At 46.2% G+C, this 939,363-nt stretch overlaps 1 protein-coding gene across 5 annotated transcripts; it reads right to left on the bottom strand.

Annotated features, from left to right (window-relative positions):
• Positions 1-376,487: 376,487 nt before the first annotated feature.
• On the bottom strand, positions 376,488-877,617 carry INPP5K (inositol polyphosphate-5-phosphatase K). Of its 5 annotated transcripts, XM_085649053.1 has the most exons (15): positions 791,957-792,069; positions 777,247-777,334; positions 740,702-740,777; positions 665,401-665,511; positions 618,369-618,477; positions 606,518-606,634; positions 576,523-576,695; positions 507,915-508,026; positions 484,137-484,246; positions 483,104-483,130; positions 474,695-474,869; positions 474,462-474,599; positions 460,975-461,058; positions 423,761-423,865; positions 376,488-390,323 (listed from the first exon to the last, which is right to left on the bottom strand). In XM_085649053.1, the coding sequence occupies exons 3-15, from the start codon at positions 740,767-740,769 to the stop codon at positions 390,225-390,227; spliced, it is 1,428 nt and encodes a 475-aa protein (XP_085505179.1). In that variant the 5' UTR covers positions 740,770-740,777; positions 777,247-777,334; positions 791,957-792,069; the 3' UTR covers positions 376,488-390,224. The 5 variants fall into 5 exon arrangements, with proteins under 5 accessions (XP_085505179.1, XP_085505180.1, XP_085505178.1 ...); XM_085649054.1 differs by lacking the exons at positions 777,247-777,334; positions 791,957-792,069 and adding an exon at positions 877,483-877,617; XM_085649052.1 differs by lacking the exon at positions 777,247-777,334 and having other exon boundaries at positions 791,957-792,079.
• Between the last annotated feature and the right edge of the window lie 61,746 nt (positions 877,618-939,363).

Raw genomic sequence — 939,363 nt, forward strand, 5'->3', positions numbered from 1 at the left:
TGCCAGCCACAGACACGAGTCTGCCCTCCTGCTGCTGAACAAAACTCCGGCAGGGGAGGTCTGGACAATAGGTTTCCTGTCACAGGGAGGTGTAACCACCTCCCAGACAGGCTTTAGTGTATTGGGCTGGGTGGGTGCACTCCAAGAGTGCTTTGATGTCTGCACTGGGGGCACATTTGGTGTCTCTGTGCATAGTCCAGCTCAAACCGGTTGCAGGGGCTACCAGCCCCTGCTCTGGTGCGAAACTGGACATAGGAAATGGGTGTAGCCACCCCTCTTTCCTGACCCTCCCATAGGTGGGTCCCTAGAGTTTGTCCCACCCCTTCCTTGGGTTTTAGATAGGAACCTCTGGCTACAGAACTTTAGATTTACCTGGACGAAACTCTGATACATAATCCTGGAACTTCGACGATCTACAAGGCGCTAGGTGACTGAAGAATCTCCCTTGGAGTAAAGGAGTTACTCCACTTAAAGGCAGGCACCTAAGAGGCATCTGACCGGTTTGCATCTCCGAAGCTCCTGCTGGACTCCGAAGAATTTGCAACACAGAAGGTGGGTTCCCAGACTTCGCAGAGGCCGACCCGAGCTCGCAGAAAAGCTGAGACCCTTAGCCCTCGTGGGGACCGTGGACCAGGAACCCCTGGACTCCGTGTACATTTGCAATTGCATATGCTTCTTGTCCATCCTTGAGGCTGTGCTTTGGGCTACTTGTAGTCCACACCCCAAGCAGTGTTTCCACCGAAGATTACTGGCCTACACTCACCGAGTGTCCAGTGGGCTGGTATTGTGTGATTCCTCTCGAGGTCCCTTCGCGATCCCTGGTCCGTCAACTGGTGGGTCCCTGTGAAGGCAACACTAACTTTAATTGGGCTTACCTGGTTTCTCCAGATGTGCCCTGACTCCCCATCGCTTAGGGAGTCCCCAGGACCTTGTTGGTCCCCACCGGAGCATCTTTTCTCTTCCTGCGTGGGCTGATGTTGCTAAGGTTTGTTGGGTTCAATCCGACGACCGACACCGCAGCACTCGACATCCTTCATGGGACAGCTCGGATTCAGCTCCTGGTCATCATCGACGCCTCCTGGTCCTCGTGGCTGCAGAGTCAAGCATTACCTCTTCACCTCTTTGCACCTGAAACACCCGACATCTATGGGCATTCGTCTATCGTGCCCCTGGTAACTGGCAAGTGACCCAGACTCTATCCCCTCTGCTTTCAGGTTCTTCTGATCTTCGATCCAGGCTTGGATCACACCGGACACTTTTCTTCTTCCCAGCAGCAGCACTTTGCAGCAGATCGCCATTGAAATCAACGACAATTCCCGACACCATTTGACACCTATGCACCCAGCTTCCCTGGGTAAGGTAACTCGAGTACTCAGGTGCTTCCGTGGGTGTTGGCCCTAGAACCCCGTAAGTCTAAAGGGGTTTGCTCAAAGTCCTCTCCTAAGTGTCCTTAACTTCTAAAATTCCAACCGCGACTTTCCCATAGAATAGTACGGGGCTCGCGACTGTGTTCTCACACTGCACGCGTCCCCCGTGGGTCTCCTGTGTCACTACCTTGGGTGGTTCCTTGGGGTTCCAGCGATTCTATGTGCTCTAGGCACTGTTTTCTAGTGAAGTCGTGGTTCTTATACCACTTTCTTAATATATGGTTTGATCCCCCCCTGGGGCCCATTGTATATTGTGCTAATTTATTCTATTTTAGAACTGTATTATTGTGTATCTTGGACACTAATCTCATAAAGAGATTAGTAGTGAGTGTTTAAAAATAAATCCATTTATTTTATCTATACCTTATGTGGTTCTCCCTTCATTTAATGATTCAAGAGATTATAATCTGGTAAAGCAAGCTGCTCCTTCAAGACTTAGCCTGAAGGCTGCTCTCCATAGCTACCACTAGGATAGCTTTCAATAAAGGTTGTATTTAAACCTATTCATCAATAAGGGTTGTTTGGACTGGTACAGAGTGCCCACTATAACTAGTAGACAGTATATACCAGGCCAACTTCTCACAATCGTCACCATAGGAGGTGAGACTCCACCCCAGCATCGCCCACATGAGGCGAAAGAACTGTGCCCAGGTGAGAGGAGCCGAGAGTGGCCCTGTATCGACCCCCACGCAGGCGAGAGCTAGGAATCTGGGGGACGTGTCGTAGCTAGCTCCGCTCTCGAGGCGCTCCCCAACTGCCGACCCACCTCCACATGGCAGGATGAAGACTGCGCTAACATTGAGGCAGACAGAGCACTTATAGTGCACCCCCGTACCCACCAGAAGCTCTGCCAGCTGTCAAATGCCGGCCAGTATGGAGGAGTTCATACTAGCCACGGCGGTCCAAGAGGTATGACCTCCCCGTAATGGAGGAGTGAATCTGTGCCCGGGTCTGCAGACCCGGCAGAAGCAGACAAGCCGTTCCGGCTGGAGAGGGTTGCGGTAGCGCGCTGGAGCGTTGCCCGCCCCACCGCTCCAAGGCCAAGAAGACATGCAGAGCGAATGGCGGAACCTTGCACCCCATGTGCGCGTGCCCAAGTGCTCCCACAGCCTCCCAGCACGACCCGACCGGCAGCGCTCCCGCAGGCCGCCCCGCATGCTGTCATCCTCCCTGTGGTAGGGCGCACTCGACCTGGAGCTGAAAAGACGACCGCCAGGGTATGCGGATGTCCTACATCAACCCCGAGACTGCAGAGGCCCGTGGCGCACTCAAGGAGAAGGCTGCCGAAGCCTGTGTTGGAAGGAAACTCAGCGCTACTGCACCTTAGCAGCGGCAACCCCTGCCCCTCCAGCAAGCAAACCGCTCTGCCACACCAGCGCGCCCACTCTGCTAAATGGGCTAAAGCATTTGTGACAGCAGTGCCCGGTGAGTAGCTCCGGGTGACTGAATAGCTGCCCTCAAACCTACCTGGAAATTGTCAAAAGTCCAGCGTGAAGTAGGCAGTGCGAGCACATACCCCTGCAACAGCCCACTGCAGCAACAATGACCTCCAACTCTGCCTGCGCAAGCTGTGACCTGTAGTTGCACGAAGCTGGGAATGGTAGCTGCAGCGCCACCAGGTGGTGTCTCGCCGGCATCGCTTCTTGAGTGGAATAACCAGCTGTCGACTAAAGCAAAGTCCCCGTGCCACAGTGAAGGCACACAAGGCACCACAGAGACTACCCAGGAGAAGGACCACAAGCTTCCTCCATGCAAAAGGGTAGGCTGTAAGTGAAGGAAGGAGAGGTTACCCCATGAGAGACACTTCTGGAAGCCTGTATGGCAACACGTGGAAAGGCAGCATTGCCAAAAGGACCGCTGATTTGCCTGAGGATGAAGATGTCAGCCACACGTGCTCTACACTGGGCATGAAAGAGAATGAGCAATGCCCCAACACATAGCCACAAACACTTAAGCACAGACTAGGAAAGTGGAGCACACCAATCACATTACCAGCGCAAAGAAAACTGTATATATGCTGAGCTTTACAGCTATTCTGTCACACATAACCTGGAGTGTACCCACCTCCCAGCGGAACCCTGTTGTGACTGCAGGACTGACAGATCACATGCATCCGGACACACTGGCTGTACTATGTCGCGGAGGAGTCAAGAGAGGAACTCAGCAAAAGTTCCATTCACGCTCAAGTGAGTTACCTATCCGTTGCAGGTCAAGAGACTGTAACTCCGTGCACAAGGGGAAGATCAAAGAAGAAACGGAGCAGCATAGCCCATAGTGACAGCAAAGTTGCCCGGCCCCCAGAGGACGTAATAGTGATTTACCAGAGACTATAAATGCCCGCTAATTCTGCTGCTGACAGCCAGAGATCTGCTTTCCCTGTGAAGACGCACAACGTGCCGGCCAGAGAGAAGAGGCCACACAACAAGGAAGAACCACACCTGAGGAGAGAAGTGAGCAATACGCAATCCCAGTGGCTGTCTGCCGCTACTGCCAGCGAGGAAACAGCACCACTCACCCCTAATGGTGAACAGCCACCACCGCAAGAAAGGGAGAGTCAGAGAAAAGCAACGTTGAAGACCGCAGGGAGATCCTCTACATCTCCACCAAGCCAGCGAAGCTTCGCAGTGGGCCAAACACAGCAGAGTGTCCTCCCTCACACTGCCTCAAGACGGAGTCGCCAGAGATCCACAACAGGCAAGAGGAGAGTCGCACACCCCATGTGGCAAGTCGCCACCACGATGTATGTTCTGACATCAGGCGACACATGCCCGGACGCCACAGTCGCACTGCCAGCATGGAGCACGTCACTCGAAGTGAACAACTCCACCAAGCATGCCAGAAGGGAGGCAGGATCAAGTGCCACGATGGCGCATTCTTGAGGCGCAAGCACTTCGCTCTTGAGTGAAGAGAAGAGGAGCAGCGCGAAATCCCTGAGGAGGGGATTGTGCCCGTGAAAGGTCCCCAAGAGGAAGAAGCAAGTCCTACTGACCGGACAGACCGGCGACAGGTCCGCAGAAGAGTGAAGACCGTCCAAGAACTTGACGCGACCAGCGAGATGTCCTTGTGGTGCAAACATGAGACATGTGGCAGGATGCCACATCTAAGTGAGGACCTGGTCAGAAGGAGGAGAAGAGAGTGGCACAACGCCACAGGGCAGACAACCACCACAGGCGCGCAGGAGAAAAAGGAGCAGAGCGACAGGACAGAGGACTCGTACCACCACAAGATGAGCACACCCAGAGACACGAGACAGCCATCAAGCCGGACCAACGTCCCTGGAGATTGTTCAATGGGAGAACCAAATGTAAGCCGCAGCCACGAGAACCCCGACTCTCTCCAATGCTTCCCAGTGCGACCGTCCAGTCCCGAAGCCAGACCGACGTCCCTGGAGACAGTCCAATGGGAGAATCAAATGTAAGCCACAGCCAGCGCGAACCGCGTCTCTCTCAACACTTCCCAGCACGACCGTCCAGTCACAAGCATCGGCAGTCCAAGTCGGTCGGTAACCCTGTTCCTTACTGCAGATGCTATGGGTGAAGAACAGCCTCAGCAAGACGAAGACATGGGTTGCGAAGTCGCTCTAGTCCTCCTCAGTCCGCAAGGTCATCCAAGACCATAGATTGCCGCCTGTTTGCCCAACTGAAGGAAAATTGCTGTTTTGTCATCGTCATCCAGGTACATCATCACCCAGGAGCATCGCACCACCAGAGTGGATCTCCACACTCCAGACAACCAGAGTTCAACTAGGCGAGCCACCCAGGAACCTTCTGTGTGCCCCCGTCAACCTGAAGCCTGCCGAAGTAGAGCATACCTGACCATTGGAATATCCACCCTTGGGGTTACACAAGACTTGGCCGTGGCCCTGTTGGGAGTTCTGCAGCGACCTCTCAGCGTGGCCTATGAAAAGGCCCGCACAGCCCACGTGGTCACGTGGCAATTCAGGGGCAAGGGCCTCGACGGAGTTCCTGTGAGAGGGGAATCTGAATAGGAGAGATGCGTCGGCAGCAGCTCCACGACGGGCACAGGAAGCATGGAGGTCACAGTTGAAGACTGGTCAACCAAAGACCACCGGAGGAAGGCACAGAACCTGAGTCCTGACGGCAAGAACGTCCAGACCGAGACACCACTCTCTGCGGCTAAATGAGCGACTTGGCTGTGAGTCCTGTTGGCAGTTCCTCAGCGATGCCTTTGCGCGGCTTACACGAAGCCCGCACAGTCCACATGGTTCCATGGCAGCCCGGCAGGAAGGCCATCCAGGAGGCTCCAGTGAGAGAGGAGTCCAGTAAAGAGAGGCAAGCATGAAGTTGCTTGGCTGTCAGGAGCTAGAAGGACCATCAACACGTCACCTCCAAGGGAAGGCCTCATACACAGAGATCATCCCAAACAGCTGTAAGTTTGTCGTCCACCGGAACCTCAGCGCTGGCGAGATCTCCAGAGTGGACTCCACCACCACTCCAGATGCACCGATACTTTAACTTTGTAAATAGACTCCAACACCGCAAGACCAGGCCGGTCTGAAGTACATCACCAAGGCGGACCAAAGCATCCTGACCATGTGGTTCGAAGCTCAAGCGCTGCCTGGCTGACGGCCTGAAGAGACTCATTTGGTGCTATGTGTTGTTTATTTGTTTTCTTCCAGGTTGGACTTTTGTTTGTTTCTTTTCATTAAAGTTTGGGAGGAATGTAGTGTCCGGCTGGACACGTTCTAGTGTTTCACCCTGTCAAACACACACTAACACCCACCCATCACAGGCGTCACCAGTCAGGTGACCCTGTTAATAAAAGGGGCCGGGCGCACGTGCCCTGGGCCAGTTCTAGTACCCTACTACAGTGTCTGTGCACCCTAGGGCCCAAGACTTCACAGAAGAGAGGTCCGGCCCTTTCCTGCTTTTGGCCGTCACACCACCATTGCCGGGAGTGCCGCACTGAGCTGAACATAATTGAGGTGAGTTGGCCGCATGCCCCCCCCCCCCCATAGCTATGAATTGCCAGACGCCGCTGACCACACTGCCAAGCGTTCTGTCCCATAACATGTGAAACATACCCTAGTGGTCCCCGTGTATGACATGAAATCTCTTCTCACATAGGATGTAAAACAAAGACAACATCCTTCCAACCACATACCCTGCTTGGTGTAGCTTACTTCCGATGTAAGCAAGTGCTGCATGCATGTGCTTTATAAGTGCTGTAATAGAATACAATACAGTAAAGAAGCGATCGCAAGAGTCAATATCCAGGCACGGAAAAAAACACGTTCCTCTTGGGTTCATAGACACTAATGCAAGGCCTTTGTTAAGTCATGGTCCATGCCTACAAAAAAGCCAGTGTTCTCACCGGTAGACCGTCCACGCACGCAGAAAATTAGGACTTTTGTGGGGTCACGCTTCACGCATGCACTAAGGGATGGTGCACTAAAGTTCACGGTTCTAGCATGTAGTAAGGCAGAGCTTTTGTAGGATTACTATGCAAGCATGCACAAAGTCAGGGTCTTTGTAAGGTCATAGTGAATACTTACCCAAATGTGGGATCACAGGGGCTGCATGCACCCAGGCAAAGCTCACAGTGTTTATGATTCATGCAGTGGAAAAAGCAAGGTAATCCTAGGTTCACAGTCCATGCATGCTTTAAGGCAGAGACTTTGGTCAGGGTGCACATATGGAGGCCTACGTCAGGTCACATTCCACATGTGCACAATGGGAGACCTCACCAGTGTTATACTGCATGAAGGAAAAAAAGACAAGGTCATCAGGGATACAGGGTCAAAACATGCACTAAGTATGGGTGTTTGTGGTGTCATAGTTCACACTACACTAAAAAAGGGCTCATAGGAGTCATGGTTCATACATGCAATTAGTGTCATCAGTGTTCACGGTTCGTTCATGCAGTAAGACAGCCCATTCGATGTGTCAAGGACTACGTATTTAGCAAGGCAGGGTCTTTGTAGAGTTACAGTACACATTTAGTAAAGCATGGTCTTTTTAGGGTCACACTGCATGCTTATGTAAAAGAAGGGTATATGTTGGTTCATGCAACAGGGCTAATAGTAGTAGATCATACATACAGAAAGCAGGATCTGAGTAGGTTCATGGTTCATGCATTCAGCGAAGCAGTCCTGCGATGGGTCATGGTCCATGTTGGCCCAAACGCAAAGCTTTTGCGGGAACACAATCCACACATGCACTAAAGTTTGTGTTGGGACGTTAAAGTCCCTCACATAGTGACAGATGTGCACCCCTGTCCTGAGTGCCCCAGCTGCAACAATATCCGGAGTCCTAGGACTGGTTTTTGGTCAGGCACACATGGATCATGTGTGTGCGCCATGCGACTGCGGTCTTGCTTACAACGGTGGTGGAAGGGCACCCGAAGTTATACCCTCATAAGTGGGAGAACACTACTGTCATAACCAAACATTTAAGTAGCACAAGCACAGTGGGGGCAGGATACATTGTTTTAGTAATGATCAGTAGTGCGAACAGGCCTTTTTATCTGTGTCACTGGAGACAGGTCAACCAGCCTACTCATGTAAAGTTCCACCGCTACATGCTTAACTTACCCTTGACCTACGTGGTGTTAGTATGTAGCACTGTTCAGCGTGCATGTGTGTATGTGTCTCTGAATGCTACAATACATGGAAGTCTGTTGGTTCCATATTGGAAGCTCACGGTCTTAGGAAAGGCATTTTTTTTTGTTGCATATTTATATAGCGCGAACTCGACCCGAAGGTATTGGAGCGCATTACATGAGCACCGTATTTACATTACACATTCAGGCACGGGGGGATTAAGTGATTTGTCCAGAATCACAGGATGTGGACGCGACCTCAAGGCTCGATCTCTGGTTTCCAGCACCAAAGTCGGCAGCGTAGCCGACGGACCACATCCTCTCCCCTGTAGGGGTGGAGCCCCCACAGACAGATTTGTGAAGTGCTACATTCCTCGGATCTGGGTGCGACACTCACTGGAGAAAGGGAGAGCGAGGCTCTCGTGTGCACTTAAAAAGGGCTCTTTGATTCTGAAACAGTCACTGGTCACAGGGCCTGGACACATTTCAGGAAGGAAATGGGGTTGATAAGGGAATCATAAAGAGCACGTCTGGGGGGCTTTGTAACCTTCTGTTAGGCATGTATCAGTGAGGATGACATTTAGGTGATGCACAAGGAACACGTATGGCCTGTGTTTTGGGGCTATCTGAACTGGAGTCACTCCTGCTGTGAATGTCTGCTTCTGTGATGTAACAAAGGCACCTCCAGGCCCACAGTGTGGGGGCCCGAGCTCTATGGGGTCCCCTCAGCACAGTACCCTGGCCTAAGAGTTGCTGAGTGAGTCTGGAGAGGGACCCCTCCATGGACCTTGCAGGGGGCCCCCTCATGTTTCATTACGCCACTGGTCTGCTTGGTGGGCCAAGAATAGGACAGAGGAGAGGGCACTTCAAAGAAGGCATCTCTTCACCCCAGCAACACGAACTTCACAGCACAAGACACTAAATTACACCTGTGGCTGCAAATGGATTATAAAACGGGGGGTTTGAAGCTCTCAAATCATTAATCATCAAGCAGCCAGCCTGGGCTGTACTTCGATGTGTAGAAGCTCACCAAGAGTTCTGCCTTGTGTAACCAGCACCATGGGATTAAGGTTTGCCAGTCTCCATTCTGGATGAGGGAACATCACCCGGGGAAATCAAGACCTCCTGCCCTTGAGCCGGGAGCACACCGCGCCTGCCTGCTGAGGCCAGGTAACCCAGTGAGGAGGAAAGAGCCTAATGGAAGCAGGGTCCAGTGGGAGTTCCAGGTGACTGGATCCCCATAGGGAGGAATGAAATACTTGCTGTTGCCCTGATTGGGCTGCTGCAGACTAAAGTCGGTGACCCCGTACGCTAGAGGTGGTAGCCATGAAGAAAGCTGCTTATTCACAGATGCCTGTGGGCGGACTAAAGTTGGTGACCCCATATGCTAGAGGGGACCGCTGTGAAGGAAACTCCTGCTGCAGCGATCGAACCGCTGACTATGTGCAGACTTAAGTCAGCGACCCTCTATGCCAGAGGGGGCCATCATGAAGAGCAAGGGCTGTTCACCTGGTACAACAAATGCCAAGAATGAGGGCCATCACCAGGTGCTCTGTGTGGCTATGAGGAAGTAGCTGGTTCTGACCCATGCACCCGCAGTCCCAACTTATGCATCAGAAGCCAAATGACTGCACCTGACCTGCCAGCAGGATCAGATAACTTACAGCATCATCCAAAGGAGAGCTGCAGATGACCAGCTGCCTGATCTGCAGTGTTGAGACTAGCACTCATTGCCGGCATCTGCTTCAGTCCACCACAGTGCTAGAGTGCTGAACGGTCTCATGGTCTTCCATATCACAACTCCAGTAAGAGTGGATAAGACTGATTGCTGCGCTGGATGGCCCAATGGGAACTTGCACTGCCTCATAGTGCTGGAACTCTTTGACTTATGAGAAGCCCTAGTGAGACTTCTAAGACTAAAACTCGTTCAGGAGCAGAAGCAGGGGGACTTCAGCCCAAGAGGAGGGCTCTAGATAACTGAAGCACTCAAAGCGTGCTGTATTCCCCACGGATGCGTGATATGCCTAAGCATGAGCTCCGGCGAAGATCGGCCCTTTCTTCACCAGCCCATTGCCCAGAGGAGGCGAGGCTGGGCCATCCCCCTTTCGTCTAACATAAGGTACTGTTGACATTTTTTTTATTTTTATTTTTTTTAAAGAAGAAACCTTTATTACACATTAAAAAGATACAAACAAGGGCCTACAACCACAAGGGCCGGCCGCTAGAAAGCTCGGGAGCAAGCAAGGCAACTCCACACATTCAAATGAGCCAGAAGCAAAAGCTCCCTAAAGTTCGAAAGCACATATAACAGGCCGCGGCCATAGTCCAAGGGCGTTCAAAAAGGACGGTTTCATATTTTCTAAAAAAAAATTTAAAAAAAGGAAAAAAAAACCCAACAATAACACACAAACAAGGCAATGAGAGTCCGAAATAGCAGCGTGCGCTCCCCAGGACGGGGGAAGATCCACATTATCTGGAATAACTCTTGACAGGAGGTGGTAGTGGGGGGCGGCGGAGAAGAGGACAAAGCATGCACAATTACGTAGAATGTGCGGCTAGGGGGACAAAGCGACGTCGACCTCTCGCGGCAGAGGCGGAGCGCAGATATTCCCTGTAGGAACCTGGGGTCACCAGGCCCTATAGGCGGTAGCGTGGCGCGAGCCGGTCGGGCAACCAGAGGGCTATGTGTTAAGCAACCATACACCACACGCTTCTCATGGACTAGAGTCGCACACAATAAGGGACGCCACACCGTTTAAATTATGCAAATACTTCAAGTTTATCCAAGTATAGCTGGTCAGATGCAGTTCAGGAAATAACAAGGTAATACATGAATCATAATACCATTGTGACATTACATTCGACACTCTGGGTGATATCTATGCAGTGCCTAACCTTGTTCTAGCGCCGTGCGCGCTTACGTAAAGTCTTTCCCTGAACCGGCCGTCTAACTAAGCGTAATACCTGAAAGGGGACACATTGGGTTCACTTAACATGGCGCCTGTAGAACTGAGCGCTCCTCGTGATCAAGGGCCCCTAGTACTGTGAAGCAAGGCATATAAACATAGCGCTACGCGCACTCAGTTGCATGTGGATACGTTTGCGTAGAACATTTAATACATCGCGTGACTCGTAATCAGTCGCATGTCATTACCTTTGAGCAGAGCATATAACACAGTGCGCTACTCGCATTCCTGGGCATGTGACTACGTTCGAGCAGAGCATATAACACAATGCGCTACTCGCATTCCTTGGCATGTAATTACTTTCGAGCAGAGCATATAACACGATGCGCTACTCGCATTCCTTGGCATACAGTTACTTTCGAGCAGAACATGTAACACAGTGCGCTACTCGCATTCCTTGGCATGTAATTACTTTCGAGCAGAGCATATAACACAATGCGCTACTCGCATTCCTTGGCATGTAATTACTTTCGAGCAGAGCATATAACACAATGCGCTACTCGCATTCCTTGGCATATAATTACTTTCGAGCAGAGCATATAACACAATGCGCTACTTGCATTCCTTGGCATATAGTTACTTTCGAGCAGAGCATATTACACATGGGGTTACTCGCCGTCCCGGTCTCTCCGGCTGAGGAAGCAGAGTCGGTGGCGTGAAGCGCCACACGAGAGTAATGTTAGTCAGTACTTTGAACGGCTTCCAGCGGGGAAGATTACCGGACTTGAGGAGCGAGTCCCTATGCTCCGGTGCAGTTCACAGAGCACCGCGCTCAGTAACACAGGAGGGGGGACACGGACAGGATACCTCGGCGGGGTCTCTCCGTCGCGCAGGCAGGGGAGGGGATTCCCACGGAGGGGACAACCCGGGCCAAGTGCGGTGTGGTTTCCAGACCAGCAGGGGGCGCACCAAGGGGGATCTCGGCCTCCGGGCTTACCTCCGTCTCGGCGTCAGCAGGCGTCCGTCCTCACGACGTTGGGGGAACTCGGCCCCGACCTTGCGCTTCTCCTCACACGGCTGCGACGGGGCCCCGGACTTCACCCGGGCCTCGCGACACAGCAGAGCACTCTCCCAGGCCTCCAGGCCGCGGCGGTGAGCGCGCTGGCTTCGTCGTCGCAGGGGGGGGGGCTCAAATTAAGGATGGGGATCAGTGCTCAGCGGAGCACGCTGCCGGGGGTCCCAGACCAGGGCAGGGAGCGCGGGGGTCACAGCGCTAGTACCTGGTCGATCCCCGGTGACTTGGCAATCGGCTTAGTATTTTGTTCACTAGGGTAGCTTGGACACGCAGTCTCAGCTCTGGCATTCAAGGCTTACAGCTCGCTCTTGTCATGCAGTCTCAGTTCTTAAAGTTAGGTTTCAGTTCTCAGTTCACAGATGAAGTCTTTTGGCGCAGATGTATCTGGCGCCCTTAAGGGGTTCTGTTACAGGGGTAGGGATGGAGAGGGCGACTAGGTCCTTCCTAGTCAGGCTGGCAGAGAGTCTCTGGGTCCTCCTACTACTGGGCAAGATCAGTGGGATTCACAGGGCACCTCACTCACTTAAGAGGCAGTACCTAAATCCTGTCACTCTCAGAGGCATAAGTCCCTGGCTAGGCCCTACCGCCTACACTCCTGGTGGATTCTTCCAGCTCTGCTTCACCCCAATGGCCAACTCACCACAAAAGCTTCCCTCCCACTCTTAAGTAGCCCTAGGTCAGGTGACCTCTAGCCAAGGCGGCAAAAGTAAAACCCCACCTCCCTTCTAGAAGGTTCCAGCTTCTTCCAGGAGCTTCCCCACTCTAACTATGGGACAAAAAGGCGGGCTGGTATCGCAACATTGTTGTGGGTCCCAGCCAGCTCCTGGCAGCTAGGGTGCTACTATGAAAAACGACCACCCTGCAGTAGCAGGGGTCTGTGGCAGCCATCTTGGGAGAAGGGAGCACCTGCACCTTAACACTGCCTGGCAATGAAAAGGCGCCCGGAGACCTAGTCCAACATAAAAATGAGGGTGGAAAAAATGAGGCACGATACAAAAATAGAAGGGGAGACCACCCTAGGGCTGACAGGTCCAACATGCGTCCCCCCCAGCCGAAAGAGGGGAGAGCTACCCAACCTCTAGGGAGTTCTCTTCACTAAGGCGGAAAAACCTGGAGAGACCGTCAGCATTGGCGTGGTCAACTCCGGGCCGATGTTCCACCCGAAAGTCCATCCCCTGTAGGGAAATGGACCACCTCAACAACTTGGGGTTTTCGCCTCTCATCTGCATGAGCCAGCGAAGGGGGCGGTGGTCGGTCTGGATAAGGAAGTGAGTGCCAAAGAGGTATGGCCTCAACTTCTTCAGAGCCCATACCACCGCGAAGGCTTCTCTCTCAATGGTGCTCCATCGCCGTTCCCGAGGGAGGAGTCTTCGAGATATGAAGGCCACAGGTTGGTCTAGGCCCTCGGTGTTGAGTTGCGAGAGCACCGCACCTATGCCGTGCTCTGAGGCGTCGGTCTGTACAATAAATTCCTTGCTGAAATCGGGTGTTGCTAGTACTGGAGCTGTACACATCGCATTTTTCAGCGTATCAAAGGCTTCTTGGCATGCAGGTGTCCATATGACCTTGCGAGTTTGTTTCTTTGAGGTCAACTCCGTCAAGGGGGTCACGATGGTACCATATCCCTTGACGAACCGGCGGTAATACCCAGTGAGGCCGAGGAAAGCTCGGACCTCTGTTTGGGTCTTGGGGGGCTCCCAAGCCAAGATGGTTTCAATTTTGGCCTGGAGGGGTTGCACCTTACCTCCGCCCACCAGGTGTCCCAGGTACACGACAGATCCCTGTCCAATCTGGCACTTGCTGGCTTTAATAGTTAAGCCAGCGCGTTGCAGCGCCTGCAATACCTCCTGGAGGTGTCGCAGATGGTCCTCCCAGATGCTACTGAAGACAGCTATGTCATCCAAGTAGGCTGCTGAGAAGGACTCCAGGCCAGATAGTACCTGATTCACTAACCGCTGGAATGTGGCCGGAGCATTTTTGAGCCCAAAGGGCATCACTCGAAATTGGTAGTGGCCCTCTGGGGTGGAGAACGCTGTCTTCTCCCGTGCTCCGTCGGCCATGGCAATCTGCCAATATCCGGATGTCAGGTCAATGATGCTGAGGTACCGGGCTGCTCCCAGCCGGTCCACCAGCTCATCTGCACGTGGGATGGGGTGAGCATCTGTCTTTGTGACAGAGTTCAACCCCCGGTAGTCCACACAGAACCGAAGTTCTGGCGTCGTACCCGGTGGGGCCGCTTTCGGCACCAACACCACTGGACTAGCCCACGGGCTGCTGGAAGGTTCTATCACCCCCAGCTCCAGCATCTTTGCCACCTCACGCTGGATGCTATCCTTCACTCGGTCAGAGAGCCGGTAAGACTTGTTCTTCACCGGGGGGCTATCCCCTGTGTCCACATCATGGGTACACCAATGAGTGATTCCAGGCGTGAGGGAGAACAACGAGGCGAACTGTCCCAGGACATGGCGACAGTCCCTCTGCTGCTCTGGGGTCAAGGATGGGGAGAGGACTACACCTTCCACCGAACCATCCTTCTCTTGTGCCGCAAGAAGGTCAGGAAGAGCTTCACTCTCTTCCTCTTCGCTCCCATCCGTCACCATAAGGAGAGCAAGCTCCGATCGCTCATGGTGCGGCTTCAGGCGGTTGACGTGGAGCACCCTGAGGGGCTGACGGGGGGTTTTTACATCCACAACGTATGTGGTCGGGCCTCGCCGCTCCACAATGTCGAACGGGCCAGTCCACCGGTCCTGGAGGGCACACAGCTTCCCAGGTTCCATAACCCACACCTTCTGTCCAACGTCCAACTCGACCGTCCGAGCGTTGCGGTCATACCACTCCTTCATCACGGTCTGGCTAGCCTCCAGGTTCTCTGTGGCTACCTTCCACAGCTTGGCCATCTGGCTGCGGAACGCCAGCATGTAGCTGACAATGTCACGGGGAAGCTTCTGTGAAGTCTTCTCCCACCCCTCTTTCACTAAACTGAGGGGACCCCTAACGGGATGGCCATAGAGCAATTCAAACGGGCTGAACCCGACTCCCTTCTGCGGTACCTCCCGATAGGAGAATAACAAGCAGGGGAGGAGGACGTCCCATTTACGCCTCAAGCCTTCGGGAAGGCTTCGGATCATCCCCTTCAATGTCTTATTGAAGCGCTCTACAAGTCCGTTAGTCTGGGGGTGGTAAGGGGTGGAGAACCGGTAGGTCACTCCACACTCCTTCCACATGGCCTGCATGTAGGCCGACATGAAATTGGTGCCCCTGTCCGACACCACGACCTTCGGGAATCCCACTCGGGTAAAAATTCCCAACAGTGCCCGCGCCACCACCGGTGCAGTGATGGTCCTCAGAGGAATAGCCTCTGGGTACCTTGTGGCGTGGTCCACCAAAACCAAGATGAACCGGTGTCCCGCTGCGGTCGGAGGGTCCAATGGCCCAACAATATCGATACCGACCCTCTCAAAAGGGGTCCCGACCACGGGGAGCGGTTCCAACGGGACTTTCAACTTTGTCCCAGTCTTGCCACTCGCCTGACAAGACTTGCAGGTCTTACAAAAGGCGTCTGAGGCAATCCTCATCCTGGGCCAATAAAAATGGGGGACTAACCGTGCAAAGGTTTTGTCCTGGCCCAGGTGTCCAGCTAAGGGGATCTCGTGCGCTAACTCCAGCAGGAAGGCCCGGTAACACTGGGGGACCACTATGGCCCTCGAAGATCCATGTACCGGCACCCTGGGCTCACTGTATAGGAGACCATCCTCCCAATACACATGATAACCTCCCAGTTCCTGACTAGCCACTTGAGCTTCGGCCTGCCGCCGCATACCCTCAAGAGTGGGGCACGTCCTTTGTGCTTGACAAAATTCCTCCCGGGTAGGCCCTCCTTCCACTTGCCAGTCAGCAAGGGTCAGCAAGTCCTCCACAGGAACGACATCTACCTCCGCGGACTCCGGGGGCACCTCTGCGGCCTCCCCATCCGACTCACGGGGCATGTCCTCTACCACCTTCTTCTTCCCACGTTTGGGTGTGGGTTGGGCCATGATTCCAGGCTCCAACTCCGGGTGAGTTCCATGCCGGGCAGCCATGGACCGCGTGTTCACGCAAGTCCACCCTGGTAATCCCAGCATCTCAGTGTGAGCGTGAAACTCGACGTCCTTCCATTTGGTGTGCTCCAGGTCGTTCCCTAGCAAACACCCCACAGGCAAGGCAGGGCTCACAGCAACAAGCAGTAGGCCTTTGACTCCTCCCCACTCAAATGGAACACGAGCCACTGGATAGTGACTCAAACTGCCGTCAGCCAATACGGCCGGATGGAACTCCTCGGGGACTACTTGGTCTGGGGACACCAGCCGCCGCACGACAGTGGTCATGCTGGCCCCTGTGTCCCTCAGAGCTTCCACCTCCTCCCCATTAATTCTCACCCTCTGCTGATATTTAGCAGTGTTCGGGGGCAGGGACACTACGGGGACCACCTCTCTATCCCCGAGTGAAACCAGTGTCAGGCCTGTCCACTTACCTTCCCTATCTAAGGGCAGCTCCACCCCAAGCGCTATACTACTCACCCCGGGACTCTTCACGCCCGATGGGGCTGGTGGTCGCTTGCGACACTTGGGATCTCCTCTGTAGTGTCCAATCTCCCCACACTCGTAGCACCGCACAATCCTTGGCTGCTGACTCCTGTCAGGGTAAGTGGGTCTTGTGGAATTGGACGGGGGTGGGGTTCCTACTCCCTTCCCAAACTTATTTTGGGGACCTTTCGAGAACTCCACCTTTTTATCTCTCCCCTCTTTCTTCTGGGGGAAACCCTGTCCGCCTTTCGAGCCATCTCCCCCGGGGCCCTTGTGAGACACCCGGGTGCTCACCCAAATATCTGCCTCCTCCGCAAGCTCTCGAGGATCCTTCAGCTTGCGGTCCACCAGATGTTGGCGCAGCTCCGGAAAGCTCTTATCCAAGAGGTGCTCCCTTAAAAAAAGATCGTACAACCCTTGGTAGTCCTGTACCTCGCTGCCATGCACCCAACCATCTAGTGCCTTCCTCGCATAATCAAAAAAATCTACCCATGTCTGGGTGGACAGCTTATGGCTGCCACGAAACGTCTGCCTATACTTCTCGGGGTTCAGGCCAAACTTCTTTAACAAGGCCTCTTTCATGGGGGCGTACTTAACCTGATCCGCCTTGGCCAAATATAACAGGGTGTCCCTAACAGTGGGAGGTATATACCGGTAGAGACCACCTCCCCAGTTACTCTCGGGTACCCCATGGGCCGTTAAGGCTACCTCGTATGCCTCCAACCACTTCATGATGACATCCCCTAATGTATAATTGGCTATGACTTCTTTGGGTAGGTAGAATTTTGGTTCTTGAGGTTCCCTGGGTATGCTGCCACCATTGTCTTTGTTAGACGCGTTCAATTGGAGGGCGCGTAACTCCAGCTCTTTTAACTGAAGCTCGTGCGCCAGCTTCTTCTCCTCCATTGCCCATTTCTTATTCTCTCTTTCTTGTTCCAATCTGGCCAGCTCCCATTTTAATTGCCTCTCTTCCCTCCTGTCCTCGTACTCTTGTGGAGACGCGCTCCTCCTGGACCCTGTCCTACTACTGGCCCCAGAACGTCTTCCTGGGGGCACATTCTCAGACATGTCTACATTCAAGATGTCTAGGACTTCCTGGGCGCTCTCCCCCTGAGGTGCCTCTGGCGCTTCCTGTCCCTCATCTCCTCTCCCGTCCGGGTGGGCTTCTACCCATGCCCTAATGGCGGTACGGAGTTCCGGCCCTTTGGCCCTCCGCATCCCAGGCACCCCCAACTCTTGCGCGAACTCCCTTAGTTGCTTCGCTGTGTACCCCTCGAGGTCAGCTAACCGGGATTCCATTCCGGCAGATGGGGACCTAGACACTAAGGAGAAAATTCCTATGGTGTAGGCAACAGTCAATAGCTAACCAGGCTTCTTGCACTCTCTACCTGGACAGTGGAACTAATGATCCAGCAACAATGGTTTCTGAGCTGTGGAACAAAAAAAAATGTAGGATAGGCGTTTAATTGTGGCGCCCTTCGCCTCACGGAAGGGTGCTGTATGGTCACAAGTCCCAAGGATCCCACCGCTGGCCAACAATGTAGGAACCTGGGGTCACCAGGCCCTATAGGCGGTAGCGTGGCGCGAGCCGGTCGGGCAACCAGAGGGCTATGTGTTAAGCAACCATACACCACACGCTTCTCATGGACTAGAGTCGCACACAATAAGGGACGCCACACCGTTTAAATTATGCAAATACTTCAAGTTTATCCAAGTATAGCTGGTCAGATGCAGTTCAGGAAATAACAAGGTAATACATGAATCATAATACCATTGTGACATTACATTCGACACTCTGGGTGATATCTATGCAGTGCCTAACCTTGTTCTAGCGCCGTGCGCGCTTACGTAAAGTCTTTCCCTGAACCGGCCGTCTAACTAAGCGTAATACCTGAAAGGGGACACATTGGGTTCACTTAACATGGCGCCTGTAGAACTGAGCGCTCCTCGTGATCAAGGGCCCCTAGTACTGTGAAGCAAGGCATATAAACATAGCGCTACGCGCACTCAGTTGCATGTGGATACGTTTGCGTAGAACATTTAATACATCGCGTGACTCGTAATCAGTCGCATGTCATTACCTTTGAGCAGAGCATATAACACAGTGCGCTACTCGCATTCCTGGGCATGTGACTACGTTCGAGCAGAGCATATAACACAATGCGCTACTCGCATTCCTTGGCATGTAATTACTTTCGAGCAGAGCATATAACACGATGCGCTACTCGCATTCCTTGGCATACAGTTACTTTCGAGCAGAACATGTAACACAGTGCGCTACTCGCATTCCTTGGCATGTAATTACTTTCGAGCAGAGCATATAACACAATGCGCTACTCGCATTCCTTGGCATGTAATTACTTTCGAGCAGAGCATATAACACAATGCGCTACTCGCATTCCTTGGCATATAATTACTTTCGAGCAGAGCATATAACACAATGCGCTACTCGCATTCCTTGGCATATAGTTACTTTCGAGCAGAGCATATTACACATGGGGTTACTCGCCGTCCCGGTCTCTCCGGCTGAGGAAGCAGAGTCGGTGGCGTGAAGCGCCACACGAGAGTAATGTTAGTCAGTACTTTGAACGGCTTCCAGCGGGGAAGATTACTAGACTTGAGGAGCGAGTCCCTATGCTCCGGTGCAGTTCACAGAGCACCGCGCTCAGTAACACAGGAGGGGGGACACGGACAGGATCCCTCGGCGGGGTCTCTCCGTCGCGCAGGCAGGGGAGGGGATTCCCACGGAGGGGACAACCCGGGCCAAGTGCGGTGTGGTTTCCAGACCAGCAGGGGGCGCACCAGGGGGGATCTCGGCCTCCGGGCTTACCTCCGTCTCGGCGTCAGCAGGCGTCCGTCCTCACGACGTTGGGGGAACTCGGCCCCGACCTTGCGCTTCTCCTCACACGGCTGCGACGGCAGCGACGGGGCCCCGGACTTCACCCGGGCCTCGCGACACAGCAGAGCACTCTCCCAGGCCTCCAGGCCGCGGCGGTGAGCGCGCTGGCTTCGTCGTCGCAGGGGGGGGGGCTCAAATTAAGGATGGGGATCAGTGCTCAGCGGAGCACGCTGCCGGGGGTCCCAGACCAGGGCAGGGAGCGCGGGGGTCACAGCGCTAGTACCTGGTCGATCCCCGGTGACTTGGCAATCGGTTAGTATTTTGTTCACTAGGGTAGCTTGGACACGCAGTCTCAGCTCTGGCATTCAAGGCTTACAGCTCGCTCTTGTCATGCAGTCTCAGTTCTTAAAGTTAGGTTTCAGTTCTCAGTTCACAGATGAAGTCTTTTGGCGCAGATGTATCTGGCGCCCTTAAGGGGTTCTGTTACAGGGGTAGGGATGGAGAGGGCGACTAGGTCCTTCCTAGTCAGGCTGGCAGAGAGTCTCTGGGTCCTCCTACTACTGGGCAAGATCAGTGGGATTCACAGGGCACCTCACTCACTTAAGAGGCAGTACCTAAATCCTGTCACTCTCAGAGGCATAAGTCCCTGGCTAGGCCCTACCGCCTACACTCCTGGTGGATTCTTCCAGCTCTGCTTCACCCCAATGGCCAACTCACCACAAAAGCTTCCCTCCCACTCTTAAGTAGCCCTAGGTCAGGTGACCTCTAGCCAAGGCGGCAAAAGTAAAACCCCACCTCCCTTCTAGAAGGTTCCAGCTTCTTCCAGGAGCTTCCCCACTCTAACTATGGGACAAAAAGGCGGGCTGGTATCGCAACATTGTTGTGGGTCCCAGCCAGCTCCTGGCAGCTAGGGTGCTACTATGAAAAACGACCACCCTGCAGTAGCAGGGGTCTGTGGCAGCCATCTTGGGAGAAGGGAGCACCTGCACCTTAACACTGCCTGGCAATGAAAAGCCGCCCGGAGACCTAGTCCAACATAAAAATGAGGGTGGAAAAAATGAGGCACGATACAAAAATAGAAGGGGAGACCACCCTAGGGCTGACAGGTCCAACATTCCCACGATAGGAATTCCATGGACCCCACACCTTAGTCCACCTCCCAGGCTTGCCTCTCGCCACATACACCGTCTTCTCCCTGAACATACACCAATCCATATTCTCCTTCCATACCGAAATCGTAGGTGGCCTCGGGGAACCCCACAACTGTGCGATATTGCGCTTAGCCACCATGTACCTCAAAGTCTACTGTTGACATTTTATTCAAAACTTTTAAGGGTTATTTTTTCAATTTTCTAAAACGGGGAAGCGTAAAGCGTCCTCTGAAATGTTTGTCAAGCACTTGCTTGGATGGTTTTCTGCAGTGGGCAGTGGGAGTGATTAGTAAGGAGAGTGAGTTGGCAAAACAACATCTATCTCTCTCCTCGCCTGCAGAATTTACGACGCAATTATTGTTGATGTAGTAGTAGTAGTAGATATTTATTGAGCGCATATTTCACCCTTAGGTCTCATAGCGCTTTGCCAACACAGGAAATTAGAGGAGAAAGACAGAGATTAAAATAACCATGTTTTAAGATCTTTCTGAAATTTTTTATGGTTTGTTTCCTGGCGAAGTCGTAGCGGCAGTGAGTTCCATAGTTCCGGTGCAGTTTTAGACAAGGACCTGTCCCCATTTTTTACAGTCCGGACCTTGGGGATCCTCAACAAGTATTTGTTTGAGGAGCAGAGGGAGCACCCTGACTGATATTTAACCAATTTCTTGGCTAGATAGATCGGACTCTGGCTTGTCATGGTTTTGTGAGTCAGGCAGCATATTTTAAAGGAGACCCTACTCCTTATTGGTAACCAATGGAGGGTCTTAAGGCTCGGGCTGATGGGGATCGGGAAGTCAAATTCAAGACCAATCTAGCCGCCGTGTTTTGCAGCACTTGTAGTTTCGACAGGAGTCTTTCATTTATGGATGCAAACAGCGCATTGCCATAATCCAGTCGGTTTACGATTAGGCCCTGTACAAGGGGCAACCTAGAGCAAAGGGCAATCCATTTAAAGATTTTCTTTAAGGAGCGCATTATTCCGTAACTGGTATGGACCAAGGAGTTTACATGGTCTGTCATGGAGAATATATTGCCCATGATAACTCCCAGATTACGAACTGTTATTTTCGGCAGAGGGCATGGTCCCAGTGAAGTGGGCCACCAGGCCGTGGTCCATGCGTGTTGTGCGTCTCCAAAAAGCACAATTTCTGTTTTGCTCGCGTTTAGAAGCAGATGATTAGCTGACATCCATTCATTTATTGATGACATGCACTGTTTAAATCTGTGTTGTGTGTCGGTGGGATCTGGGTCGAGAGTGAACAACAACTGCATGTCGTCGGCATAGGAGACTGTATCAAAACCATAGTCTCTAATAATTTTGGCCAAGGGCAACACGTAAAGGTTGAAGAGTGTAGGACTTAAAATAGATCCCTGGGGGGCGCCTTTATCAATAAGTTGACTTTTGGAACAGAAACCCCCTATTTGTACTTTTGTAGACCGTTCCGACAAGTAGCGCTCAAGCCATTTCAGGGCCGGGCCCTCGACACCAAGCTCCCATAGACGTGCCAGAAGGATGTCATGCGAGATGGTTTCGAAGGCCGCCAACACGTCTAGCAAGATAAGAATAGCCGACTGTCTGGCATCCAGGGAAAGCCTGATGTTATCAATGATCTCCACCAAAGCTGTCTCAGTACTATGATAGGAACGGAAGCCTGATTGGGATGGATCCAATAAATTGATTTTTCCCAGAAAGGTTGATAATTGCTGGTTTACTGCTGCTTCCATTACCTTACCAAACAGCAGTAGGAGAGAGATGGGTCTATAGTTGGCGTGTTGTTTGGGGTCAGCTATTGTTTTTTTTAAAAATAGGTCTGACAATAGCTTTCTTCCAATGTGCAGGCATAATGGATTCTGAGAGTGAGAGATTTAAGATACGTGTTAGGTTGGGAATGAGTGCTGGACCAATTTTGGATAGGATCTGTGAGGACACAGGGTCATTCGGTGAACCAGATTTCATCCTACTGAGTAGAGCGGAAGTGTCCTATTCTGTAAGTTTCTTAAATTCTTTTAGAGAATAAGTGTTACGAAGTTTTGTTTTGTTCTGACTATACAGTGTGCTGGTGATCTGTGGAAAACCTTTGTGGATATCGTTTATTTTATTTACGAAGAAATTTGAGAGTGAGTCCACCCTCTCCTGTTAGGTGGTATGTGTCGATGTATCTGAGGGAGGGTGTGTGAATTCCTTCACGATTTTATAAAGTTCCTTGTGGGAATTGGAGGCTTGATTGATACGTACTCCAAGATAGAATGTTTTGGCAGTGGCTATGATATCCATATATTTTTGGTGTAATGTTTTGCATTGGTGCCTATCTGGTACACTTTTTGTGCGTCTCCATTTGCTTTCTGCCTTCTTGACGGCTATTTTTATGCTTTTTAAGTCAGGAGTGAACCAAGGGGATAGTTTTTTTGGACAGTTTGTTTCTTTCTTTGGGGCAATAAAGTCTAAGGACTTAACAATGGTCACATCAAATTTTTTCGCAACCTCATTTACATTTGTCGTTTCAGAAGGGAGGATGGGAACAAAGGTTGTCAAAAATGTTTCCAAGTTAATCTTATTCCTTGGTCGACTAAGCTTCTGCTCTTTCTTAGGGACAGGTTGAGACAACATATGGCCCAGTTGAAAGCTTATGAGGTGATGGTCTGACCATAGAATAGGGAGGGTTTGATTGATCTTTATGTGGACTCTGAAAACCGAATACATCAGCGGTAAGGCCAGGCATGTCCGATTTTTCAATTAGTGCTTTTAGTGCCCCAGTTGGGTAGCCTGCCGGGGACTCTGAGGGGGCACAATCCCAATCTCGAATTTACTCTGATAGTGCTAAAACTACGGCACACGTTGGAAAAGGAAGAGAGCAGATGGAGGGGCTAAATCAAAGAGATAGTGCCCTAGTCCATCAACTCAATTGCACTGTAGTGACCCTATCACCACAGGAAGGATGGGGATGAAGTTACTGAGGCTATGGAGGACTTTTGCAATCGAGTCTTGGTATCTTTGATGGGCAAATCAAATCCGATTATGGAGTATATAGAGAAAATAGACAAAGTAGTGTCCAAACTGAAGTTCACCCTTGCTGCGCAACTGTAGGAAAGTAGGATCTGCTTTTATGGTTACCCTCACTTTTAGCCTGGTGCCTTACTTTTTCTGACTAGTCTGACTGGGATTCTGCTAACCAGGACCCCAGTCTCTGTGCTTTCTCCCCAAAATTGGTATAGTAAGTACTTAGGTACATCCCAGATTGGACAATGGTGTGCCCATATAAGATTGGGCACTGGTGTACCCTTAAAAGTCCCCAGTATATGGTATTGGGGTACCCAGGGTATAGGTACACTAGGGGTACCCCATGGGCTGAAGCATGTATTATGCCTCCCATGAGAGACCACTCAAACTATAACTACAGGCCTGCCATTGCAGCCTGTTTAAGCAGGTGCTAGCACCACTTACAAAAGATATAGGTACCCCTATATCTAAGGTCACTGCACTTAAAACCTATGTCACCCCTAAAGCAGGCCTTTCAATCCTGAAGGCAGGGTGCTCGGTTCTAAGTGTGAGGACACCCCTACAGCATTCGGAGTCCATTCTCCAGGGCTGTAAGTGCATCAGCCATTAGGATACATAGAGTAGCCATGTGTCAATACGCAATGTCTGTCTGTCATGTTTGGTATCAAACATGTTGGAATCATACCCTCACACTGTAAACGGTGTGGCAGGTATGATTCCATGCACTGTAAAGCTGCTCCGGGAGGCCCTCCGTGCTCCCGGTGTCAATCTTCTAGATCTGGACAGCACAACATGGCTGCTTCTGACCAGAGACACGATTCTGCCCCGCTGCTGCTGAGCTAAGCTCAAGCAGGAAAAGGCAGAATAATAGGTATCCTACCACAGGGAAGTGTGACCACCTCCCAGACAGGGTTTAGTGTATTGGGGCCGGTCGGGAGCGCTTGCCAGCGCCACTCAGTCTGCTTGAAAGGCACATTTGGTGCCCTCTTTGCATAGTCCAGTTCAAACCAACTCAGTGAGCCGTTGGCTGCCGCTCTGGCATGAAACTGGACAAAGGACATGGGACTCTGAATCGGACCAATCCTTTCTTTAGGGTACTTAAGGGCTTACCTGAGGGTGGGTCCCTAGATTCATCGTGGGACAAGATTAATTTCAAGACACCACTTCTTCTTCGACCGCCTGGGCACTCTGGACTTCGTGGTCTCCTCTGGGCATCAAGGTTGCAACTGGGAAGACTCCTTCTGCTCCTGATCTCGTTGCCCTGCTTGTCTGCTGCAACGTCCGTGCCTATGCTCCATACAGGAACCTTCCAAGGCCTGTGGGCATCCAAGACACCTGAAGGAATCTCCCTTGAAGTCACTTCCCTACATCTGCAGGCCCTGCAACTAAGCTGACTGGTCTGCTGATCCTGGACTCCCTTGGACGCCAAAAGGTTCGGCAACACAGGTGGTGGTTCTTCACATCCCTCAAGGCCTGCCCTGTCCTCTCACCAAGTTTGAGTCCAGTATCCCTCGTTGAAGCCCCAGGAACTGAACCCCTGTGCACCACATCGACTTGCTGTTGCAAAGGCGTGTTAGCTTTCTTCCACTAAGATCTTTGGGTTCCAAGTAGCCCAAACCTCAAGCATCTGCTGTGACCAAGATCTTTGTCCTCACCACATCACCAGTACCGTAGGCTTGCATCTTTGGTGAGCTGCTCGAGGTCCTCTTGTGACTTCAGTGTCTCCAGCCTGTGGGTACTCCTGAGGGGTCTCCTTTGATTTCTGTGGGCTCCCCTGATTGCTCAGGGCCTGCCTTGACTTCCCTGCTTCTGGTGAGTCACCTGGACCTTGCTGGTCCCGACACTGTAACTTCTTCGCTTATCATGTTGATTGCAGTTGCAAAGGCTTGTTGGTGCTTCCGACAGACACCGACCCCTCAACTCTTGACAACTGATGTGGGGCAGCTCGTACACAGCTCTTAGTCTTCCACAGCATCACATGGTCCGCGCAGCTACAGTATCAAGGTCACCGTCAACTCTCCTGCAACACTCGACTCTGGTGGGCATTCATCTTCCAGGCCTCTTGGTCACTTCCAAGTGGCATAAACTCTGTCCCCTCCGTTTGCAGGTACTTCTCATCCTGAATCCACCTTTGGGTTCCACCGGACACGTTCATCTTCTCCAGCAGCGGCATCTTCCTGAAGTCCCCCATTTAGTTCAACTGTGGTTTCCGATGCCACTTCACACCCATGCACGCGCCTTCCCTGGTATAGGTATCCTGGTTCATAGGGTATCCACGGGTGAGGTGGCTCTCCAATCTTCTGTCTTCCATTGGGTTTCTCAGGGGCCACTGGGAAGGGTCCTTCTTCTTTAAAATTGTAACTGCAACGTACCCATTGACTTGTATTGGTTACTTACCTTGGGTGGCTCCTTTGGTCCCTAACACTTCTTCGTCTTCTGGGTATAGTCTTGACGTGGTTCGCAAACCACTGTTTTAGTATATGGTGTGGTCTCCCCCTGGTGACCACTGTGTATTTTGTGCTACTTACCTGTTTCTATTGAAAAGTATCTGAATGTGTTAGTGAGTGTCTTATAATAAATACATATTTTTATAAATACACTGTCTGGTCTATACCTATAAGATTATGTTCTGGTCAAATAAGCTGCTTTAAACTCTTCTGGACTAAGCCTGAAGGCTGCTCACCACAGCTACCACTTAGAGAGCTTTCTAAGGTTGTCTAAGACAACTACAATCACCACAAGAGTCGTCTGGATTAGTGCAGGGTGCTACACTTACATAAGTGTGCACCATATACTAAGCCAGCTTCTCACAGCAACTACGTGTTGTGGCGCCTTCTGTTTATCCCTAAGTGCCCCCCTCATCACCTATCCCACTACCAGCTCCAGTAGAGCCTACCACTTTGTCTAATGTCTCATCAAACCAAGTAAGGGGGCAGGAGTGAGTTTGTTGATAAGGAAATCAGATCCCAAGGAAGGCCAGAGGGGAGAGAAAAAGTTCTGGAGTCAGCTAAGGGGACTTCTGAATCTCTTGGTTATAACCCAGGTCATTCTTTCCCTCAGCTTCCACCTGAGTGTATGCCATTTGTCCTAGTGCTGAGAGATGATCCTGTTGTAGCACCCCACTTGTGTGAGGATTATTGTGCTCTGTAAAATAAAGTAGTACATTGAAAAATATAGGTGGCCCATTGACTTTTCAAAGGAGATCACACTGATCAGAACTCCCTAGATTGGGCCCCTTAAAAAGGAAGTTTCTGGGGATTGTGCCATCATCAACTTTAAGTCACTGAATTTGGTCAAGTCATTAATAAAGCATTTTTACACCCAGTGTTGAAGTTCCGGTCCATTTCAGGTATTACCACTGGGTTATTTTTTAGGCCAGAGGTGCTCCCATCCAGATTTGTGCGATCTGGATGGGGTAGCCCAATTTTCAACTTTGAAGTACGAAATCCTTCTGAAGTACTCGCCTCTCTGGAGGACCTGGACTGACTTTACCCCACTTTGGAGTTGGCCACTCAGCCCAGATCTCAACCTAATATAAGTGATTTATGGTCTATGAGCCCTTAGGGCAAGTGGGGCCTTCGAAGAATGGCCCCTCTATGGTTTCAGAGGACTCCATGTCTAACCCTGGCAGTACTGGGATAATGGTTGAGAATTAAGCTTTCTGTCATGGAACATTGCTGGACTTCACAATAAGTTAATACAACCCCGATTGACTTCCCATAATTGACAATGCAGATACTGTCGTATTGCAAGAAGGCTCTTAAATGATTTTAATGAACATGGTTATTATTCCTTTTGTAGTGCATCCATTCCATCCAGATCAGGACTGGCCATGTGGTGTTTAGCTATCTTGTTTTCTGTTAAAATAACATGACTCTCTCCTAGAAGAATCAGTTTCACGCCCCACTTTCAGATGATGCTAATGCAGATTCCAAATGTATATAATGTTTTTCATTAACCTGTATAATAACATATTCGATTAATGAGTGACGACTGTAACTGAGGTTGTGGAAAATGACCTAGCAACCTTTATAGATTATTATAACAGGGAGACACTAATCCTTTGGACAGGGGATTTTAACATAAGATTGTGTGTGGAAATAGTGAATCACCGCCCTGTGGAGCTAAGGCTAAGGAAGAAGGGGATTCCTTGTAACTCCAACATACACCATTCGGGGAGATGCTGAAGGGGATTATGGTCTCCAGGCAATTGGATTTTGCCAAAGAATACAGGTCGAATGGGACTACCCTCGTTTCTAGTTATAATGGGGCCACTAATGGAAGCAAGATTTACTTTTTATTCAATCCCAGGATTTAGCAGAAATAATATTGGAGTATGAGGTTAGTGCTTCTTGTATTAGCGATCATAATCCCCTTGTCTTGGTCCTTCGTTTGCACCTGTCGGATACCATAGAGAGATTGATGAATGTATCATTAACTAATTTACACATAAGGGCATCAGAATAAAATGGGCGAAATTTAATAAGGGGTCCTTCATGCATAATTTTGTTAAGGAGAATTTTCAATCTATTTTAACATTGACATCGGCGGAGAAACCCTCGATATCTTTCATAGATGCTTTTAGTGCCCTTTGTGCCACAATGGATGAAGGTCTGAGGCTAAATAGAACTTCGAAATCAATCCCTCCAACAGGTTGGTTCAATCATGCATGCACATTTGTCCACAAGAAGCTGAAATTGGCACTTTCTAGTGCCCTGAGCTCCAAGGAAGAAATCCACAGTGCAAGGATTCAGCACTATAATCATGTTAATTAAGGTGTTTGGCTTGTCTTTTATCAAAATGTTTGACCAAGGACTGTTGGAAAGCTTTCTTTGCTTTTATTTGTAATTTTCTTCCCCGGTGCTTTATAGAAAGTTCCCTACTTTATACCTGTGTCCTACAGTTTGGAAAACCTGTGCCGTATGGCCCTCGAGTCTTTAGCAAAAAACATACCTGTAGACCGATGTCTAAGATCATTTAAGAAACCTGATGAGAGTTCCTTGCGTTATTGAATTCTCCAAAGTGGATTGCATCCGCCACGATACGTTGTACCCTTTATAGTGCCCTGATGAAGGTTGCAGCATCCATCATTCTGGGTTTAAACGAAATGCGCGTCGACTGTGATTAGGTTACACCATGCTTGAGCATTAATGTTTTTAGGTCGAGCCTAGCGCAGCGCGCATGCACTACCCTAGGAATTGACCTTTTGGAATCGGTCTGCACTTTCCTAACACTCGTTCTTGTGTCGGCAACCACCTTGCGGGAGCCAGCAACGGCACGCAGGGGCCATCTGTTTCTGATTAGCGTGGACGTGCTTGTTTACATTTCCCCGTCTCACGGTTGCTTTCACTTCCGTGCCGTGCTTGTTCTTTCTGCCCTCTCCAGTTCACTTAATCTCCCGATGCCTTCACACCCCACAACACCTCCAACCCTTCGCATCTTGTTTGGTTAATGTCACACACACAAAAGGTTGCCTCTTCGAACTTGGTATTTTCAGGGATCAAACGCGCCTATTTATAGACTTGTTTCATGCTTGTAACTGACGGTGCCACCTGTGATCTTTTGTTCCGTCTTTTAGACTTCATTAGTTTTCCCTTAAATTAGCTACAGGCAGTTTTTTTAACTTAGTTTAAAAAATGCCTGTTTTCTGTTGAATCATTTAATTAAAATTCACTGTTTTATAGCCATTTCAACACGGACAGTTAATGGAGACTTACTCACATGGCTTTCGGTGTGTTTTTATTTTTTCCTTTTCGTTTAGATAGATGTGCCCCTTTAACTTCTCACGTAGGGAGAGTTTGTTTATTTACTTGCAATACCTTTTCTATTTTCATGGTATGTGATCATGCTGGCCACGTTTACAAGAAATATGTGATTTGGCATTCAAACCTTTACTTTCCTAAAACGAGGTGCAAGTTTACACGCCATTGCGGACATGGTTAGTGGTTTTGGGCTAAATATATCTTTGTCATGCACCAATTACATGGTGTGATCTCATAGCTTAAGAGTTTGACATGATTGTTCATTCACACTCGAAGCGTGTTAGGCTGTGACATTTTAAATTCATACAGGGAATCGTGTTAGGAATCTCTGTGTTTTCGCTGTTTTTCCATTAAGTGTAGGACACACTGACACCTTATAATGACACTTCCTGTATTTCTTGAGTTTTATTTTTCCATTCTCCTTTGGCTATATATATATATATATATATATATATGTATATATTTTTTTTAATAATCAATAATAAGCACAGTCCTCAAGGGACGGTGCTACATCATTTTCTTTGTTTACATCATATGCTCAATTATCTCAATCTAACCATGTTTCATGTTCAGGTCACTATTATATTTAGAATGAGTGCACATTGAGGAAGCAAGAAAGCAACTTCTCTTTTCAGAACATAATGTTTTTCTGTGCCCCACCACCCCTCCTTGAAAAATTACAAAAGTCCCTTGCTCACAGAGCGCATCCACATATATTGAAATTCTGCAATATTTGCAATGGTAAATGGTTAATGTGCTGCATGGCAAAACACTTATAAGGTCCCAAAGGCGAGACCTATTGGCTATCCCAATGCTTGTTTAATATTTGGAATGTAAGGTTCTTCTTTTAGTTTGAATGGGTATGAATGATCTGATTTGTGAGGATGTGGATGTGCTCAGTTGGTTTATTGTTCAAGCTTGCAGGGTGCTCTTGATACACATAAAATATTTTTGTTAATAGGTAATAAATGTAATATTTTGATACTATTTATATTTTGATAAAAAACTGACATAATTGGTCTGACTTATGAGTCTTTATAGTCTGTGATTTGTTTAGTTCTTTAAATAATTAGGAGAAGTTGCTGTGTGTTACTTCTAAGGCTTTTCAGAAAAGGCAGGGCAGACTCCATCAGGCAGACTTTGACAAACCGTGTGCCAGCGCTAATTACAACGTAATCAAATTGTTGTATGGGAGTGAGTCTTATCTCTCCTGGTTTTCTAACATGAACTCTAGGTTTTACCCAGCAAGATTTCGATTGAACCTGCTGAACTGCTTAGTTGTGTTTCCCAGGAAAGCAGCTTGGGGTTCACTGTTGCTGAGATGTCCCTATGACAATGTTTCCCAACAAAGCACAATGCACTTTATTCTATTTTGTCACTTATATTCCTATGCTTGGAGGCACTTCCTGTTCCCAATTCTATGCTCTTCTAATTAGTTCTGAATAAAGAGGCTTATGTGTTCCTGCAAAAGTTGGATAACATGTAACTCTGTGATGCTGTGGTAAATTTTGTTGATCTTGCCCGAGGATTAGAAATAGATATGGGTCAGTGCAATGAACCATGAGCATGGCTTCGCGGATATTTAACACACAGAGTTCCTGAAGAATTAATACCTTTATCTCACTATCTCCCAAGGTTCTTCTGACCTGTTATCTTATGATTTTTAATGTATTTTGGACTGCACTTCCGGGATGTTTTAGATACCTTTCACATTGCTACTGTATTTATAAGATGTGTTGCTTGTTTTTATAACGATTGTGTGATGGTATTTTCTTATGAATTGTTTTTATTTTGCTTTTATGGCTTAATGAAGGCAGACTAAAGTTTGACTGACTCAGACTCGTAGTTGGGCCTAACCTGAATGTTGCCTACTGCAAATGGGGAATAACCACTACCAGTAGACAGGGAAGCATGACCGAGGGCCCTGGCCAATGTTAGACTGCCGGCATTTAGTGGGCTGTGTATATTGTTTGTGCATGTCGAATTTCACTTTGTGTTCATATGAAAATAGTACTTTTTTCATCAAAGCAATTATCTGTCTCAACATTCATTTATTGGGGTTGTTGGATGTATTTTGAGTCTTGACTCTGTGTTCACTTTACAAAAACCTTTCCCCCCCCACAAATCTTCAGCTGCCCGACATTTGCTACCACTGAGAGTCAAGTGCTGAAAGGGTACTGGCCCAGTTGCTCTGGAATGATAGCAGGCCAGGCACCGGGATATCAAGAGTAACCCACCATGTCTGGCCAACAGCTCCTGCTTGCCCCATGGCCCTCTGAATGGGGCTCTGACAGTAAGGTTCATAATGGCCATAGTCCATGCATGCACAAATGCAAAGCCATGGTGAGTCTATTGCCCATGTATGCAGTAAGGCAGGACTCACAAGGCTCACGATCCGAGCAGGCACTGTGACAGGGTTCTCAAGTCTCACAGCATATACACATGCTTTAAGTCATAACCTTCAAAAGCCATGATCCACATAAAAACTAAGGAACTTCCGGGGCTCACACTTCATGCATTCAGTATGGCAAGTCCTTCAAGCGAATACATGCATGCACTATGGCAGAACTGTTAGGGGTCATGGTTCGCCCATAAATTTAAGACCTTCAGGCAGGCCTGGCTCCAGGAATTTTTATCTGGGTGGGCCAAGGGTGCATTTGGGTGGGCCACTACGGGCCTAATTTGTCGCTTCTTGTGGTAGCCTACAAGCCCTAGATTACATCAGATCTACTTGCAAATAGTCACCATGATACAACGGAACAATTCTGTTTGTATACAGAGAATGTGGAGAGTTATTTGAATGTAAGAGCAATGTCTGTACCTAAGTGCAAACCCTCAAATTCCAACAGGCCAAGCCCGATTATCCACTTTTCTGCCACCTCTCTCCTGTGCACCTTATCTCACAGCGGACCTTGGGCTCCAGCCCCATATCAGCTACCATCCAGCTCCACTTTCATTATTCCCGTAAAAACCATTAGTAAAATCACCTTCAAACCTAAAACTTTGAATATAGCAGTAATTATAATTAGCATGCACTTTAAAATATGTTCCACAGTTGCCCTAATGACCTGACTGCTAATTAAATAAAACCTTAAGGCCATGACAGGGCCGGCTTTAGCGCCAGTGTAAAAGTCTTTTTTGTCGCCTCCCCAATTACCTCTTTCTCCGCAGATACCATTACTACCACCCTCCAACAGTGCCCTTCATCTCTCTATAGCCCTTCTCTCGTGTGCATTTCATTTGTTGTATAGCGCTACTCATATCAGTGTAGGGTGTAACAATACTTTACACCACGCACACATTGTACAGAGTATGTAAATCAGTCTACAGGGAATGTCACATAAGCCAATGAGGATTACAAGGTGTAGGATTCACATGTCATCCATACTGGTGGGCAGTATATTTTTTTTTAAAAGGTCTTACTATACCATTCATTTTTCTGTGTAGCTCTTTGATGACAGTTCATAGGTCAATGTCCTATGTTAGGATTGTAAATTCTGAACTGCAACTAACACAAAAATCTCTGTGACAAAGGCAGTAACCCACTGAGCTTTCCACATAAAATACAGTTTATCTGCATTTCAAAACAGCATTTCAAAACTACCAACAGGCAAAGGATTGCTCTCCAGCAGGATCATTAATCACCAGTTATCTGGACATTTTTATTGTTGTCTTGCATCCCTGGCCATGATAATGAAAAAAACAATTTAAATGAAGCATACACTAAGTATATGCCTTGCTGGACCTGTGCAGATTTTAAAAATAAAAGCAAATAGTAACACATTATCTTACCTACTCTGTTAGTCAAACTTTGTCTCACAGCCTGATCTTATAAGCAGCTGGAGGGGGTCAGGAAAGGTGAATCAGAATAAACACATTTATTTTCTTACAGGCTGAAATAATCCAGGCAGCAGGGTGTTAGGCAAAAGTTACTCAGTGCCAAATAAAGAATGTGTCCCCTCCTCCATGCCCTATTGTACTTGCACCACAACCCACCTGTCTAAAAGGAGATGGGTGATTGGGGATGACTGTGAGAAAGAGCCAAAGCCCAATCACACAACTCTCAGAATAGGAAGAAAAACAGCGTTCAGAGGAACGTTTTAAAGGATTCTGCCCATTTTCTACTGGCCTTCAAGTCCTCACTGCGAGGGCCAAGGCTCATGTTTGGGTGGGCCAGGCTCCTGTTTGGGTGGGCCAGGCTCCTGTTTGGGTGGGCCTGGCCCACCCGGCCCCCCTGCTAGAACCGGGCCTGCCTTCGGGGCTCACAATTCAACAATGCGTGCTGTCAAGCCCTGGAGGAGATCATGTCCTGCATGCAACAAGGCAGGGCAATCAGGAGTTATGGATCCATCACACATGCTCAAAGGACCATCGGGCCAATCTTCGTAGATGCGGTAGGCAGAGCCATCAAGGGTCACAGTTCACGCATGCACTAAGTGCGTGCAGGGAGTCACAATGTATGCATGCTATGCAGCAGTCTCTTCGAGAGGTCATAGTCCACGTATGCACAAAGGCACAGTTAACAGGGATCTCAGACCATGCCTGCATTTAGGCAGGACTCGTAAGGGTCAACATCACACATGCACTAAAGGCCTGATTACAGTGGGTCGGCTAATTCTGACGCATGCATAAACTCGTTTTTACACGAGGGTTGGAATTACGAGTGTGGCTGTATTGAACGCATCCAAAAATTAATAATAATTTCCCTATAATCCTGGAAGTGCACTCAATTAAAAAGATGGTGCAATAGCAAGAGGAGGAGTAGAAGTACGGAAGGGGCTTAGGTCTGGTTATTAGAGGAGACAGTGAGAAGGAGGAGGGTATTAAAAAACGGACACAACATCTTTGGTAGCAGCAGTGTGGAGAGACTTAAGCCATTATCGTAGTAAACACAGCACTTTGTTAAATGATAGCACTACTGGTTGCAGATCTAGCCAATGCCACTAGTTAACAGCTCTCACTGACTGTGGGCATGTGCACATGGGGGGATAAGGGACAACAAGTAACATGATTGACTGGCTCCAAGGCAAGTAGAGCTGTAAGGACCTGGAGTTGCCAGTTCGGTCGCTATCTCCATTCTCTTCCCCCTCTCGGTCTTCGTTTTAATTGGAATAGGATGGTCAGTGCAGTGCCCAGCATTACAGATCCCACAGGTATGTGTGATTCTTAGATGCAGGGATACAATGTGTTCCGAACTATCACCGCGCATTTACTGTGAGAATTGGAGTTACCGCATCAGATTCTCACGATTGTCACCCAGTTTTCAGCTGCTTCCCTCAAAGGAAGGTCATCAGCCTTCAGCTGCAGAAATGCCGAGTGGGTGGAGGACCAAGAGAGTTGTGCTGCTGCTTAACGTGAAACTCCTGTTTGAGCCGGAAACTCAATTCTTGCCCAAACTCGGATTTACAGTTCATTGAAAATGAAGGACTGAGTAACCAGTGGTGTCCTGTGAAAAGTTGCAGATGGTGGAATGTCCTGATACCTACAGACTTAATTCTGGGCAACCTGATTGGCTGCCCTTTTGTAAACACTTAAAGATTCTGATAACATCTGATATGCATTTCTGAAGTGGAGCATAACCAGCACGAACCGTCTTTTTAGGCGTGGGTTTTAAGAGTGCAGCTGCCAGACAGACCGACTGCTAACAATAGAGATAGAGTGCGGTTTGGGTCTGCCCATTTCAACATTTCCTTTCTTCGATCATCCTCTTTTATCCACAGGCCTGAGACTGTGGGGCCTATTAATAAAGGCATATTTATACAGGAATACATCTATATGTGTAAATGTACTCTTATACTTTGGAGTAAATGTAATACTTTTGACTACTCACCATTTCCAATTGTACATTGACGTCAGAGTGTAGACTTGCATGGCTCACCCCCTGAAACCAGGGGGTGGAACCAAATATACAAGTGTGACGTTACTACCTGGTTACTTGGTTACTGTGGTGGAGATTAGAACTGTAAAATATACGTGTGTGTGTGTGTGTGTGAATGTATGATTTAAAAGTTTAAATGATTTAATTAGTGCAATCCTCCATTAATTTCTATGGGACTTTGTTGCAGTAGCTGTGAGTGGCCTTGTATCGTACTAGACTTACTTCAAGGCTGTGCTGGAGTGCATTTACTGCTTTTTTGTCACCTTTATGTCAGTGGTAACTGTAGAAGTGTAGTTTGTGAATAGCAATGGCCTTACTATTTTGTGGGTGGCTGTTGGTATTAATATGCCCCTCCCCAGACTCTTACTTGCCCCTCCTAAACCACTCCTTATCCCTTTTTAAGCCTCTCCCAGTTGGTAGTAAATATTCTTAATTTCCCCACCTATTCCAATAGTACCTACCACACATACCTCTAAGTAGTAACATGTGCAGAGATCTCCCCTTCAAAAATATAGCAGCTGTGGAGATTTCCATCCATGGGTTTGTGAGCTGCATTCTGTAGTATGTTAAGCAGTACTACAGTAGTAAAGTGGCACTACTCTACGTACTACAAAATGCAGTTTGTGAATCGCAATGTAATTTGACATAGTTGGACCTCACATACAGTTATCATTTTGCAACTTTAATCCATAACATCGATTTGTTATGCTGCTCTATTTTGTTTTGCATCAATTCTTAATTTCCCATGAAGACATTTGCAGGGTTCTCATAATACACGTCATTTCTGCCGCGCGTGGAGCACGGCTGTCTCACTATAGCTTCGTCCACTGACATCTCGGTTCAGAGACATTCAAAGGCCTCTCATGATTCACCTGAGACTCACCTGCACCAGGAGCCGACACTCCAGAACTGGCTCATTTACAGGGCCGTCATGGTGCACCCCCACTGCCTGACACCAGGCATCACCACCCCACTACTGAGGTATCTCCATAGGCCTCACTGTGCTCCTCTCTCCTGATTTGCAGAATGCACCAGGAGCCCAGTCCTGAACAGATCCACAGGCATTCTCAAAGCAGCTCAGCCCTGGCCTCGAGCAATCTTAAAATTCATTTAGCTGAAAAAGTGGTCTATTTAACCTGCCGGTACTCAATTAGAAACCCCAGCTCCGTACTTCATCCTTTCAAGGTCGATAAAAATAGCACCCTTTATCTTAGTAATAAACTTTGTTACCCTGTCTCAAACTAATCTTCCTATGAGAAGCGGTTTAAAAAAAACCTATGTATAGACCGTAGCTAAATAATCCCTGTTAACCTGAGGTCTACACATATTGGTATTGGTATTGGTATTGGTATTGGTAGGGGTTTTTTATAGAGCGCACAACTCACCCTGGGGCATCTAGGCGCTTAACTGGGAGAATGCGGGAGAAAAAGTAACCACAATGACCGGGAACCGATTAGAACAGGAAGGTTTTTAATTTCTTCCTGAAAGCAGTCAGTGACTGAGTATTGCGGACTGCTAACGGAAGTTTGTTCCAATAGTTAGGGGCTAAGAATGAGAAGGATCTGCCTCCCGTCCGCGTGAGGCGGATTCTGGGAACTTGAAGGAGGTCCAGAGAATTGGATCTAAGATTTCTCTGAGAGGAATATTTGACCACTTTCTTTCGAAGATAGTGAGGCCCACTTCCCTTTAGAGCCTTGTAAGTCAGACTGCAGATCTTAAAGATAGATCGATTTCTAACATTCAGCCAATGCAGTTCTTTCAGCAAAGGTATAGAGACTGAGCCTGGAGGGCGATTCAGGACAAGCCGTGCTGCCGTATTTTGGATAACCTGAAGTTTAGCCAGGTGGATTTGGCTCACTTCAGCCAGCATCGCATTTCCATAATCTAAGCGACTGATAACCATTGCCTGAACTAAGGTTCTGCGCTGAGAAATGGGGAGAAATGGGAAGATTTTCCTAAGCAACCTTAGCCCATAATAGCAAGAGCTGGTTGTTGCCGCTACCTGATCTTTCATAGATAGGGTCTGGTCCAAATAGATCCCAAGGGTCTTGACCAACTTCTGGGGAGTGGGGGGGGGACCAAGTTGATTGGGCCACCACTCATCCGACCAGCTGTTATTCGCTTTACCTAAAAGCATAACCTCCGTTTTACCGGGGTTAAGCTGGAGGCAGTTTCTCGACATCCAGTCAAAGATGGCCAGCATACCGGCGGCGAAGCGGGATTTGTCGAGTTCTGGGTCCGCACCAATTGTGAACATTAGCTGGGTGTCATCAGCATATGACACAATTTCGAAACCCAGATGCTCGACTACCTTCGCCAGAGGAGCCATATATAAATTGAAGAGAGTAGGGCTCAAGCAGGAGCCCTGAGGGACTCCCCCGTCCAGCAGCATTTTTTTAGAGACAAACGGTCCCAGCATAACAGTTTGCGTGCGACCCAATAGGTACTGTTCTAGCCATTTCCAGGCTTGACCTTTAATGCCACAATCCTGGAGTCTCTCCAACAGCTTCGAATGGGAGATCGTATCGAAGGCTGCGGAGAGATCAAGGAGAATCAGAATAACTGATCCTCCTTTATCAACAGTTAGCCTCAGAGAGTCGGTAACAGCCAGCACAGCCGTCTCTGTACTGAATCCGGGACGAAAACCGGACTGGGATGGATCTAAAAGATGGTTTTCCTCTAAGTACAGGCTTAGTTGGCTGTTAATGTGACTTTCCAAGATTTTCCCTAGGAGAGGTAGAAGGGAAATGGGGCGATAGTTAGCCAAGATCAAGGGGTCAGCCGATGATTTCTTCAGTATGGGACAGACGACCGCCTCTTTCCAAGCAGTCGGAATTGTGGCCGAAGTGATGGAATTATTAAATAAATCTCGGATGGCGGGGGCACAGCTTAAGGCCAGATCTGCCATGATTTTGGGAGGACAGGTATCCCATGGTGACCCCGATTTCGCTCTCAAGAGAGCTTTAATCACCTGTTCAGCTGTAACCAACGAAAAGCAGTTGAGGGAACATGCGTTTGTGTTATTTTGTTTCCGGGGCGATTGAAAGGAAGCCATCTGAGAGTTAGTAGTGGTGGGGAAATTGGCATAGATGTTCAAAATTTTTTCCTGAAAGAAGGAGGCCAGGGAGTCACATAGCTCTTGTGTTTCTGGGGGCCGCTGTCTACAGGCTTTTGGCGAGACAAAGTCCCGTACAATCTTAAATAGGGTTTTCTGGGAGTTGCTCGCATTATCAATTTGATCAATAATATAGTGCTGTCTGGCAGCCTTTAAGTTCAGGTGGTATTTGGACAAAGCCCTTTTGTATAGTATTCTATTTTCCTCTGATTTGTCCAAGCGCCATCTCCTTTCCAGGTGCCGGCAGCTAGACCTTTCTAGCTTCAATGTACCTGAGAACCAGGGAGTAGAATCTCTCTGGGGCCTAGATTTCACTAACTTCTTTGGGACAGTTTTGTCCAAAGCTTCTTCCAGTGCAGTATTGAAGCTTTCCAATTGTTCACTAATATCTCTAGTGTTATCTGATTTATACATGGAAAAGGTCTCATTAAATGCCGCCGGGGAAAGATTATCCCATCTTCTACGAAGCCTTAGGGATTGTTTAGTGGGCTGTAGTGGACTTAGTTCTACCAGGCAAGTTATGTGGACCGTAATCATATAATGATCGGTCCATGGAAGGGGATAGGGAGGGTCACAATGGATCCGATCCGAGTTGGAGAAGAGTAGATCTAGTAGATGCCCAGCATTGTGGGTAGGACCCTCTATTCGTTGAGTAAGATCTAAGAGTTTAAGAGAAGCCAGTAATTTGATGACTTCAGGGTCCTCTACTTTCTCTCCATAAAAATTGAAATCCCCCAGCAAAAGGAAGATGTTTACTGCAAGTATATGAAGTGCAAGATATTCCACTAGCACATCAGCGAAACTTCCTTTGGGACCTGGTGGGCGATATACTAAAGCTCCATGCCAGGTGTCAGTAGGAGAGACAATAATATTGTATATAAATATCTTGAGAAAAAGCTGTCAATCGATCAGGTAGTTGAGTAAGTGCCAGGGAAATGGGCTACAATTCCAACAACATAGTACAGGAGGTTGAGCCCCTGCTGCAGAGAACTGCAGGCCACATGTTGTCAATGGCAGTAAATTAGCTTGGTGGGTTCATACACCTGCTGCACATATATCCTCGAGAGTAGACCTGGGTGTGAAGGGGCATGAAAATATATGTATATGTGTGTTTGGATGTATGCATTACTTCTCGGTTATTTTTCATTTAATGTTAGGTTTGCAAACATGTGAACAAAAGAGATGGAACAGGTGAGCCCTTTGGAGAAACTACTTTTAAGTCAGTAGCAGCATCTCATTCATATCGTGTTGCATATAGAACAATTTTATGTGTGTGGTGTCCCTCTGAAACCAGATTATACAAACTAAAACGTAAGACGGTGTGACCAAATGTAATTGGGGCAGTAACAGAAAGTAAGGGAACAGTTAGCTTTAGATTACACAGATGTTTTCTTTTACGTATATGAGAGAGACATTGTGACGTGCACACAGTCACAACATTTTTTACCAAAATCAGGTTTAGAACCAAGATATGAGCATATTTGCTAGTCATGAATTTTTAAAAATCAAATTTAGAGTAGGAAGCTGAAGCATGTTAATAATCTAGTGGCAGGGATTCCCCCGCTCCACACTCTCGTACGTGTGCTAACAAAAGCAATAAAAATGCTTGCTGCAGTGTAAAACAGTTAAAACAAACATTGCCAAAGCCAATCGAAGAAATTCGTTGGACTTCCGGTGGAAGACAGGTCTAAATGTTTGGGGCAGCGCCTGAGAAGGCTCTGTGGCTCGTTCTCACTTTGTGAAAGATCTTTGGTTTTAAAGCCATGAACTTGCACTTCTTGACTGTCTGCAACCTCCGGATAGATCTAGTTTTGGAGTCAGATACATGGGAGTCTTGAGATGTAGGGCTTTGTGAGTCATGCAGGATATCTTTAGCTGTATTGTGGCCTCATATGGCAGCCAGTTTAGGGATTTCAAGGCTGGGCAGATGTGCTTGTTTCTTTTTGAACTAGTAATCAATCTAGCTGCAGCTTTAATGGACACTTTTAGTGGGGCCAAGTTATATTTGGGAAGCCCACAGAGCGTGGAGCTACCATAGTCAAGCCTAGGCAGTATCAGAGCTTGCACCGCCATCTTGAAGTTCTCTTGTGGAAGGAAAGATTTTAGGTTCCTTAATGTGCTCATCTGGTGTTTAGCTCCCTTGCCTAAATTACTAATATGATTCTGCATGTTCAAGTGCTTATCAAGTGTGATTCCAAGGGATTTTGCAGAGTCGATAATGCGGGGAGTGCAGTTGAAGGCCGTAAGATATTTCAGCCAGTGGTCGATCTGGGGGGTGTGATTAGGCAGAGAGATGAGAAGGAATTCCGTTTTGGAGGTGTTGAGCATGAGGTGGTTGTTAGCCAGTTTTGAGTATCCAAAAGGGTAGAGTTGAGTGAGATGAAGTCTTCAGGGGAGGTGGTTTTCAGATAAAGTTGAGCGTCATCCGCATATCTATGAAAGTTCGATTTGACAATCTCCACCAGCTCTGTTAAAAGTATAGAAAATAGTTTTCTAAACTTTAAAGACAGCCACCGTTTTGGAGGAGTAAGGGAAAGTGAGCATGCGAAGACAAGATGCACTCTTGTATGGAATGGTAAACAAGTAATCAATTTTATAGAAGCATTGGCAAAGCCAACATCTCTTGTCCATAAGAGAGCAGTTGGCTTTGCCAGTGTCTTTTAGCCATGTTGTAGAACAGTGTGGCTGCTGTTAAGCATGGTTAAAAGTTAGTGGCATGGCATAGAGCAGAGTGGCAAAGAGGAGAGTGGCATGAGGTAGAGGGGTGTAGAGTACGCTGGCATGGAGTGGCGTACTGTAGAGTGGCGTGGAATTATGTGCAATGGAGTGGCATAGAAATAGAGTGGAGTTTTATAGAGTGGAGTGGTTTAGAGTGGGGTGGATTGGAGTGGTGTAGAGTGGGGTGACAAAGAGAATAACGTGTTGTTGATAGCAGATTTTAGTCTCAATATAAATCATTTGGTGGTGGTACCACATTAAGCTTAGGAATTGTGGTGTGTTCTAAGGTGATTTTACTTTGTGAAGAATGCTGACTGTCTGCTGGGATTTGATGAACCATGCTTAAAAGCAAACTGTTTTCTGTCATGATTTTCTCATAGAGGATATAATATGTGCTCCAGAAGCTAAAATGAGAGCACATTTTCTATACCTTCACACTATCTCACTCAGCCATGTGAGAACAAAGCTTGATATTCTGAGTACAACATGCTACAGCACCATGCCATTTAATTACCCACAGTTCTACTGAAGCTTCCTACAGTGTTCTAATAAACAACTAAAGCGCTAACCTTCTGTATGCATGACAAAACTGTGGCACACTTGAAGCTATCTTGATTGAATCAAAGCTGTTAACCCCTTCAGTGCCCATGACGAGCTGGACTCGTCATGGGCCGCGGTGGCGCTGTGCCCATGACGAGTCCAGCTCGTCATAGACCCCGCCCGCTAATGCAACGGCCGGCACTGGGCGGGGAAAGGGGCGGGCACTGAAGGGGTTAAATGTAAAGAAATTCCTTTAGAAATTAACAAGAAGAGGTGATTCTTCTTGTCTTGGAGTTACAGTCAATACTCTACAAAGCTAAAATTAGGACACATTTTCTATATATTTTCAAATATCTTCCTCATCTATTTAAGTAAAATATACTGATGTGCAGAGTGAAACATATACTCCCAGCACCAACAGTAGTTTGCCACTTAATCCCAAATAATCAATAAACTGTTTTCTAGCTTACATGACTAGAATGACCAATTCTAACAAGGACTCGGAGGCAAGAATTATACTTCTCGTTTATTGCTGTTTATTACTATGTATTTCACAGCACCTAATCACAATAAACATCTTTAAACAAAATTTACATTTCCCATGACCCTGTCTGACGCAATGGTCTCAGCACCAATCAGCATGCCTTTAACACCATAAAAGCCCTCAACACCATTTTAGTGATGGTTTCTTTGCAACGGCAACAAACATCAAATCCAATATCATGAGAACAGAACCAGGAAAACAGTCCTCCAAGAGGGATAAGTGATTTTGCCACGTCTTCGTCCCGCGTGAATCAACTGTGAATGAACAGATCAATGATCGGCCATCCAGGAACCCTAAAGGGACGTAGACATCTCCATTCTATCCAACAAAGCTTCTCCTATTCTTGCTTCTGATCAGACCCTGAAAGAAAACAGAGAGCACGTAAAATCCAACTTAATATAGCATGTATGCATCAAGCAATAAACATTACTGCAGATAAGTTATGAGTATAGGAAGAAAAAGACTGTTAAATCAAACAATTAGTATATCACGGTTTTCTCTCAGAGTGGGATAATACTCACCTCAGAGTCCTTAATAGAACTGAATATTCTAGCCGTGTAAACTAGACTTTTTGTTATTCTATGTCAGGACTGAATGCTTTGGATTGTGCTTGTTTAAAGCCTCCCCATCACTATTAAGGCCACATTCATTATCTGTTTATAACTGAAAGATTTAAAGGTTGAATCTGAAAACCAATCTAGTCCAAGCAGTAGTGTTCACTGAACTATGAGCCAAGCCTTCGGATGCCAATTCCACTAGAAAATTAATTATGAGTGGAATTGGAGCCTCAACCCGCACCAACCCATCTATTTGCGCCAGGCTGATACGTATTTTTTAAAGGTTGCTCCCAGACTAGGATTGCATGGTGTAGAATTCAGATTGTACCAAAAGGTCTGGCAAGATCCAGCAGTTCCTGAAATTCACCAGGCCATGAGATGTAATTGCCCCTGAAGTATCAAGGGATGTTGACATCCAAGTGGATCCAATGGAAGGTCTGGGAATCGGACAGTTCCACTGGAGAGTCACAAGGCATTTCCAGAAGTACAGGGAACCATGGTTGAGCTTTCCAAAGAGGGGTCACCAAGATCAATTCCGCTCGTTAGTTGTGGGCTAGGGCCGGTACTCTGGGAATCATAGCAAATGGAGTGACGCATGATGTAGAGGACCATGCCAGTCTTGGAGAAAGGCATCCGTGGCGATGACCCTCAGATACAGTCTCCAAGAAAAAAATCTATTCAATTTCAATTGTGTCTGTTCCGGTGAAAGGTGAAGAGGTCCATATTGCATAGGCCCCATTGGTCCTAAAGGCATTGGAAAATCGTTGGATTCAGCCCCCAATCTCTGGGGTTCTGATGAATTCCAGTGAGCTACCATGTTGCTGCAGCTCAGGAGATACACCGCTGTTGCGAAAATATTGTGTTGGATGCAATTCAGTCAGGCATTAGAGTTATGGGGCTGGCCTCTGATCAGACCCTGAAAGAAAATGGAGAGTATGCCACGTAATATCCAACTAAATATAGCATGTATACATCAAGCAATAAATGTTACTGCAGATAAGTTATGAGTAAAGGTAGAAAAAGACGGTTAAGTCAAACAATTAGTCAAAAACTGTTTTCTCTCTGGGTGGGATAATCCTCGCTTCTGAGTCCTAATAGAACTGAATATTCTAGCTGCGTAAACTAAACATTTTGTTATTCTATGTCAGGACCGAAGGCTTTGGTATGCTGTGTACCAGTTAAGGGGTAGGGGACCCCAACAGAGAGCAGGCTGCTGATCAGGAGGAACAATACACAGCTCCTCCAGCATTTCACGATTTCGTGATTCGCAAAATAATCGCGAAATAAGCTAAGGAGTGCAATGACCGCGATATTTTAGTTTTTGGCTGCAAAAAAAGTCTTGAAAGACAAACAAAATGGTGGCATCTGATTGGCTGAACGCGCACACGTCACCACTTGGTGCCGTACAGACGTACTTGCTAATTTAGAGGTGGTGAGTAATTGAACAAACCTTAGCCTTATGGATTAGAGGGGTCAGAACAGCTAATGGCTCTGGCGAGACTTTCACCTGTGAGTGGGGGCATTGATCCAGGGGGGCTCCTGACACCGAGCCTGAAAGGCATCATCTAGCTCAAACAAAAAGCATTTTAATATATCTGTCACATCCTGAAGCTTTTGTTGTCCGACCCTGAGTTGCACACTCCGAGAATCTTTTTTCAACTGCTCCAGTAATTCTCTCACATTGGCCGGATTACCATTCATCACGAAGAGAGACTTGCTTCCTACCCCAGAAATTAAAGAAACAACAGAAGTCAAAGGTCATGTGTTTTTTGTCGCATTAAGTAAACAGGCTACTGGATGTGGGCAGTTTCTACTGATAAATGCCCAATCGAAGAGCATACTGTAGATGAGGGATTATCTTTCTCTGCAAGATTACCGAGGCTTTAACTCTTAAATTGTATCATAGATGAGGAATTTTGAATTAACTCCACAGATAGAATTTATACTTCTTTTTTTTTGGAGTCTGTGATGTTTTCAAATCAAAGTCTTCAGTCAAGGTTTTAGGCACTGTATGGGGGGGATGTTTGGAAGACATTCTGTTCCAGCCTTGGCCTCTCCTTAGTTGGAGAATTTTGTGGCTTTATTGTACTCCACTTTTCAAATTTTTAATTTACTCGTTTTCCCTCTAGCAGCTGTAAGCTGCGGCTGTTCTGGGCCTGACGTTCTTTTTTGTTTCGTTTTTAGGTCTCGCCTGAGCCAGCGCATGCGCTGCTCTGGCGAGACATTTAGTGAGTGGGTTTTCAAAAGTGCGACCGGGTGGCATAGAGCGTGCGATTACGCGCACAATGACGAGTGGAGGCGCCATCTGGCTTTCCTCTCTCATCATGGTGCGCGCACACCACTCGCCACAGTTGCTTTCACTTTTCCCGGCACGTGTGGTGCAGTTCGGGTCACTAAATCTTCCCCTGCTTCCACGGACGGAATGATTTCTCTGTCACACGCACATACACACATCACACGCTGGTGGGGCCCATAACACCAACATTCATTCTCTAAAACTATCCGCGCCTACAGAGGGATATCCAATCCCGAACTACAGTTGTTCACTTGGATAGAGGAAACCCCTTCTACTGAAATACCCCAACAGTTCCTCCATCCGGAGGTCAATTAGATCATTTAGTTGTTATAGAATTTGATGACGCTTTTAACTTTGAATTAATCAATAACATTTCAAAGAAATAATCACCCGACACAATTCTTCAAATAATGATTTTCTTTATCTAATTAAAATGCAGGTTAAATCCTAACAATGCCATATTATCTTTTGTCATATTTACCTATTCTGCCTAATTGTCATTTTCTAAGTCAGAACTGGTCCTCAGAAAGTTCATCAGGGTTCTAAAGTCTCCGACCTCTTCCGTCAGCATAAGGATCTCTAGCGAAGAGCAGCAGCATAGAGTGTAGCATGGGAGAGTCTCGCTAATTCCCTTTTTAGACTACTAATATTTATACTAAAATTTACATATATCCGTAACATTTTCTCAATTCCCAGGCAAGGGATTGGCTGGATTCAAATACATCTCAATACATTAGGACACTTTTTCTAATTTTCACATGTGGAAGAAGTATACTTCAGGCGTATGGGAAAAACTGTTCCCAGGTACAATTTGCATCTTTTCATTGGTAACCGGTAGAGTTTTCGGCAGTTCATTTGCATTTTGCAACATTAAGTTCAGGTTCAGGGACATTGGCACCTCGCCCAGGGTAGTCTTCATGGGCATGGTCTGACAGGTCACACAAGGGTCACGAACGAAGTCAGTGCAGGCGCCTTTCTCCATTGTTCAAATGATGAAGTCATGTACTTTAGTTAGGTTTCAGTCGGCGGCCATCTTTTGGTAGGCCAGAATAGTCAACTTTAAGCACAGAAACACAAAATCGTAATTAACCCCTTCGACGCGCATGACGGAACAGTTCCGTCATGCACGTCGGTTGCGCTGTGCGCATGACGGAACCGTTCCGTCATGGCCCCGCCCGCGCACGGAACCTTCAGCGTGGCGCGGAAATCCGCGCTGAAGGGGTTAATACATAGAAATGAATAAAACAGTGTTATTCCCTTGCTAATACCCTTATGTGTATGTATTTATCTAGCCATATGCAACATTCAAAGCCGTTAATGCTGGTTTATTTAAGCGCAAATCACATTAACACTGCTCAAGCAACACCTATCGTTTTAATATGCATACCACTTAGTTCACTTATTAATTTTAGCAATGCAAATGCATTCCCACGTGTATTTTCTTTGTTAATAAGGTTGGTTTAGTACCATCACATCAATCAATTAATTATTAGAATTAATTATTAATCATTTTAATATAAACTTATATTAATGGATTGGGTATATAAAAAGATAACGTTTTACCCGCTCCATCACGTGCGCGCACCACTCGCATCCTCTTTTCTTTTAGCGCGCACGTACGCGCACAAAACTCGCGGGCTTGTTTAAATAATTTGTTGCGACTCAGCTGCACTTTACCGGCATCTTCTTCAACAAATAAAACTAACAAAAACTAAATTAATAGGCGTAGTTGCAGCACCTCAAGCAGAGCGTGGAGGGGGAGGTAGCATCTCCAGGGCTTTGCTACAAGATTGAGGTGCAGGGCAGGAGGACAAGTTGGGTTTCTGTTTCTTCACTGCCTGAGTGGATTTCGGTGTAAAAACAGAGCGATAGCCCCGTCCGACGTGCAGTGATTACCTACTTCAGTGGGCACAGACATGGAGCAGATTAGCCTCTCGGCTTCTGTTCACAGACACCGAGGGGCTTATTTTACGGAAGGGAAAGCTTTTTAGTTAACTACAACAGTAAGTGCCTCGCTGGCGCGCAGCTCTTCAAAGCCTTTTCATCTGGTTTTATTATGTACATCTGGCTCGCACGGACTGAGGTAAACATTCAGCTGAGTTGTGTGTGTCCTGCAGCTAAACTTCCCCCCGGCGCTGCTCTCTGGGACTGGGGTTTGTGTGTACAATATATGATTATGTCATCTATTAGAATGCACTTCGCTTGAGGTTAACAGGGGAAGTTGACGTTCATGTTGTGGGTTCGCATGGACGGGTTTGCAAGGATCACATTACTCTAAAACACTTTCTGCTTTTGCTTTTGGACACTCCCTCTGCCCCTCGTTAGTCCATTTTCAGCCTCTATCACCCCGCACGCCAGGTACCATCTACGTAGTAAATCAAATAGACCTGGAGCCGGCAGTTACTTTTTCCTGTGAGCCATACTAATAAAGGTAAACACGGGTGTGGCAGTTGGATTCACGGGCATTTTAGTGGTTAGTCATGGCTTTTTTTAACCTCGTATACTGGACGTATGTTCAGAGATCTATATTCTCATGGCTGTTAACTTCTTATCCTAGTTCGCTTATGAAGCGGTCGCCTGATCAGTGGTTCAGGTATTCACTATCACATGCTTGACCCGGAGGGCACTCATATTTTCATTTTCAATGGCACATTATTTTCTGTTGCAGCTTTCAAGTACTATTGCTTGTTTGAGTTATCTCATCTGAATTTACCGAGTCTAGTCAGTATATTTTAGAAGGTTGGCAGGCCTCTGTCAATAAGTCTCACTGTTATACTGGGCATGGTTTCATTCATATCCGTTGGCTATTGTTTGTGATGTTTCCACAAGGACTGAACCAGATTCTTAGCAGTGTCGCCATTGCATGCTGGGTGTTGTAGTTCTTGGGAGTCTCTTTTGAGAACTCTATTGCTAGATAAGTTGTTTGTAATTTGTACATCTGACGTAATTCAAGGTTTCATTTACCTTCTTGTAGCATGTTTTAAAATATATTTGGCATGTATTTTCCTCTCAAGCGCCTTTTGTCACCCGTGACATTACTTATCTTTGATTGGTGGGTCATTCAACTACAGCCTCAGGTGCACACTGATTCTATATAAATTACCTTGTGCATATTAATGCTACAGCATAATATTGGTGTTATCTAGGACTGGTGCTATGAAATGGATCGTCTTACTTCACGAAGTTCACCAGTGGCCTCCCAAAATAACAGCCAGTGCTTAATTTGAGCCGGGGCTTTCCGGTGCTAAGCACCGGCACTTAATTGGTTTCTGGTGCTCGGCACCGGCACCTAATTGTCAACAACCATACCTAGAACAGTCTACCACATGGTGGCACTGTTCATCTAATGTAGAGATGAGCAGTAAAACCGTTGTTTAGGAAAACAATATACATTAAAATTGCAAATCCCTGCCTCCCCAGCTATTCCTTTAGCTATGGGGACCTGGAATAACCTGAACTGTCGTATTTAAATGCGAGAGAGATGGTTAGTGTTGGACCCGGCCCTTCTGGCAGGTTCACCCCGAAACTTTTTGCTTTTCATTGATGACTTGGTTTAGTGATTTTTGGGTTTCTGCGCACTTTACCGCTGTGTCCCAGGGTAAAGTGCGTGCGTGTTGTGAGGTTGGCCTGCCCTCCCATAGGAATGCATGGGGGAATGTATGTGTCCTGGTAGTTCCTGATGCGTGGGGTGTGCAGGCCCGTGTTTGGTATGTGCGGACTCGTGGGAGTGAATGCTGCGCGTTGATGTGTGCGGCGTGCATGTACCTGGTGTGGAAGTGCCACTTCTAGAAGTGGGCACTTCAGTGTGCAGTCTGAAATGTGTGGCTTGTCTGGCGATTGGCTGGTGAGGTCAGGTGACGGACTAGGGAATTCCCCAGAGTCAGGAGGAGTCACCCAGTGGTGAATGGGGAGTTAGCATGTTGATGGCTGGGGAGGAGTGTACCTGGGTCCTGAATAGGACAGGGATTCCCCCACACAATGCTGGCGCCGGCCCCTGTGGTGCGTCTAATGACCCTAGCCCTGCCAGTGAATAGGGAGAGGGGCTGAGCAAAACAAAGTGCTCAGGAACCTGTTGGAACTGGTTCGCCCCTTCCCTGCACCTTAGACAAAGCCTTGTACTGTATAAAAAGGGGCTGTGGCCCCTTACATGGTGTTCTCTTGCAGGATCATCTGAGGGGGGGGCCTGCTGCTGCTGGGCGCCAGGAGAGACCGCCACTGGGGACTGCCTCCCTGCTGGAGGGCCCTGTGTGCTGGCTCTGGGCCCAGCCTTTGCCCCTCTGCCCTGGAAGAACTTTATTTTCTGGACTTGCTATTTCTAAGCGCCTGGGAGCGCTTTTATGGGCTTCATAGCGCTGTGAGCGCTGTCTGATTTTATAGCGCTGTGTGCGCTTGGATTTCGATAGCGGGTGCCCACCCCGCGATTCCGCTGGTACCTGCCAGGTCGGCGGGTGCCCACCCCGCCGTTGTGTTCGTTGCGAGGGAGCCTACCCCTCATTGCCGCTGTAAAGGGGAATCACCGCTGCAGCCCGGTTCGTAACCGGAAGTCAGGCAGGCCTGGGGGCGTGCCGCGGGACGGAAGCCTCGTTTTGGAATCAGGAAGCGGACGGGAGCCTACCCCGCGCTCCTGTGCAGCGAAGATCCAGGCGGGAGCCTACCCCGCGCTGGACCCGAGAGAGGAGTGCGGCAGGACCTGGTACGGAGGGGGCGCGAGGCACATTGTCGGTGCCTGCCCCTCCGCGTTGAAGAGAAGCCTTGGAGTCCTTCACGCCCCCCCCTCCCGAGAATGGAGAGAGGGAAGACGACGCGGGAGTCCCCGAGCAGCCCGGTGAGTGTTTAGAAGGGCTGGGGGGACTCCGCGCATGTGCTGGGGGTGCGGGGGCAGCGTCCACGAGCCCCGTGAGGCTCCACCAGTGGGGGCATCTCTGTCGTGCCTGCGCAAGGCACCCGGGCAGTGCTTACGAGCCCCGAGGGGGACTCCAGCGAAGAGGGCGATCCTTGTCTCTTTGAGCCCGTGAGGCTCCCAACGTTTGGGGGCATGCTTCGGTGAGAGCGCGAGGCGCTCCAACGTGAACACAGCTGGGTGTTCAGAGCGCTCGGAGCGCTCCAACGTGTGGGGCATTGTTGTTTCTCGAGCCCAGTGAGGCTCCAACGTTGTGCAGAGCCACGAGGGCTCTAGGGGGCACATCTTGAATGAACAGAGCCCAGAGAGGGCTCCAGAGGCACGCAGAGTGCCTGAAGTTCGCTTTCCAGCTGCCCAGCACTTAGTGGGCAGCTGCCACGTTTAGGTGGGAGACCATTCTTGTTCTAGTCTGCGCAGCTGGCGCAGCTTAACTTTGTTGAACACAGGGCGTCCTAGCCCCTTCCAGGCCAGTTGGCCCAGGGACTGCCACAGGTGGTGGCATAGGAGTTTTGCGCAATTGTGTTCCTACCTGCACCTCTGAATGTGTGTTGATGCATCATGTGCCATTGCTTTTACACCTCTGAATGTTTTATGCATCATGTGTGTTCCTTCCTTGCACCTCTGAATGTGTTTTGATGCGTCATGTGCCATTGCTTTTACACCTCTGAATGTTTTTAGGCATCATGTGTTTTTCCTTCCATACACCTCTGAATGTGATGCATCATGTGTAACGATCTATTACCCCTACAGGTATTGTGATACGTAGGTGGTTGTTGCTTTCTCCTAGTACAGGTGGTGCTAGTGAGGTTCTAGTTCCCTGCGTGACAGTCTCCTAAAGTAGTTAGGGTTACGCAGGTGGTACTTCCCCGATACCAGTAAGTACTGGTTGAGTGATATACAGATTATTTTTGTGCTACAGTGATTTTATATATTTTGTGTGCTAAATATCTAAAAAGTGCTAATTCCTGACAGTGGTCCAGGTGGCCCTGTCTTGTACATAATCCCTTGTAAATTCTGCCCGTGCCTGTTGGCACATTGTAAAGTGTGTGTTTTTATCTAATGTGTTTTATTATAATACAAAGGTTATTTTTATAGAATACCTTGTGTGGAGTTTACTTTGTGGTGGGCCTTGGGTGTTGTTGCTGGGTGCGCGCGCAAACGCTTTACACATCGCCTCAGAGATAAGCCTGACTGCTCGTGCCAAGCTACCAAGGGGGTGAGCAGGGGTTATCTTTGGCGTGTAACTTCCTTGCCCTGACTAGAGGGGTGGTTTCTGCCTGACTTTGGCGCAAGCCTTAGCCAACCGGAAATCGCCAGGTCTAACATTGGTGATCAGCGGTGGGATTTGGACTTGCGTTTGCGCTGTACCGCAGCAGCGACTGGCTACACCACAAAACTCTGCATTAGATAAATCACATTTTAGGGATTATTGTTTTTGAGTTCCATTATTTCCTCTCCTAAAGGTGTCCTTTTTGAATCATGTACTCCTGTGTTAGCTCAGACACTCAGGTTCCTTGTGTTAAACTCTTCTCAGGAACGTCCGCCAAAATGGAGCCAGCTTTTAGTTTCTGTAGTCTGTTTAGGTACAGTAGGTTGGAGCTGGTAAGGTTCTGTGAGGAGAGGGGCATAGAGGTGGGTGAGTTAGATACCCAGTCCAAACTGAGGGACAACCTGATCACTTGGCAAAAGGTTGAGTGGGAGCGAGAGCGCAGCGAGGAAGATAGGGCCCGGGCCGCACGCCGAGAGGGTGGTGGGTCTGTGGGGAACCCTGAAGATTCAGAAGAGGAGGAAGGTTACCTGACAGGGACGCCAGTAGAAAGTGAAGACCCCATAGATAGGGAGTCCCTTGCTGGGTCCAGTGTCAGGAGCAGCACCCCATCCCTTTACCTGTCCCCAGAGGAGTGGATAGATAGGAGGGAAGAGAGGGAGCATCAGCTGGCCATGGAGAAGCTCAGGTTAGAGCATGCCAAGGAGATGGCGCAGCTGGGTGTGGAGGAGAGGATGGCGGAGGCTGAGAGGGCCTTCGCCAGGGAGAGATTAGCTCTGGAGGGTAAGTTGTCCCCAGAGCGCAGTGGTAGTTTTCTGGATTCACCAGTGAGGGTAGAGTCCAGTGGTGGCAGCGACAGAGAGCCCAGTGCAGAGAGTCCCAGTTCACCCAGTCTGGTACCTGTTTCCCAAGAGGAGGAGTATAGGTTGAAGTTCAGGGGCAGTAAGAAGCTGTCTCACCAGGATTGGGGGAATTTTGTGGATGACTGTTATGATGCACTGTGCGATTGGGTGACGGTTAACGCGGTAGAAGATTTGGATGAAATGTTCAATCTGATTATCAAAGAGCAAGTGCTCAGTGGTTGTTGTCCCGAGTTGCACCAACACCTGTTGGGGTGTGGGTTTGCTAGTCCATGGGACCTGGCCAAGGAAGCAGAGCGCTGGGAAAGTGCCCCAGGTTCTGAGGAGGTATGGGAGAGTACTTCCAACAGTAGTGGCTCAGGTATCTTCCCATCCTGGATGGGGATAGAGGTTCAGAGTAGCCCAGCTAGGTCCCAGAGTAGTGAGAGGGGTGTAGGGGCTCACGGCCTATCTCAGAGGAGTAGGAGTGAGCAGGTGACTTTGAGTCCCCAGAGGCCCGAAACCCAGTCTCAGAACCTGGATGGTTTCTTCAGGGAACACCAGGTAGGGGGCCTAGGCTGCCCTGTTAGGCCACTTGAGGAGGATCGCCCAGAGTATGGAGAACCTGGAGTCTCTGTAAATAGAGCTCCAGTGGTTCTGGTGTCAGGCAGTACCGCTCCAGTAGGGAGGGTGCGGAAGTCCAGCGAGAGGAGTGGCATGGGGCTGTGTTCCCCGGTGGAGGAGCCAGTGGGTCAGGGACCAGCCGGTAGGGCTGAGTCTCCTAGAGGTGACCATGGCGACTACACGTCTGTCCTGGGGGATCTTCGCGCACTGTCAGGTGGACAGGGGGCGGGAGATCTGCGCCAGGCAGACTGTCATGCAACATATGAGGCATATGTTACTCTTGGGGGGATACTGTGTGAGTCCCCAGAAGTCCTGGAGTGCCAGGCAAGTATGCAGCCGAAGGTTCTAGACCAGAGGTTGGGAGGCCAGGTTCAGGGTCAGCCTGACCTGAAGGGCAGGACGACTGTAACCAGTGTCCTGACCAGTGCTTCTTCCAGAGGTACCGCCCCAGTTGGTAGGGAGCAGGACTCTGGAAGGGGGTGCAGAGGGTGGGAGAGCCCATCTCTGACCCCGGTGCAACCTGAGGGGTTAAACCCTAGGTTGGTAGACCAGTTCTCAGGGAGAGGTCCTGAGCTGGGGGGAAAGTTGATTTCTGAGGGTGCCTCTCAGAGGAGAAGAGGACGGAACCCTAGAAGAAGAGGTAGGGGGAGGAGAGCCTCGCCCGTGACTTGTGGTCAGCTTGAGGGTACAGACCCTGGGCTGGAAGATAAGTGGATGTTTAGAACAGCCCTGATGAGGGGAAGAGTGGAAAATGGTCACTACGTGCCAGGGGTTACTACCCCCCACTCTGTGGTTAGGCAAGGACCAGTGGCGCCTAGATGGCCTAGGGCCTGGTCGCGGACAGCTGAGGAGTGCCAGTGGGGTAGCCCAGCTGGTCCGCCGAGTTCCTTTAGAAGGAACTCCAGGGGTTTGGAGTGGCGTAAAACCGGAGAGTGTCCCTGCCGTTGCGGGCCTGTGTCCGTGTTTTGTCGCCCAAAGCAGGGAAGACCTTCACGGTGGTGATTGGTCTACCCTGCGTTTTGGCTGGAAGGGGGTTGTGTTGGACCCGGCCCTTCTGGCAGGTTCACCCCGAAACTTTTTGCTTTTCATTGATGACTTGGTTTAGTGATTTTTGGGTTTCTGCGCACTTTACCGCTGTGTCCCAGGGTAAAGTGCGTGCGTGTTGTGAGGTTGGCCTGCCCTCCCATAGGAATGCATGGGGGAATGTATGTGTCCTGGTAGTTCCTGATGCGTGGGGTGTGCAGGCCCGTGTTTGGTATGTGCGGACTCGTGGGAGTGAATGCTGCGCGTTGATGTGTGCGGCGTGCATGTACCTGGTGTGGAAGTGCCACTTCTAGAAGTGGGCACTTCAGTGTGCAGTCTGAAATGTGTGGCTTGTCTGGCGATTGGCTGGTGAGGTCAGGTGACGGACTAGGGAATTCCCCAGAGTCAGGAGGAGTCACCCAGTGGTGAATGGGGAGTTAGCATGTTGATGGCTGGGGAGGAGTGTACCTGGGTCCTGAATAGGACAGGGATTCCCCCACACAATGCTGGCGCCGGCCCCTGTGGTGCGTCTAATGACCCTAGCCCTGCCAGTGAATAGGGAGAGGGGCTGAGCAAAACAAAGTGCTCAGGAACCTGTTGGAACTGGTTCGCCCCTTCCCTGCACCTTAGACAAAGCCTTGTACTGTATAAAAAGGGGCTGTGGCCCCTTACATGGTGTTCTCTTGCAGGATCATCTGAGGGGGGGGCCTGCTGCTGCTGGGCGCCAGGAGAGACCGCCACTGGGGACTGCCTCCCTGCTGGAGGGCCCTGTGTGCTGGCTCTGGGCCCAGCCTTTGCCCCTCTGCCCTGGAAGAACTTTATTTTCTGGACTTGCTATTTCTAAGCGCCTGGGAGCGCTTTTATGGGCTTCATAGCGCTGTGAGCGCTGTCTGATTTTATAGCGCTGTGTGCGCTTGGATTTCGATAGCGGGTGCCCACCCCGCGATTCCGCTGGTACCTGCCAGGTCGGCGGGTGCCCACCCCGCCGTTGTGTTCGTTGCAAGGGAGCCTACCCCTCATTGCCGCTGTAAAGGGGAATCACCGCTGCAGCCCGGTTCGTAACCGGAAGTCAGGCAGGCCTGGGGGCGTGCCGCGGGACGGAAGCCTCGTTTTGGAATCAGGAAGCGGACGGGAGCCTACCCCGCGCTCCTGTGCAGCGAAGATCCAGGCGGGAGCCTACCCCGCGCTGGACCCGAGAGAGGAGTGCGGCAGGACCTGGTACGGAGGGGGCGCGAGGCACATTGTCGGTGCCTGCCCCTCCGCGTTGAAGAGAAGCCTTGGAGTCCTTCACGCCCCCCCCTCCCGAGAACGGAGAGAGGGAAGACGACGCGGGAGTCCCCGAGCAGCCCGGTGAGTGTTTAGAAGGGCTGGGGGGACTCCGCGCATGTGCTGGGGGTGCGGGGGCAGCGTCCACGAGCCCCGTGAGGCTCCACCAGTGGGGGCATCTCTGTCGTGCCTGCGCAAGGCACCCGGGCAGTGCTTACGAGCCCCGAGGGGGACTCCAGCGAAGAGGGCGATCCTTGTCTCTTTGAGCCCGTGAGGCTCCCAACGTTTGGGGGCATGCTTCGGTGAGAGCGCGAGGCGCTCCAACGTGAACACAGCTGGGTGTTCAGAGCGCTCGGAGCGCTCCAACGTGTGGGGCATTGTTGTTTCTCGAGCCCAGTGAGGCTCCAACGTTGTGCAGAGCCACGAGGGCTCTAGGGGGCACATCTTGAATGAACAGAGCCCAGAGAGGGCTCCAGAGGCACGCAGAGTGCCTGAAGTTCGCTTTCCAGCTGCCCAGCACTTAGTGGGCAGCTGCCACGTTTAGGTGGGAGACCATTCTTGTTCTAGTCTGCGCAGCTGGCGCAGCTTAACTTTGTTGAACACAGGGCGTCCTAGCCCCTTCCAGGCCAGTTGGCCCAGGGACTGCCACAGGTGGTGGCATAGGAGTTTTGCGCAATTGTGTTCCTACCTGCACCTCTGAATGTGTGTTGATGCATCATGTGCCATTGCTTTTACACCTCTGAATGTTTTATGCATCATGTGTGTTCCTTCCTTGCACCTCTGAATGTGTTTTGATGCGTCATGTGCCATTGCTTTTACACCTCTGAATGTTTTTAGGCATCATGTGTTTTTCCTTCCATACACCTCTGAATGTGATGCATCATGTGTAACGATCTATTACCCCTACAGGTATTGTGATACGTAGGTGGTTGTTGCTTTCTCCTAGTACAGGTGGTGCTAGTGAGGTTCTAGTTCCCTGCGTGACAGTCTCCTAAAGTAGTTAGGGTTACGCAGGTGGTACTTCCCCGATACCAGTAAGTACTGGTTGAGTGATATACAGATTATTTTTGTGCTACAGTGATTTTATATATTTTGTGTGCTAAATATCTAAAAAGTGCTAATTCCTGACAGTGGTCCAGGTGGCCCTGTCTTGTACATAATCCCTTGTAAATTCTGCCCGTGCCTGTTGGCACATTGTAAAGTGTGTGTTTTTATCTAATGTGTTTTATTATAATACAAAGGTTATTTTTATAGAATACCTTGTGTGGAGTTTACTTTGTGGTGGGCCTTGGGTGTTGTTGCTGGGTGTGCGCGCAAACGCTTTACACATCGCCTCAGAGATAAGCCTGACTGCTCGTGCCAAGCTACCAAGGGGGTGAGCAGGGGTTATCTTTGGCGTGTAACTTCCTTGCCCTGACTAGAGGGGTGGTTTCTGCCTGACTTTGGCGCAAGCCTTAGCCAACCAGAAATCCCAGTTCTAACAGTTAGTAGTTGTTTTGGCAGCTGTGACAGGAGCGATGGGTGGTGCAAGCTGCAGTGGCCTCCTGGTCAGAGCCCTGGCACTTAATATTTTACAAATTAAGCACTGATAACAGCGCACAGGCCCAGAAGGCCGCAGAAAGGTTGCATCTTCACCCTGGGCCTCCTTTTGTTGTTCTTCTCTTTTCCATAAATGTAAGTGTTTAAATTTACCCCAGTAATGCTTAAGTGTCCCAGAATGGGCACAGGCGTTTTTTTAGCTGTTGTAGCCGGATGTCACAATATCGACCCCCTTAAATAGTGCTATATTTCGTGAACATAATATTAACTTGTGTCAAACGTAAGTGTAGATTGATTATTAACTCCGTCTTGACAATGTTTCGGCAGTCTGTATAATAGTCTTGATGTAGGTATGTAGGTTGGTATTTAGAACTCATTGTGGGACAACACCAGGCAGCCCCAGCCCGATTGAGCGAGAGGCTCTTTACGGACATTAATGGTATTAGTGGTAACTAAAACAGGAAGCTGTAAAGATCGCCCTTTCTTCGGCCTTGGAAGCTGGGTGTCTCTGGGAATGGTTAAGCTCATTCTGGCTTTAAAAGTTTGGCTGGACTGTGCCCAGGGCCCAACTTGGTGGTGATGTGATTATCACGCCGGATGTCGAATGCCTTTTGTTTATAGCCTCCCCCCTCCACTCCCCAGGGTGTGAGCTTCCCAGCGTGTGGTGTCTTTGCACTGGCATGTGAAGTTGCCTCCCTCTGAAGAGTGCCTCCCGAGGGAGGGTACAGTGGAGACTCCAAAGGGCACCTTCGCTTATGGTGCTGGTATGGCATTTTCTAATATTTAACCACATGTGAGGGCGGGTCCAGCTGTCTTTGTTTAATTGAACACCCAATGTAAATATTACCTTGGACTTACGGTCCCGAGAAGAACTAGCACACGCTAATATTGGTGTTATCTAGGACTGGTGCTATGAAATGGATCGTCTTACTCCACGAAGTTCACCAGTCCATGTCTACCTCTCTCTACCGCTCTCTCTCTACCCCTCTCTCTCTACCCCTCTCTCTCTACCCCTCTCTCTACACACCTCTCTCTCTCTGTCTACACCTCTCTCTCTCCCTCTCTCCCTCTAAGTGGCAGCCGGAGCCTGATAGCTCTGCTTGTCCTTTAAAAAAAAAAGGATTGGCTAATAGGTCTCGCCTTTGGGGCTTTATAAGTGTTTAGCCATGCAACAGTTAATGTTGTTGCACCAAGGATATTGTGCTGCATAACTAAATACTTATAAGGTCCCAAAAGCGAGACCTATTGGCAATGCCAATGCTTGTTTCAAACGTTACTTGTTCTTTTTAGACATTTTAACTGGTTCTAATTCAGGGTCTGGCTCACATATTACTTTTTGGGCTCCATTGATAGGCCACCAGGCTGGTGATATATTGCCATCCATTCTTTTAGTTGTCATGTAAGCATTTTGTTTGTTATTTTAATCAGATTAATCGCATCTTTATTTGTATTGGTTGGTTGCAGACGTATCTGTGGTAATTACTGGTGTTATGGCAAAGTCTTTGATTTTGCTTATGTTTGTGTCTAAATTTATGACCTTATTTATAAGTGCATCACACCAATAATTGGCTGTAATTGATTTTTTATTCTGCTCCACGTCTACATCTTAATTCATAGATGGAAATTTGTGATGCATGTTGGGCACACCACAAACATTGTAGTGAGTGAGCTCCTTGCAGAATGGCAATATGTAACTGTCCTCCATTCTTTGGGATTCCTCGACATTGGTCATAGATCTAGAGTAGTAAACTGAACATTCAATTTTTCTTGAGGTGAACTATAGGCCTTTTCGCTGGCGCATGTTTTCATGATATGATTGTTGAATGTTCAATGTTGGTAATGGGCCCTTTTATGTTTATAGTGACCAGGGTTAAAGGCAGGGCTCACATTGGTTTCAGATAGCACGGAAGCGTCTTTTCTTTATTCAGTACATCTCTTGACTTAGCTTTGAACTTGGTTAGTTCAAGACTTGGAGTAAGTGTTGTTGACATAGATTTTCCACGTATTGCATAGTCTGCAATCCCAATTTTCTGGTGCTGTGGTCATCTGAAAAGCCAGGTCTTGAGGTCCTTCCTGAATTGGCGCAGTGTAGGGCTTTGCCGGAGATGAAGGGGGAGGTAATTCCAGGTTTTAGCTGCGAGGTAGGAGGACGACTTTCCACTCGTTCTGGTCTTGTAGGTGCGTGGCATGGTAGCCAGAGAGAGGTCGGCTGAACGGAGGTTTCTCTTGGGTGCAGGGAAGGAGAGGCTGTTGTTTAGGGATGCTGGTCCAATGTTGTGGAGGGCCTTGTATGCGAGCGTGAGGAGTTGAAGGTTATTCTTCTTTAGATGGGGAGCCAGTGGAGGTGGTGGAGGTGTTGGGTGATGTGGTTGTGGCAGGGGGATGTCTAGGATCAGTCTGGCTGTGGCATTCTGGATAGTCTGGAGCTTGCAAAGGAATGTTTTGTTTATTTCTGGGATAGAGGGCGATGCCGTAGTCCAATCTACTAGTGATGAGGGCGTGTGTGACCGTTTGTCTGGATTCGATAGGGAGCCATCTGAACGTTTTCCAGAGAATGCAGGGGGTGCTGAAGCAGGCTGAGGATACGTCGTTGATCTGGCGGTAATATGCCGAGGTTTCGTGCGTGGTCTGTCGGGGAAGGGGGATTGCCGAGGGTGGGGGGCCACCAGGTGTCATCCCATGCTGAGTGGTTGGAGCCAAGTATGAGGACTTATGTTATCTCAGTGTTGAGTTTCAGGTAGCTGTCCTTCATCCAGGTGGCGACGGCTTTCATCCCTTCTTGGAAGTTGTGCCTGGTGATGTTGGGTTTTTGGTGAGGGAGAGGATGAGCTGGGTGTCGGCATAGGAGACGATGTTGAACCCGTGGTTTCTGATGATGGTCGCGAGGGGGGCCATGTAGATGTTGAAGAGGGTGGTGAGAGATCAGCATTTTATCTAGTGGCAGTTTTGACTCGTCATTAAGTTGCGCTGAAAGGTAGTGTGCCTGCTGCAAAGATCTTGTACCATGCAGATCATAGAACTGAGTGGGAGTGGACTATGAGTAGCGCTATAAACAAACTAAGATGTATGTCAGTGAGAGGCTATGGAGAGATGAGGTGCACTGTTGGAGACTGGCAGTCAGACCCTCCGGCGTTTTGCGATTCGTGAAATAATCACAAAATCAGCAGATAAGTGCAATGACAGCGATATTTATGTTTTTGGGGAAAAAAGGGCTCGACAGACAGCAAAAAAAATTGTGATATCTGATTGGCTGTACGCGGGCACGTCACTACATGGTGCCGGACAGTCGTACTAGCTAATTTAGAGGTGGTGAGTAATTGAACAAGCCTTATGGATTAGAGGGGTCAGGACAGCTCATGGCTCTGGCGAGACTTTCACCTGTGAGTGAGGCATTGATAAAGGGGGGCTCCTGACACTGAACCTGAGAGAGCAAACTCGTTCAGCCGTTGCGACTATACACCAACCTAGTGAGTAGAGCCCCTGGGCTCACAGCACACCCTTTTGTATCACTGCATTACAGCGATCACAACCAACAAAGTGCTTTCAGTATAGCAATCACGTCAGTCTTGCAGCTTCGTGGCGCTGTATTTAACAACTGAAAAGATGAAAAGGGGAGTCAGACCCAAAGATCGTCTGCAGCAGCCCGCACACATCTCTGTGGCAGGCGGCGGCTCTCCCTTCTGTGCAAAGTGGGGCTCGCTTCTAACTCTACTGTGTTCGCACCTGCACTTCCTGATTAATTGCTCTGATTACTGACAATTTGATCTCAGGGTTCCTGCCTCACTTTCACAGTTTTTGAAAATGCCTTTTTTTATTCCGAATAAAACTATTTGCCCATGCATGTTGACTAGAGATGAAGCTGTGGGACTGAAGGATGGATGGATACACATTTAGGAGGGAGATTTGGGGGCGGAAGAGGGAGAATTGTGTTCCATGATTTTAGAAAGGAGCAAGCAAGGCTGTAGTCAAAATATCAACTTTTCCGGTACAAACTGTTTAGCTCTTTCCTGTATAGGACTTAGCGTTGTGGAAATCCAACTTTCTATTTTGGAATTTTAGGAGTTTTCTCAGCCGAGTCGCTATTGCGCTTTCCAAGGCAGTATTTGCATTTCAATTTTGCGCAAGTGCATGGCCTCTTGAATTGTGTAGAGACAAGCACAGTAGTTGTAATTCCTCCACAATTCAAGGCTGACTAGGGTGGTTCCATTCTTTTGCTTGCCATTGTTCTATTTAATCTGTTGGTGTGTTGGTTTGTATGCAATACATTAGCACTTTGTAAGTCGTTGTTGGAAGGGAAACATTTGCTCAAATGGTCATTTTAATCCTGTTCAATACGGTTATTAGACTTTTTCCAAAGGTGGCTGCCAATCTTTTTGCACGTTCTATTGTATTTGTTTATGGGCTTCCCTGCTTTAAATGTGAAAACTGTGAATCATACACATCCTTAAAGAATGCCATGTAATATTTTGGGGCATGACTTTTATTTGCTGAGAATTTGCCCTTGTTGCAGGAGTTTGGAGATGCAGCACATGATCAGTTAAGGATGACACATTTGCAAGATGAGTTACACGGGCATAAGATGTTAGGAGCTTGCCCGTGTTTCATCAAAATAAAACTCATGTTTTTGAAGCTCTCCAGGTACTGTGTCGTGATGAGATTATATTTCAAGTATTGCTATACGTGTATTAATACCATAAAAACAAGCCTTTCTAAACCCTCCCCCATGTAACCCTCCTAGATTCATCCGATACCTCAACTTTCTCCCTAATCCACTTCTAGAGACTCTCCCCCTTCTATCTCTCATTTACTCATCCCAAACCTCCTCCTACTGCTATGATCTCTAAATAAACACTTTTTATACCCTTCCGTCTTCTATCCCTCCACTATGCTTTTCAATCCAACTAACAGACTCAACATGTCCACAGCTCAAATTAATTATTTCTCTATACTAATTCACCACCAATTCTTTTTGGGTTCTGAAATAAGGTGTGCATCTCACCGAAAAGCGCTATGATGCCTTGTCAGGGGTAGTAGGCACTACATGAATGCAATTACAATTACAAGTCAAGGGTCCCTTCTCTTCCTGTGACAGTTCCACCTAGCCCCCACTGCCACCATCAACAGCACATTCCCAATGCCAGGCTCCCCTCCAATGAGTCTATAGACGTGCTCTGCATGCACCAGGCATTGATAGGCCCTTCATTCCCAAGTCAAGAGTCCCTTCCATCTGCCCCAAGTCAGCACAGTTCCACAGAAAACAGGATGACTAGCACCCCTGTGCTACTGTGCTTAGCTTAACCTATGATCCAGAATGTTACCACAAATTAGTGGAAAGCAAACACACTCTCCCAGAAACTTTTAAGGTGCCTATTTCTAAGTTGAATACTTTGCTAAAAATGTTTCCATGACTTAAGGCTGAAAATGAATAATTACAAGTAAAATAAAGTGCTGAAATAATGCCACAAAATTTAAATTTTTGTGCCACAAAATTTACAACTCTATGCCGCAATATCCTGGGGGTCTGCATAAATGAACCTCTCAGGGGGAACCTGTAGTAATACTTTACTTAGAATCCTGGGCATGGAAACATGCAATGCCTCAGCTGGAGTTAGAACTGCACTAATTTTACCGCTAAGCAGTGAGGTGGCTTTTGAAAAACTTGCCGAGAGCTTCCAGCGTGGTCTCAGCCTGTTATAATTGGGCTATTCCCCCTCCCCGCCCAGGCGCCCTATGTGCTCCTGATGACAAGACAGAAAGAGGACTAGTGCTCGGCTAGGATTGCTGTGCTAGACCTGCTTCCCTCCTCCCGAGCACCCCCTTTGGTTGTGTGCTAATGTTGGTGTTATCAGAGCGGCCTGATATTGATTTCAAAGCAGTCGAATAAAAACACAAAGAAAGTAGTATTGTTAGACAAAATGTGAAAGTACTTATCTGGCACTAACATGATGTTGAGAATTTTTATGGTGCCGAGGCCATGCAGATTGGTGCTGAGTTCATGACATCATATAAGGTGATGGGAAATATAGTTTTTGTTTAAAGATGTTTATTGTGATTGGCTGCTGTGAAATACATAGTAATAAACAGCGAAGAAAGAGAAGTATAATCCAAAGCCTTCGTTCCTGACATAGAACAGCAGTTTCCCAGGATGATCTAATAGACAACAAGGGCGAGAAAGCAAAAGACACACAATTGATGGACGGAATGCAGAACAAATCAAAACATTCACCCCCAGTTAAGAGATCTGGGTTAAATCCATCATTCTTTTGCTCACCATGCCACCCCAGTTTAGACCTGGCCATATGCAATTCAGTCTTGACCCTATGCCTCATGGGAACAGTCCAGTCTGAACTGCCAAGCAAGGTCCTCCCTGGACTGGAAACAAGCATCCTAGGACCGGTTTTGGGGTTTCACCCCTCATCAGCCAGGATAGCTTGATTCCAGAGGCATAGTGAGCCCAGGACCCACGTCTGGGCATACCTGGCGCACTTAGGGCGAAAAAACAAAAGACACACAATTGATGGACGGAATGCAGAACAAATCAAAACATTCACCCCCAGTCAAGAGATCTGGGTTAAATCCATCATTCTTTTGTTCACCACACCACCCCTAGCAAAAGACACACAATCGACGGACGGAAAAATACGATGGATTTAGGCCCAGATCACTATACTGGTGTGAATGTATGACATTGTTCTGCATTCTGTCCATCAATTGTTATTTTTGCATTTGTCACCCCGAGTGGGACGGGTATGCCCAGACGTGGGTCCCGTGCTCTCCATGCCACTGGAGTCAAGCTATCCTGGCTGATGAGGGCTGAAAGCCCAAAACCGGTCCTAGGATGCTTGTTTCCAGTCCAGGGAGGACCTGGCCTGGCAGTTCGGGCTAGACTGTTCCCATTGGGCACAGGTTCAAGACTGATATGCATATGGCTGGATCCAAACTGGAATGGCATGATGAGCAAAAAAACGATGGATTTAGACCCAGATCACTGTACTGGGGTAAATGTATGACCTTGTTCTGCATTCTGTCCATCAATTTTTTTTTTTGCATTTGTCACCCCGAGTGGGACGGGTATGCCCAGACGTGGGTCCCGTGCTCTCCATGCTACTGGAGTCAAGCTATCCTGGCTGATGAGGGTTGAAAGCCCGAAACCGGTCCTAGAATGCTTGCTTCCAGTCCAGGGAGGACCTGGCCTGGCAGTTCGGGCTGGACTGTTCCCATTGGGCGCAGGTTCAAGACTGATTTGCATATGGCTGGATCCAAACTGAAATGGCATGGTGAGCAAAAAAACGATGGATTTAGGCCCAGATCACTGTACTGGGGTGAATGTATGACCTTGTTCTGCATTCTGTCCATCAATTGTTCTTTTTGCTAAAGACAACAAGAGCACTAACATTATATATTTATGACAAAAGTATGTCACACCTGAAGCCATCTGAATTTAATCAAAAGTGTAAAACATAATGCCTTTCTCTTAGAAATGAGCAATATGAGTGCGTTCTTTTTGACAATATATAAATATATATATATATATATATATATTATTTTTGAGTTTGTGAGTGGTGATGCCTATTCACATATAAATACCAATAAAGAGCTATATTAAGAAACAATAAGTCATTACAGTGCTAACTTCTCTGGAACTATGCACCACTCATATATACTATGCAGTACCAACCTCCCTTCTATCTTTTCTTAATTACCTTTGGCTGGCTTTTAGGTAAATCTTACATTTTTGTTTTTACAACATTGCTAAATTACGCTCCATTATTGTAGATTTTTTCATAATTACAAACTATATATTTATAAGATATATGTTATGTGTGTGTATACACACACACATAACATATATCTTATAAGTATATAGTTAAATATATAGTTTGTAATTATGAAAAAATCTACAATAATGGAGCGTAATTTAGCAATGTTGTAAAAACAAAAATGTAAGATTTACCTAAAAGCCAGCCAAAGGTAATTAAGAAAAGATAGAAGGGAGGTTGGTACTGCATAGTATATATGAGTGGTGCATAGTTCCAGAGAAGTTAGCACTGTAATGACTTATTGTTTCTTAATATAGCTCTTTATTGGTATTTATATGTGAATAGGCATCACCACTCACAAACTCAAAAACAATCAGTTACATTAGGGAGACAACAGCAATAATACATGCCTTTCCCTCACCCACCACGGTCGCCTGTGTGTACCCTGTGTCATTCCGAATTGGTGTGTCCTGGTGCATCACCCACAGAGGTTAAAACAGGTGAAGGTATGCCCAGGGGAGATTGAAGCTAAAAAAAAACAATGATTAACGTAACCATTGAAATTCCCACCCCTGTGTCCTCCCACAATGATTGAAGGCGTGACATTGAAGGACCATTTCTAGCCACAGGCCATCGCCTCGCCCCATTGTGCCCCAATGCATGCTTCCCACCTGGTCCCTGTGTATGTACTCCGAATGCCACCTCCATCTCTGCCCTGTCCTTGTGTGAGACTGGGAAGGGCACGTCCGGCGTCCCCTGACCACCCATCTGCCCTGTCCTGTGAAAGCCTCAAACGCATGTTGTGACATCATGCCCTGTGTAGGACCCATTTATAATGCACCCAGGACCGTCTGTTGTCTGACTTTACCTCTAGTTTGATGACATGGGCATCTCTAATTGTTATACTCAGCACCTGCCCCACCTCTCTACATGCAGAATGTAAGGTAGTCTGTTTGACCAATGCCCATTTTCACAGGTCGGGTAAGCCAAGTCACCACCGGTGGGGGTTCAGAGACCTTTCAGGCCATTGCGATGTGGTGTTTGTACAGTATCAGCCCCAGGTCTATCAGGCAGCATTCTAACTTGTTGTCTTTAGTCCTGGACATCCACCCGAAGAGGCAGAAACCTGGATGAAGAAACACAGGGGCATATAAGCACTAGGACTTAACGCTGCCGTAGCATATATTTTTTGACGTTACGGTGGCTTTTTTTTATCGCCGAATTTAAAAGTTGCCGCTAACTGCAGTTAGCGGCACTTTTCCGGCGTAAACGTGAATTTTTAAGATCGCCAATTCTGTTAGCAGGAGTTAACGATGCAAGGTGGGCGTTCCCATGCAAAAACTGCCGCTAACCCCACTTTATGATATTTACAAGGAATTCCTTGTATGGTGCAAAACCTAACAAACTGCCTCTAACTCCAGTTAGAGGCAGTTTTTTAAGACCAGAAAATAGCTGGTATTAAAATTGGTACAAACACTTGGGGCCTCATTTCAGAAGGTTTTGGCGCTGGACTCTGCTGCAAGGAATGTTGCTGCGCTGCCCGACTACAAAACAAAAGGGCTGGAATGCACACTATCAATACGGTAGGGCGCATTCCTGGGCCTCATCCACGAAAAGTGTTGCAGCGCTGTGACAAAACAGCATTGCAACACTTTTCACTGCGCTCTTCTTGCGACACCATGGATGCGCTGTATTCACTGTACGGTGCTCCATGTCTCAATCAATGACAGATTCGTCTGGAATCCTGACTTATCTGTCAGGTCTAAAGTCACGCATTGCTGCAGTTGTGTCACAAGCATGACGCAACTCCAGCAATGCATGGGGCCAGTTTATTTTGGGGCACTGTCACCCTTACGCCTGCCGTGAGGCCTGCGTAAGGGTCTGAAGCAGTTGCGTCCTAGAATTGTTGCAGTGATATCTGATGGATTACACTGCACCACTCCTATAAGGCTTGGTTGCATGGGAACACCCACCCTGCATACATCTTGCATGATGCAGGTATAATGTGGCACAGGGCTTCACAAGGTCACGCATATGCCTAGATACGTCACTATGTAAATACAGCGCAATGTGGTGCAAAATGAATGCTGCAAGTACGTCAAGAAAATGACGCACGAGCGGCTTAAAACTGTCGGAAGCGGCTCATGAGTGAGCCCTCTTGTATTTTTCCCCTACATTGGCGCACAATGGCAGCCATGCGCCAACGCAGGCACCCTTGCGCCATGGTGTTGTGGAGTTGAATAATGTTGTGCAGGAAGGGACACCTACCTGCACAAAACCTATCAATCATGGGTTTTCCTCTTCTTCTGTGTGGTGTGCATTGATGGTGAATTTGAAGGTTGGGTGAGTTTCAGGGGTATTGTTGTGGCTCCATCTCATCTCGAGATGTCTGCAGGTGCATCTGGACTTGTGGAGGGCAGGAGCTAACCAGTTGGTATTCTTGGACTGTTGTTTGCCTGAGGGGTGTCAGCGCAGTTGGAGATCCATCGGTGGATGTTGCACGCTGCTGTGTTGTCATCTGTAAGCATTGGCTGAGTGGTGGTGCTGAGGAGTTGACGAGAAGTTTTTCAGTGGCCTTTATCCAGCTGCTATGGGTGGGGGGGAAATGATGGTGGTGGTGTACGGTCGGCATGGCGAAGGCGTGATGCATACAATGATGGTCGGCCCAGGAGAGTTCGGTGGTGTGGCTGTAGTTCAAGTTCCCGCAGGAAGATGGGCTCGAGCATGTGTCCGGCTATGTGGGTTGTTGCAGTGACTAGCTGCTTGAGTCTGATGTTGGTGAGGTTCCCCAGGAGGGGTCTGGTGCTCTGGTCACTGGGGTTGTCCAGGTGGAACTTGAGGTCTCTGAGTAGGATGTAGTCGGTGGATGGGAGAGCCTGGTGTGCAATGAGGTCTACAATGGAATCGTTGAATGTGGGTTCATGGCCCGGGGTGCCTGTAGACGAGGGTCGTGTTGGGGTTGATCCGGATCTGGAAGTGGAGATGTTCCATGGTCAACATTGGGTCATTAGAGTGCATGGTCAGTTGGAGTGAGCATTTGTAGACGATGGCAATGCCTCCTCCTGGACGGTCGATGTGGTCCTTACGGATGATTTTGTAGCCGTCAGAGATGGCGATGGCGATGGCGATGTCCTGTCCGGAGCAGAGGCTGACACACCAGTGGTACACCCACTGCACATGGCCGCACAGTGGCCACCATTAAGTAGTGCTGTGGGGGGGACTAGACAGCTGGGATGCCGGAAACATGGGAAAGGACACTGGAGGGTGTGGGGACATGAAGGGAGCAGGGGTTGTAAATATAATTTTTTTAAAATCTTACCTCGAGGCGGGGTCCCGCGTCTTCTGTGCTCCTATTGTCATGAGTCTGCTTCCAGGAACAAGAAGCAGGCAGCCTGGCTCCCTCCCCTAAGCCAATCACAACACTGCAACGCAGCGTTGTGATTGTTCTTGAGCACGGTGACAAGGCGTTCAGCCAGGGGCTGGAGGGGTGGGCATGTTCTCCATGCAGGCTGTAATGCAGCCAGCATTGCGAACATGGAAGTGCGCATGACTGCTTTGGGCTTAACGAGAGGAGTCAGCCCTAACACGCCGTCAGGGGAACGGCCACACTGGAATAATACAACCTGGAGCAGAGAAGCTCCTAAAACTGATTGCTGGCCACTTCTACATTTCCGTGAGGGAAACGGCATAAGGGGAAGCAAAACTACACTTCCCAGCAAGCTTTGACCCAGGCGCCTGCCGCTTTCGTCATCAGGCAGCGCCTGGGTCCTTCATCTTCACTGTCGGAGCACCGCAGCGCGGGACGCGCTTAACGAGAGGAGTCAGCCCTAACACGCCGTGAGGGGAACGGCCACACTGGAATAATACAACCTGGAGCAGAGAAGCTCCTAAAACTGATTGCTGGCCACTTCTACATTTCCGTGAGGGAAACGGCATAAGGGGAAGCAAAACTACACTTCCCAGCAAGCTTTGACCCAGGCGCCTGCCGCTTTCGTCATCAGGCAGCGCCTGGGTCCTTCATCTTCACCGTCGGAGCCCCGCAGCGCGGGACGCGCGCGGGCGGTGCCCGGGCAAAGCCCGGGCCAAGGGCGGGCCCGTCCTTGCCCGTCAAGGACCGTTCGAGGCCGGGCTGGGCATACCCTCTGATATCTGCTACGCATCTACAGATCTGTAAGTGTTCCAGCGCTTGCCTGTCCTGTCATTCATCTGTGTATTGCCCTCCTATTTTGTGATATCGGACCTATCTAGATTGGCCATACTATTAGTATTTGACTGTTAGGATATACTCTGCCATTCCCTGTGGATTGCCACGGGCTGGAGAAAGACCTGTTGTGGGCCAGTGACTCTGTTTGGGACCTATTTGGACTATTATAGTTGTGTTATTTTAAGCCTGGGGTCACTTCTTTTCTTCTCTTCCATAGCGAAGTCTAAGTGATTGTTTGTTTATCTATTACACCATGGCTGAGAGTCAAGAGTATCTGTCTTCCATAAAGCCTGGTGGCTTGGCTAAGGGCACTTTGGACCGTTACTTTAGTAAGGCTACCACGGACCTAGAGAGGGAGGATACATTAGCTGAGCGCCGCCAGTCAATTGAGTGTCTGAAGAAAAGGCCTCTCATTGATCCATCACAACAAGTTACCCCGTCGGTTGTAAACCCCTCTAGTGATGATTTGATTTCTTTAGATGGTGTCCCTGCACTTTTTCAGGAGTTATCCCCTTTACCTTCCCCATTCAATTCCTCGGATTCTACACATCTAAAAACTATTTCCTGCCCGTATGACTCTTCACCGGGAACAGAAGTGTCATCAATTCCTTCCTTGTTAAATAAAGAGTCAACTAAAAGGAAGACTAGAAATCCATTGCTGTATAAGGTTCCCGGCCCACCACTTAAAAAAAGGAGAAAGAAGGGTGGAGATGCATGTAGACCTAGGATTAGTCACACCGACTTTGGGAAAGGTGACAAGATTATTAAACCAGTCGTTTCTATCCCCAAAGTCCCCACGTTGCTTGTACAAACCCCAAAGGTTGTATCTAACATCGTACCAAACCTGGTGGAAGTAGGCACCCCCCAATCTAGTCCTCCTAAGAAAATACATTCAAATGACCCTTTGGAAAGTATTGAACACCTTATAAGGTCTTTCATTTTACCAATTATTGAGAGGCTAAAGAGGGTCGAGGAAAGGCTGGGGAACATAGAACTGGCCATTAGTAACAAAGTGGGGCAGATTAGAGATAGTGTTGTTGGACCGTTCTCCCGCTGTAACCAAACCACCTTTATGTTTTGTCGTGGGAGATGGTCCAGCTAGAGCTAGTAAGATGATTACTGGCCCTAAAGAAACGGCTACTGGCCCTAAAGAGCTGATCCAAATAACCCCCAAACCTGCAAGACACTTGGCTTTGCAAATTCCAAATGAAACCCAGTGGGTTGGGGACAAACGAGATGTAAGAAATATGGGTATTGATGAGTGTATGAGTTCCAGCATTGCCAGGGGCACAAATTGTAGGGAACCCCAGGTTGAACTACCACCTGAAGCAGTTCCCTATGTGTTAGTCCTGGCGAGAGTTCCTAAATTGGCAGATGGTAAGAGGGAGGGGTTCTTCCAGCTGAAAAATAAGACTGTACATTGGCTGAGCCAAAATCGCCCACTCCCCAATAACGTCAATGGTGAAATCCTTCACGTTCGCCGACTAGACTGGCTGGGAAGTAGGACGAAGGACACTAATGGAGATTTAATTGTCGTTAATTTTAGGGACCCCACGGCCGTAAGGCATATTCTTAATTGGCCTGCAGGGACTCTTGGTACTTCTATTATTCCCTTGGAGCTAACTTTCTTTTACCCCAGAAACCAAGTGAGTAGAGCCAGATACCCTGGGGTCCCTCCCTTGTCTCTGATTAACTCTCGTGCATTTCGTAAAAACGAGCACAAAATGTTTGAAACGAATCCCCTATCAATGACCCTCGATAGCATCACAAGGTGGGACACTGTACTGCCATGGAGCTATGGGAATCGCATTGGGAGGTTGGACCATTTGGTCCCATTTCTGCCATTGGATGTTTCAAACCGATACGAGGCCCTCTCGAACCTTGATGGTTGCGACTGACAGATGAAGCAAATGACCAAATTACCCCCTGTCGCAATCCAGTCTGACCCATTAATAAATCTCGGGCTATTGCAAAATGGTAAACTTGATCTAACGGAACGACAAAGTCCGTTGAAGGGGATTTTGATTCCAGAACCAATTGTCCCTCCCTTTACTCCACCCCCCTCCTTAAATTGTGTATCTAACCAGGGGGCGGATGCTGGGTTTTCCATATTGAGTAATTCCGCTGGCCTATCGGATTTTCAAACAACTAAGCAATCCCCTAACGCTGAAGGTGTTAAAATCATCTCATGGAATGTGGCAGGCCTTAAAAATAAACTCCCCAATCCTGAGTGGGGTACATTTATCACTTCCTTTGACATCTGCATGCTGCAAGAAACCTGGATGCTTAAAGAGAGTGTGGCTCCGGGCTTTGCAACATTTGATATTTTAGCATGTAAGAGTAGTAGGGGAAGGCCCTCAGGGGGGCTGTCCTTATGGGTTGGCTCCCACCTGGGAGTTAAGGCAAAGGACATCCCAACTGATTCTCGGGATGTACAATTTGTATTATTGGACATAGTGAATGGCCCGAGTATTGCTCTGATAAATGTGTACTCAAGACCTATTAAGAGGGGCCTTGAATCAAAGGCCATTACTGTATTGTCCAAACTCTTACAGTCACTTGACTCCTCTACTGTGCTAATCCTGGGCGCGGATTTTAACTGTCACTTCGAGCCTCTTCTGGATCTAAATACGGGAGATCGCGATGAAGTGGATTCATTATGGAATATTCCTGACCCACTGACCCCTTTGGTTAAGGTATGGACTCCCCTTTTCTTGTAATTGCAGTCACTCTCTTTAGCTGCATCATTGCGAGCATGTAATGGAAGGGTGATGCCAGATAGACCTGGGAAAGCAACGTCCAATAGAGCAAACTACACCTCAATAATCGACTACATTTTTATCGAAGCTAGACATTGGGACAGGCTTTATGAATTTGTGGTCATTGAGAGGCTAGATAGTGATCACAACGCTCTAGCTCTGACCCTTAAACCAGGGAGCTTTGGACTCAAAAATCCTGCCCCGGGTGAAAATTTTGTGACTGATCCTTTGACAATCACAAATTGTAGAAGGAGAGTAAAGTGGCCAGAACTCCAAATGTCCAATAGTAAGCTGGCAGAACTGTATGGAATAATAATACCATTTATTGAAGAGATGGGGAAAGTTGGGCCTCTGGGTAGCCCCACTGATATTCATGGCAAACTGGTTATTGCATTAAAAGATATTTTGTACCCAGTAAAAAGGGTCACACAGTCTCGGGCTGTAACAGCTCGGTGGTTTAACAAAACCTGCCGTACAGCCAAAAAGGCCCTGCTGATGGTAATAAAAACTAAGGACAGAGAAGCAATTAGGGCAAACCGTTCCTTGTACAAAAAAGCAATTAGTGATGCTAAGAAGGAAGGGGAGGCTGAACTGTGGGAGCAGTTGGGCCATGCGCTCAGCTGTAAGGACGTTAAATTATTTTGGACTATTGTCGCAACTGGAGTCAGTGGGCATTCTCCTCCTCCTGCTCCTAATATCGCCGCCTCAATTTGGGAAAATCACTTTTGTGACCTTTATGGCACACGTGATCTTGATAGTCTGTCTGTTGACATCCCAGACTTTCCACCAGCCCCAGTATGCCATGTCCCATCTGAACTCCTTACTTTGGCCGAGGTGGAAACAGCAATTGAAAAAATGCTCCCGAACAAGGCTCCTGGCTTGGATAAATTGCCTGGGGACTTATTTAGGGCTCAACCAAAGATTTGGGCACCCTACTTGGTTGTCTTATTTAACCGTATTTTACAGGGGGGTGAAGTACCCTACACTAGGCTCGGGGCTGAAATAGTACCCGTTTTTAAAAAGGGCTGTCCATTAACTCCCTCCAATTATAGGCCTATTAGTCTTCTGGATACCTCACAAAAATTAATGGGGAGGGTTCTTCTGGACAGGGTCGTGGGATGGATCGAGGAGAACGGGATTTTGTCCACATTTCAGGGAGGCTTTAGGGCTGGTACTTCCACTCAAGATCAGATCTTTCGCCTGCAGGTCTTGTATTGGAAAACAGCCTTGGTTGAGGGTGGCAGCCTCTACCTGGTGTTTGTGGACCTGCGGGCAGCCTTCGATCTAGTTCCACGAACTAAATTGTGGCAAGTACTGGCAGATCTGGGTCTTCCACCTTACTTATTGGCCGTTCTATCTAGGCTTCACGATAACAATTTCGCACAAGTAAGGTGCGGTAAACATGGTGAGCTTACTGACCGTTTTCCCGTTCAAAAAGGCGTTCGCCAAGGGTGTGTCCTGGCCCCCACACTGTTCAGCCTTTATATTAATGGTCTTATTGACCATCTGAATTGTGTGGTAAATAATGATGCCCCTAAATTGGTATCAGGACGTGTGCCCGCACTGATGTTTGCAGACGATACCTTGTTACTGTCTAGAACATCATCGGGCATACAAAATACACTGAATGGTTTCGCGAAGTTTTGTGAGCTAAGAGGACTTGAAATAAATTTGGGGAAAACTAAATATATGATTTTTAACCCCCCTAAGCGGGTGCGACCAATCCCAGTCTTATTTGGTATTCCCCTTGAGCGAGTTAAAACTTTTGTTTATTTGGGTGTCACCTTAACGGAGAATTTTAGCTGGAACTCCCAGATTGCCAAGTTAACGCTCAAGCTTGTCCAATTGGCAGGGGGCTTGAATAAAGTTTTTAAAAAATCGACTTTTAATCCAGTGTCTCCTGCCCTTGAAATTTATTGCCGACAAGCAAGAGTGGCTGCAATTTATGGGGCTGAACTCTGGGGACATAAGCAGACAGTGTCTCTCTCAAAGGCTGAGCAATCTTTTTTAAGATCTCTTTTAGGGCTTCCTTCCAGCACACCGTTGATCCCCCTTAGGTTTGATCTTGGGCTAGTCCCAATAGAGGAGATCATCAGTGCAAGACCAATTTTGTACTGGAAGAGGCTGTGGTCAGTGCCTGAACTGACCTCGTATAGATCAGAATTTGCAGAGATCTGGCCTGCTCTTAAATATGAAAAGATCCCTTGGCTTCTGCATATTAATGCAGTTTGTATCCAACTAGGACTCCCGGAATTGTGGGCAAACCCGGAAGCAAGTTGTTCCGGGATACCAAGGAAAGAACTTCTTTCTCTGATATCCACGGAAAACTTTTCTTCTCTATCGAGCTCTTCAGCTATGGGTAGGTTGACCTTAGAATTCCTCATGGTTAAGCAAGATCCCAAACTAGAGGAATTCATGGATCAAATAGAACCCTCACTTGCTCGTAAACTGTATATTCAGTTAAGATATGGTACCCTACCGGTTAGGTCCTTTTCATCCAAGTGGCAGACACAAAACCAGGAAAGTTATCCTGCATGTAATCATAAAACAGAGTCTGTTGCACATGTGCTGCTTTTTTGTCCTGCTTACCATCCGATTAGGAAATGTTGGCTGATTCCCATTTGTAGGAACCTGGGATTTCGTCATTTTAAGCAGGCTTGTAGGTCGCTAATCTATGATACTCATCCAAATATTGTCTTTGCTGTATCCCGCTATCTACACAGCATGTGGCGCAGGAGACAAACTTTTTTAACCTAATTACTCTCACATTGATAACCTGAAGTTTAATCTTTTTTAAAAAAAATGTTAACTTTATATGCTTATTTATTGTCTTATTGTCTTATTGTAACTGTTGATGTACGTATGTGCACTTTTATGGTCTTACGACCGAAATAAAGTTATCACTGACTGGCTTTGGGCGGGCTGAGAGGGCCAACCAAACAGCCATTGCGCACTTGAGTGGGCATACCACTCCACCCCTCCTCCGTGAGTAGAGCAGCCCCACACTCCCGCCCGCAACGGAAACAGAGTTTGAGAATATCAGAAAGTTATCATCATGTTAAGTTTCCTCTTCTTGCGCTGCTTGAAAGCAGTAGGGCGACGCTCTCCCGCCATAGCAGAGGAGCCGCCACTTGGGGTGCATCACTCACAGCCGCTAGGCCTGGGCCCTACTCGACCCCAGGGTCTCCTCCTCTACGCGCCCCATATTCTCCCCACTTGGATTTCACAAGCCTGGGTACAACAGTCGCCACCAAATCTGCTGGGGAACCTCCCGATGCAGGTGATGCAACAAGGCCCCCTTATGCATGAAATTGCAGCGCTCCCGCCCACACAAGTTCGGCGCAGCTCAGGCGCTTCACCCTTCGCAGCGTCCGGCCAGCACAACATCCTCCAGCGTGTGATGCAGAGGGGCACATCCCACCATTGGTAAATCTCCTCTGTGCACCCCGGTGTAGTGGTGGCACGTGGTATGTGTTGCAGACCTCCCTTGGTTAGTGTGCAGAAGTGCCTCTACCGTTCACAGCTCCAAGTGGCATCAGGTGGTCTTCTCACACAAGTCAGCAACGTGTCTCCATTTGACCTGGCAGACTTCACCACTAGGTAAGGGCACTCTCCGACGCCTCAATGTCTACCGCCATGGCCCAGCAACTTCACAGTACCTCCGCATCCCACTCCGGGTCCCAGACGTAGGCACAGCGAGGCCTCTGGGCTCCAGGGACTGTCCGCGCTTTCAAGGTTTTGGCTACCATGGTGTTGCAAGGAGGGCGCTATGAAAAGTGATGCATCACAGGTTATCCCCATCGATGCGCCACTTTACACATATGTAGCCCTGATTTTCAATTTCCTCTTCCCCTGGGAGTCTGGCTGGTCGTCCTGCCAGTTGGGAGGTTTAGGGAGGTTGTAGATCTGTGCTGCACTTGTCCCTGGCTGCTCCATTCTGCATTCCATTGTTTTTCTTTTCTTTTTTTCGTTGGGGGTGGATTTATTGGCTATTTTAAAGAGGTGAAGTTCTGCTGACTAATGTGAGTTTTTTGCCTTCAAATTGGCCTTACGTCACTTTTTCACCCGCTAACTTCAGAATTTGTATCACCTTCACGCTGGTCGTGGCGGCAGTTTTCGCCACGCTACCTAAAACCATCGCCATGTAACAGGGCGATACTTTTTGGTGATAGGCCGCGTTAAGAAAACTGCAGCTAACTAATGCTAACGCTAGTTAGCGGCAGTTCTTGTACATATACCCCACACTTCCCAGCCCACCAGGTCCAATACTGTGTTCGCCATTACATCTGTACAGGAGCGTGCGATACCCGGGCAATCCCACACCATGTGGTAGAAACTGGCTGCAAGTGCCCCACCTCTGGGACAGGCTGCAGATGAGCCCAGGAATATTTGAGATGTGCAGCTTGGAGACAGGTACATTTGATGTAAATAACTGAACTGCAGTAACTTAAATATGGCGTTGCGGGAGACCTGCTTGTTATATCTGTTTACCGGAACCCATTTAGCGCTAATGTCATCACACAACCTCACCGGTTGATCCTGCAATGCAGTGTACAATACTGTAATGGCTTTACGCCCGCATCGGTTCGTCAGTAGGCACTGTAGTACACCAGCAACTCTGCCTGCCCTAAACCCACGTCATGGTGATCATATGTACCAATGCTATCAATTGCCCCTGTGTAAGCCAGCGTTTTGACCAGTTGCTAAAATGTGCTTAGCTTTCCCTGCTCATATATATCTCCCATGTGAGTAATGCAGCTTCTGCCCAAGGGCGAATTTCGGATGTCGTAGCGATCTCTTTAAATCCAGGTGCAGTCCAGAGTGGTAGCGATGCCGCATAAGAATGTGGGGCACCTTTTGTCTGCGAGTATCGATCACAAAAGGTCTCCCCAACCTTGTAGATTCTTGGCGGACCTTCCCCTGAGCATCCATCAGTCATTCCTGAATGCTTTTGTGCCCTAAGGCAGGTGCAAGTGTCTTGAACCTCTGGACCTCCAAGGGCCTATAACCACTTCATGGGCCACTATAGTTGTGCGGCCGCGTAGTACCATTCGAAATTAGGGCCCCCAGGCTACCACACTAAAGTGGAGTCTGTAGCTCGGAGAGCACCATTCTCTTGTGCTCACCACCCTATATGAGGTCAGACAACAGATTATTCAAAGAATAGAGCACAGCTACGAAACTGGCAGTGCCAAAAACTGACAGAGCAAGTGCAGCACGATAAACATGCCACCTGTCCCCATGGGTGATACCCCAAATCTGTGCCACGTGAATAATTAAATATCCCAAAGGTTCCATTGCCAGGGCAAACATGATGGGAGAGTGGGGGCATCCACCCCTGCCTTGTCCTGTGTGCTATTACGAATTCCTCAAAGACGTTCTGCCTGATATGCACTCTGGCCAATGGTTTTGTGTACAACAAAGTGACTCACTGTCGAACTCCTGCTCAAGGCCCAGTCCTAGTACCGAGTAAATGTACGGCCACCCAAGCATGTCAAATGCTTTTTCGATGTCTAATGAGTCAGCTACTTCGTCCCGGCCCTTAGAGCTCAGTGTGTCTATTAGTATGAACATTCTACGCAAGTTCAGAAAGGTGTTACGTGTGGAGACAAAACCGCTTTGATCTAAGTGTATCAAAGTTAGTAGCAATGGCAACAGCCTGTTGGCCAAAACTACGACTTAGGATTTTATAGTCTTGGTTCAGCAGAGACAGGGGCGATAGGAGAGTACATCCAGTGGGACCCATCTGGTTTCAGCAGTATTACAATGAGGGCATCCCTCATAGTTCGCAGGAGTTCCCTCTTTTTCCAAGTTGCCAGAGAGCAATTTACATGCATGGGGTGTCTAATATGTGACCTAAAATTCCACTGGGAGTACATCCAGTCCAGGTGTTTTATTACACTCCATTTGTGAGATTGCAGCCCGCACCTCATCTATTTGGAATGGCTCATCAGGATCCTGCAGCTGATTTTGAGGGTACAATAGTAATCCGTAAAGGTCTTAAAATTGGCTTTCTGCGAATATACAAGCACCAAATCCCGATCACGGATTGCACCGATCTGTGGCCTGGCGACCTATGACCTGAAAAGCCATGCAAGTGTCTTGCAAGCCCTGCCCCTTCCGCATGTTGTGTTGCTACAGAGCATTTATTAGATAGACAGCTGGCTCTACAACACGTCAGAATGTTGCCTTCACCGTTCTGTTAAAGTGCTCCTGGAGTCTGGGGAGGTAGTCACCGTCCCCCTCTAAGTCTAGTATCTCTTCACGCAGTGCACTCTGCATGCCCCAGGCAGTCTTGGTAAAATGCCCCTGAATGACCACCTTAAAGGCATCCCACTTAATTGTACCATCCAAAGCCATCCCTTAATTGTCTCCAAAGTATTGGGCTATGTGCAAGCCGATGTGTTTGTGGTAACGGTCCTCCACCAGTGCCTCAGCCCGAAGTCTCCATGACTAGGGTGGGTACCCTAGTTCTGTATTCTGCCCAGAACAATACCAATTTCAGTGGGTTATGGGCAGGATACTGAACTAGGGTTCCCACCCTAGTCATGGAGACTTCGGGCTGAAGCACTGGTGGAGAACGGTTACCACAAACACATAGGCTTGCATGTAGCATGCACATAGCCCAATACTCAGCGGGTTATGGGCAGAGAATATGCACCCTAGGTATTCTGTATCTAGCATCCATGGGCAGAGAACTCAGGGGCAGAGCCAGTAGTCCAGTCGGGAGTGCAGATGGTCGACCGGAGAGTAGAAGAAGTATTCTTTTATTTTGAGATGCATGTGTCTCCACACGTCCGTCAAGCAGCTATTCATCAACCACTCGTCAAAGTGGCGTGCTACTCTAGGGCAGCGGTATCGGGGAGAGGGGAGATCGAACGGTCCAAGTCAAGGTCTTGTGCAGAGTTGAAACACCACCCACACAGAGGCTGGGGAGGTCTTCGGATTGAGGGAGCATTAGTGTCAGGGCATCCTCTATCTGTTGCATATTCAGGCTGTAAATATCAACTATGGCGAGGGACTTGCCATCTAGCATACCTTTGATCATCACATATCTACCATCAGGGTCTATCAGCATGTGCTGTGTAGTGAATGGGACCCTTGGGCCAACCCACACCAGCACACCGCACACACATTTGCTAAATACGTGGTTCCATATATCTGCCCTCTCCATCTTTTGCCCGCCTTCTGCAGTCTGACCCCTGTGAGGTGTGTTTCTTTTAGACAGGCTGTGTGAATGTGGCGCCTTTTTAGAAAGGCGTAGACCCAGTAACTCTTCTGGTAAGTTGCTAGACCCTGGACATTCCAAGTTCAGAAGTTATAATGTGTAGTCATTGTTCAGTCAGTGCCTCGGGTAGGTCTATCCTTAGATATAGGTCCTGTTTGCTTCACACCTCCTGTCCATGTCCCAAATGGGGACCAACTTACCCAGTGCAGTGATATCCCCCAGGGTGCGCACAGGGTAAACCAATTTTCAAACATCAACCCAACTCCATCCCCCAGGTGGAGGCCCACAACTGGCCCCCTCCAAGCAATTGGGTACTTAACATGTAGGCCAACCAATGTGTCTCTTTGGGTCCCATCACTAAGATGAAGTGGGTGTGCATAACAGCTTTTGAGACAGTCTTTGGAGGAACAGTGTGCCAGGCACCTTATCAGAGTAAAGTGTGCCATCTCCGACCAGTCTCTAGCGCCACTGGGCATGTTATTTGCTGCTCTTGGAGTCAGCGCCAGTCCGAGGGGGCTAAGTTTGGCATATCAGTTGATGCATTTCATCATTCCCAATAGCAGCTTACCATACTGGCCAATGGGCCACAATTAACTTTTGGAATCCAGCATGGCCGCTATTCCTTTCAGGGCTGCCAGGGACGCCATCAGTATTTATACTCTGTCCCCAAAAACTCCCTCTGTTGTGTTTCTTGCTAGTACTCACATGTACAACATGCCTTACTATGGGGGCAGCTCCTGATGGTCTCCCCGCCATGGCTGCCACGCAGGCCGCACTCCTACTCTAGGTCTGCTCTCTTGCGAAGGCCTTCATGCACACACAAATAGGCCAGACTTCGCAATGTAGATCAAGGCAGCTCCCAGTCTCACTGCAACTGTATGGGCCAGGCACGATGGTGATCTTGCGATCTTGGGTCAGTTGTGTCAGTTAGGGCTGCCAGGGAGTTCCCACCAGGATTTCTATTCTGTCTCTACCACCCCTGTTCAGTAGTATTGGCCTCAAATGCAAGCTGACGCAGCACACAAGCCCCAAGGGCCAGGCTTCGACCTGGTAGCTCCTCATTGGTTTTTCTAACCTTCCACCAGTGCCATTCTTCATCCAGAGACCCGCTTCTTCTCCCAGCTGTTAGAGTTCGATGTTCTGGCCAAACTTTACAGTGCCACTCTGAGCATTCTGGGGTGCCAACACAAAATCCTGGTGCAACCATTGTAGTCAAGCTCATTTCCTGGAGAGTAGATTGGGGAGATGGGTAGAATTAGGCAGGTACATAACTGGGGCATGGTAGGATGCGCAGGAGCTCAGCGCTAAGTCAGGTGACAAGTTGACTCCTTTTGGGGGATGTGTGAATGCTGCTGCACAGGTGTGGTCATTTCTCATAAGCAGGACAAAGTCAGCGACCCTCGTATGCCAGAGAACGGCCACTGTGAATTGAGCTGTAAGCATCGCTGTGCCACTCGGACCAGAGCCGGTATATAGTGGGGAGCTGTGACTCTGTATACCAGAAGGGGCTGCTGCAAGAAGATTGCTATGCTGTGAGGGCCGTAGCCCTTGTGCAGTAGTGAGCTGTGATCCTGAATGCCAGTGGGGGCTGCCGCTGAGGACTTCGCTGTGCCGAAGGATAGGGTGACCCGGTATGTCAGAGGGGGTCACCAAGCGCAACAAGACATGCAACCTGATTGACACAGCTGACAACCCCCCTAATACTGTGCCGGGGAAATGAGGCCGCCATGGGTGCACCTGTGCCCTATCATTAAGGCGATGAACTTGCTTCAGGATCATCGTATCACCTCTCCCCCCAAGGCTGGGGGATGGATCAGACACTTCCTCTGCAAGGAGGAGCTGCAAAGAACCTCCAGTCGCATTGGAGATATGACCATGTGTGAGGAACTCAGCTTCTACTGAGTGAAGCCTGCCTGTGCCACCAGCGGCAACCTCACCTGATTCAGCTGCTGCCACTCCAAGCATCTATGGATGGGGCACTCCTTGGAACGCCAGATGCTCTAAGCCTGCAAGTGTAGGTAAGGCCTATTTCTGGCCAGCAGCCCCTGGGGAACGTGCCTGATAGTTAGCGTTGCAGCGCTGGAACACTGTTGACTTTAAAATAGAGTCAGAGTGGACTCTTGAGACTTGGACTAATAGTGGGGCTTGCCCTGGATGTTGCCTATGGTGAATGTGGAATAACCACTATTGCTAGGAGCATACATGCCAAGCCTCCTGATTCAGGCAGGAGACTACCGATTTCAAAGCTAGTCTCCTGCCTTCCGATTCCTGCATGCAGATGCCCGATTCCTCGGCAGGCTTCAGGCACAGGAACTGGTTTTGTGTGACTGCCAGTAACCTGCTCCTTCAGGCCAAAGCACATGTTTGTCAAGCTCTCTCTGCCTGCTAACGTGTTTTCTCCGTTCTCTTGACAGGTAAGGAAAAAACATATTTTTAATTTTTTTTATATCTGATCCTGCAGCTGCACACGTGCAAGACCTATACATGCCAATAGAGCGATTCAGGCCTCACTAGAAATTAATGGAAGAAATACATTCTCCCGAATATGTTTTTAAAATCTCCCTCTTTCATCTTCAAAAATGTTGGCATGTATGTAGGAGTGAGGAGGGAGTGAGACTCGGGGGCCGCCTAAAGAAACACTAGAGCCCTAACCTCAGGGGGAGTATGTAGCTCTTTGTTAAGGTTGTATTTTCCTTTTGTGTTGTTAGTGGTAGAGATGAAATACTTCTGTTTTTCCATAAAAGCGATTATTTGGCTGGACAATGATTTATTGCTGCTGCTGTGTGCATTTTAAGTTGTGAGCCTGTGTTCACTCCCCTGAATCCACCTCTCCCCCAGAGGAGCCTTAGACTGCTCAGACCTTGCTGTACTTGATATTCAAGTGCTGAAGGGGTACTTGGCCCAGATCCTCTGGATCCATAGGAGGTCGGGCCCTGGGACTTCAGGAGTAGAAGGCTTCAAACCTCATGAGTCCAGGAGCCCCTCCTTGCCCCATGGCCCTCTGAAAGGGGTTTTGACACACATGGATGGAAAATTGTCTCCTTGCGTCTTCATGCACATCTACCTTGTGCTAGTACCTCTGGTGCAATTTACTTTTTCCTTTGCACCAACTCATCCTTGAGCAGCGAAAGGAGTGTAAAAGCTGCCATCACCTTTCGCAAGGGTCTGATAACCTGGCTGTTCCTAAATTAGTTTTCTTCATAAACTCTTTTTACTGGCCTACCCTGCCTGGTGCTGGGAAACCCTTCGGGGTAGCTGCGTGCCCTAGAAATTTTAAATAAATAAATAACTTGGAGTGGTGTGCACGGGCGCATGCAGTAGCATCCTATCCCGATGACCATAGTGGGGGGAAAACATAGGATCGGAGCAGTAAACCGATGTCACTGTACACCGCAGAAAATTACACTGGAATAGTTACAAAATTTGGCAGATAAATTAAGCGAAATGCTGTTTCGCTGTTAAGATACGCCAACTGTGTTGAGGGCGATTTCCCGTGAAAATTGTAAATTTGGGTAACAAGTGCAAATAAGTCAACTCGGTTGAACAATACTAAAGTGGTGTAGCGCTAAGTAACGTAAACATATAACGTTATTATGGGGTGCTGTTGATGTTTGTGTCGCACAGAATATGAGGGTAGATGAGCGCAAGAGACTCAACGTTGGTGTCCTTTCTCTCCAGGTTTGCTGTGTATCTGTGGTGTGTGCCTCCATATGGGAGAGGCACGAAAGAGGACTAGGAAGATTTTTATAAAAGGATGTTTTGTCATTTTGTCGAAAAGAACCCCCGCTCCGCCGCTGCTGTAAGTGGAGTGGGGTCTATGTAGAAACAGGACACGCTATGTTCGAAGCCCTCTTGGTGTGGGGATGCCCCCGGGGTCTAGGTGTCAGAGATGGCTGTTAAGTGGAGAGGAAGAGACTGGAGTTTTGTTGAAAGTAGACTAGGTTTTCTATAACAAACTGATTCATAGAATGCAAGTGAATGGAGTTTTTCTGCGGGTGTGTAGCCATCAGAAAGCGTTCCTTTTCAGAAGCTCACATTAGCATCTTCAGGGCACGTCAGCATAGGTTTGACAGCTGCAAGCCTACTTACAATACTTTCTGTTTGAGACATGGGGCCGAGTGGCCAAGCAGCAAGGGAAGAAAATGCCTTTTGCGTTTTTAAGGACCCGAATACCGAATGAACCCTCATCCGGGCACATCCTCCAATCACCCAATCACCTTCTGTTTGTGTGTCCTAAAACCGGGGAGCCTACAAGTACCACAGAGGAAGAGTGATTTACTCATTGTGAGCAGCGCTTTAGAAGGTCTTGGCTTTAAGGAAGCAGAGTTCACCCTTCACGGTCCATTTAGTTTCTCTCTGGTGTTTCTGGAATTACTGTGGTCATCCACTCCAACTGCTGGAACATAGCAAATCTTTATGCACAAGAGAATCTAGCCAGTGAGAGTTCTGTTCTGGACCTCCATGCCCCCCCTTTTCCCCATGTAACCTACAAACAGCTGCTCTGATCTGTTTTGTGCAGTTGGCATGGAAGCTGACTGCGTGTCTTGGATTTCCTCTCCGCTTCCTTTGTTGGATGTGGTGGGGGATAAAAGGTGAGTACAGTAAATGACAGGTTGAGCTAAAATGGAGATGCCACCTTGGTTAGGAAACCCGCCTTTGTTCGGAGTACTAACCTGTCCAGGAAGAAACATAGAAAAGGCACAAGGCCTGCTGCTCGCTAACACGACCGGCCGAGGTAACAGCAACAAAAAATAGAGTTTTGAAGGTTAAGAACCACTGAGGCTGAAACAGAGCCCACCACAAAACAAAGTCAGAACCAAGTTCTAATCCCATTTAGAACAATAAACGTTGATGGTGGAAATAAATGAGTAAGTCAATTCAAAAAGCAAACCACTATCGTTGACTTGAATATGGACAGGTGATCTGGCAGCAGAGAAAAAGGATAATGAAGTTGCTATGTATCCTTTTACTGTGCCAAAAGCATACCATTGTTGGGCTAAAGACAATGCAAACTGTAGGATATTGGCTAACCTTATTTTCAGATGATCAATTTTGTCATTGGAACACCAGGAATAAAATTGGTGTCATCTGCCAGAAAAGACACCTTTAGTTGATAAGTTCATAAAATAACATTGACCACTTATGTTGGAAGACAAAAGACAATCAGACGGCTCCGCTCAATGTCCATGCATGAAGGTGGAGAGTCTGGGGTGTAGAATCTACCCTCCAGATTGGGTGAGGAGATTCACTTGAAACTGAAGCCAAAATGGAGCACACTAAAAGAGAGGGGTAGAAGATCTGTACAGCACACCCTTCACGGCCAATCTTCGGCAATGAAAATGGCTTGGGCCTGATCATGACATAATGTCCTTAGAATCCAAGGAATCACGGGTATGGGAGGAAACATCGAGCAGTGGGTGTCCTCGTAAGTAGCCAAATGTTCCACCTGAGGGATGCTCCACAGGGCAAAGTTTCCCTGAATGACCGAGTGGGGCGCCACTTGTGATACGAAAGATGCCATCAGCTGAAGTCATTGTCTCTTATTTTGAGGAAGCTAGCTAGATGATTAGCAGCAATCCACATCCCTTGTTGGTCTGCCCACGACTAGAGTCTTATGTAGTATATGACACCAAATGTACCCAGGGCATGTAAATTAGAGTGTTCATCCAGGGCTGCAGCACTGATTGCACCACCCTGCGTGTGACAAAGTACAAAATGGTTCCACGCCTGCCACTGCAGTATGGAAGGGCAGATTTAAACTGCTAGTTTGACTTTGTCATTTAACCAATGGCAAAGCCCCTACTTCCCCAAACAATATATAAATGCCTCCCCTAATGAAAGCCTACCAAGCCGCAAGGCAAGGAGCTGTATATTATTAAGTGGGACATGAACTTTTATATGACCTAACAGTAAAACTTCTAAATTGTTGTTTTACAGTGGAAAAACGAGTAGCCTCATTGGCTAGTACAGAGTTAGAAGCTCACATCTCAGCTCCGTTAACTTCTGAATAGGACTACTAAATTGGGTACTTCAAGGTATCGAATTAATCGTGGCAATAAACCTGATGCCCAAGTTTACGGAAAACCACATTCTATAAAGTTGCCACTCTTTTGCCCAGTTTATTTATTTGCCATTCACAAATGTTGGCCACCATATAGCCTTCTGCCCTCTTTGGGAGTCGTGTGACTGACTCTCAGGCTCAGGCTAAATATATGCCTGCCACAGAGTGAGAGGTTATTTTTTTTATTTTTTATTTTATTTTATTTTTCAGAGTTTTATATAGCGCGAATTTGACTCGAATCGGGTATCAGAGCGCTTTACATAGCACCAGTTGCATTACATTAGGACACATTAATTATTACTTTATTTATTTATTTATTTATTTATTTTGTTAGGATTAAGTGATTTGCCCAGAATCACAGGATGTTCAGCGTCATTGCTGAGACTCGAACCCAGTTCCCCAGATTCGAGGTCGACCGCCCTAGCAGTTAGGCCAACTACTCTCCCAAGGAGAGGAGGTTATCTCCCCAATTCAGTAAACCACACAGGCAAGCTTCAAAGGAGAAGCCAACTTTGGTGGGCAAATGGCGGTCATGTTCAGAGAAGGGCTGCACCTTTATTCAGGCAGACGGGCTGGTGGCAGGAACAGAGAGGAAAAACCAGTTGCCAAACCGTTTTTTCTGTAGGTGTGTAGCTCATAGGAAGCCATACCTCCAGGATGGGCTACAAAGGAAGGGTTCAGACATCTCGAAAGTGGGCAGAATAGTAGATCCTGGGATTACTAAATGCCACACATAGCCGGAAGTCGTTACAGGGCGGGAGGGATCCTGGTAGCCCATTGGCAGTGTCCACATCATCCCGCTAGGGCACTGTCTGGCTTAAGTATGGTACCCATGGCACCCTGAACATCAAATCACATCTGGACTGGAGAAAGGATTGAAGAAGTACTGCCCTGCTGACATCTGGACCTGGCAAGAGAGGCTTCACCAACCACTGGACTGTACCTGCTGCTCCTAGGGCTAATGAAGAGAGCGTCGTGCCTGTAGTGCCTGGCTCTTAGAAAAATCAACCCAGGCAGAAAGGTTGAACTTCAAGGGTCAGTCGACTGACTTCCACTTCCAGCACCAGGGCCATAGAAGCTGGAGTAGCCTTTTCTGGCTAGTCAGTGGCCACTCACAAAGGAACGCTGCTGACCGTCGACGTGTGGCCAAGAAGATCGCCCAATCGACACTTAAAAGTTGTACCCATGTCTGGCAGACTCTGTAGAGTCATCAGAGTGTGGATTGGTCACCAAAGATGCACATTACCCCTCACCAAAGGAAACTGTTGGACCTCTTGTGACCGGAGATCAATAGTCCAGCTGCTGCTGAACTTCCACTGGCTCAAAGTGGACTTCGAGGGATCTCGACTCCTGCGACCAAAGTCGTCCCACCTTAAATGTGGACCGAAAAATAACGGGAAGAAAACCCCCATTGACTGCACAGCACCCAGAGCATCTTTCAGCATCTCAGCATCCTGCATCCCCAGAATCAGGGCCACTCCATTAAAGTCTATAGAGGTCCCTGCTTAAAGTGTAGAACTGGACTCAAGACTTCAGTGGTGAGCAGGTAATTGCCCAAAACCTACTTTTTGGCCACCCTGACCATCTCCCTGCTGCAATTGGTCATCCAAACATAAATATATCTTTATTGAATCATGTTGAAGTCGTTGCCCAAACTGAGTCGGAGTAATCAAACACAACTCTTTTAAACGTTTAAAATGTTGCCAAACATTACAGTTACCAATGCCTGTTTGCGCTTTGGACTAAAAAGCTGAGATGTATGTTTTGCTTAAAAATCTATATCTCCATAACCCTCCAGTGGATTTTGCTACTCTTGGTGTCTAAAAATTAATAAATATATAATCTATTTTTATAAACTTGTCGTATATCTTTCCTGCTGTGTGGTTTTCTTTTCCTATTATTTGGTGTGTCTAAATGCTTTACACTAGTTCCTTTGTTTAAGCTTTGCTGCTCAAAGCTACAGCTACTTAGGGTTGAGCTAGAGATTTTACAAATGAGCCTGACTAGACCCAATACAGTTTTGTGAGTGTATTGCATGGTGATGTGTCCCAACCACACTATATAATACACCACAATTCTCACACCCATAGTTCTAGCAGGTTGATTTGTAAACTCTGCTCCTCCGGGGAGCAGAGGCCTCTGTTTACAGAACCCCCAGATGCGTGCCTCACCCGAACGTGGAGGCGTCCATCACAATCATGCCCATTGCCAGCTGTGGACAAAATGATCTCCGTTACAAGAGGTTCTCTTCTGTTTCCTATTAGGCTTAATCCACAGCAGTGTCCTTGGGGATCACAATGGAATCTGTTAGATCTCCTTGGTGTTAGAACCACTGTTTTTGGAGGCACCACTGGGGAGCCCTCTTGTCAGTGTACATGAGTGACCAAGAGAATGCAGCAACCAACAGACCGAGTGGGCATATATAGAACTCTCAGCACTGGAATACGAGCACCTGGTTGAACATTGGAATCATGTTCTGAATGTCCTGAATCTTCTGTGGAGAAAGGAATGCTTAGAATACGGTGGTATACAATACTGCCCCATGAACAAAAGGTGCTGAGCAGGCTCCAGGTGAGACTTGGGTACATTGATTGAAAGTCAAACAACAGAGATGCTGTTTTTTGCAAGTGATGCAACACCATCTGCTTTGAACAGACTTTCAGCAGCCAGCCATTCCAGTAACGAAACACAGCAACTCCTGACCCCCTAAGATGAGCTGCTACTACCGTCATCTTGATAAAGCCTTCCGGAGCCGATGTGAGGTTAAACAGAAGGACTTTAAACTAGTAGTGAGTAGACCCCACCATGAATCGCAGATACATCTTGTGCGAATGTAGAAATGGGATGTGAAAGTAGGCATCCTGCAAGTTGAGAGATACCTATCCAGTGCCAGAAGGGCCTGAGCTAGAGATAACATCTTGAATTTCTCCTGGTGTAAGAAGAAATTTCAAGAGACTGCGGTCTGGGATTGGGCAAAGGCCACCATCCTTTTGTGGAGCTCAGGAAGTACCAAGATTAGAAACCCTGTCCGTTTTTTAGGGCCGAGCCTGCGATAGCATGTGCTAGCGCAAGCAAGACGCTATTGTTAACAAAAAGGGCTTGGAGCTCACCTGTTCCTTGCAATTTCTTGGCTTTTGTGGTACATTTATTTACAGCTCCGTAACTGGTCACTGCAGGCCTAGAATTATTTCCGTTCCTTTGTGTAGAGCAGGGACCAGGCACTGATTGATTCAACTTAATCAGTGCTCAAATGCTGCTCCAGATGTTATTGAGGTACTATTTTGTTCTTTTTAACTTCTTGTGCCCAGCAAACAGAAGGCGTGTAAGTGGCAAAAACATGCTCAGCCGGGCAAACAAATTTGCAAAGTTTTATTTTCTATAGTAGATCTCCTAGAAGCTCGAACACTTCTTTGCTACAACCACAGAAATTCTGTAAAAAGAAATCTGACAATCAAGGATTCTCAGGTATTGCCCTGAAAATCTGGAACTCCCTGCCTCCAGAAATCAGACTGAACCCCTCAACTGTATCATTTAAAAAGGAAGTCAAAGTGCTACTAATGAACAAGTTCTTGCTCTAAAGTTCTTGCACCTTAGTAGCCTTACACATTGGCCTACATTTGCTATACACATTTATAGCTCTGGACTCCTATTATCTTGGACATTCTGGGGCGACTTGGTCCTGCTGGTGGCCTCCTGACTCTTTTTAGGACACACCACATCTTGTTTAGCTTGTGAATTTGTAGTTTGTTTTACTGTTTCTTCCTTCCTGTCATCTTGTAAAGTGCTCTGATACCTTCTTGGGTCATGTTCGCACTATATAAAACTTTATAAATAAATGAATATAGTTAACTTTCTTTTATTTTGCCAGTTCTTCTTTTCTCACTTTGCACTCATGCTTTGTTTTGTTTTTGCTTGTGGGTGCTGTTCTCAAAAGATGACGATTATCTTGTTCTATATATTGGATAGCAACATTGTTTCTTTCTTATGTGTGATTTTCAAAACTATGCAGTGCAGTACACGCCAATCTGCCCCATTCTAATCCATGCCAATTCACCCCACCTCACCCAACACCGAACCACTCACGCCAATCCACCATAGACCAATCCAGTCCACCCTCCTCACCCCAATCCACTCCAATCCTCCATACCCAATCCTCCCAACCCACCCCTCTCCAATCTGCCCCACTTCAGTCCAAAACAATCAGCTCCACTCCAGGCCCAAAAAATCAGCCCGACTCCAGTCCAAAATTATCTGCCCCACTCTAATCCAGCAATCCAAAACAATATGCTCCAACCCAATCCAAAACAATGTGCCTGACTCTAATCCCCCAAAAATCTGCCCCACTCCAATCCAAAACAGTGTGCCCCATTCCAATCCAAAACAATGTGCCCCACTCCAATCATCCCCATTCCAATCCATAGCAATCTGCTCCACTCCAATCCCAAAAAATCTGCCCTACTCCAATCCATATGAATCTGCCCCACTCAGCTACCCCAACAGACTACGCCCCCGGAAGGCCACCTGGTTCACCACCGACCTTCAAGAAGCCAGACACCACTGCAGAAGCCTCGAAAACGATGGAGAAACAGCAAGACCACCAAAGACCAGACCGCCTACAAGAACGCCACAACAGAATACCACCAACTCATAAGATCCACCAAGAGGACCTTCATCCGAAACAAAATCCTCACCAACTCCAGCAATTTGAAGGAACTTTTCAACATCAGTCAGCAACTCACCAAACCCCCTAGTGAAGCCACGGACGTCACACCCTCCCAGGACCTTTGCAACAAGCTCAGCTCCTACTTCCACCTTAAAATCAAGACCCTTTACGACAACTTCAGCGAACAGGTTCCAGAAACCACCATCCCCTCTTACGAGGACAGCCAGCCCACCATCACCACCTGGACCACAGTCACCACAGAAGATACCACCACGACCATGAAGAGCACCCACTCAGGAGCCCCCATGAGACTCCTGGCCGCCACACATTTTCCACAGAGGTGCCGCTGCCATAGCGCCCGATCATATGCCACATCATCAGCACCACCTTCTGATCCAGCATTTTCACTGATGACTGGAAACATGCAGAGGTCAAGCCCCTCCTCAAGATAACCACTGCTGACCCTACGGACTTGAAGAACCACTGTCCCATCTCCCTCCTACCCTTCGCAGGCAAGGTCACTGAGAAAATGGTCAACGGCCAGCTAACCACCGTCATCGAAGAGAACGCTATCCTCGACTCCTCCCTGTCTGGAATCTGCAGCAACCCCAGCACCGAGAGCGCCCTTCTTGCTGCCACCGACGACATCCACACGCTCCTCGACTCATCCTGCTAGACCTCTCCACAGCCAGGCTCCACGACGCCGGCGTACGGGGACCCACACTCAACTGGATCTGCTGCTTTTTCGCCGGCTGAACCCAGAGGATCAGACTCCCACCCTTCCTCTCCGAACCTACAGAAATCAACTGCGGAGTACCCCAAGGATCATCACCTTCAAGTGGATCCCACCCAAAGCCAGAAAGACCGTCACCCACACACTCAGACTGGACTACGGAAGCACCTTCTATGCTGGAATCAACAAATCCCTGCTACACAAACTCCAGACCATCCAGAACAGCGTGGCTAAACTCATCCTCGGCACCCCACGACATGAGCACATGACCCAAAACCTGCGAGACCTCCACTGGTTCCTCGTCAAGAAGAGAGTAACCTTCAAGCTACTCACCCATGCCTACAAATCACTCCACAACATCGGACCCAAATACCTCAATGAAAGAGTCTCTTTCCTCGTAACCAAATGAAACCTCCGCTCAGCACACCTCGCCCTGGTATAAACCCCATGCATCCGCAGAACCTGAGCAGGTGGAAGAGCCTTCTCCTACATCGCTGCCAAGGCCTGGAACAAGCTCCCAGTCAACATTAGACGCTCCCCTACTCTGCACACCTTCAGGAAGAGCTTCAAGACCCGGATTTTCGGATAACCCGGAGCTGCACCTCCACCCCAACCCCAGTGCCTTGAGACCCTCAAGACTGAATAGAGTGCTTTAAAATGCCCTGATTGATTGATTGATTGACTCCAATCTGCCCCACTCAGTCCAAAACAATCTGCCCCACTCCATTCCAAAACAATCTGCCCCACTCCAATCCAAAACAATCTGCCCCACTCCAATCCAAAGCAATCTGCTCTAATCCAAAACAATCTTCCCCACTCCAATCCAAACAATCTGCCCCACTCCAATCGAATCCACCTCACTCCATCCCAATTCACCCCACTCAAATCCAGTTCACCCCACACCAATCTAATCCAGCACAATCCAATCTAACCCACTGCAATCCAGTCCACCTCACCCACTCCAATCTGCCCCAATACAATCCAAAACACAATGCACCACTCAAATCCAAAACAATATGTCCCACTCCAATCTGCCCGACTCCAATCCAAAGCAATCTGCCCCACTCCAATCTAAAACAATCTGCCCTTCTGCCCACTCCAATCTAAAACAAGCTGCCCGCTCCAATTCAGAATAATATGCTGCACTTCAATCCAAAACAATCTGCCCAACTCCAGTCCAAAACATTCTGCCCCTCTCCAGACAAAAACAATCTGTCCCACTCCAGTCCAAAACAATCTGCCCCACTCCAATCCAGAACAATCTGTCCTGCTCTAATCCAAAACAATCTGCTCCACTTTAATATAAAACAATCTGGCTCACTCCAATCCAAAACAATCTGCCCACTCCAATACAAAACAATCTGACCTTCTCCAATCAAAAACAATTTACCCCACTTCACTCCAATCCAATGTGCCCCACTCCAATCCAATCGTCCCACTCCACTCCAATCCACCTCACCCCAATCCACCCCATTTTACTCCAATCCACCGCACTCCATCCCAATCCACCCAACTCTATCCCACTCCAACCCACCACAATCTGCCGCACTCCAATTGAATTTTCCCCACACCAATCCAATCCAATATACCCCACTGCAATCCACCTAACCCAAATCCAATCCTCCACGATCCCATCCAATCTACCACAATCCACCCCACTCCAATCCAACCCACCCCACTTCAATCCATCCCACCCCACTCCAGTCCAACCCTCCCCACCCCACTTCACTCCAATCCACCCCATTCCAATCCAACCCAACCCATCCCAGTTCAATTCAATCCAACCCACCCCACTCCAATTCAATACAAACCAATCCACCCACTCAAATCCATTCCACCCTATTCTAATACACCCCACTCCACTCACATCCAATCCACCGTAACCCAATCCACCCACCCCACTCCAATCCATCCCACTCCATTCTAATCCATCTTAATCCTTCCCAGTCTAATCCAGTCCAGTCCACCTTAATCCACCCCACTCCAAACCACTGTAATCCACCCCACCCCACTCCAATCCACACCAGCCCAATCCACCCCACTCCAATCTAATCGCCCCACTCCACTCTAATCCACCTCACCCCAATCCACTCCATTTTACTCCAATCCACCCACTCCATCCCATTTCAACCCACTCCAATCCACCACAGTCTGTCCCACACTAATCCAATATTCCACACACCAATCTAGTCCAATCCAATCTACCCCACTCCAATCCACCTCACCCAAATCCAATCTACCCATTTCCCAATCCACCACAATCCAATCCAGTCCACCCCACTCCAATCCAATCCAATCCAACCCATTCCAGTCCAACCCAACCCACTCCAGTCCAATCTCACACACTCCAGTCCAATCCATCCCATTTCAGTCCAGTTCACTAACATCCAGTCGACTCCACTTCAGCCTACACCACATCATTCCAGTCCACTCTACTCCAGTCCAATCCACTACAGCTCAATCCACCCCAATCCAATCCAATCCACCCCACCCACCCCACTTTAATCATATCCACCCTAATCCATTCCATACCAATCTACCCCACCCCAGTCCAATCCACCGCACTCAATACAATCTACCCCACTAAATTCAATCAACCTACCTCCACTCCAGTTCACCTCACTCCAGTCCACCCAAATCCACCCAACTCAATCCAATTCACCTCCACCCAATCCAATTCACCCCACTCCAATCCACCCCACTCCACCCCATTTCACCCTACTCCAATCCAATCCACCCACTCTAGTCCACCCCATTTAAATCCACCCTACTCCACATCAGTCCATATCATCCCATCCTTCCCACTCCAATCTACCCCACGCCAATCAAAAACAATCTGCCCCACTCCAGTCCAAAACAATCTGTCCCACTCCAATTCAAAACAATCGACCCCACTCCAATTCAAAACAATCCGTCCACTCCAATCCAAAACAATCTGCCCCAATCCAATTTAAAACAATCTGCCCCACTCCATTCCAATCACCTTACTCCACTCCAGTCCACCCCATTCCAATCCAATCCAACCCATTCCAGTCCAACCTAAACCACTCCAGTCCAATCTAACACAATCCAGTCCAATCCACCCCATTTCAGTCCAGTCCACTAACATCCAGTTGACTCCACTTCAGTCTACACCACATCATTCCAGTCCACTCTAGTCCAGTCCAATCCACTCCAGCTCAATCCAATCCACCTCACATCACACCAATACACCCCACTTTAATCAAACCCACCCAATTCCAATCCATACAAATCTAACCCACCCCAGTCCAAACCACCGCACTCAATACAATCTACCCCACTCAATCCAATCAACCTAACTCTACTCCAGTTCATCTCACTCCAGTCCACCCCAATTCAATCCACCCCATCTAATCCACCCCACTCAATCCAATTCAGTCCACCCAATCCAATTCACCCCACCCCACTCCAATCCAACCAACCCCACTTCAGTAGAATCCACCCCACTCCAATCCACCCCATCCCATTTCACCCCACTCCAATCCAATCTACCCACTCTAGTCCACCCCATTTCAATCCACCCCACTCCACTCCACTCCAGTACATCCCATCCTCCCCACTCCAACCTACCACACGCCAATCCAAAACAATCATCCCCACTCCAATCCAGAACAATCTGCCCTGCTCCAATCCAAAACAATCTTCCCCACTCCAGTCCAAAACAATCTGCCCCACTCCAATTCAAAACAATCCGCCCCACTCCAATCCAAAACAATCCGCCCCACTCCAATTCAAAACAATCCGCCCCACTCCAATCCAAAACAATCTGCCCCAATCCAACCCAAAACAATCGGCCCCACTCCATTCCAATCACCCCACTCCACTCAATCCACCTCACCCAAATCTACCCATTTTACTCCAATCCACCTTACTCTATCCCAATTCACCCACGTTGTCCCAATTCACCCCACTCAAATGCACCACAGTCTGCCCCACTCAAATCCAATATTCCCCACACCAATCAAACCAGCCCAATCCAATCTACCCCACTCCAATCCACCTCATGCAAATTCTATCCACCCCACCCCACCACAATCCCATCCAATCCACCACACCCCAATCCAACCCACCCCACCTCAGTCCAACCCACCCCACTCCAGTCCAACCCACCTTATCCCACTCCACTCCAGTCCACCACACTCCACGCCAATCCACCCCACCCCACCCCATTCCAATCCAAACCACCCCACTCCTATCCAACCCAACCCACCCCACTCCAATACAAACCAATTCACCCACTCAAGTCCACTCCACTCCACCCCATTCCAATCAACCCCACCCCACTATACTCCAATCCACCGCAACCCAGTCCATCCACCCCACTCCAATTAATCCTACTCCAATCTAATCCATTTTAATCGTCTCCAGTCCAGTACACTTTAATCCACCCCACTCCAATCCAACCCACACCACTTCACACCAGTTCAATGCAGCCCACTCAATCCACCCCACTTCAAATCAATCTGCCCCACTGCAATCCAGTCCACCCCACTCCAATCCAATCCAACACACTCCACTCCAGTCCCACCCAACCCAATCCAGTACAATCTAACCCACTCCAGTCCAATCCACCCCATTTCAGTCCAATCCACTAAAATCCAGTCCACTCCACTTCAGTCTACTCCACTCCAGTCCAATCCACTCCGATTCAAGTCACCCCTATTCAATCCAATCCACCCCACCCCACTCCAATCCAACCCACTTTAATCCAATCCACCGTAATATAATCCACACCAATCTACCCCACCCCAGTCCAATCCACCATAGGTAATCCAATCTATGCCACTCAATCCAATCAACCTCACCTCACTCCAGTCCACCTCATCTAATCCACCCCACAATTCATCCAACACTCAACCCCACCTCATTCCAGTCCATCCCCATCCAATCCAATCCACCCCACTTAATCCAATCCATCGCAATCAATCCAATCAACTGCACCTCACCCCACCCCACTCCAATCAAATTCACCCCACCTCAATGCATTCCAACCACTCCAATCCAAATCCACCCAACCCCATTTCATCACACCACACCCCAACCCAATCCACCCCACTCTAATCCAATCCAATGCACTCTACTCTATTCCACCCCACCCCACTCGAGTCCAAACCACACCACTCTACTCCAATCTATCCCACTCTTCTCCAATCCATCACACTCTATTCCAATCCACCCCACCCCATTCCACTCCAATCTACCCACACTCTACTCTAACCCACTCCACTTTACCCCAATCCATCCAACCTCAGTTCCGTCCACCCCACTCTACCAATCCAATCCATCCAGCCCACCGACTGGCCCCCACTCCAATCAAACCTACTCCAATCCAGTTCACCTTAATCTGCCCTCCTCAAGTCCATTCCAGTCTACCTTAATCCACCCCACTCCAATACAACCCACCCACTCTACACCATCTTTACCCACCAAACCCTAATGAAATTCACCCACTCCACACCAATCCAGTTCACCCCACTCCACTCCTCTCCACTGCAATCCAACCCACTCCAGTCCAATCCACCACAATCCACTGTACTCAAATCCAGTCCACTTAATCCAGTCCAGCCCACTCCAATTCAATCCACCTCACTGCAACCCACTCCAGAAAATGCACCAGACTCCAATCCACTACATTCCATCCCCACCTGAATCCAATCTTCTTAATTCTAATCCTCCTCAATCCAAACCACCCCAATCCAGTCCAGTCCACCCCACTCCATTACACCCCAATCCAGTCCAGACCACTCTAGTCCAGTTCACCCCACCTAATCCACCCCACCTCAATGCAATCCGCCTGAATCCACTCCACCTCACCCGAATCCAGGCCACCCCACCCCAATTCAACCTACCCCATACCAAATTCATCCCACTCCAATGCAGTCAACTCAACTCCAATCCACCCCACTCAATCCACCCACTCAAATCCACCCCACTCTACTCCAGTCCACCCCACTCTACCCAATCCAATTCACCCCACTCAACTCCAACCAATCCCACTCCAATCCACCTCACTCCAGTTTAATCCACCCCACTCTACCCCAATCCAATCCACTCCACACCATTTCAATCAATCCCACTTCAATCCAATTCACCTCACTCCAGTTCAATGCACCCCATTCCAGTCCACCCCACCCCGCTCCAATGCAATCTACTCCACCCTCATCCTATCACTTCAGTTTAATACACCCACCTCGGTCCAGTCTAATACACTCCATTCCAATCAACCTAACCCAATTTTAATCTACCCACCCCACCTCACTCCAATTTGACCCACTCCACTCAATCAACCCAGCTCTACCGCAGTCCAATCCATCCCACTCTACTTTATTCCAACCCACCCCACTACCTCAATCCACTCCACCCTATTCCACCCCACGTCACTCCACGCCACTGCAATCTATGACACTCTCTGCCACTGGCCATTAAACTCTACTCCTCTCTACTCAATCAAGACACTCTACCTTCCGTACTCCACTCTACAACACTGTACTCCAACGAATCCCCTCTACAACACTCTACTCACCCACTCCAGATCATGTATGGGTGAGACCTATTGGCTTTGCCAATGCTTGTCCTGCTATAGCACTGACTCCACTGCTTCCTTCTCCAGCAGGGCTGACACGTCCTGCTGCAGGATGCTCAGATGTTCCTCTGATTAAATGGACTGTCGGCGGTATTCTGGGTGGTTGCTGTTTGAAGAGTAGGAGATACCACCTTTTTCTACTATTCGTAACACCCATTAGTCTGAGCTAATGACCTCCCAGGCTTGAGAAAAGAGGTTACCCGTACTCATACTTACCATGCTTGTTCCTTCATGGGCACACTGCTGTGGCTTCCTTGGTGGTGCTGAGGAGTAGGAAGAGGAGTAGAGGGGCTTAATTAGTTTTGCAAAGCCATTTACCCTGCCCTTGAACTGGTGCATGAGGAGATTGGACTGTTGTTGCTGGGTAGCTGATGAACATTTACAGTATTTGTAGGGATAGGCCCTAGAAAAAGGTCTTGGTTTTCGAAAAAAGACCTAGCTGTAGCTCAACCCTCCTTTAACCTTTCTGAAGCAGCACCTTTTTGGCAAAGAAAAACCTCTAGCCATCCAAATGAAAGTCCACTAAAGTATTTTGGACATCCCCAGAGAAGAATGGAGCGTCTCCTTGGGGAGGTTGAAGAGTTCATAGATCAAACACTTGGATCACAGGTGTCTAATCCAAATGATATCATGTGATGAACTGCATCCTATGAATCACAAACTACCTCAGCAAAGTGTGATCTCAGGTGATCTGGAAGGCTGTGTACCACCACAGCCTCCATTTCCCATAGGAAATGCGAGCAGTGGCCAAGAAGGCAGGATGCTTTTAAGGATCTTAGCCTTAGCTACCCTGAGGAAATTATCTCTTTTGTCTACAGTTTCAATTTTTGGGTATTCTCTATCCAGGACAGGACTCTGTTCACTGCTGGAGTAGTGGTAGGGTGTGACCAGGGGTCCCTTACTGCCTCTATCCATGCTCCAGTAAAGGGAAGCAGGGGTTCATTAGATGGAGATGTTTGCACAGCATTTGTTAAAATGTTGGGTTGGTGTTCTACTGAGGGAAGGGAAGTACTAATGTTTCTGCTGCACTTTCTCAAAAGTAAAGGAAAGGAGGAGCTGGAACTGGGGCTGGAACTATGCCTACTTCAAGAGAACTGTGAATTCCACGAGCTCATTGATGAGCTGCGTCTAGGAAACCAGAAGTAGGAAAGGCATTAAAGGATTTTCAGCCAATGTTCGGGCCTGAACTTGATCCAAATCTGACCCAAATAGGAGTCTTTGCATCTCTCCTCTCGAACTTACTTTTTAGACACAGGGTAGAGGTGGCTCAAGAGATGGTAATATCACTTGTGGCATCAACAGCTCTAGTGCCAAGGTTGAACCTGAAGTTAGTCCTGGCATCAGTGATGGTGCTGGAATAGTAACCATTAGGGAAGTAGTGCCAATATGACAACTTCTGGAGGACATGGCGCCAATCGATTTCCAGCTGGATTGCTCCTAGTGGAGCAGGGTCAAGACTGATTCGCATATGGCTGAATCAAAACTTAGGTGGCATGGTGTGCGAACAAATTATGGACTGGAGTGAGACCGGAGCAATAGTCTGTTGCTGAGATGAAAGCATTCCATTCATCACTCTGTTGTTGTTACTGTTGCCGAACTAAATGTGACGGGTATGCCCAGACATGGGTCCCATGCTCACTGTGCCACTGGAACCAAGCTGCACCCGACTGATGAGCTCCATTCAGGATGAAACTGTTCTTGGGCTGCTTGCGCTCCGGTTAAGGGAGGACCTGGCCTGGCAGTTCGGGCTGAACTGGTCCGACTGGAGAAGGGTTAAGACTGATTTGCATATGGATGGTCCCAAACTGAGGTGGCATGGTGGGTGAAAAATGGTGGACTGGAGTGGGGCCAGAGCAATGCCAGTGGCTGAGATTAATTCAGTCATTCCATCCATCACCTAGTTGTTCTTGTGGTAGTATCACTTGAGGCATCAACAGCTCTGGTGCAAAGGTCGAACTCAGCATTAGTCCTAGCATCGGGGAAGGTGCTGGAATAGTAGCCAATAGGGGATGTTGTGCCGAAATGACAACTGCTGGAGGAACAATTGGCATCGGAAAGAAGTCAAATGGAGCAACATATGAACACGTAGGGCCAGTGTCATCCCAGAGGTGACTGCTGCCTTTAGAAATATTGTGAACATTGTTTGGAGGAACGATGATGAATCCACTCCTGCAGCCGGAATCTCAGGGTAAACTGTGTAGTTACTGAGAAAGATAGAGGCAATGGGGTTATCAACTCTGATGGAGACTGGGGGTGTGGGGAAACCATAGGAGTCATAACTTTGAATTTGCCTCTCCTAGGACCAGTGCTGCTGCTGCTTCTTTTTGTGGCGAAGCCTTTTTTCTCTCAAAGATTTTGATGAGGGAGAGGAGAAGCTTTGATCTTGGTCTGGCCCTAGAACAAGATCTAGTGCGGCGATGACTTCTACTTCTATTATTGTCTTTCACCCTAGCCATCAAAAGATTTTGCTTCTCATTCTTTTATTGTCTTCGTATTCAACTTCAGGCAAAGATCACACCTTGATGAGCAGCGTCTCGAGCCGAGACACCATAAACTATCAAGGAGTGTTTCTGTAAAAGACATTTGCCCATCACATTTTCAACAGAGATTGAACCCTTAAATTTCCCCTTTGGGCCTCATAAAGAGGGGGCAGCTGGAATCTAATGGCACAGGGAGCACAGAACCCACGTCTGGACATAAGCATCATGCTAAGGGTGCCTCACTTAGAAATACAAAGAAAAGAAAAAGTGATGCTTGGAATGCTTTAATTAATCTTAGCAACTGGTAATTGTGCAAGTTGCATTACAGTACTGTAGATAGAGCCCTGCCATGTACAAATCAAACTTGGTCCTGCTCGAATAGGAACAGTCCAGCCCGAACTGCCAGACCAGATCGCCTCTAGAATGGCCAGGAGCAACCCGACACCATTTACTTTTTCAACATGGAAATTCTGCCTCTGGTTTATTAATAATTTATGAATAATTCAAACAGGTTTAAAATATTTTGGAATTCATTTCCTCTTGTGTTTCCTGTTTTAAATGTATGTTTTAGAGAGGACAGAATATGGGCTTTTGCTGATTTTCTCTATATACCACTGCTCCTATGCTATGCAGATTTGTCGAGTGCACTGTCACCCGGGAGGATATCCTCTAGCCAAACCTAGGGCCTAGTGGACCTACTGAAAAAGACAGGTTGTCAACTTATTATGAACTTCAAGAAGTGAGGAGGAGGCTCTAATGTGTACAGGCAGGCCAGTCCATGCTTTAAAAGTGATACAGCAGAAGGCTCAACTGCTGGATCTGGTTTTCCCTATGCATGTGATGTGTGTAAGTAGGAGTTCGGATGAGCGGAGGTATCTGTTAGGTTTGTGATTGCTGATGCAATTGTTGAGGTATGCTGGACCAGAGTTATGTAATGCCTTGAAAGTGTGGTTGAGGAGTTTGAATTGTGCTCTTTTGTGTATGGGAAGCTAGTGGGGCTCCTTCAGGTGTGGTGTGATGCAGGAGGTTTCGAGTAATTCTGGGTGTCTAGTTCTGAATGGTCTGCCGCGTTCTGGTGAGTTTTCTTTTTGCCACGGCATAGAGCGTGTCCCTGTTGTCCAGCTTACTGTGACGAGGGCATGCGTGACGGCTTTCTTAGTGCTGATTGGGAGCCATTTGGAAATCTTCCTCTGCAGTTCAGTGTACGGAAGCATGAGACAGTAACGGAATTGACTTGGGCGGCCATGTTGACTTTGCTGTCGATGACGATCCTGACATTTTTAGCATGGGTGGGTGTCAGTCCTTGCTCTTTTGGCCTTTAGGTGGAGTTCCACTTTAAAGTGCTCTTCCTGAAAATCACGATTTAAGTCTTATTAGTGTTCAGCAGTGGGCAGTTGGGGGATGATTAAGTGGGCGATTTCAGTCATGCAGGCGCTGGACTTTATCTGGGTACTGGGCATCTTGGCCCTGAGGTAGAGAATGTGTTGTGTGTTGTCTGCGTAGGATAGGACATTGACGTCATGAGAGTGGGTGATGCTGGATAGAGGGATCATGTATGGGTTGAATTGAGTTGGGCTCAGGGATCATTCTTGTGTAACTCCGCAGATGAGGTAGCGGTGTCCGAGGTGTACGGTGCCAGGCTGACTGACTGCAGTGCTGGATCCCGATCACCCCCTAACTGCCAAAAGTACAACTCCACATGACCAGTCACCCCAGAACTTAGGTGTACCTTCCTCACCCAGCACATGCCATTTTGTTAGTCCATTCCCACCAGTTGTTTGGTTCCGAAGCGCAGTCACCCCCCTGCCTCACTTATACCAGTCTCTCATAGAACAGTTACCACCACTCTCCCTCAGCGCGGCCTGGTCCTACATGCATCAGCCTTGGGACTACAGTGCACTACCAGATGCCATCTCTAGCAGCCTTTTCATGATGGTCATGCTGTGTCCTGGTCTGGCCTTTAGCCTGAGTGAGCTTGGCTCACACCCAGGGTGCCAATCTCTAGGGGGGAGGGGGGGGGGGGGGCTGGAGTACCCTGCAGAAATCTCCCTACAACTTAGGCCCAAAGAAAAGTGTGTTTTTCTCAGAAAGCGGTTGACGATCTTATCTGCTTTTGTTTTGTGTTTTTGTTTCATGGTGGTCTTTAATCTTGGCCTCCTCGACTTACTCGTGCTTCTCCCGAATTTTCAATACATAGACAATTAAAGAGGATGAGTGGGAGGGGGACCAAATTTGGTTTTGCCCATGGACCTCCCTGAGCAAAGGCCAGCTCTAGCTGCATCAGGTGCTCCATTCTCTTCCAAAGTCACATGTGAACCCCCAAACCCCGTCCGCACAGCCGTGCATCCCAATGGCCCGCTTGCTTTAGAATTGCCATTAAGGTCCTCTACTCCCCCAATCAGGGCATGGACAGCCCTATCAGGCAGGTCCTGGGTAGCTATCCTACTCAGCACAGTCACCACAGGCCCCACCAGCTGCTGTGCACCCCCAGGATCCCCAGAAGGCACTGTGAGGAGCTGGAAAGGTGCGTGGGGCGGACAGGAGGCGCGCAATCGCTTTGCATTCCTGCTTTTGACTCTTGCTGAATATCTCTCCTCGAGGAAAACATAACTCAAGCCTCGCTGAGGCGGCCTGTCCACAGCAGCTGATTAATTAAGGCATGTTTTTATCCCAAAGTCTCTACTGAGGAAGTGGCTAAGGAATGGACAATAGCTCTTATCAAGGAGTATTTATAGCATCTTTCTAAACACGCAAGGCATCGTGGAAATATTTCCTGTTTGTGGGATATCTCCCCGTAGTAGGCGGGTCACCTCCAGCTGGGCGTCTGCGTGTTGACTAAATGCTTCCAGAAACTTCCTTCCTGTTCCGCTCTAGAGAGCCGTCCTCTGGTGACCATAGGCGGGTAAGGGGAGGGGCATCGTCTAACGAAGGCAAAGGGTGTGGGTAAGAGGCAGCGAAGGCCCGAACTGTTCATCAGCACAGAGGCCTCTGCTTCCCTGCAGTGAGCGAGCCCGTAAGGTCCCCCATGGTGGGCAGCAGTCACCACACTCGTGCAAGAGGCAGCACAAAAGATCAACAGTCATATAGACACATTTCACGCTCCACTTCCAAGTCACCTTCACCCTCACAGAGCGTAGCTCCGTCCAGCCGCCTGATCCCTTTAGAAATGAATCAACACGTCACTTGCGCTTTAAGAAAAACTGATTTGAGTGTTGCAAAAAAGTCTCTTACAAAAACAGCAGGCAGAGCCCCAACCTATGCAAACATAAACAGCCTCATGACCTATGTGACCACCAAAACTACATTCATGTCCTCTGGTTTTACAGGGCACAACAGAATCTATCAAAACGTCTTCTGTAGCCCAACAGGCCAGAGTCAAGCCCTTCAATGTAGCCCCTCAATCCAGACTAGAGGCCAAAATCAAGGCCCTTAATTATGAAGGGCTTGCGCCTCTGTTGCATAATTTTTTGTGACACTGCAGCGACGCAATTAATGCGCCACACTGTGCCCTTTACAAAGTAATGCATCTAGGCAGATGCGTCACTTTGTAAAGGCCTGCGCTACATTATACCTGTATCAGGTGTAATGCATGCAGGGTGGGCATTCCCCCGTAAAAAAGCCTCGTAGAAATGGCGCAGTGAAATTTATGAGATTTTACTAAGCCACTTCTACTACTTGACTGCATCAAAATCCTTACGCCTACTTCAAGCAGGCATAAGGATTGATGCAGGTCATTTCACACAGAACTCGCCCATGGGTTATGATTAGGGCTCCCGGTTTTTTGGTATTTATTTTTTTGCCATTTCCGTCTGTATTTATCCATATTTATTTTCTGATATTTTTATCTGTATTTATCCATATTTATTTTGGGTTTTGTTGAAAAATTAAGCTGAAATTAGTATATTTCCAAATGTATTTAACCAATAAATATGCACTCATGCTTGAATGTCTCCCAGGTTTCAATGCTGTGAACATCCGCAGAAGATAAATCAGTGCACTTATTTGAAAATATGCACATTTCAGTATCAACCTTGTGCATATCTACTGCTGTTAAAGTCTCTTTACTAAAATTCCTTTCTTTTTTAACCCCCTTATCTATCAATCCACACGTCTAGTGGCCTGGCAGTCATTACAGAAAGTATGTAGAATTACTCTAAAAGCAACCCAATTTTTATTTTTATCCACATTTAAAAATAAACACAGACAAGAAAATGAATATTTTCTGTCTGTATTTATCTGTAAAAAATCAGTAAAACACGGAAAACAGGGAGCCTTAGTTATGATACATTGCTGGAGTTGCGCCAGTTTTCCAACACACTCCCGCAATGTGTAACTTTTGCACCACCAGATACATCGGAATTCCTGACGTGTCTGTAAACCCTTCCACCATAGAGTGCCGTATTTATCCATGGATTCGTAAGGATGTTGCTATGAAAAGTGACGCATCACTGGGCAAAAACAGTGATGCGTCACTTTTCATAAATGAGGCCCTCAATATGCAACATTTCGCCATCCCTACTAGCTTTTGAAAGCAGAGCCTAGAGTATAATTTACTCTACAGCAGACACATTTCAGAGGCACCAACCATAGTGAATCTCTCCATGCACATGCAAAATGTCAGCCATCATGTTTGTAGTTCATGCACAACTGGATTTACATGAGGCCCACGCCAGTCATAAACTACAAAAAGCTTTACTGAGAGTGAGATACTTGGGCCATTGAGACTTGAGGACAGCGAGGTTGATCTGCAGCCTCTGTGTCACTGATCACTACAGCCAGGAACCAGTTAGCACATTAACCAGAGGCCCCACTGACCGCAAACTTACAGATGCTGTACTGAAGTAACACATCTTACTGTCTCCGATGACTGTGTCACCCAGAAGAGCGAGCAGCATCTGAGAACATATTTTACTGGCATCTCAGACCACCTTGCGGTGATCATATTAAAGGGAAGGCAGCTCTGCTGGCTTGAGGATAGAAGGGATCTGGTGCAACTCATTTCCAACAAGGGTTTTCAAAGTGTGCCTGGTGGAGCTCTCTCTTAACTAGAGATCATTAGAGCCGCTAATGGGAGTCACTATCTCTTCCAAGATATTGACCCGGTGTATCAGAGGATGCAGTCCCTATCACCTGAGATGCACAAGGTGTACCAGATGTGGAATTATTTGGCCATCTTAAACCCACAGGGTGTGTCCAGTGTGAAACCCCACAGGGCATCAGAGCCTCCAAGCATGAGATCACTGCGGTGGAACTCCCAACTAATAAGATATTCCTAAACAGAGCTCGACAGAAAGTCCTACTGAGCAGAACTTCACCAAATTCAGGATGATGCTATGATATGAGCAAAACACCCTCCTAATCTGAAAAGACATGACATGAATGGAACTCCCTCAAACCAGAGAGGCAGGGGGTGGGGAGGTGCATCCTAAACTGAGATTTATATTAAGCCTAGCACTGAGGGCACAGTTGTGTTTCTATTTAATATATATAAAAATGTGGACTGCAGCGTGCTTATTTGGGCAGCAAATTGCGGATTAAACAGCCTGCCTTTGAACTGAGGCGACTTTGGTGAAATGGACACTGGCAGGCAAATTATATCTGGCATGCACAAGTATGGCAAACTACAAGGGTGTGATGGAACTACCGATCCCATGATGCATTGCACTTGCCTCTACTCACCTAAGGACAATGATGTCTTTATAAAAAGGGAATGCATTGGTAGCTAACGTTTTGCCATTTTGAATGCGTGCTGTCCATGAAGAAAGATATTGTAACATTCTCTTCTAGTCTTTCTTCTCTCTCCTTTACCTATTCTTTCTCTCTGTATTTTAGAATGTCTTCGCTCTTTGTTTTCTACCTGTCTTCATATCGAGCAACAGCCGCTCTCCTGCGGGTCCGCTTTTAAGGATTTAAAATAAAGAAGAGTACAAGAAACGAGAGTCGGAAGCTGATTTATTGCTCGCTACATAATTTGGTACCAGGAGTGGGCTGGGGAAACTTCTCGCCTTCGCATCTTCTTCACTCGGCGATTTTGTTTGTGGACAGTGAACTTTTTCGTGAGCAAATGCGACTAATGATTCCTCGTTTCAACTACGGACCCGCCCTCGCAGGTCGGATTGTTGAAATTTCATTACCGCGCTGGCTTTTGTTAATGCTCTAAATGAAACTGTTGCGCGAGGCATAACGGAAACTGTAGCACGAGACAAGTTAAGAAACGCGAGCTAATCTTCACGCGCTATGTTTTAAACGCGCTTCTTAGCAAACAACGCGAGCTCAACCACGTTCTGTTACGTACTTTGTATGCGCGCCTCCTAGCAACAAGCTGTTTCCTGCATTCCGGCCAGGGACAGCGTTAATTGGTCCACTCGCCCTGGAATTTCTAGTTATTGTGCGCGCTGACTGCCAAAAACGTTATAAAAATCTGCATACTCTGACAAACAAAGGTTACTTAGCAACAGAAGTGTTCCACGAGTTGCCTCTTTTTTCGGAATTTTAATTGAAGAACATTCTTTTAAGTGTTTGTTTCCAGCATTCTAACCTTCCAAAGCAATCTGAAAGGATTTAATACGAAGGCTGATTGTTCTACATTGTCAAATTCAAGAAAGATTTAAAAAAAAAAAAAAACATTCTATGTCAATCTTCTATTACAAATAAAAGGATTTAATACAAGGCAGTAGAATAATAAAATAAGAGACAATATTTCATAACTTAATATTTTATTATTCTATAAATACCACTTTACAGCCTCACTTTTACTGGAATTAGCTTTTATACCAATACTTCATCTGATCCATGTCTGCTTCGGATTGTGCATTACATCCTTCACCATTCCTACAAAGACCTGGCAAACCGGAAGTTGAATGGAAACAATGGATCCATATTTTTGAAAATGATCTGGTTGCCATTGACGGAAAAGAATTTTCTCCAGAAAGGAAACACGCCCTTCTTTATAATCATTTGGGTGTTGCTGCACAAAAGGTTTTTGACAACTTACCTCCTTTTCCTAGGCCCTCCGGTGATGGCACCTGGAACATGTACATTGAAGCAATAGGCAAACTTAAGAAACAATTTTCAGATGAACCAAATGTTCACTTGGAGAGACACAGTTTCTTTAAAAGGAATCAAGCCAGTGATGAATCACTCGAAGAATATGTAGCTTCTCTTCGGGTTCTTGCCTCTACTTGTGAATTCGACAATTATACCGACATCTCCATTAGAGATCAATTTGTTTTTAACTGTTTTAAAAAAAAAATGCAAGAACGCCTCTTAACTTGTCGTAATCCTTCCTTATCGGAAGTCATTGATATAGGGAAAAGTATTGAGCGTTCTATTGTCTCTTCACAAGCATTGTCAGGCCAAGAGGGTCAATCTGCTCTTGGATAGGGACCAGTTTGGTTTTCGGCCAGGGCATGGGACGGAAACCGCATTGACAACCGTCTTGGACAAACTTCGTATGCGAGCCGACAGTGGCAGCTCCTCAGTGCTGGTGCTGTTGGACATGTCGGCCGCTTTCGACACGCTTAGTCACACGGTCTTGCTGGCAAGATTGGAAGGTTTGGGGGTGACGGGCCGTGCCTTGGAATGGTTACAGTCTTATTTGACTGACCGTCAACAGGCAGTGACCCTGACGCCATTTGTCTCCCCTTGGTCCTCGGTATGCCATGGAGTGCCTCAGGGATCAGCAATCAGCCCGATCCTCTTTAATGTCTATTTAGGGCCCATGATCCCCTTAATAAAATCTCATGGGATTGAAGTGGTTAACTACGCGGACGACATTCAGCTGATGTTTTCCACGGATGGAGAGCACGCAGTCTCTCTGAGCTCCTTTCAGGCATGTATGAGGAAGGTTTCTGACTGGCTGAAGGCCAATTCTTTGCAGCTGAATGCTGGGAAAACGGAGCTATTGCATTGCTGCGCAGCTAAAATGTCTAAACATCTTCTGGGCGAGTTCCGGCTTACGCCGGAGGACGCCCCTATAGCTGCAGCTAAAACAGTTCGTAACCTGGGGGTTATGATGGACGAAGATCTTCAGCTGCAATCTCAGGCTAACAAAACAATCGGTACTTGTATCGCCCTGATGAGAGCTCTTCGCCAAATTCTCCCACTGCTCCCTAATGAGGCCAGGTCTCTGGGGGTCCAGAGTGTGATCCTGAGCAGACTGGACTACTGTAATTCCCTGTACTTGGGTGCTCCCCAATATATTGTACAGGGATTACAAAGAATACAGTCTATGTCAGCCAAACTGGCCCTCAGGAGACAGCGTGATTCATCTGTAACATTGGCACTGAGGGACCTCCACTGGTTGCCTGTTAGAGATAGAATCAGTTTTAAGTCGCTGGTCATGGTCTACAAGGCCCTACACTATATAGGCCCGTTACCATTACGCGAAAGTTTTTCCTGGTATGAACCAAAAAGACTTCTCCGGTCCACTAGCCAAAGCCTGGCATCTGTTGCCAGAGTAAAACTTGCGAGGATGGGAGGCAGGGCTTTTAGTACGGCAGCAGCCCGCCTCTGGAACAAGATTCCTCAAGATCTGCGCCAGGCTAAAATGCTTCTGGGCTTCAGGAAAGATCTTAAGACCTGGCTTTTTCGCCAGGAATAGGTAGCATCGATTCTGACTACTGGCTGCTCTGCTCTGCTTGCTTCATGCTATTACGGTCTCTAAGCACCAGGATACGCGTAGGGTGGCAGACGCGCTATACAAAAATTTATACAATACAATTCTTCTATTTCCTATGTTTCTGACAAATCATAATTTTCTACTGTCTCTGCCATCAAAATTAACAAAGAATTTAAAAGGACCTTTTGCTTTCGCTGTGGTAACAAAAATCATATTGCAAACTTTCCCTCTTGTCCTGCCTTGGGTAGAAAATGTGGTAAATGCAAGAAAACTGGTCACTTCCGAAGGGTTTTGTAAATCTCGCCGTTTATTCCCAGTTGTTAAAATCCAAAATGTTGAATTACAAAATACTTCTCCCTCATCCTCTGTATCTTCTGTCTCTGACTGTACCAATACTTTTTCTAATCTTCTTTTATCCATTGATGAACCTCTTGATTCCATAGATTTTGAACGTCCCCTTTGCCAAGCTTTCATTAATGACAAACCCTTACAAGTTATGGCTGATTCCGGAACCCCTATCACTGTGTTAGCTGACACCACTTTCTTTAATACCTAGGGTTATTCCATCACACTTAAAGCTCCTGACATTTCTCCAAAGGCTTTTGGTGAAAAGGATATTGATTTGCTTGGCTTCTTTATTGGTTCCTTACAAATTCTTGGGAGATCTACTGACACTAAAGTATATGTTGCAGTCAGAGGCAGAAATCTAGTAGGTTGGAAGGATTTAGCCAAATTAGGCATAATTCTTAAACCTGGTCATAAAAACCTTATCGTTTTAGGAGACCTTCCAATACTGGCCATCGACGGTTGTGTTGAAAGTTTTTGTTCCATTGATACTCTTAAAAAAGAATTTCCTTCTATTTTTAGTGATAAAATTGGTAACATCAAAGGATTTGAGCATGTCATTAGACTTAAAAAAAATGCTACACCTGTTACCCACAAAGTCAGACCTGTTGCTATCAGTGTCAGAAATGATCTTAAAAAACAATTGGAGAAACTTTCTGCAGAGGGTATTATTTCTACAACTGATTCCTCTGAGTGGGTTTCTCCCATTGTTCTCGCAAAAAAAAAATGGGGATCTTCGTCTTTGCGTGGACCTCAGGTCCTTAAACCGCAACATTATAGTTGACTGCCATCCTCTTCCTCACATTCAACAAATGCTTTCAAACATTGGTCACGCAAAGTACTTCTCAACAATTGATTTACATTCAGCATATCACCAAATACCATTACATGCTGATTCTCAAGAACTTACCACCTTTGTCACTCCTTTCGGTGCAAATAAATACTTGAGACTACCTTTCGGCCTAGCTTCAGCTGCCTCAGTATTCCAAAAAGTTATGGATGTTCTATTTAAAGATGTTAAAAATGTGCAGGCTTTTCAGGATGATATCCTTGTTTTCACTGAGAGCAGAGAATCACACTTAGATACTTTACATAAAGTATTTTCCATATTTTCTGCAAGAGGTAATACTGCTCAACCTGATAAATGCAAAATTTTAGCTGAGCAAATTGACTATTTAGGTCACACCATCACACCCGAAGGCATCAAACTTAAATTTTGCAACGTAGAAGCCATCATTAAGGCCCCGCCTCCACCCGACAAAGATGTGCTGAGATCTTTCCTAGGTCTCTGCGAATACTACGCTCGCTTTGTACCAGTCTATTCCTACTCTGTTCAACCATTGAGATCTCTTCTCAAAAAAGGTACTGCCTTTGTCTGGTCCGATGATGTTAATACAGCCTTTCTCAACATCAAAAAATTGTTTGTTAATGCCCCAACTCTTAGTCCTTTTGTTCATGGTCTTCATTGTACTGTCACTGTTGATGCAAGTCTTAATGGTCTTGGTGCTGTTTTTGGTCAACAAGGTTCTGGTAAAGATCATACAGTTGCCTTTGCATCTAGATCCTTGTCTACTGCTGAATCGAAATACAGTACAATAGAGAGGGAGGCGTTAGCCTGTGTTTGGGCTGTTTCCAAATTTAAAACCTATCTCTGGGGCTGTCCATTTACTATTTTTACCGACCACAAACCCCTAGTCTAACTTTTACAAGGAGATGGACTTGGCAAAGCCTCTGCTCGTCTTGTACGTATTCTTTCTAAGTTACAAGAGTATAACTTCACCATTAAATACATACAAGGCGGGAAAAACTTCAGAGCTGATTGCCTCTCTCGTCTTCCTTTACCATTAGTTGATGATCCTATTGATGAATTTGACTGCGTAGTAGCATCCATTGATGCTTCTTCTATCTCTAGTGGTACTATTTCAGAAAAAGATTGGATTGAAGCCTCTTCCACCGATCAAACCCTCAAAAAATTGCTAATTTCATCATTAAAGGTTGGCCTCCCATTCGTAATATTTCCCATGATTTAAAATCTTATGCTCAGGTTGCTTCAGAATTGTCTTCTCTTAGGAATAGGATCATTTCTATTGCACATGCACATGCAGGTCACCTTGGAGTTACTGCCGCTTGTAAAAAACTCAGAGAAAATTATTGGTGGCCTTCATTGAATGCTCAAGTATCCTCTTTTGTAGATGCTTGTCCTCAATGTGTAATCTCGGATAAACATTGGAAGACTACTCAGACAGTCCCTGGTCGAATATTGCTTTAGATTTCGCTGGTCCCTTCAACCTTTTACCAAGTTCTTCAAAATTTTTGTTGGTATTAATTGATTATTTTTCAAAATGGATCTATTTTTCTTTTGTGGAGTCAGCATCAACTCACTTTGTATTGCAATTTCTCAAGTCTGTCTTTTCACTTGAAGGTCCTCCCAAAGAGTTAATCACAGATAATGGGAACCACTTTGTATCAAATGCCATGAGAGATTTTTTTTAAATCTATGGATGTCAAACATATTCAAGTAGCTTTATATAGTCCTGCAGCAAATGGTCTTGTTGAAAGAGCTAATCGCTTTCTTAAAGAAGGAATTCAAAATGCCCTTTCTTCTGGTTTAGATGTTAACCTGTTTCTTAAAGAAAAGGTAATTCGTACCACATTTCATCTCACTCGACAACTGGTTTCACTCCCTTTGAATTACTGAGGGGCAGAAAATGTCGTACTTTACTCTTGCCTTCCTGGTTGGAGAGATTTTTTAAAACTTGTTTTTATTGGCATTTGTTAGTACAGTTGTTACATATCAGTATTGGAGCGTGGCGTCATTAAGTACATTGTTCCAGTCAGGTGATATCCATCTTGACATGTAGAAATAACTTTACTGCAATTATATGCAATGTAACAGGTATTTGCCATATGAATAAACAAACCAGGGAGGGGGGGAGTAAACTAGGGGCAGTCATGGACTATCAAGGATAGGGCAGCCGGACCATCTCACATGTGGTCCGTTAGGTAACTGGTGAGACAACGCAGTGGGAACCCCTGGTCGGGGTACGACTATGCAGGCGGACATACGGCATAGGTGCAGGCCCAGGAGTAGCGGGGATAGGAACGTGGTCACTCTAGGGTGGGCATGGGGCATTAGGGGGAGCATTATCCGAGTGGGGTTGTGTCGCGTAAGGCTGCGTGGCAGTAGGGATGGTCGCTTCCTGGTTGGAGAGATATTCATCCTTTTCTGACAGTCTCAATGATTCAAAGAAAAATGAACTAATACGTCAAACTGTTACTTTGGCACAATGCAAGCAAAAATCTCATTTTGACGTTCGCAAACATTCTCAAACTAAAGATTTTATCCCGGATGCATGGGTCTTAATTAGAAAACCTTTTGGTGTTAAAAAAGGAGAATCTTCCTTTACTTCTCCTTACAAAATTCTAAAAGTTGGTCTTAGTTCTTGTCTTCTTCAGGATGGGAGATGGTGGAACAAGAGCAGACTTATTCCCATTTCAGAGGAACAAGCCATGATTCATGTTAAAACTGCAGTTACTTCTGATTCTGATGATTACATTTTGTTTGAAACTCCTGTGTTTCCTTCTAACACATCCACTTCTCTTTCTCAGGATGATACTGGTAACACGTCCACTTCTCTTTCTCAGGATGGTACCGGCAACCTCTATTCTTCAACTAGTTCTCCTTGTTGTATTTCCACCTTAGCTTCTAGGAGAATTTGTAGGTTACCTGCTCATTTTAAGGATTTTGTTATGTCATGATTTAAAAAAAATATATATTATGATACTATGTTTCACATGTTTAGTCTGTGTATGCTATAGAAATAATCTTATTTTGCTTGAATTGTCAATTGTATCTTTAGGTTTAGTTTGGAATTCCTGCAAATTTGTTTCTCAAATGAGGGGGAGACGTGTAACATTCTCTTGTAGTCTTTCTTCTCTCTCCTTTACCTATTCTTTCTCTCTGTATTCTAGAATGTGTTCGCTCTTTGTTTTCTATCTGTCTTCATATCGAGCAACAGCCGCTCTCCTGCGGGTCCGCTCTTTAAGGATTTAAAATAAAGAAGAGTACAAGAAACGAGAGTCGTAAGCTGATTTATTGCTCGCTACAGATATGTAATCCGAAATGTACTGCTGTTTGTGTGCTACTTACCGGAGCAGCTCTGTGCCAATAAATCCTGTTTTATAAGTGCACTTCTCCTGGGGGCAACTCTTTGTTCTTTGATGATTATGGACGGCCCGGCCGTGAAGTTCACCACTGCGAGATTGAAGCGGACCGCAGCGTGCTTATTTGGGCAGCAAATTGCGGATTAAACAGGCTGCCTTTGAACTGAGGCGACTTTAGTGAAATGGACACTGGCAGGCAAAATTATATTAGGCACGCACAAGTATGGCATCCCACATGGGTGTGATGGAACTACCGATCCCATGATGCGTTGCACTTGCCTCTACTCACCTGAGGACAATGATGTCTTTATAAAAGGGAATGCTTTGGTAGCTAACATTTTGCCATTTTGAATTGCTGCTGCCCATGAAGATGGATATGTAATCCGAAATGCATCGGCAATGTACTGCTGTTTGTGTGCTACTTACCGGAGCAGCTCTATGCCAATAAATCCAAAACGCGTCGGCAATGTACTGCTGTTTGTGTGCTACTTACCGGAGCAGCTTGTGCCAATAAATCCTGTTTTACGAATACACTTCTCCGGGGGGTACCTCTTTGTTCTTTGATTACAGCCGTGAGGTCCACCGCTGCGAGATTGAAGCGGACCGCAGCGTGCTTATTTGGGCAGCAAATTGCAGATTAAACAGGCTTCCTTTGAACCAGTAACGTCTGGGAACCCCCTTGAAGATAGATACGACTGGGATTTTTGTCAGACCAAGCAGGATGTGTATAATTATACTGCACTAAGTTATTGAATTCTTAAGCAAATGGAAGCTGAATTTTAAGAGCTCACATTTCGTATATATATAACTCTAGAATTCAACCGATACACTAGCACGGATGTAAACTGTACGCTAGATTGTATCAAGGATTTAATTATTTGGTGAGATGCTCAGCTATCTAATTGTCCTGATGATGACCATGTACTTTTGACAAAGGTCGAAACGCCGTCGACGCATTTGTGGCCACAATTCATAGAGGACACATTGTTCTGTGTGTTGAAGTTCCAGTGTTGTTTTGGAACTCCGACTTTTATGTAAATCTCTGTTTGTGTACGCCATTTTTGTCTGGTTTTATATGTTTATTGAATTGATTATTTGTACCAGCTTGTATGTCTGAGCATTATATTTTATTTAAGAATATTTTATGCTGATGATTAAAGTTGTTTTTTTGTATAAGGGCCTTATTTTCCATTTTTCTATCCATTTTTTTATAATTTGTTTGGTTTTTCATTATTTTTAGGAACACGGTATAATTTGTATGGTTATGTGTTGATCATATATATTTTTTATATGTTGATTATTTTGTAAACACTGTGAACCATTGTTAGGATACATTATCCTTTGAACTGAGGGCGACTTTGGTGAAATGGACATATATATATATATATGTCCGTGTGTGTGTACCTATTGCCTACTGGCAGTCACCAGTAGGTAGTTATAGTTAGGACCATGTTTCCATAGAAAAAGCATTTTTTGACTTGCCTATATCTTTGGTGCCATTTGATGAATCTTCACAAAATGTTCCCACAAAAGTGCCCTCCTCTGTCTAGTTGTTCATGGTAACTTTTGGGGTGCTCCATCAAGTGGCGGCCACGAAAAAGAGGCTGGTTAAAAAGAGTGTGTTTCCCATGTGCATTGCCCTATGGATTTTGAACACGACTTCAGCCCAAAACTGCTGGACGAAATTACACCAAGTTCGGCAGAAAGGTAGCTCTTGGTCCAGAAAGAGTGCTTTTTGTTATTTGGTGTAAATCCGTTCTGTAGTTTTTCAGATATTAACTGTAATCCAAATTTGTATATCTAGGAACGCAAATCCTCTGGGATTCCAACAGTCTCCGTGCTGATATCTGACTGGCTGCCATCACTTCAACCAGGAAGTGGGACTTAACTTCAGCCTAATCCCCCAAAACAAAGAGAAAAAAAAAGAAAAGGGGCAAGGTAGGAATACCTTGATCCCCTAGCCCTGGGGTCCCCTGGGTCCCTACCTTGCCAAAAATATAGGGGCATATCATCAACGAGGTGATAAAAAATTATCGCCGCTTTTGCGTCAGTTTTGTGTGAAAATCTTTTTATTTAAGAAGAAAAACTAAGTTATTAGCATTGAATTATAAAATAAATAAAATGCAAGGGTTCTGAGCATTCCCTTCGTGTTCACCAAACAAAAACGTCCGCGACATCCAGCTTTTACATGTATATTTATGACCACCCATTGTGAAGTTAATCATCACTCTAGTGTGGAGGTAGATGGTTCCAGTGGTGCACACAGCATCCCTCTGTATTTGTTCCAGGCTCCCCAGATCTTTGTCCATTTTTGCGGGCACCCTCTTGCCTCATAAATTACCCTCTCCATCTGCATGCACCAGTCCATATCAGTCATCCATTCTCGGAATTTGGGCACCACCTTTCCTCTCCAAGTTTTCGCTATATTTTGTTTAGCAACCACATTTCCCAGGACGACCCAATTTCTTTCTTTCGCCGTCAAGTCAGTGGCATCCCATACATTTAAGAGGCATAACCGGGGAGTGACCTCCATTGATTTCCTGTAAATCTCCCACATTTTAGCTGCCACCTTCTCCCAATATGAGTGTACTATCGGGCAGTCCCACCACTGGTGCAGATACGTCCCCTCATGACCACAGCCTCTCAGGCACAGAGGGGAGCTCAGTATCCCCATTTTTACCAACTTCACATTGGTATAGTACACTTGATGCAAAACTTTAAGCTAAATCAATTTAAACTTAGATCGGACAGCCACTTCTCGGGGGGATGCCAATGCCTCCTGCCATTCCTCATCGTCTAAGTCACCCACATCCTCCACCCAACTGGCTCGGGTTTTCTCCAGTGTATATGGGGTGTTGTTTAATATCTTCTTGTAAGTCAAGGAGATTGCTTTATCTTTGAGATAATGGTCAAGGAATCTATCCTCCAATGGCGAGGCGGCTGGTAGGTCTGTATCCTTGGGAAAAGCCCTGTACAACGCATTTCTGATCTGTAAGTATCTAAAGATTTCCGTCTCATGCAGCTCATAATCTGTCTGTAGGGTATTAAAGGGGATAACCTTATGCCCCGCCCAGACATCTCCAACCTTAGAAAGCCCTATCAGGTCCCATTTATCAAATCCAGCCCATTTTGCCAGAGTGTGCTAGTTGTACTGCCTCAAGAAGGGGTGTAGCCTGCATGATCTTACTTTTCAATCCCAATGCGGAAGTGACCATCTGCCAGAGCGTGACAGTAGTTGCCGTTAGAGTATACCTTGGGCGATGTTTCTTTCCTCCGTATAATGCCCTTTGCTACAACCCTGGCGTCATATTATATCTATCCGTTCTACACGCTGGATCAGTCCCCGGCCAGTGTACCGATCGATTCGTGACTACCAGTTGAGAAGCCCAATAATAACTTTTAATTGCCGGGAGTTCAATTCCACCATTGAACCAGCTCTTCGTAAATTTTGGCAACGAGATGCGGGGAGGACCGTTATTCTACAGCAAGGACCGGACCTCTGAGTCCACCGCCTGGAAGTATTGGTCTGAAACAGGGTATGGTGTATTTTGCAATGAATAAACAAATCTGGGCAGGGCCATAATTTAATAAAGTGCCGCCCTTCCCCGCAACGTCAATGGCAAGGTTTTCCAATGCTTTACGTCCTCCTGTAAGCGATGGAGCAGAGGGGCCAGGTTATGGTCATAAAACGCTACTGGGCCCGGCATGACAAAAACCCCAAGTATCGGAAGCCATCAGTTACCACTCTGGCATCATAATTGGGGGGAGGAACGAACCCTTTACCCACGAGTATGTATATGAGTGATTTATCCCAATGTATAGAATATCCAGAATATTTCCGGAAGAGGGCAAATATATGTAGAATCCTATGAATAGACCTTCGGGGTTTGGCCAAATAAAGTAAAATATTGTCTGCGTGTAGGGAAATACTATCCTCCCAATCCGGCCTCCAATTCAATCCCGATATAAGGGGGTCGGCCCTGATCCAAATTGCCAAGGGTTCCAGGACCAAAGCAAATATCAACGGGGAAAGCGGGCAGCCCTGTCACGTTCCTTTACGTAGTGTGAAAATAGCCGACCGGGCCCCATTAACCATGACCCTTGCCAGGGGCTCCGCATAAAGGAGGCGTACCCATGCCAAGAACCGCGGTCCAAATCCGTACCTTTCGAGCGTCGCAAACAGATTTGCCCCTTCAATCATGTCAAAAGCCATTTTGGCGTTGAGGGACATGATGACTGCTTCCTCCTTGATTGTCCCAGCCCTACCCAGCACCCCATTGAGGTGCCTCAGATTCAGTGCTGTGTTCCTGCCACGCATGAAGCAGGACTGGTCTGGGTGAATCAATTTGTGGAGCAACGGTAACAGCCTTGAGGCCAAGAGTTTTGCCAATATTTTCACCTCCAGATTAAGCAATGATATTGGTCAATAAGAACCACATTGTCAGCAGGTTTCCCCTGTTTCTGTATCACTACCACGTTAGCCAGTCTCTGCGTCTCTGGGAGAATCCCTTTGGTTACTCACTCCTCATACATGCCTATCAAGTGGGGGGCAATAGAAGATGCATTCACCTTGAATAGTTCCACTGGAAGACCACTCGGACCCATTGCTTTACCCGACTGCAACGCCCCAATTGCCTTTACCACCTCCTCCCTAATAATATCTAGCTCTAATTCTTCTCTGTCAGGGTCATCTAACACTGGGAGCTTAAGGGTAGCTAACAACTCCTTCGCTTCTTCACATGTAGACATACCCGCCGACTCATATATCAATTGTAAATGCTTAGCAAAGGCCTCCGCTATGCTAGACCTATCCTTGAGTCGAACCCCTTTATCAGTCGCTATTTCAAACATCCATCTGGAGGCCTGCTCCCTTTTATCCAACCACGCCAACAACTTGCTAGCCATGTCTCCAATCTCATAAACCCTGAACTGCGATGCTCGGAAATGGGTCTTAGCAGCCTCTTCTGCAATATCTTTATGGTCTTTTTGCTTTAGGAGCAGTCTATGGTTTATGTCCGGGGTTGAACAACTTTCCAACTCCCATTCCAATTGGGAGAGCTCTTTCTCAATCTCTTGTATCTGCTTAAGTTTTTCTTTCTTGTATCCAGCAATCGCAGATACACCCTGCCCTCTAATCACTGTTTTGTACGCCTCCCAAAGAGTGGAGGGCGAATCTACAGACCCCTCATCTTCAGTAAAATAAAGCTCAGTGGCCTCGATAAGCCCCTCCCGTATGTCAGGCAGCCGTAAATACCAAGGGTCCAGATTCATCTCGTGTCTCTTAAGCGAGGGGAGCCCCCATATGTAGCCTTGCCATTGTTGCTCCCTGAGCTCACGCCGCTCCTGACGATCAAAGCTTTTTTTAGGTCCGAGACGTCGCCAGCCGTCCAGCCAGTCTTGGGCCTCCTCCGGAGTGACAAAAAAACAGTTTCCCCCTCCGCCTCCACACGCAATTTCGCTGGGAAGAGCATGGCATACTTGACCCCTTGTGACCAAAGCAATTTTTTAACTTCCAAGAAGGAGTGTCTCTGCTTCTGCACTTTCGCCGTAAAGTCGGGGAAAAAAGATACAGTGCTATTCTCGTATGTAAGAGTGGGTGCATTTTGAGCTGTTTGAAGTATAACGTCTCGGTCGTGAAAGTTAAACACCCTTGCAAGAATGGGCTAGGGTGGAGCCCCTGGCTTAGGCCTCCCGCCCGGCACACGGTGGGCACGTTCTATAGCAAAATATTTGGAGAGGTGCTTGGGTTTTAGATGGTTCAATATTAATTTTTCCACAAACAGGTCTGTTGCAGGGCCTTCCGTACACTCAGGCACTCCTGAAATAAGAACATTATTGAATCGGGAGCGCCCTTCATAATTGTCTAGCTGCAGTGAAAGTGACTAAGTGCGGCTCTGTATGTCCGAGACCTGTTTCTCTAGCTCAGACGTGTCAATTATGAGGCCTTTAGTGCAGTCTTCAACCTACTGCACTCTAGAGCCCATTTTGCGAAGATCTGCTCTGAGTAGCGAAATATCTATGGCGACCAAGTCTATTCGCCCTTCTAGCCAAGTACGTACACCATTAATCGCCGCCATAATGTCTTGCAACGTGAGATAGTCCTAGCCTGTAGGACTCCCTTGATTATCATGAGCCGTATTTACCCCCCCTCTTGCGACTTGCTGCAGATGTACTTATCAATCTTCGGTTGTTGAGAGCCTCTGCTTCCTTTATTGGTTGCCATTGTCAGGGGGGGGCCCACTACTTTAACTTGAACGGGCGTTCTTCACTTTCAACCAGCTGCAAGGCACCAGGATTGTCGGCGCTCCCCCCTCACACGAGCAGTAGGCAGATGGTACTGTACCTGCTTCAGTGGCACTGGCTCAGAGATGTCCGTCCACCACTTGGCTGCTGAACAGCGCCTCAATTACATAGAGATATGGGATTACACCGAGGTGACCCTACCTCCGAATTAACTGGTCTCCCTCCAGTCTTTCTGTCCAATGTGGTGCTCTTAACCCCAACAGGCTCAGAAATCGGCCAGTGCCCCATAACATATCACTTTGGGAACCCCAGTGCAGAGTCAGATGAGCGGCAAGGAGGGCGCCACCCAGCGTGGCCCAGCAGATCTTCAGTGCCGGCCGCGGAGCTCGGGGTTAGCGAGACGAAGAACCCCAAGGCTAATTAATGTCTCAATCAACGTGGCCCCTGCTGCATGAACTATTACAGAGCTTCGCCCAACAATAACACTGCCTTCTGGGGCGCCGTTTCTGCTTCCCTCGCTGTGGTATTTATCTTAGGTTGGCCTGGGGCCCCGGTACCTCCGCCTCTGTGTCGTCGCCTAAGAATCATGTTAGAAGGCCTCCTGATCCCGGCACGCCATGTGTCCCCCGCTGCCACCACCTCACCTCGTATCGCCAATGTTTCGTTTTTTGGAGGGGGCACATGTGGTCCCCCTCCTTGAGGGTAGTTTAACTCCAAGGAGCACCACCTCCATGGGGTTTATTTTTGATAGAAGGGGTTGCGCGCCCCCCTCCTAAGGACTTTAGAGGCAACAGGCAGAGGGCAGCAGATAGACAGGCAGCAGAGGGTAGCTGGACAGGAGAACTGTTGCAGGGAGAGCTGCCACGAGGACACGTTTTTGTTCCCGTGCACCCCGGCCATGTAGGGAATCCTAGCAAACCCAGACATTTCTGAAAAAAAGACCCCAGGGAAGTCCAGGGACTTTCTTGTATCTCCCGATGTTTTCTTACCCAAAATCCCTGACAACCTCAAATTTAGCTTAATAAATCAAATTTTTCTCACATTTCTGTGTGGGAAAGTGGCGGGATCACTGGGCCAACACAAATATCCTACCACCCAGTGTTTCCCCCCGGTCTACCGATAAAAATGCTACCTCACTTGTGTGGGTGGGCCAAGTGCCCAAGCAAAAGGGAAGGGCCCAAGGACCAAAACTGATTGTGGAGGCATCATAAATAATCGATCACAAAATGACACATTGCAAAACAAGGGTCAGTTTTCTGTGGAAAAATGTGATGTGTACATGTTGTGTTTTGGGCTGTTTCCAATCACAGGCACTAGGCCTTCTCACACAAGTGAAGTACCGTTTTTATCAAGCTACTTGGGGGAATGCTGGGTGGAAGTTTGTGGCACCCCACAGATTCCAGAACTTTCCATCAGAGAAATGTGAGGAAAATGTGTTTTCTTCTTTTTTTTTTTTTACAAATTCTGAGGTTTGCAAGGGATTCAGGGTAACAGAACTGGGTAAGGCCCACACAAGTCACACCATACTGGATTCCCCTGGGTGTCTAGTTCAAACAAATGTACAGATGAGCTAGGTTTCCCTTGGTGCCACCTATGCTAGGGCCCAAAATTCGCAGCTAGGCCCTTTGCAAAAAAAGGGTCAGTTTTCTTTGGAAAAATGTGATGTATCCACGTTGTGTTTTGGGCCATTTTCTGTCACCGGCACTAGGCCTACCCACACAAGTGAGGTATCATTTTCATCAGGAGAATTGGGGGAAGACTGGGTGGGTGGAAGTTTGTGGCTCCCCACAGATTCCAGAACTTTCAATCACAGAAATGTGAGGAAATGTGTTTTTTACAAGGTTTGAGGTTTGCAAGGGATTCTGGATAATAGAACCTGGTGAAAGCCACACAAGTCACCTCATCCTAGATTCCCCTGGGTGTCTAGTTTTCTAAATGGTACAGGTTTGCTAGGCACATTGCAAAAAAGGGGCAGTTGTCTGTGGAAAAATGTGATGTGTCCACGTTGCGTTTTGGGCCGCTTTCTGTCGCAGGCACTAGGCCTACCCACACAAGCGAGGTACCAATCTTATCGGGAGACTTAGGGAAACACAGAATAGTAGAACAAGTGTTATTACCAGTTGTCTTTCTATGCATGTCTGCCTTCCAAATGCAAGACCGTAAAAAAGAAGACATTTTGAAAAATGCCCTCTAATTCACATGCTAGTATGGGTACTCACAAATTCAGAGATATGCAAATATCTACTGCTTCTAAACTCCATTTCTTGCTCCCATTTCAGAAATATATAGATTTCCTTGATACCTATTTTTCACTCTTTATATTTTACCAAATGAACTGCTGTATACCCGGTACACAATGAAAAACCATTGTAAGGTGCAACTCCGTCATTGGCTCTGGGTACCCGGGTTCGTGGTGAACCTACAAGCCCCATATATCCCTGCAACCAGAATGGTCATGCAGACGTAACAGTAAATTGCTTTTAAAAATCTACCATAGTTAGTAGAGGTTACAGGTGAGAATGTAGGCATGAATGGCTGTTTTTTTCAAGTCAATTTCATTTTTTTTATCTCAACTGTTACTTTCTATACGAAAACCTTGAAGGCTTTTCACAAATGACCCCATGCTGATCTCAGAATTTTGTGTACTTTTTAGAAATGTTTAGCTTTCCGGGGTCGATTATTGGTCTCATACCCATTTCTGCCACTAACTGGAAGAAGGTTGAAAACACAAAAAATAGTAAAAATAGGTTATGTCCCAATAACATTCCAAACCTTTGTCAAAAATGTTGGTTTTCTGACAAAAGTCTGCCTGTTCCAGAAAGCTGGGAAGATGGTGATTTTAGCACCACAGCCCATTTGTTGATACAATTTACAGGGAAAAAAGCAGATGATTTCTTCTGCAGCACTTTTTTCCAATTTTTTCCCCAAAAACCAATATTTTGCTGTATTTTGCCTAATTTCTCAGTCCACTCCAGGGGAATCCACAAACCCTGGGTATCTTTAGAATCCTCAGGATGTTGGAAGAACGCACATTTGGCATGGATACCTTATGTGGACAAAATGTTATGGGGGGCTACCCAAAATAGCCAAAGAGGGGCGTGGCACGGGGTGTGAGGGAAGGCCTGGTAGCAAAAAGGTTAATTTTTGCAGAAATTAAACCTCAACATGAAACACTTACATATTTAAACATAGCAGGTGCCTCAATTTAAGTTCCACTTCTGTAAAGAACAAATGACCCTGACCTACTGGGCTTGACAAAGGTAAAGCAAGCATGCTTTCTCAGGAATTCCACATTGAAAGATGACCTCAAATGTTTTGTGGAGGTAAATGCATTGTTGATCTATTGGAGCGCAATCTATAGTGACTGTGAAGGGTGTGTTCTTTCTTGTCCTTACCTGGTTAGAGCAGAGTACATGGTTCTCCTTTCAAATAAAGAAGAGTATACAAATGTGCAAAATCACCTGAAACTCCACCCATTAGCCCTGCCTCCACCTTAGTAGTATGCAATGGTCTTCCGGCCTTTTGCCAGGATGATGACATCTTACCAAACATAAAGACACACGAGGAACAATCACATTGCGAAAACGCACTCAAGATCACTGTTGACATTTCCTTGTGTTCCATACGCAGCTGTAGAGTAGAATACATACTGGATATTTACCCAAGGAGGCAGCACTTAGTATTTAACCAGTTGAAAGTACTCCACTTGGGTAGATATTTTATGCAAAACTGTGAACTCTTTATGAATTAAGGGGTAGGGGTGGTTTTGTTGTGGCCCAGTCACTGACACAGCTACTGACATGCCCACAAAGACACTTAGACACACACTCAGGATCTCACACACCCACTGACAGACCAACTCAGACACTGATACACCCACTCACACTCACATGCCCACTCACAGACCTACTCAGACACTCTCACACACACTCATAGACATGCTTGGACACTCATGCACCCACTCACAGATGTACTCAGACACTCTCACACCCACTTACAAACCTACTCGGGCACAAATGCACCCACTCACAGAACCACTCAGACACTCTGACAGCCACTCATACACTCACTCACACACTCATTCTCAAAGGTCACAGTTAGGAAATAAAATTTAAAAAACCTTAGAAATTCACTGAAAAAAACAAAGGTTACAGGGACGTTATAGTTAGAATCAGATTTCACTCATACAAAACCAAGGAAATTCAGCAGTTATAGTTACCTGAGCTAATTATAACTTACACCCCGCAATGAACTGATTATGAACTCACATATTACATCACTCATGACATGGTCAGTGACATCACTGATGACATCTCAAATGACATCACTGATGACATCATCCACATACCCACTCACACCCCTACTCACACAGCCACTCACATACCCATTCACACATCCATACAAGTACTCACACAATCACTCACTCATCCATAGAGCCAATCACACACTCCCTCACTCATACAGCTACTCACACAATCACTCACCCATGCAGCTACTCACATACCTACTTATTTACCTATACTGCAACTCACACACCCTCTCACTCACCCATACAGCCTCTCAACATGGTCACTCACTCACCCATACAAACACTCACACACTCACTCACACACCCATACAACCACTTACATACCCATGCACACATCCATACAAGCACTCCCACATTCACTCACACTCCAATACAGCCACTCACACATCAACTCACTTAACCAAACACCCACTCAAACTGCCACTTGCTCTCCCATACAGCCACTTACACACCAAGTCACTCACTCATACAGCCATTTAGACACCCACTCACCATATAGTTACTCACACACCCACTCACCCACCAATACAGTCACTCACTCACCGATACAGCCACTGACACACCCACTCACACATCAATACAGCAATTCCCGGGGAGGAGCCTAGCGCGCAACCAAGATGGCCGCATAGGCTTGAGGCTCTCGAGGGCCTCCGCAACCTCCCACGCCTATCCTGACTAAATCCTGGTAAATTTGACGGGCTTTTGCTGATGCATTCGCGCTGAGGTGCCACCCGTTTTCCGAATTCTGATCGGACGCCGGGAACCCGAATGGTTGCCCTCCGAAGTTTGCGGTCTGCTGGTGCCTAGGTCCCGGTCTCGAGTTGGTGAGGTGCCCGGGTACGAAGTGAACAACAGCGGCATGCAGGGCTTGACCTGCCCCGTACCCCGCACTTTCACTTTCGTTTTCAAGTCTGCTGTTTGAGATCGGCTGAGGGACCATGGTGTTTCAGAGGAGCGCGGACAACGGAGTGTCTGGCCCGATCTTCGGACTATCCACGGACGTCCTGCCTGCGATCGCAGTGTCGGCTTAACTTAGCCGACGGGTCCCTGTCCCTGGCGGGTGCCAACCTTGGTGGCCTCCGGACGATGGCGGCGAGACTCGAAGGGGACAAGTCGAAATCTAAGTCAACCCGGAGGGGATCCTATGCTCAGGCCAACAACATGGACCGTTACGCGCAGCTAAAGGGATCCCCCGCTGGCCTGCATAAATCGCCTGAGCGGTCTAAAGAGCTGGCGGGCCCAGCGTCGGAGTTTACCCTGCAGGACGTTATGGGCGCCATTGAGGAGATGAAGGCTGCTGTGGGTCAGCGATTCGATACCCTGGCACATAAGTTGGACGCGGTACTGATCGATGTGAATTTGGTCAGGGCAGATCTGTCCAAAACCAATGAGCGGGTCGACTCCTTGTCACAAGCGGCGTCGAGCCTAACTGTGGACGTGGCCGCCCTGCAGACGGAGGTCTGTCGGTTGCGGCTTGCCAGTGACCAGACTGATCGTCGACTTGAGGATTCGGAAAGCAGGGCTAGACGGAACAATGTCCGTATCATCGGAGTGCCGGAAAGATCGGAGGAATCTGCTGCTGATCTTTTTGTGGAGGATCTGGTGACCAACCGTCTTGCGCCCAAGGGATTGAGCAAGTTCTTTGCGGTGGAGCGGGCCCACAGGATTCCGGGTGGTGCGCCCAAGGTGGGTGCTCCCCCGCGGCCTATAATCGCTCGACTTTTTAACTTTCGGGATAGAGATGCTATCCTTCAGGCGTCGCGGGTGGCTGGGCCGCTGAAGTTTGAGAACTCCAATGTCAGCTTTTATCCGGACTTCACGCAAGCGGTCCAGAAACAACGGCTGGGATTTTTGGGTGTCAAGCGGCGCCTGAGGGACATGGAGCTGAAATACGCGATGTTATTCCCGGCGCGGTTGCGGGTTGAGTTCCAGGGCCGTTCCCACTTTTTTGACCGACCGGAGGCGGTTGGTGACTGGCTGGATGCCCTACCGCGGGGACAGGATCGAGACGATCGGGCGGAGGAGAGCGGACGGGATGTGGTGGAGCAGGACTAGAACTTGGTTCCTGGCGATGGACTAGATTGACTGTTCATTGCACCTTGGCTCAGTTACACTCTAATCCGGCACATCATGCCCTTCAAATGTCTGGGGGTTGCGGGGAGCTTTTTGGGGTCCTTTCCTCCTTCTGGGGTTCTTTTGTGGTAAATGTTAGGGCGACAGGCACACTGCAAGTTGGGGGGGCTGTTCGGGCTCAAGCAGGGGTGCAGGGAGGGGGGAGTTGTGGTTTTGGGTCTGTGGGGGAGGGGGGTTGTTGGGGATGGTTGTTGTTTTTTCATTTCGCAGGGCAATGTGAAGTTGTTTGCTGATTTCTCCGGGTTGTGCTCTCCGGGATGTGGGTTTCCTGTGCGGGAGTGGGATGGGGGATAGGGGATTGCGAATCCTTTCGTGGAATGTGGGGGACAGGATCAAGCGCGGGGTGGTGTTACAGTTCTTGAAGCGGCTCTCGCCCGACGTCGTTTTCCTGCAGGAGACACATTTGGTTGGGAACTCCTTCCAGGCCCTAAATAGGAGGGGCTATCGCCTTGCCGCTCACTCTGGCTTCACTTCTGGCTCTAGGGGAGTGGGCATCTTAGTTAGGACCTCCCTCACACTGGCAGTGGACGAGGTGCTTCAGGATGATAGGGGGCGATATGTGGCACTGGTGGGGAGATGGGAGGGTAGAACCATCTCACTGGTGGCTGTGTATGTGCCCCCTGGGTTGCAGACGACTACATTTGCTGACTTGGGGCGTTTGGTTCTGGGGCTTCCTGGGAGGGTTTTGGTGTTGGGTGGAGACTTTAATGCCGTTGTTTCTGGATTGGAGGACCGTCACCCCCCCAGGGATCTCCCTAGGGCTCAGGCCTGGTTGGGGAGTTTTTTGGACACTTTGGGACTGGTAGATTGCTGGAGAATGATGCACCGGGACAAGCGCAGTATACTTTTCACTCGGGGGCCCATGGGAGTCTCTCGAGACTCGACTATATGCTCATGCCGGCGACCCAAGCGGGGATGATTGGGGAGGTGCGTCACGTAGCCAGAGGTATTTCTGACCATTCCCCTATATGGTTGCAACTGAGGGTTGACCCTGGCACAGAGGGAAGAGTGGCACCTATTGGCCCCTGGTATCTTCGTAACCCTAAGATCCGCGCGGAGTTGGTCAAGTCCACTGATCACTACTTCACTGATAATGTGGGGTCGGTGTCGTCGGCCGTCTCCCTATGGGAGGCTTATAAGGTGGTGGTCAGGGGGCAGGCCTTGTCTCTTATCTCCCATACTAAGAGGTGCGAGAGAGCTGAAGTGGTTCGCCTGGAGACTGAAATAGCTGAAATGGAGGAGGACTTGGAGCGTGGAGTTACTGATGAGAAATTGCATGTTCTCAGCCTCAAACAGTCAGATTATAGAGCGCTAGTCACGGAAGCTGCTAAAGGGATGTATAGAGAACAGCAAGGGCGTCTGTATGATGTGGGGGATAAGGCCGGGAAGTTGATTGCTTGGTTGGATAAGAAGGAGAGAGCGAGCAGGGTGGTGCCCGTTGTGGAGAGAATGGATGGAGTTCGTGTGACTGACCCTGTTGAGATTGTTGACTGCTTCGCGGATCACTTCCGCGGGGTATACTCTCCGGTTTCCGTGCGTTCGGAGGAGGATTCTCATCTGTTGCTTCAAGACATCGCACTGCCAACCTTATCGGAGGCGGATGCAACATTGATGGAGGCGAAGTTGTCGTCAGATGAGATTGCTTTGGCCATTCGCTCGATCGCGTCTGGTAAGGCGGGTGGTCCTAATGGTCTTCCCATTGAACTATATAAGTTACGTCCTGATAAGATAGCGCCGTATCTTCGTGACATGTTTTCGTCGGCACGTGCGGCGGGCTTCCTTCCCCCTGACCAACGCCTCGCCACCATAGTGGTGATACACAAAGATGGGAAGCCGCGAGACCGCTGCGCCTCCTATAGGCCCATTTCGCTGTTGAACGCAGAACCCAAAATTCTGGCTAAGGTGTTGGCTAACCGATTGGTTCGGGTCGCGGGCGACTTGATTCATCAGGATCAGTCCGGTTTTATACCCCATCGGAATACCGCCCTAAATTTGAGGCGGTTGCACGGTGTGCTGGCTAGAGCCGAGTTTATACGGGAGCCGGCCATCTTGGCATCTTTAGATGCTACTATGGCGTTCGACACTTTGGAGTGGCCATATATTTGGGCCGTTTTGGCGAAATTTGGATTCGGCCCTGAGTTTATTGGTTGGGTAAAATTGTTATACGCTGACCCACTAGCTCAGGTGGTGGTGAATGGTAGGGTGTCGGCTCCCTTCGCACTGGGGAGGGGTACGCGACAGGGATGTCCGCTATCACCCCTTCTCTTTGCGCTTTCTTTGGAGCCTCTCGCCGCCTGGTTGCGTTGGGAGCCGTCGTTGCGAGGCATTAGATGGACGCCGGAGTTCGAAGACAGTGTCTCCCTTTACGCGGACGACATCCTTCTATACCTCACTTCCCCCCGACAGTCACTAATGGTATTGGTGGACGTGTTGACTTCCTTTGGCCGCAACTCTGGCCTGGTTATCAACTGGGCCAAATCGTGCGTCTACGTCCTCTCCGGGGAAGCCCCCCTCCTGCCGCAAGACTGCCCTGTTCAGGTTGCTACCCTGGGGTTCAAATATTTGGGAATCTTTATCTCACTGGATCCCGCGGTCCGCTATGAGCGAAACCTTCTCCCTCCCCTCCAGCGGCTGAAGGCCGACGTCGCAAGATGGCGACGACTTCCGCTTTCACCGCTTGGACGGGCGGCATTGTTCAAAATGATGTCGCTGCCTCGCTTTTTGTACGCCTTGCAAAATACTCTGGATGTCGTACCGGCCCGCTATTTCCGGGAGGTTGAGGGTCTTCAGCGTCAACTGTTTTGGGACGGGCGGCCGCGGATTGCTCTCGCCAAGTTAATGCTTCCTTGGTACGATGGGGGGGTTGCACTCCCTGATATCAAACGATACTATTGGGCGTCTCAGTTGGCGGCTGTGAATCACGGGATATATGGTCCTGCCTTAAACCCGGCGTTCGAGATGGATAAATTCCTGCCTCCAGGTGGGGATTATAATAGGGCGCTGTACTCGGTGACCCCGGACACGCGGCTGACGGGACCCACGCGGGTGGCGGTGCGTGTGTGGCACGCGGCGAATGCTGCGATGGGGTGGAGGGATCGCTTGACTCGGGCAACGCCGCTGTATGCCTCTGGGCGGTTGGGCTGTTTGTGGAGATCAAAAGGCTTTGAGAAATGGGACATGATTGGTATATGTAAGGTGGGTGATCTTTGGGTGAAGGGAGCTTTCAAAACGTTTGAAATGCTTAAAAAGGAATATAAATTGAACGATAGAGAGTATTTCCGATATGCTCAAGTCCACCATGCGCTGTGTTCGGTTTTTCCGGACGCTGCTGCCATCCCCGAGTATTCCCCACTGGAGGATAGAGTGTTGGATGGCTATGTGCCCGACAGCACTATTTCTCTGATTTACAAGAAACTCATCAACGATCGCGCGGACTTGCTGCTCCGTCTGAGGGAGGCATGGACAGGCGATGGCTTAGAGCTGGAAGATGAGGACTGGGTGTCGGCGGTGGCCTCCCCGAAGGAGGTGGCGATCCCGGCCCGCCTCCGGTTTGTACAGCTGAAGATCCTTCATAGAGTGTATGTCACAGGGCCCGGTTTGCTGCGTATGGGTTATTCGATGGATGGATTGTGTAAGCGTGGATGTGGCCTGCCGGGCACGTTCCTTCATATATTGTGGGAATGTCCGGAGATTGTGCGATTCTGGAACGGTCTCCATACTGTACTGGAGGGGGTCACGCACGTGGCCCTGTTGCCAGAGGCTAGGAGGTGTTTGTTGAATGTCTGGGAACCGAATGATTGCAATGCGGCACAGACGCAGTGGGTGACCTTGGGGTATATGGTGGCTAAGCGTAACATTGCACAGCTATGGGGCTCCCCGAGGCCACCCATGGTTGATGTATGGAAGGAGAATATGGACTGGTGTATGTTTAGGGAAAAGACGGTGTATGTGGCGAGAGGTAAGCCAGGGAAATGGAGTAGGGTATGGGGTCCGTGGAATTTATATCGAGGCCGTATCTGCGCCCCGCCTTTGCCATTAGAGGTCGATATTGCTTTGACCCCCTAGCTGCGCATTCTGCGGGAGTGTGTGATGTGTGTTCCATGTGTGTTCCATGCTTTGTTTTCCCATTGCCCCCCTTCACCGCTTCTGGACCAGAATCGTTTTGGACACTGTATGTTGTTCCCCGTCCTGGGAAAAGCACGCTGCTATCTCGGACTCTCATTGCCTTGAGTGTGTTTTATGTTTAATAAAAAATGAAACCGTTGTCTTAAACCGCTCCTGGCCTATGGCCATGGTCTGTTATAGGTGCTTACGGACTGCCGGGTACTTTGCCGCTGGTTCATTTGAATGTATGGCGTTACACTGTGGGCCCTCGGGCTCTATAGCGGCCGGCCCTGGTGGTTGTAGGCCCTTGTATGTCTTTTATTGTGTGCTAACGGTTTCTAATAAAATTAAAAAAAAATAAAAAAAATACAGCAATTCCCTCACCCAGTGAAATTCAGCAGTTATAGTTACCTGAGCTAATTATAACTTACACCCCGCAATGAACTGATTATGAACTCACATATTACATCACTCATGACATGGTCAGTGACATCACTGATGACATCTCAAATGACATCACTGATGACATCATCCACATACCCACTCACACCCCATCTCACACAGCCACTCACATACCCATTCACACATCCATACAAGTACTCACACAATCACTCACTCATCCATAGAGCCAATCACACACTCCCTCACTCATACAGCTACTCACACAATCACTCACCCATGCAGCTACTCACATACCTACTTATTTACCTATACTGCAACTCACACACCCTCTCACTCACCCATACAGCCTCTCAACATGGCCACTCACTCACCCATACAAACACTCACACACTCACTCACACACCCATGCAACCACTTACATACCCATGCACACATCCATACAAGCACTCCCACATCCACTCACACTCCAATACAGCCACTCACACATCAACTCACTTAACCAAACACCCACTCAAACTGCCACTTGCTCTCCCATACAGCCACTTACACACCAAGTCACTCACTCATACAGCCATTTAGACACCCACTCACCCATATAGTTACTCACACACCCACTCACCCACCAATACAGTCACTCACTCACCGATACAGCCACTGACACACCCACTCACACATCAATACAGCAATTCCCTCACCCACACAGCTACTCTCACACTCACTTATACACCCATACAGATGCTCACACACCCACTCACACACAAATACAGCCATTCAGACAACCACTCACACACAATATTCACAGTCACACAGCTACTCATATAGTATATGTCAGAAGAAGAAATACTCATTAGTAGTACACCGAGTATACTAATTTAACTTTGTAGAAGCTTAGTATATATGTTTCACAATCATAAACTCTTAGAAAATACTCACACTCACTGAATATGTCATCAGTGATGTCATTTGAGATGTTATCAGTTACGTCGCTGACCATGTCATGAGTGATATGTGAGATCAAAAGCAGTGCATTGCAGGAACTTAAGTTATAGTTAGCTAAGGTAACTATAACTGGTGAATTTAACTGGTAGTGCACGAGTGAAATCTGAGCCTAATTATAACATCCCTGTAACCTTTGGGTTTTTTCAGTGGAAAAATACATAAATAAATTCATTCTCATTCATTCATTCATTCATTCTCTCTCTCTCTCTCATTGTTTCAACGATCCATCTCACTCAAACATATATACCTTTCCCTAAAATGTCTCACATTCGTTTTCATCTGGTGATCTTGGTGGAGCAGTTAAAGCAAAATTTTGTATACCTTCTCTATTTGCATGACAAAATATTAATTATGTTACTATTCTAACTGTTGACCTTTATTAACTCTTTGGACTGTTAATACTAACCAACCTTTACACCTTAATAAACACGAATTACACGTGGGACTAAATTGCTAATTATATGGCTAATAATTCTAATGATTAACTGTGGTACGCATATTAACCGTAGGACGTGTTTTGATAGAAATTGCATGATTTATGTTGCTTTTGTAATGCGTTCCTCGTATTGCAGATTGGTGAGTATCATTGCTTTAAATGTTGCTATAAGCTAGGAAACTACTAATAAATATTGGGATTAGTGTGGGTTTAAACATTAGAATCTTCATTTCCGTATATTAATTACTTTTTATGTTTGTTTTGCTTAAGTTGGCATTCGGGCCTACTAGGCCGCGATATTCAAAATGGAGTTCGGAAGTGGCCACCGTCGTGTGAGCGCGATGTCTACTGCGCAGCCTCGGATGGCTCTGAAGATCTCCAGGCGTGTTCCTCGTCAAGGATAGGAACGCGGAGGATTGCCAGAACTCAGCTAGTGTGAAGGACAGCGAAGACAATAAGTGACCTGTACTGAGAGGTCTACATGTTGTTACTTCAGGGCTTTTCGCATGAGAACTGTACAAACTAAAGGATGACATATTCGATTCCCTGGGAACCAAGAGAACCAGGGAACTGTGTTCAATATTTCAATTTTTAGGAGTTTAGCCAATCAGAATGCTTCGATTCTTAGAAAATGTTGCAGGTTATCCTAGAATATACTATAAAAGGAGAATTTAGAAGAAGGTATAGACTAGTGCGTTCCAGAAGTGCATTCCAAACTTTCCGTTGGTGACTGCTGATCGATTTGCTTGCACGATTGCTTGGTCCTTTGGATACCTTTGGGACTGTGTTGTGCCGAGCAAAAGAAGTTTCCCGGACTTACTTGGGTTTTAGCCTGCATTTGATTGGAGGATTTCACCAGAAAGAATTTATTTATGCAGGGCTGACAGGTTTCGGGAAATGGTCACCGATATCGAAATTTAGGTAAATATAATTGTATGTAAAGTTGTGCCAAATATTCATAGAAAATATGCAGATTTGACTAAATGCTGACTATGCCAACGAAAGTGAACTAATTAGATAAACTAAACATTGATTAACAGCAATTGAGTTTGTGATTCTTTTAATAAAGTATTGATTAAAGGTTCCGAAGCTTTAAATGTGTTTTAGCTGGTTCTAAATCACCATCAACCAGTCCAACTAATTGGTCCGTCGACCAAGTGGTGGAGTGCCTTGATGTTAAAGTTAGGATTCTGTAGGCACTGATGTATATAACATATATAAGTAAAGATTTTTTCTCCTATAGGTAATAAGGTACCCCCACATGTCCAGCGCTTCTTTCCTCTTGTGTGCAGATTCGGAGTGAGACGTATGAGTGTTGGTGTTATGGGCCCCACCAATGAATGCGTGTTTGAATGAATAAGCGTGATGACGGGTCTGTGACGCAGGGTGGATATGTAAATTTGCCCTTTCCGCTGGAGCAGTATTCTGGTAGTAGATTGATGGTTTTATTGCATTGGTTTGGGGATTATTGATTATTGATTTAAGTATTGATTATTGATGATTCATTATTGGTTTATGTACTAACATTCTATGTGGAGTCGCGTCGCATTTTATGTTGTTTTTGAAGACTTCCGGGATGTAGGAAGTTGGATGCCCTGTAGGTACATGGGGAAAACGTGTGGCAAGTGAAGTCGCACGGTGTATTGTCTGGTTGCCCTGTAGGTACACGGGGAAATGTGTGACGAGTGAAGTCGCACAACGCATTGTCTGGTTTCGAGCTGGAAACATCGTCGTGTGTTATCGTTAGGGACATTTTCTGTGTGAATGTGCGTGAGTGCAATAGCAACAGGTTCTCTCGTGAAACTCTGGCCTTAATTCTCAGGAGCAGTGTAGTCTCCACATGTGTTTTATCCCCAGAGAAACGGTTAGCCTTTTTACTTGCTAGAAGGGTAAGGTAGAGGGAAGTGCTACTTTATCAGCGAAACTGAATAATTCTGTGGTAAGGTAGAGGTAAGCGCTTCCTTCGGGAAATACAGAATTCTTGTGTAAATGGACAAAACTATCTCTTTGGTTTAGCGAAACAGGCAATGGTGGTGTTTTTATGTCCTTACTAACAGATTTTGATTGAAGAATACGTAAGAAAATGTTGCCGATAAATTTTGTAAAGGAGGGGTCAGCAGAAGCAGGAGTAGCGAGACAAGCTGACGTCAGAGAAACCGCACTGGGATTGGCCAGCCTTAGAGAGACGAAGCTTTCATGAATTAGTGCGCTGGTGTAAGCTGCGCTAGGATTGGAGAATTACCAGTGTGACGTAGACGCTCAGGATTGGTGCGTTAGTGTGAGTCGCGCTGGGAGTGGAGAATTACAGAGTGACGCAGATGCTCCGGATTGGTGCGTTAGTGTGAGTCGCGCTGGGATTGGACAGCAAACAGAATAATCGTGGAGAAGTGATTCAAGAAATCTAGCGATACAGGATAAGAAAACGATGTATTACAATCCACCAGAGAAAGAGAAAAAGTCATGGTTTGGAAAAATCAAGAACTTATTTAAAAAGGATAAGCCAATTGTGACTAGGGAAGGACAGCTACTTCCTCCACCGAAATCACCCGCATCTTTTATGGTAGCAAAATATGGGTACCATACATGTATTTGGCTAGATAATTGGGCAAAGTATACCAAAGAAGATGGGGTTCTAGCATTTCCAGAAAGTGGTTTGTTCAGTTTAGCTGTATTACGGAACTTAAGAGAAAGGATGACGAGGTTAGAACCAAGACCTAGACCTAATCAATTTGAAGCTTTAACGGAATGGGAAGACGAAATGTATGAAAGAGAACGGCAGCGGAGTGGCGGAAGGTATAATTACATGTTTGGTAGACCATGTGGACAGGAAAGTCATTATGACAGAATGAGGAGATGGCGGAGTGCAAACATGACTGATGGGATGTTTCCATTAAGAAACGCTGAAGAGACTAGAGGTAGGAAGTGTACAGAGAAGAGAAACAATACAGGGGTAGAAGGTTACAAGTATGGTGTGAATGAGTCAGAGGATGATGTGCTAGAAGACATGTTTTTATAAAAATCCTCCCCCGTATCAACCAAACTCCATGTTGCTGACGCCGAGTGCGCCAGTAAAAGACACACAGAGAAATAAAACCTTTGAGCAAACGCCACCCGATTTAGGGAAAAGTAATCCATTTAGAGACTCTGAAACAGCACAACCTGTCAGGATGATAAATGAAAATTCAGCTGATCTGGCTAGAACTACCCTGGAATTAACTGAGAAGATTAGGGAATTAACCAAAAATATGGAAGCCGTAACTGTACATGTAACTATAGGACCAGTGATGCCTGTCTTTGATAAACAGAAGGATAGTGGGCATTGTTTAACAGTTCCTTACAATAGTAATACACAATTCAAGACAGAAAAAAGAGATTCAGGAGAAAATCCATGGGGAAAATTAGTAGGAACCTCAGGGTTAAGTACTCCTAAAAATTTGACAATGAATCAAAGTCCAGCAAGTAAGACGCTGATGACAACGGAATCGGCACCAGAGACCCCTGAAAGAATTATAGAGCGGATAAGAAATGAAACGATTCCTGTAGGTCCCACTTCTGATGAATTAAGCGATTGGTTAAAAAGTTTACAGCGAAAAGATACAGAACCTCAACCTTTAGATGTAGCAAAATTAAAAATAACTTGGAGGAATTAATAGTAGGAACTATTCCAAATGAATAATTAAAAGCATATCAGGATGAAGAGCTAATGTTTCTTTGTAAAAGTATAACTTCGAGAGCGAGGAGTTTGCATGAGAAACTGGAAGAAGTGGCGAGTGAAATGGGCATTGATTTTGAGAAAATAAAGTCATTACAGAAGCCATATAGAGTAGATTTCTCTGAGAAGGATATCGAAAATTTGAATACTGCAGGAAGGTTTACTCAAATTAAAGAACTAATTGCATGGCTAAGGAAATGGGGTGATGTGAATAGATGGAAAAGTAGGTGGTTTCGAAAGAGGGATGATGCAACAGATAAGACCTTTTCGGCATTCCCAGTAAGAGAAAAAGAGACGGTGGTAACAGAATGTCCCATGAGAGAGATCCCAGGAGGGGGTTACGTGCATGTTCCCTGGACTAGACAGGATATTTTGTCATTTAAAAATGACTACCCCAGGCTCCGGGAGAAGCCTGTGGAATGGTATCGACAAGTGGAAAGGTTTGTTAAATTATCAAAAGTGCTGTGGATAGATTTGAATGGTCAGTTCGATATAATTGTACCTGCAGATCTATGGGCGGAATGTAAAATTACAGTAGGTTGGCCCACTCAAGAGTATACTAGGGATCCTAAAACAGGTGCCCCTGATCCAGAAGTAATGAGAATATATGAACAGGTAATTACCTTTTTGAAAAATAAAGTGCCTCCTAAAGAAACTGATTGAGTAAAAAATTGATAGAACTCACCAGGAAGTTAAAGAATCTGTCCATGCCTATTATGAAAGATTGCTGTTAGCCTTTAAACAATACAGTGGTGATGAGAAATTGAGTGAAAAGGATTTAAGTCATTTTGTATATCGATTTTTATATGGGTGGAGACCTGAAGTAAGTGAAATGATTAAACAGCATACGGTAGATTGGCAAAATAAAAAGATAAATGAAGTACTGAGACATGCAAAATATTTTAGTGACGAAATTGAAGCAAAACAACGCAAGCTGAAAGAGAAGGCCATGTGGGCACAGGTTAAGGTAGCGGAAAGGCAAGAAGCTCAGCTGATTGAACAAGCAAATGGCATGGGCCAAGTGAGATCAAAACCTAACATTGGAAAAGGAAAGGGACAAATTAGTTTAGACGAAGCCAAAAAGAAGTGGCCATGTCATAATTGCGGAAAATTAGGGCATTGGAAATCCGAGAGTAAATTGCCCCCGAGTGCTAATGGCGATAATGCATCATTGAATCCACAGGTGCAGAAAGAGGTGAGTTGTCAACTGCTGTGGCAGCAGCAGGTTGTTGCCCAACAGTGTCAGGTGCCAAAGCCACCTTTTCCACAGAGCGTAAACCCTCAGATACAGTAATGAGACAGGATTCTACACCGAGGAACAGGTAACAAAGCTACAGCGCGCTAGTGCTGTTTCGCAGTATTGGCTGCAGCGCGATGAGAGTGAGTCAGAAGAGAATTATTGACGGTGCCGAGGAGAGGAAGAAGAGTGCGTTCTTGACGCAACTCTAGAGGTAGACCAGACAGGCCCTTTTGTGGCTGGAAAAGTAAATGATGAAAATATTACTTTCCTAGTAGATACTGGTGCTACTCGTTCAACTGTTAGATCAGCCGACATCAAAAATCTTCTTCTCTCGGATGACACAATCCAAGTAGTTGGAGTTTCAAACAGACAGATTAAAACGTATCTTACTGAGCCTGTTAAAGTTAAAATAGGGAAATTCACCGATATGCATCGCTTTGTTGTTTGCGATACCAGCCCTGTACATTTATTAGGGAGGGATTTGTTGTGTAAGAAGAACTACACGATTTTCTGTACTCCTGATGGCATTGCTTTGAAACTCCTGATGTGCGCCAGTAAAAGACACACCGAGAAATAAAACCTTTGAGCAAACACCACCTGATTTAGGGAAAAGTAATCCATTTAGAGACTCTGAAACAGCACAACCTGTCAGGATGATAAATGAAAATTCAGCTGATCTGGCTAGAACTACCCTGGAATTAACTGAGAAGAGTAGGGAATTAACCAAAAATATGGAAGCCGTAACTGTACATGTAACTATAGGACCAGTGATGCCTGTCTTTGATAAACAGAAGGATAGTGAGCATTGTTTAACAGTTCCTTACAATAGTAATAAACAATTCAAGACAGAAAAAAGAGATTCAGGAGAAAATCCATGGGGAAAATTAGTAGGAACCTCAGGGTTAAGTACTCCTAAAAATTTGACAATGAATCAAAGTCCAGCAAGTAAGACGCTGATGACAACGGAATCGGCACCAGAGACCCCAGAAAGAAGTATAGAGTGGATAAGAAATGAAACAATTCCGGTAGGTCCCACTTCTGATGAATTAAGCGATTGGCTAAAAAGTTTACAGCGAAAAGATACAGAACCTCAACCTTTAGATGTAGCAAAATTAAAAATAACGTTGGAGGAATTAATAGTAGGAACTATTCCAAATGAATAATTAAAAGCATATCAGGATGAAGAGCTAATGTTTCTTTGTAAAAGTATAACTTCGAGAGCGAGGAGTTTGCATGAGAAACTGGAAGAAGTGGCGAGTGAAATGAGCATTGATTTTGAGAAAATAAAGTCATTACAGAAGCCATATAGAGTAGATTTCTCTGAGAAGGATGTCGAAAATTTGAATACTGCAGGAAGGTTTACTCAAATTAAAGAACTAATTGCATGGCTAAGGAAATGGGGTGATGTGAATAGATGGAAAAGTAGGTGGTTTCGAAAGAGGGATGATGCAACAGATAAGACCTTTTCGGCATTCCCAGTAAGAGAAAAAGAGACGGTGGTAACAGAATGTCCCATGAGAGAGATCCCAGGAGGGGGTTACGTGCATGTTCCCTGGACTAGACAGGATATTTTGTCATTTAAAAATGACTTCCCCAGGCTCCGGGAGAAGCCTGTGGAATGGTATCGACAAGTGGAAAGGTTTGTTAAATTATCAAAAGTGCTGTGGATAGATTTGAATGGTCTGTTCGATATAATTGTACCGGCAGATCTATGGGCGGAATGTAAAATTACAGTAGGTTGGCCCACTCAAGAGTATCCTAGGGATCCTAAAACAGGTGCCCCTGATCCAGAAGTAATGAGAAAATATGAACAGGTAATTACCTTTTTGAAAAATAAAGTGCCTCCTACAGAAACTGATTGAGTAAAAAAATTGATAGAACTCACCAGGAAGTTAAAGAATCTGTCCATGCCTATTATGAAAGTTTGCTGTTAGCCTTTAAACAATACAGTGGTGATGAGAAATTGAGTGAAAAGGATTTAAGTCATTTTGTATATCGATTTTTATATGGGTTGAGACCTGAAGTAAGTGAAATGATTAAACAGCATACGGTAGATTGGCAAAATAAAAAGATAAATGAAGTACTGAGACATGCAAAATATTTTAGTGACGAAATTGAAGCAAAACAACACAAGCTGAAAGAGAAGGCCATGTGGGCACAGGTTAAGGTAGCGGAAAGGCAAGAAGCTCAGCTGATTGAACAAGCAAATGGCATGGGCCAAGTGAGATCAAAACCTAACATTGAAAAAGGAAAGGGACAAATTAGTTTAGACGAAGCCAAAAAGAAGTGGCCATGTCATAATTGCGGAAAATTAGGGCATTGGAAATCCGAGAGTAAATTGCCCCCGAGTGCTAATGGCGCTAATGCATCATTGAATCCACAGGTGCAGAAAGAGGTAAGTTGTCAACTGCTGTGACAGCAGCAGGTTGTTGCCCAACAGTGTCAGGTGCCAAAGCCACCTTTTCCACAGAGCGTAAACCCTCAGAGATACAGTAATGAGACAGGATTCTACACCGAGGAACAGGTAACAAAGCTACCGCGCGCTAGTGCTGTTTCGCAGTATTGGCTGCGCCGCGATGAGAGTGAGTCAGAAGAGAATTATTGACGTGTCGAGGAGAGGAAGAAGAGTGTGTTCTTGGCGCATCTCTAGAGGTAGACCAGATAGACCCTTTTGTGGCTGGAAAGGTAAATGATGAAAATATTACTTTCCTAGTAGATACTGGTGCTACTCGTTCAACTGTTAGATCAGCCGACATCAAAAATCTTCTTCTCTCGGATGACACAATCCAAGTAGTTGGAGTTTCAAACAGACAGATTAAAACGTATCTTACTGAGCCTGTTAAAGTTAAAATAGGGAAATTCACCGATATGCATCGCTTTGTTGTTTGCGATACCAGCCCTGTACATTTATTAGGGAGGGATTTGTTGTGTAAGATGAACTACACGATTTTCTGTACTCCTGATGGCATAGCTTTGAAACTCCTGATGAGGATGTACTGTAAGAATGACCATGGCCAATATGGAACCCGAAGTTACTGAGGCATTTGTTGTATTTGACCCAGAGGAATTGCCTCAGGAATTGAAGAAAACCGTGAAACCCGAGGTATGGGATTTCACGGGAGAAGACATGGGATTGATGAAAAGAGTAGACCCTGTGAAGATAACTGTAAAAGAAGGAATAAATTACCCGAATATTCCCCAATATAAATTGACACCAGAAATAATTGCAGGAGTAACTCCTGTAATAGACAAAATGATTGAACAGGGAATTTTGAGAGAGATAATGAGTAGTCCATGTAATTCACCAATCATGGGTTTGAAAAAGCCGGAACTTTCAGGATAGTGCAAGACTTGAGAAAAGTGAATAAAATTGTTGTACCTTGTTGTCCCATTGTGCCAAACCCTTCAGTGATTCTATATCAGATTCCCCATGATGCAGAATAGTACACGGTCATTGACCCGTGCACCCTGACAGCCAACAGATGTTTGCGTTCCGGTTCGGCCAATGTACCTTGGCATGGTGCCAAATCCCACAGGGGTATACAGAAAGTCCATCGATATTTAATCAGATTATAAAGAAATCCCTGGAAGATTTAAAAATGCCCGAAAGTTCAGTACTAGTGCAATACGTTGATGACCTACTAGTGGCATCGAGAACACGAGAAGCCTGTGTGGTAGATATAGTTGCATTACTGAATCATTTGGCAGATGGAGGACTTAAAGTATCCCCATCGAAATTACAATTTTGAAAAAAAGAAGTACAATATTTAGGTCAGAAAATTGAGAAAGGTCTGAGAAAAGTGACTGCAGACAGGATCAGAATAATAAAAGGAATGAGAACACCAATGACTCAAAGAGAAGTGAGAATGTTTCTTGGAATGGTTGGATACTGTCGTCAGTGGATCAGCAACTTTTCATTGATTGCAAAACCTTTGGTACGCTTGACGAACAGTGATGTGAAAGACCCCCTTGAATTGAACAAAGAGGAATTGAAGGCTTTTAAACAATTGAGAGACAGCTTGTGTGAAGCACCGGCTCTTGGAATGCCTGACTATGAGAAAGAGTTTGAGCTCTATTGCAGTGAGAGAGATGGGTGTGCACTTTCTGTGTTAGTACAGAAACATGGAAAATTGAGACAACCAATTGCATATTTTTCAGCTGTACTAGATCCCGTAGCTGTAGTGTTGCCTGGTTGTTTGAAAGCAGTGGCTGCTACCTGTAAGAGTTTGGAACAGAGTGAAGGAATTGTGATGGGATACCCTGTGAGAGTGTTTGTACCCCATGATGTCGCGATCCTTTTAACAAGGAGCCGCACTCAGTTTATGATGCATAGTCGTCTGACTAAGTATGAAAAGGTCATTTTGGGTGCTACGAATGTGAGTCTTGTGAGGTGTCTCAATGTGAACCCCTCAACATTGCTGCCTGATGCTGTAAATGTGGAAGTGACGGATGACGTGGATCATGATTGTCTGGAAGTGCTTGACTTTTGCACCAAACTGCGTCCGGACATAAAAGATGTACCACTGAAAGAAAGTGACTATGTGATGTTTGTGGATGGGTCATGTCTGAGAACTGAAGAAGGGATTTTGAGTGCATCGTACACAGTATGCACTGTAGCGGCTGTATTAGAAGCGTCTTGTCTGAAAGGAGTGAGATCAGCTCAAGTTGCTGAACTGTTTGCATTGACACGAGTATGTAAATTGGGAAAGAATCTGAGAGTCACTGTGATTACTGACAGTCAGTATGGATTTGGAGTTGTGCATGATTTTGGGCAGATTTGGTCTCAAAGAGGGTTCTTGACATCGAGTGGAACTCATATAAGGAATGCTGAAGTGGTTGGCAAGTTGCTTGAGGCAATACAGCTGCCTAAGCAATTGGCGGTAGTAGAATGCGCCCCCATTCAAATATGTATCGGCGGAAAATGAATTCGCAAATGACATAGCGCAATATTGTGCGCGCAACCAGAATTCAGTTAATTGGAACAGGGAAAAGGAACTGAGCTCATGTCCCTTACTTTTTACTAACACTGTGGGTACTTGGGAGGAGGTGAGGCAGTTACAGGAAAGGCAGGAGAAGAAGAAAAGAAACAGTGGATAAAATCAGGATGTGCACCACGAGAGGCAGACAGAGTTTGGGTTTATTGGGATGGAAGACCAGTAATGCCTGATAGCATGATCTCTACCATGGCACGGATGTACCATGGACAGGCACATGTGGGCAGAGACGCTATGATTAGACTTTTCAAACAGACATGGTATAACGACAAGTTCCGGCTTGTAGCTGAGAGCCTTTGTCAAAGATGTCTAATATGTCAGCAATACAATCCAGGAAGGAAAACAGTGGTGAGCTTGGGAACAATAGGACGGGAAGGAGGTCCTTTCACTAGAATGCAGATTGATTTCATTGAAATGCCCCCATGTAATATGCTAAGGTATGTTCTAGTGGTTGTTTGTCTGTTTTCATGCTGGGTGGAAGCGTACCCAACCAGAAGGAGTGATGGGGTTACAGTACCGAAACTCCTATTGAGAGAGTTCATTTCTAGGTTTGGTTTCCCAGTGACGATTGAATCAGATAGAGGAAAGCATTTTGAGAATGAAATCATAAAATTGATTTGTGAAGCATTGAATGTACAACAGAAACTACACTGTGCCTATCGTCCAGAGGCTTCTGGAGTAGTGGAACAGATGAATGGTACCATTAAGAACAGATTGGGAAAAATGTGTTTGGCCACAGGTTTAAAATGGCCTGATGTCTTGCCTCTAGTGCTCATGACTATTAGATCAATTCCTGATAGGAATACTGGATTGAGTCCCCATGAAATTGTTATGGCTAGAGCGATGAGACATGTTTTCATTCCCGTCAACAAACTACTGCCTATATCTGATGACTTTGTGTTGGATTATTGCAAGGGGTTGGCTGATTCCATCCATTCTGTGTTTCATCAGGTTGGATCAGATGATCATGATTTGAGTCCACGAGACTGGGTGAGGATCAAAGTGCATAGAAGGAGAAATTGTCTGGTTCCACGTTGGGGAAAACCACGTCAAGTGATTTTGACCACGACGACGGCTGTGAAATGTGCCAGAGTAAAGAATTGGATTCATGCGAGTCATACTCTCCGAATCCCTTGTCCTGTAAATAGACCTGAAGAAGAATATTTGGGAGAGTCGTATACCAGTTCTGAGTCAGAATCAAAATAAATCAGAACAAGACCAAGTACGAGATGGGGAGAATTGGAACCAAGCCAAGTTGTGGAACCAGAGAATTTGCCATTAAGGAGACGACTGGAAATTTCTGATACTAGCTCCGAATCAGATATTGAACAGGTGAGAGTACAGGAGAAGGTAAAAGAAAATATTGAGGAAACTGACAAAGAGTTCCTTGATAAAGAGGCCCCACATGCAAGTACGAGAGAGATTCCACCGGAAGTCATAGAATTAAAAGGTGAGGAATTAGATACAGAAAGTGAGGGTAAGATTGTTGCGGAAGACCCCCGAGGAGGCACACATTCAGGTAGAAAAAGGGACAGTAAGTCAGCAGGAAGATTGCGTGGAAGAAACACGAGGAGGGACAATTCTAGACAGAGAACAGGAGGTTGTGGAAGAAAAATCCAAAGAAGGTAAAGGTCAAATTGAGACCGAATCTGAAGAAAGTGAAGGAGAAGCACAAGTCTTGAGGAAGAGAGCTTGGAAAACTGAGCGAGGTGAGAAGGGAACTAGGTTGAAAAGGCCAGCAAAAGAGGAAATTTGGCCAAATAAAATAAAAAGACTGAGGTATCGATTGACTAGAGTGAAATCATCCAAAGCAGGACAAGTGAATGAAGTGTCTAGGCAAGAGAAATCGGAAGACACTGATCAGACACACTTGAAGAAAGAGAAGCGAATTAAGAAACCCAACCAGAAGTATAAGTCACCGGAATGGACGTATGTGGCACTTCCTGAAGTACAAGAGGAAGCAGACAGCCAATAGAGTCTAGGTGTGACTGTACCAGAAGTGGCTGAGGACAAAGAGAAATTCGGAAATCCTGAGAGTTATCTTGTCTGATATCGGAGAAGAAACGGATGTTCAGGAAATTCTGAATCAAGATTGTGAAAACAAGGACAAAGAAGATCAAATGCCAGACTGAAGTGACAAAAGAAGATGCAGAGAGATTGAATTACCGAATAAGACACATAACCGAAAAGAGCCAAGTAGGCGCTTAGAGTCTTGGGTTTAGACAAAGTTCGTTGTGAATAAAAGAGGCTAAGTCAAAAGACACTGATCATTTCCGAAATGGCAAACACAGAAGGTAGAAAATCTACATGTGCGTTCCTTCGAAGATGGTGCAAAGTGTGTTGTTGTTGTACAGGATTACTAATGCTTCTGTGGAGTATATCAGCTATAATAATTTAGTTTAAAGTATCCTTTGAGAAACTAGAGAATCACACGGAAAATAAAACTAATATAGAAAAGGTTTATGGTACTCATGCAACTAGATTGATAGATAGAACCGACTTACATAAGGATAGGTCCATAACTGATTTTTCTAATAACGTTTTTTCAAAGTTATTGTATGAATATGTGAAAACTATGGATGTTAGAGATTGTTATGTTTGCATGCAGTTACCTGCATCAGTGTCAGTGGGTGTTACCTATCACCATCTTCCTGTGACATACAGGATAACATGTAGTGTATTAGCAAGTTTGTTTTATAAAACAGGGAAATTAGCGTACTATTATTCTGATGTAGATAATGTTTTCTCACAAGTACCTGTAGTTCCTGAACTAAATAAGATAAAACCTGGTAAAACTTTAGGTGAAAATTTCTTAGAAACTAGAGAATTAACTTTAGAAGAAGTGTTTAAGAATAATCTTACTTGTAGTCTGAGGAAGGAAGAAAAGACCTTCTTGGACATGGTGGAAGAGAGGAGAATTAAGATGCAAAGAAAGGTACCTGAGGATAAGAGAGAGACAACAGTTTGGGACGTAGAAAGAGAAAACCTTTTAAAGGGAGAAATGAGTCCAGTAATGGCTTTGGATTGGCCTCACAGAGGGAAATTGTGTATCAGAAGAAATGAAACTGTTTATGATAATTATTTTATAGGTGCGAGTGAATGCCATGATACATATAGAATCATGGGAGGATGGGGATTTAAAGGAGGAAACGATCCGGTATTCCCGGGATTATATTTCATCTGCGGGAACAAAGCGTATTATCGGTTGCCGGACCATTGGTATGGCACATGTTACCTAGGCCTGGTATTCCCGAAAATATTTCATGTGGGAAGGGGAAAAGATGGTGTGCACGAGATAGGTAGACAACTAACACGTAGAAGGAGGGAAAGTTGGTCAGAAATTGTAGGGGATATTTTTGGAGCACTGATACCAGCCGTTGGAATATCTCGGAATGCACATAAAATTCGAAAATTGTCTACAGTAGTGGATCGCTTATCGACAAGCACTGCTGGAGGGTTCTTACTGGTAAATACCGAAATGGTTGCCATGAGGGCCATGGTGATGCAAAATCGAATTTCCCTTGATATTATTTTGACAAAAGAGGAAGGTGTCTGCGGAATGCCCAAGGGGAAACATTGTTGTACTTACATTCCTGACGAAAGTCAAAATTTAAAGAAATATATTAAGAATATAACAGATTTGCATGAGGAAATTATTCCATTGGAGGTTGAAAGTGTTTGGGAAAGGATTGGTAAAGGGTTCTCTGCTATAAAAAGCTTCTTTATCAAAATAGGTAGTTCATTTGTAGGTAAGATTCTAATACCGGTAACTTGTGTGGTAATACTAATATTGATTTTGAGATTAGGATGTGTGTGTGAAAAAAGAAGAAAGTTGCAAAATAAAAAAAAAAGCGAAGTTGCATAGAAAAAAGAGAAAGAAACAAGGGAAAGATAAATGGGAGATATAGAGCTAGAGGAGTGGAAAGAAAATATGTATAAGAAAACAAGAGAGGATGCGATGGGGGAAACTATGATGTGACGTAACCAAAAGTAAGAGAACTGAGGAATTATTTCCATAAAACATAAATTTTAACGGAAATTTAGTGGGATTTGTGGTGATATTAAAAATCACCAAAGAGGGGATTGGTGGAGCAGGTAAAGCAACATTTTGTATACCTTCTCTATTTGCATGACAAAATATTAATTACGTAACTATTCTAAATATTAACCTTTATTAACTGTTTGGAGTGTTAATACTAACCAACCTTTACACCTTAATAAACACGAATTACACGTGCGACTAAATTGCTAATTGCATGGCTAATAATTCTAATGATTAACTGTGGTACGCATATTAACCGTAGGACGTGTTTTGATAGAAATTGCATGATTTATGTTGCTTTTGTAATGGTTTGCGTTCCTGGTATTGCGGAATGGTGATTATTATTGCTTTAAATGTTGCTATAAACTAGGAAACTACTAATAAATATTGGGATTAGTGTGGGTTTAAACATTAGAATCTTCATTTCCGTATATTAATTACTTTTTATGTTTGTTTTGCTTAAGTTGGCGTTCGGGCCTACTAGGCCGCAATATTCAAAATGGAGTTCGGAAGTGGCCACCGTCGTGTGAGCGCGATGTCTACTGCGCAGACTCGGATGGCTCTGAAGATCTCCAGGCGTGTTCCTCGTCAAGGATAGGAACGTGGAGGATTGCCAGAACTCAGCTAGTGTGAAGGACAGAGAAGACAATAAGTGACCTGTACTCAGAGGTCTACATGTTGTTACTTCAGGACTTTTCGCATGAGAACTGTACAAACTAAAGGATGACATATTCGATTCCCTGGAAACCAAGAGAACCTGGGAACTGCATTCAATATTTCAAATTTTAGGAGTTTAGCCAATCCGAATGCTTTGATTCTTAGAAAATGTTGCAGGTTATCCTAGAATATACTATAAAAGGGGAATTTAGAAGAGGGTATAGACTAGTGCGTTCCAGAAGTGCGTTTCAAACTTTCCGTTGGTGACTGCTGATCGATTTGCTTGCATGATTGCTTGGTCCTTTGGATACCTTTGGGACTGTGTTGTGCCGAGCGAAAGAACTTTCCCGGACTTACTTGGGTTTTAGCCTGCATTTGATTGGAGGATTTCACCAGAGAGAATTGATTTATGCAGGGCTGACAGGTTTCGGGAAATGGTCACCGATATCAAAATTTTGGTAAATATAATTGTATGTAAAGTTGTGCCAAATATTCATGGAAAATATGCACATTTGATTAAATGCTGACTATGCCAACGAAAGTGAATTAATTAGATAAACTAAACATTGATTAACAGCAAATGAGTTTGTGATTCTTTTAATAAGGTATTGATTAAAGGTTCCGAAGCTTTAAATGTGTTTTAGCTGGTTCTAAATCCCCATCAACCAGTCCAACTAATTGGTCCGTCGACCAAGTGGTGGAGTGCCTTGATGTTAAAGTTAGGATTCTGTAGGTACTGATGTATATAATATATATAATGTAAAGATTTTTTCTCCTATAGGTAATAAGGTACCCCACATGTCCAGCGCTTCTTTCCTCCTGTGTGCAGATTCGGAGTGAGACGTATGAGTGTTGGTGTGATGGGCCCCACCAATGAATGCGTGTATGAATGAATAAGCGTGATAACGGGTCTGTGACGCAGGGAGGATATATAAATGTGCCCTTTCCGCTGGAGCAATCTCTAGTCCCAGATGTTACTATAGTGCCAGCTTTAGGTGCTTCTCTGCCAGGTTGTACGCTGTGGCTTACCTTGACGGCACCCAGATAACCCCTTTGTGTACTCTCTAGAAACAAAGCCTTTCACTTGTCTTTGGGGGAAATGGGCTTGATTGATGGCAGTCTTTAAGTATTTTGACTACAGGCCTTTCACTGTCTGCCTAGGGATGATGTCTCCCATCACCACATGTGTGAAATTCAAACAGTATCCCATGGATCTGCGTCTGCACCTGCCTATGTGTAATATGAATAACATAGGCCTAATCAGTTCTCTGTGGACGAATGGCTGCAATACTCTGTTACCACTTTGGAGGGTCCCCCTTTGCGCTTCAGCACACCGCGTGTCCCCGAGCTGTTGCCAGCAATCGCATCCTTCTAAAAGGAACTGTTCTTCAGATGTCTAGATTGAGCCCAGAACTTAAATCCTTAAGAACCCAAACAAGTCTGTGCCATTTCTTCAAGCCAGAGATCTTGTGATGAAACTCTTCGATCTGAGTGGATGACTGCCGAACATTTGAATGGAGCACATGAGCTGTTTGGAGCTTTACCTTGTCCAGATGCTCTTGGAGGGAATGAGTACTGCGCCCCCCAGGCTATTACTTAGTGTCATACTGATGACCTGTGTGGCGCAGATCAGTCTCTGTACCATGACATGGTATATGTTATAAGTAGTGCCTAGCTGAAGACCAGAGAGTGGCCAAAGTAATAGACTGCGATGTTATGGTATAGAGGCACCCAAGTGGTGCAGGATGACTTGGACGACAAGTGCACGCGAGCAGCCACATTAGTGACCCTCCCTGGAAGATATTGTGATGTGTACCTACAACACAGCTTTCTTTAATCCGACCCCACCGGGCACCTGTGCACAACTCTCAACTCAATCTAATTTGAAGTGTGTCACTCTCCTTGGACACTTCTTCAGCCTCTAAACAAGTAACATACCCCACATAAGCTCCAATGAGACAACCCCACCCCCTCAAAAATCTTTCTCCCCCTCAAAAATGTTTTGCCTCTATTCATTTCAATGCCTGCTCACTCCAAAACTATGAGAACTAATTCCCCTTAAAGACTCAAAAGGTTGAGAGGTTTACCTCTGGTGGAAAACCCATCTCCACCGAGTGAGGGATGGCCGTGGATGTGGGAACGCATGCTGTGCTGCACGACCATCAGGAGACAAAGGGGGCTTTGCCTGATCTCCGCCCAGCGTTTGTTGAGGACCAACATATATTAGCCCGTGCACCGTCTGGCGACCAGAATGTGTCTGACCATCTTGAGAATTAGGATCACCTTCGTCACCTGGAAACACCAAATCCAATCAAAAGGAGCCACGGTGCAGTGGAGACCTAAAACAAAAGAAACAAAACGCTATTGTGACCACCAGAAGGCACAGTACTGGCCTCTAAAAGTATGCGCTCTGCCCCTAAACCTGACCTCAAGATGCCAGACATGCATTGCCCCTCAAAGATTAGAAACACAAAAATAAAATCAGTGAATTCATGATACAAGCTCGTCAACTTGGCAAGTGCCACAGAACATGGACCACCAAGTCCCAGTATGCCCATGCACACCTCAGAGTATTAAAAACAATCCAGCACAGCCAGAAGGTACCATCGCTTTCGTCGCCCCAGTGGCCTAATCGCAATGAAGGTCAACGGTGTCTCTGGGACACCTACATGCATGTAAAAATATGGTCTGAAAATCATTCAAATTGTACTAAAAAACTGACAACACTTGATCTTAACAGGACCTGTTCGAGACTCTTCAGCGCCTCCAGACACTTCAGATTCCATTGTAGAACAAATGTCCCGCTGACCGACAGGGTGTCTGTGCAGCGAAGCTGTGAATTTGGCCAAAGACCTGAAGCTAGAGGAGCTTGCCTGAGTTTGTAAGCCTAGTGCTTCTGAGGGCTTGTGACACCCGCCCATCAACGGCATAGCTCTATAGCTAGAAGGTGAGAATGGAGGCCCACAACCGAAAAAAGGATGGGGAAGAATATACATCCTCCCAGATCAACGTAGACACAAAATGTGACGGTATTCCGTATCATTGGGTCAAATGCACCTTTCCTTATCGGTTTTTAATCAAAACTTCTTTCTTTTCAGGATAGACACACCCTCTAAGTTGTGAAGGGAGGCAGCCTGCCTCCCCATCATCAATGGACCAGGACATTTCCAGGTCTGGATGTGTAAAATGCACGCACAATTCTGCAATCCGGATACACACATGGACGTGTCAATGAGTGTGCTGCTTGTTGCTGATGCAGATTACGGTTTTTATCACCATCAACGAATGGGCAGCCGGCAACTGTTTTTTGCTGCCTGCTGTAGAGAAATCGTTAAACGTTTTGATCACTGCAACCGGTCGAATGCTCTTAGAAATGCACAATTTCCTTGTTAAATGTTCCTAAGGGAGAACCTGTAACCCCCATGTTAAGCAGTCTTGTGTTATTGGCCTCAGCTGTGATATAGTCACAGGCACTTCTTGCTCCCATCTCCGCCCGCGGGGTGCGCAGCCTAACTTCGCCCTGAAGAGCATGATACGTTTACATGGTATGCCAGCCACTGCCGGGTACAGCTGTGCTGCCCATAGACAAACAGTTCACTCGAATAAAACAATGTAGTTACCATCTCTGTTATGTTTTACTGTTCTACGTTAATACTATGGGGTCTATTATAATGTTGGGCGATCCGCCCGACATTATACACCACCCGCCACCCATTTCCCCCCCGCCATATGACTATGGCGGGGGGGATCCCGGCAGACAGAAAGACCATCCGGGGCTGAATATGGTGGCAGTGTCTGGAAGACACCGCCATCCATATTAGCATACAGGCAGATTAGTGTCTTTCTATGGCGGCGTTTCCACCATGGAAAGGCATGCGGTGCATGACTGTGGGGGCCCGTTGCGGGCCCCAAGGGTGATTGGGTGGGGGGTGCACAGGGGGAGTACCCCCTGCATTTGCATGCTCAACGTTGTGCAGGCAAATGCACGAGGTGCATCCACAGCATTGTGGTGGGCGGTGCGGTGTGCACCGCCCGCCACAATGATGTGGATGGGGGATGCCACCACCATTGTGGCATCCTAATTGCCGGTGAGGGACCGCCGCACCACTGGCGGCCGGTCCCAGCACCGCTATGGTGCATCCGCCCGCCATCCTAATAGGCCCCTATGTGAGGGTCATACCTTGGAAAGGGTAAAAGCTAATGATTGTGTTTTGCAACAATGTTACTGACTGCAGCTGTTATCTGCATCTAATTGTACATTAAACAGGTACCCCTTGAAGTAAATGCCCTTTACTGTACACTGATCTATCTTCAGTCAAATAACCTATATTTTATACTTTATATTAATTCAACCCTCTCCCTATCGAGTAAGCCTTTACTACTCGGCCACAGCTACCAATGGAAAGTCATGGAAACCCACGCACTCTTGGCTACCCTTTACTGCAGTGGTATCTGGCATCATGACCAGTAAAGAGAACATGCCCTTTCGCTTTTGATCTCCATTGCTGTACACTGCAAGACCCCACTCGGCTCTGTCCCAGCTTCCATTGTGTATTTTTAAACCCTCCTTCGCTAGCCTCATTACTTCTCTATAGCCGCGCTCATCCCTTGAGCACCCTGTTTCCAGCCCTGCCCTCTTGGTGCAGTGATCCACATAGGTGGAGAATGGGAAAGAACAAGAACATAAGCGTAGGTGTAAACTCTGCCCAGCTTTCAACCTCCAACGTAGGTGTAAACTCAAAGCTGAGTGGAATAGGCTGGGTGTTCGGACTTGTAGGCAAGCCATCATCGTGACCCTGAATCCCGAAAATACAGCTTTAAACCTGGGTCTAATAAATGTTATTCAGCGAGCTTACCGTACTCTAAGCAAAAAGGGTCTAGCTAACAAAAATTTTAGGGATGATGTATAGGAATGATTATTATGCTCTGCACTTGGATATGCCAATACACTAAACTTTATTTTTTAGGATACTGCTTTGTTTTTAATACGTATGCTGTATTTTTATAATTAGTGCGTCAAAAATGTCTGAATAGTTTTTTAAACGCTTGTTATTAAGTCTTGAATCATTGATCAAAGATGAGGAAAACTTCTACTTCAAATATGGTTATTGAGCTCCTGCTCGTCTTCTCTTCTTCTTTCTGCATTTTAAAATAGTTGTTTTCTTTTTTCTTTTAATATCGATTTTGTAATCTCTTTTAAAGATATCTGTGTTATATCTAAATAAAGATTATTATTATTATTATTATAAGCGTATTGTGTCTGAGAGAGTTACTCTGCACCACAAAGCGGCAACTAGTTCTTCCCGGTGTTTATTCTACAGCACCCCTTCCACAACAGTATTGGTGATAAAGTACACAAGGCCAACACATATATGTCCAACATACAAGCCATACCATAAAGAAATAAAGTGAAATTACTTAAAGAGACAGACATCTGATTAGTATTCCTGCAATGAGGGCTCAGTAAGGAAGCCTGAGTAGCTACTGGCGGGAGAACCATAAGACCGTTCAAAGTACTACAATACAGCTTGACAGAGAAATACAAAGAATACACCAAAACAATAAAATGAAAGAAACATAACCAGGCAAGAAGAACTCAAAGTGACATTAAACGGGGAAGCTAATTACTAAAAGGAGGCAAAGCTATAAACTGTTTTATAATTTGGACAGTGAAACAAAGCAGTGAGATTCAAGGTAATCACAGGAAAAGCAAAATACTCACAAGACCCAGCTACATTTTATCTGTAAACAAGCAGTAGTCAGAAAAAAGGTCTGCAGCAGGGGTCGGTATTGGTTAAGCAAGGCATGATCACATCAAAAGGAGGAAATCAGACAAATGTGTTGCTGTATGGGGAACTGAGAGTCCAGTGGCTGCCCTCACACCACCATAGAAAGGCCAAAGCCAGCAAACACAGGGCGAAGACATGAACATTGCAACTATGTAGTTTGAACATGGTCAGAAAGAAAACCTTCTCTTTTGAAAGGCATCATGAAGCATTCACACACATGTCACAAGCAGAGGGTACACAGTAAAGCTAGAACAGAGGCAAGCATGCACCATCACATATTCCTGTAGTGGATCAGCAATAGTGTTCAATCAAGGGGCCCATTATGTTATGGTTAAATCGATGAGTAATACAGAAATGTATTTCAAGTCAAGTCAAAGAAAGCTTTATTTCGGCCGTATGGCCATAAAAGCACATACAATAATACAAATACATTTTATACGATAATAAATTAATAAATAAATTAAGAGATGTTAGAGTAAAATGTCATCATAGAACATAAAGCGTGGGTCCAGATTGTGCGAGGCTTTCTGGCTCAACATTCGCTGCACTTCATCTTGGCAGTTCTCAGTGCCAAAATTGTGCGGGCAATATTCAACAGCGGAAGTGTATTCTACATCACAACAAGAAGGGTTGCAGTATCCAGTGTTATTAGTAATTGCCATTGCATTAATATATATTAAACTCAAATCAGTTAATACATGATAGAGTTGCTAACTTTGACTGGTAGCCCCTGGGCACATATTAAAAAACACATTAAAAGCATAAAAGAAGAAAAAGGACAACCCAAGAAAAAAAGAGTTTGCGGAACAATGTTCAAGCTATAGAAATATGTAGGCATAACATGTATTTGACTTTATTTATTTATTTTATTTTATTTATGGGTTTGTAACGCGCCGGCATCACACCCGAAGGTGTATCTCCGCGCGGTGCTGTGAAGGAACAGTCAGGGCAGAGCTCCAACTAGAACAGAGTGGTTTTAAGGAGTTTCCTAAAGGCCAGGTGGCTAGAGCAATCTCTGAGAGAAAGAGGAAGACTGTTCCACAGACGAGGGCCCCTGGTGGAAAGGGAGCGACCCCCCTGTCTGGTCTTGTTGTGTCTAGGAACCTGAAGTAACAGCTGATTGCTGGACCTAAGAATGCGGGAAGGGCGGTGGTATACAAATTTCTCCGCAAGGTGAGGTGGACCGAGGTTGTGAAGACCCTTGTGCACCACACAGCAAATCTTGAATTCCACCCTTTTCCGGATGGGGAGCCAATGGAGGGCCTTGAGGAGGGGCAAGGATGGGGTTCTAGGGGGGGCACTGGTTACCAGGCGGGCCGCAGTGTTTTGAACCACCTGAAGTCTGTTAAGCACTCCTTCGTTGGCTGCTAAGAATAGGCCATTGCAATAGTCCAGGCGGCTCAAAACGAGGGCCTGGACCAAGGTCTTTCTAGTGTGGTCTGGTAGAAGGGGGAACACCTTCCGAAGGAGGCTAATAATGTGAAAGCAGGAACCTGCCGTGGTGCTGGCATGATGAGCAAAGGTGAGATCATGATCAAGACGGACCCCCAGGTTTTTCACCACCTGTTTAGGGAGTGGGGCCTGACCCAGACTGGAGGGCCACCAGTCAGGGGTCCACAGGATTTTAGCCCCTCCGAATAGCATGACCTCAGACTTTCCCACATTACACTGGAGAAAGTTCCGGGCCATCCAGCTGGCGATCGCAGTCATGCCGTTGGAGAAAGCTAGTCTTATCTCCGGGGTAAAGCTTTTAAAAGTAAACAGCAGCTGCGTATCGTCAGCGTAGGAGATGGGCATGAACCCGAAAGACCTCACAATGTTAGCCAAAGAGGAGACATATACGTTAAACAACGTAGGGCTAAGACAGGAGCCCTGTGGGACTCCTCTGGTGATACTGGCCGAGGGGGAACTGAAGGAACCCATATTCACCTTCTGGGTGCGTTCAGAGAGAAAGCTGGTGAACCACGCCAAGGCGGCTTTCTCAATGCCGATCTCCTTTAATCTGGTCAGGAGAATTGCGTGGGATATGGTGTCGAAAGCTGCGGACAAGTCCAGCAGCACCAACACCACTGACATCCCTCTGTCCAAGGACAGGCGTATAGCATCCGTGATGGAAAGGAGCGCCGTCTCGGTGCTGTACCTGGGCCTGAAACCCGACTGAGAGTGGTCCAGACAGCCGGCCTGCTCAATAAAGCTGGAAAGATGGTGATTAACATGCTTCTCCGTCAGTTTGCTGATGAACGGCAAGAGGGAGATAGGCCTCAGATTAGTCATGTCAGACCAAGGGATGGAGGTGTTTTTCCTAATAGGCTTGACCATGGCCTCCTTCCACTCCCGGGGGACCAGTCCCTCAGAGAGGGAGCAATTGATCACCGTCTGAATGGAAGGGCTGAGGACACTCCCAATGTGGTGCATGATACGGGCAGGAACAGGGTCCACTGGGCTGCCTGACTTAATTGTCCCGATCAGGGAGTTGACTTGGTCCAAGCTGATCTCGGGAATAGAAGACAGCGCAGCGGAGACAGCACCGATTGTGCCGGGCTGGGGGCTGAAAGAGGGGACCGTCTCCTCAATTGGTGGACTAATTTGGGAGATGTTATGGTAGATGGAATCGATTTTATTTGCAAAAAACTCAGCGGTATCCTCACACAGTTTTTGGGTCAGCATTTCAGGACTGTCACAGGCGACGGGCTTGGTAAATGTGCAAAGAACCTGGTAAAGTAGTTTAGGGTCATTGCCAGCCTCAGACAGTTGGGAGACAATGTAGGATTTACGGGCAGCTCTGATGTTTTTGTGGTAAAGTCTCATCGCTGAGCTATAGCGTTCTTTATCGGTCATACTGCGTGAGGTTCTCCAGGCTTTCTCCAACTTCCTGCAGGCCTTTTTCTCCTCACGCAGTAGGTCCGAGTACCATGGTTCCTGCCTGCGGTCAGAGCGCCGATTACAGCGCCTTAAAGGAGCAATTAGATTGACAGCCGTGATCAAGGCCTCGTTGTATTTGGACAAAGCCGAACTGGTGGAGTCAGAAGGGAGAAAATCGGGAGGTACAAAAGTAGCTCTAAAAGTGTCAGCAGACATTTTATACCACTGCCTGCGCCATAACGGAAGAGGAGCAAGTAGGGGGCGTTCTGTAAAGAGAGCGGGGAGGGAAAAATTAATTACAAAGTGATCAGTCCATTCCACCTGCGTAGGAGGATAACACGACAGGAGGTGCGAATTGGACATGATTAGGTCGAGGGTATGACCGGCCCGATGAGTCGGACCTTGGTTGCACTGTTTAAGACCAAGGGTAGATAGATCAGCCAGCAAGTTGCGTGCATCTGCATTATCAGCCACTTCGCTGTGGACATTGAAGTCTCCAAGGAGTACAAAATTAGTTCCTATAGTGATATAAGGAGCCAATGTCTCCAGAAGGAGAGTCGAAGCCTCCCCACAAGGGCCAGGGGGACGGTACACCAGTGCTCCCTTCCAGCAAGTTTGTGACAAGGAACCTATTCTGAAAACAAGGACTTCAATGTCCTTAGTACAGCATTGGTCGAGAAAGGTAACAGTAAGAGTGTCCTTATAGATTACTGCAACCCCGCCGCCAGTTTTGACAGGGCGGTCAAGCCTAAGAATCTTGTACCCCATGGGGATCCCCAGGGTAATGGCAGGGACCAGATGGGGTTTGAGCCAGGTCTCTGTGCAAAAGCAGAAATCAGGGCGGGCCGAGTGAATTAAGTCCCAAACCTCCGAGTGATGCTTCGGGAGGGATCTTATATTACATAATATGCTATTGCCCTTAGGAGACCAGGAACACAAGTCATCAGGGGTCAATGTGCCTGAAAGGGGGGGGCATGTGTATGACTGATAGTGGCAGTGCCTACATGAGAAAGGGCCCTCTGGACGAAAATCAGGGTTCTGAGCGCAACCTTTCAGCGGAGGATCCCACAATTTACGAAGGTCATTGGAAGAGTACCTAAGTCTGTTGGAACCGCCAGCGTAAAGAGCCTCGATAACAGGGGTCATGGCCCCTGGCCCCGTGCGGTCCCGGACGGGCACAGACGGGCTCCTCTCTGGCTCGTCTCAGGCGCGACTAAGGCGCCCCCTGCGCGCAATCGCTGCGCGCTTGGGCGACGAGAGGGCTTAAATGCCCTGCCTGATGCAGACCGCTAGAGCGCTAACAGCGCGAAAATGTGGGTGGGGTCACTGGCTCTTCCTGTCCCGCCCTCCGCTCAATCGGCACTGGTTGCCGTGTCGGACCGGGGCGGGGCAGGGGAAGAATCGAGCACAAGCCCTCAAGGAGTCAGAACGCAGTAAGTATGGCCAAAGAGTTTTAAATACATATGACAATTTTGCACAGACGTTTGTTATCTTATTTTTGCCTGAATATGTCCCCTCAACTGTTAGTAGGTTGGCTTAGATCATCACATCACAACTGGCAATTTGCTCAAGTGATACGGTGCAATTGATACCTTACTTGTAGTTTTTGTCATAAATATGCACCCCTACGATACAAGTATATTCGCCCCCTTTTTAGGTCTCGCCTGAGACAGCGCTTTAGCGCTGCTCTCGCGAGAGCTTTTGTAAAAGGGGGATCTGGAAGTGCAAACTAGTGCTTTTCAGGCCTCCAAATACAGTGCATGTGCGCCAGGCGCGCGCACCATTTGGCAGCCTGAAAGCACTAGTTTGCACTTTGAAATCCCTTGTTTACAAAAGCTCATTTCGCTGCCGCTTTGATGAGAACATCAAAGCGGCCGGAAAGTGCTCACCATTTGCCACCCCCTCCCTTATCCCACTTCCCTCACAATGGCGACAGCTTGTTAGAGTTTCGTTCCTATTTAAACCTGCAGACTACTAAAAGAAAATAATTCCTTTTTTTACTGTTGGATGAAGCCAGATTTACAAGAGCGATAGTTCATTGCTGTTTAACCAGGTAAGGAAAATTTTCGGTGAATGTACTTTATATGGCATTTGTATTATTATAAAAAATCCCACTTTGCATCACTATTTTCATATGTACTATCTCTCGTGATACTGCATAAACACGCAGCAATGATATGTACAAACTTTGCTTTTTCAATGCCTCTGCCTAACTTTCCTTATTGCTAGGACTTTCTAACTGATTTATTTGTGGCCGCAAGGTGTTTGCCGTTCCTACCTTCACAATTTTCAAACTAACAAACGCAATAAAGCTGTTAAAAATGTTACACTGTGGGATTTTTAAAAATTAAATGCTAGTAAGCACTGTTTAAAACTTGTTGGTGTAACCCACTGCTCCCCCGCTCAGACACTTTGCTGCAGCGGCTCCCGCTTACTATGCTAATTGTTCTATGGAGCCTGTACTTGTCCCTGCCACTCGCCTGTATGTTATCCTTCTCCCTCACTGCCTCATAATTGTTGCTCCATACAAACACGTTTCTTGGCGGCCGCAACGTGTCTGCGTCCTCCCTGAGCACCTTACAAACACTTACCTGCAGTGGCTCATGCTTACTACAGTTATTGTCTGCTGAAGCCTCTATTCGTCCATGACGCTTGCCAGCATTTTATTATCCTCCTTAACCGTCTCACCACTGAGACCGCAGCGCTACATTCTAAGATATCACAACTAATGTGCAAGAACTAACACAGCAAGGCTTTCACTCGTGCTATCTTATATAAATGTACTGCTTAAATGGACAAAGTTTGTTATGCTGTCTTAGTCACAGCTTATACCTTTATTTTAGCCCGTTTTTAAAATTATATTTTATTGTGCTGTTGTTTTAAAGGCAATCGCGTTATATCAATAAATTATGTTAATATACTGCCATATGTTTTAGCCTTAATATACACACAGTGCTCTGCAAAGACACAGATAGCAGCGCTATCCCTCCAAATACCACAACTAATGTACAAAAACTGAGACAGCAGCGCTATCTCTCAAACGTTACAGCCCCTGTTAATAGTATGCCTTCCAGACAGAAACACACTGTACCTCCTACTCACACATACACATAGTTGTAATCAACAGTACAATTTATTTTTGGCCATAGCTGGTGCCAGCATTTTATCCTTCTTCTTAACCGTCTCACCACTAAGACAGCAGCGCGATGTTTTCAGATACCACAACTAATGTGCAAAGACTAACACAGCAGAGCTATCACTCCTGATACTACAAAATACACATAAAATACTTTACAAGTATAAAGACAGCAGCACTATCCCTAAAAATAAAACACCTGATGTGCGATAACTAAAACAGCAGCGCTATCACTCGTGCTATTTTATATATACGTAGTGCTTACATGAATAATGTTTGTTTTTTTGTCGTAGCCACAGCTTGGACTTTCTTTTTGGCTGTTTTTACAATTGTATTTAATTGTGCTGTGTTGTTTTAAGCCAATCACGTTATATTAATAAGTACTTACACAGCGCGGCGCGCACCACGCATTGTACATAAAATAAGATCTCTTATTTATAACACACACGTTTAATCTGCAGGCGCAGGGCTGCTATGCCCCCTCACCCTTAAGGTCAGGTTTACATCGCCACAATTTAAGATCTAATTTTAAAATCACGAGTGCCAGCTACTGCAAAGCACCTATGGGCCTCTCATTTCCCTAGGTATGCTGCTGCAGTCTACCACAAGCGCTGTGTAAAGGATTAATATAGCAGTGCTATCACTCAAAATACCATGCTATTCTCACACGCATAGTAATGTATAACTAAGCACAAAGATAGCAGCACTATCTTTTTAAATGACAAGTAATGTACATGGACTGAAACAGCAGCGCTATTCATCCAAAGTTACAGCCCATGCTAATAGTACTCCTTCTTGGGAAAAACACACAGTGCCATAGTACTGTTTAGTAAACGTTATCTTAACACACGGGTCAGTGCGTCACTGTTTTACCAGGAAGGGCGCAGCTCGCTCTAAGACACAGCTCTCTCTCTGCTGTCAGCACTCTGGCCCTGCGCGAAGAAGGGGGGTAGCGTTATTGCTTAAAACCCCCTTGTCTGTTCTCACAATTATGGTAACTTACTTTACACAGCGCGCAGCACACCACGCATTGCAAATAAAATACCATCTCTTATACTTTATAACACAAGCACATTTAATCTACAGGCACAAGTTTGCTCTGTCTCGTCATTCTTAAGGTCAGGTTTACATCTGCACCATCTACTGCACAATCCACTGAGAGAGCAGCAGATGTTTTCAGATAACACAACTAATATGCAAGGATTAACACAGTAGGGCTAACACTCGTGCTACCTCAAAATACACATAAAGTACTTTAAAAGTATAAAGACAGCAGCAGTATCCCTCAAAGTAACACAACTAATGTGCGAAGCCTGAGAAAGCAGCGCTATCACTCGTGCTATCTTATATATACGTAGTACTCAAATAAACAATGTTTTGTTGTCTTAGCCACAGCTTGTACTTTCCTTTGGGCTGTTATTAAAATGGAACATTTTCCTACTGTGTTGTTTTTAAGACAATCCATTATATTAATAATTAATTGTAAGATACTGCAAAATGTTTGAGCCTCAATACACGCACAGTGCTCTCCAAAGACACACACAGCAGTGGTATCCTTACAAATACCAAATTTGATATACGAGCACTGAGACAGCGAATATCTCTCCAAGGTTACAGCCCGTGCTAATAGTATGCTTCCTAAGAACAAGCATTTGCAATGCAATAGGTCTCGCAGTTACACGAGTTAAAGCTATTGGCATTGTAAATGACAATGCCAATAGGCATTGTTATTTGCAATGTCAATAGCTCAAACTCGCGTAAATGCGAGACCTAATGCATTGCAAATGCTTGTTGTAAATAAGGCTTTAAACAAGTCCGGCCAGCACTGCTCTATTTGCAGTTTTTATCTAATGTTGGAGTCTGTTTTTATGTATCATATTTTTTAGCTGGGGTTTTTTCACTCTGGAAGATGATATCTGAATTTACATTTTTGTGCGTGTTTTTATCAATGAATTTCATGTTTGCACTTTTATGATTTACTGTGCCTAAATTGAATAAAGAATGTTGTTTCAATAGTGTTCATTCAATGATGCCACTATGAAATCCAGAGGATAAACTTTGAACAAAACTTTTCAACACTAACGTCACACAGGTTTAACGAGCCAGTGGAAAGCACATTTCCTCAGCCCCTTGACATAGCTCTTATTCATGGAAATTAAAAAACGATCTGAAAACTTCCCCCATGCAAGCTTTAATCCCATAAGATTTTGTTGAATTAGCTACACTTTTGTGCATCCTATGGAGCAGCGTGTGCTTCTTGAGGCTTACCATGATTGAGCCGCTCATTGTGTTCATGTACAGAGCACCACATTCGAGATTTACAATATCCCCACCGCGAATGGGATATTTTATTTGCTTTCGCGAGCATTAGGTCAGACCTCCCATCGAATGTGGTGGAAGTAATGTTACACAGCGTTTGAATTTATGGCTAAGAAAACAAGCAGCTTTCTTGTCTCCACTTTTAATTCACAGTAGCTCTTGGGTCAAACCGTTAGTGGGCTACAACATAGCACTGTAAATGTACATTCTGTGGAATGGGCCTTGTGGAATAGGGCAAACAACCGCAACAGGCTGTCAAAGTGGCAGTAGACCAAAGGATTCTGTAGGTAAAGCTATCTATCCCACTTCTGATCCACAGTAATAACCGCTGCCACCAGACAGGCTGTACACAACTTCACCTCGACGATTGGCTAGCCAAGGGAAGAAACAGAGGGAACGACACTGTCGAAAGAACAAGTTACCTTCTTATGTACATCTCATGACACAAACATTGCCCCATTGACCAGTCTTCTACGCGGCCCATGTATTTTGCTCTGAGACAAATGAAGGTAGCTGTAGGCTGGTTTTTTAGGCATCAAGAGAACTAGATTAGTGATTGGGGTGAGGTGGCGTGTCTCTACCCGCCTGCTATGGAAGGAGTAACTTCTGTGACGTAGAGGAGTAGGTGAACGCAATGTCAGCTCAGAAGGCCAGAGTTCGCCACTTAGTACAGGGGTCAGAAACCATTTCTGTAATAAGAGCTGCTCATGTTCAATGAAAATGATCTGCTCTATTAATATTACTCCTCTTGTAATATTGAGCACATCAGGCAGGGTTACATTAGTGGCCGCCATAAGCAAGATTACCAGCAGTGATCAATTCGGTGCATCAGGCAGGGTTACATTAGTGGCCGCCATATGCAAGATTACCAGCAGTGATCAATTCGGTGCATCAGGCAGGGTTACATTAGTGGCCGCCATATGCAAGATTACCAGCAGTGATCACCTCGGCGCATCAGGCAGGGTTACATTAGTGGCCGCCATATGCAAGATTACCAGCAGTGATCACCTCGGTGCATCAGGCAGGGTTACATTAGTGGCCGCCATATGCAACATTACCAGCAGTGATCACCTTGGTGCATCAGGCAGGGTTACATTAGTGGCCGCCATATGCAAGATTACCAGCAGTGATCCCTGCGTCGCATCAGGCAGGGTTACATTAGTGGCCGCCATATGCAAGATTACCAGCAGTGATCACCTCGGTGCATCAGGCAGGGTTACATTAGTGGCCGCCATATGCAAGATTACCAGCAGTGATCACCTCGGTGCATCAGGCAGGGTTACATTAGTGGCCGCCATATGCAAGATTACCAGCAGTGATCACCTCGGTGCATCAGGCAGGGTTACATTAGTGGCCACCATATGCAAGATTACCAGCAGTGATCCCTGCGGCGCATCAGGCAGGGTTACATTAGTGGCCGCCATGTGCAAGATCACCAGCAGCGATCACTGCGGTGCATCAGGCAGGGTTACATTAGTGGCCGCCATATGCAAGATTACCAGCAGTGATCCCTGCGGTGCATCAGGCACGGTTACATTAGTGGCCGCCATATGCAAGATTACCAGCAGTGATCCCTGCGGTGCATCAGGCAGGGTTACATTAGTGGCCGCCATATGCAAGATTACCAGCAGAGATCACTGCGGTGCATCAGGCAGGGTTACATTAGTGGCCGCCATATGCAAGATTACCAGCAGTGATCACCTCGGTGCATCAGGCAGGGTTACATTAGTGGCCGCCATATGCAAGATTACCAGCAGTGATCACCTCGGTGCATCAGGCAGGGTTACATTAGTGGCCGCCATATGCAAGATTACCAGCAGTGATCCCTGCGGTGCATCAGGCACGGTTACATTAGTGGCCGCCATATGCAAGATTACCAGCAGTGATCCCTGCGGTGCATCAGGCAGGGTTACATTAGTGGCCACCATATGCAAGATTACCAGCAGAGATCACTGCGGTGCATCAGGCAGGGTTACATTAGTGGCCACCATATGCAAGATTACCAGCAGTGATCCCTGCGGTGCATCAGGCAGGGTTACATTAGTGGCCGCCATATGCAAGATTACCAGCAGAGATCACTGCGGTGCATCAGGCAGGGTTACATTAGTGGCCGCCATATGCAAGATTACCAGCAGTGATCACCTCGGTGCATCAGGCAGGGTTACATTAGTGGCCACCATATGCAAGATTACCAGCAGTGATCCCTGCGGCGCATCAGGCAGGGTTACATTAGTGGCCGCCATGTGCAAGATCACCAGCAGCGATCACTGCGGTGCATCAGGCAGGGTTACATTAGTGGCCGCCATATGCAAGATTACCAGCAGTGATCCCTGCGGTGCATCAGGCACGGTTACATTAGTGGCCGCCATATGCAGGATTACCAGCAGTGATCCCTGCGGTGCATCAGGCAGGGTTACATTAGTGGCCGCCATATGCAAGATTACCAGCAGAGATCACTGCGGTGCATCAGGCAGGGTTACATTAGTGGCCGCCATATGCAAGATTACCAGCAGTGATCACCTCGGTGCATCAGGCAGGGTTACATTAGTGGCCACCATATGCAAGATTACCAGCAGTGATCACTGCGGCGCATCAGGCAGGGTTACATTAGTGGCCGCCATGTGCAAGATCACCAGCAGCGATCACTGCGGTGCATCAGGCAGGGTTACATTAGTGGCCGCCATATGCAAGATTACCAGCAGTGATCCCTGCGGTGCATCAGGCAGGGTTACATTAGTGGCCGCCATATGCAAGATTACCAGCAGTGATCCCTGCGGTGCATCAGGCAGGGTTACATTAGTGGCCGCCATATGCAAGATTACCAGCAGTGATCACCTCGGTGCATCAGGCAGGGTTACATTAGTGGCCGCCATATGCAAGATTACCAGCAGTGATCCCTGCGGTGCATCAGGCACGGTTACATTAGTGGCCGCCATATGCAAGATTACCAGCAGTGATCCCTGCGGTGCATCAGGCAGGGTTACATTAGTGGCCGCCATATGCAAGATTACCAGCAGTGATCCCTGCGGTGCATCAGGCAGGGTTACATTAGTGGCCGCCATATGCAAGATTACCAGCAGTGATCCCTGCGGTGCATCAGGCAGGGTTACATTAGTGGCCGCCATATGCAAGATTACCAGCAGTGATCCCTGCGGTGCATCAGGCAGGGTTACATTAGTGGCCGCCATATGCAGGATTACCAGCAGTGATCCCTGCGGTGCATCAGGCAGGGTTACATTAGTGGCCGCCATATGCAAGATTACCAGCAGAGATCCCTGCGGTGCATCAGGCAGGGTTACATTAGTGGCCGCCATATGCAAGATTACCAGCAGTGATCACCTCGGTGCGTCAGGCAGGGCTGCCAGCAGTAATGTAAAAAGGCTTTTCCAGTTTCCAATGGCCACACATGGGTAATGCATAACCGCCAAAGCTGCAATGCCCCTGGCGCCAAGGCAATACTATGGGTTACACTTCTCCCCAGTGCTACACGATTTCTCACTGAAATATCAAATGTGTTTTAAGAATTCAACAATTTTACTCCCAACATCAGGATATGAGTTCTGAAAATACACAGATTTTTATCTTGAATATACACTTTTCAAATTTGGTATACTTATATACAATCAAGAAGCAAACACCTTTTATTTAGTGGGCTGGGCGGAAGGGAAGCTCGGGACATGTAACAAACGATCAGACGACAGGACTGAAGAGCTCCGCGTATGGACTCACGTATGGAGTAGCCAATGGATCACGGGGGTAAAATGAACAACAGTGCTGACATGCATAATAGTGTGGACAGTGTTCATGTAAACCCTGCAACGTTACTGATATGTTAACCTGTACAGTGTGAAAATGAGTGTGTGTATGTACGGACGATACAAGTGAAAGGCGGAAGTTGTTTTTTAGTTTCTGTTTGTATTAATGGCACAAAGACTTATTGCTTATGCGCATGTAAAATCACTTTCAACAACTACATTATTGAATAACATAACTGTGCAGATTTGTAATATTTGATGACATGCAAAAATCTCAATAAATAAAAATTTACAAAAATTAAAACAAATTTAGTAGGCTGGGCTGTACACAACCGGACCTACTTACGGGTATGTGAAGAGCTAACAGTACCTCATGAGCTACTCGTTGTAGAAGCCTGCACTAACTAGTATCATGTTGTATGCTTTGCTTCTCAGTATCTAGTGAACCATCCTGGAAAGAAAGAGCAGAAGGTCAGAGGCAAAAAGGACCTGTGATAGCACCCGATGACAACAATCTACCCCCATGGACAGGAAGCCAATGCTCATGCAAGACGCGAACAGCAGGCACTTCAGGGTCTTGGACCAAGCAAATAGATCCACAGCAATGATGCCTCCTCTCTGGAAGAAAGGGCAGATGGGCTCCTCATTCTGTTGACTTTGCCTCACCAGATGGATGGAACCAAAGTTGATGTCCCCTGAAGGAAGGCTAGGTCCACCAACTGTTTACGTAAATGAGAGTTTCCCTCCTTGCTCGTTCACGTAAAATATGATAGCAGTCCTGCTGGTTTACATCAGCTCCCTTTCCACATTCAAAGACAAAAGAAAGGCCTCCAGCACCAGAGACATTCCCTATGGTTCCAGAATGTAGACATCAAGCACCAGATGCTGTAGGAACCACACAGACTACAGCAGCCCCTTACCCTTGCTGTACGGAATCAAACTAGACGTGATACAAAGAGATGGCTCTGGGATCTGGAAGGGAGCGGTGACCAGGATGAAATGAAGCACTTTTATGCGATCTATAATGAAGAACAGCTCAGACCGAGCATCCAACTTCTATTTCCAAAGAAAGCCCAGATAAAGTTTGATGGCCCTCATGCATAACATCCTGCGAGGTCACCTGAACACCAGAGACCTTGAGCCTCAGCAACTTCTGTAACCAGTGTGTGGAGGCTTGCAGGCAGGACTGAAGGTGAAGAGCAGTCTCTGGATAATGCACCATGCTGCTGATAGGCCTCAGTAGAGTGGCAACAGCCCCAGGCAGAACTGCTATTACAGGAATAGGTATAAGAAGCAAAGAAATAGATTTCTTCCTCATCGAATAAAGAAAAGGCACTCATCACTCTTTCATTGATACACGAATTGCATGAATCGGGTAATAAAACCCTAATAAATCATACGTTTGTCTGCCAACATAAATAGTCACCTTAATAGCATGCCTTCTGCACACAATGACAAAGGCCCAGATTTACTAGAGGGATGTGCTTGTGTTCACTTGCAAAAGCTAGTCTGCACCAAAAGTAGACCCTCTTGCAGACGTTTGCAGTGGGACAGCACAAACACTGTAGGTTTTGATGCAAAGCCAAATCTGCTAAAGTGGCGTGATACCAGTTTGCACAAAATCCAACATCAACTGAACCCATGTGAAAGAAAGGGGCTAAACAGTATATTGCCTGGGATACCTACGTTTAACGTCTACTCTACTTTAAAGCACACAACTTACACGTCTGACCACTGTGCTTTTATCTACATGTAGGAATTTGTACTGAAGGGTGTGCCCCAAGCACAAATGTTCATTCTAGACACTGCAGACTCCCCTTTGCGCCATAGAGCAGGAATACGCATCACATAGATGAACCAATTTTAGAGCGAGCCCCACGGATGATGTCACCATTGGTCAATTTGTGCTAAATGTGGCACTGCTCAATATTTTGCCCTTTGCGGGACGCAGTGCTCCACCACATGAAGGATAGTAAATGTGGGTCTTTTTTACCCTAAAGTGTTTCTTCATTGTACAGCTAGGAGAGGCAAGGGTGACTTTGCTTGTTTCTATTTGGAGGGCATGATGCTATGCAGGTAACTCTTCTCCACAACTTTCTTACATTCTCTCTACATACTGAGATTTTTTTAAGTCCGGTTTCGCCTCTTTGCGTGTGTCATGTACTGCCCGAAGTGGCATGGGCAAGCCCAGTCCCATACTCACTGGAACCACGCTATACCTGGCTGACGAGCCCATAGCTAGGCAGAAACCGGTCCTGGGTTGCTTGTGTTCCAGTTCAGGGAGGACCTGGCCTGGAAGACTGGGCTTCACTGTTCCCATGAGGAGCAGGGTCAAGACTGATTTGCGTATGGCTGGGTCCAAACTGAGGTGGCATGGTGAGCAAAAGAACGATGGGTTGGGATGATACCCCGAGCGATTGCTAGTGGTTAGACAAATTGCAAGCTATCCTCCCATCACCTTCTGTGTGTGTCATGAGTTAATTAAATGTCATCTTGTTTTCAAGCAAGCGTGTTGCAACGACATCAGTTTGTCCTTTAAGTAAAAATTATTGTTTAGCACGTTTAAATATTTTTTTTGAGATTTTATTTTGATTAATAGAGAACTTTAGTGTACTTGTTTTAAAATGCAGCGATTTCACCGATTTTTAATGCTCGCTTATAAAATAATTGTTTTCGATCACTGCATTCCTTTTTCCATGTACTAATTATACACGGAGCAGAGAACAAATGGCTGCAGCTTTTTGATTTCCAGAGAACATTTGACTGCTCATTCAGGTTCATACGTAATTTGAGTATTAATTCTAATTCAGTATCTAGATGTATTGGGCGCAAAGCAGAGTGGCTTAATTGGGCACCAGACTGTTAACAATACCAAAGGAAAGGAACATTGGGCTTTTAAGAAGCAGCACTTTTCCCCCTTTATCACCAAAACAAGTTTTGGCTTCCAAACAATCCACAAAGGTTAAATAATTGTTACGGGGGAAGAAACACACGGGAGTATGGAGTTTCAGTGAACAAACAAGCATTAGAACTCACTGTCGACAGGAAGAAGTTGCCAGCTGTCCAAAGAAAAGAAAACTAGACTCATTTTTTTGGTGTTAATTCTTATTTTAATAGTGTTCAGTTGTACATATAATAATACTGTTGTATATAAGGTTAAAAAAAAATCTAATAGCACTTTTGTATTATAACTTTTTATGATGCTACACAGCAGCCACGCTGCTCTACAACATGGCTGAAAGACATTGGCAAAGTCAATAGCTCTTGTATAGGCGAGACCTATTGGCTTTGCCAATGCTTCTTTTCATTGATATTGCAGCAAATATTACCTGCAGCAAATACAAATGCATGAAGTCTCCCAATCTTTGCTAAGCACCCATGCAGGGTGTCTTTACAAGTTAAAAACTGACATAATTGCCAAAAGTAGGCCACTTTTTAGCTATCTGGCTCGCTAACCATGGCCACTTTGATTTTGGTGCACGGTCCTATTGTTTGTCCCAGTCCGACCGACCGTGGCCACAAAAGGAAATTGGACCCAGCACTGAGCTTCGCACCCACCTCCATAGAAGAAATAATTGCGAGCACCTTCCAGCCAAAAGCTGTCACAGGAGTGCCTCAACTGATACTTCGGTCCCTCTATATCCAACACCTAGTAAGTCATTTCACGATAAAAAATATAGGTATTGCTGCACTGCATTCCTGATTACATAATTGGCTTAATTGGTGTGGGTGACTTATTAAAACATAGATTGGGATCAGTTTATGAGCACCCCTTAGTTTGACCCTACACAGCTCTCAATCCATCATATTTCTAACACTGGGCGTAGTTCGCGAAGTAGCACTATGCGAAGATACGCAAAGTGCACTTCGCACTACGCGAGCTACGCGTAGCACTTCGCGAACTGCGTAGTACCCTGTTCGCACTGTGCAAGATGTCGTTTTCAATGATTGCACAGTGCGGACAAGCAACCGGCACTGTGCAATCATTGAAAACGGCATCTTGCACAGTGCGAGCTGTAGTTTTCTGCCGCTCGAGTAGATTTTTACTCGAGCCGCAGCTTTCTCAACGCGGACTGGTAGTTTCTCATCGCGAGCGGTCGCGAGCATACGCGACCACTCGCAATGAGAAACCTGACCTCCTCACGTTGAGAATCTCGCCGGGAGGTTTATTTTCCACGCTCGCGATCGCCAACTTGATGTTGCTGATCACGAACGAGGAAAAAGTCTCGCCGGGATGTCATTTTGCTTGCTCGCGGTCGCCAACTTGATATTGAGGACCGCGAGCAAGCAAAAAATGACCACTGCACTACGCAACACTACGCTACGCGTGTTCGCACTGTGCTACGTGCAAATTGCGTAGTGCGAAGTAGCACAAACTTCGCAAACTACGCGTAGGCTTACATATTTCATTCACTATATAATTGATACAGATTAAAGGAGAACCATGGTACTGGTCCATGTAAGTATAACACACGAAACACAGGGGGTCTAACAGCCAAATTTGAGAGGCTACACTATAGATACTGAGTCAACAAGATCTCAAAATATCTTTATCGCACACCCATAACGTATTAATAAAGATAAAGAAGGAAAAAAGGCTAACACTACATGCATAGAGGAGACCGGTACATCATCGATTATTCGTAAAATGGCTGATTAATCCACAACAGATTGTAAAGGGTTTCCATCAAATTAGACTCAATGATCAGTCCTATCATTTGGCCAAACCCATGTGCAAGTGAGGCTGGTCCCCTGATCAGTGGGACACTCAGCTCCGCACCTTATTGTTGTATCAGGATTTGGTCCACCAAATACACAAACTGTCCATGATGACTGATCTTTTGATGGTAAAGTAAGAAGAAATAGTGCAACGAACAAGAAAGTGATTTAAAATAGGATGGAATGTCCTCCTTCTAAATACTTTATTCTACGGACTGGACACGCCTCCTAATTAAAAAATAGAACAGTGCAAAAGAAGACAGTAACAATTATCTGTCTACATAAGGGCCAACATGTTTCTGCCTAACGGGTATTCAATCCCTTGGCATTCGTCAGGGCCTCTGCTCGTATAATAGTTGCACTCCTAATAGTTAAATATAGAATTCACCACCATCACCAAAAACAAATTATAGTAAAACTGGTTAGAAACGGTACAACCTGTAACAACCATGGACATTAACCCTCCGATTCACAATGGTTACTGTGAATTCTGTGAAGGAAAACGTTATATCATTAGTACTGTATTCGATGCATCAGTCTCATGTGCATAGTGTGTCACCAAACCAACCAATAATGTGTGTCAGAAAATTAATTTTTATGCTTACCCTTTGTGGTAGGGCAATAGACCTCACCTCACCTGGACACTGCTCAGGTACTAACAGGCCCCGCACTACAAAGATATTGGGAAAACAAGAGAATGTGGCAAAGTACCGTAAACATTTTTTTTTTCCGCTTTATACCCTGCCTATGATCATTCCTATAACCAAATGCCCTGTATCTAGAGGCAAAACATGTGAGGTAGATAAACACCCCAAACTCAGTGTACTAAGCCTCAAAATGACCCGGAAACTCGATTAAGACACCAAACTTTAAGGAAGATTAAAACTCCTTTGTATGCTTATTCAGGAATTTTACAACATACTGGTCTTCAAAACCTGTGATTTGCTAAAGTTTACAACATAGTATAGCTAAAAATATTCTAAAAATATTCTGTGGTAGCTGCTCACCTTTCCGTCAGTACCTCAAGCTCCCATCTGAGACTTGGGGGAGGCACCGATCTGTAGGAGATGCTAGTATAAGTAGTCTAGTGAGGGTTTGTTAGTGATGTATCCCTCCACCTTTAAGATGTATACTAGATAGTGGCGATCTTACCATGTGTCCCTTCAATTGGTATATATTAGTGGTAAGGACACTATTATCAGACATTTATTGTGAAGTAAGCCTTATTGGTCTTTATTTTCATAAGAAAACTAAGGACACTACTTTACGCTCGAAATCTCGCGAGATCTTGCGAGAGAAGTGCTCAGAACCACCATATGATGGCATATCGGCCATCTTTGTAGTTCCTAACACTATGATCTGGTAATCATTAAACCGTGATTATTCCTCACGTGCATATGATGTTAGAATGCCCCCAGTGTTGTGAGTCACTGCCTATTTTTCTCCAAAATAAGCCTACTTGAGCTTGTTTTCTTAGGAACAAGAGCGCACTACTTAGCGCTCGAAATCACGTGGGAAGATGCGCTCAGAACTAACCGATGACAACATCTTTGTAGTTCTGAAGGCTCCAACCTGTATATCATAGAATCACGATTGGCCATGTGTTGTTTTTGAAAAAAGTACCAGTCATTGGGCAATGACAGCTGCCCAATGATGTCAGTTCAGACATCTTTGTGGTGCAATGACTTGAACCTATTGGTCCGTGATATTCCAATGTTGTTTTTGGGGACACAAATGCTCTAAGTAGTATGCCATGAGTGGCCTCAGAGTGTATTCAATGGGCATAACTATGCAGATGCTCCAAAATCTTAAAATGTGGGAACCATCCTAATGGTTATGCATAGCTATATGTCACCCTCCAGTGTATGTCAGAAAACTCCCATAATCAAACCTATTTGTGATATTATGAAAAGAGTGTGAGCAAAGTAATTCAGGCATGAATCAATATGTACAACATGTTTATATAGACACACCCTATTACAGTCAGTATATCCCAGTTATTACTCACTAGTGCCAAGGCTACAGGGAAGTCCAAGGAATATCATCATTTAATCCTCCTGTATCTGTCCGAAGTTTATAAATCCATTTTTGCTCTTTTCTAAAAAGGTAACCCGACACATCACTTATGTGACTGGGTATATATGGCTTCTCCAGGACAGTCCATTGGAAGTCCGTTTCTAGATGTGCACGCTCCAGGAAATGCCTCGTAAGTTTAGTGTTGTTTTTCTTACAACGAAAAGAACTCTTGTGTTCCAACATCCTGGTGCGGACTTTGCGGGTCGTCATACCCACATATCGTGTGGAGCAAGGACATGTCAGCATATAAATCAGATTGGTACTATTGCAATTACTATATTTACTCTGCAACCAAGGTCTCGTGGTGCCTATATCTATCTCCTTCGTATGTTTGGTCTGAGGGCAGACTGAGCAAATGCCGCAAGGGTGATGCCCGACAGCTGGTGGAAGGTTCCACAGTGTTCCACCAAGTTTCCTAGGGAGCTCTTTTGGGCGTGTGTGAACAAGTCGATCCCGAATGCTGCTTGCCCTTTTAAACGCAAACAAGGGTTGCGCGATTTTCTCTCTCCCATGGTTCAGAAGGCGCCAGTGTCTTTTGACAATCTTCTGGATGGCATTGCTTCTAGTATTGAAGGTGCTCACGAAAGTGAGTCTAGTCAGAGGTGGTCCATGTAAGCCATGTTGTTTTATTTAAATATCCAACACAATGTATTATGGGAAGTGTAGTTCATTTGCCAAATGCCCTATTACAATAGCAGCTATAATCTAATGGCATTCGCACCTGAGTAAAGCAAGTGGGTGGGCATGTGTGTATCAATCAATCAATCAATTGCATTTATAAAGCGCGCTACTCACCCGTACGGGTCTCAAGGCGCTGGGGGGGGGTTCAGTGCTCGAAGAGCCAGGTCTTGAGCTGCCTTCTGAAGGGGAGGTGGTCTTGTATGGCGCGAAGGTAGCTGGGAAGAGAGTTCCAGGTCTTCGCTGCTAGGTAAGAGAAAGACCTGCCTCCGGCGGTGGCTTTGCGAATGCGAGGTACGGCTGCCAGGGCTTGTCCGCTCGAGCATAGGGTGCGAGGAGGAGTGTAGAAGGAGACGCGGTGGTTGATGAGTTTTGGTCCGAGGTTGTGCAGGGCTTTGTGTGCGTGGGTGAGGAGTCTGAAGGTGATCCTCTTGTTGACTGGGAGCCAGTGGAGTTTCTTCAGGTGTCCGGAGATGTGGTGGTGGCGGGGTATGTTCAGGATGAGTCGTGCGGCCGCGTTCTGGATTCGTTGAAGTTTCCTCTGCAGCTTGGTGGTGATGCCGGCGTACAGAGTGTTCCCAAAGTCCAAGCGACTGGTGACGAGGGCGTGGGTGACGGTCTTCCTGGTATCGGTGGGGATCCAGCGGAAGATCTTGAGGAGCATGCGGAGAGTGTTGAAGCATGCCGAGGTCACCGCGTTGACCTGTCTGGTCATGGAGAGGGATGAGTCCAGGATGAAGCCGAGGTTGCGTGCGTGGTCGGTGGGTTGGGGAGTGCTGCCTAGGGCGGGGGGCCACCAGGAGTCATCCCAGGCGGTGGGTGTAGGGCCGAGGATGAGGACCTCCATCTTCTCTGTGTTCAGTTTAAGCCGGCTGTCTGTCATCCAGTTCGCTACTTCCTTCATGCCTTCGTGTAGTCTGGTTCTTGCTGAGATGGGGTTGTTGGTGAGGGATAGGATGAGCTGGGTGTCGTCTACGTAGGATATGAGGTTGAGTCCATGTTTACGTGCGATGTTCGCCAGGGGGGTCATGTAGATGTTGAAGAGGGTGGGGCTGAGGGAGGATCCTTGGGGGACGCCGCAGATGATCTCCGTAGCTGTGGATCTGAAGGGGGGGAGGCGGACTCTCTGAGTTCTTCCGGAGAGGAAGGAGATGATCCATTCCAGGGCCTTGCCTCTGATGCCGGCGTTGTTGAGGCGACGTATCAAGGTACGGTGGCAGACCGTGTCGAATGCTGCAGAGAGGTCCAGGAGTATGAGGGCCACGGTTTCTCCTTTGTCGGTCAGGGATCTGATGTCGTCCGTGGCTGCGATGAGGGCGGTCTCGGTGCTGTGGTTAGCTCTGAAGCCGAACTGTGAGGGGTCGAGTGAGTCGTTGGTTTCCAGGGCAGTGGTGAGTTGAGCGTTGACGATTTTCTCAATCACTTTGGCGGGGAACGGTAGGAGCGAGATGGGCCGGAAGTTTTTGAGTTCGGTGGGGTCTGCTGTTGGTTTCTTTAGGAGGGCGTTCAGTTCGGCGTGTTTCCAGTTCTCCGGGAAGGTGGCGGTGGTAAAAGATGTGTTGATGACATCTCGGAGGTGGGGTGCGATGATGTTGTCAGCTTTGTTGAAGATGTGGTGCGGGCAGGGGTCGGATGGTGATCCTGAGTGGATGGAGTTCATGACGCGGGTGGTTTCCTCGGTGGTGGTTGGGTTCCAGGTGTGGATGGTGGTGTTGTCGGTGGCGGGTTCCGGTGGAGGGCTCGTGTTGGTTGTGGTGAAGCTGTTGTAGATGTCGGTGATCTTGTGGTGGAAGAAGGCTGCGAGGGAGTCGCAGAGGTCCTGTGAGGGAGGGATGGAGTTGTTTTCAGCGTCGGGGTTGGAGAGCTCTTTGACAATGCCAAATAGTTCCTTGCTGTTGTGGGCGTTGTTGTCTAGTCTGTTCTGGAAGTCTGATTTTCGTGCGGCGCGGAGGAGTTGGTGGTGTTTGCGGGTGGCGTTCTTGAGGGCAGACATGTTCTCGTCGGTTTGGTTTAGTTTGGTGTATGAACTAGCATAATGATATACTATTACTGAGTCTAACATGAGTAACCATGTTATAAATGGGAAGTTATGGAATTCCCAAAAACCTAACATGAAGCATGATGGTCACCTTCAGAGACCCAACAACTCACAGAACTCTTCATACAGACACCGAGGGATACTAGTCCGTTCATGGAGAAAGTGTGACAGCACTGATAGTGAGGTAGCTTAGCATTAGAATTTTGCAAAATGTGATACAAACATGAACATTTGCACAGGTCTTAATAATAAGGTAAAAAATGAGTGAGGATATCAACCCAAAAAATTGATTGGATACTTTGCCCGTATAACGTCAATAAAGAAAATGTCCGCCACTGTTATTTAGATAGCGATTATGAATCTAATGTTAGGAATCCATTCCATCATTTCACACGTTTTTCTGGTCGGGAATGCCAAAAGTGATACAAATTCTGCATTTTAGTTGACCCCTGACAAAGTATGAGAATTTTTATTCAATCCAGTAAGTAAATATCTTATGATGTAAATAAAAAAGTATGTTGCACTGTCCTAGTAGACTAACAAATTATTTGTTGTTGCAGGTTTCTGATATTGTGAAAAGATTATCCGCTGTCAATGAGTAAAAACGCCTACTAAAAGAAGATGTACATTTGTAAATATTAATTAAGTTTTTATCTAGTACACAAAATGTTGGCACTGAGATTGATTGGGATCTGTGTGTATTGTGTCACAAAATGTACGTTTTAGTATGTCCAGCTAATAGTAAACGTTGTGATAAAGGAATTGGGTACAAAAGTTTGCTTGACAGTCCCCTCATTGTGATACTGAAATAAAACTACTTCCATCAATCATCAAGACAAAATTGTTAAAAAATAATGATGTATTTGAACAACTGTTAAATGAAAACTGTGGAAAATTGTGTAGAAACAAATTTGACAAACCCAAACTTACAAGGTTATCAAAAAAAAACTAAACTAGTTAAAGACAGTTTTCCAGTGGGTACTTCAAGGTGTACGTGTGCTTCGTTTATAGTTGGTGAATTGAAAAATACGTGTTTCTTCTGTGACGAAGAGTCAGTGACAGAGCTTATAAATGTGCGGACACTTGAATTGAGAAATTGAGTTTGAGGAGCAAGATGGTGTCAGTGTGAATCTACGCTGCTCAGCCGCGCACAACGCCCATCGGCTATGCGGACTGACCAGTGATGCCGAACCTGGGAGGGAGCAGGACGCAAGTGACCAGTCTCCATTTTCAACTTGGTGGGATTGTTCCGGACGCCAACAACTTTCACGCGGTGTTTGCTCTCACAAGAGCGTTCCGTACATTTTTTCAATGCTGGCTGCTCTGCTACTTTGTTGCCTCCGTGCTTGCTTCAACTACCTTCAAGCTTGTGCTACGGCCGGCGGGAAGACGGCAGCGGAGCTCGATTATGTTGACCAGGGGCGCCAAAAGCAGCAAAGGCAACAAGATGAAAGCTAACCAAGCACTCAAGCCAGCGCTGTTCTCGGGGACGCTGTGGCGACGAACAATCTATCCAGAGGTAAACGAGAGGCCAACAGTCTTAAAAGGACTAGGGGGAGACTCGGGGTGGAGGAGCTATAAAAGAAGGTGCAGGCTCTCAACCATCTATTGTTAAAATGTTTTCTGGAGTTCAGGCACCACCCCTCACACTAGATATTACATTAGACTCTACTCTCCCCCTGAGAGTGACCCTGATAGCTCATTACTTGAAATGCAAAGGAGCCTGAACCCTAATCAACTGTCTACTACCTTAAAGGAAAACTGTGCCTCCGAACAACCTGAGGTAATTGCACCCCCAAGGGAGCAGCGGGAAGGCACAAATGGCACAGAATGATTGCCAGACCCTAGTAATTTATTTTCCAATCCAGCCACCATGGAAGACGCCACCGGAACCATAGCAGATTTAGGAACAGCGGCACCATCAGCTTCTGCTACCCCAGTCTTGGGCTCTGCTCCGATAAACTGCGTAGCAGAGACAGGGCCAAAAATTGTAGCAGCCGGCACTATTAACAACATCCTCGGTCTAGAAGCTAATCCTGGCCTCCAAGCTCCTTGGACTCCGGAGCTCAGTGGCGAAAATATTTACTCCATATCGGGTGGCTCTTTGACGACTACAGACGAAGGCGGAACTAGATCAAGCAAAGATAACAGCATCGATCCCTACAAAGAAACAGGAACTGTGCAGCGCCAGAAAAAAACAAGAAACAAGACAAAAAGACGCAGCCAGCTGAAATGGGATTACTCAGACTCTCAGATGACTTATCCCCTCGGCGAGGAAGCAGACCAGACTGGGAAAACTTGAAAGCTACACCAGAATCCATGGCAGAACCCTCTCTAGCTTCTATCCTAGCTTCAATCAAGGAATTCCAAGAAGAGGTTCGCTCCGACAATCGCTCAGCCAAAGGGGCCGCCAAAAAACTTCAAGGTGGCCTGAGAAAGCTAAACAAAATATGCAGCGATATCAGCGATCGTGTCAACATGGTGGAAGGCCGCACAGAGAGTCTAGAAACAGAAGTAACTACTCTAAAAGACCAAGGCTCTGCTCACGATGCATGCCTGACAGACTTAAGGATGAAGATGGAAGAGCAGGAGAACTGACAACGTAGAAACAATGCCCGCCTGCTTGGCATTCCGGAAGGAGTTGAGGGAGACGACCCAAGACGATATATCGTGAAACTCCTACGAGAGGCTTTCCCGGATCAATTGAACTGGAACTGGGACCATGAAGTTCAGCAAGCGCATCGCTTCCCCGTTAACCTAAAACAATGGCGAAATGGCAGCAGTTTACCCGGAGAGAAACCCAGGGCATTCCTGGTGTTCTTCGGGAACTTTCTTCTTAGGCAGCTAGTCTACGACCAAGCCCGAACGAATTCACGGAAAGGGGCGAATGGGGTAATATTTTTTGCCAAACCTGATTTTTGCCACTCAACAGTAGAGCGGAGATGGCGATTGTGCCAACAAATTACCCCCTTCCAGCAGCTGGGAGCCCAAGTGTTTTTAATGAACCCTGCCGGATTGAAAGTCATTTTGAGTGGGGGGCCTCACGGATTTTTTTGTCTGAGATCAAGGCGGGCAAATATCTGGAGGAAGTTAAGGCAAAAAAGGGGCTGGGTTAAAGGTCAGATGAAACTTATTTGGATGAGAGAAACCCACTAAATTTAGTAATCTAGTACTAGTCCATTTTAATGCATCTTCCTCAACTTTTCTGACTCTCTCTGCTACTATCTGACCTGCTAGGCACATATGCAGGGGGCCTTTGGCAGATTAGTTCCTGGATGGGAGAGCCATCTTTTTTTGTTTTTTGGTGTTTTATTTTACTTTTTTTCTTTATTGGCTCTGTTCCCTCTCTCTCTCTCGTGTTTCTTCACGTCTTTTATGTATTGATTAACGCCAAACTTTTCTGGCTGTTCTACAAGGCGTGGCCTTGCAGCGCGAATCATTATTGACAACCATCACTCTGGGTTCTCCTGATAGCTCTAATTCTGGGGCGGGTGGGATCGGGAGGGACGGGAGGATAACTGCACTGTGGAGGAGGGACCAATGACACTTGCAACTACTGTATTGGTTAGAGTTAGTGTTGAACTATTTTGGAAGTTAAGAGATTCAAAAACGCAAAAAAGAAAGAAAAAGGAAAAGAAAAAAGAGAAAGAAAAATGTGCAAATTGAGCAAACATGTGGCATTGGCAGAGAAGAAACTCTTGGGGCATCATTGCATGCAGGATAAACTTGTCTGTATAATCAATAATGCGGGGTACATAATTTTTATGTTGGTTAAATCTGATCATTTGAAGAAAAAAAAACATTTTGTATGAATAAGCAAAACACCCTTAGAATTGTATCAGTAAATATTTGCGTCCTGAACGATGCCCTGAAAAGACAGAAGGTGGCACAGGGCTTGCGCTCACTGGGGGCCGATATAGTAATCCTCCAGGAAACACATTTAGAGAGATCACAGAAACATCTACTGAACTAATTAGGGTACAGGGTCGTAGGAGGGACTACACAGGGTGTAAAGATAAGAGGGGTAGGGGTCTTGGTACAAAATAGACACCTGCTGAAATCAACCTGGATGAAATCTGACCCTCTCGCTAGATGGGTTTTAGCGGAATGTCACCTACCTCCCAACTTTATTTTTACTGTATGCTCCATCTATGGGAGTAACACTGACGACCCTTGTGTTATTAGCTGGATCACAGGAGAACTCGCTCACTGGCCACTTCCAATTATTATCTGTTGGGACCTCAACATCAATTTACCTAGTAACTGGAAAACAAATGATCAATAGCCCTATGTAGGTAGAAAGCCCAAAGTATATCAAGCCATATTAAATCTAATACAAACTCATGGGCTTAGCGATGTGTGGGCCAGTTTAAAATCTACCCAACCGGGATATACTTACTTTTCAGCCCCGCACCACTCCCTAGCAAGGCTAGATTACTTTCTGGTTTCATCTTCTCTAGTTCGAGACTGCTCTATAGATATTGCCCCACGATTTATGTCAGACCATAACCCACTCATCTTAAACATCGGGGGGGTTGGGTACCAGCGGGGAGACCCCGAACTGGAGCTTTGGAAAAGCTTTTCTCTTTGATGATGGATATTGAATGCACATTTAGGGGTGTATCCAAGAGTTTCTCGAGCTAAATATAGGGTCCGCCACAGTTATGATGGTATGGGATGCACTGAAGGCGGGCATCCGAGGGGAGACCTTACAGTTCTCTATAAGGAAAAACAAGAAAGAAAAGGAACAGATCTCGAAATTGCAAGATAAGATGAAAAAGGCAGAGGAGAAATTAACACTGGCAGTTCAAACGGGCGCTCAAATTGAAGCTGCTCAACTTGAAGTAACAGTCAGCAAGGCCGAAATTGGGTCAATATTTGCAGAGAAGGTGGCCGCTAAATGGGCTTCTGCACAAGAGAAAATCTATGAATGCAGCGACTGCATTGGCCATCAACTGGCTCTCAGAACCAGACAGCAGGTGTCTGCTAGTGAAATACTCTTGATTCAACTTAATACAGGCGAGACTACGAATGACCCAATTAAGATCCAAAGGGCATTCTATCAGAATCTCTACTCTGAGGAGAATATTGGGCCATCAAATCTGAGAGAGGACGAGATTACTTAATATCTAGACAAAATCACCTTATCCAAACTCAGTGCAGAAGATTATGACCAATTAGAGGATACTCCAACCTGGGACGAAATAGCTAAAGCCTTAGCAAGTTTACCTGATGGGAAAGCGGCTGGCGCCGACTGTATCCCGGTTGAGTTTTATAAAGTCTTTGCCCCCCAATTAAATGCTCTTCTCACCTTACTAGTAGTTTCTATTTTCAATGGGGCTTCTCCACCTGCTTCCTGGTCCAGTGCTAAGATTGTAATATTTCCGAAGAAGGATAAGTCACCACTTGAAATGTGGTCTTACAGGCCAATTACTCTAATTAACTGCGACTCAAAGACATATGCTAAGATTTTTGCGACTAGACTATCCCTAAGAATAGAACCCCTAGTGTTGAATTGGCAACACGGGTTCATCCCCAAGAAAGGTACTACTGAACATATCCGACGGACCATCACACTACTTGACGCAGCTCAGATTTCAGTAGATCCGATGTCATTAATTTTACTTGACGCTGAAAAAGCGTTTGATCGGGTCTCCTGGCAATTTCTGTGGGGCTTCATGAGAAGGATGTGTTTCGGGCCCAAGGCAATCCAAGCCATACAAGCTCTTTATCTTAATCCCACAGCTAATATCTTAATTAATGGGAAACTGACAGAGCAGGTTAAAATCTCACAGGGTACTCGCCAAGGCTGTCCGTGCTCTACTCTGCTCCTCGCACTATATATGGACCCTCTCATCAAAGCAATAGAAAACAACCAAGCCATTCGTGCGGTGAGCAGATTCGGATTGGACACTAATATCATGGCCTATGCCGACGACCTGGCTGTAGTGACCCCCGATCCTGAGAATGCAGTTATGGCAATGGAACAAGAGGCACCAGAGTTTGGGAACATTATGGGGTATGCTCTTAATAAAGGTAAAACTCAGATCATCTTAAACAATGAAATCAATCGGGTGAACAGTCGGGTTGTTCAGGAAGCTAAATATCTGGGGTCACCATTGTCGCAAACACCGATCTGATTGTAGAAGAAAATCTGATCCCGTTGGCGGTAGAAACTAAAAGAGCGCTTAACCGGATAAATAATTTTACACTTCACTATCGTGGGGCGGTGTAATGTCATCAAGATGACCCACTTCCCTAAATTACTATATTTCTTCAGGGCTATCCCTCTAGAGATCAGTAAAACAATGTTTCAGACATTTGAACAGCTCTTCTCGCAATTTATCTGGGCATACTCTCAACCGAGGTGGGCTTTTAAGCTGCGTTCCCTCCCCAGGGAAAGAGGTGGTTGGGTGCTTCCTAACCTAAGACTTTATTATTGGGCTTCTGTTTTACAGTATAGCTTGGAACTGCTCCAAGAACATTCTTACACTCCAACCGTAGGTCTCCCATCTCCCTTTCAACTATTACTTGGGGAAGAGGCCTGGGGATGTCTATGGTGGCAATTGACACTTGGATACTGCAAACTGGTCAGATTTAAGACCTTGATGAGTACATACATAGTTTTTTCTAACATCCGCAGAATTTCTGGGCTTGGCAGACTGAACTACTATTACCCCATTAACAATAACATCAATTTACCAGCAATTTTCGGGAAATCCTATCTCCAAGAATGGTATAGAAAGGGAATCCTAAAATTGGGAGATCTGATTACTACTGAAGGCATTAAGACATTCATTGATCTTAAAACTCAATATAATTTGAGGGAATATGAGGCCTTTAAGTATACCGCCATAAGATTTTTTGTCCCGAAAGGCCGGTGGGCCTGCTGGGTTCTCAAAGGTGGACCTTATTGACAAATTTAAAAAAAACGTTCTACCCCGTATTGGATACATTTATACCACATTAAATAGCATAATGCCCGATGATATGTTCAATATGGCAAATAAATGGCAGTCGAAGTTGAATATTCCCTATAATACCTTCAATCGGGCTGTGCAATCTGCCCAGAGTGATTTGTTGTCGGCCAAACTGCAGGCACCTAGCAGAGTCGCTAAATGGGGAACAGGAAAAGGGACGCTCTGCCCTAGATGCTCAGAGTTTAGCACAGATTCAGTACATATGTTCGCAACCTGCCCGAAACCTGCACCTTTTCTTGGTAAAATACAAGATTTTTTAATGAAAGTCCTCTTTCAAGACATCCAGTTAACTCCCACGATTATCCTGCTAGGGACTCAAGACAAGGTCAACAGAAAGAGCAGAAGAGCACTTATTTTTGTAGCTATAACAATTCTATGTATGTGTATAGCTTCGTCTTGAATAGATCCAAACCCTTCACTGTTTTCCCAATGGTTGGCCCTACTAATTACGACTTGCCATCTCGAGAAGGCTATCTTTGCTAAGAAGGGTACCCGGGAAAAAAGAAGGGTCTAGTTATCTGGGAAACTTTAACTGCTTGGCTCAGTCAGACACAATCTTAGGGTCCCTGAAAAGCAAGTTCTTATTCTTTAAATGTTATCTATCTGGAATGTATGTGATGTATGACGATAGGAAAGCTCTGCCCTATCTTATTTTTTCAAGATCTATGATAGGGGCATCACTCTGCGCATGCTGATTATGCTATTCACTGTTTATAGCTCAATACTGTTGCTAAAAGTCGTCAGCTTTTCTCATGTGACTATGTTTTAAATCATATACTCTGTGGATCAAGAAAGGACACAAATAGAATGTATGTAATAGGCTCTTTTTTACCTTGAGCCAACTTTGCTGTGGGGTGGGGGTGTGGGGGGTGGGTTGGGGTGGTTATCCAATATTTTTTTCTACCTCTGTATTCACTTTTGTATTATCATAATTAAAAATAAATAAATAAATAAACACACAGTAAAAAAAAAAAAGAGAAATCGATTTTGAGATGCTGGAGTTGCATTAAGTGACTCAGAACTATTCACCAAGTTAAGTGGTGGTGATATGGTTGCGATTAAAGCAAAGTACCACAAAAAGTGTTTAGTTAGTTTTTATAACTGGCTTCAGCAAATACAAAATAAAAGAAAAAAGCCAAGTCAACAAATTGACATTAATCTATGGCATGGTATTAGGTGAAATTGTAAACTATATCGAAGATACACTTCAAAATTCTGAAGAATCACCAGTATTTACTTTATCTAACGTCAAATCACTCGTAGTTCTCGTATGACAGAATTAGGTGTAGTAAATGCAAACAAATTTGTACACAGCATACAATTAAAATAAAGTATTCTTGCTTTCATACCAGAATTTACAGCTAAACCAAAAGGTGGATATATTTTTCTAATACGAAAAAATTATATAGGAGAAAATATATTCCGTATCGGTAAACAAAATGCTCTTCAGGATGGTGTCTGTGTGGCCAATGCAGCTGCTATTATTTGAAAAAAATGTTTTCAGCTTGAAGTTGATGGATTTATTAGACAGTTTGTGCAAAATTACCAAGAAAAGTCAGTAGGGACTGCTATGCTAAATCTAATACGAATGAGTATGGAAGGTTGTAACATTTCAAATGACAGCACAGTAAATGATAAGAGGAGTGCAGCTTTGTCAGTCTCATAGCTTGTTCAGTATCATACCAGTAAGTGTAATCCATCTTAAAACAGTGACTTCTCACTTTTACTAGACTGTATATTGCCAAGATACAGAAGGAGATTTAAAGGAATTTTTTGCCCATGAGAATCTTGATCATCCCCCATCAATTTATGACGGAGGATTGCTAAGAACAGGGACAAAGTCTGACATCATCTCTTGTTTGGAAAAGTTTAATGGTGCTGTAGATAACATGAATAACATTCCAGACACTGCAAGTTGCGTTATTATGGATGGATTGGCAATAATCCATTTCCTAATACCCGACAACGTACGCAATTTTCAAGACCACTGCACCTACATATTCCAGCCTTATGTAATGAACATACTTAACAAATGAAAACGAGTAGACCTATTACATAGATGGGTTTCTGAAAAAGGAAGAAAGAAATAGGCGAAGTTTAGTCCACACTATTGTGTAAAAGGTTCAGCAAATATACCAAAAAACTGGATGACTTTTCTACAAACTAAAGAGAACAAAAATGGTTTCTTCCAATTCTTGGCTCCTAACGTTTTGAGTCTTGACATACCCGAGGGTAACATTGTACTACTGACAAAGGATGATAACGTGGTGAATATTCCCAGAAATCTGAATGTATCTGAACTCAGACCATGTGATCTAGAAGAAGCTGATACCAGAATACTATCACATGCAAATTTGGGGCGGCTGGCAAGATGGCGGCTGTGTGAGTGCTGCAGGACACCGCACGTCTGAAACGCTCCTGATGGCTTGAAACCTCCTTTCACTAACCTCCCCGATGGTCTTATGGATTACGCGAGCTGGGCGCTTGTAGCGATAACGCGGGGACGCGATTTGTTTTACAAAAGAACTAAACACGGTCTTACCCGGTTTTTCGGCAATTCGCTGTGGGCGGTTCCAAAGGTGCTTGTAGCGGCGGTAGTGCGGAGGACGCTGAGCGGTTTCAACATGCCGCACAAGCAGACTCGGCGGGACCGCGGAGACAAGCCAGGAGATAAGCCGGGTGCTGAAAACGCAGCGGGACGATTTGCTCTACGGAAGACTGTCAGCGGAAACAAAATTGGAGACACTGCCACAGTTACTGCATCTTTAAATCAGGGGGAAATGATGAAGTCTAAAGCACAAGATCAATCCCATAATGAAGTGACGGAGGTGGCCAAGCAAAGAGTGATCCCTGGAATCTTTTCAGGTCTGGGCAAACACTCCACTAAATCGAAAAATATAGAGAAGGAGATGCCAATAGCTTAGCTTCTTCTGAAAAGCAATTAGAAAATGGTGGAGCCAAGGAAATAAATGAAAATACTGAAATAACTGAGGAGGACATGGCCAGAGATATTGTGAGTACTACAGCTGATATTATTAATAAATCGGTAATTGTGAATATGATCGGCTCCGGCTCTCTACTGGCAGACCCTGCGAGTCCGGGAGGCCCTGAGAGTATGGACAATGATGGGGCGGCAACTGCAATAAATAATGATAATGATAGCAACATGCACAGCGATAAAGACATGGGCCAAATTGAGATTTTAACTGTTTCTGCAAAAAAATGGCCTAATTCTACACTAGAGGAGTGTACACGTGCAGCTGAACACGGGGAAAAATTATTTTCTCTGAATGAAGCTTCGGAGGAGTCTAACATTAGCGACATTTCGGAGTGTTCTGAGACTGACTCCGATAGCTCTTTCTCCAATCCAAGCACACAAAAAAATCCCCTCTCTACTTAAGCAAAGAAGGAAAGCTAAGGACAATGGCACTGCCCATGAATCAGGGCGTTCAGGTTCGGATCAGGGCCAGCTTAGATGGGATTACTCAACTACTCAGCTATTGGGGATAAAGATGACATTGGTATTGAGGCTGCTAGAATAGCTGACAACTCAGTCTATGATCCACCTCCGTCCATGACGCTGATTTATGACACCTTGAAGCAAATGCAAGGGGAGGCAAGAATGGAACATAAACGAGCTTATCTTGCAACAAAGAAACTTCAGGGCGCAATACGCAAAGTAAATAAATCTTGTACTGAGATAGCAGAGAGGACAACTGTGTTGGAAGAACGAGTGGTAACGTTAGAAACAAGTGCGGAGATAACCGCTAAGCAAAACTCTACAAATGAGGCACGCATGAATGACGTTATGTGGAAGCTTGAAGATTTTGAAAATCGTCAGCGTCGTAATAATTTAAGATTACTAGGCATCCCTGAATACGCTGAGGGGGACGATATCAGAAGCTTTGTGTTGCGTTTGATGAAAGGAGGCTTTCCCGACCTTGGGCAGTGGGATTGGGAGAAGGAAATCCAACGAGTACATCGTTTCCCCCTCACGCTTAAGAAAAAGAAACATGACTCTAATGATAAGCCTAGAGCCGTATTAATTTTTTTTGGCAATTTTTTATTACGCCAAGCGGTGTTTGACAAAGCTAGGCCTGAATCTCGACGATCGGCAGAGGGTCTCTCTTTTTTCGTAAGACCAGACTTCTGTCATCTTACGGTAGAGAGAAGATGGAGGCTATGTCAACTGATCTCTCCTTTCCAAAAAATTGGAGCAGAGGCCTTCCTACTCAGCCCCGCAAGACTTAAGACTATTTATAAGGGCTCTGTCAAAATATTTAATTCGGAAATTCAAGCCCAAGAATATTTGAAAGACATCAAGGGGGGCGGAGAGGGATATTGAGGGTTCCATTAAGGAAGACCATTAGATATTTTTGATAGTCAGACCACGGGAGGGGGAGGAAGGTGGGAAGGTTCGAACAAGTCTTTTAATTTCTTTTTTCTTTGGTTTCGGGGGAGCGACAGATGGGCGGTGGGGGCAGCAATTCTACACAGGAGGCATCACGAGGGTCTCGAGACCTTTTTTGCCAGGGGTTGGGGGTGGGAGGGGGGACGGTGTAGCTATGGTATTGGTCTTATTGAAAAGGTCAGAAGTTGCAATTTTTAGGGAATGGATGTTAAATAGGGAGAAAGCAGAAAGCAGAATGGTCACGATGATACATTTTATATGGCATTGAAAAAATTAAGGATAGCTTCTATTAACATTTGTGGCTTGAATAATCCTCGGAAAAAACGTAGGATTGATATCGAAGTACAATATTTGAAGGCAGATATCATCTGTCTTCAAGAGACTCATATTGAAGCTAGTCGGATTAAAATTAATGAATTAACGGGTTATAATTTAGTTTCAGCTACTACGCAGGGGACCCGCACTAGGGGAGTAGCCATTATGGGGAAAAAAAAAATCAGGTTTAAGGTTTGCCCGCTCTAAGTCAGACTCATATGGTAGATGGGTTATTACTCAATGCTTTACTGAGGGCCACACTTTTACTTTATGCTCTTTGTATGGCTCGATTTTAGATGATCCGACTTTACTTAATTGGCTGAATATTGAACTGGTGGGCTGGCCTCTCCCTATCATTGTCTGCGGGGATGTTAATATTAATTTGAGCAACGAAACTGGAATAATTGGTGGAAGATTTTATTCAGGACGTAAACCTAAGGTTTTCAAAGCTCTATCTAATCTATGCCATAGTCATGGCCTTTTTGATGCGTGGCCTAAGCTTAAACCTCATGATATGGGTTATATGTTTTTTTCTGCCCCGCATCAGACTCACGCTAGGCTTGGTTATTTTTTTGTAACCCATGCAATATTAGCTAAATCTAATATACAGAAATACCCACGGGTGATGTCAGATCATAACCCACTAGTTTTAGAAATTCCGTTACAAACTAGAGAATCTCCAATCTCTCGCTGGACGTTCAATAGAGCCTTATTATACAAGGATGAATATATACAATACATAAGAGAGTGGATTCCTCGTTTTATAGAAGAGAATAAAGGAAGTGCATCTATGGAGATAATTTGGGATACACTAAAAGCTGAGATTAGAGGGGAGACGACTGGGTATGGGTGGGCTGCACAATCAAAAGAGAAGAGGTTTTTATGTGAACAATATCAGAAATTGACTACAGCTGAAACACAATTGATTCAAGCCACTATTAGCAAACAAGGAATAGATCAGGCTTTGAATGTAGTTGCCACTATTAAATCTAAGATTGTGGAAATATCAACAATCAAAGCAGCAGAAAAATACACCGCTTGGCGTTCAAGCTTATATGAATGTGGGGAAAAGGTAGGCCATGTTTTGGCGATGCGGGCAAGACAGCGAACAACCCATGGAAATATACTATTAATAAAAGATCCGCGGAGAGGGCCAGTCACTGAACCTAGTGAAATTCGGGCTGCCTTTCATGGCTTTTATCAGAAACTTTATTGTGATGATAGCAACAATGACGAAGAGGCAATGTTAGAATTTCTACATGAAATAGCAACAGAAAATTTAAGTCTAGAAGATCGAATAATTTTAGAATCTCCAATTACAATTGAAGAAATTCAGAATGCTATTAGCTCGCTCGCTAGTGGTAAAGCTGCTGGACCAAACGCAATTCCTGGGGAGTTTTATAAAAAAAATTCTTCATCACTACTAGAAATAATGCAATATGTATTTTTAAACACCCAGAATGGTTTGGCGGTCCCTAATTCTTGGGAGAATGCCAATATTGTGGTGTTCCCCAAAAAAGGAAAACTACCCAGTGAAATGGCTTCATATCGACCGATTACTTTAATAAATAGTGATAACAAAATATATGCTAAAATATTGGCTAGTCGCTTGGTAACTCTAATTAAGGGACTAGTTTCGCCAGCACAGCATGGGTTTGTGCCTGAACGTAGCACAATTGACCACATCCAACGGGTCATTACCCTTTTTGATGTTGCCGGCATTACAGGAGACCCTATCAGACTCATCCTTCTTGACGCAGAGAAGGCGTTCAATAGGGTCTCCTGGCCCTTTTTATGGGCAACCCTAAGGGATAGAGGACTGGGGGATAAATATATTACAGCTTTAAAGTCTATGTATCGTAATCCGACGGCCCGCATTTCTATCATGGGAGAAATGTCGGACCCAGTTTTAACTAGCAGAGGGACTCGGCAGGGGTGCCCCTGTTCACCACTATTATTTGCGCTCTACATAGACCCTCTAGTCAGGAAAATAGAAGCCAACAATTCGATCGTTGGAGTACAGAATGTCGGGGGAAATACAAAAATATTGGCGTATGATGATGACCTTGCTATTATCACTTCTGACCCATTGATTGCCCTAGGGGAAATTGAGAAAGAAGCGGATCTATTTGGGAAATATTCAGGTTATCGATTAAACCAGACTAAATCTCAAATATTGACTAGTAGTAGTTTACAAATTAATGATATTCGGGTGGTTCAAAAAGCGGTTTATCTGGGTATAGAAATCACAGCTGATGTGTCTAAAATTATGGAGAATAATTTAAATCCTTTGAATGCCAAATTTAAGATTGAATTTCGATGCTTAGAGAATTTAAAACTTACGCTGGTAGGGAGATGTAACATTATTAAAATTATCTTTTTCCCCGAAGATTTTATATTTCTTAAGAGCCATACCCTTGCTTCTTAATAAAACATGGTCAGCATCGATGAACCAACTTTTTTCAAAATTTATTTGGGCAAACTGCCGACCGCGCCGAGCCTTTAGACTATTAACTTTGTCTAGAGAGAGAGGAGGGTGGGCGGTACCCAATCTTCAATTATATTACTGGGCTGCGATGCTACAGAATATGAAACTATTGCTTACTGAGAAAAATGATGTACTGAGGTATGACTCCCCCATCCCTATTTTTGAATTAATCTTGGGAATTGAAGCTAAGGGCTGTCTCTTACGGCATGTCGATTTCAATTACTATAAACAAGTCAAATTTAAAACTGTCATAAGTGCATTTAAGGTGTGGTCTACGGTTCGTAAAAAACTTGGGCTTGGGCGCTTTAATGTGTATACCCCTGTATATAAAAACAATCTTTTTCCTCATATTTTTAATGATGGATATATGAGGCAATGGTACGACAAAGGAATACGAACTATTGGAGATCTTACAACTGGACCTGATATGTTACCATTTGACATTTTAAGAGATAAATTCGGGCTAGATAATCGTCAATTCTTTAAATATCTCCAATTAAGAGATTTTTTGAGTAAAAAAACAGGTGGGTTCTCTGGCTTCTCCAAGATGGAATTAATGGAAGAATTATTTAAAAAATCAAGTACTCTGGGTGGATTGTACGGAATTCTCATTGATTTAATTCCGGATGATCTTAGTAAACATATAGATCGACGGCAAAATTGGCTGGCGGCTGAAGCTGGGGTTATTGAGGATTCATTATACATGGCACAGACATCTTTTATGGCAACTAATTTGCAGATCCAATGTTTTAAAACTTGGTTCAATTTATACATAACACCAGCTAAGATTGCCAAATGGGGGAGAGAGATAGGTTCTACTTGCCCTCGCTGTCAGCATCCAGCTGCAGACATCATTCATATGTTTGCGACATGTCCTATGCTTGAAACTCTGAAGGGTAGTGTGAAGGGTTTTTTAGCAAGTATACTTGGATATGAAATTGAACTTAGTCCTCAGATGATTGTTCTAGGGATAGGGGATCCTCTCTCTTTAAACTCAAGTCGTACTTTTGTATTCATTGCCTCTACAGTATTTAGGCTATGTGAAGCCACCTACTGGCTTGACTCTACTCCTCCGTCTGGCCTTTACTGGCTAGAGAGACTACTGGCAATTTATAAGTTTGAAAAAGCTGTTTATGCTAGCAAAGGCAGTAAAATTAAAGCTAAAGGTCTAGCAATATGGGCCCCTCTACACTATTGGATAACTTTGAATGAATAATAATGATCTTATGAACTAGCAGATGGTATACTGCTCTGCTTTACTCCCTTTTCTTTCCTTTTTTCCTTTTCTTGTTTGTTCTGTCCTAAGTTTTTTTTTTTTTGTATAAAACAATGACAGTTTCTGACATTTGGAATATATGTAGCTAGCCGTGGGAGGGGTGGGGGGCAGGTGGGGAGGTTGAGGGGGGATGAAATTTGGTTTCTTTTTTTCTAGTGTTATCTTGATTTGGATATAATTGTGAAATATCAATAAAGAATTAAAATTAAAATAAAAAGCATGCTAGTGAAAGTGGCCAGAAGACTATAACTATACGTACTGTTGATTCCGAATTCACAGTTATTGCTCTTTATGCATTTAGCAGCTTAAATCTTTTAAATTTGTGGATTGATTTGGGTATTGGGAAACATCAAGGGCGGTTGTCTATCCATGAGTATGCTAATAAACTTGGCAGAAGTATTTGTGATGGTATTTTATTTTTCAATGCATTTACGGGTTGCGACACTGTATCTGCATTTGCATGTCATGGCAAGAAAACAGTTTGGGAAACGTGGCACAGGCTATCACAGAAACATTTATTGAGCTCTCTCATTGTGCACCAAATATTTCAAACAACAGTTTCAGTCAGCTTCAGCGATTTGTAATTAGATTATACAATAAGAACATTAAAACAGATTCTGTTAACGGGTGTCGAAGAATGATGACGACCAAACTTAATCACACTCTAGAAAATATGCCACCAAGTGAGGCTGCTCTTTTACAGCACCGCAAGAGAGCTATTTTCCAAGCGGGTTATGTGTGGTCTCAGTGGTGGAATGTGTATCCTGATATACCTGATCCAGCTCTGTGGGGATGGCAGAAGGAAGATTCTGGATATGAACCTATTTGGTCACTTTTGCATGATGCTTCAAAATACTGAAAGGAACTTGTTAAGTGTGGATGTAAAACACTGTGTACCCATGCTTGTAAATGTAAACAATTGGACTAGTCTTTGAGTTTGCAATGGACAGTGCAATCAGGAGGGCATGTTTTAGATGACTAACCTTTAAAAAACAGTTGACTAAAATAACAATAAACATTGATTACAATATCTTCCGTATCTTCGTCTTCTTCAATAGAAAAAGTTTTAATGTTTAAATGTTACAAAATCAGTTTTTATATTATAACAAAAAATATAGCAAAAATATGCAGGGTGTCATTTAAAATGTTGTAATAGACTTTTGGTTCACCCTCTATATGGGGCCCAAGCGCCCCCAAAATAGTTGCAACATAAACTATACATTTTTTGACGAACCATGATTATTGTTTGACATTTCTATCTTTAGCCATTCAAAGGTTAAGGGGGGGTGAACAAGTTATGTGGAACACCCTGTATATCTACGATATATCTACATACTTATCATAGTGTATGAGTCAATTAAATTGCAAAATGTTTTAAATACTTAGCTAAAATAAATTACAATTATGTGCAGGAAGACTAATATTACGTTTATGATCATTTACTGGCCCTAGCGGCAGCCATTTTGTATTATGACATCACATGCCTAAAATAGGGGGGGGGCAGATTTTTGGGGTCTATATAAAAAATAAATGTTCATATGACTACCTAACACTGTGCCAAGTGCCTTATAAGATTCACATTTTGCATGATTCGGGTGATTTTTGACTCTAAGCTACCTCACTAAGAGGAATGTAACTGTAGCAACACTAACAAACACAGCCACAACACATATTAGAAAGCCAGTACTGCACCCCACCAGCCAAAGCGTTCTCCTTGTTGAAACACTCTCTTCTATTCCTCACAATGCAGCACTCACAAGCTCTTTCTTCTAGAGCAACGCACCCCCTGGTTCCTACTTAAAGAAAGTACCCAAAGCCAATCATAAGCTCAAGACTAACTGAAGCAGGGTTAAGAACACCAAATGGTTGCACAATTCCATGCAGTGAAACAATCCCTTCAGAAGATACAGCGATGAGTGTGCTGCTTCTGCCTTCGTTCTGACCATGTCATCCTTGCTGTGGGCGCAGTGTAACAGATTCTATGGCAGGACCGGAGGCTTCAGATTAAGCTGTATCTTTCTTCCATTTATTACAATTCATTAGCTCCAGCAGCTTTTCAAAGAAACACAATCCACATGAAAAAACAACATTTCCCATGAACACAGGGAAAATGGAAATAAAGAAAGTCCAACGGAGATAGCCAATCCAGCGCGAGGATCTCTCATAACTTCCCCCGCGGACGCTCGGTCTCCCTCTTTCTTCGCTGCTCCAGCAGCATTAAGATGAGTGCTTCTATTTTTCTTTGAAATTCTGATTGCTTTGGGTTCTTGTGCGATTTTAGCCTATGCGGGTTGCGTGCCATTAAGGGTATTACCTTCGGTTTGACTTCAGTTAACACTGTTTTTCTTTCAGATCGGCCACGGGAGCGTAGAACACTCCTATGCGGCTGCGACGTTTACCTCAGGCTCTTGGCGCGGTGTGGCCTCTCCCCGCTAGGGAACCACACGCCCTCGCGCTCTGTGCACTACTAGTGCGTTTACCCCCGCGGCAGCGAGTCGTCTAGTTCCGCCTTGTAATCACTTAGCGCAGTGCAGACGGACTCACTGTGCCGCGGGGGAAGATCCCTTATTAGCGTTTGGGCAAGTTTTAATATTTGTGAGTCCCTGCCTGGAGCCTGAACACCCGCATCGCGGGTAAGACCACGGTTGCTGTTAAGAGAAGGGGCCGGCCCAGGCAGTGTCAGTACCCTCAGAATAGAGAGGGCGTTTATGGTCCCAAGCCTTTTGTGTGGCCATTGAGTTGCACGTTCTGTCCTATTAACTAGGGATTGTCCCTATAGTAATTCCCCTTTGTTGGCTGCTGTTGCGCTTTTGAGTTACTTCCTCATGGAGTATGAGGATTATTACGAGGAAGAGGAGGAGGAGGTCATGTACCTGCCCGTAGACGATCACTTTTGTCGGGTCATGGATTCCTCCATCCTCAAGGCGGTGTCCCAGGTGGTTGAGTCTCTGGAGAAGAAAATTGAAAGGTTACAGGTGCAATGCCAGTTACCCCTCGACCAGAGGGAAGATCCGTCGGGGTCTAAGACTCCCCTACCTCCGGGCCAACCATCCCCTAGTACAACGGGTCCCAAACGCAAGCGTTCTGAGGACGTAGGAGTAGACACTGACGCATTTGTGCGCCTTAAGATGGCATTTATGGAAGCCAGGGCCTCCACACCACCCACCAAACAGGAGGAGACTCTGGCGGGACCCTCTGGTGTTCCAGATGATGTGGCTACCTTGGACCCAGACGAGTTCCCCCAGATCTCGGACGGGGATGGGGAATCAGAGCAACCATGGTGCCTATCTAAGCCTGCCCCATCAGCGTCTCCGGATCCAAACGCAGATATGCTTAATCCGGATGTTTTATTGCATCCGCGTTCATCACAGTGGACCCCTGCTCCGAAGGTGGCAGCCTACATGGCGGCCAGACTGCGCAAGCCCCTAGACCAGGAGATAAGGAGTTGCGTCCGCGTGGAGTGCCCGCGCCCTACCCTAGAGGGTAAAGTCGCAGTGACCCCCGAAGTGGATCCTAAGATGATCACCTTTTTGGCAAAATTCATCCGCGATCCTAAGAAGGGTATTGACCGCTCGTGGAGAGCGTGTCAGGATAAGCTTTTGGACACAGCTGGTCCCTTACCAAAAATTCTAGATATGGCTGAAGATGCCAAGGCTTCGGGTACCCTGATATCCCCGGACACCCTTTCCAGTTGGGCGCAGAGGGCGATCATCTTCTTGGGGAACGCCAATGTGGTGATTTCAACTGAGCGGCGCAGGTCCCTCCTTATAAAAATAGATCCTAAACTTGGGGACTTGGCCACCACAGAGGCGGGTCCCGTTGTGGAGGGAAATCTCTTCGGAGATCCCTTCGTAAAAGAATTAGGCAAGTTTGTGAACACGTTTAATTCTCTGGACAAGGCCCAAATGTCAATTAAGCGGATCTTCACCCTGCGTGTTTTTGGCGCAGCCGGTCGTGGCAGGGGGCGCTCGGACGGCCGACCTTACAACAGAGCCTCCTTCAAGCAAGGCGAGTCCCACAGAGGGCAGTATCAGGACCCGGAAAAATTCGGGAATTTCTACCCGACCAGGAATTTCCCTCGTCGCAGGGGAGGCAGAGGACGTGGAGATGGTTCCTATAACAACCAACGAGGTAAGACTCCAGAGTTTGGGAGAGGTGAAGTTGGGAGTCAGACTACAGTTTTTTCTTCACAATTGGTTCTTACTCACTTCTAACGCTTGGGTTTTGCAAACCGTCAGAGGGTTTCAAATAGAATATTTCGAACTACCGACTCAACCCCTTCACCCCAGACCGCTCACTTTCACACGGGAGTAGAGGGAGCTTATTGACAGGGAGATTTCAGAGTTAGTGCGCAAAGGGGCAGTTACACCCTCCACTCTTCACCCCCGGGGGGTTCTCAGCAACATCTTCTTGGTGGAGAAACAGGACGGAGGCTATCGCCCCGTAATAAATCTACGAGAATTCAATGGGTGGCTCATTTACCGCCATTTCAAAATGGAGGGCATTCACCTCCTGAGGGATCTGTTACAGGTACAAGACTGGATAGTCCGTCTGGACCTCAAAGACGCTTACCTTCCGATCCCGGTTTTTCCACCTCACAGACGTTTTCTGCAGTTTCAGTGGGACTCTCAGATTTTCAAGTTCGCCTCCCTCCCTTTCGGGCTGTCTTCCGCTCCTTGGTGATTCACCAAGGTGATGAAGCCTGTGGTGGAGTGTCTCAGATCAGAGGGCATCCGGTTGATAATTTATCTGGACGACATCCTCATCATGAGTCAATGTCCCCAACGTCTAGTGGTTCAACTGCAGCACTCAGTGTCTCTCCTGGAATCGCTGGGTTTTGTCATCAACGAGACCAAGTTGAACTTGACCACTTCCCAGAAGATGCAGTTTCTGGGCTTCATGGTCGACTCGGTAGCGGCGACCTTGTCCCTGCCCTCTCGGAAGTTATCCATGATCAGACACGAACTGAAGCGTACGCTGGCATGGCCCACGATTTCCCTGCGTCAATTAGCCAGGGTGGTAGACCTTCTATCGTCGTCGATTCAGGCCATATTTCCGGGACCCCTGACCTACAGGGCCCTCCAGCCCCTCAAAGAATGTCACTTGCGCAAAGGCCTCTCCTACTCTCAGGTCATGCCCCTCACGGAGGAGGCAAAGACGGAACTGAAATGGTGGATCGACCATATGGAGGCTTGGAACGGCCGTGCGATTTTTGGCTCACAACCAGATCTGGTGATAGAGTCAGATGCCAGCGGTTCCAGTTGGGGTGCCCGCTGCGGAGAAGTGTCTACCGGAGGAAGATGGTCCTCTTCCGAACAGACTCTTCACATCAATTGCCTGGAGTTGATGGCGAGCTCGTTCGCAGTAAAGTGTTGGACAAATGACAGTATCCAAAGTTGTGTTCTGCTCAAGATGGACAATGTGGCAGCGGTGCGCTACATCAACCGTCTCGGATGGACTCGGTCCAAGGCCTTGTCGAATCTGGCCCGCGACCTTTGGGTATATTGCCTAACCAACCAGATATCCCTGTCGGCGGAACATCTGCCGGGCTCGTCCAACCAAGTGGCAGACTGGTGCTCTCGTCACTGGAAGGACACCAGCTTGTGGCAACGACACCCCAGTGTTTTCAGGGAAATCCAGACTCTATGGGGTCCCTTCTCGGTGGACCTTTTTGCCTCCCGTCTGGATGCCCAGCTGAAACGGTACTACAGCTGGCGACCGGATCCGGAGGCGTTGGCAGTGGATGCTTTCCTTCAAGATTGGAGCAAGGAACAGGGTTATGCGTTTCCCCCCTTCGCAATGATCATGAGGTTATCAACCCAGGTGAGGAGACAAAAGGCGGACCTAGTGGTGATCACTCCAATATGGAGGTCGCAAGCCTGGTTTCCGGTTCTGATGGAACTTTCCAGGGATTTTCCAAACCCTCTACCCCTCGGTCACGATCTCCTCAAGGATCATCAGGGGAATCCCCACCATCTTCTAGTCACGGGCAGTCTGCGTTTGATGGCCTGGCGGGTTACAGGCAACGCTGGAAAGTCCCAGGCCTTTCGGAGGAAGCTGCCGTATTGCTACCTAAGTCCTGGGCCGAGACCACCAATAAGAGATACCGGTCCGCATGGTCACGGTGGGGAAGATGGTGTCTGCGACAACAGGTGGATCCAATGGGGGCGGACATTGTCTACGTCCTTAACTTCATAGCCTCGCTAGCAAAGGAGGGACTGGCCTATAGGTCAATCAACACCTGTCGTTCAGCGATTTTAGCGGGTCATGTGCCATTGGATAATCGCCCGGTGGGCGAACATCCCTTAGTTTGCAAATTATTGAGAGGTATCAGGTTATCTGTTCCTCCAGAGCCTCGGTACTCTGTGTTATGAGATGTGAACAAGGTTCTAAACCTGTTTCGATCCTGGCCATCTAACAAGTATTTGTCACGAAAGCAAATGTCTGCCAAGCTCGCAATGTTGCTGTGTTTGAATTCATGTCGCCGAGTGGCAGTTGTGAGGGCCCTCGATCTCACGGGCCGGGTTTTTACTCCGGAAGGAGTTACGTTTCATATTTCTAGACGAACTAAGTGTGAGTTATTATCTGTGTCTTATCCTGCTTTCCCGGACATCCCAAAATTGTGTGTGGTTAGAGCGCTGAAGGCCTACGAGGTGTCAACAGTAGATATACGTCCACAGGGCGTGAAACAATTGTTTATTGCTCTTACTAAACCACACAAGGCGGTTTCGTCCCCCACGACTGCGAGATGGGTCCGCTGGGTGATGCAGGAAGCAGGAATAGATACTTCCCACTTTGGGGCTCATTTGGTGAGGGGTGTAATGGCACCCAAAGCTTTTTCCTTGGGAGCGTGGCTAGAGGATATTTTGAATGCCGCAGACTGGTCTTCGGATTCCACCTTCAAAAGATTTTACTTTAAGCCAGTAGTATCACTGGGATCTTTGGTGGTGGACAAGCTTTAAACTAGCCTAATCTGAAGCCTCCGGTCCTGCCATAGAATGCAAAATTTCCTAGCTAACGTGCAGGAAAGTTTCAATTCTATTAAGGACGTGGAGGCGAGGATGAGCCCATCCGTTTTTTCTTCTGAACCCGCCCAGAACATCTGCGTACGTATGGTGAGTAACTGTTTACGGTAATGTTTCGAGCAAAGTAATGTTGATCATGCCTTTTGTTCATGTTCTACTCATGTAATGTTGGACAGGATGGTGGCATAGAGTCCTAGTCCCTTGAAGTTACCTAGATTGTCTTCTTATCTTAGGATCGGATATTTGCAAGCAAGAATTACCAGAGACTACCTTGATGGGGTCGCACGAAGAAAGAGGGAGACAGAGCGTCCGCGGGGGAAGTTATGAGAGATCCTCACGCTGGATTGGCTATCTCCGTTGGACTTTCTTTATTTCCATTTTCCCTGTGTTCATGGGAAATGTTGTTTTTTCATGTAGATTGTGTTTCTTTGAAAAGCTGCTGGAGCTAATGAATTGTAATAAATGTATTTATTTCGAATTTATAATGCGCATGGCTGCCTCAGCGACGAGGCGTCCCAGCGCAAACCAAGGTCCAATAAACAAGAGCCACGGAGAGAGACAGAGTGATTAGACAGTAGAAATAGGAAAAAGCCATGTCTTCAAGGCCTTGCGAAATGCCAAATGATTCGGAATAGTTCTGATAGGGGTCGGGAGCAAGTTCCAGAGTTTCGCCGCCATACAGTGAAAGGAACGTCCCCCGGCCCTCACTCTCCAGACTCGGGGAATACAAACCTGGGCAAGGTCAGCGGATCGCAGCGAGCGCTTGGGCACATAGGACTCTATCAGATGGAATAGCCCCGGTGGAGCCTGTTGTGACAAGATCTTATGTGAAATACACAGCGCCTTGAATTGAATACGCTTGTCAACCGGCAGCCAATGGAGTTTGGGGAGGGCATGCGCCACTGAGCAATATCTGGGCAATGCAACCAGAATCCGTGCTGCCGCATTCTGAACCCTCTGCAGGCGCTTAATACTAGCCTTGTTAGCTCCCAAATAGAGGGAATTTCCGTAGTCCAATATTGACAAGACCGATGCCTGGACAATGGTCTGGCACACCTTGGGAGGGAAGAACCCGAGCAAAGGTTTTAGGCCACGCAGAAGCCCGAAACAGACCCCCGTAACGGCTTTCGTTTGTTTCTCGAAAGTCAAGCCATTATCAAACCACACACCCAGATTTTTTACAGTCTCCTTAGGGAGTGGGGCGGGTTTGAGGCGGTCCGGCCAACATTGCTCGGACCATAGCTCCCGGTCCTTCCCAAACAGCAGAATCTCCGATTTACTGGCATTTAGCTGTAAACAGTTTGCTGCCATCCAATCGGAGATAGCCAGAAGATCTCTAAACTTGTCCAAATTGGTGTTGCATTTCTTCGAGAAAGCTATCATCAATTGGGTGTCGTCAGCATATGACACCAAAGACAACCCCCTACCCTTAGCCACCTCCGCCAGGGGGCTGACATACAGATTGAACAGAAGTGGGCTTAGTATGGAGCCCTGTGGCACCCCCTGATGCAACGCAAAATCCTGAGAGGAGAAAGGAGGTACTAAGACCTGAAAATATTTCTCCTCTAGAAAAGACCGAATCCAAGCCAGAGCCGAATCCCTGATCCCAATATCCTGTAGGCGCTTGAGCAGTATCTTATGGGACACAGTGTCAAATGTGGCACTTAGGTCCAAAAGGACCAAAGTCGCAGAGTCCCCTGCGTCCAAACTGCCCCTAATGGCTTCCGACACGACCAATAGCGCTGACTCGGTGCTGTGCCTAGGCCGGAAGCCATGTTGTGATGGATCAAGGATGGCAAACTGCTCGATGAATTTAGACAGAGTGGAGTTCACATGTGCTTCCACCACCTTAGCCAAGAAAGGCAGCTGGGAAATGGGCCAATAATTACTAGGATCGGCCGGGTCCAAGGAGGGCTTTTTTAACAAAGGGAAGAAAGATACAGCATAATCCTCGCCTCCGCGTCCTTAATAGAATTTAAACTTTCCTGCACGTTAGCTAGGAAATTTTGTATTACCCTTGAAGGACAAAGTTATGATTTTTGTTGCATGTCTGGTTTTAACCCTGTTTGTCTTGCTTGTGACCTCTACATGGACAACAAACACAATGGCAGTTCTATGACAAGCAAAGTCTGCCCCGTCTGCTGAGGCACTTGTAAGCAGGAAGGAGACAAGCATTCCTTCATTACCTCATGAAATGCTATCTTTAGTTTTTTGGGGGACAAGCTTGTAGAGAAAGTTTGTCCTGCTCTTCTCCCAATGGTCTTGCTCAGTTATGTGAATGGGCAGGCACTGAGGACCTGCACTACTTTTAATATGAAAGATACTTTAATATGAAAGAGAGGGTATCGGCACTTCGTGGTGGCAAACACATACTGGACAGCACTTCTGTATTACCGTTTCAAGCACCGGCCTTGGTCATCACACACCTGAGGTACTGTTGACTTGGAAAGCTTAGTTGTCTGCTGATTTTCCATGCCAATGAGTCAATTGCGTGTCCCTCCTTGTCCGGAAGCACTACTGGTGTAAAGGATGGACACAGCATTTCACCGCAAATACTACCACAGAGTCAGAAGTGAGTTGGGACTTAAGCATGATTGCTCTGGTGGTCTGTTTATTTGAATGTGACCACAGTGTTGCAGCTTTTGTTGCAAAATTTTCTTGCCTTGTGGTGCATTTTCTGGAAGATGATTGATCATTTGTGCAGTGATTGAATTAATGTGGTGTCATAAGTTGATGCTGACACTAGCCTCTCTGTCACTATGCTCAGTCATAGAATAATTGTCACATGGGTGTTCTGTTGCCATGATGAACCTAAGACTCAGCGACGTTAAAGACCAGAACTGAGTGGGGGTGTTTAAATGCCCGGGGGGGGGAGGGGGGCCACCTGGGTAATGCAAGTTATTACACTGGCAAAAGCCAGTCAACATTCAAGGATCCCTTGCATTCATTACAGTCCTTTTTTTGTTCCCACGTGAAATGAAGGTTGCCCAGAAAACCCTTCACTGTAGTTCTTTGTTACTTTTTATGTAATAGAAATGAAAGAAGCATTATAATTAGGCTATCTGTTTTTAGGTTTAAACCTATATTAACTGATAAAACCCCACAGAAAGGAAAATAGCCATCACCAGTGTAAACATATAAACACTGAAAAAACACCTTCACAACCACAAACTAAGTGACATTCAAAGAAAGGAAAATATGAGTGAAAGAGTAATTTTTATTTCTTCCTTAAGGGGCTAATACAATGTAACTTTGCTATATAAGGCAGCAGCAAGAAATACTGGGCTAACAATAGTCTGCTTGAGTTTTGTTGTTTTTCAAGTTTTCAGTGTAATTGGTATAGATGTGAAACATCTCCTTGAAAGTAGGATGGGCGACACCTTTAGTCACTTTGGCACTGCAACGTGCTCCATGTTAGAATTCTTGCCACTTGGTAAGCAAGGAAATATTGAGGAACAATTCAGGAAATTTAATTTTACAGTCTGTGGGAAATGGCTTGCAATGATGAATAGAAATGTCCCTTCACCAACCATGGAATTTGAAGTTAATGAAGCCTCACTGGGGTACTTTTCAGAAGTTCTAGATCCCTTCTGAATTTTCTCCAGACTTTGAAAAGTACTGATTCATTTTTGACCGCTTCAATAACTGAGGGCATATGCGCCTAATTCAATGCATATGTTGGAGAACATGTCCTAGAGAATCACAATCTTCAGGTGCTCCACATTGGCATGGAAAGCTATGTTATTGGGCAGAGTTAGTAAATTGTGTACTGGCTATTTTAGTGTTGCCCGTCTTAAGTGCCAATTTTGAGAGGGCCTTTTTACTGATAAACGTTTACATAGGAAGGAGAGAGCTAGCACACATGATCAAAGACTCACTAAAGAAGTATTGTATGGTGTACTAATATAAGTTTGATCTGTAAAAATGTTTTTGGACCTCATATACCCTGTACACATGCTGTTTATACACATGCACTATCAGTGTTGAAAGCAAGCATTAATTAAAAGGAAAACATTCCATAAACACCGGAAAAACACTGTTTCTGTTGTTTTTAATGTCGCGAAAATGTGTAACCACTGATAACCACTGTTTTTTTAAGGTATTGAAAACACTGGAAAAAACCCCACCAGAATTTACCAAGAATAGAAACTGAAAACAAGAAAGCCTAATTATAATGAAGGCTCCCTTGCCATCCTACCTTCATTTCAGAAATATTAAAAATGTAAAGAGGACTGTAATGAAGGTCATGAGGTCTTCATAACAGACCGACTTTCATTTCAAGGAAAAACGAATATGGGATGTTAAGAGAACCTTAATTATATTGCTTCATTTCTTTCAACAACATAGAAAGAGACATTTCTACTGACAAAAATACCTGGCACCAGCGGCACTGATGAGAAGCCTCTGGGAGATTCAATGAGCACAGGAGGATTAGTGGGAGGGAACAACAAGAGGACGGGGAGGTGGGAGAAACCAAGAGCAAAACACGTGGGGGGGAGAAGGGGGTTGGAAGAGGACACACAATGGGTAATATGCTGGGTGCTAGGGGGGAAGGGCGGAATCAACAGGAAGCCAACACACAGGTGGAACAGAGAAGGATGGGAGAAAGCAACCATGAGTGGACATGATGTGAAACCACAGCACACTCTGTGATCAATAGAACAATGGCTACTTCAGATCCCGAAGACAAAGCTTTCATTTGGTGGCCTGGCCTCTTCTGCAGCTACAGGAAAAGCATGGAATAATATCTCCCCCGGAACCCCACAAGCCCTCCCCACCCCCCCCCCCCATAGCTCCTGTCAATTTTATCCATTCACTCTTTTTCACAGACAACTGAAGGCTCAGCTTTTTGAGTATTAACTCGTTTCTAGGAACCCGTCGGTTTATTTTTTATTCTTTCTCTGTTCTGTGGTTATGTTTGTTTCAGCTTCGGTCTATTTAGTGCTTTATAGGATTTAAATAACACAATAACAGCTTGATCAATAAAGACCAACCGAACCAGAAGCCCAGGGGTAACACAGGCAGGGGTTGGTATTTTGTGCAACTATCTTATTCTGGGCTTGAGCAGAGTTTATGTTATACGGTGTGACCTGTTGTCCTGAGAAATGAAGGGATTTTCAAATATGCTAGAACATTCTACCACTTTTTCTTCCCATTCCCGAGTGGAGTGCCCACTGCCTACCCCCAAAAGAGCGGTGTCTGACGTCATCAGGTGTGGCCACTGCTGAGGGAAGAAGAGGTGAGGACTATTTGAATGGTTCATTTATAAAGAAAAGGAACAGTAGGCAAGCAGTGTTTAGTGAGCGTTTCATGTCTTTCTCTGATGTCCAGTCGAACATGGCCAGAGGACTTAAAGGCCTTCGATTCCAATTTCTCCTACTCTCCAGCAAGTGACATTAAAGAAGAAAAGAGACTGTGGACACGGGGTTTCTGGAGTGTTTTGTGTCGGTTGCCTCTGTCACGGAGGTACTGTTTGCATGAGTGCTATCTTATGCATTATCGATCAGGCAAGTCTGACGTTCACCAAGGCCATTTGATTTTATTAAAACCAATATATATATATAATATACTTATAAAGGCTTTCTCACTGGCCCTTAGTCCATTGATCTGTTGTTGTGCCATTCACATTTTCTTCCGCACACTACATCATTGGGTAGTAGACCAGGCCATCCCACTTCTGCCATTGGCTCACTTCATTTTGGGTGATAGCGTTCTGCTCTTTCACGAGGAAAACATTGACACACAAAGTAGTTCCCTTCAGTGCCGAGAACTACTATGACAATGTGTGCTCTGGAGATCCAAAAATATTTCTACCAATATTTTCTTTTAGATTGACAAGGCCCGGTAGCCTCCCCAACAAAATAAAGAATTGACACAGCAAAAAGGCTCGCAGCCAACGCCAGACCTATTGGCTTTGCCACTGCTTGTTTTCTGGTGTGTTTCTATCCACTCTTTTTTAAAAATCCACGCAAGGTGAAATAAGGGAGCTTAATTTTGAAGTCCAATATAAATCCCCATTTCTTTCCAGTATAAAATTGTAGCATAATAATTCCCTCATAAACTTGAAAATTGATGGTTATACGCTCCGCTCTCTCTTTTTTGTCTCTACCTTGGCATTGTGGCAGCACAGTGGAAAGTGAATACAAGGACTGAATACCTAAAAAAAAAAGATTGTAACAATTATCTTTTGGTCACCGACTTTGCGACCCCATTTTGGCTCAGACTAACACAGAATTTGGTATGTAGTGACACATTTTCTCTTCTAATAGACTTTGAGAAAATGACTTGCACTTTTAAATTTTAACTATTTTACTAAGTAGATTCACGTTTGTTTAATTTAGGAAAGCTGTGATGTCCTACTTGAATAAATGAATATCGCCCTGATGAATACCTTCATTCAAACCTAACTATGGTCCACTGCTGAAGGTTGAAACGCGTCGGCTATTATATTTCTGGAAGCCAAGAGTACATACACATGTGAACGACTGCACAGATCAGTGCTAAATCTGGACTTGGGTGAACAAGTCTAGTTTCTGAGGTTTCGATTAGTACTCTGTCTTCCTTTAAGACCTGAAAAACTTTACTGCAGGCGAGGAAAAAGTCAGATTTGGTTCCCACTGTTATATAATTGTCTTGTAGGACAAACATTTTTTGTTTTCTTTCTTCTTGTATATTATCACTTGGTTAATTGTATGTATGGTGGAAAGATACAAATTTAAGAGTTTGATTTATGTCATCCACCAAGGTCTTTTTAATAAGAAGATTTGTCATGTTTGCATTTTGTTAATAATGTCTCATATGTGTTTTATATGTTTTTGAAGATGTTAATTAGGAGCATGTATATAAAAAAGTAACAAGGAGAATAATTCGTTGAATAGAAAAAATAGAAATCTTCAAAAAAATTAATTCAAGCCCAGAGTTAATAAATATAACTTCTGAAGGCATATAAAAAAGTGTTGGTTAATCTATGGTGGGAGAGGTATTTTTTGTTTGATTTATTTTGTACGTGATTCCAGCCTCTCGCCCCCCTATTCAGAATCACTCCCCCATTTTTGCTTTCCATGCAGTCAGTGGAACAGTCAGAGGATTTCCCTGAAGCAACAGTATCTTGTTGCGGCTTACTGCTACCTTTGTCTCTCGTTTTGCATATTGTTAATTTGGATTATGCTACCATGTTAGAGATACACTTTAGGAAAAATATTTAGATAACAGATGTGGTGTTTGCATGTTGTAAAGAGGCCTTTTGATATTCTGCTAGTTCTGCAGTCACGTGAGAAGTGTTTATTGTCATTAACTGGACACTAAGGCTATTGTGTCTGTCAGTTTTTATAGCAATTAAAGCATAAGTCACGTTGAATTGTACCAAATTCGAGGGGGGGTGTTCACTGGGCATCAGTACTTGGTCTGTCTGTCTTGTGCAGGCGTCGATGGAGGATTTCATTTGGGTGTGAGGGTCTTCTGTCTCGTGCATGTATGAAGGGTGTAAGGACCTTTACTGAGTGGAAGTGCCCATGTTGTTGGTTAGTGTACTGTGAGACATGCAGGGCCTCATTTACTATATTTTGTTGCAGGGCAGCGCAGCGCAGCAAGCCTTCCTGCTGTACTGCCGCGTGTCAAAATAAAAGGGCAGGAATGAGCCGCATCTACAAGATACGGCGCGTTACTGTCCTTCTCCCCTGCGCCGGCGCACAAACAGCAGCCGTGCACCAACGCAGTCACCCTTGCGCCATGGTGCAAACGTAGAAAGTCATTGTTTGGGTGCTATGAGAGTAGTTGCCGAGACCGACCCTTCACCGAAAAGTGTGCCAGCTGCTAAGAGTGCACGCTTAGGGGAGGATATGAACTGGATGGAACTATTTCAGGAAACATACCGTTTTTCGGCATTGTGTATAAGCATCAAAACGATTCTTGTGTGTGGGGAGGGGGAGTGTGGTGACCCAGACAGGCCACGTGTATGGGGGACAGGAACGCCGCAAACACAGAGACGGTGAGTCGGTGTGCTGGTTAAACCGGAAAGACCCCGAGCGGTCTTCCGGTACTTTTATTTATACCCTCGAGGCGAGCCCGCCTCGAGGGGTGGAGGATGCGTGTATGTGTGTCTACATTGTATGGTAGAGGCCGAGTGGCACTCTACATCCCTCCAACATTTTAGATAGTGTCCTTCATTTCGAAAGTCTCTCTCAAGGCGAGGGGCAAACATAGTCTCGGAGTCTTTGACTTGGAGCTGGGTTATTGCGCAGCCTGGAGCCTATTCCCCTGTGGGACACACCGCTCTCACCCTGGCCCCGGGGGTCATGCTCTTCCGCTCGGGTTTGACTCTCCTGACGGTCAGTCGGGGTCCGACCGGAGGCTCCTGGCGGAGTGCACCCCCATTGCCTCGGGGACGCCCTCTCCGGGGTGTCGGCTCGCTCCGGGAAGTCAAACGGCTCCTCACTCGCGTCTTCACGCGATGGCTCTCCCGCCAGTTCCTCTCCGACTCTCTTGAAGTACGATGCGTTCCTGGTCACCCTCACATCGCCTCTTCCGGCTGTTATCATCGTTCCTTTTGCCGATAGCACCGTCCACACCTCTGGTTCAAAAGGCGTCCTGAACTTCCATCCCGGATGTCGGTCTTTCACTATGACCCTGTCTCCAACCACAATGCGGTGTTCACGGGCTCTCCGGTGTTCACTGGCTTTGTTGTTAGCTCTCTCTCTCCTCTCCTGTACTGCAACATCATCCCGTGCCGGTGGGCTCCAGGATGGATCCGTCGGTATTCCATCTCGTGGTGCCTCTTTAAACAGGAGATGTGCTGGGGCACACTTCGTAGTACAGTGCGGTGTATGCCGATACGCATCAAGGAACTTAGTTAGGGCTGCTTCCGCATCCTGCCCCTGCTCGACGGCAATGCGAAGGGCTCTGTTCAGTGTACGCATCAGTCTCTCAACATCGCCGTTCGCTTGAGGCCACAGAGGAGTGATTCGCCTGTGCCGGATCGCACGTTGTGCCATGTAGTCCCTGAACTCCTGGCCCTGGAAGGGTGGGCCGTTGTCCGACCGGATCATCTCTGGGTTCCCCAGCATGGCGAAGGTCCTCTCCAGAGCCATCCGGATGTGTGGGAACGACGTGGACTCCACCACCTCCACCACTGGGAATTTCGTATACGCGTCCACCATCACCAGCATCTGCCTCCCGTCTGGGAAGCTGCCGAAGTCCACACTCACATGGCACCATGGGCGAGGACACGGTTCCTCCGTGATTACCGGCGTTGCTGGTGAGTCCGCTCCTGTGATCGTACATGCTCTGCATCTTCTTACCAGCTCCTCGACCTTCACGTCCATGGCTGGGAACCAGACCTTGTGTCTCAGGCGGGCCTTGGTCTTCGCCATCCCCTGATGGCCCTCATGCGCCAAGCGCAGACACCTCTCCTGAAGTGCGCAGGGAACAACCAGCAGGTGGCCTCGTAGCACTGTGCCGCATTCTCCCACACTCAGCTCGTGGCGGACTTGCCACATCCGCTGCTGGGCATGTTTCTCCTCCTCCGTGAGCACCTGGTTGCCTTCTAGAAACCTTTTCCAGTTGTGGGACGCTAGGGCTTCCTTGACTTTAGTCAGGGTTCCATCCTGTTCAGTCACCCGGCCAACTTCCTCCAGGGTCATCGCGTCCGGGCAGGCATCTCTGCCGATCATCTTCACGTAGGCGTCGGAGTACCCGACGTCCGCGGGGACACACTCAAGGGGAAGGTCTTCAGGGTGCCGGGACAGGTAGTCAGCCGGATTGTGCGCCCCGGGACGGAAGACCACTGTGAATCGGTATTGCTGCAGTTGTACCGCCCAGCGTTCAATCCGTGGCGGGGCTAACCGTGTGGTGCCTCCAAACAGTGGGACCAGCGGTTTGTGATCCGTGACTACTGTAAAGTCCTGTCCGAACAGATACAAGTGGAAATGCTGGCAGGCCCACTTGATCGCGAGGGCCTCTCTTTCAATCTGGGCGTACCGCGTCTCGGTGTCAGACAGTGCCCGACTGGCATATGCGACCGGCTTCCATGTGCCCTTGTCGTGTTCCTGGAGCAACACCGCTCCGAGGCCCACCGGACTGGCATCCACGACAAGCTCCGTCGGCTTCCCCGGGCGGAAGTACGCCATGACCGTTTTGTCCTGTAGGGCCGCCTTGATCTTCGCAAACGCCGTATTGGCCTCCACGGTCCACCGCCAGGGCTGGTCACTTCTCGTGAGGGCACGGAGGGGTTCTGACAATGCCGCCAGGTTCGGGATGAATCTCCCGCAATAAGTTGCCATGCCAAGAAAACTCCTCACTTCTGTTGGTGATTTGGGTATGCTGGCTGACCTCAGGGCGATCGCTTTCTTGGGGTCTACTTTTAGGCCGTCTCGTGTGAAGGTGTAACCAAAGAAATCGATGGATTCCTGATAAAACACACACTTCTCTTTATGTAGAGTGAGGCCATGATCCCTGAGCCGCTGGAGTGTGGCTCTTAATTGTGCGTGGTGATCCTCAAGGGTGCAGGAGAACACGAGGATGTCGTCACTCAGGTTGATCACCCCGGTTAGACCAGACAGGGTTTCCTTGATGGCATTCTGGAATACCTCTGCGGCCGACGATACCCCGAAGCTGAGGCGCTTGTACCTTCTCAGGCCCACATGCGTCGCAAACGTCGTGATGTATCTGCTGCTCGGTTCCAGCTCCAACTGGTGGTAACCCGCGTTGAGGTCTAGTTTGGAAAACCACCTGGCCCCATTAAGATCAGCAACGACATCATCCATGGTCGGCGTGACATGGCGCTCCCTCTTGACTGCTGCGTTGGGCAGCCGCATGTCGACGCACAGCCTGATTGCCCCGGGCTGCTTCGGTTTGGGGGCGACCACCAACGGGGACACCCAGGGCGTGGGGCCTGAAACCTTCTCGATGACTCCCAGCGCTTCAAGTTTTGCCAGTTCAGCTTCTACTTGTGGCCTCAGGTTGTAGGGTACTCGTCGGTGTCTCAGTGCTACCGGCCTGACCGTGGGGTCTATGTGAAGCTTGAATTGCTTTCCTTTCAGCTTCCCCAGACCTGTGAACAGCTCAGGAAACTCACTTAGAATGTCCTCCGCGTGTGCTTCGTGCACTTCGTTCGTGAAGAACACGAGGCCCAAGTCTTCGGCCGTGTGGCAGCTTAAAAGGGTGCCCCTTTTCCCTTCTGTCACATGAAACCGGGCCATGGTGGTGAGTGACCCACTCGTGACTGGCGCTTCAAACGTGCCCCTCAGGGGAAGGGGGTCGACTCCTCCATATGCGTAGATTCTCGCTCTGGTCGGGAGTAGCGGAGGTCGGTGTTCCAGGGCCTCGAATTGTTGGGAGTCCATGACATTCACTGTCGCTCCGGTGTCTATGAGCGCCTGAAGGGTAGTGTCCATTATTCTGACCGAGCACATGGGAGGCGGCCTCCGCCGGCTCCCGGACTGGCCTACAAACGATACGTAGTAGATCTCGTCGTCATCTTCTTCCAAGTCGAGGTTGGTCTGGTGCGGCGCCTCCTTTTCTGCCTCCTCGGACCCCGCGATCGACAGTTGGCGGACCCTTTGCGTGAAACCTCGCGGCTTCCTTGGGGTAGGCCGTGGCTGGCTACTGCGGCAGACTTTTGCGTAGTGGTTCAATCTCCCACAGCGGGAGCACTCGCGCCCTTTCGCTCCACACGCGGCTGTGGGGAGGTGGTCCTCCCCGCAATTCCCGCAGGGCCCGCCGGGTGGCGGTCGTGTTCTCCCAGGCGCAGGTGTCGGCCTCCTCCGAATAGCATCCACGCGCTCTTCCTTGATCTGGGGGGTTCTGGTGGCGGTCTGCACCGGGGCAGGCTTGTGTAGGGCCGCAGCCATCTCTTCCGCCCTGACGTCTGAAAGTTCGTGCGAGCGGGCGAGCACCAGGATCTGATCGAGCGTGATCCCCGGCTGGCGCAGTATCAGTTTCCGGAGCAGCTTCGACTTGCATCCAAGAATGATTTGGCTCCGTATCTCTTCCCGGTGGTCGGCAAACCCACAGGTGGCTGCCCGTTTCCGCAGGCGTGCGTGGTACATGTCGATGGACTCATCTTCCAATTGTAGTGTCCGTCGAAATTTGAATTTTTCGAAGTCCAGGTTTAGCTGTGGATCGAAATAACCGTTGAGGGCCGCCACCGCGCCGTCGTAGTCATCCGCATTGCCCGTGTTCGGCAGGGTCTCGAAGAGATCATAGATTTCGGACCCCCCATAGAAAATCAACAGGGAGCGCTTAACAGTTCCATCCGTCTCACGGGTCCCCGTGAAGTAGTTGTTCAGTTGACCGACCCATGCCCTCCAACGGGGTGCAGCAGTGGCCGGATCCACCATCTCGCTGAATGGCGGGAGCGGGTTGGTCGTCGCATTGTGACGGGGTGGGTCAACTGCTTGGCGTCCCCCTCCAGCAGGTGCAGCTGCCTGGCCCGGCGCGGCGCCCCTTCCGGCCCCCGGTTGATCGCCCATCGCGAGATGCAGGTACACAGCTTCAGGCCTCCCACGCACGAGCCGGCTGGCGGGTGGGCGAGCGGCAGGGGGCGCTTGGGGCAGGCGTACTCACTCCGACCTCGCAGATGTCAGCTGCGTCCCCCTGCGTCTCTTGAAGGGAGCCAGCGGCACGCCGCGTCCGCAGGGATCACCAGGGCCAGAAATAGGAGTTGCAGCTGCCAAGGCTTGATGAGGGACCGTGGAGAACCCTCTTGCAGCAGCCAATGCTTGTTGCTGGCGGGACGTGTCAGTCCTGGTAATTTATTGCATATTCCAGTGTGGAATTGCCTTCCTCCTCCACCGTTCCCCTTGCACTCGCCAGTGCTTGTTGGGGAGGGAACACCCACCACGCGGCCAGGCCTCAGCCAGTCAGGAGCCCGGGGCGTCACAGCAGGCAGCAGGAGCTCCACGAAGTTCAGCGGGCGGGGCACTTCCCAGGCCTCGCTGATGAAGGCAGAGCCGAGGGAGGTGGGGGAGGGTGATGCGCATTCAGCGCGTCTGTGCAGCGCTTCACCGGCCGGCAGCTCGGGGTTCCTTCGGCCACCACGCTTGCTTCGCGGAGGGCCGGAACAGGCCGGGACAGCAGGCGGCACTCCGGTCCGGAGCGCGACAGGCGGGGAAGCGCCGATGATGAAGGAGCGACGCTTGTGGGCTCCGATGACGCCGCGGGCAGCAGGACGAGTAGGCAGCACGCAGCGGGACCTCCGGCCTCGTCGCCAATGTGGTGACCCAGACAGGCCACGTGTATGGGGGACAGGAACGCCGCAAACACAGAGACGGTGAGTCGGTGTGCTGGTTAAACCGGAAAGACCCCGAGCGGTCTTCCGGTACTTTTATTTATACCCTCGAGGCGAGCCCGCCTCGAGGGGTGGAGGATGCGTGTATGTGTGTCTACATTGTATGGTAGAGGCCGAGTGGCACTCTACAGGGAGGTCACCCAGGGGGAATCCTGAAATGTTGGGCGCAAACCTACATGCTATAGCAACATATTGGACTTCACCTCGCCGGTGTTCTTTTTCCTTGAGGCCAAGTGGAAACTCAGGGGCTTAGACATCAAATATGCCATGCTCTTCCCCGCAGGTTATAACTGCCCAAAGAAATGTGTTCTTTTTGGACTCTAACGAGATGAGAGACTGGCCCGACCTGAGCCTATAGGTGAGGGGAAGAGCTCGGAGACCCCGGGCCCGCTGTTAATTGGGGCGTTGGCAGAGGAGCACCCCGACAGCTGCCCAGGCACAGTTGGCACGGCAGAGTGCGGTGCAATCAGCAGCCAAACTCACAGCTTCAGACTCATAGCAACGTACATTACCTGTGGTGGGTGGAGTGGATGGCTCGGACTCGGGCCGCCGCAGACTATACACTTGACTCTACCCAGAGTGGGACTCTGCCTCAGGTCACCCCACAGACGGCTTATAGCATTCTTTGACGGGGACTGGTTGTGACGATGCGCTTGCTGTGGGGGGCATATGTAGCTGTGTGTTACCCCTTCATGCAGCGATAGCTGCACCTGCTGTTTCTCCAAGGGGACTCCTGGAGGGCAGGCCTGCCTTCCTCTTTTGATTTACTGGCTGGATGTGGGCCCACCCCCTGGGACTACCCCTCTTTTCCTTTTTTTCTGTTTCCTCTTCCTATCACCCCAAATACCACAGTGTAGGCGACTTTTTGTCCTACCGGTTTGTTCAATTGAATGTGTTTGTTTGGACGGGGGATGTTACCTTACTGTTCTGGGGCAGGTGAGTTGGTTTTTCTTCTAGTGTTTCTTTTCTTGTTGTTGGTTATGTTGGGTGTCTCTCCTCTCCCAGTTTGCGATCGGCACTGGAGACGGTGCTGCTGCGCACCCTGGCGTGGCAGGGTGAGCTACTGCTGGGACCTCTTGTTGCGATGGGGGATAACTTTAATATGTACAAGCTCCTCACTTGAAATGTGCAGGGATTTGATAGTAGAATTAAGCAATATAAGGTGCAGGCCTACCTTCGGCGAAGAGAGGTTCATATAGCGCTACTACACGAGACACCTAAATGCTAAGTAGGAGGGGCACGGTGTAGATGCTGGAGCGGTCATGGAGTTTACACAACATTTTAGGCCTTTGCTAAGGGGGCCTTACTTTGGGTGCGACCTGGAGTCCCCTTCCAGGTGACCAGTGAGAAGGTAGAGCCAGATGGTTCCTATTCCATTCTTACGGGCCACCTGGATGACCCTGATATATCCTTGGTTAATGTTTATGCACCAAATGTTGACCAGCCCCTATTCTTCAACGCCTTATCCTGCACCCTGGCTCCCGTACGGGTCATCACTGAAGACAACTTTAACTGTGTTGCAAATGTGGACCTTGATCGTGCCCACCCTTCGCTGAGGGACTCCCCACTGCCTGCGTAGTTGGATGCTTATCTGCCTGGCAGTAACACTGGGGTATGACTGATGGATGGTGCCATCTCCAACCCCAGGATCGGTATTACTCGTTTCACTGAGCCATACATGCCCTGTACGTCTGCCTTGATATATTATTATGCTCCCCTGATATTCCAGCAGCCATCTCTGGCATGGAATATTTGGCAAGAACAATTTTAGATCATAACACCTTACTGCTGACCCTATGTTAGTGGAGGGACCGGCGTCCATGCGAACCAAGCTGATTTCTGGAGACTACTAGCCTGGAAGACCCTGTGCTCCGTGATACTATCTGTGAAGATATCCAGCCCTTCTTTGCTGAGAATGAGGGTACTTCCTCCTCAATCCTCACTTAATGGGAGGCTTTCAAGGTCGTACTCCAGGGTAGGTGCATGGACGAATCAGCGGGAATACTGCATACCCTCCTGAGGGACGTTGCCCGTGATGAACAAACTCTTAGGTAACTGGAGCGTGAGCGGCCCGAGAGGCCGGACCCCCAGCAGTCTGTACTGGAAGCCAAAGAACAAGTGTTTGAGCATATAGAGAGCCTCTGTTAATGCAACATGAATAAGATAAAACGGTTCCCCCTACTGCCATGATTCTGGGGATAAAAGACTCTAAGGTGTCCAGACTCCATACACAGGTAGCAATTAATGGAGCCTTTGTTGGCTACTATGCCAGCCTATATGCAAGGGGGGTATGTCACGGGACCGCAACATTCACGATTGACTCACTGACCTTCTCTGGCGACTATTGCCGGAGCTGAAGGAAGCACTGGGAGGGGGGATATCTCAGAGGACATTATTCAGGCCGAGGTGCGCCTTATGGCCCATGGTAAAGTCCCAGGGACTGATGGGATCCTGGTGACATTGAATGCCACTTACATCGATCTGTTGGCTGCCCACCTGGCTGCTTTGTATCAAGAGGCGATGGCAGTGCATTCTCTGCTCCCCCACGCCGCCTGAGGCCCTTATCTTGTCCTTGCCCAAGCCCAGGAGACCACTTACTGACGTGACAGCTTACCCAACATTGTTGATGTTAAACGTCGATTATAAGATTCTCAGTGGGATACTGGTGCAGCGCCTGCTGCCCCACGTGCGGGACTTGATCCAAACAGATCAATCAGGGTTTATCCCTGGCCGCAGCATGTCAATCAATATCTGGCGCTTCTTGGGGGTTCTGGGCCAGGCTCATGTTTGTTGACAGAGAATGCCTTTGTTAGCCTGGATTGGGACTTTCTCCATGCTGTCATGCTCTGAATGGGGGGTAGGGTGCCAATTTTTGGGTTGGATCTCCCTGTTATATACACACCTGGAGGCTCAGATAAAAACTGGCTGAGTGATATCCAAACAATGCGCAGTGGAACGGGGCACCCTGTCTTCCCTGCTTTTTGCGATGGCAGTGGAGCCCCTGGTGTGTAGGGCTTGGAGCGGACACCCATATTTAAGCATTACCTCTCGTGGCCTACCGTACCATATCTCTCTCTATGGCAACGATATGGTGCTGTATCTGGGTGACCTGCGTACTGAACCTAGTAGGGCGGCGCAGCTTCTTGCATCCTTTGAGGGGGTCTCTGGTGAACAGGCATAAGACCAGCCTGTTACTGGCTTGCGGGGGCAGGGTTGCACCGCCAACATTGTGCGGCATGAGATGGAGCCCACCGCAGTGAAGTATCTAGGCGTCCGGATCTATCATACAATCGTGGACTTGTTGGAGGGCAATTTCCCGGGCAAGCACAGGCTTCTGGAAAACGCTCTGGCCATCGCTGGCAGGCAGAATAGCTGTTGCCAAGATGATAGTCAAACCAGGGATGGTGGCATGGAGTACGTTTCAAGACCTAGACTCAAATCTGATTGACTTACTCTGGAACAAAGTCAGCATTGCGTTGCATTTGCCAAGTTGCAACGGACCTCCATGGACAGTGGAATGAATGCCCAGGACTTTGAGGCATACTATCTGGCAGCACAGAGCCAGTAATGCATTGGTTGTCTGCCTGGGTGGGGAGCCCTAGGGTAGCTGAAGCTGCCGAACCCCCTGACAATCCCCGACTGTGGCCCCTTTTTCTCATCCCCAAGAGGGCCTCCGCAATAGTTCAGCACAACCTATGAGTCCTGCGGACCTGCTGGCTAAGTGAGCATGGACTCAATCTACGTATTCTCCAAACATTCCGCTTCAGGCCCTTCTTACATGGGTGGATGGGTTGAGGGTCGCCACCTGCTGAATGGGCTGGAGCAAGAGTGGAGACGGTGGGGCCACTCTATACGGAGGGCATGTTGAACCTTTTGCAGATCTGTGCAAGGAGTTTGACCTACCTGCGGGGCAGTTATTACAGGTAAATATCGTTTACAACGATATTTTTACAACGCGGACTTTGACCCCGCACACATTTTCTCCGCAAGTTTACTTACCCCGCATACCATCACTCCGCATTTTTTTACTCCGCATGTGCATTTAAAACGCATGCCTTTACAACGCAAATCGTTGTAAAGGTATGTATGGTAAATGCACAGACGGAGTAAAAAAAAAAAAAGATTTTGGGCGGTGATCCACGTCGTTGTGAGGAAACAGGCTTTTCCGTTTCCTCACATCGACGTGCACCGCCCCTCACAGAAAGACGACGTGATGCAGTAAGCAGAAGGCGAGAAAAACAATGAGGAAAGAGAGGTAAGGGGGAATGGGAATGGGGTGGGCGTTAAGTTTTTTTAGGGGTTAGGTAATGTATGTGTAGTGTAGGGTTGTGTTTGTGTAGTGTAGGGTAGTGTTTTAGGGTTTAGGGTAGTGTTAGTGTAGTGTAGGGTAGTGTTTGTGTAGTGTAGGGTAGTGTTTTAGGGTTTAGGGTAGTGTTAGTGTAGTGTAGGGTAGTGTAGTGTTTTAGGGTTTAGGGTAGTGTTAGTGGAGTGTAGGGTAGTGTTTGTGTAGTGTAGGTTAGTGTAGTCTCACTTACCTGTAAAACTTTTACTAGGAATATACCTTTACCACGCATGCCTTTGGGTTGTAATGGCATGCGTGGTAAAAGTATAGTCGTGGTAAAAGTTTGAGTTATTATAAAATGCGGTGTGATAGAATTTGCGTTATAAAAATGTTGTGATGACGGTATGCGGAGTGATGGTTAGCGGAGTAACGTGATATATTCGTTATTACATGGTACTTTGACAGCAGCAGTGCATGGGCTGTGTAGGCGACAGGAATGGAACCGCAGCTGAATCATAGTTGGCAGTTGTTTTGTGATACCACTAAAACCCAGAGACTGGTCTCAGGCTTGTATTGGGCGATACGGGCGAATGTGCTCTTGCTCCCTCACATTTATTTATTTATTAATGCATTTTTAAATAGCACGAACTTTACCCAAAGGTGTCAGAACGAATTACAATAGAACTAGTTACATTACATATGGACTTCAGAGTACATGAATTACATAAAAGATACAAACAGATAAACTCAAAATTCACATAAGAATCATAGCAGGCACATAAGTCTACAACAAATACTAGTAGTTAGAGTTGCATATATACAAGTTGCAAATTCACTCAAGGAAAAGATACAAACAGATAAACTCTAAATTACATAACAATGGTAGTAAGTACATGTCTACTACAGATACTAGCAGTTAGAGTTACATAGATACAAGTTGCACATTCACTCAAGGTTACAATTTAAGAGAAGTTGAAGCTATTTGGGCTGGACAAATATATATTACATATTTACGCAGCATGATCTTCTCGCCATTGGTGGGGTTCTTGCGGTGCTCGTTCAGCCAGGCCTTTAGGGTGCAGTCACGGGCGGAGATTTTGGGCCTGGACGGATCCCGAGCTGGTGATGTCCAGATGTCCTCCAGGCTTGATGGGATGGTGGCTTACCAGTTGGGCTCTAGCACAATGAAGTGGCCCATTGTTGTGCAAGCGCTGGGAGATAGACATTGGTTCCCCTGTGACTGACGGGCACAGGGCTAAAGTGTGGGAGGTAGTGCTTAGAATGTCACATAATGCCTGGTTCAAACTGCTCCATTATTACACATTACAACAAAGCCCCCGAACCTTAGCATATATTTCCCACCGACTATCCCCGCGTGCCCACGCTGTCACTCACACACTGGAGATCTCATTCACATACCTTGGAAGTGTCCTCATTTATCCCCCTACTGGACAGAAGTGCGTTTCCTGGCTGAAGTTAGGGAATGCCCCATAACCTCTACATCTCGATTCTGCCTCCTAGGTCTCTACCCCTGACTCACAAAACACAAAATCACTACTAGGTCCATAGATTTGATCCTGGTGTTGGCTAAACGTGGTATCACAATGCAGTGGAAGAAACCTGCAGGACCTAGCTAGTGTCGAAAACTAGAAGGCAGACCTCCAGCCGTGGGCGAAATGGAAGGGGGGGGGGGTGCTCATGCGGGAAGCGCGCCAAGAGAGGAGGGCCATGGAATCCCTGTAAACCTGGAACCCCTCCTGTTCGACCTATAAGGGGACGTGGCTGGCAGTCGTGGCTCCCTGCCTGATTGGTGGTGAGGGCTGCTGGGTGCCGGGCGGACAGGAATCCGACCACCCCATGATTGTGGACATGCCACAATAGTGCGGGTCTGGCCTGTGCCTCTGCTGTCCCGTCAGGGCAATCCAGCACTGATAACCCTCGGGCGCATGTGAGGAGGGGTGGCACTGGTCTCAATTCCATCTGGACCATCCGGCTGACTTCACGTTTAGGAGAATGGGGAGACCACGGGTAAGGGGGGATGTATGTTGCGAGTTATGGCTGAAGACACCAGTGCATGAAGACCTGGGTTTGGTCCCCCTTAAAGGCACAACGGGATTTGCGTAACTTAATTTGCATCCCTACGGAGAATTGTTTGCCCCTTGATACAAGTGCACTGGTATGGGTCGAGTGGGTGACTCCGGATTATTTGATGGATGGGGGGGTCGGGGAGGTTCACCCACTCAGATGCCATTTCTGGTGCCAATCTTATTTGTTTACATTGCACTCATTGCCTGATGCCACTCATGTTATGGAATAACAATTAAGTTTGTTTAAACAAACAACAACATTTCATGTGTTTGCGGACGGGTGGCCACTTTCCACCTGGCTGTGTTAAAACCAAAAACGAGCTTAAAAAACATTGTGCAACTATGAATTAACAATTTATCATCTAAGATGCGTTTATAAAAGCAAGAGAATTGCACCCAGGGAAGTCCCATTGGGACGAAATGTGTTAGCTAGGCTGAATGGATTTTCATCCTGTGATTCTTTGGAAAAATCAATTAAAGAATAATACCATGAAATAAGAATATTGTCTGGAAAATCAGGGGAGGCGTAGGGAGGAGCAACGAGGAGAAATGTATTTATTTCTCCTCGTTCTCTTTTCCTCTTTCTATGCGTGCTGCATTCTGCAGCACACATAGAAAATCACCTCTAATGATTCCCTTCCTGCACAGAAACAATCATTGAAACAATTACATTTTTCAACTTCTATGTGTGCTAATGCAGCACACATAGAAGTTGAAAAACAGCATTTCAGATTGTTTTTGTTCAGGAAGGGTTCCCTTCCTACACAAAAACAATCTCCCCACGAAGCAGGCATCCTTGCACTATGGTGCAAGGGTGCCTGTGCCGACGCATGGCAGCAGTTTGTGCACCAGCGCAGGAGGAAGCACAGAGATGTGACATATTGTTGTAAATATGTTGCATCCCTGTGCTTTGAAAGTGACTCAGTGCGGCGCAGCCAAATGGCTTGCGTTCCGCACTGAGTCACTTCCTTGTAAATCTGCCCCTATGTTTCTTGTAAATAAACTGTTATATACTACAACCTAATTAACATACCTGTAAAAGCTCTTTGCTGTTTTCTCCATTTTATTTCTATGTCTGGTAACACCTGTTTGCATTCCAAATCTCCAGTCAGAACTCATGCAAACCAACTCCTCTCTCAGTAGAAAAGCAGCTAAAATGGCTACCCCCACCATGTGTTCTTACTTATGCTGCTCTACTTAACAAATCACAGGCTTCCTTTCATCTTTCTTTTTTGTTATACCACTTCTAAATGGTCAGTTTTTCGGTAACCATTTCCAATTTTCCTGGAAATGAGCCCAATTTGGTTGTTGTTTTCCTCACAAACCAGTGAATCCTCTGTGATGCTCAGCACAGCCCGCTGTGTAACCGCAAGGGTGTGTGAGTGTCTGTTTGGGGCTGTGAGTGGGTGTGAGAGTGTCTGAGTGGATCTATCAGTGGGTGTTAAGTGTCTGTGTGGGTCTGTGAGTGGGTGTGTGAGAGTCTCTGTACATCTGTGAGTGGGTGTATGAGTGGCTGTGTGGGTGTGTGACTAGGTCTGTGGGTCTGTGAGTGGGTGTGTGAGTGTCTCTCTGGGCTTATGAGTGGGTGTGAGAGTATATGTGTGGGTCTGTGAATGGATGTAGGAGTGTATATATATATATATGTTTTCAATTCAGGGCGAGATACACGGATCCTTAGTGGAGTTACACGGGTATCGCGCTGTGCACCGCGCAGGCTTTGTGGATCTCGCATGTGGGAAAAAATACTTTTTTAGGCAACTTCGTACTCAACATTACTTTTGCTACCTCGGTTACAGAAATATGGGGTCAGGGAACCTCCACCCTGACTCCTTCATATGCTTTACACATTACATTTCAGCTCCAGGGACAGTTTCCCAACACACAAAATGGCGGCTGCTACTTTTCTCTCAGATTGCAGCCAGCCAATCAGGGCCTTGCTGTAGTATGTGGAGTCGCGGATTCACCACGGGTGGATCCACTGAGAATCCGAGTCCCTATATATCTATATTTATTTACTCCAAATCACAAGAAGGTTGCTTTCTAAACCAAGACCTACCTTTCCGCCAAACTTGGTGTAATTCCATCCAGTGGTTCGGGCTGTAGTTGTGTTCAAAGTCCCTATGGGAAATTGCATGGAGAAAAAGTGTTTTGGGACCCCCCCTTTTCCTCAGCCCCCCCTTGACGAACACAGCAGCTGAACCGACTGTCATACTAATTTTGGAAATTTCGTGAATGTTTGTCAAACAGCACCAAAGTTCTTGGCAAAACAAAAATGCTTTTCCTATGGAAACTAGGTCCTAACTATATCTACCTACTGGTGACTGCCAGGGCCGTAGCAGGCACCGGGCGTTTTCCTGGTGGGCCGCCAGGGTGGGGGCTGGTCTTGGGTCCCTGGGGGCCGATTTTGTTACCGGGGGTCGGAAAAATCGGCTCCCTGTAACAAAATCGGCCGAAACCGGCCATAGCAAACCGTTCGGCTGCGCCCCCCTCCCCCCAGGGGGGCTCAGCCCAGCATTTTGCCAGGGCCGGTTTCGGTTCCCAGTCCGGCCCTGGTGACTGCCCCGAAAAGCAGGTTATAATGTTACCAACAATTAACCGCATCTCAAAGCACGAGTTGCACTTGAGGTGCAAGTGAGAGGTTAACATGGAGGATTGTTTAAATTATTTAAAAAATGAAATGAATGTCACTGTTTGAAGTATTGGAGTATTTAATGATTATTTCTTTGGTTCCAACCAGTGTTACTTGTAAAATTGTTTCCTTGTGATTTGCAATATTGTTTTTTAAATTGTAAATGGTATATAGTGTGATTACTTTATAGGATCTGTCTTTCAACATTGAGAGCTAGAGTTGGTCCATGAAAGTATGTTTTCTATGACAGTTTATATGTTTCTCTAGAGGTGGTGGGGCTTGTACACTTTGGGAAAGGCTTACAGAAGCCGAAACGTGTCAGTGTTTGGAATCTGCTGCAAAGAAATGGAAATCTGATAAAGATACGCTGTCTGAAGTGCCCGCTTTCTTCAGTGTGCCGAAGGTGAGAAGAAATATTTATATATATAGTATATACATGATGCTTCGTAAATTTAAGCTTGATAAATACCTATATACATTAAAGTGGTACATCTTTTATGGTTTCAAATAAGTATAATTAACATATATATATACATATATGTATACATGTCACTTATTGTAGTTATTAGATGCAGGCATAACCCTGTATATATGTACCTGTATCTTTAGAAGCAGTAATTTTGACATGGTCTGATATACACTTGTATCTTGGCGTGCAACATATAGTTTTTCCCTTTCTCATGGACTAAAACCTTTCAACACAAGCACTTTATAGCACCATAGCACTTTGTTTTTAGCACTTTGCACTGTAAGGGCACACTGCAATACGAAAAGCACTAGCACTTTTAAAGCAACATATATGGTTCTAATATCAACTCATCAGACTGGCCTGTGAATTTTTAATATGCTACCTTCATTAATATATGTGTAAGAATTTATAGATATTGGTTGTCATATCTGAATGGTTAAAGTTTCAATGTCCATTGTTTGAATGCACATAAAAAAGAGCAGGCTTGCAAATAATTGACAGGAAGGATGTCGACACATAATTGCATTGCAGGGAGCCTATGGATGAGTTGAATCTGGTATCTGAATATGTGCGTGAAACAACTTCATATTACAACTCAATGATAATTCGATATTATTTGCACATTAAGCAACAATAGATATTTTAAACCGAAAGTAATGTTTTAGTAATTACAATGGCTTCGTAATCCATTAATTGATAGCATGTAATGGATAGTCTGTTGTTTATTACAGTGACCGTTGCACTGCCCAATCATCCACTGGTGGTTTGTATTCACTATATAATAAGAACAAGTGAGGCAGCATGTCATGTGATCAAGACCGTGCTGGAGCGGTCAAAACGCTTCATGCTAGGCACTGGCCTGAAGTAGACTATGTGCGATTCTTTGTTCTGAAATAAAGCACTGTTATAAATTGACGACAACGCCTTGTGGCCCGTACCTGTGTGGCCTCAACAAGAATATGTGGTGAGCCAGGATCGTGCTTGTTCATATAAACATATATGTATACATGCCACTTATTGTAGTTATTAGTTGCAGGCATAACCCTATATATATGCACCTATACATATAGAAGCAGTAATTTTGACATGGTCTGATATACACTTGTATCTTGGCGTGCAAGATATAGTTTTTCCCTCATATAAATATCTCTACTTAATATAGGAGGCATAGTTCAAAGTACAATGACTGTACTTGTATGACGACAACTCTTCATTTACTGTGAGAAGTATATTTTGTCATGTCTGAGTATACTGTTGTAGTATATTCTTGAATTGTCAGCCAGCTCTTGACTAATCTTCTGAAGTGGAGATGGATGTCTGTGGATCTTATCTTTGTGGGGAGGAAATTTCATAGTTTGGCTGCTTTAACAGAGAAAGATGTTCCACCCAAGCTCTTTTTCTAGTATACTGGAATTATGAGGGAGGGAGCCATTAGGGAGTGTAGGTTCCTTTGTTGTATGTATTTGTTGATTGTTTTCCTGATGAAGAGTGATCCTTTGCCATGTATTGCTTTGGGTGTGATTCACAATAGCTTGAAGGAGGATCCAAGGGACGTTTTCTTTTGTTATGCTGAGATGTCTTCAGAGGTCAAAAGCTCTCTGGAGCCTTCTATAGAGCGTTTGTACAGAATTGATGGTGATGTGTTGGAGGTAAGCAGATTTTCTAGATCCTCCAAATTCAGCTTGTCCATGGTCTGTAAATGGTTGGGGGTTGGAAGGTTTTAGCTGTGGTGGGTTTGGTGTCTTGTGTTGGATGGCAATGAGGAAATGGTCTGACCACGTAACAGGAGTAATTCTTAGGAGTATTACTAGGTTTGGGTTGGCAAAAAGTATATCAAATGTATGACCAGTGATGTGTGTGGGGTTAGGAACATGCTGCTGTAGGTTGTGTGTTTCTGGGCCAATGATGATGGTTCTGGGGTGTGACATATTAGGTTTGTCAAACCATATGTTGAGGTCAGCGAGGATGCATAGGTTTGAGCATACTGCAAAATGGATAGAGATTGTGTAGAGTAATGTGTCTGGTAATGTAGCATTGCTAGGTAGTGGTCTGTATAGAAAGAGAAAGTAACATAAAAATGTTGGTGTAGGGATGCATTTGATAAGGAGGGTTCCACAACCTTGTAAAGAAACATCCTCAGCTTTGATGACATTTGATGGTTGTGTGGGTGTATGGTGTTTATTGTGTTAGCATATAATAGTGTGAATGTTGCTGTATTATGGTTGTTACAAGTGTGTACTATTGTGTATTTGGCTGTACAAAGGTAGGTGCGTTGGTGGAGAATAGTGTATGCATGGTTGTGCATTGATTGATGACTGTGTGCATATTAACGTGGCTGTGTGATGGAGCGTGTTTTCACATACTGGCATTTATGTGATAAATAACGCTGCTTCGTCTGAAATTCATCATATTGGATTAATGGCTGTTTGACTATGGGCGTAGTGTCATAGGACGTCTGGTGGATGCAGACATGGTTGATTGAGGAAAATATGATGGTTGTTTTTCTTTTGCTTATGATGAATTTAATGATTTTTATATTGCATAGGGTGTTAGATTTCTGTTTGAACAGGAGTGAGATGTACTAAATAATGTATGCTGGGGTGAGAATTAAGGTTGACTTAGCACAGTGGGGTTAGGACACAAGATGAAGGTAGCACCCTGTGCCCAAAATAAAATTGTGCAGCTATTTATAAATACTTGTTAATTTTATCTCCCTCTCAGCTTCAGCTTTTTTTTACTGATTTGTTTTTAAAACAAAGCCTTGTAAAGAAAATAAGTTCACAACATGTTGTAACCCAGTAAACCTTTTTTCTCACTATGTTTATTAAATATTTTAGTGAATATAACATACAGCAGTTCACTTTCTATTTATCAAGTAAATACATTACATATGTTTCACATTTAGAGTTAAGAGATATGCATTCCATGTATTTTGTTATATATGGCTAAGCATGTTATTTTGTTTTTACTTCTTTTACCGAGAACAAGGAGTAGTAGTTAAGCATGACATTGTTGCGTGAATTAATCATTATACATTCTCCCAGACAAATAGTAACGTTTTTCCCCCAATAAACGTTATTAGGTTTTTAATATAAGAAAGTACACTTATCAGATCACACCTGCATAGTCATCATTCATATGAGCTGTATCTGAGGGCCAAGCAAGAGGTGCTCAGGGTAGCAAGCAATATGGAGCAGGTAGCAAGAAAGATGATAAACTTAATACAATTTGATAAACACTTAACAAGACAATTGAGAATAAACCACACCACCTTCTAATGAATAGATACACTGACCTAAAATAAGACTCAGTCAGCTGTGTTTTTTTTAATGATTTCTGCTTCATTTATTTTTATTACATACTTTTTCGTTTTATTTCATGTGATAAATAATTCCCTAGTATTTGGCGGAGGCTCACATGACTCTCTTTGCATTGAGCACCTCACGTGGATTAGCAATACTCAACATGGCATGTTTTATCAGGCGGAAACAAACCGCTGCCTGTGTGTTGGCAGTGGAGAAGATGTGGGTGAGCAGATCCTTGTAGACAGGCAGTCAGTATGAGGACAGCGGTAGCTTTGAATTTGTCCGTGTGTGGTCACATTGCATTAGTTCTGTGTAGCTGGTCTCCACAAACAGGTTTTACTATTATACAAGGCCTACGTTAGTTTGTTATCGTTATTAAAGTAAAATGCAGTTAACTCTAATATTTCATCCCGTTCGTTACATATCGGGAATTTCTACGGCCCTTGATTTCCTTGCTATACAGTAGTAATACGTTTGCCTCCACCTATGTAATAATTTCTCTTTGCCATTCACTCAATCGAGGGGCAGTATTTGCTTTCCACGTGCTGGTGATCATACTTTTTGTCAGATTCAAGAAACCAGATACTATCCTACCCGCAGCAGGGCATGGAAACATCCCCAGTGGGCAACTATCGTCAATCAACACGTTTTGACCATTCGCAATTTACGTCAAAAAGGTTGTGACCTAGGACCAGTATTTGGTGATGTCTGGATACTGTGAAACGTACAAGAACCCAGCTAGCCTGGGACACATCTAGGGCAGTTAAGTGGTGAATTTATGTAAATGTAATTCATTACCCTGGGAAGTAGATATGCTCTATGCAGGATATTACACCAGATATATTTGCATCTAGAATGTCTAGAGAATGATCAAGGCTAGACTATGATTTTCTACCATTCCTTGTCAATGAAGGTCGTACTCGGGTATTCTTCCAATGATTCTCATAGTTGCACTAGGGAGTCACCCCGTAGCCTCAAGTATTATTGTATATATCCACTTAAACAGGTGCCTGCCCTTTCCCATGATGTGCATGGTTTGCATAAAATCTAGTGTCATTGGTTCCGATTCTCGTGTTTTCTAACACAATTTGATGGCTTCATGAGAGACCTGTATATCAAAAATTGCCACTTACGAATACCATAATCCTCACCATGTACACAACTACCTCTGCCCTGAAGGAGCGAAGGGGGGTAACACCAGGAATGGAATTCACCGTTAAGGTCTAGAAGGCAGTCCTGGGATACACCAAGTGAGTGAGCAGGAACCCCGATTCCAATACACGCAATTCAACTATTTGTCTCCTAGCAGGATAATTAGGGTTTCCGGCATTCAGTTAAAACAGATAAAATAACACTGAAGGGAATGTTTGCTTTGCAGTAGAAACTAGAATACATCAGATTTTGCTGGCTGCCCTTTTAATGCTTTGGTGCCCTCTATTATCTGTCCATCAATTGTTGTTTATGCATTTGTCACCCCGAGTGGGACGGGTATGCCCAGACGTGGGTCCCATTCTCCCTATGCCACTGGAGTCAAGCTATCCTTGCTGATAAGGGGTGAAACCCCGAAACCGGTCCCAGGATGCTTGTTTCCAGTCCAAGGAGGACCTGGCCTGGCAGTTCGGGCTGGACTGTTCCCATTGGGCAGAGGGTCAAGAATGATTTGCATGTGGTTGAGTTCAAACTGGAATGGCATGGGAAGCAAAAAAACGATGGTTTTAGGCCCAGATCTCCATACTGGGGTGAATGTTTGACATTGTTCTGCATTCTGTCCATCAATTGTTTTTGCATTTGTCACCCCGAGTGGGACGGGTATGTCCAGACGTGGGTCCCGTGCTCTCCATGCCACTGGAGTCAAGCTATCCTGGCTGATGAGGGGTGGAACCCCGAAACCGGTCCTAGGATGATTGCTTCCAGTCCAGGGAGGACCTGGCCTGGAAGTTTAGGCTGGACTGTTCCCATTGAGTGCAGGGTCAAGACTGATTTGCATATGGCTGGGTTCAAACTTGAATGGCATGGAGAACAAAAAAACTATGGATTTAGGCTTAGATCTCTGCACTGGGGTGAATGTATGACATTGTTCTGAATTCTGTCCATCAATTGTTGTTTTTGCCTCTATTATCAAAGCAGCAGAAGTGCAGGCTGCACCTCTAAGCAGTTTTCTACAATAGATGGTACTGCTATGACCCTCTTGGACCATGGTGAATTACTTAATATTCTCTTTTGCCCATGTGCAAGGACCCTGGACCTGTTTCCACGCCAACCTTGAGAGCTTGGCTCACCTCTCATGGACAGATCACAGTTCACTGCACATTGCTTCGTAGTGGCCAGAAGGTTCACAGCAGAACAGTGAGCAGGATTTCAGTCCAGGGCAAAAGGCACCATCATGATGACATCCTAATTCACTGAGAGGGGTCCACAACTTTGTTTTCTGAAAGTTCCAATATCAAGATTGTGTCAACAACGATTAGCTGTAGAATTAATATCCTCCCATAAAGTACTGTCCCTCACACTCCTGTTCTTAGAATTACATGGTGATGATCTGAAAAGAATACTTCTAGAAGCTGCATCCCCTCGTATAGGAGGACAAGCGCCATTTCATGAACATCTTCAGCTACCAGGAACAGGCCCACAAGTGATCCATGCACCTGTTTTGCTGAAACTGAGCTGCTTACACTGCGTGTATAAACTAAAGAAAATCGACCAGTTAGTGTATAAGCTGCAGACATCGCACTTTAGAAACAGGAAGACAGCCACTGCTCTGTGTTTTCAAGTCCATGCTGCAGACAGCACAATTTGAGCAAACATAGGTGCATGGGCACATTATGAGCCTACAAACTGATATTGACCCAGGATCACCAAGTTCAATTTTCATTCCTATTGCCATTGTGTCAAAATGAAGATTGGAAATCTAAAGAAGACCTAACGCATGACAAAATCTCCTGCACAAGCCATGGTGCCATATATATGGCAGAAAATGCACTAGAACAGTGAATACTGCATAGAGCACAAATATATAGTGCCTTAAGCAACTCACACAGGACTGGAAGGAGAACATCCCTGCCCGGCTTTCAGATAAACAATGACTTATATGCCAGGTAAAAATCAATTCTTGGTGGTCCTTGTGCAGTTCCACAGAAATGGTCAACAATGTAAAATGAATGTCATTCGTGTTGTGAATTACAGAGGTAAACAACTCATGGCATCCTGAAGGTCTTGAAGTTTTGTTACTACCTCTGCTGCACAGCAGCAGTTTGCTGTCACCAAAAACTGTACAGCTAGCAGTCCGCACAGTAAATTCTTAACAGACATTTCCCCTATCGTGTAGAGCAGAAATACACCCAGATCAGACGGCACTACCACATTCGTTAGAAAAGTCCTTTCTTCTTATTTCAAGACAAACAATAGGGTAGTGTGACCCTGGTTAGCAGTTAGTGGAGCACCAAGCAGCCAACAATATATATATGTAATGTCTCAAGTAGGAAATCTTCATTCAGTTGATCTTTGTTATTTGCCTTGAGAGCAGAACAACAGGGAGGAGGAATGTTAAGTGCTCACAATTAACATTTTTATCTGCTTCAATCAAATCTTAATGGGGTGCAAACATATCTCCATCCATGTGCATCCTGGACATAATGTGGGACTGGACTGCTGGAAAGAGGATTTTGAGTGCTTGAAAATGAGACAATCAGAGAAGTGAGGGAAATAATGAAAAATTACTTGGATGAGGAACTTCAAGGAAACTGTACAGAGAAGTGAATTAGGAACAGAAAAGAAGGAAGGAAGAATTAACAATAGGAATGAATGAGGGAAGAAAGGAAAGAATAGCCTAGTTCTTTATTAGCACAGGAAAACACCACCTCCACGAATTTTTACAGAGCAAAAAAGAATAATCCCTGATAAGCATCGATTTTTCCAATTTTTGGAAACATTGGAAAACACTGGAAAAAACCACCCGAATTTACAACTAATAGAAACTGAAAACAGTAAAGCCCAAGAATAATGCATATGTACCAGGGTCCATTAGATTCCTGACTGAGTTATTGGAGGAGACCAGCCGATTTTTACCATATGGTGTGGCAATACCAGATAATGCGATAGGTCTGTTCATTGATAGGAGATTTGATTGAGGAGGTGGCAAGCAAACGGATAGAGCTCTGCTCCCTGGCTTGCCTTTTATGTAGCATTCCCAGATCCCAAAATACTGAACAACTTTGAAGATTTATAGCCCTGTGCCTGGTGCTTGTGAAACGCCCCATTGCAATGCAATGAAAGGAGAATAAAGCACCTAAAATCACCATAAATCAAATACAGAAATGGACTAGGGTGGAACTGATGGTTCTACAGAAACGGTGCTGACAGGGGTCTGGTTTCACAGCCTCGGACTATTTGGACACAATCTTAAGTGTATTAAAGATCTAATCAGATGAATGTCCACAGTGATTATTATGATGTTTACATTACATTATGATCTGGTATTGGGTCAATGATTACTATGATGATATATGTGCTTATTTCCTGATAGCCCAACCGCTGGACGTATCCTAGAAATGTATGAGGGAGGAGGAGATGGGTGATGGCAGAGAGGGGAAGTTATACTCAGTAAATTGGTTAAAGTTCAATTCTTTTTCTTTTTAATAAGCTCAATAGACTATGCACACCAAATAAGGTTTACGTTTTGATGACAATTGACTAATTGCTAATATATGCTATGTTCAGTAATTTGTTAATCACACAGCCATGGCTGAAAAGCATGAATATATAAACTTACACTATTGTACGCATTTTTTTCGTAAAGGTGTCAATAAAGAGTTATTTAACAAAGAAATTGCACATTATTAAATATTTCTCCCAAAGTACATATCCCAGCATCATCCGAATATTGATAATTCTTAAGCTGTGTAGTATCCTTGATTTATGGAAAGTCTCTCGAGTGGAATTGCGGGTGTGTTGGGTGAGCTGTCAGGTTTTATAGAAGCGCCTTCACCAAACCTGCATAGTTACTCTGGGTAGCATGGGCACTGCAAGAACTGGTCTATTGGGCTGAATCATCATGTTGACGAGCTTATATTGTTAAGTACCAGTGACTGTAAAAGCAGTTTCATGGCTTCCATGCCCACCAATCCATTTAGTTAGCCATTGTAGCTGCACTGCTAGGTAATAAAGCTACAAATATATGCTATTGCCCTTTTCCCCTCTCTCAGGAATACACCCTCTCACGAACCCCTCCCTCCCCTACTCCCCCTTCAGAAAAACCGAACTCGCCATCAGAACCCACCCTCCGCTCCGGTACTCCCTAGCAACCACACATGCACATCACTACGCGGCATCCCCCCACCACTCCCAGGGGGAAAATGTCCCCCCCACTGCCCCAGTCTGGCTCTCACCCACACCCGACACCCACCGGTCCGGTACTCCCTAGCAACTGCACATACCCTCCTCCACGTGACACCCCCCTCACCTCACACAGGGAGAACAGGACCCCTCCATTTCCCCCTGGCAGCTCTCACTGCCACCTGCCACGCATCGCTCCGACACTCCCTAACAACATCACTCCCCCCGCCACATGACATCCCCCTCACCACCCCAGAGAAGACAGGACCCCCCTTCTTCCCTCCTTAGGCTCCCACTCTCATCCGCCACCTACCGGCTCTTGCGGCGCCCCAGCAGCCTCAGCGCACTCATTCCTCCACCACCCATACACAACAAAGACCGTCCATAGTCCCCCCATGGAGATGGGTAGCTAACCCCATCCCCTCTCTGGCACAGAGACCCAAAAGAACTAGAGACACCACGTCTGAGAGTGATGCGGCGGACCTCGCCTCCTCGTATGACAATCCTTTAGCTGTCACCCTCCAATCCAAAATCCAGGTGATCACCGGACTGGGAAGAGTCCAAGCCCCTCCGAACTCATCCAGACCGCTGACCACCTGCACTAGCATCCCCACAGCCCCCCTCACGAAGAAACCCAAAGCAGAGACGACCCTCACTAACTGTATGCTCATAAACTACAGATCAGCCATCAAACACGCCACTGAATTAGCAGAATCCATCCTCACCCACGACATAGACATAGCATTCATCACCGAAACCTGGCTCAACGACACCTCCACACCACTCCTGGACACTCTCATTCCCCCCAGGCTTTATAATCACCAACAAAGACAGAAAAGACCAAAGAGGAGGAGGCATAGCAATCATCCACAGAGACAATATTTCTGTGTCGGAAACTGACTCCTTCAACTACAACACCTTTGAGTGCCTAACAGTCAACATCAACACGAGCAATAACAATACACTAACCTGCCACCTTATCTACCACCCCCCAGGCAACTCCACCACTTTCACTGAACACCTGTCTGACCTGATTGCCCATTGCTCACTACGAGATGCGAATAACCTAATTCTGGGAGACCTCAACCTACACTGGAATGAAGATAAAAACCCGCTAATCCAAAACCTGAGCGAGTTGCTACATAACAACAACCTTACGCAACACTGCACAGAAGAAACACACAACAAAGGAGCAATCCTAGATGCCATTATCGCCAATCGTGACACAGTGAAGATAAAGCACACCCTGCCCGTAGACTGGTCTGACCACCACTTAATACTCTTCCACCTCACTCAGCCAGCCACTCTACATCCCCCCACCCAAGAAGACCCCAATTGGACCAGAAACCTCACCCAGATCAACATGACTGACCTGGAAGAAAAAGTCAAATTCCTCCTCACCACTTCCAAGGTGTACCTATCCACAACAGAACTCACCGACCATTACAACACATTCCTGACATCCATTCTAGACCCAATAGCTCCTCTGAAACTAAAAAAAGCCAGGAACATCCCATCCAGATCCTGGTTCAATACAGACATCAACAACGAAAGGAGACAACTCAGAGCCACAGAAAGACTTTGGAGAAACAACCCCTCCACAAGCCTACTCGAACAACTCAAAGCAGCTCGAAGAAATTACAAAAAGCACATTTGTAATGAAAAATCGAACTTTTTCTGCTCCGCCCTGGACAATGAAAAAACAGGCCCAATGAACTGTTCAAAATCATCAAGCAACAAACAACCAAGCCCCCCGAACCCTCTACCCAGGCCTCCAAGGAACTGTGCAAAAACTTTGCCATCTTCTTCGAAGAAAAAATCTCCAAGATTGAGCTCTCACTAGACATCGCCACCAACCCTGCCTGCGAAAGCCTGCCCCCAGTCCCAACTGAAAGCACATGCCTGCACCACACAAATACTTGGAAGTCCTTCAATCCCATGCCGGAAGCCGAGATTATCAAGCTAATCTCCACCTCCAAACCCGCTTCTCACGTCCTTGACCCCATACCCACCCAACTGACCTAAAAACTCAAACTCACCATAGCCCCGTTCTGGTGCAGAATCATCAACAGCTCCCTGAGAACCGGCATCATACCGGAATGCCTTAAACATGGACAACATCAACCTTCTTGATCCCACCAATCGGGTTTCAGAAAAGGCTACAGCACTGAGACGGCGATCCTCAACATCACAGATGATATTCGTAAGTCACTCGATAACGATCACTGCTGCCTACTCATTCTCCTTGACCTATCGGCAGCCTTTGACAGGGTAGATCACCATCTTCTCATCAAGGCTCTACAAAGAAAGGGTAGGTGCCGATGAGATGGTCCTCTGCTGGTTCACCTCCTTCCTCCATAACCGGTCACAAAAGATAAAAATCAAAAACTTTACCTCCAACCTTCACCCCGTCCGCAGGGGTGTGCCCCAAGGTTCAATGCTCTCACCACAACTGTTATACATGGAACCCCTCACCTTCATACTTAAAAATGCTAATATCCCCTTCCACCTATATGCCGATGACACCCAGATCTATCTGGAAACTTCCTCCCCAGATGACATCCTCAGACTAAACAACACCCTAAAAGAAATTCAACACTGGCTGTCCCTAAATCACCTTAAACTTAACCAGGACATAACGGAGATCCTCCTCATCTCCAACAAAGAAGAGAACCCACAAATTGCAGAATGGCTTAAAGCTATGGATGCTCTAAACGGAAATCTCACCTTGGCTAACTCCGTAAAATCACTAGGAATCACCCTGGACCCCAAACTGGACATGACCAAACACATCAAAAACTCTGCAAAGACCGACTTCCTCAACCTGAAGCTTTTCTACAAAATTAAACCATTCATCCCTACCAAAGACCTCAAACAAGCCACCCAAGCACTGGTGCTATCTAGACTCGACTATGGTAACGCAACCTTAACCGGCACCGCAAAAACCCACCTAGCTCTCCTCAAAATAACCCTGAACGCAGCAGCCAGAATGGTCACCGGAATCAAGAAATACGACCACATTTCTCCTGCACTAAGAGAACTAAAATGGCTCCCAGTTGATCAGCCGGCATACTTCAGAACAGCTTGCCTCACGCAAAAAGCCCTACACACAGGGAAACCAACTATCTGGCCACCAAGCTCAAGGACAGGTCAGACTAGGAACCTCAGGAGCTCCAACTCCCTCCTTCTCATCCCCATGAAAGCACGCAAACATGAAACTGCTGCCAGGTCATTCGCGGGAAACGCACCCAAAATCTGGAACTCCATCCCAGCAGACATCAGAACTATCCCGTCATTCAAAAATTCAAAATGCACCTAAAAGCCCTCCTCCTCAACCGCTCCAACCCGAATGGATAACCGCCGCCCTCACGCCAAACCCTATCTCCGTTGCTCTTTGACTCTGCACCAACTGATCCACCTCAGCCATAATCGAGGTTTCCTCAGGACTCTTGAACTACCTCAATAAAGCATTCAACAAGACTACCTCAGGACTCTACTACTACCTCACGAATCCTCAGCACCCTTGGACTTCCGAACTTTATGTTTAATACTGCTCTACTAAGTAACTCTTATGAAACACTGTTGTAAAGCGCTCAGATACCCCCGGGTCAGGTCAGCGCTATATAAAACTCCTAAATAAATACAAATCGGGAGCGTTCAAGTCCACTCTTCTTTATCAGTGCCTTAAATTCATTTACTGCCACTCTTCTCCAACACACATCAATTCTCCTAGCAACTTGTCCAATTCCACAAGCGTGGTCCTTGGCACAGTTTTCAGTAGATTGGAAAGTGATAAAGCAATCTTGGCAGCATCACATCTTAGCCATGTTATCCATCCGACTTCAGCTAGTGAGAGCTTTTTGGGTCACAGCCTATCAGACAGTGTAGCTGTCTGGTTTGCTAACATCAGTTTACGGACATTCGGAAAGCTTCCCTGGGAATGCATTCTGCCCATTGCTTACCATTGGCTTTGTGGTTTATAACTTACATTTGCTTGCTTTCTATTTTCTGGCTTTTTTCGTTTTAGGCTGTCCAGCTTGAGTTTGTTCGTCCCTTCCCTTGCTCAAACCCTATTTACTGAATTCTTCCACCAGTACTGAATATCTGTAACCGGGCCTTTAAATCCTGTTCTTATCTTGTCACATTTGCTGTGCATTCAAAGACAGAGGTCAAATGTCAGGCTCCGTCTTCCAGGATGCTTGGTATTTACTTTTCTTTCTCTGACTTCAAAGTGAGAGGATTTATGTGACAATTATGCTGGCTACTCGGGTGTGCAGTATGATGCTATTTTTTTTCTAACACAAAACAAAATGTAAATTTCTGTATTTGAACTGAGCAGATATTTCAGAATATGTAAAGCTCAATGTGAGAAGTTGGTTTGATATATGCTGTCCACTAGTTATAGTGGGCACCCTGTATCAGTCCAAACAACCCCTTATGGTGATAGGTTAAAGACAATCTTTATTAAAAGCTATCCTAGTGGTAGCTATGGAGAGCAGCCTTCAGGCTAAGTCTTGAAGGAATGTAAAGCAGCTTGTTTTACCAGTCTATAATCTCTTGAATAATCAAATGAGAGGACAACCACACCAGGTATATATTTAAAATATATGTATTTAAGATAAAACACACCCTTCTAGTCTCTTTATGAGACTGGAGTTCAAAGTACTTAAGTTACAAGTCAGCAATCAACAGTAATAGCACAAATACACGTTTGGGCCCTAGGGGCGTACCAAACCATATACCAATAAAGTGGTATAAGAACCACGACTGAACTAGACACAAGGCCTAGAGCCTGTGGAATCGCTGGGACCCCAAGGAAACACCCAAGGTGGTGACACAGGGGACCCACGGGGGCTGTGTGCAGTGTGTGAACACAGCCGCGGGTTCCCGTTAGCTTCTATGGGTAATGTCGCAGTTGAAAATTTAAAGATTAGGGACACTTAGAAATGAGTCAGGACCAAACCCTTTTGGACTTAGGAAGTTCTAGGGCTAGCACCCACGGGAGCACCGGAGTACTCGTGTTACCTCACCCAGGGAAGCCGCGTGCATAGGTGTCTTTTGGTGTCGGGTCGCGTCGTCGGTTTTCATGGGAGCTGGCGAAGAAGTGCTGCTGCTCTGAAGAGGAGAAGTGTCCGAAGCGATCCAAGCCTGGATCTAGGATCGAAGAAACCTCAAAGCAGAGGGGACAGAGTCTGGGTCACTTACCAGTGACCAAGGGCACGATAGACCAATGCCCACAAATGTTGGGTGCTTCAGGTGAGTTGACGGGTGTCTTGACTCTTCAGCCACGAGGTCCAGGAGGCGCCGATGACAACCAGGAGCTGGATTCGAGCTGTCCCACGAAGTCTGTCGAGTGCTGCGGTGTTGGCGACCAGATTGGACCCAATAAACCTTGGCAACGGCAAGTCACTTGGAATCAGAGAAAGGACGTCGGTGCAGACCAGCAAGGTCTTGGGGACTCACCCAGCAAGGGTAAGTCGAGGCACGTCTGGAGCAACCAGGAAAGCCCAATCAGAAGAGGAGTTGCCTTTGTGGGGACCTACTAGCCAACGGGGTAGCAATCGCGAAAGGAGCCTTGAGCGGTCGCACTGGAAACTGGCCCACAGTTCACTCATGAAGTGGAGGCCAGAAATCTTCGGTGCAGGAGGTGCTCAAGGCTGGGGCTACTCGGAGCCCAAAGCACAACTTCGAGGAAGACCAGGAAGATGATGGATCAGCAAAAGTTCACGGTGTCCAGGGGTCACGGTTCCACGTCACCCGCGAGAGCCATGGGCCTCAGCTGTGCTGTGGACTCAGGGTAGCCTCGGGGAAGTCTGGAAATCCACCTCTGGTAATGTAAAGACTTTGGCGTCCGGCAGGAGCTTCAGCGATGCAGACTGGTCAGTTGCTTCTGTGGTGCCTGCTAAGCAGGGGAGTCACTCGTTGACCATAAGGGAGATTTCTTCAGTCTTCTAGGCAAAGTAGAACGTCGAAGGTCCAGGATATATGTTGCAGAGTTTCGTCCAGGGTAATCTAAAGTCGCAAGGACTCGGTTCCCATACTTATACAAAGTTTGGGGGTTGGACATACTCTAGGGACCCACCTATGGGAGGGTTTGGAAAGAGGAGTGGTTACACCCATTTCCTTTGTCAAGTTTCGTGCCAGAGCAGGGGCAGGTAGCCCCTGCAACCGGTTTGAACTGGACTATGCACAGGGACACCAAGTGTGCCCCCAGTGCAGGACTTCAAAGAACCAGAGAGTGCTCCCGCCCAGCCCCAATACACATCTGCCTGTCTGGGGAGATGGTTACACCTCCCTGGGACAGGAAACCTATTGTCCAAGCCTCCCCTGCCAGAGTTTCGGTCAGCAGCAGGAGGCCAGACCCGTGTCTGTGGCAGTGGCATCCATTTTGTGATGCCAGGGCTGTAGAAAGTCTTTACCGGGTTAGACCAGTGTGAACATGTCTCTCCCTCTAGAAGGGTGGAATGCTACCCCCGCCACCAGAACTGGCGGGGGGGTAGTATTCAAAAGCGTTTGACACCAAACACAACATGTTTCCGTGGAGCCAGTCCAAAGTTAGCATTTACCGCGAGGTTATAATGCACTTAAGAGTATATGGTCAGGCTGCACCACAAACAGCATCAGAGGAGGTACTCTGAATGCTGCAGAGGGGCTCTGCTCATGCAGGGGCACCCTCTCACATAAAAACCAAGCACTCTGCCTTCAGGATTGTTAAGGCCTGCCATGGGAGTGACATATAGCACCACCTTACCCAGGCTGCAGTAGCAGACCTGTGGTGTCATTTTGGAGTGCTTCCCAGGAGTGGCATAATACATTGTTCAGTCCCTGGTAGGCCTCTGAGGTAACTATGCCCTAGGTACATAGTATACCATATACTAGGGGCTTATAAGGCACTTCAGAATCCAATTAGAAATGTACCTAATGTACATGGAAACCACTTTAGAGAGGAAGCAGCCAGGCTGTGGTCCTGATTAGCAGGGCCACAGCCAGACGAAGGTCAAAAAACAGTGAAACACCAGCAAAAAGTGGGGGTACCCATGTGAAGCAGATTCTACTCTCCTCCACTCAAATGAAGCAAATATTTGGGTGATTTTGAAGTGTGGTGAAAACAAATATTTTAATACGATCAAAACCAATACATCAGGGGATGACATTTTCACACATGATTGTTTGTGCACTGTATACGTTTATCAGTAAAACTGTATGTCTGTGCAAATGTAATGGTCATTTCGATTGAAGATGTGTTGTCTACAATGGAAGTGAGCTACCACACCATGCATATGCCACTTTACCCCACTCTACTTTGCACCACTGCACGCCACTGCACTGTACTCTGCACCTCTCCACACTGCGTCACTGCACTCTACCTTGCACGACTCCACTCTACGCCACTTGGCTTAACGCCTCTCTACTCTACACCACTCTACTCTATGCCAATGCACTAGACTACTCTACTATGCACCACTACACTCTTTGCCAATCCGCTCTGATCTACCCTGCACCACTGCACTCTACAACACTCTATGCCACTCAACTACTTGAAACAATCTACTTTATGCCATTTCACTCTACGCCACTGCAATCTCCCCTGTACCACTCTATTCTACATTGCTGCACTCTACACCACTGCACTGTACGTCACTTTACTCAAAAACAATACACTCTCCGCCACTGCACTCTGCGCCAATTTACTCTGCACTGCTGTACTGTATATCACTATACTTTACTCTGCAACGCTCGACGCTATGCCACTGCACTCGATGCCACTCTATTGTATGTCACTATACTCTACACCACTCTGAACCACTGCACTCAACACTAATGCACCCTACACCCCTTTACTCTGCAACACTGCACTCTGTGTCACTCTACTCCGCGCCAGTACACTCTATGCCACTGCACTCTACTCTGCACCACGCTACTCTACTGCACTCTACACCAATCCACTCTATGCCACTCTAATCTACTGTTCACCACTGCACTCTGACAATGCAATCTACGCCACTCCACTTCACCACTCTACTCTATGCCAGTGCACTCTACCCCACATTACTATGCACCTCTGCACTACTGTACTCTGCACTACTCTACTCCAATACACTCTATGCCACTGCATTCTACTCTGCACCACTCAACTTTATGCCACTCTACTACAGTGCACTCTACACCACTACATCCTACTCCACTCTATTCTGCACCACTCCACTTTACACCACTCTAATCTATTTTGCACCACTGCACTCAATGTCATTCTATTACACACCTCTGCACTCTACTCTGCACCACTCCACTCTGTCATTCTACACCTCTGAACTCTACCCTGCACCACTCCACTCTACAACATTCCACGCTGAAGCTCTTCTCCATTAAACTCAACTCCACTCTATTCCACTCCACTGTAAAACACTCTATTCCACTCAATGCATCTCTACAACACTACTCCATTCTGCAGTGCTCTACTCAACTCCCTGTACACCACTCTCTGCCACTTTAATTCACTCTATTCTATGACACAGTGCTCCACTCTATGCCACTCCACTCTATAACACTCTATGCCTTTTCACTCTGCTACACTACTCCACTCTATGACAATCTACTCCGCTCTATGTCATTCTACTCTACAACACTCTACTCCACTCTGCTCTACTCCACTCCACAACACTATATGCCACTCCACTCTGACACACTACTACCTTTTACTCTGACACTCTACTCCCTCCACCACACTACACAAATTCTACACCACTCCATTCCACGCCATGATAGTCCACGCCACTTAATTCTACACAACTGTACACCACTCCATAACACTCCACTCTACTCCACTTTATGACACTTAATGACACTTCATTCCACTCTCCCTTACCCACCTACCTTTTAGCCATGGTGAACAGCAGCCATGTTGATCATCAACGTGGAGTGTGGTGCATAGGTGAGACCTATTGGCTTTGCCAATGCTTGTTTCCAGAATGACATCTGTGAGCGCAACAAATTGATTGTGGTATCCAGACTCCCTTAAACATACCTTTGTACCTGTGATAGATATTGACAGCCACATAATTAAAGGTATTGGGCTGCCAGTCAAACAATGATATGTTTTGGCAAGGTGTACAGGGGTGGTTGGGTGTAAGGGCGAGGGAGGGAGGAATCCCCTTGTTCCGGAACAAAAGAGAATTAGGATCAATTGACTTTTAACCTTGCCAGTCAGCTTGTAAGACAGGGTCCCTTTTACATGGCTATCCCCCCACCACCACTTTTTGCCTGGTATCTGGTGCAATTATGATTGAAAGTGTGCTGGGTTGCTGCCAACCATGTCCCTAGCACTAGTGTTCTTTCCTTAAACTGTATGATTATTCCACAATTGGCAATCTTTTTGGGATCTCTTATAAGTCCCTAGTAAATGGTACCTAGGGCAACGGACCTAAAGAGGGTCCCTAAGTGCTGCAGCACAAATTGTGCCATCCTGAGGGACCCTCACCAAGTTCAAGCAAACTGCCATTGCAGCCTGCATGTCTTGGTGCAGAGAAAACCAAAGAGTTGACATGCCACACATTCCATGCCTGCCAGCATTACATGTGGTACAGGTAAGCCACCCCTACGGCAGGCCTTACAGCCCTAAGGCAGGGTGCACTATACCCATGTGAGCACATATCCTTGGGGAGAGGAGTTGGCCTAACGGCTAGGGCTATCGATCTTAAATCTGGGGAACCGGGTTTGAGTCACGGCAAGGACGAGCAACATCCTGTGATTCTGGGCAAATCACTTAATCTCCCCGTGCCTAACAAAACAAAAAAAAAATTATGTGTCCTCATGTAACACAACTGGTGCTCGTGTAAAGCGATCTGATAACCGATACCTTCGCACAATATAAACCTCCCCCCCCCCCCCCCCAAAAAAATTTGCGCTAGTGGATATGCTCCGGTGATATCCAAGTTCAACCTTGGATATCACCAGTGCACAGGGAAGCCATAACAAGTACACGGGCTGAACACTTGTCATTACATTGCATTAACATTTTTATAAAGCGCGCAATTGAAGAGGCATCTTAGCGCGGAGTGTTACTGCTGGAGAGGACTAAAATAAATCTATTGCTAATATACAGAGAAAAGTCCAGTCTTTAACAATTTTCTGAAAGAAGATATGCAGGATTGCGATCTCAAAACAATAGGTAAGGAATTCCACAACCTGCAAGCCAAAAAAAGAAAAACCTGTCCTCCCCATTTTGATCTCTTTATTTTGGGGACAACTACTAATTTATCAGTGCTAGATCTTAAATTGCAATTCTGCACATGCCAAGAGAAGGACTGCTGAAAATATGCAGGACATCTAGTGTACAAGGCCTTGAGAACAATACAGAGGGCTTTAAATATAACTCTCTCAGTCACTGGTAACCAATGGAGGTCACGAATGCCCTGGAGATCGAGCTGAACTTGGGGATTTTAAGAATCAAGCGAGCAGCCACATTCTGAAGTGACTGAAGTTTAAAGTGGTACTTTTTTGTATGCCTGGATAAAGGGTGTTGCAATAGTCTATTCTAGATAGAACTAATGCAACAATAATCATCTTGTGCAAGTCTACTGGAATGAAAGGAAGCACCTTCCTAAGGATCCTAAGGAGATGGAAGCAGGAAGATGTGATCTTATTTATATGATCTGAAAAGCAAATCTGTATCTCAAACCACACTCCAAGAGTTGTTGCTTTCTGGAATTGGCAAGGGAAATTGCCAAGTGATGAAAGACACCAAGAGTTGTTCCAGAAGGAAAGATCAGAACAAAAAAGAATAAACTCCATCTTTTTGTAATTCAATTTGAGATAGTTGTCTTGCATCCAGGTAACTATAGTAAACATATATTCTTTGAATTTGGTAGCTACCACATTGACATCTGATGATATAGACACTACAATTTGAGTGTCATCTGCGTATGACTCAACAAAAAAGCTGAAAAATCTAATAAGTTCAGCCAGAGGTGCAACATAAACATTAAAAAAGAGTGGGTGGGGGGCACTAGAGGGCGCCAGGCAAGATGGCCGTACCTTAGTGCTGCTCTGCCTGGCTGATCTACTATCTGCCCAATATCGGCTGTAAATCGTGACATCCAAGCAGTCCCAGTGACTGCCCTGCATGGTGTTACACCCCCTCTGCTGGTGGGGGTCACAAGAGCTGTTGGACCCCCTACGCTGCAAGGAAATTAGTGAGAAAAGCCCTGACCGTCACGCCATTGAGATGAGCTGAGACAGAGTGCCAGCCGGTGCTCCGCAGGAAGAGAGCGAGCAGTGCCCACGGAATTGTGCCCTGTGTTTGTACTACCGGCGCTGACTGTCCCGGCCTCCCTACACTGCTGCCTGTAGGGGCTCAAGTTTGGCTGGCGGCTCCTGGACGACTTTGCGCCCTAATACGGCTGCTGGTTGCCTGCGGTACCTGAACACCATGCCGAGCTTAGAAGAACCTGCAGAGCCCACCTGTGGTCCTTGATTGCCGCCACGAGAGATCGTCTGCGTCCGCTGCGGTAGGTGGGGCGCGGCTCTCGCCTAGGCCTGCTGCTGCAGAGGTGGGTGTGGGCTTGGGCTGCGGGTCGCAGCCTGCTGTGCATGGCATGTGGCGTGCGCGGGCCTACCTGCCTTGGCTCATCCATGACTCAGGTCGGGCGGGGTGGAGAGGCCCCTTCATGATTGCTGTGAGTTCCTCTGGCCCTGAGACCTAGCTGCTGCCCGGGGGCTTATTAACTGGTCATCTTGCACCTGCATATTCGATACCAGCTGTTACTCTGCACTCTAGGCCTGTGTCTAGGGCAGGGTTCCCCGTGCAAACTGGCATTGCAGAGCGGGGATGCGTGGAGCTCGCATTGCCACGGTCATCTACCCTGCGGTAGAGGGCTTTGGATTGCTGTGGTCGGAACGTTACCACAGTGCCCCTGGATTATAGGGCTTTATTGATGAATATGAACATTGGTGGTCTGTTGGGAGGGATGGCTCCACTGTACACCTGCACTATCTGCTTCGCACAGACGCCTCTCCCATGCTTTTCTGGAGTGACTTGGCTCTTATTGCTGGGGTGCATGGAAGGCATATAACTTGCGGCGTGCGGCAGGGAGAGTCTACTGCTGCTGGCTTATTGCACCGCTAGAACCCTACTCATTGTCCATTGCTTGGAAAGTGTGTCCCTAGTGCCTTTGAGTGTGTTGCCCTATTGTTGGGTCTGCTGTCTCATACCCGTATTCCCCACCATCCACTATGGGGAAGCCGGATAAGTTCCAACCTCGCCTCACATTTGAGACACGGAAATCTGGTAGGACCCATCAAAAAGCAGCTTCGGACTCTAAGGCTGAGGCTGAGGTACAGGGGGAGGGCCCGACCACTCTAGAAACCACGTTGCTGGCAATGCAAAAAAGCCTCCAGTCCATAGAGGGTAGCATGTCAACCATCAATCACAGACTGGACCATATGTCTGCACAGTTGGAAAAGCAGAACGCACGAATGGAGGAGGTGGAACAGAGGGTCTCCACCACGGAGGATGGTCTCAGTGAGGTTGCCAGCAAGATGCTTACTATGGAAAAGGGATTGGCGCTCATACAGAACGAAGATTTGGAGGCCCGGTCCCGAAGAAATAACATCCGGAATACGGGCCTTCCCTAATTCATGAATACTGGTAGGATGGAGTCCTTTGTCGAAACTCTGATCAAGGAAGTATTTGGCCCTGAGAACTTGTCCTCCATGTTTATGCCTATCGTTCTTTGGCAGCGCGACCAATTCCGGGCGCTCCACCTCGCCCTATAATTGCTCGGCTATTGAACTACCAGGACCGTGATGTCATTTTGAGACTGGCCAGAGATACCATCTGTCATCAGGGGAATACACTGTCCTTTTTCCCAGACTTCACTATTGCAGTCAAATCTGCGCTTCGGGAATTTGGTGCCGTTAAAAAAATTCCTTCAGTCCGAAAGCATCCCATACGCAATTTTTTATCCTGCGCATCTGCGTGTGGGGCCAGAGGGGTACTTACACATTTTCACAACCCCTAAGGAGGAGATGGAGCACGCCAAGCAGTTGAAGCGGCGTCGGCGCGAGTCCATGACTGGCCATAATGAGGAGGAACAATGATGTTAATTGTGGACTGTTAATAAGTCTTCTTTATTGGCCATCCTGCTGGTGGGACTCCCCCTTTATTTCATGTCTCTAAGTTCACTGCTCTCGCACATGTATGGCCAGGGGGGGGGATATCTCCTTACATATTTGTTGGATTGGATGCCTTAATATTATGTATTCGCTCTTTGATCCTAGCACAGGTACTAGACCCGATCAGCCACCACCTACACTGTAGGAGGACAGTAGCACTCTGACACCCCTGTATGGGAGATCCCCACACTATGCACTCTCTTTGTTGTTCCTGTTGGGGTTTGTTTAGCCAAGATTGGGATGGCTTTGGCAAGTTGGGCATGCCAAAGTGGGCAGGGGGTCAGAGGGGGAGGTGGGTTGGGTACAGTTGGCACTTTTTTATTGTACTATATATGTACCCTGGCGACATGCTCTAAAAGTTAGCTCTCAAACCGGTATGCTTCTGATGTTTCATATGGCACATGGGTAGTAATTTCAGATTCCTCACTTGGGATGAACGCGATCTTAACAGTACCAAGAAAATTCGCACTGTGATAGCGTGCCTGGATAGGTTGAATGTCCAGGTGGCCTTTTTGCAGGAGACTCACCTCACTCAGCTATCTGAGAAAAATGTGAGTGCACGGTGGGTGGGGGTGAAAGTAGCCTCCTCTTATTCCTCCTTTTCCCGGGGGGTGATGATACTCGTCAAGAAGGGCATACTATTCAGGGTCCACAGCACAGAGATAGACGAGCAGGGCCGGCTAGCTATTGTGCATAGTACGATTGGTGGCACAAGTGTTCTTTTGGTTAACGTTTATGGTCCTTCTTTGCGGATGTGTGGTGCCATATTTCGGCATTCCCCACTGCTGAAATCATTTGGGAGGGAACTTTAATACTTGTCCGGACATGAATGCAGATAGAGAGGGGAGCGGGGCTCCGCGACACAGGCAGTCCACTGATGCACTTCTGGGGTCCATAGACGCTGGGAATTTGCATGATGTCTGGCGCATGAGGCACCCAGGTGCCAGGGAAAGTGCTTTTATCTCTACTGTCCATGGTACGTGGTCCCGGTTGGACTATTGGCTTTTTTTCTGAGGCTGTATGCACCTGGGTGGTGGATGTTCAACATTTGGACAAAACTCTGTCTGATCACTCCCCTGTACTCCTTGAACTGAGGGTTCCTGATTGCGAGAGACCCCCGATCTCATAGCGATTGCAACCGTCATCTTTGACAGATCCAGTTTTTAAGCATACAGTTGGCAAAGCAATTCATAATTACTTCAAAGAAAATGAGGGCACTGTGGAAAGTGCGGGGGTTCTTTGGATAGCGTTTAAGGTTACAGTTATGGGGGTATGTATTGGGGCACAGGCTGGGGTCCTTAAAGATCTGCACCGCAGAATTATTAAGCTCGCTGCGGAAATAGCTGCTGTGGAGCGTGACTATGCTCGGAATCCTGTCCTCGAAACACTGTCTGTGATTCGTGATCGCGTATCAGAACACAATGAGACAGTGGATCTAGAATTGATGTATAGATCTCGTTGGAGCACTGCTCGCTATTACGGGGAGGGGGGTCGGCCTAGCCGCTCGTTGGTGCAGAAGCTGGCGGCTCCTCGTAGCCAGGCTTACATTACCGAACTGCTTGACAGTGAGGGGGTGGCCCATTTTGGCACTTCAGAAATTAGCGGGGTGGTGCTGGATTTTTACTCTGATCTGTATGGGTAATGTGATCAGCCATCTGTAGCTGAAATCAACGCCTATTTGGATGATGTGGCGCTTGGTTGGCTGTCAATTGACCATCGAGAGTGCCCCACGCAGCCGTTTGATGTCGAGGATGTTAAATTGGCTATTATGTCGCTTCCTACTTGCAAAGCGGCAGGTCTGGATGGCCTTCCCAGCGAGTTTTATAAGGCCTATGCCGACGACCTGGCGTTGCGGCTGCTGGAGCTATTTGCTGAGGCGTACGATTCGGGAACCTTTACCTCCCTCCCTTAAGGAGCCCCTACTTATAATGCTTTTGAAGCATGACAAGGCGGCAAATGTTTGTGACTCCTACCGACCTCTATCTATAATTAATAGTGATGCCAAAATGTTGGCTAAAATGATTGCCACCAGACTTCAGCCATTAGTTCCTAACTTGGTCCTTCCGGACCAGTCAGGATTCGTGCCCTCCAGATCCACAACGCACAACCTTCGCACTCTTTTTGCTACATTACACTACTTTGAGCGGGATTTTCAGGCAGTGGCCGTGCTGCTCGACGCGGCCAAGGCATTTGACTCTCTTCATTGGGAGTATATGTTTACCGTCTTGCTGCGGATGGACCTGCCTCCGTTCTTCTTAAAGTGGTTCCATCTCCTGTACACCGCACCAGTGGCACGGATCCGTGTGAATGGCTGGGTCTCTGACGCTTTCGCTATCAAACGCCGCACGCGCAGGGTTGCTCCCTGTCGCTGATGCTTTTTGCACTCCCATGGAGCCCTTAGCTTGGAATCTGCGTCAGCGGCATGCACAGGCGGCGTTGCGTTTTGACAGCGACCTTTAGTGGTGTCGCTGTATGCAGATGATATGCTGCTCTACATACGTGAGCCCGCCATATACTTATCGGAACTACTGCGAGAATATGTCAAATTTGAACGGTGCTCGGGCCTAGGCATCAACTGGGCTAAATCCACTGTGTTTCCACTAACGGCTGGCACCAAGGAGATCGAACTACACTTTCCCCTGAAGTGGTCGTTCGACCTGGTGAAGTACTAGGGTATATGGCTCCACAGAGATCCTGAGGTGGTGATCACCGCTAATTATGGCTGTGTTGTCAACACGATTACCGATCAAGGTGCACGCTGGGCTAAGTTGCCTCTTTCCCTTGCGGATCGCATTGCGGTAATAAAAATGACATTTTTACCCAAACTTCTTTATTTGTTTGTTAACATACCTAGCCGTTTGAATATCGCAATATGCTGCAGTCGACCCTGCTAACGTTTGTCTGGGGGGGGTAGGATGTCCCGCTGTAGCTGGAGTGTGCTGGCACAGCTGTTTGAGCACAGTGGTTTTGAGGCCCCTGACATGCACTTGTATTACTTATGTGCACAGGCGCAGTTTGCGCATTTCTGGTATTATCCACAACGGTTTCAGCCACATACGGCAATCGAGGCAGACTCTGTGCTCCCAATACCGCTGGTTGCAGCTGCCCTAATGGGTGGTGGGGGGGACCGTGAGCTGAAATTAGTCCTGTTCACAGCACGGCCGGGGCAGGAAAACCCTTTCTAAAAGAGCGCATTTGGATTACCTCTATGCCCCAAAGCTACTGGGCAGGGTACAGAAGCTTAAACCCTGTAATAGGTGGCTGGTGGTCATTTCCTCTTTGTTTGCCAAGAGGGCTGTGGCGCAATGTTGGGGTGCTAAAACTGTCCCAACAGTTAAGAAGTGGATCCGTGATTTGCTTTGCTGTAGGGAACAATTGGGAATTTATGCGGAGGAACTGCCTGAGGCCTCGCGCCCTAAGGACTTCTGGGCTCCCCTTACGGGGTACCTTCTTGGGAATCCAGACTTGAGATGACTTCTTGGAATATAGAGCTATTTGTATGTGTGGGGAGAGATGGGACTGTTATTGAGTAATGTCATGTGTCACAACGTATTTTACCCAGGTATATTAGATTTATGTTCACAGTGCCAGGATTGGGGGGTGAGGGTGGCGGGCTTGTTTAATGTGGGTTCTTTCTTTGAAATGAAAAATGGCTTGTACTGCTACATTGTACAAAAGTGCTTTGTTGAGCCCCATCTTTGAGGCGCTGTATGTTTTACGTTTACAAGCTGTTCAATAAAGATACTTTAAAAAAAAAAAGAGTGGGTGATAGTGAGGAACCCTGAGGTACCCCACAAGGGAATGTGAACGAACCACAGATAAAGTCTGCAAGAGCCACACTGTGGTCCCTACCTGAAAGAAAATAACTCAGAATGGGGAGGGCTGCACCTTTTACCGCGATCCTCTCAAGTCGAGTGATTAACACAGAATGATTCACCGTATCAAATGTGGTAGAAAGGTCCGGGAGAATGAGTTCAGCCCATCCGCCTGAGTTCACCGGTCTACAAATCTCCTCGCTAGCAACCAGTAACGCTGGTTCAGTGCTGGGAGACAGCCTAAACACATGTTGAGAAAGATCCAAGATGTTCGGAGTATCAATGAAGCCCATTAATTCTGAATTGAGTGCCTTTTCCAGGATTTTAGCAGACAAAGGTAGCCTGGTCATATGTCGATAACTTTTAGTTTCTTTAGGGTCCCAAGTAGGTTTTTTCAGCAGTGGGCAAATTGATGCCTGCTTCCACTTAGTTGAAAAAATACCTGATATTAGCACTCGATGAAGTAAAATGGTAAGCTGCCACCATTCCTGATAACAATTGCGAAACCGAGGGAGGGCAAGGATCAAACCGAAACCCTGACTTAACGGTTCCAAGAAGACCCAGGGTCCTTTCCTCAGAAAAAAGGAGTAAGAGAAGGGGAAAAGGACCCAACTGCCATATCTAAACATGCCCTTGTAGAAATGATAGAGAATTCATCATATACCCCTGACACCTTGGATTGGAAATATTCCACCACAGAACTCTTGCAAGGGAACAATAGGTTGAGAATTATTGTGGTTGGAAAGGAGAGTGATGGTCTTAAACAGTTCTTCTGTAGAATCCTTGGCCAGGCATATTTTCTCCGTGAAATACTTGGATTTCTCCACTATAATCAACTTTTTATACTCAGCTAACCCTGCTTTATATTGCACTTTTTTCTCCTCTTCGAGCCCTATGTTTTAGTTTAAGTTTTTTCAGCTCCAGCGAGTACCATGGACTAGTAGGAGTTTTCCATTTAAAGGTTTTTGGTGGTGGAATCTTAATGGCTGCTGAATCTAGCCAAAAACTGAAATTCTCAGTAGCAACCTCAATATTACCATTAAGGTCAAGTTTTTGTTGATTCAGTACCCGATCAAAGAATATGACATCCATTTTCCACCAAAGGCGTTTATTAATAATTTTCAGGGAATCAGAAGTGCCAGTATCTTTGTTAGGGATTTTCAAGTTAAAACAGACCGCATAGTGGTCCATCCAGACCAGGGGAATTACTTTATCAAAATACAGGGTTATTGGTAAAAATGCCACCCATTGTGTGATTGGCTGCATGTGTAGGGTAGTTCACTAATTGACCCAAATCAAAGCTCTTTAAACAAGTTTAAACAACATCATCTGAGCTGTGTTTGGGCACTCAAACATTTATAAATGAGTTCATCAGCTTCATGATGGCTTCACTGTACCCCTAAGTGTTTGATACCAAACAGCTCATCTTAATAAACCCACACTGATGCCAGTGTCAGATCTATTAATAAATCCACACTGAGGGCACCTTAGAGGTGCCCCCGGAAAACCTACTGACTACTAGAGTGTTGATTGACTAGTCTTGACCAGCCCGCCGCTATAGGCAGGTTTCTGGCCAACTGAGGTGAAAGCCTTCACTCTCTGAGGACAGGAACAACGCCTGCCTCCAAGCAGGATGAACACTCTAGAGCGGAAAGCTTCAATGGCCCTGCCGCCTTTGATATGCAACCCCGGGCTTCTCCAGATAGTGGAGGCACCCACCACTCTGTCCTGACCCCACTTTTTGGCGGTAAAACAGGCAGGACAATTAGTTCGATTAGGAGGTGTGCCCACATTCAGCTAGCATCACCCCTAGGGTGGGCCAGCTGAAGTGGACCACACTTTTCAGAATCTTCACTCTTGTGTTGGAGAGAATTAGCCTATTAGGGTCAGGGTTATGCCCACTTCCCACAGGAAGTGGTCATATAGATGGTGTAGTCACCCTACAGGTAGGCTGCCCATTGGCTACTACCCAGTACTCCCCTTAACGCCCCTAAATTGAGTATTTAGGTAGCACCCCTCAACCCTGAACTTCAGATTCAATGGACCTAAAAATGAAGAGGACAAAGAAGAGCTGCTGAACCTGAGAACTGAGTGCCTGCTGGGCGAGTTTTGGTGCGAACCCTTGCCTGTTTCTTCAACACTCTACAATCAAGGTGAACTGTCTCGTCCTGCTGATGTGTGGCCTCTAAGAACCCTAAAGGACTACCAGCCTTCACAAACTGCCCAAAGACTGCTTTGGAGTAGAGAAGCTACTCCCCTGCAGACCACAGCCTCCGAAACTACAGAGTCCAGTGTACCAAATTGAATCTCCCAGCCCGACAAGTGCAGCAACCGACCAGGAAGTGGTGCTCATGCTCTGGAAGGTCAGGTCTGTCGCATCACAGAATGTGGAGACACCAGGACTGATTGGACCCATGCAGTACCAATCTCCGGGGCACCAGACGCCCTGCAAGCAAGACCAAGATGGAAGAGTCCAGTCAGGACTCCAACTGTACCAGAGCCCAGCGGCCGCTGAGGGACATCAAGCAGTCCTGAATTCGCCGCTGCCAGCTGTTGGCCTCTGACCGCAAGGAGCACCTTTATGCACCAAGGCCGGCCAACCTACCTGCTCCGCACCCAGCCTGCCCGGCCTATGTAACAATGAACCAGCTGTGCTCCCTCATTCCGAAGGCAGTTGCAACCCTAGCCCCTGTTTGGGAGCACTCTGACTTGCCTGCCAGTCCCCTTGTGCAGCCTGTCTTTAGAGGGCCCCCCTTCTCTGTAGTTCGCCAGCAACCGACTCCACCAACTCCTAGTGGAATTCGGGACACACATGATGAACTGTTGGTAGAACATTGGACCTTGGCTACCTGCTACTTTGAATCCAGTAGATGAACCCCTACAGCTGTCTGTGCTGTGTGCTTTACCTACTATCAGGAAACAATCTGGGAAGATAAACATTGAAACACGTTCTTCTCTCTTCTGGACACGCAAAGGCAGCTGGACCCAACAATCCTCAGAAACCATCCGACAAACACTGAACCAGAGACACAAGTGCTCATCCGATAATCTCAAGGGAAGGGGATTTGGGAACAATCAATGAACTGAAATAAACAGTTAAAATAAAAAGCTAAAATAAGGAAAGAATCAACTGGTGCGCATTTGTGCCGGTGGAGAAGCAAACTCTGGGTCACAGAACAATCTGGGTCATCTGTTCTAAAGCTAGGAATGAGTATGGAGACCAGCTCCTGCAGCAGTAGTAAAAGACATCAAAAAGAACACAAATGATCAATGACATAAATCATGCATAAACCTTTGCATTGGGTCACGATAAAATAGGTGTTTTAGAATGATTAAAATGAATCAGAACTTCACTCACACCATATGGCGCCAAAAATAAATTGCACACTCACACAATATTGCGCCAAAGATAAATTTACACTCACACAATATTGTGCCAACGAAGATTACTCATAAGCACACCATACATTCTTATTTCAATGAGACAAGACAATCTGTATCCTTCAGCTGAAATGTGTCCAAGGCTTGAGAGTGTTACCAAGACCTTCTTTCAGCGAGAAAAAACAGAGACGTGACAGGGTAACTATAAACACTGCAATAACAATATGCACTTCTATCAGCAAGAACTATGAATGAATGAAAAAAGTATTTGATAAAGCGCACTGTGGCCAAGCGGCTTCCTGGCGCTGAGAGCTAAGACCGACAGTCACAAAGGGCAGCCCGAGGAATTTAGCAAGAATACGCCTGAGAGAACAGAAAAGTTTTCAGCGCTTTGCGAAAATGAGAGTAGATAGGAATGGATCGCATAGAAAGGGGAAGGCTGTTCCAGAAACGGGGGGCCAGAACAGAAAAACGTGTGCCTCCCGTTCTGGATTTACGGAAACAAGGGACATTAAGAAGGGCCAAAGTAGAAGAGCGAAGAGTGCGAGCAGGAGTGTGAGAGGAAATAAGAGAGCAGATGAAAGCCGGAGCAGAACAGGCAAGAGCCAAAAAAACAAGACAACCCATTTTGAAAAGAGACCGCTGAAAAACAGGAAGCCAATGAAGAGACTTGAGCACAGGGGTAATGTGATGAGTTTTAGAGAGGTGGAAAATGAGACGGGCGGCCTGGTTCTGAATAGCTTGCAAACGACGTGTTTCATAAGCTGGAATGCCCACGTACAAGCTGTTCCCGTAGTCGAGACGAGAGGTGATCAAGGCCATGATAATGATTTTAAGTGCGTCTGAAGAAAAGAAACGGGAAATCTTTCGGATAAGCCGAAGAGATAAAAAACAAGAAGAAACAACAGAGCCGATTTGAGCGTGCATGGAAAGATCATGACTGACCTGGATACCCAGAGTTCTGACTGAGGAAACAGGAGTGGGAGAGGAACCAAAGGTGGGGGGCCAAAAGGCAGAAGACCAAGAACTGGGTGAGCCGCCCGTCAAGACCAACTCGGTCTTGTCCGGGTTGAGTTTAAGATGGTTAGAGCTCATCCATTCAGAAATAAAGACCAGAGTAGAGTGAAATTTTGAAAGAGACAAAGATGAAGAAGAAAGGTCAAAGACAAGCTGGAGGTCATCTGCGTAATTATACACGGAGACCCCCAGGTCGAGAAGAGCAGTAATAAGGGGGTAGATGTAAAGGTTAAAGAGCAGAGGGGAAAGAGAGGAACCTTGGGGGACCCCACAAGAGACCAAACGGGTGGGGGCAGAAAAGCCGGACAAATGAACTGCCTGAGAACGTCCTGAAAGAAAGGAGGCAAGCCAAGAAAGGGCAGGACCCCGAATGCCCGCTGCGTTGACACGGTCGAGAAGGATGAAATGATCAACCGTGTCAAACGCAGCGGACAGATCAAGGAGGACCAAGGCTTGAGGGAGAGAGTAATCAGCCTTTGATTTCAACTCATCTAGGACCGCAAGGACCACTGACTCTGTAGAGTGGCCTCGGCGGAAACCTGCTTGATGGGAGGCCAGGAGATGGTTCTCCTCAATATAAGTAGATAGGCAAGAAGTGACATAACTTTCTAAAATCTTGCCGAGATAGGGAAGAAGGGAAATGGGCCTAAAGTTAGAGGGGGGTGAAGGATCTAGACCAGGCTTATTAAGAATAGGCAGAACAATAGCAGATTTAAAAGATGAAGGGACTGAGCCCAGGGCAAGAGAAGCATTAAGGAAGGAAAGAGGGGGAGAAGGACAGTTAGTAAATAATGCTCTCAAAATACGGGCAGGGGCACAGTCGGAAGGAGAGCCAGACTTAATCTTAATAAGCAAGGTGAGAAATGAGTCTAAAGGAATAGGGGGAAAAGAATCGTAAAAAAAAGAGGGTACCGACAGAGAAGGAATAGAAGAAAGAAGGGGAAGCGAGGGAAGATTGGATTTGATCTTGGCGATCTTCTCAATGAAAAAATCATTGAGGGAAGAGCAGAAGTCCTGAGAGGGGATGAGACTGGAATTGGTACGGTCCGAGAACGCCAGATCATTAACCAGAGAGAAGATCTCCTTGGATTTGTTAGCAGAAAGGGCCACTTTCTCAGAAAAATACTTGGTTTTGGCCAGGAGGACGGCTCGCTTATATTCATGTAGGAGACGTTTATATTGAGCCCGAAGAGCGGGGCAATAATTACGTCTCCAATGACGCTCAGAACGTCTCAGATCTAGTTTCAGAACTTTGAGATCAGTATTAAACCATTTGTGAGCGTCATAGGGACGAACGGCCTTAGTTTTCCTGAGCGGAGCAACCTGGTCGCAAGAGGAAGACAACCAGGTGCTGAGCGCTTCGGCTTGAGAATCCAGGGAGAGCTCAGAGAGATCAGGGGTAGAAGAAGCAAGTGAGGAAGAAAGGGAATTTAAGTCAACCCGATTCCAATTGTGTGCGACAAGATTTTTGGGTAGAGAGGGTCTGTCAGGAACACCAAGGGTGATAGAAAAAGAAATAAGGGAGTGATCAGACCATGTGCAGGGAGAGATGCTGGGAGGGAAAAGCGTGCAACTTAGTGACCAGATTTGGTCAAGTATATGACCCTGGACATGAGTAGGAACAGTGACATGAGCATGAAAGTTGAGACACTGAAGAGTAGCCGAGAAATCTTTGGAGGACAAATCTTCCTTAGGGTCACCCGGCCAAAAATTGAAGTCACCCAGCAGGAGAACCGAGGAGTTATTAACTACAAGTGTGGCAAGAAGTTCCTGTAGGGTGGCTACGAACAGGGGCATATGTTGAGGGGGGCGATACATAAGGACAACCGTGAGGGGAACTGGGAGGTTGAGTGAACGGGCTACCAAAAAATCCACATTAGATATAGGAGAATGGGGAAGAAGCTGAAACTGTAAGCTGGAGCGAACAATCATGGCCACACCCCCACCCATCTTGCCGTCAGGGCGATCCGACCGAAGGGCATAGTAGGAAGTGGGGAGGATGGCCAGGACATCAGGGAGTGAGTCAGATGAAAACCAAGTTTCGGTGAGAAACAAAAAGTCAGGGGACTCAGTGTGCAAAAGGTTAAATAGTTCCAATTGATGTTTAACAGCCGAACGGGTGTTAACAAGACAAGCAGAAGCGATATTAGAAGAGGGGGAAGAATGAGTAGTAGGAGGGCACCCCAGCAGAGAAGAAGGGGCCGTAAACAGAGCAGGGAAATCAGACGACAGAGAGGAATCAGAAACAGAAATGCCAAGCATGTCAAGATGTTGCTGTAATGAGGGTGTAAGTGGTAGAGCAGCTTTGTGGGAGTGCAGTTGAGCAGAGGTGTAGACCTGCAGGGAAGCAGAGTCTATGGCCCCTGGCCCCGGCCCGTCGCGGACGGGCGCAGACGGGCTTAACTTCGGCGCAACTTCGTCGCGCCCGCTGCGCTCGACCGCTGCGCTGCCGAGGAAATAGTGACATGATATAGACTGCGCTAGCAACAAATTTTGGGCGTGGCAGGGGGTGGAGGGACCAAGAGACTGCACCGCCAACCCCAGAGCGTCCAAGATGGCGACCTCGCCCGTCCCCGCTCCAGTGACCAGCCGGCAATGGAGGAGAGCGATGAGCGGAAGGCGCTCGGGAGCGCGTGCAGGTAATGAAGCTAAAAACCTAGAAATGCGCAGAATCCAGAGCGCAGACACAGGAACTCACAGGGTTCCAATTAAAAATGCAGCAGGCAGGTAAACGTTGCTCCCGGTAGTTGCGTCGGGAGTTCTGTGACGTCAGTCAAAGCTGGCCATAGGAGTAGCCATGCGCCGGATATACTTGCCAGGGGGGGAGGGACCAAGAGACTGCACCGCCAACCCCAGAGCGTCCAAGATGGCGACCTCGCCCGTCCCCGCTCCAGTGACCAGCCGGCAATGGAGGAGAGCGATGAGCGGAAGGCGCTCGGGAGCGCGTGCAGGTAATGAAGCTAAAAACCTAGAAATGCGCAGAGTCCAGAGCGCAGACACAGGAACTCACAGGGTTCCAATTAAAAATGCAGCAGGCAGGTAAACGTTGCTCCCGGTAGTCGCGTCGGGAGTTCTGTGACGTCAGTCAAAGCTGGCCATAGGAGTAGCCATGCGCCGGATATACTTGCCAGGGGGGGAGGGACCAAGAGACTGCACCGCCAACCCCAGAGCGTCCAAGATGGTGACCTCGCCCGTCCCCGCTCCAGTGACCAGCCGGCAATGGAGGAGAGCGATGAGCGGAAGGCGCTCGGGAGCGCGTGCAGGTAATGAAGCTAAAAACCTAGAAATGCGCAGAGTCCAGAGCGCAGACACAGGAACTCACAGGGTTCCAATTAAAAATGCAGCAGGCAGGTAAACGTTGCTCCCGGTAGTCGCGTCGGGAGTTCTGTGACGTCAGTCAAAGCTGGCCATAGGAGTAGCTATGCGCTGGATATACTTGCCAGGGGGGGAGGGACCAAGAGACTGCACCGCCAACCCCAGAGCGTCCAAGATGGCGACCTCGCCCGTCCCCGCTCCAGTGACCAGCCGGCAATGGAGGAGAGCGATGAGCGGAAGGCGCTCGGGAGCGCGTGCAGGTAATGAAGCTAAAAACCTAGAAATGCGCAGAGTCCAGAGCGCAGACACAGGAACTCACAGGGTTCCAATTAAAAATGCAGCAGGCGGGTAAACGTTGCTCCCGGTAGTCGCGTCGGGAGTTCTGTGACGTCAGTCATAAATGATATAAGGAGGAAATGACCAAAATCAAGGCAAAGTAGCATAAAGTAAGCCGAGCGGGAACAAGAGGGAACTGTGATATAGGAAACAAAGTCAGGAAGTCTCTGACTGCGAAGAGTTTCATGCGCAGTCACCCACGATCTCCCCGATAACCAGAAATGAGCCGGGAGTCAAAACAATGGAATTTCACTGAGCACAAGAGTGAAATGTAGCACAAAAAGGATTTAGACTTATCTGCGAGTAGCAGCAACAAGGACGGAACAGGACTCGTCTGACCAGCACCTGCAGAGAAGAGCCGTCATGCCGCAGGATCCTCAACAGGAAACTCAATGTGAAGCACTGAAGACGAGCCTGGGTGAGGGTCAAACACCTTTCGCCAGGCCGATGAGTCATGCAGGCTGCTGAGTCATGGAGGCCGCCGAGTCATGGAGACTCGCCAAGTCACGGAGGCCGCCGAGCCATGGAGGCTGCCGATCCATGTAGGCCTGCCGAGCCACGGAAGCTGCCGAGCTATGGAGGCCGCTGAGCCACGGAGGCTGGCGAGTCACAGAGGCTTGGTCAAGTCACGGAGACTGCTGAGTCATGGAGGTTGCTGAGTCGAGCTCTGGCGTGGTCTGGGAAACAAAGATGAGGAAAACACCACCACATACCGGAGCAGAAAATTAAAGAAATATAAGTTAGCTTTTCTACCTCAAGGAACACAGGGAGTGAAAGAGGGGATAAGCCGAGGGCGAGAGGCATGTGTTGAGAACCTGCTAGGAGCCCCCACCCGACAGGCAGTTTTCCTAGGTAGGGTGTAAGTGAGTTAAATGCACCTAGCGCCCTTGGGTTCACCCTGATTAGTTCCCCCACTACTGCTGGAGTGAGGAAGGCGGTGGGCAGTCCGATGGATCCGGACACCTAGCTGCTTTTTCCTCCCATAGGATTGCATTGTGTGTAATTGTACACGATTTTGTACTATTTGATTATCTTTGAAAATTCATAAGAAATACAGTACCTTTGAACGTAGTTCTTAGTTAAAAAATATATATAAAAAGCCTTGCTATTAGAGTGTGTGTCTCATTTATTGCCTCTGTGAGTACAAGAAATGCTTAGCACTACCCTCTGATAAGCCTAACACTCTCACCCTCACTCCCACAAAAGAGAGCGTTAGTATTATCTACTTTAGCCTCTGTAAACAAATTGGAGACTCACTGGAATCTCTGCACAGTGTACTTTGTTTTAGTACACTATATAGAGAGCCAGCTCCTAAACAGCTATGCTTTATTCCATACCGCTGGACCGCATCATAATAGCAATGGGTACTATGGTTACAGCAAAGAGTAACCCTGTCTGAGTCCCCTTTTGACAGTCTATCAGCCTGGGATTGTCTCCCTAGTTCTGACTCGAGATGTGGGTTTAACAGAGGAAATGTTATCAATTTTAACACGGTTCTCCTAATACTTTATTGATGTAATTCTTGAATTAGTACTTCAAGCTTAAAGAGGCAAATAGTTTTGTACTGCAAAGGTTCCAGAACAGTGATGACCCTGATTATTTCTTTGTGAACTTCGAGCTGGTTGCCTCCACCGCTGCCTGGCCACAAGAAAGATGGGGACAGTACAGAGCCCCCTTACTGTCGGGAGAGTTACACGCCGCTTACCAAGCCGCTAACCCGGTAGGAACAACCATCTACAGGGACATAAAAAAGGTGATCCTGTAATGACTAGGTTGTGACCAAGAGTATTACCGTAGTCGCTTCCGAAAGGAGAAATGGGTAGCAGGGGATAACCCTTGTGCTTTGTACTACCGGATAAGGGATTTGGAGGAACCGATGGTTACAACCCTCCCCGTCTTCAACAGATGACCTCACAGAAAAGATCTATCTGAAACAATACCTAGAAACCCTTCCTTTGAAAACCAGAACATGGATCAAGCAATATCCCAATCTTTCAGTCACTATGGCTGTTGACTTAGCCTATGCCTAACACCGATCCCCAGAGTTCAAAGCCCCTTCCCACCATCTCCCTGAAGGTCCACCCAGACCGCCGAACAGGATACCAGCGACTCCAGCAGAAAGCAAGGGTCCCCCTTTTCTGAAGTACAATCCCAGGACAACCCCTGCTACTAGTCCGATACCAGGCCTGCAGGGATTCAACTGCTCTGAGTGGGGACACATAGCCCGACACTGTCCTGCACGCAACCCTCCACCAGAGCCCACGGAAGTAGGGTATAACCGGCGGAGGGTGTTGTTCATGGGGAAGCCCCGGAGTGGTATAAAAAATATATGTTAATGGAAAACCTGTTATAATACTACTAGACACCGGATGCCACCATACGGTCATCAGTAGAGAACTCATACCAGGTTCCCAGATCTTAGAAGGAGAATACATACAAGTCACGTGTGCATGGGGAAAGGAAAACATATCTGCTCGCAGAGGTGTTGATCGATATCGATGGAGAGCCCCAATTGAGAAAGGTCGGGTAGTACCCTCTCTCCCCGAACCGTTCTGTTAGGAACAGATCTTCCCAGATTCCACCATGAGTACTTGCCATCCCTCAGTTCCCCTTCCCCTTTGGTGGTCTGGTTAGAAAATGCTCCGTTCTTCAGGGAGGAAGTAGGTGAGCCCTCCAGCAAAAGAATGAAAACCCGTATGGAAAAAAGAGAAGAGCGAGCGCTGTATAACAGGGTCTGTTGTACCATACCCACTCATGTCCTTGCTTCCTCAGATGTGCCGCAGACACCAGGCTAGAGCGTTCGAACAGCACAAAGGGACGATGCTACGCTGCAGCATGCCTGGGAACAAGCACAAGAAGACCACCCAGAGAAGGTAGGCCCTTATTTCTGTCTAAGAAAACGACTCTTGTATAGAATAACACGAGAAACCAATCACACTAAAGAACAATTGTTGGTCCGCAAAGCCTTCCGGGAACAAGTCCTGTGCTTGGCCCATAGTCAAACTGGGTGCGGACATTATGGGAAAGAGCATACGCGACAAATTATACTGGCCGGGCGTGTATTAAGAAGTGGCCAGATATTGTGCCTCTTGCACCAGGTGCAATTGGTTAATACACCTGTACTTCCACATGCTCCACTGCATCCCCTACCAATTATAGACGTTCCCTTTCAGAGGGTAGGAATGGACCTAGTAGGCCCTCTGGTTCCCTCTGCCCGTGGGCATCAATACATTCTCGTGTTGGTGGACTACGCCACCCGGTATCCGGAGTCGATCCCCTTGAGCAGCACAACCACCAGAGCGGTCGCACAGGCCATGATCTCTTTTTCTCCCGTGTGGGTTTTCCCCACGAAATATTGACAGACCAATGCACTCCGTTTATGTCCCGGTTGATGAAACAAGTATGCGAGCTCTTAGGGATTAAGCAAATACGCACAGCGGTGTATCATCCCCAGACAGATGGTTTAGTCGAAAGATACAATAAAACAATCAAAACAATGCTAAGAAAGGGTATAGACAAGGTTGAAGGAACTGGGACCGCCAACCACCTCTCTTGTGGTTCGCCATCAGGACACACAAACAAAAATCCACCAGGTTTTCCCCATTTGAACTACTCTTTGGAAGAAAACCCCGTACTCTCCTCGATATGGCAGCGGAACAGTGGACCGAGGAGAAGGACGAGAGCAAGCCCTTGTTGCAATATAGCGCATCCCTAAAGGACACATCAGCTACTCTATGGGGAGAGTTCCACTCAAATATCGAAAAAACTCAGGCCCAACAAAACGACTGTATGATCGAAACACCAAACTGAGGGAGTTCTCGGTGGGAGACCAGGTACTGATACGCCTACCCACTACTGTCAAAAAGCTCTTAGCCACCTGACAGGGACCCTATCAAGTATTGGACAAAGTAACTCCAGTTACCTATAGAATTGCTGTTCCCCATAAAACCCAGACAGGTCAAATCTACCACATTAACCTTCTCAAAGCCTGGGATGGTCCTGTACCCGTCTCTCTGTGTGAGGTTGCCCAAGTACACCACATTGCAGTAGACAAACCCCTGGAGATATCCTGGGCCCCCCAAATCCCTATGGAGGTAGTGCCCATCCGTTTAAGAGAACAGTTAACGGGGGAACAGAAACAACAAGTTCAAACCCTGTGCAATACCTATTCCTCTGTTTTATCTGGGGTTCCAGGGCAAAAGACCCTAGTCGAACACGACATCATCACAGAAACCACGAGACAGATTAAGTTAAAACCTCATCTTATCCCAGCTGCAAGGAGACAGGCAGTCGATCAAGAGATAAAGGCATACTGGCGGCAGACATCATTGAACGCTCCCATAGTGCCTGGTCCTCCACAGTTGTCCTTGTCCCCAAGCCTGATGGAAGCATAAGATTTTGCATTGACTTCCGCCAACTGAATGCCAACTCGAAATTCAATGCTTATCCCATGCCCGAGTTGATGAACTTATAGAACGCCACCATAGACCTAACAAAGGGATATTGGCAAATCCCTCTATCTCTTGAGGCCCGAGAGAAGACTGCCTTTTCCACACCTTCGGGCCTGTTTCACTACAAAGTCCTCCCCTTCGGTCTCCACGGCTCCCTGCCACTTTCCAAAGGTTGATGGACGTTCTTTTGTCTGCCCATCAGACGTATGCCGTCGCTTACCTGGACGACATAGTCATCCACAGTCCAAACTGGGAAACACATCTTATTCATCTCGAGGAGGTCTTACACATCCTACAGCAGGCAGGCCTCACTACTAATCCCGTGTTCACAAATAATAATGAGCTGTCAGTGGGAATACCCACCCCCCTGCTTTGGTCGGATCACTCACTGATCCCCATTTTCTTGAAATCTCCGACTGCCAACAGGCTGCGCCAAACACGACCCACGGACAGTTCTCCTGCCTCTGCTGCCGCCAAACCTTCACCATCACCCGACCTCCAACACTGCAGAAATCAACACCAGCGACACCCTAAGATGCATCCTCATCAATGTGCGCTCCGTGCACAAACACGCCGTAGAGATCTGGAACCTGCTCGACTCTCTCTCACCTGACATCGCCTTCCTTACGGAGACCTGGACCAATGCCTCATCCGCCCCCGACATCAACACCCACATCCCAGACGGATGCAAGAAGCAGAGGAAGGACCGCCCCAACCAACAGGGAGGGGGCCTCGCCATCACTCACAAGGACACCCTCCAGCTCACCACCTACAGTGAAACCTTCCCCTCCACCGAAAAACTGCACTTCCAGATCCAGATCAGCCCCAACTCCACGCTCCGGGAAACCCTCGTCTATAGACCCCCCGGACCCCAGGCTCACTTCGCCTCTGCCATCACAGACCTCATCGCACCCCACGCCATCGTCACAATGAACTACATACTCATCGGAGACCTGAACTGCCACCTCGACAACGCCAGGGACCCCACCTCCACTACTCTTTGTGACAACCTCGCCAACATCGGACTCAAACAACTCATCTCCACACCGACCCACAAAGCAGGATGAACTCTCGACCCCATCTTCGCAGCAGGGAACAGCGTTCACTTCAGCCACACAACGCAACCCCCATGGACCGACCACTACTGCGTACACTTCACCGTCGACAAACCCAGGGTACCTAAACAAGTCCCATGCCCACCATGAAGGAACTGGAGCAAAGTCACCGATGACCAACTCAACTCCGCCCTCACCCGACACAGCCATATCTTGGCATCCGATGCCAACATCGCAGCCAAAGAACTCCACACCTGGATCTCCAAATGCGCGGATGAGCTCGCCCCACTACGCTAACCCGCCAAACAGCACCGCAGGAAAGCCGCCTGGTTCACTACTGATCTCCAAGAAGCCAGACGCACCTGCAGACGCCTGGAGAAAAACTGGAGAAATACCAAGACAGCCAAAAACCACACCACCTACAAGGATGCCATGACGGACTACCACAAACAAATCAGAACCACCAAGAGGACTTCCACCCACATCAAAATCCTCGCCAACTCCAAGGAACTCTTCACTGTCATCCTGGAATTCACAAACCCCTGCAGCGAAGCCACAGACATCACCCCGTCCCAAGACCTCTGCGACAAGCTTGGAGCCTACTTCTACCTCAAGATCAAAAACCTCTAAGACAACTTCGTCGACTTTCCACCGGAAACCACAGCCTGCCCGCCCCCCAAACGCACCAGCCAGGCCACCGTCTCCACCTGGACACCGATCACAGCTGAAGACACTACCTCAACCATGAAAGGCATCCACTCAGGGGCCCAACCGACCCCTGCCCCCCACATCTACCACAGAGCCACCACCACCATTGCACCCGAATTACAGCGCACCATCAACACCACCCTCGAAACAGGCACCTTCCCAGATGACTGGAAACACGCTGAAGTCAACAGGGAACTGACACGATTCATCGAAAACAATGCCATCCTAGACCCATCCCAATCCGGATTCCGAAGCAACCACAGCACAGAGACCGCCCTAATCACAGCCACTGATGACATCCTCACCCTCCTGGACCAAGGACACACCGCAGCTCTTGTCCTATTCAACCTATCAGCAGCCTTCGACACTGCCTCACACCGCACACTAATCGCCAGACTACACCACGCCGGCATACAAGGAACAGCCCAAGACTGTATCCGATCATTCCTCACCGGGAGAAGCCAAAGAATCAGACTGCCGCCATTCCTCTCCAATCCCACTGAAATCACCTGTGGAGTCCCACAGGGATCATCACTGAGCCCGACCCTCTTCAACATCTACATGGCCCCCCTAGGCGCCATCATCCGACAACACGGCTTCAACATCGTCTCCTACGCCAACGACACCCAGCTCATCCTCTCCCTCACCAAAGACCCCGCCACCACCAGACTTAACTTCCAGAAAAGAATGCAGGATGTCGCAGTCTGGATGACCAACAGCTGCCTTAAGCTCAACGCCGATAACACAGAAGTCCTTGTCCTCGGAACCACCCCTTCAGCATGGGACAACACCTGGCAGCTGACCGCCCTCGGAAGCCCACCGACTCGCTCGGACCACGCCAGAAACCTTGGCATCGTACTCGACTCATCCCTCACCATGAACCGACTGATCAACGCTGTCACCTCCAGCTGCTTCAACACCCTCCGCATCCTCCGGAGTCAAGGAAAGCAGTCACGCATGTACTCATCACTAGCAGACTGGACTATGAAAACGCTCTCTACGTGGGCATAAACAAGTCCCTACTCCGAAAACTCCAGACAAAACAGAACACCGCCGCCAGACTCATCCTCAGCATCCCCCGGCACGAACACATCCGCCAACACCAACGAAGACTCCACTGGCTCCCTGTGGAGAAAAGGGTCACCTTCAAAATCCTCACCCACGCCTACAAATACCTACACAACACCGGACCCAAATACCTCAACGACAGAATCAACTTCCACTTACCCAAAAAAAACTTCTGATCCTCCAACCTCACACTGGCCGAAACCCCATGCATCCGCAGAGCCAGAGTTGGAGGAAGATCCTTCTCTCACACTGTGGCCAAAACTTGGAACGAGCTCCGGTAGACATCAGACTCGCACCCTCCCTGAACACCTTCAGGAAGGCCCTCAAGACATGGCTCATCAGCTAACGGACCTTCAACACTGCCCCCCCCTCAGCGCCTTGAGACCCTCACGGGTGAGTAGCGCGCTGTAGGAGAGTAGGATCTGCTTCTTATAGTAACCCCCACTTTTTGCTGATGTTTCACTGTTTTTGATTTAGATTGACTGGGATCCTGCTATCCAGGACCCCAGTCTAGCTGCTTTCTCCTCTAAATTGATTGCATGTACTTTAGGTACACTCCAGATTGGATTCTGGGGTACCCTTATAAATCCCTAATACATGGTATACTATGTACCTAGGGCATAGGTACCCCAGAGGCCTCCCAGGGGCCGCAGCATGTATTGTGCCACCCCTGAGAGACCATTCAAAATGACACCACAGGTCTGCTACAGCAGCCTGTGTAAGGGGGTGCATGCATCCCTTACTTAGATATAGGTTCACTAAATCTATTCTATATCACTGCACATATAAACCTATCAGTCACCCCTATGGCAGGCCTTATCAATCCCGAAGGCAGGGTGCTGGGTTTTAAGTGAGAAGGTGCACCTGCATGAGCAGAGCCCCTCTGTAGCCTTTGGAACCTATTTTCCAGGGTTGTTCGTGATGCAGCCAACCATGTATACTTAAGTGCATTATAACCTCGCAGTAAATGCTAACTTTAAAACGGCTGCATAGAAACATGTCGTGTTTGGTGTCAAACACCTTGGAATCATACTGGCGGGGGAGGTATGATTCCAAGGTTTGGGAGCATTGGAGTGTCAGGGGGAGCAATTTCTTGGATCTAATCACACCTCAATGGTAGAACATTCCAAGTCTTTACTGGAGAATCCACCTCTAAGTGTTTATCCCTCAGTTATGGTGTACCTCAGGGATCCTCCCTGAGTCCTACTTTATTCAACGTGTATATGAGCCCGCAGGCTGATATCGTCCTGCCATATGGGATTCAAATTGTTACCTATGCGGATGATACTCAGCTGGTGGTATCACTAAATCACCCGCATAATGCTGCTTCCGACCTGGAATCCTGCCTGGAGAAGGTGGCAACCTGGATGCAATACTCCTGTCTCAAGCTTAATGGAGACAAATCTGAAATAATGTATCTAGGTAATTTGCCCAATGCGGACCTCAAACTGCAATGGCCTTTTTGTCTGGGACACTCACCCAACCCTAAAGCCAAGATTAAAAGCCTGGGAGTGTGGCTAGACAATTCAGTAAAATGTGTCCAACAAGCAGTGGAAGTGGCAGGCATTTGATATGGTATCCTCAGAATGCTCAGGAAAGTTCTCCCTCTCCTCCCCATGGGGGTTAGGAGAACTATGGTCCAGGCCCTGGTCCTCTCGTGCCTGGACTATGGTAATTCTTTGTACTTGGGCGTGCTCAAATCTACCACAAGGAAACTTTAAATTGTTCAGAATTGTGCCGTTAGGCTGCTGCTTGGGGCACACAGAACTCAATCTGCCAAGCTGTGCTTGAAGACCCTGCATTGGCTAACCATTCTGGAGAAGATTACATTCAAATCCCTCTGCATAGCCCATAAGATTCTAATGGGCAAAGGCCCTTCTATTTACAAGTCCCTTATAACCTTATATCACTCCTCTGCTCTGCAAGCCTGAGCTTGGCCGTCATCCCTAAAATCCAAGGGATGCGAAGTGGGGGTAGCGCCTTTTCATACAGCATACCCTTCTCCTGCATCTGCGTTCAGAGACCCACCACCTCACCTTCCGAAAGCAGCTCAAAACATGGTTGTTCCAGAACACCAACCTGTAAGCTTCCTTCCCTCTTCTGCTCCGCCGCTAGCGCTGGGATGCCTTAGGGTAGCTATGCGCTTAAGAAGTGCTAATTAATAATAATAATAATAATTAACCCAAAGAAAACAACTTTTGGTACTGACCACATTGAGTATCTTGGATATGAAATCCAGGCAGTGAGGTTCCGTGACAATTGGAACGACATTTTTGATATGTTCGAATATGGACGAGTTTGGTATCTATGAACCGCAAATGACTAGTTTAGTGGGTGTACGCGTTTTCGCTACGCTACCATGTATGGTTCGTCTTATTTGTGGGTATGCCCATCTGAACCCTCGGGTTCCATTTTAGATACGGCGTCCATTTTGTCTCTTGCCCTCAAGTAGCCAGCGAACGGACACTGTCCGCTTCGTGACCCTGGGATTCCCAAACCTTCGTGGAGGACACGTATTCCTTTGAAGGTGTCTTTATGATGAGGGGGATGACACGGCAAGGGCAGATGGCCCCGCTCGAGGCTCATCTTCTTGCGCTAGTTTATTGTTTCAGTCGTGCATACATTAGGCACGAGGTCTTTGATCCTGCAATCAAGTTTCCGATATTGCCCTCTACACTGTTATGCATCCTTGTCTTTTCCTTTGCATCTGTTTCTGTCCCTTCCTCTAATTCGTTACGGTCAGAATGAAATGTGCTTAATGTGCTTTTACAGTTGGGAACCGGCAATGCTGCTGTAATTATGTTTCGGGTTTCTGAAAACATGAATGCGGCCTTTTTGAAGTTTACTGTGGGAACTGAATTGTAACCTTTTGTTCGCCATGTTGTGCAATGACCAAAATGTGTATAAAAGGAGCGATCCACTTGTGCAATTTGAAGCAGTCTCTCAGAACCTACACGCTGTGTACTTCTTGCGATTTCTGTATCCCTGCAGTAAATAAATGCTGATCTTTGACGCCGCAGGAAGTGTCCCGTGTCTCTGTGTTTTGTACGCCGGAACAGGTAACCCACGAAGGTTTCAGGTGTTGTCCCCTGGCACCGCTGGGCCTTAGAATAGCCCAGTCCTTCAGTTGGCGCCCAACGTGGGGCGACATCAGCGGTACCGGTCCAAAGCCCGACGATCGTGAGGAACTTCGTGTGAAATCTCCGAGGGAAGGTGCACCCCGCTTCATCGATCCAGTTGTCGAAATAAGTGGCCCGAAGACTTTTCCCGCGAAGATTCCCGCCTCCTGACGGCTGCAACGGACTGATGCCCTGACTGTCGACCTGTTTTGGCGCCTGTCGTAGTCCTTTGTACGGCGAGACGATAGACAGGCCTTCCTGGTGACGCCATTGCTTTTTCAGTTAAGTATTTGTGGGTCACTCCCAGAGTGGATTTGGTTGTTTGCATGGTTCCATTGCATTTGTGGTTCTTAGTCGTTGGTTCTTAGTTGTTGGGTTTTTATTTGACAATTGCAATTGCCAAAAACCGAGGGTCTTGCGTTTTTGCGAGGACATCGTAATTCGATAGCCCTTGAAGTTTGTAAACTCGGTTAGTGTGCACGATGCCTGGCCGTAGTACTTTGTTTGGTTTCTTCAAATGTTGCAGCACGGATTCCCGACTGGAGGATTCATGTCCGATACCTCCCGTTGGAACTCCAATTTATGAACTCTATAGTCGCCATGGAGTAGGTCCTATCGTATATAATGAATGTTGGATTCGATATACTAAAAAAGATGGTGTTCTTAGTTGGCCATCTCATGGTAGTTTCGAAACTGCAATATTAGATAATCTTGAAGCTAAATTGTTTAAAAAGAAGGCTAGGCCGGCCATGTTTGATTCCTTTCGGTTATGGCGTAAAGAGGCCAGGCAGAAAGAAATTAAACAGTCTAAGAAAAATAAGAGAGAAGGTGTTATTGCGGTAATGTGAAACGCTGAACAGTATCAGCGAGACAAGGATGAGAAGGAGCAGGAAGTTTCGGCTAGATTACATCATATGGCGGTGGATAAGTGTTATCCGGTTCTACCGTCTAGTCCTGATAAGATGGGAGAAGAAACGGTCGAGGATCCCTTATTGTCTTATCTATTGAAATCACCACCTCCCTATGCACCAGATACTGTGGGTCCTGTGATTCCTCCTGCTCCCCAACCTGCTGTCTTGGCGGCTGCTGGACAGCCTGTTGTTCCTCCTGTTCTTCCGAATCCCCTTGTACCGCAAATCGTTCATCCTCCGCTACCCGCTGTTTTCCCTATTGCTCCTTTGCCTGTACCTGTTCAGCCTATTGTTGCTACTACTCCCGCTATTTCGACTACTTCTACTATTCCTACGGTTACCCCTAATGTAGTTACTCCTGCACTTCCTTCTTCTTCCCTGTCCGTCCGTAGTCGCATATTTAATGCTGTCGCTAATCTCTATTCTCCGCTTTTTGGGCCGATACTTGGGCCCGATCTTTCCGATGTCTCTCAGAGGCGTAGTCAAATTCCTGATGGTAGAGAACGTGAGTCGTTAGTGAAACTGGCGCGTAAATGGATTAGTTATCCTGCAAAGTACAATTCGGGTATAGTTTTCGAGACGTTTTCTCAGTTTAATGAGCCCACACAGAGATTTGTATACGAGGAAATGTGTAAATTTTTGAGAGAAGTGTTGGATACTGATGCGGTAGACGATGTACCGCCCGAGATTACTGAACTTCAGAATCAATTTTCGAGTGGTATGATTGTGGGTGCTAAAGTTCGACATGCTTTAGAGCGTCTGTTATCTTTCCGATCTACGGTATCACCTCGAGCATTGTTTAGGGATGAAACTGAGGAGTGGCTGGCACAACCTGGTCAGTACCCTATGCGGGAAGTTCCCCCAGTGTGGATGCCAGGTGATCCTGCTGCTGTCCCTGCTGTCCCACCACACTTTCAGAGAGTTTGGATACACCTCCCATGGAAGCGATCAGAAGTTTTGCAGGTGAAGCAAACTTTGCCTGACCCCCGCAAAAATCCGGCAGGTTATTATAAGGAGTTATCCCAATTAGTGGATGCTACTATTATGAACCTTGCCGACATCGACATGTTGTTCGGTAACGTAGTACCTCAACCGATTTGGGCGAAAATCCGCCAAGAGAATCACGTAGCCGAGTTAGGCGGTGATTGGGCTGCTCTTGCTGCGGCTGACGCACGACAAGTTGGTGGGGCTAAACCTGAACAGCTCATTGAGAATCTGCCCCAGAGGATAATTACACTTATGAAGACGCTTATGCCAGCAATGAGAGTTAACTGGGACAAATTGTTCGCGTGCAAACAAAAGAAGGACGAGAGTGTCTCTGATTTCTTTACGAGATTTGAGGAGGCATTCATCGATCACAGTGGTCAGGATATGAGCACTGAGGGAGGTCAGCGACTGTTTGTTGATAAATTTGTATCGAATCTGCTGCCTGAGCTAAGCAACAAATTGAAGAACTCTGAAAGTTCGTGGGCTGTTTCTACCACTGCTCAAATATTAGCTACGGCCCAATACTACGAAAATAGAGAGAAAGAGGAAAGCGAACGTGCAGATAAGAAAACGAAAGACCTTAAAACTAAGGTCTTATTGCAGCAAGCGTATCCCCCACGCTCGAATCAAAATGACTCGCAACAGCAAAATCGATTACAGCCACAGTTTACTAGGTCGCAGCCGCGTCTTGCCTCCTCTACGCCACGAACTATGTTGGGGTATAATCAATGTGCATATTGTAGGGGTGAGGGCCATTTGAAGTTTAATTGTCCAGTCTTGCGTGACCGAAACAATGGCGTTTCGGCTCGGGGAGGTCGTAGTGGTCCTCAACAAGCATCACGTGGTAGAGGTCGTGGTGTTACTCAGAATCAGGATGAGCATTTTGCCGCTTCAGCAGACTCGCAAAATTGTTTTGATCGCCGCGATTTATCGGCTGGTAGATCTACACAGTATCATGTGGAGGACTATTATGTCGAGCATGATGTTGCTGCTGACGGTAATTATTAGGACAGCCATAGACAAAGAAAGGGAGTGGTATCAGTTCCGGTTGATCAGAGAGGGCCTTACGTCGCAGTTGCCACAATGGGCGTAGTTGAACCTTTTCTGCTAGATACTGGTGCAGCGAAAAGCTCCATCATGCATTCGAAACTCTCTGGCGCGCCTTTGTCTGGCTTAACGAATGTTTCCGTTGGATTCTCTGGCGCCCCTGTTAGCAATCCAGTTTCTTGTCCGTTGCCCCTTACGATTGGGCCCCGTACGTTAGAAGCTCCTTTGCTTTTGACTACTGGTTGTGGTGAGAATCTTTTGGGCCTGGATTTGTTGAAGCGGTTACACGCGACTTTGTACTGTTCTCCTGCGGGAGTGGAACTTACGTTGGGTCAGAAAGTGATCTCGCCTATGTATTTGTCGACTGATAAGCTCCCACCGGAATTGAGTTCTCTTCCTAAATCTCTGTGGGCGACGGGTCCCAACGACGTGGGCCTGTTGGAGATACCGCCTTATGTTGTTCAATTGAAATCAAATGTGCGACTACCGCGCATTCCTCAGTATCGTATCTCTCTTGATGGAGAGCGAGCACTATTAGCGATCATTTACGATTTGATCGATAAGGATGTCATCGAAGAAACTCGGGGTAACGTGTGTAATAGTCCTGTGTTACCTATTCTGAAACAAACTGATCCCTCCAAGCCTCCTGTGTATCGTTTTGTTATTGATTTGAGGGAGGTAAATAAAATTGAGATTCCGCAGTTTCCCGTGGTGCCTGACATTACGGCTTTGCTGACTCTGATTCCAGCTTCTGCATCTTGGTTCTCGGTGATTGATCTGAAGAATGCCTTCTTTAGCATTCCGATTGCTGAGGAAAGCAGAGATTTATTTGGTTTCTCATTAGGTGGTCGCAGTTTCAGGTTTAAACGCGCCCCTCAGGGCTACTGTGAGAGTCCATCGATCTATAGCCAAGCTCTTAAGAGTCAACTTGATGCGTTTGTGTTACCGGCTGGTGCGGCCTTGATTCAGTACGTTGATGATCTGTTGGTAGCTGCTGACACTGAACAGATTTGCAAAACTGCTACAGTATCACTGTTACAGCATCTATTTGATTTACATCACAAGGTGTCACCTTCTAAATTGCAATATTGTTGTCAAGAAGTAACCTATCTAGGTCACTTATTGTCAAAGGATGGGAGAAGGTTGACCCCAGAGAGAACTGCAGCGATCGCTCGAATGACTGTGCCAACAACTCAGAGAGATGTGCGTGCCTTTCTAGGTATCACGTCATACTGCAGACAGTGGATCCCAAACTTTTCACTGTTAGCAAAGCCATTGATAGCTCTTACGTGCAAAGATGTTTCGACTCCTTTGCCATGGACGGAAGAATGTCAGAAAAGTTTTTCTGAACTGCGTGATGCGTTGTGTTCGGCTCCTGTGTTAGGTACTCCTGATTACAGTAAGCCATTTACACTATACGTTCACGAGAGAGAAGATTGTGCGTTGAGTGTTTTGACGCAACAATTTGGTGGTAAGCAGCGTCCATGTGCATATTTTTCCTCGACCTTAGACCCGGTAGCTAGAGCATTGCCGAGTTGCTTGAGAGCGACAGCGGCAGCTGCGGTGTCTATTCGACAATCCGCAGGTCTGGTTATGGATAATATGCTCACAGTGATGGTTCCGCATGCAGTTGACACTCTCCTGAATCGTACAAAAACTCAACATCTGACGAGTGCAAGGTTGTCCGGTTACGAGTTAACACTTTTGGCAAGTCATATACAGATCAAACGTTGTAATGTGCTGAATCCGGCGACATTGTTGCCGACTAATATGGAATCAAATGATGTACCACCACATGATTGTTATTTGCGAACCGAAGAAGAAACGAAGGGTCGTGTGGACCTGAAAAACACTCCATTGACAGACCCCGATGGCACTTTGTATGTTGATGGTTCATGTTTTAAGTTGCCGAATGGTGATGTGACGACTGCGTATGCTGTAGTGACGTTGAGTACGGTTGTGGAAACTGCGAGATTGAGTCAGAATTCAGCGCAAGCGGCAGAGTTGATTGCGTTGACAAGAGCGTGTGTTCTGTCTAAAGGAAAGCGAGTGAATGTATTTACTGACAGTCAGTATGCGTTTGGTGTTGCACATAGCTTTGGACGATTGTGGAAAGAGAGAGGATTTATGACATCGCATGGTACGAAGATCCAACACGGACAGCTTGTGAATGATCTTTTGGATGCACTTACATTGCCTAAACAGGTGGCAATCATTAAATGTAGTGCGCATCGGAAGGTTACGGATGATGTTGGTCGTGGTAATGCATTTGCGGATGAGATTGCTAAGGAAACGGCTAAGAATCTTGCGTCCCGAATGTATGTTACGAGTTCAGTGAGATGGCCGACGGAGACTGGTATATGGGAAGACACTGTTGAGAGCGTGAAAGCAATTCAGAATGAGGCCACTAAAACTGAAAAGACCAAGTGGAAAGAAAGTACGGGAAAGTTAGACACCCATGGATGTTGGGTTGACTTGTCGGAATGTCAGAGATGGATGTTACCAGATGCATATGTGCTAGCCGTCGTGACTATGGCTCATGGTTTGTCACATATTAGCGCGAAAGGTATATGTAAGTTATTATCTCCTGTATGGAAGAATGATGGTATCGCTAAATGTGCTGAGAGGGTGGTTAAGAATTGTATGGTGTGTTTGATGTATAATCCTGGCAAAGGCACTCCCACTCCACCTGGCCATTTTGCCCCTCCTACATGTCCCTTTGAGGTTATCCAGCTGGACTTCATCCATATGGAGAGATGCAATAACCTGAAATACGTTTTAGTTGTGGTTTGTGCGTTCTCCAGATGGATAGAGGCCTATCCCCTTAAGGATAATACTGCCCTGTCCACAGCGAAAGTCCTACTGAAGGAATACTTTCCTCGGTATGGAATGCCACGGATTGTGTGGTCAGATAACGGAAGCGAGTTTGTGGGAAGTGTGATGCAGAGTGTGTGTAAGGGCCTTGGAATTCGGCAGAAATTCCATAGCGCCAATCATCCTCAAGCAGCGGGTTTGGTTGAGGGGTACAATGGTACTCTGAAGCTGAAACTTGCAAAGATACAAGCTACGACTGGTTTGTCGTGGCCTGATGCTTTGCCTCTGGCTCTCTTGTCGACCAGGGCGACTGTGCACTCTCGAGTAGGGCTTAGCCCATATGAGATTGTGTTCGGCCGCCCTGCGAACATTTGGGGAGTCCCGAGGCCTAAGGCCTTTGATAGCCTTGAGTATCCAATGTTGATTGATTATCTTTATGATCTGACTGCTAAACTGAGGTTAATTCATCAACAGGTCTTTGAAGCTTTACCGGCACAGACAGAGGGTCCTGGACATCGGCTCCAACCGGGTGACTGGGTTGTTACCCGCAATTTTGGCAGAAAATGCAATCTGGAGCCAAGATTTGTGGGCCCCTTTCAGGTGTTGTTAGCTACGAGGACTGCAGTTCGGTTGGAAGGCAGAAAGAACTGGGTGCATGCCACCCATACCAAAAAGGTTTCGATCCCCTCACCAGCAGATAATTGGGTGAGAACTGGTATTGCGACAGCAGAAACCGAGACTCCTCTACGTTACGTGCCGTTTAGCGATGCTCAACCTGTGGTAGACAATTCATTGCAGCCGGACACATCTGTTGAATCGTCAGTTTTGGAGAACTCAAGGTCTGAATTGTCATCTGATCAATTGAACACTGCTTCACCAGCTGAACAATTATTTGAAGATCAGACTCGACCTGGAAGAAGCCGATATTTTCTTCGTTCATACGACAAAGACTAATAAAATTTTTCTGTATGTTCCTTTACTGTTGCCACGAATATTAAGCCCGATTACATCCTTTGCTGATTGTTGCATTTCTTTTTATGTGCACTTTTTACAGCTGAGAGATTTTTATTAAGTTGAATGTTTGTTTAAGAAAACCTATCATCCGGGTTAACCGTAGGGCCGTGCGGGTACTTCCTTCTGTTTAGCAGGTTCCGGACACTAGGTCAGTTACCCTTTGTCGATTCCTGGGAACTCCTGGGAGTTGATAATCGCTACTCAGAACGAAGTGCGTCAAGAATGTACGGACGGTTTTTAGAGGATGGCATTCTCTAAGCTGTTGGAAGTAGAAGGGATGTCGGCGCAAAGATCAAAATTGCAGAAGATTGTGCGAACGAAATGTTTTTTGTTTCACGTATTTCTATTATTTCTGACTGTTTCTATGCCATTGGCGGGAGGAGTGTATTTTGGGATACAGTTGTTATTGCCTTCCATTTCGCCTACTTTTCCTCCTAAACCGAGTTATATTACTACTGTTTCCCCACATTCCTTTCATCCTCTGCCCCAACATGAACAGGTTAGACGTGCGGAGTTCATGAATAACTCCTTTGTTCAACTCCTACATCAGCATCAGTTGGTGATGAATACTACCAACTGTTGGGTGTGTGGGTTAATGCCACATACCATGGATAGGGGCATTCCGTATTTGGTCCTTCCTTATAGCTCCCAAGGGTCAGCGCGAGCATTCCAAACTATGTTCCGTAGTGCACTAGATTCCTACCCCAGTCGAGAGCCACGTTCTGCAAACTTTGGTCCTGGTCCGTACCACAAGCCTTTGGCAATAGCGATTGCTGATTTAGATAGAGATATTATCGATGCATCGCTTATTCCAGATGAAGAGGTACGAGCATACAAAGATCTGAGTGAGACTGAGTATAGTATGTCAGTGGGTGATAGACAGCTCAAGAGCTCGTCTCCAATATGGATCGTACCCCACCTCGGTAATTTCTGCTTGAAAGGTCTTGGTCGAAATCCGAGAGCCCAGCTTGGGGAGAGTGCTTGTACCGACACGTACGTTCTACCGATGCTCTCTTCCCCTGTTTTCCTGACTGCCAAGGGTACCTATTTCGTATGTTATGAGCGTGCATATACATGGTTGCCCCGTGACTTCTCGGGAACCTGTTATATTGCGAATCTTTTGCCACCGACTTTTACTGTTGCCTCAGACTATCACAAGACTAGAGTTGTGAGAGGCATTATTAGCGAAGAGGACACTGCGGGTCAAGAAGCAGGAGACTTCTTTAAGGGTTTCTTGCCGTTTTGGGGACCTATGGTTAATAGTAGGAACCTGAGACAGTTGACCCGTGTGGTAGAATTGACTGCTAACATAACTGCGAGTGCTCTTGGTAATTTGACAGCGGAACTTCAGGCGGATAGACTTATGATGTTGCAGAACCGTATGGTTCTAGATGTTGTTCTTGCAGATAGAGGTGGTGTGTGCAAAGTGATTCATTCGAGCTGTTGCATTTTCATTCCTGACAACGCTCCAACTGTTTACCAAGCCATCTCGAAGTTGCATAAAATTTCCGAGTCCATACACGTGGACGAGGGTAATTGGACGCTTCTAGGATGGTTTTGGGGCTTGATATCAACTTGGGGTTGGAAGATTCTGATGATCGTAGGGGTTGTTGTAAAGTTTCTGTTCACGTGTTGTCTTTGCTACAGTGTGGTCCAGCCTTATGTGGCCTCTGTGCTACAACGTGTATAAGACGGCCAGCAGTTACCAAAGAGACGTTGATGGATAGAATAATGTTCCAGCAACAACTGAACGATTTGATGAATATCGAAATCGATTCTGATCTCGACTAGTGCTTGCCTACATGAGGGCAAAAGGAGCGTCTGAGGTTCCGTGACAATTGGAACGACATTTTTGATATGTTCGAATATGGACGAGTTTGGTATCTATGAACCGCAAATGACGAGTTTAGTGGGTGTACGCGTTTTCGCTACGCTACCATGTATGGTTCGTCTTATTTGTGGGTATGCCCATCTGAACCCTCGGGTTCCATTTTAGATACGGCGTCCATTTTGTCTCTTGCCCTCAAGTAGCCAGCGAACGGACACTGTCCGCTTCATGACCCTGGGATTCCCAAACCTTCGTGGAGGACACGTGTTCCTTTGAAGGTGTCTTTATGATGAGGGGGATGACACGGCAAGGGCAGATGGCCCCGCTCAAGGCTCATCTTCTTGCGCTAGTTTATTGTTTCAGTCGTGCATACATTAGGCACGAGGTCTTTGATCCTGCAATCAAGTTTCCGATATTGCCCTCTAGACTGTTATGCATCCTTGTCTTTTCCTTTGCATCTGTTTCTGTCCCTTCCTCTAATTCGTTACGGTCATAATGAAATGTGCTTAATGTGCTTTTACAGTTGGGAACCGGCAATGCTGCTGTAATTATGTTTCGGGTTTCTGAAAACATGAATGCGGCCTTTTTGAAGTTTACTGTGGGAACTGAGTTGTAACCTTTTGTTCGCCATGTTGTGCAATGACCAAAATGTGTATAAAAGGAGCGATCCACTTGTGCAATTTGAAGCAGTCTCTCAGAACCTACACGCTGTGTACTTCTTGCGATTTCTGTATCCCTGCAGTAAATAAATGCTGATCTTTGACGCCGCAGGAAGTGTCCCGTGTCTCTGTGTTTTGTACGCCGGAACAGGTAACCCACGAAGGTTTCAGGTGTTGTCCCCTGGCACCGCTGGGCCTTAGAATAGCCCAGTCCTTCAGCAGGGATCATCAGACTACAACTGAACTAGATAGAGGCCATCTCCAACATCCCTCGTCTCGTCACCCAAAAGGATGTTGGATCTTTTCTAGGCATAGTGGGATATTACAGATGGTTTATCCCCCACTTCTCCACCATGGCTAGTCCCCTCACAGACCTCCTCACTAAAACTATGTCGGAAAAACACATCTATTGGTCAACTCTTCAAGAACAGAGCTTTCGCCAACTGAAAGAATCCTTCTGCACCGCCCCTGTCCTTACCTGTCCCAACTTTTTAAAAAAACATTAATTCTCCAAACTGACGCCTCTTGGAGGGACCTCGGTGCCGTACTGTCCTGACGACACAGGGGCTCTACATCCCCCTTCTCTTCCTTAGTAGGAAGCTCTTCCCTAGAGAAACACGGTATGCCACGATTGAGAAGGCATACCTGCTCATTAAGTGGGCTATAGAAGCCCTTCAATGTTATCTCTTGGGCCGATGTTTCCTTTTGCTTACTGATCATGTTCCTCTTACCTGGCTTTCCCTACATAAGGACTCTAATCCTAAAGTTATTAGCTGGTTCCTTGCAGCATTTTTTCTTCAACACCCTACATGTTCAGGGGAAACTCCAGACTTCCTCAGGGGAGTACCAGAGGCCCCTGCAGCCCCCACGTTGTGGGGGGCCCCTGCACCTTAGAGCTCAGAGGGGGCCCCCTAAAGATCCAGCTGACTAGAAAAAAAAGCTACAGATGCCGGCCAGGGGCCTATCATTAATGGCAGACAGGGGCGTAACGGTGGCCCCCCGCAGCCCACGCCGTGCGGGGGGGAGGCTGTACCTTAGAGGTCAGAGGGGATCCCCTAAAGATCCAGCTGACGAGAAAAAAAAAGCTACAGAGGCCAGCCAGGGGCCTATCATTAGTGGCAGAGGTGAATGGAAAAAAAATAATTCACTGAAGAGCGCCTTTCATTCGAAAGTGAGGGGCTCTTGGAGGGTTAAAATATGTTCACTCTTTTCCTGCTGCACTTCCAGTTTGCACATACAGGGCCTCTGCATCTTTAAGACAGGTTCAGAGGACAGGGGAGACAAAGCAGCCTGCGAAGATCTTTGTGTGCCCCACATTTTTCAAGGCACAATAATAACAGAAAGCTAACTCTAGTGAATAATGTACTTGCTGGATAGAGCTGTTTTTTTTGTCTAGTCGTGGTTTTGGCTTATTAAGTAGCAGAGAAAGGTTAATCAGCCTGCTGCAAGTGTGTAACAAGCAGATCACAGATTAGAATTTTATAGTGATAGTTCAGTAGGCTACTGCTTTTCTCAAAGAGAATGTTTTGGTACTTGCAGTTCGTAAGCTACATCTTTGACGCCATTCTTTCCAACGAAGATCTTGGCTCCATGACCAATATCGTCCCCGTTGACTGGTCTGACTATCACCTTATACTGTTCACCATTGCTGCAAATCTCCCCAACTCCAAAATTAACAGACCTAAGAAATTTACCAGAAATCTAAAACGTATCCCCCCGGTTGTTCTTGAGTCTAAACTCCAAGCTCAACTTCTTCTCATTCCCTCCTCACAAAATGCTAATGAGCTCACTGAACACTTTAACAATAGTGTCACCGGTATTCTTGACCAATTGGCCCCGCCTAAATTCAAAAACCAAAGAAACACCCCCTCAAACTCTTGGTTTAATACCGAGCTTACTAAAGATAGACGGTCACTCAGACTGTCGAAAAGAACCTGGAGACACCATCCCTCTCCCTCCCATCTTGCACTCCTCAGACGTGCTAGATCCACGTACAAAAAGCACATCTTCAAGGAAAAGGCATCCTTCTTCCGCACTCAACTTGATCGTGCTAAAAACAGACCTCGGGAACTCTTGAAAATCATTTGAAACCAAACTTCCCCCGCACCTCCAAATCTGTTCGCCTCCTCAGCCAGATGTGAAGAAATTTCCCACTTCTTCTCGGAAAAAATAGCCCAAATTGATCAATCCTTCCTTCCCACACAGCTCCCCTCCAACTCCCAATGCAAACCCGTCCTCACCTCTAATGCCTACTCCACATCCCCTCGACCAGTTGACCCCTTCTCTCTTCCACCCACTATCCCACCGCTCCCCAGCGACTCTCCTCACCCACCTACTTCCTTACCCCCCACAACCACTCCCCACACCTATCCCCTACCACATCTCCGCAAACCAACTCCCCTAACTCACAATTAAAGAACAATGCCTCCTTGCTCAACTTCCTCCCCGTGACTGAGCTAGAAGTCCTTAAAATAATTGGTAATCTTAAACCGTCCTCCCACACAAAAGACCCCTTACCCTCTAACCTTGTCCCTGCCCCTAAGCACATCATCACCCCATACTGGACCACAATTATCAACACCTCTCTCTTCACTGGCTGTGTCCCCACCTCTCTTCAACTTGGACAAATCTCTCCCATAATCAAAAAACCCAATGCTGACCCCAATGACCTAAACAATCTCCGCCACATCACTAACCTCCCCCTTCTCTCAGAGGTCCTTGAAAAATGTGTCCTATTACAACTAGACAAACACATCGAAAACTTCAACCTACTTGACCCCTTTCAATCAGTCTTCAGGAAAGGCTACAGCACCGAAACAGCAATGCTTAATGTCGTCGATGACATCCACCCATCACTTGATAATGGCGAGACCTGCCTTCTTATCCTCCTTGATCTCTCCGCAGCGTTCAATACAGTCAACCATTCAGCCCTACTTAATGTGCTTAGGACCCGTTTCGGCCTTAATGGTACTGCCTACAAATGGTTCCTCTCCTACCTACAACACCACAATCGGCAAATCAAAATTCAAAACTGTCTCTCTAACCCCACTCCTGTCTCCCTTGGAGTCCCCCAAGGATCTATTCTCTCTCCCTCCCTCTTTAACCTCTTTATGGAACCCCTCACCCTCATTCTTAAACAAGCAGGCATCAACTACCACCTCTATGCCGATGACACCCAATCTATTACAAGATTAAAACTCATGCTGACATCTTACACCTGAACAAAACCCTCACCAAGATCCAAACCTGGTTCCATTCCAATCATCTCAAACTTAACCCTAATAAAACCAAAATCATTCTCTTCTCCCCTAAAAATAACCCTCTCCCCGTTCAATCCTGGATCTCTGACCTTAACGCACTCAACTTCTCACTCACCCTGTCCAACTCCGTCAAATCTCTTGGTATTTCAATCGACAACACCCTAACCCTTAACGTCCACATCAAAAACTCTGCTAAAAGAGCTCTATTCACTCTCTGTCACCTCAAGAAAATCAAACCCTTTATACCCACCGATGACTTTAAACTTGTAGTTCACTCACTTGTTCTTTCACGTATTGATTATGGTAACACCATCCTCAACGGAATCCCCAAGGTCCACCTTGCTCCAATCAAAGCTGTGCTCAACCTTGCAGCCAGGCTCATCACAGACTGCAAACGCTTCGATCATATATCCCCGGCTCTCAAATCTCTCAAATGGCTCCCTATTGAAGGCAGATCTGCCTACAAAACTGCCTACAATACTCTAAGTCCTCCACCAAAACACTCCGCAGTACCTCTCCAAGAAACTCCTCATTGTCGGCACCACACGACCTCTGAGAAGCACCAACACCCTCCTCCTGATCCCACCACTGCATAAAAAGAAAGCCACACAATCACGCTCTTTCTCTGGCAATGCCCCTATTATCTGGAATGTCATCCCAAAAAACCTGCGCTGTAACCCCTCCTATTTCAGCTTCAAAAAGACCACAAAATCCACCTCCTCAATTATTATTGGGGGGCCTAAACTGTGACCTGCACTTGATCTCCAATTCACCATGTTATATTAGTCCAGTAATATTTATCCATTTCCCGAACATCATCTACCTAATTACTTGATATGTATAGCTCTTGCCCCTGTTTATCTATTTGATTTGTATATTTTGCGTGTTGTTTTCATTATCTTTTATCTACTTGTATGCCATGTTTGGCCCAATTATTATTGGGGGTCCTAACCTGTGACCTGCACCTGATCTCCAATCACCATGTTATATTTTGTCCAGTAATTTTTGTCCATTTCCCGAACATCATCTACCTAATTACTTGAAGTGTATAGCTCTTGCACCTGTATATCTATTTTGATTTGTATATTTTACATGATGTTTCCTTATCTTTTTATCTACTTTATCTACTCTGATACCTCTGGGTCTAGCCAGCGCTATATAAAACTTTTAAAATAAAAATAAATAAATAAAAATAAATAAATAAATAAAGCTACAATCCTCATAATATAGCACAGTGAGCTATGTACCATTATCAAAGAGCTGCATGCAAACTGCAAGACGTAAGCTTAGAACCTTATTTTTTTACTCAAACCTTTGTTATTGTAAGGTTGCTAAAAAGGATTCCTTTCAGTAGTAAAAAACTTCTCATTGATATATAAAACCCCAACCACTGTTACATTTTGAATTCTGAGTTTGTGTTTCTCCAGAGAAATCACTCTTAACATATAGGGCCACATGTAGCATAATTTCAACCAGCAATTACCTAATTGCGATTCTCTGCGAATCGCAATTAGGCATTCGCTATTTGAATGAGTGAAACTCCATGAGTTTCATTTAGTGATTCCTAAAGGGTCGCAAATCGACCTACCTCATTGATATTAATGAGGCAGGTCGCAATGTGCAACCCATTAGGAATCTCAAAAATCACAGAGATGGTGGCCTGCTGGGGTCAGTAGACAACCATGTCTGTGATTGCTTTTAAATAAAGCAATCATTTTTTTTAAATGCAGCTTGTCTTCCGTAAAGGAAAACTGGTTGGGTTGAAAATAGAAAAATGAAAAGTTTTCTTTACATTTTTTTAAGAACAGGCATTGGTCCGTGGGACCACTGCCTGCTCTTAAAAACATTTGTTCACAAAGAAGAAGGCCATTTTCAAATGGGTTACCATCTACTTGAAGTAGATGGTAAAATGCGAATGTTTTGCAACTGCATTTCAGTCTCAAAACATTCATACATACAACTGCGATTTAATATTAGGAAGGGACGCCCTGAACACGCCCCTTACTAAAACCGAATCGATATGTATTTGCAATTCCAAATTGTGATTCAGTAATATGTTACTAAAGCGCAAATTACAATTCATAGATCCCGAAAGGCATTTTCCTGGTCTCAAACAGCCCAATTCTGTGGATCGGGCCATTTGCATGATACATGTGGCCTATAATGCCTATCAGTAAGGATGACATGATTCTTACATCTTGCTGCTCACATTGTCTTTTGTAACATTTCCTAACATTGATTTATACATTTGTATGATTTATTGTCTCTGTGCACTATGTGTGTGTGACATAAAGCGCGCTCTGACACGATACATTGGGGTTATGAGGTAGTGAGGGAATGAGGGAATCCATGGAGAATCCATGGAGAAGCAGATCATGGGCAGCGGAGTGCCAACAAAGATTGTCATACTGGGTGCCTCTAATGCGAAACCCAGTCCTGGGAGTTTGTGTGATCTGCCCTGGATTCAGAAAGTGAGACACAGTGCCAATCACCCATCCATATTTCATTTTCCATGGTGCAGAATCCCCTGAATTACCTCTTTACTTAGATCATTATGAACTCTCGAAACTACGTTTTTTCATGTTCATTTAAATGGCCTGACGGACGAAAATAATATACAGATAGCAAAAAACACATAGTGAAATGGAACCCAGGCAGGCCCCATAAGGTGAATTGGAAACATTGGTAAAAGAAAAAGAAATTATCTTTAAAAAGCATATTTGATCCTGCAGGTATCTCTAAAACCTACATATTATAACTCTGAAAGCTACAAAATAAAAAAAAAATGCTTCTTAAATGCATAACCCAAATGCACCTGATAGCACACTGAGGTTGTATATATGATCACATTTTACTATTCCTGCCTGGCAAATTTGACATAGTGGTGTGTATGTATTCACTTACACCCACACTTTCCAGCCATCATATGAGAAACCTCAGCTGGTTCTAGCTTTTTATCCAAGATCACTGTGCATTCTGGAACTTGTAGTTTTGTGTTTAGCTTGGGATCAGAAATCCTTGTTTGCACTGTGCTTTTGGAACAAATGCCAGAAATGACTGCCGGTGTCACATGTGACATGTTGGCACCTGTGCACACCTATCCCTTCATACTTCATCACATGTTTTGTCACATAGCCTTGCTCTGCTGCTGTGGTGTTTTACCTGTTTGGGTGAGAGATGCTTGCACAGCTGCTGCCACTACAGTACCACTCTAATGAAGGTGGCTGTAATTTGCTTCGAGTTTCCTATAGTGTATCACTTTTGTAAGGGATGTTTGCAGTACTCATGTTTCCTGTGCTGTATCTGTTTCTTGAGGGAGACCTCTACAGCTGATGCTCATATTGTTCATGTTTAGTGTGAGAGAAGCTTTCACATCTGCTGTCCATTCTGGACCTGTTTTTCTAGAGAGGCTTGCACTAATGCTCACAGTAACGCACTGATGTGATAGCGATTTGAATGCTGATGTCCATGGTGTACCTTTTCTGTGCGAGGAAAGTTTGCAGTGTTGTTGCTCGTGGCACGCCTGTTCTTTGTGTGAAGGAAGCCTGCACAGAGGTTGCCTCTGCTATGCCTATTTTGCATCAGCAAAGCTTGTAGTACATTGCTGTGCTATTTCTGTTTTGTGTGAAGAAAACTTACAACGGTGCTGCTTGTGCATAACCTGATGAGGACATTTTCCTCTCCTTTGCAATGCTGCTACCTGCATAGTACCTGCTGTGGGTGTGTGAATGAAGGTTGCACAACTGCTACCTATGGACAGCGTTTTGTGTGTGTATGTTTGAGAAACTTGAACTGCTCCTGTTGATGCTGTACCTGTTGTTTGAGTAAGAATTTTGCTCTATTGCAGCTTTGGCTGTTGCATTCTATTCCAAGTTTTGAAAATAAACCTATACACTTAGGCTCATAAATAACCCAGTGTGGAGAAGTAGGTGCCAAAATTGAGGGTGTAGGAGTTAGGAGTGAAGCATGGTGACATAGAAATGCTAAGACAATAAGAGTTAAAAGAAAGAAAAGAGAAGAAAAGGAATAGTGAAGGAAAAGGAACGATCAAGTGGAGGCAAAGGGAGAGACAACGAATGGGGAAATGAAAAGTGAGGGGTTGAAAAAAGAAAAAGAATGAAAAACACCTCTATGGAAGAGAATGAAAGGAATGGGGATAACACATGAGAAAGAAATCATGTGATAAAGGAAAAGCAAAAGAGATATAAGAAAGAGGGTAATAACTAAGAAATACAAGATGAATAAAGAAATCGGAAAGAAAAATGAAGGGGACAAAAATACACATAAAGAAATGAACTGACTGGAAAAGAAAAAGGGAGTTCAAAACAAAGAAAGTAAGGGCAGAAAAATAGAAAGAGTAAGACCAAAAGCTGAACAATGGCAAAGGGCATGGGCAGGAGCCTGAGCCCATGAGGGAAAGACTGTACAAGAGTGGGTGGTAAACACGAAAGGGAGAGAGATATACATAGCAAAGAGGTAAGGAGCTTAGACTGGATATGCATGGATGTTACAGGATGAGTGAAGTTATGGAATGCGAAAGAGAGATGAAACAAGTGTAAAATATAGAATTAAAAAGGGTAAGGAGTAAGGGAAGCTGAAGTTGAAGTTGAGTGAGCTGAAAGGAAAACTGAGTAATAAACTTAAGACAGAAACAAGAAGTAAGTAGGTGCATAGAAATGAAAGTGGTATCTGTGAAGGAAACAAGTGTGATAGGAGTTTGGAAATAAGTGAAAGGGGTAACGAAGAAGATAGTTTGGAAACTGGGGATGCAGAAGAACGAAAATCAGAGACAGTTCTGAGAGTAGCATTGAGAGGTGATAGTGAGAGAATGAGAAGAATACAGTGGAAAATAAGAGATGAACTGAAGAGAGATATTTAGTGGTCAAAGGAAAAAATAAATGTGAGAGGGCGGGGTAGTATAGATATTACACAATGTGGTGTGTGCAAGTTGAAGGTAAATATCAGGAGGGAGAGAAGGATGAGCATAGGGTGGCAGTAAAACCGGGAGAGATAGAGGTGAGTGCGAAAAGTTAGAGGTATAGTTTAGAGAATGAAAGAATCAGAGTTGAAGGTAAGCAGCAAATTGGAAGAGATAGAGTGAACTAATGAGAGACTGAGGTGCAAAGAAACCCAGGAGGAATAGAGCAGAGTGACAAATTGTCAGAACAAAATGTAAATGTAAATGTCAAGGTACTTATAGAGCGCACTGTCACCAGACGGACACCTTGCGGTGTCGCCTTTGTGGTTTCCTGGCGCTGATACTCATACCGCTGTGGAACCCCTCCTGGCTTTCCCTGTGAAGTGTCCACTCCTGGGCACCCCAGGGTGAAGCCAGGCATCCTTAGCGCTGTTGGGGCCGGTGTGGAGGCTAAGCAAGCTATTGCCCAGAGTTGCAGCGTGGGGCCCGTGATTAGAATAGGCACCGAGGCGAGAATAGACAGGTCCGAGGAAATTGAGCCCGAGCCCCGCCGAGGCGGGAATCGAACCCTGGTCCCTGGCCAGTACTCTGCTTCAGGGTCTGCCGCTCTAACCATTGAGCCACACTCCTCCACGAGAGTAGGTAGGGGTAGTGTGAGGGATCATGACAGCAGCATGAGAATGAGGGACATAATCTTGTGTTGGAAGAGGAAACTCAAATAAATTGATGAGCCGGGAAGAGAGAAGTGGAATTAAGAGGACTGGACGAGAGAAACGAACAGGAAGGGGGAGAGGGGAAACTGGGAATGATAGAAATAAGAATGACAAAGGTAAATGACATCAGTGCTAGTGGGAGGGAGGCCTAATTATCCAGGAGATGGGTAGCAGTGCTTGAAGAATAAGAGATCAGGTGAACTGTTCAAAGCAGAAAAGGTGATGAAAGAATAAGGGCTAAAGATGAGAGACTGACTGGGAAATATTGAGCGAGAAATGTGGGAGATTTAAATGACCGGTAACATGGTCCATTGGTGCAATGCACATGGAATTCTCAGTAGCACAAAAGCATCACTTTTGCTCACTACTAACTTTGAAATGCTCATAGCCCTTTGGCTGTGCCCTGGGATCCCTTCAAGTCACCAAGCATTTCCCCTTTTCCCCCTATAGGTCCATTTTGTAAATCAATAACACCAAACAATGCATACATCCTAGAACACCTTCTCTCCATTTTCCTAAATGTTCATAGAAAAGCTGGACACTCTTTTCATATCCTGTCCTGTAAATCGGTATTTAGCATTCCTTAATCAAGAGTTGTCTTTGTGCTTCCTTAAAATATTTTTCCTTACTTTGAAGAACAACATTTCCTCCCATATCTGAGGGTTTAATTACCAAAGTCTCGTCATTCCTGAGGTCCATAATTCCTTTCCACTGGCTTTGGGAAACATTACCTTCCTAAGGGAAGATAATGATGTAATGATAAGTTATTGGACCCTCAGATTGTAGTTTTTTTTAGTTCTCCAGCCACAATTTCCTGAAACTTATCTATCGCATCATGGGGTGTGTGTGGAATTAATCTTTATTTTATTTTCAGATGACTAGTGTCATTTTTTTGGGTAATTCCTGGAATCTCCAAGCGTTGTGCTACATCTATTTGACTTTTCTCCCAGTCAGGATTTGTCAAATCTCCCAAATCTTGTACAGTCAATAATGTTTCTAGATCCTTCCCTGTGAGGAAATCCGTCCCACCTTTTTCCAATTTGGACTGGATCTTTTCTTTTTTGGGATGTAGAAGATGCATTTTCATTAATTTAAATGTTCTTATATAGTTGTACAAATCAATTCTGATTTGGGCATAATCAAATTGTGCAGTGAGGCAAAAGGTCGAGCCTAATCGTAGCACTATGATCTCATCAGGTGTAAGTGTTCTATTGGATAAATTCACCACTGTCTGTTCTGTCTGTTCTATTTCCATTTCCCCCCTAGTTTGCTCCGTGTTATCCGCTGGGTTGGGAAATCACCCCCTTCCTTTTGTCCCCCTTCTTGTTTTCCTTCTCTTTTGTCTGGGGGTGAGTGTGTTGAGATGGTCATTGTCGGGTCTCTCTGATTAATTGATATTCCTGAAAATAAGTCGGCGCATTGGAGAGATCTTCTCTCTCTGTGTGTGTCGATGGCTCCCCTTCCGACAATTGGACTTCTGACTATGACGTTTCCCTTGATGGTATTTAAGCGCGATTTGCTCCAAGATTTAATTGTTAAGCGTGTGTGTTATAGTGGTTTGTGCAAAACTGACGTCTGCACTAAAACCCATTTCCAGGTAGACGAATGGCATTGTTGTGGCTTGCGACAGACTAGCCTGTACAATTAGACGCCTTACTTTGGTCATTAGTGTTTAGAGTACTGGTTTACAAGAAACAGGACTATCCGCTGGAACTCTATCCTGGGTGATAAGTGAGTGTAGTAGTTGAGAATGTTACAGTGAGCTCTCTGTTGTACATTTCTCAACTACCTTCATTTCTTATTTAAAAAAGGAAAAGGTATTTTATAATGAATTTTAAAGTTAACTTTGCTGGATGATGTCATCAGTGATGTAATTTGTGATGTTCTCAGGAGGTCATCAGTGATGTCATTGTCCATGTCATGAGTGATGTAATATGTGAAGTCATAACCAGTGCATTGCGGGGCGTAAGTTATAGTTAGCTCAGGTAAGTATGACTGCTGAATTTCTATGGTATTATGTGTGTAAAATCTGAGGCTAACTATAACGTCCCTGGAACCTTTGTTTTTTTTCCAGTGCATTTCTACGTATTTTTAAATTCTATTTCCTAACTATGATGTCCCTGTAACATTTGGGTTTTTTTCAGTGAATTTGATTGTTTCTGTAACTTTTGGTTTTGTGTGAGTGGGTGGGTGGGTAAGTGGCTATTTGGGTGTGTGAGTGGGTGTGTGAGTGGGTGTGTGAGTGGCTGTATGGGTCTGTCAGTGGATGTGGGGGTGGTTTTGTGGGTCTGTGAAAGGGCATGTTAGTGGCTGTATGGATGTGTGAGTGGTTGTGTGAGGGGCTGTGTTGGTCTGAATGGATGTGTGAGTGGTTTTGTGGGTCTGTGAGTGGGTGTGAGTGACTGTGGGTGTGTGAGTGGGTATCTGAGTGACTGTGTGGGTGTGTCAGTAGCTTTTGGAGTGACTGTATGGGTGTGTTATTGGGGATGTTAATGTCTGTGTGGGTGTGTGAGAGGCTGCATGGGTGTTTGAGTGGGAGTGTCAGTGGTTTTCTTGTACAGGTGTGTGAGTGGGTATGTAAGTGGCAGTGTGGGTCTGTGAGTGGGTGTGTAAGTGGCTGCATGGGTGAGTGTATGGATGTGTGAGTAGGTGTGCGAGTGGTTGTGTAGGGGTCAGAGAGTGTGTGAGTGGGTCTGTAAATCAGTGTTTTTAAAAAATTGTGCACTGATCCATTGTGGATTGACATTAGGACCGCGCTGAGCACCACAGTGGATCTGTGGATCATCGCAAATGCAAAAAAACAATTTTTCCACATTTTCTTGTCCAAGAGAAGTCCTTCACAGACCCCTCGATCAGTCCAATGGTACCTGTTTCCTGACCCCTTAAATCCTATTTTTGCTTTCTCCCCCACACCCACCCCTGGGACCCGTGTCCTGATTCACAAAATAGCACCTGCACATTTCCTCTGAGGTTGCCGCCAACCAATCGTGGTATTATTGGTGGCACTTGGATCCACCAAGGGAGATCTGCATCTTTAGATATACATAAATCTGTTTTCTTTAATAACTCCAAAACTACTGAATGGATTTACATCAAATTACACAAAGCACACTTTCTGGACCAAGATCTAGCTTTCTTCCAAATTAGGTGCAAATCCGTTCAGCGGTTCAGGCTGTAGTCATGTCTAGAAAATCTCTATAGGAAATTGCATGGGGAAAATGCGTTTTGGGATCCCCTTTTCTTCTCAGCCCCCACTTGACAGGCCGCCCTGAAACCTTCCAGACAGCAGCTGAAGTGAGTGGCAAACTAATTTAGAAAATGTTGTGATGGAGGTGAGGAAACTCAGTGCCATCGCCATGGGATCCATGATCCCTGGCGGTTGTGGTGGTCCTGTGGCAGTCCCACCTTGAAATACAGCAGTCAGAACGCCAGTGCGGCGGTGCTGGGAACACCAGAACGGCTAGGGCGGTCCTATGGACCGCTGTAGTCGTAATCAGCCGCTTAGTGTTTGTTCTTGCTTGGCAGGAGCTTTAAAATTGGTGCTGCCAAGCGAGAGATAATACGCTATGTCCTGGGGGTGGTCACCCAGGACATATCAGAAGCCAGGCCCTGGGTGATGGAATCTCCAGCTGAGGGTCATTAATGGCTCCGGGAGGGGGGCTGGGCAGCCCCCTCTCTTTCCTATCAATGGCCGGGGCCCAGGATATGGGGCCCCCAGAGCCTAGCTTTGCCCCCACTTCCTGATTTTATTTAAGAGCAGGCCCCAGGATATTGGGTCCTTAGGGTCAAAATCGGCCCTGGAGCATCGGTGCGTAGACCCCTCCCTTTTTATAAAATCACCTGGGCCCCAGGGGATCGGGTGCCGGGGTAAAAATCAGCCAGGGAGGAGGGACGGTTGGCCTTCCCCCCATATTCATAATTGGCCTGGGAGATGGGGTCACGGGGTCAAAATCAGCCCAGGAGGGGGACCACAATCCACCCCTTAATATGAAACGTATTTATCCCTGAGACCTGGCCCTCCCGGAGGGCAAAGGAAAGAAAACGCAGGCAACCGTGCGTGCTTTTTTTTCAGTTTTGCCACGGATCCTCTGCAAATTTGCAGCAATATTGGAAAAAAAACAATTTTGGCCCCCGGCAGGGTTTCTGTCGCCTATGGGTCAAGGGACTCCTACCCTGCCCCTTCTTTTTTTCCTGCCTGTTTTTCTTGGGACTCGGACGAGGCCGAGTCCCAAGATGACTGCCAACACGTCTTGGTTGAAGTGTTGGCTGCCAACCAGAACTCAGCATGAGATCTGTCAGATCCGCAGAGGATTCTGGTCCCTAGATATACAAATTTATTTTCTAATTACTCCAAAACTACTGAACAGATTTATACCAAATCACAAGAAGGGCTCTTTCTGGACCAAGAGCTAGTTAGCTTTCTGCCCAATTTGGTGTAATTACATTTAACGGTTCCGACTGTAGTTGTGTTTAAAATTCCTATGGGAATTTGAATGGGGAAAGCACGTTTTCGGCACCCCCACCCTTTTTTTGGTCCCAAAACTTTCAAAACAGCAGCTGAAGTGAGTGGCAAACTAGTGTTGAAGATTTAGTGGAGATTCATCACACTTAGAGGCCCATTAGTATAGCAGGCGGATCGCCGCCGCCCATATGGCGGTGGCGATCCGCCCGCTAAAAACCTTCGCCCACTGTCAATTTCCCCCACCACATTACCATGGTGGGGGGGACCCCGGCGGACGGGAGGACCGTCTGCCGGTTTTCCGCCGGTAGGTAATCCACCCAATTGCCTACCAGGCGGAAAAGCAGTTTATATGGTGGCGGTGTCTGGTAGACACCGCCATCCATATTACTATGCAGGCGGGGACCTGCCATTGGGGGCCCGTAGTGGACCCCCAGGGAATCTGGGGGGTGGGGGCTGCACATGGGGGGTACCTATGGTACCCCCCTGCATTTCAATGTACAACGTGGCAGGCACCGCGCGGTGCCTGTCACGTTGTGCATTGAAAGGCACAGGCTGCCTTTGTGGCATTGCGGCGGGCCGTGCTCTCTCCACCACCCGCCGCAATGTTGCAGATGCGCCATGTGCCCGCCTGTGTGGCGGGCGTATGCTAATCGGGAGTGCAGGATCGCCGCACCCTCAGCGGGCGGTCCCATTTCCCGAGGGTATGGTGGGCGGACAAAGTCCGCCCGCCATACTAATGGAGCCCTTAGTCTGTATTGTGGGTTTTACAGTGAAATATAGAGTACTACAGTTTAATAAATGCATAAGAAGGCTTGAGGCACTTTAGATAAGTGTATAAAGGTAGGTAAAACGAGTTGTGTTACATTATATATTTTATAAAACATTTATGAAGTACCACCTAGAAAGTAGTGGTACTGAAAAATTTAAATAAATAAATAAATACATTTGTCAAATAATTAAAAATACACTTAACTACACTCTAGTTTATAAATATGGTGTACTACAGTGTATTTAATATTTTTTACATATATAATTTGTTTTTAAAGAAGGTCACGCAGTACTTGGGTACTACCTAAAAAGTACAGGGGGACTGGCAAAAATTAAACAAATTTAAATTTATAAAACAAATAAAAATACACTGTACTACACTATATTTCAAAAATATAGTGTGCTACAGTGTATTATTAATGTATACATATTTAATTTTTTGTGATAACTGTGGTACCACCTAGAAAGTACAGCAGCAATTAAAAAATAACTGTACAAAATGAAAAATAAACTGTACTACACTATATTTCACAAATAAAGTGTACTCCGGTTTATGTTTTACATATTTAATTTTTTTATTCTTTCTGTAACTACTGCTGTACTTTCTAGGAATTAGTGTGGTTCTCCATACATTCAAAAAACATATATAAAGTAATAAAACTAGTTTACCCCTACCTTTACAGACTTACCTAAAATGCTTTATTCCATCCTATGCACTTTTAGTAGTACACTTTAGTAGTACACTTTATTTCGATTTAATAGCCAAAATGCAGATTAAGTGTGGTTTAAACAATATGACTACCTTTTACTTTTGTAAATCAGTGTTTAGTGAACTATATACAGCTTTTTCATTGGCATGTACCGTGGTATATCGCAAAATTATTGTGGTATACCGTAGAATAATATCTCTAACATTTTGTGCATTATAACTGTAACACTACTGAACCAATTTAGATCTATTACCAAAAAAGAACATTCCCACCCCATAAGCTATATTCGTGCAAAATGTAATCTACATCTGTTTTATGCTATGTCTATTTAAACTACACACAATGACACTCCACTCCACTGTATGACAGTCCAGTCCACTTTATGACCCTCCCCACCACTCCACTCTACGACACGCTACTCTATGCTATTCTATGCCACTCAACTCTAGGGTATTCCACTGTACGCCACCCAACTCTATGCCACTCCACTCAACACTGTTCCACTCTACGCCACTCCACGCTTTTCTACTCTATGCCACTCTCCTCTACGCCACTCCACTCTATGCCACTCCACTCTATGCTACTCCACTCTTCGCCACCCCGCTCAATGTCACTAAACTCTATTCCACTCCACTCCACTCTACGTCATTAGATTGCGTGCCACTCGACTCTACGTTATTCCACGGTACGCCACTCCACTCTACAGTACTCTATTGTATGTCGCACCTTTCCACGCCACTATACGCCATTCCACTGTACACCACTCCACTCTACTCTCCTGTATGTGTCTCCTCCACTGTACTCTGACACTCCACTCAACAACACTCCAGTGTATGATTTTAAACACTTTTTTGTTGAAAAATAAAAAACATTGAAATTCAATGAAAAGAAACAAAGGTTAAAGCTAAGTTATAGTTAGGTAAACATTTTTTTAAGTCAAGTCAAACTAATCAAACATTTGATATTCTAGAGCTATCGTTATACACCTTCAATTTATAATTTACGCATCACCTTCAACTATAACTTGAACACCTCCTTACAGTATTGTGAACTCACTAGCCACACTATATTAAATATAGCTCGCCTTTATGATGCACTGCTTTTACCCTTTCATATTACATCACTTACACCATGTGAAATTATAGCATTCATAACAATACTTTTGACATCACAAATGACATAATTTGTGAGAACACTGTTCAGGGTAGAGTGACAAGTTATAGTTAAAATACTGTGGCTAGCAAGTTGACAGCACAGCAATTTGAAGGTGGTGCATAAAGAACAAGTTACTTACCTTCAGTAAATCCTTTTCTGGTAGAGACTATATCTAGGCGCAGATTCCATACCTATGAATTTCCCAGGTGCCAGACTGGATCCAGAAGATTTTTCGTGAGCTGTACCCCTGCTCGCCAGTGGGTGGTGTCGTTTGGCTCCACGTGCGTCGCTGTCTGCAGTGAAAGTGTCGTCCGTGACACCTATAAATCCTCCACGTAGGCGAGCTGAAGTCAGTTTCTTTTCACGACTTTCCACGCCAGAAGTGCAGAGCCATGAAGAACAATGACCACTAGGTGGAAAACTAGGGCCCTGAAAGGGATTAGCCATGTTCTTAGAAATCCATTGACAGAGAGGGGAGGATGGCTGGGTCAGTAAGGATTCTGCGGCTAGATCTACTCTCTACCAGATAAGGCGTTAACGAAGTTAAGTGACTTATTCATCTGATAGAGGCTTGTAGCTGCAAATTCATTACCTTTGAATAGATACCCAAGCAATACCTCCTCTGAGGTGGGGCTGTGGACCAATTTGACACAAGGAAGTCCTGCAGGACCGAACAGGTGAAGTGCCCATCTCTATGGACCTGACTGTCCAGAGAGTAATGTTTGGTGAACGTGTGCAGGGAAGCCCAAGTTGCTGTCTGGCAGATGTCCAGGACCGGAACGCTGTGTGCTAATGCAGTGGTCGCAGCTTGGCTCTGGTGGAATGAGCTCGCAAACCTTCAGGACGCTTGCTTTTTAGCCAGTGTGTAGCCGATTTTTGATGCAGAGTACGACCCATCCAGAGATGGTCCACTTCTGCATGGCCCAACACTTCTTCGTAACAATGGGCCATATGTAGGTAGAACGTGTTTTGCGATTCTCTAATTGCAATTTTTAGGGAATCGCAATTAGAGAATTGCAAAACGGAATGTAGGTAGGATTAGCAAATCATTTTGCGAATCCTACATATTCCTTAATTGCGAATTGCAAATTGCAATTCGCAATTAAGGGATACCTCCCCATTCATTCCTATGGGCCTAGAGGCCCATAGGAATGAATGGGAAGACATTCTCAATTTGCGATTCTCAATTAGAGAATCGCAAATTGAGAATGCAATTTCAAGTGTGCCAGGGTGTCAAAAGGACACCCTGTTGCACCCCTGAAATGAGCATGGGTGCACATGTGGCACACATACATGCCCTAAGGACATGTGTGTGCACCACATGCCACTTTGAAAAATGCAAAAATATGCATTTGTGAAAGAAATCGCAAATTACCACCAACCTGTAGTTGGTGGTAATTTGCGATTCCTTAAGGCCAAATTGCACTTTTTTGGTGCTTCTTACATTGCAGTTAAGGAATCGCAAAATTTGCGATTCCTTAAATGCAATAGCAAACTAAGGAATCGCAAATTTAGCGATTCCTTATTTTGCACGCAGATTTGCCTTCCTACATATCACTTAGCAAAATTGCGATCGCAAACGCCGAAATTCGGTGAATTTCGGCGTTTGCGATCGCAATTTTGCTTTCTACATATGGCCCAATATACCCCAAGAAGAGTTGGTCATCTGCCCAGAACTGTTATTTGTGGTAAAGGCATAACAACAACAATCTTTTTGGGTCCAGAAGGTGGAGTCGCTTCTCTTCTTTAGGGGGGTGTTGAGGTGCGTAAAAGATAGGCAGGGTGATTGATTGGCCTACATGAAATGGGGTGACGACTTTGGGTAAAAAAGAGGCCCTCATGCAAAGCATCAGTTTGTCAGGGTAGAGTGAGGGGTGAGGTGGCTTGGATGACAAGGCCTGCAGCTCACTCACTCTATGGGCAAATGTAATCACCACAAGAAAGGCTGTTTTGATTCACAGAAGCCTGAGGTAACAATTATGGAGAGGTTCGAAAGCAACACTCTTTAAAAAAGTCAAAACCAGATTAAGGTCCCACTGAGGCATATTAAATGGTGAAGGAGGGAAGAGATGGACAAGACCTTTTAAGATCCTATGTACATTCATGGACTTAAATGAGGGTTGGTCAGGCAGCTGCAAAAAAGCAAAAAGAGCAGATAGATAGACCTTAAGAGTGCCTAGAGCAGAGCCCTGATGGGCAAGGGAAAGAATGAAGAGTAAGACTTCAGCAAGAGGGGCAAAAAGGGGATCAACATTCTTTGCTGCACATCATTCCACAAATTATTTCCAACGACAGGCGCATACCATCTTGTTGGAGGGATGCCTAGCAGCCAAGATGACATTACAGACTCCGGGAGGAAGGTCGAAGGCTGTCAACTGGCACTGCTGAATCTATACACAAGAAGGCGGAGAGTGGACAGGTTCGGGAGGAGAACCCTCCCTTGCTGCTGCGACAGAAGATCCTCCTGAAGGCACAACCTGATCGGAGGATCGATGGCCATGCTCAGTAGCTTGGGATACCAGTCTCTCTGTGCCCAGTCTGGAGCAACAAGGATGACTTGGACTCGGTTGTTCCTTACTTTCTTGAGAACTCTGGGCAGGAGTGGTGTGGGTGAAAAGGCATACAGGAGCTCCACTCAAGACGAAAAGTGTCTCCGAGCGAGAGTCACCTTGGAAAATTCCAGTGTGAAAAATGGCCAACATTGTGCGTCCTCGGCAGAGGCGAACAGATCTAACCAAAGCTCTCCCCACTGTTGCAAGAGACCTTGCGCCACCTTCGAATGGAGACGCTATTCAAGATCCACTAGGCATCGACAGCTGAGTTTTTCTGCTGACTTCCAGGAAGCCTGACAGGTGTTGAACCACCAGGGATATATGCCCTGCTGTTCCAGACATGTGCAGGGTCTCTTGGCAAAGGGTCCATGACCCCACCCTGCCCTATTTATTGCAGTACCACATGGCGGTGGTGTTGTCCATGAACACTTGTACCAGCCTTCCATTGATGAAGGTAGAAAGGCTTTCAATGCCAGTGGGATCATCTAGGGAATGTAGATGTATAATATTGAGTTTTTTTATTGAGGGGGTTGAAAACACTACTCAAGCAACAACCACAGTCTTTGTCAGTGTGAACCACAACAGTCACTAAATTAACCTGTGCTTAACCCTCTGTTAACATGGTCCAAAAGCGAACAGGCTTAACTTCGAGTCACTGTGTTAAATATTTATGCAACACACAAACTGTAATTAAGTGAAAACAAAAGAAAATTCCACACCAATTTAAAAAATAAAATAAATTGTAATAAATAAAATGAGACCATAATGAAATCAGTAGAGCAGGGGATGAACAAGTTGCTTACCTTCAGTAACGCCTTATCGGGTAGAGACTCTATCTAGCCGCTGATTCCTTACCTTAGCATTAACCCCAGGCGTCAGACTGGATCCAAGCTTTTTCGTGAGCCGTACCGCTACTCATCAGTAGGTGGTTTCGTTCGGCTCTGCGTGGCATCGTCTGTGCCGGAAGTGACATGCGGGGTGCTCCAAAGTGCTGACGTACGTTTTTTTCTCCATTTCCACAGCAGGAGCACAGAGCTACAAAGAACACTGACCACTGATGTGGAAAACTAGAGTCCTGAAAGGAGAACAGCCTTGACCCAAGAAATCTGTTCGCAGAGCAGGAAGGATGGGTGGATCGGTAAGGAATCTGTGGCCAGATAGAGTATTTACCAGATAAGGCGTTACCAAAGGTAACTTGTTCATCTTCTAGCAGCAGATTCTTTACCCTGAAATAGATACCCAGGCAATATCTTCCAGGGGGTGGGTCTCTGAACATGATATAAACCAGAAAGTCCTGCAGGACCAAATGGCAAAATGTCCACCCCGATGGACCTGACTGTCCAGACAGTAGTGTTTAGTAAACATGTGCAGAGAGGCCCATGTTGCTGCCTGGCAGATGTCGAGCACCGGAACTCCGGGTACAAACGTAGTGTGGTGAGGCCCTCTTTGGTCCACTTTGGTTCTCCTTTTAGTTTGACATTTATACACATTTTAGCAGACTTAAGCATTTTAGCAGAATTTGTTTTAGCCCCGTTACCTTTTACATATTTTATTTTCACTATCTGATTTTAGGTAACGCTGCACATGCTGCTTGTTTTTAGAAAACCTTTCCTGCTACATAATCTGAACTCTTCATTCCAGGCTAGGCACATAGAACGAGAAATCCAAGTACATGTGTTGTCCGCTAGTAGACAGCTTCTAACATTTAGACACATCATTGCAGCAGAGCTGGATCACTAACACAGTGGTTTTGTTATATAGACACTGTACTGTCCATTTGTGGGTCAGAGGGGGCACTCCAGCCACAACGGTCCTGGAACGACTGTTTTGTTCAACACGCAGCTCTACTAAGGCGGATCCTGCAGAAAGGGATTGCCAATCGAACTCCAACTCCAGACCAATCATCCAGGTATGGGGTCTCAGGCTATCCGAAGAGATCGGGCAAAGGGTACACACACCATGCTCAGTATAGGTGTAGCATTAGGTAGTAACATAGATATAAAGAAACTACTGCCATGGTGGGACTGTTAATTCTTTTCATCCTTGTTCACAATGCTGGTAACTTTGCTTTGTCTTATCAGTCTAACAATCGCAGCACATTCTTTCTATGTGAGATTACGATTATTTCAATAAATGCATTGAAAACTCTATTTGTATCTTTCCTGTAGTTTACCATGGGCATGCATGAGTAAGCAACGACAGGGGTAAGGTCTGTTTCAATGATTCCCTTGAGGATCAGAGTGTCATGTTTGAGGTTGCCAACATCACCTACCACCCCAGAAGGGTTAGGGTTTCAGGTAAGGCACTGTGACCTAGATAGGAATTGGGCCAACAGTTTCTGATGGTGTAGATGGACTCAGTTCCTGCATTCCGAAGTTCTGTTGTCCTAATACGCTCTTCTACATTTTCTAGTGGTAAGCGTATAACAGCAGTGGTCGCAGCCTCTGCTCTGGTAGAATGAGCACGCAAACCCTTTGGGGGTTGCTTTTTGGGCAATGCGTGTTGGAGATTTAATGCACAGCACGATCCATCGTGAGATGGTCCATTTCTGCACTTCCTTGCTTTTCTTGGCCTCGACATATTCTATGAAGAGTTAACCTTGGTTTTGGGTGGTCAAGTTAAAACAACAATGCTCTTTTTGGGTTGACCCGGTGGAGTCTCTCCTCTTCCTTAGAGGGATGAGGCGGAGCATACAAGGTAGGCAATGTGAGGGACTGGCCTATGTGGAACGGGGTGACTACCTTTGGCAACAAGGATGCTCGAGTCCGAAGGACCAGTTTGTCGGCTAAAAAGTAGATGTAGGAAGGACAGACTATCCTGGACAAATGTAATTGCCACCAGAAAAGCCTTCTTGATGCTGAAGACCCTAAGAGGACAAGAATGAAGTGGCTGAAAGGGAGTGCACATTAAGAAAGTAAGATCCAAATTAAGATCGCATTGAGGTATAACAAAGGGACCTGGGTGAAACGTGTTTTAGACCATTAAGGAACCTATTTACAATGGGGAATTTGAACAAAGAGAGTTGATCTGGCAGCTGCATAAAGGCAGAAATGGCGGCTAGATAAATCTTCAAGGTGCCCAATGCAAAGCCCTGCTGGTAAACAAAAAATCTGGTAAAAGGGAGCAGATAAGGGCTCAATCTGCTTCTCAACACACTCTGCCACAAATCTATTCCAATGACCTGCATATACCGTCTTAGTAGAGGGACGCTGGACTGGCAAGATAACATTGAAGAATTTGGGCTGAAGGTCAAAAGCTGTCAACTGTTGCCGCTTAATCACCATTCATGAAGGTGGAGCATTGCCAAGTTTGGGTGGAGAACTCTCTCCTGCTGTGACAGAAGATCTTCCTGAAGGGCCAGCCTGATCGGAGGACTGATTGCCAATCTAAACAGCTCAGAATATCAAACTCTTCAAGCCCAATCCAGAGCCACAAGGATGAATTGAGCCCGGTCAGTCCTGATCTTCTTCGGAACTATGGGCAGGGATAGTATGGGCTGAAAGGTATACAGGAGACCTGAGCCCCACTCAAGACGAAAAGCATCTCAGAGCAAGAGCTGCCTTGGAAACGTGAGCGTACAAAACTGCTGATACTGCACGTTCTCTGATGTGGCTCTCCCCACTGCTGAAAAAGACCTTGCACCACCTCCAGATGGAGACACCATTTGTGATCCGCTAGGCATCTACAATTGAGTTTGTCTGCCCTGCGTTCAGAGAGCCCGCCAGATGTTGAACCACCAGGGATATGCCCTGCTGTTCCAGCTATGTCTAGATGCACAGGACGTTTTGACAAAGGGTCCATGACCCCACTACGCCCTGTTTGTTGCAGTACTACATGGTGGTGGTGTTGTCCATGAACACCTGCACTAGTCTTCTCTTGATGGTGGATATAAAGACTTTCAATGCCAGCCAGATCGCTCGAAGCTCCAATAGGTTGATGTGGATTCCGTCATAGACCAGTGGCCTCTGATCTCCACCTCTCCCAGATGGCCGCCCCAGGAGTGAAGCATCTGTCACTACTGTGAGATCAGGTTGGGGAAAGGATAGGGGTCTGCCACTGACCCAATCACCGTTCTTTAACCACCAATGCAGATAATTGTGCTTTACGCTCTAAGGTCTGGACCATGTCAGAGAGATTTCTCTGATGCTGTGCCCACTGAACTTCAAGTCCCACTGCAGAGCCCCATATGCCAACGACCATGCGTTACAAGCAGGATGCAGGAGGCCATGAGGCCCAGGGGCCTCAAAGTCAGTCTCACCGAAGCCCAGGATAGAAACATTGGTATCATAGCTTGAAAATCCTGGTTTCGCAGTTCGGGAGGATAAGCCCGAAACTGTACTGTGTCCAGAACAACTCTGATGAAAGGGAGCATCTGAGAAGGGGTCAGGTGGGACTTTGGCATGTTGATAGTGAGGTGGGAGATGACAGCCTGGGATGATCCCGCCTTCAGCAGCCAGTCATCGAGATTGTGGAAGACTGGCACTCCTGATATTTGCAGTTGGGCTGCAACCACTGCAATCACCGTGGTGAACACCCGAGAGGCGCTGGTAAGGCCAAAGGGTAGCACTGCAAATTGAAAGTGCTCGTGGCATACCATGAACCCAGGTAACATCTGTGGGCAGGCAGGATAGGGATGTGGAATTAAGCGTCCTGCAAATCAAATGCTATCATCTAGTTTCCCAGGTCCAGGGTAGACAAGACCTGTGCGAGCGTAAGCATTTTGAAATTCTCCTTTTTCAGGAAGAATTGAGAGGGTGCAACTCAAGGATAAGACGAAGGCCTCCGTCCTTTTTGGGCACCAGAAAATTGCGGGAATAGCAACCATGACCTACTTCTAATGCTGGCACCCTCTCTATGGCTCCCTTGGCCAAGAGAGGTGCTACTTCCTGGCGGAGCAAAGATAGATAGTCCTCAGTCAGCCTTTCGTAAGTGGGTGGTATGGGTAGAGGGGTAGCCACGATGGAGGGGGGGGTGTGGAGAACCCATGGGTCGGATGTATTTGTTCTCCAGTGGTGCAGGTGATGGTGTATACTGTCACCCACTGGTTGCCCATAATGGTCGGATAGTAAACTTGAGGTTAGGAGGCTGCAGCTGCTGGGTGGGGGGAGGGGTGGGGCACTGGGCCGACCTCTGGCTGCCTGACCCACGGGGGGTCTGTGGATGCTGCATCATCGGCCACGTAGGGGCTGGGAAGATTGCAGGCCATGGTGGCTGGGCTGGTAGAGACGTGACTGGAAGCCCATTCTATGGCCACGAAAGGAACAAAAGGTAGACTGGAGTTGGTGGGGCCATGAAAGGCCCACAGACCAGGTCATAGGTCTGCTGTCTTTGTAGTGCTCCAGCACTGAGTCGGCTTTGTCTCTGAAGAGATGGAAGCCATCAAAGGGCATGTCCATTGTTGCAGGGATTCTGCTTATGCACAGAACTATGCACAGGAAACCAGGACTTCAGTGAATTGTGGTGTACCAAAAACTCACCTCAGAACCCAGAACCCCTTATCCGACCAGCATCAGTGTCCCATTCGTTATCCGAGTTTTATCTTGGCGGTCCCAATGTATAGACAACCCAGAACAAGCAACTTAGTGTATTCTCAGGAATGGTGGGAATCAGAAATACCTGTTCGTAATTATTCTCATATCAGTCCACAACAAGAGTAAACAGAGACACGGTAAAGTTTAAAGAGTTTATTTTATAAACCTCGTGTCCTAAGATGCAGTACTTTGGCTAACATAAGCAGACAAATGATTAAGATCAAAACCATCAGCATAGTTACAATACCATAGAAAATGAAAGGAGAAATCATAATAAAATGACAGTGGATGACAGCCACCTTCCTTTCGCTAGTAAACTAATATTATTATTATTATACTAATAGAGGGTCTCTAGGCGTAACTGGGGAACCCCATACCGTAAAGATCAGCTTAGTGGAATCACATCACAGGATCAGGTAGACTCTGCTCCTGGGAAAGCTCTTCTTCCGAATGTGTCTAAAGCATGCAGCCTGCAATATTAAAAGCACTCGACTTTCAGGTATTTGCAGCTGCGTGCGTGTTATGGCTAAATAGTGGGCCGATCAACCTGAACCCAACAACATGCACCGTCTAGCGACCCATACTTTTTCTTTACACAATGTTCAGACCAAGGTCGCAGCTCACTGTTAGGGATGTGAACAACAGACAGTTCTCATGTGAAGCAGAGGCGAGCAAGCATTTCTTAATTAATAACATGTAACTACAGTGTTGTGTGCAAAAGCAGCAAAAGTGGCAAGATGGCTTTCTAACATCTAACGCGGTTGTGCTAACTTAGCATTGTACGTATATAAATAGCAGTCTTCACTACACCCCACCTTGATTGGACCACTAACCAGTAGGGGCGCAATTTCAAGAACGCAGAGTTCAAGTTCCATGGAAGGTAAGTGAAAAGTTCGAAGAAAAAAAGAGAGAGAAAAAAACCATTTAAAGGGGAAAAAAATATCATCGATGGAGTGTCAACGAGAAGGGGAGAAAAAAAAAACACAAAAAGGCATCCCACAGGAATTTCGGATGACTTCCAAGTTAATCCATCAAGGTATAAGCACAATAAGTTGCAACGGCTTCCAAGAGGAAATCATTGGAACGTTCTGCAAAATTATCTGCCATCCAATTCAGCAAGGGGATTGAACACACATGTTCCTCGACAACCGGAGCCTCTAGTACCATCAGAGGACAACTGGCGTGTTCTTCAAGATAAATTCTTGACAAGAATTCAGCTGCAGCCGTTCCGATGTCCCAATTCCCTAGGACTCCATGTGCTGCTCCACAGGCCATAATCCTGACACCAGAACAGTCAAACTCATGAGCCACTAAGGGGCTCATTAGCCGATCATAATCCGGGGCGGAAGACACCGAGTTCGACAAGCACAAATCCAGAGCCAATTGGAACGGACACTCTAGGCCAGTGTTTCCCAAACTGGGGTCCGAGGACCCCCAGGGGTCCGTGGCACATTCCCAGGGGGTCCGCAGGCAGCAGTTTTAAAAGCACTGCAAAGTTCATTGTAAAATTTGCAGTTTTCCAGCAACTATAAAAGTGTCAAGAAAATGCCAGTGATTTATGTACCTGCTGGAGAGAGATGAGAGTTTTTTCCAGTGGAAGCTTTGACTTATCTAATGTGACACAGAGGGTTACTATACCTACTGCAAAGAACATGTACAATGCATTTTAAAAAACAGTATTTTATGTGCATACGTCAGTGGGTTACTGATTTTGTCACAGAGATTATTTTGTCACTGTGCAATTCATAAGGGACAATCGTAATCTAGCACAGTGACCTATAAACTGTCATCCAAGAGCTGCTTGTAAACTGCATGGTAAAAGTTAGTAACATATGTTTATTCCCAGTCTATCATTATCCTGATGCTGCTAAAAAGGTTTAATAGGGTGGAAATACATTTCTCTTGTTAAAGTCAATGCTAACCACTGTGTTATGTTCTGAATCCTGAGTTTGTGCTTCACCAGACCAAGCACTCTCTAAAAATGCCTACCAGTATGAATGACATGTGAATCCTACACCTTGTAGTCCCCTTTGCCTTATGTAACATTTTCTATGGACTGATTTACACGTATGATTCATTATCTCTATATGTGTGTGATGTAAAGTGCTCTGACATCCTACAATGGTATGAGAGATGCTAAAAAAATGAAATACATGTGACAGCGGGGCTATGGAGAGATGAGAGGCACTGTTGGAGGGTGATAATAAGAGAATCATTGAAGAACCCCAACAAAGATTGTCGTATCCTGATGCATAGTAAGGTCTTTATTTACTATTCTTTAAAAGCTAATACAATTCATTATATAATGATAAATGTGTTGTACACAGCACCATTGTTTCCTAAATTGTTTTGGGGGGAGAGCCTCCCAAAGCCCCCTTTGTCGTGGTCAGGCTTATTCACTGCACTTTAAGTGCACCGTATAGGGACTGGTCTGAAAACATGGCTGCTTTAGGTTTCCAGTCAGGCCCTGGCAGGAGCAGGAGCCTCGTACTGCGAAATAAAACCAACCATTCAAAAGTTAGTCACGGAGATGCAGCACCAACCGTTCCATTGAAAGTTTCAGTTTCTTTGCAAATTCTTTCAATCTAAAATACGAAGGGGTATATTTACAACAGAATTGGCGGACAGTGTCATTAGTCTCCTTGGCTTAACAATACACTCCGCCACTTCAGAAATGCTGGGCTGCACCATATTTACAAGAATATGGTGCAGCCTTGCGTTTCCCCCTGCGCTGGCACTACACTTAGCAGTGTAGAGCCAATGCAGGCACCCTTGCACCATAGTGCAAGGGTGTCTGCATGCAGGGGAAGATTGTTTATGTGCAGGAAGTTCCCACTTCCTGCACATAAACAATTTTGAAATGCCGTTTTGTCACTTCTATGTGTGCTGCCTAATGCAGCACACATGGAATTTACAAAACGTCATTTGTATTAAAGATTGTTTATGTGCAGGAAGGGTCACCTTCCTGAACATAAACAATCCAAGGTGTTTTACTTTTTCCGTGGGAAAAAGCAAAAACGAGGAGAAATAAGGCATTTCTCCTCGTTTCGCCAAGTTAAGACCAGGTTTTTCATGGTCTTAACGAAGGTGCTGTCTCCTATTTAAGCTGCCCTTGTAAATAGAGGGCAGAGTCAAAATCAATGGGTGTTGGGGTGGAACGCCCACTGCAACTCCCACTGCCCACCTCTTTCACGCTAAGCATTGCGTGAAAGGGGGCCTTATATACAAGGTAGCGTTAAGCCACAATAAGTGGCTTAACGCTGCCTTGTAAATAAGGCAAAGCCCCTATCGCCACAGGAACATCGCAAAAAGTGACATTCCCATGGCGATAGGGACTTGTAAATATGCCCCTAAAATCCTTAGTAATTCGAGTATTTGTTTTGTGTGCACACATGTTTATTTTTTTCGAATTACTGTTTCAATGTTTGAAATTTAAATCCGACAAATTGCTTTGGGGTCCCCGGCTTCCAGTGGTGACTCAATGGGGGTCCTCAGGAGTGAAAAGTTTGGGAACCACTGCTCTAGGCAATGAAAGACAGGCTGTACGCAAGTAAAATAGGGAAACCGGAAGGACAACCCATAGGCTATGCTCAAGGTTGCCAGTGGTAACGTTCCATAGTATTCAAGCATCCGGTTATGAAGATGGAGCAGCCGGGACATGCTGTCATGTGACGCAAGTTGTGCATCCATAGCGTAGTACGCAGATCAACAAAAGTACCCCAGCTACGAGGGCGAGAATCAAAGGAAGACCTCCGAAGACGCTGGAAAAAATAGAATGAAAAAATGCCGGGATCACACTAAAAATAGTTTGAAAGGAGGTCACTAAGCCGGAGCCCACAATTTTGAAAAAATGTGCCAGGCCACTTGTTGACGAGGCGTTAAAGATAGTCAGAATTAGGGCCCCAAAATGTAGTGGGAGATCAGTATTCAAAAGCGCTTGCACCTCTGTGCGCGTGTTTGCTACGTGAAGGACAAATGTTTCCCGGGATGAAGTCAACGCGACTTCTTTTTGAGACAATAGAGCCCTTATTCTGCTCATCTTGTTGAACTCTGCTTTCAAGGTTGGAATGGAAGGCCAGATGGATACATCGAGCCGTCCATGCGGGGGTGGGAAAAGGACGTTATTACAGCAGACTACTCTCTGTGATACAGTCACTATGTAGGGAATTCCCACTAACATCCCACAGCAAGCTTCATTATTTAATAGCAAATAACTACCGTTAGCAAGCAGCGTAAAAGACGGTGTTATAACTGGCACCGGGATCCCTTTGAGGACGCAAGCTAAATTAGGAGCGTGCACATTACATGCACCATGCAATTAAATGTGCCGACACACCACAGAGTGATCTGGAGTGGAAGTGCACTCTTCACCTTTTAAGTAAACCTCTTTTCCGTCCCTCACGCATCTGTACGTGAATGGGAGTGACCAAACGTCGTGCAGGAAGGCAGCACCCAGTTTTTCATATCTGCCAAGGGCATAATGTTTCATGCACAAACTGAACTTAAACAGGGGGAACGGTAATGTGATCAAACCGTGGATAAGCCACACAGAGGAGTTTAATTCGGCAACAGAGAGAGGTAAAGGTTCTAACTTTTCAATGTGCAGCAATGAGTATGTTGCATCTTTCATGGACATGAACTGTTGTTTCGCAGTTAAATTAAAAGGAAGGAACAAAGATTAAGTATTCATGTAATCCCAAGGGACTTTCCCAGCCTTTAACGTTTGCAATGTCCATGCAAACTGCATGATAGAACGCAATTGATTTTGGCCATGATACAAAACAGACAAATCATTCTGCACAATGTCAACCACAGATGAAACAATATTATCTAACGTATAAATTCTGGAAGACAGGGTGTTAATGCTATTATCTATAACAGCCAATACTTTCTCCATATTGGCTTGATCAATAGCTCTTAATCGGGATGCAGCTTCAATCTGTGATAGCTTCCAAACTTCGTTGTAAACTGCATATACCCATCTTTTGGACCTGCCAACCACAGGACCTTTAACAAAATCATTCAAATCTATTTTGTCGTACAATTGTGATAAATGAAGTTTAACAGATGCTAAGGTGGAATGTTGGAGCCAAGATTGGCATAACTTCCCTACTGAGTAGGTAGTTACAGTGTGAGAGGATTCAAAACGAGGGTCTACATGAACTTGTGTATACCCTGGAGCCAAATCCAGAAACCGATGTTGACAGGAATCTGAGCTCGTTTGCCATATTAACCACTCTTCCGGATTTAATTTGGAAATATTGAAGGATGTGTTGGAAATGTATGACTGCAACGTAGGAAGGGACAGATCTGTATGATTATCCCAATTAGGATAAGCACCCAGACCCTGAGTGGAGGGAGAAGTTAATTTTTTAGAAGTAGCCAATCCAAAACAGGTGGTCTGAAAAATTGACGAATTCAAAAATAACATGTGGTTCAGGATGAGGCAGGCACGATGCAAAGCTTCTGTTCCCTGTACCTGCCACGGTTTAGAACCCCAAACCGATTTTATATCGATAGTAGCTTTCCACAGATCATAACCTCCGATTGCCAACTCGTCCATAAAGGACTTGGAATACAACAATTTAGTGTGTGTCAGTCTAACTTTAGAAGCAGACTCAGCCGCAACCTTAAAATAAAAGGAGGCTGGATTCGACACATTGAAGTCAGAAAAATATGTGAATTTGTCCACTAACGTGGAGGAGCTGCCCAGCCTAGGGGCCGGACAGTGTTCCCACTGCGTATAATTTACAAAATTTCTAAACGTATTTGCTTTGTGTAGGAAATGCGTGCCATAATGTTGATAGCAGAATTGCTCATCATAATTAGCAGTGTCTAAATACAAATCCTCAGCATCAAATGCAGCATAATATTTCAAATCAGAAAACAGTGCTTCTATGGCTTGAACATCCCAATCATCCGAGCGGATGTTTTGCTTAACTACATCACCCATAGAAACACGAAATACATTTGGCACATTGATTACTTCAGTGGGACCATGAATTTGAAATTTAACAGCATCCCACGCGATCCCATCCAGTACAGGCCAGGCTGTAATGTTCACAAAAGTCTGGTCCCTTTTCATGATATGTGATGAGGAGTGGGGGGCCAAAGTTCCATCAATTAGTCTAATTGCAGATCTTTCTTTCAGGTAGTGTCCATTTATAAGTCTAAAAAACACTACCACAAAGCCAATGGACATAAACAGAAAAATACATATTAGCACCAGCCAAATGTAAGTCCAAGGGGGAATTAAAAAATGTCTTTTAAACCAGACAGCAAAAATTGAAACTTTTGATGGGGCAATGGAAGTCATTGAATTAGTGTCAAAGGAGTAGCGCGACTGGTTAACTGTGGATTGTAAAACAGGCAACGGGACATCCGCAGGATAAGCATACTCAATATCTTCAGGTAGACCACCAGCTGTCGGTGGCAATAAAGGACCAGTAACTGTATGCATCTCGACGGCAACATCAGGCAAGGTGGTAGAAGCTGGGGCCACAACAGAATTTCTCAGCATTGCAGGGCAAGAAACCACTGGAGTCATCCTAAGAAGAATCGGCCACTCGCTGTAGCTTGACATTGTCAATAGAGATGTACCTGTTATCCTTGCGACCAGGAAGTGGAGGTAAAATGACTGTACGTGGACCCTGTACTCCAAGCACCGGAACTGGTGCACGATAAGAGGGGCCAAACTCCTTCTTGTTCTCCACCTTCTCACGGACTAGATCACCAACTCGAGGTAGCCAGCCGACTACCGGAATCTGAAGCGCAGCATCAGATGTGGAGGGCACGTGTTCCTTCGCTAGACTGTCTCTGGCTTCTTGTAGATTCTGCAATACAGCACAGTGATCATCTAGGTCAAAGGGTGCGGCCGACGCCGCCATGTCTAGACCATCAAGGTCCGGGACAAACATTCGTATGCCAAAGAGCATCATGTATGGGGTCCGCCCACCCAGAGACCTTCTAGGGAGATTATTAAGTGCACGTTGTACGTCATACAAGTGGGCTAGCCAGTTCCGGCCAGTACCTAAAACCCTAGCTGTCAAAGATTGCTTTAAGTCACGGTTCATCCGCTCCACCACACTATTACCCTCAGGTCGGTAGGGAGACGAAAATTTGACTTGGACCCCCAAATTTCTCATGGCTTCTTTGTACGCCTTAGAGGAGAACGCAGGGCCCTGATCAGAATGAAAGGTACCACATGCAAAACTTCCAACAAAGACACGCAAATCCCTGATGACAGTACGGGCATCAGCACTCCTTTGTGGCCATACCCACAGAAAACGTGTGCACGAATCCACTGCAACCAAGATGTACTTGTACGCAGTATCAGAGGTGAATGGACCGCAATGATCTAAATAAACACACCCCAGTGGTTTATTAGATATGTACAACTGAGTCTGTGGTGGGCGCGCCGCAGTTGAAGGTTTTATCTGCTGGCAAATGTCACAATTAAGGACATAAGCGAGAGCTTGTTTATATAAACCGCACCACCAGTAACGTTGTTGTAACAGAGATACAGTAGCTGCAACGCCGGCATGGGTTGACGCCATGCCCTCGTGAGCCGCCAATATCAAAGATGGTCTGCAGTCCGCGTTGGGAAGCAATCTGTCACCAATGTCGTTAATCCTCACTAACGGGACGTTATCAGGACTTAAGCGATAATGGTAACGAGAAGGGAAACCTCTCGGGTAATTTGTTCCCTTCTCTGTAGCAGCAATAGCTGCCAAGATGTCATCAGCGATCTTACTTTGTGATCTTGTAACTGCTGCTACTAAGTATGTCGCCACTGCTGTTTTTTCTGCCTCGTCAGCTAGGCTGTTGCCAACAGCATGGACACCAACTCTCGAGCGAGCGCAAAGACAGAGGAGCTGGATGAACGAATTCATACAGTAAGAACTCCTGAGTCTGTAGAGCCGCGTCAAAGATATATGTGACGTCGGGCGATGTCAAGGAAGTGGCCCATTGTATCCACCGTGGATGCAAAGCTTTAGAATTTGGTACACTTGCTTTCGTCACCGCATCAAGGGCAGGATATGGTGTGACCACCAACATGCGTTTTCCTTGCGATAGCGCTCGTTCTTTCAGAATCACCATCTGCACTGCCGTCAAAACTTTCTCGACAGCGGAAAATCGCAGTTCAGCCGAAGTGTACAGGTGCGATTTGTAGGCAATGGGGACGGTGTCGCCCTCATTGAACGTTAAGTACGTGAAACCCACTGCGCCCGGCACAATTCTTATGACCAGGTTATTGTGGTTATCACGCGTCAGTAAGTATTTTGAAGCAAGAAGGTCAGCTTGCAAAGATTGCAATATAGCTGAATGCTCCGGCAGCCAGCCTGATTTGGAAAAAGTAGGTTGTACCAAGGCATAAAGCGGCTTGATACGCTGGGCATTATCAGGAATGTACGTGCGACCGAAATTCAGAAAGCCCAGCAAAGATTGTAATTTCGGAGGAGGAGCTTAGCGCGCATCCGAGATGGTCGCGCGAGCACAGGGCTCCCCGGACCCTCGCCACTCTTCGCAATTTATCCTGATGATATCCTGATTTCTTGGACAGACTTTCGAAGGTGAACCTCGACTGAGTCCATAACTCTTTCCAGAATTCAAATCGGACCTGGGCGACCAGAATTACAGCATTTTAAACTTTTCAGGCCCACCTGGAGGCCATGCCGGGGACTTGGTGATTTGTGGAGCCGGGACGTAGTTGAACAACAACTGCCGTGGGACCTCATCGGTGGCCGTACCCCCACTTTCGGTTTCGTTTCCGGATCCTGGCATGGTCTGATTGGGAGACTGTTTCGCTCGGCCGGGGACCGATCCAGCCTCCATTTAGTGTCATTGCTGCCTCCTCACTACAGCCTACTGGGTCAGGTCGTGACTTTTTCCGAACTGTACGAGCCAGCTTCTTGGCCTGTTGGTGCCCGACCTGCCGGCGGCCATTTTCACCAGGTCTAGCGGGCCCCTCCGGGGTGCATCTTCCGACATGACGGGCAGGGGTGAACCCGAGAAGCGGAAGACCAAGACGTCTCTTCGTGGGGGACCGTTCCAGACAAATGTTATGGACCGTTACACTCAAGCCAAAGGATCCCCCGGGCTCTCCAGCAGTACCCCAGAGGACGCCAGAGAGGACCCTTCTGCCCCTGTTGACTTGTCCCTGCAGGACATTATGGGCGCCATCACCGGCATGAAGAAGACCATCGGCCAGCAGTATGAGGCTCTGGCTCGTAAAATTGACACGGTCGCTATTACTGTCACTCTAATTAGGGCCGATCTGTCTAAGACTAACGAGAAGGTGAAGTCATTGGATTTGAAGACTTCCAGCCTCACGGCCGACGTGTCGGCACTTCGGACGGACCTTGGCGCTCTGAAATCAGCCAACGACCTGATGTCCCATCGGCTGGAGGATTTTGAGAACAGGGCAAGACGCAACAACATTCGCGTCATAGGTGTTCCAGAGAATCCTGAGACCCGTTCGGTTGACCTCCTGGTCGAAGATCTAATCCTCACCCATCTTGCCCCTTCTGGACTGAGCAAGTTTTTCGCTGTGGAGCGTGCACATCGTGTCCCGGGCGGTAAGCCCAAGCCTGGCGCTCCTCCAGGCCTATCATTGCAAAACTTTTTCATTTCAGGGACCGTGATGCGATTTTGCAGGCTTCGAGAGTGCACGGCCCGGTGGAATTTGAAAACTCCTCTGTCAATTTTTTCCCGGACTTCACTCAACTTGTTCAGAGACAGAGGATGGGCTTTCAGGGGGTTAAGTGACGTCTCCGGGACCTGGGATTGAAGTATGCTATGCTTTTCCCTACCAGGCTTCGAGTGGAATACGAGGAACGGACCTTCTTTTTCGAGCGACCGGACAATGTGAGTGACTGGTTGGATTCCCTGCCTGGTCGGGGCGATCGAGCGGGGCACCCTGGAGGTACCGAGGGTGGTAAGCCTACACAGGAGTGACCTTTCGGTCCCTAACCTTGACAATCGGACATTGCTCAGTTGGGTTCTACTTCTTTTGTATATTTTGCCTTATAGTAGTTCGCGTCCGGGTGGCGACGGGCCTCTCTCCTCCTCCGGGGTCTTTTTGTAGAATGGGATTGTTAGGGCGACAGGCACACTGCATTTTGGGGTGGCTTTCTAGTCTGCAGGGGTGCAGGGAGGGGGGAGTTGTAACGGGTTTTGGTTGGGGGGTGGGAGGGGGTGTTTGTGTTAGTGTTTTCTTTTCTCAAGGCGGCATATTGGTTCTTTCTCTGCTTCAGGTGTCCTGCTCTCGGTGGGGGGACTCATGCAACTTTTGTGGGGATGGGGGGTAGTGGGTTGAGGTTGATATCTTGGAACGTCAATGGATTGGGGGATCGTATCAAACGGGGTGTTGTACTGCAATATTTGCGTCGTTTGACTCCTGATGTGGTACTCCTGCAGGAGACGCATTTGGTCGGCAATGTGTGTCATGCTATGAATAGGTGGGGATACCGATTGGTTGCACACTCCGGGTTCACCACTGGTTCCAGAGGGGTTGGTATTCTGGTCCGGTCTTCCCTCCCACTAGAGATTGATAATGTCATCCTTGACGACAGAGGGCGTTATGCCGCCCTAACCGGTAGGTGGGAGGGTAAGACTCTTTCTTTAGTCACAATATATGTTCCCCCAGGCCTCCAGACTTCCACTTTCTCTGATGTTGGTCGGATGTTGCTGGAACTCCCCGACAGTCTTCTCCTCTTGGGTGGGGACTTCAACTCCGTGCTATCCGGCGCTCTGGATCGCCACCCCCCCAGGGCCCTTCCCGTTTCCCAATCATGGCTTGGTGGGTTTTTGGACACCTTTGGTCTGGTGGATTGCTGGAGGCTAATGCATCCGACGCAATGTCAATACACCTTCCACTCCGGGGCTCATGGGAGTTTCTCCAGGCTTGAATACTTCCTCATGCCCGCGGCCCAGTCCTCCCACGTTGGGGAGGTTAGACACTTGGCCCGGGGCATCTCAGATCACTCCCCTGTGTGGCTTCTTTTCGACACGGGGACGCAAGCCGCGGGGCGGATTGCCCCTATTAACCCTTGGCATCTGCGCAACCTCAAGACTCGCAACAGTCTCATTAAGTCGCTCGACCACTACTTCCTGGAGAACGAGGGGTCTGTTTTGTCCTCAGTGTCCCTGTGGGAAGCTTTCAAAACTGTTATTCGTGGACATGCCCTATCTTTAATAGTCGAGACCAAGAAAGCTAGGAATGGGGAGGTCGTAAGGCTGGAGGCCGAAATACTGGAGTTGGAGGCTGATCTAGACTTAGGTGTCACCCAGGATAGGCTCCACGCCCTTAACTTGAAGCAGTTTGAATATAAATCCCTTGTTACGGATGCCGCCAAGACAATGTACAGGGAACAGCAAGGTAGACTGTATGATGTTGGGGATAAGGCGGGTAAATTGATTGCATGGCTTGATAAGAAGGAGAGAGCGAACCGTGTGGTCCCTGTGCTTCAGAATTCTGACGGTGTGCATGTGACTGACCCTGGCGAGATTGTGGAGTGCTTTGCTGACTATTTTCGTGTGGTCTACTCCCCGGTGTCCGATAGAGATGAGGATGACTCTCGTTTCTTGTTGAGGGACATTGCGCTGCCCTGCCTGTCTGAAGAGGATCGAGAGTGCATGGATGCATCGTTGTCGGCCGATGAGATTGCTACCGCGATTCGTTCCCTTCGTTCTGGCAAGGCTATGGGCCCCAATGGATTGCCTGTTGAATTGTACAAATTGCGCCCGGATAAAGTCGCACCGTTTCTCCGTGATATGTTTCTGGAGTCACGTGAGCTCGGTTCCCTCCATTGTGACCAGCGTCTGGCCACTATAGTTGTGATTCCTAAGGAGGGCAAGCCTCGTGATCGTTGTGCCTCGTACAGGCCTATATCCCTATTGAATGCTGAACCGAAGATTCTTGCCAAGGTCCTTGCTAATCGCTTACTCGCTGTAATCTGTGACCTGATTCATCCGGATCAATCTGGTTTCATTCCGCACCGGAACACTGCTCTCAACTTGCGGCGCTTACATGGCATTCTCGCCAGGGCGGAGTTTCTTTCCGAGCCGGCCATCTTGGCCTCCTTGGATGCCACGATGGCCTTTGATACGATAGAATGGCCATAACTTTGGACCACTCTGGCGAAGTTCGGTTTCGGTGCGGGATTTATTAGTTGGGTGAGACTTTTATATACGGATCCGCTAGCCCAGGTTGTTGTCAACGGGAGGGTGTCCCAGCCCTTCGCTCTCAGGAGGGGTACTAGGCAGGGGTGTCCGCTGTCCCCCCTGCTCTTTGCTCTTGCTCTAGAACCGCTCGCAGCCTGGCTCCGATGGGAACCATCGATAAAGGGCATTCAGTGGGCCCCTGGCTTTGAGGACCGGGTTTCGTTGTACGCCGACGATATTCTTTTATACCTCACCTCCCCGCGTGAATCCCTTAACGTCCTCTTTGACGTCCTCACTTCTTTCGGTAAAAACTCCGGTTTGATCATTAATTGGTCTAAATCGTGTGTGTATATTATTTCCGGTGGCCTTCCCCCCTTGCCGAATAGGTTTCCCATTCAAATTTCGCAATCCGGTTTCAAGTACTTGGGGGTCTACGTATCGTTGGACCCGGCGGTCCGCCACGAGCATAATCTCCTTCCTCCTCTCCGGCGATTGAAGTTGGACGTGGCTCGGTGGCGTAGACTGCCGTTGTCGCCACTCGGTCGAGCGGCACTTTTTAAAATGATGTCCCTGCCCCGATTTCTCTACGCACTCCAGAACTCCTTTGATATTATTCCGGCGGCCTACTTCCGGGAGGTGGAGGGTTTACAGAGGAGACTTGTTTGGGACGGTCGTGCACGCATCGCTCTTGCAAAACTGACTCTCCCCTGGTATGACGGGGGCATTGCGCTCCCGGATATCAGGAGGTATTATTGGGCCTCCCAGTTGTCCGCTATCAACCATGCTACGTATGCACCCGGTCCAAATCCGGCTTTCGAGATGGATAAATATCAGTTGCCTGGTGGCAACTTCAACAGAGCGCTCTACTCTCGGATGGTGGGGAGGAACCTAACGGGACCCACTAAGATTGCAGTACGTGTGTGGAAGGATGCCAATGTGGCCATGGGATGGAATGATCGCCTGACACGAGCAACCCCCTTGTTTGCATCGGACAGATTGGGATGCCTCTGGACAACGAAAGGTTTTGAGAACTGGGATATGATTGGCATTAGCAGAGTGGGTGACCTCTGGGTGAAAGGTGCGGTCAAATCCTTTGCGGTGCTTTAGAGTGAGTATGAGTTGAGTGAGAGGGAGTTCTTCAGATATGCACAGGTTCGCCACGCTTTGCTGTCGGTCTTCGGGGCCGGTACTACAGTCCCTGCATCTTCACCACTCGAGGACCGCATACTTGATGGTCATCTGCCCGATAGTACGATTTCCTTGATATATAAGAAATTAATCAACAATCGGGCGGACCTCCTTGTGCGTCTTCGGGAGGCCTGGACCGGAGACGGGTTGGAGTTGGATGACGAAGACTGGCAGTCCGCACTGTCCTCCCCGAAAGAGGTCGCCATTCCTGCCCGCCTCCGTCTCGTCCAGCTCAAAATTCTTCACCGTGTTTATGTGACGGGTCCTCGTTTGGTTGTGATGGGTTTTTCTTCGGATGGGTTGTGTAAGCGCGGCTGTGGAATGAGCGCCACCTTCCTTCATATCCTTTGGGAGTGCCGCGAGGTCGCTGCATATTGGCACCGTGTGCATGCCGTAATGGAGTGTGTCACTGGGGTCGCTCTGTTGCCTGAGGCTCGTCGATGTTTGTTGAATGTATGGGAGCCGAATGACTACAACGTCGCCCAGGCCCGGTGGGCGGCACTTGGGAACATGATTGCAAAGAGGGATATTGCGCAGCTTTGGGGTTCCCAACGGCCTCCCACCGTGTCAGTGTGGAAGGAGAACATGGACTGGTGCATGTTTAGAGAGAAGACGGTTTATCTGGTTCGGGGCAAGCCCGGGGCGTGGGGTAGAATTTGGGGTCAGTGGAACACCTACCGAGGTAACATCTGTACGCCCCCTTTTGAAGACACTCCGGATATTTCTCTGTCCCCCTGATACCGAGGTTCCTGGAATACTGTACCCTTTTTGCTGATTGTTCTGACTTCCCCGCTGCCTCCCCCCCCCCTGGGCATTTCTATTGTCCTTCTGATTCTCTACCTGGTATGGTGGGATCCCCCCATCGGTGCTCGACGCCGTTTAGACTGCTTCTCGCCTTGAGTTTTGTTTCATGGTTTCTTTGTTTGTTCTTTTCTTTTAAAATTTAAAATATTTGTATACTGCCTAACTTCTGAGTTGCCGAGAATATCTCCTGTAACCCTGCTGGCCTCTGGGGATCGGTCGCTGCTTCGTGACGTCTAGCAATTGACATGCATATACTAGCGGCCGGCCCTGGTGGTTGTAGGCCCATATTTGTGCTGCTGTTTTTTGCACAATAAAGTTTCTCAAAAAAAAAAAAAAAAAAAGATTGTAATTTCTTCAGTGTCGTAGGAGCACGTAGGCATGCGCATTTCTCTAGGAAGTGCGGAGCCAATCCTTGACCTTCATTGTTGAGTTCGTATCCCAAAAACAACACTGTTTATTCCGCAATGTGAGACTTCGCAAAGTTGAATTTGTAAACCGAAGTCTGCAAACAAAACAATAATGCGATCAACGCGACACAGATGCGGCCATAACTCGTCATCTGTGAGATAAATATCATCTACATACGAGTACGCATCAGGGTCAATGCTCTCTAACAGAGAGACCACACAAGCGGCAAAGACACCAGGGCTGTTTTTATAGCCCATCGGTAATCTTTTGAAATGTTTTTATTTGCCGCCCGAGGTGAATGCTGTCCATTCACTACTAAGAGAGGACAGGTTATGGCTGTAAAAGCCGTTGGAAATGTCAAGTGTGGTTTTAAACCGTTTTCACGAGACTATCGACGCATGTACTGCGCATGTCCGGCAATGAGAGTTTAAATGCCGGTAATCCAAAACCAGGCGGTACGACCCATCAGGCTTCGTCACAGTGAATAAAGGATTATTCATTGGTGACACACATGTTTCAATTACACCTTGATATTCCAATTGTTCAAGGATAGCCGCGACGTGAGGTCTTGCTTCGCGACGCATGGGATATTGGGGTTGTGGCTGGGGCGTGGACCGCAACGGAATCTCATGGCTGGGGGACAATTTATCCCAGCCTACCTGATTACGATACAAAGCCGGTGCTAGCACCAGAGCCATCTCCTCGGCGAACTTCTTAGCTTGGTCCTTTGGCACTGTGTGCGCAAAGGATGGGAGGATCATCTCCTCCCCTCTAGGAGCATCTAAAATGAAAGCCGGGGCCAGTCTGCCTCTGCCAATAGAATATCATACGAAGAGGTCAGATTATCCCAAAAAATCCCTTGAATCGTGCGTTGTATGTCACCTTCAATTAAAAGGACTATATTATATAGTCTGTCAGGGGGAGCCACTCTAGTGTCAGCAGTTTCTACAGTTATGAACGTATCAGTTGCTGTCGCCACCAGATATAGACGCAGTGCTTGTCGCACTACTGTAACTTCTGCCGCGCTGTTGAGCAGCGTTAGTGCCCATGTCAGGTTCTGAAGCTGCGTCCGCACTATCTGTGACATACCTCGCTGTTAGCGCAGCAACTTTCTTCTTCTGAAACGGGGGTCGTTGACATGCAGACTCGTCCTGCTTGCCTTTGCCGTCAGTCTGACGGGGTTGCTCACGACCCACGGTCTCCTCCACCGGATTGTGAAGCCGATGTTTCCTGTGAAGAACGGGGAGAACGTTGTTCAGAAACCTGAAACCTATCAGGTGACTTAATACTAGATCGATCGCGCAGATCATATGTGCGTTCACTAGACAACTGTACGAGTGAGGCAGGACGAGACCCCTGTTTCTGTTGCTGCTTCCCCTGTTTCTTTGCCCGCCAATTTTGTATAGGAAAATTTGGCTGTTCGTCTTTACTAGACGAGCTCACCTTAGATTGCTGTACTATATCAGGAATTATCACAGTTGGTTTAACACCTAAGGCACTGCAGCCTATGGTCCTATAGGCTTCCGCAATTATTTTAGCGAACTCCCTAGGCCTGTCGAGTTCGTCCACGACGTCCAGCTTATTAGCCACTTGGAACTGCACGGCATTGCCTTTGAGGTTGCCCATTACCATGGAAGCAACCACATCGAACACCCAGACAAGCCTCATTCCCAATTCAACAGCAGCCTCCGCTCCGTGATTCTCTTGAACACGTTTAATGACGGAGGGCAGTACAGACATAGACGGAGTGCCGAAGCACTTCGAGTAGGTCGCGGCAAAGACCTTGCCCTAGTTTGCACAATCGGCCATATCTGGAACCAAGTCTTTCGGCAAACTAATGGTGAGAATCCTGTGTTTCACCACAGGAGTGGTATGCGGAAAAACCGCCTCCAGTTGGTCAAATTTCTCAGCAAGCCAATAAGGTAAATCATCCTGATTTTGGGGGCGCTTGCCCATCACCGAATTAACCATAACAGGACTAATAACCACCGCGTGGTGGTCCGTTGGTTGTCCCGCAACAGCAGGTGCCCCCACCTGCACGTTGCGTGACACGTACTGCACTTAAGCCCTATGCACTGTAATCAGGGCTGTGTGTAGTACCCGCAACTCAGCCACCGCCACCGTGAGATAGCGGGGATGAGGCGTAAAGCCGGCCAGCACCGGCCATGTGGCCCCTGCAATCAACAACGGGCCCATTCTAGCCGGTGCAACCGCATGGGGAAGGGCGCCATTAAACCAAATGGTATGCTGCCAGGCAGAAATAGGAATTTCTTGTGTCCTATACGGCGTATAGACTGCAGGTAGCTGCGTGGGAGTAAAGGAATGAAATGTATCATTGTCTGCATCCACCGCCGGAAAAGTCACCCAAGAGTAAAACAACTCATACGGGTAAGACGCATCAGCGCTCACCACAAAAATAACAGCCATCCCATCATCCGGCACCCCATACGTCGTCAAATGACGGCGCAGAGGTGCACACCTATGTGCGGCAATGTCATCCGCCATAAGGACACACCAAAGAGTATCAACGATATCAACAGTAGCACTGGGGTTCAGAAAAAAACCTTTTTAATGATCAAGCTTGAAAGAACCTATTAGTTGAGACACAGGTAGGTTAAACCCGTCACTCCCGTTATCCGGAAACAAGAGTGAGGGTGTTGTGGACTAATATAAGCACTACTAAGGCGTTTCAAATCAATCGACCAAACGTTAGGTGCGCCATGTTGCAGGGATTCTGCTTATGCACAGAACTATGCACAGGAAACCAGGACCTCAGTGAATTGTGGTGTACCAAAAACTCACCTCAGAACCCAGAACCCCTTATCCGACCAGCATCACTGTCCCATTCGTTATCCGAGTTTTATCTTGGCGGTCCCAATGTATAGACAACCCAGAACAAGCGACTTAGTGTATTCTCAGGAATGGTGGGAATCAGAAATACCTGTTCGTAATTATTCTCATATCAGTCCACAACAAGAGTAAACAGAGACACAGTAAAGTTTAAAGAGTTTATTTTATAAACCTCGTGTCCTAAGATGCAGTACTTTGGCTAACATAAGCAGACAAATGATTAAGATCAAAACCATCAGCATAGTTACAATACCATAGAAAATGAAAGGAGAAATCATAATAAAATGACAGTGGATGACAGCCACCTTCCTTTCGCTAGTAAACTAATATTATTATTATTATACTAATAGAGGATCTCTAGGCTTAACTGGGGAACCCCATACCGTAAAGATCAGCTTAGTGGAATCAAATCACAGGATCAGGTAGACTCTGCTCCTGGAAAAGCTCTTCTTACGAATGTGTCTAAAGCATGCAGCCTGCAATATTAAAAGCACTCGACTTTCAGGTATTTGCAGCTGCGTACGTGTTATGGCTAAATAGTGGGCCGATCAACCTGAACCCAACAACATGCACCGTCTAGCGACCCAGACTGTTTCTTTACACATTGTTCAGACCAAGGTCGCAGCTCACTGTTAGGGATGTGAACAACAGACAGTTCTCATGTGAAGCAGAGGCGAGCAAGCATTTCTTAATTAATAACATGTAACCACAGTGTCGTGTGCAAAAGCTGCAAAAGTGGCAAGATGGCTTTCTAACATCTAACGCGGTTGTGCTAACTTCGCATTGTACGTATATAAATAGCAGTCTTCACTACACCATAAGTGAAGCTTGGACATCCTCTGAAGAGGCAGTTGCCCTCACGCAGGTGCTGTAAGGTCACCAACGAAGAAAACGATCTACCCAGCGCAGCTGTGTCGCTCCTATCAGCTAAAGCTTGGGCTAGAGTGGTCCGGGCTTCTTCCAGGACCATAGGCAGCACCATTGCAACTGAATACCAAAGGGAATGGGAGTAATGGCTCAAAAGGCATGTAGTGTTAACAGACTGCAATGCCAGGCTGACAGAAGAAAACATTTCTTTCCCAAGGTGTTCAGCGATATGGATTCCCTATCCAGTGTGGTGGTAGGGAATGTGCCAGGATTTACTCAGGAGGTGAAGGCTTGGACCACCAAGCTCTCGAGGGTAGGGGGATGCTAGAGGAAAAAGGGGTCCCCTGAGTCATGGTGATGGCAGGGGGCAATTATCTTGTCAACAGGAGCCCCTGTGCAGGGCTTGGACCAGGCCCCAGGCAGGACATTCATAAAGCCTTCATTTAATGGGAGAAGTGGTTCTGAAGGGGTGACTCCCGGCTGAAGCACCTCCGGCAAGACGTTAGTCTTGACAGCCACAGAGGGCAACTGGAGGTCGAGGACCTCAGTCGTCCTCCCCACCATCATAGGAAATGTGGCACCCTCCTCCATAACCACGATAGGAGACGAGATCAAGCAGTGTCTGGAAATGTGTCCAGTTCACTGGCATCCGCCAATGCCTCACACCATCCCGTAATGGGGTAAATGGGCTGGTATTCTTCAGGGTCCAGTGGCCCCTCCTAATCTTTTCCAAGTCCTAGCCCATAAGAATCTGGCTCTAGCCTGGAGGGAATGGCTGCAGTAGGCGCCGGAGTTGGCGCTGGACAACACCCCTCTGTGTCGGAGTGGAAGATGAGAATGAGGATGACAGCGCTGGAGGACGCCGGCGGTGCAGGGAGCATTCGTAGTGGGATCAACGTTGGGGAAGGTGGAGATGGTACGACCGGCGCCAGTCCTGATCCATCTGTGCATAAAAGGGGCCCAACTGGCGCCAAGGGCAGACCCACCAGCGGAAAACCAGTAGTCGCCCCTCCCAAACCCACGGGGCCCAAAGGTGCTCCAGCAGGGACAGGCCATCCAAATATGAGTTGGGTGGGGGTCGCTCCGGCTCTGGGAAACTCAGGGAGGTGTGAAGACGGCCCAGGTGCAGGCTCAAACGTGGAGCCAGGTCTAGAAGGACTACGCTCTCTCATCTTGTCGGATGAGTTTGATGAACCTCTCTGATTTCTTGCTCGTTTTATTTTTGGGGGACTTACTGGAGTAGGACGACTGCGACTTAGATCTGTGGCTCTGCAACTGATCCCAGGATCTTCCTCTCAACAGGAATTGTGACTGTCCGGGCGTCGCACGTCGAGTGGCAAGCAGCATGAGGGATCTCTCCCTCATGGTCTTGGGGTGCAACGCACGACAATCGGTGCAAGTCTTGCCATTGTGGTCGTGCTCATTGCACCAGAGACTGACCAGATGAGGTGTGGGTAAGTAACCAACATTTACCGGTAAAAAGCGTCGCAGGGCTTGAATCTAGCCTTCCTCGTGGACATCCCTGCCACACCAGGCGGTGTCTACAAAAAAAACAAAAAAACAATAGAAGTAGAAAAAAAGGTCAGTTAAAAAGTCAGTGGGAGTAGCTCTCTCTGGATCTGCTTTGACTGCTGCGTAAGGAAAACAACTGACGTCAGCACGCTGGGGTGGCGCCTTTATAGGCTACGCGCATGTCACTTCCATCACGGACAATGCTGACGACGCTATGCTGAGCCGAATGAAGCCACCTACTGGTGTGCAAGGGTACTGCTTAAGGAACATTTCTAGATCTACTCTGGCATCTGGGGATGATTCTAAGGTAATGAATCTGCAGATAGAAGTCTCTATCAGACATTCAATTTTACTGGTTTAAGAAGAAATAGCACCAAGAAGCAAAAAGATCTAACTGTGGGTTTCTGGTTCAGCAAGACCAGGACAAAGTCACAAGTTTAGGCTGACCACGATGGAGTGCCGGCTGGATACTGGTGACAGGCTAGTTCAGCTGAAAAAGTTACCTTCTTATTGTCCTGAGCAGAGAGTTCAAAACTTCAGCATTTCACAGAAGGAGCTAAACTGATGCCAGCCTAGGGTCCAGCCCCTCTGGAGGTACCTGTGGTGGATCAGGAACTCACTCCAGCAGAGGCCAGCAGAGCTCAGGCAGGCCTAGGCAGGTTCCGTTGTAGCAAGTCAGCTGGGCAGCAAGGCCTCTGAAAAATGTTGTCTCCCTGTAGCTCCGAACAGGAGGTCAGCCAACTGCACCTTGGAATCACTCTGGTAGTCCTGGGTTCAAGGAGATGGTCCTCTCTCCTTCAAGCAGCAAGGCAGGCCTCAAGCAGCAAGGCAGGCCTCAAGCAGCAGGGAAGTCCTCTGATGAACAAAGCAGCCTCAGGCAACAGAGCTGTCCTCCAAAGAACAAGGCAGGTCGCAAGCAGCAGGGCAGTCTCGTGGAGTACAGTTTACCCCCCACAGTTGTTTTGGGAATTTCCTGCCACCCTACCCAGGCCGCAAGAGGTCTGTGGTGACAACAGACTGATGTCACATTATTTGTGAGTGTGCTGGAGGCAGCTTTGGAAATTAAGTGCCGTAGGTAACAGCTCTACCCCTCCCATTCTGGCAGGATGGCCCTCTCCCAGCTACACCCAGGTCCCATTGTGCACTGGACAGGCCCAATACGGATTTCTGATGGGGAAGTAATTAACAACACCCAAGCAGCGGGAAACTCCAAGAAGGCCTTAGAAGATTTAGGGCAAGAAAATGCCAACTTTCTATAATTGGCATTTTCAAACTTGTTATCTAAAATAGAACTTTATCATTAGGGATATATATATTTTTTTTAATAAAATATTTTTTATTTTATTCTTAGCACAGCAACTTAACAGAAAAACATACAAAAATCATCTGAGATATATACATACTTCGCAATACAGAAAAAACAGTAAAGAGAGACAAAATTCTAAAGAACAAAAAGAAGAAACAAAAACAACAACAATAAACTCAGATAGCATTTACAGCACAAAACATTGGTATTGCATAATTTATCCTCCTTATTCAAATACCTCTTCGGAAAGAACACATAAAGAAAGGCAACGGAGAACTGGCCCAGGTGGCCCACTAAGACAATCATTGCTGCTGAATTTCCTTCCATCTATAGATGGGTCCCCAAATACGTTTACCAAGCAGCCTCCCCCTTTTCCCCTTTCTTTCATAAATCCCCTTCTCAAGGTCATAGGTAGATAGCAACCTGGCAAGCCATTGTTGGAATGTTGGAGCTGCTTTATCCAACCAAGCTGTGGCAATACGGATGTGCAGTACAGACATAGCCATAAAGATAAAGCATTGCGGTGGATTTTGCCTGTCCTCACTATTTATCCCCAACAAAATTATAGAAGGAGTAAGACAGACTTTAATTTCTATTGTTCTATCCAAAAACAATTCAATTGCTTTCTTCAGAGCTTGCAGTTGGGGGCCTGATGCAAACATATGTATTATATCTGCGTCCACACTGTCGCACCGAGGGCATCTAGTTCCCGTCTGCCCCCCATTGCGCAATCCCTGCAGGAGTATTATACAAGGAAAAGATTGTTTTATACTGTTGAGCTTGAAGCCCTGCAGAACATAAAACGGTTTGGCCTAATTCTAATGAGGCTCTGAAACTAACATGATCTATGCCAAGTTTATCTACCCATTTCTTCTCATGATTTTCAAGATCATCGTTTTTAAGTACAGAGAGATCTGCATATATCCTCCGATTAGTGCAGTCTTCCCCTCCTCTGATAACATCCATGATTTTATTTTTGCCAAATCCACAAGGCCCCCCTTTTTTCCACCTAGAAAACTACGAATTTGAAGATACTTAAAAAATGTATTTTATTAATACCATAACTATTCTGTATGTCTATAAACTACCGAATTCCATGTGGCCCCATTAGATCACCCAGTCTCCTGATCCCATACCTTTCCCATTCTGCCATTGTAGAGTCTGAGAAAATTTTCCCAGGAAAAGTGGGGTTCCTGAATAGCTGAGTATAGCCATTTAGTCTGCCAAGACCAGTTTTTTTACGAAATGCTGTCCAGATCTTATATGCAGTCATCAGGGTTTTAAACCTATTTCTTTTAAAGTAACTATGCTCAGTAAACTTCAAAAGGCAGTTCTCCGCATCTTCTCCGACCAAGATTGAATACATGTCAATTGATCCAGTCTTAACCCGCGGATCAGACGCGTCTCCCCCAATTAGCCCACTCATATACTGAAAGGGTGCCGCTCAGTAATACATTCTGAAATCGGGAACAGCCCATCCTCCCCTTGCCCTTGGCAAAGACATAAAACGTAGTGCCCTCCTAGTTTTCCCATGTGAACAAATAAACCTATTGACTAAGTGCTCCAATGCTAAAAACCATTTTTTCTCAAATTCAAGTGGAATAGCCCTAAAAAGATACCAAATTTTTGGTAGAAAAAACATTTTTACCACATTGCACCGTCCAGCTAGCGAAAGATGTAGATTGTGCATTCTATCAAAGTCCTTTTTAGCTTTAGACATTATTGGCTCAATGTTTCTATCTACAGTCTTTCCCAGATCTACAGATATATTAATCCCTAGATAGACAGTTGAGTCAGTAACACGTATATCACACACAGCCCCCGCATTCTTAACTATCTGAGTCTTAGACCTATTTAGGGCATACCCTGATACAAGGCCGAAGGTTTGAGCTTCCAGCTCGATTGCAGCTAGGGCTTTTTCCGGGGATGGAGTTATCAGTGCGAGGTCGTCTGCATATGCCAAGGTTTTATATTCTAGGCCATGAGATCTTATAGGAACAATGCAACCATTTGCCTCCAGCTTCCGAATTAAGGGATCAATATATATTGCAAAAAGATATGGCGAGCATGGGCATCCCTGGCGTGTACCACGCTTGATTGTTAAAGGTGCCGTATATCCTCCATTTACTTTAAGTCGGGCTGTAGGATCTTTATACAACACCTGAATTGCTTTTACATAGCCCCCCCAATGCCAAAGCACTTCATAGCTGCCCAGAGATAGTCAAGGAGACCCAGTCAAATGCTTTTTCAGCATCCATTAGCATGACCGCCATAGGTTCTCCTGAGACTTCAGCCTCAACAAAAAGAGTTACAACCCTGCAGACATGCTGCGCTGTTCCTCTCCCTGGGATGAAGCAGTGCTGGCTGGAAATAACCATCTTACCTATGATTTTGCTGAGCCTAGTTGCCATAGTTTTAGAAACAATTTTGGCGTCACAATTCATTAAAGTTATTGGCCTATATGACCCTGGTTCTCTAGGTGGTTTCCCTTTTTTCAGGAAGATTACTATATCTGCCCCTGCCCATGAACCTGGAACGGAGCTACCCGACTGGGCCTGATGTATTATTTCGACTAGGTCAAGTCCGATTACTTCCAAGAAAACTGATCTGATCAGGTCCAGCCGCCTTGCCCGATGGAAGACTGCCCAAGGCGGCATAAATCTCTTCAACAGTCAGTGGGGTTTCCAGTGCCTCCCTATCTTCATCAGTAATTGACTGTATTAGAGTCTCATTAAGATACCTTTGGATTTCCAGAGGATCTTTCGCCTGTTTCCAGTGCCTCCCTATCTTCATCAGTAATTGACTGTATTAGAGTCTCATTAAGATACCTTTGGATTTCCAGAGGATCTTTCGCCTGTTCTTCATTATATAATTTGCTGTAAAATTGTCTAAATATCTCTCAGATCCCTTCTGGTTCGTCAACTATATTCTCATTTCCATCTCCTTAATCTCCCCGATTGCTGTTTTATGTCTCAGGCGCCCCGCTAATGTGTGCCCGACCCGTTCACTAAGGTCATAACATTGACATAAAGTCGCAGCTGCCTTGGTGGCTATAGCCTCCTGAGCTTCGAATTTAACCAAGGCCAGTTTAAGCAAAATTTCATCCAACGATACGCCCAACGTAATTGCAGCATTCAGCTCCTCCTCTGTATCAATTATTACCTGACATAGCTTTTTCTTTACCAGTGCCACTTGTTTCTGTCTATGCAGACTATAGCTCAGCTTCTCCCCTCGTATCCCAGCTTTAAATGCATCCCAAACTACCCCTGAACTGGTGCTTCCTCTATTAATCTCCCAGAAACCCACCATCCATGCCTTCATATGTTGTACATATTCCGGATCTTTCAGTAGCCCTCTTTCAAAAGTCCATACCCGCACAGGTCTTACCCTTCTTGCAATAGCAACTGTTAACACTATAGGATTGTGGTCAGAGATGATACGGGGAAGCTTCTCAATCCGACACCTAGATACTAATGAATTAGATACAAAAAAATAGTCAAGTCTAACAACCACCCGAAAAATATGTGCTGCTTGGATCATCGGGCTTCAATCGTGCCCACACATCCACCAACGAGTTATTCCGGACTAAGTTAGAGATTGCTCGAAAAGTCCTTTTCTTCCGACCCACATACCGTTCCCCAGTCTCCGTCCAGAGTCCCCCCATACCATTTATATTAAAATCTCCACACATGATAACTGGTGTAGGCCAAGAGGCTAATTCCAAATCTAAAAATTAAAAAATATCAGGGTCGTCTCGGTCGAGCCATAAACTGAACATATTGTAAACGTCTCACCCCTTATCGTGCACTCGACCAAAACCCATCTACCCCACTAATCTTCCAGCTTCCTTTTGGCTGTTATATCACCCCGTCAGGAAAGTATGGCGACCCCTCTAGTTTTAGTCCCCTGTTTAGTATTCGCAATCAGATGGAAACCTAGCTGTTCCATTAAACTACCTCTTGTACCCTCTATATGTGTCTCTTGCAGATATAAAAGATCCAAGCGCATTGTTCTCAAGATTGCTGCAACCCGTTGTCTTTTAACCTGATCATTCAATCCACAAACATTGACTGAGGCAATTTGTAAACTCATTGATGAACATCAAGCATCTGTCCATCCAAATTATCCTTTGAATTTATTTTCAGCTTTTTTAACTTTATTCTTAAGCTTTCACTTTCTTTATTTTCTGTTGCTTCGTTACACCTTGTGTGTCTCCCCATGTGTGTCAGATGTCGTGCTGTGCTGTACCCTACTCCTTCCCTCCTTAAACTCCCACCATCCCCCCTGCCCTCAAACCCCCCTCCCGAACCTCCCTCCTCCCCCTCTCAGGCAAATAGGTCAGAAATGATCTATGAGAGGTAGCTGAAGCCCACAGCTGAGTCGCACCCCCCTGCTCCCCTTGCTCCCCCTGAAAACATCCCTTACAAGCTATTCATCCTGCGTCAATCAGTTATATAATCATTTTAAATCACCAATGCATATATGAATGGAAGAGCATACTAAAGCAGTAATTGCCTTGCATGAATCAAATCACACCCAGCGTACACAGCATCAAAAACTCTCATACCCCTCCACCTTTCCCCTTCTTCTCTTGCAGTTCAGTCATATATGCTTGTGGCTTAATTTCTGAAAAGAACATGCAGACTTGGCCCTTGGAGATTATTTTGAGCCGGGTAGGGTACAGTAGATAGGCCTCACATCCCAACCCCTGAAAAGGAGTTGTCAGCTGTCTAAGCCGCCACATCCTTTCGAGAGTGGCATGACAGAAATCTGGACGGGCGAAGAACGTAATGCCCTCAAATGTTCGCCTAGCATCTGTTTTGCTTTGTCAATAATTGCCTGCCTGAGAAGAAAACTGCCAATATACACTAAAATAGCCTTGGGCCTGTCACCTTGACCCGCAGCATTCCCTCTTTTTTGAGCCGGGGGAACCGATGTGCCCTCTGTACCTCAGTCTCCCAGTTCCATGAGGCCAAGTCAGGGAATGCCCCCTTCAACAGGGTTACTACAAATGCCCTTAAGTCTCCTCCCTCAATATTTTCTGCCAATCCCAAGAGTCTGATGTTGTTCCTTCTCTGCTGATTCTCGAAATCTTCAAGCTTCCATTTACGCCCTCCGTCAGCTTCTCCTGTGTCTCCTTGAAGGCCTGCCAATTATTGACCTCATCCTCGAGTCTGCCAGTTCTCTCCTCTACGTGGGTAACCCTGTCTGCCATGTCTTCATATAATTTATTTACCTTCCTTAGTGAGCCCTGAAGTTTCTTGGTTGCTTGTTTCGCCCTTCGGCTCTCCAGCCTGGCCTCCCCCTGCATCTGTTTTTGCGTGGTGTATACTAAATCCATTGAGGGAGTCTGAGCTGTGCTGGTCGGTCTGGTGTGCCCACCATGTTCAGGTATTGCACCATCATCCTGATAAAGCTGAGTGGTAGCTGAGTAATCCCACGTAAGCTTTCGAGCCGTAGCTGTGTCTGTTCTGGAAGGGCTCACTGTAGAGTTAGATTTTGACCTACTTTTATGAAAGGCAGCCCTTGGAACAGCTGGTGCTCTTTGCACTGAAGAGGTCTCTACTGTGTCCGAACCATAAGAAAAATTACCTTCACTAGAAAGTGACAAGTCCGAGTCATCGTTGAGAGGAAAAAAGTAGTCCCCTTCTGGCGAGCCAGCTATTGTTTTAGTGTGGCTAGGTACCTGTCTTAGCTCCACTATTTTTCCTGAGGATGGTTTTCCTAAGAGGGGCTCTGTAAGGGGGATCGACACCTGATCAGCGCGTTTATCTTTACTTCCCCCAATCACTTCCATATTGAGGCACACATCGCTTACAGTCAGCTCGCAGTACAGTGTAGTACCTGTTCCCCCAGCAGATTCTGCTCACTCAGCCCATCCATGCTCTCCTTGTTCGGCTCCACTTGTCTGTCAGCCGGCCCGGCGTGAGACGGGAACAATGTATCCTCATGGGGGATAGTTTCACCGATCTCCATCTGTTCCTCTAATCCGGCTCATGCCGAGTCCGCCGGTGGCACTGCCGAAAAAGATTCCATCAGGGTAGGCTGCCGGAGGTAGCTTTCCCGAGCCTTGCTGGCCCCTTCATTACCAGCCTTCTGACTCACAACATTGCCGCAATTGCCGGCATTACCGCCAGTGCCACCGCTTTCTCCCATTTACTTCAATAGCACTCGACGGGGCTGCGCTGGGCCTCTAGCAGCCGCGACCAAAGCTGCTGGGGCGGCTGGGTCCTTCTGCACATCCTTCGCATCTTTCTGGTGTTTGTTGACTCTTTGTGCCATCCTGCTACCGGTAGTCACACTGCGATAGAGGAGGTGAACTGCACGGCTAATTTCCAGAGTCGCTGAGCTCACAGATGCTGTCAGATCCCGGCTCCGGCACCGCCGTGAATTGCGGTCAATCACCCAGCTGATCAACCGATCCAGGAGGTAAGGGTAATGTAGCATTTCATCTCCCCATTTCAATCCTTTTCTGCATCGGGGGGTGGTGGGGAGAGGATTTTGCTGTGTCTACTCGCTACGGCCGGTCAGTGGCCATCTTGCCCAAGGATAATTTTAAATTAAAATGACAATTAATTTGATTCCAAATATTATATTTCTAACTCCTCTCAATCAGAAGTTAGCACTTATTAAATATAATAAGGTAATCCAATGTTATCCTATGAAAGATGTAGGCCTTACAGTAGTGAAAAACTAATTTAGAAGCTTTTCAGTACCAAAACCATGCCCAACATTTTAAATACAATGCACCCTGGCCAATGGACTGCTTTGGGCCTACTTTAGGAGTGGCTTATATGTATTAAAAAGGAATGCTTAGGCCTGGCAAAATGTTGATTTTGCCAGGTCAAATTGGCAGATTAAAACTGCATTACAGGCTACACTGGCAGGCCTGATATATATTTTTTTTTAAAGTTACCTTTACTTGGTGGCACAATGAGCGCTGATGCCCACTAGTAGCATTTAAAGGTGCTACCTTGTACGTGGAACTTACAAGTAAATTAAATGTACTAATCAGGTGTAAGCCAATTGTGTCATGCTTTAGGAGGAGAGCACAAGCACTTTAGCGCTGGTTAGCAGTGGTAAAGTGCATACACTAAAAAGCTAACAAAAACTGGCGGCAGAGAGGGCCAAGTGCAACAGTAGTCCTCTCTCTGCCACTGAGTCCGGGTTTGGGAAGAACACCAGAAGCACTTCATTCTGGTTGAGCTGTGCCCGCTCCAGCTGTACGCGTGGAGCCAGCTGGGGCCACATGGGCCTTGGGGATCCCACCATGGCCCCCAAGACTACGGTGGGTGCCCTTGGTGGGCACCAGGGCACCCAGGTTTTAGTTTTAAGCCCCCAGGGAATGGCCCCCCCAGAGCCAAAATCAGCCCTGTAGGGGGGCGGATTTCCTGCCCTCTAAAAAATGTCACCGGACCCTAAAGATGGGTTCTCTGGGGCCAAATTCGGCCCAGGGAGGGGGGCCACATCCCCCCTCCTAAAATGTACGCCGGGCCCTGGGGGATGGGGTCCACGGGCTAAAATCAGCCTGGAGAGGGGGGCCATGAGCCACCGTCCCCATGAAAATTACACTGGGCTCTGAGGGATTAGGTCCCACAGCCAAAACTGACCCGGGAAGGGGGCTGCATGCCACCTCATCCCTAAAAAATGCAGCTGGGCCCTCGGGGATACGGCCACCAGGGCTGAAATCAGCCCAGGAAGTGGGAGGCCACGTGCCTCCCTCAATAGAACGCTGGAGGTTGGGGTCCCCAGGCCGGAAATCGGCCCGGGCTGGGGGCTACGCATGCCCCCTCCCCTTTATTTAAAGGAATGGACCTGGGGATGGGGTCTCCAGGGCCTAACAAGACTCGGGAGGCCAGCCACATGGTGCTCCTCTCCTTTATTTAAATAAGTGACCCTGGGAGATGGAGTCCCCGGGGCTGATAATCGCTAGGGAAGGGGGGGGCAGAGTGGCCCACCTCCCCTCAATAAAAGACATGGCCCTGGGGGATGGAGTCCCCAGGGCCTAAAGAGGTTCAGGAAGGGGGGCCGCACGGAACCCTTCCCTTTATTTTTAGAAATGGCCCTGGGGGATGGGGTCCCTAGGGCTTTAGAAGGCTAGGGAGGGCCCTCCCTCCCCTTTAATAAAAAACAATGGGGGAAAGATTCTCCAGGACCAGGCCCTATGGTCAACCCCCCTCTTAGCATGGACAAAGGTTGTGCACAGCATGGTGTTGACTTTATGGAGGGTGGGTTGACTGCAGACCCTGCAGCCAACTCCTGCTGTGCACGGCCAAAGAAAGTGCGTGGCAGGGGTCTGAATTTACATATGGTAATTAACTATTATATCTGCTTTAAAAAAAAAAATGAATTTCACTGAAAAAACACAAAGGTTAAAGTAACGTTATAGTGAATTTGTCAATGACAACATTAAAGTTTGAACTAAAAAAACACTGAGAAATTTGCCAGTTAGCAGTACTAACTATAACTTGCGCTCCCACCATGCACTGCTTATGACCTTACATATGACATCAATCATGACCTGTTCTATGACATTTATGACATCACTAATGACATCTCAAATTACATAATTGATGACATCATCTAATGAGTGTGTTAGTTTGTTTTATAGTTTATGTAGTGGCTGGTAAGTACCATATTACCTAATTTTGTGCAGCCTGAGTCCAGCTAATGGGTGTAAGTGTTTACAAAACACATGTGCTCCTAATGCACCATAGGCGTGTAGAGGTATTGAACACATTATGAATCTTTGTATTCAAGAGTAACTCTGCAGGTGACAGTTGACTTGTGCTCATTATGTTTCACGTACGTTTTTGGTTCTGCAGAAAGTTTTCGACAAGAGTAGATTCTGTGTATTAGATACTGATTTTTGTAAGCAGCCTTGAGTTATTAGACAGAATTGTATCAGCATAACAATTTCTACATAACGTAGAAGACTGTGTGTACCAGGTACTAAACTATGTACATGTGCTTGTTTTGCTTGAGAAGATGGGCTATCTGTAAAGTTTTCATCACAGTATGAAGGGTGAAGTTAATATGTTTAGCACCTTCCGATCTTGGCTATTTTGAGCAAATAGTGCCTTTTTTGACAACTGTTGCACAGAGTGTACACTGTTCTTAGTAAATACTTTTTAGTGCTCTGTGTTGTATTTTTCATGAATGTTTCACTGTTTGCAAACAGTGTAGTATAGAGTAAACTTTCTCCATAGAGTAAGCACTGTTCACAGTACTAAGTTTTCTACTGATTTCAACTTCATTTCTTAATGCAGGTTCAGTGAGTTTCAGGGGTTTGATACAGATAAAGCTGTCCTTAGTTGGTCATTTGTTTTGTAACTGACATTCACTATTTTTAGGAACTTGGCTTTTTGTGAACAGTTCTATTCAGATTGAACACTGTACTCAAAGAGGGTTTCCTATCTATCTGTGCTTGATTGTTAATGTGAACTACAGTAGCTGTATGTTTGAGTCAATGTTGCAAATAATGCATGCTTTCTACACCTAAGGGAGTAATATATGTGTGATGGCATGAATGATTGCTGATATTCTCCTGAGTTATTTTGTACTTACTGTCAGGCATTGAATGCCATAGTAATCTATAGAGCAATATGTGGGAAAACGAAGCTTGAATGATGTCATTAGTGATGTCATAAATGATGTCATATGCGAGGTTACAAGCAGTGCATGGCAGGGCACGAGTTACAGTTAGTGATGACAACTATAACTGGTGAATTTCTGTGTTTGTCATTGACAAATTCACCTAACGTTACTTTAACCTTTATGTGTGTATATATTTATACATATATATATATTCCACCAAATGGTTCGCTGATTTCCCTGCCGTTTTCACGGTGGCGGGCTCGAGCGAGGTAGCGATCCTCCTTCAATTTGCACAAATCAAGCTTTTCCGTGGTCAAAAAAGCAATCTCGAGCCCAGCTCCATATGCGTGAGTTTTATTTACAAAATGACAAACAAACGCCCGACGCGTTTCGGTGCAGCCGCACCTTGGTCACGGGTAATCAGTAGTTTGTAGACAGTGAAACATATAGTGAGTAAACAAAACATGAAAGTAGGACTACCTGTCCCAACTCAGTCTCGAAAACGTTTTACTTTGGCATCCATCTTAGAATGGTCAAAATACGTAAATGTTCTTGTATCATTATTCAATGGCCATTATTGTTCAATTTCTTGACAAAATGTATCGTAACATTGATTGATATGTGCATGACTTAGATTTTACAAGTTACAGATATTGTTCAATTCTGCCCAAGTGGGCATTGATCCTTCATAATTCTTATAAACAACATTATTTTATCTAGAGTACTCAATTTGTCATCACAAAATGCATATTACTTTCTTGAATCAAGCCCCTGTGGGCCGTTTCTGTTACATACAATTCAACAACAATGCTGAAATTACTCATCAAATATGCACTGAGAGACACAGAGAGACTGGAAAAGGAAATTGATCAAATTACTTCTCAACTGAAGAGTCAGAATACCGAAAATGACTTTGAAATTGAAATGAAGAAACTAACTTTAAGGTTGGTGAAAGCTGAGGAAGAAATAAAAATGAAAAAACAAAGTAAATTTTACCGCGACCAATTAGATTATGAAAGAGGCCAAATTTTTACGTTTGGCAGAAAATTCGATTACCTATGAGAACTAAATCAGAAAATATTGGGAAGTCCGGAGAAAAATCAATCTGGCCAAACCATGGAGGTACCGGAAACAAGTAGACCTAGTATGCTGCAGGATACAAGCATTGTACCAGTAAGGTTGGAAGAATCCATGGCTAAGCCTACGAGTAATGAGGGAGTAAAATCCAATATTTTAAAGGAGTTCTCGTTGATGGCTCAAGGTCGACAGGGGCTAGGAAGCCCAGGCCCACAAGAATCGCCAAATCGAGGTCGAGGTCGAGGCGCCAGAGGAGGAAACAGAAGAGGCGCAAAGAAACAGGGAATTCTGGATGCTTACGTGGGAATGACAACAAGAGGCAAGATGGACAAAAAATGAAGGACAACAACACTGTGGTAAATTTATCTAACATTCAGTTAACATTTAACCAGATTGAAGTTTTATCATTAGGTTTAACGTTTTGTCCAACTAGTAATTTCAACTATACAGAGGGTAGAATAGATCTTTTTCATTTCACATTTTCATTTCACAAGAAAATTAAAACTGCGAAAATGGTTCCAGAATAGAAAAACGAGTATTACAACGAATTTGGTGGAAACTACCAATTTAACTATTGCTGATGTAGATCTATTGCAAACGATGAAAGGGTTGGAAAAAGATACTGATACTACTATGGATGTTGAAACATGTCTAATAGAGGAGAATGTTACGTTTGACTGTAGCAGTGGCAGTAACTTTAAATCAAAATCTAGATTCTTGCCCCAAATCCACAATGAGAACATTGAAGTGTTCAAAAAAGGTGTAACTAAGGAATTAAAAAAATTAGACAAATCTAGTAAACCAAAATATACTAATTTGACTAAAAAACAAAGAATGGCAGTTGAAGAACTACAAAACAATAAAGAAGTGGTCATAAAAAAGTCCGACAAGGGCGGAAATGTTGTAGTATGGCCAACCAAGATGTATTTAAATGAAGGTAGACGACAACTGGAAGATGCCCAAAGTTACACAATTAGCAATAGAATTTGCCATGAAAAAAGTAACAATGAATATAAGTTGCAACTAGCCGTATGGAAACAAGAAAAATTGATCTCAGATGATGAGTATACATTTCTAAAGTGTGACCATCCCAAATTGCCAGCCTTGTATCTGCTGCCTAAACTGCACAAAAATAGTGTTAATCCTCCTGGACGACCTATCGTGTCCTCTATAGGGAGCACTTATGAGAACACCTCCAAGTACATTGACCATTTCTTACGCCCTTATGTCCAGAAACTCCCATCCTATTTACAAAACACTCGAGATTTCTTAAGAGTAATTGACAAAGTACAGTGGGAAGAAGACATGTGGCTGATGATACTTGATGTCAATAGCCTGTATACATGTATACCCCACCAGCTGGGAGTCAAAGCTAACCACCATTTTTTGAAACAGCGCGACATCAAATATCTTTCGCATACTGAAATGCTATTATGCATGATGCAAAGATGTCTCTCGAACAATTACTTTCTGTTCAATCACGTCATCTATTGCCAGGCCCAGGGTACAGCAATGGGGACCTGCTTCGCCCCCAGCTACGCGGGTCTTTACCTGGGCTGGTGGGAGGAGCAGGTAGCGGTTAACATCTCGGCCTTTACCCATAATGTAAGTATCTGGGCCAGGTATATAGATGACGTTTTTTGCATCTGGAAAGGTGATAAAGATGATGCTTTAAAATTTGTTGCCAGTTTAAATGCTAATGACTGCAATTTGACCTTCACATGCACAATAGAAAAAAAGACAATTGAATTTCTAGATGTGGTGGTAAGTGTTAATAATGGCAAGTTAGAAAGCAGGCTGTTCCGAAAGCCAACAGCAGGAAACAGCCTTTTACATGCCGAAAGCTGCCATCCAAAAAATCTGATCCGTAGTATACCATATGGAGAATTGTTAAGGGCAAAGAGGAATTGTAGTACACAATCAGATTTTGAATTGGAGAAGGCAAATATGAAAGCAAGATTTCTAGAAAGAGGGTACCCTAATAAGATAATAAAACAAGCATGCACTAAGGTTAAAACTGTTCAGAGAAGAAATTGATGAACCAATTAGGTTCATCACTGCATATTCTAACCAATCATGGCAAGTTAGAAATTGCTTGAAAAAATACTGGCATGTTTTGAACATAGATCCAGTTCTGAAAAAAGCAGTGGGAAGCCAACCAAAGATCACGTTTAGGAAATGTCTAGCTTTGAAAGATCTTCTTTGCAGTAGCACTGTGAGAGAGGAAAGCAAGAACCAGAGAGAAATAAAGGGATTTTACACTTGCAATTCATGCAAAGCATGTAAGAATAGTGTGAATCGGAAAGAAATCCCTTTATCCAAAAATCATAAACCTTACGTGATTCAAAAGCACTGGTCATGTAAATCTGATTATTGCGTATATGCTCTGTGCTGTCCCTGCCCACTTGTTTACATCGGAAGTACCATTCATCAGGTAAAAAAACGAGTTCTTGAACACACCAGGGCAATCATCAATGAGGACAAACAATACCCTATCGCAAGGCATTTTAAAGAATTACATGAAAAAATGTCAATGTCCTACAATTTTGTGCCCTAGACAGAATTCTTAAATCGGAAAGGGGTGGAGACAGAGTAAGAGAATTGCGACAACTGGAGTCGAGATTGATTATTAAGTATGATACCGTCCAACCACTGGGTTTGAATAAAGATGAAGAAATGTCGGTTCATTTAGGTTAATTTAATCATGTAATAGTGCTGCATTTTTGAGAACTCATATTGTATTATATTGATGAGAAGCCATTAGTTTGTTTTTATCTTTGCACATACACCTTAGTGATTGCACAATTTTGTATTTTTGTAGGAGACCAGACTATCAGCATACTATTTAAGAAGATGGATTTACAGATGCACAATGATTTAGTTGGATTTAAATTATGTATTTTGGAAACACTGCCATTTGATAACCTTGAGCCCACTGGGGCTGAATTGTATGTAACAGAAACGGCCCACAGGGGCTTGATTCAAGAAAGTAATGTGCATTTTGTGATAACAAATTGAGTACTCTAGATAAAATAATGTTGTTTATAAGAATTATGAAGGATCAATGCCCACTTGGGCAGAATTGAACAATATCTGTAACTTGAAAAATCTAAGTCATGCACATATCAATCAATGTTACGATACATTTTGTCAAGAAATTGAACAATAATGGCCATTGAATAATGATACAAGAACATTTACGTATTTTGCCCATTCTAAGATGGATGCCAAAGTAAAACGTTTTCGAGACTGAGTTGGGACAGGTAGTCCTACTTTCATGTTTTGTTTACTCACTATATGTTTCACTGTCTACAAACTACTGATTACCCGTGACCAAGGTGCGGCTGCACCGAAACGCGTCGGGCGTTTGTTTGTCATTTTGTAAATAAAACTCACGCATATGGAGCTGGGCTCGAGATTGCTTTTTTGACCACGGAAAAGCTTGATTTGTGCATATATATATATATATATATATATATATATATATTCAAAACCAAACTCCTGGAACTCTTTACCCCCCCCCAACATAAGATCCACGGATAACCACCTTATCTTCAGAAAACTACTCATGAATTGGCTCTTCGCCACATAACCACCATACGCAAACAGATAGAAATATACAGCATATCTCTCTGTATAAAAGCATGTATTTGTACTATAGATATTTACCTATATATGTATATTGCTTTGTATAAACATGTAGAATAATTATGTTTATTTTTTTATTATATATATTCATTAGTTCTGCTTAACAAATGTACATATCACTCATAGTTACATTACTCTATGTTTCTAACATGTATATAAGTGACTGTATAAATAAGTAAATCTTTTTATCATAACTATCTATCTACAATTGCTTCACTAATGATCTACATATATATATATATATTCACTTAAAAAACCATAGGTTTCACACATGTTATAGTTAGCTGGACATTTCCCTCGTAAAAAACCAATGAAATTCCCCCGTTATAGTTAGTGCAGGCAACTATAACTCACGCGACCGCAATCCTCTGCTGATGACATCAGATATTACATCACTGATTACATATGTGTCTTTCTGAAAAATAAATATTTGTAATATATGTATAGCTAAAGATTAATGGAAGAAGACATGGGTAAATAGGTGTCTAAATACAGTGATGTAATATCTGACGTCATCAGCAGAGGATTGCGGTCGCGTGAGTTATAGTTGCCTGCACTAACTATAACGGGGGAATTTCATTGTTTTTTTACGAGGGAAATGTCCAGCTAACTATAACATGTGTGAAACCTATGGTTTTTTAAGTGAATTTGCAAGGTTTTTTAAATGCTAATTCCTAACTATAACGTGTGTGAAACCTATGGTTTTTTAAGTGAATTTGTACGGTTTTTTAAATGCTAAGTTATGTATTTATTAATATTTTTTTTTTCAGGATTTTCACCGTGCGCGCACTGTGCACGGTGCGCGCTTATAGATATATATGTACTTTTAACTGAAATTTTCTCAGGAACTACTGAACAGATTGACTCCAGATATTCAAAAGGCACATCCCTGACCTGAGGACTACCTCTCTGCCAAATTTCAAGTAATTCTGTTCAGCCGTTCGGGCTGTACCTTGGACTAAAGGTCCCTATGGAAAAATGCATGGGGAAAACGCGTTTTGGGACCCCCCTTTTTTCTCGGCCCCCGCTTGACTAATCACCCCCAGACTTTCAGGGTAGGAGCGGAGCGGAGCGCCCCACCTATTTTGAAAAATTCGCGAGGATTCGTCAACCGGCGCCAAAGTTATTCAAAATAGAATTTTCAGATTTCCTATGGAAACACGGTCCTAACTATAACTATCTACTGGCGACCGCCAGTAGATAATATATATATATATATATATATATATATATATATATATATATATATATACACATATATATATATATATATATATCCAAACAACAAGGTTACCCTCCATAGGAGACACCCTCCAGGAAAGTAAACCTCTGACAGAGAGGGCTGCAGACACAGTAAGGTTCTCACTCCAACCACTGTCCGTTCTTGTTCACAAGCCAGTAGGAGAGAAACAGCAACTTCGCCAGTGGATTGTCCACTATTTAAATAAATGAAGTCCCGCCCCAGTGGGCGTATGCTTAAAGGCATTCTGGTCTCTGTAGTTCCCTCTGGTCAATACTCCCACAGTGGGTGTTGCCGTGTATCTCACCATAAAAGTTTAATAAATCCAAATCCAAATCTCTGTAGTTCCCTCTGGTTAGTGGCCGTGCCCAGGTCGCGGGGACGATCCACCGCCTCACAGCGGATCTGCAGCGCCTCCACGGGGTGGCACTGAACGGAGCAGAAAGCTCAAAGAGAGGGACATTGTACAGCAGCGCATTCAGTGTTCTTATTTTGGACCTGCCAAAATTGGATTTATGAAACTTTTATGGTGAGATACACGGCAACACCCACTGTGGGAATATTGACCAGAGGGAACTACAGAGACCAGAATGCCTTTAAGCATACACCCACTGGGGCGGTACTACTTGCCCACTGGGGCGGAACTTCATTTATTTAAATAGTAGACGATCCACTGGTAAAGTTGCTGTTTCTCTCCTACTGGCTTGTGAACAAGAACGGACAGTTTGAAACATGTTAAGCCTCATTAAAGTGGTTGGAGTGAGAACCTTACTGTGTCTGCAGCCATCTCTGTCAGAGGTTTACTTTCCGGGAGGGCGCCCCCTATGGAGGGTAACCTTGTTGTTTGGGGAGATGTATATCTATATATATATATATATATATATATATATATATGCCCAACTCCTTCTGGATTACAGAGAGTGGTGCGCATGCCGGCGGAGCAAATCGGCTATACAATCCTTTTGTCACTTTCACTCGTAGCGCGCCCTCAGTAAGGAAGACACTGTGCAAATCAAAGTACTGCTGTTTAATCACTGATCAGTGATTAAAGAGCAGTACTTTGATTTGCACAGCGTCTTCCTTACTGAGAGCACGCTACGAGTGAAAGTGACGAAAGGTTATATATATATATGTATGTATATATATATAAACGAATCCGCAGCTTGCTCGCCTTTGTCAGCTACATACGGACACGGACCACAAACTTGGTGCCAATTATATCATCTTTATTTCTTGGATGCCGCCATAACGCGTTTCAACTCCTTCGAGTCTTGATCACATGGTAAAGTTTTTTTGCTTAGCATTCGTTTTTTAAAGTGACAAGGTGCTAGGTGATAGGTTAGTGAGTTGCACGTGATAATAGACATAGAGGAAGAAAACCCCCCGTAAAATATTACTTGCATATTTGTAAACATTTCATGGCTGTAAAAATAACATTTGTGATATGCATAAATGCAGATTACGTATACCATTGCACTTAAAATTACTTGCTTGCAGTTCAGTCTATAAAAATAATATATATATATGCCCAACTCCTTCTGGATTACAGAGAGTGGTGCGCACGCCGGCGGAGCAAATCGGCTATACAATCCTTTTGTCACTTTCACTCGTAGCGCGCCCTCAGTAAGGAAGACACTGTGCAAATCAAAGTACTGCTGTTTAATCACTGATCAGTGATTAAAGAGCAGTACTTTGATTTGCACAGCGTCTTCCTTACTGAGAGCACGCTACGAGTGAAAGTGACGAAAGGATATATATATATATGTATGTATATATATATATATACATAGTAATACATAAATAAAACTAATTTAAAAAGTACAGCACATGAAAGACAGGGTTTATTTAATGCACCCTTAATCTACAAATACTACCTTCCTTTATGCATCTATATACCTTCCATGTACTTATGGATCTATATCTTTATTACTTTTGGACATATATAGATTTATTCCTTCTACTTATTTATTACTTTTCTTCTAATTCAGCATATCCAATGCACTACCCTATTTTTCACCCTATACCGCTCTCAATATATCCTCTATTTCAAATCATCTCAAACCTCCTTCTACTACTCTTTCCAATGCACTCCCCTATTTCTCACCCTATTCCTCTATCAATATATCCATTACCTCCACTCTCCCATTCATTCCAAACCCCATATCACTACTAAGATCCCCAAACTAACCCTTTCGAGACTCTTCCCTACTCCATCCCTCCTTGCATCATTTTATACCTCTTTTTACTATTCGGATCCCCCAAAACCAGCCTTTCGAAACCCTCCCTCTGACTCTTCCGCCTCCACTTCCCTTTTACTCATCCCCCCTCCACCTCCCTTTTACTCATCCCAAGCCTTATCTTACTGCTATGAGCTCCAAAACAAACAAAAAAAACTGTTTTAAATCCTTCGCTTCTATCCCTTCACTATCCTTTTCAATCCAAATAACAGACTAACATGTCCACTACTCAAATTAATTTCTTATTTCACTATACTGATTCGTCACTAATCCTTTTTGGGTTCCGGAGTAGCGTGCTACTCGCCAAAAAAGCAATTCAACACCTCATCAGGGGTGGCAAGCGCTATAATAAATGCAAACCTTCTTACCTCTTCTACCCCTTCGCTATCCTTCTCAATCCAAATAACTAACATATCCACCACTCAAATTACTTTCAGATTTCACTATACTAATTCACCACTAACACTGTATGGGTTCCAGAGTAGTGTGCTACTCGCCGAAAAAGCACTTCAACACCCAATCAGGGGTAGAAAGCGCTATATAAATGCAAACCTTTTTCCCTTCTCTATCCTACCACTATCCTTCCCAATCCAAATAGCTGACTAACATATCCACTACTCAATTACTTTCATATTTTCACTATACTACTTCACCACTAATCCTTTATGGGTTCCGGAGTAGCGTGCTATTTGCCGAAAAAGCGCTTCGACACCTCGTCAGGGGTAGTAAGCGCTATATAAATGTAATGACAATACAATACAATACTGAATGATACTTTTTCTAACATATGTGACCTGAGTGTTTGTGTGACTATCCGTATCCGTGAGTGAGTGGCTGTGTGAATGGCTGTATGAGTGAGTGAGTGGATGTGGGAGTGCTTGTATGGATGTGTGATTGGGTATGTAAGTGTTTGTGTGAGTGCTTGTATGGGTGAGTGAGTGGGTGTGTTGAGAGGTTGTATGGGTGAATGAGTGGGTGTGTGAGTGTCTACACAGGTGAATAAGTGTGTGTGAGTAGCTGTATTGTGAGTGTGTGGCTTCGTGAGGGGATGTATGGGTGAATGACTGCTTGTAAGAGTATCTGTATGAGTGGTTGTGTGAGTGGCTGTGTGAGTGAGTGACTATGTGAGTGGCTGTATGGATGAGTGAGTGGTTGAGTGAGTACTTGTATGGGTCTGTGAATGGGTATGTGAGTGGTTGTGTGCATGTGTGAGTGGGTGTATGAGAGGTTGTATAAGGGTGTGAGTGGGTGTAAAATTGGTTCTGTGGATGATGACATCAGTGATGTCATTTGAAGATAGATGATTGATGAACACTTCATCCTAGGACATTTTTAATGGATTTTTTTAAACAAGAATAATAGGCCTCAACTGCTAATATGAAGGCGAAATGCCAAGGAAATTCCACCATCCTGGATTAATTTCAGCGAAGTCATCAGTGATGTCACTGACCATGTCACAAGTGATGTAATATGTGGGGTCATAGGCAGTGCATTGCTGGGGCGTAAGTTATAGTTAGCTCAGGTAACTGTAACTGCTGAATTTCAATGGTTTTGTATGAGTGAAATCTGAGCCTAACTATATCGTCCCTGCAACCTTTGTTTTTGTTCAGTGAATTTCTATGGTTTTTGTAATACCATTTCCTAACTATAACATCCCTGTAACCTTTGTTTTTTTCTGTGAATTTCTAATGTTTTGTTAATGTTATTTGCTAATTATAACATCCCTGTAACCTTTGGGTTGTAAGTACATTTCTAAGTTTTTTAAAATTTCCTTTCCTTTCTGTAACCTGTAACATTTGAGAGTGAGTGCATGAGTCTCAGTGGGTGTGTGTGTGTGTCTCAATGGGTCTATGAGTAGGTGCATGAGTTTCTGAGTGGGTCTGTGAGTGAGTGTCTGAGTGGGTCTGTGAGTAGGTGCGTGAGTGTCTGGGTCTGTGAGTGGGTGCATGAGTCTCTGAGTGGGTCTGTGAATGAGTGTATGAGTGTCTCTGTGGATGTGTGAGTCTCTGAGTGGGTGTGTGTGTCTGAGTGGATCTGTTAGTGGATATGTAAGTGTCCAAGTGGGTCTGTGAGTACATGAGTCTTTGAGTGGGTCTATGAGTGAGTACATGAATTCTGAGTGTCTGTGAGAGAGTACATGGATGTCTGAGTGGGTTTGAGAGTGAGTGCTTGAGTCTCTGAGTGGGTCTGTGAGTGGGTGCTTGAGTGTCTGGGTTGGTCTGTGAGTGGGTACATGAGTCACTGAGAGTCTGCGATTGCGTGAATGAGTGTCTCGGTGGGTGTGTGAGTGTCTGAGTGCCCTCTTTTGCCTTTTCTGCTTGTTCTTCTGCCCACTGTTTTTCCTTTCCGGATCGTTTTTATGCCCCGTTTTGCCTTCTTTAGGGTGGGTATGAGTTTTTGGGTGGCAAGGGTAATTTTAGAGTGGGTTTGGGTTTTTGGACGGCAATGGTTAACTTATAGGGTGGGAATGGGTTTTAGGGTGGCAAGGGAATTTTTAGGGTTTTCGGTGGGTATGGGTTATTTGGTTGGCAGGAGTAATTTTAGGGTGGGTATTGGTTTCTGGGTGGCAAGGGAATTTTTAGGTTTACGGGTGGGTTTGTGGATGCCAAGGGTAATTTTAGTATTTAGGGCGGGTATGGGTGTTTGGGTGGCGTAATTTTAGGGTAATATGCCCAGTGCAATGCATGGTCGGGGTGGCAGGTTGGACACAGGGCCTGGTCTGGCATTGTGCTGCCTCCACCCAAGCTTGCCGCTCCTGCACCCTCTCGTCTTTGCAATCCATTGTCCAAGTCCATGCTCCAGCTCCCTCATTACAGCCCTGTGTAGCCATTGTTCTGTCACTGCCCTCCTGCCTTCCCTGAAAAGTTAGCGTGCTGCCCCATAAACCTCCTCCCTACCCTCTGTTGTCTGAGTCCATGTAACAGCCCCCTCTCTCCTGCCCTGCATGGTCCGATGTGCTGCCACTGCCCTCAATTTAGCTTGATATCCCTGTTTACTCTTCCTGTCCTCCGTTGCCCAATTCTATGCCCCATCATTGCCCTCTTGCTTAGCTTGCTGCCCCTACCCTCCTTCCCCCGCTCTCCGATGTGGGTGTGCCTGCCCCCTCCTTTTTGCCCACCATGTTCCATCGACCTGCCACTGCCCCACCTATCTACTCTGTGCGTTCTGTTGAGCTGCCATTGCAACTCCCACCTGCCTAGAATGGTCAGATGGTTGCCATCTGCCCCTGCCCCCTTCATCTTGCCCGTCCGAGTTCCATGTCCCTATCCCCTCCCTCCTGTCCTCCATGGATCATTTTACTGCCACTTCCTTCTGCCCTTCATGCTCTGTTGTGCTGCAACTGATCCTCCTGCTTGCCTGGCGTGATCTGTTGTGAAGCTCCTTACCCTGCCCTCTCTTGTCTGTGTCCAACCTCTACCCCGCCCTTCTGTCCTCCATGGTCCTTTGTTCATGCTGCTGCCCCATCCCTCTTGCCCACCATGCCTGTTGTGCTACTAACCCTCCTGCTTGCCATGCATGGTCTTCTGTGCTACCACAGCCCATCCCACCTGCCCTTTGTGGTCAGTTTGCTGCCCCTAATCCGCTCCCACCTTCCCTCCATTGTCTGCGTGTATGCCATTAGTCTCACTTTTGCCCTCCATGGTGTTGTGCTTCCAGTGCCAATCCCGTGTGCCCTCCATGGTCAGCGTGCTACTCTTGCCCTGTCCCGCACCCTCTGTCTTCAATGTGCAGGCCCTATCGACTCCCTCCTCCCTAGTCAGGTCTGATGTCATGCCCCTGCCTCCTCACTCCTGCCCTTCATGGTCCGTTATGCTGCAACTGTCCCTCCTATTGATCCAGTATGGTCAGCTTGCTGCCCTTGTCTTTTTCCCCTCTGCTTTCTGTTGCCCATCTGCATGGCACTGTCCCTTCCCTATTGCTTTCCAGTGTCTGTTGTGCTGCACTATAGTCCCGCTAGCCCTGTGTGGTGTATTGTGCTGCTGCAACCCCAGACGCCTGTCCTGTAAGGTCAGTTTGGTGCCCCTGCCTATCTCCCTCCAGTCCTCTGTTATCTGTGTCAATGGTCCTACCAAATTTCTCCTGCTCTCTATGATTCAATGTACCATACCTGCCAACATTTTGAACTTGGTAAGAGGGAAATTTTGAAAACAACCTGGAGAATTTATTTTCCCCATTGACTTACAATGAAAAAAAGGAGGTTTTAGGCAAGACACAGATAAAACAAAGCCCTTTTGGGCTTAAAAACACCTGAAGTCTCCTGCCTGAATCGAGTTTGTTGCGATGTATGGTTGTACTGCCAATGCCTCTTCCTTCTGCCCTCAATGGTCGGTTATATTGCCACAGCCTATCTTGCATGGTTGGTTTGTTGCCTGTTGGACCCGGCCTCGTGGCGTGGTCCCGAACCCTCCTACCAGACTAAACGGGGGCTACCGAACCCTTCGGGGTCCCCCTGGATTGTACCCCGCTACCCTCCAGCCGTCGCGACGCGACCCGCCCCCGGCCTCGGTCCCCGCGAAGCCCTGACCTCAAGTCGCCAAGACCTGACCGGAGGGGGGTCGAGTGGCCACTCCACAGATTCCGGAGGAGGAGAGTTTCGATGGGGCCTCCAGCCGTCCCCCGGCGCCTGGTTGCGATCGCCCTTCGGCCTCCCTGGGCGCTGGCTCCACCCCCTGCTGGGTGTCTGGACGCTCTTCTCCCGGCCCCTCCGACCTCCCCAGGCGCGAGGGTCCGGACATCAAAGGGCTCCCGACCTATATCTGGGGCAGCCCAAAACCAGGACGGCAGTTGTATCCTGGAGTCGAGAGCCCTGCTGGTCGGATCGCGGCTGACCCTAAGGAGATAGACTCATTGCCTGGAACTGGGAACTCGAGCCCTGCTGACTGGTTCGCGGCTCCCCCTTGCTGAGAAGAAGACCCTCACGGAACCATCGGAGCCCTGCTGACCTCGTCGCGGCTCGACCTCGAAGAAGTAACCATCAGAGCCCTGCTGACCTCGTCGCGGCTCGACCTCGAAGAAGTAACCATCAGAGCCCTGCTGACCTCGTCGAGGCTCGACCTCGCAGAAGTAACCATCGGAGCCTTGCTGACCTCGTCGCGGCTCGACCTCATCGAGGCAACCCTCCGAGCCCTGCGGACGACGTCTCGGCTCCCGGAACCCCCCCAGCTCGAGGATTGAGAGCTGAGCGCAGGGTGTTCCCGTACCAGGCTGGTACTGAGACTGTCCCGCTACTCCGTCCCTGAACGACCCCGAGACTCTTTGGGATCCCTCGATCCGCCTGTAAATATTGCCACAGAAACCTGCCTTTTACTACCGATAAAGACTTGTGAGAATTGATACCCTTGTTGTGTCCCTTTGTGGTGGTGGGGGTGCTTGGCTGGTACGATCATAGGGGAAGGACCTCGCCCAGGAGGCTTCTCAGCGGCGCTCGGCTACTTTCCTACGGAACGGTGGCTCTCGGGGTGGTCAGTCCGACACCCTCTGACTCCCCGGAGAGCGCCCTTCTAACATTGGTGGCCAGCGGTGCGATCCGAGTCGACGCAAATCGTACAGCGAGTAACTCACCCACTACCTACGCAGACACAGAGTGACCATGAGCAACCAAGAGACCACCCCAACCGCGGAGTTCCAACAAGAACGGTTGGAGGAATATACTCATAAAGAGCTAAAACAGTTTTGTAAAGACAAAGGCATCGCGACCACCGGATTAAACACAAAAGAGGACCTGCAAAAAGCCCTAAAGACCTGGGTAGAGTCCGAAGCGGCCTCCCCCCAAACCGAAGAAAACCCGGTGCCAAACACGCACCAGCAACCAACCGCAGCACTGGCAGATGGGAGGAGAACCAGCATGGAGACCGGCCTCTCCCCGGAAGAGTTACGAGAACGGGAAAGGGTCAGGACCCACGAGTTGGAGCTCGCCCGACTCCGCCTGGACGGCGAACTCCTTCTAGCCGAAAAGAAATTGGCCCTAGAACAACCACGGCTACAAGAAGAAATAGAGGAGAAAAAGCGGCACCGAGAACTGGAAGAGAGGAGGCTAACCCTCGAGCATGAGCGGGGCCTTAAAGAACTTGAAATTAAATCCAAGAATGGGGAGTCCGGCACCCCCGGAAACAGGGACACTCACCCGCCGGCCGAGGCGAAAGTGCATATCCCCAAGGATGTCGTCAAAGAGTACTACAAGAACGACGACATCCAACAATGGTTCAAGGCCTACGAGGTCGCCATGACCGCCCATCGGGTACCCCGAAAAGATTGGGGTGCCGGACTATGGGGACGGTTCCTCAGCGAAGGCCGAGACATCCTGCTACAGCTCCCAGACGCAGTGATGACATCTTATGACCATATGAAGGAGGCCCTGCTCACCCGCTATGGTCTCACCTCAGAGATGTACCGCCAGCGCTTCCGGGACTGCAAGAAGCTCCCCGGTACCACCTGGGTGGAATACGTAGACTTTTTCAGCAGAGCCCTGGAAGGCTGGATCAAGGGCAGCAAGGTCACCTCCTACGAACAGCTGTTCGACCTCATTGTATGGGAACACCTCTCCAACAACTGCTTCATCGAGCTGAGACAGCACCTCCTCGACAGCAAGCTGACCGAGCCGCGGAAGCTCGCCGCCGAGGCCGATCGATGGGTGAACACCCGGGTCCCTCGGAACTCGATGGGGGAGTACCAACGGAACACCACGGGACCCCCCCGCCAGCGTGGCAGAGGAGGGGGATCGAACAGGAACAGAGACTGCCCAGCAGGGCCGCCCCGGAGTCCTCCCCGGGGACCGCCCCCGAACCGCACGTCCCCGACCCTCGCCCGAAGAGGGGCCCCCCTAGCCCGACCAGGACCTCGACCGACGGTAACGTGCTACAACTGCCAACAGCCAGGGCACTATGCCAGTGACCCAACCTGCCCCGTGAACCGACGAGCTGGGACCACCGGGCCACCCCCCCGCCAGTTGGCGGCCGCCGCCCTGGGGGAAGGGGGAGAAGAGGAAGAGAACTACGACGCCGGGCCAACCGAGTGGGAACCCACCGCCATGACCTTGGTATGCCTGGGCAGCCGGGACATGGTGCCCCGGGCTCCCATCCCGAGCAACACCAAGAAGTACCAACAGTGGGTCACCATTAATGGACGCCGGGCCGAAGCCCTCCGCGACAGCGGAGCCAGCGTGACAGCCGTCCGCTGCCACTTGGTGACCCCCGAACAGATCATGCCTAATGTACTGTGCCCCGTCCGGTCGGCAGACAACACCGAGAGCTTGTGCCAGATGGCCCGGATCCCCTTCGAGTGGGGGGGAGTTTCGGGTATGCTGAAGGTGACCGTCCGCGACGACGCCCCCGTAGACTGCCTCCTTGGCAACGACCTGGAGAGTTCCCCCTGGCCCACGTCGAGCGCCGCGAGCATCTGGGGATGCTGGGACTGCCCGAGTAGGCCTGCGCAACCACCCGGTCCACGACCGCCCGGGCCATCCAACCGAGCGTAGCTGCTCCCCCCGAAGAGCCAGAGTGGCCCGAGCCACCACCTCCCTCCGTCGAAGAAGAAGCCAACGCCGAGTCCGGGCCGCCAGAACTCGCCCCGAACTTGCCCAATGGCGCCAAGAAGGTGGCCCCACAAGGGAGCAGTTCCGCCAAGAACAGAAGACCTGCCCCTCCCTCGAAGGGACCCGACAGCAAGCAGCCGCCCAGGCCGCCGGAGATCAGACGGGGACCCACTGGGTCTATTGGGACAATGACCTCCTCTACAGCGAGCAGAAGACCGCAGAATTGGGGGCCAGCCGAGTGCTGGTGGTCCCCCTCCGATTCCGGGACTTCCTCCTTAATCTGGCGCATGATGTGCCCCTCGCCCGGCACCTGGGACAAGACAAAACATACAGCCGCCTGGTGACTCACTTCTACTGGCCCCGAATGCGGAAGGACGTGGACAATCATTGCCGAACCTGCCCGACCTGCCAAGCCAGCGGGAAGAGTGGGGGAAGAGTCAAAGCCCCTCTCCAGCCCTTTCCAATAGTAAACACCCCGTTCGAGCGAGTAGGGATCGACATCGTGGGGCCCCTGGACCCCCGAACCTCCCAAGGACATCGCTTCATCCTCGTCCTGGTCGATCATGCCACCCGATACCCCGAGGCCATCCCTCTCCGAACAGTGACGGCCCCGGTGGTGGGCCGGGCCTTGATGGGAATCTTCTCCAGAGTAGGTTTCCCCCGGGAGATTGTGAGCGACCGGGGCACAAACTTTATCTCCAAGTATATGAGGTCCCTGTGGCAACAATGCGGGGTCACCTACAAGTTCACCACCCCGTACCACCCCCAGGGGAACGGACTAGTCGAACGATTTAATCGGACATTGAAGGGAATGATCAAAGGCCTGGAGGAGCCCCTGAGACGCAAATGGGACGTCCTGCTGCCCTGCCTCCTGTTTGCCTATCGGGAGGTCCCGCAAAAGTCTCTGGGGTCCAGCCCCTTCGAACTCTTGTACGGACACCCTGTCCGAGGCCCCCTCAGCCTGGTCAAAGAAGGCTGGGAGACCACCGTCCAAGATGCTCCCCCCGACGTCTACCGGTACCTCCTGACCCTGCGAAACCAAACCCGGAAATTCAGGGAACTGGCCGAAGCCAACCTCGAGGCCAGCCAGGAGGAAATGAAACGCTGGTATGACCAGAACGCCTCCTCCATCGAGTTCGAGCCAGGACAGCAGGTCTGGGTCATGTCGCCCGTCGACCCCTGTGCCCTCCAAGACAAGTGGACCGGGCCCTTCAAGGTGGTCGAGAAGAAGAGCCCCGTCACCTACCTGGTCGACCTGGAGTCCCCCAGGAACCCCCTCCGGGTCCTCCACGCCAACAGGCTCAAACCCCACTTTGCCCGAACGGAACTTAGCCTGCTGATGGCTACAGACGATGGGGCCGAAGACGACTCCGAGCCCCTGCCTGACCTCCTGAAAACCTCAGAAAAGGACGGCTCCATAGAGGGAGTCCTCCTCTCCGCCACCCTGACTCCAGAGCAGCGCCAAGATTGTCAAGGACTGCTGCATCCCTTCGCTGCTCTCTTCTCCCTCACTCCCGGAGTCACCCGATGGTGCGTCCACGACGTCGACACCGGGGACAGCCCCCCCGTGCGACACCGAGCCTACTGGGTCCCCGAACGGGTACAGGCCTGCATCCAAGCCGAGGTCGCCAAGATGTTGGCCCTGGGGGTCATCGAACACTCCGACAGTCCCTGGGCCAGCCCTGTGGTCCTGGTACCGAAAGCTGCCGCCCCCGGCACCACCCCGGAGCTCCGGTTTTGCGTGGACTATCGGGGATTGAATGCCGTCACCAAAACCGATGCCCATCCCATTCCTCGGGCAGAGGAACTGATCGACCGCCTAGGAGCAGCCCGCTACCTTAGCACCTTTGACCTCACCGCCGGATACTGGCAGATCGGGCTCACCCCAGGCACCCAAGAGCGTTCCGCTTTCTCCACCCCCGATGGCCATTACCACTTCCAAGTGATGCCCTTCGGCATGAAAAATGCCCCGGCGACCTTCCAAAGACTTGTGAATAAGGTACTGGCCGGCCTAGAAGCGTTCAGCACCGCCTACCTGGACGATATTGCGGTGTTCAGCAGCCACTGGGCCGAGCACCTAAGGCACCTCGGGGAGGTCCTGACCGCCCTCCAAAGGGCCGGACTCACCATAAAAGCCAGCAAGTGTCAGATAGGCCAAGGATCCGTAACCTATCTGGGACATCAAGTGGGGAGCGGCCATGTGGCTCCCCTCCAGCCAAAGATCGACGCCATTGTGGCCTGGGAGCCCCCAACTACCCAAACCGCTGTGAGAGCCTTCCTGGGACTCACGGGCTATTACAGGCGGTTCATTCAGAACTATTGAAGCATTGTGGGCCCCCTCACGGAGCTCACATCAAAGAAGCAACCAAAGAAGGTGCACTGGACGTCCCTCTGTCAGGCGGCCTTCGAGACCCTCAAGACAGCGATGTGTACCGCCCCCGTGCTACAAGCCCCCGACTACAGCAAAGAGTTCGTGGTACAGACGGATGCCTCGGAGTACGGAGTCGGGGCTGTCTTGTCCCAAGTGAACTCTGAGGGGATTGACCAGCCAGTGGCCTTCATCAGCCGGCGCCTGCTGCCCCGGGAGCAGAGATGGAGCACCATCGAACGGGAGGCCTTTGCCGTGGTGTGGGCCCTCAAGAAACTCCGGCCCTACCTCTTCGGCACCCACTTTCGGGTCCAAACCGACCACCGACCCTTGCGGTGGTTAATACAGATGAGAGGCGAGAACCCGAAGTTGTTGCGATGGTCCATCTCTCTGCAGGGGATGGACTTCACTGTAGACCACCGGCCCGGCAACGACCACGCCAATGGCCTGTCCCGCTTCTTCCGCCTCGGCGAAGAGAACACCCAAGACGATGGGTGACTCTCCCTGCCTTCAGCTGGGGGGGACGCCTGTTGGACCCGGCCTCGTGGCGTGGTCCCGAACCCTCCTACCAGACTAAACGGGGGCTACCCGAACCCTTCGGGGTCCCCCTGGATTGTAGAGAGGCAACTACCTCGAAACACGTGTCCAGGGATGGCTAACGCTATTCACACTTGCACTCACGACACGAGCATAGGTGTATCCGCCGACGCTGACTACAGGGACCACAGTTCTTTGGGGTAACACGCAGGTAGGTCAGCAGTGTGCGACCATTTGGATGTAATTATTTAGTGGCTCTCTGAGCCGGGGAGTCGACGGACTCAGGTTACGCACCTGCGTTGCTACGAGAGGTACTTTACCTGATAATGATTTTAGCAGCTTACATTGCAACCCTACACTCTTTCCTACTCCCTGCTGACGAGAGGCAACTACCTCGAAACACGTGTCCAGGGATGGCTAACGCTATTCACACTTGCACTCACGACACGAGCATAGGTGTATCCGCCGACGCTGACTACAGGGACCACAGTTCTTTGGGGTAACACGCAGGTAGGTCAGCAGTGTGCGACCATTTGGATGTAATTATTTAGTGGCTCTCTGAGCCGGGGAGTCGACGGACTCAGGTTACGCACCTGCGTTGCTACGAGAGGTACTTTACCTGATAATGATTTTAGCAGCTTACATTGCAACCCTACACTCTTTCCTACTCCCTGCTGACGAGAGGCAACTACCTCGAAACACGTGTCCAGGGATGGCTAACGCTATTCACACTTGCACTCACGACACGAGCATAGGTGTATCCGCCGACGCTGACTACAGGGACCACAGTTCTTTGGGGTAACACGCAGGTAGGTCAGCAGTGTGCGACCATTTGGATGTAATTATTTAGTGGCTCTCTGAGCCGGGGAGTCGACGGACTCAGGTTACGCACCTGCGTTGCTACGAGAGGTACTTTACCTGATAATGATTTTAGCAGCTTACATTGCAACCCTACACTCTTTCCTACTCCCTGCTGACGAGAGGCAACTACCTCAAAACACGTGTCCAGGGATGGCTAACGCTATTCACACTTGCAGTCACGACACGAGCATAGGTGTATCCGCCGACGCTGACTACAGGGACCACAGTTCTTTGGGGTAACACGCAGGTAGGTCAGCAGTGTGCGACCATTTGGATGTAATTATTTAGTGGCTCTCTGAGCCGGGGAGTCGACGGACTCAGGTTACGCACCTGCGTTGCTACGAGAGGTACTTTACCTGATAATGATTTTAGCAGCTTACATTGCAACCCTACACTCTTTCCTACTCCCTGCTGACGAGAGGCAACTACCTCGAAACACGTGTCCAGGGATGGCTAACGCTATTCACACTTGCACTCACGACACAAGCATAGGTGTATCCGCCGACGCTGACTACAGGGACCACAGTTCTTTGGGGTAACACGCAGGTAGGTCAGCAGTGTGCGACCATTTGGATGTAATTATTTAGTGGCTCTCTGAGCCGGGGAGTCGACAGACTCAGGTTACTCACCTGCGTTGCTACGAGAGGTACTTTACCTGATAATGATTTTAGCAGCTTACATTGCAACCCTACACTCTTTCCTACTCCCTGCTGACGAGAGGCAACTACCTCGAAACACGTGTCCAGGGATGGCTAACGCTATTCACACTTGCACTCACGACACGAGCATAGGTGTATCCGCCGACGCTGACTACAGGGACCACAGTTCTTTGGGGTAACACGCAGGTAGGTCAGCAGTGTGCGACCATTTGGATGCAATTATTTAGTGGCTCTCTGAGCCGGGGAGTCGACGGACTCAGGTTACGCACCTGCGTTGCTACGAGAGGTACTTTACCTGATAATGATTTTAGCAGCTTACATTGCAACCCTACACTCTTTCCTACTCCCTGCTGACGAGAGGCAACTATCTCGAAACACGTGTCCAGGGATGGCTAACGCTATTCACACTTGCACTCACGACACGAGCATAGGTGTATCCGCCGACGCTGACTACAGGGACCACAGTTCTTTGGGGTAACACGCAGGTAGGTCAGCAGTGTGCGACCATTTGGATGTAATTATTTAGTGGCTCTCTGAGCCAGGGAGTCGACGGACTCAGGTTACGCACCTGCGTTGCTACGAGAGGTACTTTACCTGATAATGATTTTAGCAGCTTACATTGCAACCCTACACTCTTTCCTACTCCCTGCTGACGAGAGGCAACTACCTCGAAACACGTGTCCAGGGATGGCTAACGCTATTCACACTTGCACTCACGACGCGAGCATAGGTGTATCCGCCGACACTGACTACAGGGACCACAGTTCTTTGGGGTAACACGCAGGTAGGTCAGCAGTGTGCGACCATTTGGATGTAATTATTTAGTGGCTCTCTGAGCCGGGGAGTCGACGGACTCAGGTTACGCACCTGCATTGCTACGAGAGGTACTTTACCTGATAATGATTTTAGCAGCTTACATTGCAACCCTACACTCTTTCTTACTCCCTGCTGACGAGAGGCAACTACCTCGAAACACGTGTCCAGGGATGGCTAACGCTATTCACACTTGCACTCAAGACACGAGCATAGGTGTATCCGCCGACGCTGACTACAGGGACCACAGTTCTTTGGGGTAACACGCAGGTAGGTCAGCAGTGTGCGACCATTTGGATGTAATTATTTAGTGGCTCTCTGAGCCGGGGAGTCGACGGACTCAGGTTACGCACCTGCGTTGCTACGAGAGGTACTTTACCTGATAATGATTTTAGCAGCTTACATTGCAACCCTACACTCTTTCCTACTCCCTGCTGACGAGAGGCAACTATCTCGAAACACGTGTCCAGGGATGGCTAACGCTATTCACACTTGCACTCACGACACGAGCATAGGTGTATCCGCCGACGCTGACTACAGGGACCACAGTTCTTTGGGGTAACACGCAGGTAGGTCAGCAGTGTGCGACCATTTGGATGTAATTATTTAGTGGCTCTCTGAGCCAGGGAGTCGACGGACTCAGGTTACGCACCTGCGTTGCTACGAGAGGTACTTTACCTGATAATGATTTTAGCAGCTTACATTGCAACCCTACACTCTTTCCTACTCCCTGCTGACGAGAGGCAACTACCTCGAAACACGTGTCCAGGGATGGCTAACGCTATTCACACTTGCACTCACGACGCGAGCATAGGTGTATCCGCCGACACTGACTACAGGGACCACAGTTCTTTGGGGTAACACGCAGGTAGGTCAGCAGTGTGCGACCATTTGGATGTAATTATTTAGTGGCTCTCTGAGCCGGGGAGTCGACGGACTCAGGTTACGCACCTGCATTGCTACGAGAGGTACTTTACCTGATAATGATTTTAGCAGCTTACATTGCAACCCTACACTCTTTCTTACTCCCTGCTGACGAGAGGCAACTACCTCGAAACACGTGTCCAGGGATGGCTAACGCTATTCACACTTGCACTCAAGACACGAGCATAGGTGTATCCGCCGACGCTGACTACAGGGACCACAGTTCTTTGGGGTAACACGCAGGTAGGTCAGCAGTGTGCGACCATTTGGATGTAATTATTTAGTGGCTCTCTGAGCCGGGGAGTCGACGGACTCAGGTTACGCACCTGCGTTGCTACGAGAGGTACTTTACCTGATAATGATTTTAGCAGCTTACATTGCAACCCTACACTCTTTCCTACTCCCTGCTGACGAGAGGCAACTACCTCGAAACACGTGTCCAGGGATGGCTAACGCTATTCACACTTGCACTCACGACACGAGCATAGGTGTATCCGCCGACGCTGACTACAGGGACCACAGTTCTTTGGGGTAACACGCAGGTAGGTCAGCAGTGTGCGACCATTTGGATGTAATTATTTAGTGGCTCTCTGAGCCGGGGTGTCGACGGACTCAGGTTACGCACCTGCGTTGCTACGAGAGGTACTTTACCTGATAATGATTTTAGCAGCTTACATTGCAACCCTACACTCTTTCCTACTCCCTGCTGACGAGAGGCAACTACCTCAAAACACGTGTCCAGGGATGGCTAACGCTATTCACACTTGCACTCACGACACGAGCATAGGTGTATCCGCCGACGCTGACTACAGGGACCACAGTTCTTTGGGGTAACACGCAGGTAGGTCAGCAGTGTGCGACCATTTGGATGTAATTATTTAGTGGCTCTCTGAGCCGGGGAGTCGACGGACTCAGGTTACGCACCTGCGTTGCTACGAGAGGTACTTTACCTGATAATGATTTTAGCAGCTTACATTGCAACCCTACACTCTTTCCTACTCCCTGCTGACGAGAGGCAACTATCTCGAAACACGTGTCCAGGGATGGCTAACGCTATTCACACTTGCACTCACGACACGAGCATAGGTGTATCCGCCGACGCTGACTACAGGGACCACAGTTCTTTGGGGTAACACGCAGGTAGGTCAGCAGTGTGCGACCATTTGGATGTAATTATTTAGTGGCTCTCTGAGCCAGGGAGTCGACGGACTCAGGTTACGCACCTGCGTTGCTACGAGAGGTACTTTACCTGATAATGATTTTAGCAGCTTACATTGCAACCCTACACTCTTTCCTACTCCCTGCTGACGAGAGGCAACTACCTCGAAACACGTGTCCAGGGATGGCTAACGCTATTCACACTTGCACTCACGACGCGAGCATAGGTGTATCCGCCGACACTGACTACAGGGACCACAGTTCTTTGGGGTAACACGCAGGTAGGTCAGCAGTGTGCGACCATTTGGATGTAATTATTTAGTGGCTCTCTGAGCCGGGGTGTCGACGGACTCAGGTTACGCACCTGCGTTGCTACGAGAGGTACTTTACCTGATAATGATTTTAGCAGCTTACATTGCAACCCTGCACTCTTTCCTACTCCCTGCTGACGAGAGGCAACTACCTCAAAACACGTGTCCAGGGATGGCTAACGCTATTCACACTTGCACTCACGACACGAGCATAGGTGTATCCGCCGACGCTGACTACAGGGACCACAGTTCTTTGGGGTAACACGCAGGTAGGTCAGCAGTGTGCGACCATTTGGATGTAATTATTTAGTGGCTCTCTGAGCCGGGGAGTCGACGGACTCAGGTTACTCACCTGCGTTGCTACGAGAGGTACTTTACCTGATAATGATTTTAGCAGCTTACATTGCAACCCTACACTCTTTCCTACTCCCTGCTGACGAGAGGCAACTACCTCGAAACACGTGTCCAGGGATGGCTAACGCTATTCACACTTGCACTCACGACACGAGCATAGGTGTATCCGCCGACGCTGACTACAGGGACCACAGTTCTTTGGGGTAACACGCAGGTAGGTCAGCAGTGTGCGACCATTTGGATGCAATTATTTAGTGGCTCTCTGAGCCGGGGAGTCGACGGACTCAGGTTACGCACCTGCGTTGCTACGAGAGGTACTTTACCTGATAATGATTTTAGCAGCTTACATTGCAACCCTACACTCTTTCCTACTCCCTGCTGACGAGAGGCAACTATCTCGAAACACGTGTCCAGGGATGGCTAACGCTATTCACACTTGCACTCACGACACGAGCATAGGTGTATCCGCCGACGCTGACTACAGGGACCACAGTTCTTTGGGGTAACACGCAGGTAGGTCAGCAGTGTGCGACCATTTGGATGTAATTATTTAGTGGCTCTCTGAGCCAGGGAGTCGACGGACTCAGGTTACGCACCTGCGTTGCTACGAGAGGTACTTTACCTGATAATGATTTTAGCAGCTTACATTGCAACCCTACACTCTTTCCTACTCCCTGCTGACGAGAGGCAACTACCTCGAAACACGTGTCCAGGGATGGCTAACGCTATTCACACTTGCACTCACGACGCGAGCATAGGTGTATCCGCCGACACTGACCACAGGGACCACAGTTCTTTGGGGTAACACGCAGGTAGGTCAGCAGTGTGCGACCATTTGGATGTAATTATTTAGTGGCTCTCTGAGCCGGGGCGTCGACGGACTCAGGTTACGCACCTGCATTGCTACGAGAGGTACTTTACCTGATAATGATTTTAGCAGCTTACATTGCAACCCTACACTCTTTCTTACTCCCTGCTGACGAGAGGCAACTACCTCGAAACACGTGTCCAGGGATGGCTAACGCTATTCACACTTGCACTCACGACACGAGCATAGGTGTATCCGCCGACGCTGACTACAGGGACCACAGTTCTTTGGGGTAACACGCAGGTAGGTCAGCAGTGTGCGACCATTTGGATGTAATTATTTAGTGGCTCTCTGAGCCGGGGAGTCGACGGACTCAGGTTACGCACCTGCGTTGCTACGAGAGGTACTTTACCTGATAATGATTTTAGCAGCTTACATTGCAACCCTACACTCTTTCCTACTCCCTGCTGACGAGAGGCAACTACCTCGAAACACGTGTCCAGGGATGGCTAACGCTATTCACACTTGCACTCACGACACGAGCATAGGTGTATCCGCCGACGCTGACTACAGGGACCACAGTTCTTTGGGGTAACACGCAGGTAGGTCAGCAGTGTGCGACCATTTGGATGTAATTATTTAGTGGCTCTCTGAGCCGGGGAGTCGACGGACTCAGGTTACGCACCTGCATTGCTACGAGAGGTACTTTACCTGATAATGATTTTAGCAGCTTACATTGCAACCCTACACTCTTTCTTACTCCCTGCTGACGAGAGGCAACTACCTCGAAACACGTGTCCAGGGATGGCTAACGCTATTCACACTTGCACTCACGACACGAGCATAGGTGTATCCGCCGACGCTGACTACAGGGACCACAGTTCTTTGGGGTAACACGCAGGTAGGTCAGCAGTGTGCGACCATTTGGATGTAATTATTTAGTGGCTCTCTGAGCCGGGGAGTCGACGGACTCAGGTTACGCACCTGCGTTGCTACGAGAGGTACTTTACCTGATAATGATTTTAGCAGCTTACATTGCAACCCTACACTCTTTCCTACTCCCTGCTGACGAGAGGCAACTACCTCGAAACACGTGTCCAGGGATGGCTAACGCTATTCACACTTGCACTCACAACACGAGCATAGGTGTTTCCGCCGACGCTGACTACAGGGACCACAGTTCTTTGGGGTAACACGCAGGTAGGTCAGCAGTGTGCGACCATTTGGATGTAATCCCCCTGGATTGTACCCCGCTACCCTCCAGCCGTCGCGACCCGCCCCCGGCCTCGGTCCCCGCGAAGCCCTGACCTCAAGGTGCCAAGACCTGACCGGAGGGGGGTCGAGTGGCCACTCCACAGATTCCGGAGGAGGAGAGTTTCGATGGGGCCTCCAGCCGTCCCCCGGCGCCTGGTTGCGATCGCCCTCCGGCCTACCTGGGCGCTGGCTCCACCCCCTGCTGGGTGTCTGGACGCTCTTCTCCCGGCCCCTCCGACCTCCCCAGGCGCGAGGGTCCGGACATCAAAGGGCTCCCGACCTATATCTGGGGCAGCCCAAAACCAGGACGGCAGTTGTATCCTGGAGTCGAGAGCCCTGCTGATCGGATCGCGGCTGACCCTAAGGAGAGAGACTCATTGCCTGGAACTGGGAACTCGAGCCCTGCTGACTGCGTCGCGGCTCCCCCTTGCTGAGAAGAAGACCCTCACGGAACCATCAGAGCCCTGCTGACCTCGTCGCGGCTCGACCTCGAAGAAGTAACCATCGGAGCCCTGCTGACCTCGTCGCGGCTCGACCTCGAAGAAGTAACCATCAGAACCCTGCTGACCTCGTCGCGGCTCGACCTCGCAGAAGTAACCATCGGAGCCCTGCTGACCTCGTCGCGGCTCGACCTCATCGAGGCAACCCTCCGAGCCCTGCGGACGACGTCTTGGCTCCCGGACCCCCCCAGCTCGAGGATTGAGAGCTGAGCGCAGGGTGTTCCCGTACCAGGCTGGTACTGAGACTGTCCCGCTACCCCGTCCCTGAGCGACCCCGAGACTCTTTGGGATCCCTCGATCCGCCTGTAAATATTGCCACAGAAACCTGCCTTTTACTACCGATAAAGACTTGTGAGAATTGATACCCTTGTTGTGTCCCTTTGTGGTGGTGGGGGTGCTTGGCTGGTACGATCACAGGGGAAGGACCTCGCCCAGGAGGCTTCTCAGCGGCGCTCGGCTACTTTCCTACGAAACGGTGGCTCTCGGGGTGGTCAGTCCGACACCCTCTGACTCCCCGGAGAGCGCCCTTCTAACATTGCCCCTGCACCCTTTTCCTCTGGCCTCCATGGCCCGTTGTGCTGCCACAGTCCCTCCCGCCTGCCCAGCGTTGTCATCTTGTTGCCTCGGCACCCTACTCCCTGCCCTGAATTATCCAAGTCTGTGCCCCTGAGCTCTGCCTTCCCACAGTATTCTAACGAACAACTAGGTTGCTAACATTCTATATTTATTACAAAAGTGTGGCTCGCCTGACATCATCTTGATGCAATCAAAACTATAATACCTAAAGCATTTCCTTTAGAAATTATAAAAATGAGAGGGTCTTATTCCCATAGAAATTATGGTTAGTGCTCTAAAAAACTAAAATGAGGACATTTTCTGAGTTCTCAAATAGCGACAAAGCACTTGTCTTATTTGCTATCTTTATGTTTTTTTATCCAGTTGATCACTTGCTTATATTTTACATAGAGGATGTAGCATTATGGGCAGAGCTGCAGACTATGCAACTAGGGAAGCAGGCTCAGATTTCGGCGTTAGCACGACATCCTGTGATTCTGGGCAAATCATTTAATCTCCCCATGCCTAAAACCAAAATGAATGTGTCCATGTGTAATGCAACTGATGCTCATGTAAAGCACTCCAGTACCTTCGGGTCAAGACTGCACTATATAAAACCGGTAAAAACAAAATAATTAAGGGCCTTATTACAATAGCGGTCGGACCGCCATCAACAGGCTGTCGGTGGCAATCTGACTGCCGCATTTTAATGCTGGTGGTTGGACCACAGCAGTCGGAGTCCAGACTGCTGCCTCCGCCAGGACCTCAGATCCCATCAGGTTGGAAGTCGGAGTTGCAGCCCAGAATGGCGGCGGTGCTGAGCCAGGCACAGCTGTCTGGATTTGGATATACCTCTCTGACAGCCTGTTTATAGCGGGAACCCCGCCATGTACAGGCTGTCGGAAAGGGATATTGGGGGCCCCAAATAGGGCCCCCGTCTGTCGTGGGCCACTGAAAGGTGGCTCTGGGGGCACTATGCGAATGACACCCAGATCATTGTTTCCAGTTCTGATGACTGGGAAGAGGTAGTGGGCAGGTTTAAGGCAAGAGACTAGCAGATGGATGAAGGACATCTGGCTAAAACTGAGTCAGGAAAAAAACGAGATTGTGGTGTTTGGAGCGGACAGTTCCATCTGGAATGATCGCAGGTGGGCAGATTCCTGCAGTGCCCAACTTATCCCAGTGGCTGCGGCCAAAAACCTGGGTGTGCTGTGCTGTGTGATAATACCTTGACCATGGACTCCCAGGTCAATAGAACGGTGAGATCATTATTTAAGATTCTGCCTTTGCTTCCGTAGGAGCTCAGGACATCAGTGGTCATTGTAATTATCATCTTACGCGTAGACTACTTAATGCCCTGTATTTAAACATTAACCAACTTCGTTAAACAAGCTCCAAGTCATCCAGAATGCGGCCGCACGCTTGGTCTCGGGAGTACCCAAACATGCCTTAATCAGGGAAGGCTTGAAATCTCTTCTTTGGCTGCCAATAAAGAAAAGGGTGTCTTTTAAAGCATTATGTGCACAAAGCGCTTTATTCTAGGGGTTTGCGCTATCTTAGGACAACCTTAAAGTGGTATGTTCCCAGGAGATCTTTACGATCTGTGGGACGCCATAGGGTAGCGGTTCCACGATGCAAGAAAGTCAGGTAGGGAGAACGCGTCTTTACAGTGGCAACTGCTAGGCTGTGGAACTCACTTCCTGAAATCATCAGGAGCCAGAGTTCGCTTTTGATATTCCACACGCAAATCAAAACCTGGCTGTTTGCGGACTAAGTTAGTTGGGGACTCTTTTGAAGCTGTCTTTTTGTTTTTTGAGGGCCCACAGTACAGTCTGTCTTTCCTCTTGTTTAGCGCTTTGATGCCTTTTGGTTTCATGCTCTTTAGAAATACCACAAGTAAATATATATATTGACCGAAATGAGATACTTAAAGAGATTGAAAAGATAAATCAAGAATTAGAACAACATGAACTCAAGGACTTTATTAAGAAAAGCAGGGAAGAAATTGATGGTGGTTTGCTTAAACATGAGGAAACAATAAAGTCATGCAAAATATTCAAGTTTGCACGGGACAAACGTGATTATGAGACGGGCAGAATATTCACGCTTGCACGCAAACTTGATACAGTTAAAAGACAGGTATTAATGTCCAAGAATCCCAAAAATTCTGAAATTCCAGTACCAGGTACAGCGAATGTTGTGGTGTCAGACGTGGATATGAGTTCAGCTGCGAGCAGTACCTACTCAGATGATAGTGAGTCCAATAGTAAGCTAACTCAAACTCTCAAAAAGTATACACCATCTGAAGAATTAGGCTTTTTAATAGAAGACCGTCATCAAACTTTACGGCCACGACCACAACCCCTGAAGAAAAACGCAGAAGAAACAACAGGCGCAGGCAACAAAGGAGAAAATGCCGGCGCGTGAGGTTATACCAAGGGGGGGCAGAGGGAAAAAATTGTAAATACATCTCCACAACCTACGGCTCCTGACAACACAGTGGTAAACTTATCAGAAACAGTCCTCATAAAAGCAGAATCTCAGTTGTTATCTTTGGGATTATCTTTTTGTCCACGTAATTCTTTCAACTATGTCCAATCTCGCATTGATGTTTTCAAGTTTATTCGGAAGCTCAAATTGAAAAAATATTTCAAGTTGAACAAATCACAAGAACAGGCTACCATTATTACCAGCACTAATCGGCCCAATAGTAATCTTCAAGTCTCTGATACTAACTTATTACGAACAGTGCACGCGCTGAATAATGATGATGATAATTCTGTAGGATCTACTCAAGATGACTTACTGGAAATGGGCATCACAAGCAATCTTCCCTGTAACAGCCCTTTTCGGCCACCCTCAACATTTAGACCGTTGATGCCGAAAGATGCAATAGATGCTTTTAATGATGTTGTGATCGAAGATCTTAAAGCGTTAAACTTTAACACGCTATGCAAACGCAAGACATATAGATACATGGAAATACAGTATTCAAAACTCATGCGGAAACTCATGAATAATTACAAATTGGTCATCAACAAAGCGGATAAAGGCGGAAACATTGTAATCTGGCCACGAATGTTATACATGGAGGAAGCAGACCGACATTTGAGTGACAATACCTGTTATAGGAGAGGCACATTTAATGATATCAGATGTATAAAGGAGACAGTGATTAAAGAATTGGGACAGTGGAAAAGGGATGGTTTGTTAAGCAAACATGAATATAATTTTTTAAAGAATGATTTTCCAGTTACTCCAACTTTATATTTCATCCCAAAAATACATAAAAAAGTAATACCAATACCAGGTCGCCCAATAATCTCAGCTCAGCGAAGTCTCCTTGAACCTCTATCTAAGTATGTGGACCACTTTCTCCATGAATTCGTGGAAGACCTTCCATCTTTTATTAAAGACACAGATCACTTCTTATCTAAATTGAATACCATCAAATGGGAAGATGATTATGTACTCATTGTAATGGATATTTGTACCCTTTACACCAGCATTCATGATGTGGACGGACTTAGAGCAGTAAAATACTTTTTAGACAAATGCAATATCAAGTACCGCCAACACAATGAAATGATTTTGAAAATGATAGAATTGTGTTTAAAGAACAACTATTTTATGTTCAACAGGAAAGTCTTAAAGCATCTTTGTGGTGTTGCGATGGGGGCATGTTTCTCCCCCAGCTACGCATGCTTGCATGTGGGTTGGTGGGAGGAACATATCCTCAGGGGCACCCATGGAGAACTGTTTGACTCCCATGTGATGGAATTCTGGCGTTTCATTGATGACGTATGCATGATTTGAAAAGGGTCTCTGGAATCTGCCAATGAATTTGTGAGAGTCAACGATCTGAATTTACAATTCAGTGCAGATATCAGCAAACAAAGTGTCCAATTTCTTGATGTAGAAATCTATATAGACAATAATACAGTACAAACCAAACTACACAGAAAAACAACCGCAGGCAATGCGGTATTGCATGCGAGCAGTTCTCAACCAGGCCATCTGATTAAAAGTATTCTTTATGGTGAATTTTTAAGAATGCGGAGAATTTGCAGCTCCGCTAAAGATCTTGTTGAATGCCAAACTGAAGCACAAAATAGATTTATTGCCCGAGGATATTGTCCAAAAATGTTAGAATTGGCAAAAACAAGGGCCAATAGCCATACTAGAGAGCAACATTTGGATACTACCTCTAAGGTGAGAAAAAAAGATATTGGTGGAGGGGTATCTATAACAAGCATTGGCCCATACTCAAAACTGACATAACTTTATCTCCGATCTTACCAGACCACCCTCTTATCACCTTCAGACTGGCACCCTCGATGAGGGATGCCCTGGTTAAATCGAGTCCAGAGGTGGTTACCTCTACTAATTGGCTATCTAAGAAAACAGGCTTTCATAAATGCATTTCATGCCGGGCTTGCAAATTTGGCATTAACACAACAGAATATAGGAGCGCATTTGACCTTGATCCCATCAAAATTAAAGGGCTGTTCACTTGTCGCACGGAGTTTGCGGTATACGTACTTGAATGCGCTTGTAAATTAAAGTATATTGGTAGCACCAAGTTACAGGTATTCAACCGCATCCTGCAACACTTACAGGCGATAGTGAATTCAGACCAGGGTTATCCAGTAGCTCGTCATTTCAAACTAGTACATGAGAATAAGTTGAATGATTTGAGCTATTTTGTTATTGACTCAGTGCCCAAGAATTTGAGAGGAGGAAACAGGGAGAAACAACTGAGACAATTGGAATCAAAATATATTGTACTTCTCGACACCAGGATCCCCAATGGTTTAAATACGGGAGAGGATCTCCATAATTTCCTTTAAATAGGTAGGGACCTAATTCCATTTGTCTATTATGTGTAAAATTCATACTCTGCATTCTTATAGTTATGACGGGTTTGTTTGTAAACAGTTTTTTAAGACGATTCTTGAGGACTGGTTTGGGTCTCGTTTTTACCTTGATTTTAAAACTTTGGTTTTTAGTCGAGGTGACTGCGAGTACTCCTGCTGGTTTTAGGGACTTGTTTTTTAAGACTGTTTTTAACATTTCAACAAGGTAATCTTTTAATATGAACAGTGCCATATTATTGAGTGAACTATTACTAAACTTGTTAAATATCATTAATGTGTATGACCCGGATGAATCATGGAGGTCAACTTAATTGTTTTATTGTTTGTTATTTATTAGGTTCTCTTTAAAGGATTTATCCATTTATTGAGTATTGAAACTGAAATGAAATTTAAGAATTTACTGCACTTGCACTTTAAATAATTCTTGGAAATTCTATCAGCATCGGCCATATGCCTTTCAGATTTTTAAAAGTATTTATCCAGTATTAGATATGATTTTAATATCTGTTACGCATGGATAATTTTGCACTGTTTCACCTATTCAAAAATTGTTTTTTAATGCACTTGCACTTTCTCTAGGCATTTTTGGTCTCTTTTACAAGGGCATATTAGAATTGAGCTTTGGTTCTCTCATGACACAGGAGCAGAGTTGTAACCATTTGGTTTTATATTAGCCAACACATGTTGCACTATAATCAACTTTTATATTTGCTAATTTGTTCATGTTTGTCATATTGTTGTATTTAAACTATTTATATTATTTATTGCAAACATTGGTGGGGAACCTTGTTTTACCACACAACGTTGTAGTATGTTGTCTAGCCCTGGTTTCATTAAGATCTCCTTTTCAGATATGTAGAAATTTGGTTATTAGCCTTTGTCATCCTACCACCAAGATCTGTTTTCTCTATACATGAAGGTCTGTAGGTAGGAGCCCGTTTTGTCTATATAAACATGCATGGTTGTATAAGGTTCAGTTTTCTATACGCAAAGGTCTGGACGACACAGCCCCTGTCGTTCTGTACAAAGAGGCTTGGCTCAATCAGCGTTAGTGTTCTCTATACACACATATCTAGATTCAACAGCCCATTCTCTTATATAAAGAGGCATTGCTGAATCAGCTCTAGTTTTCTTTACACATAAAGGTCTGCAGCTAACAGCTGCAGTACCCTCTATTCAAGGAGGCTTGGCTCAGTCAGCTCCAATATTCTCAATAAAAGCAGGCATAGTTGCACCAGTATCTATGTTCTCAATACGCAAAGGTTTGGTTATATTTATGCACACAGGTTTCATTGCACTACACTTTCTCTCCTCTTTATGTAAAACAGCCCCTTTCAACTGTAACATAGCACTTTTCCATTGTAACATCTCAGGAAGAGTTTCCTTTCGAGGAGCAGACGAGGCACTGAGTATCAGGGTTGTCCATCAGTGTTGGTATCAGTCCACATTATTTTGCAGTTGTGAACATCCTAAAAAAATAGTAGTTAACACACATAGGCATTAATTCCATTGTAGTTTTTAGGTCGAGCCAGGCGGCAGCGCGCATGCGCTGCTTGCTCTGTGAGACTGCTGTAGTAGAGTATTCGAGAGAAGCCGCGCCCACTCTCCCCCCATATTTTTCATTGGCTTGTGTCACTGTCTTTCATAAATGCTGCCTACGGATTCGTTAATAGGCTTGTTAGACCCTCCTTAGTACGGCCTTGTCTTCATTTGTACCCTCCCATGGCGACTGGCTCTTTTACTTCGGTTGTTACACGGGTCCTGTTATTTAGTCTGTAAGCACTATTTACTTTATTGAGTTTCTCTTACGGCAGGCCGGACATGCGCTGCTTCAGCTGAAACTGCTTGTGTTTTCTTAAGCAGCACGGCCGCACCGGTAACACAGGCGCCTGCTTTCAATCACTTTAACCTGGCATTATTGTCGTGGTTTTCGTGATCTTCTCCTCGGGATGGCACTGATGCTAGGTATGGGTCCCCCTCCCATCCGTCCCCAGCCCGGAGAATGCGAAATACCCTCGGACTAGGGAGACGGGTGAGCGAGGGAAAACGGGATAGGAACAGCTGAGAGAGGGAGACCTGGAAGAAAGAAGCAGAGGGTGAGAAGAGGAGCGAGGACCCCTGCACTCCTCCCAAGCACCCCCTTGGAGTGTTAAGGCCCTAGTACCTGGCTCTCCTGTCTCTCCGAGACCGAGGGTCGTTGAGCTGACCAGGGAGGCTTCGTGGTTCACCACGACGAGTCTTAACCAAGGTTTTGGGGTGGCGCTACCACTTCAGCGCTCGGAACTCCGTGAGCGGAGGAGCGCCAATCAGGGTATGGTCTCTTCCCTCCCTTCACGAAGCGTGGGCCTGGCGGATTCCGCTCGTGTCCTTCCCGTCTGGGGACACGACCAGACACCAGTGGAGAGAGAACGGGAGATCCCGTCGGAGATGTCCACGCTTCCACTCTATGCTCCCTGATCCACCGGGAGCAGAGGAGCGCACTCCGCGGGACGAAAATGCCCGGAACTCCGAGGGCTGACTTAGAGAGTCGTTCGCCTGGGAGTCCGAGGGTGGAGCTGGGTTTGAGGTGTGCCCGGAAATCCGTGGGCCGTGACGGGGTGAAGTATGCCCGGAAATCCGTGGGCCGAGGGGGAACTCCGGGGTTCCGACGAGGGGATGGCAGCGAGGGTTCTGGCGAGCCGGGGGACTGGTCTGTTGGCGTTGGCTAGGTCCCCGGTGAGAACGGAGATACTCACCGAGCGTTGGGGGCTTCGGCAACGTCACTGGCACCAGATGGAGGAAGCTTCGAGGGCCGCTGGAAGGTCCGACGATCCGCAGATGCTGGCGGGCTGGAAACCGCGAAGCTGTCGCTCTGGGGGCCGTTGCAATGATTATGGGAATCATAGGCAACGCCCCCGTGGTGGCTGTGGGCTTTTATGCGCGGAGAGGAGGTGACGTGATCGCGCGGACGCCGCGCCTCTGGGGCTTGTAGTCCTTCGCGCTGACGCCGGCGATCACGGATCATGACAGCACACCCCCCTTTACTCCGCCTCCGCCGCTTCCTGCGCCCCCGGGCTTGGCAGGACAGCGACGGTGAAAGTCTGCTACGAGACGTTTGGCGTGCACGGCAGATGCGGGTTCCCAAGAGTCTTCCTCAGGGCCGTACCCCTTCCAAGCCAGAAGGTACCACAACTTCCTTCCCACCAGTTTGGAATCAAGCACTCGGCGAACCACATATTCCTGATCTTGGTTGATCCACACCGGGGCAGGAGCCCGCCGTACTGGACAATTCGAGGGTTTGAGGAGAGAGACGTGAAACACAGGGTGAATGCGCATGTGTGGCGGAAGGCGCAACTGTACTGCCACGGGGTTTATGTGTTTGATGACAGGGTAGGGCCCTATGTATTTGGGGTTGAAAACGCTGGGTTTCCGAAAATGGAGGTTCCGTGTAGACAGCCAGACCTTATCTCCCTTGTGGTACACCAGAGGGGGTCTGCGATGCCTGTCCGCCTGGGCTTTGTATCTGGCCTTGGCTAGCCGAAGGTGTTTACGGGCTCGTCTCAGGGCCGTGTGAATGGTTTGAAGTCGGCTCTTGAGATCGGGAAGGCTGATGTTTTCCCTAGGGAGGAGGAAGGGAACGAAGCGTGGGTGGAACCCTGCGGCGAGAAAGAACGGAGACTGCATTGTGGAGGAGTGTTGGGAGTTGTTGTACGCCACCTCCGCCACCCATAGCAAGTCCACCCAAGTGTCCGCAGCTTGGTCTGCGTAGCAGCGCAGGTACTGTTTGAGTGTCTGGTTTAGTCTCTCCGTTTGCCCGTCTGTCTGAGGGTGGAAGCTCGTGGAGAGGGAGGAGCGAATACCCAGTGCTTCACACCACACCTTCCAAAACCGTGCTGTGAACTGGGACCCCCTGTCGGATACAATCCCCATCGGTAGTCCGTGAAGCCTCACCACGTGTTGCAAGAGGAGTTTTGCCAACGTGCCCGCTGTGGGCACCTGTTTGCAGGCAATAAAGTGGCCCATCTTGGTGAGATAGTCGACGACCACTACTATTGCTGTGCAACCTTGATCTTTCGGTAACCCTACCACAAAGTCGATTGAAATGCGTTCCCAGGGGTTCATAGGCGTGGGTAGAGGCATTAGAAGGCCTTGGGTCTTTTGATGGTCGCTTTTCATTTGAGCGCAGATGGCGCATTCCTTCACCCACTGTAATATGTCTGGTCGAACGGAGGGCCACCAGAATTGTCGCAACACCTTCTCCAGGGTCTTGGTACCTCCTGTATGTCCCGCACAGGGTAGGTCATGACACCATGAGAAAACGAGTTTTCGGAGTCGGAGAGTAGGGACCAGCAGCCGGGATCCGTTTAACGGGAGTCCCTGTTGTATACGCCATTCTCTGTGTCTTTTTAACCACGAGGACCAGGCAAAGGTTCGTATTCCTCGCTTCACCCCTTGCAGGAATGGTTCGGTGTGCATGCTACCGATGATTTGCTCCGGCGATAGGATGGGCTGGTCAGGTGTCTCCAATGGGAGGTTCGGGAGGGTCTGTCTCGATAGGGCATCGGCTTTTTTGTTTTGCGTTCCTGGCCGGTAGGTGACAAAGAAGTGATACTCCGCAAAAAAGAGCACCCATCGCTTCTGCCGGGGAGAGAGATGTCGCGCTGACCGCAGGAACTGGAGGTTGCGGTGGTCCGTGAACACTGTCACCTGATGTTGGGCCCCCATTAACCAGTGACGCCATTCCAGAAACGCGTCTTTGATGGCGAGCAGCTCTTTCTCGGAGACAGTATAGTTACGCTCCGCTGGATTCAACTTCCTGGACATAAAGGCCACCGGGTGGAGTTGACCTGTATCCGGGTGGCGTTGGGAAAGAATAGCTCCTACTGCTTCGTCTGATGCGTCGGCTTCCACTATAAACGGAAGATCGGGTTGGGCATGACGCAAGATGGGCGCGGTGGTGAAGGCTTTTTTGAGCAGCTCGAACGCTGTTTGGGCCTCAGGCGACCAGAGGAAGGGTATTCCTTTCCGTGTCAGTTTGGTGAGTGGTGTCACCATCTGGGAGAAGTGGTGTATGAATCTCCGATAAAAACTGGAGAAGCCCAAAAAGCTTTGGACTTCCTTCACGGTTTTCGGCTGGGGCCATCGCGTCACAGCCTGGACTTTGCGGTCTGTCATGACTTGTCCCTCTGGGGTTAGCAGGACACCAAGGAACTCCACAGTGGTGACGTGGAATTCGCATTTCGTGAGCTTGCAAAACAGTTGGTGACTTTCTAAGGCCTGCAACACCGATGTTACATGGCCCACATGTTCTTCTTCCGAGGACGAGTATATTAAGATGTCATCTATGTACACCACTACATAGATGTCCAGAAAGTCCCTCAATACCTCGTTTAAAAAGAATTGAAAGGCGGCCGGGGCGTTGCAGAGCCCGAAGGGCATCACCAAATATTCGAACAGGCCGAATCTGGTCTTGAACGCCGTCTTCCACTCATCCCCCCTCGCATCCGCACCAGGTGGTACGCCCCCCGGAGGTCCAATTTGGTGTATAACCGTGCTCCTCGCACCTGTTCCAACAACACGGGGATGAGCGGCAGTGGGTATTGGTTTTTGATAGTCATGGCGTTGAGGGCACGATAGTCTATGCAGCAGCGTAGCTCCCCGTTGGCCTTCGGTATGAAGAAGAGGGGAGACGCCGCTGGAGATCTGGAGGGGCGAATGAACCCTAATCGTAGGTAGGTATCTAGGTATTCACGGAGGTGACTGGTTTCCGGACCGGTGAGGGCGTACACCTTGCTACACGGGACAGTGGCTCCCGGTATTAGGTCGATCCGACAGTCGTAGTCGCGATGCGGAGGGAGAACCTCAGCCTTCTGTTGATCGAACACTCCCTTGTAGTAGGTGTAACAGTCCGGGAGCGTCACGTCCTTCTCCGCGGCGGTGGCTACGTGGTGTGCGGTTGGTTCCTCTGGGTCCGTAGCGATCTCCCGCCGCAGGCAGTGGGTGCGACAATATGAGGAGCAGAAGGCTACCGAGGCGGAAGCCCAGTGTATCCGAGGCTCGTGGATCCGCAACCATGGTAATCCCAGGATAAGATGACATCGGGGTGCTTGGATGATGTTGAATGCGAGCCCCTCGCTATGTTCCTCTCCTATGGATACCTTTAGGGTTGGTGTGATGTACCGTATGGGCCCGGATTCCAGCTCTTTGCCGTCCACGGCATAAACAAGTTCAGGGGTGCCTTTGGACAGTAGCGGAATCCCCAACCGGTGGGCTTCTCTGGTGTCCATGAAGCAGCCCGTAGCTCCCGAGTCGATCATGGCCCTTACATGGTGGAGTTTGGGGCCTACCGCAAGCTGCACCGTTAGAAAGAAGTGGTCGGGTTCGTTAGAGATATCTGCTTCTAGGGAAGGGATGTAATGACAGCTTGAAGGCGTCCCTTCTGGCTCCTTCAAGCGTTCGGGTTTCCCACCGGTTCTTCGCGGGCAACGATGGCTGCTTGCCCCATCCTTGGGCGGCTGTTCTTTGGGCGGACTGGGCATTCCCGCAGGAAATGGCCTTTCTTGCCACAATATAAACAGAGGCCCTGTTTATGCCGGTGGTCTCTTTCGCTGAGGGTGAGAGAAGCTCCACCGTTCCGATTTCCATGGCCTCTACTCTGGGAGATGCTGGTTCCTGTGGGCGAGGGGTATCGTAGGACAGAGGTGTCTTGTCTCTGCGCTTGTGTTCCCCCTTTCTTTCTCTGAGCCTATATTCCAATCGGGAGGCCAGCTCTATCATGGCCGAGCAGGTGTTGGGTTGAGGGTCAATCTGCGCTATCACGTCCTTCAACTCCTCGGTAAGCCCTCGGTAGAAGATAGCGGTTTGCTTCGTCTCGGGCCAGTCCGTTTCTGCCACTAGTCGCCGGAAGCTATTGAGGTATCCTATGAAGTCCGCGCTATTTTGGCGCAGGTTAAGGAGGTCTCGATCCGCAGAAAAGGTATCCGCCCGACGATCGAAGGTCTTCTCGAATTCTTGTCGGAAGGTGTCCCAGTCATACAGGAGGGCGTCGTCTCTGCGAACGATGGGGACCGCCCATTGCGCCGCTTCTCCCGTCAAATAGGAAATTAGAAACGCCACCCTGGCTTGATTTGTGAGGAAAAGCTTCGGTTTGCATTGGAAATGCAAAAGTATCTGGGTCATGAAGATTTGTACCTTCTGGATGTCTCCATGAAATCTCTCTGGGGGGGCCAACGGAACATGAGAAGGCATTTCCACCACTACTTGTGAGGTCTGAGACGGGAGCACGGGCCCTGCATCGAACGGGTTGCGTTGGATGCGGTCCAGGCGTGTATGTAGAGCTGCTGTTTCCGCTCTTGATGTTGCCAACTCCCGTTGGACTTGGGCCAGAGCCTCTAAAATGTTGTCTAGCGTGGCCATGGTATGTTGTCAGTGCGATCAAGAGGAGAGAATTTTCGTGGGCCTATGATTCTGTCGTGGTTTTCGTGATCTTCTCCTCGGGATGGCACTGATGCTAGGTATGGGTCCCCCTCCCATCCGTCCCCAGCCCGGAGAATGCGAAATACCCTCGGACTAGGGAGACGGGTGAGCGAGGGAAAACGGGATAGGAACAGCTGAGAGAGGGAGACCTGGAAGAAAGAAGCAGAGGGTGAGAAGAGGAGCGAGGACCCCTGCACCCCTACCAAGCACCCCCTTGGAGTGTTAAGGCCCTAGTACCTGGCTCTCCTGTCTCTCCGAGACCGAGGGTCGTTGAGCTGACCAGGGAGGCTTCGTGGGTCACCACGACGAGTCTTAACCAAGGTTTTGGGGTGGCGCTACCACTTCAACGCTCGGAACTCCGTGAGCGGAGGAGCGCCAATCAGGGTATGGTCTCTTCCCTCCCTTCACGAAGCGTGGGCCTGGCGGATTTCGCTCGTGTCCTTCCCGACAGTTTGGGGGGACACGACCAGACACCAGTGGAGAGAGAACGGGAGATCCCGTCGGAGATGTCCGCGCTTCCACTCTATGCTCCCTGATCCACCGGGAGCAGAGGAGCGCACTCCGCGGGACGAAAACGCCTGGAACTCCGAGGGCTGACTTGGAGAGTCGTTCGCCTGGGAGTCCGAGGGTGGAGCTGGGTTTGAGGTGTGCCCGGAAATCCGTGGGCCGTGACGGGGTGAAGTATGCCCGGAAATCCGTGGGCCGAGGGGGAACTCCGGGGTTCCGACGAGGGGATGGCAGCGAGGGTTCTGGCGAGCCGGGGGACTGGTCTGTTGGCGTTGGCTAGGTCCCCTGTGAGAACGGAGATACTCACCGAGCGTTGCGGGCTTCGGCAACGTCACTGGCACCAGATGGAGGAAGCTTCGAGGGCCGCTGGAAGGTCCGACGATCCGCAGATGCTGGCGGGCTGGAAACCGCAAAGCTGTCGCTCTGGGGGCCGTTGCAATGATTATGGGAATCATAGGCAACGCCCCCGTGGTGGCTGTGGGCTTTTATGCGCGGAGAGGAGGTGACGTGATCGCGCGGCCGCCGCGCCTCTGGGGCTTGTAGTCCTTCGCGCTGACGCCGGCGATCACGGATCATGACAATTATCTTGTGTCTGTTTCAAACTCCCCTCTCCATCCCACCCCCCGCCTCCACCCCCCAAGTAAAATGGATTTAGAAATGATTAGCGAATTAAGTCATGTTTATTCCAGGTAGCACATAGTTCTGTGCTAATGGGCTGAAGCTGATAACAGCATATCTTTGTTGCATGTCATCTGTACTAAAGCCACCTGACGTGTTGTTTTCAAAAGCCTGTTTTATTAACAACACCACTACCAAGACCAACCACCAATACTGCTAATACCACCACCACCACCATCACCACCACCACCACCACCAATACCAATACCACCACCATCAATACCATTACCACCACCACCACCATCATTACCACCAATTCCAATACCACCACCACCAATACCACCACTACCACCAACAATACCACCACCACCACCAATACCACCACTACCAACACCACCACCAATGCCACCACCACCACCAATACCACCACCACCAATACCATTGCAATGCCAAAACCACCACCAATACCACCACCCCCACCAATGCCACCACCACCAATACCACAACCACCACCAATACCCCTACCACAACCACCACCACCAATACCACTAGCACCACCAATACCACCATCAATACCACCACCACCAATACCAATACCAATACCACCACCATCAATCCCAACACATCCACCACCACTACAAACACCACCATCAATACCACCACCACTACCAATATCAACACCACCATGACCAATACCACCAAAACACCACTAATGCCACCACCACCGATATCACCACCGCGACCACCAATACCACTACCACAACCAATACCACCACCAATAACACCAGCAGCACCAATACCACCACCAATCCAATACCACCACCACCACCAATACCAATATCACCACTAATACCACCACCACCAATACCACCACCATTACCACCACCACCAATACCACCACCAATACCAATACCACCACCAGTACCAATACCACCACCACCAATACCAATACCACCACCTCCACCAATACCAATACCACCACCTCCACCAATACCAAAACCACCACCTCCACCAATACCACCACCTCCTCCAATACCACCACCACCAATACCACCAATACCATACCACCACCCCAATACCATACCACCACCCCAATACCACCACCGCAATACCAATACCACCACCCCAATACCAATACCACCACCTCAGCGCCTCTCGCTCACTTGTAATAGCAGGGGAACTGTACAAGGCCGGAGCAGCAGCCGCGATCATCCCTCCCTTCCTCCCTTCCTGCCATAAAGCACAGCCCGCCCTGCACTAGGAGGTGAATCCAGGCCCCTACTACAGCTGGAGTTTTTTTTATTAGGCCAAAGATAGCAATGACATTACACAATGTCACACTGCACACTCAAATCATGGAGAGGGCAGGAAATAGCTCCCCCCCCTCCCGCTCTTTCTCCTGAGCTGCGACAGTGTAATCATAGAGCGAAAGGTGTTGGAGCGCTTTGTTAGTATTTATAGCTCGGATAAATGTATCTCTCACTTCACACTTTGTGTCTGTGTAATTTATAACACTTACACATCTTCTTCACTGCACTATTTATCACTACTTTGAAGACGTCGCAGCCAGGTCTCTTCCTCTGATATTTACAATCTAACAAGCGGTCAAGAAGGCCCTTTATTGCAATGCAATAGGTCTCGCATTTGCAAGAGTTTAAGCTATTAGTATTGTAAATGACAATGCCTTTTATTTGTTTTAAAATCCGAAACATAAATAAAAGGCTTTGTCATTTACAATGCCAATAGCTCAAACTTGCGTGAATGCGAGACCTATTGCATTGCAAATGCTTGTTATTTTTATCCTGAGAGACCCTGCAGCATACACTATGTGCTCATACCCCTTGCTACTCCCCGCTTGCCTTGGGCTCCCCCCCCCACATCTCCGTTGCACTCCCCGTTTCACTTTGCTTTTTCAGAGGGCACGTTAGCAGGTGCTACAGAGAGACTAACTTTTCTTTTTTGCAGTCCTGTGCTTTTTTTATTTTACCGTTTTGATGTGGCACTCGCCCATATTGGAATGCTCAAAATAGCCACTTGTATATTGTAAAAACATGCACCCATTTCATCAGTCATGTTGAAACAGTAACATAAAAAAAATATATATTCTTAGCATCCCAAGATGGCTGTCGTGTGCAAGCAGGTGTTGTGGCGCACTGGCGGATATTTTGGCCGTTTTAACCTTTTTGACAGGATTGTAAAATAAAAATGAAATGTGTGAGAGTGCAAAAAGCATCATAGTAGCACTTTGCAGCAGTCAGGCACTCCAAAAAAGTTAAAATAAGATTACATAAAATAAAAATCATTAATAAAGAAAATATGCCTGCAATCTTCTGATAAAAGGCGAGACTTACTGGCTTTGAAAATGCTTGTTTAAAGAGGTGTCTACATTTTCCGATGTTTTACTAATGTTTCTGGCCCGAAGTGTAATTTGCTACTATGTTTCCAAATCATTATTGGGAAAGACCCCTTCACAACTCCTATCAATCAAACAACATTTGTAGAGCGCACTACATACCCGTGAGGGTCTCAAGGCGCTGGGGGGGGGCCGCTACTGATCGAACAACCAGGTCTTGAGTAGCCTCCTGAAGGTCAGCAGGTCTTGGGTCTGTCGTAGGTTCAGTGGGAGGTTGTTCCAGGTCTTGGCGGCGAGGTGGGAGAAGGACCTCCCGCCGGTGGTTGTACTTCGGATGCGCGGGACGGTGGCGAGTGTGAGGTCTGCGGAGCGGAGCTGGTGGTTAGGGGTGTAGAAGGAAAGTCGTTTGTTGGGGTAGGCTGGGCTGGTCTTGTGGAGTGCCTTGTGTGCGTGGGTGAGGAGCTTGAAGGTGATCCTCTTGTTGACGGGCAGCCAGTGCAGGTTTCTCAGGTGGGGGGTGTTGTGGCCGTGGCGTGGTACGTGAAGGATCAGTCGTGCCGAGGCGTTTTGGATGCGTTGCAGTCGTTTAATGAGCTTGGTCGGGGCTCCCGCGTAGAGGACATTTCCGTAGTAGAGTCTGCTGCTGACGAGGGCGTGGGTGACTGTTCTTCTTGTATCTGTCGGGATCCACCTGTAGATCTTGCGGAGCATGCGGAGGGTGTTGAAGCATGAGGAGGAGATGGCGTTGACTTGCTTGGTCATGGAGAGCGTTGAGTCGAGGATGATTCCCAGGTTGCGTGCGTGGTCGGTGGGTGTCGGGGCTGTCCCCAGTGCCGTCGGCCACCAGGAGCCGTCCCAGGCCGAAGGGTTATAAGGGCTGAAGGGCTATAAAAGAAGTTAACTCCTTCCAGGAGTTTGAAAACATTACTAGCCCAGGACACTTCTATTAATATCGCTCACATATCCACCTCAAACATTTAATGCCAAATTATTTGATTGGAGATTGTGGTGGTTTCCCCTCCTCCCCGGAACATCTCGACCACCCCAACATGGCAGACAATGAGGTCCAGACAGGAAGCGGGATAGGTGGTCCAGACGGCCAAACCGGAAACTCTATGCCAGCAGCAGCAGACCCTGGGGGCGGGGCCGGAAGGCCATCTTTAAAATGGAGACAGGAACCAAGGAGAAGGCAGTGCGAGGAAAGACCAAGGACGTGGACCAGGAAGACGGCGAGAGCAATCCCTGTATTCAGTTTGGCGAGACAGTGGAGACGTCACCACACAGGAACGCGACCCGACGTGAGGAGGAAGACAGTGAAGTTGTCCGCTCCAGGAGCAACGCCCTCGATTCCGGTACTCCTACAAGGGAAACGGAGGCAGTGACTCCCCTCCCCGCGACCCAGGAAGGCCATGGGTTCAGGCAAGTTCTGGTGTCGGTTTTAATTTGGGGTTGGTGGGTGGGAATATGGGTACCGCACTGTGAAGCACCTTAACCCTACCCACACTTAGGCACCTTACGGATAGGAATGGGTGAAGGTAGCACTCTTCCCTTATGTGCACAGCTAGGAGGGAGGCCTGACTTTTTTGTTTTTGTTTTTCCTTTCCAAGACGGCTAGAACCAGAAGCAGCCCAACAAGGACCGACATAGGATCCCGCCTGCCCACGTGACTTTTGTTTAAGTATACCTCCAAGCCCCGACCTCCCCTGGAACAATATAAAAGAGACACCCAGTGAGTACTGGGTTGGAACTGAGTCAAGGACTAACTAAATAAAAGTACCCCGTTACCCTCATACCTGAAGGTAGTCCCGTGAGTTATTGGAGTGGGAGGGATGAGCTCCTGGCGTGGTCTACTGCTAACAGAGATCTACTATCACTAAAACACAGGATTCTTTTTTTGGGAGGGAGAGGTTGGGCAGGGGCCAATGGCCTACGTGGTCCTCGGTCAAACACTAAAGTGTGCTTATTGGTGCGAAAGAAAACGTTTGTGCATATGGTTTGTATACCGTAGATCAATTTACCGGTTTCGAATAGCTACAAGTGTGTTTACATCAGCCACTCCCTTTGCTCCATACGTAAAGGTTCAATTGCATTAGGTCCTTCTTCCTTCTACGAGTAATTGGTTGCAGCTTCTCTTTTCGCTATACATTACAGAAGTTTCGCTGTGTAAGATGCTCTATTCTTTATACACAAAATTTGGTTAAATTAGATGCCGTTTTTCTTTACACTTAGGTTTGGTGGTGTTAGTCATTTTCAGGTCGAGACTACCACACAATGAAAAGGTTGCAAACAGGGCCGGACTGACCACAGCGGATGTTTCCCCGGTGGGCCGCCAGAGTGGGGGCCGGTTTTGGGACCCTGGGGGGCCGTTTTTGTTACCGGTGGCCAGCAATATCGCCCCCCTGTAACAAAATTGGCCAAAACCGGCACTAAATAAAAGCTTGGCCGCAGCTGCCAGGGCCGGTTTCGCTTCCCAGTCTGGCCCTGGTTGCAAAAGAGCAACTGTGGGCTTACAGAGGCTTAGAGCCTGAACATTGCTTACCATTGTTTGGGCTTACTGTCATTCTACTTTCCTCGGCCATCTACTGTTTGCTCCTTGCCTGGAATATACCCTCTTTACTATCCTCTTGACCGACTAACTTCTGTCCTTTCACTGTTTTGTTTTGGGGAACTATTTTTTTACTCTTTGGATTGTTTTCAAGCTCGCTCCCTCTTGTGTTTCATCCTGCACCCAACTATAGCCATCCCTGTGTTCTGTTGTCTCCCTTGCATGCTTCCCCCTGCCTGTGTTGCTCTCTCCATTGTACCCCACTAACTCTCCCCTGCTTTTCCACCAACCCTCCCCCTTCACCCGCTCCTCTGCGTTCCCCTCACCTCCACCATTCTTATTTTTAAATACATTTTTTAAATATATTTTAATTTGGAGGGTCAGGCAGCAAATTGCTGCCAGCACTAGCAATTTCTTTTATAAACTGATCTAAGTGGCACACTCCATCTTCTAGCAGTAAATTTTTAAAAAAAAGGGGCCTACCTCATTCTGTAGCACATGTATGCATAATGAAGCGCTGTTAGAAAGGCATGAATGCCAACAGCAGTTGCTTTATAGCACTTTTTAGGATCCACCTTGAGACAGCATGTGCAAGCGCATGCATCTCACATGCGAGATGCTATTGTTTACAAAAAAGGCTTGAAGCCCGTCCGTTGCTTACCATTTGTTGGCTCCAGCGTCCCACTTCTTTGCAGCCTCCTTAAATGGCCAAGCATCACTTCGGACACTTTCTGTGCAGCAGGGACCGAGCACAGATTGATTCAAGTTAATCAGTGGCTGTTCACTGCTCCCGTCATAATGGAGTACTATATCACCCCCCGCCCACGCTCCCTGCCTGATGCTCTCTCCATAGCACTTTTTTTTATTGTTGCTTGTCCTGTCCCCCAATCACCCTCCTCCCGCTACTGCTTGCTCGCACCTGCACCCCCATGGCTGATTGCCCGTCCCTCTCTCACCATCCTGTGGTGTTGCTTGCTCTCTCCTCGCTTTTTTCATTTGTTTCACCAGCTGCACTACAATAGTGTCCCTTTAACCTGTTGGAATCTCTGATACTACAATTTAGCCAGGGGCATCTGTGGCCCTCTACTTTGCTCGCGCTGTGATTGAGGATTGTTTTCATTTGTTTAGCTCCCTGCATTGCAATAGTGCTGCTTTTCCCGGTAGACATCGTCAATATTATATTTTAGCCACAGGCATTTAGCAGTCATGCAGTGATCAGTATTGCAGGTTAAAGCCATATGTATTTAGGAAGGGGGGTCGTTATTTCATTGGCTGTTTAACTGGATAGATAACTTTAGTTCCTCAAGACAGTGAGAGAGAAAATGCAAAAATAATCAATTGCCTCTTTCTTGAGGCACTTCATTCTCCCAGCACCCCCAATATGGAATGCCTGTCAGCTCTGCTGATAAATAAATGCATCCATTTGCATAGATTTTACATTAACACAAACATTTGTTTGTCATCGGATATGTATAAAAACCCAAGCATTTGCAATGTAATAGGTCTCGCTTTTACACGAGTTTGAGCTTTTGACAATGCAAATAACAATGCCTTTTATTTTTGTTGACATTTTTGAAACATGAATAAAAGGCATTGTCATTTACAATGCCAATAGCTTAAACTCGCGGAAATGCAAGACCTATTGCATTGTAAATGCTTGTTGCTGATTAGTGTGGCTATTTTTACGTAAGTGCGAAAGTGGGTTTCTAATCTCCCATCTAGCACAGAAATCTGCTTATCCCATTAATCTGCCCCCCTGTCTGCACATCTAACTGCTGATGCTTTCTTCTTTCGTTTTCTGCTGACACGAATTTCGGCAGAGGTGGGCTTAGGCCAGCACCTCATATTAATAACTGCGTCATGTAGATATATTTGTGACATTTTTGCTTTACTGCCGTGTTACATACCTTCGGTGTGGTCTATATGTCTAAGGGAATCATCTTTCTTGTTTTCCTCGTCAATAATGGCCGGAAATAACGAAATATTAAGGATTTTGGTTGGGTTATTATACGATTGAATCGGCTAGTGGAATCTAGGTTTTATTCCCAAAACCAGGCGATGAGCAACTTGACCTGGGATGGTCTTGTACCATTTTCCAAATTTCTTTTGGCAGAAGACTGGAGGTAAAATCATACCCCCTACTCCACGTGAGAAAAATCTGCAAGAAACCTGGGAACGGTACAAAGGTGCCCATGCTAAGTAAAGGCGGCAGTCGCTCGCTTTTACTTACCAGGAGGGAAACAGGAAAATATGGTGAAAGATTGCTGCGAGGCCAATCAGCAACGAGAAACAAATTGCGCCCGGGCATTGTAACGTATTTGGCTGTACAACGGCCAGGAAAAAATGCTTGGCTGCTGAGAGCACGTCAGCCGCCCTTTGTGCGCCTTTCCCACCCACATCAGACGACAGGAAGAAAACAATGTACCTTCCGCTCATGCATTGGTAAATAACGCAACAAAAAAACACCGGCTTTCACAAATTCGCGTTGATGCGATCGCTGACAGAAAAACATTGCTTTCGTACGCACGGACACGAAGCAACTATGAATCTTTCATGCAAAATGAATATTTAAGCAGGGACCAGCAGTCGAGTGGAATCTGAAATGAAGAAAAAGACGTATCACAGGCAGGGCGGCCCTCGACTGTCGCGAATCTAAGTCCTGTTGGTTCAAGGCGCGCGCTCTGCCAAAGCCCCTGATTAGGCTCGGACAGGCGGGAGGAAAGCCTTTCAACAGCTCAAAACAGCCGCCATGTCAGACCCCCGCTGATCTCGCCTCCTGTCATTGCGAAACAAGTTTTCATGCTCGCTTTTTAAAAAGAGATAAATTGAATGGCTATCTAAGCAGCTAATTAACATTGAGGGTCTTGAAACGGACTATGCAAACATTGTGAAAATAATTCTTTTACATGATACTTTCAAAGGCAAAACATAAGACAATCGCACACAAGATGAAACAAAAATAGATGGCTTACAAACTCTGTTAAAACAAGTGCGGTCCGGGATCTCTTGTCTTTATGGGGCCATGTGTTTCTAAAACATGGCCCCATAAATATAAGAAAATGCTTTGCGACAGACGCAAAGCAGGCCACCGAGTTCAGCTCGGAGGCCAAAGGGCGGCCACCAAAAACCCTAATTTCCAATGGCAGGCCACCGTTTACCATAAACGGTGACGTCAGCCAATGGAAATAAGGGGCGGGGCTTAAAGCCCTCTTTTAAGGTACTCATCAACAATAAATCTCGCCGAGGGAGCTAGGCATGTGCGCAGCAACGCTAGGCGAGACCTAAAAACTAGTTTACATAATAATTCAAAAGGCTCGTGGTACACAGTCTCACCGACTAACCTGGGCATGGCACATGCAGTTTTGTTTGAGAGGTGATCAGACCTTTAGACAAATCACATATATATTGTCCATTTCTTTTTTTTAGAACACAGGCAATTTGTTTCTGACAAACATGCCCAGACAATTTTGTGTTTATCATCGCTGCTTGCCTGTACCCTCACCACCCTCCCCCGTCCTTGCTTGCCCACCCTGTCACGCCCCCAAAAAAACGCTATGATGACTTGGCTCTAGTAGACAACATCTCCTGTTAATTTGCCCCCATTAATTAACCTTTTAACAACGTTGATACGTAGATCAGAAATATCTGCACAATTTTTTTTTTTGACAATCATGTTTAGGCTACTATCAAATAAGTTCCAGTGCCCAAAGTAGCAGAACACAAATTGCGAGTGACCTTTGGACTCTCTCTTCATAGGCAAGCTGGGGCTTCTCTCTCAGCAGTAAAACAACATTCTTCATGTGTAAATGTTTGTTTCAGAAGCAGAAACAAGCATTGGCAGAGCTAATAAATCTCGCCCATGCGAGAGCTATTAGCGTCAGTGTCTTTTAGCCATGTTGTACAGCAGCGAGGCTCTATGAAGTTAAAAAAAAACCTTTATGTCATTTTATAGCACTGCTGTACAAAATGGCTAAAAGACATTGACAAAGCCAATAGCACTTGCATATGTGAGACTTATTGGCTTTGCCTATGCTTGTCACTTTTTGCCAATACTAAACAGCACCAGTCAAAACCATTGCTTTTGACCAATGCTGTTTAGCATTGCCAAAATCACTAAGAAAGCCAGTAGGTTCCCAAGGCAATACCTACTGGTTTTGCTAATGTTTGTTTTCTCTATACACAGAGATTTGGTTTTGCCAGGTGCTCTGCTCACTGTACAAACGAACTAAGTTGCATTTTTTCATCTGTTTACCATATTTATATAAAAATGTATCACCCGGAGAAATTAAGTGAGTTGCATAGAATCACAGAATGTTGTGTGGCGCCGCCGAGACTCGAAGTGTGATCTCGAGCTCTCAAGACAGCAGCTCTGCCCGCTGCACCACATCCTCCCCACTCCTGTGTTATCTGTCAGGGAGCTTTCCCTGCTCCCTTCTTCTCGACGATGATGGATGAAAACAGCTCTTTAATTACATCGGGGAAAACCGATGCATTACCATTGCTTGTTTTCAGCGGCACCTCTGTTGTCTACTTTTTTCTATAGACAAAGAGTTGGATACATTTAAGCTTCTGTCAAACATAAAGATTAGGATGATTTAGCTGTTCCCTCCAAATGTACAGTTTTAATTGAAGAAATCTTTGTTTCCTTCATACATACTGTGCATTGTTCACAAGGCCCTCTATGGTGCCAGACCTGCCTACTTCAGCAAATTCATTAGAAGGCACGTCTCACAACGCAATCTTAGGTCGTCGACTGCTTCTCTGCTGGTCATCCCTAGGGTGAAGACTGTACAATGGAGTGGCAGAAGCTTTTTTCATCTGGCCTCTAAACTCTGGAACTCTCTGCCTTTTACATTGAGAAGCCAAACTAACAGACAGAAAAGTGCTAAAAACATGGCTGTTTGCACCCAAGTCTTAATCTTTGCTTGCTCCCTCTGCTCAAGTTTTATGACAGCCCTAGCGCTAAGACGGCTCGGCATACATGCGCTTTATAAAACCTTCATTTCATTTCATTTTCATTATATATAGGTTTACCTCCATCAGCCTCATGGTTCTTTAAATACACAATTTTGTCTAGGTAAGCCCATCTTTTCTCTGTAGGTTTGATGTCATCATGCCTGCTTTCATCTAGAAAAACAGTTTTTCTCTAGACACAAGTTTAGTTTTATGAATCTCTATTTGATCTATTAAATCAGGACAAGTTTGATTGTATTAGCTGCCCCTTCTCTGTTCCCCATGGATTGTATGCTAGAACAACCATGTCTGCTTTTACAAATAACAGAAACAACAATAGCCTATACACATTTTTCTAAATGCAGTTTAATACGTCATCCAAAATACATCAATGTTTGCAGAAAACGTGATCAATTAAGACTTTCGGTATGAATTTTGCCCATCTCATGATGTGGCCCATTGACTTTAGAGCGCAATGTAAACATTAAGGCCACGGTACAGTGCTTCACCTTCAAAGGTCTATGCTTCATACTGAAGAACTCTCTTTATTGAAATGTTCTCTGGATAACAGCAGTATCCTGGGAATGGCATCTCCAGCTGTACACGAAACGTTCATACTGTGCGTATAGTAGTCATGTGTGGACGATAACGTGTTCAAGGCCTCTCCTAGGGCTATTTTATCCCGTCATTCGCCTTCAAGAGGGCACGGCAGCAGTCACTGTCCTTTGGAACATGCACTTTAAGGCTGCAACATGTGTCAGCTATATCTATACAGTTTATTTCTATATCTATAGATAAAAAGTAGGATAATAGTGCAGATACTGCTACAAATAATACATCTATGTTACACATATCCATAAAGTCAGTTCAGCAAAAACTATTTTAAAATACAAAATGTAAAACAAAAATTAATATATCACTTAATTTGAGGGAATCTTACACCATAAATAATCAATATTTTTTACAACAGAAATCTTAAGGCAAGACATTATATTCAAACAAAAGCTGTGCTGCGTGTGATGTGAAAGAGTAGAGTGGTTCACCTACTTGTCCTACCCACAAGGACACACTGTGTGCTGTTGAAGAATTACACATTGGTATCAAACACAAACTGTGCTGCCTAAAGTGTATACATGGGCGTGAGAGTCATCGGCTAGCAGGGATACAGAATGGGCTACTTTATGGGTAAACACACTCTTCCCTGTACCCTTAGTGAGTGCTGTCTCAGTGGAATGTACATACTGGTTTTCACCACAATGGCTTGACCTCAGGGATACACAATGGCTTCTCTTCCCACTGTCATACAGGGTGTATGTTATTTTAGAGGAATACATATATTACTTTCTCTCAGCCACAGTGTGTCTGGCTTAAGGGGTATATCCCAGCCGCCCAAAATCAAGCAACCCTACGTGTTGCCTTAAGAGAGCGCATTAGCTCACCACAACATTGTGTGTGAGGAGACATAGTGAATCAAGGGAACAAGCTGGCACCTCTACCTCGAGTTTTATATGGAAAGCTTCAGGAAACACACTGCTCTTACTCATACAGTGAGGGTGGTCATAGGGGTACAAATTGCCTCCCCTGGCTCGCTCCCATTGTGTGTAGTACCTCACTTGTACATAATGGACACTCACGCCGATTCACATGAAAGAGAATGATTCATGATGAACATGGAATGTTGTTTTATGTGTAATCCTAGTTCTCCTCCAGGGGAATCTCCTCTGAAATCATAAGCACTGAATAGTGCCTCCCACATGTTGGGATCTGGGACCACTTTTTCCAAAGTGACATTTTCTGTGGTATCTTCACTTTACTTCAGATCGGGCAGGAAGTTCATGTGTCACAAAATTATAATTTAGCAGCCCAAAGAACAGGCTATATTGCTAATTCCATGAATCTACTTGAAGATGGAAGAAAATACATAAAAAGGTCACTAAATGAAAGAAAAGTGACATTTTAAAACATCCTTCACAAAGCCTTTTTGGCTTCTTGAAAAGGGAATGATAGAGGACAATGTGGATTTATAAGCTGAGGCAATGTAAGAAAGACAACACAACACAAAACCTTAGGTTGCAGTTGCCTCATTTTTTTTTGACGCAGGAATGTATACACCAAACTTCATCATACATTGGGAAGGAGGGAGGGTTGCTTATGATTTCAATGGATATTCCCCTGAAGGAGAAATAGGATTACAGGTAAGAAGCCATTCCTTCTCCTTCAGGTGATCTCCATTGACAATCCTAAGCACTGAATAGAATAGTTAGCTCATCCCCCTAAACCACATGGGAAGAGATAAATGGTGTTAAAAAACCTAAGCAAATAGATTTCTCAAAAAGGCTTGGCCTCCTAGGGCATCTTCTCTGGAGTCCGAATCAAGAAAATAGTGTCTTCTAAAAGTGTAAAAAAGATCTTCAAGTTGCTGCTTCGCAGATCTTGGGAGATTGGAATATTTCTTAAAAATGCAGCAGTGGTTTTACTTCTGATTGAATGAGCTTTTGACTTTCTGGCTAAAGGTCTGTTAACTTTCTAGTAGGACAGGAGTGCGCAAGAGACTATCCTCTAAAATAAGGATTTGTTGGATGTGTAATAGACCATAGTTCACAAAGAAATGTTTAAGTGGCCCCTTTGTTGTCTAGATATACAGGTCTGATTGAATTAGCCCTGCTGTTTTCTGCATACACAGCGCTATTGAGTGAGCTAATCTTTTTTCTATAAACAAAAAGGTGAATGCATTTAAGCCTCTATCATACATAAAGATTAGTATGCATTAGCTGTTCTCTCCAAATGTACAGGTTTAATGGAAGAATTGTTGTAAACCATAGTTCACAAACAATTGTTTGGACTTGCTCAAGCCCTTAGTTTTGACCAGATGAAACTTTAAACACTCTTCTCACATCAAGAGTGTGGCAGGACCTCTCTACTGTAAAATAGAGATTCTGAAAAATGTAGGTACAGCAATCACTTGATTGACAAGAATGTCTGACACCACTTTAAAGAGGAACTTGGGATGAGTTTTTATCACTACGCTATTACTGTGAAAAACTGCAAGGTCTGTGAGAACAAAGAGACTAAATCTCACTAACCCTGCATGCAGAGATTACAGAGACTAGGACAAAAGCTTTCCGTGTTATGTGTTCTATAGAAAATGTATATATAGGCTCAAAAGGAGGTCCCAAGAGATTTCCAATGACAGTCAACTCCGTAGGAGGTAAAGGTCAATGGATGGGAACATAAACTTCCTTAATGCGTTCAATAAAAACATTAACTACAGGATTAAAAAAAAGGACATTTGTGAAGGACGTTTTCTGCAGTCTGTGATAGCTTCAAGGTGGGCTTTACTAGAGAAAAACTGCAGCTTTGCTTTGGCCAAATGAAGAGGATATGGAAGCACCACCTCTTCTTGGCAGGTGATAGGATCAAATCTGCCCTGAGCACAAAAGATGGAGAATCTATTCCATTTAAAGGCAATAGATGCCCTTGTAGGTGGTCTTTTGGCTTCTGTCAACACGTCCATGCACTCCTGAGGGAGAATTAAATGGCCATATTGTAGGAGTTCAGGAGCCAAGCATCCAAGTTCAAGGATTGATGGTTGAGGTGCAGTATCTGGTCTATGAACTTGTATATAAGATTGAGTCTGCACGGTTGTCTCCTGTGAGTCTGTTCTGAAAGGTGGAGAAGATCTGTGAACTACCATTGGCATGACCACTCTGGAAAATAAATCTGCCTGACCAGTTGCTCCCTGGGGCATTGTCAATGTGCCTGGTTGGTAAAACCTCATGGCGAAGTCTCTGCATATCTTGTTTTCTCTGTTTTGAGAGAACACCATTGGCAAAAGATATCTTGCAAAACGGTGTTGTCTAATACCCATTCATGGTTCTCTTGAATGATTCTGCTGAGCTTCCGCTTCCACATTCAGGACGCCTGACAGGTGGACAGCTATAATCCTGGGATTCCTGGACATTCGTCATTTTCAGATTGTATGAGCTTCCAGGAACTGCATCTCCTCCCTCCCTGCTTGTTCAGATAATGAATGGTCGTTATATTGTCTTTTTGGACAAGGGGGAAGTTTGTCTTGAAGGACATTAGTAAAGCGCCCAGAGCTTGATGTACCTCTCTCAACTCTAGGAGGTTGATGTGGTGTGTCTGTTCCTTCGGAGACCATAAGCCTTGAATCTAAAGGTGACTCATGTGAGCACCCCAACCTGATAGGGAGGCATCCATTACTATTTTCTGCATTGGGATTTCTTGTGAAAACTAATTTCTTGTAACAGATTCTCTGGAAGACACCACCAGCTTAGTGATTGCTCTACAAACATTGTTAGGATCAGTATGTCATCCTATTTTCCTGAAAGCAGGTTCCAATGATCATCCAAATATTGTTGCAGAGGTCTCATGTTCATGCGTACATTTGGTACCAGGAAGATGCACAATGCCATTGATCCTAGGAGAGACAATATTTGCCCCGCTGTTGGATGAAGTCATCTTTTGAAGGATAGATAAATGTCTCTATTCTGAAGGAAAGATTTGTGTTTACCGTATCCAAAACTGCTTCCAGATAATGAAGGGGTTGTACTGGGATGGAAATTCATTTTTTTGATTTATATGCAGTTTCCATCAGTTGAGGTTGATGACAGCTATCTGTTAATGTTGGCATGCTTGCTGATACACTGAAGCTTTGATTAGCCAAATGGCTAGATAGAGTAGATGAATACCTTCAGCCTCCTGAGATGTGCTGCCATGCATTTTGAAAAGTTCTTGGGTACAGATTTGCAACCAAAAGGAAAGACTTTGTATTGGTAATGGCCGATTCGCACTAGAAACTTCAGGAATTTGCAATGTTTTTTGGCTATTGGTATGTGGAAATAGGCATCTTGAAGATCTATAGAGCATAACAAATTTCTATGATGGCAGAGGGGGTACATCTAATGCAATGCTGACCTATTGAACTTTTCTTTGCAAATCCACTTGCTTGCTTTTTTCATATCTAGAATGGGTTGGAACTCATTCTTTGGTCCTTTCTTCTTCATGCGAAAGTAATGGGAATAAAATCCCATTCTTCTCTGAGCAAGTGGGACCTTTTCCGCAGCATGTTTTTGCAAGAGGATAAAAACGTCTTGCTGAAGTTGCTCCTGATGAAAAAGGGATGACTTCTTTGGTAGAATGCTGGTGGAGAATACTTGAATATAAGACAATATCGCTTTTTGCACAGTATTCAGAACCCATTTTTCGTTGGTTATGGTTTTCCACTCTTCAAGCTAAGATGTAATGCTTCCCCCACCAGAAGGGGTAACGAAAGAGGGGGGAAATGGGAAATCATTGTTTGACGCCGGTGGCCGGTTTAATGGCTGAGGCAGACTGGCCACAATGGCTTGGGGTGTGTTACCTTAGGGATACAAACTGGCTTCTCTTCTCATGGTCACTGGTGTATGCTGCCTCCCTGCCCACCGAAATCACTGTGCACTACATCAGAGGAACAAATGAGCTTCACTAGGGCACAGTGATGTGGTGTATGTTTTTAAAGATTTACATACACCTCTAAAACACTTCCCCTCTGCCACCGTGTGTCTGGCCTAAGGAGTGTGTTATGCCTCAGGTTTAAGTCCTGTGAGTCCGAGACAAGAGGAAAAATTTAAAGCCAAACCATGAATGTATCCATGGGTTACAAGAAGGATATATCTGCTGCAGCACTGAAGACTTGTTAGGAAACCATCATTCCTTCATTTATGACCTCTTTGAAGTCTTCATGTCTGTCCTTTGGCAGGTCGTAGAACTATTGTTGTGAGTCCCAGAGCAACCTGTCGTACTTCTCTAGGAGTAAAGAAGGTCTCGCTGTTTTCATAGTGGTGGTGATTGATGTGCCACATACTTTCCTTCTTACTGAATCCAGTATTTTCTGCTCACCAAGTCAAGAGAAACAGTAGAGGTTGGAGTCGTGGCATGAAGCTTGAAAGCGCAGCTGAGGCTATCACTGAGTCAGGTGCAGGATACGATAAGAGGAACAAAGGTCCTGGTTAGGTGGTCTGTATTTCTTCTGGAGACGAGAAGGAGCCACCTTGACAGAAGTCGGAGTCAAGAAAAGATCCTTGGTCAGTTCAATGAGGTCTGGGATCAGACGAAGTAATGGTCTTGAGATGGACACTTGGCGCAGTGTCTCAAAAATTCCAGATGTTGAGGCTGTAGTTGACGGAAGAGGGATATTCAGCTTATTGGCATCTCTTACAAGGACCTCTTGGATAGTACTGTTGTCATCCACAGGAGATATCCTTGCTGGAGGAAAGTCTGCTAGAGTAAGTGAGTAATGTCCAGTGGATGGGGTCGTGTGAAAGGTCCTAAATCAGGATTTGCCATCCCGTTTATGTCTTAATCAAGACCATTTGGGAAAAATGGAATGGTATTGGGGACGGTGATACCTTGACTTTGACCTAGACCTACGGAGAGGTTAGGGATGTTGGAAATTAGACCTGGAAACTCTTGGTGGAGGTGTCACTGAGGCAGGTGCTTGCAGAGGCATGGCTAGAGGAATTTCTGCAGGAATTACCACCAAAGGTGGAGGGGGATGAGGAGACTATGCAGGTGGCTCAGGAGGTGCAGGTGGAGTTGCAATTAGTGAAGAATGAAAATCCGGGGTGATCACTGGACAAGTCAGTCCGGAAGTTGAGTAAGCCCTAAAGTACTCAGAGTCTGATTGGAAGGGAAGCCTGCACACTTTCATCGTCAAAAGCCACACTGTAGTCTTCATTGCCGCAGTGGAAGAGAGTCTCGACATTAATAGTCTCCTTCACTTCGATGTCGACCTAGCCCTCAACGGTGAGCAAGTGGGCGCTGTACCGCTTCGCGATGTCAATGCCTTTGACATCGAACTGGGATGCTGTTACTCACTGTGCCTTCTCTTTTTGAATCTCACCCTGCGGGAGTCCTCAAAGGGTGAGATAGGGGCACTGGTAGAGGGAGAAGCCCCTGGTCACCCCTCAAAAGTCTCTCTAGCCAGTCAGTGATTCTCATCTTTTTTGCCTTTATATGTGACCTAGTAGGAAAATATTCTCATACTCTCTCAGGCTGCACCTGGAGAGGGAGCTGCAGTGACAACACCTTCTGGGGTAATTAGATGCTGGCAAACAAAGGCTACAGATCTGGTGAGGGCCTGCTTTGGCCATTTTTCTGCCCCAATCTGCCCAGGCTAAAGGTATTAGTCTACCCCATCTAGACATTTGCTTAATCAAAGCTTCAATGTATCAAATAGAGATGGCATATTGTGACAGAAAGAAAAATATTTCCAGTCAGGAAATTACAGACAAATACTCTCCCCTAAAGGACATTAAGTGAGCCACTTTTAAAAATGCTCTGAAGTGATTTTAAGAGGGAACAAAAGCTTTAAAAAGGCCGAGCTCAGTGATCCAAGATCCTGTCACAAGAAAATGGAAATAAGAACTGACAACAACAGGAAATAATGGGACACTGGCAGTCGGGGTACCCTTAAAGGCGTAGTGTCCTACTGTCTCTTTTTTACATTGCTGCAGTGTATTAAGTCACATTGCCTCATCTTTCCCGGTCATTAATTTAATTTTAAAACAAAAAGGCTTTGTGAATAATGTTTTAAAATATAACTTTTATTTTATTTTGTAACCTTTTGAAGGTTTAATGTATTTTCCTCCATCTTTTAAAGCAAATTATGTAAATTAATAGTATTGGCAATATAGATTGTTTTTCAACTGCTAAATTTTAATTTTTTTTATCATATGAACTTCCTGACCCTTCCAAAGTAAGACGAAGATACTACACCAAATGTGACTTTGGAAAAAGTGCTCTGGGATCCCTGCATGTGGTTCGAAATATTTGGTGTTTATGATTATGAATGGAGATACACAGAAGGAGGAGTTAGCTTGTGAGATGGTACAGGGCTCTTATTGTAGCTTCAATTCTAACTAAACATGATTAGTGGGATGGGACAGCATCAAGATGTTTCTGTGTAGACGGTTTAATAACAAAACATAGCCGAAACTTACTTACTTTGTTGTAATTTGTAGCAGCAAAAATATTTTTTTAATGTTTACTAAAAGAACGATAATCACTATAATATGAATAAAAATAATCGTTATTTAGGGAACAACTGGTGAGTGAAAAAATGCAACAAACTGTGGGGTTAATGCAACAAATGAAAACACTAGTCATAAATAAATGTAAAAGATAAAAACAGAAGTGGTTATACTTAATGGAGATTTGCAGGATAAATTCATTCAATTCAGTATCATTTAGTATCAGGTTAGGATACCAAATGGCTATAGGATGAGTTAAATGTCACTGACAATTGTTTCAGCTCATGCAGGAAGGTCTTACCCAGGATATTAGGCAAACCATTTTACTTGTCTTTTAAAATGAGTTCATTAAAGATGTTCTATCTTTCAAAGCCAACACCCAATAGGTTCAAGAGAAAAAAGTAAATATAAAATATTTTCTGTTTCTTTCTTTGTAAACTAGGATTGCATATGCCACAGCAGTCGGCCAGCACTGAAGTATTTGACTCATGTTACTAATACTTAACCCTGTTCAGTTCAAATGGATTATAAGCACACAAGTAGACCAAAGATGGCCTCCCTTTTGTGTTGAGAGTTCTCATTGTATAACAATTGTTGCCTTTGGGGAAGATGTGCTAATAGAAGGTCTATCACTATAGATCCTATTCAGACTACAGAAAGGATTCACAATTTACTATGCATGTCACAGGAGTTCGTAAGTCACAGAAGACCATATCTTTAAAAGCCCCCTTGAGGCAAACATTAATTAGCCTCCTTATGAGACTTTATGGATGACTCATGTTGAATCACTCTAAATGCACGCTAATGTGTCATCCACCATGTGAAGACAGTCCATACAATTATCACCATTTCTACCCTTGCTTAGGCAGAGTAATGCCATGTATGGATAGAGACAAGAAACACAGCAATGGTTTTTCCATGCGTATATGAGGGACTGCATAGATTGTGTTTTGGTGTTCTATTTATTTCATAGATATAGACTTTCCCTTTCAAAATGCTTGGTATAGATGTGATCAGCCTGTCTCAGGGCTGACTCTGTATGCCTTCAAGTGGACCCTGGCTCATCTGAAGCAGCCAGCATGTTAGTTTATGCACTCATCAGGGTTGGACACAGTAACCGCTACTTTTTATTACAATAACAATGAGTGTCATCTCTACAGGGCACACAAACTGATAAGCTGATATAAAGAACACAATTAAGGCTTGATCAGATCATCTGAATCTTCAGCCTTTTGTAAAACTAAGGTAAGAAATTATCTGGGCTGCAAACAAAGAAGGAGACTGTTGCATAGCAAAAGGAACAATAGCAAAAATGAGTACTCTATTTTTCACCGTTTACAGGACAAGGTAGGAAACAGCAGTTTACATTGTCTGGCTGAAGCAAGGCAATTTGCAAAAGACCACACAATGCGCTTTCTATCAGGAATTGAGTTTAACAAATAAATGACAAGGTGGACTATTCAGAATACTTTAAATTGCACTCCACTGGATACTGACAGACAACATAGGGAAAAGAGTGTCGATGTTTTAGGCCCCACAAAAAAGTGACACACCCAATCATTCTGAAAAACCTGTAGCAGACTCAAGATATTTAGGAATTCTCAGATAGAGCATCCTTCTATTTTTAAGGCAGGAAGGACCCAGTGATGTTGGCGATAGTCAAAGTCCACTTAGTAAGGAACAGATGAATCTTGTGCGAAACATTCATGTGACAGTGTCGAGAGAGAGAGAGAGAAGTTCTTCACCTGTGAGCTGAGCCAGTGGCCCAGGACTGATTTACAAAGTTTTATTTTAATCTCTCTTTACTGAGGACATGTAAAAGCATATGTCTGGCAGTCAAAAGGTGAGGCCCTCAAAGACTGGCACTGCTACACACAGTCATAATGTAGTTAGTCAGTGTTGAGCTTCAGTCTGCTGCTACTTATTCAGTCCTGACTCCCCCACAATACATTTTTGGAACTTATGAGCCACACACTCTAAATTCTCCCAAAAGTTCAAGGGAATCTAGATATCACCTGCATGCACGTAAATGAAAAACAACCGGGCCGTGAAGGGCTTAGCCCGAAGCTTGCCACACACAGTGGAGAGGCTGCAGGACACCTTGAATGATAAACGGTCAAAGGTAAAGGGTTAGATACAAATAGTCATGAGGATTAGCAAGAAATAAAACCTGCCTGAGACAAAGCCTGCAACACCTCCTGGAGGTGACCTACCAACTTGTCATCATCTACTTGGTCAAAAACTACAAATAGGTCCAGAAGTTAGGGATGTAAAAGTCACACTTGGGTGCTAACCACAGATCATCATAGCAATTACAAATACAGATTCTGAGCCTCACTGCGTAAAAATACTGCCTATAATTCATCCAAACAAGGGAGGCTTTCATAAAATCATGAAACTGCATTAAAATCATAATAGTGCAAACCGCAGATGTGTGAAGAAAAACCGAACAAAGCGTTTCGGCAGGTTTCTTCAACAACGGAGTAACAATAACTTCATTCAAAGTCAATGGGGCAGTAACTGTTGCCAGTGAGCAATTTAAAAAAACGGAGCACAGGTATTGGGTCACTTGCCGGCACACAACCTTCAGAAACCTGACAAATCAGGATAAACAAGCAAGCAAGCAAAATCTTAAATAGCAAATAAGATTATGGATGGTAAATGCAAATTGACGCAAGTGGAAGAACCTGTATTCAACATGATTTGTTACAGGAATTTGAACACTTGTTCTTCAAAGATGTCTGAATTTGTTTGATAAGGTCTGGTGATGAACCGAGGTTTGAGGGGAAGGCAAGTGAGCTAGAAAAGAGTTGAAAAATGAAAAGATCCATTTCTGAAGATCAAAATCGATCACTCTTGCTCAGAATAAAACAAGTGTCTTGCTAGGTGGAACGTTTATCTGTGAGATCAGAATTGAACTATGTTGTAAGCACCACTAGCATTCAACTGCTAAGGCAGCTTTTTTGGGCCATAATATTACAGATTAACCAAGAAGAGCGTTATCCATGGAGAGGGCCGACTTTATACTTTAAAGGAGACACGATGTAAGTGTGCCATAAGTGCTAATAATAATAGCAATTTCACCCAAAAATACCGAAATGGCCTTTTCGGTGTCCGGAGGAAGATCTTTTGAGTTCTAAAAAACAGACAAAACAATTGTTGACAACATTTAATCTGACCTATATGCTTTTAACCATATATTTGGTGCCTTATGGGGCACAAAAGTAAGACTGTCTCTTAAACCACTACTAAACCATCTATCTGGAAACTGCTACGACTGTTCATTCCATAACATGTATTCATCACTTTTTTCTCTTGTTGCATTGATCACTGCACTTTTTTACATACCACCGATACCACTATATGTGAACTGATTACACTTATTTGTAGGCATTTGGACGGTTTCTGCTGCGACACACTATGATCAGATTTCCTGTCCATCCCATATTGTGTGCATAAACGTATTTTATGCTTAAGAGGTATTAGATTTCCTGTTTCACAGTGAACCCTCTACTTAGAAACATCCGCATTTGGTGACCTCTGATCCCCTGTTCTTGTCTACAACCAGTGCAAATGAAGTGGTCTTGAACTAATGCACTACATAATAATTGATTTGAGAACAAATTTGTGTTACACAATCTACCCATGTTTTCGAGCCTAGAGGCCCTTCTGTCCTGTTCTGTCAGCGGGCAAACATTGTGCATGCTTTCTCTTGCATACAAATTGACTTATTTGGCCTCAGACACATGGGCCCACAGAAGATATATTCCTTAACGAGGGCTGAAATGAGGACAAACGCCCAGAAATGTGTATGGGGAATTGTTTCTGTGATGTCAAGAGAACATAAAGTTAGTTAAGTGTCATTGCACTTAGGTGGATGTTTATGCATTATTAAATGAGCACCTGTTACATTTACACATTCAAAAAGGGTTTTGTGTGAGCATAATCTGTAATTCATAAAACAATTGCAGAACTACTCCAAGGAAACTGCAACTGTTAGAGCTTCCATACAGGCATCTATCTACATGACTACATGTATGACTTTTCACACAAATAATTTCAAAAACGAGCCTATAGCTTTTGTGCCCCATTGGCTTCACTATATGGAAATACACTGGGCACCCTGCCTCAGGTGAAATACCGCCCTGGGTCTGGCCTGTCTTCAGATTAACCCTGGGCGTAGTTCGCGAAGTAGCACTACGCGAAGCTACGCAAAGTGCACTGCGCACTACGCGAGCTACGCGTAGCACTTCGCGAACTGTTCGCACTGTGCAAGATGTCGTTTTCAATGATTGCACAGTGCGGACAAGCAACCGGCACTGTGCAATCATTGAAAACGGCATCTTTCACAGTGCGAGCTGTAGTTTTCTGCTGCTCGAGTAGATTTTTACTCGAGCGGCAGCTTTCTCAACGCAGACTGGTAGTTTCTCATCGCGAGCGGTCACGAGCATACGCGACCACTCGCAATGAGAAACCTGACCTCCTCGCATTGAGAATCTCGTCGGGAGGTTTATTTTCCATGCTCGCGATCGCCAACTTGATGTTGCTTATCGCGAACGAGGAAAAAGTCTCGCCGGGATGTCATTTTGCTTGCTCGCGGTCGCCAACTTGACGTTGAGGACCGCGAGCAAGCAAAAAATGACTGCTGCACTACGCAACACTACGCTACGCGTCTTTGCACTGTGCTACGTGCAATTTACGTAGTGCGAAGTAGCGCGAACTTCGCGAGCGTAGCGCTTTACCCAGGCTTACTTCAGATGGTCACTTCAGAGGCACACTACCTCCTGTAGTGCCTTTGTTGCCACAGCAGCCTATTCTGGTACTCCAGCCTTTCAGACAATATTACAGTTTCTGGGCTGGTTTTCAATCTTGTAGAGCATACAGCTTCATACGTAACTTCATACGTAACTAATATCCACACAAGCAAAACAAGGCAGTGATTGTCAGTGGGGGTCTGAGAGACGTTTTGAGAGCAAGTACCCCATCTGATGCTCTGTAGTTGTAATGCCCTCTAACCTCTGCGGATCAGGCAGGGCCCTCCGCGTCTCAGGGAAGAAGTGTCACAAGGGCGCCGATTCAGCATAAACTACTTGTGCTGTAAGACAGTGACCCACAGCACCTTCAGAGCATTTCCAATTAAAGAGGGGGGGGACAGGGACTGAGCTTAGAGCATTTAGTCTTACTCAATTAGACATTCTCCAACTGAATTGAGTCCTAAAGTGTGCAGGGCAATAATGCCCAAAGCCAAACACCCTTATCCGGGTTAGGGGAAGAGCGGCTTGGTTGTATTACACATTCCTATGAAGAATTAAGTTCTATGGTATGCAAAGCTTTTTCTGGGAGAGTTATGGGGATAGTCCATCCCATATTGTGTGCATAAACGTATTTTATGCTTAAGAGGTATTAGGACAACCCGTGCCCTATAGAGTGTATAACTCACCTCTGCGCCTAAGGAGGTAAATGGTGGGAATAGGGCCCAGGCGAAAGAGGCCAGCCCTATGCCCTAGAGTATGCACAAATCTCCTTTGAGCTGAAGAAAAGAGAAAAGCCTAGGCCTCCGTTGTGCATAAACCTTCTCTAGCCTGAAGATAAACAAAAGAAAAGCCCTTGCACAGTGGTGTGCATAAACGTCCTCTGAGCTTGAGAGAAGAGAACAGCCCTCGGTGGGCAGAGAACTGCTCTGAACTGGAGAAGTAAATAGACAGTGTATTCTCTCTGAGCCTGAGGGAGAGGAGGGTGAGGATAGGTCCTACAGTCTCGCATGCTCAGACCTCCCGTAGGCATCTTGCACTGGCTGGTACACTTCTCATTCAATGCAAGCTTCTCCTAAGCAAAGAGCCCTGCCAGGAATAAGACCTTTACCTGCACAAAGCACCTGCCTACGTACAGAGGACTGTCTGCATACAGAGTGCGTCTAGCACAAAAGACCTACCAGTCCTTTGTACTAACACCCTTTTTCCTTAAAATGGAAATATATATACAACCAGCAAATTAACAAGAGAAAAGTCAGTTCAACAAACTGAAGTCTACTGTAGGTCCCCATTATATCTTTAAATCTCTTCTGGCGACTCAGGACTCGAGGTGTGATCCTTTCCAGTGACATCATTCTGTGTACATTCCTTTCCCACTAGCGACTGGCCAGCTCGGATCTGGAGGAAAGCAAAGAGAGGTTCAATATTTCTGGAAAGTATCAAAGTGCACAGCCAGGGGGGTACATCACAGATCCAGGCAAGAGCAATGCTAAGCACAGAAAGTACTCTGTAGATCTAGGAAGGAAGGCTGCCTAGCCAACCCACAACTAGGATATCCCCAAGGCTAAGGGCACACACGATTTTTCAGTAGTCACAGTACAGGAAGTAAAAACTTGGATACTTGTTCTCACATCTTTTTAGCAAGGGAACACTCCCTACATGCATTGTACAAAGCTACACATCAGGCTTCCCCTTTCAGTTACTGCATTGACCTATTCATTTAGGGATTATTCCCCTTGCTGAATGACTAGTTAAGTGTACACAAACTCATAAAAATTTCATAATTTCATGTGTTAAAGTCCAACTGCAAATTAAACAAACACTATTAACAGTTCTAGTACACTGAATAAAGGTGGAAATATGTAATAATTCAGACAAAAACTCCTTTGACATATATTGTGAGATCCAAAGGGACAAGGAGCCGAAAAATATAATGCGCCGCTATGGCCTTACACAGTCAAACACTGCAACAAATATAAAGATGCTCTGTAGTTACATGTCCACAGCATGTCGGCAGTGTGCACTGGCACGCTTTGGTCAGAGGAAACAGTACCAGTTGCGGCTCCTCCGCTATGGCGGAGCAGCGTCGCCCCACTGCTTTTAAGCAGTGCCAAGTAGATACATAAAATGATAATACCTTAGAGTTATTATAATTTTATGCTTTGTGTGCTGCAGCTTTGCGGCGGGCGGGGCTGCTCTGCTCTCGGAGAAGGGGAGGAGTGGTTTGCCCATTTCTAATTGCGCAATGACTGTTTGGTCGGCCCTCTCGGTCTGCCCAAACTAGTCATGGGCACATGCCCCGTTCTCCATGCAGGCTGCATACAGCCTGCGTGGAGAACATGCCCACCAACCCCGGCCCCTGTCAGAGCGCCGTGTGACAGCGCTCAGACGAATCACAACCCTGCATTGCAGCACTGTGATTGGCTTAGGGGAGGGAGCCTGCATGCCTGTTTCCTGTTCCTGGATGCGAAGACAGGAGAACAGGATCAGAGACGCGGGACCCAGTCTCAAGGTAAGTAAATTTGTTTTATGGCAACCCCCCACACCCAGCTCCTCACCCGCGAGCCATGATGGCCGCCACTGCACAATACACAATACAAGAAAATAAAAACAATGTAATATGCACCAAAATCACAATCTATTAGTGTTTAGCTTGCTTGTAGTGCACTCCAGCTGTGTTAATGCAGGCCGACTGCAGGCTCCCATCAGGCTTTGCGAACTTCAGTGCCTAGAGCATCTGGATATTGCAGCAATACTTCAATATGTGTGTCTTCTAGTGGTGAAAAGGAGCCCTGAAAGAATGGAGCTTTTGGGATGCCATCAAGCAGAGGCTGGGGACGCCATGTTTCTGAGCTCACAGTGGAAGTGTGGCTTATCAGACCTGCGTTTGGTACAACTATTAGGAAAACAGGGGAAGGCAAAGAGTGCTGCACATCAATGGAGGTGAGATGTATGTGCATGAACAAATCGTTACTGACCTAGAAATCCTAGTTCTTCTGGAAGGTGAACTTGCATTATGCTCGTATGCACTGAACTGTCCGATCCACAAGTCGGATCCTACAGCACTTTTCAAAAACGAAATATAATATAATTTTGAAAATGCTATTTTGTAAATAAACAATATACGTTTGGCAGCCTATAAAAGGATATTTTGCCAGATTTCACCTATTGAGTTTAGAAAGAAGCCAATCCAAAAAGCAGAGAAAGATCACTAAATTCAACAAAGTGACAAGAAAGCTCTTTCACAAACCATTTTTAAAGAGTAATAAGAAATAAGTACAATGTGGCCTAATAGGCTGGAAAACTGACATTGCTCTTTTATGGAATAGCATATCAGTAGTGTTCAGCCATGCCCTATCAGTCACAGTTAAGTCAGTTTTCTTTTTACGAAGATCAAGGAGTTAAGGAAACTGCCCGCTCGGCAGGGCACTGCTTGAATGGAATTTTTTCAGACCATCCTAACCTTCTATGGCACACAACTGTACCACTTATTTGGTCAAATCACAGAGCAGTGCTGTTTAAAATCTACCTACCTCTTAAAAGGTCCACAGGGTCGTCTAGGAAAGCTTTTAGCTTCCGGCCATGGCATAAAATTAGGAAAGACGAACTTAGTAAGACACTAATAGGCTTGCAAAACTTCACCCCGGTAAACTATCACTCCTGGATGTACCATGCGGGACAACAATTAGCCCCCCCAAACACAAGGTACCCAACTAGGCGCTCTCAGCCTTGGTTTAATAAATCCCTAAAAGAGCAAAAACAGACATGTAGAAAACTAGAAAGGAAATGGAGACTAACCAACAATGATCAAACAAAATCAGAACATGAACGGGCTATGCAAATTTATAAACAGCTCATTCTTAAAGCCAAATCGGACTTCATCAAAGAAAATATTGACGCATCTAATGGTTGTCCAAAAAAATTGTTTGCTACGGTAAAAAAACTCTCCAAGCTCCCTGAAATTCAAAGCCAGGGAAATAACCAGCAATTTTCGAATAGGTTAGCAAACGCCTTTCAACTTAAAGTCAACCAAGTCTTTGACAGCTATACCCCCTCCCCCCCCCCAAGTCAAATCACCTGCACTCATAGATAAGAATTCTAGTGCAAACACATCCTACCAAAATAACATAGCCAGTCCTCCCACCACCATTCTATCTATTTTTTCACCAATTACCCTTGATCGCACTATTGAACTGATCTCTCTAGTAAAATCAGGATCCTCTTTTGATACCTGTCCCCCAAAAATTGTGCATCTAGTCCCAGAAACCGTGGGACCTGTCCTTTGGCCCATCTTTAACACCATGATCTCCTCAGGAGCCTTCCCTGCTGAATGGAAAAAAGCATCTATATTGCCTCTCCTGAAAAAGCCAAATTTGGACCCAGATGATCCTTCCTACTACAGACCGATCTCCAGGATACCGTTCCCAGCTAAAATCACAGAAAAATATCTAAATGAGGAATTGTCTGCCTTCCTCGTGGAAGGCGATATCCTAGATCACTCACAATTTGGCTTCCGGGCCCACCACAGTACGGAATTGGCCCTAATCACAGCCACGGAGGAACTTAGGCTAACCCTCAAAAAGGTGGAAGTGCTGCCCTGATACTTTTAGACCTGTCAGCAGCATTTGACACTGTCAATCATGACGTGCTGGTCGATCGTCTTGCCTCACTGTGAATAAGGGACAAAGCACTCCTACTACTCAAATCTTTCCTGTCAAACAGGACACAGTCCGTAGCACTTGACCCGTTTATTTCCCCAGACTTTACACTGCCCTGTGGAGTGCCTCATGGCTTGTCGTTGAGCCCAACCCTTTCAATTTTTACGTCACCCCATTGGCCAAATTGATAAAAATGTTTGAATTTACTCTGGTGTCATATGCAGACGACGCGCAAATCATAGTGTCTATTAATAGTTTGTCCGTAGACACTTCGTCTCAGTATAAAAACTATAAATCATATTGGGAATTGGATGCAGACAAATTGTCTCAAACTCAACACCTCAAAAACAGAGGTCATGCTTTTTGGCAATACACCTATTGTCTGGTCAGATAGCTGGTGGCCAAGTCATATGGCCCCTCCCCCTGTATCAGCTGATAGGGTCAAGAACTTGGGAGTTCTGTTTGATGCCAAGCTCTCCTTTGAGCCCCAGATTAACCATACAACAGCAACCTGCTTTTTCATCCTCAAAATTGTGCGGAAGATACTACCGCTCAGGAAAACAGTGGTCACAGCCTTGATTGGTTCCAGACTGGACTATTGCAACGCCCGTCTGACCAGTGCAAGCAAACGTAGTCCACAAAAATTGCAGACTACCCAAAATGCTGCAGCTAAAGTTCTGCTTGGGCTCTCTCGTTTTGCCTCAGCGTCCAAGGCTCTCGCAGAACTACACTGGCTGGCTATCGGCAAGCACATCCAGTTTAAGGCCTTGTGCATCACATTCAAGGCAATACACGGCAAAGGACCACAACAACTATCACAACTCCTTAAACCCTACATCCCAGGCAGATTACTGAAATCTGCTAATAGTGGCAATCCCGCCAACCCCAAGATCTTAAAAGCAAAATGGGGAGGCAAAAGCTTCTCCTATACCACCACTAAAATCTGGAACTCCTTGCCCACCTCCCTGAAAAACTAACACAACCTGCTACAGTTTAGGAAGCACTTAAAAACCTGGCTTTACCAGTAACATTACTCTGGGAATAACTACCTTCTAGTGTTTTTAGCACCTAGATACCTCCGAGTTATGTCGCACTTTAGAAATTCTTCATTTCATTTCATTTCATTTCAAGGAGCTTGGTAGACTGAGGGTAATTCATTTGCTATTTCTCCACTGAGGAGGGCGGGTTACTTATGACTATAATAAAAATGCTACAGGAAGAGAACTAGGTTTACAGGTAAGAAATGATCTATTCTCCTCCACGGAATCTTCATTTATAGTAAAAAGCACTGAACAGAGTGCAAGCCCATCCCTAGAAGGGATGTAGAAAAGAAAAAAGAAAAAAAAAGTACTATACCGCCCAAAACGTTTTCGCAGAGAGGCCGGGCCCGCCTAGGCATCTGCTCTGGAATCTACATGCAGGCAGTAATCACTTCACTCGTAAATTATGTGCGCCCTCTAGGTAGTTGCTTAACATATATCAGCAATGGATATATTACTTAGTAAGGTCACAGCAGCAGCTTCACCACTTGTTGAATGGGCTCTGGGCCGACAGACAAAGATTTGTTAGCATTGTGCTAAAAGTGCAAAATACGGGATACATTCAATCTAGAAAATGATTGTTTTGAAGTGGCTAATCATACACATGGGGGCCATAATTAACAAACAGATGGCTAGACTATATAGTGTTTTTGGTTTTATCGAAGTAGAACATTAAGACCCATTTAACGTCCAGAGCCCTCTCTACTGGAAAGCAACCGTTCTGCCAGAAGTTTGGAAGAGAAATTGTTTGACTGACATGAAATTCTGAAAAGACTTTAGAGTGGAAACTTGGATCATCACAACTTTATCTCTGTGGAAAACCATATGCAGTTCTTTTACTTCACAGAGCCAAATTCCACTAACGTTAAGGCCTCACGTGATGGCTACTAGAAAGGCCCGTCATCCAATAGATATGTTGCAAAGTAGTCTTATTGGCAGAATGACACGGGGGACATAGTCATTTAGAAAGGACTGTCTTAAGATCCTAAGGAGGAGCAAACCTCTTGATGAGGGGGAACCCTTTTACAATCACTTTAAGGAGTCTTCTGCAACTGGGATTTTGAAAAAAGTGGTTTGTAAAGGATAACTTCAACAAGCAGTAATGACTGATATTTGTGCCTTAACTGAAGAGAACTGCAGCTCCAATTTAGCCAAATGTAGAAGATGTGACAGGACTGCTTCTTCTTGACACCTAGTATTTCTGGATAGACCAGATGCAGAACTTCTTCCAGTTGAAAGAGTAAGATGTCCCTTCAAAAATATTTATGCAAGCATGAGGAAGATATAGTAAGAGCTCAAGGCCATAGCTGCCAAATTCAGCGATGCAATATTGGGATGCAGGATCTGGGGCCTGAACTTAAATAGATCAGTTCGGCATGACAGCATCCTGTGTGGATTTTCTGATAGATGAAGTAGATTAGTGAACCACCAGTGACATGGCTACTCTGTAGCAATGAGGATGATCCTCACTATGTCTCCATTTAGTTTGAATAAGATAGGTGGAACCAGTAGGATTGGAGAGGAAATGCATACTTATCAAAAGTGCCTGGCCAGATATACTTGGATTCGTAACTTGGCCATTTCTTATTTTTTGTCTTTGCAAATAGATCTATTTATTGAAAACTCTATTCATGAAAGATATTGTGCAGCACTGTGCCATTTGAAACGCATTCATGATTCTCTTCAATTGCCCTGGAGGGGCACAATAGTTTAGGACAAGAACTCCTAATAAAATGGAACACTTTTCAGGAGATTATTTAGTCAATGCCACATAGGAGGACACATGAGCAGTGAGAATCAGTTTTTCTCCCAACTCCCTGAGAGCTGACATCACTGCAATGGTTTAATCTGTAGCCAGGTATTCTGTACCATAAATGTGCAGGATGCCACAGAACCAATCCAATCCAATCCCAGCATTTGTAAAGCGCACTACTCACCCGGTAGGGTCTCAAGGCGCTGGGGGGAGGGGTCCGCTACTGCTCGAATAGCCAGGTCTTGAGTTGCTTCCTGAAGGAGAGATGGTCCTGGGTCAGCCGAAGGCGGATGGGGAGGGAGTTCCATGTCTTGGCCGCCAGGTAGGAGAAGGATCTTCCTCCGGCGGTGGCTCTGCGAATGCGTGGTACGGCTGCGAGGGCGAGGCTGGTCGATCGTAGCTGGCGGGTGGGCGTGTAGAAAGTCAGGCGGTTGTTGAGGTACTTGGGGCCCAGGTCGTGGAGAGCCTTGTGTGCGTGGGTGAGGAGTCTGAACGTGATCCTCTTGCTGACGGGGAGCCAGTGCAGGTCTCTCAGGTGGCCGGAGATGTGGTTGTGTCGGGGGATGTCCAGGACGAGTCGTGCAGAGGCGTTCTGTATGCGCTGGAGTCGTTTCTGTAGTTTGGCTGTGGTTCCGGCGTAGAGGGTGTTTCCGTAGTCCAGTCGGCTGGTGACGAGTGCCTGGGTGACTGTCTTCCTGGTTTCGGTGGGGATCCATCGGAAGATCTTACGGAGCATGCGCAGGGTGTTGAAGCACGATGATGAGACGGCGTTGACTTGTCGGGTCATCGAAAGGGAGGAGTCCAGGATGAAGCCCAGGTTGCGTGCGTGGTCCTTTGGCTTGGGAGTGGTGCCCAGGGCAGGGGGGCACCAGGAGTCGTCCCAGGCGGAGGGGGCTGATCCCAGGATGAGGACTTCCGTCTTGTCTGAGTTCAGTTTCAGGCGGCTGTTCTGAACCCATCAATGATCACATTTGAAGGGCCGTCTGATGTGTTATCTTTTGAAGTCATCAGATGATTCATCTTTAGAAGTTTAATTTCTCACACTTCACACAAATAAAACGCAGTCTCTACTCTGAAGGATATACTCTTGTCTATTGCGTGTTTAGAATCGCTTTAAGGTGATGATGCACTGGACTGACAATAGTAGAATTGGAGTGATTTATTCTGGGTTACAAGCCTTGAAGAACAGAGACTGTTGTTGAAGTGATGCTGTGCCTTTTGAGAAGTGGATGATTTATCAGCTTATTGATCAAGCAGGGGTAAATGAAAATCTTCATCTTTCTGAGATGCTCAGCTACTACTGCTATGCACCTTGAAAGTTTTCTTCAAGCTGACTTAAGACCCAAAAGGAGGACTCTTTATTGGTAGTGCTCATTGCCTACCAGAAATCCCAGAAATGTGTTTTGTTTCTGTATGATGGTGATATGAAAGCAAGCATTCGGGACTTCTAGTGCACAAATCTATTCTCCCTGGTGAGTACATCTGGTGAAGTGCCAACATGCAAAACTTCTCTTTCTTTGCATATTTGCTTGCTGATCTTAAGTTGAGAATGGGTACATAATCTTGCTTTGATCCCCTCTTTCAAACCAAAAAGTAACAGGAGTAAAATTCCCTTTCCTTTTTGAGGAACCAATTCAACACCCTTTTTGATCAGAAGAGACTTGACCACCAGCTGGAGTAATTCTCAAGGGTATGGAGATGTTTTCTTTGGCTGAATGACTGGAGAAGATTAACAAAACCTCAGTTAATGACCATTTTACACAATAATCAGCACTCATCTGAATTTTCTCATTTTCTACCATTGTTCCAAGGGATTGATGATGTTTTCCTCAGCAGAGTGGCGAATGGATGAGGGGGAAGTAGGAAGTTACAGCTTGGAGGATTTTCCTGCACCAGCTGTTTGATGGCTGCCTCTCCCTTTTAAAGGCTTACAATGCTGTTAGGAGTTCTGAAGTTATGATATTGCTGGTACTGTTTCTGCAATTGAGGGGCTTGAACCCTTTGTTGCAGGTAACCACATTCAAAGAGTCTGAAATGGTGTTACCAGCACTGTTCCTTCGTATCAAGAGCTACTGCTTTCAGTGTCTCAGTATAGTCTTCATGCGCTACATCATGTCGGTCATATGGGCCCAAAAAAGAGTGGTCCCAGAGAAAGCTGTGATAAAGCTCTTTTGTTGAGCCTCTGGTTTCAAACCACTAAGGCAGAGCAAGGTCAGCCCATGAAAGTACCCATGAGCATCAGATGCTGCCCAAGCAAAAGCGGAGATTGGGATGATGGAAACAGGTTCGATGACTTAAGAGAACAAATGACAAAAGTCTATACCATAGAGAAGGAGTAGGCGGGTTTCACCATCTCTACCATCCAGTCCCCTGTAGTGCAGGACAAGGACATCCAAATTTTAGGGCACTCTCCAGGAAAAAGTTGACTGCATTTCTTCATTGTATCTGCACAACTTAGAGGAGTCAAACAGGGCGTGGGAAACATTACGCAAGGGCCAAAAAGTCCCTGAATAAAGCCCTGTGATGTAGAAATACACAGGATAGGGCTGAAGATGTTTACTTGGATATAGAAAGTGAGGTAACTATCATAATCTAGTGGTTCTTAACCTGTGGTTCGTGAACCCTAGGCGTACAGTACTTGAAACCAAACAGGGGGGGCTGTGACTGCTTGTAATAATGAATATTATTAGCAGATTAATAAAGCAGATATAGATAAAAATCCACATTGAAAATGAATTTTAAAATGCTTAGTAAACGTGAAAGAATATTAAATGGAAAGCTAAAAAGTTAAGTTGTCATATTTATCTTGTTTCGTGGGAGCAGCACAAGTACAGCACAGGGACTCTATAATGGACAATTGATTTCTCAATTGAAGCAGCACTGGAATGTGCTGACAAAAAGGGAGCATGCTTTAGGAGCAAAAAAGACTATTATATGCTAGCTTATCACTTTGTCTTTAAGACAAAGTTACATTTTGAAAAGCTCCAACCTTCCCAATGGAATTTCAATTTTCTCATTTTTTTAGTGCGTTAAATGAAATATTTCATAATTTGCCTATTTGTTTCATGTATACTTTTTCTTTTTTTTTTGTTTGGTGGTTCAAATTGTAGAAATTGCTTAAAACGGGGTCCCCGGCATCCAGTAATAATTGATTAAAGGTTCACAGACATCAAAAGATTAAGCACCGCTGTCATAATCAATAGAACACCTTCTTCTGTGTTTTTAGACTTCTGAATGATCGGGCTAATCTTCAATAAGGAATCCTGATCTTGTTCCATTTTTACCTGTGATGTGACCAATCCGACTACAGGGCCTGTTTGAGCCATGACACACCCTTATCTAGGCACGTCTGGCCCGGACCCAATCAGTGTGTATTATAACAGAAAATGTGCTATTTTCAGCACAGGCGTAAATCCACATCTGCAGTGGGAAGGAAGGCCGTCTGCTTCAAGCCCCGGTCTGTCTTTCACTGCAAGTGATGGATCCAGATAGTCTTTTCTTTAAACTCAAGATCTATTTATTGAGTTTTCAAAAACATTACAATATGAGCACAAATTAAAAAACAATCTTCAAAAGGTATTTGAATAGTGGTAACAATACATGCAGGACGATATACAGGTGTTACTGGGAGGAGCTTAAGGTTTGCTTATTTGCTCCCAGTAAACAACCTCGGTGAGCCTAAGCGGAGGTAAGTGTACTTTGGTCTTTTGATGATGTGTGCCTGTTTGAAGGGTGAGACTAATGAACTACCAAATGTAGGGAGGGAGAAAAGGGGAACAGGGGAAATCAGGGGCCTCCAGTCAGTCTATTATAGCAGTGGGGATGTACAGAGGGGGGGGGGCACGCTGCTTGCAGTGTAGGGGTGCACTATGAGACCTCTAAGGGAGAAGGGGGAGGGCTTTTCCTTATCCCAATGTATCAAACAGGTGAAGAATGCACTGTCTGGAAAGTTGGAAACACGAATATTCAAAGCGGGACATGCTTCCAATAAGAGGTGTCCAGAGGCGCAGGAACCTCTTATTTGTGAAGGACAGTATGTGTGTCATCTTCTCAATAACAATGGTGTGACCCAAAGGAGACCTCCAGGCGCGAGATATAACCTGTTTTGCTGCACCTCTGGCATGGCGTATCAGATACCAGTCTGCATGGATCATTGGAGCCATGGATGTGGGGGAGATGCCCAGGATGAGTACATGATAGTCAGTAGGTATGGGGGAACCTAGTGTGCCCATGATATGACTCAGGATCTCCTTCCAAAACAAATGCAGGGAGGGGCATGCCCGCCAGGGCTCCACATTGCCATCATGCAGCAGAGGCAGAAGGGACCATGGTACGGAGACAGGGTGGGGTATAGTGCCACTGAAGCATGACCTTGTAGGCTGCCTATTGCTGGGAAATGCTTCTATGCTTTTGTGGAATCTTTCGCCACAGCAGTTCCCATTGTTTCTGGGTAATTGTCTGGAGTCCATTTCCATTGATAGGGATGGCGGGGAAGGAGGTGTGATTGTTTAGGACATAATATGTCTCCGACACCAGATCACAAGTGCCTTTAACCCCTTCCATGCTGCGCAGATTCCGCCGCTGTGCTGACGGAATCTTGCGCGGGCGTGGTCATGACGGAACGGTTCCGTCATGAGCACAGCTCAACCGTGGCTCATGACGGAACCGTTCCGTCATGAGCACCGAAGGGGTTAAAGCTGCTGACAATTTGCTCAAAAGAGTAAGGAGTGGGTAGCAGCTTCATTGTTGGGGGTTGGAGGGCCCAGTGCTGTAGCTGAAAATATTGATGGCTGGCAGATTCGGGAGGTGGAACTCCTTCCTACACTGATCAAAGGGCTTAATTGTCTTTGCCCTGGAAGAGGTCCTGCGGGAGTCTCCACTCACGCTTAACCCAGTCCACGAAGGATTCCCGGGAAAGGGTAGGAGAGAAGTTGGGGTTCCGTGCAATTGGAAAGTTGGGGGACAGGAATGAAGTCAGTCCCCTTCTAATTATCCCATAGCTCCAGTACTGTGTGTCAGAGTAGCAATGTAGGCACTGAGAGGGCGGGACTGCTTAGGAAGCCAAGTGAGGTTCCAGAGCGACCGGCAAGCCACTGCTCTGTCTATGCGTACCCAGTGCTGTTCACTGTCCCGTACCACCTACTCAAAATGTAGCATAAAGGGGCAGCCCAGTAATACTCCTGGAGGTTGGGACAGGCAAGCTCTCCCCAATTTCCTGGGAGCATAAGAAGCACAGCAGAGATACAGGGGTGCTTCCCTTTCCATATGAAGATACAATATCGCCGAGTACAAAGGCAGGGTAGATGTAACATCTTCAGGCTAGGTACAGAATTGAAATCCTTTACAGCACTGGAACAACAGGACAGGTATGTTGTGAACACAGTGGCAAGGCCTGTTGTGACCTCTTCTATTTTTTTATTATTCAATCCTATGCCCGAGGATGCTCTCGCCTCAGTGTGCCAGTGACCCCAAATGATCTGCACCTGCGTGAACCCTGTGTCTCCACCTTTGCTGATCCCGCGTGCCAGAGTCTCTCAGAGTGCTTCTGCCTCGGGTGTTCGTATGATCCGTATCTCAGCATGTGTGCGCCTCTACTCAGTGTGACAGTGTCTGGTGTGTCGGCTAGTCTGCCAGACCCAAAGCTTCAGTGTGCCTGGGACTCAGTGTGCCTGCGTGTGTGATCACGTGCTTCGGTGCACCTGTGTGCCTCTATGTATTAGTGTGTCTGTCTCACGGAGTGCGTGTGTTTCTCAGCATGTGCATGCATGTGTGCCCGTTTGTAGTGCGGTTTCTATGTTTGTCTGTATGCGGTGGTCAACAGGGGGTAAAAGACATTGCCATTTACAACGCCATTACTTGATTAATGCTTCACGAAGGGAAAAAAAAACCAATAACATTTTCAATGCCAATAGCTCAAAACAATGTCATTGCGAGACCTATTGCATTGTAAATGCTTGTTCTCTTTTGAAATGTATCCCGTTTAACTTTAAGGAAAACGGGCTGCATTAAAAAAAAAAAAACTGTTTTATTTAAAAGCAGTCCCAGACATGCTCGTCTGCTGAGCCCAGCAGGCCACCATACTTTGGAGGGCCTGCCATTCCCAATGGGGTCACAAATTGCGAGTGACTCATTAATGTTCATGAGCCTCGCATTTTGTGACCCTGTTGGGAATCGCAATCAGTGTCTCGGACACTGTAGTACAATTTGTGACTCGCAATCGAGAGCAAATTGCGAGTCGCAATTTACACTGGTCGTACATCTGGCCCTTAGCTAGTTATTGTACATGGTTGGTTAATGACCACGGATGGCTGGTCTACGTTCATGATGTCACTCCTTTGCTATCAGAGGCCGGCCTGGCGAGGCACAGATGAGGTGACTACCGAGGGGCCTTCAAGCTCTTCTTTGAAATGAAGCACAAAGTCTTCCTTTCTGGGTTCTCCTAAAGTTTTCAGCCAGTACATTGAATCTCTCGAATTAACTGTCTTAAGCCAAGGCCCGGGGAAAAAAAGGGACTTAAGCTAGAGAGAATACCCAGACTCTGGCTTATCAGGATGAAGGCCTGTTGGCAGTCAATGCAAGCACACAGTGAGCCAGCCACCGCGAGCCAGCAGCCCTGATCAAACAGAACCAAAGGAGTGCTGTGCATATCAAAGCACTGCAGCCAAGGAATGGCTGTTAACAAGCTATGAAGGATGCAATAAGCAGGGCTCCACAATCCATACTGCAAGTTTAAAAGCAGGGGGCGGCTGATCGATCAAAGATTGTACAGGCAAGAATATTGCATTGGGTGTCTACCAGGAGGTCCGCTTCCTGTCAACGTCAGGCAGGGTTTCATTACAGGCGTTCCATGCTGAATTATATTTAAATATGAAAATGACTCATCCGGATCTAGCCACAAGGTGGCAGGCGACCCAAGCAAGTTAACCAATTAGATGCTACATTCTGCAGAAATAGAAGGCCCGCACATTTTTATTTCAACTGGTAAACTGACAACACCCTGCAGTCGACTGCTGAGAAGCGGTCTTGGCCCCAGAGCGTTAGAACGCTTTACAAGGGGACCAGAAATGTTGCATCTTTTTTTAGGCACAGGGAGTTAAGTAATAAACAAATTCCCAGGGACGTATCCAGTGCTGGAATTGCATACATGTCAATACGTCATGATAGGAAAGTGAGAGGTTTTGGGAAAAAAACAGGGAAATATATTTTTCCCGTTGACTTCTATTGAAGTAGCGGCAATTTCGGGCGGGAGATAACAAAAGTAAAGCAATTTTTGGCTTTAAAAAATAGGAGTCTGCCACCTGAATTGGGTCTGTGGGCATTTATGGAATTGGAAAGAATTTAGTCCGGGAGCCCATAAATTTGAAATTGGGGGCCACGGTGTGGTAGTGAAAAGGGGGAGGAATTAGGAGAGGAGTAGCTTGAAAAGCAGAGTCTGACCGTCAGCGTATACATTTATTTAAAAAAAAAATCTGCTTCAAAGAAATTGTCAGCAAGGACACACGTCACAGTACATCTGTTGTAGCTTCCTTAAATGGCCACAAAGAGGCTACATTTAATAATATCTTACAGGGTTAAGACACCTGCGGCAGAGCTCTCCGTGTGCCCATCAATTGTAAGGAGATTCTAATAGCGGTAAAATAATTCTAGAGGTTTACCACTTCTGGGAGAGTTCTGTGTTTTGTCCAGTCATAGTTAAGAAACAAAGTAGAAAATATAGGATTAATGTACCTGCTGCAGAGTACATCGTGTGACATGCAGGTCACAGATTGGTATTTTATGTAGATAGGTAAGTAGGTAAGTGATTTTGACACAGACTATTTTGTTACTTCAACTTCTGTTGTTATTCTAAGATTGCAAGAAGGGTTTGTTTGGGAAGTAATAAAGTCTTGTTAGTAGCAACAATCACTGCGTTACGTGTTATGTCATGACTTTGTTTCTTCCAACCATTCACTCTTAACATATAATGTCCACAAGTAAAGATGATATATGATTTTTACCCCTTATAACCCTCATTATCTAATGTAATATTTGCAATACATTGATTTACGCACTTGTATGACTTATTGAGCCTCAGTGTAAATGTCATGTCAAGGTACTTATAGAGCGCACTGTCACCAGACGGCCACCTTGCGGTGTCGCCTTTGCGGTTTCCTGGCGCTGATACTCATACCGCTGTGGAACCCCTCCTGGCTTTCCCTGTGAAGTGTCCACTCCTGGGCACCCCCAGGGTGAAGCCAGGCATCCTTAGCGCTGTTGGGGCCGGTGTGGAGGCTAAGCAAGCTATTGCCCAGAGTTGCAGCGTGGGGCCCGTGATTAGAATAGGCACCGAGGCGAGAATAGACAGGTCCGAGGAAATTGAGCCCGAGCCCTGCCGAGGCGGGAATCGAACCCTGGTCCCTGGCCAGAACTCTGCTTCAGGGTCTGCCGCTCTAACCATTGAGCCACACTCCTCCACAGTGTCTGTTCTAACACACCCTGACACCCTAGAGTGGGATGAGTAGCACTGTATTAGAATTAAATACAAATTAGTAAGTGTGATTTAAATCCTTGTGTAATTATTAATACACACAGATAAATCTTGCATTCTTACATCTGCCTTGAAGTATTAGTTTCTGCAGAGGACTTTTGATGTGATAAGTTCTGTGCCTTTGTTTCCTTCCATTGCATTAGCATCTACGTAACAGGCACCATATGGCTCCTAGCAGAGATATTACTTGAACAAAAGAAGGGCTGGTGGCCCTTTACATCAAGCCTTTGTTTTGGGCCCAGCTGCAAGACAAAACAAACATTGGCATAGCCAATAGGTCTCGCCTTTGGGACCCTATAAGTGTTTAGCTATGCGACAGTTGATGTTCCACCAAGGATATTGTGCTGCATAATTAAATACTTATAAGGTCCCAAAGGCGAGACCTATTGGCTATGCCAATGCTTGTTTTACGTATAATGTATGTATGCATGTGTGTATGTACGAATGTGTGTGCGTGTATGTATGTGTGTATGAAAGTATCTATGTATGAATGAATGTATGTATGTATGAATACATGTACGTGATGGGATTTGTGCAGCAGAAACATAACTGGCGAGAGACAGCGCCGAACAAGCCAAGGATATCAATGTTTAGATATTTAAAAGTCTTGTTTGATGTTTTACATTATTTTCTGTCATTTCAGTCAGATGGAAAGGGAATACTCGACCCCCCTCACCCACTCCCCCATTACTGCCCCACGGTGATAGGGTTTCGGTCGTACAGATCAGAACAGCTGTTTTGGTAAAGTTAAAAATATGAAATGCAGATGGCGAGGGCGAAAGAGAAAATGTAAACAATGATTTAAAATCCGAAATTAAAAGGGGTTAGATAGTTGTGTGAGTCGGGTTAAGCCTGGTTAGATGCGGATGATCGTCAAGTACAGGAACATAAAAAAGATCAAATAGTTTAAAAATGACACCAAATTACAGAATATAACCTGATTAGGGTCGCGGTAGGTTATACATCGAGCATCACACAGTGCGTCAAAGCGGAGCTGGGAAGTGCGCCCCAATGCTCCAGACACAAGAAAGTTTTTGAATCTCAGATACACAGTGGGGCATGTAATGTTTGCAGGCAGGGTAGCGGTGCAGTCTACCCGCACCTTAGACGTACGCTCCGGCGCATGACGCCCTGCGCTCGTATAAAATAAAGAGGCATGGTCCGAAGTAGTTAGTTGGGACCACGCTACCAAACCAATAACCAGCGTAGCGTGGTTATTTCATGGGCTGCATCGCGCATGTGATTTCCGCACAGTGGCCCCATTACACTGGCGACGATGGCGGTGACTAGCTCACATCACTTTCATATTCTGCTCCGGCGATCCTGTGACGCAAGGGACACGTGGTGAGGCCCTGCAGCCTCTTGCACAGTCAGTCTGTTTGCCCCACGTGGGGCCCTGCAGCTTCATGAAGAACCCACCTGCATCCACCAGGAGTGACCATACAACCCAGATCTGAGCCAGTCCTTGAGCCCGGGATCAGCCCTCAGTGCCCCTGGTGGACGGCGACGTCTGGGAAGGGCAGAACTGCCTCGGAACACCGTGCCACAACCTAACTGCTTCACAGCTCACCTCGACCAGGCGGCTGCCACTTCAGTCAGGTAGGAAGTCAGCGCACGTGCTCTGAATGGGGTCGATCACAGCCATCAAGCCCTTCGTCGTGGATGGTGCCCCCTCCTCCCTCGCCCCTAAATGGAGGGACTGGACCGACTGTCTCCAAATTTATTTTGAAGGGGCAGGAATAGCCCGCGACAGGCGCAGAGCGCTGCTCCTCCACCTACGGGGCAAAGACATACATCGCATCTACAAAACACTGGTGGAGGTCACCCCCAAGACGTATGCGACACTGTTCAACGCTCTGAATGCACACTTCGAACCCATGGCGAACAGACTACGAAAGGTTTATCTTTCGTCAGGCCAAACAGGAAGCGGAGGAGTCGTTGGATACTTTCCACGGGCGGTTAAAGAGCTGGCCAGCACGTGCGGCTTCCAGGATGAACAAGAGGTAATCCGGGACCAGGTAATATAAGGCTGCTACTCCTCAAAGCTCAGAGAAAACATCCTCCAGGAATCCAGTAAATCCTTGGCTGATATCCTCACCATGGGGCGATCTGAAGAACTAGCTAAAGCCAGAGCTTCTCACATGGAGGCCGCCCTCCACCGTCCCATCAAGTCGGAGCAGGTGAACGTCGTAAAGGCCACACCACGCCAACACCCGGGCAAGCATCCGAAAGACAAGAAGAGAGAATGCGGTTATTGCGGAGGCACGCCCCACCGCATGCAAGCCTGCCCGGCAAGAGGAAAGAAATGCTCGGCCTGCGGCAGGATGAACCATTTTGTGACTGTGTGCAGGTCGTCGAGGCCCCAAAGAGAGGCGGCGCAGACCATCGAAGAACCGCAAAACAGCAAAGACATGGATGACGACACAGGCGACTACCCCGTCCATTACATACTCGCAGTGAGCCAACCGCTGCGGAAATGACGCAGGCTCCCAAAGTGCCGGATCCAAATTCACCACCAAGATGTGCGGGCTACCATCGATACTGGAGCCTCGTTCAAACTGATGGCCTCCAACTCATTGCGCGAAGCCAAAATATGTGTATTCGCCTACGGACAGAAGATGACCATCCCACTACAGCGATGTTTCAAAACAGACATCCAGCACCAAGGTCTGAGGGTCCCAAACACGGTGTACGTAAGGAAGTGGAATGCGAGGCTAATCTCCTATGCTCTCGCTGTCCAAGAAGAAGAACTAACGGTCATCATGGAGGAGTTCGAGGACATCTTCAAAGGAATCGGGTGCCTCAAAGGGAAAGAAGTCTCACTCCACATCGACCAGTCTGTTCAACCGGTGGCACTGAGACCCAGACGTATAGCATTGCACCTACGGCTGAAGGTCGAAGATGAACTGGAAGCGCTGGAACGACAGGGATCATAGAAAAGGTCAGCGGACCCACCCCATGGGTGTCCCTGATCGTAGTGGCGGGGAAACCAAAACAGCCCGGACAGGTTTGCATCTGTGTCGACATGCGCCTACCGAACGTAGCTATAAAAAGGGAACGTCACATCACTCTCACCATCGATGACATCCTGGGGGAGCTGAACAGCGCGGTGTGGTTTTCGAAGATGGACCTGCGCTCTGGATATCACCAACTACCCCTCCATCCGGATTCCCGATACATCACTACATTTTCGACACATCTAGGCCTCAGACGGTACAAGCGTCTAAACTTCGGAATCTCAAGTGCCGCGGAGGTGTTTCAAAACACCATTCGGGAAGTCCTGAGCGGTCTCCCCGGAGACTTGAACGTGAGTGACGACCTGCTGGTATATGCCACGTCCCTGGATGAGCACCATAGAAGGCTCCACAGCGTCCTTCAACGGATCCGAGAATCTGGCCTCACTTTGCATAAAGAAAAATGTCAGTTCTTGAAGAAGAAAATCAGCTTCTTTGGCCACATTCTCGGACAAAGGAGTGCCCCAGACCCCGACAAGGTGCGAGATATTCAGTAAGCCCCGGCACCCTCCAACATCTCGGAAGTACAAAGCCTCCTAGGGATGGTAAACTTCTGTGGACATTTCATCCCCGATTTGACCAACCGCACAAAACACCTCGGGGAGCTGACAAAGTTTGCCGCTACGTGGCAGTGGGGCCCCGACCAAGAACAAGCCTTCAAGGACACATAAGCTGCACTCTCGGCAGTCACGACGCTGTCGTATTTTGACCCGACCTACCAACATTGCAGTTGACGCCAGCCCCTGCGGGCTAGGAGTGGTGCTCACGCAACAGCAGCGTAATGAAGACTGGGCTCCAATTGCCTACGCAAGCCGCTCCTTGACGGAAACAGCACAGTGATACTCTCAAATTGAGAGAGAGGCGATCGCCATCCACTGGGCCTGTCGGCATTTCCACATTTACCCATTCACCGTTACCACCGACCACAAGCCTCTTTCAAGGATCAGCATCAAAGCCCCCCCCCGAGGATAGACAAATGGATTCTCCAGCTGCAAGGATACGACTACCAAGTCGATTACAAACGTGGTTCGTCCAACCAAGCAGACTATCTCTCGTGGCATCCGAGGGCTGCGACCAAAGCAGAGGAAAAATATGCCGAGGACACTGAAGAATATGTCGTGGTCATAGCAGAACGGTCTGACCACTTCCGATCAGCCTCGAAGCGATAGTGGATGCCACCCACCAAGACGAGTTCTGCAACTAGCCATCACCGCAGTCCGAACAAACGACTGGCATCCGGTCCAATCCACAATGGCTCGGCGAACGCCACAAGCCAAGACCACGCTGGAGTCGATCATGAGAATCAAAGAAGAACTCTCTATCGACAGCAGGGGCTGCCTGCTAAGAGGTCCGCGGCTAGTGATCCCTTTGAGCCTTGCCCAACAGGCAGCGGTTCTCGCACATCGAGGGCACCAAGGCGTGGTGAAGACAAAGGGAAGACTAAGAGCAAAGGTGTGGTTCCCCGAGATGGACTTGATGGTAGAACAGACAGTCAGAACATGCCAATGGTGTCAGGTGTCAGGCCAACCTGATAGGCCTCACCCAGGGACCGTGGGAGTGCATCAGCATTGACTTTGGGCATCTACCAGACGGGCGCTATGCCCTTGTGGTCATAGACGATTACACGAAATATCCCGAAATAGAAATTGTCGGAGGCCAAACAGCAACGGAGGTGATCACCAAGGTGGAGAAAATCATTACTACATACATACAGGATCTTTGAGGTGGTGAAAACTGACAATGGCCTGCCCTTTCAGGGACAAGAGTTCACCGACTATCTCAAATCGTGGGGCATACACCATCGGAAGGTGACACTGTGCTGACCCAAGAGAACGGGGAAGTAGAGCGGTTCATGCGCACCCTGAACAAGGTCATTGGCATTGCGCATGCGGAAGAAGCACCCCTGAAAAGAGCCATCTACAGCTTCCTGAGGGAGGCAGGGTAAAACCCCATCTCACCACAGAAAGGGCACCAGGGCCCGCGAGTATGGGTCGAGTGGTGCGAGACACTATTCCTCATCACCCGGACTGAACCCCTTCCTCAATCTAGCCAAACGGACTAACACCAACACCAACTAAAAATCCAGTGACAACCGGAGAGCAAGAGAATCGAACATCCGTGAAAGGGACCAGGTCTACGTCAAGGACAGACATCCGGGGAGCAAGTTCCGCCTCCCGTTTGAGCAGCGTCCATGGACAGTAACCAGTCGGACAGGCACTATGGTGACAGCCCGAAGAGGGATGGAGGAACTCACACGGAATATATCATTCTTCAAGAAGGTCTACACCGGGACTCCTGACATTCCTATCGGAGGGAGCATGAAGGTTGGCCCAAGTCAGAGTATGGCGGGAGAAGATGATGCCACTCAGACGAAAAACCCCGTAGATAATTCAGCTGTGACTGACAGAGGACCACCATCACCGCATGGAGCTGCTGAAGAAAGTCTGTCCAGCTCCCCACTGAGATCCCCTGCTTTTGCAGCGTCACAGAAAGTGGCCCGTCCACCTCATCATCCTGGGGATAGCGCTCCAGATATGGTTTGTGGAGCAATCCGGCTCCCTCCTCCCGTCTAGCGGGATTCCTGGTTTGAAAACCTCAGGACCCACGGTGGACGGAGACCTGTTCCGGTGCTGGTGAGCTGGGAGTGGACGCCATAGTCAGAACTGGTAACAGAGTGACTGTTAATGTTGTGTTTCTGTTTTCATTAAAGGTTAGAAGGAATGTAATGTTTGCAGGCGGGGTAGCGGTGCAGTCTACCCACGCCTTAGACGTTCGCTCCGGTGCTGGCACATGACGCCATGCGCCCCTATAAAATAAAGAGGCGTGGCCCGAAGTAGTTAGTCGGGACCACGCTACCAAACCAATAACCAGCGTAGCGTGGTTTATTTCATGGGCCGCATCGCGCACGCGATTCCCACATAGCGGCCCCATTACAGGGCGGACTTGGGGGGCGGCCTCTTGTTTCCGGGGCCTTTATATGTCGAGGCTCAATTCTTCCATGCTGCCAAACCTAGCCTTTAGGCTCTCAGATCCCAACGCTATCCCACCTAGACCTGTGTACCCCTGGGCCTCTAACGCTGGTGGTCTAACGAGGCTCGATAATTCAACACGCCATGCCGGGGCTTAGTGTGGCAGGCAGCACAGCGAGCGAGGTGCCAGCTCGGTCTCGAGACGATACAGGGAAAAGAGAGAGAAAGAAGAGCAGAGAAGAGAGAAGGAGGAGAAGAGAGAGACAGAAGGGAGAGTGGAGAGAAGGAAGAAGGGGAGAAGAGAGAAGAGAGAAGGGAGAGAAGGAAGAGAGAGAGAAGGGAGAGTGGAGAGAAGGAAGAAGGGGGAAAAGCGAGAAGGGAGAGAAGAGAGAGAAGGCTAGAGAAGAGAGAACAAAGAGAAGAGGAGAGAGAAGGAAGAGAAGAGAGAAGGAAGAGAAGAGACAAGGTACAGAGAACCTGGAGAACTAAAGATCTATGTACGGCAAAGTGCCTTCTGGAACTTGTAGTCTCGCTTTTCTCCTTTGAGTCCTGGGCAACAAGTCCCAGCATACAGAGTGATGGTAGTTATAAGCCCCAGCATGCAATGTGCTGGTAGCTAAAGGTGCGACATATGGCACGTGGTCACATATCACCCCTGACACCTGCGGCCTCTGTACCAGCCAATGGGAGGAGAAGGGGAGGAGTCCGGTCTGCGGCAAATCTGCCCTACACTGCGCAGTGCATTACTTAACGATAAGGGGTGCAACAGTAACATGTTTTATATAGTGTCTGTTATGTAAAACTGTGTCTTTCCTGCGCTGCAAAGAAAGGGTGTGACAAACTCTAAACCCGAGGATGCTTAAGCCGAGACAACAGGCATGTTAAAGCCGCAACAAAGCTGGTAAGGAGCGGGGCACAGTACCGCAAAGTCTGCTCTAGTGCCTAGACACGAGTTAGCCCTCGAGACCTGGCGCGCCTAGGTACAGCTCTGCGTTAGACATGGCATCCGCTGCCAGGTGCCCCCTCCCCCCACTAGTCTCGCAGGACTCCCTGGTCACTCAAAACAGAAATAAAAGTGACATTGACCAATATACAGCTAAACGGTTGCCCCCAAGCCTTACTGCTTTTTAAACAGGATAACCAGCGCGACCAGCGCTGACCGCCATCTGTTTCCAATTAGATAATTGGAAACAGATGGCGCTGCTGCTCGCTCCTGAGCACCCTAGGTCAGGGCACAGAGAAGTCGGGACATGCACCCGCCTTGGACCAATTGTGTACTGTCTTTCTTAGAAAGACGCACCCAAAGGCCTATTGCGGGTGATAAAAAAATAAACACACGCACGAGCATGGGTTCAGGGTTTAAAAGCCCTTACTAAATGCCTCACAGAGCAGCGCAGTCGCGCTGGCTTAGGCGAGACGAAAAACATGGCCTACTTGCTGGAAGCAGGCTGCTGCTCCGAAAGGAATGCAGACAACATGTGGGAGCTGCTGAATTATGTCCCCGTGCCAGAAAATGACACCAGGCAAAATTCAGCATGTTTTCCTGGTTGGCCAGATCCCAGATCCGACCCGGAAATAGCTTCTGGAGCCATGATCTTGCAGGAGTCCCCTACCTTCCAGCACTGTGTGTATCCAATCAATGAGATTAGCCGCAGGTGATTTCCAGTCAGATCACTGCAATGTTCCATTTTCTCTTCCATAGGATACGATCAAAAACTACAAACTGTCCTCACCTTCGTATTCGTAATGGCAATTAACGTCCTGCACCTTGGAAGATCAAGCCAGCCCCAAGTGACCCACTCCTGAATGACTGTAATCAGTCTAGGCTGGACAATAGGGACTAACTTCTATGATTCTACTCTCTTTGGCACTAATACTCAGTGCAGGTCGGATAAACAGTGGTGCATAAACTGCATAGAAATAATCTCAACTGAAAGCTATAACAAAAGGAAACTGCTGTAGGGAAGATATATCATAAGTAATCCAATATCACTCTATTTTCACTAATCACATCATACTGAAATGGACAGGAAGAACATGACTGACGTGATCTGACATTGTTAGTCTTTACATTGGAGGTAGGCCTGCCACCTTGCCCAAAAAAAAAAAAGGCTATTCTGTTCATGTTTTAAGATTCAGCAAATGTCTGGAGATAATTTTGAAGTACAATATGTACATTAAGTTGTAGGTATTCCTTTTAAAATGGCTTTTCTCTCTTTGTTTACTTTAATTATCAGGGGTCATTAGGGCAGCAGTAGAACACATTTTAGAGTGTTTTCTTCTAATATATACTGTTTAAAGTAAATATTAGCCCCTCAGCCAGGGGTGCCTCCTGGTGGCCCGCCGCACTAGGAAACCCTCCGCTCCCACGTACTATGCACTGAATTGCTATTTTGCCATTTGATGAGCTTTATCTAGTATTACAAATATATGAGAGGCTGCATATGTTCTACTAAAGGGAAGCTCATTAACATAATCCAGGTTTGCAATAGGTTACAGATGGGCAGCATAACAATATGCAAAATGAATTCAAAATATGACCACTGTCCATATCCCTGACGTACAGGAAGCTGATCAATAACATGCGAGACCCTTTAACCATACTGAGAGAGAAGTGGGCTGGGGACGGTGTAGAACTAGATGATGAGGGGTGGCAGGCAGGGGTCTCATCCCCTAAAACGGTTGCAATATCAGCAAGGCTCCGCCTAGTGCAACTCAAAATATTGCACAGAATATATCTAACAGGGCCGCAATTGGTGCACATGGGGAGGCAAACTGATGGGTCCTGCAGACGGGGATGCACTCAGCCAGGTATCTTCATACACATCATATGGCATTGTGGGGTAATTCAGGAGTACTGGCAGAAGATACACTCGATTATTGGTGAGGTCCTGGGGGTCGAACTCCGGCCGGAGGCTCCTAGGTGTCTCCTTAATATCTGGGAACCCACAGACCTCAACGCCTACGCCATACAATGGGTCACGCTAGCTTGCATGATCGCTAAAAGAAATATTGCACAGCACTGGGGGGCCCCGCAAGCACCCAAAATTGCGGAATGGAAAAAGGACCTTGATTGGTGCATGCAAAGGGAAAAATCGGTCTATATTGCGAGGGGTTGCCCACGGAAGTGGTCTAAGATTTGGTCCCCTTGGAATTTGTACAGAGGTGAAATATGTGCCCCCCCAGATTGCACGATTTAGATGCCTCCCCTTCCCTGTAACTCCAACGGCAAAAGTATATTGTCTATGTATGAAACCTTGTGTTTGCCATTGCCTATATTGTGACACTGTGAAGCTATGCCTTGTTGTCGATGTCTTTATAATAAAAAGAGTTATAAAAAAAAAAATATGACCACTGCACTTAAGGGAAACAATGTCAGGATGCCAAATTTAATGAGAGACAGCACATGTTTCTAAATCTGCTTTAGAGTATATGATGAACAAAACGCTACGCAACCCTGAGGTAATTCAGTTTTCCGATCCCGTTCGTATTTAGCCACCATTTTGTGTTCCGCTGCCATTTTGTGTTGCCCTCACTCAAGCAGCACGGCGAACGAGGTGTTGTTTTTTCCTCTTCCTACTGCAAAGTGTCAAATAACCTCCTGCCTCTGTTTAAAGCTGGTGTCAGGGTCTGGCCGACTCCACTAATCCTCGTCTGGTTTGACTGATCCCTGTTTCGACTATCTGTTGGTTCGCACCATTCTTTCCTGACTTTATCTTATCCTCTGGCCTTCGCTATTCTTTACTGTTATTCTCTCATTTCACAACTGTCCTCCGGGGCATACAAATGTGTCCTGCCACCTGCAAGTCGAATTATAAACACTACCACTGATTAACTTGTGGGGAAGGGTGACAAACACAGTTGGAAGAGAGGCTTATTTGAGTTACTTAATATCTTGTTTTCACATTCTTCTCATTGGTTAACCCTGTATGCATTGGGAGTGTTCTTTGTGAATATGTGTGTTATAAAAGATTGTGCGCCACGAAGTAAAGTGGTAGTCTCCTAAGAACATACCGAGTGTACTTCTGGGACAACTGTACTTAGCTGCAGCTAATAAACCAAACCTTCTACGCCTAACAGAGTGTCCCGTGTCTCTGTTCGACAAAGCAGGTGAACTCAGGAGATTAAGGCGTACCCTGCGCCGCCAGGCCCATAAGGTCTCGGTTCTTTAACCCTCCCTTCAGCGAACATAGCAGTGGAGTTGGGAAAAATAAACTTAACTGAAAAAAACTTAAGGCTAGGACATACACTGCCAGATTCATTGGGATCTCCGTGTAGATAGCAAACAAGTGCAACAGCTTCCTTATTTGGAGAGTACCTCTTAGGCACTGATAGCAAGATCCTGAGCAGAAAATTATCGCACATGCAGAGTCTCGACTGTGTTTTCCCAGTAACAGGCCTAGATAAGATCAGCAACAGATGAAATTGATTAAACCAAAATCTAGCAAGGAGAAATCGATGAGGACCATTCAATACATCAAGCAAATAGGGCTTGATAACCGGCTCTATTAGCATTTGCGCCTGTCCTCGCACCTAGGGCTTCTCAAGTGCTACACCCCCTTCTCAAGGCTTTTCTCTATGATAAAAAGTTCTTCCGTGTCCAAGGAATATTTGCCTTCTGAATATTTTGTGGACAATCAAACAGAGCTGTTCTTCCTAGCTCAACAAAGGTATCTGTATGTATGCTAGCCATTTAATTGACCTCCACCAATGAAGCTGCATACAATCCATAGGTATCTCCCTTTTATGATTCTCAGGTCTCACCCAAATGGTAAGCCACCTAATCAAGGGACGCAGTGCAATAGGGTCTGACAATTAAGGCAGCCCCAGCTCCTCTTGAACCATAAATGCGTGAGTAGAAGCTGGAACTGTTAAAAGACATCTACAGAATCTATTCTCCTGCATCTGGAGCTCCTTTGAGTCTATATAACCCCTTTCATTACTGCCATATGTGGCTACCAAGACCGATTTAGCGAGATACATCTTAATTGATGCGTCAAGTGGCTTACTAACCAATTCTGGAGAAAAAGGAAAAGACAGGGATAATCTTTTAGATTTTTTTTGACCGGCCTTGGAGGGTCAGTCATCAATAACTACGCCCAGGTATGTGTAGGTCTGGACCCTGGACAATTTATGGCCCTGAACATGAATAGATCTACACCTGATCCCCTTAGGGCCCAATGCCATCACTTGAGATTTACCATAGTGGGTTGATAGGTCAAGACTGTTCTTATACATAATAAAACCATCAAGCAATGTCTAAAGGCTCAGGGCTGTTCTCGCCAGCAAGACGGTGTTGTCCGCATATAGAAAATCGGGGATCTGATGACTACCCACTCGTGGATAGTCCGCCTCCTAATTTAACAACCTGGCCCCCAAGTCATTCACATACAAGGTAAACAAAAATGGTGCCAATATGCATCCACGTCTCACCCCACGCTTTTAAAGAAAGGGACTAGTACAGGACTCATCCAAGTTATACCAAATGACTGTGGTCATATCCCTGTGCAGCTCACTAAGAAAATAGACAATCTCTATATCCATTCCCACATCCAGCAAAATGGGCCACAGATTGGATCTGTCCACTCAAAAGATCAGGACAGGTCCATGAATGCAATAAACAGTGACCTGGTTCTCACCACGGTATACTTGTTGATTAACAAGAAAAGATTGAAGCATTGATCACATGTGTCAAGGCCTGGGCGAAACCCAAACTGTACGTCTAAAAGAATGGAACCGTTCACTGCCCAGGACAAAGCCCTCTCCAAAATAAACCTGTCCATCATCTTAACTATCGAGTCTATCAGAGAGATGGGCCTGTACCAACTCGGTAGATCTCTTGTGCCCTTTTTATATACAGGCATGATAATGGACTGAGACGACTAATCTGGAAGACGTGTACCTACTACCAGGTTAAACAGACGGGTTAAGAACGGGGCCCAAAGTTCAGGTGACACCTTGAATAGATCGTCAGGAATCCCATCGTGACCAGGGTCCTTATGACCTGCCATATGTCCTATGGCAAAATGAACCTCATCTATATTGAATGTTAAGTTGCATTGGTGGATAGTTAGCAAAGAGAACTCATGGTGGACATCACTGATAAAGGAATTATAAGAGCCCTCCAAATGCTCAATCCATTCCTCCAGTAGAATGTGTGATGAAATTGTGTGGGCTTCTTTATCATTAAATAAAGGGTGATTAACAACCTCACAAAATTTGCTACTATCTGCCCTGAGTGAAGCTTCAATGAGATCATCCCAGGCTTCCTCTTTAAGCGCTCTCTTCCTCGTATTTAGCGCCTTCTTGTAAGCAATAAGTCTGCTAGCTATTAAATAATGATCTTTGGGCAGGACTTTAAGAGCAGCCATTAGTATTATGTGGGCTTTTGAGCAGTCTTTATTAAACCAACGTGAATTACTGGTTGCTGCCAATTTAGGGGGAAGTGATAACTTAGATTTAACTTCATTCCCAATCTCTAAATATGCATTCAGGAAAGCAGGAACACATGAATCCTCAAGACATAATGAAATTCTCCTAGTTTAATCCAATTAGGCATTTCAAAAAGTCCTCAGAGACAATTTTCGACCACCTTAATCTTCTACCCTGATAAGTCACTACACCATCCGCATGAAGAAACCTGCCCTGTACAGGGCCCATACATGCAGGTCAGTGATGCTTAAAAAAATACAAAAATATAATAATGATCACCAAAGCCAGAAACACTTATACAACAAGCATTTGCAATGCAATAGGTCTCGCATTTGCAAGAGTTTGAGCTATTGGCATTGTAAATGACAATGCCTTTTATTTATGTGTTTTGAAAACCTGCAAGCGGTGCGTACACACGCACTTTGTACTTGTAGTCCTTGCTTCCGAGAAGCAAAGCTGGCAGTAAAAGGGGTGCAGATACTGCCAGCCTTGCTTCTCGTAAGCAATGACTATAAGTACAAAGTGCATGTTTACGCACAGCTTGCACGTTTTCAAAACACATAAATAAAAGGCATTGTCATTTACAATGCCAATACCTCAAACTCTCGCAAATGCAAGACCTATTGCATTACAAATGCTTGTTGAGCTCTGAGACGGAGGTGGCAGGAGCCATAGGAAGGCAGGGACCATGACGCCAGGCCGTGCATTTCAGAAGCAGGAGGGCAGTGAAGGCAGCTGCAGCGAAAACAGACCAAGTCTTTGAATGCACAGCATATGTGGCAAGATAAGACCAAAACTTTAAAGAAAGAAATAGCGCTCATTAGCTATCATTGACAACACATGTAACAGGGGCAGTCCTGGAAAATGGGCAGGTCTTTTAAAGCCCACATCCTGAATACAGCATGTCTTGCAGAGATATCGCAAGCGCTACCTAGGCGAGACCTACAAAAATGGTCTAGAAAATTACACAAAGAAACAGAGACAAAAATATAATCTATTGTGGAGAGTAAATCTCGTGAAATAAAAGTGAGAGCAAAGCTACCATCTACCCTTTGAAATATTTTGGTCATGACACTCAAAATTACATTCTGTGAAGATATTGTTTAAAAAAGCACCTGCATGACTATGTTCCATGTGGTAAGAGACTTTGTTATACACTTCATTGCATTAGGTCACCGGTACTCATAGTACGGCCCGCGGGCCGCCAGCGGCACGGCAAGCCTTTCTTGGCAGCCCGCGGACCTTGCAGACATCGTACCTGTTTTTTGTTGTTGTTTTTTTTAAAGAGTGTCAGCAAACACCACTGGTTGCAGCAGCGCAGAGCTATGGGGGCCGGGCGATTCTTTTAAAGACCATTCACTTGTTAATGAGGCTTTGTTGTATTTCACCTCTTCTTAGCGCCCCTGCATCTCCCCTCTGATTGAGTGGAGATGCAGGGGTGCTGAGAAGAGGTGAAATACAGCAAAGCCTCATTAACAAGTGAATGGTCTTTTAATGACCTGTGAAGTACTCGGGTGCGGATGTGTGTGTGCCCGGGAGGTAGTCTCAGCCCGGGGTGACACACGCGGGGTGAGGTGACAGAGGGTGACGAGGACAGCAGGGTGTTAGAGCAGCGGGTGAGGTGACGGAGGACAGCAAGGAGTGAGAGCAGCGGGTGAGGTGACAGAGGAAGACAGAGGGAGAGAGATGGAGGGAGGAGGACAGAGAGAGAGGGGGACAGAGAGAGAGAGGGGGACACAGAGAGGGAGGGAGACAGAGGGAGGAAGACAGAGAGGGAGGGAGACAGAGAGGGGGGGACAGAGGGAGGGAGACAGAGAGAGGGAGACAGAGAGAGGGAGACAGAGGGGGATGGACAGAACGAGACTGACAGAGGGAGGGAGACAGACAGAGGGAGACAGAGTGAGGATGGCGACAGACAGAGGGAGGGAGACAGATAGAGGGAGACAGAGGGAGACAAGCAGAGTGAGTGAGACAGAGAGAGAGAGGGAGAGAGAGAGTGATAGAGAGAGAGAGGGAGGGAGGGATAGAGAGATGGAGGGATAGAGAGAGGGAGGGATAGAGAGAGGGAGGGATAGAGAGAGGGAGGAGGGTGACAGACAGAGGGAGACAGACAGACAGGGAGAGAGAGGGAGAGAGAGACAGAGATGGAGAGAGACAGAGAGAGGGAGACAGACAGAGGGAGGGAGACAGACAGACAGAGGGAGGAGGGTGACAGACAGATAGAGGGAGGGAGACAGAGGGAGAGAGACAGAGAGAGAGGAAGGAAGACAAGCAGAGTGAGTGAGACAGATGGAGACAGAGGGAGACAGAGAGAGGGAGGGAGAGAGGAGGGAGAGAGGGGGGAGAGAGTGAGGGAGAGGGTGACAGAGAGAGGAAGGGAGATGGCGAGAGAGAGGGAGGGAGAGATAGAGAGGAGGGAGAGATAGAGAGAGGGAGGGAGACAGAGCGAGATAGAGAGAGATTGATAAATAGAGAGAGAGATGTGTGTATGCCAGGTCTGGTGGCTCAGTGGACGAAGGCTGCAGGGGCCTGTGTTCAACCTCATGGTCAAAGTTTTTTTTTTCCCCTCTAGCCCCGCCCCCCTCCCCCACTGCCCTCACCCCCACCGGTGCGGCCCTCGGCCATAAACCACACTGTAAATTTGGCCCCCGACAGAAAGTTTGTGAGTACCCATGCATTAGGTAAAGGAATGTGTACAGGGGCTGTTGTTAAAATCTCTTCTTTTTTCTCCACTTTTACATTACAAATATCAATTGTCAACGTTTGTTCCCTAAGAATGGAAAGTGTGTTACAGAAGGTGGGACCAGTGGTTGCATTATAAACGTTTAACAAAAAACAAACTACCAACCACGGGGGAGGTAAAGAGAATTGCTTGCAGATCAGTAGAACTTGTTGCCAAGCTTTTGATGCTACAATTTAACGAAAAGGAAACCAAGATTAGCAAACCTTCTTTTGGGTGTCCCCTTGTTGAAGGCATGGCAGAATTAAAATATGATTTATAGCCTTCCAAAAATAGGAACCGTCTACATTCCACGCCTCCTGTAGGCATTCTATAACAAATCATCTAGAAAAGTCAACCAATCTGGATAATTTCTATTATTATTGATGCCAGCCACATTTCAAGATGCTAAACTGAGGGGACTAACAATAGTGCCCCCACTGACTGTATGACTTTCCGGGATGTCATTATAGCTACATAGATCATTTTCTGCTGTGGTGATATCTACACCACTCAGTGTGTCCCTCCCAACGGCCAGCTGCTCTGCATCCCTAGTAACGGGCACCTCAGTACATATCCCCCCTGCTGATAATCGGCACATACTGGCAGCAAACACTGTCCCCATGATTTAGGCAGTCACCAGGAATATCGGGCAACATTAAGGGGGCATGTGTCCTCTAGGCCAAAATTAACTTTGGCAGTCGGCACCCAAGGGGGGAGGGGGAGGCCTTTTGGGGTTTGGGGTTGTTAAAAGTTGCAAAAGCGCTGGACAGGTGGAATGTTGATGCCACACCAGCTCGTAATGTGAATTTTGAAAGTGAGTTGCAGCACAATAAACAGATTTGAACACAAAATGAACTTTGGTCTGTAGAGACCCTTGTCTACTGTTTGATTTGACACCCAGCTGGCCCCAATCCCAGTTCTTTCCTTGACAAACTGCCTCCTATAATCGGAACTACGCGGCCAGTGAGTCTGCCCCCAGTGCGTCATATTTTTTAAAGGTAGGTATAAAAAAGTCTCTAGCCTTAGGTAGCCTCATAACCCAGTTGTACGTACTTTTAGTACAATCACTGGCCCACAATTTAGTTTGGATTGCCAACGAGCAATAAAAATATCCAAGAGGGAAATCTTGGATTTTAGAGGTACAGTTAAGCTGCCTGTAAAGGTTCAAGACCATTCTGACAGCTCTAGAACAGTCAAAATTAGTGACTACACAATCCCCGTGAAAGGATTTGGGAGCTGGCCCAACCCAATCAACCCTCCTAGCCATAATAAGCTCACTGGCCAGGGTTCGCCCTTCGTCACCCAGTTGAGAAATCCAGTAGCTAACCTTACTTCTTAGACTGGGATAGTGTTCTCTGAACCCTTGTTTCAAAACGGGGACCCCAGTGAGTACCACAACATAAGGGGCCCAGGCAGGAGGAAGATTAAGGATGGCTCGAGTGGTGCAAAACCATCTTTACTACTCGCAACACCTGCTCCCCCTGAGATAGCGCATATACTGAATTACACCTAGCGCCTCCCAGAGGATCCGCTGGCTTTGGCTGCCCTGAAACACCAGGCCGCACAGGCTGGTTCAGCAAATTCTCCTGAGAATGAGATATAACTGAGCTGGAAATTGGCAAAAAAAGGGTTCCATCATTGGATAAAGTGGATAAAGCTGGTGGTCTCTGTACAGGTTCCCTAGGTGTCATAGTCTTCTGCTCTGTCTGCCCCATGCCACCAAATACATGGCTCGCAGAACTAGGAATCGACATGTTGGTTTTACAAAACAAAATTAGGTTATTTAAACTTTCTTCAATAGATGACAATTTCCCTAGACATTTGCCAACTGCAGCTGCTATCATTAACTGAACCTTTGGGACAAAGTCATCAAATTTAACATTATCAGTATAATCTTTAGACACCTTATGTCCATTATTCTTCATGTTTGAGGAAAGAGCTATTCGCCCCTTGGCTTTGGACCCTGACTGCGCGAGGACTGCATCTCACTTTTTGCTTTTTTTGCGTTTGAATGCTGGGGGGGCCATAATTAACCAGAGAGTTCCTGATAGCGATCTTAGATTCTGGTCAGTGAACATCTACAATAGCAGTTCCTTCAGTGGGCCCATCTAACTGTATCTCGCCACTCTTCCCTGTAGCAGTGTTCCTCGTGGGATCAGGACAAGACGAGAAGACAAATTCAAGCTCCACAGGAGCTGGACGAATACTTAACTTCTCCTCTACTGTATACTTTTTTTTATTAATTGCCCCCACTGCTGTTGTTAGATATGAGAGAACTGAAGATGTAGAGAAGATATTAGAGAAAATATCCTTTGGGGCAGTACCAGGCTGTGAGACTCCTGGATCCGCTGAGGAGTTTTTGCGCTCGCTCATTCCAGTACAGCGGGAAAATATTAAAACTCAAATGAATAGGTGGTGGCCGTAGTCGGGTGATAACGCGCGAAGCGGAGACCAGCCAGCGCCCTAAGCGCAAATGTCTGCGGACATCTTCTCCTTCTGCTGCGGGCTGACAGAGTCTGTTGGGATGTGTGGTCCCTCTGCAGGGAAAAACACAGATGAGCAGAGTGTCCCCTAAGGAATCAATTATTTGCCTGTTATGAAGAACACAAGATGAGTGGCCCACCCCAACCTCTTCCAAGCAGCAAGCAGAGTTCCCATAGCAGGTACCAATATTATTGTTAAATTATACGGTATGTCTCAAATATACCTTCTGGCCATGCAGATGTCAGGGGGGGTGGCCCAGCCTAGCCCTCTACGGGCAATGATGGGCACAACACGGGCCTGCCCTTGGCCCAGGCTTGGTCCATGCGCTGCCCGCACCCTAGGAGATGGTGAAGCGCCTATATAGCGTGGGAGAGCGGGAAATGCAGCTGACATCATATCCTCCTCCTGGGCACAGGGTTGTGGGACTAGTCTCTGTCCGGCAGCAATAAAAACCAGCAGTGATCAAAACAGCCATCGCTGCAGTAGATTGTGAGGCGCTATATAGCACGGCGGTGCAGGAAATGCAGCTGGCAGTCCCTCCTCCTCTGAGACTGAGATTCCCTCCAGCAGTGACAAAGATAAGCAATGATCAAAACATAGCCTGATGGTTAACATGCCTGTGATTGATCATTAGGAATAAATGACGACAGCATGTAGATTCTGATGAATAATTGCCTTGTATTAATAAAAGCAAAGCAATATTTTTTAATGCGTTCGTAAGCTTGAATGAGCATCTCTCGGTTTAATTGAATCTATTAATATTATTGATCTTATGAAGAGATAAGTATAACAGCAAAACATGTTGTCATGTTCCCATTTTTAAAGCAATAATTATTGGAATTCGAATAAAGAGAAATTTTATAAGCAAAATAAAAATTATAGACTTGGAGTCACTCTTTACAAAAAAACAGACATGATACCTGGCGCTGGTTTAGTCAAAGATTGTCTTTGTATTTATCTACCTTTATGTCGTTCCTCTTGATTCACACATATTAAAACACATTTAATAGGTACCTCTGCTGAGGAACAGCAGCTCTAAGGCAAGAGGATTCCTACAGCCAACATTATCTAATGATATTACATTATGGCAGACCAATACTCCCAAAATATTTGCATGGACGCAAGTACACCCCCAGTGTAGGATGATGGTGAGCACCCTATTTGTTTCTAACACCCACAGTGTCACAGATAACACAGACTTCACTGGTGTGCACCCTATTAGCATTAATTATTTACCTGGAAAGGCTCACTGATGCCAGTCAGGCTCTGCATGTTGTGGCAAAAGTAACACAGTAGAAATTCTCCTCCCTCGAGTGGGAGCTCATCTGCGCTGATATAAACCTGCATGGTAAGAAAAAGAAAGTCACATTAGAACCAATGAGAGGAAAGCACCAGGTAATTTTAGGGCAACATGCTCACACCAAACAGGACATTTTTATACTGCCAGCTAAAGGTTTAACAAGCAATCTCCAAAAGAGCACATTCGCCTGCCATTATCCTGAAGGCACTCCTCTCCTCAGCACACTTCCTTAAGGAGAGCACTTGAATAGGTTTTCTCTATAGACACACAAACCCCTGAATGCAGTCACACAAATCCCTTTAGGATACATGCCATGAGGATTCATACATGCAGCCTCTAGACACAACAATACTATTGTGTGCTCTCGGTGCAAGGGTCCCAGAGAAAACACATATCGACTGATAGGATGGTATCAGATTAGTATCAAGGTCACAGTCAGAGGCCTAAGAACAGCCTATTATTATAAAATCCTTCCCACAAGTCCATAGAGTTTCCCTGTTCTGGTTTTAGCATTTTCTTATAGATTTTACTGCCGCCTCTCTGGTATACCCTGCGATGATCCGATGTCTCCCTTCTCCACAGGTCAGCGCTCAGAGACAAAAAAACTGGTTTGAGCACTTTGGGAAAACGGGATCTGAATAAATAAATACAAATAATGACTGTGCCCAGAGGTTTTCCTCATATGCATGAAATGACCAGTCACTCGGCAGGTTCACAGGACCTCAAGAAGTCAGGGACTGAAACAGAGTATCCAGAGTTGTAGATTGACTCTTGACTCAGTTGCAGCTCTCGCAATGCTCCAGATCCCACGTCGTTCTTTTAATCATCTAAAAGCACAATCTGAACATAGGTCTGGATATGTCAAGGAGCTGGAGAGTGGGCCATGCAACAGAAGGGGCTGGGTGAATAAGGTTACAGTAATTTCTACAGTGAGTAACCAGTGCTAATTCTCGAGTTCGTAAGAGACTGAAATCCTACACAAGAAGCCTCAAAAGCGCGGTTCACAGGGAGGAAGGTGGATGAATGACGTCCTGAGTACATGTAATCCATTATTGTGCTGAGAATGGTTTAGACATCAGGGAAAAATGCAAATGCTAGAAATCTTTGAAGGCAAAACAGCAAGACAAAAAAGAAAGGCAGAATGGAGAAAGACAGTTTGAAAATTGTATTGCATCTCACGTACAAAAACCTACCAACAGGCTGCAAAGTCCTACGATCCACATGCCCTAAACCGATGACAATAAGATCCTGGTAGATCTTACCTCATTACAAATGCATTTATTGAATCACATAATGTGTGTTTCATTGGGAAAATGGAAATGTGAACACATGGCACTTGAAAGCACTCAGTTTCGTTAGAATGTTATGTGATTTGTAAAGCGCACTATCACCCCCAAGGGTATCCTGGTGATGAGCAGATGTGTCTGCCTAGCCCGGCCTAAGGTAGGTCAATATATTGAAAAGTTAGGTTTTCTGCTTCTTGCCGAATTCAAAAAGGGAGGACAAGTTGTGAAGTAGGAGATTGTTCCAAGCTTCGGGGAAATGTAAGAGAACACCCATCCTCCTGATCTGGTTCTGGATATGTGTGGGATGCGTGTGAGTAGGAGTCTTGCAGAGCAGAGGTGTCTGGGTGGTTAGTGAAAGGAGATGCAACCGTTCAGGTAGGAGGGACCCGAGTTGAGTAGTGCCTTGAATGTGTGTGTGTGAGGAGTTGTAATGGAGCACGTTTGTATATTGGGAGACAGTGTAGTTCCTTGAAGTGTGGTTTGATGTGGGTTCTGTGTGGGAGGTTGAGGATGAGTCTGGCTGCAGAGTTCTGGTTGGTATGTAGTCTTCTAGTGATTTGCTTGGTGATACCGGTGTCAAGGATGTTTCCAGAGTACAACTTGCTGGTTACTAAGGCATGTGTGACAGTTTTTCTAGTGTTTCTTGGTAGCCATTTGAAGATCTTCAGGGTGTGGAAGCAGGATGTAGTGATGGCATTGACTTGTGTGGTCATGTCCGGGTTGCGGTTGATTATTCTGAGATTCCAGGCGTGGGTTTTGGGTGTGAGTGTGGGTCCGAGTTCCGCCAGCCACCAGGTGTTGTCCCATGGTGAAGTGTTCTTGCCGAAGATCACTACTTCTGTCTTGGTGATCCAGCTGTTGAGGTTTTTGATGGCTTTCAGCAAGTCACTGGTGTGCTCAGAGAGGGCAGAAGCCCACTCCCTTTTCTGAGGTGCTTCCACAGCTGCAGTGTGTGGTTCCCGTAATGGTAGGTCTGTGATGACGTGGGAGGGGTATGCTGAAACTGACAAGGGTGTGGTCTGCCCTGGTAATTAGTTGCTGGCTTGTTGACTGAGATGTTGCTGATTGAGGAGAAAATCGGGCCAACAGGTGTTGTCATGGGTGGGTGGGTTCTCCAACATGCTGGATGAGGCCAAGGCTTCTTAGGTTTTCTAGAAGGGCTGAGAGTTTAGGTCGGTGCGGTCTTCTAGGTGAACGTTCAGGTCATCGAGAAGGATGAAGGTGCTGGTGTTGATAGAGGGTGTGACAATGTCACTGGCAAAATTGGTGTGGGTGTCCTAGTGGCAATATACGAGGGTTTTGACCAAGGAGAAGCTGGCTGTGATGCACATCTTGAACATGAGGTGGTCCATGTAGCTGATGGGGGTGTCCATGTAGGTACTGTCACTGATAGTGCCTTTAAATATGATGGTGATTCCACCTTTGGGCTCATGATGAAGCTCTTGCCTAATGATCCTGTAGCTGGCAGGGATGGCTACAGCGATGTCTGGTGCCTAGCTTGGGTTTCCATGAGAAAGAGCATGTCCAGAGCATAGTCATGCAGTAGGTCCCATATCTATGTGGCATGTTTGGTGAGCGAGCGGGTGTTGAATGCGTCTATTTTCATATCCGGTAATTTCCAAAACATATTTAAAGCTGATAGTTGACCTATGGCTATTAAGTATTACCCATGTAGATGCATTCTAAATTGACAACTGTTTACATTACTACTGCAGCGCTGCTCTGAGGTAGTCATTGTTGGTAATCTTGAATAGGGTGGCCACCAATATAATCTTGACTGATGAGGTCATTATTATAACATTAATAATATTAGTAGCTTGCAATGATTTTCATTGACAGACAAAATATACTAATAATAACATTTCCCAGAAATATGAACCCTATGATGCATTCAGGAGAAAACATAGCATGGCTGTGGTATAGAGATGGCACACATCATGATACTGCCATGTTCTGAAAATGCAGACAGTCTACAACTGGGACTGAAGTCTAAAGAAAGATTTGTATGATAGTCAATTTTCCCAAAAAACATTTGATTCCCTGATCTTAAAATTACTTAGCAAGAAATCCTCCTAATGTAGTCTAATCCTGGACTCCTGTTTAGACTAAGACAGACTGAATCCTACGAAGAAAGGATAGATTCAAGTCTGGTTCCAGATAGTCAAAACACTGGTGAAAGGTTAACGATAGATGAGTCTCTCACCAAGCTCAATAATCTCTCAGAAAATGTGGCAATAGGTGACAAACCCACACCACCCACTCCCTCAAAGTCCCTTTGTATCCCTACTTCCCTCCTGTCCCATCCCGGTCCATACCTCTACCGTTCGCTTTCCTAACATGACATCGACAATCTATCGTGAACATATCAATGTCCTTAGTTTGGACAATAATGAGCATTCTTGTGGTTTAACCATGATGTTCATTGCCCCTTTTACTATCTATCTATCTATCTATCTATCTATCTATCTATCTATCTATCTATCTATCTATCTATCTATCTATCTATCTATCTATCTATCTATCTATCTATCTATCTATCTATCTATCTATCTATCTATCTCATCCAGAATTTCCCTGCTTCCTTTTTTAAAATAATTTATGCAACACTCTAGTCCTGAAAGGGTAAAGTCTTGATTTATACTGGGGGCTTCCTTGTGTCTCGACAAAGCTATACTTGCACTTATACTATGAGTCAGGGTTTCCTTTTATTCATTGCAGGTTGGTTTGGGTGGTATTTTACCAATTCAACGTTTTAATACTGTGCCTGGAGTGGTAAAAGGATTTTGTCATTTTTTAGCTCAGCGTGGATGGCGTTTACTAATCCTAGGCTAGAAGAATTTTTTGAAAAAATAGCAAAAAGCTATGTCACTCTCTAGCTCGGCATGGACGACAGTGTGTTAATCCTCTGCTTAAAAAATTCTGCTAGAGAAACAGACATTTGAAGGGAGTAGACTCAGAGTACTGGTGGTGTTATAGGGAGGGTGCTTCATTTAAAAGAGCTCCTAAACATTCTTACATCTTACACATGGCGGCCGCCACTGTGTAGGTATACGCGAGTCAGAAGTTTGACAGGAAGAACATTTTTTGTTCTGCTAATAACTTTGGTGTCGTTTGACAAATCTTCAAGCCATTTTCCAAACAAAAAGTTTATCCATATCCCCTACTTCCTGGAAAGATTTGGGGTGAGCCATCAAGTGGGTGTGAGTAAAAGGGGAGGTCCAGAACACATTTGCGCCCATATATTTTCCATAGGAAAAAATTAGGCAATGATACAGGAAAAATAGAATTACACACAATTTTGCAGAAAGCTAGATCTTTACTCAAAAAGCTGAATTTTATATGATTTAGTGTATTTCTGTTTTAGAGAAATTAAGGTTAAAATGTAAAGATAACTGTAAATGCTGGAGTCCCGTGGAGAAAAAAAAATCAAAACGCGCATTCTGAATGTTTGGGACTCCTGTGGGACCCAACAATCTGATTGACAGCCACGACAAGAAGAAAAAGGTTGCTGCCGCCAAAACAGGACTCGCCATACCCTGACCACCTAGCTCTGGTTAATGGGGAAGGAGGGTCGAGGGGGGTATTCCGGCCAACACTACCCTGCTACCCGCCTCACTGCGCCAGACCAACTGCTCTCGCTGGGGGTTGGCAACAAACGTAGTGTAAAGAGATATTACTTATTAATTTACGTTAAAAAACATGGAAATTCACTGAAAAAATTAAAGGATAAAGTGGAGTTATACAAGATGGCGATAGAATCTCAATTTACGTTAAAAAAAACCTTAGAAATTCTGTTTAAAATCCATCAAATAAGCTAACTTAGCCAGTTATATGTAGCTGACATCAATATAACTTGCACCTCAGTAATGTACTGCTTAGGACCTCACATATTCGGCCCACTCTAGTCGAAATTCTCAATCTCTCCTGTATTACGGCTAAGGTCCCCAGTCTTGGTAGCATGCAATAGTTACTGCATTGCAAAAAAACATAAAAACACGATCCCATCAAATTGGAGAACTATCCTTCTTCCAGTCTGGACTATGTTGCTAGAAAAATATATTAACTGTCCTTTTTCCCCAATAGCTGGAGTCCCATCATCTTCTCCATTCTTTCCAGTATGGTTTTCCACATTTACATAGGAGAGAATCAGCTCTACTGGGTTAGCAGAAGAGCTTCGACAAACTTTAGATGAAGGCCCTCTGCTACGCTCCTCTTATTAGCTCTCACTGCTGCGTTTGACACTGTGTATCATAAGGTTCTTCTCAGTAGGCTGAGAGACTGTGGAATAAGTAATTAGGCTTTGCATTGGCTTACTTCTTTTCTAGGAGATCGCCCTTTTCGAGAGGTTTCTAATTTTTTTCATTGTTCAAACATCATCTAGCTTTGTAGTCCCGCAGGGCTCCTCTTAAGCCTGAAACTCTTTATCATATATGTCCACCTGTTGGAGAACACTGTGGAAGTAGTAAGCCTCTCATTCATTTCTTATGCATATGACACTTAACGCATCTGGTCATTAACAGCCCACTTAAAAAATGAGCCTTCTCAATCCAAGAACTGTTTGTCAGCAGTTACTGAAAGTAAAAGCTGTAGATATTTAAAACTCAATAGAAGCAAAACAGGGGATTTGGTTGTAGAGTACTAGCCCAACATTTGGAGCCCTCAATGATTGCCAGAAACTCTGGGGGACATTCCCTCTCCTAAACCAGCAGTGAAAGATCTTAGTATCTGGTTAGTCAGTCACCTAACCTTTGAACATCAAATTAAAATGGTCACTGCCTCCGGTTTTGGATTTCTCAGATGCCTAAGAAAAATCCTTTGGACTTTCTGGACCTCTGTCCGGTGATAGGTCCACCGTGGCTCCGAGGTGTTGGCTAACACATTTCATCAATCATTTTTTTTCTTCTAATGACCTACACAATATTTTGTGGTCAAATGGTGAAGAGGTTCATTGATTGCCCCAATAATAGCTGATGATCATACTTAATTGTATGTAACATATGAATGAAACTGTTGATATATTTTATGTAAGTCCTTTTACAAACTCTGATTTAATAAACTGTTATAAATGTGGTCTGACAGATTTTTTCAGAAGGCTTTTGGTATAAATCAATGCAATTGATAATGATGATCATGCTGAAGAACTAGCTTCAAGAGCACCTTTCAAGAGCACCATGAGAGAATGCAATTATCCAGGTTGCAGACGGTATCCTATAAATCACTGATAATGATGAGCCATGTTTCTTGTTGCTGCTACAACTCCAGTGCTTTTGATGCTGTCAAACACAAGGTATGATAATCAACCTTTGCGTGAAACTAATGGTAATACTAATCGGGATACAAGACACTGCTAACCGTATAACATGATCTAATTATACTTTAGAGAGAATTTGGTTACAGGCATGGCAACACCAAGAGAGAGTAACAGGAAAACTGAAATAATGGAGAGGAGAAAAAAGAACGATTAAAAGAAGGGAAGGCATTTAAGGCCTTCCTAAAATTCAGGTGAGAAGGGACAGACTTCAGACTGATCGGAAGCACAATCCATAACTGAGGGCCATGTACAAACAGTGCTCAACCATCTATTCTGGATTTCCCGAATTCAGACATCAAGAAGAGCATTCACTGTCTGAACTGTCTTGACGTGGACACACTTTGTAGTATTGTAAACTGTCAATCCAGATGTGAGGGGAGACATTTCAAGACCTTGAACAACTTTATGCATAAAGCAAAAGGTCTGCAACAAAATTCTCTGCTTTACAGGGAGCAAGTGCAGACTGACACAGGCATTGGTAATATCATTCCTTTTTTTTAAAAAACTCATGAGCTACCCTTACTGAAAAATGTTAAACGTACTGAAGCTGATGGAGGGCTGTATCATGAACACCTCAGCAGAGAATGCTTCAGTAATCTAATATTGATGAAACACAAGATGCTATCACTTCCCCAGGAAGGTAAGATGGAAAAGGAGAACCTTCTTCAAAACTTTCAATTTATAGAAACAACAGAACACTAATGATTTTATATGAGATGACACAGAAAGCAGAGAATCAAAGAGAACTTAAAGGAATTTCATAAAGTTGGCAGGTAATGATGCAAACTGTAAGGGCATAAAGAGTTTGTCAATCTTTCTGCATTTTTGCCCACCACCAGCAATTCTAGTCCATTAGCATTTAGCTTTAAAAATTCTGGGACATGGAGGCATGTACTGTGTAGAGATCTCCACATTGCCTAGGTACATATGGAATGGATGTGAGAGAATGTTCTGGGAAGAAGAGTTAGAACAGAGCCATTGATGTGGAAGAAGCTGCTCTCTTCTAACTCTTCTATGACATAGGCAATGTGGAGATCTCTACACATCTCCCTTTTACACAATACAACAAACATAAGTAAAAACTATATAGTAATAAACTAAAGAAAGATCAAAAGAACTAATAAAATATTAAAATATACGAAATGCATTGGGTGGACATCTAAGGTTGTTATGAAAATTTATTTTCACCTGATTAGAAATGAACGATGAATATGATTTTCAATATGAACTGACAAAGTTTTGAAATTCATTTGGAGTTAAAAAATTTTGAATAATAAAAGAAAACTGATGAAGAAACCAGCGAGTTTCATCGTATATTAAGTGCGCCCTTGTTAGTGAGAAGATGTTCTTTCTTACAACATTTTTGCATTGATAAAGACACGCCGGGACTTCGTGTTTCACAAGGTGCGCCGAAACTATATTGTTAAACCATCCACATACCTTAGAGTGCACGGGGATCACACAGTTATAATTTTTCATTTTTCAGTCCGCCTTATCCCTGATTGCACCAAATTGAAACAATGCAGTTAGACGACATAGCTCAACTTACCACCAATAAAGCGGAGACTCTTGGCTTTTCGCCTGAAGCAGCCTTAGAAATTTATGATCTGATTCAGGAGACCAGACGTTTCACTCCACAAAAAACTACTACAACACAGTTACTTCGACAATTTGAATACTTGAGCAAAAAAGAGATTAATCAAAGGATGCATGCCACCACGTTAATCCATTATCACAAAAACAAGAGAATACCTAGGGGCCTTAGGATAGCCCTGAAACCAATGCTTTGCAAAAACAGCAAGAAATTCATTGAAAGATGGTATCAGATTTTAAATAAATGTTCACTTGATTTAATTTTGTTGATTGTGGAAGAACTATCGAAAGCGTTAATCGAACTAGAAGAAGAAATCAAAACTCTACAAACAGAAATTAACAAAATCCCAGACTTAACCAAAACTTTGGAAGAAATCAACTTGAAATTGGACAAATATGCCAAAGAAGTGAATGAAAGAAAAATCCGAAAGTATCGAAGAGATACATTAGACTATAAACTTGAAGAAGTTTATTCTTGGGCAGAAGTATACAATCAAAGGAAATGGCAACCAAAAGAACAAACACAAAAGACAACAACATCCTCATCTCAAGAAAGCGTAGTATCTGACTCGGAGATTTCAGCATCAAGAGGCCCAATTAACAAATCTACCACGTCTTCAAGAAAACCGTCCACAAGCACCATCACCCAACAATCATCTTTTTTAGACATCAGTCCTGCCGCAAACTCTCCACCAACAGTGGAAGAGTCACACGAAGGGGCAAAAGAAACAGATCAAAATATCGCGGTAAGGACCAGGAGCCAGATGTCGAAAACAACCTCGTAGTAAACATCTCCTCAAAAACTTTAACTAAAGCTGAAATCAAACTGTTAAATAAAGGCATTACATTTGTTCCCACTTATCGCTCTAACTTAGCAGAAACTGAAATCGCTTTGTTAAAATTTTTCAAGTCTCTAAAATTAAAATTCTTTTTCAAAGATTCACAATCACCTAAACTCAATGAGACTTGGGATAAAGATTTCAAACCAAAAAGTACCTTTTGTGCGCCATTTACTCACAAAACGATTGAAGCCTTTGAACGATCAGTATTAGCAGATATTCAAGACATCAAGTTCACTAAACCTAAAAAGATGAATCTATCCTCCAAAGAATGGAACACTCTCAAAAATCTAAGTTCACAAAAACAACTTACTTTCCAAAAAGCCGATTAAGGCAGTGCCCTTTTTGTTATGGACACAGAATTTTACATTAAGAGTGTTAATCAACATGTTATGAATCAAGACATTTATCTTCCTTTAGAATCTGATCCTACATCTGAATATCAACAAATCCTTGACAAAATTATAATACACGCTTTTGAAATGAATTGGATTTGCGAAAAAACAAAAGAATTTTTTGTGACTAAGTTTCCCAGAAGGCAACAATTGTACATGCTGCCTAAAATACACAAGGACATGGCTTGTCCACCATTTAGACCCATTGTATCTGCTTGTGGGTCGATTTCAGAACCCATTGGAAAATTTGTAGATAAGTTTCTTCAACCCATTGTACAAAAAAGTGTCACTTATATCAAAGACACCACGGCATTTTTGAATCGGTTGAAATCAACTGTACTTGATGAAAATGTGACATATTTTTTGTGTACTATCGATGTCATCGGGTTGTACACTTCTACACTTCAATACCTCATAATGAAGGCTTGGAAGCCTTGGAGTGGAGCTTACTAAAGAGTGACTTAGAGGATTCTCAAAAATTGTTAATTTTGGAACTGATGCAGTTTGCACTATACTGCAGCTATTTTGAATGGCAAGGGAATTTTTATAATCAAGCCAGTGGTACATCCATGGGATTCGGGGGGGCTCCCTCGTACGCTAACATCTACATGAGTAAATTTGAGACAGATCATATACTTGAGAATTCTGGTTGGAAAGAAGGCATTGTAATATACAAGAGGTATATTGACATATTTGTGATTTGGAAGGGATCTCGTACACAACTTGAAAATAACATCACCAATTTGAATATGCATAATGATCGGATTAAATTCACTCATTGTATTGAAGAAAAATCTATCGCATTTTTGGATGTCATTGTGAAACTTGATCAAAATCAAATCTTCACCCAACTTCATATTAAAAAAACGGACAAAAACTCTAGTCTACTATTCCAAAGTTTTCATCCAGAATCACTGAAGAAACATCTACCTACCTCCCAGTTCATAAGAATGAAACGTATTGTATCTAATCAAGAAGATTTAAAAACCACCCTTGAGAAACAAACAATGAAATACAGAATGAGAGGTTACCCTGAAAGTGTTTTACTAACATCCCTTGACAAAATATCGTTGCAATCAAGAGATGACCTTCTTCAACAACGCATCACCAATTCTAAAGAAACGAAGAAAACAGTATGTGTATTAAAATACTCCACTGAGTCACAAAAAATACAGAAAGCCATCACCAAACACTGGAGAATCATACAAATGGAACCAGATCTAAATAATCTATATGATGATAAAATCACTTTTGCCTTTCAACGCTCTAAAAATCTCAAAGAACTGTTGAATGTTCCTAAGAAATCTACACAAAATTGGCGTGGCATGCTTCAATGCCAAAACTGTATTCATTGTGGCAATGTCATTATTGGAAAAGAATTCACCCACCCCACTAAGGGTTACCCCATAGCCCTCAATCACACAAGCACTTGCGATACAGTGAATTGCGTCTACGCCATTAAATGCCCATGTGGCAAAGTATACGTTGGACAAACTGAGCGTAAAGTGAAAGTTCGTATTACTGAACATAAGAGCAATATCAGGATGAAGAATTTAAAATCATCTGTAGCAAATCATTGGACAGAAGCGGGTCACCAAATATCACAACTACGCTTCACTATACTTGAAACGATTCCACAACGCCGCGACATGGATCCCACTAAACAAAGACTACGAGCTGAATATTTTTGGATTAAGAAATTGAACTGTTCCCATCCTTTTGGGATTAACGATCGTATTGAATATATGTGTTTTTTATAATTTGAATTTTCATTATTCAGCATTGGTAATAGGCACCCTTTGGTCCTTACATCATGTTTCTACTGACATGGATCTGTTAACTCTGTTTGATACGTATTATTGAATTTTTTCAATTTTTTCTTTTTCGTATGTTTAACTTTATTGCTCACTTTTCGCATACACACTTTTCGTGTAAGCACAGAATTCCCAGTTCATTTGTTACCTTATGTGCGTGTAACTATTGGTTCACTCATAGCTTTTCATTTTCATTGGTTCATTTGGGAGCCAATGACAGCTTTATATTTTGTGCGCGTAACCATTGGTTTATTCACAGCCTCCTATTCTCATTGGTTCACTTGGGAGCCAATGACAGCGTAACTCTTATCCTTGCACCATGTGATATAAATAGTCCTATCCTGCATGATTTAACTAGCCACTTATCTCGGCATGAACGCTACACGCCGAGTGCGTAATTCCAACAGCCGCAGAGACCTTTTGTGTCCCGAGTAAGTTTATTTAGTGATCGTTTCTAGTGTTTTAGATTTTGTTTCTTTGCCCTACACCTTGTTAGTCATAATCTCGCTGAGCATAGTTGTCACCACCATTTTCGCTGATGTTTCCTTACCAGATGAAGGTTGTTGCACTACCAATGTCGCCTGTTTTTTTGCTTTCATTTAAAAAAAATTTTTTTAGCCACTAGGCATTCTTTATTATATTTTTAAGCGGTTAGACCTTAAGAGTTAACGATCATGTGTAATGTAATCTAATTTGTGGTTATATGCATTTAAAATTCATGATTAATTCACATGTATTAGACTGTATGCTTGAGTGAAGCTAATGGTCCTGTCTCATTTACTTTTAGACCCCTGAAGAAGGGTCAGACCTTTATTTGACCCGAAATGCATTGGGTGGACATCTAAGGTTGTTATGAAAATTTATTTTCACCTGATTGGAAATGAACGATGAATATGATTTTCAATATGAACTGACAAAGTTTTGAAATTCATTTGGAGTTAAAAATTTTTGAATAATAAAAGAAAACTGATGAAGACACCAGCAAGTTTCATCGTATATTAAGTGCGCCCTTGTTAGTGAGAAGATGTTCTTTCTTACAACATTTTTGCATTGATAAAGACACGCCGGGACTTCGTGTTTCACAAGGTGCGCCAAAACTATATTGTTAAACCATCCACATAACTTAGAGTGCACGGGGATCACACAGTTATAATTAGAAGATATGTCATCAGATATATCCGTATACAAATTTTGTTCCCCCAATTAACCCAGTGACTAGGTTTTCTAATGGGCTATAAGTTGTTAATAAGCAACTAAAAAGTTGCCAATTCCTCCACAAATTCTCCACAGGTTTTTGTCTCCGTTTCTCATCTCCTAAATCGCTCTCAAACATATCCACTGCAGCAACTGGGTAAGATCGTTGTCATCAATACATCAAAGACTAAATTAATGTATACAAGCATCTCTTCTTAGTGCATCCTCATTAAGGAACAGCTCTCCCATCTAGCAATGACAGTGGTTCGCCTGACTACCTCCTACAAAGGCAACATCTGCAACCCAGAACATCCCTTATAAGTAATAAGTTTCAATATTCAAACACTATGGACAAGGAGGATAAAGGCTAAAGGAGTTTAGAAATCTGTACCTATGAGGGAAAAACAGAACAAAGTGTAGTGAAATAGTTAGACAGCTCTATTTTAATGCCATCTAAGTTTTTGTGTAGGAATGACAGATCCAATCAAGTGCAGAACACATTTGCGAAGCACATAGTTTTCTATACTGGAGAACCCCAAACCACCGTCAATTGGACATTTATACTGAATGATCTTAGACACCCATAGGGTTTAGTTACGGAAGACGTATGCAGTCAATGTACATTTCACATTTAATTTTGTAGCTTTAGCGAATCTGAGGAGTACATTTTAAGCCATGTAGAGAAATTGTGGATGCTCGTAATCCTTTACAGCCAAGAGATTTTAAGATTACCTCATCTATATAGACCTTTTGCATGGTGTCTAAAAGCAATTGAATGTTGCAATCATACATATCATTAATTTTACTGAAAATGTTTATTACTGGAAAGGTTTATCCCTAAATAGAAATATTTCATAAGGCCTAAGGTCAAGCTCAGGCCTTTAATTAAGAGCAAGTTCTCACAACTATTTGGTGGCTCAAAGACTCCCAAACTGATCACTCAGTGTCGTTTTATTTTTAAGCTTGAGATTTCTGTAAAGCTATGCAGTTCTTCCAAAGTAACTATACGCAAACAATCAGGTTCAGTCAAGAAGCAGAGCACATTACCTGTAAACAATGCCAACTTGTGCATCCCTCGCTTTGTTTGGACTCCTACTATGTTGGGGTTACTATGTCTGTTTTTAATTAATGTTGTGAGGGCAAACAGGAGGAAAGACAATGGTCACCTCTGCCTCAGACCCCTGAATAAGAGAACTGGTGGCAAAAACACGTCATTCACCTTGTTTTTGGCTGAGGGAGACACAAAGCCTGCCAATATATATGTTGTTCTGTTTAGGCTGAAACCTAATTTTAAGCCTGGCTTCTCAGGACAGCTGTCACCAAACCTTATGTCATCTATAGAAAAAAAGCTTTAGGAAGCAAAACTGAGAGAAGGGCTTTGGTCCTAGCCAAATGTTGATTAGCTTGAGTTAAGCATTTGATTGAGGCGATTTAGGCTTCTACTGAAAACGGGGCTTGCAACACACTTTTTGCCTTGTGGAAAAGTTATGGTCAATACTGTAGATCTGAGTTGGTTATGGTGAAAAAGATTATAGGCTCCATCTGTTTATGATGTAAGATTACAACAAAGGTATTACACAGTGTTAACGCTTCAGACAGTCATTTTGCTATATGATATCTCACAGAACACCATAGTTGTCTAGAGGTTGGTGTTGATTACTCCTTCTGATAGAACCGGAGGATAGAACTGCCCATTGAGAATCCTTGTTAGACTCTCTTAGTAGGGGCTGTACAGGGTTTTGCTAACTGTAACTGTGTACATATTTCTAATTTTATGACTGTTTGCCTGATAATTGCCTTTTGGAAAAGCAAGCTTATGCTCATTACGGTAGGCCATCAAGGATTAGGGTGTAAGTGTTATAATACTGTGTTAAAGCCTGTACACAGGTGTTGTATTCTTACATATCTTGTTACTATGCTTCTTGTTTTTCCTCTTACATTCCAGTTCTATTTAGAATATACTTCTAGAATCTCGGATTGCACTGGGGCCAGTTGTACTGGGCTTCCCTGAGCATCTGAAGGTTCCTGTTGCTGTGCTGCATTTACTTATAATAAATATCCTTAAATAAAATGGATTTCAATTTCTTTCATTGGCGACGAGCGGAGGAACACTCTTCTCACCTCTTAAAGACAGCAGCACAGAAGATCAGTGTTCCAGAACCCATTTTCAAAGGATTTATGGATTTATCAAGAAAGGAGAAATTTAAGAAAATATAAGGACGCTCTTATGAAGGAAGAAGAAGCCTTGAAGTCTAACAGTGATAATTGCTTCGCTCTTCACATAAGGAACAACAAAAGGAAAAAGAGGAAATACTACAGGAGCTCATTCACGAAAAAAAAGGATGTTTTAATGAGGTCCGCTTATTTTTGACAACCACATTCTTCAACGAGGAACCAGTAGAAACTATTTTCAGTGCTACAAAGAAAAACAAATAAAGGAGGAAAAATTTCGACTTTCAACACATCTCCGGTTCGTCAACTACCTGCGGGATTTGTATGCATCAACGACGCTGCCTGCATCTTTTGAAATTACTCCATGGTGTTCGCGAGCTGAATTGGACCGAAGACCCGTCATTGTACTTCAGAATGTTCCTCGTCAGCCCTTCCGAGCATCATACGAACGCATTGCATCTTGAGAGCCGAAAGTGTCTCTGGGAACGTGCGTACATGACGCAAACGACGTGGCGGACATTTTCTTGTTGTGGATTAGTAACCACACGATCGGTAGAAAGAATTCACACGCAGCGTTCAAGAAGTAAGAACATTTCTTGTTCCCTTGGCTACAATGGTATTTGATAGTAGCTGTCACCATTAAAGGTCAGTACACTTAAGAATCTGCAGGAATACACATTGGGCAAGAGAGACTCACAATTTAAATTTATAATATGTGGAGGCAGATTCAACAAAAGTTTGAAATGTACTTTCATTAACTGATAAATTCTAAATATTTAATTAAGAGGCTTCACTGGATTTATGATTGTGGGGTAGTTTCTCCTACTTGTAGCTTCAAATGTATTCAATTTACCTACCAGACGAAAAACATCAGCAGGGTTTAAAAAAAAAAAATAATAATTGACAAAGTGTATTTTAGAAGAGGTTAAAGTATCTCTAACTTAAAAATATGCAATTCAAACCGCCAGCAAAGTTTTTACAAACTAAAGGTGAACCACCACTTCCATGGGCTAGGTGGAAGGACGAATTAATTAATTACATGAAAGCGATTGATGGTGAAAGAATGGGAGCGGAAAGAAAAAAAAGCATTTTGTTACACTGTTTAGGTTCAGAGGGACAAATGGTGTTTAGAGCATTACCGCAAATAAGTATTACGCAAAATGGAGAACCAACTAATGTATACAATGAAGCATTACTTAGGATAGAAAAAAGATTTACACCAAGAAGTAATATAGCCTTGAATAGGTTCAAATTTTATACTAGGATACAAGAAGAAGGAGAGTAATTTGATGACTTTTTAACAGGCTTGCGCACTTTAAGCCTACATTGTAACTTTGGTAACATCACAGATGAAATGATACGAGACCAAATTATAGTTCATGTAAGATGTAAGGAAACACAAAAACAACTATGGGTGATGGGTTATCCAAAATTATTAGAAGCCATTTCCACAGCAAAAGCGTGTGAGCAGACGGAAAAGTGGATGCATGTAGTATAGGATAATGGTAACAAATCGGATAAACAGGAAGAAATTGCTGTCGTCAAACACCAAGCTGAGCTTAAAAATGAAACTCAAAATTTGAATTCTACGTCAGTTCAAAATGCTAGTTTTAATACCCCTAAAAGGTTTGTTAGAATGGGAAAAAACGGACTGTGCTACAGGTGTGGGAACAGAAATCATATAGCTTCATTTGCTGAATGTCCAGCCATGAAAAGAGAATGTAAGAACTGTGGAAGAATTGGACATTTTGCAAACGTGTAGGGATCAGAGAAAATATACTACTCAATATCGCTCCAGAATTTCATGTACTTCTCAAGGACCTACACAGAAACTAAATGATACTGTAAATGGTGATGTATCACAAACTTCAGGTTTTGTTGAGTCTCTCCTGGATAACGTTGCTACAATTAAGGATGATGAGGCTTTGTCAATTAAAAAAACACCCATGTGTGTGGTTCAGATATGTAATGTGAATTTAGATCTTATGGCAGACTCTGGATCACCCTGGACAATAATATCTAAACAATATTTTGAAGAAAAACTTAGCAGGGTTTTTGACCTGAATAAGATTTATTCACCTGATATAAATCCTGTAAGTTATGATGGTTCACGCATTGACTTGATGGGTTATTTCAAAACATCAATCCTGTTCAAGACCAGAAAGGCAGAGATACACCTGTATATTTCGGTTAAAGGTATAAATGTCTTAGGTTGGAGGGATCAATGCAAGCTTGAAATTATGCTGAATCCAAGACTTAAAGAACCCGTGGTGTTGGATGAATCACTTAATAATATGTACATCTCATTTACAGGGTCAGATGATATGGAAAACTTCATTAAGGATTTTTATAAGGAAGTTTTTACAGATTCTTTAGGGAAATTTAAGGACTATTCTCATCAAATTAAACTAAAAAGTAATTCTACACCTGTTAGGCAGAGGATTACACCGGTACCGTTAAATGTAAGAGATGAGTTAAAAGAGATGTTAAAAGAGCTAGCATCTGAGGGCATTATTGAACCTATCAATTCTTCTGAATGGGTTTCACCCATTGTTTTAGTCCGCAAACCGGATAAAAAATTAAGATTATGTGTGGATTTGAGAGCATTGAATTCTGAAATTGTTGTGGATTGTCACCCATTACCAAATATAAACGAGGTTGTGTCACTATTGGAAGGTGCAAAGGTGTTTTCCACTTTTGACTTGAGGTCAGCATATCATCAAGTTCCTCTAACAGATAATTCTAAAATGTTGACGGCTCTCATTACTCCACAGGGTTTATATCAGTTTAACCGAATGCCCTTTGGTTTGGCTCTGCGGCATCGGTGATTCAGAGGATAATGTTTAATATTTTCAAAGATATTGATGACTTCGTAAAATGCTTTCAAGATGACATTTTGATATTTTCTTTAAATGATGAAGAACATTTCAAACATCTGTCATTAGTGTGTGATAGATTAAAAAAGAGTGGCTTGACGCTTAAGGCTCACAAATGTAAAATGTTTAAAAAGTCGGTAGAATATTTGGGCCATACTCTAACTGGGGATGGAGTGATTCCCAAAAAATCCAATGTTGATGGAATTTTAAATGCTCCTTACCCAAAGACCAAGGAACAGTTACTATCTTTTGCAGGAATGTGCGAGTATTATTCTAAATTTGTGCAAAATTTTGCAAGTAAAATGGAGCCCTTGAGGAGGTTGTTGAGAAGAAAAAATGTGTTTGAATGGTCAGAAAAACAGGAACATGCTTGCAATATTATTAAGCAGGATATTTTAAATGCTCCGATATTAAGACCTTTTTGCATGAACAAACATTGTATTATCACTGTTGATGCAAGCTTGTATGGAATTGGTGGTGTATTCTCACAAAAGTGTGGAAATGAAGAATGGAATGTATACTTTGCTTCTAGAACCCTAAATGAGACTGAAAGGCGTTACGCCGTTATAGAAAAAGAATTACTCGCATGTGTATGGGCAATTGAACATTTTAGAAATTATATTTGGGGTGCAAATTTTACATTGAGAATAGACCACAAACCCTTGATTAACATACTTTCCCCAGGTGGAGGCTGGAACTCCACAGCTAGAATTGCTAGGTTGACATCCAGGTTGCAAGAATATTGTTTTAAGTCTGAGTTTGTCCCAGGAAAAAAAAATGTTACAGCAGACTTTTTTTCACGTCATCCTTGTCATTCAGATTCAGACGTAAAAGATGATGAATTAGAAATAATTACTACTATTCAGGATGTTGTAGTAGGTGAGTTTTCAGACATATCTGAGGAGTCATGGAAATCTGGTGAAGAGAATGATTCTCTATGGAAGTTAATGAAGGAATATATTCTGGAAGGCTGGCTTAGAAGGAAGGATATTAGCGAAGAACATGTTCCCATGTTTAATGTTGCAGATCAATTGGAGTTAGAGGGTGATTTTGTATATAAAAATGGAAAGTGTGTTCCACCTTTTGGAGTGCGTGAGATGATTCTTACATTAGCCCATAAGTCACATCTGCTATGAAACGATTAATAAGATCTTGTTTTTGGTGGCCAGGAATGGACCGCATGGCAGATCGTTTTGTTAGGGAGTGTGATGTTTGCATTTCTAATGAAAAAAGGTTTAAAGTAAATGTTCCTCCTCTTAAAAGTACTGAATGGCCGGAGGAACCCTGGAAGAAATTGGCCTTTGATATATCTGGTCCTTTCCTTAATCTTCAATTAGATTCACGTTATGCGTTAGTTCTAATAGGTTACCACTCAAAATGACCAGAGGTCAAATTTGTTCCGATGGCTACCACTAATAGAGTTGTTGAATTCTTTAAAGAGATCTTTGCAAGAGAAGCTTGTCCATCAATCATTGTCACTGATAATGGGGTTCAATTGACTTCAAAAGATATGGAACAGTATCTTAAATGTCACAATATCAAACATGTCACTACATCATTGTATGCACCACACGAAAATGGTCTGGTTGAACGCTTCAACCGGGTACTAAAAAATTACATATCTGATATTCTTAAGCAGACACATGATTGGAAAAATGCTTTAAAGGAAAGATTGTGGATGTATAGAATCACTCCTCATTCTGTTTCTGAAGTCAGCCCATTTCGTCTGTTGAAGGGAAGAGAGCCTGTTTCTCATATTTGTCCTTGGTGGCTCAAGGAGAAGTGTGGTAATAATATCAGGAATGATTGCAACATTATGGATACTAGCATTATTGTTAAAGAAAACCAAAAAAAATATAGAGAATGGTATGACAGTAAATGGAATACAAAGGAGCATAATTTTAGAGTAGGTGAATTTGTGAGAATTAAAAAACCTGGTTTCTTAAGGAAGTGTTCGAACAAGTTTTCTAAGCCCATTAAGATCACCAAAGTTTTTAGGAATTCGCTTATAACTCAGGATGGTAAGATTTGGAATGTCAGACGTGTTTCTAAGTGTCCTCTGAATACTAGGTCCATCCATAATCCCAGTCAGGTAAATTACAATTACTCACCTTCAAATTTACCTGCTCCCACCAGGTCTCAGGAGTTACCTCACACTGCTGCTGATACCACAACGTTACACAATGATTCTGTTGCTCTGAGAGTTAAAGACTCTTCTCGACCAAGGTCTTTACCCACAAAATTGTTAGGTTATGTTAGATAGTTTGTTTCTTTATGCTTTTGTTAAACATTACTTGCTTATTTATCTTTTCATTTTTTTGTTTATTTTTAAATAAGGGAGGTATGTTGTATTCTTACATATCTTGTTACTATGCTTCTTGTTTTTGCTCTTACATTCCAGTTCTATTTAGAATGTACTTCTAGAATCTCGGATTGCACTGGGGCCAGTTGTACTGGGCTTCCCTGAGCATCTGAAGGTTCCTGTTGCTGTGCTGCATTTACTTATAATAAATATCCTTAAATATATTGGATTTCAATTTCTTTCAACAGGTTATTTTGTTACATGGGATCGCACAGGTTATTTTGTTACATGGGATCTCAGAAATTGCTCTAATAGACACGGGCTTTGCTGTTGGTCACACCACTCTAACCCTGGAGGTCGATGAGTTTCACTTTGATATGCCTTGTTAATCCCTCCAAGGAGTGGCTGGATATTGTTTTGCTAAAATCAATTTTTCCATATTGCAATTTTATAACTATGCCTAACGTGTGCTTTGTGGCAAGTGGAACTGAATTGGGGGAGGATGATTAAGTGCAAAATGTTTTCAAAATGTCTTAAGCACAGCTATTGGCATTACCAGCTATTGCTAATAAGAAGGCTGTAGGCGTGATAGCTTCATTGGCACAGGTCATGTCAGGTGCTATAGGTTCGATCAGTTTATTGTGAAAACTTACAAACAAAGGCTGTAGACCTGACTTACTTGTTGTGAAAAGCCTGTGTTAAAGCCAACAGCCTTTGAGGGCGAGTTGTTAATACACTGAGTTAGAGACCAAAGGCAGGTACTTTGTTACATGGCTTACCACAGTAGGCAACGTATTTGGTGTTGGTTACCCCTCTAACGAACCCTGGGGCCAAAAAAGTGATAATCCTTGATGTGCCCTCTTAGGAAGGTTTACATATAATTTCACCAACTGTAACAAGATACATAATATATATATATACACATGTGTGCATATTTATAATTTTATGACTGTATGCCTGATGGGTGTATTGTGGGAATGTTTATGCTCAATGTAGCTGGCCTGAGTTTTCTATGGTGTAAAGCCCATTTCAAAGAGTTTAGGCCTGATCGGTTTATTGGGAAAGGTTTTGTCAAATGCTACAGGTCTGCTCTGTTTTTTTACGAACTGTTACAAGAAAGGTCTTAGATCTAAACTCTTCACCATTGGAAGCACAGTTAACGTCAATAGGCCTTTAGGGTTGGAATGTTATTGCACTGTGTTAAAGCCTGTACACAGGTACTGTGTTACATAGAATCTCACAGATTGTCCTAGTAGTGAAGGGTTTTGTTTCTGATCACCCCCTTTGACATACCATGTGGGTAGAAGATTTTCTGCATTCTGATAGGTGGGACTGCCAAGTATAGCTGTCTGACAATCTCTTAAAAACAAATTCCAATCAGACATAGGACCTAGGGACCGGCATAATTATGTCATTGGTCTGCTAGAGTGTCATTCACTTTCTGCTCCTGACAATAAACAACATGGGACAATGGGTCAGTCCGCTTCAGCCATTGTACCCATCGCCTTATGAGCAACAGCATTTGCCTGATCATGCACATCCTTCTGAAAATAGTTGCCCATTTAGTTTTTCCTTTTAATTCTTTTATAGGCCCCTTTCATTTCTTTTTTTCCTACGTTTTATTATTTGTTTAGAGCAACCTGCAATGGCACCACTCGTTTAATCTGCAGGGCATTGCATCCAGTGCAGCCACTGCTTCTAAAAAGAGCAGACAATTTGGAAAGGCACTGTGCATAATGAAAAGCACATAAATTACCAGTATATCAATTCGATGACTGTACCGGGTTCCCCAAACATTGAGAAAAGGTGCCCATGATATAATAAAACCCTAATTGTGGTGTTCCTTAAAATGGACGAGGGCTGTATTGTGTGAGTGGGAGGACGTTGTTGTTCTTTTAACTGATCTTGCGAATGTTTGTTGAGTTTGTGTGTGTGTGTGTGTTTTATGGGAATGCGTAAGTGCATGAACGCCAGAATGAGTCAATTGGGGACTTCATGGAAACATGAGTGCAGAGACGAGTGACATAAGGGATTTATAATGACTGATTGAGTGTATAAACTCACCAGTGATTGAAGAGGCTCTTTTATTTATAAGCCAGATCTATAAGCATTGCCAACGCTTGTTGCAATAATTTTAGTTAGATAGTGCTAATCTTTCAGTGTCAACCAAGAAGGGTGATTTGTTTGTTTTCGGTTTCAACTATTGCAATCAAATCTATGGCTAAACATGTATTGTCACAAATATGTCTGTTTATTATGGAGCCTAAATGGTACACAAAAATAAGAGAAGGCTAAATATTGTGCAAACAGGTCACCAAGATTGCTGTGGCTTTACTAATTTGACATAATTGTTCAACAATGCCAACCAAATTACAAGCCATGTGTTCCTTGTCTGCTTTCAATAGTAGAGAGTTTGTATAATTCATAACAGATTTACAGACTGAAAATATAGATAAGAAGTATTTACAGATTTTTGAGGACTAAATAACAATTTCTTGAAAAGCCTAACACAATGACACAGATAATGCATTAAGTCCAAGAACCTCATTTTGTGATAGATTCTTAATTCCTGTTCTATTTTTATCAGTAGTTCGCTTTCTAAATTTTGTGATTGCTAGGGAGGAAGAGGAGTAATTGTGAAATGCTTTTATAATGTCTGAAGTGTAGCTATAGGCATTCCCAGGTATTGTCAGTCTGTGACACTCTTAATATGGTTTCTTGGTTTCATTTTTCTAAGCAGGAATCTGATTGGATTTGGACTTTTTGCCTTTTTCATAACACTTTTGGATAGTGATAAACATCTTTCTGGAAGCATCTCTAATTAGTTCAAGTTTGTCCCAACCCTTTCTCATTTATCTACGGAATTTTAACAACCAATTTAATTTATGTTGTGTTTCAACATGTGCAAGTTGGGACTTGAGATCAGATTTGGCATGTCTACTAAAGCTGGCCCTTTGTGCAAATAGGTCACCACACAACTGCCTTGGCAACATCACAGGCTGAATCCCAAGAAACCTCCCCATTATCAGTTTCATTAAAATAATACTCAAGAGACTTCAATGTGGGGGCAAGACTTGAAGAACCAAGATGGTGGATGCTCTATCGTTGAGCTCCGCGAGATGATTGAAACATCCTGCATGATCCTGCAATACGAAGCCACATCATGGCTAAATATCTCCTCAAGAGTGCACATCACAGAGGGAGTCTGACCCTAGGAAGAGTGACAAAGACCATCGCAGATTTAATCACACTGAGTCGGTTGCAAACGGCACAGATTACCATTTTCCAGGGACACGGCAACAATGTGGCTGGCTGAAGAGGCACAGCCTTCCTGTCTGGAGCACTCTGAGGTGGAGAGAGGCTGTGGAGGACTGACTGATTGCATCTGTTGCCGGGGTTGCTCTGAGTGTCGGCTTGAGGGTGAGTACTCAGGGAGGTGCCCGCATGTGCAGCACAGCCTGCTTCCCCGGGTCTGTGGGTCTGGCCAGAGGCAACTGTGGCTCCTCATTCAGGCTACTATTTTACTGGAGAGGGAGAAGCATCTGGTTTGCTCCCAGTCCTCACAAAGTGCATTCAAGGGAGCCACACATTGACGGATTTTGACTGGCCTGCCTTCTGTGGTGGTGTTTGAGTGAGCCAGTCGCATGCTACCTAGCTCCCTGAGAGGGACAACAATATAGAGCGTGGCAAAGCTCAGACTGGCATAATAATTAGCAGGAGAGACTCCTTCACTGTCTTCTTCACTACAGTGCCTCCCCTTGAGGTAGATGAGTTTTATCTGGGTGCTGCCTCTTCCTCTGTGAGGGCTGCATAATAAACCTTGCTGCAACGTGAGACAAACAACTGGAATAGGGCTCGCTAGCTGACTTCCTCATGAACTCCACAGGGGTGTATTGTGGAAGGGTTGGGAAGACGGGTTGTGTCGCCTCAGCAATGCTAGCAGACTCCGAGGGCTGGGGGACCTGGGGTCACAAACTCTCAACTGTACTGGAGTCCAGACTGTGTTGTGTTCTGCCCCCACCTGTGGACCACACTAGGGGCTTATCTCAGTGAGACATTTGTGTTTAAAACAGCCATGGTCCACAACAAGCTCTTCCAGCCCCTCGGACATGGCCTCTTGGATACATTTGCTAATATGAGCTCATCTGAGCCTCGAACTTGAGCAGTGAGGCAGGGAAGGGGAGAAGGCTACAACAGCAGGAGGGGGATCCAAAACTCCACAAGCCACTGAAATCATCGTGCAAGCCATTCAATCCTGTAAAGAATCGCTGAAAACAACGATTGGTGAGGAATGACGTTTCCCTGCTCCACCAAGACTTAAGATAAGAAGTAGAACAAATCCCAGCAACCAAGTCCAGGCTGATTGAAGTGGAGGACTCCCTCAAAGAAATGCATGAAAGAATTGGCACAGCTGGCACAACCCAACAGCAGCTCCAATACTGCACCTTATAATTTCCCACGTATTTGCCATCTTACATCTAGACTGCACATATAAGCAGGGGGGTTTGCTATAATTTACAGAAACTCTCTAACCTTAAACACACTCTCGCTACAAGATACACCATCAATTAAACTCTTGAAACCTGAAATCAAACTTGAAAAGAAACTGCTTCTGTACTATCCACCTGGTAACAACGCAGTCTTCCTAGAGCAACTTATGTAAACAAACACAATCAATACCACCTCACTCTCTAACACAATATTATTGGAAGATTTCAACTTGCACTGGAACAAGCACAAAGACCCCACAGTGGCTGTACTCTGTAACCTGCTCTGGGACCTCAACATGATTCAAGCATGCAATGGTCCAACACACAAGAAAGGTGCCACAATTGACATCATCACTAAACCAGGATCCGCATCACCCAAACAGACTGGTCAGACCACCATCAAATTATTTTCCAAATATCCACCCTAGAAACTAAAAAGAATCAAGGGTCAAACGAGAAGGGAAAAAAACGTGTGTAAGGGATTACAGCTGCGTAAACAGAACAGAACTGGAGGGTCTATGCTAAACCTTCCTGGCACCTTGGACGGACCAAACATTGGTTCAAGAATTGAGGTACCTCTACAACAGGAGTTTAGCTGACATAGTTCAGAAGGCTGCTCTGATATGTCTAAAAAGGCAAAAGAAAAAACTTGCAGTACAGTGGATCAACCAAAATCTAAAAAATGAAACAAGACAACTAAGACCTATGGAACAACTTTGGAGGAAGGACCCAAATATTAACCACCTTGAACAATTGACTAGCACAGAATCTCATACAAAAAGGCTATCTTGAATACCAAAACATCAGTGATCAGATCTCAACTAGACAGAGTGAAGAACAGGCCCAGAGAACTCTTTGACCTAATAAAACAACAATCAGCAAAAGTTGCAGAACCCATAATTGCAAAAAGCTTGACAGAAACCTATAACGCCTTCTCCACTTTCTTTAAAGATAACATCTTAACCATTAGCAACTCTATTCCCAGACAAGCTCGCATCCAACCTAGGGATTCCATCAATCCTGCTCTCACAGCACTCAGCAAGAATACTGACCAATTGTCTCGAATCTGTAGTAAGCGAACCGACAAAAGGAACCATCGTCTGGCGCAACGCCAAAGCAGCGCAGTCAGGTGAAGCGGGAGTGTACACGAACTATACGGACCTGAAATGTCCAGGGCTAAGGGGCTTAGATGGTCGCAGCAAACGAAACTCAATAAATTTACATTGCCAAAGCCGACTGACCCTGACCACAATGCTATATCCAAAATGGCGGCTGGAACAGAACGTGCAGAGCCAGACCCAGCGCTGAAAGATATACTGGAGGCCATCTCGGGGGTACACGCCTCCTTAGAGAAAAGAATGGACACTATCGCAACCGAATTTGCCCTTCTATGAGGGGGCGTGATGAATATGGGGGAGAAGGTCAAACAGATGGAAATGGTCACTGCGGATCTCGTGGACAACACCAGCCAGATGCAAAAAGACATCAGAGACTTGCAGACGTTTCGTAAACTAGCGGAAGAAAAGCTGGATGACTACGAAGGCTGCACTCGAAGGAATAATATACGAATAGTCGGGCTTCTGGAAAGAGCAGAAGGTCTGGCGGCCGACCTTTTTGTAGAAGAACTGATACTCAAACATCTCCAACCCAAAGGGCTTTCACAGTTCTTTGTTGTCAAGAGGGCCCATAGAGTACTGGGAGGCATACCAAAGCCGGGGGCGCCTCTTTGTCCAATGTGGGCCAGAATTTTGAACTTTAGGGGTCGAGATAGCATGCTACATACGGCCCGAGTGCCCCTGTCCCTCAAATATGAAAACAGCGAGAACTCCTCCTTTCCGGACTTTATGCTCACCATTCAAAGACAGCACAAGACCTTTCTGAATGTTAAAAAACGGCTCAGGGATAAAGGACTCAAATAAGCAATGCTGTTTCCTGCAAGGCTTCTTGTTGCTGCGGATGGCAGAGCCTGGTTCTTCGACAGTCCAGAGGCGGCTGCCGACTGGCTGGAGGGCTGGAGACCGGCGGAACTGCACAACGCTGGCAGAGGCTGATATTGAACCGTACGATCTTAACGCTGCAAGAGATGCTGCCTTGCCACTGACAGCGCAACCACGGCGGTAAAGTGCTGGATCGAACTCACACAGCCTTGCTGGAAAGACCTGGACAATGAAAGCCAAACAGGCGTTGGGAGCTAAGTTTCATATTAATCATTAGACTATATTGGTCGTCCCAGGGTTGCTTTATGTAAAATGTTGGTTGGAATCTGTCGATTGGGGTGGAAACAAGGGTTCTCCCCCTCCCCCATTACATTCTACTTTTAGTATACAGTTTAAGGGCGACAGGCACTCTGCATAGTTGAATCATGGGCAGTTCAAAGCACGGAGTGCAGGGGAGCAGGGTGGGGGTTGTTGGGATGGGATTGTATTGTTTTTTAGTTTGTTAGCAAGTGCGACACTGATTGTGACATATGTCGAGAGGGGACTTGACACACATGACAAAGTCACCAGATATGCACTGGGATAAAAGCTTTAAATTGTTATCTTGGAATGTTAACAGGTTGGGAGACAAACTGAAGCATAGTATCGTATTGCAGTATATTAAGAGACAGTCTCCTGACGTCGTGTTACTCCAGGAAAAGCGCCTCATAGGTAACACATGTAAGGCTCTGAACAGATGGGGCTACCGACTAAATATCCACTCGGGCTATAGCACCGGTTCCAGGGGGGTGGGCATTATGACCAAAAAATCCTTCCCAATGTCAATCGATCACACCTGGACAGATGTAATGGGCAGATACGCAGTATTATCGGGTCAATGGGAAAGTATGCCACTAACAATTGTGTATGTCCCTCCGGGATTGCAGGGGCGGCTGTTTAAAGACCTGGGCAACCTGTTATTATCCTTCCCCGAGGGCAGATTAGTGGTGGGCGGGGATTTCAACTATGTGGTATCAGGGACCCTGGACCGGTGCCCTGCTCGTACTATTGGCTAAACACAAAGGTGGCTCCCAGACTTCACAGATGCGATGGGACTGGCTGATGCATGGCGTACATATCACCCTGACAGTCTCCAATAAACCTTTCACTCAGGTGCCCAAAACAGTTTATCCCGTATTGACTACCTTCTCACCCCAGCGGCTCAGGTTAGCTACATTCACGAAATCAAACACTTGGTCCGAAGCATATCAGTCCATTCGGCGCTGTGGGCTCAGGTAGTTCTGCGCGAGAGTAAAGTGGGTAGAGTAGCACATCAGACAGCCATCTCTTTTCAAGAAACAGACTCTGTAGACCTACTCGCCGACATAGTGCTCCCAACCCTAGAGACCGAAGATAGAGAACTGCTTGAGAGTGCCCTCACTAACGATGAAGTGGCCTAGGCCATACGAGGCTTTCAATCGGGGAAAGCCTTGGGCCCTGACGGGCTGCCGATCTAACTCTACAAACTAAAACATGATAAAATCGCTCCCCACCTTCGGGGCATGTTTGAAGAAAGTCAGGAAATAGACAGGCTCCCGCTGGACCAAAGAGTAGCCATATTGGTCGCCATCCATAAATCAGGTGAACCTAGGGATAAGTGTTCCTCGTATAGGCCAATCTCGCTGCTAAACGCTGAACCCAAAGTTTTGGCCAAGTTACTAGTGGGACGCTTGGTGAAAGTGTTTGACAAACTGGTACACCCAGATCAATCTGGCTTCATGCCCAACAGGAACACAGCACTTAATCTGCAGCGACTACATGGAGTACTGGGGTGACAAGAGTCTATAAGGGAGGATGCAGTAGTGGTGTCCTTGAATGCCACGATGGCCTTCGATACCATTGAATGGCCATACCTCTTTGCAGTATTAATAAAATGGGATTTGGGCCTCACTTCATTCAGTAGATACATCTCCTCTATACAGAACCCCTGGCGCAAGTGGTGGTAAACAACAAAAAATCAGCAGTCTTTGCATTGAAACGTGGGACAAGACAGGGCTGCTCACTGTCCCCACTACTCTTCGCCTTGTCCTTGGAACCGCTTGCAGCCTAGATATGCAGGGACCCAGTCATCCGTGGTCTGAAATGGACAGAGGGTTTGGAGGACCGTATCTCTTTATACGCTGATCACATTCTGTTATATCCGGCGTCCCTCAAAGCATCAATCAATAGGGTTCTCAACATATTCACATCATTTGGTAGATATTCCGGATATTCCATAAACTGAGGTAAATCTGTATTATATGTACTTTGTGGACAGTCTCCATCCCTGCCCAGAGGTTGCACCATACAGGAGGCAAAAGATGGAGTTAGGTACCTGGGGATCTACATCACAGCGGATCCCTGTGCTAAGTTCGAGCAAAAATCTACTCTCCCCATTACAGAGACTTAAACGCAATGTCGCGAACTGGAAGGCGCTCCCTCTGTCCCTGTTGGGCAGAGCGGCGTTATTCAAAATAATGTCCCTGCCGCGCTTCCTCTATGCCCTCCAAAACTATCCAAATCCAGTCCCTGCAAAATACTTTCAGGAAGTGGAAAGTGTACAGCGGGAGTTGCTTTGGGAGGGACGTCCCCACATAGCCTTTTCAAAGCTGGTGAGGGGTTGGTATGATGGAGCCATTGGGCTTCCTGATATTAAAAAACTACAATTGGGTGACTCATCTGGCAGCCATCAATCATTGAACGTACCGTCACAGGGAGGATCCAGGCTATAGAATGGATAAATGGCTATTGCCCGGTGGCAATTATAACATGGCCCTGTACTCCAAACCTAACATGTTTTCCCTGATCAGACCAACTAGACACTTAGTACACGTGTGGCATGCCGCCGCTAGAAGCATGGGCTGAGGTTCGAAGCCAACGCAGGGAACTCCCCTGTGGGACACCGATCAATTGGGTACGCAGAGGAAAACAAAGGGATTCGACCGGTGGGACATGATAGGAATATCCAAACTAGGCAATCTATAGAAAGGGGGTGGAGTCGTCCCATTTGCTACTCTCCAACAGGAGTATGAAATGGCTGACTCGGAACGCTACAGATACACGCAGGTGAGACATGTACTGCTATCACAAATACTGAAGGGTGAGTCCCTCCCAGAGGCTTCTCCTCTGGAAGACAGACTCCTCGACGGATACATGCAAACAAAAGCAGTATCACTAACGTATAAAAAAAAATTCAATAACGCCCAGACCCCCTTGAAACACTTCAACGGCACTGGGAAAGAGATGTCTCAGACCTAGACGAAGAAGTGTAGGAGACGATGCGGGCATGAGAGTACGTTCATACATATACTATGGGACTGTGTACATATTCGAAAATATTGGTCAGACATTCACCAATGTTTCAGGGAAGTTTTTGGAATAAGTATAGACATAAATGCTAAGAGGAGTCTATTAAACGTCTGGGAACACACGGATCTGCATGGCAAAGATAAGTTGTGGGTGATGCTGGGGTGAAGCGAAACAAAACGTGACCAAGTTATGGGGCGTCAGTGTGACTCCCACAGTAGCAGACTGGAAGATAAACATGGACTGGTGTATGATGCAAGAAAAAACTGTTTATATCGCGAGAGGCTGCCCCAAAAAATGGATACAGGTATGGGGCAAATGGAATGAATACCGGGGTAATATCTGTAACCCACACGACGTCCCCTCTTCGTCAGTGCCAAACACACCCTGAGAAATGTAATGTATATGAAGATTGGAATGAAATGCTGTCCTCTGTAATCGATATGTGTCACACAGAATAATTATAGTACTTAATGTCAACAGTAAATGTCGCATTTAAGTTGTTAATAAAAATATTTATTAAAGAAAAGAATACTGACCAACACACCCCAACTGTCCCAAGAAAAATAGATCTCTGTCTGAGGGGGAAATCCAGAATCCAGAATCCCATTCCCTCCCACCTCACTGAAAGGGAGCCACCAATCGGTCACTCATTTATGGACAAATATTGTAAATGCATCTCTCCAACAAGGATCATTCCCTGAATGCCTGAAGATGGGACAAGTATCTCCCTTACCCAAAAAAACGGGCAAGGACCAGAAAGACAAACAATTTCCGACCAGTAGTTTCCAGGCTAAATTGATAGAAAATGCACCCATGATTAGCTAGGCAAACACATCAAGAGTGTTGACCTATTAGGCAAACACAAATCTGGTTTCAGGCCTGGACAATACAGAGGTCGCCATTCTACACATCCCAGATGATATACAAACATCATTAGACCAGAACTAATCCTGTCTCATAACACTTCTAGATTTATCAGCGGTCTTCAACTCGATCAGCCACGAACGCCTCTGAGAAACTCTTGAACTCAGAATGGGACTATCAGGAGCTGTCCTTAACTGGTTGACCTTCTTCTTGCAGAATCAACAACAGAGTGAAAATAGGCACCACCCTATCGAATGTAGCAGACATTGACAGGGGCGTTCAACCAAGTTGTACAATTTCACCAACGCTCTTCAATCTATACATGGAACCACTCACTGATATCCTTATACAATCAAAAATCTCTTACCGCATGTATGGTGATGACACTAAGCTCTACATCAAACTCTCCTCTCAAGAGGATTTTTGGAGACCGGATGACACCCTGAGGAAAACACAGGACTGGCTGGCACACAACCATTTAAAACTAATCCACTGAAAACCGAATTCATTATATTCGCCCCAAGCCCTGCTTCACAACCTTACTTTCCTAACATCAAATCACTAAACTGCACCCCAACCATCTGCGACTCCGTAAAATCAATTGCTATCACACTAGACTCAAATCTAAACATGCAAGCTCCTACACAAGCTGCAACTCAAAGCGCTAACCTACATCTGCACCTTCTACGAAAACTAGAACCCTTGATACCGATAGGAGACTTCAAAACAGTAGTGCAATCTCTATTGCTCTCAAGACGACTATGGGAATACCACACTCATAGGTCTATCAAAAGCCTATCTATGATCGAACCCGTAATATACTACAAAGCTGCACACTTGATTCTTGTGAACAAATGTGTTTACTGCCCTTAATTACGATGTTAGACCTGGCCTTTTTGCAGCTTTATACCCAAACCTTTTGCCTCCTATTTTTCTGACACTGCTGGACTCTAGGCACTTTACAACTGCTTATCAGTGCTAAATGGCATATGATTGGCATATCTGATTTACTGGTAAGTCACTAGTAAAGTGCATTGAGTGTGCCAGGGCATGTAAATCAAATACTAGTGAGCTTGCAGCATTGGTTTTTCCACCCATATGCATAGCCCTGTAAATGTGTCTCAGACCTGCATCTGCAGTGTCCGCGCACCCACTTTCAAACTGCCATGTCAACCTGGCAAGTGCACCCACTTGCCAGGCCCAAACCGTCCCTTTTCTTACATGGTAGGCTCAATGTACACCACGGACAGGGTGAGGTATGTGAACGATAGGGCACGTACTGGTGTGTGTTACATGTCCTGATAGAGAAATACTGTGTCTTTCAGTTTTCACTATTAAAAGGCTATCTGTCCCATAGGTTAACATGAGAGCTGCCTTGTACCATCTTACAAGAGTAACTGTCCATTAGGCCAAGATAGGGAAATCGAGTTTAGGTTTTCTGAGCCCAGAATTTAATAACACACCTTTTAATGAAGGTGGTTTTTAAATTGTGTGTTTGAAAATGCCTCTTTTAGATAGTGGGCATTTTCTTGCTTTACCATTCTGTGCGCCTCTGTCTGTTTGTTTATTCAACGTCTGGTTTTGGAGTGACAGCAGCTGTGCAATTACAATTTGTATTGCACTTCTCAGCTGGGTTAATATTAGCCCCCTGTGAGGATTAGGTCAACAGTACCTTTAAAGACACTAGTTATGGCATCTTCGGGGCTCCGCAAGTATGTCCCAGCTTGCTGCAGCATGGGATGCTCTCTGCTTGTGCTTGCTCTGCCACCGAGGGCTGAGCAAGCACAAGCAGAGAACAAGCACAAGCAGAGAAGAGCCCCGAAGATGCCATAACGAGTGTCTTTAAAGGTACTGTTGACCTAATCCTCACAGCGGGCCAATATTAACCCAGCTGAGAAGTGCAATACAAATTGTAATTGCACAGATATACTCTCTCTGGTCCTGAAGAAAGCCCCCTAGATCTGGCTGGGCAAACAGGGCTGAAACATGTCGACCGTATAAATGGACATTTTCAGCATGTCAGACATAGTAATACGGTCTAAAAGCACACGCTCACCATTTTAATTTCTTTAAACTCCCACCCACCAATAAATATTTTCACTCAAGTGAGGATGTTTGAAGAATCTCACCTTACCACAATCATTTTTTTAAAACTTTTTTGTCTCTGGACACTACTGCGAATACCAGTGGTTAACCTCCGCATGGAGGTCAGCATACCCAACAAACGCTATGACTATGCTGTCACGCTACGTATAGGCGTAGAACCAAGATATACTGCCCCTTTCCATTTCCAGTTACGTGCATGTATGTGGATTTTTAAGAAGGAACCACTAACTAACATACCCTGGTAGAGTGGTTACAAGTGATCCATGCCACAATTTGACCAGCCACACAATGGCACATGATATAACAATGGCACTTGTGCCATCAAAATAAATGTTTCACGATCAGGGCCGGCTGGCATGGCTGGTGGGGTGTATCACGGGGGTGTGTAGCGGGGGGTTGCGAGGGGTGCCGTGTGGGGGGTGTCGTGAGCGGGGTTAGAAAGAAAAAAAAAGAAAACTTACCTCGGGGACAGGACACAGGTTTTCAGTGCTCCTGCCCTCCTGAGTCTGCTTCCAGGAACAGGAAGCAGGCAGCCAGGCTCCCTCCCTTGAGCCAATCACAACGCTACACTGCAGCGTTGTGACTGCTCTGAGCGCCGTGACATGGTACTCAGCCAGGGGTCGTAGGGGTGGACATGTTCTGCATGCAGCCTGCATGGAGAACAGGGAACTACGCATGACTGCTTTGGTCGGCCCGGCAGGGACGACTAAACAGTCATTGCGCACTGGAATGGGCAAACCCTTCCGCCCCTGATCTGGTCGGAGAGCAGAGCAGCCCCGCCCAGCTGCCCACCGCAAAGTAAACATAATATGATAATAACTAAAAGTTATCATATTATGTTTCCTCTTCTCGCACTGCTTGAAAGCAGTGGGGCGACACTCCTCTGCCATAGCAGAGGAGCTGCCACTGTTCACGACCTGAAACAAAATGTTCTTTTTACAGACTGGCCCAAAAGTGGTAAGTATTTTGCTGCCAGGGATTTCATGTTTTTAAAATTGTTCTAATGAAAGTTGATTATTCAATTTTGTAGATGGCATCTGCAAGTGTGCAATCACAGGCTGGTCTTCATTATTAGTTTGAGCCATACTTAAGGTTTCTTGCCCGCCCTATTTATATCTGCGTTCTGTGAGGTCAGCATATTAGCAGGTGTCTTTGGTGCTTTTGTCTTTATTGACAACATAAATGGAACTGTAAAATTCAGGTGTAAAGCCAGCTGATGTGAGGGGTGGCTTTAATGTCAGAAAAATTCAGAGTAGGAGAAAGTGGCTTAGCTCAGCTCCATCGAAACCACCAATCAGGGAAGTAGATTGTATATCAAAAGAAAGGTGGGTTGCATTTATAATGTAGCTAGAGGTGAGAACTTTACTTCTTAGCTCGATTGATAAAGACGAAAGTGGTTGTTCATGATATACATTGAGAAAATTGTGTCATAGTGAAGATGAACAAGGCCACTAGCAACAGCTAATTTAACTGGGATCTGAACTGTGGGTGCAAGCATAGACTAGGGCTACTCACGGGGCTCCAGACTCAGGATATACCAGATGGATTGCACCAAGACAGCCACTTTGCACACAGCTGTATCAAGCAGCCTAGCTTCTTTATCCAGCTCCCAGGTTTTGTCATGCTGGTCTTGCTCATCAGGGTGCTGATTCGGAGCAGAGTTGACATAGATCTCAAGGCAGCTTCACTAATTACAGATTCTCAAGGTGAGGGGTCTCCTCCTCTGAAACTAAAATGGCTCCCAATATCTTGTAGCTCCTTCGCGTTAGAGCTGCACTGTTGGCCTGGTTCAGATTTTGCTTTCGGACACAGTGGAAGAGTATTACTTCTAAAAGGCTGCGGATTCCCCACCAATATAAGTTCAGCTCATCTTTTCTGGGGCTGTCCAGTCACAATACTTTACAGAATGGATCCCTAGGTATGCACACCTCAAGTTTAACCTACAGATGGTGGAAAGAAGCCCTGTTGGGAACACAGTGCTTAATGAGTGTGCATGCGTCTTGATGCCCCCACTGAGAACCTTTCTTTATGAAGCAGATTAAAGGCATTCAGAAGTCTCTTCATCCCACGGGCACAATACATTAGATTAATTTCAGGTTAAAAAGGCCACTGATCAAGCTCCACTGCTGCAGAATACAGATATTTCAGCCCTCTATTGTGAGGAATCTCTTTTTTAAACCTGAAACTCACTTGCAGACAAAAGACTCACTTGCTGCTCTAGCAGCTAAATCTCACTCAGAGATCCCAGCCCCTTTTGTGGTCAAGATCTTCAGTTTTTCCTTATCCACAGACACTGCCCGACCCTTATATGAGTGCAATAATTACACTCTTTTTGTAAAAAATCCTCCTTAGATAAGATACAACTTTGCATAGCAACTTCCGTCCAACTGCAGGATTGTCCTGGATGACCAAAAGCTGGGAAAATGTGTGTTTACTTGGCTCATTTAGAGAGAGACAGCCTCCAAGACTCTCACCAGTCATGCCTTTGCCCAAGACATGGAACCCAGACAGCCCTGGTGGAGGTCTGGAATATGCTATTTGAACTGCGTTATGTAAGATTGATTAGTGGGTTTTAACACCATCAACCATTCGCTTCCTTCGGAGTGCCTTTCTATGGTGTTGTGGGTCTTTGATTTTACACTAAGCTAGTTTGCCTCCATCTTTGAGGGCCATACCATATGCATCAAGCTTATTACTTCTTCCGCTTTACCACAATCCATGCTCTCTCAGGTGATATTTAACATTTATCTTAGACCGTTGCTCCTGTTCATTCTGAAGAACGTCTTATGCTGATTAAATCTTAAGGAGTCAGATCAACCTAACTCCTTTAGAAAGTTAAATTCAAGGAGCGAAAAAGCCTCAAATTCAATGAAGGGGAAAACAGAAGTAATGCTTCTTCGCTCCAAGCACCTTTGTTCATTCTATACTTGCAGTCATTACCAGTTATCTTACTAGGAGTCTTAACTGATTACTCTGATACAGTAGGGAATTTGGGAATCTTCAGGAACGTTGACATGACTTTAGCTCCTCAAACTGACTAAGTGATCAATAACTGCTAGTTCAACCTTCACCCATTTCTTAGAGTTCTCCACTTTCTTCCAATCGGCATACATCCTTTGGTGTTTGGGCCCTAAATAAATCCCAACTTGATTATAAGAATGCCCTATTTAGGGAACTCTGAGCACCACTTTAAAACACTGTAATGCTTTCAAAATGCCACAGTTCAGTTTGTCTTTAGTTTGCACAAAGAGGACAGTGTCTTTCATCCAAGGAGTTGTCCTACCAGCTGATACTAAGCGCAAGACTGCACTTCAAAATTCCGATTCTGACTTGTGTTCATAAATGCTTGCATACTGTGCCTGTCTACTTGATTCACAAGATCACCTGGAACTGCCTCAGATGACCACTCATCACCAGTGACCGATCATAGCTGACCATTCCTGTAACTACTTGTAGCTTCCGAAGGGATTGACAATTTTCAGTGTTGGAGACTTAACTCCGGAACCGTCTCCCACTTGAGTTGTGGAAACTTCAATCTTTAATGGTGTTTATGAAAAAGAGAAAAGTTGGCTTCCAGCTCACAAGCCAGGCTCTCGCTTTATCACACACTAACTTACTGTTTTCCTAGTGTCATAAGTGACACCTATCAAAGCTGTTATTTATGTAGGAGCTTGAGTAAACACCAACCTAAGAAAGTTCCACCACATCTCTCCTGTTTTGAAAGAACAGCACTGGGTTCTCCCTGCCACAAATCACTTCAAGACATCTTGAGTGATCTATAACAAACACCACCTGAAGGTTGTTTGAGCTGATGGATCATTAGGGATTATTCCTTTCTGCTACACTCCGAGAAAGTGGAGGTATGCTAGATAGGATAATACTTCACAAGGATTGGCTGCAGCAGAATGGAGGTATAGTAAAACACAATAAAAGGCTCCTAGGTTCAACCATACAGCTGTAATTCTGGCTTGCACTGCCTGTAGCTTGGGCCACCACACTCATTTCTGGGTTGTCTGCATTTCATGACACAACTTCCTTCAGCTCTGCAGACAAACTCCCTGCAGACATGTTCCTGATGTGTTTTCTGCCAACCTTGTTCCCTTAAACTATGTTATTAGCTGACCAACCTGCTGCAGATATTTTGTTCACCTGGGGTTGGTTTCTTAGCCCAAGACTGTGAATCTACAAGGAGTTTCATCACTACATCTACAATCTATTATCTAGTCTGTAGTGTCAATGAATATTAAATAGTAATTAATCACAAGCGGCAAGGAATAATTCAGAGTACAGTTGTAACGCAGGAAAAATCCTTACATAACGAAAAGGGGGTTGGGAAAACTGCACTTGGGGTGGTAGATCAAGAGGAGACGTTGTTAACTTTTCCTTCAACCTTAACTTGCCAACCTATCATACCTTGCAGGATCACAACTGCACATGCCTTCTTCCTGTGGACTTCAGCTAGTATGGAATTCCTTTATGCAGTTTGTATCTTTATATTTTAACTTCTGCCCCTCAGATGTGTCACAGTCCATTCTTATCGTTTAAGCTCCTACCACATACAACACTATGTTGTACTGACTCATCAGTCCTGCACAATACGGATATTCAGTCAGACATCACTAAAAAGAATGATTTTATACTGACCTGATTGACTTCTTCACTGAATGAAATTTCATCATCTTTGACCCAGGCGTACGTCACGTAGTCATTTGTATGTCTGAAGCCAACCTATAGACAAAAATTCTGAAACTTAGAACTTAAAGTCAGGTTGAGAAGCAGCAACAGCTTATCTACCAAAGGCAGGGCATGGTGAAATGCAAGGCATAACCTGAGATATGGGACACTGTAGAGCGCAGGTCTAAAATGTAAAAGGGAACATGGTGACGACCACGGGATTAACATGTCAGGAAAGGGTAGAGCATGACATAGATGCTGGGCATATTAAGTCAGTGCAAGAAATGTGGCGGTTCAAGCAAAGTGACATTTTCCACCCTCCCCAACCTCCAACCCCCTCCAACTGTGAGGCCAGTTGTCCCCACACTGTGTGGATATCCGATTCATGCTGTATTTTTCACATTTTCCAGACTTGCCATGATATTTCCCCTAGTGAATGCAACAATCTACAAGTCAATTAAAGGTTCTTGATGTCTTCTATGACGGCCCCCGGCAGAGCAGCAGGCTAATCAGGCAGGTCTGGGAACCCAAATGTGCCGTAACCGGTATTTGAGGGTTGCTACTGCTTTCACAAACAAGGCAACAGGAAGGCTTCTAGTTGGTTGCAGCAGTTTCAAAGTCCAGGGCCATGAGCACATTTTACCTGTTCGCGTTGAGATGTAATACAAAGTTCCCACCCCTCCACCTGTAAAATTCATCTATTCTCTTTCTATAACTGGGGCTAAGGCACCTCATATGCAGGTTGCTACACAACTGTTACATGGCTGGAATAACGGGTTAATTGATTCCTATGGTGAACACAGTGAATGTTGCACAAAAGGCTTTTTCTCCCGCTGTTTATCTTTGTTCATTGTATGAACAAGACAATCCACATGCTGCTCCTTGTACATGTCTGGGAGGGCAGGAGAATATACATCCATTACCGGCAGGGTCAAAACATCTGCTCAGCAACATTACATGAGTTCACCTCCTCTCTGTGTTGTGCTGGGCATTACTCAGCAACGAGTACCAAGTTGTCCTCGCCCTGGAATCCACAAAGTAACTATTTTGTAACTGTCCTCTTGCTTGTCCTGCAACATCTTGTGGCTGGTTGAGAGTTTAAAATGCAAAGATAGTTTCGACTTAGTGGCCCTTTGTAATAATAAATTGTTTCCTTTGAACTGCCCTGGTGATCCTGTTAATCAGGCATCAAGACCTCCAGTGGAATCCAGGCCATTGGCACATGGATCAAACTCTCTAAATTGTGCATGGTCCCACATTCCTTTTGAATTGGTGAATTTGAGCTATCACAAGGAATTTGAATATTTGAGGCAGAATCTCAAAAACCTGTCCTCAAACTCATTTCTAGTGAGCTGTCTCTCCCTGCCTTGCGATTAGGGCAGCTGATAAACTGGGGAAAAAGATGGGGCTACCAGGGAAGACTTGATACATTGTAGTATTCGGTCTGGTACATTTAACCCCTTTAAAACCTGGAAATACTGCCATAATAAAACAGTCTATACAAATCATATTTTTTTTAACTTAGTTTTAAAATAAAACCATAAAAAAACAGTTCAATGTTACATCAATGCATAAATATAATGTAAACCAACAAGTCTTTTTTTATAACAGCACCGTTTACAAATCACACCATGTAAAAACAAGTGCATTCATCAGGGAGCATTTGTAGGTATAACAAAGCAGGACTAACCTAAGTAAAATGTAATCCTTTGAGAAGAAGTAATGTAAAAACCTTATGTAGTTGCTTACAAAACACATGGTGTCCTGTTGAGAGATTGAATCACAACTACACGGTCCGATGGTCTTAACCTGGGACCAACCTCTAGGAACTGGTAATAAAGAATTAAGATAATTTAGCCTAAAACTTGTTAATAAAAAAAACAATGGTTAGCATTATTATTAACTGTAAGGTAGGGTTCAATAAAAGGAGATTATGTCAGTAGCGCATAGGATCGCAATGAATGCCTCTGAAGGTGTCAGGATTCTTTCTGATCAAAAAGATGGGACAGGAAACTTCTTGTAGTCCAGCTCACATCAGATAAGTAATGCGCTCCGGATGAAAGAAGAACTTCGGGTGACTTAGTGCTGTAAGACTAGAATTTAAAAAATGCAACCATGCTATACTAGTTACCCTCTCCAAACTAATACAATCTCTCAATATCACTCGATTAAGCTCAGTTTCCTTCTTAACCCAAACTAAAACGCACCTTAAAATTTAGTCCTGGCCTAGTTCCTCAAGGAGTATATAGGAAGGCATTCTCTGGTGTAAGGATAACAGTTATTTCATAAATTGGTTTTCAACAGTTTGTATGTTAGTGGAGTCTGAGTAACCCCATATATCACTACAATACGAAACAGTTAAAACACATTAGCTAGATAGATCTTTAATAAGACTTGTATGGCTTATTATCAAATTTAGCACTGAAATCAGAGACAAAGGCAACAACCCTACCCTGCAGATCTTTCTTCGAGGTGACAGGGACCAAGAGTTGCCACGACTGAAACAACACACCGAAATAACTAAGTGAGCCAAGCATGCTAATATGACACCCTTGTACTTTAGACAATTTAGTTTAAGAGGATATGGCGTTACTACCATGAAGTGTGATTTAGCAAAGTTGGTAATCAAGTCCGATGAATTCATAAAAGTTACAAAGGAATCAAGTAATTGATGCAACAAAAAGCGGTTCTGGTCTGAAGTACCTCACCGTCTGCGTAGAATATTACTGAGATGGGTGGGAAGCCAACATGAGTCATGTCCTTTCTCTCTTCTGTCAATACCTCACTGAAGCAGACATGTTCCTATGGATGTCTCTTAGGAAGTATACAATGTCAGGGATTACCTTTAGTGAGAACATGATGTTCCAAAATGTGTCTGTATTAACCCTATCGAAGGTGGATGTGAGGTCCATACAGGCAATGTGCATTAACTCCTGATTGCCCACGGTGTATTTAGGGATTGGTCAAGCGGGCTTAAACCTGTTCTGAAATCGTTTCAAATATATGAGACTATGGTTTTCTTCCACCTACTGAGACAACCGGTTCAAGACCCCCTGACCAAGCACTTTGACGACTGTGGCAATAAGCAAGATAGGCCAGTAACAACTTGGATGGTTCTTATCCCTTTTTTTAAATACCCGGATGAGTGTGGAAATGGACCTATATTTCAGTATACTAACACTACTAGCTGCATTTAAGACCTGGGTCAGAAGTAGGGCCCAGATATGAATATCAGATTTATACATATCTGAAGGGCCAGCGGCCTTATTTTCTGATATGGCCAGTATTTCATCGCTGACTTCCTGCCCATTGCAAACCAAATTACAGACTTCTAAGGGTAAATATGTGTCAGTATTCAAGTGGATGGTATCAGCAGGGCTTTAAACCCCCTCAAAATGTTTCATCCAGATGTCCTCTGAAATAGAGAGAGACAGCGAGGAATCCTTTGCCTGGACAAAGATGGGATGAATACAATTCTCCCAAAACAAGGCGCAACGAGTACAAGAAATTGTTTGAAGAAGTTGAACCTAAGCTTCCTCTTTCAGGAGGTGTTTTCATTCTTTAACCACTTCTTTATATTGTGAATGGCACTTAGGCACATCTGTTATATCTTTTTTGATGCCTTCAATAATCCAGATGGGTCCTAAAGGAGTGCCGGTTAAACCATCAACAACTTGGTATAGAATTTAAAGCACCTTGGAAAGTTAATTCCACTTTTATCTTTTCACAAATCTATCTAAAGGATGATAATATTTCACCTGCCTCTAAATTCATATTCACACAAACCTCAAAATTACAACTGCATCCTGAAAATAGCTTAATATAGTATCACTTTACTCTTCCTCAATCTATGTCCTTTATTCAATATTTTTACACCCTTACCAGGTAGTTGCATGGTACTCTTAGAACTGTTACCCCAATCCATGGAAAGTCTGGTTGGACTGTGGTCACTGAACCCCTTCTATACAAACTTGGAGCCTTTAATCTGAAGGGCAAAGGTACCGGGCACAAAAATAAAATCAATAATAGAGGTACACCCTCTCCCAGTGAAGGTTGGTCTAGCCAAGTGGTCAGAGTAAACATCTCTTTCCTTCATTGTAAAAATAAGGTTGAAATTGTGTAGCATCATATTTAGCATTTTCCTTTTCTGTGTATGTTTGAGATGTATATCATTAAGTACATGACTAGATAGAAGACGTTTAAACCTTTGACAACTTTCTGCACAGCAGTGAATGATGACATTTCCCAGAAAGACTAGAGAAATAAATAACTGGTGATCTTCACTGGAGCACTCAAACAATGCACACCTAAAGTGCATATGCTCAGGGTATATTTTGAGAGGAATTAGTTATAAAAAATGAAGAATTGTCAACCTCCTTTTATAAGAAGTATAACAGCACCAGAACCAGATTATGCAATCCAGTGGGAATTCTTGACATTTGGCATTTTATGGAAAATTTACACCAATGTGATAAAACCACTTTGGCTCTACCAAAAGAAGATGGAGTGGCCGAGCAATATTTTGTTCTAAATCCATACAGAATTGTTTTTTTAGAGACCTACCAGGGTTTCTGTAAACAAATAATCCTGGAATAATTAATAAAATCCAATTTAAGTGGGTAATTTACTTTAAATCCAGGCCTGCAATGTTCCAAATCAAAAACCCCAAAGAGCAAGAATTCAATAATGGCATAGTAATATAATTTTGTACATCAGTTAGGCAATCTATGGTTCTCTCAGGGGAAGTGTGACTCAGTCAATCAACATGCTCAAGGGTACTTAAGGCATCTAGGGCCTCATGTAGGTAGCCCAATACCGGTCGGTAACGGCCGATTTTCGGTAAATATACCGTTACCGACCGGTATTTAGGCTTTTGATATGTAGGGGGATCATTTCTGTATTCGGTAATTTACCGAATCGGTAAAATTACCGAATCGGTAATTTTACCGATTCGGTAAATACCGAACACAGAAATGAGATGTAGGGGGAGTGTGTGGTGGGTGTGGGGATTCGTTATTTACCACCAACTGAAAGTTGGTGGTAAATGACGAATGTCTCAGTTAAGGCATCATTTGGCCCTTAGATGTGTGCAATGTGGCAGACACACATGCCCTCAGGGCATGTATGTGTGCCACATGTGCACACATGCAGGAATCAGGGGTGCAACAGGGTGTCAATGTGACACTCTGCCACCCTTGATTGAGCTCCCCCCATTACCGAATCGGTATTTACCGATTCGTTAATGGTAACTGGCTTCCCATTGATTCCTATGGGCCTCCTGGCCCATAGGAATCAATGAGATACAGGTTACCATTACCGAATCGGTAAATACTGATTCTAAAATATCGACACTTACCGAATCAGTATTTTTTTACCTACATTACATTTACCGATTCATAAATACCGAATCGGTAAAATTCGGTATTTAAGAATCGGTAAATGTAATTTACCTGCATATGGCCCTTAATGTATTAGAAAGTTGCATGGTAAAATTATCACGAGAAACTACCCCGATGAAAACTGGGAGGGCAGGCGCTTGGGACAACCTGGGTCAGGGGAGGTTTATAGAAGAATCCCAGAGAGCGGGTCTGAATTACTAAAGAAAGATGTTCAATACAGGAGAACTGTGATAACATCTTGCCCAGTTGACAAAACTCAAAATGATGTGGGGCCCGATTCACAGAACTAACTTAAGACAAAATCCTAAACTTACCACCATTTTGGTATTCACAGAAGGCACTTACTCATTTTGGTATTCACAGAAGGCACTTACTCATTTCGGTATTCACAGAAGTTAGGAGTCCTAACTTTAGGACTCCTAAATGCCTTCTGTGAATACCGATAGTCTTAAACTTAGGATTTTTCTCAGTTTAGTAGTAGTATAGTTAGGACTCCTAACTTTAGGACTCCTAAATGCCTTCTGTGAATACCGAAAGTCTTAAAATAAGGATTTTTCTCAATTTAGTAGTAGTAAAGTTAGGACTCCTAAGTTTAGGACTCCTAAATGCCTTCTGTGAATACCGAAAGCCTTAAAATTAGGATTTTTCTCAGTTTAGTAGTAGTATAGTTAGGACTCCTAAGTTTAGGACTCCTAAACTGAGAAAAATCCTAATTTTAAGACTTTCGGTATTCACAGAAGGCATTTAGGAGTCCTAAACTTAGGACTCCTAACTTCTGTGAATACCGAAATGAGTAAGTGTCTTCTGTGAATACCAAAATGAGTAAGTACCTTCTGTGAATACGAAAATGGTAGTAAGTTTAGGATTTTGTCTTAAGTTAGTTCTATGAATCGGGCCCATAGTCTCTTTCTAAAGACTTTGGGTCTGACCCAAACCACCCAATGCGTCTAGTCATGTAAATGTGATGGAAAAGGAAGCAACCAGCCCCAGTATGTGTATTGATCCAATGAACTACGTTCTAATGACCTCTCTTATAAAAGAGAGATATTAACTGAGATAGCAACACATGGAGTGAAATCTGGGGGAACATTTATCATCATGGGGAATCAGGATTTGAGATGAATGAGTTAGATTTTCCCACCTCTAACCCTCCCCTTCTCACTAGAAGGTGGTATGTAGGTAGGAGTAGGTTGATTATTGAGGTAACAGGGACAGGACTTGGAGCTACATACGCATTGAATGTGAGAGAAATACCTATTTATGTGCTGGCCCAGGACACTGGGAATGTTTCTAATACGAAACTCTGTCTGAGAAGAGGCGGGACATGTAACCAAAGGGCAACCTTCTTTCAACATCATATACCTATTTATTTCAGATTTCTATTTTTCACATTTCTAAAGCACACAGCTACTCCAAGGAGTGTTCCGGCACTAAGAGAGCTAATAACCTGGTGCAACCCAGAAAGATCCCGAATCCCTACTCAGTACGCTATCTCGAACAGCCAGGCTTTGAGAAGCCTACGAAACTGAGATTAATTGTGGATGTTACGAAGCTGCAGGAGGAGATGCTTCCAGGCCTGGGCTGCCAGGAAAGAGAAGGAGGAACCCCCTCTTCCACTTAATTTTTGGAATGAATAACTGCCCTGCATCCACAGAACGAAGGGTCCTAGAAGGACAGTAGTGTTTGAGTCTGTTTGAAAGATACCTGGGGCCAGAGCCATAAAAGGTCTGTGCGCCAGAACCAAAGTTTTGAAAAGAATTCTGTCTTTAATCGGCAGCCAGGGAAATTCATTTAGATTAGTAGAGATCAAACTGTGATGAGGGAACCTAAGTAGTAGCTGAGCTGCTGCATTCTGAACCACATAAAGCCTCCCGATCAGAAGATCAGGAAGGACGAGATAAAAAACATTGGCATAGTGGAGAAGTGGTGTAATCAAAGGATGAATGACTGTTTTACATGATTGAAGAGGCAACAAGAACAGAAATTCACAGATTGTGGACATACAAAATTTGAGTTAATTCTTTTAGTCAGATCAGTCAACACTTTTTCAATTGCCATTAACTGCTTGTTACAATCTTCAGAGGAAGCGTTTACCAAAGTTTCCAATTAATTGTAAAATTGGATAAAAAGTGATTCAATCAGTTCATTAACCGAACTGTTTGGCCCTTAATGCTTCCCGCACCTACCCTCCCCGTCAGACCATGTAATCGAGTCCCAGAAGCTTTACATGTTAAATCATACCTTGTTAGGACTCATCAAGACAGCGCATGTGTTGTCTCTACGAGACATTTTGTACTTTATTAGTGGGCTTGGAGCCCATCCATTACTTACCATTGGTTTGCTTCACCCTCACTCATTTCCTAGCTATTTATTGGTCAGAAGCACCAGGCTTCCCTCCTTTGCCGTGTGTGTTTGTCGCTTGCCTGAAGCACACACACAATTCCTTGTGCCCCTCCACTGCTTTTTGATTTAGACGCTTCTTTTTCTTTCTGATTGAGCACTCTATCAGACTGCGTCTTGTTCAGCTGGCTCTGTCATGCTGTGTACTTCTCCCCACTCAGTGCCCCTCCCTCTCGCTTCCGTCCCTCTTCAGTATAGCTTGCTACCACCAGCTCTCCCTCTTTTGAGATCCTGTTGTTACTTTACCCCACCCACTCACTTCCACTTCCTCATTTGGGTGCTGCCCATCCACACTCTTCCTCTTTCCGTTGTAGCCTGCATCCATTCTTTTGTCGTTGCCAGTTGCAGCTCTTACAACCAAGTGGTAGGTACTCGCCATATATGATAGACCCTTCAAAAGTGATTATTTAATTTAAATAAAGAAAAGCTCACCTAACCTGCATTCATACTTATTTTTAAATTATACATTCAACTGTACGTAGGAAGCATAGATATTGAGCAGGAGAGTTCAGCTCAAAGTCCAACAGAGTACTTTACAGAAACCTTGATTACTGCACAAAGGGATGTCATTATAATGCAATACAGGTGCAATATGGCAGCACTTTGCCTGATTTAAAACTACATTCCATGCGTATGGGGTTCATTGATGAATAACATAAGGGTGGTTAAGCAGCTTAATGCACATGCCCTCCTGTTCTCCACCTCCATCCACCCTCTTGTTCTCCACCTGATTGCCAAAGCCAATAGCTCGCCAATTAGCCAAAATCTCACCCATAGGCGAGACCTATTGGCTTTGCCAATACTGGTTTCCTTATAGAGCTGGCGATTATGTGAGACATCAACATTAGCCTGGTGGGCATCTGCTGTTACAGATACAGATATGTACATGTAAGACCTATTCTTTTCATGAGATACAGCATTGACAGGCTGTTGAGTCTCTGATTTCAAACATTCTACTACTTTCTGGAGAAAGCCCTGACAACTCTCCCCACTACACCTGGAAAGTAAAGTGTGCAGAGAGGGAGAAAGTGAGAGAATAACTTGGTTTTCCAGTTGGAATGTAGCAGTACTTGAGACCCTGGTATACTGGAGGTAAACCTACCATAGATGCTGCCCAGTCCACTCGCTGGCCCAGATCTCGGAAAAAGGCTTTACCCTCATTCCTCTGGTAAGGAGTTTATATTTAAAGTTTACAAGGCTATCAAGCACCTTATTGCTGATCGTGCCCTCAGAAGCTGACTATAATACATGGGATTCTGTAATCCTTGTATAAATGCCAGCCTCTAATATATCATTGACTTGTGACTCACCCAGTCACCAGTTATAAAGAAAGGACGTCAGAACTCGACTATTATAAGTTATTACAGTGGAGTTCTGGCGTCACAATGCTGCTGTCAGAGTTAGCAGCCAGGGTGAAAGGCAGGTTAGGTCACGGAGCATAGCTGATAAGCTATTAAAAGCAATAAAAGCTGAACGCTGCTTTTCTTTCTTCTGCTCTATTTTTCTACTTTACAATGACAAGCAGAGAGAATATGTTTGCTATTTATGCCTCCCATAGAAAGCCTCCATCAGATTCTGAAAGTCATGACTCCTTACTATGACATCACTACAGTTGATAAAAAAAACTGGTTATCAACTGTGTGATGTCATTAAGGCCTTCTAGGTTAGACTGACAGCCCCCCCCCCCTCCCCTGAGCTGTCAGCGCAGCTCTGCTTATCTGGTTTGACAGAAAGCACAGCTGCAGGAGGGGGAAGGTAGTGGGTTTTGGTTAAGGATAGCAGGTAAGATATTTATATTTCTCTGTTGCGTCAGGGAGGAGAGGGCCTGTTATGCATAGCTCTTGCATTATCCTCAGCTCCTGCACAGTAGTTGAAGGCAGGGAAAGATAATTTGTGGGGCTATACATTACATACAATTATAGATTGTTAAAAAGTGAATTACAGGGATGTTTTTTACCTCAGGTTTCTGAGTGATATCATAGACAGCTCAGCTTCGCGCTAGTCTATTTGACGTCACTCAGTAAAAAACATCCCCATATCTCACAGTCACCCGTCTTTAATTTTATATATTTTTTGCACTCCTTAGATAGTTAGAGAAAAGCTAAAATCTGTCTGAATGCTTCTACACATGTCGAGCTACTGGAGCTCTTATTTTTTTTTTTAAACCGACTCATATTGAACTGTTTCTAATACCTGTTTGCAACAAATGTCGGCCAGGTTTTTGATGAATTTAATTCTGCACTAGAGGTTTTTTTTTATTCTTCACCTTTGCAAACATACTCGCACTTTCATATGAAAGTTCTATGCACCAAGGTTTTAAGTGGTTAAAGGGAAAAGTGATGGTGTGACCATACATTATATGGGATAAAGTACCCGCTGGCGTACATAAGGATATTGCAAGTCACCTTGGAGTTCCATAACCTTAGGAACTCCTCGGCGACTTGCAATATCCTTATAATGTACGTAAAGGGGGGGTGGGGTAAGATTACTTTATCTCATATCCATCACCTCTCGGGAGCAGAGGAGATGCTTTCCTGCCAAGACCATTACACCCGATGGAATGTTTACCCTACATGTAGAACAATGGAAGCAACCTGCTGACAAAGCAATGATCCTATTGTAGTAGTTTTAATAATAAGCTTAACAATAGCAATGTCAAAATTAAACAAAAACTTGAACCGAAACCTTGTGTTGGACTACAAGAGGGTGGCAAACAAATCTTAAACTGTAGGCGAACATGCTATGAAAAGAAGACAGTACCACGTCAAGACAGAGGCCCCAAAAATAATGCAGGGGATGGGAACTGATGCAATGCCAATGAGAGAAAGAGCAATCCTTAAAACCACCATAAGGAAAGGAGGATGAGAAGTATACCCAGAGAAAGGAATTAAATACAAATCCTTTAATTGGCGTACAAAAAAGGGAACGTGGTAGAGAGAGAGAAACAAAGATGAAGGGTGAGAAAAGGGGAGGACTAGCAAACGTTCAGAAATATAGAGAGAGTAGTGGGACCATGGGTGCAGGAACAATTTTCAAAGCGGGGGTGCTGCCATCAAGTTTACATCATTGAAGTCAAGAGGGATTGTGGAACATTATGGTGACATGGGAACAAGTATAGCAAATGATCCTGGTCAATTCAGCAGAAGAGTGGTAAGGGTGTGGTCTGAATTTTGGAGCACGTCACAAAATTATTACTAAAGCATGGTGTGAGAGAGCACTGTCATTTATAGACAGCACATTTTCCATTGAAATTGCCACAAATCACTCTGATATGCAATTTTACTGATAAAACTGTATAACGCACAAACGCCAATCTGTGACAATCAAGTTTCAACAAAAATTATCACTTGGACATCACTATGTAAAGTTGCTTTGACCCGACTAAAATCTTTGTTTGCATCATACTTCAGAATTACAAACAAATGTGATTAGTTTTTTATCCATATATCTTTCGACAGTATATATACATAGGATTTCACCTACCCACTTCAATGACATACATTATGTTGCATAATTTACATGACAATCCTCTAACTTTGCAGTTCGAAAAAGAAAAGTAAACATCAGTCCTAAAGTTAGAAAGGATAAGCAGTAATTTGTCAGACATAGCATGACATTTGAACTCTGTCTCTGAACACACAGCAAATGTGACAAAATAAAAACAACTTTAAAAGGCCTTTGTATTGCTTATTCGCCTTTTGAACCCAGCATGATATTTTAGGGGTGCTGCAGCAGTTTCCGCACCCGTTCCAACCCTTCTACCTAAACAAATCTTTCCCTGCTCCCCATTCCCTCATGCTACCAGTCCTCCTACCTACCTCTTCTCTAGCAAACCTTTTCATGTGGCGTGCCGGTTTTTCTGGCTGTCTGTGGGCCTGTTTATTGTCTGCTGGGCCATTTACTACTATTTATTTCCCTGATATTAGACAAATATTGCCTGTAGTAAGCTCAAATCCATACAGTTTTCTATACCTGGAAAAACACTTACACAGGTGCCTTTACAAGTTCAAAATGGGGCCAATTTTCGTACATGGCCCACATTTTTAGCTGTGTAATTCAAGAATGAGGGACACTTTTATTTTCGGGCCCAGACCTATTTTTAATTCGGACTCTATAATCGTGCCCTAGAGAGTACAGCTTTAAAACTAAAACCTACACACTCTCTGGCACCAGACACCCCACTTCCCAGCTCTCTCCTGCTGTAAGTCACTTGCTGGTTTGCTGCTTCTGCAGGTGAGCCACTGTATTTTTGCGACAGGCACCTTGCGTTGTCGCAAAAACACTGCAAGGTTTGCTTTCTGAGCCACAATATTTGTATTTTTTGAGGCAGCAAAATTCGGCAGAGCAGACAGTGATGACATGACTGGGAAGGTCTGTTTGAGATTTTAAGGTTCATTTTCTGGTCATTAAACAAAGGAGGTTATTTCCACAGTAATGGGTCATATGTCAATCACCAGTAGTTTTAATACACCTTAAAGTGACAAGAGGGCATAAAAATGGCAGACAAATGGGCAGGAAATTACATATGACAGAACATATGTAACTATAACATATTATTTTGCTTAGAAGCTGTCCTCGTCATTTTTTCCGACTTTCTCTCTAACATGCTCTTAGCTGAGAATCTGTCCACTAGGAAACTAGACAAAAGAAAATATTGCCTGGAGGTTGAAGCAGCGGTGTACTCGGTCTTTGTTGTCAACACCAATACATGTTCCTGAATTGGCTCATTGGATGATAAAGACTTTGAACTCAGAGAAATCTTAAATTGAACATGAGCTGTTGAAATTGGAGCAGCACGAATTAATAAAGACCAGCTGTATTGATTGTATGGCTGTCAAAAGCACTGAACTAAAAGCTTCAACCACTTGGGAATGACATGCCTCGACTTGGCATGGTGACTTTTACTTAAAGTAGGCTCAGTTTCAGTTTTTTTCTCAGGAGGACCATCCCACTATGCCAATCTGCCATATTTGAGAGCGACAAGATTCACTTTATCCCAGCAGACATGCCATGGGCAGGCCACAGAACTGCAGTAGAGTGTCTGATGACTGCCAATCGCTTACGAGTTTCCTCCTTGTCCTCTATTGTCATCCGGGCTTCAGGCTGGAACTTCAAGCGAGTCTCACACTCAGACACAGCTCATGAACTAATACAGATGTTGCGCAGGTATTTGTATGTGTCCATGACTGACATCTTAAATTAGAAGACTCAGTAGTACTTAAAAGAGGTTTCTTTCATGCGCTGAACACTGCTGATCATCTGAAAGTAAACAGGTTAATACTGATATACAGTCTACTCGCTTGTACCATTGACAACCATCTTGCACCCAGAGGATGGAACTATTTAAATAGCGATGTCCAATGTCTGAATGTCGGGAGCAAGAAAAATAAGTGCTGTTGATTTGGAGACAAATTTAAAATGTTGAGATGTCAGTACGAATAATCAGTACGAATTCTGTGATTGTAAACGCCCCAAGACGATGCTGTTATGGAATGCCTTTGTCAACATTCACTGTTTTTCTCCATGATAAAACTAATATTTTAACCACAAGATGACAGGTGAATACAAAATGTTAGAATGTATAAAATATACATGTGGCACAATAATAGCTATAAATATAAAACATACAGATCCGCATTTAAAACAAGCAAATATCACCTTGTACAGTCCAATCCAGTCCCATGTGCTGCTTGGGAATTCTGGTGTCAGGGAGTAGCTGATCAAGGCATCTGAATCTGCATTCCACTCACCCTCTGGTCTCAGATTTACTAACGGTGTAGACATGAGTGGCCTCAACTACAAAATACAAGAAAAATGGAGCCACTGAGAGAACTGCATCTGTTTGCAGCACACCATGAATGTGTAACAGCTTCCTAGGGCAGAATGTGTACCTGCAACGTGAAGGTCCCAGTCACTGGTTTGTGGTCACTGACTCCATAGCTCATGTGGCTGGTGTAATTCTCCAAAATCACAGTGAGCATCTGCTCTGAAGCATCCTCTTCAGGCATCGGACACTTCAGTTTCCAAAGAATCCGATCCGTCCAGGCTGGCTTTCGTTTCTTACCACTGTAAGAATGAAAGTGGAGAAGCTAGAAGCTTAAATCCAAATTTTACATCATCACATGCTTAAGGAGTTATTTTGGAAGGGCATGAAAAAGCACAAACCCCATCAGCGTCACACAGCTCTTCCAAATTTAACCTTAAAGTGGGCTTTATGTGACCAAGCAATTGTCCCTTATTCCATCCTGTACATCTGTCCAGGCGTTCAATTGAGGAAAAGCTGCATCGAGGATAGGGTGTATGCCCATGAATCCCCATGACCTGGGAGCTGAGGACTCCCGGCAACACAAGCAGCAGAAAAGAGCCACTCTGCAGATAAAGTAGGAGCAGCACCTCAGCCCCCAAGGATGGTCATAAAATGATAAGGAGCTATTACTAAAGATCAGGACATGTGGTTACCAGGACAGCTGATCACTAAGAAGTCTACAAGGTGAGAGCCTTTCTGTGGGCAAACATCCATTCCCTTATAGGATCAGCCCCAACGACTTCATATATCTCCTGCACCACACCTACACACCCCAACCCTCTAATGGGAAAGTTTGTGTGTCCAGAAAAAGTCTCTTACCATCATAAGCAGTTTAGCAAACAATGAACTAAATACTACAGGTTAGTTAGGAAAAAGTCAGCTTGCAGACATTTAATACTAAATCAGCCGTAAACCATTAGAGATGACTAACAGGAATAATGTAGCGCATACCACAAGGAGCGCAAGCAATGTCTCATCTGGTACTGAACTAGACATCACACACAAACTAGGTATTCCTCAACAGGCTCACCTGTATCTGTCCCTTGCACACTCAGGCTCAACTATTCATATGGTGCAGAATAATGCCTTAACACCTAACCATGCCTATTGAACAACTTACTTATTATTGGTAACGCATTATCTGGTAGAGAAAGGACCTAGCCACAGATTCCTTACTTTAGATTCTTCCCCAGGCGCGATACTGGATACGTTATTTTTTTCCGATAGCACGCCTACAAGTTGGTAAAGGGAGTCCATATACCTCCCACGCCAAATTCAGTTTCTTTCGTGACTATTTTCTGCACTCAAAAAGTGAAGCCACATAAAGAAACTGCCCATTGAAACAGTGTGCTAAAATAAAAGACACCCTTGTGTCTGATAATCACAGATTTCTTTTTATTAAGATTTAAATGCCACAATGAACTGTGTGAGACCAAATAAGACTAAGTTCGCAGAGCGGGAGGATGGGCTGGTTATTAAGGAATTTGCGGCTAGATCCTTTCTCTACCAGATAATGTGTTACTGAAAGTATGTAACTTGTTCATCCAATAGAGACACCCAGCCGCAGATTCCTTAATTTAGAATCAAATACCAAAGTCATAACATCCCAGGTGGAGGGTCTGCGAACTGACACCATTAAAAGTCTCTTACTAGAACAAAACTGGGATAGACCAAGAGAAAAAAAGAGACATTCATAGTATAGTATGCAAACAATAACATACTCTACCACATAAATTCCCATGGAAGGAACCCCAGGTAAGTAAAGTTATAAGACATTAAAACCTTGGGAATAAAATATCCATATTAGTATGACAAATGTCTGTCAGACGTCAACCAACAACAGCAATATAAAACTATCTGCACCCTTAATGGGATCCAACCCCATGCATTCTCACCCCCCACAATAACTGTGGACAGGAGCACAGTAACACAATTCATAAAAAAACTAAGGCATGGGGAGAACATTAACCATGACAATAGGACAATTTTGCCAAAATACCCTACAAATACAAACACATTTGGTCTTATATCCAGGCCCGAACCGCGTGTTCAAAACCTGTGGAACACAGAGCAGTAGGCCATGCCATTGAACAATACCTCTATGCAGTATAAAGTCCCGCCCTAGCCAGAACTGTCCTGATAAAAACACAGGGAAAAGTCCATCTCCTGTGGAGAAACCATAACAAATACACTATGAAAAAAGAAGTTGAAAACAGCAATAGCAAGTATTCGTATAGAAGCAGTCTTTCCTTATGAAAAAGAACTAGAGATGATACAAATACCTCTAGGATATCCCTAATATATGTACTGACATAGGAGTAAAATAAATAAACGCCTATGTGTAAACAAAAGAAAATTCATATATATAGATATAAAAATAAAGCCTATGAAAAGGTACACCTCTAGAGGGACATGCCCATCAAAAAAAAAGAAAATCTTTAGTAATAATTCTAAGCTTTATAACAACTACAAATGAATAAAGAATATTAATAGAATAGAATTGACAACAAGACTACGTCTCCTCAGAGACCTATAATAGCATGACCTAATCCCAGAAAAACCAAACAATCAGGCTCAAGGAACATGTACACACCGACATGTCCACACAAAGGGGTAGAAGAGCCAATCAAACAGCAATGGTTATAAGACAGAACCTGAAGAATGTACCTTCAGGCTCCCAAGATGATAAGCACTTGATTAACAATGTTCTGAATTCAGCAAAAGTAAAAAACTGTTTCTATCAATTATAAGTAACAACATCTACCGCCTAAATGTAAGGCAAGTGCCAGAGGAAAAGCAGAAGCCACATAAACCAAGAATGTACCAGCTACCTTCTGTGAAAATACCAGAAGGTATCTAGAGCATCAATGGCACATCGGTCTATTGGCAAGTGCTCATAAATGAAGCATAAGTTCACACAAATACCATATAAAAGTATAAGAGAAACTTCATCATATTAACCAAGACTAATAAGAGGATGACTGAAATTTAACACTCATCTAAAAAGGTACAAAATACACAATGAGACTCCCATGGAGGTACAAATATCAAAAGAACCTACTAAAGGGTACCAACTTCACAAATGTATGATGTTGTAGGTCAGCGAAATACCCTAACGCAGAGGGTAGAACTCTGCACACTCAAATGAGAGTCTAATAGTACGCAAGCTGAGCAATCCCAGCTCAGGACATACATATTTAGAAATGCTCACCACACCATACAAAAAATACTCCACATAGAGTATAGTACATACCATGAAGGTATCAACTCTAGAGCTTGAGGTCTTCTTCACACTAAAGCAAACCACAAGATCAGTATATCAGGTTTCTATCAAACAAACACAAATGAACAGCTGAAAAACTGTCAAGGGCAGAGCTGAAGGAGAAAGTCACGACTTCTGCACCAAGCAGTAAATAATTATCAAGATAGCCAATTATGGTGGAATATATTTTTAAGAATGTATCTTCACTGAATAGAATTCTGCAGCCCATAATTTTTCTATAATCCTAAATTACCAGAACCAAGGGCATGAAAAAAACATGTGAAGAACCAATAGGTTGTCTAAACAACTATAAACCTCTGCATTAAGCAGAAACACCACACAGGTGGTCATCAGACAAAATACATATTGCAACTACGTCATGTATGAACACTTCTTTCCACCAGACAAAATACATACTGTAACTAAGTCATGTATAAACACTCCTTTCTACACAAGTCAACAAGAAAAAATCCACCAGACCATTCAAAGACCTGACTAGGTGGCTTTGTCACACCGACCAGCTCTGAATCGCCGTAAAGCTGAATCAGCATGTTCACCAAATAAATGTGCATAATGAAATGGCATATCTTTCAGGCTATCCTGTACAGTCTCTGAAAACCCCAACTGACGCAGCTATGCATGTCAGCGCAGCGCACAGAATTAGTGGTGTCCATACCACATTTTATGGTTAATTTCGCTGCTTCCTGGCCATCTTGTACCACCTATAGAAGTTCCTGGGTTCCTCTGAAAGAGAATGCAGCCAATGCACCACAGAGTCCCATAGAGCATGAGAACATGTGCCCAAAATACTTGTGAATTTAACGACCTCAATGAAAAGCTAACGGAAGAGAATATATTCCTCCCACAATGCTCTAATCATCTGGACTCCTTATTTTGTGGAACGAAGGGACGGACACTAATGTCCAGCGAACTCATAGCAGCCTGTCCCACCAGTCCTTTTGTGGTGGGATGTCACACAAGACAAACTGAGTCCTTAGGGGTGGGAAGAAGTATATAGGCTATAGCCTGATCAACTGGAACTCCCGATACTGGTGTCTCGCCCCAGCTCATAACACAGGTCATGTAGAAACTCATCATAAGGGAGTAAAGGCTCCATCCATGTCTCCACTGACATAATGAAACTTGAGGGGGCCCCCTTGCAAGGTACGTGGAGGGGCCAATGAGGAACTCTCCAGCAAGAGTACTGGGCCCCTTGGAGTTTCCCTCCCCCCGGCACTCAGGGGGGCTGCGGGGGACTGTTTTACACCACTGCTCCTCTCACCTTGGTAAAGAACATCCACCAGAGGGTTTGTGGACAATTCCACAGAGGGAGGCTCGCAACCTAAAACTACAGCTCTCCTCCTCAATACCACCGCGTAAGAGGAACTCACTTCCATTGCAATACCAGGTGGAGAAAATAAATCTGAAACTGGAGAGGACTCAAGTCCACTGGCCTCACCCAGCTAAACCAGCCAATTTTCCTCCAAAGGAGGCTGGGCAGCATCGTCCAAAGGGTTTTGACACCCTTTATGCTCCCCGTCACCTGCAAAACTATGCATTCCCATAAGACAAGCAGAAACAGGTTGCATAAGGACATATGGAAAGCTGCTTAAAACAAACGGCTCCATCGGCGGCACATCCGACATCGTCTGGCATCGTATCGGTGTCAGAAAGAGTAATAGGTTCGGTGTCGATTGGTGCCGCTGACGTCATTGCTGCCCCGACCCCAACGCTGAAGGTATGAACCCTGAAGGGCTGTGCACCGGCGCCGCCTCAAATCCGATCACGGATTCAGAGGGTCCAACTGTCACCAAGGGCAAACCCGTCGGTGAGGATGCAGTAAGGCCACCTCTCCCCTCCTTGGTACTTGAGGTACACCTGAGGAGAGTTTAAAGACTTCATGGAGGGAAATATAATATTCTCACATTTGGGCTGGTCTCCCCCCAACGGGCTCGAGGATATTAAGGATGCAGGGGATGGAGACAGGGTCCGAAACTAACTTACGTTGCAACCATTGGTGCTTCTGAGTCTTCTTGGACGTCAACGGAGATGACCCCTCACCCGAATGGCTCCTCGACCGGTCTCTGGACCTAATCGAAGACTGGCAATGATGTGGTGCCTCAGACAGTCATGCCACCAGAAGTTTCATACGGCGCTCTCTTAAAGCCTTTGACCGAAGACGCCAACAGAAACCACACTCCTCGGAGTCATAGTGTTCTCCAATGCACCACAAACAGATGGTTTGAGAATCTGTGATCAACATCAGTCTGTTTAAACCCCGTAGGCATTACAAAAACCACACTCAACAAAATATTGAAGTGGGTCAAAAAACGGCCCCCTAACTGCCCCTGATCTGCATTGCAAGCGAGGAAAAGAAGAAACTGATGTTGGTGCGTCGGCTAGGGAGTTATATGGCCTCCGTCGACGTCACATCCGGGTGGACAACGTTGACACGCAGTCACGCGGATGTGCAATGGGGGAAAAAATCCGGATTCAGTCTCACGCCTGGAGCCGATTCTTAAGTATGGAATTTGCGGCTACATGTCTCTATCAGATTAGGCTCACAAACCCGCCCCATGCACACCAAGATGTGTACATCTGTTTCATGAAGTCATATTCTCATGTATTCATTCCGTTTGTGATAAGTCTCCAACATCCACCTCTGCACAATAAGACCCCCCCGGCCAATAATCACCACATGCACATGACAGTCTGCACATCTGCATCATGCTTGTTATGGCTTGAACACTAAGATCCGCACAGACTACAGCCGACCAGCTATTAATGTAGAGTAATGCTCACAACTTCATTCCATGCACACCACAGTTCCAACATCTAACCTATACACATTATAGTTCACAAATTCATTCCACGCACACCAAGATAAGCAGGTCTGTCCCATGCAGACACACACGATGCCGCATCAATCCTCTGCACACTTAATTTCAACATCTCTTCATTAAAAATAGGGCCGCACATCTGCCCAATATACATAAAGGCCCAAAGATCGATTTCAAGCAACATGAGACCTCTACCTCAATATCATGCACAATGTAAACCAATCACATGCTCCCTGAGGCCCAACACCCTCGTCATGCAAAGTAAAGCCACAATCCTTACCAAACTCAAAGTCTCTCACAAACACCACAGGCATAGTACAATGTGAACATTTATCCCTTGTGTATTAAAGTATTCCATAGCTGCCCCAGTCACACAAATCCATGCCATTAACCTCGACATCTATTTAATGCATTCTAAAGGCCCCACTAATGTCTTGCTCACACTGATTCTGTACTCAATAGAGCACTGCACTCCTTGTGCTGCCCATCACTCTCCATGAGTTGAAAAGCAGGAAGTCCCTATGTCGTAATGAGTGAAAGATAATATACCTCTATCTAAACCAAAGAGTTAGGCCCATATCCGGAGTATCCGTCAGAGCAGGGAGGCCGATATCCAACAAACAGACCTCAAATCTGGTGTCTTTACCCATACACATACGAGTAAGGATCTTTTAAATCAACGAACGAGGCAAAGATTACAAATACCTACGTTAATGGTCCTGTTACAATATAGATTCTCTCATATAAAGAAATCTATATTAATAATACATTCCACCTTATATAATACGGTGGCTTTAACGGATACAAGAAAAGGATCCATACATCTATAGAGGCTCCCCTAGTGAGGCACTATCAGTGGCGGGACATATTTCTACCTCCACAAGATTATGTAATTGATTAGACATAATCCATCGCAATACCCAGATTGAAAGTTTTATTGTCCTGAAGAAGGTGAAAACATTGAACAAACACCGAAACGCTGCGTCGACTTTTAATGTTTTTAAGATTTTCGATTTTTAATGTTTTTAGGCTTCCGATATGTTCAGATTGTAACCTATATTGGGAGGAGGATTACTATTGATTTATGATTAAATATCCTTTTTGGAATAAAATTGTTTCTTGAATATACTCATGATCTAATCAAACGAGTTTCTTTGTGCAAACATATGCTGTACTGTGTTACTGTGATTAGCAGGTTTTTTATAAAGTTTTATAAAGTTTTTCTTTGATAGAGGCACACAGTGGTTGATGAACACCGTTAGATCTTTTAGCATCTAACTCTTTGGTTTAGATAGAGGTATATTCTCTTTTACTCATTACGACATAGGGACTGCCTGCTTTTCAACTCATTAATATACCTCGTCCCTAATAAATATATAGGGTTACCTCCCGTTCTTGTTTAACATCACTCTCCATGTACATTCGATGCTCATGACATCTCTCATATGGTCCTTGATACTGAACACACACGATTCAGAACCTCAAAGAGAAGTTCAGAACCAGTCACATTCGCAGATAAGCGAATACTACCTTGTCCACCACCCCCAATTACTCACTATCAGATATTTGTATGTTGTTCTGCACAAAACAAAAAAACTCTACCCTGTCCTATACACTGTCTGACACATGCAGTAGACTTAGCCACAATAGAAAACAATTAATTATTCTGAGCACTAGTGAAGAGGAAGTCTGAAACAAATGACCAGATCAATAGCCTCCTCAGCTCAAGGTGTGCTACAAGCTGACAGTCACTGATAAGCTGCACCGTCTCTGCTCTCTGTCAATCAAAAAACTGGAACCATATTTGGAAATCAAGAGTGAATTCAATGAGATGTTTCACGCCACGTAAGTACTAAATGAAAAAGCGGAGGACGATGTTGTTGATGCACAATTTCTCACTAGTAGAAACGGAATGTGTTCCAAAATCTACTCGGAAGAATTGAATCTTTTAATGCGCAGCATTAACGTTGCAAAACCGATGTTCTCTGTTTATATGATGTGCGCAAAGACAGACAATGTTAAGCCATGGGGTATTAAAAAAGGGATATACCATACTTACTGGGAGAGTAGAACGATTGCTGTACTATTACATCATAAAGACCATCTCTTAGTTATTGTACCACACTGTGCCAAAGTAGCAAAACACAAAGGCCTGCACCTAGTACCCTGGGGCCTTTCGCAAGCCTCAGAAAAGGAGAAAAACTACAGTTTTAGATTATAGAGATTATCCAACCACCCCAGTGTCTCAGCAGAGCAGAGGACGCTGCAGCTTTAGCTCTCATCATTTGCCAGGAAGTGATGAGGAACAGATACTACAGGCATAGGTGAGAATCATGTCATCAATTAGCATCTCTTGGATTCACATCTGATCATAGGTCATTACAGTTCTTACTTAAAGCCAAACAGAGCCTTCTTTCCTCTGCAAATAAAGAAAAAGGTTAATACATCTCTGGTAGCAAGTCCTCAGATTCACATAGCCAACAAGAGGTGACTTGGTTACCCCAGCACAGAGGAATGCTGCCCACCACCCAACTAACTGTGAGGCTTCCAGCACAAAAGGGGTGTTAACTGTGCACCTCCTAGTCCATGTTTACCTGTCACTGGAGACACAGCATCAAATCACCCAGTGTCATGTTCATCACTCTAGCAAAACACCAATCCTGCTCATTCCATCACAGATCCACCCAACTTAAGAGGCATGTGGCCCTCACACCCCGCCGGTGCTCCTCTGATCAATTCAGTGCTCCACAATTGACATAGAAACTGGAATCATTTTTTGAAGTTTAAAGTAGGGGTTACCACCTTATTTTAAAATATGCTTAGGACCACGTGACACTATTTTCCAATTTCAAGCTCTAGCTTTGTTATTTAGAGTCACTCCCCAAGTCTGTAGCTTTCCTGCCTGGCTTTGCTTGTTTCACTAGAGTCACACACTTGAATCTCTAGATTTCTACCTAGTCGCATACCTTCAGTCCATGCCTTCCTTCACTAATTTGAGATGTTGCGTCTCTTGCTTTCTTACTCTGTGTTATGCTCCCAGTATGTGCCTTCCTTACAGAGGCCATGCCACAGGCTGTACCTTCTTTCATTCAGTGTCCAAAAAACACGTGTCATCACACCATTGGTCATAACATGAACTGGCCTGGCATCCTCAGTCACTGGTATTGTCATTTGATGTCACATTCTCTGACTGTAGCATTGCTCCTTGATGCCAGACCCTAACTATGAAGTTCCCTTACCTGCTCTCACACCATCATGCTCTTCCCGAACTTAGTGTTACACAGCTTCCTTAAATATTGGCACATTAGTTTATGTGGCTTCCTTATGTTCTGTTGCACCTAATTATGTAGCTTCCTTACCTACTGTCACATTTACATCTTTTGCTTCCTTACCTTGTGTCACACCTCAGTCTGTAGATTCCTTACCTGGTGTCATACACGTCTGAGTTCAGGTCGAACTTGTAGGTGGGTTTGAACTGTAGTGGGCCCTCCAAGAAACCCCGGAGAAGCCCTTCACTCTTCTTGGCTATATTTAACTGGAAAAAAAAGGTATGGTGACACGACATAGAGAGGATCGTTTTTTTGTATTTGTTTACATGTTGAGCAACACAGAGGAATAAATGGACCATTTGAAAGAATATTGAGGGCACAGAGGAAGGAGCCATGCTACCGTTTCCCCCATACGCATAGAACAATGTCTAATCATGATAAAAGGATCATCCCGTGGCCAGCACCATCCATCAATTTCTTACACAGACCCTGCAAAGTTGAAAACCTCATTTTGGCTTCCTGTTTATGGTAATCCTCATTCAACAAATATTTTCTTTATCGAGTTTTGTAAAGCACGAACTTGACACGAGAGTATCAGAGCGCTTTACAGACGTAGCGCAAACAACAAGTACATGAGGGGCATATGGAATACATAAAAGAAATACAAAATACGTAGATACGTAGTGACAGTAGCTAAATGAGGAACAATGTAAACTGTAGGATATGTGAACGATATAGGTAGTTGTGGTAGCACAGCAGCACTTTTATGAGGTGCATGAAGAAATAAAGTACAAAGGACAATATATAAAAGAGGAATACAATAGGCAGAAGGATATGTGTACAATTTAGATCGGAGGTACATTTGGTAGTGCATTTCAGGCCGGGGGTGGGGGGGGCGTGGAGGTGGTCGGGGGGGGGGGTGGAGGTGGTCGGTGGGGGTGGAAGCACAGTTTCTTCCCGAAGTAGAAGTGTTCAGGCTCATGAGGGGGGTGGGGGTGTGAGGGAGGAGAGACGAGCACAGTAGTTGTTCAGGGGGGAGGGATTAGGCATTTGTTGGGAAAAAGTAGTTTAGGAATGAATGAGTGTCACATAAATCCTGAGGTAGTGAATTCCAGATTCTCGAGGCATTCCCATGGAAGGAGCAGGTGCCTGCTTTTTCTTTCTTAAATTTGTGCAGAGTCCGGAGTAGAGTATTAGAGCTTCGAAGAGGTCTGTTTTGGCTGGCTTCTTATAGTTTGTTAGTGAGGTAGATTGGTTTTTCAATATAGAGGGCTTTGTGGGTTATGCAAGCAGTTTTGAATATACATCTTGCTTTGATGGTTAGCCAGTTGAGTCTCTTGAGTGTGCAAGTGATGTGATCGGAGCGACTCTTCCCAGAAAGTAGCCTGGCCACTGAATTGAGTGTAGCTTTCATAGGGATTAGTTGTGATTTCTGGGAGCCGGTGATCGGCTTGGAGAAGACTAAGGACTGCAACACGGTCTTTAGGTTTTCAGGGGGGTTTGGGGGGTGAAAGGTTAGATTTTTTTTAAGGCTCTTCAACGAGTCGAAGGCAGTTTTAGCAGAGGCATTATTATGCTCTTTCATGTTGTGTGACAGCGTTGGACATGGACAGTTTACAGTTTAATACAGTGAGGTTGTCCAGCAAGATACTTTTCTTTTGGATGGATGAAGAGGAGTTCAGTTTTGTTGGGGTTGAGCTTAATGTGGTTACTGGTCAAGCAAGCTTGTACTATATAGAGAGGACTGTTTAAGTGCTGGGTGTAATTGGCTAACAACCTATCTATGTAGAGTTGGGTGTCATCTGCATAAAGATGGTAGGCAGCTTTGGCTTGTTTCAGGAGCATTGTAAGGGGTTCCGTATAGAGGTTAAATAAGGCAGGAGATATGATAGATCCTTGGGGAACTCCTTGTGAGACTGGCAATGCTGTTGTGGTGTTATTGTCTTGTTTAATTAGCTGAGTGCGTTGGTTCAGTAAAGAAGCAAGCCACTGAAGGACTGTGCCATTGATGCCTGTACATTGTAAGAGGGTATGTAGGAAAATATCATGGTTGACAGTATGAAAGGCCGCCGAGAGGTCTAAGAGGACTATGAGGCAGGCCTGGCCATCATCTATAGATCTGTAAAGGTCGCTGGGGATGTTCCACATTGCAGTCTCTGTACTGCAGCCTTTCCTATCCCAAATTGGAAGATGTCATGAAGGTTTGTATTTTTCAATGCTGTTGTTAAGTTGTGCAAGCACACATTTTTCAATAGTTTTCTTGAGGAGAGGAAGGTTGTATACAGGTCTGTAGTTGTTAAGGTCAGCTCCAGGCTTTTTGATGAGAGGGGTGACTTGGCCGAGTTGGAGGGAGGCTGGCATGGAGCCACTGGATAAGGAGTTTATTATTTTAATCCATGCAGGAGAGATGATGTGCTTGAGATTTTTGACAAGTGTGAAGAGAAGGGTTTCGGAGAGGCGGGATGTTGGCTTCGTGCAAGCAAATATTGTGAAGATTTCTTCTTCATGGATAATGTCAAATTCCATCCAGTCAGCCTCGCTTATTTGGTTACAAGTGAATGTGGGAGGGCTGTCCGTAGACGCCCTGAATGTGGGAAGAAATCAGCAGTTGTTGGTGTGCCACTGGATGAGCTCTCTGTGTTAGAGGTACAAGGTGGGGAGGAGGACGGGTCTAGTGAGAGATAGTTGTTAGTTATTTTGTCAGAGAAGAATGCAGCAAACTCTTCACAATGCTTTGTAAAGCCAGGGATTGGGTGAGGTGAGAAGGAGGAGTTTTGCTGTTTGATGATGTTGAAAAGGTCTCTAGGTTTGTGCCTGGAGTCGTCAAGTTGGGCTCCAAAGAAGGATTTTTCTCTGAAAATTATTTTTTAGCATTTAAGGCGTTCGCTCAGAGAAGCGAGCGGTTGATTATCGAGGGTTGTTGTCTTCAGGTTGTCTCAGCCTACGTTGTCACCTCTCTTTGTTAAGGTCTTTGTGAAACCATGATGTGGTAGGGAAATGTCATGATTTTTTGAGCTTCCAAAGGGTGATTGTGTCAAAGAGTTCTGCCATTTTTGTGTTGTAGTGGGAGGTGAGATCATCAGTGGGTGAGGTCTGGTGGAGGTGGAATTTGGGAACTCAAACTTCAAATTCTGCCTGGGGTATATAGCATGTGTTACCCACTCAGTGCGAGGGATGGATGGTTTGGAAGTAGACCTTAGGTTGGTTAGCGTTAAGACTGAAAAGAATTAGGTGGTGGTCAGACCAGTCAGAGGGTAGGATGGAGTGGAGGAAGATGGTGTTATGTTTAGAAATGATAGCGTTGAGTGTAGAGCCTTTGATGTGAGTTTGCTTGGTGCAGTGTTGAGTGTGGTCATTTGCTTCTAGCAAGGTGGAAAGGGCTTGCACTATTGGGTCTACGAGATTATTCAGGTGCAGGTTTAACGTCTGTGCTGTCCTTTAAAGAGTTTTGTGTTATTAGGTTTGATAGGTCTTCAGAAAACTAGGCATTCTGACCTGATGGGTGATAGATGACATACAATTTGATGGGGTTGGGCATTTGGAAGAGTGATGGACTCCTAAATATTTCAATGTGGGGTATTTTGTTGTGTGAAGGGGTTAGGGAAAGATTGCTTTTGCGGTCGCAACAAATGATGGAGAACCCCGCTGAGGTGAGGAGGTTGATATAAGAAGATAAGTGGTTGTTCAGCCAAGTTTCAGTTAAAAAGCAGATGTCGATTTTGTGTCGTAAGTGTGTTTCAGCTCTATTCGTAGCATGCTTAACTGCTGACTGACAGTTTAAAAGCATGCAGCATGGCGAAGGTACGGATCTTGGACCAGACCGACTGGGTTGGATGTAGGTTAGTTGGGTAGGCAGCCTGAGTGGGTGATTGGTGGCCCGGGTCCAATGGTAGTGAGGGTCGTTTGGAGCATTATCATATGTGCTGTCCAGCATTTCAGCTTTTCGCTGCAGCATTTCAGTCATGGTGTGTCTCTGTTTGAGGAGATGATGAGTGTCGGTGCTCGTTTGCATTTGATAGAGAAACGGGGGTCTGAGTTCATGTTTAAAGATCGATTGGTGTTCCCCATAGGTGTGTGAGGAGGTGTTGGGTTGATGCAAATCTTTACTCCCTTACATAGTGAAGATATATCATCTAGTATAGGGTTGATTTTGAGTTTTAGGCGTGCTATTATAGGGAGCAGTTGAGAGGCGGTTAAGTCTGTGTTTGGGAGTGGATGGGGTTCGTCAACGGCTAGAGTGAAGACTAGGGTAAGGTCCAGCCTGCTGAGGTTGGGGGACTGACCAGTTCTGGTATGGTAAGATAAACAGACTGGTCAGGGGAAGAGGACCGTGAAAGGGGGCAAGTAATTCTTGAGGTGGAACTGAAGCTTCAGGGCATTTAGGGATGGAGCGGTTGAAGGGGGCTGTTAGAGGAGACAGTGCGTGGGGTATTGGAAGTGGAAGGTTCAAATGGGAGAGGGAGGTGTGTGGGTGAGTACACTGGAGGAAGGGAGGAGAATGGTGCTGGGAGCGGATGGCATGCAGGCATGGAGATTAGGGAAGTGGCGGTCAAAATGGATAAGTTCTGTTCAGAGGCTTGCATTAGGATGTTCCCACTTCTGTAAATGGTTTTAGACAGTACTCCGCTAAAGTTCTGGGATGGTAATATAATGAGTTTGGCTCCATAAGGGATGTTGGTTGTATTAGTTACGCAAAGGTGCTGTAGGAAGATTTCTCTTCATTTGGTGGGTCTCTTGGAGTTGAAGATGAAGTCTGTTTTTAGGCCACCATATGTTGGACTGTAGAATCAGTTATTAGTATCTGTGGATGTTCTTTGAGGACTCTGTGTTTGCAGTTTTTTGCAGCATGTTTAGAAAGGTTTTGCAGAAAGTTTATGTGTGTATTTTAGCCGTATCTTTCCATGACGGTCTTGCAGACTGGCATGGTGTGGGGTGGGAAGTGGGAGAGGGGGCTCGTCGTGGGTGAGAGCACAACAAATGAATAGCTGCCGCAGCAGACTACGAGTATCACCAGTCCAGTGAGACCCTGGGTGCAGCAGCAGGCGAAGAGCACAATGGACTGTTTTACAGCTGTACATAGTAATCGAGAGGCATTCCTACAGGATGGAAAATGAGATCAGGACTAGCTATGGGGTTCAGATAGTAACCTCCTGAACAAGATATAATGACGGAGATGTGATCTCCAGAACTAGATACAATACTCAAAGGATAGTTTTGCTGATAGACAATCTGGATCACGGTGAAGCACTCAGAGGTGAGCATAGTGGCCAATAGGCTATTGCTAGATCTTGGAACAGTGCTCTAGGTGTTCATTTAAAATCTTGGCAATCCACACAGTGAGAGCCACTAGGGGGTTCCAAGATGTCTGCTCCAGATTAAGTGAAGCAGCTGGCAGGAGTGAAGTTGGTGTGAAGGTGCACAATCCTTCAAAAGTTTCATCGCCCTTACTGGAGGGGGGAGGCTCCAGGGTGGCTGTTTGTTTCTGGTTACATAGTGTGTGGTCCTTCCATAGTTTCAGTGACCTCCCTCAACAGTCTCAGAGCCCATCCTGGGGAGGGGAGACTCTAAAATGACTGATTCTTGAAACGTGGGCTTACAGTGTAGCGTGTGGCGGTTGGGGGGATGCGTTTTTACCCTGGGGAATTACATTAGGGGACTGAAGTTCTACAGGGACCAGCCGTGGGAGAAATAAAACAGGCGATCCTGCTCTCCTAATTGTAGTGTGCCCAGGCAGTATTTTGCAAGATGGAAGTAAGCCTGGGTGTCCATTCAAAGATGTCTGACGCCACTCAGCACTGTGAATCTTTCTTTATTGATTAGGAGGCTGGAATAATTCTCCGGTAATGGGTAACCCGGCTTGAGGGCCCCCCCCCCCCCAGAGTCGAGGGATTAATGATGGTGCCCATGCGCAGGGGTGTCCCCGGCTGACCCCTAGAGTCATCCAAAAAGAAAAGGGGGTTAGAAGAAACAGTATCCTCACTCAGCCTCACTGACAGCAGTTTCAGGTCTGACATGTGGCCGTAGCTGCCGACGATCCCTAGTCTTGAACGTCAGCAGCTGCCAGGAACGAGGTTGAGGTAGGGTTGTGAGACAGCGGATCAGCTTCAGCCAGAGCACAGTTAAAGGATCACACTTACCGCAGTTATCTGGCCTCACTGTGGGACGCTGGCCCTTCCTGAGGCAGTCCTATGGTGAGCACCAGGCGAGGGCAGTGGAGTGGGTTCATGTGCAAGTTTCACTCTGTCTAGCCATTGACAGCCCGAGTCATCTAGTGAGAGCTCCGGCCGCATCCTAGAACTAGCTGGCGGTGTACGCCAACCATCCACAAGTTAGCATTTGGGGAGGGGAACTCCTATCCTCACCGACAGCTGGTAGTATGGCTGCTACCTCATTCCCTGCGAGACGACATCGGATTTTGGGCGGGTCACGGGGGGAGTAGTGCTAGGCACCAGTGATTTGCATCAGTCCCTCTTGGTGGTGGGTTGTTAGGTAGTAGATATCAGGCAAGCCCCTTCTGCAGCTTGAAAGTTACCAGGACTGGGGTCGAATGACAGAACTTTGGACCTCCACGCCAGGGTCTGCAAATATGGCAGACTCTCATCTTCACCTCCAAGCAGTGCCGGACCTCTGATAGGCAACGAGTGCGGTGAGAAGCACCGGAGACTGCAGCCACCCCACCTGGCTGTCAGGGGCAGGGACGGACCCACCGACCCGATAGCAGTTCAGAAGCTGTCTCAGGTGCTCAGGCATCCACCACAGCTGGGTCGCAATCAGGATAGGGAACCAAGACAGGAGCGGAGGTCCCAGGGTCATCCCAATCTTTTCACAACAGGTCAACTGGTACTCCAGACAGCAGGGCAATCACAGGAGTGTCTGAAGATACGCCAAGGCTTCAGACGGCAGGCTAAATCAGGGATATACACGTGAAAGTGATCCCAAGCCTGGGAGCCATTTAGAGGCTCAACCCCATTCTATTTTGCCATTTCCCTTGATTTAGTGTGAAATACACACACACAAATTGTAGCTGGTAGGTAAAAGTTTGTTCCTACAGAAAATGCTCCATATATCAGTTAGTGCCAGATGTTAGGCTACAACTGTTCACATTGGAATCATAAACCCCTCTGATTAGTAAACATTCTACAAGAAATGGATTGAAACTCCACTGAGGTTCCTAAAGCACAGATGACCATGGATACCATACACCTCCCTGTCAACAAACAGGAAAACAAACAAAAAACAGGCTACAGGGAAACAAATGCCTCAAGGAGGGCAAAAAATAACAATCGGAAAAAAGAAAGGCAATAGACAAAGGGAAACATGCAACAATGAACAGTGTTATTATTTGCACATCAGAAAGTATTCAGCATACCTGGAAGAAAATGCAAAGGAGATTTTAAAAACCATAAATCATATCTTTTGAACTTTTTTGATATTGGAAATCGACTCCATTTCCAAATCCGACTGTCTTCCAACTTTACAGCCCCATTGAGCAACAATCAACACAATCCCTCATTTTCCTTTCAATTTGCAAATCAACAACTGGCCACCAATAGTCACATCTCAATGGTTCATTGGGCTTACAAATCCTTTGAGGACCTTCATGTGCCAATTTAATGTGATTGGAGGTACAATTCTAGGACCTTGAAATAAAAAATATCTTGTACATTCCTGACTCTCTTGAAAGCTTTTATCTGTTCGACATTTCCTTTCACCCTCCAACTATTACCAATCAAATCTCAAACTTCAGTAATCTTTCATCCTTATCCAACTTCTCTAGCCACCTCTCATCTGTAATACAACTGTTGGACTTGGCCCTTTTTGGCAGGTTCACCCCTGAACTTTTTGCCTTGAGCTCTGACATAGTGGTAGTGATTTTAGGTCTCTGGGTACTTTAGCACTGTGGCCCAGTGTAAAGTGCTTGCGCGCTCTGAGTGCGTGTGGTGATATTGGCCTGCCCTCCCATAGGAATTCATGGGGGATATGTGTGTCCATGGTAATTCCTGGTCGAGTTAAGTATGTGCGGACTCGTGAGAATAAATGCTACACAATGGTGTGTGCAGATTTATGGTGACTGGTGGAGAAGTGCCACTTTTAGAAGTTGGCATTTCTGTGTGCTTTGTGTCTGCCTGCCTGATGTGGAGTGCATGTCTGGCTTGTGATTGACAGGAGCTGAGAGGGCTGGGGAATTCCAGGAGCCAGGGTGAGTCTGCCCAGTGGTGAATAGAGAGATCTGCATGCAGATGGGAGGGAGGAGTTGCACCTGGGACCTGAATAGGGCTGTGCCTTCCCTCCACAATGCTGGCTCCGCCCCCTGTGGGGCATCTGAGCCCCTTTTTGAGATGGCCAGGGGAATGTGAGGTAAATAGGGCGCCAGGCCCTAATGTGAGCAATGCCTCTACTATGGTCTTTTTAGGAGACTATGTGCTAATGTGATTATGTGGTGCTAGGAAATGTAATGTATGTACTATGTTTTATGCACCCTGTGTTATACCTCTAAATGTGGTTTTTATGATTATGAGGTTGTTTTGCATAATATGGTTTATGCTAGTGAGATTATGTTCCACTGTGTGATTTATGACCCTAATGTGAGTTATGCGTAGGAAGTTAGGGTCTAATGCGTTTAGACTTATGAGAGAATTGCATAATGTGTTTATGCTGGTGAGGTTGGCGCAGAATGTATTTGCGCCTAATGTGATACTGTGCATAATGTGGTTTATGTTACAGGCTGATGCTGAGTACAGTGGTTACCAGTAGTTACTGGTTGTGTTCTATGTTTATGATAAGTTCTACATTTACTAAGTTTACTTTGTGATGGTTCTGACAGTGGTCCAGTTGGCCCTGTAAATAATCCCTTGAAAATATAATCTAGTGCCAGGTGGCACCATGAATATTATGTTATTAATATTCTAATGTGTTATGAGAATACAAAGGCTACTTTTGATATAACCTTGTGTGGAGTTCCTTTTGTGGTGTGCCTGGGATGTTGTTGCTGTGTGCGTGCGCAAATGCTTTACACATGGCCTGACTGCTCGTGCCAAGCTACCAAGGGGGTGAGCAGGGGTTATCTTTGGCGTGTAACTCCCTTGCCCTCACTAGAGTGGTGGTCTCTGCCTGGCTTTGGCGCAAGCCTTAGCCAACCAGAGATCCCATTTCTAACAACAACCTTCAGTAATAGAACACACTTTGGCAGTGTCATCCGACCGTCATTTGTCTGCAACTTCCTTCTCCTTTTCTCTCCCGGATCAGTCTAGATAAGCAATTTGCTGATTTGCTCATTGCACCAGGAGTGTACTTGACAGTGAATTGGTAGTCCTGTAGTGCCACAATCCATTTATAAATTGTAGGAAAAAAAGGCATCTAATAATTTGTCCTTCAATACTTCTTACAGTGGTGTCTGATTAGAGAACACTTTGAATAAAGATTAAAATTTCCCGCCTTCCCGAAAAACAGCTAAAGACTCTTTCTTGATCATGGAGTAATTATTCACTGCACAACTCAATGCTTTGGAGGCAAATGCAATTTTATACTCATTACTTTCCTTTTTCTGTTATATAACAGCACCTAGTCCCTCTTCACTGGCGTCTATGATTAAGCAACCTGATACACTTGATTTAAAATTCTGTAATTTGGAGGCATTCTATAACCAATTCTTTAAATGAAAGAACTCAAATTCACATTTTCGGTAAGTTGAAATTGCACCCTCATTATCATCAATTGTCGCATGGCAGTAGCTTTGCTAGCAAAATTTGGAACATTGAGCAAATAGTACTTGTCACACACAATAAGGTCAGAACTTCTTCCTTTTTAGTGGGCCTTGGCAAATCATCCATGGTTCTCACCAAATACTTTTTTGCTTTAACACCCTCATGTAATATATCATGGGCCAAATAAATTATGTCCGACTTGATGAACCTACAATTACTCATCTTAAGGATTAATCCATTCACATCTAGTATTTTCAATGCATTTTTGACTCAGTCAAGGTGTTGTTCAAAACTATAGTCAAACACTAAGGGGCCGATTCCTATGCAGTTAGGAAGGCCTCCTAACGGCAATCGGATCGGGGACGTGTCTTTCCGACCAGATTGGAAAGGTTTCTGACCGACCAAGCATGATGCGAGTTAGGCGTTAGGAATATCCCAATCTGAATCAAAGGCATTCGGAATGACCGAGCCGTACAGAGCAGACTGGTACGTCTCTACAGGCCGCATTTCCGAACGATCGATCACGATGCTGGATTCGGACAGCCTTTCTGAATCGTGCCGTCCGTCTTGAATCTGCAATGGGAGTCTGACTTTGGGGCTCATTGCTGGCCCCCCTGTACCCAGAGCCTTCCCAATCGGGCCTGTCGGGATACCCAGGGGTGTCCCCTTACCAACTATGCACAGTGTGGCAGGCACCAGGGGGTGCCCGCCACAGGTTGCCAATTTTCCTCAGCCACCTCTTTTTTCAATGGGAGCCTATGCATTAGGTGTAGTAGGAGTCCGACCGAATCGCATCTGGATGCATCGTAATCGGTCGGTCGGACTTTCCCGATCCGAGTCAGTCAGAAACCATTCCCAAACCGATTCGGTCAGAATGATTTCCAAACCGCATCGGAATCGGACCTTAAGAAGTTGTCTTGGAAAAAGTGCACTATGCCCATACCATCAAGTAAGTTGGAGATAATTCTCTGAAACATGGATGCTATAGAGCATACACAAAAAGACATACAGTTAAACCTATAAACTTTGAAAGGTCTAATGAAAGATATTAAGTAATTAGATTCTTCACACAAAATATTTGTAGGTGAGGGGAAGTGTTGTGAAATATTTCATACCACCAAGTTAACTAACCATCTTTGTGATGTTAGGTAAAGGATACTTGTCTTGTGTAATCCTTTTATTCAATTCTCTCAGGTGGATAGAAAGCCTGAAGTCCCAATTGCCATTGTGTGCCACTACTACAGAGGCCACCCACTGAGTGAATTCTACCGGTAAAATGTTTTCCTTCCTACACAGTCTATCGATTTCTGGTTTTACATCATCTTTGGTCCTTAAGAGAATATTTTTCACCTTCGTCGATATTGGTATTGTATCTTTCTCCAATTTAACACGATGTGCATGTCCTTTAAGGCAACCTATCTTTTCTGAGAACACCCTGAGAAACTCCCTTATAAATTCCTTTTCCAAATTATTGATGCAATTAACTTGTACTTGAGGTGAGGCATTCGGGTTAAGATGTATTCCCAACTTCTGGTGCCGTCATCTTAGAACAGTATCTCTTAACACAGGAACGTATACTTTGCCTTCTGTTTTATTTCCATAAATTCAATGAGGATGTCAAACTAAAGCTTTAATTCAAAGGTTTTACTCCCCATAGCTGTAAGTCTTTACATCTGGCTATTTCAATTTTACCACCTCCTAAAACTGTCACAGTATATATGTGCATGCCAATGGATACATATTTATGAATATACACATCGTATTTCTGTAGTGCGAACCTAGACAAAAGGCAGCAGATCACTGTACATAATCAGAGACAAGTATAAAGTCAAAGACATTGAGGAGAACTAGCTAGGTTAATGCGCTGTGAAGTAGTGTTTTTAAAAGAGTAAATCTTCCATTGAATTGGAGCAGTGTTGGACATGGATGGTGTTCCAGGTCCTAGATTCATACATGGAAAAAGCCTGCTGTCTTATTTTTTCCACTTCTTACTCTGCAGTCTAATGGTGTCCATGTTGTGGGTGTACGGAGATGGTGAGCTTGTTTACAAGACACGCCAGGCTGTCTGTCGAGATAGCTTTGTAAATGATGCAGCTGGTTTGGAAGATGGTGCAGACCAGCAAAGGGAGCCTATTGAGTTCTTGCAGGATGGGGGTGATGTGATCATATTTCTTCAGGTCCTGAATGAGATATGCAGCAGCATGTAGGATGCCCCTATGGGGTGCCAGTATTAAGTTTGGGAGCACATGAAGTAGGGCATTACCACCATCAACATGCAAGAGAATGAGTGCTGGAAAAGTAGTTCTGAAGTTACTTTCTGGAAGAAATGGTTTAGCTTTCTATAGCAAATACAAGGAGATGATGGACGGAGTGCTGAAACTTTTCAGACACTCACCCCCAGTCACAGATCTGGGTTAAATCCATCATCATTCTTTAGCTCACTTCGCCACCTCACTTCAGACCCGGCTATATGCAAATCAGTCTTGAGCCTGTGCCTCATGGGAACAGTCCAGCCCGAACTGCCAAGCCAGGTCTTCCCTGAACCGGAAACAAACATCCTGGGACCGGTTTCGGGGTAACACCCCTCATCAGCCAGGCTAGCATCAATGCAGTGGCAATTTGGGCTGGACTGTTACCATGATGCACAGGGTCAAGACTGATTTGCATATAGTTGGGTCTGAACTGGGGTGGCAAAGTGAGCTAAAGAACGATGATGGATTCAACCCAGATCTGTGACTGGGGGTGAGTGTGTTAAAAGATTCGGCACTCTGTCCATCATCTCCTTGTGCTTTCCTTGGCTTTCTTTAGGCCATCTTTGTTTTTTGGCAATCTGTTCCTTGATTTTGAGATTTCTATCTGGGGTGAATAGAAGTGACTTGACGGACAAGTTACTTCGGTAACGCCGTATCTGGTAGAGAAATGATCTAGCCTTTGAACGTTCAGGCATCATCAGGCTGGATCTGGGAGATTTTTCATAGCAGTACCCCTGCGCGCCGGTAGGTGGCATCGGTCACGCTGTCAGTACTTTTCACGACTTTCAAGGCCAGAAGTGCAAAGCCATGAAGTAACTGACCGTGGTGTGTAAAAAAAACTAACAGCTAGGGCCCTGAGGAGAAAAGACCTGACACTAAAACCAATACCAATACCACAATGCCGGGAGGATGGGTGGGTCGGTAAGGAATCTACCGCTAGATCATGTCTCTACCAGATAAGGCGTTAAGGGAGGTAAGTAACTTGTCCATCTGATAGAAACATCTAGCCTCAGATTCCTTACCTTTTAACAGATACCCAAGCAATACCATCCCGCGAGGTAGAACGATAACGCTCTTTTTGGGTCTAGACGATGGAGACGTTCCTCTTCCTTGAAACGTGCAGGAGTGCATAGAAAGTGGTTAGAGTAACCGGCTGCCCCATGTGAAACGGTGTTACCACCTTAGGCAGAAAAGATCCCATTGCACACTTTGTCCGAAAAGATCATCAAGTAAGGAGGCAGTGAAGACAGTGCCTGTAGTTCACTTACCCTTCTGGCAGAGGTTATTGCCACCAAAAAAGCTGTTTTGATGGTAAGCAACCGCAGAGGGCAGTTGTGTAGCAGCTCAAACGGTGTACGCATCAGAAAGGTGAGAACCCAATTAAGGTCCCATTGCGGCATAATAAAAGGTGAAGGAGGAAACAAATGGGTTAACCCATTCACAAATCTCTGCACCAGAGGTGATTTGAAAAGAGAAGGCTGATCAGGCACTCGAAGAAAAGTGGAAAGGGTCGAAAGATAGCCCTTCAGTGTGTCCAGAGCAGAGCCCTGCTAGGCAGAGGAAAGTATAAAAAGGACTTCAGATAAAGGAGCAGACAGGGGGTCAATAGACCGATCTGTACAAAATTTACAAACTTTGTTCCATCGGCAGAATAACCTGACAGACTTCGGGAGGGTGGACGAAAGCTGCCAACTGTCACCGCTCAATCTCCATGCAAGGAGGCGGAGAGTGGACAGGCTTGGGTGGAGAACCCTACCCTGCTGATGCGACAGAAGTTCCTCCTGAAGGGGAAACCTGAACGTTAATGTCTAGAAGCTTGGGACACCAAACTCACGTGCCCAGTCCAGAGCCACAAGAATGACTTGTGACTGGTCGCTTCTGATCTTCTTCAGCACTCCAGGCATGAGTAGTATGGGTGGAAAGGCATTTAGGAGGCATAAGCTCCACTCGCGGAGAAAAGCGTAGCCGAGCAAGAGCCGTCTTGGAAACTCCAACGCGCAAAACTGCTGACATTGCCCGTTCTCTTCGGATGCGAACAGATCTAACTAAGGCTCTCCCCACCTCTGAAATAGACCTTGTGCCACCTCTGGATGGAGACGCCATTTGTGATCCGCGAGGCACCTTCAGCTGAGCCTGTCCGCCCTGGAACCAGAGAACCAGCCAGGTGTTGAACCACCTGGAAAATGCCTGTTGTTCCAGCCAAGTCCAGAGATGCAGGGCCTCTTGACAAAGAGTCCATGACCCCACCCCACCCTGTTTTTTGCAGTACCACATGGCGGAAGTGTTGTCCATGAACACCTGTAAGAGCCTTCCCTTTATTGAAGGCAAAAAGGGTTTCAGTGCTAGCCGGATCGCCCGAAGCTCCAACAGATTGATATGGATCTTGGCTTCCACCTGAGTCCAGAGTCCTTTGATCTCCACCTTTCTCAGATGGCCACCCATACCCCAGAAGAGACACATCCATCACTACTGTGAGATCTGGGTGGGGAAGGTAGAGGGGTCTGCCCTTGAACCAATCGCGGTCTGTTAGACACCACTGCAGGTCTCTCGCAGAGCCCTCTGAAATCTGAACCAGTCCGGTAAGATTTCCTCAAAGCTGTGGCCATTGGAACTTCAGGTCCCACTGCAGAGCCCGCATGTGCCACCGTGCATGGGTCACTAGGAGGATGAAGGAGGCCATGAGGCCCAACAGCCTCATAGTCATTCTCACCGAAATCCAGGATAGAGGCTGAAACATTGGTATCATAACCTAAATATCCTGGACTCGCCGTTCGGGAGAATAGGCTCAAACTGCACCATGTCCAGAACTGCTCTGATGAAAGGGAGCGTCTGAGAGGGTCAGGTGTGACTTCGGCAAGTTGATAGTGAACCCCAGCGAATGCAGGAGGTTGGACGTAGTCTGGAGGTGGGAGACAACTGTTTTGGGCGAGCCAGCCTTCAACAACCAGTCATCGAGATAGAGGAAGACTGGAACCCTTGATCTCAGCAGATGGCCAGCGACCACCGCCATTACCATTGTGAACACACAAGGAGCACTGGTGAGACCGAAGGGGAGCACTGCAAATTGAAAGTGCTCGTGGCCCACCGTAAACCCCAGGTGGCAACGATGGGCAGGCAGGAGGGGGATATAAAAATAGGCGTCTCTCCTGGGTCCAAGGCAAACAGAACCTGAGCTAGGGTGAGCATCTTGAACTTCTCATTTTTGTGGAAGTAGTTGAAGGCTCTGAGATCTAGGATTGGACGAAGGCGTTCGTCATTCTTTGGGACCAGAAAGTAGCGGGAATAACAACCATAGCCCACTTCTGGCCTGGGAACCCTCTCTATAGCTCCCTTGGCCAAGAAAGTCTTGACTTGCTCGCTTAGTAGAGCAAGGTGATCCTCCGTCAGCCGACCGTATACTTGAGACATGGATGGAGGGGTAGTTTTGAAGGGAGTAACCCATTCGGACTATTTGCAATACCTACCTGTCTGACGTGATATCCTGCCAGTGGTGGAGATGAACAAGTTACTTACCTTCGGTAACGATGTATCTGTAACATTAGTTAGTTAGATTCTTCACCTTAGAATATCCCCAGGCGTCAGGCAGGATCCGGAAAGATTTTTCGTCAGCAATAGTCCTTGCGCGTCGCTAGGCGTCGTCTGCGGCTCCGTGTCTGTCGTCGGCGTTGTGCACCGGAATGACGTCGGAGTACTTAGACGCCGCCCTCGCGCGCTGACATCAGTTCTTGTACATAGCTTTCCGCGCCAGGAACGCAGAGCCATGCAAGAGACCGACACTGGTGCCAAAAAATCTAGGGCCCTAGAAAGGCTAGCCTTAACCCTAGATGTCGGTTCGCAGAACGGAGAGGATGGGTGGGTCGGTGAGGAATCTAACTAACTAATGTTTCTTACAGATACATCGTTACCGAAGGTAAGTAACTTGTTCATCTGAAAGAAACACGTTAGTTAGATTCCTCACCTTAGAATAGATACCCCAGCAATACCAACCCCGGTGGTGGGTCTGCGAACCAAGATCACACCAGAAAGTCCTGGAGAACAGAACGGCCAAAGAAGCCATCTCTCCGGACTTGGCTGTCCAGGAAATAATGCTTGGCAAACGTGTGCAGCGAGGCCCACGTTGCTGCCTGACAGATGTCCTGCAAAGAGACTCCCCGCCCCAGGACAGCGCCCGCTTTGGGTCCAGACGGTGGAGGAGGCGGAAAGAAGGTGGGCAAGGTGACAGATTGCCCGATGTGAAAGGGAGTTACCACTTTTGGAAGAAAGGAAGGACGAGTTCGGAGGACAACCTTGTCCGGATGAACAGAAAGAAAAGGAGGCTTAGACGATAATGCCTGGAGCTCACTCACCCGTCTAGCCGAGGTGATAGCTACCAGGAAAGCAGTCTTAAGAGTCAGAAGACGAATGGGACAATTGTGAAGAGGCTCAAAGGGAGTGCACATCAGAAAGGTCAAGACTAAATTCAAATCCCACTGAGGCATTACGAAGGGGACAGGAGGAAACATGTGAGTAATGCCCTTAAGGAAACGAGAAATAACAGGGGATTTGAAAAGAGAAGGCTGATCAGGAAGCCGTAAGAAAGTCGAAATAGCTGATAGATAACCTTTCAAGGTGCCCAGAGCAGAGCCCTGCTGGGCTAGAGAGAGAAGAAAGAGGAGAACCTCAGAGAGAGGGGCGGAAAGGGGATCCACAGCCTTTGCTGTGCACCATGCCACAAATTTGTTCCACCTGCAGGCGTATACCGTTTTAGTGGAGGGATGCCTGGCTGCCAGAATAACTTCACAGACTTCAGGAGGCAAGCCAAATGGCATCAACTGTCGCCGCTCAATCTCCACGCATGGAGGTGGAGACTGGACAGGCTCGGGTGGAGAACCGTCCCCTGCTGCTGCGACAGAAGGTCCTCCCGAAGAGGCAGTCGTGTCGGAGGATCGATTGACATACTGAGTAGCTCGGGATACCAGTACCTTCGTGCCCAATCCGGAGACACTAAGATGACTTGGGCCCGGTCGCGCCTGATCTTCTTCAGCAATCTGGGCAGAAGTGGTATAGGCGGAAAGGCGTACAACAGACCGCAACTCCACTCGTGACGAAAGGCGTCCCCGAGCGAGTGCCGCCTTGGAAACTCCAACGCGCAGAACTGCGGACATTGCACGTTCTCTTCGGTGGCAAATAGATCTAACCAAGGCTCTCCCCACTGCCGAAAGAGGCCTTGCACCATGTCCGAGTTTAGACGCCATTCGTGATCCATCATGCCCCGGTGGCTGAGTTCGGCTGCTCTGGCGTTCAGAGACCCCGCCAGATGTTGAACCACCAGGGTGATGCCCTGGTGTTCCAGCCATGTCCAGAGGCGCAGAGCCTCCTGACAAAGGGTCCACGACCCCAACCCGCCCTGTTTGCTGCAATACCACATGGCGGTGGTGTTGTCCGTGAACACCTGCACCACACTTCCCCGGACAACGGGAAGGAATGCCTTCAGTGCAAGTCGGATCGCTCTCAGCTCCAAAAGGTTGATATGGAGCCGAGTCTCCGCCGGAGACCAGAGTCCTCTGATCTCCGCCTCCCCCATGTGGCCCCCCCATCCCAGGAGGTACGCATCCGTCACTACTACGTGCTCCGGTTGGGGTAGGGAGAGGGATCTGCCGCTGACCCAATCGCGGTTTGTGAGCCACCACTGCAACTGCTTCGCAGTGCCCTTCGAGATCAAGACATGGTTGGACAGATTGCCACGATGCTGGGCCCACTGAAATTTCAGGTCCCACTGCAGAGCCCGCATTCGCCACCTGGCGTAATGCACCAACAGGATGCAGGAGGCCATCAGCCCCAGAAGCCGCAGCACCAACCTGACCGAAACCCAGGATAGAGGCCAAAAGATGGGAATCAGAGCCTGAATATCCCGGACCCGCTTCTCCGGAGGATAGGCCCGGAACTGCGCCGAATCTAGAACCGCTCCGATGAAGAGGAGCTTCTGGGAGGGTCTCAGGTGTGACTTCGGCACATTGATGGAGAATCCCAGCAAATGCAGGAGGTCGGCCGCAGTCTGGAAGTGGGAGACGACTGCCTGGGGCGAGCCCGCCTTCAACAGCCAGTCGTCGAGATAGGGGAAGACTGGAACCCCTGATCTGCGCAGATGAGCTGCGACCACCGCAATCACTTTCGTGAACACCCAAGGGGCACTGGTGAGGCCGAAGGGGAGCACGGTGAATTGAAAATGCTCCTGGCCCACCGTGAACCGCAGGTAACGCCGGTGGGCCGGCAGGACGGGGATGTAAAAATAAGCGTCCTGCAAGTCCAACGCTACCATCCAGTCTCCTGGGTCTAGGTGAGCATCTTGAACCGCTCCTTCAGGAGGAAGGCGTTGATGCTCCTGAGGTCCAAGATAGGGAGTAGGCCCCCTTTGCCCTTCTTGGGAACCAGAAAGTAGTGGGAATAGCAACCACAACCTACTTCTGAACCAGGAACGCGCTCGATGGCCTCTTTGGCCAAGAGGGCCGTAACTTCCTCCCAGAGAAGATTCAAGTGATACCCCGACATGCGGTGGTACTGTGGTGGCATGGCTGGAGGGGTCGTCTCGAAGCAGAGGGAGTAGCCCCTTCGGACGATTTGCAGCACCCACCTGTCCGACGTGATGGAACGCCAGTGGAGCAGGTGATGGCGAACTCTGCCGCCCACTGGCGTAGAATGGGCCTGAAAGCTCGGACTAGGAGGGCTTTGAGGCGGATGCTGCCGGGGTGGATGTGGACTGACCGGCACGTTGTCCTCCAGTACCGCCTCGGCGGAATCCACGTCCGCGACCGCGTGCAGGTTTGTTCTGTGGCTGGTGGCTAGGCGGACGTGAGGAGGCACCCCTTCCTTGGCCACGAAAGGCGGAAGTTTGCGGCCGCGGGCCGAGAGACCCAAGGACTTGGCCGTAGCCCGGGAGTCCTTGAAACGAGCCAGCGCACTATCCGCCTTCTCGCCAAATAGGCGAGTGCCATCAAAGGACATATCCATGAGGGTACTCTGGACATCCCCTGAGAAAGACGTGGACCGTAGCCAGGCGTGGCGACGAAGCGCCACCATGGTTGAAATTGCCCGCCCCAGCGAGTCCGTGGTGTCTAGTCCACACCGTATGGCATACCACGCTGCATCTCGCCCATCAGCAAGCGCCTGGGTGAGCTGTGACCGGGCCTCCTCCGGACACAGGGGCAGCACGTCCTCCACCGCATCCCACAGAAAGTGGGAATAACGGTCCAAGAGGCAAGCGGTATTCAAGGACCGCAGACCCAAACTCAGGGAAGAGAACAGCTTCTTTCCGAACTGTTCCAGCCTCTTGGATTCCCGATCCGGAGGAGCGGACGGGAATGAGGATTGGGAAGTCGAGGCCTGGATAACCAGGCTCTCGGGAGTGGGGTGTTGGGACAGAAAACTGGGGTCGCCCGGATCAGGGCGGTGGCGCCGGGCCACGTTCCGATCCACAGGAGGTACTGTGGAGGGCTTGGACCAGGTGCCCTGCAGAACGTCTACGAGTGCCTCATTGAACTGCAGCAGAGGCTCTGTGGAGCTTGCTGACGGTTGAAGCACTTCTGTGAGGACGTTAGTCCTCACGGCCACAGCAGGCAACTCCAGCCCAAGGGCATCGGCTGCCTTGCGCAGCACCACTGAAAAAGCTGCACCTTTCTCCGAGGCCACAGTCTGAGGAGAGATGAAACCAGCGTCCGGGGAGGTATCAAGACCACTGACATCCCCCAGTTCGTCTGCCCAGTCCTGTGAAAGGTCGGCCTGTCTGGCCATAGGGTCCTCAGACCCCTCCCAGTCGGCCCCATCATCCGATTCCTGATAAACAGGAGGAATAACCGGAGCCAGGCGGTAGATGAATTGCTCATGCTGCGGCATCGGGACCGAAGTCGTCGACGGGGCCGGAGACGCCGGCTCGCGAGGTCGCCCAGTCGAGCCCTCGGGGCCCGAAGGCGCGCCGGTAGGCGTCGACGGAGGAGCCAGGCCCCTCATGGTCAAGAGGAAGGTGCTGATCTCCGCCGGAGTCGCGTCAGTCCCAGGGACCGGCGGGTATGGAGACGGACGCGGCTCCTGCGGTGCCACGGGTGTGGGACCACCCTGACCCTCGACCGAGTCGCGCGACTGGCGAGGGGAGTCCGAAGAGCGGTGTCGCCTCTTGGACTTCTTCGAGCGCTTCGACTTACCCGAAGACTTCGAGCCCGACAAGCGATGATGGTGACTGCGGCTCCGAGTCGACAGAAGACCAAAAAGAGTCAAAAAAGTTTAGTCAAAAAGTGACTAAGGGGTAAGCTCTTCCCGGATCGGCGCTGCCTGGCGCGGAAAAAAGAAGAACTGACGTCCGCGCGCGAGGGCGGCGTCTAAGTACTCCGACGACGTCATTCCGGCGCACGACGCAGACGACAGACGCGGAGCCGCTGACGACGCCTAGCGACGCGCAAGGGGTATTGCTGACGAAAAATCTTTCCGGATCCAGCCTGACGCCTGGGGATATTCTAAGGTGAGAAATCTAACTAACGTGTTTCTTTCAGATGATGGCGTACTCTGCCACCAACTGGCTGTAGATGATCCTGGAGGATCAAACTAGGAAGGTTTTGTGGTGGAGGAGGGGGTTTTGGCTTGGCTCGACCTCTGGCCTCTCGACCCACAGGGCAGACTCTGGGGGGCTATGTCCATGGCCCCCCAGAGTCTGCTGAGCTTGCAGGCCCTATGGCTGGAAAAGGGTTGGCGCAGTTGATAACCCCTTCTGTAGCCACGAAAGGAGCGAAAAGTTGATGCCGTACGGGAGACTGGGGTGAGGCCCAAGCACTTGGCCGTGGCCCGTGAGTACTTGAAGCGCTCAAAGGTGTCATCTGCCTTGTCTCCGAAGAGACGGGAGCAATCGAAAGGCATGTCCATGAGTTTAGCTTGGACATCCCTCGAGAAGCCAGACGTTCTCAGCCAGGTTTGGCGATGGACGGCCACCGTTGTGGCAATCGCTCTGCCCAGCGAGTCTGTAGTGTCCAAGCCCCAGCTGATGCCGAATTTTTCTGTGTCTCTCCCGTCAGAAATAGCTTGAAAGAGTAGAGCTCAGTCCTCCTTCGAGACCCTGGGCAGCACTTGCGCAACCGTGGCCCATATTGAATGGGAATAACGGCCCCAAAATCATACGATGTTCACCGACCACAATGCAAGACTGGTGGAAGAAAACATTCTCCAGTCTCTTGGATTCCCTGTCTGGAACTGCGGAAGGGTACGTGCCACGGGAAGTGGAAGCTTGGACCACCAAGCTTTGTGGGGTGGGGTGGATGGGGAGGAAAAGTGGGTCGCCCAGTGTAGGGCAATGGCGGCGGGCAATAGTCCTATTCATAGGACCAGGCACCCAGGAGGACACCCGTCAATGCATTGTTAAAAGGCCGCAAGGGTTCTGAGCTGGAGACGCAGCCTTATGCACCACCATGGCAAATGATGCCCCCTCCTTCGTAGCCAGGGTAGGTGGAGAGAGCATGTCAGAGTCTGGAGAGGTGCCCAAACCACTGGCATCACCCAATTCCTCATACCAGTCCATCTCTTGTGACTGATGGATTTCTAAGGGATCCTGCTCCCCCTCCAATCCTCTTCATTCATCCCCAACCCTTCAGAAAAGGGCAGGTTAAATGACATGGCGCCGTACAGCTTGGGTCCTGGAGTCTAGGGATGCCCGACAGGCTTTGTGTCGTGGGGTATGAGGACTTGGGAGGTGCCGCCGGTGGGCACCGGTGACCTTGGAGCTGGACGTGGTGCTGGGGAAGATCACTGTGGATATGCAACCAGTCGGAGGCCGTGGCGCCAGGGCCTGAGATTCAGGCGCGGAACCCGCGGGGACTCCTTGATTACCTTAGCCTGCTTGGCCCGAAGATGCGCTGGCAGGGTCAGGCCGCTCAAATCAAATACGGCACACATGGCGTCGTAATACTCTTTGAGCTGGGCGGGGGCGCTCCTGGACCCAGAAAGGGAGGGAAACACGGAGCCGACGCAGGCACCCGCTCCGCGCAGTAGGGCCTCGAACGCCGAGGGTCCTCCGCCATGTCATGAGATGGGCGGGATGTAGTCAAAGCACGCTTTGACTACTTGTGCTTTTTGTGGTGCCTCTTACCTGACTTTGATGATTTCGATGAAGAGGAGTTCGAGACCGACAAGGCGACCTCGCGGTGCCAGACACTGGGCTACAAGCAGCTTTGGGGACCGCTACCTCAAAGCTTTCGGCGCCAAGGCCCGGCAATCGCTACAACCAAAGAAGCTGGAAGCGAAGCTCTGGATCTACACGAAAAGAAAGGAACTGCAGCTCCCTGCCATCATTCTGAGGTGGCAAGAGGCATTGCAAAGTCTGACGGATCCAGTTGGGTGCTTGGAATTAATCTAGGGAGGTGGAATCTGCGGTTAGAAATATCCATCAGAAACATCCTGTCTCAAGCACAAGCTTCAGAAACACAATTAGTCAGTGAGTGAGTCTGCACAACACAGAAGACTCCCTTCAGGTTGCCTTCATATTTCATGGTCATAACCTCCTTGTGCTCTATTCAGGCGTCCTTGCCCAAAACGTTTACCGGTCTGGTGGGCTGGGGGACAATACAACTGCGTTCGAATTGCCTTCTACGCTGAAGTAATCTCCCTCAATTTGTACTGACACCCATCTTCCCACCCCCCTTTTTGTGTACTTTTGCAGCCTACCAACTAAAGGTACCTGACCAAGGCTGCCTGAGCACAGCAGACAAACCATCTTGATCAGTTTGGACAAGAATTATCTTTACCTACTTGGCAGAAAAGCACAGGAAAAAAGATTAAAAAGTAGGAAGATAAATTTCCTTCTGAGTAAAGGATGGGTTTTGAATTTTGAAATAAAACTTGTACATCGGAGTCTGAGAACCTGCTCAGAGAGGATGTATACTAAGCACATTAAACATAACGCTAGTAAACACAATGTCATGTGACAGTTTTGTAAAGCACAGCATTCATCAATACTCCTAACAAGAGAAGGCACTAAACATTCTCATGGCCATAGTAAGTTGATACAAAAACTGCTGATCTTATGTATGGAGACAACAAACACTTAGCAAAAGGCTGCAGACCATTCAGAACTTGGCAGCCAGAATCACTCTCAACCACCCACGCTGCACTCACATCAGACTACACCAGAAGGAGCCACTGGCAACCCACTAACAAACTGGCGCAATTCAAACTCCTTAACCACACTTTTTCAAAGCACTACATTACACTGGCCCAGCATACCTCAACAATTGCATCTGCTTTTACAAACCTTTCAGACACCTCTGCTCTTCCGGACTTCTACTTGAACACATTTCATGCATATGGAAAACCAGAACAGGCAGTAGTGTCTTCTCCTACATCACTCCTAAAGCGTAAAACGACCTCCAGCTACATATAAGAGCCTCCTTCTCACTTCTTAAATTCAGCAAGAAGTTTAAGAATTGCCTTTCAAGCAGTCCCACTTGACCCTAGGTGTGGCTAGACTCACACCTGCTCAGTACCAGGATAGCCTCCCAAGTGATAGTGTGCTCTACAAATGTGCATGATATAACATACCATAGCATAGCATAATATAGCGTAACATAGCACAACATTTCTAGGCTCCTCCCTTAGATGTATTCTGTTAACAAATTATATGCATTGTAAACAAGACCATACCTTCTGCCAGTTCCCAAATATCTGTTCCATAACATATTTTTATTGTCCCCTGGATTGATTGTACTCAAGAAGCAACACACCCTCACATATCTCCAGACCAGAGAAAGGTTTTCGGCATAGACACTTAAAATCTCTCTGTTCACAAATTAGCTCTGAATGTAAATCTTTTCTAAAGAGACCTGTTCTCTCACACTATGAAATCAGGCCTTTCGGTTTAAAGCCTCTAGATGTCACTACAGTGCCATGTTTGCAATATAACAAGCTCTTCACTCTCCTGCATTCAGCACGGGCAGAATAGATTCAATAAGAAAGTGGGGTTGTCATACCTGATCTTTGTCCCACAGCAAGCTGTACCTATCACTGGTAATGGCTTCACGGACAAAGTGCATCCCAAAATCTGCAATACGGAAATTCAGATCTCCGAACCAGAAAACAAGTCTATTTTAGAAATGAGAAAAATGAAATTCAGTGAGGTTTACCAGCAACAACTGAGTGTCTTTGTTTATGCATGTTCATTGAGATTACAACAATGTATCACTTAAATCATAATAGCGTATCAGTTACACAGAGATATGATGAGAAGAGTAATCTGTCTACAAATAAGTACGTACAAGCACAAAAATCAGCCATCCATTTACAGAGATAGTAACTATTCACATGACCCAGAGATCAGATATCTACATATCGAAATAGACAACCCATCCATGCACAGAGCAAGCCATCTGAAAACAAGCAGGCACTGGTCACCCACATGCAGATAATGATCAGGCTTTTCACATGTAAACGGGGACCAGGCATCAGCATACAGGGATTAGCCATACGAGTGAGGGGGGGAGAGAGAGAGAGAGAGAGAGAGAGAGAGAGAGAGAGAAAGAGAGAGAGATAGAGAAAGAGAGAGAGATAAAGAGAGAAAGAGAGATAAAGAGAGAAAGAGAGAGAAAGAGAGAAAGAGAGAGAAAGAGAGAGAGAGAGAGAGAGAAAGAGAAGACATTCAAAAACCGAGAATAGCCATTCACATGACGATATAAACAACCTACGTTTGCACTATGTCTGGGCGATGAACTCCGCTCCGCTCGTAGAGTTTGCGGAGATTTCCACACTCCGCGTTACACGGAGCTTGCGGAGCAGAGTTTTTTCCCTCACTCGCATTCGTCAACGTCAAGTTGGCGAGCAAGGAAAATCTACCTCCTGGCGAGATTTTTCCTCGTTCACGATCGTTAACATCAAGTTGGTGTACGCAAGCTTAGAAAATCAACCTCCCGGTGAGATTTATGAACATGGGCAGTCAGATTTCTCATTGTGAGTGGTTGCGTATGCTCGCGACCGCTCGCATTGAGAAACTGTCCGTTCGCTTTGAGAAAGCTGCCGCTCGACTAAAAATCTACTCGAGCGGCAGAAAAGAAGCAGCGCCCGCTTGCGCTGGGGATGGTGCCGTTCGCGACGATTGCATAGTGCAGACAAGCAGCTGGTACTGAAAATCACAGCGAATAGCATTTATCCAACACACTCTGCCGCTTGCTGAGCTCCGCATACCGTGACAGAGTTTTCTTTGCTCTTCGTGGAGTTCCGCGTAGTAGAACTCCGCCCAGGCTTAGTTTGCACAGCAAATCTTCCAATCCATATAAGGATGGGCTGGTTATACCTTTTCGGAAGATACCTCATTTTGATCCCGAAGCTATGGCTAACTTCCGTTCAATCAATAACCAGCGTATATTAACCAAGGAAATTGACAAGACGTTAGCTGGCCTAAAACAGGATTTTCTCAAATGCTATTTTTGGCTCTACCCTTTACAGTTTGTATTTAGAACTCAGCATGGGACTGAAAGAACACTCTAGGTTTATGGGAGGATGTTCTGAAGTTTATTAATGATGGGCAAGCAGCAGTTATGAAGCTGGATTTCTCAACCGTTTTTAAAACTATGGACCATGTAATTAAGCCTGGGCAAAGCACTACGCTACGCTCGCGTAGTTTGCGCTACTTCGCACTACGCGAACTGCATGTAGCACTGGGCGAACACGCGTAGCGTAGTGTTGCATAGTGCTGCGGTCATTTTTTGCATGCTCGCGGTCCTCAACGTCAAGTTGGCGACCGCGAGCAAGCAAAATGAGATCCCGGCGAGACTTTTTCCTTGTTCGCGATCAGCAACTTCAAGTTGGCGATCGCGAGCATGAAAATAAACCTCCCGGCGAGATTCCCAACGCGAGGAGGTCAGGTTTCTCATTGTGAGAGGTCGCGTATGCTCGCGACCGCTCGCGATGAGAAACTACCAGTTCGCGTTGAGAAAGCTGCCGCTCGAGTAAAAATCTACTCGAGCAGCAGAAAACTACAGCTCGCACTGTGCAAGATGCCATTTTCAATGATTGCACAGTGCCGGTTGCTTGTCCGCACTGTGCAATCATTGAAAACGACATCTGGCACAGTGCGAACAAGGTACTACGCAGTTCGCGAAGTGCTACGCGTAGCTCGCGTAGTGCGAACTTCACTTTGAGTAGCTTCGCGAAGTGCTACTTCGCGAACTACGCCCAGGGTTACATGTAATACCACTGAATAGGTTCTCCACACTGTTAAATGACTGCAAATGGCTAAAAACTGGTTTAATTATTTTCAGGTGGGAAAACATTTGCCATTCAGTCAATAATACTTTATGTGACAATTCAAAACCACATAAAGTCAACAGCCATTAAAACGAAGTATGTTAAAAAAGTAAAAATATATAAATACAGATACAGTCCATCCATCAAAATATAATATCACAATACAATCATTAAAACTGTTAAAGTAGTAGCTCACTAAATAAAAAGCCCATAGTCCTTAAATAGCTTTTTACTAAGTCTAAGGTCACACAAAAATAATTTTGCAACCCCAAACCAGAGCAATGGGGACGGGAGCAATTGTAAATACAGCAAAGCAGGTTTCATTTGTGCAAATTCATTGCTTCTTAACAAGAGAATCATAAATCTACGTATTAGTGTACGATAAAAATTACAAAAGTATATAAATTGCATAGTATCTTGTTCAGAACAATTGTCACAGGGACACGGCTTCAAATCTCCCAGCTTTGAAACCCTTTCAGAACGGCTAAAAAACAATGTATTATAATAAGCCTGAAACTTGTCAATTGAAAACAATGATGTGCATTATTTACAATTGTCAAGTATGGTTCTCCCTGAAAGCAACTTGTCAATAAAATGTAATGTTTCACAGTTGGCATTAAGTAGTGCCTTCTCCTCTCTTTCACACAGTCACCTAGATAGAAACATATTTTGTAGACCCAGCAATTCCCTGAAACAATTGAAATGAGGTCCCTTTCTGTCTGAGCGGTCAAACATCACCTCTTAGGTGCCATACGATTCTCCCCTCTCATCCATGCTATTTAACATCTATTTGGCTATTCTTTTTCCCATCGTTTTGGGAAAAAGCAATACAGATGACACTCCTACACATACCTCAAGATCTGCACCTTTACATGCCTGTCTTCATTCCATTAAGCCCTTGATTACTGGGGTGTCTGAACACCCTGTGTCAGATACTTTTAGCACTGAATGCTTATACGGACCTAATGCAAAGTTTGTAGGTGCACTTTCTCTAAGAGATATCTATCCATATATATCTATATCTATCTATCTATATATATCTACTTCTTGTTTTACAGTGCTGACCTCCATTGGACTGAGTGTATTCATGCTTTTGCCTCTGTGTACAGCGCTGTGAAAACCACAAGGGTCATGCTCGCGCTTTATAAAACTTTTCAAATAAATAAATATATAATGTTACTTACCCAGTAGACATCTGTTCGTGGCATGTAGTGCTGAAGATTTACATGCTGTGCATACTTCCACCATCTAGTGTTGGGCCCGGATGTGTGCAAGTTGTTTTTCTTAAAGAGATATTTCGAATCACGAGTGTGAATGAGTCCTCCTCCTGCTAGTAATGCGCATGGGCATCAACTCCATTGTTAGACTGTTTTGTGCCGTAAGGCTGGTGAGGATGGAGTGATTGGTGAAGCTATGCATGATGTATGTCCATGCGAAAGAGGAAAGCATAGAAAGATTACTGCAACAGCCACAGGTGTCCAGTGAGGAGGGTGGGAGCATGTGAATCTATAGTACTACATGCCATGAACAGATGTCTACTGGGTAAGTAACATTTTCCGTTCAAGGCATTTGGGGCTGTGAATACATATGCTGTACATAGACTGTAAAGCAGTCCTGGCTAAAGCGGTGGCTAACCTGTGGGTGTTGCAGTAGAAAAAGTCAAAAAGTGTACGGAATACTGCTTGGCCAACATTGGATTGTTGTCAAGCTAACACATCCACACAGTAGTGATTTGTGAAGGTGTGCAGTGTGGCCCAGTAGCTGCATTGCATATTTCAGCTATTGGAATGCTCCCTAGGATGGTCATAGAAGGACCTTTTTTCGAGAGTAGCGTGAACCTTTGAAGGGACTGTTAAGGTTCTATTTGTTTTAGCTTAGCAGGTTTGGATACATTTGACTATCCACTTGGCAATAACGGATTTGGAAATGGCCTTTCATTTGTGAGGTTTTGCTAAAGCAACAAATAGTTGCTGACTCTTTCTTAAAGCTTTTGTTCTATCTATATAATACATGTGAGATTGTTTGACATCTAGTGTGTGAAGAGCCCTTTCTGCCACTGTCTATGTTTGAGGGAAAAACATGGGTAGTTCTATTGATTGGTTGAGGTGGAAACCACCTTAGGAAGAAATGCTTGGTTTGTGCGGAAGACAACATTGTCTCTATGCACCTGAAAGAAGGGTTCTTCTAAGGTTAATGCCTGAATTTCACTAACATGTCATAAGGAAGTAATAGCAACTAGAAAAGCTAGTTTCCATGAAAGGAACTGGAGTGGACATGAGTGGAGAGGCTCAAAAAGGGAACCAATAAGCCTACTGAGAACGATATTGACGTTCCATGACGGTGCTGGATGGGTTCCAGAAGAGATTACCCTTTTGAGGCCTTCTAAAAGGCTTTAATAACTAGAATTTCAAAAAGAGATACAAGTTTTCTATTTTGTAGGTAAGCGGCCACAGAGGCAAGTTGACGCCTGATAGAAGAAAATGGCAGTCCACAATTTTGAAAATCTAGCAGGCAGCAGACAATGTCCTGTACCGCCGGTGTGAGCGGGTCAATTTGTTTCGAGTGACAATAGTGGACAAAACGTTTCCATTTAGAAAAATAGCATGCATGTGTAGTGGGTCCACGTGCTTCTTTGAAAATGGCTGTGAATTCGGGTGGTAGACTTCTGGAACCAGACGCAAGGTTGAGTGACTTAGGGTATGGGTGGAGTGTTTCTTTATAGTTCTGCATGAGAAGTTCTGGCCTGCTTGGAAGTTACTCGCGAGGAACCACCGATAGATCCACAGGTGTTGTGAACCAAGGCTGGTGGGTACAAGTGGGTGCTACCAGAATGAGGGTGAGGAATGTTAGCCCTAGACTAGGAACCAGAAGGAAAAGCATAGGCAAATATCCCTGACCAGTTTATCTATAGTGCAATGATTTTGGACTGCGGGTGTTGGTTACTGGATGGGAAGATTGAGCATTATATGTTTCCTGCGGTTGCAAATAGGTCTATTTGGGAAAAGCCCCACCTCTGGAAATATTGGTGGAGGACTTGCGGGTGTATTTCCCACTCATGGACTTGTTGCCAGGTCGGCAAAGTCGTTGTCCGTTTACAAGACTTTTTCTGCTAGCAGGTGTATTTTGTGACAGAGAGCCCATCTCCAAATTTGTTGGGTGAGCTGAGAGAGTTGTGGATTCTGAGTTTCCCCTTGTTTCTGTGGGTAAAACATGGCTGTGGTGCTGGCCGTGTGAACAAGGACAACTTTTCCCAATAGGTGGAGGAGAAACACGTTCAACACTAGCTGAATTTATAGGAATCTTGAGTGACTGAATTGAAGGCCCTGGTGTTTGGGTTTCCAGTGGCCTTGGTTGGTCAAAGTTTGCAAATGTGCCCCCCATCTGATGAGGGAAGCGTCTATTGTGATGGTCTCCTGAGGAACTGGGTTGAGAAAAGGCCGCCGCTGCAACAAGTTTTTGTTCTTCCGCCACAGTATCGAGTGGCAAGCTTTCGGGCTGACCAATACTTGATCTTCCCAATGACTCCCTGCTGGAAAACACTGTTGTGCCAGACATTCCTGCAACGGACGCATGTTTAGTTGTGCATGAAGCACTACTGCAATGCAGGAGGCTCATACCTAGAAGGCATGTGATTGTTCTGGCTGTAATTTGGCAGTTTTGGTTGAAATTGAAGCAGGAGTGTCTGAAAAGACTTTTTTCTTGATGCATTGGGATAAGCCAACCCTTTTTCTGAGTTCAGAATTGCTTCTATGTATGGCTGAATTTGTTGTGGTTGGAGATGGGACTTTGAGATATTGATTGTGAATCCCATTTTGCGAAGAAGATATAAAGCGACTTGAGTGTGTTTGCTGCATGACTGGCAGATAGAACTCTTTATGAGCCAGTTGTCCAGATAAGGGAAAACATAAATGGTCTGGCTTCATAGGTGAGCAGCTACTACAGCAAGGCACTTTGTGAACACTCAGGGAGCTGTAGTGACTCCGAAGAGGGGTACTTTGAACTGATAGTGTTTGCCACTGACCTAAAACCTGAAGTAAAAAAATGCGCTGGGTGTATAGGTATGTGAAAGTACGCATCTTTCAGGTCAAGTGTGGTCCTAAAGTCACCCTGCTGTAAAAGAGGTAAGACATCTTGGAGGGTGACCATATGGAAATATTCTGAGCGAATGTATTTGTTTAGAGGCCTTAGGTCGAGAATGGGCCTGGAAGAGCCATCTTTTTTAGTATTAGAAAACACAGGGAGTACAGACCTAATCTCTGTTGTTGAGGTGGTATTACTTTGATGGCGCCTTTGAGAAGGAGTGACTGTACCTCTTCTATGAGCAGTTGTATGTGGTCCGTTCAGAGTCTGTGTTTGCTACGTGGTATTGTAGGAGATGTGGTAGTTAATTCCAGGCAATAACCTTTTTGTATAAAGTCCAGCACCCACTGGTCGGAAGTAACATCCGCCAAATAGGTTGAAACTGTTTCAAGTGGCCCGGACAGTTGTTTTTTTGTTAGGGCGGCATGAGTGGTAAGAAAGGGTTTGGTGAATGTGGTAAGGGCAGCTTTTGTGGAGGAACCTTTACCTCTACCTCTTGAAATATTTCCCCTGTAAGAGCCTCTGGAATAACCTCTACCTCAGGATGCCTGGTTTTGCGGGCGATTGTATGTTGTGGAGGTTTCAGATGAAGCCTGTTTGGAGTCTCCAAGGAAGGCCGTGAAGCGAAAGGACCCGTCAAAAGTGGATGGTTGTAGTGCGCCCAACGCCTTTGCGGTCTCAGTGTCTTTTTTTCATTTTCTACAACAGTTGATCTACCTGACGCCTAAAAAGGTGTTCTGCATCAAATGGGAGAGCTAATAAGTTCTTCTGAACCTCAGGCTGGTAGCTTTAGGTGGTTGAGCAATGACCTTTCCCATCTGGGGATGAATTGCCAAATGTCTTTGATGTGCATCGATGTCTTGGAGCTGATACTAGGTGGCTCGACTGTTTTGGCGCCTACTGTTGTGACAGCTGTCTTTGGTGCTAAAGGCTTCGGGCTGATAGTGGTTTCGGTGCTGATATATGTTTCGGCCATTACAGTAAATGGGTTAACTCTGTGTCCCTCAGAACCTGGGTATAAGTAAGTCTACAATGTCTTTTGTTGGGTTGTCCAATAGCTTAGTATAAATAGCGATGCTATTCAAAATCAGTGAATGTTTGGCGTAACTATATTTGAACAATTACTTTGCAAAACAGAAATGTAAGTCAAAAACACACCACAAAAAGACATACTCTGCTTCATGCGAACATATTTCATTTATATGTGTCCTATAATGTATGGCTGCTACATAAGTGAATCACAGGACAAACAACAAAGATAATTATAGTAAATAGAGCAAATAATGTGATATATGGTGTAACAATATTCTGTACAAATTTACAAACAAACATGAAATTCAATAAAACACAGATAACAAATGTAAACAGAAATCCGTCCTATCTAAGCGTATGGAGTTCCACAAACACTCTTCTTAGACATTAGTATCAACTATGGATGAAGTAACACAGGACATGAACTTTATTAAGAGTCAACGTTTCGACCCCAGGTGTGTATTAATAAGTAGGTATCATGTTGGGTCTTCTTCAGGACAGTTCTAAGCCATGTAGACAGCGAAATAGATTATGTGAGGCATTCCTCCTTGCCTGGATGGAGCCACCATAAGTCAAATCGAAATTGCCAACCAAAGTGATCCTTGATCCAAAGTCAAAATAACAATTTTTTCTTAAAAGTTCCTTGTCCTTCCCTCGAGTTAAAATCTAACTTTAATTTCAGAGTCGAAAAGCTTATTGATTTCTTAACGGGCAAAAGGTCAATCAATTCCAAATTACATCCTCTGTGTAATCCTGATGTCATGTAGCAATGAATGCCTACCATGGCCAAAAGGCAGTGGTGGCCCTCTGCAGTGTTTTTGATATCCTCTGGACTTTGCTCGGGCTTCTGAGGGGGCCTGCTTGGTGTTGCAGCTGTATTGAGGAGGGGGTTGTGTACTGGCAACCTTTCGTGCAGCTGGTAAGTCCTCGAATTCCAATTTGCAGCTGTTGCTGTGAGAACACCTATTCATCGGCTGTAGACACCCCGGCATGGTATTCCGGACAGTCTCCATGCCAAAGACGTCAACTTGAACTTCACCGCCTATCTGGGACATATCCAAATATTGGGCCCGACGGCCAGCAGGTGTCACAATCGAGCTTGTTGTGCTTGGGCGAAAGACAAAGATTACAGACCAGATGAATGTCGGTCCGTAGGTATCTGGAATACCATTGAGGATGAGATCTTAAAGGGGGTTCGCTCCATCACCATCGCAACATTGCATGGAAGGAATGAAAGACCCGAGAAACAAAGGCCCTGAAGGGTGAGGGCCAGGTGCAGTGAGACCAATCCACAAACCCCCCAATGGAGATGGAATCTTCGACTGGATATGGAATGAAGAGAGATACATGTTCAAATAACAATACATACAGTGGGAACCAAAAAGATTACCGGCAAACTGGAGCATAGAAAACCATGTCTGAATCCAACAGGGGAAAGAAAATAATCTAACAATGAAGTCGATGCCTATGTGAATTACCAGCAAGAGGAGGATGCACCCAGCCTCATGACTCGAAAGGCCTCTTCGAAGAAAAACAAGCTGCACACATCCAGACCAAACACTAGATGGTGGAAGTATGCACAGCATGCGTATATACAGCCATACATCCCAAACAGAGATATATATATATAAATATATATACACACACACAATGAAGTTATACATATCATAATGGCTATAGGGTACACCTCTTTGTGATGTAAATATACCTCAGTGGGGCAAATCAAGCATAGACCAGTTAGATGCATAAAATGTATCAACAAAGAAACAGTAAAAAGAATGAAGTCACAAACCCATTAACTTACCGAGGCTTTTCCCTGACCCCAGAGTGCAGAGCATTTTTATTCATGTGTAGAGCAGTGTGTGCTTAAGCCTTCATAACTATTTTCCACATAAGTTATCAAGACCAAATATGTGTCCTTTTTCCCACTTGTTGAGAATCCTAAAGGTGTCCAGAGTTTGTGGATTTCCATGGAGGAAACCAAGAAGATAGCCCAAATGTAGCAATTTTTTTAAAATAAGGAATCTGGTGGTGTGAAAAATATCATTTTTTTTCCTAAAAATGGCAGCAACAACATTTTTGTTGGTGCTAAGATTTCCCTCTTTCGAGAACAGGCAGAGTTGTCCCAAAATATTTTTACCACCACAGTTGTATTTTTCTATGTGGTAGCAATTTCCCATATTTCTTGTAGTTTCTGCCTACTTGCAATTGTGGTGGAAATCCAATATGTGACGTCATCGCCAGTGGATTGCGGTCGCGCGAGTTATAGTTAGCTGAACTAACTATAACGGGGGAATTTCAATGGTTTTGTACGAGTGAAATGTCCAGCTAACTATAACATGTGTGAAACCTATGGTTTTTTCAGTGAATTTGCAAGGTTTTTTAAATGCTAATTCCTAACTATAACGTGTGTGAAACCTATGGTTTTTTCAGTGAATTTGCAAGGTTTTTTAAATGCTAATTCCTAACTATAACGTGTGTGAAACCTATGGTTTTTTTTGTGAATATATATATATATATATATATTATCTACTGGCGGTCGCCAGTAGATAGTTATAGTTAGGACCGTGTTTCCATAGGAAATCTCAAAATTCTATTTTGAATAATTTTGGCGCCGGTTGACGAATCCTCGCGAAATTTTCAAAACTAATGGGGCGCTCCGTTCAGCTCCTACCCTGAAAGTCTCGGGGTGATTCGTCAAGCGGGGGCTGAGAAAAAAGGGGTGTCCCAAAACGCGTTTTCCCCATGCATTTTTCCATAGGACCTTTAGACGCAGCTACAGCCCGAACGGCTGAACAGAATTACTTGAAATTTGGCAGAGAGGTAGCCATAAGGTCAAGGAAGTGCCTTTTGCAGGTCTGGTGTAAATCTGTTCAGTATTTCCTGAGAAAATAGCATTTAAAAGCATATCAATATCTATACGCGCGCAGGGTGCGCGCACCGTGCGAGCACCCTAATGTGCGCGAGCGTAATTCTGATTGGTGGTTACATGTTAGTCAACGTTCGAATCGGTCGAAATCAGGAAGTGTCAGACGCCATTTTGTTTGTTTTCAGTGCGAGAGTGAAAAAGGAAGGTGACGAACGTGAAAAGGGGGCAGGGTAGAGAGTTCCTGACCCCCTAGCCTTTGTCAGGGGGTCCCTGAAGGACCCCGAAGGCAGAAAGGTTTTTTTTTTGGGTTTTTTAAATCGCGGGGTTGCGCGCACCGTGCGCGCACGGTGAAAAACCCCCCAAAAAATATATATTTTTAATACGTAGTTTATTGTAAAATAAATATATAAAAAAATAATAATACATAAATATATTAGCATTTAAAAAAACGTACAAATTCACTGAAAAAACCATAGGTTTCACTCACGTTATAGTTAGGAATTAGCATTTAAAAAACCTTGCAAATTCACTTAAAAAACCATAGGTTTCACACATGTTATAGTTGGGTGGATATTTCACTCGTAAAAAACCAATGAAATTCCCCCGTTATAGTTAGTTCAGATAACTATAACTCGCGCGACCGCCACTCTATCACAAGGATGATGTCATCAGTGATGTCATGAGTGATGCCACTGACCATGTCATGAGTGATGTAATATGTGATGTCATGAGCAGTGGATTGCGGGCGCGCGAGTTATAGTTATCTGAACTAACTATAACGGGGGAATTTCATTGGTTTTTTACGAGTGAAATATCCACCTAACTATAACATGTGTGAAACCTATGGTTTTTTAAGTGAATATATATATATATATATATATATGTATATATACATACTGTTGCACAGCCAAAATGCGTCCGCTGTCCAGAGTGGCATGTTTTAAATAAATCGACTTTCTCTGTCCTAGAGTGCAGTTTCTTTCTTTAGTATGGAAGGATTTTGTGGCGCATATATGTGTGTGTGTGTGTGTGTGTACGTATGAATATATATATATATATATATATATATATATACACTGAAAAAAACAATGGTTACAGGGACGTTATAGTTAGGAAATGGAATAAAACAAATCTTACAATTTCAAGAAATTCAGCCGTTATAGTTAGTGAGCTAACTATAACTTGCGGCCCCGCAATGCACTCTTTATGAGCTCATATATTACATCGGCCTAAAGTGCGGGTGCCCTAGTCCCAACCCAATGCTACACAAACAAATGATGGAGGGAATGCTGAATAAATCATACATTCACCACCAGTCAAGAGATCTGAGTTAAATCCATTGTTTTTTTGCTCACTACGCTCCATTGTTCTTTTGCTCACTACGCCACCCCAGTTTGGATCCAGCCATATGCAAATCAGTCTTGACCCTGTTCCTCATGGGAACAGTCCAGCCTGAACTGCCAAGACAGGTCCTCCCTGGACTGAAAACAAGCATCCTGGGACCAGTTTCAGGGTATTACCTCTCATTAGCCAGGATAGCTTGAATACAGTGGCACAGTGAGCTAGGGACCCACGTCTAGGCATACCCATCCCACTTAGGGTGAAAAGTGCTACGAAACAAATGATGGACGGAATGCTGAATAAATAATACATTCACCCCCAGTCAAGAGATCTGGGTTAAGTCCCAACCCAGGGCACCCACTGCAAATTTTTGGGGACAGCGGGGGAGCCTCAAGGCCCCTGTGATCTTGCCGGCTCCCTGTCTCCTGCGGGAGCCAGCACTGTTTTGGGATCCAGGGAGCTGATGACATGTGTCAGTTTCCCTGCTCCCTTCACAGTGGGCAGGGAAACAGATATGCTCTGCTTTCAGCAAGCGAAAGCATTTTCTGCTCTCACTTGTTGAAAACAGAGTAGTTGTTTGCTATGGCTTGGCAGAAGCAATTGCTATGGGTACCCCGTGGCATTGCTGGAGCCGGCCCTCAGGGGTGGCGGTCCCAAGGGCCATCTGGGGCTCCACGAGGGGCCACACAGTCCCCTTCTTTGAAAAGTAAGCCCCGGGGAGGTGGTGGTCCCCTGGGGGCCGCTATGGATCTCCTTAATGATTATATATGGGCCCTGGGGAGGTGGCGGTCCCCCTGGCTCTGGGGTGCCGAGCGCCTCTCCCTCGTATTTTCATTATTCACTGCCCCGGGGAGGTGGCAGTCCCCGGGCTTTGCATACGTCTAGGAGGGGGCCTCATGAGCCTCCCTTCTTCATTCCCCTGGGATTTGGCCTACCCGGGGGCTTTTAAAACAATCATTGGCATAGCAAACAGGTCTCGCCTTTGGGACCTTATAAGTGTTTAGCCATGCAACAGTTGATGTTGTTGCACCAAGGATATTGTGCTGGATAACTAAACACTTATAAGGTCCCAAAGACGAGACCTATTGGCTATGCCAATGCTTGTTCTGGAGGTTGTTCTTCTCACAAACAATGCTTAAGCGGTCTAGTAAACGAGTCCTACAACAGTGCAATAGGTCTTAGTTCTGGGTAGACCACTAGGTGTTGAGCACCCATAACACTCCAGGCTAAAAGACGAGGGGATCACTGAAAACAACATTCTTTCTAGTACGAACAGGCAGCAGTTACACTGGAACAACAGCGAGAACCCGCATAAACCTGGTTGCTGTGCATTTGTACTTTACATCAAATGTTTGCCGTCGTATTTTGCAATGTTTAATTGATTTGTATGATGACTGGCTGAATCTTCCAAATTACTGTACCCCCAATTAAGTGCCGATAGTAGCCGTCGCAATGTTACACGAGACACTACATACTACCTGGTCCAATACAAATGAAACAAATTCAAAGTAAGAAAGTTTTAGATTTTCACATTCCTTGTATAGTCCTAAACTTCTCTAAAGCAGTTTTTTAAACAGCACTATTGGGCACACAGACAATTTTACACCATTGTCTCTCTCCAACGTTCAGCTCCATATTCGCTCGCCATTCACAAGCGAGAGGAAGGTTTTACAGCAGACTAAGCACACTGGCTTACAGATGGCTGCAATTATTAACCAGAAGAGAATTCCGCACACTTTCATTAATCTGCCTCACACGTTCCCGCTACATTCAACAGTGACTTACCAGTTACAAACGTCCTTTCAGATGGCCTACCCAGGGGGCAGCAGGTGAGGAGGCTTGAAAAGTGAGGAGGAGCGCAAGGGAGCGAGCTGTCAGGAGCAAATTTACAAGCCATCTGGAAGACGAGTCAACCTATTCACGTGCCAACTGTGTCAGTTTTAATCGGTTAACTAGAGGCTGATGAGGATTCCGGCTAAGCAACTTATATGTCTAGATTGCTAGCAGTTTGTGAAATGGCCGCGCTTCAAACAAATAGAAATGCAAATGCAAGGAGGTTTAATATGAACCAGATCTCACATTAATACAAACTTTCACAGCACGTCCGAGGACAAGGGAAGCCATCGCCTCTTCCTGACAGGAGACTGCTTTGGAGGTCAGAAAAAACAAACAGAAGAAACCGCTGCCGCCGCCCGGAGCAGCTGTTTTGAAGCACACTTGTGCTTGCGTCTGTACTGTCCTGGGAGCGCGCATGAGAGAGAGAGGGGGGAGCAGGAGGTGAGCACGGGAGTGGTGCGCACACAGTCTGCTCTTTTTGGAAGCACATACTCGTGCTTGTGGCGCACCCCTGCGCGCTCCCGCAAGGTAGATGCCACCACAAGCACGAGTATGTGCTTCGAAAAAGAGCAGAACAACAGCTAAAGGTCCTCCTACGCTGAGTAGGCGAGACCTAAAAAAGGACCGCCTGTGCCAGGGCACAAAACAGAGCCCAATAGAAATCCGTTTCGAGTCCTCCTTTAAAAAAACTGCCGGTGCTCAGCCCCGGCCCACTTAAAGCCCTGGGTGTAACTATTTTTTTTGGGTGGGGGAGGAGGTGTGGGGAGATTAGTGATGGGCAGAGTGCTTCTTATGTAGCTCTAGACACCAAGCCCCGCCCCCTCCAAGGTCCTCTCCCCTCCTCACATGATGAACCTTTTTATACTTTCTCAGGTCTGCATAGGGAATGAAATAGTTCCTTCATCACAGAATTTAGTTTCAACACAATGGAATTCAAATAAAACGTGTTGCACAACTGCCCGCAGTACTTGTGATAACGTGTGCTCATTTAAGTCCGTGAGAAATGTTAAAATGCCACAACTGATCTTTATCCACAGTGTATTTCTCTCCGATTATGTGCTCGTTTTGGCAGGTTGCATCACATTACTGCCACTAGGGGCAGTTGTCACAGGAAGAATGAGAGAAGCGGCATCGCCACATCATTCCGCAACAGCAGTCTAACTGAATTTTAAAAAGTATAGGAACTGTGATGCTGTGGGCAGTGGAGGCGGTGTGAGTGAGCGTGGGGGCGGGGTCAAAGATGTGGCTAAAAAAACAAACTGTTCTGTAACTTTTTTTGGTCTTTCACATTCTACAACATATAAAATAACGTGCAGCTTAAATGAAAAAATAAATGCAAGTTAAGTTAATCAGTGGGAAATGCACTATTGGTCATTATGAAATCTCAATTAGTTAATGCAGTGTGCGTCTGTGTGTGTCTGTCTGTCTGTCGTGTCTGTCTGTCTATTTCCAGAGTCCCAACAGACTAGAAACCTGGTTAGTGCAGTGGAGAATAGTGACATGTTTAGTTCTACAAGGTCCCAGTCTGTGACAGAAAGTACTGTGAATATGTAAGTCATTACACACAGTATAAGATAGGCTGCTACAAAATGCGCAGAAAAGTTTTAGATAAAAAAAAGTGCTTCTAAAATATAGGTTTATTAATATCCAGACAGTTTGTAGTGCCATTTTTTTTTTACAATTGTCTTTCGAAAGCACACACTGGTAACTGCCTTGCAATACCACCCAAAAAGACTAAATCGATGTCATCAGGAAGCTTTGTGTGATCAATTAAAGCCTAAACTGGCTTCCAAGCACCTTTTACATTTCCAATTCACATGTTGCCTACATTTACATTTCTTTCAGGCAAGCAGGCTCCCTGGTAGGAAGGCTTGTTTAGCTGTCTGCCCCTTCCTCGATTTCACAGCACAGGAGACTCTCTGCTGCTTACACTTTTGCTGAAGCATTTTCACCCGCGGAATTAATTGCAATGGGACGGTTGTCTTTCTACAAAAAGTATGGAAACTGTTTAACTTAAGTAACAAGCATTTACAATGCAACGGTCTCGGCATTGTTAAAGTTAGAGCTATTGGCATTGCTCATGACATTTTTGTTTATGTGCACTAACCTGCTGAACTGTTTTACAAATTATCACCAACTTGACATGAGAAGGGGAGCAAATCAGCATTTGGGGTTCGGGCACATGTATCAGTATGCTGTTCGGAGACCACAATATAAGCTGTTTTAAGACAAACAATAGTGTGGCAGGTAATGCTGCCGGCGGTTTGTTCTAGCCAAGTCCTAAAGAACGCGGAAATATTACCTCTACATCGTTATCTACTAATATTAACGAATTAATATTAAAGATTATATTAAATCGGCGTAATGCTTCTAAAGGATCCATACACAGGCAACAGACATTAACTTGTTCACATATTGCATACATGAGTAACAAAATAGAGAATTCACTTTTACCTCTAAAGGTGCGCGTCATCATGTTCCCTGCCATCAGTTGTTACAATGCAATGGTCTCGGCAATATTATAGGTAGAGCTATTGGTATTGCTTATTATTTTTTTATTATTTTTGTATCCCTAAATAAATGGCATTGTCATTTCTATTGGCATTAGCTTTTTTTTGCATATGTGATACCTATTGCATTAGCAGAGAGAGAGTGAGGTAGTGAGATAGAGAGAGAGAGTGAGGTATTGAAATAGAGAGTGAGGTAGTGAGAGAGAGTGAGGTAGATAGAGAGTGAGGTAGATAGAGAGTGAGGTAGTGAGATAGAGAGTGAGGTAGATAGAGAGTGAGGTAGTGAGATAGAGAGAGTGAGGTAGTGAAAGAGTGAGGTAGTGAGGGAGAGGGATGTTGTGAGGTAGTGATATATAAGCATAGAGTGATGTTGTGATGTAGTGAGATAGAGAGAGAGGTAGTGAAAGAGAGAGTGAAAGTGAGTTAGTGAGATAGAAAGAGTGAGGTAGTGAGATAGAGAGTGATTGAGGTGGTGAGTGAGAGAGAGTGAAGTTGTGTGGTTGTGAGCTAGAGAGTGGGAGCAGTGCTTCTTTCTAGTGGCAGGGGTGTCCCTAGAGCGGGGCATTTATCTAAAATCTGTGTCTGTAGAGGGGGAGTACTTACAATTACACCCCGATGTGCTTACAAATCCGGGGGTGGGGCGTCCCCAAAAGGCCTTCCTGAAGTTATTCCAACATCACTGCCATGATGGACACTCAGGTGCAGTCAAGCACTGACGTCAGAGCTGGTTTCACGTGGAATCAAACACTGCGCTTGAACGAGGGTGAGGCACAGAGGTCACCTTTTTGTGCAGTTTGACCAGGCGTCCCGGATTTGCCGGGACAGTGCCGGGTTTTCACCAGCTGCCCCGGCAGATTTCGGGAAATGTAGGCAATGTTCCGGTTTTTTAGACAGGTTCGATTCAAAACGGTGGCAGGTGCCTTTTTATGTTTTTCAAAGCAGCGATATGCAAGCAGCTGTTAGAAGAAAGCGGTTTAATTAGCAGGCATGATACTGGCTTTAAAAATTGTATTTTAATGATGTTCTTATTGCCTCATCTGTAATTCTATGCTGAAGAGCGGTGTTATTCTGCAAGCCCAGTTAAAGTAAACTTGTAGTCCTTCTTCTGTTTTAGTGAAATGTCCCGGTTCTTGGCTTGAAAGTTCTGGTCACCCTACTTTTGGGGTACACCAGAAGCGTCTCGTGCCAGAGCCCAGAGGAATGACACGTCTTGAATACCCAGTCTACAGCGGGCCTCGAGCTCCTTGCTGCTTAGTCAGGCCTGCAGTCGGCGTTCACACAGCTTCAGGGAGCCGGACTTTTAATCACTAGCTCCATATGCAAAGTTTGAGGGAGACTTCGCACGCTTTGGTGAACAGGAACCCTTTCATCCGGATTGTTTCCAGCGTATTTGCCTTTTTGTGGTTAGTGGTACATAGGATACAACGGAAGCAATAAAGCTGTATAGAAACGACACGGTCTGGCTCCACGTTTGCCTCTGTGTGTCTCCTCGCGCAGCGCCTTGACTCTCTTCGGAGCCTTTACTGCGCTACAAACATCCGCAAAATAATATGGGAGGTCTTGAAAGTTACCAACCAACACAGGCCCGAGGGTGATACACACATGCCTTATTAATACTGCCCCCTTCGCCTGACCTACGTAATATCCCGCCCACTCGAAAAACATGAAAGAGAAGCGAGGGAACATTTCGCCTGCAGGCACAGCTGCCACAGAAAGCACCTTGTTGTGTCTTATACAACACCCACGTCACTCGGAGACGGGGGTCACTTGATTTGCAACCACGAGGGGCGGGGGCAGTTACGCGACCGCCCTGGAGATAGCGTTTAACGTCAGTAGAGTCGACTATAAATATAAGAGCACACATTGTCGCCGCCCAGAGGCCGAGCGCCGGGATTACGCAGGCACATTCAAGCCCTCTGTGTCACATGAATTGTTTGTTGTCGCACCAAGGAGCCATGACGAGGAGAGACTGCAAGGACACACGTCTGTCGGGTTCACAGAGTACTCCCAGGAAATGAAGCGCCCGCGGACATTTACAGTAAAGAGAATTAATTGTTAGAAGCGAGTCTAAAACCCTGTCAGTGCCTTGAAAGACGGCTACTGTCCTGGGCGAGCAGCCAGGCCCCGCCCTTCACTGGTTCCTCAGGCGATGCAGAGCCGATGCGACACACGCAAGCTGCACGAAAACATTCACAAGATTACAAACTGTGCTGAATTTTAAATCAGTGTCACAAGAGGTCTACTTTTTCATATACCCTGTGTCCTTTCACGGTAATTATTTTTCATTAGCTTTAGCTATTTTACAGACCGAACTATAACAAGCATTAACAAACACACCACTGCCTAAGCACACCACTGCCTTTCTCCGAGGCGAAGCAGAAATGCCTCGGAGAAAGGCAGTGGCGGTTGTGGATTCGGGGGCGTGTTTTTCTTTTCTCTCCTCTTGCCATTGGCTGAAGGAGAAAATGAGAAATGTAGCAAAAAACACGCCCCCGAATCCGAAAAGGACGGGGCCTGTTCGGAGAGACAAAGCCTCTTCTCCAATGGCTGGCCAGCATTTAAGAGGCCAGCCAATGGAGAAGAGGAGAGAAGAGGGGCGGGTTTCAGCACCTCTTCTCCAAAACATTAAATCTCCGGACTTCCGGTTCTGCCTAAAAAGGTATGGTCGCATCATGCCCCTTAGATCCCGCCCACTTCGAACACTGTTCAGCAAGTACTTCTGGATGAAAAGCAATGCAGCCATTACTGCATGTCATTCCACAGACCACGTTGGTGTCATTCTTTTTCTCAAAGTTCCTTGTACCATGAAGCCAGTTGTCACTGGTGATAGTAAAGCAAGCTCACTTTTACAAGGACGGTCCAATATGGCATACAATCAATGTGTGAGCACCAAATAAAAGATACATTTATAATTTTGTGCACAAGAGGCAACTACAATCCTTTCACAGTGGCTCAGAAACGGTATGGCAGGAATGTTTTCGAACATTTAGAAAAATCATGTTAAGAGTCCAACTTCGAACTAGGACACAATACGTGAGCAGTAGAAATATTTTTTTTTAACTTATTCTGAAACACGGTAAAGAAGAAATGCTCCAGATGTGGGACAAGCGCAAGAATAGGGGGGGAAGCCACTGAATAAGAAGAAGGAAAGTAAAACAGACAAAAGCTAGCCAATAATGAGGAAAGGGCTGACACAAAGCCCACTCTATGAATCATTGTAATGTAGACAAGAGGCCTTCGACAACAGACAGCTAAAAGCCTTCTGTAAACGCGACTTAAACACGGGTTTAGAGAAGGTAGGGAATCCAAGTGGTGGATTAGTCCAAGAGGTAGTCTGAAGAGATGCGTTTCTAAATCCTTCCGGAATACAAGGAGACTTGGGTTTAGTCTGAAATAGTCCAGGCTAGAGTTCCACAATCTTGGAACTAGGCAGGATAATGTCTGTTCGGAGGTTTTGAAGTAACAGAAAAATGTTTGGGGGTGAATTCGTGGTTAGAAGCGGTAGGCAGGGTTACGGTCAGTGGCAGCTCCTGCGCTAAGGCGAGGCACGTCGCCCCACTGCTTCTCAGCAGTGAAGTAAAGGAAACATAAAATCATAATAACTCGCATTATCATTTTATGGTTCTTTCTGCTGCAGCTTTGCGTTTGGGGCGGGCTGCTCCGACAATAGAGGAGCAGGGGAGGAGTGGTTTGCCCACTCCAAAGTGCCCTCACGCCGGCCAAACATTCATGCACACTTCACATCTTCTCCATGCAGTCTGCATTACAGCCTGCGTGGAGAGCATGTCCAGGCCTCCCAGTGGACGTTGAGAAGACTTGAACTTGGTGACTCTGAAAGGTCTCATTTTGGTATTGCAGATGTGGGGGCATTGCTTGGACGGGTCGTTGGCAGAGGTCCAGGCTGCCGAGTGCGGTTTGCAATATTACTGGAGAGTTTTTTTACTTTTATTGAAGAGTAGAAAATCTACATAAATATTAAATAACACAAGCACAAGTAAATACACATACACGATTAGATACTGTGCCAATATACTCACATGCATCGAAAGAGCAGGAAAGAGGAAAACCAAATTGGTTTTAAAAATCCCTATAAAACTTTATAAACAGGGTAGGGAACAGTAGTTGTGACTCCCACACAAACAGTGACCAGACCATATTACCTTGTCAGTCACTGGGCATAAAAGTTTTCTCCACACTTGTTGAGACTTTTTCAATTGGCCTCATCATTTATGTTTGTTACAGTTGCATAATCAACTCAATTTCTGCCACCCTAGCAGCAACAGTGACCCCAATACTAGACAATTAGTGTTTGTAACACACTTCTACCAAAGAACACGCAAGGTCCCCGCCAAAGACAGACCACAAGTCAGAGCTAGCATAGCCGCAATAAATTCCAATCTTGAAAAGATAAAACACCAGAATTCTTCCAGCACAGGTTACTGCTACATCACCTGTGCTTAGGAATGGATTCATGTTTGGGAGTGGACACACATCTCAAAATGCATTCAAACACGTATTCAACCTCTCTGCAGTATTATATCGGTATACAAAATAATACGGGATACTCATTAGAATAGCACTTGCTGGAAGTTTACGAATGATCTTAGTTATGCTACACCAATCTTTTTTCCAGATAGCAGTCCACCGGGATCAGTAGTCCATTTAATTCGAATTTCTTCATGCACACCAAATAAAGTGTCATAAGCATGTGTGATGTGTCCCTTACTGAAGAACTGCCTGAATGCCATTCTATATGTCGCCAATGCAGGCAAAGACCTAATATTCATTAAAGGGCTGCACAGCTGATTGTGCTTAAAAAAGTGATCTTGAAAAGTGAGCTCACCTCCCTCTAATAGCAGAAAGAAGTGAGCCAAGCACCTGCACCGCTTTCCTAGTACAGCTTATCTTGAATTGAGTGGTTGCAGATCTACGAACCTCCAGGAATGCTGGGTTTATCAAGGAGAAATCACGGTTCCCAAACAGATCGCAGATTTCATATCCATACATCATGTTCCCCTAATAAATGCAGGCTATGGAGCTGATTAACCTTTAGAGCCATGGATCTTTAAATAGGGAGTGTCCCACACAGGCAGAACACCTTAGTCATCTCTCACAAATTAACATTGTTAAATTGAGTTGTGATGATTTTTTGGGGATCACCAGATGCTGGAAGAATTTTGAGGTTGCTGCAAGATAGTCATTTTCGACATCGTCCAATCTCCAACTGGCACAGAGATTTTGTCATGCAACTATTTGTGACTTTGTAGCCAGGATAATTCAATATCATTGGCAAAATCCAGAGTTAGTGTTGGGCCCAGGAGCGTTTAATTTGTTAAAAGAATTATTTTTAAGCAGCCAGCACTCACCACTACCATTGGTGCAGGCCTACTATGCCCATCCCTCCAATGCCCCTTTACTGACCCCAGCAGCTGTAAACTTCCGTTGATCACTTGATGATCTCTGCTGTTCACTACACCCCCTCCTGCACTTATTGATTTCAAGTATTCATATTTTCAATTCTAGTGCTGTTTACTCAGTCATTCCCTGTTCCATTTCTTTTTATCACTGTTCACACTTCCTTCCTGGTTCACTTCGTTTCTCCTTCTATGTGTACCTCCTTTCCTTCCATGATGTGTCATAATTTTTCTTCAATCCTCCAATTTTTAAATTTTTATTTCACCCACTCTTCTCTCACTAATTTCTACCTCTGCCCTTTCCCTTCAACCATGCTTTGTTTCTCTGCCCTTTTCCTTGCCATTCTTCTACAATCTAGCTTGTTGTCCTTAATCTCACTTCCATTCTTCTTTTACATACATTCCTTCATTTTTAGCCCGTGATCCCCTTTCCCTTCCCTTCCTCCCACCTTCTGTGTACACCTTCCGTTACTTACGTTCTCACTGGCGATCAAATTTCCATAAGAGGAGGGCAGCATGCGCAGGCAAGAAAAGCTCAGTCATCGACTGCCATCGCAAGAGTCCCGCTGTTCCCGGGAGGAAAACAGCAAAGAGGCCAACAATACCAACTCAGACAGCACTGCAGGACCCAACTAGGGCTGAGGAGGCCTAAGCTCTGCCATTGTACCACTTGCAGAGCAGCAGCAGACGAAGCGGGTGGGTGGCAGCATGGCCTGGGTTCCGATCTATGGCAGTGGGCACCAGGCAGGCACTTGTGCTGGGCTGCAGGCAATGGGTCCTGGGCAAACCATCACTTCCATCCTAGACTACTGAGGTCGCTCCTTTGCCAGATCCATGTCCTTGCTCCAGGCCCAACACCAGGGATACCATCAAGGTCACTCTGGTGAAGAGTGGCCTCTTCTGAGTCCATCTGCCTTTAGCTGCATAGTTGGTGGTTACTTTGAGAACTGTAGAGGATATGCTGCCTCCAAGAACTGTGCACAACATCGGCATAGACAGACCAAGGACTGCGATCAAGGAGCGGGTGCTCTCTGGGCTTGCCTTCTGGACTGGCCATCTTAAACACCCAGAGGGAGTGGCCACAGACCGGGCAAGTGAGTGCACTCACATCCCTCCTTATTCCAGCAGGCACCTGGCACCTGCAATGCTAGTCGCTGATTCTGGAAGACAAAAACATGTAACACATGCACCACAAAGCAGGATGTGCCATCCATGCCTGGTCTTTGGTGATGGCAGGTGGAACAGGATGCGGCCATTTCAGATAACAATATGGACTGTGTCCAGGGGGGGGGGCGGGCAGAGAGAATCACTGGGCCCTTAAACAAGTGTTGGTGGAACCCATCGGCCAAAATTAAGCCCTGGGGCCTGGAATCTCAGAGCTATCCTACATGCCCTTAACTGGAGAGACTTGCCCGTGGATAGTCAGAGCACTCAGCACATTTCCAGGCTATCATATGCTGTCTGAAGATAAAGAGTGAAAATTGGAGAAGGGAAGTCTTGTTTTGCCAACTGACAGGCAGGTGGCAAAAGTAGTGCCTAATTTGTGTCCATGTTTTCCGGTGAGGGGTACGAGCACTAATTTTTAGCGGCTGGGATTTACTTTTAACCATTAGACTTTGACCCCTTGAGAAATAGAGTAAGGCCGAAAATGAAGAAAGGAGGAGAAAGATACAATAACAGTAGGAAAAATAGAAAGCAGGGATGTAATGTAACCTGCAACTATGAGAAAGACAGGACCTGTATGGTGGTGGAAGAAAGAGGACTAAGATGGAAGTTCGCTATTAAGGGCAATAACAATTGTTCACTGGACAACGTTTTGTCCTCTCCGTCGCCATGTAAATTGATCACCAGACTTTATTCCCGTATGCAGGCGGAGGCCCCTGGGGCGGACCTGCACGTTCGTACTAAATGGGACAATGAGCTACCTGACCCCATAACGGATGAGGTGTGGACGTACTGTTGCGCCCAGATGACTGAGCTCTCCCCTAACTATAAACTCAGTCTAATACACTTTAAATTCTTACACCGCTATTATAGAACGCCGCTTAGTCTATACAAAATGGGAGTACGTGACAGTGACAGTTGTTGGCGGTGCGGGGCGGATGCCGCATCGTTTTTGCATATGGCTTGAGCGTGTCCTGCATTAGGCGCATATTGGACCCGTATTTTTGACTCTATTAACCAAATCCTAGACCTGAGGGTGGTTCCTTCACCTCTGGTGGGACTACTGGGCTACGTCAAGACCACGCATATTAAAAAACGCAAGTTGCATGCGTTACTTCTGCTATTTGCTAGACGTCAGTTAGCAATCGTCTGGGGGAAAAGACGGATGCCCTCACTCAAAGATTGGATCCGGGAGGTAATATATGGCCAAACGCAGCTGGGAACATACTGGGACCTCACGCCACCAACCTCCAGGCCCAGGGAGATATGGGTGCCCTTTATTGATTGGGTTAGGGCACATGTTGCTGACTCTATTGATGCTGGTGCAGCTGGCGTCGCGGAGGCGCCTATTTAAACCCTAGGACGAACTGACTGTAGTAGGTTTATGGGGGGGTCATGGGACGTTCATATAAGATGTAAGAAAATGATAAGTGTGTGCGGGAATGCATTGCTCGTAGAGGTTACAATTTATCTGTTTGTCAATAGTGTCGCACCTGACGGAAGATATTTACGAATTGGCGGATATTGTTGAAGGTTATAATGTCACTGCTGCCCTCACGCTATACAAAGTCGATTTAATTGTGTATATCCAATGTTACCGATATGGATCAGAATGGTCACATGTAACCAAGCTGTATTGTTTTTTTTTTTTCCCCCTGTTTTGTATTGTATTGTATCTGGTTTCTTTTTGGAAAACAATAAATAAATATTTTTTTTTTAAAAAGGGCAATAACAATTGTTAAAGCCCCTCCTTCAAATTTATAGCACGTGCCTCATGACCACGAACAGGGATTTTAACAACCGGCCAAGTCAGAAGTTCTATAATGTTATTTCAATAGTCCACCCACTCAGAGTAGAATTTTCTAAAATAAATATGGAGAAACACCAAGCAAAGCATTGGAATGTTAGAGCAGAAGGCCTGCACCAGCCCTTGCTGGCCCTGAGCCTCGTCATGGTCTTCAATGGAGCTCTCAACATTCCAGTGTTCTTTCTACATGTTGTTAGTGACTGAGCAGGATTGGAAGGAGTCTCAGAAATCTCCTTATCTGTCAAAACGACGTATGTAGAGATTTAGGTATAGGTATAGGTATTATATATATATATATATATATATATATATATATATATATATATATATATATATATATATATATATATATATATATATATATATATATATATATATATATATATATATATATATATATATATATATATATATATATATATATATATATATATATATATATATATATATATATATATTAACACCCTGATCGTCTTTCCACAAACAGGCACCAACACCGTGAAGAATTATGGCACAGACGGCGATTTATTTCAAATTCAGGTCAGACGCGTTTCGGCGGTGAAACCGCCTTGCTCACTGCATGAAATGTTCTGTCAGTGTCAACCAAACAAATACCTCCACCATTTACCTGTGGTTGCCAAGACAACCAGTACATGTCATAGACATAGAAGTTTTTACACCGTGACTTTGCAAAATACAATTGTGCGTGAATATATGAAATAACATACATTGGTAATATAAACAGTATATATTCGCATCTGTAGGCAAATTTATTTGCTTAAATAAAGATCGAGTTCAAAAGTCACTCAAAATGGAAAAACATAAAAGTGATTAGGAGTGCCGCTCAATTAGCAGCGGAACAGCCCGTCTCAGTGTGTCCCGTGTAATGTGTTCTAAACCAATGTGGCGCTAATGGCATACAGAGGAGGGAATATGACATATGAATATCATATAGCCATAAGGGCGAATTTAAACGGCCTGCTTAGTCTACGTTAGTATATGCAGTATCAAAATACGAGACCACAAATACATCGTAATGCAAAGTAAAGCAAGTGGAGACTACCACTAACAGAAATTCCTTACATCCATATGGAGGGAACAGAGTAGATGACAAGTGCCACTACTTGTAAGAGATTAAAGGAAAAAGGGGGGGGTGGTTTAAATATCACCGCTAAGGGATTATTCCGCCCAAGTGGGCAAAAGGATACATATGATTTATAATGGCAGGCCAGAAAAGGAATTGAATTACCTATTACCCTCCTACTATACCTGAACAGAAAATATATATACACAGGGATAGAGGCACATATAAAATGGGGTGATATATACAGGTAAATGTGAATTGTCTTAAAAATTTGAAATGATATTTAAGGTTTAGAGCAGTCATGCTCCGAGAAAAGGGTTCAAACGAAGAGGCCAATCTTCTCAAATAACGACTCAGAGATGGACATTAAGCGCTTCATCGGCATTCATCCCATGTGGGATTTTGGAATTGAGGAGAATGATATATTTTGATTCCAATCTCCTCAATGCCAATTGCCTGTTACCTCCCCTAGGATTTTTAGGGACACTATCAATCACAAAATAGGAGAGGTCCTGGGTCTTGCCACCGTGGCACAGATTGATATGGCGTGCCACTGGGTATGATTGGTCATCATTCGCAATTGCTCTCAGGTGTTGCAAAATGCGAACGTGGACTTGGTGGATCGTACTGCCAACATACAGTTTTGGGCATGTGCATTGAAGCACGTACACGGCAAAGTCCGTTTTGCAGTTGAAACTGCCACGGATAGCGTATGGTGAATGTCTGAAAGGCATTATAACAGACTTGGTGTTATTGCCGTGTTTGCAGGCTTTGCATCTACTACACCTAACAAAGCCTCTAGGTGATTGTAGCCAAGTTTGACTTTTCGCTACAGAAGGTGCGTTGCGTACCAATTCCTGTCGCATAGATTTAGCTCTTCTGTAACTGATGGCCGGGGTTTTGGGGCATTTAGGTCCCAAAACCGGATCACTACGGACTATCTGCCAGTGTTTGTGTAGGATTTTTCTCAGTGTAGTATGGTATGCATTAAATCCTGTGATCAATCTCGGGATGGTTCTCAAAAAGGGAGGAACAGGGGCTGTTTATGACAGGTCCAGCATACATAGCCCGGATACAAATGAATAAATAAGAAAGTATGCTGTTCCTAGAGAGAGCTATTGGTGAATACAGAGATGTATGTGTCCCCGAGGTCATGAGGAGAGTCCTCCTTTAGGAAAAAGACCCTCACACACCCGGCAGACTAGCTGTCATATGTCGTCAGCATGTGGCCCAGATGTTAAGTGTCATCATCGGGTCTGCTCCGAATCGGGGCGGCGCTGCAATCCCCGATCGGCGACCCCAGTGGCGCCTTTTAGTGGAGATCTTTATTCCATAGTTGCCGGTGGGTGAATGCAGGTGAGGGCCTTCAAGTGAGGAAGTGTGTGGTGGAGGGAGTGTATTAAAAATAAGTAGTGGGGAACCTAAATAATGTTTATTAAATGACGGGGGTCCCACTCTTATTTTAAAAACAATAGAGTGCGTAATATTACAGTTAGATTGACTGTATTACGCTGTGGTCATAAATGGTCAACATGTTTCTTGCTTAAGTAAAGTAACCGCAATTCTTCAGGACCAGGTGATTCACACACTTATTGGTTGTGGTAGTGGCTACTGTGGCACTTACCACACATACAGCACCCTAATAAGTGGTGACTAGTGCAGGTGAAGTACAATGCCTGAAAGAGAAAAGTACAGGGACACAAACATACAAGTAAAATAACAATCGCAATGTGACAAACATTGTAGATCTTATCTCTTAACAACTACGATCATCAGTTGTCATGCAATTTCACTAATGCCTAGTGTACAGTTATAAGGTGGTACTAGGTGTGAACACCCTTAAGAAGTGGACTAAAACAAGAGTACTAAATGATGACCAATTCCCACTGTGAATGGTGCCATGGCAGAAATTTTAGAACGCCCGATGCGGGGGGTATACATTGGCATCAGGGCAGAGATATCAGTTAATTTGGTTCAACCACTCACCCTTAACTGCAGGGCTACGAGATCCAACGAGGGATGCCTGCCTCTTTTCTTGCACTCTGTTCTTGTTTCTTAAACAGGAGATCTTCCCGTGTCTTTGACTCACTTCTGTTTCTGGCTTTCTCTAGGGTTTGTGTTTTGTACCCTCTGCTCTGTAGTCTACTAAACAATTCGTTAGTAGATTTCGTAAGACCTTCTGTTGTACTGCAGTTACGTCTCATCCTGAGACATTCTGCATAAGGAATGCCCTCCTTAACGCTGTTATGATGGAAACTATTTGCGTGAAGGATGGCATTCCCTGCGGTGTCTTTCCTATATGTTCTAGTCTGTAGACAATTGTTCTCAATGTATACTTCAATGTCAAGAAATTGGATGCAGGTTTTACTGGTGTGGCTAGTGAATGATAAATTCAGACTGTTGTTGTTCAATTCGTTGGCAAAGATTTTTGCACTTTCCTCAGTTCCCTGCCACAGTATGAATATATCATCGATGTAACGTACATAGATGTTCACATTTTCAGTCATGACAGTTTTATGTCCCTTCATGAGTACTTGCTCCTCCCACCAGCCCATATGCAAATTAGCATAGCTGGGGGCGAAGCAAGTACCCATGGCTGTGCCCTGTAGTTGTTTATAAAACAGTTTATCAAAAATAAACACATTATTGTCCAGGCACCATTCTGCCATACAGAGTAACATAAGGGAATGTTCTTGCATGTGTGTTGGTCTTGTGTTGAGATAATGCTTCAAGGCATTGAGGCCATCCTTATGTCTGATGCTCGTATATAACGAGTTGACGTCAAGGGTCATCAAAACATAGTCCTCCTTCCAGTTTACATCGAATATCTTGCTTAGGAAATCACCAGTGTCTTTAATATGGGATGGTAATTCACAGACCAGAGGTTGTAAAAAGAAGTCGATAAAGCGAGAAGTGTTTTCAAATAGGCTCCCAATAGCTGCAATGATTGGTCTGCCAGGTGGATTGATTGCGTTTTTATGGATCTTGGGAATTAGATATAGTTGTGGTGTTACTGGGTAGTCTATTTTCAGATAGTCAAATTCCGATTTGGTGATCAAATTCACACTCTTCCATTCGTATAAGGTTTTGTGATATTTTTCCTTAATACCTACTATAACCGTCGGCGCTATCCTACAATAACAATCCTTGTCATTAAGCTGTTTCATTGCCTCCAGGTTATAGTCCTCTAGGGGCCACAAGACGACATTACCCCCTTTGTCTGACCATCTGACTACTATATCTTGATGTTCCTTGATTTTACTCATAACTTTGTTGTAGTTCGTTCTGTTAGTATTGTTTGTCTTGGCAAATTCTTTATCACTTTTAAGTGCCAATGTCTTAAGATCTTTTATCACGTTCTCCGCAAAAATGTCCAAACCATCCTTGGGCATCATAGGTGTAAATACGGATTTGGGTTTGAAAGGTGTGGGGATGGGGTTACGTATTTCTTGAAGGGCAATGATCATATCTGTATCTGTTGTTTCATGATTTTCTTGTTGCATAAGTAGAAGATCCCTTAACAGAGTTTCGTCCGTTATTGATTCTTGCGTGTGAGTTACATCGAAGACCATTTGTTGTGAGTCTTTGTTGCTGCTATTCATAAAATATTTTTGCAGTTTTAGTTTTCTCACAAACTAAAAAAGGTCTATCCGTGTTTGTGAATAGTCAAAATTGGATTTTTCGCAGTATGATAAACCAAGTGCAAGAGTTTTTTGTTCAGTTTCGTTGAGATCCATCGTTGTTAGATTTATAACTGTGTTTTCACTGTCTCTGCTTGCAGGATAATTATCTTTGTTCATTATCTGCGCTTGTTTCTTCTGTATTGTTGTTTGTTTTGTTTCTGTTGTGTTTGTGTGCCGCTTGCCCCAGCGCCTGTTTTTTCTCTTTCTACTCTTTGTTGTTCCTGAGATGTTTCTTTTTGTATGTCCTGGCGTGTGGGCCGCGGGCGCAGGCTTGTCAGTCTTTCTATACGTAAAAAACCCACTTCTTGGATTACTGTCGGTGGTTTGCGTCTTGAAGCCATGTCACTCAGTTGTTCCGTTTCTGACTCCACTTCAGAGCTCAATTCAGACACACTCGGGTCTGTGTGTTGGTGTAATGCTTCGGCAGTATTAGATAATTGTTGTCTTCGTATGTTTTCAAATTTCTTTGAGAAGGTGTACACTCTACCTTGCATATAATCATTCCTGTCTCTTTGGAATTTTATTGCCTTTCTTTCTTTAATCTAATCTTCGTGTTTTGTAAGTCTGGTGTTCATTTCCCCCAATTTCTTTTTGATTTCTTCCTGATTTTCACAATTCTCAAGTTCTTTTAACAATGCCTCGATCTTAACCAACATTACTTTGCGATCGCTCTCAGCATATTTAATTAAGATTTGAAGCATTCTCCGAGAGGACTCAGCACTGTTGTCAGCCCAATCCTTTAGCATTTCGGGGTCAGGGTTTTCATATGTTGGTGCTACCAGAATCCGGAGCCCTCTAGGGATTCTTCCCACATCCATATATCTCTGTAGGGACTTACATTCCCACCATTTGGCTATCTCATTTTTGCGGAGTTTCTCCAACTCATTGAGTCTTTTCGCAATGTTATTTATTTCCACTGGTTCAGTTCCTTTGTACGCAGACCGCGCTTGTTCCATGCCGTCATCCTTATCATTGAAAATATCCACTGCTGCCTCCTCTCGCGCTTTCACCCATTCCTCGGCCATTATTTGAAATATACAATTACCCTCTGTGCCACTCACTGCCCGTTACTTAGCTATACGGGACTACCTCTCCCAGCATGCACCGCTACGATATCACTCAGCACACCGAAAACTACCGCTTAGAGGAGCTTACCCGATAGAGCGAATGCCCTCCGGCTCCCACATCCATCAGTCACTCTCCACCTCGACGGCGTCTCGGGTGCGTTTCGTTCGTGAAATTGATCGTGTGCTTCTCGCTGCTGGGGGGCGCTGAGGATTCTTCCGCAAGGAACTGTGACAATAGGGTCCGTAACCTCAGTGCTCCAGATCGAGGAGGGTTGGTGTCCAGGTCCCGGCGAACCTCTTCAATATATTAACACCCTGATCGTCTTTCCACAAACAGGCACCAACACCGTGAAGAATTATGGCACAGACGGCGATTTATTTCAAATTCAGGTCAGATATATATATATATATATATATATATATATATATATATATATATATATATATATCTCCGAGGAGGGTGTGTAGCTGGGTAAACAAACAAACAACACCGCTTGTTCCCATCTCTTAAACATAGAGCAAAAACCAAGTAGCTGTTAAAGGACTTGTAGGTGAGTGCATTAGAACACAAATCGCAGAAGAGGCTATACTGTACACTGATTAAATCCCAGGGGTAGGGAGCATGTCAAAACCACAGAGCTTTTCACGTACCTCATTAACTATGCAAACAGTGCCTTCCTTTAGGCTTTATTATCTGAAGCCAGCGTTCTTTGGACGAGGCTTTAAAAACAGTCAAACGCAGCACAGATAAGTGCTATGTAGCGTAAAGCAAAATCTGGCGTGACTTCGAGGCGCGCGACACACACCGGGAAACAGATAACGGAACACAGTAACACGGGGAGGTGCGCGTTCCTGAACTGAAGCACTCAAAGTGCTTTCTACAGCTCAGAGGAACTGAGAATATATTAAACAAGTTTAACGATAAAATACATTACTCTGAGATTAACAATGCATGAATAATTCAATCTATGCAACATAACCACAGACTAAGGTTCTTTAAACTTCATGCAAACAGTAAGGTATTAAGAAAGCATCTTGACACTGCTTTGATCCGGAAGCAAGACTCCTCCTACGGCAATACATTGTATAACGTGCAGATCCTGTTGTGAGGGTGCCCTGAGCCGGCCTTTGCTCCAATAGCGTCCTGGCGCCCTAGCTAGTGCCGGTGAATAGAATGAAGCAGCGGTCGCTTTTCGAAGGTAGTTCCGTGGCTCATTACTACACCATGGCAGCGACTTGCCTCTGAACACATCTCCGCACCTCCCCACCCATCGGAATCCCCAACAACTTAGCTTTCTTGGACTGGTTTCTAGATGTTTGCTGGGGATGGGGTGCTGATGTGTGGCAGCAGGGGGTGAGGGATAGATGGGAGGCCATGGTATGGGGGGCTGATTTTCCTAAATCAGTCTAAAGCACTGAAGGTCCACACATCTTTCCTGTGGAAAGGTAAAAGATGGTCTGGGTGTCATCAGCATAAGAGAACAGGCACAACCCTGCTTCCTCTGCTATCGTTGCCAAAGGTTTAATGTACAGATTAAATAAAAGAGGACTCAAAATAGAGCCCTGGGGTACCCCATAGGAAGAGGGGTAGATTTTAAAAGTGGCTCTGGATGAAAAAACTTGAAATGTCCGCTTGGCAAGAAAAGATGAGAGCCAACCAAGTGCTGAGCCAATAATGCCAAAGGATTGCAAATATTTTAATAACAAGGTGTGGGACACCGTATCAAATGCAGCACTCAAATCGAGCAATATAAGAGCTATGGTGTCCCCAGCGTCCAGTCGCTGTCGTAGCACCTCTGATACTCCAAGCAGAGTTGTCTCAGTAGAATAACCTGACCTGAAACCGGACTGAGAGGGGTGTAGAAGGCTAGTTGATTCCACAAAACGAGTGAGTTGCTGATTAATGTGTTTTTCCAAAATTTTGGAGCAGGTGGGAAGCAAGGGAATAGGCCTAAATTTAGACAACTGAGAAGGATGCGCATTGGCCTTTTTCAAGAGAGGAGGAACCATCGCATGCTTTCAGTCTGAGGGGACAACGGCTTCTCGAATAGAGGCATTCAGCAGCTGCATAATTAACATCAAGGAAGATGAGTCCAGCTGCTGCAGCACAGATGCAGGGATAAGATCACAAGGAGAGCCAGATTTAACACTATTTAAGATCTTTTTAAAAGAATTCAAATCAAACAGTGTCCAGGTTTCAAGTCTAATGGAGTTCTTTTCCCTGTGGTCAGACTCAATCATGGGAGGTGACATACCAGATGCCGCTGTCTGACTAGTTTGTAATGCAGAGTATATTTGTTCTACTTTATCCACAAAATAAATGGCGAGGTTGTCGCACTGTTGTTCATTTAAAATAGGTGGCATTGACTGTGTGTCAGAGCCAGCAAGTTTTTTCACCATGCTAAACAGAGTACGCGAACAATTCTGGGCATTGGAGATGGTGGAAGATACATATTCCTTTCTAGCTAGTTTACAAAGGGCTTGATACTGTTTTAAGGCTAGCTTATAGTTGGATTTAGAGTCTTGTGAGTAATTCCTCCTCCAGCTCCTTTCCAGAGTTTTACATTTGTTTTTTTCAATTTTTAATTGCTCTGTAAACCAAGGAGCAGGGGGACAGTGGTTATATTTCTTTTTCGTAGTTAATGGAAGACAACATTCAACTGTATCCGAAATCCATTCATATATCATACTCGATGAATTAGTTGATATATGCTCAATAATAGGGGAGTTATCAATAAGAGTCCTATTAAAGAATTCAAGGTCCAATTTGCTCCAGTTCCGAGATCTTTGAGGAAGTAGCGATTGCAGTCAGTGAAAATGTACACTGAAATTTAGTTGTAAAATGATCAGACCAACATAAAGGGAGAGCAGGCTCACAGTGAAGACAAGTTAAATTGGAAAAACTAGGATCCAACAAATGCCCAGCCACATGAGTGGGGCCGCTAGTACAGAGTAAAAGATTTAGAGCTGCAAAATCCGCAATCAGTGTACTAGTAATCGTACAGTTCGATTTTTCAAAATGTAAGTTAAAATCACCCAATATGGTGAAATTCAACGCTTTGAGGAGATGTGGCGCAACTAACTCTGGCAGTAAAGAAGACCAGGAGCTAGAAGGTCCAGGGGGGCGATAAACAAGAATACCTGAAAAAGTAGTTTGCGGTCTCAGTGTATTTTAAATAAAGCTGATTCAGAGTTTAAAATAGATAGGTCTTCCAGTTTACATTGATATGACTTATCATAAATTATAGCAATTCCTCCACCTTTTCCGCTGACCCTGTCCCTTCTGGCTATGGCATAATTAGATGGTAAAGCCAAGGCAACATCAGGACCTGAAATGGCATGTAACCAAGTTTCAGTAAGAAAGATAGCATCAGGAAGTTCACTATTTAAGAGATCAAATATATCCATCTTATGTTTGGGCAGGGAACGACAATTAACGTTCCAAAATGTAAAGGCTTTACTAACAACATTCTTACCTGACAACAAAACAGTCTTTCTTAAAGGAGGTGGGGGGGGGGGGGTGGCTAGTCAAAGTTTCATAGCTCTTATCTTTAGGGGGGGCCGCACAAAACGAGTAATTGCAACAAGGGCAGCAAAAAGCATCGTTAAAACAGAGTTAATATACAACTCGGATCTCTGCATGGGCGATATTTCAATAACTGTTCAGGTGAATACCTCATTAATGCAGCCAAATTGGGAGATAATTGGCCAGGGTTCGTGGCCCCTGGTCCCGGAAGAGCACGGACGGGCGGCGCCGGCGCGTCCGCATACTGCTCATTTAAATAGAGAATGAGACAGTGCGGCGTGCAAAAACTAGTGCGCTGACCAGGGAAAGCGCGTGGCACCATGAAAATGGTTGCCAACACTTCGTGGTTGAAGTGTTGACAGCCAATCAAATTTTAGTAGGATTCAGGAGTCCACTGCAACGACTCGCGTCCCTATCTATACTTGTTAAAGATAGATATCTCAAAAACTCCTGAACAGATTTACACCAAATCACAAAAAGCACGCTTTCTGGACAAACATCTAGCTTTCTACCAAGTTTGGTATAATTCTGTTCAGCAGTTTGGGCTGTGGTGTTCAAAAAATGAAAAATCCCCATAGACTTAACATGGCAAAAACGCGTTCTGGGACCCCCTTTTTTCTCGGACCCCGCTTGACGGATCACCTTAAAACTTTCAACACAGCAGCTGAACCAAAAAGGGGAAGTTTTGGGAAATGTACGTGGAGATTCATCAAGCATCACTAAAGTTATTGGCAAAGCAAAAAACACTTTTCTTATAGAAACTTTGGTCCTAACTAGAACTACATACTGGCAACCGCCAGTAGATAATATGTAATATATATATAACTATAACTTGCGCTCCTGCCAGGTACTGCTTATGACCTCACGTATTACATCACTCATGACAAATTCTATGACATCACTGATGACATCTCAAATGACATAATTGATGACATCCCTGATGACATCATCTAACAAGTGTTAATTTGTTTTAAAGTTTACATAATGGTGGGTAACTACCGTATTACTTTTCTACCTAATTTTCTACTGCCTGTGTCCAGCTAATGGGTGCAAGTGTTTATAAAACGCATGTGCCTTAAATGCATCATACGTGTGTAGAGGTATTGAACAAGTTATAAATCTTTGTACTGTAGAGTAACTCTGTGTGACGATGACAGTTTAAGACTTATGTCCAGTATGTCCCACACAAGCTTTTTGATTGTTGTAAGGAAACAGGCTTTTTGCAGGTTTACCCCCCACTTTTTAACCTCCATTCTGAATACTACGTACTGGCGTAATAGCTCTGAAATGCCCTGAGCCCTGCCTAACAGGACTCAGTGCATGTTCTCTGACCCTTAAATTGGTGCATGGTTAATTGGCTTGTCCCCAGTTGGCATAGCCTAACTTACTTGTAAGTCCCTAGTATATGGTACCAGGGTTACCAAGGGCCTGTACGTTAGAGTGTCCCCCAGGGACTGCAGCACTTGTTGTGCTACCCTGAGTGGGGCAAGGTAAAACATGGTTTAGTCGGCCACTGCAGCTTTTAACTCCTAACTCGACTTTGACATTTAAAGTAATGGTAAAGCCCAAACCTTGTGGCAATAAAGATACCGGAAAGTCCAACTTCAATATTGTGGTCTTTATTGAAGGTTGTTATATCCACAAGTATTGTAGATAAAGAGCCCAAGAGCAACCACCAAAATCAACCGTCTTGCTGCCAGCTTCACATCCAACGCTCGCACAACACTCTAGAACTTCACTCTGTCATCCCCAACGTCACACACACATACCAACTAGACCACACATCTTCCCCTTCACAAACAACCAACAAATAAACAGACAAAACAAAAGAAAAGCACATGTCACACACACACATACCAACTACACCACACACATCTTCCTCATAACAAACAACCAACACAAATACAACAACAGACAACCACAACAATTAATCCAAAAACTTCCCAGGTAATCTCCTAACACGAGAACTCGCCCTGGGTTCAACCACCAAATTACACACATTGGAAATACTCTTGGATCCACTCATTCCTTTACAAATTGAACCCTCCCTATCCACCTCCATACAGCGTTTGTCCATTTTTCCAATACGAGACACGTTCCACCACTGTCCATTAGCAATCTGTACAGAATTTCCACATACTCTTTTTACTTGCACAGGTTCTCTAAATTTGGACAGGCCTTTTCTTAATAGAAGAGGATCTTTGACCCCCAATCACCAATCTGCACCTCCACATCATTTTCAAGCTTACTCTTATTCTCCAACTCATTCACTTTAATCCTACTGGCCTCCTCACTTGCTACTTTTGCTTCACCTGACAACACTTTTACATCCAACTCCTTGTTGATAACACTCGAAATCCAATCCGGACATAAACAAGAGCTGACACACCTTCCCCTCATAAGCTCAAAAGGCACCTTACCCGTAACCGAGTGTGGACTAGTGCGATAAGCCCAAATAGTGTCCCTGATGGCATCAGCACAATCCACTTCAGACCTAAGTGCCCTCTGCACACATTCCACCAAAACCTTGTTAAATCTTTCAACGTTGCCATTAAACTGAGGACAGTACAACGGTGTGCGAACATGTTTAATCCCATTTTTCGAGAACATCATCTTGCATGGATGTTGATGTGAATTGCACCTCATTGTTTGATAAAAACCTGGCATTCCCTCCCTGTAGAACACCTCCTTGAAAAAATTGACAACGCTAGAAGTGTTGGGTTCAGCCACACCTTTGACCTCAACCCATCTGGATAAGTGATCAATTAAAACAATGAAATATCACATATGAACTGGTAGAACATGAAAAGGCCCCAGAAAATCAACACAAACTTTCTTCCAAACCTTATCTGGACTTATAACAACCCTAGTTACAGGAACTGAGGTTACCAAATGCTTATCACTGACACAGCAATGAGCACAATCCTTAACCACCTCATCAATCTCTCTATCCATGGATGGCCACCAATAGCTTGCTCTAATACGTCTATTGGTGGCTGTCATACCCAAATGACCAGCATGAGCGGTTTCAATAATTCTTATTTTTTTAACTCCCTGGAGGAATCAATTTTTCTCCTCTGACCAAAACACCACACTCAATGGATATTTCATCCGCCACTTTTCAGTAAGGTTGTAAAAGAGATTTCAACATCTTCTCTCTTGGCCACCCTTTCAACACATAGTTAATGACATCCACAAGATCCATATCTTTATTAACAGCATCATATCATTCCTGCACACTACTGCACACCACACAATCTTCAATCAATGCTATTATACACTCTTCCATGTCTATTTCATTAGAATCTTCCTGGTCCACCATCGGTAGTCTTGACAAACAATGAGCTTTACAATTTTTGCCTCCAGGAATATACACCACAATGAAGTTGAACTCAAGCAATTTGACAGATAGTCTTGAAAGTCTAGTAGTAGATTTCTTAACGTTGTGTCCATTGAGAATGTCCACCAAAGGTCGATGATCCGTTGTAAACAAAATGATCCTCCCCACAAATATGGTTTGAACTTCTCAACTCTCCATGTGCAGGCCAACATTTCCTTTTCAATTACCGAGTATCTGGTTTCTACCTCAGATTGCCTTCTTGATGCAAAACCTATAGTAGACTCTTTAGCCCCATCACACTGTGAAAGTACAGCTCCAATTCCATATGCACTTGCATCCACAGTGACAACTGTTTTACGTCCAGCTACATAAGGTTGAAGCGCTGGTGCAGAGATCATTCATTCTTTGATCACATCAAAATTCTTTTTACAAACTGTTGACTAAGTGAAATCTGTGTTCTTTTTTAACAAATGTCTGAAACATTCACTTAGATCCTCTTATTCCTGTGCTAATCCATTGTGCTTTGCACGCGTGGGTTCGAATCCCATCCCCGTCACCAATGTGGCAATAAAGATACCGGAAAGTCCAACTTCAATATTGTGGTCTTTATTGGAGGTTGTTACATCCACAAGTATGGTAGATAAAGAGCCCAAGAGCCAGTCACCAAAATAAACCACCTTGCCTGCCAGATCCACATCGAACACTCACACTACACTCTGGAACTTCACTCGGTCATCCCCAGCGTCTCACACAAACGTACACCAACTACCCTTCTTAATGTATGTAAATCAACCCTAAGGCAGGCCTAGCGACCCTAAGGCAGGGTGCTTTATGTGAAAAAGCGTAACCGGTTCTTTTACATGTTCCAGCAGTAAAAACCCTAAATTGTTGTTTTTGCTGTGGAAAGGCTAGTAACCTCATCGCTAAGTACACAGTTACAGGCTGGCACCCCGGCCCTGCTAACTACTGAATGTGACTACTAAGTATGGTATTGTTTGCTATCAAAAGAATCTGTGAAGTAAATTCTGTGCAATGTTTAAGTCAAATTTATTGTCACTGGTGGGCAAAGTGCAACTTCAGATTTGCCACTTTAGTTGCTCAAGGTTTCCAGTGCCAGTTTACTGATGTACCCAGGGCTTGTCCTGCAGACAGCTTTCTGCCCACCTGAAGAGATGTGCTAACGACTCCCTGGAAAGATAACAATAGAGGCTTGCCACCAGAGATGTTACCTCCCCCATGCAGGAAGCCACACAGGTGTTAGCCCAAAAGGGTAGCTTCAAAGGAGAAGCCGACTTTGAAGGGGAAATGGGTAACACTTTGGAGAGTGGCACTCGATTATTTAGATAGACAGACTGGCACTGGGGACAGGAGAGGAGAAGCCAGATGTCAAACCTTTTTTTCCTGGGGTGTGTGGTCCCTTGGTAACCACACTTTTGCGGGTGGGCTAGGGAGCTCTGAGATTTGATAGATGGGTCTTGTCATATTGGAAGTGGGCAGAATAGTGCATACTGGGATAGCCTGATGCCACCCATCCCAGGAAGCGGTCATCAGAAGGGAGGAAACCTAGTAGCCCATTGGCTACCAAACACATCCTACCCTGAGGGCATTTGTGAAGATAAATAGGGCACCCCTAGCACCCAGATCTCAGAATTTGACCAACATGGAAGACGAACAGAAGAAGGACTGCCCTGCTGCACCGAGGGATCAGCAAAGAGAGGCTGCACCGATGAGGACTTTACCTGCTGCACCTGGTGAGTAGCAAATAGAGGAGCTTTGCCTACCATGTCCTGCTCAAGGAGAAGCTGTCTCCAGAGCCCAGTCAAGCCAAGAGAACTCTAAGAGTCAAGTGATTGGCTTCCTGTTCGCAGCACACGGATAGAACAGTTGAAGGAGCCTGCTGGAGAAAGTCTGTAGCCCAAAGTCTTCAAGTCCCTACCACAGAAAGCCGTGAAGCACCGAGGACCAAAACCCGAACCACACAGTTGCACCCGAGTCCCACTGAGCTCAGGGGTCCTGTCAGAGAGATGCTGGGATCCTCAAAAGGGAAGTTATCAACACACGAAGGATTGGCCCATGACCGACACAACCAGCAACTGGTAGACCAGAGGTGACTGAACTTCGGCCAGACCGGAGAGGACTTTGTGGGATGTTGACCCTGAAACCAGGACACCCTCACCATCTACGTGGACTGAAGAATCCTTACTGGAAAATCCCCATCGACTACATTGCATTCACAGCATCCGTAGAACATCTTCAGCATCCTTCATCCTTTGCATCAGGACCACTTCACTGGATTCCATTGCAACACGGGTTAAGTGCCTGAAACTGTTAAAGGGCTGCTTCTCCTGTGAAGCTAACTGTTTTTGAGGACCTTGCTGGTCCTCCTGACTAGCTCCTAGCCAGAGTTGGTCACCCCAAGTACTTCTAACTGACCCGTTTGATACTTATTTAAGTTTTCTTTGAAAACATTTCTAAGTGCCCAGTTTGTTGACTTTGCCAAGGCTTGTAAGCGGTTGAGTTAAATTGCTTTGATTGATTATTGCTTTTAAAAATTGGTGTTGAAATTGTTTCTTAAATTATTTTGCTGTTGTACAAATGCTTAACACTTGTTCCTCTGTGTAAGCCTTGCTGCTCAGTGTCATGGTTACCCAGAGTTGAGCTAAGGGTTTTTTCAGAAGAAACCTACTAGACCTACAAGGGTTGGCAAGTGTATTACACGGTGAGGTCGCACAACCACGCCATATAATACGCCCCATTTCCTCACAGTCCTGCAGAAAAAGTTTCCAACAGGGCAAAGAGTCTACATAGTAGATACTAAATATTATAAGCAGCCTTGAGTTAGTAGATAAGATTCATCTCAGCATGACAATTACTACTTAACATACTAACCTATGTACATGTGCTTGTTTTGCGTCAATCTTTCACCACAGTATGAAGGCTGCAGGCAGTATGATCTTTAGCACCTTCAGACCTTGCATATTTTAAGTGAATATGTCATTTTCACATGTGCTGCATAGTCTTTAGTAGATATTCTTGACTACTCTATGGAGTATTTGTCATGAGACTTTCCCTTTCTACAAACAGTGAGGTATCGTGTTAACTCTTTTGATAGAGAAAACACTGTTTACAGCACCCACTTTTCTGCTCATATCAACTTCATTTCTCAATGTAGGTTCGGTTACTGTGAGGGGTTTGATACAGATAAAGGCTGTTAATTTTGGAACAGACATTGAGTATCTTGAGGAACTTGGCTTTCTCTAAACAGCTGCATGAATATTGAACACCATGCGAAACAAGAGTTTCCCATATATCTGTGGTTGATTGTTAATGTGAACTAGGATACCTCTGTAGTTTATGGTATAGGGTCAATGCTACGTTAGCTGTGAAAGCCCTGGAGGCCCATTGTTAGCCATGCGCTAGGCATATTGGTAGCCATGTGCTATACACAAACTGCAGAATAGAATAGAATATTATTCTGAGCTATTTTGTACTTGCTTTCAGGTCTCTAATGCCATATTAGTTTATAGAGTAATGTGCACAAAAGAAGCTTGTATGATGTTATTAGTGATGTTATCGATGATGTCATTTGAGATGTCATTAGTGAGGTAATAAAAGATGTTGTAGTGATGCAGTACGTGAGGTCATAAGCAGTGCATGGTGAGGGTGCAAGTTATAGTTAGCTCTGCTATACCTGGTGAATTTCTGTGTTTTGTTTTAGTCAAAAATGGGAATGTTAACACTGACATATTCAGCTAACTATAACGTCACTTTAACCTTTGCTTTTTTCAGTGAATTTCTAGGGTTTTAAAAAAAACAAAAACAGATAATTTTATTACACCCAACTATAATATTACTTTAACATTTGGTTTTGTCAAGAGCATACTCTACACTACATCTGGGTCCCTCCAATGGAGTATAGGGGGACAGCTTATTCTACCCTACCCCTTATATTATTATTTTTGTAAAGTTCAAGACAGGGGACTAATTCCCCGAGACCTGTAATGGCTGCCAGCAACATTTTTCTCATGTTGCTGGCAGCCAATCAGAGAGCTCGCTCCCATGTGATTCTGACTCTTGTCGGAGCGAGATGGCCCAAGGGAAAAAAACTCCCTGGGCCAATCAGAATGCTCTTTTTTTTTTTTTTAAACGCCACTCCTGCAAGTCTCTCGCGTACCTCTCGCAGACCAAACAATCCAGATATACAAATATTTTTGTACCTTCTTTTCTCTAAAAGTACTGAATAGATTTACACCAAATCACAAGAGGCACATCCTGTAGACCAAGATTTAGCTTCCTGCTAAATTTGGTCTAATTCAATTTAGCAGTTTTTGCGGTAGCGCTTCTTTTAGATATCTAAGGAAAATGCATGGGGATTTTGCGTTTTGGGGCCCCAGTTTTTTCTTGCTTGATGGATCACTACAAAACTTTCCATGCACAAATTAGTCAAAAGATAGCGCCTATCTGGAGGTTTCGTAGAGATTTGCCAAATGGCACCAAAGTTATTAGCAAAACAAAAAACGCATTTCCTATGGAAAAGCTGATCTAACTAGAACTACTAAGAGACGACCACCACAGGGCGTAAAAATAAGTATATATATATATATATATATATATATATATATATATATATATATATATATATACATTTTGAAATACAATGACAGGGGTGGTGCTTCGCTACCCCATGTCCGTCACCATCGCTGTCAATAGCAGGGGGTCACAAATTGTAACCTGCCTAATAAATATTAATTCGGAAGGTCATTTGGCAAACCCATGAGACTCAGTTTTATGAACCGACCTATTAGATATAGGCTGGATTACAAAATTAGAGGCAGAACGCAAAAAGTCAGGTTGCAAATTGCGACCAAGGTTTGTGACCAGTCTCGTAGAACATCTGGCCCAAGGTCCTTTAGCTGCTTTAAGAAGGGGGAGTAAGTTGTTTGCCTCCTCATCATTGTCCTTGTCATGGGAGACATAGTGTATGTCTAGGAAAACAAATCCAAAAAGGGCTTCCAGCCTCTGATAATACTGGGGCAGTGGAAGAGGGAATAAGGCTCAATTGTTATTGGCTGCACCTTGGTGATTTCAACGTGCAACACAGACCTGGCACGAGCCGATATCAGTTCAAGGTTGGAGGCTGGTGTCTGGGCTGGGGCTAGCATGGGCACTAGTGGAGCCTGGGTGGATCCTGGGACTGGAGTGGATCTTTGGACCAGCACTGGCAAGGGGCCAGTATTGGGTCCTACCAGGACAGTGGGTGCCTGGGAAGAACTTGCAGGCAGAAGTGTAGTTGGAGGCCCCTGCAACTCCAAGGCCTCTAAGTAAACTCTGCAGTGTGGTTGATGATGGTCCAGGGAACTCTAGACAGACCAGAGTCAAGTGAAGTGTGGGCTCAGAGCCTGGTGACGGTAGAGGTGATGGTCTCTTGGAGTGCTGATAGTGTGACTTTCAGCCTGACTTTGAGGTGACGGATCTGCAGTTGAAATATCTATCAGAAAGGTATAATAGAGTAACAAGTTCACACAACCTTTAAAACGCAACAGGGCCACAGAACTGAATCTTCAGGGAAACATGTTATGGAAGTGAAGCTGACCCACCAAATTATCCACCTGGTTTCAGAGTTCAGACAAAGGTATGGACCGATGTCCAAGCTGCCGCCTTACAGATGTCAGGACTGGGGACATTCCTTATCAGAGTTGCAGTAGTGTTTTTTTCCCTAATGGACTGAAATAAAGGTTACCAGGTAAGGATCTTATAATTTTTGCATCACAGGCACAACGGAAGAAACTATCCACCTGGTTGTGCTCTGGTTTAAAGGACCACAATTAAGAGTGGCTTAATCTTCCAGAATTCTTCAGGCTTGTCCAAATAATTCTGTAATGCCCCCTTTTTTTCTTTAATATTGAGAGTGTTTCTCCACCAGGAATGTTAAATGTGGGAAAAATAGGCAAAGAAACAGTCTGAATTATATGGAAATTGGAAACAAGGTTTGGAAGAAACATAGGAAGAGTCCTTACTGACACTTTATTGCAATGAAAAACTGTGTACAGTTCTTCAATACAAAGAGAGTGAATCTCACTCACCCTTTCTGCAGAAGTAACTGCCACAAAAACACCACTTTACACAAAAAGTGCTGTAACCCAGTCTTGCTCATTAGCTAAAAAGGAGAACCCATCCACTTGCAGAGAACTACATTTCCATGGAGAAGGAGGCCTTGTAACGGGAGGGAACATTTTCTTAAGACCGTCAATAAATCCTTAATCAATGGAATAGTGAAACAAGCATTTGCAATGTAATAGGTCTCGCATTACTGATAGTTTGAGGTATTGGTGTTGCAAGTAATAATGCAACGCCGGTAGCTCATACTTTCAGTAATGCGAGACCTAGTGCTTTGCAAATGATTGCATAGTGAGCCAGGAACCAGCACTGCATGTCTAGGTGCAGTACTGCAAGCTGTTCCTAGAGGTCCTTAGTGAGCAAGGCACCAGCACTACTTGTCTAGGTGCAGCACCACAAGCTGCTCCTAGAGGTCCCTAGTGAGCATCATAAACTTTGAAGATATGCTAAATCCAACCTACCCATAATGCATTGCATGCAAGACGGTCCCACAAGTACATTCAAATACCTATGTCCATATATACAATTATTAGTAGCTTTGAATTGTGACAAAAGAATTATATTAATTCTGGATTAGGTTAGGTTGTACTCTATGTGGTGCTGATGAAGGGTCATTTATAGATGGTCTAATATAAATGTGATATGTGGTAGGTGCAGTACCGCAAGCTGCTCCTAGAGGTCACTAGTGAGCAAGGCACCAGCACTGCCATTACCGCAAGCCGCTCCTAGAGGTCCCTAGTAAGCAAGGCACCAGCACTGCCAGTACGGCAAGCCGCTCCTACAGGTTCCTAGTGAGCATCATAAACTTTTGGTCACATATGGTACTCCCATAATGCATGGCAAGCAAGACAGAACCACGAGTACATTCAAATAGCTATGTCCAATCAATCAATCATGAAATTTATATCGCGCACTACTCACCCGGAAGGGTCTCAAGGCGCTTGGGGGAGGGGGGCTGCTACTGCTCGAACAGACAGGTCTTGAGCTGTCTCCTGAAGGCGAGGTGGTCCTGGGTCAGTCGCAGGTGGACGGGCAGGGAGTTCCATGTCTTAGCCGCCAGGTAGGAGAAGGATCTTCCCCCGGCGGTGGTCCTCTGGATGCGGGGGACGACGGCGAGGGCGAGGTTCGCGGATCGTAGCTGGTGGGTGGGCGTGTAGAAGGTCAGTCGGTCGTTGAGGTATCTTGGGCCCAGGTCGTGGAGGGATTTGTGTGCGTGGGTGAGGAGTCTGAACGTGATCCTCTTGTTGACAGGGAGCCAGTGCAGGTCTCTTAGGTGGCTCGAGATGTGGCTGCGTCGGGGGACGTCCAGGATGAGTCGGGCGGAGGCGTTCTGGATACGTTGAAGTCTTTTCTGAAGCTTGGCTGTTGTACCGGCGTAGAGGGTGTTTCCGTAGTCAAGTCTGCTGGTGACGAGGGCCTGGGTGACCGTCTTCCTGGTCTCGGTCGGGATCCATCGGAAGATCTTGCGGAGCATGCGAAGGTTGTGGAAGCAAGCTGAGGAGACGGCGTTGACTTGTCTGGTCATCGATAGGGAGGAGTCCAGGATGACGCCCAAGTTGCGTGCGTGGTCCGTTGGTTTGGGTGCGGTGCCTAGTGCCGGGGGCCACCAGGAGTCGTCCCATGCGGAGGGCGACGGTCCCAGGATGAGGACTTCTGTCTTGTCCGTGTTCAACTTCAGGCGGCTGATGTTCATCCATTCGGCGACGTCTTTCATCCCTTCGTGTAGGCTGGCTTTGGCGGTGTCGGGGTCTCTGGTGAGGGAGAGGATCAGCTGGGTGTCATCGGCGTAGGAAATGATGTTGAGGTTGTGTTGGCGTGCGATGGCAGCGAGGGGTTTCATGTAGATGTTGAATAGAGTGGAGCTGAGCGATGATCCTTGCGGGACGCCGCAGATGACTTCGGTGGCCTCAGAGCGGAACGGAGGGAGGCGTACTCTCTGTGTTCTGCCGGAGAGGTAGGAGATGATCCATTCCAGGGCCTTCCCTTGGATGCCTGTGTTGTTGAGGCGTTGGACTAGGGTGCGGTGGCAGACAGTGTCAAATGCTGCGGAGAGGTCTAGGAGGATGAGTGCCGCTGTTTCGCCGTTGTCGAGCAGGGCTCGGATGTCGTCGGTGGCTGCGATGAGGGCGGTCTCGGTGCTGTGGTTGGCTCTGAATCTGGACTGCGAAGGGTCGAGGGATCCGTTCGTCTCGAGGAAGGCGGCCAGTTGCTTGTTGACGATCTTCTCGATGACCTTGGCAGGGAAGGGAAGGAGCGAGATGGGGCGGAAGTTCTTGAGGTCTGTCGGCGCAGCTGTAGATTTCTTCAGTAGTGCGCTGAGCTCGGCGTGCTTCCAGCTCTCCGGGAAGGTGGCTGTGTCGAAGGAGGTGTTGATGATGTCTCGGAGGTGGGGTGCGATGGTAGAGGCGGCCTTGTTGAAGACATGGTGGGGGCACGGGTCGAGTGGATGGTGTTCATCATGCGTGTCGTGTCTTCGGGGGTCACCTCGGTCCATGTCTGGAGAGTGGCGGCGGGGTGTGTAGGTTCGACCGATGGGTGCGGGGGTGGAACGCCGAAGCTGTTGTGGATGTCGGCGATCTTGCGGTGGAAGTACGAGGCGAGGGAGTCGCAGAGGTCCTGCGTGGGAGTGATGTCGTTGTAGCCGGTGCTGGGGTTGGAGAACTCCTTGACGATGTTGAAGAGCTCCTTGCTGTCATGGGTGTTCTTGTCCAGTCGTTCCTTCAGGGATTTCTTCTTGGTGGTGCGGATGAGCTGGTGGTGTTTGCGGGTGGCGAGTTTGAGGGCAGTCATGTTGTCGGCGGTCTTGTCGAGGAGCCAGGCCTTCTCGAGGGTGCGGCAGGCCTTCTTGGAGTCCTTGAGTTCGTCGGTGAACCAGGGGGCCTTCTTGCTTCTGGGTCTGGTGAGTGGGTTCTTCATTGGGGCGAGGTCGTCGGCACAGGAGGTCAGCCACTGCGTGAGGTTGAGGGCAGCTGTGTTAGGGTCCGTTGTCCTGACTGGTGGGTTCTGGCTGAGGGAGGTGGTGAGCTGGTCGACGGTGATCTTGCTCCAGTTTCTGTGGGGAACCTGCTTCGGGTGGTGGTGGATCGTGTTCTTTTTGAAGCTGAAGTGGACGCAGCTGTGGTCAGTCCAGTGAAGTCCGGTGGAGTGGCTGAAGGTGACGTGCTTGCTGGATGTGAAGAGGGGGTCGAGCGTGTGGCCGGCGTAGTGGGTGGGGGTGTTGACCAGTTGCTGGAGTCCGAGGTTGGCGAGGTTGTCCAGCAATTAATAGCTTTGAAATGTGACAAAACTATTATATTATTTCCGGATTAGGTTGTACTCTATGTGGAGCTGATGAAGGGAAATGTATAGAAGGTCTAATACAAATGTGAGATGTGTAGATGCATTACCGCAAGCTGCGCCTAGATGTCCCTACTAAGTAAGACAAACTTTGAAGATATGGTAAATCCACCCTACCCATAATGATAGTACCACAGTACATTCACCATATACAGTTAGTAGCTTTGAAATGTGACAAAAGAATTATTATATTAATTTCGGATTAAGCTGTACTCTAGGTGGAGCTGAAGACGGGAAATTTAAAGAAGGTCTAATATGTGTAGGTGCATTACCGCAAGCTGCGCCTAGAGGTCCCCAGTGAGCATCAAACTTTTGGTCACATATGCTACTCCCCAAATGCATTGCATGCAGGACCCAGAGGACCAAAGACGAGAGCCACGTCGGCTTTCTGATGGCACAATTCTTCATGTTGCCAACATGGAGGCGCCTCGGAAGGGCAGAGTGGTTGAGCGCCGTCCCGTACAACTTGGAGACCCCGTGGTTCTACAAGGAAGTGGAGAAGTTCGTGAAGGAGTTCGGGCTGGAGGCTGCCGCCCCTGCCACATGGACCCCGAAGCTTGTCAAACGCCAGATACGAACAAAGGACATCAGTGAGCCGATCGGCACACTCCCCTCTGCCACAGCGGACCACTTGTGGGGAAACGTCACATCCAAGAGCCTGACCAACCAGCACAAAGACATCGCCTGGATGGCCATCTAAGGAGGACTTCCCGTGAGTGCCTTCATGCACACAAAAGAACTCAACTCCAGCCCAAGAGGGTGCATTGTGGACGAGAGGACATACCATCTCTTCTGGGAGTGCGCGTACTCACAGGACCTGCTGTAGGCCCAAGGCATAGAGCTTAGGGCCTGGATACCTACGCCCTGCATCACCGCAGACTCTGATGTATGGTTTGCTCCCAGGGACACATGCACTGAGCGACCTCCAGAACTGCTGGAGGCTCCTGTGCTGTTTTAAAGATGTACTTCTGTTTTCCAGAAACAGCCTGGTAGTAGGGAAGAAGGAGACATCGACCCTGGCGTGTTATAAGATGATCTACAGCCTCCTGCGCGACTACACAGCACTGGCCGGATCAGATGAAGACGACGACTGAGGACCCAAAGGGGACCCCTTGTAACTTTGCACGGGCGTGTCCCTGGAGGGGCCACTAACCTGTTGTGTCCTTTTTTCTTTGACCCAGGAACCGGTTTGCGACAGGGGACAGGAGAAGGCAGTTGAAGACAGGTGGAGTAAATGTAGTTATTTACTGTATGTATTTGACAAACGTGACCTTTTTCCTTCACAGGTAAAAAGGTCAATGAGATAGCTTGCGCACTTGTTGCCCAGTTTGTTACCAACGACTGACGAATAAATAGGGTATTGTGGAAGGTGACGATTGATATATCTGAACCAGAAACGGCGCCCGACAAGGAAAAGAAAAAACACAAGTACATTCAAAAAGCTATTTCCATATAAACACAAATAATAGCTTTGAAATGTGACAAAAGAATTCTTATATTAATTCCGGATTACGTTGTACTCTATAGGAAGCTGATGAAGGGACTTTTATTAAGTTGTACTCTACGTGGAGCAGAAGAAGGGAAATTTATAGAAGGTCTAATATAAATGTGAGATGTGTAGGTGCAGTACCGCAAGCTGTGCTTAGATGTCCCTAGTGAGCATCATAAACTTTGAGGATATGGTAAATCCACCCTACCCATAATGCATTGCATGGAAGACAGTACCACAGTACATCAATATATACAATTAGTAGCTTTGAAATGTGACAAAAGAATTATTATATTCATTCCGGATTAGGTTGTACTCTATGTGGAGCTGATGAAGGGAAATTTATAGAAAGTCTAATATAAATGTGAGATGTGCTAGCGAGTAAAGTAATCACTGCTAATCTTGTTTAGGACCAAGTGACTGGCCTGTCTGAAGGCCTTTAAGAAAATAGTGCCTTGAGGTTGAAATTGAAATCTAGGGCGAAACAACACATGTAATAGCAGAGGTCCTCACTCATGGGATGTTACAAAAAGAGACAGGGAGTTAGTAAGGAGGGACTACAAAGCCTAATAACCAGTGAAAAGCCACCATTTACAAATGAAAAGGACATGAGCCAATTAAAAAGATGGGAAGTAGGCAGAGCTTTATTCACATATCCTGAATACAGCATGCCTCGAAGAGATAGCGCAAGCGCTGCCTAGGCGAGACCTAAGAAAGATGCCAGAGGAGGACCCTTACAATAAGCAGTATTTGCAGCAAAATATACTCTAACAGAAGAAAACTGTAAACCAGACTTTGCTGGATAAAAGAAGATAAGGTAATATAGTTTCTTCCTGAAATGTTCTCTGGTCTGCTTTCATAGTAAATGTCTGTTGATACACCATATGCAAAACCTTCTCCCCCCCTTTCAATACATAGGACGACCTTACAGAAGTGTGTTTCTCTTCCCTCAGATTGGTCATGCCATCATCAGGCAAATTCAAGTATCCATACTTTAGGACTTAAGGAACCAGGCAGTCAACTTGAGAGATGGTAGGTTGGGATAAAAGAATCTGACAGACATCTTGGAAAGCAGATGTTACCTCAATGGAAGTCTTTTGTATAGTAGAATGGACATCCACAGAAGGACCGGGTACCACCAATGGCCAGACCAGCCCAGAACAATAAGTATCATCTTTACTAAGTCTGAACTTGTGGATCCCTCTGGTAAGAAGAGGGATTGGAGAACAAGTGTAGAGAAATCTTCTCAACCAACTTATTGGAAGTGCAATCCACAAGGAACAATATTCTGGAAGCCTTGAGGAGTAAACAGAACATGTTGTGTTTTCTTCTGTAGCGAACAAGTCTATTTCTGGATGCCACCAACAATAACAGATGTTTGCAAACACTTCGTCGTTTAGAACCCCCTCATGTTATTCTATCAAATGACAACTTTGTCTGCTTTGTATTTTGCAATCCTGGAAGATGCACTGCTGTCAGTCAAATTCCTCCTAGGAAACGTCCAGTGCCAAATCTTTGGAGCTGCACAGCACTCTGGACACTCCATTGCTTGTTTAGAAAGTACATAGTTGACATATTGTCCATCTGAAGCAGAAGAAAGCACAGCTTGAACACCTGGCATTCAGCTGTAAAACTAGCTTGAAAAGTAGATCTGCTGTCAACTTTAAGTCTTAAAGGTGTTTGGGACAAGAAGAGGCTTTGATTACCCAGTCGCCCAAGTATAAGGATAAATACACTTTTCATGAGGAGGGGCACTGTTAATAAAGCCATGGCTTTTGAAAAAAGCTCAGGAAGCGGACTTCAGACCAAAAGTAAGAACTTTGTATTAATAGTGGCTTTTGCCAACCTTGAATCTTAGAAACATTCTGTGACTTGTGCAAAGGGGTACATGAAATAAGCATCCTGTATCCAGAGCGAACATCAAATCACCTTGCCGAATGTTGAAGAAACATCTGAAGCAAAGCAAGCATACTGAATTTTTCTATCTTTAATCTTTTGTTTGCTTTTTTCAAATCCAAAACAGGATTATAATCTTGTTTGGAACTTCCCTTCTTCATAAGGAAATAATGTGAATCAACTCCTTTGTTATAGTGATGTTCCTTTTCCAACCCCGCAGACTTCAAGATCTCAATCTCTGATTTCATTTTCTGGATATCCTCATCAGATCTAAGAAGAGAAGACCCATTACATCGTAAATTCATCATCTTTTGCTGAGCTTGTGGGATCAAAGATGTCAATCTGAGCCAAGAAGAATGTTGCATACAGATTCTATTACAAACATCCACAGGTCTATAGTATCCTCTGCGACACCAATGAGGTGGTCAGGGGTTAACATCCTACTACTGTGAAATCTTCCCTATTTTTTGTTTTTGGAAGATATTCTATGAAACAGCTCATTGAATTCAAATGAGAATAGTTCTAGCAGTTCAATAACACTCAAGAACTGCTTTAACAATGCTTCTACAAGTCTGCAAATCGTCCTCTCATACACACTCGTCCTTCTGCTCTCCTCCTCAGCAGCAATGGTCCCAGACTGGATCCCCGTGAAGGTTTTGAAGAACAATATAGAAGGATGGAGTACATTTCTGGCTCCTCTTTTTGCCTATTGCTATAAAACTAGCCATATTCCAAGTTCTTGGTTAGGAAGCATTGTGGTCCCTCTTTTTTAAAAAGGCTCCCGCCACTCTCCAAGTAACTATCGTCAAATTGCCCTCCTAGACGCTACAGAGAAGATCTTTACGGCCAGCGTCTTAGACCATCTAAATGACTGGGCCACGTCCAAGAGAGCAGTCCCTATGGTCCAAGCAGGTTTCCATCAAAAACATTCAGTGACTGATAATTTAGCAATTTTGCAAACTGTAATCAATAAATATGTAACCAGAGGATGGGGAGAGGATGTAGCCAAACGGCTAGGAGGGTCGACCTCAAATCTGGGGAGCAGGGTTCGAGTCTCTGCAACGACGCTCAACATCCTGTGATTCTGTGCAAATCACGTAATCTCCCTGTGCCTAACAAAAACGAATGTGTCCTCATGTAACGCAACTGGTGCTCATGTAAAGGGCTCTGAAACCCGATTTCCGGTCAAGTTTGCGCTATATAAAACATTGAGACAAAAAAAAAAAAAAACAGTGATTCTCAGGTAGCTTATAGTCTATTTGTCAACTTCTCTACAAGCCTTGATAAGGTAGATAGGCCCTCCCTGTGGAGAAAATGAGTGAAAATGGGAGTCCTGGCAAACTTGAGGAGGGCTAATAGTAGCCTTCCACAGATCAACATGGTGCAGAGTCCAGATGGGAGGGGATAAAGGACTTACAAAGGAGATTCCCACTCTGAATGGTCTTAAGCAGGGATGCCTCCTTGCTCCCTTTTTGTTCTCATTGTTCCTTAGTGACTTACCCAATTGCTTTCTTGAGGTAAACAATTTCCCACCACAAATAGCAACTCAAAAAATAAATTTATTAATGTACGCTGACGACGTGGTCATCTTTGCCCTCACTCCAATCGGTCTTGAGCGCAACATGGAAGCTCTTTTTAATTATTCAGAAACCAACGTTTTAAAAGTAAACATCTCAAAAATGAAACTTTTACAGTTTAGGGGTAGGAGAAATGCCAGATCCTTCGTGTGGAGGTTTGGAGGAAACCAAGTTGAGGTAGTATCAACATACACCTACCTGGGGGGAGTATTTTCTCAGTCACTTGGAACTGCTCTTCACTTCCAACATATTGAATTAAAAACTGTAGCTCACCTTAGTGCAATAAAAAGATTCTATCTATCTTCGGGGAGGCTAAACTTTTCAGCCCTCCTTGAAATCTATCGAACTAAGATTACTCCATTTTAATTTATGCGTTAGCACTTATTCCTATAAAAGGGTGGGGTATTCTAATTCTCAAAGAAGGGGAACTACTGCGTAAGATCACTTCCACAGGACAAGCTATACCTGTACAAGTATTACGATTAGAAATAGTTAGTGCATACACAAGAGCCTTGGCAAACCTTATCAGATGGGCCTATAATCAGCTTCACGCACCAGAAGGCTCATTGAGAGCGCTTTTTAGTCAAGAAAACTTTAAGGCTCGTTCTGGGAAAAATACTTTTAAAGAAAACTTAGAGACTGCTCTGGAGTCTTTTCAATGCTCTATTAAACTCCTACAGTCTTGGTCAACGGTACTTTTGAAGTTGTTCCTGAAAAATTCTACCCCAAGACTAGGCATTGAATCTGATAAAGCCCATTGCTTACAGTTATACCATAATAAACCGTATATAGCCAGTATAGAATATAAAGTGAGTCCAAAATACTTAAGATTTATATTAGAACATAAAGTTAGGCATTGCATTTTGATGCTGCGATTAAGGTCTGTCCCATTAAAAGTCTTAACCAAAGGGACGGCACACTAAATAAATCAGGCTCTTTTGATCTGTGTAGAGGAGGTGCTCTAGATATAGTACATGTACTATACGTTTGCTTAAACAAACTCCTGGTTGAAGCTCGTAGCCGGTTTATATAAATCCTATATGTATTAAATACAATATTTTTAGAACTAGTGATTTGATAGAGCTAATAAGAGTCCCACCAGAGCAATTTGTATGTTAAAATGTTTAAAACCTTTTTACCATTGTTTTAAAAATGTCTAATCTATGAATAATCCTATTATCTGTATATACTACAATTTTATATTGTGGATCTCTTATGAGGTCTAAATCAATAAAAATTAAAAAAATTAAAAAAATGCTCTCCTCCTTGGATGGATTTAGAGAAGGCAAGGCAGCTGAAATAAATGTATTTTTGCCACTGCAACCACTGAAGAATCAGCTGGTACTAACACTTTTAGAAACATAGGATCAGAACTGTGTGACATTCACTGATAGAACAGAAAAATCATTTGTGAAAGTATCCATCTATGGTTCCAAGAGAACAGGGACCGATGGAACAATGGGATGAGTCTGTGTGTTTTGTCTAAAAGGTCTCAAAGAGAAAATGATGGATATGGTCAACTTAGTGGCCTGCAGAATAAATATCTTTGCAACTATGTTTAAGGCTCATGGAATGCGACACGGTCAGGATTCTTGATGGTATAAAATCCGAAGTAGCAGACGACAATTCACACAAACAAGAGAAAGAGGAAGATATAGACTATAAATTGAAAGGGATTACATGAATTGTCTTCTCCTTGGACTGAGATGCTCAGAACAACACAAACCATGTTATCTGAGTTGAGACACATGCTAAGGCATCCCTGCATCTGATGGTGACCTTTGCTTGGAACCTTCATGCTGTTCCTCACTATGCCTAATATTCTCTTGGCAAGGCAGAAAAACAGGTCCTGGAATCTCTGTAGAAGGCTGCCAAGGTAGGTGGACTCTGTAGAAGAATTGTCGCTGCAGGAGGAAGAGACTGATCGGACTCATCCTCATCTTCTGATGAGACCGCGACAACCACATCTGCTGGTTCAGTCAGTGAAGGAGGCGGTGCAACAATCCTTTTCCAGATCTTCTGAATGGACAGCAACAGAGTTCTCACAACCAAAGGAAAGATTCAGAGATGGAGAGCCCGCTGAAATCCATATCCCTCAACCACAGATACCTTTGAACCTCGTAAAGTCCACCTGTGCTAATGGCTCAATGTCAGCCTTCTGCTCCTCGCCATCAAGTGCTTTGACGTTGACCAAGATCAGGAGTGCCAGTGACAACGAGCTGCTGCCCACTTATGTACACAAGTGGCAGAAGCATACTCTTGGTAAAAAGAGAGGGTAGACTGGGGCCTTTTCCCCTCGAAGCAGAAGTGGACACAGCAGCTGCACTATGTGCATGACTTCCCATTTCATGAATCAAATCCTTCCCTGTTTCTCAGCCTCAAGACATTTTTGACAAAAGTCCACAGTCCCTGATGAAGTGAGAGTCAGGACGACAAGCCGCACAAACAATTTGGTTGTCATTTCTCAATATCTTCCCACCACAGGCTGGTCATTTATAAACGAAAGAGCTAGCAAAGTGGTTAAAAAGAACAGGGCAGTGAAACCTCCAAGAAAGAATAGGGAACATGTTTTCTTTTTCTCAGCAGAGAGTTAAGGTGGAGGTTATGCCCATTGGTGTCGAATAAAGGCCAAAAAATTGCTTTAGGCAAAAGCAGGTTTGTATTTAGAATCTTTTCACAGAGCATGGAAAAACTGCCTGACTGACACCCTGCTGAGCATGACGTGATATAGCTGTCTTCCAGGGTTGAATTTTTACTATATGGATACTGTCTTAAACTGGGGCACCAATTCCTGATTTTATTTTATGTAGATTACACTATTTTAAGTAGTGTTCTGCTTTAATATTTTAATTAATTTGAAAAAAGAGTAAATGTTGTTATTTCAGCATTTTTCCTTTTATTTTTTCTTATTAATTTGTTTTGGTAATGCGCACATGTAAGCATGGTTCGTAAGCCTTTTATGGCTATCAGAGGAAATTTTATGGTGGAGAACTCTTATTTATTAACATTCTCATTTAAATGATGCGATACTGTGGTATTGATGATAAAATAGCATTACAAACTCTAGGTGCACATCCAGAAAATATCTGGTTCAGAGTATATTTTTTATTTAACAATTACTATTTTATTCCAACAAGAGAGGTCGAGCTGTGAAGATGCTGGCTTTTCCCTGTGATCGTCAAATTTATTGTTAGGTTTTGCAAGAGATCGAAGTGTAAGAGTTTGGAAAGCAAGCAGGAAAGTCTGTATATTGGCCTATCTTTACTGGGAAGCTAGAATAGGGATTGAAGTACCAGGCTAATATGCTCAAAGCAATCCCTGAGACCAAACGAACTGCAGCATTTAAGGAAGCTTCAAGTAGGCCAGATGGATTTTGTAAATGGCAATAAAGATAGCATCGCTGTAACTGAGTCTGGATAGAACCAGCTAATGTCACTTTTTTGAGATCATGTTAAAGCAGAAAAAATGTAATTCCCTAAATCAATCAAAGCTTATGGTTGGCACTAGTTGACACAGCATTATTGTGTTTCTGGAGACTGAGAAGAGTGTTTAAAATGTATCCCAATGATTTCACTGTGTCAATAATTGATAGAGTGCAACCTAGAATATTAGCAAAATCTAAGCAGTTGAGGACATAGGACTGGATGGATTAAGATGAAATGACGAAAAGTTCCATTTTGTTAGCACTGAGTTTAAGGAAATTGCTAGGCATCTATGCTTCAATCATATCGAGGGCAGAAGATACCAGAGAAGCATCTTCGGATGAAAAGCCCCTCAGGTAAAGCTGAGTGTCTTCCCATTCATGGTGATATGAGATCTCAGATTGTCTGATAAGTTATCCCACTGGTTAAAGGTAAATATTGAAAAGTGCTGAGGAGTAGGAGCCAGTTAGCAGCTGAGATGGCTGCTCCGTGAGTGAGATCCGTGGAACGCGGTGTCCGTTAACCTCGTAATCTTTGGCAAGGGACCTCAGTGACCAGCATACCTACCTCGATACCCCAGATACTCTTTGACTCAGGGGACCCTGTATTATCTTTTGAGCAACTTTAGTGGAGCTACATTACAGTATGAAGGCAAGGACATAGAGAGACACCTAGAGAGAGACAGCTCTGTGTGCAATAACTGACTGTTTGCTGCTACCACTTGAATATCAGAGATGGCGAATTGCAGGACCATGGAGCACGCAACACAGTTGTTAATGTACTGTGGGGCAGTGATTTTGGAGAAATGGCTCAGACACAGTGAACGAATACCCTCCAGGGACCAAGACTCCTGTTGTCTCGATGCGAATTACTTCCCCAAGGTGCAAACTCATTCTCTGTTATGTTTCTAGACTGGTGGTGTATCATGCTCACAACTAGTTTTTCTGAAGCACATACTGGTTGTAAACCTACCCCTAAATTAGTAACAACTAAGGTGTACAAAACAGCTCCAGACACCAATCTGAAATAAACTTCCGACATTGGAAGTACACTTAGCAAACGGTATACAAAGTTGACTAATCTACAGTCGAAAATGAAAACTGGTTGAACAGGCATCTCTCCATTCCAGTCCCAGTTGGATTCGACAAGACAATATTGGAAGACATGAAACAACAGTACAACATGCTCCCTTACCTGGGGCCAAGACATAGAATCTCTCATACTGAAAATAATTAATTTAGAAGATTTTTATTTAGAAGGGTTATCATGCATATTAATGGGATTGAATCTGCAGAAAAGGAGAACATAATTACTTTCTTGACAGAGTTCATACCACACATCCTTGAGTTACAATTTAAAGAACATTTAGAATTTCAAAGAGCTCATCATATCAGGACTAGGTAAGTAAATTCAGCTGGCAAATTGTTACGTGCCTCTTTCGATATCAGCATGCATAACTTATCCTTCAAGTGGCCAAAACAAGGAATAGTTAAATGTTGTTTGAGGACAACCCCATCTACTTTTCTGCTAATGGATATTAGTATAAAACAAAGAAAGGTCTTTGTACGTGAAGGGATATTAAATGTGACTTTTTTTGTATATTCTTTTTATTACACAGTTGTGACAGTACAGTGCGATGGATTGTGCGGCCACACAACTGTCGGATATAACAGTAGTACAGCAGTGACTGATTGCAGCTTACAGATTGAGCACATTTTCTTACAACATTAACTAGATTCGAGATCAATTCCCACTCTAGCCCTTCGCAGATCCTGTGTTGGGGAAACACATAAATCCCCTCTTGATACATTTCATTTAGCCCATTTTTGATCCAATTTCTCAGGGCAACCCCTGTGTTTAAATACATCTTTCTCCACATTCATCGCACTGTCCAAATTGTTTATCCATCTCCGATATGTGGGCAAATCTCCGGTCCCCCATATCTGAGCAATATTTGTCTTAGCAAGGGTGAATCCCAGTGAGACTTACGTATGTTCAGTCTGGGTTAGGTCGGTGGCCTCCCATATATTTAGGAGGCAGAGTCGTGAGGACTTGGTGATGTCCTTCCCGCCCACCTCTTTAAGTGTGGAGACAATTCTCTCCCAGTATGGGTGGATGCTTGGACAATCCCAGAGCGTGTGGAAAATGTGCCTTCTTCGGCACACCTTCTAAGGCACCCAGGATCAGGTCTTCGCCCCATTTTAACCAGTGTGTGTGCAGAGAGATATGTTCTATGTAGGATTTTTAACTGGATTAATCATAGTCTCATTGGAATAGCGACTTCTTAGGGGGAAGAAAGTGCCTACTGCCAGTCGTCCTCCTCCAGATATCCAATATCTGTTTCCCACAGCTGCCGGAGACGTATTAACGGGTCCAGCTTATTATTTATTAGTTTACGGTAGGTAAGTGATATTGCTTTACGTGACATGGCTTCCGTTAGTAGTCTATCCTCCAGTGGGGATGCTTTGGGCAGAGTTTCACCGCTCGTTACAGCGGAAGTTATAGTGTGGCGTATTTGTAAATAGCAGAACATCTCCGACCCAGCCAGTTGATATTCTGCTTGTAGGTCTCTAAATGGAACTATCTTGTTTCGCTTCCAGAGGTCAACAACTGAAGAGATGCCAATTACGTCCCATTTGTCGAAACTCGGGCATTTACTCAGCGTGCCGAGTTGCTCGGTCTTCCAGACCAGGATGGTGTAAGGAGGGTTTTATTTTATACAACACTTTCTTTTGGCGGGCTGCCCGTCGTGATGCTGCAGAAGAGGGGGAGTCCGGTTTGCTCCTTCTTGGCGACTCCCGACTGAGAGAATGGGGTAGTGGTTTTCACCGCCGTAAACTCGGTGGATTTTTCAGCTCTCGTGGTGGATTCGGAGCGGTTGGTACAGGAAGCCCACGTGGGACGGCACAGGAAGAAAAGAAAACAAGAAACCAAGGATTAGGACAATCGCCCTGTATTGCTGACAACAGGGGCCGGGAGTGAAGGAAACCGAGTGCTCAAGTGCTTTTAGCGCTCCAATAAGTGAAAGCGGGTTTTAGTGCTTAGTGAGGGGATGGAGTTTGTCGGATCGTGCGTTACGTATCAACACTGGTTCGGTACGGGTGCTCAGAGCGTAGGCGGTGTCCTTCTTCCCACCCAGCCCGCTACCCTTCCCCGTACCTGTTCAAGCCACGCTCCTCCCGTGGGAACGTGGCGGGGCGGCTCGAGGAGTCGTTGGCCTCCTGGCTTGTTGGGGTCTTCTCCACTCATCTCCTCTTTTAGTTCATCGCTCTCTCCACTCCTGCTTCTTCTTACGCCTCCACTCCAACTCTCCTTCCGCCTCCAGGGATACGCCGTCCGTCTTCTTCCGGGAGTCCGCTGTCTTTGTAACACCCACCACCGTGACGTCAGCAGGGGGCGGGGTCTCGTCGTGCTGAAAGGCTGAATTAAAGGAACCTCGTTCCGACTCTTGTGTCCAGTCTTGTGACTGATATGGGTACCACTCCTCCGTTGTGTAGGGTACCGCTGGCCGCTGTAGGGGAAGAGAAGGTGGCGCAAGATCGCCTCGTGAACATGGTTTCCATGGACTCGTGTCTGCCTCGTCGGCGTTCTCTGCCCCGTCACAAATGGTCAGTGTTCTTTTTTTATGTCACCCCAGTGTTTTTGTAGCTTGGTGCCAAATTGCAACTGTTTGGGCCGTGGGACCTGTAAGACGTTGGCGTCTGAGGTTAGAGTAAAGTGCTCTCCGATAACCACCCGGGCTCATTGTCCATTTGTCCGTTCAATACGCTGGTTCAGACAGTGAGACGTAAACCCATTGATTAATAACTGCGAGCTGGGAGGCCCAATAATATTATTTGAGGTCGGGCAATGCGATTCCTCCATCGTACCACCCTCTTGTCAGTTTATGGGTCGCGATACGTGGGTTTTTCCCGTCCTATAAAAGAGTCCTTACCTCGCTTTCTATGCTGGTGAAGTAAATATCTGGGACTTTGTAGGGGGTGTTCTGCAACACATACAAAAATCGGAGCAACAACAACAACATTTTAAACAGTGCTGCCCTGCCCAGGAGAGTCAGGGGTAGGGACCGCCAGTGGAGCACATCTTTATGGAGTCTAGTCAATGGGGCCTTAAGATTGATTTCATAGAATTGAGTGGGTTGCGGGATTATATATATACCTAGGTATCGAAATCCCTGTTTCAACCGTAACGTTTATATCTTTGGGCATCCGTGGCAGGGGACCCTGAAGCATATATAGTACAGATTGTGTCCAATTAACAGTATACCCTGAGTATGTGCTAAAAATTGTGAAAATATGAACGATCCTGTGAATCAAGGTTGATGGAGCCGCGACATATAGTAAGACATCGTCGGCATAGAGGGAGATTCTGTCTTCATGGTTTCAGTCCATTTCAGCCCCCTGATCATGGGGTCAACCCTGACACAAGTCGCTAATGGTTCCAATATCAGGGCAAACATGAGGGGCTACAGGGGGCAGCCCTGTCTAGTTCCCTGCTCTAATCGATATTGCCGGGATTTGTGTTTAAGTTTGACCTTTTGAATATAGTAAATATGCTTCATTATGATGGATGTAACAACAATGGAGTACACATATCCAGATCTATTGAAAAATGTCTTGAAATATTTAGAAGAATCGACGATGGATACTTCTGCGGTACCACAGAAAACCACTACCAGGCCATGGCCCCTTGAGATGCCGCGTGAGATATGCGTCACAGAAGGCCTTGACTAAGTCAGCCCAAAGGCATTCAGACAGAGATAGGCTCTGCTATTTAGTATAATATTAACCATAGGCAAAGGGATAAGTCAAGTTCCCCTCTGAAGGCAAATAAGACTGATCGAGATAAGTGATTCATAAAATGTTGAAAAGGACAGCCCCCTTAGATTTAGGCTATCTTTATATAGTTCTTTCTTAAATGTTTCTGCTGATACAGATTTTCTTGACTTATTTTGTCATGAATGAGGAGCTCTGCCAGGGTGGTCGCAGTCTACTTAGGAAAGTTTAAATTTTCAATCCTACCAATGCTGTGTTAGACAAACTGGATTGCTATTGCCCGTCCTTATTTTACATACATTGGTTGTCATCATACGTCACACAAACATACATACATATTTAATATCATATAGCCTGTTACAAAACATTTTTTTTGGAGGAAAATAGTTGGTCATTTGATATAATAAGGGCTAGCTAGTCTGCTTGGCCTGTAAACTATTCGAGCCCTGAGTATACCCATTTCCTCCGTGCTCGAGGTTGGGACTACATCCGAGGGGGCCCAGGGCACACTGTCCAATTCTGCACAATACGTCCATGATATATTCTGGGGTGGGGCCCTAGCACAACACGGCGCAGGAGAAAGCCTCATATTCTACTGTTTAGGATTTCACGTGCCTGAGTGCCTAACAAAAAAAGACCATCATCTGATCCTAGCATCCTTCTTTCTATTTCTGCTTTCCACACCATCCCTTTTTTGCCCTCAACCAGATTAACATATACAGTTCACAAACCAACTTTTAATGGAAAGGGATAGTATATTTGTATTACATTGTGATCTGAAGACCGATGTACCTTCACAGCCACATCCATCTATACAGTCAAATCTTAAAAGGACTCTGTCCATTGTATGGTGGAATGTTAATAGATTATCCCATTATATAATGTGGGAAAAGGAGTTACAATACCTCTCACTAAAAGGGTAGATGTGGCTCTTATACAGGAAACACATGTTTTAAAAACAGAATTCCTGAAATTGAGACATGCCTAGATCAGTTCAGTTACTTGTAGCAGGAGAGTACTAAATGCATATGGTGCCTACCCTGACTCATGCAGCTGCTTAAAGACATGGCCAGACATGTTATTAATTAATAAGAACCTACCACAAATGATACTCAAGACAGACAGATGATGAGGGCCGCTCTGGGTAGGGAAGCGTTTGAAGGAATTTGGGAAACTGAAGTGTTTTGGACAGTGGGACACTATCGGATCTCTAAGCTCATAGAGAAAGGCACAGTGATCCCCTTGAATTCCTTACAGAGGGAATATCACCTACATAATACCAATATTTTAAAAACCTGCAACTTCAGCATACCTGGCAGGTGGAAAACATTGCAACAGAAGACCTCCCAGATTACGCGCCATTGGGAGGGAGGCTCCTACAAGTTGAGATAGCAGGGAAAGTGGTCTCATGGACGTATAAAACTATTCTTAATAACGTCCTAGACACCTTACCGAGACAGAGGGCAACATGGGAGGGAGTGGTGGGGGAACAAGACAACATAGACTGGGTGGCAGCCCTGATGCACCCAAGGGAGGCTGCAATCAAGTCCCACCTAGGACTTATTCAGTTTAAGGACCTGCACAGCTCCACAGGATATATTATGATAGGACCCATTTACATAGATTTGGTAGGGCAGAGGCTCCCAACAGTCTGAGATGTCGGGATGACAATATGCACACATTGTAGTCTTGCCCTTTGATATGCTTATACTGGAATACCACAGTGCAGGAACTTAATAAGATACTTGGCGAGTGCCTGCAGATGGACCTTAAGTTCCTCCTGTTGGGGATACCCATGGAGATAGACGTGTCCGAAGCCAAACTCCTTTTTAGCAATTTGGGTCTCGTAGTGGTGAAGCGAGATGTGCACAAATACTGGGGTGCCCCTGAGTCACCCACTCTTAGAGGATGGAGAAATTGGGTGGACCTCTATATGATAGCAGAAAAAGTCACCTTTAAGGCAAGAGGATGTATGAAAACGTTTTATAAGATATGGGGTCCCTGGCTCAAACACTATGATATAGTTACGGGAGATTATGGTAATGGGCCTACCTCTGTATGATATACCTGAAGTGGATTGTTAAAAAAGGTAAAGTGTGCAACTCACTGTGGTTAGAGCGTGGCAGATATGCCAACACTGTACTGTATTATTGTAACTCAGTACAATTGTACAATGAATCCCACGTAGCACTATTCATGGATGTGATGTTCTGCATCATGTATTGTTACGCAGAAAACTATAATAAAAATTGTTTTTTTAAAAACTCTGTCTGCTGATCATCCTTCAGCAGTATTCTGTAGATATCAGCAATCATATCCTGCATAGAAGTCAACAACTGCGTTGGCACCTGCCCCATACCTTCAAAAAAATGTGCATTACTTCCTCCTTTTACCTCTTGCCTATCGTAACTATATTGTTCTGCTAGCTCCTTATCATCATCATCATCATCCATGTACTGAATATTCAGCTTCACTGAAGATTTCCTCTATCTGATCCAGATCTGGTTCAGTATCCGTTGTAATGGTACTGGGGCCACCATCAAACCCTTTAATGTGGGTTATTCTGTTCTATGTGACTCTTCATGAACCCTGCCCCATCAATCCTCTAGTTGACATGGGCATCAGCATTATCTGCTTCCTTTTCGCAGAGAGAAACTCAGTCGTCAAAGACAATTCCCTTGTCAACAAGAAATTCTTTGTTGACATTTTTCACCCTCTGGCAGGAGTTTCCGCACTGACAACAAATCCCCCGCCAAAAAGTTAATTGACAGTGACTGCTCCTGTGCCTTCTGTGCCAACAGCCTTATTTTAGATGCTGACGGCTCAAACCACTGCAACCTTGCTCGTTTCTCTCTTATCAAGCGTAATTCCTGCATCGACGACTTATCTCCTTTCCTCTTCATAGTCGACTACCTCTGCCCCAAGTTTGCAGTTACCTTAGGCTTCTTAGATGGAAACTCATCCTTTGCCTCATCTTTTTCTCTTTATTTGTGCTTCTTTTGCACGTCCTGCCTCTTGTGTTCCTTCACACTAGGGTGGCAACATAAGCTGTCTGTCTTTTAGAAGCAAAACCAGAGGGTCCTTTCTCCATTCCTTTAGTTTCTAACTACTTCTCCATAATAGCCAGCCCCAAGCGCATTTCCCTATCCTTCAGGGTCTTGGCTGAAAATGTTTGGCAATTGGCAAATCTTACATTCTGCTGGCCTGTGATCAGGATGTAAACCATTAAGGCACTTCTTTTGTGAATCTTCCACATAAATCTTCTTTTTGCCACAGGCCTTTTAAGCTTTAAAAAAAGACTTCTTTGTGGTAGCCTCTGTCTCAGGCATGATACGATCACATTTGTTTTCACTCTCCCAATAGTAAAGTCTAAAACATATGTCTAAAGGGTTCCTCACATTGAGCGTGCAGAAGAAAATCTGACAGTTGGAGGTTTGAGCCAGGGGATTAGCTTGGTGAGGTGGTTTCTGATTGAATGAGGTCTGGGACATATAATGATGTAGATAGGTGAGAAAAGGTAACATTGTTTTTAATCGATGTTAATGTGTTTATGTATATTAATTTGTGTATATGACCGCGGTTTGTAAAATTACCTGGGGTGTTCCATCTGGCGACGGGGAATAATTCAAGCATGTGAATCTATGAAAGATCCAGTGCTGGAGAATAGGATTTCTCTTCATGATGCGAGGAAAAATTGGGCTTGATAATGACTTTATCACTAAAGTTTGTTGGCCCTTAACTTCCCTGACTGCAGACGTCAACTGTGATGAATTCCTTCTCAGGACAATTACTACTAAACGAGGCACCCAGTAGGAATGCCAGTTATTGCAGTTACTGTTCCTCTTTGCCCTGGAACCCTTATGGGCTTTCATTTGCTCCGGCGTTCTATTGAGACGATTCATTTGCTGCTTAATCGAGAATCCAACACAGGTCTCGGACTAAATTGAACCTGGCATTTTTGCTAATTAAGAGCTGATTTCTAAGCTCAAGTATTTTAAGCCCCTGATGAAATTCACCTGGTTTCCTAAGGCCAGAATAGTAAGTGGACCGATTTCAACCTCCAGATGCCCCATTAATTGTGGGATCCAAATACCTACATTCGAGGTAACGTCTCACTACAAAAACAGGCTGTTATTGGTGCTCAGTCCAGATGAAGACCTGCGGTACTTGCGGGGTGATATTTTTGAATTCAACACATAAAGGGTTGAAACATCAACGATAACAATTGGTGATCCCCTATCCTGTCAAGATAATCTAATTTCCAAATTAAGAAGGACAATTACCTAGGCAGTTATATGTATTCTTGGGACACCCCACTGATTTATTGGTGTAAGTTTCGTATCATTGTATGTCTATTCTCATTCTTTGTTCATGTTTGTATTTTTCATCATCGTATCATTTTATAACAGTCCTGTGTGTTTTTGTGATATGTCATTATTTTTTGCATCACTTCATGATATATGATTGACAATATATCTTACATGTTAAGGCTCTTTTTGGTGTTGTACTTAAGTTCTTCTATTCATTTGTTCTCATTGGGGTGCACATTCATTTACCACTCTATGAGAAATATTTGCTATTAATTACAAATTTTGGTTTGAAGAATACTTATATTAATTAAGGTTTTGTAGAAGAAATACACTCCCCCACAGAACAAATTGTTGTTGCATACCACTAGATTTCCCAGGTTCTAAAGGACACTGGGTTACCCCATTACTCTTAATGGCCTGGAGCCCTTATCAGCAGCAATGTGCCAATCACTAGCAGTGAAAGGAGTGGACACCGAAGTGGGGCAAATTAAGGAATTTTTATAGGCTGATAACACTTTACTTACTTTAGTTGACCCACTTACATTCTTGCCAGCAGTAAAGTCTTTTATTGAGGTTTTCTCCAGCTATAACATTAACTGGAGCAAATGTGAGCCCCTCCTGAAGACAAGCTCTACAACTACAGCCTGTCTTTATGGCTTGAACATGGGAAGGGTGCCAGAGGGCTCCAATATTTGGGTGTTTGTATTAATAGAGGTCTTTTAAGAATGGTGACGAAAATTTGAACCCATTAATAGCTAAAACTAAATTAGACTATGTCAAATTGGCAAATCTTAAATTAACACTCTAGGGTAAAGAAAATGACAGTCACCCCTAGATTCAATTACAACTTTGGTATGCTGCCAATCCATATACTCAGAGATTGCAACAGCTGACACAGAAATAAGAGCATATGTGTCGAGTGGCCATGAACCCAGAATGAAAGTGGCAAAGGTTTATGCGCATGCAACAGCGGGTGGCCTTAGGCTACTGCATATGGCCTCCTACTGCTTAGCATTCCGTTTATCACAACTAGCATACTTTCTTCCCAATATGAAACCACTCCTTTGTGTGTGGACCTAGAAAGCAAACTCCCTTCATATCCCACCTCAATGCTTCCGATACACACCCCTGATTTAGATCCATACAGCATGCATAATCCTATACTAATAGCTATGTTTTTAGCACGGGAGTAGTGTCATTAACTGTTACGGTCACCTCTACACAAGAAGTCTCCACTATGCCATGATACTGGCATTCAGACAAAGAGATATTGAAATGGTCAAAATGAACAGCAAGGGATTACAATATCTTGAGTTAGTCCTTGAAGACATGCCTCTGGCCTTCCACGAGTTACAAAGGGACTAAGGTCTGACACACAGTGACTCCTAGACATTAGCAAATTATGCACTGTATTTGGAATAGATCGGGGACATCCCATTCACTAGACTTCACAAGACAATCGCCCATTCTATTTAAGGAATTGTGGTTTAAATTGTGGGTTGTTATCTAGGCTTTATGAGGTGCCTATCACCAATATGTATGTAATACCTAGTCAAAATGCATCTAGGCAGTACTGGCAGTACTTATTACATATAGAATGTACCCCAGAGAATTTGTGTACCTTGTTACCGGAGCATAAAATGGAATCTACATTGAAATTCCTTAACTTTATTTACTTAATGATTGGTATTGGGCCCCTACCAAAATTGAAGAGTGCTGGGCAGTCTGATCACGGTAAGTGCTGGAATTGTGAGTCTGGTGCATGTAACATACTCCATATGTCCTATGGGGCTGAACTGCACTATCAGATTATTGGAGGGCACTGTGGACTTATCAGAAGTGTGGCAAGTGACTGTCTAGATCTCCACAACTGCCTCTGTTGCAATGTATCAGATCTGAAATGTGTAGCTATGCATAAGCACAGACGGACTGCAGCATCACTAGCCGCAACTGTTGTGCATTCTGAGGCGCTGGTAGATGAATACAGTATCTATAGGTAGGAAATGGCTACTCAAGATTCAAAGAATTGTATCCCGAGAAAAAGATGCATATAAAATGAATGACGAATTGGAGACTTTTGACCTTGTCCAGTATATGCCCTGACTACAGCTACTGCTTTCTAGTGTACCATTTGCTTGCCTTTATGTATGCTGTGTAATCTGTAGATATTGAAGCTGACCACTGAAAAACAATTCCAGGTTCTTGAAGGGCTATGGATTGCCATCAGATTAAAAGCACAGGGAAGACTGATGATTATGGATAGATGAGAGCCTGCAAACCCGGAGGAGCTCAACGTACGTATACCTTATCGATTTTGTTACTCCTTTCATGATCCACTTCCCTGTTATCTCTCTGGCCCTTATCTTCGTTTTGCTGTTACTCCTCCTGTCCTTTCTTGTGCTCCTAATTTAAGTATGATGTTTGAAAATGTATTAATGGGTGGATGATTTACCTGTTATATATATCAATAACTTGATTATTATAACCTTTGGGGCATCACTTGCATTCAATCAAATTTGGCAACCCTATCATGCTTTTAATATATTCCCTATTGTGTTTTTTGTTTTCCAATCAATAAAGAACGATTACAAAATAATAAAAGTGCCACAGCTACGACTGGTTTCTTTGGGGCTCCTTAGAGCAAGCAAGCCAGCCTGGAGAATTAGTTTTATAAACTCTGGTCACTTGGAAATTATTTGCTAAGAATGGTTTGAACTATGTAAGCACCTTATCTTCAAAACTCATACATTTAGGGTAGGATGAAGATACTGTGATTAACAGTGAAGAAGGCTGCAGAAATGTCCTATACAATGACAAACAGGAGTCACCTTTCATAAGCATATGGAGTACCATACTGCTAATTTCTAAGAGGGCAGTTTTGGTATTATACCCATTTCTGAACCAAGGTTCAAAGGCTTTGAGGGGCCTGTTATCTTTTACAATTCGCCTCAATTGGATATTCACACAAGTATCCAGTACTTTGGCATAAAGGGTAAAACACCAACTGGCAAAAATTGTTAAGATCTTCTGGGACAGCAGATGGCTTTCTAAAGAAGGAGTGTAACTTGGCACACTTTCAAACAGTCCCAAAAAACTCCTTGAGATTGTGAGAGATTAATCAAATTCACACAGAAATGTAGAAGAATGAACTCAAACCTTTGGTTAGGTTGAATGGCATATTGGATCAGATACAGAACTAGGAGGCCTGGGTTTCACAGTAATGCAACAGAGTTCAGTTCGAGATATGTCCTTTAAACAAGATCAACTATTCAAAGATTTTCTGAAAATTCTAGGAGGTGAGAAGTCGACGGAGGGACTTTTTTAACAGTTTGACCTTGGTATCAAAGAATCGACTAAATTCTGTGCATATCTTTCAGGTTTAGCAACAGTGACAGATTTGGCAGAACACTTTAAGAAGATGTTTGGCTGATTAAATTTGAGATTTGAGGGATGAGGATTTTGCTTGGAAATTATGTTTTTTGTATGTGCTTGCATCTGTGTGCTTTATATATGTTATGTGGATATGTTCCAAATGAGAGTCAAGGTGGATTCAGGCAGTCGAAGTAGTTTTGTTCATTTTGCTCCTTGGTGTATCAAGTGGAATCCTTCTTACTTTTAATACTTTATTTCCTTAGTAGAATAGTTTTGTTGACAATTTCAGACAGAACATAAGTGAATACTTTGTAAGCATCATTCGCATTTGGATTCTCATTAAACAAGGGTGGGTGTGATGTAAATTTGGAGGCAAGGTCTCGAGTCAAGCCAGTCTGAAAAAATCTGTTAATCAACGAGGATGAAATACTTTTTCGACATGATTAGATTAAGATAGTAATATTTATCTGTTTACAGCAGTAACCAGCCATTTACATACAGGTAAGGAGAGTAGCCATTCACATGCAGACAGGGAAAGCCATCAACACAAAGACCATGAGACAAGCTGATAAAGGGTACACAAGAAGCATATTCCGTAATGTAGTCACTGTGTACAGAGAAACCAGCAAGTTATGCATATTCTGGTAATTCAGATACTATGCATGCAAGCAGAAGCATATGTACAAAACTCTGGTAAAGTCAGCAACAATGTGGGGTACAATAGATATGGATTACCAAGGAAGTAGTCCTTGTGTATAGTGTGGTAAGGCATGTGTTGAGCACAAGGACAGCAGACGACATACTATGATTATGCAAACGTTTCACTATCAGAACATTCTAACCATACTGGGGCAGCACACAAAAAATACAAAGCATGCAGTCCTTGTACATTCTACAGCACAGCATACACAGGAAGCAGCATCTCTACAATATATGCTAATACTGAAGAGATGGGACGCAGCTTAGTATATGCTATACATGCTATCATAAAATATATATTGAACACATGTTGCAACCACTCGGGAAATGCAAATATTGTGTACACAAAAAATAACAATCTTCACAAAGTGAGTAGTGCACTTACCTAATACACAGGAGCTGCACTTGAACATACTAAGCACAATCCACGTTGGATGCAGATAATGCACTTAAGAAGAAATTCTTGAATGAACTCTGTTAATGTAGGTATTGTGTACACAACAAGCAACACCTGTGCGTATACCAGCACTGCTTATTCTGAAGGTAAACATTTAATTGACTAACACACAAAAAGCCCTTTGTCACTGACTCACTCATGGTCCAGGATGGTTGGCACATTATCTTCAAACTGCTGTTCATCCAGAATCCGTTCAAAGTCATCCAGGCGCTGACTGGAGTTCTCCATGTGGGCAGGCAGGTGGCAATTCATGAAACACACCATGTGTCCATAGATGCACATACGGATGGTGACTCCACCTTTGTTACCCTGATGTAATGAAATTAATAATACATAAAAAGTGCTATTCAAATTTTTAATCATATGATGACAACTACACATTGTTTATAACTTGCTTAATTTGATGGGGGACAAAGTACTCTGGTTTGGTTGACAACATGGGATGTGAGAATGCAGAGAGTAGACATCGGTAAAGACTATAATACTCACACCCCAGATCATGAACAACATGTGATAAACTGCACACAAAGGAATTGGAAACCTTTGTAGTATACCACTGTACATTTAATGGTATATGTATGTGGGGATTTGCTGGGGACTACGTGAAAGGGAAATGTAAGGACACTGACCAAGTTCACAATAGTTGTATTAGTGCAGGGCAATGACAGAGGACCAGCATGTGAAACTTTGGGAAAAAACAGTCCACAAAGGTCAGCTAGGCATGGTCCCACACAACACTGTCATTGCCTGTATAGTGTTTGGATCTTTTCTTTTTTAAGTAAACTGACACAAAACTTAATAAAACTATTTTTTCTAAACTTGCTCTTTGGAGCTCCCTCTATAGCTGAACCTACAATAGGATCCCATGGAGAAGGCATCTGGAGGACTCCCACTGCCTTTGCCCATGTCCTTTAGGTTGTTCTTTTCCAGCATCTCGTCAACCTGCAGTCTGAAGGGGTGCTCCCCATCGAAGGACAGGATGAGGAGATGCTGTTGTACCTCTGGCTTGAAACCAGAGACATGCAGCCAGGCATTACGTCGAATCAGGACACTAGAGTGAATGTCCTGCGCAGCTGTGTCCAGAGCACAGCGGATGGTGATGTCCGATGTGGGCTACCCTTCTGAGACCAGCTTGTGTCCCCGCTTTCTGTACTCATCTGGGAGATGCTGGAGGAGGTCTTCCATCTCATCCCAGTGAGTACAATCATAGCATGAGAGCAGATCAATTGAGTTGGCAATTTTCCAGTTGTTTGCCAATTGGGCAGTGATGCATTTGCCTGCTGTATCAATTTTCATACTCTTTATCCAGCAGAGGGGCATCACCGGTGGCCTGTGCATTAGCATGTTTTCACACCATAGGTACCACCAGGGAGTCTGGTGATAGTTGGCCTCTGAATGTATAGTACGTCAGAGGGTATTTTTTTAATCAAACCTGGGGGTTACTGTTCTAGTTTTGCAGGGTCTTCAAAGGTATCAGGTGCTGTTCTTAACATGCCTTTAAGCAGCAGGAGATACTGCAGTGACCTTTGGGTAGAGGAGAGTTTTTCCAGTAGGAAGACCTCATCCTCTTGATCTTTGTGCCGCTCAACTTTGTGAAAGGCTGCAGCTCTATTTATATATAACCTTGTGGTACGAGGCGGTATTGTCAGGGGTCAATTGCTTTGCAGGGTAGAGGTCTAAGTCTGTGTCTGCGGGTGGGTCAATGGTGCAATTGTTCCTTGTCCCCGGGACAAAGGGTGTCTCATATGGATCAAGGGGATGCACTGGGCTCCCACCCCTATAAGAGGACCATCGGGATCCTTCTGGTGAGTGTGACTGAGGAATCAATCAGGAAAAGGTGGGGAGGTGGAGGAGAAGTAGGAGGACGAGGAGGAGGACATGGAGTAGGAGTTAGCAGAGGACGAGGAGGAGGAGGTTTAGGGTTCAGAGGTGGTGCAGGGCTAGTGCTCCTGTCCCGATGTTTCCAGAACTTCGGTGGAGCAGGGGGTTCCTGTGCAAGGTCATCCTCAAAGCTGAGTTTCAGTTTGCGAGGGGGAAAGTTGTTCTTTTGGGGAGGGCCTCATAATGATTTTTCCCTGTCTGAGGGTGTATGCGAGGCACCGCTGCTTGGTGTCGAGTTCGTCCTGGAGCCAAAGCAGGCTAGATTGATTCTGGTCCTCTGACCACACCGACAAAGGGGATTTGGGCGCCAAATATTTGATGCTGATGCAGACTTCTGGATGTAGTGCATTGAGTGGCTCTTTGGAGCCGAAGGAGTCTTGGGAGGCAAAGCATGATTTGTTGATGGCTTTGAAAGCACTAACGGTGCCAAGGGCCAGGGCTGGAGCGGCTGTTTTGACCCGGTGGATGGCTCTTGAGGATTTCGTTCGTGACGACCTTGGCCTTATGGCAGTGACGGACCAGAATTCTGGGTGCCGACTTTGGGGCTCAATGCCCAACCCTCTCGAGAGCAGTGCTGGGTTTATCAATGTGCAGGTGGAGGGGGTTAGGGTTGGTACTCTCAGGCATCTTTTTCGGCTGAGCAACTGGCAGTTCCTCCACCTCAGAGTCTGAGGTTCTGGACTGAAGCAGAGGGCCTGTTGGCTAAAGGTCTCCAGCTGTGCCTCCTCCTTGATCTCCTGGTTGCCCAAAGATATTGAGGGTGGTTCGTCTTCCTGACGGTGCATCGAGCTAGGCACTGATCGCAATGGTAGGATCGTCTTTTTGGATGTCAAGGCAAGGCAGGCGGCAAAGAATACCTCGTCATACTCTGGAGAGAAACACAAGGAACTCGGATGGCAAAGTCAAGTGATGAGGAGAAGCTGCAGAGGACTGATTCAAAACGGATTGGGGTGAAACAACCAGGAGGTACTGGTGCTGAAGATCAAAGGGCGTTGACTCAGAGCTCGGTTGATGGATGTCCAAACCAGATGCCAAAAAGAAACAATCTAACAATGGAGCCGATGTCCATGCGAATTACCAGCAATAGGTGGAGTCACCATACCGCGTGACACAAAGATTTCTTTGAAGAAAAATAAGCTGCAAACATCTGAGCCCAGCTCTAGATGGGAGGGGCATGCAAAATATGCATATCTACAGCTACATATGCCAGGAACTATGATTATTTTTTAACTAAAGTTGAGTGCGGGGAGGGCCAGGACTCACAAGAGGCGAAGACTTGAGTGAATCATGATGCCCCTCCCCTCCAATACCAATGACCTGCATATATGGCCAATGGGATATCTTCGACTATATTACTTTAACAAATGTATTTAACCAAACCCAGGAAGCAATGGGTTAATATTGTGCCGCATGTTAAAATCACACTCAAGAGATATTGTAACTACCAGGAAAGTTTTTTCCAGAGCAGTACAAATGTCACATTCCATAATTGTACCACAGTACATTGAACATGACATGAAAAACACTGTTTCCTACATTATGATGCGCTTAGATCTTTTCCCATACCTTTTTTTCTTCCATGTTTAAGTCAGTTGTTGAAAAATTGATTACTCCTAGTCCCCCCCTTTGCATTCCTCTCTCATTCCACCACTTTTAGGTCTTCTTTGCCTCTTCTGATTAGAGATGAGGAAACCCAACAAAGAGGTTCTTTATAAGGCAAACATTGTTGGCTCCTTGACCCACCACGGGGTAGGATGGTCACCTAAGCAACTAATTTTTGTGCAGAACTGAAATATCCAACCAAAACAAATTAATAAATATATAAAGAAACCTCAGTACTGAACACCTCCAGACACTTCAAGAGAGGGTTGAGGATGCAGAGGGTCACACACCGAGAAACATATAACAGGCATCCCAAAGGGTGCAGAAGGAGCTTCGATGGAAGCGCTCTTGTCTACCTTGATCAAAACCTGGATCCCATCAGAAGGTGGCATGGGTAGAAGAGCGGAAAGTCCTGAGGCGTTCCAGGGAATATGCCCAGGGGGTTGGGAGCGAAAGCCCTTGATTTCCCCATCCTAGACACAACAGAATAAGATCACGTCAAGCTTTTGGGGGGAGGACGTGCTACCCCGGAAGCAAGAATGAAGACATAAAGGTGAGGGAGGTGAGGGCCTTAAAAGACCAATCATAGAGGGAGAAATCTGAAACCACTGATACTGATGTTGCACCCTAGAGTAGGCTCTCGACCTGCTAAACTCTGATACATTCCAGCCTTATTCCATGCAGGCAGAAACTATCTGCAATTGATCTGGGTCTGCCCCGTGGGATACTGGGAAGAAGGGGTTTTCAAATTGTTGTAGGAACTGTAACAAGCCCACTACATGTCCTTTCGTGTTCATGGGAGTTAATGGGTGACAGATGCTTTGTGAGTCAAAGTATAGGGAGAGTGAAATGGGGGCGGGGGGGGGGGGCAAGCATTTTATCATATGTTTTGTTCTCCAGAGTTACACTAGAGACACCACTGTACTGAACATCCAATAGACTTGACCAGCAATAGGTGAAGTATGACAAGCTTTCACTCAACAGATTTTGGAGGGGGGTGGAAGACTTGAAAGGGTAGAAAGGTGGCAGGACTCTTTGCCTCCTTGCCCCTTTCTTTTTTCTACTGAGTAATGGAAATCGCAACTCACATGCCATCCTAGGGCATTTAAATCAAACAGAAGTACATTGAAAAAAGGAGAGCAAGGGCAAGTGGGTTCGACACCCAAACACTAGAGATTGATTTCTTGGAACATGATTAGCTTAAATAGCAAGATTAAGCAAGGATAGTGATGCAATATGTACCAGATGGCCTCTTCCTTCTTTGTGAGACATAGCCAATGTGTGGTGCCTGGTTTTATGAACATTGACTCACACACATGATCCTTCAAAGCAGTAACTTAATACCATTTCACTCCATAGGAGGTTGTTATTCATGTAGAAGTCCTACCAATTTTTGGGTCATGGACTTGCACAAATTGATACACTACGTATGTACTCTTCATTGATGAGTTACACAATTAGGCATCCAGGGCACAGCAAAAGTTAGCTGGATGGGATTCCTAGTGGCAAAAAATTATCTTGCCTGGAAGTAGACAAGTACAGATCCCCTACCATGACAGACTGGCTCCTGGATATGAACCGCTGCACCATCGCAAAAGAGATGGTATATATGGTGAGGGAATGGCCCACTAAACAAATCCCGATTTGGAACCCTTGGAAACAGTACCACACTTGGCCCAATGCAACACCCTCCACTCCTGATCCCTTGGTTTTTACACATTTGTAGAGATGACATGTCCTTTATAATCACTTCCTGACATCTACTGAGGCAGGTTCGAGGGGCTGAGACGGTGACAAGGGCAGACCTGCCGGAAGTAGCTCAACTGGAGGCCCCTGTAGATACTCCAGGCCTAAAGGCACACCAGAGGGAACTGGAAGAGTGACAAAAATGAGAAAAATACACAGTATGGCCTTTTTGAAGGCCTCAATCTGCTGAAACCCCATGGTCCAGGGATGTCTGTTTCGCAACAGGACCAGTTGAGGAATCAGTTCAGCAACCAGGAAATAGCAGTGAAATCAGTGGGCACCATGAAGCACTCCCGACTTCTCTTTGGAGAAGCAGGGGCACATCTCGGGTGGGTTGTAAAACAGAGTGGACCCGCACGGTGCCACCTAGAGGCACATGGGAGCATTGTCATGAAACTTTTAGTATCCAGACTGATGCTTGCGTAATATTAGAAAGTTGAGTAGTCGACGGGTATCGATGAGACTGGAGCAGAGCGACACAGGAAAGAGGGACGTATAAAGATGACCATGCAAAAGAAGTACAAAGGAATGGTAACTGCAACAGATAGAGGAATTCAGGGAGAAGGGTGGGCACATGTGAATCTATAGCACTACATGCTACAAACATATGCTTGTAGGGTAAGTAACATTTTCCATTTGAGGCATGTGTGGCTGTAGAAATGCATGCTGTGCATTGACTGTAAAGCAGTCATCCCCTAAGCAATGGCTAGCATGTGGATTGTGCAGAAGGCTGAAAGAGGGTACGTAGTACAGCTTGACCAAAATCTGCTTGTTGGTGGGCTAATATTATTATTAATAATGATTATCAAATTAATTATTATTAGTATTAATATTAATACAATAGGTTATTTTTTCTAACCGAAACCTGGATATCTGAGAGTTCTACACCTGATGTAGCTCTGGCCACCCCTGCTGGTTACTCTGTATTACACCTTGGCAGAGTGGGGGAAAAAAGGAGGCAGTATCACTATTTTTCACAGTCTCAAAGTTGCGCCTCTTTTGATACAAAGGAGCTTATAGGGGCTGAGTCTACGGGCTTTTTCATCAAACTGTTAGTTGGCGCATTGATTTATCACCCCTTGGGCATGCAGGACGAGTTCCATTCGAAGTATATGCTGAAATTCTCGAGTTTAACAGTTCTTTGAGACTTAAATATGCATGTGGATGCATCTTCAGACCAGAATGGCCAACTTCTTTTGGAGCGGATGTCATCTTGGGATATGTCGCTGTTTGTGACTCAGTCTACTCACATCATGGGATACACAGCCTACTCACATTGCGTGTCACACCGAGACACTATCTTTTCTAATACCCAAGTCTTGGAACTCAATATCAGTCTCCTGACTTGGTCGGATTCATTTTCAGTGGTTACTGGATCTTGACCCGCGTGGATGTGGGGTTCGCACCTCCCCACCTTTTCGTAGTTGGGTCACTGTCTCCTCCACGGAGTTTAGTCTTGCCTTGAGCAAACACTCTCCGTCCATGAGGTCAACAATGGATTGGTAGATTCCTGTATTACACAGGCGACCAGTCACTTCGCACCAATTAAACATAGAGAGGCTCCTTAGTTCAGCGAGGAGCTAAAAATGCTTTGCAAGCATTGCAAGAAATTAGAAAGAGATGGGAGGTGTCGCTATCTTTCTAATGATGAAGCGCTTTATAAGAAGGCGTTGAAAACCTACCATCGCACAGCCAAGAAGGCTCAGTTTGATTTTTTTACAGATCAGATAAATATGTCTCAAAACAAGTCCAGAGAAATATTGAAGATTATTAAAAAGTTTCACGCATCCAGAAGGTTTGCTTTGGATTTTATAACTTATCTTAAGCTATGTACACAGTTGTCTGACTTTTTTGACACAGAGATTCAAACCACTGTGGATGCTCTACATCTCACGGACACTGCCTCGTCAAGGCTTAGTGATCCTATGACACCGCAGGCTGAATTAATGCTCCCATGTGGCCAAGTGCTACAAGAATTTTCTCTGGTCTCACTTGAAAAGTCCTCTCAGGCCTTAAGCGCTTGCAAATCAGGGTCTCCAGATGGCCCTTTTCCTCCACACATTTTTGCTGCCAATTGTATGGCCATCAACTTGCTTCTAAATAAGCTTTTAAACCATGTCTATGTGTCTGGCCACAGTGCCCAGGATTTGGAAGCAGGCTAAGCTAATTCCTTTGTTAAAGAAGGTAAGACCAATCTTGCCAATTTTTGCCCCATCTCTTTGTTGCTATCTTATACCAAGAGCTTGGAAATATTGATGAATGCACTTCTTTATCCTACTCAATCAGGCTTCCGCCCTGGCTTTAGTATGGAGATCACACTGTTAGAAGACTTTGACATAACAAAGATACCTGTAGATCAGAGGAAGCAGGTAGCACTGATTCTCCTTGATCTACTTTTGACACAGTCTCCCATTCGATACTTCTGCAGCACCTAGAGCGAAAGAGGCCATAGGTGTCTGCGGTTCTGCCTTGGCCTGGCTCCGATCCTTTTTGACAGGTAGGTCTCAGTCAGTCTGGATGGCCCCATGTGCCTACTCTAGACAACTGTGTTATGGGGTCCTCCAGGGGTCTGCACTTAGCCCCACATTGTTTAATGTGTATATGACCCCCTTGGCTACTCTGATAGAACCTTTTGGAGTACAGACTATATCTTTTGCAGACAATACGCAGTTGTTCCTTACTCTTGATAAAAATTCACCCAATGCACTGCATAACTTTCAGGCCTGTCTGACGCCTGTATTTCAGTGGATGCGCAATAGCGGCCTCCAATGTTATACCAATAAGACAAAGATTCTGCTCTTTGGAGTCCCCCTGCCTAGCTGGGACAATGACCATTGGCCTAAAGACAGTCCCCCGCCTGCCCCCTCTGCTACGGTAGCACACAATCTTGGGATAAAGTTTGATACCATGGCTTCCTTTGTCCCTCATGTTGCCCCTGCTTTGGCCTGCTAAAAATAATGTTAAAGTTTCTCATCCTCCTCCCACAACAGAAAATGGTGATCTAGGCCTTGATTACATCAAGGCTGGACTATGCCAACTCTCTGTACTGGGGCCTACCTGTCTACCTGCTGAAGAGATTACAGCTCGTGCAAAATGCTACTGCTAGGCTTTTATTACACCTTCCACAGAAAGCCCACATTCAACCAGGTCTAAAGTAACTCCACTGGTTAATTATAAAAGAATGCGTGAGGTGCAAATGTCTGGTCCTGGCACACAGAGCTTTTTCTGACAAAGGCCCTTAGTGTCTATATAGTAGATTTACACATTACCAACCAGCACCGCCTCTTCGATCATCTATTGCCGTGCTGGTTACAATTCCACACCTCAGACGAAAAAAGTAGGCCGGAAGCTCTTTTTCTCATCTGGCCACCAGTGAGTGGAATGCCCTTCCAGTTCTGCTCTGCGTTTCTAGAGACATTATGACATGACATTTATGAGACTTCTTAAGACCTGACTCTTTGGCTCCGATTTCTAGTCTCATTGTTTACAGAGAATCAGACTTGCTATATAGCGCCGAGACACTCTCTGAGTAGCTAACGCGTTCTTCATATTTCTAAATAATAATAATAATAATACTACGTCTAAACAGTAGCGCTAGTGAAAGTGTGTGGTGTAAACCAAGTAGCTGCTTTACAAATGTCTGCTACTGGGATGTTTCCAAGAAAGGACATAGAGCCCTCTTTCTTTCTGGTGGAATGGGCCATAGGAGGAACAGGCAAAACTCTTTTAGCTTTTGCTTACCAGCTTTGGATGCACTAAACTACCCATCTGGCTATGCCTGATTTTGAGAAGGCCTTTCCCCTTATGTGGTTCAGAAAAGGCAAAAAACAGCTGCTAGGGTTTTTTAAATGGCTTTGTTTTGTCTATATAGTACATTAAGGCTTTTTTGAAGCCTAAGGTATGAAGAGCCCTTTCTACAACTAAGTCAGGTGGTGGAAAGAACCTGGACGTTATATATACTGGTTAAGGTAGAAAGGATCAACAACCTTAGGAAGAAATTTAGGGTTGGTAGTAGGACCGTCCTATCTCTATGAACCTGAAAGAAAGGTTCTTCCACGGTTAACACCTGGAGCTCACTAACATGCCTTGGTGATGGGATAGCGACTAGGAAAGCTACTTTCCAAGAAATAAATTCTAAGGGACATGACTGGAGGGGCTTGAACTAGGGACCCATAAGTCTGGTGAAAACAACATTAAGATTCCACACAGGGGCTAGAGGCACCCGGGGAGGAATTACTTTCCTTACCATAACACCTTTAATGACTGGAATCCAGAAGAGTGACACATGTTACCTATTTAGGAGACATGCAGGCTAGGCCACAAGTTTGGAGGTGCAGTAGGTAATAAACAATGTACTAAACAATGACTGCCAGGGGGTCAATGTGGTTTGAGAGGCAGTAACAGACAAACCTTTTCCGTATGGCAGCATAGCAGGCAAGAGTAGTTGGCTTGCGTGCTTTCTTAAGAATGTTCATTCTGGAGATAGATTGAGATAACCACATTTTCAGACTTCAGGAGCCACCTGGTTTGTCCATGGTTCGGCGTGAGGAGGTTCGGACTGTTGGGGACCCTCTTGTACTGAACAACCAAATGTTCAAGGAGTGTGGTGAACCAGGATTGTCAGGCCCATGTGGGAGCCACTGGCAGGAGGGTGAGGGCAGTCTTTTGTAGCTTCCAAACCACAAATGGAATGAGGGGAGGCAACTATCCCTGACCAGTTAATCAGTAGTGCATTGCCCATGGACTGTGGATGTGGAAATCTTGGGGCAAAGTTTTGGCATCTTGCATTTTCTGCTGTGGTGAAGAAATCCAGGTCCGGAAACTCCCATCGCTGGACGTAGTGAAAAAGGAGTGCCGGATGGAATTCCCACTAGTTGTCTGCTGAGAAAGTCAGCAAAGTTGTTGTCCACTCCAGGAAGGTATTAACCAATAAGTGGATCCTGTGGTGGAGAGCCCAGCACCAGATGGACTGAGCAATCAGAGAAAGATGAGGGTAGCGAGTGCCCACTGCTTCTGAATTAAATACATGGCTATCATGTTGTCTGTTCGTATGAGGACTACCTTGCCCAGTGAAGGCCTTGAGAGCTAAATGGACAGCTAGCAGCTCCAGATAGTTGATGTGGAGCTCCCTGTGGAAGAGACCCAACTGGTCCTGGACAGTCTGGTTTTGTAAGCGACCCCCCACCACCAAGAGATGCGTCAGTTGTAACAGTGAATTGCGCAACTGGGTCGAGAAATGGGCACACCTGAAACAAGTTGTTGGTTTTTCCCCACAGTGCGGCGACTGATCAACACTATATCCTCCCAATCAACCTCCTTTTGAGACATCTGATGCGATAAGCATCCCTACAGCGGGTGCATGTGCAATCTTGAGTGTGGTACAATGGCAATGCAGGAGGCCATCATGCCTAGGATGGGCATGACTGTCCATACTGTAACCTATTGATTTGGCTTAAAAAGAGGCAGCAACGATTGGAAGGACTGGACTCTTGCCGGACTGGGATAGGCTTTGCCGACCACAGCATTCAGGATGACTCCCAGGTAGGATTGAATTTGAAGGGGCTGGAGATGGGACTTTATAGCGTTGTTGGTAAAGCCCAGTTTGTGCAGGAGGTCTACTGTGGCTTGGGTGTGTGCACAGCACAACTGTTGTGCCCTTTATCAGCCAATCGTCCAGGTAGGGGAATGCCTGGATTCGCTGTCTTCGCAGGTGTGCGGCTACTACTGCAAGGCATTCGGTAAAAACTTGGGCTGCAGTGGTGACCTCGCAGGGCAGAACTTTGAACTGGTAATGCTGACCACTTACTGTGAACCTCAGGTAGCAAAAATGCGCCGGATGAATCAGGATGTGGAAGTCTGCTTCTTTGAGGTCGAGTGCAGCCATGAAGTTACATTGTTGTAGCAGAGATATGAAAACCTGAAGAGGGACCATGTGGAAGTGTTCTGACAGGATGTATTCATTGAGGGGTCTGAGTTCCAGAATCGGCCTGAGGGACCTGTCCTTCTTGGGAATGAGGAAGTAGAAGGAAAACGCCCTTAAGCCCTGTAGGTGCTGTGGCACACGCTCTACAGCCCCCTTGAAGGAGTGCTTGGACCTCTTCCCAAAGCAAACACTGGTGTTCTGGGGAGAGGACATGTCTGTGGGTTGTTATGTTGGGTGGTGTGGAGGTAAGCTCTAGGCAGGAAGCGTGTTGGATGATGTTTAACACCCACCGGTTTGAGGTAAGATGTGTCAAGCAGGGAAAAACATCTGAAGTCGTCCCCCAACAGATGCCATGTGATTGGGGTGGAAGGAGGAGCAAACCATTATTTGGCTGGGGCAGCTCCCTTGGGGGAGCCAGCTTTGCACTATTTGGCACTATTTCCATGATAGGCACCCTTGAAGTAGACCGTTGTGGAAGTTGGTTGGGCAGGCTGGCTGTAAAAGAATGTGGAGGCTTCGGGGGATGTGGTCTTGGAGCCTCTGCAATATGGAGAGCAGCAAAAAGACCCCCGTGGGGAAGGCGTCTGGAAGGCATCCATGGCTTTTGCCATTTTCATGTTGTTTTTGATTTTCTCCAGCATCTCATCAACCTGAAGCCCAAATAGAAGTTCCCCACAGAAAGGCAGTTTGAGGAGATACTGTTGAACATCTAGCTTGAAGCCGGAGACATGGAAAGGGGCATGCCTGTGGAGCAGGACACTAGATTTAATCCCACGAGCAGCGGTGTCAGCAGCTTCTGGGGCACACCTGGTGGTTGTGCTGGAAATCAGTTTGCCTTCTCTGACCAACTTCGGAAGGTGTTGGAAGAGATCCTCCATATTGTCCCAGTGGGCCCGGGCATATCTAGAGAGCAAAACAATTGAATTGGCGATGCATCAATGGTTGGAAGACTGTGCTGTGACTCGTTCACAAGCAGCAACTATTCTTTTACTCTCTTTGTCCAGTGGAGGAGCATCGCCCATGCGCTTAGCATTTGCCTGTATGAAACACCAGGGAATCTGGTGAGAGTTGGCCCCTAACATATATGGGGTTTGAGGGGAAGGCTTTGTACTTTTTGTCAACCCATGAGTTAATAACCCAGACTTCGACCGACTCCTTGAAGATATCAGGAGTGGGCTTGGGCATCCTGTTCAGCATGGTAGATACTGCATAGAATGATGAGCGGAAGAAAGAGTCTCAAAGAGTCAATCCTCCTCAAGGGGTTCTTTATGCAACTGCACGTTGTGGTAAGCAGCAGCCCTACCTAGAACCTCATGGTAAGAAGGTGTGTCATCTGGCAGGGAAGGTTGGCAGGATAGAGGTCATCATCAGTATCCACAGACGGATCTACATCATATTTCAAGGATCTCCCAGTTAGGGTACAATGTAAGTGTCCACCCCCCCATGTCAGAATGGGGTGATCCCCATGGAGTGAAATATAGTGGGTCAGGCGAAGAAGGAGGTGGGGAAGGTTATGGTGGAGAATCTGGGTGGAGTGCAAAAGGGTGGAGGTTGTATGACAGAACCACGCATGCCGTCACTACACGTCCTTAACAACGCATATACCTTTACAATGCATGCCTTTACCTTGCTATATTTTACCACGCATATCCCTTTACCATGCATGCATGTTGAAGGCTGTATCTGACCTGTTTAGGGGTAAATGACAATTTTATTTTTGGTGGTGGTTAAACTGCTCCTGCAGCTTCTGGAGGACTGGTTCGACTGGTATGGGGGCTGTTCTTCTGGTATGCACCAAATGTTTCGTTGCCAGCACCAACTGTGCTTTGAAGAGGATGGTTTCGGGTCCGATGGTCAGGCTGGCACGGAGCCGGAAGCTGGCAGTGCTGAGGATATGAGTTTTAGAATTTTCTCCTGTGCCGAGCCGAAGCCGGCTGTGGTGTCCAAATTTGATGGTCGGTGCCAACCATAGCCTGAAGGCAGTGGCGGACCAGAAGGTTGCTTCTGTGAGTCCATAGCAACTAAATGTTCCTTGTGGGATAGAAGCAAAAAGAACAGAAGATGGAAGGAATGATAAACAATGCTAATTTTCACCACCAGTCACAGATCTGGGTTTAATCCATCGTTTTTTGCCTTACCACGCCCCCCCCCAGTATAGACCCAGCCATATCAAAATGCGTCTTGGCCCTGCTCCACATGAAAACAGTCCAGTCCTCTATAGACCAGAAACAAGTATCCCGGGACCGGTTTCATATTTAGGCCCAGATCTCTGTACTGGGGGTGAATGTTTGACATTGTTCAGCATTCTGTCCATCAATTGTTCTTTTTGCATTCGTCACCGCAAGTGAGACGGGTATGCCGAGACGTGGGTCCCAATCTTGTCATACCACTGAAGTCAAGCTAGCCTGGCTGATGAGGGGGATACCCCGAAACCGGTCCCAGGATGCTGGTTTCCGGTCCAGGGAGGACCTGGTATGGCAGTTCGGGCTGGACTATTCCCATGGGTGAGCCGGGTCAAGAATAATTTGCATATGGCTGGGTCCAAACTGGAATGGCATGATGAGCAAAAAAAGGATGGATTTAGGCCAAGATGTCTGTAATGGGGGTGAATGTTTGACATTGTTCAGCATTCCGTCCATCAATTGTTCTTTTTGCCCTTGTGGGATAGAAGCTCAGAGCAGTGTTGAGGGGGAGGGGGTGCTGTATTCATGACGCGTTGAGCTGTGGGAGGTCTTCGATCTCCAAGTTGGAGAAGGAACTCTCTTTGGGCAAAAAAGCCTCCTGATCAATGGCGGAAGGCTCAGGACGATGTTCTCCCTCGAGGTGCTGGCTGCTGAAGAGGTCTAGAGTATCTTACCTCCACAACATCTCGAGTCGACGGGCCCGGCGCTCTCCAAGGGTCTTCTTCGACCAAAAGGACCGCGACACATCGCAACAAGACCCATCGTGCTTGAATGAGGCAGAGATTACAAAACTGTGGCGATAGGCCTAGGGGGACTTTGCATGACACTGAGTGTAGCATTGAAAGGGCTCCGTTCCATCACAGGCAAAGCATGGTGAGAGGGGACGAGTGGAAGAAAAGAGAGGCCCCAACGAACATACTTTCCTGTCAGTCAAGCGCAGGCTACATGACTCAAACCTTAAATTCTCACTACTGTTCCCAGCCCGCCGCTGGATCAAAGAAAATGGGCAATTGCATTTCTTCACTGACCCTAAAGAGGGCAAGGAGTGAGTAGAGCACCACAATGGTGCTGGTCCCTCTTCGTAACAGACACTACCTACAATCACACAGCCGTCTGAGGAAGGCCGGCGTAGACGCAGGGAGCCATGGGTGTGGAAAGCCTCGCAACCGCCCCATTCTCCGGGCCTGGAGCAGCTAATACAGGAGAGGAGGAGTACACTGCAGGCGGCTTCATTCTGTGACCCTGTTCTTCCATTCTATGCAAAAGAAGATAACAATAAATCCACCAGCGATGAGGGCTCTGCGTCATCTGTCCTACTCCATCGGGGCTTCAGCACACCCCCCATTGTAACTACAAACCACGGATGATATCCTTTAACTGTCTTCATGCCTGCAACTCACACACAAAGCTCACATATTGGGCTCTCTCATTCCTCCTAACCATGTACTGTGCCCTTCACAGGATCTATAGGACTGACTTACTAGTGGTGGGAGCTGCAACCGAGACACACCACACTTCCCCATATACTCTGAGACTTACGCCTACATTCTACCATGTGAGAACCCACACAACTTGTGGCAAGTGAGCAGACTGATAGCTCTGCCTAGAATGCAGACGCCTATGCAGCCCGCTGTCTTGGCAAGAGCGGACTGCCCTCGCAGACCCCCACTTTAGTACAGCCAGATATGGGAACTCATAGAGCTGTCATACATCAGGGATCGATGCACCCACATATCGCACATCATGTTGACTACCCCCACATCAGGTGTCACAAGCTGGCACACGAAGTTCAAGGGTTTGGGCAGGATGCCGTTGCATCTTCGCTCCCTATGATATTTTATGATTTCTGTCATTGTAATTTGTTTGATTAAAGTTATAGTCTGCCCCTGTCTGAAAACCCCACCCTGCACACATCCTCCACAACTACAATGTCTACCGGCACTAACGTCTTAACATGGAATTTCCGAAGAATGCACACTCCTTCCTGAAGGTATGTAATTTACTCATACATGCGTCGCACAAACACACAATTAGCGTTTTTTCACTCCCATCTCACACAAGAGGAAGCTCTACATCTGCAGAAGATGTGTAGGGGTCAAGTATATTCCACCAGTTACTCTACTAATGCTCGAGGAGTCTAGGTGTGGATTCACGCTGGAGTTCTGTTTACACTGTGGCAACCATGACGGCTGCTCTGTGTTTTTTGAGGGCCAATTACATGGCAGCCAGCTGTTTGGTGCTGTCAACATGCCGAACTCTGAACAGGTGGTATTTTTGCTAAGGGTGTCTGGGGTTCTTTCGCGCTGGAGCAGTCTCCCATGGGTGATAGGTGGTGACTTTAATATTGTACTCAATGTGGACCTGGACAGGTCCTTCCCGCCCCTCTGCCACCAAGTGGCCACCTCTAACGCTCCGGCACTGGCAAACTGGCCACAACAATGGCAACTGACTGATATTTGGTGCAGATACAACAGACACGTGAGCGTATACTTGTGTTACTCCCATGCTCATGATCTGCACACACAAATAGACTGGCTCGTCAGCATGACAGATGGAATACCTCTCATCCCACATACCGACTACTTGGGTAGGACACACTCGGATCACAAACCACAGCACTAGTGTTTATGCTGGAACCATGGCCCTTCTCCCATTCCCACATGGCGCCGTCAGGCAACCATACTAGAGGACTCACCATTCAGAGCTTCCCTTGTTTGCTGCCTATCTGAATATTTTGATCTAAACACGGATACCAAGTCCTCCCGCCTAATTTAGTGGGACGCCTTTATGGTGGCAGTTAGGGGACACGGCAAAGACGCACTCCGACTCTGATAAGGCAGGAGAGTACTCATCTGGCTGATAGATCAGTTAGCACCCACGTTACTTTATACTCTTTATACGTTCAGGGACTGATACACACATACTTGCAGAGGGCAATACAAGAAGTTCACATGTTACTACACCTCCCAATACAACTCGACCACTGTTGCCACACTAGTAGACATCAAATCTTTCCTGGCCCCCCTAATCCTCCTCTGTGCACCACCAGATCAGTAAGAGGAACTCAATAGGGATATTACATTACCTGAGGTTCAGGAAGCTATCCATGCCCTGCCATGACAGGACCCCTGGCTACCGCAGGAATTCTACAACGCATACAGTACCCAACTGGCCCCTAGATTAAAGACACTCTATGATGAGGCTCTGGCCAATACTTACCTCCCGCCCATGCCATGTGAGGCCCTCCTCATATCGTTGCCTAAGCCAGGCAGAGATCTGGAGGAGCTGTCCTTTTACAGCCCGCGGGCACTTTATCTGAATATTTTGATCTAAACATGGATACCAAATCCTCCCGCCAAATTTAGTGGGACGCCTTTATGGTGGCAGTTAGGGGGCACTGCAAAGACGCACTCAGATTCTGATAAGGCAGGAGCGTTACTCATCTGGCTGATAGATCAGTTAGCACCCACATTACTTAATACTCTTTATACGTTCAGGGACTGATACACACATACTTGCAGAGGGCAATACAAGAAGTTCACACGTTACTACACCTCCCAATACAACTTGACGACTGTTGCCACACTAGTAGACATCAAATCTTTCCTGGCCCCCGTAATCCTCCTCTGTGCACCACCAGATCAGTAAGAGGAACTCAATAGGGATATTACACTACCTGAGATTCAGGAAGCAATCCATGCCCTGCCATGACAGGACCCCTGGCTACTGCAGGAATTTACAACGCATACAGTACACAACTTGCCCCTAGATTAAAGACACTCTATGATGAGGCTCTGGCCAATACTCACCTCCCGCCCATGCCATGTGAGGCCCTCCTCATATCGTTGCCTAAGCCAGGCAGAGATCCGGAGGAGCTGTCCTTTTACAGCCCGCGGGCACTACGTAACACAGATTACAAAATACTAGCAAAAATACTGGCTGATAGACTGGCTCCTCTGTTCCCACAGCTGTAACACCCTGACCAAAAGTGTTTGTGTCGGCCAAGAACACTTCTCCAAATCTCCGCCGGTTGTTCAATATTCTTATTCATGCCCCAGCCGCATACCCACATTCAGGTTGCCTGGTACTTGACCTAGAAAAGACCTTTGATTCCCAGAAATGGAATTACCTATTCAAAAAGCTCCTTTGCTATGGCTTGGACACACGTTTTGCCCGATTGGTCGAGCTGTTATATACCAGCCCAACAGCCAGGGTCCAGACTGGACAATTAATATTTGACCCAATATCTCTCCACAGTGTCACTCGGCAGGGTTGCCCATTGTCCTCACTGCTTTTCTTACTAGCTATAGAATCCCTGGGCCCACATCCTTAGAAGACAAGGCCAGCAGTGGGGGATACCCCTGAGCAATCAACAACGCTCTGTCACTGTATGCAGAAGACATCCTCCTATATCTCAGGGACCTTTAGGATGTGCCACACATTATAGCGCATATGTTGGACAAGTTTGCGGTGATCTCTGGCTTTAGGGTCAATTGAACCAAATCATCCCTCTCCGTTTGTGGCCATAACACCAGATCCTGCCCTTTAAATCAACAGAATTTCCCTACCATGGCAAACTGCTACGTTCCGCTACATGGGCATCGGCATATATAACACCCTTGTCGACTGCATGGACAGTAATCTGGTCCAAGCAGTAACATTTATATGAGAGCAGATGGCATTTTAGAGGACCATATAGCTTTCAGTAACTGGCTGTGCAGCCCTTACCAAAATGGTTGTCTTACAGAGACTCCTGTACTACTTCGCCAACCTGCCCCTATATATGGCCAAACAGTTTTTGCAGTCCCTTAAACAACTAACCAGAGATTTTATTTGGCATGCTCTACGCAACAGTGTGGCCCTTACTAAACTCAAGCTTTCCCCAGATCAGGGTGTCCTAGGCGTGCCAAACTTTAAACACTTCTACAAGGTCTCTCAGCTGCAATGGGTGGCCAGATGGAGGACACTGAGACAACCTCTCCCCCATGGGATTTACCCTGTATATTGAACTTGTTCCACCCACCCTCTTAGGTTCCTAAACCCCAATCCCTCATGTTACCTGTGGCTTGTCGCTGCTTTTAGAGGAGCCGTTTCCTCACCAGATCAGTAACAGCTTTAGCCATACTGCTTCATGGCTTGCCGCAGGAACTGGGTCACTGACATGAACTGGGAATACACCATGTCCTGGGCTAATTGCTGCGGAGTGAAAGGCCTGATCCTCATCGTATCGAGGATAACCCAAATAGATGGAAGTCCTGAGAGGGAAGAATCAGGTGGGATTTAGGCTTGTTTTTGGTGAAACCCAAGAATGCTAATGTTTTCCCACTGGATAGTCAGCCATTGTCAAGGTGCAGTTTTTGAGATACTGGCTGGGGCCGCTACCCTCAAAATTCCACCTTCCCTTCTGGCTATGAGATTGCTTCTCTGACATCTGCTACCAATGGGGGGTTGCGAATGAAGACTTGCTCCGTCTTGTCTGCACCTGCGAAGCAGTACAGGGCAAAAGGATATAGGTGCCATAAACCCCCTTTCATCAAAGAGGCATACGGTTGCGAAGGCAGACGGTGCCGGCCTGCTTTGATTCGGGAGACCCTCAGTTGAACTTTTGCCTTGTCAAATTTCTGCTGAAGGTGAAAAAAAAAAGATGCCCCACAGTGCGTCCACCAAACCTACAGCGTAAGCAGGGACTTAAACAAGTACTGAACAACACTCTTCAGGTGAGTGGCTCGGGCCAGCAATCAGCTAACAATGAGCAGTGGTCAGTGGCGATCAAAAAGGGAACGCTCCTTGGGGCACCGCACTATGCATGGGGGATCCCAAGAGGCTCGCACAAGTTGGCACGCCGTGCTGTCTCCCTGGGACAATCTACCTTTTCTCTTCCATCGCACCCATTGCACATGCACTTTATCAAGGACACATCACCCTCTCAAAATCCTGAACCAGTTATGACCACCGCTGGCCGCTTCTGGGGGCATAGACTGACCAGCGGGCCCATACAAGTAATCTAAGCAGTCCAACTGTTCCAACCACCTCCTACAGAACATTCTTTTACAATGAAATCCAATGCGACCACCTCTTTGGTATTCAACCTAAATTCTCATGTGAAGGACTTCTCAATTGAGCCTAATCCGTTATGGAAACTAATGGTATCTTGTGTTCTAACATTGTTATCTTATTGTAATGGTCAATGCTAGTGCCCCTGTGGACACAGTTTTTTTTTTTTTAAATTTTTAAAAAACCTTTATTCAGCATGATTACACATTACACAGCCCCATGCCTACAACCATCAAGTGGCCGGCGGCCTGGTACGAGGATGGAGTTTAGAGTTGAACACAGCTGCCTGCCTACAACCCTCTAGGGGCCGGCTGCGGCATATGAGACAATGATAATAGGATGCAAACTCGAAAAAACAGGTCATATTTATTGTGGAAGACTGCACAGTCAGTAATCGTTTCATAGCAGCATATCTCGGGCATGTAAAGACGACTGTCAGTACTGTGTAATGTTACTCCCTCCCTCCCCTTCCAGCACACAGCGCAACATAGCAGTACCATGAGATATATCCATGCCGGAAAAACAAGAGAGTTAGAGGGGGACTAAAGTCTTGTTGCGTGGTGACATCCCAATAATTCCCGCCTCCTCAGTTGGGGTGCAGCCTCAGAGTGAACTGCATGAAAACCTAATGTGGATGGGGTGGAAAGAGTGAGTTATATCTGAGGGTGTGACAACAGATACGTTTGAAGGGGACCCCAAATGTCAATTGGCCGGGATGCGGAAGGGAGGAGTTCTGCGTATAGAAGCACATTGTCCTGACAATGAACCATGTCTTTGATCCAATCCTTAAATTTGGGAGCTCTACCCCTCCCCCATCTACAGGCTACGAGTCTCTTAGCCATGAGAAGGGCGATAGTGACAAATCTACGGTTCGGTTTCTTAATAGTTTTGGTGTAGCCCAATAGTGCCTGCGTCGGAGAGGGTGCAAGAGGGACGTCAATCATTTCGGAAATTCCGGAATACACATGTTGCCAGTAAGTGGCTAATTCCTGGCATCCCCATGCCGTATGAAGGAAGTCTGCCGCGGGAGCATGGCAGCGCCAGCAGAGATCTTCCTCTCTGAGACCCACCCTGTGCATGTGCGCAGGAGTACAATACAGCCGATGTAGGAATTTATAGTGAATCACCCTAAACCTACTGCTGGAGGAGATTTGTTCGGTTTGCAAGCAACAATAGCTCCAGAGCTCGTCATCTATGGGCTGACCCAATTCCTCCTCCCATTTGGCCCGTGCTCTACAAGGCAGGGAATCTGGTGAAGTGCGTAATGAGTGGTATAAGGTGGAGACCGCGTGTGAAGGAGTGACAGCCTTGAGTAGTTGATGGAGGGGCTCTAAAATAGGTGGTTCACTAGGGAAGTCCCCCGTCAGTGCTCGGATACCACTACGAAGCCTGATGTAAAGGAATGTGTCCATGGAGGTTGGGGCAGTGTCATTGAATAAATGTGTCAGGGAGCGGAAGAGGCCATCATGATAGAGATCCCCCCATGTGTTGATATGGAATTTGGCCATAAAGTTTTTAAACAATTGTTCTTGTAAGAGGGGCAGTTGGGGGTGATATGCCAGGGGAAGCAATGGAGAATAGAGCAGTGTCGTGTCGGTGAGTTTCGCTATGTATCGCCACGCTAGAATGGAGCTGGAGATAGTGGTGCGGTATGCCGATCGTGTCTCTGGCGCACTAAATATCGCCCCTGTCAAAGGGATAGGATCCGCCAGCCAATGTTCCACAGCTGTCTGTGGTAAGAAGGGAGTGGGGTGGATCCAGTGGTGAATGAAGTGGGCTTGTGCGCTGTAATAGTACAGCTCAAAGTTCGGCAGGTCCAACCCCCCTGCACGAAAGGACGAGTCAATGTCTCCCAACTGAGACGCGGCCTCTTTCCTCCCCAGACCAGTCGAATAAGCTCAGAGCGCAGGAGTTGAAAAAAGGACCGGCCAGGGTAGTAGGGGATATTTAGGAAGAGGTAGAGGAGCTTAGGAAGGACCACCATCTTGATGAGGGAGGCTCGGCCTGCGAGGGAGAGAGGCAGCGTGATCCACCTGGCCACGCAGGTCTGAATGTGATCAAAGGTGCGACCATAGTTCAGCCGCATCAATTCCTCCCGGTCACGAGAGAGAAGTATGCCTAGGTATCTGACTTCATCCTCCTCCCAGCGTAAGGGGTATTCCAGCTGGAACGGCCGAGCAGCCGCGGTAAGCGGAAAGACAGTGGACTTGCCCCAGTTAATATGAACCCCAGAAAAGCCCGCGAAGCGAATAAACTCCCGAAGGATGGGATGGAGGTTAGTGGCGGGATCCCGGATTTATAGTGTGATGTCATCCGCATATAAGGAGATTAGCACCTCTCTCTGGAGACAACGCAACGCCTTGTCTCGGTGATTTTGTCGGAGCCGGGCAGCCAGCGGTTCCATCGCTACCGCAATCAATAACGGGGATAGGGGGCACCCCTGACGGGTGCCCCGCGAGATCGCGAAAGCCTCCGATATCCGCCCATTTATCCCCACCCTAGCAATCGGCCGGTCATACAGGATATCGATCCAGCGTGTGAAACCCAATGGGAATCCCATATTGCGCAGTATACAGTGCAGATAGTCCCATTTCAGGGAGTCAAAGGCCTTGGTGGCGTCCAAGAAGACCGCCACCAATGGCAAGTCAGGGTCTACATTGTGCATAATGGAGAAAAGCGTCCGAAGATTATTGGAAGTGGCTCTGCCAGGAACGAACCCAGCCTGATCCGACAGCACCAGACCGCCCAGTAACAGCTGTAAACGGTTGGCTAGAACCTTGGCCAGAATTTTTGCGTCGCAGTTAATTAAAGAAAGAGGGCGGTAAGAATCGCAAGAATGAGGCGGTTTACCCGGTTTTAGTAGGGAAGCAATCAGCGCTTCCTGCATTGATGGGGGGAGCGCACCAGACTCATGTGCCTCCAGAAAAACTTCCCGGAGCACCGGAGCTAGGATATCTATATAGGCCTTGTAGAAATCCATGGGCAACCCGTCTAGACCGGGGGCCTTTCCAGGTGCCATCTGATTGATTGCATCTCTGATCTCGTCCAGGCCTATGGGTTCCGCCAAGAACTCACGCTGACGATCCGAGAGCCAACCCAGGGTGAGCTCTCTCAGGTAGTCGTCCATGTCCAGCGTGCCAACTCTGGTGGAAGAGTAAAGTGTAGAATAGTGTGTAGTGAAAGCCGCCAAGAGCGACTGTGTGTCGCGTATGGGAACCTCCTCTTCCCCTTGAAGTTCTAACACAAAATTGGAGCCACGTATCGGCCGCAACACGCTCGCAAGGGATCTACCGGGACGTTCACCCTCCCCGTATGCCCGAGCCCTGAAGTATTTGCCCCTGAAGCGGACCTCTCTGTCAGCAGTGGAAGTGTATTCTGACATCGCCGTCCGGTACTGCGCTTGCGCATCCGTGTTGACGGCAAAGTCTGGACTAGTTTCCAGGGTATGTAGCGTGGATTCTAAATTATGTAGTGTGGCGCGTAGGGTCTTTAACACCCCGGAACTCTTAGAGATGCAGACTCCCCGAATCGTGACCTTCAGTGCTTCCCAGAGGGTTGCCACGTGGTCTACCGATCCCTTGTTACGGGAAAGAAAGTCTTCTAGTTCTTGACATAGCTCGGATCGGAACAGTTCATCGAGTAAGATATTGGGCTGAAGTCGCCATGTCGGGGATCTACCCATTATGTCTGGTAGGCGGAACTTGGCGAGCACTGGAGAATGGTCAGAGAATGTGCGGCCTATGTTTTGTACAGTAACCAGGGAGGGGGCCAGTGCCCTATTTACCATGATGTAATCTAGTCTGGCCCATGTGGCATAAGCATTATTCCAGTGCGTGCCCTCCATGGAGGTCGGGTGTAAGTGGCACCAGGTATCCACGACATCTTGAGTGTCGCATATGTCCCTCAGGTATTTGTGTGTGTTATCATAGTGGCAAGCAGAGGGGTTGGATCTATCCATGGCAGGGTCTAAAACAGCGTTGAAGTCACCCCCCCAGATGAGGTGCGTGGAGCCTACCTCACAGATCTTGTTCCAGAGAGCAATGAAGCTGCGTGGGTCATCGGAATTAGGACCGTAAGAGCAGGCCAGGGTAATAGTCTCGATGCCTATCCTGCCCCACGTTATACAATATCGGCCCTCTGTGTCCTTGGCTGTACCCAGGGGAACATAAGGAACCCCGCGTTTTAAGAGAATAGCAGTGCCTCTTGCATAGGATGAGTATGATGCAAAGATCGAGTGCGCAGCCCACCTAGCAGCAAAGGATCCCCTACGGAGAGGGTCCATATGTGTCTCCTGTAGGAAGACCACCTGAACATGCAGTCTATCCAAAGCACCCAAGATTTTCCGCCTCTCCCTCGGGTCTCCCAATCCCCTGACATTCCAAGAAATAGCGGTGAGCAGTCCCCCCCCATCCGGTTCAGTGTGTGTGGCGTGCGTTAGGTCCGTGGACACGGGAACTCCAGGTCACTAAATCCACCCGGTGGCTGACCCAGACATACAGCCAGATAGTAAGGGCGGCATACTGTGCTATGTCAACAAATATGCGTGTAATGCTCATGCCGAAAAAAAGCAACAAACTTGTAACAAACCCCTGAGAACCCACCCACCCTCCCACTCCGACATCCCAATCATGCCGGGCATCTTCCCCACCCCTCACAAACCTACAATGTTTTGTCATTTACTCATTGGGGAACACCCAAGTGGGGGACACCAGGGGTCCAGACCAGCCATCCCACTCCCCCGATATCGCACCCGCTATCCCCTGGAGCCTAGACCCAGTGGAGAAACACGGGAGGGGGAGGTTGGTGCCAGGGCGCAATCAAGTTAAAAGATCGTCAAGGAACCATCAAAAAAAATAAGGGAGGGCAAGGACTGATAGGTGGTAGCTCCACCATAGCGGCGAGCGCACAGAGTCACATGTGGAGCAGCAATTTAACTTCACAGAAAAACAGGCAGAGGCAAAACAAGTATACATCGAAAGAGTAACATAAGCGGAGCTTAACGGCAGCTGGAGATCCCCATTCAGTCAAGGGCAGAAGTGGGTGATCGGGATCTCGCACTCCCCGAAGGGGAGTGAGCCAGTTCAGTAGATCGTTTGTGGTCTTTCAGAAAAAGTTCAACTTGGGCAGGATCCTGAAATATGTGGGGCTTGCCATGATGGACAACCCGTAGCCGGGCCGGGTATAACATGGAGTATTGAATGCCATGTTGATGTAGTCGTTTCTTAACCTGTCCAAATTTGCAACGTGCATCTTGTACAGATCAGATTGTGTAAAGTCTGGAAACAAGGAGAGCGTGGTATTTTCGAAGAGGACTGGTTGTTTTTCTCTGGCGAGTCGCAGAAGGGTGTCCCGATCCCTGTAATTCAAAAAACGGATGACTATAGGTCTTGGGGGCGCTCCGGGCACGGGGCGAGGGCCCAAAGTGCGGTGAGCCCGTTCCACCACCAGCTGGGGAGAGAAGGCGTCCGCGCCAAAAAGGTCGGAGAGAAGCTTCTCGATGAAAAGTTCCATCTTGCCCACGGAGGTAGTCTCTGCTAGACCAATAAGGTGTACATTGTTTCGGCGCGATCTCGCCTCTAAATCCTCATTTTTGTCAGCGATCACCTTCAGCAATCGCTCCATCTGCGATACCTTGGACGTGGTGACCGTTGCGCCATCTTCCAACCCAGAGACCCGCTGTTCCGCCTCCTTAAACCGCTCCTCGTGCTGGTCCAGTCTATGCACCACTGAGTCCAGGCGGCGCGACATACCATCGATTTTGGCGTCAATGGAGGTGAGGCTGGTCTGCATGTTCAGGAGGAGCGCTTTCCAATCCACCTCTTCTGTGCCGCCTCCCGCAGAATCATCGTCTCCCGGCGGAAGGGCATGGGATTTTTTTGGTTGGAGCCTCGAATGGAAGCCGGGATTGTTTGGCATGTTTGGCATCTGTCTTCCCCATGTTGTCGGTCGCCCCCCCGGCCTCGGAGCCCGATCCCCAACACGGAGCAGCCCCACCAATATAGTTAGGGCCTGGACGTGTATGGCAGGGAGAGAGCCGGGCTGCACCCCGGTCACCACCGACAGCGACCTGCCTGCGAAGCTTGCGAAGCTGGTAAGTCGGAGGGCCCACAGATATCCACCATGCGTCGGAAGCAGTAGTTCTTGCCAGGAGGATGGCCACGAGCCCAGGGGGTAGTTTCAATCAGGCGCCTCCTGCGCTGATAGTATCGCACTGATAGTATCGCGGAGAGCCAGGACAGGTAGCGGAGTCCTCGTTTCTAGCCCTGTGGTGGGGGGGGCGTCAACAGCAGAGATAACGCACCCACCGCCGCACCCAGGGCCGTCCGGAGCTAGATGGGGCACTCCTCGCCAGCCCCGCAAGGCATGCTCCGGCCCACGACGGCAGTCCCGCAGCTCCGCGTCCCCCTCCGAGCCCCAGCTCACCCTCGTCTTACCGGTGTGTCTGGAGGTCAGCGATGGGCAGGGGGAAGCCACCGCAGGAGCGTCCGGCGCCGGTATCCGCTCTCAGCCTCGGCTGCGCTCTGCGGCCTAGCGCACCCGTCAGATCCCCGCCGCAGCGTGTGCGCGGCAGCCGGCCCACTCGCATCAGCCGAGCAGTCACAGTGGCCGCGGGGGATGTCGGCGGTCTTTGCTGGCGAACCACCGGACAGAACGCTCTCTAAGTCGGCGGGACTGGTCTGCGTCCACTGCCCATCGAATAGGGCTGGTCAAAGTCGTGTCCCTCAGACGTAGGATGGGCTAATGGAGATTCAAAGAGCCTGGCGGGCGAGAGCCTCACGGATGTGCGGCCATGTTGGTCTGGCGCCCTCTAGCGCCCCCCCGTGGACACAGTTTGAAAGGCAGGGCCGCACAAGACAAAATAAGTGAGGCCGGCTGCACTTTCTTTTAAATTCCACTCACAGACACACCTGCACAGCGAAACACCGGTGCGTCCATTACTTTGCACAGTGAAATTGTAATGCATCCACTGTTTGGAGTTTTTTTTTATTCGAAGAGTTTTTCAGATTATAATTTGGTAGCTCATGTATGTGACATATTATCTAAGCCCACGTATTTATGGAGACCAATGGTATTTTGTGTTTTAAAAATGTTCTTTTATTGCAATGGTTTTAAGTAAGTACGCAAATAATAAAAATCTTAAATCTTAAGGTCGTCCACAACTGATTGCGCAAAAACCGCCATCAGCAGCCAGTCATCGAGGTACGAGAATACAGCAACTCTTGACTTCTGAAGATGAGCAGCAACCACCGCCATCAGCAAGGGGTGATGGTAAGACCATAGCGGAGCCTGGAAAACTGAAAATGCATCTGGCCCATCCAGAACTGCAGGGAACACCTGTGGGACTGCAGGACAGGTATCCGAAAATACATGTTCTACAAGTTAAAGGACACTATCCGCTTACCCGGGTCCAGAGCAGATAGATCTGAGCCAATGTGAGGATTCTGAATCTGTCCTTCCGTAGGAAGGCGTTGAGGGGAGAGAGGTCCAAGATAGGCCTGAGACTCGCATCCTTTTTCAGGATGAGCAAATAGTGAGAGTAACAACCCTTACCTTTCTCAAAGTCTCTCTCTACAGTACTCTGAAGAGCAAGCGGTGTACCTCCTGTAGCAGGATTGACAGACACTCTTCTGAAACCCATTTTGTTGTGGGAGGAATATTAGGCTGGAAGGAAAAAGAATGAAGGACATAATCATTTTGAATAATTTGCAAGACACATCTGTTGGATCTGATGGTTCACCAACCAGAAAGGAAGTGACAGATCCTGCTGCACACTGGATGGGCATGTGCCACTGAGGGCACACTAAAGCAGTTTGTTGAGCATGGCAGTGGGGGAAGAGGAGTTGGGAGACTGGTGCCCATGCTGGCAACCACACTGTATGCCGGATCCATGGTTTCAGCTCCAAAAGGACTTGGCTGTCTGATCTGATGCATCACTGGTTTGGGAAGATGTCTCTGTCTATACACAAGAAATCTCAAGTAGCCCCTAAATGTCAAACTGGTGCAGGAATCTTTGGCAGAGGCTAACAACTCCAAAGAACAAGCTGTAGCTCTATTGTCTTTAAAGCATTTGAGTGGAGTCTGTTTTCTAACCAAAGAGATGGGCCCAATTAAAGGGCATGCCCATCAGTGAAGCCTGCACATTGTCAGACAAACCAGTGAACCTCATCGAGGCATGATGCTGAAGGACCACAATGGTATCAACAACCCTACCAGGGCAAACTGTGGTACCCACACCTGCGCAGATAACATATTTTGCAGAGTCTTGCACATTGTTGTGTTGTATGAGCCAAAAAGGCCTTACGATCTTCTAGGACTGCCTACAAGAATTCACTGGCTATGTCCCATAGGGCAAGGGTATATCAGCATAGTATATACATTGCGTTTACAGACTGCAATGTCACACTGACTGAAGAAAAGATAGGTTTGCTAAAGGCATCAATCCTTTTAGATTCTCTATCCTGATGAGTGATGGGAATTAGGATTCCCGTTACTGATTGAGGCCTGAACAAAAAAGGCTCTCTTGAGTAGGGTGCTTGGTGAGAAAATCTGGGTCACTAGACGCTGGTTTATGACGTCTGTCCAGCTGTCTGTAGGCAGGACGGCTAGAACATGGTTTCAACCAACTAGCCATCAGAGTATTAGTGAGGGCATAAATAACGGAAAGTAAAGGCTCAGAAGTTTCTCGCCCGGGCTGCAGTTTATGTCAAAACATTTGCTTTAATCTCAACAGAGAGCAGTGGAAACTCTAGCACCTTAGCTGTCCACGAACCACCACAGCAAATGAGGCACTCTCCTCTGTTGGTGTCCCAAGTGGTGAGTCAAACTCTGGCTGAGACAAGGTGCCAAGTCCACTGGCATTTTGTAAATGAAGTTATACAGTGCATTCAGCGTAATAAGAGAGAGTAAGTCATCCCCCTCACCATCATCATCATCAACATCAACATCTTGGGGTAGCCCCTACTCTGACACAGGATCAGAGTCAGAGAAAAAATAATGGAGCCTCTGCTAATAGCTGCAACACAGTGGAGGCCCAGGGTTACAATTAGGAAGCATGCTCATCAACTGCACTTTTGTAGTTTCATAGCGCAATATCTTTGAGTTTAGGGTTCTGTCATGGGCATCAGCACTGAGTCATCCTCCGGCGTTGACACCGGCGTCGGGTATTGCCATGGATTGTGAGGCTGGCAGGAAAGTTAGTATAGGCCAGGCAATGGGGACCAAGGTAATAGACGTCGTTGGAGGTGGGACCTGCTGACAGTAAGTTGACTTGAGGCCCTAGCGAATTTGTGAGGTCTGAAGGCACACCAGAGGGACCCGGAAGGACACTGAATATTCAGAATATGGCTGCTTTGAAGGTCTCAATCTAGTTCTGGGTTGAAGATGGCATGAGGAACTCGAGGCACACCAGGATCGGGTAAGGAATCAGCTTAGTAACCACCGACTTCAATGGAATGTTACTATCATTCGAGTCGGGACTTGGAAGATGGGGTTGATTACTGCTTCACTTTTTTATGCTTGCATTTGGACTTGGATTTACAAGAGGACCCTGAGAGAGAAGTGTAATGGTTGAGGGTACAGCCCCAGGTCTGAGACCATAGCTAGGCCTTTGGGGAGCAGGACCTACGTAAAGGTCACAACTCCTTCTTATGTTCAGCAACATATAGCTTTGCCTACAGATCTGAAATCACCTTCGGATGCATGAGGGCGCACTTGTCACACAACTTAGGCCCTCCTAGTAACCCAGGAAAAGCTAAATTAGTGCAAGATTTTATAATTAATTTTGTACCACCTGATTATAAGGGAATTTCCGTATCTCCAAGTGCATGAGGAAAATACTTATGGTATCTTAATATGCCACATTCCATCACCAAAATCACTCCTTTCTATGTTCTAAAGGGTCACAATAGTTATTTTGAGCTTATTCCAGTATGTATGAAGCTTGAGGAAGATGCGATCAAGAATAATTTAGGGATAGTACAAGAGAAGAGTAAATTGCGGTACGATAAGAAACAATGTGTGAATGAGTTAGATGTAAATGTAATGGATGTAGTTAGGGTCATGTTACCTGATCGCATGAGGATTAAAAGTGGGGTCAGATTCATTGACCAGAGAGTGTTGTTGATGCTTTAAACTCTGATGTCAAACTGGACCCCAACAAGCGGTGGAATAAGGGCCATGCAGTATGCTACAATAACAAGGGTAAAGAGGATACTGTGGTATGTCATAAAAACAAAGACAAGAACAGTAGAGCATAAGAGCAAGGAACCTGAGTTCCAAAAGGCACTTCCGCATAACCTGTATGTACACCAGGCACATAAGGAGACACTCTTTTGGAGGTCGCAATAGGTGTGATTTGAACGTAGCGCAGGAGACCCTCTATATAGTTTGTTCTATCTGTGTGCTGTCCTAAATGGAGTAGGTGTGTTGTGTCTAGTTCTGTCTCCTGGATCTGGTCTTGTGGGGCTCTCTCATGCTATGTTTTATCACATGGTACGTTTGCGGCAGAATGTGAAGCTGTTACATGTGCGGGGCGAGAGTTAGGTGGATGTTGGCAGCAGGTCGAAAGTGAGATGAGCAGCAGGCTTTGTCGGTGTCCTGTTGGACCAGAATAAAGAATCTTGACAGTTCATCAGTCTCCCTGAATCTTCTCACGGCTTGACCTCCAACAAGGACTCAGCTCAGAGCGCATTAAGTGGCATGTATTCCGGGAGCTCAGATGTTCAAAAAGAAATTGGACTTACCCAGTATCCATAAATGCCAGTGCGGGTGTAGTTGGTGTGAATATCCTGAATGAAGGGAATGTGCTGGTGCTTCACAAAGATCAGTAGAAGAAGGCCTTGAAGACGGAGGGAGGCAATCTGAAAGAAAGCACAAGGGGTGAAACAGTAAGTATATAAGGTCAAAGCGGGTTCTGTGCACTAAAAAGACAGCGGCTACAGCATGCTTTGTACGCATAAATGGCATTGACTTGAATGAGGTCAGTAGATATAGAAAATAGATGTCAAAGAGAGAACTGTGCAAATGAAGAAGAAATAGCGGAACAAGCTCTCTGAAGAAGAGAGACCGCCTTCATACAGAGAGAAAAGAGAGGACAGAGTAAGCTCCGTACTTTCCAAAGTGATAGGCCAGAGAGAGCTTCGTACACAAAGAAATCAGAATGAACTCTGTACATAAAGGGAAGGGGCCAGAACAGGTTCTTTAATATCATACGGGAATGTTTGTTCATGCTGGGAAGCCAAAAGCAAGCTCTTTACATTCTGAAGATGGGCTGTAGCAAGATCTGTACCCGCAGAGCAGAAATGTTGAAGCAATTTAGAGAAAGGCAAAGATGCTAACACGGCACAATAATGGCAGGGAGGACAGACAGACAACTCCATGCAGCAATTGATGGAAATCAAGGAGGTATATACAAAGGAGAGAAGCTGAAGCGAGTACTGTACCTATTGAGATGAGAGACCAGGGGAAACATGGTACATACAAAGGCAACAGCAAGCTCCAAAAGAGACCAGAAACCAGGTATAGTGCTATGATAGTGACAGACGCGGAATCTCCCTACACAATTATAAACAAGGAAGTATGGAAAAATAAATTTGTTGAAAGCTAAGGTGAGGAATTAGAAGCCCCTGATATCAAACTTAAAAGCTTTGTGGGCAAACTATAGATATAGTTGGTTTGATGAAGTTGTTCTTCACGTTTATGAACAGGGAAGGTTAATGCAAACTTTATGTGTCAGAATAGGGACCATTAGTGTTAGACACATGAATGAATCAGGGCGAGTTTGGTACGGTTGAAGATCCAAACAGTCCAGAACTGGTGTTATTATTATTCAGAAGAATGAAAAGGTTAGGCAGGAGATGTTAAACGGATGCCACTGATTTTCAGGCAAAACTGGGTAATTACAGGGATTTCGATACCGGATTGTGTTAAAGAGACATATTGTACAAGGTATACATAAAGTGAGAAAATACCTACAATCATCAAGGATGAAGTTGCCACAGAAAAAAAAAAATTACGAAGGGCCGCATAATAGAACCTGGACAATCCTCAGACTCAGTAGCTCCGTGTGTAGTGGCATGATGTGCCAATGGAAAGTTGGGGTTATGTGTTGACCTGAGTTGAGGCTGTGTACTAACAAGAAAATATCTTTGTAGATCAATTTAAATTACCATGGATCAATGAACTGTTGTTGTTAACCAAGTGGTTTATGTCCATTGACCTCATTGCTGTGTATCATCAAGTACTGTCACATCTGGAAAGTAGGTTTTATTACTGCATTTGGATGCTTTCAGTTTGAGATAGAGTCATTTGGATTAGCTTACTGTAGAGGTAATGTTTCAAATATGTGAATTATTTTTCAGGATGACTTTCTAGTAATAGGTAAATCAAAGTCAGAGAATGAAACTAAGCTTTAAGCTTTAACACGTGTTGTCAATTTTACGAAAGAAAGGTCTCACTGAAAAATACAGTAAATTAAATTTGCAAGGGAAAGTGTTATCCATTTGGGCCATAAAATGAGCAACGAGGGTATCAGAATCAAGAAGGAGTCAGTTGAAGCCATAAAGGGCTCTCCTACCCCTAAAAGTAAAGATGACGTGAAGGCATTTTTGGGACTTGCTAAATTTTACTCTATGGCTTTTAATAAATAAGAGTAAATGTGAATGGTCTCTGCATTGCCAAAAGGCAATCCGGGTAACCAAAGAAGACATTTGTTTAGCCCCACCTTAACAAGAATTTGATCGAAACTGTAACAACATGGTCACCACTGATGCCAGGATAAAGGTTTAGGTGCCTTATTGACGTAAGTGTACAAGTTGGGAAAGGAAACTGTTACTGCTTTCTTTAATCATTCTCTGATTACCAGAGAACAGAATTATTGCATTATTGAACAGGAAACTCCAGCATGTGTTTAGAAAATTTTCATCAACACACATGTGGTTTAACGCACTGACCTCAAACCTCTACGAAGGAACTCACTACAAATATTTTGCATAATGCCTCTCCATGTTTAGCTCCCACACCTGTTAGATTGCTCAATTAAAACAATTAAGTACTGCACATGTTTGGAGTAAGAAATTAGATTGCAAACTTTCTTAGTCACATGCCTTTACTTCTAGAAAAAACCCGAAACGAATTGGAAAAATGTTGCTCTGCGGAACTGTGTGAGGAGGAAGTAAAAGCTATATCCAATGAGCAATGGATGCTCAAAGTAAGAATTCATTGTTAGGAGAGGTTTGCAAGATGATAAATGAGAGAAGGGCTTTGAAGAAAGTACTGAATGAAAAACTACAAAGATCTTGGAAAGTTAGGCATGAATTAACTATAGAAAATGGTAAGGTGATGAGAGATGGGCGTATAATTCCACCAGAAATATTAAGGGCAAACCAATTAGACATCTGTCACTATGGAAATTTGGGTATTATCAAAACCAAGCACCAGATGAAAAGTTTATGTAGGTGGCTTCGTTTAGACAAGGCTATTGAAAGGAAAGTGAGGGACTGTTTACACTGCAAGAATTCGGAGCAGTCCCAGTATGCCATGGGAAAAACTAGGTAAAGATATAACAGGACCAGTCTTAAGTAAGAATGAAGAACAGAGTTAGACTGCTGATGATATGGACCATTCCTCAAAGTGGCCAGAAACTGAAGTCATAACCAGAGGTGATTGCTGTGCAGTCATTAAGTTTTCAGATAAGGTATCTGCCGAGGAAGGTCTACTGAAGAATATAATTGACAGTGACAGTGGATCACAATTCATGTCTGACGCTATCTAAATGTCTTTAAAAATCGCTTTATCATCCCGGGGGCGATGGCCCTCTACATTGCTTTAATAGATTCATTAAGGAATAATAACATTTGTCATAGAACAGCAGTATAGGCTGGGAAAAGGAGGCAATGTGCATGTTACGGCATAAAGAGCCACAATTGCTTTTCCACAGGCCATAGCACAATCGATCTTATGAAAAGGAGAACTCCTCTTTCAAAAGACAATGTGGGAAAGATGTGAAAATCGAGGAAAGTGAAATGGTCACCTGAAGCATTGAGGGAGAATTTTAGAAGTCCACATGTAGCCTAAAAAATAAGTAAAGTGATGAACATAACACAAATCCTGTACCAATTGATATAGATTAAATAATAAAAGTGAAAAGAGATGGTAAAACCAAGAAAGACCAGTACAAATTCCCCAACCAATAAAGGTAATTAAAAATGTTCATAGTTTTGGCCTTCTTAGTGATGGTAGAATGTGGTGTTTAAAACTTATCTCAAGGAATTAAAGAAAGGATATTAGCAAAAACAAACCGAAATACAATAAATGTTGGTGGATAGAACAGTGTGGTACTAGTGTAAATTTGAGGCATCATAATAAGATTGTACCTGAAGAAGAGAATCATCAATTTGATCACTATAAAGAATACCATTAGACAGGATTATGGGTGGCCAAGGTAAAAAGTATGGAAGATTCAGAAGAGTGGTGGGAATGTTACAACCCAATGAATGTGCAATCTTCATGCCCATGCACACTGTGACAACAGAAGGAATGTTACAACAAAATTAATTTTCAATCTTAGTGCTCATTCTACTATTGCTCAATTTTATTTTTCATTCTCAGTGTTTATTTTGCTATTGTTCTATTTTATGTATTTCTTGTGTTTGTCTCTTCCATCAATCATTTCTTTCTCTCCTTATTCCACTATCCTTACTTCTGTGCTCCCTTCTCTTTCTTCTCATTGCAATGTCTTCAGGAGCATGAACACCAGCAGTTTGCATGTCATTGTTATCTAATATTACCATTTACACATAATACTGTTATAGACCTCATAAGGAAGATCAGGGTATAACGTGAAACTTTTCTTCAGGTGAGTCTCCAGTGCTTAGCTATCCTAGTGACTATAATATACCTTTTGCACAGTTATAAAACTATGAGACAGACAAATGCACATTCTCTTTTATATCTTCACACTTTTAGGTATTGGGCTAACAAATGTTAAAGAGATGGCATTTGCGTTTTGTTCAGGTGTGATTGCGAGAAACAAGGAAATTGATTTTTCCTCCCGAATACATGATACAGCACACAAGGTATACTAATGGGTTATTAATGAAGACAATAAGGAAGTTCCTTTTACAGAAAGTTCCTTCAAATGATACCAGTCTTACTAGTCTGTTTCAGTTTTACTTGCAGTAGCCCTTAATATACTTTAAACAAAAGAAATGAGTACTGATGCCATTCGCGCACCCCTAGACTGCATGGTGAGTGAGTGGATGACAGTTGAGGCCCTCCCACTTATCTCCTTTTATAACTGCACCTGGGCTGTAAAACCACACTCAAAGATGCAAGGAGATAATGGGGAGTGGGTCTCTGTCCCCGGCCTCTGCACGCCATGAGAGAGAAGAGAAGAGAATCCATTTACCAGGGGCTGGGAGAAATTAATACAGCTGATCCCCTGTCTACATTCTGAGAGATGTTGGCCTCTTAATGTAATTGGTCCTAATGTGATGATGGGGTTCGGGAAGCAGTGGAGACCCGCAAGAGCCTCTAATCACTTTACAGGTGGTGCAGACCTTAACTGTTTCTCAGGTACATGCAAGACTACCTCATCTAATTCCGTGTTTTTTTTTTTTTTGCGCATTCTAGATTTGTAGTCTTGATGCTTATTGGGATAAACAAGACTACATGTTCCAGAATGCAAAACAAAAATCTGGATTGGGTTAACTACTCATGTGTACACTTGGGAAACTTGACAGCTCTGTGAGGTGATGGTCTGGTAACAGTGGCATGCGGTCTAAAGCCCCAGGTGGGATGGAGGTTTACAATCTCAGTACTAATGCCGTACATGAGCGATAAGGGAATTGGTTGTAACCTCTACAGTCCCCCACTCTGTATTTAAAATCTCACAAAAAAAGACAGTCAGTTGAGACTGCACTCCATAAGAATGTCTGTGCTGTCCTTGTTGTTCTCACCATGATTGAATATTATGCTGCGCTGTAAGGTCAACATTCACTATGCTTTACAAGTGTGGCATTTATTTACATATAGTGATTTTTTTTAAATATGCATAATTTTCTCTATTTTCATCAACCATTTCTTAGGGAGAGAAGCCCACCAAACCCACCTAGCATTAGCTGCACTTGCCTACTATAACAGCATAAACGTTGGTCTGCCGAAATTTGCCAGAGTTGCTTTTAGTTCCCACTCTGCCCGGCCAGTCTCAGATATATATATATTTGCGGAGGCGGTTAATAAAGACCTCTTAGCCCTGAGAGAAAAACTCACACGTTCCAATAATAAGCAGAATGTAACAAAAGATCAACGTGCAGCCATCGACAACTTGGGAAATGACCACACGGTGATTTGCAAACCTTCAGACAAAGGGGGCTACATGGTTTTACAAACCAGGGAAAACTATCAGACGGAAGCTATCAGGCAACTGTCGGCTGGTGAGAGCTATCAGAAAATCTCCAAAGAGATGTATTTGGACAGCATCAGAAGATACCATGATATGATCAAATTGTGGCTTGACAAATCTATGCTGAGTATGGAGGAGTATCTGTTCCTTCGTTGTCTCAACCCAGTGGTCCCCACGTTTTATCATATCCCTAAGATTCATAAGATCAAAGAGAATCCTCCTGGGAGACCCATTGTTTCCTCTCAGGGTGGTCTAACAGAACATCTATCTATTTTTATTGACTCTTTCCTCTTTCCATTAGTAAAGACCTTACCTGCGTATATCAAGGACTCACAGGATTTCTTAATGCGAATTGGGATCCTGGATATAAACTTATTGTATTAGACATTACTAGTCTTTACACGAGGATTAGGCATGAACATGGTTTGGAAGCTGTAGCTCATTTTTTGAACAAAAAGCCATTGAAATTTACGGAACACAACAAAATGATTCTCCAATTTACTGAGTTTTGTTTAAATAACAACATTTTTGTTTTTGGTGATGAGTTTTACCATCAAAGGTCGGGTGCGGCGATGGGCACCTGCTTCGCCCCCAGTTACGCGAACTTGTTCGTGGGCTGGTGGGAGGAGCAGGTGTCCAAAACGCCCGGTGAAATTGATATGAGTAAGGTGATCTGTTGGTATAGGTATATCGACGACCTTTGTATAATCTGGAATGGGTCCGATGAATCGGCATCCATCTTCATTAATAATTTGAACAAGAATGTTGTAAATCTGGAATTCAGTGGGGAAGTAAGCTCGGAAGTAGTGAATTTCCTAGATCTTAAAATCAGAGTGGAGAGTAATCAGTTGTTTGTGTCTTTGTACCGTAAACCCACGGCAGGCAACTCTACCTTGCATGCCGCTAGTAATCATCTCCCTGGGCTAGTTAGGAATATCCCTTATGGGGAATTTCTGCGTTTGAAACGCAATAGCACTAGGGAAGGGGATTTTGATAATGCGGCACAGGAGAGTACTAATAGATTCTTAGTGAGAGGGTACAACAAAGAGTAACTTGATACAACCCTTCAAAGAGTCAGGAACATACCCAGAGTTACTCTACTAAAAAATGACAAAAATACAAGTAAAAAGGAAGAAGAAAGTAGGAGAGGGAAGGTAAACGAGGCAGGTGCTAACAAATTCAGGATGGTGACGACTTTCTCAAGTGATGCTAAGGAGTTAAGAAGGATCTTGAGAAAGAATATGCATATTCTAAAAACCGACAACGTTATAGGCTCGGATATTCCTTCTGTCCCCTTGGTAACTTTTAGGAAAGCCAGATCGTTAAGGGATAGTCTGGTACAGAGTCATTTTCCCACGAAACCCAAGGCAGCCGGTACCCTAAGGGACCTTAAGGGTTTTTTCCCTTGTGGAAAATGCAAGGCGTGCGTGGGCAGTAAGAGGACATCCACCTATCTAGTAACTGGCCTAAAGAAACCCAGGCCTATCAAGAAGTTTCTAACATGCAACACCAATTATGTGGTATACTGTTTGGAGTGCCCGTGTGGCTTACGCTACATTGGTAGCACGATCCATTGTGTCAAGATACGTATCTTGGAGAACATGCGTGCCATAACTAAGGGGGATGTTACCTATCCCGTTGCAAGACACTATTCTGAGAAACACAACAGTAACAGGGAGCTGTTACGTTATTATGAGTTGGATCATGTCCCAATAAGTATAAGAGGGGGGACAGAATTAAAAAACTTCGCAGGTTAGAATCACGGTACATCATAGATCTGGGAACCAAGAACCCCTTTGGTATGAACGTTGGGGAAGAACTGGCAGTTCATTTTGGGGACTGAACCAAATGAAATATACAGTGGAGTTTTTGTTGGTTGATCATGCCGATGCTAATTATATGAATTATGAAAATTATCACAACATTTTTTCCTAATAATTTGTGTCGCTATTTTTGGATCATTCCATATGGGTTTATTTTTTATGTGACATTTTTATGTGAATCAGCAGACTGTGGTTATGTTATGAATTATGTTGAAGCCGATACACGGCGTAATAATTGTTAGTTTTGCTTATTATCGAGAATGCCGATATACGGCGATTAATTGGGGAATATGCAAAATGTGTAATCAACAGTCTGTTGCCATGACATTAATAATGAGTAAGTGGTTACCAATTCATGGTGCAATAATGCAATATGGACACCGATTATGTCGATACATGGCGATATAGTTGGATTGGTCTCCGTCATAATAACAAAAACTTTTTGAAAGGTGTAAGTAGTTGATTAGAAATCATTGTGAATTTGCATTTGAGCGTTTCAAAACTACATTCCAATATGGCGCCATATTCTGTAAGGAGATTGTCCTTCGTTAATTTCCATACCTTACGTTGTCATGTGATTTACGTAATGCACTTTTAAATATGCCGCTTTTTGGCGCGCTTAATGAGAACATTCGACTAAGGCATAGCCGAAACGCGTCATGTTTTTCATGCTTGCAACGCAATAAAAGGATTTGAAAGATTGCAGGAGTTTCCCGTAGAGTGCTTTCCGAGTCTTGAAGAGATTGGGAGTGAGCGCGTATATGTAAACGCGGATGCACCTTCGCGTCAAAAGCACCCGTCCAGAGAGTGCGCTGTCTAAAGGTGCAGAAGGAGCAGTGATATATATATATATATATATATATATATATATATATATATATATATATATTATCTACTGGCGGTCGCCAGTAGATAGTTATAGTGAGGACCGTGTATCCATAGGAAATCCGCAACATTCTATTTGGAATAACTTTGGCGCCGGTCGACGAATCCTCGCGAAATTTTCAAAACGAATGGGGCGCTACGCTCCGCTCCTACCCTGAAAGTCTCGGGGGGATTCGTCAAGCGGGGGCTGAGAAAAAAGGGGGGTCCCAAAACGCGTTTTCCCCATGCATTTTTCCATAGGACCTTTAGACACAGCTACAGCCCGAACGGCTGAACAGAATTACTTGAAATTTGGCAGAGAGGTAGTCCTCAGGTCAAGGATGTGCCTTTTGTAGGTCTGGTGTAAATCTGTTCAGTAGGTCCTGAGAAAATAGCATTTAAATCAATATATATATCTGTAAGCGTGCTCCGTGCGCTTACCGTAAGCTTACCGTACGCGTACGGTGCCGTGCGCGAGATCAATTCTGATTGGTGGTTACACGACTGTAAACATTCGAATCGGTCGAAATCAGGAAGTGTCGGCTGCCATTTTCTGTCTCTCGCACTGAGAAACAAAGGTGGGGAACGTGAAACGGGGGCAACGAAGAGAGTTGCAGACCCCCTAGTGTTTGTCAGGGGGTCCAAGAAGGACCCAAAAGTACGAAAAATAAATTTAATAATTTTTAAAAAAAATCGCGGGGTACGCGTACGGTAAGCTTACCGTACGCGCACGGCAAAAAAAATACAAAAATAAAATAAAGAAGTAACAATCACATTTATTAAATAAATTAAAGGACCCACAAGGGAGAAAAAAACAAATGTTACTGCGTAAAAAAAGGCGAGGCGCGCACGGCATGGACTGCGCAACGTGGGCACTCGGTGCGCGAAGGGCACCGAGCGCCCACAGCGCGCGCACGGTGCGCGAAGCGCACCGTGCGCGCAGGGTGTGCGCATAGTGAAAAACCAGAAAAAAAAAAAAAAAAATACATAACTTAGCATTTAAAAAACCATACAAATTCACTGAAAAAACCATAGGTTTCACACACGTTATAGTTAGGAATTATCATTTACAAAACCTTGCAAATTCACTTAAAAAACCATAGGTTTCACATATGTTATAGTTCGCTGTACATTTCACTCGTAAAAAACCAATGAAATTCCACGTTATAGTTAGATCAGGTAACTATAACTTGCGCGACCGCAATCCACAATGTGTAATTTCAGATGTCATCATTGATGTCATGAGTGATGTCACTGACCATGTCATGAGTGATGTACTATGTGACGTCATCAGCAGTTTATTGTGGGCGCGCAAGTTATAGTTACCTGATCTAACTATAACGTGGAATTCCATTGGTTTTTTACGAGTGAAATGTACAGCTAACTATAACATGTGTGAAACCTATGGTTTTTTAAGTGAATTTGCAAGGTTTTGTAAATGATAATTCCTAACTATAACGTGTGTGAAACCTATGGTTTTTTCAGTGAATATATATATATATATATATATATATATATATATATGAGAGACACTGAAAGAAAGATTCCTATACTTTTTCCCGCCCTTTGGACGATGGTCGTAAACTCATTGCTAAATCAACACACAACCCCAAACTCTCTGAAAATTGACATCCCTCTTGAAAAATGCTGGTGTGGATCTGAACAGTTTTCATCAAGTGTCAAACAGCCCCTTCCTCGCTAAATTGCTGGAAAAATGTGTCCACAACCGTGTCAGCACATTGAACAGCTGAACTTACTCAACAAGTTCCAGTCAGGATTCAGACCAGGACACAGCACAGAAACAGCCATCGTATACATCACGGACGATGCCCTGAAAATGCTATACTGTAACAAATCCTGTCTACTCATCCTCTTTGATCTCTCCTCTGTGTTTGACTTTGTCAAACACAACAGTCTGTTAGAACTACTAGACAGCAGAATGGGGTTGACATGAAATGTCCTCAATTATTCACACCTTTCTCACACAACTAATAAAATTGGGTAGCTCACTATGAAATGTGTCTCTAGGGCCAGAGTCAAAAGCAGTGGAGTAGTCGCTACGGACTGGGTGGTGGAGCATGGTATGCAATAGGAATACCCCCTCTCCCTGCTACTGTTTGCCCACAAGAATCAACCATCTTCCCCACACTGTCCAACCTCTATAGGGAGTTGATGTTGGAAGTCTTCAAAGAAGCAAACCTTGCATAAAACATATATGTGAATGATATACAGCTATACTTCACGACATCCTCCCTGGAAGATATCATACAACTCAACAACTCTCTAGTAAAAAACCTGGCTCTCTTGAAACGAACTCGAGCTGAACTCCCTTTAAACAGAATTCCTACTCATTTTCCCTAACAGCTCCCCACCCATCCAAGAATGGCAAAATCACCTAGATGACTTTAATTGCAAACCCATCATCACAGAATCAACCTAAATCCCTCTAGATTACCCTGGATAAAAACCTCAAGATGAAAGCACATGTCAGCGCAGCCACGTGCAGTGCGTCTTTCCAACTCAACCTCCTGTAGATGGTAAAACTGTTCATATCACCACCAGTCTTCAAGGTAGCAGTACATTGCCTAGCTGTCTCCTGGCTAGAATATGGATGTCTGACCTTAACGGGACTTCCTACCCCAAGAACGGCAACACTCAATGTGGTTCTCCATGCAGCAGCAAGTCTGATAATCGTCACAAGACAATTGACCACAATACCCATGCTCTAAACTGGCTCCCGTTCAAAGCTGGGACCCAGCTGAAAATAGCTAGACTAACAAACAAAGCTTGCACTATGGTGAATCCAAGTAATTAGCAGAATAGATCTAAATATCAGGGGGCAGTCGCCACTTCAGGTGTGCAAACTCCCTCTGGCTTTAACCATGCAGATTTAGAAAACAAAAGACCTATACATGCTCTCTCTGAGGATCTACCCCAAAAATATGGAACTCTCTCCAGCTAGAAATTTGGTCAAACCCATTGACCACCATTTCCAAAAAGGAGGTTAAAAGGATTCTAATAAGCAGATTCCTACTATAACAATAGGAACCGTAGATGACCACTGGGAAGCCTGACTACCAGGATGACCCTCTAGACTATACTCAGACTACATGACTGGCGAGAGCACCTCCTCAGCCCCACTCAGTAAAATGGCTGTGAGGAATCATCATCTGGTTGCCTGCACTGGATCACTACTGGCCTCTAGAAGAACAATCATAGAGGAATCGAATAATGGCTTGTGATTGAGATAACATTGTTTTGATAATATTTGTAATGTAACAGGTTGTTTAATTTTCAGTTTGTGCTTATGTTCAGCACTCTGATGCTCTAGGGTCATGTTTACGCTTTGTAAAACTCTTTTTAACAGATATTCACAGAAAAAAGCACAAAGTGAGCTGTCGACACACCTAGAAACAGAGCTGGGGGAGAAGTTGGAGTTATGCTCAGTTTACAAGAAGATAAACTCTACACAATTAAGTAAGAAGGAACAAAGCATATAGTTACCTTAACATAACCAAAAGGAGCCAGGGTATCCATGAAGAACAGACTCCAGGGATCATCGAAAGCCAAGTCTGACAGGAACCGCATAATCTTGGAGTTCACTTCCTGTAAACTAACCAAACATCAAGAAGACTGTCAAGCATTATTACTGCTGGAGGGGCATGACCTCGAACATGCAAGACCAGGCAACACCAGGAGTAAGAAGAAAAATCAATAGTGGGAACAAGTAAGATCACAAAGAAGGGCAGCGAGAGCACAGTGTGAAATAGAGCGAGCGAGGTGAGGACCAGCAAGGGTCAGATTAAGCAAAAGTCAGGCCATGGCCAGGAAGCACAACAGACCGAGTAATACATTTTAAGAACCTGACAGTACCATTCAAACACGAGCATAAGAAGGGCATGAAAGAGTACTCAAAATTGTAGTGTGTGTGTAGACACAAGATAGTGTTTGCCAGGACACAGTAGGAGTGCAGTGAGTGTGGGTGTGAGAAGAACAGTAACATAAGGGACAGCATGGGCACTGGGTGGTGCAGGAAACAGACTAGGTCTGGACAGAACATGGCACTGATGTATAAAAGGAAACACCGAGACCCCATGGTAATAAGGAATACATGAGGATTAGGATAAAGAATCAGAATAACAGGAAGAAAGGAAGAAAAGAGGGCCTAAAGAGCAGAAGCAAAGATGGCCAGGAAAAGGATAATGCAATGATGGCCCAGAAAAAGCCAGTTAGTTACTTATAACGACAGTTCTCCAACAGTGATATATTAAAAAAATTAACACTCTTGCATCATTCCAAGTGTTTGAGCTGGAAGTCACCAAGGTAACTGTATAAAGCAGCAAAAAAAACTCTACAAAAAAGCTGAAACTAGCTTCCCTTTACTAGCACAATCTCATCGAGAAAAAAAAAAACCTCCAGTCAGTTATTTTGAATTCCACTCGTCCCAGAGAGCATCAGATTTCACATTTCTACTCTAAGTTGGGTGGAATGGAGTACCCTCAGAGTCTTGCCAGTTTTAACCATGGATTATTCTATCTCTTCCTTTCTAGGGAAGTTGTCTTTAGAATGTAGTCAATGGAACATCAGATTTCCCCTTCAATAACAGAATCTCCAAAGAAAGCCTTGTTCAGGCCCTGTGGCTTATGTGGTAAGAAGAAGATTTATTGAGCTGAACCCTACTAGGTGTGTGTCTACTCACTTAACCTACAGCACAAACTTACAGGCTGAAAGATTTGCATAACATTTTCTTCCAAAACTCACAATGAACATGAACGTCACTTCCTCAGATAGCTCCAGGAAAAGACCAGAGTCAGGGAGGGTGCTTTCCTCTTCAGGTGTTGGGTCTACCCAAAGTGCTCCTTCTGAGTTGAAGAAACTATAGAAAAGGCCTCTATCGGGAGAGAATGTACAACTGAAATCAGAGTCCTCTGAGGATTTGGCTTCAACGTTAGCATAGCAATCGCTTAAGGCCAGAAAAATGTCTGATAAGAAGCAGAACAGGCCACCTGAAACATTTTCTGCAATGTCTTCTAAGCTAAAGATGCCATCATCAAAATTCGACTCAGTCAACGTCCACTTCATCCATGATGCTCAGTTTCCATTCAAGTCTTCACTGTTTATTGTACCACCAACTGTTGTCGTCAGTGGCATGTTTCCACCTGGTCCTCTACTAAGTCAACAACTGCTACTTCATCTACAGCTTCTCCATCAACTATGATTCTTGAAAAGAGTTTGGGGAAATTTACACTGGTTTCTGCAAACTTCCTGTTAACTGTTCAACTCCTAAAAGACGCATCTTCCAACAAGGTCTGGAAAGGTCCCAGGATAACGTCTGCCTTTGTAGTCTACCAAGTTGGTGGAAACGTTAGTGTTTCTTATCTTTGAGGCAGAGGTGAAGAATCCCATTAAGAATGTAATTGTAAATAAGGTATTGATTACAGGAGGACATTTCATAAGATGTTAAGCCACAGGATACTTACAGGCACCATGGCAGAAGCTGTGATGACATGTTTAAAAAATATTTGTGTTTACCGTTTTCACTTTTACACATGGCTTTGAACAGGCAGCCTTAAACCATAATCAACAACATCACAGTGTTCACTTGCATTGTAGTACAATGTTCTATTCCAGATGTGGATCTTCCCCTCCCATGTTAGGGCTGAACACATAATGCATCTATTCCTGGTGTCTGTTGATTTATTAGAAGCCTCTCAACCCTCCAAACCTTCACTAAGTCTCTTCCATCTTCTTAGTTACTCTTCCAGAGCCGTGGGCCCACCCTGCTTGTTCCTTCTTCCCCAGTCCCATTATCAGGGTGCTGTGTATCATTGGCAGTGCCATGTGTCTATATCCTGAGGGTTGTATGCTCTCCTCTGCTTCCAGGAATGCACCGAGCACCGCAGCCCATGTTTCCATATCATCTAGCACTTTTTTGTCCCTTCTATTTATTTGAATATGCGTCTTCTCTGCTAATGCCCATTCTAATATGTCCCTGCACCATAGTGTTATCGAGGGGTCTCGATCACCCAGCCATCAGATCGAGAACCACTGCAAACTATAGAAATTTTCACTGCATTTTCTTCCCCCAGGGTTTTGTTATTATACCCAGCAGTCATTGTCATGGGGCATCCTCCAGGTCAATTACTGTCACTGTCCACAGTTTTGTCACTACAGTCGTTCAGAAATCACGAACTCTTGGGCAGAATCAAACCAGATACAGAAAGGAGGCTCCATTCACTTTGCATCTTGGGCAGCTCCCCGCCTTACCCCTATACATTCTGCTTAATTTAATTGGTGTCAGGTATGTAGAGCGAACATAATTGAAAAGTATCAATTTGAACCTGGCATTGCACAATACCTTTTTAATCAGCTCACAGGTCATCTTCCCTCTGCGTCCGTCATTAGGTCCGCTATTTCATCAGTCCATGCCTCTCCTTGACCCTATCCCTTTTAAGCATTTTATAAAATATAGAACTGCCTAGTCCCCAGGGAGAACACCTCGCAGGCCTCTGTGTTTAATTGTTCCCCACGGTACAGATGTCCTAATGTTCTACATCTGCCCTCCCTCCAATATGCGACAGACATAAATTTGAACTGCAACAGAATTCAAAAGTCGAAATCTCTTGGAAAGTGGGGATCGCTTTGAACTCTGTTAACGTTCCTCTCCTGTATATCAGCCATTTGTTGTACTATGTAAAAGAAGTTTACGGCAACTATTGAGCCTCTCATAGGCAACTCCATTAGGGAGGTGTCCCCACAGGTACCTTGTAGCTGTCACTTCTCTGAATTGATACCTCCCACCACCCAACGCATTGCGGAATGTAGCTTGGTTGTATAGGAGTACAGCTCTATGTTGGGTAGTCCCATGCTACCCTCCTCTAGGTCCAGTTTAAGAGTGTAGGCAGTGCTACTCTGCTTCTCTTTCCCGCTCACACTAAGGATATCAGTAGGCTATTCAGCATCTTAAAGATGTCTTACGTGAGCTTGTTCAGCTAGTTTCTAATTATATAGCACCATCTGGTCAGGAAGACCATATTTGCCACTGCGATCCTTCCTGCCACCGAGAGCGGTAGCATGTTCCAAAAGTTTGGGGACCGTGTCAGACTCCACAGCATCTTATCAATGTTATAACGGCGCTGTCCCTACACTGTGTGAGCCACCATAATTCTCAGGTATCTGAATCTGTCTGTTTCCCATCTCAGCTACAACAGCCTTTTACGACTGTTGATGTTGAGGCCTGCCGCATCTCCAAATATCTAGATTAGTTAACAATTACGGCACAGTCTCCCGAGGTAAAAAAGTACATCGTCTGAGTATAGGGATATCAGTCGCTAAACTTGATACCCAGGTCTCTAATGTCTTTCCTAAATTTCACGGCCACTGACTCCAGAGCCAGGGCGTACAGTAGCCGGAACAGGGGGTATTCCCGTCGCATACCATGCTCCACCACCCGGTCAGTAGCCACTACTCCACAGCTACTGACTCTGTCCCTAGGGGCACTCTAAAGGAGCTGTACCTAGCTACAGTAGGTACAGCCATTCAAGCGTATCAAACGCCTTCGTTATATCGACCGAAACAAACATAAGTTCCTCTCGACTATGTTCTACCGAAACGGAGGACATGTGCCAATCTTCTCAAATTTACGACTGCACTATGGCCCTGTTAAAGCCGCACTGGTCCTCAGGCGCCAGTGTCCCCACCACTGTGTGCAGTCTTTCTGAAAATATCTTGTATAGCACTTTTGCATGAGCATTAAGCATGGTCAAGGATCTATAGGAGGAAGGGTCTGCTGGTTCACTCCCTGGTTTGGACACCATCAGACCACTCCTTCCTGCAGGGTGAAGGGCATTGTACCCCTCATTCTGGCTTCCCCATACATATCCAGCAACAACTCTGTCAGCTGTGTTGCAAAAACCTTGTAGAACTCCAATGGGAAGCCATCTCCATCTGGCATTTTCCCTCCGGACATCTTCCCCAGGGCTTCCTTCAGCTATTCAGAGCAATCTCCACTTCAAGCTAATCTTGGAGTATCAGCGGGATCATGGGGAGTTCTCTCTGTGCCAGGTAGGCAATGATGGAATCAAGGTCAGTATGCTGCTCCTTGCCATAGTGTCCTGCTAAGTGGTCTCTAAGCGTGTTATTGATCACTACTTCCGTTGTCGCCAACATCCCATCTGTTATTCTCAAAAGAATGATGTGGGAGCCTATTAATTTCTCGTTTTAGTATCCAAGCCAGTAGCTTGCTGAGTTTGTCACCCTTCCGGTGCAGTCTCTTTCAGTACTGCCGCCATGTGAACCTGTCTAGTCTATCCAATGTTTCTCATAAAGTGCCTGCCTGGTATTCACCAGCTCTCTCCTGATTTTCTGTTTCTGGTCTTTGTAAGTCTGCCAGTTTTCCTTCCAATGTCCCCAGTTGCCTATGTAGTTGCCATCGCATACCATAGATTTTACTCATGCATTCTCCCCGCATTACTACTTTTATAACCTCCCACAAAGTTGCCCTGCTGGCCGGTGATCCCCAGTTACCAGTCAGGTAGGCTGTCAACGTGTCACCCAGCATTTCCTTGCATGCTGTGTCTAAGAGAGTATTGGGCGGTAATCTCCATTTTGGGGGACCACTTGGCAACCCCATCTCATTGAGTTCAAGCTGGAGGAGAGTGATCTGATAAACAGGCCCAAGTATTTGGCAGACTATATGTCAGCGTTCACCGCCACTGCCCCAAGGCACAGTCCAACCTACTGTACGTACTGTGCGTAAATGAGTGGCATGAGTATTCCCTGGATTCCGGGTGCGCTGCCCGCCAGATGTCTACGCAATCCACGTTCTGCACTGCCTGGCGCAGCACCTCAACCATACCTAGTTTTGCTGAGTGTTTTGAGGCGACCCATCCATCTCTCTGTAAAGTACACAATTAAAGTCCTCGACCCACAATATTTCAACAGCCATACAGTCAGTCAGTAAGTTGTGCATCTTAAGCTAAAGGTCTTTATCGGCGCTACTGGGGGCATAGATGTTCAGATTGTAAAGTCTGTACCATCTAATGTTCCCTGTATAACAACACATTCGCCACTAGGGTGCGCCTCCGAGTAGTGCCGTTTAAAGGAAACCTAAGGATTCACCCCTAGAGCATATATAGAGCTTGTTTACGAAAATGCCTGCTTTTTTCCTCATATACTAGGTGTGTTTCCTGCAAACAGGCTATGCTTATCCCGTCTGCGTAGAAAGGGCATCACAATATGTCTCTTCACCTACCCACCGAGCCTCCTGATAGTCCCAGTCATTAACTTCTGCCTTTGCATCCTGTAAATGCAAATGGTATCCCTCTGGACATTTCCCGTGCTCCCCCATTCCCCCCACCCCCTACATGGCCAGATGTCGCCGCCCCTCTCTGGATATCTTGCAAAGTATACACCTGGCTTCAGTGAACAATCTGTGATTACCTCCTTCCCTTCTACTTCCTTAATCAGGAACAAAACAGAACATGCATTTTGAAATTGTCTTCTATCCCCAACCTTCTTGGGTGAACACTTAACAACAGAACATGTTTGCCCATCCCGTATTGATGGAATCTATGTCCTAACCTACCCTTCCCTGTCTCCTTAGCACTGAAACTTTTGGGTCTAATTAACGCCCAAATACTATCTGTTACAGTTGCCTGGAGCAAGACAATCTCCAGCAGGTCTCCGGTCCCATAAGGGCGAGGCATCACGTGAAGACTCGTTCTGGCTGTTCTATAAGGTCCTATCTCATTTGCCCAATGGTTCTGACTGTTGCATGTATAGCAAGGTCATTTTGGATCCACTATTCCTCACCTATCCACCCCAGTCATGCTCACTGCCCTATCTTTTCTCCCCACCCACTCATTGCATTGAGTAAATACAGTATTTATGATGACATTTAGTCTATTCCATCGTTCAGGCATTCATGTTGCTTAATACGTTGTTCAGCCTCCCAAACCGATTGTTGATTTCTGATGCGTGGTTTTCACTTGTTGACTGCTCATGCTCCTCGCGCTCTACAGGTTTTCTATCCGGTGTCCCACCACTCTGGGTGTGAGCCAGCCCTGTAGTTCCTCTGATCTTTGAGAAAGTTAAGTTCCAGTTTCCAGGTTCTCATGCATCTCCTGCTTCGTCTAGGTCGGCGCGTCTCCTTTTCAAGCCGGGGTATACAAACCTGCACTACCAACCAAGACCACACTTCCTCCGGCCTCTCTAAAAATTAGTTTTCCCATTGGCTATCACCCCGAGTCATGCAGGATACATCAGTATGTATGGTAAATTTATAGCTTTGACTTTTTGTTTAATGACCATATAGAATTTCCTCTGCAGCTGCACTTTTCATGTGTAATCGGGAAGATAGCAATTTTGGGATTTACATAGTACACCTCTGCTGCCTCGCGGGCTGTCTCTGTATCTATAGCTAAAGATTCTGGCTATCAGTGCCCTGGTGGGGAGGGCCTGCAGCGTTCTCACCGTCAGGTCCCTGTGAGCGCTCTCAACAGCAAACATGGTCAATATGCCTTTGGGTTTCAGACTGCGTGTGAACCATTCCGCTAAGAAACGTTCAGCAAAGTCTCCCTCCATCTTATCTGGGAAGCCTAGGAGTCGTAAATGGTTCCTATGCATACAGCCCATGGCATCCTCGGCTCGACTTTCCAGTGTTTTGGTTACTGCCATGAGTCGTATTACTTGAGCGTTGTCACTTCTGCACTCAGATAGGATATCGATAGTTCCACACTTGTTACTCTATCCACTATTTTGCGTTGGTCTGTGCGCAGGAGGTTGACTTATAGAGAAACTGCATCTGTTTTCCCCTTCAAGGCAGTGCGAGAGCCATGTATGGTGTCTAGGATGGCAGCCCAGGATGGCCCTTCCGCCTGCTTATTTGGTTTAGGCCTCATCTGCCTGGTAATCCATGAGGCGAAACTCTGCAGGGCTGTGAATTGCATAATGGTGTTATCATGGTGGTTCCAGAAGCTCTTATCTTTACCCATGTTGTGGGTGCCACCCCACCTGAAGGGTACATGCAGGGCCATCTTCCGTGCAATCTATACACAAGGGGGTGAGGAAGAAGAGTCTGTCTCCTACAAGGCAGCAACTCCCACGGAATCCCCTGCTACTCTCCTAGAGGGTCTCTTGTGTTAGTGTCAATTCCGCATCACGGAGGAGAATCACTCACAATTCAATCTCCACTTTCAGGATCACTTTAGGCTTTACCCCATTATGGCTGCTTTGGCCTAGTATCAGCTGTATCACCTCGCAGCCCCTTTTGCACCACGGCTTCCCAGTTCAGAGCGCCATTGACCACTGGATTACCTAACAGCAGTTTCTAGTCTTGGGTGGCCATGGAGAAAGCAGGCACCCTGCTGTTCAGCACCGTTTGATGCCACCTTGCCTGAGGGACTTCTTTTGGGGGGGATGCAAAGAGGGTTTGAGTTTCCCAGCCTCACCTTCACCAAGTGCCCTTAATGGCTCCTTTATCTTTTTCCTTCCTCCTCCAGTCTTGGTCCTCACAACCCCAGTTGATCAGGGGACCATCTTCCCCTGAGCACCACCATTCAGGGAGCTGTGTTACGTCATGCAGCGCGTCCGATCCAGTCCACACGCTCCTGGGGCCCCTGATCGCCTCAGCACCATCACTAGGTCTCGCGCAGTGGGTCGGGCCTCAGCACTGCTCCTGGCTGCAACAACTCTTGAAGCAGTTTCAGGCAAGCCATGTGATGCAGCGGTGCAACACAGTCTCTGGTTGCAACACTCTGCCCGGAGAAAGATGGGAGGGAGACGGGCGAGCCACCGCAATGCAGCTGCAGGTCATGGCAAGTTCCCTCCGCAGCCCGCTCCTGTGGGCCCGCTACAGCACAGCTCATGGTAGGACATGAGCTCTGTCTTCTCTTCCGGGCCCAGCGACACTCTCAGATAGGCCGCAGTGCATTTCATCAGCTTTTAAGTATTAATTCTTGAGTATTGTGGGTCTCATCCAGGCAGGATAATAAAGGACTGTTAGTTGAGGCAGCAGAGCACAGTTTCAGAGTGTCTGATCGCCATCTTGCCAGGTTGCGGCCACTGTGAGAACATTGATTCTTAAAGATGGCAAGGCCACAGAGTCTTGTTCATCTTATCAACCTATTGCATAATGTAATACTGATATGAAGCTTTAAACCAAAATCTTTGTATGAAGGACTGAGAACTTGAAACTACTCTGGATTGATCAATATTAAACAGGTCTTATAAGGAAAAGGCAAATATATGATAAAATAATACCCTGCAATTATTGTATGTTTAGATGTAGGAAATCATTCGATCTGGTAGGGTTTTTCCAGATAATATTGAATTTAATTGGCCTAGGTTCAGAATGATCAAGAGTATATGGGTTGGGGGGGTGGCTTGGAGCCGCCTGCGATAGCCGCACACTGGCGATAGCCCTACATCCGTACACATATCCGGACCCGCACGGGGTGTATAATACGCAGTAAATACCGCAGCCCCAACAAACAACTGAGAGGCGGTCCTCTCGCCTGGGGTGCCATGAAAGCACGTAGTAGACACCAGATTCGAGGTCCAATACGCGAGGCCAGAGTGGTTATGGGCCTCGGTGTTGAGAGAGCCAGGCCCATAATCAGAAGGCTTACACTGAGTAACGGGACGGGCGGCTGCCAAGTCTCGCCTCAGACACAGCAGGCGCCCCCCACCCACAGAGAAAAGCAGAGGGGTGGCCGTGCAGCTCGCGGCAGCAACAGTGCAGAGGATCCACAGCCTAGAGAACAGGCAAGTCCGCAACAATGTGGGATTCCGCAATGGTGGTAGGCAAGACGACAGCAGCAGCAAGAACCAGGCCACCGGCAGGACGGAAGAGATCGGGAGTGAGGCCCGGGCCTGGACGGTGACAGAGGGTCGGGCCAAAACTCCAAACGCGACGGGCCGACAGATCCTGGCTGGGGGACCAAACGGACAATAGCAGGCTGAACAGAGGACATGGACTAGAAGCATCTAGAGAAGAGAACATGATGAAATAAAATCCTGCTAGACAACTGAAGCTCTCGGCAGATCAGACAGTATGGGGCCCAGAGATTCACAGATCACAATCAATGAACCAGAGCGCTTGGGCCAGAGGCAGCCTGGGGAGTGAACTGAAAGTTTAAGTTACCCGGGAGCGACCGGGCCAGCAAGGCAGTTAGAGAGGGGGGCTCTCGGTGGCGCTGCGTCCCAGGAATCCCTGGTCTGCCTCCGAAAGTAGCCAATGAGACTGCCTAATTGAGGTGGGAGGCAGGCCCGGAAGTCGACTGTGTGGAAGAGCTGGGAATGAGGCCTATACAGTGAAGTTGACCAGCAGACAGGAGGGGCGGTGATGCCCCGGCCTGTGACCCGCAAAGCGCCAGAGAGAGGCCCGGAGTTTGTGACAAGAGACACAGGTGTGAACATTTGAGCACGGCGAGGGAGTGTCTCTGGCCTCCCACCAGACTAACTCAAAAGAGTTGGTGAAACCGAAGGCCCCATACACAGCACAAGCAAAGAAGATGGATAAGTATGCAGTTGCAAAACAATCTATAGTGGCCCTGGAAGCCCAGCTGGAAGTGGCGAGAGCTGCAGAACCTTCACTGGCGGACATTATGGTTGCCATCACAGACCTAAAAGGTACTATCAAACCTAAGATAGACACCGACAGGGCAGATTTTCGTAGAATATCCGAGGAAGAAAACATAACACAGCTATCAAATACCACACAGAAACTAGAGGAACAAATCCAACATCTCAAGGAACAGCAAGGTGTCATGTCGGCAAAGCTAAAGAATCAGGAAGGGCGAGCACGCTGGAATAATATACAGGTGGTGGGCGTTCCAGAGGGAGCAGAGGGTCCTAACGTTGATTTATTTTTGGAAGATCTCATTCTAAACCATCTACACCCTAAGCGCCTGTCAAACTTCTTCACCATTGAATGGGCGCACAGAGCCCCCATCCAAAAACCGAGACCGGGGGCGCCACCCGAACGATTATTGCCAGGATCCTTCACTACCGAGACCGGGATGTTGTACTCCAAGCAGGGCTGACCCATGGCAATCTCTTCTCCGAAAATGCAACAATCCACTTTTTCCCCACGATTTCACCTTACAGGTACAAAAACTGCGCAGTAACCTCGAAGTGGTGAAGAGAGAGCTGCGGAACAAAGACATCAAATACATGATGCTCTATCCGACGCGACTGCGTATAATGGCTATAAGGAAATACTGGCACTTCTCCACACCAGAAGAAGCCTGGGAGCAGCTAGAGGGGTGGAGAGTGGTAAAGCAGAAGTCACTGAAAAATGGAAGACGACGGGGAATCATGAAGATATGAGGGGCTGGCCCTCGCTAAATGAGAAGCTAATTCCTCTGGGTAGGGATCGGGTCCAGTTGAAGACAGACTCTGAAGCATTGACTGTACTTCATTTGAACTGGTGAGATGCACCTGGGGGTGGTCAACGATGCGCCAGCGTGGGGAGAAAGGGGGATCCACTGATTTAGACACCGTGCAGGTGAATGGTACAAATGACTAGTGATGGGCTATGCATATTACCTAAGTTGGGGCTGACAGGGGGCTCCAGCCTACTCTATCTATCAATCAATCAATCAATCAATCAATCAATCAATCAGGGAACTGCAAGCATGTTACTCACCCGTGAGGGTCTCAAGGTGCTGAGGGCGGGAGGGTACGCAGATCCGTTCAGCCAAAGAGCCAGGTCTTGAGGGTCTTCTTGAAGATGTTCAGGGAGGGTGCGCGTCTGATGTCTGTCGGTAGTTTGTTCGAGGTTTTGGCTGCAATGTGGGAGAACGATCTTCTGCCTGCCCTGGCTCTGTGAATGCACAGGGTTTCAGCTAGTGCGAGGTTGGCAGATCGGAGATTTCTTTTGGGCACGTGGAAGTTTATTCTGTCGTTGATGTATTTGGGTCTGTTGTTGTGTAGGCATTTGTAGGCATGGGTGAGGATTTTGAAGGTGACTCTCTTCTCCACGGGAGAGCCAGGGGAGTCTCCGCAGGTGTAGGCTGATGTGTTCATGCCGGGGAATGCCGAGGACAAGTCTGGCCGCGGTGTTCTGTATCGTCTGGAGTTTGCGGAGTAGGGATTTGTTGATGCCGGCGTACAGAGCATTTCCATAGTCCAGTTTGCTAGTGATGAGTGCGTGGGTGACTATCTTCCTTGACTGAGGGGGGATCCATTTGAAGGTCTTTCGAAAGATGCGGAGGGTGTTGTAGTGGCTGGAGGTGACGGCGCTGACCTGTCGGTTCATGACAAGAGATGAATCGGGTATGATGCCGAGGTTTTTGGCGTGGTCTGAGGAGGTAGGGTGGGCTTCCTTGGGCTGTGGGCCACCAGGTGTTGTCTCATGCTGAAGAGGTGGTTCCGAGGATGAGGACTTCTGTCTTTTCAGCGTTGAGTTTTAGGCAGCTGTTGGTCATCCAGACTGTGACGTCTTGCATTGCTCTCTGGAAGTTGAGTTTTGCGGTGGTGGGGTCCCTGGTGAGGGAGAGGATGAGCTGGGTGTCGTCGGCGTAGGATACGATGTTGAGGCCGTGTTGTCGGACGATGAACGCGAAGGGGGGCATGTAGATGTTGAAGAGGGTCAGGCTCAGTGATGGCCCCTGTGGGATTCCACAGGTGATTTCTGTAGGGGCGGAGAGGAAAGGTGGTAGTCTGATTCTTTGGCTTCTTCCGGTGAGGCACGATTGGATACAGTCCAGGGCAGTGCCTTGTATGCCGGTGTTGTGTGGTCTGTTGGCTAGTGTGCGGTGAGAGACGGTGTCAAAGGCTGCAGATAGATCGAGGAGGATGAGGGCTGTGGAGTAGCCTTGATCCAGAAGGGCGCGGATGTGTCTGTGGCGGCGAGTAGAGCGGTCTCGGTGCTGTGGTTGCTTCGGAATCCAGATTGGGACAGGTCAAGGACAGCGTTTTCTTCGATGAATCGTGTCAGTTCCCCGTTGACTGCTTTCTCTGCTACCTTGGCTGCGAAGAGGAGGCGCGAGATGGGCCGGCAGTTCTTGAGGTCGGAGGGTTTGGCCATGGGCTTCTTGAGTAGGGGTCTGACTTCTGCGCCCTTCCAGTTGTCAGGGAAGGTGCCTGTTGTGAAGGTGGTGTTGATGGTCCGTTGTAGTTCGGTGCGACCGAGTCAGCGGTAGATGTGCAGGGGGCAGGGTTCAGTAGGGCCCCCGAGTGGATGCCTTTCATGGTTGTGGCAGTGTCCTCGGCCGTGATTGGTGTCCAGTTGGAGATGGTGGGCTGGCTGGTGTCTTGTGGATGAAGTTCCTTTTGGTTGTTCTGATTTGGTTGTGGTAGTCCGTTATGGCGTCCTTGTAGGTGGAGTAGTTATCAGTAGTCTTGGTGTTCCTCCAGTTCTTCTCCAGACGTCTGCAGGTGTGCCTGATTTCTTAAAGCTCAGTGGTGAACCAGGTGGCTTTCCTGGGACGCTGTTTGCCGGGGTTGCGTAGCGGGCGAGCTTGTCCGTGCAGTTAGAGATCCAAGTGTGGAGTCCTGTGGCTGCGATGTTTGCGTCGGATGTCCAGGTGGGGTTGTCTAGGGTAAGGGCAGAGTTCAGTTGCTCATTGGTTACCTTGCTCCAGTTCCTTCGTGGCAGGCGGGGGGTGGTTTGGTCACTTTGGTTTGTTGACTGTGAAATGGACGCAGTGGTGGTCGGTCCATGGTGGTTGCATTGTGTGGCAGAAGTGACCGCTGTTACCTGCAGCGAAGACGGGGTTTAGGTTGTGCCCTGCTTTGTGTGTGGGTGTGGTGACCAGTTGGTTGAGTCAAATGGTGGCGAGGTTGTCCCAGGGGATGGGGGAGTTGGGGTCACTGGGTTTGTCGGGTTGGAAATGAAAGTATCCGATGAGTATGTAGTTCATTGATGCGATGGCGTGGGGTGCGATGAAGTCTGTGATGGTGGTGGCGAGGGGTGTGGGGGGGCCGGGAGGGTCTGTAGACAAGGGTTTCTCGGAGTGTGGTGTTAGGGCTGGTCTGGATCTGGAAGTGAAGGTGTTCGGCAGAGGGGAAGGTTTCGCTGGAGGTGATGAGGCGGACGGTGCTCTTGTGTGCGATGGCGAGGTCCCCCTCCCGGGTGGTTGGGTCGGTCCTTCCTCTGGATCTTGCAACCGTCCGGAATGGCGGTGTTGATGTCAGGGGCAGAGGCGGCATTGGTCCATTTCTCCGTGAGGAAGGCAATGTGGGGAGAGAGAGAGTCAAGTAGGTTCCAGATTTCTATAGCGTGTTTGGGTACGGAGCGCATGTTGAGGAGGACACATCTTAGTGTGTAGTCGGAGCAGATGTCGATGGTGCCGGGGGTCGAGGTGGTGGTGAAGGTCTGATGGCAGTGGAGGCAGGTGAACTGGCCATGGGCCGAGGTTGGCGAGGCCTGTTGGCAGTCTCTGTGTCTTCCAGGGTTCATCGTATTGTTATAGTTCATTGATTTTTATATAGCGCTATCACCAGCAGGTCTCTAAGCGCTTGAGAGAGAGTTGCCAGAGGTCGTCAATGGGTGTAAGGCTGCATAGTGGGCCAGTTAAGCCGTGTCTACAGCCTCCTTGAACAGAAGCGTCTTAAGCGGTTTCCTGAATGGGAGGAGTGTCGGTTTCTTGCGCAGGTAATCAGGCAGTTGGTTCCAAAGTCGTGGGAGCAAGTTGGAGAATGCTCGACCCCCGTTGGATGCAGTATTGTATCCTGGAATGGCCAGGCGGCAGGTCTCGGAAGACCGCAGTGTGCGGCCCGGAACATACTTCTTCAGGCGTTCTTTAATATAGGCCGGGGCTTTGCCGTGGATTGCTTTAGGGGCGATACAAAGGCCCTTAAATTTAGCTCTCTGTTTGATAGGAAGCCAGTGCAATTTGCGCAGCAGAGGGGAGGCGTGGGACCATCTTGGCAACCTAAAGATCAATCTGGCTGCGTCGTTCAGCACCACCTGTAGTTTATTAGTCAACTTCTGAGGGAGGCCTATATATAGGGCATTGCCGTAATCCAAGGTCGTGGATCCAGGGTTCCACGCGCTGGTCGCAGTCGGGTTCTAGGGCGGGCGCAGATGGGCTTGCCTCAGGCGCGCTCATGTCGCGCCAGCAGCGCGCCCACTACGTGCGACCACGCAGCGTCCACCATTAAGTAGGGGAGGGGGCAGGACTAGAGGTAGGGAGGCGGGAGCAGGGGCTGTGTCGGGGGAGGGGCCACAGGGGCAGCAGCGGCGGGAAAAGGCTGAATTAAATTAAGTTACCCAAAATAGAATTAAATAAAATAATCAGGCGAAAACTAAGTGGAAATAGAATTAATAAAATAATCAGTAGAAAACCATGTGAGCAGAGAGCGAGGGGGACACCAGGCGGACTGGACTGGATCGCCTCTGAGGCTACGACGGGCTGCCGGCATGAACCCTGAATACGGGAGGGCTCTGCACTGAGGCGATGCAGCGATGAAGCGGAGCTGCTGGGGAGAGTGCTGGCCTGGACCGGAGGTCAAGGTTTCACCTGTGCTCTCCCGCAGCGGCCGCCATTAAGTACGGGAGAGGGGCGGGACAAGAGGTAGGGAGGTGGGAGCGTGGGGTGTGTCGGGGGGGAGGGGCCGCAGGGGCAGCAGCGGCGAGAAAAGGTTGAATTAAATTAAACGACCCAAAATAGAATTAAATAAAATAATCAGGAGAAAAACAAGTGAAAATAGAATTAATAAAATAATCAGTAGAAAACCAAGTGAGCAAAGGGGGACACCAGGTGGGCTGGACTGGATCGCCTCTGAGGCTGCGACGGGCTGCCGGCATGAACCCTGAATACGGGAGGGCTCTGCACTGAGGCGATGCGGCGATGAAGCGGAGCTGCTGGGGAGAGTGCTGGCCCGTTGTAGTCCTAGCGTAAAGTAGGACTACAACGGGCAACAGGCTTTCTGCAAGTTGGGGGGGTGGTTTTAGACCTGCCGAACAGGGAAGCAGGGAGGGGGGGGTACAACTTATGGGGATAGTAATAAGCCAAGCTTGGCTGGTTTGCATTGTTTTCGGTACTTATAAGCTCAAATGCACTAAAAATAGTCCTACTCAAGTACACAGAGCCATGAAGAGACAGGAAGGTGGGCGTTTCCCTCTGGTAGGCACACATAGTCACACACAGGCAGACACAGGGGGCCTCCGACCACACGATCTGGCTGATCCTCATCTCCATATCACACACACTCTTCCAATATGACACTGAAAATCTTGACATGGAACGTCAATGGTTTGAGCAGTAGAGTAAAACGCACCCTCATACTACAATACCTATGAAGGCACGCCCCAGATGTGGTCCTGCTCAAGGAGACCCACTTGAGGGAGAACCACAGTAAAGCTCTTGATAGGTATGGATACAAACACCTTGCACACGCGGGGGAAATATCGGGATCTAGGGGAGTAGGAATATTAATTAAGTCATCCATTCCATTAATTATGGGTAGGAGCTGGTGTGACAGCTTGGGAAGATATGTAGCACTGACAGGCACATGGGAAGGTAAAACATTGAATCTCTGCTCGGTGTATGCCCTGCCAAAATTGCATAGTGACACCCTGCAGGCACTGGGTGCCATCCTGCTTTAACTGCCCTTAGGCAGGCTGATCCTTGGAGGACACAGGAACGCAATTATGTATCCGGAGATGGATAGGTCATCAGGGGCCCGGGAGTGAACTGGAAGAGAGCCACTGGGGGGCTTTGTAGAGGCGATGGGTATGACTGACCTGTGGCACGCCCATAACCCGAGGTGCCAGCAGTATACGTATGCCTCAGCCGCACATAACAGTAATTTCTGGTTAGACTATAATTTTACATTAAAGACACAAGCGGGTCAATTCCGGGGCACAATCCATAAGGCACAAGGTATCTCGGACCACTCTCCGGTTGAGGTGCTGTTCCATGGGACCAATAAGAAGCATCACATTGCTCCCGAGGCTGGATCCCTGGTACCTAAAAATCAATTCGACCAAAAGATCCAGACACGTACTACACAATACTTCCAAAGACAATGAGGGATCAGTGGAGTTGGTCAGTACCCTATGGGGGCATATAAAACAGTGATTTGGGCATATGTCCAGGCACAAATAGGCATACAAAAGAAAGAACGGTCCAGAGAGTCGGAGGAGCGAGAGAGAGACCGACTTGAGGGAGAGACTTTGGAATGGAGGGACCTGGACGCTTCCATGACACAGTGGCTCTGGCTTATGAGGTAGGAATTAAGAGACCTAGGGAAGCGAACTGCGCAAGCACAAGCAGTAGCATGCCAGAGAAAGCTCAATGATGTAGGTGATAAGGCCAACAAAATTATAGCCTCCTTGGAGCGAAGGGACAGAGATAGAAGCTGGGTCCTTGAAATAGGCTCCTCAGGGAGTGAAGTGCACCATACACTCAGGGACATAGTAGAGGCATTCGCCATTTACTGCAAATCACTCTACACCCCCTCCTCGAATTGCTTCGCAGGGGACTATACCGAACTACTGCAAGAGATCAATCTCCCCACACTCAGGGCCGGACTGGCCATAGCGGTCACCGGGCAATCCCCCGGTGGGCACCGGTTTTGGGCCCCTGGGGGCCGTTTTTGTTACAGGGCTGTTTTTGCAGCATAGCTGCAAAATCGGCCCTGTAACAAAATTGACCGAAAACCGGGCCTGGCAAAGAGCTCGGCGGCACCCCCAACCCCCTGGGGGGGCCGGCCGAGCACTGTGCCAGGGCCGGTTTTGGTTCCCAGTACGGCCCTGCCCACACTATTGGCAGAGGATATAAAGGTACTAGACCAGGATTTTGCAGTGGAAGAAATAGTGGATGCTCTCACCGATCTACAGTCGGGGAAAGCAGCTGGCCCTAATGGGCTCCCTATGCAGCTCTATAGGAGCGAAGTGAGTAAAATTGCCCCCCACCTACTAAACATGTATCAGGAGTCTATGAAAGTGGAATTACCTCTAGACCAGCACATAGCCACAATAGTCGTGCTCCTTAAAAAGGGTATGATGACTGCGGTTCATATAAGCCAGTATCATTGTTAAATATAGAGGTAAATGTGCTGGCAAAGGCACTGGCGGCCAGACTCCGAACGGTGATCTCTACACTGGTCCACCAGGACAAGTCGGGATTCATGCTCCACAGGGTCATGCAGATTAATCTAAGATGACTATATGGAGTGTTACACTTGACGAGAGCAAAACAGACTAGGGAGGCAGTGCTCCTTTCCCTGGATGCGCAAATGGCATTCAACAGTATTGAATGGCAGTTCATGTTCGCAACTTAACATAGGTTGGTCTTTGGACCACGCTTCTGTGCATGTGTTAAACTCCTATATCAAGACCAGCAGGCTAGGGTAAGAGTTAACGGAGAGGTATCTCATTACTTTCCACTCAGAAAGGGTACAAGGCAGGGTTGCCCACTCTCGCTAATGACTTTGTGCCCTGGCATAAGAGCCTTTGGCAGGCTGGGTACGCAACGACCCAATAATATCTGGTATACAGGGAGAGGCCAACTGGGAGGACCGAATATCCCTGTATGCGGATGACATCCTTCTATATTTGGTTAACCTGTATAGGCCGGTACACAGGGTACTTCCATATTCCAATTATTCGGAATCTACTCTGATAGACGATAAACTGGAACAAATCTCTTATCTTCCCCCTGGCGGGAGACATCCCTCCAGAGATTGTTAGGGACTACCCCACTAATAGTTAAAAATAATTTTATATATCTGGGCATAAAGATATCCATGAAAGAAGACGACTTTCTATTGTAAGAAACTGGCTCTATATATACTGAACCAAAGTGAGGTACAGTGGGTATAGAGTCCAAGGGTCTCCAGAGGTTTGGCAGAGGTTAAGTTGGATAGAACCTAACTCTCTAGAGTGGTAGCTTGGTCGAGCAGTAAGACAGTATCAGAGGACAGTGTTAAGCATTTGATGTACACACTCAGTCAGCAAACAAATTTACACACTCAAGAATTGAACTCTAGGCCAATTGTTTTGTTTAAAAAAATCACTGTTGTTTTATTTCTAGAACCAAGCAAGCCTGGTACAGGTAAGCATATAAATACTTTGCAGTAGTAAATTACTTGTATGAACACAGTTCAAAATTGCAGTATAACTTGTACTGATTTTGATTGCAGTTTAAGTAAGCAGTTTGCAACACATTGCAGGTATAGTACATTCAAATGAATGGGCTTTTTAATTAAAATGCAGTTAATTACTTTTCAGATCACTTTTACTAACACAGGGCTGGGGCTGGATCCTAGATTCAGCCCTGGGACATTTCCTGAAAACAGGTGAGTAAATGCGTTTTAGTTAGAGGTACGATTTTTAAAGAATATTATTGCATTTCAAAAGTTGACAGAAACTTTTTCACATAGAATCACCAATGTTATCCTATAGGAGGAAATTCACTTAGCAGGTAAGTTATGTTAACGATACTTTTTCTTACTCAGTGCTGGATACCTAGATTCAGCACTGGGACATTTCCTGAAAACAGTTAAAAAATGCGTTTTGGTTATTCGGCTGATTTTTAAGGAATATTTGTTAATTTTCAAAAGTCGACACTTAGAAACTTTTTGGGAGAAAAAATGTCAATCTTAAAGAGGTTATCGGTTTCCAGGTAGGTAATCGGTCTTTTGAGTTAGGGTTCTGGGGTTAGACTCAGGGGTCTCCCAGGGTCAGTGATGCACTGTTGTTGAGGCCCAATGTTATCCTACGAAGGATAGGAGGACTCCGGTTGGTGGCTGCTGGCAAGCAGGCCAGGGGGTTGTGGGAGCAAAGCTCCTAGAGTTAAGCTCAGGGAAAGTTGGGGACCAAGTTAGCACCAAAGGGGCACCCTCAGCGGCACTAGGGCGGCCGGGTGCAGGGTGCTGTTTTGAGGTCGGGTGCCCTGTTGATTTTAATGGAGATTCTCCGGGACAAAGAAACACTGCAGGTTCTAGGACGAGGATCTTCCAGGAGTGACCACCACTTCAAGGAGTAAGTTGGGATCTTGAGGGTTGGTTAGGCAATGCTGGATTGGGCCCACAAGGCCGTGGGGTGTCGGGTGCAGGGGTGCCTTGGGACGTCTGATTTTCTTACCCGCTCTGGTCGCGGTAGGGGGGGGTCCTCTGGATTGAGGCTGCAGGCGTCGTCAGGAGGCTCAAGGCAGGTCAGGGGTCACCGGATCTCGGGTCAGGATCACCGGGGGGACCTCCTCGTGGTATTTGTCCACTCGAGCTCGGGCCGGATTCGGCAGGTGTGCGGGATTCGCGGTTCCTGGCTTGCACCAGAAGCTGCAGTTCAAACACGTCCGGTGTTCACAGGAGAAACAGCTTGGAAAGTGAAGGCAGGTAGGTCCTCCTGGGTTTTTGAGGTTGCTGTCCGCTGGACACGCCGGGGTTTTGCAGGAGCAGGTTCGAGGGGAGACAGGCCGGTAGGGCTGGGGCCAAGTCAGTGGGCGTCGTCCTCTTGTTAGCTCTGCACGGCTTCTCGTCCTTCTTCTCTTCTTTTTCTTGTGGTTGCTGGATCTCAGGAAGGAAGGTTCAGGGAGCCCCTAAATACTACATTTAGGGGCGTTACAGGTAGGTAAAGGGCAGGGACCAATGGGTCTCTTCCCCAGGGTGGGTACACCCCCTATTCTGCCACTCTCCAGTGGGAGGGGGGCAGGAGCCTGTCCCGGGTTAGCTGGGTCCCCCCCATCCTCAAGATGGCAGGGACTCTAGGTTGTGCTTCACCTCGCCTCCCCCACCTTAGGGGTGGAATTGGCAGAGGTGGGCACACCTCTCTTCCTCACTTGTTTTTCCCGCTGGTTCTCCCACCCAAAGTGGGGGGTAGAACCAGTAGGAACCAGTTGCTGAAAGGAGCAAATGGTCTGGAGAGGCTCACAAAGGTGGCATGCCTTTGAAGATTCTCATTCGTGAACCCTGCCCATCCTGGGGGAGGAGGCTTGGCACCTCGTCCCAGGATGTGCATTGTTTCAGGCCCCCGAGAGCAGCAAGCTCTCGACCGAGGGGTCAAGAAACATGTCTGGTGGTGACAGCCTAGGCAGCCACTCAGTCAGGTCACTGGAGGTTGGTCATGTTTTAGGGGGCATCTCTAAGAAGCCCTCTGTGGTGCATTTTACAGTAAATCCCACACTGGCATCAGTGTGGGTTTAATGTGCTGAGAAGTTTGATACCAAACTTCCCAGTCTTCAGTGTAGCCATTATGGTGCTGTGGAGTCTGTAATGACAAACTCCCAGCACCATATACTCTTAATGGCAGCACTGCACTTACAGTGCCCAGGAATGGACCTCGGTGCTGTAGGGGCACAGGGCTCATGCACCTGTACCCTCACCACTGGCATAGGTCACCCAGCTAGAGGGGTGACTGGTGTATGCCAGGGCAGTGGTTTGTGGACATGGCACACAGGGATGTGTGCCATGTCGACTCTTTGCTTTGTTCTGCACCAAGACACGCAGCTCGCAAAGGCAGTGTGTGAGTGTCAGGGGACAGGGCCTCTAAGGATGGTCACAGTGCCCTAGGTACCTGTGGTACCATTTACCAGGGGTTGACCTTTAGGGAAGGAACACAGGCCCTGGTCACCTGATTGGCAGGAGCCCAGGGCACACTCAGTCAAAGCACATCAGCAATTCAGCAAAAAGTGGGGGGATACCATGCAAGAAAGAGAGCTCTTTCTCACATCTATTACATAATTTGTACCCCCAAATACAGCGATTAAAAAGCGATGTAAAATGTTGGAGTAAACTACCAGTGTCTTTGATGGGCAGGGCGATTATATTCAAAATGATGTCTTTACCCAGGCTACTGTATATATTACAAACTACCTCATACAAAATACCTATGATAGTTTTTCAAAGTATAGACAGTGTACGGCAAATCTCTTATGGGACGGAGGTAGTTCCAGAATTGCACTTCGTAAACTTCACAGGGGTGTGTATAAGGGAGGACTTGCAGTCATGGATATCCAAAAATACTATTGGGGCTCATAATTGATCGCAGTGTATGATTGGGTATTCACTGATCGCAATGATCCAGCCTTTTGAGTCGACACTGGGCAATGGGAGAAAGGGCTATCGAGCAGCACTGTACCGTAGAACCAGGGAAAAATAACTCCCAGCCCACAAGCAAACAATAGTGCGGGCTGGGGAGGAAAGGTGACAGGGAAAACTCCACTTTTGGACAGTGACCAGTTAAGGAAGGTAGGGACCCTGGAAGAATTCCAAAAGTGGGAACTGTTGGGCATCGAAAGCCTAGGGGATATTTGGTGGGGACCGGCACTGATCACCTTCGAGGATCTAAAATTCGAATACGAAATGGCAGACACAAAAAGGTTTAAATATTTAAAATTAGGCCACGCTCTGCGCAAACACATCAGGAAGGGGGGAATCTCTACTGAACTACTCACCCCTGGCAGACAGACTACTAATGGACCCAATGATAGCGGGAGCCACCTCCTTAAGTTACAATAAAATCATGTGCAATTCACCAAATCCGATAGACTCTTTGAGGGATGCATGAGAGGCAGAGTTGGAACTCCAGGAATAGGACGATTGGGAGGAGACAGTGCAGAGTCCTCGGAAGGTAGCTATAAGGGCCAGATTCTGTTTCATTCAGCTACGTATCTTTCATAGGTCCTATGCTTCAAGAACGCTTTTGTATCGGTTGGGCCACTGTGTATCCGGATATTGTGTGAGAGGGTGTGGTGAAATAGGCTCACTCTTTCATATTATTTGGGAGTGTAGATTACATCCATAACTAGTGGAGGGAGGTGACATGAGTCATGCCTGAGGTCACTGAATTAGAGATCCCGGTGGAGCCACGTTGGCTCCTACTATGTGTGACAGGTGAGGCAAAATGGCCCATATACACAATATTATGGCTTAAGGTGGCGGCAACAGTGGCGAAAATAAACATAGCCAAGAAGTGGGGGCTGAACCTTCCACCGGATCTGTAGTAATGGGAGAAGGACTTAGATTGGTGTTCAGGGGCTGGGAAAGTGATATATAAGGCCAGAGGATGCCAAAGTAAATGGCACAAGATCTGGGGTAGGTTGAGGGCATACCGGGAATACTGATGCGGGTGGGATGGGGAGGATAGGGAAGAGATCAAATGTATATTTTAAAGTCTCCATTTCCAGTGGACACAATAGACAAGGACCGAGAGTTGGGGAGGGTAAGATTGCGAACTGTGATGTTAATTGGCTAAAATGTGCGTGCTACATTTTGCCCTGTCTGTGTATTCGAAGATGTAATGTGCTATTTTTAATAAAAATAGCAACAAAAGAAAAGAGTGTATGGGTGAGCTACCCACTTCCCATGGTTAAAATCCTGTTCAATGTCCAAATACATATAGATTTCACCTCAATAGAGGGACACATCAGGGCTGCCTCTTTTCCCTGATCATTTTAACCATGGCTATCAGAATAAGGGATAATGGGTGGATAATTATGTCCTTATGCTTTATAAAACCCGGCATCTTGCTGGCTAGCAGCCTTTGTGGAGTTTCAGGAGTCCCAGGAGTTTTCTGGATTCAAGATTACAATGCACAGGAACCAGACTTCAAAGAGCTGAAAGGAATTTCTATGCTCCAGTGGGCAGGTCAGGAAACAAAATACTTTGGTATTTATTTTACACCCAAGACTCATGTGGAGTACAGTTAATTACCTGACACTGATGGACACTGAAGAAAAACCTATGTGAATGAACTCTACTCTACAATTTATGTTTGGCTAGGGTCTCTGTGAAAAAGTCTATATTCTATCCATACTTCTGTAATGTTTCCAGGCTGCACTCCATAAGAACCCCAGTCCATGTGATACTAGAGCTCCAGGATGCAGGTATTACATTTGTAGGTTGTGTAAAGCCAACTAGTGTCCCAAATATTCTGATTGGAACTTGGAAGGTTCCCAACTTCAATGACTATTACAGAACAGCTGAGACAAGCTTGGTATCTTAATGTCGTCTACTGGAATCTAAGAAACCCTGGACGCATATGGATCTAGAGGTGGCAGGACATGTAGTGGGATCAATTGTGGATACACAAGAAAGGCCCGCCACAAAAAGTATATGAGTGCCCCTTGTTAAAAATATAGGATGTTGTGAAAGTGAAGTTGAGAATTACCTCTTCCCGTCTCCTAACATACTCATATATCATAATCTCCAGTTTAGCCCACACAGTGCCGATGCCCTTTCAATGACCAGAAAAACAGCAGGTGTGGAGCCATAGCTCACATGTTCTGGGATAGTCAGATAAAACCATTTGACAGATATAAACATGTTTTTGGATTGATGAATGGGAAATTTTTAGGTAGTGTAAAATTAGACATAGGATGCATTCTTCATTTAAGAAGTGAGCAGGTATGAGACCACTTACCCTCCGAGTCCCGGTTTAGATCCTACTCATCTACTATACACCACTCTTACAGGAACACTTGAAGTGGCAGGATAGCCACATATGTCACACTCAAAACATCCTCCGAATAAACATATTGACAAAGATCTTTGGTGTCAATTCTAACTGAATGAAACTTGAGAATTAAAGTTTGTTGAAAATCACGGAAACAATTTACAAGATAATGACTAATTGGTACTGAACCCACAGGAAACGTCGAGCTATGTTTCTGAATGCCTCAGAGCTCTGTTGGAGGGAATGTGGAAAAACAGAACATTAATTATATATTTGGTGGTCATGTCTTAGATTGGGTCTTTTCTGGATGGATGTTTCATCTCAGATCAAAAGTGTGTTGGAGTAGTCAATACCAGGAAAACCAGAAGAGATAGTATTTCTTATGAGGGACAGGGCATTGAAGGGAGCCTTGTAAACACTTGTAGATGATCACCTGTGACAAATAGTTGCAGTGAAAGTCCTAACAAATGTGGTACAGGAGTACGGCTATTTTGTATGTTGATTCAGCTGAGACTTACTGCCTTGGATCACTGAGAGCACTTAGACTTAACTGGGAATCCCACACCCGACACAATTTGATTAACTCATTAAGACTTATCCCAATGTCAATTGTGATGCCGATTTGTTTTTTTTATGTTATTGAAGGAGAAACAGGATTGAACAAAACATGTAATCTGATCAATAGGTGGAATGCAAGATTTACGAAAGTCCCACTGAAAGGATTTGAATGTTTATATGTTAAATTAATCAATAAAACACTATGGGTAACAAGCATTGGCATAGACAATAGGTCTCGCCTTTGGGACCTTATAAGTGTTTAGCCATGCAACACTTGATGTTGGTGCACCAAGGATATTGTGATGGATAACTAAACACTTATAAGGTCCCAAAGGCGGGACCTATTGGCTGTGCCAATGCTTGTTCTTTCATACAACATATGATTTTTGTATAGTTGAGATTGTGAAATGAATTACCTGTAGGGGTCTGGGTAAGCTCAGGTTGTGGGTGTTTATAACGGGCCAAGAGTGAGAGTTGTGGATGAAGGAAGAGTGAGCTTCTCACAGTGTCAGTCTGTGTTCAGAATATATGGTAATCCAAACTTTGCCCCCTCTACAGAGCGCACACAGTGGTGACATGTGCCAGTTGTAATCATGATGATATGAGAAAGTGTGCAAAGCAGGTACCAAGCTGTTGAATTATTGACATGGCGAAAGTAAAAGAAAAGCCTTGCAGTGTTTAGCGGTTAATGGGCGAGTGTTGTGTGTGGGAGAATGTGAAGTGAAGCTGCGATGAAACGTGCATAATCGGAGTGAAAAGTGGGTGCAGAAGAGAAAATAGGTAAGGTGTGAAATATGCAGATGCAGGATTTCAGAACAATGTTAGGATTAAAAGGGTGTAAGTGTCTCACAGAGGATGCAGGGGAGAACAGGAGTGCTTATGACACTCTGAACAGCATTAACTCTTCCACTGACCTTAGTGATGTTTAATTCACAGACTCATATCTGATCCAGTTAAGAAGCATTGGCAAAGCCAGTTGGTCTAGCTTGTTTGAGGCTCACCTCCATTGTTGTGAGATATGTCTGAATGCATTAACAGAAAGCTCATGGGGAGACACTCAAATACTAGTCATGTGGCAAGCTGTGTTACGTGCAGGATTTTACTGTACATGTTTTAAGCCGTGCCTTTAATCACACAGGCCATGCGTCTTGGAAAGGATTATTAGTTGTGGTTCTTTGGCTTGCCCCTTTTAGAAACTCTTCACCTTGTTATCCTACTTAAAGTCTTGCCTTATTCCACTTTCAGACCTTTTCTTGTCAACTCACCCTCGAAGCTGGACTAAAAGGCAAAATCAATACATGTAGACCAGCGACATGTAGATCAAAAACTGTGTTAAGTCAGGCAAGAAAAATATGTACGTTTTGGAAAATGAGTGGAGCAGGGATACTCAGTGCAGGGAAAAGAAAAAAAAGATTTGAAAAAACCTTAATCAAAGTGGTAACTTGGGGAATATTAATAACAGTTAATGTAACTGCCCTCTATGCTTCCATAAACAACTGCCAGATAATGATTTTGATACCTTTCTGACATGTTCAAATAGTTACTTACTAAGGGCGTTATTTTGAGGCACCAGCCTGCCCACGAGTAAAGAGAAGACCTCATATAGTAGTGAAAGGATGCAGTTAATATGTTTCTTTCACTACTGTACCGGGCTATGGGAATGGGAGTCTAAAGCCATAGGATTTCGAAAATGCTTTGACCGGCTAGAATGCGCGGAGTAATAGTTGTGGTTGGTAGCTGTGGTAAAGCTGGAGACTAAGTAGCTTCCCCACATGCTGCAGTAGGTATAGATGAAAACACATTAGTTCAGCCTAGCATCTTTGCGGCCGTAAAAGCGAAAGTAATCGCGATTGCGATCACTCTGAAAGCGAAAGTGATCATGATGATGCTAGGGATGCGTGCGCAGCAGCGGGGGGAGGGGCGGAGGCAGGGAGCAAGGGAGAGGAAAGACAGATCGTGCACAGGAAAGGCAGATGGCCGCGCGTGCACGCGCACGTGCACTCAAGCTTGTAGCCAGCCAGCAAATGCCTGGGTAGCACTTTCGAGATCCCCTTTACAAAAAGTCGAGCAACAGCGCATGCGCTGTTCTAGGCTCGACCTAAAAAAGGGCCCAGAGGTGAAGCAAATGCATCTTAAAGAAACAAATCATGAGGAAGTAGCAAATGGGGCTGGCAAGTAGAAATAAAGAAACAGTTACTTTTGGTAAGGATCTATCTGGGGTTTATTCTATCTACCTGCAGATGCCGCACCTTCTGAATATCCCCAGGTGCAGACTGGATCCAGAAACTTTTCACAGCTCTCCCACAGCAGAAGGGGGCACCTACTCCACATCAGCACCGGGGTGGGCATCATGGTGACGTTAGTGGCACTCTAAGCACCCCATTGGCCGTACGACATCAGTTTCCCATTGATTTTTTCACTCCAGTAGGATGAGAACGACATTAGTGCAATAAATGATTGAAAAGTTATTAGGCAACTATAGGCAGAATAATAACATTGAAGTCTAATAGAATGGTTTGTGACCATCCTTCAAGTCAGCGAGGAGGATGGAGGGTGGGAGCAGGTAGATATAAAGTATCCATCAGAAGGATCGTTACTGAAGTTAAATAGCTTTTTCTGCTGATGGATACTTCTACTTGTTGATTCTTCACATTCTGAATAGATTTCCAAATAGAAAATATTTGGAGGTGGGTCCTGTAAGGATGGCTTTACTGAGAAGACCTGGATAACACAACATGCAAAATGGCCATCCCTTGGCACTTCGGAGTTCAAGCATTAGTGATTAGCAAAAGCATGAGGGTACTTCCATGTTGCTGCCCTGCAAATATCAGCTGCAAGAACTTTTCTGACCAAAGTTAGGGTGGAGAATTTGGCCCCAATTGAAGGAGCCTTGATACCCTCCAGAGGATCTTTAGGGGCCAAAGCACAGCACATCTTAATGCACAGAACAATCCACCTACATAGGGTTCTCTTCTGTACAGCTTTCCCTTTTTTATTGCTGTATACCCAATAAAAAGCTGGTCAACGTTTCTGAATTTCATATTTGGTGGAAAACTGCCTGCCCTCCTTGGGCCCACGAGTGCAACCTTCCCTCCCCTGTGGTGGGGTGTGGAGGGGTGTTAAAAGAAGAAAGGGTAATGGACCGGCCTAGGTAAAATAGGGTCACTGCCTTGGGTAGGAATGTAGCTCTGGATTAAATCACCAACTTTTCAGGGAAAAAGGAAGTGACGCGAGGCCCGGAATTTAGCGCTGGCAAGTATCTGGCTCTGTTTGCTGAAGTTATATCAAATAGAAGCACAGTTTTAACATTTACAAGCCTCAACTGGCAACTCTGAAAAGGTTAAAACAGATATGCCATCCAAAAGGTTAGAACCAAGTTAAGGCCCGGCTGAGGTACAAGAAATGGGGTTGGGGAAAAATGTTAGTCAAGCCTTTCAGAAAGCACAATGCAATAGCCAACTTAAATATGGATATCCATCACGCAGAGGAAAGCAGGCAAGGCTATTAGCTATCCCTTGATAGTACCCACTACACAGCCTTGCTGGGCTAAAGATAAGGTAAACCTGAGGAAGTCAGACAGTTGGGCTTTAAGGGATCCACATTGTTCTGAGCACACCAAGTGACAAATCTTTCCACCTTCTGGAATACACCATCTTGGTGAAAGGAGGATGAGCAGAACGAAAAACATCTACCACTTTAGCCAGTAGCTGTTAAGAAGTCTAATACCCCACTTAAATTTCAAGGCGTGAAGGTGGAGGCTCTGGAGGTTGGGGTGCAGAATTTGTCCTTCCAACTTGGAGAGAAGGTCGGCCTAAGACTGAGAGGGAGTCACAAGGAGGTACAGAAGGTCTGCATACCACACCCTTCTCGTCCAATCCGGTGCCATAAGAATGACCTGCGCCTGTCTTGGCGAAGTTTACCCAAGGAATCAAGGGTATGACGAGGAATGCATAGTGAAGAGGGAAACTCCATGGCAACTGAAATGAGTCCCCCAACCATTGCTGTGAAAGACACTGGAGGGCATGGAACTGTGGCCAATGTATGTCCCCGCAGATGGCAAACAGGCACACTGGAGGGGTACACCACTGCGCAAGGATAAGCTGGACCAGTTCCGCCACACACGATCGGCAAGATGACACCAACTGAAACTGTCACTTCTGGTGTTAGAAGAGGATATCAGATGGTTTGTAACCAGCCAAATTACATGCTGGTGAGCCCAAGACAGAGTCTCACCACTTCCAGACACAGAAGTTGATACCCCACTCCCTTCTTGTTGACATACCAGATCACAGTTATGTTGTCTGTCAAGATCTAGACAAATTGGTTGTTTAGGGAGGAGGTGGGGGGGGGGACTGCTTTAAGTGCCAATCGAATCACCATCAGTTCCACCAGATTGATAAGTAGATGCTGCTGCTCTAGAGACCAATGGCCTCTGATCTCCAGCTCCCCCAGATGAGCATCCCACTCTAGACTGGAGGCATCCATTACCACTGAGGCCACAGCTGGAGGGGGTTGGACGGGCAATCAGTGCCACAAGGTTCTCCTTTCCATCCCACCAAATAGAACTGTACCAGCATCCGGGGAGAATACTGATCTCCTCCATGCTGAACCCCTGCTTTCAGCAGAGCCACAGAATGGTTCTAATGTACAAGTTTGCATATGTGAACTAGGAAGATGCAAGAAGCCAGCCTAGCAGATGTAAAGCCACCAGGAGTAGAATTCAAATCCTTTCTGGAAACATCAGAATCATATCCTGAATATCCTTGATCCTCCAAGTAGGGGGAAAAGATTGAATTGATGTTGTATCCAGTACTGCCCGTATGAGCAGGAGACAGATGAGATCTGGGCACATTGATGGTAGAGCCGAGGCCGAAAAGAAGTGCTACTCTTGTATGAAGGTGGTGGGACACCAAGTCTCTGCTGCAGCTAGTAATTCAAGTACAGGTACACAAACTTTCTATGTGCAGTGCTCAATTTGAGCCGGTGGTTGATGCTGGGATCCACTGGCACTCATTTATTGGGATGGGCACTTATTTTTCATCATTAGTCACTTCCCGAGATCAAGAGAGGAAAAAGAAAGGAGAAGGGAGGAGGAAAATAAAGATGGATAAAAGCATCACAAAGGGAGAAAGCAACCTACAAGAGTGAGATAAAGGGGCAGTGAGTGTCTGATAGTGGATGAAAAGGACATCAAGTAGAATAAAGACCACCAAGCCTTGCTATTCAATGTGCTGATATTTATTTATGCTGGCTGCCGACTTCTGAGCAGAGCTTTGGGCACTAGCACTCATTATTTTACAAATTAAGCACGGAGTATGTGGAAATATGGATCTTTTAAGTCCAGGGGCACCCTCCAGTTTCTTGTTTACAGCACCTAAGCTAGCTTGAATATATATATATGTATTAGGTGACAATGGTTATCAAAACCCTCTGATTCATAAAGTACTGGAGTGCGACATCTTCTTGTTTGAAAAAATTACAGGGGATCTGATTCCACCTAATCTTGATGTATGCACCGGATGGTGAAGCGCGCTGCTTGGCTAAAGGAGATATTATCTACTGGTGGTCGCCAGTAGATAGTTATAGTTAGGACCGAGTTCCCATAGGAAATCTGAAAATTCTATTTTGTATAACTTTGGCGCCGGTTTACGAATCTTCGCGAAATTTTGAAAACTAATGGGGCGCTCCGCTCAGCTCCTACCCTCAAAGTCTCGGGGTGATTCGTCAAGCGGGGGCTGAGAAAAAAGGGGGGGTCCCAAAACGCGTTTTCCCCATGCATTTTCCCATAGGACCTTTAGTCGAAGGTACAGCCCAAACGGCTGAACAGAATTACTTGAAATTTGGCAAAGAGGTAGTCCTCAGGTCAGGCATGTGCCTTTTGCATATATGGTGTCAATCTGTTCAGTAGTTCCTGAGAAAATTGCAGTTAAAAGTACATAAATATCTATAGGCGCGCACCGTGCGCGCACCATAACGTGCGCGAGCGTAATTCTGATTGGTGGTTACATGTCAGTCAACATTCGAATCGGTCGAAATCAGGAAGTGTCGGCCGCCATTTTGTGTGTGACAGTGAAAAAGAAAGGTAGAGAACGTGAAAAGGGGGCAGGGTAGAGAGTTCCTGACCCCCTAGCCTTTGTCAGGGGGTCCCTGAAGGACCCCGAAGGGTGAAAAAAACATTATTTTTTTTTCAAAAAATCGCGGGGTGCGCGCACCGTGAAAAAACGTAAAAATAAAAAATAAAAATTTCAACTGTTTATAAGTTTATAGAAGATATTAACTATGCTGTTCAACTTTATCCAAATACAAAAAAAAAGAGCTGAGCCATTCCATATTACAGGATACAGTCAATCTATAACTATATACATAGGTAGTTTATTGTAAAATAAATATATAAAAAATATAATAATACATACATAAATTAGCATTTAAAAAACCTTACAAATTCACTTAAAAAACCATAGGTTTCACACACGTTATAGTTAGGAATTAGCATTTAAAAAACCTTGCAAATTCACTTAAAAAACCATAGGTTTCACACATGTTATAGTTGGGTGGACATTTCACTCGTAAAAAACCATTGAAATTCCCCCGTTATAGTTAGTTCAGATAACTATAAGTCGCGCGACCGCCACTCTATCACAAGGATGATGTCATCAGTGATGTCATGAGTGATGTCACTGATCATGTCATGAGTGATGTAATATGTGACGTCATCAGCAGTGGATTGCGGTCGCGTGAGTTATAGTTATCTGAACTAACTATAACGGGGGAATTTCAATGGTTTTTTACGAGTGAAATGTCCAGCTAACTATAACATGTGTGAAACCTATGGTTTTTTAAGTGAATATATATATATATATATATATCCTGAATCACCCCCATCGGGGTATCTCCACGCTGTGACTACTAGTGGACGACTCAGTGAGATAGTTTAGAACAGTGCCGTTTTCAGCAGCTTTCTGAAGGGAGAATGCTTTACCGCCCATGCAGGCTAGTTTGAAGCGCGGAATATGGAGGAATCCTTGGTGGCTCGACCGCAGGGGTCTGGATGGTACATATCTGACCAGCTTTTTAGTCAGATAGCTGGATCCCATGTTGTTTAGGGATTTGTAAACCATGCAGCAGCCTTTGAATTTTATTCTCTTTTTGAAGTAACGGAGTAGATGCGGTTCTGGGAGGGACATTGGTCACCAGTCGGGCCGCGGTATTTTGAACTACTTGCAGTTTACTAAGATTGGATTCCTTTGCAGAGCTCAGCAGAGCATTGCAATAGTCCAGGCGACTGAGAATTAGGGCTTGAACTAGAGTTTTACGTACAGATGTTGGCAGGAGAGGGAAGACCCTACAGAGGAGGCCAAGTGTGCGATAGCATGTCCCGGCCGTGCTGTTAACATGCTCCTCTAGTGTAAGCTTCTGGTCTAGTTTCAGTTCTAAATTTTTCACCACCTGTTTGGGGGGGGGGGGTTGATCCTAGTTCCTCAGGCCACCAGCTAGGGGACCATCTCACAGTTGCTTCTCCGAACAGCATCATTTCAGATTTTTCAGTATTGAGATGAAGGAGGTTTTCTCTCATCCAATGCGCAATCCCTTTCATACCCTCCAAGAAGGTGGATTGGATGTTGGTGTCGGTTTTATCGCAGGAGAGAAGAAGTTGCGTGTCATCGGCATAGGAGATAGGAATGAAACCAAATTGCCTCAGTAGGCCAGCCAGGGGGGTAACATAGATGTTGAATAATGTAGGGCTCAAGCACGAGCCCTGCGGTACCCACCTGGTGACTTTGGTGGTCTGTGAGGTAAAAGGGCCCAGATTTATGGTTTGTGTTCTGTTTGTGAGGAAACTGGTCAGCCATTTTAAGGCCAGCCATTTTAAGGCCTTCCCTCGGATACCTATATCCTCTAGCCGCTTGAGCAGGATCTGGTGGGAAATGGTATCAAATGCTGCGGACAGGTCAAGCAGCACCAAGAGTACCGCCTGACCCTCGTCCGCTAGCATTCGGATGTTGTCAGTTACTTCCACCAGTGCTGACTCAGTGCTGTACTTAGGTCGAAATCCTAATTGTGAGTGGTCTAGGCAATTTGAGGATTCAACAAACTCCGACAAATGCTTGTTTATGTGTTTCTCTATGAGTTTGCTGTGTAGAGGAAGCAGAGAGATGGGACGATAGTTAGAAACATCTTCGAGGGCTGCTTTAGGGTTCTTCCTGATGGGGATGACCTGAGCTGCTTTCCACTCCAGAGGGAGGCTGCCCTCCTCTATGGATCTATTAAGAATTGAGCTGATGGGAGCTGCCAGTGTCCTGGATAGTAGGGCGGAGGTCTTGGCAGGTATAGGGTCAAGAAGGGACCAAGATTTGACTACTCTTAGTAATGATTCCACTTCGATTGTGGTTAGAGCTGGGAAGGTTTCAAGGGTTAAGGCATCGGGGGTGATAGGGGGAGGGTCTATGTTTGGGCCTGATTGAGGATAGGAGTTTGAAGTAATCTTTTGATAGATGTTTTCTATTTTTTGTGAGAGATGATTTGCAATGCTGTCACAAACTTTGGGAAGGGGCTACTTCGGTGTTACATGCCCTAGGGTTGGTAAATGAATTTAGAACCTGGAATAAGGTGCGAGGGGAGTTTTCAGCATTTTCGAGTTGTAGTGAGATGTGTGTTTTCCGAGTGAGTTTTAGATTTTTGTGATATATTGCTAGTGCAATCCTGAATCTTTATTTATTTTGCAAGTCTTTGGAAAGGCGCCAAAGCCATTCCAACTTTTTTATCTCAAACCGGGGGAATACCATGGAGTCTGGTGTCATTTGGCTGCGATTGGTTGCAGTTTCAGTGGGGCTAAGCAGTCAATAGTGGATAGCATACTGGCTGTGAAGGAAGTTGGGCGTTCCTGAGTATTGTCGGAATCGGAGTTCTTGGGGGGTATGAACATTTCGTGGAACTTTGTGGGAGTGATTTTATGCCATTGCTTGTATCTCCTAGTGGGATATGTTTTAGGGGTTGTGTTGCCTTTCTGGCCGTTGATTTGAAAATCAATCAAAGAGTGGTCAGACCATGTCAGTGGACTGGAGGCTTAATAGATAATATTGGGGGAGTTAGTAAGAATTATATCTAACGTGTGTCCTGCCTGGTGGGTGGACTCATTGTTTATTTTGGTTAAATCGAGTGTGGATAGGTCTGTTAATAAAGATACGGCTTCTCTGTTATCGAGGCATGTATGTTAAAGTCTCCAAGTAGTAGGAAATTTCTAGTTGAGATAACATGAGGTGAGATTAGCTCCATTAGTTGAGAGGCAAATTTGGAAAGGGGTCCCGGAGGCTGGTATACGAGAGCACCTTTCCAACTAAGTTGAGGATGTAGGTCTGCTCTGAAAACTAGGATCTCCATAGTTTCGCTGCATTGTTGGTCAATCGTAGATATTTTAATCGGATCTTTATATATAATTGCTAATCCTCCTCCTACCTTGTGAGGTCTATCCAATTTTAGAATGTGGTAGCCCTCGGGAAGTGCAACAGTAATATCAGGGTTAGAGCAAGACTTAGTCCAGGATTCAGTCAGAAATCCGATGTGAGGGAGAGTGGAAGATAGCAGGTCCTATATGTGTATAGCATGTTTGGGTAAAGATCTGACATTGGCCAGAAAGCAATTCCAGCCTCTGTTGTTATAATGGGAGGTGTACGGGGATCTTTCCTGTTCGCTAGTGACAAGGGGTGGCCTAATCTCTCGATTGCATGGGGTGTGAGTGGTAGCTTTGTTTAGGGGCAGAGTAGGTACACTGCTTTGAAATCTGCAGATCTTGCATGCGAAGGGTCCTTCTAGGAATGAAGGTGGAGTGCATCTCCTCATAAAGGAAGAAGTTCAAGGCCCCGAAGTCTAGAATTGGACATAGACCGCTGTCTTTTTGGGAACCAGGAACTACTAAGAGTAGCACTCAATTTCCTGCCCTCGCACCATCTCCACTGCTCTTTTCTGCATGAGGAGGTCCACCACTTGTTGCATGATGCACATCTGTTCTTTCTTGTGACTGGAGGGGGATATGGGGCAGGGTCTATTGGAAGGGTAGGGTACACCCCCTCTTTCCACAATTTGAATGACCCATTGGTCGGAAGTCATGACCTCACTCAGGAACACGTAGCTCAACACGGTGGAACAAGAGCGGTTTCCCAAGAGAGGCAAGGGAGGAGAAGGCAGAGCAAACCAGGGGCCGAAGTGCTCTCATTTTACCACAACCTCGCCACTGCTTTAAGAGATGAATCTAAGGCTGTTTTCCTGTTACGAGGACTGTAGTTAGCAAAAGTTAAAGCCTCTTGCATATCCCCTACCTACCTGCAGCTTTGCTGAGGTAACTTTAGACCAAGGGGTCTTGTCATTGCACTGCTTTCCTTGGAGGCTTTCCATTGACGATATATTCTTGTCAAAGACCTCAAATTTCTAAGATTCTATATCGGCAGGAGCAAAGGGAAGAAATGCCCGAGGAGTCTGCCTAATAGAGCATGGGGCTTGAATAACTAGAGGTGAGAAAAGATGTGTCACCAGGTGCTTGGCAACATGGTCTGCTCACTATCCTGTTGATTGTGGTGGGTTTTGAACAGGCTACTACAATCTCCTTGCTCCAGAAAGATCTTACCTGACTAACAGCGGACCGGGAAGGCCCTGTTATAAATCTATCTGAGACATTCCGAGGCAGAATAACCGATGGTTGCAGGTGACGACAATGGTGAATAAATCCACATTCAATGTGGGATTCATCACGGCAGGAAATTTTGAGCCTGCTTAAAATGTCTGCTATGGTGTTTAGTGTTTCTGGTACATGCTCTGCCGTTAGGTGCATCATTTGTTGGATGCACCATTGCCACATTAGTTGTGCTTCCTGGGACAGCAGGCGCGATCTGGTGCCTCCCTGTTTGGCCATCGTTGTGGTGTTGTCTGCCCGCACGAGCACTGGCGATGGTCGAATCTGGAAAAGAAGGATTGTAGAGCAAGGTATACTGCTCTGAGTTTGATCAGATTGATGTACAGACTGCGATTTGAAGGAGGCCTTTTGCTGCTGACCTGAAAGTCCTGGAGGTAAGCTCCCCATCTGTCCATGGAAAAATCTGTTGTAATTACCAGCAGAGATGGCGGAGGAAGAAACAGGAGATCTGCAGAGACATTTGCTGGGTGAGTATACCAGTCGAGCAACCAAATGGTAACACCTGGAACTGAAAGTGACTGCTGGCTACTGTGAATCTGAGGAACATTCTGTGTTTGTGATGAATAGGTACATGAAAATAGGCATCTTGGAGATTCCAGGGGCGACGTAATCTCAGTTGTTGTGGAGTTGCAATATGTCTCGGAGTGTAATCATGTGAAAGGATTGTTTCTTGAGAAATTTGTTGAGCTCCCTCCAATTAAAAAATGGTCTTCACTGCCTTGACTTCTTGCGTATTAAGAAAAAACTGGAGTAGAATCCTTTCCCTTTCTGGAAACTGTGAACTCTCTCTATCGACCCCTTTTGCAGCATCGTTTTGATCTCTGGTACGAAGATGGATATTTCTGGATGTACGGATGTGGTGGAGTTGGGGGAGGGATTTGCATAAATTCTAACAGGTGTCTGAATTGAATAAGGTCTAGGACCCATTGATCCGTTGTGATGTGTCTCCAACGATAAAGGTGTTTGGTTATTTTAGTTGAAATAAAAAGTGGGGTAGCTGGCGCCTGATGGAAGTCATTGTCTGCAATTGGTGTCTTTGCCCTGTTCTCCTGACTTTCCTCTGAGCAGGGTGGTTGCCATTGCTGATATTGTGAGCGGATTTGTTGAGTATTAGAGGAATATTTTGGATAACGGTATTGCTGATATCCTCCTCGGGCGCCTTGAAAAGGCACTTTTTATACTGTAAAGTACTCAGTGATCTGGCAGTGTCAGTATTCATCTTGAGGGTTTGTAGAGCCTCATCAATGTGCTTTCTAAACGAAGCCTCTCCATCATATGGCAGGGCTAATATTTTTGTTTGGACTTTCAGTCGGAAATTGGTCGCCTTCAGCCATGCCTGATGGCGTAGGACCATTGTGCCCGTGAGCTGCCTAAAGCCTGTGGAGGCAATATCCATGGCACAGGGGATTATCTCGGAGAAGGAACACTGACCTTCCAGCAACATCTTCTTTGCTTCTCCTCCAACCTGCTTGAGAAGCTTATTCATACATGGGGCTATATCGGACCACATCTGCCGTTCATAGCGGCCAAAGAGGGCTAAAGAATTGGCCTTACTGTGAGGGCTGATATAGATGGAAACATTTGCTGATGTTATCTAAACCCCTACCATCTTTGTTTGGAGGCACTACAACGGGTGTAGACGGATCACGTGATCTTTGTTGTGCCGCCTGGAAAATGACTGAGCCTGGTTTAGGTTGACCCGTGAGGCAAGCAGGTGCATCCTTTGGGGCCTTATACTTCTTCTCCAGCTTGGGCAATACTGCTGGTAATTTAGCAGGGTTGCGCATAGTCTTTAGGCCCTGCCTCCATACATACGTCTATGATTAGTATGGCTTTTACAGTTTTGTGAAAGGGCTCCTTAAAATCAAACAGGAAACAATCATGTTGCATGGCAGGCATAGATAGGTCAAAGTGAGTGGCATAGGTAGGTCAAAGTGAGTGGCCTTCCTCTCTAGGAGACAGTGAAAACCTCCTATATCCTCAGGAGGTAAGTCAATAATTTGAGGTGATGGGGATGCTGGTGTTGGCAGGACATAGTTGTCCCATTCATCATGGTGATCCAGAAGCTCACCTTCTTCCCTATCTTCATCAGATGAAGTTGCGTCGTGTAATGGTAGCATAGACATAGATCTGTGCACTGGTGTAGTAGGAGGTAGAGTAATAGTTGGCTGAGGGGAGAGAGACTGAGAAGGCACAGAAGTTACTGCAACAGGAGCATGGCAACCTGGAGCAGAGACTAGATGGAAGAGAGTCTTGAAGTCAGATAACATGGCCTGTAAATCCGTAAGGAGAGAGGACAGTGCACATAAAATATCTTGTTGGCATTGCTGAGGGGGTTGATAGCCCTGCGAGTAGTAGTCATGCTCATAATATTCCCCTTCATCTAAGTAATCCTGGCATTTTAGATGAAGCTCAGAGAGGCTCTGAGGTGCTCCATAAAGGTTATCTTCATCCAAATCTTCCTGATCTAGGAGGTGTGATGGGAGCAGTGAGGACATCTTACTCGTGAAGGGAAGGGATGGCGTAATCCGATTTTAAAATTTCTGTACCTGAGTCATCGACGATGAAAGAGGCAATGTAGACGGTCTCTTGATTATTGATGGTTGGATCGTCAACCGGTTAGGCTCCGTAGACGGGAAAGCATCCATGGGCAAAGGAGCCTTCGTCAGTTGCTGCGCTGTCGTTGGTGGAGTAGTCGACCAGCGCTCTGTCGATGGGGGGGGGGGGGGGGGTGTTTCCTGTCAACGACAGCGCCAACGAAAGTAATCCGTTTATCGTAGACGGCACTGGCACTGAAGCCATTGATGAAAGAATCGACGTAATAATGCAGTCACAGGCACCATGATGGTGTTAACTGTAGATGCCACTCAAGAGGCTGAGGAGGGCTTCATCGATGTCTTCGTCAATGGAGATGCCATCGACGAGTAATCAGCCAGCGTTTTTTGCTGCACCATAGGATGAGGTGTAGGGAGCTCTGAAGTAGACTTCTGAAGCGATTTTGAAGAGAAGTCTGGGTTCTTTTTCTCCTTACTAGATAGAGGTAGGGCACACTTGTAAGATGACATGGGGGGCTTCGGTGCTTATGAGCACCCTCAGAAGACTGTTTAGACACCTTTTTTGGGGGTTCTTGAGAGGTATGAGGTAATAGATCCTCTCTAGCTCTTTTAACAGGCGTTTCAGAAGATGACATTGAGGAGGTGTTGCTTTCTGCATCAGAGAGAGAGTGTCTCTGCATTTGAGTTTCTGCAGCCAGAGAAGGAGACATCCTTCTCTATCCTTTAAAGTCTTATTAGAAAACATGCAACATACCTAACAGTCCCTTGTTATTTGCTCTGGATAGAGACAGTATATACAGTCTTTATAAGGGACACCAATGCGGAGCCTCTTCTTCTTGCAAGTGCCACAGGATCTGAAGAGCCCCTTTTTTGCTGTCTCTGGCATGGTTGAAACTAGTTTGAAGCACCAAAAGATCAAGTGCAGGTAGTTGTTGAGGGAAACCACTGATGTAGAGTGGAAAACTATGTGAAAATCTTCTTTAGATATTTGTGACTGAAGAAAACTGAGCAGAGCTCAGTGGAGACTCCCTAGCACAACATGCGGTAGAAAATCGGAGGCACTGCAGCTTCTCTCAGGAAGGTTCTAAAGGGTGGTACCATCTGATTGGTTGACTTTTGAGTTTGGTGGTTTTTTGTGAAATGTTACTAAAAAAAAGGCCTTAGGCCTCTATGTTATATGTTTATTATGACATTGCTTTATTAAGATATCAGGGACTCCCTATGGGGAATGATTCAAGCATGTGAATCTATGAAAGTTCCAATACTTGAGAAATTCAGGATTAGAATGAAGCTTGAAGCTCCCCATTTGATTGTCTCTTGCTTTCCCCTATGATCCCTGAATAAGTCCATATACTGGCCTTTTTGGCCAATTAAATTGTATTTGCCTAAACTTCGAGACATGACTGGCTGCACTAGGGGGCGTGGCTTGGGCGCCGATGGTGATGGTCGCCTGAGAGCTCGGCTCCGGGACTGAGCCCGTGATTATCCTGTAATTCGGTGGCTGCGGGGCACCCCAGCCCCCGCATTTTGCTGACCGGCCCGACGGAAACCTGCCGGGGCCCCTGGCGCGATCGGCACGAGCGGTGACCCGGCGAAAATCGCAGTTTGGGGTACTACGCAGTGCGACCCAACATGGCGCCCGGACTTCTTTGTCCCCCTGGCCGGATCCATTAGACTGGAGGAACATTGCTGACGGCGGTGCATCCCCTGCTCTGCCGGCTCCCGGTGGGGGTTGGAGCTGGACATCGGTCAGAGCGGTCTCTTTTAACGGGGATTGCACTCGGATGAACGGAGGCCTACACCATAGCGGATCCCACGCGGGGACGTCGGGAGGTCCCGACGGGGGCCCCACTCCCTACACCGCACTTGGCTACTTTCTCCTGGCCGACCCACTTCCATGGGAGGCGCAACCCTCTGGGGCCGCGAATCGTCCGGTGGAGCTGGTGACATCCACTCCGGGACTCTGTCGGCCGTGCGGGCCTGCCCGACCTGGCGACGGTTGTCTCCGCCTCCTCCTCGGTGCCCCCGGACGCCGTGTTGGTGGCATGAGCCAGGGTTGAGAGGATCCGACGGGCCCTGGAGACGGGGATCTCCGGCACTCGACCTGAGGCCTAGCACCCGAGGGAATCACAGTCGGGGCCTGCACTCGGGGGCGCCTGCTCCGGGACCCGCACGGAGAGCGGCCGGCGACATGGGGAAACCTAGAGGAGCCAAGGGGACTGCCCCAGCTGTCTCGGACTCGGAGACCCAGGACAAGGAGGAACGCGGGAGCCCGGGGGATGCCGGCGGTGCACCACTGCAGCAGCAATTTGACCGCGTCTTAGAGGCAATAGCGACCACGCGCTCGGCCCTCCAGCAGGACATTGCCCAGGTAGCGACGAGCTTGGGTCTCCTTAGAGCGGACCACGGCAAACTTTCGGACCGGGTCAAGGAAGTGGAGGGCTCGGTGAAAACCTTGGAGCCGGCACAGCGAACCTTGGCTGCGGATATGAAGGATGCCTTATCCCGGATTGCGGTCCTGGAGCAGAGAGCGGAGGATGCGGAAGGCCGTAACAGGAGGAACAACATCCGCGTGGTGGGCCTGCCGGAAAAGATTGAGGATGGCGACATGGTGGCATATCTGGAGGCCTGGCTCCGAGACACGGTGGCCCCGGAGGGTCTATCCCCCTTCTACACCCTGGAGCGAGCCCATAGGGTCCCGGCGAGGCCACCGCAGCAGGGACGTGCCCCACGACCGGTGGTGGCGCGATTATTGCACTTTAGGGACAGAGACCTCATCCTCAATGTCGCAAGACTTAATGGGCCATTTAAAGTGGCAAACAGCCAGGTGAACATCTTCCCGGATTACACCTATGAAACTCAACGCAGACGGTTTTCCTTCCTGGCGGTCAAGCGCGAGCTCCGGAGCGAGGGCATTCAGTACTCGCTCTTCTATCCTGCGAGGCTCCGCATAATTGTCGATGACAAAACTCAGTTCTTCGATACCCCAGAGGACGTTTGTCACTGGCTCGAACTCTATAGAGCGGGGAAAGGTGGATCCGGCTCTTCGCCTCGACAGGTGGCGGAGCCGGAGCGGAGACGGAGGTCCAGGAGGATTCGGGGTCGCCGTGGCCGCTCGGGGGGTCCCTCAACTGTAGAGACATCGACGGAGCGGAAGGGAGTACTAGAGGTGCTATCAGCGCTGTCTGGTTCACGGGACGATGCCATTGCGGAGGAAGCGGTCCCTGATGACGAGGGGGGTCCAACGGACTCCGAGGAATCCGTGCCTGACAGTGACCACACGCCGGTGATCACACCGCAATCGGTGGAGGACCTTCTGGATGGACAGGGGTAACGGGGTGAGCTTCTTCACTTTGGGTGGGGGCCCGGCGGGGGGGTGGCGGGTGTCGATAAGAGATGCTGACTACCGGGGTAGGGAGGGTGGGGTGCCCTGGATTTGCCCCGAGGGGGTTTACTTGTGACACTGTTTTGGGCTTGTTTTAGTCCTGGTGGCCTGAGCGTCGAGGGCCCACTGCCTCCGCCCGGCCCGCACCCGGCCCTTAAGGCCTTCCTGCGGTGGCGACTGCAGGATTAGCAGGGTATAGTGGGTTGTTGGAGAGTATGGTTTGGATGGGAACTAGATGGTGCTATTTGGGTCCTGTTCTGGGGAGGGTGGATGGGGAGTTGATTCATATTTGGGTTGTTAAGTTTTGGTTGGGGACAATGGCCGCCATCAGTGCTATGAGGATCGATGTCCTGTTATTGTTGGGACCCAGAGGGGAAGACTTTGCGAGAACAATTTGGGACAATGGCTGAGGTTGCTAATTTGAAATGTGTTACTTGGAACGTACGGGGGCTTCACACTATGTCCAGGCGTCACAAGGTCCACGCTTACTTAGTGCGTAGGGGAATACAAATGGCGCTGCTGCAGGAGACTCATCTGAACAAGGCGGAAGGGGCGGCATTACAGCGTAGGTGGAGGGGGCAGGTCTTTTGCACTTCGTACTCTGCGTATGCCAGAGGGGCGCTGATCTGGGTTAGGGCTGGGGTTCCCTTCCAGGTCACGAACACAGTGATAGATCCAGAGGGGCGTTATGTGGCTATTTCGGGGACTCTGGGAGGGAGAGACCTAAACGTTTGCTGTGTGTACGCTCCTAATGTAGACCAGACTGCCTTCCTTTCCAGGTTATCGGGCTCGTTGGCCCATTGCCTCTCCGGGCCCCTCCTGCTCGGTGGAGATTTCAACTCAGTAGTGGATGTAGACATTGACCGCTCGCATCCACCCCTCCCCGATTCTCCGGTTCGTCGCTTGGCTAGGGATCGTCGGGACTGGCAGACTCACTGGGGTCTAACGGATATTTGGAGGGCGCAACACCCCGCAACTAGGGACTACTCCTACTTCTCGAGCCTCCATGAATTGCACGTTCGACTGGACGGATTTCTTGGTTCGCCCGAACTGGTTTCAGCAGCGGTCCGGTCTGAATATTTGACCAGGACCATTTCTGACCATAACCCCCTCCTGTTGGACCTTCGCTGGTTTCCCGGGGTGCCTGCGGTGCCCACCTGGAAATTACAGCCCGAGATCCTTGAGGACAGTGTTTTCAAGGCGGACCTAGGTGATACGATCTCAGAGTACTTTGCGTCCAATGGTGGTACCGCGAGCTCGAGAGCGTTAGAGTGGGACGCTTTTAAGGTGGTGGTGAGGGGGTACTGCATTTCTAAACAGGTCGGCGTGAGGCGAATTATCCTCGCCGACCTAGAGGCAGCGGATCGAAAACTCGGTGAGTTGGAGTTACGCCGCCCCGGGCGCCCCGAATTACAGGCGCGCACGGCGGAGGCGAAGGAGGCGGTGGCGGCGGAGGTCGAACGGCTCCGCTGTTTTGACTATAAGGCCTATACGGTTCGGTCCATCGCAGAGGGGGATAGGTCGAGCGCGCTGTTGGCATGGCTGGCCAACCCTACGCGGCAGTCCTCACTGACGACGTCCATGCGCAGGGCAGACGGAATCCAGGTGTACACCCAGCCTGCGATTCTGAGCTGCTACCGGCAATATTACGAGCGCTTGTACCGCAGTCGCTCCGTCCGAGACCCTGACCTGCTCGATAACTATTTGCGGCCTCTAGAGATCCGAACAATGGAGCGGGACGTGGCGAAAGCCTTGGGGTCCGACATAGAATTGGGAGAGATCCGTAGCGCCATCAAAAAGATGGCGAGAAATAAGACCCCGGGCCTGGACGGCCTTCCTGTGGAGTTCTATGCGGCTTATGCCGATCTCCTAGCCCCTAGGTTGTTGGTAGTATACAGGGAGGCGAAGAGGCTTGGGCGTCTCCCAGGCTCGATGTGTGAGGCATTGGTGGTCCCGCTCCTCAAGCCCGGAAGGGATTCCTCCGATCCGGGGTCTTACCGTCCCTTATCGATGCTGACGGTGGATTATAAAATACTGAGCAGCATCTTGGCCTCGAGGCTGCTCGGCCACATGAGCTCCTTGGTACATGAGGACCAGGCTGGCTTTATCCCCAGGCGTAACACGACCATGAACATTCGCAGGTTGTTCCGCTTGCTAGGGGAACCGCTTGTAGACGCCCCGTGCCCGGTTGTCCTATCAGTGGATTTAGAGAAGGCTTTTGATAGCCTGGAATGGGACTACCTTTGTACTGTGTTGCAGAGGTTCGGCCTCGGGGAGGGCTTCATCAGGTGGACCAGGGTTCTGTACGCCTCGGCGTCAGCCAGGGTTCGGGCAGGACCGCTGATCTCCTCACAATATCCGGTGGAACGAGGCACGAGGCAGGGATGCTCGTTATCCCCACTGCTCTTTGCGCTGGCGGTGGAACCTCTTGCACTGCATCTCCGGTCGGGAGCCCATTACACGGGCCTGTGGACTCCTTCGGGCCCGCATTACATTTCACTGTATGCAGACGACCTGTTGCTCTTCCTAGAAGACCCGCTCGCTGCCCTACATGGGGCTGCGACGGCACTCACGGAGTTTGGGGAGGTCTCGGGCCTCCGAGTGAATTGGACTAAGACCTGTCTTTTCCCGGTCCGCAGGGGCACCCCTACCCCTGCTCTGAGTAGGGAGATTAGATGGGAACCCGACTGCTTTAAGTATCTAGGGGTGTATGTCTACCATGAACCTTCTGGCCTCCTGGATGGGAACATTGCCCGGGGCATTCGAGCACTTCGAGGCAGTATGGGCTTTTGGGCCACGCTACCGCTCTCGGTGGCGGGGCGGATTGCTTTGCTTAAAATGGTGGCGCTTCCCCGGTTGCTATATCACTTCCGGACACTACCGATCTGGGTCCCACCGACCACGTTTCGACTATTACGATCCATGATAGTCGGATTCCTTTGGGGTTCGGGCCGCCGGCGGGTGTCCCTCAAGACCCTGCTGAGGCCGAAGGAGGAGGGTGGGCTTGCGGTGCCGGACTTCGAAAAGTATTATTTGGCGGCGCAGCTCCAGGCCTTCACCCAGGAGATCGCCCGGGAGTTCCGGGGCCCCGAAGAACAGAGGGGAACGGGCATGGCCAGGCATGTTCTCTCCTTCATAGCGATGAGACAACGGTTGGCCTTGCAGGACTTGTCAATGGAGGAGCGGACTGTTCGCCTGTGCTGGAACCGAGCTCACGCCCGGGGCCATCTGCGAACACCGTACGCGCCCGAAATACCGCTGGGGATGCTAACGGCTCTGCCCCATGGGGGTGATTGGTCGCGGCTGGCGACCTGGGAGGACGCCGGTCTACAGCTAATCGGTGATCTATACGAGGACGGGTCGTTCTTGCCCTTCCAGGAGCTCATTGATCGCTTCGGGATTCCCCGCGGCGACTTTTTGCTGCACTCGGCCCTTGTTCGAGCGATCCAGGCGCACTGGAGATGCGGGCAGGAGGAACCTCCTTTATCCCCGGTATGCCAATACGTGATGATGTCTGCGGGCACGGTAAAGGCGGTCACTTGCCTTTACGGCAGACTGATCAATGAGGGGCTGGCTCCCCTCACCACTTTGAGAAACCGCTGGGAGGAGGACATTGGCAGGGAGATCCCGGAGACGACCTGGGCCCAGCTGGTGCGGAGGGCCTGGAAGGGCACACGCCACGCCCGCTTTCAATTGGTCCACTACTACGTGCTCCATAGAGCTTATTTGACCCCGGTGAAAATCAGGCGATATTTTAATACGACTTCGGCGGAATGCCCCAGGTGCCCGGCCCAGGAGGCGGACCTTCTCCACATGCTGTGGGCCTGCCCGGGATTGTCCTCCTACTGGGAAGAAGTGGGGAAGACCCTGGAGGAGACGACGGGGAGATCCTTATCGTTTGACGCGGCGGTGGGTCTCCTGCACTGGTTCCCTCATACCCCCAAGAATAAAATATCTAGCAAGTTCATTGACCTGGGGCTGCTCCTTGCTAAACGAGAGGTGACCAGGAACTGGAAGGCACGAGCTGGCCCGACGGGAAGCCGGTGGCACAGCGAACTTTTGAAATGGGCGGCGGGGGAGAGTACGCTCAGATACCAGCTAGCTTGGAGGCAGCGTAATGAGAAGGCACAGGAGGCAGCGCTGGAATGGGAGATGTTAGTGCAGGCCCTTAGGGATTATTGCGCCCCCTGCGACTCTGAACGTGAGGAAGAGGCTCGCCCCGAGTCCCGATAGACGATTGCACTTTTCAGCTCTATTGCGTTCCCCGTGGGTCCTTTCGCAGATCCTGTTGCGGCTGGTGCCGCGCGCTGATGGCGGGGGGGGGGGGGGGAGGGTTTTCCTGGGTTTGGGGTGTGTTAAGGGTGGGGTGTTCTTTTGGGTTTATAGGCTTGTTTGGAAAAGCAGATGACGGACAGCGGGTCCTCCGGGCCAGCCTCGACATCCTCCTGAGCCCCCATTGAATTTCGCCGCCCGACCCTAGGGTTGTGGGCTGAATGGCTGTGTAAGTAACTTACGGTGGGGGGACGGAGGGTTGTATCTCATTGATCGGGCTTGATATATAATGTTGGCCGATTATGCAACGATTTACTGATTCCTGCAATAAAAATATTTAAAAAAATAAAAAAAAATAAAAAAAAAAAAAATGACTGGCTGCACTAGTCCTGGGCAAAATCATTTTGCCCAGGACTGGGTCCAGAATACCTTTGTCTCCGCCATCGACTGATGAAGCGATCCCAGTTTCTGAGTATCATTTTGAAGATGAAGAAGAGCAGGACCTTGACCTTGACCAAGAGGAAGTCAACACAGGGATTAGGTGACTGGAATCCTCAGTGGACTTTATCACAAGCAGAAAAAGCCAGGAAGCCACAAGTTCCTCGCAGTCTAACCGGACAGAACTACCCCAGAAGAACCTTTCTCAGCAGGACTTGAGACGCTGAAGAAAAATGTTATAAACTGGCAAGGATAGTGATCCAGCACCATCCCCAACCTGTCTGGTAATACCATCCTCACCCCCCTCAACCCACCATAAGTGACAGTGCAAATGAGTTTCATTTAGATTACTTGTACGTCAATGTATCTTACATAGATAGAATGAAAATGGCTAGCACAAAGCTCTCTCATACCTTCAATGGAAAATGGGACTCCAGCCCTAAATCCATTAATTGGTGGAATCGGTGAATGCCCAGTCCTGTGGTTACCCTGCTAACTGAAAATCTCTCCTATGGGGCTGTTGCGAGATAGATACTGCTGTAGTTTGGTACTCTCTTTGCACCCTGTCCCCCTCTTGAAATCCTGAGACCAGTTTCACCCTTAACTAGTATCACTCCACAACTGTGTCCTGTTGGACAATGCCAATTAGACATTAAACCATGAATTTAAATTAAATATACTGGTCTACGCATCCTATAACCTCACCAGTGACTTGGGTGGGTGCATTTTTCCTGTTTTGCACAGTCGGGTATGGAGCTGAGAGACTTTGGAGTGTTTTGGCAGGATAGTCAGCAGCAGAGTCTCAAATTTGCGGAGATGCCAAGCCATGCACAAAGAAACTAGAGCAAGTGGTAGATAGATAATAACAAACTGAAACCAATCCATCTTTCAGGGGGGCCACGTCTTTTACACTGAGTGAGAATTTTTGAACAGCTCTTAGTAAAATGCTAGAACTAGTATTTAATCCTTGAGCCATTGACCATAACTAATCAAATCAGCTCCAAAGTTTGCCCATTGGATAACATATTACATGGCCTAATGTTATAAATTTTTTAAGTACTTAGCGTTTTGATGCAACGTTTGAATTTCTAACTTTGGCCTGGAGGTGCTAGCACTTTTTAGTTTTCTGTACTTATCCTAATTTAAACAGCCCTAATTAACTTACCAGTAAACTAAGACCTTTTCTTGGAAGTGATAGCTCTTACTTAACATTGTATTTATTTGTGTGCCATGCTCCAATGAAGGTTCTAATCCACTACTACTCACCAGAGAAGGACTAAATCAGTTACACTCACCCAATGATGTACATGTCCACACCAGTTCCCACACTTGACTCGATCTGCAGCAGACTAGAGACGTCATCAGGGGGACCTGCAGTGCCCACATTCCAGGTAACCATGTGCAGCCTGCAAGAAGAGGAACAGTAATGAGGATAATGCAGAGAGCACAGTAGATCCATGAAAGCTCCGTAGTGGGTCAAGGTGATCACAGGACCCCCACACTAGAAAGGCCAGTCTACCAATGAGGGTAGAACAGGACAAAACATAACACAGCCGGAAGAGACCAGCACACAAAATAATAGGCGTCATGCTATAGTGAGACAAAGCATGCTTCCCAGGCTTCCCCAAAAGGGGTTGCCTGGGTGCAGGGTCCATTGAGTCGTAGACAGTGGCAAGGGACAGGCCCAGGAGATGAGGCATGGTAGGGTGCATCATCCACCATAAGCAGGGCTTTCTGATACAAGGAAGACTAGATAGGGAACATGAGGAATGTCAGCCAGGTAGGCTGGTACGTACATTAAAACAACTTCACTACTCAAAATTCTGCTCTTCTGCAGACTGACAGACACAGCTCTCGCCATATCACAACAACGGCCACCACTCACCATCTTACCACAAGGGTTATCTGTAGGAAAATTGGTTTCTGTTGCAGTAAACCCCACCCCCACCCCCCACTTTTTGCCAGACTACTGATGCACTTTCACTTGATGTGCTCTGGGTCTCTGCCAATCACGTTCCCAGGACCTGTGTTCTTTCCCCAAAACTAACCCAATTGGCATCTCATGCCACAGATCAGCCCCTGGTGAATGGTACCACAGGTACCCACGGCACTGTGACCAGGGAAGACCTCTAAGGGCTGCAGCACTTACTGTGCCACCCTTAGAGGCCCTGTACCTTTACACACACACACTGCCTTTGCAGGCTGGGTGTTTTGGTGCAGAACAAAGTGACGAGTCGACATGGCACACCTCCCTGTGTGCCATGCCTACAACCCACTGCCCTGGCATAGATCAGTCACCCCTCTAGCTGGGTGCCCTATGCCAGTGGTGAGGGTACAGTGCATGAGCCCTGTAACCCTACAGTGTCTAAGTCCATTCTTAGACATTGTAAGTGCAGTGCTACCATTAAGAGTATATGGTGCTGGGAGCTTGTCATTACGAACGCCACAGCACCATAATGGCTACACTGAAAACTGGGAAGTTTGGTATCAAATTGCTCAGCACATTAAACCCACACTGATGCCAGTGTGCGAGTTAATGAAAAATGCACACAGTGTCAAGGTCTGAATTCATCGCGCCTTCCTTACGTTCTATTTAGGGAGATGGACACCGCCTGAACTACAAGTCCCAGAAGGCTTTTAGAGGGAGGGGCTATGTGGTACATTAGTCGATTATGCACCTCAAACTGAGTGCGTAATTCTTGCTGATGAAGATCGTTTCACTATGCGACTGCATGGTTTCGGATTCTCCGTTTGAAACGCGGAGAGTTTGAAGTGGATCTGAGTGGGCAGACAGCTGCCTGCTAGTTCACGCAGGGAGAGCCGTTGCTGTTTACGTGCCGGCTCGCGGTTGTTGATCGGACTGGAGTCTGAGAATTCTCTGCGGCTTCCAATGAGGGACGCGCTCTCGCGAAATTCTGGTTTTTGTAGCCGTTCTGTACACGGCAAAGAGAAGGATCCAGCGGCTGCTGGGGTCCAAGTGTTGCTCGGGCTAGAGTGGCCTCATTTAATTGATCGGCTTTGGGGAAAAAGGCACATCCGCGAGAAGCGGTCCGTGAAGGTACTTTCTTCAGTTCGCAGGGGCTTGTAAGCCGAATTCTATGTGTCCTGGCATACTGTGTTTGTATCAAAGGACACCTGTGTGCTCTGTTATATTTATTTAAACCAAGGAGTCTATTGGTTTTTCTGCTGACTGTAGTTGAAGAGTCAAGAATTCTACATTGACTCTTTGATGGCTGCATTTCTGTTGTTCTCTGTCTAAAGATATCCTGGCGCAATGCATTGTACATAACTCAATGGAGCAAGGATTCTAGAGACTGCACTTTTGCTCCTCAGAATTATAACTAGTGAAGTGCCTCTTCCCTTATTTTCCTTACTTATTCTTGTTATGGAGTTTATGGGAATGCGAAAGAAAGGGTATGTATGTGTAGGAAAGTTTCTTACCAGAAAAGGTGGTGGGGTGAGTGCGGTGTTAACCGGTTAGCTTTATTGTTATAGGTATATTCTTCTCCAGTTTGCGAGCTGTATCACTACTGGGTAGAGAGAGAGAGAGCAGAGAGGAACACCGCGGCAGGCGGAACTTGTGTTGCAGGTACTAGTCGCATTAGTGAGACCCTATGAGAGTAGTCAGTGAGGTAGAACTGTACTAATCTCTGTGTTTTCTGTTTGCAGGTATCCCATTCCCAGCTGTTCCTACCCTAATTCCTTTCCCTCGCTTGATCGCCTCAATACTCTGTGCTTTGTGGGTCAGAGTTGGGGATGTCAAGAGGTGGACCTCTTTGAGCATCGCCTGGATTCCGAGGAGTTCCTGTGGACATTACAGAATTACACAGCCACGATATTCACTCCTCCCAGTCAGGGCGATTCACAAAGATGGCATCCTTGGATGAAGTATTGCAGGCGCTGGTTGTAGTCCATCAGGAATTAGCAGCATCTAGAGCTGAAACAGCTGCCCTTAGAGAAAGGGTTGATAGACAATCTAGGAACCCGTTTGACGCATCAGCGTCCACATCACAGATTCAGGTACATGTTCCTGCGCCCATACCTTTGGCTAATCCAGAGAGATATTCAGGGGATCCCCTGATGAGTCAGACCTTTTTAACACAGATCATGTTGCACGTTTCGTGCAAGCCAGCTTCCTTCCCTTACAATCACTCAAGGGTGGCGTTTGCCATATCATATTTGACTGGGGACCCTGCCAATTGGGCGGTACCACTGGTAAAATATGACGATCCATTGCTATCGGATTGGAACGCTTTTCACAGAGAATTTGAACGGGTTTTTGACCGACGTGCTACCACGTTCAGTGCTGATAGGGAGCTGTTGGAGTTAAGGCAGGGAAAACAGGATTTGATTACCTATTTAACATCCTTCAATCGGTTGGTAGCGGAGACCGCATGGCCTGAGGAGAAGCGTATGTCGCTTTATATCAGGGATTGAGGGAGGAAATGAAGGATGTGCTAGCCCAGATCGACCCCCAACCTAATACTTGTACAGACTTAATGAACCGTACCTTACGTCTGGATCACAGGCTGGCAGAAAGGGGAGGGGAGAGCAAGAAAGGGGAGAGGTCTAATGCTCGCCTTGAGAGAGGGACCAGACAGCCGAATGCTTCCAGTGAACAGGGACCTGAACCCATGGATGTGGGAGCCATCAGGCCATCAGAGCACCTTTGTCTAGAGCAGAGAGGGAGAGCTGTAGAGTTCAGGGCTTATGCATGCATTGTGGGAAGAAGGGCCATTTCGTGAGAGAAGGCCCTCATAAGCCCAAGGGGCAGGGTTCTTTCTATTCTAACAAAAAGGTGGCGACCACTACGGTCCATGCGAGCGGTATTGGGGCCACACCAGAGGTGGGTTTAGCGGTAGACACTCATCAGAGACAGGATCTGAAGTTGCCTTACCTAGCGGTCACGGTGTTAAAAGACACGGAATCACATATTGTGCTTTCCATGACACTTACAGCAGGTCACCAATTACACCCAGTGTGGGTGATGATTAATTCAGGAGCCACAGGGAATTTTATTGCCTGTGGGTTAGTACAACGTTTGGATCTACGGCGCATTCCTAGAGATACCCCTGAAAAGGTATTGGCCGTGGATGGAAAACCCCTTAAGTCAGGTCCCATCACCGAACAGGCAGAGAAAGTGGGTTTGATTCTGAAGGGGGAACAACAAGATCACGTAGAAGACATAATAATGAACATCATCGAAGCACCTCAGTATGAGGTAATACTGGGAATGCCGTGGTTGTGGCAACACAACACCCAGGTTGATTGGAAGAAGACGACAGTGGTTTTTCAGTCAGAAGAGTGTAGGCTGAATTGTTTGCAAACACCTGGTTCTCATCTCCTGGCTCTTACACAGATGTTCCATATAGCTACTGCTGCGGAACAGGAGACTGTGCTTCCCTCCATTTATTTATCCTATAGGGAAGTTTTTTGTGAGGAGAAGGCGGAAAAACTACCCCCACACCGTACCTATGACTGTCAGATAGATTTGATTGCTGGAGCTACCATCCCCTCTTGTAGGGTCTATGCCTTGTCTGAACCAGAGACGAAGCACCTAAGAGAGTACTTAGACCATTACGTAGACATAGGCTTCATTAGGCCCTCCCGCTCACCAGCAGCTTCGCCTCTTTTCTACATTGCTAAAGCTAATGGAGTTTTGAGGACGTGTATTGATTACCGCATGCTCAAGAAAAACACGGTAAGGAATAGATACCCTCTTCCACTCATCTCGGTGTTATTGGATCAGGTGAGGAAAGCAACTGTCAACACCAGACTCGATCTTAGAGGGGCTTATCATCTGGTTCGAATTCGTGAGGGAGATGAGTGGAAGATGGCTTTTAAAACACGCTATGGGTTGTTTGAGTACTTGGTCATGCCCTTCGGGCTTTGTAACGCCCCAGCAGCCTTTTAATTCTTTTTGAACAATGTGCTCAAGGACTTTGTAGACAGACTTGTGGTTGTTTAACATCTTGATATATTGCAACAATCAGGACATACATGTGAAGTACGTTACCCAGATACTTCAGAAGTTACAGGAACATAGTTTGTTCTGTAAGCTGAGCAAATGTGTGTTTCATGTGGAGGAGATGGAATTTTTGAGCGGTTATATTAAACCCTTCAGGATTGAGAAAGGCTGAGAGGAAGGTGGAAGCGGTTCAAGAGTGGCCTGTTCCGAAAAATGAGAGAGATGTGCAATGCTTCTTAGGTTTTGCCAACCATTACTGTATGTTTATCTCTCATTTTTCCCATCTGGTCTCTCCAATTACATGCTTGCTAAGAAAGGGAATGCCATTTCTATGGAGCACTGAGGCCATGGAAGCATTCTCATATTTGAAAAAGGCATTCACCACGACAACAATACTGAGACATCCACAAATAGAGGTCCCATTTACCGTAGCAGCCGATGCCTCCGATGTGGCTGTGGGGGCGGTTTTGTCCCAACGTGACAAACATATAGGACAGCTGAATCCGGTTGCCTGTTTGTCCAGGAAACTGAATGCTGCTGAGCTCAACTATACTGTCGCAGAAAAGGAATTGTTGGCCATAAAAAAAGGCATTCCAGGAGTGGAGGCAGAATCTGTGGGGGGCCCATCATCCAGTCACCGTATACACAGACCACCGAAATCTCCAATACATGAAAACGTCTAGACAACTCACACAAAGACAGATGGATGGATGTTATTGTTTGCGGAATATGATGTTGTGGTTACCTTTCATCCTGGGTAAGAAAACAGAAAGGTGGACACGTTCTCACGTCAGGATGAGGTTACCAGACCCTGAAAGGGTATCAACGAAGCAATTGTTAGTCCCAGTAAGGTGTTATGTACTATAACGTTGGAACATTTTCTGGAGGACATAGCAAAACTTCAATCCCTGGCTTGGTGGTAAAGATGGGCTGAACAGGATGTTCATCGTACCCTCAAACATGGATTGTCGTTGTATAAGAACAAACTGTATTTACCAGCACAGGAACTTAGGCTAAAAGCATTCAAATGGTGTTGCGACTCAGTCCTTGCAGGCCATCCAGGTTGCACTGAAACCTTACACCTGGTACAACGACAATTCTGGTGGGAAGGACTGCCTAAAGATGTAATGCAATGGGTGGCTCAGTGTGAGATATGTGCTCGTACTAAACGTGAGTTGGTCAAGAACAAAGGAAAATTGATGTCTATGCCCACACCGTCGCAGCCATGGCAAACCATTAGCATGGATTTTGTTCTTGGCCTACCAAATGATCAGGGGTACAATGCCATTCTGGTCGTGGTAGATATTCTGACTAAAAGGGGTCATTTCATTCCATGTAAAAACCTACCTACAGCAGGACAAACCGCCCAGCTGCTATTGTCCCACGTGTTTCGGTTGCATGAACTCCTAAGGGTCATAGTGTCTGACAGAGGACCACAATTCATTGCAAGGTTCTGGTGTATGTGGTGTAAAGCCCTTCAAGTAGAAGTGGCTCTGTCTACCAGTTTCCTCCCACAAACCGATGGGCAGACAGAGCGGTTAAATCTGACACTCAAGAAATACCTCTGTTGCTATTTCAGGGAAGCCACCGAATCATGGGTATTATTACTGTGGTTGGCTGAATTGTCATACAACAATGCTTGGCACTGTTCTATCAAAGAAACGCCCTTCGGAGCCAACACCGGATTTCATGCTATAGTATTACCGCTGACAATTCCAAGTCATGTGGTTAACCAACCTACTGTGATGCTGCATCTCAAGAGTCTACAAACCATGTATTAGAAGATCCAGGTCAATCTAAAGCAGGCCAAACAGTCATATAAGAAATGGGAAGACAGACACGGGCAAGAGGAACCAAGTTATCAGCCGGGTGATCGCGTATGGTTGTCCACTAAGAATATACGTTTCAAGGTTCGCAGTATATTCCATCCCAGATTCATTGGCCAATATACTGTGTTGCGCAGAATCAACCCAGTTGCCAATAAGCTTAAACTACCAGCTTCACTACGTATCCATTCCGTATTCCATGTTAGTTTGTTGAAACCAGCGGTGGGTGCCCAATGTAGAGCTGTATTTCCTGGGTTCAGGGATGGTCAATTGGAATATGAGGTGCGTCGGGTGTTGGATTCCCGGTACCGAAGAGGGCGGCTCTGGTAACTCATCTCCTGGAAGGGATACCCCTCGGATGAGGATGATTCCTGGTAACCATGCGATAATGTACACGCTCCTCGTGCGGTCCGCTGTTTTCATTCCCACAACCCTGGCAAGCCTGGTCCTAGGAGGCGCATGGGAGGAGGGCATACTGTCAGGGTCTGAATTCATCGTGCCTTCCTTATGCTCTGTTTAGGGAGTCCGACACCGCCTGAACTACAAGTGCCAGAAGGCTTTTAGAGGAAGGGGCTACGTGGTACATTAGTCGATTATGCACGTCGAACTGCGTGCGTTATTCTTGCTGTTGAAGACCGTTTCACTATTCGGTTGCATGGTTTCGGATTCTCCGTTTGAAACACGGAGAGTTTGAAGTGGATCTGAGTGAGCAGATGGCTGCCTGCTGGTTCGCACCTGGAAAGCCGTTGCTGTTTACGCGCCGGCTCGCGACTGGTGATCGGACCGGAGTCTGAGAATTCTCGGCGGCTGCCGATGAGGCAAGTGCTCTCGCGATGAGAGTCATTTCTGGTTTTCGTAGCTGTACTATACACGGCAAAGAGGAGGATCCAGCGGCTGCTGGGGTCAAGGTGCTGCTCGGGCTTGAGTGGACTCATTTAATGGATCGGCTCTGGGCAAAAAGGCACATCCGCAAGAAGTGGCCCGTGAAGATACTTAATTCAGTTCGCGGGCGCTTGTAAGCCGAATTCTATGTGTCCTGGCTTACTGTGTTTGAATCAAAGGACACCTGTGTGCTCTGTTATATTTATTTAAACCAAGGAGTCTATTGGTTTTTCTGCTGACTGTAGTTGAAGAGTAAAGAATTCTACATTGACTCTTTGATGGCTGCATTTCTGTTGTTCTCTGCCTAAAGATATCCTGGCGCTATGCATTGTACATAACTCAATGGATTCTAGAGACTGAACTTCCGCTCCTCAGAACTATAACTAATGAAGTGCCTCTTCCCTTATTTTCGTTACTTATGCTTTTTATGGAGTCTTTATGGGAATGCGAAAGAAAGGGTATGTATGTGTAGGAAAGTTTCTTACCAGAAAAGGTGTTGGGGTGAGTGCGGTGTTAACTGGTTTGCTTTCTTGTTATAGGTATATTCTCCTCCAATTTGCTAGCTGTATCACTACTGGGTAGAGAGAGAGCAGAGAGGAACACCGCGGCAGGCGGAACTTGTTTTGCAGGTACTAATCACATTAGTGAGATCCTATGAGAGTAGTCAGTGAGGTAGAACTGTACTAATCTCTGTGTTTTCTGTTTGCAGGTATGCCATGCCCCACTGTACCTACCCTAATTCCTTTCCATCGCTTGATCCCCTCAATACTATGTGCTTTGTGGGTCAGAGTTGGGGATGTCAAGAGGTGGACCCCTTTGAGCATCACCCGGATTCCGAGGAGTTCCTGTGGACGTTACACACAGAGGGCATCTTAAAGATGCCCCCTGAAAAACGACCAGCCTCTGGTGGGTTCCCTGACTGGTACACACCCGCCTGCCACAACGAGACATGTTTCTGGACCCCTAGGGTGGGATCCTTTGCTTCCAAAACCCAGAAACAAAGCCTTTCCTGGGCAGAGGTGTTCACACCTCCCCCAGGCCAGGAAGAGCCATCTGTGGCAGGGGAGCTTCAAAGGCCTGGTAGCCTTTGTAATGCGACCCACAGCCTCTCCTGTTATTTGGAGCAAGCCCCCTTCCTGTCTCCCCTCCTTTTCGGCATGACGACAGGCGGGAAAAATTAGCCATCCCAAAAGGTGTGCCTACCTCTGTCAACTCCACCCCTCAGGTGGGGGGGTTGGTGGGACAAGGTGAAGCCCCCTCTTCAGTGCCCTCCATTTTACAGATGGCAGGCACTCCCCAATCAGGATTAGGGATTGTTCTCACTCCGCCACATGTGGTAAGCACACCAGGGGTGTAGTAACCCTAAGGTCAGTAGCCCATTGGCTACTGACCTCGAGGACTACTGACCCCGAGACCACTAAAACGCCCCCTAAATACAGTATTTAGGGGGCAACCCTGAACCAAGAAAGCAGATTCTCGCAACCTAAGAAGAAAAAGGACGAAAGAAGACACCCAGCAGAGGAGACTCTAGAGAACAACTGACCTGGCCCCAGCCCTATCAGCTCGTCTGCAGTTTCAGGAGATCCTGCGCCAAAAATCGTCTTGTCCTGCAGCCAGCGACCTCCAGAACCCCTGGGAGGACGGACTGCCTTCAACAAAGACCGGATCTCCTGTGAACAGCAGTCCTGTTCACAAGAAACTCCAAAAACAGACTCTGAGCCTGCAGAGGACAAAGAAACCAGACGCCTGGAACTTTCACTGCACCCATTGCTTACGGTCCGAGTTCGAGTGGCCCACCGGTCCCAGCGAGGTCCCCCAGCGCTCCAGAGTCCGAGTCCACCATGGATTGACCCCTCCAGGACTCCCCAGAGTCGCCTGCAGCCTCTGCACGGAGACCCCCACAACCGCGAGTGGCCCGGTAAGGTGAAATCAGACTTTAAAAGACACCCCTGCGTCCAGCCGCCCTGCGCCCTGGAGAAAAGAACCCGAGGTGCACCTACATCCCCGAGCCCTCCAAATCACCTGCCCAGCTGTTGGTTCCTCCCGGGCATCTTCCTGGACCGAGCCTGCAGCTAAAAACCAAAACTGAAAATCCCCATTGAAAACAACAGGGCACCCGACACCAAATCAGCACTCTGTACTCGGCCGCACCAGCGCCGCTGAGGGTGCACCTTTTGTGCTGGCTTGTTTCCCCTTTTGCCCTAAGCTAAAGTCCAGGAGCTTTGCTTCCACAGCCAAGTGGCCTGCTCATCAGCAGCCACCAACCGGAGGCCCCGTATCCTCTATTGGATAACATTGGGCCTCAACACTCTGCACCTGGCCGCCCTAGTGCAGCTGAGGGTGTAACAAGAGTGCATCACTGACCCTGGAGGACCCCTGAGTCTACCCCCAGAACCTCAACTCCCACTACCAAATACTTACCTCAAAACCTATAACCATATTTTCCTCCATAGGATAACATTGACTGTTTTTCTTGGAAAAGTTTCCAAGTATGGAGTTTGAAAACCTAAAGAAATTCTTAAAAAATTACACTGTTTAACAAAAACGATTTTACTTACTTGTTTGCAGGAAATGTCCCAGAGTAGTATCCAGGCATACTACTCTGAGTAAGAAAAGTAATCCAAAAAGTAACTTACCTGGTATTTTACTGAAAATCATATGTACAGTATTTACAAATCATTGCATTTCTCTGAAACAATACCGTAAGTCAAATCAAAGTACATTTACTATTGCAATCCAAACTGTTTACAAACTGCATTACAAATGTAAAGTATTTATTGCTTACATGTGCCAGGCTTGCTTGGTTCTAGAATATAAAATAACTAAAATAATATTTTTATACAAAAACAAATTGGTCTGAAGTTCAGTCTTTGAGTGTGTGAATTCATTTGCTGACGAGACCAATAGTAACAAGCACCTCAGTAAACAAGAATAATGCAGATATGAGAGAAAGAGGGGATTTAGGATTTAAAAGGCAGTATGACCCTCAAGGTAATAAGGCCCAAAGAATTCCAACTTGCCAAAGTTTCCCACCGCAGTACATAACGAGACTATTAATTGACGGGACTAATCTGTCAAGTACCGAATTGAGAAAAGTTACCACACTTAACCCCCAAGTTAACCAGCCATTCCCATACCCTATACAGACTAATAATGAGCAAAACATAAATTGCCTAGAACTCCCTCCAGAGGCAACCCCATAGTCTATAATTTTAACAAATATTCCGCAGCTAATTGGTCAAGAGAGAGAATCTTGGGAGACCCTGAGAAACAATTCCTTACATTGGCTAAATACAAGGACAGGTCTGGATAGAGTATTGTTTACGGAGTTCAAAATAGCGATAAGAATAGCATGGGTGGAGAAAGCTCCCAAAAATATAGCAGGGGACTGTATAGTTCTAACATTTGCCTTAACCCATTTAGTACAAATAATATTGGAACGCCTTGGGAGCTTTTTAATAGACCCTGGAGGCATTAATGTGGTTCCACTAGGGTATTTTTATAAACCGTCTATAGAACGGGAACCTAAGAACTGGGTATATCCGAAAAATTCCTGTTACAACATTCCTATAGCAAATAGATTTGAAAGTTTATACAGCTTAGAAGATCAAGATTGACTTGAAGAAACTAGTGCATCACAATCCCAATGCCTAAATATAACTTTTCAGGAACAACTGGCAAACGAACGGCTTGCATTAGAACCTAATGTCACTAGCTCAACGGTTGAGGCAGTTATCCTGGATGGAACTTGTACTGATGATAATAAATTGCTAAAATTGACTTTCTGGAACGTGGCAGGGCTACAAACTAAGTTAGAAATTACAGAGTGGCGTAATTTTGTAGACGGGTTCCAAATTATATGTTTGCAAGAAACGTGGTTAAAGGAGCCCGTTCATCTGTGTGGTTATCGCTCCTATCATACGCCCGCAGTTGGAGGAAAACATGGGAGGACAAAGGGAGGACTGGCTATTTACGTCCCTAATATGCTAAGTATAGGGAAAATCACAGTGAAACTTGAAGACGTGAATTATCAACTAATGGAGATATGTATGGGGAGTAAGCAAAGTACGAAGTTAAGTATGATGCTGATAAATTTTTATAATAATGCACCGCCAGATAAAATTGTGGGAATTATTACAAAACTACTAAATGCCCTAGTAAAAATTGCAAAAGAAACAAGAAGGGGTATGTACATCATTTGGGGGGGTGATTTTAATATTGCATTATGCTCAAAGAATGGTACTGATGTCTGCGGGATTGTGAATGAAGTCGGTGAATGTGAAACTCATTTCACTCATACTCAATATGGGAACGCTTTAAATGAATTGATGTACGAGCTTGATTTAGGCTATGCGAATGAACTAAGTAACACGTGGGCGCCGTTTGAGAGTACATTTCACGGGAGAGGCTGCTCCACCGTGATAGATTACATTTTACTCTCCTCAAATTTGGCGTCAAAAACGAATCAATTCATTACTCATGATGTCACACTGAGTGACCACTTCCCTTTGAGTTTATCGCTGAACTTGTTGACCAGTAAAGATAATAAAGTTTTTAATAATATTTACCCCCCTGAACAATTGGAAATGAACAGGAAAAATGGATACGCTTTAAAATGGCAGCTGGTAGAGCCGGTAGAAACAATTCAAAAAGTAGTGGTAAAAAGCAAACCATCAATAGAAGCCATATTAAAGGAAAATGCAACAAATGAGACAATCTTGGCATCCTTTCAAGAGGTTACCAGAGTTATAAATGAAGTGTTATGGAGAACCAGTAACAGCTCTGGGAAAAAAGACAAAGGATGGTTTGACTCAAAGTGCACTAAAGCATATTCCATACTGAAAAAAGAGACCCATACAATCCCCAGGAACCCAATCAAATTGAGGAACGCAAGGAAGGATTATATGAACGTAATAAAAGAACGTAAAAGGGAACTTAGGGAGGGGCATTGGCAAACTTTACAGGAAACGGCCAAGTCTAAGGACGGGGCGGCTTTCTGGAAGGCAGTCCGGGCACCCTTTTTGGAGCAAGTTGATATTCAAAAAGTAGAAATAGCCATAACGGGCGATCAATGGGTAGAGCATTTTGCTAAAATTTTCAGTAATCATGATTCTGGAAATCAAATAGAATTTATAGATAAAGAAGATGCCAAGTCCAATCCCTTACAGCGAGCACAAATAAATTATCTTCAAATTACATTAGAAGAGGTTAATATGGCAGTATTAGCAAGTAAGGGGGGCAAGGCACCTGGCCCCGATGGGATTCCTCTTGATTTGTACAGGGCAAATGTAGAGTTATGGGGACCTATACTGACACAAATATTAAGGGCTAGTTGCCCGCCAAATTATATTGAGACCTGGACCGAATCAATCTTGGTCCCAATATTTAAAAAAGGTAACAGACATGACCCGGCATGTTATCGCCCAATATCTTTATTGGATTCCTCTGTGAAAATTATCGGGCGGGTCATATTAGGTAGATTACAGGAGTGGGGGGAGAAAAAGCAGATTCTGTCAGACCTGCAATACGGTTTCCGTAAAGGTTTGGGAACCGTTGAACAGAGTCTTAATTTGAGCATTCTAATCGGAAAGTATGCTCACTTACAAAAAGGAAAGCTATATTTAGCATTCGTAGATCTAACCGCAGCCTTTGACTGTGTGGTACACGAGAGGCTGTGGGGGATCCTCGATGACATAGGGGTAAATGGTAACATCATAGACTTTCTGAAAGAAATGTACCAGAATGCTAAGGCGAGAGTACGCTATGGTAATGATGGAGCGTGTACAAGATTTTTTCCAATAAGGAAGGGGTCAGGCAAGGTTGTGTCCTGGCCCCCTAAAGGTTGTGTCCTGGCCCCCTATCTCTTTAATCTTTACACAAATGGTCTAGAAAAAGCTCTGCTCCAATCAGGTCAAGACTTCCCAGTAATTAATGGCTGCCCCATTCCATCCTTAATGTATGCGGATGACGCAGTATTAATGTGTCGAACTCAGGTAGGGTTGCAAAGATTATTAGATAGCTATGTGGATTTCATGCGCGAGTTGGGATTAAGGGTAAACACGTCAAAAACCTTTATTATGAGATGTGGTAGAGGGAGCAAAAAGTGCAGAGGCATTTTTATAGATAACCACAAAATTAAGTTTGTTAATACTTTTAGCTACCTAGGTATTTTATTTGATCATAATTCTACATGGGTCCAAGCGGTCCAAACGAGAAGACTTGCTTTTATTAAAATAACTGCTGCTTTATATAACTTCTCAAAGAAATTAGGCACAAGGCCCCCGCAAATATTGCTACAAATTTATCAAGCTAAATGTATATCTACAGCTACGTACGGCTCTGGATTATGGGGGCACTGTTACGTTCAACCGCTTCAATTAATTGAAACCAAATTTCTGAGATGTATATTGGCACTCCCCAGAAGTACATCATCGTATGTTTGCCACACAGAATTGGGTGTCCCATTTTTAACAGAGATAATTAAAACAGAGCCAGTGATGCTGTGGCACAGGCTGTGGACAAATGAGGAAACCCATGTAAATCAAGATGTTTTTAAGGATGTAATGGGAATGACCGATGTAATGAATTTGAAATGGTTAAAATATGTTCGAGACTTCCTAAATGATTTAGGTCATCCTCATTTTTATAATGACCCGTGTACCATGAGAGTGATACCTAGGAGAGAGCTGAAAAGAAAATGTATGGCACTTTTAGAATCACGACGGCTATCAGGAGAATTAGTAAAGGCTACGGTGGTGCATCACCAACTGACAATGACTACATATAGTATGCAACCTTACCTTATCCTTGTATCAAGCCAATATGAAAGATTACTGCTAGCCAGATTTAGATTGGATATTTTCCATCGCATGATAAGCTTCCCAAAAGCGAAGGAATGGACGCGAAAGATGCAATTATGCCCCTGTGATGACACCTCAGTACAGTCTACAATTCATAGTGTATTTTTTATAAATTTTATATTCTGATAAGAAAGAAAAAAGGCTGATACCAATTTTAAAGAAACTAGATTTTAAGAAATGCAGACCAGCGTTTTTAGTATTACAATTTTTAAATAATGAATTTGTTATTTAATGTTTGGCAAACATTCTGAAAAACATGGTAAAATGTAGGAAATCTATTATAATATGATTGCGGAAGATCTCCAAAAAGTAGTAATTCTTTTTACCATAGAAATGTGATCTCTTTTTATCTGTATAAATTGTGTATTTTAATATCGTTATGTGTTTTTATGATTCTTGTTTATAGTAATCGAATAAAGCTTTTCAATTCAATTCATTTGCTGACTGAGTGTGCACAACAAATGCTTAACACTGTCCTCTGATACTGCCTTACTGCTCGACCACACTACCACAAATAGAGAGTAAGGTTCTATCTAACTTTACCTCTGCCTACCTTTGAGGTTCCACTGGACTCTGTGCACACTATACCTCACTTTGTTATAGTATATACAGAGCCAGCTTCCTACATTATCTTTCCTCAGATCCCTACAATATCTAATGCTCCCCCTTTCACTACATACGGGACTGCACTTCCTCAGCACACCAAGGCATTGCTGTCCACTAGAAGTGCAAATAGTGCCTGTCTAACAACAAGGGGTGAAGCTTTCTTTTTTGCCAGAAGGGTCCCTGCTCCCCTTCTCAAAACAAGAACCACCTGCAGATCTCTCACAATAGGAGTCCGCAACTCTCCCTTTCACTATGAGGCACAATGCCTCATCTCTTGCTGCAAGCACCACTGCTTTCACTCTCCCTACAATGTAACCAGTCCCACATTTGCTAAAAGGACTACTACACTCTTGCATGCTACACCACTGAACCTGCTCCAGAAATAAGGTCACCTGGCAAACCCCTTCTGCTTTAAGGGTCACCACCACCCCTCACTTAACAACTCGCTATTCTCATTTTCATTCCTCCTTTGCTCCTCCAGCTTTCACTGAAAGGTTATCTGTTCCTCTCTCTTTTACTGAAAATACCTCCTTTTCCTCCTTTCAGTTCAAGACACTCCACTCCTAAATTCACCTGGGTATCCTTATCTCAATTCAAGAGCCTCTGCTGCCCCCTTGAATAGAAATGAAAACTTAACCTGTAACTCCAGTCATCCAGAGTTAGTATGTTTCAGATATGCACATGCTTGAAATATTCTGACCGGGGAGGAGGAAGGGTCGCATGTGAATGTATGAAAGATACCAACACTGGAGATCTGGAGTTGCAGTTAGCAACTAATTTCTTCTCTAGCATTGGATCTTTCAAATATTGGGTAAGTTCATGAAATCATCTTGTCTTTGGTGAATGAAAGGTACAGCTCATTTATGGTGAACACCTGTAATTCTCTGACTTGCTTGCTGAGGAGAGAGTGAGGAGAAGCGTGGTTTACCACGAAAGCAGTTTCAGGTGGCCTTCGTAGTGTAGTATACAGATTTGTTCAAGAAATCACAATCTTGTTACTGGATTGATGGAACATTTCCGGGTGTTCTAGGTATGCCTTAGTTCTTGGAATAGGCGGCTGTAGGTGCATGAACCTCTACCTTTGACAGAGCATTGACGTGAGAGTTGTCCAAAAATGGATATAATTCGAAGGAAGGGAGCTACCCGCGCCAGACACTTTGTAAAGATCCAGGACGAAGACTGCAGTTTAAATCGCAGTACCTGAATTGATAACACTGCCTCACTACTTTTCAACCCACTACTGGCTGCAAGGTTTTGCACTCAACCCACCATGGAGAGTGGTGCGGGGCCTAAGACATAATAGCGGCAACCTCTTTGGTTGATTTGTGTTGTCAATAGCCCCAAAAAGTTTTGGGTTTCATTTTGCTGGGAAATGTAGTAGTAGTATATGTGCCCGTTGCACTCCATTTTCGGACGCGCAAGTATCTACTCCTGTCCTGTCTCCATAACCTCTCCAAGAACACTGAACAATGGTTCAGACTCCTGTGCTGCAGCATGTACACTCTCCTTGTGCCACCTTTAATGCACTATGTCATGTTAAAATGTTATGTATCACCACATCGTTGTGATCTGATGTTCCTCTGCTGTGTTCTTGGTCAGATTTTCCACATAACCTGGCATGCATTAAGTTTTCTCTTTCCTAGAAAGTGGAAGAACTGACAGATGTCAAGGTCTTTGCGTACTTTCTCTTCCTCTGTAGTCGATGACACTGCACATCTACCTGCAGCTTTGCAGTAGTAGATGGCCCTCTAGCGTTTCCCCCTCCAGATTGTGCCTTTCTGGAAGCTGTAAGTTGCAGCAACCCTTTAACAGGTCTCTTGCTCCTTACAAAATGGCAGATGGCCTCCTGCTGACAAGGGAAATGCATGTGTTGCTGTGGTGTAAGGCTACCTGAGCTCTCAGCCTATGAGAAGCTCAGAATGCCCTTTGAAATATAAAATAGTCCGATGACGACCAAACACAGACAATGCATGAAGTTTAGCCCTAGGAGCACCAGGTCCGGGTTGAGTTTCAAGTCAATGACCCCTTTAAGATTTTATATAATGGCAGGGTACACCTAGAACGCCAATTAAATATAGTAAAAATGATATGTTGTTAATTGTATAAAGACCCCAAACGTATGCAAGGCCTGCAGACTACTTTTTGAGGCCATAGACTCAGTAGAACGAGGACTCTGTGCTTTCAAAATGGTACTCATAGTCCACTGCCTCAGTGGTGAGGCTGTAAATGAAGGGTCCTGACTTAGTGGGCCTGTGCCTGTCGCAGTCCACAATACATTCACGGGGACGCAAGCACTGCGATACACCCTATCTTTTTTTTTTTTTTAACTATTGGCACCTGGGGTGACCTGGCAATCAGGGTGCGTAGCCTTGCCACCTTATGTGGCCTTCTAAACCTTTTTCATTATGCGGGTGCCATGCCTGTGTCATGAAATGGCATCCGCAGACAAAATTTTGTCTTGCGGCTAGACAATCAGAAAGGTCGGGTCTTCAAAGATTGTGGGTCTTTGGACCTGAAAAGGTCAACAGAAAACAAAGCTCCCTCATCTAATAGGACTTCTCTTTTTTCAGATTTGGAAATGAGGACAGGCTGCAAACTAAAACTACCAAGATATACAAAACAAATAACCCTTTAAAGCTCACCAGGCACCTTTTTTTAGTGCTAATATCTCAACAACTACTAGACGGATTTACATCAAACCAACAAAGACACACTTTCTGAATAAAGTTCTACTTGTATAATCAGTTTGGTGTAAATATGTTGTGTGCTTTTGGCTGTAGGTGAAAACAACATTTCTTATGAGAGTTAAAATGGAAAAACACATTTTTTATTCCCTTCTCCTTTCATTATTCTTTACCCTGCATGGAACTGCACAAATTTACCATGAATAACCTTGGCTAACTACAATGATCGAATGCCAAAATGTGGTGCAGATCCAGATCCGTCCACATGGGGTCAATAGATTAGAAATAAATCCTAAAAATCCTTTTCAATGGAAAGTGCAGCTGAACCATAAAATATTGGATGAGGTCTTTAAAATTATTTATCAAACTTGCACTGTGAGATTTACTCAGCAGTCCTTTAGTTTATCAGTTTCCATAAAATATATAAAATATATATTTTTTAAATGCTCAACTGCTAGCGTCAAAATCTGCCACGTAGAAGCTGGGCTGTTATTTTTTTTAAACAATCTACAAATTAATACAGAACAGGCTAACACGTGCTTTGCGATCGTCAGTGTTAAGCAATGCTTCCTCAAGGCTTAGACTTTGCTACATATAAATATCCTTTTAAGGACATTATTGCTGTGCAGCCCATTCAGATTGTGAGGATGAAAGGATGATAACGTAAACTTCTACTTTTATTGAAGGGGGTAAGGCAAGCCATGACGAGATCAGCGCTGGTTGGCTACGTGAGTCAGTCAAGTACAGAACCCCTCAACTCCGACTGTCACAGAATCCTCCACCCATTGCAGCATGTGTACCTGGCAGACCACAACCAAACGTGCCATTGGTCAGTGCGCCCACAATAGTCTGATGTTAAGCGGGAACAATGAAGGGGAGCATTTAAGAAGGGGGCAGAGCCTGGGAAAAGGAGGCTCTAAACGTATCTGAGAATTGAGACCTGGGGACTCGGAGGGTGCCAAAAAGACCGCAGGATTTGGAAATTGTTAGACTACATTGTAGAACGGTCAACAAGTGTGGGTGAGGCTGGCGGACAGCTGGATCTCATATGAAACACATAAGCCTAAACAGCTCAACCTACAAATTTGTGGCAAATCCCGAAATTAACCTTTCAGCCTGACAACCTCAAACTACATAAAAATGAGGAAATCTCAACCCACAGACTAGACTCAGAAGAAGAACTCAAAAGCTTTGTACTAGGAAAAGAACAAAAACATACAAATCAAACACAGAATAAGAAGTAACAAGCCTCTGGCTATGTGCAGATTGCTAACCTCCTTGGCTCAACACTACATACAGAATTTGTACTCACAAGGACTGGACTAAATACAGATCTAAACTCCTGCGGCTTGCTGCTAGATACAGTACGCAATCTCACAAGGCTTGATGCTAAATACAGTACACATCTTGATGCTAGATAAAGAACATGTACTGCAAGGGCTTGGTGCTAGATTCAGAATGTGGATTGCAAGGGCTTGGACCGGACATAGAATGGAAAACCACAGAACCTTTGCTTACTGTTGGGTGCAGAACATGAACCAGCAAAACTTAGAAATAAGCCCAGAGCATAAAATCCCAAGATCTTGTGGTCCTTAGGTGTGACCATCCAAGACTCTCAACTAGGTAGAGAACACAAACTGCAAAAGATTTTGACTATAGGCAGAATGCAGCCTCCCAAAGCTTAGGCAATAGGCAGACACGCAGCTTCCAAAACTTGGTATTGGACACATGGCCCAAACCTTTAAGGATCAGTGCAAGATACAAAACCTGAAGTCCTTGGGTTTGGGCGGCAGCTTCTTCTCCAGTATGAGCAGAGCTTCATCCAGTGTGCGTGACACTTCTTCCTCCACCTCTTCATCAGAGCTAATGTCTTCAACACAGGCCATGAGCTCGGCCACCCGCTGGCGGAGCTGGAAGCGGCCAGTAGAGCCCGCGCTGCTGAGGCTGTCTGAACGGACTCGCGGCACTCCCTCCCAGCCATGCAAGGCCAGGGATGGCTCGTCGTTCTCTGCTTCCCAGGAGCTGAGGCTCTGCATGGCTCAATGTGCAGCAGGTGGCACGGGAGAAGGTGTGAGGTAGAGGCCCAGCACCCAAAGTCCTGGAAAAAATGTAGGTCTTGGGAGGCAAAAGTCCAGGGAGTCGGGGATGGGGAGCAACCAGTGTCTGGGGATAAATTGTGCAGGTCAAGGGGGGCACAAAAAGTGAGGAAAATGAGTGAGGGATACAGAGGGTCCTGCAGAGCACCTAGAATCAAGGGACAGCTGTCATGAGAGCAGAGTCGGGGCAGCGCATAGACACTCTGAAGTACTAAGAGTGGTGGGGAGCCCCAAGACTGAAGGAGGGGAGAGCACAGTCTGGGGAGCCTGCCGGCCTTCGAGTGCTCCCGGAGCAGTCAGCGCCCTGCAGCTCTAATGAACTGCTCCCACCACACACAAGTGCTGCTGAGCGCCCCTGCGGATTAAGGCGCTCTGTGGATTTAACACAGAATCATGTGATGGGAACCATGCTGCCTGTGACTGACAAAGGCGTACAGATTACTTGGTTCTGTAACCAGACATCACGAGATCGGAAAGCACTTTAACCAGCACAGCCAGCATCCTGGCACCTGAACACTCGAGATACTAGAGCAAAGAGAAGATCTTCTTAAAGCGTAACTGTCTACAGCAGCCAGGAAGATCCTGCAACACCCGCAGTCCCAGCTAGACTGCCGGAGCCACACCAGGCAGACCTCGAGTAACTAACGGGCCGCGACAGCCCCAGGCACATTATCACAGCAATTCCAGACCAGGCCCCTGCCAATGTCCCACAAGGGCTCCCGACCAGACCCCACAAAGCCCTAATTGTATTCAGTTATCCTGCCCTTGAGAAACTGAATCCGTTTTCTAAACTGCTGCCTCTGTGGGTGGAGCAAATGAACCCCGTCTCACATCAAAGCATCGATGCAAACGGCTAAGAGATTAAGCAGTGGGTTTATAATGCTAAAACATAATAGCCTCATTAAGATTGATACAACGTAGGTCTAGAAACGTGTTCTGCTACAGTTTAAAGGTTACCATCTAATTATTGTAGCTACATATACAATCATAGTGTGATGTGACAACAAAGAAGAACTAGTCACTCAGAACGAAAAACCGCAAAAATTCTAGTACAGCAAGAAAAACACCCGGAACCGACTCTACCGTGCGGGCACCTCTGCCTGACTTCCAAGCAAATGAAAAAAAAAGTCTGGATGCTGCATATGATGCTACTTCGCGTCATAGTATGTCTTTTATGAGGTCACTACTTGTTGGTTGACAGTAACAATTATAAAGAGACACTGCACACAAAACACGCAATTTATGTCCCACAAACGAAAGATGGCAACCTGCAAGCAGTAGCGACAACAATACTGAGGATGTCAGTATGAGTGACTGAGGTCAGCTCATTAGATAGGGCGACTAGTTACCAGTGCTTAATTTGTGTCAGTGTGTGTGAGCGCTGGGCACCAGGATTCATTTTTGGAGAACAGGTCTTATTTTTCAACATCAGACTTTGACCCGATCAAGAGCCAGAAAAGGGAGAGACACATAGGCTATGTGGACAAAGAGAGAAAGAAGGTATGAAAACTCCCTTGCAAGAGAGAGTTAAAGAGGCAAAGTGTGGGTATGAAAGGTTTTCACGATGGAATCAAGGTCAGGTAGGCCTGGTATTTAGCAGCCTGGTATTGAGCAGCCACTCGCTCTTTCGTTGGCTCTGGCTGTAGGACAGGGTAAGACCTTGTGTCGAAGCCTCAGCTACTGGCTTTCAAGTCACAAACAAAAAGTCAAATGTTCCAGAACTCAAGGACCCAGCACCTAGAGACGGGTCCGACGCACTGCAGTCTCTGGAGTCTTCTATGGATATTTCAGAGTCCTGGTGGGCCAATGGGGACAACGGATATGGTTAAGGTTGTGAGAGTAGGACATGGGTCAACTATCTAAAGAAACACAGCTGAAGTCCAACTCGTTTTTAGCTGTTGCAAGGGTTGCAGATCAGTACCCAGCATTAAGTACCTTGTGTTGCATATCTTTAGGGTCTGTATTTCTGAAATGTTTGTGCGCCCACTGGAACGGAAGCAGTCGCTGGAATCTAAGCCTTCACCAGTTCCCACTGAGAACTGGAATGCAAGGTTGAAATCTTTAGGTTAAGAGAGACAGTTTAAATGGTTTGGTAATTAGAACAACTGGCTCCTGCCAAAGGCACCAGAGCCCACAAAGGGGGTATGGAGGCATCAAGACGCCATTGGACTGGAGGGGTCAGGCACTGGAATTCTAAGGACAACTAGTCAAGGCGTGGATGTGGATTGCCCTCAGACAAACACCAGCAAATGGCCACCACTACTCTGCTATTTGATTACAAGCAAATCGGGAAGATAAGGGAAGAATGGGTTTCCCTCTAGGTGCAGGAAAATTACTCTTGAAGAAAGGGAGACGGATAGGTTCAGGAAGAGGTCACATGGAAGGAGCATGCTGGCAGTCTAGTCTACAAAAAAGACAAACCTGCAGGGAGGCGCTCTTTCACAGCACTGACCGAAAGAAAGAAGTGATGGTGGATTGCTTGAATTCACCTCATCCAATGGCAATTACTCCTAGCCGCAACACGGCCCATCTCAAAAGCACTTAGCAATCATTTTTACCTTTCTGTAACAAACACATACACACAATATACATGCTATGCATGCCCTACAAACACGGTTACTTTACATGGGAAGAGGTGAATCGATTCCCTTGGATCCACTTAGGAGGTTAAATGCCCCCTTGATTAATTTTTTCTCTTGCAGTGGATCTTTCAATTATTGGGTTAGTTCATGAAATCATCTTGTCTTTGGTGAATGAAAGGTACAGCTCCTTTACGGTGAACCCCTGTAATTCTCTGACTTGCTTGCTGAGAAGAGAGTGAGGAGAAGCGTGGTTTACCTCGAAACCAATTTCAGGTAGCCTTCCCTGTTTAGTATCAAGTATTGTTCAAGAAATCTCAATCTTGATACTCGGTAGATGGAAGAATTCCTGGTGTTCTAGGTCAGCCTCGGTTCTTGGAATAGGCGGCTTTAGGGGAAGGTGGTCAAAACACCCGAACGTAGTGTACCTTGCTTTAGGGACTTAAGGGCTATTACAGCCTGGTGTGCGAGGAGGGTGTATGCTCCTCTGAGTGATTATACGCGTTTGAATGTGACTGAACTATATGGATTGCCCCTCAATGTCAGACATGTATGCATTACAGACGCGAGTGATGCACTCTTCCTAACATACAAAAGTCTTTATGTCCACTCTGTTCAGGCTCCATATGCAACATGATTCAGGTGACTGTGTGAGTACAGTTTTACATAGGAATTAATGTAATAAATTATATTTAATACATTATGTTAATAAGTTATGCCAATAGTTGACATTAAGTACAAGTGTTGGAGTCTTGCATGTATTTTGCCAACTAGCACTTCAACTAAGATGTAAGCCTACTCCTGTACAAAGTAGTGCCACTTACTGTCAGTGGTCGCCATCTACCTGCAGTCAGAGGATGGGAAGTACTGAGGGCTACAATACAAACAGAAGCCAATAAATCGGCAATGTGTTAACCAAATCTTGAAAGAAAGGGGTGTCCCAGCAACCTCCTGGGAGAACCTCTCTCTCACATACGTTGGTCGGGTCCATCGTGATAAAACAGTACCCCCTCCTTTTCAAGGTGTACACAAAAAGACAGGCCAGCTCATCACACCTAAGAAAAGAACCAACAGGCCAGGACAACATTCTTAAGTGCCCAAATCATATTTATTATTGGATGAATAAGTCATTGACCATATTATTGGAAACCATTGCTTATACTGCGCATCCTGGCATAAGGAGGACAACCCTGACATTTAGCGGCTGCCACTTTCATACGGTGGGCCTGTTTTCCATGCGATTATAGCGATACCAAAGGGGATGATGGACGGAGCGTTTAAGCAAATCAAACACTCACCCCCAGTCAACTGATCTGGGTTTAATCCATCATCCTTCTTTATCTCACTCCACCACCCCAGTTCAGACATGGCCATATGCAAATTGGTCTGACCCTGTGCCTCATGGGGACAGTCCAGCCCGAACTGCCAAGCCATGTCTTCCCTGGACGAGAAACAGGCATCCTGGGACCGGTTTCGGGTTCATAACCCTCATCAGCCAGGCTATCTTTAATCTAGTGGTAAAGTGAGCAAGGGACCCACGTCTGGGCATACCCTGCCAACTTAGGGCGAACAAAGCGATACCAAAGGGGATGATGGACGGAGCGTTTGAGCAAATCAAACACTCACCCCCAGTCAACTGATCTGGGTTTAATCCATCATCCTTCTTTAGCTCACTCCACCACCCCAGTTCAGACTTGGCAGTTCGGGCTGGACTGTTCCCATGAGGCACAGGGTCAAGACTGATTTGCATATGGCTAGGTTCAAACTGGAACAGCATGGTGAGCAAAAAAACGATGGATTTAGGCCCAGATCTCTGTACTGGGGTGAATGTATGACATTGTTCTGCATTCTGTCCATCAATTATTCTTTATGCATTTGTCACCCCGAGTGGGAAGGGTATGCCCAGACATGAGTCCCGTGCTCTCCATGCCACTGGAATCAAGCTATCCTGGCTGAAGAGGGGTGAAACCCCGAAACCGGTCCTAGGATGCTTGTTTCCAGTCCAGGGAGGACCTGGCTTGGCAGTTCGGGCTGGACTGTTCCCATGAGGCACAGGGTCAAGACTGATTTGCATATGGCGGGGTTCAAACTGGAATGGCATGGTGAGCAAAAAAACAATGGATTTAGGCCCAGATCTCTGTACTGGGGTGAATGTATGACATTGTTCTGCATTCTGTCCATCAACTGTTGTTTTTCCATGCGATTATGACACATGGGCCTGAGAGACAGATTCTGTGTACATAGGATAGCAGTATATCTGAGTAGTTGATTAAACTCACAAGCCGGTATGTACGGTCAAATTTAATGAATGAAAAGATGGCATTTGGGAAGGAGTATTTTTAAAAATGATCAAATGTAAGTCTAATATTTCAGAACAAAACAGGTGTATTTTCTGAAAGCGTTAATCTGAAGTGTTGGGACAAAGTACTTGCGTTCCCAGAACGTGTGCTAACCTATAGGCAGTTCTTCTTGAGCTGGCAGTGCTGACTGCTCATGTTTTGTTTCGTCAATTAGATGGCACTTGTTGCAATGTCTGTTATTTCAAGAACTGCTGGTAAAAGCCATTGCTTTCAATCAATCAGGAAATTTGTAGAGCGCACTACTCACCCGTGAGGGACTCAAGGCGCTAGGGGGGCGGGAGGGTGCTGCTACTGCTCGAATAGCCAGGTCTTGAGTAACCTCTGGAAGGTTAGTAGTTATTGGGTCTGCCGTAGGAGGATGGGGAGGGTGTTCCAGGTCTTGGTGGCGAGGTAGGAGAATGATTTGCCGCCACAGGTCGTTCTTCGGATGCGGGGTATGGTGGCGAGGGCGCAGTCGGCGGAGCGGAGCTGGCGGTTCGGGGTGTAGGAGGTGAGTCGTCTGTTGAGGTATGCTGGTCCGGTGTCGTGGAGTGCCTTATGTGCGTGGGTGAGGAGCTTGAAGGTGATCCTCTTGTTGACGGGCAGCCAGTGCAGGTCTCTCAGGTGGGGTGTGATGTGGCTGTGTCGAGGGATGTCGAGGATTAGGCGGGCAGAGGCGTTCTGTATGCGTTGCAGTCGTTTCAGCAGTCTGGCCTGGGCTCCCGCGTAGAGGGCGTTTCCGTAGTCCAGCCTCCTGCTGACGAGGGCCTGGGTGACTGTTTTTCTTGTGTCGGTGGGGATCCACCTGTAGATCTTGCGGAGCATGCGTAGGGTGTTGAAGCAGGAGGATGAGACGGCGTTGACTTGCTTAGTCATGGAGAGCGTTGAGTCGAGGATGAACCCCAGGTTGCGTGCGTGGTCGGTGGGCGTTGGTGCTGCTCCCAGGGCGGTCGGCCACCAGGAGTCGTCCCAGGCTGAGCGGGTGGAGCAGAGGATGAGGACCTCCGTCTTGTCCGAGTTCAGCTTCAGACGGCTGTTCTTCATCCATTCGGCGACGGCTTTCATTCCTTCGTGGAGGTTGGTTTTGGCAGTGAGGGGGTCCTTGGTGCAGAGAAGGATCAGCTGTGTGTCGTCGGTGTAGGAGATGATGTTGAGCTCGTGCTGTCTGACGACGTGGGCGAGCGGGGCCATGTAGATGTTGAACAATGTCGGGCTGAGGGATGATCCTTGGGGTACGCCGCAGATGATCTTTGAGGCTTCGGAACGGAAAGGGGGGAGGCGGACGCTCTGGGTTCTGCCAGAGAGGAAGGAGGTGGTCCATTCCAGAGCCTTGTCTCGGATCCCTGCGTTGTGGAGGCGAGTGCGTAGGGTGCGGTGGCAGACTGTGTCGAAGGCAGCTGATAGGTCCAGGAGGATGAGGGCCGCGATTTCGCCATTGTCCAGCAGGGCCCTGATGTCATCGGTGGCAGCGATGAGGGCAGTTTCGGTGCTGTGGTTGCTCCGGAACCCGGACTGGGACAGGTCCAGGAGGTTGTTCTCTTCAAGGTAGCGGGTCAGCTGCTTGTTGACGGTTTTCTCGATGACCTTCGCCGGGTACAGGAGCAGGGAGATGGGCCGGAAATTCTTGAGGTCCCTCGGATCTGCCTTGGGTTTCTTGAGCAAGGCGTTGATCTTGGCGTGCTTCCAGCTCTCCGGGAAGGTCGTGGTCTCGAAGTAGATGTTGATGGCCTTGCGGAGATGGAGTGCGATAGTGGCGCTGGCTTTGTTGAAGATGTGGTGTGGGCCCGGGTCTGACGGGGAACCGGAGTGGATGGTGTTCATGATTTTGATGGTGTCGACATTGTTTATGTTAGTCCAGGTGCGCAGGGGGCTGTTGTGGGTGGTGGTCGTGGGGTCTGAGGTGTTGTTGGCTGTCGTGGTGGTCTGGTTGTCGAAGCTGTCAGGGATGTCTGTGATCTTGCGATGGAAGAAGGTGGCCAGGGAGTTGCGCAGGTCTTGCGATGGTGGGATGTCGTTGGTGTTGAAGCTGGGGCTGGAGAGTTCCTTCACAATGTTGAAGAGCTCTTTGCTGTTGTGTGCGTTGTTGTCGAGGCGGTCCTTGAAGGAGGTCTTTTTGGCGGATCTGATGAGGTGATGATGTTGGCGCATGGCGTTCTTGTGGGCTGCGTGGGTCTCCGGTGTCTGTTCTCGGTGCCATTTCTTCTCTAGTCTTCGGCAGGTTTGTTTGGAGGTCGGGAGGTCCGCGGAGAACCAGCTAGCATTCTTGTTGGTGTGTCTGTTGGGGGGTTTCTTGATCGGGGTGAGGGTGTTGGCGCAGTCATTGATCCAACGCCTGAGGTTGCTGGCGGCGGGGTCGGTGGGTGGGCTTCGGGCGAGGGCGGTGTTTAGCTGGTCTTCGGTGATTTTGTTCCAGCAGTGGCGGGAGATCTGTTGGGTGCGTTTCCGGAAGGTGAAGTGGATGCAGCAATGTTCGGTCCAGTGGAGTTCGGTGGTGTGGCTGAAGGAGACATGGGAGCTTGCGGAGAAGATGGGATCAAGCGTGTGGCCAGCGGAGTGGGTGGGCATTGTGACGAGCTGTCGGAGTTCGAGGTTGTTGATCAGGGTGGTGGAGTTGGTGTTGTTGTTGTTCTTGAGGTGGAAATTCAGGTCTTCGAGGAGGATGTAGTCCGTGGAGGCGAGGGCGTGCATGCTGACAAAGTCAGCGATGGAGTCACTGAACTGAGGCCAGGGTCAGGGGGGTCTGTAGATCAGAGTTCCTCTGAGGGTGGTGTTGGAATCAGTGTGGATCTGGAAGTGCAGGTGTTCGGCGGTGCTGAGGGTGCCGTCGGAGTTGGTCGAGACCTTGAGGGTGGACTTGTGGATGATGGTGATTCCCCCTCCTACTCCGTTGGTGCGGTCTCTACGGGTGATATTGTAGCCATCCGGGATGGCTATGACGATGTCCGGTGCTGAGGAGTCGTTCATCCAGGTCTCTGTCAGGAAGGCGACGTCTGGGGAGGATGTTTCCTAAACAGGCCCCAGAGTTCGACGGCGTGTTTGCGTGCGGAGCGGGTGTTCAGTAGTATGCATCTGAGGTGGTTGCGTCCTGTCCTGGGGGGTGGGTTGGCGGCTCGGAGACTGGTGAAGCTGCAGCTCCGGCAGGAGAAGGGTCCTTCGGTGCACTTTGGGGTGGCCAGGAAGCAGGTGTGTGCTCATCCGGTGTTGAGTGCGTGGAGGGTGTTGGCGTCGTAGCGGAGACGGGCGTCGTAGCGGAGATGGGGGCCAGGGGTTCTGGCGCTGGGTGCGGTCCAGGCGCAGACGGGCTTGCATTAGGCGCGGCCGTGCAGCGGCCACCATATAAGGGGAGGTGGGAGGGTGGAGCAGCTGGGAGGCGAGAGTGGGTGACGAATGGGCGAGCAGGGGGGCGGGGCCGCAGGGGACTCAGCTGCGGGAAACTGGCGAAGGTAAGGGCACGGAGGGCAAAACAAGGGGGGCGCAGAGACAAGGAGAAACCTAAGGAGACAAAAAACAGGGCAGCAGTACAAAAAATAAAGGCAGCAATACAGAAAGCAAAGCAGCTATACAAAAGACGGCAGTACCCGACTACCGAGGCTGAGGGGCCTCGAACCTGCGGCAGAGGCGGTGACAGGCAGCAGAAGCACACAGGCACACTGGTGGAGCTGTGCTGCAAGGGGGGAGTGACCTGCCTGGAGACAGGGTCAAGAGTCGCTCTCCTCACCGCACAGCGGCCGCCATATAAGGGGAGGTGGGAGGGAGGAGCAGGTGGGAGGCGGGAGTGGGTGACGAATGGGCGAGCAGTATTTGCGTAAATGTACTGTAAAAACACCGAGGGGCTTTTTTTTTTTTCTAAAATGGCCTCGGAAAGAATCCCCCCCAAGCCATTCTAGTGTGAGTGTGATTGTGAGTTGGTACTGCAAATTTCTACAGTGCAATGTCGGAATCACAATCCAGGGCTTGGAGAACGCCCCAAATAGCGAGGCTGGGCTCCTCTCACAAACCAACCTTTTAGCTAGCAGGGAGTGAGATAGATACAGGTAGCACTATCCACTGTTACACCACATGCAATAGCTAGAAGTACATTACATGCCATGAAAAGTTTGCTTATATGATAAGGAAGGTCTTTGACCTCCGCATCGCAACTGCACTTGTGTTGCTCTCCTGGAGAAGATCGGAGTGCTACCACCTGATAAACCTCGTCTGGAGGCAAAGCATGCCCATCGACACAAGGTTAAAAGTTTTGTCAAGTGCAAAGGTAGAAAGGGAGCAAGAAGCTAGGCTTTCTGGCCCAAGACCCATCTTTCTCTCTGGCCATTAACTTCCATCTGCAATTAGGTTGCCCCGGAAGAGCAGATCAGTGGTGTTACTTTTAGATCTATCCCCTTCAGAGGACCTGGAATGGAAAATGCACCCTAGGCACCAGAGTGCATTTTATGTGAAACAAAATACATAAACTGAATGGTTGGCAGGCTTCCTGGCACAAGCTGTGCCTCTCTCTGGCAGATACCCACCATCTGAACATCACTCTCCTGGGGAAACAGATGAAGGTGTTACCTCCGATTTTCTGACCAGGGAAACATGAGATGGACCCTGGAAACCAGAAGTCATTATTGCCAAGATAAAAAACTAGGAATGAAGTGGTAAGCCAGGTATCTTGGTACAAGACACAACTTTCCCTTCCCCCATTTGTCACTCTCAGTGGCCCTGAAATGCACCCCGGACTCCAGAGATCATGTTTTTGTTAAGAGGAAAAGAAAGGGGAAGGGTAAATGTTGTGTATGGTTTTCACCCACAATCGGTATATTACTCAGCTGTGGGAGTGGATCAAAGGACTCAACTCCAAAACTGCAGCTTATGGGAGATGAGACCCTAATAACTGGAAAAAATAATGTATTTTCTAGAACTGGGGGATTTACAGGCACCATCCACCTGGCTTAGTGCCTTACTCCTTTGGAGCTACCCATCACATATATATTAAATGTCACTCGGGCAAAACAAGACGACATGTTTGGGTACCCATACCTCAGCGGAAAGAAATAGAGACGAAAACTGCACTTATGTTTTGAGAGTTTTGGACACACCCTTTGTCATTGAGATGTGATAAGTGTCAAGTCTGGAGTTTTTTCCCATTCTTTTACCACTAGTCAGGAAATACGAGAAACCCCACACGTTTTAAAAGGAAAGATGCAGGCGGAGCTAAGGAGATATGACTTGTATGCTTTGCGCAATCTCTCCTTACCTATAATTCCATGGAATTGTTAAATATTGGAGACTAGCACTATTTCTTTATAAGCGCTCAACAATAAAAGCCACAATTCACTGCCAACAGCAAATGTTCTATCACCCTGCATTCACACAACGTCACATTCACTATTGTTTAGTTTTGAGTGTTAACCAGAGGAAACTGTCAATGGGTTTCCTAGGTCCGGTTCTGGAATGGTCACAGTCGTGCAAACAACAATTTACATGATGAAAACGTAAGACCCAGAAGAGGGGGCTTATAGATGCATACAGGGTGAAAATCTGACAAATAGACTAGTAAGAATGAGTCAACCTGTGTCGGTTCTGTGCAACCCTGCTCACCATAATGAAGATTTAACTGTATGTTTCCTCTGCAGACCATACCTAAAACATTGTTAAATTGTCAGACTTCAACACACATCAAGCAGTGAAGTCTGATTCTTCACGACTAGTCAGAAAATTGATTCTTTCCTTGATCCTCAAATGAAATGTCTTTACCACTTAGTGTCATGTTCATGTGTCAGGGTTGGTGCCAAAGAGAAAATGGCACAGCAATATCCCATGAAAATGTCACCAGGCTGCACCGTGTTGCACCTCTCTCCTTGGCCTATCCTACGCCCTTAACATGCCTTGCCATACCTGTCCTCGAAGGAGTATGACATTTGATGGTGTGATATTCACAATGTACTTAATAGCTGCTTCCTGTTAAGGAACTTGGGTTCTTTGATACTCTATGGGCTCTGTGGGTTCCAAGGCCTAATACTTCACAAAGGGGATTACATCAGCATTTGGGCCCAGGGCCAGCTGATAACAGGGCATTTATGAACATTTAGACCCATGGGAAGTCAGGGTGGAGGCTTGCATGGATCCCACCACTTCATCATACCCCACATGCCTGGCAAACAGCAAAGTATGGATACAAGAAAAACAATTTCTTCATTATTTCCACAGCACGATAGCTGCAATATTTGGACTATTGGAATATGGTAAGCCAGATCCCTGCTAAACTTTCCATAAACATTTGTGAACGTTAGAGGCCCCAAAGGAATCCATGACACATGATTGCATGGGTCCCACCATGTTTCTTTACTCAGAATCCCTTGCAAATGTCAAACAATTGTTGAACAAATACAATTTTCATGCGGCCTGACTGCAATATATTTAAGCCTCAGGTTGGCCAGAAGCCTGGTACCAACCCAGCCCTTCTTAAAAGAGAAAAGACTCAGGGGGATCTCAGTAAAAATTCTGGGGAACGCAGGGATATGTGGCTTGTGTGGATGCCAGTAGTCCTTTTTTAACAGGAAGTCCATGCAAACAGTAAAGTATGGTTAAAAAAATGCAGTTTCCTCATAATTCAAAAGATGATCTGCTGCAATATTAGGGCTGGGGCTGGCAAACATCTAGAAAATTAACCCTTGGCATTTTTTAAAGTTAGAGATCCTGGGTAATGCAGGGAGGTGTGACGCTTGGAAGGATTCCATCAATTTCCCATATCCAGACCACCAAGGAAATGTCAAATGATGGAAGAGAAAAAGGATTAGCTAACATTTATCTGAAAATACATCCAGAATTAGAAAAGAATTGCAGAAGTTCTACCATGTACTTTCTCACTCTTTTCACCATAAAAATGGTAACCAACATGTCTGAATGGACCGATCGCATGGGAGAGTAACAAGACAAAAACATGAGCATGCTTAGACAATGTGAAGGTTTACTAAGTATGTGTGTCTAAGATCAGTTGGTAGCCAAGGAACTCTACCAAACTTAGATATTTCTATAGCTTCTTGGCCTCTTGGCTAAGGTCAAGTGTAGTACCAAACTCAGGTATTTCTGAATACTGGAGACATAGGGGCTTCCAGGGAGGAGTAGCTTGTATGAACCATAACAATGTTTGTTAGCAAGTGGGACGCAGTGTTACATCCACTTACTGATGCAGCTTGGGCTCATGCCCTACAGATGACCAAGAAGATCTCCCGCAACCCCAGGTTCCGCCTCACTCAGTTAAACTATATTCAACACACTTATCTTTCCCCTGGCCGTATTCGACGCATTTCCCCGGCGCTCTGCCCAGAATGTCCCTGATGCAAATGGCAGAATGCAGATTTCATGCACGCCATTATCACTGTTGTGGAAAGAAGTCACCTTGACAGTGGCAGAGCTGTCTACACACGCTCTCACCACTCCCGAATCATGCCTATAGGAATTACGAGCCCGGGCGAAGGGAGACAAACATCTGCATCTCTTCACTGATCTGGCCTCCTTTCTGTTCAAACAGAATATAGCCATGGCTTGGAAGTCCCCTGCTCCTCCAGGAATTCGGGGTGGGCTTTGCGTACTACTGACATGGACCAGAGTCAAGGCACACTCTCTTAGACTACTTCGCATGAGAGGCAACTCCCACACGGGGGTGAACATTGGGAGACGTATTTGATTGCACTTGAAGCTAAGACCACTGAGCAACCACCTTGAACGCACTGCAAACGCACATACTCACCAGAAACACTGACATGCTGCATCATAATGATCACACCGTCATTCCTCTCTACACGCAACGCTCCATAACCCTTGCACCATCCTCTACAATGCCCCCTCCCCCTTACGCACAACCACCGGGTCACACAGTCCTTCTCCACTGACCCAGAGATCCCTCCACTCTCCACTTTGTGGCATGCTTGGTGACTACCGAACACACATAACGTCACGAAGTTGTGGCGAACATTTCGCTTCACAGGCTGCGTTGATCAACCGCCATACATATGCAGTAAGAGTGAGCGGACTTAGGACGATTTGATTCTTACATACTTCAGAGCTTTCAATATGTTGAATTGTTGTGCTCCCCTTCTCCCTCTTTCTCCCTCCCCCATTTTCTCTCTCTCCTTCCCCTATCTTCTCACACAGAAGGAGGCCACATGGTACATCCTATATTCTCAACAACAAACTGCACAATATACTCATTATATAAATTGTAAATGACATCATTACAGCGCGACACCCCCCCCCCTCTCCCCCCCCGTCAGGTAGAACAGGGTTTGGTTCCCACCGGGGTGGGTTGATTGCACATAAATCATAAAACCGGACACTACACACTCCTATCCCCTTCTACATCTACCACCTGTTTCAACACTCAGTGCCTCGGTAACAGACACCTGAGGAGACTGCGACTCGAGTATCTAGGCCAACTCGCCCTTTTTGAGGGTCCGCACAAAACATGATAGATGTTATATTGATTTCAATTGTACTGATCGATGTGTTGTTTCCTAACGTGCCAAACGTAAAATGTACCACCCTTATTCTCTTTTTTCCTACATCCGTGTATTATCGAATGTATCACGATACTTTATGTGAAATCACTAAATAAAGTTTAAAAAAATATATATATACATTCTAAATATGTATCGTGATGTTTTAATGTGTAAGTACGTTCTACGCTGAGAGCTCCACTGACATTTGTTGTAATCTGCACTTTGTGTTGTTAATAAAAACATTTTTTTTTTTAAAACAATGTTTGCTAGCAATAATGCCCTGCAGACGTCAAACTGTAGCTATGTAAAACACATGTACCACAAAATTCCAGTGAGGGATGACTGCAGTGTTTGGCCCAGGAGATCGGCAGTAGTGAGGGAACCCTGTCAACCTCAGGCATTGCAGAAAACTAGAGACCCTGGAAAATTCAGAGTAGTGTGGCTTCTGTTGATTCCACTACTGTTTGGTAGCAATAATGCCCTGCAAACATCAAACACCAGCAGCATAAAGCACAGTTTCTTTAAAATTCCCGTATGAATTGGCTGCAGTAGCTGTGTACGGAATCAGCTGGCACCCATTGAACCATACCAGGGGTCTCAACGAGTAGCTCTGGAGCTACTGGTAGCTCACCAGTACCCTCAAAGTAGCTCTCTGAGGTGAAGTCAAGCCCAGTATCAATTTCAGAGAGTAGGTGCCTATTAAGGAAGGCAGCACTGATCATCTCAAGACCCTAAGAGTGACAGCCAGCCAAACTAATCACAGCAACTCATACTAACACTCAAACACACACTGTGCCAGCTTATAGGACCTGCTACATGACAGTCTGTATCCAATCTCAATATAATTAAGCCACAAGAAGATTGACCATGTTGTAGTCCCTCCTTTATCAGTCACAACATGTGTGTGAACAGTGCACCATCAAAAAAGTATGACAGCAGTAGCCTGAGCTGTAATCAGTGCTGACCCACCAAAGAGCGGGACTGCATGAGTCAGAGTGAAAATGTGTCAGTTAGATGCATGATCAGCCCAATACCTGAGGAGAACAGGGTATGATCCAGACCAGAGAAAATTAAGAGATTCATCAACGTTTATGTGTGTGACCGTAATAAACACTATTGCTTTCTGAAACTATGCCTGGTGCCAAGAACCGCCAAAAATATATGCTAGCCCCATCATAAGAGTGTTATATTTGGCATAATTGTGTCCAGTCCTGACATAATAGTGCCAGTGGCATCATAATGGTCATCCTTGACTATTTTAGTATTTTTGGTCTAGTTGTGGTATGCTGGCAGCCATCATAGACCTACTCTGAGCATGACTGGCCTATATGTACCTATTCCTGGCATATTAATGGTCATGACTGATATGTGGTCTTATCCCTGATCCTTCTGGTTTCCAGCCTTGGCACAACTGTGGCCCTAGTATAATGGTGGGCATTACTGGCATAATCCAGGCATCCGTGGTGCTATGGCGAGTATCCATTATGACATAATGGGGTAACCCACAATTGTCCACGGACCTGGGTAAGGATTGGTATAGGAAACAACAGTCCTAGACTTCTTTAAAGCTACAATTCAGTTATGAAAAACATTCATTAGTCAAAGGGCATCCGGTACATATAGAATTAGCATTTTATCATTAATGTACCACCATTTTCTTTACAATGCAAACAAGTATATCCTCAAAAGACACAAAGGCACAAAATATTGCTCCAATAGTGACTGTTTATTATTTAGTTACTTTTATAACAGATCACCATATTCAATGCATCAAAAAGAGAGAGGTTGCTCCAAGGGGAGTGTGAAAAAGGAAAATGCTTGTGAGGTAGGACAGAAATAAAGGACGGGAATCCAAAAGGCAAATTCAATAACCAATCAATTACACATTCTGGTATCCTTAGTAAAACTGGTCGTGGTTCATAGTGGCACCAGTTTTACAGATAGGCCTGTCCCTTATGGATTTACAAATATTAGTTTCATGATTTTCCGATAATGCACAGAGAACATTCATCTGTGAAAAGGATGGCTGGGATGATATCAGGTACAGGCCCACTGGGGGAAGAGTGTCGACGTTTCGACCCTGGTGCAATGAGGGTAATTTATATCCTCTGCAGGCGGGTCTTCCTCAGGGGCTGTATCCTGACTGTACCTCACCCTAGGTTGCCTCCCCCCCTCCCCCCGCTCTAAGGAAGACCAGCGTGCAGAGGATATAAATTACCCTCATTGCACTTGGGTCAAAACGTCAACACTCTTCCCCCAGTGGGCCTGTACCTGATATCATCCCAGCCCTGCCTTTTCACAGATGAATGTTCTCTGTGCGTCATCATAAAATCATGAAATGAATATTTGTAAATTCATAAGGGACAGGCCTCTCTGTAAAACTGGTGCCACTATGAACCACGACCAGATTTACTATGGATACCAGAATGTGTAATTGATTGGTTATTGAATTTGCCTTTTGGATTCCCCTCCTTTATATCTGTCCTACCTCACAAGCACTTTCCTTTTTCACACTCCCCTTGGAGCAACCTCTTTCTCTATTTGGAGCATTGAATATGGTGATCTGTTATAAAAGTAAAGAAATAATAAACAGTCACTATTGGAGCGATATTTTGTGCCTTTGTGTCTTTTGAGGATATACTTGTTTGCATAGTAAAGAAAATGGTGGTACATTAATGATACAATGCTAATTCTATATGTACCGGGTGCCCTTTGACTAATGAATGTTTTTCATAACTGAATTGTAGCTTTAAAGAAGTCTAGGACCATTGTTTCCTATACCAACGGTGAGCATCCATGGCATATGACTGTAATACCTGGGAATTCAAAGTAGTCTGTCCATATGAGGCATTTGTACATGGGAGTACATGATGATAATGACAAGCTGATGTTTTGAGACTGTGCATTTCTCAAAAACTGAAAACTGATATTTTAAAGGCAGTTTTAGTTTTCAAAAATGGGGTTTCTTCTGGAAAATTGAGTTTGTTTGCCCACAGTGGAAAGTAGTATTAGATAGAAAAATGTGCATTTTCAGAAACTGGTGAATGATAATTGAAGCTGAGCTGGGGAAACGTACTGCTGTGGTTATGTCATTTGTGCCACTGGGCATGTCAAGATTTGAATGTTACTTCATAAGTCAAGAGGAGGCAGTTAATATTGAAGAACTTTTTCCCAGCAATTCTGCTGGTAACCACACTTGGTATACTTGGGTGGTAATTACTGAAAATCTTGCTTTGGGTGGTCGTAGTGTAGTCACTATTTTACAGGTATAAAATGTGCTAGTGGCTTGGGAAGACTTGCCTTGAGCAGAAGTAGCTCTCACTACAGGAAAGGTTGGAGACCCCTGAACCATACCAACTCCAGCATTTCTGAAAACTAAAGAACCTGGGGAAACCAGTATGGTAGGAGCAACACCTACCTGGATTCCCCTTGGTCTCAAAATTGTCCGGGGTTGGAATGTTTTCCCGGCAGACTGTAGGTCCAAATACTGTAGCCAACGATCATCCCAAAATTCAAACTTTCACCAGGATCGATTCCTCCTTTCACCCAGCTGTGTTTCTTTTAATTTATTGTTAGATGCATGAGGTCCACCCACACGTGGGGTACATCTTTTATTGTGATAAGTGTTGGAAAGCAGAAAGGTAGGGTGCTTGCTATTATCAATTGCTTTTGCGATAAGTTTGACTTCTCAAACTATTATAGATAATCCAAAATATGGGGTGGTACAAAATTACTCCTAATCCTATCCGCAGGATTCTAGGGTATATTTAGAAAATGTATAAATTTTCCCTCACATCCAATTTCTATTCTTTGCTGTTTCATTGTCAAGTGCTACGTGCTTTCTACATAACGAAAAATGATTGTAACCACGTCCTGGTTTTTGGATGGGGTAAAACGTGTTTCTAGAAACGCTACTAACTGAATAAACCACTGCAGTAGTAAGAGTCTTTCAATGCAAAAAAGTTACAAATGAAAATCATTACTCAAATTTATTTGTACCCCATTTATACTGACTATTTTTATGTAAACGATTCATGAATTTTGGGAAACTTTAAGCACTCCACTTCCTCTGTTGGCAGGTTTCCCTTCAGTTTCGATCACAAGCTACAAGTAGGAAGAAACTGCAAACAGAGGAAGCACTGATCATCACATATATAAATGCACATGACTAAATTCACTCTCTACCTTCATCTGAAATGTGGAAAGTGTGATCTTAAGACAGCCAACATTTTACTGGCGTCATATTTTTTAAAGAAAAATAACACTTTCTAGCTCAGCGTTCTTTTCCCAGAAAAGTGCTGTGTTTTGTATACTTACTCAGGCAGAATCACATACCTTAGGTACAGGGCCGGCTTTAGTGCTGGTGGCGCCCTGTGCGACAATGTTAGTTGGCGCCCCCCTAGTGACCACCTCCACCACGGATTCTCTCACTACCACCCTTTAACAGTGACCAAGTCTCCATAACCACACTCTCTCAGATGCATTGAATTAGTTATATAGCGCCACTCATACCAGTGTAGGGTGTCCGAGCACTTTGCATCACACGCACATTACACAGAGACAATCAATCATACATGTGTAAAACAGTGTATAGGAAATGTTACATAAGCCAAAGGACTAATAGTGTAGGAGTCACATGTCATCCATACTGGTAGGCAGTATAGTTTAAGAGTGCTTGGTGTGGTGAAGCACAAACTCAGAGTCGAAAAAGAAACAGCATAGTTGGGAGTTTTCTTCAATAATAAGAATCGATTTCAAGCCAAATTAACCCTTTTTGCAACATTAATTAATGTTCTAATAATGTATACTTTGCAGTGTGCATGCAGTTCTAGGATGAAATGTAATAGCTCACTATTCTATATTAGGACTTTAAGTTACAAATTGCAAGTAACATGCTGATTTGTTTACATCATACGCACTCTGTAATCTACTTGGTACCCGTTCTTTGCAGCAGGCATATTAACCCTCTGCACTAACTTCACCTAAGTCAAAACCTCAACTATACAACATGCTGATCTCTCTCCAGGAAGATAATTAATCACACGAGTTATCTTGACATTTATGTGAAGCCTGGTAATTGCCGGGGAAAGAAACGCTGCAGCAGGTGTTTCAAAAGCATAATAAACTTTCAAACATGGCGCCCCCAGGAAGCCAGCTCCCGGTGCGGTGGCACCGGTCGCACCGCCCTAAAGCCGACCCTGCTTAGGTATCTTTACATCCCCTGTGCGTGGGGGACCAACAGGGGGCAAACAACTCAGGCATGAATATCATTTGAGGAGTAAACTGTTATGAAAGTAAAAAATTATGAAGGCTTAATTAATAGCGACTTCACCTAAGTATCAACCCACAGCATTAGAGGAACTAAACCAATGCGTCAAGCAAGAGATGCCCGCGCGACAGCGGGCAATGGAAACAAAGGCTCGCACTGAGAACGGAATTCCATCGCCCCTAAAAACGGCGCAGGTTTGTGGCAAAGCCTTGCGCTTAAGTCCCGGTTTAGAGGACAAACAAAAGAGAGTTTGTTCAGGGGGCGTTTACGCGCTCCTAAAAAGTATTCTTCGAGATGTAGAACAGCGCCGGCCGGCGTGCTTCACGTGACAACGCAGAGCGTGTCATTAGCCTAACTCCCCGTTAACGAGCTGGGACAGCATTCCCACGCCTCGGCGGGCGCGAGCCCTTTACGTAAGTCCGCCATCAATGGGCCTTTCATTCCCAGGCGCAGAGCAGGTTATCGAGGTTGCCCTCCACCAGCATCCGCTAAGCAGATAGAATCGCGTTCACAGCACTCAGCCGTGCAACTCGGAGCCAAAGCCTCAATGTTGTGCTAACACTAAGGCAAATAAGCAGTAATATCTGAACCCAAAAATGAGCCCCGGTGGCACGTTACAAGTCCGACTTCACATCTACAAGAGGCTCCATGATACAAAGAAACATGTATGCGGGTCTCTGAATGTGCTTTGGGGTGTCTTGCCCAGGAAATTATTACAAAAAGAACAATTGATGGACAGAATGCTGAACATGTCAAACATTCACAGCAGTACAGAGATCTGGGCCTAAATCGATAGTTTTTTTCCTTTGCTTTGTTCGCCCTAAGTTGGCAGGGTATACCCAGACGTGGGTCCCTTGCTCACTTTGCTACTCTATTCATGCTAGCCTGGCTAATGATGGGTGTTGCACCGAAACCGGTCCCAGGAAGCTTGTTCCGGTCCAGGAAAGACCTGGCTTGGCAATTCGGGCTGGACTGTTCCCATAAGGAACAGGGTCAAGACTGATTTGCATATGGCTGGGTCTGAACTGGGGTGCATCGTGAGCTAAAGAACGATGATGGATTCAACCCAGATCTGTGACTGGGGGTGAGTGTCTGAAAAGTTTCAGAGCTCCATCCATCATCTCCTAGTGTTTGCTCAGGAAATTAATACAGCATAACATACTGTCCACCAGGGTAGAGTTGGGACAGAAAATAGGCCAGGTCACAAGAACAAAAGTGGCCCTCATTTAAGAATTAAACAGCTAAAAAGATAGCACACTTTGCAAATTAGGGAAGTTTTTAACTTGTAGAGATAAGCTGTATAAGTGTTCTGCAACATATGGAAAACTGCATGGACTTAAGCTTGCTGCAGGAAATGCTTGTTTTAATGTCAGGGAAATCAACAGTTAAAACCAGCTCAGCAGACCATAAAACAGGCCCACCCGTCAGACACTTGTGGTAGCTAGTGTTAGCTTCTTTATCCATAGCATTTTTTGTATTCTTAATTCCATGTTCTTTAACCAAGTGTATTTACCGCAGGTATTCCTTACCTTATAGTTGTTATCCTTTGTATTTATTGGCTGAGCTGCATCATACTGTTGGCAGTCCAGGTTCTAGACTTGGGGTTCTTATTCAGTTAGGGACCAGTCTATCTTGTATGTGGATGCTCCAATAAAGACTGGAATTGAACCCGGAGGTAACAGCCACACCTGCTTGCTGCTGGATTCCTGTCCTCTAGTAGAAGTACGCACACGGACTCTGCATCGGAAGGAGGAAAAGTTGCTGCAGACTCCACTAATTGGGGAGAGGTGACGATTCATAGGTCTGTTGTGTATACTATCAGCATGATTGCAGGTGCCTGTGTTGACTTTTGGATGAAATTGAGTCAAGTGGCACAGCGCAAGAGAAACGTTCGACATTGCTTTCATCAATTTAAAATCGTCTCGCACAGGATCTAGAACACATTTTTTTTACTGCCTTTCAAGTACCTATTTGGTGGTGCCTTTGTTTTGCTGGCACCTTTGAAATGTTATTTTACTGAGGCAATGACTCTGCTCGAGCGCAACGAGAAAGGTTCCTGATATAGGAGGGCTGAGGGGGAGAGAAGGGGGACTGGAAAGGTCCCCGACTACACACTGGTAGTTTTAGTGAGAAAGGGGAGAGACTGGGAAGTCCTTCCTTCCAGAATAAGAGCCCTCACACACCCAGCCTGCTTGGTGTCATGCTTCATCATCGGGCATGCTCCTCGTCGGGTGGGCGCTCCAATACCCGACAGGCACCCTATGCAGGGGCTCTTTGGCGGAGATCTTTTTATTCCTTGCCGTATGGTGCAGTGGGTTCAAGGGGCCTTCGAAGTGTAGGAGTGCAAAAGTGTAAACTAAAACAGGGAAATGAAAGAGTCAGGTAAATTAGACTTTAATAGTCCTGCCTTCCCCCTGATTAAAAATGGAGTTGGCGACTCACTGCAATAATGCTGCAGGGTGTTGCGCTCAGTCTCGCTTGGTCGACATGTTTCTTGCCAGTTAAGTCAGGATGATCTAGTGGCAATTCCTCAGGACCTACAAAAAAAGTAACTCTACACTAAAAATGTGATTGCAAAGAGGTGTACTAGCATAATAATAACAGTAAGTGACACCAAGAGGTAAAGTACCTGCTGGTGCAGCAGCCAATCTGAAATGAAAAACCAAGAAATGAAAACGATTCAATATCATCGAACAACAGTTCTGGTAACATCCTGCCCTCATAGCCCTCGTGATTAACACCAGATATATGCACATCAACAATTTCATACAAGTTGTTAACAAGGTCGCATATGTCAACCATATTAGCCCCGCAATGGTCGTTACACTAATATGTGAAAATGTGAGGTCCAGCAGGTTCAAAATCATGCTTGACGAGAATAAAAGAAGTGAATAAAAGAAGTAGCAGCTTGGTGAGATAGAAACAACTTACCAACAACTAAGTTTTAATCGGCCCGTCAAATCACGGCAGGTGAAGGACACGGTAAGGTTTTGGTGTCCTGGGGACCATAATTGAAAAAAGGGCTTAAAAATTACTAAGTTGCAGGAGTTTAGGAGCATGTAGCGTGGGCACGCTTATGTCGGTAGCCTGGTTGTCAGCCTCAGGTAGTAGCGAGAGGCAGAAGTGGGGCGGCTCAGAGTCAGTCCTACGGATGAGTGAACGTTGCTCCCGGCCCCATGGCAAGTCACCCAGCCCCTACCAGCCGACGCGACGGGCGGCGCCCCCCCAGATGGGAGGTAGCCACTCCGCACACCGGACCGGCAGAGTGCCTGTGATCGGAGCTCAAGGATCGGGCTCGGAGAGTATGCACCCAGACTCATGGGTTTTCTGCTGGCACCAATAATCGGTGCCCAGGCCTGGACCTTACGGGTGTCCTCGTACGAGCAGATAACCAACAGAGTATCTCCAGACCACACAAGGGGAGGGGGGGGGGGGGGGTTGTACTTACCAAGAAACTGCCCCCAGGTGACGAGTGACCTACCCCGCACTGCCGGATCCGGGAGGTGATGATCCCTTCCCATCGAGCCCTCTCATTTAGTACTGCTCGCTTTTCCATTCTAGCCCGCGGCCCATTGCTGTGCCATTCTAGCCATTGCCGTGAGCCACTGCATCTGCCTCACAGTCAGTGCTTTAAATGGGCCGATACTGTCCAGTACGGAGTACCGGCACCTTTTTTATTTTGAGAGGGAGAGTACCAGCTCTTATCAAGAGAAATGCTATACTTTTAATTGGAGAGTGCCGGCACTTCTCAGAAACAAGCAGGGACTCTGGTACAGAGTACCTGCCAGGGCCGGACTGGCCATAGCGGGCACCGGGCATTTGCCCGCTGGGCGGCCAGGATTTGGGGCTGGTTTTGGCCCCTTGGGGCCGATTTTGTTACAGGGCTGTTTATGCAGCATAGCTGCAATATCAGCCGCGGTAATGAAATCGGCAGAAACCGGCCCTGGTAAACAGCTCGGCCGCATTCCCAAACCCCTGGGGGGGCTGGCCAAGCACTTTGCCAGGGCCGGTTTTGGGTCCCAGTCTGGCCCTGGTACCTGCACTTCTATTTTTCCATTTGAGCAGCCAACATATTTTGTATGTGCGTATGTCTACACGTAGTGTCTTCCATTTTTTGGGAAATTTCTTGTGTTTTTAAGTGCATATTACGTCCTTTGTGCTTAACACTTTTCGTGTTATACAGATGAAAATTTTGTTTTCTTTCCATCTTACTGGCAATCCTATCACTGCATTTCTGGCCACAAATTTAGGTTTGATAATATTTATTGAATTTGGTTTTATCAGTATTTTATAGAGTTTACTGTGTAATTAGCCACCAACGGCCAACAACAATTGTGGAAACCCTCCACCGGCATTTTTCAAAGGTCCCAGTCAACCCAGCATCAAATGGGATGAGTGGCTCAGACATTTTATTAATTACCTTTTGGCAATTCATGGTGGAATATTTCCATCGCAAAGAAAAAAAGCTTTACTATTAAATTTGATGGGCACTGATGCTGAATATATTTTCAAACACTTAACTGTAATGGGTTGAAGCGGTGACTATGACTGTTATTCAAAAGCATTGGACAGATTAAAAAAAAGAATTCAGTGAAGAACCACATATAGTTTGGGAAAGGTTTCATTTCTAATCGCCACCAATTACTTGAGGAGTCTGTGGAGGCTTAGGTTTCCTTATTGAGGGTTCTTGCTGCAGACTGTGCATTTGGTGTTGAAGTAGACACATATTAGAGATCAATTAATCCTTCGATGCTCTAACAAAAAGATTTAGGAACAGCTTTTGCGTCAATGCAATCCTAAATTACAAGAGGCAATGGACAGTGCTGATGATACAGTTATGTATTGATATTTCAGTTTTTGCTATTTTTTCCTGTTTATTCTTTTCTTCCTCTTTTAATTTTGTTCTTTTGTTTCATATAAGGAAGGGGGGTACATGGTAGCTAGTGTTAGCTTCTTTATCCATAGCATTCTTTGTATTCTTAATTCCTTGTTCTTTAACCAAGTTTCTTTACTGCAGGTATTCCTTACCTTATTGTTGTTTTCCTTTGTATTTATTGGCTTAGCTGTATCATACTGTTGGCATTCCAGGTCCTAGGCTTGGGGTTCTTATTTAGTTTGGGACCAGTCTATCTTGTATGTGGATGCTACAATAAAGATTGGACTTGAACACTTCTGTTGTAAGTGTTATCTACTTCAGCACTGTCTGATTGCCCTATAGGCCACTGTCCAACCCTGCTATTAACCACCCAAATTGAGCTAATCTGAGCTATACTTAACAGAAGCACCATGAAATCTCTTCTGCACAGAATCCGCCACAATGGGCCTATTCAACACGAGCTCGAGTTGTGTTTTACATCTTTCATGCACTAGGCTTTTCCCAGTTCTATCCACATTAGGCCACACAATTAAAACAGTTGGATGCCTTGTTGCACACCCAAGCCCCTATTTATGTATTATTTTTAACCATTTTAAACAGTATCATGTCACCATTAGGTAATCAAGCGTGTTACACAGTAAAAAGATCGCTATTCATGAAAATATGAAGAACAAGGAGGAGTGGGTGGGCAGGGAAGGAAAAGAGAGGATAAAAAGCTACTTCAGTTGCCCTGAACTGAAAATAAAGTGCCCATAACCGGGTTTCAATTCTGAACACTGGAAATGATGGTGTGTTCATGACTTCAATGGGGTGATTCCAGTCAGTTCTGATACTATAGTGAAGATATGGCCATTCCTAATCCCATTATGATATAGCTGCCAAAGAACCAGGGTCACAGATATAAGTTTTGAAGATGTGGGTCTTTAGACCTTTTCTGAACTATAAAATGTTGGCGAGTTCCAGGTGCTAGAGGCTGAACCAGAGAAGGATTGTTTCAGGGTTCGGGAAGAGTCAAGTTTCAGTTCTTCCAGGATTTGAGAATTCTTACTTCTTGATGTCTCACGCCTCCTGATATGACCAAGAGATCTATGAAATAAGTTGGTTTGTGATGTTGAAGAGCCTTGTAATGCAATGCAACAGATTTTGAACTTTATCCTTGCCTCTAGTCTAGAGGAAGCCAAGAGAGAGATGTGGTTGAATCTTTTTTTCTCTGCAATGAGGCGTGCTGTTGTATGTAAAATGGGCTTCATAGGGGATTGTGTCGACCAGTCAGGGCTGCCAGAGCCAATAACAGATATTACAAGAGGGAAACAGCCTTTACAACACAGGCATTACCATGCAACGCCTTTACCAGGCATCATTTACCACGCATTACCTTTACAATACAATGACTTTATCACGCATGCCTTTACCACGCATTACTTTACAGCGAAATCGTAAGTATTTATCAGATAATTGTGTGTGTGTGTATATGTGTGTGTATAAGGGATTAAGATAAGGGTGTTTTTAGGGTTTTGGGGTGGGTAAGGATTCGGGTGGGAAGGGTGTTTTTAAGGTTTAGGGATGAGTAAGTGTTTAGTAGTGGGTAAGGGTATATGGTGGTGTGTTTCAGGGTTTAGGATTGGGTAGGGTAGGGTCTAGGAGTGAGTTTAGGGGTGGTTAAAGGTATAGAGGTGTATGGGTGTATTTAGGATTTAGGGCAAGGTAAGGGTCTTGGGTGGTTAGGACTATAGTGTTTATGGGTGGGTAGGGATTAAGGAGTGGGTAAGCGTATTGGGCAGTAAGGGTGTTTTTAGGCTTTATGGGTGGATAAGGGTCTTGGGTGGTAAGGGTGTGTTTAGGGTTGGGTGGGGTACTGGGTGGTGATAGTGTTTGTAGAGCTTAGGGGAAGATAAGGGTATTGGGTAGTAAGGGTGTTTTTAGGGTTTAGGGGTGGGTAGGGGTATAGTGGTAGGGGTGATTATAGGGTTTAGGGGTGGGTAAGGGTGTAGGGTGGTAAGGGTGTTTGTATGGTTTAGGGGTGGGTGAATTTAGGGGTTGATAAGGGAATGGGTTAAATACAAAATTAAAGGGGTCTGAGGGTCTCCCCAATTAATGTGTGTGTGGGGGTGTTTTTTCCCTTACCTGATATATACTTACCATTTCATTGTAAAGGCATGCATGGTAAAGGAATGTGCATGGTAAAGACCTGTGTGGTAAATGCATTGCAACCTAAAAGCGTGGTAAAGGCATCCATTGTTCCGTTGTTCATCCATTACAAGAGAGTGTGCTGCTGCTATGAGTTGGTTGTAGAAAAATAGGTGTTTAATTATTTTTCATTCGTTGGGATGGAAGATGGCAGGGTGCACAAGTATTTTAATGTGCAAAATCAATGTGAAAAAAGATCTATCGTGAATCGTAAAGATTTTAATGCTGCATCATGTTCTGGCACATAGCCGAGCTATGTTAGTTCCATGATTAGTGGAGGATCAATTTTGTTGTTGAATCTGAGGGAAATGAGCAAAAAGTCATAGGAATGCAAGTGTTGAGAGTAAACAAGTGAGCTTTGGAGTATTTGAGATTTCCAAACATCAAAGCAAGCCACAGTTTTCAGAAATTTATATAAAGCAGCTGTTTCTTCTGCTGAATTTTTGATCGAGTTAGAGGCTTTGTCGTGTTATTTCTCCTTTGCCCACTGCTTTGCCCTCTCCTCCAGCTAGGACACCATGCAAGTGGGGGAGTGTGATAGCACACTCCACTAGCATTCTTCAAACTGTAAGAATGAGCTTGTATGTATTCTACTTTCTGGTGTGTGTCTGAGAGTGGATAATGGACTGTGAGAGTCTTGATGACCAAAGAGGAGATAGGTGGAAGCATCGACGGATGAGTGATTGAGTGTAACAGTGCTGTTGTGCTGTTTGCAGGCAAAACTCTGGAACATTGAAGATGAGTGAATGCATTATTATGGAAAGATCTAGCTGGCTACCTGGACCTGCTGTGGTGCTCGTAAGCATAAGCCCCATTCCTGGGACCCTGAAACAACCAGTGGCGACTGGTCTGCAGCCGAGGTGGGTCCGGTCATTTAACACTTGGGTCTAATTGTGGCAGTTACTGCTGAACTCCAGTTACATAACCAAGTTAATCCCTTTAGAAACTTAACTTTCTGGGGTATTGGAGTTAAGAAGTCAAGGATACCTCTGTGGCTCTGTGGACGAGAAACTCAAATACAGCAAAACACAACAATCAATACACTATAAACTCAATGTCAAGTCAGAAGTATTACTTCTAAGAATGTCTGGTCTTTATTTACATGCAGGCAAACCTGGGATATAGGTGGAAAGAAGGTGCAACCCCACACATTGTATATATCGTTTACTTGCTAGATGCTGTATTTAATATAGAATGGGCCCATGTGGCCAATGTTATCCAGAGGGGGAAAGGTGTGGGTGACCTAAGCAGCCTTCGGGGAACTTTGGGTTTACTACAATTTAGATATATTCAGCAAGCTAACGGGGTAGAAGAGAAAGACTGAAAGAAACAATCTTGTTGGCTATTAATGTTTGGCATAATTCCATATCACTGCTGTATTTCTGGGTTCAAGATAGGACAGCAAAGTTAACACAATCCCATGTGGCTGTGTATCCTAGATGTGCCACCCTAGCCTGTACATTTTTCAGGTGTACTTCATGTTTTTTCCCCAGAAGGCTCGAGCCAGCTGCTACACTGCTGCTGAAGACCGCAAGGCACCCTGTTGCCCAAGTTACATGTATTTCATCTGGACTCCGAGAATAATCCGTGCATCAGTGGAGAGATATCATTCCTCGGGGACACTACCTTGAGGATGGCTGTTAATTGTATTTATTTAGCACTTTCTACCCCTGATGAGGCGTTGAAGTGCTTTTCAGGAAGTAGCACACTACTCCGGAAAGCAAAGTGGATTAGTGGTGAATTAGTATAGACAAATGTACTTTTTATTTAGAATGGTGGACATAATAATCTGTTAGTTGGATTGAAAAATATGTACAACCCATGTTTTTTGGTGGGGATTTAAGGTGAGGTGCCAATCTGGAGCAGAGGTTCTTTTGCTGTATGTATTTGATGATTTTATTCCTGATGAAAAGTGGTCCTGTTCCATGAATTGCTTTGGGGGTGATACAAAGCAACTTGAAGGCGGATCTTCTGTCAATCGGTAACCAATGTAGAGCCCACAAGGCAGGGGAGATGTGGGCTTGTGGTTTTACGTGTAGGATTAGTCTAGGAGCAGAGTTCTGAATTCGTTGTAGTCTTTTCATAGTTGATAATGATGGTCTGTGGTAGAGGTCATTGGTGCAATCAAGTTTAGACAGCACAGAGAGATGGTAGCTTAGACCTTGTGTGAAAATCCTAGGCGGATGAAAAAGTGTCAGAGTTTTCATAGAAATGAAGCATGATCTTGCTAACTTATCCACTTGGGCATTGATTGATAGCTTGGAGTCCATGGTAATTCCAAGACTTCTTACTTGCTTGCATTTAATTTGAGATGGCTCCATGTCATCCAAGGAGCAACAGCTCGGAGGCAATTTAAGATGTTGAAGTTTCCACTAGCTTTGGGGCTTTCCAGTTTAAGAAGCATTTGTGTCATCTGTGTAGTTATAGCATGTGAGCTGAAATTATTTGATTATTGCTGGTAATGACTTCATGTAGGTGTTGAAAAGCATGGGTGAAATGATAGAGCCTTGAGGGACCCCTGCTTTTTATGAGGTATGGTTTGGATGAGAAAGGGGGAGTAAGGAAGACATTTATTCTGTTTTGAAGGTAGGATGTGATCCAGTCGGGAGCAGTCCTCTCTATGCAAGCTTCGTAGAGTGTTTTTGGATTACAGTGTCATGATGAACCGTGCCAAAGGCAGCTGAAAGATCTAAGAGAAGTAAATTGTGCAGCGACCTTGTTCTGGTCTACTATGATTTTACAGTCATCCCAGTCAGAGATGCGGTCAGACTCGGTGCCTCTTCCTGGATGGAATCCTGTTTGGAAATCAAAAAGCATTGGAGTTCTCCTAGATGTATTGTGACATATGGGTGAATGCTGCTCTTTCTATCAGTTTGCTTAGGAAAGGTCAATTTGTATTTGGAGCATTGTTTGGATCATGCGGGTCCACATTTGTTTTCTTTAATAATGGGCGTTTGTATGCATTTTTAAAGTCTTCTGGAAAAACTCCTGTAGTTAAAGAATTATTGGTGATTGTTCTGACTGGTGTGGCAGCAGAGGTAGTTAAAAGAATGTTCTTGAAGATTCGTGGTAGCAGGGCAGACTGCTGGCCTGCTTGCTTTGACAGGATCCATATTTTTCTGATAGTTGTTTGAAGGAATGCAGAGGCTGTGTCAGCCTACCTTTGGAGGGGATTTTTGGAAATGGGTTGGTTCTGGTGGTTTTCCTTTGTTTTGCCAGTTTGCAAGTACATTCTTGAGAAATTGGATGGGTTCATTCTGTGCACGTAGATTTACAAATTACAAATTCAGAAAGACTTTTATAAAATTCTTTATTTGCACATTTAGCATTTTGAAATCTGTTTTAATAGTACCTTTTGTTAGCTTTTTTGATTGGTCACGTGTATATTCTGTTACGTTTGTGTAGGTTGTTAATCTTGTTATTTGTTTTGAGCCAGATGCCTTGCAGCTTTGCAATTTGTTGTTTTCGCTCTTTTAGTTCCACATTAATCTAAGGTGCTTACTTTCCTTTGTCCTGATTTGTTATTCTTAGTGGTCATAGGATATCAAAAGCTTACTGCAGCACCTCATATAGTATTGTGTCTATATCTGTGTTGGGTTTTAATGACGTTTTTAAGTATTCAACATTGAGTTTGTTTTCAGTCGATATGTGGTTGCATGTAAGGTAGCCTTAGGTGTGGTGATTTCTGGTGTTTTGTGTAGGAAAGCTACTGATGATGGTCAGACCAAGTGACTGGAGTAATCCTTTGAAAAGTAAGTCATTCTGGATTTGTAATAATGACAGCTAGGATAGGTTTTGTGTCAGTGAGTAGGTCGTAGATATGGTGCTTGTTTTTAGAGTGTGATTCAGCATTTATTAGTAGGCAGCCTAGAGATTGTCGTTTGTGCTGGTCTGACTTTCTTTCTACAAGAATGAGTAGTGTTCGTTGAACTTGTAGCAGGTGTATTTCTAGAAGAGTGAGTAGTATTCTTTGAACGTGTAGCAGGTGTATTGTAAGTGTTGGTATTAACTGTATCAGGATAGTGTGAGATTTTGATCAGTTGGTGTGTGTGTGTGTTTTGTTTTGTTTTGTTTTTGGGAGGTAGTGGTTTGAGATATTGATGTGAATGTTGGAAAAGGATTTGTATGTAAAGTACTGTTGTCGAGTGGTAGTTGAATGGTAAAGGGGTGGTGATGTGCATTGGAGGAGAGTGTTTTTGGTGTATGAGAGGAGATGGACAGGTATGATGAGTGTTTGTTGGGGATTCTTACCCGGACTTGGACCTGCAACCACTATTAAGGAACTGCTGCTGGTGTGTTCTTTCCGCGCTCCACTGGCTTCACCTGCTCTTTGGGTGCCGCTGGGGCACTATAACGCCCATTACCTCCTGCGTGACTCACACCTGTTTTGGATTTGCATTATTTACGTACTGGTGAGTCTTGCTGTGCGGGAAGCGCCCGTCAGCGACAGGAAGAGGCAAGGCTAGGCCCCCCTCTTGGTTGGTCATTTTTAAACAATCATTTCATTCTGTTCCCTTATGGAGTGGCAGATATTGCTAGTTTGTGGTGAGGGCTGGCCGCACCCTACCCTTTAACCCGTTTTTGTTTTTCAAAAGCCCCCTTGACCCAGGCTCCTGGGGAAGTGGTGGTTTTTCTTTTCCTGCCAATAATTATTGCACGTTACCGGCATTTAAGTAACTTGGATTTTTGCTGTTTAGCTGATTTCCTTTCCTTTGGGTCTCATTCTGCTTCTTGGGCTTTTTGATTTGATCATCTTTAAAGAAGGCCTTTGTTTCTTCTGTCACTTAGATAACCGGCTATCGCTTACATTTAAATCATGGGGAAAAGGAAACAACATAGTGTAGGAAAGTGGTTTTCTGTTGCAGTAACCCCCCCACTTTTTTGCCAGACTACTGATGCATTTTGATTTGATGTGCTCTGGGTCCCTGCCAATCAGGTTCCCAGGGCCTGTGTTCTTTCCCTCAAACCTAACCCAATTGGCATCTCTGGCCACAGGTCAGCCCCTGGTAAATGGTACCACAGGTACCCAGGGCACTGTGACCAGGGAAGACCTCTAAGGGCTGCAGCACTTATTGTGCCACCCTTAGAGGCCCTGTACCTTTACACACACACTGCCTGTGCAGGCTGCATGTTTTGGTGCAGAACTAAGTGAAGAGTCGACATGGCACACCTCCCTATGTGCCATGCCTACAACCCACTGCCCTGGCATAGATCAGTCACCCCTCTAGCTGGGTGCCCTATGCCAGTGGTGAGGGTACAGTGCATGAGCCCAGTAACCCTACAGTGTCTAAGTCCATTCTTAGACATTGTAAGTGCAGTGCTGCCATTAAGAGTATATGGTGCTGGGAGCTTGTCATTACGAACGCCGCAGCACCATAATGGCTACACTGAAAACTGAGAAGTTTGGTATCAAACTTCTCAGCACATTAAACCCACACTGATGCCAGTGTGGGATTTAATGAAAAATGCACACAGAGGGCATCTTAGAGATGCCCCTTGAAAACTAACCTATCACTAGTGTCCAGGCTGAGTGGCTGCTTTCAGCTGCCACCACCAGACATATTTCTGGACCCCTGGGTCGAGAGCCTGCTCCTCTCTGGGGCTTGTAACAATGCACATCCTGGGACAAGGTGCCAAGCATCCTCCCCCAGGATGGGCAGGCTTGCCACCTTTGTGAGCTTTGCCAGGCCACTTGCTGCTTTGAGCAACTGGTCCCCACTTTGGGCAGGAGAACCGGCCTGAAAAAACAAGTGAGGAAGGGAGGTGTGCCCACCTCTGCCAACTCCACCCCTCAGGTGGGGGAGACGAGGTGAGGCACAACTTTCAGTCAACGCCATCTTGAAGATGGGGGGACTCAGCCAACCAGGGACAGGCTCATACCCCCTTCCACTGGAGGGTGGCATAATAGGGGGTGTACCCACCCCAGAGAAGGGACCCATTGGTCCCTGCCTTTTACCTACCTGTAACACCACTAAATCTAGTATTTAGGGGCACCCCTGAACCTTGCTTCCTCAGACAAGAACCTGCAACAAGAAAAGAAGAAGGACCAAACAGCCGTGCCGAAGCTAACAAGAGGAAGACGCCCACTGACTTGACCCCAGCCCTACCAGCCTGTCTCCACCTCGAACCTGCTCCTGTGAAAGCCCGGTGTGTCCTGCAGCTAGCAACCTCGAAAACCCCAGAGGACCTGCCTGCCTTCAAGCACAAAGACTTTGTCTCCCGTGAACACAGGATTTGCTCACCTGCAACCTCTGGGTCCGGCCGGATACCGTGAATCCGCCCCACTCTGCACCCACCAACCACGGCCCGTGCTCGAGTTGGCAAACACCACGAGGAGGTCACCCCAACGATCTTGATCCGAGATCCGGCAACCGCTGACCTGCCTCAAGCCTCCAGCCGACGCCTGCAGCCTAAATCCATAAGGCCCCCCTAAACGCGACCAGGAGCTGATAAGAAGATCCAACCCCAAAAGGCACCACTGCACCCGACGCCCCACGGCCGTGTGTGCCCAAACGGTGCCTAACCAACCTCTAACTTCCCAACTTACCTCTTGAAGTGGTAGTCGCACCCAGAAGACCTTCATCTCCCTGCCTGCAGCGCTTTTGCAAACTGGAGGTTGTCCATTGAAACCAACAGGATGCCAGATTTCGAAACAGCACCCTGCCGCCCTAGTGCCGCTGAGGGTGCACCTTTGGTGCTAATTTGTTTCCGCATTTGCCCTGAGCTAAAGTCCAGGAGCTTTGCTCCTACAACCCAGTGGCCTGCTTGCCAGCAGTCACCAACTGGAAGCCGCCTATCCCCCACTAGATAACATTGGGCCTCAGGACTCTGCACCCAGCTGCCCTAGTGCCGCTGAGGGTCTAACGAGAGTGCATCCTTGACCCTGGGGGAACCCTTGTTCTAACCCCAGAAGCTCAACTCCAAAGACTGATTACTTACCTGGTAACCGTTAACTTAATTTCTCTCCATAGGAATCCATTGACTGTTTTTCTCTGAAAAATGTTCTGTGTGTGGAGTTAATTTGGATGGAAACCAGAAAAATAACAATTGTGCAAAACTGATTTTACTTACCTTTTCTCTAGGAAATGTCCAAGTGTGATATCTAGGCAAATCACACTTAGTAGAAAGTAGAAAAAATAATCTAAAAAGTAATCTCGAAATTAATGTAAAAGTAACTTACCTGTAATTTTCATTGAAAAGTCGATACAAAGTGTATGTAAAGCATTTCACAGTATTGCCTTACCAGTAATTCAAACTGTAACCATTTCAAAGTACATTTACAATTGCATTTCAAACTGTATATTTACTGCAAAGTATTTATCAACTTACCTGTGTCAGGCTTGCTTGGTTCTAGAAAATAAAATAACTAAAAGAATACAATTGACCTGAAGTTCAGTATTTGAGTGTGTGAAATCATGTGCTGATTGAGTGGGTACAAGAAGTGCTTAACACTATCCCTCTGATACTGCCTTACTGCTCGACCACACTACCACAAATCGAGAGTAAGGTTCTATCTAACTTTACCTCTGCCTACCTTTGGGGTTCCACTGGACTCTGTGCAAACTATACCTCACTTTGGTATATAGTATGTACAGAGCCAGCTTCCTACACCTAGCACAACCTTAGCCAAGCCACCTTGAAAATCCCGCTAGTCTATTATGAACTACTTCACAGGGACAATGGGGGACATAGAAAAACAGATCCTTAGTGTGGAAGAAACATTAACAACCTGCACCCGGAGGTGGGGGGGGGGGCATTTGTGTTCTGATTTGATAAACCTAAGATTAGCATCTTTACCCGAGGCCCATTTTAATGTTGTATCTGATAAAGATGAGAGTCTACGGAATTCCACCTCACTGTGCTCATTGAATCTTCACCTGCCAACCAAACGCCCCAAAATGCCTGATTGCAGTTCTAATGATCATACTAAGTTCAGTACGGGTTAAAAAGAAGGCACTCACCCAGAAACAGGCAGCGATAACTAAGCCACCCAGAGGTGGCATTAAAAAACTGGCAACTGCCCCCTTGGACTATACTTCATTGGCGGCTTCAGTTCAGTCTCTGATAGATTTTGTTAAGGTTTCTTTTAGTGCTTTTACTGACAGACTTAAAGTGATTGAACATACTGTATTAACCTGTGTAGACTTACTTGGGACGATCAGGTCATACCCTGTTAGCCAATCATCACAAGGGGATACCATGGGAGGGCCGTATGGTAACACCAACAGAAGCAGTTCAAATTCAAGACATTCTGTTAATCTTCCACTACAGCCGTCTACTTCAGGGAACAAGGATCCATCTAACTGTCTTTTGGCAAATACAGCGTTCCCTGATCCAACAAGCACCGGCTTTAGTAGTAAGCAATTTTCCCAAACTGAGGACTTCTTCTCACCACTATTAACAAACATTCTTGAGGAAACGTCTCTAACCATTCCTTGTCCAAATCAGACAGATTGGACCTTCCTTCAGCTGCGACCACCTATGTGGTTATTTTGGCCAATGTACCGACTCTTCTTCTGTCTATCCAAGAACATTGGGATTCTCTAAGTAACAAATCTCTAAATTGGTTAAATGCAAGAGTAGGGATGGGGGGGTGGGGCGGGGGAGGCCTTTTTGCAGATATCAAGATGGCTAGATGCGTCAAGTGGGTCAGCAGAGGTCCCACATTTTTCCAGGGGGACTGCGAGGTGCTCTCCTTTTCCTATCAACCCTTCTCACAGTGCTCTACACAATTGCATTCGTTGTCACAATCACTCCTTCAATTACAATCCTTACCTCAACCGCCAACATATAACCTGACTTATTCTTGCCCCCTTACGTTCCCCATTTCGATCACAAACAGGTTTGACTGTCTCTCCTCCCTTACTGGTGTGGACTGACTGTGGGCAGCGACCCAGAACGGAGACAATTATTATGTAACACCTTCCACAACTCCCACCTATCCTACCAGCTCACTGAGTAAGGTAAGGAACGTTCATTGAACCTACTAACAAGTGCCAAGCCGGATGCTCTGAGCAGTGAGGCAAATGCAGTCCCAACAACCCAAAGTGCATGTGCCACTAATATTTTATTTGTAGTAAGCATAACCAGTCAGAATGGTTTCATTTCACATCCGGTTTTAACATTATCTGCTTACAAGAAACTTGGGCTGTGGTGCCAATCCATCTCAATGGCTTTAAAACATTTAATTCCCTAGCTTTCCTCTCAAGATTTGGTATGCCTAAAGATGGCCTCTGCATCTATGTCTCTAATAAACTGGTTTCCTCCTGTATAGCTGCTATGTCTACCAATCATATTTATCAAATTGTTTCTATAAAACTCTTAGGGTCGTTATCGCTGAGACTTAGAAATATTGAAAGACTTATGTCAACTGGACTCCGACCTAGACTTACTAATTGCTAATGAGCCTAGAGATAAAATAATTGTATGGGGGGGGGGGGGGGGGGGGGGATTTTAACATTCAACTATGCCAGTTGCCATCCAATAAAATCTGTGGCTTAGCTACCTCCACTAATGATGACATCTCCCATGTTATACATACAGAATATGAAGAGAAACCCAACGAGTTTTCTTTTAAGTATGACCTAGGCTTTAGCAATGAGTTTGGGCGTAGGCCAGTTGACATTACTTGTACATTTAATGGTAGTGTGGGTAATAGCATTCTTGACATTCTGTTAACAAATTCACCCTACATGACCTTGCAATGAGAGATCATTTCCCTCAGAGCTTAGAGCTGGACATTAATTCTGTCAATAACCAAGGGGACTGCCATCGCACCTCATCTGTTCAAAGAATGTAATTATCTCGCCTAAATGGCTTCACTTTGAATTGGTCTATGGTTGATCTGACCAAATTTTTATAACAATCCATCCACAGAGAAGGGCTTTTGATATATGCTTAGAGGAGGCAACAGCGGCTACTACTGTCATAGATGCATTTAGCTTAATTACCAATGAAATCAAAGCAGAGCTAACCGCCCATCAAAAGAGAGGAGTTGTAAAAACTAAGGGTCAGTTTGACCATGATTGTACTGAGACTCATAAAAACTTAAAATGTGATTTAAATACTTTATCAATCAATCATGGAATTTATATAGCGCACTACTCACCCGGAAGGGTCTCAAGGCGCTTGGGGGAGGGGGTCTGCTACTGCTCGAACAGCCAGGTCTTGAGCTGTTTCCTGAAGGCGAGGTGGTCCTGGGTCAGCCGCAGGTGGACGGGCAGGGAGTTCCATGTCTTGGCCGCCAGGTAGGAGAAGGATCTTCCTCCGGCGGTGGCTCTCTGGACGCGAGGGACGACGGCGAGGGCGAGATTCGCGGATCGTAGCTGGCGGGTGGGCGTGTAGAAGGTCAGGCGGTCGTTGAGGTATCTTGGGCCCAGGTCGTGGAGGGATTTGTGTGCGTGGGTGAGGAGTCTGAACGTGATCCTTTTGTTGACCGGGAGCCAGTGTAGGCCTCTCAGGTGGCTCGAGATGTGGCTGCGTCGTGGGACGTCCAGGATGAGTCGGGCGGAGGCGTTCTGGATACGCTGAAGTCTCTTCTGAAGCTTGGCTGTTGTACCGGCGTAGAGGGTGTTTCCGTAGTCTAGTCTGCTGGTGACGAGGGCCTGGGTGACCGTCTTCCTGGTCTCGGACGGGATCCATCGGAAGATCTTGCGGAGCATGCGGAGGGTGTGGAAGCAAGATGAGGAGACGGCGTTGACTTGTCTGGTCATCGATAGGGAGGAGTCCAGGATGACGCCCAGGTTGCGTGCGTGGTCCGTTGGCTTGGGTGCGGTGCCTGGGGCCGGGGGCCACCAGGAGTTGTCCCATGCGGAGGGCGACGGCCCCAGGATGAGGACTTCCGTCTTGTCCGTGTTCAATTTCAGGCGGCTGATGTTCATCCATTCGGCGACGTCTCTCTTCCCTCCGTGTAGGCTGGCTTTGGCGGTGTCGGGGTCTTTGGTGAGAGAGAGAATCAGCTGGGTGTCATCGGCGTAGGAAATGATGTTGAGGTTGTGTTGGCGTGCGATGGCAGCGAGGGGTTTCATGTAGATGTTGAAGAGAGTGGGGCTGAGCGACGATCCTTGGGGGACTCCGCAGATGACTTCGGTTGCCTCAGAGCGGAACGGAGGGAGGCGTACTCTCTGAGTTCTGCCGGAGAGGTATGAGATGATCCAGTCCAGAGCCTTCCCTTGGATGCCGGTGTCGTTGAGGCGTTGGACTAGGGTGCGGTGGCAGACAGTGTCAAATGCTGCGGAGAGGTCTAGGAGGATGAGTGCCGCTGTTTCACCGTTGTCGAGCAGGGCGCGGATGTCGTCGGTGGCTGCGATGAGGGCGGTCTCGGTGCTGTGGTTGGCTCTGAATCCGGACTGTGATGGGTCGAGGGATCCGTTCGTCTCAAGGAAGGCGGCCAGTTGTTTGTTGACGACCTTCTCGATGACTTTGGCGGGGTAAGGCAGGAGCTTTACCTAGGAACATCACCATAGTTAAAAACTGTAGACGGGCATACAGGCTTGCCCTAAAAGACCGTAATGGGTTTGTAGAGGAGGCCTGGGATCAATTGCATGAGGCAAGTTGCAACAACGACAACATGGCATTTTGGCGTGTTGTAAATTCCCCTTTCTTTAGTGATGATAAAAAGCCCAGAGTCGAGATCTGAACTGAAGATGACCAGCTTGCTCACTATTCTAATTTATATGCAAGTACAACTGAGTACGGCTGTAACTATCTTGCACTAGCGCTTGCGGTCGACCCTTCCTTGTCCACACACCCTCAATACCAGCTCGACCTTAACTTCACTCTGGACGAGGTCAACTCGGTTTTGAAGTTGAGTAAAGGAGGCAAGGCGCCAGGCCCGATGGACTTCCGATCTATCTTTTTAGTGCTAATATAGATCTATCGGGCCCCCTTCTGACTCTCGTCCTTAGATTATGGCAGAGTGTTGGCTTTCCAAACTCCTGGTCAGAGTCTCATTTTGTCCCTATATTTAAGAAAGGTGACCAAAACTCCCCTAACCATTACAGACCTATCTCTCTGTTAGATTCACTAGTTAAAGTGGTCGGTCATATGCTCTTAACTAGGCTACAGCAGTGGGCCGATTGTAACAACATCATTTCGGACCTACAATACGGATTTCGGCCGGGAATTGGGACCACGGAGCAGGCTATCAACCTGAACCTATTGACAGGCTAATATAAATATACAAAGTGTGGTAACTTGTTCCTGGCATTCGTCGATTTGTCCTCTGCCTTCGACTGTGTAGTTCATAACATACTCTGGTCTGTTATGCTTTCAATGGGAGTAGATACCATTATAGCCAACTTTCTTAGACATTTATATTCAACCAGCACTGCAAGGGTCCGCTATGGACTGACAGGTGAATGTACTCGATCTTTCAGAATCCAAAAAGGGGTTTGACAAGGGTGCGTACTCGCTCCCTTTCTGTTTAACTTGTACATTAACAGTTTGGGTAGCACTCTTGCCAACAAATGCTCTTACCTCTCACAAGTCGGGCACCGGTCCATAACGGTTTCGCTTTATGCAGATGACACAGGGCTCGCACCTCGTTGGCCCTGCAGCATCTTCTTAATGAATTCGTACACTATATGAAGAATCTGGGGTTACAAATTAACACTAGCAAAACTTTTGTTATGAAAGTAAGTAAAAAAACAACAAAATGCAGTCATTTTCAAACTGCGGAAGATATCATCCGCAAACACCCTCCTTCTCGTATTTAGGGATCTTATTTGACTGCAAGGGGAATTGGAGAAGTGCTATAAATTCTAGAAGAATGCAGTTTGTTAACTCAATTACAGCCTTGTCCAATTTCTCTAGGAAATTGGGTATTAAACAAGAAAATGTTGACTATTTATAATGCCAAATGTCGATCTATTGCGATGTATGGTTCTGAGTTTTGGGGATATGTAAACGTGGAGACTCTACAGCTGTTGGAAAATGCTTTAAAAAAAATCTTCTTGCACTTCCTAATAGCTATACTAACTTAGTATGTCACTCTGAGTTGGGTGCACAGTATCTAGCAGATTTGATAAAGGCTCAACCAGTTTTACTCAGGCATAAACTTTGGTCATCAGACTATACAGAATTTAACTGTGTTGCTGCAATGAACTGTTGCATGGCTATAATGCATCAAGCATTACAGGTCTGACATCTGCCATCCCGAATACTATGACCATCCAGAAACCTTGAGAAATATCACAAGGAAATCGCTAAAACTGGAATGTTTAACTCTTCTTGAAGAATTGAGGTTGTCTGTTGAACTGGTTAAACACACGGTCTTTTATTATCAATTATCTTAACCACATTTTCCATGCAACCTTATTTAGTTAGTGTTCTTAATGCCTAGCACAGCTTTGTCTTGACACGTTTCAGACTCGACATATTTTATCAATTCACACGTTTTCCTAATACCAATAACTGGTCATGTGAATTAATGCTTTGCCCCTGTGACAACATATCAAAACAATCAACCATGCATATTATGTTTTTTTGTAAATTTTACGCGGACTTGAGAAATTCTTTTGTTAAGCCATTAATGAAATCCTTACATTTTAAACAATGTAGACCAGCTTTTTTATACCTACAACGACTCCCAGATTTTTTATACATTTGTGGTTTTAGCACGATTTTTATGGGCTGGTATCTTCCACAGGAAGACGTTGTCGGGCGAGCAGATCATTTCTGCATTATCATAAATTGTATGTGTACTTTTATCTTTTTGCTTTTTAAACAATTCTTAATTTTATTGTATTCTGTCATGCATGCTTTTATGATATACTATGTGATTTGAATAATGTTTATTGAATGATTGAGAGTTTGTATTAGGTTTTTGGTAGTAGGAAGAGGTAATTTGTGTGGTGGAGTGTAAGGATTGTTTAGTTGTTTGTTTTAGGTAAAAAGAGGAGGAGTGTGTTGTTGGTGGATGATATGGAGAGAGGGCAGAGTATAGGGTTGGTAGTCATGGAAAGGGATCTGTTAGGAGTACGTAGAGGGTACAGCTGGTGTTTTGTATGAACAGGGAGTGTGTGTGTATGAAAGGATTAAGGTCATGTATAATTAGGGTTTGTGTTGTGTTGGTGATGTGTGGATTTTAATAGCGGTGTAAGACAGAAAGTGAAGGTGCCATTGTGTGGCAGTTGGGGGAGAAGGGTGAATAAATATGGTTTGTGTGGTTTAGTAGTGGTTGTTTAGACTATGAAATGTGGATAGAGTTTGTTTGTTGTAAATAAGCAGTGTGTACCTCCTGAGTTTGTGTTACCCTCCATAACGGCTGATGATATGCCCTAGACTTTGAAAGTTCTTGCTGCTGTGACTGACTAGAAGAAGAGGAGGCAGATATGTAAAATCAGCTACTACTCCACGGACCAACCACAGGACACCCCAACTGACACGAAGGATATGTGTCCCAAGGAACTCCTGACAACTGTAAAGGTATTTTATTTCCCCAACTTTAGGGAAGACAGATAAGAACAAAAGCCTCGGTAAAGTCAAATGCACAATCAGATAGAGGGAAACACACGTCGGCTGTAGTCTATATATACACTATGAAAAATTAAACCAGTGTGAAATAACAGAGAAGAATAAAACTGATTTGCACAGCAGCTAGACGTCTGTATAAATTAACCAATCGAAACTTAGAACCCAAGAAAAATACAGCTAGAAACTCCTGGCTTCATGAACTGTATACAATAACACTCGTCAGCACACGTCGAGTCTAAGTAAAACTTTTCATTTAACAGTGCACCATATCAGCACAATTCATACAAAATAATCAAGATTAATTTTTCTCTTCTTTAGTCCTTTTATTTTTCTTGAGTACCGTACTCGGCTTCACACGAGTGGCGGTGTCCTGTGCGTTAATTTCCGATTTTGAGCTTTTGATAACGAGACATAGCAAGATCCCTGGATTTTTAGAGAAGTTTGAGGACGCCGCTATGAATGAAACCCTTTGTGGGTTGGAAATATCAACACAAATCAAAGGGTTTTTCTACAGAGAAGGCATAGCCTTGAAAAAGTTGCGGGATAACCTCTCTGTATGCGACGAAACACGTGTCGGCTGTTGGAGGCTGTTTGAAGATCTACGCAATAAAAGGACTAAAGAAGAGAAAAATGAATCTTGATTATTTTGTATGAATTGTGCTGGTATGGTGCACTGTTAAATGAAAAGTTTTACTTAGACTCGAAGTGTGCTGGGGAGTGTCAGTGTATTCTGTTAGCTTAGGCCTGATTTTGGGGAGGTTGGTGGTTCCCCTCACCTTGCAGCACCGTCATTGGAATTGAGCCCAAGATGGCCGCTGAGTAGGAGCCCCTACGAGGAGCTCCTGGTTCGGGGATTATCAATTTTGGTAGTCATCCCCTTTAAAACCGTCTTCTCTGGCACCGATGATCTCTGGAAGCTGACAACACTACACAACACCCCCGACCCGGATCTAAGTGGTCCCCTATCCAAAGTGGATCGTCGCCCTACCTACCGAGTGACGGCTGCCGGAGTCCATTTCGGCACCCTCGCCGCCCGTGACTCCCTGGGCATCGGAGCTTCGTTGGGCTGCATAGCCAGGTCCTCGAGCCGCGGATGACTGCGAGGCATCGCTGTGGGAGAGACACTCCCCGGTCGCGAACGTCGCCAACCTCTTGAACTCCAAGATCTGTGGACGTCCATGGGCGACCCTAGAAGCTGGGCGCCATTTGCAGGGCTTCCCCGACTCCTGGACCGCGACCGCATCCACGACTCCCCTGTGTTCACACCCGGAGTGAGTACATCATCGCGAGCCAGGCTTGATCTTCAGGGCAGTGAACGGCCCGCAGTCCCGGCCGACTCACATCACCGGAGGTCGGCTGGCACCGGGATCTTCACCTTTGCGGTGGCCGCGTCTGGGGCGAGCTGTGACCTCCCTCCCCGCTGCCTTCGCCATTGCATCGGGACCGGAGCGGCGACCTTCCCTCAGTGCCGCTTCCTTAGCTCGCAGATGTGGTGAGGTTCGTATGGTTATGCCCGTGAATGCGCCAGTGCATGGAGGGGAGCGCTGTTCCCTGGCTGCTCTCCGCCGCTTCAGTGGCTCATTCTCATCCAGGCTGAGCAGGTCTAAGGAGACGATCACTCGGCGTGTAGCACCCATCGCATCCGGCATTTCCCTTTCTTGTGTCATCTCTCCACCGTTATTGAGCCCACAACACCAATCTACCACGCAGGATAGTGTCATCCTGCTTGCCTCATTACTTCCTTTGCTCGTAAGCTCCAAGGCTGGAAGTCCGATTTATTTATTTATTTTTTGTAAAAGTGTATTGCACTTTGATCGTCTCTGATCTGCCGGTGGGCAGTACAATTTCACCATTTTAGGACGGCTCATTCAGCTTCACTACGGACCTCTCTGCAAAATGGCAGAATAATTCAAACTGAGATAGGACTACACCCTCATCACTGAAGTGGGGAAAGAGACAAAAGACTACAATTCTAAGCACCTATGTGAGTTAGAATACAAAGAGAAATAGGACTATGCAACAGAGAAGCCTGGGTCAGTAAAAGAGTTATAGGACTACTCCCCTGTCTGGTGCTCCATGGCAGCCATCTTGGCTGGGGCATATATATATATATATATATATATATATATATATATATATATATATATATATATATATATATATATATATATATATATATATATATATATATATATATATATATATATATATATATATATATATATATATATATATATATATATATATATATATATATATATATATATATATATATATATATATATATATATATATATATATATATATATATATATATATATATATATATATATATATATATATATATATATATATATATATATATATATATATATATATATATATATATATATATATATATATATATATATATATATATATATATATATATATATATATATATATATATATATATTTTTTTTTCCTTTTCTCTCTGGCACCTTCTTGTATCAACATATTATAGTAAAGTTTTGAGTAAAGACTGCAGACACGCATGACAGCCTGGACCTAATCATCGGCGCCGCTTCTAAATACAGGGATCTTGACCCTTCCCCGACCCATTCATTCATTCATGCAAGCATCACCAAGGTGAGCAGTTAACATTTAAAAAGTTTATCCTGCCTCACCAACTATGTTTCCTTCGGCATCATCACAGCACGCTCATACCTAGTAGACAGCTCATCACCTGACCCTAAATTGGCTACAGTTTAAGACAACACATTCCCCTCTACGGCCTGACCTCTTAAGGATGAAAATCTGATAGACAACCTTACTATCCTCTCCCTCACTAGTTATTTTCCGATAGCTGCTAGCCACTCTGCGCCCTCCCCCGATACTGACACCCCCCTATTCCTGTTCTCTGCACGGTGAGCACCCCACCTCTATACACGACTGTCTCTACTGATCCTCGAGTTGCCCACCCGAGCCAACATGGCAAATCCTGGCCTCTCCGCTACAGGGGCTAATTCTTACACTCTACTCTACCCCCCCAACCTCTCCAAAACCGCCACTAAACACTTCAAACACTCCACCCTTAAAAGACACCCTGAGACTTTGGTCACTGACCTTCGCTATAGCGTGGACAACGGTATAATCACTAATGACCTCATTTTTTACTCTAGAAGGACTTCTGCTTGGCGCAAAACCTTTACCCTCCTCCTCAATGTATGCACAACAAAAAACATCCCATATGGCACTAAGCTAACAGTAGCACCGTCCCCCACACTGCGCGCTGACCTCACCATCACCCTTTACAAAAATGGCATTATCCTGATCCAAGCCTCAGCCAAAAACTTGGACAAATTTGCCAACCTGTTCACCCTCCTTCGTAACCACGCACATGACGCAGGCAGGGGAACCATGCCACGTCCCGACAAGCCCTCATCTAGCCTACCCAACGTAGCTAACCACTCACAAACTCCCCAAAGGTCTTCCAACACAGACCCCCTCACCCTCCCCAACATGGTGCCCGGCCTTACCCCTAGAATCTCCCCTAGACCCCTGATCCCCCCCCCACTATCCCCCCACGTAGACTATGCCACTGATATGTCCCCAACGCCCGCTGACACCAGTCGGGTTTCCCCTCCAAGCACGCAATTCATCCCACAGAGGAGCCCTAGTTCTGATCCTACGACCCATAACACAGGCCGTACTAGTCCTCCCCCCTTTTCTCCTTCTCATACTGACTTAACTGCCCCGGCACCATTGCCCTTCCGCCCTCTATCGCCCCCACTAGATAGGGACTTCCGCCCTCTATCGCCCCCACTAGATAGGGACATGGCCTCTCTGTTCTCCAGAGCTACCAAACTTACCCAGAACATTCACATCTCTATCTCGGAATTAACGAACCTCCTCCACCTCGCTGTACTTGCCCTAGCTAACCTCACGTCCCCGCCTGTCTGCACATCCCTGCACTTAACTGAGCACCCGAAACAGCCTCTTCCTCTAGTCTTGAGACAGCTTCGTCTCCGTAAACAACCTTGCCACCTCTCAGAGGAAGAATGCCTCGCTCTGGCCCTCTCCTACACCGCTTCTCCAATTCTAAGTCCACTAGACCTCACTGAAACTGAAATACTGGCCATCCTCCGAGATCATAACCCCACCACAGCTACCCCTCTTCCCTTTGACCGGAATTTCGAACATCCCATCCGCTTGGTCACTATCAACCCCAACAGGCCAGCCACCGTCCACAACAGAGCTGTGATCATGAGCAATCTAGCACCTGTCCACCAGTCTGCCCAAACTCCCGAAATCCCACCAAAATCCTCCCTGTCTGGTCTCTTAATCAACTGCCGATCGGCAGCTAAGCATGCTGCTGATATTGCTGATCTCATCCTTTGCAAAAAACTCGACTTAGCAATCCTAACAGAATCATGGCTCAATGATTCCTCATCCCCATACCTGGACCTCCTAGTCCCCCCTAACTACAATATCGCAAGACTGGATAGACAATCTAACAAGAAAGGAGGAGGCATCGCCTGCATCTATAGCTCCAACCTCCGCGTCACCGAACTTCTGGCGGACTCTACCGAATCCTGCGAATACCTCGCTCTCGCTATTTGCAACAACTCCACCCTACTATGTAATCTTCACATCTTCTACCACCCCCCAGGTACGAACGACTCTTTCACCGACCACCTCATGGAAATCATCTCAGCTAAGACTCCCACCAACTCCAAAGATATCTTCTTAGGCGATTTTAACCTACACTGGAACGATCCCAAGGACCCACATGTCAACGCCATCAAAGACCTCCTGGCAGATCAAGCCCTGACCCAGGCCTGCTCACTACCTACTCATTCAAAAGGGGCAACCCTTGACTGGATCATCTCCAAAGAATCATCTGTCCAGCTCATCTTTATTGACCCATGCGACTGGTCTGACCACCACGCCATCACCTTCCATCTACCTGGCACCATCAAGACAAAAGCACCGCAACCAACGATTCCTAAACGCTGGATCAGAGACACCAAGAACTTGGACCGAAATGAACTGGTGGCCCGCTGTAAATCCAACCTCCCACCCCCTTCGCATCTCTCATCAGTCAGTGACCTCAATGATCACTACTCTGCGACCATCTCAAACATCCTGGACGATCTAGCCCCACTAAAACTGAAAAGAACCCAAATCAAAGACAGAAACCCCTGGTTCACGGGTTCCCTTAATGACGAGAGGAGAGCCCTCCGGCAAGCTGAAAGAGCCTGGAGGCAACACCCCTCTACTGCACACCTACAACTCCTCCGCCAGGCCAGAAATACCTACAACAGGAACATTCTCAACTCAAAAAAAGACTTCTTCAGAACAGAACTTGAGAAAGCTAAGAACAGACCCCACAAGCTCTTCGAATTGGTCAAACACCAATCTAACAAACTGGCCAAATCTTCTAAAGAAACCCCCAAATCTCTTATATCCTCTGAAGAATTCTCCTCTTTCTTCACTGACAAAATCTTGGCCCTTGGAAACGAACTCAACACCATCACATACCCCCAACCCCCACCTGACCCGTCTCCTCCCACATCGACACTCCCACAGGCCACTCCCAAAAATCACGCTCACTGGTCCATCTTCAAAGACTATGATGAAGACTCCATCTCCAAAATCCTCTCTACCTTAAAACCGAACAACCATTTCAATGACCCGCTCCCTGCCAACTGCCTTACGGTCGTCGCCCAATCCATTATTCCCAGCTGGACTTCAATAATCAATGCCTCCCTTCAGCAGGGAATAATGCCAGACTCTCTAAAAGCCGGCCAAGTCCTCCCCATCCTGAAAAAGCCATCGCTGGACCCAGCCTCCCCAGACAACTTCAGGCCCATCTCTAACATCCCCCTCTTAGCCAAAGTGTTGGAGAAATGTGTGCAACAGCAGCTTAGTCACCACATCAACAACTTCCACCTCCTTGATGACTTTCAATCCGGATTTAGACCGGGGCACAGCACAGAAACCACCATGCTTCACATAGTCGATGATGCCCTCCAAGCCCTCGACCAAGGCAAAACCTGTCTCCTAATCCTCCTGGACTTATCCTCGGCCTTCGACACAGTCAACCATGAAAAATTACTCGAACGCCTCAAACTCAGAATGGGCTTAGATGGCACTGTTCTAGATTGGTTTAGTTCCTTCCTCCATAACCGGTCACAGAGATTCCTGATTGATGGCAACCTTTCTTCACCATCGCCGGTCACAGTTGGAGTCCCCCAAGGATCAACCCTGTCCCCCACCCTCTTTAACCTCTACCTAGAACCGCTTACCGAAGTATTGCGCGCAGCTAACATCTCCTATCATATGTATGCCGATGACACCCAGATCTACATCAAAACCTCTTCTCTCGAAGAGATTATCTCCCTGAACGAAGCCCTGATACTCACCGTACAATGGCTCGCATCCAACCAACTTAAACTCAATGCAAAGAAAACAGAATTTCTCCTGATCTCCCCTCCCAATGCCAACTTAGAGATTCAATCATGGATCAAGGCTATTACAGCCTTAAACTGCCCACCGACCATTGTGAATTCGGCTAAATCCCTGGGCATTACCCTTGACACAAACCTTAACATGAGGGACCACATAAATTCTATGGCTAAAACAGCCAGATTCCATCTGAGCTACCTTAGGAAATTGAAACCCTTCCTTGATGCCCCTGACCTAAAAATGGCAGTTCAAGCACTCGTCATCTCTAGACTGGAATATGGCTGCTCAACCCTCTCGGGCTTACCCAAGATCTCCCTGGCACCTCTAAAAGCCTGCCTCAACGCGGCTGCCAGACTACTGACTGGCACTAGGAAATATGATCATATTTCCCCACTCCTGAAAGCTCTCAACTGGCTTCCCTTGGAGGCAAGAATACAGCTCAAACTAGCATGCATCACGCACAAAGCTTTACACTCTAACTCCCCCGCATACCTGACACAGAAACTCATGATCTCCGGAGGAACCAGAAACTCCAGATCCGCCAGGGATTTCCTGCTCCAACCTGCACGTTTTCGGAAAAATAAAACGTACAATCGGGCCTTCTCAGGGGCTGCTCCACGAATATGGAACTCTCTCCCACCCCACATCAGAAGAATCCCCTCACTGTCTCACTTCAAAAAGGATGCCAAAATCTTCCTTATGGGCAAATTTCTCGTCTAACACTACCTCAACTACTTCTTTGGCATAGCCTATGACGGCCCACTACCTCCCCCCTACCTACCGGGTCTCCCGAAACACCAGAATCTTGGGACCGGGTTAGAATTATTGAAAATGTACTCTGTAAATATGGTTTGTCGCTCTTTGTAATCGGTTATGTAAAATGTAAATACATACTTTGTGTATATATATTCCTGCACTATACTGCTACTTGAGCTGTAACTGGTTGACTCTAAATCTGTCTGTATATTGCTTTGCTCCCCTGTAAAGCGCTCTGATACCCTAACGGGTCAAGTTCGCGCTCTATAAAACACATAAATAAAAATAAATAAAGTCACATCCTGATATTTTGCTGTGCTATTCTCCTTAGTGGCACCATTTTACCTTAACAGACTACCACTGTTCGGCTTTTCTTGCTTCATGAACTGTAGTCTACCTACCTACTAAATTCAAATATTTTTCCAAATTAGAAATGTATTACAGCTGACTAGGTTTAACTAACAACAAACCTCGAATTCCTTGGGAGACAGGCCCAGGTAAGAAATGCATGTATTTCTATGTCACTATGATAGGGTAATTAAGACAAACCCAGAACTACAGATTACTTATATTTTCTTGATATGGGCATTAACGGGGTTGAATTCACACACTTCAGCCCTTATTGTGTAGATGTTGTCTCCTGTCCAGTCTCGCTCAAATCAGCTAAAAGGGATTGACCAGTTCGGTTTGTTTCACCCTTTAACTAAAAACAGTGGCCGTACCACAAAGCCTACCAACGTCACCAAAAGTAGAACAAATACTGCCCCCTTCACCAAGTAACCTGCATTTTATTGTGATTCGAGGAATAATATGCACATCAGTATAAGGTAAACATTTATCATGGTCAGCGCCTTGATGATGGTTATTCGCCTGGCAGGGTTGTTAATAATGACTCGAATCTCACTGCTACGTCCACCATCAACAACAAAGGAGGCAGATATGCTTAGTGAAGTGAAGAGCAAGTTCTGATCGGCAGGAAGATCTGCACATGACCCACTTTAGTAAAGTGCGTAATTGTGCTTGCCTCAAGGGAATGTGTCACCCCTGAGTCTCAACACTTGTAGCCCAACTGGACAGAGTGCTCAAGGCAACTAAAGTCCATCTCCTGGGGTCGTGGAACTGCAGAGACACTTACTACCAACATGTGTGTGTCTGAATCGTGACTGTTCTGCCTAGTATCCTTAGAGTACCCCGACTGCCTCTCATGCATCCCCAAAGTAACAGAGGTCATTTCTTTTCACCCTTACCACTGGGATTTAGTGCTATGAGCTGCGGCCCACCACCCTGAGTTTGGGGCCATTTAAGAATTCTCTCTAGTTTGTATGATCACAGAGCTAATGTAGTTTAAAGGCACACCTCGACCCTAACGTTGGACTAGAATTTCTAGTTGGGAATGGTCATGCTGTGTGGTATGGGTCATCAAGAAACTATGGTCCTTTGGGTGTCACATCACTGCCCCATCACTTTAGTTTGCTACCAGTGGGTGTTGAGATACAGCCCCTGAAAATGTGTTAACACACTAGAGGCTTCATAGTGTGCAGATCCACCACTACATCTGCCCCACACCCCCCATGTCACTAACCAGTAATGAAGGGTACTGACAAACTGTGAAATCAGTTGGGGACTAAGCTGGCCCCACGATGAACTGTGTCTTGACTAGCCAAAGACTACTGGACCCCAGTAAACTGGATACCAAGACCGTGAATTCACATTGGAATACTAAAAATCTATATCTATAATGTAGGTGGGGCCTAACCCAATGCGTTGCCCAGAGACACCACAACTAGAGAGACAGACATACAGCAATCCTGGTACAGTGTATGTTTCTGTCTCACTGACTAGACTTACTTACAAACATTTCAGTAAAATATTGACAAGTTACAAAGACTTCAGAAAACACTTAAAAGCTCCTGGATAGAAACATTTTTGCCAAATGATACAATATTATTTTACAAATCCTGTGCCTTGCGCACTAACGCTATAAACATGCTATTGGACATATCTTAGCCCCAGAAGTTCCTGGATTATTCTGTTTTTGACTATTTTCTGTTTGCAACTGTCATAGTTACTCATCTGTTAATAAAGTCTACATCTGTAAAATTACAGCATTGGACTTTCAGTTTATTATGAGCACCTTTACTGTGTCATGCTCTAATTTTCTAACCCTGACCACCACACAGAGCAAGCCTTTACTGCTCAACATTGCTATGCCTGGAGAGTCAAGTAGCCAAAAGGGAGTAACTTGGGTATCCACCTGGTTTGCAATAGTATGTCTGGTCTTGGGACAACAGGGGTAGACAGTAGTACATGTGCAGGTACTGGACAGTGAACAGGGACGGCCCCAGTCTAGCAGGAATTCAGCAGTACAGGGATACTTTGCACAGGATACAGTCATAAGTGGAAGAGTAGTTAGAAATACATCTGGCCTCTCAGTTTCTGAAAGACAACCTGGTGTTAGTGTGGATCTTGCACCCATAAAGGGGTTCCCTGAGAGTCATAAACTTCAAGGGCCTGAATCTTGAAACTGGCTATTGCAGTAAATATTATCAGTTATTAGAGGCATCCACAAGACGGGGTATACTTACTAGGCCTGGGCGAAGCACTACGCTACGCTCGCGTAGTTTGCGAAGTTCGCGCTACTTCGCACTACGCGAACTGCACGTAGCACAGTGCGAACACGCGTAGCGTAGTGTTGCGTAGTGCTGCGGTCATTTTTTGCTTGCTCGCGGTCCTCAACGTCAAGTTGGCGACCGCGAGCAAGCAAAATGACATCCTGGCGAGACTTTTTCCTTGTTCGCGATCGCGAGCATGGAAAATAAACCTCCCGGCGAGATTCCCAACGCGAGAAGGTCAGGTTTCTCATTGCGAGGGGTCGCGTATGCTCGCGACCGCTCGCGATGAGAAACTACCAGTTCGCGTTGAGAAAGCTGCAGCTCGAGTAAAAATCTACTCGAGCAGCAGAAAACTACAGCTCGCACTGTGCAAGATGCCATTTTCAATGATTGCACAGTGCCGGTTGCTTGTCCGCACTGTGCAATCATTGAAAACAACATCTTGCACAGTGCGAACATGTTACTTCGCAGTTCGCGAAGTGCTACGCGTAGCTCGCGTAGTGCGAACTTCACTTTGCGTAGCTTCGCGAAGTGCTACTTCGCGAACTACGCCCACCCTTAATACTTACCTGACCCTTTGTTTGGACCAAGTGGGGCTGGTATTTAGGATGATGACCACAATTTACCTTGCCAATACTTCTGCAACTAAGGGCTCGAGTATAGATCCCAACTGTTCTGGAATAAGAGTGGCTAGACAGTCAATGGAAGAAAATCCCAAATTCTGAAGTGAGGAAGGAGGTCTGTGTTTCCCTGGGGCTTGGTTTGGGAAAATATAGACACCATAGATTAAGGATAGGTTGTTGACAGTCAAGATTTAAACACCTGCTTCCATGTACCTCCGAGACCATTGATAGTACTGACACTTCTTGATGTCATTCTAGTCAGCTGGGCTGCAAGGTCATCCAGGCTCCAGAGTAGATATCAATGTTTTTAAGCATAGGATTGGCACAGTGCCATCCAGGCCGAGATAGAAAGGGACAAAGTCTTTTGTCATTTCTACAGCAATGAAATAAATAGTTTCAGGTTGGCTCGGATGGTATTTTACCAATCCAAAGCTGCAATACTGTGCCTGGAGTGGTAAATGGCTTTTGTCATTTTACAACTCAGCATTGATAGCACTGGGCTAATCCTAAGTTTAAAGACTTTGCTGTAGAAATCACAAAAGACTTTGTCCCTTTCTATCTCAGCGTGGATTAGCACTGTGCTAATCCTATGCTTAAAAACGTTGACAGAAAAGCAGACATTTGAGGTGAGCAAATTTAGAGTGTCGCGGGTGTTGCAGAGAACTCTAGGTAGTTCCCAAGTTTAGGTGGAAGGCAGCTCCTGTATACAGCACCCCCCAAACACCTTTTTTTTCTTCTGAGGTTGGAGATAGACATCCTGATATTGCTCAGTTAGGTGAGACCTCAATAAATCTGTGACAAGCCATCCTTTAACTGAATCATCTATATAAAACCACAGTGTCATATTGAAATCAATCCATATTGCAGCGTCTAGTTGTAGAAATCTATTAAATTGTTAACAGAACATGAGAAAACCTACTGTAGCTGCAGAGAAACATGAAGGGAAAAGTGCCTGTTAGGTCAAAAGTGCACTATATGCATTCAACATACACTAGCAACGTCCATTACCCAGCATACACTGTACTGGCAGTTTGCCTCAAAGCCTGAGTTCTTTTGGTATAGGAAAAACAGGGCATCCCAAAGAGTATGATACCAAGAAAAATATAACTTGTACAGACAACCAGGGAGGAGAGAGGTTTTTTTATGACTTCTGTGGGAATGCTTGAGAAGGTTTTTTAATGACTTCAGTAGGAATGCTTAGGATTTAGAACTAGGATTACAATTCAACATTTCCTTCTGCATCGTAGAATTCTCAGTGAGAGTTCTGAACGGAAAATAGTTTAGCAAGCATATCTCCACTGCGAGGAGAAAAAGGTCTCTAACGGAAGGCATGCAGTATAGTTGTGACAAGTTCTGAGCAGGCTAATTGAACAAATTACATAGCAATGCCTAGCCCACCAAAGCGTCAGCTCGAGCATCTTTGTCAACACAGTAATGTCTGGAAAAAGTATCATCAGATTTCCAGGTTGCTGCCCTACTTTTTTCAGAAAAGAGAACACTCATGGCCCAAGCAGTGGACGCAGCTTTTCCTCTAGTAGAATGTGATCTGGGTCTACCGGGTAGAGGTTTGTTTGCTAGCTGCTAATAACCAGTAATGCAGTAAACAATCCCTCAAGCAACAACCTGCATGGAGGTCGCCAGTCTTGTCCGTAGAGGACCTTTATTTACAAAAGGATGGGTTGTCTTTCTGATGGTTTTAGTTGTATCTAAAAACAATTTTAGGATTCTTTTGAGGTCTAATGAATGTAAAGGTCTCTGTGCTGGAGATAATGAATTGGGGGGAAAAATATAGGTAATGAAATAGTTTAGTTAGTTTGAAAAGCTGATATTAGTTTAAGTAGAAACTAAGGGCGTGACGTTAACACTACCCTGTTTCAATGGAAAATCAAGTAGGCATCAATAGCTTAGAAAGCTTGTAGTTCACTAACTTCTAGCTGATGTAATGGCAACTAAGAAAGCAGCTTCCCAATAAAGATGCTGTAACAATGTCTAATGAATGGGCTCAAAAGGAGGAGCCATGACTTTAGAAATAACTATATTTACCACCTATGGAGAAGGAGGCCTTTTGACTGGTGGGTAGATCTTATTTTTAGTCCTTTCAAAAAGTCTTTGATCACTGGAAATGTGAAGAGTGACCTCTAATTTGGGCCTTTACCATAAGCTGCGGTGGCTAGGTGAACTTTGATTGAAGAGAAATGAAGCTGAGACTGTTCCAAATGCAAAAAGTAAGGATGGATAACTTTCTCCTGGCAGGAGAGGATCCTGTTTATTAAGGCACCAAAACACAAATAATTTCCACTTGAAATCATAGGAGCCCCTGGTAGATGTTCTCTTTGCTTCCTTAGTAGGACCTCGGGAGCCATGCTGTCAAACTCAAGGATTGTAGATGGGCTGAAGGATCTTCCTTCCCACCCTGGACAGTAGATTGTGATTGCATGGGGTTCGATCGATAGATGAAGTAGCTCTGGCAACACCAATGTCTTGGTCACTCTGGAGCTGTGAGAATCATGGTTACAGAGGACCTTTTGAGTTTCATGTTAACTGATGGAATTAGTGGTATCAGTGGATAAGTGTACCGAAATCTGCTTGAGCAATTAATCAGAAGTGCAGTACCAATCGACTGTGGGTCACACATTCAGGATCAGTAGTTTGGGCATTTTGTCCGGTGCAAAATAAGCCAATTTCTGGAAAACCACAGTCTTAAAAACACAAACTGCATGACGTCGTTGTCGAGCTTCCGCTCGTGATTTTTGGATGAGTAGGTCTCTTTGATGATTTTGGAGATCTGGCAGATGGCATCGCTTGAACAGTTAGATTTCTCATCAGCAGCCAATATCAGATTGCTTAGGCTTCCAACAACAGAACTCTTGATCTTATTCGTCCCATGGAAACCGGTGCTTCTCTCAGCAGGTGGGGAGCACATCAGACAATCTCAAAATTCAGGATGAGTGGTCACTGTGACAACAACTACACCGTATCAATTTTCTCAAGCTCAAGGCTGTCCACTTCACCTTCGGAGTTTTTTTACCAGTGCTGAGCACAGACAGTTCTACTATAGATGGACAATACCACCACCACCACATGCTATTTGAACAAACAGCATGTGGTAGTGGGGCCTTTCTTGGGTGCAAACAATATCTGAAATAGATGCTTTTAGGTCTTTCTGATGGAGGAACCAGTTCTAACGATTGTTTTAGAAGCAGTGATGTTATTTTCACTCGAAGATGGTGCAGCTGGTGTTGTGATACTCATTTAGATGGAATCATGGGTGGCGGAAACCTGAATTTAATGTTGTAGCCATTCTAAATAATTTGTAAGACCCATTTTTCAATTATAATTTTGCTCCAATCTTCCAAGTGTTTTTTAACACTCCCTCCCACTGGACCGGCGAACAGAGTAGATGGAGTGATCGACTCATTGGTTATTGTTGTGGAACTATGATTAACCCAGAGTAGAGTCTGTATATGATTGTTGCATTTGTTGTCATCTGTCAATAAAAGTACTGGTGCTGATGATGTTGAGATTGTGGGTAGTAAGGTTATTGTGGGAGTAGAACCCTTAGCAGCTGTTGTTGCCTGGTGTTCCTGCGGTGAAACGTAGAAAAGATAATAATTTGTTTCCTCTCTAGGCCCACTGCTTTAAAGTTTGTCAATTCCTTTTTTATCCTTTCCATTTCTTCATCTGCGGGCAGGCAACACTGGGGTCTGAAAATGGTAGATTAATTATCTTTAATTATCAATCAGGTTTTATTCATGTAATACAAAGCCATGATGCACGTCACAATGCAACGCCATGACAAAATGTAGTCTGCTGTGTCGATGGCTGCACTTATTATCTGGTTGGAGACAACCTGTGCTTCATTAAAGATTTATAGGAAATATTGTTTCTTGTCTTGTGGCAGATCTTCTGCACATGTAAGCACATATTCCCAAAGTGCTGGGTCATACTTACCGAGAAGTGCAGGCTGATTATAGGGCTGTTGATGCAGAACCACTTACTTTCATGGCCACTCCATCCCTCTTTTTGCTCTCTCTCTGGTGGTACTCAAGTCCCTGGTGCAGATGCATGATTTTTACAGACAGCAGAGACTATAACAGAGTCAGGCTTTAGTTCTTGGCGATGTAATACAGGATCTTGCTTCAGGTGACAAAATCAATCTAAAGTATGTTCACCACAGCTTGTTACCTTATACCCAGGACAGGAACAGTAATCCGCTCTCCACTTTGAGGGAGTGTTTGGTGCGCCCTTCATGGGCATGTTCAGGAAATCGCATAGCAAGCGATAGGCCTAGGCCTTTGTGCACATGCTTAAATTAGCATGATGCTACGGCCAAAATATGAGTCAGTCTACCAGATATTCATGCAGTTGGCCACTCAGGGTAGGTAAACACACCCATAAAGGGGATATTCCTGTCCTAACACCAGGTTCAAAACTTTTCTTCTGATCGAGTTGCCATGAAAAACACAAGAGCCTCTTCTGTAACTCAGAACTGGCTGAATAAAGGTATTTAGGGGGCTATAGCTAATTTGCCATTAGAAGAAAGACAGCGCTCTGGGGAGGAACTCCTTACCTGCATGATATCCTCTGTGCTTTCAAGTATAATAAAAGGACCTAATACAGGAGCCATGAGTTGAGAAGTTACAGCCCTATTTTAAGTATTTTATAAACTGTAAAGAAGCAAGCAGATCAGAACAAGAGGACGGTCTCACAGAGGCGAACAAGTTAGTGACCTAGTGATTAGGTTGCAATGAAATCATATCTGGATATGTGGTCTTCTAGCAGGACAGCAAAATTAACCAGAAAGAATTTTAGAAGCCATGCTAGCTGGGTACTAATTTCCTTGCCATTCTCTAGGATTGTGGTTAGTTCTTAAGAAAGGATCGTCAGCTTTGATTTTTGGGTAACGCTTTTGGTTACGTTTTGAAATAAAAGCGCCCATTAGATCTGAAGCAGATATTGATTTAAATCCTAAAGAATAAGACAAAAGTATTCCTCTAAAGGTCTATTCAAACAGTAGCCAACTCTTACCTGAGTTTCTTCGGAGAGAGTTCCAGGTCCGGTCCTTTGAAAGGCAGAGTTCGCCCAGCAAGATCCATGTTTAAATCTGAAAAATACAAAAGTTCTGTGTGTTGAACAACAAGGCTGTGCAGCAGAATGTGTTACACCGTAAGTCAATGACCAAACATCCTCATTTGAAAGTGAGGCCTGTAACGCACCTAACATGAAATAAACAATGTACATTCAGTTATGAAGTACACGTTTTTAGCAATCATCAACTACTTTCAGCACCAAGAAAGGAGCATGGATGCCACACGCAATGACACTCTCCCAAGTCTTATTTGCAACATAAATACATTTTTGGAAAGGAGACCAAAGATTGAGTCCCGAAGGTTCTTAAAAGCCTGGTTTTTAAAACGCATGAACAAAATGGAGTAGCGTGGTTTCACCAGTCAGGCTCTACTGTACACATTTTGGTTATTTCTGACCAGCGTGATATTTGCTACCTTATTGGAAAAATGTCAAGATTAGAACAATGGCAAAAAGGTACTTCTTATTGACAGGAGGACTGTTTTGAATCTCAAGACAAGCCTGTATACACTTTAGTTATCAGTCCCCCACAGTGGTTTAAATACTGCCTTCTTCGACCAAGTAACTCATACTTCATCTGGCTTGAAATTAATTCTACATTCCATTGCAGAGATGTCAGCTATCATAAGTAAATAAAACACACAAAGGTGATGGGAGGAATAGCTGAAAATAGTCTAACCACTGGCAGTCACTCGGAGTAGCATTTTTATGTACTATGTAACACCATAAGTGGCCAAGAGTATGCCCAGACACGGGTCACTTGCTCAGTGTGACACAGAATCCAAGCTAAACCTCAGTGATGATGTCAATTAAAGCTGAAACCGGTCTGAGTTTGCTTGTGATCCCTAGAAAAATTGGCCTCGTCTGGCAGTTCTGGGATAGTCTCCCATGAGGAGCAGGGTCAGTTTTACTTTGCCTAGAGTGGTACAGTGGGCAAAAAACGATGGGTTACCCTGAGCGATTGCCAGTGGTTAGATTATTTGCATGCATTTCTCTTCATATGTTGTGGATATTACTACTAACCTCTAATCTTGGGTTCTGGAGTAGGGTGCTGCTCGCTGCAAAAGCGCTTCAATGCCTCGTTAAGTGCAGTAAGCGATATATAAATATAATTTACCATTACCAAATTGGTAATCAGAAGTACAACCTTATTGGTTGCACAATTCCTTTTCTGTTGGATAAACCTTAGCCTCTGGAACATATTTCTGTGGTAATGTGACCACAAGAAGGGGAGCTGAACTGCCAAGCAAGGAAAGGAGTAGACCCTAACTGCCGTATAGAACTTTAAAATGACCAGTTGAATACAAATCTGTGGAGCAGTTGTGAAAACGGACTGAGTTGCATAGGAGCCTCAAGATCTCTGCTGCCTAACTTGCCAGATTACTCAGTGCAAAGGTAAAGCATTACCCTAAGATCAAGGAGCTGGCTAGACTCTTCTAGGATAACATCTGAGGTGAGTTTGCACCATGCCTAGCCTTCCCGTTACCCTTATGATACTCGTATCTGCCCCAAGCACCGAGATTTTGCCTTTTCAGCCTAGCCATTGGGATTGTGTAATTGTGCACAGAGGTATTCCCCAGTCTGCGCCCATCTCCGAACCTGCCCTGCATCAAAGCCTTCTCCGCCATCTATTCCTTCTTCTGAGCAATTGTATTCACATCCTTTTACTTATACCCTCTATCCCTCACTATAATGTTAAAGACCAGAGCCAATACTACCCAATATTCTGTACCAGTTACACAACATGAACAATTAGCGGAACTTGCTCTCGCCTGTCTCACGATAGCACAATACTACCTTTAAGCCGTTTCAACTACATTTATACATTCCCGACATCACCACCTCAACCCGCCAACTTTCACCAGAATGCTCTCCAGAGCTAGAACAATTCCAGCTCTGCCAAATCCTACCACAATTGTGGTAACCCTAGAACACATACACACAGATGCCGGTTGACAACTTATCCCGACAGAACCAAATTTCAAGATATATCAGAAATAGATTCATCATGTCAGCAGACTGTATGCGACATTGACAAAGGTCAAGTGCCCTCTCCCCCCACCCCTGAACAGCACAGGGATCCAGTTAAACTGCTGCTCAGACATAGCAAGATATCAAAACATGGTTCAAACTAAATTACCTTGCCAACCAAATATCTATCCCAACATCAGCAAGTTAGAGATTTCACCTGCCCTCCTGAGCAACAGCCCAAGCATTTTTATTGATGTGTTTGAGTTTTGTATAGCAGCTGACATTTCATCTCGACATAGCTAAACATCAAGACAGCCCCATATCTATCAATCAATCATTATTTTTATTTGGTTAAAACTCATAAAAACAGTGCAATGCTTATCACAAAAAATGAAAAATAAAAATTCATCAAATCACAAACAACATTTCATAAAACATTATTTCATAAAGCATTATGGCTAATATACCTAGACAAAATGATCCGCTACAGTCAATATATATTGCGAGGTTCACATAACGATAATTAGATATCTAATTACTTTTAGCAGCCATATTTAAAAATTGATCCACACCTTAACAAGTTAGAATTGAAGACATCACTTTTAAATATTAAAAAACCTGTTCAACTATCAGTGTTTCTCTCTTCATGCAGTAACAGAACAGGATGCATAACTTGTGGTGGTCTGCATAAATCTCAACTATTACACACCCTACACCAACTACACTGCCAAGCTTTCTCACTTTCCCTATACCTAACACATATACAGCAACTCTTTTTTAATTGCCCCTCATCCATTGGACAATTTAGAACCTTACAACAAGACCCACATGCTGCACTACCACCCCTAACATATACACCTTCCACCCTACACAGACGCAAACAACATAAGCAACATGCCACTCTTCACAACTTTGCATCCCCAGGTCTACTGCACAACAAGGCTACTCTACAAAAACAACAGCTCACCAACTCACTCTCAACCACCATATCCACCGCCTACACATGCAGACCTATCAAAACGCCTTTTTAGCCTGCTGGACAAGGAATACACTACAGAACAGCTACACTATTGCTATCCTCATACAGCTAATACCAGCACTAAGGACACACCTGCTACAATTCCAAAAAACACTGCTCAAACTTCTCCAAAATAAGTCAAACCATCACCAAAACACATTCTCTAAACTGCCAACTAATAAATGCTCAATCACTCTCAAAGAACAAGCATCATATCTACGACCTTCTCATTGACACACAACCTGACTTACTCTTCATAACTGAATCATGGTTTGCCGATGACATGGCTCCAGTGTTGCATGAAAACATTCCTCTAGGCTATCACACTATCACACAAAATCGTATAGGCAAAAGAGGAGGTGGCCAGGCAAACAGATATCACTAAAGCTGACAAAGTCTACATACAAGGTTGTGAGGCCCTCTTCACCAGATGCAACCCTAAACCATCTTTCGCCTGCAACTTTCTAATCCTTTACAGACCTCCCTCTTGCAATGAAACATTCTCAGATACACTTCTAGACGAAGTTTCAAACCTTATAACACTACACTCCAACCGATGCATTTTTGGTGACCTAAACATTTGGTTTGACAAATGCAATATGGCCCATCCAAAAAAAAATCATCACTGGCCTAGACGCCCTGAACCTACATCAAATCGTCCACAAACCAACACACATCGCTGGACACATCCTAGATGTCATTTTTGTAAATCCAGAACTAGTTACCTTTCAAACTATTAATCCAGTCACATGGTCAGACCACCATGCTTTCCAACACAAAACAACACAAAGCAATCAACTGTGGAATAAACTCAATTTGAATACTTGGAAACACAAATAACATCCAGTACAGATCTAAGCACACCAAACTTCATTCAAAAACTGTATGAGTGGCAACAGGAAAATCTTGATATCCTAATACCACTAAGAACACCACAACAGAACAAAAAAAAGAGGCACCTTGGAGAAAAATTGAGATAAAAGACAAAACAAACACCTATCAAGACAAACATGACCTGCAGAAACTGAAGAGATTATACAAGTCAGCAATCAAAAAAGCTAAGAAAAATTACTATTCAATTTGCAAATAAAGAATTCTATAAAATTCCCACTGAATTTCATAAACCAAAGTGTCTAGAAGGAGCTCATCCCATTACTCAAGAATTCACAGACGAACAGGCGAATCATTACACAACCAAAGCAGAAACGTTGGACTCCTATTTAAAACAAAGAAAAAACAACAGCACCGACCCTTTTCCAAAAATAAAAACCCTCCAAGATTAGGCTCACCCAACCTCTGCATGCCTTCCAACAAATATCACACAATGAATTTATAGACCTGGTCAAGGCAAGCAGGTCTGCCGACAGCCCTTCTGACCAATGGCCACCACAAACCTTCAAGAAAATTATTTTAGCTGCTTCTGCTGCCACACCAGTGAGAAGAATCATTAACAATTCCTTAACTACAGGAATATTTTCAGAAGATCTAAAAAAAAGTCATACATACGCCCATTAGTAAAGAAAACTAACCTGGACTCACTTAACTCCGACAACTACTGACCAATTACAAATAGAGCTTTCCTGGGCAAACTGATAGAAAGAGCAGCATTCACCCAGATGTCATAATTCATTGAAGATCATTCAATACTTTCGGACTTCCAAACAGGATTCCGTCCGGGAAGAGGACAGAATCTGCCCTCATTGTCATCTTGGATGACCTTAAGAACACAGTTGACCGGAACAGGGTAGGTGCACAACTTCTCTTGGATCTGTCAGTTGCCTTTGACACGGTCGACCATCACACTCTAATACAAATACTCTACAAAGCCGGCAGAGAGGGGACTGCTCTCAACTGGATCACATCCTACCTTCAAAACAGAACTGATATCATCTCTACCCCCCTTTCTCATCCAAAACGTTCTCCACAAAACCTGGGGCTCCTCAAGGCTCTATCATATCACCCATGCTTTTTGATATCTACATGAAGTCATTACAAACACTGATCAACTAATTTCACCTCACATGCTCTAACTATGCATATGACACACATATACTTCTTAACCCCTTCGCTGCCCGGCCTTTTCCCCTCCTGTGCCACCCCCTTTTTTGGGTATTTGGGGTAGTGCGCGCTGAGGCCCCTGTAACTTTTTGACCACATAAGGTATCCACGCCAAATTTGCGCCCTTTTCTTCCAACATCATGGGGATTCTGAAGGTACTCAGGGTTTGTGGATTCCCCTGGAGGGGTCCCAGAAATGAGCCAAAATACAGCAAAATTTAGGTTTTTGGGGGAAAATGGGAAAAACGGGCTGCAAATGAAAGCTTCTGAGTTTTTCCCTGCAAGTGTTATCAAAAAAGGGTTTGTGGGGCTCAAATCACCATTTTCCCAGCTTTTAGGGGATACCAGACTTTTGTCAGAAACCCAAAATGTTTTACACAATTTTGGCATTTTCCTGGGACATAGCCTATTTTTGCTATTTTTTGTGCTTTCGACCTCCTTCCAGTTAATGGTAGAAATGGGTACAAAAGCAATAATGGATCCTGGAAAGCTATACATTTTAGAGAAGTAGACAAAATTCTGAATTCAGCAAGGGGTCATTTGTGTAGATCCATCAAGGTTTTTTTAATAGAAACTAACAGTTAAATATAGGATAAATTGAAAATTTGTTGAATAAAAAAGACTTTTGTGTCAACGTTTTCACCTGTAACTTCTTCTAATTATGACAGCTCTTTGAAAGCAATATACCGTTACATCCGCTGGACATTACTGGTTGTGGGGATATATAGGACTTGTAGGTTCACCAAGAACTCGACGAACCCAGGTCCAAAAACTGAGCAGCAACTTGCAATGGTTTTTTATTATGTACCGGGTATATAGTAATTATTCTGTAAAAATGTGTACATGGAAAAATCGGTATGAAAGACACCCATGTATTTCTGAAATGGGAACAAAATATAGAGTTTAGAAACAGTAGATATTTGCACATTTCCGAAATTGGGAATACTCATACTAGCATGAGAATTATCAGTCATTTTTTAGAATGACTTCTTTTTTAGAAAATGTCATTCATTTGGAAGGCAGAAATGCATCGAACGTCAATAGGTAATAACAGTTACTTTACAAATCTGAATTACCCTAAGTCTCCAGATAAAAATGGTACCTCACTTGTAGGGGGAGGCATAGTGCCCACGACAGGAAATGGCTGAAAACCCAACGTGAACACACCACATTTTCACAATGCAAAATTACCCTGTTTTAGCAAAGTGCCTAGCTGTAGTTTTTGAACCATAGCTCTGCCGACACCTAGGGAAACCTAGCAAACCTATACATTTTTGAAAACTAGTCACCCAGGGGAATCCAGGATGGGGTGACTTGACTGCCTCCCACCTGGTTCTGTTACCCAGAATCCCTTGTAAACCTAAACAATTGCCAAAAAAAACACATTTTCTCCACATTTCTCTGGTGGAAAGTTCTGGAATCTGCGTGGATCCACAAATTTCCACCCACCCCGTGTACCACAAAGTCTTCCGATAAAAATGGTACCTCACTTGTGTGGGTCGGCCTAGTGCCCGCGACAGGAAACGGCGCAAAACGCATCGTGGACACACCTCAATTTCGCTGTCAAAAATGACCCTTTTTTGGCAAAGTGCCTAGCTGTAGTTTTTGAACCATAGCTCTGCCGGCACCTAGGGAAACCTAGCAAACCTATACATTTTTTAAAACTAGACACCCAGGGGAATCCAGGATGGGGTGACTTGACTGCCTCCCACCAGGTTCTGCTACCCAGAATCCCTTGCAAACCTAACAAATTGCCAAAAAAAACACATTTTCCCCACATTTCTGTGGTGGAAAGTTTTGGAATCTGCGTGGATCCTACCAAACCCACACATTTCTGAAAACTAGACACCCAGGGGATTCCAGGGAGGTATGGCTTGCGTGTATCCCCAACGTTTCCTTACCCAGAATGCCCTGCAAATCTCAAATTTAGCTGAAAAAATCACCTTTTTCACACATTTTTGTGTGGGAAAGTTGTGGCATCCCCGGGCTGACACAAATTTCCTACCACCCAGCGTTCCCCCGGGTCACCCGATAAAAACGGTGCCTCACTCGTGTGGGAGGCCCAAGTACCCGTGACAGGCAAGGGTCCAAAACGTAGTGCGCCTCAACAGGCAAGGGTCCTAAACATAGTGCGCCTCACTACGTTTTGGGCCCTTGCCCGTGGCGGGTCCTTAGGCCTCCCACACGAATGAGGCACTGTTTTTATCAGGAGACCCGGGGGAACGCTTATTTTTTGTAAAATTCCCTGGTGTCTAGTGGTCTTTTTGCCCACCCGGGGGCAGAATGGGGGCCAATGCCCCATCTGCCCCCCAGGGCGGGCAGAAAGGCTGTAATGGTGGCGGGTGGGTGGGGGCATTGGCGTGCCCGTTTCGGGCAGCCCCCACCCTAAAACAAACTGAAAACAAATCCCTGGTGTATAGTGGGCTTTCTGCCCCCCCCCCCCGGAGGGGCAGATTAGGGGCCAATGCCCCATCTGCCCCCCGGGGGGGGGCAGAAAGACTGTGATAATTGGGGGGTGGGGTGGGGGCATGGGCCTGCCGGTTTTGGGCAGCCCCCACCCCTATTTTTATTTTTTTTACAATTCCCTGTTCTAGTGGGCTTTTTGCCCCCCGGGGGGGGGCAGATTGGGGGCCGATACCCCATCTGCCCCCCAGGGGGGGCAGAAAGGCTGTAATGGTGGCGGGTGGGTGGGGGCATTGGTGTGCCCGTTGCGGGCAGCCCCCACCCTAAAAAAAACCTAAAAACGAATCCCTGGTGTTTAGTGGACTTTCTGCCCCCCCCCCGAAGTGGCAGATTAGGGGCCAATGCCCCATCTGCCCCCCGGGGGGGCAGAAAGACTGTAGTAATTGGGGGGGGGCATGGGCCTGCCCGTTTTGGGCAGCCCCCACCACTATTTTTTTTTTTTTTTATTCCCTGGTGTCTAGTGGGCTTTCCCCCCCCCCCCCGGGGGGGCCGATTGGGGGCTAATGCCGGGGGGGCAAAAAGACTAAATGGTGCCAACGTCAGTTGGGGGGAGCAAAGGCCCTTGCCCAAGGGGCCGCTCCCCCCTCTCTGGTGTCTAGTGGGTGGATTCCTGCTTGGCGATCGCCCTCCTATGGCGATCCCCAAGCAAGGATCCACTGGGGAGGGGTACCATTGGAAAGGGGGGATTCTCCCCTTTCCAACGATACCTCTCCCGTCTTTCTACGTGCTCAGGGGGATGAGATAGCCCCCTGAGCACGTAGAAAGTGAAACTGAAATGAGCCTCTTGACGTGTGCGCCGATCGTCATTACAGTGAAATGGGGGGGGGGGGGGCCTCGGGAGCTGGGGAAGCTCTTCCCCAGCTCCCGAGGCTATTTTTAATTAAAGGGAATCCCTCTGGTTCCTGCACCAGAGGGATTCCCCAGGGAATGCCTCATGACGAGCTGGACTCGTCATGGGCACAGCGCGAATGTGCTCCATGACGAGTCCAGCTCGTCATGGGCACACAAGGGGTTAAACTAGAAAGTCCCAAAGACATTGGAAACTCACAGATGTTCAGTTGACTCAGAGCTGCTGATCAGTGGATGATATGGAGCCAACTCAAATTAAATGCTCCCAAAACGGAATTACTTGTGTGTGATGATTGGGAATATTATGACCCACACCACCAAGAGTTTAACAAGCCCAAATTGATCAGCATCGGCCAAGGTCAGCGATAAGCATTCTTGAAGATTTGCCTGTTTACAAGCAAAAACTGAAGAATCATGGCTCTCCGCTTGATTTCTTTAAAATTACCTCTACGGTGGGCAAAGGCCAGGGGATCGGCGAGTAGTTATTTTTGTTATCCACTATCCCCTTTGGTGAGAGGCCATGTGTGGATCCCCTACCCCATACCGAGTCGAACAACTGGGGCTGACAAATTGAAAAGGCAAACCAGGTGGCATGGGGCACAGCTGCACCAAGCCCATGTCTGTGGGGGGACAGGCACATCAGTTTCACACCAGCCTGCCCAAGCTCCTCGCTGGCAGGGGATTGTGTAGTACTCCATCACCAGCAGGCTGCCGTGCAGCCTCATAGGATGGGGGCTGTGCATGGGGAGCTGGTGGGGCTGCAGGACTCTCACCATATCTCCCAAAGACACTATATATATATCAGCACTCCATCACTCCTTAGCTTGCAGCATGGACGGAAAGGGACCACCAAATAGTGCCAAAAAGTGAATTTTATTGCCTGCTCGGTCCTGACACGTTTTGGCTCGGGATAAGCCTTGATCACACATATATATAAAAGAGACAAGTGGCACAAGGCTGCTAATAAAATATGCAGTAGACTGGGACCGAAGTGCCCCATCAGGCCCTCTTGGCTGGGATTTGCTCCTCTTGGGTAGTCTCTCCTGAAGCTTCTACTCAGAGGTCTTATTCTCTACTCTCCCTCCGGTCTCCTTTTATCTGGATAGCACTCTCAAATCTTCCATCTCTATTCCTCCATTCTCCATGCAGTTATATCAGGCTGCTTCAGGGTTCAGCCTCCTGCGAGGCCTTCTGCCGCCCTTCTTCTGTGGCATCCTCCAGCTGCTTGAGTTGCGCTACCAACACTTCCCATGCCCTGGCTGCTTCTAGCGACTTCTCACTTCCATTTTGTCTGGCCTCTCGTACCGCCACCTCATAGCTTGCTCAGCGTACAAACCCCCTTTCCCACCTATCTGTGTGGGGCCCTCCATGTGCCTTCTAATGACTGGTAATGTCCCTTTTTGCTAATATAAGACCCAGGTCTTGAAATTTACTGGTGACTTTATTCTTAGAGGTGTGGAGGAATCTATGTAGCAGGCAATATCACGGAGGCGTGATCACTTCCCTCTCCGTTACTACCGAAAGAATTTCAGTCACCTGCCTTGAGAATTACCCTATCTCAGGACAGCTCCAAAACATGTGGAAAAACTCCGCCCCCTCTTCCCCACAGCGGGGACAGGCCGCCGTTCTCGTATTGAAGTGTCTGCTAATACGCCCTGGTGTAAGATACGCTCTATGAAATAAGTAAAAGTTCACTAACTGGAATCTAGTATTTCTGGTGATCTTGCTGACTCGTTCTGTCAATTCCCCCCATACTTTCTCCTCAATGGGTTCCCCCAGGTCTTCTTCCCATCTCTGCTGTTATTCATTAAGGGCTGGGCGTGTCGCCTGACTAAGCCTCCTGTATAAGCAAGTGACAGCTTTGAATGTACCTGCTGCCGATACTACATACTGGCATCCTTCAGATAGAGGCGGTTTAGATAGCCCACTACCCCATTGTTTGCGTATTGCTGCTGTTAAAGCAGTATGCAATAGAAAGTCTCCCCTCTGTATCTCGTTTCTCTACCTAAATGTGTCATAGGGCATCAGGGTTCCCTCCTCGTTTAGGATCCCAACTGTGGTTACCCCTGCTGCCGTCCATGTCTTCAGTCTTCGCCAGTCCGCTCTATATGGCAGTGCCATGCATAGCGCTAATGGAATATCCGGCGCATAGGGGCGCTTGGTTTTGGATTTCTGTAGGCTTCTAACTCAAAATTTGCAAGCCACCCATAATTCTGTAGTAATTTCCCTTTCCTGAATGGGCAACCGTAACACTACTTTGGAGAGAAGATCCAGGCTCGGACTTCCGTTGCCCTGTTGTGCAGTCCCCCTTAGCTGACTCGCAACCAATTTCGTGAGTCATTGCAACTGGGCAGCTATATAGTGGTACTCAAAGTCTGGTGTTGCTAACCCCCCCTCTGCTTTTGGTCTCATTAATGTCTTCAGGGTTACTCTTTGCCTCCCAGCACTCTACAGAAACTCAGTCACCATTGTCCAGAGATGCCAAAACCCCTCAGCTGGGATCCGTACCGGTAGGACCCCCTAAGAAATATAGGAGACTCTGGAGTGTCACCATTTTTAGGAGCGATATCCTTCCAGTCAGTGATAAGGGGAGGGTCCCCCAGAAGTCGAAACTGGCCTTCGTCCACCTGATGGCTTTTCCTACATTGTCCTATAAAACATCAGCTCGATCATGATAGATTTGGACCCCCAAGTATGGGAGACATCTACCTTCCCATTCTCTGCCGGCTACCGCCTGCGGCTTGTCTTGACCCTGCTTGGTAGGAAACAGACATGACTTCCCCCAGTTTACCTTAAGGCCTGCTACCCTCTCTAGACCCGTCAGCAGTTCCCTGGCTCTATCAAGATCTTTTCCCATGTTTCTAAGGAATAGCAGTAAGTTGCCTGCATATAATGCTATATGATGGGTTCGTCCCTCCACCTCCAGCCCCTGATACAGGTTTTCTGTCCTGGCTTTAGTGGCCAGTGGTTCCATAGCCAAAGCAAACAGAAGGGTATGATAGGGGACACCCCTGCTGTGTTCCCCTCTCCGCCCTATAGCTATCCGATGTGAGCCTGCCTGTTCTGACTTTGGCCTGTATACAACATGGCCGTCCATGCCACAAACTCTGGCCCCATTCCGAATGCACCCATCACTCTGAACAAGTACGTCCATTCAAGGCTGTCGAATGACTTCTCTATGTCCACTGCAAAGATGGCTGCCCCTTCTCTGCACTATGTGTCTGCTTCCAGCACTCTCAACAACCTCCGCACATTCATCGCCTTGTTCCGAGCTGGTATGAACCCCGCTTGTTCCTGATGTATAAGATCCATCATATGTGGCAATAGTCGTGTGGCTAGTATCTTGCTTAAGATTTTGTAATCAAGATTAAGCATACAGAGGGGTCTGTACGCTGTCTTGTTGGATACCTGCTTCCCTGGCTTAACAACAGGACCAATAGAGCCTCTCTGGTGGTCCCCGCTAGTTTCCCCCCTTGTTTTGCTTGATTGTACATCTCCACCAATCGGGGTCCCAATAGGTCTATGTATGTGGCGTAAAATTTGACAGGGAACCCAGCTGTCCCTTATGTTTTATTCCTAGCCATGACCTTAATAGCACTTTTTACCTCGCCTAGCTCTATCTCCCTCCCCAGTGTCTCTGCCTCCTCCTCTTGAAGCGTCGGCAGCTCAGCACTTCCCACTTAGACATGTAGCTCCTCAACTGTGGGGGATACTCTACTTCTGTACAGCCCAGTATAGTATTCACAGAATAGTCTATTAATGTCCTGCTGACGATATCGGACCTCTCCCTGCTCATCCTTCATTTCTAGGATAAAGTATCCCCTTTTGGCCGGATTGGCCAACCATGCCAGCAATGCCCCTGGTTTTTCTCATTCGGCATGTGCCCGTATCATGTAATTCTTGTAGTCAAAGTAGCGCAATCTCTCCACATGCTCCGCCACCGTTTCTTTGGCTGCCAGCAGCTCTTCCTGTTTGTCTGCATTCTCTGGTCTTTCTCTTTCAGTATCTCACAAGCGCTGCTCTGCTATTAGAGTGTCCCTCATAAGTGTCCTCCTCCCTCCCACCATTTCGGAGATGCACCTGACCCATAGCACTATCTTGAAGGCCTCCCACTGTGCGATAGAGCTCGAAGCAGTGCCCATATTTTCATCAAAGTATTGCTCGATGGCTGTTCGGATTGTTGCCCGATAACCCTGATCTTCTAATACCTCTGGTCTCAGGCGCCACCTGGGGATGCACGGCCTAACCTCAGACCAGCCAAGCCCAATCAGCAGGGGATTGTGGTCCGAGATCATCCGTGCCAGATACTCACTAGTCTGCACGCACTCATGGACATCTGGAGTGCACAATATGATGTCCAACTGAACATGTAGTTTGTGCATATGGGAGAAAAATGAGTAGTTGCTATCCCTCGGGTGTTGTGCCCTCCATGAGTCTATCAGTCCCCATTGCAGATACCAGTTACTTCTTGCCACAGCTGTTTTGCAAATTGGTGAGTCTTGCAATGGAGTGTGGGAGCGATCTAGGGTCCCATCCTCAATACAGTTGTAGTCCCGACCTTAGAGTACTGATCCAGTTAACACCTGCGCTAACATTCTAGAGAAGGCTGCCAGAAAGGAGGCCTGATCCATATTAGGGCCATAGATACTCCATATTGTCACAAACCTCCCATCTAGTCTACCCATTAAGACCACATACCGGCCTTCTGGGTCTAAGATCTGCTTAGTACATTGGAAAGGGACTCCTGCTCTCACCCAGATTAGCACCCCTCTGGCGAATGCAGAATAGTTTATATGGTACACCTGGCCCCACCAGCGATGCTGTAGAGAAGCCCCCGCCTTCGCACTTGTATGTGTTTCCTGCAGCTTTGCAATTTGCACCCCTCTGCCACCAAGAATGCATGTAGCTTGTGGCGCTTTGTCATGGAGTGCATCCCTCGTACGATCCAGGAAATGCACCAAGTCTATGGTGGGTTCCATTGGGTTGACACTGAGCTCTCGCTATCTAGTTTCTTGACCCAGACACGCCCGGCACCTATAAAAAACACTTAAACAAACAAACTTTCCAACTCCCCTTCCCCAGGAAAAGGTAGAACTAATCCCCCTCCCATCCAAACCCTTAAATTGTTCTTCTGGTTATGCAGTTGTGGTGGCTATCACCAAGACCCACAAACCCCTTCGCCCGGAATCCACCCGTATTGCAGCAAGTGATCTTCCCTTCAACCTCCCCTCCCCTTTTCCTCCTATCAATTCCTCCGAATCGTCTGCTGGGCTAGTTGTTGGGGAACACTCCGACCTGCCATCCTCTCGGTCACTACGTGTTGATCTAGGGCTGGACCTTGACTGACTAAACTCTGCCACCGATTTGAGGACCTTGCTTTGTTACGCCTGGGCTTCCATCGAGGTCGGTGCTCTTGTCTTGCCATGTCCCGCTTCTCTCATCGCTGCAGTCGACCCGGAGGACTTCCCCTCGATCCACGCCCCAGTCCAGAGTCCAGCCATTCCCAGGCTTCTGTGGCGTCTAGAAGAATTGCACTCCCTTCGGGCCAACTACTCACAGTCGAGCCAGGAATAACATTGCGTAAGGGAGCTGCCTCAACTTCCTTTTCACTGTCAGGAATGTGGTTCTTTGCCTCTGGACCTCTCTGGTAAAATCTGGGAACACCCTCACTTTGCTATTCCCAATCTGTAAGTAATTTTTCTGTCGGACCTGCTTGAGTATGTGGTCTCTGTCTCTGAAATGAAGCAGGAGGGCTACTATTGGCTTTGGTGGAGCCCCTGGCTGTGGCACTCTGGATGGAACTCTATGCGCCCATTCTAGGGCATTGAATGGGGACAACCCCTCTGGAGCCACTTCACTATTGAGCCAGTCCTCTAAAAACTGCACCATATTGTCTCCTTCCTCTCTTACCAGTACTCCACCTATGCACAAGTTGTTTCTGCGCGATCTCCCTTCGCTGTGCTCTGCTCGCACCTCCAGCCCCCCTATTTTTGCTTCCACGGCTGTGAGAGATTTCCTCAGTTCTGTTACCTCCGCTGGAATGTCTACGAGCGTTTTCTCAGTGCCACTTACTCTCTCCACTAGTCGCCAGTGATCGTCTTTTAAGAGACTGAGGTCAATGCCTATAGCATCGATTTTCATTTTGAGTGCTTTGCGGGACGCTGGGATAGCCTCCATGATGTCCATCAACGTGGGGCACGTGACAGAGGCATCCCTCCCTGTTTCTGGGATGTCATACTCTTCATCCATCTGGGTGCTTCCACCTCCCGTAGCCAAGGTGCCATGTCCCTTCCTCTTTGGCACTTTCCCCATGTTTGCCTGCAAACTTACCTCACTGCCGGTGGGCGTCAGATAACTGTCTCTTGCTGATTCCTATCTGCGATCTCCGTCAGGCCCTGCCCTCAGATTTGGGCTCAACAGTTCATGGGCCTTTAGTACTGGCTCCCCTTGGTCTCTCGGAAGTACCAGCACCTCTCAGGTGGTCTTCGGTTCAGGGTCACAGCTCGTTTACCCGGCTAATCGATACCGCCTTCCGTTGTATGCGCTCTTTTTGGCCCTACTAGGCCTATGTCCCCCTAATGTCTGGGGTTCAGTTGCCTCCCCTCTCGGTAGGCTTGGTACATCTCTGCTGCTCCCAGCAGTTCTCACTAGGTGCTTTGTCTGGTGCCCACCGCTTCTCTGCTGAGTACAGATCCTCCAGTTATCCGTCTGGCTGCCCAAGTGCTCTCTCCCTTCTCCTCACACTCTCGGTACAAGTCAGCCTGCCAATGTTGCCAGATTGGGCTATTTCCCGCACAATTGGGCGAATTTTTTCCCAGTTGTGCGGGAAAAACCCATGCCTGGCGGGGGCTACTTTTTGGGCGCGATTTAAAAGGTTGTGCACAATTTTGTGACCTGGGCGGGCGCCGACCACGAGGAGTCCGTCGCGTTATGGTGGCAGTCACTGTCAGTGGCAAGCGCTAACTTGTTACGTAGACAGTGCACAGTGCACTCACTCTTATTTTGCACATGCGTGCTGCAGGGGTCACCTAGCTTTGTTGTTGTCAACTTGTGTGTGTGCGGGCCAATGTGGGGGTCCCCCAGGGCCGTCAATCCAGTAGCGCGCGAAAACGCTACCAATGACGGCCCTGGGTATCATTTTTTGGCCAGCCCCTGCGGTTCTCTATAATGCTGGGACTGCGTGCGTCAAGGTGCGTGACCTGACGGAGCTCTTACTTTCGGCTCAACGGTGGACGCCAGGAGAGGACGCATCATCATCATCATCATGAGGAGTCAGACTGGAGTCGGACGCACGTGGTGTCCCTGCTGCTGCCGCCCACTGTGGTCCACTGGTGGTCACCCAGGCCGCGGCGGGTGGTGCTCGCAGGCAGCGCTCTCTGCACAGCGCAGGCTAGCCAGCCCAGTCAGCCCAGTCAGCCCACCACCATTCGACAGCACAGCCTGCAGTCACGCAGCACAGCAGCAGGCCGCCCGGCGGCGCCCGCAGTTGCTGAGTCCGGACTTCGACGCCCACCCTGACCTCAGGTGAGTGAGTCAGAGGCGCAACTAGAGCCAAATTTTGGGGTGGGGGGCTGAGTCTTTAAGCAATAGACAGAGTGGAGATTGGGGCAGGGAATTCTTTCCGTCTCATCATTTTAGAAAAGTGCAGTTTCAATATTATATTCAATTAAGCCATGGTTGCTGCATTTTTATTTTATGAAACTAACAACCATTAACAAAGCAAATGGTTCTGGCTTGCTGTAGGTGTAACGTTACTTGTTGTGATATATATCGGGATGCAATGACAGAAGAGGCAAAATACCAGTCCGGCGATACACAATGCTAAGCACAGATTTTTAGCTTAGTTGTTTTAAGCAACACCATTAATTACATCAGACACGCCCCTTGGAGAGACCCCCAGTTTTTTCATCCCGCTTAAAGCCCTGGAAACACCATGTCACAATCACCTCATGGCCTGGCACTGTGCATCATGCATGACTCATGACTTCCACTTTTTCAGATTGCCTATGTGCAGGTGCATACTGAACCCTCCCCCACCCCACCCCTTGCTTTAGGAAGACAGCAAGGGCGAAATTCTTGATGGGCCTATTCTGTCTGCAACTCTGCAGACAAAGGCTCAGCTCATAATTAAGAGAAAAAGGTGGGCGAGTGAGTAACTGAAGGGATGGGATGGGTGGATGGTTGGATGGATTAGTGAAAGGGTGAATGGATGAATGGAAGGGTGAATAGATGGATAATGAGCGAAAGGATGGATGGATGAGTGAAAGGGTGGCTGATCGGTGAGTGAATGGGTGGATGGATGAGTGGATGGATGAGTGATAGGGTCAATGGATGGATTCATGAGTGGATGAGTTGAAGTATGGGTGGATCGAAGAAAGGAAGGATGGCTAAGTGAAAGGGTCAATGAAGAGAGAAAGGGAGGATGAATGGATGACTGAAAAGGGGACTGGGTGGTAGGATGAGTAACTGGGCGGATGGATGAGTAAGTGAAAGGATGGCTGGATGGGTGAGTGGATAAATGGCTGGATGGTTGAGTAGATGGTTGGGTGGGAGAGTGGATGGATGAGTGTACGGATGGATAGGGTGAAAGGGTGGATGAATGGATGAGTGAAAGTGTGGATGGAGGGATGGATGAGTGAAATGATGGATGGAAAGATACGTACGTTTTCAAATGGATGAATGTTTGGATATAGATAGAATTACTTATACACTATTACGCGACCTCCTTAGATGTGTCTGTAAAACGTACCTTTTGTCCCGAAGTTTTGTCCTGAATTTTGACCTCCCGTCCTGAATTTTTGTCCTGAATTTTGACCCTTTGTCCTGAATTTTTACACTCACCGTCCTGAATTTGCACCTATGCCAGTTGGTCACCCTATTTGTAGGAAGTGATGAATATTGATAGATGCCAGAAATTTGACGTAGGTAAAGAGAGCGTTTTAACATTCAAACCAAAACTGACCACATCGGTTGTTCGTAGGCCAGCCCAGCTTCGAAAACGGTCGTGCAGGGGCCACCCAACCTCGCACGCACCTGCTGGCAGCACCACGTGCGTCTATTTACCACTGTCCTGGCATGCATCTGACACTCCGTGCTTCACCACGTTGCTGATGCCAAGGCGCGCACTGACGCACACTGTTTGCCGCTCGAACTGGAGCTGATTTCGGGGGGGGGGGGCTGAATCTTTAAGCAATAGGCAGAGTGGAGCTGCAGGGGCTCTTAGAAGTCACAGTGAGAACTGGTCTTAAAAATTAATAGCATTAAGGCAGGTGCCCGGTTAACACCCTCCCACCATCTGTATATTGAATAGAATGTATATTTGTCGTTAAAATTGTTTCTGATGACATTTTGTGCATAATTGGAGACTTGCTAATTTGGGCTGGTTTTTGGGCTGAAACTGGTCTGATTGGGCTTATTTTGGGCTTATATTTGAGCAGCTTTGGGCTTGGGACGGGTCTAAAAATCTGGCAACACTGCAGCCTGCTGCGACCCCGTGTAGCTGTCCTAGTGAGTCCCAGGGCGCTCCTCTGTAGGCTCACTCTCTGGTTCTGCCTCACCCTTATCGCTGGCCCTCGCTCTGCTCCCGTGCCTTCCCTCACTTAGTTATCACTCTCTGCCTGCAGGCCCTCTGATTCTGCGTTCCTTCCAGCCGTTCGCGGCACTCTTCCCAGTGCTGCTTAGCCCTGCTAGATAGGCCTCGATTTGCTCAAGCCCCCACGTCACTCGGGACTCCAGCCAGGAATATGGTCCCTTCTTTGTTTCCTCCAGGGTATGGCCACTCGGCACATCTCTCGCAGCCCGCCTCCTCTGCCTTGCCGCCACTGCCTCCGCTCTCCTTTGCGGCTGCCTTAATACCATTGCAATGGTCACTCACCGCCCTCTATTGTCACAGCCACTTGCCCTCCAGCTCAGCGATTGCTAGTTTTGGGCTGCCCCACGTCTCCGTTGTTCCTAGATGCCGGGCTCACCACGTTTGCCGTCCCCGGGTTCCTGGCTTCAGCGCCCAATTCACGCTGCGGCCGCCATCTTGTTTGCTGCTTCTCGGAGTCCTCCTGCAGCCGACCTCACTCCTCGCTTTTTGCCACTTAATGCCTTTCAAATCTGCATTTGTTTGCTCCGGGACACTTCAGCTATCAATCCCTTTACCTTATAAGGGGTTTGTGGTTCAGGATATTGTCGGATGGGGGATTCCTAGGCCGGAGCTCCGAGGTCTGCTCCCGTGTACATCGGCATCAAGCCAAGCCCTCTGGGACTATATTGTGATTATGGGGTTTAGGGGCCACTAGGGGTAAAAAGTAATACGAGGGTGTCACCAAAGGTATTTCAGTCTAACTGATGTATACATTTGTAATCTAGTGCTTAGTATGTAGCACTGTGTGTGTACTAAAAGTACTTTTCCTTTGTAAAAGAAAAAGCATCATCTGAACAATCTCCTGAGTAGGCCTTGGACTGCTCCGCTTTGCTATCCTAAGAGAGTCAAGTACTACAGTGGGGTACTTGATTTCCAGTACAGAGACAATTAGGGACCTATAACTTATGAAGTACTCAAACACGTTTTCTTACAATTAGCTTTAGATCAAAGAAATGTTAACACACATACATGTACACATGCTAAACAAAATGCTCACACATAGTGTGAAAAAATACAGAAAGCCCCTGGAAATATCCAAAGGGTTTTTAGGCAACACACAGTACCTGAAAGCCAGTATCAAACCATTTTTTCCTTCAGTGGATTTTTTGTATTGCTATACCAGATTACCTATGGGCTATAAGAATAGTCCTGACTTGTCTGAATCATGGAGATCTTACAGGAAGATGCCAAGGCACTATCACACAAAAATGATATTTATATACATCAAGGATAATGCCTTGATTGAACACCTGTCTAGGACAACAGAGCAGGGACACTGTTAGCCAGGTATGGGTATAACATTAATTTGAAGAAATCCAAAATGTAAAATGTAAATGTGATTTTTCTTGGATAGCAGTTATCCAGTGGAATAATGGTTTGCCACCTGACTTCCTGTATTACTTTACTATCTATGAACACATTAAGAAAATTACAAGGCCTGATGGGATTTCTTAATTTTGGGAGAGCTTATTTGTCACATTATGCCGAGCGAGTGCAACCCTTCTATAACAATTATTCTATTCTCTAAAAAACATTGTTCAAAAGAGCACATAGGTGTCTTACACTAACTGCAAACAGACAAGTTAGAGTCTAAATATTTGCAGACTAGAGATAACAAAACAGAATAGACATGACAAAACAAATCTAGTAATTAAGAGTGGTCCCAGTACCTCAGGCTATGCTTACTTTACAATGACGGTCAGATAACCTCTATAGCATACAGATCACATCTGTACTGATCTGCTGAGGGAGGTTTACACAAACTGAAAAAAATATTTCTGTGGTGCAGCTGGCCATATTGAAAGAGAGCCCTTTGGGGCAGTGGAAACAAATCAATATAATTTCTCCTATACCTACTTTAGAGGTAGGGACAGACTCAACTATTTCAAATGCTTGAGCTCTACACATGTGCTGAGTGAATAGATTTAGATTTAGTTTATTGCACAGTTAATAAAAACTCACAACATTTAATAACATGGTTTCATTGCTAAAAATTTAGATTTAAAACACCCAATTAAAAGGAAAATATCAGCTTATTTGAGGTCCTTAAAAGATTTTTAAAAGTCTTAGTTGGAATCTATTAGTGTCCCGTTTTTTCTTTGAGTCTGGCCGCAACTATTTCAAAAATTTGTGTTGTTCTGCAATTTAATTGGGTTTCCGTGGGGTTAAAACAGAGCAACACGGCCTGTCTGCAGCTGGTTATCCTCCTCTGATTCCAAAGGGTCCGGAGCAGGGAAAGCCTTATATCCAAAAGGTTTTTACAAATACAGATAATGTGTATTAGATCCTCCTTGCCGGAGAGGCATAGTCTGCAAAGATTTTTTGTTTTATCCCTCATCCAGGGTGCTAAATGTGGCATTACGGGTATGTTTCCTAGGCGGAGGTTAAGGAACTTGTTTTTTGTTTTATGTGTGAGACCCGTTGTTAGGTACTGTTGTGGTTTGAGAGTTGTGTAATCTTTCAAAACTCCCCATCCATGCTCTCTCTTGGCTAAAGTTGCCTTGTCCTCTTTCAATGAGATCGCCTTGGTAACTTTTGTTACCACTCTTTTGAAGGTACCGGCATCAGTTGGAGATTCCCACAGTTCTGTTAGACCCAAGATGACCAGTGATTCCATTAAATAGGTCCTTGCTGGGGATTTGTCTCGTTTTATCAGTTCAGTCCAGAGATGTGCATTTAGTGTTCCTTGTTCAGCTTTTCTTATTTTCCACCAGCTTTTTATGTAAGCGCCTCTTCTCTCCACTGTTTGTTTTTGTAAGCCGAACTCTAGGCGAATTTGAGCTGGTGACGAGTAAGTTGTAAGGTGGAATATTGCCCTATATGCACGACTGATGGTGTTATCCAATATTGTTGCGTCTTTGCCTTGCATAGATTCAAAGCCATAGGTAAGCATTGGTTGTAAGCGAGCTTTTATTACCTGCAAGAGAGGGCCAAGGGACCAGTCTGGAAGGGCTTTCTGGAGTGGCTTTATCGACATGGAAAAGGTTGTGCCCTTCCGACGAATGGCTTCTAATTGTTGTTTAAAGGAGCCGTTGCAGTCTAATATGATGCCTAAATATTTGTAGGATAGTACCTGCTCTAGTTTCTGACTATCCAAACGCCATAGGCATTTCCTTTTTTTATGATAATTTATTGTCATTATTTTGGTTTTGTTTAGGTTGATTGTTAATGAATTTACTTTGGAGAATTCGTTTGTTTTGTCTAAAAGATGTTGAAGGCCAATAGGGGACCGGCTGATGAGGACCAAATCATCGGCGTAAAGGAGGTTAGACAATAATGTGTCGCCCAGCCGTGGTGCATGAGATGTGATTGTTGTAAGCTCTCTTGGAAGATCTGCTAGAAAGAGGTTAAATAACATTGGGGCCAAGACGCAGCCTTGTTTCAGTCCCTTGTTGGTCTGTATTTTTCTGGAAAGAAACCTCCCAGAACCTAATTTGATCCTGACCCAAGTGTTGGTGTGGAGCACTACCAGCTGCTGTAAAAGCGGTCCTGGAATTCCCCATTTGTCCAGTTTCTGCCAAAGCTTGGGCCGGTCCACATTGTCGAAGGCGGCGGAGTAATCGATGAAGCTTAGAAACAGGGAGGTTTTGGTGGTTTTCGCCGCTTCTATCAAAAGGGTTAGCGCCATGATATTTGTTGTAGTTCCATGGCCGCTTCGGAACCCGGTTTGGGTTACTGTGATGATGAGCTATGAGGCGATAGCTTCTAGGATCATTCCTGGCCCCCTTTTTGTAGATCGGACTTATGATTGATCCTTTCCAAGATGGTGGAATTATAGTTGTTGTTCTAATTTCACAGAAGACTGGTGCTAGAATTTTGCTCCAAAATGCTGCGTCGTTTTTGTACAATATTGGCGGTATCCCGTTTGGACCGGGGGCTCCCTCTGTTTTACCTTTAGATATTTGGGATATAATTCTGTCCGCTATTTCTGGGTAATAGGTTTCCTCCTTATACTCTGTTAGATCAGATGGTGATGGTTGTTCTCTGAACTCCTTTTGTGCTTGGTGGTAAGTTGACTTATTCATGTAGGGTGAATTTTCTACTTCATTGGATGTGCTGACCTTTTCTAGGTTCAGATACGTATCATCAGACCGATCATCGCCGATGGAGGTCTCTTCTTCCAGAGCAACTGTATTGAAGTGTGCTTCTAGAAAGTTGGCCCAGTCAGATTCTGATATATTAGAGTCTATTCCTTTGTGGCCCGTTTGCTGAAGATTATGAATTATTTTCCAGAAGTTAGAGCTGTTCTTTTGTTTAGAACTGTAGGCGAATTTTACCCAGAGGTCCTCATTCAGTTGTCTTTTCCTTGCCCAAATTTTCTTTTTTAATTGAGCTTTTTGAGTGCGAAGCTCCTGTTGTAGGGTATCGGTGTTGGGGTCTTTCCGGAGCCGCTTGAGGATCTTTGTTATACCTCGTTTTATGTTTTTTATCTCTGGCGTTGTTATTTTACCGAAAGTAGACCATGAGGTGTGTCCTTTGTGGGTTTTTAGTTCAGTCCCATGTTTAGCTCCCAATGTCTGTGTGAAATTTGCCCAGATGTTGGTTAAGTTAAGAAGTGGGCTGGGTGTATGGTGTATGATGGCTTTTGCGCTGGCTGCTAACTTCTCGATATCTGACGTTTTACACCTTATTCGTCTGTAGTTTGCTGTGTAATCTATGCCAGTTTGGCTTTTTTGCACCTCTGCTTTGTTTTCGCAAGTCAAGCTCAGATTGGCTTCCAAAGGTAAGTGGTCACTTTGAGAGCCTTCCCCTATCCTAAACTTGCTTATTTTCTCGTAGAGTGGAAGAGTCACCAACATATAGTCTAGGTATGAGGTGGTTATTGAGGAGAAGAATGTTGGTGCCGGTGGAATGTCCTCTTCGTGGCGACCGTTGAGTACTCTCAAATTTAGCTGCTCTAGCTCTTTCAACAGTTGGGAAGCTGTTTTTGTAGGTTTGCTTTGGGTCGGGAAAGATTGACTTGGAATTTCCCAAACTTTATCCATTTCCTTGGTCATATCGTCTGTTGTTTTGTCGCCAAAGAGGTGGAGGTTAAAGTCGCCTGCTATAAACGTCTTTTCCATGTCCCTGTCTTCCATTAATTTTGTTAGTACTTTGACAAGTTCCGTTGAACCGGAGTGTCTGTGCTTTGGGTGTATATATAAATTGACGATGTATAGCTCTTTAATGGTTGAGTTGGATGTAAGTGTTAATGATAATACCTGTATCGCATTTGGTGGAGTTAGGTTTACTGTAAGTGTTTCTATTTCACCTATTGTTGTTATTGAAGCGAATATTGCCAATCCTCCTGCCCTGTGTCCAAATGGGGAGCTACTGATTGCCGGGTTTGATTGACTTGTATAGCCTTGTAGTGATATTTCATTTGTCTCCCATGTTTCCTGTAGGAGTATCAAGTCGAAGGTATTAAAGTAATTTATTATTTCGGGGTCCTCTAGTTTATCCATGAGACCGTTTATGTTCCAGCTACAAATTTTAAGATTAGATCTTAAGGTATCTTCTGAATTGGTAGTTGGTGCTGGTGCTGTATGTCAATTTATGGTCCGTGTTATGGTTGTTCTGCATAGAGCTAGTTGATTAGGGCTTAGTCGTTGAAGATTAGTTTGATGGTTTCTCACTCCCGGCGATCGACTGAGAGCTCCTTTTAAAATCGATTTGACATTTAGATGGCGATCCAGGTAGTTTTCTTCAAGTAGCGGAGTAGGATACGCTGGCCTTTTTACTGCTTGGAGTTTAATTCCCCAATGGGAGAATCTGCTTGTTTCCTGCATGACTTGGTTAGCAACATTGTTAGTTGTCCAGAAGGTCTTCGTTATTTCATTTCCATTGGGCGATTGGGCTGGATGGAATTTGATGGCGAGCAGGTCGAGGGTGTTTATATTTTCTAATTTGTCGATTGAATTAATTAACTTCAGTATGTTGCCCCTATTTAGGGTGTCTGCTCTTCCTCTAGATTTAAATTCGGGTATGAAAAGTATTGTATCTGATTCGGATTCGCTTGGGGGCCGCGATTCCTGGTGTGATTGTTGAATAGTTGTATTGTTCTCTTGTAAGCTCTGGGTATTGGATAATGTTGAACTATGGATTGTTCTTGCGCTATGTTTTAATTCCTTGGTTTTGCTGCTATCTTCTACTGTTGTAATGTCTACTTGCAAGTTGCCTTTCAGTTCTTTGGTTTTTGGCTGTATTGTGGGGTGTGTACTGTATGTTGAATGGGCGGTTACTGTAGTCGATGTTCTAGAGATTTCAGATTCTTCTTGGGTATATTTACCGGCTTCTGGGTCCGCTGGTGGTTCCTCTGCTTGACATATGCTGTAGCCCCTTTTGGTCTTATGGGTTGGGGATCTTAGGTGACACTGTAACTCCTGCCCTGATTGTTCCCTGGTTTCGTCGTTTGTAGTGGTCAAAGTTCCTATTCTTGTTTTGAATGGGGTCTCTTTAACTGCTTGAATGTGTTGAGGTGAAGGATTTTTGTATTCCATGGGTTGGGATGCGACTCCCGGCTGATCCTGCACCTTTGGTGGAGTTGCCGGGCCGATCTCTTGTGCGGGCGGTTTGCTAGCTGGTTTATTATGCCTGCCCTTCCTTATGTGTTTTCTTCGAGTGCGCGAGTTTGTTAGATCCTGAACTAGGTCTACTTGACCTTTTGCTGAGTTGTTCTCTGAGGTCTCTTCTGTTGTTTTTACAAGGTTTGGCTGCTGGAACCGTTGCTGTGTGGTGCCGACTAAGTCGTTTTCTTGTACAGTTAGAATTATGTCGCAAGATGGACTTTCCAACCTTGCCTTGTTTGTTAGTGGCATTGTTGTTGTTGATTTTATATCCTCCAAGAGATTTCCTAGGATCGTTGGTAATGAAGATAGTTTGTCGATTATCGGTGAGCATACGCAATTAGTTCTTTCAATTTGAGTCAGTTTTACTGACTCTTGTCCTCTTTTGATAAGGCCGTTAAGATCGGCGAGTTTTCTATCAATCCCCGTTGTAGCCTCTGCCAGCTTATGTAAAACTATCAGTTGTAAGTCTAATTTGTCTGATTGATACTGGAGGGCTGTGGATGATAGTTGAATTGTATTAAGTAAAGTTGTCCAAAAGATATCGGTGGGGTCTCTTGTCCCTTCTGGGGACTGGTGTATGCTCTCATTTCTTGGTCGGTTCGCAGGTTGTTTTGCGTTATAAGCGGCCACTAGATCGTTCCATTCTTGTGTTACCAGGAAAGTCATATCTTTTTCCGAGGAAAATGAGTCCCTTGTTACTTTGATGGGGGAGAAATTTTTTGGGCATGTTGCTTTTTCCTCTAGAACTTGTCCCTTGTTGTCAAAGGGGTAATTTAGTTCTGACTCAAAACAAACTTCGTGACCGCTGGGTGGATTGATTTCTGGCTCTTTTTTTGCATACATCTTGGCCGTTATCTCTGTAGGCGCGGAGCTGAGAGTTGGGAGTTGAGTTGGGGAGATCTCTCTATTTGGGGTGCGGTTGCCAGGAAGTCCTGGTGAGTCATCCAGCTCTGAAGCAAGTTTGCCTGGTGTGACGTCTTTTAGCATAATGCGGGATACAATTGGTTCCTGGATTTGACCTTCCGTTGGCGGGGCTGGATTAATGTCACCTAGTTTAGTTACGCCTTCGTTCGGCGTTAGGTTAATGTCGTCTAGTTCCAGTTCTTCTCTGGCCCCGGTTTTCTCTATAATTTGTTCTTTGTTTTCCCTTAGACTTGGAGGCTTATGTAGTTCGACTACAGTTTGATTATAGGCTTGGGGCAAAGGTTTGCTTGCGTCTGCGGGTTGCAATGGGGTTTGCAAACCTGTTGCAGTATAGTCTGATGAATAAATCTCATTTCCCGGGTTCTTTAAAAAGGTGAATTTGGTGTAAATTTTTGGTTGGAAATCATATTTAGTTGTTGGATGCTGACCTGCAAAGTTAATTAGATCCTGTCTCTTTCTCGTTTTTTTGGTTGGTGGTAAATCAGAAGTTAAGGTCTTGGTTTGGTCTATCTCTGTTAACTGTTTTTCGTCTATGAAGTGGTCAATTGCGGTGTTAAGACTCCCTTGTAAGTCTATGTCGTTGGAGCTATTGGATGAATGTTTGTTTTTTGTTGATGGCCCTGCGCTTGAGGTTATGGTATTCCTTTTGTTCTTCGCAGTTTGCTTTGTTGGAGGTTTTCTTTCTCTTCCTGACCTCATGTTGTCCTTGTATGTGCGTTGTCCTGTTCTGTCAGCTGATGATCTGCGCCGGTGCTTCTGTAGTCCTTTACCCTTGCTTTTATGCCTTGTTGGGCTCCTTTTCAACTCTAGGCGTTGCTTTCCTGTGGCTTGCTGTTACTATTGATTGCTACTAGTGCACTAGTGCACTGTCCGCGTTTTTACTGCCGCTTATGCTTTCCTGCGCTCTTATTACTTAGCGACTCAAAGCTTTCCGTTCCCTGTGGGGGCCTCTGTGAGCTGAATTACTCAACCTCTGCCCGGGTCCTGGGTCCTGGTCCGGGGTCTGGTCCTCTCTCCCCCGATGCCTCCCCTCACAGCTCTCGGCTCGCAGTTCGCGGCTTACCTGCTGTCCTGCTGCCCCTTTCACGGCTGTCCCGGTTGTTCCTGCTAGCTCGCTGGATCGCTGCTGGCGGCTCTCTGTGGTTCTTCCCAGTTTTCCTGGATTGCCTGCCTGCCGTGCGTCGCGTCTTCGGGGTTTCCGGCCAGCTCTGGCTCCCCGCTAGGTTTCCTGGGGAGGACTGAGGTCAAGGGAACAATAGCTGGGTCAGAACTAGTGAATTGGTAAGTGTCAGCTCCGCTCCTCTCCGCTCCTCTCCTCACCTCTTACTGCTGCTGCTGGACGGGCTGGCTGTACATACTGGAGGGCAGAGAGTGTAATCCTGATGCACGGATCGCAAGTCGCCAGGTCCTAGCTCAGAACTCGGTGAATCGGGCAAATGCCTCACGCATGGCTCTTATTTGTTAAACGATGGGCTTGTGCCCGGTCCTGGCAAACCACCGAGACTCCCTTGATGCCGTCAGGGGTCAGGGTTTAGTGCGGGTGCAGGCAGGTGCAGGCGGGCGGGCAGGTAGCCGCAGAGATTCTTCCGGTGGTGCGGCTGAACCGGGACCAGAGCTCCTGTGTACTGTCTCCACCCCTACGGCATGTAACTTCAGGTGTGAGCTCTGTGAAGATTGAGCTTGCTCACATCTAGAGCCACTCACGTTCAGATGCTGCGCCGCCTCGGTGGTTGGTGGTCTCCGACGGGGTCCGGGGGGGTCAGGCACCTGGTCGGGGGTAGGTCTGCGACTCGACCGGGCTCAGCGATACTGCTATTGCTCTCTCGCCACTTCCGCGACTCTCTGGTGCTCGCTGCTCGCTCGCTCGCCGCTTCTGCGGTACTCTGCTGCTCTCTGCTGAGTGAATAGGGCCTCTTCTTTAAATGTTGATGTAAATTTTAAATATGATCCTACACTCAACATGCAAGAATGTTTGCAATATACCGCAAATGTGCCACAAACTCTTAATGTCGTACCCATACACAAGTCCAAGAAGGTGCTCCACACACACGATTCTACACAGCTCGGCTCACGGTTAGCAGCAAACAAAAATATTCTGCGGTTTGTGCTGAAGTGCAAGGAAATTTTGAAGATGGCAACTTGAAGTCGCTATGCATGCACACTAAAGTTTTAGGTGGTTGTACTGCACAGTCAGCAGTAATGCATGCCCATTTAAATGCCCTAAAAAAGGCTGATCCATCAGTTCCCACACCAACAGTGCCAGATTTTGCATTGTGTGGGCAAGGATACAATATAGATTTGCCACATTGGTGCCTGAATGGATTCAGAGATTCAAAAGTAATCAGGATTTGTAAAAGACGGCTGCTTCACCCATATGGGTCTCGAGGTGCTGTGGGGTTCATGCTGCGGGATCATGCTGCTGTTTGTACCTATTGGTCGAACATCCAGGTCTTGAGGTTATTCCTGAACTGCTGGAGCGATGGTGAGCCTCTGAGTTGCACGGAGAGGGTGTTCAAGTTCTTCGCTACCAGGTGGGAGAAAGAGCGGCCTCCGCTGTTTGTTCAGTGGATGCCTTAATTGGCTGCTAGGGAGAGGGATACGGAATGGAGTTTCTTGGTAGGTTTGGAAATTCACTTGCTTGTTGAGGTACGCCGGTCCTTCCTTGTGCAGTGGCTTTTAGGCATGGGTGAGCAGCTTGAACTGGTATCTCTTTGCGGCTGGTAGCCAATGGAGTTTCCTGAGGTAAGGGGTGATGTGTGTGTCTGGAGAGGTACAGGATAAGTCTGGCTGCTGTGTTCTGGATGGTCTGGAGTTTACTCATGAGTTGGGCAAATGGTGATTTCAGCCCCACAAACCCTTTTTTGATACCATTTGCAGAGAAAAACCCAGACGCTTTCATTTGCAGCCCGTTTTTCCCATTCCCCCCCCAATAAAAAAATGTTGCTGTATTTTGGCTAATTTCTGTGACCCCTCCAGGGAAATCTACAAACCCTGGGTACCTTTACAATCCCCATGATGTTGGAAGAAAAGGAAGCAAATTTGGCGTGGATACCTTATGTGGTCAAGAAGTTACAGGGGCCTAAGCGCGCACTACCCCAAATAGCCCAAAAAAGACTTAGCACGGGGGGGGGGGGAAAGGCCTAGCAGCGAAGGGGTTAATTGGATTTTTAGTGACTATTAAAAATAGTTGTTTAATTATTTTTCCAGATGGTCCTATTCTTGAGATACAGTAATATTATTTTAATCTGTAGTCTGGTTTTCAACATAGGGCAGTTAAGCCTGTCACAGTGAAAGTAGCTCTTGGGAGCTAGTCACTGTAATGCCATGTTACCATTAGTTAGTTGAAATTAGTTTATTAATTAATAAAAATCATAAACATTAAACATACTATCGACCAAATGATCATAAAATGTATAAGAGCATAATACAACTACAGACTTAAAACAAATATAAAGGCAGACTGACCCATAGCAAAAAATGGTAAACACCGCGCTTAGACCTCACCAAAATCAAGGCATAGTATGATGACAAACACGGCACTTATGTTTTAACAGGTCTTATATAGATACCTGCCACCCAGAATAGAAGCAGATGTAGAAACCTGAAACATAGCCATATGGATATCATACTATAAAGTACATAGTGCTAAAAGTACAAAAAACTGATACAGGTGCAGAATTAGAACAGATATAGAATCAGATTGGCAGCACATGAGAAACATCATTTTAGCCTCGCCAATCCTAGTGCATCATATGGTGACATAAACACAACTTCTTAGCCTTTAATTTATCTCATATAGATACCTCTCCGCCCAGAATTGTAGCGGATTTAGAAACCTGGAACATAGCCACATAGATATCATACTATAAGGTGTATAGCACATGGCAAAGTGCTAAGTGGAACCAATTCACCACCAGGCCCTGATCATCTTATTTCTGTCCGGGGGACCATAAAAGTATTCGACCAAGATGCTTACTGATTTACCAAGGCATACATATGATAAAAAGACACAGGCTAGGGCACGTCTGACCAATCAAGGCTTCAGTTAATGGACAAAGCCATGTCATGTTAAAACATCAGAAGGATCCCTCTTCCCCGTCACAACATGGCAGCACGATGATTGAGCTATAAAGTGACAATATAAAATACACGACCATCTTGGTGGGTATTAGGGCACCTCCGTGGATCTTAGGGCCCTCGCAGACAGGATAGAGGGCAGTGTTCCTCTCGCTTACCAGCCTCCCATCATTTGAGGGCCCGTTGGGTCTAGCTGTGCTAGACTATTAGCACACTTCCTGGATTAAAGCATTGTGGGGTCCTGTTTGGAAAAGCCCTTTATATTGGTCAGATCTTAAACTACACCAGCCAAATGTTTAACTTTATGTTTCTGGGATTTACGGACTCCAGGGCCCCTGGCCTGCAGGTTCTCATTCCTAGTGCTGAAAACTGTTTACTTAGCAGGGCGCTCCGATGCCACAATTCGTTTGGGGTTAGGCAAAGGATATGCAGGAAAGTCTCCTTTGTCAGGTGACATAAACGACACCGCTTATCCTCCAAACGACCCTTCTCCTGCCACTTAGGAATAACGTTCAGGGAAGGGAGAAGACCAAATCTCTTTACCATACCATGAACTTCCTCTTAATGCTCACAATAATCTCTAGTGGTAATGTGAAAGAGCCAATTTCCTGAGGACCAAAAACCTTAACACTCAAACCACCGATAATCGAACATGCATATCTTTCCATACTGCCCGCTATGCAATCAATCCCCAATGTTTGGGCATACAGGAGGAGGAGGTTAAAAAGTCTACATGGTTTCCTGATACTGAACATGATTGTTACTACCCACAGCACTTTCTTTTCTTCAGTGCAATTAGGCAGACAAGTAAGCAATATATACCAATACCTTCATCTTCTGTGCAGGACTGCAGGCACTTGACACATCATAGTAATCTTCTTTTCTCTTTTTATTTTCCAATATGCACTGTTTTCTTTATTCCCTTTAATTCCCTGCACCCTCTATCTTAATCAAACAGCTTACTCCTAACCACTGCCAGTACAAGTATGTTGCTAGGGAAACTACAAAGCACTTTTTTCGAAGTGTCACAATAATGCTAATGTGTACAGTTCTCTGATTGGCTATTTGAGTTCCTTTTATATTATGGGTTTGGGTGCACTCATCACAAACACACACACTTGTGTGCACGTTTTATCTATTTTCAAGGTCTTGGCACTGGGTCTTCTTCAAACTATGCTGCCCCCAGCATGGGCACCCAATTTCACATCAACTCAAAGTTAAGAAACACCAGAAAAATATGGAAGCCATTGGCTTATGAAATCTTTATCCCTATAGGTCAAACTGCTGCCACCTAAAGGGCATTATGGCTCTGGGTAAGTAGGTATTCAGGCAGCCTTGGATGGTGCACGTTCTGACATTTAACAGTGTACATGACTCAGCTCAGAAGAAATTCTCAAATTGGCCTCACTCACCACGAATTCTCTGCACTTGCCAACAACAAATGTACAACAGCCAAACCACATATAGGAACATCTGGGATAGCAATACTGAATTGTATGACAAATAATTGAGGACCCAACAATACTGCTTCCTTTAATGCGCTGGAACAGTTTCAGAAGTGCTTAAGAAACATAGGACTTTCCAAAGGTACGGTTGTGTATAAGGTTTCTTACCCGACATGTAATGGCATACACAATGGGCAACATGAATAGTTAAATTAAATATGATACAGAGTTGATAAAACATGATATACTGCCAAAGCTCAGTCACAAGCCTTGTAAACTTACTAAATCCCCAGAGAAAAAAGGATACGTTGGCTTTCTCTCTAACGCACTCCAGTATTTCTTCCTAAGTCTTTATCAATGGTAGGTCTTTTCTCTCCTCCTCCCACATTACCTTTTTTCCCACCCTATTTTCTCTATTTCCTCGTATAGCTCTTCATACTCTCCCAACCAACCCTCAAAACTTTCTTCACATTCATTAGTCTGTGGATCTGTCTACGACAAGTCTTCGGGCTCTCTATTGCTTTTGGTGTCCCACCCACTTTCAAGGATGCATCCTAAACCGGTCTACGTTTACCCTTCCTGTCTACATTTACCCTAACTCACTACAATAGGCAGCACTCTACTCATCCTCCTACCTGCATTGCAGTTTTCTTCTCCACACTCAGTACATTATCTGCAACCTTGTTCCACCATTTGGCTTTCTCCATATCTCTTTTTCTCAAGCTAAACAGAAGAGTTACAGTCAGACTAGCCACAGGGAAAATAATAAAAATTTGTGATAATACATATCATATGCTTTAACAAGCCTTTCAAAAGTTTCTAATTGTTTACAACAGGCACGCCCTGACAGAGTCACTGAAATCTGTTATATTCCCCGAAAATTTGGGGAACGCGGGATGGGTGGAAAATTGTGGATCCACGCAGATTCCAGAACTTTCCACCACAGAAATGTGGGGAAAATGTGTTTTTTTGGACAATTGTTTAGGTTTGCAAGGGATTCTGGGTAACAGACCCTGGTGGGAGGCAGTCAAGTCACCCTATCCTGGATTCCCCTGGGTGTCTAGTTTTCAAAAATGTATAAGCTTGCTAGGTTTCCATAGGTGCCGGCAGAGCTAAGGTTAAAAAACTACAGCTAGGCACTTTGCCAAAAAAAGGGTCATTTTTCACTGCGAAATTGAGGTGTGACCACGTTGCGTTTTGCGCAGTTTCCTGTCGCGGGCACTAGGCCAACCCACACAAGTGAGGTACCATTTTTCTCGTAAGACTTTGGGGAACGTGGGGTGGGTGGAAATTTGTGGATGCGCACAGATTCCAGAACTTTCCACCACAGAAATGTGGGGAAAATGTGTTTTTTTGTCAATTTTTTAGGTTTCCAAGGGATTCTGGGTAACAGAACCTGGTGGGAGGAAGTCACCCCATCCTGGATTCCTCTGGGTGTCTAGTTTTCAAAAATGTATAGGTTTGCTAGGTTTCCCTAGGTCCCGGCAGACCTATAGTTCAAAAACAACAGCTAGGCACTTTGCCAAAAAAGGGTCATTTTTCACTGCGAAATTGAGGTGTGACCACAATGCATTTTGCGCCGTTTCCTGTCGCGGACACTAGGCCGACCCTCACAAGTGAGGTACCATTTTTCTCATAAAACTTTGGGAAACGCGGGGTGGGTGGAAATTTGTGGATCCACACAGATTCCAGAACGTTCCACCACAGAAATGTGGGGAAAATGTGTTTATTTTGTCAATTTTTAGGGGTGCAAGGGATTCTGGGTAACAGAACCTGGTGGGAGGCAGTCAAGTCATCCCATCCTGGATTCCCCTGGGTGTCTAGTTTTCAAAAATGTATAGGTTTGCTAGGTTTCCCTAGGTGCCGGCAGAGCTAGTGTTAAAAAACTACAGCTAGACACTTCGCAAAAAAAAGGGTACATTTTCAATGTGAAAATGTGGTGTGTTCATGTTGGATTTTGAGCCATTTCCTGTCGTGGGCACTATGCCTACCCACACTACTGAGGTAGCATTTTTATCGGGAGACTTAGGGTAATTCAGATTTGTAAAGCAACTGTTATTACCTATTGATTTTTGATGCATTTCTGCCTTCCAAATGAAAGACATTGTGTAAGAAAGAAGTCATTTTGATAAATGACCGATAATTCTCATGCTAGTATGAGTATTCCCAATTTCAAAAATGTAAAAATATGTACTGTTTCTAAACTCTATAATTTGTTCTCATTTCAGAAATACCGATTTTTCCATGTATACATTTTCTCACAATAATTGCTATATACCCAGAACATAATAAAAAACACATTCCAAATTGCTGCTCAGTTTTTGACTCTGGGTTCGTCGGGTTCTTGGTGAACCTACAAGTCCTATATATCCCCACAACCAGGAAGGGCCAGCGGATGTAATGGTATATTGCTTTCAAAGAGCTGTCATAATTAGAAGAAGTTACAGGTGAAAACGTTAACACAAAAGGCTGTTTTTTTCAACTAATTTTCAATTTTTCCTATATTTAACGGTTAGTTTCTATAAAGAAACCTTGATAGATCTACACAAATGACCCCTTGCTGAATTCATAATCTTGTCTACTTTTCTAAAATGCATAGCTTTCCAGTATCCATTATTGCTTTCACACCCATTTCTACCATTAACTGGAAGGAGGTTGAAAGCACAAAAAATAGCAAAAATAGACTATGTCCCAGAAAAATGCCAAACTGTGTAAAAAATTTAGGTTTTCTGACAAAAGTCTGTCATTCCCTAAAAGCTGGGGAAATGGTGATTTCAGCCCCACAAACCCTTTTTTGATACCATTTGCAGAGAAAAACCCAGACGCTTTCATTTGCAGCCCGTTTTTCACCAAATTCAAGGCATAGTATGATGACATAAACACGGCACTTATGTTTTAGCAGGTCTTATATAGATACCTCCCACCCAGAATAGAAGCAGATTTAGAAACCTGAAACATAGCCATATGTATATCATACTATAAAGTACATAGTGCTAAAAGTACAAAAAACTGATACAGGTGCAGAATTAGAACAGATATAGAATCAGATTGGCAGCACATGAGAAACATCATTTTAGCCTCGCCAATCCTAGTGCATCATATGGTGACATAAACACAACTTCTTAGCCTTTAATTTATCTCATATAGATACCTCTCCGCCCAGAATTGTAGCGGATTTAGAAACCTGGAACATAGCCACGTAGATATCATACTATAAGGTGTATAGCACATGGCAAAGTGCTAAGTGGAACCAATTCACCTCCAGGCCCTGATCATCTTATTTCTGTCAGGGGGACCATAAAAGTATTCGACCAAGATGCTTACTGATTTACCAAGGTATAAATATGATAAAAAGACACAGGCTAGGGCACGTCTGACCAATCAAGGCATCAGTTAATGGACAAAGCCATGTCATGTTAAAACATCAGAAGGATCCCTCTTCCCCGTCACAACATGGCAGCACGATGATTGGGCTATAAAGTGACAATATAAAATACACGACCATCTTGGTGGGTATTAGGGCACCTCCGTGGATCTTAGGGCCCTCGCAGACAGGATAGAGGGCAGTGTTCCTGTCGCTTACCAGCCTCCCATCATTTGAGGGCCCGTTGGGTCTATCTGTGCTAGACTATTAGCACACTTCCTGGATTAAAGCATTGTGGGGTCCTGTTTGGAAAAGCCCTTTATATTGGTCAGATCTTAAACTACACCAGCCAAATGTTTAACTTTATGTTTCTGGGATTTACGGACTCCAGGGCCCCTGGCCTGCAGGTTCTCATTCCTAGTGCTGAAAACTGTTTACTTAGCAGGGCGCTCCGATGCCACAATACGTTTGGGGTTAGGCAAAGGATATGCAGGAAAGTCTCCTTTGTCAGGTGACATAAACGACACCGCTTATCCTCCAAACGACCCTTCTCCTGCCACTTAGGAATAACGTTCAGGGAAGGGAGAAGACCAAATCTCTTTACCATACCATGAACTTCCTCTTAATGCTCACAATAATCTCTATCGGTAATGTGAAAGAGCCAATTTCCTGAGGACCAAAAACCTTAACACTCAAACCACCGATAATCGAACATGCATATCTTTCCATACTGCCCGCTATGCAATCAATCCCCAATGTTTGGGCATACATGAAGAGGAGGTTAAAAAGTCTACATGGTTTCCTGATACTGAACATGATTGTTACTACCCACAGCACTTTCTTTTCTTCAGTGCAATTAGGCAGACAAGTAAGCAATATATACCAATACCTTCATCTTCTGTGCAGGACTGCAGGCACTTGACACATCATAGTAATCTTCTTTTCTCTTTTTATTTTCCAATATGCACTGTTTTCTTTATTCCCTTTAATTCCCTGCACCCTCTCTCTTAATCAAACAGCTTACTCCTAACCACTGCCAGTACAAGTATGTTGCTAGGGAAACTACAAAGCACTTTCGAAGTGTCACAATAATGCTAATGTGTACAGTTCTCTGATTGGCTATTTGAGTTCCTTTTATATTATGGGTTTGGGTGCACTCATCACAAACACACACACTTGTGTGCACGTTTTATCTATTTTCAAGGTCTTGGCACTGGGTCTTCTTCAAACTATGCTGCCCACAGCATGGGCACCCAATTTCACATCAACTCAAAGTTAAGAAACACCAGAAAAATATGGAAGCCATTGGCTTATGAAATCTTTATCCCTATAGGTCAAACTGCTGCCACCTAAAGGGCATTATGGCTCTGGGTAAGTAGGTATTCAGGCAGCCTTGGATGGTGCACGTTCTGACATTTAACAGTGTACATGACTCAGCTCAGAAGAAATTCTCAAATTGGCCTCACTCACCACGAATTCTCTGCACTTGCCAACAACAAATGTACAACAGCCAAACCACATATAGGAACATCTGGGATAGCAATACTGAATTGTATGACAAATAATTGAGGACCCAACAATACTGCTTCCTTTAATGCGCTGGAACAGTTTCAGAAGTGCTTAAGAAACATAGGACTTTCCAAAGGTACGGTTGTGTATAAGGTTTCTTACCCGACATGTAATAGCATACACAATGGGCAACATGAATAGTTAAATTAAATATGATACAGAGTTGATAAAACATGATATACTGCCAAAGCTCAGTCACAAGCCTTGTAAACTTACTAAATCCCCAGAGAAAAAAGGATACGTTGGCTTTCTCTCTAACGCACTCCAGTATTTCTTCCTAAGTCTTTATCAATGGTAGGTCTTTTCTCTCCTCCTCCCACATTACCTTTTTTCCCACCCTATTTTCTCTATTTCCTCGTATAGCTCTTCATACTCTCCCAACCAACCCTCAAAACTTTCTTCACATTCATTAGTCTGTGGATCTGTCAACGACAAGTCTTCGGGCTCTCTACTGCTTTTGTTGTCCCACCCACTTTCAAGGATGCATCCTAAACCGGTCTACGTTTACCCTTCCTGTCTACATTTACCCTAACTCACTACAATAGGCAGCACTCTACTCATCCTCCTACCTGCATTGCAGTTTTCTTCTCCACACTCAGTACATTATCTGCAACCTTGTTCCACCATTTGGCCTTCTCCATATCTCTTTTTCTCAAGCTAAACAGAAGAGTTACAGTCAGACTAGCCACAGGGAAATAATAAAAATTTGTGATAATACATATCATATGCTTTAACGAGCCTTTCAAAAGTTTCTAATTGTTTACAACAGGCACGCCCTGACAGAGTCACTGAAATCTGTTATATTCCCCGAAAATTAAGCACTATGTGCAGTTCAGAACCCCAATGACGCCTTTGGAAGTGAAAAAATAAGTTTCTCCTGAGATGGAAAGTCCTGTATCTCTCTGAAGTGAAGTAATGGCCTCCTGCTAATAATAGACAATGAATTGGGTGATTTAACCACTTCAGAAATGGGTCCCTCTACTCATGATCTTCTTTTTTGGGGCTCATCAAAGACATGAAAAAAGGTTACAGAACTTATACCAATTGATAAGACGCTCAATCTTTGCTAAGACTTAAATGAGAAATACTGTATTTCATATGTTAATACATTTTTAAAAAATGAGTTTTTTCCACATACTGTCATCAAAATAAAATATACTGCGAAGTAAATATAATTCCTCAATTGTTCCTTTACTTTCCTTTTAAATTGCTCACATCAATTACTGCTTGCATGCTTCTATAAACAAAAATTACACCTACATACCCGCTCCGGTAAGGCCATGGGTCCCAACGGAATCCCGATAGAATTCATGAAAAATATGGCTCTGAAATTGGCACCCCACCTGCTAAACTTGTACAAGGAGTGCTATGAGACCGGCACCCTTCTGGCCGAAATCCGCACTGCCACAATAGTGGTCATCCGCAAACCCGGCAAACCAGCGGATGAATGTGCATCGTACAGGCCCATCTCCCTGATCGCAGTGGAGGCCAAAATCCTGGCTAAGCTGCTGGCCAACCGACTGCTCCCATATCTCGCGGCACTGATCCACCCGGACCAGTCGGGCTTCATGCCGGGCCGTAATACCGCACGTAATCTGCGTCGAGTCCATGGGGCCCTGGGTCGGGCGGCGACACTCCAAGAGGAAGCTCCCTTTTTAGGTCTCGCCTGAGCCAGCGCTTATAGCGCTGCTCTGGCGAGAGTTTTAGTAAGCGGGTTTTGGAAGTGCTAACCTAGTGGCTTTTTTCAGGCCTCCAGCTTGCGTTCGCGATGTCGTGAACAGCTGCTATCCTGGTTTCTAGCATTCCTTTCCTCGCATGGCCGGCTTCAATCCCCCTCTCTCACCCGCTCCTCCCCCTCCCTTACTAGAGTTTCGTGAGACAACAGGCGCCACTGGGCTCAAAGCCAGACAGAGCCATCCGGCTTGATTAATGACGGCATTTGCAAGTGTTACAAGACTGCAGTCTCACACCTCTGTTGTCCTTACCACATTAGTGTGGCTCTACGGCCAGAGCTTCCGACATTGTAACTAGTGAACAACGTTCGAGTCCCGGCATGGTTCAGTATTCTGTGATTCTGGGCAAATCACTTAATATCTCCGTGCCTCAAAAAACATGAATGCGAGCTTGTGTGATGTAACTGATGCTCATATAAAGCGCTCCAATATATTTGGATCAATACTGCCCAAAAAAAGTCCGAAACCTCGACACTCCGTGTTGGATCTGGCTTCCTCACTCTCTTCTTATGCAGGCTTTAAAGCAATAACACAGGGTCTCAAAACTTTCACATTTGAGTGTATCTGTAGCTGACATGCGACTGACTCTGACCAGCCCCTACGGCCATTGAGCAATACAGCGGTCCAAGTAAAACGCAAGTATTATAAAAATGCAATTACAACACAATATATAAACAAACATACTACGTCCCCTCTTTCCCTGCCCGTCCTACCAAAGTACACCGCCCTGATGCGGCCTGCGGCACCACAATCTGCTTCAGATGCCTGCTTTGTTTGCCTTCGAAGTCAGGGGACATTTACATCTTTTCAAGAAAGCAAAAAATCTTTTTTTTTTCATCTGAAGGAGGCAGCGGGGCGGAACGACGCCTTGGAGGAGCCAGTTAGACTGCGCGAGAGCATCTATTCTTACCGCCACGAGCCCCCAGGGGCACAGCCAGGTGTGAGCGGGAGAGGAGGAGGGGCCGCCCTGAGATGTCTTCTTCAGCTCCAGGGCTGCATTCCTGCCAAGCCGCACCGCACGGGGGCCTAGAGAATCCGGCCCGCCTCCGCGGCCTGCGCTGAGCACCAAGCTCCTGGGTTTCACAGCACCAACTTTCTCACATATACCTAGCGATTCGAACAGAGTAATAGGCACAGCAGCCTATCTTTGACATTTTCTTTTTCCCATGCGGACTTAGGGGCTTATTTACAAGGCCCTTGCGCCACTTTTGCGTCATTTTAAACATGGGAAAAGTGACGCAAAAGTGGTGCAAGGGGCTTGTAAATCTGGCCCTTAATTTGTAAAAAAACAACAAAATGAAATACGTGCAGGGGGTCAAAGTTTTTTTCTTGGAAGCTTGCGCCGCTGAATATCAAAGAATGCTTGGCCATGACCCCATCTGATGCCTCTTTACCTGAACACCTTAACCTTCCTGTTCGTCCAAATTACGAAGGGTCCTTTTCATTTCTTCTCGCTCCCTTTCCCACTGTTTGTAATCTTTTCCTTCTCTTTTCCTTGTCCCTTTTCTGCCCTTTTGCGTCTCTGTCATTTTTGATGATAACAAGCATTGGCATAGCCAATAGGTCTCACCTTTGGGACCTTATAAGTGTTTAGCCATGCAACAGTTGATGTTGTTGTACCAATGATATTGTGTTGCATAACTAAATATTTATAAGGTCCCAAAGGCGAGACCTATTGGCTATGCCAATGCTTGTTTCCCCCCCCCCTCCCCCCTGTTTATTACTTCTATGTAGTAATGGTGGCACCCATGCTTTAGCTTAAACATCCTAGGCTAAAGTCGGGTGCTGAGATTGCTTCAAAAGTAAAGAAATAGACAATTCTTTACTTTTGAAACAATATCGGCACCCGACTTTAGCTTAAGATGTTTAAGCTAAAGCACGGGTGCCGCCATTACTACAGAGCAGTAATAAACAGAAACAAGCATTGGCATAGCCAATAGGTCTCGCTTTTGGGACCTTATAAGTATTTAATTATGCAACTGTTGCATGGCTAAACACTTGGCTATGGCAATGCTTGTCTGCTTTGAGCATGGGTTTAACTAATATGCTACAAGTAGCATTTGTTTCTCCTTTGTATTAGAACAGTCCCTCATCTTTCATTCGATTAAATACTCGCTACATTAAGCATAAGTTTTAACCGTGTTTTTCAGGCCCTATTTAAGCCTGGATAAAGACCGAAGGTGTGTTTTAGGGTCTTCATAACATAACTACACAACCTCAAGTTCGATTATTCTTTTTATATTTCAGCGAAGTACAAATAAACATCAAAACTTCTCTTTTGGCCATTAAAATGTTAAAATGTTATATTATGGCTGTATTCTAAGCCTGGATGCATAGAAAGTGAAAGGCTACAACACAATTTTCACAGTACGAAACGAAATGGCTTAAAATGATCTGGGTGAAAATTAAAGAATTATATCTAGCAATAACCTAACTCCTGTTAATTGTTACAGAAAAAGTTTGGACTAAACAACAGCATTAAGAAGTAAGGCGGTAACAATCATTGGAATTGAATTTGTGGTGACCATTCCGTTCATTTCCCCATAGACACCAAAGCAGAGTATTACGATAGGCCAATTAAGTGGTCACCTGAATCAAATACATACTTTCTACCCTCAATGTCTAAGATCATTTCAATATCAAATAGGTAAAGCTCAAAGGAAAACCTTTCATTTCATCTCTTAAGTGTTCCTATTGCATCGTGTTCTAAAGCTGAAAGATGACTAGCGATATTTCCAAGAAAATTGCCATACCGGTTGGCATTTCTCTGGCTTCTCCGATGTTTCCCTGGCTTCACAACAGAACTCTATGCTACTCCTGAATATACAAGTTGTGTGGGTTTCATTGTTTAAATACATGTGATCACAGAACATGTAATCTCAGAACTTTCTCGCCTCATCAAGTTTTAATATATCCTAAGCCCCACAACTCTCATTCATAACCCAATTCTGTCAGATGGATCATGTGAATTATGAAGTCAAAAACATGGACACAAATCTATTCAAGGCTTACTCAACTCGAGGTTCCTCAAGTCTAGGACTCCTTGTATATGGTCTAGACAGAAAATGCTTCCAAAGCCATCTTGAATTGTTAAGCTCAGTACAAAAATATAGAAATGCCAACCATCCTAGATAGCCACACATGGGGCGGCGATGGGCCCCTTGATTCCATCTTAGACCGCCCCTTGGTCTCTGTCCGTTTCGGAAAGACGCTGCAATACTGCTACGAAGAGCCTCTCTGCACCTACCCTACCATTGCGAAGCAGGTTGCTGCGGGTCGAGAGGACTCCCCAAAGGCTGCAATGGGGGACACAGGCGAGGCCCCGCCTTCAGCCAGTGGGGTGAACGGCCTGCATGATATGACCCCACCTGGTCCGTCAGTCGGCTGAATCGGCGTGGCCTCAAATACTCAACTGCAAGTGGGCGCGCTGTACAAAACCCCCTCTCCCCATGGCCAATATTGTGCACTCTCTCACTTCGCGACAGGGCAAGCAGCGTACTGTGTACATACAAAGGTGACGCCCTGGGCTGTGGGGGGCTTCCACTGACACTGCCAGAATCTTGGAGCTGATCTATTGGACAAGAGGACTGTGCGACCAACGCAGTGTATGGACAGCGACTGCAGTGCGTGCCGGTTGGGGGCCCGCTGCCTAAATCTGTTGGATGCGATGACGCAGTTCAGCTCCACTTGAGAACCCAATTACACATGGAGAACCATTGCTGGCTACCCCCGCACCGGTGTGACTGGGGACTGCCGCTTTGGCTTGCTGTACGTGAGGATCGTCTCCTCTGCCCGCATAGAGGTGGGGGTCCCTACTGCCCTTCCTGGACGTGCTCCATCTAGCCTTACTCGTAAATGTCAGGGAGCAAGATTGCTGAAAGTTAAATTGCTGCCTCCGAAGAGCCTGCAGGACCAGAGGGCAAGGAGGACGTATTTGAGGGTATCGACTCTCCTAGCGCCATGTAGAAGGACAAACTGAATAAACCTGCCCAATCTAACAAGATTGTGAACTATACCCATGCTATGCTGCTAGAGGTCCCAGTCAAGAAAATTGCAGAGAAGGGACCAGTAGGGGGTAACAGAGCGGTGACAAACCGCGCTTCAATGCTTGCAGTTTTAATGATGGCGATACAAAGTTCCAGGGCCAAAGTGGTTACAAAAATGTACTGCTTTCTAATCGAAGTCATGCTGCTTCATGCTGATCCCTGAAAAGTGGCAGACTGGGTCGCTGCCGTGGAACAGAACGCGGATGACCTGCAACAAGAAGTCCAAGCCCTCCGTGACACTGTCTCTGCCCTCCAGAAACTGACCACTTGACTTGATGAATGCATAGAGGACGCTGAGGGCAGATTCTAAAAAAATTACGTAAGATTTGTAGGGTTCCCTGCGAAAGTATAGGGGCAGTCGATGGAATTATTTCTCAAAGACTGGATTACGAATACCTTGAAGCCTAAACGACTGTCCAAATTCTTTACCATAGAGATGGCACATAGAGCTCTGCCCCCCCCCCCCCACCCCAAAACCGGGTGCCCCTCCAAGAGCCTTGATTGCTTGTTTGTTCAATTTCTGTGATCGAGACACTATACTCCAGCATGTTCGGATGCAGGGCCCTCCACTGTTTCAGCGGAATCCCATCTCAATCTTTCCAGACTATACACAAAAAGTCCAGAAACAGCAGAAAAAGTTTATATCAGTAAAGAAACGAATGAGAGACTTAAACCTGAAGTATAGCTTCATTTTCCCTGCAATACCAAGTGTTCTCCACTAGGGGAAAGTGCTCTTCTTCTTTGACCTCGGAGAGCCTGCAAGTGGGTGGACACCTGGAGGGAGGTGCGGGCCAAGTCGCTTGTGATAGGGACTCAGAGAAAATCCGCCCACATCAGTCGGCGGAATAACCACAGTAGAAGCCTGTAAGAAACGAGGTCACCAGGGAGAATTGTGGTGTGTTTGGATGGCAGCCTACGTGACACTGAGGTCATCCCGGACTCAAGAGACTCATTCCAGAGGCGTCAAAGTGATCCCGGTGCAGCCAGCGATAGCACAGATATGGGTACCGCTTGAGCTTTGCCCGTCAGACTGTAAGTACTAACGTGCACATCAGGCGATGGGGCTGCCAGAGTGGTTGAGATGCTCCTCTGAAGGGACTGCACTTCCAGCTAACGTGCCACAAACTATGAACATTTGGGTGTAAGGCTCTCCGTTGTGTGCATCATTGGATATGAGGCGGGACAGCTCACTGTTTCATAATGGGGTTCCAGTTACTGTTTACATGTATATGCTGCCAGGAGGTCATGCTGAGAGAGGCTCAGACTTGGCGGAGGATCTTGAGTGCTTAGGCCTCGCACCTCCATTGGGCTCTACTCTCTCACGAAGTGCACACTTTTTTCTATTAGACTTAGACTGTTCATACAGTGAACCGTTTTTGGGAATGGAGAGGCAAAAGACGGTTCTTGCGTGGCCTGTTGCCGGACTAGACAGTGGGGTTGAGCTGCCCAATAGGAGGGTGGATTTGGGGAGGTGGGTACACACGTTCTTCAGATGTTTAAAGAGTTGGGTAATTACACACTGCTCTTGTAAAATGTGGTCTGGATCACTGTACTCATGGGGACCCGATGGGTGGTAGGGATCTTCCTCTGGTTCAGAGGTGGCTGAAACTGGTCCAGTAATGGCGGGACGTGCAAATAAATTCATATCATGGAATGCTAGGGGTATTGCACGATATGAAAAAAAGCCACAGAGTATTAACATATTTGAAATGCTATAAAGTGTCCATGGCAGTCCAACAGGAAACGCATGTGTGGGGGGGACTGTATTCCTTATCTACGCAAGCGGTGGAGGTGACAACCCTTTGCCACATCTTATTCTGGGTTTGCCCGAGGTGCACTCCATTGGATTGCTCTGGGGGCCTCATTTTGCTACAAAAGCAATGTCCTCGACCCGGAGGGTAGCTACGTCATTATACTTGGCGATTTGAATGGACACAAACTGTGCCTCATAAACATGTACGCGCCAAACATTTACTGCCTAGACTTCTACACCACAGTGTCAACGGCCTCGCTGCGGTACCTTGATGCGGACATTATAATGGTGGGTGACTGGAAATGCATCCTCAACAGTATGCTCAATAGAGATCTGCCAGGACAATATACTAAGCCTAACATGACTAGAACCTTATGCGACACAAGGCAGGGCCTCCACCTTCTAGCTGTGTGGCAGGAGAGACATCCATCGAGAAAACCTAATTCTGCTATACGCCCGATGCGGGTACACACAGTGGATTAGACCACTGCCTAGTCTTCAACAGCCTGGCACAGAAGGATCACTAGATTTCTTACTTATCAGACCACACCCTTGTTTAAATAATCTTTGTGAGAGAGCAGGGGCGCATCGCAATCCTTCTATGGAGATTGAGAGCCGAGGCATTATCAGGACCCCCCTCATTTGAAGCTACAATCCAGGAGTCACTATTGCACTATTTTGAGGAATACCGGGACACCGAAAGATCCAGAGCCTTGAACTGGCAGGCAATGAAAGTGGTACTCTTAGGGGTGGGTCAACAACTGAGCAGGGACATTCAGGAACACGAAAGAGAACTAGCTCCCATAGAGAAATGATTGCACACACATCCAAAAAGGTTGGAAGACTGGTGGGAGGGTCGCAGGGTGGTACTTGATGACTTGCCCTGACTCGAGAAAAATATTTATACAACATATCGCCAACAGTTGTATGCAGAGGGAGACACAACTGGAGTGATGCTTGCCAGTCTGACCAGACAGGAGCCCCAACAGGTACCAATACTGCCTATCTGTTTTTTGTATAACTTTATTTTCGGTTTTTACACAATTAACAAACCATAGGATTATGACAGACATATATTTCCATACTGTGCTACATTACAGACTACCTAAGTAACAGCTCATAATCTACAATCGGTAATAACACTGTACTCCTTCCACAACTCAACCAAGTGTCTACCCAGTACATGAGGGGGCTGATGTGGGGAACGCACGTGTGTAGTATAAATAGGGCCTGGGCATTGTACGTGTGTCTTGCTAATCTACCGGTTCGGCAGTGTGATCTGGATCATTTTGTGTTTCCTTAAGATATGCCTGGAGAGGTTGTCATATGTCACGCAGGCACGAGGTGAGTGGTTTTCGCTATTGGTGCTATAGAATGTTTGGCTGGCGATCCGGCACTTCAGCATTGGTGAACATTTGCTGCCCCAGCGTAAAACTATTTCACTTTTTGCAAGCAGTAAGGCTGTTGCCACATATCTACCTATTGTTTTTGGGGCACTGTGTACAAATCCAAGTAGCGCCTGTAGTGGATCAGGTGCGAGCGCCTGGTGTACCATACGTTAAAGTTCGCTGTAGATGGCTGCCCAGTATCCGGCTATTTTGGTACAAGTCCAGGTCATGTGTAGAAAATCTGCATGGGGATCCCGACATCTAGGGCAGGAATGTGGGCGATTATTATCCATGCATTGTATTTTTTGAGGAGTGCTATAAACTCGCAACAAGAATTTAAATGTAACATCTTGTGGCGATGATTCACGGACATTTTACGTGTTTGTGTGCAACAGTATTGCCATTGGAAGTCAGATATAGTGTGACCTAGATCCCGCTCCCAACACCCTCTTATTCCAGAATCATTAGTGGGGATCAATGAAATGCAAGCTTTGTAAAGTTTGGACATTAAGCGTTTCCAGCCCGGGTCTTTGATAAGTAAAGTCATAGGGTAAAATCTTGAGGTTCGAGCGAGTTGCTGGGGATTTCTGCACATAGAGCGTTCTGTAGTCTATGTAACATAAAATGGTCCATTGGTGTTGCGCCGTTTAATCGTGCGTCTTCAGTCTGGGAGAACACATGGTCCTGAAGGAATAGGTCGCCCATTGTGGGAGGGCCGGTGATACTGCAAATCTGTACTGTTCAGGGGTCCATAGTTTGCAGCCAGAAAGCCATCAATCAGGTCTTCAAGCAATGTCCTCGACCCGGAGGGTAGCTACGTCATTATACTTGGCGATTTGAATGGACACAAACTCTGCCTCATAAACATGTACGCGCCAAACATTTACTGCCTAGACTTCTACACCACAGTGTCAACGGCCTCGCTGCGTTACCTTGATGCGGACATTATAATGGTGGGTGACTGGAAATGCATCCTCAACAGTATGCTCAATAGAGATCTGCCAGGACAATATACTAAGCCTAACATGACTAGAACCTTATGCGACACAAGGCAGGGCCTCCACCTTCTAGCTGTGTGGCAGGAGAGACATCCATCGAGAAAACATAATTCTGCTATACGCCCGATGCGGGTACACACAGCGGATTAGACCACTGCCTAGTCTTCAACAGACTGGCACAGAAGGATCACTAGATTTCTTACTTATCAGACCACACCCTTGTTTAAATAAGCTTTGTGGGAGAGCAGGGGCGCATCGCAATCCTTCTATGGAGATTGAGAGCCGAGGCATTATCAGGACCCCCCTCATTTGAAGCTACAATCCAGGAGTCACTATTGCACTATTTTGAGGAATACCGGGACACCGAAAGATCCAGAGCCTTGAACTGGCAGGCAATGAAAGTGGTACTCTTAGGGGTGGGTCAACAACTGAGCTGGGACATTCAGGAACACGAAAGAGAACTAGCTCCCATAGAGAAATGATTGCACACACATCCAAAAAGATTGGAAGACTGGTGGGAGGGTCGCAGGGTGGTACTTGATGACTTGCCCTGACTCGAGAAAAATATTTATACAACATATCGCCAACAGTTGTATGCAGAGGGAGACACAACTGGAGTGATGCTTGCCAGTCTGACCAGACAGGAGCCCCAACAGGTACCAATACTGCCTATCTGTTTTTTTTATAACTTTATTTTCGGTTTTTACACAATTAACAAACCATAGGATTATGACAGACATATATTTCCATACTGTGCTCCATTACAGACTACCTAAGTAACAGCTCATAATCTACAATCGGTAATAACACTGTACTCCTTCCACAACTCAACCACCCAGTGCATGAGGGGGCTGATGTGGGGAACGCACGTGTGTAGTATAATTAGGGCCTGGGCGTTGTACGTGTGTCTTGCTAAACTACCGGTTCGGCAGTGTGATCTGGATCATTTTGTGTTTCCTTAAGGTATGCCTGGAGAAGTTGTCATATGTCACGCAGGCACGAGGTGAGTGGTTTTCGCTATTGGTGCTACAGAATGTTTGGCTGGCGATCCGGCACTTCAGCATTGGTGAACATTTGCTGCCCCAGCGTAAAACTATTTCACTTTTTGCAAGCAGCAAGGCTGTTGCCACATATCTACCTATTGTTTTTGGGGCATTGTGTACAAATCCAAGTAGCGCCAGTAGTGGATCAGGTGCGAGCGCCTGGTGTACCATACGTTAAAGTTCGCTGTAGATGGCTGCCCAGTATCCGGCTATTTTGGTACAAGTCCAGGTCATGTGTAGAAAATCTGCATGGGGATCCCGACATCTAGGGCAGGAATGTGGGCGATTATTATCCATGCATTGTATTTTTTGAGGAGTGATATAATCTTGCAACAAGAATTTAAATGTAACATCTTGTGGCGATGATTCACGGACATTTTACGTGTTTGTGTGCAACAGTATTGCCATTGGAAGTCAGATATAGCGTGACCTAGATCCCGCTCCCAACACCCTCTTATTCCAGAATCATTAGTGGGGAGCAATGAAATGCAAGCTTTGTAAAGTTTGGACATTAAGCGTTTCCGGCCCGGGTCTTTAATAAGTAAAGTCAGGGGGGTAAAATCTTGAGGTTCGAGCGAGTTGCTGGGGATTTCTGCACATAGAGCGTTCTGTAGTCTATGTAACATAAAATGGTCCATTGGTGTTGCGCCGTTTAATCGTGCGTCTTCAGTCTGGGAGAACACATGGTCCTGAAGGAATAGGTCGCCCATTGTGGGAGGGCCGGTGATACTGCAAATCTGTACTGTTCAGGGGTCCATAGTTTGCACCCAGAGAGCCATCAATCAGGTCTTCAAGCTCCATCTGAGCTCGATGTACTCTGGGTGAGGATACTTTGCTGAAATACCACTCCCAATGTTAGATCCTGACGATTGGGATAACCTTCATAGGCCCATCACCCAGGAAGAGATCTTCGTGCTGATTAGGAACATGAAAACCACAAAAACTCCAAGAAGTGACGGGCTACTCACTGAATTCTACAGCCATTACCTAGACCAAACGGTCGATAGGCTGTTAGAGGGCTACCAGGAGGCTCTCCAGAAAGGGTCTCTCCCACACTAAGTGCGCGAGGCCTTAATTATACTGATACAAAAAACAGGCAATGACCCCTTGGAGGCCTTCTCATACAGATCAATATTGCCATTGAAAGTAGATGTCAAACTCATTAGTAATAAATGGCGGCGTGCCTGCTCCCTCATCTTCTAAGCCTAATTCATCTAGACCAGTCAGGGTTTATTTCTCAGCGAAGTACCCTCCATAATTTAAGAAGACTTTCGCTGGTGTACCATGCCCCACAGTTGTGCCAGGACACCAACGCCCACAGTTCCCCTACTTCCCCCCCCCCCCACACTTCAACTAATGTGGGAGACACCGTGGTCTGGACAGGTTAACTCAGTATGCATGAGTGAGTAACCCTAGAGTGCTGGACACTGTGAAGTGTTTCCATTCACTACTTAACTGGCAAGAACCAATGTCTACTATGGATCCCTGGAATCTGGCATGCTTGGACCCTATTTTTTAATGCAGTCAATGAGACCAGCACCAATACCTGAGTAGGATGAATGTCGCTGATCAATTACCAAGGGTACACTTACTGTTATTAATTACATATGTCAAGAGAGTGGAGGGTGAAGTGACTGAGAGAGGAGAGAGATACAGTGAAGAGGAGGGTACATGCTTTACATAGGGATCGGCTGGTAATTCTATACTTTTTTTAAACTCATAAATGTAACTTGTCTAATGTTCACTCGTCAAAGTGTCAAATCCAGAACACCATAACTTACTTCGGATTTGGCTTTTATGGGTACAGTGCACGGATTGTCATTTTTACTGTGAAATGCATCTCTGTGCTTCCTTCATAAGGGTGCTCCTGACTACTTTCACCTACCAACTATACCCCCAGGCCCTGCACTTATTCATTCATTCACTTACCTACTCCTGCTTTAAAATGTGTCCCCTGTATTCTTCCTTCACCACAGACACACTGCACTGCTTTTGTGCAGCACTTTTTCAATCTTCGCCGTCAGTCCTTGACCCTGATCAGGGATAAGGGTCCCGCACCCTGCTCTTCCTCCACCACAAACACTTTACTTTGCACTGCGCAGTTAAATACTTCACTTATTCTCACTCAATCAATCTCCCTAAGCTGATCAACTATCCTAATATCCTAGGTCAAAAATGATAGGGGTCTCCTCTCACATACAAACATACAGAACACTTCATAGCTCTACACTCACTCACTAACCCTCTTCTATTTGACCAGGATCATGAAATCCTAAAGCGAAGAAGGCAGAGATATGAAACCTACGTTTCACTGTACCGGCTTGGTAACATGCCTAGGATGGACAGGCTAACTGTGCCCTGAATGCCATTGCTACAATACTACTGGTTGAAGGCACTAAAAATGCATCTGTATGTTAACAAACTCAGGAAATACAGGCTGTTTGCGCCCCTTGTTTTCTATACGTGTAAGATAACCCATTTGGAAGAGACAGAAGGGCTCAATGTACCTGTTTGGTAACATGCCTAGAATGGACAACCTAGCTGGGCCCTGACTACCATGTATCATTGGAGTAAAAGGCTTATAGCCCACCAGCACTTTTAGCGCACAACATGTGCATCCAAAACAGTTCGGTTATGCATCTAAAATGCTATCATGGAGCCCCAACACCATTCAACTTTAACCCAACAACCTACAGATTGCAATACACAGAAGTATGTACCAAGAACATAGTGCATGCTTTCAACATAGGTAGGTATCAATGTGCTCTCAATAGTACTTTCAATTTTTTTCTTACACTTTTTTTATAGCGTAGACCAGTACTCAAGGGTGTTTGAACACTGTACTTAAAAGTACATCCAGTACATATGAAGCAGGTGTAGTGTATAACATCTTTACAGAAAGGATTGCATGCATAACGTTACAGTACTTATGGAAGAGGTGGAGCGCAAAAATATATTTACAGATAAACATAAATACATATGTTGGTTACAAACATGAGCAAGCAAATGAAGGGTCAGTGAAATTATTTGAAAGGGTGACAGGTTTTTGTGACAGCGGAAGCTCACAGTCTAGATCTGTGAAAGAGATAAAGAACAGTTAAGGGTAAACAGCACAACAAATTGAATCAGTACCTTTTGACAAGTAAAGATAAGTGACAGGTCCCTATATGCATAAAGGGTTGTAAAGTAATGCCATAAAAGATGTAATTCACAATCATACATGCATAAAATATACATATGTCAGAATTAGTCCAACAGCATCTATTTGCAGAATACTGAGTTGAGAAACCCGGGATCATAAATTAGAATTGCGAGGATTTTGTCAGTGTCACATGGACAAAATTTGGCGTCACTGTTTCTTAGTGAAGAATAAATAACAACACACATGGAACGTCCAAAACAACATAATACACGGAGCAGTTCGCGCAGCCAACAATGCAGTGACATGCCACGTAGGCGAGTTCACACAACAGCATTTAAGCATACCAGCAATATTCACCATCATACCGCAGTACATATCTCAACAGAATAGAAAACACCCAACCACTTAAATCAGTCAAAACAGGCTAGCAGGAGTATCACGACTGCATCTCACTATGCAATAACTCCAGCTAAGTCACACACAAACACGTCGGGCAATGAGAAAGTCAAATACACCAGTTTGCATGTAAACACGTCTAGGTTAGCCCTCCACCCACAACCAACAAACTTATAACATCTATCAATAACAAAGCATCAAAAATACTCACGCTGCCTGCTTTTTACTAAAAATCACAAACATATGGCTCATATCAATCGAAGTCCTGTGAGAATGAGGTACAGTAAGTTGGTACTGAAGTCGGCACTCACAGTCTTTTTAATATCAACAACCTTCTGGAAATGTTCATTGTTGACTAGTTCGCTCTGTGAAAGTTATATATTCCTCATCCCAGTCGTTCACCTATTCCTGATTAATACTCCACATCTGATATGATGTATGTTAAACAGACAGTATTCATTCATAGGTATGCAATATTATTATAGTAAGGCACTTTATAAAGATATGATCACAGGCAATTTAAAAAATGAATATTTCTTGCAAAACCGGGTGTACAATTCCAAGTGCGTTTTTAGAAAACGATATCCACAAAGATCACGTTGCTTGGTCAACACTAACTTTTAGCTCTGTGAGTGCTTTGAGACATTTTTTGCCACACTGTGATGTACTGCAAGAAAACCGGCGGCGCGCACAAGAAAGCTGTCATGGACATCAAGTCTTAAGTACACAATGACACACTGCACGCCTGTGCACCATGCTAATCGCCTGCACGATACTTACACAGACCGTTCGTGAATTCAGCCTAATTTTCGTTTTCTGTTATTAATCTTTTAATTTCGGTACTTCCGGGTCGCACAGCAAACAAACCCATGACCATACATATTATATCAGCCGTATTAGGGCGAGAAAATCGCGTATTATGTAAAATGATCTACCATTGGTGTACCTCAGCCAATCCTCCTACGCTTCCGAAGTGCTCATTGGCTGTAGAGTCAACCACGTGCCTCTGCAGTTGAGCAATATTATTTATAATACTGTTTTGGTGTTTGTCACGGACCGGGCAAGCCTGAACTCAACCGTGAGTTACAGTCGGTCTTTTTATTTTTTTTTGCATATTTATATAGCGCGAACTCCACCCGAAGGTATTGGAGCGCGCTTTACATTACACATTCAGGCACGGTGAGATTAAGTGATTTGCCCAGAATCACAAGATGTGGACGCGACCTCGAGGCTCGAACCCTGGTTTCCTGCACCAGAGGCGGCAGCGCAGCCGACGGACCACATCCTCTCCCCTTGGCTCGAGTAGGTTGTGTTGTTGCTAAGCACAATTCAGGATTGGAAGGAGCGGTGCAGAGTAGCAAGTGGTGGCAAATGAGTGATGTTTGGAACCCGGTCACCAATTCCCGGCATTGGTCACCAATTAACCCAAGCCTGTAATATTTCTCAGGCAATTCTGTATGCTCTGACAGCATCTGTTTCTGAAAAAGTGGAGCTGTAACGAAATCAGCGTTTACACTTTTATCGAAGTCTGCACCTTAGTTGATCCCTTTGTTGTGTCGTGCTGGACACGTTCTAGTGTCTCAGCAGGCACTAGTCTTTGTAGCCACTCCCTCGAGGGTTGGACACACATGCACCTGACACCGATCCATCACAGGTGTCACGAGTGACTTGACCCTGTTAATAAAAGAGCCAGGGTGCACGTGCTCGTGGCCAGTTCCAGTAATACACTATCGTGTCTACGTGGCCATTATCCCGGCATGTGGGCCTAGGGCACAGGACACAACAATGGCGACGAGTTGGTCGATCCCCACGTGTTTGCTGTCGGGCGCGCTCTGTGGTTTGTCGTGGGGGGTGTAATGGCCCGAGTCTGCGGCACCCCAGGACCTACTGCTTACTAGCTCCCAACAGCAATGCCCTGCAGCACCTGCCTGCATTCCCCGCAGACCAGGCTGAAATGACCAGGGGGCGGAATGAAGGAAGTCTACGCCGTGCTTGTGGCGCGTGATCCGGCAGACAGAGACCACAGGAGAGGACCCAAAGCGCAGGGGCAAATCACGGCGCCAACACTGGAGCACCCTCCGTGCCTGAAGGTGAGAGGAGGAGAGCATCGGCCCTGCAGCGGCGCCCGCCCCTCCCGCACGCAAACTGCGCACCAGCACAACAACAACCCCTGTCCGCAAATTGCCTGAGAAGAGGCGGCAAGTATCACCAGAGAAATCCGGCAGGAGCACTAAGGGGAAAAAAGGAAAACTGACCTTCACAGCCACACCTCACCCCGCGCCGACATCTGTCTCCACAGCACCTACGGGACAGCACGGCCAGCAGCATGAAAAAGGCTGCAGCGGCCATGTGAGAAGCGTCTGCGCCGCCTGGCGGTCAATTGATGCGCCGCATCAAGAGCAGGGAAGGAAAGTGGCTGGCGAGTGCGTCCCTCACACCGGCATTCCCTGGACTGGCAGCCCCGCTGGGGGGGGGAACTCCTTTGCACACAGGGCGGACCCAGGAGGGATACCAGTGGCATTGCACCAGCCAATGTTCCCCTGCAGGAGCTTCCAGTTCCGGGACAAAGCGAAACTGCCCACGGTGAGGAGCCCGCAGCGCCGCCTGGCGAGTTTTGCCTCCACCGCACCAGGCTCACAAAGCCCTACAGCCACAGAGAAACGGCCCCAGAGTGCGAGGCACACTCCCAGGAGCCTCCAGTTTCGAAGAGGCAGCACTACAGACTGAAGAATCTGGGTGACTCCCCATATGCCGATAGCACAGGAAAATCTCTGCACCAGCAGCGTCAGGGAAGCTGCTAGGACTCAAGAATAACCCTGCAGTGCCAACTGGTGGATTTTTCCGTTTACCACACCGGCAGGAAAACAAACACACAATACTGTTTCCCCAGCTCAGAATGTCTGAGTAGAGACTACACCCCCGTGGTCAAACTGTCATTTGAAAAGGGGGAAACACTAATCAATCAATCAATCAATACATTTATAGAGCGCGCTACTCACCCGTGAGGGTCTCAAGGCGCTGAAGGGGGCGGGGGGGTCGTTTACTTCTCGAATAGCCAGGTCTTGAGGTGCTTCCTGAAGGTGAGATGGTCCTGGGTCAGTCGAAGGTGTGCGGGGAGGGAGTTCCATGTCTTGGCGGCCACGTAGGAGAACGATCTTCCTCCGGTTGTGGTTTTGCAAATCCGTAGGGCGAGGCTGGCGGAGCGGAGCTGGTGGGTGGGAGTGTAGAACGAGAGGCGGTTGTGGAGGTATTCGGGGCCCATGTTGTGGAGCGCTTTGTGTGCGTGGGTGAGGAGCCTGAACGTGATCCTCTTGCTGACGGGGAGCCAGTGCAGGTTTCTCAGGTGGGGAGTTATGTGGCTGTGGCGAGGGATGTTGAGGATGAGTCGTGCAGAGGTGCTCTGTATTCGCTGCATTCATTTCTGGAGTTTGGCTGTGGTTCCTGCGTACAGGGCGTTCCCGTAGTCCAGTCGGCTGGTGACGAGGGCCTGGGTGACCGTCTTTCTGGTTTCGGTGGGGATCCACCGGAAGATCTTTCGAAGCATGCGCAGAGTGTTGAAAAATGAAGAGGAGATGGTGTTGACTTGTTTGGTCATCGTGAGGGAGGAGTCCAGGATGAATCCCAGTTTGCGTGCGTGGTCTGTGGGTGTGGGTGCGGTGCCCAGCGCTGTGGGCCACCAGGAGTTGTCCCAGGCGGATGGGGATTGTCCGAGGATGAGGACCTCCGTTTTGTCTGAGTTCAGTTTCAGACGGCTGAGCTTCATCCATTCCGCGACGTCCTTCATTCCTTCCTGGAAGTTGGTTTTGGCGGTGGCTGGGTCTTTGGTGAGGGAGAGTATCAGCTGGGTGTCGTCAGCGTAGGAGATGATGTTGAGGTTGTGTTCGCGTGCGATGGCGGCGAGGGGCTCATGTAGATATTGAAGAGGGTTGGGCTGAGCGAGGAGCCTTGGGGTATGCCGCAGATGATCTTGGTGGCTGTGGAGCGGAAGGGAGGGAGGCGGACTCTGTGGGTTCTGTTGGAGAGGAACGAGGTGACCCAGTCCAGGGCTTTTCCATGGATTCCAGTGTTGTGTAGGCGGGTTATTAGGGTGCGGTGGCAGACGGTGTCGAAGGCAGCCGAGAGGTCTAGGAGGATGAGAGCGGTTGTTTCCCCATTGTCCATCCGGGTTCTGATGTCGTCGGTGGCTGCGATGAGGGCGGTCTCGGTGCTGTGGTTGGCTCGAAATCCAGATTGGGATGGGTCGAGTGCGTTGTTTGCTTCGAGGAATGCAGTCAGTTGTTTGTTGACGGTCTTCTCGATGACTTTAGCTGGGAAGGGAAGGAGAGAGATGGGGCGGAAGTTCTTGAGGTCTTTTGGGTCGGCTGTGGGTTTCTTTATAAGGGCGTTGATCTCTGCGTGCTTCCAGCTTTCTGGAAAGGTGGCTGACGCGAAGGAGTTGTTAATGATGTTCCGGAGGTGGGGTGCGATGATGGCGTCGGCTTTGTTGAAGATGTGGTGAGGGCATGGGTCAGAGGGAGAGCCAGAGTGGATGGAGTTCATGACGTGGGTGGTGTCTTCAGTGCTGACGGAGGTCCAGGCGCTGAGGGTGGTGGGTGTGATTGTTGGTTCGGTGGCTGGAGGCGGGGTCTGGGTGCTAAAGCTGTTGTGTATGTCTGCGATCTTGCGGTAGACGAATGTGGTGAGGGAGTTGCAGAGGTCTTGCGACGGTGCGATGTCGTTGTTGCTGGCGCTGGGGTTGGAGAGCTCCTTAACGATGTTGAAGACTAAGGGAGACTCAGCTGCAGGAAACACCTTCGCAGTGGCAGAATTCAAAGAAAGGCACAGGAAAGCGAAGCAGTGTCCCTAGCGGGTAGGTACCAGGACAGTACCCCCTTAATGCCAAGACTGGGGAGGTGAAACTAGTCAAGTGAGCACCATATGTCCCACGGTGGCAGACCTTCACTCGCGGCAAGAGGACAGAGCAAGGGAACTGCAGCACCACGCGTCGCCATAGGAGGGATGTAGAGATCGTCCCGAGCCCGCATAGCCTGTAAGGCTCACGCAAAGAGGAAGATGGGCGTGACCAGAGTGCAGCGTTACCTGGCGGTCGCATACCTGCATCGTGCCCCAAAAAAACAAACAACAACGAGGACATGAAGGCCCAGGTGAACTGCCGCAAGCTGTGCGTGAAGGAGTCACCAGAGCCCAAAGCTAACTGTACCCCTGCGTTTCTGAGAAGGTCCACGAGAAACCACTCTACACCCCAGACAAAGACCACCGCTCCAAGGGTAGAGCCGGATAACCCTGTCAAGGAGCCCCCAAGAACCCCAAAAGCTGCACCAGCGTGAAACAGACAAGAGCAGCAAAGCCCATGAAGGAAAGCAAGACCCACATGGAGGATGGGCACCGAGCGTGCGACTCCTAGTGGCTGTCTCACTCCACCTCAAGTGAGAAAGACACTTTTCATCGTTGCATGTCGGCCACAGCCGAATGGCTGCGAGCTAACTCACTCCAGTTCAATGGGTCAAAAACGGAGGTTCTCCATTGCTCTCCTGATCGCCTCCCTCGTGCGCTACCTGACGATTTTTGGCCACCTTCTATTCCGGGTTCGGTGGAAGGAGCTAAATCGGCTCGTAACTTAGGAGTGGTATTTGAACCTGACCTACAGCTGGATGGTTCAGTAAACAAGACCGCAGCGACCTGTATGGGCCTGCTCCGTGCCCTGCGCAAAATTTTGCCAATACTCCCCCCAGGTGTCAGAGCAGAGGTATTGCGTAGTATCATACTCAGTAGGTTAGACTACTGCAACGCACTGCTTCTAGGAGCCCCTAAAAAATTGATCCTTAAGCTGCAGAGGATCCAGAACATGGCTGCGAAACTGGCTTTGTCGCGACCACGCTCTGCTTCTTCTTCCGCAGCTTTAGCTGATCTACATTGGTTGCCGGTACAACAGAGGATCGCGTTCAAGGCGTTATGTCTTGTATTTAGGGCGTTGCATGGACTCGGACCAATTCCACTCCAGGGCCTGTTTTCATGGTACCAAGCTGCCCGACCTCTGAGATCCTCATCGGCGTTTCTGGTGCGGATTCCAAGGATCACTAGAGCAAGGATAGGTGGCTGCGCTTTTAGCTATACGGCCGCCTCACTATGGAACTCCCTTCCTCTGGCGCTGAGGGGTAATCAAGATCTGCTCTCCTTTAAAAGGGATCTTAAGACCTATTTGTTCCCAAGGGCAATGTAAACATTCTTCCGATGGTTTAATAGGGTCTCAGCGCCAGGATACCCTTTGGGTGACAGATGCGCTTAATAAGAAATAAATACAATAAATACAAATACATACAGAAGAGTGCACCACATGCCCCTCGTGGTGAACGTCCACCACCGCAAGAAGAGCCGGTACCCCAGGTGCCAGAAGAGGGCGCCCGGGAGATAGAGACATCTCCACAGAGAAAAAGCAATGCTGAAAAGGCAGCAAAAAGAGCCCCCACATCTCCACTGCACAAGTGAAGCACCGCAGTGGGCCGAAGACAGTACAGGGTCATCCCTCTCACTGCCTCAAGACGGTGTGGCCAGTGGCCCCACGAAGCCAAGAGGAGAGTCACACACTCCACGTGGCATGTTGCGGTGGCGGCTTGTGCTCCACGGACATGCAACACGTGGCCGGATGCCACAGAGCACGTCACACGAAGTGACTGATCCCACCGAGCATGCCCGCATAGAGGTATGAGCAGTCGCCACGACGACGTAAGCTCGAGGCGCAAGCCTGACGCCCTTGAGAAAAGAGGTAACCTGCCATCTTTGCAGTGGACCATCGCGGAAATCCCTGGAGAAGAAAGGCAGAAGTCAAGTGGCTGTACGCCACCCAGCACTCAGGAAGAAGAGTGACTGGAGGTCTCGCCTGCACAGCCCAGAGACTGTTAAACTTGATAGGCCCGGTTGCCTAGTTGGAAGAAGGTGCATACTACTGCACCCGGAAGAAGAATCGAAAAGAAGTTTGACAATCCTGTCACCACGAAGAACCGGACAAACACAGGTGTGCTGGAGAGAACAAGAGGAGAAGCACGAAGGACTCGTACAACCGCAAGCCAAGAGCACACCCAGAGACACCAGACAGCCACCAAGGCGGACCAACATCCCTGGAGACAGCCCCATGGAAGAACCAAAAGTAAGCCCCAGCAAGGCAAACCGTGTCTCTCCCCAACGCTTCCCTGGGCAACCGTCCATCTCCGAGTGTCGGCAGTCTAAGTCAGACGGCATCCCTGCTCCTGACCGCAGATGCCAGAGGTGAAGGAACAGCCTTAGCAAGGCAGAGATATGTAGCTGTGAAGTCCCTCCAGAAACATCCTCTCCTAGAAGAGCATCACCACTGTCGTCTAGGTCCAATGGCAACCACATCATCATTGCCATGTGCATGACACTGCACTCAGCAGGAAACGTGGAAGTGTGACCGGAGGGTCCACCCTAAGAATCTGACAACCAACCAAGCTCAGGAGGGGAAGTTGTGAGTGGCCGGGTTGGACGTTGAAGAGAACTCGAGCTGCTAAAGGACCACATCCCGGCACACCAACAGCAAGCGACGTGGGTGACAACCTGGGAAGAACTGGCAACCGCCCAGCGGGAGACCGATGGTAAGCCGCAAGCCTGCGCGAACAGTATCTCATGCCTCATGTCTCCTCGGCGTGTCCATCACGCCACTGTCACCGACGTTCTCCAAGCTCAAGAAGTCCAAGTGCAAGGATGCAGATGTCGCCCCAAAAGACATAGAAGCACCTGTCCACCCCCACTCTCGGTGATCGACACAAACGTAAGCATGAAACCATCACGGCAAGTAGTCACCAACTGTTGTCCAGATTCACCACATGACTGCCAATGCCATCACGCCAGTCCTCGTGAAATGCATCAAACACTACCATCTCCAGAGTACCGATGAACTGGAGTCCTACACTTTTGCCACACCCGACGACAAGAAGACCCAGATACTACCTGCTACCCTGGCTTACACCTGAACTGCGGCAGCAAGAGCATGTCTTGACCAAGACACATCCACCCCTGAGGTTTGTGCGAGCGACTGGATACTGGCTCTTTGTTGCTCTTGCAGCTGGCCCACGTCGGCACACACGCAGCCCCAGCGCAGCTCACAAGCAGTCCAGTCGCAAACTCGACAAACGACCTCCCCAGGCGGGGGCGTTGGATGGGACATTGCCCCACCAACGGGTTACCGTATACAGCAAAGTAGTCTAACATAGACTTCAGTTGATCCAGCAACACCTTCGTGAACATTTTACTATGGACTCCAACCATGCTCTTGACACACCCTGTTTTAATGAACTGTTCAGCGCCACCACAGACCATCCTCAACATCAGCAAAGTGGAGCAACGCAGACCTAAAGACATGTTCTCACCAGTATGCTGCTGGGATGCAGCGGACGTCTCCAATCCAGTGTTTGTGTCCTGAACCACTCAGGTTAAATTATGAGTGCTCGCCGAGATCGTCCTGCTGCAGTCAGTCACCAGGCCCTGTCTGCTGTCTTCCCGCTGCCTGACACGAGAAGCTGATGGACCCTGTGGTGTATAGTTAAGTGTTGTTTACCCCTTCAGGTTGAACTAGTCTTTGTTTTGTCTTCATTAAAATTTGGGAGGAAAGTTGTGTCCGGCTGGACACATTCTACTGTCTCAACAGGCACTGGTCTTTCCAGCCACTCCCTCGAGGGCTGGACACACTTGCACCTGACACCCATCCATCACAGGCGTCACAAGTGACGTGATCCTGTTAATAAAAGGGCCCGGGTGCACGTGCTCGTGGCCAGTTCCAGTAATACACTATTGTGTCTGCGTGGTCATTATCCCACCATGTGGGCCTAGGGCCCAGGACACTACACTCTTCTCACTCCATCTGTCTTCGTTGTACTTGACTTGTTACTGTACTCAGTGTAGCAGTTTTGTTGACGGAACAAGGTCTAGCGGTTGTAGAAAAAATCCAAGTTGGACTGTTTGAGGACAGGCAGGTCATTCGCTCTGAGGTAAAGTTGGAAGAAAATGACTGTAGTGAAGATATACACTCAAATTGATGTATAAAGGTTCCTTTATTCTCAAATTCTGCAACAGTTGGACACAGCAAGGAAACGGCACCTTCCTAATCCAAGCTCAAAATCCCAACTGCCCTCCAGAGATCTGTGCCTTTTCCCACACTCTATATCACCTCACAATTAGCTTACCAGCCTTACCTCATACATTCCTCTGCTTGCAAGCAGCAACAACACACATCCTTCCTCTTGTACACATCAATAATAGGAATGCATCAATATACAAAGAATACCATCACATAACAACAATACTGACACATTAGATCATAACATTTTGATACCATGCTGTGGCATATTACAACCAATATATTATATAAACAAAGATACAAAATACTCAGTATAACGTCTCAAAATTGTTAATAATAAAAACATAGCAATGTTTTATTCTAACACAAAATCTTTTTGTTAAGCTGGAGTTTGAATAATCCTCCCCCATCTTGATGTTCTTTCCACACCTACACCATCTTCCCTCTGAATTTTTCCAGAGGCTTTTACTCCACTGTTATTCACCGTAAATTTCTTATTCTGCCACAACCAATCATACTCAAAGGACTCCTTTCCCTCAGTGAAGTTCTTCCCATTTTCTGTCTCCTTGCATTTTGCCATACGAATCATGTTCCACACTTTGTTATCACTTAACCTTGCTGAATTTTTCAAACACTCCACCACTCTCAATGGGTCTGAAAACACACTTTGCTCTTTAGGGACTTTACCCACTTTTCTAACCTTCACCCAATCACCTTCAACCAATCTCTCCACCTTGGTCTCTTTTTTCACGTCTAAATAATCTTTGTACACACGCTGAGCTTTCAGAATATTTTCTTTCACTTCATTTCAACCTCCCATTTCTTACCATTCCTTCTGGCTATCTGAATGGTTACATTAATCACTTGATTAAAGCGCTCCATTGCGCCATTCCCAGGTGGAAAGTAAACTGAGGTATCCAAATGTTTGATACCATTCCTTTTAAGGAACTCCTCCACTACAGCAGCCTTAAATTGGGGTCCATTATCACTCAATAGCGTTTTAGGCAAAACGTCTCTCAAACATAGTGTCCAAAAATGTCACCACAGTCTCCGCATCAGCGTTTTGCACAACCTCCAGTACTACTTACTAAAATAATCTATCAATACAATTATATATTTGCCCTCCCCCCATCTCTGTCTGAACTAGTTCAACTAAATCTACCGCCAAAAATTCCAAGACCATTTTAGGACATTCCATTGGCATCAGACCTGGTCTCATAGTCTTCAAATTCTTATCTGAGTCAGCACACTGCACACAATCCCTTACTATTTTCTCTATGTCTAGATCCATTCCTGTCCAGCAGTATGAAGATTTCATTCTCACTATACCAAAATGCTCTTCATGGCATAATTGCAACACCTTTTTCTTCAAACACTGCGGGGGCACAATGTTTTCTTCCCCACATAACAAAATCTGCCTCCACACCTAACTCATTTCTGACCTCCCAGAATCCTTTTATCATATCCTCACTGGACATATTTCTTCACCATTGCCAGCTCAACATCCTCCTCATATGCTTCTCTCCATTCTCCCCTCCCAGTAGAGTCCAAACCCTCATCATCTGCAAAAGAAACCTGAAATTCATCCCCCTCACTGCATGGCAGTTTCTTGACCGGTAAGGGTATGCGACTTAAACAGTCCGCCACTTTATTTTGCACACCCGGTACATAGCTTATCCGATAATTAAAATCCTGCAATCTCATAAAAAACCTTGCTATTCTCGCAGACGCCTTCAAGAAACCACCAGAAGTGAGCAGGTTAACCAATGGTTTATGATCTGTCCTCCATCGAACTCAGCACTCCATACAAAAGACCTGAAATGTTCCATGCTCCATACACAAGCATTTCCCTTACAATGACCGAATAGGCTTTTTCAGCAGGAATAAGACTTTGCAAAGCAAATCCAATTGCACACTCCTCCTTGCTTATCACTATGCATCAGTACTGCACCCAAACCCTTCTTGCTGGCATCTACTGTTATGATGCTACGCAATATTGGGTCAAACCAGTGAATGGGTGCTGCCTTGCTAATGTCCTCCTTAATGCTCTGAAATGACCTCACACACTCTTCATTCAATTCAAACTTACTGTCTCATACCATACGTCTTTTTTACAAACTTGCTTACAGACGTGGAGTAATACTCCGCAATCCTCAAGAATGAGCATAGCTCATCCTTGTTCTCAGGTGCTGGAGCTTCCCTTACCACCTCCACCAATTCCTTCTTATGCAAAATTCCTTCCCCGCTAATGACATGACCCAAAAAAGGGACTTGGTTTTTAACAAATGTACACTTTGCATATTCTGCAGTCAGACCTTTAGACTCCAGCACTCCATTACATTATTTCTCCGTCCTGCTTCTTCCCATTATAAGAATGTCAACTTGAAAATACAAGACTCCATCAATCCCTCTCTCGATCTCACTAATCAACTTCTAAATAATTGACGACGCCAACGCTGGTCCAAACGCTTTCTAATGAATTGAAAACATCCATATGGTGTAATGCAAGCCGCTATCTGCATACTCTTTTCATGCAATGGTAGCTGGTGGTATGAGATGAAAGGTCAAGAGTCGAGAACCTCTCCATATTTTTTGTCTTGGACAGTAGCTCATTTATATTTGGCAATTAATATTTATCCACCTGAATATGCTTATTCACCTCCCTTAAATCGATACACAGTCTAATCTTGCCATTGGGTTTCCTTACTACAACCACCGGTGACCTCCATTCTGGCAGGTGTGGAGCGGAGTGTAGCGAGCGGAAGAACCAGGAGTCAGGAGACGGGAGTCAGGAGGAGATTGAGGAGGGGAAGACTCCGTAATGGCGTGGAGGCCCCCCTTGGGGTGCCGTGTGGAGAAAAAGCAGAGAGAGGAAGGCAGGCCAGTCCAACGAGTTACCCGAGGACGTCAGTAGGTCACGTGTTCCATGTATTACTGAGCCACGCTCCTGAAGGAGCATGGCTAGCACAGGTTCTTGCTTGGCTTCTGGAAAAGAGGCGGCCGGGTGGTGGTAGCAACCTGGGAAGCATGGGAGGAAATGCAGCATATCGCTAACACTAGCTTTACTGCATGAAAGAGCACCTAGGGTGCATACATTGGTGGAGGTTGCTCGTGAGAGTTTTTCTCAACCTCAGGTTCTTCACCCCACTCCCAGATACTGACCTGAGAAGTACTTAAATGACTAGTTAGGTCAGTGAAATGTTTTTTGGGGTTAAAAGATTTGTACCGTGTGACAACTTTAACAAGGCACTTGTATAAATTCCCCAAGTACTTACAGTGATGGTGACTTTCTTATAAACCAGTCTTATCACTGTTCACTTACTTGTGACCCATTTCTTTCTTTCGAGGGTGAACCCTGAACTGGTAGGGAGGTCCTCCAAGTACCAATGGAGAAAAGAAGAACAGGAGAACGGATAATTATACCTTGTGTTTTCAAAATATCTTAGCACCAAATAGCCAGATTTTAAAGCAACAGACTGTTGTTAGAGCCATGAGTCCTTCCTATTGAACACAGGCAACCATAAATTTTGGGGGCTTGTGATCACCCCACAACCAGCTACCCCTTAGCCCTGAAGAGATCTCCATTGCTCTGCAAGGCACAGCGCCTAGTTTGAAGAGGAGGGGTGGGGCAGCATCAACCATGCACTGAAAGTGAGCCCAGATTCGTCAGCGACAGGGAGAGGCCTGGCCACCCCCATTGGCTCTTGAACATAAAATCTTCTGAACAGGCTGGGTAGGATTTCTATCTTTGCAGTTGTTAATATGTACCCATGTACTCATTTTAGCTATAGTGGTTGGCTATAGGAGCTTGATTCTGATAGTCTCCTGAGCCTGTTGTGGCCTCGTTCCCTAGCTCTTCAATATACTCCCCCTTTCTATATGCTGTTTAAATGAGGAAACACAAGGTTACGGTAGCCACAGCAGCCCATTATAGGAACAATGGGACTACCTTGGATGGTTTCCAACAATGCGCTGTAGTATTAATCTCTAAACAAATTGAGCTGACGGAACATCGCCTCTCACTTTAATCACCACCGATAGGCCCTTTGATACCAGTTTTGTCAGCTCAAAATAGCACTGGGACCAATCATTTTACTCTTCCAGTGGAGGCATCAATTTCTGAGACCACAGCAGATTCCCCTCTTGTTGATGAAACAACTATAGAAGCAGATAGTGGGACAACTGGGGTTCAGGCAGGCAAAAGGACAAGAGCAGGATCCCCTGCACTCCCTGTACTTGGCAAAGATTTGACTGATCAAGATGGCTTCTGCAGGACCTTGGAGTCCCTTGTTAATGACATTAAAGCACCCTTATTGGATCATATTTCAAATAGTTTTGATTCCCTTTCCTCATGACTAGAAGCTTTTGAGGTCAAGTTAAAGGAATCGACCCCCCTGCCTTTCTCCCTCCCACCAATTAGCATCTCAATCTTCTATAAGTGTGGGGGTAGGTCCGGGGATACCCCTATCTCAATCTGTTGCAAGTCAAATCACAAACTCTGGACCCTCCTTGCCAACATTAATTCCCTCAGTTGCATGTTCAAGTACCTCAAGCTGGACTGGACCGAGCTGCCCCCGTTAGGAAGGGCACTTCTTGTGATGCTCTAGTACATTTAGAATCCAGGCATGCTGTAAAAGAGTCCTCCTCAATGAATAAGTTGGAGGCTCCAAAGTATGATAAATGCAGGTTTATTAGGTAGCTCAGTAGCAGAGACCCCATCCACATCAATGTCAGATCGAACTGTCTTCATTCCAGAAGTCCACATTACAACATAGCAACCACCCCAGATTCCGAGTCCCTTGCATCATTGCCTGGATACCAAACCCTTGCAACACAGCTCAGATACAGAACAACACATCACCACCCTCCCAATGATACACAACTAAATAGAGGAATCTAAACTACCAAAGCATAAATATACATCATAAAACAGAATGTAGAAAATGAAAGTCATACTGTTAGCAAAACAATATGTAGACAAGGAAAGTCATGCTTTTAGCAAATGCAATTCTGCAACCGGAGTCGGATGTTTTTTTTACCGAAGTGGTCTAGCGACACTCTCTTGTGAAGCATGTGTTCTAGAGACACTATCTTGTACAACACATGGTCTAGTGACACACCCTTGTGCAACACGTTCATTAGTGACATCATCCCCATTAGGTTGACATTTGGCAACCCTACTCAAATTCCAAACCCTGAGGTCATTGGTTTTCACAGCATTTTTAAAAACTGTGATAATCCTGAATGGTTGACTGAACTTGATGTTTTTCCTATCTCTCCTCGGTGACTTGATCTTAGCCCAATTTCCTACATTCACAACAGTACGTTAGACAGCCTTTCTCTCATCATACCACATTTTCCTTTTCTCCATCTCTCTTTTCCTCCATCCCTTCGTGCTTCCATCGCTAGCATCCACCACAGACCTTTTAACAGTGACCCACAAGGTAGTCATCTGAGTATTAGCAACTCTTTTAAACAAACAGGAGCTTCACCAGTTGAGGAATGTGGTGTAAATCTGTACTCGTGTACCTTCTTTCTCATAGCCAACTCCCAGTTCGTACCAGACACAACAGCCTGCTGTAAAGTGTCTCTAAGCACTTTCACAAATCTCTCAACTAGGTCATTGCTCTATGGGTGGTAAATCAATGCTTTTTTAATGCTGAATCTCTCTAGTTCTCAGAAAATCCTCCACAACACTACATGCAAATTGTACCCCGTTGTCTGAGAGCAGTGAATACGCAAAACTCTCGCTTTCAAAAAGTTCTTCCAAGAATTCAATAGTCACCTCTGATTCAACAGAATTCACCACCTTGTTTTCCGGCCAACAAGTAAACTATCAATACACACCAACACATACCGGTCCTGAGATTTCAATCTCACAGGGCCTAAACTGTCAACAGCATTGTCAGACCACGGACCACTGGCTTGTTCTCTCACTACCATTGGTTGCATCCTGCACTTTAAAATTCTGTCACTACACAAGCATTCCGTACAACTCCGAACTTCTCTTTCTATGTGCATATCCATGACCAGCCACCAATAAGCTTCCCTTAATCTTTCCTTTGTCTTGGCAATACTCATATGGCTGCCATGGGCATTACTCAACAATTTGTCTCTCAGACTATATGGGGGAACCAATTTGCTGCCCGCATGGGAAGGTCATTAACAACACCTCAATCTTCTCTAACCTGCAATACCCTTTCAGTTCACCTTCACAATCTTTCTTCTCACACCAACTACCTGGAATCATTGCCATAACCTTTTGTAACACTTCATCATTAACTAAACACTCTCCCTCATAAATGAATTATTCGCTAATCACACACACACACTGATCTCTTCCTCAAAGTCCTCACCACAAAACCACTCACCACCACCTAAACTTGATAGACAGTCGGCCAAAATGTTAATGGAGCCAGGAAAATAAGAAACTACAAAATCAAACTCCTGTAATGCCACCACCTATTTCTGTATCCGGTGTGACACAAAGTCTATACCCTTCTTGGTGAACACTTCCCTCAAAGGATTACGATCAGTCAAAACTTCACACCTCTTTCCCCAAAGAAACTTTTCAATTTGGGTACCGCCCAGAAAATGCCCAGCACTTCCTTATCCACGACAGAATAGTTACACTTCGCCCTTCTCAAGGGCCTGGAGATAAATAAAATCGTTCTCTCTTTTCCATCTATTTCTGCAATAGAATGACTCCTAGCCCTTTTGAGCTGACATCCGTCATTATGTATGACTTTTTCTCTGGATCAAAACTTCCTAAATTCAGAGCTTCACTTAGGTACCACTTAAAACACACAAACACTTTGTCACAACCTTGGCACCACACAAACCCACTCCCTTTCTTGAGTAGAGCTCTCATACAGCAAGTTTGTTCTGAGAAATTGGGTTAAACTTAATATAAAACTCCGCTATCCCCAGAAATTTCACCAATTCCTCTTTGTTTCGGGGAGCATGCAGATTACAAATGGTATCAACCAGGGAGGCTTTGAGTTTAATTCCGGAAGCAGATACCAAGTGTCCCAAGTATTCAATCTCTTGAACATCAAACTTGCATTTATCCGTCCTGAGTGTGAGACCTGCTCCCCATAATTTTCCTAGGACTTTCCTCAGCCTACTATCATGTTGCTTAAGATCAACCCCAAAGATTAACAGTTGATCCTGATACACTTTGACATCCTCAACCCTCTTCAGAATGCCCTCCATCGCCCTCTGTAACACAGAGGCCACTGAGATGAGACCGAAGGGCATTCTCAAGAACCTGAAGATGCCACAGGGCATGACAAAGGCTGTGAGATCTTGAGACAGAGAATGTGATTTGACTTGATGGTGGGCCGAAGTTAAATCAAGGGATGTGAAGTGCTTCGCCCCCTCAAGAGAACACAACATCTCACTTATGTTGGGAAGCGGATAGTGGTCAACCACCACAGCCTTGTTGAGCTCTCTTAAGTCAACACAGAGCCTGGCCTCCCCGTTGGCCTTCCGAACCATAACAACTGGAGACACCCACTCTATGGCCTCAAATTTCTGAATAATACAGTTCTCCAAAAGTTTATTTAACTCCACTCTCATGTTTTCAGTCACCAATAATGGTACATTTCTATCTTTTACCACTTTGGGTACAACACTGAGTTTAAGCTTTATGCGGTGCATATAGTTCTTAAGACAGCCCAATTTTTTGACAAACACCTCAGGAAATTCTCTGATCCAAGCTTCACTTCCTCCAGACACAGATCTGACTGGTGACATCTCCTTGATGCAAACAGATGGACTTTCCTTGAGATCCAGTTATACATGTACATCATGTTGGTGAAACCATCTAATCAGCGAGTCACCTTTTATAGAGACATCTATCTTACTAGGAATAACTCTTCCTTTAAAATCAATTGTACCCCCAAAATAGCCCAACAGATCAATAGTCTCACCCCTACCCTTTTGCCTTTATATCAGTTTTCAATAATTTCACTTTATCCAAAAGATGTCGCTCATAAAATAATTTTGGTGTAAGTGTTATCTTAGCTCCTAAGTCAAAAAGCATGTTCACTGGAGCATCATTCATTATAGCTACCTTTAAAGGGCCCTCACCAGCAGATTCTTTGATTTGAAGAATGTTAACCTCTTCAACCACTTCTTCATATACATCAACCTCTCAGACCTTCTTGAGATCTTTGCTTGATTTGCAGCATCTGGAAAAGTGACCTCTCTTCCCACAGACTTTGCATGTAACTTTCAAGCCAGGACAATCTTTGAAGTTTGCATTATGTCCCAAGCTACCACACCTAAAAAGAAATTCCCTGAAAACCTCTCAGATAGGAGGACTTTGCCCCAGCTCTTATCCACCACCTTAACAACCGCACCATTATTTTTCTCCAAGAGGACATCTTTACATATAACGTCAACGCAAGCTTTCAAATGTTTTCGTGCATCTTGGCTATTCTGAGAACCTCCTGCAATGAAGGATTGTCCTTTTGCCACAAGCTCTCTATGGCTTTGACAAGGACACAGCCTAACATTAATTTGCCTCTTTCTCCTCTAGAGACACCCCAAAGTTGCAAGTGGATGCTAACTTGCGTAATACTGTGATATATTGTTCTACCAATTCATCATTCTCCTCCCAAAGTGATACAGTTCAAGAACAGTACTAACCTTGGGAAGATAATGCAAGTAAACAAATTTTATACAAATTTCATATTCATTTAAGGGTGATATATCGCTCTCCAAAAGGTCAGGAAGAGGTTTGAAGACTTCCTGACCTTCCGAAACCAAGCAATGCATGAGCAACAAGGTCTTTCTCTTCGTACTGAGAGATGTCCCACACACACAAGTGTAGTGCCCGAATACCTTCTTCCATTTTAACCGGGAAAGTGGAGGTTCACCTGGGGAAAGGGGGCGCAGTAACATTTTGCATGATGTAAATAAAGGTAAAACCAAGTAAATGAATGCAAGCAACAACAAAAATTGCAGAGACCCACAAGTGACCCCACAAAATATGTCTGTCACTTCAGATACAGATCAACCAGTAATAAAATGTTAAAGCTATGTAACCAAAACTTGAATAGCTGTGCACATCCCTGTGCACTTGAGTAGAAACTGCTTACTTGAGAGTGTACATATATTTCAGGCTGTGGACATACACATTCTTCCCTCCAAGGTGGTCATGCACCACTGTGCTCATGGGCGTCTTCACTTTGTTCACCCGTGTATACTTTACACATTTCTTGTATACATGCTCCAGCCGTGCGCATAAGTGTGAAAGCTTCATATGCCTTGGGAAATTCAAATGACTACATCGACTGTGCTCATCAGCGCGAGCGCTTGATGCGCCTAGGGGAAATCAAATGATTATATAAGCTGTGGGCATCAGTGTGAAAGCTTGACGCGCTTTAGAAAACCCGACAATGGCCCAATCCAATATGGCCACCCTCAACGTAACGCTGCATGCGTGTGACGTAGAAAAAGAATTCGCACCAGAGTCAGCACCAGTCTCATTGGTGTGAGCGCGAGTCTTGTTTTTTGAGACAATCATGTGCTGGATAGCAATGCTAAATCAGGTCTGATCGGCCTCGAGACTGCTGCGTGTTCATAAAAGTAGCCCAAAGTTAATAAAACCAATGCCTTGGAGCCGCAAATACTCTGACTGCTCCAGGAATGTTCTCACCTCGGTTAGCACCTTATCCACCGGCTCTGCTCCCTTTTCAACTCACGTATTGCAGCAGTGTAGGCTCCAGTCCCGTTTCCAAATGTGAATTCAGCATAGTCCCATTATGGCATCACACCCCACCCTTACCACAACAGAGTATGCATGCATAAATAAATACACAACACAACTTTTGTTTGGGAAAATATTGCTGCAGGTTTATTCCATACAAAAGTATGCAATATGGTGGGTTATCTTACGGGCGATCCAAGGGCAGGCAGCTGTACCAACCTATACTGCCCTGCCCGCCTGATGAGCCAAGCACTGTGGAGAAACCAATCAGCGGTACTCTTATGGGGGGTGATCCCCTTACTGGATCACGGGTGATCCCCTTACTGGATCACGTGACACATTGGTCCCTTATTACTCACGCCCCTTTCAGGGCGGAGCGTAGCAAGGCAAACCCCCGGTTGTTCAGGCCCACAACCGCCCGAAGGACTAACGGGGCGCCGACGTAGTTGTTCCAGGACCCTCCACACGAGGTTCCTGTGATTTGGCTCTGGCACTCCTATTGTGCTGTTGCAGAGGTAACCTTTCTGTACCCATATGCTTCCAGATCACCCTGTAACTCCGCCTGCAATGACAAAGAAAACATTACAACATCCTATGTACTTCGCCTGCCAACCCCACGCCGGGTAAGCGGTAGGGTGGGAGACGGCGTGTCCGGCGCAAAGAGGACGCCAAGCTGGCCGGGGGAGGCATAAATACCTCCCCCTCCTCTATGTGCCGGAAGTGACACGTCTGATAAGGGGACTCCTCCTAGAGTCCCCCCATTATTTGTGGGGGTGGGGAAATGCCCATATGGGACTAAGGGGGGCCGCCCATTTAGGGTGGCCCCCTGCGTGGGCCGCGGACAGCCGCATAGTCCCATTATGGCATCACACCCCATCCTTACCACAACAGAGTATGCATGCATAAATAAATACACAACACAACTTTTGATTGGGAAAATATTGCTGCAGGTTTATTCCATACAAAGTATGCAATATGGTGGGTTATTTTACGGGCGATCCAAGGGCAGGCAGCTGTACCAACCTATGCTGCCCTGCCCGCCTGATGAGCCAAGCACTGTGGAGAAACCAATCAGCGCTACCCTTATGGCGGGTGATCCCCTTACTGGATCACGGGTGATCCCCTTACTGGATCACGTGACACATTGGTCCCTTATTACTCGCGCCCCTTTCAGGGCGGAGCGTAGCAAGGCAAACCCCCGGTTGTTCAGGCCCACAACCGCCCAAAGGACTAACGGGGCGCCGACGTAGTTGTTCCAGGACCCTCCACACAAGGTTCCTGTGATTTGGCTCTGGCACTCCTATTGTGCTCTTGCAGAGGTAACCTTTCTGTACCCATATGCTTCCAGATCGCCCTTTTACTCCGCCACAACTCTGGAGGCGGCCACCGTTGCCTAAAGAGCCCCCCCACCAAAACAGTTCCTTTCTCACTGCAACCTGTAACTTCACGGGCCATCTTCATGTCCAGTAGGAACAGATCCAAGCCCACCTGTGCCAAGTGCACCCCAACTTTGCAAAATAACCTTTGGTGTTTGCCCGGCCTGGCTCATGCCTGATGAAGCCAAAGCCCCTTGCTCTGCGAATTTGCGCATGGAGCGGTTTATGGTTCTCTGGGAAAGGACCAGTGCCTCGCATGCCCTGCAAGGATGTGATGGCCTCCCAGGAGGGGGCTCTACTCTTAAACATCGCTATCTTCCTTCAAGCTGAAGTGTCTCCCACCTCCTGAACCCTGTAGTTGCAGCTCTCTAGCCTTATGTGCACCCTATCACCTGGTTCAATGGAACCGCAGCCCACTCGTTTATAGGACCGCTTCCACAACCAGCCTATATACTTGGCTATGTGGACGGGGCATTTCGTGCATCACTGAAGCGACCCGTAGCCCAACCTGGGAGCAGAGTGCACCTCTTAGTTGAGGTTGACCCGACATGTGCACAGACCTTCTCTATAATAATCCATAGCGAACAAGACTGTTTTCCGCCTAGCGCACACTATTGCAGTCACAACAACAATTTGGATAGAATTTACGCCTACTACCAGACTTGCTTGACTAACGCTCTATCACAGATGCCAACGTCCCTGCTAACCAGCTGAGATCCCTGATGCTCTATAGGTCTTGCCCCCACTCTATTTATGCAGTTTCCTGCAATGTACCCTTCTGCCCTTGTATGGACGGGAAAATACCTACGACATTGCAAAACCCACTGAACTCGCATTCGCAGGCAGTTCGGTGGGGGAGAGGGGTCCTTAGGATTGGCTCTGCTACATTGCCTGGCCTCCCAGCCCGCAAGCACCCTCGTCTGGCAGCAGCCTATCTGCTGTGTTGCCCATGCAGTATCCGCACCCTGGCACAAGCCGTCCCGTTCAATACCTCTGCTAACAGACTACCTTCAGTGAGGCAAGGGTGAACGGTTGTATGTTGTGCGTCTGGCCATAAGAACCTTGGTTTGCTTTGGCAGGGATCAAATTGCTGCATCTGTCACCCCCACAATAGTTGAATGTGCAGTTCTACTGCCTTCTACACTTCAGGGTGGGACTAACATACCCCACGAGACCACAGAATCGTGTGTGTCTTCCAATGATTATTAGGATCCGAGGTTCCCGGTGTCAGTTGGTGACTATCCAACTGGTGTGGATGGGTTGTTAACCATGCCTGGTAATATGTACTGCCTTAGACAAGCCTCTCCTGACCTGCATCTATGTCCTTCGTACACATATTTACTGGTTTATGCCACATGGCACCCTGCTGGTTGGTGATACGGAACCTCCTACCCAGCAAAAGCTGAAAATCCTGCGTTGCCATTACGTCACCTGTGTATCTTGGGTCACACTCCTGTGTCACCTCACCTTGGTTCTAGAGTGCACCTAATCTGCACCGTTTGCCAGGTGATTGCACAGCCTTCTTTGATTGCTAGACCCTGGTGAAAACCTTAATGGTGTTGAATCTGGTTTGAAACAATATATGTATTGTGCCCTCTATTTGAGACAACTCCCCCCTTCATGGAGTGATGGCTACAGAGGGCCTGCACAAGTCACCCAACGGACAAGTTGGCCCTGACTACCTTGTGTTCTGGTGACAGATTTGGAAAGAGCCTTGCCTTCAATTGCTGCCCCCTGGGGGAAACACAATGCCCGTGTTCGGTCTGAGACGCGGTGATGCCCTCATGTAGCCTCGAACCCCTGTTCAAACAAGAGTGCCAACTCCAACTAATTAAACCCACACCTAGACAATGGGTGGGGTCTAGCTATCCCCAAACTTCTGCTGTTGTAACCCACGGTCACACGTCCTGTTTAGTTCAATGTAATAATTAATGGCACTGACAACCACACTGGCCTAATACTGGGCTGTGTAAATGCGGCCCAGGGTGATCTTACACAATCTGCTTGGTGTGAATGGGTGCAACTTTACCCGGCTGAAGTGCAATCCCTTTGACAATTACTCCTGACAAGATGTGCCAATGCAGGTAGAAGAAAGTTATCCTGCCCGCCTTACTTCCTGTCCCAGTTATCTGAGTAAATTAGTGACAGAAGCATGCTTGGACTGGTAGCTGATACGGTTACTTACGCCTGCAAAAACGCTCAGCTCAGCCCGCTAGACAATTGTTTCCATTGGAAAGCGGTGCAAAACAGACCTCCAAGCACTTAAGGCGGTACCTCGGAGTAGGGCTCTAATCCCCTGATGCCCTTTGGATAGCATACCACATCTGTCTGTAAGCCGCTCAGTGCTACTGATGCCTGGCGCTTCCTGACCCACACCCAGCTCTCCCTGATACCAAGACCTACTAGCCTGACCTTAGCTCTTCACCAGGCTCCCAAACCAGAGCCTTCCACAAACCTAGTGGCCTAAAACATTCTCCCTGTGGGGCGGCTGCGAATGGACTGCAAACACTGTATTAAACTAAAAATTACATTTTAGTAATAAAATTACATTGTATCGTCCATCCAAGAGAAACTTACTTCCATCTGCCCCTATTACCCCGTTCTATCAACCTCATCATGACATTACAGGGATTACCTAACTCATTGGGGCAATCGGACCACCATCCTACAGCTCAGTTAACACCACCCTGTAGTTGCTGCTAGGAACTGTAAATAGCATAACACCTATGCATCCACTCAATCAGCAGTGTATCCTACTAACACTTGTAGCAGGGCGCATATCATAAGTACCTCATGCCCAACCGAGGCATCACATATCTCGTATAACGCACGGACACACAGACCCTTCTGAGATTAGAATTACCACCTCGTGTGCCTAGCAGCGCCCGGACGCATCACGCAGACCCGCCAGTAGAAATGCCGGTGATGACCGGGGTAAAGCCCAAAACAAACAAGTGTCACTGACACTAAGTCAGTCACTAATACAGTAGCTAGCCAATGTGCCGGTTGAAAAAGACTAAGATTTCCCTCCTCTGGTCCGAAGCCCTGCACACGTTGATTTCATTGGTCAGTTTCCAATAGTCTCTGAGCTCTCGGTCGGCCGTTCTGGTCATCAACCACATCCACTCACCCCATGTATAGCATCCTGCGGCGCAGGACAAGCCTCACGGCCAGGCATAAAAACAGCATCAAAACACCCCGCGCTACTGCTCCAAACCAGTCCAGTCACACCGCAGAGATCGTCCCAAACTCTGCCCGGGGTGAGCCGAGAGCCAAGGTATGATGCCCCCTGGACATCTCAGATAAGACCCTTAAATTGTCTAGCGGCGCTGGAACGCCAGCAGCTGAACAGCAGGGGCCACACGACAAGACTGCCTCCTCTAAAGTCTGAGGCATCAGTGCCTGCAGCTTGGTCACATACATGACTGGTGGCCCTTGGCTGTATAATCCCCCCAGAGTGTGGCGAGACCCATAATTCGCCTTCCCAAACAGAGAACCGAACAATGCCAGGCTTGTGTAACAAACATGCGAGTGTTCTAGATGTCCATTTCTTGAAATCAGGCTATGACAACTCCTGGGTGCCCTCACGCCGCGTTAAGATGCGTGGTAACCCATTCAACAGACTGTCCACTCTACGTCTTCACTAGACATTGCCGCCCTCTCTTTGCCAATAAGCCGATTCAAGAGTCATAAATGATTTCCTTGTCACTGTTGGCATGATCATTCTCGCTACTGAGGCTCATGGATAAGAATTCCGGGGAAAAGCATGTGTGCCACTCTTTTCTGCTCCCCCGTTGCATCTCACTCAGTCATGCATGCCTCAAGCACACCAAGGCAGGGCAGCCCGCCCCAAAGGCACTGCCAGGGGCCTCAAGAGAAATAAAACTTAATAACCTCACAGGGGGTACAATCCCTGCTATAGGGAAACAAATTGACACATGTTGGCATCTGTCCCCACTATGCTTAGTCTGCACTATGCACTAATCTCTCTCCATAACCATTTACGAGACAACCTGCTTGATTCCAGAAAGCCATTTACCCTGAAGGCAAAGATCAAAACCTTACCTGATTGTGACTAGCTGGCACAGTAACCTATAATGCTGTGCAATTATGTAACAGCACCAGCTGACTGATACCACGCTACAGGGATGCATCCTCCCTGCCACAGACCATCACATAGGCGGCGAGCATGTCAGGAACCAGGGCATCATACCTGTCCTGTACCAACGACAAGCTAACCAAAATATATACCAAGCGCAAGGCAGCAGGTGCGCACAACTCACCGCTAGGAACATTGCCCCTTCAGGGCACACAAGCAGGCCCACCCGAGCATAGCCAACATCACCAACGACCTCAGAAATAGAGCGGCGCCCTTATACAAGTGCAAGCATGATACCAAAAGCGAGGCCCAAGGTGCGCCTTTTAAATCATTACAGGACAAACCCATTAAATAGGAACACCGGAGGGTACTTGTATGGTGCAGGGCAGCAATGTCCTCTAGTCCTCTTACCCTTAGGTGACGCCCCATGAAAAAACACAGCCACAGGACGCACAGAGCCCGAAACACGTCTGTCCCAGGCTCCAGCAAGCACGCTTCGATGTCTATTCTCAATTATACTGTGCTTTCAATCCCCTTTTCAGGTAGGCACACTCTCAGCCCTTGCAGTGTTATCCTGGGGTACAACTCGTGTTTTGAGCTCTATCCTCACCTCAGGGGGGCCATCCTCACCCAGACTGACTGCATGTCCTGCCATACCCAGGCAGTGCTGGTCAAGACGCTGAGGGACTGTCGTTCATTAGACTTGCAGCCAGACGCAGGGATATGATAGGGCTTTGTGTTCGCCTGTGGGGCAGTAGCAACAGGACCGCAAACCACTCCTGGAATTTTTCTAACAATATTGTATATGAAGTTTCTGGTTGGCCAGGGTATGGACCCAAGCCAGGCAGAACCCCGCACTCCAGTCAGCGGAGCCAGCGAGGATAATCTTTCGCGACTGAACACTGCAACACGGCCTGTGCTGCAACGAGCCAAAACATGCCTCAACAGGGCCCAATGGCCAGCCTGACCTAGAGCAAAGGAACCTACTTGGCTTTTAACAATGCCATCACCAGGGTAAAAGGCACCAGTGTAGCACCCGTGCGCACATGGTGCACTTGGGCCACCGCCGACAATCCTAGGGCCAAGCGCCGCGTTGGATTCCCATAAATGCAATCACTTGCCGGTTGGGCGAAATTATAGCGAACGAACACATCCGTTGAAGGCTAACAAATATGCACATCACCGTTGAAGAGTACTAGGCGCGGCGTTGAGAAACCGGAGCATCACATCAAGTTACGGTACAGTAATAACACACCTGTGTTCAATGGGAACTCAAACATTTCTATCATGAGATCTACTTGTGCCTAATGAAGCTTGTCCCGGGCCACAACCGTATAATGCTTTAATAAGGACCATATCAAACAGGGTTACATTGGTGGCCCCCCTGGGCAAGATTACTAGCAATGAACACATCTGTGCAGTTCTATGGTTTGCTAGCAGACTGCGCAACAGACGCGGGACCCTGACGATTCCCAGTACTTCGCCCCCCCCGAGCACCACAAAAGCCGTGCCCGGTCGCGAGCCCTCCACTTGCCGCTTCCTCACTTTTTTTTTGCATATTTATATAGCGCGGACTCGACCCGAAGATATGGAGCGCTTTACATAGCACGGTATTTACCTTACACCTTCGGGCACGGGGAGATCAAGTCATTTGCCCAGCATCTCAGGATGTGGACGCGACCTCGAGGCTCGAACCCTGGTTTTCCTGCAAGGTTTCCCATTCGGCCATGACGACCCTCCCCACCCCCACGGATGGAGCCGCTTGATGATGGCTTTCCCCGCCACGGCCCCTGATCGACCGGGCCACTCCGGCTGGGGACCCCATTCACCGCGTGGGCAGAAGGCCCCCAAAACGGTTGGGACGCTCTACTCTGCAACAACCTGCTGGTTGTCCGATGCTAGCGAAGCCACTAGGTGCCAGAAGGAAGCGGGCCAGCGGTCTTCCCGACCCCAGCTCCCCCCCCCCCAACACCAGCTGCCTCACTCCGCCCATAGTCTGGCCGGGGGAGGAGGGCCCGTTCAGAGTTTAGGATTATGCGGAGGGACCTGGAGGTTGGGCACCCCAGGTAATGGCGAGGCAGTTGCAACCGGGCCCACACAGCCTCTAATACCTGCTGCCGTTCACCACAAGCGTTGGAACAACGGTGTTTAAACACATAGCCTTTACCGTCATAATGGAAGACCTTAACCCCTAGCCACCGTGACACATGAGGATTACACCCCGCCCTTTGGCACCGCCTGCCCAGTCATGTTGGGACCATGTGTGGCCCGATCCGCTGACGGGCGAGGCCTCCCCCACATGAAGAAAATGCCATTGCCTGTAATGTTAAACTCGTACACCCAACGTTTAAACAGTTTTGGTTTTTTTTGCATCTTTTATATAGCGTGGACTCGACCCGAAGGTATTGGAGCGCTGTACATGAGTACCGTATTTACATTACATATTCAGGCACGGGGAGATTAAGTGATTTGCCCAGAATGACAGGACGCGACCTCGAGGCTCGAAACCTGGATTCCTGCACCAGAGTCGGCGGCTGCACATGAGCACCGTATTTACATTACATATTCAGGCATTGGGAGATAAGTGATTTGCCCAGGATCACAGGACGCGACCTCGAGGCTCGAACTCTGGTTTCCTGCACCAAAGTCGGCAGCTGCACATGTGCACCGTATTTACATTACATATTCAGGCACGGGGAGATTAAGTGATTAGCCCAAAATCCCAGGACGCGACCTCGAGGCTCGAACCCTGGTTTCCTGCACCAAAGTCGGCGGCTGCACATGAGCACCGTATTTACATTACATATTCAGGCACGGGGAGATTAAGTGTTTTTCCCAAAATCACAGGACGCGACCTCGAGGCTCGAACCCTAGTGTCCTGCACCAAAGTCGGCAGCTGCACATGGGCACCGTATTTACATTACATATTCAGGCACGGGGATGTTAAGTGATTTGCCCAGGATCACAGGACGTGACCTCGAGGCTCAAACCCTGGTTTCATGCACCTTTCCTGTCCCGCGAGCCTCACATACCTTGAAATACAGTCCTTGCCCACACAGTGGAGGGGGGGGGGGCGCATACTCCTTCAATGTTAGACGACATGTTCATTGAAATCGTTCCCCGCCTGCCTGAGCCCAGTCTGTTAATGTTAAAGGGAGTAATCAGGACACAAGCCTCGAAGCATTTGTCCAGAAGGGCCACTCAGCACAGGGTCAGGAGTGAGAGGGGCCACTGTAGAGTGTTACCCCTCCGACGAAAGCAAATACCAGCGGTGGCCCGTGTGCCCGACACGACCAGCGGTGGCCCGCACGCTGTTATCTAATATAGGGGCTTTCCGGCATATCACACTAAGGGCTGTCGGTTCATATCCCTGCCCTGACCAGACATTGCCCCCTTCGCCTCATGCGATGTCACTTCATAGTCGCGCCCACCTTGCCAGGCGGGCGGAGGGGGGATGCCCAATCGCAGGAGAATGCATGGCCCCCACACCAAAAAAGGGGGCGGTGAGTAGGCAAGCACCCCGCAATCGCCGTCGAAGTCCCGCCGGACTCGAAACGACAAATTCTTTAGCTGCTCTGTGCCGGACCGCGGCAGCAGCATGATCATTGTGGGGAATTGAGGAGTGCCGGGAACGAGGGTTCTCAACAGCTAAAACCCACAGCCCCCAACCAGAGTTCCAGGCCGTGGCTCGCGAGCTGGCCGGCACTCCAGGACCCGCGCCACCCAGGGTCGCCCCCAGGGCACCAGTGCTTGCTTGGGGGGTGTTTGGAGTGATGGTTTGGACACGACTAACCTCACTTCCAACTCTGACCGACGACACAAGTAGGGACTCGGCAGCGATCCCGCGGCACGACCAGCTAGACGGCGTGTCCGGCGCAAAGAGGACGCCAAGCTGGCCGGGGGAGGCATAAATACCTCCCCCTCCTCTATGTACCGGAGAGTGATGCGTCTGATAAGGGAACTCCTCCTAGAGTCCCCCAGTATTAGTGGGGGTGGGGAAATGCCCAAATGGGACTAAGGGGGGCCGCGGGCAGACGCAGTGTTGTCCGTACTGCCATCAGAGGTAAGAGACACAGTTTGATTTTGTCGATAATAAAGCTACGCAAAATGTAGAAGCAGAGAATAAAGTCTACTTGAGTCTGGTCAAGTGCTTCTTGCCAATTCTGCAATAAATGGTGTTGAGGTTTCTGCCAAAGCACGTAGGTAGTCACTTGTCACCAAATGTAAACGGGTCCTCATCAATGAAGATGGCGGAGGCTCTAAAGTATGAAAAACGCAGGTTTATTAGGTAGCTCAGTAGCAAAGACCCCATCCACATCAATGTCAGATCCGACTGTCTTCATTATAGAAATTCATATTCCAACATAGCAACCACCCCACATTCCAAGTCCCTTGCATCATTGCCTGGATTCCAACACCCTGCATCACAGCTTAGATACGGAACATCACACAAGTCTTCCCACAACTTCATCCTGAATGTACTCTTTATGTTTTAGTGTTAAAAAGTTTGCCTATTCATTCGCAACAAGTACAAGTGGATTTTCTGGGCTTAAATAACGAAATCATTCATGTTTTTTCAAAGTTAAGGGGGTTGGATAGCGTATTTAACTTCTGAAATGATGGCACAGAGAACACCCTAGCAGCAAGAGATCGTTTGATCGTTAACTTTAGAACTCCCATGGCGGTGAAAACCCGTTTGGATGCACTGGGAAGCCAACCTCAATTCTCAAGTAACATCCAGGTGCTACCATCCATATTATCTAAACCAAGAGTAACTGTTGTTAAAGTTTGTCTAACATTGACTAGTTGCAGGTTAACCTCCCCAATGGAAATTTCTTTGATCCTCTGTCTACACTGTAGGAAATTCACTGACTCTATAAGGAAATACTTCCTACCCCCAGTGACATAGCTTTCATATCTGTAACACCTGAATTCCATTGTGTTCAAGTAACAGGGGATGTTTGCGAAATGGAACAATTTTTTGATTCTGGCCTTAGAGAATTGATACCGACCCAAACCGAAGATAGCCCCATGGAGAAAAAGGTTTTAAGCATAGTTACATGGAACATTGCAGGAGCCCGTACACAAATTCTGAACCCTGTTTTTATACATTTCATAACATTCATGACATTCTATGTTGTCAAGAAACTTGGCTGCAGTCATATTTTAAAATAAATGGATAGTTTTTTTTTTATCGTGCTTTGCCATCAAAGGCAGGCAGAGCAAGAGTGGGGTTGGCCACCTTCCTTTCCATTAAAATCACGGACATTAATATTACAAAATGTTGGTCTTCCCCTTACTTTCCTGTTTCCTTTTTATTACAACGGGGTGATTTTTATATATTGTTAATTGATTTCTATAATAATATATTTAATCAGTCATAAGGGATCAGCTACGTGACTTTTTGAAGGATTTTTTTCAAAAAGCTAAACGTATTGTATATAATATCTGGGTCTGTGATTTTAACATTTCTTTATGCAGTTTTTCAGATACCGGGGTCTGCGGCTTTAGTGATGGTCAATTTGGTAAATTTACCCACTTTTCTCATAATGCTTTTTATGAAGGCGCTAAATGACTTGGTTTTTAAATATAATTTGGTTTTCCCTAGCAATGTCTGCAGTACAAAAAATGCCTATATTCCCAATTTTACAGGGAATCATGTGGGCAGTACTATAGATCATATTCCTTTGTCAAATTAATTATGCCCGTATTTAACTGACTTTGTGATAACCAGTAGTTGTGTAGGCGACTTCAATCCTCTTTTTATTAAACTGGACTCCATTATTAAAACCTCCATAGCAAACCGGCCTTAAAATTTTGACCTGACTAGGAATAAAGGACTCAAATTAAAATGGGAAAAGATTAATCCAGTTGCATTTAACCACCTTGTTGTCAATGAAGGAAGGGCTTCCATTATGGCCTGTCGTTCAGAAGAGTCGGGCTTGGCCCAATCCATCTTCAATTTTCCAAAATCTGTAAAATTATCTCTACAAATCTCATGTATTTCACTCCTGCCCGGTAGAAGCCACTTCATCGTTAGTTTGATTCGGCCTGTTCAGCTGCACATAGAACCCTGTTCGCTACATTGAAGAAACATCCCAGGGTAGCATCGGAAGTTAAGCAAGCCAGAGGTTTTTATGAACAGGTTTTGGAAGATAGAAAGGCTGAGATCAGAAGTAAAGCTTGGCACGATCTCCAATGGGCGGGTAATTTGAAAGATAGTGGCAAATTTTGGAATGTGAATAATAGACCCTTCTTTAAGGATCATTGTAGGAAAGTAGGATCTGCCTCTTATGGTTACTTCCACTTTTTGCCTGATGTTACACGGTTTTTGAATAGTCTGACTGGGATCCTGCTAATCAGGACCCCAGTCTATCTGCTTTCTCCCTAAAATGTTATGTCATGTACCTAGGTACACTCCAGATTGGATACTGGGGTACCCTTGTCAGTCCCTAGAGTATGGTACACATGTACCCAGGGCCTAGGTACTCCAGAGGCCTTCCATGGGCTGAAGCATGTACTATGCCACCCATGAGAGGCCATGCAAAATGGAACTACAGGCCTGCCATTGCAGCCTGTGTAGGATGGTGCATGCACCACTTACTTTAGATATAGGTTTACTATATCTATAGGTCACTGCACTTAAAACCCTATAAGTCACCCCTATAGCAGGCCTTGACATTCCTGAAGGCAGGGTGCTGGGTTTTATGTGAGAGGGTGCCACTGCATGAGCAGAGCACCCCTGCAGCCTTCGGAGACCATTCTCCCGGATTGTCGGTGACGCAGCTAGACATATAGGTAGAAGTGCATTATATGCTTGCAAAAAATGCTATCTCGAAAACGGCTGCAACAAACCATGTCGTGTTTGGTATCAAACACCTTGGAATCATACCTCCACATCAGTAACCGGTGTGGGAGGTATGATTCCACCCTTCAGAGGCGAGCTTCGTGGGGTCCCTGGTCTTCGGTCCCTGGCGGATGGGGGGAGCGACCTCTGACCCTGTCACCAGGCAGGTCGCTCCCCCATCCGCCACGCAGCCCCCTGTGGGTTGAACCTCCGTTGCCGCTTTTGCCGCCTGACTGCTCGCTTCCTTTTCTTTTCTGTACCCCTGCGCTTGGCATTCCGTGCCACTTTGTTTTTTTCATTCCGTGCCCCAGTGATTTTGCTTTCTGTACCCCTGTGCTCTGTTGTCCCTCTCCCCCCGTCTTTTTCCCGCCGTTTTCCTCCCCGGTTTTCCCCCGCCGCTGAGCCCCTGCGGCCCCGCCCCCTTCATTCCCATTGGCCGCCCCGCTCCCACCTCCCAGCTGCTCCTCCCTCCCTCTGCCCTCATATGGAGGCCGCGAAGCGATGGTAGAGAGCGACCTCTGACCCTGTCACCAGGCAGGTCGCTCCCCCCATCCGCCACGTAGTCCCCTGTGGGTTGAACCTCCGTTGCCGCTTTTGCCGCCTGACTGCTCGCTCCCTTTTCTTTTCTGTACCCCTGCGCTTGGCATTCCGTGCCACTTTGTTTTTTTCATTCCGTGCCCCAGTGTTTTTGCTTTCTGTACCCCTGTGCTCTGTTGTCCCTCTCCCGCAGTCTTTTTCCCGCCGTTTTCCTCCCCGGTTTTCCCCCGCCACTGAGCCCCTGCGGCCCCGCCCCCTTCATTCCCATTGGCCGCCCCGCTCCCACCTCCAAGCTGCTCCTCCCTCCCTCTCCCCTCATATTGAGGCCGCGCAGCAGCTGCGCGCAGTGGGCGCGCCGCAGGTGTGCCTAAGGCAAGCCCGTCTGCGCCCGTCCGCGCCTGGACCGCACCCAGCGCCAGAACCCTTGGACCCTGCACCCCCCGCAACGCCAGACTGCACTACGACGCAAGCACCCTCCACGCACTCAACACCGAATGAGACCACCCCTGCTACCGGGTCACCCCGAAGCGCACCCAAGGACCCTTCACCTGCCGGAACTGCAGATTCACCAGCATCCAACCCTCCACACCACCAGCCAGAGAACCCAACCACCTCCGCTGCATCCTCCTCAACACCCGCTCCGCTCGCAAGCACGCCATCGAACTCTGGGACCTCCTAGACTCCACCGCCCCCGACGTCGCCTTCCTGGCGGAGACCTGGCTGAGCGCCACCTCAGCACCAGACATCGCCATAGCCATCCCACAGGGCTACAAGATCTCCCGCAGAGACCGCACCAACGGAGTGGGAGGAGGAATCGCCATCATCCACAAAGACTCCATCAAAATCTCAACGAACACCGACGACACCCTCACCACCGCCGAGCAAATGCACTTCCAGATCCACACCGACCCCAACACCGCCCTCAGAGGAACTCTCATCAACAGACCTCCTGGACCCCGCCCACAGTTCAGTGACACCATCGCCGACCTCATCAGCACCCACGCCCTCGCTTCCACGGACTACATCCTCCTCGGGGACCTAAACTTCCACCTCGAGAACAACAACGATGCCAACGAGAGTTTCGGGTCTGGTGCGATCGCTTCATTGGTTACCTATCCGGAAGCGGATTATGTTTAAAGCACTGACCCTGGCGCATAAAGCGCTTTTTGGCGCCGGAGCAAAGTATCTACAGCGGAGACTGTCTTTCTACCACCCAGCTAGATCTCTGCGGTCGGAATCTTTGTTTCTCGCGGTGGTTCCCCGAGTGAGGAAGGCCTGCACTGGGGGTCGCTCTTTTAGTTTGAGGGCCCCTCAGTTGTGGAACTCTTTGCCTTTGGTCTTACGGTCCTCCTCTTCTCTCCTTCTGTTTAGGAAGAGCCTTAAGACTTGGCTTTTTAACCTTTAGGGTGTCTCTGTCTTTTTTCTTTTGTCTGTCTTATGTTTTTTGTTTTACTGAGCTGCCTCGATAAAGCGCCGGGACACTCCTCGGAGTAGCCGTGCGCTATAGAAATAAAGGTTTAACATAACATAACATAACATAACATAACATAACATAACTCCATCGCCCTGATTGACAACCTCACCAACCTCGGACTCAAACAGCTCGTAACGACACCTATTCACGCCGCTGGACACACGCTCGACCCCATCTTCTCCGCAGGCCCCCACAACTCCTTCAACCACACCACCGAACCACACTGGACCGACCATAGATGCGTCCACTTCACCTTCAGAAAACCCACCACACACCACCGCACCCAACAGCTACCACGCCGCTGCTGGTGCAAGGTCACCGAGGACCAACTGATTACCGCCCTCGCCCTGAGACACCCACCAACCCCACCAACCCAGCTACCGCCGCGACCAACCTGACACAGTGGATCAACAACTGGGCCAACACCCTCGCCCCTCTCAAGACCTCTACAACCAACCACACCAACAAGAAAGCCGCCTGGTTCACCGAGGATCACCGGATCTCCAAGCACACCTGTCGGAAGCTGGAGAAGAAATGGCTCCACGACCGAACACCAGACAACCACACAGCCCTCAAGAGCGCCACCCGCAGACACCACCAACTCATCAGGACGTCCAAGAAGACCGCCTTCAAGGACCGCCTAGACAACAACGCACACAACACCAAAGAGCTCTTCAGCATCGTGAAAGAACTCTCCAACCCCAGCTCCAACACCAACGACATCCCGCCATCTCAAGACCTGTGCGACTCCCTGGCCACCTTCTTCCACCACAAGATCACCGACATCCACGACAGCTTCAACTCCGACCCCCCCGCACCCACCACCGAGTCCACCACCCCTGCGACTACCACTCGCACCAGTCGCCTGACCGTCTGGTCCAGCTTCAGCAACGAAGACACCATCAAAACCATGAACTCCATCCACTCCGGATCCCCATCGGACCCCTCCCTCACCACGTCTTCAACAAAGCCAGCACAACCATTGCGCCCCACCTCCGGAAAACAATCAACTGTTCCTTCGAGACAGCAACCTTCCCAGAAAGCTGGAAGCATGCCAAGATCAACGCCCTTCTAAAGAAGCCCAAGGCGGACCCCAAGGACCTCAAGAACTTCCGGCCCATCTCCCTGCTCCCTTTCCCGGCAAAAGTGACCAAGAAGATTGTCAACAAACAGCTGACCTGCTACCTCGAAGTCAACAACATCCTGGACCCTTCCCAATCCGGTTTTCGCAGCAACCACAGCACCGAGACCGCCCTCATCGCCGCCACTGATGACATCCGGACCCTGATGGACAAAGGAGAAACAGCCGCCCTCATCCTTCTGGACCTTTCAGCAGCCTTTGACACGGTCTGCCACCGCACCCTATCAGCACGCCTCCATGACGCCGGTATCAAAGAGAAGGCCCTGGCCTGGACCACATCCTTCCTCTCCGGCAGAACCCAGAGCATCCGCCTCCCACCCTTCCGTTCCAAAACCACCAAGATCATCTGCAGCGTCCCACAGGGATCCTCCCTCAGCCCGACACTGTTCAATATCTACATGGCCCCTCTCGCCCACGTGGCACGACAACACAACCTCAACATCATCTCCTACGCCGACGACACCCAGCTGATCATATCCCTCACCGAAGATTCCCACACCGCCAAAGCTAATCTCCACAGAGGAATGAAGGCCGTAGCCAACTGGATGAAGGACAGCAGACTGAAGCTGAACTCAGACAAAACGGAGGTCCTCATTCTCGGACCAACCCCATCAGCCTGGGACGACTCTTGGTGGCACACGTCACTAGGCACATCCCCGGAACCCACGGACCACGCACGCAACCTGGGGGTCCTCCGCGACTCCACCCTCTCCATGACCAGGCAAGTCAACGCCGTCTCCGCGTCCTGCTTCAACACCCTCTGTATGCTCCACAGGATCTTCAAATGGATCCCCCTCGACACGAGAAAAACCGTCAACCAGGCCCTCATCACCAACAGACTCGACTACGGGAACGCCCTCTACTCAGGAACTACAAACAAGCTCCTGAGACGACTCCAACGCATTCAGAACGCCTCGGCCCGACTCATCCTCGACGTCCCCCGCCGCAGCCACATCACACTCCACCTGAGAGGCCTGCACTGGCTCCCTGTCAACAAAAGGATCACCTTCAAGCTCCTCATCCACGCACACAAAGCACTGCACAACACCGGCCCCACCTACCTCAACAACCGACTCAGCTTCCACACCCCCACCCATAGCCTCCGCTCAACCAACCTCGCCCTCGCCACAGTCCCCCGCATCCGAAAAAGTACCGCCGGCGGCAGATCCTTCTCCTACCTCGCCGCCAAGACCTGGAACACTCTCCCCACCATCCTACGACAGACCCAGGACCTGCTGGCCTTCAGAAGACTCCTCGCTCGAGACCTGGCTCTTCGACCAGTAGTACCCCCCCCTCCCCAGCGCCTTGAGACCCTCTCGGGTATGTAGCGCGCTTTACAAATGCAGTGATTGATTGATTGACTGATTCCTGGTACCAGCCTTCTCAACCCAGACTGCACAAAATGGTTGCTGCCAACCAGAGACACATTTCTGCCCTCCTGCTGCTGAGCCAAGATCGAGCAGAGGAAGGCAGCACAATCGGCATCCTGTTACAGGGAGGTCACACCACCTCCCAGACAGGATTTAGTGTATTGGGGCTGGGTGGGTGCACTTCCAAAGTGCCTGAAAGTCTGCACGACGGGTACATTTGGTGTCCCTGTGCATAGTCCAGTTCAAACCAGTCCTGGGAGCCGTTTGCTTCTGCTCTGGTGCGCAACTGGACAAAGGACATGGGAGTAACCTCCTCCACTGTCCTGCCCCTCCCCTAGGAGGGTCCCCTGAATCTGTCCAACCCTCTCCCATAGGTACAAAAGGGCTTACCTGGCTGTGGGACCCTAGATTAGACATGGACAAGATTCTGATCAAGAAACCACTGACCTTCGACCGTCTAGACACTCTGGACTTCGACTCGGCCCGACATCGTCTCCCTCTCCGTCCAAAGCATCGTCTGTGCCCGTGCACCATACAGGCTCCGTGCAGGACCTGTGGAGCATCAAGGACAACTGAAGTATCTCCCTTGGGGTGAAGGAGTCACGCAACTGACCGTAACGCAACTGACCGGTCAGCTGATACTGAGCTCCTGCAGACTCCGAAGGCTCCAGCAACACAGGAGGTGGGTTCCTACGTTCCTTGAGGTCAAGCTGCCCTCTCACCGAGTTTGAGGCCAAAATCCCTCGTGTGGACTGCATAACCTGAACCCCTGTGCACCGCGTACCTTTGCAAGTGCATATGCTTGTGGGTGTTCCCCAACTAAGTGCATTGGGCTATCGATAGCCCCAATCTGCGCACATTTCGTACAAAGGACTTTGACCTCCTCGCACTCTGTGCCCTGCAAGCTGTGACTTTGTGAAACTGCTAGAGGTCCCCTTGCGACTCCTGTGCCTTCGGCCTGTGGGTCCACTTGAGGGACAACACTGCTTTTCTTGGGCTCCCTGTAGTGATGAGTCACGCAATATTTCTGGAGAGATGTAGTTTAATCACCATGTACATCCATACAAGAAGGGGCTCTGGAGCAACTGCCGCACACAAGAACCTTACTACCAGAATGTAGAACACTTGCTCCATGAGCTCACTACATTCCAAGTCAGTGACTAAGTAAATACACATTACCACACATCCCCCTTTTTTTAAATGGAGAAAACAAGCAAATTAAAATACAATAACAATATAATATCTACACATTCCTAAAACATGTATGTCTAAATTAACAGTGCACATACAACAATGAAAACATACTCTTTAAAACAAAAAGAATACATAAGAGAAAAAGAATGAATTCAAATTAAAGCAATTCAAGTAAAGATACACCAACTATCATTCCTTCCCCCTTTTTAAAAAAAAATAAAAAATTCAGCGAGAAACAAAATCATTAAATCTCGTTGGTCTTCGGTGAATACGATCACTCCTACGTGGAATAGAATTGCCTCTTGAAAAATCTGCAACCACTTTTGGTGTAGAAACATTACGCTGAGTTAAAGCTACACGGGAGATACCCCACCAATTACCATCAGAGAGTTTCACAGCATTCTTCCTCACCTCACAGACTTGAACAGGATCCTTAAACTTGGAAAAACCTTTCCCAACCAAAATGGGATTCCTGACACGGACCCAATCCCCAATTTTTAATCTGCAAGGTTTCACCAAAGAATCCTTTTTATTTTCAAACTTCTTAAAATTGAAACTATTAGAGTTGTATTCAGCAGATTCACACCAATTACCAACATTCCCAGGTTTGGGTAATGCCTTAAGGATCCAAGACGGACACAATTCAGTAGCAGCTTCTCTACCCCTCATGAGTTCAAAAGGAGACCTACCAGTAACAGAGTGTGGAGTAGTGCGGTGAGACCAAACCAGCTCATGGATTGATTGTGCCACATCCATATTGCTGTTAATTGAAGCTTGAATACATTCCACTAATACCTTGTTGAACCGCTCAACTTTCCCATTTGAGTCACGCAATATTTCTGGAGAGATGTAGTTTAATCACCATGTACATCCATACAAGAAGGGGCTCTGGAGCAACTGCCGCACACAAGAACCTTACTACCAGAATGTAGAACACTTGCTCCATGAGCTCACTACATTCCAAGTCAGTGACTACGTAAATACACATTACCACACTCCCCTGATTGCTCCAGGCCTGCCCTGAATCCCCTTGCTGTGGCGAGTCCCCTGGTCCTTGCATGGCCAGACCGTAACCTTCTTTGACCTTCTTCGGGAGTTGCCGCTGCCAAGGCTTGTTGGTGCTCCCACCGAACACCGACCCCTCAGCACTCGACATCCTTCGTGGGACAACTTGTATCCGGCTCCTGCCATCCTCGACGTCTCCTGGTCCCTGCAGCTGTAGAGTCAAGATCTCCATCTTCACACCTGAAGCACCCAACATCAGTGGGCATTCGTCTAGCGAGCCCGAGGTCACTCCTGAGTGACCCAGACTCTGTCCCCTCTGCTTTCAGATTCCTTCCATCAAGAATCCACCTGTGGGTTCCACCGTACACTTTTCTTCTTCCCAGCAGTGGCATTTCATTGAAGGCTCCCATTGAGACTGACGGCGGTTTCCAACGCCACTTCGACCCTAAGCACGCGGCTTCCCTGGGATAGGTTACTCTGGTACTTCGGTATCCACGGGTGGGGTGGCTCTCCAACCTTCTATGTTTTAAAGGGTTTCTTCGTAATCCACTGTGAAGGGTCCTTAAACTTTAAAACTGCAACCGCGACTCTCCCATTGTATTGTACGTAACACGCAGTTGTGTTCTCACACTGCACCCATCCTCCGTGTGGTCCCTGCTTACTCACCTTGGGTGGTTCCTTGGGGTCCCAGCGATTCTACATCCACTAGACACTGTCCTGACTCGAGTCGTGGTTCTTATACTACTATTTTAGTATATGGTTTGGTCTCCCCCTGAAGCCCACTGTATGTTAGTGCTATTTACGAGTGTTTCTGTGCTACAGTATTGTTTGCTTTATGTTTATCTGCGTGTAGCAGATACTGTGAGGTATTTAAGGTGTGTAATAATAATAAACAAACATTTTTATAACTACTGTGTGGTTCTCCTTTCATTTAACCAATACTATAAGTTGCATTCTGGCAAATCAAGCTGCTTAACATTCCTTCAAGACTAAGCCTGAAGGTTGCTCTCCACAGCTACCACTTGGATAGCTTTCTTAGGTTATCTTTGACCTCTCAAATCACCATAAGGGTTGTTTGGACTGGTGCAAGGCGCCCACTTTAATTAGTGGACATCATATACCAGGCCAACTTCTCACAATCATGATGATCCTGGTATTGATGCTGTTATCCTGATTTAGGCTTGGGTCTCGCATTTTACAAGAATCGCTCCAGAGTATGTGTCTCCATCACAGGGCTATAATTGTAATTCACTTCTCCCCCTGGAAGTCTGCTATCATTGTCCCTATTTTTAAAAAAGGGTACCTTGTCTCAGACGACCTGCTACCGTCCGATTTCCCAGATCGACTCCAGTGCCAAGATTTTAGGTTTAATTTTATTGTCCTGCCTTGAAGACTGGGCTGTTACAAATGAAGTCTTGTCAGATGTCCAGTTTGGTTTTAGACATGGTGTCGGGGCAAATGAGCAATCTGTATCTAATCTGGGGGAAGCATGTGAAGGCTAAAAAAGTTTCTTTGCGTCTTGCTTTTATAGGTTTATCCAGCACCTTCAATCTCGTGAACTGCACTAAGCTGTGGGACTTAATGTACAAAATGATAGTGGAACACAACTTGACACTTATTATGGGTCTTCACCAAGACCTTACTGTTAGAGTCCGCTATGACCTTCTAGGCAAAAGCTCACCCCATACAAGGTCAACTAGGGGCGTTAGGCAGGGGTGCATCTTGACTCCTTTTCTTGCTTTATATTAATGTCATTAGCAGTTATCTAGTAGAAAATGGCAAAGATGTACCTCATATGGGCCAAAAAACAATTCCCATTTTATTATATTTGGACGACGCAGTTCTGATTGCGCGCACTGCAGAAAGCCTTCAGTCCATTTTAGAACTGTTTTTGGTGTACATGGTGGATTTGGACCTGAAAGTACATTTCTCAAAGTCCTAAATAATGACATGAGCCCATACTAGTACTAAGTTAAAGACATTTAATATGGGGGATTCGGTTTTATTAAAGGTGAAAAATAATTATTATTTTGGGATTTTGTTTAATCAGTCATTAAGTGCGACCTCGCTTTTAACACTCAGATGTCAGGCTTATAAATATTGAGGATATTTTAGATTTGCCCAGAAGCTCCAAAACAAACCAATTTTAGAAATGCTTAATCTTTACAGGAGCAAGTGTACTTCAGCGAGGGTTTATAGCGCTGGTCTCTGTGGGTACAATAAGGCAGATATTCTACAACATGCAGAAAATCTATTTTTGTGTAGTTTACTTTCAGTCCTGGGGGGCACAGCTACCTTAATATGTCATGAGGAGCTTGGGATGCCCTATTTGGAAGCCCAGACTTGGATTAGCCCCTTTATTACTATAGGTCAAAATATGGTCATCCTGGAAGCTGGATTGATCAGAATATGTATTTCCCATTGTATGGCATTAAATGGGGTTGACCAAATACAATAGTTAAGAAATCTGAAGGTCACCTTTGACAGCCTGGGTCTTCTTGATCTTTATAAATCCCCTCATACAATTGGCCCCAATTATAACGCGTCAAAGAACTGTTCTTGGAGCACTGTATGAATAAACGCCTAGACACCGCCCAGGCCAAGTATTCAATTGTTAATTATGCTCAAGTCTCAACAACCCGTGGCACTTTGCACTTCAAATGTGCTTTTCCTTTTTCGAGGGCATGGCGCTAAGACATATCTTTATGTGTTGTGATAATACCGCGACCCAAAGCACCAGCCATTTATTTCTATGTTGCCCTTTGTATCAAGAGCTAAAACATCGTTTTCTGGCACCGTTGCTGTGCAAGGCCAATGTGAGGCAGTATAAGGTTGGTCTAAATTTTGTATCAGTCTCTAGGTTCATTCAAATTTTGTTTGCGATTTTAAATTTTATAAAATCAGTGTCCCATATTAAGAGGAGATATTAATTTTATGGTTATCCCCTAAAGTTTTAGCTATGATTTAGCGCACCTGCTTTGGATTCTTTTATCAAAATTGTTACACGAAAAATGGATACTGTATATGAATTTTGTATAAGAAGAAATTTATGTTTTAGTATCTTATGTGTGCTTTTATGACCTTCGGCCAAATAAAGTTTACTTTGACTTGACATCCATTCTGAAGACTCGATGCGTTTCAGTATTACAGCGTTTTCCAGTCTCATCAATTCTTTTTCCACTTCACTTCTGACCACAAAGGGCACATTCCTCGCTTTGTAAATCACTGGATTTGCATTCTCTTTCAGCACAATTCTGTGCTTGAACCCTTTAAGCATACCAATTTCGCCCAAGAACACTTCTGAAAATTCCTTACATATATCTTTACCCATACTGTCAGTCATCCATTAATAACACCTGCTCCTTGCTATAAGAATTCAATATAATGTCCTAGCTTCTTTGACGGGCTGATTACTATCGGGCAACATACAGATAGGCAGAGGTACTAGGCAGGCTGCCCCCTGTCGCCCTCCTCTTCTCGCTTGCCATGGAACCAATGGCGGCACGGCTTCGCAGGGAGGGAGCGGATTGGGGCATTCGGCTGGGGGACAGTCTACATGCCGTCTCTCTCTATGAAGACGACTTGCTACTATACCTAAGGGACCTGCATGGTATTCCCGCTACCATAGCAGAAGTGCTTCAGGACTTTGAGAGGGTAAATTGGGCAAAGTCGAGCCTATATCCCTTCTGGGGAGAGACCACTGATCCGAATCTACTCATGAATAGCTCTCCCCTCCGCTGGCAGCCATCCACGTTCTGATACCAAGGCATCTTCGTGTATCGGGATCCCATTCATATACTGGAGGGAAACCTAATTAGGGTAGTATCTGCCATAAGGGCGCAGATTAAGTTCTGGAAGACACTCCCTCTGAACGGGATGGGCAGAATTGCGCTGACCAAGATAGTGGTATTACCCAAATTGTTATATTACTTCTCCAATCTCGCTGTCTATGTCCCAGCCAGAATATTTTATGAACTTGAACAAATGATTCGAGATCTTATTTGGAACACGGGCTGCCCCAGAATAGCGTTATGGAAAAAAACTCCATACACCCACCAGTAAGGGAGAGCTGGCAGTCCCCAACATGGAATTGTACTACCTGGCGGCACAATTACAATGGGTGACAAAATGGCTTGCTGGCCTTGGCTTAGACGACACAGCCACCATGCACCCGCCGTGGTCCCAATCCCAGATATATCATCTGTTTCACCCCCGTGCCCGTTACAGACCTACTTTGCCCTAGCCCACCGTTGCTACAGGAGGACCCTATACCTTACCAAGAACACTGTCCCTTATGCCCCAGTCGCTGCCACTTTCGGGGACTCCCAGGGGTAGGTCGACCACCTCTAGTGGAGTGCTTGCACGTTGGCACGCAGCAAAATTACACATGCTGGGTGACCTATATGTTGAGGGCACTCTGATACCTTTTGAGACCCTGGCGAAGGTCATGACTTACCGTCAGGCCAGCTCCTACTGCATAACTCAATCACGAGATCGCTTTCTGCGGTATGGGGAGATATCTCCTCTGAACCGGAGATGCATCTCCTGATACAATACTTACATGTCATGGGTAATGGATCTCACATTGTGCACTGGTTGGCTGAGGCGCTTCTCAACCCATGGTGGCCCTTCGATTTAAGTGGGAAGCAGATAGGGGATCCATGGACGGATCACGAATGAGACACAGTTTTAGCTAATCCCACGTGTATACCTCCAAATTCAGGCTTATACAGACATTTATCATACATAGGGCGTATCTTTCCATGGATGAGTTAAGCAAATATTGTCACACTGCCCCCGCTGTCTGCAGACAGATGCAGACCTCCTCCACATGCTATGGTTCTGCGCATCCCTACACACATACTGGCAGGGAATAATTGCGACACTTGCTTCATGCACGGGACGGCCACCATTACAGACATGGGAAGCATGTATACTGGGTTTTTATCCAAGATCGAAGAAATACAGGGTCACATCGAGATTTATTGACTTAGGCCTCATAGTAGCAAAGAGACTGATTACCAAAAGGTGGAAACACACTGACACCCCTGCCATTAACAGATGGAAAAATTTGCTCCTCGTGTGGGCACGGGCAGAAAGCACGTCATTGCATGGGGAGGAAATTACCGGACTGCACAAATATCCCATTGCGCAACACTGGGATTCAATACTCGCGGACCTGTCATATGCAGATGGAGATGTCGAGAAGAACTCCTCACAAACGGCTGTCAGACGAGATATGGATACTGATCCCTAGACATACCACACCCCAGACCCATGAAACAATACAACATTTTCAGGAGAAAGGGAGACATTTATAAGGCGCATGACTCCCTTGGAAAGAGAGGCTCAAATGTTCATGTCATCGGGTGGTACGAGGTAGGGGCGGAGAGCCTGGTTCAGTTTAGATGTTATGGTAATCTATATTCCTTCCATACAATAGCTCGGGCGTAGCGAATTGACGATGGTTTCCCTTTTCATTTTCTTGTTTGATTGTTTGTTCATAAATTGTATCATATTTTGCTTCAAACTTTATTCTTGAAATAGAAAATAAGGCGCAGAAACCCATGTAAAATGCTGAATGGGTGCAACGGCTGCAACGAGGTAGGGTAGGGCAAATACGTTGCTACCCTAATGGACTTAAGAGTGCGATTCCTCTGATGTATGCATCCGACACTATGTACAGAAATTGCATTCACATGTACATTTGCTAGTTATAGAGGACTGATATTGGTTCAAATTTATCATATTTCAACAACGTACATGACCATGTTTATCACACCTGCTGTGGTCACCGGATCCCTACCTCAAATGAAATCATTGTTACCTTTATGTTGGAAAAATGCAAATAAAGATATTTAAAAAAAATAATAATAATAATTTCCCAGCTTCCTTGGTCCATCCATCCTAATCCCCATGGTCAAAAATTCAGCAACATACAACTTTCTGTTGGCATTCCGTTCTTTGAACTTGAACGATACCTCTCTATACCCCACCATAGGTATAGCCTCCCCTGTAAAGCTCTCAGGTCGAATATCGGAACTCTTCAAATCTTTCCCACACTTGTTTGTTTCTGGAACCCATAGCTTCATCTAAAATGACATCCCTTACCATTAGAATACACTCATCCCCTTCCGACTGGTCATCATCAGATGTGGATTCCTTGAGAATCATACACACATAGAACTTTCTCTTTATTTCCCCTTCTTCTGCACGTTCTTGCAAAATGTATTTTAACCACACACTGAACATTTCTGATCTCTTGCCCTACACTTCTTGCTATTTGCCAAGTGTTCACGGCTTTCACACCTGTAGCAACTCAAATTCTCTTGTTTAAATTCCTTCTCTGTACTCTTTACAGCGAATTTATTTCTTTTCACATCTTTACTATCTGTGCTTCTTGAACGCTTCTTAAAAGTTTTGCCACTTTTCTTCACTCACAATCGATAGATCAATGCTCTTCTTATTTCCTTCTAATGTCGCCCGTTTGGAAATGTCTGTTTTTCTCACCATTGCCAACACTTGTTTTTAAGTAGCATCTCCTGTCACCCATAGCCTCTACTGCACCCTCTTATTATTGGTTTACATAATTACCTGGTCTCTCAATAACTTCTTGCAATGGCTCATTGCGTCCAACGCCTTCAGTGGCCCCTTGTTTCTTTAGCACGCGGTGATCCATGCAGAGTTGAGATCGTCGCCAGTTTGTAGTGAAGATACACACTCGAATTGGTGTATAAAGGTTCCTTTATTCTCAACTCTGCAACAGCTGGACCCAGCGAGAATATGGCACCTTTCTAATCCAAGCTCAAAGTCCCAACCACCCTGCAGAGAACTTTGCCTTATCCCACACTCTATATTACCTCACAATTAGCTTACCTCATGCATTACACTGGTTGCAAGCACCAATCACCACAATGCCCACCTTTTTTCTTACTAAACTAATCCATGTGGGATGGCCAGAGGCGGACTAGGACCAAAAATGGTCCCGGGTACCCCAAACAAAGTGGCCCACATTTGCCAATCGCAACCTTGCATGAAGCATTGCGCTGTTAGTGTTAGGGTTAATTTGGGGAAGAAATGTGTTGTGAATGAAACTTTTTAAATGTTTTAGGGCCATTTGCATTATTCAAGGCTGGAAACACACTTTTTCCATTATAGCTCACCCACAGTACTTCTGTTGCACACCTTCAGGTCAATAAATCTTCTCACTCTCAGGTCCCTGATTCCGTTGCTCACTCTTCGATCCCCAGGCGCTAGCTTAACTTTGGATTTCTGAATTCCCTGGCAGGTCCTAAAACTCATGGTCATTCTTAGGAATTATCACTGACCAACATGACCCCAGAGGTTCACACACATCCTCAAGTTTGTTGGACTCTGTTAACCCTCAATGACGCATAGGTGCTGCTCATCCTGAGACCTTCAGGTTGTTAGTCACCATCAATTTGTCCATAAACTAGCCACTTACTAATAAAAACCCATAAGCCCATTTCCACGCTCCGGTCCCCTGAGGATTCTGCTGGAGTTTTGAACCAGACGCCCCAGCTCACTCTCAGATGCCTTTAGATCCCAGCTCATCTCCTGGTTACCCATTTTCCATATTTGGCCTCAGGTCCAGTAGCTCTTTCTTACTCTTACGTAGAAGCCCCAGGGTACCACCAGTCCCTGAAAATAGTGTTCCCCAGGAGATCCTGCAAAGCTTATATTTCTGCTTAGTTCCCTTTCTGCACTGCTCACCCTCAGGGCATGAGGCTCACCATTACTGCCAAATTTCTGAAGCTCCTGCTTAACCCCAATCCTCACAGCTGGCATTGTGGGGCAACATTTGTTTTAGGGGCAATGCTTCATTTAGGTCCCTGAACATGCAGCTCACCCTCAGATTCCTAAGATTGTGCTTTTTCTCAGTCCACTCTCACATCTTAAATGCATAGCCTTTTGTTGTTGTTGACTTAAAGCCATGCACAGCGCTCCTGTGTAACATGTCTGAAAACACTGACAAAGCCAATAGTTTGCGTAGGCAAGACAATGCTTGTTCTGGGTTCCATTGCTCTTGCACTGTCAACAGCACATCATTGAAATGAAACTCCGAATTTGAATCCGAGAAGGCAGGCTGCAGGCACCTGCAGCTTGTCTGTGGGAGCGTTGTGGTCTTCTGTGAGGGTCAACAATCTCCTCCACACACCAAAGACTTGTTAATTTTGCTGATAAAATAATCATCTACCAGGGACGGGAGGAGGTACACCTCATGCCGTTCCTGTTCGGCCTGCCAGTTCTCATTCTGTAAATGACAGAGAATGGTCCTGACTTTGTGGCTCATACTAATTCTCACCTAAAACTGCAACAGCCTTTCAAGTTATGCGTCAGCTTCAAAATCAGCTGAGGTATGTGGAGCTGCTATTTATGCACAGCCGAAAGTAACGGCCCACCAGCTGGCTTCTGCCTGTGGCTCTTCTGGCAAAGGTCGATTGCCTCTACTGCCTATCCGACCCTGGGATGGCGTCCAAAGAAATGATAAACATTGACAAAATCCCAAACTATTTAAATATTACAAAACTGTCTGGTTTTTTAAAAATATTACAAATGCTTGGTTGTTATGCAAATAAACTTTGTTCTCATAGTTTTTGACAATGCAAGCTTGTGTTTACTCCCTTCATACTCCAAGCTTCCATTCTGAAACAGTAATTTACACAGGATGAGTTTTACGTGCATATGCTATACACAGCCAAAATTAGTAAATTGTGTGCAATTTTAATGGCACCTAGTTACTATGTTTTATTATGTCTTGTCCTTCAGCACAGATCATAAGTTCTTTAACCCCTTAACTGTTGAGGCTTTTTCACCCCCGTGCGAGTCCTTTTTTGGCTATTTGGTGTACTTCGTGCTTAGTCCTCCATAACTTTTTTTTCACATAAACTATCCATGCCAAATTTGCTTCCAACATCCTGGGTATTCTTAAGATACCCATAGTTTGTGGATTCCGCTGGAGGATAATAGGATGGAAGAAAATAGGCAAAATGTAGCTACATTTTGAGGTTTTTTGGGAAAAATAGGAATAAAGTGCTCCACAAAAAGTGTCTGTTTTTTCCCCTAAAATGGCATCAATGATAGGTTTGCTGTGCTAAGGTCACCATCGTCCCAGCTTTCAGGAACAACGAGAGCTGAATCAAAAACCTATTTATTTATTTTTAACCATTGTTTTTGCATTTTTCAAAGAGAAAGCCTATTTTTTGTGCTTTCAACCTACTTCTAGTTTGTGGTGGAAACAGATTTTAAACCTAAGGGTGATCCAGGAAAGCTATAGATTACTGAAAAGTAGACAACATTCTGAATTCAGCAAGGGGTCATAGGTGTAGATTCCTCAACGTTTTCCCAAAGGAACTAACTGTTGAAATAAAGAAATATTGAAAATGAGTAGGACAAAACTGCCATTTATGACGTTTTCATTTGTATCTTTTTGTCATGGTGGTCGATTTACAAAAGCAATATACCATTACATTTGTTAGACCAGTGGTCTTCAAACCTCGTAATGCTGAGCTCCCTTCTCTACCCCCCCCCCCCCCCCCCCCCCCATCAATAAAAAAAATCCTTGGGCCTGCCTACATTCCTACATTTTTTCACAATTATTCTGCTAAATTGGCAATGTTTAAATATGTCTAAACATATTTAAAAACTGCAGTTGAGCTCTGTTAACCCTTTTTACACATACTCCCAGTCAGCATATATTTGACAAAAGTTGTTTGTGATGGCCCATTACAAGGTGGCTTACTGCCTGTCATGTTTTTAACACTTAAAACAAAGCACGATGCTTCTCTTGCCCAGAGACTGGCGCCTCCTCCCTCCCCCCCTTAGAAAACTGAAGCCCCCGAGGGGGCTTGCCCCCTGGTTTGAAGAGCTCTATATTAGACCCTTCTGTCTGCAGGGATTTATAGTGTTTGTAGGTTGTCCACGAACCCGATGTACCCAAAGCCAGCATCTGTGCTGCACCATAAAATGGTTTTTCATTGTGCACAGAGTATACACCAATTCATTTAGTGAAATAGCTAGAGTGAAAAATGGGTATCAAGAAAACCTATGTATTTCTGAAATGGGCTCCAGATATGTAATTTCGGAGCAGTGGTTATTTGTACCTCTCTGAATTTGTGGGTACCCATACTGGCAAGTGATTCAGAGGGCATTTTTACACACTGGCTTACATTAGGACGGCACAAATGCAGCAAAATCCAATTGGCAATGATTAATATTCTGCTGTGTTCTATTTTATGTTCCCATGTGTCTTACAATAAAAGTGGTACCTCACGTGTGTGGGTAGGCCTAGTGCCTAATTGACAGTTCAAATTTTTCCACTGAAAACTGCCCCTCGCCACCACTCTCTTTTTTGGACAATATTGGTAGCTGGGGATTTTGGGCCCTAACTCAGATGACACCTAGAAAAACCTAGCAAACCTGTGCGTTTTTTAAAATTAGTCACCTAGGGGAATCCAGGGTGGTGTAACTTGCATGGCTTTCATTAGGTTTTCTTACTCAGAAGCCCTTGCAAAGCTCAACTTTGGCTAAAATCACACAATTTCCTCATAAGGCTGTGAGGAAAACTTCAGGAATCGGTAGAGAGCCATAAATGTCCTACCACCCACGATTCCCCCCAGTCTCCTGATAAAAATGGCATCTCACTTGTGTGGTTAGCCCTAGTGCCCATGACAGGAACGCCCCAAAATGCAACATGGACATATCACATTTTTTTCTTTCAAGACTTACCCTTTTTCTTTTTTAGGTCTCGCCTAGCGAAAGCAGCGCATGCGCTGCACTCGCTACTGCGAGTCCCTTTTGGAATCGATTCTGCCGAGGGCTTGCATGCACGCGTCTGCATGGACAAACATGGCTGCTCTTGCCATTTGTCCATAGCAAACAGCATGCACATGTCCGTAGTGACTGTGGACAGCCCGACACCATTTTGCATTATGGTGTCCTAGCAACGAAAATGCTGCGCCGCTCTCGCTATTGCGAGTACCTTTTGGAATCGATTCTGCCAAGGGCTTGCATGCACGCGTCTGCATGGACAAACATGGCTGCTCTTGCCATTTGTCCATAGCAAACAGCATGCGCGTGTCCCTAGTCCGTAGGGACTGTGGAAGCCCGACGCCATTTTGCATTTTGGTGTCCAAGCAACGAAAATGGTTGTTATTTATTTATTCTTAACCGGCACGTTTCTTAAAAATGCCGCTTACATTGAGTTTGTATTTATTTTGTTGAAACACGTGCCGTGTAACTTGGTACGCATTTTTGTGTGTTTTTATCTCAGTACGCAGCTTGCCGGGGTTTGATGACTTTAGAAAGTACGCAGCTTGCCGCGGTTTGAAGCGTTTGGAAGTATGCAGCTTGCGCATTTTGGTGTTATAGCAATGGGAATACTGTTTCCTGTACGGAGCTTGTCGTAGTTTGATGACTTTGTATTTATTTTGTTGAAACGCGCGCCGTGTAACTTGGCATTGTCATACTACTCACTCTCTACTACTCACTCTCTACCCCTCTACTACTCACTACTACTCTACCCCTCTACCACCCCTCTACCCCACCCCTTTACCACCCTACTAGCCCTCTACCCCTCCACTACCCCTCTACTACCTCACTACTACCCCACTACCCCTCTACCCCCCCTCTACTACCCCACTACCACCCCTCTACTACCCCACTACCACCCCTCTACTACCCTACTACCCCACTACCCTACTACCCCTCTACTAGCCCACTACCACCCCACTACACTACTACCCCACTACGCCTCTACTCCTCTACTACCCCTCTACCCTACTACCCCTCTACCACCCTACTACCCCACACTACCCTACTACCCCCTCTACTACTCCTCTACCCCGCTCTACTACCCACTACCCCTCTATTACCCTACTACCCCACTAACCCTCTACCCCGCTACCCTACTACCCCTCTACTACCCCACTACCCTACTACCCCTCTTCTTCCCCACTACCATACTACCCCTCTACTACTCCACTACCCCTCAACCCTATTACCTTACTACCACACTACCCCCCTTGGCATACTACTCACTCTCTACTACTCACTCTCTACCCCTCTACTATTCACTACTACTCTGCCCCTCGACACCTGTACTACCCCTCTACCCCACCCCTCTACTACCCCTCTACCCCACCCCTCTACTACCCCTCTAATAACCCTCTACCACCCTACTACCCCACTACTACCCCACTACCTTACTATCCCCTACCACCCTACTACCCTACTACCCCACCCCTCTACTACCCCCTACCCTACTACCCTTCTACTACCCCACAATCCCCCTACAACCCCACTACCCCCCACTACTACCCTACTACCCCAATACCCCTTGACCCTACTACCCCTCTACCCCTCTACCCCACCCCTCTACTACCCCTCTACTACCCCACTACCCTACTACCCCTCTACTTCCCCACTACCATACTACCCCTCTACTACCCCTCTACTACCCCTCGACCCTATTACCCTACTACCACACTACCCCCTACTACCCTACTACCCCACTACCATACTACCCCTCTACCCCACCCCTGTACTACCCCACTACCCCTCTACTACTCCACTACCCCTCTAATACCCTACTAACCCACTACCCTATTACCCTACTACCCCACTACCCTACTACCCTTCTACTACCCTACTACCCCTCTACTACCCCACTACCCTACTACCCCTCTACCACCACACTACCCTCCTACCCTACTACCCCACAACCCCCTACTGCCCTACTACCCCACTACCCTACTACCCCTCTACTACCACTCTACTACCGCTCTACCACCACACTAACCTACTACCCTACTACCCTACAACCCCCTACTACCCCACTACCCATCTACCCCTCTACTACCCCTCTACCCCAACCCTCTACTACCCCTCTACCCTACTACCCCTCTACTACCCTACTACCCCTCTACTACCCTACTACCCCTCTACTACCCCACAACCCCACTACCCCTCTACTACCCCACTACCCCCCTACTACCCTACCACCCCACTACCCCTCTACCCTACCCCTCTACTACCCCACAACCCTACTACCCCTCTACTACCCCACGACCCTACTACTCTTCTTCCCCACTACCCTACTACCCTCTACTACCCCACTACCCCTCTACTACCCCATGACCCTATTACCCTACTACCACACTCCCCTAGTACCCCACTTCCCTACTACCCCTCTACCCTTCTACCCCACCCCTCTACTACCCCGCTACCCTACTACCCCTCTACTACCCTACTACCCCTCTACTACTCCACTACCCCACTACCCCTCTACTACCCCTCTACCCCACTACCCCTCTACTACCCCACTACCCCTCTACTACTCCTCTACCCCTATACTACCCCACTGCCCCTACTACTCCACTACCCCTCTACCCCACCCCTCTACTACCCCTCTACCCTACTACCCTTCTACTACACCACTACCCCTCTACTACCCCTCTGCCCCTCCACTACTACCCTACTACCCCTCTACTACCCCTTTACTACCCGACTACCCTACTAGCCCTCTACTACCACTCTACTACCCCTCTGCCCCTCTTGTATTGTTTTGTATTGTATATTCACTTATATAGCGCAGACTGTCACCCTACGGGTATCCTGGCGCTCTGACAAAACAATCAACTACTCATGCTACAGGAGAGAAGCAGCAATCAGGCTTTTGGGAAGAGCCAGGTCTTGAGGCTCTTCCTGAATTCCAACAAGGAGTCTAGTTGTCTGATGTTCCAAGGGAGCTCATTCCATAAACGAGCTCCTGCCACACTAAAGGCCCTCCCACCCATCCTGGCACGTTTGAACCTAGGTTGTGTCAGTAGATTGGCGTTAGAGGAGCGCAACTTTCTTGGAGGGGAATAGCGTGAGAATCTGTCCTGCAGAGGGGCCGGACCCTCCCCGTGCATAGCTTTGTGGACAAGGCATAGGGACTTAAAATGAATTCTTTCTTTGATCGGTAGCCAGTGGAGCTCACGCAGCGCCTGGGTGGAGGAAGAATCGCGACTGCGGTTAAGCGCCAGCTTCGCTGCAGCAGACTGGACTCTCTGTAATCCCTGCAAGATATATTGGGGGGCTCCTAAGTATAGGGCATTGCAGTAGTCCAGTCTGCTGAGCACTGTGCTCCTTACAATCAAAGCACGTGAGTTGTCTGGCAAAAACTGAAGGATTCGGCGGAGTACTCGCAGCAGCCCAAAACACACACTGGCGGTCTTGTTTGCTTGCGAATCTAATTGAAGGTTGCTGTCAAACATGACGCCGAGGTTCCGGATGGAGTCTGCCAGAGCCAGTGGAGCCTCCTCCGGGGTTAGCCTGAACTCAGTCGCCAGGTGATGACTCCGCCCTGGTGGCGAGTAGAACATCACTTCGGTTTTTGCTGCATTAAACTGCAGGGAGTTATTCCTCAGCCAATCTGTGGTCAGGCGCATGCAGTTTTGAAACTGTACTAAAGGCATCGCCTGTTTACCTTCCAGCGAAAATACCAGCTGTGTATCGTCTGCATAATTTACTAGTTCAACCCCAAATGCTTTAATAGCCGCAAATAGTGGTTGCAGATATATATTAAAAAGAATGGGGCTGATACTGGAGCCCTGTGGAACTCCATAGGCCACGGGAGATTTTTCTGAAGAGAAAGATCCCAGCGTTACCGCCTGCTGTCTTTCCGCAAGATAGGAGCGGAGCCACTGTAACGCTCGGCCTTTTATTCCTATCTCCTCCAGTCGCTCCAGTAAGATAGGGTGGCTCACTGTGTCGAATGCGGCTGACATATCCAGGAGCACCAGCACCGCGGTGCTCCCGGTGTCAGCCCGCATACGCAGATTATCTAGCACGGTGACCAGAGCAGACTCCGTCCCATGACCAGGGCGAAAACCGAACTGGTCCACGTCTAACAGATGATGCTCCTCAAGGAATTCCGAGATAGATCTTCTCACGACCCTTTCCAGGATCTTAATAGGGAAAGGGAGCAAGGAAATAGGTCGGAAATTGGCTGGATTAGTGGGATCCAGGGAGGGTTTTTTAATAAGAGGGGAAATCACAGCCTGCTTCCATGTGGCCGGCACTTGTCCGGCTTCCAGTGATTGGTTACAGATCTGGCGCAGCCACGGGAAGGTTAGATGGCCGTATGTTTTCCACATCTTCTGGGGCAGGGGGTCAAGGGGTGAGCCGGAGGAGATGCTCTTGACCAAGGAGTCAAAAATAGGGGCCGACATAGTAGGAAAGGCAGTCAAAGGGTTATGTTGAGCCAAGCTCCCATTTGTTACTGGGTTTTCTCCGGGGCTGAGGGCGTTCGCCTCGTTGTCCTTAAAACGGTCGACAATTTTAGCCACTTTATCTTGAAAGTGGGTGGCGATCTCATCACAGAGCTTTTGTGAGGGGACTACTCTGTTCTCCAGGCAAGTTGGGGCTGAGATGGTTTTTGCTATTCTGAAAAGCTCCGTAATCCCATTTGGGGCCTGCAGAATAGATTGAGCAAAGAATTGGGCTTTACTTTCCAGAATAAGTAATTTATATCTGCCTAGTATTGACCTCGGAGTAGCCTTATCTCTGTCCACATACCCCTTCCTCCATGCCCTTTCAGCTTTTTTGCATTGTGATCTTAATTGTCTTAGATCATCAGTGTACCAGGGCGCTGAGATTTTCTTTCTTATTACGACCCCTCTACCACCACACTTCCCTACTACCCCACAACCCCCTACTACCCCTCTACCACTCTACTACGCCTCTACCCCTCTACGACCCCTCTACCACCACACTACCATACTACCCCACAACCCCCTACTACCCACTACCCATCTACCCCTCTACTACCCCTCTACCCCACCCCTCTACTTCCCCACTATCCCTCTACTACCCCACTACCCTACCACCCCTCTACCCCACCCCTCTACTACCCCACGACCCTACTACTCTTCTTCCCCACTACCCCTCTACTACCCCACTACCCCTCTACTACCCCACGACCCTACTACCACACTCCCCCACTACCCCTACTACCCTACTACCCCACTACCCTTCTACCCCACCCCTCTACTACCCCACTACCCCTCTACTACCCCACTACTACCCTACTACCCCACTACCCCACTACCCCTCTACTACCCCCGTAGTGCCCCCCTACCCTATTACCCTACTACCCCACCTCTCTACTACCCCTCTACCATACTATCCTACTACCCCTCTACTACCCTACTACCCCACTACCCCTCTACTACCCCACTACCCCTCCCTGATACCCCACTACCCTACTACCCCACTGCCCTACTACTCTACTACCCCTCTACTACCCCACTACCACCCCACTACCCCACTACCCCCTACTACCCTATTACCCTACTACCCCACTACCCCTCCCTCTACCCTACTGTCCTACTACCCCTCTACTACCCTACTACCCCTCTACTACCACACTACCCTACTACCCTTCTACTACCCCACTACCCCTACTACTCCACTACCCCAGTACTACCCTTCTACCCCTCTACTACCCCTCTACCCCACCCCTCTACTACCCCTCTACCCTACTACCCCACTACCCTACTACCCCTCTACTACCCCACTGCCCCTCCACTACTACCCTTCTACTACCCCACTACCCCTCTACTATCCCTCTACGACCCCTCTACTACCCCACTACCCTACTACCACCCCACTACCCTACTACCCCTCTACTACCCCACTACCACCATTCTACTACCCCTCTAACCTTTTACTACCTCTCTACTATGCCACTACCCCTCTACTACCCTACTACCCCTCTACTACCCTACTACCCCACTACCCCCTACTACTTCACTACACCACTACTCCCCTACTACTCTACTACCCCGCTACCCCACCCCTCTACTACCCCTCTACCCTACTACTCCTCTACCCCAGTACCCTACTACCCCTTTACCCTACTACCCCTCTACTACCCCACTGCCCTGCTACTCTACTACCCCTCTACTACCCCACTACCTTACTACCCCTCTACTACCCCACTACTCCTCTACTACCCCACCACCCTATTACCCTACTACCCCACCACTCTATTACCCTACTACCCCACTACCCCACCTCACTACTACCCCTCTACCCTACTATCCTACTACCCCTCTACTACCCCACTACCCCTCTACTACCCCACTACCCCTCCCTGATACCCTACTACTCTACTACCCCTCTACTACCCCACTACCACCCCACTACCCCCCAACTACCCTATTACCCTACTACCCCTCCGTCTACCCTACTGTCCCACTACCCTACTAACACCCCACTACCCCTCTACTACCCCTCTACTACCCCTCTACTACCACCATTCTACTACATCTCTAGCCTTTTACTACCTCTCTACTACCCCTCTACTACCCTACTACCCCTCTACTACACCACTAGTCCCCTAGTACTCTACTACCCCTCTACCCCACCCCAATGCTACCCCTCTACCCGTCTACCCCAGTACCCTACTACCCCTTTACCCTACTACTCCTCTACTACCCTACTACCCCTCTACTACCCCACTGCCCTGCTACTCTACTACCCCTCTACTACCCCACTACCCTACTACCCCTCAACCCTACTACCCCACTACTACCCTATTACCCCCCTACTACCCCACTACCCTACTACTCCTCTACTACCCAACTACCCTAGTGCCCTACTACCCCACTACTCCCCTACAACCCCACTACCCCTCTACTACCCCACTACTCCACTTCCCCTCTACTACCCCACTACCCCTCTATTACCCCACTACCCCTCTACCACCCCTCTACTAACCCACTACCCTACTACCCCACTACTATCCCTCTACCCCACTACCCGTCTACTACCCTACTACCGTCTACTACCCCACTACCCCTCTACTACCCCACTACCACCCCACTAACCTACTACCACCCCACTACCATCCCACTACCCCTCTACTACCCCACTACCCCTCTACTACCCCTCTAACCCACTACCACATCCCTTCCCCTCTACTACCCCTCTACTACCCCACTACCACCCCTACCCCTCTACTACCCCACTACCCCTCTACCACCCCACTACCCCCCCACTACCCTTCCACTACCCCTCTACTACCCCTCTACTACCCCACTACCCCCTACTACCCCACTACCCCCCTACTACCCCACTACCCCTCTACTACCCCTCTACTACCCCTACTACCCCACTACCCTTCTACTACCCCACTACCCTACTACCCCTCTACTACCCCACTACCCTACTACCCCTCTACTACCCCACTACCACCCCACTACCCTACTACCCCTCTACTACCCCACTACAACTCCACTGCCCCACTACCCTACTACCCCTCTACTACCCCTCTACTACCCCTCTACCCCTCTACTACCCTACTATCCCTCTACTACCCCCTACTACCCCACGGCCCCTCTATTACCCCACTACCCCTCTACTACCCCACTACCCCTCTACTGCCCCTCTACTACTCTTCTACTACCCCTCTACTACCCCAATACCCCTCTACTATTATCCCAATACCCCACTACCCCTCTACGACCCCACTACCCCTCTACTACCCCAATACCCCTCTACTACCCCAATACCCCTCTACTACCCCTCTACTACCCCTCTACTCCCTCTACCCCTCTATGCGCACACATATGCACATATGTGTGTATATATATATATATATATATATATATATATATATATTCACTGAAAAAACCATAGGTTTCACACACGTTATAGTTAGAAATTAGCATTTAAAAAACCTTGCAAATTCACTTAAAAAACCATAGGTTTCACACATGTTATAGTTAGGTGGATATTTCACTCGTAAAAAAACAATGAAATTCCCCCGTTATAGTTAGTTGAGATAACTATAACTCGCGCGCCCGCAATCCTCTGCTCATGACGTCACATACTACATCACTCATGACATGGTCAGTGGCATCACTCATGACATCACTGATGACATCATCCTTGTGAAAGAGTGGCGGTCGCGCGAGTTATAGTTATCTCAACTAACTATAACGGGGGAATTTCATTGTTTTTTTACGAGTGAAATATCCACCTAACTATAACATGTGTGAAACCTATGGTTTTTTAAGTGAAATTGCAAGGTTTTTTAAATGCTAATTCCTAACTATAACGTGTGTGAAACCTATGGTTTTTTCAGTGAATTTGTATGGTTTTTTAAATGCTAAGTTATGTATGTATTATCATTTTATTATATATTTATTTTTCAATAAACTACGTATTAAAATGTTTTTTTTAATGGTTTTTCACCATGCGCGCACGGTGCGCGCACCCCCGCGATTTAAAAAAATAAAAATAAATTAAATGTTTTTTTCTGCCTTCGGGGTCCTTCAGGGACCCCCTGACCAAGGCTAGGGGGTCAGGAACTCTCTGCCCTGCCCCCTTTTCACGTTCGCCACCTTCCTTTTCCACTCTCGCACTGAAAACAAACAAAATGGCGTCCGGCACTTCCTGATTTCGACCGATTCGAACGTTGACTGACATGTAACAATCAGAATTACGCTTGCGCACGGTGCGCGGCTATTGATATGTATGTGCTTTTTACTGCAATTCTCTCTGGAACTACTGAACAGATTGACTCCATATATGCAAAAGGCACATCCCTGACCTGAGGACTACCTCTCTGCCAAATTTCAAGTAATTCTGTTCAGCCGTTCGGGCTGTACCTTCGACTAAATGTCCTATGGGAAAATGCATGGGGAAAACGCGTTTTGGGACCCCCCTTTTTTCTCGGCCCCCGTTTGATGAATCCCCCCGAGACTTTCAGGGTAGGAGCTGAGCGAAGCGCCCCATTAGTTTTGAAAATTTCGCGAAGATTCGTCAACCGGCGCCAAAGTTATTCAAAATAGAATTTTCAGATTTCCTATGGAAACACGGTCCTAACTATAACTATCTACTGGCGACCGCCAGTAGATAATACATATGCATATGTGTATATACATACATATATAAACATATATATATTCACTGAAAAAACCATAGGTTTCACACACGTTATAGTTATGAATTAGCATTTAGAAAACCTTGCAAATTCACTTAAAAAACCATAGGTTTCACACGTTATAGTTAGCTGGACATTTCACTCATAAAAAACAAATGAAATTCCCCCGTTATAGTTAGTGCAGGCAACTATAACTCACGCGACCGCAATCCTCTGCTGATGACGTCAGATATTACATCACTGTATTTAGATACCTATTTACCCATGTCTTCTTCCATTAATCTTTAGCTATACATATATTACAAATATTTATTTTTCAGAAAGACACATATGTCATCAGTGATGTAATATCTGACGTCATCAGCAGAGGATTGCGGTCGCGTGAGTTATAGTTGCCTGCACTAACTATAACGGGGGAATTTCATTGGTTTTTTACGAGTGAAATGTCCAGCTAACTATAACATGTGTTAAACCTATGGTTTTTTAACCCCTTCCATGCTGCGCAGATTCCGCCGCTGTGCTGACGGAATCTTGCGCGGGCGTGGTCATGACGGAACGGTTCCGTCATGAGCACAGCTCAACCGTGGCTCATGACGGAACCGTTCCGTCATGAGCACCGAAGGGGTTAAGTGAATTTGCAAGGTTTTCTAAATGCTAATTCGTAACTATAACGTGTGTGCAACCTATGGTTTTTTCAGTGAATTTCAAAGGTTTTTTAAATGCTAACTTTTAAGTGTGATAGTAGTTATATCTATTTTTTGTACTGATTTTCTACAGTTTAACTGTTTATTTATAAATATTTTTATTCATTAAATAACATATATTTTTCTGAAAATTGCAAAAAAACATTTTTTAATTAAAACTGAAATATTGATTAATTTTCTTGTTTTCATTTTTTATTTTAAAATATTTATATCATTTTCTTTAAAAAAATAATTCCAATTTTTTTCGCAGTCGCGCACTCAAAGTGTACACATCACGGTGGGTGCGCGCATTCTAGCCGCCATTTTAGAAAAGTCATGAAGGATCCGCGTATGGTGTGCGACGGCTGCGTGTTTTTCAGTTACATCATATACATTCAATATCACGGGATATGCGCGATTGGTATGCGACCAGTCTGCGACTCCTGCTCCCACGCATTCGCGACACATGCGCATTACGGTACAAGATGTTTGCGCACTTGCGGGTCCCGCGTGACATCATATACGTGCTGGGGCGCGCTGGGTGCGCGACTCCCGCAAAAAAAATTTATGTTCCGAAATGATATGTATGTGTCTTTAATATACATATTAAGGCAAGAGATTATGTAAGATATTCATCAAAATAATATATTTGTACTTATAAGAAACTTATATTATTTTTAAATATATTTTCGCGAAGTCGGGTGCGTGCATCGTGAGTGCAGAAAACCAGGTCAGCAGAGCTGCTGTAGAGCCAGAGAACCAGGTCAGCAGAGCTGTTCTAGAGCCTAAGAACTAGGTCAGCAGAGCTGCTCTAGAGTCAGAGAACCAGGTCAGCAGAGCTGCTGTAGAGCCAGAGAAACCAGGTCAGCAGAGCTGCTTTAGAGGGAGAGAACCAGGTCAGCAGAGCTGCTTTAGAGCCAGAGAACCAGGCCAGCAGAGCTGCTTTAGAGCCAGAGAACCAGGTTAGCAGAGCTGCTTTAGAGCCAGAGAACCAGGTCAGCAGAGCTACTCTAGAGCCAGAGAACCAAATCAGCAGAGCTGCTTTAGAGCCATAGAACCAGGTCAGCAGAGCTGCTTTAGAGCCAGAGAACCAGGTCAGTAGAGCTGCTCTAGAGCCTAAGAACCAGGTCAACAGAGCTGCTCTAGAGCCAGAGAACCAGGTCAGCAGAGCTGCTGCAGAGCCAGAGTAACCAGGTCAGTAGAGCTGCTTTAGAGGGAGAGAACCAGGTCAGAAGAGCTTCTATAGAGCCAGAGAACCATGTCAGCAGAACTGCTTCAGAGCCATAGAACTGGGTCAACGGAGCTGCTTTAGAGCCAGAGAACCAGGTCTGCAGAGATGTTGTTGAGCCAGAGAACTAGATCAGCAGAGCTGCTCTGTAGCATAAGAACTAGGTCAGCAGAGCTGCTCTAGAGCCAGAGAACCAGGTCAGCAGACCTGCTGTAGAGCCAGAGAAACCAGGTCAGCAGAGCTGCTTTAGAGAGAGAGAACCAGGTCAGCAGAGCTGGTTTAGAGCCAGAGAACCAGGTCAGCAGAGCTGCTCTAGCTGACACTGTCTGACTGACACTGACTGACACTGATTGACACTGACTGACACTGACTGACTGACACTGATTGACTGACACTGACTGACTGACACTGATTGACTGACACTGACTGACACTGACAGACTGACTGACACTGACTGACTGACATTGACTGACATTGACTGACACTGACTGACTACTCTCTACTACTCTACTACTGACTCTCCTCTACTCTCTACTACTCTCTCTCTACTACTCACTCTCTACTACTCACTCTCTACTACTCTACTACTCTCTACTACTCACTCTCAACTACTCACTCTCAACTACTCACTCTCTACTACTCTACTACTCACTCACTACTACTCTCTACTACTCACTCTCTACTACTCACGCTCTACTACTCTCTACTACTCTCTACTACTCACTCTACTACTTTCTACTGCTCTCTACCACTCACTCTCTACTACTCTACTACTCACTCTCTACCACTCTCTACTACTCACTCGCTACTACTCTACTACTCACTCTCTACTACACTCTCTACTACTCTCTCTCTCTACTACTCTCTACTATTCCCTCTCTACTACTCACTTTCTACTTCTCTCTACTACTCACTCTACTACTCTCTGCTGCTCTCTAGCACTCACTCTCTACTACTCTACTACTCTCTCTCTACTACTCACTCTCTACTACTCACTCTCTACTACTCTCTACTACTCTCTACTACTCACTCTCTACTACTCACTCTACTACTCTCTACTACTCTCTCTCTACTACTCACTCTCTACTAATCACTCTCTACTATTCACTCTCTACTACTCACTCTCTACTACTCACTCTCTACTACTCGCTCTCTACTACTCGCTCTCTACTACTCTACTACTCTCTACTACTCGCTCTACTACTCACTCTCTACTACTCTACTACTCTCTACTACTCGCTCTACTACTCACTCTCTACTATTCTCTACTACTCACTCTACTACTCTCTCCTACTCTCTACTACTCACTCTCTACTACTCTACTACTCACTCTCTACTACTCTCTCTCTACTACTCACTCTCTACTACTCACTCTACTACTCTATACTACTCACTCTGTACTACTCTCTCTCTACTACTCTCTACTACTACTCTCTACTACTACTCTCTACTATTCACTCTCTACTACTCACTCTCTACTTCTCTTTACTACTCACTCTACTACTCTCTGCTGCTCTCTAGCACTCAATCTCTACTACTCTACTACTCTCTCTCTACTACTCACGCTCTACTACTCTCTCTCTACTACTCTCTACTACTCACTCTACTACTCTCTACTACTCACTCTCTACTACTCTCTCTCTACTAATCACTCTCTACTATTCACTCTCTACTACTCACTCTCTACTACTCACTCTCTATTACTCACTCTCCACTACTCACTCTCTACTACTCGCTCTCTACTACTCTCTACTACTCACTCTCTACTACTCACTCTCTACTACTCTCTACTACTCTCTCTGCTACTCACTCTCTACTACTCTACTACTCTCTACTACTCGCTCTACTACTCACTCTGTACTATTCTCTAGTACTCACTCTACTACTCTCTCCTACTCTCTACCACTCACTCTCTGCTACTCAACTACTCACTCTCTACTACTCTCTCTCTACTACTCACTCTCTACTACTCACTCTACTACTCTATACTACTCACTCTGTACTACTCTCTACTACTCACTCTCTACTACTCACTCTCTACTACTCTCTACTGCTCACTCTCCACTACTGATTCTCTACTACTCGCTCTCAACTACTCTCTACTACTCACTCTACTACTCACTCTCTACTACTCTACTACTCTCTCTACTTCTCACTCTCTACTACTCTCTCTACTACTCACTCTCTAATACTCACTCTCTACTACTCACTCTCTACTACTTGCTCTCTACTACTCACTCTCTACTACTCTCTAGTACTCACTCTAATACTCACTCTCTACTACTCACTCTCTACTACTCCACTACTCTCTACTACTCTCTCTCTACTACTCACTCTTTACTCACTCTCTACTACTCACTCTCTACTACTCTCTTCTACTCACTCTCTACTACTCTCTACTACTCACTCTCTACTACTATCTCTCTACTACTCTCTCCTACTCTCTACCACTCACTCTCTACTACTCTACTACTCACTCTCTACTACTCTCTCTCTACTACTCTCTCTCTACTACTCACTCTACTACTCTATACTACTCAATCTGTACTACTCTCTCTCTACTACTCTCTACTACTACTCTCTACTATTCACTCTCTACTTCTCACTCTCTACTTCTCACTCTACTACTCTCTGCTGCTCTCTAGCACTCACTCTCTACTACTCTACTACTCTCTCTCTACTACTCACGCTCTACTACTCTCTACTACTCACTCTACTACTCTCTACTACTCACTCTCTACTACTCTACTACTCTCTACTACTCGCTCTACTACTCACTCTCTACTATGCTCTACTACTCACTCTACTACTCTCTCCTACTCTCTACCACTCACTCTCTGCTACTCAACTACTCACTCTCTACTACTCTCTCTCTATTACTCACTCTCTACTACTCACTCTACTACTCTGTACTACTCACTCTGTACTACTCTCTACTACTCACTCTGTACTACTCACTCTCTACTACTCTCTACTGCTCACTCTCCACTACTGATTCTCTACGACTCGCTCTCAACTACTCTCTACTACTCACTCTACTACTCACTCTCTACTACTCTACTACTCTCTCTACTTCTCGCTCTCTACTACTCTCTAGTACTCACTCTAATACTCACTCTCTACTACTCACTCTCTACTACTCCACTACTCTCTACTACTCTCTCTCTACTACTCACTCTCTACTACTCGCTCTCTACTACTCTCTAGTACTCACTCTAATACTCACTCTCTACTACTCACTCTCTACTACTCCACTACTCTCTACTACTCACTCTCTACTACTCTCTCTCTACTACTCTCTCTACTACTCTCTACTACTCACTCTGCTACTCACTCTCTACTACTCACTCTCTACTACTCTCTACTACTCACTCTCTACTACTCTCTACTACTTTCTACTACTCACTCTACTACTCACTCTCTACTACTCTCTACTACTCACTCTCTACTAACTCTCTACTACTCACTCTACTACTCTCTACTACTCACTCTACTACTCTCTACTACTCACTCTCTGATACTTTCTCTACTACTCTCTACTACTCACTCTCTACTCTCTACCTCTCTACCTCCCTCTCTACTACTCTATACCTCTCTACCTCTACCTCTCTACCTCTACACCTCTACCTATACACCTCTACCGCTCTACCTCTCTGTACATGCACACATATGCACATATATATATATGCATATATATGCATATGCATTTATATATGTATGTGTGTGTATATATATATACATATATAAACATATAATCTGCATATCTATATAAATATAAATTCATGCAAACATATACATATACATATATGCATACAAATGCATGGTATGTATATGAAATTTTTAAAAACACGAATAAAAGCAAAGCTAAAAAGCCACCTAATTATAAACAGAATTGCTTTAACTTAAACGAGGGCGAGGCCTATTGCATTTTCAATGCTTGTTTACTTTGGTTCCATCAAGAAGGCATTCAGATGTGACACATTTGCCATAAATTCTGAATGGTAGCCCTCTAGTTCCTCATTAGATCACTGTAGCAAAGCTACTGCTCACCATGGAAGTCTGCTGCTGGTATTCAAAGTGCATGTTTCAGTCTGCATGTCAGAACGTTTTAATGAAATAGAAGAGGATTTGAGAAGTCAAAATGTGCCCTAAGTTTTCTTTCTGCAGCACTAATCATAATTTCTATGGCAAAATGAACCCCCTCGTTTTGTTCCTTTGCAAATTAAATGTTTTAAATGTTACCACTTTATTCCAATCAAGATGGCTTCAGGTGTGCCATAACTTTGTCATAAGTAAGACTGTTAGCGCTCTAGTTGTTCTTTAAAACACTCTGGGATTTCTGTCATTGGGCTATACTTGGGCTACATCTCGGTGATATTTGTGCTACATTTGGGCTCTTTTGTCTTAAAACCTTCTATTAACTGCAATGCTTTTTAATGCGGTGTTATCATGTATATTGGTCCCAAGATGGCTGCCAACACTTCTTGGATGAAGTGCTGACAGCCAATCAGATCTCACAATGAGATGTGTGGTTAGGCTCCGCCCAGATATGTATATGATTTTACTTTTGATTTTCACAGGAACTACTGAACGGATTTACACCAGACCTGCAAAGGGCACTTCCTTGACCTTATGGCTACCTCTCTGCCAAATTCCACGTAATTCTGTTCAGCCGTTCGGGCTGTAGCTGCATCTAAAGGTCCTATGGAAAAATGCATGGGGAAAACGCGTTTTGGGACCCCCCCTTTTTCTCGGCTCCCGCTTGACGAATCACCCCGAGACTTTCAGGGTAGGAGCTGAACGTAGCGCCCCATTAGTTTTGAAAATTTCGTGAGGATTCGTCAACCGGCGCCAAAGTTATTCAAAATAGAATTTTGAGATTTCCTATGGAAACTAGGTTGTAACTATAACTATCTACTGGCGACCGCCAGTAGATAATATATATATATATATATCAATGATCCTTGCCTTTACTCCTTCGTGTTGCCGGAAAGCAGGAGCAAACCCAGATTCGTCAACAGTGATGTTTATTTAGTTCACCACCATGTCGCCATGACGCGTTTCGGTCGGAAACTCCGACCTTGCTCACACAACAGCGCATGAGCGACATACCTCTTTAAATAGTGCAAACAATCAACAAAATGTAAACATGGAAGAGTTACTACAATTGATGGCATTACCAGTATGCATAGCGTTAAATGTAAATACAATCCAAAAATCTGTTTGGGCTTAATGCCTCTAGATGTTTTGTGACCGTGACAGGTTAGAATTCATATCATAAAATTAGATATCAGTCAACTTAAAATTCATAGAATAAATTCAGATGATTAAAAATAAAGCTTTTGTATTCCTGATAATGATAATCAATCCCGGTTGGCACAATATTCTTTTTGCTATTCACCAACTAGATTACAAAAGCAGATGGGCATATCACAGTATAAATACAACTTGGCCCCTCTACATAATCCTGTTACAATCATCCAAAATGCGTAGCTCAACCCTGTTAAAATATTGTATATAAAGTGTCTAAGTGCATAAAGAGAGGAAATGCCCCCATATCCCTATTTGTTCTAAAAACTAGATCCCAATTTGAACTATTTATGATTTATTGAATTTTTATACTATATATATATGTGCAAATGTGCATAAAAATGGTGCAAAAAGGTGCTTATGTGCAAAAGAAAGTGCGGATAATAGGAGTATTTAATATACATGTATTAAAGGATTTGATATGGTGTTAATACCATAGCAAGAGGATAGGATGTCAAAATCATCGTGCAGTTAGTTTTCACAGAATAAGAATAGAGAAAGATGGAAGTAGATCCATAGATAATCAATGAACAAAGTAATAGGTTGAATCCCACATAATGAATTATAAAACCATATTATAAAATCATTTCAACCTAAAATTGTCAATAAATTAGCTAAAAATACTCCTAAAATGTACATAAAAATCAACCATGATATGATATAGTCTTCAACAAAATAACATTAAGAATACATTTTCAAGCCTAAATGGATACTAGCTAATTGTCATTATGGCATGAAATATAATATAAAGTAAAATGTATAATTTGTGCGAATGAAAGGGGTTTGTCTCATAGATATGTATGTAAATCCTCACAAACATTTAAACCCCTAGGGTGCTCAGTATCCATTTCCAGAATAAATCTAGTCTCAAGACGCCGAAGATTTCTTTCCCTGTTTCCTCCCCTCTTGGTGAAAGGCACTGCATCCAACACATAGTATTTAAAGTGTTTAAGATTACTTTGATGCTGTTCCTTAAAGTGCCTAGCAACAGGGTAACTAGGATCTTTGTTAGTTATGGCTCGCATGTGTTGCAAGATTCTTTTATGGACTGGCAGCTTCGACTAAATGTCCTATGGGAAAATGCATGGGGAAAACGCGTTTTGGGACCCCCCTTTTTTCTCGGCCCCCGCTTGATGAATCCCCCGAGACTTTCAGGGTAGGAGCTGAGCGAAGCGCCCCATTAGTTTTGAAAATTTCGCGAAGATTCGTCAACCGGCGTCAAAGTTATTCAAAATAGAATTTTCAGATTTCCTATGGAACCACGGTCCTAACTATAACTATCTACTGGCGACCGCCAGTAGATAATACATATGCAAATGTGTATATACATACATATATAAACATATATATATATATATATATATATATATATATATATACACATCTGCATATCTATATAAATACAAATGCATGCATACATATACATATATGCATACATATGCATGTTATGTACATGAAAGTTTGAAAAACACTAATAAAAGCAAAGCTAAAAAGCAACCTAATTACAAACAGAATTGCTTTAACTTAATCGAGGGCGAGACCTATTGCATTTTCAATGCTTGTTTGTTTTGCAAAGTTGATAGCTGTGGATTTTGGGCCTCAGCTCAGCAGGCATCTAGGGAAAACCAGCAAACCTTTACATTTTTGAAAAACAGACGCCTAAGGCAATCTAGGGCGGAGTGATTGGCATGGTTTTCACCAGCTTTTCCTACCCGGAAGTCCCTGCAACTCAAAATTTGGTAAATAACACACATTTTCCTCACATTTCTGTGATGGAAAGTTCTGTAATCTGTGGGGAGCCACAAATGTTCTACCACTCTGAGTTCCCATATGCCTCACAATAAGAACAGTATGCCACTTGTATGGGTGGGCCATGAAAACACAACACAAAAGGCCCTAAAGCACTATGTTGAGAGATAAACAATAGGGGTAGCTGCGGTATTTGGGGCCAGGCTGTGGCACCACCCATGCAAACCTACCAACCACAGATATTTTTGAAAATTAGACAAACAAGGCATTCCAGCGTGGTGGGCCTTGCCTGGAACCCACAACGTTTTTATTTTATTTACAATGCCCTGCAAACCTCAAACTTTGCCTAACATCACACATTTTCCTTACATTTCTGTGATGGAACCTTCTGGAATCAGCAGAATTCCACAAAATTCCTACTACCCAGAGTTAACCCATTTATGCTCATAAAAACACTGCCCCACTTGTGAGTGTGGGCGTAGTGGCCGCCACAGGAACAGATCAAAGCAAGGTCAATGGGAGCCGGGCGTATTTTCATCAGCACAAGTGGGTTAACGCTTTGGTCTCTTGGCCCACCCACACAAGTGTGGTACCATTCTTATCTGGAGACTTGTGGGAATTCAGGGTGGTAGGAAATTTGTGGCTCCCTGCAGATTCCAGAACTTTCCGTCCCAGAAATATGAGGGAAAATTGTGTTTTTTTAATCAAAGTTTGACATTTGCAAGGGCTTTTGGGTAAAATTACCTATTGAAGTGCCACGCAAGTTGTGCACCCCTGGACTCTGCCGGTTGTCTAGTTTTCAGAAATGTGTGGGTTTGGTAGGTTTCCCAGGGTAGCGGGAAGGACAAGTCTCAAAATCCACAGCTACCAACATTGTGAAAACAGGGTGGTTTCAGTGGAAAAATGTGATATATCCATGTTGCATTTTTAGCACTTTCCAATTGTGGGCACTAGGGCCACCCACAAAAATTGAGTCCATTTGATGTGGAGACATGTGGAAATGCTGGGTGGTTGTGCAATTTTTAGATCAAAACAGATTTCAGAAATAAAGGAGTGATCTTGGCCATTTATGCAAACTTTCAAGTTTTGCAGGGCATTGTGGGAAACGAGTGGGATCAATGCAAGTTATACCACGCTGGATACCTGCCAGTGTTCAGTAAAAAAAAAAAATCGTAATTGAGTGGTTGTTATTGAACTTTCAAAATAATATCACCACTCATACAGGTTGGTTTTGGCACCTCCAGAAGTGCCAGCTGAAAAGAACAGATACTAATCATAGTATCAGAATTTTTTAAATCAAGACTACTGAAGATGAGCTGTAAAGCCACAGCAAGGTATCAACCTCTTTATCGACCATTCACGCACCACAAGGAAGACTTTCATACCGCCAGCAAGGGGCTCAATCCAACACCTCAGTGCACTCACATCAACATACCACCGCCATTCAAGGGTCCCTCACATTCATACACCACAGTATGGAATCCCCAATCAAACCAACTCTCACCCAGCCACTAACCAACTTGCATACAAACACATCACAAGCAAGCCTCAACACACACATGGCCAGACACGTTGACGGGTTAGTGTGTCAGCAACCTTCACAAATGAAAAAAAAGTTTGACTGTGTTTTTACTACCGGTCATGTATCTGCCTCCGTCGACATTCTGAGTATTACCAAATGGCGTGCCTAGAGAATCTTTACTAGCAACTCCCATGACCGACACATGAGGCTCAGGAAGACGTGTCTTTAATGCGCTGTTAACACACTCTCTGTGCTACATCCAACTCTTTCCAGTTTGTGGATACAAGTTGGGGGTGTCTGAGACTGCCTTTCAAGGTCCACATTCCTCAAACTGAGTGAGCATATCTACCTTGGAAACAGCTAAACATGCTGGTAAAGAGCGTCCTAAGTTTCCTAAACAGCACGTCCTAAACTACGAAGAACATTTGTTTTTGAAAAGCAGGGTAGTCAATGAGAACAGGAAATATGCCATGTCCACCATTATGTGCAGTGCTGTCACTAATTCACTTGTTATATGGCAAATTGAACATCTTCTGTGTTCTGACGGAGGATGAATTGGCAAGCAGAACAAATACATGGCCCATACATGTAGCGTTGGGGGCAGAGTTCTCTGTAATGTTGTTAGTACTTGTAAAGCGCACTATCACTCGGAAGGCCATTCTGCAGCTGACGTAGGAGTAGTCAGGGTTGATCTATGAACTCACCTAGTTGGAGAGTCAAATCCTCAGCTTCGTGCGGAATGCCATAATTAACAAGGTAGAAGTCCCTGCTGTCTTTTCTGGTACTGCAGTAGTATGAGTCCAGCGGAGCAAAAGTGTCTGGAAGGTTTCTGAAATCTTAGGTGGTTTTGAGGTATGCTGGGCCCGTGCTGAGTAAGGCTTTGAATGTGTGTGTCCAGAGTTTGACGAAAGCTGTGCATGGGGAGCTAGTGAAGTTCTTTGAGGTGCAGGGTATGTGTTTGGTGGGGGGGTTGAAGGGGAGGCTGCCTTTTGTGTTCTCAATGGTTTGTAGTCATCTGCTTAATTGAGTGTAAGGCTGAGAATCGGGGTGAGTGCAACTCTGATGTCCTTAAGTCTTTTGGTGTAGATGAAGTAATAGCATGTGTATCTACTACCCTGACTTTCAGCCTTTTACCTACGCGATATTCCTGTGAAAGCACACCTATAGGGTTTTCCTACCTGTTCATGTCTCTGTCTCCTTCAAAGTCCTGACTAATTCTGAATACTTGCCAAGTGAACTTTTACTAACTCCTTTTGTTGCTAACTACCTGGAGCTCAAAAAAACTTGTCTTTCATGCCCCTTTAACGCACTTGCTCTGCTAAATCTAACTCTTTCTAGTTTGTGGATGCAAGTTTGGGTTTCAGAGGCTGCCTTTCAAGGCCCGCATTCCTTGATCTTATTAAGCATATCTACTTTTGAAACTTAGGCAAAAGTGCTGGGGAATGCTGCCTAAGTTCCCTAACGAGCACTTCAAAAGCTAAAGATTTACGTTTTTGCCACACTGAGTAGTCTGTGACAATGTGGCTTATGTTCCATGCACCGTTATGTGCAGTGTGGTGACTGTAATGTCCCTTTTATATGGGCAACAGACACCTACCACATTCTGATGGCATGTAAAGGTGTCAAGCATCAATAAGCAAGTCCATGATTTCCTCAAGTAGAGGAAAACAATTTTTACGGCGGCTTGCCCAATGAAGTAGTGGCCCATGGGAGGTATATATCCATGTACAGCTACTGAAAGATGTATGTTACGGCAGCTCCACCTCAGCCAATTTCACAATACTTTACTTTTGTATGGTACAACATAAAGCAATTAGGAAAACATAGGGCTAGCTGAGATTGGCATTGGGACAGTAACAACGAGTCTTCTGCCTCTTTCCTTGCTTAAACAGATTTTTCAATGATGACATGGTCTTTTCTTTGTTGCTGTTGCAGGAATGTGGTCAGCAAAGTGTTGATCCTTCAGCCTTACCATGCCCTCCAAAAAATATGAAGTGGAGGCTGCTGCTTCTGTAGCAGTAAGACTTTCAATGACAGTCAACTGAAAGTCAAGAAAGGACATGGGCCATCCCGTGGTGGTCTGACGATAAACAACATACTCTTTATATGTTGCCATCTGGATCAAGTGGGTAAACAGCTTCTTATACCAAGTGCGAGTTTTACGACTCGCGTTGTATGGCTGAAAAACCTGGTGAATCGTATCCGCTCGGCCATGTTCTTGTTGCAATGGCTTGTGAAGTTCAGCGAACTGACCCCATACCGTGATGCAGGAAGTGCTCTCATCCTGGATTGCAGTGTGCACATGCACATCATGCCTATCAGAGAACTTGACCGCGAGCAGTTCGTTGGAACACAGTGCAGTGCTCTGGGATTTTTGGAGCTTCTTAAAAACAAGAGCCTGTGGGAATCTTTTGCGGCAACGTCGTACTGTGCTACATGCCACAGTGCCAGCTTTTTACAGCTCACTGAACAGCCCTACTCCTGTATAGAAGTTTTCCATATAAAGATTAGACATTTATAATCTTTGCTGGGGCTCCTAGCGTGGGAGAGCAACCTACAGGATTTAGAGTGGAGTCCTTCCCTGTGTACACTCAAGCGGTATACATACCAAGCAGAGCTCTCATACAACAAATACAACTTAATGCCATAGCGACCACTTTTGCTCAGTATGTACTGCCCGAACAGCAGCTGCCCTTTGTACAGTATCAAGGACTCATCAATGGCTATATTCCTTCCAGGAGGGTCAATCTCTGGTAATCTGACAGACAAATGTTCCATGAGTGGCTGAATTTCAAACAGCCTGTCATGGTCTGGATGGTTGCCGGGCAATGCAGTGGTGTTATCATTGAAATGCATCATATGCTGCAAAAGCAAAAAAATGATCTCTGCTCATGTACGGTGTGTAGGTGTTACTCAAACCTTGCGAGTAGACCAGTAGGACTGAAAGCTTGGTCTGTGCACAAAACCCCATTTTGAACGTAAGACCTAAAAATGTTGTCAACACCTCAAATGAAGAGTGCTAGAGAGGCAAGATGGCCGCCGACGCGTTGTGCTGAGAGGTCGCATCTACTCTCTCCTGCATTATGGATAAAGTTGCTGTGTAAGATGTTGTGCTACGTGTGATGGAGTTTGCACGCTGGTGGTATAACGGGGTACAGAAAGCTCAGTACATCAAGGAACAAGTGCTCTGGACTGGAAAGGACTGGCTCAGTATTAAACGAAGAATCAAGAGCTTTTTAGACGGATATCTAATGGCCCCTAAAATGCCCATCCGGATAAATCAAGAGAAGGCGAGTGAGAAGGGGAAGAAGGCAACGGACTCCGCAGCGAAGCCTGGAATAGCAGCTCTTAGCTCAAAGACGGCTGCTACCGTGGGGAAGAAGAATCCTGGCGCGATCAGGAAAGTGAAAAACGGAGATGCGAGGAAAACGAGTGCGGCTATTAAAAACAATAGTGAAAGCACTGGAGGGGATCGTAACGTGAGTAAAGCGAACTCTGGGAAAGGAGATGAGAAGAATCGTGATGCGGGGATGCGGCAACCTACCTTGGAAGAGATGCTGCCAGTGAAGCTCATCACGAAGCCGGAGGTGCCGGGGATGCCGGACTCTCTCAACGAAACTGACGGCGCTGTCATCCTGGCCTCGGGGAGCGTCCTCGAGGACGTAACAGACGGCGGCGGGAGTCAGACTGCTAGGCAACAAGGCGAGCTGGGACTGGAGCCAAGAGATAAGCAGGGAACTGCTGAAGCGCACACACAAGAGACAGGTGGGCCAGATATCGGAGGTAAGCAGAAAAAAGGACACAATAATGGAGGGAAAGAGGGGCCCAGAGGGGGCCTGGTTATGGATACGAGGACTGATGGTACTACCGCCGATATGCTGGGAGCCTTAATGTTGATGGAAGAGGAGCTGAGCTCTTCAATGAAACCGATCGGAGCTTGGGGGAGTAGAAGCAGCATAGAAAGTCAGAGTTGCTTAGAGGGGCCCAACCCCGGCAAGCACCTTCATGGAGGAGAAGATTGTACTACTCTAGAGGGAGAAGGGGAAGGAGAATTCTACTCAGTGAATGAGGATTCTGTCTCAATACTCTCATCTGAATTTAACACAGAGGACGATGATCAGGGTAATCAGGAAAGCACTGATTCTGATACCAGCACATCAGGGAAAGAATCCACAACGAAGAAAAGTTATGTAAAGTTAAGACAGAACTCTGAATCATCTAGAGACCTAGATAGACGGTTATTGTGGGACTACTCCGCAACCTCGCAAGTATACCAGGATGATAGCAAACCCGGTAATGTTATTGAGGGTGCGATAGCTGGCCCTACCCCCCCTCAGCAGGATCCCCTCCACACTTTGCTAACTACAATGAAGCAGATGCAAAGTGAAGCAAGGACAGAAAGCCGTAGGGCTAGACAGGCATCAAAGAAAATTCAAAACAGCCTAAGAAAGGTTAATAAACTATATGATGTACTGGTGAATCGCGTAACAGAGGTTGAGGAGCGCACCGGCAAACTTGAAGATGATGTCGGGAAGTGGCAGTTATTCAAGACGGAGCAGGAAAAAATGGCCGCGGATATGTGCTGGAAGATGGAGGATTTCGAAAATAGGCAGAGGAGGAACAATGTTAGACTGCTGGGTGTGGCGGAGGGGTCAGAAGGACAGGATGTTAGACATTTTGTTGTTAATCTTTTGAAGGGGGCCTTTCCAGAATCTCAGTGGCAGTGGGAAAAAGAAGTACAGAGGGCACACAGGTTCCCATTCACTATGAAGAAAGCTCAGGCCACAGGGGGGACAGGGAGGGATGGGCAGCAAAATCATCCGAGGGCAATACTAGTGTACCTAGGGAACTTTCTACTTAGGGAAGAGATCTTGAGTAAGGCAAGACCAGATAGTAGAAGGGTTTTCGAAGGTAATTCTTTCTTTGCTAGACCCGACTTTTGTCACTTTACTATAGAAAGGAGATGGAAGTTAAGGCAGATGATTGCTCCCTTTCAAGCCTTGGGTCTGGAAGCATATCTGTTATATCCTGCTAGACTTAAGGTGATCGTGAATGGAAAAATATGGATGTTTACTTCTGAGATTAAGGCTGAGCTCTTCTTAGTGGAGATGAGGAAGCAGAAGGGGGGTTAGAGTACCTGTGTGTATTAAAGTGTTACCTAAATAGAGACAATAGGTTTAGAGGGAAGGGTAGCACAGTATAGCACAGTAAAGTACAGAAATGATAAGGCACCTTGCGGGAGAGGGTCGCGACTCGCACAACACAAGGCGGGCACACATAGGTCACTGGCCTATTTGCCTGTAAAGGGGAGGGAGGCGGGGGGGACGGTGCAGGGTGGGAGAGGGTGGGGGTGGTCTCAGGTGGGGGGGAACAGTAACAATTTTTGTTTGGTATGTTTTGAGATTTTGCACATTGTTAAGTATGCAGGAAATTGCAGTTCTACACAAACTGGCTTGAGGATGGTGAATAATGTCTCTCTACAAATATTAGCATTATGGCGTGCAGGATAGCATCAATCAATATATGCGGCCTCAACGAGGGGAATAAGAGGATGAGAGTGGCAGCGTATTTAAAATCTATGCAATTGGATCTGGTATGCCTTCAGGAGACGCATATAGAACTAGGTAGGACATACCTTTTGGAGCAATTAGGGCTCAAGGTATTGGCAAGTACTAAACAGGGGACTAGGACGAGAGGGGTTGCAGTCCTGGGCAGACAAAGGGACGTGGTTGTAGGGAAAAAGAAGGAAGATCAATGGGGTAGATGGGTTATATTGGAAGTATGTTTTAGGGGGCAGAAAATAACCCTTGTTACAATCTATGGATCTACGGAGGATGACCCAGATGTATTCCAGTTCTTAGATATGGAGTTAGCCCAGTGGCCGGAGCCCATAGTATGTTGTGGTGACTTCAACATTCATGACTTAGATAGCTCATTTACACGCCAAGATGCGCTATACCGGGGTAGAAAGAGGAAAGTATTTAGAGCATTAGCTGATATGGTTGCACATAATGCCTTGGTGGACCCATGGGTAAAGTTACATCCTTATTTGGATGGAAGCACTTTCTTTTCTGCCCCGCATAAATTAATGGTTAGGCTTGATTATTTTTTGATCTCTAACTGTCTACTTTCGGGAGCACAAGTGGAGAAGATGCCCAGGGTAATGTCAGACCATAGCCCGGTGATTCTTACTCTTAAAATTGGGCAGACACTAAGGACACCCTCAGCGTGGACGTTTGAGAGGGGCTTATTAAAGGATCCTGCATATAGGGAGCACATGACAGCCTGGATCAAATGTTTCTGGGATGTCAATAGGGGGACAGCAGCCTTGGGAGTGGTTTGGGACACTTTCAAGGCAGGAGTACGGGGAGAAACAATTAACTTTGTTGGGGGGAGACAAAAGAGAGAGAGAGTTAAGAGACAGCAGGTTGGGAAGAGACTATTGAGAGAAGAAGAAAACCTCAGCAGGGCCATAGCCCAGAATCTACCCGCAGAAGAACATCTGTTGGAAATTATAGCTCTGAAAGCCGAGGCGGTGGAAGGATTCGCTAGGCAAGCGGCAGTGAACTTTCTAACAAAGAAGGAAGAAACGTATGAACTTAGTGAGAAGGTGGGGCGCGTGTTGGCAACTAGAACTAGACAGAGAGCGGCCGCAGCTGCAGTAAAAGAAATCAGAGATGTATGCGGGAATATGGTTACGGACACTAATCTAGTAAGGGAAGAATTCAGAAAGTTCTATACAGATCTATACACTCCAGAGGAACCAGTGAGCTTGGTGGAGGTTGATAATTATTTGTGTAATATCCCCCCTCCGATAATGTCTGAAGAAGATAAAGAGCTATTAGATGGACAGCTGCAGATGGAAGAACTTGAGGAGGCCCTTAGTAATCTACCAGCTGGCAAAGCAGCAGGGCCAGATCAAATACCGATTGAATTTTATCAAATATTTAAAAATGTACTTTTGTCAGACATGTTCTTAATAATGCAGCAAGCGCAGTTAGGGGAACCTGGTCCGGAATCATGGGGTGGAGCTGACATAATTGTGATTTTGAAAAAGGGTAAGCCGCCAGAAATGCCAGGGTCATACAGACCGATCACATTAATGAATTCTGATGTTAAAGTATACTCTAAAATTTTAGCAAAGAGGCTTGCGGGGATTATTGAGCAGTTGGTAACACCCACACAGCATGGGTTCATTCCTGGTAAGGGGACAACACAACATGTTAGGACTGTTATTACTATGTTTGACGCTGTAAGTGTCCTAGGGGGTCCTGTCGCTGCACTCCTTTTAGACGCTGAGAAGGCTTTTGACAGGGTCTCCTGGGACTATCTTTGGCAAGTTCTGAGGTGGTGTGGGATGGGGGAACCATTTATTAAAGCTATGCGGGTACTCTATAGTACCCCAACAGCAAGAATTAGAGTGAATGGTGGGTTGTCGGATACAGTAAAAATTACTAGGGGGACAAGGCAGGGATGCCCCTCTTCCCCCCTTCTTTTTGCATTATATCTTGAACCACTACTACGACGACTCGAAGTTAATCAAGAGATACCACCAATGAGGGTAAATGGCTGTAGGGTCAAGACTCTGGCTTATGCAGATGATATAGCTATCTTGACCCCGAACCCCACTCAAGCTATAACGGAGGTTGAGACTGAGGCCCAGGTATTTGGACGGATATCGGGTTATAGCTTAAATAAATTAAAAACGCAGATTATTAAAAATAGCAATACATTGTGTAATGATGACAGGGTCACTAGCTCAGCAGTATATCTAGGGGTGTTATTAACGACGGACTTAGATAAGATTGTGGAATTGAACCTGACTCCCCTGATCGATAAGGTAAAGAGGGAACTGGAGAGGATGAATAACCTACATCTCTCCCTTATGGGATGTACTAATGTGATTAAAATGTTGATCCTGCCCAAATTCTTATATTTCTTTCGGGCTATCCCTTTGGTTTTCGAAGGTAAATGGTTCAATCTGCTAGAGAGAGTTTTGAATCGGTTTATCTGGGCGCATGGGAAAACCAGGCGGGCCTATAGATATATGACCCTCCCACGAGAAAGAGGGGGATGGGGGACCCCTGATTTTAGGTTATATCAAATTGTCGCAGCACTACAATACATGCAGGGTTTGATAGGGGGGCGGGGACTCGTTGCAGGAGATGAGACCCTCCCCATAGAGGTTTATTCGATAGTATTGGGGGCAGAGACAGAAAATAATTTTTTAAATAGAATTGAGTTCGGATATCACAAAAGGACCAGATTTAAGACCGTAGGGGCAGCAATCAGGATTTGGAATACTTTCCTTAAAAGAATGGGATTGGGAAGATATAACAGATATGTTAGGCTTTATAAGAATAAGTCCTTCCCTTCAGAGGTTTTTGCCGATTCAATAATGGCGAGGTGGACTCAAAAGGGGATAATACAAATTGGGGATTTAATGGATAAGGAGGGAATAGCTCAGTTTGCAGACCTCACCCTTAAGCATGGTATTGAGAGTAAGGACTTCTTTAAATACCTCCAGGTAAGGAGTTTTTTTTGCCGAAAGCAAGGCGGGAACATGGGATTTAATACTAACGAAATAATGGAGAAAATAAAAATGGCAGAAGATTGCACAATTAGATCCTTCTACGCATGCCTAGTAAAAGGAAAGCTAGATGATATTGAAAAAGCTAGTAATAAATGGGCTGGGAAATTAGGGGTGGAGCCTGGATGCTTTCAAGAATCTTTGGATCTGGGCTGTAGTATTTTGTGTTCGGGCCCCCTGCAATCACAACACTATAAGACCTTGTTTTCATTGTATCATACTCCCGCGAGAATATCTAAATGGGGAGGCACCATTGGTATTACTTGCCCTCGTTGTAATGCAAGTGATGCAGATTTAATCCATATGTTTGCTACCTGTCCTCAGTTGTATACCTTGATCAAAAATGTAGAAGATTTTTTAGATAAAACATTGGGTATACGGAGGAAACTGTCATCTACGTTGATCTTGCTGGGGATAGACAATCAAGGTGGATCTGAACATAAGGAATTTGTGTTTATGGCTGCTGCAGTTTTGAGGCTGTCAATAGCAAGAGCATGGTTAGATAAGATACCCCCGGGAATGCAAGTTTGGTTGGCAAACCTATTATTCAGTTATAATCTTGAGAAAACAATATATGCACGGAAGGGGAAAAGGGGAAGAAGGCTTGGTTTAAAAATTTGGGAACCAATAGCGAAATGGAAGGAGAGTATGGTGTTATAGGTTATTGTAAAACAATTTGAAGGATAGCGGTACCAAAGAAAGTACCTGCTGCCTAAAATGTGCTTTATGTTATTTTGTATTGTTTAAACATCAAACCAGATAATGTAGAATACTAGAAGACTGAAAATTGATTGGAAAATGTGCTAATGTATGATATGTAATACAATGTGTATTTTGTGAAGGAAAAGGGGGAAAAATTTATAAACAAAAAAAAAAAAAAAAAAATCAAATGAAGTGGGGGTCCACCGGTATGCCCTAGAGTGAGGCCCAAGAATGCCTTCATGCTCCCTCCGAAATTGTTCTGCACGCAAATTTGTTTGCTGCACAATTTCCTCAAGAAAGTCAACATCCAAAAAGAGTTGGCAAAATAATTACTGATCACCAATCAAAATGGCGTCCCTACAGGCGCCCGGCTGGGTGCCGTCCGGGACTCCGCACCAATCACAACGCTGCCCTTGCAGCGTTGTGATTGGCTTACAGAAGGGGTGGGAGCAAGAAGCATGCCTGTTCCTGTCCAGAAGGCAGAGCAGAGGCGGCGTGGGACCTGGCCCAGGAGCAGAGGTGGCGCGGACCCGATCACGGTCAGGTAAGTTTTGTTTATTTTTTTGTTTTACCCCCATCGTGTATTGCGAGCCACGACTGGTTAGTGGTGATTTTACTGCTTCATGCTAAAAAAAAAAAAAAACAGACCAACTTTTGGCTATATAGTCAGTTCAGTGACTCTGAAAATTAATCGAAGAAATGAGATCTAAAACTGTAGGAAACCATCCAGGAAAATATACGTTAGGACTTCCAACCACTGCCGGCGTCTTGAGAACACTGTGGTTATCGTGTCGCCGAAACCAGGGTTGTCCATGTGGGTTCCAATTAGTAGACAGTTTAGCCACGGTTCTTATTATCTGTTTCCTGGTTCCTTTACCAGCCTTCCTTGAGAGGTCTGAGGAACCCCTTTCTGCGCAACATCCTGTCAGTGATGAAAAAAGAAACACAGCTCCTAAACATTATAGGACAGTCTAAAACAGCACTCTCTAACTCATCGAGAGGGTATCAGCATTCAAGTGCACCAATATGTCGAGGAGGCTTGTGTGGGGTAGACCTGGGCCGTTTTTCATGGAGCTCTGTGTTGCAGCGCGTCATGTTTAGTTTGTTGGTGTTGTGGGCTTCAGTCGTGTGTGGTTAGCCGTTCTCCAGACAGCTGTTGCCCCTCCGCCCTGCCCTGCAGGCAGGTGTGTGTGAGCGCGTTTATACTAGCTCGTCTCCTTTTGCTCTCTGTTCGTGTCTTCTTGTTCTAGAAGTTTTTAGCTCTCCGACTCATATCATTTGTTTCTGTTTGTTAAAAAGGAAATGCCGCCCTGTGATTTGAGATCATTGTGCCTTCACATGTTTGCTTCATGTGGGATACCCACTGGGGCTTTATTTATTTATTGTTTTTACTTCCAAGGCTGTGGCCTTTGCTCAATGTATGTTCGTGTTATCAGTGGTCAGTCAGAGTGGAACAGAATTAATCAAATTGTTGATTTTATTTTAAGCATAACATACCAGGCGCATTTATAAGTTCACAGCCCTGAGGAGTCTCTTGGTGTTATTGGAAGATTCTGGACATTTATGGTGACCCAACTCAACGCTCAGCCACTTTCTTCATCATCCTCATCATCGGCCTCTGTTCCTGCGTTCCCTAAGTATTGTAATGGCAGGTTTTACCATTACCTAATTTAATGGTGCTTGATGGTCCTGTATTCAGACTTGCAACTTTGACATCACAGCAGGCTTAAACAGTGACCATTTAACATACTGAACCCTCTCACCGGCAGAGGCAAGGAAAACATTTGGTTCTTTTAAACTTATTTACAACGAAGAAGCTAGGGAAGATGGGTGCTATCAGATGCTGATTTAGGGGGTGATTATGACTGAACTCTATTACATTTTAGCTTTAAGAACCTCAGGTGAAAGCTGTCCACGCTGTGTGCTCTGTGCTAATCTCCAGCTGTCTTTATTTCCAGTAAACTCCTACCTCTCGTATTCGATTTCCTTGAGTCATAGCTCATTTTGAAGTACTTGAGTGGTAGATGTATAATTTGAGAAATAATTTTGTCCCTTGGAGGCGGGTACCTAAAGGTGGGAGCCCTTGGTGTCATCGACATTTATGACCAAGTTACCTAAGGAAGGCATAAGGCTGAACTGCATGCTGCATTCCATATTCATTCTGAATTTCTTTTTAAAGTACAGGTTGCAGGGGCGGCTGGTGGATTTTGAAACTGGTGTGGCGAAAAATTTGTACCCTTGTACAATGCGCGAGCGAGCGAAGCGAGCGAGCCCGAACTGAAAAAGGAGGGTACGGGGGGGATTCCCCCCGCAAGAAAATTTTGCAAAAAATGTATTGAAATGGTGGGTTTTACACCACATATTTACTGTAAATGTTTGCAAAAACGGGATCCAAATATAGCATTTTAAAGCACAAGTGTGAAGAAAACATTACAAACATATCAAAAAAGTGCCCAATCCTCTAACTGTTCTGCTTGCAAAACGACCCCCAAGCCAAGCACACACAGCCAATGGGAAGAGGCCCTCTAAGTGTTTTCTACCTGTAACACATCTCTTCCTTCCAAATGTCCAGTCCTGCAGCAGCACACTTCCAAAGCCCATACATGACAGTAACCCGATTCAAGGCCCAATCAGTAATGCTATTAATTGTTACGCGTGCTATTTCGTTTTTAAACTGTTCTGAACCTGTCAAATAATTGGCCTCTTTCTGCTTATTTGGAGTTGAGTGAAGATATGAGGAGCGCTTGCCTTGGCTTTGAGGAACGCTATTTACGTTGTGTTAACCTTGTAGCCAGCCGTATTAAAGAATGTCGATACTGTTGGTCCATTGGTGTGTTGCAAGCAGTGCTAGAGGAGGGCCAAACTCATACATGTACAACGTTCTCAGTGATTGTGAAGTGTTCTATCATTTGGCTCTGCTCTGTGACGTTCACAGGTATGTGTGTTGTGGGTAGTGATTTTAGGGACAGCCAAGTAAAGGAGATGGGTCAACAGCATTCCTCTAGACTCAAGTTTGCTGTCCATGAGACAGGTGAATGTACTGAGATCACTTAGCACCAATTTAGAGTTGGGTGAGCAGGGCACTCTGTTGCAAATGTGATGGAGTACCCTACCCACCAGACCTTCAGTCCGTCCGCCTCATTTACAGTCGTATTCTGTCCATAGAGGCCCGGTTGGTGCTGTTAACGGAATACTTTCTCTGATGAACCCGAGGAAGTAGGAGCGAGAGTGGAAGAACATTGCGCTCCCCGCCCTATTTAGGATGGATGGTGTACTGATTTTATTTCCAGTTTGTCACAACCAGGAAAAACCTGAAGGTGTGGGATGGGAAATAAGCCAAAGTGACCCCTATACCATGGGAGAAAACTCACAGGGTATGTTCATTCGTTTTTTTTGATGTTTCAAAAGCAAATTTGAACATTGATAGTTTGTCTTTGAAAAGCAGAACATTAAAAATGTTTGAGGACTGTCCACCATGGTTGACGGGACCGTCTGTCAAACTTTTCCCGCATTGACAATGAACCACCAATTTAGGAGTTGTCGATGGGGCTTGAGTACAAATCTAAATGTGGTCAGCGGAGGTCCCTCGGAATGCCAGAGGTATTCCCCTTCACCATCGCAATGGAGTAAACTTTTTATGCACATATACGTATTTGTCTGCGTGTGTTTGTGCTTGAGTGCATTTGCATTATCGTAGCTATGAGTGGTGTGTGTTCCTGGTGTGAACTATCCCCTGTTTTGTGTACAAAGGATATAAGAAGAAAGAGATCAACAATGAAACTATCAATCACGTTATACTATACGAAACCATATTGGCACTGAACCAAACTACATGGCATTTAATACAACTACACAATCCAATATCTCCCATCGTACCACGTCCCCTACTCTACCCTACACACATCACCATAACACATCATACTCACATCTCATCCTAGCACTATGCGACCACCCACAATGCATGTGATGTACCCTCTTTGCATCACCAAGCAAATTACACTGTAGCAAAAACTACACAACCAGTCACATGTTCCTCTAAACAAGGATCCTAACTGAAACTCATGGCTGTCCCTAATGTATAACATCAGGACATCGTGCACTCAGTCAAGGGCTTTTATTTTACAAAGAATTCTTGTGAGCTGTGGGCTTTCTTGCAAATATCCCACTCTCTGCTGCATAATTTGCAGATTCCACCAAACAAACATTTTTAGCTCAAAGCATCAAAAGTTACAAAAAATAATGTACCTCACATGGTGCAGCTCAGCGACAGACACTTTGCAAAAGTTAAGTGTGGCAGATACATTCGGGGCACATATAAATGTTTGCTTGAAATGCCTGGCATTCATTTTTAGGGCTCACCGACCAGACAGTGTGAGCTTACTAGTTGCAACAGACCTATTGTGGACTTACCAAGAACTTATTACGTGCTTATTGTTGTCCGAATGAACAGCTTTATTGTAGCCCTTATATGTTTGCATAATATTCAACGGCTTTCCTTGTCCCATCTTGGTCATTCTGTGTCTGTCCCTTCCCTGCAGCATAGCCTCTTTGACATCCTTTTCATTGCCAGGCTTGTATTCGCTCACTGCTCACTTTTGGTTATGCACTTCATGAGAGTGCATGTGTTTTCCAGCTTTCTCCCTTTTGCACTTCTCTCCCGGCCAAATACCGCCGTGTTGCTCTCAACCTAGTATATTGCCTTTCCCTCCTCCCTCAACCTGCCTTTCTTTTTTTTGTTTCCCCCGCCGCACTCGGTACCCATTGCTTACCCTACACCTCCTAATCCACCTGCTCCTCTGTAACCATTCTGTTCTTTTTTTTAATATTAATTTATTTTTGTAGCGCACAGCAGTAAGTTGCAGCTGGCACACCCGCCTTACAGAAAGCGCTTTTGCACTGCATCTAGTTAATTCTCTTAAGTTAGTGATTCTTCTTGGACCAATAAATTAAAAGAACTGGTGCATTGTCCTTTTGTAGGCACGTGTATGCGTGATGACGCATGTGTGTGCAAAAGTCAGCCCCCAATCTCCCGATTATTTTTTTTTAAATCTCCCACTTTGCTCTTCGGAAATGTTGGCATGTATGCCACACACCAGATGCCCTCCGTTGCCTGGGATCAATCCCAGCTTCCGCACTTGACCAAACTGTGTAATCTTGGGTCATTGTTTTATTTCACTTTGCTGATTGGCATTGTTCTCAGGGGAGGGGGGGCATGAATCATGTTTCCAAATTCATGCTTGAAAACTGTTAATTAAAAAACATAAAATGCAACGCACTTTTATAATCTCATGTACCATGGCGAAACGCTTCTTCTGCGGTTAATAATGCTTTGTAAAGTAAACTGCGGCCTGGTTCTGCTGCTCAACCAGGGGCCGCATGGGAAGGTCCCCGGCCTACTTTGAGTGTCACTGGTTGAGAGTAATTAAGAAACTAGAAAATTCAGAAAAACAGTGGAGATATTGTGAGTGAGTAAGGAAATCCAAACACGTCATTTTCTCTACATTAACAGAACTCTCTTCTGACAGCGCAATCAAATGTTCCAGTTGAGCAGCTCGCGCTTCTTTCTGTGCGTGGCATCTCAAGGCCTCCCGCGGCCTAGTTTCGGATTCTAGCAAAGGAAATACAGCGTTCACCGAAGACAGTGGCCCACTGTCTTCGGTGAACGCTGTATTTCTGGTGTCTAAGAGAGACATCAATCAAAGCCTATTTACTGTTCCTTATCTGTTAAACATGTTTCTATTTTTTCCTAAATTATATCGATTTTTTAAATTAACTTGATGCTACCTTAGTGGTGTGTTGCCCGTTTCCTCGATCCCTGGGAAATGCACTTTTCTTCGCTATATTTACCTTACAGGCTCACATTGAATTTCGTTCCCAGCAAGCAAGAGCTTGCACTTGTTTAAGATTCTGTTAACGTTGTTTCTTGCAGCTCAGCTTCAATCATTCCACCATGACCCCACAGTGTAGACTGACATAGGGGATCACGTTATTTCGCTTTATGTTACAACTGAAAATAAAATGCCCCTGGTGATGGACGACAGAGGTGAAAGTGTAATTGCAAAAGGGAAATCCGAAAAAAATCTGAGAAATACCAAAAGGTACACGCCTATACTCATTGTTTGCCCCACACAAAACGCATGAACAGAGGAGTATGTTCGGAGTATTGCAGTTATATGAGCTAAAAAAAAAATCATCGTCACATACAAGCATGTACACATCGCAAATAAATTATAACAGCTGCCAGGAACGACTCAGACAATGTCCTGCACAAGCTAAAAGGAAAGGTAGCAGTTGCACAATAAATGAAACTCTGAGAAATTGGTGCTTTCACGGCAGACAGGTAAAACGCATACCACAAATCAGAGTGACTAAAGTCACAACAGAGAGTGACAAACAACTGGCCACGCACTCTCGACTCTCGGAGCGAGGGAGAGTGCTTCTCACTGACAGGGCCGGCGTTATTACTGGTGGCGCCCTGTGCGACATTGTTAGTTAGCGCCCCCCCCCCCCATGACCACCTCCACCACGGATTCTCTCACTAGCACCCTTTAACAGTGACCAAGTCTCCATAACCACACTCTCTCAGCTGAATTGAATTAGTTATATAGCGCCACTCATACCAGTGTAGGGTGTCTGAGCACTTTGCATGCATCACACGCACATTACACAGAGACAATCAATCATACTTGTGTAAATCAGTGTATAGGAAATGTTACTTAAGCCAAAGGACTGAAAGTGTAGGAGTCACATGTCATCCATACTGGTAGGCAGTATAGTATTAGAGTGCTTGGTGTGGAGAAGCACAAACTCAGTTTGAAAGCAGTAACCGCCTGATCTTTTTACATCATACGCACTCTGTAATCTACTTGGTACACCTTCTCTTTGCAGCAGGCATATTAACCCTCTGCACTAACTTCACCCAAGTCAAAACCTCAACTATACAAAATGCTGATCTCTCTCCAGGAAGATAATTAATCACACCAGTTATCTTGACATTTATGTGAGGCCTGGTAATTGCGGGGGGAAAGAAACGCTGGAGCAGGTGCTTCAAAAGCATAATATACTTTCAAACACCGTGCCCCCAGGAAGCCAGCACCCGGTGCGGTGGCACTGGTCGCACCGCCCTAAAGCTGGCCCTGGGCTGTGGTCAGTCCCAGTGAGACGGGGGCTCCCGAAGTGCTTCCTGCAGTAGAGTTTATGACTGAGCCAAGCGGCTGCCCGGAGAGTGGAGACCCCCATACCTGTTACAGAACACGGGAAAAGTAAGAAAAGATTAGTTCATTTACAGCATCCGCTGTCACCTTTTCCACTCTCCCACTCAGGAGAGTGGCAATGAACACAAAGAAACCTGGTAATCAGACCGGAAACTCGGGGCCGGCTTTAGTGCTGGTGGCACCCTGTGCGACAATGTTTGTTGGCGCCCCCCCAATGACCACCTCCACCACGGATTCTCTCACTAGCACCCTTTAACAGTGACCAAGTCACCATAACCACACTCTCTCAGATGCATTGAATTAGTTATATAGCGCCACTCATACCAGTGTAGGGTGTCCGAGCACTTTGCATCACACACATTACACAGAGACAATCAATCATACGTGTGTAAATCAATGTATAGAAAATGTTACATAAGCCAAAGGACTAAAAGTGTAGGAGTCACATGTCATCCATACTGGTAGGCAGTATAGTTTAAGAGTGCTTGGTGTGGAGAAGCACAAACTCAAAGTCGAAAAAGAAACAGCATAGTTGGGAGTTTTCTTTAATAATAAGAATCGATTTCTAGCCAAATTACCCCTTTTTGCAACATTAATCAATGTTCTAATAATGTATACTTTGCGGTGTGTATGCAGTTCTGGGATGAAAGTTAATAGCTCACTATTCTATATGAGGACATTAAGTTCTAAATTGCAAGTAACAAAAAAGATCAGATGTCTCTTTTGAAAGCAGTAACCTGCTGATCTGTTTACATCATACACACTCTGTAATCTACTTGGCAGTGGCACACGTTCTTTGCAGCAGGCATATTAACCCTCTGCGCTAACTTCACCGAAGTCAAAACCTCAACTATACAAAATGCTGATCTCTCTCCAGGAAGATAATTAATCACACGAGTTATCTTGACATTTATGTGAGGCCTGGTCATTGCCGGGGGAAAGAAACGCTGCAGAAGGTGCTTCAAAAGCATAATAAAATTTAAAACACGGCGCCCCAAGGAAGCCACGCACCGGTCGCACCGCCCTAAAGCCGGCCCTGCTCACTGAAAAGCCCCGAAGCCAGAGGGGAGGAGGCCGGAGGCCGAGGGCCTGGTGAGAGGCTGGTGGGGGCCGTGGCCCGGGGGAGTGGGGGGCAGAGATGTTAGGAGCCCACTGCATGTCCGTCTTTTATTATGAATGGCGGGCCCATTCACCTAGCACCAGGGTCCTTGGCACCCTTGCTATACTACCATGCTCGAGGCCCGGGACATAAATGGACAGAAGTGAAAGTGAAACGTACTCGTCGAAGCCTACATTGCTCTCTCCGTTAAATAGATCGAAAACAGTTCCTGATGGCCTATGACCTACGCCGGGATACTGCTGCTCGTGTAAAGCGCCTTCAGGTCGAGTGTGCACTATATAAAACTCAAAAAAAGGGCAAAATAAATATCCACTCCAGTCCCGCTACCTCCCCCTCTCTCTCTCTTCTAAAGCACCCGTCCCTCGGTGTCTGCTGCAATTACCTGTAAAGTGCCAGAGACGCCAGCTCCGGTTTCTGCCTCAAGATTCCAGACCAAGAACAAAACTCTCCCAAAATCCTTGTTGTGAGGATACACCAGGTTAAAAACACGAACCCTCCTCCTGTTCCAGAGTAAGACTCCCAGTCCCAAGAGGACTGCAGCAGTGAGCGTGGCAATACCAATGAGAGCACAAGCCCAAACTGGAAAATTCTTTCGATTTCGAATCGACTCCTCCCCCAGACCCCAGCAAACCAATCACTGAACAAAAACAACTGTTGCTGGGTCTGGTGGAGGAGACAACAAAGGCCACTGCCACACCCCCACAAACTCTAAACCTGCCGGAATGCTCCACCCTTGGCCATTGGAATGAATGGCGGGCCTCCAGCTCCGCCCTGGGCCAAGGGAATAACGCCCAAAATCGAAATGCTATTCTGGTAGTTAGCAATAGGCTGCACACACCAGTGTGTCGTCACTGCCCTGCTTTCTGGCTCTAGGTCGAAGAAATCTTCGCCCAGCCAAAAGCATGTGCAGACACTGCAGAGCAAAGGCCATACCCCCACACCCCCCTAAAGAAAACCCCAATTTTGTACATGTTTGTTCACTGAGCACCAGCAGCCAGCACAATTTATTCCTAGCTGCTCAGTGTTTTTCAACAGGCATTTTTTTTGTCCCCCAGGGTGGGAGGGCGACGCCCATCTCGCCCCTATGCACCAGCCTCCCCTGGGTTGTGTCCTTTAGGGCAAAGTGCTTCGAAATGCACTCATTAGTGTTGAGCTCTTCGAGATACTTTTTGAATGAGGCAAGCTTGCATTTCAGGGAGCAACCTGCAGTTCCTGAGCACTGCGGATCAAGATTGCACTACAATGGCAGAATGCTGTGGTAAGATTTAGGCGGCCTTTTCACCTTGACTCGATTTGATTCTAATGTTTTCTTTACACACTTGTGCTTCAAAATGCTATATTTGGATCCCCTTTTTTCAACAATTTGCAGTAAATATGTGGTGTAAAACCCACCATTTGAATCAAAATGTTCTTGCGGGGGAAAAACACCCCCCCCCCCCCCCCCCGCACCCTCCTTTTGCAGTTCAGGCTCGCTCGCTTATTATATTAGGGCACAACGTTTTTCACTGCACCACTTTCAAAATCCAACAGCCGCCACTTCTCACTCGTCCTTGGGAGGGGGGGGGGGGAGGGGGAGAGGGGGGTCCTCCTTCAAAGACCACTCCCACGAGTACAGACTTTTATGTTATTAGACCACGTGACTCAGGGTATAACCATCTCGTCCCGCTGAGCAGGAGGGGTACAAAATCCACCCCTGCGGGCCACATACAGTACTGCTTTCCACAAATCAGTTAAGTCACTGATGCAATATTACAACCTCCTGCAAAACGTCCCATTTGAAATCACCTCACAGTTCTTTAGTGCTATCCTAGATGAGGTTTGGGAAAATAAATCACTGAAAATTGTGCTTGATAAATGCATTCAATTAGTCTGTGACGGAAAACACAAGCATGTCAAATATGCGCTTACATTATGTATCAGCATAACTAATAGTGGTCAAAGGCTGTTTTGTTGCAGAGAAGACCCTGTCTTACTCTTGGAAACTCGATCTCCTTAACAATGTTTGCCTTCAGGGGCTTTTGCAGAGCTCCCTGATACCGGAATATCACCCCCAAGTCACCAAAATAGTTCTGTTCTGTTGGGACATGGTATTAAATCAGATTGGGTGGGTGGATAAGCCAAAGTTGGAATCCCTACTATAGCACAGTATAGCACAGGACATGGCTGGAACACCTTACAACACTTTTCAGATTCAGTCATGGGATAACATAAATATATGTAGGCTGAGGGACATTTCGAACAATGGATATATGAAATTCTATGTGCAATCGAGCAAAGAATTTGATCTACATAAATCGCAATTATATCATTATTTGCAGGTGTGGCATACATGAGATACTTGGAGCTTAAACGTGATAGACCTACTAGAATGTAGCCCACTAGAATCCAAACTAGTTAGGGTGCAACGAGTAGGCATCTTGGAATCTACCATGCACCGTTAATCAACACCGCAGACCAATTCTTCAAACTATGATTGGAATGGGAAGGAGATGTGGGACTGCTGCAAGATTATGATGGGTCAACATGGCACACCAAGAAGTGGTTATATTGGTGAAATTGGTCTTACTGCAATTCAAATTCTTTCAAAGTGCATACTATACCTCATGATGGCTCTGACTCATGGGTAAACTCCAAGCCGCTACCAATATAATGAGGAAGGAGAAGACTACTGTCATCTCACCTGTGAATGCAGGGTGATCTGTAAATACTGGAAACAGTGGCACACAGCTTAGAGACAGTGTTACACTGACAGACAGACATGGTTCCCAAACTTGTCTTATGGGAGAGAATTGAAGATATGGGTTGTTGTCAAGGTGAAAAAATGCTGACCGGGATTTCTACTAGCCAACAAAGGGCATGGCCAAATACCAAGGTACCGGACAGATTACTTCGATACTGGAATAGGTAACATGAATGCATAGATGTGTAAGAACTGGAAAGGCAACAGACTAGGCATGGACTTCCCAAACATGGATAAGATTTGCGATCTCTGGCTAGAATACTTCTATATTTCAGCTCCTTAGGAGAAACAAATGCTACGTCTAACTTTGCAATATAAGTTGAGAATGTTATGACCTCTCATTCACTCCTCGCAAATAATATTGAAGTATACAAAAAAGTGATGGAAGGAATGCTTGAATTAATCTCAGCCACTTGTAATCAATCGAGTGACATCCCAGTCCATCGTTATTTGAACACCCTGCCACTTCAGTTTGGACCCCGCCTATGCACATCTGCATCAACCTTGCGTCAGTAGGCTCAGCCCAACCCACACTGCCAGAACAGGTCATCCCTGAATCGGAACACATTCAACCCAAGACTGATGTTGCCCGTATTAGGGCCCACCTGTCGGTTATATATTGGTTCCAATGGCACAGTGTTGCCATCTGGAGGGGACCAGGCATGGCAGTTCGCGCTGGATTGTTCCTATTGGAGCAGGGCCAAGACTGATTTTCATAAGGTGAGTCTCTGTCTAGAATGGACTATCAAAAGGAGTATTACCTGTTGTTCCTCAATAGAGAGAGAAGGTTGAGAGTGAATCATCAAGAAAACTGGATTAGACTCCAAGTGTGCTATGTACGGAGTGGGTAATCCTTTTGTTGGATTTTAATGCCCTCACACACCCTTTCAGGTGTCATGCTTCATCATCTGGGCTGCTCCTCGTCGGGCCGGCGGTGCAATGACCAACGGGCTCCCTAAAAAGGGGCACTTTATCGGAGTTCTTTTAATCCAACAGCCGTTTGGTGAAGTGCGGGTATGGGGGCCTGATTGATGTAGATTAGCAAAAGTGATTTAAAACAGGGTCGAGAGTACCAATATAGGGAATCAATTTTATTCTAAAGGTCTCCTTCCCTGATTAAAAATGTGTGTTTGACACTCGGTAGAGTTTAATGTCTCTAATTAGAGTGTTTAAAATTGGTGTAAGTGGTCAACATGTTTCTCGCTTAGAGCTCGTGCACTCGCGATTCGTCAGGACCTATAAACAAAACTATCTACAAATGGGTGGGGACTATATGAAAAATTAGTCTCTCAATCACAACAAATAATGTGATAAAACCATTCATCTAAAATACCTGTCATGGTCTGGTGCTACCTGTAAAAAAGGGGAACGGTAGGTTAAACAGATCTAGGTTAAATCAAATATGATCACAGGTAAAAGATAAATGAAGAACCAACAAAAATGCCGTCGAGGTGATCCATCTCAGTCATATTTAAAAGGATCAGTGGTGGTAACTGATGCATGAACGTCGAAGAACGCTCTGATTAAGTGGTGTACCAACAAAGTGAACTAAAGTGACTATTCACCTGTGTGGAACAAGTAAAAAACATAAAAACAAAGCAGCAGAGGAGGTCATGGGACTCACCCTATTCAGTAGGACTGCGGACCACAACAGTGCTTGGTGGGCTCTGCATGAGCCGGGGAACCTCTAAAAGTAGGTCTGGACCAAAAAGTAGTAACGGACTTAATGGCGTAAAACAGGGGAGGGAGGGAGAATCACAAATCACAACATATAGATGGACGTGAAGACAAGAAGGGCATCAGTAAACCAAATAAATAATAAATAGTAAATGACCACACTGATAGACTGGGATCCAAAGGGTGTATGGTGGATCAAAAATAGAGCCCTTCTGTTAGATGGCTATCATACAGTTTATGTATTAAAATCTGCTGGAGTGAGAGCTAGTGTGTTGGAGCGCTATCTCACATATTTATACATAAACGTGGTATTCTTTGCTAGGAAGCCAAATATGCTGAAAAGCTGTCAGTCAGCATGCGAAGTTAAATAATGTAGCCCACTGCCAGTCGGAAGGGAGAACAGGAAGTTAAGGGAAAAAGCGTCCGAGTAAACGGCGCTAGCATTAGCGGTAACTGACCCATAATTGGTCTCACAGAGTCTGAAGTAGTATCTGGATTAGAAAGAGGGTGGTTAGGATACTCACGTCTGCCCCGCTTACGCCGTGCTTGTAGACCTACCCGAGCCACCGAGTCTGGGAGGTAGCGTCTAGGATGCAGTACGGGGAATTTAAGCATACGGTTGTGTCACGTGATAGTCTCACGTGATCGGAACTTAATTGCGGATATACAGAGGGTTTTATAATTAAAACAGAAATAAGCCGCAAGTGTGGGGTGGGTGAGCTGGAGTGAAGATTAAGTGTTACATGAACCGCCCTAAGAATAAAATGAAACAAGTTAATCTCACTCCGATAAAGTCGGGCAGTGAAACCGTGTCGGCCATCTTGGATTGGGAGACAAGATTGGAAATATAGTTATAATTAAGCATAACTATCAGATGTAGTAAATGCTTAAAAACAAAGGGGGTTGGAATGGATACCTGATTAGGAAGTGGCGTGGTGGGAGGTTGGTGTAATGATGCCTAGGAGACTAACAAAGGGAGGCTAAAGGTCCCTGTTGTTTCTACAGGTGTTGTTAGACTTGGAAAAGGCACGGCAAAGTACATCTGTTGAGAGATGTCAATTCAGCACTTCAGTGACCCCCATGGAATATCGTCATTCAGCCCAATAACATTTGAAGACAGACGGTGTATCCATCTCTGTTCTTTCTTGAAAAGGTTATGTTGTGATGAATGGGGGTTGGCTTCTAGAATAAGCCATTTTACAGAATCTGGTGAGTGTTGTTTTTCTAAAAAATGGGCACTGATCTTAGTGTTCTGCTTATGGCATCGAAAATTGCTGCGATGTTCTGAAATCCGCAATTTTATCGGTCTGGTTGTCATCCCCACGTAGTATAAATTGCAGGGGCATGTGATCAGGTATATGCAATTACTGGTATTGCAGTTTGTGTGTGACCTCAATTCCTAGACGAAAGTAGTGTTGAGGGTGACAGTTTTATGTACGGATGTGAATGTGCACGCAGTACACATACCGCACGGATAATGTCCCTTAACTGCTGGTAGTTGCCATAGTGTGCTCTGTGTAGGTTTTATTTTGGGTCTGGGTCTGGTGCTGCTAATCAAATCCTTAATATTTTTGGAACGTTTGTATGCGAACCGGGGTGGTTCAAGATTCATTGTTCCTGTATTAAGGATGTTCCAATGTTTCTTTAAAACCTTGGTCACTTGGTTGGTGTTAGGTGTGAAAGTTGTGACGCAGGTCAAGATGTCAGAAGTAGTTGTCGTGTCTACTCTGGGTTCCAACAGGGCTTCTCTGTTATTATTTCTGGCCCGTTTTTTGGACTGAGTAATACTCTTCATTGGGTATTGTCTTTCCCTTAGGTTACGGGATAGAGTTTCTGCCTCATTTTTGAAAGCATCTATGGTGCTGCAATTCCTCCTCAATCTAAGAAACTGCCCAAAGGGTAAGTTCTCTTTAAGTGCTCTGGGATGATAGCTGGTGAAATGTAGCAAGCTGTTACGATCAGTGGCTTTTCTATAGAGAGTCGTTGAGAGAACGCCCTGGGTCAGTCTGATGGTTAAATCAAGGAAAGCAATTTGAGATGGAGATGCTGTGATCGTGAAATTGAGATGAGGATTCATATGATTGAGCCATGCAAAAAATGCTTCATAGCTCGTAGAATCTCCTGTCCAGAAGATCAAGATGTCATCTATGAAACGTTTCCATAATCGGATGTTATGACGATATGGATTCGTGTCACAGAATATATGTACCCCCTCAAACCAGGCCATGTATAAACAGGCCAGACTCGGAGCAAAGGTACTCCCCATGGATGTACCTTGGGTCTGGTGGTATAGTTGACCTTTGAATTCAAAAAAGTTCTCTGTGAGAGCTAAGGTGGCACACTCAATGATAAAGGACAGTGGAGTTGGCGATTCCCAAGGGTCGCGTCCGAGTATTTCATCAACAACATCAAGGGTGGCTTTCTGCAGGATGTTTGTATAAAGGGCTTCAACATCAAGAGTGATGTTGAAGGTGATGTTGTGGGTATCGTGGGTTTGGTCCAGTATACGTAGTATGTCGGTTGTGTCTTGTACGTATGACGGTGTACGCTTGACCAAGGGTTGCAGGAAATGATCGCAAAATTGCGACAAAGGTTCAAGGATTGAGTCAATGCCCGATACTATGGGGCGTTCAGGCACCGGGGTGACCCCCTTGTGAATCTTCGGTAGAATGTAGAAATAGGGGGTCCTCGGTTCTTTTTTGATTAGAAAGGAAGCCTCCTTCTCACTTAGCCAGCCTTGACCCTCTGCTGAGTCGACTAGACCAGTAATAGTCTTTCTTAGGCGTTCAGTAGGGTTATTGGGAATGGGAGTGTAGTATTGTCTGTTGCCCAGTTGTCGCAAACACTCATTGTCATAATCGATTGTAGTCATTATGACGGTAGCGCCACCTTTATCGGCCTGTTTTATGGTGATGGTAGGATCATTGGCCAAAGTTGTGATAGCAAGTCTCTCTGCTTTGCTGAGGTTATTGAACTGTTTCTGTCCAGAAATCGTTGTGATGTCCTTAAGTACTGCCTGTTCATATGTCAGTACTTCATTAGGTACCATCCCTGCATGGGGAGTGAAGGTTGAGGGATTGTGTAGACCTGAATCATTGTCAGGTATGTTGTCTTTACCCTCAAAGAAAAATCTCAACCGGATCTTGCGGAAGAATTGATGTAATTCGCAAGTTTGGGTAAAGAGATCCACTTTGGGAGTGGGAACGAATCCTAATCCTTTCTGAAGGACATCATCTTCCATTGCTGTCAGTTGTCGGGATGACAAGTTGACAACTAAATTTGTTTTTTGTTGGTGTGACTCCTGGTCTCCATTCACTCTGTCTAGAATGGCACAGTGGGTGAAAAACGATGATCTGGAATGCGTCCCAGTGCGATTGCCAGTGGCTGAGATTAATTCAAGCATTCTTTCCATCACCTTGTTTTTGCAGTAGACACCCTAAGTGCAACGGATATGTACAAATGTGGGTCCCATGCTCACTGTGCCTTAAGAGTCAAGCTATACCTCACTGATAAGACCTAAGTAGGTTGAAACTGGTCTGGGGTTGCTTGTGTTCCCATCTGGAGGCGACCTGGTCTGGCAGTTCAAAATGGACTTTTCCCCATTGGAGCAGGACCAGGATTTACTTGCATTAGGTAGGTCTTTTGTCTTGAATGGCATAGTGGGTGAAAACGATGGTCTGGAATGTGACACAGAGTGATCACCAGTGGCTAAGATTAATTCAAGCATTCTTTCCATCAGACACCTGGAAAATATAGAACGCATATTGTATGGCAAGACAAGCGTTGACCTGTAAGTGGAAGAGAAAAAAAGATGACATATGAGGAATACATACTTTACTTCAGAGGTCTTTAAACTGTGAATATTGCTAAAGGAACGACATGGAGGTCACTAGTCACTAGTCACCTTCCCTGTCGACAGCGTCAAACATGTCCAAAATTACACTTGACACTAATGGTGAAAAAGGGGAAGGGGTAGAGGTTTGAGAGAAGGCATATAAGATATGTTGTTGACTTGTAGTCACACAGCTCGTCTCATCTGACGGGAGTTCTCTCGGATTTTCTGCAGTCTCTCACATGTGAAACAGGAGGGCATAACCATTAATGGATGATTTGGAGGACCCATCCTGGGTGGAAATGTGTGATCCAGGCACCCAGAAGGTGGTTGTGTGCGCTAAGGGCAAACTAAAGGTGCTTGGGGGCTGATGCCATAGAGGAGGGGTCTGAGAAGAACAATGCCCCCAGTTATTTGCACAATTTCTGCGTGAACCCAGTCCTTGAACTCAAAAGGACTGGGGTGACTGTTGTGATAGTAGCAGAGCCTGGCGTTGCCTGTACGCCAGTCCTCTGGAATAGCTCTGGAACAGTCGAAAATGAGGAGGGAAGTGTCTGGCAGGGGTAAAAAGGCCAGAGGAGAGCGTCGTGGCTCTGCTTTCCTTAAAACATTCACCGGCAGAATCAGCCTTTTACACCAAATAGACAGGACCTTTGAAAAGGTATATCCATGAGGGATGCCTGCACATCTCCAGAAAAGCTTGTTAATCACCTCCATGCATAGCGACGGAGCACCATACTACTGCCTACTGCTCGCTCCAAGCTGTCGGTAGTGTCCAGGCCTGTTTAAATTATATACTTGGATGCATCCTGGCAGTCAGTATTGGTTTGGGCCAAGGAGGCCCTGAACTCTTCCGGGAACTGCCAGCAAGATCTCACTCTTCATGTCCCCGAGGGTGTGTGTATAACAGCTTAATGGGCAGACGGCATTGACAGACCTCAGTGCAAAACTGGCTGAAGAGAACATTCACTTCTTGAATGCCTCAATCCGTTTTTGACTCCCTTTCTGGCGGAGTTGTGGCAAATGTATTAAGAATCACTTTGATGGTGGAAGCCTGGACCACCACACTTTCAGGAGTAGGTTGCTGTGTAAAAAAACTCCTAGTTACTAGGAACCGGTCTGTGGCACTTGGCTACCTGCCTGTTTACCAGTGGGCAAGAGCAAAGCTCAGCCCAAGTGCCCATAAGGATTTCATTCAGGGTTCCATTATATGGAAGGAAGGGCTCAGATGAGGCTGCCCAGCATGCACAACTTCAGTAAAAACATTTTCTTGACTTCATCAGGAGGCAGCTGTTGGTCCAGAACTACAGCTGCTCATGTAATCAGTATGCCAAATGAATCACTCTTCTCCCTCGGGGATATAAGAGGCAAAATCAACCCTGTATCGGGGGGAGTATCAAGTCAAGTAAGTTAACACAGAGATTGTCATCATAATGTGGAGGCAAATCATCTCCATCATCACCATTATCAAATGGAGGTAAACTCTGTTCAGAATTATTTGAGACAAAAAGGTGACAAAGCCTCTGAGTAGAGCTCCCTGGCAAAGGGGGTGTTTTGTGTGATTCAGGTCATATGGAAACAGGTTGTGCTGGATTGGATTCAAATCGCAACTTCCGTCGGGGCTGAGAGGGATTTGGCTGAGGTTTGGACACCAGGGTCGGCAGTGGAATGTTCTCCTGCAACGTTGGGATTGGTGATTAGAAGAATGGTGCAAAGCAGGTCTTTGGAACTGTAATGGAAGTCAGCACTGGAGTCAATGCAGAACTCAAAGCAGGTTCCAGGGCGTGGACAGCACCTAGGATGGATATGTGCGAAGTTGGCTTGGTATATGCTGACCACTAATTAAAGTGGGCACCTTGTACCAGTCCAAACAACCCTTATTGATGATGAGGTTAAAGACAACCTTTATTGAAAGCTATCCTAGTGGTAGCTATGGAGAGCAGCCTTCAGGCTAAATCTCGAAGGAATGTAAAGCAGCTTGCTTTACCAGATTAGAACCTCCTGAATGACCAAATGAAAGGAGAACCACACAAGGAATATATAAAATATATGTATTTATTACTAAACACTCTCTACTAACCGCTTTATGAGATTAGAGAACAAAGCACACAATATGAAATCACTAGAACGACAGTAAATAGCACAATACACAGTGGGCTCCAGGGGGAGACAAAACCATATACTAAGAAAGTGGTATAACAACAACGACTTGACTTGGCACAGTGCCTAGGGAACGCAGAATCGCTGGGACCCCAAGGAACCACCCAAGGTAGTGACACAGGGGACCCACGGAGGACTGGTGCAGTGTGTGAACACAGACGCGATCGCCGTACAATCCTATGGGAAAGTCGCGGTTGAAATGTTAAAGATTAAGGACACTTCGGAGAGGACTTTAAGCAAACCCAGTTAAACACAGAAGGTTCTAAGGCCAGCACCCTTGAGAGTACCGAGATACCCGTGTTACCTATCCCAGTGGAGCCGGGTACATAGAGGTCAAGTGATGTCGGAAACCTTCATAGTTTTCAATGGCGTGATGTGGAAAAGTGCTGCTGCTGTGAAGATGAAAAGTTTCCGGTGTGATCCAAGCCTGGATCTGAGGTGAGAAGAACCTGAAAGCAGAGGGGACAGAGTCTGGGTCACTTCACAGTGACCAGGGGCACGATAGACGAATGCCCGCCGATGTCGGGTGTTGCAGGTGAGAAGAGGTGAAGCTTGACTCTGCAGCCAGGGGACGTCGACGATGACCAAAGTCTGGAGGTGAGCTGTCCCACAAAGGATGTCGAGTGCTGGGGGGCTAGTGTCAGGATTGAACACCAACAAGCGTTGGCAACTGCAGCCTACACGGGCAGAGGAAAGATGCTTCGGTGAGGACCAGCAAGTTCATGGGGACTCTCCAAGCAATGGAGATTCAGGGCACATCTGGAGCAACCAGGAAAGACCACGGAAAGTCAAAGTTACCTTCACAGGGACCCACAGGCCAACGGACCAGGGATCGCAAAGGGACCTTGAGCTGACTCACGAAATACCAGCCCACGGAACACTAGTGGAGTGTAGGCCGGAAATGTTCGGTGCAATTACTGCTCGGGTCAGGACTACAAGTAGCCCAAAGCACAGCCTCAGGGATCGCCAAAAAGCATATGCTGCTGCAAAAGTATGCGGTGCACAGGGGTTCGGGTTGCACGGTCCCCACGAGGGACACGGGCCTCAGAATTGCTGAGCACAGATCAACCTCAGAGACCTCGGGAACCCACCTCCTGTGTTGCAGAAATCTTCGGAGTCCTCAGGAGCTCGGGAGATGCAAACTGGTCAGATGCGTTTAGGTGCCTGCCTTGCAGAGGAGTAACTCCTTTTCTTCAAGGGAGATTCTTCAGTCATCCTGCGTCGTGCAGATGGTCGAAGTACTTGGTTTCTGTAGCAGAGTTTAGTCCAGGTAAAATCTAAAGTCCTGTAGTCAGGGGTTCCTACTTTATACCTAGGGGTGGGACAAATTCTGGGGATCCACCTATGGGAGGGTCAGGACACAGGGGTGGCTACACCCATATCCTTTGTCCAGTTTCACACCAGAGCAACAGCAAATGGCTCCTGCAACCGGTTTGAGCTGGACTATGCACAGGGACACCAAATGTGCCCCCAGTGCAGACATCAAAGCACTCTCAGAGTGCTCCCACCCAGCCCCAATACTCTAAAGCCTGTCTAGGAAGTGGTCACACCTCCCTGTGACAGTAAACCTATTGTCAAGCCTTCCCCTAATCGAGCTTGGCTGAGCAGCAGGAGGGCAGACTCGTGTCTGTGGCTGGCAGCATCCATTTTGTGATGCCAGAGCTTGCAAAGCTGGTACAGGGTGTACCGGTGCGGTCATATTTCTCCCTCTAGTATTGTGGAATCATGTAATTTGTAATGCCCAGGTCGAGAAAGCTGGTACCGGGTAGCCCGGTATGTCACATTTGTCCCTAAGGAGGGTGGAATCATACCTCCCCCACCAGTTACTGGCGGGGAGGTATGATTCTAAGGTGTTTGACACCAAACACGACATGATTCCATGCAGCCGTTTTGAAGTTAGCATTTACCGCGAGGTTATAATGCACTTAAGTATATATGGTTGGCTGCATCACAAACAACCCGGTAAAATAGGTTCCGGAGGCTGCAGAGGGGCTCTGCTCATGCAGGTGCACCCTCTCACATAAACGCAGCACCCTGCCTAAAGGATTGATAAGGCCTGCCATAGGGGTGACTGATAGGTTTATATGTGCAGTGATATAGAATAGATCTAGTGAACCTATATCAGAGTAAGGGGTACATGCACCACCTTACACAGGCTGCTGTAGCAGACCTGTGGTGTCATTTTGAATGGTCTCTCAGGGGTGGCACAATACATGCTGCAGCCCCTGGGAGGCCTCTGGGGTACCTATGCCCTGGGTACATAGTATACCATATACTAGGGACTTATAAGGGTACCCCATAATCCAATCTGGAGTGCACCTAAAGTACATGCAATCAATTTAGAGGAGAAATCAGCTAGACTGGGGTCCTGGATAGCAGGATCCCAGTCAATCTAAGTTGAAAACAGTGAAACATCAGCAAAATGTGGGGGTAACTATAAGAAGCAGATCCTACTCTCCTAAAGGATATGCCTGCGGTAACCAAACTTCAGGCCCCTTGCAGATCCGTGAGGCCCAAAGATGCACCAGATGGAGCAGGAACAGTGCCAAAAATCTGCAGCATGGCCCCTTTCAAGGCCACAACCTGCTGTGGCATCACACACAACCTGGGGAAATTGGAGACATCTGCAGCAGTTACAGAATTGACTCCTCAATCAGGGATTGGGAGTGAAAACAATTTGCACTCCACGCCCTTGCAACTCCTTCAGACAGAGACCGGCGGGATTGAGCCGAGTCCCACCTCGACCTCTTATGCTTTATCTACGAGTTGGATTAACCGTATAACCTTGACTGTGAAGACGACTTTTTAGCCTCGAAAGAGAGGATGGGTCCGCACCATCAACTTTGATTGGAAGCAAGCCGTATGTCAGGTCAGTGACTTCTTTCGATGTTCGGTGACATACAGCTTCGCTTCATAGTCCCAGATCACCTGGGACACATTCTTTGCACGACTTGGAGTCTTGCCCCAAGCCAAAGTATCAATGGCACACCATGTGAGGGGCCACCACCAACATCTGTTTCTGACAGTCACATCATTGTTTGGACCCTGCAGTCTTCGATGGGATGATCATTCTCTTGCACACTAGAAAAGCAATATTGAATAGCTTGTCAACCGACAAAAATGGGAGCGGAGCTCTGGGTCCACGTTTAAAGGCATGGAAAGAAAGGAGCTGATGTCAATAGCCAGGGGTGGCGCTTCCGCGCCTAGTGGTTCGTAGGAGCACTTCTGTCAAAAGTTGTAGATCCAGTTTGGTGTCTGGGGATATTCTAAAGGTGAGGAATCTGTGGTTATTAGAATCTATCAGAAATAATATTTTGGCAATATATGCACGTTACAACATATGTGGCAAATGCAGTAAATCTGAAAATTTAAGGTAAACTTTGCAGTCAAAGAATCACATTAATCCACTGACCTCACCATACTCCATTAATCAACTGTTTAAAAAAAAAAAGGAAAACAAATCCTAACCATGTTAACCCGTTCGATGCGCCCGTCGGCCAACGGCCGTCGCGAGCACTACCTCCGTAGTACTGCGCACGTCCGTTGGCCGACGCGGCCCAGCCCGCACCGCGGCGTATTTTACGCCGCGGTTAACGGGTTACATACAGTCCATGCCAATTTTTTGGTGCACTTTGAAGACAGAAGCTTTTTCAGGTTAACTACCTCAAAATAAACATGTACTGTAAAAACGTCTATTATGGTCCTATATTATCATCTCTGTATTGTGGTGACATTTAGTTTGACGTCATGGTTTATGATTTCACCAAAATCCCTTGATGGCAGTATTTGAGCATATTACATAGTTACATGTTATGTATTCCTATTCTTTCTCTCTCTCTCTCTCTCTCACTATATATTCACCACTTTGTAGTTCTAGTTAAGTGAGACATTCCATAGGAAAAGTGCTTGTTGTTTTGCTATTAACTTTGGTGCCATTTGACAAATCTTCACAAAACACTCAAAAAATGTCCTCCACCTCAGCTCCTTTCTAGAAAGTGTCGTGGTGATCCATCAAGGGGGTGGGCCAAGAAGAGGGGGGGAGGGGGGAGGGGAGTCTAAAATGCAATTTCCACTGGGAATTTTAGACAGCACTGCAACCCAAACAGCTGAACAAAATTACACCAAATTTGGCAGAAACTAGATCTTTATCCAGAAAGCTTGCTTTTTTGATTTGATGTGAATGAGTTCAGTAGGTTTGGAGAAATTAAGGTTAAAAATGTATAGATATATTGACTGTGGGGCTGAAATCCAATAATTCAAGCCCTCTGAATGGCTGGTCATAACATGACTAGAAATGTTGCCGCTGCCATTACAGAACTCTGGGTCATGGTCTCCGGTCCTGAAATTGTTGAAAAAATGATATTAGATGGCATTGTATGGATGTCCTGACACCCTGGGTCCTACATTAAAAAAAAAAAGAAATACAATTTAGGAGGGAAACTTGAGGGACCAGAAAAATGAATTACAAAGAAAAGATGTGGGGTGGGGTGGGGTTCCCTGCATCCAACACCATGTGTTCATTGCTGTATGCTGTGTGTGGTGGAGGTTTGCTCACTCACAGGAGATGGGTGCAGGGCCTGGCCAGAGGTCAGGCTATGCGCCCAATTTGATGGCACACACAGCCAAAGGCAATGGTGGCAAGTAGTTGGCAGTCATGGGGGTGTTAGATATAGTAATAAGATCTTACTTTACTTTTACAAAGCCCTAGAAATTTACTGGCGGAAAAAAGCGTAAAGTGACGTTATAGGCAGATATGATGAATCTTACTTAATTTTTTTTTCAAACTCAAAAATTCATTGAATAAAAACAAAACTGAAAGTGATGTTACAGTTAGGTAAAAATGTCAGTTAAAACATCATTTTAAACTAAGAAAAAACACTGAAATTCACCAGTTCTAGTTTACTAAGCCAACTAGAGTGTGTGCCCCTACCATGCTCTGGTGATGACCTCACAGATCGCATCACTTATGGCACATTCAGTGACATCCCTGATGACAACACTTTGTGGGGCACAAGTTCTAGTTATCTCAGTAAACTATACAACTGGTACGTTTATATGTGTATATGCCCCAACCCCCTTAGTCCCACTTTTGAAGAACAAATGATGAAGTTATGGGGAGACCTTCCTGAGGGACTCATGGTGTTGGGTGGGGACTGGAACAGAGGAGTAAACTCTAATATGGATCGGTGGTGCTCTAGTGGAGTGCTCCCGGAGTCGGGTGTGATGCCCCTGTCCTCTTTCGTTCCCGCTTTGGGCTAGGTTGACATGGGGAGGGCCCATCATGTTGCTGATAGGGATTACGCATTCTTTTCTGCTACCCATAGCTCGTTTTCCGGACTGGATTATTTCCTGGTCCCAGGGACTTACCAACGTGAAGTTTCCAACAATTAAGTTTTGGCCTGAGGGCTGTCCGACAACTCTCCAATAGCTAGGTTACTCCAGGTGGGCCGTTGCTGCATAGCCTTCCTCTGGTGCCTTTCGCCCTGGCGCCTACAGGACCTGGAATACTGCTGTCAGACGGCGCTCTCTGTTACCGAATATTTCCTTTATATTGTCCCGTCGTCTGTTACACCTGAGACTTAGTGGGAATCCTTGGAACCGACTTTTAGGGGTATTGACATTAGCCACTGTGTAGAGTTGAGGCGGTAGATCTTGAAACTCGGATGACAGTGCTTGATGAGTGAAGTTGCGATGCGGACTCATAGCCAACTGGGACTCCTGCAGCTCCAATATCAGCAGGTCATGCTAGATGAGTCTAAACCCTCATGGCAGGCGGCCCAGAGCTGCATTTATCAACAGGGGAATAAATCTAGTAAAATACTCCATAGACTGTCAGAATATTCCCCATTCCTCTCCTGTTCCACTGCTTCAAGATTTGTCTGGCGTATTGCTCAAGGATCCACAGAAGGTAGCTAATAGCTTTGCTGTTCACTGTCAAGGAGTATATGCCTGTCATGAGGTCCTATCCCTGGAGAAGATCGTGAGGTTTGTGCAGGCCCCACCCCTCATGTCTCTTTCTGTCACTGACCATGAGTCGCTGGACTGCACACTAACTGGGGACAAACTCTCATCAACCCTAGCGGGTTTGAACCAATGGGTTCCCATACAATTTTGTAAAGCCTATATGCACAAACTGCGGGACCACATGCTCCGAGTGATCCACTCAGCAGCCTGTGCTGCAGTACACCCCACCTGACTAGTGCTACATGGAAATTGTGATACCTCCCAAGCTCGGCCGGCGATGGATGAGTATTCCTCATACCACCCAATCTCTCTGCTAAACCTGGAAGTAAAGATCATGGCTGGTGTGCTTAATCCCCGATCTGGTCCACCCAGACCAGGCAGAGTTTAAGCCTGGTCATGCCACTCACCACAGTATTCGACATCTCAACAATATGCTAGTACTCACGAACAGGCTAGGTTGCCCAGTGGCGTCCTTTTGGCAGACATTGACAATGCCTTTGACAGTTGGGACTACCCCTTTGCCTTACTTCAGCGTCTTAACTTCGCCCCTCGATTTTCTCTCGTACCTCAAATTATTGCATACTTATTTAACTGCATCGATCTGTGTGGTGGGTGTCCAATTGGCTTTGCGCAGGACACAGCAATGTTGACCCATCTTCATGTTGTTTGCTCTATCTTTGGATTCCCCGGTGGTGTGGCTGAGAATGGATGCCCAGGTTCAGGGCTTTGAATGGGGTGAGGGGCTGTCGGATAGAAAAGCGCTATAAGCAGACTACGACCTTTTCTTTCTCTCCAAGTCCCTGCTCTGGCACGAAACTGGACAAAGGACATGGGTGTAGCCACCCATCTGTCCTCACCCTCCCATAGGTGGGTTCGCAGAGTTTGTCCCACCCCTTCCTTGGGTATAAAGTAGGAACCCCTGGCTACAGGACGTTAGATTTACCTGGACAAAACTCTGCTACAGAATCCCAGAACTTCACCTATCTACACGACGTTGGATGACCGAAGAATCTCCCTTGGAGTAAAGGGGTTACTCCCCTGCAAGGCAGGCACCAAAGACACATCTCTCCAGTCTGGAACTACGCAGCTCCTGAAGGACTCTGAAGATTTTGCCACACAGGAGGTGGGTTTCCAAGCTTCCCTGAGGCCGATCCATGCTCTCAGCAAACCTGAGATCCAAAGCCCTCGTGGGGACCGTGCAACCTGAACCCCTGGCCAATGCACATTTGCAGCAGCATATGCTTTTTGGTGATCCCTGAGGCTGTGCTTTGGGTTACTTGTAGTCCAGACCCCGAGCAGGGATTCCACTGAATATTACTGGCCTACACTCCACGAGTGTCCCGTGGGCTGGTATTGAATGATTCCTCTCGAGGTCCCTTTGCGATCCCTTGTCCGTCGACCTGTGGGTCCCTGAGAAGGGTACTTTAACTTTCAGTGGGCTTACCTGGTTGCTCCAGACATGCCCTGACTCTCCATCGCTTGGGGAGTCCACAGGACCTTGCTGGTCCACACTGAAGCCTTTTTACTCTCACCGTGTGGATTGCCGTTGCCAAGGCTTGTTGGTCACCAATCCAGACACTGACCCGCCCAGCACTTGACATCCTTCGTGGGACAGCTCGCCTGCGGACTTTGGTCGTAGTCGACGTCTCCTGGTCCCCGTGGCAGTGGAGTCAAGCTTCACCTCATTGCACCTGAAACACCAGACATTGGTGGGCATTAGTCTATCGTGCCCCTGGTCTCTGGCAAGTGACCCAGACTTTGACCCCTCTGCTTTCAGGTTTGTGTCCTCTTTGATCCAGGCTTGGATCACGCCGGACACTTTTCCTTTCCACGGCAGCAGCACTTTGCAGCAACTCGCCATTGAAAACAGCGAAGATTACCTGCACGCGTCCCCTGTGGGTCCCCTGTGTCACTTCCTTGGGTGGTTTCTTGGGGTCCCAGCGATTCTACGTGCTCTAGGCACTGTGTCTGGTCAAGTTGTGGTTCTTATACCACTTTCTTAGTATATGGTTTGGTCTCCCCCTGGGGCCCATTGTATATTGTGCGATTTACTATCATTTTAGAACTTTAATATTGTGTGCGTTGCTCTCTAATCTCATAAAGAGGTTAGTAGAGAGTGTTTAGTAATAAATACATATATATACCTTGTGTGGTTCTCCTTTCATTTGGTCATTCAGGAGGTTATAAACTGGTAAACCAAGCTGCTTTACATTCCTTCGAGACTTAGCCTGAAGGCTGCTCTCCATAGCTACCACTAGGATAGCTTTCAATAAAGGTTGTCTTTAACCTAATCATCAATAAGGGTTGTTTGGACTGGTACAAGGTGCCCACTATAACTAGAGGACAGCATATACCAGGCCAACTTCTCACACCCGTCCTGCCAGTCCACAGACACTACCTGCGGTTTACAGTGAGCCACAGGCATTTTCAGTTCATTGTGCTCCCTTTGGCCTTACTAGTGCCCCTCAGGTGTTCGCAGAAGTGATGGTGGTGGTCGCAGCTCACCGGCGCAGATCAGGGGTTCCAGTCTTCCCCCATCTCAACGACTGGCTGTTGAAGGCAGGCTCGCCCCAAGATGTCGTATCCCACCTCCAGACTACAGCAGACCTCCTGCATTAGCTGGGGTTCACTATTAACCTGCCAAAGTCACACCTGACTCCTTCTCAGACGCTCCCTTTCATCGGAGCTGTTCTGGACACATTGCAGTTTTGAGCCTATCATCCCGAGCAGCAAGCCCCGGATATTCGGGCTAGGATACCGATGTTTCAGCCTCGAGCCCAGATTTCGGTGAAAGTGACCATGAGGCCGCTGGGCCTCATGGCCTCCTGCATCCTGCTGGTGGATCATGCCAAATGGCATATGCGGGCTCTGCAGTGGGACCTGAAGTTCCAGTGGACGCAGCATTAGGGGAATCTTTCAAACTACGTCCAGATCTCAAAGGGAACTGCGTAACAACTGCAGTGGTGGCTAACGAACCAAGCTTGGGTCAGAGGCAGATCCCTCTCCCTTCCCCATCCAGATGTCACAATGGTGACAGATGCATCACTCCTGGGATGGGGCGGCCATCTGGGAGAGGCAGAGAGCAGAGGTGTCTGGTCTCCGGCAGAGTCTGGGCTCCATTTCAACCTTCTAGAGCTCTGGGCGATTCGCCTGGCACTAAAGGCATCCATTCCCTCGCTAAAGGGGAAGGTGGTGCAGGTGTTCACGGACAACACCACCGCCATGTGGTACTGCAACAAACAGTGCGTGGTGGGGTCGTGGACCCTATCTCATGAGGCTCTTCATCTCTGGACATGGCTGGAACATCAGGGTGGTTCAACACCTGGCAGGTTCTCTGAACGCAAGGGCGGATAAACTCAGCCGCCGGTGCCTGGTAGACCACGGATGGCATCTTCACTCGAGGGTGGTGCATGGTCTCTTTCAGCAGTGGGGCGAGCCATGGTTAGATCTGTTCGCCACCGAAGAAAATGCAGAATGTCAGCAATTCTGCGCATTGGAGATTCCAAGGCGGCACTCGCTCGGCAACGCTTTTCTTTGCGAATGGAACTGCGGCCTCCTGTACGCCTTTCCACCTGTGCCACCCAGCAGGGCTCTGTCCTGGGCACTCTTAAAGGCTATCTTGCGGCCATCTCTGCTATCCTTCGGCTACCAGATCAGCCATCTTTGTTCAAGTCCCCTATTGTAAATAAATTCTTTAAGGACATTACCTCTTTCCTCCATTTCCTTTTCGTGGAGAACCTGGTCTTAACTTATCGTATGTGCGCTCCCTTTGAGCCTCTTTACAACTGTCTTATCAGGCTCCTCACTCTGAAGACAGCTTTCCTTGTCGCCATCACCTCTGTTTGGAGAGTGAGTGAGCTTCAAGCTCTTTCTTCTTAGCCCCCTTTCTTCTCTGTGCATCTGGAAAAAGTGGTACTTAGGATGAGACCCATGTTCCTTCCAAAAGTGGTTACACCTTCTTACATTGGACAAACCATATTTTGCCCTCCTTTTTCACACCTCCGCACCTTTCCAAGGAGGAGGAGGAGGAGAGACTCCACTATCTGGACCCTAAACGTGCGCTGTCCTAACTTGATCGCACAAAAGATTTCCGGGTGGATGATCAACTCTTCGTTTGTTACGTAGGTGCCATGAAAGGCCAGGCAGTTCAAAAGCATACCATCTCTAAATGGGTTGTCCTTTCTATTAAAATCTGTTACGCGTTGGCAAAAAAGGAACCTCCATTGGGCTTAGCTCATTCCACCAGAGCTACGGCAGTCACCACTGCTCTTGCACGTGGAGTTCCACCCCTTGACATCTGTCAGGAAGCCACGTGGGCATCCTTACACACGTTCACCAGACATTACTGCCTGGACAGCGAAGTCCGGAGGGCTGGCTAATCTGCCCCTTCTGTCCACCAGGACTTTCTGGTGTGAACTTGGTTCGCAGACCCTCCTTCGGGGTTAGTATTGCTGGGGTATCTATTCTAAGGTAAGGAATCTATAACTAACTGTCTCTTCCAGATGAACAACATACTTACGTTCGGTAATAATGTATTTGAAACAGACATAGGTTAGTTATAGATTCCTTACCACCCAACCTATCCTCTCCGCTCTGCGAATTGACTTCTAGGGAGAGGGACTCACTTGCAGGGCCCAAGTTTTAACGCACCAGTGGTCAGTGACTTGCATGGCTCTGCGCTTCTGGCATGGATAGTTGTGTCAGAACTGACGTCAGCACGCAAGGGTGGCGTCTTAATAGGCACCACAATGTCATCCCGGCGAACACAACGCCAACAACGGACGCAGAGTCAACCAACGCTACCTATCAACGCGCAGGGGTACTGCTAAGAAAAAAATTCTCCAGATCCAGTGAGACGCCTGGGGGTAATTGTAAGGTAAGGAATCTATAACTAATCTACGTCTCTTACAGATACACTGTTACCGAAGGTAAGTAACTTGTTCTTTCATTTTAGACGACAAAACAAATAAGTACTACTAACCAGCACTGGTACTGCTGTCAGTCCTGCTCACCCAATCAGTAACGTTTAGCACAAGATTGCACAGACGCCCAGCGCACATCATGGCAGACTGGACTGGGACACATTCCAGAAAACAGAGGTTGCTGCTTTACCCCTCACTGAATGAGCATAGAAGCACACTTATGCGTCTTTACCTGCCAATCATAGCATTGCTTAATTCATAGGAAATTCCACCTGGAGATTGTTTTGTTTCTGGTGAATTGGTCAGCTAAAGGGCCATCATAGGGAGACAAAAGGTTACCCTCTACCCTTAATTCAGCAGACCTGTGCAAATAGTGGTTGAGTGTCATTCCTCCTTTGAACTCCTGCATTCCTGTTCTCTGAACTGCCTTTCGGTTGGCACTTAGTTCAGCCAGAAGAGTGGCAGAGTTTGGAGACCATTCGGTATTCACTCCACTTTCATTTTCCCCTCAAAGGAAGACACAATGAGAATCACTTTCCCACCTTCAAGGATGAAGAAAGGCTTCACAAATAGGCTCCTACACAGACACTCAGCCGCTATATTCAATTATGAGCTAATTTCACAATCGAACATGTGCATCACTATTCCCTCCAAAGGGTCAATGTTGTGTCCCAGCATGTGAGAAGGTGGCCTGGTATAGGATGTCCACTAATGTAAGCGGGCACCTTGCACCAGTTCAGACAACCCTTATGTGATTTAAGAGGTCTTAGACAACCTTAGAAAGCTTTCTAAGTGGTAGCTGTGGAAGCAGCCTTCAGGCTTAGTCCAGAAGGAGTGTAAAGCAGTTTGTTTTGCCAGAATGCAATCTTAAAGTATAGATTGAGTGAAAAGGAACCACACAAGGGTATTTATAAAAATATGTATTTATTATATAATACTTCAATACATTTACATATCTCCTACATGGAGATAAATACAATGCACACAATACTTTGCATAGAAATACAGTAAATAGCACAGAATACACAGTGGGCCCCGGGGGAGGGGACAAGCCATATACTAAGAAAGTGGTACAAGAACCACGACTCTGGTCAAGACATTGTCAAGAGGGCATAGAAGTGCTGGGGACCCAACGAAACCACCCAAGGTGAGTGACTAGGAACTCCACGAAGAGCGTGTGCAATGTGTGGACATGACCGCGTGCTCCGTACAACTCTTATGTGTAATTCGCTGTTGGATTTTTTAAGATTAAGGACCCTTCCCAGTAGACCCTGTAGAAACCCCGTGGAAGATAGGAGGTTGGAGAGCCACCCCACCCATGGATACCCTAATAACCACGTTACATACACAAGGGAAGCCTGGTGCATACATGTGTAGAGGTTTCGGAACCCACCGTCGACCCCAATGGAAGACTTCACAAAAGTGCCGCTGCTGAAGAAGGAGAAAGTGTCAGGTGGAATCCGAAGGTGGATTCTAGATGAGAGGTACCTGAAAGCAGAGGGGACAGAGTCTTTGTCACTCCGGAGTGACCAGGAGATTTGGAAGACAAATGCACTCCAATGTCGGGTGTTGCAGGATGGGTGACGATGACCTTAACTCTGCAGCTGTGAGGACCAGGCGATGCTGAAGAAGACCAGGAGCCATGCACGAGCTGTCCCACGAAGGATGTCAAGTGCTGAGGGGTCGGTGTCTGGCGGGAGCACCAACCAGCCTTGGCAAATGCATCCAACGCAGGAAGTGAAGAAGGAGCACTGTCGGGACCAGCAAGGTCCAGGGGACTCACCACAAGCAGGGGATTTTGGGCAGGCCCTGGGCAATCAGGGGAGCCAAAAGAAACAAGTGTGACCCTCAAATGGACCCACAGGCCGGAGGCACTGGAGTCACGAGAGGACCTCAAGCAGTTCACCAAAACATGCTGGCCCCGGTGCACACGATGTGGTGTGGCCGAAGATTCTGGTCACTGGAGGTGCTTGCGGTTGGGGCTACTTGGAGACCGAAGATCTTCTTGGAAGGAAGCCAACAAGCCTTTGCAACTGCAAGTTGGTGCTGTGCACAGGGGTTTGGTTATTGCAACCCCCACGAGGGATACTGACCTCAAACTTTGGGAGAAGGCAGGGCAGGCCTCGGGAGCTGTGGAAACCCACCACCTGTGTTGTAGACCCTACGGACTCCGGAGGAGCTCAGGATCCGCAGACTGGTCGACTTAGTTGCGGTGCCTGTGAATGCAGGGGTGTGACTCCTTCCCTCCAAGGGAGATTCCTTCAAGTGTCTTTGATGCCCACAGGCCTTGGAAGATTCTTGTATGGTGCACAGACGATGCAGCAGACTGAAAGGGAGATAAAGTCAGGCCCAGATTAAGTCCAGAGTGCCCAGACGGTGGAAGAAGTGGTGTCTGATCTAAATCTTGTCGCATGACGAATCTAGGGACCTAAACACAGGTAAGCCCTTAAGTACCCTAGGGAAAGGGTTGGGATGATTCAGGGGACCCTCGCAGGGGAGGGTTCTGGACAGGGGTGAAGTTACTCCCATGTTCTTTGTCCAGTTTAGGGCCAGAGCAGTAGGCAACGGCTCCCAGGACTGGTTTGAACTTGACTATGCATGGGGACACCAAAGGTGCCCCTCATGCAGACTGAGTGGCGCTGGCAAGCGCACCCACCCTACCCCAATACACAAAGTCCTGAGCTTGGCTCAGCAGTAGGAGGGCAGAAATGTGTCTCTGGTCGGCAGCAACCATTTTGGGCTGTCTGTGTCAAGAAGGCTGGTACCGGGAACACTAACAGAGGGCTCATCCAGTGCTTGGAATCATACCTCCCATAAAATTCACTGTGTGGGGGTATGATTACAACATGTTTGATACCATACATGATAGGATTCGTTGCAGCCAGTTTCGAGATGGTCGTCGTGTAATTATGCTGTGCCCCTCTTTATAGTATATGGCTGCTTCACTGACAACCTGGGAGAATGGACTCCGTAGGAGTGACCTGCTCATGCAGGGGCACCCTCTCACTTAGAACCAAGCACCCAGCCATCAAGATTGCCAAGGCCTGCTAGACGGGTGATTTATAGGTTTTAAGTGCAGTGACACTAGATATAGGAAACCTATATCTTTAGTAAGTGGTGCAAGCACCAGCTTACACAGGCTGCAATTGCAGGCTTGTAGTTCCACTTGGAATGGTCTCCCATGGGTGGCATAATGCATGCTTCATCCCATGGATGACTTCTGGGGTACCTATGCCCTGGGTACATGGGTACCATATACTATGGACTTGTAAGGGTACCCCAGTATCCAATCTGGGGTATACCTAAGTACTGAACATACCAATTAAGGGTGAAAGCAGATAGACTGGGGTCCTGATTAGCAGGATCCCAGTCAGACTAGTCAAATACAGCTTAGCACCAGGCAAGAAAGTGGGGTTAATCATAGAAGCAGATCTTACTTTGCTACACCGCACCAAGAAGGGAAAATGAACCAATCACTCGAGTGGACTGCCCTGGTCAATGGATGCACATCAGAAAAGAAAACCCACAACCAATGTAGCTAGGTCGAAGTATGACAAAGCTGGACTCTTAAAATCCACCCAAGGAGAATCCTTTTGGAAATGAACACATGGAGCATGTGTTCTCTGTGCTGCAAATGTACATTTTCCTGAGGCAGGAGAAGTCATGTGGGCTGATTGGTCAGTACAATGTCGAGATACCACAGCATCTTACCCAGTTTGGGACGATAGGCGTCACATAAGCCTTGTGGAAGCTAATTTTACAGAATACCCACTGACTAGGACAAATTGGAGGGAAGGTGTAGTGGAGCCAAAACATTCATGCCATAGTTAGCTAATTTCTCCCTGACCTGATAGAAGGGTACTCTGTGAAGTAGTATTTCAATACATTTCCTGTTACTCAGGGTTGCAAAACCCTCGGTGTCTGGGACTCTACACATCTTGCTCAGTTGCTACATCATGGTTGATACCCCACTCTTGATTGAATGAATGAATGAATGAATGAATCGCCTCTGCTCCAACAATCCACCTCCACATTCTGAGTTCCTGCTAAACGTGCTTTTGACAGATCAATTACATGGTTTATAGCCTAGGAATAAAAGAGCATGGACTTCTTGTCAGAGCGTTGGAACCCATTCTTTCCTACTTTGGCTTGTAAAATGTATCTTCCCCCAATAAGGCGGTATCCTTGTCTTGGGCCACAACTGCTCTCAGTTCTGTATTGGTGGATGTCTCCTGACATCTTTCATAAGGTACGAGGGACTGTGTCTGCAGGGTGACCAAATCATGATTACACTGCTGCATCTTATGTGCTTGTGGTACCAGAAAGTTGAAAGGATCCAATGTCATTGGTTGCACTCATTTCAAGGAGCATTGTCACACCATCTGCTGAATATACACAGGTGCTAAATGGTTAAGTCAGGGGAGAACGCCTTCACAAGCCAATGGTCCAGGTAATGGTATAAATAGACAACTTGATGATGCAAATGAGCTAGTACCTTGGCGTTGGTGAATAACCTGAGAGATAAAAACGGCCTTCTGGTAACATTACACATTTGTAAAGCTCAGCCCTTAAGACAATTCTGAAATATATGTGTTCTTTGGCAATGGAGATGTGAAAGTATGCACCTAGTAAGTCTATCAAAACCACCTAATTTTGAGCTGGATAGACAGTGGTCATCTGTAACTTCTTTTACTAGAAAAGCTCAAATCTAGAATTGGGTGTAAACCTCCTCCATTCCCACCGTAGCACTGTCAACCTTTCCAGGCCTGTGGAATTCTGGATAGTGCTCCTCTTCAGGAGAGAAGCAATCTAATTTCTCAAAATGTTTGTGTGAGAGGGGGGGTTTATGGTTGGGAGGGAAACATTAACCAGATCTTATATGCAGAGCAGATTGGCTTGAGGTCATCTATTTTTATTTCCAAAGGATGGCCACTACCTATACCCTGACCGGAAGACTGATATCCTTGAAGGCCAAGGTCTCCGAGTGGTTTTGGTGTGTTGATTGTGGAGTAAGAGGACTAACTATGACTGTCCTTGCTCCATCGTCTGCTCCTAAAGGGGCAAAATGTAGGGCTGCGAAACACAGATTGCAGCAGTTTCTTTTTAGGCCTCACGCCTAGCGTTGCAGTGCACAGCACTGCTCGCACAGCGAGAGACGTCATGTAGGGGGTTTGAAAACAGACCTGGGAATCACACACGCTCGTGCGTGTGCATTTCCTTTTGGCCCACACTACTGGCCTTTGCATGCGTCTTTTTATTAAAGACAGCACGCAATTGGCCAAAGGCGGGCGCATTGCTCCGCCCATGGCCTATTGGTGTCTATTACGCGCACCGCTGCCATGTGGTTTCAATTATCGTGCCCAGACACGGGTGCGATAATTGAAACCACATGTCTCGCTGTGGCACTCGCGCACCCCTCGCGGGCTTGTTAGTAACCAAGAAGAGCTCGGAATGCAGCTGTGCCTACTGACAACAAAGAATACTGTATGGCTCCCTGCTTAAACCATCTCCATAGGGACTGGTCTTCCCTCGCTGTGGCCTGCCTCCTGGGGCACTCTGTTAAAAAAAGAAATTGGCAGTCGAGTTTGGCTTATATTACAATATTGAGCCCGTAGCTGTGGGAGAATTATGCCAATATCTGCTCGCTTCAACCTAATGACACTATTTTTGCCTGGGTGGGCTTTCTGTGGTTTGTCACTGTTTGCCATCTCTGAACATTTGTTGTTGCAGATCGTTGATGGGGTGCACTGTGCATCCATTATCAGAGACCAGTTTAAACCTGTCTTGATGCATGTCAAGTTTGTGTCAAATGTTGTCTGCGAATTGCTGTGTGAATGCAGTGCATTATGGTAGTGGAAGTTCTGTTTCTTTTAAAAACTTTCTTTAAAGCACACCATGATCCCTGGAGGAGGTCTGGATATCATACAGTGAAGGATCCCACCCTCCCAGCGTAGAGGTCAGAGCAAACATTAAAGTGAAAGGTGGGCCTTCTCTGTACTGAGCTGTACTGGGTGGGCGCAAGTCCAAACCTCGCCGTGTACAGTCGTGAAAGCCGTCAGCACTGCCCCTTTTAGTGATGATATGCAAATATCTCCTTATGACTCGATTACTGACCACCACGCCACTGCATTAGAAACCTGAGACTTAGTACATTAATGAATCATTTTCAATTAGAAACCCGCGCACGATACGGTGAGCTGACAGATGCCCCGGTATTTTGAAGTGGGTCAGAGTCGGGCCTATATGACACTGCAGTGTGCGGTTACATTTCACCAGCTCTTTCCTCACATCAGGGACAGAAGTTATGTGCTTGCAAGTGTCCCCTGCTGTGCCGCCTCCTCCTCCTCCTCCTTCTCGCAGCACGGCAGGAATTAAAGAGGCCTCAATCATAATGCACTAGAGCACCAGCCAGAGTCGGGTCGACTCCCAGCATGGTAAGGTCAGTAATGGTAGAGTTGGGAGCACTCCAAGTTACTCAGGCAGTGGATGGGGCAGGGGTGACGGTGAGGAGAAGCCATCCTAGGTGATACAGTATAGGGTACAGAAGATACAAAAGCACAAATGAAACCTTTCCAGACCCGTTTATTTTTTTTTACATTTGCTTTTTGTGCTTGTAATTTTTTTTTAACATTATAGACAAGCATTTGCATTGCAATAGGTCTCGCATTTGTGACAGTTTCAGCTATTGGCATTGTAAATGATAATGCTTTTTGTGTTTTGAAAACCAGCAAGCGGTGTGTAAACACGTACTTTGTACTTATTTATAGTTGTTGCTTACAAGAAGTAAGTTTGGCAGTAACTGCACATCTTTTACTGCCAGCCTTGTTTCTTGTAAGCAAGGAGTATAAGTACAAAGTGCGTGTTTACGCACCGCTTTCAGGTTTTCAAAACACAAATAAAAAGCATTATCATTTACAATATCAATAGCTCAAAGTCTCACAAATGCGAGACCTATTGCATTGCAAATGCTTGTTTGCTTCTGGAACCGGTCACCGAACCTTCAAACATCCTGTACTCTAGTGGAATGTCTTCCCCATAGGTATGGGTCAAGGTTGTGGGGACTGCTTTGCTTGGGGCACTCGGAGGAGCTTTCAGTCTTTTCTCTGAAAAGACTATAGCAGTCTAAAAGTCATATCCAACAACTGTACTTTCACATCCCTTGAAAAACAATGCTACAGACCATCAGCATCTACTACCTCATGAACTGTTTTCATTGACTGCTTGGCAGCATACACGCCATTTTGCATAAGAGACCGAAAGAAGTCTCAAACGATCTTCCGTGGGCTGGAAACTGCTAAAGATGCCACTTTCTAGAGGGTATAGGGATAACGTGGTAAAGCACAGTTCACTTTAGTGACCCACAGAGCCAGACAGTGGGAAGTAAAAAGCTTGTGCCCAACTATATTCACTCTTTTGGATTTCTTGTCTAGCCTGTGTTTTCTTGATACAAATTGTGAGAATGATTGTGCTGATTAGTTTCTCCCATATCTCTTTGATAAACCGAAACAATATCTCATCAAAAGGTAAACTAGGTTCAGAGGTTTGCTTGCCTGTTATGGGGAGATTCTGTAAAGAGGGTGCCTGTGGATCTTCGGAGTCTCTGCAGGGTTTGGATAAAATCAGAAAAGTGTGTTTGCTTAGCAGTAATTGGTTCGTCATATCTGGAGAATTCCACCTCAAGGTAAGTGTCTGACCCACTGGCAATTCGGACATCTCCATGCAAACGAGATTCAGTTTCCTTAGGTGATAAGAAATTATCTTCCTTCACTGTCACCTTTCTCATCTCTATGCACATTGACATTCTTCAAAAGCAACACATTTATCAGAACCAATAAACCGGTGAAATCATGCAGAGGATTAATTTTTAGTTATCTTGGCCATCTGACATGGCGCAGCCTCTCATTTATTCAGTAGACCTCTTATGGGTAGTACTGAGGGATCTGACAACTCTAAAACAGTTTCCATAGAGCCAGGAATCAATCTGTAGGTTGCTAATGAAGTCAATCTGTCAGGATTCAGGACAGAAAAATTACTTACAGCTGGTGACTAGCTTTATGGTGGATACACTATCTAACCGCAGATTCCTCACCTTGTGAATATTCTCCAGGTGTCAGACTGGATGCAGAAACTTTAAAGTAATACTTTTGCACACCAATTTGCTGCACTGTTCCGGTCATCTTGCTCCAGAAGTGATGAGCAGAGCTGCATATATGCGACACCCATGCGCATGGGCGTCACTTGCTTTGTCAGGCTGTCCCCAGCCTGAAAAATCTCATCACAACGTGGCTTCAGCAAAAAGCCGATAGAGCCTTAAACAGTGCCCAAAGCAAGTACTTGCTGAGCCAGGGACAAAACAACAAAACTTCAGGTAACATGGCTTTCACTGGATCAACTTGGGACCGGTGGTTCCTGATCTTCTTCAGAACTTGGAGCAGGAGAGGCAGCTCTCTAGACAGAATGAGTTTAAGAGAAAGATAGAGCTTTCTTGGGATCTCCAACACACACAAGTGCTGATAGTGCACGTTCTCAGCGGTGGAGAAAAGATTGAGCCAGGGTTCTCCACATTGACGGTAACTGCCATTCGTGGTCCGCTAAGCGTCCATGGCTGAGTTAGTCTGCCCTGGCATTTATAGATCCTTCTAGGTGGTTCAGAACTAGAGAAATTCCTTGAAAGTTCAGCCGCTTCCAGAGTCACCAAACTTCCTAGGACAGCACCCAAGACGCCAGCCCACCCTGCTTGTTCCGGGCCATATATCCGTGGTGTTGTCCATGAGCACATGCACCAGCCTTCCTCTAATCGGTAGGAAGGCTTTCAATGCCAAGTCAATAGCCATCAACAGTAACACACTGATGTGCAGTTGTGCTTCCAGTGGGTCTTCAGTGCCCACTGTGAAGCCCGCCTATGCCATGTAGCATTTTTCACCGAAGGATGCTGGAGGCCAACAATCTCGACAGCCTCAGAGTCATCTGTGCTGAAATCCACGAGAGAGTCGAAAACATCAGTATCATAGCCCAAATGTCCTGAACTCACCACTGCGGGGAAAAAGCATGAAACCATACCATATCCAGAATGGCTCCGATGAACGAGTGCGTCTGCGAGTTAGTCAGGTGGGACTTTGGAATGTTGGTCGTGAACTACAACAATGTTAGGTTTGTCGTCGTCTGGAAATGGTTGGAGACTGCCTTGGATGAGTCCGCTTCAACAGCCAGTTTATCGAGGTAGGGGGAAGACTGGTACCCCCAGTCTATGAAGGTATGCTGAGACTACCACTATCACCCTTGAGGGGCATTGGCTAGGCCAAAAGGGAGTATTGCAAACTGAAAAAGTTCCTGGCCCACTGTGAACTACATGTAGTGCCTGTGGGCCTGCAGGATGGATGTATTGAAATAAGCGTCCTGCAGGTCAAGTACCACCATCCAGTCCCTGGGATCTAGGGCAGACAGTGCCTAGGCTAGCATGAGCATCCTGAATTTGTGGGGGGGGCGCTAGAGGGCGCGCGGCCAAGATGGCTGTGCCCGAGTGAAGCTCTCCTCCGATTCTCCTGCCCGGGATGTGCCACGGGGCTGCCGAAGCTGCCTGCTCCTGCCCGTGAGGCCCCGGCGTTCCTGTGGGGCCCGAAGTGAAGGCGGGGGCGGCCTCTGACTGCGTGCCACACCCATGGAGACCTGCCTGGCGAGCGGTGCGGGGAGCACTGGAGGCGGCGTCCGACCGCGGGAATCACCCTACACCGCGGCTTGCCACGAGGCGGCTGGGCCGCGCGGCGAGGCGCAGACCGTCAGCGGGAGGACTGGGGACTCGCGAGGGACTCCCCTGCAGTGACGGTACACAGGGTGACTGGCGATCGGCTACGTCGTGACCCTGCCTGTCTCAGCACACTGAGCCTGCTGCGGTGGACGACGGTGGCGGCCATGACGGCTGGAGGCGATGGAGGCGGACATGGAGCCTGCGGCGCCCGGGAGCCCGGTGAGTGACCTGGTGTGGCAGACCCCCCTCTGGCTGTGAGGCTGTGGACGGGCACCTGGTGAGCGCCTGGCTGCTGCCCCTTGGGGGCGAAGAGGACTGTTGTGGTGGCGGAGGCGACCCTGGTGGGCGTGCTGTGGCCCTCCAGACTGCACCGATCGGCCGGGATCAGGGTGAGGAGCCTGGGGAGCTGACCGCTTGCCTGCTGCTGGACGCGTTGGGGTGGCCGTTGCGGACTCGGCGGAGTGCGGCCTGGAGGACCCTGGTTATCGGTTGCCCACGGCTCGCGACGCACCTCCCCCGCCGGTGGCGCTGCCCTGCGCCCTGACACCTCTGGCGTTGGCCCGACTCGTGGCAGTGGGACTGGGCCCCTTTGATATCGGCGTCTGGAGGTGCCTGGAGCCCCAGTCGGCCTCGTGCACCAGTGAGCCCACTGAATGCCATCGGCGCAGCAACTGGCCATGGGGCGGCTTCGGAACAAGCAGGCCGAGACCAGGCTGAGGGCGGAAGGCCCTGACGCGGCGCCGGGGCGCTCTGCTGGGACTGTGGCGCTGCCTGCATCGACACTGGAAGCCAAAATGGACGCCATGTTGGCAGCGGTCGACCGACTGGGCAATACGCTGGAACAAACTCGAACCTCCCTGGAGTCCCGGATTGACAAAGTCACGGTTGACTTCACCTTGCTCCACGCCGACCATCGCAAGCTGGCGGACACCATTGCCGGTCACAGTCAGACGCTACAGGACGTGCAGCCGATAGTGCGCAATCAATCTGCCACCTTGCAGGACCTGATAGACCGCGTTAACACTCTCGAGGACCGTGCGGAGGATGCGGAGGGCCGCTCTCGGTGCCAGAACATACGAGTTGTGGGCCTGGTGGAGGGCGAGGAAGGGCGACGACCAGAGCAGTTTGTTGAAGGTTGGTTGCGGGACATCCTGCCCCCAGGAGCGCTCTCCCCACAGTTCGTGGTGGAGCGGGCGCACAGAGTACCGATGCGGAGACCTGTCCCTGGAGCCCGGCCGCGTCCTTTCCTGTTTCGCCTCCTCAACTACCGGGACCGGGACGTGATTCTCCGGGAAACAAGGAAAATGGGTGCCCTGACGATAGGGGGTGGCACAGTGATGCTGTTCCCGGACTACACTGCGACCGTTCAGAAGCGGAGGAGCAACTACCTGGAGGTGAAACGCCGGCTCCGTGAACTGCACATCCAATACTCGCTGCTGTTCCCCTCGCGCCTCAGGGTGGTCACGAAAGATGAGACATGCTTTTTCGACGCCCCGTCTGATGTCTGGGACTGGCTGGAGGAAGCGGGCCAACATGGTGGCCCCCGGCCCGCGGACCCGGGGCCCGTGGTGCGTATGGAGAAAAGGCTGAGACGACGGAGGCAGAGGGACCGACGTGGTGGGGTGGGGCCCGAGTCCCCCGGCGGCCCCGAGTCCGGAGAGGATGCGTGTGGAGCGGCTGGAGGCTCTTGAAGCGGTGGCCACTCTGGGGTCCGTGAGCAGCCAGGGGGATGTGGCGGCTCGCATACACAGTGACACTGAGACTGACCTGTCCTCCTCCCCGTCCATCATAATTCCGGAAGACCAGGTGTTGCCAGAGGTGACCCCCCAGACAGCCACGGGTCAAGGGGGACTCGCGATGCCATGCTTTGCGCACTATTACCTAGCAGCGCAGCTGCAATGGGTGGCCAGGTGGTTGGCCGACAGGGAGAGAGATGACACGGCGTCCACGGAGCCGCCACTCCCCCTGGCGGATATTATAGCGTCGTTCCACCCAACGGCCAGAATGGTCAAGCCGGGCCCCCTTCTTGTGGCAGTGGCATACAAGTGCTATCGGCGTGCCCTCTACTTGACCCGGTCGCATACCCCATACGCTCCCGACATGCCAATTGAGGGTTCGCCTAGTGGTCGAGGGATACTGCGCTCGACGGAGCTTGCGGAATGGCACGCGGCGGACATCTGCACGCTAGGGGACCTCTACCGCGATGGTGCGCTTATCCCGTTCGCTCAACTAGCGGAGGAGACGGGGTTACCAGCCGGTCAGTTCCTCCGTCACCGCTCGCTCATCTTGACGCTGACGAACCGGTGGGGTGCTCTTCAGGTGGAGCCGGCACAACACCTCATGATGCAGTACCTCCATGTCATGGGACGGGGCAGTCACATGATTCGTTAGTTCGCGGCCTCCCTGCGCACGCAGGTGGCGACAGACCTGTCTCCTTTGCGGGGTAAATGGGAAGCGGATCTGGATCGCCCCATGACCGACAAGGAGTGTAGGGATACGCTACGGGGAACCACGCGGGTTCCCAAGAACTTGCGGTTTCGCCAAATTCAGTATTTTATACTGCACAGAGCATATCTCACCCCCGACTCCATCAACCGCTATTTCCACCGTGCGGACGCTGAATGCCCACGCTGCAAGGCTCTGGATGCTGGACTGGTGCACATGTTATGGGGCTGTCCAGCGCTAGACTCATATTGGCGGACGGTGCATGGAGCGTTAAGTACTTGTGCCGGCCCGCTGGCGCGGCGGGAATGGCCGGCCTGTTTGTTACACTTGTTTGGTAGAACTCCCCCCATGAAGGTTGCCTGTCGCTTCCTCGACCTGGGTCTGATCGTGGCGAAGCGGTTAATCACTAAGCGCTGGAAGGCGGCTGAGCCCCCCCGTGCGCAGGCGTGGCGGAGTTCCCTGCTGGTGTGGGCGGGGGCGGAGGGTACAGCTCTCTTGCGGGAAGAAACGTTGGGCCTCAGACGCACACCCATAGCGAATCAGTGGGACGTACACTTACAGGCCCTGATGCAGCTGGATGGGGATGCCCTGGGACTATGTGGGGCACGTACTGTGGAGACACTCCCTGAGGAGGAGGGGAACGGCGGCAAGACTGGGGGACCTACTTTGGGGACTGGTGGGAAGGTCCTCGCTGAGCCGGGCAGATGTGCGGACAATGACAATTGCCTTTAATGGAGCTGTATGTAACGAGAGGTGGGGGCCGGGTGGGGGGGGGGGGACCGAACCTGCTGCTGCTGTTATGCTGGGCTTCTGTTGTTTAGCCTGTTTCCTTTTGTTGTTCTATGAATCTGTTTAAATGTGGGCGGTGGTCCTGACACCTATCAGCTTAACTTGCTCCACACATGGGGGTGGCGATTGATCCTGTGGTTCACCGCATTCACAATTGGCGGGGACCCCTCTGAGTAATTGACTCATTGCCTGTGAGATGTTCCATTTATGATTTATGCTATGTCTATATTAACGAAATGCCAATAAACAGATTTCATAATAATGAGCATCCTGAATTTGTCATCCTGCAGCAAGGCATTCAAAGGATGAAGATCTAAATTAAGATGAAGACCTCCATCTTTCTTCGGCACAAGGAAGTAGCAAGAGCAACACCCAGTGCCTACTTCAGAAACCAGTACCCTCTCAATGGCGTCTTTGGCCAGAAGGGACTGTACTTTTTGTTGTTGTTGCAAAACAGACATGTGGTCCTCCACCAGCCGCCCTGATTGTGATGGAAGGTGTGGCAGGGAAGAAAGAAATGGAGGGCATAACCCAGATGACAATTTGGAGGACCCACTTGTCTGACGTAATGGTTTACCAACTATGGGGGGAATGCTGGATCCCACCTCCCCAGCAGGGTGGCTGTGTGCCACAAAGGACACAATAAAGAATTTTTGCGGCTGCAGCAGCAGGAGGAGGATGGGGGATTGAGCTGCCCATTGTCCTAGATGTTCTGGGTGTTGCCTTTGCAAGCCGCAACCTTGGCAATGAAAGACTTGTTGGATTGGCAGAGGGGTCCAACATAGGCAGTATTGGAAACTTATTTTTGTTGATGGAACTGTCTGGGTAAGGCACACAGGTTCAAGAAACATGCTGTGGCTCTGCTTTCTTTAAAAAGTTTCAGGGTTGGGTCCTCGTTTGTCGCCCAAAAAAGGTGAGAGCCATCAAATGGCATAGCCATCTGGGATGTTTGTAGATCCCTGGAGATGCCTGTAGACCTCACCCAGGCACAGCACTTAAGTACTACACTCGTACACATCGCCTGACGGAAGCAGCCAGTTGGGTCTAAGCTTGAGCAAATTACTAATTTAGCCGAGTCACAACTATCCTGGATATCTTCGGACAGGGACTCCAGGAGGTTGGCTGCAGCTGCTGGTAAACTTGAGCCACCGTGTCCCATAGCACGTTCACTGATTTGAGAGCAATACTCATGGAGGAAAAGGTGCACTTGACAAATGTTTCTAATCTCCTGGACTCACAAACAGGTGCAGTGGTGGGAAAGGCCTTGGGATTATTCTTGCTGGGTAAACGCTTGTATCACCAAGCTCTCTGGCATGTGATGTTGTGTAAGAAAGTTAGTAGTCACCTGATGCTGGTCCATGGCGCAGAGCAGCCTGCCCATTAACTAGTGGTCCTGAACATGGTTTAGCCCAAGTGCCCAAAAGGGTGTTCGTGAGGACCTCCTTAAATGGTAATGGACGTTCAGTTGTCGCTTGACCAAGCAGGAGTATCTCTGCCAGAACATTAGTCTACCTGTCCATAGTAGGGAGGTGTAAATCTTGTACTTTTCCTGCCCCCCACATAACAGTGAAGGAGGCTCTTTCCTCTGTGGCATGGCCAGTAGGAAAAACGAGGCCACTATCTAGAAAAGGATCCAAACCACTGGCATCCTGTAGTTTCTCAAACCGGTTTTCCTCCTCATATTGGGGGACAAAATCATCCCCTTCATCAAAATGGTCATTGTCTGAGTCAGTGCCAAAAACATTGTGTGAAGTCTGAGCTCTACCACATGGTAAGGGCAAAGTATCCAAATCAGAAGGGTTGCTGGCTGGCTGCTCTCCAGTGGGAGTCAGTGGATTCTACTCGCAGTTGGAAAGCACAATGGGCTGCAAATTATTTGGCGTTGAAACCAATGCCAATGCAGAGGCAACCAGTGCAGTGGGTTCCACTGGAACCGAAGTCTACACCAGAGCTGGAGTGTAACCAGGAGTGTGTTTCAAGGGCAGATGGTGGACCCGCCGGCAGTAGTCAGACTCGAGGACCTTTTTATCCTTGGGGCCCAAAGACATGCTAGGAGAAGCCAGTAAAGTGCCTAAAATGCACAGCTTGGCCTCCCTAAAGGCTTCCACATGCTGCAACGTCGCAGACTAACTCAGAAATTCAGGATGCATCAGAACTTGATTCAGAATCAGAGATCGCGAACGAAACTGTGTGGCACATTGAAATCCTCTCAGCCTCTGGAATTTGAGAGTGGTGACAAGGGGCAGATTCCTGCTTTGATTTATGCCATCTGTTTTAACTAACCCGAAGACTTCGACCGTGATGATGATCTGCCACAGGAATGACTTTGGGAGCAGGAATGGGGCCTTCATTTCAACTTTGACCAGTCATGGTGTAGAGTCTTCCGATGTTTGGCAACTTACAGCTTCACCTCACAGTCCTGAATGGCCTTTGGATTCATCTGGCCACAATCATCTCAAGCCCTGGAATTGTGCTCTGATCGCAGGCACCATAGATATACTTCATGAGGGTTGATCACAGACATTAGTTTGTCACAGTACCTACTCAGTTTAAACCCTGTTATCTGAGGTGACATTTTCCCTTGCACACTGGTAAATGTTGGAAAATAGGGTCTTCCAAAAAAATCAAGAAGTAGCCCCGGAAAAAGGAACGGAGTTAGAGTACATGAGTGGTGCTTAAAAGTAGCTCCGCTAGTTACTTCCTGAGTGGAGGGATGTCTGCGTGGAGCCACACAATACCACCTACTGGCGCACAGGAGTTCTACTGAAAAGTTCCAGATCCAGTCTGATGCCTTGGGAATATTCACAAGGTGAGAAATCTGAAATTATAATTATTTAAGGAGAACAGGACGAAACCACATGCCCTGCTGCCTCCTTCACATTCGCAAACAGGGCTGCATGACAGCTATTAGACGTTCCAGCCCTCTTTCGCCATAGCAAAAACTAGAATTGGCAAAGCCAATAGGTTTCGTCTATGTGCTAACTATTTGCTTTGCCAATGTCTTTTAGACATGTTGAAGAGCAGCGTGGCTGTTGTCCAACATGGCTGAAGGTTATTAAAAAAAAAAAAAAAAAAAAAAGCTCTAAAAATTTTTTCTTCTTACCTCGGTGCGTTATAGCGCTTTTGTTTTTTACTAACTTTTGGCCATGCTGCACAGCAGCCACTGTACTCTAGAATATGGCTAAGACATTGGCAAATCCAATAGCTCTCACATAGGCAAGACCTATTGGCTGTGCAAATGCCTGTTTGGGAAACCAATTTCGGATCTCAATGCACTGTCCTGTCTCACTTGAGAAAGGAAGTACCATGTGTGAGGAAAGTGGTGTATTATATGGTGTGGTTGGGGACCTCACCTTGTAATACACTCACAATACCGTATTGCTTCCAGTAAGGCTAATTTGTAAAACCTTTAGCTCAACCTTGGGTAAATATGGCTTTGAGCAGTCCGGCTTAAACAAAGCATTTAGGAGTACCAAAACAACTGAGTACGTAAGTCACACATCAGGAAAGAAATCTGACACCAATTTATAAACATAGATCTTATTTTTGATAAATTTTTAGATGACAAAAACTAATGGAGGGTTCCAGATATATAGATTTTTAAGTAAATAGTAAATCACAGCTTTTCATTAAAAATAAGCATGTGTAACTACCACGGTTAATGGAAACTTTAAAAAACTTTTCTAAGGTTGTGTTCAGGTGCTTCAGCCCCTTTTGGGCGACCATCTCTTGCAGGGAGCCGGTCAGGGGGCAGTGAGGATTTATAGGACCAGGCTCTACGGGCAAACTGCCAAAGACATCAATAGAGTGGTCCTGATACAAGGGATGGAGTATGCTGGAGATGCGGAGGATGCTGTGTGGTCCATGGGAGGCTTCCTGCAGCTACTCCTCGGTCTACATTCTTGGTAGGGCAACTTTGGCCACAGGGGTCGATGTCCCTCAAAGTCCTGGTGGGTCCAGCAAAAGTCGAGTTACCACTGTACTACTGGTCTCCGGTTACAACAAAACCTGCTGTTCCCTTGCTGAAGGCTAGCGTCCTTCTTGGACTACCAAACTACATTCTGACAATTTTCCCAGGTCCAGCAGACTCGAGTGCAACTTCTGAGAACCGGTACTCTGTTTCCTGGGCTGCATGTCGGTGGTCAGTGGCGAACAAGCGATTGTGGTTACTGACTAGCCAAGCAGGGCTGTTTCAGCTTTTGTGGACCTGTAGCTGTAACAAGAATTCAACCAAATGACTCTTAGAGTTCACCTCATCTGTCTGACTAGAGAACAACTTTTCCTCAAGCAAAGCGTCAAACACACATTCCGCTCTAAGCTAATCCAGGAGCAGCAGCAGATGCTCTCCAGTCTTTGATGCAGCTTCTCTTTGCCAGGCCCAGGTAACAGGGCAGCCTCATACCGTCCTCTCTACAGTGCACAAGTGGTCTGGGTGTCATATTTATGTCCAGAAAGTGCCCTCAGGTATGTGGCAGAAACTAGCCATTAGGCTACTAGGTCCTTTCCCCCTGATGACGACTTACTGCAATATGTGGCATCTACTTTTCCCAGAATGCAATATTCTGCCCACTCCAAGATAGCAGAAACCCTCTCTTGGTGTGTGAAGCCTGGTAGCCCACCATAGAGGTGTGGCTACCTGAGAGCTCACAAGAAAACCAGTTTGGCAACCGTTTTCTCCTCTGTGTCCTCAACGCCAACCTGTCTACCAGAAGAAAAGAGAAGTCCCTCTCGTATATGTTCTCCAGTTGCCCTTCAAATGCAGCTTCTCCTTTGAAGCTCACCTGCGTGGCTTCCTTCCAGGGAGAGGTAACACCTCTTCCAATGGCAGGCATCTACTGTGCCTGTTTTCCTGGGAGTCTTTCACACCTCTCCCCAGTATGGCAGAAGTCGGTCTTGTTGCTAGCATCTGCAAATGGCCAATGGAAAATGTGGGCAACAGAATGACAACTTTCTAAAGTTGCTTTTCACTAAAAAGTTACATTAAATTCGACTTGGGCATCAAGTCGGGTTTAATGTAATGATACCTTGAAGTACCAACTTTAGTAGTCCCATTCAGGAGGTAGCACAGCTGAGTTGTCAGCATGTCACTTTGTACTCGTTAGCCTTTCCACAGCAAAAAAAACATTCATTTGTTTGTTTTGTTACTGTTTGGACATATAAAATATATGTCTTACTTTTTAATCTACACCATTCTGCTTTAGGACTCGATAGGCCTGCTTAAGCACGGATTTATATATTAAAATGAGAGGTCTGGACTTTGTCACTAGTTTAACTGGCAGCCTAAAACTGCTCTACCAGACTAGTGTCATGAGGGACACTAACTTACAGATCTTGGGTACGCCTGGTACCATATACTAGGGACTTACAAGTAAGTTAACTTATTCCAATTGAGTAAAAGCCAATCAACCGTATACTTTTAGAAGTCAGAGCAAAACCAGCAGCATCAGCCTAAATCTTTGGCGGTGGTCATGTAAAAAGAGGCATTTCCTTACATAATGTTTATCAACCTTGAGCCAGGGAGAGGCATTGCGCGCTTCATTGTAAGAGGAAGGAGTCTGCTGAGAAGCAGGATACAGTCATGTTTAGATATAACATGAGCATATCGCACAAGTCAGGCCTCGAGAAATCCACTTGCCAACTCGCTATAGCGAGTCAGATTTTATTAGGGCAAGGGATTTATTTAGAGCCTACTAGCCCAGTCTGACCAGCTGAGAACAGGTGTTCGGTTCTCCCATAAAGCAAATGAGCAATAAAGATCCCTTTAAAACCGGTTTTTATCTTGTCACATTTGCTATGTGTTCAGAGACAGAGGTCAAAGGCCAGCTTATGTCTTACAATTTGCAGTCAAAGAAAGAAAAAGAACACAACCTCCAGGATAAAATAAGCAGCAAAGTTAGAGGATTTTGTAAAGTGAACCTGTCTGACAACTGTGCTGTACAAAGAGTGTGAAATGAAAGGCTGTAGGATGTCAGATTTGTTTCCAACATACATTCAAATAGCTTGTGAAAGAACTGTTCAAACACTTCAAAATATATTTATTGTAGTCATGAAAGCACTTTTTTTGCTCTTCTGTCTGCCGAATGTTTTTTTAATAGGATGAAAACATATTAGAACACTTTAATTGGTGATGTGCAAATGATAAACATTTTTGCTGACACCCAATATCTACAGATTGTTTATACCCTATATAGTTTTAAAAGTAAAATTGCATGATAGTGGGACAGTTAGTGGCCATTTCAGTGGAAAATATGTTGTTTGTAAGTGACAGTGCGCTATCTAATGCTTTGGTAACATATTTATTAAAAGTGATTTTTAAACATGAACTGAGAAACACCTCTGCCCCCGGCCTGATGATAATGCCTTTAGTGAACTAAGAGGCATGTCAGGGGTTATGTGTGCCTTATATGTGGGCATGATTCTTATTATACATGGGGCAAAAGTTAAGTCTGAATCAACCAAAATAGTTTTTTGTACAGCAGTTATTTGAAGGCGCTCTCATTTGTGATAATAAAGAAAAAGGCAGCTCTGTAGAATAAAATGTTTGCAAGGATCACACAATTTGAGACAAGATTACGGGTCAAGTACATTACATTTAGGTTGAGTAGATCATTCAAGTCACTAGACCTGCAGGTCTAGTAATATTTTTTTGTTTGTTCTAGGCCTGCAAGTGTACACGGTGTCTTGAGTTCGGAGAACACACATGTATACACAGTGTGTGCAGAACACACACGTACAAGTTACAGGAGTCTATATCCATGCAGCATGCAGGTAATGCACAAGTACAGTGTATATAATTCAGAACAAAAGTGTGTATACATATAGAATGTACACATGTACAAAGTGCAAAGTGCAAAGAATGCCGAGAACACGTTTTTAAGTAGTATGGGTTGCTCATTTTGTCTCTTTGTATTGTCACCCCCTAAAGTTTTGGACTGATGTTGCTGGTATTTTGACTCTGAGTGCATGGAGGCCTACTAACAAGACCTCAGTGCCAGTACTCTGACCCTTAAGTGTGTATGTTTAATTGGCTTACACCCAATTGGCATAAGTTAACTTACTTATACAGCCATAGTATATGGTACCAGGGGTACCCAGGGCCTGTAAGTTAAAGTGTCCCTTGTTGACAGCAGCACATATTATGCCACCACAAGTGTGGCAAAGTAAAACATGTCTCCCAGCCTGCCACAGCAGACTGGTTGAGCAGATTAAACTGCTAACTCGACTATGCCATTTAAACTAATGACAAAATCAAAACCTTCCTTTTATTATATGTGTCACCTCTAAGATAGGCCTCTCAAGCCGTAAGGCAGGGTGCTGTATATTAAAAAGCAGGATATGCATTTTATATGTCCTAACAGTAAAAAAAACATATTGTAATTTTGGCTGTAGAAAGGCTAGTAGCCTCATTGGCCAATACAGGTTTACACGCTGACAACTCAGCTTTGTTAACTTCTGAACGGGACTACTAAAGTTAGAATTTTAAGGTATAGAACTTGTTGCTCTACACTAGACTTGATGCCCAAGTCGAATTTAATGTAACTTTCGAGTAAAAGGAAGAAAACAAGTTACTTACCTGTAACTGTAGTTCTCCAGTATTGGAGCTTTCATAGATTCACATGCCTGAATCATTCCCCGTCGTCGAGACGGGAGTCTCCGGTACATAAAAAAGTATTGCTTAGTAGTATAGCAAACTGAAAAAAGGCCTAGGCCCATTTTTCTTTGCAACCCATAACCTTCGTTATGTAAAAAAGGACTAAACTTGTCTCTGAACCAATCAGAGCCTCTCACCCTCTGGAACACTCCTGAGAGAACCTTCTGCCCCTCAGATTTTTGTGCACTTGTGCAATAACACTCTTTGTGCTAAATCCGAGGTGAGCCTCTCAGGGGAGGAGGGTGGGTTGCATGGGAATCTATGAAAGCTCTAATACTGGAGAACTACAGTTACAGGTAAGTAACTTGTGTTCTTACTCCAGTATTGGAGCTTTCATAGATTCACATGCCTGAATCAGAATAGCGAGCAGTAAATAAATGCACATTTTTTGTTACCCAAGACCCAAGTGTGATAAAACTGTATCTCTACACCAAAACACACATCTCAAAAATACTTTGCCAATTGCATCCAATACAATAAACAACAATAAAATGTGCAAATGTAGCTAATAAAGGAAGGAGGGATGGTAAATAAGGCTCACAGTTACTGGATAAGGTTCCTCAGCACCGCTTCTCCCACCGCCACATCTCTTCCTGTGGCTGCATCCAAGCAGTAATGCCTGGTGAAGGTGTGCGTACTCGTCCAGGTCGCAGCCCTGCAGATATCCTGGATCGGTACTCCCGCAAATAAAGCAGTAGAGTTGGACACTGCTCTTGTAGAATGGGCACGGACTCGTGCATTCAGAGGCCGCCCAGCTGCCTGATGACTATACTCTATCGCACTGGAAATCCATCTGGCAATTCCCCTTTTCGACAGAGGGAAACCCTTCCTGGGTGCGCTGAAGGCAACAAAAAGTTGTGAAGACTTGCGGAAAGGCTTAGTTTTTTGCAAATAGAACTTTAGACAGCGTTGGACATCCAGCGAGTGGAGAGCCCTTTCCGCCGCTGTTGTTGGTTGAGGAAAAAATCTTTTGAGAATTAGTGGCTCATTTAAATGAAAATCAGTGGGTACTTTTGGAATTAATTTTGGATTAGTCCCGAGTATCATTCTATCCTCCTTGAATTGTAAGAAAGAGTCTTGGACCGTGAGAGCCTGTATTTCCCCGACTCTTCTGGCTGAAGTGAGCGCAATGAGAAGCGCAACTTTCCACGACAAGAATTTCAGATCCTCCCTGTGTATTGGCTCGAAGGGCTGTTTAATTAACTGGGAAAGAACAATGTTCAATTGCCAGAGAGGTGGTGGAGCCTTTATTGGAGGGAAAACCCGGAACAATCCCTTCATGAATTGTTTGATGACTCTAGCGGACCACAGAGACGGACCAGAGGCAGTCCTTCTGTAGCGCGATATTGCGGCTAGGTGTACCTTTATAGATGCATGAGCCAAACCGGACTTTGCCAAAAGCAAGATGTATGGAATAATCTCGTGAGCTACCGAGTGCAGCGGATGAATGTTAGATCTTTTGCACCATAAACAGAATCTCTTCCACTTCATCCGGTATGTTTTGTTTGTACTATCCGCTCTGGCTCTAGATAGAATCTCCCTGCACTCCGCTGGGATGTTCAGATGTTGAAATTCGCAGTATTCAGGAGCCAGGCTGCTAAATGCAGTGATTTCGGATCCGGATGAAGTACTTCCCCCCTGGAACATGGTCAGAAGAGACGGTATCGGCTGCAGGCAAATCGGGCGCTCCTCCGACAGTAGCAGAAGCTCCGCGAACCAATGTGGTCTTGGCCACCATGGAGCTATCAGGATTATCCTGCATGGTTCTTTCTTGATCTTCATAAGAACCTGCGGCAGGAGGGGAATTGGAGGAAAGGCGTAGGCAAAGATGCCTGACCATGCCATCAAAAACGCATTCCCCCAAGATCCCCGTTGGGGAAGCCAGCTTGCGAAGAACTGGCATTTCTTGTTCTCCCTTGTCGCGAAGAGGTCTACTGTCGGTGTTTCCCATTTCTGGAAGATGTTGTTTAAACTCCCGTGGTCGATCTCCCATTCGTGACAGACAGACTTCAGCCTGCTGAGAGTATCCGTCTTTGTTTCCTGGTCCCCTGGAAGATGTTCCGCTGTAATGGATATTCCATGTCATAGAGCCCATTCCCATAGGAACTGGGCTTCTCGAGACAGGGAGAGTGATCTTGTTCCTCCCTGTTTGTTCAAATAGTGCATTGCTGTTGTTTTGTCTGTTCTTATTAACACGGCTGCACCTTGAATCCTTGGCAGGATCGCCAACAATGCTAAGCGGACGGTTCTGAGCTCCAAGAGGTTGATATGCAATTGCTGTTCGTTCAATTTCCAGCGACCGCTGACTTGCAGATCCTGAAGGAATGCTCCCCAGCCTTCCAAGGACGCATCTGTCGTAACCACTAATGGAGCTGGTTGAGTCAGGAAAGAAAGACCCTGCGAGATGTTGCGTTTCCGGGTCCACCATGTTGCCGCGTGGATCATGATCAGCGTTACCCTGAGTATATCCTCGAAGGATCCTGTCGCTTGATGCCATTGAAGATCTAGCTGCTCTTGTAACGGACGCATCCTTAGCCTGCAGAAAGGTACGAGGGGAATGCAAGATGACATCGTTCCCAGCAATGATTTGTACTTGCGTACTGAAAGAGACTTTCTTTTTATAGAAGCATGGGATAGAGATATTATTCCCCGCTGTCTCTCCTTGGAGGGGAACGCTTTGTTTACCTCCGTATCCAGAATTGCTCCCAAGAAGGTGATATTTCTTGACGGTTGAAGAGTTGACTTCTCTTCATTGAGAGTCAGACCCAATCTGGCAAACAGTTCCACGCAAGCCCTTGTTGACGACCGTGCTGACGCTGCAGATGGAGCTTTGACTAACCAGTCGTTGAGGTAAGGAAATACTTGGTGTTTCGGTCTCCTTAGAACCGCTGCCACTGGAGCCAGGCATTTTGTAAAAATTCTCGGGCTGATTTCAGGCTAAAATGAAGTACCTTGAATTGGTAATGATCTCCGGCCACCACGAAATGAAGGTACTGCCTGTGGAAAGGATAGATTGGTATATGAAAGTACGCATCCCGTAGGTCCAGTTTGGTCATATGATCTCCTGGGTTTAATAGCAGCAAAATATCTTGGAGGGAAATCATTCTGAAGGATTGATCCTTGAGGTAAGTATTTAGTGATCTGAGGTCCAAAATAGGGTGCCATTGGAGAACGTTTTTCTTGATCATTAAAAAACGGGAATAAAATCCCCTTCCTCTCTGGGAATTCGGTACCGGTTCTATTGCTCCCTTTCGGAGCATTGTCCGAATTTCTTGACGCATCTGATGCAAATATTTGACCTCTTGATATCTTGGCGGAGTACAAGGGGGAATTTGCAGAAACTCTAGAGTATGTCTGAACTGTATTATGTTGAGGACCCATTGGTCCGTAGTTATTTGCTGCCAATCTTGAAGATGATAAGAAATATTTCCACCCAGGGGAACATGTGACATACGAGGAATAGGTGTAACCAGAGTTAGTAAGCTGTCATTGTCGTCGGGTGTTGTCCTTCTCCTGACGACCTCCTCGACCTCTAGGAGTAGACTTCGTATATCCTCCTGTTTGTCGCTGCGAATACTGCCGGAATGGCTGAGATGAGGTGGAGCAGGAAGTATACCGGCCTTGTTGGTAACCCCCTCTGTAGGAGGATTGGCCTCTACCTCTTGAGCCTCGAAAAGGAACTTTCCTATACTGCAATGTTCCCAGAGATTTAGCTGTTTCCGTATCTTTTTTGATACCCTGCAAGGCCTCGTCAATATGCTTCCCGAACAAATCTTCTCCATTGAAGGGAAGGTCCAAGATCTTATTCTGGACTTCGAGCCTAAAAGATGTTGCTCTCAGCCATCCTTGTCTGCGCAAAACAGCCGCTCCTCCCAAAGATCTGAAGGCCGTGGTCGCAATGTCCATTGCGCAATCTATGACTTCAGTCGAAGTCTTTTCAACTTCTTGGAGGATTTTCCTGGCCTCCTGTCTGTCAGCCTCAGGAATGTTGTCTATGTAAGGCGATAGGTCGCACCACATTTGCCTATCATACCTGCCCAGGATGGCCAGGGCATTCGCCGCCTTAACCAGAAGGGCAGACATGGACGAAAACCTATTTCCCGCATTATCCAAACGCCTACCTTCTCTGTCAGGAGGCGTTGAAATTGGAGCTGACGGATTCCTCGATTTTTGCAGAGCCGCTTGGGTTCTAACGGAGTCCGGCTTGGGGTGGCCTAGTAAACAAGCTGGAGCATCCGAGGGTGCTTTATATTTCTTGTCCAGTCTGGCGAGTACTGGAGTAACCGTTGCCGGCGTCTCCACGACTTTGAGACATTCTCCCCTTAGATGACTAACAATCGGGAGAGATCGAACTGTCTTGCGAAACGGCTCCTTAAAATCATACAAGCAGCATTCTGTTTTGTCCGATGACATGTTGAGCGCAAATCTCTGTGCGGCCCTCTCCATAAGATTATGGAACCCCCCCGATGTCCTCCGGAGGAGAGTCAACCGGCCTCGGTGAAGGAGATGAAGGGGACGGAATAAGATAATCATTCCATTCTTTACTAGGGTCCGTTATCTCCCCCTCTTCCTGCTCTTCATCGTCAGATGTGTCTGGAACCGGTTGTGGCAATGGTGAAATAGGCAAGGAAACAGGTACCTCTTGTCTTCGCACAGGTGTACATGGAACAGAGTGTGATGTAGTCACTGGAATTCTTTGGGAAGAATGAGGTAAAGGATGCCTCCTTTTAAAGTCATCCAACATAAACTGTAAATCCGTCAGTAGTGAAGATGGAACACTCACCATTTCTTCTTGATAGTGTTGCTGGGGACGGTCTTGATATCACCCATAATCATCCTCCCAGTCATCTTCCTGACATTTAACATGTAACTGAGAGGGGCTACTTGCGTAGCCAAAAGGACCCTCATTATCTTCCTCCTGCGAGTTTTCTTCCTCCAACAAGTGGGATGGAACCAGAGGTGTTACCTTACTAGAAGATGTAATGTCCGGGGTAATCCTCCTTTTCCTGGCAAAATCCAGTTTTTCTGGGGGGTTTTCTCTCGTCTACATCGCTGACGAGCCCGTCGTCGCCGATGTCAACGCTGCCATCACCGTCGCTCCTGTTGTCACTGTCGTCGACGATCCCGACGACGTAGTTGTGGTCTTCGATATCGCCGTCGTCGACGCTCTCGTCGTCGCCACGGTCGTCGACGATGCCTTAGTCGACGAGGGTATAGGTTTAATAGTGATCTTTACCTCACTTTTCTTCGTCGACGACGCTAATTTCTTCATCGATGATCCCGTCGACGACGTAGATTTTCTTAATTTCTCTTCAGGAGATGTAGAGGCTGGCTTTTTAAGTGAATGTTTAATTTATGAGCCTGAGGAGATCTACCTCTTTTCTGAGATCTCCTTGAAGTAGTTGACGCCTCATCACTGTCACTAGACACGACGTCCTTCCTGGTCTTAAGTTTTTGGAGCCAAATTAACAGTCTACCTTCACGATCCCTCAGAGTTTTATTAGAAAAGGTAGACATACCTTACATTCCTTTGCCTGATGGTGTGGGTAAAGGCAGTATATGCAATTTTTATGAGGGTCGTCAGTATATAACCTTTTCTTTGAACAGGTGGCACAGGCTCTCAACAAACCCTTCTTCTCCTTGTCAGCCATTCTCCAGAAGATGATGATGAAAAATCAGTTGAATAAACTCTTCAATCTAGAACCAACTGTAGAATTTGAGCAGAGCTCAGAGCTCAAAGGAGACTCCCTAGCACAACGTGCGGTAGAAAATCTGAGGGGCAGAAGGTTCTCTCAGGAGTGTTCTAGAGGGTGAGAGGCTCTTACTGGTTCAGAGACAAGTTTAGTCCTTTTTTACATAATGAAGGTTATGGGTTGCAAAGGAAAATGGGCCTAGGCCTTTTTTCAGTTTGCTATACTACTAAGCAATGCTTTTTTATGTACCGGAGACTCCCGTCTCAACGACGGGGAATGATTCAGGCATGTGAATCTATGAAAGCTCGAATACTGGAGTAAACTTTAGAAAATTTACTAAAGTTTTCTAGAGACCATTTACGGTTACTGGCAACAACATATCTTTCTTCCTTCCTTGGGAGACGTGTGTTCGACTACCAGGAAAGGACACAATAGAGGCATGCCATCGGAAATGGTGTTACCTCTCTATAGCAGGAAGCCAAAGAGGTGTGAGTCCAAAAGGAGCACTTCAAAGGTGAAGCCGCCTTTGCAGGGCAAATGGCGGACACAGGAGCGGGGCTGCTCTTTTATTTTGGTAGATAGACTGGCGTCAGGGACAGAGAGGGGGGAAACAGTTACCAAATCAGTTTTCCAGTGGCCATATAGCCCCCAGGTAACCACACCTCTAGGGTGGACTACCAAGCTCCACATACAGAAAGAAAGGCTCTGCCATCCTGGAAGTGGGCAGAATAATGCACTCTGGGGTAGCTAGATGCTACACTTTGCAAAAAAGTCCTCATCAGGCGGGAACGGAACCTGGTAGCCCATTGGCTAGTAGTCACCACATCTCCAGAAGGAAAGTTGTGGGCATAAAGTGGAACCCCTGGCACTGAGACGTCAGATCACATCTGCACTGGAGAGAGGCTTCTAATGTTTTCTAAGGTATATTTCTAGTGGGTCTCTGTTTTTCTTTGGATAGAGCCCTTATTAACTTTCGGAGCCTCTGAATCCCTCAGACCTATGCGAAAGGGTAGGATATTTTTGTCAGACAGTCAGTCAGTCAAATAGCTTTATTTCGATAACAAGTATCATAAAAGCATCAAGATTCTTACAAACCATCACTAAAAAATGTGTTATCTTTAAAACAGTAACAAAAATATGCAAAACTGTCAGAGTGTAATAGGGTATTTACAATATCATATCAATTTACATTGGCAAAATATATAAGACATTTCCTTAGTCAAAGGTAAAATTGATTTGGTTCCTTCCTTAAATGCTAAGAAAAAAAAGGACATTTACATTTAAAATAGTTATTTAAAGTGACAGTGGCCAAGCTATTTGTGGTGAAAAGAAGAATAGTATAAAACCATGATGTTTTATCAGACTGCCCTGCATAGGGATTTGTGCCCGATTATCCAGACGCAGCTTAGAAACTTGGCCACGCCACAAACAAAAAGAGTTCTTGGATCTGATTTCAAGATGCGCAAAGCAGCACAATGGTAAGAAGTGCCCAGTTGTCTACAGATGGGTTTCAGCCATCTGCATCTTGCTGATTTGTATGCTGGGCATGCAAACATGAGATGGGCCACACTCTCTTTTGATGCCTCACAGCAAGGACAGCCCGCAGTTGTCTGATCGGGGGGCTCCAAATTGCAGTTGATTCGGGTACCAGAAGTGAGCCTACCCTGAACTGTATGTACAGTGATCTATCTCATGGCGTCTGGATACAATCCAGATATGGTTCCAAGTGTATATGCTGCTTATGTGAATAGGAGGCTTCTAATGTTTTCTAAGGTATATTTCCAGTGGGTCTCTGTTTTTCTTTGGATACTGCCCTTATTAACTTTCGGAGCCTCTGAATCCCTCAGACCTATGCGAAAGGGTAGGATATTTTTACTTTTAGGGCTGCCCCGATTCTTGCTTCTAATTTAGGCATATATTATGATTTAATTTGGTCTCCTTATTAATTACAGGGCTGCTTCTCTACAGGAAATATACCTTAGAAATAATCAGAAGCCCTTTTGGACTAGGAGTCCTTGAATTCTCTGCGGGGTAAGACTTTCTACCTATTCTATACTTTCTTCGCTTACTTCTATGAATTTATGGGGTTCATTCAGATACATATCTCTCAAATGTGGGCAGTACCACCATTTTAATGATAGCAACATGTCCCGCCAGTGAGAGGGGGGTTTAGCCACCGATCCACTTGTGATTCAAGTGTACTTAGCGTTGGGCCGTAGTTCAGACGTATTATCCGCTCAGTCTCCCTGTGTATATGTATTCCTAGATATTTAACCAATGTGTTGCACCATGTCAAGGGGAATTTGCAATCCAGGCTCACCGTTAACAGCGGTTCAGGGGGAACGCTTCTTACTTGCTCCAATTTATGTAGATCCCAGACACCACCCAAATCGGATTACTTCTCTGATTATTGGCGCCAGGTTCTCCTGAGGATGACGGACGTAAAATATGTCGTCTGCGTAGAGCATTATCAGGAGTGGACCCATTTTGAATTGAAACCTCCTTTGTGGGTGGCACTCTTGTAAATGCCGAATTAGGGGATCGAGTGCGATAATGAAAAGTAGGGGAGATAGTGAACAACCATTTCTTGTGCAGCATTCAAATGTGAAGGGAGTGGACAGGGTGCAGTTTATTCGGAGTCGGGCTGTGGGTTTTGTGTAGAGTAGTGCAATGATCGCAATAAAACCCTTTGGCATGCCCATCTTACACAGTGTGGCTAGTATGAACAGCCATTCTCGGGAGTCAGACACCTTTTGGGCATCTAACAGTGTGGCTACCGCCGGGACGTCCGGCGACATTCTATTTTAGTACAGCAAATAAAGAGCGTATATTCATGGGCGTTGACCTATGCGGGACAAAACCCGACTGGGCCGGTGAGGTTTTTTGATAGAGTAGGAGAGATAATCGCATACAATATTGGGGGACAGCATCCAATAATCTAGGCGTGTGCGTCCAAGTGTCGTATGGCTCAGCATAATGCGTGTAGGCTGGCTCAGATGGATGATGGTGGTGCCAAACGTCTACTAAGTTGTGTGTTTCACAGAGTTCTGTCATTGCCTGGCGTGCCTTGGGTTTAGAGTCAGGAGTATCTACGGTGCTGTCACGTTTAGGGTCTAGCAGTAAATTGAAGTCGCCCTCCCCCCCCCCCCCCCCCCCATGCAAATGTAGTCCGCATCAACCTGCTCAAGCTGGGCATGCAAATTGTGCAAGAAATCAGGGCTATCTGTGTTGGGTGCATACACACAAATAAAAGCCATGCTGTGCCCCATAAGGTGGCCTACAACCATAGTATAGCATCCCTCGGCATCAGTGCGGATCATCGAGGGTTTAAAGGGAACACGCTTGTGTAGTAAAATGGTGGTCCTCCTGGCATATGTGCTGTAGTATCAGTGTACCCTCCATGAGGATGCTATGCATGTGTTGTTGCCTGCAGGAGGTGTGTTTCCAGAAAAATGACTATGTCTGCCTTGTGTCTTTGCAGGCAGTGCTGAACCAGTTTATTTTTTTGTGCATTATTTAAACCCCTGATGTTCCAGGTAACTAGTATTCGCTCCGAAAAATTGGCTAGCCTACCCTACGCGGTCATGTGGTGCACTCAGTAAGGTCAGGTGTGTGTGTGTGTGTCTAGTGTCGAGGTGTGTGGAAATCAGAAACCATAACAAGCAACCAACACAAACTTCCCGCTTAATTCTGTAGCCCCTACCCCCAAACACCTACCCCCACACACCACTCCTCCCTGCTGGAGCCATAACAGGGAAAACCCAACAAATCGAAATTGCTGTCCATATAGAAGAGTAGGACAATGATAACAAAGAAGTTAAAAGACTTTCCTATCAACGTTCTCACAAAAATGTGATAAAGAGGTGGCAACGCTACTCCAGTTACCCAAACTTGTAGGAGGTTACAAATTCTAAAACAAGACATTATTTTTGCCATATTTCTAGTTATAGGGCACTGGAGACACTCTCAAACCTTTGTGTCATTATTCAGCCCACTCATTATACATGTGTCACTGGAGGTCATACGTGTGGGCAACAGTTATTCCATGGAGAAGAGATATATGCTTGCCCCGGAGCCACTGTTCGGCGGGGAGTCCCTCGGCTGTTCCCTTCACGCACCCCACTGGACTCAGGGTTCATGGCAAAATTCCTGCACCACCACACGAGTGTCAAAGAGTTGTGCTCTGCCCTCCTCCACCACCACATGGAGCTGGGCAGGGTAGATCATGCCAAATTGGAGACCCAGATTCCGTAGTGTGGCCTTGGCTCCTGTGTTTTTCCTTCAAGACTCCTGTGTCTTTACGTCAGGGCTCCTGCACAAAGTCCGTAAAATCAGGATACAGGGAGATCAACAAGCCCTGCCAGGTCAGTGGGCCCTTCTCCCTCGCCAGCTTCAATGCAATGTCTCTGTCCCGGTAGTTGAGCAGTTGGGCAATTAGCCTGGCGGTATCCTGGGTTAGGGCGAGGGCCCAGAGTCCGGTGGGCTCTTTCCACTAGAAAGGAGGTTGTGAAGGGTTCCTTGCCAAATAGATCCGACAGGAGTGTTTCCATGAAGTGGTCCAGGCGGCCAGTATTTGTAGTTTCCGAAACCCCAAGGATACGTTTATTATAGCGCCTGCTCTTCGCCTTTAAATCTTAATTTTTCATTGCGACTGTTTTGAGGAGTGTTTCCATGCGATCTAGTCGTTTGGTCGATTGTGCAGCGCTGTCCTCAAGGCCAGCCACTCTAACTTCAACGGTGTTTAGTTGTTTGTCATGCGGGTCTATGCAGGCCTATGCAGGCCCCCATTTTGTCCAGCCGTTTTTCCAGGGTGTCGAAGCGTCCATCTAAGGCTCTGAAGCCAGCCCTGAGCTCTACTATTTGGGCGTCCGCTTCGGCCAGTTCCGTTTCGACTTGGCCCGCCACGCCACTGCCCTCGGCCATCCTCGCACCGGGGTCCGCAACCTTTGGTTTACCGAACTGAAGTTCCCTCTGTTTGGGGTCTCTGCGGACCATCTCATGCACCGACCATGCCGTCGTGTGTGCCCCAGGGAGTCAGGCCCCCTGTCCTGGGGTAAGTCCACCCGAGGGGGGGCAGTTTACAGGAGTGGCTCCTACGGGTCGAGAGCCTACTGCAATGAGCCCAGTGCTCCCCGCTGTCTTTGAGTGTCCATGGGTGGTGGGGGGGGGGGGGGGGCAAAACTGGTAACAAGCAGTCTACTGCCCTCACCACAGTCAGTAGACGCGAGTGCATCAGCCACTCACCCCACTCCACCCAAAGTGGGGGTCTGCATTCAGCATGGCTCTGTCAGCAGGACGAGGTTTGCCCGTTGCCCGCGGGATCTCAAGGTCCGTTGTTCTGCGGGCCTCCCCGGTCCAAGCCAGTAGAGGATGTCAAGCCTGATGGCCAAGGAGGTCGAACAGTAGTCTAAGGAAAAGGCCCTTAAAGTGGGCAGCTGCTCCCCGCGTGGCCACCTGGCTCCCAGAGGGGACTTAGACGGAGGCCAGACGCCCCCATATGCACCAGGGAAGAGGCAAGGCACGGGAGGCGTGCTGCATGTACCACGTGGGCCCAACCAGCCAGGCAGCTGGCTCCAAGACTTACTCATGGTCCCTGTTACCGCGGGGCCTCTAGGAGCAGCGCAGGCCAGCTTATCTGCTGTGCGGCGGCACCCCTGATCTCCAGCAGCAGTCCCATCGTTCACACCTTCAGCCTCCTTTCACACTTCCCAATGTCGCGGGCTTCGATAGTCCAAGACGGCCCCTACGATGGCGGTACGTGGAGGTCCCTGCCACAGCAGCAGGCCTCGTCAGCAGGCCGTGGCGCAGCAGGGCCTCAGATGTCGCGCAGCCGCTAAACGGCACAGGCTTGCATCCTCACGGCCTGCTCCACACTGTTCAGGGTCACCAGCCAGGAACGGAGCCTCCGTGGTAACTCCGGTGTGGAGATGTCTCAACCGCCGTCTCTTGTAGCCCTGTCCCTCAAGAAGGATGCCTTTGCAGCACTTAGATAGGTCAGGATGGCTGGCGGAGCTCAGTGCTACGCGGCCATCTTGGTTGGTAGCCAGGCCACGCCCCCATAGTAGTTATGTAATGTTAGCTGTTTTAGGATCATCAACAAATTATAGTTTCATTAATTTTATGTCACAAAACACAATAGCTAGATTTGCTATGAATACTTCCGTGGAGGGCATTTCCAATAAATGATCTACTATCAGGGAAACAAGGAAAGGTTCACAACTGCGCATTGGTGATTCCCCCCCCACCTCCCCCCACACTGCTCTTCAGTACTTTGGGAATCGAAAGTCCCGCATGTTGCCTTCCTAAGCATCTGTCATCTTGGCTGGAAGTGTGTATTCATTTTTTTTTGGTTTTAACCATGTTAATCAATGTCAAACATATACATCTCTGAAAATGTTACAAACATGGAAACGCATGGATTGTGGCATGTTCTTACAGCTGGAAATAATAGTCACCTACCCCATTGCAATATTATTTAACATTTACTAATAATCTGCAGACTCGATTTTATTTAACTAGATTTCGTTTATGCACTGTGCACTTTTTGGTGGCATTTCCAGATCAGAGAGGATGGGCTGATGAACTCATAGCTTGTCCATGTGACAACTCTACAAGCCAAGGCACTATGCACTTTACTCTATTCTACACTTTATATAAAACGATGAGGAGCACATTTTAAGTCCCACTGTTAAAAAAAATGCGCCCTGTACATATATTGATGGTTTTAAATTCTTGCATACATTAGCTACCCCCGATATTTGTATAGCGGTAGCCAACTATATAAAACTCTCTATGGTAAGAGCTCCTATGCTGCTTTAATTTATTCACTGTATAAAGAATTTTATGTCCCTGGAATGTTATTAATTCTTTTTAACTTACTGATTATAATTGTTTTATATGATGTGACAATTTTATTGTAGTCTGTAATGGTTCCTTGAACCGAATAAAGTTATTTCATTCAGTCAATAGTCATACTTTCTCTTCATGTGTGTTTCAGTTTGTACAGTGGGGTACATCTACATACTAATTAAAAAACATGTCAACCCTAATATCATAGGTCTTTATAGGGTTCTATAAAATATTCTACAGGCAAGCTATTGGCATATCTATAGCAGTATCACAATGCTCACTCAAAAAGTTCAAAAGCACAAATACATTACTCTCCTCCTGTTCATGGATATGCTTCACAGCCGTTTTGTCAACCATATACAGGTCAACATTCTGTGTTTATTAATTTAATTTAGATACCCATGTGATGGACAGATGTTTGAGGTAAGTAATTTTGCCTTTACTGCTGCAATTCAGACCCCACGCTAACCACAGCAATGGAAATAGTAGACAAATGTTTAAGTCTATGACGGTCTCCCTAGTTCACAACATGCATTTGTCCTGATCTCGCTAACTGCCAGACTAATCAACAAGAGGGTTAACTCAGGAGAAATATGGGAGAGATGGCAATAGACAAACTGCATATGAAATATTAGGTGAGATTCTAAATGGCAATGACATCCACTCTACGTAGCAAATGCTTGTTTCCAAGTGCATAGAAGAAAAATATATGTTCGAGGCATATGAGCTGCAGATAACACACTTGTGCATAGATCGCCATCTGGTGTTGGGCCCGGATGTTTGCAGTTGTTTTTCCTTTTGGAAAGTCTTTGGAAGTCACGAGGTCGGTGACTCCTCCTTTGGATCGTATTGCGCATGGGCTTCGGCTCCATCCTCAGATTGTTTTTTTCCGCCATCGGGCTCGGATGTAATCTTCGCGCTCCGGTTCCGAACAGCTTCCAGTTCGACTATCGACGTGCAATACTCACCCCAATTCGCAGTATTGTTTTCGATCGCGATCTCCCCACTCGACGCGGCTCTCATCGGCAAGAACCGTCGATTCCAGTCGTCGACGACGGCCTTCGGGCCTACCCAAGCTCCAGTCCTGGCTAATGGAAAGGACTCCTTTCAAGAAGTGCCCTCGATGTGGGTCCAAATTCCCCCACACCGATCTCCACGAAGAATGTAATCTCTGCCTCTCCCCTGAACACGAGGCTCGAGACTGTCCGGCGTGCAAGTCCTTCCGGTCCAAGAAAACTATTCGAGACCGAAGGGCCAGAAGAACCATGGCACACTCGTCGACGGCGATTCCGGACGACATCTTCGGGGGAAGGCGTCGACGCTCCAGAACAACACCACACCGACGAGGGACTCATCAGCACCTCCAAAGCCGACGATTCAGATGTGGAGGACATCACGCCGGCACAGAGGGTCGTGAGTACTAATCTACCCCCCCCACACCCTCGCCGGCACCGAAAAAGGCTTCGGTCACGCCTTCGCCTCCGGGTCTAAGCAAGACCAAAGACACTGCTTCCCTCACCGCAACTTCGGGACCGGTAAAGAAGCCGATTAAGCCTTCCGGCGGTTCGGGCTCGAGCCAGCCCACCGTCGGTGCCGATAAACACTCTTCGGCACCGAAAAAGAAAATGGCCTCCGCTTCGACACTGAGCCCCGCACCGAAACACTCGGTGTCGAAACCCAGCTCCTCAGTACCGACACCATCTTCGGGACCGACAAAAGCACACGACCACTGGCACCGACACTTCGAAGCCGAAATCCATCTCGGCGCCTACCAAACAATCAGACCTTTCCAAGCATAGTTCCAAACAACGAACCAGCACAGATAAAGGCAAAAAACCAACGGCACCGACGCCTTCGGCGCCGATGGACCAACCAACCTCACCAGAACTCTTTACACCGGATCCATTACAAAAAAACTAACCAAGGATCCCAAGACCGGACATTTGATGCTCTGCATCAAAAAGAGACAGCTGGAAAAACCTGCTCCGCCTCCACCTCCAAAGAGGAAGGACTCTGCTACCTCCCCTTTCAGAATACCTTCCCCACCTCCACCGCCACCTCCACCTTCCCCTCTCCACCTTCTCCACCGCCACCTCATCATTCCCCAACACCCTCTCCGGATGATGATGATCAGAGGAATCCATATGATGACATAGGAGATGTGCCCCAAGACTTACCTACAGGGGACCCCACTCCTACAGGCTCCCCAGACCCATACGACGATTATAATATCCCTGACATCCCTAACGTCCCACAGGATGATCTCTACCCTTCCAGACCTTCCCCACCAGAAGACTCATTGGGGTTCAACCATCTACTACAAAGGGCGGCACACTATTGCGGGATAGATCTCCATACCGACCCCGTGGAGGAGGATTTCCTCCTCGATATGTTTGACACCACACATAGGACCACCTCCATATTGCCTATGCTCAAGGGAGTTATAAAACATGCGCCAGAGGTCTTTATAGATCCAGTCAGAGCCAGGGTCATTAACCCGCGCATTGAAAAGAAATATAAATCTGCCCCAACATTACTGCAGTTTTAGCTTGGACAGGATAGTCGGCTAACTGTATTTTAAAATGGATAAGGTAGTGGTCTGTCCAGATTTGGGGGATGATATTTAAGAGTTCTGCCTCAGACTCATTTGCGAAGAGAAGATTAAGTATGTGATCTCCCTGATGAGTCGAGGAGGTGACTAATTGCCTGGGAGGGTGTGATTGTAAGGCTCCCATGGATTTTGCCGTGTCTGTCCTTTTTCATCTTTTCTAGGGCCTCATCCACTTTTGGGCCAAACAGATGTTCCTGGTCAAAGGGACGGTTGAGGATGGAGGCTTGTAGCTCCGGTTTAAAACCTGAGATCCTTAGCCAGGCATGGCGACGGAGGAGGACACTAGAATTGATGGCCCTGGAGGCTGTGTCTGCTGCATCTAGGGCACAACGTATGGAGGTATTAGTAATGGTTTTGCCCTCCTGAATTAGCTTGTTGGCCCTAGGTTTGTATTTATCAGGGAGATGTTTCATTATGGCTTATAATTCATCATAATGGGCCCTGTCATACCTGGCTAGTAGCGCTTGTGTATTAGTGATACGCCATATGTTGGCAGCTTGGGATGCAGTACGCTTGCCTGATGCGTCCAAGAGTTTAGACTCTTTGTCAGGTGGTGGTGCTTCGCCTGACGCTTGGGAGTTGGCCCTTTTACGTGCTGTGGACACTACCAGAGAATCTAGTGGTGCTGGTTACCAAAGAGGCGGCTACAGGGGCAACAATAACAAAGGCAGAGGCAAGACAAACACTGCCCGCTCTGCCACCGCACCTACCCAATGACTTCCCTCCACTCCCCCCAGACCATCCCACTCCGGTTGGGGGCAGACTCCAAAATTTCCTTCCTGTCTGGGCCACCATCAACTCAGACAAATGGGTAACACAAATAATTCGGTCAGGCTACTGCCTAGAACTAATATCTACCCCCCCAAACATTCCACCCAGACAACGCCCAATGTCACAAGAACATCTAACACTACTAAAGCGGGAGGTAATCTCCCTCCTACAGAAAAGGGCGATAGAACACGTTCCTACCAACCAACGAAATGTGGGGGTCTATTCCCTATATTTTGTTATACCAAAAAGGCACGAAACTCTGCGGCCCATCCTAGACCTCCGGCCCCTAAACAGATACATACACTCAGACCATTTTCACATGGTAACGCTTCAGCAGGTACTTCCACTGCTTTCCCAAAACGACTTCCTGACCACTTTAGACCTAAAAGACGCTTATTTCCACATTCCTGGGCTTCACAGTAAACCACGCAAAATCCCATCTACAACCATCCCACATAAAACAATACCTCGGTGCCACCATAGACACCTCAAAAGCACTAGCCTACCCCAATCCTGCCAGGATTACAAGCATTCAGGCTCTATGCGCAAAATTCATGGCACAGCACTCCCTTCCAGCTCGAGTGTTTATGCAACTAATAGGGATGATGGCCTCTTGCATCTTCATAGTACCTCACGCAAGACTCCAGATGCGTCCTCTCCAAGAGTGCTTAGCGCGCCAATGGAACCAGGCCCAAGGTCAATTAACAGATCTGGTGTTGGTAGACGGTCGTACCCATCGCTCTCTGCAGTGGTGGACCACCACAAACCTTTCCAAAGGTCGACCGTTCCTGGACCCGGTTCCCCAGATAGTACTAACAGAGGCATCGCTCTCCGGCTGGGGAGCTCATCTATTACATCTCACCACACAGGGCCCATGGACACCTCAACAGAAGTTACTCCATATCAACCACCTGGAGTTACTAGCAATCTTCTTAGCCCTAAACACACAAACACAACAAATCCACGAGTGGGAACTCCACCCGCAAGTTCTTCACCAGTACTTTCAAATGTGGGGGCTTCCACAGATAGACCTCTTCGCCACCCACAAAAACACCAAATGCCCAAGCTTCGCCGCCAGACATCCACACCCATTGTCCAAAGGAAATGCGATATGGATGAACTGGTCAGGCAGATTTGCGTCCCCTTTTCCGCCTCTCCCACTCATTCCACTAGGGGTGCGCAAACTACAACAACACTCCCTCACACTAATCCTAGTAGCTCCAACTTGGGCCAGACAACCGTGGTACACCACACTGCTGGAACTATCTGTAGTACCGCACCAAAAATTACACCTCTCTCCACACCTCTTAACCCAGAACCATGGAGAGATCAAACACCCGGACCCAGCTCAGCTCAACCTTGCGATCTGGCTCCTGAAATCCTAGAATTCGGTTACCTAAATCTTCCCCCTGACTGTATGAACGTCATCAAAGAAGCTAGGCGACCCACCACTAGGGCGTGCTACGCCGCCAAGTGGAAACGTTTGTTGTCTATTGTCACAACACCATCAATCCCCTAGATGTGTCCATTCAACACATCATAGGCTACTTACTCCACCTACAAAGGGGCAATCTAGCCTATACATCCATTCGACTGCACCTCGCAGCCATAGCAGCTTACCTACAAAACAGGCAACATCTATCACTCTTTAGAGTACCTGCCATTAAAGCCTTCATGGAAGGCCTTAAAAGAATAATTCCCGCTAGAGTGCCACCCTCACCTGTGTGGAACCTAAATATCGTTCTCACCAGACTAATGGGGCCTCCCTTCGAACCACTACACAAATGTGAACTCCAATTCTTAACATGGAAAACCGCTTTTCTTGTAGCCAACACTTCCCTCAGAAGGGTCAGTGAGATACAAGCACTTACCATTCAAGAACCTTTTCTACAAATGCACCATAACAAAGTTGTTCTCCGTACCAACCCAAAATTCCTCCCTAAAGTAATTTCTCCCTTTCACCTAAACCAATCTGTAGAACTACCAGTATTCTTCTCGCAACCACAGACCGTTGCAGAAAGAGCTCTCCACACACTAGATGTCAAACGAGCCTTACTCTACTACATCGAAAGAACACAACCTTTCCGTAAGACCAAACAACTGTTTGACTCTTTCTCTCCACCACACAAGGGCAACCCCATCTCCAAGTCGGGGATAGCTAGGTGGATTGTCAAATGCATTCAGATGTGCTACCACAAAGCAAAACGAACGCTATCCGTTCCCCCTAAAGCCCATTATACACGTAAAATAGGGGCTTCAATGGCTTTTCTAGGAAACATCCCATTAGATGATATCTGCAAAGCAGCTACATGGTCAACACCGCACACTTTCACTAAACACTATTGTGTAGATGTGCAAACTAAGCAACAGGCTAGTGTGGGCCAGGCTGTACTCAAAACATTATTTCAAACCACTGCAACAGATACGGGTGGTCGCCGCTAAGGATGGGTACTGCTATATAATCTATGCACAAGTGTGTAATCTGCAGCTCATATGCCTCGAACGGAATATGCTACTTACCAGTATGCATCTGTTCTTGGCATGTAGAGCTGCAGATCTACACACGCCCACCCGCCTTCCCGGCTACCTTTATCTGTTCCAGGTTATCTTATTTAGATACTACACACATGGGTCTCTTCACTGTTATTACTACACTCCATCTTTCCCTGCTGGCGAAAAACAATCTGAGGATGGAGCCGAAGCCCATGCGCAATACGATCCAAAGGAGGAGTCACCGACCTCGTGACTTCCAAAGACTTTCCAAAAGGAAAAACAACTGCAAACATCCGGGCCCAACACCAGATGGCGATCTATGCACAAGTGTGTAGATCTGCAGCTCTACATGCCAAGAACAGATGCATACTGATAAGTAGTATATTCCTTACCTGTCACAATAAACCTATTCAAACAGTCAAGAGCCCACATCTAATTTCCCACAGTTAATCTAAGGAAAGGAATGCATGAAAGAGTCAATGCAGGAGAAGTGATAAAGAAAAAAAAGAAAGAAATTGCAAGAGCAAGTCACATACAACCAGGCAAAATCTAGGATAGTCAGACATGCTGGACAGCCATTGTATCCACGTGTGACATTTTAAAAAGTGTTATTTTTAGCACTAATTCATATAAATTCACCACATATTTAAATTGTGTGTATTTTAATGTGTACCGTGCATATATTGTTTAACTCCCACTTACCGTGCTCATTCCCTCTTACTTGTACATGTAGACAAATTCTACAAGCACACATGCTTGCACAGACTCACCCTCAGTTCACTTTCCACTAGTAGCAACTGCTCACCATTAAAGTCTAGAACATACAGAGGATGACACCAAATCATAAGACTCCTTTTAAGGTTCTTTATTAGATTTTTTTCCAATATACCTGTATTGGAATATTAGGAGACAAAAAAGGCACAAACTCACATGAAAGAAACAACCAAATCTAGTCAATTCTACAAAGGGTACATTGGACAGAACTAAGATCCATTCAAAAGTGTCAGAGTTCCTGCTCGGGCTTTGAGAGGCTTTCCCCACTAAAAGGGCACTATTTGGAATTAGCCACGCCTTCTTCAATGTGCACAGTGGCAGGAATTGTGGCAACTCCGTGAGGGATGCATCAGGTAACCAGGCTTGGTTCATCAAGGGCTATTCCAAGCACAAATTAACAAGGAACCACTCAATGAGAACCACATCAGTTACTGAGGCATACTAAGTGGGAACTATGTCACAAAAACAGGCTTGACTCAATGAGGATGTAAGACACCCAGGTTCAACTCGATAAAATTACTTCACGTCCTGGGGCAGACTGAAGAATGGTTCGGTCAGAAAAACAGGTACTCCGTCACTGGCAAAAATCATGGAAGTCAAGTATATTCTTTAGGAGAACTGAGGGCAGCATCCGAGAGTGATACAGGCAAGGACTGTTTACACCACAACACATAGGCAGAGCCCATGACTTCACACACAATTTCTTAGATGGTGCTGCAGATCACTTGCCTCGAGTAAATAAGCAGTTTAGGTTCATCATGCACTCCCAAGGCGACCCACCACTCAAGAGTTCGCTGCAGTCATAGCATGGATTCTTTCAATACATACAAGTCTTGCTTGGCAATTGGGAAGCCACATTATTGCCAGTTGTAAATTGCACACAGTTAGGTGCAGAAAGTTTGAGACTAATGTCAATCTGAAAACAATCTTGCAGATTTGCAAAAATAATTGCACAGGTAACATTGCTTCAAAGAAGCAGTGTAAGATTTTTCTAAAGAATAATTTTTCCAATGAATATTCTGTCTCACAAAAATAAAATTAAAAAGGCAGACCGCTGTTGTGTGCAGACTCTACTTTGTGAACCACCAAGCATTCATCTTTTCAGCTCTGGGAATTTCAATACTTCACTGTGTGACGCTCAGCATTA

This window comes from Triturus cristatus, chromosome 3_2 (assembly GCF_964204655.1).
Source record: "Triturus cristatus chromosome 3_2, aTriCri1.1, whole genome shotgun sequence".
Taxonomy (NCBI): domain Eukaryota; kingdom Metazoa; phylum Chordata; class Amphibia; order Caudata; family Salamandridae; genus Triturus; species Triturus cristatus.

What these genes read in the sequence shown, in the direction of transcription:
- INPP5K (XM_085649056.1), bottom strand. Translation starts at nt 684,967, where the DNA reads ATGCAGAGCCTCAGCTCCTGGGAAGCAGAGAACGACGAGCCATCCCTG. An exon ending in CTCCTTTTGGTTATGTTAAG is followed by an intron (nt 606,635 to 618,368) that starts GTAACTATATGC and finishes GCTTTCTTTCAG; the next exon opens with ATTGCCTCCCTCCGTCTTCA. An exon ending in ACTGGATTGGACTGTACAAG is followed by an intron (nt 461,059 to 474,461) that starts GTGATATTTGCT and finishes TTTTGTCTATAG; the next exon opens with GTTGGCTTCAGACATACAAA.